Raw genomic sequence first — 1,153,433 nt, 5'->3', positions numbered from 1 at the left:
ATAAAATTAGTGGTTTCTCCAAAATGAGTGTATGGTTTTCCTTATAGCATATTTTATATGCTGTTTCTGTCAGGATACCAAAAGTAGTGCTTCACACTTAGCAAATTTGATGTGAATTTTTTATAAACCATGGAAATCCAAAGTCCCTATGAATGCTATAGGAATGGAGAAATATGAGTTTTCCATGCATAATAAGCACTGTGGATGTCCTGCATTATTCATTTATCATCACTGGAGGAAGGCTCATGGTTTGCTGCAGAGTAAATAATAAATAAATTGCAAGGAAAAAGAACAAAAATGTAGAGAAAACTCCATGTGTCTTGGATTTATTCTCTGATTTGATATGCACAACTGAGTAGCTGGTGGTCCAATTATTGATCCAAAATGTTAGGTCTGGGATAATGGACATACTTTGGACTCGTTGCATTCCCCACGCAATGACCCTGATCCACTTCTCATTTCTTGTGTAATGTATGCTCGTGGCACTATAGCTCCACAGTGGTCTGACATTTGCATTGGCAGCAGTAGGATTCCTGGATATAGGAAGAATGACAATAGCCAGTGTGGGAAGGAATGGGTGACAGTCAGGACACCAAACAGATGTAAAATATCTTGTCATTCCTCTTAACAGCTGTCAATCACAGGCCCTTACTAAGTCAGACACCCCTGAGGGTGAGAGTCTCTGTTGTCTTCTGATTTTCACAGAAGCTTCCCAGCAGGAAGCATGGTGGGGCAGCTTACCTGGGAAACCCAGGCTCCTGCAACCTATATCTTTTTTAGGCAAGTCTAAAAACAAACAAGCATGGAGAGTGGGAGCTCCTTGCTCTTTGGGAAGGCCTCACTGCAGGACTGGGCACAATGGAATTAGCATCCAATTTGTATCAGCTCCTATCAGGGTCAGATCAACTCGTGTTATCCTGTTAGCTTGCCGCAGCTAGAGAGACACACAGATGGGTCTGTGTTCTGAAGACCAGGACAAAGCCTTGTTATGCTTTTTTTTCCCCCCTCTTCCCTCCAGTGGGATTACAATGGTCCCTGTTGTCCGCCTTTGTTTCGGCACTCCTTGATTGACAATACCCTGGGAGATGTCACTGTCCCTGCTCCGTGCATTGCAATAGCCTGGAGTGCCAGGGGTGCTTCAGGACCTTGGTCCCCTCCTTTTCTTCAGGTGTTGTAAACATCTGTCACTGCTCCACAATGGCGACCTCTTGTTGAGCTTACACGTCTGATGCTCTATCACTCAGTGTCTGAGGAAGATGCAAGAGAAAACTTTAGGTAGTGACATGAATAGAGGGCAAAGAAATAGGGCAACTTTATTATGGACTATCATCTCAAAGTAGCATGTGTGGAATGTCAATTTAATAATAGAATTGACAGCTTTTCTCTGGTTTCCGCAGTGCCACAAGTGTTTCTTTGACAGTTTAAAAAATAGGCCCTTTGTGGCAGGCAGTGAGTGGCACCACATACATTTGTGAATGCCCTGCATAACTGAGATTCCCCCAAATGCCACTGTCCTCAGACCAGCCCCAAGAATCCTTCTGCATTGACTCGGGGAAGTGGTGCATGGAGATCTGGTGATCCTAAGCAATGTAAAATATAGATGGTGTACAGTAGCTGGGAGGATTCGGGCCACCTAAAGAGATGCTGAGTTCCCATTCTGTCAGGAGGGGGTTTCTAAATCAAGGAGGATGCATGTGCCATGGCAAAAGTTGCTAAATAGCTGGCAATAAAGTTTTGGATGATTGGTGACAATTTTTTTCCAATTTTTCATTCAATGAGCGTTCACAGAAAACTTCCACTTTCTCACCCTAGAAAAATACTAGTGACAAAACTAGAGGTTCATAACTTTTTTCCATTTTTCAACCAAAAGGTGAAAGAAATAAAAAGGCAGAAATTTACATGATTTTTCTCTGGATTGTTTTTTATCTGGGGAAGAAATTCCAACTAGTTTCTCTGGTTTTGTGTTCATGAATACAGCTGTTCTAGAAAACAAGGGGCGTAGTCTGGGCAATAATATTGCTCCCCAAAAGGCTGAAAATACAAAAATAAATCAGAGATCTCTCTTTTTTTAATGTGTTCTTTTCAGTGTTGGATCTGACATGAATTATCTTAGCAGAGTGCAAAGCACTCTCTGACTTTATAATTAATTTTTTGCTTCAAAGTTTGGACAGTCTATTCGTCTGTAAATCTAAGGAGAGAGCCATCCAATTAGCTTTTACTCATTTTCATGTAACCGTTTTCCAACATATACTGACAAATGTATGGGAAACTTATAACCATATGAAAAAGAAAGACCCCATTTCCTTACCTTTTGGTGCTTGTAAAATTGGTTCTCCTTCAAAGATGCAATTTACAGTGACTGGTTGAAATTGAAAAGGAGTTAAGTCAAGGGAAACACATCAAAACTGAGAGCCCTTATACCTCCACACAGCAAAGCAAAGCAAAGCAAACAATCTCTGTTTATTCCCTTTGATATGTTGGGAGAAAGCAATAGTTGTGTCTGAATGAAAATTCATTTGTTCAAATGATCTGCAAAATAGCCTTAAGTTTTCCTCCTGTGGCAATTTCATGAGGAAAGCAATTACTTGTGTCTGTTATGAGATTTGTCCTATTTCTCAAATGCCAGACACATATACACTAAATCAGACTATTTGGTAACTTTTAAAATTTTGAATTGAGTAGCATTTGGACTTATGACAGAAAGATAGCTCAAGGATGTGTTCATTCTTCTGGAAGGAAGGGATTCTAAAGCTCCTGTGTTGTCAAAATTTACTAATAGGTGCATTTTTTTTGTGTGTGTGAAGGTTTTATACCTTATTATGAAAGAGAAATCTTCCTTTGCCTGGTTCTCAGAGGTTAACATGAATGTCCCTTCTCAGATTCTTTCATTTATTATAGTTTAAAATTAGATAATTAGAGAACTTGTAAAATAGAATTCACATAGTTTGTTTCCCTTTTAAACAGTCAACATTTTTGAAGTGAAAGCTTAAGTCAGACCAGCTTAGATCAAAAAAAAGGCATAGCTTTACAGTGCTGTCACTACAAGGAGCTGAACCACAGCCAGTTTAGGCAGTATTATATCATTGGAATTAAACTGGTTTCCTGTCCTCTTGAGAGAAAGTCTTTTAAAAAAAAGGAGGGAAGAAGAAAACAATATTCTTCTTGTTTGACTTTTCAGCTTTATGGCCCTGTGCAGCCCCCTTGTCACTTCCATTATCCCAGGAAGCATGTTTCTTTGTTTGAGCACCCAGAGCTTCTACTTGGATGTGGTCTCTGTTGAGATCTTTATGGCTACCTTACATGAGGCAGTTGTGATGTGTTTAGCAGGAAACCCATCCCCACAGTAGCTGCACAAGAGGTTCTGTCACTGGTGGAAGCAAACTCCCTCAGAACAGATTGTTTTTGCCTTTTTTTTTTTTGCTTTTTCCTGGGCCATAAAAGTTAGTACAGAGTGTGTGTCTCCAAGCCCAACCCAACTTGCTTGTAGTGCAATCTATTCCTGCCAAGGGGTTAAGATCAAAATGCCCTGTACTGTCTGGATGGATACAAATGCTCTCCAAATACCTTTTTTTTTTTGAGTCTAGAAAGGCAGAGAAGGCATGAATTAACTTTTGGATCTGATCATGTTTTGGGGGGCTGACAGGACAAAGAAAACCAGACAGTCTAGCCCTTACTCATTCCTCTTTGGTCACAAAAAAAAAATCATTTCAAGGAACAAATAAGAACACATTTCTGAGAGTTTTAGCCTGCTTCCTGTGTGTAAACAGAAGAAAAAGGAGACTTTATCAGAAATGTCGCTCATAAAACAGTTTGTCTATATCTAATTTGGAGACAAAGTTTCAGTCAGCCTGACCTCACAGTTAAAAAAGGCTGGTGGTCTCAACCTGACACCTAATTAGTATTTCCCCACCTTGCCATTATACCGTCTGCAGTTTGGCACGATCTGTGATTTCTCCTCAGGAGACCCCAAGTTGTGCAAGGCTGGGGCTCCTTTGGGCCGCGAGAGGAAGCTCAGCTGAGCTCCAAAGGGAAGTTTACAGAGACTCTGTCCACACTCAGCCACCACCACCAGCCTCATATTTTCACCATTAAACTGGAAAACAGTTAATGAAAGCCTGGAGCCTGCAGCTCAGCTCCAGTGAGAGGGAACACAAGTGAAGTGAAATGTGAGGAGCTTCCAGGGTACAGCTGTTCCCCCAGCACCCATTTGCTCCGTGCCTGGGAGGTTGCTGGACCCCTCACAAGTGCAAATTGGTAATGATAACCCAGCAAGCAGAGCAGGGAGGCTGGGCTTTTGTAAAGCTCTCCACCAGTGCCAGTAAAGCCACTCTGGGGTAAAGGGCGTGGTGTCCCAATGCACAGAATTAATTTTGCACATTTTATCTATGAGGAGAAAACAAAGTTTTCCAGACTAAAAGTAGTGTTCATGTCCTTATTCTTTAGTTTTTGTGGGCTTTTTTTTTTTTATTTTACTTTAACCTCATTATTTTTCTTTACCTGAATAAAATCAGAGCTTTTGCTGAAGTGTAAAAAAATCTTTCTTAAAAGTTGTATGTGGGCAAAATGTTAGCACTTGTCACTTTGTGACATAAATTTGATATATTGAATGAAAGGAAAAAAATCTCTTTCAAATAGAGAAATTTCTGTAATCTATCACTTAGGACTTGTATAGTACATGCTTCAGGCAAAGGGTGAGGTGATGATGTTTGAAAGTTATTGGAAAGTTAGAGAAAAGCTCACCTGAACTAGCACAATGAACAAAATAGTCACCAAAGGAATGCAGTTCTAGCCACTGAGTAGTAGAAAAGGTGCTGTCCCTGATTGATCCAGTCTTAGTCCTTGTTTCCTGACAAGAAGGCCAAGGAATCACTCCTTTTGGCCAGACTCAAACAGTGATCATTTTGTCTCAGAGATTATAAAAATGTTGGTCTTTTTTTACCCTGAAGGAAACCTTTCCTGTCTTATCCTGCATTCCCTCTGCTGTGAGGAAAACCATGCTCAATTCTCTCCTTATCTTCTAGGCCAACATGAATTCAGTTCTTTCTATAACCTTGGAAAATACATCGTTTCTGTGCAGATTCTGCCATTACATCCCTTAAAATGCTTCTTCTCCTCTTACAGATCTTCTAATCTCTTGCCAGTAAGACAGAATCACAGAGTTGTTTAGCTTAAGATCATTGAGTCCAATTGTAAACCTCACATGGCCAAGTCCACCACTAAGCCGTGTCCCCAAATGCCACATCCATGCTGGTTTTGAACACTTCCAGGCCTGAGCCTCCTTTACTCTCCAGATTAAACACCCTCAGCCACTCCTGATCAGACTTGTGCTCCAGACCCTTCCCCAGCTCTGTTCCCTTCTCTGGACTCACTCCAGGCCCTCAGTGCCTTTCTTGGCCCAAAAACGAACACAAGACTTGAGGTGTGGCCTCGCCAGTGCTGAGCGCAGAGGGACAATCCCTGCCCTGCTCCTGCTGGTCACTCCAATTATGATTCAGGTGTCATTGGTCTTCTTGGCCACCCGGGCTCTCTCTGGCTCGTGGTCAGGCACTGCTGACCAGCACCCCCAGGTCCTTTTCTGCCAGGGAAAGATCAGTTCTGACAATTTCTAGCTGGTGTTATCAAGAGACAGCAGGTTAAAGATCTAACATGCCCACCAGGTCACCAAACCCCGATGGCCTGACTTGTCATCCAAGGTCTGTGAGGGAGGAACAGGCTGGGGACACCCAGCACTGTCCTCACACCAGCAAATGCCTTGGGCAAGGAAGATCATCCCTTACAGAGGGGCTTCTCCAGCTCATAAACACCCACCTACCCTGTGCTCCCACTCAATCCCTCCATGCCTTTTAAATCCCTTAGGTTAGAGACCTTGAGCATTTGCAGGCACAGGGCAGCTAATGAACACCATGTGCAGGGCTTCCACTGTCACCAAATTCACTCCTTGACCTGGCACTGCCTCTGGGACTCACACTGGAGTGTGTTGGGTTATTTCTGTCTGCTTTCCTGCACTCTTTGCTGAGTCCTCAGCTGTTTTTCCCCCTCTGCAACTGATACCCCATGTGCTGGGGGCACTCCTAGCTGCACTGGAGTGGGGGAACATTGCTGGATGTGAGGAAGGCCAGGCTGGGGTGCAGCCCCTGCCATGGCCACTCTGCAGAACCCTGTGCCTGCTCCTCGGGGCCCTCCTGCAGCAGGAGCAGCTGGTGAGCAGATCACAGATGGGAGAATCAGCATAACATATGAGGTTAGAGAACGAGAGGGTGTCTGCTTTGCTGCAGCACAAATGCTAAATGCCAGGATGGCTTTTTCTGGGGGAGGAGGGAAAAGATACTTCAGGTGGTGCTAGGTGAGGAGGTCTCTAGAGCAACGCATATGACTTGACACAGACTTTCTTTCCTTGTACCAAATTCTTTGGAAAGAGGTGCTTATCTCTGAAAATTAAACCCTGAGCAGTGCTACACGTGCAAGCCTCTTGCTTCTAATAAATGCTACATCTTTGAAACATCATGGAAAACAACTTGGAGGTAGAACTCAGCAATGTCACAATAAGCTAAGCAAGGAGATGAGTTCATGTGCAAACTCTCCCTCTGTAGAACATGATATGCCAGTGCAGTAAAACAATTTGTCCCGTGGCTGTGTAGGGCTCCTGTATTTGTAGCAAGTGCACTGGCATGTTTACCCTCAGAAAGTCCCCACAAAATAATGAATGCTCACAGGGAGAGCAAAATAAGGTACCAAATTTGGCCACCTGGTAACTTGCTGCTTTGGGAAAATCATCTCCCCACTTCCCTTGGGCTGGTATTGGGATTCATCTCACACCATGAAGAGTTCAGGTGATTCTGCTCTCTAAACTGATAGAAATGTGTTCCTCTCTCTTGCTGATTGATTTTCTGTCAGTGGGGTTCAGGAAATAGCTAGGGTGAGGGCAGGAGAGGTGATGGCAACTTGAAGCAAAAAAATATGCAGGAAGTGGGGCTATTTCTGTTATAGAAAGTGAATCTTCATTTAGTAACGGGTAATGATTTTCTGAAGAGGGGCTTTTCTTAGCAACCCTCCCACTTGTTCAAAAGGAAAAAAAAGGAAGAAACCATGCTGCAAAACTTCTCCTGAAGTGTCTTAACTCAGGTTACAGCAGGGCAGTGGCTGAACAGAATTAGTTTGAGATTGAGTGCAAGTCTTGAAGGGTGAGGATGACACTGTACATTTGGGATCATCCTTCCTCCCTCTCCTAAGCTTTTGTTCTATTTTGTTGTTCTGAATTCCATAAAAGGAGACTACAGGAAGAGAGAATTTTTTGATTATAGTTCCATTAAATACACATGCTCCCAAACATACTCAGTTCCTTCTACAGTAGTGACTCATCAAGCATTACAGTAGAAAATAGTTATGTATTACATAGGGCTGCTGTGGAGGGCAGAAAAGAATGTGATTGTGCAATTAAAGTCTCTGTATTTGGGCACTTGAGATGGGGAGCTAAGCTAAAATTACATATAAACCATTAATTTATCCATTTCCTGGCTATAATTCTTTGACTGTCCAAGCAGATGGTTGCATTAACATGGGGTGGGTGGGTTTTTCTCATGTAAAATAGCAATTTTTAAGTTGTTCCTAATAATTTGATTATTTCTGTATCCTTAGCCACAAATAATTTCATTCATTAACTTCAGTCTTGGCTTTCTCTAGGGTATGATTGTTATGAAGCAGATAATATTTTAATCTGGTCAAATGTTCTGCACATTAAAATAATCTGGATATTTGCTTACAATATAAGTTATAGGTTTGAGTCGAATTTAAAGTGACTTATCCAAATTTTCACATTTGGGTGAGATGTCCATGTTTTGGGAAGGAAGGAGTCTGATTTGAGAGCAGCTGTTTGGAAATAAACACCCTCAGATGTTGTCTTTAGTAACCACTAATCAGAAATTTCTGCTCCAAGACAGGCTTCTTTCTCGTTAAAAGAAACATATTGTCCAAAGAAGAATTTTTCTTAGCAACATTGCCATTTGTTAAAGAGCAGAACAAAAATATTTAAGTGATTTTAAATTAATTTCACGTTTACCTAGAGAAAAACTTCAGCCCAACCATCTGCAGGAAAAGGCCACTATAATTCACGTTTCTATAAACATGCTGTGATGACAGGATTTTTAATACTGCACCTGAAGGAAAAAGATAGTGTACAAATGTAGTGCACCTGCTGGCTTGGGTGTTTATATGATCAGCTAAGCAGGAGCTCTTAATACTTCCCAGCAGATCTCTGCCAGTGGGCCTGCTATAAATCCCTCCACAGCCAGACAAGTTGGCCTTTATTTTTTTCATATTGCTCTGGGCATCTCACATGACATTCCCAAATAAGGAATTGTACTACAAGCCTGCTCTGATTGCTCGTAATGACTTAACTGCAGAGGAATTATAACAGTATGAATAACAGTGGTTTGCACTGTGAATGCCTGAGCTACTCCAAAAATGCCAGAGCAACCAATATAATGTGCTTCTCACTCATAACTTTGAAATGGGAGAGAAAGTCAGGGCACTTTACAACTGCTGCTAATCTGTAAACATGGGTTGTTCATTCAACAGCAGGAAGCAAAAACAAATGGAGAGCAAATAATATTATTAGCTGTTGTTGGGTGTTATGGCAGCAAAATTATGCAAATGATTAAATTAAAACATATAGGAAGGGAAATAAAAATCCATCCTGTTTAAAAAGGACAATTTGAATGGACAAAAAGTTTCTCTGTGCATGCAGGTCTTATTAAAGTGCATTAGATTTCTGACTCCTAGCTCCAAATAAGCCAACACTGTCTGTATATGAATGACACTGCAAACTCCCTGGGGACAGAATCCTGCTAATTGTTTTGCCTTACAGCATGTTTAAACTGGCCTGTAAGTTTGGGCTGCACTTGTAAACTGTTTCTAGAGAGGTATCTCATGAAAGATACCAACAAAAAGACTGTAGGGTTGAGATATTTAAAAAGGCAACAAATATATGAAAGAAATGTAACACATGGGTCTCTTCAGCAAGGCCAGTGAATCCCATGTAGAGCAGGGAGGTGCTTACAAATGGGCACTGCCTCTCAGTGCTTGTTCATGGAAAAAGCTGGAAATTGCTGGTGTGTGTGGAGGGGACATGAGAGGAGGGGAAAGTCAGACCAAAAAGCAATTTGCAAATCAAGGACGGGGAAGTGAGGAAAGCCTGGGTCTAAGCTCAGCAATTCACAAGCAATTTTAGCCACTCTCCAAGCATGATTTAAGCAAATTCTTTGGAAGGGTTTCACCTGCAATTGCTACTGTGCTGGTAATGGGTAAAGCAGTTTCCCTCGCTGAGCTGGCGCTGCCTGGCAGCTCTGGAGGAGCGAGAGCCAGAAAGGGCAGAGGGGACAGAGGGGGGATGTTGGAAAGGCTTTGTGGGACTCTAAGGTGGTTTAGAGCTTCTTGTAGCAGCACTCTCTCTGGTGGGAACTGTGATGGGCCAGTGACACCCAAAACCAGCCCCCTAAGGATGGGCTTGACCCTTTTGGCAGGGGATGATGTGTGGTGCTTCCTGCAGCACAGTGCTGGGATAAATCACCCAGCTGAGAGAGCTGGTGTGCCTGGGTGGGCAGTTCCAGGCCTGGCAGGAGCAATTCTGTCACTGCAGGGCTGATTCATCCCCAGGAAAGCTTCAGGGCTGGGGCTGTGGCACCCTGGATAGCCCTGCTGGTGCCTATCCTGCCACCACGGAGCTCCCTCCAGGGCAGACCCTTGCCACAGGCAGCTTTGCTATTTGGAGCTACAGTGAGAAGCCAAAAGAATTCCTCCTTCCATGCTATAAAAACCTGCATTCCTTCCTTTGGGCAGAGCAGGCTGGATTGCTGCTCGTCTGAATTCTCTGACTTAGCTGTGCAATTTGCCAAGAAGTCTGCCTCCCTGGAAAAGAGCAGTTACCACTAATTGTTTTGCCTGAGAATCACTCTTAGGAGTTGTCAACCAAAGCTGCCTTCTGGCAGCTGCCCAGGTTGCCATAGTTGTAGACAAAATGAAAATTTTATTCAGTGAGGCATCTGTATCAAAGCTAGGATTGATGGAAATATCAGTCAGCAAAACCTGTGATGTTCTGCCTAGGAGTAGCTGTGCCTCAGTGCTTTACACCATTGTGAGAATGGTGCCTGCAAAGAGGGTGAAACTGTGAGAGAGAGCTGGCCATGGATTCATAATTCCATATAAGGAAAAATTCCATTTTTCAGATTTTGTTTTTCTCAAGATGAAGCGTGGCCTGGGTTAGAATCACTGTTTTCTCATCTACTTGCTTACCTGAGCAGAAACACAAGGGAAGAAAGATCAATGCTTCATATCTTACACATTAGCCTTCAAAAACTTATTTCTTTGGAGATTTTATCAAAGCCCCTAAAATAAAATCTTTGCTGTTATGAGCAAATATTAGAAAAAAGAAAGCTTGCAAATCTTCTCTGGGTGACATCCTGCTCCAGCATTTTAAATATTGCCAATATTAGTTGCTAAGAATTTTTAGATAAGTTCGCCATGGTGTGGTAGGATATTTAGTAATTTGATAATTTTGCCTTTAAGAAAAGAAAATTACTTTAAAAAAATCCCCCTGAAATGATGGAAATATTAACAACATTAAAAGTCATTTTGAAAGTAGAAGACAAAGTCGAACTTGGATTGTAAAATCATTTTTTTAGGAAGATCAGCTGATACTCCTCTTTTTCGCTGTGATGATTTTTTTGTCAAATGTCTGACATGTAAAGCATTTTGCCAAGAAAAAAATATGGTGATTTAGTGTAGTTTGACTCTTGGTGCAGCTACACATTATCAGAAGAGAGAAGGATGGGCCGCCCTCGCCTCCAGCTCCCATCCAGGATTCTCCTACAGCGTACCCATGGCCACATTTCTGAGTTTTTTGCAAGGCAGACTGGGTGGTTTTAGTCACCTTCTTAACATTTAGGACTGAGGGATTCTGGGCCCTGTGACAGTCACACACATGGGTTAATCTGTGGGTGTTGGAGAAGAGGAGTGAGAGCTCCTGATGAAGTCAGCCAGGATCTAGGCCTGTGCGTTGGGAACACAAAGAAAACATGAGGTGTGAGGGAATGAGTGTTGTTTGTACATTTTTTTTTTTTTTAATAATTAAAATCAGGTTTGATACATATTATATTTGGTACTTATTATTATTTTGGTGGTTCCTTGATTCCTACATCTTAGTTATGTTTCTTCCCGTATGCGAAATAATAATTTATCGACCTTGTGCCTCACAAATAAATTTTGCCACAGCTTCATCCCTGAGCTGGACTTTTTCTTCTGCTGCAGGTTATTGTTTGAATGATGTGGTGTAGCTCAGGATTTTTGACTAGAGGGGAAATTGTACAGTGAATAAGACACTCTTAGTTGGATGCTTGCATGAGTAAGTAAACCTTCTAATAGCTCCTAGGGCCCAAGACAGCTCCACTGCAACTCTGCAGGCTATGAACATAAAGTGATAGAAATATTTTTGATCATATCCAGTTGTTTATAAAAACAAAATTTAAAAAAATTGTGCTCTCCAGTCCATTTCATTTTGTGTATCTCTCTTGCTAATCTGATAAGCATTTCTATCTCTCTCTAGAATTTTACTATTTTTTTTCACAATAGCAATTGTGTGCAGTGCAGTCACAGATAATTTGCATTTGGGTTTTTCGATGTGCATTCTTCAGAGTCCCAGGGCAATAGTGGGATGCAGAGTCTTGTTAGACTATTGGCTTTATTATCCAGCTCATGATTCACAGGAAAATGTTGTAATGACCTCTTACACCAGCAACTAATTCTTTTAAAAGATGAAAGTTATTTCTTCTCCTGGCACAGATATCAGAATCTGCCTTCAAAGAATGATATGGCATTAAAAGTACAAGCTGCCCAACACTTCTAAAGGAGTAAAAACAGCAAGAGCAGTTTTTTTTCAAGTGTATACACAAGCCAGCTGTACTTTTTTTTATCCTGTGCTTCAGAGGCAGAACTGTTTCCTCCTGCTACTCAGACACAGCACATGTTAGCAATAAGTGAATCATATTTAAGATGGAGAAGAGAAGAAAAACAACTCTGAACAGAAGATTGACCCAACTCCCAAATCAAAATTAACCTATAAAACTTGGATTCGCTCAGAGAACCTTTCACAACTATGCTGGCTTTTCTTAACACAAAAGAGCACAGGTTCTTACTCCAGTCTGGAGTGTGCACCCTAATAGAGCACCTAGGCAAAGAAATCAATTTTTTTTTCTGCCATGGGCATTCATGTCATTTATCTCTTTTATGAACCATACTACTGTGATTTCTCCTCCTTCAGAATATCACTTTCCTTGTGTCTTGACCTTTTTCAAGTTTGTTATAATTAATTGATGGTCTCCTAAAGCCTATTGGGTGATGCTGTTCCTTAGCTCAAATGAGTTTCCTTCTTCCCTGGTGGTTCTACTTCATCAGGATAGGCAGCAACCATTTCATCTTAGCAGGCCTAGTGAATCACTCTGTCCTACAGATTTTCTGATTATGGAGCTAGTGGTCCAAGAGGTTTACAGCCATGTTTTGTTTTGGGTTACCTTGATCATGGTTCAGGTTTTTTTATATCTGTAAGAAAGAGCTCAACAGTGTTTTGTGCTTTCTTATTTCTGTGGGAAATGTAGTCTTATATGTCATATCTGTACTTTCACAGGGGCACATCGCTGGTGGATTCGTCATTCTTTAGGGCTTCCTCCTTCTTGGTTCATGAGCTTGAATTTGTAGGAAATATTCTTATCGAATGCTAAGTCAATGATCTTTGATTTAATTTTCTGTTTCGTTTCACTTATGTCAGTCCTGGAGTGTTCCAGACCTTTTTTTCATTTGACAATTAATTTTATACATTTTGTGCATGTTAGACCAGATCCAAAAGGCTGAGCATATTTTGGCTTAAAACACCTCCTTTTCTGGTCAAACTGATATCTTAATAAAATAGAAGTTGCTTATCAACAATAACTTTAGTGAACACATGCTGCATTTTCTCCCTTTTTGTTTATCCCTGTTTCTCATTGTCTCCTCCAAGACTTTTTCATAGCTCTTGAATATTACTGTCCTTTTTATGGAGAGGTATTATTGGCCTTTGTTTTTCTTAAGCTGCCTTTAGTCTGACTTCTTTTAAAGCACAAAATCCCATCTCTCAAGCCCTTTCTACATGATCTGAGATTTCAAACACAAAATCTGTCAGCATTTTAAGAGGAAGGGATCCAAGCCTTCTGATGGGAATGTGTTGCATGGCAATCTTTGGCAATGTGCTTCTCTATTACATGGAATGACTCCTCATCTTGCTAGCTCCTCATCTTGCATTCTGCATTAAAATTACTTCATTGAAAATGGAGGCAGGATATTAATCTTGCCTTAGAATATGAGTAGATTAATTTTAGTCTTAAACTTTCCCCTCTGCAACATGATAAATAAACTTCTTTTTATCACTTTTTCCCCAGCGTACAGCTACTGAACCATTTGTTTTTGCTAGTAATTTACTTCATAAGTTCTGACTTCACTTCTAAAAATTCTTGTGTTGTTCCCCCACTTAAGGGTCTCCCTAGTGATTAGCATCTTTGCTGATCTCCGTAGCTGTATCTTTATTTCTGCTATCCTAATCCTTTTCAATTTTGGTGGTAATTGCATTTGGTCCTGCATTGAGTTTACACGAGGCTGGGGCCACATCACTGATCCTCTTCCTCAGGGTGCACTTGGTTAAGTTCTCATTTACCTGTTTGAGTTTTCAGTCCAGGTGAATTCCCTGGCTTTTTAGATTTGCATTTTTGAAATAATAGGCTTGATTATATGATCTATTATGTTACAAACTTGTGGTTGCCCTATTCAGGACCATTTTTATAATCAGGTTTTCTCTGAGGTACATGCTATGTTACCTTTCAAAAATGTTTCTAAACCTGCATTATCTTAACCTAAAATGTTGTTTCCTTAGTGAATGCCCAAAGATCACTTTCTATTATGCTCAAATGCTTTTGAGCATTTTATTACTTACATTTGCTCTCCATTCTGCACAGAGGAAGCTAATGCCTTTTAATGATAGAATTTAAACTATTGTCCCTGAAGTTATGAGGGAAGTTTGTAACAGACCCTTACCTATATTATCTTAGATGTCTAACACATATCTGATCTAGCATAAGGGATCCACACTTTTCTGGTTCCTTGAAAGCCTCAGTGTGGCAAAATAGCATTGCTAAAACCATTCTGTATCTGAAGACTTAATACACTTAATAAGCTTAATACACTTCTCCTAAGAGGGGAAGTAAGGAAAAGTGTTGAAAAGTTGTTGAAAAGTCTTTCTTCATAAATAATTTTTTTCTATGCCTGTAATAATTGTCAAACCTCTTTTTTTAGTATATCTCCATTATTTTTTAAGCAAGATGTTGAAACCTACATATCTCAGCACAGGCTTTGTCAGTCCAGGATAAAATGGAAGACTTACTGTATGAGACTATTAGACTTTTCTGTTTCTGTATCTCTGAGTTTGTTTGCTTTGTTTGGGGAGTTATCTTGTTTTGTTTTATAAGGTAATCTGCTCTAATCCCAGGCCATCTTCACCAAAGCTGTTTCCTGACCAGTCTCCCATCCTGTTTTGTGCACTTGCTCCTCCTTGCCCAAACACAACACCCTGTGCTTATCATTTGGAGGAATTTTGAAGTTTTGCACTGTATTTTGAAGCTTTCCCCCTCTGCCACCTGACTACTTCCTAGTGCCACATTTATCTTCTTGCATTTGAAGTCCTTGCTGGGGTGGTCAGGTTCTAAACTAAGGACACTGTCCCACCTTATTCAGGTTTCTGTAGATAACTGCTACCTGCACCACATCCAAACCAGCTCCCTGCACAGTCCTTTCCCTTCCATTTAGAAAATAAATCACTGATAACTCTTTTCAGTGATTTGGTTGAGTTTGGGTTTTTTGTTTTTTTTTTATGTACATCACTTCGGACCTGCCACTCAGTTCTCATTCCCATTAAGAAGGTGACCCAGGCCACCATTGTGTCTTCCCAACAACCAGACACAAAATTCCCTTCTCTGAGAGGGCTGATATGGTTTGTCCTGTACCCAACCAAGGAGCAGCTGCAGAGAGGTCTCCCATGGACACAAGAGCTGGGGGAACTTCAGATGTGGCCACCACTCCTGTGCTGAACACAGATTAATTTATAGCCTCTCTGCTCTGGGGGAGAACTGAAATTGCATGCTTTTAAAGTTAATGGCAAAGCAAAACAGTTTACCCTTTACTGCATTCAGTTCCTCATGCAAGTGGAGAAAACACTGCAAAGACAACACATTTATTATATTTTGGGAAAAAACCGAATACTTCATGACCTCCCTCCCCTCTGGAACTGAATTTAGTGTACTGGTGTCATTGGGAGACCAAAGCAGTATAGTGTGAGGCTGAGGTCTTGTCTTCCTAAGGATCATTAGTAAATTCATGAGAGGGGAAAAAACCCAAGATTTTCAGTATTACAGATTGATATTTCAGTTTGGCTGGGATCAAAGGGCTGCACTGTGAGCATGCAGTAAATGGCAAACACATCTCTGTGCACTGGATCTGGCACTTCCAGAGCAGCACTCCTCAGACAGAGCAGTGGTAATGAGGGAATTAAATCCATCTGATTAGAAGAAAAGCACCAATGATGCAATAAAATACCAGGGAGCATCTGATGATCTGAAGATGGGGCTGGGCTAGGCAAAGAAAGTTACAAATTTCTGCTCTGGATGTCAGGCTTGCTGCCATCTCTGGTTTTCCTGCCTCTGCTTTTTCCCATCTCACAAGTGCTCAGCACTGAGTTTTCTCTCTGGCTGTGAAGCACTCCCAGAGCTGAGGAGTGGGGAATCCACCTGGATTCCCAGAGTTGAGGAGTGGGAATCCACCTGGGTGCTCTGCTTGGGTTAAAGTTGTGTCTCCTGCCCTTGTGACCTCCTCACACCCAGTGCTTCTGCCCATGGATGCACATGAGATGGCCAGCAGGACTTTATTCCTGTTTCCCAGGATGGATTGTTAATATTGAAGGAGATAAACTCTGGTTTCAGGGCTCAGTAAAGATTTTATTTTAGGGGCTTTGATAAAATCTCCAAAGAAATAAGTTTTTGAAGGCTAACGTGTCAGTTATGAAGCACTGATCTTTGTTCCCTTGTGTTTCTGCTCAGGTAGGCAAGTTGCTCCCACTGCTATCATGATGTTTCCAAGCTGCATCTTTCTCTTGTTTTGTGGGTAAAGCTGACCCAAAGCAGTGCATTGGTGAGGTCTCTAGCACTGTGTGCCACCTTGTACCTGTCCTGCAATGACAGAGGTGCCAGCACTCCCTTTGACAGGCTGCTGGCATTTAACTTGGGTGAGAGTTTCTAATTGCTAAGGCACCACCATCTAACAAGTTTTCTCTGACAAGGGCACACAGGAATCTGCAGTAGAGCTCTGTCACAGGCTCCCTGTGGCATGCTTTGATCTGCCATCATAGGGGCTTGATATTTCCTAAGGCTTTTGGCTTCCTAAACTGCTCACTGCATGTTGGGGACAACGTTTCTGTGCTGCATGGAACAAAAGAGAACTTGTTTGCTTCATGCTTCTTCTGCTGCAACTTGCATACCACAGTAGCTGTGCTTCTAGAAACAAACAAAAAAAAATTATCATCACCTAAATGTCGAAAGAAATAATAATATTAAGCATTTTCATTCCAGGCTGTACATTTGTGTGGGTTACCAACTTATAGAAGACATTTTTCTGTGTATTTTTTTTTTCTCAAGGCTGGTATTTTGCCTAAATTTGAGTAATTTCTCTAAACTTACTTTTTGTTCTACTGGAGAAAAAAAAAAATGCTGCAAAGTCAGAAAACTTGATTCACTTTAATTAATGGCTGGTGTCTAACCAGTATAGACTTCCCAAGAGACTGATCCTTTTTCTCGTGCACAGTGGTTGTGAAAGCAAAGGAAAATGCACTGAGTGACAAATAGGGTTTGAAATAATTAAATGAGGATGAACAAAGCACAGATTCTAGGAAATATGGGCAGAGGCTGATTTTTGCATTACTCATTCTTTTTATTTTTAACTCAAATTAGGGAATGGCTTTTTCTGTACCAAATCTAGCGTTGTGGCTTGGGCTCCCTTGTTGCTGCAATGTGGCTAAATATAAAAGTACTAATGAGGTTTCTCAATAAAAATACATGGTGTTCCAATGTTCCAGCTACAAAGTGTGAACATCAGTGATGGATGGTTTTCAGTTGGGGCCACTGATTTATCTTTTTATTCTCTTTTTCTTTTCTTTTTTTGTTTTGTTTTGTTTTGTTTTGCCACTGGATTCCTTTAAATTGTCTCCTTTTGGGTAAATTGAGTGTTGCAAAAGCTCTTTCTGTAGAACGGAGCAGAAATGAAATTGGAATAAAAATGAAATTGTACTCCAGGTATTAATTACAGTGCTGGAATGCTGCTGCAAATTGGATTTCTTTTAAAATGCAGAGTGTTTATAACTGGACAAATTGCACAGGCACAGATATCAGATTCAAGGTAGAAATATTCAGCGAGAGACTTTTCTGTTTTTCAGTAACCAGACTTTATCACCTTTCCTTATGGTAACTCTTAGCTCATAATGGTTCTGTGAATTAGAGCTTGACAGGAGAGGACCATTGAAATTTAAGTTAACTTCTCCTGCCACCTCCTGGACAAGGCTCTAAACAGCTTTTCCCGACCGACAGCTATGAAACCTGAGGCAGCACAGCCCTCACCCTTACAGCCATCGACTTGTGAAATTATCTTAGCCTCCCTGCTAGCACCTTTTCAGCATAAAGTAATGAGAAGCATGCCATAAATTACATTTCTGCCCCAGGAAACTTCTCCCAACCCCCTGAGTTGAATATCAAAAAGTTTTTAAAATTAAATGTTTTAACTCCTGTGAAAACAAAATCCCTCAGCACAAGGCTTTCAAGTCCTAGCTAGCAAATTTTCTGGCTGAGATAGTGCTGCCTTTCACTGGTACCAGGGTAAGGGAGAGCCACATAGACCTTGAGTAGGCTTTGTAATAAATATCTTAAATGTGGGGAAGCTCAGGTTTTGAAACACATCCTGAGTGTGTGTTTGGCTGTTAATTCTTCTGCTGATGTTGTTTGTGACTGGCATCATCAGAGATGTTCTGTATTCTGAAGTCACACCAGTAAATAAACAAGCACTGTGCCCTGTGCCTTCTGAATGCATTGATCTTCTTGGTTTGAATCTACTTTACTGAATTTATCTACCTCAATTCCTATTCACATTTTCTTTTAATATTTAAAATTCCTTAGCATGACGGTTTGCTTTGTTTAAACTCCTTGATGTGTGTCTCCAATGCTGTTAAATGCCAGAAAAACAATTTATTGGTTAGTACCTGCAAAAAGATTTCCCTATTTAGCAACAGGTTTCTATGTAATTTGAAAATTGTACTTTCTAGTGCTCAGCTTCCACGAAATAGTGAAATGTAACCAGTGGCTTCCTTATCTTCCAGAATATTCCCCTGGTTTGGATATTCTTAATTTGCATGGATAGGACGTTGCCTTTTGTGACAGACTGGGTTGACAGAAGCTTTGAGAGTAAAACCTCAAGTGAACCAACATAATTGTATTTTATCTCCTGTCTAACTCAGACCATAGCACCTTGTAATTCCTTCATCAAACTTGTAATCTATATTTGAACTGTACTCCATCTCAGAGAAAAATAGCCAGACATGAGTGTGTAGCTTTCCTTTGTCCTGTGTCCCAGTGATTGATGAGCTTTGCTGCAGGATTATTGATAGAGAAGTTAATTCACTTTTAGGCCAATGTATCTACTGCTGATGTGGAAATGGAATGGTGGAAACTGCATTACAGAGAAATGGTAGATTTACCTCTAAAAATTGCTGCTCTCAGAGCTGCAAAGTAGTAAGTCAACTCAGATTAAACTTGGTAAATAGTTCAATGGCAAAGAAAAGCTGGAAGTTCTCTTTATGTGATACTGCCAAAGTGAAAAATGACAATTCTTCCTCTCAAAGTTTTTAAAGAGCAGGAACAAAACTCTATCTGATTTTTAACTAATCTAAGACTTTAGTTTCTCTTTCAGTAAGCAGAGGAGGGAAGTAACCTGTTTTCCCTCCATTCTTCTTTAGGGATGAGACTTCCCATTTTTTCCTGTTTCTGTGGCATGTAGCAGTTTCACATGTGGTACAATCAGTCAACTGGGAGGTATTCTGCAGTTTCAGAAATACTACTTTAGGTAGCATTCCACTTCTTATCACTCAATGGGTCAGTTTACAGGCTTTGGAGTCAAGGACTCTCTTAAAAGAGAGTTTGGCCCATAGTTGAATGGCTCACATCACAAAAATTCACTTGGTGAAACACATGTGAAGAGATGTGCTGAGTAGAAATGACCCTCTTTATGAAGCACTTCTAAAAGAAAAACAATCTGGAGACACAAAAATGAAGTATCAAGTCTGTTTTCCTCATCAGGGCACAGAAATGGGCATGTGGCTGAAAAAAAGCACAGGAAAAATACTGGCTGACACAAAATCAGAAAGGAGTTGGAGTGAGCTTAAAACCCACCTCAGATCTTGATTTCTACAATTTATTGGTTCCTTTACAATTTAAAGGTTCTTATTCTGAAGCAGACCTTTTGTGTCTGTCATGAGAAACCCCAAGCACAGTTTTGTATCCTTTTATACCTTGCCACAACACCCTTAAAGAAACTTTTCTCTGTCCTAATGTTCACATTTGTGTGCACCAAACCTTGGCACAGATGAGAGGGAAATTCCTTTCCTGGCTTTTAGCTGGCCAGAACACTGCTGAGAGACCTGCGATTCTGTCATTAGAAATTTGATTTGCAAATGAAATTGTAGCTCTCTCTTTGTGAATACACTGAGGTTAAGAGTTGTTGTGATGGCAATAAGGGTTGTATAGTGTGATAACCAGTGTGAGGGTGGTGAACCTGAGGGCTTCACAGTCCCTTGGAAAGGGTCACACTTGGAGGTGGCAGGGCCAGAACTGAACCTGAGGGACTGAGAGACACCCTGAATTCTTTGCCGTGCTTTTAAAATATCTTTTCCCTCTATAAGATATAATAATTGAATTTCTGTGAGAAATTGGTATTAAATTGTGCAGCAGGGCTCTTTTTGATTTATGTTCTGTTTAGGTTGCATCTTTTGTAGCAGTAATACAGAAATGAATAGAAAAAATATTTGAAAAATGCTAGATGACTGAGCATTTTTGTGAGATCAAAACTTGGGGCAGGAAAGAAATAAACTGGGAGATTCTCAGGAGGTCATTAAAATTTTTATCAAGTGAAAGCTGCTTTTCCCTTTGCAAAGATAACATTTTTTGCTGGTTCCCCATTAATTTACAGAGAAGTAATGTGAAAATGGTACAAATCACCACCATCCTTGCCTCTCCCTCTGAATCTGCAGTCTGGGTATCTGCATAGCTCATATTTAACTGTGCCACATTTAAAGAATCTGGATTCAAAATTTCAGTTTCTGCTGAGGCTGCCATCATTGCTGGCTTCCACCTTCCAGAATGTAAATTTTCTCACCTCTGCTGAAATGAATTGCCTTGGAGCTTTACATCCCCACAGCCTACAGGTGCTGTGCTCAAGTGTTCTGAGAGAACATGTGCACTCTTTTAGTGTGTGGCACAGTGCCACAGTGTCTGTGGCATTATCCTGTCACCACATAAAATTTGTCAGAGTCAGTAAAGAAGGAGACTGGGGAAATGTTCCATGTTTAGAAGACTTGTCTCCCAGCAAGAGCCACTTGAAATTAGAATTGAGATTTACAGCTCCTCCTTTATATTGAAAGCACAGAAACCAAGATGCACTTCTTAAAACCACTGAGATATGAATTTATAACAGCACTTGGTCTTAAAATCAGATAGCATTCCAGGTTAGGTCTCACTTGTGAATATTTGGTTGCTATCTAAGGTTTGTTCAAGCAATTAAAAAAAACAAACCACTTTACATTTCCAATTAAATATATTATTTGTACTGTCTACATCTGCTTGCTTCTCATCTTTTCCAAATATATTTGTAAGGTACTGTGTAAGTGTCACTGGAAGAAAATACATGGAAATCTTTCCATAGTCCAGTAGCCAGTATGCTGGCACATTTCTGTGCCAATACAGTAAGATGTTTTGTTTATCAAGTGTGTAGCTTGGGTCAGAGGAATTTCCAAGGGGCTTGGGTATGGATTAGTGCAGTTAAAGGTGTTGGTTTTTATGTTTTTGCTAATACAGATAAAACAATGCAATGTGTCTGGGGGTATTTATTATACCAGTCTAGAAATGCCTTATTTCATTGTTCTTAACTTACTGGCTGTGTTTTACTGCTGCTTTTCTGGAAGCCAGTCAGACCAGGCATTGCCAAATCTGATTTATCTGGGCACCACAAGGCAGTCAGGTCCCTGCTGCAGCTCCAGCAATGGCTTTGTCTAGGAATGTAAGACAAGGCTCCACTTTTTCTCCCTCTCATCAAATCTGTCCAGCAATTCCAAATCAATGGCCCTATATATAAAAAAATATAGTCTCTCTCCCTACATATGCATACACACCTATGTAGGGTATGTATTAACAGATGTAAGACTGGGGTTTGATTTGCCATGGGTGATGGAGCAGCAAACCCCATTTTTGTTTATTTTTTATAATTTTATAATTTTTTAATAATTTTAGTAAAATTATAAATTTTTAAAATATAATTTTACTAAAATATATCTTTGTCCTACTCTACTAGCTGCAAATTTAAAGTGTAATATAACTCCTTTTTCCTCCCTTTTTCATTCAGGGCAGAAGGAGTTTCTCTTATTGTTCCTAACAATAGGATCTATGATAGAAATTCTCAGGCTGTTGCATGGATGGCCTCCAGCTTCATTTACTCTTTCATCCCCACCTGAGCCTGACATTGCAAACATCCTGCATTTCCAGCGCAGCTGAACGAAAAATAATCTCAGTTTATTACAGGTAGAGCCAGGAAATAAAACTTGGAGGAGCAGGAGAGGGAGGGAAGGACAGATAAATGCAGAGAAGCAGGAAAAGGGAGAGAATAGACAGAGAGCAAGAGCCACCTGCATCCAGCTCCTGTGTTTCTTCCTGATGGCCCCCAAAGCAATGCAGAACTGGAGGGGCAGCATCTCTGTGCCCCCTGAGCAGCTGTACCTGAAATGGCCAAATGTTTTTGCCCACATCCTCTGCTTCATTTTTTGGCTCTGGGGTGATCCAGATGCTGCTTTCTCTTCCACCACAGCCCCAGGTTGTGGCAGCAGGGAAGCTTCCCCCACTCTGTGTGTTTCCAAATGGTGGCTCTGCCACTCCCTTTTGAGTTTTCACCTCCACTTTGTGCATTGTTATCCTTGCTGTGGCCACATTCTTTGGCAGCAGGTGGACTTCATGCCCACACTTCAGAATGTCCCCAAAATACACACCTTTTCTGCTGGGGTGTTGCTGGTGTAGTGACCAGCAGAAGGAGAGGCCAGACTGCTTTTAATTATGATTTTCTAATATTTTTAAATATTAGATTGTCCTTTTAATAATGAGCTTGCTTAGGGATCCCCCTTTTGAATGGGCTGTAGCACAGAAGCCTTGATTGCCAACCCAAAGGGTCTTGGAAGTGTCCCTCCTGTTCTAAGTCAGCACATACAGAATGCTGCTACTTTTTATTAATGTTTATGCCTCATGGGACCAAGGAGGGAGAGACAGATTTTCTAATCAAAAGAGAGACTGTGCAGTTATGTGTTGCCAGAATGCTGCATGAATGTGTCCTGGATGCAGTTAGTCTCTTATATCAGCAGCATTTGATGAACCCAGGTTTTCATTAGCAATCTTGACTGAGGATGGATTATTGCACATTTCCTGTAAGCAGCTTAATTTTTATTGTTATATGACATTCCTTGCTTAGCATAAAAAATGAAAAACTGAATGGCATTTTCAAAAGATGAGAACCCTCACCAGTAACTGTGGGGGAGTATTTTCAATCCTAATATGACAAAGATGCCATATGCATGAAATCATCTGTAAATTTCTGGAATTTTTTTTCCATAAAACAAACTTCCTTCCAACCAATAGCTTCAAGAGCCACTATACTGCATCAAGGGAGAAAAATCCTAAAGGCACAGTGATTGGAGAGAGAGACAATATGTGATTCTTTATTAATACAATGAGCCATTTATAAAAAGCAAAACACCAACAGCTTGCTGTTCTGCAGCAAAAGGAGGCATAACATGACCTTTGTGGTATTGATTTGCTGCTCTGGATTAGCCTAGAAGGGAAAATAATTCCTGTTAAAGTGCTAAGAGAAACTGTCCTTGTCCTCAGAAGTTGATCTAAGATTACAGATGTCCCAGAAGTTTTCTAACTTGTAGCTGACCATGAAAGAAATAATTTGCTTTGTGTGCAGTGTAATTACAGCTAAGAAAAAAATATGTAGATAATCTCATCTATTGGAATAGTTTTAGATGTGACCAAATAAACCAGGGTGAGAAATGACTCTTTTTGGCTTTTATTTTTCTGCTTGTGGGATGCAAATGGCCAGGTGAGAGTTTAATTTAATTTTGTTAGCAGCATCTGATGGAGATGGCGAATTATTTTAATTGCCCTGTTGTCCAAAGACAATGCAGGGGAAGTGTCACTCTGTGCATTATCTGTAGACATCCACTACTTGCTGCTCTCACAAACTGCAGGCTGAGCAGATGGATCTTTGATCTGGCCTGGTATAATTGTTCTTTTTCTCTTACATGGCTGGGAACAGAGTGTATTTTACAGAGCTTAAATAAATGTGCCAGCATTTCTGATGCATGCATAAGATTTTCCTGCTTTGTCTGCAGGAAGTCTTCTGCAAGGGGCACAGAAAGTGGCACTTAGTGAATTTTAGTAGTAAAATTAAATAAAGAGATTCATCTTGCTTTAATTTTCCTTTCTTCAGTGAGAAAGAAAGAGGAAGAATTACAAATCAAGGAAGCTTAAACTGTGGCATACCTTTTCTATTTCTAAGCATTCTGGCCAAAAGACCCCAACCCAAACCTGTTTGGATGGATGTGACAGTTTAAGCTTGTCTCAGAATTATAATCCTCATGCCAAGTGAGCTGGATCCATGGATTTCCCCACTCAAAGCAAATCCATTTTCAGATGAGATAAATTTTCTCACTCTTCTTTGCAGGGAGTGTCTGTGAAACTATTAAATAAGGTGTCCAATAGCAACTTGTCACCAGGGAGAAAAGATGAATAAGAAATGTTTGTCTTTAACATATTTCAGTTCTTAGAAGAGCAGAATATAGAGATTCCACCTTCTAATGAGCAATCCCTTCTACCCGTGTTGATTTTACTGGTGTTAGTAAAGCTCTGTTTGGCATAAAAAAAAAAAATCCATTTGCACATATCTCTTTCCAAGGAATCTGTTTTAGAGCTGGTTGTTTCATTAGGGAAAGGAGAGGGAAGGAAAAAGAGTTTTTGGTGGCTTATGGACCAGACCTGCTGTTCAGACAGCTTCAAATTCACAAAATCTAATTTGAACAGGTGCTGTCTGGCTAGGAATGTGAAGAAATGCTGTCAATTATTCCTTTTTCCATGATTCTCTTGGTCCCATTACTGGGGCACGTGGACTGAGTCACTCTGTTGTCTGTAACCTTACAGATGAAGGTGCACTGAAATTCCCAAGCTGCAATTCCCAGCTGAAGGAGGTCCAGACATCAGGCAGGAGCATCCTTGGAGGCCAAATATTGCAAGCAGTGTGTCAGGAATCAGGATCCCAATCTGGGCTCCTTTGCTGCCACACTCAGCCTCTTATGGACTCAAATTCACACTGAATTAAGGGCTGTCAGTGTGCTGGAGATAAACAACAACAGCATCAACCAAATTCTAGTCTGGCATTTGAAAAATACCTTTTCTTTCTGGTTGTTCTGTGCAAATGAAAGAGAGGCAGTGTGCTCCTACTGCACTCACCTTGATCTGTGGCCTGTGCATATGAGAATATAATTTAGGCACTTGCTTTGCTTATTTTGACTGTCTGAGTTCAATCCCAGTTTTGGTTCTGTATCTGGACCCGTGGTGTTGGCCCAGATCCACCAGTGAGTTTGAGAGTAGTTTGCTGAGCATTACTGAACTTAAATTTTAGGGGGCTAAAATTCCAGGAGTGGAATTTGAAACAACTTCATGCAGGGGCTCAAAGTGCCTGCCCAGTGCATGAGGGCAGGTCCATGCCCCAAAGGACAGCACAGGGGACAGCTCCAGGCAGCAGGAGCAGGCCAGGCAGGAAAGTCCAGCTGTGAGTGCAGGAAACGTGGCCCAGGTGTATTCTGCACTCATGGATTCATTTTTAGGGCAGTCCCAGGCTGTGTTAGCAGAGTCTCTCCTCTGGAACTGCCTGGAAAAAGTGGCACCTTCAGTGCTTCTCTGTAGTCCTTACTTCAGTCAGGTTTTGGTTCACTTGTCCATAAAGGATACATATTATTCTCTTATTCTTATCTCCAGAATTCCAGGGGCAATCTAGGAAGGATATTATATAGAAAAAATAATTTTTATTTGTTCACCATCCTCCCACTTAGAAAAATACCAGGGTTAGAGTTGTTCCATTTTTTTTAAAATGCTCAGTATAGGAGATGAGCCTCCCTCCAGCAAGAAAATATGAACTGCTGGGGTAACCAAACAGCTTTCAAGTGTGCTGTGGCAGACTGCCAGTAAGTGATGACATGGGGCTGGCATGGTGCTCCTGACTCTGGCCTTTTCCCAGACCTGAATGTATGCTGGGAATCCTGGGGGGTTTTTTTGCTGCAAACTCAAACAATTAGAAAGGCATACCCTGCTTCACTCCAGCAGCTCAAAAAAGGATGATTGCCAACATTTCTTTCATCACCAATTCCCTCTTCTGCAGTTCAAACCAAGGATTTAAATCTGATTCCAATACAGCTAAAACAGAAAAAAAAATAGTCTTGAACCAAAAATTCAGGAAAGTAGGAAACCAGGAACTCAGTTTTCTTGTTACTGCAGAGGACATGGAAAGGAAATGCTCTGTGCTGTGCTGATGATGAGGAGGAATCCCTCTATCCCCTCACACCCATCTATTTTGTAGCACATCTCCCTTGCACTCACCTGCATCAGAGGGATTTAAACTATGACTTTGCCCAGCCAAACTCTTCCCCTGTGCTCTCCAAGGCTTTCTCCACCCAGACAGACACAAAAGCTCCATTTCTGTGCTGATCAGGATGCGTCACTATTGCTTCCTACCCCTCTGAAATCATGCATGCACCAGCCTGTCATCACACATTAAAAAATCATAGCTAGGTTAGAGCTGTAGGGCACTTCTAAAGCAGTGAATGAAAATAAAATACAAGGGTTGATGAAAACATAATGGAATAATTGGATAACTTTTTTTCAAAATTTGAGTTATAGTTTGCTTGGTGTAGACCAGTTTACAATTAGTTTACAATTTTTAAGCAATTGACTTGTTTAAGCATTTTAAGTTGAGCCTCCTCCATTTCCCCTCAGCTATCCTAAGTCAGAATCCAGGAGGTAATTGCATTACTCATATGAGAAAGATGTAACTGCAGATTCTTTATCCCATGGCCACATGTGCTTGTCCTCCCCTTGTGTCCATTTTGGCTCTAATTGTTAAAAGTACCTGTCAGAAGGGCTGTGTGTTTTGATGGGGTGGGTTCTCAGAAGCTGGTGTGTGAACTGTCCTGTGGATTACTGCTCATGAGCTTCTGCTAAACTCAGCTGGTCTGCACTCTGGGCAAATAAATCCTTTTATTTGGCAGACTTTAAAAAACAGAGAAAGAGAGGGGGAAATAGAGGCCATCAGACTGTTCCTGAACAGGAACATTCAGAACAGTAACAAAAAATGTTGCTGTTGCTTTGCACAATTATTAGAATTGCTCCCCGTCAAAGGTCAAAAGCATTAACCACGTTGGCAACATTTATAAATAGACCCTTTATGAGTTTTACCTAAAGTGGGATGGAGAAACACTTTGACTCAGGAAGACCAATTAGAACCAGTCTTTTAATTTAATAGCTGCATTAGGCAAGACTGAATGAATGTTGGTACAGACACAGACGTAGAACACCAGACAATTTCACTATTTATGGAGTCTGAAATAAAATGCAATTTCAGCTCAGGCACTGAAGGCCACAGAATGAGTGCTCCTGGTGTGGCCATGTAAGAGAATGAAAGGAGGGAAAGATCTTCTAACCCCAGGACAAGCATTGCAGCTCTTGCCATTAATGTCTGGAGTGATGATCTCTGTATCACAGGCATAAAGTGACCCAAAAAGTGGCTGGAAGCTCAGACCTGCTGCACAAATGGCCAATAGTGGGGTCCAGACTGCATTTTTCCCAGGAGTTTAGGATGCAGGTATTTCTAGCACACCATTTGCAGTGTTTGCATTCTGGTTTAAGATGTTCATCAAGTAAGCAAAAGCCAGGAAACACTGAAGTGTGATTTGGGCATTTTGATTGGTTCCACTTTGTCCCTGCCTAGTTTGCATGAATGATAAATGTTTGCTCAGTCCAGGTTGGCCTAGGTTTGAACTGGCTGCTGCCAGTGGGAAAAGGCCAACAGGTAAAAGATGATTACTGGGATTAATTCCTTGGGAATCCACCTTGTGCAAGTCTCTTTGACTTCCAGGCTGGTTTGTTGCTCTGGGAGCAAGGAGCCAGCTCTTCCAGGAAATAGAATGCTGGTATCTCTCTATTGTGAGTAGGCAGAAGGGAAGTTTCTCTGTTGCCGGTGGGTAGGAAGAACATTCCCTCTCTTTCTGGGATGTCAGGGAGAAGACAAAAACCAGCTCTGTCTCTATAGAAGCATGTTAAGTTCAGTTTCAGTTTCTTCATTTTGGCAAGGAGAAGTGATACATCTTCCTGGTTCTTGTTCTCAGTCTCCTCCTTAAGGTTTTTTTGGTGAGAAACCCTTGTGATAGAGATGCACAGTCATTCCTAGTTCTGCATTCTTCCCTCTGCAATTAAATGCTGGATGGTAGGAGGAAGCTGCTTAGAGAGTCGTGTTTGGAGGCATTGAAGATTTTTGTTAGTGAGAGGAATGGGAAATATGCTCTAAATGCAAAGGTACATTTGCAAAAATGTGAAAAAAATTCTGGTAAATTTCTTTTTTCCTCATTTTTTTCTTTTTCATTCCAGTAACATGGGTCAGGTCAGTAGGAATGAAAAGAAATGAAGAGATGATAGTTGAATGCAGGCATTACCTGGATGGCAACAGCTGATTTGGCTTCATTTGGTTCAACATCCCTCTTGTAGACCAGAAATTGCTTCCAATGGGGGACAGTCTTCCACATGCTAGGTGGTCTTGAGAGCTGATGATCAGTTTGTCAAAAGGAACCTGAAACTTCCATATCTACTTTCACTCAGAATGGCTTTGCTGGGTTTTTTCTTTGTGTCATATTTGAATTCATCAATCACTTAGATGGGTGGTGTTTTTGCTGTTCAGAGTGTTTTCTTGTTTTTCACTATCCTCCCTTGCTAGCCACTTCTCCCTGCTTTTATTTACTTTCTTTCAACTCCTTCCTACCCAGAGGGACTAATAATTTTTTTTTAGTATGATTAAAACTACCACAGAATTACAGTATGTTGCTTTTCTTACACTAATATAGAAGAGTAAGTTCCCCTTCTCTTGCCCTTCCTCTCACCTTTGAGGGTTCCTGATCCACTGAAGTGGTGCCACACTGTTGTTGCCAAATCATCTTTATTCATCCCTCTGTTTTGATACAATTGCAGAGTTAAAACAGTCAGGACTTAACTGATTGTCCCAGTTTATTTTTCAGCTGTAGCTCATAGGCAGATTTTAAAAGTAGATAGCAGAGTGCAGCCTAGAGCCAGTGCTTGTGAGCATGTAAGCCATTTTAAGAAGGATAATCAGTTCTAAGAATTTCACTTTTAATTACTTTTTAGCCTAGGATTTTGAAACAGCTAATCATTTTTGCTGCCAGACTTGAGAAAACTGAGAGTACTGTGAATTTCTAGAAAATGTGAAGCACCCCTATTCTAAAAAGGGGGCTTGTTTGCTTGTTTCTTAGGACAGGTGTTTCAGGATTTGAATTGGAATTTGGGTCACCTGTCCATTTTGAAAACACAGGCCCCACCACAGCATCCTGTGTTCAGATTTTATGGGTGAATCACTGAGAGTTGCTTGGTTACTTACATAGCTGAGACAGGAGACAGAACATTCAACTCAAATTGATGGGCCCAAATTTGTCTCCTAAACAACTGGGAGAATGAATTAGGGAGTGATATAATCTTCTAAATTGCATCTATTATGATATGATAATGCCATGTGCCAGAAGGAGTACAGAACTCTCATAAAGGCTCTTAATTTAAATTTGCTTTGAGTTGGCAAAACACACACAAACCCAAAATAATCGATTTAACTCATTTAACCAATGTCAGCATTTAATTAGACTACGAGGATAAAGTGATGGGATGTTACAGTTCACATTTCCATGAAATTTTACTTATCTAGGGGCAAGAACTTATAGCACTTGGAACATAAAATAAAGTACTAAATTTAAAATATAACCCAGTGCATATTAGCATAATTAAAGTGCCAGACTTTAAAATGCAATTATCAAGTAATAGGAGTGCCATGCATCTGTAATGCTAGAATTTCCTTAAAGCACATTAAGGACATGCAACACTCAGCAGATTCCTAGCTACTACTTAATTACCCTTGCCACTGACTGCTGCAAAGATGCAGACTATGGCAAAGACACACATTTGCCTAACTAAGAGAAGGATTGAGAGATTTTCTTTTGTACTTCTAGTACAGATAGACTTTCAATACCTGCTGTATACCTTGCTCAGTGAGGAACTAATGAAATCATCTGTAAATCTAAATTTTAGAGCTGTCCTTTGAATACTTTAGCTAGCACCAATGGATCTCTGTTGCCCTTGTACAATCTCAGCAGTGAAAGAGTTCCAGGGTGCTCCTTAAAAGCTGCTTTGGTTTCGTGCTCACCAACCTGTTGCCTTTTAAAAGAAAGACTGACCTTTAACAGAGTAGTCCTTTTGACAGCATCTTCTTTATAATCAATTTTGCAGTTCTTTTTGGGTTTTCATAAAATTCTAATCCCTTTTGTGTAATTATTGTAGGTTTTGAGTTAATTTAGAGGCTGATATCCTTCCTCTTGAAGCTTTTAGGAACAGTTATATGTTTGAATCTTGCTATTTATTTTTTTCCTCTCTGACTTTCTAAAAACAATGGGAAATTTGATGCTCTGCTATTACAGGTTTTAAGATTAGAAACAGCTACCTAAGATAAGCAGAGATTAAGAGGTCTCTCTGGTCTGAGGTACTTTCCACTGTCAAATATTTGTTTTGCAGACTGTGGCTGTGCCACACTGCTGCAAAGGAGGTGGGAAAGAAGGGTGTCCTGAGAAATTACATCTGCAATTATTTTGTGAAGTGCCTTTTCCCTCTCTGGTGTCTGGACCTGTGTGTGCTTGGTGTGGTTACCTGGCCAGGAGAGCTGGGGTGCCTGGGTCTCATCCCAGGGAACATCCTGCTGGAGTTCAGGTGGGAGCTGTCAGGGTCCCCAGGGGGTGGAAGCCAAGTCTTGTCTCTGGAAAAGCCTTGTGGCAGTCACTGAAGGCTTGGTTTCAGATTTTCCTGCTCTCAATGTGCATGTCTTCACATCTGTGCTGGTTATAAGATTATAAAGCCCTTGTGTGGCAAAGATTAAGGATAAATAAGAAAAAAAGAAGAGGAAATTAAAAAAAAGGAGAAAATATTTATAAATTAACAGCACACCAGAAACAATAGAGGAATTTTGCTGAGAGGAAATGGTTTTTTGGAGAAAAGGATGATGGCATTTGGGAATGGGGTTTGCCACAAAACCTCACTTGTTAAAGCAGTTAAATTAGCTTGTTAACACTTGTTATATTAGCTGTGTGTCCCCTCTGTGCTGCCCCCCCTTGGAGTACAGGCAGGTAAGAGCTTGAGTTATTTCCTTCTGCACCAGCCCAGAGACTCTGAGTTGTGCTGGGCTCAGCTCCTGGAGCACTCTCTCTGTCCTCAGGGCAGGTATGAGGCAATAATTTCAAGAAACAGGTGGCTTCTGCCTTAGTGCTGGATTGCATTTCTCTTAGCACAAATCCTGCAGAGAAGTGGTGAAAAACTGGTGCAGGTCCAAAAAGCAGTGCCCATATTAAAGACTCAGAGCCTGCACCAAATTTGGCATTTTTAGCTCAGGCACTGGGAATGAGAATAGAAGAGAGAAATTAATCAAAGAGTTGTTGGTCAGGAGTTCATTAAATTTTCCCTTACATTCACTGGACTGATGAATGCAATTAACAGCTGCTTCAGTGGAAAGAGTTTTCACTCAGTTACTTCCTTCATCTCAGACTTGGGCTCATTTGGTAATTATTTTTTACATGCTGGCTTTCACATCATTGACTGTTCTCCCCAACCTTGCACTGTAGTGACAAAGGAATTATAGCAAAGTTGAGCTGTTGATTTTTACTCTCTCCTTGCTAGGTGCTTGCATTTTTGTGAGTGCAGTAATTCCCTGACCATGCTGAGAGGTGTTCGACGCCTTTCCCGGGACAAGGGATGTGTCTGATCAAATCCATCAGCCAGGTAAGCCAGATGAAACATCTACTGCTGTTCAGAAAATAGACTCTGCATTGATTTAACTACTAGAAAAGCAAGTCTCCATTATTTCAAAGAGCAGTGAGATTGCCCTCAGTACTTATTTCCTATCAGTGTGGGGCAGATAAAGCACTGAAGTGGAAATCAGAAATCTATCAAATGGCTCATTGCCTTGGGCCAATTTAGAAGGCTTTTCCTTGTGCTTCTTGACTGTGTGTCTACTTCTGTACTGTAATAACTCTGTGGAGGAGAAACCATTCCTGCCCTTGTTTGTCCAAACTCAGTTTTGCTTGGAGTCTCCAGGTAACTTTTAAAATATGCCTCATTTAAACAAAGCCATGAAACATTGCAGCTCCCACCCCTTTCCTTCCAATTCCACAGGAGTAAATAGCTTTGCCTGATAGCAAGTGCAGTTTTGTGGTTTGGATTAAAATGCTGTGCAGTTCCAGTTGTTGTACCCTGTGGCCTCAGGCTGTACTTCCTTGGGGGCTACTGCTTTAAGTCTTGTAAAACAAAACAAAAAAAAATGCTTCAGTTCAGCCCATGGGCTCAAAGTGGGCAAATGTGAATTATTCCAGTCAAAATAAGCTGCCCAATTGTGGTGATATTAAGGGGGGTAAATTGCTGATATGTGGATAAAATTGATGGAGTAATATTGGAAGGCTGAGAATTCAGTTTAACAGTGACCAGGGTGAGGAAAGCTTGAGATGTTTGATCCATCATTCCATCTCTGTGTCCAGGGAGCAGTGCCAGAGGACAGTGAGACCTCACTTCAGAAACAGAGCACAGCTGGGGCCAGCCTGCTCCTCTTGGGCTGCCCTTACTGCTCTGGGAAGCCAAAATGAGCCCATGTGCCACCAGCATCTCCATTGGCTTCAGAAAAATTCCAGTCAGAGCCCAGCTATGAGACCTGAGGTCCTAATCTTGCTTTCCATCCCCATCCCCCATATTTCTCCCCCCAATTTCCCATTGTATTGTGTATTACTTCCATTTTCTCACACTTTTTTTTCCTTTTTTCCAGGTTTTTTAGTAGCTGGGACCGTTTTGCAGCATGTCAGAGAGCCTGTGATCACAGAAGCTGCTTGAGCAGTATTTTAAATAGTCCCATTTGTGGGGGTTTGTCAGATCTGATCACAAAAGGTAAGACCTGGTGCTGGGAACTTGCCACTCTCTGATAGCAAGTGAGACACAGCCTCAGAAGCTGCATTTTTTTAATCTCCACATTTCTTTTTATTTTCTGTCCTTTTCTGAGCCTGTTTTGTCTTTGAGCAAAGATGATCAAGCTGCACCAGAAACAGCAGTGGCAGCAAAGCATCCAGCTCACTTCAGCATCTGCTTTTCTTTGCCATCAAAAGGCCCATTAGTTATTTCCCTTGTTAGCAGCCTCTGATAGATTTGCCAAAGGGCATCCTTTGTGTGTTAAAACTCTGGGGACAAAACAGAAAGGGAAAAAAAAAAACAACCAGAGGCTGAATAAAGTTATTTAATTCTCTGCCTCCCATGTGTTTTCCTTTCATCACACTGTGAGTTTAATGTGTAATTTGCACGGAATAATACATAAATAAATATTATTAGAGGTTTGTGTCCAAAAAGGAGACAGAGGAGTCCTGAAATTTATTTAAATAAAAAAAAGACTCAAATAAACTTAAGTAACCTCTGTGACCTAAAGTAACCTCCTCAGGGCCTGAAATGACCTAAAGTAACCTCTAAATGAACTCAAATGACCCCTCAGGGCCTGAAATGACCTCGAGTAACCTCTAAATGAACTCAAATGACCCCTCAGGGCCTGAAATGACCTCGAGTAACCCCAAGATGAACTCAAATGACCTCTCAGGGCCTGAAATGACCTCAAGTAACCCCAAGATGAACTCAAATGACCCCTTCAGGGTCAAAAATGACCTCAAGTAACCCCAGTCAGGGTCTCAAATGACCTAAAGTAACCCCTGGAAAAACCAAAAAATGCTGCAATGACCTCGAGTAACCCCTGTGACCTCAAATGACCCCAAAAGGCCTGAAATGACCTCAAGTAACCTCTAAATGAACTCAAATGACCCCTCAGGGCCTGAAATGACCTCGAGTAACCTCTAAATGAACTCAAATGACCTCTCAGGGCCTGAAATGACCTCGAGTAACCTCTAAATGAACTCAAATGACCCCTCAGGGCCTGAAATGACCTCAAGTAACCCCAAGATGAACTCAAATGACCCCTTCAGGGTCAAAAATGACCTCAAGTAACCCCAGTCAGGGTCTCAAATGACCTAAAGTAACCCCTGGAAGAACCAAAAAATTCTGCAATGACCTCAAGTAACCCCTGTGACCTCAAATGACCCCAAAAGGCCTGAAATGACCTCAAGTAACCTCTAAATGACCTCAAATGACCCCTCAGGGCCTGAAATGACCTCGAGTAACCCCAAGATGAACTCAAATGACCCCTCAGGGCCTGAAATGACCTCGAGTAACCTCTAAATGAACTCAAATGACCTCTCAGGGCCTGAAATGACCTCGAGTAACCTCTAAATGAACTCAAATGACCCCTCAGGGCCTGAAATGACCTCAAGTAACCCCAAGATGAACTCAAATGACCCCTCAGGGCCTGAAATGACCTCAAGTAACCCCAAGATGAACTCAAATGACCCCTTCAGGGTCAAAAATGACCTCAAGTAACCCCAGTCAGGGTCTCAAATGACCTAAAGTAACCCCTGGAAGAACCAAAAAATTCTGCAATGACCTCAAGTAACCCCTGTGACCTCAAATGACCCCAAAAGGCCTGAAATGACCTCGAGTAACCTCTAAATGACCTCAAATGACCCCTCAGGGCCTGAAATGACCTCGAGTAACCTCTAAATGAACTCAAATGACCCCTCAGGGCCTGAAATGACCTCGAGTAACCTCTAAATGAACTCAAATGACCTCTCAGGGCCTGAAATGACCTCGAGTAACCCCAAGATGAACTCAAATGACCCCTCAGGGCCTGAAATGACCTCAAGTAACCCCAAGATGAACTCAAATGACCCCTTCAGGGTCAAAAATGACCTCAAGTAACCCCAGTCAGGGTCTCAAATGACCTAAAGTAACCCCTGGAAGAACCAAAAAATTCTGCAATGACCTCAAGTAACCCCTGTGACCTCAAATGACCCCTCAGAGCCTGAAATGACCTCAAGTAACCTCTAAATGACCTCAAATGACCCCTCAGGGCCTGAAATGACCTCAAGTAACCTCTAAATGAACTCAAATGACCCCTCAGAGCCTGAAATGACCTCGAGTAACCTCTAAATGAACTCAAATGACCTTAGTCAGGCCTCAGATGTCCTTAACGAACCCCTGGATCAATTAAAAAAGACTCCAATGATGTCCAGAAAGCCCTCGCAGGGACTGCAGTGACCCCAGGTGTCTCAGTGCACTGTGGGGAACTTGGAGGTGTTCTTCCAGTGCTGGATGGTCAGGAATTGAAATAAAGGCAGCTGAGACAAGCATTGGATCTGAGAACTGTTTATTTGTTACCAAAAACCCCAAAACACAAAGCAGTTCCCCTGCTAAAGAGGGCTACAAAAGAGAGGACAAGAGGAAGAGAAATGGGAAAAGAATGAGGGGAGCTAGAGATAGACAGAAAAAAAGGGATGTGAGGCTGCCTCTCCCACAGCTGGTCCCTCCATCCATCTTCTTCTTGAGCAGTTCACCTGCATCATGGTGGCCCTTCAGTTTTGCTGCACACAGCCAGTACAGGGTCTCAAGCTGGGCTAAAAAACCAAAAAGGGATAAATATTGTTAGAGAAAAACAACTCAGTGTTCCCATGCCGAATTACTGTTCATATCTCAGTCCTCCTCGCACACACATGCACCAACAGTGCTTGAATCAAATACTCCTGCTCATCTTTCCCTCTTCTCAAAAGAACATCTGAAAAATTGTTCCTCCTGTGGCAGAAAATTCAAATCTGGCAGAGAAGTTCCTGTGTCTACCCGGAAATATTTGGTCCAGCAAGAGCTGCAGTGTGGTGAGCCCCTGGTACAATGCTGACACCCTGAACAATCCAATTTCAATGTTCTTTTTTGCAAATGATTGATTCCTTCCCAGTCACTGTCCTGGTGTTCACCCCCTTCCCTTCGGCCTTGGCCTCCCTGCACTTTTTCCTTTGGGGGTTGTGAAAACTGTGCCATTATCCCTGCCTGAAGCTTTGCCTTTTCCTCATCTCTTCTTTCATATATTTTTGTATTCCTGAGCCTTATTTTATATAATATATAATATACAATATATAATATAATACACTATATATTATATACATGATATTACATATAATCTATAATCTATATACTATATAATCTATATATATTATAGTATATTATAATATATAATTATATATAATTATATATTATATATTGTATATTATATATTTTTATTTTTATATATTTTATATTTCTATTTATATATTTTTATATGTATGTATATATCTATCTATATCTATCTATCTATATCTATCTATCTATTCTATCTATCTATCTATCTATCTATCTATCTATCTATCTCTCTATGTTCCTGATTCCTTATTTTTTATGCATTTCTAACCAATTCCAATATATAATATACAATATATAATATAATACACTATATATTATATACATGATATTACATATAATCTATATACTATATAATCTATATATTATATTATATTTATTGTATTATATAATAATATAATATAATATAATATAATATAATATAATATAATATAATATATATAACTATATATCATAGATTATATATATTATATATTAATTATATATTATATATTATATATATTTATTTTTATTTTTACATATTTTATATTTATATTTATATATTTTTATATGTATGTATATATATCTATCTATTTCTGTCTATCTATCTATTCTATCTATCTCTCTCTCTCTCTTTATGTTCCTGATTCCTTATTTTTTATGCATTTCTAACCAATTCCAATATATAATATACAATATACAATATATAATATACAATATATAATATAATACACTATATATTATATACATTATATTACATATAATCTATAATCTATATGCTATATAATCTATATATTATATTATATTATATTATATTATATTATATATATTGTATAATAATATAATATATATAACTATATATCATATATCATACATTATATATTATATATTATATATTAATTATATATTTTATATATTTATTTTTATTTTTACATATTTTATATTTATATTTATATATTTTATATGTATTTGTATATATCTATCTATTTCTGTCTATCTATATCTATCTATTCTATCTATCTATCTATATCTATCTATCTATCTATCTATCTATCTATCTCTCTCTCTATGTTCCTGATTCCTTATTTTTTATGCATTTCTAACCAATTCCAATATACAATATACAATATACAATATACAATATAATACACTATATATTATATACATCATATTACATATAATCTATAATCTATGTTATATAATCTATATATTATATTATATTACATTACATTATATTATATATATCTATTTTTATTTTTACATATTTTATATTTATATATTTTCATATGTATGTATATATATCTATCTATTTCTGTCTATCTCTCTCTCTCTCTCTCTCTATGTTCCTGATTCCTTTTTTTTTATGAATCTCTCACATCTGGCGTCTATAGAGAACCCCCCTGAAGTCCTGAATAGCAAACCTAAATTCTCCACCCTGCCTCCACAATGGCCCAGGGAGGGCTGGGGCTGTAGGGACAGTACTCCCCTGGTTATTTTCCCTCTCCTGCATAGCAGGAATGCAGGAGACTTGCAGCTGGCCCTGTACTGGACTGCAGATTTTGAAGATAAGGCAGGGAAATTCCCAGTCCTCACAGTTCTTTCCTTATCACAGCCTCCTGCTGCTATTTGCCTTAACAACATTTCTCCACATGCCCCTTTGAGCAATCCTTTCCCACACCAGCACCATATTGTCCCCTCTGCACATCCACACCCCCAACTACCTCTGGGAGAATGCCCAAACCATCTCTGCATTCTCCCAAAGACCCATCAGAGGTATTTTGGGATCATCATCCCCATAGCCAAGATCCTCTTTCAATTTTCCTTTGTGGCCCTTCCTGAGCATCCTGCCACGTTTTACTCCCCAAGCTTGCACTCACCAGTGAGATTGGCTGAGATCCTTCCTGACTTTCCCTTAGTGCCCCCTCTGGGCATCACATCCAGTGGGTTCTTCAGGGACCCCCCTGGTCCTCCTCTCATCTGTCTCCAGGAAGCCTGAGGGAGTCTGGAAAAAGACAAGGAAATCTTTTGAGGGCTAGAAAAATTGTTCTTTGTTTAGTTTGTGATGTGATTGCAGCTCTGACAGCATACAAGAATAAATGCCTGGAGTTGGGAGCTAGAGAATGCCCAGGTAGAAACCCCCCACTGCCAGCAGAGTAAGAGAAATTCCATCCATCCTGGCTGTTTTGGGGGTTCTGGATTCAAAGCAACTCCTAAAGGCAAAACCCCACAGGGCATGGACAAAGAACCTAGAAAATAGCACTGAAGATAAATATCATTATGCATCAGGCAGATCAAAATGTTGAACAGTGTGGTCATGGTCCAGAGGCACAATTATCCATTAACATCAAGTCCACCACCCTCCAAATTATCTTTTTAATCTTTCTTTATTTGAAAGAACTATGCTAAAGGAATATGTAAATTCCAGGGCTTCTAGTGGAATAATCTAAAAGTTTTAATTTTTGAAGTGATGATGAAAACCGTTCAGAAACCACATATTAACTTTAAACAGTGAATAAACATTTTTGAAAGAACCTTGTTTTGAATCTGAAGAAAAAGAAATATTTGTTGCCTTTTTTTTTTTTTTGTGTATGTGTGTTTTATGTCAGTGCTGGAAATGATGACTATTGAGTGACATCTAGTGGATGTGAAGATGCTGAACAGCAGCTTTTCAAAAGCACAAAACCTTTTGAAATACATCAGAATTGAAGTGCTGACAAAGAGGCCACGTAATTAAAATGTTGTGCATTGTAGCAAGGTGTAGGTAACAAGCCAGGGAGACAGGTTCCAGCTCTTCAAGGAAACAGAAACTTAACAAACCAAAAAAGTGCCAGATTTCTCTTTTTTACATTCCTCCAATTCTGATGTAAAAAAAGAAATAAATTCCCCATCCTACTGCCTGCTCATTGTCCTGCTTCCAGATGTACTTTATAAAATCTCCATACAGAGACCATTTAGCAGCACACTCCCTGAAAACCACAATCTGTCACACAGTAGCCCTGGTATGATGGCCAGTGCCTCCTGATATGTTTTGGATGGATATTTTTCCTTTTTCATTTCTGTTTCATATTTCACAATTGAACATCCACTTATCCTTGAGGCCTACTGGCCACAATAAATCATCCAGAGTTGCTTTATAAGTGAGTCAATGACAGAAAAATTGTAGTTTTTCATGAGAGATTATTGAAGAAGAATACCTGAAATGCTTGCCTGCCTTAACTCTCTTTTTTTGGGAAAATGTATTTGTGAGAAGACCACATTTCAGAAGCTGAGATACAGAGACTTCAATTTTTGGAGCTGAAGGGAAAAAATGTCAGCAGAAAGCTTTTATATTCCAAGGGCATGATTCATCAGGTGTCTTACAGCACACTTAGATTTATTGATCATTAAGTGTGCAATTGTGAACTCTGGATTTTTCACCATGACCACAGAACTTTCACAGGGCTCTGTAGGAACTATCAAGCTCCCACCTATTAACTTTTTTTTCCCAAGTTCATAAATGTGATTTCTTTTTTTTTTTCTTTTCATTTTTATCAGACACAATTTTAAAAAGTCCCTGGGTACAAAAAACCCCACTGATAGTCCATTGATAAGCTAAATCCAAAAGTCTAGCCCAAAGCTTTTTAATTCTCTTCCTCCTGCTCCTCATCCACCCCCTCCCCAGTAGAACAGCAGTGGCAGTTTATTTCTTAAATGGATTTTATTTGATTTAATTTTGTCTTTCCACATAACCTGCACTATATTTGCATGCAGATATATTTTTTCATAACACCTCCTTGTCTTTCTGTGACATCTTATACTTTTGTGTTGGCCGGGGCTATGCTTTTAATTTAGAAGAAATTACATTTTTAAGATTCAAAACTGCTTTCTCTTTCATTGCATATTATGTTCACTTCACTAAGTAACTAAACTTAGTAATAAAGACTAATTTAAGTTGGAAAAATCCTCTGAGATCATCGAGTCCCATCTTTGACCAGTTTTCAGCTGGACCACAGCACCTCCTGCCCCTCCTTCTGCACTGACCTGGGTGGCTGCAGAGCTGTTCCTCCCACACGTTCTCATCCTGCTCTTCTCTGGCCACAATTACATCTGTGCAACAACTTATTTCTTCTTAAATCTCTTATCACAGAGGCATTCCCACCATTCCTGCTGGGCTCAGCCTTGGCCAGCAGCGTGCCCATCTTTGGAGCTGCCAGGGACTGGATCTGCTGGACATGGAGAAAGATTTTGGCAGCTTCTCACAGAAGCCACCCCTGCAGCCCCCCTGCTACCAAAACCTGCCCCTGCAAAGCCTTCTGGATCCTCTTGGTGCTGCAGCTGAAATGCTTCTACAGTCTTTTAATGAAATAAACCTGGGAGAACTAATTGAGCCTTTCAGCTCAGCTACACGATGTGTCCCTCTCAGATTGCTGAGCTTTAATGGCAATTCCATTCTCTCTCTCCCTCTCCTTCCTCCTTCTTTCCATCCCAACCTTGAGCTCTGGTCTGAGAACTGACAGATTTGTCAGATATAAATCTGATGAATAATAATAACAGATCTATCTGTTCAATATATATTTAACAGATATTTGTGTTGGAGGTTTGCACAAATAGGACAGGACTGCTGGGGCTCATTCCTTGAGCCTTACTGCAGCATCAGCCTCATTACAGGATTGAAACAATTGGAAGATGGCAACAGCTCACCTCCTGCCAAAGATTTCTTTGTCACAGAGCATTTTAAAAACTTTCTAGCCAATAACTTATTGTTAAGCTTACAGACAATTGTTCTAGCTAATCACTAAAAGCACAAACACACCTGCTTCACACAATGCTTGCTTGGATGCCTTCTATTAACAATACACAATACTCCATTATTAAGCTTAAAACCCTCTACTATTTTGCTAGGCATATTTTTCTGCAGTCTTAAGGTCTGTCTTAGCCAAGCCTAAAACTCAAGCTATTGTTTCATGGCCTTGCTTGCTGTACTATTGTAATTTTCCTGCTTTCAGACTTTGCAGCTTTAAGTTCCTTGCTTTTTCTGTTTGTGAGGCCTGCTTTCACAGCTCTCTGAAGGTCTTCTTACCTTTTTTATGCTTCCTAAAATTCCCCCTCTTGGTACAACTACAAAGAAACTCTCTTGTTTATTAACTACTTTGTGTTACACAGCTCTACTATAGTACATATTTCTTTATTTAGCAAAACCACGTTACAAATTTTCTACACAAAGGCACATCAGCAAAATTTAGTCTCTCAATACTCAATGTATTTCTTTTTGCTTCTATAAGGCACTTTTCTTGCTTGCTTTTAGTGTTTCTATTTTACACTACAGCAATTTTAATGCTGTAAAAGATTTGATCTATTCAAGTCAAATTTAGTAGTAGTTACTATTTATTCCAATAAGTCTCATCTGTTCTAAGCTCTTAAATTCAAAGCCTTCACTTATGTCTGTACTTGCAGCTACTTTTTTGGTAAGATTTTGACAACTCCACAGATATGGAGACATTTCTGCTCACCTGGGGTTTGCTGAGCCTTGGGGGCAGGAATGAAGCAGCCCTGAGCCTTGCAGAGCTGAGGGCAGCTGTGACCCACAGGGCTTTTGGCTCCTGGGCTTCCAATCAGAGCTGCTGCTGATTCCAAACCGCTGCCTGGCTGCAAGCTGAGTAATTGCACACAAACTCTGTGTGAGCAGTGGGATCCTGCAGAGGAATAATAAAAATGCAAATAAAAGTGCTGCTGCCACGAGCCAGGGCAGCTGAGTGCCAGCGGCTCCTCTGAGCTGTACAGCCTGGGAACATGGAGCTTGGTGTGGGGCACAAAATGCAGCTGGAAGGTAAAGGACACCAGCTTAGGGCTTGAGCACGTTTGTGGCTTGCGGGCTGGAGCTGATTCACAGCTGGAGAGCAGGGAGTGTGCAGCACTGCTCAGATCTGCTGTCAGTCTGAAAGCATCTCCTCCTCATTGCTCTCATCAAGTGTGTGCTACCAAATTAACAGTAAAATTAACACTATTCAGTTCCCAGGAGCAGTCCCGAGAAAAGGCTGAAACTCCACCTGAGTGAGATTTGCTGGAGGGTTGGGATTTTCTTTCTTTCTTTCTTTCTTTCTTTCTTTCTTTTTTTCTGTTGTTGCTATTTTAGTAGCCAGTCTGGACACTGACTGCAGATTTTTTAACATCTTTGTTTATCAAGTTGGTCTGACCTGGACCACAAAGCCCAGGAACCACTCCTGAGGTTGTGCACTTTTTCTCCAGCCATGCATGCTGCTGTCCTCAGAAAGGAAAAGTGACAGAAATCTCTTTACATGGCAATTGTAGAGAAAGGATTTCTTTTGTTACCAATTTTCTAAGCATGAAATTGTTAACTTTGCAGATAGTTTTGAAGCTTAAAATGGTTGGGCATTTGAATTTATTTATTTATTTTGGGGAATCAATATCTCATCTACTTCAAATACTCTTAGACTCATACTTGTCAAAAAAGTTTCCACTCCAAATCTATTTTTTCTCTGCTTGCACGCAACGAATTTCTACTGTCAGCTACTGATGATTCAGAATAATTTTTTTTTTTTTACTTCTTCTAAGCCTGAAATACCTGTGGTTTTAAGTGTTGTCTTAAATAGTGCACATGAATCAGTTCTCAATATCCCAGTGAAGGGAAAAAGACTCTTAATGTTACAAATTCCGGTTTTCAGAATGGGAATAATTGTCATCTTTCTTTTCATTAGGCACAGTTTGGGAAGCAGAAGCAGATGAGCTATAAAAAGATTTCCCAAAGTTTTTTCTTTTTTTGGTCAGAAAATTCTGATCCTATAAATGAAGCATTGCAGGAGAATTCCCATTGCTGTGCCAGTTCCTGCTATCATTAAAACCAGACGGTCATCAAGATGTTGGTCACCCTTTCCTGATTTTAGCAAACCTACCTTTAGCTGCAAATGCTTTGTTAAAAGCTAAAAAGTTAAAAGCTGCTTTGCTAAATCTCAGGAACCCCCCTGGCATTGCTGAGCTGGGCTTTGGAGGTATCCAAGCACCCACAGTAGAGCCCCACTGAGAAAAACACTGCCCACCAAAAACGCCATGGGGCAGCTGGTGCGGGGTTTGATTGTTCTGCTGTGCTGTTTTCTTCATCAATATCATCTTGACCCACACCCAGACTTCCAAAAAAAAAACACCTGGAGGAAGGAGCTGCTCTTGAAAACCTGACTGATCCCTTATTTGGGGGCACAGAAGGTCAAAAACCTCCTCCCTTTCACTCTCAGTGACTGGGGGGCATTCTAGTTCTGTACAGGATGGAGGATTCTTGGAGAAGTTTGATACCTAAAGCCAAGCAAAACCCACATTTAACCAGCACAAAGGATAATTTTAAAAAGCATTAATATTATTCTCTCTATGAAAGTCAGAAATATTTTCCTTATTAGTCAGTAAAAGGTACCTTCTAGTGAATGTATTTATGTTTTATGGCACTTTATGGTTTTATGGTATGGTTTTATAGTCTTTCAGTGGTTACTAGACTGCAATCTTCCCATTTAACTATATTTTACAAGAACATAGTGACCATTTCTATTTAGCAGAGGTACATGTAAAGCAAGACAGAAGCCCTGAAAATGAGACAGAAGTCAGTAATGCTTGTTTTATTCTGTACAAAATCTTTGGAGAATGCTTCTTTCTTTCATTTCAATACACTTCAAAAGGTCATCATTCAAATACCCAAATAAAACAAAGTTGGATATTTTTGTTTGTTCATAGTAAAGACCCCTTGCTCTCTTTCAAAATTATGCTACAGCTGCAGTTCAGGCAGGCTCAGACCCTCAGCTTTCTCAATTATTAATATAAATAGTTTAAACATCTTTAAAAATGTGTGCCATAAAGAAAAGGAGAATTAGAAACTTTAGAGTTGAGCTGTACACAACCATCCTGGTCCCAGGTGTCAGGGTCCTGTGCATGTGAATTTACTCACGTGATTTGCTTGTGTGGGCAAGGCTGCTCACAAAGAAAGAGCATTTGCACTTCTGGAGCCATAGTTCTTCCCTGCAGAGAGAAATGGAAAAAGGTTGGTGACTTTAGCTGTGGCTGTACAAAGTGCCAAAAGCAAAAATGTGTTATTTGCACCCTGATCAATGATAATAAATCATCACAAGAAAATCAATTGTTTCTTTGAATCAGGATTAAGAGCAGCTAGAGTTCCCTGCAAAAGTTGCCATGAGCAGGCAAGAAATACCAATAGCATAAGCAGATGAACAAATTAACATCAACTGCTGTAACATCCTTCCCCTTTTCTGATGGGCAGAAAATAAAAGTGCAGGAACAACATAGCAACTAGTTTTTCTGTGTCAAGTCTCTCCAATGTTTAAATTAGGTTCATAAATTAAATTAGACATGTTATTCTATACTAGGTGCTGTTAAAATCGAATACTGTTTACTGCTGGTATCAATATATTATCCAATTCCATTTGCAACTCCACCAGTGGTCATTAGTTTGCCTTTGGCATAGCCTGCAGGGATTTTACACAAAAGCTATTTAAAACATGCACCTTTGCCCATAAAGTCCAGCCATGAAACCAGTGATTTGAAAGCCTAACACGACTGAATTGCTTTTAAGAATAGTGTCCTGAAAATTTACAAGCTGTCAAGGTCGAATTACAAAGTTGCAATAAATGAATATGGGACTCGACTAGACACTGTTCAGTGGAGGGAGAACACTTGCACATCCAACTCCCATCAATATGCACTGCTCTGGCATCCACTGCAGCTTTCTCCACCTGGTTCCCACTGTCATCTCCAGGAGATTCCATAGGAATTTATCGTAGCAGTACACAGTGATCATGGGAAAAACCCCATGGCAAATGTCTGGCTGCTTTCCCCCTCCATATTTTGGCAATTTTCAGAATGGATGAAAAAGTTAAATTGTTATAATCAGAATTAAAAATAAAATAAAATAATAAAATAGTTTTCTTGCTTGGCTGTATTTATTTTTTCTCACTTTCCCTTTCCTTGTCCTCTTCCTTTTCCCTTTTTTCTCTTTTCCCACTTTCCCTGTATTTTCCCTTTATTCTTTTACCCTTTCCCTTTTTATCTTTTCCTTTTTTTTTTTTATTTTTTTTTATTTGACTCTTTTCCCTTTTTATTCATTTACTTTTACCATAGCAAAGGACAAATCAAATTTTGGGGGAGAGGTTGTGGGATCTTTGTCTCTTGTAGCAATGATCATCAAGGAGGGAAAGTTTCCTGCAAGGATTCACACTGCAATTGATGAAGGTTGTTGAGGTATTGGCAAAGACAATCTTTATCTTTGGCATTCATTATTTAGTGAAGTTAAATGTATTTTAACAATGTTAAGCAAAAGGTCAGAGGTTAGAAAAAGTTTCTGAGGTTACAAAATATGGGCAAGGCATATAAAAGGCAAGGGAGTCCATCTAAGCAAACCCACACAACCATACACAGTTTCTTAGTCCAGGCAAAAGGCATAGTTAAAGAAGCAGCATTTTATTTCATTTTATACTTTAGTTTAGCTTAGCTTCCTGCTTTGATAAGGTTCTTGTAACAACTTCACCAGCATTGTTTCTAGACTTCAAGTCCCTGCATATCTATTGGTGTGATTTTTTTCTCTCATTATTTCCTCAGGGGAAAAAGAACTCCTCAGTATGGAGGAGTATTTATTCAAGTATATATTTTTTGAAAGGTCTGGAGTCCATTCCGTGTTTATTTTAAAATGTATGTGTTTTTGTGTATTTATGTGAGAGAAGGCAAGGACAAAGAAAATTGTGGGTTGCATAAGTAGCACTAGATGGTGCTGTGAAGAAAAGGATCCAAGCTAAGTCTCAGCAGCCTAACCTGGGCGCTGAAATTTGGATAGCCACCTCTGTTAGCTGAACAAAGCAGGGATACCTCACTGGTTAGGATTGCACTCAATTATTCCCCTAAGGGTTGCAAAGTGGTGGGAGCCATGCTCTGATCAGCACATGGAACAGGTCAGGTCCTGCAGGCAAACACCAGAAAATGGAGATGTCTTGTGTGACCTTTAGCTCAGTCTCAGGTGGCTGCTGAGACCTTCTCAGATGAGAACCAAGGGTAGGACAGGATGTTAAAATCGATGGGGCATCACCACAGGGAGGGGAGCAAGGCTCCTACAGGTCTGTAGCAGGCCAAAAGATGCAGAGCACTGCTCTGAACTAATTAAGGCATCAATGATTTGTTTTAGAACCTAGGAAAGTGGTGCCTAAAATTGTTGCCAGCAGAGAGCTTCACACCAGGAGGGAAAGTACTCCCCCAGCCATTATTTATCCTCCCTCCTGACTGACATGGTCACCTGCTCAGATCCAGCCTCTGGGCTTTGTCTCCTTTTGAGATTCTCCCTTTGTTCCATCTATCAGCAGAGGGAAAGGTCTGAAACTGCAGTTGGTGCAGCCACGTGCTGCCTATTACATCTCCAAGCCAAAAACCTCAAAAGTGGCCCAGTGCTGACGGGGAGGTGTCTGTACTCACCACTCTCAAATCTGCAACTACTCAATTCCTGAATTCCCAATCAATTAATTTTCCTCCAGGACAAATGATGCACGAGCTTGAGACAAAGCTCAACCCCTCTGTCACTGTGTTAGGCATTTCCAGTGCTATTTGTCCCTTCCTCATCACCATCCCTTCCTTCAGAACAATCCCCTTCTACTCTTCCTCTCCCTCACTGACAGAGTCTCAATCCATAAAAATGGATTCACACAATTTTATTTTATGTTGGTGTTATTCCTAAACTTCAAGAGGTGTAATTTATTTTGCCATCTTTATGGTGTTCCCACTTTTTCCTAAAACACTTCAAAACATAGCAGATATATAGAAGGGAACTTGAAGGTCTGGTGAGTGGGGTTTTTAAGTTAAAATTATAGTATTTTAATACTTCACATGCAATGATCTCTTTGTAAAGTTTTCATAATGTCAGAGAAGTTCATAGAGTAAATTAGTTTGACTTCGCTCAGAGTGCTAACATTTATAAATCTACAGCGCTGCCTTTCTGAATATATTTATTGCTGCAGAGAGGAAGGGGGATCAAAGGGCTCTAACACTTATTTCTGCCATCATTTCTCATCTCCAGCACAGTTTGAATTTTGTATACATAGCAGTTTCTTGCTCCAGAGATGTCAGAAATTACCTGGAGACTGTTTACAGGACATTAGAATAGAATATGGACAAACCTGCAAAAGAGTAGATGCTGCATGCATTAAATATTAATGGCCCACATAAGTCACAAATCCAGATTTTCTTGCAGATTTGTTGTGTGCTGTATTTTGCAGTGTGAGCAGAGGAATAAAACTAAAGTCTGTCTTTTCTGAGTGCATCTCTCTCCCACATATTATTTTAGCCTTGACAATAATAAAAGCAGAGAAATAAATAGTGCAATATTAGTGATCAAAAGCATAAAAACACACGAGGAAAATGTCTAATTGTAAAAGATCACTAAAGTAACAACAGTAATTTCTGGTTCTGCAGGGACTGAGGCCTTGAGATGTTAAATTCCCAGAACCTGGGAGGAGTATTGAGTTCTTAGCTTATCACACCTATGAAGCACCAAGCCACCCAACAATATGCTCATTTACTCCTCAGAAAAAAGGGAATATTTTTTTTAATTTTTCAGCAGCATGGCTCACTCTAGGATAATGCTGTTTGAAAAGCTCCACCAGACTGAGTTATAAAACCTCAGGGGAACATCATGGTTTTTATCAAAAATGTTGATTAATAAACTCCCTAGGAGTTTAACTCCACCACCCCAAGCAAAATAAAAAAACCTCAAAATTTCTCAGCTGCTGTTTCTTGGCATGGAGTTCATAATGTTTTTTAGTATTTTGGGATGGCAATACCCTGGAGACTACACCTGAGACATCTTATTGTCCCAGATATTTCCTGTGTGATTGGGCAAACCACACCACAGCCATTTGAGGAATCACAGATGCCTTAATCTGGGTGAGAGGGGATGGACTGAAGATGTGCCACACCCATGGTGTCTGGTTTTGGGCAACATTAAGTACATCTGTAGTTAAACAATGAATAAACAACTGCTGTGATGTATTCTGTGAATCTGGAATTATTTGGGATCATTGCAGCCATGGGGCTTGACCTTTTCCGTAGCACAGACCAAAAATCTCCTCAGGAGTCTCTTCTGGAGCCCAGGATATGTGAAATATAACATTCCTTCTGGAAGGTAGCTGGCCTTGGCTTAAATGCTTCCCATATTTGCAGTGTAAAGGACAAATCTTTTAGTGCAATTATTACTAAATGCTATTAATAATATTAGAAATCTAATGACAGGAGTGAGACCAGGACTTTTGGGTTCCTTTGTCTTACAGCAAGCTTGCCTGCAGATGTCACTCCAGACAGCTCTGTCTGATCTGGTTTTTTAGAGATTTCCAGTGCTGAAGGTTCCCTAGCCTCCATAGGAACATGGCACTCGGGACACAGTTGGGCCCTGGGGACAAACAAACCTTCCATTTGCTTTTTTAAAATGTCAGGAGTCAGTTTCACCCGGCAATGAACTGGAGGAAGGTTTAGATTGCAACTTTTTCTACAGGTGTTCTCCATTTCTACATTTTACAATGTCTAGAAATGCCTAGCTCCCTCCAAATTGTCTAGTTTGCTGGAATTGAGGATTTCTCAGGAAGTGCATTCCTAAGAGTGGCTGAGGATTTCTATAGGAATCAGAACTCCTCAGTCATCTATCAGAAACAGCAAAATTTGCTGTTTCCTCAAAGCCAGATAAAGAGTGCTCCAAAATTATTTCAAGACCTATTTTCTTTTGTAGGAGCTGTGGAGTAGAATTGATGCAATCACTTACCCACATTATCAGCTAAACTTTTTCTACTACCAATTGCTGTTAAACAAATGTTATTTGCTTTCTTCTGACCTTCCACAGTTCTGAGCTGCCAGTTTCAAGCCTTCAGTTAAAAGAGGCCACTGAGAAAGCAAATGAACAAAGTGTGGGTACTTGTTGTGAAAATCATGTTCCAGAAAGTCACTGTGCATATATTTGGGGAGGTGGGAATTTAATTTTCAAGCACAGCTCCCTGCACAATCTGGCATTGTCAGGGAGCAAAAGAGATATTAGGGGTCGTCTCACACAACTGCTACATTCCTTTAGTCACAGAAGTATCCACAAATCAGCAGAACCCTGGCATTTACAAGCAGCCTACCACCTTCTGTAGTGCCATCCTCGCTGGCAGAGAAGGCAGAAGTGAATTTGTTAATCCTCAAAAAATGGGGAAGGCATGGCTTTGTAACTAAAATTTGCAGCATGAGGAAATCAGCAGATACACTTCTGAAACTGCAGCATAGTGGGGTTGGTTCCTTCCTCTTTTTAATTTGCTTTTTTATTTTGAGGTAAATTTTGACAAGTAATTTAGTAGAGCATTGTGGTATTTTATTCATTACTGAATTGTGATCCCAACAACAGTGCTACATTTATTATTCTTATTCTTCTTATTATTTTCCTTTATCTTCATGACCACACAATGCAGCTTCTGGAAAATAAGTGAATGCTGGCACTGCACCAACAGCAAAACAAATACAGGGAAGTGTGACTAATATTTAAACATATTCACCTATTTTCCATGCAACACTTTAATACCATTTGCTTTACTGCTTTATGTGGTAATTTTATTTCCACCCACTGATAATTTAGAATTGCTTTCTACTTGAATTTTGAAACTCATCCTGAATTATGCAACTTGAGTCTGAGATCACCAGTATTCTCACTTTACAGTTTTACTGACACTTCTTAAAATATCAACATATTTCCTAGGAAGATGTATGAAATATTTACTTGTAACCTCACTTGGTACCTTTGGGAAAGGAAAGAAAGTAAAAAAAAAATAGAAAAGTGGATAATATAAAAAAATGTTACCAGGAATATTGCTGTGGCTAAACAGGCATACAGAGGAGACTGGAACCACTAAAATGTGAAATTTAATATCAGAATTGTAATTTAGTTTTGAAAAAATGTTTTTCAGTCTCCGGGTATCAGGAAATAGTTTCCAAGCAACACTGTAGATATTGGTAATGCAGGCAGATCTATTCAAATAAAAGTTATTCAAAACATTGTCATTATCAGCAGAGCTATGTTATTGCTAGATTCATAACCCTCGGTATCCAGACCCCTTCATATTCTATTTCTTGAGCAAAAATCTGCTTTTCCTGAAGAAGGTGCCCTTAAAGTTGCCTCTGTTAGATGAGGCTTGCCACCATCTGCTGTGGCTGCACCTGTGCCTTGCTGGGCTGAATGCAGCAAATTCTGCCAAGCACTGAAGGGCAAGTAGATGCTGAGTACATGCACAGTGTGTGTGAGGAGCAGCAAGGGAATTAGAACACTCTTGCACATTTTGAAATGGGATTTCAGCAAGAACCTTAGTATTGAGTTCAAATTGTTCAGCCATTCCTCAGGAAAACAGCAAAGAAATGGTTTAGATCCAGGATGATCTCCCTGTTCCCTAGAATCAGAACCTACATTTTTTTCAGAAGTAGAAAGCCCAGCTGGCTGCAAGTTACAGAGCCAGGGATTGCCATTCCCTTGCCATGTGGCTTTGGGGACATGCACCACAGATGCTGCTGTAGATTGGGTCAAAGTGGTGGGAAAGATCATTGTTCTAGAGCAGGCAGCTGAGGTAATGGTCATCTCCAAAGGCCAGGAAGGAGCCTCATCCCTGTTCAAACCAGAGATGTGAGCCACTGGAACCCCACTGGCCAGAACAGTGGACTTGCATTTCAATTCTGTAAGGAGCAGGAGTGTTTGGGTGACACACAGACATCACAGGCAGTCAGTGATTGTTGCACCAGCACTGCCCAGGTGTGCAAAGTCAGCCTGGCCCAAGGAAAGGCCCTGGGAGGCCCTTTGAAGAAGGAGATTTGAGTGTATGTTTTTCAATTCCCCTGAAGCGGTAGGAAAGGAGACCTTGCCTTTCCTTGAGAAGGTGCACAATTATCTCCAAGTTATCTGATGCCCTCATCAATTTCTTCTCCTGGATGAAACAGACTGTGAGACCCTGAATCTTTTGCTTGACCACTTGGATTGAGCATGGAAATGGTCCTGAGACTTGTGATAAATGGAGGAAAAAGTGTCAACAATTCAGGGCAGAGCTATAAAGAAACAGAAGCTGCTTGGAGGTTTTTTACAGCAATAACACCCAGTCACCTCAACCTGTGCTCTAAAGACACCTGGAGCACTCTTTGCACCTCAATGGAGGCTCTTCTGTGCAGTGCTTTTTTCTGCATGAATTGGCACAAGGAGTTTGGGACATCCCAGTTCCAGCTGGCATCATCAAAGCAGGCAATATCTGGCACAAGTTAGAAAGAATTGAGTTTGAGCTAAACCAGCAAGGTGGAGCTGTCAGCTTCTGCAAGTTGTTTTGGGGCTGACACTCATGAAAGGCTGGGGGAGGCAAGAGGGGTGTCTGCTCTGCTGTTATCAGTGTCCTGATCCTGCTGGACTTGCCTCAGTGGTGCAAAAAGCAGAAAACAGCAAAAGCCAGCAGGGCAAGGGTATTTGGTTTCTAGCTCCTCTCTCCTGTGAGGACAAAAGAAGCTGGGGAAGCTGGCAGCCTCTTAGTTCCACTTGTAAATTTAGGCTGGAGGAGAGGTATCCTTTTTAACCTGTACATCTTCTCAAATGATAGTGACATCTTTCTTTCTTGGTGTAAATTCTTGTAAAGCCACACTCGTTTAGATCCTCAAGGATTGCCTGCTGTGGGCAATTAAAAGGTTCTGATAAACATAAACACAATCTTTTTTCCCAGACATCTCTCTTCATAGGGAGTGGTAAGAGTATCCCTCTCAAGGGGTGATAAACATTCTAAGCTGATGATTGCAATTTTTAAAGGCAAACCCTGTGACAGAAAGCCACAGTGCTGATCTTATCTTGTAAAGATGCTACATGCTGTATGTTTCTGAACTTCTGTCTATGCCTATCTTCTTATAATGTAGAGAGAAAATTATTTGTTACAGTGTTTGTACCCAATTTAATTTAAGATGAGAAATCAGTGAGTAGGAGGAGAGGGTGGAAGGAGGGGGGCAAGACCTGCTCCATTTACAGCTCTTAAAAATAGCATGTGAAGCCAGAAACACATATAAAACTGAACTAGCCACATCCACACGCAATGCATTTCCAAACAGAGGAGATCTACAGTACTTCCCAATTATGTTCAGTTCACTGCAGCAGGTGACCCCAATTTCTCTGGAAAATCTTTATAACAGTCCTTTTTCAGAAAACCTGCATGGGGTGCTCAGAATAAAAGCCAAGGCCACAAGAGTTTCACTTACTTGGGCTTCCCTCGGATGGAAGTGCGTGTATTGCATGGCCAGGGAGAAAGCTGGAGGAGGATGAAGGAGGATGAAGGTTTCTCCTGCACGTGGGCACTTCAAGCCAGCAGCAAGATGAGTTGAAGATCATCAGGATGAAAAGCTGAGACATCTGTTGTGTTCACCCCCTGCAGCACCTCTGCTTCCTTCTCTGGCTGCTCCCACTGTGGCTGCTGTGGGTTGGCCCTGCTCGTGGCAGCCAGCTGGGGTTGATGCTGCTGGGCCCCCCCAGAAAATGGTGATGTTGTTGGATCTGTAAGGATTGGAGCCCAGGTGGATTTGTGGGGGCCCTTGTAGGGGTGTCTGGGATGTCTGTACTTGGTTAAGCTCCTTTCTTGTTCAACATCCTTGTTAAAGGAATGGACTCACTTTAGTATCATGTTAATAATTTCATGGTTTGCTGTTAATAAAGTAGTGAGAGAGCAGGTCTGATTTTGTTTAATATATATAATTTTTTTTTAATATTTAGGTCTGGTTTTATTTAATATACATGTTTTTAGTATTTATTTTAATATTTATTTCATGGCCACAAAGGGCACAAATGAAACTGGCTGATGGCACCATGAGGAGGCACCAGTGTAAAGAGCACCAGCCTGTCACGGGAGGGAGAACTGCACAACCTCAGGGGAAAAGTAATAGAAGTGGAATTAAATTTTATAGTGCAGAGGGTAAATGGGCTTGGGGACCATTATCACGTTTTTGCTCTGTAGTGGGAGATCATTAGCCAGGGATGGCTGATGCTGAGAAGGATCTGGGGGTATTGGCCATGGGACAACTGAGAGCCACCAGTGCTGTGAAAAGGCAATGACAGTCCAAAAATGCCTCTGACAGGTTCCTTTCAGTAAGGATGAGGGAGAGTTCATGCCATTTTACTGCTTATACCTCCACTGCAATACTGTCTCCTGTTTTAATCAGCCATAGCTAAGAAAGATGAATTCAAATATGGGCAGTTTGCTAGGAAAAGTTACAATGTGTCTGAAAATGAAGGAAAAAAAGTGCTTTAAAATCATCATGCTGGAGGAAAATGCCAATCTATGATTTTCCTTAGTTTGTTACCTCCGGTTTGTGTTTGTTTTTTTTTTTTTTTTTAATTCTTTTAACACTGGACACTTAAACACTTAAATGCTAGATAAACAAAATACAATTTGCTTTACAATGGAAAATAACCCCTCTACCCATTTGCAATAACAAAAGTGTATAGCTTTGTGCTAAAATGACCAATTTAAATTGGATTCCAAAGCTATAGTTTGGTCATCAATTGGCAGTTTGTAGTAACATGGGCTTGAAAATCTAAAATATTTTCCAGTGGTGCATAAATGACTTTATGGCATTTGGAAGTGTGCACAGGAATGGCTCCCAAGCCAGCAGAAGTTAATGAAAACAAAATTTAAAAAAAAAAATGAAAAAGAGGAGAATTTATGCATTTTCATTGCAGCCTTAATTCACTGTTATGCCTACTAGAACATACACCATTATTATGCAGCCATGACTGTATTTCATCATCTGTGTTATGTCACCACACACTTTGTGGCTACTTTATCCATTTTTCACTGCTTTCTGTCCATGCAGGTTCCACCTGCACGGGTGGGCTCCAGGAAGCTGGAACAGCACATCTTGGCCATAAACTGAGAGCAAACAGGACACAGGTGCACAGCTGCATCCTCCCTCACCCTCTGCCCTGGGCCTCTCTGGGGGTCTGGGGCCAATGCTGGTGTTGGGAGGGGTCTCAGCAGTGCCCAAGTCACTCCCCAGCTGGGCTGTGTTTAGTGCAGGAGCTGGGCAGTTCGTGGCTGTGCCTTTCATCCCCAGCTCCTGCAGAGCCAGCCTCAGTTGATATCAGTGGGTGATGCTCAGGTTTTCAGCTCTGCTGGATCCAGAGGCCTGGAAGGAGGTGAACTGTTCCTGCTGCCTACACTTCCTATTTCCTAGAATTTCCACCCATTTTCCATAGACTGGTTGAGGAGGGAAAGTCTCTGAGGATGCTGTCGCTGTTTTCCTTTTCATGGGAAGTGTGAATTTCACTTTTGGCACACAGATCCAAATCCTGAAAGCAGATGCACTCCCTTATTTTTGGGATTGGGCCATCTGTTTAGGATAAGAAAGGTACTGGATAATAAACCCATCTGTGATCTCTTGGTTTCCCCAAATCTGCATCCCCCCTCTCTCCTCACCAGCCTTGGAGGTGAGGGATAATTCCTGTGGGACACACCACAGTTACCTGCCCCTTTCACTTATGGACTAAATACTGTTGTTTAAAGGAAGTCTGGGTAATTTTGATGTAAAGCTTAAATAAATGAAAGGTCTGAAGGTTTTATTAAATGAACAATGCATGGGCAAACATTTTCTTATCGGCACCTCATGGCAGGGAGTTGCCCATGAGCAGCCCTGTGTCCAGCTTTCCTCTCTCCTTTTCCAAAGGAACACTCCCAGCCTCTCCCACTCACCTTCTCCCCTCTCACATCACCACTTAATGAACACTAAACTAAAATTTGAGTATTCCACTTTTGTGACAGGTAAGACCATGGTTATTTTTAAGAAGCACCAATATGCTTCAAAGCATGTAGCAGAGAGTTCATTTCCTGTGTAATCACCTGTCCAGGTGCCTAACCCAAAATTACTGGGGTATCAGCATATTTGCATTTAGACCAGCTAGAAACTGATATTCTGTCCTGTAAGAGAGGCTTGGAATAGTCAGACAACCTTCCCATTTCTTCTTACAGGATACAAAACCTGTCTCAGTCAAAATGTTGGGCTCCAGTGGCCAAATGTGACAGCACTACTGTTTGTCTAAGCCAGAAAAAAAACTTTCAAGGGTTTAGCTGGGGGATACATGGAAATATATTTGCATTGAGCACCACTGTGCAAAGTCTAGAAAGCACCTGCTGCAACATTTTGTAAAATATATTTTGAGACTGAAGGGACAAATGATGTAGAGATGTTAATCAGCTAAACCCATCAATATCTGTTTTCTGAGCATGGGCCAGGGAACAGTATCTTGGATACAGCACAAACTGACAGACAATATTATTGTCAAGCAGAGAAACTATCAGGTCATACTTTAATTCTTCTCAGCTGTCCAGGGAGTTTATTTAATCTCCAGTGCAAAGGGAGGATTCACAGATATATCTAGCTGAGGCAGAAAAGATGTTGTAAAGGCATATTTAATGGCATGTTGTTAAGATTTTATCATGCCCACATGTGAGCTTGGAAATGTGGAAGGTTCAACCATTCTTTTGGCACAGCAAAGAAGATACCCTTTTTAGCATAGATTTTAATCTGAAATATATAATCTTTACTGCAGATAGCATCCTGAAGATTACTGGTTTTATCTATGTCTTGGTCAGTTTGAACTCTCTTTTATAGTCTGTAAAAATATCTGCATGCACTTTTGTACGTGTCATCCAAGAGTGCTTATAAAGTGCAGGTCCAGGTCTGCTTTTTTTTTTTTTTTCCTCCTCATTTCTTCAGGGATGCTTCTGCACTACAAAATGAGTTTAAAGTGGTTCTAGTCTGAAGTATCCCCATGTAACCAGGCTCAAATAACCTCACAGATGGAGCCCTCAGGAAAATATGCAGATGCCAAAGTCTCGGGCTGCAGGCAATGCCAGAACCTGGAAATGGCACTGGACAGCAGGAGAGATGAAAGCTGTGTAAGATGTGACCAGGTGAGTGATCTGTGCAGCCCAGTGGCAGAGCTGAGACGTGGGGGAGAAAGGTGAAGCCAAGGAGATGAACAGTGGAACAAAGCTCTGATCTCCCCACCACAGGAGCAGAGACCAGGAAGAAGCAGCCCATGAGTCTCAGGCATGGATCAGGATGACACAGAACAGCTACAACAAAAAGTTTACTTTCAAGTAGTTTGAACTCTGCAAATTTAAATTTCTGTCCCTTCTCACACAAGAAGGGACAGAAATTTAAATTGTGGCCTTTTGGATGTTTCTCTGACTTGGGCTTTTCATTCCACCCCCATGTAAGCTACATCAGGTGTAGCAAACCCCACAGTTCTAAAGGTGCTCTGTTAGCACTTTTTATTTAAAAATTTCCAAAGGGCAGACATTGCTTGGTATTTGTTTACCTGTCTAGGTTTGCATGCTTGCTAAAGCCTTTAATAAAGCATCAAAGGTAAGATGGGCAAGCTGCTGTCACTGCTCCTCAAGTCACATTTGTCACACACTTTTTAAATCAGCAGCAGAGTTACCACTGTTACTCATACTTAGCCTTGGAGGTGACTATCCAAAATTTCAACTCCTAAACCTAAACATATCAAAGAAACAAGTTAAGCCATCTCATACTCAGTTGCTTAAATAGCACAGATTCTTCTTAGCTAAAATGAAAGAAAGAAACCCCAACCCATATTCACAATAATTTTACCTATGTCAAGTCATCATGTTAGGCATAAATTGTTTCACTTGAATCTCCAATAATTCACAAATATCAATAATTAGCATGCTAACAACAACAACAACAAATTCAATATCTACAGATAGCACCTTTGTGGGGAAGACAAGCCCAACAAAAGCCATGTGTATTTGAGGAGAGCTCCCAGACCATAAGCATGACCAGCATTAAAGCTGGGTGAGACAGCATTGTCTCTGCTTCTGCATTTTTTAAGATATCTGATGTGCAGAGGAAAAAAAATAGAAGGGGAAAAAAATAAGGCCACAGATGACAGTGCTATTGTGCTGGCTTCTTTCTCGAATCCTTGTGCTTGGGGAAGAAGAAAGCACAGAAAACACTGTTGACAGTTCCATTGCAGAATACTGAAAATGCTTTCCCTAGCTTTTCTGCAATCACTTTTGCCTTTAAACGTGTGATTTAGCCACAAATTATCACCCTGACCACAAGCACTTTCTCCATAAACTCACTGAAAAGCAAATTAACCTTTTCTCTCTGGAATGAACTCTCCTATTAATATGAAAATCAATTCAGTCCTTTTTGCCTTGGTTAGCCCAGCCTGTTTGCACTTCCCAAGCTGAACAGTGACTGCCCAGTTAGTCGCTAAAGCAGAACTCATTTTAAGAGCCAATTAAAAAAAACCCCAACCCAATAATGCAGTAAGTGATCTTCTGGAAAGCTTTTCATTACTGTGTGGTTTCTAATTGAAAAACAGGATGTCTAATTATTGCCCTGATTCTTCCTTCCTGACCTTGGAGCAGCTCCACAGGTGGTGAGCACCAGTGCAGTTCAGCACAGCAGCACAACTCAATAGCAGCCCATGGCACCCACACAATTTCCAGCTGGCTGCAGATCCAACACGTTCCTGGGCATGTCTCTGAGGTCATTTGTCCACTGGATGACTTTATCAGGATCAAACATTCTCTTTCACGTTGTAATTATTATTTAGCACCTGTTCTGAAGTGGTAGGTATAGAATCTTACCCGTAGAAACATGTGGGCTTTTTATTACCCAAGGTAAGAATTGTTCAAAGAACAGAAGTCCACCAAGATCAAAGAAACAAAGCCTTTACACAGTGAAGACAGAGCTGCAACAGAATCCAAGTGAAGGATGGACACACAGGGCAATGGGAAAGGATAGTCAGGGTTTTCCTTTGTTCTCACTATCCTACAGTCACAGCAGATGCTAAGGAGTATTTTCTCCTCTGCTTGTCTGGCTATCATCTCTCTCACCAAAACCCAAATAGGGTTAGTAGGAGGATATTTCTGTTTTCTGTGCTCTCTCTTTTTTTTTTTCCTAGACTCAGTGACACAGCTTTGGCTTTCCTGTCCCCACCACCATCAATGTATCTCTCTTTTGCAGGGAAGAATGCAGAGCAAGATGCAGCCATATCCACTCTCATTGAAGAATAGGCTCTGAAAAGTTAATGTGTTCAGACTTCTGATTGCAGCAAAATAATTAAATCTGCAGTAAAACACTGACTCATGTGGTACCTTAGCAAAATGTCAGATTTCATGGTGGCACAGCATCAATTCTGTCCCCAGGCTCTCAGGAGTGTTGTTTCAAACTCTTTGATGACTCAAAGGAGATTAAAAGCATATGTTTTTAGGACTCTTTCAGAAACATATAAAAGGCAAAAAGAAAAAAGCTGGGATTCTGTGGCAAAGGCTGAAGGTTCCTGCAGTGAGAAATGCTGATGAGAGCTCTCACACACAACTCCTGCCCACGTGCAAGCTCAGGGACATGATCCAAACCCACATCCAAGCCCCCTGGAGCAAACTCACTGATTAGCATCCCAATTCTGGCCCTGCCCAAACAGCACTGGCAACTTTCTCACCTCTCTGTAGGTATATAAAGAATTGCTGCATTTCTCAAAGGCTCAGTGCAGAGCTCGTGTCAGCTGGGGCATAGAAACAAAACCTCCCTCCAAATGAGGACTGATCCGTGGGTTTTTGGAGGGCATGTAGAGGATACAGAGGCAACAGGTGGTTTTCTTTTAAAAGATGGCCAAAGGAGGAGGTGGGCCCCCTTTTCACACAGCAGCCTCATTGTGTGGGCAGTCACCCAACAGACAAGAAAATGGGAGCTGCTCCCAGGGCTGTAGCAGTCTTTCCTATGCTTTGGAATAAGCCAACATTGGATAAACACCCTTGGAAATGAGGGACCTTCTCTTTCTCTTCTGGCCCATTCTGCACCTTGGGTTAATTTGAGAGAAATGCAGCACACATTTGCTTTGTGTCTGTGGCCCAGCAAATATTTAACTATTTCTCACCAAGGGAAACACGAAGTCTCTTCCATTTCTCTGGGCATAATTGCCACATTGCAAACCCAGCAAAATCTTGAAGACTGCAAAGAAGAAAAAGGGAATTGTGAGAGCTCTGCTGGTTCCTGGGGGATAATTGAGGACCCCAGTACTCACGTGGGCTCATGCTGGCTGCCATCACAGGTTCTTGCTGCCAAGGACATCAAACACTGCATGCATGTAGGTCTGGATAAATTTACCTGATGGTTGGGAAAAGGAGAGGGAATCTGGGTACAGAATGGAAAAGTTAACAAGGAGGCAGGGGAGGGGCAAAGTAAGGATGAATTTTTCTGCCATTGCGCATCCACATGCTGCAGAATTTTGGGCACAAATGCTACTAAAAATGTCCTTCTTATTATAGTTGTCTCCTGGAAAAAAAATCAGCCCATCTATGCACTGCTCAGAAATTAATCTTTACCTTTTTATCAATGTGTACTTTTGAGAAGGGAACACAAAATACTTTCCAGAAGTATAATGTTAGTATCTGTAAATGTATTGCTGACCTCTTTATCTTCTTGTTCTACCACTTGTCATGTGCCCCAGGCCAGTGTTGCTCTAACAGCTCTATTGAGTAGTACAAGCTGAGCTGGAGCTTTGAGGTATTTTTTTGTCTGTTCACTTGTTAAATGTGTGCTCTGCTTTTTCTAATGGTGTTAAACTGAACTCCCTGGATTAAGCAGTTAATACAGGTCAAAATTAGTCCTTCAGGGATAGGCCAGCCTTGGCTTGTTACTTCTCTCACCTGCAGAGATAGGCTGTGCTGTTTGTCTCCTCATGTAATTTTGTGGTGTTGCTGGGTACTTCCCAGTAATTTCAAATACTCGTGGTTTTGCTAAAATCATCTGTCAATAAAGCTCCTTTTTAATAAGCTGCTGCTCCACTTCTAACTTTTTTTTTAAATGCTGATTCAGACCTACTTTGTTAAGGAATGCCCACATATTGCCTTTGCCCTCATGAATAGAAATGCCTCCTCAAAGCTTCCAAAGTACTTAGCTGCCCTGCATAGTGTGGTGAAGAGGGTGAAATAGAATATATTATGAAATGTCATAGCCAATTCAAACCAGATGAGCAATTAAGTGAATGAATAATAATTTTGCAGCACTGTTTCTTCTTCAGAAACCTTTAATTTTGACTTCAATAGGCATCATCTATATCTCAGTGTGAAATAACAACTTTATAGCTTCGGTGGGTCCTGATGATAGCAGTGCTTAGAAAACAAAATAGAGGCATCTATGACACTGTTAATGTAATGATTAAAGCTGCAGATGAAAATGCACAGGAGAAGAAATGTTCTGTTAGCTCATTTGCTTTGTACTTTTATAGTGTTTCCCGTGGGAGAATGTGGAATTCTAGGCCTGGCTGCACAAATCCAGAATGACTGCTAGCTGCACTCTGGTTGTGCTGGTCTCTGTGTTACCACTCAGAACTGCCCTGTCTCATTAGGCAGAGTTTTGTGAATTAACCCTACTTGTTCTGGGTTAAAGTTATTACAGCTCCTCCTCACTCTTTGCATTCCTCATAGCTGAAATTGAAAAGCCTTTTTTGCACTAACACAATCTCTTGCATGGAACTTCCTTGTTTTCTCTTGAAATAAAGAGAAAGGGGACTTTGTCCAAGTTTAAAGGCAGTTTAGCTTTACAGCCCTCAGTACAGGATCCATCATTAAAATTAAGCATGTACTTAATTGGTTTCCTGAATACAGATGGATTTAAGCACATGCTTTAGTGCCTTGCTCACTTGAGGCCCTAATGGACCATGCAAATTTAAAAGTTCACTTCTCATTGAGATAAATGGAGTGGATAATCATAGATTTATCAGAACAGAAGCTGCTGCTCACTGTATATGTTGGCAGCATCTTGCAGCATTGTTCCCTCCCTCTGCCTGGCACATCTAGAACTTGCTGAAGTAGAGAAGTGGCAGCAGAATAAGGAACTGGTTTTCTTCCCTCAGAACAGGTCACCAATACAGTATTTGATGGTAGGATATCTGTGCATCTGCCACAGAGAAATGTTTTCCAGTATGAAATCTCATAATTAGAAAATTAGTGGAAATTATGTGGAACAAAAATCCCAAGGAAACAGAGACTGAAAAATCCACCAGCTACTTCATGGCTTTGCACTGTCTTTCCTAGTAATTTTTTTTCCACCTGGATAAGGGTTGTTGCAATGGTTAGCACTGAAAACTCTGCCCATCAATCCATCAATCCCAGCAAGATGTTCCCTGAGAACATCCTAGCAAAAGACCAGAGAGATGCAGATTTGTGCCCGTTTTTTTCTTGTATTTGATGGGATATTCTTATGTTTTATAAGGATTAAACCCATGTTTCCTCAGTAAGAAATCAGTAGTTTCTGGGGTGAATTGCCCTGTTTTGAAATAGACAAAGCATGGGAAATAGTCCAAAAACTTACTGGAAGGAAGAGGAAGCAGATCAAAACAATGTATTCATAGAGATACCATGATTTCAAATGCCCTTCTTTAGGAAATAAGAGTATGAATTTTCATTAAATCTAATTGTGGTGGACATGTTGTGGATAATCCAGTGAGGGGCTCTGTGCATTTGCTGCTTTTTAAAGTAAAGTGCACAGAATAGTCTCACCAGTTGTTGCCTTTGCTTATACAAGGCTCAGCCCCTATCAGCTTTTTTCATTTCTTTATAAGTTACAATTTCTTTGTTTATTTTGAGTCAAATTGGATCACAGAATTAAAAATGCTAGAATCTAAAATAGCAAGAAACACTGTCTAGAAAGGTGACAACCAAGAAGTTTAGCACCTTGTCCCTTATGATGCATTTCTGCAAGCTATGCATGTTACATTACATAACTATTTCGTTATCACTGTCATTTTACTGAAGATCACAAAACAAAGTAAAGGATTTATGAGAATTGTAGAATTACTTGGGGGGTGAAATTCATGTTTTACAATTAAAAGCATAAAGAAGATAAACCTGCATCATGTCTCTAAGAAAAGTGAAAAGATATTATGCAAGAACATGCTGTCATTATATTGATCTGTAATACTGCATTGCTGTGGCCATAAACTTTGCACTGAGTCTGCAAAGTGTCAGGACTTGCTCTGTCTGAACTTTTCTTGACCTGCCTGCAGCGTTTTCTCAGTTGGTTTGGTTGTGACAGGAATTTCTCCAGCTCTCTAGAACTTTCAGACCAATTTGCTTTACTTTTGTTTATCTTTCTGTGGTGCCACCATGGTTTCACCAGTTCTGGTAAATGTGGGCCAGGCAGGATGAGAGACACACAGAGTTCAGTGTGGAGGGGCAGAGACTTGGGATGATGGAATATGGAACACAGGCTGGACACTAAAAGCCCCACAGCTACAGAAATGCAGGCCTGGAGCTGGGCTACTCTGCTTTTTAGGATAAGCAAGCAAAGAAAGCAATAGTATCTAGCACATGTAAATCCACCTTTAAAAATGGCTGTAACTCAGAGCTGCAGGTGAGTGAAATAAAGCCTGGCAGTAAAAGCAGGTTAAAAGTGACCCCAAAAGATTCCAACACACTGAAAGAGGAAAATTTCAAAGTGAACTTTGTATTCTTCCTTGCAAAGGATTTTGGGTGCTGGCAGCTCACTGGGAACACAGCCACTGTGAGAAAGAACCCCCAACCCAAGGGGTAAGAGGGACACCAGAAGGGTGAGCAGAACATCATGAAAAGAGGTAGAAACTAGGTGCACGTGCAAAAATTTAACTGCATTATTGTTTTCATTAGTAAATATTTTCTGCACAGACTTATTCTTTCCCTTTCCATAACAATTATACGTGGAATAATAACATGGATGAGACTCTTAGGATTTCAATTGTATTAATGATAAATTTTGACTTTATGTATAAGACATGTTTCCTCTTTGCCTGTAAACAAGATTTTAACTACTTGGGGGAGAAATTTTGAAATCATGTAGCTCTTTTGCACTAGCAGAAAACAGTGGTCAGAACTTCATATAATGAAATAATGAAATAATTTTTATCTGCTGCCAGCAATAATAAATACGTACTAAAACAAAAAGCAAACTGTGCAAAATGGTCTTAACAGGGGAATGTCAAACAGGAATGTGCACACTGTTTTGGCTTTGTCCTTTTGCCAATGGCAAGCTTTAGGCAAGAAGGAAATAATACTGCAGTTGATGAGGAAAGCCTGCCCTCCCTTGTACATTTACTGGGGTGTTGCTGCTGCACAGCCTGCCAGGATCCCTGTTTGTGCTCCTATAATCTCTTCAGAAGAAGCGTGGCTTGCTCAGGCTCGTGGAGGTTTTCTATCAGGAGAGCAGAGCAGGATATCAGCTCCATGCTTCTGAACACTCAAGCTCAGAATAAAAAAAAAAAAGGAAAAAAACCCCACAAACAAACAGAAAGAAAAAAGCTCCTTGCAGTCCTCACTGAAAGACCTTGGCTTTTCAGGGGCTTGGAAAGATGTACACAGAATAAATTTTTACTGCCAAAATGGATCTTATTATTTGGAGTGGTTTGGGCTACATTTGTACAGCGCAGCACGTAACTGTTCTTTGGAGAGCTGCGGCGAGGCTTTATAAGAACATGGAATGGAAGCAAAGAGGTCGCATTAATTTGTGCTTTCATAATGTTGGGACTGTAAGGAAATATATTTTAAATAAGAATTGACATAGGAGACCTTCATGATAACAGCTTATATTGAAGGAAATCATTCTTATACAAAATATTTCTCGAGGCTCATAAAAGATAGCAATAACAAACACCATTATGCAGTATCTGGGAAATTCTATTTACTTAAAATGCTTTCTGCTTTTATTATTATTCAGGCTTGTTCCTTCAGTGGAAGTTCTGATTGAAGCTTGAGCAATGTGTATGATCTCATTACACCAGGGCTGCATTAGAAAATCTGATAGTGATACTTCCAACAATGGCACCTCTCACTTATTATCTGTCACTTGGCTACAACAAGAGCCGTGCAAATTTCCTGCCATCAAATTCTGGCAGGTGGCTGGAAACCAATATAATATTCCACATGTACCCTGTTGCACTCAGGGGGAAAAAAAATGTGTGTTCAATATCCTGAGTGTGGCTGGTTTGGAGGACAGGCTGCCCCACAGGCAGTGCTGGGGCACAGGCAGGTTTCTGCTTTGCTGGGGAGGCTACAAAAGGCCACCATGTAATATGGATGCACATCAACAGGAATCTTTTCACTGTACACCTTCAGGTAAGTCACTGACAGCTTTTAGGGCTGTCATTCATTGATTTCTAGCAGCTGATTCCTTGTCTCCTCATTGTCAGTTTTCTGCTGCATGCACATGTCCAAGGCCAGCTAGATTTTTGTCTTTGAAAGATGCAAGAGGCTAGGCATTGTCACTTGGCTACACATCTGCACATAAGCACAGATCTGCTTGCAGATTTTAGAGAGAGGAAGGGGGGAAAGAGTTTCCTCTCCTTGTCCCTGTGCAGCCCTCCTACAGTAATCCAACATTATTCTTTACCCATCCTCTGCTTTTGTGGGGTTTGTCAGTACTGACAGCTACAACTGGTGGTGTAGGGTTACCTGCTCACAGGACCTGCAGCAGTGGGGCCTTGGAATGAAAAGCAAACCTTTCCTATTAATCTGAAGTTAAGAGTTTTGTAACTTTTTAAATTAGGATGAATTATGGGGGAAAATTCCGAACACCTCACACAGAGTAAAGCAAGACAGCAGGCTAAGCAGGAAAAATTCAGAACCTTAAATGTGAGGATTAGAACATGAAAAGCTGGAAAACAAATATCCCTCTTGAGAAGCATGGGTCCTTTTCTCCAGGATTTCTTTCAAATTTTTAGCAACTTTCAGTATTTCTGTGTTTGAGATAAAGTGTCCCCTCCCCTGACTTCTCTTTAGAGTCCTCAGGGCCATTTTCTGCCATTTCTGAGGCTTCCTGTATATCTGCCCTCCTCTGCAGTAGCCTCTTGCTCCCTTCAGAAATGCTCCAGTACCCACTCCTTCAGACTTTTCCCTGCTTTCCACTTCTCCCACCACTTGTCCTGCTCTTCCCTCCAGAGGAATTGGGAGTCTGGCATGTTGGGATGCTCTAATGGAAGGTGTAGCTCCCCTTCCTCTCTTATTTCTGGGGTGTTTCTCTCCAAACCACAGCACAAGCTCCAGCACCAGCCTTCACCTCTGCTTTCCCATTTCACAGCATTTCCGTAATGGTATCACATGAAATAAATTCCATGTGCCATCGTGTAAGTGCCTGCTGAGGAGCTAAAGCCACCTTAACCAGCCTGGCCTGCTCTAAAATCTGTTTTTGTGGCAAGGGCAGCACAAATCCCTGGCTGAAATGGGCACATTGTCTCCTCCCTTTCTCCTTTCTTACCTTGTCCTGGTTCCAAAATGTGGGGTTTTTCTGACTCATTCGTTGATAAATTTTGGTGGAAGCCTCATGCTGGCCATTCTGACAGACATTTTCTGACAATCTGGTAGACAGCCTTGCTGAAATAGAAAATTTCCACATTGAGAATGTTACTTTTTCTTTTTTTTTTCCCCTGAAGGACTAGAAGTATCAGAGCAATGTTGCTAAAGAAAAGCTATTGCTTTCCCTTTGTTTATAAGTGCACATCTTGCTGAAATTCTGTGACTAGTTAGCTGCCAAAACCATTTAACATTATGAATTAATAAACCCATGAATTTTGTATAAGATGTTTTCTGGATTGCCTTTCTTGCTGCTGATTGCCATCTTTCTTAGCAGAATAAAGCCTCCTGCTTGGGCTTGTTGCTGACACCTCAAAGCAGCTCATTTATCCAGGCAGTAAAACAGATTTAATGAACCATGGGATACACAGGATTTTTCAGAAATGACCATAATGACAATGGTTGGTGGATAATAACAGGCTATTTACCTGTGCCTGAGTTGCTTCAAATTTATTTTCTTCGGACAATTTCCTAACCCTGGCTACAGCGACAACGTGATAGAGCTGTAGGTGTACAAGCAATTTGTTAATTAAAATTAATGCTGCCTTATTGAGCTGTTGCATTAAGCAGATAGGCCTTGTGAAGAAAGCATGATCAGCTAACCAAGCATATCTGTGGGTCTGGCCAGTTTAAGAGATGAAGGATTTCTCTCATAAACTGCCCACAGCCTTCCTGGTGGCTGTGAGCACTTACAATCAGCACATCCTTAGGATTATTGATTCTCCCCTGTAAAGTGTAAAGCTTATTTCTGTTGATGTCCAGGTCATTGAACTGATGTGTTTACCAAAGGGAATAAGAAGAAGTTCCTAGTTCTTATGTGAACTAATCAGATTTACATTTAATCAGGTGGAGTATGATGGATTAGAGGGGTGGGTGATTACTGGAGATGGAATCAACACTTTTATGGATGACAAATGCTTCCTATCCAGAGTTACTGAACTCTAGGAGTGAAGGGAAATTAAGAGTTTGGTCTCACCTTCATAAAAATTTGATTTGCCACATAATACAGCAGCAGTTATGGGGTTAAAATGCACTCGTGTAAGGAATATAAATATATATATATAAGTAATCAGGAAAAAGCAGTAGGAAACAAAATCAATTCAACAGAAGCAGTTAGATTTCCTGGGTAGGTTTTATGTGAGATTTAGACATTGAATTCAAAACCACAATTCACAAAACCCTTTCTTAACCTTGCTGGCATCCAAAAGGATAAAGATACTTGGATGTTCCCCAGAAAGTTCCCTGGTGTTTCTATCTTGCATCTGATCCTGCTCAGGAGTGACAAAAAGCAATCTCCCTCCTGATATTCCCTCCTGGATGAGGATTCTCCTTGCTTTGAAGGCTGTTTTGTAGTTTCATTTAACTGCCACAAATTCAAGACATGGGCCTTGCTGGGCTGGAGGACTGCTCTCCATTTTCTGTCCCTTCTCTTTGCCACCAAAATCAAACTCCTTTGTAATAAAATAGGAAGAAATTGTCCATCTATAGATGGCAGATTTAGGTACCTAAATCCTTGAGAATACTTGGGTGCCAAGATCATTTGATCATCACAGAGCTTGGAGGGCTCCAGCGTCACTGGGCAGGTAGGATTTAACTTCGGGCATCGCTTCAGTGCTTTGCTAATTCCTCTCTTAGATCCAATTATGGACCTGAGTTTGGATTTAGTTCATGCTAATATTTTTATGTAGCATAAACACATGCATAATACAGCTTTCTCAGAACAAGCTTGCATTTCAAAATAAACTCCAGCATCTACATGACAGAAGATGAATTCTAAGCATTTTTAGGAGACAATTTTGGCGCTTGTGTAAAGAAAAAGAGAGGCAGGGAAAAGAGTTGCAGTGATAATTTCCACGGAGCCCCGAGTAATCTTGATACTTTTTTCACGTGCATCCCACACCTTCAAAAGGATGCATTCAGCCTCTTCTGGGAGAGTTTTGAGATGTGCAACATTTCCTGTGTAACAACATATCAGTTTCAGGTTGTGATGAGAAAAAAATTGCTTTCAAATATCACGAGTTCAAAAGTGCAGCTGAAATTTGAAAGTATTAGTTTCACATTCTGCTTAAGAAAAACTGTGAAAAGAGAAGCAGAGAGGAGACTGAGGATAAAATTCCAATAAAAATAAGATATCTATATCTAGCTAGACAGTTGATATTATATATATCTATATAATACTGTGTGCATGACAAATATGGTAACAGAGCATTAAAGCTGCATGGTTAGGCACTCAAAAGTTTGGAAACAGCCTAGTTAAGGTTGCTTGCTGTGCTGCTCTTCTCTCTCACATTGTGAACACATTATAACCTTTTTTTTTTTAACTCCAATACTTCTCTGCACAGTCTTTTTCAGATAGAATAAATATTTCTTTTATATAACCTCAGGAAACTTGAAATGTTGCTTATTCCTCTACACATTAGTGGATTTTCATTATCATAGTGGTGCAGAGAGTTACACAGATGCTCAGGCTGTTTTTTAGCCTTTTGTACCATTCAGATGGCACAGAAGGGCCATAAACCAGACACCACCAACCCACCTCCCCACCCTCCTCCCATATTTCCTTCTGTTGTGTCTGATATAGATGCTTTTCTTCTGCCTCCCTCCTTCTGCCACTTTTGCATTAAGTAAAATGAAACACAGCAGCAGCACAGCTTTCCCCTCAAATGAGGGGGAAAAAAGCTGGCAAGAGCCTTCCTCCATCATCACTCCTGTGCATTAAAAAAGGTGCAAGGCAGCACCTCCTGCAAGCCTCCATGTGATTTTTCCTTGTCTGTCTCTAAGGCTGGGTGGAGACCTGGGGGAATCTAGGTCTAACTCGTGTTTCATAGCAGTTGTGACCGTGTTTTAGCTCTCCCATCCTCCTCCCCACAGACACATGGTGTCCTCTGTTTGGGAGCACTCCTGTACTTGCAGAGAGCAGTTCTTCCCCACCTGACTTCTGAGGTGTCCCCAGCTCATTGCTGTCAGCCAACAGAAAAGCTCCCCAGCTTCTGTGCCGCTTGGAGTCAGCTCACCTACAAATTTCATCTCCCTGATAAACACACAAGCCTCAGCTGCTGCTCTCTGGGTATTTTATTGTGGCACAGAACTGGATCTCTGAATTTGATTCCTTTCATTTTCACACTGGTGGCTTGTATGTCTTCTAACCTCTCAATCTTGAACCAGAGCACAGCATTGTAAACCTTGTACCCACAGGAAAGGGGACAAGCCTATTTTCTCCTAAAAAAACCCCTGATATCAATGGTCTCACAACTGAGTTGTGCTGATGAAAACCTGAACTGTGAATTTCAATGACCACCTTATTCTGAGGGTCCAAATATTTGCCAGAGCATCTGACGAAGAGAAGAAAATATTTGTGATAAATGTAGAGCTACCCAGTGCATTTGTGTTCTACATTGTCAGACAGCCTAGAGGGCAAGATCACAGCTGCCTCTGTATTCCTTCCCTTTCCAGGCAGGAGTGGGCAAACACCCAGTGCTGGATGTGGTTAATAACTTTACTGCTCCCTGATGATTACCAACACCCACCTGGTAGAGATCACTCCTGAAACTGAAGAACATGAATGTTCCTTCATCCATTTTGGGATAAAATCTGCAAGGTTATTTCACATCACCCTCATCACCAGTTTAAGCTAAGGTAGAAATATCTAGAGGAGGAGTAGCCACTTTGAACCAGCACTTCTGTCTGTGGGTAATGACCAGTGGAAGAGAAGGGAAAAATGGGGAGAGGAGCACAGGCCTGCAAAGGAAAGGCATTTGTATGCCTTTATGGTATCTGCTGAAGGCTTCTTATTCCTGTATTTATTTACTCAGAGCTGAGGCTTCAGCACTGCCCTGACTCTTACATGCTCTCTGTAATGAGTGTGCAGGGGATTCAAACCCATTTTACTGCATGGCTCGCTAAGAGACTAAAGCAAAAGGGGCAAAATATAAACTGTCAGCATGAGGTGGAAGCAACACATAATAAAAAAAAATTTGCACTGTATCTTTTCAGCTTCTATTTCATTTTGGAAGATAGCATAAAATTCTTACCTGAAGTGATGTTTTTAAAGCTTAAGGAACACAATGTGATGCTGTTATGTGACTTCATGACCTTTTATAAACCTATGCTTAGCTTAATAGATTTCTATTCTAAAGTTATGACAGGACAAAAAGAAAATATAATGCATTGGAAACTCAGAGCAAGATCAGCAAGCTGTATGAAAGAAAGAAAAAAAATGTTTAACTGGGAAAGTCAGCAACTCTTCAGCAATTTTATTACAAATAACTCAATTATATTGTATAATTCCCATGATTGCCAGAGACCTCATTGATTACTCACAATGGTACTGCATTAGGCTGCTCATAATGAGATGTTTATTTTAATAACTATTTTCTGTGTGGATGTACTAGCTTGCAGAAGCACTGGGTTAAGGATACTTCAGTTAAGTGACTCCAGAATGAATTTAACATAATAAGAAGGACAGATGGATGGGCTTTCAGCTCCACAGCAACAGTAAAGAAGACATCACTGCAGCACAGATCCTTTCAGGCTGTTCTTTTTGCAAATAAATTCTACTGACATTGGCTATTTCTGCTTAGGCTGGTTATATCATATAAAGAACTTAGAATCTTAATCAATAAAGGCTCAACACTTCTGACACGTGTGTTAAGCAGCAGCTTAGCCTGGGAAGAACAATTGTCCATGTTTCTTTGACACACACTGTAGTATATGGAATTGCACTGGGAACAAGGTAATGGGTACCTTCAGCAATGGTTTCAGATCCTGGCCTATAATTAGTGATGCAAATAATGGGGTTGGAGTTTTACTAGAACTTCTATGAGAAAATTGATTAGTTTTACCTGCTCTTGTTTCTGCGTAATTCCCATTTTGCAGGCAAATCTGGGTTCTCTTTGCTGCTTCCCTGACACCTCTTTGGTGACCACATTTCAATATGTGAGCTATTACCCTGTGTAGAAAGCTCTCCTGGGAATCCAGCTGCAAGTCCATTTCTGTGCTCAAAGTCATTATCACTCTGGCATGATCCAAAGGCATTCATGATATCTGCAAGCAATCAGGGAACAGCTAAAGATGCAGTCTTAGCAATTGGAATTTAAAAATCCATTTCAAACACAGAGGTACTGTAATCTGTACAAAATTATTAGATTTCACACAACTGCTGAGCTATTTTGACAATTTAGTCCTCAAAAATCTGTACCAATAACTATATTGCAAAATACAGAGGCATCGGCACAGCGTGATGCGAGTCTCTGATCTCAAGTTAATCTTCAACAATAAAATGACCTAGAAAGAATTTATTTTTGTTTCTTATGTGGCTGAGGGATTTGAGCCGCACTCTGCAGACAGGAGAGGCCTGGAGAAGATTTCATTTGATACTTCTTTTTGTCATTTCTGTTAAACCTCTGCTTACCCTCATTAATCTCACAGCAGACTCTGCCCAGCACCTTCCCGTGTAAGCATCACTTCCCTGCTGGGAAGGCTGAGCAGATGCTTGGTAAAACTTCCAAGATTTGGGCCAGCACATCATATGTTATGGAAGAAAATGTCTCTGGGCAGGTTTCAGAGGTGCAGCTGCAGCCACGAGCTCCCACCGAGGCTGTGCCAAAGCCTTTTGGAGAGAGTGCTCAGTCTCCTGCAATCCCTGCTGGATCTGCACTGGGGCTTGAGGAAACTCCAGACTTTCCCTGCCCAGCACTTCCAGCTCCAACAGCAGAATGGTGCTCCATGGACCCTCTTCTTTCTGTTGCACTGGTGTGTGGGTGTACCCAAAGAGAAGCTCTGAAAGGATTGTCCCTAGAGTCTCGTTCAATATTAGTCTTATCCATCACAACTCCCTTTTAGACAGCACAGCTCCATCCCTGCTCTGGATAGATCTGTTCACAATCCACAAGTAATATTAGTTCCCAGCAGCAAAATTAAACAAATTCATTGAAAAATACACAAGTAAAATGTTGGGCAGGACTGAAGAAAGGCCTTTTGAAGAAAAATGTGATGTGTGCTCCTGCATGTATATGGCTGCAGTTATATACAGAAAAGAATTAAAGGAGATGCTGCTTTTATAAACTCTTGTGTCTGACAAACAAAGTGACTGCCATATTTAAGGCATAAATATGGAAAAGGGGTTATAAGGATTCTCTTCAGATTGTTACAATCTGTTATGAGTTCACATTAAAAAATGACACCTAACATAAATGGAAGTATTTTAGTGGATCTTGCTCACTTTGAACCCCCTTGTCCATAATGCTTTGCAAACACAAGCTGCAGTACAGGGAAATGTTATTATCTTTTCTCCAGAAAAGATAAAGGAGCATTAAACCAAAGTTTGTGACAGTTCATCTTCTTACACAAAGACAAAGGAATTAAACTCTACAAGAACCATTTCAGGTTCATGATATCTGTTTTAATAACCATGATCAAGGCTGAAATTTCAGTCAGTTTTTTACTTTGAGTCTTGAACTTTAAGAGGTTCCCTGGAGACTCCATTTTAACATGCATTGTAGAATATAAAACATATACATATAAATGCTTAGTTTTAATAATTTTAACTAAAACTAATTGGCTGTGTCTAAAATTTTACCTCTCTTTTGTATTAGATAAAAGCATTAACTCTATTTGCTGTATAATTCCTTTTAATCTCATCTGGGTTTTACTTTCTAAGATTAAGAATCCTATGGGGAGACTGGAAATCTCTGTTTTAATCCATACACAGATTTGTCTTTCACCATACCCAAATCTTTCTCTCATTTGCCAGAAGACATTGCAGTGACAATTTTCAGGCAAAAAGCATTACACGAAAATAAGGCTGGATTTCAGAAAAGTTTAAAGGATAAGACACTGCTTGTATTCTTTATTAAAGAATATTTTTAAAATAAACAGATGAGACCAAATACAATTAAAAAAGCAGAAGCACCTGAAGAAAAGAAAATTCATCACTATTTTGCTTAATTCCACATTTAACCCTTTTATCATGTTTCTAAACAAATTTAAACTGGTTAGGTATCTCTCTCATATCTGCCTTCATTTTTTGCAACTGTAGATCCCGTAACAGTGAAATGAGAGCTACAACAATTCTCTGCTTCACCAACCAGTCCAATTAATAATTACTAAGGGACAGAAAAAGACTTTCTAACTTTATGTCCAGTATAATGGGTAAGCCTTTCTTCTCTGAAATTTTTCTTCACCTGAATAAAGTGAATGAGATTCCTTGAATGTTTTCATCAACCTTTCTATTCTTTCCTTTTTTTTTTTTTATGGTCTCCCCAGCCAGCATTTTAACAAACACTTGGGCACAGAAAGTTCATCCTCCATGGCCAGAAATATGTAAAAAAAAAAGGTAAACTAAATCTATACTTGCCTCCCATCCTGCTTTCTGTACACCCCAGCAAGTGTGTGACGTGGATGAGTGTGTGCAAACAAAACTCCAAAATGAAATGGCCCTTGAAAAGTAGGAAAAGAAACTGCTTGGTGTTCACACAGTATCAGAAAGCTAGAAGTAAATTTTCCCTTAAAGAAAAGAATGGAAAGGAGAAAGATACTGGAAGAGATTCAAGCAGCTGAGTCAAAGTTTTCTTTTTAAGTTTCAACTTTGTCTGAAACAAGAGTTTGACTCTCAGTGCTGCTGACACTGCAGAAAGCGAACCCACCAGTGAGGCTTAGATGAAACCCGTGTAAACAGCAGCAGATTTCATGCTGTTCTAATACAGACCCCTGTGAAAGCACAACTGCTCAGAAAAATATGTAATATACTTCGAGTGTGTGGACCTACAAACCTCAAGAGGCACGACTGCAATGGTTCTGGCCGAACGACTTCTAATTTGACACTGAAGAGGCAACCTACCAAGTAATAACTGTGAAAACTGCACAGGGACAATAATTCAGCTACCATAGTTGTGTTTTAAGCACAAGGAGTTCTTGCTATATGTTAGTGCTAGCCTCAACACAAAGCTTACCTTGCCATCAGATTACTCCCCTGTGTTTTAATGTGCCATCCAAACCAAAAAAAAAAAAACCAACAAAATCATAGAACCTGCTGCAGAGCACACACAGACATGTTTACTGGCCAGGTTGCATATATTGATAGAGAAACAGGGGTATTTGCAGTGGAAGAAATAACATGAAAAATAGAATTATTATCAATCTGAGACAACTGGCAAACTACCCAGGATTTCAATGGACAGGGCTGGTAGTTTCACCTTAGCCAAGAATCATTACTGAAGCCCTCTTCCATTACAACCACAAACCTTTCTTCCCACACAGCACTTCTACACTCAAAAAAACTTCCTGGGCAGTACCTGGTCAGCACAACACCTCCATGATGAGTGCAAGTATTGTGTCCATTTCCCAGAGGCAAAATGGAGTTCAGCAGTACCAATCCAGGCCTGAGCAGGAATTAAAGATCAGGAGTTGCTTGTACTCCCCCTTGAATCTAAAAGGAAACATTAAGGAGGAGATTAGTCATTTATTGATGCTGTTCTGCACTAGTGTTCCTAAGATGCATGCTTAATTCCCAACCCTGTGCTCTGCAGAGACCACGAGCACTTAAACCAGAATGTCTCATCACTTCAGTAATGACACCTCCAGGGATCTCCAGTGTAGGGCAGATGGGCTACAAAACCTGAGAAAGTGACTGGTGCTGCCTTTTGTGGTGCGAACGCTGACTCCCTAAAATAGGAGCACAAGAAGCTGCTGCAATGTGGCACTATTAAATTCTGAAATGAGTGTTCATGAAAGAATATGTGAGATTCACTAATCACCTAGAACACTCTGGTTTGGAGAAATCCTTTTTTTTTTAAAAAAAAAAAGTGAGACAGGGGTGTGACAAATTAAGATGCATCAAATAAAATAAAATAAAATAAAAATAATAAAAAATAAAAAAATAAAAAAATAAAATATAAAATAAAATGAAAATAATAAAAAATAAAATGCAAATAATAAAAATAAAAAATAAAAAAATTAAAATAAAATAAAATAAAAATAATAAAATATAAAATATAAAATAAAATAAAGTAAAATAAAATAGAATAAAATAGTATGCTCTGCATAGAGAAAGTGCAAGACATAAAGCACAGAACAGAGACAAAGCAAAACCCACAGATACTTCTCTAGATAAGCAGTTTGCTAACCCAGCCATCAGGACTAATGGGCGCGGTCCCTTTTTTTGGCAGGAAACGTGCCCAAATCCGCTCGGCAATGCGGGTCAGCCGAGCGCTCCCGCCCGGCCGGGCGGCACTGCCGGCGCCCGCCGCTCCGAGGAGCCACAAGGCAGCGAAAGCGCCGACGAAACGGGAAAATCCATCCCGCAGCCACGGCCGGTTCCCTCTAACACCATCTCCGGGAGCGCTAGGAAACTTCAGAAAAGCTTAGCGCCTTTTTGGAAGTCAGGAAGAGCGTGTTTATCTCGCTAGGGAGAAGCCTGACCTGTCCTGAATGCACGTAGGGAATAATTAAAAAGCCTGTTTGAGAGCTGCGAGCATCCTTCAGTGATGCAGCAGTGCCCATCCCGGTACCCACCCCCGACTGCAGCCCCAGCATCAGCCCTGGGTGCAGAAACCCCCGTGGAGGTGCTTTGTGCTCCTGCCTCTCTCTGCTGGGGCTGAGGAGGCCACAAGGGCCAGCTGAGCGAGCAAACATCACAAATGGGATGTGGGGAAGGGGGAGCAAGGAGCAGCTCTGCCAGCTCATGCCTGGCATGGCTGTCAGGCCACCTGGTGCTCGAGGGCACTGGAGCAGATCAAAAATCAAAATGTGTACCTGTGTATTCACCAGCTGTGACCCTAAACCAAGGGCTGAGGCAGCATCGTTGGTCCTCTCTTCAAGGACATTATAGGATGGGACCAATCCCTCCATTAACTCTCATACCAAAATCCACGTGATGGCCGTGGATCTCTTAGAATCAGCCTTTTGTCTGAGGAAGTTTTGTGCAGCTTCCATCCAAGACTTTGAAGTTTTTCCCAGAACTCTTGAGATTTTGGGCTCTTCCACAGCTCTGGTACTTCCAGAGGTGCCAGGTCTGTGCTGTGGCTGTGGGCCATGCAGCACAGAGGTGCCCAGGGTTTCTGTGGCTGTGCCATGCAGCACAGAGGTGCCCAAGGTTTGTGTGGCTGTGCCATGCAGCACAGAGGTGCCCAGGGTTTGTGTGGCTGTGCCATGCAGCACAGAGGTGCCCAGGGTTTGTGTGGCTGTGCCATGCAGCACAGAGGTGCTCAGGGTTTGTGTGGCTGTGCCATGCAGCACAGAGGTGCTCAGGGTTTCTGGGGTTGTGCCATGCAGCACAGAGGTGCCCAGGGTTTGTGTGGCTGTGCCATGCAGCTCTGCTCATCCCAGGCTGAGGCATCCAGGCCGTGTTTGCTGGATCTGCTGAGAGTGAGCTCAGTGTGTGATCCATCCCTGGAACATTATCTCTGCTGTTTGTGCACAGAACAAGGGTTTGGCATGGAGCTGCACGCTTCTGCCTGGGAAATCCCTTGCAGATATAGATGTGTGGAAAACAGAGAGAGCAAGCAGGATAGCAGATGTAGCAGGGAAAACAAAGCTCTGAAGGCAACTGGCCCCAGAAGGATGACTCAAGTGTGATGCCTTCCTCATGTTTTCACAGATACTGTGCAAAAATACACAAACTTGGGCATTGGAGTGAAAGCCCCTCTTCCACAGACACCTGCATGTCTTCAACACTTTCTATTATAAGTAACAGAAACACCTTGCTTCTGAGGCAGGATTGCAAATAAAATCTCTCCTAAAATCAGCCAGCACTTGCAGACAGCTTCAGCCCCCTGCAATCAATAGTTTATAGATAAGTTGATGCATGCACTCTGAAGAAAATGAAATGAAATGTACCATGTCAGTTTACATAATCCAAGAGCCCATAGCCTTCATCTTCTGAGCCACCAAAACCAAGATCTAAAATAAGGAGATTTGGAGACTGGAGTTTAATCTCTGCATGTTTTACATACTTTCTTTTTTCCCAAAAATGTCTCAAAACCTTTTTAAGCAGGGAAGAAACAACTTAAAGTGTCAGATTGTTTTAGATATAGGCTGGGAAAATGATGTAAGTTGGGAAAAATGCTGCATAAACACCTTTCTTTCTGTGTCATGCTGACTGCCTGACATATTAGATAAGTCAGAGAAAGGCAAAAGCTTCCAGGATCCATCATCTGAATTTGCCTCAGGAATTCAGTTTTCAAATTTATTTATGTTCCTGTAGCACCCAGAAAGAACAGGAGGGGAATCCTCCTGGGATTGTGGACAACAAGAGCCAAGCCCACACTGGAAAATCATGGTCTCACAATAGGCTGCTCTCTCTGCCTCTGTGGCAGTGGGGCTACTGCTTGTACCTGTGCAACTGCACAAAGTTTTGATCAGGAGAGCTCTCCAGGAGCCCCTGTTTAAGCACCATGATTTCCACAGGCAGGTGATGGCTTCCATGGATCCTGTCATCTTCAGGCACTCGTTATTCATCTGAGCGTGCACACAGGCACTCTTTGGTGTAGGGCTGGATGCATAAAACATTTGATGGCTGGGTTGAAAACTATTCTATTAAAGATGAAAATACTCCCTGTTTATGTTTTTCATCTATTGTTTGAAATAAATTTCTCTCAAGGGTCAGTTTCCTCCCATGGAATGATTTCAGAGAGTTACTCTGATAATGATTTATCAGATGTATGTAGGCAACAGAGATCACTGGCAGCTACAAGAAAAATAACTTAAAAAAAGGTATTTCCTATTAATTGTAACAAATATCATGGCAACTATCATATGAGTAGTTGTTTAAAAAGTATGAGACACAACAATTTCATTATTTTCAAGGAAACAAAAACCACAACAAAACAAACCAGATGAGAACTTCCAGAAAAAAAAAAGAAGAAACATGTTGTCTTTTATGTAGACCCTCATTCCTTTGTTGGAATGTTTACATATATACCTTTACATTTGCAGATTTTCACATTTACTTTTTGCATTCCTGCACAGCTCTGCCAATCGCCACAATTTTACAAGATGAAATGAAAAGTGTAAAAGATAAGGATAAAGCAAACACCACAAAATCCCTTGGCTTGAACACTGATACAACTGATTATTGTTTTAATCTAGTGCTTCTTGGGCAGTATTTACCTACTATTTAATATTTTTTATTTAATATTTAATATTTGGTTTCATTTAACCAGGTAAGGCCTCAAGAGAATGGATGCTGACTTGTCTCTTTCTAACCCTGAGAATCAACCAGGTTATCCTAAAGCCCCTAAATTTTCTGCAGTGTGCTGTTAGAAACCCTTCCCCGTTGAGTGCACCCTAAAGAGATGGATGTCACTATTTGGGGACCCTGTGGGAAGGGCAGAGGACCTGCCAGGAAAGCAGAGTCTCCATGGAAGGCCCACGTTTCAACTCTATGGAACCAAGGTCTGAGGAAGAAGGAAGTGTTCCAGTGTAAATGGAAATAGCAAAACTGACAAGGAAAAGTCAAAACAGAGCCCTCTGAAGCAATCAACGTAGCACCCATTACTCAAGAACAGAATCTGCTGCTGGGTGCTGGTCAGGGAGATAATACATGCACTGTCTTTGCTGTTTTCATCTCCCCTGACAGCATGGCCCTCTAAGTTATTTCTGTATTACTCTGTCTCCTTACTTCAGTCTTCATTCTTGAATTTTCATCACAGTGTCTCCCTAGAGCCTTTTCCTCATCCTGGGCTACTAATCTGTGGAATGATAAACCCAGGAGACAAAGCTTTTTGTGCAGTAAGCTACATTTTGGGGTTTTTTTTGTTCTTGCTCTGTCTGTTCTGCCATTCTTACTGATCTCTGAAACACATGGGGCAGAGGACAGTAAAGAAGCACAGAGAGATAGAAGTGTAAGTGAAGTTATTGCCCAATGCAGAAGAGGGCTCAAGTTACAACATCTTCTGATGGAAAAACTATCAGAAGTAAGGTTTTAGAAGACAAAATGTCTTCCCTGCTGACAGCACCGTGAGGAATAGCTGCAGGGCAGAATTTTAAAAACAGAGGTTGTCTTGACCTCTCTCCAGCCTTGCATGGTGCTCAGCATGACAGATCAGGGGAAAAAAATATTATAGTGGGTCAGACACAAAGACACATCACATTGCAACAGAGATGCAACAGCACCCCTGATTTTTCCATGGCTCTGGATGACATGAACCAGGATACTGCATTTAATATGACTACAAGAAAGGTTTGGAAAGAGGGAGTTCAGAAAAGAGCAACAAAATAATTAAGGGACTAGAGGGCTTTACCTATGAGGAAGATTAAAAGAACTAAATAAATATGTCAAGTTTGGCTAAGTGATAACTAAGGAGAGGCATTCCAACCATCTACAAATATTTGACTGGCACAGACACTAGGGAAGGGAAGGAATTACTTAGCAGGAAACAAGCAGGTATAACATGGAGTAATGGGATGAAATTAAGAAATAGAGAATTGAGAAATCTAAGGCAAATCTTCCTGACAAGAAGTTCTAATTATCTGCAGAAAACATACCAGCATGTATGCAAGAGGGAACAACCTTGCATTGGTAAGGAGGGGGACTTAAGTGACTTGCTGGGCCTTTCTAATCTCAAATATTTATGATTCTATAATTACAAATTATTAAATTTAATGACATGTGCCAGTTTTTTTTTTTTCAGCAAGTTCTGACTGTTGCCTCAGGTCATAAGTGTGCAATTATTTCCTAACTAAAGGTCTTACATTTTGACTCATGCATCCTTATGAAATTAACTAGGTTGGTCTCTTTTTTTTTTTCTAACTTAAATTGAATTTCTATTAATGCATTTTCTCCTATTTCCAACTAGCAGCTATCTCCCCCTGCTCACAGCTCATAATTCCCTCTTTATGCACACTCAAAGCTTCGTGGCTCAGTGCCTGAACCTGCTCAGCCTCAGGTTGAATGCCTGCTGTGTTCAAGGGAGCTGCTGTTCCCAAGCCCAGATGAGCACAGGGGCTCTTCTTCCTCTGAGGACGAACTGCATGCAACAAAGGGGAACAAAAATGCTACATGATATTTTCAGCTGAGAGCTGTTTGCAGAGCTTTGAAAGCAGATCAGGCCCATATGAAATGCCTCATGTCACTGCTCACCCCAGTGTCACAGCACCACTCAGCAAATGAAAACAGGTGTTCCTGTGCTACTGCCCAAGCTCCAGGCCAGAATCACAGCTGGTGGGTAGGAAGATTCCTCTCTTTCTCTTTGGCAGACTCCTGGGTTTTGAGGCATATGCTTGCTTGTGCATCCAACATACACTCCAGAACATCCCCTGAAATGGGTACAAAGCTGGGGAGTGGTCAGAAGGTTGTGGTCTCATGTGAGCAGTCATTTTGGGGATCCACGTGGTTTGTTCTGCTCTGTATCTCAGACAGCAGGCAGTGGCACAGCTTTTGCTGATATTTTACCACTGGCTCTGTTACATGCACAGTCCCTCAAGAGAGTTCATACTGTCTAGTTCCTTGTGAATTATTACCTAAATATATCTTTTGTCCAGGTAAGAGTGCAGCTCACCTCCCACTGTGAAAGGCAATCTGTGATGCCTATTGCTTTTGTGATGCATTCTTTTGGTTCCCCCCTGTAGTGCAGCTGCAGACAGGGCACCCTGTGTCATCAATACCTGACACACTCACACTCCCTTCATTCTTGGCTACCTGCTTAAAACTCCTTCCCTGGACTCCAGCCTCAGCCAAGGCAGTAAATGGCAGCAGAGTTTCATCAGGATGTGGTGGCAGCAGTGCCTGCAAACGCTCTGGTGCAGCACAGGCAATGTGGGTTCCTCCTGGAGCAGGAGATGGGGCTGCACACAGAGTCCCCTCTTTGCTACCTGATCCTGAGCCCAGAGATCCTGTCTGCCAGCACCTGTGAGAGCTGCTCCTCTGAGGAGAGCAGATGATGTGAGAGCCTGGCTGTTTCATCCCAGAGTGAGTAAATCCTCAGTGAAAGATGCTGGGTGCTGGAATTACAAATATTCTGAACGCTAATTACCAGGAATCTGGTTCCCAAATCTTTTCACTTTCAAGATAACACTGCAGCAATCGGGCTGGAGTGGGATAATTAAACAAAACACTGTCTCCTCTCCTCTGCCCTCCTCCCCCAGTCACTCTGCAGCCCTGTCTGTCATTTCCCAGCACGGAATGAGAGGAAGATGAGATGCCTGATAGGAAAGCTCAGTTGCTGTGTGCATTTTACAGGAGATGTGGCTTCAGCACAGCTTCCTCACCAGGAAAGAGACACAAGGAGCCCTGGCTGCTCCTGTGGATGGTTTATCACTGAGCTGAGTCCAGCCAGAAGTAGGTGAAAAAGATGTAGGCAAAGAAAGGGAAGAAGGAATGAAAATATTTGCCCATTTTCCCAAAGCAAGAACAGGCAAAATCTCACTCTCTTTTTTGAAACCCACTGATTGTGAATCCAGTTTTGGCAGCTGTGATAAATGTCCTGCAGCATCTAAATACTTGGGGTATAAGAACAGGATTACTGCCTGTCAGAACTTGTCTATCTTTTGAATATTCTGCCCAAAGCAGCAAAAAATTGAGTAATAACATGGTACTGACAGCTCTTCATTAAGGTACAGCAACTTCAGCCACTGTCTTAGTCCACAATCTTCTCTCTGTCTCCACAGCTTACTAAAACAACTTTAAATGTTGCAGCTTTGGTCTTAAACCAAGGAGAGGAATTGTTCTTTCACATCTGACCAGCAAATAAAAGTATCCTTGCCCAGATTTGGACTTTTCACTAACATACACTATATACAGCTTTTATATATACATATATACATACATACATACATACATGTATATGCATATCTTTCCCTCTTTCCCATTTGGGCAAGTCTTTTAGAGTATGTGATACAGTGAATGCCAGTTTAACCCATGTATTGCGGGATAAATGGAAAACAAACTTCTGGTTTTAGATTAAAAATCTAAAGCCAAGACTTGTGGCTCCTGATTTCTTCAGGGCTGTGTATGGAATTTCAGGGCTTTGTATGGAATTTTAGTTTGTGTGCATTTTTACATTCAATAGCTGGGGTTTTCTTACTTCCTTAACAGTTTTCAGTTACAAAATGCTTCCTGTAGAACTGTCCACTAGACAGTCTAGTGGACTTCACCCACTATTTTCACCCTTATTTCAGGCCATTTTTTGCTTCTTGCACTTGTCCAGCCCCTGGGAAAACAAAACTCCCAAGTCACATATTTTTGCATCATTCTGCTAATCACTCACAGAAAATAAAGAGGGGAAAAAACACTTACCATTTCCCATGTATTTTCTCCAGGCTGTTTGATAAACATTTTCATCAGTTAGATTTCTCTGAACTTCCCTGTGGTGGCTATTGTTGCTTGTCTCTTTGGTTTGTTGATCACTTCCATAGCTCTCAGCATAGACACTGTTCAGAAAAAAACAAACAAACAAATAAAACCCAACCCAACACCCAAATATAAAACAAAGAGCATTTTTTTCTCAGCCTTCTGAACTGTGGGTCAGGCACTCTGCATGGTTACTTTACAGAGGTAGAGGTAGTTCATATATTTGCTTTCACTCAGAGTTTCTGTTGAATAGGAAACAAAACACTCTTCTGAGGATGCACAAAAAGAAGCAGCAGGTCTACTTATGCACAGAAAACAAATTACCTTTGGGTAGAATAAGAATATTACAGTCCAGGATTGATGTGGTTTTCATGTTATCTTAAAGAATGATGTGAAATCTTTCCTCTCTGCACTTTTTCTTTAATGAAGATGAGATATAACTGCACCTCTGAGGCACTCAGATTCAGGACATTTGCACATTCTGTGGCTCCTAGCAGACTCTGGCTCACTTCTCTGAAGGTAATTTCACTGTGACAGCTGTGAGATAGCATCTATAGATTGTTCTGCAAAATGTAACTTTCCATTAGGAGCCAGGGGGACTATTCTGCAGCAATGAGAACTCTTTGATAAACATTTATTTTTGTCTTTTTCACCTGGACAAGACTCTGCTGCAGTGCTTGGAACAGCTGCCAGAGCAGATCTGGGTGCATTTCTTGTAGCTACTGGCAATCCATGTAGTGGCAGTGGTATCAGTGGTCAGACAAGCACTGCCATTCCTTAGTGCCCTGTTTATATATCCCATCTCAGAGGGAAGCTCTTGTCTCCTCACTGCTCAGGCCTGGCTGGGAAGGGTCTGGCCAAGGACAAGGGGACACTTTTGTTTGGTGTTTCATATGACTTCCTTGTTTATCTCCAGGCTTACCATGACAGCAATATTTTTTTATTTTTAATTTTTGTGGAGTTTCAGACTCCATAATTTCTATTCTTCCCCTGCTGCTGCCTTTCTGCAGAGCAGCTAATTTTCATTCCAAGGATGGTGTAGAGAGCAGCTCACTAGTTAACACAAGAGGCAGCCATCTGACAAAGGACTGGGAAAGGACTTGGGCTTTCTGTTCTAATAATCACAAGTGCCAGTAACAGGACAGGACGAGAGGCTCAAACAAAAATAAATTAATTAGCAAGGACATTATTTATGCACTGGGAATTCCTAGTGTATGTGGTGTCTGCTCTAATAACCTGTGGACAAATCACCTCCCTCTGCTGTAACACCTTAGGGAGAGGGCCAGCAGAGGAAGACAAATGTAAGATCCCATCTAAAGGGAAAAGGATAAGAAGCAGCTGGAAAATCTGAGGGGAAATGCCCTGCATAAAGAGCAGAGAGATCCATATGGACACCTGCCCCTCACCACAGCTCTTCTTGCTCCTGGCTAGACATGTTCCAGAGTGATCTGCACTTCATACCAACAGGATTGTGGCCCATGGGGATCTGAGCATTCCAAGCTTGCTGTTCCCCATGTGGTGAAACAGAGGTGAGCACAGAGCTTTTAGGAGAAAAGGAAAGAAATAAAAAAAAAAAAAAGAAAACTTTTCACAACATTTTTTAAAAAACAAATGGAACCATATAATTTGTCTTACATTGCAATTACTTCTCTGTTTGAGATGTTCACTATTTTCTGCCATTGTAATTTCACATACTGGATAATTAGTACCCTCTGCACAGAAACAACAGGAATGGCTGGGCAGCAGGAGAACTCTTTCTGGATGCTGCTACAATAAAATATTGTCTCATTTCTTCTCAGCTCATGACTCAAATCCAGGTGTGCAGAGGAGTAAAACTGAAAGGCCAGAATATTAAGTTACAAACCAAAGAAAGATAGTTTCTTGAGCAGTCCAGCAGAGCAAAGAAAAGCCACACTGTATAAAATTGATATGAACGTGAACATCGGTTCAAGAACTGATAGGAACGTGAGCATGAAATTGGTGTTTTGAAACAATCCCCTGCAGATGACCCTTGGAATACAGCCATTGACTCCATATGGAGGTAAAAGTCTGCCTCTTTTTCTTTCTGAGGGATCAGACACAGAAATTGAAATGACAAATCTGTGTAAGAGTATTGCCTGAAATACCGATTTTTAAACACTGTCGAATGACTCAGTGAAAGAATATCACAACTTTATCCAAATTGCATTTCAGCCCTATGGAAGCAGAGTATGATATGCTAGGAAACAAATATTCAAGTTTCCCTTCTAAAATAAATCATTTGATTGAGAATTATATCACAGGATTTTGAAATTCTGAAGTGACTATGTTGATGTTAAGTTAGTGGTGACATCTTTAAAGTATTTGTTAAACTATAAACTAAACTTTATATCAGGCTTTCAATGATTTCACAAAACTCTGGACTAAAAGCTGTTACACATATTCTTTGAAATCATTGTAAGTTTCAGTTTTAAATAGGATAAGGAATTTAGATTTATATGGTGTGCCATTGCTTCCCTCTGTTACAGAATTTGCATAGCAGTGTGAACAAGGGAAATATTGCCAACAGAAGGTAAAAATGCTTCAGCAGGACATGGGCTTACTATAACGACAGAAAAATGGATGCCAAGATATGCTTAGGGAGAAAAAAAAAGTTTCCATAACTTTTGAGAGATAAAATTTGCATTTACAGATCTGAATGGATGCCTCAGTTTTCTGACAAAGGTGCCTTTCACTGAGGTTGTTTTCATTTTACTCAATATTTTAAACTGGGGCAAGCACCTTTCCTCACGGAATGTCCTGTCTGCTAAAACAAATGGAAAGGAAAATCAAAACCACGTTACTCCTAAACAACATTATTGTTAGGTAAAAAACTTTTACAGTCAGTTTTCCAAAAGTAATATACAACTTCGGGCACAGGGAGGCAACAGCTTAGAATAGTAATTACAGCTGATCTCAGCCAAATTTGAGAAACAGTTTCTTGCACATAGCCAAGAGGAAATAAAAATGCCTCAAATCATAGCAGCCAAAAAAGGGTATAATGCAGTCTCCTATGTGGTAGAATCCAAATAGTAATATTTAAATGCAATGTTATTATCCAATTTCTAGGAATAGAATAATTTCTAGAGTTCATTAGAACATGATGAATTTCACTATATTGAAAATCATTTTGAATTTAAACCACAAGCTAATTCTCAATACAAAGATAAAGCCTAAAGAGGAAAAATAAATCTTACAGAATCCTCCTAGAATTAATATTGGATTTTCCAAGTTCAAATTACAATAATACCATCATCAAGAGGGTCCTCAATTAACCTCATCTGACATTCCAAGATGAATATTTTAAGGGTTGTGAAGCATGCAAATAGAAACTTCAATTAAAGACAGACTTCATACATTGGACAGCTTGTGAGAATAATGTGAAAAATTATGTAACCAACCTGGTGCTTTGGTAAACACCCACAGATGATGGAGAGGAGACTGAAAAAATTGAGGATCAGCATCCTAAATCCTTTCTCAGGTAGAGCCTGGAAAGATTAAGAACTTGTTTACACAGGGGAGCAGGGACTCCCTTCACATTCTTTTCCATTTTGGTTTCTGCACGTCTGGATGACCTGCATTCACACAGCACAAATCTCAGCATGCATTAACTGCTGAGAGAAAATATATTCTGTGCTTCTTTTGGAGCTGTGGCAGATTCAGAGTGCATTAAGTGAAAGCATGCTAATATTCCTTGGGTGCAGCTGGGCCGCAGGCAGCTCCTGCCTCTGCCTCCCCCGCAGGAGCTTCTCCCTCTGGAATGCTGGAAGGAGCCCTTGGCTGGGGGAAACGCAACCCAGGGGTCACCTTGGTGACACCCCCTGTTCCTATGGACAGCTTGGGCACAGCTGCCTGCAGTGGACAGCCACCCCAGAGGAGAGAGGGTGAAGGTTCAGGCTGCTGGGTGAGGAAACGTGGCTGCAAGGCTCTCACTTCAGGTGGCTGATTTGCTGAGGGGTCAGTGCAGGGTTTTTCTGCTCTTCTGCACTCAAGTGAGAGCCCAGCATGAATCTTTTTACACCACTGGTAGAAAACCTGTCATCGCTTTGCATAGGCAGCTTGTTAGTACCAAGAAACTGAGCTGGGCTTGTGGCTATTTTTTCCCTTTACTTTTCTTACTTTCAACTTTCCTTATGCTTTTATTAGTTGCAGCAAATATTAGATATTTTGACACACCTCCAGGACCTGTTTTTCCATGTATCTGCTGGAGACTTGTAGCTGTTTGAAGTTTTAACCTTTCCTCAGTGACTGTGGCAGAGAAAACACTACTTAGACTTGCTGCTGGTTTTGTGCATTTAAAATCTCCTGCTCCCACTCTGACTATCAAATGGGTGTTTGTGTGGATTTTCACAAGCCCTATTTTATTTCATGCATGATGATAACCCTTTCCCTTAAATCTTCAAAAAGGTAAGTATTTTCCCTGTTCAAACCCAGAAATAATGGTTCAAAAAAAGATTTTGAGAATGCAGTAGTTCACTGTATCTCAGCTATCCATCCCTCAACTGGTCTGTTCCCCCCTTCTGCCATCTGACATATATTTTCTCCTTCCACTCATTTGGCTTCTCCCAGCAGGAAATCTTCTCTTACCAGAGCAGCTTTAAAATGTGACTGCTGGCTCCTGCTTTTTCATGCAATTAAAAAAAAAAAAAAAAAGATAAACACTGTCTCCCTACCCCCAAAAAACTATTAATAGAAGTATACTTACAGTGCACAGTTCAAACTAAGAATAGTGTTAAGTACTATATCCTAATTAGCAGAGTACAGTAATGCTCTCATTTTAATCAATGGGTCTTGAAGTTCCAGCTTTCATGGGATGCAATGAAGCACATTTCAGAATGCAGCACCATGGAGCTCTATGCCATATTTCATAGGCATTTTCCTCCCCAATTACAAAGGGCAGAATTGCTGTAAACAGAAACATTTTTTGAGGCTTTTTCCCAGGATAAAACTTAGCAGTGCAGCTGCAAATCAGCTCTGCATAAGAAATGCACAGACTGGGGGGAGCAGGGAGGCAGGAGGCTCTGGGCATCATTAACCCCTGGTGTTCTGACAGCTATTCCAAAGCACAGTTGCTGCCTCTGTGTCCCCTGTGCCCATCCTTGAGAGGTGTGACACGAACTGTGTTGGACAGCAAATCCAAGGTGAGAAGGAGAAGAGTTCATGGCAACAGGAGGTGTAAAGGCTGCACCTTTTTCCTCTTTTCTTTGTGAATGGATCATTTTGAAATGTAGTAGCCCCGTTATGGCCCCCTGTGATCCTTTCTTACCTTCAGTGGTTTCCTTTGGAAAGGAGGCTCATACAAGGAAATTTTCTTTCCACCTTCATGTCTGTCCTTCCTCCTTCCCTTTCCACAGTCCTCAAACTGAGAGTAGCATTGCAGCCAAATCTGACCAAGAACATGAGGCTTCAAAAATGCAGAAACTTTGGGAAAATGGTGGAAGACTGAAACATGGTGGAAGACTGAAACATGCTGAAGGACAGGGTGGCTCAGCCCACAGCCTTTGTGCACAGATCTTTGGGAAACCCAGGCTCATTTCTACCCAGGGATGTGGAGCAACCTGGTGGTTGCTCCACTTGTGTAATTTTGCACAGTTTCTTGGAGCAGTTATATCTTCTAAATTGTTATGTCTTCCTAATTGTGTTTTGCAAAAATAAATATTTTGTTTAGTCATCTGAGATATGTTTTTTATGAGGCTCATAATAGTAGCTACATAAAAGAAGTACATTTCTCATACTTTGAATTTTTTCATGGTCCAATAGGCTAATATTAAAACAAAATAGGATAACAGTGGGAACATAGCCACATTACACACAATGAAAGCAGCATTCCCCCACTTTAAAAGGTCTTTTAAGACCCTTTAAAAATAGCCTGTGAACTCCTTGAGAAATAATGTACTAAAGTTTGATCAAATGCACAAGAAAATGCTATACACAAAAAAGAAAATGAAAAGGAGGGGAAATCATATAGCTCTGAATTTTTTATCATCCTCTATATAGACCACAAGAGTCTTCTCTGATTAAGTGATTAAGTGTCCAGGGAAAATGTGATTTTGAGGAAGGAATTTTTCTTCATTTCTCTGCTTTCTTAGCTGTTTTCTGGACAGCTTTTTGTTCAAAATAGCTTGCAATGCCACCAAATCACCAAATGGGCAGATCTAGGAACGGATATGTGCGAATTTTGTCCCAGAATTGCAGTTGCAGAGAGGAGGATTCACAGCACACCAAAGAAAGAACAAAAAATATCACAATGCTTATCGCCTACACACAAAAAAATAGCTCAGAGTGGGTGGGGAGGTGGAAGCAAGTGCACTGAGACAGATATAGTGAAGAACTGAATGTGCAACTGCTAAGGGGGTCACACTCTTGTGCAAACCAAGCAGGTCATGTAGGCAGGCCTGAGAGAAGCTATTTCTGCTGATATTCAAAGCCAACTGTCCCTTTTTGAGCATTATTCCCTTGCTCTTCCCTGTACCCATTTGCACAGTGACTCTTCTCCCTTATTTTGTACTTGTAACTGTTGATGGTTTGATATCATCTGCTACTCACTAGAAATAATAATAAATTGAATGCATCGATTAAAAAAAAAATCCAGACTGTAAAATTTGCCAATTTAAATTAGGTTAAGTGTTCAAGATAAAGGAAATTAGATGAAAACCAAGATGAAATCTCTGCCCAAGAGATTGCCTCTACATGCCAGAGAAACAACAGCCAACTCTCTTTCCCAAATGAGGAATCAGCTCTTATGCAGTGGCCAATACCACAGAACTTTCATTTTATCTGTCTAGTTCTAAGGAAGATCCTCACTGCATCCCACCAGGCACAGATGTAATCAGACAAGTTTTAATCTTTTCTTGCAAGCCAGTCCCCTCAGCAATCTCCAGCACTGCATTTCTTTGATTTCTTTTCCAGCTGCTCTGCAGCTTCAAGGTGAGGGGATGTCCAGCCCCATACTCTGTGTTCTAAGGGCCAGCTCCCTTCTGCATCAGAGGGACCCAAGGACACTTAGTAGGAAACATTAAACATCTTGCAGAAACAACCAAGATTTTCCATTTCACCATTCTCAAACAGAACAGAATTACTGTTCCTTCCTGAGTAGGATTATGATGGTTTTTCATAGGCAGACTAAAAAAAAAAAGTAAAATAAAATGCAAAAATGGCTGTTTTGCTGTGATGCTGCATTGCAGATTCACATCTAATTTCTGCTAATGTTATCCACTCAGTCATTTTCAACATCGCTGTTTTCCAAATTTTTCCTCCCACTGAATCTGTATGTTTGATTAATGTTTTCCCAGATGTCTGAACCTGGGGAAAAAAGGCACTTTTGGTCTCATTTTGTTAAGTGTTAGGAATCACTTTGATGATCCATAACTAATTTTACTGTACTTGTCACAAAGCAGATGTGTGGCAATAGTCCCCTGAGCAAGCTGCATTCAATCGTTACAAATTCCTGAGCTCCCCTTTCTATTTCCCCCCACCCCTTTTTTGTGCTTTTTTTTTTCATTAGTAATTAACCTTCACAGTTTATCATATTCTCTTTCAATGGCTTATTGAACCCATTTGACACAGGAGTTACACTTTTGATCCAAACACAATTCATCCTCTCTTTTTAGTTTCAATCCTTTGAAGAATGTCAGATTAGGATGCAGTTTGAGGAACACAATTCTTCATTTCGGCTGTTTTGTCTCAATCATTTAGCACATTAACTCTTCCTATTTCTAATTTACCTGGAAGATTTTTGCATTCAAAGGATGGAGAGTCTTTAAACATTAAGAAGAAGGACTATAAACATGAAAGATTGTAAAAAATTCCCACTTAAAGAATTAGAGTTAGAGACAACTCTGTTGTCTCTAACTCAGCATCCATAATTTGTAACAGCTTCTCAGCTAATCTTTATTTCAGCCCTCTCCCCTGGAAAGGTAGAAATCACCTCTGAATTGTCCCTCTTATTTCTGATAAGCTCAGCTATCACAACAACAGAGAGATGACTGATGCTATTGAATCTGACAACGGGAGGAATTTATGCAACAATCTAAAAAGAAGCTACCCCTTTGTGGCTGTGCAGAAAACACAACTACTCGGATTCACAAAGTGGCTGAGGCTGGAGGGCATCTCTGGGAATTGTCAAGTCCAACCCTGTGCTCAAAGCAGTGTCACCTACAGAGGCATTGCTTGGGGTCATGCCCAGTTGGGGTTTGAGTATCTCCAATGACAGAGACTGAACAGCCTCTCTCTGGGCAGCCTGTGACAGTGTTCAAGCACTCCCACAGAGGGAAAAAAAAGCCAGAAGTGATTTCCTTTTTCTTTTGTTTAAAAAGAATGTTTTATATTTCAATTTGTATTGCCCATTTACTACTTTTGAAAGTCACGTCTCATTACACTCACAAAACAGATTTCTTGCCAAGGTATATTCTGCAGGAAAAATAAAACAGCTACAAAAAGTGCACCTGTTTTTCCTCAGAAGGTGACAAAGCGCACTTGTCACATCAACCTAGATATTTATACTACTGGACATATCATAATCCTTGTGAAACAAAAATAGTGTGTTCACTTTAATGTATATGACAAATACACTCAGAAATAAGGGAATTATTTGCCAGTGAAGGTTGGAATAAAAGCCATAGAATAATTTATGTCATAGTGGATCTTAAGAGAGAAATTATTGTATTGTTCTTCTGCCTTCTTCTAAAATTTTAGGAGAATTTACTTGTTTGGTTCCTACTCTTCAACTCCTTTTCAGTGAGAGGTGAAGATGCATGTGTGTATAGCTGTATCTACATTAGGTCTCTGGAAAAAAACAGAGGTGAAACTTCGAAGAATTTTGTGTCTGAGTCTCAAAACTGAACACGGGAGAACCCAGGAGGAGTCTCTGGTACACCATTTGAACAGGAGCATTGTCAACTAACAAAGAGACACTCAAATAATTGCAAAACTAAAACTTGGTGAACTTCTGTGTTTCACACCCTTCCTCAGAAAGTCCTTAGGGCCTAGCTGACCATTCGCCTGGAATTCAAGGGGTTCTTTTACCTTCAATTTGTATTCAAAGGGGTTCTCCTTCCTTTAATGAAGATGAAATATAAAATACTGACCAACTGTCTAATTAAGTGAATTGTACCTGAATTTTTATCAAGGGTCATTCTGTTTAACTTCAGCAGGTGGATTTCATTGGGCAGATCTTTTGCAATAAAGGCCCAGAGATCCTGCTTGGTCAGAAGGTAAAGTTCGTTTTTATGTTTAAGGTGCACGAGTTAACAACTCACTGGCCTCCCTGGGGCTGAATACTGATGATATTTGCTTCCATTTTCTACAAATCTTTCCTTACCATGACTTGTAAAGCTCTGTCCCACCTGGGGAGCACTGCAGCCTTTCCAGCCTTTGGGGCTGACTGCTCCAAGCCCCTCATTTAGGTAATCCAACATCCCCATCCTCTACACACAGTGATGCTTTGTAGGAAAGGAGCCAAGGAATACTGGCTGGGTTTCCCATCTGGAGGACCAGGCAGGAGCTGGATTTGAAGTATGCTGACATGTCCACCTTCCCCTCAGCCCAGACACAGCACTTAGCTGGAAATGAGTAATTGGTGTAATGGGCTATTGAATTTTGGCAACCAAAGTTGGTGCTCTGACAGGGACCAAGGTACCACCTTCGCTTTGGAGGTCAGTCAGGTGCAGGATGAAATTTGTGTTCCAAAAAGGAGAGGCAAGCCCACAAAAATGCAAGAGGCTGGCTAATAGATGCTACCTTTTGCCAGAGAGACACCTGAATTTTACCCTCCTGATGTAAAATGTGGTTCTTCATGATAATTCAGAAACTATGGTTCTCCTTTTCAACAAAAGAAACCTTGAGAAGACATGTAGAAAAAGGAACCACTAACAGTTTTTCCTGTTGTTTTGGTTTTTTTTTTTCCTGTGGAATGTGTTTTGTTTTGATTTTTTTGGCTGTTTTTTCCACCCATTTCACAGTGGGCGGAAAATGGTGACTGAGACATTGTCACAATGTTGAAACTCATCTGTCTGGAAGGGTGTAACACCATGTGCTGTGGGAGAAGGAGATGGCATGAGGGAGGGAAGAGGAGAGAATGAGGTGCCATTTCTTGGATTAGAGCTTTTATAAGCTTCCAGGAGAGAGGAAATTCAGATGTTTAGCTGGCAGCAGTTGGTGATGAGGGAAGAGCCCTGGCTCAGTTCCTTGTTGGGCTCGGGGAGCAGCTTCCCTCCATCTGTTAAGGAGCTTCTGATTAGATGAGGTAGGTTAAATCTTTTTTCCCTCTGCTCTCCCTTCCCAATGGTTGGGAAATCACTTATTTGTGCTGCTGGGGGCAAAGAGAAGAGAAATGAAACCACAAAGCCAGTGCAGGGCTTTTTAAACTCTTTGCAGGTTGCAGAGGCTTGGAAAGAGATGATTAGAGTGATTGAAGATTGATGGAAGTGATAAGATTGGTGAAAGGGCACAGAAAGGAGCAAGGAATGATGTGTTTGCTAATGGGATATCCATCTTAAGTTTCTCTGTTAGGCTGCCCTGTTTACAATCTGTTTAATATTTGCTCTTATCTCCTAAAAATGGTGGCTTATTGTACATTTTCTGAAACTGTTTTCAGAAAGGGCAATTTTTATATCTCCTAATGTGTGTGAACTGGTGCAGAGAAAGAGGAGTTACTACATACATTCCATGGGCCAGTGTGGCTTGTCTCAAGGCCATGCTGAAGTAAAATCAACTGCATCATGTTACAGTGATGTTTTCCACCTACAGGCACTTCTGAGCTGACTGCCATAGTGATTAAACTGAGATTGTACAGGATTGGAAATAGAGGCCAGTACAAGCTCTTTGGGCAGCAATGCTCTGACATCAAGTCCTGGCAGGTTTTAGAGCAATAAAGAAGACACATGATTACAAAAATTAAAAAAAAAAAAAAACAAAACAAACAAAAAAATACACTGGCAAAAGCCCTCCAGCAAATCCCAAATATATTCAGGCACACAGGCCAAATCGAAAAGACAAAAAATAAAAAGGAATAATATTATTTCTGAAGGAAAGAAGGAACCTTTCTTCATTCCTCTTATAGCCTCTTCTCCCTTTTCACCTTCTGTGACTATCCTTACCTCTCCTGCTATGATATTGATCCATCTCCTGTTAGGGCATTAAATCCCATAATAAACAATACAACAGGCTGCTCTATTTGTGTGGCTGCCCCTTGTTAATTCTCCAACCATTGTCTGGCCTGGCACAAAATAGTAGAAGAAAAGACAGCCACAGGCATCCCACAGCCCAGGGCAGCCTCCTTTCCCCAGGGGCTGCCTCACTGCCTGCCTCTGCTCTGCCAGCCCAGCAGTTTGCATTGCTGACTCTGCCTGCTTCATCCAGGTGTCACCCCAGGGGCAGAAGTGGCAGCAGCCTCTTTTCTGGGCGGGGGGAAACTGAATTTTGTGATGTGGATTCTACAGCACTAAACCAGCTTTCCCACTGGGGGCTGCCCAGAAATTAGGCTGAGAATATGCAAGGCCCAGTTAAAGTTGGTTGCTTTTTTCAATTAAAATTTGTTAATAAGTTATTTGTTATGACAGCCACAAGTTTTCTTAAATGGAAATAAAAATGTACTTTTTTTTTCCTGTCTTAATCAGTGAAAATAGGCAGCTATGAAAAGCCAAACATTTCCTTCTTACTATGACAGAATCAAAGAAAGTTTTGGGCTAGAGGGAGCCTTAAAGAGTATTCAGTTCTTACCGCCCTGCCATGGGCAGGGGCACCTTCCACTAGACCAGGATGCTCAAAGCTCCATCCAACCTGGCCTTGGACACTTCCAGGGATGGAGCAGCCTCTTTGGTCAATCTGTTCCAATGCCTCACAGTAAAAAAAAAAATCATCCTTTCATCATCATCATCACAGTAAAAAAATTCTTTATAATATCTTATCTAAATCTACCTATTTCAATTTAAACTTGCTACGTCTTTTCCTATCAGCATATTTCCTGATGAACCATCCTTCCCATCCCTCCTGTAGGTCCCTGTTAAGTACTGGAAGGCCACCACAAGGCCTCATAAGGTTTTTAAAGTTAAATACTCCTCTACCCAAAGGATGGGAAAACCAAGATGGCCAAGAAAGCTCCCATCAAGCATTTTTCTAACATGCTCATTTATAACCCAAACTACCTGATTTACATCTCAATTTACATATATCCCACAGTGCTTCATTCCATTGATTAGACATCAGAGCATTTACATTTCCATCACTTCCACATAACAGCAGTGGTAGGTCACAGTGACCTTACAAATGTCTTGTCAAAGCCTTTTGTGTCAAAACAGCACAACCTCAGAAATGCTCTATCAAAACAGCCCCATCATCCAGTGTCAAAACAGCTTCATCACGGAGCCTAAGCACATTCACATCCAACAAATTAACATATCAAGGCTTTATGGCACTAATATCCAAGTGAAAAACAAAAACCTAATGTTTTCCCTGTGAAAAGAAAATTGTTCTTACTCCCATTTCCCACTGCTAATTAGTTCCTATCTACTGGGGTGTCTCTGGGGTGACTTTTTTTTTCCTCACAGTGTCACTAAAGTGACCGACATTTTCATTTAGTCAAACTTGCAAAAAGTGGCTGGAAGAGCTTTCTGGGAACTTGGCCTCAGTGATTGTCAAGGCAGTAAAATTCCTGCCTAGGTACAAGACTATTCAACAAAGTGAACATCACAACAGAAAAAATTTTGCAAGCAAAGCCAATACACAGTTCTGGACCATCTCCTGTTGCATTTAAATCATCTCATTCTTCAATTTTCAGGCCAGACCTATCTTAGTGCTTGGTTTCACTACAAGTGACTAAATAAATTGGGAAGGGAATAGCACGCACTATTTTTTTTCTTTTTTTTTGGTAATTTTAAGGAACTCAGATAAACCCCAAAGATTAAATCTGACTGTTTAAAAATCATAGTCTCAGTGCTTCACTTGCCCTCCTGCTCATCTGTATATGAGGCAGAAAAAGTATGCATAACCACACAGTTTCAAACCAGTGCAACTGAATCCATTTGAATCCCATAATTTGAATTTTAAAGCCTCTCAGTCCCTGCTTTGCTTATAAGGGAGGTTTTTAGGAACTCATCCCATCACTGGACAGCACGCTTAAGTGTAAACACAAGTAGCATCCAAATATATGGGCAGTCAGGACAGCAATGTTTGGTGGATTCTTGAATTAGGACATGCATAGACAACCCACTGAAAATGCAATATTGCCCTCAGCTAATCTGGTGTGTCAGCACTGCAAATGTTCGTGTTCGAGCAGCACTCACCATTTCGGGCAATGACTTTCTTAATCAGTAAAACATTCAAATACAGAATAAATAAATATAAATCAGCTGGTTGCACCCTTTCCATTATTTTTTCTTCAGGACATTACCTAACAACCAAAGCAAATAAATTTACAAGCAAGAGGAAGCTTAGAGGCACTCAGCTCTTAACTCACTGACCTTGTAGTGGAGACACCATGTCACAGCCATTAGCACTGGGGCAGGATCTGTTGCATTTTGCTCTGTTTCCACGAGTCATCTCTGTGGCAGCACAGGGTGAGACCATGAATTCAGATTTATCCTATCAGGGCAGAACAAATCAGAAGCAGCAGTTGCAAATTTGTAGAAACAGACCTGACTGGTGCATTACTGTAATCCCCAAGAAAAGCAGCTGGGGCATGACCACATACCTTGATCGAGATCAAGGTATAAACACCTTTTATTTAATTTTTCAGATTTGGTTAATCCAAAAGTCATTATTTTGAAATATGTGATATATATATATATATATATATATATTTCATTATAGATGTACAGCAGTTCCCATATAAACTGTCCTTAAAAGTAATATCTCAGTATATAGAGATATTCCCTCTATTTTAAATGAGAAGACTTCTTCAGTATTCATGAACTTCTTGACTGTGACAGATGTAATGAGACAGAAAAAACAATTCACTCTGCTATAATTGTGGCCTTTAGTTTATGCTTGACTATGCTTTGATGGATTGCTGCATTTATTCATACTTTACTTTAATTTTCTAAAGAGTAAAGTAGTGACTTGCAGTCTGTAGTCTGAGGACTAATCTCAGGATTTCTATGACCAGTACCACAGCAGTAAAATCTCTTAATGTCAATGCTTCTTATTTTCATCTGCTTGTCCAAATTCTTCACTGAAAAACAAGACATGCAAAACCAATTTAAAGTCAAGGGGGGAAATTCTTCAGATCTCTCTGGCAAAAGCTCCTGGAAAGGGAACAGGAGCTGTTTTCATAGGTCAGCATGACCTGAGAGAGTCAGATGAAGTGACACAAATGTGTGTAAAAATTTATGTTGAGGAAGAAGACCACTGTGGGGTGCTACAATTACAGAAGGGAATAGGAAAAAAAAAGAAGTGAAGTGGTTGGGTGAGGAGCCAGAAGAGAGACATGTGTATGAAGCAATAAAAGGAGTTCATGAAATATAAAGCAGGGCCAATTTCTTCCTGTAGAGCTTTGATTCCACTCGATTTTTGCCATCCAAAGAAGGATGGCTGAGAGACCTGAGCAAGCTTGGCAGGAGGGATGAGAGGAGGCCACAGGGCTGCATTCCCAGGACTTCCAAGGAATGAGGCTGAAATGGCTGCTAATGGTGAAATGCTGAAAAACTGCTGATATCATGGGGGATCCCAGAGAAATACTGAGAGAAAACTGAGAAAACCCCCTCTAACTTGTCAAAACCTCCATCATTAATAGATCTGAGTGAGAAAGAATATCAGGGACAGCAGAGGATGAGAAACATATTTTAAAATGTACTTGATCACCTAAATTCTCAGCAAATATAGAGCAGGAGTACCAGTACCCCTCTGTGGCTGAATCACCTGGACCCAAGGTTTCAGCACTTTGGGAGTCTCTCTGTCATAGCCCTGAGGCTGCTGCAGAAACATCAGCTACTCACAGGGATGTGCCAGAGTGCAGAATGAGTCATTGACATAATAAATCCTCTTGGCAGCAAGGAACCTGGTGAATTGGAGAGATGTTTTCAGCATTCTTGCAATTCATGGCACAAATTACTTCTACCAGAGTTTGTTCCAAGCAGCTGAAGGGTTCCTCTGTACACAGGGCACCTGTGTGTGGCCCAGGGTGAACATCGATGCTGCCACTGAACACTTTGGGATTCACTCTCCAACCAGAGGGAAGATGCCTCTGCGACATAATCACCATAAAGTGGGAAGTGACTCTCAGAATAAATAAACTTTAAAGATCCAGTCTGGGTATGTTGGTGCAAGCTACAATGGCTCCTTGGTTTGATCATTAAACTGGAAACATAACTGAGAAACTTGGTGTCACCTGTCTGACCATGCCACAGGAATTGTTGCAGTGGAATACAAAGGTGAGCAGAACTCCAGATGCCTGGCCTTGTGGCAGTGAAACACAGTCCTCTTGTTTAGAGGTGTGCAATTTGCTCTGGTCACCAGCTGGAAGCAGCAGTGATGACATTTCCACATTGCAGTCCCCAGCATGGGGAGCTGTGTTTGTGCGTGCCACTCCTGGACACCAAACCACACAACCACACTTCACAGAGCCACAAAGTCCCAAAATACTGGCAGTGGCAGACAGAGGTAAACTCTTTGGACTGTGGTAAAAAATAGGAAAAAAACCTGCAAAAACTTAAATCCTGAACATGTTCCAATGACATTCTGCCATTATAGCTGTTGCAGGCAATTTCTCCTCTGGTTTGATATTTTAGCTCAGCCTGCTTAAGTCTTCAGAGGCTGCACTGACAAGCAAAAAGTCTAATTACCATGTTTAGCTTGCTCCTTTTAGCATGCTCTGCAGGCTCTGTCATCATTTCACTGTGACAAGAAGTTGGGTGGTTTTTTCCTTGTAGCAAGTTCCTCACTATTCTTGTTAAAGAAATACTGCACCAGAGATTCCTTTGATGGTTTGGTTATGTTTAACTTGCCATTAATGCTGTTCTCCTTTGAAACTTCTTCATCTGTGTTTACTTTCATACATCTGGTGAAGAAATATATTTGCTTTTTTTTTGTTTGTTTATTGTCACACATAAGAGAAGCATACATAAATCAAATGCTTTGTCCCTTGGGCTTTACTTGTCTTGTCTTTATGCTGCATCAAAAATTTCAATAAAAAAAGTTAAGTAATAATGCTATAAAGACATGAAAGTGCAATGTGGCACAGTGACAAATTGCTGGGAGTTGTACATAAAACAATCTTTTGGAAAAAGAGATGAATTCTCATTTTAGGTAATTTCTTCCTTCCTTATTTATTTTTCCAACTCGAAGTTGAAATAATTTTGATTTATGATGAAGAATCATAGTGAAGTAAAATCTCTTAAACCATGGTAAAAATGAATAAAACTTGTAAGGAATGTAAGAGACCCAGTTGTACCTAACACGTCCTCATTTTGAATCTGATTTCAGTTATTTCTTCTTATTGTTACAAAAGATATAGCTTTTAAACATGGATGCTTGCAGTGGCAGTAGACAAAAATCATCATAAGACAGAGATCTTACTACCAAAAAAAGGGAGTAAAAGGTCACCTAATTGTATATTATTGCAGATTGCATGTCAGTGGGGCACAGAACTGCAGTATGCAAAGTACTGTTTATAGAGAAAGCTATGATAAAGAAGGGAAGGAAGCAAAACAATCCTGAACTTGTAAAGATATGAAGTGAGTGAGGTGGGAAATGACAAGCACTGAAATAACTTTGCGTTTTCTGCTGTGAAATCAAAAGACCAAAAGCCTAATCACATTGTCAGTCAGTAACCAGTCTAGTGCAACAGGGAAATAAAACCAGAGATGAGAATAGAAACTTTAACAATGGCACAATATCTTCTAATTTTTTGGATCCTTTCAATTCATCCAACTTTCACCTGACTCTGCTCCTTCTAGTGTCTCTCTTTTTTCAGGGGTGTTTTTTTATGTGTTTGTAGGCATGGCTTTATGTCATCCTAAGCATTTTTGGCTGAAAGGTGACATGGCTTTTCTATTTCCTCTCTGTTGTCTTCTCCATCCACTGCCTTCATCCTGTCTGCACAACTCCAAATTCTTTCCCTCTTTCATGCAGCACTGCGGCAATGGCTGAGTGTGACTGAACATGAAGAGAGCAGAGATGGCAATAGTGACACTAGTTCTGGCCTTTGGGATAACAGCAACAAGCCTTACTGAGCTCCTACAGATAAATCCAGCCTCTTTTCTGTGATATTAGAACCAGAGTTGATCACCTAGCTCCTCCTTGTTTTTGTGTTCAGAGATTAAGAAGTAATACAAAGATATTAAACCCTATACTGGATATCATGGGGACACTGGCTTCTTATCACTTCAGCCATGCCTTTGATCAAAACACTTACATTTGCCTCATTGTAGAGCTTGTTATAAACACCACATCTATTGCTTTACTGCCATGCTATACTCTTTGAAAAAAGGACTCAGCCAACCATAAAAAGGAAGGTTTGTATGAAAACATCTTTCACTAAATATATAAACAATCCAAATGCAATAAGAAGCTTCTCAGGAAAGTCACTGAATAATCAGCACCCATGGCCAAAAAGTTCTTACAAAATTTCACTCAGATACTTGCAATCAGCCTTCACTGATTTATGTATCCTTTTTGATTCTCAATAGCAGGTAGGGGAAGTATTTTTGGGTTTTTGTTTGTTTGTTTGTTTTTAAACTACTAGAGATGTCTGCAGAGAAGAGAACTCCCAAGTCCTCTCTGCACTGCTTGACACACTTTTTTATGGATTTGCTGCTTTGGATGTTTGCGCTTGGAGCGCTTGGTTGGCCATCCAGTTGTCACCAACAATGCAGTAGGAATAAAGTGTCAAATTCTCAGAAAGATTTGTGTGTGTGTGTGTATTTTTAAATTCCTGAAATCTTATTTTTAAGCTTTCAGCTTCAAAGATCCACTTACCATTCAATGGTTGCATTCATATGAGCACAGTTTTAAGCAGAAGGGCTCATTCCTTATTTTGATGTAGGATCAGTCCTGCTGTTTCATCTAAACCTTATCCCCTGTCATGTAGTAGAGCTGACAGGATGACAAAAATAAAGGCTTTAGTGCTAACAAACTTTGTTTGTTCTCCCTCTTGACTTCCCAAGTGCCACTGCTATTTATTTAAAAGGAGAAGATTTCAAGCACATATAGGATATTTAAAAATAACAAGCCACAAAGAAAAATAAAACATACAAACAAACCAACCAAACAAAACTCCAGCAAAAGTGCTATTCACAGCACTGTTAAAGAGCAGGGATTCAGTTGGGCTGATCCTGTGCTGCTTGCAAACACCTTTACCCCATGAGCTATGAGGCTTGGCCTCAAAGGTCAGCAAGAGATAATGTGCAGTGATGGTGATGTGTACAGCAGGAATCAATCCCTACTTCACACCAGCACTGCAGACTGGGGTGTACCTTTGGGAGAATTTCCTTTATTCTGTCCTAGGCTGGTTCAGGCTGTGCAGGCAGGCAGTTCAAAAGCAGAGAGAGTTTTAACAGAAGGAAAACATCACATCGTTTGTAATGTTACCTGTGATCTTAGGCACAGCTTCCAAATGGGGAGGTTGATGGCAGGAGCTGATGGATGAAAGAAACTGCCCTTAAAGGGGAATGGAGCAGCTGGCCTTTTGTGTCTGGGTGTTGCAGCTATTTCTCAGGGCCCATTTTTCTGTACTTCACAGTATTTGAAAAGAGAATACTCTGGAGTTAATGGAAGTTTTGCTATTGACTTCAATGGGGCCAAGACTTCATAAATATGTTTGTTTCTCCTGTTGACTAAATTGCTATTATTGCTTTCAGCATGGCATCTTAAGATTGATGCCTGCACCTCATAAGATTAAATTGGCCTCTGCATTGTAGAGAATACAACTTCTTCTTGCTAGCCACTCTGCTCTCTGACACTGATGATCAGAGGAACAAGTCCTACTGAAGAAACTTACTTTGCCCAGAATAACTTGGCAGGATCTTATAAGAGAAGGGATGTGTTTTACTGGGGAAAGTGTTGTAGCAAAAAAGTGATCGGATTTTTGAAGTGCATTAAGTTCTTCTGCTCTGATGAGAGCAGGCACTTCTCATCTCCTTAGACAAAGATCACAGGTATTTACAAAATCACAGCACTATAGGACTACACTCAGGATGGAGATGGTCCTATTAAAAAGTCCTATAATCAAATCACTGTAGATCTGTCAAAAGAATAAAGGGGGTAAAGTAGGGTTAAGATTAAGGAATGGCCTCGCAGTCAGAGAAGTCTTAGGCTTAAATCTGTGAGCTGAACTTGGAGATCATCTTAAAGAGAGGCAGAAGATAAGGCAGATTAACCCTTAAATTATTGCTTGCTGTGAGGAGCAGTCTGCAGATCAGACTTCAAGTCACTGGAGAAGTTTCTTTTACAAACAGCCAGAGACTGAGACAGAGGTGAGCTGGTACTAGCCCTAGTTAGCTCCAATTCCCCAAGAAAATTGCTCAGTCCTAAGGACTGAGAGGTACTTGGCAGCAGCAATCAATATGATGCAGTGGTTCTTTGATTGCCAGACAAAAGTTCAACAACTAAACTTTAATGCAGAATCTGAGAGCAAATGTGTTAGAAATTCCAATTGTGTTAAAGAGGATTAACTAGAAACATTGCCTTAAATTTTAAAAGCACAGGTATATAGGTGGTAGGCTGGAATGTAGCTAAGTCAATGTTATTAAAGCTGCACTTATAGGCCACTCATTTATTTGAAAATACTTTTGTGGTGGGACAATGTCCTTAGACACAGAATTTAATTACTAGGCCACAATAGAAGTGTTCAATTTGCTTTTCTCTCCTATTACTCATATTATGTATAGAACACCAATTGATTAGGCATTAGTATCAATTCCTGGAAAGGCTCAGATTCCCAATGAAGTCAGATTTCTTTAGCAGACAATTTATTACTTTACTTATACTAAGCATTAATATTGTATTTGTACCTCTGTGTCTACCAAAGGAAGTCCTGTCTTTTGTCCCTTGTACTTACTGCGGTCTCAATTATTTTAATGTACATTCTTAACTTTTAATAAATCGAAGACAATTGTCTACAACCACTAAACCCAGAAAAAGTGATCAACTTGGCCATTTCACCACCCACTCTGCACATTTCAATTCTGTTCACTTCACATTTGTTTCCATGGAACTCTCCCATAAGGAGAATCAAAAATTTCAAGGAAGTAATAAAGTAATAATTTATCAATAGCAAAAATTAAAATTCCGTCTGTGGAACTGTGCATGTCATGAAGTATTATAATGCCCAATAGTTTAATCTGATTATATTTTAAAGTAATTATACTTAAAACTTTTCATCTTTTTACCATCCTAACATGCTGCTGCTATCTATTCTCCTCATAGCATGGAATATATAATGACAGAAATTATTTCAGCTTTAAATGATAATGATGCCAGCATCAAAATCAAACATGACTTCCTGCAAATCCAGGCTGAAATTCATAGCTGGATCTGTGCAAATGTTTCTCCTGAAAGTAGAGAGGAACTCCTCACAAAATAGTTATCCAAGAGCAGATTTTAGACCTGGTATCAGTAGCTGTGCTGCTTTCACTATCTGGATTCTAATTAAAAGTTCTGCCTTTAGTTTCAGTCAATCTTAAAGCTGCACAACACTTCTCATTTTTGGATGTTGTAATCATCCTGTCACTTAACATGAAACTTTCCAAACTGCTTGTGTCTTCTTTGGACTAATTTTTGATGTGGAATTTCATCTTTGGGATAAGGGACAGGGGATTTTCAGACAAATTGTTTCAGCTGTTTTGAGGGGCTGGATAAGGCTTTCCCACTGTTGGGTTGAAAAATCTCTAACTTAGATTTGCTCTGCAGAAACTTGGCAAAGTGACAACAGTAGCAGATGGCACAGAGTGGGACAGGAGAGACGGTCACCTTCATGTAATGGACACTTCAATGTTATTCCATCAAAAAGATTCACAACCAGACAAGTTTTAACTTCTGAAAAATCTCATTTTCATATGCTAGATGAGCAATTTTTGAGTGGAGACAAGGAAAAGAAGGCAGCAATAGAGACAGAAAGCACAAAAGACCTTCAGAGGAGACAGCAGTTTCTGGGTAACAGCAGAAGACAGGGACAGAGGCTGACAGCACAGCAAAGGAGCACACAAACATTCTGAGGATCATTTTCCCTTAAAAGAATGAGAAAACCAGGGAGGTGAACCATGAGAGGTTCTGCTGGGTGAGCTCTCTGATGGAGGAAGGTGTGGATGAGATCACATTTCATGGCCACATCCTTTTTGTCCATGACTGATGCACTAAGTGGTGCAGAAGTTCTCAGCATGGGAAAAAGCAATGCTCCTGAAGCACCTTATCAAAACCCAGATTTTCTGGTCTGAGTGGGAGGGAGATGTCCTCTGGAGTGTTTCAGTGCCTGATGACTCTCCTCAGCATGCTTGATAAGTCCCCATGCCCACTATACCTCTCCTCAAAGCAAGAACCCATTTTTACTCCAGACAGAGAGACTGCTCAGATACAGAGGACTGTTCAAATACCTCACTTTTTGGGCTGTGAACTTCTGTCCAGAGAGCTCCATCAGGAGCCCACACATCTTAACAGGGCTCAGCACTCTCAGGAAAGAGGTCAGACCTCTTGGGTCAAAAACACTGGAAAGGCTCCTGAAAGGTTTTCCCAGCTGCCACAAGCAATATAAGCTCTTTGTCTCGTGTTAACAAAAGTGACAATGTAGGGACTGACCTCGGCAGCTTGATAATGTGCTGTACAGCACTACAGGACCAACTCTTGTCTTGGAGAACAGAGCAGCTCCCACCAACACCTGATCAGCTCCTCCATGGTGTTTGCAGGGCTGGAAACCTCTGAAAGACACAGGTAGCAGTGCAGGGCTTTTTCTACTTCATTTCCCTCAGTAACTTGTAAGACACCCTAGGATGCTCTCACATGCATGGGTACCTGTCTCTCTCTCAGAAATCTTGCTGAAGACACAGATGTAGCACCAGGAGATCCAAATGGCAGAGATGCCTGAAGTCAGACCCAAGGTTCTCCTGGAGCTCCTGTTCTTGAAGTCAAAATTGATCATCTGCTGGCAAGAGTACTTGGCGTGCACTCATTTTTGTGCTATCAGGAAGTAAACAATAACATTTGGTTATTTTCTATTAGCTGTTGATGTGAGGGATTTTGATTACACAAACTACTATCATCGTGCTAAAACCAGATATCTGACTAAATCAAATAAAATGTTCTCTCTGTTGTCTCTTGAAATGCAGGTTTTCCATTGCTAATTTTTGCCATTTCTTTTCTCTGCTATTTTAATTTCCCCAAAAGCCAGTTTCTTGTAAGTGTAGTTCTTTGGGGTTATTAAAGTGGGACTTACCATTTGCAAATATTACTGTTACAAGCCTTACAATAATATTTTTCAATATTATGGCTATCACACAGACTCAAGTAGACTGAAATGGCTTCAAAACAGTCTAATTTACTTCCAAAAGAAGTCTAAAGTACGTTTTAAAACAATGTCTGTGATTTTGTTTGCAGAATAAAGCAATAAAACCGTGAAAAGAAGACACAGAATCACAAAGCAGTCTACATTAAACTGAAACAGTTTTTAAGATCAACACAGTGAATTTCTTCCTGACTTTGAGTCCCAAACATGTCTCAACGTTATAACTTTGATAACTCCTATCCATGGTTTGACTGTCATTCTTTGATAAAATATTAGTGTTGTACTGTCATTACACCACTGTGGTAAGGAATCACACATTGAAAAAGAGAGAAAAATGACATTATCAGGAGCCACTATCTCAGAATCTGTTTCAAATTTGTATACAAAGCCATTCTGACACCCTGCTCTGGCTGGTGCAGTAATGTTTTACAGCACAATTCCATCTGCAGATGTTGCCAAAGGACAATATTCTGCTACATTGACTAATGCATTTCCCTGTAAATAACCCTCTGATTTTTGTGGGACCTGATGCTGCCTCAGATGCCATTCAGCATGAATAAAGGTGTCAGAATATGGCCTGGAGTTATTATCTGTATAACCTAAACCTTAGTAAAGCAATGAGATACCCAGATTAATGGCTAATGCCTGGGATGATATTCCTATCTTAACCCTTGCTGTCTGACCAAAGTGAATAATAACATGCTCATGGTATATCATCAGCCTCTGAAATGCAGTTGCAACAGTATGAAATTTCAGAATAAATATCTGCCTTCATTCTTTTTTATTCCCCTTGTGGATTTAAGTCAGTTCCCTAAAATATTGTTTAATATGATTTTAGAGTTTTAATAGCATCTATTGACCAAGAGAGGACAAAAGTCAGTTCTCCCCCCAGCTTTTTCTCTGTAGGATAAATTTGTTTGAGAGTGCTTTTTATTTTTAGTCTTATGTTAAGAAACTTCATCTCAGTTATCTTTGAAGCCATCAAACAGCTTTTCCTAGTTAATGGAAGGTCTTTAATGATACCTAACAAAAACATATTCTATATACTACTTTGGGATCATTTGAATACAAAAAGCATTACAACAAGCTGAATTGTATTTTTATTCAGTCTTGTATAGTTTTACACACAAGCTGAATCACTAATAACAACAAAGTCTAGCTCATATATACACAGCATGAAAAAAATTAATAATAATTGATAATTATGTTATTGTATAATTTTAAATGGTATAGGGACATAAAATAAGCATGTATTTAATGATTCCATCAAGTACTCCAGAATATTTCTGAATATTCTAATAGAAAAGAGAAGGAAATTAACTTTCATTCCCTTGGTACTTTGAGGTCTTTCACCATTGTCTCTATGGCTATTTTCTCATGCTTGCATAATTATTTAATACACAATCAAGTCTGGCAGAGATGATGACCATGTCCATAGCTCAGCAATCTGGGTTTCTGATTGCATTTACAGCGAATGTGTGCGAATAAAAGGCCAGAGCAATCTAGTGCCAAATTCTGTGGCCATAAATTCAGTTTAGGGCCAAAATTCTCTCCTAAGTGAGCAAAGACAATGACACTTCGAACTAACAGGGAGATTCACAACACCCCAAACAGCACAAGTGTTCCCAAAAGAAATGTGCATTTGAAATGTTGATCCAGGGCTACAGTCTGTACAATCTACACAGGAAATGCATTCCTGCATGTGGAATTCACACAAGGTGAATTTTTGTGGAGGATGACTGGGTTTCAGGACAATAGGATAACAATACAACTTGTTATTGCTGCCCTACAAGATAAAATTACCTGAGATTAGAAGTACAATTCTTGATCTTCCTTGGTCACAAGCAGTTTAAGTTCATAGCTTTGCCCTTCCTGGGTGATGCTCTACGCAGACAGATGTTCACTAATATGAGGAAAAGAAACACTTCATGGCCACCATACTACAAAAATATCCAAGATTCAGAGGGCCAAGCAGACAATAAAGGGGAATTGAAGACAACTGTGATTCTAATTATTTATGAGGATGATTATCTGGTAGGAAAGCAATATAAGGTGATATTTAAGAAAGGAAGTCTTTCATTTCTTAGATGGGAGATATGTTAAGTTGTTCAAAAATTAGGGACTGATATAATTTCCTCTGGTTACAGTTTTGAAGTCACTGCTGTAATTGCAAAGGTGATATTCTGCATTTGCCCAGCAGAACAAACTTCTCAAAGCATAGAAAATGGTCCTTGGGCATGAAATTGCTGCCATTAGCTCAGGTGTGATGGCTGTGCTGCTGGGTATTCACAGAACTCAAACAGCTTAGAAGATAAAAGTTTGGGTGCCAAGGGAGTGTCCAGACTGAAATGGCCATTTGAGGATTTATGGCTCAGCTAATAAATGTTGTCATATGTCACTTGAGGCTGGCCAGCAAGGTACATGGCCAAAGCCAAAAGTACATTAAAAAATTTGTGAAGAACTCAAGAGAAAGAAAAAAATGAATTCACCTTTGAAGAAATGCACCCATTGACGCCTTTTCTTCTGCCACAAGTTTATCACAGGAGTGTAGGTCATGCAGATGCACTGAGATGTTTCCTTTCCACTGGCTTAAAATTCAGGGGGTGAGGGGTTCTTCTTTATATATGACAAAATATGCTGCAATAGGGTAATAAAGTGATATATCTAGTAAAGAGACATGTTGAAAGCAGAATTGCCAACCTTACAGATAAATAAATATACTCCATAATTACAAAACATAAGCAACTCCGTTGAAGAAAAAGAGCCTAAAATTTGCTGAATGTTTTTGATGCTGACAACAAACCCTTGAAATCGCTCTTCAATTGAACAATACAGTAGGAAAAAAATATGCTCTTACACTGGAGATTTTAGCTAGATCTGATAAGATCTGTAAAGCCTGAGGTGTATTGACAACTCAATACTCTTAATTTGGTGGGAAAGTAACTCAAGGCAGTCTTCATTGACTTTTGCTCTAACACATTAATCACAGAAAGGAATATTTGGGGTGTCTGGCATCAATTTTTATGACTCCTCTGACTAGCTGGGATCACTGATTTGTTAAGGAATATTTCAAGTTTTTGGCTCCTTTTTGTTATGGATTTTGAGTTGTTGTTTGGTTGTTTGTTTTTTCTTTAATTGACTGACTGTTTGACAAGATAGACTATTTCTTGCAACCGAGATACGGAATGAGCTTTTGACATGCAGAAATCTGAGGTCTTGTTTTAAAGTAATTATTTAGCTTTTCCTTGAATGACACTCTGTGAGGGATTATGGAAGAAAATCATTATAAGGTTGCACATCAGTCAGGATACTTTTCTGCCCCTTCTCTTTGATTTAGACATACACTGCCAAACAAATCAAAGATTACACTTGGGAGCTGCATGCTGCTGTGATGGATCTCTGGAGAGGAAGAGAGAAAAATGAAGTTAAAAAAAAAAAGGTGAAAGGAAACGTGAGGAATGAAAAAGAAGTTTCAGCAAGTGTTGGCTCTGCTGTCAGTCAAATGAAAGAGAAGGGACAACTTGATCTATTGCAAGATCATAGCCAAGGATAAAAAAGTAGAAGTTCTCCCTGACAGAAACAAACACACACACGCATTCATTTTGATTCACTCAACTTTTTGGGTTTCATTGTTCTTTGATAGACAAGAGCTTTTTCCCTCTTCTGCTAACATGCCAATGCACCAGTACAGCCTCTTGAAGACATAATGCACACATTCCATGACACAAAATTATATCCTGATATCAATAAAGCTGAGAAATTAGAAGCAAAAAGGATGGTTTTCATTAATTTCAGAGCTATTAAAGAATATAATCTCTTAATGCCTCAAAAGACTTGACTATTGAACTTCAACTATAAGTACCACTAATTAGAGGTCTGCAATGCCTGATATGTCTTGAGAGGAAAAAAAAAAAGTAAATTTCACAAACCAGCTCATTAAAACTGTGATGCTGGCTCACTGCAAACAGCTGTCAGGATGGGTAATTTGGGAGTGCATGTGGAATGAGAGAAGAAAAGCTGCTGTAAATGCAATCCAAAGCAGGGGATGCATCAAAGCAAGCCCAGTGATATACAAGAGGGTGGGTTGGTGAAAATTCCATGGGTGGAAATAAAGAAAGTAGGCAAGACTCCTTGTATCAGGAGTCACCTCTGATAATCCCATGACATTTTCCCCTTGGGTACAGTTTTCTATAGTGACAGGACAAGCATTACTCCAAGTTGTGCTCTCACAATTAGCTGACTTAATTGCATTTAGACTGTTTTTACCTGTGAATGTACACAGCCTGCCTTGTACCAGCCTCACCACGAAATGTTTTATGCTGGAGTGAAGGGGCTGAGGGACAAAACAATTACAGTCATTGCAGCAGAGTGTAGACTGAAAGCAAAGTTTTCTTCAAGGTATCTAAAGAACCTTTACAAGATCAAAAACTTTCATTAAATTGCATTCCAAAACCAATGCAAAAAGCTAAATGTTGTTAAAAAAAAAAACCTCTTAAAGTTTACTTTGCCCAAGTAGAGTTTGATGTTACAGCATGTTCAGATTTATGGTGGAAGCATCTCAATTTAATTTTTAACAGGCTGCCTTATGTAAATCTCTAAGTGAGAGAACTCATTAAAAATTGTAGCAGAGAAAACTGTGGAATTAATCTATGAACTTTTATTCATGACTATCTGGCCCTAGAAAATTATTTGACATTGCATATGGATGTCAAATACTTGCAGACTGAACTCTGCTGGCTACAACTCTTACTCCCAGCTTGCAGCAATGACAGGCTTACACTTGAACTTAACTAGTTCCTTACATCTGTTCTTACATCTTATATCCCTGAAAAGTGATACATGCTCAAAAATATGCATCTGTTATAAAACTTTACCTGTGTTCTCCTTACCGTGGAGATTTCACTCTTTTAGGTGAGATCTGTAGGATCCCTGCACATGAATCTGCAGGATTTCGTCCCAACAAAGGCTAGAAAATAGGAAAGGATAAAATTATTGGTGCTTATAAGACATTCTACATTTCCTGAGCTCCAGTTTCTCTTGCTCTCTCAGGAAGCCTCCCACCAGCTGCAGTCTCTGAGGAGTAGTGAGAGCTCCTGATGTCATACACCCTCTGAGATGAGTTGATACATGAAGTGAATTCTGTCTTGAAACTGCTTGATGGCCACTTAAATTTAACCAAATTTTACTTTCTTGAACACAGAAAGTATATTTCTCCTTTTAAAATGAAAGTGAAAACTAATTTTAAAAGTTTCCCTTAAAAAATATCAACTTGAGACTGTTTCCCCTTTCTTTCTTTCCCCCTCCCTTTCTTTCTACCTAAAAAGTGAAGATTTCAAGAAGAATTTATGAACTTAGATAATGTGCATTCTAGTCTGAAGAAAACATTAACCCTCCTTTTTCTTAGATCTAGACTGCTTTCCTTGTCTCCTCAGAGGCATTGCATTGCACAGATTTGCTTTCTTTTGTATTTACAGTGACTTTTACAAAACTCAAATCAGGGTGGTAGGAGCCTTCTAGGAACTTGACTGGGATTTTAAAAAGAGTTTGTATTAATAAGTGGCAGGTGTTTTGTTTTCATTTTTTGAAAGTACATGGGGAAATAAAATCTTACTATTTCTCCTGCATCTAGAAACACAAAGCTTTTAGATATACATGGACTTAGCATTCTATTTCTTCCAACTAATGTCAGTAATGTGCAGGTCTGAAAAAACTATTTTACGCATTTATATATGTACATCTCTTAAAATAAATTTTACTGTGAATTATGAGTATTTTCTTTTTTAATCTAGTTTGCATGGAACAAAAAAAGACCTTTAGCTATTGATAAACAGAGATTCAATCACATAAACATTTTATCTAAAAAAGCAGACAATTGGGAGCATTTATTTACCAAATAACCCTATATGGCTTCATCACCGAAAGAAAATATTTTTCTAAAGATATCTGCATTGATTTTAATTAGATCAGATCAGCATAAACCAGTTCATTTTCAATAGATACTGACATTCCAATATTCCACATCATATTGATTCAAAATTGTTTTTTGAGAGTTATAACGAGAAAAGAAAATGCAACAGAGGCTTGCAATACAGCCTGCTCTATGGAACCAGGTAAATCACACTTTGCAAAATCATTTTCCCCTCTAATAGAGTCAAAAAATGGTTATTATTCTTTAGGGTTGCTGCACTTTAATTTATTCTTCAATTCCCAATTGCCTGAGCAGTTTTTTCAGACGTTGCACAGTCCATCATGTGTTGCATCTATTTTCTGTTTGAGAGAAATTGTCTTGATTTCCATAACAAAATAATACTTTGTGCTATTGTGATAACAATACTGCAACAATCTGAGATATCCACTGACATTTCCATCTCTGCCTTTGTGCCCAGTAAACTGAGATTTCACCAGCACCATCCTAATCCAGTAAGCTTGGATTTGGCTGAAGCATTGGTCAAGCAGCATTTTACACATTAGAAATGATATGAATAAGATAATAATGCTAATAACAGAAGGATCTCTTTCATTTTTGCACCAATAATATTTTAGATAGAAAGATGTGACAACTGATCTTGTAGAATGTGGCTGCTGCTCGCCAGCCTAGAACAGCCTGGGGAAATTGTTCAGGCAGAATCTCCAGTTGTTTTTCCCACTATTGCAAGGCCCCTGTACCATTAGCTGGCAGCAAAGTGTTTTTCTGAGTTTGGTGTTGCATCAAAGCTTTGAGTTTTTGTTGGGAGCTGTAATTCCTAAAGTGGCCATCTCTATCTCCCTAGCCAGACCTCTCCTTTGTACTCTGCCAGCCAGACTTTTTCCCTCTTCCCCTTATTTCTGCTAAAAACCTGCAGCCTCCAAAACTCCAGCACCTTCTTAGGAATATCAAGTCACTTGGCAGGCTAATTGCTTTTCTGCTGGAAGAAGTTATCAAGTGAGTACACTATTTTCTATAGTAATTACAGGATGACCCCGGGCCAGACTGTGTACAACAACAAACCTCAGTAAGAAGGCAGATCTTTGCTATTGTAAATGGATAAAACTCCTCTAGTGTCAATGGGGTTGTTACTGTTTCTATGGGCAGATAATTTGGCTTGCAATAGTTGGCTGTTGGTTGACTTTGTCTTTTTAGGAACTATTTCTGTATGAACTCCACCTATAATTGCAGGAAAGCAATTACACCTCTTTTACCTCCAAGGTTATGATGACCAATACTCTCTTAGAACCCAGAATAGCAAATTTAATTCAAATCATTCTCTCCTTTGCCAACATATGGATCAGGCTGCTCACTTTCATTTTAGAATATTTCAAAGTGCTGCTCAATAAAATCCCCAGATGGCAGAGCATTTAGCTTTCCTCCCCCAGTCAATAACAAATGCATGCTCCTTTCATTGTCTCTATTAAAGAGCTCAGGTGCAATTACATCATGGAAAACTTGGTTCTCTTTTCCACATATTCAGTGAAAGATGAAACTTCTCTGTGTCCCTTGCTATAAGAACTTTAAGGATAAGGGACTACAAGGAATGGATCAGTCTGCTACTTGTTCAGACTTGACTGCTTGTACCAGTGTGAAGCAGTAGCTGTTACTGGTCATGAATGTAGAAGGAATTAAAAAAAAAATTAAAAGGAAGAGGCTAGAGGGAAATATTTCAAACAATTAGCCATGAGCTCACAGCAGGACATGTATCTGAAGACAAAGCAGGAAACAAGGTCTCAATTGTTTCACAGCTATTTACCTGCTATGTATCATGCCTTGTTTAAAGATGCTTGTTTAATCATCTTGTTCTTAGCTTCACTGTTTTTTTTTTCCTTGCAGTTATTATTTCCTTACAGGAAAAACACTGGTGTTTTTTATGAAGGCTGCCATTAACTCGTCAGCCCCGAGAGACAACAGCAACCGCAAACAGGAACTTAAATTCAGAGTTGTTAAGCTGATTATGGCAAGGGGTTTCATGCATAAACTCATCTTCACAGCAAGGGATGAAGGCCACAGGGATAAAGGAGATTGCTGGTGGTCAGGTGCCTGAGTGAGATACCTTGGAATAAACATTGTGGGGAGTCAAACATACAGTTAACCCTGGCCTGGTTCTATTTTTGAAATTCTTAGGGAAAAACCCCATCACCTGGCAAGATAAATGATGACAGAGTTGGATCTCAAAAGCTCAAAGTCATAATAATCAAATTAACCTTGTCATAACAAATAATCAAATTAGCTTACATATATCTGTCTAGTTTATCTCCAGAAAACTGGGGAGTGTTTGAAAATCCCATGAGTAAAAACAGAGGAAGATCTGCTCTGTGAGCTCCTAGGCCTATAAACAATCAAATCAACTCCCTGAAGAAATAGTAGCCCAAGGCTCTTAAAGGGAATCTATGTTGACTGAGAGATCAGATGTGGCAGTATTAACACATCTTTTTGGCAAGCATATTTACAAAGATATAACACTGCCAAGACAGGTCCCTTTATTCACCATCAGAACTCTGACACATTCACATTTTGATGTTTGTTTTTTTTTTTCCCCTAAGTAATAAAGTTACAAAATAATTGCAAGGACGACCCATGACCTTATGTAAAGGTTAAACCAAGAGGTAAAAGAATCTTGGCTACTTGTATTAAAAGAAATATTAAAACTGCTTTTGTTAATGTTCAAATCCATGTTCTTCCAAATTCTAGATTCCACAGTATAGCTCTCACTGTTAAAATAAAAGTTAAAAATTTACCATATGTCAAAGAAAAGGAAATATTACCCCTGGGTGCTTGTCATTATATCTCAATATTGAAAAAAAAAATTGCAATTGTTTCTAATTATCAAGAGTAATGATTCTAAGCATTGTTTCTGAATTAATTTGTTGTAGTCAGCTGTCTGCATTTCTGTTTCTCTAAAAACAGGCCAAAAATAATCCTGTCAGATTAATTTGTTTATGTTCAAACAAGATTTCTTTTCTGTTCCACAAGGCAGGTGATGCTTTGTTAGTTTTATCTGCAGCAGGTGTGATCCAATACTTCAAGTGTACTATGTTTCTTTTTCGTTTTTAATTGGGATTTTTAAGTGACGACGCATTTTTATGCTGTGCTTGGGTTTTTTAAAGGTTCTCATGCCATTTTATCTACTCTAATGTGGTTTTGCTCAAAGAAAGCTGGCATTTATTTGGAAAGAAATGAGTCACTGTCAGCTACCTGGAAGACAAGTGAATCTGCCATCCCTCTGACCAGACTTATTTGTTGTTTACACTTCAAGTTCCACCAGAAGTTCTAGATAAGTTTACAGTGAAAACACAACCATGGTCACCGGGAGTGACAGGGTTTTAACAAGCACAAGAGAACAAGCACAAGAGAACACCAAAGCAAACTTGAGACTTGAGAAAAACAAAAAAAAGGTGAGGAGAGAGACCTGGTAGGTTACCCAGAGTCTCAGATCCATACAGGAGGAAAATTCAGACTGATAGCCCTTGAGCTCTCATTGGCAATGCCTGGTTTCTTCCCTTGGGGAAGATAAATACATTTACCTCAGCATTCCAGCTGCCTGTAGTCGTGAAGATAAAATCTGGGGAACGATTTGGTTGTCCACACCAAAGGTTACAGCAGAAAATGAAGCCAAAAAATGTGCTTACCAGAAATCCTGATGAGCCATCTTCAGAAGTGTGTTTCCACCATTTTTACACCTCCTTGACAATGTTTGTAACATCTTGATCAAGTCCATCTAGCCAGCATGCACACGCATTCATTGTTCATTATCCTGAGGTCACCTCCTAATCTCCAGGTCCTTCACAGTTCTGTCTATCCTGCAGTGATGAGATGTTCTGAAAGAAATACAGCAGAGTACTTGCCATTTTAATTTGGATTTGCTAAGTGAATTGATTCATAAACAATAACCATTTTGTCTCAGGGTATAAATACATGGCTAATAAAAGCTATGTTGAAGCAAGGAAAGATTTCCAACTTGCCAATCATCTTGCAAGTTTTTAAGCATCCTCTGTAGCAGTATCCTCAGATATTTTACACCACAGAGCACGTGTCTGTAAGCAGTACCTGAATTCCTGAGCAGAGGTTTTTCTCCTTCCCCAGGGTACTGAAGTTTCACTTCAGAAGAGCAATAAGTCCTTTAATCTTAATAAACAAAATAATAATAAAAAAGAATGGTCTAAATGGTTTTCTGATATTTACATTAACCTTTGAAAAGGTCTTCTGTTTTCTATATTACTCAATACAATTTTTACCCTTTATCTGAAAAATTCAAATTGATACTAAAAGCTGCATGTTTCCAAAACAACCCTGCTTCTCATAAATTATCCTTTTCCAACCATACAGTACTTTTAAGGGAACTGAAATTGCAGGAACCTTGCCATTTACACAACCCCCAAAAAAACATTTTAAAAAAGAATTTGAGACACTGTGGTTACCAATATGTATATATCATGCCATTATAAATTACTCTTTGTCTTACTATCTACATTTTAAAACAAAAGTTTCTGACAAAAATGCATTTGGGCAATAGTTACTTTTAGACTCCTGGGTTTAAAATGTGTCTGAGAGAAGATATTCCAGGGGATGGATGTAAAATTCAATTCAGTGTAATCTACCATTTTGGAACCTGGGAATAAGATGCTTTTGAAGATTTTATCCATAATTTTTTGTTTCCATACTGGCCCTAATTCTGGGTCCATGCTTTTTTGATAGTTCTTCTTTCATACAGTTCATACATTCTTTCCTTTTATTATATTCTTCCTGTTTTGTGTGGTCAGATTCAGTTTTCAGTAGAGGCTTTAGAAAATGCTCCTTTGAATAACAGAGACAAAAGAATGTGGCCTTAGTCATCTCATATATTTATATAAATATATACATATACATAAACATATATTTATACATATGTTTGTAAAAGGATGCTCCAGTACAAGCACATGAACTAATTAACATTGCCTCATTATTGATTAGCCTACCTGCTTCTGAGATAGTGGACTCCTGACTTATCAAAACCTTGCAAAGACTTTAATTTGTATTCTAGTGCTCTCCCTACATGTCTAGAAGCAATTTCAACTTTTGCCTCTTATATCAAGAAGGAAGCTTGAGCCAGGAAGTGAAGAGTGTTCAGAGTAAGAGGCATTACATCCAACACCACTTTAAAAACATTACACATGCAGTGAAAATGAAGCTTGGAGAGAGAATGCATGCTTTGAGCAATTATAGGTGAGAGATTTTTTTTTTTCAGATTGCACTTTATTTGTGATGTCTCATTAAACTGACAGTTTCTTAGGGAGGGGAGAGTAATTTGAATTAATATAGTATGCATTACATATATATTGCCATATGGATACTGCAATTCTTTAATGAAATAGAATTAAAAATGTAAGTTATTTGTGGGCACAGCCAAAAGTGTATTTCCAGGGAGATGAATGCGTAGTAAATCCCTGTAAGTTCATGAGACATCAGTGTAGGTGTCTGCAAGTAACAAAACACATGTTACCAGTAATAGGAAATATTTTGGCCCACTAGTAATTAATTAAATATTTTCATAGGCTTCCAAGTGTCTCATGTGAACGTTCAAGCATCAAAGTGAAATTTCAGAAATTAACTTGTTTTAAGAATGAAAGTAGCTTCTGTGGCCACCACTAAACTGAAGTATTTAGACACATCTTCCAAAATGTGATAACTTAATTAATTCCTTCTTAATTTCTTTGTCTGAATATACAAACTTCAGAAAAAATGTCATACATCATGCTAACGTCTTACCTAATATATGTTTGTGCCATAATTTCTTAAATTTTTTACTCATTGTAAGCCTTTCCCTTCTGTAATAAACTTTTGTGCAGTGCAATAAATTCCTGAGAAAAAGAAGAAGGTTCATTGTTACTTTAACTACAATGTTACATGGTTTCAGAGGGTTCAAATTCAAATTCAAATTCCACAGTTTTTAATTAGAAAAATCTCAATAGTAGTATATATTATAGGCTAGAGGAAGAAGTTTATATTTTAACAGGATGGACTCACTGAATTTGTTGGAATACTAGATGGAATATGCTTTTTTAAAACTTATTAATATATTTTAAAGCAACTTCGACCTTCAGAAATAAAAGTTTAGGAAAAGGCCCAGAGGATCATAAAATGATGATGATGCTTCAAAAAAACCTGTGTTTAAGTTGTCTTTTAGTCTCAAAAGTTCAAGGCTTAAGCTGAGATGAATGGACATTTATAAAGAAGAACAGCCATGTTATCCTTACATCCCTGCACACTCCTAACATGGAAATATTTTTATTGTCTCTGGAGAAGTCTACGATCTTTTTCAGGGAGGAAAAGTTAATTGGTGTTTTTTCCTTTGTCAATCACACTAGTTTTGCCAATGTTCTTTTTTACAAGAGAGATTCCTCAGTAGAAGAACATTGTGAGTAATTGCTGAGCAGGCCCTGCACACGCAGAAAGTGTATGGAAGGTTCTGGAGAAGATCTTTCCCTTCTTAAAAAACATTATTTTCCCCATCTAACCACAAGCAAACTAAATACTTTCACTGTTTTCACTTTGCCTCCTCTGTTCTTTTCTCTTCCATTCTTACATCTCATTTTTCAGTGCTGTGACTCCACTTTTTGTACTTCCCTCTCTACTCACTTTCTTTATTACTCCCTCTTCCCACTTATTCCAAACCAAGGCAGGTGCTGTGGAACCCCCCAGGAGCACATTTCTCTCTGTTCATCTATTTCTAATAGATGTTTCTATCAATTCCTTATTTCTGTGCCAGGCTTTCCCCATGTCAACAGTCCCACTGAGTTCAGTGCAGCCACACACCCAAGCAAAGTCACTGAAAAGAGGTTTGGAAGCATTTGCTGGATGAGAACCTGCAAGCAGACAGAGCATTTTAGTGGAAATTCTGTGGAAATTTTGTGGGAAGTGACTGTATTCCACTCACTGCTTAAATATCCAGACAGCCTACCCCAAAATAGGGTTTGCTGGGCTGAAGTGATGCACAGATCTGTCCCAGGCCCTCTCTCTCCTTAGTAAGGAAAATGGCAGGAATTGTTGAGCTCTGAGCTGTGCTTCATCATATTGGAATGAAAGCAATAGTGACTCAAATATTCTTGGGCAAAATTTGTGAAGATTAATTCAGGACATTGAACATTCATTTATAAAAATGATAAAAAGTATAAAAACTACAGAAGTATCTGGTATTTCTTTTTCTCGTGCACTTCTGACACATAGCATTATAGCAGAAAAGGGAAAAAGAAAGGGATATATTTTGCCCTTGAGAGCAATAATATGATTAGAAGAAGACAGTTTCAGATCTATTGAATATTTCAAACCATACATTTTAATGTGTGTTTCATTAACTTTGGGGTGGCAATGAAAAGGAGGCTCCTTCATATTTTTTTTTTCATACTGTTCCACTTCATTATTAAGCAATGATGCCAAGCTGTTCACCAGGATTGCTGCTAGCAGGCTTGAACAGCTTCTGCCAAGTGTGATTAATGCAGATCAAACAGAGTTTATTCAGTGGAAGAGATTGGCAGATAACATTTATCATCTCTTAAGAAAGTTGGGATTTCCAGACTGACGTCAGGCTGGTGATAAACTTAGAGGCTGAAGGATGTTTGACCAACTAGTTTTGCATATCCTTTAGAAGAAAGTTGAATTCCACTTTGATTAGATTTGAAACCTGAAGAGAACCTCATTTACATGCAAAGCCTCCTCCAGTGGTTAACTTTGTTGTTGAAAGGACAAGGCATATCGAGAGGCTTATCAGTGACTGTACTTTTTTTTCATAAGTATAAAGACTATGTGTCACTCACCAACACAGAGCAGCCTGGCACTGGCCAAATCAGGCTGCATGAAGGGTGGGGGAATAATCCAGCCTGGATTTAATTCCTGCTTTGTTAGCTGGAGCAAGCAGTTCCTTCCATTTTTTTTTGTTCTTTCTGTCTGCTTTGCAGTATAAACTTTTCAGAGGCCCAAGTTCAGAGGAAGTCTGAAGTACAAAACAGTATTTTGCTGTCTTAGGCGAATATCTTTCTAAATAATGAGAAGATTTTAATGAGAAAACCGAAAGTTATTTAGTCTTTACCTTTCTCAGAAGCTATTATCCTTAGGTTGTTTTCCTGGCTGCTGAGCAACACAAAAGCTGTGTTGAGAAACTCATTCAGTTTCTAAGATCTATTGCTTGGCCTTGAACCTCTAACACAGACCTCTGCACAAAGACCTTCCTAGAATAACAGTTTTCCACTTCCTCCACCTTCCTCAACCAAACACAGCCCTAATGGCAGTCAGCATAATAAAGTCTCCAGCACAAGAAAGCAAGTTCCTAACTGTAGTCAGCTAATCTCTGAGACACCCTGTGTTGTCTCAGGTGTTTGGAGGCTGCAGAAAGCTCATTAGCACCAGATAAATCACATCCCCAGGCTCAGCCAGCTCATCAAGAGGAGGTTATTGCCCATATAAAACTGTCTTGGGCACAAAGACCTTTCCTTCCCTCCCATTTTGCCTCACACTGACATAACCTCTTCTGCCTGAGCAAGAATTTCTCTGCAGTGACAAAAGTCCCTTTTTGATATCACTGTGACCTACCTAAGGCATCTGTTTGTCACCACCAATTTCCACAGACGACTTCTTTGGAACGTGCTGTGGTTCCCAAGGCTCCAAATTAGAAAGTTTACTTGGTTTATCTTCTTACAGAAAGGATACTTCATAAAAATAAGAATAATTGTTTATAACAAGCAGTTTTTTCTCTATAGAAGAAAAGTAAACAGAGAGACTATTTTAAAAATCTCACTCTATAACTACTTTTAGCAATTGCAGGTAGTATTTTTTAGCATGGTGGTTTCCTCAATATGGCTGAAGCCATGGCTCAGACTTTGCATTCCTTAACAAAAACCTTTTAAAGGTGCCCTTTTATTTATTTGTTTATTTTCTGAATCATTCTGACCACCTTTGTACTTAGAAAAATCTGCTCTTGCTAACTCCCTTTCATATTGATAACACAAGTTTGGAAATATGTTGTCTCAGAGACCCTGTACTAGACATAATTACTTCATCTGGATCTTCACCCTTAGCACTGTCTTTGGCAAGGATTCATGGCTTTACACGAGTCCAAACAGCAATTTTAAAAGAAAATAGCAACAAAACCCAACAGCCCAACACATATAATCTGATGCTGCAGCTTATGCCATGGCTCATCTGGCAGATGTTCTGAAGTGAGTGCCTCTGACTCTCAGAGCTCTGCTTTCTGTTCTGTTTGCAAATGATCATTTCTGCTTTCAGTGGTGGTTCCATGCCAGATCCCTGAGGGCAGTGGCAATATGTTCCACTTAATTTCAGCTTTCACTAGACCAATATATTTTTAAAGTAATAGTAATGCAGAGTTATGACCAGAGTAATAAGGCTGTGCCCAATCTATCCTTGGGGTTGTTTGCAGATGGCTTAGTCTGGTGCTTACTGCTGGAGAACATTGGCTCTAAGGCCTCCTTAGCATCTTCCTTCAAGCCAAACTGGAGGATTTTCAAGTCTTGTCCTTTGCCTGCTCTGCACAGCAGCAGCTCCAGGTTGCTGGCTCAGGCAGCACCAAGGTTACTCACGTTGCTGTGCAAAGTCCATCGCTCTGCTTTACTTCAGATATGCTCCAGAGGCAGGAGGTGGACACTGGGCTCCCTCAGGAGCTCAGAACACACCAAGGCCAGCCTCCCTCAGCAAAAAAACCATCTACTTCACTTGGTGAAGTTCTTTCACAGCTTCCAAATCAAATTTGCTTCTCCTTAGCTCTGTGCAATGCCACTCTGAGAATAGCTGCATCTCCTCTCTCCTCTGGCAAGTGCCCAAAGCTCCACGGTCCCCCTGAATCACTGTCAGCTGCAGTAAAGCAGCTCAAGGATCTTCTGTTTACATCTCAAGATACAACTGGAACCAATCCAGTTCAAAGTTGTCCAAGAGTACAGTCAAAGTCACTTTTGTCACCTCAAGAGCAAGGCAAAAGAGGCAGCTCCTGCTTTTAGTAAGGACAACTCCTAAGGCTTGGGCAGGGAGGGGGTGTTTAACCCCTGTTATCTCAAGGGGTTAGGGCATGATTGCCCCCCAGTCACCATCCCCAGCCTCTGCTGGGGCTGCTGGAGCAACACCCTCCTCAAAGGGGGGAGCTGAGACCATGGACCAGCATTTGCCCCTTCCCTGCTCACCCGCACCCCAGGAAAAGCCTGGTTCCTGTGACAGCACCCATGCCAAAGAACAAGCACCTCCCTTCCATCACTAAACCTGCCCTCAGCCAGGAATGCCTGCAGCCCCTCCTCATGATAAACCTGCACTGAAAGGCAATTTGAGCATTCATAATCTCCTATATCAGGCTCTCATGCCATTAATGCCACCAATGCTGTGACCTTTTAGCAAGATATCAGGTACTAGCAGCAGGCTCAGAATTGCAAACTTTAATTAAAAACTGTATTTTAAAATAAAACTCGGTTTAGATGCACTGATAAGTGATTTTCACTATGTGAAATTTCAGAGTTGCTTTCCTGGGGGGGAAAAAAAAATCATTGCAAGCTTCCTATTAATTTCTGGCTAGCTGGGTTTCAAGGACAATTTTATTAAAAATGAGCAGAGCCTTCTGTAATAAAACCTTTGCAGTTGTTATGACCACCTGTGCTACCTCCCACCTTGATCCACCACATGACACAGCACAGCTAATTTTCCCACATCCTAGCAAGGAAATTGAGCTGTTACAATTTCAGACGATGGGGCTCACATACATATATTTTAGACTTCATTATTTTTCTGTATGACAAGTCTGAAGCTGGCAGAGGTTGCCTAAACAGCTTTAAGATCTCTTTCTCTATGCAGCATGGTATAAAAGTTCAGATAAAATCATTTAAGTTTCTGAATTGGTGCAAAACAAAAAACAAGAGGAAAATAAAACTGGGTTCCTCATTGAAGTGCAGAGCACTGGCTGTACAGGAAAGGTCTCAAAGGACATGATCTTAATGGATTACTGTTAATAAACATTACAGTTTATTAAACAGTTTATAAAACAAACAACAGGGTGGCACTCATCTGAACTGAAACAAACAGGGAAATTATGGCTCTTGAGGCTTACTCACCACAGATATATTGCTTCCTGCTCTCTCCTCAGCCCTAGGTCTAAGTTTTATGAAAACACTAATTGTTCCCCACTATCACTCTCAACCACCAATGACTCAGGAGAAAATAAAAACAAAACAAAAAAAAACCCAAAAAACAAAACAAAGAAAAACCCCAAAAAAGCCCAACAAAAAGCCACACACACCAGCCTGATTGGGTCCCCACAGACCAGCCTTTTTTGGCTGTGCCCATCTCCATTTAATTTCAGGGGGCAAAACCTCCTAATCTTAGCCACAAAGGAAGGGCAGGAGAATTCATTTTAGGGAGAGAGAGTTGGCAAGCTGAAAAATGGAAAGCAGGGGAGGAGATTATAATTAATGCATATGGGTAGTTTACATGCTGTCTCCTCTCCATGGTGAGAATGTAGCAAGCTGTCTAATTGGAGCCTGGTTTTTGGCTCCACTTAAATTCCTCAGAAAGCATTGCACTCCACAGGCTGCACAGTTAGATTTTGTAGGTTTTGGCCACAGCAGAAGCCTAATAAAAAATACTGGGATGAAGAGGGCAAGCTATTTCAGGCATAACATTCTGGAGCAATGCAAAGAGGTCACAACTGGTGAGAATCTGCATGAAATTGCATTAGGCACAGATGAAGTGTCCGATCATCTTTCTGCCCAAATTCATAAATATATTAGCACACACAACCATCAGAGTCACATCTTGTTTTTATATCCAGCAACCACCCTCTTCACTGGTCCCTGACAATTCTGATAAATTGCTAGTGCCCTTCAAAAGAACTTTTGATTTCCATTTCAAATCCTGCCCTGGGTGTTGCCAGCATATATGTGTTTAAAAGAGTGCAGTGACACTCTGGAAAGAGAGTGGATGCAGATCTTTCTTGCATTTGCTCAGAGCCTTTGCAAGCCCTGTAAGCAAAAGCTTTACTACCTAAACATTTTTGTTTTCAGTTATTAAGCTTTTCTGTTTTAAAAAAGTCATTAAAAATTTAATTCCCATTATGCAAAAAATGAATGTTAAACAGCAACAATGCCTGCTAGTTTAGCCAAATGAAGTGGTTAGCTATCCAGTAAATTATGCAGCAAATTGCAAGCTGTGTGAGTCAGATCTTAAAGGTGCAAATCTGGAAGCCCCAAAAGTTTCATAGCTGACATCCAGAAGAGTGAATTTATTGAGTGAGGACAATACAGACACCTGGCAGGGAAATGGAAACATTAGTCCAGAGTGGGGCATCAGCCCCAGCCTCATGAGTCTATGCCTTGGTGCTCCTGTGGCCTGTAACCAGTGAATAAGAAGAATTTAAGTAAAATACAGACTAAATGAAAACTTCATACTTTAGTAAAATGCAGTTAGATATCTATTTCAACTCCAAATGGATGCTTAAGCTAAGTGATGTGAGTGACCACTTTTGAATGAAGTTAGAAAGCAATTAATAATGAGGTTTAAGGAAAGACAATTTAAAATAAAATGGTGTATACAGAAGGGCAAAGCTGCAGCTTCTAACACTTATCTGGAAACCTGTGTGCTCAGAAACTGTTTACTGAAGTCACAACATTTATTAACTGCATCCCATTCCTCCTAAAAGACAAAATTTAACTATAAATTATTTGGAAAGGCCAGACTCCCTACATTAATTTACTGAGGCTTTCATCTTTCTGCACAGCAGTGTATTTTTAATACTGCTCAAAAGATATCAAGTACCTTCTTTCCAACCTATTCACCAGCTCTAAATGGGATTTGACATTACGAGGTCAGCTTTGCTTTGCCTCTTAGATGACTTACAAATTTGCAGAGACATAGGTTCACTGTTCTCACATGGATCAATGTTCAACAGACCACTGGTTTTGATGGCAAACATTTAACTTTCAGCCATTAAGTAGAAGAGGAAATTCAGGTTGTAACAAATTACCTGGCATCTAAACAATGTTAAAGTTGTCCATTAGGAGTGCCTGTAGACTGTGCAACAGCACATTAGTTTTAAATTGCAAAGTTCAGTCAATGGAGTGATAGAGTTCAGATCTGAAACGTTTTACTGAGCTGGTTAAAGGCCTGAACAGTGAAATGTATTTAAAGTGAACAAGAATAGAATGGAAATATTTATCTATGATCAGAAGAAGATTGCAATCCCCCCTCACAAGAGTAAAAAAAAAATACTGAAAATCACTGTAAAACATAATGGTAGTTATAGGTGATTTTTCTATAAAATTGCCATATGAAACTGATTTAATTGTGTTTTAAACTGTGTGGACATCCTGAACAAAAGATATTTTTTAGCATTATATTACACTTGGTTTTTCCTACCTGCTACAGCTCTTTCTTCCTATATAGTCATGTGAAATGTCTTTTTACATCAGCTTCCCAGTTAGGAGTGTTTTCCACCTTGAATAGGACTGGAAACCTAAATAAAAGAGGAACAAAAATAAGGAATATATAAAGGAGAAAGACAGATAGTGGTACTGTTTGGGACAGTGGTGTAGAAATGAGATATTTTAACCCTTTGTAGTTTAAAAATGTTTCACTGGAAACTATTTTGGACTATGTGTCAAGCTCTATTTACCAGTTGCTTTTTACTGCATCATGGATGAGGAAGCACAAAAAGTGTTTTCCTCGTGAAACAAGCTCCCATTCCAGATGGAATGTGTGTGTTAGTGAACTATCTGGAAAAGCAGCCACAGGCATGCAGGGAACTCTCAAACCTCTCAATCAGACCATTTGTGGGTTTTGGGCTGGTTCTTGGTGTTTGCCTCCTCAGCCTGACTCCTTGCTTTGGGTTTCTCTACTCTGTACTTTTTTGGCCTTCAACAGAAATGTTTTGTGTTTATCTCCACTGTTAGCCTGAACTGCAGTTCCTTGAATAATCACATTCTTCTGCTGTACCAGGGATTCCAAAGGGAAGCAGACCTCAGTGGAGATGAATCTGAGGGGGTTTAAAACATAAATGGAACTCCTATAGCCTGCAGAGACAGTGACAGTAAATGATGCTTTTCTGTTTCTCGATGTATATGTTGAGAGTGTGCCCTAAAAAAATGGTGGTTAAACGTAGGAAGGCTTTCCTTGGAGGAAACCTGAGAGATGCAAAGGAGAAGAGAGACTGGTGGAGAAAGCCATAAATAAATGTAAGGTTAAAAATTAAATGAAGGAATGGACCTCAAGGAACTGTAAGGGGAGGGGCAGCAGGAAGGGGAAACAGATTAAAGAAATTTGTGCAATTATTTATTTTATACAGCTTATTTCGTCAGCCCATCTAAACTCTCTTTAAATGATTCCACTTTTCTCACAGTGATAGCTGCAAATTAACCAAAATATTTAGGCAATATTTGGCCTAATAGGGCTGATTACAGAGTTTTTTGTAATAACCACCAGACATGTTAGTTGTAAATATATGAGACAACCTCTATGCGTTTTTGATACTCAGGAAAACTGCATAATTTAAAAGATATTTCGTTCAGCCATGAGTGTACGGATAAACAAATACCAGGCAGAAAATTCTGTCAGCTTGGAAGACCAGGGGAACTCTGCCTACATGACCACTGTTGCTTGTTGAGATTGTCACTTCCCAAGAGTGCAGGCAGATATTGTTATTTGGAACTCAGTGGAAAAATTTATTCATCTTCACGAGTCTAAAAGCCAAAGGAAATGAGTACCACTAATACATCTACCAATTTACAGACCTCATGATCAATTTCTGCAATTTTCGTGGCAATCAATGCATTAATACTGAAGACATGTTATCATCACTTTAGATACCCAACATAAATGTTAGTCTTTTTGGAAATCAACTGAAAGAAGCTGCATAAGAAAAAGAAAACTCTTAGAAAAAGAGAAGCCAAATGAGCAAACTCCAAGCCCCTAAATGAGCAAACTCCAACCCAAAACATTAAAATTGAGCACCTTTATAACACCTTTCGAAATTAGTCAAAATAAATCCAAAAACTATCAAAAGAAAGTGCAGCTATTAGTCACTGTGCTTGCTTGATATATTATATTGGAGCATGAAACATTTCACAAAGGATGGTCATAAAAATATATACCTACAGCAAGAGTTCTGGCTCCTTACTGTTTGTGTGGGAATTATTGTGACAGACGCTTCTGCTCTTTACTTGTACCTACTGAGGCAATCAGTGCTGTTGAATTAGTGCTCTTTTTTAATTAAAAAAAAAAAAATTGCATTTTTTTCAAGACTGAGAACACAATTTCAAATTTAGTGTCTGTTAGTGCTGACCTCCACCTAACAGAGTAGAAGAAAAGGAAAATATACATCCTGGTATCACAAGGCTTCATTGCTATACATGAAGTCGTTATTATTTGTACTTCATTTTTGACATTAAAAGATGATTAAGGCATTATTATTAAGATTATTCTGTGCAATTAAAATAAAACCCATCTAACCTGAATGAGGCACTTCAAAGATTATAGAATTATTAGCACAATGATGCCTAGAGTAAAACATAATCATGTCATGGACCAAATCAATGATCTGTTTTTGTTTTCTGTATATCAAGTATTTTAAATAAAGGCATAAAATTTATTTCCTCTCTTGAAGCATAAAGTCAGAGAGTCTTTATAGGAATTTATGCTACTATAAGCAGAAAACAACAATATGACATCTAAATGGAGAACTGCCTGTATCTTTTTATACTTGCTTCTACATCAATATCTCTCTGTTTATTCATCCTGTGGCAATGAAAACCAAGGTCAGTTTATCACTATGATACAAAAAAAAAAAACCCTGAACATGTATAAATTTTAAGCAAATTTTATCTTGTAATTCCACCTTGTGTGACTTTTGTTTATTCCCCAATGAACTTAGTATTTTCTACAGCTGTTTTTTAACAGGTAGCATGAAAACTACACAGCATTTGAGGTGAATAGCCAGCATTCTCTAAGGGCATAAACCACTTTTTTCTGTTTTCCTTTCCATGCTGCCTAAGCCTGCTTATGATTGAGCTGTTCAGAAGAGCACTGAGGTCTTTTGCTCCAGTGGCTGCAGGGGAACAAGAAAGTTTAAAAGATTCTGGACCATATTAGGTTGTTCAGCAGAGGACAGATGAACTTGGCCAGACCTGTAGGACAACCTGTCAAGGTCAGGTCTTCAGTACCCTAATTTTCAGTGTCTGATTGTTAACAACTTTAAGTTATACTTCTGCTTTAACATACTAGATAATGACACCATTTTCTTGAGAAATACTGCAGCAAAGAATGGGAAAACACACACTGCTTTTAGGGCTTTTTTCTCCATGTCTCCCTGCTCTGCAAATGGAATTAGCATCGGTTCTGTGCAGAAGGTGGGAGCAACAAAGTCCTGGACTATGTTTTCACAGGTGATGCCAGTGATGAAGGAGAATGATGGTAACAGATGTGTCAGGGTGCTATTTTTCCATCATACCTCACAAAGGTTGCATAAATTAGAGTTGTTTGACAGTGTGTTGTGTTGGGACTGGGTACATGACAGCCTGAATGCTGGATCAGCTTTCACCTCCAGTTGTAAAATTTTAAGTTCAGTCTACTGGAAAATGTTGCCCTAGCACTTGAGAAATCACAGTTGATATAGGAGTCAAAACAACAACAACAACAGCAAAGCAAACACTTCTAGTGTATAAGAAAAATGAAGGTAAAAAAAGACATCAGTAGTCAAAATCAATCAACCCACAGCCAACAGGTGCATTAAAGAAATAGCATATTTTCCATAGTACCTCAAGAAAATCTTATTTTTGCAAAGGCAGGGATGTCTCTCACCTGGAAACTCATCCCATTGCAAAAGTGTCACCAGCTAGGCTCAAAAGAAGTAAGTGTTAAACTTGCCTTTAGTGACCTTGCTATTTGCATTTTTAAAAGAAAAGTTGTCTCATTTAAGAAACCCATTTTCTTCCTTCTCTTAAACTTTACTTCCCCAGTGGAAGGATTACACCATAGCCCACTTTGACAAAATTTTCCACAGATATTTCAGCGAAATATCAAACATCAGGATATTTTGGTGAAAAGTGGCAAGGCATCAGTGTACAAAAGCCAAGGCTCGAGCAATTTACTGAATAACATTAGCAAAACTCACATCCCTCCATGACCCCAGGAAAAATGCCTGTACTTGAATTTCTTTGTGAGATTTCTTATTTAAGCCAGTTAATAGATTTCATGTGAGTTGGAGTGGGTTTTGTGCAGTGCTAACTTTCACACATAACATGAGGCCATATGTCAACTGTTGTGACAGCCCAGTGGGAAACACAACTTTTAAGAAACCTTCTCTATAATACATGCATTTCCCACAAATTTAGAGTCAACCAGCGAAAATAAAGGAATATAATTTACTGCAGAGGTCTTTAGAGGTCAAAATTGACATTATTAATTGTATTACCAAAGAACCCAAGTGCATAAGTAGCATAAACACCACTAAGCACTAAGGAAGGATGAAGAACATGCGCAGCCAATATCTATTCATCATGCATCATCTTGAGAGGACAGGTGATACTTCCAGGAAAGCCTGCCAGGCTGTCACCTGTGTTTATAACACTCTTGCTTTCCTCACATATGCACTTTAGCATGGTGCATTATAGTTTTGCTGCTCAGCTTCAGAGAAATCCATCTAGTACACAGTGGTGTTGTCTCTTCTGAGTTGAAGCCATATGGTGCTTCCTTACAGATAATAAGTTGTGCTGTCAGGAAGACAAGCCTATGTAGAGTGGAGATGCACCTCCATTCCGTGAAGTCTCTTAAAACTTACTTGGATATCAATTTAAACCCACCGGGTTAAAACATCTGTGAGAAATTACAACTGTAATCGATTGTCTTGGCTAACGTGCTGCTGTCATGAAATCCTATTGCTCCTTTCCAGTGGAGTAATGCTTTCCAAGGAGAAGCAGAAGGGTGTAATGAATGACGTGACAAAACTATCAATGTTAAAAAACCGAAGCCGGCAAATAATGGTTTTCGGATTCCTCAAGCAGAAATGCACTAAGTTAAACCTGAATAATGCCAATATACTGGGAGAATATGTACAAAAGGAACATTTGACATGGATACCTAATATTTAAACAGCATGCATTTTTGTCCTTCTGAAAAATGCCTGTGTTCAGAGATACAGAATACTTGTATTTGTACCCAACGTTAATCCAATCAAAAATGTCAGGAAAAAGTATAGTCTGCCTCTCATTCTTTAAGCCAGGACCTATACCTCAGTGTGAAGTCAGCTGCAGTTTTAAATTCAATCCATAAAATAATGCATCTCCAAGCCTGAAATTTTTTCAGCTTCTGAATAAGTGTTTGAATAAATAACTCCTTAAATTGATTAGGTAGCTTGTCTAAGAAACACAAATGCAGGCATTTTTATGTCAACTACCATTCATGTTTGTATACTGATATGTTTGCAGGACTTGAGATGCAATAGTATAACAATAATTTCTAGAAAACACTTAGATGAAATGTCATGTTTTGACCTGTAATAAAATAACTATTTTTTTCATAATGTCTCTCAGGTTAGTGAGAAAACTAAGCTGGGTATCATATCTTTCCTTTTCCCTGAAGGAGATGCCTAAGGAATGTGAAATGACACTGGAAAATGGTCTCAGTAACCCCTTAGGTTGTCAAACCTTTGGCTGCACAAGACTAACAGCTCTTTGTAAAGCATCTGTCTCAGCAACACTCCTGCAGCCCAAAGGCTCAGATCACAAACTTCTTAAGAAAAAAGTGATAAAGGTTCATTAATGTTGATAAGCCACATTTTGGTCCAGAAGCAAGTCACAGAACTCATTAGCAGGTAGAATTATAAAGATAATGGATGAGGACTCCTGCAGCTTGGAAAAATGTAAGCCTGAAGTATTTAAGTTCATTTTGCTTTATTACAGGTTTTATGGTAGTTTGCAGTCAGGGTCTGCAGTTTTCCTTTCTCTCAATGCTGTTTCTCTGCAGAGAAACTAGAGAGAGGCACAAAGAGACAGAGGATTTATTTGAGCTCTCTAAGTTTAAAGCAGGAGTGACCATTCTATGTCTCACACACCACAAGGGATGCTATACGTGCTCAGCTGTGACAGAGCTCATGTCTCAAAGAGAGAATTAGAAACCAGTGTGGCACTCCCAGAAAACAAATCTGTAAAAGAATAGAATTCAAGAAGAGAAATGAAACTAAAAATTACCAGTTTGCAGTCAGGAAGACACCCAGTGATGAAAAGTTCTGCATGTAGTCAAACAGCAGCAGAAATCCTTAACAGGTGCCTGCAGGCCTGGCACTGCAGAGTGCAAGGTTCACCTCATCTGTGACTGATGATCCTGCAGAAAATTATAAAAGGCAAAAAGCCCTTGGAGAATGCAGGCAGGATCTCACCTTCCTAAGTATATTAAATAAGTCCAAAAGTTACTTCAAATTTTGTTGGAAGTGGCTATACTGTAATCATGAAGAGAAAGACCAAAACATCACCAAAATTAAAAAAAAAAAAAAAAAAAAAAGGATGATGTCACAGCAAGGAGTAAAATTAATACAGTATGTGAAAGCCATGTCTTATTTAGTGTTTTTCAGCCTGTTTGGTTTGTAAGAACACACTCACAAAGAGGGTAAATACAGGCATGCCTTTCATAGAACCCACAAAGAAATTATTCCACTGCATCTTGGCAAATGTGTTATGTGATCATCCCTTGTGCCAGAAAGAACAACAACCACACCGTGAAACATTAATTTCAGGTTAATTCCTTCTGTACACACAGACACACACACATTCTCTCTGTATAGATACTTTTACACACACACATGTATGTGGATGTAGAAATATAATGCATAGGATACATATACACAAGGACATACCTGTATGTATCATGTATAGGAAAATAAAATGCAATATAGGATGAAAATGACATGAATGATGTACATTGCAGTGACCAAGAAAAAGACAACAATTGATGGGACTGTACTTTCACATAATGGTGAAAAGAATTTCATGAGGTGCCAAATGATATATAAACTCAAATTACTTTGCAAGCAACTGTATATAAATAATTTTCCCTTACAAGTTATGAGATTTGTAAATCTATTTTACCATAGAGCTGAGTGGTTTTGCTTGCTGCATCCATGGAAACTTTACTTCAATTAAAGAACTGGCTTTGCTTGCTTTCTTCTACCAGAAATGCCCAGAGCTTTTTGAAAGAGTTGAAAAAATATCCTAGAGGTCTGACAGGTATTGGAAATGGTAGGCTTGATTTGGCAGTGCATGCTCAAATGGGGCACATATCTTCATTGTTGTGTTGTCAAGATGGAACATGCAAAAATGAATATTAGAACATGCAAGGTTGAATATTGGAGCTGCCAGAGAAAGTTTTTCAGATATTATCCACCCAAAAGCCCCGAGTCAAGCACTTGACACCATTTTTCCATAATAAAAATTCAGCTCTTCACTGCCTCAACCAGGTTGGTGCTCCTTAAGTCACCAAAGCCCTCATAACTGCTTCAATGAAGAAGTATGAGGCAATATTTAATTAAAGTGCTCATTGGCTGCAACAAAGTAAAGCCTTTCAGAGATTTCAAATGTATCAGGCTAAAGTGTTGTGAAGACTTGTTCATTAACACTACAATTAATTCAATTAATTCAACTCATCTCAGCAGACTTACACAGTTATTGCAGCTTGGGTATCACCACAAACACAAAAATCCCATACTCCATTCATTTCTCTATACTCTAAAATCTTAGGTGAAGAAGCCCTGAATAGTTCTTACTTTTTCTTCTATCTAATTTTTCTTCCATAGCATTATCATGTCTTTGGAAGATTCATTGCCTTTCTTTCCTTCACTGTGTTTTTGGAGTAAATTATGTTCACACCTTAGTCTTTTTTTGACAGTATTAAAGAAAAGAAAAACCTCAAATCAGTGCATCTTTCCTTCCCTAAAGGGAGGCATGGCTGGACATTGTAAAACAAAAAAAGAGGGAAGATAATTGGAGCATTTTGGAAGGAATTCCAGAACTGTGTCATGGCTTACCTCTGATACATAGAAGTTAGACTGTAGATTCTGACTTGAAACCAGACTGCTGAAAGGTGAAATTGTCCAAACTGCTCTCCAGGCTCAGAGTGATTTTGAATATATTTTACAGAATGTCTTACAATAGCGTTTTGGTTCAGGCCAGCAATTAAATCTTGGCACTCGTTACTCACCGTGCCTTGGTCTGCATACCAAAGCAGACTCAGTGTGCACATTTCTGCATTCTGGATCAAATTAACCAAAGGATTGTGAGCTCTCCTTACATGCTTCAGCCATGGTGTTCAGTTCATGGGATCAGTCTGGAGCCAGACCAAAGGCAAACACATGACTGCTGAGTCTTCAGCCACATCTGCTTTTCCACACTGAGCTTCTCCATTGTGTAACTTAGCCTGATAAGATACACACAACTTTGGGGAGGACTGTAATTTTCTGCTGTGCCTAAATGTACCTGCAGAGAAATAGGACCAGCTCCCAGCTGCAACTTGAATGCAATCCAGGCTATGACTACAAATCAGTGGGACAGCACTGGCTAGAATGGTTCAGGATCATCAAAGAAAAAGATGAAATTATAGAATTGATTCCAAAATATTGTTTGATTCTGAAATAATCAGAGGATTAAATAAGGACATCACAATGAAATCAATGGAGTTAAAGTTGACTATGCCATCTGTGAAGTTGGCTCACAGACTCATATTGCTTGTCAGTGTTGGAAATAAAATTGCAATGCACTAATTACCTGCTTCTTAGGATCCCATAAATACACTGAATTTAGCTACAATATGTTTAAGCACTTAGTCCATAGATAATATCAAGATAAACTATTTTCAGTCAGCTCTAGCCCATTATGGGTGTACAATAGTTGTCAGCCCTGACAACAACACAACATTTAAAATTTATGCCAAGTCCATGTGTTTTAACCATGCACAAAAATTCTTAATTTAACCTTTTTCAGATTATTAGCATTTTCCATAATATTTTCAGAGGATCTAATCAAACTATTTAGTCCTTAAAGACATTGGTCATAATTTTTTTCCCTGTGGACACTTAATTTGCAAACTTGGCAATTCTAACTCACATTTTTATAATTTTAATTAGCTAAGCATGGCAGATTAGGTTTTGCCAAAAAATTCCAAGATCGATAACGGTAGAGTTAAAAACAAATCCTGTCACTTATTTCATTGCAAACAATACAAACAGAGAGTACAGGCAAAGTCATACTATAGTTCCCATTACATTTGCAATGCCTCTGAAAAATAATCAGTATCACTATAGAATTCAAGGAATTCCAGACTGCTGAAGTAACAGTGATTGTTTGCATTGAAAAATGAAGAGCTTTGTGGCCAACCCTGTACAGCAGAAGGGTCTCACATTATCTTGTGGATCCAGCCAGCTCTTTCCTCCCTTCCCAATGTATTCCAATCCTGAATGCTCACAGCCCCCTCCATATTTGGTCTCCAAACCTTTATAGTGTTTGGGATGTTTCAAATACATCGTTTCCATTCCATGGGGCCAAGGTTGCTCTGCCAGACTGAAGGGCCAGGGTAAACACATTTCCAATTTCAAAGCTGTTTGTTTTGGTAATTCCAGATAGAGAGGTTCTGAAATTGGTATACACTCATTTTTGTGTTTACCAGAGGCAGTTTCAGGTCAGAATTGCTCCCAAAGCCCTCAACTTGCCAGAGCCCACATGTGTAGCATAATGTCTAACAAAGAACCAAATTGAGGAACTCCAAATATTTACTAAAAAAAAAAAAAAAACAAACCTGAGAAAAATAGTGCTGTAAATCCACAAACTTCATCCCACTTAAGAAATAGCTCTTGCTGTATAATCATTTAATAGGAGTGAGAGGTAAAGTGTTGTCTCAAAGGTAATTTCAGCAAGAAAATTGAGAGGAAAAGGAGCTTTTGAGCTATACAGAATGGTGATGGCTTTGACTATATTTTACATGAGGAGAGCCCTCAAACTGAAGGGCATTTGAGAAACACAACACTTTCACATTGCTGTGGTAAACTAAACCACAATCAAGACGCTGTCTTGGGTTAGATATTTTGGTTACAAATTTGCAGGGCCTTGTCACAAGTTCTCTGATGTTATTAATGTCATTATTAACTTATCTGTGTGAGAGTGGTGCCTTGAAGACTCCAATGAGATTGAATCTGCTGTAGGCATTTTACGAGTGCTCTTGTACTCTCTGTCACATAAATACCAATGAAATGGAATGAATGATCAAAAAGGAAGAAAAGTGACAAAGGAGGTAGTTGCTGTGAGTCCAAGAGCAAATCTGTTCTGCAGGGCAGGCTTGGGCAGGCTGTACTGCTCTGCCCCCCATGCGCTGTCAGGGCACAGCCTACACCCATGGCAAGAAGTGGCAAACTTTGGGCAAGTGGTCAAGGCTTCCCTCTCACCAAGCTCTAGGACACCAGCAAGGTCTGCAGCTTGAAATGGGCTTCTGTCCAAAAAACCTTGGATTTGAATATCTTCTAGGTCAACCATCTATTTCTGGGAGAACAGCCAGAATGAATAAACCCAGATCCCTCTCAGCCCAATAAGCAACCATCCAGAGCACATTTTTTCCCCCAATAAATATATAATCCACAGAAATTATTCTCATAGCTCAATAACTTCACCATTATAAGGGAGTGAATTAACTGCCCTTCCAACATTTTTACATAATCATAAGCTCATGCTAGCAGTTGTATTTTAGAGCGAGCAATATGAAATCTTCAGTGGGACCACTATTTTTATAAAAGTTATATACAATAGAAGGAAGTTTCATTCTCCAGGTAATTCATGTGTGACTTACAGTTTTTATCATCTCTTGGTAATTATTTTCCCTCATCAGAATAAGTTTCACTGGGTATATCATGTATCATATTTTAAATAACAAATTTTAATGCATGATATCCAATACCATATTCATTATTCTTAGTAAGACTGGGGAATTTAAAACAATAGAAAGTCTTATTTACATCTGACTTGAACACAACCCTTTTTAGATGTGAAAATCCCCATCTGGTCTGTGAGGGCACATATAGGATTACTCATATTTGCATGATGTACAAAACTACATGCAATAATTGTGTAAAAATATTCAGCTTTTCTGAGGCTACCCAGTTCAGCCAATACATACAGTTGCCATCAGCTGTGATCAACACATAATATAAAATTTAAAGATGTTGCCTTCCAGAATCCTAAAACATTGTCTGAAATATTTTATCTATCTCAGATAATAATCCAACCAGTTTTGTCTGCAATACCTATCTCCATTACTGGAATAACTGAGCTCCTCATTTTAGTGTGGACATCCATTAAGAAAAGTCATTTTCGCTTGCTGTTCATAGACTGTGAAGCTCAGAGTAGAGCTGTACATGACATTTTGTGAGCTGCTGTCTAAGTCCTCTTCTACCAAAAGATGAGAGGTTGCACACTACTTCGAAAAGCATCTGAGGGGTATCCAAATTCTGTATGAAGGAGGAAAATGTGAGCTCACTTCCTTTTGGATGAAAGGCACAAGATCAACTCAGCCACCTGTAAGACCATAAATTCCAGCCTCAGGCTGAATTTCCCAAACTTTTGATTCTCTGCTGTGTACTGCAATCCCTTGGCCATGGTGAGGAGTACATGCAGGATGTTGGAAGAAATTGGTGTAAATATATAGGTTTCACCAACTTCAGTTTGCTGAAGGAGTCACCTCCTCCCAAAGCCTCCCAAAACACACATTTATGCTTTTCCAAGACATGCAGGTGCATTATAATGAGCTTCAGTGAGCTATCTCTCCAGGATTAAGACTCTTTCCCTCATCTTGGTATTACAAGTGTCCAGATCTGCTGCTTGTCACAAAGTTGAGGCTGTGGTAATGGCTGCTCTGAATTTAATGATTGCATTTTTCTGCCAACGTCCACCAGATCATCTGTCAGAGTCTTACACATATTTAACTCCTTGCATATGCAAAGTGAGGTTTTTGGCATGCCCAGAATATTTCTCCTTTTGAGTCAAACTAGTCGAGGTTTTTTTTTCCAGAGAAATTATTTTTCCATCAGGCAGAACCTGAGGATTTTGAACATCTGAGCAATAAGTCTGGATGCCCCAAAGTGCCAGACAAATGCCACTGTAGATTCAGGATCAACTCAGAGCAAATGTGCTCTGAGTTCAGCATGCCTTAGACGTGCTGGATACCACACAGATTAAATCTGACACATTCTGGGATTGCTGGGCTCAGCAGATGCACAGCCTGGTTGGGTCTGCAGACATTTTGAAGTTTATAAACAGAAAGAGGGGGAATGCCATTTAAGATTGTTTGAACCTGTATTCTCTGATGTTGTAGTGCGTTTTTATATTTTGTAATACTTTAAAGTAGTTTTGTTTTGTATTCCCATATTTTTCCCAAATGGTTTATCCCAGACTGTACTCCCCTCCCTTTACCTGTGTTATCCCTCTCCCGGGATGAGAGCATCCCCAAACCCCCACCCTGGCTCTCTGTCAATCACTCAGCATCCCATCCCCTCCATCCAGAAGTTTCTGTCCAAGTCGTCGAGTGATCAGCCAGAGGCCAGGGGTCAGCCCCCCAAGCCTTGCCCCATACGCTGTCCTATATGTCCATCCCCCAGTACCCATCCCTTAGAGTCACTTATTGGTTGGTAAAATGTTATCTACTTTTGGTTTCCACCTCCCTTTAAATGTGACCTTGGCACATCTCCCGGGCTCTCGGCAGGAGGCCCCTGAGGTGCAGGAGCTCCTTTGGGACTCCTAATAAAACCTTGGATTAACCCCTGCTAAGAGTCAGCCCTTTCTCTTCTACCGATGTCTCTGGTGTCTCTTGTGCTGCACAGGCGCCCAGCCCAGGTGCCCTCAGTACCCTCGGGGCACACACAGACAGTGTCTGCCCCCAGCCCAGGTGCCCTCAGCACCCTCGGGGCACACACAGACAGTGTCTCCCTGCTGTCAGCCCAGGTGCCCTCAGCACCCTCGGGGCACACACAGACAGTGTCTCCCCCCAGCCCAGGTGCCCTCAGTACCCTCGGGGCACACACAGACAGTGTCTCCCTGCCAGCCCAGGTGCCCTCAGCACCCTCGGGGCACACACAGACAGTGTCTCCCTGCTGTCAGCCCAGGTGCCCTCAGCACCCTCGGGGCACACACAGACAGTGTCTCCCTGCCAGCCCAGGTGCCCTCAGCACCCTCGGGGCACACACAGACAGTGTCTCCCTGCTGTCAGCCCAGGTGCCCTCAGCACCCTCGGGGCACACACAGACAGTGTCTCCCTGCTGTCAGCCCAGGTGCCCTCAGTACCCTCGGGGCACACACAGACAGTGTCTCCCTGCCAGCCCAGGTGCCCTCAGCACCCTCGGGGCACACACAGACAGTGTCTCCCTGCTGTCAGCCCAGGTGCCCTCAGCACCCTCGGGGCACACACAGACAGTGTCTCCCTGCCAGCCCAGGTGCCCTCAGCACCCTCGGGGCACACACAGACAGTGTCTCCCTGCTGTCAGCCCAGGTGCCCTCAGCACCCTCGGGGCACACACAGACAGTGTCTGCCCCCAGCCCAGGTGCCCTCAGTACCCTCGGGGCACACACAGACAGTGTCTCCCCCCAGCCCAGGTGCCCTCAGCACCCTCGGGGCACACACAGACAGTGTCTCCCTGCTGTCAGCCCAGGTGCCCTCAGTACCCTCGGGGCACACACAGACAGTGTCTCCCTGTCAGCCCAGGTGCCCTCAGTACCCTCGGGGCACACACACACAGTGTCTCCCCGCTGTCGGCCGTGTCGGGGCTGCCCCCCGGTGTCTGCCGACTCGGGACTGGCCCAGGTTCCTGAGAGGCTCGCAGAGGGACCGAGACACTCTAGCTTCAAGGAAGGTGTTCTAGCAGTGAGTGACAGGTATTCAGGGGTGATCAGAGGAGCTCACTTTCAGTGCTAGAAATAGCTCAGTTTGTACTGAATAAATAACTGGTAACTGGGTCTGAAAAGGGAAGGGAGGGAGGAAGCCTGAGAGGATGTTACTTTTTAGCCTGATAGTAAGAGAAAATAAAAAATAAATAGTATAGCTACCATCTTTTGTGTAAAAAGGCTTCATGCAGATTTGCTTTGACACACAGTGGATTTGGCCACTAAGGCAAGAGAGTGAAGAAACATTTCTTTGTTGATTGCAAAACAGCTGATCAGAGCTAAGTCCTCATCAGATTAGGCTCTGTGAGGTAAACTTTTAATAATCTAGACCTTCAATGAGCTATTCAATGCTTTCTGAAGGGCTCTCCATACACCTTCTTTTTTTAAAAAAAACAAATACAAATACAGAGATGCACAAATCCTGGTGACTCTATTCACTCACCTGAAAGAACAGAAAATTTCTAAGCTGGGACAGAGCACTGAGCTCAAGTGACTTGTATGCCAAAAAAGCCATTAAACATGAGAACTGAATCATGGATCATCTCCACCTTTGTAGATGGAGAAATAAATTCCAGGAACAAACAAGAACAATTCAGATTATATGGAAAAAATATTTTTAAAATCACACAATTTACATAAAGTGACATCTACCTTAAAATGTCCATATTCCCTGAAGATATACTTTGAGCATCTAAAGGAAAAAAAAATCAATTGGAACTAAGTGCTTATGATGATTTGATCTCTGATCCATAAAAGTATTTATTTTATCATAGACTTGAGTATTTTTGTAGTTATTGTATTGAATGAAGATATTTTCCTAGAAGAGAATATTGGTTTCCCTGGGACACTTTGAAGCCAGCCAAAACTGTATTTGATTGTACACACCTTTTTGATCTTTTCAGTTGTATTTTATATTGGGCAAAAGATGCTGTTTTAAGAAATATTAGGGGTGACAATGTTAAAAAAAGGAAAGTCAAAGATAACTTAGGCCAGTTATCCTTTCAGTTTTCCACAGTCATGTGACAGCAGGCATTTATAGTAGCTGCCCCAATATACTCTGCATATGTAGCAAAAGCAGACCCACCAAAAGCCCTACATCCAAGGGAAGAAATATAACAAGGGTAAAGGGCATTTTTATTCCCTTTCATCTGTCACATTTTTTTCTCCAGTGAACTCACTAAAACTTTCTTCCACGATAAAAAAAAAAATTGAGGAGTAGGTTCTATACTGCATGTCAGTGTCCTGATGAGACATCTCTGTAATTAGAATAAGTGAGTAGATTTTAGCAAGGGGATTTAACACATCATGCCTTATTCTTTTGGCTTTGAGCTATTAGCTGAGATCTCTGAGCTTTATTCCATACCCCACTTAAAAACTTATTTCACATATGAATCACTTAAAGCTGGATTTCAAATCTGATTCTTCCCTCAGCTTCTTTTACAGATGGGAAAGCTCAAGGCTTTTCAGCTACAAATTCAGCTTTGTCCTTCCAAAGATCCTTCAAGCAAATTCAATTCAGCAGCAGGAGCATCAGGCTGGATTTGAAGGAGTCACCTGCTGACAGGGGTGTGTGTTGTGGTGAAGGGCAATGCTTGGAGGGCCAGCAAGGGCAAAAGGAGCTAAAAATTATATCTGTGTGGTAACAGGAATGAAATAAAATTTGAATCTCTCCACGTGGCAGGAAGGACTACAGGTGAGTGAGAGAGAGCTGGATAAAAGAGAGGCATGGAAAGGTGGGAGAGTTGGTTCTGTGTGGAGAAGAGTGAGTAGAGTAAGAAAGGGACAGAGGGTTGTTAGTAGAACCACCAGATAATTGAGGGGAGAAGAAAGACCAGCTTGGGAATATCACCTTCAACTTCTGTTAGGTTGTTCTTACTCAAAATCCAAATAGCCCTCTCACAGTCCTTTGCCTACTGCTCCTGTTGCCTCTGGGCCAGTGAGGAGGTGCAGAGCAGAGGCTCCAGGGCAGTAAAGCACAATCTGCCCTCAAACCTTGTGGAAGTTGGAGCCACCAGAGCCTGAGACTGTAGGAGCACATCCTCCAGTACAGCCAGAACAAGCTTTTCCTGCTCCAGCCTGCCTCCCCAAACTGGTGCCTGATTCCTGTGCCTTTGCTGCCTCTGCTCCCAGGTGTAAGCTCCAGCATCCACAAATAGACCCTCTGCAATCAGTGAGACTGCTCATGTGAGTAATGGCTCACAGCTGGATGCAAACAGAGTCATGAGCTCCCTACATTTTTAGTTTTTGGATGTTAGTATTTTTCTTGCGCTTTTTTCCCCCCTTGAGAAATTGGATAAGAAAATTGCTTTTCCTAAAATCTTCTACATTTAGGATCACAGTGATCAGCACAGCTAGACAAGTAAAAAGGAATCTTAAGTGAAGTTAAAAGAGTCAAAGCTCCTGCAACTCATGGCTTTTTATTGTTGTTCTATAAAGCTCTTTTGCTGATATGGTTTTTAAAAGCAGTGAACAACTCTCCTGTGATTTCAAAGCATCCCCAATTCTAATAAATCCAGTTGTGGTGGTCACAGCCTATCTGTTCAGATGACTGTGAGATCATGCTGAATTTACTTTTTACCAGGTATCCATTCCATTTCTGGTAGGATGTGTTTTTGGGTATATACCAATAATCTCTAGTGATAGCGTTATCCCCTGAAGTCACTGGGCAAAATGGATACTATTTCCTTAGGTTCTTCTATTTTAATAAATTTGAAGAAAAAAAGGATAAAAAAATCTCAGGAGAAAATAAGGAGATTTTTTGGTGAGGAGCTGATTTTTAAATGGTGTGACTACTGCAGGACACACTTTCAAAACATGTTCAGTGTCCAACCATTACATCTGCAAAAACAATGAATTTGAGAGAATTCAAACAGCATGCTACTGGCCACTGCATTGCATCCAATAAAAACTTTCAGATTCTCTTGAGACCTTGACTGTAAACAGGCAAACTGTCTTCTAAAAATCCTTGTACTTCCTAGCAAATGTCACAACACTCCTCCCTCAGAAGGATGGAGGAGTGATGGAAGGAATTTCCTCATTCATCCTTAAATAAAGCAAATATCTAAAGTAATTCTATCTGATCTGAAGTATATCTGGAAATTCATTTAAAAAACCTTATTCTTTACTGAATTCCTACTTAAATTCTTGATACAGACATTCTGCTTTGTGATTGACTTCTCTGTAATCATCTCTCCATCTTCCTTCCCCTGTAGCTATCTCTTTGCAGCCTCCTCTGCCCAGCAGCTTTCTCTGGCTCTGGGTTGTACAGCTGATCATTCACCACTATTCCTACTGCTAAGCCTGCTCTTCATTATGCAATGGACACAATTCATCCTCATCCCACTTTCCCTGCTCCTCTTCTCTCCCTGCCTCCAGGACAAGCTCATCTTCCTTCCTTGCTGTGGCTATAGCAAGGTTGCAGCCCTTTTCCCCTGCTCTCTCTCTCTCTCACCTGTTCACTTCATAAGCTCTGACCTCATATCTCTATAAAGCTCTTCCTCTGTCCAGACATCACCTCTTCTTTCCTTCTAGTCTCTTACTAATTTATTTTTTATCGTGGAAGTTCAGTGAAGGACAAAGAAAGCCACAAAGGCTACACAGGATAGTCCCACACTGATTTTCAACCCTATTTTTGGTGGCCTCTCCTATTTCAGTGACTCCCTAATTCTGTCCAAAATCTGTTTGTGTCATGAGAAGTTTAATTAGTAAAATTTTTGTTTTGGAAGCCCACGTGAACAATTGTGTTTGAAATTTGGTTTACGCCAATAAATCCATAAAACCTGAAAAGCATCTCTTGACAGATTCCTGAGCAAATGAACTTTCTGGCAAAATATGATAATGACTTTTATATTGATCAGGCAGAAAGATGACTATTTGAAAGTCTTGTGTCTGCCTGAGGAGGGAACATGTTTGAGGAGAGGATGTCCATCCAGCTGGAGGCAGAGGTAGCAGTGTACCATAAATTCATTTTTATAGTGGCCTTACCACATGAAAAATAGGTAAGGGTAGGCATATTGGCAGGATAACAGCTGCCTTCTTTCAGAATTTGCCTGTACATATCAGGACTGTGTTTTTGATGAAGTGATAAGGAAGCACAAGCTGCAAAGTTCTGCCCACTGCCTCAGTTGAAATAACTTCATCTTACCAACACTTGGAGAACTTCAAAAAACACCCCAAAAATATTAACACAAACATGCAAAGATCAGTTGTACTTATAAACTTATGTCATTTTCTCTAGACTGTTGGGTTTTTTCTTCATTGTTGTTCAGGCACAGCAAATAGATGTGTCAGCTTTTTGTTGGTTCAGTAACAGAGAAATCTCTCGAATCCGATTATCCCTATTCATATATAGACTTCAGTTATTTAAAAATAAGTAGTTTGGAGATTTAGTTTTGCTTCAGAAGGTAAAGTAATCTTATTGTTCCCTAATAAGTGTAGCATGAGTCACTTCACTGCAATAGTCCCTCCACATTCCAGTCTTTATTGTCTCCAAATTAAGGAAACTGTTAGATGCATCTTACTGTGAGGAAATGAATATTTCTGATCCCTGCTGCTAAATAACATGGCAGAAAATTCCTCTGAATGTACAACAGACCTGTTTGCTAATATGAAAACTGTCCCTTGAATGCATTATTCAGTCATTTTTAATTTCAGCAATTATTTATAATTTGTTAAACCTGTAGACTAATATCACAGACAAAAAGTGAATGTTACTTCTTTATCAAGAGAGGTCCCCATGAGCTCCCAGCCTTTCTTAGTTCTTGACAGAAACTTGATTGTGATAATGAAGCATTATAGCCACAGGTCTGTTAAAAGCCCTGCTTTTGTTTTTGAAAGGAGTTGTGACAATTGCCTCCCATTTGAATCAATTTTACTCAACCCTCACAGCAATTTTTTACTCCGTGATCATTTATTAGGCATTATTACCTGAGTGCTCGGTGACTCCCAGCACTGCAGAGGACTCACCCTGCTGACAAATTGATGGGCAAACAGCCTCTGCCCCTAAACATTCTCATTTGAGGCTGTGGAGAGTGTGTGGTGAGGAGAGAGGTGCTCCACCACCCCACACAGCAGCCAAGAGACACCAGGGCCATGGGTGTGGCACAGCCCTGGTGCTGACCAGAGGAGCACAGGGGCAGGGATGCTCACACTGAGCACCGAAGGAGCCCCTGTACACCTCCCACTAATAGTGAGAGAAGGCAGGCAAGCCTAGCAAGGGTAATGCACTGCCCTGGGAGCAGGATCTCCACCCCACACCAGCATAAAGTCAGACCTGCATGCACAAAGACTTTCACTTGTTTCAGTGGTGCAGGAGGGAGACCTAGATCTTTATGCAAATCCTTCTCCTCATTTCAAAGAACCCTGCTTTTTGACAGGTTTTAAAGAAGAGACATGTTTTTCTTACATTAATGCAGCTTCCACCTCAGCAAAGCAATGTAGTATAGGAAATGTCTTATTAAAAACAGGTTCTGTCTTTAAATATCTAAGAAACCCTGCCTAACAAAGCTGTGCTGTATGGAGTTTCTTGTTTTCTCTAGCTTATTCTGCATTATCTAACCTACCAAATATTTCAGAAAGATTCTTTTTATGTAAAACCTGCCAACAAAAATCAATGCATAAGTAGTAGAAAAGTAATTTTGACTAGTGCCTGCGTTACCTCCAACACATGAAATTTAACCAGCAGAGCTTGAATTCAATGAAAAACATACATATTAAAAATTAAAAATAGCAAGTACAGAAAATTGAATTGAATCAGGATTCTCCTATCACTTGGGAAAACATATGTAAAATGGTTTATTGCACAGGAGAGTCCAGACAATATTGACCAAGCCCCTCTTGACTTTCTCTAAAACATTTTTTGCATTAAAAACAACCAGTAAGAGCAGTGATTTATTTCTAAATTCCCTGTGTGTGCAGAGAGATACAAAGGTCCTAAAACTGCTGACTAAGATAAATTGCAGGTTGGAATGTATTTAACAAATGATAATGAAAAATGCAGAAAAATATACAGAGGAACAGGAGATAGCAGTGGAATGGAGTACATGACCTGCCTGAGAAGTTACTACACACAGCCAAAGAGCAGATCCAACTGCAGATAAATTTCCCCAGCTATCAATACCTACAGAATTAAAGTGCTATTAAGAGAACACAGTGAATCCTTCAGCTGCTTAGCAAAGATGACTTGGAAACTGGTATTACAGTAGGAGAATCAAACCTTTGTTTTGAGGCTAAGTTAGGAGAAAAGAATGTGCCGAAATTGAATTATTGAGTTAGAGAAGGAGAGAAAAAGAGAAGCAGCAGAAAAAAAGATTAAACAGGTGAGTATTAATAGTGACACCTCCTGCCAGCATGGCTGCCAGCTGCACTGTGCTTTGTTCCACACTTTGGAGCATCTGTCTTGGCTGGGATTTGAGGCTGGACACGGGAGGCAATGGACCAGTGGTCCAACAGGGCAGGGAAATTCCTGCCATCCTCTTTTGTACACAGGTGCAGCCAGCCCTGGCTTTGCTTGGTTTGTTTGCTTTTTGAAGCTCCTCTCCCTGTTCCTCTCTGCAGGGCCATCTCATCAAGCTGTCCCTGCAAGGCTCTGGCAGAGCAGGTCCTACCCTGGGCCAGGGCTCAGCAGCAGCTACAGAGACGTGAGAGCAGCTCATGGAGCAGAGCAGGTGAGAGAAAACAGAACCTGCCAGCCCCCTGAACCCACCTGCCTTCAGGATTTTCACTTTCCCTGCTTCCAGGCACTCCAGACATGAATGAGATGTACCAAAAAATTCCTCTGTCCACTTAAGAAAGAGCTAATATCAGAAAAGTCCACTCCAATATCAGAAAATTGACATAGAGAATTAAGAGGGGATATTAAAAGGGAACTTGTCTTTGGTGGATAGGAAATAAATTTAATAAAATCTTCATGCTTATAAATTAATCATCTCCTACTGAGACTCCTTCACAGGCTTAATGTTGAATTGTTTGTATGACACTACCACAGTGTGGTGCACAAACACTGGAGATGGAAATAACTCCACAGGGAATTGAAGGAATTGTTCTGGAGTGCAGACCTCAATTCACCACCATGAATCCATGGTAAAGTAGGACTAACACCATTTTAAAAAACAATTAAAAAAAGAAACAGAAATGTAATTTTATCTCCATGTGGGAACTTGTGGGAATTTTATCTCCATGGCTTTACCATCTGGGCTGAAAAGAAAGGGAAGACACAACTAACTCCATGATGAGCAGATCCTTCTGGAGACAGGTTTCAATATCCCTCTGTTACAAGCATCCTCCTAATTCTACATATGACCTGAACCCCTATTCCCTGTGTCAACAGGGCCTTATTATTTTCCTTCCCTGGAAAGTCAGCCTTAGCTCTTCTCCTAAGCCCTGGATTTACTTTGAGAAGAGGCCACCAGGCCAAAACCAACACTAAATTATGTGACTCTAAGCAAAATATACATTCTGAAATGGAACTATTTAGCCAAAGAAAACTGTATTGATGTCTTCATTCATTTTTCTATTTTTTCTAACCACAACAATATATATATATATAAAATCTGTTTTCCCACCCTGGGGAGGTCTGCTTTTTCCAAGAAAATCAGATGAGGAAAGGCTTTCTGATATCTCATCAAGGAAAAAATAACCAAACCAAAACCAATCCTCTATACCTAGCTGGATATTGCCACTGACTCATAGGAATGTGTTCCATTAATCCTCTTCTTTTCTCTTTTATTTTTATTGTGCTAAAAGAACTAATATTTTAGCTAATTAAAGTCCCCATTTAGATGTGTCTATCATCAGATGGGAACATTCACTCCCACCTCACGATTTATATTTGCCAGGCTCTTCACCCACCCACCCACCCACTCACCCAGCAGACTGCCAGCCCTGCAGCCTGCCACAAACACACAGATCACAATTTCTGACTTGTTCTGCTCTGCAATGACCCACTACACCCCTGAAACACAGCAACCACAGAAACTCTGCTGCTACCCATCCCAAACCTACTCTAATCCTGTGACAGGTGAGCCCACAGAAATATTAAAGGCCAAGCTTTAGATTTGTCTTGTTCTGGTGCACAGCTGAATTTAGAAGGGCATTCAATCATTTAAATCATGTTTATCTTTCTGCACTGAATGACTTGTAGTATACACCCCTCATATTACCCTGCTTAAGCTGGGCTTAACATCAGCAGTTTTATCTTGGTAGCCAGAAGGGCATCCATTGGTGACATTCAGCTTTGCTTTTTTGGGACAGCACCAACAGGGATTTCTACCAACTCTTGGCTGTGCACAAAGCACAGGGGTGATGCTGTAGCCCACCAGCAGCCTCCAAAGGGTCTCCTCAGGGTGCCTGGCAAATACAGCACACACAAGATGATGTGTGATGGGGAAAGAGAGAAAAATTTGCAAGGATGCAATGGACTTGGTGATCTCAAAGGTCTTTTCCAACTTAGTTCTCTGATTCTGTCTGCTTTCATCCCACAGATTCTTCCAGAGCTGCCACTGGGGTCCTTTTGCAAAGGAGAGGATGGGGTGGGGGTGGTGTGTAAAAATTTTGTGTTTCAAACCATGTCTCTGTTTTGGAAGAGGCAGAGACCAGGTTGGTCATTGTTACACAAGACAACTACAAGAGCTCTGCACTGTCAGGTGGAACACACAGAAAAACAGCTGGCCTGCTAAAGGTGGGACACCTGAAAGTAACAGGATGAAGAAAAACAACTCTAAAACTCCAGAAAATCCTGAGCTGCAAGAAAAAAAAAAAAAAGAGAGAGAGGTCTGGTGAGATTGCTCCTAAGATTTTTATGTTTTTAATTTGAGCTGTACAGCCAAGCAGTTTTCCCCCACTACCTGTCTTGTTTCTAGATGAGTCATCTTTGTGCTGCCACTGCTCTCACCTCCTTCCTTCCCCATCTGTGGCATTTCTTCCATCCATGGTAATATGCAATAGCAATATTGTAATATTGCTCTTATAATGCAATATTACTATGTCTGAGCAGTCCCAGCAGCTGATCAAATAACAGATTATGAAAAATAATCTATCACCAAAAGAAGATGCTAAAAACAACCTTGGTTTTACTTTTCCCTCCTGATACCTTCAAGCCTGTTTGCCTAACATGTACACCAAGGCTTCCAGTGCTTTTTTGTAAAAGACCAGTTCCTGGCTGCCTTTGGCAACATGCTAAAGAAACACTCATTATTTATTGGATATGACATAGCCTTTCCTACATCCCTGGCTCACTCTTTGATCTCTCCTGACAATTTATTTTAAAGAATTTTGCTATCTTAAAGGACTATAACTGGTACATGGTTTCCTTTCAAAAGGATTTAAGGAAAAAAAGGGGGGGGGGGGGGGGGGGGGGGAAGAGAAAAAAGGCCTGAAACATCATTTATGTTTTTTCTACTTTTAAAAAGTTCAGCTAAGTTCACAGTCACCAGTTAGGAACTATTTTCATTTGTTTCCTTCCCCTTCAGAAGCAAACCACCACTGCCTCATGGCACCATTATTACAGCATTTGCGTGTGAATCTGTCCTTTCATTTCTTTGATCCTGAGGCAGCAAAGACCCTCAGTGTGTCACCTTGGGGTGCTCTGCATGCACTCTAAGCAAGGCCAGTACTTCTATTTTTCTGTATAAAGCCAGAAGGAAACAGCTTCCTGAAGTGTAGTGCAGTCTGAGATAGGATCCATATCCTAATGAGATTTTTTTTTTCCCTATGACTACATAAACAGGGGAGCTGTTAATTTTATTCAGTTATGTAAGCACCTGTCTCAAGTGGGAACATTTCACTGAATCTCTATGCTGGCTGGTCAAAAGTGGTGTATAACACCACCTTTACATCCTTAGAAACAGAAGGCATTTTCAGAAGATGCAAGTGAAGATCTTTTTTTTTTCTTTTTTTCAAGCTCTCCACATTTCCAGAATTGCAATATCAAGGGCAATTTTAGTCTTAGCTTCTCTCATTTTGGGCTCACAAAAGAGATATCTGAGTAATACCACAAAGATTCAAAGATTTGGGAACATGCACAGATCAAATTTAATATATTTTTAGCTTTCTGAACGGATATTTTAATGTATCTTGAGTCAGACTGATATTAGCAAAATCAATGTTTCTGATTGCTGTGTACAGTGCAGTGAATCATCTCTGTACGCTGAGGTGACTATTAGCAGCAGAGGTTAAAAGTTCATTAAAACTAGAAAATTTCCTTGTTAATTTTCAACATCCAGACACAAGGGCATTCATGAAAATTTACCAAAAGTCTGCTCAAATTAGACAGGCTCTACAAGATGTTAAGAGTATATCTGGTACTGAATTGCCCACTTTTTTACAGTGTGATGGCCAGAATATTGCCATTAATTGCTATATAATAAATTTATATAAATTGCTATATAAATTGATATCAAGAGTTTGGCTGCTTGCTGTTTGAGCACTTACAATTCTGCTGATATGTTTCTTAATAAATCTAGATACCTCATTTGGGTATCTAGATACTCAATAAATCTAGATACTTAATAAATCTAGATACCTCATTGAAGGCAAGCATTAGAAGAGGAAGTGATGCAAGCACTCCACGACAAACAGGAAAAAAGCAATATATTCTGCAGATAGTCATTCATGACCTCACTGAGGACAGCACAGTGATTTAGGGGTACAGCATGATTTAGGGATAAAGGGAATATCACAGTTTTCCTGTTTTTTCACTGTCATTCATTTCAAATAGAGAAGGATGATGGACATGGTAGTACACCCCAAAAAAAGGGGTGAGATAATGGCTTTAGCTGATTTTAGCCCACAATAATCTACAGTACTTCTATCCAGCACTTAAGAATTCAATATTGTTTTTTGTCCCTTACCATTCTTCCCTCTCAGGCCAGCAAAAGCCTTTTTCCTAAGCAGCCTGTGGGCAGCAGAAGTCCTCTGGCTCTTGATGAGCCTGCCAGAAAATGGGGGAGTTATTCCCCTGCCAGCCCAACCAGGTAGAGAATACACAAAGTTTTACATTTCCATGGAAAGGAAGCAAGTCCTAAAGTGTTTTCTGAGAAATTATTTGAAGAGAAAGCATTTTTTTGGAATGTACCCCAGGAGTCTGTCACATCAGAGTGATCCCACAGGAAGGCCAAGCGTGCAGAGAAAAAGAAAACTTCTCAAGGGGGCTCAGGTTATGGGGGTGACAGAAGAGAGGATCCAGACATGGAAATCACTCCAGACTTGCTGACTGGGGCTGACATATTGCTCTGGAGGCTGAAAGGGGCATGAGGGCCTCACTTTGACTCAGTTATTTGTCTGAATGCCCATAAGAGCTAAGGGAAGGATGCAGGAAGATATCTGATCAGGATGAAGAAAAGAAAACCTTTCTTCCCAGAAACCTTAGGAAGGGCTTTTGAGCTGTTCCTGGAAAATGATGATTTTTAATAGGAAGCATAAAAAGTGGCATCTCTGTACACAGGAACACAGCTATCTCCCAAAGAAAGATGAGTTGTCCTTGGCACATAACACCAGAAGGCAACAAAGCAGAAGGAATGTATCAAGTACACTGATATTGCAACTGCTCCTTTACCCCTGTGAAGGTGCTGTGCAAGTGGGGGACATTTGGAACTGGCTAAATTGCATTTCTACATGGGGCTATACCTTTCTTCACTTTTACATTTTCTGTGTTTGACTGGTTTATGAGAATTATCCTTAAAAGCTGGGATCCCATACTGAATGGTCACTGCTGTTTGTGAAACATGTCTTGATGCAGCCTGTTTTATTTTAATTACCTAGATCTGTAGATTTGTCTTTGTTGCCATGACCTTCATTTTCTGATGTTGTGGCTTTATGACAGCTGAAATTCTATCACTGATATTAAGATGTGGTGCATAACTAATGGCTCTAATATTCTCCTCCTTTATTGCTAGGCCTTTAAATGAAAAAGTTATTTTCAAAATCTATCCCAATACCTTTGTTCATGAAGTGAATACCATCTTTTGAAAAGTGTTTCCAATCTTTTTTTGCTTGGAAAAATACTCAAATATTTTATCTCTACCTTAGCTTCTTTGTTTATTGGCCTTTTTCTGGCTTCCCTATGCCTGATCCTGCTAAATTTCAGAGCACTGCATGAGCCTAAGAGATCCATTGCATATATTCCTTTTTCCTGGTCTCTGGTGAAGTTACCTTTTTGTGGTACATTGGTGCTTTTATAGCTATGTCCAAGAGAAAGTGTGCTCCTCCTTTTGCATGTGCAAATAAATGTATAGTTATATGTAACATATGAAACTCCCTTGTTCACCTCTTTATTTATATTTTTATATGTACATTTGGTAGGGTTGCCAGAGACCTTTGACTTTAACTTGCTGCTACACCTCACATCCCTCATGGCCCTTGACTACTGTCTCTGCAATGCCATTGACCTGAATATTCCTGTTTTCATTTCTGCCTTGTGGAAACATCTGCTCAGCCCCTCAAGCCATGCAGGGAGTCTGGTTTCATTCAGATGTCAGAAAGGCAGCAGGATTAAACCACTTCAATGGGTACATGCAAGCACTGACAACTTTTAGTAGAATAGAATAGGGAATAGGAATTAGTGCTTGGATCATAATGCTTTCTGTGCAGGCAACTGCAGACCTCACTACCAAAGGAAAAGTATTTGATATCAGGCAGCAACTGTGCATTCAAAATAGAAAAGGCAGCAGGCCTCCTCTTGATGAGTTTAAGTGTTCAGGGACACATTCTGTCTCCTTTTGTGCTCACTCTGATTAGTCTCTCACTCCCTTTATATTCCTGCTGTAACTGGGAGGGCAGAATGTGAGTTATACAGTAGTGACATGGATGGCAGAATGCAGTCTACAATAAGCCACAAAAAAGTACAATACCCCAAAAGAAAACAAAATTACTCGTATGGCAGCGAGGAACGGTGACACTGTGTAATTAAATGGCAGGATATTGGTAAAAAAAAAAAAGCCAATATTAAGTTACTATATTTATCCTTTATTTGCACTCCATTATTTTGCTGCACCTCCCTAACACATTTTATTTCTTAGGATTTTTGGTTGAAAATGTAGATAAATAATCTCGATTTTATCACCAGAGACACTATTATCACAATAATAGAGACCTGAATACCCTTTTCTTGTCTTCAGTGGGTGGCACAGAGTGTTTCCAAAGCTCATCTTTTCCACTGTGTCCAGTGCTTTTTCAATGCTAAATCTTTTGTTTTAAGCACGCAGAGCTGCATTGCTCAACTCCTGCACTGTGTGACTTAATGTGCTTTAGGTCTTATGAAGAAAGAATTCTCCAGACTTACTTAAGTTGAAAAGACACTTGCCTGAGTCTTCCCCGAATCTGTTACGACATCATTATATCAAAATGGATTAATGTGACAAGAATGTGAATATTCAGGTCAGGGGGTGAGTTCAAATAATTTTTAAAGCTCACTCCAATTTAAAATTGTGTGAAAGTAGGTTACTCTCACAGTGACTAAAGCCAGGAAATACTGCTGTCCTTTTAAGCATCACAGGGGATGGATGCCAGCATGGCATCCCAAGGAATGGTAAATTCTTAATGTGAGGAATTGGATAATACATCACCTCCAAAGGTTGGGGGAGTGATATGAAAGATTGAAAAGCCTTAAAGGACACAGCTGAAAGCTGGCTGCTGCCTATCCTTGAGATGTTCATGCAAGGACTCTGTGATGTACAATGCTAAAAGAAGAGGCAACCGTGGGCTCTGTGGAGACAAGGTACCTCTGTCAGCGCTAATAAGATGTGAGGTTATCTCACTGCTATGTTTGGGTCAGAAAAACACTGGAGTTTCTCTGAAGACACATGGCTAAAAAGATAATGAAAGAGCTGAAGAGCTACCACTTTTCACACAGCCTTTCCTCAGTGTGAGAAGATTAATGGTAGACTGATATCACTCTGGAGGCTGTGCTAAGGCTCATGGAAAACAAGGAAGGGATTGGTAACTGCCAGCATGGCTCCACTAAGGGCCTAAATCATACCTGCCAAATTCAGTGGCCTAAAACATCATTGGTGGACAAATGAGGATTAAGAGATGCCATTTACCTGGAGTTGTGCAAGGCATTTGACAGTGTCCTACATGACATGTTTGTCTATAAACTGTGGAGGCTTGGATTTGATGAATGGACCACCCAGTGTAGGAGGAGGGATTGGCTGGATGGCTGCACCTAAAGGTGTGGTCAACAGCTCAACATCTCTGGAGGGAAGAACTCATTGTGGCCTTCCTTTCCACCAGCTTTCAGGTTTAGATTAGCTGTTTGAAAGAAATTCTTTACTGTGAGGAAGGTGAAGCTCCGGCACAGGTTGCCCAAAAAAGTTGTGGATGCCCCATCCCTGGAAGTGCTCAAGGATGGGTTGGATGGGCCCTAAGCAACCTGGTCTGGTGGAAGATGCCCCTGCCCATGGCAGGAGAGTTAGGAAGCAGGTGTTGTTTATGGTCCCTTCCACCCAAATCATTCTACAATTTTATAGTTTCGTGACAAATGGCATCTTCATCTCAAGAAAGTGACAAGTTCTCTTTTCCATTTCCCCCTTTTCCTTTCTTTGTCTTACTTGCTTAGAATTCAGCCATTATTTTAGAGACTGTAGAACTTTCTTCATCTCAGCAAGAACACAATCTTTATGGAGATGTGCAGTGTCCAGGCACTTTAAAATAACACTGTTTTAAAAAATCTAAGAAAGAACAACCCATCCCAAAACCTACATGGCTAGAGGGCTGAATTAAAACTTATTCAGGACTGAGGTTTCTGGTTGGGCCAGGTCTCCATAAAAAGCACAGGCTGATGGCTCCATGTGCTTTATCATTATGTTTTTACCCATCCTTACCTGACTTGGAAGTGATTTTTTTTTTCTCTGAGTCATGGAAACAGCAGCATGGGACACAGATCAGTGGCACATTGCCAAACTGATACTTGGATGATCAATAGCTGAATGGTAAAAAAGAGTGCCTAACCCTTACAAAAGAAAGATGGTAATGAAGAAATCTCACAAGAGAAAGAGAGCTCCTTGCTGTAGCCACAGTCCAAATTCTCTTACTCACTATCCCAGCCAAAGTCCAAGATGAATACAGAAAGTATATCCCCTGTTCCCTCTTCCATCTATCCTCCCAACCTTTAACCTCTCTTTCTCCAGTCAACCAAAGAGTCAGAAATGTTTTGTTGCATCAGTCAGATACAGTTTTGCTTTTCTGAGTTTTTTGAGTTTTGTTTATCTCTCGTATTTGTCTGTTTTGCTCTAATAGTGTAACCTGAGGCTTTGTTTTCACCTCCTGACTTTGGTATTTGCTCTAATCCAAGCCAAGACACAGATCATGATTTTTGAGGGGGATATAAACTAAAGATGACATTTGCCTGGTCCTCTATTTCTGCCCCCTGGGACTGGCCTTTCTCTCAGGGGATGTCTACCAAGCAGAACAAAGATGCAATTGTAGTAAGTGTCAACATACACATCCTTGTGCAGTGACTACTTCTTTCAATAGGAAGTAAAAGTTGCCAGAGACTGGTCTACTCCCTCCTGAGTGTCTTCAAGCTCCTAAAACTTCAAAAGCAGCACATTAATTCCTTGTCTTTTAAAACAGGGAGATGTTCAAAGCGAATCTCCACATAAACTTTTCATGTTTGCAATATAGCAATATTCCTTCCTCAGCTGAGTTTCTTCTTCCTCTATAAATAATCTGCCTTTATTTTTCTAGTTTTACAGGTTAATTTAACCTATCAGGTTGTTCCTTGTCACATTTTCCTTTCTGTCACATTCCAAATTGCCAATACCCATATTCTACACATCAGCAGAACTTATCTGGAACTTTTATACACCTGGGGAAGATGGAGATTAACCATCCCACCTTCTTATTTGATTGCCAGTGGCATTATGCTACCTTTTGCCTGATAAACCAAACAATTCCTAATCCTCATTTGCACAGTCAATAAACTCCTGAACACTTTGCCTTCTCAGAGTCCTCCTTATATTTCTGCATCTTCCAATAAATTGTGCTTACTCTGCTATGGCATTAGCCCACTACAAACTGGGAATTTTTGCCCATAAGCAAGGAGAAGAGATCAATTTTTCCTTTATTCCAGAAATTTTTGTAGTTTTTAAAAACATTTAAAAACATTTTAAAAAACATCTTCCTTTTTTTATTTTCCCTATGCAATTTCAATCTGGTCTCTGAACTCAGACAAGAGTTTCTAGGAATCTATTAATTCTTGGAACCTCCTGTTAAAACGTCTCCATCTGATCCAGGTCTTTCTTTAAGCAAGTGCCCCAAATTCAATATAACCCTTTAGCCTTGAGGCCCAGGGATCTTCATCAAAGTGGAGCAGAATGGAAACAGTTCCTCAAGTGCCCTGCTGCCTCCCAGTGTGGTATTTGGATTCACCACAGCAGCGTGACATTTTTAACTCATGACTCAGACGTATTTGCTGGTGGTTCAGCACAACCCCTGACCCTTTTCTGTATAACAGCTTCCCAGCCAGCTGCTCCTCATACTTTATTTATGCAGTTGACTCAGCTTGCCTACGTGAAGGATCGTGCACTTCCCCCTCTTCCATTTCAGCTCACATTCCCCAGGTTGCAAGGATCATTTCGAATTCTGCTCTGGCTGCCCAGGGCACTCGGCTTCCTCCCTCCCAGCTCGCCCACACCTTGAGGGTGGGGATCATTAATGAGCAACCAGGAGCACAGGGCAGCTCTAACACCACTCTTTTGATAGAAATCTGAAAATTGCCTTCTGTGTAGAAGTTTCAAACAACACGTTTTACACACACACACACATATATGCACACATACACACAGTCACAGATCTCTGCAGACTGCTTTCTTCGTTTTTGAGGGTATCAGGAGAGACAGGGTCAGAAGACTTCCCAAAGTCAAGACACAAGGGATTCAGTGCTTCTTCCCTGGCATGATGTAGAAGCAAAGTAGGTTGGTTGAAACACTTGTTTCCCCCCCAGAAAAATCCATTCTTTAAATGCAACTTCGATCTTACATCTTTCAATGGTTTTTTTCATTGGCTCCTTCAGTTCCCAAAATAGGGATCTTGGTGTCCTTCATGAAATCCACCATCTCTGACAAGACCTCACTGATCTCATTCCCACAAGTGGATTCAAATCTTGGATACTCTCTGTGTATTCACTAAGAGAGAGATTATCTGCAACATCACCTCAAATTATTTAGGGAAACGATATATACAAGTCTCCAAAATTAAAATTCTGACCTGTCAGTAGTACTAGGAAATGGTGGTGAAAGTCTTGCTTCCATATTCCTTGATTAATAATATTTTTTTTATAAAAACCCCCTCAATTTCAGCTGTACAAACCATCTCCATTTTTTTAGTTGGCACCAAATCCATTATTATTATCTTTGTTGAAAAAAAGAGTTTTTAAAAAAGGCTACCTTTAGGAAAAGAAAAAAAAAAAAAAGTGCCATTTTACTCTATCCTGCCTAGTCTCAGCACACATATAACTTAATTCAGTATGGATCCACAGTACATTCCAGACCCATCAAGACAACTTTGCTCATAATGTGATTTTCAGTGTTTGTGAGAATAGGTTATTGGTTAAACAGATGGGGGAAGAAGGGAGCGAGGAGAGCTTTTGAAGTTATGAGATCATAGAAAATTTATTCTGATGGTCGAATCAAGGGACTTGAAAACTGGTGATAAAAAAAAGGATTTTGCAATTTCTCATGTCTAGTTAAATTTGTATCTACTCAGGGCATTGCCCTTATACTGCAGCTGAAAAACCTGTAAGACATCCAAGGTTATACTGCAGCAGGGCACCTTCCCTGGCTTCTAATAAATTTAAATTAAGAGAGCCCTGAGTTATTGAGACAAAAGCTGAAATAGTCTTCTGTCTGACAGGCTCAGAAAAAGCAAATGATCCCACCTGAAAGTATGTATTTTGCTGAATGGGCACTCTGGAGCCACTCTGCTAAAATACACTTAAAGCAATGTCAAGATAAATATCCTTATTTGTGTTTGCAATTATAATTTATACTCAAGACATAGCACCAGATAGAACAGAAGAAAAATGACCTTCATAACATGAGGTATTCAGAAACAGCAGCACCAGAGGATAACTAAAAGGTTCCCATCAGTTAGAAAACAGCTCCAAAGAAAGACATTTCTTGGATTTTGACTCAGCAGGATGGCCATGAGGATTTACTGGGGCTATCCCAGGACCTTGAATCTAAAAGCCTTTGCAGGGATCAGCCCCAGCTTGGTGTCCTGGCAAAGGCCAAGTTCCCAGAGCAAGGGACACGGCACCAGGGACATGGAACAGGGACATGGGCATCACCCCCTGCCCCCAAGTGCTTCTGTTCCCCCTGTCTGGCTGCCCACCAGAACCTACAGTTCTCTGACCCTGTAAGATGTCCTTTCTGCCTCAAAAGCTGCAGGGACTGATAAATTGCCTTTCTTCTCATTCCAAGGATTTCTCTTCCCTCCCCTGGCACACAGAACATAATTTCTATCATTCTGCATCTGCAGGAATTCTCATTAAAATTTCTGGAGCACTGTCCTTGTGATTATCCTGTTTTTCTAAAATTGAGGGCACACTTAGGGGAAAACAAACTGTTCATGACTTTCTCAGAGCAATACAATACATATGCAAATAAACAGATAAAACTCCCTCAGATTCTCAGAGAATTTCCACAGCCCAAATGGGCGTAATTCTGCTTGCTTGCCCCCAACTAGAAGCAAAATGCCCCCCTTTTTCCAAGTTCAGTCTTCTGTTGTTATGAATATTACCTAGAAATAGAGATGCCAAAAACCAAGCTGCAGTTTTAAAACCACTGGTACATGCCAATAAATTTGTTTGTCAAAAGGAAGAAGAAAGGGGCTTTATAAGAGCTATAGAAGTTTAGTATTCAAATATTGATCTAGATATTAGAATAACCAAATGAGGAGGTACATTATCTCCCTTTTATCATTTCAACAATTTTGATGTCAAATATTTCACCCCACTTCAAAACACAGACTTGCAAATTTATTTGGCCTCACAAACCACCTGGCCCAATGAACAGCATCATGGACATGACTTGCAGGTTGGGCAGATATCCTAACCCAAACCTACAGATAAAACTCCTGCTTCTGTCCAAGGGGGTCACACTTCTCTCAAGATATTGGGCTGGAGTTGTTTTTTTTAGACAAAGAATTCTCTCTCTTGCAACCACAACTTCACTAGGCCACACTAACAGTAAAATAAAAATAATAATGATAAAATTCAGCAAAGCATAAAAACTTGCAGAACAGTAATAGTGATGCTCCTGCCATTTTTATGGGGCACTAATCTGGTTGCCTCATGTGGAAGCAGATTATGGGCTCATAAAACAGCGCAAGGGATCTGTGGTGTAATGACTTTAGTAGGTACAGCAGCAGCTTTACTTCAGCTCCCCTCTTGACAAGCTGTATGATGTAGGATGAGAAGTATAAATATAAAATCAATCTAAATTTTATTTGATTGTGATTTCCTCCTTATCAGGACAGAAAGAGATCGAAGGAGAGCACAAAGTAGCAGAGACAAATGCAAAAGCCCAACCTATAATAAAAGAAAAGCTAATGCTCTCCCAGCTGCCTAACTGTAAAAATATTTCTGCAGATGCATGGAACAGTAAAAGTATTTACACAATTCATACAAATTAGCAGGTTTAAAAGCAAGTAATCAGCTATACAATAGGAAAGAGAGAAAAAAAAAAAAAAGGGCATAATTAAGTAAATTGAGGTATCCCTCCAGAAGCTGTCATTTGAGTTACGTCAGCTCCTTTCATTTGTATGGAAGAATATCAAAACCATACCTCTGAAATGACAAAATTATGCATTTTATGCCAGCCTAGAAAAAAAAGGTAAAATGACAATTTTGCTTGATTGCATATTTTTTCTGCTCTGTTTACAAAGGAGTAATTATACATATTTCATTTTACATATTCATACAAAAAGGATACTAACAGAATAAGACAGCAGCTACAAAGACTGATAAGCAAGATAGAGTGGCTGTATGTATCCAATTCTCAAAAAGTCTACTGAACATCTTCTTGCATCAGCTACCAATATAATATCATAGTATTGTTTCTATTTCTTTGTGTCATTTTGAATTTAGAGATGAGACAAGGACCTGTTTTTATTTCAGTTGCTGTTATTTAGTGTGTAGCAGCATGAAATCCAGGCCTGCAATTGTAGTAGCTCGTTTCTAAACACCACTGCACTTCTAAATAAAGCCTGAATCTCTCTGATCATCCATGATAGAGCTGTGAAAATTGAAGCTACTTCCATAGTTTTTTTAAAAACTTCTTATTGGACTTACAGTATAGTTTCAGAGCAGTTTGGAGGGATTGTGACAGAAAAGTTGTTATTGTGCCGTACTTCAATAGCAATGCAATTTTTGACAGAGCCTTATGATGTACAGTCTGGAGGTATTTGAATATAGTTGCAAATTCAGCCCTACCTGGTTCCATTTAAATGCTGCTTGGAGTTTTGGACTCTCCTGCTGCTTCCCTCAAACATGTCCAGGGCTATGTGGAAGGCCCTCATAGAAGATCTAATCAAGAAGACCTCTCCACTCCTCCACTCCGCTAAATTACTGCTGGTGTTCCAGAATTTAGACCTTCAGGCACCAGGAGGACAAACACCTGCTCTGAGGAGTCTGTAAACTGAAATCTAAGTTGTGCAAATGTCCAATGTATTTCTTGTTCACAAGCCTGCTCTCTGAGAATGGTCTCTCAAACCTCTGAGAGTGCTGCAAACTTATTCTCCCACATATTCTCTTCCACCTCATCAGCCCAGAAATTCCATGAGTCGACTGTCACCTTGTCTGCTTTCACATACACAAGTAAAAAATATTCACCATTTTCCCCTCATAGTGCCTGATTCTGTCTTCAGCCACAAAGTTTTTTTTTTTAGTAGCAGCATGAAATTTATCTAATAAAATAATTGAAACAGCAATCCAACAAGTGCTTTAGATTTCAGCCTTGCTTCCAATTCTGTGTCTCCAAAAGAGACACAGGAACACAGGAAAGAATTTTTCAGATATTTTGAGGGTTTTATACTGAGCAGAAAGCAATGTTTCTGGTGAGATTGGGGTAATAAAATAATTCTGTGCTGAAAGTGGGCTTGGTAACAGCTGCACATGCAGAAGACCTGGTGGAACATCATAAAATGTACCACAAACATAAAGACCAAACATGTAGGATGTTAAAATGCACATGTCCACCAGGATCAGAGAAGTAAATAAAGGGATCTGTTAGCAGGTAGAAATACAGTTAAATATATGTCATAAACAAGTAAAAGAGTACCTAAAGATCTTTGAGTTTCAGCTGCTGTATCATCTCTGCCCCTCAACCCTGCCTTTGTGTCCTTCTCTTTTACATAGTCAGAAGTAAGGCTGTGTGGCCTGAGCAGCAAAATGTTATTGCAGGGGTTTGCATCAACTAAGGAGCTGTCTAGCAGCAGGATAAACTGCCACAAAAGCAAAGTTATCTTACTTTTATGTAAATTCCATCTTTGACCTGCATGCAGCTGACGGTGCATATTTTATTGTGTTCACTGGGTTTTCATTAGACTCCTTGTCATTTGCTGAGAGGTTTTTTAACTTCATTTAAATCTCCTTGTGCCTCAGAAATGTCAATAAATGTCATTGTTATCATCAGTTTTGTCCTGGCTTGACTTTTCTGAGTTTTCTGTCTCTGGATTTGATTAAAATTGGGAAATAAATAGCGAATAACATATTGATTGCAGGCTGGGAAAGGTTGCAGATAATTTATTATCTGTGAGCATGATATCAAGGTTTTTTCTACCAGAATCTTCAGACTAACAAAATTCATTCTGATGGAAAAGTGGGGTTTATAGCTATTCTTTAGTGCAAAGTAGTTTTTCAAGTCTTTGCTTGGTCATCTATAGACCATAAATCAAGCTAAGATCAATGGTAGTTACCTCACACTGTTAGTTTAGCAGACCTTAAAAAGGAAGCTATTAGAGATTATTAAGCCTGAAATCACAATGCCTTGCTTACAGGGGAAACAAGAAAAAACAAACAAGGTAAACAAAAAAAAAAAAAAGAAAAAAACCCACAGACATTGCCTGAGAACATTAATCTAAACCATAATTCAGTGTATTAGCAGTAATTTCATTATATTGCTTTATCCAGTCTTACAGAAGAGTAATTATTTGGAGCTATATGTCCTAAACTGACATTTTTACAATCTCCAATACTGCATCACTAGCCAAGAGAATGAAAACTTAACTCACCAGCATATGCTTCTGCACTTCTCATCATACCAATGAACCCTCAAGAATGTTCCTGCTTTCAAATCTTTCCATGACTGGGAAAATCTGAGCATAACAATGGCAATGATTTAGAGAGAGCAAAATGAGACAAAACCAGATAAGACATCAATCAGGCCCTTCAGTCTTTGCTGTTTACCTCTCAAAGAGTACCTGATCTAATGCCCATTTAGTCTAGAGGAGCTCATTTACAATTTCAATTGTAATTACAGTCAGAGCCTTTGCCTCTGACTGCTGTCACAAGAGGAGACTGCTGGTATTACAGCAAACTGAATTAATAATCAGAAAACATATTAATGTGTCTGGTGGGCTGAAGAATCACTGTTATATTTTATTCCCCTGAACTACCAACAGTGCTGCTGTTTATTAAGGACAGCTCAGGTAAGCAACTGTTCTACCACACACCAGGGAAGAGTGCCACAATGTCCAGAACTCCAGAAAACCTATAAGGAGCACCACTAGGAGCAGAGCTCTTGGTGGAAACTGGACCCCAACAACAAACCCTGTGCCCACCTTTGGCCTGTCAGAATCACAGTCACTGCTCTGTGGCTCAGGTGGACTTGCAGACTGGGTGCCAATGAATGCCACTAATGCCAATTCCCAGAAGAGTGGAAAAAATGTATTGCAATTTTCCAGAACCATCTGAGACACCCTATTTCCATCATCCCTAAATCTCTGACAACCTTTAATCTGCTCATTCTCACTCCACTGAAGGTAAAGAATCCACGTGTTGCCTCAGATGGGATCACTTGCTAAGCAGGTTAGAACTGGTGCTGTGATTACTGTAGCATCAAATTCAAAAGACCCTGAGTTATTCCAGCAGTTCTCTAGATTGAACAGACCTGGCTCCCTGTTTGGCAAGTGCAGAGCAGCAGCAACACATAAACAACCAACATATTAAAGGGCACCACCTCGGGCATGTTAGTGACAGAATACAGGAATACAGACTGGATACATTAATCATTTCTTTTAAGAGACATAAATGAACATTGATCAGCAATACTTATGTGATATCCATACAATAACATATGTAAAATAATCCACAGACCTGCCCCTAATGTTCAGATCAAGTTTTCCATGTATGTCCACAGTCAGGAAAGCTGCCACTCTAAAGTGACACTGTCAGTCAAACAATGTATTAACAGATGATTACTACTAATACAACAAAAACCATTCTAGTAGTACTGAAAAGCCAGAATTTAGTACCTCTGGAGCATTTAGGACAAAACAAAACAAACAAAAAAGAAAAACAAAAAAAGAAAAACAAATCCCAAACAAACTAAGTGGTACAATATGAGAGGATTAAACTTAATATTATCTTCTGGGCATTTTTAAAGAGTAAACTTGTTTTCTACCACAATCATTGTGAGCAGTTGGAGGACAGTTACCATTTATTACAGGAAGGACTCTTGTAAAGAGAGAATGAGCCAGAAGAACTGCCTCAACAATAACAGAGCTGGAAATGAACTGTCTAGAGACAAGACGCCTCGTGTAAGGTATTGAGCTACACACACTTTGTTCTGCGTCTTATTCATTTGTAATATCAGGGGTCATGGTGCTTTTACTGAGGGCCCAGATGCTTGTGTTGCTCAAGCTATTGCTTTCTTACTAATGTGAAAACAGAAATATGAAGCATGCAGGAAAAATAGCCCAGGTCTGGAGGGGAGTAAAATGGCAAACAGAGCAGAGACTCATCCCTGTGCTTCCATTTCAAGCTGAACCCCGGCATTAGCCTCTGAACCTTGCTTTCCAACCACAATCCCTCTGTAGCCAGGACCCCTCTTCCACCAATGGACTCCTAATGGTGCTGCAACAGAAGAAACACTCTTACATCTCTTACAGTCCTATGGGGACAGATCCTATGAAAGTAAATGAAAAATAAACATTACTGAAGTTATTCTGCTTCTTGCCCCAAATTATTCAGACAGTGCCAACGACCCAAGCAACAGAAGACTAATCATTGTCACTTGCAATAAACGTGGAAAGGTAGACTCTGCAGAGTTATTTTGCATAGAAACATATCTCATGTTTAGTCTTCCAATATTTTTAGTTAAGCTAGAGATGGATTTTCAAGAATTTCTAAGAGATTTCAGCAACACAAATTCCACTGAAATGAATGGCACTTTTTCTCCTAGTTGCTTTCCACTCTCCTCATTAAGTCCAAGATATTATTTTCACCGTTTCTGTACCTCGGTTACAAATGTCTGCAGCATTTCCCAATGTACAATTAGACTTGGTAGCTTCCTACACTGCCCAAATATTAATTCAATCTGGAAACTTGGGAAGATCAAGCTCAGCTGCAGCAGTTTCATGCCCTTCACACTAAGCTGCCCTCAAGCATTTGTCCATGGGGGAGGGATATGCCAATGCCTGTGAGAATGAAACCTCCCTGGTACAGGCAATACACCTGGCTCATAAGAACACAGAGCATGATCACTGGAACCTCAAAATCTTGGAACAAAGACTTTTTTACGTGAGTGTTATTATTCTGTTTCCACTGCAGCTTCTTTTCATTGCTGTGTTTCAGGCAATGACAAACCCTTTCACCTCAGAAACAATCACTGGGATGTTTGAAGTGGTATGGCGGGGCAGAGGGATGCACATATACAACTTTTTTTCTGATTTCCCTGGTCACCCACTTACCAGAGATTCCATGACACCCCATCTGCACACTGGGCAGCATCTGTGCTTTAAGCTGCAACACTGCATCCCTTCAAAGTGGGATGGAATGCTCCCTACACTCAGGATTCTGTGCTAATGCCTGCTGCTGACACCAAGGCGATGCCCAATCAACTGCCTGAGCAAAGTGTTGACAGACCCCAGAGATGCTTCTCTGCCCCTGCCGTGATGAGAGGGCAAAAGGAGAAGGAACAGAGTCCATTAACGACTTGAGGGGGATGTCAAGGGATTAAATATTGTTCTGAGTTTAGGATGAGATGTGGAATGACTCACAGCTCCTGCTGCTCCACTGGGAAGGGAGGAGCAGGCTGCAGAGACAGACAGTGAGGAAGAGGCTGCAGAGGGAAGGTGAGCAAAGGATGCAGCAGAGAAAGAGCAGAAATTTAGCCCAAACTTTGAGGTACAACCTCTGCTGAGAAGAAATATAGCTGTGCTGTCTAACACACACTCTTTCCTGAGGCCTTTGAAGGGTACAATTTACACTCCTGCAGTTGTCCCTGAGCCCAGCATCAGAGAAGGGATGGATCAGGGATTTCAGTGTCTCTTGGTTTTCCCTTTGCCTGCTGCCAGTGGAAATACCCAGAGCATGGAAGGGCAGCACCTGCACTGTAAGCAAAAGTAGAATCCATCTGCACAAAGCCATAACTCAGTTCCTTGTGACCAGCTGAATGTTGATGCTCCTCTCAGAAAAGGGATCTGGAAATGTCCTCATTTCAATGCCCTCATCAGGACATTCTAAGGTGTGACAGTGAGCAGAACAACTTTCCTTACACATTTTATTGCAGTTAAATATCTGGTTCTTACCCCTTCTCTACCTCCCAGACCCCTGCATCTTTTCATTGTTCATTTCACTAAAACACCTTCTTTTTTTAGATAAGTCACAGTTCAGAAAACCCTTATGCAATTCTGAGCAAGTTTGTAAGTTTGCTGAAATGAATCCAGTGCATTACTCGAGCAGAGAAAAACACATCATTCCTGTTCTGTTCCAGTGAATGTCACAGAGAGTGAAACAAAAGAAATGTTTAATTACACTGCCACTAAGGCTTACTCAGACCCTCACCACCCCCCTCATCCCAGTACAATAGCAATAATCAAGCTAATCAGGAAGCTGGTGTTTATAAATCAATTAATACATCAATTAATGCACTGCTTAATGTGCTGCCTAGAGCAGCTATTACTGGCAGTACATGTCAGCTAATTGCTTCCTTCCTACTCCACTGGCTCAGTGGGAATCTGTTGGCAAGAGGCACCTCTTGTGTTCATTTTTCTGATCTTGAGGAAGATGCTGGACCCTCACATTTGTGGGTTGTGACATGCAACAACCTGGGTGCCTCTCTGTTTTCCACTGCCTCAAGAAAAAAACCTTCCTCCCTGTCATCCTCCCAGAGGCAGAGGGTGAAACACAGTGCTTTGCAACAGGAGATGTGGAATCAAGGACACTTCACTCCACTGCATCACACCCAGCCCCTTCTCCCCTTGATCCTGCACCATCAAGGCCCGCAGAGGGACGGAATAAATCACAGCACCAGCCTCAAAATTGATGCTGTAGGATGTATGTGACACACATCAGCAGGGACCCTACACCTTTCAAAAACTGTTAAATGAGTATTTCGTGGAGTAGCTGTGAATAATTGCAACCTGTTTTGCCTCAACACAGCGGCACACCACAGATCAGAATTTAGCTTCAGAGATGGAGTCACAGAAGTCACAAAGAATTTGATGTTACAGTGAGGTGAAGGTCCTCATGTCCATCAGCCCCCTGCCTCAGCCTTGGTGCTTTTCCTGAGGTTCACTTCCTTTAAAAGGCAGTACATAAAACACAGACTTGCCAATAAAGAGCAAGCTTGGTTGCTGCTGAAACTTGACAATACACCTTGGAAAAACCTGTCCCTGCTATTTCCCAGCCTTTTTTCTCTGGTGCAAAGTACAGCAGTAACCTGTAGTTTTAACCACAATGGTAACAGGCCTTGCACAATACATCTTTCACACCAGCACACACTTGATGCTTCAGCCTGAGTTAGGGGAGCTGTCAGCACCGATTAAGTACAGCCTTGCATTAAAATGGCACATAAAGTGAATTATCCACTCAGGCTACAGCTAAGGTTTTTGGATTTGGTTGCATCTTGGGCTTCAACTCGAATATTGGGAAAAAAAATCCCAACTTTTCATTTTTGGATTTTGTTTGGGTTTTTTTGCGGATTTATGGTTGGTTTTGGGGGGTGGTTTTGTGGTTTTGTTTGTTTTGGTTTTATCTGTCCATGCAAACAGAGAAAGTAAACAGCACTGGATAAAAATAGATTTCTTGAGTTCAAATCTCCATCTTCCTTTCATTTTTTCCCCTTCTGCTTTCCCTCCCTGAAATGTGAAGAAACCACCTTTACTTTCATTATTGCTTAAAAAAGGATAAATAAGGGATTTTTCTGTTATGAGAAGGTATTATAGACTAGCAATCAAGTTCTAATTCTACTTAGCTGCATAATTGTTGTAGTTAAATTGTATTACTTGGAGTGTATGACATATCAATTCATTGGCTTTCTATACAATTAGACTGTAATAAATCAAAGTAATTTGCTGCCATATTACATGCAGACACTTATATGAGATCTCATTATCCTCAATCTGCCAGAAAAGGTTTTGTATCTTTGTGCATGCAAAAAAAAAAATATATGTATGGAAATAATTTGTTGAATTTTAAATTCTGAGACACTTGAGGTATCTGCACAAACCTTAAAAGAGTTTATGTCTTTAGAAATAGCTGTTCAATAAAACCCAGCAAATGAGAGACAAACATAAAACAGAGTAGCAATGATATATTAATTCTGAATGTTCTCCACAGAAAACCAAAGAAAACACCTCAAAAAAAGAAGCTCCAAACCAGCAAATGCAAAGCAGATAGTGAAGTTAAAAAAAATCAGGCCAGAAACTCTTCAGGTGTGGAGAAACCAACTCCAGTCATCCTCAGATAAGCTGCTAACTCTGAACATCTTTATTAAATAAGGCAACAAAGAAGATAAAGACACATTAAAAAAAAAAAAAAAAGAGAAAAGAAGATATTCTGGAGCTGTGAAATGGGTGGTAAATTTGGAATGGATGATGCCTTTAAAGGCACTGTATTGACTGAGCACTGCCTCAAGTGAAATGGAAAGCGCTCCCAGGAGCTGAGGGAGCTGAGCTAGTTCAGTGCCCAGTGACTTTGAAAAGTTTCCTGTGTAACACACAAACCCCAGCAGCTTTCAAGCCTGCAACACACTGATTACATAAACTTCCACTCTCCACAGGGCTGGGGTTTCAGCACTGGTGCAGTTTGCAGCAACACTCGTGTTTTTAGTGAGATACCTGCCAAAGAATCCTTTTTTTGTCTCTGGTTAGCCACGTAAATACAAAACCTTTTGAAATCTCAGCAGCCTATGCAACCTGAGCACTGCAAACAGGGGAAATAGTTCAAAACTGAAGGATCATGCCATTCCCCAGTTGGCTTGTTGGCCATTTGATAGTTGGCGTCACATTGCAATATGAGAAAACAGATATAAACACCCACATCATAATAGGGAGAACTCCCTCTCCAGGATTTCTTTTCCCTGGCCACAGAAACACAAGGTTGTTTTAAATCTAAAATAAAACTTTTTCACTAGAATAGGCTGGTTTGTGTCATGTAGTTTACTTTGAAGTTTCCAAGGGATTTAAAAACGGGAAAAAAAAAAAAGAAGGGCCACCCTTTGGAAATGCCAAAAATACATTTTAAAAATATAAAAGCATCCCTCTGTAGAAAACAAGTCATAGCTTCCCACAGATGCACTGCTTAGAGATGCAGAGTCTCAGGAGTTATACCACCTGCTGTACAGTACTGCTAATTCAGCTGAAGTATATGTGAAGAAAAACATTACATAGCCTTAGATTTCTTGACCCTCTGACCATGTCTAAAAAAGAGTTCATTGCTCTTAAGTCTGTGATTCAGCACAGAAACACAATCCTCTGGAGCACAAGAGCGTACACAACCAGAAACCTCCTGCTCCTCTGTGAACTTTTCCTTTAATGGACTTCATGGAATAGAATTTGCCAAGTCTGGACATGTCACTGATACTCAAGTACACCAAAGATTTATAGGCAGAGATTCTGGCATGATTCACTGTTTGCCTCTGAACTAAGATATAGAAGGCACATTTCTGGACAGGAATGTGAAATAGTGCTAGCCAGGTAGTGATGAAGGAGAGCAAACAGAGGAGAAAAGGAATTTCCATATACAATTTTTTTAGGAGAATCTGGAAAAGGACAGGAAAAAAAAAAAAAGACAAGGAGAAAGAAAACTAAAACTAGATCCAGCAAATGGTGAAAGAGACAACTATAATCAAGGTTAAGGAAAGAAACAAAGAATTGCCACACGTAGCATGACTATGGACACCTCTTAGTACATCTGCCAGGAAGAGAAATGAAGGGAGCAGAAGCTTTTTGAAGAGTAAAGCTTTTTGCCACTCTGGATTCAAAATTGACACATAATGCAAACAAGAAATTATTAATGCAGATTTTGGTCTTAAAAACACTAGTGAAAGCTCATAATTTTATAAATAGACTTTATATGAGAGTAAGAGATAGGGTATGTAGTAAAAAGGGGACTGATTTCTGTGCTCCACTGAGAAAGCCTCTCAGTGCTGAGGACAGGAGAAGAAATCACCAGACTGAAAATGGATGTGCCAGTTCCCTACAGGAAAGATTTTCAGAGTCATGGACCATTACAGTGCCTCCTATGAAGAGAAGCTGAGATTACACTTTCTTATCAAGAAGAAAATGCACTACTCTCCTCACTGAGGTAATACATTATTTCTGAACAGCTCCAGATCTGGCTTCAAATCTACCACATCCTTCTTACCAAGCAGCTCCAAATCCATCACAAGCTACCACTGAAGTGTGAAACCATAAGAGAAGTTTGTTGGTAGAACCCACAAGACAGAAACGAAGAAAAGAGTGACAAACTGAACTTTCCATTCACAAGAACCGGTCAACATGTTTCTATAAATGACTAATCAGACACAAGTGAAAAAATACTTCTTCTGGTAAAATGGATCAAGATAATTGTACAAGGTTATGAGACTGCAATATTGCAAGGGGGGAAAAAAACACCAAACCATCAAAGAAAATAAAACACAACAACAATAACATATATTAACACTATCCAGAAGGCCCATGGGGAGTTAAAACCACTTTTATTAATACAGATTGTTCAGTATTTAGTGATTTAAGCTTGTAAAGAACTTTATAAAAGGTAAGAATAGATGACTGGTTGACTAAACATTGACTATACAAAATGAGGTGGTTTTTTTCTCCAACTCTCTCCTCTTACACAGGTAATTATGTAGACATGGTCTTCAAAAGTAACATCACCATGTCCTACAAAATGTCTATTTAGCATGTTGAAATCACTAAACACTCCCTATTACAATTGCCAATGGGAAAAAAAGGGGTTTTTTTCCTAGTCATTCTTATTACTTTAATTCTCCAAGTATTTTTTCATATGGAGAAAGATACAAATGGGAGCTCTCTCTGTACTTTTTATTATCTGCTGTTGTAACAAGTGCTGTGAGGATGTAAATTAAAGACTTTCTAATGCCTCCTGTCCCTGACCAAGGTCATTAACCCAGCAGAACACACATTATCTTCTGTGTCTCAGAACTCTATTTTGTGAAGTTTAAAATAAAACCCTTAAAAGATCCTTGAACAGAGCTGCCTTTGACATCTTAATGCAATCTCTACTGTTAAGCCTCCTAGCTGATTTCCTATGTAATATGTGCAAGATTTTTATGCAATTCCAAGCTTGTTTCCTACAATACATAAATGACAGAATATCTCAAGTGCTATGTCTGCTCTGTGTAAGCCACAAAGTGTTTTTCAAGTAATCATGGAATCTAAAGTGGGTTGCTTACCATGACTGAGTAATATATTTCAGAGATAGAAGTGCTTTTGTATACATAACATTATGATTTTCCCTTTGATCTCAGCTATCACATTCAGAAGTATCCTAATCTTGGAGTTTTATAGATCCTCTTGAAAGTTTATCAAACAAAGCTTTCATGAAACATACACATATTCTTGGATATACCACATATTCTGATTTCTTCCTTTTGGCAATCATGAGCCTACTCCTCTCCATGATATTTTTGAGCAAAGGTCACACCTCTTAACTGTGCTTCAGATAACCCACTCAGAAAACAGCCACTATCTCCTTACACTGTTGTGAATTTTGGAGTTTATTTCAGGTAATTAGCCAATAGCAATAGACAAAAAGCATCCCCAAAAATATTACACATATTGCAATAAACTATGTGCCTCTATAGAAAACAAGATATTTACAAGAGTTTCAAAATTAAATCAGCTCCAGCAGAACCAAATTAATTGTTTTTAATGAACAAAGCCAATGTCAAAAACATGGTAAATTCAGAGTGGCAGAATCCACATTTCAAACTTTACTCTCTACTTCTTTTTTTTAATGATAATGAGTTGATTGACATCCTCCCCAGAGGGGCAGACTTCTGAACACTGATAATATCACAAGCAGCTGAGCAGATTCTTTCACTAACCATTTGAAATTGCTGGGTATTGTAAGGTATTCCTCTGCTAGTGCTGACAGTAATGAATACCTAGTTTTGCACAGCTTCAACCACATGGGGGAATCACATTTTACTGTCTTCAATTTTCAGCTGGTAATCTCATACACCAGCATATTTAATACCCTTCTGATTTATAACAGAACACCCACTAATATCTTCTCCAGCACACATTTTCAAACCCTTGTACTTGAGGACTTCACAGGTGGGGGGTAAATTGCAAGGATTTGCCTTCTACAGGTTTATCAGAAGCGCTGTTACCCCCTACCTGTGTGCCTCTCTGTCCCTGCCATATTATAGACCTAGAATTGCAGAATCCACCATTAATCTTAATTTTCTGGGCTTCCTCATGGGAACGGATCTTGCATCTGGAATTGAACACACAGCTCCCTGCAAGAAATGAACATCTTTTCCTTCCCACCACCGCCCTCCGTGTGTGTGTCCCCAGAGAAACAAAACAATTAAAGCTCACAATATCTAGGTGTTTAGCCACTCTCAAGTGTTCACTGCTGTTATCAATGAGCTGCCAAGTCCAGGTGACTTTCAGTGACATTAATATCATTCCATAATGTCCCCTGAAGTTTGGGCATTCCTTTCTCCCTAAGAACTGTGAGGATGGGCTCTAGGATCTAGGTGACACTTTCAACTCCTGTCAAATCACCTTCAAAGAAATCATGGGGTTTTATCCATTTCTCCAGATCTGTTTTGACAGCACTAATGGCTGATTGTTGCTCTAACTATCCACATAACATGTCATAACTCTGTTAGAACATCTGTTATTAATTTACATTGCTAAAGAGCCAGCAGGAGCTGCTTTGTTTATTTTCCAGCAGTTCTTGCTGTGTGGATGCTTTGGAGAAATGATGCAAACACTGCTCACCTGGTGCATGTTCAGGCCCTTTTCAGTGGCTGAGCTGAGAGTGTGTAAAGCATCTAATAGGAGAGGACAGCTCTGCTTCTTTAATTGCAGTCAACACGTGAACCACACTATCAGTGGAAGCAGATGGGTTCTGACAATAATTTTTCAAATCTTGCTGAAATGCCACGCTAGTCAACACGAGTGAGGTTGTGATCATTCAGCTATCAGAACAATCTGACTTGTGCAACTACTCTCTCTTTTGCAGCACAAAGTCCTGGTCTGATGTTAGCTGTGTTTGAAATAATTGTTATTGTCACTCAAGACACCGTGGCCCTAGAAGTTAAGAAAGATACATCAGAAGCTTCTGATGTGCTTTTGGCCTTTGATTTCTATCCAGGCTCATAAAACATTTGCAAATGGCTCCTCTTGGGAATGCAACACTCAGACTGAATTTTATATAGAAGCATGTAAATGCTTTCTTTCTGCAGCTGAACAGAGAAGAAAACATAACCAAGGGTTTGTCTTTGTGATCAACTTCACAGTTCAGCCCTAAGTTAGAGATCAACTTGACAGTTCAGCCCCTGTTTGTCCAAACTGAACACAAATCAATTCAATTCTAGGTTCTTGAAGTCAACCTACCAGTTTCTACCAAAACAAAACTAAGTTGTTTCAAATATTTTACTCCAGGGACAGTTACCTGCATTTTATTATTTTACTATTGTGGATAAGACTGTGCTTCTTTGTTTCTCCTCACTATGTCTAGTCCTCCAATAGTATATCACAGTATCCACTGCATCCTAAAGGCTGCCCTTCCTGTTGTGCTCCAAAGCATGCAGTGCAGACTTTTGGCTCTCACACTAGCAAAAAGCCAAACAAACTTCATTTATAGTCTTTAACAATATTTCAGACATTCTGAATTAGGCAAGAAGCCACTCACATACAAACAACCTTGTTTAAGGTGCAGCTGTGGGACCCAGGAGAGGTCTGGATGAGCTTCTAAGCAGTGCTGAGACACTTGCCTTCCAGAGCAATTCCACATTTTCCTTTTCAGAGGCATCATTACTGCACTGCTGGCTTTTGAACTCATGTTGCCATAGCAAACACTGTGCATTGTCTTGTTATTATTTATGCTTTGAAAGATTCTGTAGGCAATTATTTCAAAACAGAGGTATTTGCATTCTTGAGACTGAAATGAGGCTGTGGATCTTGGAATTCATAACCCAGTGTGTGCCAGCTAAATCAGTACTTGCATTTGACCACTGCAGGGTTATCCTGGGGTGCTGTTGTTGGCAAGATACTGGAGGGTCATTTTTAGATAGGAAAGATGATGGAAGCTGGGGCCTCACAGGCCATGTTTGACAGAGAACAAGGAAGGAGCTTTTGTCACTTCTGAGTGACAGCAGGAAACCTTGAGATACAGAACTTAGTGAAAATTACTAAAATACAAAACAAAGGTACCCAAGTTCAACATTCACACAAGTCAACCCTCCTTAGCTCTGCAAGAGTCAATTAATTTAACAGGAGGTCACATATAATCAAGGGCATTATCGTCTGCTGAATAAACTGTGAACAGTGAAAAGTTTATCTGGAGCTCGTAAAGCTGCACAGATTTTAATGGCAGCAAACAAAAAGGGGGAAAAGGGGGCTGTGCTTTAGACTTCACTAACTTTCTAATTTGTACTGTCTAGAAAATTCTCACATCACCTTGTAGAGAGCCTCAGGATCTGCCAATTCTTTGTAACAAAAGCATGGAAATGTCTAAACATCAAGTATTTTCACCATCAGTGTGTGTTCATCTCCCCCAAATAGCTCTAATACTAAGAATTTTTCCAGTTAGTCAATATATACTGTATGTACCACAGACCAAGTAAAGTGGTCTCCATACATAAATGGCAGCATAAACCTCACCTCTGTTTGTTCCTGTAAATTGTGCTGTATTGGGCAGGAAGAAAACTTGGATCACAACACTTACATGCTATTTTCCAGAGCCAGACAATACTTCAGAGATGAACACAAGGCTGGGAAGCAACATTTTTTTCCCAATTCAGTGGTTTGGAAGGTTGTGTGACACTGACATCAGATTTAAATACCAACAGTAAATTCTCCCAGAAGTAAAAGTGAAATCCTATCAGCCTGAGTTTACACCACGCTGAAATCCTTTAGATGCCCTTCACTCTTTTTTGCTTTATCTCCAAATTTTACCAGGGTGATTTTTCTACAGAAATTGAAGTACAAACCCTATTTTTCATGACTGGATGTGGTTTAGGAGATATTGTGACGTTAAAGAACATCTTGCATTTTATCTTAAGTTGTTCATCTGATGTTCCTGGCTATTTCTGGAGGGATATTTGTTACACAGCTTTGCAAGTGACCCATAAGCATTTGTGTGTCTAGCAGGACATGACATGGCCAAATGAAACTGCATTTACAGCTACATATAAACACATTTTTTTGGCCTAAGAATGGATATATAAATGCCTGGGAGAGGTCCTTAGTTTCATATTTATTAAAATAATCTAAATTATTGAAGAATTATTATGGAACACAAAAAAAAAGCTGCCACTTACAATCACTTATCAGATTTTTGCACAACTGAGAGTGAGATTTATTTTGTTACTGTATCTAATTTCTTGCTAATATTGTAATTTTGAATAAATATACCCTTGCAGTAGAAACACAGTTGCTGGGATTTTTCAAATCCTGGAAAGGCTTTGATGGCACTGTGATTACTTGAGTAGCCATAGAAAAATGGACAAATTGAAGGTTGGTAGGCAACAGGATTAATCAAAGATGAACAAAATAAATAACTCCTTAGCACTGACAGATTATTTGTTGGCAAAAAAAGAAAGCAAGGATATGGGGGGGAAATACAATTTTAATAGAAGGTTAGTTGAGTGCACTGCAGCAAGGAATTTGAGTGCAATGCAAAATTGCATATTGTTTCACTTGGCTCCCACATGCTTTCCTGCCATGCTAATGAAGAAAATGTCTTTAAAAGATCAACAAAGAAATATGAGTGTGTACCAGAGAATTAGATTTGGACGCAAGGTCATAAAATTTAGGTCACACAGTCCAGTGCACAGAGCAGTGCTGATAAACTCTGACAGAGGTGGTAATCAGTTAGGATGAAAGGAAAATAAAGAATTAAGGAAAACAACGGTTTTCACACGGCTGTGGTGCACTGAACAATTTCTATACTCAGATGCAATACAAATAGCTTGAAAGAAAAGGCAACCTGTAGTGTGATAGCCATTTAGCCAAATGCTCTGAAAGCTGAAGGGCAATGCTCAAATCCTTTCTGTTTTAATAAATAACACTGGTATGAAACCTAGGACAAAGAAGACAACCAGATGAGACCCATACAGCTTAAAACAAAGAGCTCAGATCTAAATCAAGTCCCCACCTTGTAGACTGCAGAATTTTCAGAATTTAGAGGGTGACATTTTCCAGTAGCATGCCAGAGTCAAACTAAGACTGCCAATTACCAGGAAGTACATTTGAATTAAAATCCTGTGTAAAGATCTAATACAGCTCATGTCCTTCTAATATTTTCCTTCCTTGCATGAGTCTTCCTCTGTCTTCTAGCCTTACAGCCTGGTCCATACAAACTTAAAGACAATGCATGATTTAATGTGTATACTAATGTATAATATAAGAATATGATGCAGCATTGCCTAAAGCTGATGAAATTTTCTGCAAATAAGGATTCTACAAAAGAGCAGAGCCTCAACCAAAACAAGTATTAAAACCACATCATTTTTAGAATGAAATAACCACATATTCAAGTAATTCTGCTCGTTTAAGGTAATTCTTGCTAAAAATCCTTTGATAAAAATTGTTTCATGTTAAAAAAAAAAAAGGTGTCAGTGTGAAACTACTTTTTTCCTTTTTTTGAATCACATAATGTAAGAACCTGTTGAGCGTTCACCATTGGCCTGTTGGCAGTGCACAGAAGCAGAGAGGCTGTGCTGAAGGCAGAAGAGCAGCATATTTGTTAAATCCTGAAGTGATGTGATTAGAAAACTCAGCATTTTGATAGGGCTTAGTAAGACAAACAACAAATGCTCTCAGCCAGGAGCTTGCTCATTTTAGAGCTGGAATAAAGCTTTGCCTCAGTTTTCCTCCTTGCCAAAACAAGTTGAATTGGCAGGTTGTATTAAATGTCTCTTTGAAATGCCTTTTTCCCTAAAAAGATCAATCAATTTTTATTTAATAGGATTGGATGGAATTACTTACTATTTCCAGGATCTAATTTGTTTATACAAAATAGTAGCTTATTTCAAAGTCAACACCATTCAGTGTCTATCCCTATTTTCATCAGTATCTAAGTCCCCCAAGGGTTGGATAGCTCCTGTAGTCTTTACCAATCCTTCACAATCCTTTGGGAACCCTTTCCAAAAACCTATTAAAAATGCTTCACTCAGAGGAAAAACTCTGTGTAGCTTGTTTTTATTTCACCATGACCCTTCCAATTTCCATGTGAGGTTGCTATCTTCCCTGAATGCCCAGGAGTCTCTTATTGTGCCAGTGATTAAGATAGTCAGTTTGTCTTATATTTACCCATAGGCAACCTCCAGGTCCATGAAATCCTCTTCTCCCAGGCATCCACATATCCCACTGTCTCTTTCTCTCACAAAACTATAGCTTGAAACAGTCTGGCTGGTCCTCAGCTTCCACTATTCCCAGAATGGACAGCATGCTCATAATAACGTTCAAATATCAGGGCTTTTTGTAGTAATAATTTGGTGAACATTTCACAGATCAAGGTGCCAAAAAAACCCATGATAAAAAAAAAAAAAAAATATATATATATTACTGTCCATGTGTAAAAACATTCTGAATTAACATTCTGAGTTAAACATAGGACATTCCCAGAGCCTGGAAACTGGGAAACAAAAGCCAAAAGTTGAAAGGTGTGTTGTGACAGGCAGTCAGCACCAGCCACATATACAGCCAGACTGCTGCCTTATTCTGCCTTGCTGCTTGCTCAGGGGGTAATTTCTGACAGAAGCTGTGACTCACTGCAGAAGGTGCTATTTATCATAACTATGTGTAGGAGACTGAGGATCCAGTTTGAATAAAAAGTCTGATTTGCATCTTTAATGTATGATAGTTTATATTTTAAGTTATTAATGAGTATGCTGATCTGAAGAAAGAAATTTGCTAAATATTTAATGTTAAACAAGCTTTGCTTAAACAAACTGGAACAGAAGAAATTTCTGAAGTTGCAATCACAGCATTTTCAAGCCACGAGTTTATCAATATTCAAATACTTATAGGAGATGTTTGGGAATCTAAAGCCACATAACAATCTTACACTTTTATAACACCTTTAAATCAAAAGGAGGTCAAAGTGTTTAACAAACTGCAGGCAAGGATCATTTCACCTACAATTAAAACACAGACATGGCTGCAATGAGCTTTGGAAGAGGTTTAGCAGCACAGGGGATCACTGCACAACAATACAGGAAAAGAATAAAGCTGCTGCAACTTCAGAGACTCAGCATCAGCAGGGATTTAATCCTCAAGGTTTATGAATTCATATCAGCATGTCTGCAAAGTTAGGTCCCCACACAATTAAAGAAAATAAAATCCATCAAATTAAGCAGATTGAAAACAACTAATCAAATATACAGAATATTGTGGCTAGCCTATGAGTGTATTTTGAGCAGCAGGATGGGACTGAGCTCAATGTTTCTTTATTGAAATACAGCTTTTTGTCTCTGCTGAGAGACAGCATCTTGGTAACAGACATATTCTGTGCTTCCAGTCATGATGTAAAGTAAATAATAACAGCCCAAACCAATTATCCCTATCAATCATCAACAGCTGGTCTCTCAGCCTTTTTTCCTCACAAAAAAAAAAAAAAAAAAAAAAAAAAAAAAAAAAATTAAAAAAACAACAACAAAAAAATTTTTAAAAATTTAAAAAATTAAAAATAAAATAAAAATAAAAATAAAAATTAACAAATAAAAATTTAAAAATAAAAAATCAAAAATTTAAAAATTAAAAATAAATTTAAAAATTAAAAAATAATTAAAAAAATTAATAAAATAAAGATAATAACAATAAATCAAATAGAAAAATAAAAAATTAAAAATAAATAAGAAAGAATAAACTTTATAAAAATAAAAAAATAAAAAAATAAAAATAATAAAAATAAAATAAAGAATAAAATAATTTAAAAAAATACAAATTGAAAAAATAAAGATAAAATAAAAATAGAAATAAAAAATTTTAAAAAAAATTAAAAATTAAAAAAAATTGGTTTTTTAGAACTCAAGTCCTGATGGAACAATGTTCTTTGCATAACAGAGCATAAATAGTGCATTGCTCAGTGGCCTTCTGGCCCTGAGGTGCTGGAGCACAGTCCTTAATGTCAGCTGGGAAAACAGGGACAGAAAGGGCAAAGCCAGGAAGAACATTCACAAACCATTGCTCAGAATGAATTGCACTGGATTTGGCTCAGTATCTAATTTGGTTTTTCCTTTTGCTGTTTGGGGTATTTTTGATCTGCACTGATTGGCACTACAGCTCTGTCTTAAAGGCTATGTGGATTTTAAAACCACAAAAAAACCCAAACTAACAGCAGTGATGAGGTAAAAGCACCCACTTCTTCAACCCTTGCCTCAAGGAACCCTGATGGGAAACTAAGAGAAGGCAGTCCATCATAACACACCCCCAATTCAGTTGTGATTTTGGTCAGCCTATTTTTAACCTCATTTAAAATAGGTTCAAGCAGGGCCACCCCTGCTCCTCAGCACTGCAATTGGACCAGTTCATACATTTCACTCCATGATGCTCAATTTGAGAAATTCTGGTGCAGGCCCCTGGGCACAGAGCACACCCTCAAACAGACTTCTGAGAGAGACCAGTCCTCACCAGGCTGTAATGTCAGGTCACTGTTTTCTCAATATCTTTCCCTAGAATCCTGAATCTTTCGCTCTGTGGCACACCCTGTGTCCCCTGCCTCAGGAGAGCAAAGTCTGTGCTCCCATCTCAGCCCAGCTACTCAAGTGCTGCCTTTGTGGCACTCCCAGGAGAGCTAGATTGGTGAAAAATCAGTCTCTTCAGGCTGAATTTGCCATATAAGTGCTCTAAACAAAGCATTTCTGCATCAAAGGCAGCCCTAACAGAAATCTGTCCATCTGCACATAGACACTGCCTGGTCCTCAGCTCCAGCCAGTAAAATGCAGGCAAAAAGGATGCTCCACACTAAAGGTTTGTGAAGTTAAATGTGGTAGGAATAGGAATTGTTCAGACACCATAGCAATGATATAGAGAGACCTACAGGGTTGTTCTTCCTTCTTAACTGTCCACCTTCCTATTCCAACTGGCAATGCTCAGAAAGTACAATCCATGAGAAGGGCAGAGAAAGTGGCTACAACACTGGGAACAGGCAGCCCCCATCCTGCCCTCAGGTTTGTGGTTCCATAAGGAACTGGCACTTTGGGCAGCCAGCTGAGGATGAGTCAGTGCTGTTCCTTAAGCATGGCCTCGTAGGAAGCCAGAGTGAAGCATCCTGATGCAGTTTACAATTCAGACAACTTAGATAAGAGTGATTCAGCCTTTTACCCTGCCCCGATGGGAAAGAATAAAACCAAAAAACAACCTACCGAAGAGTCAAAATGGAAAATTACTTTCCAGCTGCACACATGAATTTAGTTTTGGCCTTTACACAAGAAAGAAGGGCCATGTTCAAGTGCAAAATTCCATGTGTTGTTTCCTCCACAAGGTCTTTCCTTGTGTGGAGATTTCTCGTGTGTGTGTGTGTGCAGCTACATGTGCACAAATGAACATTTCCAGGTGCTGGAGTGGCATTCATTACTAAAACTCTCAAAGGAGACAAGTAAATTAAGGAGTCCACTTAGTCAGTCACCACTGGAATTTCACTGGAGGGCTTCTTTTTCATGAAATTAAGGCCTCTGATGGTGATAGATATTGGCTGGGCTGTTTGTAGGATTTTTTACAGCTTTTAATTAGCCAGGTTGCTTTATAGGAACTATTTTATATCAGTCATCTTCAATGATTCTGTAGATTGCATATTAAAATTAAAAATTAATAAGTAAAGCAATCAGACCTGAAAAGACCAACATATTTCCAATGGTTATCTCAATAGATTTCTGGCTGTAATTTTGAAAATCACTACCTAACATAACAGGCTGATCACAAACAGGTCCTCTTCTCCCAGCTGAAAATGTGTGACTTCAAAAAGTGCTTACTGATGTTGGAACTTGATCTTTCAGCACCATTTTTCCAGCATGTCAGTGATATGGTACAATCAGTTCCTCATCAAAAAGAAATACAGCATCTCAGCCTTCTAATTTTGCTATTGCAAGGGTTTGATTTAACATCCTGAATGCCTAAACACTGCCAGGCAGCTGGGAGAGAATGGGATGCATTGAGATCTATCCTTTTTATTAAAAGCATATTATACCTTAAGGGAAGTATGTTTTTCTATAGGGACTGCTGCACAATTTAATTACAACAGACTATGCTCTCCTTTTATGAGATCCACTGGAGCTCAGGAAGCACACTGTGATTTGTATCAGCACATCCTGCCCTGTCAGACTGGAAGGGGCAGTTATGCTCTGCTCAGAAAAATAGTATGGTTGGCAAAAATTCTCTGGACAAACTGCACAAATGACAGCACACTGTTGCCTCCACAAGGGAACATACATCATCCCACTAACAAACTATTACCCACTAGAAACATCTCAGAAACATGTGCTGGCTGAGGGAATACAGCACCTCAGTATATCTTTTAGTTTTTTTTCCCTATACGAGTCAGGCAACAGCTCTAAATTTCCAAAGTGGCGTTTCATTTTTTTTGGGTTTTCTGGGGGGATTATATTTCACAGAAATGCTCAAGAAACCCTCAGGAGAAAAAAACCCATGCATTTTGTATATTCAATATGTTTCTTTTTAAATTTCTTTAAACCCTTTAGTTGCGTAACACAATATTCTCATTTTCACACAGACATGCACAGAGAGGGTTTAAATACTGCTGGATAAACCAACACTTAGGAAATCAAACTACTGCAGTCCTCAACTAAGGACAGAAAATAGACAATTTAATCTCAGGAGTGCAGTGAAATCTGGATCAAAGCTTGTCATTGCAGAAAATGTGCTTCTGCTCATCATGGCATCCCCATCTTATGAAAGGGAACTGACTACATACTTATGTAAGTCTCAAGCTCATTAAGTGGAGCAAGGAAAAAGGGACTGGCTGAGAGAGGTAAGAAAGATTTTGTTAGTGACATGCTACTTCAAACACTTGCTAACTAAAAATATGTCATTTCTTCCTTTACTGCTGGGCAACACTTTCACTAAGACAGCAAAAGGTTCCAGAAATGTAAACTGAGGGAACTCAGGCAAGACTGACAATCTTGGAGACTTGGTAGTCTCATGGAGACCTGATGGTTCTGTTCCTTTTGGTTGGTTTTGTTTTTATCCCTCCAAGTAGTCCTCAGTGCCAGCATTATCAGAATGTGTGAATATGTCAGCTATCTTCTTTTCTCTAAGACAAATTTCCAGCCGACACATTTTTGAGAAGAAGAATAAAACACAATTATCATGCAAACTAACAGCACAGAAATGAGGAGCAAAGAGAAAGCAAAACAAAAAAACCCCCAAACCTCAAAGTATTATTTTTAAGGTATGACTCATGCTTTATGATATCCTCCAGATTTGTTAATGCTTGGGATGTGTAAAATTGCTCATTTACTATCTGCCTTGTCCTATTGTCAGCTGTTTTTACTGTCAAGCAGTCATGTGCCAAGGAAGACTCATGTGTCCCTGTTCAAGCATATCACAGCTGACAGATGCTGCAGTCTTCCCAGCAATGGTGCACAAGGAAATGCTCTCCCATCCTTGCTCTCCTCAAATCAGGAATCCTTTCCTCAAATCAGGAATCCTGCAGCACGATTGCAGGAGGGACTGCCTCTGCATGTCCTCCTTCTCCATACTGAGCACCTCAGGCAGCATTTTAAGGAGGAATTGAAGGGAAGAAGGGTGAATGTGAGCTCCTCAGAAGTTGGTCTTCTGAAAGGAGAGAGGGTGCAGGAGGTTCCTCTCTGGGTAGTGTTGGCATGGACAGTAAACAAGTGCAGAATAAGCACAGTGGGCTCAGAGAAAGCCCAGCTTATCCAGTCCCTGCTTATCCAGAAGGCATGAAGGGCATGAACAATCCCAGTGTCCTTTGGCAATGGGACACAGGGGTGATGGAGGAATTATCAAGCTCAGAATTGTCAAGCTCAGAGGTTGTGACTGCCCTGACTTGCACAACCTATCAGGTTAACACTACTTTTACACATTCACTTCCCTCGAAGGACATAGATAATGCCCAAAGGCAATCTGACAAACTTTTAAAGGGATCCTAAAGAAGAAGAGTAATTCCTCCTAAGAAGCTCCCATGGTTTCCTTGCATGCAGTAATAGCACCACTTGTCTGGCTTGCTCCACGAGGGCTATCTGATCTGGAATCAGGTCTCCAAACAAACTGACAGAGGAATAAATGGTGGGGAAATTGCACACACAAAGAAAGGGAAACCTTGTATCTGAGCAGCGGTGTTGGCAGCATAGGTGTTGAGCCACAGGCTACTCTCAGTGAGGCCTGTGACATGGGATTTCTCTGGGCAAAGACCATGAAATGATTTATAATTTAAACTTGCATTATTAAAAACTGGCTCTAGATAGTTGTGTCTGTCAGTCGTTCTCTTGATTTTACAAGGTACTGGCCTAGTTGGAAGGCAAGTTATTAAAAAATAATCTTTGTTGTTGTAGTTATTGAACTGATGCTATCAAAAGGACTCTGATTTATAGCATGTGTCTCTAGGGAGGCTTTAGTCCATTTTTTTTTTTTTTTTTGCTCCTCTTGATATACATTTAAATTTGCCACTCAGTAAGATTCCATTTCCCTCTTTCCCCGTGTGAGTGCAGATTTTTAGGCTACTTTTCCATTCACCCTCTTCTCAAGCAAAGATGAGTTTAGGCTGTGGTGCATCTTTCTTTCCTGTTTGAAATTTTCTAAGATAATTTTCACAATCAGCACTTTGGCCTCAACACTTCAACCTGGAGACACTGCATGGCTGGCTGGCTACACAACATTCTGTGCTTTCTGAAGCTCTGGAAGCAGTATTTGAATGCTCCTGGAAGTTACTGTGCCTTGTTTCCCTTTGCCACTTACTGTGGGAAGGTCATACACACACGCTGTGCTGGCACTGGCTGCTGCAGGGTCTGCAGCTGGAAGCAGAATGACAAATCCTATTGGAACTGGGGAAGTTTGTTTGTCAGAGTGCCTGTTGCAGCCCCTTGGGATCCTAATTAACACCTTTGCATGGTACCAGCCACCGTGAGAGCTTTTTAAATCTTGCTCAGGATGTGCAGTGCAAGGCTGTTGACACGTCCAAAGAACCTCAAACACACACACTGTATGCCCTCAGCCTGGACACAGAAGGAACTCAACCTTTTGCAACCAAACCTCAGTCTGCACTTGAGGGCACAGCAGGACTTTGAGCCAGATCAGGACCTAAAACAGCTGCAACTTCAGCTCTTGCAGACCTCCACTTGGTTCAACACACACCAAGTAGAGAGGCACTGGATACATGCTTGGAAAGAAAGCAAACAAAAAGTATTCAACTTTTCTGGGGGCGCTGCATTTTGAGGAGGAGAGGAAGATGTGCAGAAACTCGGAGAGAGTTGTTGTCTCACACAGACACAGGCAGGTAAGAGTTAGGGGCCTCCTGGGCTCCTCTGGGCACAGCAAAGATGCAGCCCAGAGAGCTGGTGATTAACAGCATTTTACTCTGCAAGAGGCAGCCCCTCCTGGCTCCTGATGAGCTCCTGTACCTGGGGAGCTGTTGCCTTTCCTGATAGAAGCTGGCATGTGCTGCTGTGCTCCTGGGGTTCTTGTTAAACTGGTAATTATGCCCTCTGCCCTTCCCCCTGACTGCCAGCACAGGTATTTGGCAATGGAGCACACCCTGGTACAGGTCTACGTGGACATGGAATATTCACACTCAGTACAGAGAGGCATTTACTTCCAGGCAGTGGCTCCTCTGATCCAGTTTCTGTCACTTAGAATGAGTCAAATAACTTCTTATACTGACATTTCTCTCCCCTGGTGATAAGTGGGGTCTAGAGAACTAGCACAGATGTAGATACTGTAGAAATCTGCAATTTGATGAGGTGAAACCCTAATCCTCCCAAGCTTCCTACATAAGGCAGTAGAAAAAGTCATGCATCTTAAAAGAGTTTCTAAGTTAGGCTCATACACTGCCAAGCACAGCTAAATATTTCTATGGGAGGAAATAATCCAAGCCAAAGGAAAAAAAAAAAAAAGTGAAAATAATCTTTTTGGAAGGAAAACAGAAAATAGTATTACAGAAGGAAGTATTACAAAAAGAAAAAATTCTGCAAAACTAAGAGAGCACTGTTAGTTTTGAGTCTTAGGAAGTTCCTCAGAAAATATTTTTCAAAGAATTCTTGTGTCTTTGCCCTAGCCCCATATCTCTTACTGACTTAAAGACAAGCACAAGACATCAGCATGAAAAGAAATCTCAGCAGCCCTTGACACATCAACAATTAACCCTGTAAACTATTAGGTTCAGAATTTCAAGATCAATTATCTTGACTAGAAATAATGGACTCATCCTGAAGATTTGTGTTTTAATCTATTTTAGGGTACTTGGAAATGCAGTGACACTATGTGAAACAGGGTCCAAAACTTTTATCTCTTTTCTATCATGGAATGCCTAACAAATAGGCTGTACATGTCATTCTCTTCTTCTGTGTGGTCTGAGAAAGCTTACAGTGTTTTCTGAAAATTGGAACAGCCTCACCATGAAGAGTTGCAGTGTGATTTTTTTCCCCCCAGAACAGCCTGTAATTGACTCTCCTCAAGGAGATGGGAAGTACAGAATTGAGTTTGTTCAGGCTGAAACAGAATTGAAATTCTTCTACAAAGATGAAAAAGCTCGGAAAGAGGTTTCCCAGCTTTCTTTGCTTGGGTATCACTGGCTGCAGCATGTTACACCATCACTGGCAGTGCTCACCCCCAGCTCCTGTAAATGTGCAAAAAGGGCAAAGAGGAGACCTTTCCTGCCTATGAATGTCTTTTTCCCAACTCACTTCTTTACACTTCCTGCCAGGATATCCCCTCTCCCTCCTGTTACACCCCAGACTGTGGCCCCAAGCTCACACCTCCTCCTGCAGCTCAACTTAATTGCATCCTGCTGAGAGGGATCCCAGGAGCTGGACTTCCATGATCCCCATGGGTCCCTTCCAGCTCAGAGTGTTCCACAATTCTGTGATTGTGAGCCATCACAGGAGAAGCCACAGAGTGAGGTGATGCTGCAGCAGCAGGCTACCAGACAACAAGGAAAGTGCCACACAGATACAGCTGCTCCTGGGGGCAGCCTTCTCTCCATAACGCAGAGGAGAGGCTGGACAATGTGCCTATGCAACAGGGATATTTCAGGCACAAGGGAAGTTTCTGCATCCAGGCAGGTGCTTCCACAGTCTCCAGCCCAGCACAGACAAAGAGAAGCTTCTCGATAACACCTACAACTCTGAAAATATTACAGTAAAGGTAGGAGGCTGAGAATGAAAACCCTACAAAAGCCAGGTTTTGGCTTCAACAGTGAGAATCAACCCTCTCATCTGCTCAGTTAAACGAGCCCTGAGAGAGCTTCCATCCGTGGGGGTGGGTAAGGACGTGGGGAGCAGGGGGCTGGCGAGGGTGGGAAGGTGAATGCTGCCGTCCTCCCGCTGCGCTTTCTTCCACCCCATTCAAACTTGAGGGAATGCTTCCATTTCTGTGTGCCCACAGAAGCTACTGCAGGAAGAGAGCCAGACTGCTCCTCAGCAGGAACTGTCTTTAACAAAGGCACATCTTCTCCTTATAATGCTTTCGCTTCAGGGTTATTTTAATCTGAAGCTTAACAGAATATAGAAGCTGTTTTGGTTAAAAAGCCTCAATGGACTAAAAGCATGACAAAGGACCTGAGAAAGATTTTTTTGTCTCTTTGCTTCATCTAAAAACTTTTAAGCCTGCTTTTTTTCCTTCAATGTATGTTTTAGATACCAATGTCCGTATCTGAGCTATTAATAGTTGATGGGTTTGGGCTGGGTCCAAAACCTATATTCCTTCTCCTTGCCTAAGGTGAACAAGAATTCCTCTTCATACCGATTGCTCCACAGCAACAGCTTCAACAAGCTGATGCTAAGCCCTAATCAATTTAAATTATTAAAACAGCAATTCAACAAAACCTAACAGAGTCTATTAAATATTCTTAGAAAACTCAGAAGTTGTTCAAAGAGAATGTGGACAAAAGGCTGCTTGCAGCATAAAAATGATTTGTTATGCTTAAATAGGTTATGTTATCTGACCTTGTAGAACTTGCAGAGAAAACCCAAATCTGATCCAAGTTCTTCTTTACGTTAGGGCTTCCACAGTGACCTCTCTAAAGTAATGGATACAAATGGGGTAAACCCCATCTCTTCTTTCCCAAATAATTATTAAGTCTCATTTCTATCCGAATTACAAATCCATTCACTACTGTGTAAATATATTTCCCCACCTTGACATTCATGACAGCAGACAGAAATCACAAGGTCAGCACCCACCCCAAACCATTAAAATTCATTGTTTACAAGGAACATTCTGATTTCTCTGCCTTCATTCTCTGTGTGAGCATGGCTGAGTGCCAGCTGAACCACAACGATGCCCAGGACCCAGAGAGATTCTGTGGGTGAAGCATGTACTGCAGCTGTGATGATATTCAGGAAGGGGCTGGAGCATGCTGAGAGTCACTTCTGCCACACAGAAAATCAGCAGAATAAACAAGTATCCTTTATCCTAAACTCTGTAAACCCACTGCTTTCACAGAGATTAGGGAATGGTTCTTTGGTGGGGTGGGGAGGGAAATCAGTTCATTTGAAAGGCCTGTCTGCATAATTTCTGGAAATGTTGCTTGCAACAAAGCTGTGCATTATCAGCACAAATCTGCAAAGCTTTTTCCTACAATCATTGTATTTTTTCAGGTTTAAAACGTTCTGATTTTTCCACTAACACCTTCAGCGATGCATTGACACTCTGAACAGGCAGTGGCTACTCCTGTGGGTCTGTGAGCAGGAGGGCTGAGGGTTGTCCCTGAGAACACATCCATTACACCACAGCTAATAAATGAAAGCAGGGGAGCTCTGAATACAGCAGCTACAGCCCCCAAAGGGGCTGAAATGCAGCTTATCTGAGTGCAGTGCCACCTTTCCAGTGCTTACAGGTGGCTGCTGGCACCTCTAGAAGGAAACTCTGCAGAGCAGCTACAGCATCGTTCACCACTACAGGACACATCCACTAGCATCCAGGCTGAAGAAAAGATCATAACTGAAAAAGATTTTTACATTATGACATTCTTAAAAAGTGGGACTAAGTTCAGAATTGCCATTTGCCGTTCATTTGAAGGAAATAAAGATAATCTGAACAAAGCTGGGATGTTGTAACACTTTTGTACTAATGAAATGCCTAGTCATGAAAGGTCCAGTCTAATTTAAGTGCAATTAACACTTATTTTGAAACAAAAATGATGCAAAAATAAATAATTGAAAACCCATTTAGACAAATACTTCTGAAATGTATAATATATTTAAAATTCACTCAGAAAGAATCTTTGGATGAAGTTACCAAAAAAAAATATATATATATCAACCTCTGTTTTCACTAAGATTTGAGGAATTACTCATATGTCATCTTCATCAGTAAACAGGCTGTGGGAGCATCTCAGTAGCCACATTCTTGTAAAACACAAACATAGGGAATATTTGAATTAATAATAAATAGAAATACTTTTGGAAAGAGACCTCAGCTAGCCTTCAGATCTATGTTTTGAAGCTGTTACACCCAACTTTGAACACTTTGAAGAAATAATGTGGTGTACAGGGATACAGGATTCCTACATTACAATAAAATTTAAATAGCTACACTTTTAAAATATTATAAGCATCCATGCTAATTATTGGACAGGGGCATAAACACTAGAATCTGCAGAGCACAGAAGGATTAATGGGTAACAACGAGATGCAGCAGAGTATTAAAGAGTGAAATGTAGCTCTTGGTTAAACAATAGTCATCCATTAGTGTATATTTGAGTCAGCCAAAAATTCAGAGTAATACCCAGATATGTGTATTGTAGGATGAGGTTTAAACATTTGGGGATCACAGCCATGAAAATAATGATTCAGTTGAAGATGAGGTCAGAGATTGCCTGTTCATCAGCTGTGAACACAATATTACTGTTAAAAGCCCTAATGAAGTCCTTGGAGACAGGAGAAGATGAGTGGTCCCAGCATGGATGAGACAGCTGTTGGAATTCCTGCACCCAGCCCCAGTGCATTCTTCATGGCAGATACAGGAATGCTAGAGAGCTCAAAATGAGGGTGTGTGTCTCGTGTGACAACCTTTCAAATTAATTGGCTAATGTGCTTCAAAAAGATTAATTCTTGAAATGTCTATGAAAACAAGGAAGCAAGGAATGTAATCCTTCTGATGGTCCTGCTGAAAGGCTGAACTCTGGGTTCAAGCCACTGCATCTTATAAGAACTCATATCTCAGAACCCCCTTATTATACAAGTTGCTAAAACATTGAAGTCAAAGGATATGTGGGTGGTCAGAACAGGTGATAAAAAGAGGTCTTGACTTCTAGTGCAGACCCTGAAGAAGACAGTTCCAATGAAGCTGAATAAACCATTTGCTCTCCGAATCTCTCCTCTGCTAAATTAATTAACTTTCTGGAAATTTACAAGTTTCTACTCACACCTCAAAGATTTGCTACAGAGTTCTGACACAACTGATATATCTGACAGATATAAGTGTTTTGGAACTATAGGCTATCTTGAACTGCATTTAAAGATAAAATAAAAGCTTTCCTTATTTTCTGTTCAGCCAGAAAGTACCTGCTGCAGTGTTAGTGCTTCTCCACTGCCTTTGTTATTTCACCATGAACAAAAGATTCCTGCCCCAATAACAATAATAATAGTACCAGCAGTGATAATATTTATAGTCCATTAAGTTTCAGTTCTCAGGATGATAGATACTTTTTAATAATTGCAAAGATAAGATTTTACTCCTTTCTATTATCTACAACAACACAACGTCGCTTAGAGCTTTTTCCTTACCAGTTTGGCTTCTCATATTGGATGCACACAGTGTTTGTTCATTACAAGAGAGCTGCTCATTAGTGCTGAACTGTTGGCGATGATCACTGGAGCATTTGTGTTTTTACCAAAATAAATAATTAGGAACTGTGCGGAAGATATTGGATGTAGAGGAAAATGGAACAAAGAAGGATCAATATGTTAAATTTTTGAGAAGCTCATAGGCTGATGAATGACCTCAGTGGTACAACACCATTAATTGCCTTATAATACAGTTTACACAGATGGGGATTTATTTATTTGTTCATGAAGAGAAGGAGCTTTTTAGGAGGGAGGAGCCCATACAAAGTCATGGACAAGTCCCCTTTAGCATTAGGCATGCCATTAATCAGACAGTGCTTATTTCTGTCATAAATATGTATGTCCTGTTTTCAGAGATGACAGCAGTGGTTTGAAATACTGTTTTTAAGATTAGCAAAACAAATCTCTTGGATTCATTTTCCAGCCAAATGTGTGAGATATGAGCTGAAATCAGTGCTGAGCCAAAGCACTGCTATACTCCAATCTATTTTTTAGATCTACGCTCTCGGAATCACAAAAGAGTTTGGGTTGGAAGGGACAGCAAAGATCATCCAGTTCCAATCCCCCTGCCATGGGCAGGATCACCTTCCACTAGATAAGGTTGCTCAGGGCCCCATCCAACCTGGCCTTGAACACTTCCAGGGATGGAGCAGCCAACAACTTCTCTCTGCAACCTGAGCCAAGGCCTCACCACCTCTGAGTAAAGAATTTCTTCCCAACATCTAATCTAAACCTGCCCTCTGTCAGTTTAAAACCATTACCACCACTATCTGTCTGTATAAAAGGTCCTTCTCCTTCCATTGTATAAGACCCCTTGAGGATGAAGATGATTTTCTGGGCATTCACAAATGTAGTGTCTTTTCCTCAGTTCAAGCCTAGACACTCCAATCTCTTATCCTTCTCTTTGCAACTGATAAGAAGCACAGTGTCCTCTAATCACATTCCAATTACCACAGTGATTCTCATCCACACCTCACTTAGGGGGAGCTTAGAAGATTATTACTCAATGATTGTGTGTGCAATCTCCCCATGAAAAGGAATGGCAATATTCTGGGGCTAATCCAATCATGTCCAATGATCCTTTTAGAAGGGGAAAGAGGAGAGCAAGTGAAAAATATGATCTACTGAGGCAAAGAGGGCAAATTAAAGAATTAAAGTCCTCTTAAAGAACCAGAGAAAAACAAAGAAAAGAAAAGTTAAAGAGCCTACAAAGCAACTTTTTAATCCTTTGTTCAATGGAAACCCACCATTTGGAAGCAAATTAATCCCTTTAGTTTTCTTAAAATAAGATTCTAGTATGTTATGAGGAGCAGTATTCACAGGACCCATATAGCAGGTACACTAATCCTAGTAAGATTTAATGCAAGAAACTTCAAAACAAGACAAGCCACTCTTTTGATCCTGTATGAAAAGGAGTGATTTTTAACTGTAATTTGACACTGAAGATGTGAAAAATTTAGAGGTAGAGAGAGAATTTAAGGTGTAATAGGATTACACAAGGTTTTAATCAACTCATCCTCCAGAAGGGACTTCTGGAGAAGTCCCAAGAAGCAAGGCTTCTTGGCTATGACTAGTCTAGAGTCTTCCTTTATCAACAGCCTGTGTGAATGTGACATGAGAACTTTCTCTCTCTCGCACCCCTTTTCCTCTGCCACATCTCCAGAAATTTAGATTAGCATGAACATGAAATTTCCCTTTTTTTTTTTTTGCTGGAGGAGTCAGCAAGCAGCTTCCTCTGAAGCCTATCAAGAGGCTGGGCAGGAGCCCACTTTTGAGCACAGACCCAGCACTGCCAGTGAAGAGTCAGAACTTGATTTTCATTGCTGCAGGTCATCCCAGAAGCATCTGAATCCTGCCAGGCACGGGAGCAAGAGCCCCAGGGCCATGCTCCAGCTGTGCAGCCCTTCTCCACCAGAGCAGTGCTGCTTGCCAAGCTGCAGTGCCAGCAGAGAGCCCTTTGCAGAGGAGCTCTGGTGTTATCTCTGCGAGCTGCCAATTCTCTCAATTCCTCTTTATCTACACACGAAATCCAGTGGGTGCCTAATGCCAACTTAAACCACAAATCAACACAGCACCAGCAACAGGGTAAGTAGGTGTCCTCAATGTATGCAAACACTGCATTGTGGGCAGGCATCTGTTGGTGCTGTTGCACTTTTATTCCTCTTTTGCAGTTATTTATTTAAAAAAGTTGGAAAATTCAAAGAAATCTCCTTTTCTGAATAGAAAACTGACAGCCTGCCTGCTGCTGCCCCTGCATAAGTTGTGCTATTCGTCTTCCAGACAGAAGCACCTCTCCCTAGTATATTAATTAATCTTATGCTTCATATTCTTCAGGAGCTTTTGGAGTGCTCTGTTAGCTGGAATAAATGTGGAATGACCTCGTTCTTTAACATAACCTTGCGAGAGGACTTTCCATTGAAATGGGACTTGTGCTTGCTCCTGTACATAAAGTTCCAAGGCACGTTACTCCCCTGGGTCTCTCTCCAAGCTGAATTTCAGCTCTTATCTCTTAAGTAGCAGAGGAGGGAGAGTTATTCTCTATGAAATATCTATATTTCTTCTGATTTTACAGTTCATACATGCTCCCATATGTCTTAAAAATATATGTCCCCAAGATTAACCCGCAGAAATGTAGTATACACACATACACAAGGCTCCCTTTTACCAGTAAAATGAAATCAATGAAATGCTGTATCTTGTTCCATGTTAGCACTTAACTAGTGTTCACTTCACTGACTGCCTTGAGAATGATTTTGCTTTTCTCTGCTTGTCTTGCTTTCCTCATTTTACCTCATTTAAATTTTCAGAAATCATAGAATCATTACACTTATTAAAAAACCTTTAAGATCATCAAGTCCAATTATTCAGCTTGCACTGCCAAGTTGCCACTAAACCATGTCCCCAGGTGCCACGTCCAGTCATTTCTCAAACACTTTAAGCCTGGTGAATCAACCACTTCCTTGGGCAGCCTGTTCCAATGCCTGACCACCCTTTCAGTGAAGAATTTTCTTTTTCCCAATGTCCAATACAGACCTTCCCCAGTGCAACTTGAGGCCATTTCCTCTCATCCCTCTTACCTGGGAGGAGAGATCAACCCCCACCACACTTCATCCTCCTTTCAGGGAGTCGTAGAGAGTGATAAGATCGTCCCTGAGCCCCCTTTTCTCCAGGCTAAGCCCCACAGAACCTTCAGCCTCTCATCAGGTTTGTGCTCCAGACCCTTCCCCAGCTCCGTTCCCTTCTCTGCACTTGCTCCAGCCCCTCAGTGCCTTTCCCAGAGTGAGGATTTGAGGTGTGCCCTCGCCAGTGCCCAGCAGAGAGGGACAATCCCTGCCCTGCTCCTGCTGCCCACACTATTCCTGCTCCAGGCCAGGATCCCATTGGCCTCCTTGCCCATGCCTGGCTCAGTTCAGTGGCTGCCAAGCAGCACCCCCAGGCCTTTTTCCCCTGGGCAGCTTTTCCCACTCTTACCCAAGCCTGTAGCAAGGCATGGGGTTATTGTTACCCAAGGTATATTCCCAGTTTTCTCACTTGTGTTTTTGCGGGGTTTTTTTACTAGAAAACTTTGCTTCTTCTCTTAGCACTTCTATTATTTAGGCTTCTAAATGATAATATTGCAAATGGAGGAACCCAGGAATGAACTTTCCCACAGATACTTGGGAGAGAGAAATTAATAACCTTGTGACCTTAACCAACAAATACCTATGCTTTTTACCTTTTATTTCATGCTAATTTCCAAGTTTGATACTAACACTGCTTAGCTTTTCTTCAGAGAGAAGGAAAAAAATGCCCTGATAGGAATTAATTTTGATGTAGCTAGGACTAATTAGAACCTCTATAGTTCCATTTGCAAAACTCAAAACACTTATGAGTGTTACTACACACAAAAATAACCCCAAAAAATCAAACAGAGATAAAAAATGAAGCATCATGGCACTTAAGTATTCCTCAGCTGGGAGCTGCATTAATGATCTTTAGCCTCTTCCCATCTTGCAGAGGGAACACAGCAACCATTGACAATATTCAACACGGGAATCTAACTCACTGCATGCCTAAAAATACGACAATTATGTCTATTTTTAAAGGTGACATTTTATTAACAGGGCAGACTTGCTCACCCTCATGCCACAGTCAAAACTTTTTCATACTTGGGGGCTCAATAATCAACCTAATCCAAAAATGAGAGATTGATGCCATTGTTCACTCTGTAGAAGTTTAGGCATTCACTTCTCATTGAGTAATGTCCCCTTATACAGGTTTCTGATGTACCTTTATTCTGTTTAAGAGAACAAGTCAAGTAAATGAGCAAACTAAGCAAATCTCAGGTTGTGTTTGTGGAAGCATTTGTATCTGGATTGAAAAAAGAGACCCTCTGGATTTCAGATTTATCCATTCAGATTAGGCAAGACTCATTAATTTGATTTGAGGGCTAAGAAGTCTGAACAAGCAGCTCCTCTTTGAAGTGCTTTTCTGAGAGATGGCTGCAGATAACATGGAGTGGATGCTGTTACCACATCCACTCTCATCCCTTTCTTCATTAGCAGTGCTGCTTTCAGGACTCTTGGCCCAGTTCTGTGCCTCTCTTTCCCTAGAGGGGATAGGAAAGTCTTCCTTTCCATTTAATTTCAATTTTCTCTTAGCCCATCCCCTGCACAAGAGCCTTTCCTAAACCTTTGTTCCCACAGCCTTGGACTCTAGGACTGCTTCCCATCTCTCTTCCCTATTTCCTCTCCTGGAATCAAAATCAAAAAACTATCCCATTTGCATTCCTGATAAATAATGAATAATTTCTGTAACTGACAATGTAATGTGAAATTCCAATTGGAAATGGCCTCCCAAAACAGAGGGAAAGGCTGCCCACGTTATGACCTCATTACACATCACGCACCATACAAAAAACAATATTCTGTGGAGCTGCCAGAGGTGTTCAATAATTTTTCAGTTGTGACAAGACAGGAATTTAACCTTGACAATGTTTATCCTCTTTTCATCTTTTTTTTTTTAAAGTTGCAATGAGATGGGTAAGCAACAAAAGGAAAAAAAAAAAAGCACCTTGGCTCTAGTGAATTCTTACAGAACCTGCACAGTGTTCAGGTTTCCATACATTATCTCCTGTGGGGGACCCCATCTGGAATCCCCCATGTTTACAGCAATCATAGAAGTCTCTGTGAGTCTCCCTTGCTGAATAATTTCCATATCCCTTTTCATTTAAAGCTTTTTTATATACTGATTCAAATTAACAAGAAATCACCTGATTAGAATTCTAGATACTTCTCACTAGCTCTACTACAATTGGATTAATTTGAAAACAAATACATAAACACAACTTACAGGCTGCTCTATATATCTGATGAAAGAATTAACTGCTTGTGCAGATTTTGTCACAGATTACTCAACAGTCATGGCAACTGCATTTCAAACAAACTCAACATCCCACCAAATGCATAAAGTTTTCTGGAACACATTTAAACCCTCTTAAAAAACACGCCTAAAAGAGCAGGAAAAAGGCAGTAGGGTTTGAGATAAGACTTCCTTCAAACAGGCTGAGCCCTGCTAATGAAAACACATATACTCGCACAAATCAAAGTGACAGACTCAATATAAACATGCAGCAAAAATTAATAATAAATCCTTCCTCCAGCAGGGACATGAAATGAACAAAATGACTTCATGACCAATTAATGATAAGGCAACAAAAAGTACATTCAGTGACGGTGCAAACATAGCAGAGAAACCAAATTAATTTTTAATCTGGAAAACACCCCAGATCACCATGGCCAAGTCCTTTTGACTGTGAGACTTGTCAGAGGGTCAATATGAAATTGGAATCATTGCAGAAAAAGTCAAGACACAAATGGACAACATGAGCAGGAGGGGCTTACCTGGACCAGATGGCGTCCACCCAGGAGTTTCAGAGGAACCTGAGGATGAAGCAGACAAACAGTGGGTTATAAATTGTTATAAAACTGTGCTAATATGTGAAGATAAAAATAGGGTGTCATTAGAAAATAAAATAAAATTAAGGCAAACAAAATAAGGTAAGAGAATAAGATAGAAGTCTGATGCCTGCACATGGCCAATTAGTAAACGCATTAATAAAAGACAGGATTAATAGAAACTTGAACAAACATGATCTACTTGGAAAAAGGCAATGTGTCTTTTCAAAGAGGCAGTGCCTTAAAGACCTTTTTAGGTTCTCTTTGTTGGATTTCAGCAGAAATCTAGATAAAGATAATATATGACCTATTTAGCATTGCAAAATTTTTTTCAACAAAGTCTTTGAAAAAAATTTTTTCGAGAACTAGGTGGACACATGCAAGGGAAGAATTCCTGGCTTGATAATAGGGTTAATGATGGGATGAAGATGTAATAGGGCTGGGTCTCAAGCAGTGAAAGAAAATCATCAGTGAAATTTCCCTGGGACCCCTGCTGTTCTATATGGCCATAAATATAGCCTCCCAAAGGGGGCCAGTGGTGAGCTGACAAAGTTTGCTGACAATACTGAGTTATTAAAGTAAGGAGGACAAGACTCATGAAAAATTGCAGGAGGATATTATGAGACTGAGCTGAGAAGAGGCTGAGCAATAAAATGTCAGATGCTGTTCAATATAGGTAAAAGTACAGTTAGTCAGACAGGAGGAAAATAATCTCAACTCCACATTTAAAGTGATGGCTGCTGAGCTGAGCATTGCAGCTTCAGAGTGTGATCTTTCAATTGTGATAGACAATGCCCTGAAAATGCCTGCTCAGTGCTCAATAGTAGTTGAAAAAGACAAATCATAGTTACAAACTATTTCAAAATGGAGAGAGAATGAAATGGAGAACTCCATGATTTCATTGTATAAACCCGTGGTATCCCCATATCTTGAATGTTGGCTATTCCTTAACCTCAGAACAAATACAGTAATATGAAATATGTGGAGAAAAAAAAAAATCAGCAGGGAATCAAAGGTGTAGGTCAGCTTTTACATAGGACACAATTTAACTAAGAATTTCTGCCATGGAAATTAAGTGACTGAGGGAGGATATGAGAAAAATTTATACTATCATTGCTGGTAAGAAGAGTGGCTAGGAATAAACTGTTGAATTTTTTCTCAACAGAATCAGAACTAGGGGCATGAAATTAAGGTAGCAGGAGATTCCTGACACATGCTGTGGGATGCAAAATCTGGGTTCAAGAGGAGACAGACCCTAGAAGAGAAATCCACTGACAGCTATTGAGCAGAAAGAGATAGACTCGGCATACAGAGTTTTCTCACTGAAAACAATTCAGTCAGAAATAGTGAATGAAAACATTCCCCATCTTTACTCTGCTTTTACTCTTCCCTAAACATTCACTTATAGGTTCCTGCAGGGTCAGGGTACAGAACTTTTGGTCTGACCCACTGTGATTGTCTTTATGGCTTTAGGCTACAAGGCATGGAACCTGAAACACATTAATATTTTTCCCTGTGTATTAAATATGTCACAAGTGAAGAATGAAAAGTTATTTGTAACTCCCTATCACTCAGTACTGGGGTTTGTCCCATACCCAGTGCTCAGCCAGAAGGAACACTGATCTCATCTGTTGGGCTGCTTTATGCTATATAATCTGCTGTATTTCTGTCCCAGAAACCTTAATAACACAACTGTCTCCATTTTTACTAGCAGCAGGAGAAATATATGCTTAATCTTTTATTTTTGCACGGAGTAGTCAGAATACCTCCTTTTATTTTTTTTATAGTGTAATGGTTGTTAAGTACACTGCAAGGAAAGAAAATGCTAGAGATTATGGCTGAACTGGTTTTAAAAAAACATTTGGACAAATAAAATATTTACATTGAATAGATTTCATGTTGCAGTGCCTGGGAATTGGTAACAAACATTACAAATCATGAGCAATATAGAGAACACAGGATTTAATTAACAAAGCTAAAGATGGAAAAGAAAGCACACTGATATATGGAATGTGGCTCTCAGCTTCCATATTCAGCAATAATATAGCAAGTCAATGCTTCTAAACCAATCTGAAATGAGTGAAAAACACAAGCAACATAGTTGGAAGGTTATATTTCAAAATGCAATTAGTGTCAGAATATTTCAGAACTACTAAAAGCAAATAAGTCACCAAGTTCAATAAAAAGGGAAACACACATGACAAAGAAGTAATTTAGGGAGGGAAACAACTCATTATTTTTATTATTTAAATCTAATCATCATTAGATTAATTGAGAGGAAATTAAATGAAAGCAAAATACTACATCTTCATATTGCCAAATAATTGGTGTCAAAGAAATTTTAATTTACTGGAAACAATCCCTGCTGTACAATTAAAGGGAAAAAAATCTTATTATGTATGTTAAATAGGAGCTTTCACTGTAAAATATAGCTCTCCAAAGATTAGCCATGGTTTAAACGAAGGACTACAGAACAGGATTTCCTACATTCTATCTTCATGAAATTAAAAATGACTGAAAAAAGGCCTACATGTATACATTCAGTAAGAATACAAAATTTTATCTATTACTGTATTTTAAGGGATCTTCTGGACAAAACCAGTATTTTATTGTGCAAAATACTGGGATGCACTCTCAAAAAACGCATGTTCCAGCCACAACTGCCTGGTGGCTGCTCACTTTAAATCAGAATCCAGACATTTCCGCGGTGCTCCCCCAAAGCCACAGCGCTGAGTGTCACCAAGATGCCATTCACAGGACTGAGCCAGAGGCTCCCCCTCCCCTGGGCAGGGACATGCCAAGTGCCTCGTGCATCCTGAGCACGTGTGGAACCCACTGGCAAGGGCCCACATGGAAAATTTCAGTGCTCCAGCCCTGACCAACCCCCTGTACAGAAAATTCAGACACTGCAAAAGAAAACCTATCGGGGCAGGGACTTGTGTCTCAACTGCTGCAGGTTGAATACAATAGAAATGGGCAAATGTTCTCATTTTTCGATGGGTGCTTGGGTTCAGAGAAAAACATCCCTTATCTAGAAACATGTGTGGTGACAGAGACCAAGTGATCCCTTTCTTTCCAGTCAGCCAAGAAATGTGCCATCCTTCCAGTGTCTTTCAGCTGTTTTGCTGCAGCCAGGAACTACAGACAAATGGCAACGTGTAAGAATGGAAATAATAATATAAGTTTTGTATTGCTTTGACCCTTCCAAAGTCAGGCTCAGCTGGAGGCCTGTGCACAGTCACTCCAATTGCTGTTTTATCCAAACTAGTTCACCCATCTCCAACCAAGATGCTAGCAGCCAGCTGCATTGATCCTCTGGTATTCAGCACACAACATTTCTGTGATGCCTGTGAAGGCTGACCTAGAACAGAGGCTGGACAGAGCTGAAGAATAAAGCAGGGATTTATTGGAAAGCCTCAGTGGATACACCATGGACAGCACAAGAGCCCAGCCAGAGCTACACCCAAGATGAGCCCAAAATGGTCACAAAATGGATGACTGATCCATGATGACCAGTCACAGGGTCTCTCACTTTTATAAGATCTGGTCCATTAGCATGTGGAGTCAATGGTTCAATTAACTTAAGAAATCCCATCCTTGTTGTTTTTCTCTCTTCAGTCCACAACTGTTTATGCTCTTAAGCCTGAAATTTACATCATTTATCCTTAATCCCCAACTAGATAAATAATTGGTTTATCTACCTACTCTATGAAGACAGCTTACCATCCCCTGATATAAAGCTCATACAGTATGCACTAAATCAGTGCATACAATGCACAGAATCTGAAAAAATATAAAAAATAAAACCTGAGGCATCATCTGTGCTCCACAGAAAAAGATCTCCCTTTAGACCACGCTCATCCAAGTGGGTTTTTCCATCAGGAATCTACAGGTGTGAGCTCTTTGGCTCTGGCTGATTGTGTATCCATCCCTTGGATGACCACTCAGACCCGTGCAGGGCTATGTGCAGCATGGAGCAGGAGCAAACTCACCTAATTAGCCCCTCATGCTTCCTCCTGAGTGACACCTCCCAAAGCACTGCTCCCTCCTTGAGGCTCAGCCTGCAGTTTTCCTCCCAGGGTTGAAGGAGGGATATTTCCCACTCCAAAGGAGCCATTGCACACTCCTCTCCTTGGGTCCCTCCCTGACCTCCCTGGGAAGATTTCTAGGAAATTGAGGGCCAGTTCCTGCCCCAAGGCTGCAGAGAAGTTAACTAAAGGAAATGAGTGAGAAGCTGGGAAGAAGAGGAGAATCCAGAAGCACAGCATGTTCCAGTGTCCTGGGGATTTGTCACATGGGTGAGGACCTGAGCAGGGCACAGCATGCCTGCCATTTGCTCCAGATATCCACATTTCTCTACTGGTAATCAGTGTTCAGAAGATGCACACAGAGCCACAACAAGGAGAATGTCCTCTCCCCCTCACCCTTGATTTAGGCTGAGCTGAGAAGTCTGGTTTTGAGGAACTACCTGGCTACACCTTGCTGTGGAAATCCATCATGGATTCCCAGTCACTTTGAAGAAGGGATCAGGGTTTGCTTTGCTCTTACATACACACACACAGTCCTCTGCAGAAAAGGAAAATAAGTATTCCTTAAACCAACTCTAAAAATATTCTTTTAGAGTTGCTGTCAGGAGATCCAGCAGAGTAAAAGGCAACTGTGGCCTCATCACCCTTTAAGCTACAAAAACAAGGGAAAAGTTTCATTACCAGGCCTTTGCAGGAAAACCAGGCCACAGAAATATGTTTTGCATATTTACACTACTACAAAATTTGCTAAAATAAGCACATTTCTTAGCAGCTGTTAAGAAAATGTGACTATGAAAATGGTAATTGACACAAAGCAAATGGGGCCAGTGGCCATGAGCATATCGATGATGTACATTTTGTGATGGGGACATATAATATAGGCAGAATTGCCAAACAATAGTGGATTAATTTTCTTCTTAAAACATGAAAAACCAGAGAAGATTTTCCAGGAAATGTGCTGATGAAGGAGGTTCCCAGAGGTCTCTCTGCTTTTCCAGTGGGATCTTTATGATAGCTCCACCACAAGGATGCATTACTTTAGTGCAGGGAAGGTGGAAAGAATGAAAAACCAGGAAACCACAAGGCTACCTTGGAGATACAGACTCTCTGAAAGCAAAACACTGCTGCATTTTCTGTTCTGCTGCAGAGCCCAGGGTGGATCTCCAGTTGTGTTTGATTTACCTGACTTTATTTAGATGTCACAAGGAGCCACTGCTCTCGAAGAGAGTCCATGTGACACACAGACCTGACAGCTTCCATGGGCTGTCTGAAACACATCTTGGAGCTCAGGCTCCTCCAGCAATTACATTGTGATAAGAAATCATCTCCTGTAAACTTCAGCCCCAAGTAGCTGCTCACAGTGCGTTTGTGACAGTGTTTGTTTTCCCTGCTGTAATTTTTCAGACACTGTCATACTCTATTTACTCACATTGCTGTGGCTTTTGGAAGATTTAATTTTAATTGATATTTTACTGTTCTAAGGTAATTCTACACCATTATTCAAATAATATATGTGCACACATTTCTGTTATAAATATATTGTCAGATACATGTGTTATAATATTGACTCTTCTCAAATTAATTTTTAATGGCAAAGAAACTACTAATATATATTTATGGATAGAAAGGTGTAGTGCAACTTCCACCCATCCAAAATAAATCATGATTTGTTCCTTAAAACCATCATTCTCCAAAATTGCTGTTTAATTAATCACTCAGTGCCCATGCTCTGAGGATACATGTATTTCTTTCATTTGATTAAGCTCTGAGACCTCAGTCAGTTTAGCACAATACCAGTAGGTGGAGTAATGGTAAAGCAAATATCTGCTTCAGCTATTTATATTTATAAACGGCCATTTTTAATATCTTTTGCCGAGATTTGCATGAACTAGTTGTACATATATATATCTGCCAGAAACATCTATACATAGAAAAATATATTACTTACATGCACACACTTAAAAACATACAGATTAAAAGAAAACACTTAAGCGATCAAGCACTCCTTTATCTTAAATCTAGCATTCTGTGCAGTTTCCTTCAATTTCTCGGTGTTGGGTAATGCATTTTGTGAATTGTGCCACAAGAAACCCTGCATTCCCACACACACAGAGGGAACTGATCGGCGCCTGGAGGGAGCAAGGACTCGCTGCAAGTTCCACTCTGGTATTGAGGTCAGCTGGGATGTGAGAGGCAGCTTTGATTAATAGTGTCATGTCCTTGCCAACCTGAAGCTGTGCAGCGTGCCCAAAGCCTTCAGCACCCTGGATAGGAGCATCATTAGCAAGACCTTTGTCCCGTGCTGGGGTGGAGGGTGGCTGTCCTTACATGAAGTAAAAGTTTCTATGGATGCAGCTTCTATTTCTTCCTCCTCTCCATTGCATAAAATCCTCCCAGCTATTCACCAGGACTTCAGATAAACACTAGCAACTTCCAAGATTTCAGGTAGGCAGCAGAGCAGAGCCCTAACAAAAGATTAAGAGCTCAACAATCACTGCAGCAGCTTGGTCTCCTAAAACAGTAATTTTAAGCCTCAAATTAAAGCCACTCCCATAGGTGCTATCAAAATACAGAAACTTCAGAAAATGAAACCAATGTGCACTGAAATAAATAGTCTCATTTCAACTGCAACCTGTACTTTTTGCTCAGGCAAAATTCCTACCAGTCAGTTGCAGGTGTTTTTTGTTGTTTTTTTTTTCTTTCTGATAGAACAAGCAGGCACAAGTCCCTCAGTCAGTATAAGAAGAAAACTTCTCAGTTATTATTAATTTCTTTTCTGAGTCACCACATTCAGATAAGAAGTGCAGTACACTTCTGTACAGCTATCTCAGAATGATGTCTGAGCCATAATTAAGAGAATAACATTCCCTAATATCAGCATTCATTTTATAAGTAAAATGACTGAAACTGAGCTTTGATTGCATGCAAAATATAAAAGTGTGGTCATGTTATCTCTATCATTCTTCAGCTAGGAGATTCACAAGAAAAACATATGTGCAGGAGTCTAATTTTGCTCTTAGTGATCATAATAAATTGCAAATATCAACACAAAAGGAAAAAAAATAACAAGATTTCCTCTGTAAAATTAATATAGGTCTAAAGAACTGTAAATATCAGTCTCATTATATGCACTAGCAAGTATTGGTAAGGTTATTTCCCCTATCACCATTTGTTTTATGGAGCTATGTGGGGATTATTAATATTAAAGGATCTCATTCTCCCCACGAATTTCCAAGTTCAAGAAAACATTTTCTCACATTAATTTTAAAATACTGAATCCATCTGTGCTACCTTCTCTAGGATTGCTCAAGCTCATTATAATTTTACTCTGATTCTGTTTGTAAATTACTTATGATTCATTTGGGGGTTTTTAATCCTTCCTGAATGCAGTATTCAGTAAACCAAGAGTACCTGTACTCTTGCCCCTGCTAATGCAAGCACTGCAGTACAATCATCTTCTACCTCCCTATTTTTCTCAGGGAGAAAAGGGGGATGTTCAGAATTACAGATATTTCAGACTAACCACCCATTTTCTGTCAGACAAAATATAGTCATACCCCTGAAAACAAACATAACCTCATCTTATACCAGAGAAAGCAAGTGAGCAAAAGATGAGGGTAAAATACACCACAATCATTCAATAAAAAGAGCTGGAATATTAAGGGAGTCATGAATTAGCATGTTCTCAAGAGATCGCGCTCAAAATATCTGACATGTTTTGACACGTATGGAAAGAGTAAATGAGCTTGAAAGTTAAAGTGGAAAGGGAGGCTTTGCAGAGCTCTTGCCTCACTTAGGGGCTGTATTCTTCAAGCTTCTGTGCCCCTCTGGCAGCTCCTGCAGCCTTGCCAGTGGAAGGAGCCAGCCAGGGCAGCCCCTGCACGGGAGGAGAGGTGCCCTCCAGCCCTGGCCCCCTTTGGCAGCCAACAAAGCAGAAGCCAAGAAGACAAGCCCCCCCAATATCCAAGGCAGCACAGGCAGGTGCAAGGCAGCAAAGATGGGGCCAGGGTAGAGGTGGATGTGCTGCACAGGGCTGTTGTGGCCTTTTCTCAAAAGGTAACCCCAGTTCACCCTCTGCACTGCTCCTCGCTGGCTGCTACATTGGCTCTTCATTGCTTCTCGCTTTGAAGCAGCAAAAGGCATGACTGGCTGGGAAAGAAAACCCCACCTTTTTTAGCAGCTCAGTGCACGAAATTCAGTTCACATCTGAGCATTTGGAAAAAGGGAGTGCAGAAGGGGTAAGCTCATATCACACACTGGCACTTACTTTTCTGCAAATCCCACACCCCTGGCAGAATAGGACCTACTACCTGAATTTCAGGCTTGCTTTTTCAAAAGAGACAAAAATGCCTTTCTTCTTCTTCTCCCTGTGTTTCCATCTTAATTGAGAGCAAAATTGTTTTCTGCAGAGGCTTTTATTCTCATCTCAGGCGGATTTAGACTGAACAGGAATTCCCCCAATTTTCAAAATGATCACCTACTGTTACTCCAAGGTTACAAGTTGAGAGCTCAAAAACCAGAGCTATTTTGAGAAAGTCATACTATCTGCACTAATTTTCTAATCAATCCATCTACTTGTCCCTGCTTCATTTTTTTATTCCCCCCTTTCTCTTTTAGGTTGTGATTTTCAAAGATTATCTGTAAGAAGGGCATTGACCCTACTGTAGTCTCCTATCTTCTCCCAGGGAATCTTGTCCGTGGGGGAAAAAAGAAAAAATTCATGTGGCATTTATGGCAAGGGCCTTCTCCACTGATGACAGAAAAGATGAATCAGGTCAGTTTTGCACTCCTCCTTAGTCTGACTACAGAGTTTTCAGATTAGCTTCTACCTTGCCATTCAGAGCTATACACAGCATAAGGTTGGGAGGTCTGACGTGAGGGGCTACGGGATGATTTATTGCATCTATTTGCCCTTCTGAGTTGTTTATTGATGTCTTCAAGTCCAGAGACCCCTTTGCATAAATCTTAACTGGTGCTGCCCAGAAAGGTAAGCCCACAACAGAGCAGTTCCTTCTGCTGGTGCCATTCCATAGCGCTGCATCCCACTGCCGTGCCTGCGAGGGGCTGGGTCTCTGTGTCATGGCTTGCAGCATTTCATACCGTGCTCCCTGGGCTCAGAGCCATGGAGAAAAGAGTTTGGAAACCAGAAGGGAAGTGGGTCTTAGTCAGATTTGCTATGAGGCAGAAATCAAGGGCAAGACTGGAAGCTCTTGGCAGAAAATGAGACGAGAGAAAGCGAAGCAGGGCAGAGGGGCATGAATAAAAAACAGACCTCTTCTGAGAACTTGAATATACTGCAGGTGAAATCCAATATTTAGCAGAAAAATTTTTATTTCCTAAAAGAACTGTAAAAATCTAACAGAGACCCTCATGCAAATCTTAGGCTTATAGATTAATTCAGGTTGGAAGTGACCTTGGAAGGTCATCTGCTCCAACCTCCTGCTCGAAGCACAGTCAGAGCTGAATCCATTCCCACTCTGCATTTGTGAACAGGATATGAATACCATATCCTCAAGCAAGTGTCCTGGTCCAAGAAAAAAAAAAAAAAAAATTCACATCCTAAAGTAGCTTGACATCTGCAAGGTAAAGGATGCATCCAGCAGTAGCTAACATAGGTATTCATTAGACTATCACTTCAAAGCACAGCTTTCACATGTTAGCAGCAGCCTTCTTACAGCTGTGCCTTATCTGCAGTAGCACAAAATCTTAAGTAACATGCAGAAAAATGAGCTACAGCAACGCTTCAGTGGTAGGGGGATCAGAGGAAACCTCAAGAAAGATGTGAAGGAAATGTCCTTGGAGTCCTCCTAAATTTTCTATATAGAACTGCAAAATATGCTGTAGCAAGAAACAAGATTCCCCACAGAGTTCATGTAAATGAGAGCTCTAAAAATGTGTGCTAGATACCAGAGGATTTGTTCATTATTAAACTTATATTGTGTTTACCTGTGTAGTGAAGATTGAGGAAGACTTAATTGCATGCTATGTCCTTGCCCTCTGACCTTCATGTTAATTACATTTTGCTGTAGTGAGGAATAGATGCACCATTTTCTCTTATTTCCCTAGGACTGAGACAGTTATTAATTCCTAATAAGATAGCTTTTTCCATCTGCAGAAGGCTATATTTCCTTTTCATTGCATGCACAGTACTCCCAGAAGCTTTTCATTTGCATATATTGGAGATCACTTCACCCATTTAACACTTCCAAAGTAAACTTGCTTAGAGCCACTGTGTGGCTCTGCTCTGGGGTTTAATCTCTTCCTGGTCTGTGATTATAACACCCACAGAAATTAGCCAGATGAGGAGGTGTGTGTGTGTATGTATATATATATATATATATATATATATATATATTTATGTATGTGTGTGTATATATATATATATATATATATATATATATATATATTTATGTATGTGTGTATATATATATATACATATATATACATATATATAATAATATATGTGTAAATATATATAAAAATGTATATATATTTATATATAAATATATATACATTTATATATATAAATATATATATATATATATGTATATATATATTTATGTATATCCTCACACATATAAGAGTGCATGAGAAGCATGGCTGCCTGGTGCCTTCACTGAGGTTTATTTTTTTGAAGTGTTAAATGCAAAGACTGAGCTTTAACGTGCTTCCCACTCCTCCTGTGGAGCTGTTATTGCCACGTCCTGTGGCTTAGTTTCCAACAAAGATGAGGCTCTGTTCTGCATAAGTCAAGATTTCCTCTTTTTTTTTTTCCTTAAATCTTTAAGAATGTTCTTTTTATTTCAGATGGGATATTAATTGAAATTATATTCTACTCCCATCTTCACCTACTAGCTTAATAGTCATCACATTGCACAAATTATTTTTAATACCTTGAAAAATTCATTAAGTGAACAAAAGATCCTGACATAAGTCATAAGATATTTTTTTTCCTCAAATGTGAAGTTAATAAAAAAAGACTCTAGAACATTAAGGTCTACTTCTTAAGCCAACTTTCTTCCCATTTTAAAGAAGGGTCTTTCTGCTTATTTCCAGCAAATTTAGACACTAAGCTCTGACCAAAGATATTATTAAACCAGAGGATTTTAACATGTGTGGACCTTCCAGCAAAAAAGGAGATTTTCAGAATAAGACTTGTTTTCTTTGTTAAGAGGCTGGGCACAGAAGGCAGCAGTTAAGCTCCTTCTTAGGTTTCAAGCAGGGGAAAAGCTGCCATTTATAAGAGGACTTCAGTCCTCAGAAAAGTCTCTGCCACACAGGCAAATAAAATTGGATGGAGAGGCAAAGAGAAAGCATGGCCTGTGTGGTGCCAGTGGAAGCACCATGCCCTGCTGGAGCCTGTAGGGGGGCTCAAAATCACTTGTGACCAGCACAGCTCATTTTCTCTGAACTGTCAAGCATGAAGAACACATCCTTGTTTTCCTCTAAGTTCAAGACAGCTCTCCAGTGCTGGTGTGTTCAGGTGGGGTTATAGCCACAGATTCTGCATCCCAATGAACCAAAATTATCATCAGGCTTCCTCGTTGATAAAGAAAAAGCAAACAAAAAAAATCTAACAAAATCCCAAACCCAAAAAAAAAACTTTCTGCCTTTTTTTTTTTTTTAATTCCTATTTCTCTCACCTTACAACTCCAACAAGATTTGGAATTTGAAGGAATTGATCCAGTGAAAGCCTGTAATAACATGGATTTGGGATGAGAGGCAATTTATGTTTTGTGGTAATCATTGAGAACTGAGCAGCAGGGTAATGGACTGATCCATCTATCCTCCCTCTAACCTATTTTCTCCAAGTCTTCCCCAGCCCAGAAAGCCATTTTAACATAATTTTCCACTCCCTGGCCTTTCCTTCTACTGTAAATCTGGTTTTGCATACAGTGTAAATATGGAAACTGGGAGATGTTTGCTTACAAAGCATTGTTTTTGTCCTACCAATTTGGGCTTTTCACATAGAGCTAGATCAGTCAGAAATCAATAGAATTCCTCACAGATGGGCATGAGTAGCTCATTATGTCATATCTTGCTTTTTCTCAAGTTGCTCTACATTCATCCACCCCATTTGACTGGTGGGTAAAATTGTCCTTTCCAGGGAGTCATGGGGCAACTGCAACAGAAAACTGCTCATCCTTCCCAGGCTGGACTTGAAATCCAGTGGGATTGAGCCCATGTCTAAGTGCTGTTTCATGTGAACTGGCACCCTTCATGGCTCCTAAAGTTTCATGAGCATGCATTTGTCTGACTGTGCAGAGCAAAAGTGGTGGGAAGGTTAAATAAACCAAACACATCTGAAACTTCTTTTCCCTTGCTGCATTTCACTGCAACAAAAAAATGCCTCCTCTTAGATGCAACCAAGCCTTTCATAAAAGAATCACTGGCTGGCTGATTGTGATACAACTGTGAAAACCCTTCTACAGCTCACTTTAGTAAAGAGCCCTCCACTGTTGAGGTATTTATCCAGCTTTGCTAAACATCCCTTCTTAACAGCAGTGGTTGATTAATCAAAACTGTTCATAGCACAGTAACATCCCAGACAGGTACTAGAGGGTAACATATAATACACTGCAAAATAATTCTACCCATCCCTTTAAAACATGTTGTACATGTCCAGGGCTTTTAAACTCCATTTGACTGCCATATCCATATTGCATATTGTGGAGGAGCATCTAGCAACCTAATGTGGTAGGATCATGAAGATTAATTAAATCCTTGGTCTTTCTACTCTGATTTCCAATTACTGTCCAGTGTAGTGATCATATTCTCATATATGACTGAGGTAATGCGCTATTTTTTCCACTAAAACAAATTTCTGTGTTGCTAATCAAAAAAGGTACACTAATAGCAATTTATTTGGTTTAGCCTGAAGTCCGTAAGATCTCTGAAAGGTTAAATTCAAAAAAATTCTATTAGTCCCCATCATTTCATCAAGAAAAATTAGGCTAAACCTACCAGTTCAAATAGGCAAGAGAAAACCACCAAGTTTGATATTTGGTACATCAGCAGAACAAGCAATGAACATATTACACACTCCTACCTTTATCATCTAAGATTTCAACCTTTTTTCTTGGCTTGGAGCTGATTTTTTTTTTTTTTTTTAATTCATGGATGGCATCAAAACTTTGCAGCTGCAGGCCTCAACATCAGGTTAAGAGCTGCATAATGATGCCAAAACTGTTTCTACTTTTGTCATTTAGGGCACATAGTCTTAAATCCAAACAGGGTTGTTAAAGATTAAAAGCAAAATAAATGGTCTTAAAAAGCCAGATAAACTAAATTGTTACAGATTATACACGTCTCAGCTCAAAATCATTAATGGCTCTCAGAGTAAGAGATTAAAAGACAAAAATAACCTAATTAGAAAAGATTTACAGTGGGGAATTGAATTATTTGTGCTCAGAGCAAGGCAGGATTTGATCTGAAGCACATGACAATGCATTGGCAGTGATAAGGATGACCAGGAATGTTAACTAGCACAGTTCTGCTCTAAACCAATCAAAACTGTGTGAAGAATAGCTGAAAACAGTTTGGATATGGCACCTTGTACATAATGTCTGAGAACTTCTCTCAATTTGCATTGTCTGAACAAAAGGAATGTTTAATTATGAGCTTTCAGAGATTTCTTTCACTATACCTGTAGCATACAGAGCAGTGAATTTCAACAGCAATTTTCAACAAAAGCATGTATATTTATAAGCAACTCTTATGCTATATTTGTGAAGGGAATCTGAATAAAAGGTAGCTATACTACTGGTGTTGGATGATTTCTTAGCCATCAGCAGGGAAGCTGCAAAATAATTTTGACTGAACTGAGCACTCAAGGGTAAATTCAGATTTCAGTTACCCGTGTGTAATGCCAGTGATTTGCATTCAAGAAGCTGTGGGTAGAATCTGGCCTCAAGGAAATAGCTTGTGTTAGTGCCATAACCTTTGTTTTACAGGGAGTACAACATTTGGCCCAGAGGAAAAATACACCTCTTGTAAACCAGGTAAGCAAATGGGCACAAACCTGCTCAAGACATCACCAGCATAAATCAGAAATAATCTCATTTCCATTTAAAAAGAAACTAACACTGTATGAAAGAGAAGTCTGCATGGTTGTTCTGATTTTGGTATTAGAGAGGGATTTTGGATTGTACTCTTCTGGTGGGTGACTAAGGTCTGCTTTTTTCATTCAAATTCATTTGTAATTTACCCATTAGATGCTGATGGTTGGAATCTAAAGAATTTATTTCTAGATTTCTTTAGCTATTAAATTTTCCTATAATCAGCTTCACCCATTCATGGCTACAGCAACCCTGCTCAATGCTAATATCATCAAGATCTCTGCCTTGGTTAAATATCTCAGAGCGGGGCCAGAACTTTTTGCCTTCCAACTCTTCAAAAATACCAAATTTTGACACTGTCAGATAGAAAACACTCGGGGAGTAGATAATTTAATGCATTGTTCTTAAGGATATGATTAGCAGATACATTTTTAAATTCTTTTTCAGTGCAAGATTGCTTACATTTCTGGTAGTGTTCTTGCTTTCACCATTATCCTAATCTGCATTTTCATGTGTTCAGTGGGTCACTTTCAGCCCAGCTTATGTCCACTGCATAAGATGATGCTGAGAAGAGCCTCAAGACCAAGGCTGAAGAATTTCAGTGTACTTTTTGCTCCTGCCAGTGGCCACTTGCTGGTCACGGGGCAGCCAAGCTGCATTAAATCTATTATGTATTTTTATTGCTGGTTCTGGCCAGGAGGCACTGCACGAGGATGACACCCTCTGCCTTCCTTAGCCAAGCTCCATTAGGAATGAGTAACAGAAATATCCCCGTGGGCACACTTCCCCTTGCTAGCATGCTGCCTAAAATTCCAACTCAAAATTTAGCTGGTATCACTGTATTTATCACTGTTAACTACAAGTGAAATGCTTATCTAATTATGCTAGCACTTCTTCCTTATTTCCTGTGGTTTAATCACCTGTAAAAAGAAGTTAAAAAATAATTTGCTTATCATTTTCTAGTTTACTTTTAACACTGCTAATCTGTGCAAGCATATGACTTAACTGCCACAAGGATTTTCTGCAGCCCTAAACACTGCTGTGAATATTTGTCTTCTTTCCCAACTCCTACCTGATCTACAGGTAATGCTTCAGGTACTAACACAAGGAATAACTTGGTAGCCCATTTTAAACACAAAGAGGATTATAAATTTTTCAAAGAGGTGTTATATTCAAACCAGTATGAAAAGAATGAAAATAAATCTACAAATACCATAATTATTTTGTTTTAGAAAAACCATTGGACAGCAAACAAATGGACATTCTATATTTATAGAGATTTATAGAGATGGACAGCCACAACATAACAAAAAATAAAACCACAGGAATTTTTGTTTTGTTGGTCTCTCTGGACTTGCTACTGCATTAAAAAAAAACAACCAAACCAAAACTAAAAAGGAAAAAACCAAAACCCAACAAGCAAAATATTTCCAGCCAACCAACCAAAAAAAAAAAAAACCCAAAAAAACACTCAACAAACAAAAACCCCACAACAACAAAAATTAAAAACTCCAAACCAAAATAAGCCTTTAACAAAATTTCACTCCTTCTACTGCAATGCTAGGTAGAAAAACAACAGGGTATTTTTAAGTTAAATTAAAAAAGTCCCCAAAACTCTCTGTTTCCATAGCTTTAGTACTTGTGTCAATATGACCATGAATGACTGAACTTAGGGTAAACAGAAATGAAGTCCGCATTTCAAAATCAAAACTAAAGCACAAAACAAATTTTGCATAAAATTTCAGCCTCAGAGGCTAAGTAAATGCATGTTCTCCTGCTAAGTTTCATTCCTGAGCCGAGGACACGTCTTGCTTTCAAACTTAAAGTACAAATAAGAAATGTTTTTAATGAATTCAAATCATAACCATCCACTCCCTGAGGACTGGGGAAAAAATCAGTTTTGTCTGGTTTAGTCTATTATAAAGTCATATTATTCCCATTTGAAGGAGATGCATCATCTGTGAGGACCCCATCTAGTTCATCCTTCCAGAACATGAGCATCTTTCCATTTTCACTAAGTTGCACAGTTTCTCACACATGCCGTGTAATACATTTCCATGGGGGGGAAAAAAATAGAGATCTACTACCAAGAATCCTGTCCTACTGAGATGGTCACCTGTGCTCCACAAACAAGAGATCTTTGTGCTTGCAGAGGTACATAACTCAGCAGTTTTCCTTTTGTGTACCTCCCCAAATCCCACACGCTTCACAAGCAAACAGAGCCTGTGGAAAACACTGTTTCAGCTGACAAGAGGGCTCCAGCTCACCAGGCTGACTGGTCCCATCAGCACACAGCACTGATCCCTGGGTAACCAAATGTGAGTTTGGCTGCAGAAATTTCTGTGTGCAAGGAGGAAAAAAAAAAATCACACACTGGCTTTTTCCAGAGGGCCAGGAGCTAAATTAAACATTTAGTGCTCAGATCCTGCCTGGGGAGCCCAGCATGGGCATGGCTGTGATGGCACTGAGGGCACACCTCAGCTCCCCTCCTTCCTTGCTCTGCTGAGCCCTAGAAAATTGTAGGAAGTGGAGCTGGGTGACCTAAAGCCAGCAGGGCACCTGTGCAACCCACTCACTCTGAGCTCTGTGGTTTTCAGCACGGCTGTTCTTTCTCCATCCTGGTCATTGACAGTTAAGTGATAATTAAGCATGAGACAAATCACTTCAAGACGAGAAAGGAAAGCTGTACATCACTTTTATCCAATACAATAAATACAATTAAAAGGAAATATTGCTGTCTCTCTTAGTTTTCCTCCATATATATCAGCTGTCATTCCTTGAGCTTTAAAGTGCTTGAATAATAAACCTGCATGGAATTGAATTACTTCAGTAGCAAGTTGATTAGTTCCCACATCCAATAAAATGTCTGCGGTGTCTCATATATTTGGCATTTAATGTTGTAATTAATAAGTCTTGATCATGTGTCTCTTACAGCCACAGGTCAGTGGCAACAGTGACATTCCCCTTCTCAGCAGGAAATTGAGCCTCCAAGACATTTTCCTAAGACACTTTCAATTATGATAAATTGTCAGATTTGCTTCAGTCATTTTGAGAACTACTTGAAGTATATCTTTCCAGGTAAAAGCAGCGCAAAGATATGAAGCAGAGTTGGTTGGAGTTTGTGCAAATCACATTTTGGGGAGTATTTCAGCTTTTTTTTTGGATCATTATAGATTCCCAAGTGAAAAGGTGTGCTTTTTCAAGTACGTGTCTTTCCAACTTAATCTAGCATTTCCAATAGAGTGCCAGGTACCAAATTGCTTTAAATCTGTGTAGCTCCATTGATTTCAATGGTACATGTTCAATTTATTCCACATAGGGATTTGTCCCTTTAATTTAATATGTTTTAAAGGCAATGTTGAAAGTCATTTATGCTCTTTTTCATTTTAATGATGTATGCAAGAGGTTATTATTTTTTTAATATTATTTTGTTAAACATCAGGATGTTATTTGCTCCATTTTTCCAATTATGTTGACAGCATGACCATGAAAATACTAGTGGACATACAAGGATGGAGGTATTTTTCTGAGTTATCATCTAAAACATGTGAGATCCAGACCAGAGAGAGGGTTGGGGAAAAAAAAGGAAAACAAAAAGCAATGCTATGAAACCAACATTACTAAAGCTACTTCTTTCTACCCACAGTAAAGATACACTATTTTTTTAACCATTTGCAAGGTTACCCAGGTCACATAGATGCAGTTTTAAAATAGTGCTGAGCATATAAAAAAATTTAAACACTGAAGGAAAATAAGCCTATGAATTTCTAATTGCTATTAAGAATGAAAAGTTGCATAAAAAAAGGAGAGAAAACATTGCACTTAACACCTGTGATACAATATGCCAAGGGGATAGAGAGCAGAGGAAGAGGAGGGGGTGAAAAGGATGCTTTCTGTTGCTTCCCTTTCCTGGATCTTTGTTCAGTTACACTCTCTGATCAAGAAATGTTTCCTCTGAATTGAAGACAAATTGCTGAGAACTTTCTAATTATCAGCCTGGCTGCACATACTTAACATTTACAGTCCCACCTTGCTGTTCATGTTTGTAATGTTGCCAGACCTGACACACACACACACAGAGCTTAGACTCCCAATGTATTACTGATTTCAAGAAGGAACAGAGTTTGGGTCCTCTTCATTTCTGTCCAGTTGTTATTTTAGTCTTCAGGGAGAGACTTGATTGAGGTTTCTCTTTCCTGACAATCAAAAGAGCTAGAAACTTATTTCAGCTAAAGTTGAAATTTTTATACAGCCATGTGTCTGGGATGTTAAGAGAAAAAGGAATCTGAAATATCATGAGACCTGGTGCTAATGCAGTAAACACTAAGAACTTACAAGACAGGATGATACAACATAAAATAGTCACACTTTCCTCAAAAAGAAGAATCCCCCAAGCTTTAAGAAGCTTGTTTTCAGTCCTCTAAGTTTTACAGGGCTAAAACCTCAGGATAGTGAGCTCACTGCTTTGCCCAAAATCATGGAGTCAATTAAAAAACCCAAAATAACAAACAAATAGAAAAAAAAACCAGAACCCAGTGGAATCAAAAAACTTTAGGCTTATTACCTGCTGAGTGGGAGTGAAAATGCTGCACCTTGCTTTAGACCTGCAGTGGATATTCCCTGAGGGAACCCTGTGTTTCTTGCTTTAGGAGGGCAACTGTAGGTGCTGGCAATCTCAAGCATTGAGAAACGGCGAGGGCTGAAATCCTTTCTAGCAGAGAATGAGTTCCTGCCCCTCTGCAGAGCTCTGAAGGACCTTCACACCCTTCTCCCGTGAACTCCCCCCAGCAAGGTGTGGTGTGAGGACCCTGGAGGTGTCACCTGCTGGTGGCAGTAGCCCCAGGTGGCACAAGCCAGGCTGGACACGTCAGCTCAGGCTCAGTGGCCACTGCTTATTGCCCGGGGGACAAAGCTGCTCTCCTCTGAGCACAGGGCAGCACACACAGGACTCCCCATCTGCTGGAACTTTGGAGTTCCCTTGTGGCAGTGCAGGGTGTCCTCAGGCTCGTGTCTCAGAGGGCACTAACATTTAACTCAGCAGCACCTGTACTACAACCAGGGCTTTTGCACATCTGACTAGAAAACAAAACCTTATTTTAGACTGAAGAATGTCACCGCAATTTCCTCACATGTTAGTACATGCAAATCATGGTTTTTTTGCTGCTCTGAAGTCCTTCTCTCTATTTAAAACACTACACAGTGAAATTTGTTTTGATGCTGCACTCTAGCAAACAAATTTACCAGTTCTGAGAGTGTTTAAGATGACCTCTTTTCTCCTCCAGATTGCACAATATATTCGCCCTTACTTCAGAGAGGCTGTCAAGGCACTTGATAAATGTGAACAGTAATTTATTTTGCAAATTAAAAAAAAAGTAAGTAGTCTCACGAAACACTTTAAAAATAATTATGTTTGTATTACAAATTAGTAAGAAAAATCCAGAAAATTTGCGGGAGATTGAAACTAATTATCTCCTTGGAAACAACCAGTAAAGACCATGGAGCAACATTAAAGGATTCCAAAGAAATTAAAACAACAACAACAACAGGAATATTTAGAAGGACAATTGTTCAAATAATTAAAAAGGAAATGAGATAAATACCACAGAATGAATACAATACAGAAAGAATAAAGAGATGAAATTTAAATAAGGGTAAAATAATGCACAACCTATTTACTGTAAGAGCAGAAAAACATGAAGCACCAGTGAAACCCTGATTCTCACAGGTAAACAGCCTGACTGATAAGATCCTGCTTTTCTTAACTGTAGGAATTGCACCCAAAGGTGCAATCATAGGATTTCCTGTCCTCTGGGTTTGTAATGTGCAGCTTCCTAATTTGTAAGATTTTTATTAAATTCATATGATAATTCAAGCTTTTAATACTTTCTCTTTGTAATACACAGAACCCGGGAAACAATTTTTTCATGTAACTGAGAGGGTCTCCAGTAATTATCTGTAAATATACTGGCTACCTTTTGTTTAAAATTTAAAAAAAACACCCACAAATTAAATGATTTCTTGAAAACAAGAAATGCCATTAGCTTAAAATTCATGAGGTTTAAAGTGAGTATGGGAAAGAGCTACTGAAAAATGTGAGCAGTCAAAATCTTTCCTGGCTGTACAAAAGGACTGTGCTTTCTTATGTAAAAGAAAGGTTCCTGGTATCATTTGGACAGACATCCCTCTCATCCCTCTCAGAACAAGCTTTGTGTACACCAAGTCATCTCAACACCCGTTTCACCCACACCAGAGGTACCTCCACCACATCAATCTCCACTCACTGCTGTGTCATAAAACCCCTTATTCACCCCTATCCACCTCACTTGTCTGACTCACTGACTAGCAGGGACTGGGAATTTTACAGTGACAAAGCTATTCCATAGAAATCAAAGTGTCCTGCCTAACCCAGATGATTTATACAGAAAAATCTTTATTATGTCAATTGTTTATGTTTTCTAGTTCAGGATGGAAGGAAGAAAGGAGGACTTTGGAGAAAATTTTATCTGAAAAAAAAAAAAAAACACTGTTGTGTTTTTAAACCAAACCATACACCTTCATTTTGGATTCATCAATATTCAGTTTCCCAGAGCTGCCAGGACACCTCACCAGGGAAATTTGCTCATTCTAGAGCTCACCTTTTCCCTGTAGGTACCTTTACTGAGCTCCAGATACATTTACACACCATAGCAACTCCTCCAATGAAACTCTTAAACACACTGACTGACTCATAAGACTTTAGTGCCTGAGAGAGGATGTAGTTTGAGCCCAAATCTGAGCCAAAGTGGACAAGGAGTTGAGTTTTACTTTTCATAAGGTGCTGGCCCCGCTCAGGCAGGCGCAGTGTAACATCCAGCCTAAAAAGCTCTGAAATATCAAATCTTTGGAGGGTTTTCCACTGTAAGAATAATTTTATTCTCCTCTTAATCCAGGAAAAAACCCCAAGATTTTGAAACCACAACTTTTAAGCTCCTTCTCATCACTTAGGGTACCATCCAACTTTTATGCTTCTATGCTCACGATGTCACCCATCCTTGACACACCCATTCTTTTCCATCCCTTGGTCCTCCCCAAATGCACCCATTGCCACTTCTCCCACCATCATCTCTCCCATCCTAACAGGAGTTCCTGAGGCTTGAAGCAGCCATGGGCAGCAACAACAGCACCTCAGCCTGAGTTAGGGCTCTAAGTCAAAAACAGAGGTACAAATCTTGGTCCCAGCCTCCTGGGAGAGAAGGGGAAGCTTTCCTTCCCTGCAGATTTGTGAAGATGAGCAGAAAGAAGGAGCTGGAGTACAAGGCAGAGTTAGGGGGACTCACTCAGCGGGGAAGCAGATGTGCTTTGGGCCGAACCTCAGCTGGGTGCAGCACGAAGAGAAACCGGCACAAAGGAGAGGCAGGAAGGATGAAGTAATTGCTGATCTTTACAAGCCCTATGTAAAATACCATTCATAATGGTGATGACAGTCACTTTCTGCAGACAGGCACAAAGGGCTTTTTCTTCCATGGCACTCTGACAGTTTAGGCAGGAAGAGAGAGGTGGCTAGTGGAAGCAAATTGTCAGCGATCTGTCACTGAAGAGCAGATTGCTTTTCCCCTCCCGAATTTTCCCTCCTGAGTTGAGATTAGTCTCTATTGAAACCCAGGGTTCTGTTCATCACTGGCCAGCACCCACAGAGATGAAATTTCTTTATCAGATCTCTCTAAATAACTAGTTGAAGCTCAAATCACTCTGACCTTAGGAAGAGGAGGAACGGTCGTTGCCAAATTCCAAAGAACAAAGCACGATGTAAAATAAAGCTCCATAGCAAAAAATCATTAAAGCTATTTTTCTGCATGCAGGCTGCTGTAGCACAAATTCAACCCAATGCAATCACAAGGGAATTAAGGAAAATAAAATTATTGTAAATAAATTACTTCACTTAAAACTGCTTCAATTATTCTATATTTAGCCACATGTCAACAACAGAAATTAATCTGAGAAGAAAAGATTCAGTTACACATGAAATGCTGCTGCAGAGTACCAGGAGTTTCTGAAAGCAAGGGAAATTCTCCTTTGTTTTATTTGACTTTGTTTTGATAATCACTTTGCTGTTTACCCAGGTATAATGTCAGCTTCTTTGCAGAATACTAAGATCCATGTGGAAAACAGAAATGTCTCCTAATTATTTCCTTCTAAAAGCAAACAGGAGAATTTCATATCTTGTGTAATTGAATTTGAAAAATGCCAAGAAAGTTTGTTCTCTTTATAGCCAAAGTTAAAACAAATTACTTTGGTGAGGGCTGAGATAGGGGGTGGGAGGAACACAAGTTTCCATTTAATTTCCAGGTGCACACACACTTTGTCTTTAGCTGTCAAAAGGCAGCCTTTCCATGAGAGGCTACAACAAACAGATGAAATAAAAGCAAAGCCTCTGTCACGGGGGCTCTGCCTTTGTTCTGTATTTGTGCAATGCCCAGAACACTGAAGCTCTGGCTCCAAAGCCAGATATAAATAATCATGGAAGGAAATGAAAGAATAACACGAAAGAAATCAAATACATGGGTAACTTGAAAGAAGGGATAAAAGTGTATTTATGCTGTTTAACCCTTACTTGTCTAGCTCGTGATGCTGCCTTAGGGATAGAAATTATTTCATTACAAGCCAGCAATATTTACAATAGTATGCTTTACAGCATGGTAAAGGTAGCACCAGTGGAATATTAAACTCCTATATATTTATAGAGCAATCACACTCTGCAGCAAAACAGCTCAGTTTCTCCCCGTGGAGCATGGCCCACTTTCACACAGAGGAACCCACAGGAGCCCTGATTATTATGTAGATCAATATATTGAAATTATCAAAGTATTGACAAGGGGACCACGGCAGCCTTTGATATCTATAAATAGGATCCAGAAACCCAAAATGTCTCCTTGATCCCTAGGACAAGGACAGAGCAAGGTGCCAGCCCACCTGCAGGTCAGGTCCCCGTTGGTGGCCCATGAGCTGCTGCTCACCAAGCCCTGCCCATCAAATGCTGTGCCTCAGTGCCAGGACCCTGCAAAGCTGGATCAGAACCTCATAGCACAGCACAACAGGGGACATCTTGCTCCCAAAAGTTACAGTTCTCATCCCTTTCAGCAGAACCACACCAGGCACCAAAGAAAATGCCAGCAGTTTTCCTGGATTGATAAAGCTTCAGCAGCAGGAACAGCGTTCTCTTGGAAGTGATCCACCATCCATGGAAACAACAACTGAACTTGGTGTTTCCGGTGCAGAGGTATTTGAGTGGTGCATAACAACGGGAGGCATTCAGACACAGCACTCAAGCACAGATCTGTGCAGCCTGCTCACCAAGGTGTGTGGTGCTGAGGGAAGGAAAAGATGCTCTAAGCACAGTCACTTCCTTCCCATTGCGCAGAGAGCAACACGACCGTGTGAGATGGATAGACATGCAGTAGATTTTGTATTTATTAGATTGTCACATCTCAACTGGAAATAGCAGAAAGAATTAATGGGATAGCCACAGTCTTGTGCATACTTTGTACCACAGTATCTTCAAGCAGCACTTTCAGATCTTGCTGCTCTTTTGTGGCTTTGCAGGAAAAATAACATGCAAAGGTAGACAAGAGAATGAAAGCTGGCTGCCTTCAGAGGAGTGTGTAGACATTTTCTTGAACGTATAGCTGGAAAACTTTGCCAGGCAATTGTACCAATATTGCTCAGAGCAGAGCTACAGAGTAAAAATATATTGGTATTGTGATTTTACAATGTCATGTTCCCTGACTGAGAAATGCATTCATGACAACATGCAGAAGAGATGGAAGGAGACACAGTAATATCTCTGATTTCACCAGATGACTGGAAAACTACAGAAAGCAAAGGTTAAAATGTCACAGTGGCTATTTTTATTTTTTTTTTTTCCCCTGCAGAGGAACCTGGCAGAGGCACCTTTTGCTGTTGGTACAATTGCTGATCTACAACTGACATGAGGTTCCAGTGGAGTTATTCCCAAATCATCCATGTGCAAAGAAAGCATCTGTGTTCTGTTTCCACCAGACCACAGTGCGAGCAAGCGAGACGCCAGAGGAAGGAAATGCTACAGCATCATCACTCTGCATTGAAGACAACAAGGCCATTTCAGAAGACAGCAAGCCTGATATTAGTTCATATTATAATCAAAACAAATCAAGCATGGGCAATTTGGATCACCTCACCAGGCTTTAGACACGCAGGAGGAAAATTTGGTGGTAGCCAGTGGTAATATGATTCTGATGTGCTGCGCTCAATGGCTACATTTGTCATTTAGCATTCAGAGTTCCCAGACTCAAATTCTGCAATGCCCTCTGATTGCTGATTGTTTCTGGAGAAGTAGTCAACAACTTAGCTAAATAAATGATAATACAGTGGCTTTTCAATCTACAGTTTGTATTGGATTTCAAGCATTTGAGATGGAAATACCAACCTGCTTGCAGCTGCTGCACTTGTTGAACAGCAGAGATCAACAAAGAATCAACACTGCCACTTGTAACCACACAGTAACAACACAAAAGTGAAGATTATAACATTTTTTCAATGTAACATTCAAGTGTTACATAAAAAAAAAGTCCTACAGAAACAAAAAAAGCTCAAAAATCCTGAATGACAAAACAGTACAGCACAAATGGCTTCATCAGCACAGCCACAAAATCTGTTATATAGGAGAAAAAAACATGGCAGGTATAAAATATATGTTTCTGCATTGATTCCAGATAAAACAAAAAAAAAGACAATTATTTTTTGACCTATGGCTTAAGAATGTTATTAGTTATACTACTACTAATAAAATAATCTATGCAAGAAAAATAAATAAAACCAAGGAGAGAAATTAGGACAGGCACATAATAGATGAAAGAAAAGGGTAGTAAATGAAAGAAAGGGTAAATCAAAAACCCTCACACAGATCTTTTAGCTCAGAAAATTTAATGAACATCTTGGAGTTTTCTAAATTTACCAAAGAAGCGCTGCTGAACATCTGAGTTGGAAAAACTCCTAAGCTGAGCATAAGAAGTATAACACAGGCCTAAAGAGTTTGAAGGAAATAGTGGAGTAAGCCAACAAAAAAACCAACAAAATGCAAAACGAGGAGCTGCTAAATGGAGCTGGAAGCTTGAGAGATGGCTGCAGCACAAGGGCCTTAATCCATATTTGCTGATGCAAATCTTGAATTCTGAGTGGTGGAGTGTCAGATCGTCTGTCTGGCTCTTTTGATATTCCCACTGCCAGTCTGTGAGCCTCTGGTCAGGCAGGGAATGGCATTTTTCTCACTGAATCACTAAGCCAAAGAGCCATCATCCTGTCAGGGGCTGCTGCTGATGGAAGATGTGTGTTTGGATTAAGAAACCCAGCAACCTCCCCTCAAAATAGATACGCTGGCCCAAATGCTCCAGCTAAGTACGAGTTCCACTGCGCTCTTCCCACCACGATTTTGCCTGTGGTTTTAATTGAAAGCTGTATTGCTTACTGTCCATCCTAAAATATTGACTGATTCTGCTGTGCCTTGCTGGACAGCTGCTGTGTTATGGCCCAGAGGTAATTGATGGAGAGATCCCCCTGTTCCCCACGCTGCCTGTTCCACTGGGGAGCAGAATGTCTTGCTTAATGCCTGCAGAGCACTCTGAGATCCTTAAATGAAAGGCATAAGAGCACAAAATACCATCATCATTAGCTGTAAGGGCCACTGCAGAGCAATGGAAAAAATATTCCTTTTCCCTGCCCATCTGGGGTTTTGCACACTGCCTAAGCAGTGCTCCCATCCCCTGCCAGCTCAGAGAGCAAGAGATCAAATCTGTGCCTCTGGCATAATAGTGCAGAGTGCTAATTACAGAACTACCATAAAGCATCTGCTGCAATGCATAACTGTAATTCCTTGGCATGCACAAATACAGCACCTCTGTGCTCAGACAACAGTGCTGGAAGCAAATCCTGGGGCCCAGAGCATGAGTGGCCCTCCAGGGAGTGTCCTTGGGCCCAGGTGAAGGGAGGCAGAGGAGCAGGGAAAGGCACCAGCCCCTGCTGCATTCCCTGAGTGTAAAAGAGTCACCAGAGCAGGCTCTGCACTCACAGAAATGCAGCAGCAAAGCCCCTGAAGCTGCCACCTCTCCCTTCCCAAAGCAAGGCCAGCAACCCAAAAGGGAAGTAGGGCTCTGCTGAGGAATGTACAGAAAAGAAACCTTCCTTTCACAGCCCAGGGTCACCCAGAATTAATTGTTTGTGGGACACTGTGGAGTCTCACCCTGCCAAGGGATGTCTCAGAGAGGTTCGGTATGAATTAGTCTTCCCCGAGCCACAACCTTTCCAAGGGATCCCGCAGCCAGGCATTCCTTGTTCTACTGCACAGATGTGAATAATAGGATGTCCTTGCACCAAAAATAATACTGGCATAAGCAAAGTGCACAGTAAAAAGTAAAATAAATCTTTCATTTACATTTGTTTGGAAAGGGATACTTCTCATTCATGCAGTTACTGACTACAAGGACCAAGAGTACTCAAACACCAAATGTGATGTTTCCTTGGTTTTGGGATTGGAAGGATGTAGATGTCATCCTTCCAATCTCTCTTTTAAAGGACTTAGAAGGCCTGTCTAAAAACTCATCCAATATATCAAGCTTGTAAACTGGAAGATGAACTCCATCAGGATGGAGTCTCCAGGAAAGTCATCAAATGCTTCCTTATTCCCAGCTGGTGTACATGGATTTGAAAAAGTGACACAGAACGTGCCTGCACTCTGCACCAGGGTCACAGGCAGAAATTATCTGCTGGAAGCTTTTTGTTAGCATGGAGCTTCTCTAAAGCTGCAGCCCTGATGTGTCAGAAAATATGTGCTTCAGTGCCTGCAGGAAATACATGTCCCAGCCTATTACACCTCTCTTTTCATCAAAGAAGAAACACTCACAGCAGCCATTGCTGTTATTTTTAAATGGTATCACATTTTAAGCATCAACACTAAATAGGAACCAAACCTGGACTCTGCTTTGCAAGAAAGTAAGGGACAAATCAAGCCATTCATTCCACAATACCAATTTATGTGCTGTCATAACTAACCCTGAAGATAAGGCCAACAATAACAAACAAACAAACAAAAAAACCAAAAAAAAACCCCAAAAAACAAGAAAACCAAAAAACCCCAACAAATTAACCACCCCAAAAAGTAGTAGCCCTGGGAGCAAATTCTGTGAAAAATGCAAAAGTGCACCAAGCTGTTCTGCTAATATCTTTACAGTAAAAACAAATGTAGTCACTTATCCATGCACAATGGCACATGAGGAAATGAATATGAAAATTTTTCAGCCTGAAATGGATAAATGGAAATGAAACACTGCTTTTGATGAGAGGTGAATCAGAGAAATTGGAGGCTTTTGTGTGCTGAGTTTCCTGGATTTGTTTTGTCTGCATAGAAGCACCTTTAGTAATTCAATATTAACATAAGAAGATTGCTCACTGCCAAAATGAGTATCAAACAAGACTGGCACCCAGAGGGTGGTTGGGCACTGGAACAGCTCCCCAGGGCAGTGGTCACAGCACCAAGACTCACAGAGCTCAAGAAGTGTTTGGACACTGCTCTCAGGTACATGGTGTGACCCTTGGGGTGTCCTGCCTAGGGCCAGGAGTTGCACTTGGTGATCCTGATGGGTCCCACGCAACTCAGAATTTCTCATAATATGTTCTAAAATCTCTGCTGACTATAACAGGTTCATCTGAAAAGTGTAACTAGAAAAATCCTGCCTACAAAACAGAAGCACACCAGGCCCTTCTAACTGCATTACAGTATCAGTGCATTTAAAAGGGAGGCATTGTGGGAAAATTTCAGTAATGGGTTGAAACTGAATAAAGTAAAAATTAGCTTTCTCCAGTTGCCACAGAATTGCTCCTTATTTTCATTCTTGTCTCAGATTTATTTTCACTTGAGAAATGTTAGGTTCTCTTTGTACAAGGCAAAAAATATTCTTTAATAGGAGATCTTTATCAATATAGAAAAATGTCTCTACTGTACATTTCTACCATTCAAATCAAAAGTATCTAGAACACACACCATCTTCATTAGGAAAAAAAAAAAAGCTGTAGCATTAACGAATCAAAGTCAGTAACAAGAATTGGAAGAAAATAATAAAACACAAATAAATTTTTATGCTTTTCTCAGAGAGGATTACTGGTGCTTCCTGAACACTCCTCAGTTTATTCTGCTGACACAAAGGTCCTTCCCTTCCATCTTTTAATATTAGATTTTGGGGAATTCAATTGACCACAGTGCTCCATTGCCTAAATCAGTCAGCGACATAGCATGAAAGAAGTCAAGAGAAAAAATGTATTTTAAAAGGTGTTACTTCCATAAAATCCAGAGATAAAGAATTTATTACTTCTGTCCTCATCACTGACCTGATTCTACTGAAGACTGCTTATGATGGTACATGTGTGTACATGAGAAAATCAAGAAAGCTAAAAGATCTTGTCTTAGAAAAATATATGTGGGAAATGCATCTGGAAATTGCTTTTGGGACTTTGCATAGATTTAGAGATGTTACTGTGTCACTTGCTCTTTTTAAAATTAATCAGTAATGCTTTTCCAAACAGGCTGGGAGGAGAATGGATGGGGAGCAGCCCTGACTGGGGCTGTTGGTTGGTGAGACCTCACATGAGCTGGCAGAGTGTGCTCCCAGCTCAGAAAGCCAGAAACATCCTGGGCTGCATCCAAAGCAGCATGGCCAGCACTTTAGGGAGGGGAATTCTGCCCTTCTGCTCTTCCAAGAGTCCCCAGCTGCAGAGCTGCATGCAGCTCTGGGATCCTCACCACAGAAAAGATGTGGAGCTGCTGAGGTGGACACAGAAGTGATCAGAGGGTTGGAGCCCCTCTGCTCTGCACACAGGCTGAGAGAGCGGGGCTGTTCAGCCTGGAGAGGAGGAGGCTCCATGGAGACCTCACTGCAGCCTGCCAGTGCCTAAAGAGGGCTTACAGCAAAGCTGGAGAGGAGCTTTTCCCAAGGGCAGACAGGGATTGGACATGGACAAGGGAGGGGTGGCCTTAAGTTAAAAGAGAATAGATTTAGATCACATAATGGGAAAAAATTCTTTCCCATAAGGGTGGTGAGGCACTGGGACAGTTTGCCCAGAGAAGCTGTGGATGCTCCATCCCTGGAAATGTTCCTAGGCCAGGCTGGATGGAGCTTTGAAAACTGCTCCAGTGGGAGCTGTCTCTGCCCACAGCAGCAGAGTTGGAAGTAAATAACCTTTAGGGTCCCTTCAAACCCAAACCATTCTGGGATTCCATGATATGAAAAAAACACACAGAGGAGAAGCAAGAACAGCATATTAGATGGCTGTGCTAAAATGAAAAAAAAAAAAAAAAAAACAAAACAAACAAAAAAAAGATATAATTGTTTAAAGTATCTTGTAGGATCTCTGCTTGGCAACATGATGCCAAATCCTTAAGGCCATATTTTGCTTCAGGTCTTTGGTATTCTTCCAGACACAAGGTATTAATCAAAGCCTGCAGAAACTGTATAAGCAGCTTGAGACTGAATCCTGTGAGCTGCTGAGTATTAAGGGAGATCAGTACACTCCTTAAAGTTACTTTTGAGAATTCTTGATTTTCTTTACAGAACGTGGAGAAAAGCTGAGTGATTTAAATGCAACTCTACTCAGCAAGAAAAAAAAAACCTAGATAAATAGAGAGTAATTTGGGGCTGAAAATCGAAAAATTAACTTTTATTAAAAACATAGCTTTTGAGAAGGACAAAAAAAATTAGCATAGTAAATTCGACAAAGAGTGGTAAAATTCTCAGAGAACTGGTAGATAATGCACTCACAGGGATGAGATAAGCCTCAAGAAATTCTGGGCAGCTAAAAATTTCTAAAAGAAATAACAAAAGCACAAAACCAAACTAACCCAGTATAAAGGAGGGACAGAAAATTTAATTAGACCCCTGTTGTGTAAATCAAAATTCTTCATTGACTTCATTTTAGAGGAAGCTACACAAGATTACCAAAGATGCTGGTAAAAGAAGAGCTTTAATACATAGGGGGGAATGTGAAGCAGAGCTTAGTAGGCAAAGAATGGTAAAGGTAACAAGAAATCATCCTAGAATACACTAATGTAAGGTTAAAAACAATAAGAATATTGGCCTTTTTGTAGTGAGAGAATGCCCACAGAGCTGAAGCACTGCATTCCTTCTTGGCTGTCAGTCTTCACTAGAGAAATGATGCACAATTGAAGTAGGCAGGAAAAAGCTAAAAAAGGGAATAAACAGCTCAGAGAGACTTATGATTTGTTTTCAGATTCCATAAGCCTGATAAACTTCATTTTGGGGAATTTAAAACATCTGAAAGTTGGAAGACCTTTCCCATTAATGGCTGTTCTTTCAGGAGCCCTGGGAAATGGCAGAACTCTAGAAAACCAGAAGAGATCAAATATAAAATGTATTTGAGATAGAAAAGAAAAATGGTAGAAATTATCCATCAGCCACCTTAACCTAACAGTACAATCAAACAACTTTCAATACCTAGCAAGGAAACAAGGACAAGGGAAATTGGGAAGAACAATTCTTATCAAATCTATCCAGCATCTTTATCTGGTGATAAAACAGGTCTTCTGACCTTAACTTTTCTGTGACAGAAAGACTGGTAAGTCATGACTCTGTGCTGCTTATGGGAAAGTCCAGGAAGCACCAAGATGATATTTTGTGTATACATATATATATACATACACACATAGATATATACGAGGGCCTTCTTTGTCCCCCTTGAGAATGGCTTTTTACACAGACAGCTACAGTTCAAAAAAAGTAAAATAAAAAGATTGCACAAGCTCAGCCTAGAGGGCAAGCTGCTAAAAGCCAGACAAATACTTGGTATTACAGTGGATCACAGGAGGAACATGAATCAACAATGCCCTTCACTAGCAAAAAAAGGTGGACATGGAAGCAGGATTAGAGACACCGGAATAAACTGCATTGCTCCTGCCTTCCCCAGCTTTCACAGTTCTGCTGGAGCAGTGGGTGCAGCTTTGGCTATCACCCAACCATAAAAGTGTGGGTTGCTTGCAGAGATCCCTGGGGATCAGAGGTCTGAGACACATAACCCACCAGGAAAGGCCAAACAAATCGGGGTTGATAACTGAAAAAGTCTTCAAGTAAATCACAGGCTTTTGCAGAGAGAGAAGGAGAAATTTATCCTCCATGTCCATGAAGGAAAAAACCAGAAACAGGTTGCAACTGCAGCCATGGAAATCCACTTTCCATCACCAGATTTTTTTAAGAGCAGGCAAGAGAAGCATTTTTCAGGAAATGCAGACAAACTTTGTCTTGTAATTTTCTGCACTGTCTTCCCTCAGGGCATTCTGAAATCCCTTTAAAACCTATAATCTATTATTTGAAGTCAGTTTCCTGCCCATTTAAAGAATTTACTAAGTTACAATATTTCCTTTTGCTACCCTGAAAAAAATGTGATAGAAATATTTTTTAAAAGGCTTTATTTTTTGGTAACTGCTCCAATTAGTGTGATTGTCAGATATGAGTAAGACAGGATTTGCTGGAGTGATTTGGGTCATGCTCTGTTTATGATGAGGCTTTCCACTTCTACTGTAGCATTTACTAGCTGAGGAAAAAAAAACTTCATAAAAATAATACTAATAAAAAAAATAAGTTAGAAAGAGTAGTATTTTTCAAACATTGACAATATTGGCCTCTGAATGATTTTGGTTTTACAAAAGCAAAAGGCAAAGTTATCTGTTGCAGGAAATATCTTATAATCAATGAAATTTCTTATCTTTCTTAATATTTATGTGATTAAAATCTCCTGTATTCTACCTTGAGGTAATCACAACTCAGTCCTGAGTATTTCATACTATTTATTGCCTAAATGGGAGCATATTGTCACTTGGGTTAAAGCAACACCAAAGTGTATGATTTTGATTTTGTTAGGTTGGTTTTCTAAAGCTATTTATACACAGAAATCTAAGACAGGGCCACCCAGAGCATACCACTACTGGCTATCAAGAGATCTGGAAGACAAAACTGAATAAAATTTACAAGAAATGGAAAAAAATAAGATACACCATGCCAAACATGGTGTATCTTATTAGCCACCGTGTTTCCTTGTTTGAAATGCTTCATTCATAGCTTCTAAATATCCTAAATTTCCTCCACTCTTCCCTGGAGGTTGTCTCATTGCACACTTTGTAAACATCTCAAAAATATATCTCCAAAATAATTTTTACCAGAACGAAAATAACCTAAAGAGCTGGCTTTCTACACAATGGGGAGTAACTTCCATACAAGAGCAGATACCATGTTCATGCTTTTAAAGAATTCCTGAATTTAAAGGTTCAGGAATAATTTCTCACATTTAATATACAATCAGTAACATCACCATGAAACTCTTCCCAAGTACCTCCTTCCCTAAATGTTATAGAAAGACAACCCCCCCCAGTTTACCTACCAATACACAACATTCCAAAAAGCATTTTGTACTAATCTGTGCACAAAATTTAATTGAAACAATATCACTCCAAAAACTTCCAGAAGTACTTGAACAAAACCAAAAAATCCCCTTTAACTGTAACAACATGTTTTGTCCAATGGAAATGAAATTTATTCTGATGATACTGCCAGTTATTGCAGAAATACAAGATGACTCCATGATGGTGCTAACTACTGGGAAATTTCTTACCCTCCCACTACTGAAATACAGATTTTTGGGGAAGAGATCCTGAAAATGGTGCACTCCAAAGAATCTCCAGTCCTGGCAGCTGATTTTTCAGCTGGTCATGCCTACCAGAGCAAAAGGACCACCAGGATTCAGAGACTGTGCCTCCTGCCCATCAACTCCCACAGCAGTACTGCACTGGGGATGTCTTTATCAAAAAAAAAAAAAACCCAAAAACCCAACTCCATCCTTCTGCTATTGCTGTACCTCATTGTACCTTACGGCACTGAATGCAAAGACAAGAATGTGAGCAGGACTGCAAAAAGGCGCTGACAGCTGGACTGGGATGAGATAATGTGAAAATTTGTGAAACCCACTGAGTGAGATGTGGTGGAAAAACACTGGAAAATTCTGACAGAAGAATATATTATCTGAAAGAGCGTGCTGGTTGAAACAGTGAGTGACAGGATTGCCAAGGAGAATTAGATAGCTGGGTCACTGACCAAGCCAAGGGAAAGTTTCATGGTGATAAGATTACACATGACTAATGTGGGGATGGGAATGGAATTTGCTCAAGAGGAAGAGTGTAAAACAAGCAGGAAATTATGGAAAACAGCAATGGCACACACCTGTTCAAGTTGCAGGCTCAGAAAAACACCAACCAACAATTTGCCACTTGTTTATTTAGAAGATGAAGCCAAATAATAACCCAGAGACACTCAGAGGAAAATCAATTTGCAATGAGTGTCTGGTCTCAAGAAACTGTAGATGACAAAGAGATGAAGATTAATCTGACTGCTTCAAGAGTGTAAAAGTATTAAACAGAAAAGGGAGATTAAGAAATATCAGACTGAAAGAGCTTATATCCCTCTCTAGCACAAACCACTACCAGTTGTGCCAGTCCCAGAACATTTACTGGCCATGGGGCTCCACTGATTCCTAAAACAAGTCCATCACTGAGAATCTCCTGTTGGAAGCCTGATGTGAGGAGGAAGCAGAGGTCCTGGTTTAGCTGCAAAAAATTGGGCATATAAGAAATAGCAAGCACACAAAGAACCTGTGCCTGTGCTGGTGCTAAAGGTGGATTGCTTTGTTAGCCCCTCTATGATGGAAATTGTGGGTGATAGCAGGAAAAAGAAAAGTTGAAGCAGCTCAAAAAAAGATGACAAGAAATCAGAATTAAGATGAAATGCAACAGGGGAGACAGCAGAGAAAGGAAAAAATAGAGGTGAGGAGAAGATGCAAATAGGAACTGACAGCAAAGAGCTGTTTGGGATCATAAATGAGCTTCCTGGAAGGCAATGTGGCACTCACTGGGCTGGAGCCACTGAATTACAGGATTATACCCCAGAACTCAGCACCACAGAATCCTCTCCCAGCTACCCAAGCAGCTCTAGATTTATTACCCTCTACAGCTTCCTGCCTTTCTTTGCTTGTCCTTGTAGAAGCATTGAAGTCAATGCTGAATGGAAAATTAACCAAGCTCTCCCTCATCTTGTGTTTTCATTTCTCATTAAATTAGAGAGAAAATGTAAATGTTATTTTCTCTCTCACTTCACTGGTTATTGACAAGCCAGAAAGTGCAGTGAGAAGACTTCATTCAGAGCTTTGTGCTGTTGCTTCGGATGCCAGCAGCTTTCACAGGTGCTGCTGGGAAAAACTCAAATTGCAGCCCTTTTTCATTCAAGGAGTGCTGCAACCCATGCCCACCAAACACAAAGGAAAAACTAAAAATGAAAGGCAAGAGGGTGCTTTCTGACAGCATTTATTTCCAGAGTTCAGAAGAGTTCTACACTAAATTCATACAAGGGCAAACTTTTCTTACAACAGTTTTGAGAACTTCAACATGGAATCTCTGGAAACAGAAAATTGGCAAGGTCGTAGATGAAATTTGCTCCACATAATTCAAGAAAAACCTTGGTGAATGCTTCAAGATGGTGAGAACAGGGTTTGGCTTACTCAGGCTTCAGTAGTTTTCTTTACTTTACAGTGTTGTTACTGAGTGACTAAAAATACTAAAACTGCTCAAATACAGAAGGCAGATGGTTCTAGGTCCAGTTATTGAACAGAAGAGATACAAGAGAGATGCAATTTGTGGAACACAAAGACCATGCTCATCTTTGCTTCGTCTTGTTTCTTTCTGTATTTCATCAGGTCTTTTGTTACAGAAATAAAAGAAAAGGACACCACCTGTGCAGTTCTTCTATTTCAGTATATTTTTGAGGCAGGAAAAATAAATGGTATGAGACAGAAGATTTCATTCAGCTAGCTACCTTCATTTTCACAGAGGTGGGATCATGTAATTTCAGACCAAACCTTCTCATATCCCTTTATGGTTTTAAGGAGTCCAGGATTTATTCAAAGTCATTACTCTCAGCCTCAGGACTGAGGTTTGCATGATGGCCTTACTCTCCCCCTCCTCCTTCTCTCAAAGAATCACACACTACAGAATGTTTTAAAAGAGGTAAAATTTCATCCTTCCCAAAGCAAAATTCAACTCTTACAAAAAACTGCCAGATTTGATTTATTGGAGTGCAGCCTGAGTCAACCACAGGGCACAGACTTCTGCAGCAGGCTGTATTTTAGCAGATATGGTTCTTGGCTCTGCTATTGTCTCTCTTTCACTGTGCAGTGCTTGAAGTAGTGCATACAGCTATGGCAAATTATACTTTTTTTTAATGGGTTTTCAGTTTAGAACAACCCCACTCAGAATTCAGCAGGAACAGGTAAGATCCATCACCTCTCGCTGTCTCACACCAAGGATCTGGGTCCCAGGTGAGATTCCTGATGCTCCACCATCATGACCCAACTCATCACTGTTTCTGCAAAACACTTCCCTTGGCAAAACACTCCCAGGGAAAGCTTGGTTTTTGTTAGAACTCTGAGTCTGCCTTGCTCAGCATAGGGACGTTACTCTTACATCTATGAGGATGCTGAAAAAAAGAGACTAAATCCTCCTGATCCTATTGCCAGCAGGGAATTTCCCAAAGTGATGGAGCTGGGAATATCTGGGTGTCACTCTATGCTGGGAAAGCCCCCTAAGAATAGTTCCTGACCTTGACTAGAAACGAGGGGGTCTTTTTATCTCTTTCATAAGTTTCTCTTCCCCCTATTTCTCTCCACAGCTCTGGAAGGTCTGCTCCTGTGAGGAAGCACATGGAGTGACATTCTGGTAGCATGGAAGTCAACAGCAAAACTCTCAGTGGCTAATTAGAATTGGCACTTAGCTTAACTTTTTTTAGTAGAGAATAGCACTCTAGTTCTCCAGGGGCAGGGAGAGCAGGGAACACAAAACTCCATGTTACAGATAGCCTATCTACATACTGCACAGTGTGGCAACAAGCAAGACTTAACTCCTAGTTTCCTTCACTTCACATTCCATCATTCCCTTCAAATATATTTAATCTTTTGCTGCTCTAGGGGTTGGGCTTGTTTTTTGTTGCCTTTTTTTTCTTTTTTTTCAGAATGCCAAACCTCTTTTAAACAATCATAAAGGCTCTTGAAGAGTGAGGCCCTTTATCTTTGCACAGAATTAATATAGCACAGGTTCCTTTCCTGTGCAGCTGGAGGCACCCACTTGTAAGTGAAAGAGTGGCTCATTCCTGTCAGCCAGTTCTCAGCCAAGAGCCTAACAAAGGCAGATCATTTTGGTGTTGGTCTGAAGTGTTATTCCCCATGTTGCATCATGTATTCTTGTTACTGTATAAGACCAATAGAGGACAAACCCAACCCCAGGGAAGCAAAAAATCATGATTTCAATGTTCTTCACCCTCTCCCCAGGAATTGCACACTGATTATTACAGCAAAATATATTCAGAATCTAAATATTACAACAGGGAGTCAAGCAGAGGAAAAAGAAATTCTTTCCTCTGCCTACACACCCTTTTCTGCTTTGGAGACATGAATGACTACTCCTGCTGGCTGGGAAGAGAAAAGAAGGGGTATGGGAAGGAAATAGAAGCTGTGGGAAGAGCCAAGCAACTCCCTCTTCCCACTTGGGCTACTGAAGTGATGCTACACTCAAGAGATGCCAGGGAGCCACAGAAAGCCCTGCAGGTCCCTGCTACCCCTTGTCCCTTCACCCCTGAGCTCTCACACAGCTCCTTGTGGGGGCTGGTGCCTGCAGATCCACACCTCAGGACATCATCCACGTGGGAACAGGGGGAGCAAATCTGCAATGAGCAAGAGAAAAACCCCAAGGGAAAGGAAAGGTGAAAAAAGAGATTGATGGCAGGGGAATGACAGTGAGAAAATACCAAGACTTGTGAGATAAGGAGCCAAGGATGAACTGAGTGAGAATAAGGGGAAAACATGGGTGAGAATAAGGCTTTTGAAGAAAAAAAGGAGAGAGACTTGGAAGAAGAAACTGAGGAATGCCAACAGATCATGAAAGTTTCAGAGTGTCAAGGACTGCTCCTAATTCCACCCGTTTGTCACCATCATATTTTCTGAAAAATCCCTTTGCCCAGGATTTCTTCTCCTGGGAAGCTGAGAAGCCTCAGCAAAAAATGAAAACAATAATTATCTGATTGCTTCTCCTGTGTTTTGCTGCTTTGGAATGTGGCTGGAGATTGTTTATCCAACATGTGAATTGTTTTTACTTAATGACCAATCACCATCTGTATCCTTTCTCTATTCTTTAGTTTAGTATAGCATTCTTTAATATAAGTACATAAAATAATAAATTAGCCTTCTAAGAATATAGAGTCAGATTCATCAATTCCTCCTTCATCCTGGGGGCCCAGTAAATACCACACCCATTTTTTTTCTGGTTGTAACAAAATTATTACTGGAGGAAAAAGACAACATTTGGGAGACTAAGTGGGAGCAAACTAAACACCACAACATATTAAAAAAAAAGTAGGAAGGGACAAAAATACACCTTTTTTTAAAGCAGATAGTGAAAAATAAACTGGTGGAGTACACCTGTGGTCCAGGACTCTATTTACATTCCCTTTCACTAACTATAAACATTTAGGCTCAAAATGACTCCACTGCTATGAAGTGGTTTGTGTGACAGCAGATGCTATCTGCACACTAAGGTCCAAGAACACAAACACCAGCTCCCAGCTGCAATCGTGCAATGGAGAGGAATTTGCATGGTTGAAGCAGTGACTTGAAAATGCTGAAAGAACTATGATGGATATCTTTATCCTCCATTTCCTAGAGGCTAAGCAGCAGTGTAGAGATGCAGAAGGGAATTTTCTCTTTAACTGAGGGGAAAAAAAAAACCAAACAAACCCAGAACCCAACAAACGAAATCAGTAGGAAAAAGATAATCCACTGTGAATTTTCAGCTCCGCTTGTTTTTGGAAAAAGCAGAGTAAATAATTTCTGTTCTTGAGAATACCTTTAGTCAGACTCAATTCTGTCTCAGGTTGTACAGTCACACAAGGGAAATCAACCTCAAGCTACCTGGCTTATCAGCATGTTTTAGAAGAGAAAAGAGTACTTGCTGACTGTCCCCTTTGCATCCCTCCTGCAACTCACTGATGAAAGCAGCTGAGCAAACAAGAGTCGGTGAAAAAGTTCGCAATTTACTTCACTAGGTTAAAAGTAAATTCTTATCCCCTCCAAACAAGCAGGATGAGCAGTGATTCAGAGAACTGTCTAGATCACAGTGACTTCTGTACCTTCTTAGTCATGCACTATTTCAAGCGACCCCTAAAATGCTGCTATTTTTTGCTCAACATCAAGATCAATTCCATTGCTGCTCTCTCGAGTTGAGATGGACAGATATGTTCTTTGATTTCTTGACCCAGGCTATTATTATAGGGAATACAATAATTTCTTTGATTTCTTGACCCAGGCTATTATTTTGTATGAAGAAACACTATATCCCTCGAGCTGTGAATCTGAGGTCATTACTGAGATGCCAAAAGGAGTTTAAGAGATTATTGAACATGTATCTTTGGCTTATTTTTAAAAAAGTAAACAATTTTCTTATGATTCTTTGCACAATAAGGGGAAACAAATGTCAAATGCAGTAGCAAGTTTTATCCCAGCTAAAAAAAAAAAAAGACTTGTTTCCTTATTTGCTCAATCTGTGAATAAGATTTCTGTCTCAAATTCATGTTCTTTTCTCTTGAATAAGTTTTTGATCTGTTGTATTACATAACATATACTGCTATAAGTCACCTCTACAGGTTGATGTCCTTTAAAATGACAAAACAAGAGAAATCAACAATCAACTACAATTAGAAATATTAACTAAACTTAAAGCAATGAGTCCTCACAGCCAGTTAATATATGCGCTGATGACTTTTTGACAATATTTTTAGTATGCAGTACAATAGCTTGCTAATGCTGAGTGATATTTTTAAATATCAAAATGTATATTGAGATGACAGATAAAAGTGTTACACGATGTTTGCCCTTGGATTAGAGGTTCCTTATTTGTTTGCAGTGACATGAGAAACGATAATGGCTTTGGAAAAACTGATATTGTTTGTCATGTCACAGGTCCTCTGAGATCTCCCTCTTTTCTGTTACTTTTAATACAAAGGGAGGCCTAACATTGCATTAAGTCAAATCTTAGAGGCTTAGCTTAAACCTTAACATCAAAATAGCTGAAAAATAGCTGACATAATTCTTGATAAGTCTTTAGATGTGGGCAGAGCGATTCATAATAAGCAACAGGTTTGGAGCTTGTATCCAGCTTACAAATGACTTCAAGGTACAGTCCCATACAGAGCACATTAACATTTAACCTTCAGGTAAAAAAAAAAAAGGCAGAAGTCTTATTATTCAAAATCAGCTCCAAGAGCAAACATGGCAGATGTCATCTCGCCAGGCAAAAAGAGAAAAATTTGTACATTCAGCACGCAGAATTCTCCCCCTCCTAATCAGTAGAAATAAATGCTTGAATTTCTATGCTGGGAAAGAATGCTCCAATTGCATTAACACTGGCAGAAAAGCCTGGCAGTGTCTCACCTGAAAGACCTAAAAGCTGCAAAATATTCATCAGGTATTTTCTTTTGTGGAGGAGTAAGACCCCTTTGCCATTTCCATTGTGCCCCCAAAACAACAAGCTAAACCCAATCATGCAGCCAGGCTAATGAGAGCAAGGGTATGTCCCTCAACCTCTAGAAACAGAGGTTAGGGTAGAAGCATAAAAACATTCTTGCTTTTCGCACAGCCATGGCATATAATCTTTAAAAACAATCAATAAGTCACAGTTGGCTGGACTCAATGTGAGACCTCCATTGCTGGCACTTGGCTTGGAGGTCCCTTCCAAGCCAAGCCCTTCTATGATTCCTTGAAGTCAGAGAGAAAAGAGATGTGCTGAAAGACCAACCACATTGCTAACAGCTTATAAAGAAAAATAAAAAAAAGATAAACTGACTACAGAGAAAACAGAGAAGAATTTTTTTCAAACATCGAAATGAAATTGTATCTCTTTCAACAGTATAAATATCAATAATCAGAATATCCTATGAAAACAAAAAGAAAAAAGAAGAAACTTATGCAGCAACAGTGGCAGGGTTATTTGCATTGTTTTCTATAAAACTTTTAATGAAACCAGGCACAAAATTCCACAAGCAAAATCCCACCTGCTTTGACCATATATTGGAGATAGTCAGACCTTCGTTAAATGTCAGCATGCACGCACTAATCTGAAACATCTCTGCACAATTAGAAAAAAACTATAGAATAAAAGTCAATCTGCAAATGAATTATAGTTAAAGCAATATATATTGTAGGAAAAAAAATAGCATTGTACCCGGTACTAATTGCAGTTAGATGAAAAGCCTAGAAACAGGAGATCCCTAACCCATAATTCCACTAAAAAAAAAACCTGTCAAAATATATTTTTCCATCCTATATATTATGTTACACACTATAATGAAAAATACCCAAACCCAACTCCAAAAAAAAATTTCTTTGGTAAAGTGGAGGAAAGTCATCTGTAGTTTGAAATTTACTTTTCATCACATCGACATTCTGGAGGTTCACTACTCATGTAATTACAATTCAGGTTGGTAACCTCAGTTTGTGGAAAAGAATCTGCAATTAAGTGTATTGTTACGATTCCAAAAGTTAAATTTTTAGGTTTAAAAGAGATAAAATCAAGTCCTAGGACTTGGAGGATGGGGGAGGGAAAATGCAAACCAGAAAATCCAGCAAAAAATCTAAAGAAAAGAATCCCCAGAGAAACAAATAATACCAAAAGTCACACTTTTTTCTTTTTGTTATTACCTAAGTATTTTTTATATTATTGCCTGAGTATGAATAACATCACAGTTGCATTCATTTTAGGTATTTAAGAGATCTTTCTAAAACAGAAAAAACTACTAAGGGGAGAAAAACCACCAAGAGAGTGATGAGCAGCTCTTGATCTGTCTATCCTGAGATGTTACTTTCATTTGCTCCCCCTTCCTTGTTGAGGGTTGTTGGGAGCAGTCCTTGTTTGTGCCCAAAACGTCCATGACCCCAAATGGATTCTTTGAGAACAGCAAGAATACATTAACAGAGCAACCCAGTCATCTTCCCTGCTGGGGATGCAGAGGAATGTTGATATAAAACTATGTTGGTCCCACTTCACCTGAGCAGCACAGAAAAACTTACTCCATGCATTGATCTCAAACAGAAACAAAAAGCAACAAGAAAAAGGAGGGAAGGTACAGAAGGGATAGTGGGGAAAGAAAATTAAGGAATTACTCATTCAGACCCATAGAGTACAGGAAGAGACTTGAGGAGGAAAAGTTTGTTGAAATTGGGGCTTGATTGCTTTGAGGTTTTAAGTACAAAACAAAAAGTTTCCCTGCCTAAGCAGTAAAATAGACTCCAATAATGGGACAGTTCCTTTGCTCAGGTATTACCAGACTAAGCAGCTGGTTGTTTTTGTTTTTAGCTTTTTTTTCCAGGAAGGTTCTTTACAGGCTTGCTTTCAGAGCCAGTGGCAAGGACCCTTCTGCCATCCTTTGATCTTTGCTGACTTCTGAGGGGACAGTGTTAAATATTCCCATCCATGAGCTGGATAACAGGGGGACTGGCCAACAAGAAAACTCAGAGTTTAACAAGGATATAAAGAAACTTCTGCACCTGGAAGAAAATAACTCCAGGCAGCAGCAAAGCCTGGGGACGGACAAGCTGAAAAGTGGCTGAGCAGTAGAGGCAACTTACATTATTTACATCATAGCAAGTGCCTCTTCCACCTACTACCAGTTAAAAAGCAGGGCTACTTCACACAGTGGCCTCAACTTTTCATTCAATTTCCCAGGCTAAAAATAAGTTGCAGTAATCTCATAAGGTGTCAGAAAGAAAATGAATATCAGAAGGAAAATCTGTCACAATACAGAATAGAAGTGACTAGAGCAATATGTATCCTTGATTTTTTTTGTCTCTTGAATTCCAAGCCTGGTCATCTGAGCTGGTCAGAAAGGGGGACAAAAAGCAACAACCCAAGAACAAAAACAACAAAAAAATCCAATGATTCATGATGACCAGAGAGATGGCGAACAAGATGCGAATGAAACATTCATCAGATGCCAAGTAGCAGACATGCCACATACTTCCAAACAGGACCTTATCCCACTTTATTCTGTTGAAACCATCACTCTAATAACTTATTTTTTCTATTAGACATCCCTCTATACTTGGCTTTTACTTCTCATCTCAGAATGTTTAATCAACATTGCTATTTAGAAATAAGATAGGGGCTGACCACTTTGCAGTTCATAAGTTCTACTAGGTTTCAGTAGAAACTTTATACAAATTTATACACATAACACACTGAGTTTTGCATGCTAGACAGATTGAGCTCATGTTCTGCAAGTTTTCCAAAAAGCAGAACTAACATCAAAGTAAAAAAGTGCCCAGCTTCCTGTTCACTTTGTAGTAGGTCTGCATTTTCAAACACAGTGCATAATCATAAGTGAAAAAATGGATGGAGTCAGCCAGAATAACTTTTGTAAAACAGCAATTTATACACAGAATTTCCACTATAAGGAGAGAGGGGGAAAAGGGAACAGTAAGGAGGAGGGGGAAAGGAGAGGGTCTCCTTATTTTTGAAAAATATATTAAAAGAAAAAGTACAGCAGAAGACCTTTAAAAATTCATCTCTGAGATTTTAGAGTAACTGTGGTTATCTTTATGAAATACATCCTATCAAAAGGAAACTGAGTTGGAAGTGCTGGGAAACCACAGACAAGACAAACTGCTAAAATGCAGAGCAGAGGCTCTCACAATTAAAACTGATTTTAAGTGTTCCCCACTGGAAGTACCTGTGCTTTCCAATTGCTTACAAGCCCAGTAATTTGAAACTTGGACACTATCTGCATCTGAATGAGTTCATCTGCCCGGATGAACCAGCACAGTTCCAATAAAGTAGTAGAGCCAAATGAGTTTAGAGCCACTGGGGACTTTGCCTCACATTGTGACAATCAGGAAAAAAAGTGCTTTTTTCCCCCAGTTGCATTTGGAGGCTTGACCATACCACTCTTACGAGTATTTTTCCAGAATTGTTTGGTGACCTTTCTAGTTCAGGTAGAGGCTGCACTGGGGCCTGGCAAAGCCCCAGCCCCACAGAGGCTTTGGCCAGTGGGGATGGCAGAGGGATCTCTCCCAGCCTCCCTGACAGCAGCCAGCAGGGCAGGGAGCACTGTTTGCCCACAGGCTCTGCAGGTGCCAGTGCAGGAGAGCACAGAGGAGAGAACTGACAGCTCCTGTCAGGCATGACTGGCCATTCCCTTCCTTCCCTCCCTCTTCCTTCTGTGGGCAGGGGCTGTCCAGCATTTCATGCCCCACGTGCAGCTCCAGGAGGCAGAGGCGGGAAAGGAGAAATTGATTTTGTGTGGCACAATCTAATCAGCCAAGCCTAAACCTGGCATTCCCAACTCTCCTCCCATGAAGTTAACTGGGAGCAATCAGCCCCCAGTGCAACCTGCTGCAGATTCAGCTCCCAGGGCTCAAGAGGCAGACATCTGACCATAAGCTGCTCTTGTCTGGAGCATCAGCCACAGAATTCAGAAATTTCCCCTGAGTAAACCCAGCAGGTTTATTCCTTTTATCATAGGGCTTTGCAGCTTCTCAGTCAGGCTCTCATCTTTAACTTAGGTAGAGAAAAACAATGTGTTTTCCCTTTTTTGGCAAAATATAGACCATCAAACTTTTAAATGCAGTCACACACATTTATCACACTAAAGCAGATGTAAGTCTTGGAAACCTTTTGTATGGCTCCTAAAAACAGAAGTTCCATACAGGTTATAACAGAAATTATAAGACAGGCTTTTGTAGCACAAAGGCATCCATCCAGTTGATGGGCAGCACTACCAGCTCTCCTCACAAGTCCCATCCCTTCCAGCTTACCTCTCTTTCACTTCACATGTGTTGGGCGCCAAGGCACATTACTTTAAGCTTCAATCACCCGCATCAATTCTTATACACACAGCTGAACAGTCCTTTTAACAAAAGGGAGCTTTGCAGGCCCAGACACACACTGAATGTTTAGGAATCAGAACCAAGGTGGGCAAACCCCTGCAGGCAGTGGAGGAAGCACAGCAATCCCCTGCTGTGTGTTCAGAACAGGATTTAATAGAACAGCAGCCAGAAGTGCTCCCTGAGCGCCGTGGCCACGAGCGAGCGCTCAGGGCAGCGCAGAGCTGATGCTGCACCTCTGCAGCCCTGCTGGGACCACACGAGGTCAAGTTTCACCAGGCAGCCGCTTCTTTGGTCTGTGCACCTCCCAGTCCTCAGAGACCCTGCTCTAAGGCTCAGGTTTACACAGCCCAAGTCGTGTTTACTGCATGGCATCCTGGCTGCTCTTGCCTCAGGCCTGTTTATCTCTGCTCCTTTCCTCGCCCAGGCATTCAGAGATTCCTTCCTCAGTAATGGGGCTTTGGAGAGCTTGCTTTCAAACAACTAATAAAATTCAAAACAAGGCCTCCTGATTTGTTTCTTTGGTACAGTATTCCCTGTTCAGCTCCTGCCAAAGCTCCCCTCCCAAGGCAGGCAAAAGTTTCTTCCAAACCATCTTCCTCCCACATATTAATTAAGCGTTACCCCCAGGTCTTGCAGCAGGCTTGCTTTTCGCTGACCACGAGGTAATTGTAGACAGAGTTCCAGCCAAGCCTTGTTGCTGGCTTAGTTTTTTTCCTCCACTTAGGGAGTTCAAATTCACAGAGGTTGTGCTGTGCCTACTACATTATAATACATACAGTACACTACAAATATTCTGCTAAAACTTCAGCACCATTAACATATATAATTAGGAAACCCTCATATTACCATGTTGTAGAATCAGCAAACAACATGTAATCCAAGGTTTTTGGGTTTTGTCTGGTCCTTTTTGCCCTCTAGGTGTGGCAATTAATTATACCACTGCTTTTTGTTTTGCAAGCATTATTATAGTTAATGATGATTAGTGTAGATAATTTTGTTAGGTTGCTGTTTTCTAGCTTAGGGGTATCACTTTCATTCTAAAGTGTTGATTGTTTCTTATCTAACTTTGAAAATGAGATTAGATGTTTCTTCTATTGTCAAACTATGTAGATTTATATGGTAATTTAAAATCTGATAAGCTATGAGTGGCATAGGATTGTGTAATAAAGCAATCACAGCAGTTGACACTTCAGAGGGAATTAAATTGAGTCTTGCTTTAAAAGAGAGAGACAAAAAAAATAAAAAGTACCACTACATGCAGGGGACCAAAGCACCAGGGGATGCATTTAGGGTGAGAGAATCATTACTTAACTTACAAGCAGTGGCCTCATTTTCTCTGCATGACTGGACAGGTGCATCCATTATGTGTTATTTCAGGAGGAAGAATAAAGGAAATAAATGGCCAGATACCAGGAGCTGCCTAGAATGAGACAGACTGGCTGAAGATTTCCGTGATAGGACTTGGATTACAGGCCTCTCCTAATGCAGCTCTCCTTACATGCTTTTGCAGAGACATGGATGGGAGAATAATAAGGCAGGAGTGACCCCAATCCAGTGGATGCAGTTTTTTTTCTAGAGGAAATTTAAATTCTCCTTGCAGGTGGGGCAAAGAAAAAGCAACGGATTTGCCTTCAGATTTAAAGGCAGCTTCTAAACCAACACTGGAAATTGAATTATGCATAAGAACTCTGCACAGAAATACCCTTTTCAGTATCTATGAAAGTGAAACAAGAAGTCAAACAGATGCTTTTAGGAAAAGATTATGCCCCTGGGGACTGTTAGGGGGGCACATGATTTTGCAGGAAGGGAGGCTGCCTGCTGATTTCCTTCTTCCAAGAAGTCACCCCAGTGTACATTCTTGGGCTTGCTACTCAGAGCTGTCATGCTGCAGGACCGAAGAGGCTTGAAAGAACAGCCCAGAACACACTAGAAGAAATGTCTGTGTGAATATGGCTCTTCCACATGGCAGACACAATCTTGGAGCCTCCAAAGACTGCCTTAAACAGGGCAGGGCAGTGCAGTGACACCAGGCCATCTTCCTCTCCCAGTGAAGGACATGGATCCCTCTCTTCCCTAACTCAGAGCATCAGAGGCAGCTGGTGCCAGTAAAGAGCCCCCTCACAAGTTTCCCTATGGCACAGCCAAAAGATGTCATTAGGAGGGCAGACTGGTGACTGGAGAAGACACAGCCACATTTCAGGAGCTCCCCAGAATCCATATTAGGGGAACTGAAAAGTTGGCATTAAGGTGGTGGAGGAAGGGATGGGCTGTGCCTTATAAAAGTGATCTCATTTTTAGCAAGAAAGAAAAAGAAATGCAGATATTTGTGTCAAGCCACTGTGCATTTAAGAGGAGCTGAGTCTCAGTTTTTGAGAACAGCAGAGCTGTGATCTACTTGTTTCAGTTATGCAATCCATATTTTATGACCAAATTGTGATCAAACACTGTTAGAGCTATTGTTCTTGCAGATTTTACATCTGCATAGTAGACACTGCTGTATCATCAGACAGCTGACACATCCCTTTCCTGGCTGCACAGCATGAGTGGCTACCCAAAACAAGGAGGATACAAGCCTTGGATCAAAGGTGATGGTGGAGATCCTTTATTTTGGAATATTATCATTCTGAGTTAACAAGCAAAGAATGGAGACCAAGAGACAAAATTCACCTTTGTTTTTAGAAGAAAATTTTATGGCATTTCCCATTCTCCTTTTCATTCCTTAAGTCTTATGCGTGTCTTGAATAATTTGGAAACGATCTGGAAAATCTATCTGGACTATGGAGTGCTCCAAGTGTTCTCTATTTGCTTTAACACAAACAAAAATTAATATAATATCATAAATGTGTCAAGAGATAAATTAAGAAAAAAAAATTGTCTTTTCTCTGCCTGAAAGAGCTTAAATGCTGCAGTGTTGCTCTCCTCAGTTAGCAGTTTTGAGGTATGAAAGATTCTCCGTAACAGCAAGTGCTAACAGAATGTCCTATCAGAGCAAGCACTGCCTCTAAGAGCTCAGATCTGCCAGTGAGAGACTGGTTAGCAAAATAAAAAAAACTCATTTCTGACTTTTCCTGCACTCTACATCCTCTTGGGCTAGGCTGCTGGCACAACTGTGTTTCTGCTCCCCGAACTAATATCCTTGTCTTTTTTCTGCTTTCTTCCTCTGGCCACCTCTTGCTCTGCCCCCTCCATGGTCCATCTGCTGCTCACTGCAGTGAAACCAGCCTCCCACCCCCCCTCCAAAATCCACACAGGTGACAATGAGCCCCTTCCCAGAGCACAAAATAAAGAGTGAGCAAAATAAAAACCATATCCTCCATCAGAGTCCCAAATAAGCGACGAGCATCCAAAAAATGAAAGACTTCTAGCAGAAACCCCAGAGAAAAGAAGTAAATGCTACTCAGAAAGAGATAAGCCTGAACTCTTAAATCACTTAATGCCTTCCCTAAAGTCACAGATCTACTGTGGACCAGAGAAGTCAAATCTTGTCTGCTCCAAAGGATGAAGGGGCACTACAGGCAGGACTCAACTTCCTATCCTGCCCTTTCATCTTCAGCAATCCTTGTTTCTCATCTGACACATCTGTGCTACAGACTGCAGTGACTTTAATACCAGAGATTCATGGAGGATTTTTCATTGTCAAACCCACAGCAATGAACAATTCTAACCATTTCTGGAAACCCTTTTTCCATCCCCCTCCATGCCTGTCAAACTACCTTAACAGTATTGGTTAAGCAAAGCTGCATAAACCCAGTTTAGATCAGCTGGTGTGCTCTAATTCAGGCTTGTAACTCTTGAACATTATTGTGCTTTCATAGTGCTCTAACTCAGCCAAGCAGCAAGTTAGTAAAAAGGCTTTATTTGTGAGGTGCTCCTGGAACATCTCTGCATAACCAAGAGCAAAAACAGTTTCATCCCTTCTTCTGGCAAACAAGCAGCCAGGTAAGATCCTTAGCCTAACCAAGGAGTGTATACTAACACCACATGCTCAAGAATATTCATAATTATGCAAATATTTTTGGCCCATTGACTGAGTCCCTGCAAGTGAACAATTAGTTTCTCCTCTATAAATTTTAATAAGCATAGGGCAAACCATCTATGCTGTAGCTGTGAGCTTTCTCCTCATCTCATTATAACAGAAGAATCCATTTGGCATTTGTCAGCTTTCTCTGTACATCTTCAGGAGAAAATTGTTCTTGGTATTCAGCAGCTTCCTTTTTTAATACATTGTCATGAACAAAAGCATGCATTCATTGCTTCTCAGATTTCTCTACAGGACTCGAGAAGAAAAAGTTTTGTTTGTCAGTTGTCATACTTCAGGATATTTTTCATAAGCAAATCACTCACCATTCATCAGCTTTATGTGGTTCTACTAAAAAAAGGAAGTGCTTGCTCCACTTTTCAACACACAGATGCAACCTCATTATAGGTCCAAGGATGAGCAACTCTAGATGCATAAACTCATAAGCAATTAGCATTATGGGGAGATCTTCTGTACTTTGAAACAAATTTTTGTGCAAGTAGCTAGGGAAAATTTCCCTGTGGTTATTAATTAGAGTGGGTAATTTAGACTATTAATCTCACTGACTTTTTTCCTTTCACAGCATTTCTTAGGAATAAATAACTGATCTTTGGGACAATTCTTCCAGCCTCAAACATGTTATTCCTTTTCAGAAGGACAGCTAAGAATGGAAAATTCATTCTCTACAACCACTACAAACCACACATAGCAGAGGGGAACAAAGCCCAGTTTGAGAATTTGCATCAAAGACAGCTGAGGTCATTTAAACTGCACCTGCCACAGGTCAGCAGAACCTCCCTTCTGCTCCCACATGCACACTTCTCTGATCCCAGGGTAGACAAAAACAACAGCTAACAAGGCAAAAAGAGGAATTCCCTAATTTTGTTGGGGTAAGCAATAATCTGACACATAGCCCACTATACTATCTTTCTATCCTTTGGGTCTGCAACAGCTGCACAGGCACAGGATTCCTGGTGTTACGGCAGGGACTGCCACAGAGCCCTGCTGCCAGTTTTCCAAGAGGCTTACCACTGGCTTGGTTTATGCACCTAAAGGAATATTGCAACAGCCAAAGGCAAAACTCCTTTTCCCATCTTCATTTAGCAAAACATCCAATTTGTGATTTTTTTTTCCCCCCATACAACCCTTGCTCTTCTGTAATGTTTAGCACCTTTCAGAAGCACACAAAGCACTGTCTGTCACAGCCAGCTGTTTCCTTTCTACACCTTCCCAAGACAGCCCTGAATGGGAATTTCATTAGCTGCCTCCAAATACAATAGGCCAGGTGTGGAGAGTGTATGACAGCAGACACTCACCAAGTGCTTTACTCAGTAATGCAGAGAAACAAATAAAAATCCTACAATAATGCAGCCTTCTGAATAGAACTCTATTGCTGTTACTGTACAGGCAGGGGGGTGGCACAAAGAGACACAGCTGTGGTGTAATTCCTGAAAAAAGGACCAGGAAACAAGTTGGGGCACAGGACCCTGACCATCCAGGCTGGCTCTTTTCTACCTGGTTTGGGTATTTCAATTATCCACATCCATCACACTGCCCAAGAACATCCAGGGATGGAGCTCACTCCAGAGGTGACAAAGATGGCATCCCACAGGACTTGGATTCTTTTCTCTACAGTTATTTACCAGTGAGAGGGTTCATGACAAAGAAAACCAATTTTCCAGACAGCTACAATTGGATGTGACAGGAAATATTTCAGACTGAGAAAGCCACACAAGCTATTTTGTAGCAAAGCAGTGCTGGGGACCCAGAGGAATCCCAGGTCCAAGGACCACCTTGTGCAGATTTTCACATGAGCCAGGGGATACACACAGCCCTGGGGTGAGGGACCAACCCCTCCTACAGCTGTAGATGCTCACACACCACCAGGGTGGATGGTAGTTGTTCACTGCAGACGTGCTGGGTGCTTTACAGATACCATTTCTATGGTATCTGTATATCTGATACCATTTCTAAGGCTTTTCTCTGAAAAGCATTTAAAGTTTTGAAATACAATCCAAACAGGCCTGAGGCAGCCTAATTCTCCTTTCAAGGAGTTATGAATTTATACTTAGGCTCCTTCTTAACAGACCATTTTTGACCCAATGGCCCATGGTCTCCTCCAAACTGAGCACAGCCTATCAGTCAACTTCTGTTTAGTTCACAGATCATCAGTGCAATGGAATTTAACAGCTGCTCAGGAGCTATTATAGTCTTTCATGTCAATCTGACTGTAAAGGGTGTAAAACAAATGTCAAAAATCTTCAAGAATAATTTTAATTGATATTTACTGACCATACACAAGTAGTAAGCCTTTATGCCCTAGCTTTTTCTCCAAAGGGTAAAGCCAAAACTCCTTATGACCAGAGAATTAGAGCTGCCAGAACAAATTGGTCAACACAGTAAACATCAGATATATTCTTAAGCTGTAGGAGCTTAACAGCACATTTACTCAATAAATCCCTGCTCTTCCTTTCATTCCTATAAAATAAAACTAGCTAAACTTCAGAAAGAAGTTTGAAAGGGAATATTTTTTGTTAAGACTTCACATCAGGCTTACTGTAGGTCTTTTGTGCACTTAAAATGCAATCCTCAAAACATCATGAATATATGAAGGTTCAAGAATTAAAAAAAAAAAGTAGCATTACACAGAGGAACAATCCTTATAAGACAGAAAAACAAACCAGTTTGAGGTCAGATATATCTTTCAAAGCATGAAACAAACATGTACATAAACTAATTACCAGGAAAGAGAAAGCCCTAATGAGCCAACTGAACATAAATAAAACAAACCAAAACCCAACTCAAACTCTAGGCATGAAACTCAGCCTTGAGAAATCATCTAAAGCATTACTCTTCATTTTCTTTAGTAAAAAAAGAAGTGGGGGAGAGAGACGGAGAGAGGCATTAAGCCAGTGGCTAAAACATTTAAAGGGTTCCACGCCTTTTTGGAGGAAACACAACCCAAAAAACCCCCAAAACTTGGAGTCAAGGAGAAGGAGCTACAAATAACCAATCTTCTGTGAGTTCAGAGATGAATTCACGTGTGTGAGAAAGGGGAAGCCCATCTGTGCTCCTTAGCACAGGGAGGGAAAGGTGATGAATGATTTGTCTCTTGCAATAATTTCTCACAAGAGTTCTATACACCGCATAATACACCAAAAAGAGCAAACAGCTGCTGGCCACAAGCCTCAGCTCTTCCCCTTCCAGGAAACATGTTCACATAGAGTGACAAGGGTTTTTTGGGTTTTTTTTTTGTTTTGTTTTTTTTTTTTTTTTTTTGCTTCCTCTGTCCCAAAGGATTTTGGAGGTGTGAAAACGAATTAGAAAGGGAGAGCAGTTACTAAAGCAGCATTCAGGTAAAAGGTAAGCATCCATTTTCATTCCCTCAGGCAGAGGATGATAGTACACCCTAAATTACTAGATAATAGGAAGTGATACCCTCCACCTCCTCCAGTAAATGCCTGTTAGAGGGCAGCCTTAGTCCAGAGCTGTAATCTAAAGGTCTTAGGAAATGGGACTGGGTGGTTTGCATTCAAATAATCACTTTTGCTCCATGTGTCACAGGAGGGCTGATCACATCCTCTGAAGTTTCCATTTGCTAGCAAAAGGCAGCTGGATGTCCAGCATGACAATTTTAAGTGGCTATAAAATGCACACCTTGCTGTTTCACACCTTCTTGAAAGAAGGCAACCCTGCCTGTGCACCCATCACAGAGTTCTAGATTATAAACTCATAGTAGAGGAGAGAATATGTTTAATTCTCAGGTACATCAGTTATCTGTTTAGTTTAGCCTCCTTTTTTTTTGTGAGTAAAAAGGAATATTAGAAATTAGAGTCATTGCTGGGACACAGCATCCATTGTAGAGAAAGTGAAGATTACTTAGGTAGCAAGGCAAATTCATTAGGATGGAATGGCAAACTCATTCAGCATTCTCCAAGGGGACAACTCAGAAGAATAAAATTAATTTGTATCAAAAGAAGAGAAAGGAGAGGGGAAAATTTACAGATTAGAAAGGCAACATACAGGAAGGCATTATATGCATATTTATACAAATAAATAACTGATACATAGAAATAAACTTTTAAAGGCAATGCTTTTGCTGGTTTCAAGGTCAGAGTAGATTTTCCCTCACATTTAGAGGCAAAACTAGGATGACACATTTAAAACCATTTAGGACTAGGAAAGAACATCAACCCACTTAAAAACATGTCAACCAAAACCCACAAAATATTAACCATTTAAAAAATTCAGTGTGTTTCTATTAAAAGTTTTCCAAGTGTTCAAGTAGTTCAATTGCCACACATGCATACCACAAAATTGTTAATCTAGATTAATTGTCCTGTTCCTTTTTAAAATGTCAGAAAAAAATGAGGAAGTTTTAAACCTTTTGACTGCTCTTCAGGCTCATTCTTGCATAAAAGTTCACCCATATCTGAAACAACTCTGCTCAGAAAGAGGGATCTGAAATGCAGATGTGAATGAAGCAGATTGATCTATTCAGTGTCAAACCAAGAGGAGAAATTAATAAGAAATAAACAACAGCTGAAGACTGAGTAAAAGCTCAGCATTTGCACACCTGTGCACAGGTGGGTTGAAGCACTGAGCACCAGGCTGCTATTAAACCAGAGTAATCAGGGAGACACAGTCACAGAAATCACTGCAAGAAAGCTGCCACGTGTTTTCTGCTTTCAGCTCTGTGAAATGGGGGTCTTCAAAACTAGCTGAGCTCCCACTTTTTGGTCTGATAGTATTTTGAGAAAGGAACTTTTGTATCCCTACAGAATTAGCAGGATCCTCTCGTTGTCCCATGTTTACATCCTTTTTCCCCTAAAGGAGCAACTGCCTGGGTGGAATTGAGGGGTTTTGTGCCAGCCATTTGTCCCACACTGGCCACTACACTTGTCAGGCAGGAAGCAGCCTTGATTAAGTTATTTGTATTCCTAAAAGGCTTCCCACTGCCTGGGCTCACTCTGCAGTCCTCTAACCCTGACCAGGAGCAGCTGAACAAGTGACAATAGTGCTGGCTGGTTTATGCCATGAAGACATAATGCCTGTCTCACCAGCACAGAATACATTCAACTGGTATGGCCAAAGTTTTGCTGCTCTTTTTATTACACCAGTGTACCAGAAAGAGCCAAGCAGGCTTGCAGGGATAGCTCTGGTGCACAATTTGAAATCCTCAAAATGATTTTGGATCCTAAGCTCCCACAGGTCCCATGTGTCTGCTGTTCCCTCATAACTTGCTCTTGGCTTTCCTAGGCACCTCCCAGCTGAAAACATTTCATTAAGGTTTTATGGCATGAATTCATCCCCAAATGCATAAAACTTGAGCTGGAGGAGACAAAGCATCAGAGAGGAGAAGTTCCTCTCTGAACAAACGGAGACAGGGCCAGGCATCACATACTACAAAGGGACAATGAGACAAAGTGCCTGCACGGCTGCCTAGGACTGACTGTGGCTTCTAAGGCTGCCTCTCCAGAACCCCACCCTTCTCTCACTCTTCAGAGCTCCCTGCCCAACTTAACCAGGTTAAAAATACTTCTAGCTCACCCTATTTCTCTTTTCTGCATCATTGTGGCTAATGAGTGCAGATAAGGAAAGGTCTTTTTAAATAAAGAAGCAAAGAACTGCTCAGTTTCTGATACAGAAACATAATACAAATGTATTTTTCTCTCTCATTACTCAGTTTAGGGGTCCACCCTGAGAGATTTTAAATTTAATCAGAAAACAAGCAAATGTAGTGATTTGATGAAGTAGATGAGTAAGCACATGGCACTTTTATGCAGTCCTGTGTTTAACTGCTTTGAAAATACAAATCTAAAATAATTTCCAAAATGCCTTGACTTTTTCCTCTGTGATTCCTTTCTTCAGCAGGGAAAATAATGAAGAAATATTATTTAAACTCCTGATACATTCAGGGCAATAGCTGATTCTGTAACCCATTAAAGGAAACTCTGAGGCAGAGAGTAGGATTTAGCAACTGCTAACCAAATAAAAATATATTTTTAAGTTTCCCTGCAATACTTTTCAAAAGAATTTTCAAATATGCCATTAAGCTCATTATTTCTTAAACATTTCAGATATTAGCATCATCATAATACCACCATTCATACATCTGCCTTTTTTCTGTCTATTCCTCTTCTAAACTTGCTGTCCTCTTCAAAGCAAAGTTCTTTTACTTAAAAAAAACCACCCTTCTCCCTTGCCAGCAAAGCACTCTCATTTTCTTTCTTCAAATCCCTCCATATAACCTACATTTCACTGAGATTGACAGTAGTGCTCTAAATGCTGTCAGTATCACACCCTATCTTACAATTTTACTCTTATCCTGTGTATCATATTCTTCTGAAATCAGATTCTAAATTGCTTGGGGCTTAAAGTCGCCTTTCTACTTTTCTTTATCTTAAATCATTCCAAAGGGCCAAGCTCTTCCCACTCTGACTGGTTAATTTGCAGGAGCTTTGTGGCAGCCAGAAGCAAAGCCAACATTACTGTGCCCATGAACTAGGAGCCAGCTGAGCACATATTATTGCAGCTCCATGTTTTCCACATCAATGGACTCTATCACTGACATAAAAACAGGCTATGTGGCATTAGGAATGTGCATCGAGGTCAGCTGGTGCTGCTCATTTTCAGCAGTGTCTTGACAGAGCCTCTATTTTAATTAATTTCAATTTTCATAAGTTAAAATTAAAAAAAAAAATCAGGTGATCTTTCACATTATAACATCCTTAAAACGATACAATGATGTGAAAAGTATAAATGATAATCATGAAATCCCCACCCCAAATCATCTATTTGAGGCAAGTGAGCTGAGATTGTGGAAAACAAGATGTTCTCTGATAGACTGAGGGTGCACACTAATATTACAGCAGCAAAGTATAGCAAGGACTACACATTCAATAGTCTAAATATAAGGTGGATGCCATCAGAAAAATAAAATCCACCTTCTTGTTAAAGGTGATAGAATGTTAATATTTTTAATAAAGGAGAAAAACCTTTTTTCATGATAATTATATGGATTTAATGGAAACTCTCCCTGTCAAAATATTAAACCAAACTCACCCCAGGAGTCCTGACCATCTAAAACATACATCTTTCCCCAGTCCTTTTGAAGTAGTAGTATATACCAGTGAGCTTTCTAATTGACTTTTTTTAAAATATAGAAAGCCTTCATAAACATAAAATGAGCCAATTTAAAACATTGATGGTCTTTGTACTGAAGTGCTGATGAGATAAAAAGCACATCTGAATTACAGAAAGCACAGGCTTTTAAGAAAAGGTACCTCTAAGAAATTATTAAAATAATTTTTGCTTAGTGATTTTCTAAGCCAAGGAGAGAAAAGCCATTTTACACAGGCTTACTTTCTCCATCAGCCAAGGTATCACAAGGGCCTTGCTCTGCTTTTGGAGCTGGGGCAGAGGAGCAAGAGCAGCTTTTGAGCACTGCAGTCTTATCATCACTACAATGTGAGACACCCAGGCTCATCTCAAGCGGCCAGAGCAATGTGGCTCCCAAAATATCCTGCTGGGGGAATGGCAGAGGCCTGTGGTGCACGGGTGGAGCTCCTCTGCTTTTGTCCTGTTCCTAATCCAGTGCCTCCCAAACAGAAGGGAGACCAAAGCCACCTCCTCAGTGCTGCTGGGGGTTGGTGTCTGACCTCTAACCCAGGCCAGAGAGGTGAGAATTGCAGGACACTGAGGTGGCACAGGGTCAAACAGGAATCAAAATCTGATTTTTAGTTTTCATAAATTGGAACCGACAGGAAAGAAACCATTGTTTGGCATCAAAGGAAAAATACATGTCCAAGTACAAATTTAAAAATGCAGGCCATCATTTCTTTCAGTTGAAAGACACAGCAGAGGTGATAAAAAATAGAAATATAATGGGAGCATGCTGTTTGAGGGAGAGAGAATAGCTGGAATGCTGAGCAATGCAGTGAGCATGGATGCCTCAAAGCAACTGGGCACTACAGAGCCCATTGCAGGACAAGCTGAGCATGCACAGGCCAGTTTCTGGCTCTGTGTTCAGCTCAGACTCACAGGAGATTTAAAGCCCTGACCCTCAAGAAGTGCAAGCTCTGAATCCCAAATTTGTCTGACACAGATTATCAGCCCTGTTATGGCTGAGCATGCACTGGAAAACCTCAAGTGTGAGAATGCTGGGAGATCTTGGAAGCTGGCCTGAAAACACAAACCTGTTACCTTTTTCCTACAGAATCCAAAGGCTTTAAAGGATCTCTCCAAGTGTCCAAAGCATGGATCGTCTGAAGCTTGATAGGGCTTTTTGCTATCTCATCTTGCTTTTTACTATCTGCTCTTTTTAACCACGTACTCCAAGCAAAGCTTCACTTCTGCAGCACAGAGCCTTCAGCTCCTTCCTGTACTGGGGAGTTATGAAGCTGCAAAGACACTTTAATAGGAATACTGTGGCACAGCACAGAGGCAGGAAAAAAGCTAATCAAGACACATCTGAGATGAAAAGTTACTGCTTTCTCCTAAAAGTTACTAGTTTCTCCTAAAAGAGAAAGTAAACCAGGAAAGTTACTCTTTAATATTCTCTTTGATCTGTGTACGAATTCTTCATTTAATTTGCTTAAGCTTGAAAAAGGTGGACAAGGAAGAGAATAATTTCTTATGAGAAAAATGGTTTCACAGCAAACCAACTTGGTTTGAGACTTCTAAAAATGCATTAACTTATATATTATAAATCCATATTCTAGACCTTTGCCACAGTTCAGCATAAAGTAAAAATAAAAATTAAATCATCACATTGTACAGGAGATGTGTCTCACTAAAGGTGGAAACCTTTCGAATAAGAGAATAAATTTAGACCTTATTACTGAAAAATTTACACTCAGCATTTGCTATGTATTTATGATTTTTGAAACAAGCAGGAAATGGATGTGAGATACTGAACAATGATGTGGACTCCTTGAGAGATACTGAAAAATGCTGTATAAGAGGTCTGGATAACGCATAATGCTGTCCAGAGGATTTGCAATGCCACATTGAGACAGCAGCTCCACAAACAGCCTGCAGGTCAGAGGATTTGGATGTCTGCCTAAAATGGGTGACCCTATTTTATTGCCTGCACCCAAGCCTGTGCCACACAGCTTTGGGATTGATAAAGGGATTTAAAAGTGATAAGGTCCCTCCAGCTTGTCCAGCTCTCCCATCTCTCACACACCTGGGAACACCACGTTCCCCACTGTGCCACCGCCAAGCACAGATCAGCGTCACAAGGGACATTGGCCTTCTGCCCTGGAGACTGAGAGTTCAGCACAGAGTGTTTGTGCTTCCTCCTGGCCAGCTTCCTTCAACTTGGCTGACTCCTCAGGTGGGAGCAATGAGATGGGTGAGGAATGGGCCACCCCCAGTGGGGCAGGCACTGACACTGTCCCAGCATCCTGCACCAGTTACCCCCGGTGCATTGCAGAAGCATTATCTACCTGCACCAGGGGTGCTCAGCTCTCTCTTACTGCACATCTTTACAGAGGAAATGACCAACCAACCCCATCTTGTCAACTATTTCACCAAATATCCCTTCTCTGGCCTAATGCCAGCACAACTGCTGCTATGAACATTAGAGATGTATAATTTGATCCTCAAAGCCCCTTGATCCCTTTTCCCTCCTTCAGCCTTGCAGATAAAGAGTGCATCATGAGGTGCATTGTGTGCAGTTTTGTCAGAGGAGGCAGTAAAAGCTGGTCCCGTGGTCACATTAAATGTCCCTGGGTACCTCTTGTTAGAAGAGAATAAGGACTTTTTTTTGTGCTTTCTTTAGCCAGCTCTCCTCCCAGGGTGATGTACTAAGTACCTGCCAGCTGTTTTACATTTGGCAGAGGGAGCTGAATGCTTTTGAATGCCTTTTTTTTTTTTTTTTGCAATGAAGGCCACTACATACATGTAAGCTATTAATTCAAAGACAAACAGGCACTTCTTTGATGGAGAGATGTGAGTCTGTGAGGCAGAGATGGGTTAATAAATGTGAAAATGAATCATCTAAGGATAATGTTCCACTGTCAAATAGCACAACAGCTGAAGCACCGTTCTGACATCTCCTCAGGACACATGATATTCTCATAAAACGTGGGCAGGGGAGAGACTTTTGATGTCTGGCCCTACCATTTATATTTTTAGAAGGCTATACAAAAATACTCTGACACCCTGAGGTATCTAATGGTTCAACAGTCCTGTACAGTAGGTTCTGCCTCCTTTCTAAGGCACACAAATCCATAAACCTTCACTGACCTGTAGTGTCAGTGTGTTCCTGCCTGCAGCCCTTTTTTTCTGCTGTGTTAGGGAGCCTGATGAGACTGCTTATTGAATTTCCTCCTTTCAACATCAAAGATACCAGTCATGCTCTCCAATTATTTAATAGATTCTGCTACAGTGGAGATCACCGATTCATTTTCACCAGAGATATCCAGTCATTGTAAAGAGCAATTATATATAATAACACCCTGGCTGTTCTCAAACATTCTTTTATCAAACACATAGTCCGGTGATTACCAAGATGGGCAATGATCTGATATTGATAATAAAACTTAATGTCTTTGGTGTTAGATTTACCAAACTGTCAATGGCTTTGCTCTGCAGACCCAGCACTCAAAATGCAGCGGCAATGTTTGGATTGCCTTTTGCCTTACCTGTTATATATTTATTTATTTCATGGTCATGCTCTTTAAGCCTCACAGAAAGGTGCCTCTGATTCAGCTTTTTGCTGCTTGGCAGTGCTGTCTGGGGGAATGACACAGGGAGACAGGAGATGCTGACTTCTAAAGTCAGTGCTGTTGCTGGGCAGCCTGAAGCAAGATGCTTTGTCTCAGTCTCCCCAGCTGTAAAATATTCCTACTTAACTGTGCACAGGGGCTGAAGATCAATTTGTTAATGGCTGTGCATTAGCACTGTGCCCAGCTCTTTGAACTAATAATATGTCCTAAAAATATAATATTATATATTATATATATATCCTAAAAAGATAATATGTCCTAAAAATACTAACCCTTTTTGCCCTTATTCACAGATGACTTCCCAGACCAACAGATTAAAGCATTCCTTTTCCAAAACTTTCCCTGAAATAAAAACCTTGGTAGTAGCTACTCACTGAGCCTTGTCTCTCAGTGGCTCTGAGGTGGCAAGTCCTCAACTTGAAGCAAAAACTTTTTCTAACCCTTCCTGTTACAACTGTGATAAAACCAGAAACAAAATTAGAGCAGTGAGGTTCACAGTGCTCAGTTGACCTCGAAGCGTAAATCGTGAGGAGCAAAATGAGAGCATCCACCTTCTCCAGATTCATTCTGAATCCAACCAGCTGACAAAGGCTGCAGTGATGAAGATAATCACTGTCTTGAGCAGATGGATGGCAGAGGCAAGTGTAAAATTCCCTGCCCTAGAAAGCTATTACGTCCCACAGGCAGTTCTCATGCATTTCAAAAAAATCCATATTTTAGCTAGACAACATGATCCTCTATCTTTCATGTCTTATCCTTTCTCACTTGTAGGGCTATGCTAGACACAAGTTTCCCTTGGCATGTTCTCTTTTTCTGCCTTACAAATCACCTTCAGGCCAGCTGGGGCCATTTGCCTGTTAGGCAGGACACGAGCACTGCTCCTGTTGGGGCTGGGGCTGCAGCTACCACAGAGCCTGCCCACAGCAAGTCCTGGGGGCCACACAGCACAAAGATAACAAGCTTATGCATGAAATAAATTTACATGAGGCACTTCAACTGCCTAAAGCATGTTTCATTCATTCCACCCCCTGGATGTGGGAGCTGCTGGACATCTCCTTTCAGAATTTACCAGGCTGCAGCCTTAAAGAGATGAGTTGACTGAAAGGCAGCAAAGACCCACAGGTGCATGTTGGCCCAGGGTGAAGAATGAGCACTCTCCTGGATGGGTGGGTGCAATTATTCTGCCACAGGAGCTCAGCTCTTGCACCCAGACCAGAGCCCCACTGTCGCAGACATCTTTTATGAAAAATCCTTGCCTTAGGATTTTTCCTCCTGAGAAGCTGAGAGGCCTCAGGAACAAAATGTAAACCTTGATTATCTGCTGCTGTGGAATGCAACAGAGGTGGATCTTTGATTGGCCCATGTTGGTTGTTTCTAATTAATGGCCAATCACAGCTTAGCTGGCTTGGACAGAGAGTCTGAGCCAGAGCCTTTGTTATCATTCCTTCTTACTCTGTTCTTAGCTAGCCTTCTGATGAAATCCTTTTTTCTATTCTTTTAGTATAGTTTTAATGTAATATAGATCATAAAATAATAAATCAAGCCTTCTGAAACATGGAGTCAGATCCTCATCTCTTCCCTCAACCTGAGACCCCTGTGAGCACCATCACACCCCACACAGTCTGCATGCCAGGTTATTCTCTGGCTTTAGGCAGGTCCAATATTTCAGGAAGCCACAGCATGGGGAGGCTGACTCACCCTATTCTGCCTCTAAAATCAGCAAGAGTTTGAGGGGGTGTTCAAAATCACAGTGTGGCTGTGCAGTTTTGTTGACAGAATTGAATCCCACAGACCAAGGGGACTAGAGGTGTGAGCAGCAGACACCAATCCCTCTGTGGGGACCTTTTGTGGGGTCAGGGACTCTGCAGTGCTCCAGGAGAAGCACTCCTCAGCTCCATCACCCCAAGTTTCAGCAAAATAACTGGCCTAGTTTGCCTCTTGCTATCCACTGCTCCGGCTCTCGCTTATAATTGCAATTCATACCCTGCAAAAGCTAGAGCCTGCAGCTAACAGACACAGGAAATTATTCAGCATTAGGCAGCATAATCTGCACTGGTTTTCATGCTGCCTCTGTCCCACTCCTCCCCAGTCACTTACAAGCACTCTGTGGGCACAGAGGGGCACATGTAGAACAGCCAGGAAGGAATTTTTCTTGTGCACATGGCCTCTCTACTTCTTATTCCAATGCCACATCCATTCTTTTTCCACACCAGGCAGCTGAGAGACTTTGTTAATATAGCACCTGAAATCTATTTTCATCTAGCATTCAAAACATGACTGTAAATGGTTTATTATTGTCATATTTTTAGATTACTTTAATTTTAGGAGTAGTGCATTTCTGCTCTCCATTTTTCCTGGCAATACACACTGCTTCTCTTCCCTGTAAGGTGAAAGATCTATAGACTGCTAGTTGTCAGTGCTTGCAAGTAGCCATTTAAAAGCAGATATTTTTTGTCAGCGTTTTTATTTGTGAAGCTTCTATGACAGATTTGGAAATTGAAGCCCTTGATTTATCTCCAGGCTGAAAACTAGGCAGAGGGAAGGACACCATGAGCCTTAGGAATGAAATTACAAACATGTCATTACCTCCTTTCATATGCTCTTGTTTCTGTGAAATTGCTCCAGACAACCCCAACAATCCATGTGCTTTTACAATTAAAAAAAAAAATCCCCATTTCAGGCTATATTCCTCCTTGAAATATTATTTCAAGCCTCTCACTATTAACTTGTGTTAAGACAAAGACTAGTAAATATACTTCTTTTTAACTTGTATAGGAGCTCAGCCAACAGACCCAACCAACACACAAAACAGTCATGTCTAAAATCACCATTCCCCTCCCTCTTCGTATTTTCCTTGAGATTCTTTTTGTTTGTCTGTTTTTTTTACATATTTATTAAATCTTGTTTGTCTCACAGGAGAAAATGGTTCGATAGTGAGTCACACTAGCACTCAGTTCAGGCTACATTTGGCATAACATAACATCACATCTGGCATCCTGAAACCATGACTGACAGACTCTGATCAACATACACGTGATGGGAGTAGCAGGGGTTATTGCAAAGCAGGAGTGAGAGGCATGGGAGGAACTAGAGTGAGAAAGTGGCAAAAAGCCCAGCTCCCATTTGTCTGCTCAAGCATTTCTATTAGCTCTTGTTTTTTCCACTGTGCTATAGGCCTACACAGAAATCAAAAGAATAAGTTTGTGCTGGTACCCATGTGACAGCAGCCATGGGGGACTGAAAAGCCTCTGCTGTGATGAGAAGGGCCTGAATGGGGGTGCAAATGGATGTACAAAGTAGAGCCCCTTTCCTGAGCCAGTCCTCAAGCTGATGCTGGCACTAGGGGCAAGTCCCAAGTGGAAAATTGCAGTTTGCCTCAGCTGGCTGTATAAAACTCTCTTCTGGGCTGACTGGTGTGTTTCCCATGTGAGAAACACTCTGGTCATTCTTAAACTATTCACAGCTGAGACAGATGGCAAGAGAATGATGGCCTTGTCCTTTGTACATTTTAGTGTGGTGGAGAACAACAGTCAGGTCTCATTAGGTCTCAGAAATCAGACAGAAAGCAGCAGCAACAACAGTGCCTTCACACCTTACATAGGTCTAAGTGGGTAAAGAAGCCACCTGCTGTGAAAAAGGTCTCATTTTGCTTCAGAAAAGATCTGGGAGAAGGCTACTCTGCCTGGGGTAATTCCAGCCTGCATCTTCAAGCTCCTGCACCGCAACCACAGAGCTGAAACAAAGCTGTGCTGGCAAAGAGGAGGAACGTGTTCTTCCCCTTCTTTCTGTGGTGATGTGACTTTGCAAAAGAATGGGTTAGGTCCCTACCTGTTAACCATAAGAGTTATTCTCATCATCATTGACCTAATAAAGCTGTGATTTTATTCTTCTGAGAGCTAGCAGTGGTGACAAACAAACCCTGAAGCAAACATGGGCATCTCTGCAGCCCTATCGCTTCACAGAAGAGCACTCATGCCAGAGCTGAAAGCACTGACACCAGGGACCACACAACCCCATTACCCTTCCTGGTAAGTCTGCTGTTTGACCTGCTTGCTGGAAGAAGTTCAGGCAACAGGTTCCAGTACTGAGCCCAAAAGAATATCTGATTTATGATACACTCAGCTAACTTGGCAAAGCCTCAGAAAAAAAGGTAAAAGTTCAGAAATATCCCTTTTGTGAGCATCTCATGCCATCCAACTCTCCACAACTATTTTAAATGCATCCTTTTTCATGGGCTAAGCAGCTACACCCTAGACACCCAGATCCATGCCCTAGGCATCCACACAGATTTGAAACAGAGCTCTGGACTCTGCTGTGGCAGAGAGGCACTAAAATTAGATAAAAAACCCACACAATTTCAATCCTTAAGCCCCTTTACCAAGCCAACTCTTAGTTCTCAGATTCCTCTTTGTGACATGAATTCACTACCCACCCTTTATCACAGGTGTCTGTGGGGAATAAAAGCAGTAATCGCCTAGAAAATTTGGATGCTGCACTGAATAAAGGTTATTGGTACTCACTGCCATGCTGCTGCTGTCTGCCTTCAGAAGGGAGAGCTGGAAACTGTAGAGAACAGCAGTTGAGTAAGGGTGGGCAGAGGTAAGAAATAGGCAATCTGATTTTCTCTCTCCTCCCACACCCACTAAATGGCCACATTTAGTGAAATGGCCACAGCTGAGGCCAATGATAGCCAGGTGCAAGACATCACCAGGGCAAAACCAAAACTGTGTATCCTGAGCAGAGAGGTAAATCAGCCCTGTCAGAAAGTGATGAGCAAAACCTGTGTGCAGGAGACAGCTGGGCCTTACCAGGGAGAGAAACGGTGTCCCTCTTCTTTAAAAACTAACACTGTTGTCCTTAGATCAAGCTTCTTTTGGGAATTCAAATCAGTGATGGAATCACCAGAGGAAAATAGAGTAATATTTAATCACCAAAGATTAACAAAAGCCATGTTGTCATTAGCCACGAGCCACCTTAATGATGATTCCTATTGTTAGGTGCTCAGGCTGCAAATTGCCCGCCCACATAACTTCTGTCATTGTGATATCTTTTTGATGAATGTAAAAATTTGTTTCATAACATGACCATAATAAAACATAATTCTAGCTTTAAATTACTGTTTACATCTTTCACTTATGATGTAAATACTCTTTATGCACAATATAAATAATTTGCCATATTGATTATGTGATGGCATTTTTCTACGGGCACATTATTTTATCATTTATATGGCATTTCACATTATTTGGGGAGAGGTAAATTTGAAACACTTTGTTGCATAATCTCCATTTTGGAGGAGATCTTTTGGGATAAACACATCAGACATCAGTGCTTGGTGCTAAAATTAAATCTTCATCTGCTTAAATGTGTGGGTTATGAGTGCAGCAGAACCATTTACATGTCAGTGAGATGAGAATCAATTCTGCAGAATGGAAAGATTACTTAATCTGAGATATATTTTCTTGTTTTAGAACTTGTGATTGACAGACTACCTTATTACTCTTCCTTTTTTCCTTAACTTTAAGAATATCTAATGAAATTAATCACAGCCTGCAGGAGACAGTTTGAAACCTGCTAAGAATTATATATGTCAGAGCAAGCTTTACAACTCACTTGGACTAATTTGCTGCTGGCAAATATATCATTGTCACACACTTCTGTAAACTTTGCATTTGCAGTTTTTTGAACTAGCCACACAGGCTGAAACATTACTTTTCAAGTTTTAAGAGTGTGATAGAAATGTTGATGCAGGATTTCTAACGTGGCAATAGCTCAAATAAGGATGCATTGTTATAACCCCATGTTTTCTAATAAGTTGTTTAGTCCATATCAGTGAGAGTACTGAAAGACTACAGTACAGAGTGGAAAACAATAATTTTGTGATTTTTAAATAATGCACAGAACAATGCAGAGCTAAAGTCAAAAGCTGGAGAAATTTGTCTGCACAGGCACTTTATGCAATTAGGTATGTATCTTAGTATCAGATAATATCTTTAAATAATTAATATTATTAATAACTCACACAATAATTTATCTTTCTTGAATGGACAAAGAGGGTTGCATTACCCTAAAAACCAGGCTGTGCAAACATTTTATAGAAGCAGCAAAAGTCAGAGGGAAGTCTCCAGCAGGTTTTGTCTCTTCAATTCCTGTCACTACTGTCAGCTCCCCGTAAGTTACTGATTTCTGTTTGAAACAAATACCAAGGAAAATATCTATGCTATTAAAACTCCTGCTCTAAAGCAAAACCTTAATTACAACCTCCCATTCTCTTGAGTGGAGCTGCTGACACATCTGCCTGTCACACAGCCCATCTGTTTCCAGAGTTGTTTTGCTCCGCGCTGCCGAGGGCGCGGAAGGCGCTGCAGCGGGAGCCGCGCTGTCCTGTGGAGAACTCTCTTCTCCAGTGGCAGCATGCAGAGATGCTGCTCATTTCCAGACTGGGTGCTGCCATTCCAGCTCTGACAGGCATCTCAGCTGGCTTTATTAGCAAATTCAGTGCATGCTGCTGAATTCGGTTTCTTTCTACATCGGCGGCTGTCACAGACATTTGCTCCCCTGAGACCACCTAAGTGCAAATCTAATGGGATTTCTAATACATGTTAAACTAACATATTAGTAAGAGGCAAAGGCTAATTTTTAACAACACAATCTTTGAAGAGTTTTAAAAATGTGCCTGAAATATTAACTCCATTTCATACATGGAAAACATGGAATGGATACGAGACTTGCTCAAAAGGCAGAACAACTTGGGTAACCTGATACTGATTTTGCTCCTATCAGCTAAAGGGATTTGGGGAGGAGAAAACCCCCTAAAGTAACTCTTCCTGACCCAAACACATTGACAACATAATAGATTTGTGCTGACACAGAGAGAGTCAGGGACAAAAGGTGCCTAGGGATATGAATAAATATAGAGATCTCAGTATATATATACACCTCAAATATATTTGGAGATCAGATGCAGATCTGTATTCTTTAGCCACGTTGTTATGGGACTTTTAGTTAACAAGAGGCCCAGGCACACTGTGAGAGAGGTAATCCTTGACCTCACTCATCACAGATCAAGCATCATCTGAAATGCTGGTTTGTAAAATGTGTTTCAACTTTCTAATTAATTACAGTAGGAAGCAGTAAGAAACCCAGGTACTTCCAGACTGTGTTTAAAAACCAAAAAAAAAAAAAATCAAAATTTAGAATATACTGTTTAAACCCTGCTTTCTTACTATTGTCATTATATTATATAACAAAGGTTCCATATTTCTAGAGTTTTGTACCTCCTTGATGTTTCTTGTAGGCAGCTCCTCCAGGCACTGACTCTTCTTTGTCCTCACAGCAGCCAACTGACTCCAGTTCCCTCAACCAACCAATGCACTCTTCTCTAACACTCTTCTCATTGCCTACAGCTGTGGCCTGTTAAAGTCAGGCCTGCTCCTAATCTGTAATAATGAACCCAGCTGCAACTCTTTAGGGGATACGATTACTTTCTATACTACCTTTCCTTACTTATATTCTATCCCCCTACAATACAAATAAAGCAAAACTTTGAGTACTGTTTAAACCCATCTTTCTTACCCATTTTTCTTGGTTTCTTTTTTTTCCCCCTTTTGATGGTGAGACCTTTGCTAAAGAATGTTACCTGGTAAAATAAATTTAGAAAGGAATAGGCAAGTTCAAGAAACTAAGGGATCATCTCAATAATGTTTTGAAAATTATTATTAGTTATTCCCATGATTTTATCAATTCCCATGAATTGATAAAAGCATGGGAAATGTTTTTATCAATCACCATGAATTGATAAAAACATGGGAACTTTATCATTATTCCCATGTTTTTATCAATTCATGGGAAAAGGCAAGTCTTCTGGTGGGAAATGATTTGCAAAGGGACTTTTCACACAGCAGTCTTACAGAGACACTTCTGCTTTTGGTTTAAAGCCCAGTTCTCCACTGAGGAAATGCTGCTGTAGTCCTGTACCAGCCAGATGAAACTGCTGGATCAGTCCCATAAAAAAAAACAACAAAGCAGAACAAGACAAAATTTTAGCTGGTTCTTGGTGCCAGCTCTGTGCCAGCAAAGGGGTTGGTTTTTCACAGCAAGCTGAGCACTAGAGTGAGTGTTTGGCCAGCAAGGGGATGTGGGTTAGTCACACTCTACCAGGGGCTCTACTCCTTTAGAAATGAGTCATTTGCATTTCTTGCAGCTTAGCACAGCTACTGAAAGCAGCTGTGCCCAGTGAATTTTATGAGGACATTTAATTCCCAGGCCTTTCCCTGCAGGCCCACATTTCACTCACATAACAACTTCTTAGGAATATCTGCTCATGGTTTTCCCTTATCATATTTGACAAATCCTCCTGTAGCCTTTTGCAAAAAAAACCAAAAAAAAAAAACCCTACCCTGCATTCTCATGACTTCTAGCAAATATATAGGCCTTCAGAGAAAACAAACAAAAAGTAAATACTGAATCTCTGCATTATTTTCAGATTTTTTTTCTGTCCAACTGTAATTGCACATTTTCTAACTTGATACGTGGGCAATTCACTACCAGTATATGGCTGTGCCAGACACTGAACTTTCCCAATATCCTCCCACTCCAATTTCTATGCATTAGCTCAGAAACAGGCTGTGGAGTTGTCCCTGCTTCTTGGGAGAGGTCAGTGCATTAACATGCATTTTTACAGAGGCTAGATGAGGTTTGAGTCAGTACTGTAACACCTCATGCAGTTTTTTTGACATCTCTGGTGCTGCCTAATGAGAACTTTGGCATAAGTCATTCAAAGGGGAAAAAAAAAAGAAAAAAAAAACAATGAGGAAAGAAATAAAAAAGGCTGAAACAAGCCTTTCTTCATTCCTTGCCCCAGTATGACACCACATTCAACACTTTGCCGAAACAATAATTGGGTTCTGTGCTTAAGAGCCATCCATGAATCAGGAGTAATTTCACAGAGGTCTGGGGGATTTAGGCTGATTTTAAACTGAACTAGCTTTGGTATAACTCAGCCTTATTTCTGTGGTTCTCAGTTTCACCTTGTTTCGTACATAGGTGATGTCTGCCAAATCACTGTTGGTCATTAGAAAAACTAAACCTTAAATTAGCTGGCTCGTTAGGGATATAGGGCAGCAAGGGCTTTCCTTTATATTCTTATATAATGATCCCTGCTTCTACAGAGTACTTAATTTCCATTTGCAAGAGAATTTCATGGCTTGTACAATGAACTCTACAGCTCATGAAACCCTGACAATGGTCTTCACTCCTTTCTTTTGGTTAATTGTAACAAATTTCATTGGCTGGTTATAAAGGAGATTATTTCTGGGAAGGAAATTCCTGCCTGAGGTATATAAGGAGGTGAGAGATTTCCAAGTTTTGTCTCTTGAGCTTATTAATAGTGCATCAAGGTTTAACCTCTTTCAGTATGAATTTAACAGAGGGGTTTTTTAGAGTTCCTTTCAGCTGGGAAGGAGTGAGAATGCCACTGCCATTGTCAGGGAGTAACTGTCTGTCATTCTTTTTTGCAAGCACCCGAGTAAGTGGGTGGCAGCTGGTCACAAAGGCTGTGACTGCACTTGCCATTTTCTTGTGATAGCTGGAGCAGAGCTTTGGCCTGAAGCAGTTGCTGCTGACTTTCTAGTGTCTCCAGTAGAGCTTTGAGAGAGGAGTTATGAAGGTGTAAATATTTATATCAAATATTCCCATTCCAGATGAAGCTGCTGATATACTTTTACCCCAAAGAATAGGGAATGCTTTAGACCACATCATCATTTCCCATTAGTTATGGGGAGAGGGCTTCTGGTGGCTACAGGAACCTCAAGCTATTCCCTTTTGCCTTTTTGTCTCCTACAGATTTTCTGCTCAAGGTGTTGCCTGTAGGCAATCTGCTCTCTCCTGGGCTCCTGAGTTCAGTGTGGGTTTTTAGCAGTACCCTTTGATCAGCTCCAAGGCTGCCTGTGAGTGACAGTGGAAACCCTTTCTGTTGGGAATCTGATGTGATGCCTCCTCAGTCCCAGCTCTGGGGACTCCAGGGCATCTCAGCAGTGTCAAAGTGACATTCTCTCAGTCTGCCATCGTCCTCTTCCAGAGGCCTTTTCCTCTCTCGGGCTTTGCTTTGAAATTTCTTTCATTCCCTCCCTGAACCCTTAACAGTTTTTGCTGTTGTATCTGAATCTTTAGCTGTGCTCCCCTCCTTTAACTGTGAACCTCCCATTCACATTTTAACTGTGAGACTTTCAGTGCTGCGAGAGGTATTGCAGCTATTCCTCCTGCCAACACCTTTCTTTTTCTCACTTTTGTTGCATTTCTCATTCCTCTCCACCCCACACAGCCTATATAATTCTCTTCCCCTTGTTCCTAGTTCCTTACAGGTTCTGTATTGTTAGCTTTGAGCATTAAAGGGAAATACCATTTTGTCTGGTTTTGTCCTACAAAAGGGCACAATGATCATGATTCATTTCCCGAATGAAAATGTAGATTCAATGCCACAGGGGCACTGAAAAAAGCTTGGCTATTTCCCTCCCACTCTGAAAGAAATAGAGAGTGGTGTTGGCAGAGAAATATGTGTGATTTGGTGGTGATATAATGCCCTGATCTGGTGCTTCTGCTGATACACACACTGCCAAACTGCAGCACAGCCAAAACCAGCCACACACCAGCTTCCTTCCCACCCTTGGTTTGCCTTCAGGAACTGATGCTGAATCTCCCTCCCACGTCAGTAGATACTGCCTAGCTGTACTGACTATAGTGGGAAAATCCATAATATTTTCCACTGTTTCCTTCTCCCCAACCTGGAAATGAAATGCGAGACAATTTTAGTAAAGATGTTTTCATAGGTTTTAGGAAATTAGCATAATTGATAAGAAGCACCAATTAGGAGGACAAGTGTGATGCAATTCCCCCTCAGGTCAAGCCCCTTTGGAGCCCCCCCCTTCAGCACTGGCTGTGCTTTGTCCATGAGAATGGATCTCAAAAAGTTGTTCTCAGCCTTGCACCTCGTGGGACTTGGGGCTCTTGAATTTGTTTTGTCTTTCTGCCTAGGGAAAGGCCGTGGAAAATGACTGGCTACTAAGAGGTGACAGAGTAACAAATACATGTGTGAAGAATTCAGAGAGCACATAAAAGAAAAAAGGCAAAAACCAAAAGGTATCACCACCACCCCCATTTTATATATTATGGTTTCCCTTAGAAAGGTTCAATATGTGTGAAAAACTTACAGCCAAACCTGTTGATCAATGAGTAAACTTAAGAGTTAGTTTGCCTGTGCCACACAAAGCATCACTAGCAGCTGTGCAGATAGAAAACAAAGAGGGAAGAGAGAAAGCTGTGTCCTAAGAGACTATGGTAGTTACAAAATCGTGAACTTGGAGGAGCAGAGAATGCTAAACTTGTCTACTAGGGCCAGAAAAAGGCATAGAAAAATATAGGAAGTGTTGTGCTTGTGGGTGTGCACATTTCTGTGCAGCTGTGCCTGTTGTTTATGAGTTTAACTTGAAAAATAAGCCCCCTAACTTAGAGTCCACCACTAATTTCATGCAGAACCAGAAGAAGACCTTGTATTAATATTTCAGTAATTCAAGCTGTCCAGTCCTATGGGATTAACCCTTTCATACATCACCTTCAGCTTCCATGCGCAGACAAGGCTCGGTCACAGGCACTGCAGTCCTGTGCATGAAGAGTGCACCAGCCTCACCTGTGTCCAGGTAAATAAAATTTAGGAATGAGTCTGCTCCCAGGGAATGCCAAAACCAGCCCCACGCAGACACAGAGACATTGCTACACTCCCAACAGGAGGATTGCTTCCCTCCTCTCCAGAAGCTGTGACTTGTTACCACCTTCAGGCAATACATTAATGTGGAGCTGGTGGCAGCAATTCATCTGTGTCACCTCTCAGGTGGGGGAGAGCTCTGCAGGATGGCTGGCCATGAGGAATCTCCTCACGCACCCTCAAAGGCTTGGAAAACTTGGATGCATCTTCTCCTTAATAAACAAGCTCAGCCTGCTTCCCACAGCCTACATCAGCTTTTCAGAATTCATTCCAAGGTCCTGGACTTTACTTTAAAGGCTGGATTTGAGTAGAGTTAAAAGTCTTGCTGGAGATCATAAATTTAGATCATCATCAAGAAAATTATTCCTCTATCCTGCTGAAGTCTTTACAGGGAGAATTTGCTAAAACTGGAGCATTGAAACTCATAGGAAGAAGGAACTATCACAAATTGGTTTCTATCACAGATTGGTTTCATCTTCAAGTACAAGGTGATTTTAAAAATATAAAGTTCTTACATAAACATTGGGAAAATATGAAAATATATAAATAAATAAAAACTAAACCACAATGCTTCATTGCACACATATTCCTTCATGGGGTGTGGATGAGGAAATATATATGACAGCTCTTAGTTATGTTCCTTACTGCTGTTCTGGAGGGTAATCTCATCCCATGTGAGTGAGTGCAAAATAATGATGTACTTTAACTGGATCACATCATGATGTATGTGCTTTTGTCCCTGAGGTTACCATTAGATGCTCTAGAAAAAAAGAAAATGCACTGGAAAAATTACAGAATTATATAAAATATTTTGTTTGTCCTGAGACAGGGCTGGCTAATGCCTTGATACAGGACTAAAAGCCCTTGCAAATGGTACTATTTTCTTTTCTGTGGCTTGCACTTTCTGTCCAAACTTATCTGTCAAGGTTCCAATTCTGATTTTCTCTTCTCTTCTTCTTCTCTTTTCTTTGTCTTTTGTAAATTCCCACCTGTCTCTAAGTTCAATCAACTCCAGCTCCTTGAAGTGGGAAGCACTGCTTGCTTGCCTGGTGATGGCATCAGCATTTGAAATGTTTCTTGCTGTTCAGTGGCTTTGCAAATCTCCTGGTTGGATCAGTTTCTTTTTGCACCTCTAGCCATGAATGCAGCCTGAAAAGAAAAGCCACAGGCTCCCCCTTTGGTCCTGCTACTAGAGAGAGACAAACCTGCCTCCCATGGTCCTGGCATGTGCAGTTTTCCTCCTCTCTCTGCTCCCTCTCCCCTCCACCCAGCTGGCAGGGCCCCGAGGATGTCCTCCCCCTCAACACTCCAAGCAGGGATGGTTGCTATCCTCACCAGCTGACATCAGTGCTAATTTCCTGTAAGTTGCCACAGAATAAAGGAGAGGCCTCTTTCTAAAAAATCTTTCCGGCTTGCTTAAAAACACTCTCTTGTCTTCTTTTCTTCCTGTGTGCAGCTTGCAGAATCAATAAGGCCCCAGCTCTTAGCCCTGAGCAGCAGAGAAGCTATTGCTGCAAACTCAGCAGGAGGAAGAGCTAGGGCAAGCAAGGAGCCCAGAGATAATCAAAAGTGCCCTCCCATGGCTCAGGATGCTGCCAAGTGCTTGGAGCAGGACCAGAAGGCAGCACACTATGACTCTTTGTCAAGCAAGGAATCATCTTCATTATCCCCACTTAATTATCTCTGAATTTCACTAATTGCACTTACCTTTACCTTACACTTACCAAAGGGGCTGGGCCAAGTGTTCCTCTGTAACGTTACTTTTGAAAATCTCTGTGTATCCTCATGCAGGTGCCTGATGATTGTTAAAGGGGGCAAGGAGCCCCTCTTACACATCAGTGTTTAATGTGTATAATGCCATGACAGGCTGGTACAGAGACTCTGCATTCAATGAAATTATTCTCAGTATTCAGTGTAATTTCAGGCAGCCTTTACAGTTTAAAAGAAAGCCTGTTTGTTCTCCCTTTTGAAAAGAGACAAACAAGCAAAACCCCACAAAACTCTAAACTAAGAACCAACCAAACCAAACACGAACCAAATCAAACCAAAAACCCATAGAAAGAGGGACTCTCATTGTTTATTACAACAGAAAGTGGGAAAGAGGGCTGGCTTTTTTGCTGTTGATGAAAAAATCTATTAGCAGCATTTAAAGATTTGGGATTCTTTTTTAAGGGAACCATGTGAGGGACATACCAGGTTGAAGTGATAACTGGAAGAATCTTCTCTCAACCAGGGAAAGGCAGAGAGTAAAGTGCAGTTCCCTCTGGGTAAATTTTTGGCTGGGGACAGAAACCAGGACAGTACTAAAATTACAGCTTGAATGCAGAAAACTATTAATCCAGGGGTGCATTGCATAGTTTCCTGGACTGTATCATTTTTGGATTGTGTCATTTTACTTGGGTACACTAGACTTCCAGCATGCTTTGCCCTAAAAATCATGGGCATGTGACTAAGGAAAAAGTGAAAATCTGTATTGCTGCTATGTTTAAAAAGCTTCTTATTGCACTTTAAAAATCTGTGAAGTGGACATATTTTGGTTTAGTGAAAAGAAGCAATAAAGATAAGAACAAATCCACTGAATCCAACAGGACTCTACATTTGTCAAATGTGTGCTTAGTTCAGGTCATAGGAAAACTGAGATGTACAAGAGCACTGTAAATGCTCTGCACAGGGGTACCAATCTGGGACTGGTTTCTTTTTCAGAAACACAGACACACTCAGAATTTCCTCTTCCCTCTGACATTTGTCCCTCTCCCTTTGAGACTGGTGGCCTTCTTGCCCTTTACAACATCAACTCAAACATGGTTAAGTGGTGCAGAAAACCTTGCATGAATTCCATAGCTCCTTCAAGAGGGCTAATCCAACATTTAAGTCCCACCGGTTTAAATGCTTTTCATCACTTGACCTCTTCACAAGGATGAATTTCCCCTACAGTGAGGATGGCATCCGACAGTTGTTACTTTGTCAGTCAGACAAAACTATAAAGCAACACACAATAAATATTATATAAACATCAAATCAAATAATGGATTTTGTAACTCTGTCTCACAGATTATTTCCTTGGATCACTGTTTAAAATCTCAGAATTAATATTTCAAGAAGAATATGTTTGATTGCAACAATTCTACTGGAAACAGCAAAATCTGCTCAGTGTACAGTCTGTGTGTACAGCCACTGGTCTAAATCAACTCCACTGCCAAACTGGCAAGCACCAGGTAATATATAAAATGAATAGACAATTCAGAAATGTCCAACAGATAACTAAAATTGAAATTTTATTTTTTTTCAATAATATTCATCAATTCAGACAATTTTCTGACAAGACTTTTCTGAAAGATGAAGTGCAAATGGGAACCCTGTAAGAATGTTTAGAAGAATTGTACATGACATTTTTAAGCGCCACCAAGTACACATTGAATACTTTGTAAGTATATAGGCATAGCAACATGCAAGTGTCATGTACCCAACATTACAATATGCATTTTGTCTGTTTAAAGTTATTAATGAGGAAATAAAATGAAGTTGATGTGTCTCATCATCAGTGCAATATGTTTAATTCCCATGGATTATTTTTTTCACAGGTTAGTGATTGTATTTCTGAACCATTCAAATATATCCTTCTCAGGGCCATAAATTGCCAGTGTAAGAGCAAAGTACACCAGAGTTCCTAGGAGAGTACACTTACACTGACCATGAATCGATGAATTTGTTACAGTCCTTTCACAAATTATGCCTTATTTATTCTAGGAAACTTCCTGGTGAACTGAAGGGGTTTTGTAGTTATAAAATATCTAGGCTAAAAGTAAAGGATGCACAAGGATTGCTTTATAATTCTTTTGAAAAAGAGCTAAATAGCAACTCAAACATGTGCATTAAGGACTTGAGCCTTGTTCTTTTGAGATCAATAGGCGCACTGTACTCAATTTTGATGGAAGCAGGACATATATGAATCCAGTAATCCATGATTTCCCTCTCTTGGCTCACTGTTTTGGCAGAAGCAGATGACTGTAGGTTATATTTGCATATTTCTATGAAAGCTATATAGGGGTATAAGCAAATCTGCATTCACTGAAAAAGGACAACATGTGCAAGTGCATATTTACTAACATTAATCAATATGCATAGAAAGGAGAGAAAGAGGAAATGATAAAGAAATCAGCCCAGCAATTAAAGACTATCCTCCTCTTTATAATCAACATAAAGAGTTGATGATCATCCTTACAATCTTATTTACAAGCTATTACTTTAAACTCCCTCCCTTTACACCTATTATAAAAACCCTTCAATATTTCATTTTAGAACAAGACTGAGAAAATTACTATGTGTAGAAGAAAATAGCATTGGTGATTTTCAGCACTATGCATAAGGGCAGGCTAAGGCTGTCTGTAGTTTGTGCTGAAACATGAGATCAGAGCTCACACATGAAACACTGCTGGCTTGACCCTGAACACAGGGAAAGTGCTAAAGTGCTGACCCCAACAGGCTTGGCTTTGCACCTGAAATCTTAAAAAAGGGAAGAAACAAAAACCCTTGAACTTTTCTTTAATAGTAGCACAGACTGCTCCTTTCAGAGGAGATACTTTTTCTTCCTCCTTTCCAATTAGACGGCTGCTTTTAGCCCAGCAGAGAACAAATGACTTAAGACACAGAATGTGGAGGGCAGACCTACAGTAAACACAGAAGCCATGAAGAATTTATTTTTTTTTTAATTTTTTTCCCCATCTACTGCAAGGCTCTGGAAGCCCCTAGAACTGCAGACTCATTCCAATTGGCTTCACACCTTCTGTCTGCTTGTGAGTACATTAAACATTGCTGAAGAAAATGAACACAGCTCGGCAACAGGATGATTCCTAGATGCTGGAAGAATTCTCTTAAGGGCTGCTGGAAGCGCACGAGGCTTGGAGCATCCTGAGGATGTGGAGTGATACAGAAGTGTGCTGTTCAACCATGTTTGTACCCTTATTTTCTCCTGAGTTAAAAGAAGTGCAGAGTGCTGGGTAGGATTCCTTGACAGCAAGAAGGACCTGTGCTAGCTTCTCTTAATGCCAAGTAAACAACTTCCACGTGTTTTAGAGGCCTTAGATCCACCCTGAAAAACCCTGTAGGAAGTCCTACTCTCAAAAGAGTTTCTACTCTGTTCTGTTGACATCAAAGGCTTCTCTATTAATTTCATTTTCTCCTGCTGTTTGCAATAGTCCTTCTCTGCTCCTCACGCATTGAGTCTTTTTAATGTAAACATGCCCTGGCAATATTATGTTTAAATAAGTGAGAGACAAGTCAGGATATCTCAACAGTGTAGATATTGCATATTTAATTCAAAAGCTTGCATGTGCTTTTTAAAGTTTCTCTTCATACGTGCATGTCTTACTTGGAAGAATTGTGTTGCAGTTGGATTGCAAATCATTTTCTAGAGCTGACTAAATATTGATGTGTTATAGCAGTTTATTTTTAAGCTGTTTGGGATGAATCCCCAGCCAGCGTAAATTGGCCCACATTTAAGGCAACTGAGTGAAGCTGATTTATACCAGCTGAGGCTGTGTCCTTATGCCCCATTAAAAAGCTAAAACTCTACCAAAATTAGTAAGAACAGGGCAAGAATTATGAACCCAGAAAATATTTTTACCTATTTTTAACAGAAAAAAAAAATAATACAGTGATTTCATTTCAAGACTAAAGCAAAGATTCAATAGTATTTAAAATGTATACAAATATTTCATAGCTAGTACTTAGACTAAGAGGTAGATGTCATATTCTAGGAATAGTATAGTGTGGAATGATTCTAATGGCAGTTGCTAAATACATTTATTTGCCTGTTACACAGGACACAAAGGAGGGTGATAGCAGTGGCAACCACAAGAAGGCTTACAAAAAAATTCTTGTCTTCTTTTGCTATTCTATATTATCTATCTTTTGGTGCATTTCTTCTGGAAGGGCATGACAGAAAAGTGTCAAGAAGGAAAAAGACCTACAATACAAAACTCGCATTTACAAAAACATTAGATTTATCATTTAGGGCATCCTCTGTACTGTAATGGAAGCATTTTGTACTTACAATTTAAGATTACCTGGTGTTACTGAGCAAGCAGTGGAAATTCCAGGTGAGGTGATTCAGCAAAATAGGGGTCAGAAGAATGCAGCTCTCTCTCTCTCTTTCACTCTCTCTCTCTTTCTCTGGTGTTCATGCTAAAAATACCAGGGCATATGGCAGCATATTTCAGCATCTTAACATACTAGGCTCCCTTGAGGACAGAAAAAAAGATGAAACTTGTGCTGTTGAGCCAGCAATAAGATTACAGAACAGTGTTGCCAGACACTCAGAGTGCTGGCAGCAAAGCCATTAGAGGAGTCGGTGTCTTACTTTGCCTAAAGGTGTTTCAGTGGTATTTAATGGTGCTCCAAGAAATGGAAAGCAAAGCTGGTGAAGAATGAGGAGCAGTATTATTTATAAATTAGTTGTCATTGCAAGTAGAGGAATTACACATATTGCATTAGGATATCCACTGCTCGTAGGTGTACCTTCCACTTTTCCCTTGTGACTGTTGGGGTTCACCCCTTGCTTGAAATAATCAAAATGCATATTATAATTACATGGTTTTCCAATATCCATACACAGCAAGTACAAGATACTTACATGTAAGTACACTGTATTTACCTATATTTTTGCATAGTTTTTAGTGTGTACTTTGTGCCACTTAATAAAAAGCATTACTCATCATTTTTGTTGTTGCTGTTTTTCTTTATTAGACAGCTTGTTCAATTAAAGTTGTAGTAGCTGGAATTTTTGGTATGCTCATCACAGATTACCAGTCCCTAGGAGTGTAGAGATTAGACATTTGGAGGAGTCTGGGTAAGCCATGGGGGGAAGCTGCATTGTGAACATGAGAGTTTTAAATCATCTCCTTAATTAAGAAACGCAATATCAGATTTAATGATGCTAATTTAATAAACTTACCTTTAATTGGAACGGAATTCTAAAGGTAAGAAGTCCGTTTTCCTTTTGGTAACACTTTACAATAAGTGGCACTAAATTACACTAGAACTGCTATGTTACAGGGAATTACATGTAACTACACTGTAACTGTTGAAAGAGCTACTGTACATGTGCGTACATGGTAACTTCAGTGCTGTTACAATCATGAATTACATAATTACAGATGATTCTGTCCTTTCTTTTCATTGAAATAGCTATATATATATTTATATATATATTATACTGCAATGAAAACACACAAGATGTTAACTTTCATGTCTCACTCAGAAAAGTTGGCTTTCTTCATGTGTTCCTTTAGAGAGGGAGTCTCAGTGCAAGACGAACCATCCTTAAGTAATGTGGAAACTTTTTTGAGATGTTCTAGCTTAAACTCTGAGCCTCAAGTTAAACATCAGGTTCCTTAAACTGTCTCTTGGTTTGTCAGATGACACTAAAAGAGTGGGATGATGCACCCCTTGTCTTCTGATGCACCGCTTTCTTGTTCAAATCATGAGAATGTTCTTGAAGCATTAAAAAAAAAAAAAACAACAAAAAAATTAAAGTCTACATCAAAAAGTTTAAAAATAATCAGCAATCGACACTGTAAACAGTACACTGGCAGAAACTAGCTACCTGGTCTGGAGAAAACTACTCTGCAAGTGAGTGAGGGAGAGGATGTCACATACATTTTAGTGAAGGTGGTTCCCATTCAGAGCCTCCTTTTTACACACTCACTGGTGTCTCACACCATCATAAAAACTTTTCTTTTTTCTTTTCAGAATGGGAACTTGGGCAAAAGGAATGGACAACTGGCTTTTAGCCTACTTAATGTCATTAGTGTTGAGCCATGACTCTGCTGACAGAAAAGAGGGATGCCTCTTTACACCCAGTGTAGTAATTTGAACCCGTGAAGACCAGACAGGCCTGCAAAGTGCTATCCAGGTAGAACGCTCTGTGTGGGGCTTTTCACACCTGCTGTGCACAGCTGCAAGGGACATCACCAGGTGCAAGACAATGGAAGATCAAATGGGTTAAAAATGAGCATATGTGAGCAGTTTTAATTGAAAGCCAATGAAGAAAAAAAAAACAAACCCAAACAAACCTGTCTTAACAGTACAGTTTATATCTGTTTTTTCCCAAGTTGAAATGCTGTCTGTATGCCACTGGAGAATATGGTTTGAAATGGTTACCACAAGGCCAATCCTGCTTTTGAAGGCCCTGCCTGACCTTGGCTGGGTAATGGTTCAAGTAACAACCCTACTACTCAAGCGAGCTGGAGCTAGGAAGGATGAAGAAAGGCGTAAACACCACGCTGGTGGAGAATTCCACTGGAGCAAATAAGGCCCTCATCCAGGGAAGCACTTCATTTTTAAGCATATGAACAGTGCCTTATTCTCCAAGGGAACTCCTCTGATGCCTGAAGCTGACTATGAGCTTAAAAGCGTTGTTGAACTGGGCCCCAGGTCCTGAAATAAAACTTTGATACTGTACTACAGCTAATGTAACTCACTGCTGTGACAAGAACCCATATTTTTGGTATTAAACTGAATGACTTCCTTTGCCAGCCTTTTACATGTTTATGTTTTGAAAGACATGAATATCTTGTAAACCTATACTAGTTTTCAATGTGTCTAGTAGCACCTACCTGGTTCTCTCAAACTACCATATTATATTAACATATTATTGCATTTTTCCACAGATGGGTATGGAGTGAACTGTAAAAACAAGCATGCAATCACATCAATGCAGACTTATTTCTTTAAAATGTCATACTGTATATGATTTATTATGTTAACACTCAACCACATCATATTATTTATGTCTGTATATTTTGAAAAAAAGTGCTGCTTTGATTGACGTCACCCTTTTTTCTTAGAAAGTAACAAGATAGATGCTTCAACAAAAACAATTAAAATACTCTAATATTGTCCTTAAAAGGTTTATATTCTTCTGATAAATAATCTGTCACAGCACCTTTATCTTCCATATTACCATACCACATGATGTCTTATTCCAAATTCTCCCTTCCCCACACAAAAATAAAATCCCAGGAGAAAGTCCTTTACAGCAGACCATCATGCTTTTATGCTTCACGAACACATCAACCAGAGAGAAATACTTCTTTTGTCAAAGGTGCAAAACACAGGAGCAAAGCGAGCTCCAACTAGACTTAACTTGCGTTCTCCAGTGTAGAATCATTTCCAAGACCTGTTATGGCAACCTTTTCTTTTCATTGGAAGAGGAAATAAGCCGATGGGCTTACAGTGTTTTGTTGTCATATTTAAGAGCATGTGATTTTTCAGCTGTCAATTACACAAACAAAAAAAAGAAAAAAGTTCAGAAATAATCCAAACAGAGACCTTCACTGTGGAGCTAAAAGCATGGCAGGAATTCTCTATCATTCACGGTGACATAAGTTTGTACCTCACAAAATGCATAGACAGGAATTTAATATAAAGAATTAGTCCATTTACTGTATACACAAAACATATATCTTTTGTTTTAACACTTCTATTTTTTCTTTTTTTTTTTTTCTTTTTTTGTTTTTTTTTTTTAAGTTTTTTTTTTTTTTGTTTTTTTGGCAAACCAACATAGAGAAGCAGCTCTGGAACTGCCAAATTAAAATTGAGAATTTTAGCAACTCAATAGTACTTTTTAAGGATAGTAATCAAATGTGGTTGTAATTTAAAACCTGAGGCTGTGCACTGGTTGTTAGCTTAAAACTACCTTTCCATATAACATTGTGCTTCCATTGTATAACAAAGAAAAAATTAACAAGAACTAGAAAAGTTTGCTGCTGAACAGTGCTAGGACATACAGACAAAAAAATACTAACACATGTTATCTACTCAGAATACTGATGTTGAGTCATATCTAAAGGGATATAATGGACATTAGAAAATGCTTACTTGTGACTGACTTAGCTACCGCCAAAAAAGTTGAATATGTATCAAATAATGTTTAATTGAATTTATTATATGCACTATATACAGATACTAAAATGCCTTGCAATTGTGCCCCATGAACACGTCAAATTTGAGTAGGCAGGTGAGTTCATGTTTAGCAAATAAATTATAAAAACATAAATTACTCAGAAAGTTCTCTAATCTTTGTGATCCCAAAAGCCAGTAAAAGGGCAGGACAAACTGTCTTAAAAGAAGCTCTATTACTTAACTGCAGAATCTGTATAGCTACTCACATGTTTTTACCACTGAACCATGGCACTGTTGTCAAGGTACCATTTAAATCATAACAAAACAAAGCAAAACACCCCAAAAAATTCACTGGACTGATCTTTTTTCCCACCAAATCCAAACATATGAGAAGCTATACTAAACAGATTTCAATTTGTGTTTCCAAGGGTGTATGTTTCAAAAACAAGTTGCTTTTTGAATTATAGATAGACAGGTATAAAATATACTTTGTAAACCTCTAATCTTAGACTTAACATTTTCTGTAAGTAAATTAGGACCTTACCTAATAGTACTTGTTATGAATTTTGTTCTATGACATACTAATAGGGACATGATAAAAGAAAACTGGAAAAGAAAGCTGCAAAACACTTAAATATGTAGAAAACTTGGATTAAGATGATGATTAACATTGTTAAGGCTGTATATTCAAGCACTGTATGTTAAGAGAGCAGTGGATATGATTTTTAGGCAATAAGAAATGTCCTGTTTTATGCATGATACTGTAATTATAGAATGATGATGTCAACAGCTGATTGTTGGCATAAACTGGCTACTTATAGCAGGTATGCGAGTTAATAAAGAGAGCAGAAGATGGCAGAAATGAATTCTGAGAAATGATAGCCAGTTTTCTCCAGCAGTCAGCCTGATAAGTAAAACTCCAAGATTCTAGCTCTGCATCTAAATGAAATACTCTTTTTTCTCCTCTGCATTGACTTGGCTGCCTTCTGCATTGATAATGGCTGTGTCGGCATCAGGTGCATCTTCAGCTCCTTTTGCTTCATTTGTTAAATATGTCCCTGTAGGAATCAATACAAGAGAAAAGAAAAGAAAAATAGAACGGTTAGGGTTTTTTTACACTGCATTATAGGAAGTACATTTAAAACAATGTACTCCAATTTTTCAATTAATGAAAAATATCTTTACACAGTTTTTAGTATACATCATAAAGGTGTGTTCAACTTTCTAATTTGCTTAAGAAATATTTACACTGATACTTATCCTGGTAAAGGCATATATACAAACTATAGTATATCCACAACAAATTAAGGAAATATTTTAATAAAACCCCATTTTATCTAACTGCAGTAATATGCAATACATTTTTCAATTATAAAATAGGTGATAAAATCTTGCTTATTTCATGAAATAGCTATCTATCAAAAACAAAGCAATTTTGAAGAACTAGAGATTCGTAAAAGTGCTTTTTTTTAATGACCACTGATCATTTGTATTTCTGTTTTATATTGATCGTATCTATGCTGAAATTTTACAGAATTGTATCATAGTAGGTTCCAAGAATTACAAAATTGAAGCAATTTTATTAAGTGAACCAACTCACATTATACTATCGCAACTATTTTTATGCTCTGGAAATGAATGAATAAAAAGAAGAAATGTGTACAATAGTCAAATTTCCCTTTGTGAAAATCATTATTTATGCTGGCATGAGATGTACAACTGTTCATTCTGGAAAGTAAAACAAAGGAGACACACTTTCACTGGCTCATTAAAAAAAATCTGATTTTGTCCCAGGTAGTATAATCAAATAAAGATGTTTTTTATCAATTTATGTTTGCTAGGTATATGATTTTCCTGTCTAAAATGAGAGTTACTGAATTAATACCAAAATACCAACACTCATCCTCTCTTCTTTTTTCTTTTTTTCTTTTTTTTTTTTTTTTTTTTTTTGGGGGGGTGGGTATGGAAAGGGAATCACCTGAGTTTTAGCAATAGGCCTACAAGCTGTACAAAGGTTAAATCTCAAGGCATGATTTTGGAACTAACTAGGTCAAAATCAAATTGCAGAGAAGTCAGTGTCACTCCATTCCTGCTATCTTTAGTGGCAGAGGGGACTGAAAATGAAGGGACCAGGATTATTAAAGTAAAACCACAGAATAAAGTAAAGCAAGCCCCAGGAATGAACCCCTTATTCCAGCAGGATCATTGATAAACTGATTTAAAACTCACTACTGGATTCCAATATTATCTTTTAAACATATACTTGAAATATTAGCAAAATCCATTAAAATGTAAATTTTGTTCACTCAATGCATGTATATTCTGCTGAATTGATATGGTAGTTAAAACTATGAGAACATGATGAGAACATGTAATCAAGTATCAGGAGTTAAGACCCAAAACCAAGGGGCAATCTTGCCTCCCTAAATCACTGACTTATAAGATGACCTTGGGCATGCCCTAACTCCATGTCCTTTGCCTTTGCCAGCCCACAGGAAAACTGGTGAAAATTCACAGGGACTTCACTTGGGACTAGACTGAGAACTATTTTTTGTTCCAATCATTTAGCAGAGGGGGGGAAGGCGAAAGGGAATGGCACTCCCAGGTGAAATCATGCCTTGCTTCCAAGAGTGACTGAACTTCCACTAAATGTGTCCTACCTTTATGTCTTGCCAGGTATCGACCAAGGAGAATTATAGAGCATAGTGTTACAAAGACAACTACAGCCACTATTCCTCCTATAAGAGCGTGATCAGGTCCGGTTTGTCCAGCCAAAGCATTTGGATCTAGAGGGAGAGACAAAAAAGCAAAAGTGGTTCTACGCTGCTACACTGAGAAAAAAAAAAAAGACAGAAAAATACACAATACCATGTTTTATAGTGATCATCCTGAAAATAGGGCATTTCACTCTTTAATATTCAGCACCGTTATTCCCACTTTTACTCCCAGTATCTTATCGACAGCAGAGTGCTGCTTGTATTCCCAGATTGTTAAAACCCTGAGGACATCACAGTTATGAAAAATATTACCCTATTCTTCTTTGGCAGAGGTTATTAAATGAAAAAGGTTCCTAGCTTTGTCCTAGTCACTTTACAACTGAAAACCTGGCCACACCTATTTATAGAAGAAAAAACAAGGAAGTGAGAATTGGGGATCGGATAGCATCAGCAGAATAGTGTCTGCATAATACATAATTTATGGAATTGATTCTCAGTGGGGAACCCTTATACGTTCTCTTCCTCTCATTCCTACCCTCTTGCACCAGAAATAAAAAGGCAGATAAAGCGCAGCCGTGCCAAGTTCCTCTGCACATGGCTGAGTCTGCATGGATTTGGTTAGATAAAGGTATCAGGCAACCTGAAACTCAGCATTCAGACTCAAGCATCAGCTTGTGAATTTACTACAAATGTTCAATCAACACCCAGTGTGTGATATCTATTACAACAAGCTGTAATAGATATCACAGAATCACAGAGTCAGCTGGCATGGAAAAGACCTTTGAGATTGTCGAGTCCAACCAATGAAGTGATACCACCTTGTCAAGCAGTCCATGGCACTGAGTGCCACATCCAGTCACTTCTAAACACCTCCTGGGATACTGACATGCCTAACCAGCCCATCTCAATGCCCAATCACTCTTTCTGTGAAGAACTTCTTCCCAATGTCCAACTCAAACCTCCTCTGGCACAGCTTGCACTTTGGCGTTGTGAGGCCTCAGGCTGTTCTACTCAGCCCGTCAACCCAGCCTGTCCAGGTCCCTCTGCAGAGCCTTCCTACCCTCCAACAGATCAACACTCCCCCGCAACTTGGTGTCATCTGCACGTTTGCTAATGGCAGAGTGAATCAGCAGGTTCCACTTTCCAGCTCAGAGCACTGGGAATATTGACAGATTCAAGTGTTCTATGCTGGTCATTTGCTGTTCTGTTGCCCGATGCATCACAAAAATTGCAATGAGACAATCATGAGAAATGGCACAACTTTGGGGTGAGTAATTCTTCAGAGATTTTAACCATAAACCAGTAACCTGTGACTGTTGACTCAACAGATAAATGCAGAAAGCAAAGTTTTAATCTGAGGATCATGACATGGTTCCTATTATAATGAAAATGCCTCTGTTATGAAGTAATAGTAATTCTCTGAAGATGTTATTAGCATGTACTGTATGCTGCAATTATTCCACTCTCACTGCTTCAAGGGCATTTCCCTTGTAGGAGCTGTTTATGTTCTTCAAATAGTTTGCAAACAACTTCTTTGCTTTGCAAAAGGGAAAGGCAGGAACAATATTTACACATAAAAGAGGGCAAATCTGTGAAGATGATAGAAAGGCCTCTGATAATGCTGAGGAGGTGTGATACCATAATACCATTATTACATTCTGCTGACCAGGATTGCTATATGGCAATAAGATGTATGGATATGTCTGGTATGGGAGTCTCATGAGGTGTAACAAGGCTAAGTGCTGGTGCTGTACCCAGGTCAGGGCAAACCCTGTTCTCAGTCCAGGCTGGGGGATGAACAGATCCAGAGCAGTCTGGCTGAGAAGGACTTGGGGGTGCTGCTGGGTGAGCTGGCCTTGAGCTCTTGCAGCCCAGAAGGCCAAATGTGTCCTGGCCTGCACCCAAAGCACTGTGGGCAGAAGCCAAGGGAGGGGATTCTGGCCCTCTGAGCCACTCTTCTGAGACCCCATCTGGAGAAATGCATCCAGTTCTGGGGTTTCCAGCACAGGAAGGACATGGACCTCTGGAGTGAATCCAGAAGAGGCCACCAAGTTGATGTGAGAGATGGGGCACCTCTCCTATGAGGAAAGGCTGAGAACATTGGGATTGTTCAGCCTGGAGAAAACATGGCTTTTGGGTGACCTAATTGTGGCCTTCAAGTACCTGAAGGAAGCCTGCAAGAAAGATGGAGAGACAATATTTACAAGGGTTTGTAATGATAGGACAAGGGGAAATAGCTTTAAACGAAGAGTAGGTTTAGAGTAGATTTTAGGAAAAAAATTTTCACTATGGCGGCAGTGAGGTGGTGGCACAGGTTGCCCAGAGAAGGTGTGGCTGCCCCATCCCTGGAAGTGTTCAAGACAAGGTTGGATGAGGCTCTGAGCAACCTGGTCTAGTAAAAGGTGTCCCTGCCCATGGAATTAGATGATCTTTAGGGTCCCTTCCTACTCAAGCCACTCTATGATTTCAAGATCTACAAACACGCATGTTCCATAGATGAAAGAAAAGAATCCTGTTTTCCCTTCCTTTTGCAAACTGCAAAGCATTCTGCAACTGGATTTTCAGGCTTGCTGGAGCACAGAGTGGTGTGGCCACTGGTAAAAACCCAGTTCTGCTCATAACAGTCACTGGACTCATCAGGCAGGACTTTGTCACTTATTGCTGGCTTTCCAAGCTCCCACACCTTTCTCTTCTGGCTGCCACAAGGACTTTGGGGAAGCTGGTCATAGCACTTCTGTAGATATGATGGCAAATAATAGGTATTTGCCCTCAAAAAAGCTAGAAACACCTTATAAGCTCTCCTGCACCCTCTTCCACCTCCACATCCTCCTGGCATGGTGCTGCTGGTGGTGGCACCACGCTGAGTACACAGCACCAGCGGGACATAGGTTCCATTTTGGTCATTAAATCTGACCCTAAATCCTGTGCACCAGCAGACTCACAGGGGAAAGCAAGAGTGCTGAAGCATTGCCTTCCAAAAGTAGGAGCTTGGAGCATTCAGCCTTCCTCTCCCTTGCCTTGCAGGGGCTTTGTTTTTTGAGCAGAGCAAGGAGGACGTGGCTGCTTGCTTGAGAAGATGGAAGGTGACAGCTTGCTGCAGGAATGCCAGCTTGCTTGAGCCATCTAGAAGATTCCTCCTTTTGTGGTGCCTGTGGCAATGCTGAGTAAAGCTCCTCCCTGCAGCAAAAGGGCAGGACCCATTTGGACTCTGAGGACCACCCAAGGGCCCAGGCCCTGCAGTGTGTGACCTGCAGGAGATGCTCTTTGGCAGCACTGGGACAGGAGCAGCATGAACGTGTTTTCCCACTAAAAACTGGCTCCTGCTGATGTGCTGCCAGTAACAGTGAAGAATAAAAGGAGATCTTTTAAGGGATAATATACTACCTGATGCAGGGCATAATCCAGAGAAGGGTTAGCACAGAACTTTATCTACAGGCATTTTTGCAAAGCTGATTGAAGCGCACAGCCTTAGCTCAATACCCAGACTTACAACGCATGTCCTCTGTGAGCTGTAATAAACATTACAGATAAAAATCCTCACAATACACTGAGATAAATACATCTCTGTGTTTTTATCCTCTTCAGAGTGACTCACTCCTCCTCTGACACACCTGCTGTGACTACAGGAAGTGACCCAAACCCAGCCTCAACACAAGGTTTCCACCTATTACTGTGGATTAATGAGATTCTAATACTTCCATAGGCTGAATTTTTTTTAACATTAAAATTAACATAGGTATTCATTGGACTGCAAAAGTAGCAGCATATTTTTTGCTCTAATTTCAACCTAGCTATCAAAGCCACATTAGATTGGTTGTTATTGCTAGAGAAGTTTGTCCAGAGAAAACCCCAAAAACTTATACATAACCTATTACTACTATATTACCAGTGAACAATTCCTTTGTTGAAAAGGAAGAAGGAAATGAAGGAGAGAAAGGAAAAGATGGAAGCAAAAGAAATAAAGATAGATTCTTAAAAGTGGCCAACATTTTCTTTGGAAACAGACATTTTTTTCCATCTCAAAATGAAAATCTGCACAACATAAACAATATTCTGAACAGGAAACATACCTCATGAATAGCCTCCTCATATAAAAATAATGCTAGCATTAAATATAAACACGCTCTACATTATGCATACAGAGTAATGCACTATACTTTTGCCTTTCATGAAATGACCTAAGCCCCATGAGTGAATTATAGATCTGGGGCTTTCTATCGTGGTATAAATAATTACTATTTCAAAATGTGCCCGAGCAGTATCTGAAACACAGAAATACAGGGATTTGGAAGCTACACTTTTTTGTATTTTAGGCATTATACAGTGAAAGTGCATAATCATTCAAGTGTTTTGGGCACAAGTCTTAGCAGCTGCCAATAAAGTTTCTGAAACCACTGACCACTCCATAGTCTGCTTACCAAAAAGCAGAATACTATTCAGATTATTTTAAGATTCACATTTTAAGCTTCATGGACTTTACCAAGTAAATCCTACCCTGCCATACACACAACTCCAGCAAATGAAATATTAGGTATGCAACTGTGCAATAAATACTTATAATTCAGCTGTTTCTATAGAAAAGAAGAAGAAAAAAGATTATACTGTTACTGTTTTAATACATACTGGTTTCTACTGCATGAGCACAGGCAGCTACAGTACCCATGGCCTGAAACAGTGGAATTACAATTTTGCAATCAGACTAGATCTTCAGAGATCCGTTATCCTTTGATAAAACTAAGAGAATCTTATAAAAACATAATGATACAAAACCTCACTATACTCTCTTATTTGCTCTTTCCCCCCCTGCCTAAATTTAGAAAGCTTCTTCAAAATACTGATTGTCAATGATGTGAAAATTTAACCATTTTCAGCTTTTGGGGTTTCCCTGTTACTGTTTGTTCACAAACTGTGAATACACTTAAATTAAATAACACTCTTAAAGTGACTAAGAGAGAAAAAAAAAGTGCCTTATTTTTTAAGAGATGAAACACATCAGATAAACCTTAGACCCAATAAATAACTCGATATGTGCTTTTTATGACCTGCTGACAAAGTTTCAATGTAGAATATTTTAATATGAATTCACACTTTAGTTACGCAGAGAAATTTTGGAATAGTTTTTCATACTTTTGCATAAAGTGTATGTTAATTATTCACCTAATTTCACTTTCTTCATGCATAAGTTTCCCTCTTATTTATGCAGAGTTGACTTGACTGAGCAGGCTGCGGGAAAGGGTCAGATAACCCTTTCCTGAGCAAAGGCAAAACAAGCACATTTGTGAATGCTGAAATGGCATATTTTGGGGAATATGTGCTCAAGTAGCCCTCTCATTTGCAGAACTTTATCAATATGTATTTTTGGCTCATATGGCGAAGTTTTAAAAAAATCACTCTGAGCATGAGATGACCTAGGTTTTGAGGCATCCAAAACAATAATTTGTTTTGACCATTTCTGCTATACAAAAAATTGGAAATATCCTAATTTGCTGTGGAGCTTTAATAGCATTCACAAAGTGAAGAGTTATTAAGTATATGTATAATTCATAAATTACTGTTCCTTAAGGCTGGGAAAAGAAAGGGCTGTCCCATTTCTCACACAAGTACTGAAACCACCAGCCTACAGTCACTTTTACTGATTTAATGAATAATCAAATGCTGCTACAAAGTAGAATTGCTCCAATAAGGGATCCTGTGGCATGGCTTTGTGTTACAATTTATATGGCAGAAAAATCTCTTAAAATGACTGCTGATTATTTCCCCATATTCAGGGACTTGCTATAACCCTCAGTACAACTCACTAATATTTCATATTTTTACAAAAAAAGCTATTGTTTTAAGGGCTTTGCTCAAGCCAGATCAGTAAAGCAAGGTGCATTTTAGGGTGGGAAACCTCCAAAAATACAAAATTTAAATAAATATCTCTGTCTTATTTGAAAGGCTGTTGAAACAGTGCAGGTGAGCATGAAAATGAGTGGTGGGAGACTGTGAAGATTTTTGGAGGAAATCTAGCAAGGAGCCTCAAATCATGAGATATTTAAACCTGCTTTGAAATGTCCTAACCAGCAGAGAACAAACTGCAACCACTATGGGGGGAGAGTAGTTAGAGGATTTCTGAAGTCCATCAGTGAATGTAAATTACATTAGAAATATTCCCCAGTGATTTATTTCTTCATATCAGCTTAATTTCCCAAGGAGACAAGAGCATGTGTGAATATTCTCTTTCATTCTGTTCAAATTACTTATGAAACGTGGTTCCATTACAACAAGTTTTAAGAGACAGTAAAGAACTTAAGAGTCTTGTTTTCTTATAACTAACCTGAGAGGACAGGTTGCAGCAGGGGCTCAGAGCTTATTAGATATCAGACAATGTGTAGGAAGGATGCCTTTACAAAAGCCCTAATAGAGACAAAAGCTTCTGTGAAAATCTCTGCCCAAGAATCAATTTTTCATTAGAGGTTTCTCTCCATTGCAAATACTTTGGTGTCCAGTGGCACAGATCCTGTTTGAAGTTTTCACATGGCTAGGTGGCATTTATAACCTCTGAGCCCTTGCTTCCTCACCTTTTTCTCCTTTCCCCAAAGCCCACCCTTCGTGCTTCTATTCCTTCTTGTCTCAGCTCACGCTGCAGTATTTCCATAATTCAGTTAAAAAGCCACAAGGCACAATCTCATGGAAACCAGAGAAGATTTCTTTCTGCAGCTTATGGCACAAACTTGGGTTCTGAAATGTATTCAGACTGATGTCATTGCCAAGATTTCGCCATAGGGCTCATAAAATTTTTAATTGTCCCACCAATGCAAGTTTGGGGGGAAAAAAAAGTAAAACTTAAAAAAAAATCAAAACAAACAAGCTAAAAAACCCCAAACCAAAAACCTCAAAACAAAAACATCAAAACAGAACCTCAAAGATCTGGTTTTACATCAGTAGGAAAAAAGACTAAAGCAGGAATTGTACCACATTATGGATAGGTTAGACTGAAGTGATAGCTGACAAGGTATTTGTTTTAGGAAAAGTGGCAGAAGTGCTGTCTGTGATAAATGCTGCTAAGTTAGAATTTACCCATTTTAGCATCTTAATTTGGGCACCCCAGAGTTCAATTGCTCTTGCATGGCCTGCAAGGCTGAAACAGGTGTTTTTAATCTCTTTTTGTAATATACTACTAACCACTAAAGTACTTGTACGCCAAACTTGTGAAACTATTGTTAAGAGGGAAAAGAAAGAAACTTTCTGCACCTTCATTTAAATTGCAAAGAGTAGCTGCCCAAAGGGGCTGGTTGTGAAATTTGTTGAAAATGCATTCTGTTATTAACCAATTCCAAACTTAAAATATGTGACAAGCTTCTTTATCCTTCAGTGCCTGAAGCAGAGAAGAACAAAACATTGCACTAATATACAGCACATATAAACTGCTATTTTAACAGTAGAACATCATCAACCATAGCAAAGACAGGCAGAAAAAAATACTTCTACACCTTCAAAGGAATTGATAGCCTTTTCTTCTCATGCTACTGCAGTAGCACATTTGGCCCATTTTGCCTCTGTTTTTTGTTTTTTTTTTCACTGATAAAATTGCTGAATTTTATATACATTCCTATTAAGAAGAGCCTATGTCCCAGAAAGATAAAAGCCCCACACAATATTTCAGCAGCTGAAACCACAGCTCCTTTCGAAGAGCTCCTGTTGTTCTCATGAAGCCAAGACTTCTTTCAGTGGAGAGAAAAATGCAAATGTGTCCTGATATATATTTGTGAGCAGGTAGCCCTTGTCAAAGTGAATAAAAGCATTACTCATGCCTATTTATCTTGCAAATGTATTTTATTTTAATGCTTAGAAGAGAGCTGTATACCTACAACATTAAGATGAAAAGTTTAGCAATATTTTTCAGGGTCCTTAGAGCCTTGTTCCATATTTTGTGCCTGTGTCATTGACACATTTTTTTAAAGATTTTTTTTTTTCCTTTCTCCTTTTTTTCCTTAATGCTGCTGCAAAAGCTCCAGTTTCCTGAAGGGAACAGTGCCTCTAATTAGAGCACATAAAAGACTTTTCTTATTGACAACATTATATTTTTGGCTGTCAATAAACTCATTAATTGCTTCAGACTTTGTCTTAGGAAAAAAAAGAACTGAAATCTGCAATGTTTTGCCTTCCTCTTATTTTCTGTAGAGGATAATTAAGTCAATTCTGGGTTTGAAGAAATACTTATCCATCCAGCTATAACTTCTGTAGGCTGTAGGAAAAGAGACAACTGGCACAGATGACATGAAAATTTCCCTGTTAAGTTGAATGAGTCAACTGTACCAGCATTTTAATTTTCATTTTCTTGTGAAGCTCCAGAATGCTCAATGCCTTCATTGCAGTAAAAAAAGATTGAACTTTGGAAACATCCACCTATTAGATACTTAAAAAAGAACAAAGAAGGTCTTATCTCTATCTAGAAAAAATGAGAATCATGACTTCCTACTTTGGGAGAAAAAAAACACATTCCAGAAGTGACATCTTTCTTTTGATGACTTTCCATCAATTAATATAGGAAGATCGCTGCTCTTGGTTTTCTTTGTCAAAAAAGACCAGAGACCAGATGGAGTTAGTGTGCACACAGCTCCTTTTCCTGTCACCAGAAGTTAACTATTTATATAAATAATAAACCATTCTCTCATTAGTACAGAAACTGGAGATGCCAGTTCCTTCTCCCTTTCTTAGAGTGTCTTTAATCTGTGCCTTTTGGTCACTTCCCACAGGCTTTGATTTGCTGGAGAAACAGGACGTGCGGGAAGGGAGTGTGGCACCTGTGCTCCGCAGAGCTGGCTGAGCGTGGGCATCTGCTGCTGGCTGCCATCACAGGGGCTGGGGCCAGGCTCACATGGTCTCTGGCAGTCTTGGCACTCACATTTCAGGAGAAAGCAACTCATTATCACCATAATACATGATAGGAATTAGGGGGAGATTGCTGAGACAGTGATCATTCAAAGCGCTAAAGGGATCGCTCAAAGCTTCCTCCTCTAACTGAAGGAAGCCCCAAGAGCTAAAGCCCACTGGAAAGTGGCATAAATATTTCCACTGTGGCTTTTCTGCCACCTTGTTTTCCATGCTGCTACATGAACCCCCTCACTGATTGCTTCTCAGAGCTAATCAGCATCACTGCAGAGCTCAAAATAAATACCACAAGTAAGCAGTGGGAAAATGGCACATTTTCAGTCAAGAAATGACATGAAACAAATGGATGGGGAGGATTAGTAGAGAGACACAGAGAGAGACAAAGAGAGACAGAGCTGGTCCTGATGGCAGAAGCTGGGGAGAAGTTTTGTCATCAGTAAGGCAGAGCCACACACGTAAAATTAGTTGAGAACAGGTAAGGATGGGTAAAGATCAGAGAGGCAGCAACAGATTCACAGTTGTACAAGGTACATTGTACTGAATATGTTCATGAGAGTTTTAAAACCAAGAAGGGCAGATTTAATTTAATTGAAGAACAGCTCTAATTAAAACTTAGTTCTGTGGTGGAAGAAAACCTATTGTTCAAATGAATTCTTTATGCTTGTCATACTAATTTTTTTCTTACCAAATCAGATTAGACTAATTATAAGCCTATAATGACATCAAAACACCCCAGTAAACCAGCCACTTACAGCCAGAGTCTGACACCTTATTCAGGCTGAACAGCAATTTAATCTGTCATGGGACTACTCAGTGAGAGTAACTGTAATAGAAGAGCCTCTTTGGCAGTTAATAGTATATTTTATCTGTCAATGTATCTCCAGATTAGCCATGCATACTTGTGGTTAGGGTAGTAACTGATCCAAAAGTGGATGTTGACTGGTCCAGCTCATCTCAGAAAGAGAGATGTGAGAGACATTAGCAGAGATAGCCTGCTGTAAATGCACAGAGTAACAGGAATGAGGGGTAAATTATTTATAAGGTCAGCACCACCATTAATATGTGAGGCGTCTTCTATGGCTGCTCTAATTAGGGCACAAAATCTTATAAAATTCTTTGTGACAATGGCAACATCCATTTGTGAAGTTCCTGCCCAAGAGATAAATCTACCTTCAATTTGTTTGAATTTTTTCCTTGTGGTTTAATTGAATGCTATCCGTTCTTTATATGCCAACCCTGTACTAATGGAAACAACAATATTTTCCCCTTTTAATAATGACATGCTTGATGGAATTCAATTTCTTAACCAAATTCTCCTCTGGGAACATTAAGCCTGTTGTTTTCACATGCCTTTAAGTTAAATACCATCCAGCTATTAGTAAGAGATTGTTTGCTCTTAAAGCCATCGATTGGTAATGGGTTTGCTGAGAGTAACATTGGTCTTTGCTCTCCTAAAGGCTTTCTGTATTCATAAAAAAAAATAAAGTTACATGCAGTCTTTGGTTTATGGGCCTCTTTTTTTTTTTTTTTTTAACTTGGCAACATGCATTAATTTCCAGCAGCATGATCTCCACTGTCAGCAGCACTAGCTGTAACACACCCAGATTCTACCAAGGGGGTCACATCCCCACCAGCCTGCAGCTGACAGATTCATTTCCTACCTTCTCCTGAGACAGCGACGAGGACCGAGAATCCAGAGGTCCACTGTAATTACTATGTATATTTCAGATTAAATAAATGTGATAAAAGCCTCCATCTGGCTGTTGATCAAATGTGCAGAGGCAGGCTGATTTTCAGTGACATATTACAATATGTCTCTTGTAACAGTCCCTAATGCCAGCCTGTAAATTACTTACATTTGGGATTACTTGACTACGGCAGACAGAAATATTACTCACTGTTAAAGTGCTGCCTACTGGGAGCATGGGGGACGTGGTCTAATCTTAAAGCTGTTAAGCAAGGCATTAAGAAATAATGGGGCCATGTTTATTTTACTAAATACTGATTGTGCTCACACTGTTTGAAGATGGCAGACCCAATTTAATAGCAGCCTGATCTTGTTCTAGATGCTGGAAAGCTGCAGAAAGTCTAACACTGGGGAAATAAGTATCAGTAGTGTTCTAGAGGAAAACTTTAAATATCAGAAAAAACCAGCAAATTATGTCAATAATTTCAAATTATACACTATCTTCAGAAAAAAAAAATCAGTAGTTCAGGGCCTTCCATTTAAGAGAAATCCTAACCAGAAACTTCAAAAATAAAATAACACAAATTTCATGGAAAAAATAGACAATGAAGCTGCCATTTCACGATTTACTTTACAGCTCTCCTTGAAATGGTGGCAGCAACATGAAGGCAGTCAAAATGTAGTACATTACTGAAGGTCTTTCAAAACTTATGGTAAGAAAGAAAGATTGGGGAAAAAAATGTCTGGAGGATATTTACAGAGCAACTAATTGTGGTTTGAAGGGCTTTTCTTATGATTTACAGCTTCTTGAGCTTTATAGCTCACATATCAACAAGAAAAATAATTCAGAATTGAGAATAAAAGGCTTATTAAAAAAAAGCCAAATATCATCTCCTAGTCAAAGGATGGATATTTCTGGTCTACCCTATTACATTGTCATGGTTCTTATTGCGCATTTATTCTGCCCAGAAAGTGTAGCAGGACACTCTGTATAAATCAAGGAGAGTATTGGCCTTGTAAATTCTTGCTCTAAAGATGAGCAAAACACCCTTACTGTTGTATAGCTCTTAAAAGAACAGCATCTTTGTACTGCAGTGGTTAAAATCTGTTTCCACCTAGACATATGTCCAGAAACAAGTTCTGGGAGTCATTATGAGCCTAAGAAAAATCTAGAAATATTCTTCTCATCTCCTATGTGATCATTACAACAAATTTTCCTTTCTTTCCCTGCTCAGTTCTTATTCTAACTACATGAGATTTGCTATATAAACCCTTCACCTTAAATTGTCTCATTAGCCTGCATCACTTAGCATCCACTCTTACTTAACTGAAGTGGTTCATTAAATGACATTTCCTTTTAAAAGACCTCTAAAAACTTAGTCCTCCCTTTAGGAAGTCAAGAAGACAAATTGTGCAAGTAGAAGATAATGTGCTAAACAAATCTGGAATTAACACAACTTTTTTCAAATGCCACTGCTGAGAAACTTTTATTCTTTCCTTCCTTTCCTTCCTAATAAGTCCGTTGCCTTTACATTATAGCCATGTAAGGGACATGATATTTCTCTCTGAAGTGTTCTGAATGCTCAAACTGATTAAAAATAAAGATGCCCTTCAAAAACATGATGACACCCTCTTTGATGCAGAAGCTTTTGTTAGTCAGTGAAATTTTGGATATGACTATCTAACCAACATCTCTAGCTATACCATTCCCGACATGCCAGTAGCAGACACTACATTCAGCTGAAAAATAGAAATTGTTTCTGAGAGCTGTGAAGCCAAGTGTGGGTATTTCAAGGTTGTTACAGCCCTTAGTTCAGTAGAACATGTAAGCACGCTTTGAGACTTAAGACATGATTTCGTGCTTTTGTTGATTTGGAACTGGGCTGTTAGACCCGAGCTCCAGTTGACACTGGCTAGAGGAGACATAGGCAAGTTAAAGAAAAAGCTAAGAATTCTTAAGCTGTGAGAAGCAGTGTTTTTAGCCTTTCTTGCCTTCTGGAAACCTTTAGCAGGTTACTCCTCCTCCCGTGGAGTTGAGATTCATGAATTCAGAGCTCATTGTGACAGCTTCTCTCTGACACCAGCACGTCTGGGTCTGGCGCCAGTGGCAGCAGCGAGCCCGTGGCGCTGGGCAGAGCAAAATCAGAGTCTCCCTTGCTGGGAGCAGCCTCTCATCAAAGCCCTGCTCCTGTCACCTGGGCCAAGGAGGCAGCACGGGGCCTGTTCCTTCAATATCTATTTTGATACTTAAGGTGGAAAGGGGTTTTTTGCACCTCACAGCTGAGCAAAATCATGAAACCTTGCGCTTGCTGTGCTTGGTCGGCTCACAGCAGCACCTAAGGCCCAGAGGGTGGGGAGGTGCTCCTCCAGGACATCCTGCTGGTGGCACCCCTTGAGAGCAAGGTTTTTCAGGAAATAAACATGGAAAATCAGATAGAAATCCTTGCCATTCAACAAATGCCTCGACATGCGCTTTGGCAAAATGTTCTCTTTTTATCTGAGCCTCAGTTCCTCTGAAACAAAGTGAGGGTCAGGAACAAAGTATTACCTTGACTCACAGAAGGAATTATAAAAGAATGATTTTAGATATTAGAGTACTTCTGGTAAGGCAGGCACATCACCTGCCTTTACACACAACATTCTATATAATAGTATTTTAAAACATTTGAAATTAACTTCTGTGGGTTTAATTTTTACTAAGCTTTTTGTTGGAGATATATACATATATTTTCTTTCTTGTATAAAAGGAAACTGAGTATCTATTATTATGATTTTGCATAATGAAGAAATTAAAAGCTAAATGCTTTTATTTCAGAGAGGTGAGACTGAACAAGACAGCCTCATGCAGCTACGCCACTGGAAGCAATTCACACCAGATAACTGATAAAGATAAAAATAAACAGAAATATGGGAATAAGCCAGAAATAGGATGACTCTACTTTCAGATTATGGAAACAAACAGAGAAGTACTAGGGATGCTGTTAAACATAGTTAAACAGGTCAACATGAACCCTTGGGTTCATAAACCACCTTGAACTTAATAGGAAAGGATGTTCCATTTTAATAATAGAATCATTGAAGATGTATGTCAGCTGATACAAGAAGGTACCGTAGAATTAATATTTAAAACAATGAACAGCTATGCTCTCCTGGCTTCAGTTTTGTTTTTCATCCCAGTAATGTCTACTTTCCCACAAGTGCTAATAATTTATGCATTACAATTAAACTTAGAAAATTATGATTAAAATGTCTTTCTATTTGGCTACACAGAGTTACCTAAAATCTCAGTGGAACAATCAAATATTAAATGCTTTATTTGTATGGTAATCAAATGCAACAACACAGTTTGGAACTTTAAAATTACATGAAGCAATCAAACATCCATCTAGTGGTCAAGGTTTGGACAAGTGGAACAATAGGGTATCCTTGCCATTTTTGTCACCACTGAGCAACAAAAGCAACCACAGCAGTGACAAAAAAAGAGCCATAAAATGTTAATGTTTCAGAATAATGTGTGTACAGGTAGAGTGACTTCTCTCAATAACCATTCTGGCATGAACAGGTTATGTATTTATAGAGACCATTGTGCCTTTCATTGCTGCCACATGGTTAAATCTTCATGGATAATCTTCATAAACCACTATTTTTCCAAAAGCTACCACAACTCTATAGGTATAAGCCATAATACAATATATTTCACAGAATGAATGAGGAGGTGCTGGGAGAATTACATGCTGAAGGAGAGAGAGTTGAAGGAGGAAACACTCTTGCTGTCTTCTGCTACAGGGGAAGGCGAAGAGATAGTGGAGCCAGGCTTTCATTAGAGGCGTGCAAAGAAGAGAGGCAGTGGACACAAGCTGGGACATAAAAAGCTCAAACTGTCAAGAAATTCTTATTCACCACAAAGTTGGTCAAACACTGGAACAAGTTACCCATAAATTCTGTGGGCTTTCCATGCATGGACATATGAAAACATTCACCTAAACGAGGCCCTCAGCAATCTGATGTATCATGACCCTGCTCTAAGCTGAGGTTGGATCAGCTAATCTCCATAGGTCTGCTAAGACTTTTATCATTCTCAATTCTAAGAAATGGGCCATAAGCACCAAAATGAAGAATACATGCAAAAAAAAAAAAAAAAAATTGCAGTTTTCTGCATTTTAAAATGAACAGTTAATAACAAACCAGCATCCAGGAGGATGCCAAGATCCTGCTACTGCTTTACGTCATGCTGTTCTTTTTGTGTTGTCTTACATTGCTGCCATCACTGTCATATCCATACTGCAAAAATTCAAAAGGCTCCAGAATTATTTTTTCCTATATTCTAGTGATGGACACACATGAATCAGGGAGCAGGAGTTCACATAAAACCTTAGAAATTATGCCACAGAAAGCAGATGTTTATTAGTAGAGGAAAACTCTATGTGATATAGAGGGCCTTGTCTTCCTGTCACATTTTTTTTCTCAAAATAATCTGGTTTTAATCTCACAAACAGAGTCTCAGAATTCTAGGGAAAAAAAACCAAAACAAACAAACTGTAAATTCTACACCGGATTATTTCAGAGAATATTTTACACAGCATTATACATAATGAGAATGTCAGAGATCAGCAAATTGTTCCAATGGACTTTCCATCAAATTATGTTTACAATTACTGAGAGGTTAGATTTGCAAAGAAATGAGCTGACATTTCAGCATTCTGTGGCAATTGCAGTATTTTCAGTCAGGATTTCAGTTTTATGGCCAGCTTGACAAAACTAGTGTAATTCTGTTTTCCTCAGGTATATCTAGGTTTATTTATAGTGAGGTCAACTCATTTGAAATATCTTCTATTGCTTTACTCAGCAGAGAAATTGTCATGCAAGTAAAACTCTGGATGGTGGTGTCTCTCTGTAATAGCAGGGAGTAAGAACCAACAACCACAGAAATTGCTTCTCTGCCTGTCAGAGTTGATATTCAATGCACAAAACATTTTGCAGATAAAAATATACTGAATCTTATCTCCATGTAATAACAGCGAGCACGTGTTTTTCAAAGTGCATTGCAGACCCCAAACGCAGCAGGGGCTCCGATGGAACTACCACATGGAAACCCTCATCTAACAATCTGACAACTAAATACATGCTCCAAATCTTCTCCCCAAACCTGAGGAGATAAAAATCCTGCTGCAAAAATTCTGGCCTGAAATTTCCCTCTCCTCTGAGTTTCCTGTGGGAACACATCCTGGAGAGCATCAGCCATCTCTCTTTTCCTTCCCCTTTCTCATATCCCTTCCTCTTTGGTGACATAACTTGGCTCCAAGGAGAGGAAAGTTTCTCAGAACATCTGTTAATGATATTGCATACCAACTCTATCTAGGTGTGTGCTTACACACAGTTTTCTGTGTCTCCTGCCTTCCACAGCTCTCTCTCACCAACTTTTTCCTCTGCTACTTTTCCATGAAAGATGCTCGTACAGCTTCAGCAATGCTGTCATTTAAAATTACTTCAGCAGTGTCTCAAGCACCTCCACAAATCCTGTTACTGCTTATTATTTTGTTTCTGTTACTTTCTGCTATTGTTTTGGAAGTGCAGAACCTTTCCTGGTCCCACAAAAGTAGGCTCCATGAGACCTATTTTTCTATTCAATGTGAATGTGTACTCAAGATGAGAACCAAATGGACATTTAAGTATCTTTAGTACATCTCCAGGCAAATTTGAGCAGCAAAGTCATGAAGAGTGTTCACAGAAGAGTGGCTTAAGCCATTTAAAGGACAGCAAGACAAATGCATCCCTGAAAATACATCCTTGGATATCTGATATGCTGTACTACACATGCCTAGAGACAGCATGCCTTTTTTTTGCACCTGTGGACCTGCCTGCCCCAAAAAATTGTTTCACATTCACAAAGTAGGTATCTCTAGCCCTAAGTTGCCTGAGGGCCCAAGCAATTTGTCTTACCTCAAGAGTGTTAAATACACACTTGAAAACACTGAATTCAAACCAAAATGTCCTAACCACAGTTATTTTATTCAAGATGCAACATGAAGGGGAACAGAATCATTATCTTTCTCTAGGGATGTAGAAGTTAACAAAAATATTAAAATAAATACAATTCTTCCACGCATAAAAGAGGGTGAAACCCCCTGAAATACTAAGAGAACCACCACAACAAAATTACATGTCAATTACACTGACATTGCATGACCAACTTTGCACTAAGATACAGAAATCAAGTCCCCAGAAATGGACAGTGATGTTTGGGAGAAGTAGGGCTTTGTGACTTTAATTAAAAAAAAAAAAAAAACAAAAAAAAACCCCTTTTGAGTGAAACTGTCTTGGAGCATTGGATAATCACAGGAGTTACTGTTGGTGCCTAGAGAGGCTACCTAGAACAGAGGCTAGACAGGGTTAAAGGAATAAAGTAGGCATTTATTAAAAGGCCTTCAAAGGATACACCTTGGGCAGTACAAGAGCCTGGCCAAGGCTACACCCAAGATGGATGATGGGTCATGAGTTTTCACACTTTTATAAGTTTTGGTCCATTTACATACTGGGGTTAATTGTGCAGTTACAGCCTCAGGTTATGAAGTCCCATCCTCCCAGTTTGCTCTCCTCAATTCACTGTTTACACTTTTTTGGGCCTTTTGACACTTGCCAAATGGTGTCCTTGGTTCTCAGGCTGGAAAAGGATTGTTTTGTCTAACTAAACTGCGAAGAGAACTTGCTAACACTTTATATGTAGTTCAGAGTCACACACTAATGCAGTACAGAATCTGAAAAATATGAAAGCTAAAACTTAAGGCATCACTGTACCCAAAGGCCTCTTTGAAATGCCTCATTCAGCACTGAACTTCCCTTCTCTAGCTGGCTGCCTAGCATCAGGCACTGAATGTCTCCTTGGCTTTGTCCTTGTTTGACTGGCTGCACCTAGAGAGGCAAATTCCTCCTGGGAAAATGACTCAGAAGATGGATGCAGTGACACATCCCCTATCTCATCTCCCTTTGGTGCATGAGCAAGTGCACACTGACCAGCAATGGTGTGATTTAGTCCTGCCCATGATCAAAATGTTCCAGAACTCTTAACAAGAAATAAACTACAGCCAGCAGAGTGGTTCCTTAAGAACAGCTCACATGTGAATGAAGTGGAACCTGGAAGTCTGCATTTGAAGATATCCCATATGAAGCACATGGCATCATCAATATGTTCCTCTCCTTTCTGTAATGATTAGTTTGATGCCTCACTGTGCATTCAGGAGAATACATTCAGTTAAAATCCTCCCTGCATCTCTTCAGGATTGTGCATTTCTGTCACAGCTGTTGATTTAAAACATGTTGTTTGAAGCATATGTACATTTAGTTGATAGGGTATAGCACTCATTTGCATTCACCACTATTTAGTTTAAACAATTCCCTTTTAGCATCTTATGACAGGGATTTATAGTTAATTGACTAATTTTCTATACTATTAACATCTTAACACTTTTATGAGAACACAGAAGAAAGCAGTGTATGTGAAACCTTGGAAGGTTTTCTTCTAAGCACTGCTTTTTCACAGAATTTATCTTCCAGTTATTAATAGGCAATCTGTAGAAGCCAAGATGCACAGTTAAATGTAAATCACATTGTCTAGTGTTGCTTAAATTTGTTCTTTGAAACATCTGCTTTTCAAGCTGTATTTACCTGTCTGCTGAGAGTCAGACAAATTACAGCAAGATTTTTTTGCCTGAAGAGATGTCTGTCATTTCACAGAACAGATGCAATGAAAAGAAGTTGACTTCCCTTTTTCTAAAATATGCTGGAGAAAAAAATCCCAAAAAACCTTGCCCAAACAAAACAAATAGTTTAGTTTTCTTTCACATCCAAAAGGAACTACACCAGCCAACCCTTTAAACAAATACAATCATGACTGAGTCCCTCATCAGAGGCTTAGCACTGAACAGTTTAACATTGTGTTTGCTTCATGCTTGCTTTACTTTCAGTATCTAAGGATGCAGCCTTGTCCCATCTGACTCAATATACATTTCAACCTTTTAAATATTTAAAGCATCTTAAAACTACCACTAAGAGCTGTTGGCTGACAGAGATGGTTTTCCAAATCCAAACTACTTCTGGGACCTTCTTAGTGTGAAGTGCTCAAAGATGTGTTTCTTTGTATGGAGAATACAATCCCCATTCTGCAAAGCACTGAACAGGTATTTTTCTCATGCACATATTGATGTGATTGCCTGGCATGTCTATAAACACTGTGTCACTGAGAAGGCTTCTTGAACCAGATTTGTAATCTTTAATAGAAGTCTGTCTTGTTAGAGAACAAACTCCTGAATTGTCTCCAGCCTGGTGGCAAAGAACCACTTTGTGCTGGTAAATCCCCAGGTCTAAGCAGTGGAACTTCAGGAAAGATCATATTGATCATTTTAAATCACATATATTTTGGTATAATTCCTTCTTGTGGACGAGTGATTTTTAATTTTCTTTTAGAGACAAGCTTTGTAATCATCTATTCCAGAAATCCTTGTTGAAAATCTGACACATAAAAGAAAATTTAAAAGGAATAATAATTTTTTAGTCCATAGACTAACTCAGAGAAACAAATACTGAGGGAAGCGACAGATAAAATCTCTCCTCTTAATTATCAGTTCCCAGAATCTGACTTCAAATTATTCCATCTCTTCATGTGCCAACAGGATGGATAGGGTTACTGGAATACTAAAAGAACTCCAGAGCATGCTCCTTTAAAGGAGCAACAGTGTGTAGGAGATCCATGGCACTACAAAAGTACACGTTCGGTGGGTTGCTTAAAGAGGAAAAAATGTTGTGAAGCACTCCAATACAACACTTTGAAATGTCTCATATGTGCCTTCTGAGGAAACACAAAAAATGGTGGCTGGGATTGCTTTTTTGTAACTGACAACAGCATTTGATATCAGATCTGGCTTTTTGAGGCAGGACCTGTGTGGAACAAGAGCTGTGCATCAAAACCAAAATATTCCTCCAAGGAGCTACAAGAAAGGCCCAAGACATAAAAGGACTGATAATTATAACAGCACAAACATAATGAGCTCTGAGTGTAATTGATGGTGAGTTGAACTGTTCTTTCAAAGAAAAAAAAAAACAAACCATCAAACCATTTTCAACATGTTTAGGGAGAGTTGTTCTACTGCTAACATTTTAATAGTATTTTTACACCTATATTGCACAGGAACCTTTTATTCCAAGAACACCCTGAAAACTGTATGACTCATTTCAATATGTTACAGCTTGTGAAACATTTTAAACAAACTTGAAAATCAATTATAACAAAAGAAATGTTACACTGGTTGTAGAAATTTTGGAAAAAGCAAAGTAATGTTTCCTTCCCAGTATTTTGTGCTTATTAACTTTTTTTTTAATACAAGAACATAAAATATTTTAGGAGATTTTAAAGAAACAGAAGAGACTGGAAAGACTATGAAAGGGGGAAAAAGAATCTGCCCTAAGAATGCAAACCTCTTTCTGTCCGTTCTCCTTCACTCTAGCTCATAAAGATTGTTGAGTCACAGTGATGTAACCATGACTTTTGGTGCTTCCTACATGACAGAAAGTGCTAAAATTCAGCAGAAAGACTCACTGTACCTTTGTGGGTGACACCAGCCAGGACCAAAAAAAGTACTGGGTACATTTGTTCTCTGTTTGGCAGAGGTAGGGAAAGGAAAGGCAGATTTTCAGAGGTTCCTTAGAAAAATGAATTAAGATCAGCATGCCCTTCTCTTAGTTATTGCTGTTGGTATTAGCAGCAGGAGTACCAGTTGTATTTAATGTATATAGCTCTCTTTACCATTTGGGAAAATTAGAATTAGTATTATAAACTGGCCTTCTGCTTGATTCCTCCAAATGCTGCCCCTTTGCCCACCATTTAAAATAAACTATGAGGGGTTCTTTAAATAGTGATAGGAAATAAAGTATTTTTCTTTCCCTGGCTTTCACTACTGCCCCTTTCTATCCTTAATGCATTTAAAGACAGAAGAATACCAACAAAGAAATAAAATAAAAGGAAGAACAGAGGCTCTGCTTTGGATTTGCTGGGTGTGCCCAGGTATTTAGTATTATCAGTGAGAGGGTGCTGAAACATGGAATGACATCCTCTCTGAGAAAAGCGAGGATGAGAGTAGCTCCAATGGTCAAACTCAGGCCCTATTAGGCCAGCAGGAAACTTCAACCAGCAAAAACAGATTTCAAGGCAGAATACCAGTCAGTGCTCTAGCATGATTAGCAAAAAACAGGTGGGCAAACAATACATGTTTTTGGATGATCTCCCTTTTTTCTTTCTCTTTTTTCCCCAATTAGCTGGTTGCTTTGCTATTGCTAAATTCCTTTTGTTTTCACAGAATTTAATTTTCTGACCACTGAAGCAAAACTGAAGAAAAGAAGTGAGAAAATGATGGGGCAACTAGGCAGGTAAAATCCTTGTAAATCCTACTCCAAACTGCTTAATATTCTGAATCCCTACTTCAGGGAGATAAAAAACCCTGTTGGCATAGTCTGAGTTGCACTGATGTCTGAGTCGGAAGAGTTTACTCTAGATTTGGAAGCTTTGCTTCTGACAAAAAGGAAAGAAAAAGCAAGAAATTAAGATTCTTCTGTTATTCTGGGGTTTTCTACAACACAAGCCCCAGTGATAAAGAGAAATATAAACAAACAGAAATTAGAAGCATTAGAAGTGGTCACAAACTGCTGAAGGTCTCCATTTAATTAGCATTCAAACTGATAGCAAACCATCTAGCTCATTTTGATTCATTATGAAACACTACTGGAGAAACAGAAAAATAACATAATTCCTAATGATTAAGACTGCCATTATGCTTATTTGTATAGGCATCAGACTCTTTTCAAGTTTCTGGGACCAAGCCAGGATTGCAATTTTTGCCTGAAGCAGGCAAGAGACTCTGCTGAAATGAAATGTTAACATCCCTCTTGCAAACCAAAGTGTGCCTTTGAGAATGTGTGCTGAGTTCAATTGCCTGAATACACACACAGGGGCAGAGCCTTCTCTGCATCACCCAGTGCAGGAGAAGTGCTGATAAATGTCTGCTATATATCCTGTAACATACCTCAAGCACCCTGTGTATTACTACAGCTGTAGCACTGCAGTAAGCTGAGATTTCACTTTTGATTTTTCCTTAGCACCAGGAGATACAATTGGGACACATTTAATGCATGGGCCCAGAATCAACTCAATAACTTCTTCACCCACTCACCCTAACTCCCCCAAACTGTCCAATCCTGAATATTCCCTTCATATATTCAATGTAACATGCACCATTTTACACATGGAATATTTTATACATGGATTTACTAGGTTAGACTCACAGAGCTTGAGCCCTCAAAGCCACTGTTCTTTAACAGCCTTCAGTGATGTGTAGAAGCTAAGAGACTGTTCAGGGAATGTAAAACGAAATAACTTGGATGAAAATGTCTCCACAGATCATGAACTTCTACCCATTGACACCTCTCTAGCTATTTCCTGTCATTTTTCTCTCACTCATAAATGGGTGAGCATTGACAAAAAACAAGAGGAGAATCCACACACTTTTACACTGTCAGGGCTGAAAGTCAGTGTTCCTGATTCATGACTGGCTGTGCCTTCTCCTGCCTCTCTAGCAGAGGGAGAGGTGTGACTGACTAGGATGTGGATCCTCCTGGCAGCTGGAGTTCCACACCAGGCATTTCAGGAAATGCAGGGTCAGAAATGACATTCTGCTAAGAGGAAAGAACCACAGCAATATGACAGCTGGTCTCCAGCAGAGGTATCTGCAGAGCAGCATGGCTCTCCTTTCTCTGGCCAAAGAACCTAGGTACATCTTCATATGTGCTCCATGACCTTCCTGAACACAAAAAGCAGCTTGAATTTTATGTGTATCACCAGAGGAAAAAGACCAAAAATGACACAGCGTATTTTCCCAAAGAAAAACCAAAACCAACATCAGAACCCAAAGAAAACTCACAGTATCGTTTCCTTTAACCCACTATATAAAATTCTTATTTTTAAGGTTCCATTCATGTATTTTGTAACTTCTGAATACTGAAAAATGCAGGGGTTTTTGGCAGGAAAAACAATGCATATGTATAAATTATTCACAATGTACTTCATGACCTTATAAATCTTCCTCCATTGAGATCATATAAATCTTCCTTCATCGGTACTAGGCTTAAATTTAGATTTGTCTAATAGTCACCAACTTAATGTGATTCTGTAAAAACTGTGCCCATTTTTTTACCTGTGTTTGCTGTGTTAAATGAAGAGTGACTTACACAGCAGCATGTTTACATGGTTTGTACATTCAGGAGGATTTTGGCAGTAAATTATACTGCTAGAAGATTTAGGTTAACTACGTTGGATTAAAGTAGAGGGTTGTAGCAGTTGTGATTTAATCATCTCGCAATATTCTGTATTTTTATCTGTGGTTATAAAATCTGAATTTGTACTACCCCTTTCTCTGCTTTATGTTCCTTATTCCTACCATTATTGTAACAGATGCTCTTTGGGTTTCCCCTATCACTTCTGTTAATTGTGGAGCCATTACTGCTATTACAACCTTGAGCCACCCAGACAGTATTTCTTTGCACACACCACCAGTGCAATTGCCAAATAGTTTGATAATCATTTTACCACTCAACTCACACAGTAGCTGGCCATAGAGAGAAATTGTTTTTTCCTTTATAGCAATAAGACTCACATTTGATGAGCATTCTCATCAGATGGTATCTTTATTTTCCCTGATAAAGTGAATTATATTGTAAGATGAGTAAATGCCTTTTTCATCTGTAATTTTTATTTGCATTATTTGGAAGGAGGAAAATTCATAACTTGGTTTTATGATTTTACAATGTCTTTGAAGCTGAGTGACTTGGCAATAAAGAGTCCAAATTAGTCATTCATTTTGTTAAGATGTGCTACATCACTATTATTGATGGCAATAATGGGGGGATTAAGCTGCACTCTCAAGCATCTCTGTCTCCTTCACAACCATTAGACTTTTATTTAGCTTACAAATGCAATCTTAAATTTAGGGGGGAAACTTGCAAATTCTGTAACAGCAAAAGAAAACATCCTTTATTCAAAAACATCCTGTAAGAAAGCAGAAAAGACTTTTATGACTACATGCATAATCAGTTGCCTGTGTACTTTTATGTTTTCAGGGTTGAGGCCTAATTAAAATACACCATGTTCCCTTTGAGAAATTATTCTCCATGACAAAAAGTTCCAGCATTTGTTATTTTTCAGTCCTAGCCATGTCTTAGTCTTTAAATTTTACACAAGCAAATAAATGTAACTTTGTTAAAATAATCTTTCAAAATATTATAGACTACTTAAACAACCTAGCTTTACTGGTTTATAACAAGACAGCCTCCAATGGAGACTGCAACATTTTTTTCTTTTTACCAGACATTTAGGAGAGAAATTGTTTTAGTTTAGAGTTCCAAACAATATACTGAGAGCACATTTTCCAGGTAGTGCTACAGCCAGAGTGGGCAGGATGACAAAAATGTTCACATGTTGTATGAAGATGTTTCTCTAGCATCTCTCTCTCACTTTGTCTCTCCCTGCTAAACCTCACTTTGCCAAAAAATGGTGGAAGCCTTTTAAAAAATATCCTAAGCCAACAGAAATTTCTAAAGGGCAAGTTCATGAAAAAAAAGGGAGTGCACAGTGGTCTTTAAAAATGCTGATGATTTGTGTAATGATCATTGCCTTGGTCTGACTTTTTAAGACCTGTATCAAATGGTTTTGACCTATGTTGGCTGTGGTTTGTGAACTCTGCTATGGATAGCAGCATATTTACACTGCCTGTACACCAAAGCTGCTTTAATAATAAATTATACTCTTACAAGATTTATTTTAACTAGACTGGATGAATGAAGAGGGATATTATGGTTGGGATTTAGTCATCTTGCACTTTTAAGTAGTTTTATCTCTGGTTGGAAAATTAGTAGATTTAAATTTATTTTAAAAAACATTGCAACAAAAATAGCCTTATAGTCTAGTTATATTAGTCAACTTCTGGAAAGGCACATTTTGATTTAACAATTTTATTGTTTCGAGTGGTAATTAAAGCTATGATTTCAGCTTGTTATGTTTTTCATCATTTAAATGATGGCAAATAGGACATTTTAATTTTTTTTCCTGTGCAGACAAATCTGAGAAAATAGGAATGGCTGTACTAGATGGGAAAACACCATCATCTAGCCCTATTTAATTTACAACCAAATGAAAAATGGAATACTTAAAGTTTCCCTAGCTCACTTCACCCATTTTTAGACTCCAGAGTCTAGAAACTTTCTGCATTGGTGACTGTATTCACATCATTCACTTTTTTCATGTCATTTCTAATTTAATTTAACTGCTGCCACCTCTCTCTCCAGCTCTTCTCCAAGGTGAAGAGTGCTAGTGTGTTTAATCTCTCTTAGCACAGACACCATTTTCAAAGATCAGCCATCCTTCTCACTTTTTTTTTTCCCTCCTCATTTCGATCACATTTCTTTTTTGGCTGCTGGATGAGCAGAACTCCACGCTGCATTTCCAAAGGAGAGGTGCAGTATTTCCAAAGCATGGAAGGCACACCCGAAGGGGCACTCCTTAAGGTCCACCCCACATTTACGAAGTGACAAAGCAATGATTTCTGTTTGGGTTTCTGCCCCTCTCCTCCCTTGAAAATCAGTATTTCTCTCCAGCAAAATGCAAGAATGCTGCAGGGTCAAGTAACAGTGACAATGACACTGTAGAGCTCTATCACTTGTTTCCTGGTAGTGGAATAATTAATACCACTTCAGGTGCCAAATGAAAGATTTTTGTGCTCTTCACAGTCCTGAAATATCTCAAGCCATTTTACAAGTGGCTTGTGAAAATAGCCCTACTGGGCAGGAGGGATTAGGGGGCATTACCCCCTTTATTATGTGAAAGGAAAATATGCATAATCTCTCATAGATTTTTATACATACTCTGACACTGAAAATTATGAACCTTTCCAAATTTAATCATAAATTTTACATCAAGTGCAAGATGACCATGCCTTTTTGCTAAATATTCCCACTACATTAAAAAAAAAAAAAATCTGTGGAATAGAAAATGGGAACGTTCAGCATATGAGTAAATAATTTTAATTTGTTTTAAATTTCTGTCTTAAAAATATAGTTGTACTACTGCTTTCTAGCAGCAGTTGTATTTAGCATTATCTACTATAGTACTGCAGATGTTCAGATATATATTTGGAAAATGAGTAAAAATTTGAAGTCAAATTACTTTTTCTTTCTTTGAAGCAGGTTCTGTGGACACTTCAGACAGAAACTGGGTCTTATCTTAATATTCACACCTTATCAAAGTTGTGAAGTGCTACATAAAATGAGCAAATAGAGTAAATGCTTGATAAGTACATAACAATATAAATGCTTTAAGCTTATCATGAAAATTATTTATCTATAATAACACAGACTGGGTGCCAAGAAAAAAGAACAAACCAAAACCCCTCATTTTTGTTCTACTTGTCTCAATATGCAATGAGTAAGTGGGGAAAAAAAGCAAATTAATGGAATATTTGGGCATGATTACACTATGGTGCCTTCTAGACAACCTTCCAAAAAAACTTTCTGAAGTGAAGTTCAAAGAATGGAGTTTATCCCTAATGTCAAGCAGGGTCCTAATATCCCACAGACACACATGCATTTGAATTAAAAAACAGATGTAGCTTCCCTGATTTCCACAGGATTGCTGCTATAGCACCAAGTGGGTGGGTTTGCAGGATCAGGGCAGCATCTGCAGCCTGACTACTGCCCCTTGTCCAGAAGACAAGAAATCAGGTCATGGGAAGGCACCTAGAAAAGTGTTAATGTTAAGAATATTCTGCATTTCTATGAAGTCACAAACCAATTCAATTAATATGTAATCCTAATCTATGTTGAATGTCATGTAAAGCTGACAAAAAGTTCCTAAATTTTAGTACAGGCCAGACAAAATGTAAAGTTCAGGCTGAGTAACACTCTGCTGGTCTGCAGGTGCCATTCTTTGCCATGCTCTTGCCCTGCTAAGTATGTAAGGGGTGCTGCCAATGCAGCACAGCTCTGCTGCTGATACATCATTTTCCTTTTGATTGCTCAAAGAAAAGCTGTGGAATGCAGTCAGGATTAGCTCATATTCCAACAACAGTGAGTGGGTATCACGTGTTTTTCTGGGACTTAGCACCTTACAGTCTCAAAACCCCACTTTTCCAGTCCTATATCATTTCATCTTTGGGTTTTTATCTGTATTTTTCTTTCACTACAATACAGGCAAATGTAAAAATAATAATTTATGCTAATGAAATATCAGCAGATAAAACTGAGATCTTAAGATATAACATGTTGATGGAAAGAATAAACTTATTGACATGGGCCAATCAATTACAAAAAAAAAAAATAAAGAAAAGGTGCTTTTTTGGCAGAAAAAGTGTTCGTTCCATTTGGAAAACTCCATTTACTACATTTGCTAATAAATAACTAATCCACAGTAATTTTTGACCTAGATCTGATGTCTGAAGTTAAGCTTTAGTTGATGTTCAGGGCTAATGAAGCCAATTCTTGGAACTCTCAACTGACCAAGACTGAGATTATTTGACAGCCATTTTCCTTTTTCCCTTTTCCAGCAGCCATCCTTTTAACATACTTTTAATATTGCAATATGGCTAAAATAACTGCCCTTTTCCAACACTGGTCTTTTGAACACACTACAAAAGACCCTCTTCTAACCCTTATAAAGAGAATTAAAATAGCTTTTTCAAGCATTAAAAAGCCATTTATTGAAGAGATCCAGCAACAGATGGGGAAACGTATGACTGTAACCCTTCTAAACGTTTGTGTGCCTTTTAAAAAATTACATTATTCCATAGCTTGAACCCTTTGATTATAATTTATTTGGAAGGGAAGATGACCTAAATTTTCACGTGTGATATTAAATGTAAAGCTTAGATCTTTCCAGGAACCTCTCTCAACTGGAGGTTTGCGAGTTCCAGTGCAACCTTAGGCATCTGCTGTGGCTGCCATGATATAAATGCTAGGGATGAATAGAATACAATGGAACAAAATAGCACAGAACAGAAAAGCCATGGTGAAAGGGACCCACAGTGATCATCCAGCCCAACTGCCTGATTGCTTCAGGCCTGACTCTCAAAAATCTTGATTGATGGCATTGTCCAAAGCCTCCTAAACACTGACAGGGATGGGGCATCTACTGCCTCTCTCTCCAGGAAGGCTGTTTCAGCGCTTGGCCACTCTCTTGGTGAAGAAATGTTTCCTAATGCCCACTCAGAATCAATCCTGGTGGCAGCTCTGAACCATTCCTGGCACTGGATGCCAAGGAAGAGATCGGCACTTCCCTCTCCACTTTCCCTCCTCTGGATCAGCCTCTTTTTCTCCAGACTAGACAAGCCCAGAGTTCAGTTAAATGGATTAATGCCAATTCTGACTCTGAATGAAGAAGGAAATTGAAATATGGCATATCCATAGTATTACCCTGAGTACATTCCTTTTCAAAATTAGTTAATCAATAGTAAAAGTGAGATAAATAAAAAGTGAATGATAAAAAGAAAAAGTGTGAGAGAGAATTATGAGGATGAAATAGGCAACAATAGGTAATTTGATGTTACAATGCACAGAAGCCACTAATTTTCTTTTATCCAGCTTTGTTTTTCCTATTGCCCTCCTCAACCATCTTGGCCAATGACAGACCCATTGAATTCTAGACACTTGTGACCTTAAATACTCATTAAGAGTTTACCCTGGATTCTTTACTAAAGTTTGTGAAAGCATGAAGAATCAGCAGCATCATTCTGTAGCCAACAAAAGACAGAGAAAGGTTTAAGACATGTCCAATCCTACAAAACCTAAATCAGATGACCCCAAAAGGAATGAAGACTGTTTTATATGATCTCTATTTAAATGCTAGGTGTTGAGTATGTTTAATTTCATTTATATTTAGAGAAAAAAATGTAATATAGGATTGTGTTTGAATACTGAATTAAACTCAAATACTGCCATGTATCAACCAATTATAGATTAAAAGAATTCTTTACAAAATGGTTTAATATGGTAGGATTTTGAAAGCTGTTCTGTCTAGAAACCAGGACAGTTACTAATAGGTTTAGAAGCCTATAAAAAAAGGCAACACATTGCCAACAGTAAAAAACAATTTAAAAAAAACCCTTTGAATGTATTCGAGCAGCATTAACTTCCAAAGCCTTTGAATCTGCTCCTTATGTTCTGTCTTCCGAATGTAGCTTAACAGTTCATCACTTTTTTTAATAAAAAACACACATTTGAAAATGTGTTTTAGACTGACCCATGTGTTGTTCATATTATGAGCATTGTTTTTCTGTTATTATGTACAAGTGCATGCGGGCATTGCCTATATAAAAAATGAAACCAAAAAAACAGAAGAAAAAGTCTCCTGCCCTTGAACTTTCCTGATGTTCTTAATTTCGCCATAACACTGCAAATATAGCAGGAGCAAGATGTTTCAGACTGCATACAAGCCATCTATTTTATTAGAGAGTTGAAGGCAAGCCCACACTACTGTGAATTTCTGTTGTGTATGAGTTATTCCTCTGAATGCTTATTCGGTTGAGTAGAATTATGCAGAAATCCTATAGTCTACTCACATTTCTTAATAAATATAAAGAAGCACATTCTGCATGGGAAAACAAGACTGAAATCTCTGAGTGCCATATAGTAATTTGAAGTAAATTTTCCACAGAAATGATTTGGTAAGAATTAGTGAATACTACTCAAAAGCCCCAGAAAGTAAAAAGGTGAAAATTTTCATCAGACAAAAACAATTAACACATTCCCCACAGTCATGCTATAATACAGGGACTTACACTAAAAACAACAAAAAATCCCATAGGGACTGGGAATACATAAAACCACTCACAGATTACTTGGCACAAGGTCCTGTGGTGGAGGAGAGCCAACCTGAATGCAATATAAGTCTAATTTCTTCTTAGCGCTACTAACTCCAGAAATATTGGGAACAGATGCCTCTGAGATGAGCTGGAGGGGGTAGGGCTCTGGAATTAGGCAACCCTTAAAAACTTAAATGACCCAGGGCTGCTATTGTTTTCAAAACCACACAGTTTACCCCAAAACCCCACAACAACAGTCTGACATATGGATGTCCACAGACACAATAGCAACTCAGCATTCACACTAACAAAACTGCATTGTAGATGATAAATGAGTTCAGGATTGGTGGCAGTAATTGTGCCAAAGAATCTCAAAATGTGCCCAATATTTGCAATTCAGCCCAGTAACAGAGTGGATTCCTGCACTGGATGCAGTAATTGATTGAAACTCAAAGCTAAATATCAGAAATGTTCCTCTGCACAGAAAACTGCACCAAAAAAAAAAAAAGCTTTACATATTCATTTTCTGTGATATTCCCATTGTATAACAAATTAATATAGTTTTAAAAGCCAGCTTCTGTAAAGTATGTCCAGGGACCTGGTCCAAAGTCAATGCTAAAAGTCCATTACAGCACTTTGAATTCATTAAAATGAAACTTGTCTCTTTGTTGGGTGCTGAATGCACTTCATGACCTGATGTGTATACAGCAGAGACTTGTTAGCCACAAGAAAAGAAGCATACAAAAGAAATAAAATGTCTTCCTCAAATTGTCAATCTGGGGGATTTTTCTATCTTTTCTTTTTTTCCCCTTTTTTTGATATATTCCCAAAAAGATTTATATTCTGGCCTTTGTTGTCTGGGATCCTCGTCTCTTACCCTTTATGCCAGAAAAGGAAATTGTACATTAAGGTAAATTGCTACTCCTGATACTTCTTTCCCTTGACTGATGCTTTTCTATTACAGGCTTACAGGCTTGCAAGAATTCAGACTGGAAAGAAACCCAAGCATCTTGATTGAAAAGATTTGATACATTCTTTTCAAATTCATGCTATCTAAATCACAGCAGGATGACTTGTAATCAAAGTTTTTCAAAAAGAACATAAATTTGGGGAAAAGGAAAAGGCCATTCAGCCCATTGCAAGTCATCCTGGTTAACACAGTTCTTCCAGAATAGTATCTCCCTTCTTCTTTAATGACCCCAGTGCCTCCAATTCCAAACTTGGCTCAGTAGGCTATTGAAAAATTGTATTTCTTTTTGAGTGAAAAGTACTTCCTTGTGTTGGTTCTGAATTTCATTTTTTTCAGTCAGTTCCAGTTCTGCTTCCCTGTTCGGTCTTTTATAGTCAGCCAAACAGTGAGTCAAGTGTTACTGAATAAGGTTTTCCACCCTGTATTTCTCAGAGTAGATGAGTTTGTAATTCTCTCTTTTTCTCAATTTTGCTGCTACAAAAATGAACTCAGCTGTGATTACGAGACCGTGGACTTCAAACCAGACTTCTCTTCCACTCCTTTCCTTTAAAGGTGTGTTTGAAGCTAATCTTTTGAAACACTGGCATTTAATTTTTGTTCACCTGTTTGCCTTTGTTGACTGCTGACACACACACACACACGCCAGCCCCTCCAAGCACTGTGGCACCCACTTTTCTCCACAGTGCACTCACTGAATCTGACACAGAAAAGACATCTCAAATGACTAACACAGGAAAAAAAAAAACAACAAAACCAGGCGTGTGATGTGATTCAGCAACTTATTTCAATGCTCTGAAAAATGCTAAAAAAAAAAAATTACCTTAAGAATACCCTTTTTTATATTCACAGTCTGAATACCTTCACATGCAAAAATTAATAGGTCGGGTTAAATAATCTCCAAAGTCACTCTCTGCAGATTTTGCTTTTATTTTTCTTTTGTTCTGGGAATGCTATAGCATCAAGTTTCACCAAGGTCATCTTTCATCCAAAAAACTTAATATAATTAGTATCAATTCTACATTTTGTGAGGCTCACATTGGAAGTTATTAACTGTGTTTCAAGTGGAGTGTCAGAGAAACGAAGGGCAGAGAGAGTAATCTTTTCAGCTTCAAAGGCAGAGTTGATGACTTTAGTTCACTGGTTAGTGAGAAAGACGTGCATTTTTTATTAAAGGTGTTAGCAATACATTTGAAACTATAGGCATTTTTCTCTCTTTTTTCTTTCCTTTCCTCATTTCTAGAACTTGGCACCACTTCAGTCTTTTTTTTAACATCCTACATGGCACTGGAACAGTGGCTTTAGATGTCCTTGTTGTTAGCTATAACAATATTTAGTTGTATACTTTTGCTTGTAACAGTGAAGCACTTCATCAATACCCTGATAGCACAGAACTTGCCAAAATCTGCCTTGCCCAGTAATAAATATAAAAAAAAAAAAAATCAGTTTTTGTGGGTAGTTCCTTTAAAATACCATAAACACCTCTCTAAATAAAGTAAAACTAAGCTTTGTGATCCCATATATATACAGGAACAGTGAAGGACATTCAACAGCAACCACTTGCTTAATCCTTCTGCCTGCTGTAAGAAATCCAATATATTGCCCTTAAAACTCAACATTAAAGGTGTGCTTGACAACACCTTTAAAACAAACCAAATCAAAATCTTAATAAGATCCTAAAGATCATAGATTCAGTTCTTTCAAATGAAATTCAAGAATCAATTTCAAAGCATATTTGCAAAGCCTTCTTTACAATAAATATTTGCTTTTGAGAAGAAAATGCATATGGAATGTGAAACCTTTAAGAGTCAGTCTGTAGTTGTTAACCTTAAAGACACTGAAGTGAGAAGCAAGGCTCAAGTTTGCAACAGTGAGGATAACTAAGTGCTGAAGAGAAACACCAAGGGGAATCTGTTTCCTTAGGTCCTAAATTAAGTCTACATATGTCCTGGTGCATGCTCTTTAATAAAATAAAGGTTTCTGTGTCTCATAAATCTATGAGACAGTCAACTATACAAGAATTTACTGACCCAGCAGGTCCCTCTGGAGTGAGCAGATCACAGATTATATTTGTGAATAACACACTAAAACTACATACAGTCCCACTGAAAATTAATGAGCTTATCTATATGTAAGGTTTTACTCGGAAGAAAGGAAAGTACAGCCTATTTTTCTGTGGAGGAAATTCTTTGGATGTCTGCAAGCCATTGTCAAGCTTATGGGGCAGCACTGACAATACACTAAAAATTGCCTGTCTCTCTTAGGACTGGAAAATCCAGATACATCCACGTCAGAGCTACATGCAAGTGAGATGGGATAAACTCATTTAACCAAACTGCTTGTAGAGATGCAAATACTAGGTCACCAAAATCTCTTGAAATCAGTAGCATTCTGGCTTTTAAAGCAAGAGGTACAAAAGCCTACTTTTTAAAAAGTTATTATTTTGAAAATCATATTTTAAGCCTGAAGAGAGTAGGAAGTTAGTATGAATAATATAGTTTTCACATCTTGTTTACACACGAATGTTGAAAATCACTAACTTGAGGTCCGCACCCAACTAGAGGTCAGATGAAAATGGTCAGTGGGATATCAGTACATGCTGACTCTGGTGTAGCACTTTACACAGAGCTGGTGACACTCATGACTTCAGTCCTTCTTCCCAGGGACTTTTTTTGGAAATGCCTGTGCTTCCCTCCTAGCTGCACGTGGGGGCTCAGCAGAAGGAGAGCTAACACCTTACAGCCTGTGGCACCTGAGGTGAGTTCTGAGGCTGAACTCAGAGCAAAGGATGCTCTTGGTAGGCAGTAAAAATGCTTCCAGCAGAAGGGACTCTTAATTTGGAGAACCTCTGGCACTGCCAGTTTACAATAGAGACTGTCAGACTGCATAATTCACAGACAAAAAAGAAAAAAAAAAGCCAAAAAAACCCCTAGTGTGATCAGAGCTTAGGCAGGGAATGTTTGAATTCCTGACACATTGCTGAAGCCTCTCCGGAGCTCAGCTGTATAATGGAATCTTTATCAGACCATCAACCAATTGTGATACTTATCTGCACAGCCTTGCATTTTGGGTTAAGTGATAATCCATCAAGGCTGGAAATCATTGTGTACTTTTTAAGTTGCCTACTTCATTACTGCAAGCTGACAGCTGGATGGATTTGTTAGCACTAGAAATATTTGTCCCAGACACAAAGAGCAGGTTCCTAATATATGATATTATGATATTTTCTTTCATGTATTCAGCATGCCTGTAGCTTAATCTATGTCTCATTTATGATATTCATTTACTTGGCAAACTATTCAGATCATGAAATCTATCTTTATTTGTTCCAGAAAGCAACAGCCTCATTTCATGAATAATATGACCAAATAATGTGTAATAATGACGACAGTCTTCATCTTACTTCATAATGGCTGTTAAGCAGAGAAAATTGCCATGTTATAAATGGCACAGGTCTCTGCTTTAGTTTGTAAAGGTAAAAATTGCAAAGCACAAGTACTTTTCATGGCAATGGAGGTAAGTAGCCTCGTGTGGGTCATGTTGCCAGAATTTTTTTTGGTGGTTAGACTGTATGAGTAATGAATGTACATGTTGCCTTGAGGATTACTTTTGGATTGATATTACAAATATACGACATCTTTAAAAAGCATCTGAGAACTGGAAATTCCACACAGAAACATTTGGGTTTGATTTGGGTCTGCTCACAACAGACATCAGGGTGTTTCTGTTTCCATTTTTCGGCATGTAGTGATAATGCAGTTTTATATTTAGTTTCACACTGCATGAAAAATTTCCTCCTTCCATAACCACATTCTGCTGCTACTTACTGCCCTGTTACCTCTGAGACACAGGAAGATATCTCATGTGCATGCACCAATACCTCAAATTCCTAGCCTTAAATTTTAAAAAAAAGGCTATTTTCATATTATGTTTGTAGAACCTCTTGCTTGGAGCTGGCATGGTTTTGGTCTGTGATCACTATGCATGTAAACACATAATGTTTGCCATTATTCTAATTCTATGGGGACATAGAAATCCGTAGGAATCCTGCCAATAAAGTATGAAACTGCTTGAGAATATTTGTTTGGTTTTGGTTTTTTATGATCTTGTTTTTTGTTTTGTGTTGTTTTTTGGAGGAGGAATGTGGAAGGGAGGGGTTTAATGCTTCTTTTTTTTTTTCCAGATTATGTTATAAGAAGGTTTTCCTGGCTCTGTATCTATCAGACCTGAAAACCAAAGAGCTCTTTGAGTTAGAACAGATGCTACAAGCTCCTCTGTTGATCTTAAATCTGTGAGCTTTGAGAATTCACAGCACTAATTGCAGCACTAAGCCTGACTAGTGGAATGAAACCCTAATTAAATGGTGCTTCAGAAAAAGAACAAATACTGTGCAACCCCTAAAACGGGCACCGTGGATGACTAAGCCTCATAAAAATATTATTGTAGAACTTAAGAAACTCCAAGTCCTGTTCACAATAGGTATATTTTGATATAAAAATATCCAACAGTTTGGTCTACTAGCTGGTTGCAAATGCCAGGGAAGATTATCCAGCCATTACTCAGCTGTAGCTTGTGGATGTTTCTCCTGGGTAACAGCTCTGACCAAGACAGCCCTGCTCAGAGATTTTGAAAAAGAGGGCTGGAAAATAAGTTTGAAATCTCATCATGGTCTAACATATGTTTATCCTGATTTTTTAACACACCATCTATACAGCTGAGGAACAAGTAAATTGTAAAAATAATAGTAGTGAAAGAAATCAGTATAAAATCAAGAGATGGCAGTTCTTGAAAGATGGATGATGAAGACTTGAATGTCTAATGGAAAAAAAAATCTGAGGCACTGTTGTTTGAATCTCAAATTGTTCATCCTTCAGACAAACCTAGACCTTGGGTAAGCCACTAGGAGACTAGTGCAAAAGTAGGGAGAAAGAAGAAATAAAACCTAGAAAGTTCTACTTTTCCTACACCGTTTGAATAAACCCAGCTACAAATTAGGTTTTATGTTACTGCTACAGCTATAAAATAGTATATAAATGAACTGGCTTTTAGCTGGCTGTCATAGGAAACTGCTTTTAACGTTAGACAAGGATCATTTTTATTATCAGAGTTGAATGCAAGTAAGCACGCACAACTATATTTAAAGTACAAGTCTACCCTTATCTCCTTTGCCCCTCACATATTCTATAGCTTTTCCTTGCTTTGTTGTTTCTCTCTTTGTTAATATCTCAGCCTGCTCAGTTATATTAATCAGATTATGAGAAAGAAAAATAAAATCACAAGGAAAGAACTGGTGATATTTAGCAATTTTTGATAGGAAAAAGTATGAGGACTACAAGTACTGTTCAAGTAGTTTCTGCATTTAAGTTGCCTATAATGACGCAGTTATTCTATTAGGATTGGGTTTAGTTTTTTTTTAATAGAGACTTTAAGGTAAAACTTGGGGAAAAAAAGAAAGTAACATTTTTTTAGCTAGGATGGTTGTCATTTACACTATTAAGTAGTAAGATTTACACTTAAAGTCACAATAGTTTTCAAAATGAATGCATCCTCAAATCCCTCCTTATGCCACTGTAAACTCCTAAGTTTAGCTCCACAGATTTCCTTTAAGAAATCTTTATTTTATACCAAAGCTAAACCAAATAAAAGCAAAGTGGATTATAATAAGGCAGAGATTTCACTGATATATAAATGTGTGCATCTTTTGGCTTTGTGGTCACCTTGACAAATAAACTCTCGATCTCCCCAGTGCAGCTGCCTGGGAGCAGCATCACGTCTGTGCTGCACACAACAACTTCTGGAGATGTTTTCAGGCGTTGCTATATAAAGCTTTGAACATTCTGGTACAGTCACCATCCCAGTGAGTCAGCTGAGCCTGAGTCACTCTGATACGTGCCATCAAACTGAAAGGATCTGTCTTTTGAGATTGGGTTTGACATTCTTAAATTTCCACCTGTTTGGGTGGTGGTGATGGAGGTGAGGTTTCAGTCTTCAGCAATAAGTAAAAATAAGCAAGTTTTATAACCTCTTTGACTTTTTTTGTTCCTTGATAGAAATAGGATTTAAACAAAACAGAACAAAAAAAAAAAAGCTCTGTTTGTGTGTGTGTGTGTGTGTGATTAACATAATGACAGCCCATGGGAAGGTTTTATGTACATTTGTGTGCACAGGCTCTTTTCCCTCTGTGAATACAGAAACACAGAGCTGTTCTGACTTGAGGTGGCTTCTCCTAGACTGTTAATCACACCCCCTCTCCCCCTACAGGACTTGGAAAGATTGGCCCAGCACCACTTAAATTAACTTTACACTAACAAAGAATTTCTCCAATGCAAGCATCCCTTGTTTCACTATTGGGGCAAATCCACAATCCTCTTGTGCCTCTTCCCAATCATAAAAGGGAAAAAATTGCATGGATCCATGCACAGCTTTCACAAATAACATTACATAAATTTCATAGAAAGACTGATGTACCTACTCATACAGTGTATAATCATTCCTTCAGTATTCCTCCAGATTTGTTTCTTCTCCTCATACATTTTATTCTCATTTTGTTGTACATTCCTTATCATGGTTATTAGGCTTTAAGATACCCTTGACAAATATATAAAGGGCAATATTCCTCACTGGCATCAAATTATGTTTAGGATTTTTTGACTTAGTAGGTAATGTACCAGTAAAAGAATAATTAATTCCTGAAGGACTGTGCACAAAAACAAGCATACATTTTCTGAGAAAGTGAAAAGTTTAACTAAACAGAAAGTTTATGAATTATCATGCTGTCATCCAACTGGATCAGTAGCCTTTTTCATGTTGTTTACTAAATGCCAGGCAAATCAGGGCAGCAATGAATCACATGGTTCCAGAATTAACTGATGACTTTTGGAGAATTTTCTTTCCCATGAATTAAGGCTTTTGGTAAAGAGGAGGTACAATAATCAGAATGCAAAATGCCTTGGATTCACAGGTTCCATTGGCTTTTTACATCCTGTATCTTATACCTGTAGACATTTCATGTGACTGGATGTGAAGCAATGCATACTCAAAGTGGACTATGTAAAAGTCATGAAGAACAGAGGAATGTCTTGTAAAACTTACCTGAGGAGATTCTTAAGTATTAAGCGCTAATTTCATAACAAAAATAGTCAAATCTGTCTAGAAAGTTTATTATGCCAGCTATGGGAGACCCAGTTCAAAGATATTACCAAATAGCATACACTACTACAGTCTGTGGAAAACGTGTTTCCTTAAGACATGATCCAACAAAGCAAGACAAAGAAAAAACAAAAAAGTTTTGATGTTTGAGAATTTATGGATAGTTTCTCAACTTAATATATTCTTTCATGTCAAAAATCTTATTGTAATACAGGTGTATTAGGTGTCAAAGGAAAATATGTTTATGTGGTACTTTTTGCTCAGCTAGCAACAGAGAGTACTGAAAAACCTGATCTTCTCTGCAATGGCTCTTATGTCACTTGTACCTCTGTGGGGTGGGGTGGACATTGGAGATGAGGTTCAGTCTTGTATTTCAGGATGGCAGAACTCCACAACAGGCACTGAAAATCTGTGAAGATTATTTGTTTACAGGTCCAAGATAGATAGGGGATGAGGAGACCCAAGGAGATGCACCTTGTCCAATTCCCTCTGCCATGCAAATAAAGCACTTGGAAAGAAAGTCAGGATGAAGGAAATAAAACTTAAATAGCTGAATATCTGAAGTCACTGTCTCCCATGCATATACAGCGTCTCTGCTAAATGTCTTTGCCACTAATACAGGGAATCATTTTCCCCACTGAACTTAGAAAATGGCTCTTCATCAGTCATATTGACTTCTGCTTTGAAAGCAAAACCAAACAAGGTGGTGCCTTCAGCTTCTTTGCAGACCATATCTATAAGTTTGCTGTCCTTGTTCTTTGATCTGTCTCTCTTTCTGCTCATTTTTCTCTGTGACATCCCCTGCTACCCCCCCCTTAGAAACAGCACTCCAGTTGTCTTCCACTGTTGGCTAAAACACCAATTACTTTGGCCTTGTCCTCATTATTCATGATTAATTTCTTTATTTTTTATTCATCTAGTGTATTTCTAAACACTTTTGTTTTATTAAATTTCTCACAACTTGCTCATTTCATTTTGCACCCAGTTTCATATCTGTTTTCATGTTTCTTCCACATGATTTGCTTACAGTAACCCTGTTTTTTGTGTTTTAGTGAGGTTTGATATCTTAGACTGTTAAAAAACCTAATTTCATTAGTTTATTTTAGACTTTATATTTTATATATTATTTTATACTACATGTATAGTAGTATAAAATAATATATGAAATATAACTATATAATATAAAATTATACTACATGTATAGTAGAAAAAAATAATATATAAAATATTTTCTCTCTGCTTTGGGATAAACTATGATTTTCCTTTTAATAAAAGATTTTGAGGAAATGTACTTCCCACACTCATCTGTCCCTTTGATTATCTCCCCAACAGACTCTATCTACCACTTCCTTGAGATTGAAGTGGTCTCATCTTTTCAGCTATTTTGCTGCATTCACTTCTTTCTTTCTGGGAAAAGTGAGTGCTCATGTTTCAGCAATTGATCACCCAATTTCCTTTCTTTTACTTGCTATTAAAGCAGCATCTCTGTAAGTGTAGCATCAAATTGCATGCATTCTCCCATGTGTTAGAGCTGAAACTTAGAAGAGAATTCCCCCGTTTCAGACTGTTCTATTGATGTTGGACACACAAATAGTGAAAATGAACACTCCACAGGAAAGAAAATGAGGCCCTAAACCACAGTTAGGATATGAGACAATGCATTAAAAACATCAGTACAATCAAAACAATGACACAGTTATGACCACATACCAAGCAGAAGAAAACAATTCATGAAGGGCAGCAAACTTCAGCACAGCCCACCAAGAGCATCGTCCTTCCAGGATGTGAGCCCTCAGAAAGTTGGAAGCTTCTGTGCTTTACACAAACCACTCTTTTATAAAGACACAGAGATTCCTGTCATTCTGATCCTTTTCAGGAAATGTTCCTCCTGCAACCTCTTAGACCCTAGGTTGTTTTCCATGGTCTAGCTTTCTCTTTCTGAAGGAAAAGGACAACCACAACACTTCCTCTCTCTCCATTAAAAAAACTAGCAATTTCACATAAAAAATAATATTAAAGATTAGAAAATGTAATTTTAGGTCTGATGTCAGTTACCACATGAAGGTCACATTATTAAAATATATGTGCCCTGTGGAGGAATAATTTAGGTGATTTGATACTACAACAATTTTTATTCTTGCTAGTTAGGCAGGCCACTACAACTGACTAATAACAACACATCCAGAAAGAAAAGATGTCATAGCTGTCTTAACTTTCCTGGCCTAACTGCACCTCATCATGTCAATACTTGCAGTCTGGTAAAATAATACGATTTCCTCTCTTCTTGTGCAACGAAAGCTTTCAAGAGACCACATAGGAACCTTCTGCCATTTCATTTACCACAAGAGATTTGTAGCTACCCAGAAGATGATAATCTGCAAAACCTTCTGCACACATCTTCCCTATTTAACAGTTATCTGATCAGCCACTGAATAAAAGAGTAAAATAACCTTTATATTTTGCTTATAAAGAAACGAAGCATTACTAGAAACATATGAAAAGCTGTAACAGAAAAACCCCCAACAGATGGGGGTCAGGGAGGGGAGAGAGAACTTTTAGCTCATTAGCTCTAGTGAGATAACAACACCCCTAAATAAGGAATGCCTTAAACTGTAAAGGGCTAACAAGGGTGAAACATCACAGTGCTTCTTTATTATCAAGCAAGATTTCATCAACAGAAATTCCAGTGCTGAGACACCTAGCCTGTTTTAAATGGTAGCACCCAAAATAACCAGCCTTAAAAAGGTCACGTTTATTTAAAAATAGCTTGCTTGCATTTTACATTAAAGTTAATTTACTAACCTTAAAAAATTAAATGCAAATGTATACAAATAATTTAAGCATCCTGTCAAAGTTCACATACACACTGCTAGAGCAATGGCAACATTCAAGATCATATGAAATCTTTCTTAAGCCACCTATCTATCACCCTTTGGATTATTCTGTTAAATATGTACTCAGCTGAACACTTGCACCCTTTCTTCAGCAATTTCCATCCTTGTTAAAAAAAAAAATTCAAAATCAAAGCTCTAATTTCCTCTTTATCATGTGCTTCCCAGGCCATAACAAAGAAGGATACTGTACCTCTGATGCTGGTGGCTGTTGCCGATGTGGTTGTGCTGGCTGTTAAGGCTACATTGGTTGTGACTGTTGCAGTGGTAAGGGAGGGGATGACAGTAGTGGGAAGCAAAGTGTTGAAAACATCTGGTGAGTGGAAAAAAAAAATATAAAATAAAATCATATCATGCAAACAAAGGAGAACCATAACAGTGGTGTAATTTGTAAATACAAGTATGTTGAAAATGACTAAATTAAAACATGATTAACATAAATTATTACAGGTACAACAGGGTACCTTTAAATTCTTGACATTTATCACTCTCAATTTTTATAGTCAAGCTTTGAGTACACAGAATTTAAAACTCTGTTAAAATGACCACATTTCCACAGAACGAGAGAGTGACAGTTTAAGTGACAAGAATCCATTTCTTCACTGAGCCATTTTTAAATGTCTCACATAGCAGAAACCATATGCAGATGAAACATGCTGTGTCAGAGTGGGAGATGAAAAAAAACAACACCATCATGCTAAAATAAACACACACATGTTAACGAGAAATGGCTGTATGTTAAAACACCCACTTTCAGACAGACTCAATGAAGGGAAAAAGGGGAGAAAATTCTACTAACTATAAGAGCTGCTTTTTCCGGATTGCTTTTCTTCTTCCCACACATTTGCTTAAGACACAGTTGTCTGCTAAGATCCAGAGCAGAGTATATTTCAAAATCTTTACCCTAATTTGCTGGCACAGTCATCTTTCAGTCATCCTTAATGCTTACAATTTATTGTTAGTACACATCAGTATTTTTCTAAAACACCTTCAAACTAAAAATCAGAAATTATAATAATATTACTGATAAAAAAGCATGCATGCAAGTCAGAAAAAAATCATACAAAAAATGATGACAGCATCCTATAAAACCCTTCAGGTTTTACTCAAGCAAGTGCAGGACTGCCAGAATTAAGAGCATGACTGCTTCTCTGCAGAGGAAGCAACAACACCTGATGCAGAATGCTCCAGAACAGATCATAACCAGATGTACACATAGAAAATACTTTGATTACATTGCCAAAAGCAATAAAAACCAATAGTACTTTGCCTATAAGGTGATTGCAGGTTTTAAAGAACAAAAAACAAAAGCTCTGAAGAGAAGTAGAGAAAAGCACTTCTGAGAAGACAAAAGCATCTGACATTTTTCAGATTATTTATATGGCAGGTTTGAAAGGGAAGGACTCTTTTCGCAGCAGTTGATGGTGAGTAACCCATTCCATACTGATTTCACTGAAAATATTTCTGAAGGGTGCTATTCAGTGCAATAAAAGAGCAAAAGTATGACCCACAATCTGTCTTCCCTTGCTTTGGAAAGAAATGCAATTGGTCCCTGAGTACCATCAATTCAGACTGAAATCAATGGAAGCTGAAGTAGCTCAGAGCTTTTCAGTATTGGGCCCTATGAACACACTTCAGACACAGAATCCTTGAGTTCAGCATTGCTTAATTACTCTCTTAAGGCTTCAAAGTTGCATGCTTACCTTATTTCCATGCTGGATGACAGATCATTTTCCAAATTTAAAAGTCTCCTTGCTAGTTACTCTGTAAGTCACCTACTATTTTCTGTATTCCTCTAGTTTTGATAAAAAAATATCACTATGCTCTCTGGACTCTATACCTGTGTGATGTTCTACTTCTGAAGCCATCAGAAAACAAAGATCCATCTTTCATCTCTACACTGATTTTTAATCTGTGTACACTGATATTTAATCTAATTCCCAGTATAAAATATTCTCAAGACAGAAAAATTAGAACAGGCTTTTTAAAACCCTCACAGTTGTAGCCATATTAATCACCAGGAATAATGATAATATTACCTGGAGTGTACCACAATAATGAAATAGAACTGAGTATAACAAGCATTAGAAATAAATTAAAATGTTAAAAAGATACATGTCACATGTACTGATCTATGCAATTTCTTCTCATAAAGGGAAACTCCTTCCCTGATAGGTATCTGTTAAAAATTAAATCAAAGAGAAAAAACCCCACCTACTTCATAAGGAGAGCAAAACCTTGCTTATTAGGAAAGCTGTATACATCATTCTTGTACGTAAAACTAATTAGTGTGACTCATGGTTCCATTCATTATTTTTCTAAAATACCAATTATTCAACACTGCAATGACAAGTTATGGTTTTATGACAGAGCTATCCAAACTGCAAGCATGCTGTTTACCTATGTTACCAAATAACAGCTTTACATGAATCACTGGTTAACTTAGAACTTTCTGGTTTCTCTTGAGATTAAAGCATTTCAAAAAAGATTTCTTATTTTAAATGAAACGCTACTTAGGAAATATTCTAGCTAACATAAACTAGGATATGTCAGTGTTTTTTTACAGATGTGATCTCATCAGATTAAGAATAATGAAAACTTATATAATGAATAATGAAAGCAGATATTAGTTTCCTGATGAAAGTCATAAACTGTCATGCCAAACAACAAAATGGAAGCCTGGCAGAAGCCAGAAAATGTGTTTTCTCAAGAGGGATGCAAAAAGAAGGTTTTTTTTTTTTTGCCAACAAGCATTTGGTTTCTTTGTAGAGTGAGGTGAATTTCACTGTGCAAACTACTGCAGTCTGTCTGCTTTGCTCACAGCAATATCAGGACTTGCTCCTAAAGACCCCAGCACAAGAGAGAAAACAGGAATCAGCAGCCTGAGGAGCATCACATTGCCCAGGCAATGAAATTTAAGTCTGTTCGGGACTCTAGAAAGGTTTGGTTTGTACCAGCTTACATTCAAGGCTCTGCCCATTGGAATACTCCATTAACAACAGGAGAGTCTGCAACAGGAATGTGCAAAGTAACCAAATAACTCAGAACTCTCCAGACAACACTTTTTGGAATGCCTGGATCATATCTCATCCTTAAACCCTACTCTGGACAGCACTGATCCAAGCATTCTGAAATGATCCCCACGTTGAAAAGACCTGTGTGTAAGGCACCTGCTGAGTCTGACAGAACGACTCCTATCAGTTCTTCCAAGATTTATGGATTCTTGTGAAAACTTTGTCTTTGCCTTGATAAGGCTTTTGCATAAGAGAATACAGAACATGCAGTTCAAGAAATAAACCAGAAGCAATGTCCAGTATTCCTCAGTCTCTCATCTTGCATTGCAGGTGTAGGAAGTAAATGGGTTTGGGAGTTCCCAAAAGCACACAGACTATGGATAAAAAAAAAAATTTATAATTAATAGCACAGGCTTCTCTTTAAGCCATAAGGATCACTGTGATTCATAGAGGGTCTGCTGCTCCATTTCATGCCAGAAAAGAGAATTACAATTTGACCTGCTTTTAGTCCTGCAGGACTTTTGGTAATTTTTTTATTTTTTTTTGGATGCAAGGCAAACCTTATTTCACTTGCAAGGCACACGTTGTCACCCAGAGCTCCCTGATGGCAGCTGCTCAGAACATGCTATCATAGGGACAATGTAGATTTATCCTCTTGAGCTTTCTTGTCAGGGAGGATCTTAGCAGAATGGATTTGCAGATTTCTGCCCAAGAAATCTGTGCTGGAGGGAAACTAATTTCTACTTCCTTGTCTTGCAATTTCTGAATCTAGTTGTACACAATGTTCAGCTGAAAATGAATTTTTCTTTATGCCTCTCATGCCACTAAATACCAAGGATCATTATGACCAAGAGACCTTGCAGAGCGGAACTTTTTAATTCAAGTAGCCATACCCAAATCACGGTGCCAGATTGCTATTTCAATAATACTAAGGTATTAATCCTTAGCCTCCTGTGAAGCAGAAAATAGCTATATTTTGCAGATGGGGAGCCAAAGTAGATAGAAAAGCCATGCTCAGGAGATCTAGAAGTCAAGCAATAATTGTCTCCATTAATTTTGAAACCTCACTTCTAAACTGGATGTTTGTTGACAGACAGATATTCAGTCAAAAATCCAATAATGTAATTAAATTGGTATTAACTTCATCATCTTGCTAGCTCTGAAATGCAAACAACTCATGGAGAACTAATTGTTTCCATAAAAGCTGTTGGAAATAGAAAAGGGGTTGACCTTCATGCCAAGAGACTCCCATGGACTCTTTGTCACTTCTGTTCCACTGGTTAAACAGGTGAGGCTTGAACTGGACATTGAGTAGGAGAGATGGGCTCCTGACCTCTCTCTGGTGGCACAGGGAGATTTGAGCTGAGCTGCAAATGCTCACCCAAGAACCCTCATTTCAGTGCTGCAGAGAGCAGACTGAGCAAAGCTCTGGAAAGGTGTTCCTTGTGGCGCTGCTGCTGCTGACACACCACAGGCAGGAGCCAGGGGAGAGCAGCTAGCAGGCACCCTGAAGGCTGATTTTTAGTGGAAAAAGGAGAAACAGGTGAGCTGGGCTTGGTGTGGAAGCTGCTCTACAGCAGAGGCACAGATGCAAACTGCTTAGGAGTGGCAGGGCAGTGCTGGACCAGATCGGCTCAAAGCAGTGTTGAGCCCCACCTGCTCAAAATTTCCTGTTTGCTTCTCCTTCTTGCTTGAATTGATGCAGTGTTCTCCTTGCTAAGGCAGAAGACATCCATCCATTTAAGTGCAGAGAGTCTGGATAATTTACTCTCCCTGCCAATTTGGCCCTGAGCATTTTTACTCTCCATTTCCAAAGAAATGAGAAATGGTTCTGTTTAGTTTAGCGGGCTTATGTGAAAGATAGATCTGACCTATTGAAAATATTTGACTTTTTTGGTAAAAACACCACCGATATTTTGACATGACTGAGCACAAATCAGACAACAATAGCTGCAGCTGATAAAAATGTAAAGGCTTTTGTTTGAAGCCTGACAAAAGCTGACAGAAAAATTAAAGGACAGAGTGATAATGATGGATGGTCCTTGCTGTATTTTGACTGAGAATGAAAGAAATTTTAAGTGGTAAACTGAACTGAGTGATAACCTACCTGGGAAACAATCTCACTACTCTGTGAAAAATTTAATCAGTCTGTGATATGTAGCACTAAATAATTTAGCAAGGTTTTAAATTCAAAGGGAGCTGCATTTACCTTGCTTCAAGAAAATGGGATTGAACAAAAGAATCACTCAGCTTGAACATCATGTGCCAATAGCTCCTTAGCACTTAGACTGAATGATCATGAATGCTCATGGACACGAGGTCAAGGGGTTCTTTTTACTAATTGATTCAGATTTATGAAACTCTGAAATGGCAATTATGTGCTTGACATTTTTGCTCGCAAATCAGATGTCATTAAAAATATCCAAACCCTTTTAACAAAAGCTCCATGTAGATCTATATCTTTAGTTATACCAATAAAATCTTCGAGTGGATGAGTTCATATTGCAAGATATACAGTTGGACTAACTGGAAAGAACAATAATTTTCTCTTCTTATGGAAAGTTTTGCAGCTTGTTGCTTCATTTGTGCTTTGTTTTTCAGGTTTTTTCCCCTATTTCAAAAGCAATCGGTTTCAGTAGCAAATGAAGGAGGATGAAGTATTAAATATACAGCAAAAAAACCTGTGTCCTTCTGTTCTCAAAGAGCCAAGAAAAAATCTGCAAATCTCTGGCCCAAATTCTGTCCTTAGAAAGTTAAGAATATAACTCAGACGAACAAAGCACATTTTAATATTAGTATTTAGTACTGGCAGTATGGTGTCATCCCAAATCACTTAAAATGAGAGCCTGATATCACACTGTGGCACCTTTTACAACACATGCTCTGACCAGAATTGCTTATGAAAAAATAAAAAATGTGATGAATATGAAAAAACAAGGTGTAGTAGCAAGTTATTTCTGATTATGCTATCTCATTTGACACTGAAATATGAAGAAGTTAGCTGCCCTAAATTGTCTAGAAAGAACTCCTGTAGCGAATATCTCATTTATTTTGTGCACCAAAGCAACAGCAGGACTCACAAAGACCACAGGTGTGTGAAAGGCTGATTTTCCACAAGTAAAGCCAGGTCAGGCTCAGGGCAGATGTGAGAGCTGCCAGAAAAAAAAAAAAAAAACAGCTGTGGATCTCAGGCAGGTGAGAAGGAAGAAGCAGGGGGATGAAAGTACCTCAGGGTGGTAGGAAGACATGGCAAGGGAGGACAAGCTTGCAGGGCTGAGAGCAGTAACCGGCATTGTCTTCCCTCCTCCCTCAAGGTGCATCTGCCCAGATCCAGGTGAGCTCTCAGTAGAGTTGTGGGGCCCTGGGCCAGGAAGGCAGGAGGGGTATTTAGGGTATTTAGGTAAAACCCACCTCTGCCACCTTCTCTGGGCACCCTTGATGCCTCAGGTTTTAGCTTTTATATTTTTCAGATTTTGTACTGCTTTAGTGTGCAGCTCTAAACTTCATATTAGGGGATGGAGAGCTCTCTTCACAGAGCAGGGAGACAAAACAATTCCTTCTCTAGCTGGGGACCAAGGACAAATGATCCAAACTTCAGGCACAAGAGCATAAACAATGTGGACTGAAGAGAGAAAAACAAGAAGGATGGGACTTCATGGGCTAAAGCTATAATTGGACAATTAACTCCAATATGCTAATGGACCAGAACTTACAAAAGTGTGAGACCCTGTGATCAGTTGTCCATTTTGTGACCATTTTGGGTTCATCTTCAGTGTATCCCTGGCCAGGCTCCTCTATTACCCAAGAGGCCTTTTAATAAATACCTACTTTACTCTTGAACTCTGTCTAGTCTCTATTTCAGGTCAGCCTTCACAAGGCATCACTCTAACAAGCAGAATATGCTAAGTAGAGGCAGCACCCACCCTCCTTGCACAATCAGGATCCAAGATTTAGTAGACACTGGGACTATGTGCTTTGTTATGCTCGTGGGTGCTTGCTAAAAATTCTAATAGTAACAATAAACACTGAAAGGAAAGGTCTTTTGTTTTTCTTAATGGATATTAAGACATGACCTTTCTGCACAGCACCAGATGTTGCCACAAATTTGGCTTTGTCACCTGGAGACTGGAGCAGTCTGCTGCACTCACAGCTGGCGGAGCTGCACAGAGGGACCCCAGGAAACCTGAACTGAGCATTTCACAGGAAAGCATCTAACATGAACATCTGAGACTTGCACTGGTGGCTCATAGCTCTCCAAATGTCGGGTCTGGCCTTTGAAGCCCTCAGTGCTTACTTTAGGGATCGTTTTGCTCCCCACAGCACTACACTGAATTTGCTATCAGCAAAAGCACTCTGGCTGCAGCTCCCTTGGAACAGGGAGAGAAGTTTGCAATGAAGGCCTGGAGATGCTGGAACACGTTCCCATTTCGCTGCCCGTCACACTCATTGTTTGTCACCAGCCCAGCCATTTAAAAAGCTCCCTTGTCCCTGCTCCCAGTGAAGCAGAAGAATAAAATGTGACATAATGTACTGTCTCACAATATATTTACCTATTGCTGCTCAGTTTTGGTGGGGAAAACTCTGTTATCTGCAGCATTTGGACTGTAGGAAGCTAATAAGCTGTAATGCCTCATTTCTTAATTTCTAGTTATGCTAAAACCAGGTGACACACATAGTCTTCTAAAAAAGGATAAATTTAACAAAACAATACCTAATTATTTCAATAATTAGATCTTGAAAGTTCTTTTACTGCAAGAAAAATTGAAATTCTCAAGTAGAAAAATTATTTAATACTGAAGAATCTTTTTTAAGCCTTCTAATGGTTATTAGTGCAAGGTTTACCTCTAAGGGCAAATCAAACCAAGTATTCAACATAAACATTGAGCTTTGATGTTATGGATTTATATGAATATAATACATACAAATTTACTCCTGGAGCACTGTAAAACCTAATTTTTTCCCCCAAACTTAGCACAAGTTTTGTTAGCAGTTAAAAAAAGTCCTTTCCAGTTCAATAGTAGTAATAATAACAAAGCCTATTGTTTTAAAGGAGTCAATCTGTATTGTATAAAAGATCACCATTCTCATTAAAGTAGCTACAAATACTGCACTGAAGCTTATGCAACTTGCCTGAATTTGGTAATTCAACAGTTTAAATAAATAAAAATGAAAAGTTTTAGAGCATTGTTTGAGACCACAGCCTCAAATAAAGATATCTTACTTATAAAAAGGCGCATATATATATATATATATATATATATATATATATATATATACACACATATACACACACACACACACATATGTCTCGATTTTGTTCACAGCTCTACATTAACAAATACAGAAACAATAAAGAATGGACCTCTGCCTTGAAGATTTGTAAGACCATTTTTTGGGCAGTACAGACCAAAGTTTAGGAAAAAAAAGACAGTATTATTCCCATTTCACAGCTGGGGAAATGAACACAGGAGAATTAAGTGGAATGTCTTATATTTTACAGACTTCTGAGCCTGACAGGGGAGTTCAGAACAGATCTCCTGAGGCTCATTTTAATACTCTGCTAAAAAAATCCCAAAAAAATCAAAGCCTCAAAAGAAAACAAAAAAGCATTTAAAAAAGCAGTTGTCCTTATACCTGCAGTGCAAATTTCACTGCATTCAGGACAAAATGTTACCACAAAAGCCACCAAACATCTTGTATGAATAAAGCCAGCACAATTTTCTCCAGAAGCACACCATTCTATCACTATTAATATGGTGTTCTAGGCCCATTGCCACTGCTTAAAAATCACATTAAGGCTGTGATGCTCATTTTTATTCTTTTTAAGTAAGCAGACAAGCCATATTTCCTTGTTTTCCCAAGCCATAAAATAGGAGTATTCAAAATTAAATGAAATAAAGTACTGGCAGCTAGCCCTTGAAAACCTATAAGGAAAAGCTAATGCACAATACAAATTCAGACACCCAGCAGCCTTGAACAAAGATGACAGCTTTCTCAGAATGACACTTGACTCTTTCTGCACACACACACACACACAAATTTAAAAAGCTCTGACAGAATTGCACTGAGAAGAAAGAAAGAAAGTAAAGAGAATTTTCCAAAATTTCCTTATTATGGGTACACGTTGAAACTAAATGGAGGTAAACAGATTGCTGATCTCTATTTTATTACAGTTGCTACTTTCATTTCTCTGAGAAATTCAGGGCAGATCACTGAAGTTGCTTTAACAACTCCAAACTCATGGCAATAATTCTAAGGTTAGTAAAGAGAGATAACAGGGACTGTAATTTATTTTAAATAAGTTTATTTCAAAATAAAATCAAAGGGTTCAACACTAATCTGAAACACTTTATCACAGTGGGATTGCTGTATCTTATTGAAAATCACCTTGGGAAAGTGACTGGCACTGTGCAAGCTAAAACATAGATTTTTGCACTTCATTGCACTGTCTCTGACTAATACACTTAATTCTCACATTCCTATCACCAAACTACACTACCTGAGAAAATAAGGCTCTATCTTTCCAGCTGTCAATCTTTTTGCTCTGTTTTTTGGGGGTTTGGGGGATTTTTGTCCTCAAAAGAGTTCTCTACATGTAGTAGAATTCCTACCATGATTCTTCGGTTTTATATAACATACAACTATGAATGGTGGGATCCCTTGTTGTCAATATTGTCAAGACTTAATTTTGTTCAAATTACCCAGCTTCAGGGTGGCAGACATTTAGTACCTTAACAATTATGCCATCAAGCAGGATAGTTCACCAGTGGAAATCAAAGGGGTTTTTAATAAAGAATACTTGATCATATCTGCTAATTTATTTTAGACAAAGTGATACACAAAGCAGTGCAAAGAGATTTCAGTTCCTGCTCCAAAATGGTAAAAACCACCCAGAGCTCTCCTCCATCAGGCACATCAATGTGTCAGCATCCCTCAATCCTCCCTGCTCCCCACCAATCAAGGGCTGGGAAAGCTGCAGAAAATGTAAACTACAAAACCCCAGGGGTACAAACAAATCCACTGGTGCAATGACCCACAGTAATATCTGAAGAATAAACACTTTGCCCTCTCCTCAAGTTTTTCCCTGCCAAACTTTCTTCTGTCCTTCCTCCTCTCCTTTGATTTGTTTGTTTCTACACTTGCCATGAGGATTAATAAGGGTAGTTTCAGCTGGAAGAAAAATCTGCCTCAGGCATGAGGTTACCAAGGAAAACATTTTTTTCCTTCAAGGGAGTAAACAAGCAGCGTGGATACCAGTGGAGGGAAAGCAAGGGGTCCTGACTGAAAACTCTTGGGGTCTCTGTCACAAATGACACATCAGCTTACACCACATATCTGGAGACCTTTGCCCAGGAACCTGCCAGGAAAGTTCCTTCACATGGGGTTAGAACTTTCTCAGTGCTTGTGAGGGAACCCCAGCCTGGTCAAAGAAGTCAGGGCATTTTGGGACATCCTCATATGGCAGATTCCAAGTTTCACCAGCTTTGGTAGTAATGGTTTTAATGGGTTTTTGCTTTGTTTTTTCTCCTTGAACATGAGGATGGGTTTGAGATACACCCTTACTGTCCTCCTGGTTATCTTTGCTGTCTGCTCCCCTTTCTATGGGAATCATAGACAAAGATTGATGCCATGAGCTTTTGTGAAAGCTGCCAAAACACACTGGAATCTCTGAGACAAAGCAAAGTGATTCATGTTAGGGCATAACTAGTCAGAGTTAGATCCAATGCAGAAAGTCTGTGATAGGATTCAGCAATAAAAAACATGACCTTAATTACAAAGCTAAGAGAATTTTATTATATTGCATCAAGAATTCAAGCAGTAAGAGCTAGAAAAAATAGTTTGTGATTGCAGCATAGAGGAGGGGCTAAAGACACCTTAGGTCCCAGCACATATTTAGATTGAACCTATGCCGTGAACAGTGATGTTAGGAAGATTTTTGAGTTTGAGAGTTTAGGGATATTTCAAATTCTTATCAGTTTCAATATTGAAATAATTAAATACTGCAATCAAGTGGAGGAATACCTTGTTTGCTCTAAGAAAAATGTTAATTAATGCAAGAAACATTTTATTGAATATTTTTCTTTTATATAGCATATAAATGCAGAATAAGATAAACTCCAGAAAATTCACCAAAAATTAATAATTAAAAATTTAATAGCAAAAATAAAATAGTAAGTACTAACAATTATTAATATCAACTTATGGATGTTAGAAATATTAATGGTTTGAGATAAGCTAACTACTTCTATCTGAGCCTCCATGCTCACCTTCATATCAAGAAGGCTCAGATAGCAAAGTTCTCAAAACTCACTAGGAGAAATGCATATTTGCAGAAGCTTTTCCCTACCCCTCTCAGCCTCCAAGGCATTTACATCTATCTCCAAGAGGATTCACAATCTTAGGGGGAGCAAAGAACAGTTCTGATGTATCACCTGGTATGACCAGTGGTCATTTTAAGCAATATCACTTAGGTCATGTTCTATTTTCTTTCCTGGATGGAATGAAACACTGAGGAACCTATTCTCAAAGGAAATGTAAGTAATGGAAACACCATGTGAGAAAGACAAGGACAGGACACCCTTATCTGCATTCCACCACCTCATGGTGCAGGAAAGGCTTCAATTTAGAAAAAAATCACAAAGTCACTTCAATATTGTCTTTCTGGCTTGAGTTTCCTGAATAATAAATGGTCTAGATGGAAACAGAAGATAATTAGCAACTGTTAGATCATAATTTTATCATCAGTCTCAAGTGAAATCATTGAGTTAATATTTTCTTCATGAATATTGCATACGGTGTTCATAGGGTAATTTTACAAGCTGGCATCTCAAAGAAAAAAAAGGGTAAATTGAAGTAAAGTTCAGGAAAGTTGTGGGTATCAGCAATAGCAAAGGGTGAAAAATTAGAGAGCAATCTTTGCCACTACATCAAATCAGTGATAATAAACTCAACAGTACTGAAGATCAGTTAAAACAGTCATAAAAGTAAGAGTGACATATTTGGTATATCCACACAATCTTTTCCTTTTCAGAAATCCCATTAGGACTATCATATAACATTTCATGTGCACATAGAAAATCAAATATTTTCAAGAGTTATGTCTTATTAAAGGCATTATCCAAAACCACAGATTTTAGAACACATACAATATGTATTCAAATAGGAAGGAGCTTTACATGTTAGAATATAATGTTAAAGGTTATATTGATATATTGTTATTGCTCCATTGTGAAAGGGCTTGGGGAGAGATTTCTTGCTGCTGAAATACTGTGCATTCAATTTCAATGATTAATTCAATACGAAATTTTAAAAAAATCTTTTATCTGTTATATTAAAAAATCACTTCGTTTAAAAAGTTTTCTTTAATGAGAAACAGTATTTTAATATAAAAATGTAGAAGTGCCAAACATATTCCTCAAAAGTATTAGTGTGGTTTGGAATGTTATTTTCTTGACCTTTACAAAATACTTTTAAGCTTATCTGGAAAAGAAATTTGTATCTTATTTTTCTAAAGTCACCATAAATGAAGAAAGATCAGTTCATACAGCTCAACCATACACCCCACTATTCAAGTATGTATCAACAAAAAGCAATTTCAAAGTAGCTGCCTTGAGAGTGTTCAGGGATAATAGCTGGACAATTCATCCATAAAATTAAGCCAACAACTCCACCAAGTTTCTCGACAGACTTCTCATACCTGAAAATGTCAACTATACACTATTCTTCTTCAGCCCAATAGCAAAAGCTCAACTGCACAATTTCTTAATTCATCTGACTGCAGGAAATTCATCTGCATTGTGCTTTAAAGTCTGGACCACCTCTTCTAGCCCAACCAAAAATCAGCTGGAGAAGTCAGCTTTAATGTTGTGGTAATGATTTAATGCCTTAATGTCATTTACAACATTGATGTAAAATTAGAGTATTTCAACACAGTTTGATGGGCTATGCTTTGAGGAAGACTGGGGAAAAGAAGGGTTTTGAGACTGAGCAAGCACTCATAAGCATGCTTTTATTTATTTACTTTCCAACTGAAAGCCCAGGCTCCTTTTTTCTACAAGTTATCTTCTGCACTTTTAAATTCATTTTTACTTCATATAAAATGGGAATAGTAGAAACTTTTCTTTAAGAAAAGAAAAGAAACCTTTGTTTTAAGGACTCAGTACTGAGACTTCTTTCTTTTAATTCAAACAAAGATACAAAAAAAGAAGACTCTCCAAACTAAAAAGCACACATAGTCACATACAGTGAATTTCTAGTTAAAAGGCCTAAGAAGTCTTCTGAGTCTCATATTCTTGAGATTGCTCTAAGGGCAATGTTGGGGTTATTCACCAAATCCCCCCATAACTGCAGCTATAAATGTTATTATTGTTACATCACACCATGGCTCTGCTCAATTCTCTTTTTATAAAGCCCAAGCTTTGTTCACATAAAGGCAAAATGTTCCCATAGGCAAAGAAAGCCTGAGGTGTGTGTGTGTTAATGAGACACTTCAGCTGAGAAAACTTTAAAGGAGGAAACTTTGAAACAAGTCCAGTCACCCCAACTTGTAGGACCTTAACACTGAAACACAGAGCAGCCAAGATTACTGATGAGTGTGCTGCTCCACAAGGATGGTGCTTCCCTTCTTTCCCAAAAATTGTATGTGGCTTTTGTTACACATTTATAAAGGTTTATAAAGTGTCCAAAAACACTGTGCAAGATTTACCAGAGGTCTGTAGTGAAAATATTTGCAAACTGAAAGATCTATTGCCTATTCATTAAGCTTAATTTTGAAAGAAAGCAGAATATATCCTCACCTCCTCAGGTTTTTTCAATTTTCTGCTCTATTCAGTTTCTACCTTTACAAAGAGATATGCACAAGTGAGTTCAAAAAATAAATGAAAAAAGAAGTCCCCCTGTGAGGACATCAAAACAGAAATGAAATAGAATAACAAATCTGATTGCTGGAAAATGAACTGAAAAAGACAAAATAATCTATAACAGATAGAGGTAGAAGAGCTTGAGTTTAATTTCACGTGGTTTGGATTCCACAGAGTTTCCACCAATTTGAAAAAACCAAAAAAACCAGACTTATACAGATGTACAAGTGCATGGTGTTGGAATTATTGTTAGGCACAGAAGGTGAATATCTATAAATATATTTAGAGGTAGGATTTAATAAACTAAGGTGTCTGGTGCAGATTTGGCATAGTGACGTTCCAGATATGGAGAGCAGTCAGTCACAGAGATTTAGAACTAGACCAAAAAATGAAGGAAAAAAGGGGAGGGAAAAAAAGACCATGAAAGAAGGAGAATGCATACAGTGGAGAGAATTGCAGGAAATGCAGAGCTTAAGATCACAATTAATGAGAAGTAGAGACCAATGTGGAAATACTTGAGAATCTATTGAAGGGAAGCAGCAAATATAATTTTAAATGCAAACTTCCAGCACAAACAGCAAAAGAGGCCAAATAACTTGTAAGGTTGGAAGAGATCAAGCACCAGGCTTAAACAAACAAAAGTGTGCTTTTCCCTCAAAGCACACAACTAAATTCAGAATCTTGTTGCCACAGGTTACTGTGGAAGCTAAGATGACAAATGTTTTGAAATGGGACTGGACAAGCAGGTGGAATATAACTAATGCTGTAGTTAGGAAAGGTGCAGTGGGACTTCTGGTCTTACACATTGTAGGAGATCTAATGAGGTTGTAACTCAGTCTTTCAGTTGCTTTTATTTGCAAAATATTGCTTGCCCAAGAAAAAAATACAAAACTGAGAGGCTGAAGACAAAGGAATATGTCATGCCACTTTTTATTCCTCAGAGATCCTAAGCTGCTGGCTCAAATGCTTTCCTAGTTAAAATTTGGGCAATAAGAACTGCCTTGACCATCCACAGCTGCTGATTCACGTTCATTTCCACACTGCTCTTCCATATAATTGCTGCACAACACATTATAGCTCTGAATATTTCAATTAATTTAGTGCCTGGCTGCAGATTGGCATATCAGGACATTTCACCAAGGTGCTCTGTTTCAAATAGGGCTGTAAATGATCAACTGCTGCTGTTTGCACTAAGGAGGTTTCAATGATGTGGACTTCTGTCACTCGCTCCAAGGCAGGGCTGAACTGAGTCTTTGGCAGTAGCACCCAGAGGTTCTGAACTACTCCTCCAAACACAGCAGCTGTGTCCTCAGGTTGATTATGATGGAGCACCTCCTTCCTCCACTCCAGCTAAATCACTGCAGTTATTACTGGAGATCTGCAAGCAGAGTCTATGTTTTTGAGTTGAGCAACACGAGTTTGACAGTTTGCTCTGTTTGCCGGTGATTAATTACTAGTATTTGGACAAAGGTAAAAAAAAATTCTTAATAAATTGGAAGAGAGTGAAAATTGCCTGGGGCCCATTACCAAAGAAAGGGTGTAATATATCTAGCCAGAATGTGCACTTCTAAAGCACTAAGCTTGCCAATTAGAATACAGAAATGACAACAGCTACAGGCATTAAAGCCTCTGCCTTTGTTACTGCATGAAACAAATGCTTGAGCAAACGACATGTCTTGCCTTTGTGCTTCTGCCTATAAACTCTGACTTTGTACCCACCTTCCTGCTTCCCAGAGTACTTTTTGACATTTATTATTAACAATAAATGTTAAGAAAAAGGAAATTAGCAGTCACATTGATTCGGCAAAGCAGCATGAGCATATTTAATAGCCCAAGCCTTTAACCTTATTCAAATAGATTCAATTTCTCTGAAGTCTGGTTTCTTTAATTATACAAAAAAAAATCTAAAAATAATTTTTATGTTGTCAGATACTAATTTTATTGGACAGATTTCCATTCATTGGCTTACAGTAATATTTATTTTCTCTGCCATCAGTTAACATCAAAACAGTATTACCTCATCATCACCACTCACAGTGGAAAAAATACTACTCTTCTGTATAATTTTGTGTTTAGATCAGTCCAGTTAAAGGCATGAGACACTCTTTGCTTGGTATGTATAATTAATATGTATAAATACTTTGCTTATACCTAATATCTAATTAAGATAAACTACATTTTCCATTTTTGGTCAATGTTCTCTCTACTCTAAAGCTGCCAAAACCTTCTCTGAGTTAGGAAGATAACTTAAAGAATTGAGAGAATTAGTATATTGAGTATCACTGAAAGGAGGATTTCTTAGGGGGAGACAAAAATAAAAGAGAGAAGCCAGATGAAGCTCTTACACCATTAACACACAGAAAGCGATAAAAATCTGTTGAAGTGAAAAAAAAAGGAATAAAATGTCTGGAAATCACAGTATATATAAGAAAAGGAAAGCTGTGAATCATGTTGCCCTTCCCTGCCTCTGCAGAGGATACCTTCCACTGATGTCCCCTGTTTCCTCACACAAGCTCCTGTGGGAAATCTGGCATGTACCTTGTCTTAGAAACCTGATATTTTAAGCTAAGAAGTCATAGGATTAATGATCTCTAACAAAGGAGTAGGACAAAAAATTACGTCAACATGTTAAGCACAGGGGAAGGGATGAGAAATCAAAGGATTCTTCCAGATATATTTAGGAAGATAAAAAATACATCCTCTATTAAATAGAAGGATGCATCTCAGAAAATGATAAAAAGTAGGTTTTCTAGCCCCCAGAGAGAGAGAGAGAAAATATTGTATAATTTTAGGAGGATTATGGTTCACTAGAGACATTCATGAATGTAATGAGCTAAAGAAGGGGTAAGGCTTCTTAAATTTATCTATACAATGGACTGTGCTACACTTGATAAAATAATTGTGTCAGTCTCCTTTTTACTTAAAATTAACCTTACAACTCTGAACCCCAGTAAGTTGTTAAGTACTAAACATCATCTCATGCTCTGCCACAGAACTCTGATTGTTTCAGAAAGCTGGGAAGCACCTGACATTTACCTTCTCTAGTTCCAGCGCTGGAATTGCAGAAATGCAATTAGGAAAACTCAGGTACTCATAACAGAAAAGGTCAGCAATAAGCAAGCTAAACCTGATAACATGTCTAATGTTCTGCCAAACATAACAAAATGCCTCCCTGATAATGAATGATTTTACAGACTGCCAGGAAGTTGATGCAAGATAATCAGATCACCAGAGGACACACCACTGTGCAAGACGGGGAACGGTGAAATATTCTTTGATAGAGTTCTATTGCAAAGTCACTGCTGATGGAAAAAGATCCCCCATTATAAAAGGCCATATTTTCAGAAATAATGACAAAAATAAATTGGGCAGAAAACACAAATGACAGAAGTTTCAACACATGGCAAGTGCAGAAGCCGTTACCTCATCAAAGGCAGAGCACTTTGTGCCTGCAGCCAACAACCACCATACCACTGGCTCTGGGATGAAAAAGACATTTTTTCTTTTCCTCTTCTTGTAGCAAACAATGTAAATAGAGGTTAGAGGGTTTAGTTTTTCTGTTTGTCTTTAGTACAGAAATACTCATGTGGCAGTAAAGGCTCTGTGTTCCTCATGCAAAGACATCCTCCTTATTTGTGTCACTAATCCTACATAAACTAATGGTGAACTTTAAGAAAAATGAAAAGTAACCTAAGTGTTTCTTTTGATAAATGATGTTTCATCAACAGTGCCAATAAATATCTCATTACTGAAAGCAGCACTTACTAGAAGTTTTATGCCAAATACCTAGAGGCAGGTAAATCTGTAGTGAAAAATGTTTCTGATATCTTACAACTACCAAGGAAATGTATTCTTGTTATAACTGAGTTCATCACGAGCAAATAAAATCTACATAAATTTTCTTGTCTATTTAATGACTAAAATTTGCATTAGATTTTTTCATTTTATTTTGTCATAGTTATAAGAAATTGCATTAAAAAAAAGAAGGGATAAAGTACCATCATGAACTAAAGTGGAAGTTCTGCCTCTATATTCTCTAATATTAAAATTGAAATTAGGGAAATGACAACCTTCCAGGAATTACCTCTGATAAGAGAACATCATGTTTTGAGGCTCCTAGATCCGAACTGCCAGGCTGTATTAATGGCAAATTCTAATTTTATATTATAGTTTCCCCTACAGCTGAGTTATATCAATCTATTCATGATCAATGTGGAAGGCAGTTTTTTCACATGACACATATTGTTTATTAAGGGAAAAAAAACCAAAACAATTGTAAATTAATGTGAACTTTCCTACTTTTCCATTTTATTGAAAGTAGTATAATGCATTTAGGACATGACACAGTTTTGAGGTCTGACTGTAATGATGGGCCTGGTCATATCAGCTAACTTGTATGAGCTGAGTTTTCTCAGGAGCAGGATCTAACTTGTGTGAAGTATCCAATGTCCTGTCTTTGGTGGTGTATAAAAAGCTAAGCAGAAAACCTCAAGCACACATCTGTCTGTTATTTCTCTTCATATAACCTTTTGTAACCAGCTTTATCTGAGCTGGGCCTGAGGCAAGTATTTATGAAACAGTACCCACACACTGCAAAACATTTTTACAGGTGCTTAATTAGCAAAAAGTTCACAGCAGAAGTGAATACATTTTGTTTAAACTGTAAGAAGAGAGGCATGCCAATAAAAGAAAAACACAGCTAGACTACAGCAGCAATAAAAGTGCAATTATACATCCAAATTTTCTTTCTATTCTTTCTATAATGACCATAAGAACCTGATTGTATCAGCTAGAAATGTTAAATATGCATGGAATGCACCAAGGAGAGCACACTCACCATGTACTATCAGGACATATTCTGTGCTGTTCCGGCCAATGGGATTTTTTGCTTCACATCGATATGTGCCATTGTCTGTTTTGTTTAGGAAGCTGATGCTTAGAACTCTGCCATTGACAACCATTCTCTCTGGATCTGGTAGTTCTCCACCATCCTTGGTCCACAGTACTGGTTCTGGCCTGTTGGATCAAAGTGTGGCATTTATTTAGACACATGAAACACGTATATGCAACATGTACATCAGAAATAACACCATCAGCAACTTATAAATAGTCACCTACCACCCCAAGAATATTTGAATTACTGGATCTAATGAACTGTCACTGTTTCAACCTTACCATCCTGGATGTGAACTGCTAAAGAAAGTGAAAGAACAAGCAGAGAAATAAGAAAGAAGATAAATAACAAAGGAAGCAGAATGGTACTGCAACAGGCTAAGAACTTTCCTAAATTAAAAAAATAGTTCTTGTGAGGTTTCAGGGCTCATAGGGGCTTGGCAAGGTAAGTGCAAATAGGATGATGTGGTTTGAAAATGGAATCTTAAATTACTTAGGCCATTCATATTCACAAGTGAACTTGAATGCACTGAATATTTAAGTAGCACATGTGACACACAACCTAAACGTGTTTCTCCTGCTGCATTGTGTCACAGCCCATCCCTTTTCCCACCTTTTCTTCATCCTTCCCTTAAATAATTCCTTGTTTCACATCACAAGCAATCTAAGATTTAACTTGAAATCCTGGATTTTCTCCTCTTGTGAAACCTTTCCTCTTTTGCCTGATGCAGTCACATCAAACAGGCCAAAGGCAATGCCCCGGTGGTGGTAACCCCCCAGGCAAGGTAAGGGCACCACAAAGAAGGGAACTGACAGTCCTGAAGGTTCACATACACTTTCCCTCTGGCAAGGCATACCTAACTCCTTCCTAGAGACTCTCAAGAAGCTCCATAGCCCATGAGATCTGCCTAGCAGACAGCAGGATGTATTTATTACTGGCACACAGCCTTTATTTGCATGTAACAAGGTATATTTCCAAATTTACATGAGGGAAATCACCAAGAAGACAGGACTGTAACTGGGAATGAAAGGTTGGTTAACTGAATCTTGTCTATGTAAGGAGCAGACAGAGTATCTCAGGCCCTTTTACACCAGTCACTTCAGCAGTATATTCACAGCCTGGGGATTCAATGCTACCTTGCTTGTAGCTTTGTGCAGCATAAGCCACATATCAATCTCTATACAAACATTACAGTTGGGTGACTCAGTAATAAACCAAAATATAATACACTGTTACAAAATTAGCAGTTGCCAGGTTAGTCCCTAGTAGCACTCCAGATACACTTAATTTCACTAATTTGAAGCAGGTGTTTAAGGCCTATTAGATATAATAAGTGCTAAGAAAAAGAATTAAACCTAAATACTTAAGGAGAAACGTTTAGCCAAAGTGTGGCCTCATAAAAAGAAAAATAGATCTAATGGCTATAATGACATGATTTTGAGTTAGGCAACTCATGTAAACAGAAAGAATTTTTTTCTGAAATGCACTCCTATAAAATTCAAACTAGTCTTTAAAGAAAAATATTTATTCTGAAATATAAGAAATCTACACAGATTTTAGTAATATTTTGGATGACATGCTGTTAAAGTGTTGTTGAACTTAGTACTTAGACTGGCTATACTCCAAAGTTTTGAATTTTTCCAGAAAATCATACGCTCAGAGAATGAAAGCAAGGATTAAGAGCTGATAGTGTGATGGGCCTTATTTATGCCTTGCCATAAATATATCTTAATCCTCTTCCTAAGCTCATTTTTATGAACTGGTATCCACACACACGGTACACAATGTACACACTTTCTTTCTGTTTAATGCAAGCAGGGAATCCAGTTGTCCATGCTGGTGTAGAAACATTGCCCTACAGAGTTCCCAGCATTAAGGTGTGATTTGCTGTGATATTTTAAGGTGGATTTGTTCAATTTTCTGGCCAACTCTGCATTGTTTCCCATTTACCAGCTTACTGTGGCTCCGCAATCCCAGGAGTGGGGACTCTGAAACACTTCTGCTACAATGTGCACCATTACCTGCATAAATGGCGTGTTAAAGCAACTTCTGTACAGCTGTAATTTATGGAACCTAGGTTTTAAATTGAAACTAGATGGCATATCCTAGGGGGAAACCTATAGGATAACAAATAAGTATGAAATGGAGGCATAGATATAAATTATTCAGGGAGCTCTGTCACATTATAATACACCGACTCTAGTCTTATACAGAGCACTTAGCTGTGGTTGCAAAACAATGTGTGGCAGAAAAGCCAGGGCTTAGAGAGAGGCAGATCTGCATTCTCTGGGTGTTGGGGAAGCTGCTAATCCAGAGTGAATATTTAGCCATCCTGTGCTGTATTTTGGCAGCAACAGAGCAAGTCTTGGGCAGCAGGCCCAGAGCCAACACATTCTGGTGGCCAGGCACAGCTCTCCCTCCACCTCACCACTGCCTAAAGCAGCAATTCTGTCACAGCCAGGGAATTAAATTCTGCCTGCACTGCTGGGAAGCTTTGAGACACTTGGTCTACACAATTCACTGGTTAGGCAGAAGTGAGCTAAGAACATGAGACATGCCCATGCACCCAGGCCATCACACTGCCGTGGTCAGCAGCAGCAGGATGGCTGTTTCAGGGGAGCACGGGAGTACATCCATTTTGTGCTGTCCACTCCTCCTGCACTCTGCCAGCAACAGCAATCATCCTGTCAGGGGTGCTGCAGGCCATGTCTTTTGCTCTCTTTTGCATCCACTTGTTATTTAGACCACCTGTGCCTATGAATGTCTCTAGTATCTTGTGTATTCTGCTTATTATGTCCATCAACTACACCTCCTGTAGCAACTAATTCTGGAAGTTCCCTACCTGCCATGCAAAGTGGTATTTACTTATATCTGTCCTTCACTGATCTCTTAGAAGTGGCAATGAATATTGCAGGACATGGTAAGTAGGACTCCTTCCCATTATAACCTTGTTGTAAGTTATGAGAGCCTAGAAAATTAGCAGGCTTGTCTCTGTCCCTTTTTCTGTTTGTTAGAATTTGATACCTTCTGAGATTATCAGCTGGGAAAAAAACTACACAAAAAAAGGGGAAAGGAATCTTAACTTTAGAGCACATTGGGTATTCTTTCATAATTGCCTTAGTACCTTCATTGTCCAAAGCTGAAACCCTGAAACAGCTTTCCTTCTCTGTCACAAGGACAGACAAGTGTGAATTCCCCACAGTTTATCCTATTGAAACCTGCCCACATCTGCACATCTAGACAGAGCTTCTTCTCTTACCCAACATTTTGAAAGGGATACTTAGGTATGACATGCTAAAACACCTGGCAAACATGTACACTCCTAACTAATATTGCACGTATTTCTCTATTACATACGACTCTAACACTGCAGAATTTAAGCTTTTTTAAAATACTAATGACTTGCCACAACACTATCAATTCTTATTTGAACTGGAACAAACAGGGATGTTCACACAAACAGTACCTTCCATTTGTGCATTCAGTGAAAGCCTAAGAAAAAGGAACTGGTTTTTAGTACAGAAATCTGAGTTTGTTAACTGTCTTCATGTTGGCCTCAAAACCTGACACAGAACCAACAAAATTGGGTATTCTTTTCCAGTCAGAATGAGATGGGATTGAAATGAAGGTATAAAACACTGGTGTGAAGTTCCACAATGATCCATGTTTTATATTGTGGTACTTTTCTTACAAGTAACTGAACAAAGAAATGGTAAATACAGCAAAACTATTTTCTGGCCTTGAGAGTAGAAAACCTTTTCTTTCAAAACCAGTCAGAGAGAAAGTAGGGCCAAACTGAAATATGTTGAAAAAAATAATTTAAAAAACACACTCTTGATTAGAAAAGAACACCTAGGCACAGCCTTACCTTTTCAATAAGTGTTTACATAATATGAAAGTCAACAATTATATTTTTCTACATTAATACAATTTTTTTTTAGCTGAGGTCTTTGGAATTACACAGGAGTATTTTAAGACAACATTGGCAATTTTCTGTCTCTTTCTCCACCCGTAACCCAAGGACAGTTATGTTTGAGTGCTTTCTCATAATCCTCTTCCCTAGTGATATCTTTATATAAAACTATAGTAGTTAACTTACCCTCCATTTAAAAATTAGACATATATCTATATGTTTTATAGCTATACATGTATCTATATGTTTCCTTTTTGAACAAAGTGAATTTAGGCAACACAATCCATTTTCACTTGAAACTTCTTGGCTCTATGCATTTTTGTTGCCCTTTGTTAATTCTGTGCACAGAAAGGTCATGTACAGAGTGTTCTTCTCTGAGTCCTTAATAAACAACACTTGGACAACTTACTGACCCATCGTAACAGCACAGGATAACCTTTTCATTTCCATAAGATCACACTCAAAAAAAAACCCCTGACCAACCAAAACGACAAAAAAACCCAAAGCCATCTTTTTACATGTCCAGTCTCACTGGGGATATTCTCATCCAACTGGCTATCTAGGCACCCTGCCAAAATTTTGTAGCCAATGTGGATAAAAATAAAGATAGGAGAAGAAGAATTTGAGGAACACTAACAAGATAAAAACAAATTCATATTTTTGAGTAGGGCCCTCTCCAACAATACCTTTTAGTTCTCCAAACAGGGGTACACTTGTATTTACTGAAGTCCATAAAAAACAAAATCTAGTGCATATGCTCAAATGAGTAGTGGAAAAGGTATCACAAGATTTATCAGAGTGTTTCTTGTTGAAAACCTGGTGCAACATTAAAAGTCATCTAAGGGAATGATTGCTTCATTAATTTGAAACTTATACTTCTTTTATATCAAGAAATTGGATTTTTTAGCTTTGTCAGTTAATCACCCACTTGAAAGTCTAAACCCCGAGGGAACCCCTTGTTTATATAAAGTCTCAGTCTGAGGAGTCATATTGGGATGAGCTGGTTTGGGAGCATTACATCTATCAAAAACATCAATATCCATAATCTCTAGCCTTTCATAAAAGGCTTGGATAGATGGATTTTATTTTATGAGATATGAACTCTCTGTGATTTTCTAGTTCTGCAAAACCTGAGTAACCTTCACAAAGTGTTCTTCTCAGCATAGAATTAATAAAGAATATCCAAAATACCTTTCATAAAGTTCCCTTATTTTTTTCAGAAAGAAGCTTTGAATATCTGAATTGACTATTATTATATTTTCTTCTACTTTTCTGTTTTAAGCATTCTCAGCAGACATAATGTAGCCTAAAAAATATTTATAATGTTCTATACTAATGCCTTCTAAATGGTCAAGAATTTAATTACCAAAATGTGTTAAAAATGAGCTGTCACTTAAATACAGATTTCAACTTTTTATATCATGAAAAAATTGAAAGGATTTTACAGCTACAAAGACAACAGGAACAAGAAGTACTGAAGACAGCTGCAGTGATTATGTAAAAAAGGTGCTTAAATAATAAACATAAAGAGGTAAACAAATCTCAAATGGGGCTAATATTCATCATTTATAGGGAAAAAAAGAGAACAGTAAAAAATAGAAAAAAAAAAGAAAAATATAGCAGAAGAGGAAAGCAAGCAGTCAAACAAAGAAACCAAACCAGATAAAGCCCAAATACTCTTCATTCCTTACCTTTTGTCCAAGATAGATAAAGCCTTTGCTTTGTTCATCACAACTTTACTTAGGTGACAGACCTCCCTGCCTGGATCTTGCTTTGGATAAATCAGGCAGTCCTCTCACCCTTGCTGGATTACAGGTGCTAACCATGCTGATATGACAGACTAAATTTGCAGCTGAAAAGTCCTTATCCCTCAGCAGACTGTGACAGCAACTGATTAAAGTGCATCACGAATCTTTTCAAAGCAAAGGTATTTATTCTTCTACCCAAAGATACAAAGTATATCATGTTAGAGGGTAAAAGAGTAATTTTTCATATTCATATTTCCTTCTATCTACATTCAAATATTTCCTTGCAATTGGTATCAAGGTTCCTTTCAGGTCTAAAACCTTTGCCTGTGGGAAGTTGACTGTTCTGTTTCTGCATTAATTCTCCTTCTTTTTTGTGTTTCCTCTCATCAGGCTGATAATCCATTTCCTTTTTATCCTTTAGTACCCTTAGAGTCTAGGGCACCCTTTGACATAAGGCTTTCCACCTTTAACAGAACTGTGCAATGCTGCTGCTCTCTGTCTGGAGAGATTTTCCCAACTGATCATCAAGCCATTATAATTGAAACTTATTTGAAGCTACTTAACTCTAGTTTTTTCCTTTGTGCATATCATGTACCCCCTCCCTACCCCCTCCCCCCAAAAGCCTCCATTTCCTTTGTTAGTCATTTTCAAGAAGGCAAGGCAATATCAGATCAATATTCTGAAAAGTGCCTAATCCACATATATATGTGTAGCTTCTTACCTAATTCCAGTATTATTCACAATCTTCTCAGAGAAGCATAAAAACCCTGCTGTGAATAACATTTTGGGGAATGGCTTTCTCATAGTCATGAGACAGATCAACAAGAGAACTTATGTGAAATCAGAAGACAACTTATCGGTGAATTGCACCAGAAATATCCCTTGTATTCTACTATTGTAAGCAGCAGGGAGGCTAGAAATGGACAAAGATTGTCTAAAAAGAAAAAAAAAAAAACCCAGCAACAAAAGCAAACCAAACAAAAGTTTGTAAGGGAGATGCCATAGGAAGGAGTTGCCATACCTGTCCTTCTGGTATTTCACACAAATCTCTCCCATATTTGTCATGCACTACACCTGCTGTCAAACTTCTGCTGTCGCATTTCACCCCACCTCCTTTTTTTTTTATTTCTCTGATCAACTTCCCAAACAACAAATTGGGCATTTCTGCTCTTTTATTACTTCTCCAGAAATTTCTGCACCAGGCGAACAGTTGTATCCATGAAAGGGAAAATTTGCTAAACTAATTAATTTATGCCTCCCATCACTTATGAATCTAGAAGCAAAAAATGGAGGAGGAAGAGATTGCCATATTTCCAAATTTTCAAGGCCAGGCCACCACTTAGGAGGAAACAAAACTGAAGAATACTGTTAAACTTATGTATACCATAAAGAAGATGGGTAATCCTCTTTTAAATGCACTATCAGGTCAGGGAATAGGCACTGACTTTTTCTTTTTTTAATTTTATTTTTTTCCCACAGTAAATCTGAAAAAAACCCTGGGCATTTCAATGCATTTTTAGTAGTTCAAATCAAAATGCCAAGTATTTTGGAACACTTTCAGTAGGCAGCTAATAACCACACTTCTTCTAATATGTATTTTAAAGTTTGAGGCTCAAAACATCGTACATTCAGGGGAAACACTATAACCTCTGCAGTTTGTGAACAGCTTTAATAAGAAGTCTGCTTTAAAACCTTGTCTTTAAAAAACAATGGTATGTATGGCTATACCGTTCATTTTATGTCACCAGTTTATAAATAATTTATATTCCTTTTAAATTTTAACCAGGAAAAAAGAAAAGTCCTCCACAGAAGTATAACATGTCTTTCAAAAAGATTCCTGAGGCTAAAAAGGCAGAAGGAGAGGTGCAAGCCAGTACAGCAGCAGGAAAGAGAAAAAATAAAAAAATTTAAAAACTCCAAAAACAAAAGCAAAAACTAAGCAAAAAAAAAAAAAAAAACAAACCAAAAAAAAACCCCAAACATAAAACCCCCACCACATTAAACAATTTTATGCCATAAATCCTGTCTCACTTGCTGGGGAGCAGAGGCCTTTCAGAAGTTATGGCTACTGTGAGCTAACTGGCAATAGCTCAAGGACAAAGCAGTAGGCAACACTTCACAGAAACATCTGCAGGTTGGCCTGCACTCGGCCACAGATTAGATAAGGTGTTTTCCAATTCCTATAAAGCAGCAAGGATGCTGGTTTTGTATCAGAATTCTTGTACTGAAGGCTGATAGGGGTGTACTGCACAATGCTGCACCTGTTCAGGGGGATGCACAAAGCATTATCTGCCATGCAGTCCTTCAGCAGCTCTCACAGGCAATGGATAAGACACACCTAATGACATATCAGTAATTAAAGCAAAGTGACAGCCTTGTTTTCAGGAAGCTGTGCAAGACAGCAAGGGGATAGAGACCTCTAGAAGATGCATCTCCTTTATTGCTGCAGTAGGGGAAGGCAGCAGAAGAAGAACCGTGAAGCTGCCCCCTCATCCAGAGAATGGAAATCCAGCAGAGCCAAGTTCCAAACTGATGGCCAGGCAATCTCACACAGGGAAAGAAGTGAGGTCCACTCACAGAAAAACAACGATGCCTTGAAAGCTTCTTTAAAATTCTGGAGCTGAAAGTACTTTGGATCAGCACTGGAGCACATCGATAATATACGCCTTTCCCCTGTTCTGCCTGGGATTGGTGCCATATATTGATGTGCAAATTACAAAGACAAATCCCTTTCAGTCTCAGAAACTAAGACCTACACTCTCAGATAAGAACAGGGAAGGAAGAGAGGAGAAACTATAAACAGATAAGTGAATATTAAAGAATAATTGTCAAACTTTCCTTAAATATTTTACTGCTGTTCCTAAAGGCTTTTTCTTTCCTGTCAGACTACAGCCGAAATGATAAATGGCGTGTAACAATTTTATTCACATGAAAAATTGTTGATTAAATATTGAAATCTCAATAGCCTGGTTTCACTATAATTCTAACTCTATATGTTTCTAATTATGCAGTCAGTATTGAAACAGGTAAATCTTTGGGCTTCCTATGCTGCTGTTTACACCTTGTTGATTCCTTCTTAACCTTTTAGAGCTATTGAAGAATTAGTAGATTATTCTTTTTCATCAGTTGCAAGTAAAGCATGACTATAGGAACAAAGGATGATGGAAACTGCCATGGAATGCCAGTATAAGAACAAAGGATGATGGAAAACTGCCATGGAATTTCCAGTAGGTGGAAAAAAATGTATTTCAAAGACATGCAAATGTCAGCAGTATTAAGATAATATGGTGCTCAAGTGGATGCATAAGAATGGCTGCTGAAAATTACTGGGATTAACCAGGAACTGTGTTCTTAATGTTAATGAAGTACTGCTGGGGATAGGAATGCTGCAGCAAAGCATAATGATAGGATGTGCACACCTTAGTTACTATGCATGTCATAGAACAGAGGAAAGTAACATCTTCTCATCTGGCACATCTTCAGACCTGTTTCTAACACTGTGTCTCCTCACAGCAGTTTACAAGCATGCTGCATCCCCAGCCAGGGGAACAAGCACTGAGGAAAATAGTGATTTATCAGAAATAAAAGAGAAAAAAAATAGCAGAAAGAGCTTCAGCACCACTGATTTTAAATGCTTTACATTTTCATGTTACAGGATTAAGGTACATTTTTTTTAAGATAGCCTGGTTTACATAGGTTATGCTGAAGTGCCACATAGAGATAATGGTTGGGACTGCAAAAAACAAGAAGCAGGCAGTAACTGCTGTCACACCACATTTTCAGATCCTTTTCCCCATGTCTACTGTCATATCCTCAATGCCAGCTGAGGTTTGAAGGGTATATAATGGAATTAATGAGCAAATATTATTACGAGGGGTTTTTTCCCCTTTGACAAATCCTGATTTTCAACTGCTTAGATATTTCAGGCTGCCACACTGACGGATGTTCACATGCCTAATTTGCACTGTTTTGAATTTGCCTTCACTGTGTCCCAACATTCACAAGAAACATTGTCTCTGTTATTACAATAAGCTGAGAAATCCCATCTAAGAAACGCCAGCTGCGTTTTCTGAGTTAAGGTCAAATGTTTGCTGGCACAAGAATCAAAGAGGAAAATGAAGAGTGGCTGATTCATTTCCGCTTTTTCCATTAAGTAAACAGTTGAAAATCTCATTCACAGTTATTTGCTTGTCCAAATACTACTTGTTTGAAATCATTTGCTGTTGATGTAAGACACAGTCAAAGGGAAGCCTCATTAAACTAAAATTCCTTCCTGCACTTGAGGTGCAGTGACAACACCCAGAGAGCTGATAAAAGCACCAGTGCTGCGTCTAGGATGACAAGCAAGGACTTCAGAACCAACCCTCATTAACCAAGGTATGCACTTCTTGACTTTCAATGAGCGTAAGAACATCATGAAGTCCGGGAGATGAAGCAAAGTATCTTCTTTTCACCAGATAAGAAACCATTAATAACTAGCCAGAGCAATGACATTTCCAAGATCTTCTGTTGAATTATGTCCTCTCAGCAAGTAAATATTTGCTGCTATATACAACAGTTTATAGGAGCACCATCGGAATGAAAATACACCATAAAATTTTTGTACCTCAGTTATTTTTTCACCATTGTCAAAAAAAGCTGATGTTGAGGCACATTGTATTGAACCATAATGAATAATAAAATGTTTTATGCTTTCAAGATAATATAACAATACCCTAACAATAATACCCTGTGAACTCACGAGTATTTGTATTTCAGAGCTAAGTTCTATACCATGGTTTGTGTCAATTTCTTTTGCATTTAAAAATAACTTCTGAAATAGTAATACAATAAAGGGAAAAAGAGACAAACATTATTTACTTAGAGAAGTTTGTTTTCTTTTCCCAAATGTGTTATTAACTCCAGACAGAGGGGAGTGCTTTAGTTCACACAAACTTCTCTCATACAGAAAATTATTCATTAGTACCTTCATGGTAATAATTTTAGCACTGTAAAGGAGATATCCTCAAGCTCTCCATGGGCTCCAGCTCCATTAGCATCTAGTCCCAGCAAGCCACAACAGCCTATGTTCTGTGCTTAGCAGAGAAGGAGCAGCTGTACTGAGTCAGACAAAAAGTTCAGCTAGCCTAGTCCCTTATCTCCAACACCAGGGATAAGCAGATGTCTAGGGAACAGGCCAAGCACAGATCTCAGGCATTTCTGATACCAAGCACAGTTTAAAAATACTCTGTAAACCTTAAGGACTTGCCTTTTCATGAACTTAGGCAGTTTTCCCTTGAATTACTACAAATTTTCACCATCTGTCATATCCATCGACAACAAATTCCCCAAGTTTACCAGTCATTTTATGAAAAATTATGTCCTTGCTTGGCAACAAAGCTGGCTCTTATTAGTTTGACTTTCTCTTAAACATTGCTATTTGTAGCAAGAATGAACTAGCAGTCTTTAACAACTACCTCTGTACCATTTACAATTTTGGAAACATCTGCAATGTTTCCCTTCTATACCAAATAGGCCCCCACAAGGTGTATTTATTTGTTCTTCAAGGATCATTTAAAAATGTTTATAAAATAGACTTTTCTCCCTGCAAAAGGCATTAAGCCCCATGAAACATTTTTTGGGTTTTTTTGTTTTTTTTTTAATTCAGATTGAAATTTAAATTCAGTCTGCTAATTCTAGTCCTTTTTATAAATTTTAGTATTTGAGAAGATGTCAGTTCTACAGATTCTGGGATCTCTCCTGAAGCTCTGTTGTCCTGACCTAGCCAGGTGGTGTTAAGCATTAAGTTTCCAGTCACAGTTCATAATTCATCAATCTCATCCTTGAATTCCCTTTGAATGCTGGGGTAAAACCTTCTGGTCCTGCTGACTTCCTACTGCTCATTTTGCCTGTTTGTACCACAACCACCACCACAGCCCATTTAAATCTTGCTGGTGAGCACCTGAGAAAAGAGGGAATCAGTCTTTAATGTACCCAGTTTCCTCTGCCACAGAAAACATGGATGTAGCAAATCCATCTGGCTTCTCTGTAAACCTTGATTCTCAGTTAAAAATGTACTGACAAACTTTGCATTATTTAATTTAAAAAAAGAAAACCTTTCATTTTCAAGTTTCTTTTCTAGTTATTCCTTTAATATTCCTGCTTTTTTGGTGGTTTGGTTTACTGAATTTTTATATTTAATCTGCCAAGATCTAAGAATCTTCTCTTTCCTTTGGAAGATAATTTCAGCTTTTCAAATTATAGCTTTTGCCCTTATTATTACTTTGATTTCTCTTCTGTTTAGCCTCACCAACTTCTTCTTCTCAAGGGATTTTGCTAGGTGATATGTATTGACCCTGTGGTTCTAAACTATTTTTTTTATTTTTCTAACATACTCCTCAGGCTGCCTGGAAAGATTTAATTCTCTTAGTTGCCCCTTATAACTCCTTTTTAACAAGATTCTTCATTATTATGTAGTTCCCCTTTTTTGATGTTGGTTACCATATAATTGCCCAGACCTTAATTTTTTGCCTCTAGGTGCAAATAGCAAATAAATACTTTTTAAAGAATAAGCTGAATGAAAATGGTGCTGAGAGCTCCCTCACAGTCTGTACCACCCTTTGGAAGATTCTAGAAATTGTGTATATGAGGCAGAAAGGTAGGTTAGGAATATTCAAGAGCAATAGAAAGTAAAAGCAAAAGAAAAAACAAACAAACCCCCCACAAACAAACAAACCCAACAAAAAATGATAATCAATAAGCAATAGTAAGTAGAAACACTGATGTGTCTCCCAGTTACCTCCCTCCTATCACAGCGTATCAGAATCTCTCCCACCAGCACTTCTTAACCCTTGGTAAACCTTTACAATTCCATTTTAGAAGTGATCAATCCAGTGTTCCTAAGCAAGAATAACTAAAGCAATGGAAAGAGGTGATCCAGTTGCAGGAGCAGGGCTTGTCCTGCAGCCCCCGGAGGAAAATACTCTGGAGCAGCATTTTCCTGTGCAAGACTGCAAATTTCAGACTCAGTCTTTCCTCAGCTCTTAAATAAAAATAATTAAATATGTTTTGGAAACGGTTTACCATGGTGCTTAGAACAGTGTGGATGTGGAAATTTTTAACCAGCCAAACTCAGGTCTGAGAAATCTCCAAGATCTTCCTTGCAATGCAAAGACTAGCTTAGCCAAACAATGAATAACTTGCTACACTAACAATAAATTAACCCAATCTAGTACCTGTTTACTGTTTTCTCTTACCTGTTTACTGTCATGCCAGTCAGAACCACAAACACTTTTATCTTGTCATCTCCATTTTTTCTGAGATTCTGCTCATCAAAGAGCAGTGTTAAGCTCCTCTAGAAGGATGGTGCTTTATCCTGCTAGCTTACACCACATACATGCTCTCAAGGTATTCTGCTGTTGTAAATGTGGGGTAAAAATGTAGATATTCAATGAGCAGGTGCTCCCTGTGACATTGGGTGGTTCCACATAACATCTGCTACACAAATTCCTGAACTGTGAAACATAATCAGTATAACCAGCATGACTTACACTGAAAAAGTTATACAAATGTGCCTTTTTGTGTTCTACTGCTAGTGGTTGATTTAAAATCTCTATAATTTTATGTGTAACTGTAGCTGAACACTTGTCTACAGAATCTAAGTATCTAAAAGGCCAAATGTCATATCCTTTCCCAAAACTTCTTTCTCATGTTTCAACTTGCAGTCTAGTACTTAGAATTACCTGCTCTGTATTTCAATTTTATCTATTATTCTATCCCACGGGCCTTTTTTATTTTAGCATGTGTTTCCACCTGAGAGCAAGGAAAAGAATTATTTCAAAAGCCATACACATGCAAAATGGATTTAACGAGCACTAAAAATGCTGTGTGCAGTTGTTTTTCATACTGTACTTTCTGCACTTTTATGGGTAAACACTGCAAAAAAGGGATGCTTAAAAAAGAGGAAAAGCAATTATTGAATTGAGCCTATTAAGCAATGTGATCATTTTACAGAACACTAAAGGGCTAGTTCTTAAGCACTGCAGGAGGCTTTATTGTAAAGTGTAATTTTCAGACAGCCACTAATGCTCCCACCTGCTTCTTTTTTGTGTCACACTTTTTATAACACCAATTTCCCTGCTTTCTGCAAAATACTGGGGAAAAGAAAAATTACAAAAAAGTGTAGAATGTCCCAGCTGTGAGAAGAAGGTACAAGCTCCCAGAAGGACAGGATGTTTAATACAAAATGAAATTTTATCTATTGAATATATATACTGTATCTCAGCAAAAATGTTACCTGCTTCATAATATGTTATCTACTGCATCATGGCATAATTCTATAGTAGAGGTGTAATATCAATGAAATATTGGTGTAGAAAGTCTCAAGCAGAATATTCACACAATCCTTTAAAATAACTGCCTTTACCCTGCAAAGACAAACTACCTACGTGGAAAGTTTCACCAAGCAGATTTTTTCCTACAATTCATATGATATTCTTCATAAGATTTTAGAATATTTTACTGAAAATGAGTACTCATTAAATATAACATATAATAGATGTGCACTAAATCAAGGCAGGAGATATCATTAGCATTAACTCCTTCAAAATGACAATAATTCAAAAATTGGTCAACATTTCTCTGTGGTTAAAAATAACCACAGGAGACAGAGTGATTACCACAGCTGATATGGGATGTATCACATCAGATCAAATTAACAGGAGGCTGCGTTTGAGTTAACAACCACCTACTCAAACACACTAAGTTCCTTTTGGAGAAATAGAAGCTCACACTTCTCCAAACAGAAAAAAAAAGCATACAGACAGCCTAAATGGGATAAAGATACAGAAATGAAAAAGTAATGTTAAAAAAAAAAAAAAGGCCAAGTAAGAACATTTCAAGAAACTATAACGAGGGTGAAGAGACAGGCAGGACAGAGATACCAGAAGTATTTGCAGAAGATAGGCTCTATCTAACTGCTGAACAAGCCAAATTCAAGGAAAGACAACTTGGAATGGACAGAAAGCAAGACAAAAGACAGGACTAGGAGAGCCTGAGCTATCCTGAGAGCTGTTCCCAGTGACAAGGAACACAGGGCTGAGAACTGTGAGGCGGGTTTCGTACCCTTCTCCAAGTCTATATCCACAGATACCATACCCTGTCCCTATATATGTAGGCATTTATTCAAGCATATATTTACAGAGCCTTGCTCAAAGCTGTGTGTGAAATGTGTCCCTGGAAACTTCACTGTAAAGGCAGAGCATTCAGAAGGCATAAATCAGATAAAGATATTTCAGCTAATGCTAGTTCTGGGATCAAGGCAGAGAACATCAGGGAAACTCCTGGTTAGTTAAATACGCAGTAGTTTTGTTCAAAACTGTCCACCTTTCTGCTAAGACAAAGAGCTAAACATAAAGCAGTGAAACTCCAGTATCTAGTACCTAAATTTCCCCCCCCCCCTTTTTTTTTTCACTTACTTGATTTCACTTGTAGGTGGTCCTTTCCAGAGAAACCAGAGACTCTTAAATTCAGGATTTCTTATGTACAAATGTGTGTGAAGCTTAAGGGAGAAATGCTTTGATACCCCATTCATGTTTTACAAGAGTAATATTTCATTGTGGATATGGACAAATCCATCCAATTTTCCAAATCATTATTATTTATTGATACTGCCTTAACTTCCAGTTTGAGCTGTGGATTCATTCTGCACAGTGATTTATAGACACAGAATCATGGATGTTTTTCCAGATTCATTATGATAATTCATATAGGTAGACTTGATACCAGCATTCCTTTATAGGCTGCTAGGTACTCATGGCACAAACCCAGGCAGCAGTGAATAAAATCTATGTAGAAAATGAGATAATTTCTTACAGAACCTCCATCTCACCTGCCAGAGAGGCCAGGAAGTGCATCATATAAAAGTAGGACAGAAAAAACTGTCCATGGACAAAAGGCTGGCCATCAGAGGGTAAACCTGCCATTAGGATGCAGTTTCAAAGCAATATTGGCAAACTGCTCACACCAGAATATTAATGGCTGAATGTCAAGTGGGCTTCCACAATTTTCTGCCCCAGATTCTGATTTCACTCCCAAGCACAGGTTTGTAGGCATGCTAAGAACTCACTGTTACAACTCAAACCAAGGATGAGATATCTTCTGAGTGGGATGCTGTGTCACTCGAAAACACTCTTGGGAAAATAGGGACTGTGATCAATGTTAGACATGAAATATACACCATTTATTTTTCAGTTTTGTACTTAGGACTTTTTGCTGCTCCAGTTCCTAGCTGTAAATTTGAGGCAAGTGAATAATCTAATCATGCAAAGGTGTGGTAAATAAAAAAAACAACAATATTTAAATATTTTCTAAGTTCTTAGATACGATGGAAAATTAAAAAAAAAATCTAAAAACCATATGGACAGTATGAAGGAAGTCTAATTCTCTCTTCTGAGGGTATACATCAAATAAAGCATACAGGTCATTCATAGCTACCATTCATAATTACTGTTTCACTGAAGGAGTCAAGAATCCTCTTCAAAGGTTATATTCTGCCAAGAAAATCATTATCATGTTTGGTTTTGCTGTGCTTTTCTCTATAACTTTCATGAGCTCACAAATAATGTTATTCTAATGAAGGATACCTATTTAGTTTCCTAAATAATACAAAGAAAATCAGGAAATTGAATGTGTCCCTCCTAGTACTTCTCAAAATGCCTTCCTCAGGCTCAGATGTCTTTCCACTTTGAACTAGTTTGAACTAAGGCAAGTATTCAGAGGAAGGAAGAGATTTTATCCTCTTTTCTTTACAATACCTTTCATCCTTAAGCCTGTGACAAAACGATTCATGAGATAAATTTTTCTATAATTTTTTCAACTACCAAACATGTGAAAATTCTGCAGAAATAGCAGGATCTGTAGATGAAGACAGTGCATGTTGTCTACTCTGACTCTGGCAAGTCTTTGGTGACTGTCTCCAATGACATTCATTGTACCCAGGCTGGGATGTCACTGTCACCTGGATGTTTGTGCCACTCCATGGGTGAAAAACTGTCTGCACCATTGATGGAGCTGAAGGAACACTCTACCCAGGGGATGGTTAAAAGCATATTTCTTCAGGAGTCTGTCCTGCTCCTGTTTAACTCTTTAATACCAAAGGCCTGGTGGAATATGTTCATTAAGCTGGCTGCACGGATACATCTGAGGGGATGCCACACTGGAGGAATGGGCCAACAGGTTTCTCATGGGAGGCAGGGAATTCAGCAAGGATATAAAATCCTGCATCTAAGCTGAGAAGAACATGGAAGTTGTGGCTAACAGTAGATTTAACTAGAGCCAGCCTGAGTCCAGGCTCTGCTGCTTTCAGGTGACTGGAAATGAGTTAATTCCCTTCACTGGCTTTCCTCAGGCTCCTCAGAGCCCTGCCAGGTCCTTCTCAAATGAATCAGCCACTCTCTCTCTGGCTTCCCTGGGTGGTGTGTGTTTCTTGTTACCATTAGTATTTGTTTCCACCAACCTTTACAAAATGTTTGCCTCACTCAAGGGAGTCTTCTTTAAACAGATGCTAGAAAAGACATGACACTGTGTGGAGATACTGCACACATCATTTACAATGACTTTATAGCCCAAGCCTGGCTCTTTGGTGTGCACTCATCATTAAAAGTGAACACCTTTCCTTACATTAATATGTTTATTTGTCCATACTTTATACTACTCTGTACATACTTGTGTTTGGTTTTGGTTGTGTTTTTCTCTATAATTTTCATGAGCTCACAAATAATGTTACTCTAATGACGGATACCTATGTGAGTTTTCTGAAATAAAAATCTTCCCTATTTATCTCAAACAAGGCCAAATATTCACTTTACATTAGTCAACCAAGCGTACTTTGATTCCCCTGAGGTTCGTGGAATGGAAAGACATTTCTCTAAAGCACACAGGAGACAGCTAACTTTTTCTTTGTTTCCTGTGCCCTAATTATTCCATTATATTTTGATGTCCTTTCTCCTGACTTAAAAAACTCACATATTTCATGCAAGCTTTGATGAGAGTACTGACTAAGAATATTAAATATTGAACCTTTCTTCATTATGGTCAGTTTTTGAATTTACTTTTAGTGCAGCTTTGAGTCACTAGACTAAACTGTTAAGACACAACAGTGTATAGAAGTTACAGGTTGCAATAAGAAAACACTGGCTTTTAAAAAAATTTGTAAGCATGGATGACTGTAAATGATCATTTTGTTCTTTACTTTCTATATTTTTTTACAGCTACCTCATGTTTATTTTAAAATACTCAAAATACTGTCAGGCAATATGATTTCAGAAAAGTCTAGACATTACATAAAAAGGATGTCTAGGATTTCTTAAGTTTAATTACATTTCCTTCTTTGGAAAATAAACAAAGTCTTGGTAAAACTATATTATGCTAAAAGAAGAAATTAATTAAGATGTAACAACACCTTACATATATATTAGGCAAGCTCATTGATTAAAATATTACAGACTGACAGCTGTCCTTGGATCCAGCCAAAAACAATGGAAAAGAAAGCAGTGCTAAGAATTGAAAAGGGAAGAGATTCAATTTGGTTTGAAACTGCGCAAAAGTGCCTCCAAAAAAAGGAGTGCTGCTGAATAGTCATATCAAGTACAGAGGGTCTTGAACTTGGTTATGCAGAGAAATGGCTAAATACATTTTTACCTGTAATTTGGAGAAAACAAAAAAGCCCAAAACACAGCAACCCTGGACATCAATATTAGCAAAATCGTCAACAGCGTGAAGAAACCAGCAACTGACTCTTGCAAAAGGAAAGACTAAGCTAACAAAAATACATATATTCAAAGTTTTCCAAAAGAAAACTCTTAAATTTTTTATGCCAACTGTGCATTTATTAATTGGACAAAATCCTCACAAATGCTATATCTCAAGATCCCTTACAATATTCCACATAATAGGGTATACTCCTAGAGTGAGTCATGTTTATCTGTAGTAAACTGATGAATATATTTCCTTTTTTCCTTTACATCAACAGAAAAATGTAATTGAAAATGTCACAGATTTATTCATGCAATATTCCAGACACCAGCTTTCTGCTGCTGTTTCTTAGAGCTGGTGTCTGAAGTGCTACACAACTGGGTCAGAACATCACCAAATCCACATGGCCTGCCTCTGCAAAACCATCACAGAACAGGCAGGCAGAAAGCCTGGCTTGCTCCTTTTAATGGTATTGTCCCACTTCCACAGCAGCAACACAGTGGTTACCCAAAAGAAGGTCATTTTCAGCTCCTGCCTCAAAGTAACAGAAATTAGCACAGGGCCTGACTGGAGCCAGAGCTGTCCTCATCCTCCCAGTGATGAGCAGAGAGGTAAAACAGCACAGTTACAGAAATAGTGGAGTCTGTCTTACACCCTCTTATGTTGCCTCACTCAATCACATTTCCATCTTCCTCTCCACCCCTCTCTGCTCTCCTCTCCATGCCCCCAGCTTCTCCCCCGTAGCCCGCTCTCGGCATCCCTGTTCCAACACTAGGATCCCTTTACCAAGACCAGCTGTGATAGCTGATGCTGCTCACATAAAAGGGTCTGAGGACATTTTTTCTCCTGCCCAAAGTCATGGCTAATGACTGGCCAAGAGAAATCTTATACCTCAAATTGTGAAACCTCAGCAGGGCCCTAGATCTAACCCTTAGTACAGTAGTTCTTTGTAGTTGTTCTCTGTCCATCTGCTGTATCCCTGGAGGATGCTGTTTCAACAAGAGATGCAAAGTGCAGTTGATTTCCCAGAGGTTTGGTTTCAGCAAGTCTTCCCTCCCATTTCCTGCTACAGGGCAATAAGTTAGGAAGGACTTTCCCTCAGGACTGTAGACTGGAAACACAGCATCAGTGTAATGATGATGCACATGGTTTGAGGGACAGAATCCCCTTCCAGGAAGGTGATTCACCTTTCAGGGTGATGAGCTGTAAGGTGGTGTATGATGCTGTAAGTATCATACTTATGATGGTGCATGAGCTGTATGATGCTGTAAGTACATTCCAGATTTAGCCTTATCCTGTTTTTCCCCTTTGGAAAAGAATTCCTCAGCAGCAGCTACCAGTATCATCAATGTCACCACAGCCACCACCTGGCTTCACCCCTTCTCAGTTTTCATCACAAATGCCACTTGGAAGCTTCTGAAAATTGCTCTGGGATGCAAGAGAAATGCTTCTCTAAATAAGTGTTCATTTACTGCTGCCTGCAGGAAGCAGGAGAGACTGTGCCATAAAGTATACAGAAATTAACCCATGGCGTGCAAACGGCTGTGGCGGACCACAGCTGGCCCTGAGCTCTCCATGAAGCCCACAATTCATCACTTACCTTGTGACATTGACATATCTGGGCTCGGTGGACCTCTCCAATTCCTCTCTCTCTCCCAGCCAGAGGTACTCACAATGCAGGTTGGGAGCATGACTTTCCTGTTTCTCAAGCTAAGCCACTGCAAACTGCTCCCAGGAGGATGCCTATTTATTACTGGCCCTGTGCCATGAAAGACTGACCTAATGAAGCAATTAAGAGCAGCTGAACTTGGCAGTGCCTGTGGCCTGGACAATTAGAGGTGCATTTATTGGCAAAATATTTGTGCCCCAAAGGCTACCACATACAGGTCCCCTGTCTTGATAATTCTGTCATGTGAAGATTTTTTTTTCTTTCCCTTTCAAAACCACATTCAAGTTTTGCACTTGAATCCTTTAAGGACAGAACACAGCTTTACTTAAAATAAATAAACAAACAGTAACACCTTAATTGAAGCTCTCTTTTAATTACTAAGTTATAACTAGTGCCTCCTAATGTTTAAAGTATATCCAGAATATAATGTGTACCAAATAATAAATATTGCATATGCCAAGGTATCTCACTTTTACTCCTCTGATTCTTTCCCTGATCCTGCTGTGAGTGAGGAACTGAGTGGGCCTAGAATGCTTCGAGTCTATTAGCCAAAGAGAGCACTTCATCTGTTAAGTCATGAAGAAAATACTGAGATAAGGAAAATGCTACATATCACCCAGCCTATGGGTGCACTCAGTGCAATCAGTGCTGACCTCTTTCCTAAAATTGAGCACTTGCACATCTTCAGCAGATTTTGAAAATAAGGGGGAAACAGACTCTACCTCTTCATACTCAGGGGAATGTTCAAGGAATATGAGATAAAAGGATAACTCCTTCTCCTTCAGGTACATTGTAAAAGCAACAGAGGGCTCACAATGGAATTTTGTGTTACTGACAGAAGTACTTTTCTCAGCAACACACACTTATCAGAAGTACACAGGTACAGAAAAGACCAATTACATGGAGCATCAGGTCAGACTAATTAGATGGACTACCAGTGTTTTGGTCTCAAGCAGGGAAGAAGCACGATCTAGGTGCTCACCCAGTCAAGATCTGGATGGAGGAGCTGCTTTAAAATGATGCAGGCACATAATAGATTAAAAAAAAAAAAGTACCTATGGAGTTTAAATTATGCCAGGCATAACTCAGAAGAGCTTTTGAAAATAGAAATTTTGGACTTAAATGCCTTACTTGACCTAAATCTGACTTCAGGCTCCTACATAAAGCAATTCCATGAAGTCACTCAAGCTACACCAGGGAGAAATTCAGCCATAAGTGACATGATTTTTGTCATGCAATTTACACCTTTTCTAGCTTCAAAATATTATTCCATAACCATTTTCAAGACCATTCTAAATCTGTGTATCATCACAACACTATATATTGATCTTTTGAGCAGAAGGTCAATATTTAAGAAACTTGATTCATAATGACTTACTATTAAGCAATTGGATTATTGATATATATATATATAGATTATATATATTTATGAGTAAATATATAACAGCCCCTCTGTGCAGTTAACTGTTTCCAAGAGTCAAGTCTATTTAAGTAGTAGATTCTGTGCAAGGGTTAACCTCTGCAGATTTGTCTCTAAATATATTAATAGAAAAGATGTTAATTCCCAAGGAAAACAATTTACATTCTTAAAGCAGGCTACACCTTTCCAAATCCTGGTAGAAACAGGCATCCAACTTGCACATATAATTAAACTTCAAATTCCCCTGTAAATGGCAGCCAAAGTTCAATATATTTTTTTCTCAGGCTGGTTGATGTAGGAAGATTTTCATGAGATGTTTTCTATCATCAATTTAATGATGTAAACAGAGATAGATTAAACCTGCACACCTTTCAGGTTGATATACCTGATGGGGGGAAAAAAAAAATCTCACAGCTGGAATTCTTCCTGAAAACTAAAATAGATGACAAAGTAAAAGAGCAATCTTCTATAGACACTTAATGAAGACAGGCTTCAAGGGGTTTTCTATACCAGAGAGTACTTTACACCCCAGGAGGAGACAAAACCAGTAGATTTCTGCAGCTGAGGATTGCAGTCACAGCAGAATAAGTAAAATAACAAAAAACATATTACTTGTTAAATCACTTACACTGGTTTTCCTTTGGATTCACAAGTCAAAATTATAGATTGTCCTTCTTCAGGCCATGAATTGGAAGAAATGATTTTAACTAAAGGTGTATCTAGGAAGAAAAAAATAGACAACTTGTTGATATACACAAAAAAGATTTATTATCTAAGAGTACATTCTTCTCTATTTACAACAGTCTAAACCACAGATTTAATTTACACTTGGAGACAGTTTCATATGGAGCCTTGTGCAATTTCCATTGTCTTCAGGAAGGCAATAAAAATGACCAATGTAACTAAACCAGTAACTTTTTATATCCCTAGGAGACACAGATAGAAAGCATGTGTATACTAAGAGAAAACTATTTTTTATTTCTGTATTCGATGCAAATACTCCATATGACTATCCAAAAGTCTGATATCTAACAACAAAATAAAGAAAAAAACCCATCTATGATGAATAACAAGTACTCCATGCAATTTTTTGCCTATTTTTAGGCTGATATGATGGAATGCTGCTATTAGAGGCAATGGAATGCAATAGTGTACATTTGAATAAGAACCCTTTTGTTGTTGCAGAAGCTTGAAAGTCATAATAAGAAAGATACAATGGGCTTTCAGATAAAATACATTGTTACAGACATTTTACAGGATATTATTTCTGAAATGCAATAAAGCTGCCCCTAAACCATAACAATCTTAAACAGAATTTGCAAAGAGAATGTTTCAAATATCTGCAAAAAGCACTACAGAAGAATCTGCAATCTGTCGTCCAATGTGATTGGATTAGTTTTATAGTTTTAATTGCAAAAAGATACACAATAGAGCTACTGTGAATTCATGCCAAATAAAGCATTTGAAGTAGGTCTTTAACTTTTAAAACATTTACTACCTGGCTTGCAAGAATATATTTTCATAGTAAACATATGACTTAGAGGGCCACCTTTATAAAGAACAAAAAAAAGATGATAAGTAAAGGACTGTAATGCATTTTTCCTTCGGAAGAGGACAACCAAATTTCATTGTCACAGTGGAAAAAAAAATCAGATTGAATTGAAAAATGTATATTTTTCCTCATGGTTTCTTTGTCTATAGCTTCCTAATAGAAACCACTTTATCCTGCAAATCTAGAAGTTTTGTCTCACTAAATTTGCAGTTGCTGCTATCCTTAGCAGTTGACACAATATAGCTTCTTATTGAGATGCCAATAGTCCTGCTGAACCCTAAATGGCATCTGAACAATTAAAATGATGGAAAAAAAGTTCTGACTTTTGATTTTTTATTTTTGCACATCACAGAGTAACAGCACAAGACAAGAAGAGGGAAAGGCTTAGCGCAGACTCTCTGTAATTCCACTGAAAGTATTTTCAGCATCATTCAGCCTTCCAGAATAGCTGCTCTAACCTTACACCAGTAGCAAATCTGTTCCACGAGTCCATATTTTTAAGGACCCTGCAAACCATTATGCAGGTGACTAATCCTTTGGAGGCCAGGCTGGCATTTGCTTCATTTTTAGCACATGCTTAAGGCACTGACCTCAAGTGCCTTAATAAATCAGGGCATCAAGTACTTCTGTGATTTCAGTGCTGCTGTTGAAGATGAATAAATTACTCTCTTGACTATACATTGAACCAGAGGAGCAAATTAGTATCAGATAGGAATACATGAAGAATTTAACTGGGGGAGGGAGACAACTAATGCAATGAGATCAAGAGGTTTCCAGAGAAATATGAAAAAGAGCAAAACTTTGATGGAAGTAATCCTGACAGCCACAGGTGAAGGAAGAAATTAAAGGGCAATCCAGCTATTATTCCTGGCTTAAATATTTTAAAAAATTATAGGCATTTTTTGCAATACTGTTAATGACCCAAATAAAATTGAAGAGAGGATTCCAGACAATTAAGCTTTCATCTGCATGGATCAATGCAGTGCTGCTTGTCCCTACTTGAAGTTCCCATTCCTACTTTAATCCACCAGGCAGCTCTCTGTTCTCCACACACTTCTAAATGGAGCTTACAAACACAGAAAGGTCTTATATTGAGGTTTCACCCTCTAAGGCACAACAAAGTGGTGTAGGAAAGACATTCCCTAGTGGTTTTCCCTGCTAGTTGACTTAAACAGTAACTACTTGTTTCTCTAAAGCAGGAAACACAGGGTTTAATTCAATATATCATTTTTAGGGAAGACAACAATGGAAAATTTTCACATTTTATTAATGATTCTTTTTCAAAAACTAGATGCTCTATTTTGAGTGATTTATTCTCAGTATTATTATTTCTATTTTTTATTTTTAGGCCATGCTTGATTTCTCTCTAGAATTAAAGTGTATATTTAAAAAGGAAAAAACTTTTAAGATAAACCTGCCCTCTATCTTCACATTCACATCAATAATTTAAATGAAAAGAAATCTTCAGAATAGTTGAATTGAATCAAAACTAACCTAAATATCTTATTTTTACAAAGATGATAGAACCCTGCTGACTGGTACTTTTCCAGAACACAAGATGCTATTACAAAACACTACCTCCCACTGTGACTCTCATTTTGGAAGAACTTAAAAAGTATAAATGTACTCTATCAATACTGTGAGTTTTGACCTGTCACACTTAAAATATTAATCATAACAACTGGAACATCACATGATCTCAGGCAAACAACAACATTAGAAAACAGCCTAAAGAAAGAAAATCAAGAACTGTTATACAGAAAGATGTTGATTTCTTTTCAGATATGTTTATCAGCTTGTTATAAATAACGGAGATACGTCAAAAAAAAATCTCCTTCTACAACCAGAAAAAAGGAGTAGAGTCAAGAGTAATGTGGGTCAAATCTTGTCCTCCTCCTCTAAACTCAGTAGAAAAATAACAATGTGTACAAAGCTGAACTTACCTGAACTTTAATAACTTGCATATTTTTTTAGTATTTAGCCCAGCCATTTCATGACAATAAAATACCATGGGCCAGTATTCAAAGCAAAATTCTTCTGAACAAGGGAGTGGTGACTACAGTTTCACTACAATATCTACAAATATGTCCTTATCCTGAGTTCTAAGAATATTATGGAGGAGATAAGTATTCCAAAAAGACTAAGATTTGGGAAAGTCCAATTCTACAAAAAACTAGTGGTTGATGTGGATGTAAGCACCACAGCAAGTTTTCTCAGTAAGACACAATGCTTTCAGTACCCAGTGATTTTTTTAGTTACATCCATCTCCAGCAGCGAGAACTTCTTTGGCCCTCCAGTCTTTAGTTTGAGTTATGAGGTACTTACGAGCTGCAACTGATTTCTTCCACCAACCTAAGGTTCAAACAGGTCTTAACATATCTTCTACCCTCCATGAGCACAGAATCTGCTAGTTTGTTTCTGGACATACCAGCTACAGGTAAGAATTATGGCATGGGGCTTTTTTTTTTGTATAACCTTTCGTGAGTCAGCAGACCAAAGGCAAAAGTTCCCCTGAGTGATTCTGCTTCATCCATCTTTCTAGGATTTGGGCTCATCTCATCTCACAAGCCTGGGAAACCCATTCCAAAACTCTGGGAAGATTTATTGATTTTTGATCAGGCTATGTCATCCTCAGCAAGACACAAAATCAGTGAACATGTAGAAAATTGATACCAGCTTATACCAGTAACAATCTGATCTGATACATGAAGAAATGAAACACTTCAACACGACTTTTGTTTTACTTTTAGCAGCAACTAATGGCAACATTCATACCTTGTGGAACTGCATAACTGACTGATTTAATCTCTTTGAAGCTATTTTCAAAATAAAGGTGGTTCTCATCAGTGACTAGACCTTTGCTCTTAATCAGATCTATGCTTAAATGTGTGTTTACTTTCAGAATGTCCTAGTTGCTTTTGCACTGCTTGAAATAAAATAGACTTCAGTATATATTTATATTATTTTATCACCAAGCCTTTATAAGGTTACATGCAGGATTAAATTCCTTCACATAAATTTACTCATATAAAGTAATCACATGAAAGCTGCTGGAAAAAATCCCTCACGATAAGTTATGTTATATTTCATGTGCAAACTCTCGACAAAATTTGCTAGAATTGTGAAACAGGCCAACAACAGAATCTGACAATTAATCTCTACTAGTTTCTTCTTGGTGCCAAGATAGTAAAAGTGGAATTTGGCCTGTTTTACATATGTATCTTCAGAAGTCATTGGTCCCATCAGTTCTCAGCAAAACCTCTCATGGAACTCACAGCTCTGGCAGAATCACTAAATCAAAGTATAATCCTTTGCATCCTAAGGCATTAATCAGCAACAGGTGTTTAGGAATAAGCATATGAAAAATCATTTTGTGAGACAAAGTGGTAGCATTATCATGAGGTTATGATAGGAACACAGGTTATGATCCTGTTTTATCAAATAATCCCTCCATAATGTAATCATCTTCAGTCAATGTAATTATAATCCCAGAAACAGAAAATAACACCACCCTTCTTCTTAGGCAGATGTTAGGGTGGGTGGAGCCCATATATTTCATTGGCACTTTTAAGAAAAAACAATTGGAAGCAGTAGACTATTGAGGAGTAGGAATATTCATGATCTTTTAGTCATCAGAATTCCAAGAGTGCTGAAAATGCACCTATGCAAAGAACCATGCAGCAGTCTTTCCTCCAGGTAATTTTGATATATCCATTACTTTAGATGTAATACAAACTTCTTGCCACTGGATTTCTCTACACATTCTGTTAAAAGGTAAATCTCAGCCTCCATTGGCATTCCAGTGAATGGAGGATTAACAGAAAAAGTCTTAGTGGTTCTCCTCAGCAGAAATTTACACAGGAATATTGTATCAGATGTACAGATCCAAGTCAAGGTTCCTAATTTGCAAATTTTCTGCTGAATTATAGATTTTTTTTTTAAAAAGAAATAAATGCATTAATGTACTATGAAGTTTAAACTTAGCACCCCAAATATCTTCCAATGTGGCTGAATCTTCAGAAAGCAGAACAGACCAAGTTCACCTCCTCCTTTTCCCTTGCAAGGGTAGAATTACTAATCCCAAGGGTCCTGTACTTCAGCGGTCTACATTTAAGAGGACTGCTCTACCTCCATGACTCAGGAAGCCACTTCTACACTCCCTCACTTAGACATAATTTGATTTTTGTGAGAAGTGCTAATCAATCCATCAAGATCAGTTATTAGACCCCATGCAGTGATTTATGAGTAGAAGAGGTTACTTACTCCACTGAGTACTGAAGTGTTCACTCTATGTTGATCAGATCCATCAAAATACTTATTTGGCGATAATTTAGAGATTAGAACATTCAGCCCTTGGAGTTCATGGATTAAGGGTTTGGTGTGGTTCAGAGTGCAAGGACCTCTCATGCAAGAGCAGAAATCAGCCAGGAATGCTAAGGTCTCCCTTCCAGCCAGATATTGAACTAAGATTTCACTTGGAATGTGAAAAGGATTTTTCTCTTACCTATTTCCTAGTTTGGATAAATCAGGATATTCTGACACACAAAAAAATAAAAAGTCAGGTATTAGAAAATTTTTAGCCCAACACACATCCTGAGTTAGAATTCCTCAAGCAATTCAGTACCGTACAAATTGTCTCTATTTACATTCAGTGTCAACATAACACGGAATATACCCTTCATTTTACATTTAGGAAAATTTTCTAGAGCCAGATTAGGATATTCACAAAAAGAAAAACTTAAAAAACTTTAAAAATCCCCACCTGTTTCCTAAGAATGTGTCAATCCTTAGCATTGAGTGGTTTTGGTGCATCCATTCTTGGGCTTTACATTCAAAAAATGACCTAATTTTTTTTTAAGTACTTTTTGAGCTGGTGGCCTCAGAGTAGCCTTATGTGTCAAAGATTACAATATTTTTGAATGTTTAAATAATTATTTAAAAAAAAACAAATAAGTAAATGTAAACACAATGCCATAAGCAGATCTTAGATATTGCACTAATACCAACACAAACTTAAGAAAACTCTGTCCAAACTGGTAACAAATATATTCTCAGCTAAGGCAATTATGTTTCCACACTTCTTTCATATAAAGTGCAATAAATAAACTCATTTATTGCATGAAGTCTGTGATTCCTACTTCCCCAGGTAAAATGGCATGACAGAAGATGTGGTTTCTTCCACATTTCAATTAAAATCTCCTGTAGTAGTATCCATTTAAGGTCTCACATGCTATACAGTACTTTTGCCAAATGTTTGGATCTTCTCTTTGTACATGTTTAGCATGATTTTCTCAAGATCAAAGCAATCCAATAATTAATATTTAAAACCAAAAAAAAAGATTTTTTTAAAATCTTTTAAAATATTTAAAACCAAAAAAAAAGTATTTTATTTACTGTTTAAGTAATAATTCATAAAGTAGTATTGGTCTCAACTTTTAGTTTTGGATGTCTGGTTCACATAATTTTAAGGAAATGGGTGATAATGGTGGACTAGTGAACCCAGGACATAGTGTCAAGCAGAAATCACATTTCTCTTGACTTCCTCTGTTTTTCCTTCACCAAAGAAAACACTTTTTCTGGTTTGTAGAATATTTAAAGATCTGGCACAGAAAAAAATGTCCTATTTGGTGACAGTAACAAATAATGTTCAATATATACAAGGTGCATAGAGAAAGATAAATCTTTTGAATTATTTTAGGTTATGAGTCTTTGGGGTTCAAAAGGAAAAATCCATTGGTCAGGTTCTTTCCCGTATGCATGGCACACATCAGTGTGATATATGCTGCCTAAATCTTTTTTTTCTTAAAACATGAGTGATTCTGTGCTTATTTTCTCTTTTTTTTACCACAAATGTCCTACTTAGTCTTGAAAGTTCTAGTAAAAAGGGCTAAACCTTGTAAAAACTGTAGAAAAAAGGAGGCACAGCTGGTCAAACATTTGCATGTGATGAACAAAAACTTAACAGCTCTACACAACACAGCACTACAACAAACATATTAAACCTCCAAAACAAGGCTCTTCTAACTGATTAGTTTCCATGCAGCCAAATTGTCAGGCAGCTATCTCAAAACCAGGGCAGAAACAATCCTGTCCCTAATTGTGTCATAAATAATTGAAAGCAGCTCATTAACATCATTTGACCCTAGGCCTCCACTGGAATACTTTGATTCTGATGCATCTTTCCTTTAAAAGTGACTCTCTCTCTGTAGTTTATGTTATGAACATCTCACCAGCTGCAGCAAGAAGCTGAGTTTGTTGGAATGAAACCTGTGATCCATGCTGGACTGGCTGTTTGAGTGCAAATTATGTTAACAGCAAAAGGAAAGACACAGGAAAGGTCCAGGGAGGGGCAAACACTTTGCTGGCTGTGTTTGTCAGGGGAAGCAAGCGCTCACATTACATCAGGATCTGCTACAAGTGTTACTTACATTCCTCCTGCTAAAAGCACTGAAACCACCTCCTTATTTCATCTTTTAGGATGATGTGCAGATTGTTTTAATTACCTTTTGTCACTAGAAATTTTCTCCTATACTCAATGATTTAAAAAGCCTTAAAAGTATTGCTAGTAAGAAAAGGCTTTGTTTAACAACCTAGCTGAGCACTGCATTCAACAGTGTGGAATATGATGAAGGATCCATTCAGGAAGAAAGCTGTGCTTGTGTGACAGAGCAGTTCTTCCCACTGTCATCACTGAGCATCCCATGGATGCCAGGTTTTACCTTCCTGGACCCTAAGCAACACAGGGAACATGTCTTATTAATTACTTGCCAGTTCAGAATATACTCAGCTGAGCTCCAGGCAGCCCAGGTAAAACACACAGACCTTTTCTGTGGTGTAACATCCATGTCATGGCTGCTGGGTCATCTGGCAAGGAAAAGGATAACCCCCACCTTCCTCCCATTACCCACTGACTATTTCCAGAATACTCCAAGTTCTGAATTAATCACTTGATCTTGTGCAGCAGCACCTCCTGCCTGGATTTATAATACTCAGATTTACTATGCCATTTTTAATAAATATATTTACCTTGTTGTCTTTTGATTTGAACACAAACCACCATTTTATCTTTGTACCAGACTGCAAGTTACTATAACTGGTTCATTACAACACATTTTTCTTCTTAAAGGTTTAGCTAAATTATGAGCTACCAACAGCATGTCTTTACTTCATGGTTTTATTTTATGACTGCAAACCTTCTGAATACTGAAAAGCTTTCATAAATTTCTCAGATATTTTAGTGTGGCAGTGCACAACAACAGTTCTGGTGCTATAATTTTAAAAAATGTTATAAAAATCTAACAGTCTGATAATAAAAGATTATTGCTGCCTGGTAATAAATGGCTGCCAGATGATAAGATTTTAAAAGTTTTCCTGAGAGACTAATCCATTTATTGTCTACCCATTTTTGTCTGTTTTTCTTCAAAATGCATGTTTGTGAAATCTATTTATGTCACAGCCTTCTACATTTTTCATTGCGTTTTTTCTCTCTCTTATATCTTTGGAACCTTTCCATCATTTCCAGATGCAAAGATAAAATAAGCAGATACCTCTGAAAATGATGATGTATCTACTTTCTAAATTAATTAGCACTGGAGTGAGCACAGGCAAGTTTCAGGAACTTTTTTTTTCACTTCAGAAACCATGAGATTATAATTTTCATACATGGATAGCAATTACAAAGCTCATTGAAAATTCTGTAGTCCTATATAATTTCATTCCTATTTCTAAAAAATATAAGAAAATAAGCTTAGGAAAGAAGAGACTTTAAAAGTAAATTCCAAGGACAAACCACTCCAGCATGCACAAAAATAAGCATCAGATTGGATATCCTAAATGAGACGAGAAAGAGGAGAGAGGAGCACTTTAATCAGCTCTGCGCAAGTGCTCACCATTTTTAATAGCTTTTACACTTACCAGCTGTGCATCCTACAGCTGTGAATCAGCATTTCCCCAAATTTGGCTTATTTTGTAAATGGCAAGCAGCATGGCTTCTGTCTGTGCACTGCTGCCTTGAATAAGCACTTAGGTGCAAATCTGCCTTGGTAACTTCACCAAAGTAGCCTGGCAGATGCAGGAAGTTTGATACTCTGCTTCAGAAAAGAATGAATAACTCCTTGCTTAAATGGATGAGAGAAAAACAATCAATATTACATATCTGAAAAATTATTCAATTAGTAATATTTGTGGGTGAGTCAATCTCGTTCAAGCAATTGTGCCACGGCAATGGCATTTAATTTCAATAAAAGTATTCAACAAGACTGAGAAATTAAGCCTTATGATAGTACTTCAATACATAGGTTTGACAGAAGTGAATACTTGGTACCATATCCAAATGAATATTCCAATGTCTTCTTTTTGTACTCCTTTAACACTGCTTTACAGTTAAGCAGGACCAGAAACAGCATATGGTCCCTTTGTTACCCGAGATTCTTTGATGAATTCTGTTGTGTCATCCTTAATCTCATCTGGTTTATTTAAAAATTATGTTTGTTGTAGGAAAGAGTAGTAACAGCTTGTAACAGAAGAGAGTAAATGCACTCTCCTGGATGCAAAACATGAAAGTGGATGCCAATGTGGGGGAAAAGAAAGATTGATCAGTCAAATATTCCCTCCTGACACTCATATTACATGAATGCCTCAATTTGAGCACCAACCTGGCAGGAAACCATTTAGCTTACTGATTCTGTGGGCATTGATTATGTGGTAGTTTGTTAAAGATATCCATTGGACTTGTTTCAGCACCTCACCTGCTGGTCATGCCAGGCTCCTTCCCCACAATTACTGAAACACAATAAAGGACGTGAAATGTGGTAGTACATAACATGTGGCTTGGGGTTTTGGGAGGGGAAAAAGAAGCTGGAAGTACAACACCAAAGCTCCACAGTTCCCCTGTGCTCCATTTCAATGTTCACAGATTTACCCTGCCTTTGTCACCTAATGTGTTCTTTGATCATTCTTACCTACTTTGTGCTTGGCCTTAACACAGGCAGAGATAAATGTGAGCGCATCAGTAGCCCCTGCTGAATTAAGAGGAGGACAGAGTGCCACTGTCACCCCAGTTCTGAGTGTGTGCCACTCCATGGAGATAGCACCAGACAACAGCCACTCCCCTTTACATGGCTTTCAAATGGGTCACTGGTTTCTGAATTATGCATTAAGTCCCATCCACACATGAATGATATGGTAGAAACAATATTTTCTTTGCAAATCAGTTCTGTTTTCTCCAGTGAATGCAAGTGATGAAGCTTAGTTTTACAACTTTCATCTTGTTTAATTATTTTTGCCATGCCACTTTTTCAGAGTAAACAGTAAAATCTGTTTCATTTAGCATCTCCATTGCCTTACACTGTGCTCTCTCCAACTTAGTTATGTTTTATCTCACTTTTTCTGTTAAGAGAAGGAGAAAAAGAAAAGACAAAGAAGTCTTCTGCCTAAACCACGTTATAAAGAAATGCTGAACATTGAGAGAGTGCATGACCTTTCAGTGTAACTTTATCTTCTGCTTTCTCAGATTCTTTTGTTTAAAGCCTTCATTGTTCTGTTGTGTCTGACTTAAATCATCTTGAATATGGCTTAAGAACTGTAGCACATCCATAACTGTTAGAGAAGTGAAATAAGAGCTCTGGATGCTCAGCATTTCCAAATATCTCTTCAGTCCCTTCTCTGACATTCATATCAGATATTAGACACTATAAAAATTTAGTCTATATAAAAATAACTAAGCAGTAGCATCAGAAAATGAAAATTTGATTTGCTTCTTGCAAATATTCATCCCACCCTCGTGAATGGCAAACTTCTCTTCCTTGGGTGGTTCTGGTAATGATCTCTAAATTTGTTTTTTATCTTTTCCTCCAGACTGCCTCACCTGCTTGCTAGTCTTTCCTGCTTTTAATATTATTAAACTCTCCCTCCCAAACTTCCTTTAAAACCTTCTGGAGCCCTCTCAGTCACACAACAGGCACATGGAATATCCTGCCCACACCAGATTTCAAAGGTTTTATCAGAGTAGACAAGCCACCCTGTGGATTTTCTACATAAGATTTTACAGAGAAACAAATTAGATTTTATTTCACTTGCAAACCATATTTGAACATAAACCTCCAGATGGTAAAGGTCAGGATTGTACATTAACCCTTTGAACTGGATATCCCCTTTGAAAGATGAAAGTTTGGCAGTAAATGGACTTACAAGTTTATGAATTATTTTGCATTTAAATAATGGATTTCTTATTTTCATCCATCATTAACCTAATTGATCTCATTTAAACATGCAAATTGTAGCAGTGAACTTTTCTGTTCACAGATATTATCCTTTTCTGTGTACAGTAACTATCCTTTAAGTTTCATTTGTTTCAAGCATTCACCAGTATGAAAAGTTTAATAAATGCAACTGCACTAATTAACAAAGTGCTTACATAATTATTGAGCTATATAATTAATATTTTATTTACTTTTCATTCAATATGAAGAGATGTAGAGTACTGAAACTGTAGCTTTTAAATTGCATTCTCATTATTACTGTTTTCATCTGCATCTTACACTGGTAAGTATGTTTCTATACTTTAAGGGAGATAGACTGGCAGCTGGTCCTCAAAGTATTGTACTGAGATATATTTTTTTTCCATATTAACATTCACAGGGTGAATTCAGGAACAAAAATGAAACAAAAAACAAAACCCAAACCTGTTTGGGTTGGTTGAGTATCACAACATGGGTGAGTCTTGGGTGGGAACCTGGACATGTAAAGAGGATAAACTTAAATAAGAGAGAGTCAACTGGAAGACACCAGAATTGTCTCCTTCTCAAGCTCACAGCAATCCAGCAAAATCTTCAGTGAAGGAGAAAAGCAGGAACAGTGCTCAGAAGTTTGATTTCCTTTCAGATTCAGGAAGACATTTCTGAAAATGTCCAGCTTTTCCTCATGAGCTGCTCTCCGGGAACCTGAACAGCTCACAGGTTTTCACTTAAACTGAAGGACATCCCTGCTTGCTTAGGCTTACAGAGATCATCTGTGATCGGAGGCTTTGTGAGAGACCAAGGTCCTGTCTGCACATCAGACAGAAAATACAGCCCACTCTTGCTTCTTAAGCTGGAACAAAAGGTGGCTTTGATCAATAAGACAAAGCTTCAAATATTGGCCTCCTTCCACAAGTTCCAGAGGTCTCTGAGGTATCACAGCTCCAAACCACTCAAATTATTCCATGATAAAATGGTTGTAGGAAGAGAACAAAACGTGCTAGCTTGAAATAGAGAACTGCAAAGCCCTGGATGTGCAAATCTCAGGTGAGTTTGGTTTGTTTTGTGACTCTAGGGAATTATGTGCCTGGAAAATCCAGGTCTTTCCACTGTATCTGAAGTTATACGAGAATTGTATGGTTAAACTCATTGGTTGAAGTCATCATGACACAGACATTTTCTCTCTTGGCAACATCAAAAGAAGTTTAAATTCTCACAAGAATTGCAATTATTTACACTCCTGACTCAACACACAGGCTATTTGTTTGAGTTCACCTAGTATTTTGGGGTGGTGCTCAAAAAAAAAAGAAATTTAAAAAAATGGAAGGCGATGCTATGACACCTTATCATCCTAGTTAACATGGCATTTTCTGAATCTGGGGATGCATCTCTTGCCAGATTGTCCATACAAAGATTGTGGCAGTGTGTAATCACACCAACTGTTACCAGATTTTACTCCTAGCCGGTGATGTCTGTTGAGGTGTCATACAGTGTAATGAAGACATGGTCACAAGCAAATGAGAATGACCAATTCTGTTGACTGATCAGAAACCAATGAGATGAGCATCAGTGAAGGAAATTTCTTTTAAGTCTCATATTTTCTTCACTTCTGAAAAACCTATTTTCTGCCTAGGGAGTAAAAGCTGCTTGCAAAAAAAAAGGGAGATGTGCCCTTGTTCCTAAAGCATAGGTGTCACTTAACTCTGGGAGAGTTCTGGGAACACATACCACAAATCAAAAGAAAAAAAAAAAAAGGCAAATCAGAGGAGATATGCCAAAGTGCAAAACCAAAGATGCTTTTTAAGCACAAAATGGGGGGAAACAACTAAAGTAAGTAAATAGAAAGAAAGGAGCACATGAAGAGAAAATTTGAATCAGCTTCAAAAAGACAAATGGCCTTCAAGAAAATGAATGTGTGGCACACATTTTACAGTACTGAAGGACCGTATGTAGGCAGCGGAGAAAAGTTTTCCTTTCCTCCCTTATTTTATCATAGCTAAGAAGATGCATGGCCATACATCTGCCCTTTTTGAGCTACAAAAAGTCAGCAAGTCTGGGTAGAGACAGGCACCTTGAAGAGCCACTAACATATTTAACATGTGACATTCATTAGAATTTAACATTAAGACTTAAGGGAGACAGGGTTTTTTGTCTCTATATACTGTTCTGATGGGCAGCTCTGAGTCTTTTAGGCATTCATCACAGACACAGAGTCCAGCACCCAACTATTCATGACCCTTTTCTTGCCTGTTTTTAGAATGCCTTATTTCATGTAGTGCTATATGAAGGTGCTGTACATTATATACTACAATTAATAAATTTTTATATATTCACACACAGTTTTTACTCATTTTTGTTCAGAATGTGTATTTTAGAAACTCTGTTCCAACAAAAACTTCAAAGCAGCCAAGCAGAAAAAGTGTGCTAAACCCTCCTAGTGAGCACCAGGGATCTCTTTGGTGAAATGCCTTTGCTTGCACTAGCAGAAATTCTGGACCCATCTTGCCATCAGGGAAGCATCCATTTGTTGTTACATCAGGAGTGAGAGGGGCAGGGTGCTGTCAGACACACGTGCACACACAGACACCCCGTGTTCTACACGGCCGCACCAGTGTGTGGCTGATCCGATCCGCAGCCTGCTGCACTCCCAGGGCTTGCTTGGCTTAATGCAAAATCAATACCTTTATTTCCAGGATAACAATCCCAACATTCTCATGGAATGGCTGCCTAATTTTAAAGTCAAGTCCAGATGTTCATTGCAAAAGAATCTAATAACAGCTCACAAAAGAAGAAGTGTGCCTATCACACAAACATGTTGGAATAGCCTGTGGAAGCAAGTTAGCTGATGGCTATAGATTTGTCAGGCCGACAATTCACTGCACATCTGTGTCTGCCAATATGGAATTTACTCAAAATTGCCTCTCTAGACACTTCTTTACATAACACGTATTTAGCTTATTAGTGCTGTCATTTGGGAGTGTGGTCAGCTTTTAAGCAAAATCTCACTGAGTCCATTAGCACGGATCACATCGCAGCTGCCATTTTAGAAGCACCATGATTAGGTTTGAAGTTCAAATGATTTGATTTCACTTTAAGGCTTCAAAAGCAGCCTCTGGGGTAGATTTACACAATTAATTTTTACTGAGGTCTGCTGGGTAATTTACTGTAGTCAGAGAACCTTCACTAAGGTAAGGTAATTACCACTGGGTAATTTTATGGCACTCTGTTCAGTACAAAGCAACACGTTGGCTGGTTTCTGCTCAGATAAGACCTGGAAGGAAGAGAAGATGCTGCTTTTGGGAATCACAACATGTCTGCAGCACTGAGGAGGGATGAGAAGAATTCACTGACTTCCCAGTTGTGGACCAGAAGTTGTACATGCCCTCAAAATGTCTTTTCAGGAGCATGCATAAGGACTTAGACAATCTCTTAAAAATTGTACTGAGAAGCTTTCAAAATTGAAGCACTGTACCCATCATTCTTTAATACAGGAACAAAGAATACATTCTTGGTTTAGTCTGAAAACATAAGTAAACAATGAAATTAAGTATCCCTTTGAGATTTGTATTTATCAATTACAAGAAGCACTTCCTAATAATCAGTGGCAGCTGGGCTGACAAGCAAACTTCAGAGCAAAGCCAGAGGGGATACAAGTCTATTTTAGGTTTGCTATTGACAGTAAGGGTCACAGGAAAAATAAACTCAGCAAGCAGTGTCATGCTACCACAAACCTCTGCTGGCCAAGCAGAAACTAAATTACAGCCCAACCTTTCAGCACAGCAGAAAGACTTGGGCAATTGGACTGCCCTGCAGTGCACAGAGCAGAACATACAGATGAACAGGATTAAGCACAAGTGAGATATAATATAAATTACAGACAAATAAATCAAAAGATTGGAGGAGCTAATTATCCTGTAGTCTGGAGTGGGATATGCTATGCTTTCCCCTATTATTTTAATATTTTGAGTTTGCAAAATTAATCTGTGAAGCCCTGTAAAAACAAGGATTGTTTTTACTCTCTCCTTCAAAGTAATAATAAGATTATCTCCACTGTCAGACTGAACTATAAGAAAGAAAGGAAAGCAAAGAGCAGCAGAAGAACTTAGGCACTATTTCTATCACATACACATTAATATGAATAATAGAAAATAAAAAAAAACTTTGAGTGTAAAAGTTTAGTCCTCAGCTTCATTTCATACACTGTAGCACTACTGGGAAAGCTTATTTGATTTCTCTATCACAATAATAAAACACAAGTTTTGTGTAAGGGGAAGATGAGGGAATAAACATATTCTATATCTGATGGCTTTCATTTTGTTAAGTTGACTTCCTACTAAAGCTGATGATAAAAACAGCTGTGTGGACTCATAAGCACTTCTATCTACATCTCTCCACGGACTAATTACAAATATCTGTTTCATACAGTCCCAGCATCTAAGGCAGATTTAATTTTATTCTATCTTTCACTAGGCATATATCAAAACCTGTCGTTTCATTCCATTATTTTGCTTCCTTTTTTCTCTACCTATGGTCCACTGGATGCAAACAAAATCCTGCACTTCCTACTGTTCTCTTCTATTTTCCTTTGCTTTTTGGTTTGTTTGTTTGTTTTGATGGAGCCACAAATTTTGTCCATTGTCAGGGGCCAGTTGCTTGAATCAAAGCAGGCTTTTCAACATTCAAGCATAATTATACAGGGCAGAAATGCCTAGACAAGTTCTTATTGCCCTTTCCTTCTAACTGGCTATGACACACTGATAATTCATGAGGAGCATCCATGTTTTAACTTTTCAGATTTTAAGAAGGAGTTTAAAACTCAAGAGCAGTTCTAGTGAGTGATGCCTCATCTTTGTACATTCATTCCCTGCCAAACTGATGCTCACCTGTGCTGTTCTGTTTGACCTTTATAAGAGGCTTGCTTATCATTCTCTCTCAGTTGTCTGCTAATTTTATAGATCTCTGGGATATTAAGAGCATGTGGCAATGCCACACTAACTTGGTTGTGATTTTGGAGCCTACGGGTTGTCAGATTAACAGATTCTCCTGACTTTGAGGTCCCATAATTCATCAACTTTGCCAGCACTATTTTCACCCTGCTGCAAGGTGGCATTGAGGATATATGTTGGATCAGCTTCCACACAGGGTTCTGTGAGCATGATTCTTGTTGATACAAACAGGATGACTTTTATATGTTTGAAATCTTATGGACTGACAGAAAAAAACCCCAGCTTCCACTGGCTGCAGTAATATCCATGACAACAGTGAGCAACACAAGGAGAATAAAATCAAGGAGCCCAATTCCAGTGTAATGTACTCCATTTGGAGTATTTGGGATTGCTCCAGTGAATAATTTCACATCTCTTTTTCCTTTAAGGCTCTCTGATGAACCATATCATCAGTTCCTTGAATCTTCTCTTTTTGTCAAGTTTCCTTTCAAAATTTGACCAGCATTATGATTTCTTTGTATGCTGACCATGGAAATGTAGGTGGCAAGGACAAGGACAACAAAAGACCGATCTCAGTCTTCTTGTCCCCAATAACAGAATACTTCTTTCTCCATAGCTTTAAATGTTTCTTCCACGCTCTGCCCTAAACTTCAGCTTCTTTTGGCACATTTATCACTTCTCTTTCTATGTATAATGACTCCATAGCAGTGCTAGAGAGTATTAAATTGATTGGTGGAAAATTAATGGAGCAAGCGGGAATGATAGAGAACAATTACTTGTGCATTATGGCTTTTGATAAGCTGGCAGTCTGAGGGGGCACTAACATAAAGCACACCAGTAATTGAAATGCCCAGTGCAGTCTGACCTTGTCAGAGAACTTCAGTGAGGCCAGAGAAGAGGAAGAAGGGTCTTGTTCAAAATTTGGAGAAACAAGCATAGAGGAAGATGCACCTCACTGCTGTTTAGCAAAGAAGTGCCTCGCTACAGGGGTGCAAACTGGAAGGGAACAACAAATATTCAGGAAGTTTTATATACAAGAGGCCACAAAAAGGCTTTTTTGCTTTATGAGGCTCATGTAAACCGGGGCCCTGCCTTTACTTTCAGGCACATTACATTACATTGCAGCCATTTTAAACTTTTTAGCTGTCCAATTTCTGCATCTAGTGTTCCATTAAATTTGGTTCATCTCCTGTGGTGCCAACATCTTGAGTAAGGCACTGAAGAAAGAGCAAAGAATTAGGAAGTGAAGACATGGGCAAGTTCAGGGGCTGATGGCTGTGCAATTTAGAATTCAAGGAAAGAAAGTTGTTAGGGATTCATGTCTCCAGCACAGATGCATTTGAATATATTAGGAGAGGTGTTTAACAGCCATTTGGTGAAGAAAGGCCCTGATCTCCCTCAGTAAAATGATGGCTAGAATGTTTCAGAAAACATTTTTAGCACATATGCTAATCCACATTCTCTTCATTTTCAAACTTTTTTTTGCAGATGGCATTTTTAGCAAAGTTGTCAGCTTCTGTGTACAGAGTGCTTTTGCCATTCCTGCATTTTACATGTGCTGCAAGTCTTAGATGCTTATAGAAATATTCTTGTTTATGGAAATATCCCTGCTTATAAACAAGTTACATATGGCAGCAGTCCTTGACATGGTTCCTCCGGAACTGGTTGCAGTCACTGAACACTTGCCTGCTTCAGGGACAACCTTGTCTGCTTAAGTTGATTGTACCTGGCCTAGAAAGAGATTCGTGAAAGATCTTTTGCCTTCTCTTGGTCTGACATTTTGCAGATGCCTGCTGTTGCTAGCTAGGCAATGATATGTACACGTTCTCCAGAAAAAAACAAAAACAGCTGGACCCCAAAATATGGTGGATATAATACAAGTGAATATGAAAATGCTGGCTGATGGTGTCTCTCACAGTTTATAAGAGACCAAAACCGACTGACTCAAAGGACAATTTGACTTCAGAGTAGGGCACACAGAAAACCAGATTCGTTTAACTTTGGAACAATGCACTGTGGAAAACATCATGTCCAGAAATGCTGTTTGAAAGAAAAAAAATTGCCAATATATAAAGATGTAATACAACTGAAATTTGGATTACCTAGATTAACAACTTCTGTGGGCCAGGCCTAAAAATAAATCTTAAAGAGCTTTTCTTCCTGAGTCTGTGCTATTAAAAATGCTAGTGAGTTTCTTTAGCAGGATTCAGTGTCATTGAGGCGATCTGCTACAAACTTTATTTATTTATACCCTTGTTTCAAGTTTCTAGAAACTTTCAAGGAAAACTCTGAATTAGGATGCTCTTGATGTTAAATAACCCATTTACATTGCTTCAGTGATAACCAAAAAAGACAAATGCATTTTCTTTCCACTACTTCTCAAATAAAACCAAGAACTCAGTCCCACAGTACTCTCAATGTTAAGCTTTCTATAAACTTTTTTGAGTCACTCCTGTAAAAATAAAATAAAAAACACACCCCACCAATCAAATACAAACCACAGAATTTGGCTAAAAGAAATTGGTGTTATCTATCTGCAAAATACCACAGAACTTTGCTCCAACAGACACTCTGAAACAAAACAAAACTATAAAAGCAAGCACGTATAATGTGTATTACTTACAGTGTATTTCTAGAACCTGCATTGCTATCTGAGGTGTAGAGTTTAGGGACTCATGATCTACTCTGCAACTTACAACTGCACCATCATCACTGCGATCTGCTAGGAAATCCAGCGTGCTGCTGACTGTGAATGTTTTACGAGCTGAATCTTCTTCTTTTACATATTTAACATCTGAAAGAAAGAATAAACAGTTATCTTTACAATATTTTTTGGAAAAAAGTAGTCCAGCATTAGACAGCTAAATTTTCTATCACAGTGGTTGGAAAAAAACCCCATCTTTCATTGTTGTTCTCTTTAATATAAAAGTAATTAGACTGCAGTTATTCCTCAATTTGCTCTCATTGTGAGAATAGCAGATAGATATTGAAAGAGAAAATTTTAAAACTGGTTCCATGATACTGCATTCAAACAGAAATTCCATTCATTATTACCTCTTAAATGTTTAGGTGCATATTAGATATAAATGTTCTCTGTAGGTCATCAGAAAAAGATTGTGACCTTGTCCCACCCTCATCACCTTACATTTCACAGTGTCACTGAACATTAAATTTCCCAAGTCCATTCTTACAGCCTCTCACAGTAATGCAATACATGGATATCACTGAAGCCAACTGCACAGAGTCAGATTCATCCTGTGCTTACTTTATTCATTGCTTATTCTGGTGTTTGGTTAGAATTATGCTAATTTACTGATAAAGCCAGGTATAGTCATCAATGGTAGTAAACAACTGTAAATAGAGCATGTCATAGGATTTACTGGAATATACAAACGAGTCCCAAGAAGACCAGAAATAAGATTATTGCAGAGAACTTCCACTCACTGCTTTACACCATTCTAAATTGACTTGATACATGATACATGATTTTTAACTGGATACTTGCAGATCCAGTTAAAAATCTAGTTTTCAGCACAAACATTGCAGTGGAGGGAGTTCTCAGCTACGCTTAGGAAGCATCATCTCAGCTCAAGGTTAAGATTCACATTCAGAACATTTTGTTGTAAAAAATACACGCTAGATCAGAAATGAAGATACAAAAGACTGAGAATTTGAGTTAAAATGTCTGAATGTATTAACTGGAACATGAGATCTTCTTACACATACTTTAGAATTGTTTCACTTAGTTCCCAACTACTTGTGATACTTATTGATTTTAGTTTATTTCAGAGAAAATGGTAAGCTTGTTATATTGATTTATTGCGGTGAAAGCTTGAAAAGACATCTATAAATACTTAAACATATATATTAAATTACACTGAGATTTCATATGTCCTCTGTGCCCTAAAAAAAGTGAGAGGTTTCAGTTTTACAAATTATACTAAATCCCATTAGAGAACAGAATGACCTAAATAAAATTTCCATGAAATATCAATTTTAGAAAGCAAATCTTCAATGGCTTAAGCTACATAGTTTTAGATTAAAAATACCTCTGACTTCAGAGAGGTGGTCTTTATCATTGTCTCCAGACAGACAAGGACACTGTGTAGTTATACAGTTTCCATTCCTCCCTAAAAAATAATTATTTCTTGCATACCGGAATTTTTATGCCTGTTTGCTGCTAAGCTTTAAAAGATTTCCATTTCTGCCATGGTCACTATTAATATTTAGAGATTAGTAGGTAAGAGACGTATTGACCAGAGCTAAAGCAGAGTTAATATAACCAAACAACAAGTGTCTTCACTAATATTTAAAGCAAACACATGTGATATTGTTCCCAGAGTTAGGTTTCCATATTTAATAATAAGGTATTATTAAATATATATAAGTAACATATATTAATATTTAATGTTATATATTAAATATATATAGGTAACATTCTGCTTATAAGTAATGGGCACATCCCTTTGCTTACTGACTTTAGGTGGTGGACAGAAGGCTCCTGAAAACATCAACAACTTTAATTTTATTGAAAAATTGTGCATTTTTAATCCTTTAGAAAAACAAAAGCGGGTAATTTCCTAAATTGATGTTGAGAAGTCCCTCTCTAGTTATTTATTGTGTGAAAGAGTTAGAATAAACTTTCTCTGCAAAAAGGGCAGTGAAAATATTCTACAGACTGTTAGCATCCTCACCAACAGGTATTTTTTACCTTGTCCTCCTTACCAGCTGTATTTTCTTAGATGTTTCTTCATGGCAAATGAAGGTGTGATTGTAATATGTTCTAATTGAGTGCAAACCCAACTGGATGTAAGAATGGTGGAGATCAGCTACTGAGCTACCATCACTCAGGATATTTTACAGAATTTTTAAATATGTCAGTTGTAGCCTAATGTTTCATTAGTTTTCTTGCTGCTCCTCTCTCTCCTAAATATTCCCTTGAAGAAAACATTGAAAAGAAATCCATGACACAAGTATTTTGTGTGGGAAGCACTGTAATGACACAGGCTGAAGGGATACAGCCTTATAGAGGAGGACCTAGGGGTAGTAGGACATGTTGAACATTAGTGAACAGAGTGCCCCTGCAGGGCTGAAAGCTAAAACCCACTGCCTTGCATTAGTAAAAACACAGCCAGAAAGTCAGGGGAAGTGATCCTTCTCTCTTTGGCACGTGCATGGCTACATTGAGAGTACCAGGCCCAGTTCTGGGCTTTCTGAAGAAGAAATGTACTACAAACCTGTTGAAAAACACTGTGGTCAGTGGAGCTGTACAAGGACATCTTAAGAAAGTTGATATTATCTAACCTGAGGAAGAGAAGACTAAAACCAGATCAAACTGTTGCTTTAAAGTAAATCAATTATGGCCGTAAAGAAAAAAAGCCAGAATGCCCTCAGAGGTGTACAATAAAAGCTCATGGGCAACAAACACAAATTACACCTAGAGAAATCTGGATTATGTATCATGAAATATCTACAAATAATGAAAACACTAAACAAGAGGGCTTTAGAATGCTGAAAAATGTACCTACCCCAGACAGAAATGCTTCTATGGAATCTCTGTCCTGAGAGACTTTTCAAACCTGAATTGGAGAAGACCTTTAGCCACTTGATTTAACCTTGGAATAGATGTTGGGCCAAATGAAACCTGGGGATCAGCTTCAGGCACATTTCCATGACTTTCAGACAGGTGCACATACAAATGTGGCTGTCTCAACTAAAACAGGGTTATATCTCATAAATGTAGATGTTTGATAGGGAAAATAATAAATGGAAATGATGGAATATCCATCCTCTATTGCTCATTGCAAGCTATTTATAAAAACACATACCTGTAACACACACAAATACTCATCTTTTAAAAAGACAGTTTTTTTGGTTTTACATGGCAGATATAATTATTGTTTACATTTAAACTCAATTTCTGACATGAAATGGCCTTATTATCAAAAAATAAAAAAAATCATCCTTGCTTTAGAGGGTTCTCAAGACAGTGATCAATGCCTCTCTGAAATCTTTGTGTATACTAAAATTCTAAACCTGTTGCAACACAATGAACTTATTTAGTTTTAAAATCAAGTCTACCCAGGAAAAGAAAAAAAAAAAAGAAAAAGAAAATCCATTCAAAATACTCCTGAAGCCTAAAAAAAAATTCTTTATATAATTTTGTTCAAAGAGCATGTAAGAAATTTTGTTGAAAAAGATAGGTAATTTCAAATTTAAAAATTTGCATTTAGCTTCTGCAGTATTTTTGTTCTTAATAATCTTCCAGAAATGTCACCAGACTGCTAAACTGCAGATCCCTTTGTTAAATTGGTGCATATATGAGTGACAGAACAGTAAACTAAAATGTGTGGCACCCAGTGCTTCACATTCAGTCTCTCTCATTACTAACACTTACTTTATCAAACACTATTCCTTTATCAGATGATGATTCCTTTTTTGAGTCATAGCAATGGAGCTACAATTTTAGAGTGGCTTTTTCCCCTTTGGTGCAACTCTGATCTCAGTGCATCATTTATATTCGTTTGCAGCATGTATAATACAGTGGAACACAATTGGATTTACTGGTGCTAGACAGACGAACTTCTAACCTTTAATGTCAGTTGCATTAGCATATCATTTCATATCTATTTTCTCAGATTTATCATTTCACCTTTTACACTGCACAAAGCTAATGTAACTTCTGCTGATGCCACTGCAGACTGCTTAGGTTATTTTATTTCTAACCTTTGAGAAATGGCAATGTGCTCTTCAGAAGACCTAGAAAACCGAACTGAAATGAATGTGCTCAGTACTTTCCTCCTATTTCTGGTTGTCAGGGTTTTTTTCCTCATTACTGTTATTTTTCATACTCCTTTTATACTCCTTTCTTCCCCATCCCCTTTTGGTTTTGTGGTTTTTTTTTTAAATCCCTTTAGGAACTCTTGAGAAAAATAAAGAGTCAAATAGTTAAAGAGTCAAATCAACAAATTTCTTGCTGGCTTCAATTACTTTTCAGCTGAAGGAAATGCAAAGGTATTACACCAAATTTTAAACCATAATTTTTAAAATAACATATTTTAAATATGGTCTTGCTGTTAGGCCAACTGTATCAGTGTTTATCTTATAGTATTGACATGGCTTAGAGTTATTTCCAATCTTAACATGCCTTCAATCTGTATATTCATCATGGCATCTTTTCTGGAGGACACAATCTATGCTGTGCCATGTGTCTTAGCTGTGCTGTTTAATTCTTCTTTCTACTTGCATTTGATTAGATGCTGCCTTTCTTTCATCAATTTCCTGAAATTTCCCAGTACTGAAAAGAATCTCTGTTCACTCATTTTTTATCATTTACTCAGTTTACTCATTTACTGTTACTCTGTTTACTCATTTTCTATCCTTATTACACATTTCAAATTATTCCAGTCTAAAATGCTTGTTCCTTTCAATACTATTCTCATTTTCTTATATTCTCTATTCTCTTATATTTCATTAGAAATATAAGAACATCTCTAGAATGAACAGGATTCTTTAGGCAATCATCTACAATCTCCTTTATTTACCAATTTTATAGGCAATCATCTACAATCTCCTTTATTTACCAATTTTATACCAGAGCTCTGCTTTTGCACATTGCTCTTGGAATGGAAGATAAATGGTTCTGTAATTAACTCTGAAACTTTGCTTGAGGCAGTTTATTGAGCTAATGAAATCCAGAATATTAGACAAATTAGATAAATGAAGGGTGGTTTTTTGTTTGTTTTTGTTTTTTAAAGCTGCACAGAAAAGGTGGATTTTGGATCATTTATTTATCTGGTGTTATAGCAGAATGAATAGAGGTGATATGAATAAATACCAATACCTTATCCTTTTTATCCATCTACTTTATAATGGGCACCTCAGCTGGCTTGGAGCTGTGACAGCCTTCTGCATTAGGAATCTCTCTTCACTCACTCATTCACCAACAAGGATTTAAAACTATTCCAGCATTTTTAAGAATATGGAGTAGAAAACTGAGCTCTAAGCAAAGAACGTACCAAGTGAAAGAGAAGATGGAAAGGAAATAAACAGCTTTTTATATGCAGCTCATTCCTAGCTCGCTGCATCCTTGAAGGCAAAGCCTTGCTGTCAGCTTTGGTTTTAGTCACTCGATGGCTTTTCAGCTACAGCAGACTTTGTCCAATAACCCCCAGCCCCTGGGAAGTTTTACTGGTCCCCTCTAAAGTCCATCTTCTCCTCCTCCTTGCTGAAGACTGTCAGCATCCTTGCCTCAGCTGGAGATTCCTCATTTGCTGAGATTCGCTCATTTGCTACAACCTGGTACTTCCTCACCAGAGCAGGCTCCATAGGTCTCCTATGGGAAGTGCATTCTCTGTCTGCTCCAGATGGTTCTGCCTCATCTGGTCACCTTTTTTAGGGGAGTGTAACCTAAATCTGGGAATTAACTAAATCAGACATACCCCGTGCTGGAATGGCAAAAGAGAAATGAAAAGGGAAAATATCAGGGATGAGTGGTTCTCCTCCTGTGATAATAATCCAGAAAACATTTCTCTATGAAACCTCACAGTTGACTTTATTATGCTGCACAGAATTCTGAGCAATCCAAAACATCAGTTTTTACTGTTTGAAAAAACAATACAAAGATGGTTATATGACCACTGCTTTTTCTTTGTACAATTCTTCATCTGTGTACTATCCCCTACTCATTTCATGACCCAACAGGAGCAACTTTATAAACATAAATTTAAAAAAAAAAAAAAAAACCCAACATAATTCTACAGAATGGATATGCCTGACAATTGGACCAAATGACACCGAAATCCTTTTAAATACCTTTAACTTCTTTGTCGTTCTTGAACCATCTGATATCAGCTGCTGGCTTACTACCAGATGTCTTGCAAGTGAGCTGCATCCTCTCTCCCTCCATAACTGGTGAGGTAAATCCAGTAATTTGTGGCTTCTCAGGAACACCTAACAAGCAAACAAGCAGAATGTCTCTGATAGTGTCAGCTGCTGCCATGAATGCATGACCAATTTAAAGTTAACTTCTTCATATGCTCTAAATTCTGGAAACAGGATAATCAATTCCTCGTGCCTTGTCAGTTAAAACTTTTTCCTATTGTAAATTATCCATCAATCTGAATGGTAGTTGATTCTAAATAAATACAGAAAGCAGGAATTACCTAATTTTCTAGAGAAAACAGATTGAATTTTAATAAATACCTTATCTCTGTATATTCTGCATGCAGGTCTAGTCTGACTTGTTACAATATTTAAACTGCTCAGCACAGCAAGCAGGATGACAAAGCACATTAGAAGCACAGCTGTGAAAATTAAACGTTAAACTGGCAACAAAAAGCTGAACTGACCTAAGTTGAGAACAGATATTTACACCTAAATAATGAAGACTTTAATAAAGAAACAGGGAAAAGGGAAGGTGAAAATAAATACTGGAGTCACTTTATCTTCAGAGAAACAAAACCAAAACACCAAGAGGTATAATCACAGCTCCACCGACTGTGGAGGGTCCTCTGCTGTATACAAGTTCTTCAGAGCAGATCCTATGATTTGAACATACCATACACATAATACTCAATATGGAAATGGATGTCTTTTAATGAACCATGGAAGATATAACAACAGAACAAAAACAAAAAACAAAACAAAAAAAACCCCAAACAAACAAACAAAACAACAAAAAAGAAAACACAAAGAAAATTGGGAAAGTTTTGATCACTGCATGCATGCACAAATCCATTTAACTTATAAAGACACAAGAATAACTTACTTTAAAGTAATACTGATGACAGTAATTTAAAAATCTCCAAAAATGTCAGTTATATCTTGCAGCTACACTGCTTTGGTGCATTCACATTTGTGGCAAGATAAAGGGCTCAAGTCACAATAATTGATCCTGTGCCCTGTATTTAATAATTCAGTTTTTCTACATCTCTTTTCCAAAATGACAGATTATGTACATAAAAGCAAAGCAGCATCACCTATTGCATAGTTCATCTCTTTAATAAACCTAGTCCTCTCTGTCAGGACAGAAAATTGTGTCTACTACAATACCCTGACACTTAAATTTTCTAATTGAAAGCAGAGCAGTCAATAAAGAGATTATAAGTACATAAAAGGATAGTTTATCTGATTAAAAGATGCAATACACTTCAGTGGCAAAGATCCCCTTCTCCAGCAGAAAATGTTTTAGGAATTTAAAAGGTTCCTTTGAAATAGGAAATTACAAATACAAAATGAAAAAAGGCAGGAATCCTAAACTGTGCAGCTTTCCCTCTTGGAAGGTAAGTAAATGATGTTGGGAAAATTTCATGAAACCCTCCCCTAATATGAAGGTCAAGCTTAATGGACTGTTAAGGATCAAGCTACTTTTATTAATAAATATTGCCTAGATATTTTGGGGGTTTTCTTGTCTTTGTAACGCCTATGTCCTTCTGCCATTTAAAAGGTCAAACTGGTGCACTCCTCAACACTTTAGATCATGAAATGCCCCTCTACAGAAGGAAGATTAAGCATAGGCAGTGGCTATTCCAGAATATTTTGCTTTGAGCGGGTACTTTTTGTCCTTAATGGCAAAGTTGTGAAGATTTTTGTAAAATAGTCTCACAGGGACTGAAAGGGAGATGTATTTCATATCCTAAGCACAAAACCAATTCCCTAGCTGGATTAATGTGAATATTACTGCCACAGAGAATATCTTACATTAGTTCTATGAAATTCAACTGCCTGCCCATCCACATATAAAAATAAGACAAAAAGAGAGGCAGAGTCATGTTCAGGGACAGAAAAAAGGAAAAAAAGAATAAAAATCAATCTCTAAAATCATATAGCCTCTTAGGTTCGCAGGTGTGTTTTAGTGAACTATAGCAATTTTGGCTGATTGGGCTACTGACATTCAGAGAATCATATAAAGCTTCGAGCAGAAACTTTATTTCCTGGGCATCTCTTGAAATCTATTGCTTTTCTATGTGTATCTATAACCTTTGGGGAAAACAGCAGAGCACTTAGAGGATAAAGCATAAAAGAAGTGGCAAACCCAGTGAAAATTTGCACTTTATGGACAAAAAAAAAAAAAAAAGAGAAAGGAGAATGAGCCAAAAAAATGCACAGCTAAGAAAAAATGATAAAGCTCTAAAGCCCATTTTGATTTCATGCTTTCTGATTTTCTCCCCTTTGCCCTATCCAATAGATTGTCAGGAGATGAACACATGCACCTTCTGTGCACTGGTGGTGCTCGGGATGTAGAGGTTATGTCCATTTTATGGAGCACTCGTTCCGTGGTGTTTGTGTGCTCCCTAACTCGTTACCCTGCCACGCTGCAAACAGGAAGAGGCATGTTATTTTTCAGCCCAGCACTACGAAACAATAAACATCAGGGGAAACCAGATCAGACGTTTACATTTATCTTCTGCCAAGCCTTAGAAAAGTTCATTCTTATCATAATTTGCCAGAGCCTGAGGAGTTTAACACTTGCTTCTTTCTGCTCGGCTCAGTGCGTGCTTACCGAGGACGGTGAGGAAAGCCTTGGAAGTTTTGACAGGCATGGTGAACAAGGAGCAGGTGTACTGCCCTTCGTCCGACAGGGACACGTCGCTGACACTGATGCTCAGCTCGTGCCACGACGCTCGCACCAGCTCGATTCTGTTGTCCCTCAGAGCTGAAAAACAACAACAAAAAAATTGGCATTACTGTTGGATCCAGCATGTGAACAAAGAGTGGGGTGCTGTACAAGAGGCTCCATGATGATTCCTACGGAAACCAGGCCCTAGAACACAGGGGTGTGGACACAGTGGTCTATGCAGAGCACTTAGTTTTCTCTGTGGAATAAAGTTGAGCAAGATTTTGGAGGATGAATTGAGTGATTTTTAACATTTATAAACCTAGAAACTACAAGACTTGAGTTAACTCCAGCCTGCCTCTAAAAATCCCAACAATGACTATGATTTCTGCCTTCTCAAAGCTTTGTTCAGTGTCTAAAATAAATTCTTCCCAAAACCAGCCCATTTTTCATGTATTTACAGATGTAGAGAATCCTGTATCTTGGCCTGCATCTAGCCCTGCCTAGTTTGTCTACAGATTTTTCTCATGTCCATTACTACTAATATAGAACTGGACTATCAGATTTCTAAAATTCTGGAAATAATTATTTATTTTTTACCACTAGACTAAAAGTTCTACTTATATATGCACATGGAGTACATTTAACAAGTTGAGGTAATTGAATATAGTGGCTTTCCATTTTTGATTATGAATAAAAATATGATCTCTTCTGTTTGCATGGAAGCAATGAGGGAGAAGGAGAATGTAGGTTCACTTAAATTCAAAATGTCAATTTAGTTAATGATTTAAAATTGAAAGTATTTTAGAGCCTATACTCAGATTAACCTTCATTTTCTATTGAAAAACTGACAAAACATTCCCAAACATTCTATTTTTCTGCAGTAAAGTTGCTTCAGGAATTTGTATATATTATCCAAGCCTTTCCACGGCATAGAAATACTAATATCATAAGTGAGCAGATACTGTAATTCTCCTAAGCAAACAATAAGAAAGCCTCTGTAACTCAGGAAGTTTAGGTGTATACCTCTAGATTGAAATGTCTGGCCTGATAGTGTGTGAAACTTCAGTGAGTCTATTTTTACAACAAACCTCTGAAAGTCAAAAGTAAAATGGGACTATGGTATTTGTCAAGACGGTTGCACCTGCATTTGTGAGAAGAACAAAGATGTTCAAGTCCCTAATGCTGTTCTCTCTCACCTCTTTCTAAAGTCTCCAAAGACTCTTAGATTTTTCTAGTATACCTCTTCTAATGACAAAAAAAAAAGAGTTTTATTGTAGTTCTTTTGCTACTAAACCTAGATGTTTCTGCCCAATTGCTGTCCAAGTTGATCCAGGTAGATTTACACCAAAATAAGAAGATACAGTGAAGAGTCAGCAAAAGCATCACTTGAATTTGTCTTCTTCTAAGGCTGCCATTTAGGTTTGTTCTCCCCAGAAAATTTCAGCTGAATTTGCTGATTATTTCAGGGTAGGCCAGCTAAAGCTCAGCTTCTTCTTCTGCAGGGTCTGAGGACTGAAAGGAGGCAGCTTAATCATGCCTAACATAAAGGCATGCCATGAACTTCAAGGAACATCAAAGGGACTGAGGTTGTGTGTAATGGACACATCCCAAACAGAACTGAGATGTCATATGGCCAGCCACAACAAGAAAAAAACCCACCATTATTTAGTTTATCATATCAAGTCTATTTAATGATGAAAAGAGGAACAAGCTTAAAGGGAAAAAGCAAGAAAAAACAGAAGCCAAAAAATGCAAAGCTGACAGAACAGCTGAGAAAAACCAGCTCAGGAAAACAAAAAAGCACAAAGAAAGCATCTACCAACCCCAAACAGCAGCAAAGCTGATCATTGTGGCTTTAGCAGCCTAAACTCCTCACAATAGTGAAGCTGTTGCTATCTTTGACCAAGTAGATGGGGACTCAGAATTCCTTTCTCAGCTTGTCAATTCTAGTCAGATGCAAATGAGCAGACATAAGAATTGTTGCTTATTTCATCTTACTGACCTTCCCAAAAATTAAAAAAAAAATAAAACCAAAATTATTCAAGTCTTTTTTTAACAGTTTGATCACCACCACACCTGTTTATATAATTTGGCAACAGCAGAAAAAATGGAAAAACAAAACAGACCAAAACCAAAAAGTATCTCAGCGCTCCATAATTTGGAAGTGGAGATTTTTTTCCTCCCTGTAATCTGAAATTATTTAAAAAATAATCCACTTTAGCATCTTACATAGTATTTTACTTTGTTATAATTTTCAGTTGTTACTGCCTTGTGATGAAGATTTTATGAATCTGTTGAAATATTTTCCTACAGATGGGACAACGTGTAGAATTTCATGCCCTGAGAAGAACAGTAATGAATTCCACTACAGCACAACTGGCCTACAGATGCCAACAGCACATCATTTTGATCCTACAATTGAAATACAAACTGTTTCCATCAACTACATGCTTACTGCTCCCCTTCCTCACCTCTTCCCCTCCACACCTTTTTTAACCTTTGTAAACTATAAAAACCTCAGCTCAGTCAATTTTGTGGAAAGGTGGTAAAAACAACCACTGGTCAAGAGATGAGATCAGATGTTCCATGTTTCGTAACATGTTCCATGTTACGGAGTGGATTTTTATCGAAAGAACTGCAAGAAAGTTTTGTAACGGAAATATCAACCCAGCCTTTGCAATAAATGCTGCAAAGAGCACCAACATAACACTGCTTTGCAGGAAAGCTGTTTGTCAGAAGCATTTTTGTAAGTGCTGGGTTTAAAAACAATTATCTCTTCCATCATTTTCAAACCTGAATATTTTTAAGTTTCTGGTCTACACAGATGACAAGCAAACCAAATTTTACTGCTATGGCTCAGACAAAGTAAGCACTTACACAGAGACTTTTTAGAATCTTATTTTTAAATTGTATTCCTGTTTCTATATCCTCATCTGTTTAGAAATATACCAGTTTCTCTTCATGAAATTGATAGTTCTGATGGATGCCAGAACTGGTTTGTTTCCATTTTCTGTCTTGGGTACATTTTGCTTAAAAGGATGATGGAAACAACAGCAACAGTGGAGAAAGCAGGGACAATTCTAGCAACACATGATATCCAGGCATTGAGAGTGAGTGGAGCAGGGTCTTGCTCATGGCAGAAAACCTTGCCAAGGCTGGCTGATGAAGCAAAGCAGCCCACGGAGCCTGGACAGAAGGCAGCCACTGAAAGGTACAAGTGGCAAGCAGCTCCACCACAGTAGTTCAAATAAAGCTCCATAAAGAAAAATACAAAATGTTCTATCACATTTCATTAGCACTTTAACACAAAAAAAGTAGAACACTGCTCTTTTGGAACTTTCTTAGAAACTCCTTTCAAAAAAAATTTCACTTTTTTAGAAGCCAAACAGACCCTTCTGGCCTCTTCCTGTGGATTTTAACCTACATTGCTTAATCATTATCCTATCCATAGTTTGCATACCTACAGAGATACTATAAAAAGGAAAAATAAACAGAATATTTATTTGACTTCTGGGAAATACACATATGCCAAAAGCAGTAACAGAGAATACCAGCATTGGCATCACTTTGCTGGATTCTCATGTTGCAAGCTGTTTGAAAAATACAAAATGCAACAAGAAATATAATTACATAGTAAATTCCAATATGCCCTAGGTACATGACTTCAGTTTTCTGTAATTCCCAGGCACATATGATGTAGTTAATTTGCAAGGCATGAAATAATTATGCATAAAACACTCGTTCCTAAGCAGACACACTTCATTTATTTTACCTGTCATTCTCTTTTCCTGTGGAAAAGATTTCCTTTCAGAATGTTCTCTGACACAGAAACAAGCAACCTTGATAGTTTGTATAGGTTAGGTAATTATGAGTAAGAGATACAGTCATGTATTTCAGCTGCATTAATTAGCAATTATTGAGACTGATGACCATCACAATAAACTGGCCTCCTTGTTCACAAACACTGCTGTACTTTATTTTTGGGAAAAAAATAATAATATAATGGTCATATGTTACCAAAGAGAAACCCTGCAACAGGAATTATAACAGAGAGACAAAGGAACCTTAGAAATTTGCCAAAATGGAAGAAAATAGTCCACATTTCATACCATGAGGAAAAGGCAGTATGGACCTGTTAGACATAGTAGCCACCCAGCAGCATCTCTAATGCCATTTCATCTAAAATGACCACATCTTTGTAGTATTTTGAGTGATATATTTGAGGAATGGGGGAAAAAACAAACAACAAAATCCCAAAATTCTCTAGAGTAATTTGCTGATATTTTGAGAATACTAACTTGACATATGCTGTCATCCTGGGATTTGCTCAACAAAATTTTCTTCCTTATGTTGAAGCTCTTCCCTCTCTTATGGGAATAACATAACCATTAGTTGGAGCCAGAAGGATTTCTGATACTCTACAGGTCACGCTAAACTCCCAGAATTCTAATATTTATGAAACTGCAACAATCCCTCTGATTTTCAGATTCCAGCTTTCTGAATGCTGTACCATAATCTGAAAGAGATTTAAAGGGATTTAAGCTGTGTTTCTGGGTATACTTGAGAAGGCCTTTTTTCTTTGCTCCTTAAGAATTCAATATACCACGTTCCCATAGGATGATCTACAAAATTTGCTTGTAGTTGTGCATCAACCACCACCACCAGAGGAAGAAAAAAGAGAGAGAGAACGGGAATAAATGGAACAAACCAACTTAGTATTGTTATTCTGTGTCTTCTAAACATTCATATTTCTTTTCAAAACATTCACATTTCCTTAAAAAGAAGAAGGACTGATACATAGTTATTCTATTCATACCTAACCTATCTTGTCCATATTTGCATGGTATCTGAATTCCTAAGACTTTAAAACTTCTCAGTTGTTTTTCATGTGGAAAGAAAATCCATTTCCTTCCTCTTTCATATCCAGTCATGCAAGCTGATTACCTTCATGCAAGTACACAAGGGTGGCAGTGTGAATTTTTAGTAATCCCATGTTTTCTATTTCTACTTTGGCACGTGCTGAGACTGTTTTTATCTCTCAGTGGAGGCAATTCTTACATGTCCACAGCACTGCATTTGTGAAGCTATCACCTTTTTCCCCGGGACAGATGTCCTCAAACTGAGTCTACTTTCTCAGGAAATGCTAGTGTAGAGGGAAAAGAATTAGGATTTTCTATGCAACCTGTCAAATTGGCTGACATATGTGCCATTGGTGTCCTTTAAAGGTGGCATCATTTATAGGTAAAATCAGTGGTAATCACATAAACTGAAGGTTGCAATACTGTGGAGGGATCTTTGGCTAATTGGCTGTGGAACAGTCTGATCAATGTGCAGATGCATGATGGCTTTTCCCCCATTAGGAAAATGATTAATAACACAGATGAGTTCAAACAGACATTCCAAACAGTGTCTTTTACAGTTTTCAGTCGCTTGGATGCTGAGAACACTTCAATATCACTGAATTTTTAAACCCGTTCACGTACTTAATAAATTTGGGGCATACTGAGCTTCATAAAAGGTATTAAGTAAAAGTTTAGAAATTGAAGAACTATGTAAGAATCCTTGGAGATAGGTTTTACTTTCAAAGTATTTGGTGATCAAAAGGAAGAAATAGTGGGGTCAATAGAAATATACTTCTTCCATCTCTAATCACCTGGCTATCTTCTGCTTTATGCTGTGGCTTGCAGTCTAATAAGAAAAGACTAGATTGTTTTCAGCAGAGATACACTGCTGAAATATTTGACTATGTTATTTAGAGAGCAATGTTCAACAGCAAGCTGTTTCCTCCTTTTTAAATTTTTCAGAATTTTTGCATGTTGCATAATGCATCTGCCAAAGATACGCAGCAAACTCCCTTCATCAGGAGAGGTGCTGACAGCCTCACTAAGAGAGGCATCTACTCTGGGCTTGCCTTGAAAAGGCCAAAGCACTGGGGACTCAGAACCTGCCTGTACAGCCTTATCTATTATTTACCAGGGCACACAGCCTTAGATGCTTACGAGGAAAACCCAAACAGAAAGGTAACTTCTTCAGTGAAACAACAACGATTCTCTGTTTCCTGCAATCTGGATAAAATGAAACAAAGTTTAAGGTGACTTACAAGGACTTATGATCTTGAACACAGCTGCTGAGCTGAGGTTTCACCAACTGTTGCCAAGTGACAAACGGAGGCCAGGATGACTACATGCCCTTCATGGATGGAATAAAGAAAACTTTCCTGCATGGCAGATTTTCTGCACTGAGCTACTTTTTCTCTCACAATCATGTTCTGTATTGGCTTAATTTTCAGAGCACTCAAGAAATGTGTGCTCTGAAGAAAAAAGAAATCTTGCAACATGCAAAAAGAGAGGAAAACTTGCCATCTAGGGTGTTTGTAATGCCTGTTTCTTGTATTAAAGAAGCAGTGAACTTGTTTTCTTCTTGTCTTTTGAGAATCATAAGGATGATATTTATTGTCTGAGAAGGACTGAGGCCTGACTCTCTTTCCCATAAGAAATTTAAGTTTCAAATCTTTGCAAAGCATACAGGCTTTGAACTATGAAGATGCTTTACTGTTTTACTGTGTTAGAATAATATTTAACCGTACCTCCAAACAATAAAACAAAAATCACATTAGTCAGGATGAAACATTGTCTTTACAAGGTCTGTTCATCTGGTTCCATGTTCAACAGGGAATTACAAGATTTCCTATTATCCTAATGCAACTGGACATGTACCACAGCACAGTAGCCTAGAAAATACTTAAAAACCATACTTCTCAAATATACAGCTGCAAAGCTTAAAACTGCAAAATGATCTGGCAAGGTTAGAGATGGACAGAATTAAAACAAATGAGATTCAATAGATAAAAGTAATTGGTAGTGTTATGTATCAAGTTAGAGATGAATGTTTTGAAAACAGTAATGCTGTAAAGGAGCCCTGAGGATTATAGAGGAAATTATTTAACTATATGTTCAAATGCAACACCACTCTAAAAAGATGAATCCTATTCTGGGTTTTACTGAGCCTTGCAATTATGGTAAAAGAAAATGCTACAACATTCCGAAAAATAGCATACATCACACTGTGCCATATATTGTAAATTACAGACAGAAACAGTCTCTCAGTTGGGAAGAGAATTTCTGAAGGTCTACTGATGGACTACTGCTGCAAAAGTAATACTAAGAAAATGATAATAATACAATGGAGAGCTGTAATATGTCCACATGTACCTAAGGAAAGACTAATAGAAATTAGAAATTATTTTTTTTCTATATGCTTCAGGTTAAATGGGACTTCACTGTGAGTCAGAAATGTCAGATAATGACTTTACTGAAGTAGAAGTGAGAAGTAAATACCAATCCTCTTGCAAGCTAAAACAAAGCTTCACAGATTTCCAAGTCTGTCCTTCTGCAAAGATCAGACCAGGCAGTTTTTCTTCATGCTACTGATGTTGATACTAACCAGTGTGTTAAAGACTCTGACCAAGGCAGAGTTAAGCTTATGTAGGTATTAAAAACTGTCTGGCCAAACAGCACAGAGCTCTACCAAGGCCATCAATGTATTTTAAAGAACATAGTTCTATAACACTCTTTTTCCTTGTCAAGAGACTGCTCTTCACAGTCACTGCTGGTGACCTTCATGCACTGGCTTTAGTCAGCTTTGAATGAAATGACTCCTAAAGGACAGGGGGCACAGAATAACTCAGCCAGACTTTACACTTTTAGCATTGCTGCACAACCAGGTTCTATTCAGTCCTGCCCAAATGCAATGCATTTTTTGTGTCTTCAGCTGACCATACCTCAAGGAAGCTGAATTTCCCTGACCTTGCAGATGGTGACATTACAGTTCTGCCCATTCACTAGCTAAGCTTAATGATCCCATAGCACTGGAAGAGTTTTTAGCAGCATAAATATGACTACTCATGGTAGAGTCATATTTATGGTTCTGCTTCATATTCCTTGGAAAGTCAGTGTCTTCTAATTTCTAAAGAGTGCAATCCTGCTCAAACATATTATTTCAGCAGAAGATGGAGCGACTTTCTCACTTTTGATTTTCTAAGAGATTTTTCTCTACCTGAGAACAGCTATAAGATGCCCCTGTTCTTCCTGCACTTCTTGATCATGTAGATACAGAAATGAACATCATGCCTCCTGTAGCAGATGGCTATGTTGGCTACAGATGCCAACACAGGAATGCTCCTTCTTCCTAACTACATTAAGCACTCAGGCTCCCTAAACTCCTGCTGCAGCCAGTGGAGCAAGTCATCTTCCTCCAGTGGCCAGTTAAGAACAGGTCACTGCCTTGAAAATATTACAGAACCTGGACAAAATAGCCAAGAAATCATCAGTGATTGATGAATGTATCTGCAATCGACCTAGCAATTGATCCCAGTACCAATGAAGAGTCAAAGCCTAATGTATACATCAATACTGAAGATTTTAGTGCTGATAGGGATGACTCACATGTCTCACTAGGAGGGAATTGAAATATGGAACAAAGTATCAGGAGACATCCGAAATTAGTCTAGTGCAATTCCAGGGAGGATTCCAGAAAGCTCTTTGATGGCTGCAACATCTTATATGATAGAGCCCTTAAAGTTTTATGATGTCTCTCACCCAGCTCAGCAGCAGAAAATCTGTCTCTCCAACACAAGAACACAGATGCTCCCTCTTTTGTGGGATTTGTCTTAGTTTTCCATATGCAGATGTGCTGTAAAGGAGCCTGTTAGTGAGAAATGGTGTCAGAAACAGATAATTAAAAGATTGGAGCCTCTCTCATACAAGTTGAGGCTAAGAGACTTAGGATTGTTTAGCAAGAAGGTCAGAGAATCCCGGAGTTAATCCAAAGTCAAAAGAAAAAAAACCAAACTGGCAGCAGATCTAGACCTCTAATATTCACAGGAAATTGCTCTAGAAGAGTCAGAGAACCAAGCTGGACTAGATGACCTCAAGAGGCCCTTTCCAATGTGAAACATTCTGGGATCTTGTCATTCTGGATGTTTTTGGGGTAAAAAACCTGCATATCACAAAATACATAAGTGTGACCAATCCTGAAGTGCCAACTAAAAAACCCTTTGGTAGGTATTCACAAAGATTAATCTTCTTTTTCTTTTTCTCAGCATTTTTCTCCCTCATGGAGGATGTGGATTTGAGTCCCTATGAAAAAGAGGCTGCCAGTCTCTCCCCTCTATAGTCAATGGGGGGGAAAAAAAAACCCAAAAAAACCAACAACAAAAGAGAGAGAGGCAGATAAAAAATAACTTGTCTAGACTAAATTTAGTTTGTGTAAATGCACTTATTCAGGAGCTATATTCCAAGAATATGGTGACACAAGTGCAGCAATAAAATGTTTGGAATCCACAGTGGTGGCCAGATATATTCACCAAGTACTAGAGAATATTATCTGGTAAATAAATAAAAACGAACACCTGACATATGACAGCATACCAAGTACTGATAGATACACGGAATAAAAAAACCAACTCTACTGTGAACAAATGCATATATTTACTGAACAGTAGATACTGACAATGACAGATGTGTGGAGTCCTGTTACCATTGGTACTATTTATCCCCAAGATGTGACTTTTTTTGGGCCATTCACATACACCAGATACATTTGAGTATACCAGAATAAACTTGTCCATGCTTAACACATATGTCTAGACAAAAAGCAGTTGAATGTATCTTGGAATTTTCAATTAAGCATTTATTGGAGGAATTTCCTTTTCTTATGAGTTGGGAAAAAATGGTTGTGGGTTCTTTCTTGTTGTTTCTTGCCTGTCCCTTTTGCAGTTCAAATTGTAGCAAGAGGTAAGGGACAGAAGACATTTATTTGAAAAAAGAAATATGGACACTAACACCCATTTATAGCTAGAGAATGCGACTAATCCTTCCCGTTTGCAACAATTAATTATTATTATTGGTTCTCACACTTTAACTAATACAGTTTGAAGACTCACTAAGAAAACACCTAAACTAAGCTGTCTTCAGTTTGCTACCTGTGAAAAATAGATTTTCACATCATCATTGTCATATGAAAAGAAGCAATTAATAATTAAAAAAAATGCAAGGAGTTCTTCCAATAATGATCATTTTTTGTGGCTAATTTTTATATTTTTAAATATATTTAATTCTTTAACAGAAACTAAGTAAGATTTTGTATTTAATTATTTTCCCTTGTCACAGCCTTTAGTATACTCAATACACATTTATTTTCAAACAGAAAATATTTTTTCTGCCTCACTGATCCCTTCCTTTCCTCATTTTTTCATTCCTCTTACTTTTCCTCATTGTTCCTTTTTTTTGAAATCTTTCCTGATTACACACATAAGTGGATCTTGCCAATCTTTGGAATAAACTGTCCTTTACTCCAGTTTTTAATCCATCTAGTCTCTTTCTCTTCTCCTCATCAATCTTTAATTGATAAAAAACTCTATTGTCATCTATATTAGTAACATTTTTCCTATTTTCTGTAGTAAATAATTTCATTTCCTCTGTGTACTAGACAGGTTCTCTGTAAGAACGAGGCCACTGGAAAAAAAAATTAAGAATGGGCTAAACCAATTACATATATAAAATACATGAGAAATACTGACCAGAAACTCTTCAAAAGGGAAGAGTACATCAAATTAACTTATTACTGTATATTTCCAAATATAAACTCCCAAGTACATTTTATCTGTTGCAGAAGTTCAAAAATGTAGCAATTGTAAATTTAAATTACTTTACACTTATCAGCATCCTGAGCTGTATTAGGAAGAGCATTGCCAGCAGGTCCAAGTAGAGGATCCCTGCAGTCTCCTCAGCACTGGAGAGATCACACCTCAAGGGCTGTGCCCAATTCTGGGCTCACCCAGTGGAACAGAGCCAGGGTCATACTGGAGCAGGGCCATAAAGGCAACATGAATCATTTTGGTGGGACCTGAGTGCCATCCAAGCTTCTCTATCACTCCCCTCCTCAAGTGGACAGAGGAGAGAAAATATAAATGAAAGGCTCATGGATCAGGATAAGGACAGGGAGAGATTGCTCAACAGTTACTGTCATGGGCAAAACTGACTTGACTTGGCAAAATTAATTTATTACCAATCAAATCAGAGTAGCCTAAAGAGAAATAAAATCAAATATTAAAACACCTATCTTCCAACCCTCCCTTTTTTCCAGGCATAATTTTTCTCCCAATATTCTCTTAACTCCTCTTTCCCAGGAGCACAGAGGAACAGAATGGGGGCTGTTGTCTGTTCATGTGGTTCAGTGCTGGCTAATCACCAGTGCACTCACTAGAATGTACTTACTTATTTCCTGCTGTGATATAGAATTAGGAGAAAGGCAATGCAGGTTCAAAGCTTTAAAAGGGTATAAAGAAAAATTTATTAACAGTAACTAAAAGAAAGAGTAATAAGAATCAGAACAAAATCTTCAGGACACTTCTCCCCCTACAACCTTTTCTTTGCCACTGACAATATAAAGAAACAAAACCTTAAATTTCAGTCAGTTTACCACCTCTAAAATAGTCTTTCTTCAGTTCATTTAGGGAGAGAAGTCTCTCTTGTTAATGTTATGGAGCTCATCACTCAGTGTTTGTGCTGCTGCTTCCTCCTCAGGGGGAGGGCTCCTCACACACTTCTGCTCCAGCACTGGAGACAGTCCTCCACAAACTTAAAACTTAATTGCAGAAAGAACTATGGCACTGCATTTTACAAGATCCCAAAAAGGTGTAAAGTCTCCAGCTTTACATACTCAAAATCTGACTGGACATGGTCTGGGGCAATATGCCCTGGTTGATCCAGTTGGACTGCATGATCTCCAGAGGTTTCTTCGAGGATTCTCTAATTTATAGAGCTTTTATGTGCATCATAATACTACAGAAAAACAAACAAACAAACAAAAATTTCTCAGGCATTACTCTCCACCTTTTTGGCAATGAAATTGCTTTCTTATAATTAAGAACTGATACCCTGCAGAGTACTCTGCTGAACTGTAATAAAGAAAACTGTTTGAGGACTATCCATCCATAGAAATTAGTCTTACCTGCTACAGAAAAAGTGTTGACAGATTAATGTGATCAACTCTGGAATTGAGTGCTTTTCTGGGTAGGCCTTCCCACAGACATGTCTTTTTCCAGAATAAAAAAGAATTTTAAAAATATTTGATTGAATCAGTGAAAATCTTTCCAGATAGAACAATAGAAAGTGAGAAGGTGAAGAAAAAGGACCTTGATATTAGTCTGAGTACACACAGGTGAGCTCTCATATGCTCCAGGATCCTGTGCTATGGGGTTGTCATCTGGTCTGAGCTGCTTTTGGCACTTGGAGGATATAGCACAAGCTTGAGCTTCCCAAGAGAACTTCTGCATCAACAATGAATTACAGCATCATGGACAGAAATAAAAACCACCACTGAGTTTTGGAAGCTCTGGCAACTCAAATCTTCAAATGCTGACTTACTGAATACATTTTTGAACTCTCTATGCTTGAACAGACAAGAATCATAATGTATTACTTTTATTTCCCAGAGGTCCATTCGGAGATCAGGAAAAGAAAAATTACATTATAGAGAACTCAATAAACCCTTGCTTAAAAAGCTGAATAAAAAAAGAAAAAAACAACAAAAAAACCCCAACACAATCAACCAACAACTTTGTAGAAAAATGCTCAGAGCTAATTTCTCTAGTAACTCCTACATTTTAAACTTCCTTCGCAGATTATTTTTTCTAGTTGAATCCTAGAAAGTATCACCAAACAGATAGATTAAACAATCTACTACCACTGCCACCAATAAAATAAAATAACATGAAATAAAATTATAAAACTGTTCTTGCACAGAATACTTTAATTCCATAAATTTAAGAATAGCAGCAGATTTACCTTCACACACAGGTGAAGGGTAATCAGAGCCATATGGATTAACACTAACTCAAAGGCACTCTAAAGTTGTATAGGAGACCATGGGGAGCTTCCTACTGTAAAATCTCCATCATGAATTTTACACCAATAATTAGAGAGTCTGCAACCAGTTTTATCTCCAGGGGATGAAGACAAAACTTTATCCTCAAGTGCAAATCCATCTTCCTAATTCTGCCAGCAGACATAAAACAATAAGTGGATTGAAGCCAAAAAAAGGGGCAAAAATGCCTTTGTCTCCCCCAATAGCACTTTAGAGTATGAGGCTCCTTGGAGACTGCTTAAATTCAGAGGAAGGGGAAGGGAGGGGAAAAACTGTGGGACTGCTTGAGGATCTGGCCCAGGTGTGTCTACCTAGAGCCAAGACAGACAGCTACAAATGAGGCAAGATGAAACATTTCTGACTGCAACAGACAAAGTAGGATGGGAATGATGATTACACTGCTCTGCAATGGGGATTGCAGTAGCCAACTTCTCTGAATGTAGGAGCTGATAATCCATTTTAAAATTAAAGATATATTGTTCCCTGTGAAAATGAAATCAAGGACTCGACTCTGTTCTCTCCCATTACAGAACAAATCAGGTAATGTAAATCAAGTATCATCTTGTAAGGCGATCTCTACTGGAATAAATTTGACAGCAGTGACAGACGTGTCAAAAAGCCACTACAGCAATACCTAGGAGGCTCAATGGCCCTCTGAACTATTATTTGGTCTCTGATATTTCTGGCAATTTATTGAAGAATGGCACCTAGCTCTAGCTGGGGATGAACTTAACACCAAAAAAAAAAAAAAAAAACCTTCAGCAAACAACAGAAACATGAATCTTTGTGCCTAAGGAAAACCTTTGGGCTCTGCTGAAATTCTTCAATTATTCAATGACAAGTATCTAGCTGAGTTGCTGAACTCAAGTCTCTCAGAAGGTGCAAATGCCTCCAGGCAACTGCCTGAATTCTCCTGGGTCATTTAACTGGATTGGGAGTGCAGGATGGGTCCTGCTCCTGCATCAGGACAACTCCCAGAGACAGTGCTGTTCCACTGATTTTACCCAGGAGCTCACCCACCAGACATCCCCAGAATTACTTGCTGGATCTCCTCTGGCAAACTGTGATTGTCCCAAAGGATTGTCCCAAACCTGCCTGTTACTGTCCCAAACATGCGCTGCTACCCACAAGGGCCTGGTTAGACAACCCTGCTAAGAAGGGGCAGATTCCAGAATTTCCACCTCACTTGACCATCTATTGCATGCCATCACTGCTGGACTTTGGGGCATCTGCTATTTAAAGTCTCCTTTGAAACTGTCCTACTTTATGTGAATACAGATGTTACACATATAAGAATAAAGACATACTAATTGAAGGAAAAATTTAGGTGTTTTCTTGTGTTTCCTACCTGCTAGTTCATTTTTTTTTTCCTACAGTGAATATTTGCAGTGGCATAGCTTCAGTAGATACAGGTGTGAGCAAAATCCATTAAGAAAGTACAAGGCCCAGATGGTACATCATTTTCTGAGAAGATTGATGGACAAAAGGTCTTATTACTGGCTTGCATTAGGGAGTGTGACAACTAAAAGTTTGTCCCTTCCTTCCCATCCCTTAACACTGACTGATCCAGCTATCTGGCTAGCATCTAGACTAAGCAGCCTCTTCTCTGTGTCTGTTTCAGCATGAGCAAGATCTAACCTGGCTTACATGTTACTTTTAGGGAAAAGTGGAGAGTCCCAAGGAGCACTGAACAGAATCCTTTAGGTTGATGTTGGCTGTCCAGGTTTTATTCCTCCTCATTAGGACTTCATAATGTTTAGTTAAGATGCTTTCTTCCTCAGCTTTCTATCTTTAGAGTAGTCTGCTCCTAATTTTTCTTGCTTTTTTGAGACATTATTCAGAGAGCTTGAATGTATAATCTGAGGCAGATACCTCCTATAGGTACCTCTGCTTTTTTTTTTGTGGAAGCAGCCTATGGCTTCCCTTGTGAGGAAAACCAGTACTTTCCAAATGCTACAAAGTCATTAACAAAAGCCAAGTGTTGACTCTTCCCACCACACCTATTTGACTGTTTTCAATAGACAAACCTCAGCTAAGATTCTCTTTTATTTCATCCATAAATGATACAATTAAAGGTAGGTACTGGGCACCAGTCATCAATGTACAGTGCTGAAACCTACAGAGATTCCACAGCAGTTATACATAATGAACTTTCCTAAACAAAGCCTTAATAAAATAAAAATCTAAGAGTCCTTGTTGCTTGTAATATTAGTACAAATAATGTTTGAATTTATGAGTTATGAAAAAGTTCTGCACAGACCAGAATTGATGGAGTGCAGAAGATGCTTCTTTTTCTAATTTCTATTTTGGTGTACAGGAACAAAAAAAGGTGACATTTCTGTGGCGAAGTTAAAACAGCTCTCCTCTGAAAAATGGATTCTGGTAACATCAACAATATACAATCTATACAGGGTATGTGTATCAACTGAGAGGAAAAAAATGAGGAAAACAATCGTTAAGACAAACAGCAGACTAAACTAAACCTGACAGGCTTGAGTGATGACATAATACCCTCTTACTCTGTGATGGTGACACAAAAATGCCAAAGGACACAAAGCTGTCAGTCTTGTTGTTTATCTTCTATCTAGGACTAATAAAAGGAGGTTGGAGACTGACAGAACAGACACAGGGACAGTCCTAGGCATTCAGTTTGCACTCTGAAAAATGTATTGATGGATTTAGGGGTGGCTTATTTTTATTGCCTTTTTCTGCATTACCTTTGTGAGCTCCCACAAACTTTTGATATAACTTTCTTGTTAAGCTATCATTGCTTTTTCAAATTCAGAAGTTACATTTGCTGATTTTGCAATGCCATAGTAATTAGGTTTCAGCTTCTGGACAATTGTCCCACTTAGTTGAAAACAAAACTAAGTTTTGCATACCCCCTTAGGTAGCATCATGGTGAATAATGTAATATTATCAAACAATTCTATTTTTAGCTGTCTCAGAAAACAAAGCCTAAATGTGTCCTGCCACATCAGCTCCTAACTACTAAAAATGGTAAGTGACACAGGTCTCTGTAGAGCACAACACTGAAGCAGCACCATTTAATTTTCGCACATAAATCTTGTAAGACAGGTAAAACTACAAAGAGAGGAACGAGGAACAATATACACAGTGAAGTGTTGGTGAAAAAAGGTGGCTTTTCTGGTTATTTCCCCATTTACTTTGTAAGAAACAACTTGTAGAAAATACTCTGAGATGAACCAAGTATTTTTCAGAGTTCTGCAGAATAACTCAAGGGGGAAGTAACTCTCTGTTATTAAAAACACAGGAGACAGCATTTGCAAAATTCTCCCACACAAGGATACAATGCCACTGAAATTCAAATCACTCTTCTTTACTACTCAAGAACATCATACAATTGAAGGAGGGACCCTATAATGCCACAATGCCTTGCAATCCATTCCTTTCACCGGAGGGGTTGCACAGACCTATACTAGCAAGGTACACCTTTAAGACTTACAAGAGATATTTTCTCTTCTAAAAGCAAATACCCAGGACCTTTAATTTCTGATTCATCCACCTCTCATATAGAAACTAACACTGAGAGGCACAATCCTGAGGAGTGAGCAATCTATTTCCCACTGAGGCTGGCGTGCTCCTCTCCAAAGCACCAAATGTGCTCCTGAGAAACACTGAACTGCTTCTACTTTGGTTCCTGGTTTGTGGTTTGACCTTGTCTGGAGTCATTTTTACCTCACTGAGCCCATGATTTCTAAGCCCATGCACCCACAGTGACTTTTCCTTCTATCTACACATTTGCTGTAAAATGTTATTAGGGAAAAGGTAAGGGAACCAAGAAAGGTGGAGGGAGATTCAGTTCTCATTCCAGAGTGAGCTGGAAAACATTCCTTTGTTGACACAGAAACACAAATTGGGTGAGTGTTAACAGCTCTGTTCATCTCCTGGTTGCTGAGTGCTGGGGCAGCAGCAACAAGAACAGTAACAAAGTGTTTGTCTGGAATAGCTGAACTGAACAGGCATTTGAAAACACTTTTAAGTTCCACTGCTGTATGTCCATGTGCTTGCTACAGTGGCATTTGAGATTAATTCAATTCCATTCTCCTCACTGCCTACAAACCAGTGCATCCTCCTCTCCCTTATTTCAGTGATTTTGACTGATAATGTTCTTATTTTACAACCTCCAACAAATCATTTTGCTTTAAGGTTGCGCTTTAGCACTATACTTAGCACTGGCAATGCAAGCAGAACAATTCATAAAGTGAAGGACAATCACAAAACTCCCCTCTCTTTCCTGCACTGCGCCTGCATCACAATGCAGTTATATATATTTTAATGAGACATGTCAGTGTGCACCACTGTGCTACAGGCACATTATTGCAGCTGTTGAAGTTATTTCTCTCTGGCATCACAACACAGTACCTGAAAACCCCAAAGCTCAGAAATGCACACCCCATCATGTCTTATTACTTCAGCAATGCAGGAAACCTGTCTAGCCACTGAACTGGGCAGCAGGTAACTCCTCCTCCACATCTTTCTCCTGCATTCCACTCACATGTTTCTGGTGACAACAGAGGATTTTATTGTTATTTTAGGTGCAGGAATCTGCTGAAGTTTCAGCCATCTTGTGTTCCTTGGGACAAAGCAAGAGAAAAATATGTGAATAAAACACCTGAGTGCAATAGAGGGGGTTTTAATTTACTGAAGTATGCATTAGCTGAAATGCTTCTTCCTACTGTAGCATAGTCATTAACCTTCTTAAGAGATCAGCAGCTCTTACAAGCACATCCCCAGAAATTTAATGGAGAGACTTCTGCCTTTTAATATAAAGATTTGTCCTTATTTTGTCTGCATTTTTCCCCAGAAAATAGGTACTTATTATTTTTAATAGTATAACAAAAAACTTTCTGATAACACGTTTCAGTCTCCTGTATTTCAAACAGAAACACGATACAGCCACAAAACTGTTTACTTCTTTTCTACTTTTCTGTCTGTGCCACACTCCACAGTGAAACTTACCAACAATTAAATTAATGCATTTAAAAAAAACCTGTGGTTTCAAGGGCACCCTTAAAATATTGCAGGAGAGCCTGAAAGCATGATGTCCTTTACACTCTGATGTCAGCCTCCTGTCAAAGCTGCTTTATTCTGACTATGAAAAAATGTGATCTTGACCAACATAACAATGAATGGAATCACTCAGTCAGAACTACTCAGATGTAATTCCTGCTCTAACACATTGCTCATCATAAACAGATTCTCAGATGACATTGTATCAGTTAAGTTTCTAGCTCAAAATTTTAAGTGCTTTGCTAAAGTAACAATAACAGCTTCTACAATAAGAAATGGAAATTACACTCACAGCCATGTGCAACATGTCAACAAACACTGTTGAAGAAAACAGCTCTAAACTGGTCTAAAAGGCTTTGAGAAAAATGAGGCATGAACAAAATGCCTAAGAGGTAGGAATTGCACACTCTTATCTCAAAATTTATGCCAGTTTCCAAAGTCTTTGATAAACCTGGGTTTTACCTTCTATTTCTATTTCAGAAAAGTAGATGATGTTTACTAGCAGCCCACGAGATACTGGGTCCATTAATAGAAAAAAGAGGAAAGAGCTAAAGAAAACATGATTTATTTTTATAACCAAAAAGTTAAGTGACATTCTATTCCTGGGAGAGAATATATAACATAAAGCTCATGGGTCAGGATAAGGGCAGGGAGAAATGACTAAGCAATTACCATCATGGGCAAAACAGGCTTGACTTAGGGAAATTAATTTTACTGCCAATCAAATAATCTGAGAATGCATTTAAAATCAAGTAAATTAACGACACCAGATTCAAAGTAGGGAAAAAAAAAATTGTAGCATCACAACTATCTCAGTGCTCTACAACTTATTATCTCACAGGGTAAACTCCACAATAATTAAAAAAACCCCACATCAAACAAGCAAAACCCATCATAATTTAGGATATTTTAAGGACTGGTAGAATTATATTTTTTCTAATAAAAATTAAATAAATTTCTAATAAAAATTGGGAGCCATTTCCAATACCTGGAGCTCCTTGGGGAAAACCTGGACATTCTGGATATTCCATTTTTCCATGGCCTGTACCTAAATATAACTATAAACTGCAATTGCCACAGATATGCATGGTATTGTTGAATCAGGACAACTCTCTGGACCAGCCATTCTCTGCTCCTCAGCTACACAAGAAACATCCCGTATATGCACAGTCCCAGAGAAGAGTTTCCTTCTTGGTTTGGGCACACCTGGCATCTGAAATGCTCAATATGATGAGAGGGAAGCCCTTGGGAAGCAGTTTATTACTGTCTTTGTTACCTGGCTAAAGCAGGTACCACTTCAGGGTGCCCTGTGGATGCACAGGAACTACACACACTGCCAGTGTGGAATGTCACTGGACACGGCAGAGTGCCACTGCATGGGGCTGGACTAAAAGACTCCCCTGAAAGACTTAGCTAGGCTAAGCTGTAACACAGAAGCGAAGGAGACACAGGATGTAATAAACAGTAAAAATGAGTTTCTGCATACAAATGTACTTCTTGGTGGTTGTGGCTTGAGTTAGTGACCTTCGGAACACCCTCAAAGTAAGATGCAACAAAGAACACATCAGATATAGGAAGGAACAGTACAGTACAGTCCCCACCAAAGCTGGTTCTGCAGGGAAAAATGCAGTACCACAGGAGGAATATCAGAGCCAGCATGCCACTAATGGCAGGGTGCAGAGGGATCTGACATCAGTCCAGCTGCACCAGCTGAATTCAGCAACGTAAGCACAGTGATGTGGTTATACCACACCAAGTACCTGTGCTGGTATTTCTGCACAGTCCTGCCCTTGGCTGCATATCTCAGCTGGTTTCTCTGCCTCCTGACTGACATACAGATATCTTTCAAGGCTCTTTGCAAGGCTTTTCTTTCACTAACACAGCAACGTTGTAATTCACTGTGGGAAATTTCCAAGTTTTTTCCTATTTACTGGGTTGAATCTGATTTTACTGGCACATTGATTGCTGAAAAAAACCCCACAAGACAGAGAACTGCTTTATTCTTGTAACTAATTATGTGTAACCTTGACGTTAAGGAAACCTTTTATTCTTCAGATACTGTAGTATGCCATTACAAAGTGGATTATAATTGTCCAGCAGGACTAGCAAGAGTGCATCAGAATTCACAGTAACGATTTACAGGACCATTAATTGCCTAAATATTTGATCAGTCTCCATCATTCATCTACTGCAATATTTATTTTAGATTTAAGTAGTTTTCTTATGCTCGTTATATCAGCAAATCATATTGGGAATAGTTCTTCAAATAAGTTTTTACATCATAGAATAAAAAGTGACTCTTATGTCTATAACCAGAAAGATAAAGCAGAAATTATTTTCCATTTTTCATTGCAAGGTGATGTTTTTGCTAATCAGACCACCTGAGCCAATGCACCATAAAAGATTGTTTGACACAGAGAATATACATCACAGATAAGCTTAATTACTTTGCAAAGGGGAAAGAAAACCGCTCTGTGAAATAGCAGACAGGTCTCATATTGACCTGACATGAGCAGAGCTGATTGCTACTATTCTGCAGCTCAGACATGGTTGGATTTTACAAGACTTCTGCCAGGCACAGGCAAGCTACCCACTGTAGCAGTGCTAGAACCAGTGTTCTTTTCACTTTTTCCTCCACACTACTGGATCTGGGTTCGAGGGGGGGTTCTAGAGGGCTCAGGCCAAGTTCTCTTCAACATCTTCATTAATGTCCTGGACGCAGGACACACAGGAATACTAAGTTTGCCAACAATTCTAAGTTGGAAGGAGCTATCAACTCTCTTGAGGGCAGAGAAACCTTAAATAATTAGAGATGAGTGATCACCAGCTGTATGAAGATGTACAAGGGCAAGTGCCAGACTGTGCACCTGGGACAGGATAACCCTCGCTGTGTGTATAGCCTGGGGAATGAGGGGCTGGAGAGCAGTGCCATGGAAAGGACCCTGGGGGCCCTGGTTGATGCTAAATCTGAGTCAGCAGTGCCCTGGCAGCCAGGAGGGACATCCCTGTCCTGGGGGCACCAGGCCCAGCATCACCAGCTGGGCAAGGGAGGGGATTGTCCTGCTCTGCTCTGGGCTGGGGCAGCCTCACCTCCAGCCCTGGGGGAGTTTTGGGTGCCACAATATAAAAAAGACACGAAGCATTGGAGAGTGTCCAAAGGAGGCCACGAGGATGGTGAAGGGACTGGAGGGGAAGCCTTCTGACAAATGGCTGAGGTCACTGGCCTGTTCAGCCTGGAGGAGACTGAGGGGAGACCTCATTGTGGGCTTCAACACCCTCATGAGGGGAAGCAGAGGGGCAGGCACCGCTCTCTTCACTCTGTGACCGGTGACAGGAAACAGCATGAAGCTGAGTCGGGGATGTTTAGGCTGGATATCAGGAAAAGGTGGTTGAACCAGGGATGTGGTCACAGCATCAGCCTGTTTGACTTCAGAGAGCACTTGGACAACACTCCTGAGAACACATGGTGTGACTTTTGGGGTGTCTCTGCAAGGCCAGGAGTTGGACTGGATGACCCTGATGGGTCCCTTCCAACTCAACATTTTCTATTATTCTATGACCTGGTGGGAGACTAAGATCACTGAGAGCCCTCTAAAACTGACACTAAACATTTCCAACAAAACACTCTTTCAATCAAAGACAATCTGTCACTATTATTCACATCAAGAAGCATCTTAATCAGCAGGAAGCCCTGCTGCAATCAATTACCTGGCAATTCTTGCCTGTGGCAGCCTTTGGTCCAAGTATGTCACAGTTTGACTGGGAGGGACACCTTCACTCACCTCCTGCTCCCAACGGGAGAATTTCAGCATAACACATATCCTCAAGGACTCACAGCTCAAGTAGCAGATCCTTGGGCATATTAGCCCCATGGCAGGTAGCTTTGTGCAGAATTTTTGTACTCTAAGGTAGCCTAACTCACAGAGAAGCAGAGACAGGACATGTTTAGTTAGAAATTACATTTATGGGAGCCTATATTCATTTAACTGTTTTCTCCTTTTTTGAGCCAAATGGAAGGGAAAAGCACCTTGAGAGGGCTGCAGCATTTTTACTGAGGTTGGGATAAGGGCATCGTTTTAATGAATTATCATTAGATTAACTGGCAAATCAAGAGAATTTGCAAGATCTACCTAGTTTTTATCTAAGATGGAGACCTGCATGATGCAAATGTTTTGGGCCACTGAGGAAGACAGTGCTTAGGAGAAAAAACATCATAAACATGACATTATCTTTCAAACTCCAAGGCACAGTAGACATGCAATCTCTAAGATGGATATATAAATACATAAAAAACCCTCAAGTACTTGTAGGTGTGCTCAAAACAACTTTTTTTTTTTCCCTTGAGTTAAAATCATGACTTTCCTAGTTCACATTTAATATTGGTAGCACAGATTTTGCAAGAAATAGTCTTCAAAACACATCTCAAGGGTATACTAGACTATGTTACTTTCATTGAATAGGAAGTTAGTGACATAAAATCCTTCATCAATAATCTTAGAGTAGTCCTGTTCTATTCCAATGCAATTTATGCTGCTCAAAAGCTTTTGAGGTACTTTCTCCTTGAATAATAATGCCTCTTCTTTTTTGCTCTCTCTGGCTGGCACGCCATTTTAGATTTGATAAATCAAGCCTTAAAATTTTTATGATTATTCCAGTTATTTCAAGCCTCCTTTCCACACGCTATTTTCCTGCTTCATGTTTTCATTCTCTTTTCCTTTCTTATGTCACTGTACTTCACAAATGTGCTTTGTTTTACATGGTTTTGCTAGTCTGGTTTTTATTGTGCCTCTTTATTATTATGTTCTGCTTCTTTTATTCCTTTTGTTTTCCCTTTATCTACTTTCATGTCTCTGCACTGTTACAGTGTGCTGAAGTACAGAGTAGGAGCAAAGCCACCATGCATTCTAAGGAGGGTGTCTGAATTTAGAAGAGGAAGGACTCAGTCCTAATCTGGGCTTTTTTTCTTTTTTTTATTTTTTTTTTCTGTAGTAAAAAGGTAATTACTCAATTGTGCTTTTAGTTTAATTACACAATTATTACATTAGCCTTTCCATTTAATAGTCATTGCAAGGTTTGTAAAATGGTGGTGGCCAAGACAATGATGGCCATGGCTTTCACACAATTTAAATACATTGCACACTGCTATTTGATCACACTAGAGTGACAAGCACATTAGGAGAAAAGATAACACAAAGGAAACAAAATAGTAAATAACTGCATGTTTTCTGGGACACTTGCATTAAAGACATTGGAAAAGCACATAACGTATCATGGCTCAGATTCCCTGTCTCTCTCTCTCTCTCCTCATATTTTCACATGTTCTTTTTTTGCTTTATTTCAATAACTATGTTGAAAATACAAATCCATGGAAATATCTTTTAACAACTGAAACACTCTAACAACTAACTATTCATAATTTAAAGTGGAATATTTCAGATGTCAATCAAATTTCTTGTGGTGTGACACAGGAAGGAGATGAAGCAATGAATTCAGAGCAATGCTGCCTGCATGAGACACAGACACGGTGACTGCACAGCAAGGGAAGATGCCCAGTCTCCTCCTTTATATAAGAATATGTGTCTGGTAGACCTGTGTTAATGCTGAATTTCCTCTTTAGACCTTTAGATACCTTAAAGAATTAGTTTCCTAAACCCACTTCATTTTCAGAATTTGCAAAAGGCAACAACTTTCTAATTAGCAACAAGAACAGGAGCAAATAATTTCATGGCAGGTATTTTAAGGAATCTTTATTCACTCCTGTTTTTCTCCCATCTGTTTGGTTTTTTTTTTCCCCAGTCCTTCCTTCCCCCTGCAACATATTTCTGCTCTAAACGGTCTGTTTTTACACATTAAAAAATTGTGTTCATGAATCTGACCCCATGAGTAGAATACTGAGTGGCAAATAATTCACTTCTGTCTGGCTCTGATTTCATACTTATAAATAAAGTAGCAGGGCTTTGTTCTGATTTTTTTTGATAACACCATCTCAGAGGTACAATTTTACAATCCATATTTAATATACCAAATAGTGAAAAAAAATTAGCTTACTATTCAGTTTATTGAACCATTTCCTTTTTTTTTTTTTTGACTGAAGGTTCTTGACTTTTACCTCCTTTTCTAATGATAATTATTTTGCTAATGCTATGAATCTATAGTTCCATTAGAGTGCAAAATAACCATGGGAGGCAAAGTCCCAGTTCCCTCTTACATTTATTAATTTTCTTCAGTTACTCTCAAAATGTTATGAAAATTGACAAGTTTCCTATTTCTGATGATACTTATACTAGTAGTCTAATTACTTCTTCCTGTTCTGAGACTGTTATGCAATTATACTATGCCATGAAAACAGCATGTTCTGTCAAATTGTTCTTTTTGTTTCTTCATAAAATTTTAGTACATTAAAAGTAAGAGAAAAAGCATTGTCTGTAACAGAGCCACAGAAAAAGTGCCAGCTTTTTTTTTTTCTTTTTTTAATATTTGTAAAATTCTTACTAATTAATGAGACCTTCAATTCACTGGAAGATATTAAGTGTATGAAAATAAAATCTTACATCACAACACACAATCTCTGAGATGTTCCCTGCCAATCACATTTGATTTTTCTGATTGACTCAATCAGGCACAATTTAATCAGAAATAAATTAAATGTCCTCTACTAGAATAAAAATGCACACTTGATTCTTATTCATTCTCTTACCATATTTCTAGTATCCACAACTGTCTAAGGATTAAGGAGCTCAGTGATGCATTTTCAGCTTATCCTTTGGTCTGCTCTCCTAAATATCCAACATACAAGACACGATGTGTGATAATGGATGCGTTTCTGGCTGATGACACTGGGATTGTAAGAAATGACAAGCTGATAACATTTCCTTCACTCCAGCTATAAGTCTGTCCCTTGTTTTAGCTAACCATAGCTAAAATGAGGGCTATTTTCTGGGATGAATTACATCTTTAGCCTAAGAATAGAAGGTTTCCTAAATAAAAGAAATGAGTTTGGCAAGAGAATATTTCTGTAGAAAAACACCAGATGATGTTGTGTGGGTAAAATCCAAAATTAAACTGAATAAAACACAAGGAAACTATTTCCGAAAAAAAGAAAAATCTTGAACCGGAAAGGATGCAGAATTCAGTGAAAAAAAAGATTAATTCTATTTTATGAATATCCAGAGGTCATATTTTTGTGGGCAAGGTCTTCAGGCTCACCAAGGCTGAGTCACCATCCGTGGAGGTGTTCAAGAAACAACTGGACCTGGCACTCAGCGCCGTGGTCTGGTTGGCAAGGTGGTGACTGGTCAAAGTTGGACTTGATGATCCTGGAGATCTTTTCCAACCTAAATGATTCTGTGAAGATGGTTGTGCCTTTGTCCAGCCTCAGCTAACATCATATTTGGCCTAAGATTGCCCAAAAAACCCTACTCAATACATGACACATTTTCTTGTGCCTAAAGCTCCTAAAGTAAGACGTTGCCAAACCAAGAGTATAATCCATGGAAATAAGGTGGAGCTGAGAACAAGGCTGTCATGCTCTCAGAAGAAACGTGCAGCTGCCTCAGGTCACACAGGATATGGTCACGGCAATCTGCATTGGGCTATTACAGGCATCTATCAAAAAAAAAAAAAAAGCAGCAGCAGAGGGGCATCCTCAGATGTGCTTAGAGAAAACACTGGAATCACAGAACACTGAATGAACTGCTGTCCTCTAAAATTGTTTTGTGATGAGCCAGCCTTGATTCATTCCATGTCAGCAGAACCTGTCAGATGAATGACACACTTGGGCATTGAGCATTCATGCTTCATGCTGCCAAATGAAAGAAAATGAAAAGGTCCATCTCCATACATTCAACCCCTTCCCTAATGGTTTACCTAATGATAAGTATTATGCATTAAGCAGACTGGAGAATTGAAACAGAGGTGACATTTGATGCATATGTTAGCATCTCCTCATTCTTTTGTTTGAAGTGCTCCAAAAGGCAGGGAGAGAAAGAATTAATTCGTTTCATTTTCCCTAAATTTAATTCCTATGTGAGAAATCTCCTTTCATACAAGTACTCTAGATGAACAGTTGATTTGCTTGGGACTATAATGAGGATTGCAATTCAGAAGCTCACAGTAACTTTCATAGCTTCCCTTCAACAAGTCATTTGGATACTTGGTCCTCAACTTAAAACCTTTTGCTAGGTATTATCCAAGACCCAGGAATTCATAACACTCCACTGATGCAAAAATCTATGAAAGACTTGCTACTGTCCCATAATCTGTATAACAGCACTGTTTTACTGCACTGAATATTGCAAAGAATGGGCATGTAACTTCTATGTATTTATAGCTGCCCTGGCTCCTATTTTTGCTATTAAAATTTTACAAGGAAAAAAATGTGACTATTTGGACTCATCATTTTCTCCCTAGCCTTTACAAAAAATAAGATAGCTATTAGAGATTTGCTTCCAAAATAATGAAATGCATGTGCTCTTTCATACTGCTTCTTTCCACATAGATGAGGAGAGCTCACCAGCTAAGCTGTTTATCAATTACCATTGCAGCTGGCTGCCATTTAATTCTTTATTTCTCTGAGGCAATGAGAAGGCAATTTTACACAAATACTTTCTACCTCAGATGCTCTCTCGTGCATGAGAGCCATGCTCTCTTTCAACATCTATATCTATCTATCTATTAATATCTTTCCTTACAGAAGGTGAGTAAACCCTTAATATCTTGCTTGGTTTAACACCTGCTATGAAGTGCCCTCACCTGTTCTTCCCAAGAGGGCATAAAGGTATAAATCCTGTATTTCTAACTCCAGGCAGGCAGGCCTCAGGTGACTGCAGGACCCTTCAAAGAGCACTTGGATAATGACACAAGGATTCTGCCTGTTCATGGAATGGAGGGGGGATAGCAGCCTTTTGGTTTTGAAAATTACAGTCTGATTGTGGAAAAAACAATAAAAAGTAGTGCTTTTAACTTGGCCTTGAGCCAGCACAGAGTTTGTTATAGATGCCAACTATTCTAAAATTATAACTCAAAGATTTGAGACATACATTTTAGAAGTAGTTTAAAGACGTACCAGTATCTTGCTGATGTAGAATAATTTTTTTTTTTTTTTTTTTCACTCTCCTGTTAGTCAGTCTCCCTCACCAGAGATATTCAAGAATTCTCTGGACATAATCCTGTGCAATGTGCTCTGGGATGACCCTGCTTGAGCAGGGGCATTGGACCAGATGAGCCACTGTAGTCCCTTCCAACTGGAGCCATTCTGTGATCTGGGACTTTGAGAAGTAGATAAAAAGGTCTGTTAATATTGACAGACCTATTTCTGAAAAAGAGAGCGGGGAATTCTTTTTGCATTAGCAATTAATACTAGGCTGTTTCAGTGCTTACTAAGAAAGTAGAATTCCTAGATTCAGGTATGATCCATCTGGATTTTTTTTTTCTGTAAAACTATAAGTCTATCCAAGTTTTGGATACCCAGATGTTAAAAGCATGCTTAATTTCTGTAAAAAGGATAAATGAGGGTACAGAGTACTAAAATAATGGAGGGAACAATATAAAATATTACTATTTTATCTGTATTTAGACACAAAAAAATCCATTATGACAATGGCTGCTATATTTTAAAGTCATAATGAGTCACGCAGGTTTTATTAATGCTCAACAAAATTTTTTTTAAATTCATTACAAAAATTAAAGTCATTGCTCCTGAGTGCTTCAGGGATCCATATTTTTAACTGAAGTACATTAGGACCATTCAGACAATGGAAAGAATGAAGCTTTGGAAAAGCCTGTGGAAAAGTCTTCCCTTTTAATTTCAGTCAGCTGGGAAGCAGATGTTTTAAAAGCTATTTAATGGCAGAGGATAAGGTCCAAGCCAGCTGTGCCAGTTTTTCAAAGCACATCATGCAAACACTTACTCATATGGATGATATCTTATTATCACTGTAAGAACATTAAAATGGGCACATAAACTTGAAATGTTAAACTTCTAGAAAAAGCCCTACCCCAGGATGATAATCGAGTCACAAAATCCTTCTGAGCCCATGGCAATTCTTATGTCACTGTCACTACTTTTACATGTTAGTCTTGAAAGTGATAACAGTAACCACATTTATGAAAAAATAACTTAATGAAGGTGGAACAAACATAAACAACATTCAGTAAAGATAAGAAATATTATGACATAAAATTCAAATTTGAGTTGTAAACTTCTCAAATATTGTGCTCTTCTCAAAAGAGCACATCTTTGTGAGTTGTATTACTTTCTTTTATCTACTTGACTAAGTGTCAGTAAAAAATGTTAAGGAAATGCATATTTTAAGAAAAGAAAATGGTCCATACAATTATGAAGCCTTCATTAAATTATTAATGAATATAAAAATATTATCCTGTTTATATGACTTAGTGGAAAAATAGAACAGTGACTCATTCAGTAGACAAGCAAAGCTTCATCATCTGTATGTACACTGTTGGTACAAAATTTAAATGAGTGTTTTGTAAGGGGAAATGGATAAGAGGATGAGGCTTCTTTTAACACTTCTAAAAAAAGAAGTTGAGAGGCAAAAATTGCATACACTTGACTATATTCTGTCCTTATTTGAGCTGACAATTTAGGAAATTCAGAATTCAAGAACTGCAATCAAAAATAGGCCAGGATTTTATCAACTAAGTTCTCAGGGTTAGGATATTAATGTGTAATCCTATTGATTTTGCTGGATACAATTTCCCAACAACTTGATGAGCTATCCAAAGAATGATTTAATATTAGAATTTAACTAAAAATTTTTGAAGTACCGACAGGGTCATTTGGGCCTTCTGATTTTCTAAAAAGAAAATCAACTCTTGACTTTTGGAAATTGTATTAAAAATTGTCATTATTTAAAATACTAAAATGAATAGATTATAAAATAAGTTCTAAAATAGTATATTCTGATGAAGAAGGGAATTTTTCAGCATAAGAAGGAAATAGACATCATGTGCTTGAGTTTGTGGAACTGACATCTCCTATGGATTAACTTTCTAGAATTCATTCATTCATTTATGAAATAATCCCACAAACAGCAGCTAAAATGTTTGTTTGAACCCTGAGTGTTTGTTTGAACCCTGAGATCCTGGAAGTCAATGAAGTTGAATCAGTTCCTGACAGCTACTTTATCTACTTTATGCCCTATCATAATCATCCTCTGGTTTAGAGGATGGATGAAAGTTTATCACCAGAGCTTTTTAGAGAGCTCTTTATATATATATATATATATAAATTTATAAAATTAATGAAGACTGAAACTTTGGTGGAAGTTTCAGAACTACGAGCAATCATGGAGTGCAACCCTGAAAATGTAAACTTCAGGAACTGGCCTGAGGCTGGCAATTGTTGCTACCACAGTTTTGACTGAATGAGCTATCATTTGACCCTAAAGCACCTGTCCAGCCAAAACCTATCACAGAATGGATGACAACAGCTATTTCAGCAGCATTTGTAGAGGCAAGAACACACCAAGAGTCAATAGTGAAAGTAATAAAAAAGGATAAACTTTCCATTACAAATAAAACCCAGGAAAATCTTTCTGATCCTGTTTGTACAAGAAATTGTATATAATGCCAAAGCTTAGAAGTGGAGGGGGGAAAATAGACTCCACACATTATGACTGGTCAAAGGAAGAAAGGATGTCATGATAACCCCCAGAAATAGCCTTCAGGAAAATAAGCAAATCTTTGTTTGTGTTAATACTTTTGCTACAGTATATACAGTTTCTTTGAGCATTTCTTATCTCAAGTTATTACCCCTCTCAAAAGCATGAGAGAAAAAAAGAAAAAAAACCAAGCAGACCTGCCTAGGAAACCAACTACTAAAGAGTTCTTTCAAAAGTATATTTGAAATTATATAATAAACATTACTCCTCTCCCCCTGTCCGTTATCATTACTTAATAATGCATTTTAATCTATGGTTTGGTGTTTCAGGGATGGCAATATTAAGAATTTGTGAAGAATGTTATTTTGTTTTTCTAACCACATCATGCAAACATGTACAGCTTGCAAGTAAGACAAAAAAGAAACCTCCCTAGACCACTGCCTTTCCACTTTTTATCCTGCTTGGGTTTTTTTCTTTTTTTTTTTTTTTTGCTAAACACCATAAATAATAATCCCCAAATATAAAAATATACACCTTCAACATTCAGCTACTGCTTGATTTGTTTCCATCAAACAAACAGCAGCTTAGCCTATAACCACCTTACTTGCATGTGACCTGAAAATTTCTTTTTACCTTGAGAAAATATTTGCTTATAGCCAGATCTACAGTGCATTTGGAAAAGGAAACGTTGATCCTATATATACATTAAGAAGAAAAATCTCTGGTATGGAAGCAGCTGTGACCTTTAACATCTGCTGCAAAATCAAAGGAAGTATTTGAATTAACAACTTTAGCAAACTGCTGCATTAAAATTGCTACAAATTATTTACTAAATTTCATTAACAAAAAGAGAATTTCTGTGACACAGCCAAAATACTTCTGAGGAAAAGGCAGCATGCTGAGTCTGGTCATGGGGCAATTGAGCTCATTTAACACAGGAGGGGAAAACAGTGGAAAGCAAATGAAAAGTGCCATGGCTGAGCCTGGAAACCTCACTGATGGGAAATATCACATTTCAAAAGGGTTGTCATAGAGAAACCATCGTTAAGCAATTCCTCTGTGGCATCAGGAGACATTAGGAGCCAGAAGCCTGGAATTAGAATTCTGAGAAGGAACTTGAAACACAGAGTACTTTCCTTTTTTTTTTTCTTTTTTTCTTTTTTTTTTTTTTCTTTTAATTCTGTTATTTACAGATTTATTGTGAATTTTCTCCTACATCTACTGGTCAACTAACTCAGGAAGAACCTACACTGCTTCATTGCTTTCAGGCACTGTGAGGTCAGTCGCATACATCTGATTACTCCCTGATTTGATTCACAGGAGTGTTGCAAGACACATACTGAAAGCTCCTGTGAACAATCCATTCATTCCTAAGTGAAGCCTGTGACAAAATGCTCTTGGACTCTGGATGCTAGAAATGCCAACTCAGTTTCATGGTAATAGTATGGCTTCCAAAATTCCAGTTCTACTCCTTAAATATTAGGTCTTGTTGCCATCGTTCAGAATTGGTCAGCAACTTAAACATTGGAGATAATTCCACACATGATGTTGCTAAGGGAAAGACTGAAATGGAAACTCAAATTCACAAGGAGAAAAGCTTACTTGCAAAGCCTTGTATGTGAAATAAACAATTGATCCTCTCTGAAACTACAGAAACTGTGAAAGAACCTTCATGTGGAAGATAACCCATATTATCACCTTTGCTGTGGGTTATCCAATATATTTACACCCTTTCCACTTGAATAACACAAAGCAGTCTCAAAGGCAGCTGCTAGGAAAAAACAATTACTGTTTGATCTGGTTGTTACACTATACCTAAACCCACATCTTTAATTTAGAGTCACTGGGCACTAACAAAGATAAAGATACCCTGCCCTCAAAGGTAGAATATAATAATAGATATATGAGGCAAAGCAGAGAAAGAAGGAACAGACATTTCAATCCTCCAAAGCACAGGCATCAGACAGAAGCTGAAAGAGATTGATGGCCACATTTGCAAAAGTGCTTGTTTGACAAAACAAAACTCTCACCTGACCATCTCCCTAGAGTTCCAGAGAGGCAAGGGTTCCTCACTCTCTGTCAAATCCCCCTCCCCAAAAAACCCTTATGAAAAATCCTGAACATTCATTTTCTCTAGACCACAATTTCATAAGGGACAGCTGCAAAGAGCACTTGTTACTGAAAACAGTAGATATTTTTTATAAAGAAGTGATCAAAGCCCTCAAAATCTTTTATCTGATGGTCAAGGATATTTTCTGTGTAATTAGAAATGTAAATTTGGACACTTTCAGATGGAAGATGGCATTGAATATTAAATCATCAAAGTAAGATTTGTTTTAATGCTTATTCATATTTGAACCAGAGAAATGCTGCAGAAATATGGCTAAACATTACTATTGCCTTCATTAATACAAGCAAAAACCCTATAAAAAAAAAGGTGAGACATAAATACTTCCATCCATCCTAAGATGGATGATAGTCCATCTTATTTACCAAAGGCTACATAAGAAAACTTTGATTGAAAGAGAAATCAACACCACATTTCATGACTTCTAATTCAGTACTTTAGATATAAAAAGAATTTTTCTATAATTATCAGTTTCTCCTCAGCCAGCTTCTGCCCTCACAGTGTCTTACTGAGAAATTATTCTGCTACTGATACCTAAAGTACCACAAGTGATTTAAGATGAGGTTTTTTTCTTTCTGACAGTGTTCTTTTAGACATTCTTCTGATCTTCGAAGCCATCTATGTTCCCTCTTCATTTCCCATTTTTCTTCCCAGATATGGCTTCTGAGTCCCTTTTTTCTTTGAAATCCCCACCTTCTTCTACAGAAAGAAGGAGCCTAAAGAAGCAGAGTACTGAAATCTCACCTCCTGATGTTCTTTGAGGACCATTTGGACACTCACTACTTGAAATCTTGAGTCCTACAGAAATCTTCAGTGAAACTTTGCAAAAATGAAGACAGCAACAAAGAGTACAGAGCCTTCCAGATGACGTGAGCTTAAAAAGACAATCTTTTAAATGGGTTAAATGGAGCTTGTTGAGAACTAAACTTTATCCATAAAGTGATGAGTTAGAAAAACTAGAGAATGACAAGAATCTAATTCCAAGTCTATGCATTTGAACTTAAATTCCTTAGGACTAGAACATTAGGGGGTGAGTTGATAGTTCTCATGAAATATCCTATCAGTCCCACCAAACACGGGCCTCCAAAAGCACCTGATTATATTTAAACTATTATAGCATGAGTCTATCACTGCCACAAGTTCGTGAACGTGCAGTTCCCTTGCACTTTGCATTTTGATGGCATTGCCATCCTTCTGAGTTGTTTGGAGTAAACAACTTGAAGTTTGCAGCATGAATTTGTTGAGATCAGGAGCCCAAGAATTCTGCTTGCTGGTGTGCTGTGACAACACCACTGCAAATGGCACCAGTGTGCAAAGCCCTTTGGTGACATTCCTGTGACACACCACATTCACCAGAAAAACCTGGTGAGATAGGAGAATTCTCATCATTCTGGAGAGAGACAGGTTCAATGATCAGAGGTTCTAAAATCTCCTTTAATCATCAACATCAGAATCAGTGACTCAGATGTATTCAGAGGGAGAAGCTGTGGGGGAGTTCCTTCAAAAAGAGCAAGCAAAATAAAGTAAGCAAAGCACAAAACTAATTAAACTTGATGCAACAAAAAACTCAAGCATTTTTGATGCAATTTATTAAGGAGAAAAAGCTGTGAAATTAACAGCAATCAAAAACTAATTAAAGTTGATGCAATAGGAGCAGCCAAAGAATGCCTGATAACATTTACTGAACCAAAGAAACATGGCTGTCAAGCTAAAAGAAATCAACCAAACTCTGTTTTTGAATAGTTACACAAAGATAATTATTCTCTGGATGACACTTACAGAATAAGATTCAAGTCATTACCTCAAAAGACAAAAGGACTGACATGCTGTGTTAAACTGCCTGTGAAAAAAAGGGCCTTAATACAGAAACTTTGTAAGTAATTTCTAGGTCTTGCATATAAACAAATATGATTCATCAATCAAAAACAATGCACTGCTACTGTTCTATCTATTACTTCTATAAACTATTATTTGAAAAATATTTGGGAGAATACCTTGTGTAACAGGGTACTTACAAGGCAGGGATTCCTGGTTTTTCATCCTGTCTTTGAAACTCATTGCCTCAGCGCCTGGGGCAAGTAATTATCATCTAGGAGTCCATTTGTTTTAGGATTAGGATGCAAAACTCAATTCCTGGTGTCAAGCACCATTTAAAGTATGGCCAACTGCCAGAAATTCTTTTCCTAAAGAAGGTCCTGGTGGGGAATAGTGAAGTGGATCTGTCTGCAGTGAGAGCCAGGCACTTCAATTTTCCCAATGTAGTTGTACATCTTTTGTATCAGCATCTCAGATTTATATTTAAAAAGATTCAGACAAAAATAGGTGTTCACAGATTCTAAAGTATTTTAAAAGCTTTCTGTTTAACTAAAATTGCACCTTGTAAATGCTGCAGGAAGGGTCACAGACAGGGTCCCAGTAATGTCAATCTCATCCAAAATACTCAACTTCCAGCACCTGTATTCTGAAATAATCATTTAAAACCAAATTGGGTTTAAATTGGTGAGCCCTATAGGCTTTCAAAATTCTTGCTAGTAAATCTCCAACATTATCATCGTCATCCTCCTCCCAAAAACTATCACAAGGCTCCCATTCATGCAATGATCAAATAAAAGTCTGTCTCGTAAAACATGATATCACAGCCAAGTGTAACACAGATCCAAAGCAAACAATCAGATTTGCTTTGTTATCTTAACCTCAAAAAGATAATATCCTCAGCTGAGGAGTTAACTTTCCTATAATTCATTTAATGCTTTTAGGTTCCCACTTCTTATGCTAAGATTATAATAGCAATAAAAATAATAATAACAACAATAACAACAAGGACAACTACCCATTTCTGGTGTAGGGCATATCAAAAGCAATGCCTGAAGCCTGGTATTCAATTCCAAAAAGCTGCAATCTGGTATTAGTGACATGGCTAAGGTAGGTTTTGATTATTTTTAAGCATAAAATAGTGAGTTAGCCTGTTCAGTTGTTCTGATTTTCTGTTTTGCCCCCAAGGACATTTTAGAAGTGGGTGAAATCCTCATTACTTACACAGTCTTTCAACTGTACTTTTTTTTTAATAAAATGCTCAGCCTTACATTGTCAAAATATCTATTTTACTTTCAGAGACAGTTTATATCATTAACATGGATATTTAATGGATCCTTTTTTCCTAGTCTGTTGTGAAATTGCTTAAAATTTCAGAAGGAAAGTCAAGATGTTAAACTCTTCTTTATCTTGGAAATAAGCACTTTCTTGCAGGGATTCACTTCAACAATGGGTGAATAAGGTTCCAGCAGAGCTCCAGTAAAGAGAACATTTTCGTGTTTGTGTGTTACAGATCTCAGCATCTAAAGATGCAGAACTTCTTTACACCTAAAGTTGCAGCACCATGTTAACTCCTTGCAAGAGCAAGTTAAAGCTGCTGCAGAGGGCAGAGTTGTATCTGCTGCTGTGTGTCATGATTTGGTCTGTGACAGGCAGAACCTGTCTATGAGGCAACTGTTGGGAGTGACTAATTATATTTTAATTTCTTGAACATATAAAGTTTTTTAAAGAACTAGCTCTTTCAGGTATTTTTAGTCAATTATTCAGCAAAGATCTTGTGAAACATGAAACCCCAAGAATTCACACCTGTACTGTTTATAGTAAGTTGTCCCTTTTATAAAAATTCTCAGCTTTTTTCTCCATCTTTTCCTGCTGCGTAAGAAAGAATTAGGACTTACCCTCCTGGTCTAGAGCTGCCTCACTCTCTTCTCTCAGCTGCCTGGTCAGTCTCTGCCTCTTCAAGTGGAGAAGAAAAAAAAAATTCTACCTGCCTTTCTTGGAGTGGCAGAATATATTTAGATAACTTTTTTTTCATTTTCCTAATACCCATGGATTTATAGATATTTGATACTCATACTTTCTTTAAAACAGACTGGAACTGGACAACATAATAATAAGGGAGCATTTGGAAGAAGAAAATGTGAGTTAAATGATGGTGCAATCATATGGTACAATTCACTATGAACACCAGTTAAAAATGTTTGTTTCTTCCAGCCCTCACAAAATTCCTGAACAAGTCTAAGAAAACCGCACTGACAGTACACCCCTTGCAGGAACATGACTTGAAAATACCTGATCATTTCTAGCCACTGAGGAAAGGAAAACCTTTGAAGATTCTCAGATCATATTGTTTTCAGTGCCACATAAATTACATCAATTCAATTTCTATTGCCCTCTATTCCAGGCCTATTAAATCTTTACTAATAGGTCTCCTTCATGTCATGCCTGTACAGGGAGATGCAAGGCCCTTTTTATCATAAGTTAAACCTTGGTAATGGGGGGATGGTTGGGTGACATACTGCTCTCAGACAAGGAGAGTAATTTGCACATTTTAAAATAAGAAATTAATCCTTATCGCCTCCATAACAACTTGAAGGACAACTCTGATCCACTGTGCCTTGATCGGTTTGATGTAAAAAAATACCCATTTATTGTTGTAGATAAAAGAAGGAAAGGAAATATGACTGCCTGAATATCTTTCTTCAAAATTGTTACAAAGCACATAAAAATGAATAAGGACATTTTCATATCACTGCCATTTGATCTTTTCCTTTGCTACTCTCTCCATGTTTGAAAACATAAACACAGATGTAGGCTGTTTGACTGTCTGAGGAGAAAAGGGAAGATTCTGTCACAATCAGAAAGAGAAAATCTATATTAATAAGGGTGTGGGGTTAGGGTTTTTTTCAACAAAGTGAGTTTATTACTGACCAGTGTGAAAACCATCCTCTGAAGAAGCTGCAGTGCACTGATAGATTGTACATAGACCCCTTAACTTACCTCCTTGCAAATTGACATCATCATTGCCAGGAGATTTTGTTAAACACGGATGAACTGTACCTCTTAAAGCCTTCAGCAGCAAGGCTGACATTTTTTGGACAGTAAATCCTCTCATTTTTGAAAAAGCAATGATATACACTTTAGGACACATTGATCTGGTGGATGAGTCCGAGCTCATCCAGGCTTAAAAACCTTGGAAATAGCACAAGCTGACCTGAGTTGCATTAACTTTGCTGAATTGCCCTATAGCCTCTCAAAAGGAGTGGTTCAAACATAACATGATAGGAGAGCATTTACACTGTCCTCAGGAGCCTCTGCATTGTGTGCTGATGTGGCCCTGCATCATCCTGGGATGATGAACTCTGGCTTGAGGAGCAAAGGCAGAACAGAGAGAAATATGGTTGGAATAAACTTTTCTTACATCACCTTAACTGCAGTACAGTCAGACAGAGAATAATGTGAGTAATAAAGCAAGGATGTAGCTGGCAAGAATGGGTAAAATACATCCTTCTGCTTAGCACACTCTCATCTATAAATGGGTAAAAGTATGCACGTCCTTGGTAACTTCAACACTCAAACCCAACTGGATTTAAAAGTCTTACTCACTACAGAAGTGGATTATTTGACACAAAGCCGCATGTTTCATATCATAGTTTTCATTTCCTTGGGAGTTGAAGTACAAGAGTTCAACAAAAGAGCAGGGCATCAAAACAAAGATATATCTAGCTTTTTTATCCTCCTATTTTAGAAGACAGGTGTGCACAGTTTTTCATAAGCAAGGAAAAAAATGTTTAAAGGACTTGTAAACTGTACCTTTATTTTGTGCCCACTGAGGCTGCTCGCTTTCTGAAAATAAGCATAAAAAACCTCAAGATGCCCCAGAGAGAAAGCAGGAAACATCTTTTCTGCTTCTGCTTGGAACAAATCTCACCAGAAACTGGCACAAAAAAGAAACCAAAATATGCAGTTATCCTGCTAGCAGAGCTTTCTTTCCACAACACAAAGTAATGCTATTTAGTAGCACATTACCTTGTAATGCTGCCCCTTCAGTTTCTGCAGCCAGGCCCTCACAGGTGCCTTAGCCCTGAGCAGATCTGTGATGGAGCAGGGAATGAGCTCACAGTTCTGGCCCAGGGCCCTGATCTCCCCTCTGTCAGAATGGGATTCTGTTCTGACAGTAAGGTAATCCTTGAGGGGAAGAGTGATTCTAAGAAGCAGTTTGTGCTGGTGGTGTTGTGCTCTGCAGTGCCAAGGTTCATCCCTTACTCCTATTTCCCAAGAGACTGAAATTCAGTTTTAGGTCAACTCTTATACCTATGAGCCTGATTCTTGAAGTAGACCTTTCCATGGTTCCAATGTACCTCCCTTGTTATGGGTCTGTGAGGCAATAAAACCAAACCCTAATTACATTCAGTTTTCAATCAGAGGCTCTTGAATAGGGCCAATGAAAGGAAAGATGCTTTATCAGTGATCTGTGCAGACAGGCTGATGTGTTTTACACAAAACTGGCAAAAAGCCGACACTGACAAAACCATCTTCTTGAGAAAATCATTAATTAATTGAAGTAGTAATGCCTCATTTTCTACTTTTTATTTTAAAACTTTCTTTTAAAATTGCTTTCTATTTTTTAAAAAAATAGTTGTGATGCTAGAATGGTGTGCTGGTTTTGGCTGCATGCAGGGTGGAATTAAGCTTCCCCACAATGGCTGGAATAGGGCTGTGTTTTGTTTTTGTGCAGAACATAGATTGAGATTTTCATTTAGAACAAGTTTCCATTCCATACCTATAAAGCTGAATCAAAATAAACACTTTTAAATTATTTTAAAAAGATAATATGTTTACATTAGGCAATTTCTTTCCCCTCCCCCAGATCAAGTTTGATACTTAATGCTACATTTTGAAAAGAAGAATATTAAAATGGTGACATTTCCTGAAAAACAGCAAATCCAGATCTCACCGCAGTTCAGTTCTGAAGGAGAATAGCTATAAAAGAGACATGAAGTTTTCATTATTAACACTCAAAAGCTTCAGTAAAGAAGCTTGTTAAGCATCATTGCACAGCTATGCCTGAAAGACAAACATTCTGATGACTAAGGATGCTTGTTACAGAAAGTGTGGGTACAGTGGTCTAATACTTTTTTTCAAATATTTTCTGTCCTTCACTGTCAAAAATGTTCTCTTTTCCTAGTCTTTACCAGAAGTTAATTCAGGGTGAAAGATCATGCAGGTGTCATTCATGTGAAGCCTTGATACTTTATTTATAAAAGTTTCTTAGTGTGACTGGTGAGCAACCAATTTACCTGGAAAACACACAGGAGGGATCCATGTCAGATAGAAGGACCTGACACCCATGAGGTCTCTCAAACGCTTCCCCAAGAACTAGTGAACAGAGGCTGACACAGGTATTTTAACAAGAACACCTCAGGTGGTGCTCAGCCTCCTTACTGAGAGGAACGGCATCTTGCACGATTTCAAGGCTCCTACTTGCCTCAGCTCTAAGGTGACCCTCCCAGCTGAGGGCAAGAAGAATTCCAGTATGAAACTGTACACTGCAGCAAAGAAAAAAAGGAACAAGCCCTCCCCTTTCAGTGCCCCACCACCCTGCCCACCCTGACAGATGCTCATGCACGGGGAAACAGCCATTTAAAATTCAAAACATTGACCAGGCAGCATCAAGGCGCTGAGGAAGAAAATGATAAGAAAATGTTTTTATGCTAATAAGAGGAAACTGAAGCCTTCAACAGGTCAGAAAAAAATACCCATTCACAATCCTGGCTTATCTGCACAGAGAGAAAATTCCGTGTGTGTGAGTCAGTTGCTAAGAAAGCTCTGACTAATGCAGATACAAGTCTGACTTTTTAAGTTGACATTTCTACTTTTCCAGTGGATCAGAACTGTCAGGAGAGTTCCCCAGGCAGAGCAGAGGATTGCAGAGCAGAGCTATTCTGTAGCAGTCTGAGTTGTGGCGTAAGTGCTTTGATGGAATTAGTAATGGTGGTTTAAGGAGCAGCCTCGGATTCTATTCCCAGCACTAGCAATTACCACTCCCATAACAGAATCAGAACAAAGGAACAAAATCAGATAGAAACGAGCTGGCAAAGAGCATATTCCCTTCTGCTGCTGCTTTCACAATGCCATTAAATAACATCTGGCAGTGGGGCAGGGCAGACAACTGGAGACAGGAGCATTTTAAAGTGCTGCTACTAGGCCTGCCAAGAGCTCAGCTGTACAGAGTCCTTCATGTCTCTTCTGCTTTTCTCACAAGATGTGACTGTGATAAACATTTACCGTTCAAAAATTAAAAATGATCAAAAATGTCTTTTATCAACTACATCAGCAGAACACACTGTGCATCTGCAGACAGATTAAAAATAATTTTGCTAGGTAGCTGGAGAAAAAGAGTCTTTAAAGATAGCATTTGGCATGGGTTAATCACCTCTTTCATTAAAGAAAGGAATACATACTGAGAACATCTTTCTGCCATCCGATTAAGCAATGAGCCAATACAATTGTAAATCTTCCAGAAATTCCCCATGGTTCAACTCAACAGAGGCAATTCTTTACTTCTCAGACCATATCTCTCATTTTCAGATAAGCATTGCATTAATTGTGTACAAAAACTTTCTATCATGCTGTTAAAAGAAATGGAATGTGACTGCGCTGATTCTCCTTAGCAACCTTTGACAATTAAGAGATTGAATTATTCATATGTATTTTTAATAATATAATAACATTTTTAAAGCTTGCTCACCACTCAATTGCTCAAACAGCATGCAGACCCAAAACTGTTTGATTCCAGTATAAACAGTGCCACTGTTTCCTTTCTGCTTTTGTAGTGGCTGACACAACTTACTGTCTCTGTAACTGAGGTAAAAAGGATTTCAGGGTACTATTCTGAGATTCACATGCTATGAATTGATTTGCAAGTCATTGGAATTTCTTCTTCCTTTTAATGAGGCAGATTTTAAGCCTTGTCTGCACTTATTTTATTATTTACAATTAATATAACTACTAATTCTCTGCACCCATGTCATGTAAGTCTGCTCAACTTTGACTCATTTTCTCAACACAGTTCAATGCAGACAAGTTTTCTCCTCTGTGCTAATAAGCAGCACAACCATGATATTAAAATAGAAAGAATGAGACTTGCTCTGAGGCTAATGATAATTTAATTCAGGAATGGGAAGATACAAATGACACCTGCTTTATTTTTAGGTAAAAAAAAAAAAAAAAAAGAAAAAAAAAGAATGGAAAAATCTGAAGAATGTCAGGAGAGGAAAGACATGCTGCATGAAGAAAAATAAATACACATGTGCTAAGACTGTACATTGCATCATACATTTTATATACTAAGCTTTTGTTTACTGGAATAAACTAAATCATGACCAGATAACCCTTATGGGAAAGATCAATCTAGTAAGATGGGAAGACCCATCTTGTATTTTTTGCTTCTAAATGTTATATTAGATAATGAGAAATTCTATTTAAGTTGCTTTGCTTCCATCTAACACACACGTGAGCCATCAGTGTAATTGTGTGGCAGTATTATTCTCTTAGGCTGCTGCTGGACAACAGAGCTACAGATAGAAATAAAATAGTAACAGCTTGTGACAGGTTATACTTAAAATGTTTGATCAGACTGATCAATGGGCCTGTGCTTCCAAGGCTAAGCTGAGGTTCAAGGAAGGAAAAGATAATGGTCGTTGCAACACTTTGGATGTATCTCAGTGAATTAGAAGGCACTTTGGATGCTGCTCCGGACCTAATATAGCTATCACATGCAAGAAATGCTTTTTACCATCTCAGATTCCATGATGGAAATTCTCATCTGCATTTTTTCTTTCAAAAAATACTGCTGTTACTGTCTATCCATTTGTATTACATCTTGGTTTTATTTTAGATTTTAGAAGCTTAATTTTTCTACCCAGTTTTGTAATTATTTTATATTATTTAAACAGCATACTGAAAACCTATTGATATTTTACAGTGGATATATAAATATCAATAACTGTCTTTTCATTACTATAGATTAACTGTTACAGGCATTTTAATTATTTTTTTACATCTGTTAATATGAGGTGTAACTCTCTCTGCTATTGGTTTGTTTATTCCTCTTCTCCATTCACACAATTTCCTTTTGGTTTTTGTGTTTCCTCAAGCTCCTTTTACCCAGAGAACAAGCCTCTGAAAGTAATCTCATTCAGGTTGATTCAGTTCTTGTTTCAGTTAAATGTAAAGTTATTTTCTTTGGCTCACAGCAGAACATTGCGGAGTCTCTCACTGAGGTATTGAGGATTTTCACCCCATATCAGCAGCTCATCAGCAATTACTTTTCTGCACACAGATCCTTAAAGATCCAGGACACGATGATTTGTTACAATTTCTGTGCTGAAACAATCATGTTCCTCAAATAAGTTTCTACCAGACAGGGAGAGGAAAGATGAACACTTCTAATAATGGGAGATCCCATGCTTCCACCTCAGAAATTGAAAACAGTATTATTTTTAGGCACATCCAGGCATATGAAAGCATACATTTACTGTCTTTATTTAAATCTTTGGATATATTAAAATCCTCAGTTTGCCTGACCTTAATACTGTGATCCTCCTGTAAGCTATTCATCTGGCTTTTGGATTGGCTTCATAACATCTGATGTTAGATTTGGTAAAAATTGCCTTTAATTTATTGCCCACTGCTGACAGACATTTAAATATGGTATTCTGTTTTTGCTAATAGAGCAGAATTTCTATCCACACGGGAAGGTGTGAATCTAATACACAGGAGCCATTTAAAAATTTCTCTTAGATTTAGTACATATCTTTTACAAATCTGTTTCAGTGGGTATATTACACATATATTTATTGTACCCAGTGAAAAGAGACACAAGTTGTCCTCACCCTGGCTAAGTGTGTGGAGACAAGCCTGCTACAGAGATGTTCATACTCACTGTATTGCAGCCAGCTCTAACTCGGAGAGGATTTATCTCCCTGGGCCAACAGGCTCCTAAACCCTGCTAATTCAACACTGTGGGGACAGAACATCCCTGGGATGTCTCCACCCTATTTGCCTGAGCAAGATGGAAATGTCTCCACAACCGGGCAAGCCTCCACCTCCCCAGAGAGGCTGTAATTTCAGAGGGCACAGGGCTGGAGCCCACAGCTAGAACTCTGTTGTCAGACCAGCTTCTGAGGCAGGTTTGGAATCAATCTAGTCGTCTCAGGCCTAGGTAAGGCAAAGTGGGAATTCTGAACCATGCTGATAAAAGAGGTTTTTCCTATTCCATTAGTATTTTCCTACCTGGCAGTCACTATCCTTCAGTCATATCCTTTGGAGTTCTTTCCCATCCACTTGGGTAATTTTCTAAAAATGCGTTGTTGACTCACTCTTGTGAACTACACTTTTCCTTGACCTGCTGTGTTTTTTATTCCTGCAACATTTACTGACTGTTAATCTCCACGTTAACCCTTCTAAAAGCAGCTGGAATGGCAGTGACTGTACCACCTGCTGTTAGTGTAGGAGTGCTGAGATTATATTGCATTTCATTTCAGTTCCTGTTTCCAAGTCAGCTTTTGATTGACTGCTTCCAGTACCACTACCCAGAGTGGTGCAGAATCTTAAATTTTAAATGTGTTAAGTTACATCTGTTTCTATGAGCCATGCTAAAAATGTTTTTTTCAGCTGATCTAATTTGCTTGGAGAAACCCTGTGGAATCTGGACAGACCTGTCTGCAATATCTTAGCTAGCTCAGATGTCTCTTCATGGCACTGTGCCACACAGATACTGTCATGTTTTCAGGGGTTTCTGCTTTGCCCTTGGAAGACTTTTGTCCTCCAGATGCAAAGTCATGACTACACTTGTGGTGTGAATTTTTTCTTATTTCTGTATCCAACATCACACATTTCTGTCTGGGGAATATCTGAATGCTCCATGATTGTCTTTCCCTTTTAATCATAAATATTCTTATGCTTTTATCCTAAACTTATTCATTTATATACTGATATGTCGTTTCTAAATATTTGCACTTCAACATTTTCCAATGCTGCCGTTTTCCTCCAAGAAGTATAATTTTCACCAGACATGAAAATATCAGGTGAAAATTCAAAGTCAGTTCTTTCTGTTCTCCATAGTTCAGTTTTCTTGGATTTAACAATCATTTATGTGACAAAACAGTCATGTTCTGGTCTGTCTGGTGACCCTCTTATTCCTATAACTCTGCTGTACTGAATACCCTGTGATATAACAATCAGCATTCTTGCCTGTCACATAGTTTCTCCAAAAAAAAAACCTTCACCTTCCCTAAGGAACACTCCTTGCTGTGCTCCTGATTAAAAACAAAATGTCTTTTTTCTGCCTACCTTCACGTTTCTTGTGATGTACAATGCTGAGCTCCACTGCTCCGGGATCTACTGCTTATCATTGCGAGTGTATTGTCCCACTTGCCCTTCCCTGCATTTCAATTGTTCCTTGCCATCATTTGCTCCAAGAGTTGTCTCAAAAAACCCCAACAGGTTCAGAATTTAATGTAACGGGTCCATTTGCTCCAGAAATCCCAGGAAGTTTGGCTCATCCATGCAAACAACTAGTGCAGAGAGTGCAGATATAAGAAATTTCTCCTTGCACCTGTTTTAAACTTTGTCCCCCCTCAAAAAAAGGAATTCTCACTCATAAAATATTCTTTGCCATTTAAAACAAAAATAGCCAGCAGCCTGAGTATCATGAAACTTCATTACAGAGTAATCTGAGCAGTGTCATCACAACTACTGCTTCAATTCATCATATACCAATGTATCAGCTTCATTCTCCATTTAGCTTGAGTGCTGGTAAACTCAATTTCTGCACATACCGACACTTCAGCACAATATAATGCAAACTCCTACACTTTCTAACCATCTCTACAATACAGCCATTTACTCCCTTAATTCTGCTAAGAAATGGAAAAATAAATGCTGTAAGTGGGAGTAGTTCTACTAATTTATTGCAATGAAATGATATTCTAATGCATTATAATACATTTTTAAAATGTAATTTTCATATTCATGCAGACAATAGCTGTCAAGATATTTTAACAGACTCCTGGTCCCTTTTATCACTTTATCTTTTTTAAGACGCGTGAACACAAACATTCCAGGTTTCAAAAGTGGCAACTGGTTTTGAAACGTGGGGTTTAAGGATAAAATGAGACACTTGATCTCAAAAGCACTAAGACAGCTTCTTTCCTTCCCCAGAGCACTACAGAACTACCAACCAAAATGATTTGAGCTTGTTTACTATCCATGATCCAGAGGGAAGCTGTACTGGGTTTGGTAGGGATGGAATTAATTTTCTTCATAGCAACTTGTATGGTGCTGTGTTTTGGGTTCATGACCAAAACAGTGCAGAAAACAGATCAGTGCACTGAATATTGCTGAGCATTGTCAGGGCCTTCTCTGTTTCTCACTCTGCACCCACAGTGAGAAGGCTGGGGGGTGGCCAAGAAGTTGGGAAGGTGCACAGCCAGGACTGCTGACCCAATCTGACCGTGGAATAGTCCATAAACACAGCAATAAAAAGTTGTTTCCCCCAAGCAGGGACTGTTTGGAGACTGGCTAGTGCATGACACTGCTGGTGGGACAGAGTGAGTGACTGCCTTCCCATTAATTGGAATTTTTTTATTCTTATTTCCTTCTCTTAATAAAATCTCTTAACCTTGATCTCTAAGTTTTTCTTGGTTTTGCCCTTCTGATTCTCTCCCCTATCCCCTTGCAAGGGAGTAAGAGCAAGAACCCATTAGTAAGAATGAAAATTGCAGCTGAACAATTTAACCCAGGTTATCTGTCCCTATATGTCATACTGTGGGTCTCAAGGAAAGATAAGACCTGGCCAGACAGCTACTGATATTTGTCTGGCACAGATGTGAAATCAACAGATCTGACCGACAGAAAAAGATGATCTCAACTACATACCTTGGAATGAGTACTCTTAAAGATTTTTATGGAAAGCTCATTGTGAAAACTGTATTTCTACCTCATATTTTTTTTTGTAAGTGCTAGAAACTTCCTAAATATTATAAAGCATTTAAAGACTATTGTTATTCAGGTCAGGGAGAAAAAAAGAAGATAAAATAAAATCCTATCCCTCAGCACTAACTTCTCCCAAAAAAAAATAATCCTTCAGTAATTATCTGTATAGTTTTCTTGCATTTTTCCCATTGCTTTTCATGCTACTTCATAGGTTGATTGCAAGGTATTCTCTCCTTGAAAAGGTCTATTAAACTCTAAGTAACAGTGAATCTAATTTATATGTGTACCCTAGGATGGGGTTAAGCTTGGTCATCATCTCCTGTCTGATACCATCTCCACTCAATTATGTAACAGGAAGCAGAGCATGTGAAGGTGGAGACGTAAGTCCATTCATCATCACTACTCGATTTCACATTACCTAAATGCTAATGCTCTCCATCCTCCCAACAATACAGCTTGTCTGCCTCCCTGTCTTGCATAACTAATTTAAACCATGTACGTTCTGCTTTCTTTTCTACTGCAAAAAGAAACATTTTCTTTGCTTCTCTGACTCATGTTTTGTATAAGTCTATTCCTTTTGTCTACATGCTCACCTACATCTTAAATTCAACTGCTTACTAGAATCATTAAATGTCTACAAGAGGTAAGTTCACGATTTCTCCCCAGTCAGAAATATCCTCAAATTATTTTTCTAACTCACAAGTACCTCTGTTGTTTATGCAGATTAGAATCTGAGGCTGAATCACCAGAGAATGGCATAGATTTGGTTGATACTTAAATTCAATAGCAGCAGCCTGGCTGCTACAAAACAAGTCAAAGAATAAATAGAGCTATCTAGGATGGAGTTCAGTATCTATAACATCAAAAAGACAGGATTTTCCTACCTGAAAGGACCAGCCCTTTGGGTGGCAATTAAATCACCATTTTAGTGTTAGAAAAAAAAATTCGCTGCACTAATGAGTCCTTCTAAACTGACATACATGCCACTGGAATTAAAATCCCATGCCTTATACACAGTGAATTTCTGTGTCTCTCTAAATATCTTCCTATTGAGAAAGAAAAAGGTCAGGAGTTGTTTGTATGAAGCTGATAGCACATCCCAACAGTCACAATGGTTTGATTAGAGACACAGCCTAAACTCTCTAAACACACATGCAAGTTCCAACACAATATTGCCACCCCTGAGAGGGAGCAAATGCTGAACCTCCCGGGCTGCTGCTGTCCCCAGACGTGTTCCCAAGATCACCTGAGGCACTGTGCCTATCAGGGAAGCTCTCGTGGGCTTTGCAAAATCAGTGGCCTCTCACAACCCTTGTCTAGTACCCCACTATCTCTGAAAGGTATTGAGATGATAGAGAGCTACATAAATGCCAAGCACTCTTACACGTGAAAAATCAAAGGTCATCTAAAGAAACATATTCTGCTGCTGAGGGATGAATAATTCTGAGGCTGGAATATCCTTTCTAATTTTTCAGTAAGACATGAAAGTGCTACTACTTGATGAAAGCACAGGGGACATGTACCCACCTACGATTAGCATCAGGCACATGTCTCATCAAAATCTGTGTCAGTTTGTGGCAAACTTATCATGGTCAATGTCAACACACCCTTGTTTTACTATCAAGAGACCTGAAAACTTCCCTGTTAAGGTGGAGAGCAGGTATTTTACACTTGCACTTGCCTGACTGAGCAAAACTGTTCGGTCTGTACACACCAGGTACAGATTCTCTTCCTTTTGATAGTCCGATTACACATTTTTATACTGAGGAGATTAAACACCTTTGATATCAACAGCCATTGTTCCATTGTACATTCCTCCTTTATAACTCAATATCCTGCTACATATTTATCTATATTCCCTACTGAATGGGAATATGAGAAGATGGCTGCTATAGGAAGTTGCATAAAGGTTCTTTTCAGTCTTCTCTTTATCAAATATCTCTGTTTCCATGCTATGGCCTTTTTCTTATAGCTCTGCATTCATATTTATGTCTCTCTGCATTTATTGCCCTCTCAAAATCCTTAAGAAGTAACACCAGTGAAGATAAAATAAAATAACCTATATTAATTTAAAATAATATCTGCCAGTTCTACACTGTTGCACATTGTGCTTCTTCCAAAGGCAGCTATGCAATTATAGGTACTTGGGTGCATAAAGTGATACGGAGGTTTCTATGGCAATTATTCATTTTAATTGAAAATTGTGTAGGGAAAGACTCATTTCAAGTGCAGCACACAATTTGCATTTGTTTCCAGAGAATCTGGACTTCCTTAGAGTTGTGAATTCCTATTTTTCAGGAAGACACAATCTTTAAAATTCTCTTGGGGGAGCAGGGGGTGGGAAACCAGGGTAAAGCTTATTAACATTTAGAAGCATGTATCCTTATTATATATATATATGAATAAGTCCTTTTATAAATACTTATTCAGTACAGTATTTGTTACTGTCTGGTAAAGATTTGATCTTTTAAATGAAAGAGAAAGAATTAAAAATACAATTGATACACAATGCCCTTGAATCTCTGAGGTAGAGGAACCAGAAAAGGACAGAAGTACCAAAAAGGACAGCAAGGAGACAGGTCATCAGTGAGACCAAGTCCACCAGATCAAACATTTCTATTTTCATATATTTTAGCTACTCTGTGTTAGAATAATAATGAGGAGAAAGTTATTTCGGATCTTAATATATTTTAGAGTGTCAAAGAAAGAGTTGGAGGGAAGCAGCAGTTTCGCCTTGGTTAGATAATAAAAAAAGCTATAACTTAATTTCCTGTAGGAAAATAGGATTCCTTTCTCCTCCTTATTCCCATCACCACAATGAGTCAAACACATTTTAAGCCTAAATTTACAATGAAAACAAAGTACTGCAAGTGATGAAGACCTGAAAACAACTCTGAACTGTAATTTCACATTGACTAAATTTAGTGTTGCCTTTTCTAAAACAAGACTCTCCTGATTTTTTTGTCTATATCATTTTAAGGCTGTATAGGCCAAGTGCCAGAAATGTCCCAAGTTAAAAATAGCTCTTGTCTCCTTCATAAATAATAAAGAAATATTAATTTGATGTGAAGGTTGTGGTTGGAAGTGTTCTTTACCAGCCACACAATCCTCCTAACTGAGAAAAAACCCTCTTAGAGAGAGGTGGCCAAAGCAGTATGTGAGGAGAAGGAGAAGAGTAATTTTAATAATGTGGTTTTGGTACTAGTATGTCTGGCTCAGTACACTTCTGTACTGTAGAATATCTAGAAGAGAAAAGGAAGAATGACTCCTAACTTCAACATCAATGACTGCATCACTGTTCAGAAGAATGCAAAATTACATTAGTGTGATTTTTACAATATATGTGTCATCCATTTTTAATAAACTGGAGACTAATAATTAACCCCTTGTGGAAAGGCACAGGAATTTGAAGGGCACATTTCTTCCAGGTGACTGACTCATTTTCCTTTTTCACCAGAAGTTCTATTTTTGTCAGAAAATGGCTTTGCAAGACAGGGGAACCAACTTGCTTGAGAAAGGAGCATGAGCATGGAAGGGGTCTCACCAAGGACAATCCAGCAAGGAAGAGCTTTCCACTGCATGGACAATTTCCTGTATTTTTGGCACCAGTTCTGCCATATGGTGGTGGTCCTAAGGTCTATGGTTGGACTTGATGAGACCTTAAAGGTCTTTTCTAACTTTAATTATTATATATACTGGCAGCTCTCATTTCTCTCATATTCTGTTGGACTCTCAACCCTCTTTGACACTTACGTTCATTCCTTCATTTTACTATTTGACTCATAATTATTAAAATATACAGCTATCAAAAAAACCAGGTTTCTTGAATTTTTTTAATGCTTCCAGACACAAAGAAATACACTCTCACTCCTACGTGTACCAGTCATATAAATAGAAAATAAACTATTGAAGGGAAGTAAAGTTCAAAGTAAGCAAATTTGCTTTATTTCTGAATATGGCAACTCTCAGAGTTACTCAGCCCTGATGGTGATGAAAGGCTGCTGGTGATGCTGCTTGTCTAAGCTTCTGCTTTCCAACAGAACATAACTCTATAGCTATTCAAGCTTCCATTAATTTTCAGGGTTTGAGAAACACAGCTATTAAAAACCAATGTTCATGGTGTTGAAAGGACAAGTAAGACCTGCAGGTTGGTTTTGGCTAACAATAAGAGCCAGGTTTGAATAGACTCTGGCAGAGACACTGCTGTCAATAAATTAAATGCAATGACTGGTTCTAGTAGAAAGCTGCTTTTTTATAGCCAAATTGTATGCCTGGCTGGGAGAAGTGGGAAACAAGGAAAGACAATAAGGGGAAGCCTATACAGTTTCACTTGCCATCATTTCCTGACAAAACCACTAATAAATATCTCTTTCCTTTTTGGCTCAATAATGCAACCATCAAAAGAACGTGAAGGAAATAGATTTCTTACTTATAGGAGCCCATACATATACAAACAGGAAAAATTGCCAGTGGAAGCTGTAGCTTCCCTCTCAGAAGTGGCAGAATGTTTTCCATGCAGGAATTGGATGTACTGCTCACACCCCTCAGAATACTTGAGACTGGAAATATCACACAGAGTGCAAACCGCTGCTGACATAAGGCTTAATATATCCAGCTAAAGGACCTGAAGTTTTTCTTCACCACATGAAGACATTTCCATGTGCACTAGATGCAGAGTAATTCCTCCATAAAATTAATCATCAAATATTCCTTCAAGTCTTGGGACGAGCTAAAAGTTCAATAAAGACTGTGGTCCCTTAAATTCACACACTTGAGCTCTGCACATCTCCTGTGGGGAATATAAATTGCTTCTAGCACTTACTACTCTGCATGCTATTCAAATTCTGTTGCTTTAATTCATTAAATTCAAAACTAATACAAACTTCAATTATTTGTTGTAAAAGTAGAGATTTTGCTAAAGCACACAGAAAATTCAATTCACACCAAAATGGCTACAATGCTTAAATTAATGTATTTGCAGTCCTCACACGTCTTTCTCAGCATCCTTTAAAATGTCACTTATTTTATAAAAGATATAGATTTTCTGAGTATTGATGTGCCCTATCAACAGACAAGTGTCTCTGCTTTTAGTTTTGCAGACATTACTTACCCACCCCAAATCACTAATGATTACAGCTAAAATGAAGGGGTGCATGTGGGCAAAGGTGACAGCACAGGACTTACAGCTGGAAAGTTTGCACCTTATAAAACCTCTCATCTTCAATCCTACATTCAAAAGGTACTTATGATTTCAAAGAAATTGCAAATCAAATGATTACACGCTACAGGAAATTAGATAAAAGAGAAAGGAACCACTTCAACACCATCAAGAGATTCTATTCAGCTATTATATTAATAGTAAAAAAACATATTTTGATTGCAGCTTCTGCAGGTATAAAATGACAGGTTTTAGATTCTCTTTTATTGAAGTGCACAGATCCACAGAGCGTTTTTAGTCCTACAAGGTATTTTAAACTCTTGTAATCATTCAGCAAAGCATTTGGACAGCAGTTCTTTAATTTTGAGCAGAGTAATAACTGCACTTGTTAAAATATGTTCTAGAATATGTAGCACCTTTCAAAATAAATTCACGCACCAGAATTAACTGTTGAACTTTTGTACTACTGAAATCAACACCAAAGCTTTTACATTTTTTAAAGCCAAGTGATGAATTTATTACTCCTAACTTTAATTTCTTTACAGAATGTACTGCAATCTTGACATTAACATTCTATTATGTAAAATGCAATGCTTTTTCAGTTCAATTCAATGTCTACAAATATGTAATACTGCAAAATAACGTCCTTATTTTTGCAAGGAATGGATGTTTTCTGGTCTTTTGTTCTTCACTAATTTAACTAAAATGTAAAAAAAAAAATCTGTGCATGGAAACATTGGAGACATCTGGACACAAAATCCCAGCATTTTTTATTAGCTGTTAAGAACAGCTACCACAGCAACTGTGCATTGCACCAGCAAGCAGACTGCTGTACACTAGTGGCAAACTGTGGGATTATGTACATAAATGTAAAAATATATAGAATATTTATGCATACACACCAATAAAAAGGAGTCACAAAGTTTTATGGGCTATTACTTCTCTTGCCACTCATAAATGCTCTTCCAATATATTTTTCAACAATGCAAAATTACCTTCAAATAAGCCTTTCAAAGCAAATTATCTTAAAATAAGCCTTTCTATGCAAATTATCTTAAAGTAAGCCTTTCAAATCCTATTCTTTTTCTTTAATAATTTAAATATAATATAATGTGCAAGAGAGTATTTCAGTGAACCCCAGTCAAAAAAAAATCACATAATAATTATAACGGAAGACATCAATTACTAAAATATATGGGAAATACCTTCACATCAGAGTATTAAAGAGAAATGGGTTTAAACATTTATTTCTTATTAAAAACCAGTGCAGAAGCATGAGTTCAGGAAACAACTTACCTTTCTTGTCATCGAAGTACAGTGTCTGTTGAGCTGGATTTGACCACTGGAGGGAGGTGTTATCATTTTGATCGACCCTGCAGGTCAAATTTGCTGTTCCACCTTCAACAACTGTGACGTTCTGTGTGAGTGGAAACTGCCCTTGGCTGCCTGAGGAGGGAGGGAAGGGATGCAGGAAGGAAGAGAACAAGAGAAAAAAAAAAGAAAATATTTAAGTTGCAGGATTGAATTTATTGCAGCAGCTTCCCACAGATGATAGACCCAGAATTCAATGTGATCTAGTCTGACCAAAGAAAGGTAGTATAATAAATTTTTTACAACTGCATTTACAATATATTCATTACAACCAAGAAACAGCTGGATGAATTAAGAAATAAGGGGTTTCCCCCTTCTTTGTCCTCCTCTGTGAGTCATACTATTTAATTTCAAAGAAATACTCAGCAGTTTTGCCTCCTCAGACGTACCAAAGACAAGTCAGTGCAGACAATACAGTTAAATCATTGCTGAAAACATAACATAAAAGTCCACAGAGTTTTTAACAGAGAGGGATGGGGCAACCTTGACTCTCTGTTTCTTTTTTATACATTTTAAAGACCTCTCAGGATGATGCTTTCTGTGTCAGGTTTGGGAAGTTGTTGGAGAACAAATGTAGTGTGAATCTAACACTTGATGCATGCTCTGTTGGGGGAATATAACCTGATCTCATATGAAAATAGAAGAGGTGATGTAGTAGGTCTCTTTCACGTCTGTGATTCTATCCCAGAGCATTATCAATCACATTAAGTGCTTGCTGAAAAGTCACTGGGAAGGCTTCCAAATGCCTCTACACAACAGAGGAGCAGTATCAGTCAGGTTCTTGAATCACAAGCATTTCCAATGGCATAGTTAGGCTAAAGTGTTTATGTAGTGTTATAGCACACCCCTTGTCAAACAGCACAACACATTCTGACAAAACAGGACTGCAAGAAGGGTGCACAGAAAAAACATGGAAGTGGGTTTTAACATGGGTGGGGAAAGAAAAAAAAATCTTCAATAATCATCAAAGCAAGACACTTCATTGAACATATGATTGTTAACTAGGAGATATTTATTTGAGGGTACAATGCAAAAGAAAGACAACCTCATACTCCAAGTGAAATATATGCTTCTTTCTTCTCCTGCTTTTACAGAGGTTCTATTTAAAGAAGCACTGAAGAGTAGGTAGAGATGCTTGCATAAGAAGTGTAATGCCAAGATTGACACTCAAGTGGGATGTGTCAGAAATTAAAAACCTCTCTACAGTCCTACAGGAGGGAACAAGCTCATAGATGTGTCACAAGCACATCAAGGAAATAATATATACAATATCCATTAATGATACAATACAAAATCATAAAACCTTCAGAGAAACATTCTATTTTAGTGGTTCTCATCAGACTTGTTCCCAAGTAAGTTAAACTGAGGCATGTCTTCTATACAAAAGCATGAAAATATGAAAATCTATTACCTAGGATACAGGTTTGCAGATGACCAGAGTAAGAAAGTACTAAATAAAAGATTAACTACCAAACTTCTATTTGACCTACTGATATTGCACAAACCAGAATTCTAGTCAGATTTTGATTTCCCTCTGTAAAATAATCCTCATGGCATTAGACATGGAACAAAATCACCCACATCAGTGAAATAAATAACATAATTTCATAAAAATGCAGATCTGAATAAATGGTATAATTTTTTGTATAAATATCAACTACAGCTGTCTAATGATCAAGATTTACTATGTACTGATATTTACTTTAAGAGAGTATTTGCTATCAACAGGATAACAGATATAGTAAAAAAAAAAATAGGAACACTAAAAATACCATAGCTAATTTAAATGCTGCAAATAATAAATGCCAAAATTCTCATGACATCCTCTGTATCTGACACTTCATTAATCAAACCCTGCTTCTTGAAAACCACACATTGAGAAATATATGATGAGAGAAAAATCATAAACAAGGATGGAAAAAAAAGAAAACAGAAAAGATTTGTAATTTCCTTCCACTTCTCCTCTTTCAATTCCAATGTGTCAAGGAACTTCAAGATATTGCATAAATTGCTTATCATTTAAATTGGAATTTTTTAAATCCAGAAAAATGCACACAGCCTGTTATTACTTCCACTAAATTACAGGCAACTTACCAAAGGAATAACCTTCTAAAGTATGAGCTGTGAATAGGAGGCTATGTGGGCTAAAACACTTTCTGCCTGCAAGGAGCATTAAACAGAACCTAGTGCCAGAGATTAGCACAGAGAAATCTGTCACTTACATTAAAGAATTGGAATGGGAGGTAGTTTAATAAAGAACCTGCTGTAATGACTCAGGACCCTATTAACACAGATGAGGAGATCTCCCCATAATTACCCTGTGTTGTCTGTCTGATATTACAGCTCTTATCATGAAGGTGTCAGTGTACGTGCACTCCATCATTTGTTAATGACTGCCAACTCAGACCCATCTCTGGTCAAGAAGTAAACTATTCTGATCAACCATATAAATTGAAACTGTAGATGCCATAACCTGAATAGGTCAGAAGAATTTTCTGTTCTCTGACCAACCTAGTGATTGCTGATGATTTGGAAACAAGAATTAATTTAGAATATAAAACTAAGACAAAACCGTTCATTGTATCTCTTGCCAACAGAGGATCTGTATGGTTCTGGAGGAGATGCACAGAGCTTCATGGGAAGTTTGGACTGGAGAAAGAGGTACAGAGAAAACGAGAGAAAATTTAATATGGAAAGTAGCCCGAGTAGAAAGAAGGGAGCCTTTGCAGGACAGAGAAAACTATATAAAGCAAGTCCAAATGAATGGATACTGCACTCTTCTAGGTGAAAACAAAAACTATTAGCAAGTGATGGGAAAACTAAGACAAAGAAAAACTTATGAGATTTATTTTACTGTTGCATCTAACTTGGGATACTGAAGTAGGGCTGGAAGGACAGGAGAAGGTTGTAAAGCTCTATATGAAACAGGTGAAAACTAAAGCAAGCACCACCATCCTGCCCTTTTACTGCAGTAAAAGTGTGAAAGAAGTGGATTATGCTACTAGAGACTCCTTATGGTTCTTGAGCATCTGACAAAATTGTGTGGCAGAGGCCTTGTTTCTGTTAATGTCCCCTAAAAAAAAGCATTCCATCTTAACTTAACAAGTCCAGTAGTGGAAAATTTAGTGGCCCCTTCAGTAACTTATTCCAGAGAGCAACAGTCCCCATTGTTCAAACAAAACCACAAAATCTACTTCTGCTCTGCATTTGTCTTGCTTAGCACCCAGTTTCCACTGGCTCTTGTATCTTTTCCCCTGCTCTGAAGAGCCCTCTCTTATCAAATTTCTCTTGTAGGTACTTAGAGACTGTGATCCTATCACCCATTAACCTTCTTTTTGATAATCTAAATAAATTGAGCTCTTAAGTCTTTCTGCAGAAATCTCATTTTTCTAATCCTTTAATTAGTCTGTGCCTCTGTGTGCCCTCTTCCATGTGTCCTCTTCTTTCTGAAGTGTGCAGCCCAGACCTGGAAGCCCCCCTGCTGCAGCCACAGCAGGCAGAAATCCAAAGGTGATGCCACTTTTCTGCCAGTTTTTGGGATTCTTGCTTGCACACTTAAAAGATTGTCTTGGTCTATGGTCAGACCCAGGTGTGGCTGAAGGTTTACCATGGGGCTGGAATTTTTCCTCACACACCCTTCCAGTTCCCTTCACTGCACTTCACACAGCTTTTTAGGCAAGTTCAGTAGAATTTACTTCCTACTTAACTATTAACTGAGATGATTGACAGGTACAATTGAGAAAATGAATATGACAGGGATTATTATGGCTGACCATCCTAAACACAGGGCTAGCCATCCAGCTTACTTGCTATCCTCCCAACAAATGGCTGGGAATAGATGACATTTCTAACCTCCAGCAGCAGGTCAAGTCATAAATAAATAAATAAACAAACAAACATATATATGTACATATATATTTATCCACTACACTATGTAAAATTACATTCTGTTCCAAAATCAAATCTAGAAGGAGGACAAACAATTTTACTGCCTGTATGGAATACACTAAAAAAGACTTAAAAATGAAAAATAAATACTGATGGCCCACATTAATAATTCCCTTGCATCTGAAAAGGAAAAAACTACAAGGTTATGCAAAGGTAAACAAGCAGTGATCTTACTGCAGAAAGGAGGCTGCATCAAGACATCATTGTCATCATGTTGTATCCCAGGCCCTCTGCTCATTTTAGAAGCTTTGCTAGCAGTACTATTTCAACTTTTTGGACTAGATGGAGCTATGTTTAAATATATTCTACCACAGGTTGTTTCTGCAATGCTTTGTGGAGGACCAGTTCTCATATTTCATTAGCCACAAGTTGTTCCCTGTCAAGAATGGCTTTTTTTTTTTTCCCCACCCAGAAATCATGGCTAAACTGTTTTTACATTTAGCACTGATTTTTATCCCAGTATGTGTCAAGTCTATGTAGAATAATTATCATTATTTGGTCCAGTTTGTAAACATTCATCATGTGAGTTTGCCTCATGGTTTTTTGTTTATGCTTGGGTTAAGTTTTGTGCTTGGTTTTGTGGCTTTGCTTTTGGTTTTTGTTTTGTTTTTGTTGTTGTTGTTTTGGGTTTTTTTTTTTTTTTTATTTTTTGCAATTACAATGAAAGCTCTTTAATGAGTTTAACACTCCCACTTGATGCTTAGGTGATACATTCTAATCAATTTACCAGGCTAATTATAAACGTGACTAGGTGGCTGTAAGCACAGAGAAAAAATAATTCTCTCTTTAGTTTTGTTTCTGCAACGGTCTCTTTTTGTAAAGTAAACAGCTATGTCACAAATTAAGAGTATTTCACATTATCAGGGCAGCAAGCTTTGCCACTCTGTATCATAAAGGCAGAAAAAGAAATGGCTTTAGTTAGAGAGCATGGCCTGGAAAAGAAGTGAGAGAGACAGCAGTGAATTATCCATGTTTTGCCACACTGGTTCTACTTTTGAGAGCCTGGCAGACCAGTGTCCCCATGAGGTAAATTAAGTTTATCAGCATGCAAGAGGGGAAAAGCAGAGTCTAAAGTTTTATAGCAGACATTTATCCTTTTCAGTCTTGCATGGAACCACAAAGCCATGGGCTTTTTATTTGATACCTCTATAGCATGGTGTCAGCCAAAACCAGGGCCCATAAAATGCAAAGGATTAGCAGAGGAAATTAAAAAAAAAAAAAAAAAAGCCCAAACTTGAGCAAATTAATTTTCAAAACAGTCTGATTTTTAATATTGATGTTAACAGGACCAGACCCTAAAAATAAATATTTGGGTGGGAGGGAAAGCAGCTTACTATTTGAAATAGCAGCTTACATCTGTAGGGAGACGAGATTAATTCTGGCCTTCTTTCTTAGTAAAGAAACTAAAACATTAGGGGGAAGAACCCATTATGATGAAATATCTAATATACTGAATCACTTTTCTGGCTTTCTCACTTAATTTATATATGAAATAATGCAAATATCTCTCCAAGGAGACAAAGTGTTATTAGCTTGTCTTTACCTAATTTAAAGAGTAATGATATTGTGAATTGCATTTCAGCAGGAATAAACAGTGATCTGCATTACTGTGCACTGTGGGCTTTTTCTGACTTTGCAATGGGAATGAATCTGCTTCTTTTTTTTGTCAGCATGGAGACCAGATTGAAGGTTCATGTCCTGGAAATTCTGAAGGAAGAAACTATGCAAGTTTACTATTTTTAATTTTTTTTTAGAACAGTCCTTAGGAGTGTGATAAAAATATCGATGACAGATTAAAAAAAGCAGTTTAACTCCTGATGCATAACTACCTTCTTTGCTTTATTCTAAAAGAAAATACAGCCATGTGCATGCATGTTAAACTGAATTCATACAGCATTTTTAAAGAACAAAAGCTTGCCTGAGCATTATTTGATACACATAGTCCTTGACTGGATGAATTCACCTTTCTGAACTTGCTGTTTTAAATAACAGTAATTTAGTTCTATATCTGGATGGTAAATACTTTTTGAGTTTATGCAGTTATGCTGTTCAGTTTAAGTTGTTTGCTCACTGCAAAAACATCATTTAAAAAAAGAAGCAAACCAAACAAAACAAACAAAATTGTGTCCTGCAATAGCTGTTAGATACTCCAGTAACAAAACCTCTTGCAGAGAACACTGGAATTAATGAGAACACTGCAGAAACTTAGTACAGAATGACAGGTTTCAGAGAGAAGAAATAATGCAGTGAATAACTGTTAACCCCAGATTGTGCATTCAAGGTCTTTTAAATGAACCTTTTTAAATGTTTCAGCAATACTAAAATAATGCAAAGGCAAAGGACAAGAGTGCAGTCTCTGATTTCAGACTATGAAATTTATATCTGATAGCAAAAATAGAAAAGGAAGAAGCCACTTCTTCCTTCCTTCACCCCATGTATTTCAGGTGTATGTCTCCAAACCAGCAGCTAACTCAAAATATCATTAATTTGGGCTATATGACAGTGAAAGAGATTGCAGATATAAATTGGAACAAAAAAAAAAACTGAAGTACAATTATTCCACAGTAATACACAGGAAAAAAGTACGAGAGAGATAATAGGGTAAAAAAACCAAAACAAACCAATGCTGTTTCCTAGTAACCTTGCCTAAGTGCCTAGTTTTTACTCTTTTCAGGCTATCACCATGGTATTACTTGCTTGTGAATGGACAAGAGTATCCAGTGATTTTCTTCAGTTATTATTTATTAAAAGGCATTCTCTTGCAACACTCTGAATTCCTGAGGAAGTTACAAATCCAAACATAATTGAAGTGAACCTCGTCTTCCCACAAAAGTTTTAACAAACTGACCAATTTTCTCATTCTCATAATTGTAGATATGGCTCAGAGCTTTGTGTCACTTGTCACTTTAAAGCTTTATGCTCAATTCTTTGTGCCTTAACAAATTGAAAACTCCTTTTTCTCTAAAAGCAGGAGAGCATCCAGTCCCAACATGAAGAGTAAGGAATTGGACACTTTAATTTCTTTCAAGATCTGGGTCACCATATTTCTATTCCTAATCTGTAATATATACCAAAGACACCTTTGCTAATCTCCCAATTATTCAGAAAGCCAACCACAGCCTTTCCCACGATTCTCCTCTATTTTAATCCTGGTTTGATATACTTTGGGCAAATTGCCCAGAGTAATTTCAGAGTAAATATAAATAGAATTTAACATTAATGCTAGGGGCAAATATTTTGAAAAATAATACTTCTATTGCAAATAACTAATGTGTAAAAAATATGGAAATTACTAGAAATTCCAAACTAATTAAGAAAATTTTGGCTAGAAGATGGACTGATATAATTAGAAATATTAACTTTTCACACAATATTCAAAGAAAACAATTTTTCTTCAGCAAAAATCTAAATATCTTGGTTTTCAAATTTTCAAATCAAACATTTCACTTCATTTAACAAAGAAGAAAAATTACACAAAGAAGAAAAATTACACAAAGAAGAAAAAATGTATCAGTAGATTTGATTCATCTTTTCCCTCCTCAATTTGCTACAATCCTTTTCATGACTTCCTTTCTCTCATTTGTGAGAAATTGTAAATCTATTGGAAGAAAATGTTCTCTTAGGCTTTCCAGCTATTGAGTTCTATAAAAGAAAAAAATATTTGCATCCCTCTAGGAATACTTTTCCTCCTTCCTTCATCCTTAAAGACAAATCATGGTATTTGAAGTCCAACATGTAGGTAACCCACCTGGCAAGGACTTTCTTATTGCATATCTATTTATCTTTGTTCTCTGTTTGACCTTTTTTTTGTATCTGAGCAGAACACACCCAAGGTTTAAAAGCCTTCCACTTTTAACTTTGTTTCACCAACTTCTGAAATGTCATTCAACGAGAAGCTAAAAGACAGAGAAGAGGCAGCTACACAAATCAGCTCCAAGTAGTGCTGTTGTTTGAATGTTTGTGATCTCAGAAAGCATTCAGAAATCCCCCAGAATGCACCATAACTGCACTGCTTATTTCTAGTTCTAAACACACATAGCAAGAGCTCGCTCACCAAATGGAACCTCCTGTGTTTAAATAAGGAAGCTTGAACTTTTCACTGTATTGAACAGCTGAGCAGAAGTGAAAAATAAAACTGTTCTAGGTTTCCCTTTGTATTTGCCCACACCGTAGCTTTATTCTTGTTAAAAAAATTAGAACTAAACACGTCTTGTACATATTTACACATATATGCCCACATAGGAGAGGGGAGTGAAGAACAGTGATAAAATTGCTAATAAACCCCAGCTTGTTTCTGTGGATTTAACTTCTTTTTACTTCGGTATATTTTAATTAGACTAGCACAGCACATTAAAACATGATCTTACCACCCCCTGGTTTGGAAGCAATCTGAATAAGAATAACCTGTCAATGCACCAGTACACTAAATAAATCTTTGCTGCCTGGACTTCCAACATTTCACTGCTCAGTTTGCTTCAGGTGACATGTCATCCTCAAAGTTAATTGAAGAAAAGAGCAAAGGTGGGGAAAACAGATTTTGATCAGAGACTTCTGTGTTCTGATTACTACATCACTGGTGGTTTTCAGTGAAATACTCTGTAGTTGTAAGTAGTACTGATAAAACTATCCTAGCAGTAAATGGGGATCAATATACAGGGGTCAGACCTTTGAATTTTGTCAATGGAACAAAATATGGACAAGCTTACTTAGATACTTTTGAAAAAATCCCTTTCATAAACATAAAAACTATTCTGAAGAGTTGTGTTTTAACCCACAAACGAAACCCTGTCTTAAAGGTGGCAAATTCGGTGCACGCAGTTTGATCTGAACCGGCACTTCCCTTAATGACCTTGTGCTGATCAATACCTAAACACATCCTGGCCAGCTGGGAATGTTCCCTGAAGAAAGCAGTTTGGATTCTCACAAAGGAAAAGTCAGAATGATTAATAAAGTTTTCCACTTGTGATCATCTGTATATTCACAAAGTTTTCACTCCTGATGGTTTCACCATCCTGTCGATATCTACCTTCTTTCATGTTGGACTTTTTTTTCTTGTGCAGAGGACATCACAGCTCAGTTTAAGCTCATCAAAGTTCAAGTACAGAACAACAGTTTCAAAACTGACTTTGTACTTGATGGGTTGCTTTCCCCTCCCTTGGTCTACACAATAAAATAAGGCCAGGAATTGGTCTGGAGAATAACTGCTTTATACAATTCTAGCAGCCTTTTTGAGCCTAAGTGGCACCAAACTATAAACAACAAAATTACTTAGGCCACACTACACTTTTAGGCATCAGAAGCCAGGCTTGACCTACAAAAATGAAAGGCAGTTTACACCAAACAAGGATGGATTTTCCACTCTGCCCTCTCCCCTTGTTGCCTCAACACTTGCTCTTTGCCTCTGCTCTGTGTCCCAGCAAAGAATGGCCCTTTCCCTTCTAACAACACTATTAGTATTTCAGAATGACAGAGGAGGCTTCATCCTGTGCAACCTTCTGAGTGAAGAGAATGCTTTCTCAGGTGATTGCTTTTTGGCAAATTTCATCTGGGAACCAGGTCAATTGTTCCTATTAACAGATATCAGAAGATTAGGATTGGATCCTGCTATTCTTTCATGTACCTGTTTCCCTAATGAGTCTAGCATGCAGATCAGTTGTAGATGTGGCTCTAATTTTGTGCAATTTAGATATCACTCCATGTAAAACTGCATTAGACTTGGGTGTAGTTTGAAATAAAATCACTTACTCTCTTGACTTTCTTTTTTCCTCCCTGTGGTCTATGAAATCTCCATTGATATGGCAGTGCTGATCTGCAGCAGTTCTTCCTGCTGACTTAGGCCAGCAAGCTGCTCATGAGTCTAGCAGATGTTTCAGTTGTCTAGGCCAATGGAAACCTTATGGACCCTTTTTTCTTCACCTCCTCCCAGGAGCAAGTGTTAGTACAGCAGATACCTGGATGTGTGCCACGCAGCAGCAGGGACAGGAAAAAGCTGCTGTGGCTTCACTGAGCATGGTGCTGTATAATGATTGTATTTTTTTTTTCCAGTCCTCTCTAAGAGCGTTATTTACAAATGCCATGCTCCTCACATGTAGCTAAACACAAACCTGGGCTCTTTAAAACATCCCCTAAACTTCCCCTGTTGTGCTATTGAACCTTAGGTTAATACACAGATATAAATTAGAAAGATTGTTCATATGTTGGTCTTCTATTTCCCTGCCAACACAAATTTAGAAATGCCTAAATCCAAGTTGCATTCAGCATTGTGCCCCTAAACACATCGTACATACTGTGACAATGGGAACTGCTAAGGTGATTTAGGACATAAAAAAGGAACTTTTTAAAATTTAATTTAAAATATGGAACAGGATGCCCCATCCCTGGAAGTGTCCCAGGTCAGGCTGGGTGGGACTTTGAACAACCTGGGATTGTGAAAGGTGTCCCTGCCCAGGGCAGGGGGGTTGGAACTGGATGAACTTAAAAGTCCCTTAGAACCCAAACCATTCTCTGTTTCTATGATTATATGGTAATTTAAAGGAAATTATATTCCTGAATTCTGTCACTGTCCTCAAAAACTGCTTTTTGAAACCTTATTTTTTCATCGCTTGACCTCACTTTAGCAGTGGGTGGTAGAAACAGTCTCTTATTCAAAATCTCTAAGTTCTTATTCTAGAATGTGTTTCTTTTTTTATTTTGACCTTTGGATCCCTTTTATTTGTGAGAATTCAACATGAAGTCTGTCATTTCCAGTTGTCTATGAATAAAAAGCTTCAACCCAAATATCATATTTGCTTGAAATTCTTGCCCTTACTGCTCTTAAAGGTAATAATTTAGTTTAACAATAGGGATCAGCCAAAAAAATCCCAATTTCTTTACTTTATGCATTTATGAAAAATATTTTTAGATAGAGGCATTCATTATTCCTCTCTCATGAGACAATTAAATTATGACTCCTCAGAAAGTACAAAAAGGGACAGGATAGGGGCACCTGTGTGAAGTCAGTGGCAGAACCAGGAACTCAGAAGTGACTTCTGAAATTCCACAAGTGGTATTAGCATTAGTTTCAGTGTTATCTGGGCTGAAACCTTTGTCTTTTTTTAACAAAAAAGACTAATTTCTATCCAACAGGCTGACAAAATAACTCTATTCATCAATTACTTTCAATCAGAAAACTGCATCTTTCTTAGGAAATTTTTGTGTATTCCTTAAAATCATATTAAGGTATGTCCTCTTGCACAAAGAACCCCTTACAGATCTGGAAGAAGAATCACACTTAAATTAACTGTATTCAAAAAGCAAAGAAGCAAATTAATCAGCTCCATATAAATACCCTCATATCTGTACAGCTAAGTTCAACTTGAAAAAAAATTAAAAAGGTTAACCTAAGAGGCTACAATAACTCTATAATTGATTTAATATTTAAAAAATTACTGAATTTTATAATACCTGAACCACAAGGGCCCTCAACAATAACAGTTTCACAAAGTAATATATTTTTTTTCTAAATCCACTCAAATGTAAGAAATCAGCAAGTAAATTGATATGTGCATTAAAGTAATTTTCTAGGTCGGTGAATCAATGTCAGTAATGGCTGACTAGATTCCTTACTTGGCTGTAACAATATTTTAGTTGAAGCCTTTTATTTTATAATTTACTGAATTATTATAAAGGTTATTTGGTACCTAATATAATGTTGTCTTCTAGAAAAGAGAAAAAAACCAAAACATTTAACTTTCTTCATGCTTGATAAAATGTCTTCTCTGGTAAAATTTGCAGGATAGACGAAAAATTCTGTTCCTGGTCACACTAACATTACCTCACCTCCTGTATTTTACAGGAAAAATTACATGGTACAGGAGGCTGCATGATAAAATTTACAAAACTGATATACTAGCTTTAATATAGAGATTTTAATCTCTTTTGAAACAGTTACAACACCTACCCTAAGGAGGGAAATAGATTTCCCCATTAGGGAAATATAAATGTCAAAGACCATATTTGCATATCAGGGGAGGGCAGGAGAGGGGAGGAGGAGACACAATGACTAACATCTGTTGAACAGATTGAGATAACAAGACTTTTTCCAGACAGCAGAGTGCGTTTCTCAGGTGAAGAAATAAAAGATCATTACAGTGAATTAATGTGTTTCAAAGTGGAGTAATGTAAGTTAAATGGGAGTTTCTGAACTTACGAATTTTAAGGTTAAGTTTTGAAAACTCGTAACATACAACAGCTCTTCAGAATGAGCATAAGAATTTTAGTAACTTTCAAGCACAGCCTGTCCTATATTTGAGTAAAATAATTTTTTTTCCCCCCAGCTGGTCTTTGTTAGTTTTTTAGACCTACAGAGAAGAACATGCAACATGCATATTTCTACGTCTTGTTGCCTGCTTTCATTCAATTAATTTTTTCCTCTCAGTTTGCACAAAGCATCTCATTCTTGGCATTCTTCCACAGAGCTATCAGAATCCCTGCTTGAGACACCATATATGAGAGGAAGGCTAGAGAACTGATCCTGTTCACCAAGTGCCTTTGTTTTGAGTATCAGGATTTCTGTGTTCTCAAGACCACGCACTTGTTTATGAACACTGACAAAGCAAATGAGCAAGTGCTTAGAACACAATGTGCTTTATTAACACTGCTACTGCAGATTTTATACCCACACACATCTACAAGTTTGTACATGCAGACTCCTTTGCAGCCATTGCAGAGTAACTGGTTTTCTTGTGGAGTAGTTTGTGAAGATTATAAAGACTTGAAAAATGTTTTGTTTGGAAAGGGGGGCTGATGATGTAGGGGGGATTTTCTGTGATGAAGCCATGCAGCTTAAAAAGAGTGCACAAAGTTCTACACCTCTGAGCACAGAGCACACCAAACAGCAGAAAGGGTGACTTTGCCTATGATTCAAATCTCTTCCCAGTCAATACTCAGGCTCGAGGCATCTGTCACACTTGGACTCTTTTTCTTTTCAGCACTGTAGTGCAGTGCTTAGTGCTTTCTCTTCAAAACAGGCAGAGCAAAGTGGCCACAGGACAAGTCCTACAAGGGTTCATTTTTCTGTTTCTCCATTTCTGACCTAGAGCAAGCAAAGCTATCTCCACACTGTACCCCAATTCACAGTGTAACCATTACTTTTTACTGATCTTCCTGACTTTCTTTCACAGAACCACAAGAAAAAAAAAAAAAAATCATATCAACTAAATGGCTGAGGTAAGTTGAACTCTATCACCAGTGTATATCTTCCATATTTCTCCTTTGGGCCAGGCAGCTGTGGAAGAGAGTTCACTGTCCTCTGCAACATCATTATATTGCTTTTTTAATCTTAATTTCAATAGTTATGTATCCCCCACTTCGAGAAGGTACAGAAAATCCATAACAAATTCTTTCCAAGCCCTTAGTAAAAGCCTAGCTTTCAAGTGCTGTTTTACTCACTTTTAGATGTTGCTCCTTCTGCTCGACTCTGAGAATCAAAGGAACACAAAGAATGATAGCAGTGAAGACATCTTTTACTATCATGCACTGTATAAAAAGCCTGAGCAAGTTCTCCTGAGCACCATGGAATTACAGGCTATTACATGCACTTATAAATCTTTCTTACAGCATTTTTCGGGCTTCCCATTCTTCAGGTCTCCCAGAATGATGAACATGGATTTATCAGCACAGTAATGCCAATATGAGTCAAAAGCTGGAAGTGTTTCTTGCTGTAAAATAATCCATGTCTAAAAAATTCAGGGGCAAAAAAGAAAAGTTGATCTTCTCAATTAATTTGATGTGTAATTAAATCATGTCTAATTTAGACATCCTCCCACTTAGAATTTATACTTTCAGCCATGGAAAGCAATTGCCTTGAAGCCTTTTGTCAAGCACGCTCCTCCTGTATGAGAGATTTGGATTGGTAAATCCACCTTCCCCTGTCACTGGCAGCAGAGTCTAGAATATCTCTGCTGCTTCCCTCCAGATGCTTATTTCCCTTGCCAAGGGCTGCTTCCATTGCCTGTGTGCTGCTGTACCATTTCAGCTGTCAGGCTGGCCAGACCCTGAACTGAATCTGTGAAATGAGTGGGTTTCAGCTGTCCCAGGCTGGATGGCAGACAGCTGAATCAGTGCAACCCAGGTCATGGGGACTGGGAAGAACTTCTCTGATATCAGCTTGTAAGAAAGAAAATCATTACTGAACCACATATCTGGGATTTCTTGTGTGCAGGAACTACTTATATGCAAACAGATGCATGGGGCTGAATAACAATGCAGTAGGATTACAAAAGATGAGTCAAAACTTGGCCAGAGTTCTCCTAAATATTACACTAAATTCACTTGCAGAAACAACTCACAATAATATTTCAAAAAGGGAGTTTACATATTTAAAAGGCCAAGAATAATTGGTTAGCTTTCAGTTAAACATAATTCTGGCTCTGTGTTTTCACAGGAAAAAACCAAACCAAAACAAGGTAACTGTTATGATCTCCAAACGAGCCAACATTGCAGAGTCTGTTTCACTGAAAGACTCTAACACTATTTACACTGCTTCTGGGAAATGATTTCAAAATAATAACTTGACTGTAGCTAGAGCATCTCATTCCCCATGCATAGAAACCTTCTTTTCTAGGAGTATATACAGGTTCTTAGAAGATGCCTTCTGTAAAAATAGCTTTTAATGGCATTGTGTTGAGATAAGAGTGAAATAAAAAAAAAACAAAAAAAACCAAAAAAACAAACCAAAAAAAAACACCTAGACCCTCCTTAGGTTTTCAGTAAGACCATTTATAAACAGTTCTTGTAGACCTGCACTAGACCAGAGAGAGTATTTTCTTTTTACTAACCTTGACTTTAAAATAGGTTGGACAGCTCCATCCAAAAATACTATCCAAAAAAAAAATCTTTTAAGCAATGAATCTGCTCCAAGAAAGGATGAAAATAAGGTGGCAAAACCAACAACTAAAATTATTATTTTTGATTTAAATCTTTCTAATAAATAAATATATATAAATATATATATACACACACATATACACATACATACATATATATAAAAATATATAAATATTTCTAATTTTTTATGCAGTGCCATTTGGGAAAAAAAGAAATATAATCCAGCAATTCTGAGACCTGGAGCTTTAATTAAAAAAAAAAAAAAAAACAAATGTAACACCAAACAACATGAAACCTGTCACAGAGCAGCAAGACATAAGAACTTTCTTTTTTGGATACAAACGAAAATGTGAAAGAAATGACTGTATGTTTTAATGCTGCTGCAATCTGATTCTTCTGTTCCAAAAGCCACATCAAATGCACTAAGATGCTGGCAAAAGGGCAAGGAAAAGTCCAAAAGTTCTATCCCAGTCTGTATTTGAGAACTAGCACAATGATGCAGAAAACTCACTTGTTTTTGACTGCTCTAACTACTGCTGTTACAAATACCCTTGCTTCAGGCTTCATATACAGAAGGCCAGCATCATGGGGAAGAAGGAAAAGAAAAACAAACAAACAAACAAAAAATCAACAAAACCAGCAATCCCTCTCACTCCCCAAAGCAATATCCCATTTGTTTGGACATGGGAAGTTCTGTTCCAATAGATTGGAACAAAATGTATGGCAAACCCAGTGATTCCAGAAAGCCCTCGGAGCCCGTGCAGCACATTCTGCATGAATGAATGCAAACACAGGGATTATTGCAAGAGAGAGATTAAATCAAAGTTTTGCTCCACAATTACAGAAACTGTATCCATTTAATGAAATAGATCATGACATCTCACAACATCTGTTGCAACACACGAACAGATACAATGAGAAGCTGACTCCCCCTCACTGATACAAGGAACTTTTTCTAGCTCTGCCAGACAAGAAATTTAGATAAGTAAATTTCTTATACTTACAGATGAGTCAGCTAAAAGTATTAAAATAACAAATGGAGGTAAAAAGTAGAAGGTAGCTTTCCTAGTGTCACTGTGCTATTAAAGATGAGGTAGAAAAGCTGTGCCCATTCTCCAAGCAATCACATTCCTAAAAAGTCCTAAATTTTTTTTTTGTCTGTGATGACACACAGATTCATGACTACAGAAGAAAAGACAAAAGGATGGTAAAAAAGCTTTCTCTATCCCATTTTCCATCTTGAATTTATGGTGTATATGTAGGCTTCATTTAATATCATTAAAAATAGCCAAGAATCCACATTATGTAAAAAAAAAAAAAAAAAAACCACACCACCACCAACAAAAGAAAACACAAAAAACCCAAACAAACAAACAAAAAACCCCCACCCACCAATATTTAAAACACTAAAGCGAAACAGCAAAAAGTAGGGAGGGACTAAAATTTTGTTATGTCTTGAAGATGTCACTACACGACTTGAATCTGACACAGCAAGGGTCATAATACTGGGCCAGTAGGGAGAAAATAAAAAAAAAAATTGAACTTCAGACAGAGAGAATATTTAAATCATTCCTTTGGGCAGACTACCTGCAAAGGACTGAAACATCAGGAACTGGAGGGGGAAAAAAAGCTTATGACAGGAAGTTTGAACAGTGACAAGCAACTTGAAATCAGTCTTTAACATGCCTAACTTGACATGTATAAAAGGGACCAAATTTCCAAAGGGCAGGTGGTACTATTTGCTGAAGAAATGAAAACCACTTAGCAATTCCGAAATTTTATAGCTGAAATAGCTTGGGTAGGAACAAGGCTTTTAAAAACAAAGAATGATAATAGGTTAAAGTATAGCAATCACTGGGAAAAAATCTCAACCAAACAAAACAGCGAATGGGACAGGGAAAATTGCATCAAGCAGGAGAAAGATGAAAGAACAACTCCATCAGAAAATGCTTAAATGACAAATTGATACGTGCCACAGAAATTCATCAATTCTAATGATACTCTGTTTAAAAAAATCCCCAGACTTTACAGTCTTTAAAATGCATAGAGGAGCAATGAGAATTTTCATTTAGAAATGCATAGTTGGTTGTTATTTTGTTTTGAAATATTGCTGGAAATGGGAACATTTAAAACTGCCTTTTTGTTTTGTTATGTTTTTTACCTTAAGAACTTACTGAATTTGAAGAATGGAATTGTCTCAATGAGTTTCAATACATTCATTTACACACTTATATATAGTCTCTAGCTGTATCGAGCATTAAAAGAGGGATTCACAGAACACTAGGTCTATCTACATTTTCCTCCTACAGATCACAAGAAATACCAATAAATTCTTTAAGCAGAAGCACAGAATAGACTATACTAAGGTTTCTAAACCAATTTTCATTCTACTTCAAGTTGTGTGTGGAGGGAATTGGCTAATAAAAAGTCTTACACACAAAATCCATTACAGGAAGGCTCATTTCCCCAAAAGTGGGTCAGAAACAATTTCAACCTTGTTAACGGGATAGGGAAATGACGACTGTTGAAACAAGCAATGCAAGAAAGAGATTTTAAAGTCTTTGTTTTGCACCCAACCCCAAGTTGAACAAACAAATTTTAAGGGATCAAAGCTAGCCTATTATGAAGCATAAAACTATCTCTGCTGAGAACCATAAATTATGTATGGAGCAGGCATTTTTACCAGTGCTGCTAGTAATGCAGAACATCTCTGAATGAGCACTGACTGCTGAATGCCTCATGTTCTTTTATGATGAATTATGCAGGAAGCTCCAACACAACTGTGCTAAGGTGCTGGAGTTCAGGTACAGAAGGGCTTGAGAAGCATTGAATAAGTGGGAGACAAAAATATTACCTTTTTTCCTTTTACTCAGGTCCAATATTTTGTGAAGAGAATTGCCACTAACACAAAAATGAATATATTGAAAAAGTAATAAAAATTATTGTCTTCTCCACCTCCTGCCATTTTTTTTTTCTACTCATCTACCTACTCCTCATCACACAGCCCTTCCTCAAGTGATGCAGCTACATAAAGCTTTGAAGTACTGATTGCAGTGATGCACAAAATTTCATGAAGAAAAAAAGGCATTTGAAAATTCAAGATCCAGCATGGTATGTCAATTTGATATTTCCTCCATCATGGACAGGTAATTTCCAAAAAAAAAAAAAAAAACAAACCCCTTTTGCTTCTTTCAAAATAAGGATGGCTTCAGAAAAGGTTAATTTATAGTAAAGGCTCCAAAGAATCTGAAATAGTAGTGAAGTATGGGGAATATCTCTGTGGCCCAACGAGGCACAATGCAGCAGCTCTTCCCAGCTCTGAGGCAGTGAGATCCAGAAGCCATCTGCTCCTCTTCTATCCATGTGCCTTTGATGCACAGCTATGCCCTAGCTGTACTATTTCTGATTCAACACCTAAGTTAGCATCTCCCTCTGGTTGCCTCACTGAACTCCACAAGGAGAGCAGGGATTTTTAGCAGGCACAATCAAAACCAAGGGCAGGTTTTCCCAGCCAAACTGGAAGCACATAAGGACACAGCAGTCTGTCATGTGGCTCATTCCAGAAGATGGGAAACCCATCTGAAACCCCCACACACACATGCAGGGTCATTGTGAGCCTGCTTGGTTACCTGATACACGTGTGGATTTGTGGTTGTGAGCACTTTATTGTTTCCTAAGACAGAGGGATCAAAGTCTGTAGGGAAGTCATCAGATTCAGCTAAAAGTATGGTGAAATACACTTGACACTCAACCTGCCTTAATATGCTATGTCAGGAAAATATGAAGTGTAATTTTTCCCCAAATACTCAAAAGCAGTTCTGATTCAAATTCAAGTATCATAGAATCACACCATGTGGTAAGGGTTGGAATGGAAGGTGGTTTGGGTTGGAAGGAACCTTAAGGATCACCTGGTTCCAACAACCCTGCCACAGGCAGGACACCTTCCACCAGACCAGGTTGCTCAAAGCCCCATCCAGCCTGGGCTTGAACACTTCCAGGGATGGAACATGCTCAGCTTCTCTCTGACAGTAAAGAATTTCCTCCTAACATGTAATCTAAAACTACCCTCTTCCAGATTAAAGTCTCATAGATCTTTCCTTTTTTTCTAAAAATGAGGGTTATATTTCCTTTTTCTGCAGCCAGTGGGAACTTCACCACCTTGCCACAACTTCTAAAATATAATGACTTAGCCACTTCATCTGTCACTACCCTTAGGACCCATGGATATATGAGAGTACTTTTCAGTCCTTGTGCTATTTGTGTTACCCAAAGCCTTTTCTATTTATTTAGAGCTATAGAGAAGTAAAAGTATATAATTTTCACCTTCTTTTCAAAGGGAATACACTAGTTTAACACAGTGCATTTTTTTTAACTTCTCATTTAACGCAGGTGGTTGAAATTTTCAAATCTTCAGGGACAAATATCCATCTTGGGCTGAAACTTTATCTGTCTCAATTCAGGAGAGAGGATTCATTTTTTTTTTCTCTTTAAGAAAGTTACAAACCTCATCTTGAAGTCTTTGAAGATGAAATGTATTTTCCCTATGCTCCTAACTTCAGCAATGGCCTAGAGACTTAACAGGAAAGTAGGTCATTAGAGTCCCAGATACTTTCTTTGACACAGCTATATGACATTTCTTCTGGAATCCAAATGTCATTTTTGCCCTTTATTCTTAGAAAAATAGATGTCAATCCCCACTAGAAAACACTGTGATCATTACTTTTTGATAGAAAATTTAAACCAGTGGAAAATAAAATAAATTGAAGGTACTGATTCTCTTCAGCTTCTGTTTCATATCAAATTTCTAGGCTTCCTGGGCTGCCTAAGTATGTCTCAGCTGCCAGTCTCTCCTGTTCAAGAATGAATCTAAAGGTATCTAAGGCAGCATCTGTGCATTTTGGAGGCTCACAGAGTTCAAGATCCAAAAAAATTCTGCTTAGTTTCACACTGATTTAGGCAAAAAAAGCAAGCCTATTTTAGTGAACTTTCAGGCTACAATCTGACTTCACACTGTAAGGCATCCAACAGCCTAATCACTGCCATACTGTAGATAAGGGAAGAACAATGGCTGAAACACAAAGCTCAACAGGTTTTAAGTCTAAATGGCTAATTTCAATCACAAGGCACAAGTCTAGAAGCCTTGTCTTGGCATCCTCCTGTCACCAGCCCAGATCTCTCCTCCAGCACAGCGGTTCCTCCTCTAAGAATCCCCACTTGTCCCATACACATCTTAAGCATGGCTGCAAAATGTTTCAGACTGACTGGTGATTCGTGGTTTTCTATTATGATCCCCCAGGGTACACAATTTGTGTGTAATAGAAGTTCACATCACACACTCAGGGAAACACAACAGAGAGAAACAGGGAAACAACGTATTTGTAAAATAATTTGCCATGAACAACCCAGCAAGTTCCATTACAGAGATGTCTTTAGCCATAAGGCCCTAATACTTGAATGACACAAGTGACAGAACACTGAAAATGGGAAAAAAAACAAAAACAAAAACAAAAACACAGAAAAATCCTTGGCAGTGGGAGACCATGGGATGGTTTACCAGAAGAAATTCTGAAATTCAAATCACTATGCAAGCTGGGCAGTAGAAATATGGTTTAGTTTAACTGCTATGTAAAATTTCTGTGTTTAATTAAAAATCATTTCCCACTTAATTCAGTGCCACCTTAATCCTTTCAGGAGCTCCTTCCTGCCATCACCCTTTGCACTGGCCTCATGTACATCCAACTCTTGTTTTGCCCTCTTTTCTGTAAGAGGCTTTGACCAGAATCCAGGAAAGGGTTGAGACAACCCTATCTCATGAAAAAAACCCAGCAAGATACAGAAACTGTTTTCCTAGGAAGTAACTTGAGATATTAGAAAAGACACATCCAACTAGTGAAATTCTAAGACATGAAAAGACCTCTTTTGTGCCCTAAGCATGGAGAAAGCATCTTAAAGCCAGTCCAATCAGAAGAAATGCTAAGTCAGGATCATAACAGATTCCTTTATTGCCAATGAGGAAGGCAAGATAGACTCTGTTACATTTATTCTGCAACTCAAAACTATATTATGCCTCATACTTTTGCAACTTTGTTCCATAAATTCATAAACTTATGTTTTCAGGTCAATATACCCTTTCAGCCATAATCTTGCACTCTGACAAGCCAAGTAAATGACCTGACATAGAAAATGTTAATCTCTGCTGGTCACTGGAACAGGTGTTGAGCTCCCCAAGCTGCTGACAGAGTAACAAGTTGTGCCTCTGCAGGAGCAGCAAGTCTGGTACTGAGTGATGCTGCACATATTCAAAAAGGGGAAAAAAAAAATCATTGCCTGGCTGTCATGGATCACTGCAAAAAAAGGGAGCATGCCTGAATACCAAGAATTCCCAAGGGAAAGCTTTTATAAAATCAAATAATGCCATGAGTAACTAGGGGGATAAAAAGAAAAGGAAAAAAAAAGAAAAAGAGAAAAAGATATATAATAATTTTAAAGTGTATCAATGAGGTACTGATAAGCTAGAGAATGTCACCAACAAGTAAACAGGAACCATGGACTAGGATTTACAATATCTGTAGCACACTGGAATGCTCTGGAAGACAGACATAAGGCACTTCAGGAATTAAACACAAAATGGTGCAAAAACCAGGAAATGTCCAATAAAGTCTTTTACGAATACATAGCTAGTCCAAATACAACTCTGCTGGCACAGACCAAAATTATTTTATGTACTTAGGATACAGATTAGGTAATGACATGACTAAAAAGTTCAGGAAAACAAGACCAGCAAAAGATTATGGTAAAAAAACCACAAAAACCCACCTATCAGGAAATTATTATCTATGTAGCATAGGCATAACTTATGTGAGATCAGATTTTTTTTTTTGTTGTTATTGTTTTGGGTTTTTTTGTATCTCACTGCTTGCCTTTTTACCACCACTTAGCAGCATTACAATTGCTAAATATTCATGTCTTGACCAAAAAAACCCTAGCTAACAAATCCACAAGCAAGTCACCTTGTGTAGACTGGGAAGGATAAGTGAATTTGTTCCCTGCAAATGACCAGGAATAGATGAAATCTCAAAGTATCATTCATACAGAAGAGGGCTGATACATCTCACAGAAAGTGCTGGACAACCTTTAGGACTGCAGTAATAGAAATGAGAAAAAATCCCCATGCACTTGGGGATTAAAAATTGAAACTTCACCTATACCCTAGAATCTCATTAGCTGAGAACAACTGAGCAAGAAAAAGACACATTTTCTAATTTATCACTGGATGAGTATGAATGACCAAGATGGAGCAGCTTCAAGGGAAGCAGTTATAAGACAGTTGAAGTATTTCTGGTAGATGTGGGAAGGCTGGATAGAAAAGATGCAGTGAATCCCAGGGAAAACACTGGAGAATTTTCTGCTCACTTCAGTCAACAGCAGGCAATTTACATCATGACACACTGGAAAAATATCATCCTAGAAACAGAACAGACTGAAAAATATCTGTCTGTCTACCAAAAACGACTGGGAGAAAAAAATTATAGATGTGTATTATTCACAGTGATAAAAAAATGACGTGCAGGAAGATGCTTATAATTAAAGATAATCTTGACAAAAGAAAAATTATGTGAATATGCTCCTTCTGGAAATTAGAAGAATACACCTGTCCTTGTAAAGGAAAGGTTCAGAGTTTCCCTAATGAAATTACCAGCTGAGGAGGGGGACAAACAGAAATCAAACCAACCAACCAACACCAAAGAAAAACCAGCAAATCCTCTGCTTTTCAGAAGAATGAAAACAGACAAGGAAATATGTGATACCTACAGAGACTGGTCTTGATGATCAAGAATACCTCCACAGCTGTTCATGTTCAACCTGCATTTTAGAAATAGCCAAAGGGCTTGAATACTATACTTCAAGAACTCAACCAAACTCACATCTTTTGGGAAACATGTGAACAGTTTTCAGGAAAAACTGACAGCTTTACAGCCAAAATCACTGATATGACATCTTCCTTAGAGTAATTGTGACAGGAAATAACACTTTGCTCTTCACAGAGGCACTGAAGAAAGTAGAACTTATTTTTAAAAATGTAAAGTTCTTAAAATAGTTGTCACCTACACAAATGAATGGATATATTTTGGAATATATTTAGATCAGATCAAGATGGCAGGTGAATAAAGGAAGACTATTTACAAGAGCATGTAGAGATAAGATAAAGGGGAATGGCTTCAAATCAAAGAGAGTAGGTTTAGATGAGGTTTAGGGAGAAATACTGGACCTTGATAACAAACACCAGAAACTTGGAGCTCTCAACAGAGCTCCAAGGCCCACTTTTCCTCCTGGGTTTTTGAAGAGTGGAAAAGCCAAAGATCAGAGGAATTCTACTATGTCTGCTGTAGAAAACCATTTTTACTTGTCTGCCTTCTGGGGAATATTTATTGTCAGATTGGGATGGGTAGTCCATTACAATAATCATTACAAAAATCGAATTCTGTAAGAGAAGCCCAGCCATAGTAGGGAAGCCCATTCATTCTATTCATTTCTGTACATAACATTCTCTGAAAAGAACACTGAATTATCAGCTCATTAGTGTTAGACACTTCTAAATTCCTAAAATGCAAATGGACATTAATGCAGGGATTGATATTCTCCCTTCATTTCTTAGCTTCTATTTGGAAAGCATTAGCTGACACACTTTACAGTTCCAGAAATCAATGATGAATAAACAAAATAAATACTGCTCCCCAAGACAAATGAAAACAGCTACTTCTGAAGGAAATTAAGTAACGAAACAAAGGGATTTCCAATGACAGGCCTTTTGAATGAAAAGGGAAACTACACAAAAAGCACAAAAAGTTGGTCTACCTTGAAAAACTTAGTTATGTAAATTGTTTCTTCATCAACTGAAAAAAAAAATCTTTTTTTCTCCTGATTCACCACACACAGCACATATAACATATGCATATAGAAATAAGAATGACTACTTGAAAAAACAAAAAAATAGGAGAGTCACCCCTCACAAAAGAAAAAAAGGACTGCAGTATTCCCAGTACCAATTAGCAAAAGAAGAGTGAGTCTGTGGATGTGTTCTCTGTGCATAGGTACTGACATAAATCAGGAGTTTATAGCCTTACCTCTGTTTGCATCCTTTAAACCAGATTTTTGCAAACTGGCAGTGATTTCAATGTGACACATGGGGACCTGAAAAGCCTAGGAACAATCTCCACTGCTGGCTGCTGCAAAGGCCAACTTCACTGTTCCTTTCCATGGCCTTCTTTCCAGTGTTTCTCTCCCTCCTGACAGCTACATTCAGTTTTATGTCTAACTCCTTTATTCTCTTGCTTATTTCTCTTTGAATAATTTTTGTCAAGTTACAGTGTTTTAAAGATTTGTATAATATTTTTTAAACTTAGAAGACTAAGTTGGAATCATGACTTTTAGCTAGTAGGCCTCTAAGGAGCCCATGAATGCTAAAATAACAAATGAAAAGATCCAATATGTACAGTGTTTTGGTTTGTTTTTTTTTTTGTTTTTTTTTTTTTAACTACTACATGTTGTTGATCTATTTAGCTTCTAGATCTGATTTCATAAAATCATAGATTCACAGAATCAGGATCCTAGAAAGAAAAACCTGAGTTTTTTTTTTCTTTCCTGGAGTGCTAGTACTGACATACTTGGAGTTGCAGAAATTTGTGAAGAACAAATTCATCTGTTCAGCTTCCTGGGAGCCAGCAACAGCTTCCAAAACATAAACGGCAGAGGTTTCTTCTGAAATTTGCAATTATTTGTGACACTCCAAACAGAGCTCTGGTTCTTTTACAGGAGCTGAGAAGATGCATAAAGACAATGTGAAGTTGCCAGCTAGTTTTTATAAGAGATGAACTTCACTTTATCAGCTTAACAGAGAAGGAGTTGGGTTTTCTGCAACAGGGTGAGGATGTTAATTCAGAATCAACAGTTTAAGGTGCATGGTAAACAAACACTGAGTATTTCTCTCTCCTTTATCTCTAATGATCCATCAGACCTTGTGGTCAATGGGCCAGCAAAAATCATCCCACGACCATCTCTAATCACAGCAGATTTTTGTAAATAGTAGTGTATGAACAGCACAGGAACAAAAATCCCTCCAAAGTACACTGCTCAAGTGTTCTCCACTACCTTTCCTTTTTATGCAGCCCATAATTAAAATGTGAGGAAAACCTTGAAGTCTTTAGCCCATGAAAGAATCCCAGAGGAATGCTGAGCATAATGCTTACCTACAAAGAACTAGAGATCCCTACGAAACTATAACAGCACACATGAAAAAGTCTTAGCTGATTTAGGCCTTTATGCTTCATCTAAGAAACCAAGATAGAATTAACATAAAACCACAAATGGTAGCTGTGATGGTAAATCCTCAGCCATTTAAACACCGTGTGTTTCACTGACCACTAAAGTAAAACAAGTTCTCTGAAGATCTGGTCCCATACAGAGATTTAAGGAACAAATCTTGAGATCTGACCTAATGTGGAGAATCATTATAAGCCCTCTGGTTTTCAAAAGAGGAATTTCAAGAAAAAAAAATTCCTTATACTTAAAACACTTTTTCACTTCCTTTTGTTATAAAAGCACAGTGAACAAAACCAAGCCTGAAGGAAAAGCCTGTATTTTTAAAAGTGTCTATATCTTCAGAAAAATAAAAACCAGCGACCATGGGTTTAACCTGTACGCGAACTGTTATCTTTTCTCCTGTATTTCAGTATTATTATCTGATATAATTATTATTATCCCTTTTCTCTAAATGAAATTTTGAAAAAAAACCCCAAACTTCAATAGAAATTGAGAAATTTAGATATTTAGGCCAAAGAAGTTGACAATCTGCCTCAGAGCAGCAGCTCCAACCAACTGCCAGATATTAGGCACTCATGCCCAACAATTCCACAGGACGTAGAAAATATGATGAAAGCATCTTGGGAACTCACTATATCCTTTTAGATTGTGCCTAAATCAACAGTCTAGACTCTGAAGCAAAGTGTTTTGTCTGACTAGAATCTGACAAATTACTTAACTGAGCCAGCACACAGCAATATGTGTCTGAAATGCAATGTGCTGCCTTTGGAAATTCTTTGCAGAGAATCATAAGGGCTCAATGCTCAAAACCATGACCAGATTTACAGCAGCACATCCATTCAAATAGCAAATAAAGCAACCACATTTCCAGCAGAGTTCTATTCAAGTATGACAAGCTCTCCTAATACACTGCTTTTGACAGTCTCACATGCTTAACACCCAAATGAGCACAGAAAAATTGGAAAAAAAAAAGGCAATCAGAATTTGTATTAACCACTGTGGAGGGGAGAGTGGCCTATCTGAAACTTGGGGAAGAAGAACTGACAAAATGCTTTAGTCAATGATAACCAGGTCCACCTCAGAATGGGACATCCTCCCTAGAGTCCCTCTCCCACAGCTGTGTTGCACTTCACAAGCATGAAAACAGACATTACTATGTCCTTATTCCATCCCAAATTCTTCTGCACTGACTAATAAAAACATTTAGTCAATAGATGACTGACACATTGGCTCAGTGTAGATGCCTCTCAAATAGGAAGGACATGTTGACAGCAATAGCCTGCCCCTACAAATCTCATTTTGGGGGGCTTTGTACCTTCCTTTGCTACTTCTGTACTGTTAGAGCAACTCTATTCCATAATAGCCTGCAACTTTAGTGAGTGTTACATGATCACAACTGTTAATACTGAGTTTTTTACATCTGTTCTGGAAAACAGAATAAAATGCATTAGAAGCTGTAAGAGGACACGTAGGCTTGTCAAAGTGCTGCTTCCAGAGCTGCTCCATGTAAAAAATGAAAAAAATTATTCATGTTTTTTGGTCTCCTTATTATGTAGCAGGATTTGGGAGCTTGAATGGCAAAATAATTCTGACAGAACTACAATGGTGAGCATTTTGACTGCATACACATGACATCATGTGGAAACATCAGCACTCTCAATATTGGAAAGATCTTACAGATGTAAGGGCCAAGTATTTCCCAAGAATAATTACAAAGAGTAAAGAACAGTCAGCAACTTTGTTAAGAACTATTATCATCATTATGATTCCAGCTTTTCTCCCTGAGGATCACTGCTGGAGTTTGTAAGGAAGAAAAAAGGACAGGAAGGTATTTCATGAGTTTTCTAAAAGGATCTCCAGAACTCAGGCAACTGCTTTCTCTCCCAAATCTTCAAGGACAAATAGCATACATATGACATACTTCAGTAGATTTTCATGATTTTTTGAGACAAAATTATAATGTCTTCCATTATCTAACGGAAAACCAAACCATGAAATAATCTAGTGTCTTGATCTAATGTGAATTTTGCATTTAAGAGGATATTAAAAAAAAACATTCAACGAGACCCAACACAATTTTAAATTTAAACCTTCTCAGTCCTTCTGCACTCTTAACATGGCCATTTCAAAACTTTTTCACTTCCAAACTTTTCCGGCTTTTTGTTTCTCTGTGGACTGTCTTCAAAGACAAGCATGAAATTTGGTTCTACATCACCACTTTCTTCCTCATCAGAAATGCTGAATATAAGAAAACTCTGACCCTTAACATCCATAAGAAATCATGGAGGAAAACTTGAAATCCGTATGTTTCAGGCTCACAAGTTTAACCTGTGGACAGAATTTAATCCTCGGAGGAAAGCACAGGCTTTATAAGCTGGAAGCAGTGACTAAACTACAGGGGAGGAAATACCAAAGAGACAGTAAAGGAATGGTTATAAAGGCTAGATTGGCTTTGTTATTCTCTCTGAAAGTACAATCACTTACAAATACTAAAGGTGCTTTTAATACCTTTAAGTGACATATGAAAATTCTACCTTTAGAAGTCCAAACTGTACTTTGAATAAAAACATCATAAGATTTTACAAAGCAGAGCTCCTCTACTTCAATAGCACTAGAATATCTGAAAAAATTTCAATCAGGTTTCAAATCCTGCTATGCTACTACAACAGTCTAGGCAAGCTTTTTGTAATGACCTTGTAGGAAAGGTGGAATATGACAGGTTTTTATTTCTACATGTCTCAGGGGTGAAAGCTTATAACCATAAATAAATGCTCCTCCAAACTACTGATTTATGGAGTTTCCCCAGGCTCTATATTGGATTCACACTTTCAACATCTATACACTTCCACTTGTTCACAACTTTTGCCATCATATGTTGCAGAGTGTCATTTTTGCAGATGATACCCTGAGTTAGCCATTCCTCAACCAAAAAAAAAAAAAAAAAAAAAAAGAAAGAAAAAAAAAGGGGGAAAAAAAAAGCACCAGCAAAGCTAATTCCTAACTAATGTCAGTAACTGAATAGCTGAGAACTTTGAGAAGATAATGCAAGTAAGAAAAACAGTATTTTTTTTAGTCTCTTTGTGTACATTTATTTCATCCTGCTCCTTACATGGACAGCTGCTGTGTTACTGACTTAATTCTATGACAATTTGCTGAATGAGAAATATCCTTGGCTAATTACATGTACTAAAGAGAGGACTTAAAGTGGTGGGTTTAGACCCTGTAGGCCTTGCAACTGTGTTGTCTAGTTCTGGCCAACACAATTTCTCCTGGCTTGCATGGTTTTCAGTCAAAACTCTGGTATGAATGAAACCTATTCTTTACCCACATATTTACAAATATACTTATGTAGAATATGCACAATAAATTTTATCCTATTATGTGAGAAAATCAAAGATGGCTGTGAAGAACATGACCAATGATGAAGATCTGGTGAAGTCCAGTGAAAAAAATTGATTCTTAACTAAAAGACAACGTGAGTAATTGCACAACTATCCAGGCAGTAACAGAGTATGTTGGTTCAACACTCTTCACATGATCCCTCCTGACTTAAGCTTCAAATAAGCTGATACCAATTTCATTGACATAATGAGAACAAACAAAGTAAATCAAGTGAATAAAGTCCAGAGTGATCTTTGCCTCCTGGATAAGATGCTTTTAGACAGTGCATCAACTGCTATGATGATTTATATTACAGACTGAGATGTAAGCCTTAAGTAGCATTGTTAAGGCTAAATTTAATCTTATGTTTCTGAAAGAGAATCAGTCTCTTCTTTTAAAAGTAAGGCAGAAACAATATACTTCATTTGTAGAAGAAATGACTGAAAGAACAAAAATGCTTTTCCATGGTTCTCAAAAATAAAGAGAGTTTCTTTGGGATACAGATGCAATGAAACTAAAGAAAAAGACACAACTGAAAAATCCTCTGGATGTCAACCGGGCTACAGAAAATAGTCCTGTTATACCCAAGGTATGAGGCAAGTGAGATAGAGTTCAAGGCACTTACAGTACTTAAATCTATAATACTAAAATAGAAAAATTAGTTTGATGGTATCTCCCATTGAGAAGACATTCCCTAGAACCATCATAAGTACAGATTTCATGCCAGTTTTTGAGAGAGAATATAGCATTGTGTTGGTACTACAGCAGAACTTTGCTATGTGAGAAGCAGTGGCACTATGATATGAATGGGACTTCCCCTGAGAAAAAAATTAAAAATAGAGCTTCATACACAGCTAACATGGGAGAAAGAAGCATGTCAGAAATAGCTACCAATCCAACAGGTTTTTAAAAAGACTGGACAGCATGAATCCTGCCAAATTAAAGCAGTCACAACTTTCCCTCTGCAAGAAGTCTCTTCTTGGTGACTTAGGAATCTTCTTGGAAATGTCACCATTTCTAATCCAGGGGCCAGAGGAGACTTAGGAAGAGGAAGAAATGTTGTATTTCTAAACAAGCAGATGATAGATCTTTCTGGAGGGCTTGCTTTCCCCTCCTGCAATAGAAGTTGGCCTTTATATTCTTTTTTTCTTTATAAGAAGTTGCCATAGTCATCCTCCTCAACAACAATGAAAAGTGCCACCAAAGAAAAAAAAACAAAACAACAAAACAACAACAACAAACCCCACAATCAAAATTATCAGAAACTCTAATTTCCACTCTGAAGGGTTAAAAGCCAATTGCCTAACTACAGGAGGTTTGGGACAGATCTGACAATAACTTTTTAATACCAGATGCCACTGTTATTAAACACTGGCAAAACACGTCACTTTCTTTGCTGCAGTACTGCTGTTGTTCACTTTGGGACATGGCACACTTTGGGACAGAGGCATAATGCCAAAATCCAAAGGCCACGTGTCCACCATGGGTGTCCCATTGCCAAAGGCATCTCGTGCCATGCCCCATCCCTCATGTAAGTGGGTTTTTACTGTAAATAACCCAACCAAAGCAGACTACCAGGCCGTGAAGAGTCTTGAAGCCCTCAGAGCGCACTTCCTCACAGCCAGAAACGAGGCTACGATGTGCGCTTCCTCATGGCCTCAAGGCTATGCGCACCTGAAGAAGAAAGAGAGACTGACAGCACTGAAAAAGTGTTGCTGAGCTCACCTGGAAGTTGCTCGTGGGTCCCATGAAGACAACGAGCAGTACTGCAGCAAAGAACGTGACGTGTTTTGCCGGGTAGGGGTCCCTGTGGGCTGAGGGTACCCAAGCTGCCTCATGGGAGCTGTTGTCGCCATGAAGGCCGGAACTAAAATGGCTGAAATCACGCGAGAGTTCCCTGAGGCCTATGTCAAGTGGGGGCGTGGCCTCAGAGATCTGAGCCTCCTGATTGGCCAGCAACCGCGCAATTTTAAAACTGAAGTCCGCGTGCTGATTGGCCCACCAGAGGGAGTCAAGAACCGTTGGGCCGCCTCCCAGGAGGGGTCACAGTTCCACAGGGCCCGCGGTGAATGGCGGGACGGCTGTGACAGGGAAGACAAAGACGCAGCAGTCATGGATGACTGCTACGGCTGGCTCCTGTTCTGGGAGCTGCTCCAGCTGACTGAATGCTCTCCACATAAGGTCCCTGTGAATGGAATTGCCATCTTTGTGGAATTCACAAGCAAGAAGATCACCATGACCAAACCAGCAACAAGATGCCGGACCAGTGGTGTGGAGAGCAGTTCGACATGAGGGTGTTGTACAGAAGGATCAACCATCTGTACCTTGTGGAGAACAACGAAACATGAGACATGCCACAGATTATGCACAAGCAAACATTCACCTCGAGGAAAACACTTATAAGTGCCATTTAGGGTTAGGAACAGGGAATGGGATTTGCTATACTTTTCTCTGTTTTGGAGATAAGGGTGGACCATCCAGCGGAACAGGCCTTATGAGGCCTGGGTTAAATTGAAAGAGTTGGAAATAGAGAGTTATTCTGTAAAACAGATCTAAGTCCTTGTCCTCATCCTGGGTCATGCTCATCGGCCAGAAATGGGAGTATCAAAGAAGTGAAAATGAGGAGCATAGAACTCAATTTCTCAACTAATTACATTTGAATGAAGACACTTGGCCCTCTCTTCCACTTGCTGGCTGAAAATTCTCACATCATTAGCAGATTTGGTAAGACCATCCAGGATGGAAACCATTGTTAAAGGCTGCCAGAAGAGATCTGCAAGAATATTGTCTCAAAATTGTCACAGTAGCACTGCTTAAGAGGTCAAGGCAGTCTTCAAACAGGTGCTCTGCTAGAGGAAATGTTCATTTATGGAGATCAAGTTAAACAAATCTCATCTGGTGCATTAAGAAATGGTCCTTAAAATATTCATGCACTGAAAAAACCTCTGATAGCCTGAGATTTTCAGGTGGCATTTTCAGTTTCTGCTTCACCAAATTAAGTGCCATAAATCCTTTTTCATGTTTCATTTTTCCCCTCCTCATGCTTTCAAACCCATCTGAACTAGACTTCTTGGAAATGTCCTAAGTATTCTGCCCATAAGTATCCTGTGGCAGCATCTGCCCAGGAGTCCAAGGAAATCACAGAATCACAAGGTTGGAAGAGACCTTCAGGGTCATCTAGTCCAACTTGTTCCCTGACACCTCAACTAAGCCATGGCACCGAGTGACACATCCAGTCTTTTTTTAAACACATCCAGGGATGGTGACTCCACAACCTCCCCAGGCAGACCACTCCAGTATTTTAAGAAGATCTGGCCTGTGCAAAACCTAAGTATTTACCACAAAAAAAACTTCATGCAGCTTCTTCTAGGTCATCAAAAGTCTAAGAAAGAAAACCATGGTAAAATCAAGCAATCATAGTGTAAATCTATCCTGGAGCTGTGAAATCCTTGAGATACTTCAATTTGACTGGAAGGCTGTGAGCAAACAGATTTAAGTGGGTTTTACTTAGAGGGTAGCTCAGTCCAAATGACCCGCAGACCAGATGACCTTTCAACCTAGATTGATTCTGAGTGCCTCAAAGCAAGGCTAAAGTAGAGAGTTCAACAGCTGCTTTACAGCACTTAATACAAGCAGTCTTTGACAAAGACTGAGAAAATACTTCAGGAAATAGCATTGAATTCAATGTTTGAGAGCAAAGGCTCTGTTGTTCAGCTTACAGACAATGCCACAAGGAGGGGGAGGGAAGTCGAGACCAGCAGGAGTTTCCCCATGCTAACAATGCACAAACAACAGACAGGTGTTCCCACAGAATATCATTTAATAATGTGCTCTGGGACTCTCAGATCTTAGGGTAGGCATGAGGTCAACTGTGCCTTGCTGAAAATGGCAGCACAAATTCCAGACTTTCAGAAAGGAAAGATGAAGACCCATACATAAGAGCAAAGACATAAAGGACTGCTGGATTTCATATTCTAAGTGCCAAAAGAGAAACTCCTCCTGAGAATTCTCTCAGTTCTGAATTGATGTTTCCAGTGCCATATTAGAGAACTGTTTTCCAGTTAAGTGTTAGACTTGAAAAGGAGGAACAGACCTTTCTTTACTGCTTAGACAGAGTAATGAGAAAAGCAGTAAGGCATCCTCTACTTCATGTCTTCCACCACAGGAGATCATAAAATAGGTCCTATGCTTTTGGTAAAAGACAGAGCTATTGCAGGACTGAATTCCTTGTGGATATTGGGTGCTTTCATCCCAGGGCTGTTCAGCTCCAAAGGAAAAGCCGAGGACTTCTTCAAGGCACTGTGCAGCTGAGCAAGAGATCGCCAAAGATAAGGCAGATCACAGTGTCAAACCTCTTTCAGGATATAGAGTTTCAACTATGCATTCAATATGCATGTGCACTTCTGAAATAAGTGTGTGTTAATGCTCACAGATGAGTGGTACCCATGAGTAATTCTGAGTCATCCTACAATTCCTGTGCCTCCAGGGCAATTTCTGTTTTAATGGCAATATATGGGAGTATCAGCTAATCACTGAATACTGATGAGATTGTGTTCATTTGTGCTGAAAAGTCCCTTCTGTGGATGTTGCCTTAGTTTGGGCTTTTTTTGTTAATTATGAAGGTCTCAAAGTCTTGACCTGCTGTTACACAGCACCACAGCTGAATACATAACAGTACAGAAAAGAGTAAAGCAAATTTTAAAGCATGCATAGGCAAATAGATGAACTTGAGTTTGTTCACTCCCCTCATTCATGTCACCCAATGCATGCAAAGTTTCTGAGAAAAAGATCTTACAAAAAGCCATGCAAGGGTTTAAAACAAAAATACAAACCTGAGCTGTATTTTAATTAGTGGTTTAATTATTTCTAATGCATAAACACTCCCAACTGGTTGTATTATCTTTGATTATTATTATTATTGTTCTATGATCTCAAGCTAAGCAATGTATGGAACTGAACCTTGCATACCTTGTGAATCTTGACTTCCAAAATACATCTAAACTAGCAGAGATTTTTGCCTTAAAATCTGATGTTTAATTATCAGACAATTCAAATTTATCTACCAGAAATAATATAAAAATGATACTAAAATACATGTTCTCATGTTTTTCCATGCAAATATACGTTCATACGTATAAATGCACATTCATCTGTATATATAAACATGTATCCATTGATTCATGTGTATCTGTAAGTCAAAATACACTCCTCAGGTTACATTTGCTACATCACTGCTTCGTTGAAATTCAGGAAATGGTTTGCAGCACTGCTGACCTTACATGATTAGTTCTGAAAGGTTTCCTTCTTTGTCACACTGATTTGTGGCAATCACCTTGCTGCTCTGAAGCCATAAATCTCTGCAGATATCATAGTATGTCTTTCTATATATTGCTATGCTATCAGGAACAGTGATGATCATTTATACTAGTGTAAAAAGACAGGAAATGCTTAGGAGACACTTAGGAGTTCATTGTTCTCTGTTCAGATATTTATGACTATGACTAGAGATAAAAAATATAAATTACATTTACATATTTATGAGCATTTTTATGCAATATCTTCATTTTGATTAAAATGCCATCAATATCCCTACATTACTATAATGAAAGTCAGAAATCTAACTACAATGCACTTAGTTTTATCTTTTTCCTGAAAACTTCCCAAATTAAAGCAATTAACAAAATAGAGCATGAGCAGTGCTGATTGATAAACAATGCATTTAGGTGTAAATTCAAAATGGTAAAGAACTAATCTGGCATACCACAGGACCTAAAGATATTTTTCTTTGTTTGGAGAAGCAGAAACAACCTTGGGAGAAAATGCGTGGGCTGCAGAACCATGCAATGCAAATTGAAGGGTGCAGGCAGAAACTCACCTCTAGCTTTGTTCTTTGTAGCAGCCACTGGAAGCAAGGAAAAGATTGCACAAGAAGAAGAGAACAAAGATAGATTAGACAGAAGTTTGAGCAAGCAAGAACACAGAGAAACTTCATCACTATCGATTCAAGGCTAACAAACACCGTTTCTAAGATTATTTGACCTATTTATTAGAGACACTGCTGTGCTGCGAGAGAGTTCAGATCTATGATTCTGTCAGAAACCCTGCATTGAGAAGTTGGAAAACACACCAGAATACACACTCAAAAAAGCACAGTGAGGATTGCAGAAAAATCACGGATCATTAGTCACAAGTAGGTGAGAATACATGCACACACATTAGTGAATTCTAAAACTTAAAGCACAATTTGGCTTCCCAAAAGTACATTCTGAAGAACCTAAATCTTATGTCATCCCCTTGCTCCTATTTCTTGATACATCATTTTTCTGTGAAGGTAATGCAAATAAGCATCAGTTAATCTGCAGATACTCCAATGATTTACAATCTGCTATACGATCACTATTTTTCTTCATTGAAACCTCTAACTTCAGATTGTTCTTGCACCCTAATGGAACATGAAAACTAAAAAGAACAGATGATATTTTAACCAACAGTAACCAATGTTCAAAGTCACAGAAATAGGGACAGACACTACAGCCTTCCTTGAGTATCCTGAATCCACACAGTTTCATGCTGGTAGTATTTCATGCCCAGCAGGGTAACAAAAACAAACATTGTAGCTTAAAATGTTTCACTAACAACCACACCATCACCAAAATAAACAGAACCATTGTTTTCTGAGGCTCAAGAAGAATGTTGTTGAAATAAATATTACTCAGAATCCAAAGTTGGAATAGAATCACTCTGTTAATGGAATTAATTAAATTACTCAAAAAGCTGCCATCCAAACCTCTCTAAATTCTCAAGCACACTCTGAGAAGGCATTCAATTAAGAGCCTCTCCATTAAAAAAAAAACCCAAAATATGTAAATATTTCTCTTCTGTTGGCCCTTTTTGTAGGGCACAACTACATTGACAATTCAAAGGCAGCTATGCTTGAGACCAAAAGACATGAAAGAAGAGAAAGACCAAACCCTTTTCTGGTGGCTTTGCTTCTCTTGTTCATGTCTAAAAGGCAATCTTTATTTGCTTGATTGGCTTTTTTTCGTTTTTGGTCTGGTGTCTCACCAGTCAGTCTTTACTAAAATAAGCAAGGAGTGCATAGCAGTGAAGACCAAGTTACCATATATGAAGAAATTGTTGAAAACCTGAAACTTTTAGGTTTACGAATGCATCAAAATATCGATTCCCTAGCTGCTTTTATTTTTCAAGTTTTTCACTGGTCCCTCCTTTACTTCCAAGTTCACCATTGTGACTTGTCAACATTCTCCTTGCAGTGAAAACAACACAAAAAAATCTGCTTTGGGGAGGTACAATGAGTGCAGATGCTTTTGCAGAGCTCTTTCCATAGGGCTGTTTAACAAGACATATTCACCTGCAAACTGCCCGTAAATCTTACACGAGCTAAATATTGCTTGTGTAATAAACAAAATTAATGATGCCATTCTAATTTTATAAGAAGTGAACAGTTTCTCCTTCATGCAAATCTAAGTTGATAATGAATGCACTGAGTTCATCAACCTGTTCATTTTATTACACTTCCCCCTTTTTTTTCCAGTCCTGAGAATTACATCTACCTCAATGTATTATCACTTCTAGCCAGAATAATCATATAAACTTAACAAAGGTCTGGGAAAACACTATCTCCCTGTCCCCACCAGAAATTTAAAAGCAACAGGAGACTTTGTACTTAATTAAATAGAATAAAAAAACATATGTGTATAAATAAATACATATATTAAAAATATATGTACTTAAACTCTTCAGAATATATATACACACTGTTATATGCATATGTAATTGGTATAATTTATGTGTATGGACACACATATGCATGCATATTAAAAGAACCCACACATTCCATGATGAGACAACTTTATTTTGAAGCATGTGCACTAGACAGAGAATTATTACCTATCAGTAAATAAAGAAAAGTATTAAATGAGATTGTACATTATAATTGGAAGTAGGACAGGTTACTAGGCTTGTTAGGCCAATTATAACTCTCTGCAAACCCACTAATAGAGGACTAGATGACAGTAACCTTCTCAAAAATGTCATGTTCAATACTTGTAAATTTTCCCATTGACAGCATGGTCCAATTACAAGTCAATTCATAAAGTTCAAACTGCACAACAGCCAAATTAGCTGAAAATGGTCTTACAAAATATAATTCTGCCTACAGAAGGCAACTAGCTACAGCTGTTTCCATCTTTCTGATACTAAGCATGAAGGAAAATTCCCTTTCATTGATATCACTGATATCATTGAGGTAAGTTTTTCTTTTCTTTCAAAGCTGAAAGAATTTTCCTCTCTTCCCTTTTTACTCACCTTGTCACTCTGTAAAAAGAAGACAATTTTCAACCTATATACATTATGTTTGAAAAATTTTACCTACCCCTTGTTATTACATGAAAAGCCATAGAAGACAAGCATAGACAAATGTTTTGAATGAGCATCATCAAGACTGAAATTTAGCAGACGGAAGCTGAGAAGTTGAGATTTTGGCTGGAGCATCAGATATGGGAAAACTTAGCTTTTTATACCCCATGTCAATGACAAAAGACTGTAGACTTCAAAAAAAAAAATAACATTACAGTCAAAGAACCCACTTTTGCTTTAAATCTTCAGCAAGTCAGTTGATTTATCCACATTTCACATAATACATTCTCTTTTTCCAACCTAGACTTCCTTGCTTCCTGACAGAAGAAAAAACTCTTCAAGGCAGTGAGTCTACCTCACCTTAAAGTAGGATATGTATATGTTACTATCTCAGGACACTGATTTGAGACTTTTGTAATACAAATAAATGGTTTAAGACTGGCCAGTAATTATTTTTGGGCATAACATAACCTAAAATCTGCTGTATATGTCTGGCATACTTTCTTGGTCTAAGTTAAGAAGCCAATCAATAAATGGATAAAAAGGAATGCCATCTGATATATCCCTATGGTCAGGGATATCTGTAAAAAAAAGAACATTTATAAGGGCACTTCCACTTAGTGACGCTGTCTTCTCATTCTTAGGAAAATTTTTCTGGACAGGAAGGCATACTGCAGAAAACTGTGAACTGTCACCTTTTTAGAACCTAAGGAAAATTTTTAAAGACTGGGGAAGAAAGAAAGACAAAGCAGGTGTGCTGCTTATGCATTGGAGCCATTCATGGAAGTGACTTCCTAAGAGAAGCTGCTCGCAGTTTCCTTTGTGTCTGACAGAAAAACCAATCAGTAATTAGCTTTGAGAATTGACAATCTGTTAAACCACTGAGAAAGCTGGACGTGCCTCTATGTTCAAGATGAAAAAAATCCTAGGAAGCTCTCTTTTCCTTCCTGCCTGAGAGGAGGTTACAAGGCTGGCCCTGCTCCCATCTCAGACATAACAATCTGCAGGCCCCAGGCAAGACATTAACTCTTTCAGTGCACAGATAAGATTTGCAGACCTTCAGTCCTCCCTCTGTTGAGAGAAAAGGACAGAGTGAGAACATGTAGAAGAACAACATGAAGACACCAAGGTCAGTGAAGAAAGACTCAAGTCCAGGTAGGAGGAGATGCCTTGATTTTGGGGCTGAAATGCTCTAGGAAAGCAATGGAGAAGAATGCAATTGATCCATTAGACTCTTTTTCCCTGAAACTGGTATGGGGAGACTTAAATGTTCCAATTGTAGATATGAGCAAAGGCCTCCATGCTAAAGTAAGCAGATATTGAAGTAGCTGTGATTTCATGAGAAGTTTGAACAGAGAGAGAGAGAAGAGTGATGAAGACCCTTCTGCCCCCAGGGAGAGAAGAAGAAGATCTCTGTTCTCAGAGATGAAGATGATCTCAGAGAAAGAAAACCTTTGCTCTTGAACAGCTCATCTGTAAAATAGTACCCCATAACTTTACATGGCCCATAAACACAGCTGTGAGAAAACTGTGAAAGGTGGGAGGGACTCCATGATTGCAGATACCCGGGCAGCTGTTATTTGTGGAAATTGAAACCATAAGAGAACTGTTTTCTTGTGGAGCAATCTCCATAAACTGACAAGAGGAACTCCTCTCCTTCAGTGAGCTGAAAAAAGACTATTCTAGAATTGTTTCTGTACACTGTTAGTGGGAAAGAAAAGGTTGTAGAGGGGAGGCGAGCTGTTCTAAAGGTTTTATTCTGATTCTTATTATTCTTTCTTTTAGGTACTGTTAATAAACTTTCCTTTATCCCCTTTTAAAGTTTTCAGCCTGCTTTGCCTTACTCCCAATCCTATCTCACACCAGGAAATGAGTAAATGTATTCTAGTGGGTGCACTGGTGTTTAGCCAGCACTGAACCCACCACGTTAATTGGGGCATTGGCTGGGAAATCTCAAGTTAGTGAACCAAAACCACTACAGCAGGAACAAAGACCAAATTTTCAGAAGTCAGGTTGAAAGGCATGACAGAGCCACTAGATTTCTAGGTAAGGCCGAGAAATAAATCTCCTCTATTTTCTCTAGCAAGGTTAAACAGTATTGTATTCTTTCAAGGCTCTTGTGGTCACAGCATATGTAAAACAAAAGGGTTGGCCACCAGGGAAAGGTCTGTGAGTGAGGGCATCACAGAACAGCAAGAACCCAAGGTCAGTGATCTCAGGGGAGTCCCACTATGAGAGATCTGGAAAGGAGAGAAAAACTGCCAGGTACAGCTAAATTTCACAGAACAAATGTTTGTAGGGCATTTTTAAATCAGAAAAGTAATCCTGCTGCAGCTGTGCTGTCAAAACGATCTTTCAAAAAATCATTGCCTGAATGTAAAAACTTAAATTCAAATTTCAAAAACCCTAATATACCCTTGCTCTCAAATATCAATAATATATTGTGCTTTATTTTCTGTGATACATCTTTCTGACTTCTTGCTTTTTGTATGCCAACAATTGTTAAATTACATTCTTTGATAAATGGTGGCTACAAGTTGTTCAATATTTTCTCCACACTCAGCTGCTCTACACTGTTCAATTTTGTAGACACTTTTAGACAGATTTGATATAGCTTTTATTTTATTTTTCTCTTATATGTGATTTATTATTCGATTTGGAGTTTTGTCTTTTGTCTTCGGAGAAAACCACATCCGTCCAATTACTTCAATAGCTCAATAAAATAAAAAAAGGGAAAAAGCATTTCCCCCAGATATCCACCTAACCTTTTTATTTCAAAAAATAAGGGGAAAGAAAAAGAAAAGTGAAAGGTTTGAGGCCAGTCTTGTTCTCATTTCTCCTATTGGATGCACTAAGATTGCAGATAGAGGAACAAACAGTAAAATATTTCAATTTTATAATGAGTAAATACTCTATTCAAGAAAAAACAAGAAAGCCACATTCATGAAGTACATTGCCTTGATTTTCTCCCAAATTCAATAACCCACAGTTGCAGCAATTCTAGAGGTCCTCTTATCTTCAATAAAAAATTAACACATCAGCAGTCACATGGAAGCATTTATTAATCCGTATTTTTACTCCAGCCTTAAAATCTTTTAGGATCATGAAAAATGATCAGAGAAGCAGCGTAAATAAACATCCCCCACTCCACAAAGTAGGAGGAAACAAACAACAACAACAACACAGCCCTGTTCCCCAACATATCCAACATATAATTCAGATTACTTAAAAAAAAACAAAAAAAAAACCAGAAAAACTTCTTATTTTTACACTACAGACATTTAGAATTTTCTTTTTAATTTTAGCATGATGATGATGATGACAACAACTGCATTTGTTCCCTTTGGATAAACAGACGGATTATCACTGATCATTTAGGTCACCTAAATGCCAGCTCTGAATCTCTGACTGGAAAAGCTCCTCTGTGTGACAGAAGGCCTTAGCAGGATCATTTCCTCCAGAAAATAATGCAAATTATTGGGCTCTCACAGACTAGAGACCCATTCAAACAAAGATACCCACATGTGCTGCAATGCAGAATCCTTCCCATCCTCCTTTTCAAAACCAGCATTTTCCAAAAGCCACTGAAGGAGAAACAAACCACCACCATCACCTGAAATTCATGGTGGGAATCTGAGTCTCCTGAACTCACGAAGACATTGCTGCTTAGACTCAAAGAGTGGCCAACAGATGACACAAAAACATGGGATCTAAATTTGTTTGCTTCTGATTTTCTGATCTTTCCTTTGATTCCCTTTATTGCTATTCCTTTGCATTTTATAGTGAATATAAATTTTATACATAAGTTCTGCATACTCTTCTCATGGAGAACCCTAAAATATCAGATGGCGGCGTTTGCAGATATAACCAGAATCCATATATTCCTAGATAAGCCTTCCTCTCTTTGTGTATATAACCATTAAAAAACTGTGCAGTCATGCATATGTAACTAATGGAATTCAAACACATGACCTTCTTTTATTCTATTTATTCTATGTTCTATCTCTGCATCATTGTATCTACAACACAAGTTCTCAAAATGACATCAGGTAATTTCCCCCAGAAACATAAAATAGTCTTGAAGATACAAGTGAAAAAGGGACAAAAATGCAAATGGGAAGGATTCTGAGGATGTCAGCCATTGCATCCTGTGGGTTTGAAGCATCATGAGTTATCTTTGGACCCCTCCTAACAGAGTGCCTAATATAGTGTTAAAACCTTTGGCGATGGGGACTTCAAAAACTCTCCAGATCACCTCTTTCAGTGCACAGCTGTCTCTCTCAACAGTAAATTGTTTTGCTGTTGTATAACCTAACCATTATATGTTATTATATGACTGGTACAATCCCTTCACCCTTCTCATACCTTCCAGGAGTCCAAATTACAGAATGCATACCTCTTAAATGTAATTCTTGGCAAACTTAAAGATTTATTATTCCTGTTGTATGCTTAAAAATGATCTAAACTTTCTCAAGGTACATTTTCCAAGTTGCACTTTTTTTGCCTCCCTCAGTTTTAACACTGTGACTAGATTATCACATGCAACAACATTATTATGCAGTACTAATCACAAAATATTGAAAAACATGCAGCTCTATTTTCTTTCTGAAAAGTAGGGTATAAATATAGTAATTTTGTTCTCAATACTCATTATGACTGGCATGATGGAGATCAGCAAAACATCTTATAATCTAAACATCACTAGAGTTCAGGATTCCAGCTGTAGCTGATTCACATTAGCAGCTGGAAACACATAACACAGTATATTACAGGATAGCAAAAATAGAAGATGAATATAATCATGTCCTAAAGGGCCCTCTTAAAAATATTGAGATAAGACTATTTGCCCATCCCAAAATGCCAGCTTTTTGCATGTTTTAATGCAGCTGGACATGTAAGTCTTACAGGCAATGCAAGTTGCTACTAAGCAATTTTATCATAAGCTGGGTTTACATAAAACATCAGAGAAATTTCACTTGCAATCAATAATTCAACTCATGAAGAAGAGAAAATACAATTTTTATATTTCATTTTACCAAGGTAAGAGAATGCTTTAAGAAGTATGTATAAAGACAACTCTGGAGAAGTAGAATTAAGCACTGCAATAGGCTGTAAGCAGGGTTGTGTCAGGCAGAGATACAAGTCCCCAGTTCTGTGCTCAGATCACTTTAACAGTTATTTCAAAACTTGAACCAAATATTTGAAAAGCTTTAATACTCATTCATCCACGCCCTCAAAATAGCTATGAAAATTATTAGTCATACAGAATGTCCATACACACAAACACGTCCAGCTTCTGTGCTTTTGTCAGGTCTCCAGAGTAAAGAGAAAGGAAAAGAATTTGTCTGTCATTAGGTGACTGTGACTGGGCACAACCAGCTGTAAGCAGAGAGGTTTTGTCTCTTCACATCTGCAGATCAATACATACAAAATATCTCAAATAATGCCTTGTCCATTTTAGCCAATCCAAGAGCAACCTGTGACATTCATGTCTCACATAGGTTTGTTTTTCAATGAAGTATATGCTATCCTACATTATCACAAATAGAAATTTCCTGGGTCTACTATGCTCATGTGCATTCCTTTCTGGTCACAGTCCACAGGTTTGTTAACCCACAGAAGTTTAAAGGTTCTTGTATTTGAAAATAAGCTCCACTGCAACCTGCATGAAACAAACAAAACCAACCAACCAAAACAAAACAAAACACCAAACAAAAGCAACAACAAAAGTCAAAACCAACCAAACAAAAAAACCCCACAAAAACCAAAGCAATAAACCAAACCAAAACAAAAAAACAACAGCAACAAAAGACACCACAAAAAACCCCTGTGCCATCCAGAGCAAGGAGCAATGCAGGCAGACACACAGCTGGGGTTCTCCTTCTATTACCTCTGCTTACAACTGAATCATCTACTGGAAGCTCTAAGAAGCTTATCAAAAGGCAGCTGGTGGTTTTTGCATGGTTACTTTCCTTATTTATTTATTTATTTAAAATTATAGCCTTTGGTATCCCTGTATAAGTGTTACAGAACAACCATACAGATAATCTGTATGAAATGCTTTTTTAATAGGGTTAATCTATGTACTAAGGGCCACTGGGGCAATGCCTGAAACATGTGGAGACAAGCACATATCTTAAAGGGCAGATAATTAAAACTTTAAACAGAAGCATAAGATTTTTTTTTATTCCCCAGATATTACCCATTTAGACTTTTCCAGATATTAAGAGACAGACTTAGACAACAGATAAGATTGATGAAAAAAAATACCATCATAAACTCAGTGCAGAGCTCAGACAATTGGATTTTCTAAGGTAAAAATGGACATCTATGACCTAAATCTAATTACTTCTATAACTGAAGAACTGGAATTTCAGATCCATCAACAAATCAAATATTTTATTTTTTCAGACCCCTAAATACAAAGAAATATAATCCCTTACCCCAAAATAGTACTAACCACAGTCAAATGACTCTGTTTCAAGCACACACTTTGTCATTTAACCTCATAAACATGGTAGGAAAAGACTTTGCATTGTATATGATTTATTTATATTATATATACCAGTTTAGATAATGGGGAACATAAGGTCAATATCTCAACTCTATCATAATGCTATTAGGGAAGTAACATTAAAATCAAAACTCTTGCGTTTTTTAATGTAATTTCCTGGTTTTTTCCTATTTTTTCCTAACAGTTCAAGAAACACAAATAAAGTGAAAAAAACCCCAAAAATATTAAGACTGCATGCCATACCCAAAGTTCAAATATTTAACTGCAATTTATCATCTGCTACCCATAACCATGCAAAAAAAATAAGGAAAACTACTATCTCTTTCCTTTTATGTACCTTTACAACAAAGGACTTCAATACTAGAAACAGAAGAGTCATAACACCACACCATTTTGTCAGTCAATAGCAAATTTGGTGCCTCCTTGGCAAGACTTACTAAGCAGGACTTTTGTAGATTGGGTGAGACATGTAAGCGAGGAATTATTTTTATAGAAATTCACAGTCTGGAGACAAATTTCATCCTTACTATTCATCTTTATGACCTGACACCATTTTACATTGCACATCTGAAATTTCACCTGACTTAGTAATCAATTACTCATAATAAAAAATAAAAACCAAAACTACCACAAATCAAAGAAATTCACAATTCAAGACTTAAGATTTTGTGCCGACTTTTTTATACAAAGAAACACAAGCCAATAATTACAACGAGATGGATGAATGAATACCATTGACAATTCAGAATATGAAAACTCATAAAACAGCCATTATGTTTTTCAGAGAGAAAAAAACCCAAAACAGTATCAATTCATAATTCCAAACACTGTTTGGAAACCTTAGAAATTAAAGTTAATAAAAAAACCAAACTATAATTGTTCCACATATTATACTTTTAATATTGACAAGAGGCCCATTTTGATTTGCTCTGATCACTAAACACCTTTCCACTCCTCCTTGTACTATGCTTCCACTGTACTGAAATTATTTGCAGGTAGGAGTCATTTATGAACTGATCTATGTTTACAGCAGATGTACACATTGCCCATAGCTCAGAACCAGAGCAGATACATCTCATGGACAGCTGCGTTTTGCCAGAGAATCATCAAAATAAGGATTTAATAGAGAAGATTTTTAGCAGGGGGTGTGTGTATTCAGAGTGAAAGTGTAGTCAGCACAAGCAGCTGGCAAAGAGACACATCAACAATGGTCATGGACCACTGTAAATGCAGCAGCAAAAAAGAACTTCTGAGTGACTGCTAGGAAAAAATGAAGGGAGAAAACCAACATTCTGCAAGTTCTGCTGCTTTGGTGGAATGAAAAAGAAGAGAATGAGGATTTTAGTTTTTACGTAGCACAGGATCTTTAAAAACTGAGTCTAGGACAGGTGGCAAGTTAATACTCTAAGTTGAAAATTATAGATGATCAAAAAATAAAAACAGTTCTTCAAAGACAACAAGAAAAATTAAAATACAGGGAGGTAAAAAAATGTGTACAGTCAATTGAAAATAGAAAATGATAATATGGAAAGATGACAAGATGAAACATTTTTGAGAAACTTTTGAAAATTATCACAAAAATATCATTTTAGGAAATCATAGTCTAAGTCTAGTTAGAGTTATTATTTACAGAAAATTATGTGATTCTTCAGCTAATCCTCTTAATTGGGACTAAGGAACTAAACTGTTCTTACTACTCCTTCAATGCCAAATGTGTTGTGGTAAAGAAATGATTTGTGAACTCTGTACATTTCTGAATTGTACAGCAGCTGCATTTTAGTCTTCACTGTACTTTGACCGCCAGAGTGAATTTTATAACGTGCTGAAAGGACATTTGCCAGGCAAATAATTTCTCAAGGTATTCCTCAGCAATGCAGTCTGAAATTCTATTGGAAAAACAAACAAACGAATCCCACAAACGGATGGATACACACACACACACCCCCTTCCCTATCCCTCACTCCCCCAGACACCAAACTAGTCTGCAAGGCAAATAAACAAGACACTATTGGGTATTTCTAACTCGTTCCTTGACATCTCTGCCAACATGCATCTTCTAGACAACATTATTACACAATTACACTGAGCTAAACAAGCACACAGACTCCCTTTAGAGCAGAAATACTGTTTACACCCAGTGTTTAGCTGCCATCAGCAGTGGAAAGGGAGGAAATATTTTGGAATGGCACCTGTTTGTAGCACAAACACTGCACAATAAAAGATACCGAGCGAAAAAATGCAAAAAGGAGAGAGGTGTTGCTCTTTTTGCCTGGCTGTCAGGGCACAGCCCAAAGACATTTGTAGTTCTGTGAATGAGTACAGAACAAGCTCTGGCTGTTCACAAGTGCTCTGCAAGAATCAACCAGATCCTCAACTACTAAGTGCATTGCTCAGCAAATATTACAGGCATGTTCTTGCCTTGCACACCTCTTGGAGCCCACCAAAGCAGACAGGAACAACAGAACATCCTCAGTTATCCCAGTAAACTAAAGAAGCCTTTCAAGACCATTTCTGATCACTTCAGCCACACAACTCCTTGCCATTCAGCACAATCCTTGCAGTTCAGAAGGAGTTTGCACACGCAGTCACAGCATAAATAGAAACTGGCAACACAACTATGACTACTCCTCCTTAAAAACCTCATACGCCTTCTCTTCAAAGAGATTTATGAATAATAGGAACTAAATAATTCATGGCACTGCAGATGCCAGTCCAAATAGCCTCTTCCTTTTTAAGGCTTCAGTTTGTAGATGTGTGATCAAAAGCCTTCATCAGTCATGATAGTGGCATTTGTACTCAGTCCAAACAAACCGTATTTGCATCTGAATGTTTTCCATTGAAATGAGAGACGTAATATGCAAGCCAAGTTCCAACTAAAAGGCGTTTTATGCTATTTAAATTCAGTCAAATTAAAGGCTGAATGCAACCTAAAAGGTCTACTCTCAGAACAGCAATTTGACACATCATAAATAAGACGCGTGTTTTTGTTAAGAGGGCCTTAGCACTTGTCTGAAAATTTTACACAGCATCCTAACAGTGCTGCCTCTTGAGGGATAATAGAGGAAAATCCTATATAAAAAGGAAGGAAGTAAACAGAAAACCCACTGGCAAGTAGTGCAAAGGTTCAATCTACTCATACACAGCTACATGAAATCACAAAACCATTTAGATTGGAAAAGACCTCTGAGATCATTGAGCCCAACTTTAAAATCAAGTAGGTAAAAGCAGTTGCTTTGTGAAGGCAACACCAACGTGAAAGATCTTGCCACTACATTTTAAGCAAATAGGTACACCTTGGACACCAAATTTTCTCCCTGTTTTATTATTCCTATTGATTAGTAAAGTGAGGATCACTGTTTGCCAGGTCCAATACTCAGGTTTGCTACTACACTGAAAACTACCACAAGAATACCTCAAAAGAATTTTAAAAAAGGAAAAAAAAAACCCAGAGTCCACAAAGATCTCAATTAGCAAATGGAGAAGAATTTTACGTCAGCAAGGGAAAAAGCTGTAGGATTAGATTAAAATTCTTGCTCTTGCCAAGGGGAAATATATACAACTTACATAAATTGAGGTCAATACTAATTTTAAAAAGACTATTAAGAGCCTAGAATGTCCTGAAATGAACCTTAGTGGGGATAAACAAGATAATTCTTTTAAAATGTCATGGGGGGTTTACTGTAAATCCTTTACATTTTTCCTTTTGTTTTTCCTAAATTTTTGCGAGACACTCTTTCTATTTAAATACAATGACACGTTTTGACAAAAGAAAGAAGCAAAATATTTGTATGACCTCAAATTAAAACATGTCACAGGTCAGTATGCTTATTTGAAGTCCATCGTGTTTGGAGTTTTTTTTCTGTTTGGTTGGCTTCATTAATTTTTTTTTTTAAAGGAAGAAATATATCATTTTTATTTGCAGATATGAGAAGCACATGAATCCAAAAGAAGAAGAGAAGCACAGTTATCCAAAATATATTGAGGTCTTAATTTTAAAGTATTAAATTTAATTTAGCAATTAGAATATGCACCATACATGAGACACACTGCAAAGAGCCCAATGATGCTAACATTAATTAATACACAATCTTTTTAAATACTTTAGTAATGCATGATTTTAAGGTAACACTAGCTTTGAAAGGAATAGTTTATGTGAGCAAAAGGTAGTAGGAAGAAGAGGAATGTACTCCAGGAATGAGACTATTCCACAGGTCCTCTACAGACTTCTCAGGAAAACAATAGGGAATGGCCTGTGGCAGACTAGCACAGCACAGCACCAACTCTGTGAATGCTAATGAGTAAAGCCAAGGAAAAATGCTGGAGCATCAGATATTGGAGGATGACACTGATGGGGGCAGATGCAGAAAAATGGTTATCAACTTCAGACCCCCTAGAGCAGCATGAATGAAATCACATCCTTGTGTTCTGGGAAATAAAACAGGCAACTTGGATAGAAATAAAGACAGCCTTTAATTATCGAAAAGTAAATTGGGAGCAGCCCATGATAATTCAGAAGTGGCGTTATTATAGAACACAATGCAGAGTTAATTCAGAAATCAGTTTGTTCAAAAGCATCAACAGCTGGGTTTAATAACAGACACAATGAAGAAAAGCTCCAGACAGGAGATTATTGAGCAATTTCAATCACATTATTAGATTTACAACTACACAGTGGCAAAGAATCTGTAAGTTAGAATTATTTAAATAAAGGAAAACAATACTTTGGATTGATGAGCTCCAAGAGTGTTAAAAAACAAACTTTTACAGCATTATTTTGTCCAGTTGTGTTTTGTTATGCTTTTGCATACCAAAAGCTAACTTTCCCATTGCTTCATCACTTCAAAAATAAAACAAGGGCTGTCTTGTCACAAGACCAATATATCATTTGAATGAAAAAAAAAAAGCTTTAGCAACAGAAAAGGTGCTACCTTCTGATATTTCTATTTATATTCATTAGATTTACTTCAGCAAATTCTCTTATTGATTTTACTATTTTATATTTGAAGCATATGATTATAATTGGGAAAGCATGGAAAGAGCACAATGAGATTATCAAATGATTATAGCCAATACCACTGGCAAAGCAAAAAGAGTGGATGACTGCAAGTTTAGTCAGAATGACTGAATAATTTAAGTGTTATAAACTGAAGTTTGTGAAATACATGATCAAATTTTACATACAAAACAGGCAAAGCAAATACTGCACTGCCATAACTTGTCCTGCATACACCAGAAATTAACAGTTTAAAGGGTTTTTTTTTAACTTGTTTTGTTTGCTTTTTAAAGAAGAATAATAAGATTGTGTTGTTCAGGCAAACCCTTGCCTTCCATCTTTCTAGGAAGTTAATCAGGAATCTTTACAGCTAAAAATATACTTTTAGAAATATTCTGTTGTCCATCAAGTTTAGTTTTTGATCATCACCTTAGTACAACTGAGTTGTACAACTGGTAAGTGATGTTCTGAAAACAACAACAACAACAACATAATAATAATAATAATGATGTTGTGAACACCAAACACTGGTGTTCTAAATATGTGCATCAGGTCTGCCTAAGAACAGACTGACAAAAACTAGATACCTAAACCAAGTTTGGTGATATTGTTCTGCAGTCAGGGAATGGATCAAGACAGACAAAGCGACTTGACACCCTGCTGGTTATCACATGAAAGATGAATATTTCTAGTTTCTCTCCTCATATCACTATGAAAACCACATAAACACTTGGTTAAACTGTCAGGCAGCACATTAACAATAAAATGCATTCTCATGTATTTTAGTACTGAATCCCAGTAAGGAAAAAAGTAGCTCTAGGATAAAAAGAATAACATGGAAAAGATGATGCTTCAAAGCACAATTTCTGAAACCTACACAAACATTATCTGAAGACTATTTTATTCCACCTTCCTTCTCTCTGCTTTAACCCTCAACTGAAGTACACAAGCAGAAAAGAGAGATTACCATGGCATTTTCCTTGCTTAAACAATATTTTGACAAGTTTCAGCTCATAACAATACTTTCAAAAAGAAAAACAAAAGAGCTTCTACAGTCAGCACATTGTCTACCAAGCTACACTGAGAACCAAGTACTCTAAGATGAATATTGTTTCAAACTGCAATTTCAAATTAGATTCCCTTCAAAGAAACAAAAAGAATGCTGACAAAAAAGTGTCACTCAAGGTAAAATGCTGGTATCAGTTCTGTGAGAAGCTGTCAACCACAAAGTAACACAAGTATAAACATCTGGGCTCTAAAACAACTTACGGCAAATATACAAGTGCTAAATCCCTATCAGACTCAGTATTTTTTTTTTTAATTCTGCATTTCTAATACTGTAAGGAACAGAAATATCATTTGCACCAGGACAGCATTACATGACCTTCCATATTTCACCACATGGCAAACAATTCCAGAGATATTTTCGCTACCAAGTGTTCCTCTGCATAAGCTGAAATATGTAACATATGGATAAAGTACATATCAATGACAGTTGATCAGAAAATTTATTGGAAGCCATTAAAAAATCCATCTACCATGAATCATATGAATATATATATTTATTTGTTGAAAACTAACTTTTTAAGTTAACACAGGTTTTCCTTCTACAATTCTCATATTTTGTTTCCTTTAATGATGTAAGTTTCCTATTCCTTTGTGTTTTGTCTTCCAAGCAAAAGAAAACAACCTGTCTTGCAATGGATTTTATATGGTTTTCAATCAGAACTGTAATCTGCCATTCAAAGAGAAACGGTAAGAAGAAAAAAAAAACGGCCTGTGCAGCATGAATGAATGGAAAAGTATTTTAACAAAAAGTATTCATGTTAGAAAAAAATTCAAGCTAAAAAAGTCTATTACCCACTAAATATGACAGGGATATTTCTATTGACTTTAGTAAGCTATGAATCAAGCAATAATTATACCATTAGATTACTGAAAGAAAAATAATAGTCATTTAGAAAAAATAAATGGAAAAAAGGAAATAGCCCCAGAATAACCCATATAATCTGATATCAACCTTGGCTAGGTGAAATTGCATTTTTCAGCATCCTGTAATGCTGCAATTATCAGTAGTCACATGCACATATTATTATATACTTAGCAGCCAAGATGGATGATTATTGTACATTATAGACTCCTGATAAAATAAATTAACCGAGAAATGTTATCAGAGAGAATATTCACAACAAATGAACCAAATTTCCTCAAAGACTTGCTGCCCAGACAAAGTGATGACTCACACAATAAGATCCAGGAATCAACAGACAACCAACACTGTCACAGCAAACAGCCACCTCACAAAGCTGATAGGAGAAAACCATAATAAAATGGAATTTCTAAGAAACAGAGCAAGCAGCCATGACATTGTCTGTCTCTTGACAGGGATCACATGTGGCTGAGCTGTTGCTCACATCAGTTATTCTGGAAACCAGTTTAGCTAAAAGGGAACCTCCAGGAAGGTGATCACTGGCTGTCAATGCCATGATTTTACTCCCCAAACTGCCACATGTCATTTCACACTTTCTCCCTGAAACCCAGGAATGCGTATACTAAGAAGTGACATGCAGTTTTTTCAGGGAATTAAGTTGCTAAAAGCTGTGTAGTTCATTCAATCATAGAAAACTCTTTGCTATGCTAGATTTTGGGAAGGGTTAAAGCACCTGCTTTAGATGAATACAGGGTCTTTTGTACATATTTAATTATAGGTAAGAAAGACAGATGAAGATCCTCTTCAAGCTTAGTGCCACACTGAGTGCACAGTCATCAAAACTCCATGAAAATCTATATTAACAATAATCCCAGGTAATTTAAAAACATGAAGCTCATAGCACTGCAGAAGACATTAGAGACATAAAAGTATAATAGTAATAAGGAGCATTAAGTACCAGAAGATAATCATCTTGACATCATACATTTTTTTAACATTAAGCCTTTTTACATTGGGACCATTTTGAATTAAGTGACCATAAATCTGAATGAATGTTCCTTTCCTCTGTCCAACCCTCAAGCACTTGTGACTCCCCCTCCCCTTTTATGCCAGTACATTTCAAACTACGTGGAGAATTTAATGAAGAAACCAATGTAGCTGAAACCCATTTCTTTGCATCTCTGTTGTGGCTTCGGTTCTCTTTTTGAATTTAATCAGCACCTAAATTTCTTTCATTGTACTTAACTATAACTGAGATGCACTTCACTCGCACAAAAACACATACTAACCTCTCCTCACATCTTCAATCTGAAAATATTTTATAAAATGCATTACAGTTAATATCAGGGATGCTGAATAGCTCTCAGATATGATCTACACTTTGTCTCATAAATAGAAATTGACGCTAACATGAGAAAAACAAACTAAAATAGCACCCAACTTGAAACTTTCAGCATCCGCAAACAGGAGATGCTTAAGATGATAATTAACTCAGTGAATTTGCTGAATTTGATTGAAGGTTAACTTTCAAGTTTTAGCTTTAGAAGAACATACTTTTGACAGATCATAAATATGGTATCAGTAATACAGCAACTTAAGACAGATCACAAGATTACTGTAATTTATAGACTTTTTGCATATTTGGACTGAACTGGACCATAAAGAATGTGCGAGACTGGGAGGAGGGGGGTATGGGAGGATGAAGCCCACTTAATGCAAGTAATTGGTCAATTAATTTATCAACTGTGAAAAAAGTATAAAAAAATAATGAAGGGCATAGTTAAACGACCCAATTTCTTTTGAACTTTATTCCCTGAGTGTGAAAAATCTGTTACTATGAAATCATGTTAAACTTTCCACTGCAAAAGGGAGCCAATTTCCAAGGCAGTGTTTAATTAATTTATGGAGTTACTGCTGTGAAAGTTCATTGAGACAAATACTAAAGCTGTTTTTTAAGAGGGTTGGATAATTTTCTGATGATAAACAACAGTGGCAGCTTTGTAAGCAAAGACAATGATTGTAAGAGTAATTAAATCTCATGCTTCAGGGTACCAAATAGAATCCCTTTGCTCCAAGTCCAGCATGAACTATTACTAATAGCATTTTCTTCAACTCATAAATGTTAACTCTTAGGTCAGCTGTGCTATTTGGCCACCTTTTAACATGTTAGCCAGTGTCAAGAGAAATCCATGGGTTAACTTAGTATGGAAGTGGCTGTGTTTCCATTTTAAAAAATATATCTGGGCACTGGCAGTGTAACATGCATGCATTATTTCCTGCTGTAATATTTCTACATCTTCCTCTCTGCTAAAAAACTTCAATAAACTAAAACTTTAGAAAATGTGAATAAGATACTTTTATCCAGAAAAAAATAAATCAAACAACAATAAAAAGGAGGTAAAGTGGAAGGAAGGACGCATACGTGGAAAGTAATAAAACTGTTAAAAATTTGACTGTCCTTTCATTGTCCATGTGTTTAGCACAAAAAATAATGAGTCCAGACAACACATCTCATAATACTTCACAGTAAGTGGCAAGACAAGAAAAGACAAAGAAAAGACAAAGCCAAAAAGTTAATAGCATCTTGTACTTAGTTATAAACAATTGGAGAACTTCAGAATTTCATCCAAAAAAATATGATGCCAAATTGTGATTACTTTTAGGCACCTATTTTCATAAATATACATGCTAAAACTAAAATTATTGAACAATATTGTTTGAAACCACTAAGCCCTAGAAGTATACATTCCCAAAAATGGCAAACACCATTCCTTAAAGAAATGGTGAGTGAAGCAGCACGAAGCCAATAAAGTAGGTAAAGTCCATGCCATACTTTGTGATGAGAATTTTCCATACTTGGCAATGCAATAATTCCAAGGACAGCCTGCAAAGATCTGCAACCCACTGGCAGCTGACCCACACCTGAAATCCAGGTGGCTGCATTATTGATTCTTCCCTCATCACCACGGGTAAGACATTCATCATTAAGGAGTCAAAGCTGAAAATCCCTGACTCCTGAGGTGCCACTGGACTGCGTCAGTGAGGCTGCTCAGAACGGGCACAGCGCTCTTTTCTTTCCAATTACTGCACGGAGCAGCCAGGAGAGACCTGCTCACTCTGAGAGCAAGGCCATCTATGTCCTCAACCTCTGGCACTGTGCGCTCTCACAAATAAGCGACAGCAGCACCAGCAACTACAAACAGTTTGCAGAACCCCTATAACAAGGGCCTGAGTAAATGCATTTCAAGTTAGATTCAATATTCTCCCATGTCCCCAAGGCTTTCAGAAGTCGCCATCTGTAGCCACATCAGCACAATGTGCCTGAGTTACTCTGTCTGCAGTTTCTGTACTCTATAAATTATATCTATGTTCAGAGTTCATATAGTAAAAAAAAACTACAAAAAAAAATAAACCACCAAACAAACAAAACCAAAACAAAAGCAAAACCACAGGAACTCACTTTCTTCCTGAGGAATTTTCAACTCAACTATAGAAAGACAACAAAATTAAAAAACAAAACCAAGAGGTTTTCTGAAACAGTTCCTTCTATTCTTTTACTCGAGAGTTAAAAGAAGTTATCTACAATGACAACAAAAAATCTGAAATCCCACCTCCCTCTTATTGTTGAAAGCAATAATGATAGGTTTAGTTCTAACAGATTAATTGTTACCCTATCTATTTTGGGCTTAAGAGTGACCTTCAGAATTTTTATCAGATCTATATAAAAGACAGTTTTCAGCAGACACCCAAATTCAGAGCTTTGTTCACTCCATTCATTGGACTAAAATTCAGGAGCTTGGTCAAAACATTTTCTCTTATAGCAGCTGATTATTTAATTTTATTCTAGGGATTATAAATTATTTTTATGTCAAACATAGAAGAAAAACATACATACACTTATTTTTAGTGTTTAATTTCATATATCTCTGACAACAGCTGCATAACTGAAAATATTTTGGCCAGGAATTAGACCAGATGATTCCCAAAGTCTATCCCAATTTGAACTGTTCTGTGACTCTGATGAAGTTTCTGTTACAACGCAAGAGGAATTTCCTCTAATTTGTAGGTAGAGAAAAAAAATCATCTTTAAAATCAGTTTGTAGACATGGAAAAAAAGTAACATGCATTCACCATTAATGAAAAAAAAAGGACCAGGAAATAAAAGTGCATCAGTCAAGTGGGGATAGCTCAGAGTTTTCACTCTTGCTCTTCTTGAGGCTGGTGAGGGCTTTAAAAAATAAAATCAGTGTGCAGTCAGCAGAGTGTGGTAGAATATCCAGGCTGTGCTGTGGCTCATAAGAAAGCACCGCCATCCTTTAATCTCCACCTGAGTTTTATAACTATTTTTAAACTCTAAGCATTATTTCTCTCTTAGCACTGTGTGACTGCAGACACGCCAGCTTCAATCCTGGCACAGTGACACCCAGGGCAGGGAAGCTGCTCATGGCTTGAGAGCATTGGAACCATCAGTGCTAAGAGTTTTTTCTTTAATAAATTCTACACATGTGCCATCATGGGATCCTTGGGTGGGAGAGGAGCTGGGTATTCCAGGCAGTCCTCACCTCACAAAATGTCATTATCATGGGCTGTTCTTGCAGCAAATGAAAACTTTCTTCATGAGGGTAGTTGATCACTGAAACAGGATGCAAAAGGGACTCAAGAACCTCAGTTTCTTGGAGACACTTCATTTTACACACAATGAACTCATCTTCAACTCTTCGCCTTGGGTATTTTATTAATAAATTACATATTGGGTACACTGAGACACTAATATGACTTTTGTTCACAGTAGAAAAAGAATACTTTATCTCCCTATACAATTACAGTTCTAATATTTACTAATTGTCATGATTTGTGAACACTTTGAGATAAAAAAAAAAAGCCACTCCTGAATTATATTAGGATTTAGAGATATTATTCTTGATTGAATTAAGATTTGAATAGGCACAGAACCTCAAGTGGGGTTGCGTATAAAAGGAATTTTTTCCCCCTCTGGTGGCAAATTAAGAATTTTGATAAGCAGCAGCCTTTTCTCTTGCATTACAAACAGGTTATTAGACAGATGATACAGAGTTTCAGTAGATTAGAAAGAGATAAGAATGGTATTTGCTCTGTTAAAGTGTAATTATGTTCTCCATGGTTAGAACTTTTATATCGTTTTTCATTTTACACAAAACTGCAAACTAGTTTATGTTAAGGGCGATTTACTGTACTAAGCAAACACTGAGGCATCTCACAGCCAAAAGTCTGGCAATCTGAAGACCCAAGAGACTCAACAGTCTTGCAGTGCCTATAGCATCAAACTGTTCCTCAGAGTAGCCAAGGTGTTAAAAGGGTGTTAGCAAGCCATTTTGGGCATTGGTGATGGAGAATTCTACTAGAAGGATGGTAACACTTAGCCACAGGTAAGACTTCAGCTACAGAGACCTGAAACAGTTCCATTCCATGGTGTAGTAAATAACAAACAAAACAAGCTCCAGCAAAGTTCACCTACTGCCCCTGCTGTAATTGTTATACTGTCCCAACAGCATGCTCTGCACTGCCTCAAAGGCTGACTTGATCCACCAGACCAGCTCAGATAAACCAGAATCCCTTCTCATGCCATGACCAGCAGCAGCCCAGAAAACAGCATTGCTTAGCATTGCATTTTATTAGCAATTTTATGGGAACTTATGCTCATCATCAAATGCTTCCACAGCATACGTGACACACACTACTCAAGTATTTCTTAATTTTTCTGTCAATGCTTTTACTAAAATTCATCAATGTACTTAATTTCCAAAGCCACTAAACAAGGTCTATGGTATTGAAAATGTCATGAATTCTCTCCCTGTTGCTCCATTTCTCTCTAAAAATACACCCTCCTGACACGTTCTCTCTCGCTAATAAATAACATTCAAGTTCCTGACCTTCAGGGCTGAAAAATGTGTATTGCATCAAGCCACATGCTAGATTACAGGTAGCAAGACTGTGTTTGTCTTCCTATGTATTTGCAACTAAAAAATAAACCCCAAAAAAACCCCAAAAACTTAAGTTTTAAAAGAATTTATAAGAGCAGGAACAAGATCAATATTTTACATTTGAGGTTATTAAATTTCTACTAAAGATCCTATTCATCAAAAACATATACACATGTATTCTTCCAATTTTTAATCCACTAAGACACATATGGCATTATGTGACAAAGTCAGAAAAGCAAAGAAAAATATCCCTGGAAATGGTTATGGGTGGCAGTTTAACACTGATATTGATTAAGCACCTGGAATATATTGGAACCTGACAGGAGAGTCTCCTGGCTGTAGAAATCGATGCAAGATGAATCTGCTCATTTTCTTTGCAGATTTAGGAATTGCCCTGTTGGGTGCAAAGGCAAGATTCCAGCACTGAGCACAGCCCCACGTGTCTCTATGGTCGTGCTTCATCCCTGTCCTGCTTCTTACTCATCCTCATCCAGTGTAACTCTGGCTGCTCTGGGAATAAGGGGCCAGGCTTGGAACTTTTTTGGGTGAGCAGGATGGAAAGATGTGGAAAGGGGAGCATTGTCTGTTTGTGCCACTCAAACTCAGCCACCTCACTGAGATGCCTGACTTTCAAAACATAAAACAAAACACAAAAACGAACAAATTCCCCCAAAACCAAAGGTGGCTTACTCAGTGGAAAAACAGAGTCTTAGTTTAGGCTTCCTCTCCAATTTGCCCTTCAGAAGAACCTGTCTCTCAGTCTATTAAAGATCTCTCAAAATTCCTCCTCCTCATGGCAAAGTGACATGGATACTTCCTCAAATGTGCTTATGGCATTAAAGGGTTATTTTAATTTTTAATTTTTTTTAAGACATTGAGGACTCCACCATTCAATACCAATTTCTAGCAAAGAAGGAAGACCTTGCAAAAAAATGCCTGTCATGTGGTCTCCACATCAAACTGCAAGAAATACATGCACACAGCTGAAGTGGTTGGTTAAAACAGGCTGCAACTTTTTAATTGATTTTAAACCAGCAACAAATGGCTGGCTGTAAACTGGAATTTGGATGCTCACTTCCATGTGCAAAACAGCAGAGGGTAAGGATCTCACTATGGCTCCAAATCTTACTACACTGAGCACTCTACAAACATCAGGGCAGAAAATCCCTGTCCATAGAACTGTTAATCCCTGTTAAAAACTGTTAACACTGCCCAAGAGAGCCAAGTCATCAAGAAAGTTCTGTAGGCCCTTAGCACATGTTTCTTTACAAGAAAGGAGCAGAATGTGTGACTGGGGCAATGAGAAGGGTGTTTCTGAGCAAAAGAGGTGCAGAAAACAGCAGAAGATTGCTACAAAGCAAAGCAGAGAAGAACACAAGAAAATGAGCAGGATAAATATGGCTGAGGATATTCCAGTAAATGGATTAGGAAAAAAAAGAGACTCAATAGCATTCAGATTCAATAGTGACCAAACAAATGAGAGTTAATAAAAACCCTTAATGAAATCCTGGACTTGGATTAGACTGAATAGTATCTGGAATAATGACTGGAATAATGTCAGGCTCCAGAAGCTCATCCCCTAACCATGGTCCTGAGAAGTCTAAGCCTCTCTTGAGTAACTCTCAATGTTTTCTCTCCATTCTTCTTGGGAAGAACAAGGGTGAACACAGTAGAAAACAGAGGTCTGAGCAACATGAAATAATTTCCTACAGAATTTTTGCTTAGCTTCCTGACAATGTCTTCAACTCTTATCAAAGGAAGCCAGGGCAGTATCAAAGCATGGAAACACCAATCCCAGGTTTAAATATGATCTTTTCTGTGTGCTATTGCAATGATTTGCACACATTGTACAAATAAACTTACTGAAGAGGGGTCATGACATTTTTGAAACTTCTGAGAAATTGTGCAAAAATAATAAATACAAATGTAAGTGATGGTGAATCCATATTTTCGAAGTCAGTTTTCACCTCACTTTCACACATGATAAGCCTGAAAACCACAGCCAGCATGCCTTTGCTTAATTAGGTTCCTACTACAAAATTATCCAAAACAACATACACAAGTTCATCTTTGAAAATCATCTGCCATTTCTTTATTGAAATCCTTTGGCATCTCTTCATGAACTACCTTTTTTTCTTTTTTTTCCTATGCCTGGCAAAGGAATGTTGAGCAGAAACTGGGAAAAAACTCAGGAAACAAGTGTATGTTTTACCTCTGTAGATGTTTTGTCTTATATAGCAACTTGCTTCCTCTAAGACTGCTTTAACCAGTTATTATTTGGAAAAAAAATATTTCTTAGCTAAGAAATATTATAATAAAATTGTGCAATAATCACCACAAGTAAAACAGTCTAAGGACAGGTTATCCTCCTGTCAAGTTAGGAGGCAAAGGAAGCACCTCCTTGCAAAGATCTATACAGGTGGACCCTTAGACCAATTAAAGGTCACTAGTCCCAGAATTAACAACAACGGAATATAAGCACATCCCCATTTTGTTGCTCAGACTTCCTTTACTGCACAGCAAGCCAAGAGGTTGACAATATTAAATGCATTAATAAAGCTTAAGATTTTTTTTCTAAATAGCACATAAGAGGGAGAAAAGAAAAAAGTATGCTTGTTCTAGAAATGCAAAACATTTTATATAGAGTTTTAATTTAACTATTTGTTCAAATAATATTTGTATCAAAAAAAAGAAAATGTAGGCCAACAAAGGCCAGGATTTCAAAGAGCATCCCTTTTCTTTCAGCTCTTTTTTAAGGGCTTGTCAGTTTTTATTGCACACTCACTCCTCTTTAGACTCCTACTTGTATTATTTAATTTTTCTGCTGGCCTGTAGATAAGAAACCTGTTGTCAGCCTGTCTGCATATGTCCATCAGATATGCACAGGGAATGAAATGTTTAGAACAGGAGACAAAGGGCTATTCCTCTACTCCTGCCTGACAAAAATCAGATTCACTGGAAGCTGAAGCCAGCTATACCATTTTCAGTGGCAGCAGGTTGAAGAATGCTTTCTATTTACAAATATTATTTGTAGCATAGAGGAACATATGTTGTATGATGGATCTTTGTAACTCTAAAGTGGCTAAAATAAGCTGTTGCACTTAGAAAAATATAATCTGCCAAATCCTATATTTTAACTATTCACAAGATGGAAAATAAAATTTACGTATGGAAAAAAAAAAAAAAAAACTTATGAAAGTAAAAACGTATTTAAAACCATCATTGAATTTTTTTTTGCATTTCTTTAAAGAGCCTTTCAATGACTGCTTTGCAACATGCAGACACTTGGAAGCTCTGCTTTATAAAGATTAACACACTGAAATTCATTGGACCTCCAGTGACTAAAACACCAATGTGTTCATTAAATATCACTATAACTCTACAGGTGCAAGCTCCTCTCATTTCACCTGCAGCAATCAGTGGGCAAGATTCAATCAAAAGCTCTCATAAATATGCTTGCAGTGACATTGAGCTTTGGGTTTTCCTCTTAGTTTATTTCCCAGCTTAATCAGCATTTATAATGCACTTCTGCCACTTGCATGAACACAACACACTGTAATAACACTGACCATGATTGATATTTCTTCATATGGAATTGCTATTAGTGCAATTATTTATTTATGATATACTTTTATGAAAATCACTATTTCATGTATGAACATCCCTAAATGATCCCCATATGCAGCAGTAATTATTTATGATATTTTGAGGAATTATTTAATATCTGCACTCAGACAACTACTTTTTATGAGACAAAGCTCAATGCAATATGCAAAAAAATGGCATCCTGAATTTGTCAACTACACTTAAATGATTGCAAACTACAAACAAAGATATTAGCTAACAAAACCAGAATATTCAAAGCTGTTGAATCTGAGGAAAACAGTGCATATTCATGCACACTCTCACTGACAGACATTTACAAAACAATTTAAAGATATAAGTAAGTGGCACAATTAAGGGCCACTTACAAAGACACTAACAGGTTATCTACTCAGGAAAATAAATCTATCATAGGACTATCAATTTTCAGACTCTGAAGTTTTGAAATTTCAAGTTATTCTTACTTCCTTAAAACCATCTGATCTAGAATACATCTTCACCATTCTTAAGGGAGCAAGCAAGGATATCTTTCTGTTTCAATAAATAGGTAGAAAAAATTATTATCCTCAGAATAACTACCATCAGCAATATTTATGAAACCATATTCTGGATTGGAAGTCATTTCATGAAAGAAAAAAAGCAGAAGAATTAATTTAGGAGCTATAATCACAGTAAGCACCCAATTCCATATTTTTTTTATATATCCCTATCTGAAAGAGCAGAGTTCCAATTTGATCAGAAAAATGCAGGCAGACATTATGAGAGAGGCACATTATGGAGAAGCAATGAGGGAAGAAATAAAGCACACTGTAGTGCAAGAACCATCAGAATTAAAACAGTAGTGGGAATATGAATAAAGCACAGAGGTATGGTTAATTAGTGCTAGAGGTGGAAGCCCACAGCCAAGTGGGGGCTGAGGAGCTGCTTTGAAAATGCCAGCATGGAAATGTGTGAATGGGGTGTCCCTGCCCTCCAGACAGACAGGGGAGCTCACACAGCTTTAAGCAGGAGCTCAACCAACAGTGCTGACAGCAGCTGAGCCCATGCACTGAGCCAGGAGAGGAGAGAAGAGCAGCAAGAACTGCTGTGCAAAATCTGCCTGACACCTCTGCAGAGCAATTTCGAGCCTGTGCTGACAAAGCACTGGCAGGAGGAGCTCAGTACCACTGGAGCTCAGTCCAAAGAGGAGAAGCTGCTGAGAGAAGCCTGTGTCCATGCTTTTGGACTCAGCAGCTGACCCAGGAGAAATGGTCAGCAGCCATTCCCTGAAGCAGGAAAAGCATTTGCTGCTGCCATCTGTAAGCCATGAGACCCAGTTGTCCCACTGTGCTACAAAAGCAAACAAAAGCTCAAAGGACTGGTTAAGAACAAAGAATCATCAAAGAACTTCAGACCACTAAGGATCCACTGAAGTTAAAACCGTTCAGATGTCATCTAAAACTCTCTCCTCATTTATATATTTGGACATTAGAAAGTAGGGCATGAGACACAAAGGACTCAGGGCTCAGTCCTTAGCAGAAGTCCTTGAGAAGAGACAGAAAACATTAAAATCTTATCCTCTGCAGAAAACAACAAATTGATCAGGGAAAATTTTGTTTGCTGAAACTGTCATAAGCTATCATGTCATCCAAAAGATCTGACAATACATGTTTGTACAAAGAGATGTAAACAGTTTAGCTCCTTTGTTATAAACATGTCAAAGACAGGTTTGGAATCTTTAAACTCTCCTCTTGCTCGATTATGGTACTCTTGGTCCTCTTGACACTAAACTCCAGAGCTGCCTTGAGTGCAGAAGGGCCAGAGAGCTGGATTGAAATGACATGCTAGACTTGATGTCTCTTGTCAGATATGCTCTGTGGAGAATAATATCACAGACAGCAGAATGGGGCATGAACAACTGCAGGCCAATTTCACATCAATCCCTCTGTGCCCAGATCTGCAGCCCAGCTCAGGTCTGCTCAATCTGTGCTCAGCTACACTGGGCACCTTCTACCTCCAGGGAGTTTGTGGGTGTTCCATCATGATTCCAGCATGCAACAAGGGCAAAACCTCTGTTGCCCAGATTTTAGCAGCTGCCTATATTCTTCACCTTTTGGCCTTATTTCAATATCTCCTAAGAATAAAACAATTTTTAAAAAGTTTGTTCCTTTCCTTTAAGTCCTTTTCCCAAGCTGATTTTCGGTGTGTTAAATATGAAAAATAGTAGCTCTGCATCACTGCAGATAGGACACTGAGATTTTAGACAGGAAATTTTATGGGTTTTCTGAAAGGCAGGACATTAATCAGTATAATGATGACATTTATTCAAACAAATGACTATAATACAAGGCAAATGTATTAGCCACCTTAACAAGTAAGATGAAGGACACCACCAAATAACCAAAGATACGCTTTGTTCTTAAATATGATTGCAGGATAAACTGTTCTCTGAGGAAAAGACAAATGGATGAATTTTCCAGATTCTGGCACCCTAATCATCTTTTATGCCAGGTGTCTGAAGAATGGTGAGATGGGTTGACCCCCAACAGCACCTAAGCCTCCATCCAGCTCATTCTTCCCCAGCAGGATGGGGGAGAGAAAAGGACGCACAAAAGCAAGAAAAAACAAACAAACAAACAAAAGTGCATTGAAATAAAAACATTTTAGGGAAGAAAAACAAATGAACAAACCAAGCTCCAAATGAATTGGAGAAAAGGGAAAAAACTGCAAACCAGGCACTGCTCAGTAGGAGCCAACAAACTGTTTCAGTCTCAAACCCAAGGCACAGCACCATAAAGGCTGCTATGAAGAAAATTAACTCCAAGCCAGGCAGAGCTGGTGCAAGGGTCTATCTAGAGCCAAACTATCTATCTTCTGTCAAGAAAAAAGATAAATGGAACTAAGAATTACTAAAACTGGTAAAATATCAGAGCCTTAATAGCTAGGCCCCAGTGAAACTTCTCTAATAATAAAAGGACAGCAAGCAAATTAATAGCTTGGAAAGAGATTTCATTGGGTAAAATTTATCAAAGGAACAGGCTATGGTAGGAGGATTTCTCTTTTGTGGAAAAAATAATAAGTAATCTGTCATAGTTCCACCTCAAAAATTCTGAATGGGGAAGCCACAGTGTATATTTTTTTGGAATGTTTATTACAGTTAGGACAAGACCCAAAAATATCCATTACTGGAAATGAGGCAAAAGATACTGATGCACAAATTGAAGGTAATAAATCAAATTACTTATTGGCTTTGTTCTTACTGGTACAATGTAAAGAGGAGGAAGATGAGAATAAAAGAGAAATATAAGGGAGCAGTAGTTTACCACTTCACAAGTTGGTCACTATTGTATAAATTCTATACTCCTAAGTAATATGAAATGGTGATGCCATAATTGTCTAATATTTCTCTTCACATTTAAAGTCTGAGTACGTCTCACGTGAAGCCAGAGACTGACAACAAGAGTCCAAAATTACTTTTTAATTTTTCAACACTGATGCACTGGCAAAGTGAAAAGCCATGTGATCAGTGGAAAGAGATGTGACCCAATCTGCTCCATAAAGACAGCTGGGCTCAGAATATTGATTCTGCTCTTTGCTTTGCCTGTCACTGACATGAGGAAGCCACAAAGAATGACCTTATTCTAATGGGAATATCCACACTCTGCTTGCACCACAGTTTAATATAGAAACTTCTCTCTTCCTTGAGGTCAAAGCCTCCTTCCAGGTGTATGAAATCTATTATAATCATAATAAATTCTCAACTTAATCTCAAAGTTAGGCTGCCTATTTCATTATTCAAGATGTCACAGAACCATGCTTCTGATTTCAGCTCCTTACTCAACTCTTCGCAGTATTTCTTAAGCGATTCCTGCCTTTTCTTCAGTGCTATCCATTTGTGCCTGCACCAGTACTCCTGCTCCATGGCACCACCTTGTAGAGAGAGCTTTAATTATTCCATTAAACCAAACCTTTATGAGACCTTGTAATAAGCTACATGATATCTTTTTCAGCAACAAAAAGATATCTGGTCACCAAAAATTTTTGTTGCATCTGGTCACCAAAAATTTTTGTTGCTACTGATTCTTGTTCTTGCAGATCTGACAAAAAAAGAGGTTTTTTTTTTCCACTTGTACTTCTGGAACACCCACCAGTAGAAAACCAGCAAAATTTCACTGAGTATAAAATCGATGCAAAGCTCAGAGTTAGTCAAGGTGATATTAAATGGCTTCTGGCAAGGGAGCCTTACATAGAGTATAAGAGTGATTTTTTTTTCTTGAAAGACACTTAGATTCAAAGCAGATTTTAATAATACAAAATTTTTGATAACTATTTGCACAGAATAACCACAGAATTTAACAAAAATTGCAATATTATGGTATACTGTAAATTACCTGACTTTTTTCTTCAGTAAATTGACTACTCATATAAGAGCTCTAGTCACTTGATTGTTCATTCTGTAAGATATTCCTGAAAATACTATTACCATCATAACCTAAATCAGTTTGCAATTTACAGTTTAAAAAAAAAAATTTCTGTTAAATATTTTTAAAAAAATATTTGTGATAAAAAAACCAAAACAGAGTTAACCACTGATTTTCTCACCATTGTAGTCAAGGAAATTGAAACATTAATTTGCAATGGCACTATCATCTATGGCTGACATGAGGAAACCCAATTACATTTCACAAAATAAAATCCATCTCCACCAAAGACCCAATTTGATGGCTCTCTCTTTTCATACTGCATTAGCTCAGGAACTCTCAATCCAAAACTATCGGATGGATTTGTTAAAAGCATCTACAGATAAGTTTGCTTTTTCCTTCTGACATCAAAATCAACAGGCATCAGATTTTTCCGACTAAGCCTGACATTCCTGCTCAGACATCCAAAGCAAACTTTTCAATAAGAAGATACACTGATTGAGGATACCCTGAGGAGAAAAAATATTTATGAGTGACAGGAAGCCAACTGCTGAAAACGTATATCCCACTCTCATCTGCATGCAAACACTTCAGAAGCTAGAGGGAAGCTATAAAACCTAGTTTGGGTATTAATTTTATGTTTTCTCCTGCAAACTAACTCCTCATAACAAGCTTAAAATAACAAGTAGGATTTTTTTTTTTCCCAACTTGCTGTATGGCAGCCAGGATATGGGGTCCTGGCCAGGCTTGGGCTGAGGGGTCACAAACGACCCCAACCTGTTGTTTGCCCACCAAACCAAAGGATTTTTGCATTCCTCACTGGCCTGGTTCTGTGCTCTAACAAATTCCCTGCAGGAGCACTATGCTCGTAATAAAAGACTTTGAACTTCATACTCAGAACTAAAGAAGGATTTTTCAGAGTAAAAAAATTTATTACCTGAAAGTTTCCAAAGCCAGTATGAACTTCCACTAACTGCAACCGGAATATTTAACCACCACAGTCATATAAAATGCATTTTAACGAACCCCTGGAGGAATGAATCATAGCTCTTTGTTTCCCTCCCCTCTAAGTTGGGGAAAATAATTTTCTTGGAGCAGATCCATTTTTTCCACTGACAGAGGAAAACTTAACAAGGGGCAAAGGAATTGGGCAAACACTCAGCCTCCCTCTACACGTGCAGAGAGAGAGAGAGAAAATCAGGTCTCCATTCCCTACCAAAGGAACAGCACTGGCATTCAGCACTGGTGAGTGAGATTTCTCTCCCTGTGTTAAGAGAACAAAATTGGAAAAGGCATTTAATTTCATGTTGTGTCTTAATCACACCATGCTTATTAATAAAAAATAGGATTTGTGCTGATGGAAGGAAAAACTGACATTTCCAGCTCCAGTACTGAGCAACTGGACAGCATCAGCAAATGATGACTTGCCTCAAGACAGCATTACATGATGTAGTAATTTTCATGCCCACACATAAAATTTAATTTGCAAATGGAAGAATAAATTAGGAAAAAGAAAAAAAGAAAAAAACAACTATAAAACCAGAAATCTTGGTGACCTGATAATAGGGTAGTGATGACCCTAAACTGCTGAAATAGCTGGAAATCAAAACACCGGTTTTGAAAAAGGGAGAGGCTGGGATAATGCTTTAGACAAAGGTTTTGACCACTTTACAGAAATAAGGTAAAACTCACAAACATTTACAATTAACATATTAAGCCAAACAATGACTTTAAAACCAGCAAATCTGCCCCAGAAACTCTGATGTAAAATTGTTATGAAAATCTCAGGTAAACAACCCCAGGTGCAGTTATCTTATGTGAAAAGACATTTTCAGTTCTAAAAGCAGGAGTTTCAGAAGAGCCAGGCTTATGTAATGCCAATTGTATTAGGGTGGTGGAAAATATTTATTGTAACCAAATTTGACATAATCATACTTGTTGCCTTGTCTGACATGCATTTTGGACATATTAACACAATTTATTGAATTAAGTGCATATTAAAAATTCAATCACTGTCATGCTTCAAATTACTTTTTCCTGACAGATGAGAACAACAGGCATCTTGCATTTATTCACTATTTCATCTTTGTCTTCTAAAATTCTCACTTTTTAATATCTGTTGTATTCCAGGTGACAAAGCATTCACATTTGGGAGGAAATTATTAGCATGAAAATCTGATATTTTTCTCTGCAGTCTTTGTCTTTTGAATGTGACAGACTTTTTATGCATTCTACATATGCTACATATATGCATATATTTATATACAGATATGTTTATACATAAATGTGTGTTGCTCCAATGTAAAGTCTTGCAGTTACAAAATTTTAAGAGCTTTTAGAATATTTAGTCATGAATTCATAGCTGAACTTGAAGAAATACTTTGTAAAACAAATTCTGGACTTCATTATTATTGATGGGTTTTATGAAGCCCATTAAAAAGGGAATAGAAAAATACCAAGAGAAAGCTTTTCTAATGTTTGCTTTGTATTTATAACCTATTAGATATCCTATGGGCTTACACATAAATTGGCAAAGCCTTGTGCAACTGAATTTTAAGAGGTTATTTAAACAAGTGTAACAGGAAAACAAGCAAATTTCTTATTAGTCATAGCCAAGTTACTTAGAGAAACCCTTTCATTATATAAGCAAGATTCTCTGCAGCAGTTAGAGAGGCTGTGTACAAAATAAGATGCTAATAAAAATAATTATGGAAATTTATTATAGGTATATAAATATTAAATTCAGAATAATCATTTTGCTTCCTAAATCAAACAAACCCCACATATTTATTACTTGAAAAATATGAAACTCCCTCCTAATCCTACATAAAATACTTCCTTTGCAGGGCCTTTGTTCCTTACACATTTATCTTGAATTCTGAGGGCCAGTGAAGAACTCCAATTCTTGCCTCTGAAAGAAGCTATTTCCTGTCTGTGGCCTTAAATAAAAAAAAAAAAAAAAGAGAAGAAAAAGAAAAAAACGCTAACTACTCAACTACTACCTCTTCCCATTTTGTTTTAATTCCAGCTGCAGCACTTTTCTCCAAGTTTTTGAAGTCTAGATAATCTAAATTTCAGGGAAAAAAAAAAAACAAAAAAAAAAAAAACAAAACAAACTTTTGTCACACCTTGTTTATTCACTGCTTCATTTCTGTGTTCTGTTCTTTTTTTTTTTTTTTTTGGTGACCTTCATCAAAGCCTCCTCTGTACTTAACAGAGGCCTCCTGTGCCTAATCCCACCCAGAAACTCACATGACATGAGTGCATATAACAGCTTTAACTACTTGTCTCACCAATCTACCTCTTCATTCCCTCTCTGTTCCACCACATCCAAATTAAAATCTCATTAGCCTCTTCCTCTGGCCTTTTGTTATGGGTGTCTAGCATGTATTTCAGATATATTACACTTCAACTGAAGATTTTAATTCTGCGCCATCCCTTCCTTCCACTTCCCCCCTTTGAAAATCTCTTTAATGAATACTTTCTATAGTAATAACCACCTGCATCTCAGCCTTCTAAACTGGACTTAAATTACTTTTTATACCTTCTGATAAATCCTTTGCCATTTTGGTCCACAGATGCTTGTTGCATAGTATCTCTGAAATATAGTCCTTCTAATCTTTTTGGAGAGAGAAAAAGGAAAAATCTAAAAAAAAAAGAAAAGAAAGAAAGCTCATCCCATCTTCTGCATGGCTGCATTCCTTGCTTTGGCCTAAACCAGTGCAGTTTTGCTTGGTTCAAATCTGTTCCAGATGTGGCTACCACCAGAAAAAAGATTTATCAGTGCAGAAGAATACTGCAGTACCCTATTAGCAGTGGCTGCTCCAGTGTGAGTCCTCTGGATCAGCTCAGGGTAGCAGCACACTCTTGCATTCCAAACCCCACTAGAACTAAGTAGAGCCCCAAGGAATCTCACCTGTGCATCAATGCATTGGAAAAGACACTTACATAATTTTCTTTGTTGCTTAAATTCAAGCTTTCTTCATTTTCTAAGCCTTGTTGTCCTATCCCCTTCTCCACCTCAACACCGATACCAATTTCTACTTCTCAACCAAAGCTGGAAGACTCCAAAACCCATTTTAATAGAAAGGGCAGTTCTACAAACCTAAAGTGTTGGTCTTGTTGAAACAGCCCCTTAAATCCACCTTGCTCATGCTGCCAGGATCACAACAGAGGTTCTTACACCACTCAACCTACAGCCCACTGTGCCAAACAGGACTGTATCACCATTTTACTGAGTCTATTTCTCTGTTTGATTTTTTTTTTAACTTTTTAGCTAGCTCTTCTATTCTTGCATGACACAGACCATCTATTATCTTTTTGTGTTTATAGATCAAGTAGTACAGCACAGCCTTTTCACTTACACAGTGAATGAATGGAAAATAGCAATGTAAATTAACTAAAAAACTGACTGTGACAGGATCTTGCTTAATCTCAATAAAAATACAACCAGTCTGAGCAACAGCTAGAGCATGACTTATATTTTACAACCTCTTATTTAAAAATAAAAGCTATATAAAAATATTAGGCACATTTATATCAGAAACAGGCAAGGGAGGGCAGGAAGGGGGAAAAGGGAAGAATTTTGTAAAATCAGTGTTCTTCTGTAGCAAAATGGTTCTTAAATATTTTCTCTTCAAAGCTATGTCTAGCTGACAGTGTAGTCAACAGTTAATATTTATGCTCATACGAGAACTTTCTATCCCAAGGAAGAAAAAAAAAAGTTCTTCATCATGTATTTTATATTCTGGTCTCTTGATTATTTAGACATTCAGCATCCATAAACAAGCAGTTTATCCATGAGATCAGCTATGTGACAACAAAATTAATGGACTACTGAGAAATCTCCTTCACAAAAAAAAAAAAAAAAAGAAACAAAGTTGATTAGCATGCTTATACATGGCTTAAAGGAAAGCAGACAAATTTTGCAAGAACACAAATGTCTCTTAAGACCTCAGTTTCTACGATCATATAGATGAAAGCAACACTGTATTTTTGGTAACTCTGCTGTTTCACAAAGTACTGCTCATTAAGATACAAGCCTATGCCTAAGAGCAGTGACAAAGGCATTCTTTCAAATGCTCTAACTGAAAAAGAAACAAAAATAACACAGCAACTTAAACCAGTAAAGGACAAATTGATTCATAAGCCAAAATACTGCCTCATAATACATGAAGACAGTTTCTCATTGGCAGGGCTACTCTTCTATAAGCCTAACTTGACAGAGAGATCTAAAACCACGTCTATCTTCAGCCAAACTATTTCTCAAGTCATTTAAAACAGCAAACATGCAAAGACCTTGCAGCAGGCTTACCCTTTCAGCTTGTCCTAACTCAGCAGCCCAGAGCTTTTTATGCCAAATGGGACATGGCTTTGCTTTCAAGAGGTACCCTTATGGATTCTTTTCACTTTCCTGCAGATTTGCTGCTAGAATTTATAAGTAGCACTTCAAGCCTTTTCTCCCCCTCGTCCACACTGGTTTAACTTCTTTATGATGGCAGATAATTGTTTTGGCCTTAGGCAAGGAATGTGCTCTCTGCTTAGGAAGATGGCTGCACAGCCTCTTTATAAGGGAGCCAAATGAGGAAAAATGAGGTAGTTGCAGAACATTACATTTTTTTTTATCTTATCAATTATTGAGGAAATACTCTTCTGTTTAGTATGGTCAGAATACTAATAAGAGGTCAAAATACAGCATTTGGCTCTTGGTATTGATGGAAATAAGAGTCAGGATGAACAAAAATTCAAAATAAGTGTTGTTCAATTAATATGGTAGCAAAACTAGGACTGAACTAACACTTAAGCTACAAAAAACAAACATTGCTATTAAAAGAATAAAAGAACACTGAAATGAATCCAAGTAAGTGAAAAATTGAGGGAAGTCTATCTTCTGTACAATCTATATCTTCTTTCTTATTGAACCATAAGTGCACCCTATTTTTAACTGCAATTAGTATAATCTGAGCTGATACAACAAGAAATAAGTTTATAGAACATATACTGTACATCTATACAGAAATGGTATCCTGAAATTCATTAACAAGGACAACCAATTTAATTGATTCTCGAATTCTGTATATCTGAAAAGGCAGGCTTAAAGATTTTTTAATCAAGGGAGCAGATACTTAAAACCTTCTTTCATAAATGAAACTGAAGGTGGATTTCTGAAAGCTGAGAGGTGGGGCCCCTGTAGGTGACCCAAGTTGCGTACTACTTTATTATGCTTCCTTCTCCTCTTTTAAATATGGCATCAATAATCGTAAAAAAAAAAAAAAAAAAAAAAAAAAAAAAAAAAAAAAAAAAGATTTTATAATTTTTTCCTGTGTTGAACCCAGAATGAGAGAAAAAAAAATCCTGATCCCAAACTAACACAGAGATTGAAATACCATAAAGCACTTAAAGCACTAGAAAAGAAGCAAAGGTAAAGATAGTCCTTCTCATCACCTTAAGCAGTTCTATCATTACAGCCATAATTCTTTTTCCTATTTCCCATATAAGTCTGTACCTCCCAAGGACAGCAAATATCATTACAGGAATACTTGAGGGAAATCTCTCCACTGATACTAATGTTTTCATTCTGTAGTGGAAGCACCAAAACCTAAACTTTGCAATGGTACATTAGAACACAGACAGCCTTTAGCTTTCCTCTATTCCCATTATTTTGTTGCTCCCTTTAATGCTTTTTTTCTCCATTGACTTAGAGTTTAGAACCCCTAAAGTTTCTAAAGAAAAGAAAAATCAGTTTGAGTTTACTCATAAACATGACATTAACAGAATTTTTCAAATTTATTTCCAAGTTTGTAAAAAGTACTTATGAATAATGGTGCTCATGAAAAGATTAGTCAAAAATTCATTGTATTTTGACAATAGTTGGGGCTATTCCTAAATCTCTCAAATGCTTATTAAAAGCCTGGTGATTTTCTGCCATGCATTTGTATGTTTTCTCTGGTTTTAATGCAGTAACTTTTAAATATAAATGCTGGAGGCTTGATTTTCAACAGAATAGAACCCAAACAGGTCACTGTTAACACCAGCTCTTCTTCTCACACCCTTTTTGAACCTTTTCCTATAGAGACAAACTGGAAAACCCCACACTGGCAGCAGCTGAGGAAGCAAACATAAGTGATCCTTTGGAGATTTCTGCTGGCAGCTGACTGCTCCATCTATTTCCCAGCTTTGTTAAGAACACAATATGGCAGCAACAAAACAAAAAGTCAAAAGCTGTGGCTTGGCTGATATCTCATACTTTATACTCAGTTTGGAAATCTGTCTGTTTTGTTTTTTTTCCAGAGAACTTTGATTAACAAGTTTCAGTCTGGTATTTAAATAAGTATCTCTGGTTTAGCTCTTGAGAAAGAGACAAAGATATTCCTGCAGTTCAAACTTCAGACACATTGTCAGTCACATACATCAAAACTATGACATACCTGGAGTATTTACAAGTGATGACACAATTTTCATTAATTCCTGAATGCCTGCATAGCAGCTCTAGTGTTTACCAAAGGTATACAGTGAAATCCAAGTGGCTGACATATAAACCTCCAGAGGCAGTACTAACCTGAGGCTGGCAGGCATCTTCTCTCCTGCTTTGGCTGAGTGACCTTTTACTTGACCTACAAGCATGAGTATCACTCAGGAATATCAATGAGAAGTACAAGAAACCAACTCTCTCCTACACTGGTTCCCTGGGCAGTGGCTAGTGCAGAAGGTAATGTTAAACACAAAATTTACACTTTGTTTTCTGGATATTTGCATTTGTCTGCCTAAAAATTGACAGATTTATCCCTTTCTGCCTTATTTCCCCTTCCCTCCAGGCTTTCTTTTTTCAAGTCAGGTTCTTCTAAAACTGCTGCACAGAGAAACAAAATATTGACATGGCTGCCAGATTGCCATGGAATTACTCCATAGAGGAGAATTCTGAATTAACATTCAACATCATTTTAGCTTTAATATTTTGTGGTTCAGTCACTAGACCTTGCAGTTTATTGCGTCTGTGAACTGCATTTTCTTCTGCCAGAAAATAACCTTCTGTTTAAGGCACTTGAGGTTGGGCAAAAAAAAAAATATCCTCAAACAGATTTCATTAATTCAGGCAAGAGAAAGTTAATATCCCATGACACAGCCTATTTGTTTGTAGGGGTGTTAAATGCATCATTTCCCTAATAAACTAAACCACCAGAGGAATGTGTACAAGCTGGTGCTCCTTCCCTCAACCCATAAAATAGCAGCAGTGTCTGCCAGGTAAACTCTGAGGAAAAGTAGTCAGTGGATCACACACTGATAAGCCTTTTTAAGTGAGGTAAACAGACTGATACCTTGATAACAGGAAGGTAATATTCTGTTTGGAATCTTTTGAATGGTCTCTTCTGCAGGACCCAGAAGCACAGTCCATTTATGGTGCCCTCAAGAGAAAGAGCCTGTTCTAGCAGTGCATTACCTGCATTACAGTCTGAGGATTCAGAACCCCTGCATTTCCATCTTTAGAGGGATTGCTTGAGAAATATGGTTTTCATCTTTCTGATCTTTATGGAGTTTCAACTTCTCATCTAATCAATGCTATAAAGAAAACAAAACCAGCCGTCTGAACAGCACAGATATAGGGCATGACAAATTCAGCTTGGAAAACAAAGCTGACAGATTCAGCTGATAACATTTGCAGAAAAGAATGCTCACTGACTTGTGTTATGGAGATGTGCCCTCTCACCTTCACATACTCCAAAATAAAACAGGTTTGGTTTTTACTCCACAAAATGTCCAATTTAAGAAACACCTTCCCTCCTGCATGCCACAGATCAATCCACTTCTGAGCTATCATCACTGCCCAAGAGGAATTCAAAAACCTTGAAAAAATTTCAAAAGTTTCCCAGCTCCTCCTATTTGTACATCTAATTCCCTGAGGACTCTCTATTAGCTATCTGGCATGGAAAGTCAAACATGTTTGTTGGAAACAAAAAACCCCTATAAACCAAAAGCCTCGCAAACTGTACACTTCCCAATTGTTTTTCAAAACCACTGTCCTTGGCCCTTTTAATTTGACCAGCACATCCTCCTGAAGGGAAGATCACAGTCCTTCAGAAAGCTGAATAAATGTAGGATGAAAGCTAAATATTTTTGACATGTCAACACATATTTGAAACATATAATTAGGCAAGACAATTGCCTAATGGATCACCATGAATGTCAACATTGTGACTGAGAAAGATCTCTGCATACATCAGAGAAACAGAAAATATCAAGTTTCCTGTTTTCATCCGTCTTATCTAGGGAAACATTTATAAAAACCATCGGGCTTCTTATGGTCTTATGCAGTCCCTTCTACTGACTAAAGAAGCAATCCAGACCCTTAAATTGTACTGGACAACAGCTGAAATACAAATCTAGCTGCCTAGCCAACACTCAATTATTTTAAAGATGTATGTATCCCTGCAAATGCCTATAAATATCAAAATCATCTGCCCTTACGTGTTCTCACATCACCTTGAGTAGAGGACTAGTCTCAAAGATGCAAATAATTTTCTATTAGGTAAGATTAGACTCAGAAACTATTCAGATTCTGACAATGGAAAGGGCATATTACTCAAACATCAAGGTACTTTTACCCACAAAATTGTTAAATTCCACCTGTGCTGACTCCTGGACCAATGTGTACCATAGTAATCCGACAGTTTTTAGGGAGCTAGACTGGGAGGGTTTACAAATGAAACAACACAAAGCCAGGTTAATTTAAAAAAATAAAATTAAATAGTGATAAACCATGAACACATAGCTGTGCTTTCCATTAGGATCTTAAGCCACTCAGTGGTATGACAAGAATTAATTTGCCCAGCTGCAGTTCCCACCCCTTGTGAGAACTCGAGACTATCAGCAGAAAGCCACTTCATGGCCCATGGGATGGCAAGGCTCACATCCCACAGACTCCTGTGGAATAAAGCTGACATGACAGGACTGCATTTTGCAGCAGCAGCCTCAGAGTTGGCCTGTGGCACAGCCAGGACAGCTGCAGCCACAGCACAATGCTGAGTCACCCCTGGGATGGAGATGTGTACGTGGAGTCAGCGACAGGAGGGTAAATATCCCTTCCAGGGGCATTAAATGAAGGGATACCAGCATGCAGGGAAGCTCAGTGCAGCCTTGAGAGGCGTAAGACACAGGAGAGAAGAGCACAGTGGAGAATATTGCCATATGAATTGCTGTTTCTGTTCTCAAACTTGTCAAACCACAGATTTTCACTAAAATGCCCAAATGGCATCATACGTAGGAGAATAATGAATTTTACTTTTTGCTCTCTGCGAGGTACATAACTGAACCAAGGTATTCTGGTATCTCATGATTGCAGGGACTGGACAGATGCTTGTATACACATGCTGAACAAACATTTTGGATTTAAAATATCTATTTATACATGCTTTATGAACACTAGCTGTGATCTGCATCTAATCTTTAGCTGTATTTGTCCTCCTTTCACCTGCATGACAATCAAAAGAATAAATTTATCAATGGTGCTGTAAACCACTACATATTCTGAAAGGAGTGAATTATTCAGCTGAATCCTAACATAGTTGCCCATGAAAAGTGTTTGACAGAACTGTATGATCTGCAGGGCAGCAATCCAACTTTTAATACTGCTGTGTTACCCAAGCCATAAATATTTTTCTGACACTGTCAGGTTTAACATTCAGCTCTGCTATAATTTCTAACCTAAATCATGAACAGTTTAAAGGATTTGTTGTCTCTTAATATTTCATCTGCTGTAATTGTAGTTGTTTTAATGTGCTATATCTGTTTCTGCAATACAGTAGGGTTCTTGTTGTCTGGAAAAAAAAATAAAATTAAATCCTCACACAACAAAAAAACTAATGTACTTCAAAGCACAAATCAAAATTGCTACATAAATGAAGTAAATATTAATTATGAAACTGCTGGCTCAAACAGAGGAGGACAATCAGAACTTGGGAAAAAATAGTTCAGCTTCATGATTATTTCAATAACCACTATTTACCTGACTACTACAACCTGCATACTGTGTAAAAAAAAAAAAAAAAGCCAATTAAACAGGAAGAAATGCATCAGACCAACAAGCTTAATTGAAAGTGAGGAGTTGGAAAAATCTAATTAACTTTGCAAACTAGTTTTGCCTTTGTCAATTACCTTAATTGTGCTATTGGAGTACAGGTTATGATCCTCACTAAAATTTGAATCACAAGAACATGTCTGAAATCTCTGAAAGAGAAACAGCCTCTGAATGCTTCTTAATTACGGCAACACACAACAAGAAGCAGCATCACATCTGTTGAGTCACAATGTTTGTAAGGTTGAAACCCTCTCAGACTTTTATCTACCTACTTAACTGCTGCTCATATTTGAAAGTTGAGATGCCATTACAATCAGACTTGTAATGCAATACTTATAAATGGGAGTTTGGCATTTCCTTAAGCCTGGATTGTTTACCAAAGAATCATCTTATTTCACAGAGAATTCCCACTGAAACCATAGAACATGCAGGGAGAAGGTCCCAGAGAATGGCCACAGCACTGCTGTAGCAGTGGCTGCCTGAGGGCCAGAGCAGATCAGAACAGATCAGACCTTTTCTGCCACTACAATTTCATGGCTGCAGCTACGGCTGGTGCTGACTATGGATGATTTTCTGATGGAGAACTCGAGTTTACACTTTGAAGTGCATATTGATAACATACTAGGAAAAAAATAAAAGTTAGAGACTGAGGAAAGGACCTGGAACTTCCCAGGGATGTCCCCTTGAGAGCTGTGAGTACTTCCTTTAAGCCAGCCAAGGAGAGCAACTTCTTTCACCTCCATCATTCCAGAAAGATCCTGACCCTGACCAGCAGCCAAACACCCACCCTGCCTCTTGCTCACTCCTCTCTTTTGCGGGGTAGGGAGAAAACAGAAGCAAGGCAAGAAGACTCGTGGAACGAGACAATGGCAGGTTAATAGGGAAAAGCAAAAACTGTGTGCAAATACAGCAAAATCCCCTGCTTCCCATCAGAGGCAGGTGTTCACCACCTCCCAGGCAAGCAGACACTCAGAGCACATCAATGGCTGCTAGGAAAACAAACACCTTAAACCTCAATGTCCCTTTTTCCTCCTACCCTGAGCTTTTCTGTGTGAGCACACCAATGATGGGATGAGATAGGATGAGATCCTCCCTTGGTGAGGCAGACCCTGCTGTCCTGTGCCTCCTCCCAGTCTCTTGCCCATTCCCAGCCTTCCAGTCTCTGTGGGGCTGGATAAAACCAAGGTTTTGCACTAAACAACACCAAAATATCACTATTTTACCAACACTGGTTTAGCCACAAACGCAAAGCACAGCACCATATGAGCTGCTCTGAAGAAAGCTACTTGTCCCAGTACAAATTTAATGGAAAACACAGTCATTCAACTCCAAAAAGCCACCTTTATATGAAAACAATGCCAAAAATCAGCCTAAACGATTTCAACTTTCTGTGATAGAAACATCCTGAACCAAGCCACCCATGAGACAAAAATATTCCTTAGATCTCTTATTGTCTTTCAGACCTCCAAATCTGGAAGAAAAGTTGAGATTAATTCCAAAGCTTTTCTGACAATCTTTTTATTTTAAAACAGTGAAATTAGCTAAACTATTCTTTTTATATTAAGAAAAAACATTCTATCAGTAAACCAATGACTACAAACAGTGTAATTCAGAGCAAAAGCTGTAAGCAGTTGGAAATGTAAGCAAATAAAACTAACTGAGAGAAAACAATAGCAAACAGTTTTGGAAATTAGTTTCAGTTACATATTCCTCATTCTCATTGTCAAAACACTATCTTCTATTCTTTGACAAATACATACTTTTATTCAATCTTGCTGTCTCCCATCACAACATTTCCAGGCAATAAGACAAACTCCACATGCCTTAAAATGAAAACTCAGTTTTCTGTAACTAAAATTGGCCTTGACAGCAACACAGTTGCAACAGATCCATTGCCTTTACATAAAGAAACAAAAAACAAACAAAAAACAAAAAACAAACAAAAAAAAACAAACAGAAAAAGTGTGGTTTGGTGGTTTGGTTTTGTTTGGGTTTTTTTTTCTGCTTATTTCTTTAAGAACTTAATCTGAAAATTATTAAGTGAAATGTTCTCCTTCTAAGTGTACAAATTCTCTCAGCTTGAAGTTCCAGCTATCAGGCACCTGAACTGAGCATTGGATGGGCCATCAGAGAGATCAGCTTAATCCCTCCCCTATCTCAGCACACATCATATAAATCCCATTCATAGAGCTATCAACCATCAGCTTTGCTTGTCAAGCATTCCTGCCACTCCTGCTCCTCTTGAGATCTGCCTCCTCCAACAGCACATTCCAGCTGGAGGTAAAGAAATTGTGCTTCCCTGTGTGCCAGGGCTGCCCTGGAGGTGACATCCTGTGACAATCCCTGCCAGCTGATGGTGGGGCCACTCTTCAGCCCTAGGGGAAAAAGGTTTCCTTATCAGCAGATGCAGGAAAAGACAAAATGTTCCTAACAGCAGGTTGAGTCTACAGGAGGAAAGGAGCCAGGGGAAGTAAGTGCAGTGCAGTTCCTGAGAGCTCAAGAAAAAGTAAATAAAGGTTTTGATAAAAAATACACAGCAGTTCATTTAATAGTCTATACAAGTTGGAAAGCCCAAGAGTAATGTTTAAAGCTACTCAAGTCCCCTAGAGTAAGGAAAATTTTATGGATTAAATACTTAATCCAAAAGAGAAATAGATCAGCTGCCATGCCACAACCTTGCAGCCTGAGGCAAAAATACTCAATATATTAAATTGCTATATAAACAACCCATGTCTGAAAATAAAGTGCCCTAAAAAATAAAATAAAAAAAAAAAAAAGTCCTTTGAAAAGAGCATCCATTTTTTTCTTCAACTTTTCTGGAATGTACTCTGAAATGTATACTATATGAGAAAACCATTTGGCTCTCAGATATACAAACACAGCAAAGATTCCATTTGCTTTAATCAGTGTTTCATACCTAGCATTTAAGAGCAGAATTGGGCTCTCTATCAGCAGTTCTGCAATACTCTATTCTCTAATATCACTAGGCTTATCTCTCTAGTCTTCTGTTTAATTAAATTGTACTTTTTATTTTTAAGATTTTTGGCACAGCAGATCCGGGGGGGGGGGAAAAATAGCATCTTACACTCTATTCTGAATTTGTTTTAAACCTCTTGCTTTTCAATAAAGCTACCTCCAAAAAGTGCAGATTTTAGGTACTTCAATGGGATTACAGCTTGCCTGCTAATTCTGCCATTAAATTAATTCTGAGAAGCTCTCCACTGCAGTTACTTCAGTAACAAATAAGACTCGAGTATAAAAGATGCATTAAAACGTGTCTTGGTCCCAATGTAAATGCAGAGAGCATTACAGCCTTATAATCTCAAGGAGAAAACAGACAAGGAAGATTCCAATAACTGCATACTTGAAAAAACAGACATAGTTTTGGTCTCATGAAGGTAGAACTATAATATTTTGTATTTGATTTATGTAGCTAGAGGGGTGCCTATTAGAGCATTTTTCATTACCTCTTGATTCTTTATTTTTCCATCAGAAACTCAAAGTTCAACAAGGTAAAAGAACAAAATGTATGGTACCTGCCCCACAGAGAGGAAAAACAGAGATTAAGCAAAGGCAAATATCCCACAACCAGCAGGTGACAGAGATGAAAACTGAATTTTCACACTGTCAGGATGAGTTGTTGTCACTTTCAACCTTGCCTGTATTGTTAGAGCACATGCATCAATTAGATAACTTATTCCACTGCAGAATCATATGCACAGGTTTCACATTTTAATAACTGTGTAAGAACACTGAAGCACTTCATGAAGGAAGAAGAGCACTGGCAATGCAAATTCAGGTTATCTGGGTCACCTGCATCCCAAGCAACTTTCCACAGCTGCTCACAACACTTCTACTCCACAGATGGAGAGGGATGAAATCTTGGCTTCTCCAGCATCACTTTCACCCAAGTCTTGGTGCTGGGGAGCTGACAGCTGAGCAGCACAAGCCATGATCCCCTGCTCCCCTGGTACAGAGCAGTGGGATGCATGCAGAGGAGAGGCATTTCCCCTCCCCCATCATTTAAACTGCATAAACTGTAATTTTAGTAAATCAAGCAGGGAGCTAATCAAGTTTTGATTTGCTAATTACTTCTCAATTTGATTAGAGCTGGCAGCTAATCATCTCTGGAAACGTAAAGTTAATCTTTCACTCACATTTGAAAATCAGGACTTTAGTGTAAAGAAACTGATATTGTGCATTACATCCTCATAATTATTTTTTTTCATATTTCAGTACTTTTAACAACAAGCCTAATTTTCATTATTGTGGCAGCACTCTGAATAAAAACTCCATAGAACTGGATGTGGCCTGAGAGGGAACAAAACATAGATAGAAGTTCTGTTACTACTAACATTAAAGATCAAGGAGTATGTAATGTTACATTAAACAAATACAATGCAATTAAAAAACATAAGTTCTCATAGAAAAAAAAAAAAAAAAGGAAAAGGATGAACAAAGCAACCCAGAATTTTAACAACCAGAATTTTCAGGGTAAACTTGTAGAAGTAGGACTTCATCCCATGAGGAAAAAAAAAAAGAAATTACATTATGTCAGATAATGTTCAAGCAGAATCATGAAATTCAGACTAATTATTTTTTTTTCTGAAATAAAAGAGAAATAGGAAAGAGAATGAAGTTATGCTCTATTTCATTTCTGTGAGGTTCTTAGTATGCAGTATCTATATGTATTTTTCCTTATCTGACTTGAGGGCAGCCTTCTAGACCCACTAACTCTCTGCTGCTCCTCACTGCCTGGCTTCTGCAGATCCTTCCTACATGAGTTTCACTAAGAGATAGATGGAGAGCTAATGCCCTGAAAAATATATCATTACAGCCACCACACCACCAGTTTCTGACCAAAGGCAAAACATGCTCTGATAGACAAAACTCAGATTAGGCATATCCCTGCAAAATCCCTTCCCTACAATATAATAATAGAATCAACCAGGTTGGAAAAGACCTTTGAGATCATTAAGTGCAACCTATGACCTAACATCTCCTCTTCAACTAAACCATGGCACTGAGTGCCACATCCAGTCTGCTTCTAAACAGACCCAGGGATGGTGACTCCACCACCTCCCTGGGTAGATGATTCCAGTGCCCAGTCACTCTTCCAGTGAAGAATTCTTTCCTGATGTCTAACCTAAACCTCCCTGCTGCAGCTGAAGGCCACAATATAGTTCCTGTTCCCTTCTTTATGTTTCCTCTGGCATACATGTGATGCAGCCACCAGACTGACATTACTCAAGCCATCCTTTGTCTTCAAGGATTATCACTCCAGACCCCCTTCTCCCCCCAGCCACGCATTTTATGCAGTTCCTCGTGCAGTGCACACTCCCTTCCATTCCAACACAACACATGGGGAGAGCATGAGCAGGGGAGCAGCAGCAGGGGATAAACAACAGCTTCAAATCATTTGGGAGGCATTGCAGAGGAGGGAACAGAACGTGCTCAGTGAAGAGAAATCCTGAAGCACAGCTTGCCTCTTCCTTTCCAGCTCCACCCTTCCAGACCTGCAGGTCTGCGCCATGGCAGAGCAGAACCACAGCAATGGGAAAGGACAAAGAGGGGGCACTGCTGCAGCTCCCTCAGATGGGGAAAGGGGCACACCAAGAGTCATTTATATCTGATTTACTAAAAAAACTGTGGTGTAAATACCCTGCTGTGGTCTAAATACCCATAAGATACTGGGAGAGAAAAAAGGAGTCAGAAACAACTGAGGCGCAATCTTAAATAAAGTGCAGCTTAAATTAGTAAAATAAATGGGTTGATTTTAGAGAAAACACATTTCAAAGAAAAAAAACATACTCAGAGCCTGTCAAAAACATTTTACTTGGAGCTTTTCCTACAAAACACTTAGCTTTTTTTCTTTTACCATTACTTCTCATTTTTAAACATCTTGGTTTTGTATGATAGACTTTTGAAAGATGTCATTAAGCCCAAAAAATTACTATGATTCTTTATAAAGAAATTTTTAATACTTCATTTATAAATCATTTGATGAAGAAATTCAAATCGTGAGGCTTTGTTACAAACTTGAATGATTTTTTGTAGATCCCCCCTGAAATAAATTATCTAGCCAGCTGCAACTAGCAAACAAAAATAACTGATACTGGGATGTAAAAAGTGTCTCTTCTGTCTATAATCTTTGTCTCTAGAAAAATTTCCTAAAAGTTGCTGATTTAACTGAATTGTTATTAATTCTTTGGTTTTTTCCTCTCATCTATCCATTCTGATTTTCAGTTGAATGCTGGAACATTAGAAGTGGAAGGGTTTTGACAGAGGAAAGTAAATCCTAAAGACACTAACAGTGCCACCAAATCTTTGGTGTCACGGATTTCCAATTTTGAGTAGCACCCTTGCTTTGGAGTCTCTCATTACAAAAATGACTGATCACTCATAACCATTATTACTGTCAAAAGTTTTACAAATTCATCATCAGTATAATAATTATAGAAAAAAAAAGTAATTGCAGCTTCAGCAATACAGCATTTGTTATATCTTAATAAAAATCAAAATCTAAAAGGTGAGGGAATCTCTATTCTCTTTATCAGCTGCCATGAAATCATGGCAAGCACATTCTGCCTGCCTGTTTTTTAATTTCCCTCTGTAAAATAGTTATGCATAAAATGTATTCCTAATTTTCCTCAAGTTGAATTTGGGAACAGAAACTAATAAAGGTAACTCTGAAACCTTACAAAACACGGAAATGCAGACTTTGTGACATTTGACATACCCTATATTATATTCTACAACAAAAACACAAGCTAGTTTCAAGTGCAAATGAAATGGATTAAACATTTTCCCTTTGATAGAATATTAGAGGTGTTGTTCATTACAGAGTATTGAATATGACACTTATTTTTAATCAAGTGCATGTTTCCTATCTAAAATTCAGAACAGAAATACCAGAAGCTTTCCAAAACATCCTTAAAAACACAAGATTAAAGGACTTGGAAACCAATACCTAATCTTTAATTTGCTGTTATCACAGGCACAGTCTAAACTTGGCTGTTTGTGATTTTGGCAGTTATTTCAAAAGCACAGTCAGAAAATTATCAAGGCATTTCAATGGAATCCACATGAGAAAGTGCTGCTTAGTTTTGCCAGCAGTGCCCTTCAAGAAATATTGTTCCCATAAACTCCTTTGCTGAGATTCTATTGATGAAACATTGTGCATTCACCTTAACTCCCAGGTCTAAGCCAACTAATGAAAAAATGTGTCTTTTCAAATTTAAGTTATAGTATAAATTAGATGTACACTGCAAGTATAACTTAAAAACTTAATTCTTACTGAAGTAAAACTTGAGGAAGAAATAAATTTTCCAGAGGGAGACGCAGTTTTCAAAGCACTTGAAACGTACAGTTGAGATGATATCTATGAAACCAGCTACTTTTCAAACATCAAGGAAATAAAACTCAAGATTGTATCTGTCTGAAATTAGAACACAAGCACTCCTGTCCATCAAAGAGGAAAACAACTCTACAATTCAGTATGAGTATTAAGTGATCAAGTGCCAAACACCAGTGGTTTAACTCAATCCATCTATTTGGTCTCTGGAACTTTAGTCTTGCTTTACAAAAAATGAATGTGTTCTGAAAAACAAGGATGTATTCTATGAAGAAACTTTAAAAAGATTAAACAAGAGAATCTGGTATCAAACCAGAAAAGCAGTAAAAGATGGGGTTTATGCTTTTTTTTCTTGTAGAAAGCCAGAATACAACAGAAAAGCACGGGTTGTATTTGTAGGGGAAACAAATTTTCCCAGCCAATTCAATTTATTTGTTGAGAAAAACAGTTCTCCCAAGTCTTCATTCTAGCCATTGCTCCAATAATTCCCTCTGGCAGTCCACATAACAAATCACTGGAATGATTTGTGTCTATAATCTATTACAAAAATCATAACTTAAATGAAGTGAGGAATCAGGATGTTGACAAGCTTACTTGTGAAGAACAAAGAAATTATGCTAAGGCAAGATATGAACTTCAGACCCTTTATCATGAATTATACATCAGATTTCATAGGAAATTTAGAAGTAATGAAGCTTGCTATGATTCCCTTACCTTCAAATAAACACTCTACTTATTAGCAACCAAACTGTAGTGACTAAAAGTTTGGTAAAAATTTAGTTTTTATGCATCTGTGACTATAAACATCATGATGGAACTCTTTTTAATGTTACTGCACATTTGTTGATACATTGGTTGGATGAATATTTCTGGTGATTCTGAGACTTCACCTGGATTTAAAAAAAAAAAATCAAATTCTTCAGTGCCTCAGGTATTTTCTCACATTACTCTCCATTAAACACTTGCACATCCTTTGAGGTGAAGTGACTTTTTCAATTTTTCAAATTGAAATCCTTGTTTCCCAATGAACCTTTTTCAAATCCTAAGTTAGTTAAAAACCAATTTCCTGTTAACAGCCTAAACTAATCAAATGGAAGCTTTCTAGTTTAAGAGATACATCGGTAATACACAGCCAGAGGCATGCAAAAATTCATACAAAGCCTCCAAACCTAATCTCTAACATTTCCCTTCAGGAACTTGGAGGAAAAACCAGAGCATAAAGTTGAAGAATATTAGGAAGACGCAAAAAGCTATTTTTCCCAATAGCAATCAGATTGGTAATGATGAAGTTATGAGCAAGATTTGAACAGAGGTAAATTAACAACCTTTACACCTTTTACTGGGTTGTGGGTTTTTGTTCCACACGTGGCAATTCTACTCAGAAATCACAGGTTCAATGTAGCAGGAAATTAGGAGAGAAAATTCTAAATACTTGTACTTCTAGTGAATCAGTTCTTTTCCAATAAGATCTCATTGTGTTCTTGTTTAGCTGTTCTACAGTGTGGCAGAACATGATGCTGTGATATTGAAAGCAAGCTAAGGATCTCCTCCTCAAACAGATCTCCTCCTCCTTTCCAAATTAATTTTTTAACACACTTGTTAACACAGTAAGTCACCCAGTTCTTAGCAGCTGTATAAATTGCTTGCTCACATCCATGTTAATCTCTCAAGTATCTAGCAAGATGCCTCATGTCAAAACAATCTGATCGTGTAATTAAATGCTGATCAAAAATATTATTGGAAATCAGCACAAATATTTTAACTTCACGAAAATATCACATCTTTGCTTTTCATTTAACAGAACATGAAGGTCTGAGTAATCATACTACAGCAAAATAATTGTCCTAATTAACATGTGTGAAGATATTCTGAGCTGAAACCTGCTGTAATTATTCCTCTGTATATGAAATATGTAAACAATTTTTGAGACATAAATTAAGAGAATGGAAAGGTTTCCTCATTCGGCAGTTAGTGGCACCAAATCAGAAATTGTAACAATTTCTGCTTTGCTGATTTTTATCTGCAAGAATGTAGAAGTTTTAAGTGAAGCCTACCCAAGCTAAACATACTTGAAAACACAGTAGAAAAGAGACATTTCTGAGAGAACAGAGATTATGAATTACATATAGGTTTTAAATGGACAAAAAGTAAAAAAATAACTACATAAAAAAAGATCAAAACTCAAATCTCATTTCAACACTGAATATCAGTAAAAAAAATCCATCACAATCTATTCTGGAAATCCCACAGATATCTATACTTTCAGTGGAAAAGTACTTAATTGCCTTTATAAAATGTAACATGAATATCAAATCAATATTACAATGCTGTCAAAAATACCCTGTATTTTTTCCCTTTACATTTGGAATAAGCAACTGAAAAAAACCTCTGCCACATTTCATGATGTCAGTGTTTTCTTCCTGACTAATAATGCAAATACAACATTTAAAAATCTGAGTAACATAACACAAAAGTTGTCATGGAAATTAAAAAAAAATGCAAATATTGCTAAACATATCCTATATTTTATTTCTCTAAAATGGGGCTATTATCATTCTTTCTTCCCAGTTTTGTCCTTTTTGTTTTGTTTTGGGTGGGTTTGGGTTTTTTTGTTTGTTTTCTTGATTAAGAAGCAAAGATGTTTTAGAGTAGTGTATGAAGGGTCAGGGCAGCCATCACTCAGATGCTAAATCTGTCATTCCAGGAACACAGCACGTGGTGTGATCTCAGTAAAACTAGTCTTGCTTATCAAGAATGATTTGAAAGACAGGTGAAATGTAGTTTCTTACATGCTGCTTCTACAGACATTGTTCTTGAGGTTGGATAAATTGTTCAAATCACAACAGAGGAATGAAGTACCAAAAGAACCTTGAAATACATTATTATGAGAGTCTGGTTTATTTGTGCTGAAAAGTTGTCTAGAAACTAAAACAAAAAAAGAAAATTTTATAAATAAAACAGGTTGGTCATTGTAAAAATAAAGTAATTTTAGAAGTTCTATCAGTTCTCCTCATTCAACATAATTTTAATGTGTTTAAAACACTGAAATGTTTATTTTACTGTATATAGAAGTAGCATCTGTTACTTCACAAGTATGAGAAGAAAGAAATCCAGGATGGAACAAGAGCTGATAAAATGAAAGATGATTACCCTTCATGGGTGACACACTTGATTTATTCCACAGAGATTAATTTCCTTTGATCGTAAATTATACTGTTCAGATCAATATTTTGAGTACTAAGTATAGGAGGGGACACATAGGAAAACCTACGAAGAGAGCTGGCAAAGAGATCCAACTCTCAGTGAATGACATGAATGACTTTGTTTATCATTATTTCATTAGGTGAGTGGCTACTTTGATATAATCTGATCTCTTCTACTGTTTCTGACCTCTTCTTCCCAACAGCAGGCATGTAACAGAGAATGTTTTTGCAAGAATCCTTTTTTGTTGAGTTGTTGAATCTTTTTTTCTCATTATACAAGTCCGAGGTCAGTATTATCAAAGCAAATATATGAAAATCCAGTTTTAAAAAGATGGTTATCAGATCCTTCCTCTCCATTCAGAGAAACAAAACCAAATATATTCAGCTTTAAATTTGCCTCTGTCATGCAACAGAAATGTATTATAAATTACACATGACAGCTGAACACCCTAAAGAATCTCTCTGGGTGCATGACAGCTGAGTTACATATTAGCCAAATATGATAGAATTAATTGTCACTTTATATTACTTTCAATAGAACTGATGAGTAGATTGAATTAAACAAAAATACAAAATCTCTGTGAAGTTTTCATTTACATTGACCAAAAGCAGAAATGCAATGCTGACAATGTTAGTCTGCTTTTTTTCCTATTTTTTAAGTATAGCTGCTTCTAAACACAGCAAAACTTCACCAGTAATTCATTTTGCACAGGATGTGATCATGTTCATTCTGTAAGAACACACACCATAGAGTCAAAAATGAAAATGTTATCTCATTACTGTGTCACCCTAACAAAACAGCAAATCCCTACAAGGCAAGGGAAAACACACCCTGAAGATCAATAGGAATTCTGAAGTAATCAAAGAATTTCTTGGTTACTTCAGGTCTAAGAAAATCTTCAGTGCAGAGGTTTACCTGAAGTTCATAAAAAGCATGTGCTGTAAAAGAAGAAAAACAAGTGCCAGATTTTGGCTACTCATTAGAGAAATGTACACTAAAACCTGTTCGATTTGGAGCTAAAAGTACTGAGACTGATTTAGAACTTGACATTTTTTAGAAGAAATGCTTTGAAAAATATGAAGAGCGTGCAAAATGTTCTAATTACCCTAAGAGTGGCAGGAAAAGGCATGATTGAGCATATTTTGTAATTTTTTTTTTGCCATTGTATATTTCTTACCCTTGAAATAATGATAGCCACACAGAAAAATTCTTTTCAGGCCCCCACAAACTCTTTGAGGACTTTCATTAGCAAATATCTGGAGATAAAGCAAATGACATGAAAAAATAGAATCAATGAAAGTTCTGAAAGCCCTATGCTTCTCAAGTTCTTCATGGGTTTTTGTGTCCTGAAAACACTTAAGCTGGTACTGACACAAAATGTTTTAGTGGAAAAATATAATAGTAACAATAAAATGTGAAATACTTGATTTTTTGTTAGAAATAAGATAAGTTTCACACTGAACAGGATTTTTAGACTTGAGCAGAGGCACTAAGAAATCTTACAACCTTTCTTAAATGCCTCTCTAATCATGTTTATTTGAGGTTTCAGTAAGAAATAATGGCTATTTAGATTGCATATAAATACGTCTCTTAAATTAACAATCTGTACTGTTTACAGACAGAAATGTAAGCATCAGTCTGCAATACTGTCACAAGATGGGAAGTTCTACCAGAGACCCAGAAAGAGTCTGAACTTGTTTTGTTATTTCCACACACCTGCCAAAATAGCCAGACAGGAGCTAATTTTAACTGCTCAGATATGCAACAGCTTGGATAGGTCACACTACCTTCTGACTAGCAATAAATCACTGATTTTGGTGTTGTCCCCGTTATACTGAAAGCCTGAATGGAGATTCTGATATGGAAATGAATTCAAAAGAGAAATCTGGCTCAGTGGCACATCAGGTACACATACATATGAGGAAAAAGTTGATAAGATATTATATTTGAGGAGGCTCCTAGAATTAGGAATTTTACTATAATTGGTTTTACATAGAAATGGCATCTACATATAGAAAAAGAACAACCCCAGCATAGCCTCCAAAAAAGTATGTTCAGGTAAAATGCTTTACAGACAGAAATCAAACAAAATAACCACAATAAATGAAATTGGTGAAAGAAAAAAATAGGCAAGACATTTGTGGATAAATATCCATGCTACACAGAGTAAACTTTTAATCAGGCAGTTAAAGTTCAGAATTGAGCATACTGAAACTAGCAACTAGCATTTCTTCAATCAAGAAATTTCAAATTCAATAGGCTGGCATCAATCAGGACAAAGTTATTCAATCCAATCTGGATTCTCAAGGTAGGAGTCAGCCTTAAATATTGTTTATTCATGGCTTGCTGACTGTCCACTACCACATGCAAAACACGCACAAAACCCTTTAATGTTGTAATCTTTTGACCAACACAGCAGATATTAATTCTACATGAAGCAAATGTAAATTTGAAGCAAATGTAAATCTACATAGGAAAAAGCTTTCAAATTACACATTCATCAAAATGTATGATTTTTCAAGAAAGGGTAAAGGAAACCTTTTTTTTTAAAGTATGTGTGCATTTCAAAATGTTTGCTTTTTGGACTCAAAGGTTCCCAATACACAAATAGTTGTGAGAACACTTGTTCAATTCTTTGCCCTTTCTCTGTTGGAGGGCACAAAAAGACGGACCTGGTTTGTAATAAAAGATTCCCTTTTTGACTGCCTGGAAGACATGAGAAGGAAAATCCATTTATAAAAGAACTAAAGCAATCAAAGAGATGATCTCAACCCACTGCACAATCTCTCTTCCTGAATGTTCTTGACAACCAATATAAAGGTTCCATGTTTATGTAGGGGGTTAAGATAAGTAAACATTTAAGCCACATCCAACTCTTACTTTTTGTGATTCAGGAGGAGCATCCAGGTTTGGAAAAAACCTCAAATAACACCAAAAGACTTACACTAAATACCGGTAACATTTGTTGTTAGAAAAATGAATTTAGTCTTCTACCTATATACCAGGATTAAAAGATACAGTAAACTAACTTTGCCATTACAGTGGAAAATGCAGGTGGAGAGTGCACAAAACATTCCTTTTGTTTTTACTGACTTATTTTGCACCTTTGTGGGTTGTTTTTCCCCCCCAGTCTGAGTTACCCACACTGCATTAGAATTCCTTTTGCGTTTCAATTGCTCCATGGTGTGCTTATTTCTCACCTTGTTGTTTACAGCACATAAAAAGCTGAGGCAGGTGTTGCACATAAGGCTGACACTCTGTCAGCCATAAGCTGCTCTCTGGTCAGCAGCTGCTTTTATATATGCATGAGGTGAAGTATTACTGTTAGAAGAGCTTTCCGAAGAGATTCAGAAGTAAATTAAAGAAGCTACCCAGCTGGTGATTTTAATGAATAGGTAAAAATAATGAGGAAAGAAGGGGAAAAAAAATCATCAGACACAGAGTATGATTTCACTGGAAGTATTTTCTTAAGCACATAAAGTAAGCATTTTTTAAGGTTAAAAAACAAACTGGTGTCCAGCATCAGCTTAAAAGTAATTTACTGCTCCTGTGATCTAAAACAGAACACACTGTAATGCTCTGATGTGGTTTACATCCACACTGGGGTGGAAGAATATTTAAAAAAAAAAAAATCTCCCACATGCCTGCAGGTGACCGTTCTAGAACACAAAATATGTTCCACCAACAAATGGATAGAATGAAATTTATCAGAAATTTAATTAAAACAAGTCAAATGTGCAAAATTAAAAAGAAGAAATAAAAAATCCGTCCAAGGTCCCCTTCACCAAATTAAAAAAAAAGAGAAGTGACTTCCATTTTTTATTTCCTGTGTAAGAACAGCATGGGCTATTTTTTACAGTGGGCCATTTTTTAGAATTCTAGAGAATTCTAAATGCAGATAAGCGAGCCCGCTTCCCTATGTGAGGCCACACAAAAATAGTCCTTAAGTCTCCCAGTATGAGAAAGATACTGGAATGATCATCATTGTGGGACCATCAAGCTGATCCTGAGCAACCTGACCTAATGAGATACTGGGAAAGGCACTTGGACCTCATGGCCATTGGGAGTTCCTTCCAATTTAAATTATAACTCTACCCTTCTCCTAAAAAACAAAATCCAAATACAATTTTCCAGAGGGTTCCAATTCACAAAGGATTTAAACAAGTTTTCTTTCGAGAGAAAAACTTACTGTATTCCTACAGAATTGTTTTTTTCTTACTAAATCTCCTTCCTCTGACACAGAAATTTCTTTATCCATGGAACACCCACTTGAAGAGAGATCCAACACATGCCCTAGTTAGGCAGGAGCTGATTTTCTTCCTGGGATATTTATACTGACCAGTGAGGCAGCTTCTTTCCAACAAATAATGATACAAATAATGATTCTTTTACAAAATATAAATATTTATTCTTTTCACCTCAGCCATAGTCAGATAGTACAAATTTGGTGCCTTTCATGGTATTCTGAGCAGCATTTTGAAGACCTCTAACCTTTTTGTCAAACAATTACGAATCTTCTAACTCATGCAATCCCAGACTGCTTTCAAAACAAGCACCCATTCAAACCACATCACATTACTAAGGTGAAGAAAATAACTTTTCCATTATGAAGGAAGTGAAAGTCTCTAGGATTACCACAGGATTGAGCCAACACAAGTGAATCAGCTTACTGTAGATCCAAACAGAGAGCCATGGGGGAAATTGTGTGTTCTTCCTCTAGCATGCCATGCTGTTCCATACATACATGCCTTATTTGTGTATATATACATATATACACACACAATAAGGCTTACCAAGATAGGTCCTATAGAGTTATATTTCTCCATTTTCCATCTATATGTGGCACTGTTCCATAACAGTCACTGGCTGGACAGAAGATTATTTCTTCAGCATTTTGGAATTGCATAAAACCCTTTTGCTTTGGAACTCCTCTCCCTCAGGAAAGAGGGCCATTTTCTGAGAAAAATACAAAATATACTTTTTGCTTTTAATATTTGTCTCGCATTTCTATTGCTCCCTGCATTATTGGCACATTTCTCTGGATTCCCAATTTGAAGAAAATAATTTTCAGGAAAAAATTAAGACATACCCCACCCCCAAAACTTTGCAAGATGTTCCCTTATATCTGAGATAGCCATTTCAAGACTGAAAAGTGTTCATTGGAGATAAAATCTTTTCAGACTCCTCCACCAGTCACAGAACAGCTTTGCTTTGCTTTCCCCAGAAGAGGCAAAGGGAGACAGATAATTCATGTGGCAGCTGGTCTCCCTGTGGGCAGTGTGCTGTACAGACACTTTATCATCAGGCTAAATGAATATATTTAATTTTCACATAATGAAAATTGCCATTTCAGAAACAACCACTGTCTGTTATTATTTTATTTAATAAAACCCCTAAAAGAACAACAAAATATGGGAAAAAAAAGGACAAAGCCTGAGCACCGTATTTGGGAAAAAAAACAAAACAACAAAACAAGCATGAATTTTGAACAAATCTTCATTTTCCTGACACAGTACTAGAGGTATGTATGATGATTCTAAAATCACCCTTTTCAGATATATTTATTATTATTAATCTGTATTTGCCTCTGCCCACAAGTTTGTCTCGGCTTGTTTCCTAGTCCCAGTGCCACTGCCATCCCATGCCATCTGCAGAAATAGAAACTTTCCTAAAGATGAAAGTATCTAGATTAAATTTTAAAGTAAAAACCATTTACTTTCCTTCCCTCCCCCCCCCCCCCATGTAATTATAAGCTTTAAATGAAAATTCAGATTTTTAATTTTTTCCCTATTTATAAGCTACTTTTTCATTTTTGGGGGCTGAACTTGAGGAGTAGGTCAGGTTAGTAATTAATATCTGCTACATTTTTGATATACTATTAATTTGCCAAAAGTTATTACTTGCTTAACAATAGTTTTTACTTGCAACAGTTTTGTTGATTTTTAAGCACATTGAGGATCCAACAATACACAAATTCTGAACCCTGTGTATGGTAGCTGGATCCAGCATAACAGCAGCAAAAAGAAAAATGCAGGAGAATTAAATCTACAACTTCAAAACAAGGTTCTGGATTCAAAATGCATTTGATACACATGACAAGGTGACTGACACTTGCAATTATATGAATATCTGCTGGCTACTATTATTTTGAGCTTTTTTTTGAAAGAAAGAATAACTTTTAAAATGCCATGGAAGTGATGAATAGTGCAAAACAGGAAACAACACTTACCGGGAATGAAAAGGCTTTGATGTGTCAAAATTAAAACTTTTAAATTTGCCACATTTTTGTTTTGATCTAAGTCAGCATATAAATATTGGTTATTGCAGCTGTTTTAAACCCACAGTATGTGCTAGTCTAATAATGTCACACTTAATTTCCTTGATCTTGTTGAAAAATTATATAATAGGTCATTTGCTAAGCAAGCTCAAAATTTGTGTACAAGGCCATATTTCTCTTGCCAGATTGCTTTTTAGTACCAAAGATACTTTTGATGCTACTTTTGTGCTCTTCAATTTTCTTTAAAGACTGGAGAACTACCGGGATCTTCTAATATGATCTGAGTAAAAATTCTTTGAGATACTTTTGTTGTTGAAATATATTCTGTTCTTCTTCCATTAACGGAGATCTAGCCACTACAGATAATGTTAATTTTAATTTCAACAATACAAAATTTGGGTTGTGGCTATTACAGACCACAGATTGAAGCAAACACTTGATCTCTGTGTTGATATTTGCTCCTCCTCATTTCACTGCCCTCTCAAAATACTCTGTCAACAAAATAAACAAGTAATTTCAAGCTGGGATTGCCTGGTGCAGTTGATTCAAGAAAGAAGATTCAAAGTGATAGTTTCTTCTTGAGCAATGAAATCATGCATCACAAATTGCAGATTCCCCTCCTGGAACAGCTGTTTAAATCATGTTTATTTTGCAATTAATAGAAAAGCACAATTTACCATTCATTATTAAGAACTTTCAAATGCAGTGAGACTAGTAAATTTTCATTTCCAGTTCTGCTTGCAATTTTTGTTTTCTCTCTATTTTTTTTTCTTTTTTTTTTAGGGAGAGTTCTTGAAACCCTCTTTATGTTACTGTTATGTAATCTTCTTTATGCTGTTGTTTGTATGCAGAGCTTTACATTTTATAAATGCATGTAAAGCACACAATATATGGGTGTTTTTTAGAGTGCAGAGGACTTTAATTTAGCAAAATCTGCCCTTCCCTGGAACTAGCTAGATGGAAAAAAAGATTAAGGCTTTTCCCATTATCATTATATGGAAGAGGTGGGTCAACAAACAATCACAAACTAGTTATATTAAAGAGGACTTTTAAAAGATTATTCCTTTTGAACTACTACTCTTAGATAAATCTAACAGTAAATACCAGGTTATCTGTTCATAGTCATTATACATTTACAAATTTAGAACTTGAATTATCTAAAAGCAATGATCATGTTAGAAGTTGCATTAAAAACAGCATCAGGCATAACTCTCTAACTAAAATGGAAACCATTTTTTACTTTTTAATTCAGCTCATCCTACTCAATTTTTGGTAATCTTTGTGCTGTTCTCAAAAGATGCAAATGAATGTTTTAACACCATGAAGTACACAGGGTCCTATTTGCTTCTGCTGCATTGCAGGAGGATAACTAAGTTCTGCAGTGATGATCTGTACATAAAAAACTAAGCAAAGTAATTTTTTCCCCCCCAGAGAACCAAGATAAAAATAAGAAAAACACCCTCTGGATTTAGACTTTCTAACTTTTAACTGTCAACAAGTTCTTAATAAAAAGAGCACACTCAGATGTAACATCTTTTTTATCTGGGGAAAAGGTTATGCATTCCTCATTAAAACAACCACCATCTCATAACATTACTGAAAGTCCTAAATAGTCAGTTTAAAGTCTTAGGTAATAAAATTGTTATCAAATTCACCAGAGAGTTATTGCATCCTCTAACAACTTTAAGAATAAACATGGGGGCAGGGCTCACTCCCCCAGGAAATAATTTCTTTCTGTCCCTATGACTGCATTAGTCTCATTCTCTTGCACTTTTCAAGCTTCTACAGCCACAGCTTCCTGCCTTTTTATGATTTCCATGCTGAAGCTTAAGGAGCAGACACGAGAGGTTTGAGGCAGAGATAACATGAAAAAGGAGTTCCAGGGGAGGAGAAGGGGAAAGGAACACTTTGGGGTTAAGATATATTGTTAGCTGGAGCATTCAGAACAAGCCTTTTACTACTGTACCTTTGGATAACCACATAGCATTTTTTTGTCTTTTTGCTGTTCTGCTATGAGGATCATCCTTCACACTCCTGATTTTATCAAAGACTGTAGTCCCACATGGATGAACACAGTGTCCCCCCTCAAACTTGACTCTCAAAGGAAGTAAAAAAAAAAAAAAAAAAGAATTTACAAACCCCAACCCCAATTTCATAAACTAAGATGCATCTCCCAGCAGAGATAGAGGAGATAATGTTGGGTTTTTTGCATTTTCTTGGTACTAGATTTTTCTTGTTTACTTTTTTTTTCCATTTAGGCTCTACAACTTGGACTTTCTAAAACTTGTATGCATACACGATTAATATATACACACAATATTTATTCATATAAATATGCTAAACATTGCTAAGACTGACAAAGACCAAAAAATGGCTAATGAAGAAAATGGATGCGATAGCTCTTTAGACCTCCAAAGCAGTGACTTATTAAGAATGCCAAGGACTAATATAACTACACTATATAACTATTTTTTTTTCTTTTGTTTAAATGAAGAAAGTTTTCCTTTGTTTAAATGCGTAAAGTTATTTAAAACAGGCACTTTATAAATGGCTATCCCTCCCTGGAATGCAATTTCCACCATGCACATTTTCCACATCCTGTATAAGCAAGAGGAACAGCCAGTAAGAAGGAACTAAGCACTGAGCTACCAATAGGTTGCAGCTCACAAGATCTCCAATGCCTAAAGTTTCCCCATATGGTGCTAAATTATCTTGTAATGAGGATATTAATTTTCTGAAATCTAATCTGGGTATTAGTCAGTATGGAGCAAAAAAATCAAATTTTAAAGACTTATATTTCCAGAGAACTTATAGATCATGCAAAGTTGGATCTTCCTTCTCCTCCTCCTCTTTTGCAGTTCTCATTTTCTCCCTCAAGAGCTGTCAAATACCTGGCAGCTCATCCTAGTCCTCAGCCTTGCAGCTCATAAAGATGCTCTAATTCAGAAGTGCAAAGAAAACCCAACACAGTGACTCTGAGAAAGAAAAGTCAGTGGTTGTGTGACAGACACAATCACCATTCTTCTCTATGATTTTTTTTGTTCCCCTGACTTCCATCATTCAGATAAAATGTCATCACCAATTTGGCATGCAGACCTGAAGGAACATGTAGTAGTCAGAGTTTTGCTGTGTGACCAGGGGACAGGGTCACAAAGGGAATGCAGCACTGAAATACCAGCTCATCAAACAGCACACTGTGGAAGTTGGGTCCCTCTGCCTCTTGTATTTCACAGCAGGTATAAATAAGTGAAGTAAAATATATTAAAAATAACCTTTTTTTCCATTTGAGTTCTCATCCAAAATTTCTCTCTCCCCTCTACAACCTTTTCTTACTTTATATGCAGGTTTAATTACAGTGCAACTATTGGCACTTCCTCCACAATCTTAATACAGTTGCAGTGGTATAAACAGCCCAGGTGTCAGAGGGCTTGAGGAGATTTGGGGCAGGACTTGCCAAAGAAAATTAGAACCTCTAAATGAAAATTCTGCAAAACCATATTGCCTATTTGAGATCCCACCTAGATAGTTTCCAGCATACTGAGCAACTTGAATTAAAAAAAAATAAACAACAACAAAAAAAAACCAACAACAACAAAAAATCCAGTTAATATGTAGATTATCTATTCAATAATAGAGCACTAACAGCCAGGCTCTTGCAAGACATCTGGTTATATAGATACTATGCTGGTGCTCCTGAGAAAGATGATGTAAACTTTGCAGCATCAGTGAAACAAATGAACCAATCTTTTTCCCATCAACAGTTGTTGCCTTTACCTTTTCCAACAGGAGCACACACTTCTATGAATCAGCACAGAAAATAACTGTCAGTAAGAGACAAGAGTTTTCTACATAAACCAAATTCATTTTTCAGAACACTCAAGTTTCACTCCCTCTAATTACTGAGAGTTCTTTATGCCATTAGAGAGAACTATCAGCTGAAGACATGCATGTCTTACATGAAAGTGAAGGCTTTAGAGTATTAGTTACACTGACACCTGAAATGAATGCTGCTTCTAAAAAGCCATCCCTGCACTCACATTTCATCTGTTATCCTAACTTTACTTCATCAGACAGGAGATGGAAGTGAGTGTGCTTAGGAGAAGTGAATTTATTTGGCACTCAAACTTTGTGCTGATATTTTCATCTACATTCGAACTATCTTCAGTGTGGATAAGCAGGACTCATTAGTATTTTTCAAACTTCCTTCTCTGGATTTGTCATAGGAGAGCTCTCAAAACACAGTTGAACCAAACAATTAGAGATTAGAGGAAGCTAGAACAAGCTTTATTAATACTAAAGGATCCTTACCAAAGATGTGAGTAGCTTCTCTGAATTTACTTTTAAGATGGTAAACACATCCCCACCAAAGTTGGTAAAGAACCTCTCCAGCTTCTTTGCTCCCTCTTAAGACATTACACAGACACAGAAATTTTAAATGAATTTGACTGCTGACTTTCACAGTGCTAACAGGGAAATTGCACCAAACAGTCAGACTAAAAAGAGCAGAGTATTGCTCCCTGGTAGCTAATCTGAAATATTTGCAGCTCTTGGAAGTTATTCCTTCGAAAGATGAACAATGAGAGCCAGCAGCCTTCCCCTGGCAGGCTCAGAGACTGACTATCATGATCTTATCTTGATGGAGATATTTCCTGATGGAGGGAGAGCCAGATCTCTGGCAGTTCCCACCAAGCACATTATCTGGAATCAAACCCTTCCCCTTGCTAGCAGGCACTCCTTGCAGCTGTCTTATCTGTTCTAGATTATAAGAAGCCTTTCATGAGTTAGGCATGGAAGCAATTTGGAAGCTTTCTCAAAAGCTTGAACTTTTAGACCTACTAAATAAGGCTTAATGTTTATAAATGACATGTCAGAGCAACTCAGGAGACTCTGGAAGAAGCTTTCCTGTCTTTTTTGTTAGAGAGACAGTGCCTTTTTAGTGCCTGGAAACACACACAAAAAAAGTCATCAATTGACTTCACAACCTAGAATGGTTACAAAAAGGCATTGCAGCAAAGGACAAAACCTCAAATATATGCTTTTATTTTAAACATAAACCCCAAATATTTTTTACCACTCTACTTGAGTTACTACCTCAAAGATGTTCTCAAAAAAGTAAACCCCAAGATCTTAAAGTTGTCACTGAATTCAAATGTGTCCTTTGAGGACCACATCAACCTACCTTTAGAAAAGGTTTTACTTGGGTGGTATTGTCCCAAACAAAAACCCAAATAAAGCAGGATCAGGGCCAAGCCTAGGTCTAAATTTCTGTGAGCAAATTGTTACAGCTTCTGGAATATTTCCTTTGATAAAAGCTAATTTGCCCTTTTCTAAGCTCAAACCAACCTTTTAATACACAAATACTTGGAACTGGAGACTGTTCTGAACAAATCAATCTTCATAACATCCTTGAAGTGTGGTATGAGGTAACAAGGTCTCTTTGTTTAGTATTCAACATCATGTGACTTCAAGTTTTTTGGACAGGAAATGTAGAAAAACCAACCTGTGCAGTGCTCATATAAACTCATGATAGAATACATCAAAATAAGGCAACTTACCACACTACGCTGTATCTAACCAATTTACTAAAATTCTGGTCCTATGGCTTAAACAAACTAGAAAAAAGCACTAGAACTGCTCTATTTTGGTTAGCTTACAATAATTTTTGTTATTATTTTATGATACCTGTGTTAGGAAAAAGTTCAATGACAACTGATTAAAAATATTAATGAAAACTGTACCTAGAAAATAAAAAATGTTAATATTGCATAAGAGATTGTAAAGCCTTAGCTTTCATCAACCAACATAGATCAGAAAAGACCCAGAAGAAATTTTTCACTCACTTGTTGAATTTTTTTACAGCATGGAAAAGTATGTTTTCCTGAACTCCAACCTATGAATATGAAATACGGTGTGTCTCCTACCTAATTGTACTATTGCTAAAAACATTTCATAGTTTGTTTGTTAGTTCTAGAGGCTTACTCAACATACATATTCTGCCTAAATTGCTCTCACTTTAAGTCTGAATCTGCTCTTACAAATCATCTCCTCTTTATTCCCAGTTTTTTTGTTATGCCCTAAGTACTAAAACATCTTTTCAGAAGTGCTTGCCACTGTTTTTCCTCTGTTCTACCAGAACCACTGCTACAGTTGTAACATTCTGTAAAACACAAAGTTGGTGTATCACATTTTTTTCCTTCTTCACCCTTTCCCTCAGCTCCCATAAGCTATTTGATCTACATATACTATTTGGAAGGACACACAACCAATTCTCACCTCAAAGATTAGAAAGCAATTACAAAGTACAAACTCCTGTTTTCTACAAAACAAGGATAACACCCTAAGCAGGATAATTCTACACAGTGCCTCAGGTTTCCTCTCATGAGGTGACATCAGAGGCAGAAGATAGAGGGAAATTGCTGGGGATGGTGATGGTCTAAATGGATACACCAGGGCTGTACTTCTAAAAGACTTTCAAAAAATATACCCACACAACAAAGGGGTTTTATACTTGTTTGTGGGCAGCATTTACCTGTTTTTACTCACAGCAAGATACTGCCAAAGAAGGTGGTCATATCCTGTATATTCCAAGAGTTTTTCAAAATACAAGTGCCTAGTTTGTGGATTTTTTTTTTTTTTTGCCTGCATACTGGATGTTTGTTAGGTTTGAAGTGTTTTCAAAAGAGAGAGCGAGAAAAGCACATCATAAGCTTATAACAGGCCTTGAAAATTCTGCTGCTTACCAAAGGGCATAACCCATCCCTCCCTATCTCCTTTGGTTATCTTCAGTAGCCCAGGTGTCACATCAATTGCTTTAGGCTTTCTCCACCTCCCAGTATTTTCCTGGTACAATCTTTTGAAAATAAGGTTCAGGTGCACTTCCTTTTCTTCTTTTGGTAATTGTGTCTGTAAGGTAACTCCAAAACTGCTGGATGGAGAGATTATCACATAGATAAAAATCTATGCAAGTAAATCTACTGGTTATTTCACTGAAGAAAAAAAGATACAGTTTAAATATATTTTAAGAGCTCAGAATGATCTCCAGCAGATTTTCTGTACCAACTATCAGAAGCTTTATAAAAACACTCTAACTCTGCTTGCTGGTTTGGAACAAGAACTAAAAGGAAAAGAGAGGGTTCAGTTCATTAACACAACCCCATGTTTTGCTGCTTTTTCAAATTATTTGGCTTAATTCTTTGTTTTGAACTGCTGCTAAATGAAAAGGTTGCAGAAGTTAATACTGATTTAGTCTGATTTTCTCACAGAGCAGGCAAAATATTGTCCACAGCAATATGATCTGTTATCCAAATAACTATCTCTACATAAAAATACTAATGTGATTTCTAGACACTGCATTGTCCATCCTTACCCCAGAATGACTCTGTGCTGCGGTGTAACAAGCTATTCTAACCTAGATTAAAGACATTAAAAAATAAAATAAATTGAAAATAAATTAATGTCTGCTTAGAGTAGACTTCTTCAAGGGGCACAGACTTCAGCACTGGATGAATGGACCCCAGCACTTGCCAGAGCAAGGCAGCCCAGACTGAGTCTTTTTCTGCTCAGGTTAGGTGAATACTTGCACTCCAATAGCTCAGGCCTATGCAATGACAACTCCCATACTTTAAATATCTTGTGGGCACCTTTAATTTGGTGCCTATTAACATTCCTGGTCTCGGTTTCCACAAAGCTACTTTTCATCATTAGGTGATTAATTACCTGTATGTAGATGAATCTCACATCTAAATCAAGCTCATAATGCCCAAAAACCAACCAAAGCAGTTGCATGGTTGATACATGTTCCATGGCTTACTTTCCTTAGTTTCAAAACAGACTGAGATTGATGTTTGCACACTAATGCACTCAGTAAGGCCTATTAAATATTTGCATTACTCTACCTGAACAGCAAATCATCTCCTGCTGCACTGTGTTTCTTTGTGCTGAAACTCTCGAAGTGGCTACAAATAATTTCTGCTTTCATATGAATTGGTCATATTTAATAATAATAGCCAGTACCACTATTAAACAAATAAAAGCATTATAGAAATCAGTGTGTTCAATTGCAAAAATCAAAGGTTTAGCTATCAGTCTCAGATTCTCTAAATATACAGTAAAGACAAGTGGGAAATTCTTGTCAATACTGAGGCTGTATTAGACAGAAAACTGAATTCCCATTAATGAGTTCTGGTCCTTTAGCTGGCCATAGTTTTGGGCTTTTTATATTCAAGTTTGTTAATGATTTAGCATGCTTTAACAGCTTCTGAAAGGGCTTGAGTAAATAACAAAAAGCCACAGACCAAAAATAATTTAACAGTGCTCCCTCAGACACTCTGAAACCCAGAGTGGGAATGCATTGTTTTTAAAACAAGAAATTCTTTGGTGCCAGTATGACTCCAACCTCAGCTTTCTGTAGCATGCTTCACTCACCATACATGCAGAATGCACTTTAATTTCATCCTTGGGTTGTACACACACATTCCTGGTATTTTTAGAAGCACTTTAAAAGTATAAAATCTATTCCCTATGCCCTCATCAATTTGAAATTACCATTTTAAGGCTGATTAAATAAGGATTAGTGCCAATGTTCTACTTATTAGTCTGTGTCTTCAGCTGGAACTGATGATGTAGTATTTGTCAATAACTAGTTCACAGCCTTAAATTCTGCAAAAAAGAAACCTCTGCAAGACAGTCCATCTGTCAGAAGATTTTGCAGCAGGCTCCCATGTAGAAGAAACCCATCTATTATGGGATGATACAGGCTTAAAGTGGCATGTATCACAGCTGTTTGATCACTACTGGGAAGATGACTTGCATCCCCCTTACAGCCCTGTATCAGAATCCAGCAGTGATGGATGGAATTTCCCTGGCTTTAGTGTGATGATGGATTACTTCAGCTCTATGTGCAGGCAAGGGAAAGGAAAGGTCCAAAATTAACACCATGGCTAGAAGATGCTGGTCTGAGTGCTGATTTCCAGCACATCTGAATAGCTGACAAAACATTTTGAGGACATTTCAAGAGTCTAAAACCATGAGATTGTAATCTGGGATTCCTCCATTGGATTAAAAGACCCTTATTACATGAGCCCCTGGGAGACACAAATCAGGCAGCAGGTTCAAAAATTTAATGCATTTCTTCACAAGTTCTGACCTCAAACACACTCTGCTGTCCAGACACACCCCATTCCAGCCACTTCATGCAAACAAACACATCCTGACCAACAAAACATCACAATATCAACTGAGAACTACATTGCTCTGCTGGTCTACCAAGCCGAACAACGTATCAGGTTTTTAAAATCTGTGTTACTACACCCAAAAAGAGAAGCAAGACAACCCCCAATGATTTAAACCTTGCACTGAAACATCTTGCATCAACAAAACTGCTGTCAAGTGCCAATATTTCACATATAAATACCACTACTTACTTCAGTATGTTCCTTAAACACAGTTTTGATTGCAGCCTATTTTTAAGCATTTTGTGGACTTTTCTTTGCATTTTGAGGTTCTCAGTGTCATGGACCGACATGTGTTATTACAATACAGAAAACTTTGACTGGACTCCATTCACATAGAGCTTGCAAGTAACTAAATACAATTAGCTAATTTAAAATCTTCTTTAAATGTCTTCCATTATACTTTGTGTCATAATTTGTCATAATATTTTATGGCAGTTGCCAAGATTTAGAGGTAAGGTTCAAAGAACAGTAAGCATGAGAGGTTCAAATCTTGCTTCCATCTTTAAAGAAGGGTTTGAAAGTGAGAAAAACAGAACAATTTCCTTTAAAATACATTTCCCTTTATTCAAATGCTTAAATTTCAAGAAAAGAGGTAAAAAAAACCCAAACAACACAACTTAAACTTGGCATCTTATTTATGCTTTCCTCACTGGTACTCAATTATTTTGCTTCCATATTTTCTCATCTTCAGAAACTAAACACCTGTAGAATCCATCAATGCTTGCACTTCAACAAACTTTCCAGTATTTTTTCCTGTACTTTTATTGTTCTACGTGTAAAAATTTTTCACTCAAGCTTTTTCTTACCCTTTCTTAATACCTTTTGATTTCCCCCCTTTTGCTTTCTGCATGAATAAAGAATTCATTTAACATTAACCATCCTCCCCTCAAATACATAAATTTCACTAAAATACCCATAAAATATATTCATTTTCAGTCAGCCTCTTAATCTTCCTTCATAAATTAAATCTTTGAAGCCTGGTATGATTTTTTCGTTTCTTCTCTTTGACCACTGAAGAGAAATTATCTAAGGATCAGTACTGAAAACTTCAGCCTGGGATTTGATCTAAACATTGAATCCAAAAAGCTAAGGATTCTATCTTTTGAATGTGCATAAAGCTCAAACACCTTTTTTTCTCTCTACTTGCAGTAATAAGTTTTTTATACAACCTCATGCTGCACCAAGCGGGCAAAGAGGAAAAAAAAACCACACTGCCATTTTGTTGAAAATCTGCAGCCCATTATCTTCCAGCTAACCATCTTATAGGAAAGAAAAATTTTAAAGCAGATATTCATCCATAGTTGTCCCTGTGCAACCCTGCCAAAAAAAAGTAATTTGGTTCTTATGGGGAACCTTTGTGTTCAGCACTCCTTAATTTCACCTTCAGGGAAGTTCGTGTATCCCAAGTCTCTTCCACAGAATGCAAATATTACTCTCTAAAAAGTCATAATGCACTTTTGTTAACTTAAAAACCAGCTGTAAGGTGACATATTTTCCCTGGAGCTTTAACGTGATGACACTGAATTAGAAGCTTCAGTGGAGAAACAGTTAAGAGCAAAGAAATTGTGCCTATATGCATGTTAGTACAACAAGTCTTTGATCCTGATCAAGCCCATGGGCACCACCATTACATAAATATTAAATTGCCTCCACAAAATCATATAAAGAAATGGTTGCTAAGCAAAATATTCAAAAGGAGGAAATGCCAGACTCAAGGTAGCCTGAAAAATAAAAAAAAAAAAAAATCTTGTCTACTATAATACTATTTTTAATTGAAGAGTAAAATATTACCTTTTGTCACCAGGACTCCTGCATATTGCAGTGCAAGAAATCCCTACAAACTTACTTTTATCCTTGTGCTCACTAGGCAGCCCTGTGCCTAAAATCACAAACCTGTATCTATTATGTGGTACATAAAAAAAAAATTATTTTCTTTGTGAACATTCCTACCATGTTCTGCTGATGTATTTAAGAACTTCACAAACCTCACAAACTCATTTTCAAAACCTTTTTTATGAAATTTAGCATTACTCTTGAATCTGTGTTACAGCTGTGCTCTAAGTCCCAGTTTCTGGCAGCCAATGGAACATCTGTAGGGTGTCCTGGTTTCACCTGGGATAGAGTTCATTTTCATCCTTGTAGCTGAGCTGCATTTTGAATTTAAAGTAAGAATAATGTTGATAATATGCTGATGTTTTAGCTGTTAGCAAGTAGTGCTTAATCTAAATCAAGGCCTTTTCAATTTTCACGCTCTGCCAGTGAGAAATGGCACAAGGGGCTGGAAGGGAGCACGACCATGACCAGGGCAGCTCAGCTGTCCGGGAGGGAGGAGTAAGGGGCTTTGAGGTATTCAAAAATGTGATTAAAACACTACAGAGGAAACCTCACCTGAAACTTGCATCCTCAATTCTAGACCTATCCAACGCTGCAAACCTTCTTTATGAGCCACAGCCACCCAAAGCAGAAACCCTCCATGTCAGTGCCTATCAGACACCTGCATGATTAACTGTTTATACACATTGATTACCTCATTTTGCCTTTTATTCTTTCTCTGCCTCATTATTTAATTGCAGTGTCATGGATGATTTAATCCTGTTTTAAATCAAATAGCAGAAAACAAAATAACTTCAAAACACAAAACACTGAAAAAAATAGCTTTATAGCAGATATCTCTTGAAGTTATACTCTGGATAGTGAAAAAAAAAAACCACCAAAAAACTAAAAACACTGTATCAGTCACAATAAATAACATTTTCATATCAATTCAGAGGACTCCCTTTCCAAGGGTTTTGAAATATATTTCAAAACTCTTCAAGACATAGCTACAGAGATAGCGTATGACCTTTTGAACCAAAGATAAAAGAAGCATAAACACACACCATACCATTGTAATTGTTATTACTTTCACACTTAGCTTTGCTTCAATCACTTGCATTTGCAATTCAGCTGTTGCTATACTGACAGAACAAACAGAACCAGCTTCTGCCTATACTTCAGTTTGTCCATTTTCCTACCATTTTTCAACTAATAAATAACTTATTATCTTAAAGGGGACTAATATGTGAAACTGTTTTATTAAAGAGTTTCTATTTTGTTCATATAGCAACAAAAAAATGCACACTTATGGGTACATTGTAACAAGTCAGTCACTGCTGGAAAACAGTCAACAGTTCTAAACTAAATTACTGCAAATTCCATAAAGGGGATTAAATAACTGAATTTTGGCTACTGATAGCACTTTTATACCTGCTAGTAGCATTATGCCTTCACAGATGTTTAAAACACATGAAAAGAAATAAACTGAACAACATTTCTTTTCAAGGCCCAATGAACTCACTGAGAGGCATCCTCATCTTCCATTAGCTTCCTCTTCCCTACAGTGCACTCAGGTTTTGTACAGCTCCTGAGTAATTGCATTTGTTTGAGTGACAGTGTTCTCACCCACAAACAGAAGGCCTGGAGGAGCACCACTGTCACCAGTGAAGCACAAGGGGATGTGAATCTGATCCTCAAACTGAACCAGCCACCTCAATCCCCTGCAACAGGAGCCCCCAGAAAGAGCCAGCTGCTGCCAGGGCATCTCATCATCACTGCTAAAGCCAGCACAGCTCCCAGTCTTTAGTCACGGCATCAAAACCAAAAAAGGACTGTCATGGTACCACAGCACTCAGATGGGTGAGTGACAGCAGCCAGAGAGGTTCCCCAGGAGAAAAACTGAGTGGACACTGTGGAAAGTGTTCCTGGAGACACACAGAGGGAACAGCTTCAGTTAAACTTGGGGATATCCAAGATTCCCAGGGTACACAGAAAGAACAAAAGGTACCCTGAAAGAGAATGAGTAAATGGGCATGGGCCAGGGGAGCCTGAAATCAGGCTGAGCATATTCTGGGTAAAATCCTTATGCTGACACACACAACTTCTCTGCCAGATCACCTTTCCTCCTGCAAGGCATGGAAATCCTTTAACTGTACAAGTCAGCACATGCAGTCCAAGTGTTGGCACAGCCTCCATTCAAGTCTCCCCATCACTAACAACGTGTCCTAAACCACATCAGCAGCACACACCTCAGAACACATGGGAGATGAGCTTTTAGTTGGTGAGTCTGATTCTAGAGGCCATCCATTTCCACTGCCACCCTCCCTACAAAATGAGAAAACGCAACTTTACCCCACTTGAATCAGTTACTCTTTCTTGAAATACCTCCACCTGGATGGTAAAAGCATATTTCACATACTGCAAAGGCCTTTGCTCTGACACAATAATCACTCTGATGCCTTAGGGGTGAGTTTCAGATATAAACATCTAGCAAGTTTCAGTTTTCTCACGATAGAGATTCAGCTGGCACTGTCATACAGCTAACATGGGTGTATTCCCTGTGCATTTCAAGTTGTCTCTGGAGATCAGTGGGCTTGTAGGCTCCACTGTTTAATATTACCACCCAGTGAGACTGACTTTCTGCAGGCTCCTCCAATCTGCAGAACCAAAATGTGAATATTAGGCCTCCCTGAAGCATGCTCAGGCTGACAGCTGCCTGCATTCTGTATTCAAACACAAATTTTACACTCTCCTCACACAAATTTCTCTATTTGAAGATGTAATTGGAAGGAAACCCATTCTTCCTAAATACTTTGGGTAATGCACTAAAGAAGATTGATTTTAAACTTTCCCAATATTACCTCCTCTCAAAAAGAAGCCTGATCCAATGATACTGTCATGTCACACATCAGTGACAGAGTCTTATAATCAGAGGAAACAATTTCCCATCAAACTGAGGCCCTGAGAAACATCCCTTAAATTATCTGATCCCTGGGTCAAACATTCCCAATCAGGGAAACTCTGAGCAGATTCTTCTCCATTATATCATGACTCAATGCTTCCACAAGTCTTGATATAGCCAAAATTGGATGCAAAATGTAGGAAGTGGTAAAGAAGCCAAAAGGAGCCTCTTCTTTCCTCTAATCATCTATTTCTGCACTATGTAAACTGACACAGAGTACAGGGGCAGCGCTTTGGCTTTATCTAGTTACACTGCCTTTGAGATTTGATACTTATTCCAGGGGTAAAAAATCCCACAGATTAATTCAGAAAAAAACCCCAAAGAAACAAGCCCAAAACCAAAGCATATTCTTCATAGCAAAAAAAATTCATTAATAATAAACAGAGAAGGGAAAGAAGAGGGGAGACGAAAAAGAAAGCCAAGACTGAATATGAAAAATATAAATAAACAACAACATGTAAATTCAAATTATTTCAAGTTTAGAAATGCGAGGGGAAGGATCAACCTTAAATTTTAGCAGACAGGAGGAATGGTTCCCTAATTCCATCAGCACTGTGAAAGTAAAGCCCCCAGAACATCTGAAATAGGGCCAGTCAGCCACCAGGACACTTTGCTGGCATTTGAAACCACAGCAGATGGAGAAAGGGCAGAACTCATCTCTCAGCACAAGCCTCTCAAGTCAACAATAGTTCACAGCTGACTTGGGCAAAGTCAGGCTTACATCCTTTGTTCTGAGCTTCCTCTGCTAACTGCTCACTGAAAACACTAAATAGATCAGGACAATTCTTCTAGAAGTGGTCTTTATCTAGATGGGCTGAGAAAATGTTCTGGCTGGCAACCTGCTTCCTGCAGGCAGAAATTCAAACTCAGACATTCACCTGTTTGCTTGTAATCTGAATACAGAATTGGATTGGAAACCAATTTCATACACATCTATCTCTGGGTGAGTCCTATGCAACTGTGTTAGTGCTGCTCATATAAACTTTCTCAGGACCAATCTGATCGTTCCCATTTACTTTGGTTCACATCTACCAGCATTCCTGAGAGGCACAAATAGATTTCTTGAGGATGAAACTGAACTGGATCTACTCCATGAACACCTGGAGTGCTCTCCAAGCTCTGACAGACGCTCCAGTCCATGCAACAAGAGCTTTCAAAAAGGCACAAAGCAGGTCCCAGTACCAGCCCTTTCAATCAACTGCCCCCTTTCTCTAATCCCACCTGATAAGGCAGAGATGGCCTTGGAGTTCACAGCAATAATGTGCACATATTTTCAGTTTGGCCTTTCCTATACAGGGTGAGAGAAAAGCTTTCTTTTCTTGCTTATGTCCTGTGCATTGGAGTTCCTCAAGTACATAGCACTGGAAAAATGGAAACCAAGGCTTGGTGATCACCAAAGGAAGAGCCATTTCCCAAATTAAACTAGAACATTGGCCAAAAGGAACTTGTTTATACAATTCATTCATCTTTGCTTATATTAAGAGGGTTTTGTTTATTTCTGTCCAGGCATTTTTCTCATGATGCATTCAGTACAATTTAATTGCTAAATAGAGCATAGGAGAAGCTATGAAAAGGAATTCCAACTAAAATGAATAAAAACACGTGAAGTCAAACAAATTATTTAACTACATTTGGGGGTTTAGGAAACTGTCAAATATCTTAAATTTGCATAGCCCCCTGAACTTCACCTAAATTACTGCTTTGAACTATTTATGCCAGTTATAACCGAAGAAAATGTTTCCCTTTTCCTCCAGAAGATCCATTACAACTGTTGCCCATAGACAAGCAAACACACAGCAACAACAAAACAAAATCAAACCATAAAAACCAAAAAAAAAACTTTCATTGTCTGCAGTTTGTGACTGATTTTTTTTGTACTTGAGGTGGCCTTGGATCAAGCCAAGTCCATCATGACACCAAAATAACTATCTGAAAATTGGGGTACTGCTAACATGCATTCCACTAGTAAGTTACTAAGAAGGTCAAGCTACCTGACCTAGGTAGTAGTGCAAGTGATCAAATATTAATTTTTCAAACTCTGTACAAGAGAATGAGTGAAAAATCATCAAGGAAAAACACACACAAAAAAAATCCTACCTCTACATTCTAAGACTGAATGCATCAGTTGTATTTAAGAGAATAATAAAGCAAATCTGAATCATTCTTCCCCCCATGCTCTGCTGCTGGTATTTGTTACATTCTCATGTATATTTGCATGAGTAGTGCTAACTGATTTTTCATTGATCATATGGATACTTTCATTTGTATTTTTTATAATCATCCCACTGACATTGCTCTATAATTTCTTTTGCATAAGATAAAAAGAGGAATCAAATAAAACTTAGTTAAAAAATTCCCTACGGGCAGGTTCTCTAGAGGGTACTATCTTCTCTGTTTTCTTACCATGTCTAAACCTCAGACCAAAAATGTGTTTTACCACAGTCTGAAGTAAAAACAAATTTGCAATTAGATGGACAAACACAGAAGAGACGTGGCAGAGTTGACAACCATGCCTTCATTAAAAACAAATTGTCATTTTGCTTTTTCATAGGATACACAGAGAGATGGTTACTGCCAGCTCACCATTTGACCTTTGTTGCTATCATGTCCAGCAAAGGAAGGAAGCATTTCAGCCAGCAAAGAATCATTTAAAATTCCACAGGTTTCAGGCAACATCTTGACAGAAATCACAAGAACTGCCTTCCAGTGATTGAGCTCAGCTGGCCTCTTTGGAAAAACATGGCTAAATAAAGAATTCATTATCAGCATTTTCACATTTACTATGGAAAGAAAGACAGAAAATCTAGAGGCTGGGCAGGTTTAAATATTTGTCTCAGAGAGCCTATGATTTTTCCATATACAAAAGAATAACTTCACTCTGCATTGTTGATTTTCCTTAGATTTTCCTTCCTGATACAAACCACTAACGCCTCACATCCAGAAACATTATCCATTGACTGCTTCAATTTACCAAGGGCTTAAATACTACTCTCTCCAAAAGCCTCTAACAACCAGTCAGAAGGAAGAATCAAGCTAATAGCCTTATGGTGTATACATCATTTGGCCTCTGTATTTGAGAGTGAAAGTAGCAAACAATTGAACAAATTCACAGGAGATTCTAGCACTAAGAGTACTTTTTCCTGCTGTAAGGTCACATTTGCTGATTCACAATTGTCAGGGGAAAAAATAGTGCTTCTCCTCCAGATTGTCTGGTAAAGCATGACTGAAAACAAAACAAAAAAAAACCACCCCAAAATCTCTAGATAAACTCAACTTAAAGAACCTTTCATATAATGACAAAACAAACTGATCCAAATGGAAACAACTCCACAAGGTGTCAAAAATTTGTTTATGTACAGTCTGCAGTAAAGACCCTCTTTCTGAGCAATATTTCACTGCCTTGTGCTTCATATTCCCATTAGACTGTCATCACATTCATCCTGAGAGAGGAACAGGCATGGACATTTACAGAATTGTGTTCTTTGCCTCAGACTCCCCCCATCTGCAGGAGTTATTTACTGAAACATGTTTACCTACAGCAGGGTGCAGGGGTTTCACTGACAGCCAACTGATAGGTGACAGCTTGCCAAGACAAAGATGCCTCCTTCAACCAGATGTGTTTCAAGGTATTTTTTGAGTGTCAAACTAAAGTTTCAGGGATAACAGAAGGTAAGCAAGCAGCTGCTTGTTCTTTTTTTCCAGTAACTTCTGTCCACACACTCTGGAAGGATTTGAATACATCTATATTTCAGAAGTAATAAGTTAGGACTTGGTTTCAGCAGACTACTGCAGTGGTTTTTACTTGTGTTTCTTGGTGGATTTTTTGTTGTGTTGTTTTGTTTTTTTAATTTGAAGAGCTCTGTGGTTGTTGAAGGTGCATCTTCACTCAACTCCTCTGAACACATTTATCATTTCTAACAGGAAGACACTGTAAGAATCGCAGAGCTTTAACAAATCACCCAGAAGGTATTGGTGCTTCTGTTTTCAGGCTCTCAAAGGAAAATTTTGCAAGATACTGAAACATACTGGCACTGCAAAAGCAAGGGAAGATAGAACCACAAAAACCCCACTTGTTCTTTATATATAGCATTATTCTTCATATTTTCCTTCTCTCCCAAACTATGGCCCTATTCTTTAAGTTTCTGGGCTGTACATAAATTGTGGCAGATAGAAGGCCTTCCCTAGAAGTGGTTATTTTTTATTTTATAGCTGATATTTGATTGTCAAGGACAAAAATAATCATTTTTGTCCAGCAATAAGGAAAACTACATTAAGTGTTACAGCTTAAAACACATCCAGAACTCTGCAGCATTCCTCATGCCACTGCACAGACCTCATGCCCAAGATATTAAGACACCTACACTCAGTTGTTTCATTTAATGAAGCTTTGGAAAAATATCAGAATTTTTCCTCTGCTGTACCCATTTTATAAGTAATCTCAAATTGATAAAACCCTCAGTCTCTGCTTTTGTTTACAAAGAGCACTGTAACTGTAAGCCAACCGAGGATGGAAAAAAGCACAAGATGAACAGGAATGATGAAAGAGGATTCAACTTCGAATATCCTATGGACCAATAAGGAAGAGACACACCTGATGGACAGCACAGACAACATGAAATCTGTTTTTTTTTTCCAGAAGTAGATCCTGAATTTGCTACTTTCAATTTGCTACTTTCCTACCAGGGAATGGGCACTTGATCTCCAGCTGCATTGCCTCTGCATTTTGTGAGTTTAAACAGGAAAGGTGCAGATAAATCACATTTCATCTTTCCCTCCACCCTCCTTCCATCCAGCAGTGCTGCTTCTTCCTTTATTAAAGAAATCAGCGCTAGTTTGAGTGTAAAACCAGTGCAGTTTACAGTTATCAGAAGGGACTTTTTTTTTGGATAAACCAATTGTTACTCCAAGGCTGTCAAGAAAGAGAAGCAGCAGCACATCCTAATTGCTTTTCTCTTTAGGGAGTGCCAGGTACTGATCCCAGAACTGCTGAGCAGGAAGATTGCAGGGGGATAGTGAGGGAAGAGAGGCACCACTGGCGCCTTTGCTTCCATGTACACAAAACTCACTTCTGCTGCCTAACACCATGAGTGCCAAAATAATATTTTGGCATCCGTGTGTTAAAAAATAATTAACTAAAATAAACAATGCTGAAAATCCAAACATTATAAATATACAAATGCCTACTGACCTGTTCTGCAGCCACAGGGCCTGAAATTCCAGCCCTTTATTGGCATATCTTTCTGTGTGTTTTTCCCTCCAAAATAATTTTTATATATATTATGTCAAATGCAAAACCACCCACACATTACATATATGGTACAAACACTAAATGTGTAAAGCTTTGTGAAAGGCTTCCTGGTGCAAATTTTGACTAAGAAGAAAAAGAAAACTAAGCCATATCCTATAATTTGATAATGCAGTTAAAAAAAAAAAAATCAAAAACACAACAAAAAAACCCCAACAAACATAAAACCAAACCAAACAAGCATTAACAACAAAAGAACACCACAACCCTATAATATGACCTCAGTATGTGAAACACAGAACAGTAACAAAGCCAAACATCTATGCCAAGATTGTGGGATAGTTCAGAGCAGCACTAAGAAAAGAAATAAATGCAGACCCAAGTGTTTACTAAAGACCATCTCAGATTCTCTGTGTTTCCTGGCATGGACAATTTATTTTAGTAAATTAATCCTCTAGAGAAAGAAATGAGCAAGCCCACAGTAAGTCTTCCACTTATCCCAGCCATGAAGGACATCAACCAAGAGTTCCAGACCAGCCCACAGTTTTGATGCCCAGTTTCCTTTCAATCTGAAGCCCATTCTCTTTAAGAACTGAGAGAAGAACAGTTCCAAAAGAAGAAAATTTGAATAGATTTTTAGTGCTGCTTGTCTGGTTGGGCTGAGGGGTTTGTGCCTTTACATCTCAATAATTATATTCCTATAACATACATAAAATTGTACTGGAAGAAATCTGTTCTCCAGCAAAGCAATTTTTCAATAGTTTTGCAGTGCTATGGTTGTGCACAAACATAAGCATTCATGCAGAGTTTGTGGATTTATTATTTCATCTCCCGGCATCCTAATTTCTTTCAGCATAAAGAGGCTAATTTTCTTCAAATAGGACTTTATTGTCGTTCACGTAAAAAGCTGAGTTGATTTAACAAACTCTACTTAATGAAAAATTAAATTATTCAGAAGGGCAAAAGAATATATAGTGTACAGGGTCTACTCCTACATCAGCAGCAACTACACTTCCAACAAGGTCAGAGAATACTGTTCCAGAAAACAGAAGTTACATGCTAAACCCTTTTCTAAGAGTACACTGATTATTACAGATGTAGTCAGTATCAAGAAAAAGTGTCTCAGAGAAACTTCATTTTCTTCACCAGTGAAATTTTCCAAAATGGAAACAGAGTTGAGTGAATAAAACTGAATTGCTGAGAAGAGGTAGTGGCAGAAGTTGAAAAAAAAATATGCTGATAAAAAAATTAAACAAATTTCTCCACTTATTTGACCCTACTTCCTTATGTTGATGGCTTGGATAAATTGATCCTTAGCATCTCCTTCCACATATAGCTCTTGATCTTTCACTGGGGCAAGCAGGCATGTGATACATTTGGTAGGTATAACATTTTTTCCCCCAAACCTCAGCATTGTAGGTCTGCTGATCCTTCCTTGACAAACATTTCTCTTGTTTGGCATTTCATCATTGGTTGAAACAAATTCGCACAGTCCCAGAAGTCTGTGATACTTGTAGCCTTTTTGCCATTGTGTCTTTGCACCTTGTGCAGACATGAACTCGAAATATTACAGGTAAGATTTAATCCCTTTTAGAAATTCACCAACTTTTGGTCTTCTCTGTCACTTCAACCAGCAGCAGACCAGAATACAGCTCAAAACTTATTTCTTGTAGGGATGAAAGAGCTTTAGCTACTAAGTATTTGTCTATTAAATAGAGAGGTTACCTGCTTCTCCTGTTGTACCCTATTTCCTCACTGAACTCAAGTCAAATTTACAGACCTGCATCCTGCTAAAAACAGTTGAGAGGAACCTCAGGATATCAGCATCTCAAACCATTAAAATCTATAACCACATCATCACAGGAGAATAGAAGAGAAAGAAAGCAAACCCAACTTTGCCAAGTCACACATGAAAAAAAAGAAAACCCCAAAAAAAACCATGACACAGAAATGAACTGACAGTAACTCGACCTCACTTTGCTCCAGACTCATTTTCCACTGTGGGGAAATAGCTGTGCATCTATTTGGAATTCATGGGAAGATTAGGGCCAAAACACTCCACAGCCAAGACAGAAATGGTAATTCTATCCAACTCTTATATATCATGCACAGTTAGCAATTGTTTACTTGGCCTTTACAAACATGCCTGGCTAAAAAATAAAAAAAAAAAAAAAAAAAAAAAAAAAAAAAAAAAAAAAAGAATGAAAAATGAATAAAATTAGTTTCTGGCAAACATAGTGGACTCAAGAGATCCAGTTTATTTTGATTAAAATTAAATTTTAAAGACCACCTCTTTCCAAAAATGAATTGGTTTCTATGAAGGCAAGGTACCCAGAGGGATATCCTTGAAAGGACAAGGATACAGATTGGGGTAAAGATGCCATCTGTACACTACATGAGGCACTGTAAACATCTTTCAGTTTAATTGTATATTTTACTGCAAATACTAAAAATGAAGACCTTATACAGAATACTAAGCCTACTGAAAGAGAAGAAAAAAAAAATCATCTTTGTCCAGTCATATATTTTACATGTTTTGCTTTGCTTTCTCCAGAAATGCTCATAAAAACCACGGCCCTCTAAAAGTTAAAAAAATCCAACCAAACAAAATAACCACAACACAAAACAAAACCACCCAAAAGCTATAACTGAGACTATAGATCCTTCATTTTTAAACTCTTATAATTCTATTTAATGGTAGGACAATGTGTTAGTAATTCTCTACTGTGAAGCAAAACCAAAGTATGGGGCAGATTACCAACTTCCCTTCAATGGTTTGTTTGTTGCTATGCATTCTTGTTGCTTTACAGTCTGCAAAGGTAATATAAATCTACTCAACAAGTAATCTATACTGCAGAACATGGATAGAGAAAAAAATAAATAAATTGATATAAGTAAAAAAACCCAAACAACCTACACTTATTTATCAGATTTTTTTTCTCCCTGTCCCTCAAGTTTTACATGATTTGTGCAGTCAGCAGCACATTACAGAACTACATGAGGATAAAAAAGCTGAAATATCAACCAAATAGCATATTTCAATAGGCATATTTCCTATATTAGGCACATTTCTTGAGCAGTGATGAAGCGTATTCATGAATAAAACCCTTGCTTCATTGGACTAAGTTTGTTCTTGGAAACTAGGTCAAAATTTATTCACATGGACACAGAGCAGCAATTTTCTAAGGCTGGAAATGTCAGTGCCTATCTTGATTTGCAAATCTCCAGGCAAACTTCTGTGCAGGAACAGGTATCAAGGCCTTTCTGTGAACTTCAGAGCTCCCAGGAATTGAGCAGAAGCAGTGATACATTCCAGCAGAAGAATGAAAAAGGTAAACTAATGCATTTCTGCTATGTGTGTTTGCCACTTTACCTTTTGCATAAGGGACTGTGGGAGGCATATTTTGTCAATAGAGTATAAAATAATAATAATAAGTAATCTTTTCATTAAGTTTGGACTCCACTGCTTGAGAACATCTATTGTTACTTGTTTATAATTATGAATATATATGTTTTTTAAGCATGAAGATAAAACCAGGAAGTTCAAGTGGACATGGCATCATTGTACTCCTACTTACAGCCTGATGAGCTTTTCTCATTCCCCACCTTCTTCCCTTCTATTTCTCAATATCCCCTAGCCCGTTTTCAATATTTTTTTCCTTGTTGAAGCTTTGTCTTTCAACTATCTGACCTTATTGTTCACACAACAGAATCTCACATTCCAAGAGCAGTCACTCCACGTGACATCTTAATTTTGCACATTTCCTAATGTGACTGGTTTTCTACCCAGAAAATATTTCAAATGGGGTAAGCAAAGAATCAGTTTGAACACCTTAGCCCCCCCAAAAAACCAACAAACAAAAACCAGAGAGTAGTTACAGTTCTCATCTACTTCCTAGCTTCCAATATAAACACGATTGGTACAAGAGGCTGCCTAATTTCACTTTACTCCCAATTCACCTGGAAAAAGGTGTGGGAAAGAGAAAGGAGGAAAAAATTGTAAAATATTTAAGTAATTTACTGTCTGACATACTTTGATAAATGCACTTGTAACTATTTCAGGAAAAAGTTGGGAAGACTGAGAAGAGTGCAAGTGGGAAAAATTGTCAAAATCTATTACCTCAGGCAATATATAATAATTAAGGATATTTAATCAAGCAAAGGAAGTGGTAGCTACAGATTGTGTGGATTTTTTTTTTTTATGCTTTCTTTGAAACAAAACTTACTTTGGTAGAACTCTTAAATCCAGTTTAGGCTGTTTATGCATTCATAAACTGAGAATTTCATACAAAGTGAAATCTTAATTGCCTTAGTGTTTCCTGTGTTTAAGTGCCTTCCAGTACATTTAAAGAGTAATTCCATAAAGAATAAATTATATCCATTAACTGACGTTATTGGACATACTTGAAAGATAATATGATTGCTATAATTGATTTTCTTTTTTTGCACAGTTTTGATGAAAGCCAATTTAGTATTGAGTTCTCTCTAGCAGAACTTCCTGGTTTTAATAGTGCACACTTTGATAACTTTAAAAGTAGTACTCATTAAGTCCATTTGTCTAAGTTTTTAATAAAATATGAGGTAGTATATCAGCATGATCTATGTTCATTGCATTAAGTGTCACTTGCATTCTGGACATATCTACAATGCAATATTCATATTTATGTTCAATAGCTCATGTATTCTGTTGAGCTGGGTAGATCTACCTATTCATTACAGACAAAGCCTTAGCACAGAATACACAAGAAAAATAAGATTCAGGTGGTCTGTCTCTGTCCTGATATCCCAGGTGGAAAAAGTTATAGAAAATTAAAAAACAAATAATAAAAAAAGCAAAAAAACCCAACCAAATAAAGAACAGAAAAAAAAAAAAAACCACAAAAAAACCAACCAAACAAAACCCCAGTAAAATCCCCAAGCACAAACTCAATGAACCAATCAAGAAAACCAACAAACACCCAAACCATTTAAGTATGAGCCTTACTAGAGCTGCAAAGGTCTGCTGCCTTTCCACATAATGACTTTAGCTGGTAACTTCACTTGTCAATCTAACAGAGACTTGTTTTATTCAGTGCTTCTGCCGAATTAGAGTTTGAGAAATATATTCCACTTTCATAATACTTAAAGTTGTAAGCAAAGCCAGTTGGGGAAAAAAAAAATAAAGAAACTTTCAGCAGGATTTCATTGTTCTGCAGCTGAACAGGCTATAGCTGAAATTATAGCTGTCAATTTAAGTTCCTGTGTTGTCAGACAAAACACCAGTGTCCTTAAATTGATGAAACTCATTGAAACCAATTTTCAGCTCCTATCAGTCATATCTGGAGCTGCACTATTCTGATGCTGGGCACCCAAGTGTAGCAAATAACTGGAGATAGTCAGACAGTAAAAAATATTTACTGAGCCAATAAGAACAATTGGTCAAGCCATTAGTAACATCTCAATGAGACTAGGTCTTGGGTTTTTATTAAAAAATAACTTAAAATTACTGAAAACTTAAAATTTTTAATTATTTAGCACAATACAGTTTTAGTTGCTGCCTAATAAAAGTAAATGCTAAGTTCTGTTTTAATATGCCTTGAAATTCTTCAACATAACAAGCAGGTTAAATGTTTGTGGTGTTTTTTTTCTGTTTTCTGGTTTTTGTTATTTTTTTTTCATCACCCACCATGCAATCCAACTGAGATTGGATTTATTAAAATATTCTTCTCAGTACAGTAATATCAAAAGCTCAGATTGCAAGACACATTCAATATCAGCACAGCTTTATCCCCTCCATTTTACCGTTATACAAGTTATATTTCAAGTTAAAGACTTGAAAAGCTGAAAAACACATTGAGGGAAACAAAAATAATTTACGTACTTATTCACTCAATATCTTGCTGAGAAAAATGGCCTAAAAATACCCAACTGCCCATCAGATTAGATCCTGCCAGTGCAGACAGTTCTGCTCCATATCCTGATTGTGCCAACAGATGTACAAACACAAGCTGATCCCTTGAAGGGCCTGGGATGTGCTGTAACAGCAGCACAGAGCACGTGGTCATAAATAAACCCAGGGAATTCAGAACTAAGGGAGCAAGCACAGGAAGGACAAGCAGTAACCACCTATTTGCACAGATGAGGACACAAAAAGTCATTTTTCTTATGTCTGCTATGATTAGAAGATCGTGGACATTAATACACGTTAAAAATCCCTTTCATGGAATTTATCATCTTTTGTTCAAAACTGCTGCAGTCATAAGTAGATGGGAGAGGGAAGAGAAAAGGAAGTGATGTACAGATGTTGAGATGATGTGTTCACATGTGAAATTAGACCAAGATGTGTAAGCTGGCAATCAGGCCAGAAAAAACTGAAGGCAGAGGCTGCAGAAATGAAGCAAAACTGACCCAGTCAGAAACTCAGCTGCTGAGCAGAGAAGCAATGAGAGAGTTCTGGGGAGCCAGACATATCCAAGTAGAAGCAGTGGCTCAAGCATCAAGCCCAACATCTTCCTGTTATGTTAGGCTGGGAAGAAACCCCTGTTTCAGCCAAATTTCAGATGCATTGGTAAATAGTGCTGCTCACCAAGACCTGACATGCTTAGGCCTCCTACTGAATCTCCACAAAGAATTCTGGGCACAGCACAAGCCAGCAGGTAGCAGATGCCTTGATTCCAAATAACAGATGTGCCCCCCATATAAAGGATATCATGGCCATTACTCAAAGCTATCTTTGTCAATAGACATGAATTTTAAAAAAAAAAAAAAGTCACTAAAATCTAAGTGTGAGTTCAAGAAAAAGGCATGAAAACATACTAACCCCATCATTAAAGATTCTGCTCAACTATCATAGCCAACAAAGACACACTTAGCACCCCCAGTGACTTGGCCCAGTACATCATGACGATCTCCTTGACCTCTATCTTTGCAAAAAGGAAGCCCTTAAATTGCTTTTAATGGCCTGACAGCCTCTCTCAGCATGGAGGAACAGACTCCACAATACCCCAAGAAGTCAGAAATTTCAGAGGGTAACACAAGCAATTTCTACTCAGCTCCAACTCCGGGTTCAAACTTGTAAAAGTGGCAATCAAATATATACTACAAGATTAGTTCCTATTCCTGATTTGGAAAAGGTGTTTTCCTCCATTTACATATACCTTGAAACAGCACTTTCAACTAACACCTCAATCCACAAACAAAAGACTCCAAGTTACTTGTCAAGCTGGATACAACATTTTTAACAGCTTCAACATTTGGACATTTATAAACTTTGGTTTGTTACAAGATGTGCATGAAGTCCAAACACTGAAGAATCATTTTGCAAAACCATACAGGCAGTAGAGCCTTTCCTCTCATTTTTTTCCACACAAGCTCTGCAAGCAGTCATGCCCATGTGTGAATTCTGTGAATGACAGCCAGCAAGGGGAGATAAATTTTATTGTTTAGAAAATTAGGCCTTTTATTTGATGGATTAGTATTTTCACTTAGAGCCAATCATTTGATAGTCCACATACATCACCTGTAGAAGTGGGTTAAGCAGACTAGCTTGGTGCCTAAGCTGAGCATGCAAAATCTCTGCATATATCTCCAAATATAAAACAATTTATAGTTGCAAAAAAAAATCCCAACTTGACATTTACTGCTCCTTCTGCCTTTATTTTTGGTTTAAGTAATAAGCACATGTAATGTGCTGTACGTGCAATTGACAAGTTAACTCCTACAGTATATAATGTATTCCTCTAATAATAATTGTCTAAACAATAACTGTCAGCACTCAAATATACAGAAATGCCTTGTTACTTTATCACTGTATTGGAGGATTTTTCTGCTTTCCTGAGGTCAGCAAAATTCCAATTCAATACAGTTAAAATGCTGTCTATTATTTTAGTTTTCCTCTGTTTAATATAGTGGAGACATCAATACTGTGGCACCTATAACAAACACACAAGTAACTCCCAAGTACATTAACACAGATGTGGATAATTATTCTTTAACAAGTTCATTGATTGCAGCTGATAGATTCTGCTCATTACCAAAAGAAGGAGCCTATGGCAGAATAAAAAAAAAAAAGCGTGCCACAAAATTCTTCCACTTTCAGTGCTGTTACATAAAAGTTTAATAGTGTAAATTGCTTCACCCACGCACATTGATGTGTCCCAGCTTACTTCAGAAAAAAAAAAAAAGTCTCTACCCAAGCCTTACCTTTGGAAGGCATTTCTAAAATGAAATGGGAACCTACTTCATAAATCTTGCAACAGGTGCCAAAGATTGAAAACCTGCTTGTACAGATTTCAGCCCCTGTGAAAATACTTTGCAATCTTGACGAAAGAATTCTTGGTTTTGAGGGAAAATGCTCGCCTTACTTCACAAATATTTTACAGATATTTTCCCCCCTTAAAATAAGGGGTCCACACAGTTTCTTTCAAAGAAACCTTAGCTAATTTTCATTAAGTTATTCGCAACAAAATAGCTCTCGTTTGTCCAGTTATGAATTAGGATTTGGACACAGGCAGGCGAAAAAGGAAGGGGACTCAGAAAGCTGAAATGAGAGATAGGACTATAGGTGAACATATGGAGAGGGACTAGGGGCCAAGGACTAAAGAATAAATCTTGGAAAAGAGGATAAATAAAAGTTAAAAAATAAAGAGGGGAATATTAAGCTGCCTGCATCTCAGTTTTTCCCCATGAGAACAAGGAGCTGTGAGTCTTAGACACCACAAGTAACAAGCAGGGGAGGACTGTAAGAATAAAATAGTTTTTAGTAGCTTCCACATAGACTGAGGTCTAAGGAATCCCCAGAAAAAAAAACCCAGTTTTTTCTGTTAAGAAACCCTGGTGAGTTTGTGTTTCCTTTCCATTATCTATATGGTTTATAGTTTTTTCCAGTACAGCCAGATTTTGACCATCCATAATACTCTATAGCAACAAGTTGTAATAGTTTTACTTTAAACAGAAAAAAAGTACTCTTTTGTTTTTTTCCTAATTACCCATTTCCTAAACAACCAAGAAATCATCATTCAGCACCCAAAGTAAACCATAAAGTTTAATTTTAACATTACTACTTCTTCTTAAGGACTCAGTATTTTAATATTCCTCTCTGTTACAGCTCCTCCCTCACTCATCTCTCATTTCCAGCCCACTCCACAGAAAAGATATTTTCCAAGTATTTTTCCCACTCTACATCTTCCTTGCCCATAAGCACATAATCCATGTAAATCTGTAATTTCACTTACCAAGCATTAAGCCTCCAGAACGCAGAGATTAATTGCTAGAAAGCTCTTAAGATGATAGCAGCCTCAGCCCCTGGCCCAACACACACAAAGCAGCTCTGAAAATGAGCTAATAAATCTCTTTTAGGGGCACACACCTTTTTTTTAGTGACCATACAAAGCACCATCCTCTCATGTGTTTCCCATCACATCCTGATTTGCCAAGCTGTTGTAATTCCCACCTGGAATGCAGGGCTGGATTGCTCACAGGTGCTCCCTATTGACTTCAAGAGGCATAGGATTAAAGTTGGGGTGTTTTTACTTTTTTTGGTTTGTCTTTTTTTTCTTGGTGGGTTTTTTTTGTTTGGTTGGTTTTTGGGGTTTTGTTTGTTTGTTATACTTTTGCCCATTTATTTCTTCCTGATGCTGAGTTTCACTGAACTGTGTCCTGAGATGTGATGCAATTAGGCAACTTAAACTCTGTGTTACTGAAGGCTGATGATTTTTGTCTGTGTTTTTTTTTTTTTTTTTTTGGTTTGCTTTGGTTTTGGTTTTTTTTTGACAAACACATTAAGAGAATTTCCACAGAGGGAGTTTTTTGGCCTATTTGGGGTGGAAAGGAGAAGGGCTGTAGCTCTAATGACAGTCAGCTTGAGGCAACTGAAATAACCTGAGAAGGCAACCTCCAATTATTACTTCTTTGAGGTTGTGTGGAGGGACTAACTTTTCAAGGTATTACTGCCTTGATTTAGCTTGAATTACACCAATTTGAAGCAAAACAAAACAAAAAAGCCAAAAAAATTAAGACACAGCAGACATATTCCTAGGTTGACTTGCTATCTAATGTTTTCAGAATGGGATAGGAACTAGCCTAATGCAATCTGAAATTCCAAATACAGAAAAGCAACACCAAAAATTAGAAAGAGGGAGGAGAAAAGATGGACAAAATTATGTGATTTCATGATGAAATAATATGAATAGCAGTATTGAATGGCAATGCAGGCTTCAAGTCATGAAGCTGCTCTGCAGCTCTCCAACCCAGTAAAGTTGTCACCACTGCTGGGTGACTTTGCAAGGACCTAACAGCTTTTGTCTAGGCTTGTTTTAGGCTCAACAATAACATTATTTTATCATAATAAACAGTGACAGCAACCCTCTCATTATCAGGTAACTCCCACTTGATTTGGTTTAGCTTTGTACAGTGGTGGGGTGTAAACCCCACTGTTATTGATACCCTGAAATATTTTCAGTAATAATGCAAACAGTAGCTACTTGTTAGTCCTCATCTAGCAAGCTCTTTGTGAATCTAGCATAAAAATGCAGATAGAGGAGTGAAGTCATGAAACGAGAGCAAAGGCTTTCAAAGTACAGACAGAATATCCAGGACTGTAGAAAAAATATTTGGTAATCAATTACTGGTCACTAACAGATGCAACCTTGACATCTGGATCATAAGAAAAAAAAAAGAACAAAAATACAATATTTGTAAAACATATCAGCTAGGATGTAAAGCAGTGGAAAAAGGGATAAGGTGTTGCAGCATGTTGCAGCAAGAAGTTCTATCAGCCTCAAATGAACTCCAGCAAGAGGGGGAAATAAAAGCATTTATAAAATCCTTGTCCTAGTAAAGGGCACAGAATGCTGATGACTCACTGCAACCCACTCTTCCCTCCATTCCTGCCTGGCCCCAGAGGGAAAGGGGATGGCAAATGTCCCATCAGAGCACAGCAGAAGGTGTAGGAAGTGTCACCACTTAACACATATGACTATTGAGACTGCAATGCAAAACTCTTACAACAAATTGCCAGAGATAATCCTGATTTAGAAACAACTGCTAGACACTACCTGTGTCTCCCAAGCTTCCAAGAGCAGGAAAAGTATTTCTCCTCCTTCTTCTCTCTATCTTTTAATCAATACTAAGCTCTCTTCAGCATGATTTTGCCTGTAAGATGAGCCATAGGATAAACAACTTTCATTTTAGCTAAAGATCTCAGATTGAACCAAGTGTCTGTAAGGTCAGAACACTCAATGCTTCAATCCCAAAGCAATGAAATGTAAAACACTTCATTACATGTGGTATTTTTGGGGTCCCCCGTGGCAGGAAGGAGAGGATGAATCTGACTCCATTTTCTAGAAAGCTAATTTATTATTTTATGATATTATATTATACTAAAGAAGGCTATACTAAAACTATACTAAAGAATAGAGAGAAGATACAGAAAGCTTAACAAGATACTAATTAAAAACCTGTGACTCGCCAGAGTCCCAACACAGCTGGACTGTGATTGGTCATTAAGTTAAAACAATTCACATGAAACCAATCAAATAATGACCAGTTAGTAAACAACATCCAAACCACATTCCAAAGCAGCCAAACACAGGAGAAGCAAATCAGATAATTATTGGTTTCATTTTTCTCTGAGGCTTCTCAGCTTCCCAGGAAAAGAAATCCTGGCAAAGGGATTTTTGAGAAAATATGATGGTGACAATTACACCCGAGGGACACATCCAAGTGTCAGGATAGCTGATGGCTACCATGAATCCAGACCATGACCAAGCCAGGCAATACTCTTATTTTAGTAGCACTGTACAGATGTCCTGAGAAGCACTACACTCATTTAACAACCCACAATTAGAAATAATAGGCCTGGGGGTTGTCCTTTGGTTGTTTGCATTTTTTGTTTTGTTGCTTTGTTTATACATTTCTTGTTACTGCTGTTCTGTGCCCACTCACATATTGAATAAATGCAGTGAAACAGATTTATAAAAACAAGGCAAAATATAACTCACTTGTGCTCAGGGGGCAGCCTGTGCAGGGGTAAACTAAAGCCATCTGTTTCTTACTATTCCTGCTGCTGTGAGACCACATGCACTTCATTGTTCCCCACGTACAAAGCTCAGAATTACCAGAAACACTGCAGCACCTATTTTTTTCTTCTGTAGGAAGAAGAAATCCTCTGTTGGAGCAGGGCATGGCTGAGATCAGCAGTGGAACACCATGAGCATGCTTGTGCAATCTGTGCCCTACCTGGCATGTGGAATGAAAAGGCCCTTCATTTTTCATCAGCATCTTAATCTGCACAAGGGTAATCAAAGCCCTCCTCAGTAATGGTAAATACAAATTTTTCTGTTCTGCAAGAAGAAGATAAGCTTATTTTTTATGTTTGAACAAAAAAATGAATGTATGATTGGAATAAAAAGATATTTATCCCAGCTTAAATGTTAGGATTATGTAACAACTTTTAAAATGCCTGCACAGAAATTGAATGTTTTCCAGTTCAGCATCCTAACAGTCATCGTATAAAACTACAATGGAGACAAAAGAAAGGCTTTTCTAATTTGTCACAATACTTTTTAAAGACTACAAAAGATCAACCATAGGTCATTTATACTGTTTTATTTCCATTATAGCATATCCTTTGGACACAGAAAAATATTTAAGTGTCTTATAATTTACCATTACACAACCAACACCTTGAAAATCTTCACTATGATTTGAAAGTGTGTGTTGAAGACAATAAATGACAATCTATTTACTAGCTTAATTAGTAAATAGTTCAGCTCATAGGTTCTTGCTTAATTACAGTCTTCTATACCACTATTTAATTGAAAATATATAGAAAAAAAAAAATCTGAAGTGTCTGAAATTACCATGTTGGAGACTGGAAGCCTTTAGCATTCAAGACAGAGCAGCCTGTTGCTTAATATTTTTATTTCTTTGGAAACAGCATGAGCTGCTAACCCAGCTAGCAAGTGAGAAACTTCTGAATTTTAAATTCTTGAGTGTCATGCTTTCTTCAAGAATTATTAAAATGGAGATTTGCTACAGTTTACAGTTTGTAAACTAAATCCTAAGGAGTCCTACCTAATCCTCATTTTTTTTTTCTTCTATAGTTAGCAAACAAGTTTCAGTCAAGGTAATGTGGTTACAATCTATTTGTATATATTGTTTATCACAAAAAATAGCATTTATAACAATGCACAGAGCAAGAAAAAGACATTTTTCACTCGTTTTATATGTTTATTCTTCCTGAGACAGGAAGTCATTTACTCTGCCTTGCAGAATATTTAATCCCTTTTACCATTCAGATCCAACAGGATTTAACAACATCTCATGGGGCAGGGCCTGAGAGCATTCCAAGACAAACCCCATTTTAACCAGCTTTACAGCCCCAGCAGGCCTCCACTTCTGGGATGATTTTATCTGTTATTTTTAGAACTGATAATTACTCATGCTGCCATACTAATTTCTAAAAATTGGCAAAGAAAACTGACGAGTATATGAAATATTCTATTAAAAATCAGGAGAGGGATAGGATTGCTTCCTCTTATTTTGTAATGCTGTATCAGAGTGGGACTGTATTCTACAGGGGAGAGTATTTCTTCACCTTTACCAGTTCAAACTGTCAGAACTATATATATGGATATATACGTATATATATATTTATATATATATATATTTATATATGTGTGTATATATACATATCTAAAACATATTTTATCTATGTGTGTATATATATAATTTGCCCTTGGTCTACTTATTCCTACTTCCTTGGCACATTAAATACCTTGAAAATTTTAAGGAGGTTCTCCAAAACATAAAACAAACAAACAAAACCACAAAAAAAACCCCAAAAAAAACCAATTAAAAAAAATTCACAACCCAGAAAAAAACCCATCCATTAAAAAAAATTTTAAAAAATCCCAATCTATCTGTGGGTTGCATTTGATATGAACCACCTACTGCGCACCTCCTGTTTCAAAGCTTTGGTACAGGCATTGGTTAATTCTCTCTCTTGTGTGCAGTTTTAGACAATATTCTATTTAAATTGGATACATAGTTCTGTGTTCACCTTTCTAAACCATAGCACTGAGTACATTTAATTCATCCTGATTTTAATTTTTCTAAGGAGCAGATGTTTAGTAGGCTCAGGCTGCCTCACAAGAAGGGGAAAGGAGGAGAGTCAAAGTCGTTTTAGCTCCCTTGCTGAACTGATCAACAGAAGAAAAGAACTGAGCTAAAATATGGAGAAAAAATCAAAGTAAAAATCCTGGTGAAACCTCAGAGAATCAGCAGGTGCTTAATTGCTTAAAAAGAATTAGGAGGTGACAGACAACAGGTTTATACTAGACTTTCCCAGTGTGGCACTGAATTTTGAAGAACACCTTGATCAAATCTCTTGTGTTGGAAAGGCCAACATTAAAAGGGGGAGTGTTAAAATCTGAGCAGATGCAACAGGAATACACAATCCCTACTCTTTTAAATCTGCTTTGCTGTAGCAGATGCAGATGGAGCTGCTGCATCTCCATCCCATAAAGGTCATCCCATCACTGCCTGACCAGCCTGAGCTCTGGACTCACATATTTACTGCTGGGGAGTCATTTGTGAGAGGGGAGCATGAGGAAGGAGGGCAGGAAAAGGGATCTCTGTCTGCCCACACACAATAGGTTTGTACTCCCCTGTTCGTCTTGGAAAAACACACTGTACCTGTACTAATCTTTAAAAGGATTGGGAATCTGGAAGTGACACATTTCAACTGATTATTGATCAGTAGTTCAATATGAAAGGGACTCAAAACACTGTTCACATTACACTGTACTTAAATTATTTCAGATTTGAATGTATAAATAAATCTGCCTCTTTTGACACAAAATCTCTTTGGCTGAGACTTTTCATTCCCACCTTCATGCTTTGTTTGCTCATCACATTAAAATTTCAATTTTTTTACACGGAAAGGCAAAAAACAAAGCATAAAAGATATTTACATAATACTTTACATAACAAGCTCCTTTTGAGAAATGAGAATATTAAAATTTCAAAAGTACAGTCACAGCAAGTGGTAGGCGAGCAACGCAGATAAATCAAATCCTATTTCTTGCCATGCTGTGAAAAGACTGCTGGCTTTTAATCATCATGATGTGCCATATGTAAATTCCATCAAAGAAGAAGTTTGGTAAATGTTATATTTCATAACCACAGGGAAGGAAGCTATTTATAAACACCAATTAAATGATATAATATAGTGCAAAGCCATTAATAATAAAACTATTAATGTAGGTAGACATTACTTTCACATGGAGTAGTTTTTGAAGTAAACTTTCTCAAATGCATATTTAACTAAGGAAACTTTGCATATTTCCTACTCAAGGTCATTTTAACTTATATTTTCAGTGATATAAGTAAGTTGTTCAAGAAAGAAAATAATACATAAAACACTCAAACCTAGAATCACTTTCTCAAAAGCTCTGAGATTGTTTCAGTCAGCAGCTGTGTTTTATATGTGGTTAGAAATCTCTACATGCATGTATCAAGCCTAAATGCAAGTTCATGTTGGATTTTGCCAGTCTCAGGAAACATTTGGTGACTCAAATGTCTTGAACAGAAGATTGCAGTGAGTTTTAGCACCACAAGCCTCCACAAGAACCCATCACCAATAATACTATTATCACACTAGAATTGTGCATCACTTGCATAGAAAAAAGCAAACTAATTTGAAAGTATTAAAAGTCATTATGTTTCACAAAATGCCTAAAATTTTGTAAAATTCCTGGAATAATTTATGCCATAGTAATAAAGCTTTGGAATAGTTATTCTGCCCTGTCTCAAACCAGTATGGAAAACTGAATCTAGATGTTAAAGCTCTAAATATTGTATTAACACTTAAAAACATTGTTTTCTTATAGAGAAGGTGGTGAATTCAAGTGGTTTTAAAGAGAATTGTACAGCAAAGCATAAGGGATAGCTAATGACTGCTGGGCTAAACCTTCTTGCAATAATGGAACTGACAAGCTACCCACTGGATACCCCAGGAAAGACACAAGGATAGAGGAATTTATTTCTTCTTAGTAGACATCAAACTCCAGACACAAAATTTCTAAAAGGCCACAGCAAAGCATAGACTTAAAAAACTCTAAACCAACAATCCCCTCCCCACCTTGCAGATATTCAGTAGTTCATGTATATTTTGCTTTATCCAAAAAACCCTCAAATCTAGTCCACACTCTCACCAGAAAATTTATAGAACCCTGTGTTTGTTTTCCACAAGACAGAAAAAAACATTTTCAGTTACAGATTTAAAACCAAAGGTTTTATTCTAATGAGTTTTGTAAAGAGAGCTAAGTATCTCCCTATTTTCAGCACACTCAGCAATGTCTGTGTGCATAAACTGAGACCTGTCGTGTCTGTCTTGTGATTAGGAGAAATTTAATGCTTCACCTCTTTGTCATATTTGTTGTTCTGTCATAACTGGCATGTAGATTGAATGGCAGGTGACATTTCCAAAGATTTAAATAAGGTAAGAAATTAATCAAATTAATATATTCATTTTCTAAAGTATAATGAGTCATTTGCATCTAAAATGTAAGCGTCTGTAAATATGAAATGAACTCCAAATGCTTGAGGACATAAAGAACTCCATTTCTTATATTTCTCTGTGTATGTATGTATATGTGTAGGTGTGTGTGTATATATATATACACACACACACACTGCAGAGAAAGATTTTAGACCCCTGAATTTCTTGCTGTTTTATGCAGTAGTTTAGATAGAGCAAGAGATAATGATTTCCCTCTCCATGGATCACAGCACACAGGATACCAGGCTGCAGCATTCTGTAGGGGACCTACAGAGCTCCTTCTATATCAGCTGCAGAGGCAGCCTCTGATCTGCCCTCCAGAAGAGGGAAATGCTCTTACAGTGCCCAAAGTATTTTCCAAGGGTGAACTCCAGGTCTGATTATGTAAAAGGAGTGAGACATATCCTTACCATACATGGAATTCCACGGAGATCACTGAAAACCTGGTGGAGAGGACACTATCTTACCCTTTGGCCACTTTGCAGGACTACACTCCTAATGAAAGGTAAGGCAAACATGGCATGGGGCTCCATATAAGAAAGAGAGAGCAAATTAACACATCTACCAAGAATAAAGAATAAAAAACACTGTCCAGACTGTGTTAAAATATACCACAGGAAAGCCACATTCACAAATTAAGCAGTAGGAGTTTCAAGGCTACCAACTAATTCCAATTTAATGATGCTGCCAGTGTGTGAAACAATACAGTGAAGCAAAATAAGCTGATTTAGTCAGTCAATAATTGAAAATCTATTTGCCTAATGTTGATTTACAGTGCAACAGGATTCAGCTACTGAAATTTGTAACTGGTGCTCCTGTCAACAGAAGAAAGGGCAGCCTTTAATTTATGACTTGAAGAGAGCTAGGACTAATTAAAGATGCAACATAAAGCTGGGAAATAGGAACTCTAACGTGCAGCATGAATTCACATAAACACAGACATTTTAGCCAGCTGGAGCTGAGCTGTAGTGCTAACTGTAGCTTGGCTTGGCTTTGCACAGGGGGTTCAAGAGTTATTGGTGTTTTTGTTCATGTGCACATTCCCATGATACACACAGGACTTCTTTACAAGTCAAAATGCTATTGTCAGAAAGAAGAAAAATGAGTAAAGAGGTAACAAATACTACAGGGAGGTACAAAAAGAAGAAAGAAAAACAAAGGCAAGTTTTAGGTTGAAGAATAGCGGGCAGTGCCTAGAAGCACAGGCCACCTGCAGGAGACCTGGTGTTTAAACATCACTTGTAGATCTTTTGAAAAATTCCACATTTTCTTCACAACTGCATGCACAGCTCCTTCTGCAGACACTCAAGTCTGTTTAAAATAAGACCCAAGTCTATATAACAATTTGCCCCACTATTCCTCTGCTTCAAAATGAGCAACCCTCATTTCCCTCCTTGTAGCAGAAGAGGATTTTGCCCTGTAATTCCTATTTCTCAGCATACCAGGAACACGACTGGTTTAGTAAAATGAATACTCCCCAAATTTATATCATAAACATTTTCTCCATAACAATATATATATTCGACTACCTGTGTCAAACAAGGCAGAAGACTGACAAACTCCATTCTATAATCTACCTGATCACACTGAAACATTACAGGGACACAAAGCAAATGACTTTAAGTGCCCCATGTTGGCCTTTTACGCCTTATAATTATTCAGAATTTGGCTAGATACACTAAGGCAGGCACTTGGAAGTTGAATTCCACACTTGCTTCAGACTGGTTACAGGAACAAGACCAAATTTAGTCTCTCACACACAAGTTCTTTTTAAGAGTACTTCAGGGGTGTATGTATAAGCATAATGTTTGTGGATGAGATTATCCAACAGCTAAAACAAACTTTGAAAACGGTAATTGAATGTACAAGTGTTTAGGAATTTGCTGATAGATCTGAGTCAGAGCATCAGTGAAGGCTTGGGATCTTCCAGACAGTTAATGCTTGGAGGGGAAGCTGAAGATCCAATCATTATTTATTTGATACAGAAATCATTGATATGTACAGGGAGCCTGTGAAAAACTCATTTTTTTCTGAATACAACAGGAACCTCAGATTTGGTCTTGAGAAAACAAGAACATACCAGGAAATACTTACATTAATGGTACAAGTGTTTCTGTGACACTTTGACAGGCTTTTTTACTAGGTTCTTTCTACTTATTTCCTAAAATTCCTATTTCTCTGCCAGTATTTTCCCCTACATTTCCATACTATCTCACTGTTACCTCCAAGTCATGTTTTCTGCAGTACCTACCTATCATTTTAGCTATCTACTTTACAGAAAAGCTCAGTTTAATTTCAGCCTCCTTTTCAATGAGAGATAACTGACTCTATCTTCAAGGAAGTATGAGGCATGTTTACTCTTTACCTTTGTCTCTAGTATTTTCATTCTATTCCTTTTAGTAAACACAATTTTGCATACTTCTTGCCCTCACAGACTTGTCCTTGAAGCCTACAAAATCCTCTTTGATTTTTAAGCATCACTCTTCCACATGCTTGTTTCTGAAAGCAAAAATATTTCCTATTATGATTCGAATTCTTACAAGAGATACACAGCAATTTCAGTATATCTCTATTAATCCAAGGAAAAAGACATTTTTTGAGAAGAAGTGAGTGTAAATAGCGTCTCTGTGAAGAGACAGGGAGAAAAATAGTTATGTGTCAGCGCAGCGGGGATAGAAGCTACAACTCTATTAAACTCTTAACAGAAGTATTTAAATTAAAACACCCCTTTGAGTGAAATTCTGCACTAATGTATGTTACCTGAGACTTCCCCTGCCTCCTCTCTCTCATCCCACCACCGAAGCCTGGGAAACATTTTAACCTCCTGCAGCGCAGTCAGCAATCCATCCATGACTGATTGACCCATAGCACGGTGGAAGCAGACCCTGTGGGTCAGAAGGATGCACCAAAGGGAAAGATGAGGCACTGAATCTGTGCTTGATGGGCAGAGGAGACAGAAGATTAGAGAGGAGATAAGGTGGATAATAGGCTTGGCTTCTGACACCTCTTCTTGTGAAGGTTCTGAAACCAAAATATTGTTCCGAGTTCTTTTCCGTTAATTAAATGGGAGCTGAGGGGCTATATAACCTGTCAAGGTCTGAATAGCTCAACCTCCAACACTTTCTTCCACAGAAAAGTCAGACTGAGGAAATTCAGTAAACATTCCCATTAAGCAGACTCCAGTTTCCTTCTCCCTCTGCTTCCCCTGGAGCAGGCATGCACTCACAAGGTGCTCAGCCATGCCGGGTACTTCAACAAGCAGAGAGAAAACCAAAGAGCCCTCAAGAGCAAACACCATTCATTACCATTACAGGACTTATCACTGCAGGAGTCACTTTGTTTTACTGAACAGACATGCTAAATCTGCTATTACAAAGTCACATCATTTTTTCAGAGAACAAAGTTGCTGCTTTAGCTACACGCACCTGTGTTTCTTTGATTGCTCACCTTCAGTCTGCTTTTATCACTAAAGCCCGGTGCCAGCCTTAACACAGAAACAAATGATCTAATGAATGAGAGATGAATGCTATAAAAAGGAAAATGATTCACTTTTGATAAAAATGTGTTCTTGAATGTACATGCACGCTTCAGAGCAGGACAGAGTATCCAGCTTCTCACACAGTGCACCTTTTTCAGGGTTAAAAGGGTCAAAGAAGCAGAGTCTGGGCAATAAAACGCAGAATAGGGAATATGTATGTCCTGCACGTGCACATGGGCACTTTATAACTGCAAAAAAGGCAGTAGAAATTGCAAAATATAAGACTAATTTTCGTTATAAATTACAAAAGTTCTTCCCCCAAAGCTGGGGCTTGCAATGCATTAAATGCTCTGCATGTGAAGAAATGATTTCTTCAGCATTTCCAGAAATGGAAGGATGTCTCTTAGGTCACACATGGAAAGAAGCATCAACAACAAACAAGACTGGAAACAAGAATGACAAGACAGATGGCCTCTGTTAAAGCCAAACAAAGGTATTTACTAAAAAAAAAAAAACTTACTAAAAAACACAGCCCTTGAAGTCTTCACTAACTGGAATAATGAAAAAAATTACTGGAGTGAAACCTCTGATAAAACCTAAACTTGTTTCTATAAATGTAGGATCTAATTTGTATGCAGGACACATCGATTTTCTCTTGTTTTCAAGAGAAACAATTCATTACAGAAGTTTAATGAACTCTACTCCATTTTTTTATCAGGCTTTACCTTTAGGGGAGGAGAAAAGGCACTAAAGACACAAGGTACTCAATGACAAAAAAAAACCCAGTAAGTAGGATCTCAAGTAATTGTGAAGAAATGAATTTAATCTGCAAACAAGAATGACCTAAATCCTTTACAATTTCTTGGAAATTATAGCCTATTTTTCATGTTAATATATGACTATCTTGTAGTTGACAACTACTGCAAATATCACAAATTAGAGGTAAAGATCTCAACTGAGAAACACTTCAAGATACAAATATCCTCTCAGTGAATACTGCAGTTTTATAGACTGCAAAGAGTAAAATACAGTAACAGTAAAGTCAGAAAAAAAAAAAATTAAAAAAAGAGCATAAGAAGAATCCTTTGCATGCTTCATTTTGAAGGCAAAAAATTAAGGAGCTTTACTTTTGTCTACTGATCAGTGACTGAAGTACATTATACCCAGCTTTAAATCATCAGCAATACTGACTGTGCAGTTAGAGAAGTGATCCATTGATTTTTATACAGCAAGTTGCTTTGTTAGAATGGTTGGGCCACAGCCCATGCTGCCACTTGTTCTCTAGCTTCACTTAGGCTGTGCCAATCAATAGAAACTGAGATTTTGTCCTTCTGCACTGTTTATGATACATATCTTTGCAGATGTAACAGCATTCATAAGATCTACCAGGATTTTTTGTGGAATTACACAAAAGTATAAACTGGAAAAAAAGTAGCGTTTATGATTTTATATTGAATTAAGAGGACTTGCAAAGCTAATAAAATGATCGTTGAATATAGTATTTAAATGATGAGGTTTTATCTCAAACACTTTTAAATTAAAAATATTGTTAGCATTTTAAAGAGCACCTTGAGAGACAAAAACATTCTGTGGGATTTAAAGTGTACAACAAATATGACAGACAATATACACAAATGTGCATGACAGAGCAAGTTATCACCTTGTCATGTGCACAGAGCTCTTTAAAAAGAACATTATTCTTTTGACAGATTTTTATTCTCAGGTTTCCTACTGCTCCCAAAGACTCACTCCCTCTTTTAAGACAGTGGCAGACTTGGTAAATCCTCCAGGTTTTGGCACAGGTTTATCTTCTGCCCCAAGGAGGTAAAAAACAGAAGGAATGGGAAACTGAGGAAAGGCAGAGAGTTGCCCATGCTGAACACCCTGGGGACGATGTGCAGGTCACAGGCATCAGTTTATGAGCAGGCACAGGGGCAACGCTGCTGCAGAGTTCTTCTCCCATGGTGACCATGGGACTGGCCCCATCCTTAGCTTCTAATTGGAAATTATGGGATTGTTGAGGGCAGAAGTGCAAGGTCCAGCGTGATGCACAACCAGTAGGCTGGGTGGGATAGTCCCAAACTGACTTCCCTGCATCTACACGTACAAACTGACCACCACTGACTCAAATACAGAGGACAGAAGGCATCACACCAAGAGCCTGAATTAGTATTGCTGATGGTTAACAGAATATGCTGGGTTGCATCATTGTGCATTTCCAAAAAAATTATACACTTTTTTTTTTAATTCAGCATGCACAAAAAGACAATCTAGATTTCTTTGTCTTCTCTTCCTCTTGATTATTTTTCATTGCCGATTCTTCCTACAGATAAGTCTGAAAGTCGTGGCACTTTGCCAAAGTGCATATTACTTCTGAATCAATTTAGAAGCATATTCTATCTAAATAGAGCACCTGAGGTATCTTGGTGTACTTTCTTTACACATATTATTGTTATTTGAATTGTTTATGTGCCTGTGAAAACATGCTGAGAAGAGAATCAAAATAAATGGGTCAAGGCAAAGATTTCACAAATGGGGACAAATGTGGATCTAATACAACACTCAGGAAATCACTCCCTCTTCATTCATGGCAAAGACAGTATACAACACTCACAAATCATTTGGTTTCTGCCATAGGCTTTTTTAGTCATCTAGAAAATCAATTTTCAAAAATAAATGTTAAAAATAACTAACTATCCAGAACAGGTCAGGTAATGATAAAGAGAACTATCTCTGATTTCAGGCTTATTTACTAGTCTTCTAACTTCTGTCTGAATATCACAAATTATGCAATTGTGTTTACTGTGACCAGCTTTCATCCTCTGATGGTTTGCACTGTTAACAAAAAAATTACTTCCTTTCTAACTGTTATCACTAAATTGAGCTACAGCAAAATTAAAATGATAGAAGGCGGCAGATTTAAGGGAGCAATACACAAACATCTGCTGGAATCGTGAAAGAACAGTGAGGGCTGCAGAAGTAAAAAAGGACAAAATAATTTTTTATGAGCTGCCACTGAACCAGGAGATACTAATGAAGGTTGTGAGGTTATATGAAAAAAGAGAAAACACAGATAATATATCTACAAACATATTAGCCAATGGCTGCCATGTGAGGCTTCACTGTGAGCGTCCACAAAAATGAAATGTGGCCAAACCTGGAACAGACAGCACAGACTCTGAAAACCCTCCCTCATCACCTCTGGGCAAGTCTAATGTAAAAATGTGGACTTAAATTACTGCTGGTTGAATTTAAAATGTGCCAGGTCAGCGCCAGACTGCCTCACTGTCCAAAGGCTCAGCCTCTGTGAGGATAAGGGGACACAAAGACAAGATGACACCAGTGAGAAGCAGGGACCTGCACTGAATAATCCTTATGAGTTCCTTCCAACTCAAAAAATGTTCAATGATTCTCTAATCCTGTGCTGGCCCACCCATGACTTGTGAAGCAAAGGTTTTAATTCCATCCTCACTACTAGACTGCAGCTCAGGCAATCTCCTCAGTACCCTGCTCCATGCCTCAGAGGACATCAAAACAGGTTGGTAACTCCTGTGACCTTGGGGAGTGGATGAAATAAACGCTACAATGAATTGCTGCAACAGAGCCTGCCTGAAGAAAGCACAACAGGAGAAACCTGGATATTCCTCAAAGAGTTTTCCTTCACAAGCTTGATGTTGCCACTGCAAGGGAGTGAAAGGTAATTAGACTGATTAACTGAAAATCATTGAGGAGCTGTCATTTGCTCCTTTGTCAGTGCTGAAGCTGCACGGGGCCAGGATCACTGCTCTAAAATACCAACAAAGAATACTTAATGAAGAAAGGTGACTGGAGAGTGGAACTGTTTGAAGAGTTTTACACCATAATGTAAAACATTTGCTATTAGTTCTCAATGCATAGTTTTCATCTTAAGGAGTAGTAGCCGCCTTCCAGGTTTCAATTCTTTGATATTTCATATTATACCAGAACTCAACTCTTTTTAGATTAATTCTTACCAAAGAGAAATGAAGAAATGAACAACATTTTGCAGAAGAGTTTTCAGCAGACAGTCTTGCTGGTATTTTAGAGCAGAACATAAAAATAAAAAAGAAGAAAAAAAGAAAATTTTAAAAAATCCCTTTTACTTCTTCAAGTGGTAATTCTGATAAATTCATCAGATTTTCTTCTGACAATGCAAGAATTATTAGCAGGTTTCCTTGGAGCCTGATTTATTTCTGGTCAATAACTGAAATATTTGGCCATTTTTTCAACAAAAATAGCAAGAATATTCTGGGAAAAAAAGCTCTGGATATACAGATTTAGATAATGAAATATAACATTAAAAACTTATGGGTTGGGTCTCTTAGAGCATTTTATTCACCTATTTGTAAATCATTTAATTGTCCAACTCATCTTCCACATGAGTAACAATAATTGTAGAGGGAAACATCCTTAGACAACACTGCTAAGATATTTTCTGCCTTCATTCACAAATAATTTTGCATTGATTTAAACCCAAAAAAGACCACCACCATCACATGTTTGGCTTGAGCAATTTCATCAGCTATCCATGCCTTCAATCCTAGTGTCACCTGTGTGGGAACATCCAGAAGGCTTAAAAAAACACACCACGGTGCTGCACTTTACTACACTGAACTTCTTCAAACAAAATTTTAAAAAAGAGGAAAAAGAGCACAAAAATTACACTGGGTGACAGCAACGGAATTTTTGAATAGTCAAATCAAGGGGAACAAAAAGAGACTGATGAAAAGTTGAATTACTCAGATGAGGAAAAATTAGTTGACTGCATTCCACTAGAATTTGCTTTTTGATTTGAAACTCTATCATCTGGAAAGCAACATATTTGCATTTACTTTTTAATACATTAATAGCAGCTTAATTGTGAAGGTTTCTTCTTAAATAATCTCATTAAAAATTAACTGGTGTTTGATTGATATGAAAACAGTTTTGATTTAGCTTTCTAGCTTTATTTCTACTAAAATTGTGCAGTTTGAAAAGTAATGTGCTTTTCTTTATTATCACAACAGTACAGTAATTTTGCCAGCTTTTCTACTGAATAATTTGATCACTCTAGAAATGAGCTTTGCTTCAGCTTGCTTTTGATTTGTGTGTACATGCATTAGGATTTCATGGTCTTTCACTAAAAGCTAAAATGGGATACAATAATGTCTCCCATGTCAAGGACCATGCAATGGGGCATGGCTTTTGGAGGAATTCTGGCCAAGGATTTGGGGTTACTCATATAATAGGCCATTTAGAACTTTGTTCTTTTCCTTCTTAATGGTTCATCCTCTGTAAGAAAACCTTAATTTGGTGATCGAATTAAGAAATGCGCACAGAAACCATCACGCAAAATGTTAAATTTTGAAATTAAAGTACAAAAATAAGGTTTGCAAAAAGAAGCCCCACAATTTCCACATAACCTGCCCTGTGATACATATTTAATATTTAATACAGGTGTGTGCTTTAACAATTCAATCTTATATTAGCGTTTCTGCACAACTCCCTCTTCATTCATGGCAAAGACAGTTTACAGGAAGGGGAAATTCCATGTGCTTTTAACCTCATAAATCTACTTATGGTTCCTAAATTTCATTTAAGCCCTGCACTGGCAAGAAATCTTATAGACTGAAGGTAATTTATTTTACTTGTGAATTCAAGTCTTATATTTAATGACTTTTTCCTAAACTAGAGATGCAGCTTGAAAGGAGGGATTATCCATTATCCCTACCCATTTTTATCACAAAGAGACCATACCTCCATGCACAATAGGTAGAGACACAAAAATCCAAGTTGTGCTAACATAACCTCACCTATAAAATCAGTGCTTATAGCACAGTTGTATGTGAAAATGATACAAAAATACCAGAATCTCTGCAATTCATATAACAATTTACAGCACAAACTGTTGTCACAACTTAAAAGTGACTGAGAATTGCCTTGGAAATAATGGCTAATGGATTATGATAGTCTTTGTCACAAATTATCCTGAGTACCTTTGGTTAGGCATCATGTAGCTTTCTATAACATTATACTGCATTAATATGCTATTTCATCAAACTGCTCAAAACCTCTATTAATCTTAATGGACCCAAAGCAAGAGATCTCCTAAGAACTTTAATAACATCTCTTTTGGTATGGGCGTGCTGCTCGTGGCTGGAATAAAGTTCATTTTCTTCACAGTATCCAGCATGGGGCAGTGTTTTGGATTTGTGCTGGAAGCAGTGCTGATAATGCAGGGATATTTTCCTTCCTGCTGGGCAGAGCCTGCACAGAGCCAAGGCCTTTTCTGCTTCCCACCCCAGAGAAGTGGGCTGGGTGGGGTGCACAAGAAGTTGGGAGAGGATACATCAGTCAGGTGGTGGTGAGCAACTACTCTTGTTTGCATCACTTGCCTTCTTTGGGGTTTATTTCTCTGTCTGTGTTATTTCCCTTTTATTTACAAATGATCTGATTACTCTTATTATATAATTATTAAACTCTTTTTATCTCAACTCCCACAGGTTTTCTCACTTTTACCCTTTTGATTCTCTCCCTCCATTCCTGCTGGGAGGAAGGGAAGGAGTGAATGAATGACTGCTCGATGCTTAGTTACTGGCTGGGGTTGGACTACAACATGGTAGATGACTATTTAGCCCAAGAAGACACATCCTATAACACAAATATCTACTTGACTGAGAAGCAGAGTTAATATTCATCAAAGAAAAAAAAAACAACAAATCCACAAAACCACCAAAAAATCCAAACAAAAAAAAAACCCCAACAACAACAAAAACCAAACCCATATAAAGCCTGGACTACAGTCAAAGAAATTCTAGAATTTTCTGCTTCCCCACAGAGCCCTAAAAGAGATCAAATTTTCAAAACACGTATTGGAGTGTACTGAGCAAAGACTTCAGGGTGGAGAAAGACACAGGAAAAGGAATTGCTAAATTGCCTTATACAGCTTCTTGCATTCTCTTTGGGTAAAACACAATCCTGCAGAGTTATTATGGCTAAAACTAATTGAGTCACTAAAAAATTTAAACAGGAAAGTAACTTCAGGTTGCTCAGTGGTGATATAGCCAGCCACACTCAAAAAAACATCTACAGCAACTCTTTTTTTTTTTTTTCTCTGTGCTTGAATGAAGAATTTTAACAACATTCAGCAGATGCCATCATTATGTGAGACTATCTTGATTGCTGTAACTCTGCAACAGAAAACAGGATTTGCATACAAGTAATAGCAAGCCACTCCTTGGAAAAAGAAAATGGTACTTCCAAGTGGACTTGTTAACACCAAGAAATATGGGATGCCTGCTGTGCAAGCTTATTTAAGAGCATTGCATTGTACAATATTCCAGTTGAAGTGTTCCACTGGAAGAGGGTCATTTTTTTTTAACCAAAAACTTTCCTTTTACTACAGAAATGCCTGCTATCATATCCATTTGATCTTAAATAAATATGCACTATCATGCATTTACATAAAGAAGGAAACACTGATTATCTTAAAATGATCTTAGTCTAGACCACTTGCCAGCATACTATGTATGCAAAGTCAATTAGGTGACAGATCTGAGCATTTAACATTTCTCTCTTTACTGCTCTTCATATGGTGTGAGAGGGAAAAACAGTGACAAATTTGTGCCTATGCAGTTTCACGAATTCACCAGGAACAAAAAGAAGAATGGCTACCAGGGGCAGAGAGAGAAGGAAATAAAAAGAAAATATGAAAGCACAAATTCCCCTACAGTCAGAAGGATTGGCTATGCCAATTTGAGGAATAAATCAGAAACTGTTCCAACTGCCATCCTTATCCAACTTAATGATGCTCTGCACAATTTACAGGTATCAATCTGATCAGAGATACACAATCCATGGTTTCAAACCTGCACCTCAGCTTTAGCACCATTCATCTGCTACAGGTAACATGCTCCAAGATTAAAACAAATAGCTTATTACATTTAAAGCAAGAGCATCTGCTCCAAGTACATTGCAGAACAACAGATGCTACTACACCAAATAATTATCAATCTTGTGCTGATCCAGTGGCACTGACAAGGCATTCAAAATGCAGCTGGACAAGGAAAGGCCTTCCCATCCCAAAGTTATTCATGGAACTCTGGGTGATTTAGCGAAAATCTTGAAACCTCTGGACATCCCAGCAAACCTTACCTTTAAAAAGCCATTTAGATTCATCACACCATTCTGTCTAGCAGTAAAGGATTTATGTTGTTTACTTGTCTTTGTGTAGCTGCAGGATTTTATGTATCCCAGTATCCAGCAGTGCAGATACTGGCAGCAACAACAACAAAAAAAATCAGTGCTCAAATGTGAATACAACATTATCAAGGATACCCCAGCACTATCATCCATTTCAAAGTTGCATTTTTAAAGGCAGGATGCAATCAAGGAAACAAAGACCTCTGAAATGTTCCAGTTGTTTTCAAGAGGCTACACTCTATTCTTGCTGGAAAACAGCCACATCAAGGACCACAAAAGCACAGGTTGTTGGTGAGGGGAAAAACATGAAACAATTTTAATTACATTTTCCAGGAGACTCTTAGAAAGCTGTAGATGACAGACATTCTACTACTGGATCTTGGCTGAATCTACTGTAATCCATTGCATTTTGTGTCAATAATCACAGGTTAATAAATAAATGAGGTTCAGTTGTCAACTAAAAATACAAGACTCTTACAGAATTAATATCCATAAATCTTGATTAACACCTAGGATGTAAAAGGAAACCAGGCTTGTTTGGTTTGTTTTTAGAGTTGTCCATATCCAATATTAACTTAAATTGAAATAAAAAGTATTTTGGATGCTTGAGCACATCAGTCTATGCAGCACAGCCAAGCTGTGCCAATCCCACCTCTTAGCAAAATGTCAGCCTATAAATACTGTCTACAAGCACAAATGAGTATGAAGCATCCTTATGGCACAATGGTATTTCAGGATCTTTTGACATTAATCTTGATATTGTGAACTACATGTGCAACTCCTTACTTTGTTACTATTTGCATCAAACAATTTTTTTCTTTGTTTTTTCCTTTTAATTTTCAAAATCACTTCACAAAGTGACAATATTGCTGCCTTATCCTTGCTTTGTAAATATATAGACATACAAAATACATCCAGTATGGTAACAATATGAATTAAATCATTTTCACAGAAGAAAAGCAGAACAGTAGCTCAGAATATATATATATTTATAACAGTAGCTACATATATGACACAGTAGCTCAAAAACTATTTTCAAGGTTTGTTAAATATTTGCTAAGGTTGGCTACTTCTCATTTGGAAATCAAATATTTTACTGATTCAGACACTTTCCATATGGAAGGGAATCTGATGTTCACACACACACTCACAAATTATATTCCCATCATAAGATTCAGATACCTGAAATATGTTACCTTGCTGTAGTCTGATTATAGTGTGAGAAACCTGATATTCTCTTACCTAGAACACAAAAGAGAATTTTAGATTAATTCATGGCATTGTTCAAATCATACATTTCACAAATTAAAGCAAAATGAACTACATAGAACCAACAAATTCAGTTTTGACTATTTAGTGGTAAATAATCTTTAGTATTAAATAAATCCAAGATATTTGGCATCATATTCTTTCACAGCTTAGCCATTTTTTCTCCTTAGATGATTAAAATCTCAGTCTCTTCCATCCAGGAAAGTTAAAAACCATGTAAAAATCCAAGTTCCATGTTTGCATTTGTCTTGGTTTGATTCAGGTTCTTAACTTTCAAACTTGGTCCAATGTGCACCACTTGTACAAACGTACATGCATATACATGGTTTTTTTGAAAGTAGATATTCAAAGGCTTCTATAAACCTCACTCTAGAGCAGTTTGGTGGTTTGGTTTTGTTTTGTTCTTCTGTTTGTTTGGGTTTTGTTGTTGTTTGGGTTTTTTGTTTTGCTTGTTTGGTTTTGGTTTTGTTTTTCTGGGGTAACGATACTATCATAATACTTGGGTTTAATTTTATCTTCCACTTGCTTTTTCAACCATGACAAAGGTCCTCTAAGTTTTTGTCAGCAGTACCTTGAAGCTAAAGGAATGTCTGAAGTAGTAGTGGCACTTTCTGTTCATAAAGTGTCTATAAACTAGTAAATACGTATGTTTTCAAGCAATTTAACCTTTAGATGGTATACATTCTAAGCAAAGTGATTTTACCTTGATGATGCCAACAACAAAGAAATTACAAGTTCTTCCAACTGCTTGAACTATGGAATATATGGATTCCTGGAACAACTCAAAGTTTGTTCCTACAAGCTATTTATTAACACTTGTGTGGATTATTGGAGTCTCAAGCAAGACTACAGAACTGTTTACTTTTCACAGACATTTTCCTGATGACAAAAAGGAAACAAAATATCTTAGTTTAGAGCTGCAGCCATAAACCATCAGATATCATATTTATGATTTTAAATTTTCGGTTTGACATTTAGTTTAACTTCTTATGAGCAACACCGCAAAAATGAACACAAATCCAGCCAACTTGGTATGTCTGCAACACACAAAGGTTTTCAGATGATTTAAAATCCAGCAGTACAAGATTTATCACTGGTCCTGGCCCAGTATCACTGACACATCCAGCAAGCACAGGCTGGGTACATTGCTTTTTTTTCCAGCACCAACAACTGTGGATCTGCTTCTCCCTTTCTCCCCCCAGATGCTGCAGTTTCTCCATGCTCTGTTTGTGCAGCCATGCACTGACCCAAAACTTCTCAGTGACATTCCCCACTCTAAACTTCAAACCATTTAAACTTGAAAAACAGTTTTCTGTTTACTTTTTAAACTAGATCATTTAGACAGGTCTGGGTTAGTTTCTGGTAATAGCAATGCTTGAAATGGCACAACAGAGAGTGTGACAACTCTCAGTGGAGAAAACCTTGCTGGCAGATGATCCCAACCTTTCCTTTAACCTAATTCTGTTTACCCATTAGGCAATCCAAATGATGTTCTCAGTGAACAGCTATGGGACAGCAAAACTAACTTTTTTTTTTTCTCCTCTGCTATTGAAACCAGTGGAACAGAACTTCCTTTAAAACCAATTCCTTTCCCGTTCCCTCTGTTGAGCTCATTATCTTTTTAATAACTAACTTAGCTATTTTTTTAGATTTTCTTTGATAACTGTGACTCAGTTGGGCTGAGTGATGGTCTTGGGATAGAGAAGACGGGAGGAAAAAAGGTAACATTCCCAATGGTAAATGGTTTCTAGTGTCTATCAGATTTTATTCCAGAGAAAAGCTGTTTGGCTTCATCCTCACAAATTCCAGTAAAGGTTTTACTGCACTTGAAGAATTACAGAACATTCTGTCAAGAATATCAACTCTTGCGTTTTGTTAAACAGCAAAGTATTTAGATCTTCAAATGTTAATGTATTTTATTTAGACATTGTGAAACACTTTGAAGAAGGATGCAAAAGTGCTGTCATCTGAAAATATTTCAAGATTTTAAAAAACAATTGGGCTTCCATCAGGGCAAGCCAAGAGGGTTCTGAGAAAGGAAGACTTTGCCATGTGGAAGTTCTGCTAGTGCCAATGTAGTCACAGCTCTAAAAATCCTCCCTATTCAGTGGCTGTGCCATTTGTCTAAGACAAAAGAGGAAAAAGAAAAAGAGGAGCTCCAGACTTAGACTCTTTCTGTTTCATCCCTCTTCTTGTTCCTTTCTGCTCTTCTTATCAATCTGCAGAATCCAATATGTGTTTAACTTAGGATTTGTGTGTATTATTCTGCTTCTATTCTGTTTCACAAGTGCAGCCACCAGCACGGTCTCTTTCAGGCCGTGTGAAAGAAAACTTAAAATGGTCTTTGGAAAAGAGAAGCAGATTCTAAGGGTGTACACAGGGATTTATTGCTGTCACCTGAAATACCAAAACATCTGCAGGCTTTAGTAGCTGGGACATATGTAAGAGAAAAAGAAAAAAAAAATAGAGTATAATATTATAGCCTGTTTTTTCAGCTGTGAAACTAAGCAGCAAGTGATTTCAATGTATTAGAAAAGAATTTCAATAATTACTAAAGAAAGTAGCTTTAGTGTGGGATAGCAAAATGGCACTGACATGCTTTGGTTTGACACAAAAGGAACAGAGAAAAGTAGATCAAATAAGAATTCTGTGTCATGTACACTGAAGAAACAGGGAATGGCATAAGGATAAAGCATCACTGGATATTTTTATAAAGGTTTAGAGTTAATTTCCATATGATTTAGAGAGATCAGAGCTTTACAGCTAAGGTGTAAATAGAAAGTTATATGTTTTATGATCAATGAACCAGGAACAAGCTGAGTTCAACAAATATCTGACCAGTCAGAAATCAACAGCAGTCCTACACAAATAGCAGAGTACAAGGGTAGACTTGAATAAACAGATACATTGCTCTAAAAACCCAGCTGGGAAAATCCATAATAAAATAATCCACAGTAGTGGGAAAAACTCATGATTGTGATCACTACTAATGAGTCAAATGACTAAATTACCTTCCATTAAAACAGATGACATTTAAAATTTTAAAATAGTGATTTTTATATATTCTGTCTTCGCAGCCTCCTTCATTTCTTACTACAAATTAATCCTTTGAGCTCAAATACAGAATACAAAACCATAAATATTTACATCTTCACCACAGTTATGCAGACTGCACAGAGCCAAGCCTTGCTCACAGCTCTCAGGCTGATCAGGCCTGCTTGCATCATATGAATTCTCCTTGAGCTCGACTTTGAGTTGACTTTGAAGTTTATGAGCTGAAAAGCAGCTAAATTAAGCAGAACAAAACAAGCAAATGACAGCTAAAGAAGCATTAGACCCAAGTATATCCATTCAATTAATTTGCAGTTTTACCCACTCTTCTGTTTAACTGCTTTGTCAAAATTTCAACAGCAGTACCATATGACTGAATTTATGCTACACACATCAGTAAGATAAATATCTGAAATAAAGGACAAAATAAATAATTCTGCACAACAAGACCCACTAAAAACAAACAAACAAACAAATTCAATTTTTTTCTGGTTCACTTTTAAATGTATGCATTTGCTCTTTACTGGCAATTTGAAACGTTATTTTATAAACACATGAAAAAAAAAAATCCCCTACATAAACAGACAGAAAAATACTCAAGAACTAAAAGAAGGAGCAAATGTATAAAATATAAAAGTCTTCCTGGAAAAAAGGCATAGGAGACCTTGCAGGAAGCTAACAATTCTTTTTTATTGTTGTTGTACTTTTATAGAAACAATCCAAATAACATGTGAGCCCAATTATGATATGAAAACAGTCCTAAACAGGGTCAAGTGCTGCAGTTTTGTCCTCAGCTACGTCAAGGAACCCTCACTTGCCTTCCCTTTCTTTCAATCCACCTTAAATGTTGCTTGAGATGCATAGGGATCAAAAAAGAACACCAATCAAATGTTGGTATGGAAACTACAGAACATTTTAGTTTTCAGACAGATTTTTTAATTATTATAGATATGTACTAACGTCTCAGTAGAGACGATAGCTGCTGCAACTGTACTTTTTTAACCAAAGAATGCAAGAACTCACTTCTCACTTCCTAAAGCTACCTAGAGTAAGAGGAAAAGAGGTAAGACAAAACATGGGTGAGTCTAAAGCAGATGATCAGTAAACCTTTAGGAGTATGGTTCTATAGAAGGGTGATGATCAGTCTGGTGCTTTGTGGAGGAAAAGATAACTTTGCTCTTTCCTTTTTTTTTCCTCCCCATAAAGGTAAAACCAACAGTGTGCTTGAGTAAACACTTTCTGCTTATGTTCCCACAGAATCCCTTGTTGTTGTGGAGACATTCCCCCAGTAATCAAGCTAACTTAGTAAAACCTATAGCTTGGCACTTCCTGGAAAAGGTGACAGGTGCTAATTTTCTCAGAGGCATCATATTCACTCAAAGTCTGCAAAGACACTCATGGGGATAAATAAATATGTCTTTTGATCCAAATACTGTCCCATTCCTGTCCTCTAAATCACAGAAACACTAGAACAAATCAAAGACAACAATGAGAAAAAATGTGTTATACCATCAATGTTGCTCTCAAAATTGCTGACTACATCTCCCATTAACTCTATTATTTTAATGTAATCAAGGACATTAAAGTTTGCTGAGCACTTTACGTACTCAGTATTGCAAAGCACATGCAATAACAAACTCCTATTTTCCACAATTGCCAAGTAAGCATTAACAGAAGTAATTCTTCTTTATTAAATGATTTTCTGACGAGTTTTGAAAGCTTGGATGCAGATGTACTTATCTGTCCTCTAAAGCTAAGATAAACTACAGTGCAAGCTTTTTTCTTTGCATGCATGCATGGTTGATTTTCAAATCATGCCTTGGAACAAATTAATAATTATATATAACTAGAAACATAGGAAAATGCCCCCAGTTCACACTGCTGGCTAGAAAACATTGCCAATGACTAATTCAGAGGAACAGTAATAATACATTAGGAGAAAAACAAATATCAAAGATATAAGCATCACAAAAAATGTACCTTCAGTATATTAATCAACTTACTATGGCACAATCTTGTCAGAAGTGTTAGGAGATATCAGAACCAGATATTCTTTGCTTAAGGGTTAACCAAACAAAAAAGTTGAGAGTGTTTTAAATGCACATGCCAAGTTAAAAAAAAAAAAAAAAAGTAGAGTCAACACAAAATATCTAACTGGTCAAAAATACTGGTATTTTTCTCCATCTGAACTTCACACTTCTGTTATGTGGATTCTGTGTCCTGACAGACTGGATTGTAGCCTTGTTTCTCCAAGCCAGATGGGCCAGATGTAGGCTCTCAACTGTAATTTGGGGTAACAGCCTAATTTAAACCTTTTGAGAAATTCAGTGCTTAAAAGCTTATTTGCCAACTCTTATTTCTGGAGTAGGATCTCCACTACTTTCATGCTTAAATTGTGAGGTAGGCAAATTGTCAAACTACAGGTTAGGATAACTCTAATAATGACATGTTAGGTCCTATGCCATGAGTTTCTTCTGAAAGGATGCAGAAATTAAAACAGTAATAACTACTGTGTCCCATCTATACTGATATACAAACTTTAGTTACTTTAAGAAATGGCAGCTGCAAAGTGTGAATGTGATTCTAGATTACACACTATGGCTTATGTTAATGTAGAAACACTTGGGAAATAATAAGAGGAAATAGGTGTGTGTTAGATACAGGCCTGGATTGAGATGCAATAGCAAGACACAGGAAAACACAGAGAAGCTGTGATGAGGTGACCTTGGCTGGCTGCCAGCTGCCCACCCAGCTGATGATGTCCAAAACAGGACAGGGAGGAAGGAATATGATGAAGATGCTCTTTCTTTTTTTTTTTTTTTTTTTTTTTTGTTGTTGTTTTTTTTTGCCACAAACAAAAACTCAGGGAAAATTAATTTAATTTATTGGCAGTTAAAACAGAGTTGGATGGTAAGAAACAAAGGCAAAAAGCACAAAGCACTCACGTCTTCAATCCCAAATCCTCCGCCTCCTGCACTGCAGCAAGGCTGGGGAATGGGAGCTGTGATCACTCCACAACAATTCCTCTCTGCCACTCCTTCCTCCTCATGCTTTTCCCTGCCTCCAGCATGGGGTTTTCCATGGGGTCTACAGGGGAACATGGATCACCTCCTCCTGCTCTCCCAGGACTCTTTGTCACACTTTTCCTCGCAATCCTGGCCGTGGGCTCAGCTGTGCCCTGTTCTGGGTCAGCTGGATCCTGCTGGGCACAGCAAAGGGCAGCTCTGGCTGCCAGAGCCTGGCCACCTGCAGGCCCCCAAACTGGCTTCATAACCAGGATTCTCTGCAAATTCTCTGGGGGAGCTGGGCAGCACAGTCAGCTGTAATTTGTCATCAGGCAGATGACAAATCTCAACTCCTCTGTCAGTCTCTGCACACAAGATAGGTACTCTGAGTTAGTGCAGTGACTGCTCCTGCAGCTGAGAAAAAAAAGCTAAATCTTTCTATTTATCCAGCATTTTGCTTTAAGTGGACCTCTGAGTCAATTATAAAAAGTATGTGTATGTGAAATTTCCATCAATAAGACTAAACAGATGAAGGAAGAAGTAACACTATGGGGGACATGAAGATTATTTTCTTATTGACATACACAATAATTGATTAGGTTTCTCAGCTTCTGTTGCTAGAAATTCTGATGTATTACACTTTGGATTACTAGTTAGCTTCCATTTCCTTTCAACTTTTGCCTCTGGATAAGCTCAACTATTCCCAAGAAGAAACACTGATCAAGTACATTTGTCATGCGAACAACTATAATAAGGTAATTCATCATAGTCTGCCAGACTCTTACTCCAGGAAGACTGCTGCATTTTTATCCTTACTTAAAAATCTGCTGTCACTCCTGCTGGAAATTTTGGTAGACACTTTGGACATGTTTAAAAGCCCTTCCAAACTGATGGTGGCAGATAATTAAGTTATCAGCTATCAAAGTCCTTTTTCACTCTCTGCAATGTTTATGACACCATGAACCTTTCTGTCTGGTTTAATCTGACCTGTTCTGAACGTCTGATCCCTTGTTCCTTCCCTTTCCCTTTCCTACTGGTAGCCAGTGACCAATGTAATTCACTACAAGAAATGAACCTGTTCTGCAGGGTCTAATTGAGCAATTTTGTTTTCTTTTCAAGGTCTGAACTCAACCACATCCCACAATCTATTCTTCAGCACTGCAGTGGCAAAAGCTTTACTTGAAGGCAAAGAGAGGTAAGATTTAAGGCTTCCAAATGGAAGAAGAATAAACCAATGCTGGCTCATGCTGGCTCATAGTGTGTGGGTGCAAGTGGGACTTGCTATTTAGGCTGTCAGTAATACTTTTTTTTTTGTATATTCTCTAGTCAAAGCTAATTTTTTTTTTTTTTCCATTTTTGGAAGCTTGGTGCTTCACCTTCAGGCTGAGGGTAAAACTTCATATACTCTTCCTGTGTTTTCTCTTACATTTCTCTGGTAGTGCTCTTCAGATAGAAATATTTTTTTTTTTTAAATCTGCTTTTTGTTCAGAAAAAAAAAAAAAGAAAAAAGGCATGAAGTTTTAGCACTGGTGAACAATCTCACAAATGGAAATGCACTGAAGAAAAAAACTACTGAAAAAGAAGCAGGCTCTATTTTCATCTTTCAGAACAGCATTAACAATAGCAAGAAGAAAATAAACTCAATCTTTTAGATCTATTGCCTCACACACAAACAGGGCATAGTTTTAATCCTTGCACCTCGTCCATCAGACCCTTTTATCTGTGGTTTTTCAATATAGCAACACAAACCTAATGACAAAGTGATCTTAAAAGCTAGAATCAATTTCCACTGCAGTCACAGCCATCAGAAAGACAGGGAGAGAGGTTAGATCTGATAAGCAAAATTAAAAGTAACATCAGTTAAACCCACAGGTAGATACTTAGGGTAGATTGCTAGCATTGCCATGCAACCTGTGTGCACTTGGTTTATTAACAGCATTTCATTTATGAAAGAAGAAGCAGGGTGACACAAGATTTATCCTGAAGCAAGGCTTCATCAAGTGTGAAAGATGGGGATTCAGCATCACAAGATAAATGAGCACTACTCCTAACACTGGAAAAGGGAAGGAGCCCTGATAGCTCTGGGTGAAGCAAGGACCATTCTTAACGCTCACTTCACTTGTATTAATAAGTCCTCAATAAAAATGACAGATATTACAAATAAGAAGTCTAAGTATGCAAGGAACCAAGTTGGTAATATTTCAGTCTTCAAAATACTCCACCTTCTGAGCTTTGTTTGTATGAAACAGGTGAAATGAATTTTAAAAAGACAGAAATAGACTTATGCACTCAGAGATTCTTATGCATTTGGAATTAAGAACATTTGTAACCATTTCACTTGGATTTAGAGTTTCTCAATTTTGGTCCCTGAGAAGGGAGATTCAGAAGCTAAAGTAAACATTATTTTCAAAACCAATATTTAAGTAGTGTCGTGCTTCGTTCTTTTTCCTAGACTTTTCACATTAGCTAAAAAATCACAGAAACAAGATTTCCAGTGGAGATCCTGAAACAATTATGCTTTGCAAGATACAGCTCATATTGCAAATATTAAATTCAAATCAATCTAACTAGAGCATCCAACACTTACAATTTGAGGGACAAAATTCACCTCAAAGTATCAACAGAAATTGATATTTTTGTTCTCCATCCCTAGTTCCACAGCTGGATCACTCCTTGCCCACACTGTGGTTCCAGGCTTGAAGCAAACAGATGTGCCAGACAAGCAGATGTCCTGAAAATCTTGGCTGTAAATTGCAGCTCTTCCCTATCCCATGACCAAATGAAGAGCCATCTCATAGGTGAGGGAAAAGTTCAGAAGTGCAAATGAAAACTACCATGTGTTGAATGGCCTTGGCCCAGCATATCCACCCAAAAACAGCAGAGCCTCTCATTTTCAACTCATAGGGTTTTTTTGGTTGGTTTTATTAATCTGGTTGCCCTTACCAATCACAGCTTGCCTGAGCTACCAGCAGTGCTAAGAAACAGGATCAGTAATTTCAGGGAAAGATTTCAAAAATTTGAGAGCCGAGTGTTCATATTCCACTTGAAGACAATATCTTATTATAATTCTTTTTTAGAATTAGAATATGGAGTCAAGATTTTTTATATGTGGAGTGCTATGTTGCAACTATTTAGTATTATAGAAAAACCTTATTGCTTATATGGATTTTATGAAAATCTGCCCAGACTCTAATGAAGGTAAAACTGCTGGAGTACATGCAATGAGTCAGAATTGCAAATAATCCCAACTTATGTTTTAAAACAACATTAATTTTTGATATAAAAGCCATTTCAAAGTTACAGCACAGAGAAGCATAGTTCTTATTGCCAAAGGGACCTGGGGACCATGACAACAAATTTCAGGACGCTGGATTTTAAACTGGAGGCACTCCTGTCATAAAAAAAATGATTCTATCCAGGGAGTTATAAAAACAGCCTAAACAATGCAAGGCCATCAAGTGTTTGACCTCTTTCCCACAAGCCAATAAATCAGGGTGCCAAAGAAGTACCACACTATCAAAGTGATGAAACCATGAGGCTGATGAGAAAGCCTCCAAATTCAACTGGGAAGAATTCCATTTCAAGTTTCCAGGGGGAATTCTTGATGCCAGATAGACTGAATCCCTACTCAACATTTCTCTGTCAGTGGCGATCATCAGTTTTAATTATTTCTGACATTTTGTCTATCATACTGGATCCCTGGAGAAAAGTAATGAGTCTCCTCGTGTGAAAGGTGAAAAGAATGAAGATCACATTAACATGCTTGAAATAAATTAACCACATGATCTTGTAACTATAAAACCCCAGAAAGGATCCCATTAAACCACTTGCAACTACCAGCGCAACCACAAAAATCTCCCCATTAGCTATAAAAGTTAACTAGCAACATCTTAATTCTGGCATTTCAGTTTCATTTGTTGATTGTGTGTTCTTGTTCCAGAGTCAGTAACAGCAAATGTTTGATGAGAATGATCATGCCAGTACCAGCCAACCAACGAGGGCTGCTCACCTGAGGAGCTGAGCACAGCCACTTCTCAACAGTTTCTTTAGAAGTGCTTGGGAAAGAAGTTTGGTGAAGTTATCTTTAACTTTTCCCTGAAGGTCATGTTTGTACTGTAATAAAACTTACTCAGCCTTTTTTGCAAAGAATATACCAATCAGCTCAAATCAAAAGCATTGCAAAGTACAAATGACATTCTCTCTCCTCCTGGCTTACTGGGAGAAGCACTGTGTCATAATCTTAAGGAAAATTAAGCAAAGAAGTCCAACAGTCTGTATTGTCTTATCTTAATAGAATTTTAGAACAGCAATGAATGCCTTCGAAATACAACTAAGGAGAAAAGCTAATTGGCAGAAGATTATAAATTATATTTTCATACTCAACAAAATAAGTACAAGATAATATATTATTATATTCAAGACTACAACTCAGTGGGTAAAGGCAGAAGACTGCAAAAAATAAGTTAAAACACTTTCCTCTGAGAAATACTGTTTTATGAACTATTAATGTATCAATACATTTTATAAAAAACACTGATACATTAAAATAGTCCATTTTCTCCCTATTTCTACACATAATGCATTTACTAAGCAATGCTGTGGATATATGCACACATCTGTATAACTATAAAGTAGCATAAAATAAGCAAATACATACTCAATTTTCTACTTTATGAAGTAAATTGTCTACCTTGTGTTGGTAATATTCATACAATTCCTCTTTTCTAAAGTGCATAAACACACATCTCAAGGTAACATTTTTTGCAGTTCTGCTGACTGGCAAATCAAGTTCAGCCCCAGAAACGTAAAAGATGGTCAAAAACCAAAATGCTACAGTAAATATCATCATATTTCTAGCTGACAAAAGCTTCAGGATCCCAAGAGCGCCGAGTTAATTTTCTGTGATCTTTTAGCACCTTTAACCATTCCTAAGTTTCTTTAGCAGAGGTCCCGCAGATCTTTTTGTCAGAAAAATACATTAAGCAAATTAACTGGTTGCATTTCTCCTGAGGCCAGGAGCTACACCATATATTATAATGAGATGATTATGTTGCCACTTTGTCATCGCTGGACTTTGCATTAAGTGTTACTTGACATATGCTTTCATGAAATTATTTAAAATAACAGGCAGTTAAACACAGGCAGCAGAACAGTGGTGACTTCACGTGCTAATTGTGACTGCAGCATACACAACTCTGTGTATGTAAGTTCCATTTCTGCTGTCAGACAGAAAAGATAACTTGTCAACAATTTTTAGATGAGTGATTAATATCATGCAGACAAACATGAAATAAAATTCTAAGCTCTTTTATATATTTTTTTTCCTTATTCCCTTATTTCGTCAATAGGCATTTGAACTAAATGTTTAGAAGTAATTATCCAGCCACTATTGGAAGCAGTTTATAGGAATCTATGGAGTCCATAACTATATAAATAAGTTAACTTAAAAAAAAATAAACTTGCAGGAGTTATTCTGCAAATTCTCAGGCAGAGGCATAGCAGAGCACTTTAGACTAATTTTACTATAAAACTAGACATGCACAAAAGGTTTGGGTCTGTATAAATAGTCCTGACCATGAAAAAAAAAAAACAAAACAAACCCATATTTTTGTCAGCCACATTCAGCAGAAGAACCAAACTCAGTAATAAGGTTTGGGCACCTAAGAACAAAAATCAGATGTCTATTCTAAAAATGCATCTGTTGCCTTGCAGCAGTCTTGAATTATAAACAAAAAAAAAAGACATATATAAAAAATAAGTGATCTGCAAACAGGAAGGAAATAAACCCTTGTGAATATATTTCAATTTAATATCATGTTTAGCAATTGCTGCAGTGCTTATCAGATATGTTACACTAGTCAAAGCTGGTAAAGTCATAGGCCATGATTTTGCAAAATTGCCCTTTCAAGATCTTTGCTGAAACTAAATACAAAATCCTACTGACTTTAGACTGACACAAACACATCTTCTGGGATAGCAAGCACAGTTCTTTGTTGCACTAACTTATATTTACACTGTTCTTAAATCTCACCTTGAATAAAGAAGGAGTAGCTATTCCAAGAATAACAACTACTGTTGTTATTGAATGTGCTGGGATATTTATTACAATGTCTCTCATCACATATAACTATGCAAAGCAGTTATTATTTTTATCATCTGCAGTTATTGTACTTCACAATCACCATCACAGGAGCTCATGTTTAACTTTAGGCTGGTTTAAAATATTTCTTTTTAAAAACAAAGACCTTTTCCTAATTTTTCTTTTTAAGTTTCAGACACTTGGGAACTGCATTCTAGTCAATAAGCTGCCTTTGGTGTGACTTCTAAAACACGCAATCTGCTCCCCCCCCCAAAAAAAATCAAAACCAAATTAAATAGACATGTTAGGCTTTCATATATAATTATATACATGTAAAAACATGAAGAGCATTACATCTTTTTATTTTTTAGAGTTTTTATTAAGAAGGACACTCTTCAGATGAAAGCAAGAATAAAAAAAAAAAAACATTTCCTAGTTATTTTAAAGTATATCACCTCAAGATGTGGAATAGCAGTTAACAAAACCAGAAAGAAACCCTATAACATAATTTATTTAGTATGAATAAACATCTAAGTGATTTAATTGGAAAAAAAGGATCAAGTATCTTCATTCTCCAGATTTTCCTCTTACAGAACAGACTTTCAGAAATAGCATTCTTTATAAGCTATATTTCATGATCAGAGGGATCTCTATTTCCCTAGTTGAAATTTAGGATAAAGAAAATCCCAGAATTAACCCAGCCATCTGTAAAGATACTGTACACCACAAGGTGCTTTACCCCATGGTGAACTGGTATTTTATGCTTTGTGCTCCCAGCATAGGAAAGGGAAGAGTCATAAATCATCATGGAATAGGAAGAGACATGGGTTGGAAGAGACATTAAAGATGATGAACTTCTACCCCCCTTCCACTACCCCAGGTTGCTCAGAGCCCCACCCAGCCTGGCCTTGAACACTTCCAGGGATGGGGCATCCACAGCTTCTCTGGGAAACTTGTTCCAGAGCCTCAGCACCCTCACAGAGGAGAATTTGTCCCTGATAGCCAATTTGCCCTCTTTTGGTTTAAATGGAATAGTTTTAGTAGTAGTTCCTGAATACAAATGTTCTTTTTTTTTTTCCCTTCTGAAAATGAATCAGTGGTAAGTGGGAACAGCGTGGCTTTACTGACTCTTGCTTTGTATCAACTGGCAAGATGCAACTCTGCCATTTTGCAGAAATAACATATAGCTGGTGCTATAGTGATTAATGGAAAAGGGACTATCTCAGTTCTGATGCTTGATTCATCCCTCTAAATACAACTTCTAAATGCCCGAGGATCTCACTCGGCTCACTAAACTAAGAACTGTTGTCCCTTCACAGCACAGAAAATAAGACCACCATCTGTTTCCTTGTAAATACTTTATCTAAAGAGATTGTTGTAGAAGCAAAGTAAATTCTGAGAATAAAATAGGAAAAATGTAATTTGAAGTTGTCACAATACAAACAAATAGGAGATGAAGATGGATGAGGGTGGGTGGTCTGGATGCCTGTCTAAAACCATATGGCCTGATCTGAGACCTAAGAAATAAATCAAAAGTTTATGGTTTCCTAAAGAGATTTCAGTTACAAAGACCTATGTAACTCATTAAGACTGCAGAAACAGGGTCTTATTGTTACCACTGCTTATAGTTCTTTTAGTTATTTACGGCTATGTAAGTTTGTTATTTAAATATTGTGACATTTGCAAATGCATTGTATGCTACCATAAACTCCAATTTATAGCAAAACAAACTGCTTCAAGCTGTGCTGGATGGAGCAAATGGAAGCTGCAGGTGTCTAAGGAGTAAATGGATGCCAGCTTGTTAGCTGAGGTGAGAGGCTGAGGCAACAAGCAGCCTCAACCTGCATAATGAAGAGCAGGTTTCAGGAAAGGCTGAAATTCTGCAGGCAAACGAGAAAAAGAAGCAGAAGCAAAGATAATTTTTTGTTTCTTGAGAGGGTCTGGACATATTAAGGTAAAGCAGGAGCTTATGGTAAGAAGCTGGATTTCTGGAGGCACTGGAGGAGGATCAGTAGAACTGGTGAGTAATTAGGCAGAAGCCAAACACCTCAGAAATAGGTGGAGGTGGTTTGGGCAGCAGACAATGAGGATTCATGGATAACCCCCAGCAGCAGATTGCCAGACCACATAACAAGAACAGTTTCAGTGCCCTTTTAAGACAGAAGAAAAGGAAAAGCTAACAATAGACTAATTAATATAGTAACAAGCCTTTTAGAGTGATGGCTGAAACTGCTCTTTCTCCAATGAACTCTTCTAAAGGAGTTGCTGTTCCTGTTTCTTCTGGCCCCCATAACACCATTTTGTATCAAAACCAGCACTTGGGTGGCTTCACTGGTATTCAATGAAGAACTAATTCAGCTGCAAAGCAACCTTGCATTCTGCTCACAACCTTCCCTTATGAACACTCCCTCCAACTCAAGGCAAGTCCTTATGCAGGGATAGAGTGATGAGGCAGCAACCACTTCCCATGGGGCAGGAATGCAGTGAACTAGAGGGTGTGCAGTGGTTTGAGAAACAGCCAAAAACTCTGAAGGAGTCAAACCTCCTCTGCTATTCAGTAAAGCTGGCACAGACTGTGCCTTCTTCAGGACCAAAGCAGAAGTGACCACAGACATTCAGCAATTGCCACTTCTACCAAATATTATTCACAGCACAAGCTTGCTGAAAATTGTCTGTTAACTAGAAAATTACCATAATGAGATTCAAGGACCTATCCACAATCACCTTTAGAGGAAGCTCTCCATTTTTTTTTTTTTTGTCTTATATCTGTCTGTGTGTAAATCATGGACCAAAAGTAAATGACAACTTCCACTCAGCAAGAGGCACTGGGTTTAGTAGGGAAAAATTCCATTTCCCCCTCAAAATACTGTCCTTGCAAAAACAGTGCAATCATAAACCTTGGTTTCAAACTTGTGTAGTCTTATACATCTGGCAATCTCCACTATATAAAGTGTGAGCAATTTTCAGATACAAGAGCCTGTTTTACCACCCTACCATTAACATTTTACCATTTACACAGTTCTCTCTCTTCACAGGATCTGTGAAGCTGGCATTATGAACAGTAGGGAGGAATAAATGCAAAACAAGCTCTTTCTTTGGCTCTTGCCCAGCTAAGTCACAGAAACCCAGAAGCTCACGGTTCAATCTTATCAGATTTTTCCCACAGGTGAAATGCTTCACTTTTTACTTGTGAACTCTATCATATGTGCAGTGCAAAAATGTATAAATAACAGGAGACAAAATGATCTTGGCACCATCCTTTCGAATTCCACTCTTCCATCCGTGTGTTTTTTTAATGAGAGATTTCATTGGTGGCAAGATATTACAAGAACTCTAAAGCAGTCTGAAGAAAAAGGGAGGAAAAACTCAATTTACAAACTCAATTTGCTTACAAAATAAATTAGACCTTATTTCAGATACATGTGCTCTCCCTCACTTGAACTAAAAACATACTTAAAGCCTAAGCTGATGGCTTTTTGAGACAAATTAATGTTATCTTTACCATGTGGCCATTAAGCACTCAGGCAGTGGTGACTGGAACCCTCTTGAACTTTAGTTGTACATAGTGTCAGCTAAAACACAAGTTCATGTAATGCAAGTGCCCTCTTGTTCTACAAGAGCAGACAGTGCTCAGAAGTTATATCTATTTACTTAGACACTGCACTGTCCTTGCTGCTGTCACTGAAAAGCATCCCTGAATTTGGCATTAACACCCCAGTGAATTACATCATTGTGTTCTCATTCATAATTGACAAAAAAAAAAAGTAACACAGAGAAATACAAAATACAGGGCCTAAAGCTAAATTCCTAGACCCTTATGTTGTCACCTGTGTATCAACAGACTGACCACCTGCAGTTCTAATGTGCTGAAATACAACCTGAGCAGCACCTCACACTGTCCTTCCCAGCCCCAACCTGAACAAACCCCAAACCATTAAAAATGATCAGGTTTCTAGTTACAGCAACTGATTTCAGTTCCTTAAATTTTCAAGTACTGACTGAAGCACCTTAAACATGATGAGGGAGCAGTGGATATCATTAAATTAGTGGCACGACAGAGCCCTTCTCGGAATGAAGGATGCAGATGAATTAGTGGCCATGTAATTAGAGCACGGAAGGAAGATCAGGAGAGAGGTCCCAGAATAGCAAGTCCACACAGCACTGCTGGAAATGATCTGTCCTGCTCTGGAAGCAGCCTGGCCACATTAGCATGCTGCTCTGCTGTGCCAATAAAGCTTTTGAAGTTAGAATGCCCTGAGTGTAACTGGATAAAATAAGTGACTCGACTGAGGTCGGGAATTTACAAGTCTTAAACCACGCGTTTCGGAATGTTCTGTTCCAGAGCTGAAACAAGCAGCTTAATTCTGCCTCTGCCTGACATTAGTTCTAGTAAAGCTTCCCTGTGATTGAATCTGGCTGTGCTGCTATGCCTGTGTCCCAGACAGGATCCAGTTACTGCTAAGCTTCCTCAGTGTGAAAAGAGATCAGATGCAGTCTCTGACTTTGGGATTTCCAGAGAAGTTTTTAAGGAGAAATTCTCATGAAAAAGAATGCACAAAAACAAACAAACAAAAAAAACAAAACAACAACCCCACAGAGTTTTCAGTTTCTCCCAGTATCGTAAAAAACAAAATAAATCAAACAAAACAAGATTAAAAAAAAAATAAAAAGACCAGCAATAGCTTTTCTGGACTCTCATGTATTTACTTACAAACCTCAGCAAACTAAGCACCGTAAATCAGAGCTCTGGCTTTGTAGCTAAATTTTTCTAAGCCTCTACTGAATCTAAAGAGAGTAATTTTGAGATGTTCTCATTTCAGTTGTACTTAATGCAGCCATACTGCTCAGATGTGATCAAACTATATCACATTTACGACTGCTACCTTGGTGTCACTCATTACCCCCAGCTGCAGTGCAGCATGTGGTCAAAATCAGTAAATGTGCTCACTCTCCTCATTTTGGTGCACATCCTGCTTTCTCTTCTAAAACAGGAGGATCTCTTAGCACCTCTGCTTGTGTCCAGCATTCTCCCCTCCCCAAACTGTGGGGGTCCAGTCCCTGTCAAATAACCTGGCAGCCAGTTTTGTCAGAATGCCTCTTGTCAAGCGCGCTAGATGAACCCTCAGCTGGTCGCTGGCCCACTTGGCAAAGCTGCTGCTTTGCTTGGCCAGCTTCTTCCCTATATTATCCACTGTGGTGTCCAAGTGGACCTATTGAAATGCCAATGAGCTTTTTTAACCTCTTCACTGTCCCTAGCCAGGTACTGCCTGTCATAAACAACGCCCATGCAAATAGTGAACATCACAGGGAGAGGTTAGAAGCAACACACATGTGCACAAAATAACCAGGTAAACCAATTCATGGTGTTTCACAAAACTAATCCAAAAATCTCTTTTGCCTTTGAGGCTTTGGTTGTACACAAGGATAAAAAAAGCACAAAAATCTGATGCTGTTATTCTTTAACAGAAAACTCAGGCAGCTTTGTGTACCCTGGAATAAAGGAAGACATAAAACTTCTACATAAACTCCTGGGATGCTATAAAACAACAAGTTTTCAATTTCTGACCCTGAACACTGTCAGTAAGTATGCCCTGCTTGTTCAGCCTATAAATTTTCAAGGTTACTTTGAAAGTGAAGAACAAAAAAAACCAAAAAACCCAGAAAAAACTTCTACTCATGAGAAAAAAAAAACCTCATATCAACAAGGAAGGGATTTTTTTTTTTTAACTCATCTAGACATTATTACTGATACAACTTAAAAAGTTAAAGAGGCTAAGGCATGATGCATATTGTATTTTTAATATATTTAAAATTGAGTTTGATTAAAGTCCAGCGGGCAGCAGTGTCAGATATAGTCATAACTTCTGTGGTAGTTTTGAAAGATGTTGCTAGATATGAGCTATGGAACCAATTAGAGCTCCAGTTCAGTCTAAGGAAAAATGAGTCTCCAAAAATAGAACACTTGTATCACATAAAAGAAAAAGCAGATATACCCATAAACCCAAACTAGAACACCGACATGAAATGAAACCGGATTTTCAAGGAAACATGATAAAGGAAAATGAAATAGCTGCAAATACATTGTGCAGGGAATTTTACGCTGAGCATTTCAATTATCCAACATAGGCAAGCCAGTGACTGCTTTACAGATACAGCTGAACTGCCTGGTACCAGTACAAAGATGAAATTAAACACCTCTTTCAACTCCTTTCCCTTCCTTTAGACACTCAAACCCTTAAAATAATTTACATCTACAGGCTCTCTGCTTCTCTGCAGCCCCCTTGAGTGAAGAAAGGACAGTAGAAAAGAAGGCAAAAAGACCAAATTAAAATGTGGCTTTTTGTTGTTTCTGAAAATATGACAATGTGATGGTGCTACAGTGAACACAAGAAAGAAGAATTAAAATGGTGATCTGAATGCCTCTGGATGGAATTATTATTCTCAGTTCAGCTACCTGTTAGATCACTTCCCTCAGAGTTAGGAAATGTTATGCTGCATCTTTTACTTTCATCAATTGTAGCACTCCAGCATTCTACAAAAAAGAAGAATCATTGATGTTCTAATCTCTACTTATTTTTCTTTTAGCATTTTTAATCCTTTTCAGCTTCTTTTGAGGTACAGCTTCCTTCCAGCTCACAAAGAGGGCTAATGACATCAAGAGACTGCTCATGAGGACATTTGTAACAAAACATTTGCAAAAGAATTACAGTGCTTTTGAAATAATTCAAAATTTTTCAGGAGAAAAAAACTGAGCTAGATTCATCCTCCACCCCCCCTTCCAATGTAATTTTTAAAAAAATACACACATACACCTTTTTGTCGTGGCTTTCTGAAACATTATGAAGAAAAACCTCTTGCTTGTCTTTGTGTTGATCAGTTAGAATGAAAAAGACCTCCACCGAGTTGGAAACAAGTCAAAATGCTCTTTCTGACTTGTTAATGAAATCCTTCTTATGTACAAAAGGCATTTACTCACCACCTTAATAGCCACGCTGCAAGTAGATTTTATCTTGCTAGAGATTCATTTATTTCAATGAGAAACTAATCTCTTTTGTGGGATTCATATAAAGGATTTGAATTTAAAAATAAATAACAGGCATTGTTTACCTGCAGTAGGTAATAATACCTTTGGAAATGCCATCTATGGATATTGACTACGGAATCATGAAGCATTAACCTGGCACACTTAAGTGAGTTCATGCTGCAAAAATATAATGAATCTATGCTTTAGACCAGCACAGAACAAAATGAAGACAAAATTAAATTTAGATTCCAGCCACACTCAGAAAAATTAAGGGAAAATTGCAAAAAACATGGTTTAGAGAACAGGTTTGGAAATGTATGTAAAAAGCTGTTGCTTGAAGCCTTGCAAATTGCATTTGAAGGCACTGACCTGACATAAGGTTGGCAATGGATGCAACTGGAGCTTTAATTGACTAAGCTTGGACATCTGTCTCAAGTGGCAATCCTCCTAACAATAAGATTGATAGATGCAAGCTAATCACCAATTAGAGGCAGCTCCTTCAGATCCAGGCTGGGGCTGGAGAAGCTGGATGAGCTCACACAGAGGTGGATAAAACGAGTGTGCAGGGGAGAAAAAGAGAGAGAGATTTCTGGCTGCTTCTTCCCAGAGACCTGGAGATCTTCTTGGGCTGAATTCATAGAGCAAAGCAGCACAGGAATGAAGGAAAGGGAGAAATGCTGGCTGCACGACTGTGTGACCAACCCCATCTCCCCTTAAGGCACTTGGGAGCAATACCCAGTAGGGTTTTACTTGCACAGCCATTAGCATCCCTTACCTCCTAGAATGCAAAGTATTTCAGCAGCCTGTAATGTGACTGCATTAGCTGTCTGCTTTTCTTCCTCCCCCAAATGCAAATGCATTATCTAGTCCTTCTATCTCTTCCACATCCTTCTTAACAGGTTACTATTTATAATAAAAATCATTAGGATTCCTTTAGCTCCTAATATTTTTAAACTCCTTCTGGACTGTCCTTGCTGGCTGCTGGTTAAAGACTATATTCTCATTTTCTCTATAAATTTTCTACCATTGCTAGCTTTAGATATTCTGCTTTTAGGAAAAAAAAAAATCCTTTTCCTTCCTAGTTTAGCAACTGTTTTTATTTCTTTTCACTGGCCCAGACTTTTAAAAACATAGAATCATAGAATACAGTGAGTTGGAAGGGATCCAACAGGATCATGAAGTCCAACTCCTGGCCTCGTGCAGGGCACCCCAAGAATCTCACCATGATGATGAATTTTGTCTCTTCTCTCCCCTTTCCCTCCTCCAGATTGTGGAATTGTGGCTTTGTGAACACAGACTGTGGGTTTTATAGTTTAGACTTATTGATATTTGGGATTCACATGTAATGCCACCATGATACACCATGAGAGCATTTTAATGAATCATAATTATATTCAGGACACAAAAAGAGTGCAGTGAATTTATTCTTCTTTCTTTTTCCTCTCTCTCCACTGTTAAAAGTTTGTTTTTTCTCAGGACACATGCTAGTTTCTTTAAGTACTCCTTTTCTAAGTACATCTGCACAAGTACTTAGATTTGGATTTATGTGCTTGAAAAGGAAAATTGTTAAGAAATGTGGCAGCTTTTGGGAGCAAATACTTGCTTCTATTGTAGCTTATCTCAGCATTTTAGCCCTCATGTCGACACAAACTGCTCATGGAAGCAGCAGTTGAGGTTATAACAAAAGTTGCTTGGTTTGAAAAATAATAACTGGCAGCACAAAACCTCCAGCATGGCATAGACACGCGTACCACCTAATAGTGCAGTGCTTTTTCCCCCAGAAAACCCCAAATGGTTTCTGGGGTGATTTAGTAGCATGGAGTAGATACAAAGAGGTACACCACATTAAATGACCCCTAATATGCTTTCAAGATAATCTACTTCTAATTTGCCTATGACTTGGACACATATAACAACCACACCCAGAATAAAACCAAAGTTTTAGAGTGCCTCATGAGATGCTTTGCCATTAACCATTGGAGCTAAGCTTTTTTTCCAGGAATAAATGCTTATTAGGTATCTCTGCACAGCCAAGGTTCTCTGTTTATTGTTAAAAATGAGCATTATTCAAAATATCTGAATTTATTCTGCAATGCTTAATAGGGAACTAGTACCTTTGGGGAGGGGGAAGGGAGGAAGTAAAAGAACTTAGGCTTGCATTTTTATATCTCAGTGGTTAGAGGAGTCTCCATCTACCTAAAAAAGCCAAGAAAGTGACTTCCAGATATTTATGTCTGCACCAAATAAATCCTATCTCTGGCACACAAATACTTTGCAGTGGCAGCTGACTGGCCTGCTGTTGGCTGGTAATGGAAATGCCAGAAATACCTGACGTCCCAAGGGTTAAATCATTTCTGTAACAATAATGATCAAGCCATTAAATGCACATGAATATTTAATTTCAGCTGCACTTAGTTCCAGTCTTAATTGTCAAAACCACTTTGCTAAAAATATGCAAATAAATTATCTATCGTCCTCATTTATGCAACATCTTCACCTCCAGATTTAGGACAAGGAGTTAAATCCACCAGAAAGCCATTTTAGTGAGTTGTTCTGCCCATTTTGTCCACTATGCACTAGGGCTATGAACTAGGACTAAGAATAGTTGTGGCATCATGCATTCTACTTCACCACCCTTTCTTTTTACCATCATTTCCACATCTTTCTCATGATCTATTGAAAATAATTCCTCAACAATGACTTGGCTTTATCTCCACTGCTTTTCACTTGATCCAAGGAAAAAACTCTACTGTCCCGTTTCAGGCTTTCATAGCAGGCTTACATTCAAAGTGTGGGAGCAACTCAGGGTTAAAATCTGATGTGTGGAGTGGAATTCACTTTAAACATAAAATTATTTTAATGGCACTATTGAAAGTGCCCTAAGCATTCTCCAGAAGCTATTAAGCCGTTCAGTGCATCCTGCAGTGCTAGAAACTCCAGGTACTCTGGCCCAATGACTACTCCATGTGGATCTTTTATCTAGAAGAGCTATATAGCAATGAGAAACAGCAGTGACTGGCACATTGCAATAAAAAAAATAAAATATATGGCTTATTTTTAATTAGTTTAACTGAGTTTTTAGAGAAAAATGTCTTTTTTTCTGCTACATTTACTTTGTCAAGACACGTAGAGATGAAAGACTTGTAATGATATTACTTAAATAACTGGAAGAATAAAACCAGGCAAATAAAGCTGGACAATCAACAACTACTGGAAACAAAACTTGAAAAAGTAAACTTGAAGCTGTACACTGCAGCCATTAGTAAAGAAAGAACCAGAGTATTAAGTGACATGGCACCTAACCTTGAAGACAGGCAAAATGCACACCTAATACTTGTGCTTTGAGGCAAAATGTCTCAATTCATTGAGTGACAAACTTATTTTCCACTGTTGCCCGCTAGAGGCCAAAGAGCATTTTCACATAATTTTTTATGACTCAGCAGAGCAGCTGACTGCTTCAATTTAGTACTTTTTTAGAGTGCAAATGAAGTTATTTTTTCTGTTATTGGGAAAATTTGAACTTGGCAAAGCCTAATTAAGAGAAATTTATTATGCTTCATACAGCGTGTTCAAAAAGATGCATAAATTTTAAAATAAAATACGGCTGCAGATGAGTGTGACAACATAACTGAATCTTTTGCATGGAAGATCTATTGTAGACAATGTGGTTTTATAATATTTGAAGGATTGAATTTTATCAAGCTGAATGAGTAGCAAAAAATGTTTTCATTAGGCTGGCTTAGAAATGTGATAAGATTTGGAGTAATGTCATCAAGGTCTAGTGTGCATCCTAAAAGGAAGATGAGAAGATCAGGCTCTTTCACCCTCACCCCACACAAGTACCTACTAAAGAAAACAGCAGGTGGGACAAGCTTCAAAAGAAACAATATTGATGGGTAAGGTGGAAAAAACCACAGCCTCAGAACATATTTGTGAATATCTGAGTGTGAATGTTTCGTTTAACAAAATCTGTTTGTGCATGAATTCAATGACAGATAGTAGAGGCAAGTTTTTTTTCAGGAATACTGGACTCCACACAGTTTGGTTTTTTTTTTGTGAATATATATGTCTAACTGCTACAAGGCTACACTACCACTATCTATTCCTTTTCAATCTCAGAGAGAAAGTGAAATTAATTCGACACAGAAACATACATTGCCATGAAGCATTCCTTCATTTGTTTTCTAATGTTTTTCTGAAGTAAAGCAGCAACACAAAAAGATACTCCCAGGTTATCCAACTAATGCATTATTCCAAAAGAAAAACTTATGAGCATTGTCACCAAGTGTATGCAGAATTACCCTGCCCTATTTGCCCTCAACTTCCTCCAGCAGACTCCATACAGGCAATCAAGCTTTCAGGCAGTCTGGCACTGACTGTCCTCTTTTCAAAAAGAAACTACCATCCTAAAATGCAAGTGTGAAAAATCAGTTCTTGGCCAAGACATCACATCTCAACACCTTATGTTTTCAAGCTGTAAAACAGCACAACATTATTTATGCTCTTCTGCCCACACTAAGATATTTCAGGTGTTTAACATTCCTGGTGAAGAGGTTAATGAAAACAAAAGGTAAAATTGCCACAAGTTATTGTGTAACTTTAGAGAAAAAGTCCAAGGATTTCTATGAGCTCTGGCCTCAAAAATCAGATTTTGTTTTTTCCTTTGGTTAAGAGGGCTTTTGTTTTTTTTAAGTTTTGCAACACACACTGCATTAACTAAATGCAAATAATACCAGAAATCAACATTTTCTGTAGGATGAAGTTTGTTATTAAAAAATCACTATTATTCAGAAGCCTAAATATAAAGTCTTGGTTCATAACTCTTGGCATCTATATTGTTATGTATTTTACTAATAGTATTTTAAAAAAATGGCATGTTCTTTAGAAAATGATAGAAATGAGCATTTCCTATGAAATGCAACTTACCTACAATAGCTCTAATAATGCAGGTAATAGGAAGGAAAGGAGGAAAGGAGGAAAAGGAAGTCTTCAAATTGGCACTAATACCAGGAATGGATAAAAAATATCAGCACCTTGTCCATTTTCTTTTTTTCTTATTCCACTCAACTCTTTTTCATATTTTCCTCTTCAACACAGAAGTATAGGTCTTATGCACCAACTCTGAGCTATACTTTATTGCTCAGCATGTTGCTTCCTTAAATTAGACTCTCTATTGTCCAAATTCCCCATCTAATGTGATAGAATTTAAAACATTATGTGACAAAGAATGTGTTTCATACCAGATATGATTAATGCAGAGAATTCCAGAATTCTCTACTGCTAAATGTGCATTTTAGCATTATGTTTTCTGATTTGAGATATACTGGCACAGAATAGGAGTAAGGGTAAAGGCAGACATTTATATGCTCCTAATCACAGGGAACATGTAGATATAAGAACATGAAACAAAGCAAGGCAGGAGATAATTTGTAAAATGGTGGCTTCCTCTTTTTCTCCACATATACTTAAAGCAAGAACATGAATTTCTCCCTCAACAAATGATCTCCATCATCTTCTGCCTCCACACAGGTATGCCTTTTTCTCAAAATATGAGCATGAAGCTCAACAGCAAAGACTTGGGTTTTTTTTGACAGCACTTTCTTTATATCCAACTCCTCTGCTTCTCCATATATGTGTAAATTTTCATATCCAGTAGGCAATGATTTAAGTTGGGGAATTAGAAAACTAACAGAAGCCAATTGCCAGGAGCTGAAGTACGAATGCTCCCAAAAGCAAAAAAATAAATCCAACCAATTACAGTGGGTTGCATTACCAGAAGCAGTGCTATGAAGAACAAATCTAGATTTTACTTAAGTGCCAACAGCTGAAGCTCTGAATAAATTTGGATAGAATGCCAGATGATTTCTCTTGAAATCAAAAAAATCTTCATCAGCATGAAGCTGTTAAACACATCTTTAGTTCCTATATGCAATCTCAGTAAAATTTCTAAGATTATTAATTTCTGAGTGAGCAACTGCTAGCTCCTCACACGAAGATTATTTTTATTAAGCATGATATCCTTACACTAAAGGCCAACAATTCTCTGCAGCAACTCAGCAAAGGTTAGTTTCCACATCTTTCTGGATCCTACATGCATTTCATTCCCACAGTAGATGGAGGAATTTCCAAAGCTGAAAGCTATTTTGAGCAGCTTCCAGAGGCTCTCTTTGTAACACCTTCTTAACTGTGATTTCCTAATCACTATGCAGAAGATTTCACTGCCTAATTAAAGGACTGGTGCAGTGATGAAGATAAAGAATACAGAGCAGGGCTGCAAGCTAATCTACAAGCAAAACACAGGAGCTACTTGTCAAGAGTAAGGGCATATTTTATCGACAGCTGTGTCCAATAAGGATGAGTTATATAGTGAAGGTTTAATATTAATGCATTTCAGTCTTTCCCATTACTCACTCGTTATACATACCCAGGGCATTTCCAATTCTCTCACTCTCCCTTCTTATTGTAATGCAATTAACATTTTAACCCCTCTGAAAATCCTTGTTTTTACATCATCCCAGACTTTTCTAGACAGTGCTTGGCAGAGCTGAAGGTCTCAGCAGTTATGTTTTTGGCCTGTAAAATGCAGGTGGGGCTGTGTAAGTCTTGGTGATGAGTGAATCTTCTATTTGCACCTTTTAAACTTTCTTTTCCTTTACATGTCTGTGTCTTTCTCTCTATATATGTTGAGGTATATAAGTCTCTTTATACAACTTCCCCCCAAAAAGATATCAATAATGAAACAAAGAACAGATTGCTGTTGTACACAGAAGACGTTACCTACTGTTATGTAAAACAACTATTTTTAAACAGTATGTGGTTATTGACCTAAACACCAGCACTATGCTCCTTTATACAGTCATGGTTCAGCTCCTTTGAGAGCTGGACTGCCTCTGTTCAAGCCATCCATTCCCTACATGGAATTCTGCCCATTTACAGCAGAACTATCACCTGGGAAAGACTAAACCTCTACCATCCACATGACATTGACGTCCATAAGGGAGCTCATATCTGTCCAGGGAGGAAGAAAGAAGCAATAACCATAGAAGAATCATCTTATGGCTGAAAGCAGCAATCTATTCTACCTCTACCCTGTAATCAACAAATATTAAACCAAAGTCCTCCTCATAGCTGCTAATTGTCCGTTCTGTATTTGGGGGCAATTAATTTGGGACATAATCTGCAGACACAAACACTCACAACTACACCACAAACCAAGAGAATGCTGCTATCAGCCCATAAACCTCTACACATGTGCTAGGAGTGTCCCAATAAATACCCAACTAATGCTTTTAAGTTGCTGGACATACATTGTCCATGCCTGTGTTTGCCTTGCACAATTTAAGGATAATTTTAATATGGCTTCAAATCACAGAGTTGTTTTAAAAGCGGATTTGTCATACGGACATGTATTTTACAATAAAATTCTCTTGCAACAGAAAAGCTGAGGTTTGCTTCCTTACAAGCAATGAGGTGCTCATGATCTCTTCTTTGTGACACTTGGAAGATTTCAGGGGGAACAAAGCTCAACCCCAGAACCATCAGGCTTGACGCCAAGCACCCCCAGACCCTAATCCCCAGCCCACCTCCATCTCTGTTGCTGTCCCTCAAGTCCCACACCTACCCCACCCCAGGCTGCAAGTGATGCCCAGCCCCATTCAGGTTTAGCAGTGGTCTCTGGTGGCACCTGGCAGGAGGTGTTGGCAGGGTTCCCACTCCAACAGCATCTGGTTATTACTAACAAGATTATTCCCAAAAGGCTGTACTTGCAGATAGGAAAGCTCATCCAAAAAAGGTGAGAAGCAAACCTTGGTGTCCTGCAGTTTGAGTGTCTAACTAGGAGCCAATGTATAAGAGGTGAGCAAGAGAACAGAGGTTTCAACATCCCTACAGGAAAAGAGCCAGAATCACCCTCCTTTCCTGCAGAAATGGAATCACACAATGTTAAGGATGACTTCAAGATCATCTAGCCCCAATCCTCTCTGCCATGGCCGGGGACATCTTTCACCAGACCAGTTTGCTCATTGTCTTAAACAATTCGGCCTTGAACACTGCCAAGGCTGGGGCATCCACAACCTCCCTGAGCAATCTGTTATACACATAAAGACTTTAGGCAATCAGCCCTGGATGTGTTATCTCTCAATGAGCCAGGAGTAGCTAAAGACACCTGGGTTCAGACCCAACACACATAAACATCCCTTATATGTACAAACACCAATGGTCAACCTATGCAGAAATGAATTGCCTCCCAACCCCTCAGTGGGCACCAGGAGCTAAATCTGAAGATGGCAGAGGAAGCTGGATGGGTGCTGATGAGCCTGCACCAGTGCAAGTATTCCTGTCACCTAAACCCAGCCAAGGATTCCCTGCTCTGTGGAAAAGCCTGTGGCAGCAATACCCCGAGGTGTCCGTGTGCTGAAAAGGGAATTTAAGCCGGGGTTCTACAAGCTAAGCAGAGAGACAGACACCTGCAAATTAGGCAAAATACCTTTGTCCCTTTGAGGACCTAGTTGTAAGATAAAAAAGCTGAAATACTTGGGAAAAAAGCACACGAGGAAATCAATAATTCCGTCTGTGTTCAGCGTGAAGGCTGGGCTGAGCGCTGTAAATGTTACATGCAGGAAGGCAATGGGGAAGCTGCAAGGAAATTCTGAATAGCAGCTCATGCAGTCCTCAGCAGAAGTTAAACGCTGTGAGGTGACACCAGTCTGTGAGCAGGTAATTAAAGGCTGAATTAGTGTCCCTGCCTGCAGGGGACAAATCAGGGTTGCATAGGCAATCCTCATCAGTGTTTCCTAGGCTGCCAGAGCTTGCCTTGCCACCTTGAAGTAGCCTTGGCATATGTTAATTTTCATTCCTTTTAATGTCATATTATATAAACAATCCCTGTATAAAGATTGACTTCAGATATTTGTATTCAAAAAAAAAAAAAAGGAATTATCCTCTTTGTTTTATTTGAAGGATATATTATAACACCTTCACCGCTCAAAGGACACACTGTAATTAAAGATTGAATTTTCTCAGGATTTTAACTAAATCTGTCACTTAGCTTATGAATTAAACATAATTAAACACAGGGTCTCATAAGAATTGTGCTTCTGCGCCTGCTCACTTCTGTATTATTTCTTTCACTAACAAATTGCTAGTTTTCCAGTGTTCTGCATAATTTGAAATAACTGAAGCACTTAGTAAAAATACAATCAAAAATATTTTTTTCCTTATCATAGTCAAAATTTTGACTGTCTTGAAACTGTAGTTATTCCACTCCTGTCCATGATCAAGGAAGGCAATAGCTTGTCCACAAAGGCAGCTTTGGCAGGGACTAACTGGTCCCTACCAGACGATGATATCCTTTTTATTTCCCTAATCCCTCAGAAGACACAGGGAGCCTTTGGGAAAGAGAGCTGCCATCCCACTGAAGCTTGGCATGATGTGAAGGTTACCTGTGAGCAGCAGTGGCTGATATTCCCACTTCTGGGAGAGGGGCTGCTGAGGGAGGGGGCTGCCCTTTCATTAAGAAGTTTCACAGGATAACTCAATTATTAATCAGCTCTTTGATTTCACAAAATATATGGAACATAGAACGATGAAATTTATAATGTACAGTAAATAAGATAAAATAGATCAATGCAATATCTGCCCTACATATTTTCTTACCATGTGAGTGAAACTCATTATTTCTGCATTCATTCTACAGATATTTCAGCATATTTAATCCATATTTACTTGCCATCCCAGATACCTGCTACCAGCAGGATTAGCAAATGACCTTACACAATCCACATCACAAGCCCCAGCTCCTCTTGACTGCTACTATTTCCCTTTCAAATCTCAAATATTCCAAGCATTTTATGGTTGATTCTTTCATTGCTGAATAATAAAAATGAAACTGAGACAAGAGAAGGAAAAAACCACATAAGTTTTACAGAATCACAGAATCTCTTTGACCTTTGGAGGTCATCTGGACCAACCCCTTGCCCAAAAAGCACCACTTGGGGCTAATTGCTCAGAACCATGTTCAGATGGCTTTTGACTGTTTCCAAGGTTTGAGACTACACAAACTCCCAAGGAATTTCAGCTTTGCTTACAAAAAAAAAATAAAAAAGGAAAAGGAATAAAAAAATAGGAGTATGCTGGCCACACATTAATTACAACACTCTTAACCCATCATGCAAGGTCAATTCTGATGATTTATCAGTGTCTATAAGGTTGAAATTCAGCTGTGCGTTGCTGTGCAAAAGAGGAAGTGCTAATGCCAGGAATATATGCACAAGTACAACATAAATGCAGGTTTCGCTTCTTCCCAGATATTAATCTCGAAATTGCTTATTTATAAAAAGCACTTAAAGATTCATAACCACTTGTGGCTCCTTTTCTCCGCAGCTTACAGCAAAAATTAAACACGAACCATAATTCTTGCGCAATTTTAAAGATTAATACATATGTCTGCCATCATACAAAGTATGCAATTAGAAAAGATATGGAATTCTGAGTGTTTGAAACAAGATAACACTCTTCAAAAGCGGAATTTATTTTTCTGTCAAGTACTGCCTTAGTTTAGAAATGCAGTTCATAAAAAAGTCATCCTCTCCATATCTCAGTTCTTATCTCTCTCATAAGATGAGTTAATGATGTTTTATGGCAGCTGCACTAACTTTTCCCTTTCCTCTGCTAAAATAAGTCAATGCAGTAAAATGAGGGAAAAAAGCCCCTGCTTTCCTAACACTTTATGGCTTTTGTTTGGTTTTCATTTTCCCTTTATCGTGTAAAGATTTTTCATCAATTTTGCATATGCTTATACATTTCACTCCTTTTCCCAATATAATTACTTCCTATTTCCTTAAAATTGCTCTCCCAAAACAAGAACAAAAGTTCTCGAGGCAAATTCATTATAGTTCAAAGCTCATTCTTTTTTCTGACTGTCTTTATGAAATTGAAATAAACGTAATTACCTCAGGGACCTGCAGCCTTCTGTCAAATTTGACTGAAATCAGCCAAAAGCTTTGGATATTTTCAGAGGAAGACAGAGCCATGCAAAGTCACAAACAGTGAAGGGTTGAACAACTCTTCCTTTAAAAACCAAATCCCACTAAAAAAACCCCAAACCAACCAAGCCAACAAAACCAGTGTTACCTTAATAAATAAAATGGAAACTGTCTTGCCTCTGAGCTATGCTTCAGAAGTATGAAATTCAAAAATTCTCCTTACTCCAGGAGAAATATTCATTTAAATTCAGTCAATTTTAATGAGCACTATGAAGTCTATGTAGAAGATTCATTTTCATAAACCAGTCTGAACTTCCAACTTTTGCTCATGTTGTTCTATTACTTTTTAATGTTATTTTAATATATCCCTAAAAAAAAAAAGAGAAAAGATAAAAAATGCCACCATTTTGGTGGGTTTTCAAACTAGACTAGAGGTAGAAATTTTTGAAAAACCTTTTTCTTTTAGTAAATTAAAAGTTCCTTATTTCAAAGTAAAAATAATTTGGCTGAAACTCCTCCTAAGATTAGCTTTTGTTAGAACCCTAGAGCTCATAAATGATAGAAATGTCCCAAAATCTGCAAAGATAAATCTCATCTTTTAAATTACTGAAAGCCTTCATTAAGCCTTAATATATGCTGTCAGTTTCAAACTAAATAATAGATGAGATTTTAACATAATCAGAAGAAAACTGCTGGTACCTGCCTCTGTTACTGTCACAGTTAAATTGACATGGTAATTTTCAAAATAATGCCTTCCCTAAGTCAGTTAAAGAATGACAAGCACTCAACATTTAGAAAACTTTTCTCCACATAGAAGGAAGCCCCTTATTATGAATTCAGTGGTATAAATGAGCAAACATCTCTTTTGCTTTGTCCACTGGGGGAGTAAAAATCAATGGCTGGGTTATAATCTGAAAAAGTCATACTAACACTTTTCTCTTGAAAAAAAATATTCTCTTGTTGAAGTAAGTAATGCTTCACAAGTATTTTATTATTTCTTATTTTGTTATTCATGGCTGCAAGGTAAAATCTATAATAATTCTTATTAAATGTGGATTTGGGGATTAGATTATAGACTGTGTTAAAAAAACCTACACTTATAGCATTACATGTGCTGTGAGGACAAGGACTGAACAATACAGACAGATAAAACCTTGGGTCCCCCTCCATGTTACCTGGCCTTCAAAAGGCCAGGTGCCATCAATACAGGTTTGGTTTAGGAAGTGTTGCATTTCTCTTCTAGAAGGTCACCCTTGATGGTTTCCAAGTCTCTTTTAGGGCAGTCATGTTTGGTGCCCATCAGCTGTCACTGAGACATTTCCATATTAGAGACATTTCCATATTAGAGACATTTCCAATCCTATCCCATTTCACTATTTTAGCTGCAAAAAGGATTAAAATGGGATGTAATCATTTCAAGTACTTCACAAGTAGCTCAGGTTCTAGCTCCTAGATCACTTGATAAAACCAGAGAAAATATTTGAACACTCAAGGAAGGCAACAGCACTATGGATAATAAAATGCTATGACTCAGAGCCCTTTTTCAGTGCTAGGATTTATTTTCTGGTTTTCTAAAACAAAACTAGAAATTTATAACTGAAAACACCTGCAAAGATTTCTACCCCTCTGGGCTGAGTCGAGCTCCCCTGGGCTTTGCCTACAGAATCTGACCAGACCTTGACACCTGGAAATTCTTTCAGGTCACCCAAATGTGCCTGGCATCTAGGCATGAAGCTATATAAAAATAATTTAAATAAAAACAAACTCCACCATCTACCTATGAAATGAAATTTATTACTCCATCCTCCCAAGGATTTATGGGTGATGACAAAACACAGCACAGGCTCATTTCTCTTTTCAGCTTCCAAGCAAAATAAACAGGACAGACTAAATGAACAGGAAAAAGAGAGCTGTAATTCAAATAGTGGGCTTAAGGTGTGCATGTTCTTTTACATCCAATTGCTCCATGAGCTTAAGAAGCTAAACTCACCATTAACAACCAAGATTGCTCCATGATTAGAGAGCCACATCATCCCCTTTCAGTAAGGGATAAAAAAAATCTTCCTAGACACTGAACTCTTCACTGACTTGACTGGCAGAAGAGAGAGCCCCTCTGTGCCCCTGTATTTGTGTATTCCTGTGTCCACACACAGGTGTAAGAAAGGAAGCCTTGCACACTTCATTTCTAACCCATTTTCTTCCTTGTGCAAAGGTGAAATGGAAGCTGTTCTGCTTCTGCTTTGGCCTCCTTCTACCCAAGCCCTTGATTATTGTTGCTGCTTCGTGTCACATCCATCCATGTGGCACGTACTGCATATATCCAGCATGAATATTTCATGAATATTGGGGAAGCAATTGCAATGTGAGACACAATGCATATTTCAGATGACACATGACTGATGTGTTTAGAGATCTGGGTTTATTATGTACTTGCAACATTCATCTAGTACCAGAAAGCTGGTCTTTTCCCCTATTGCACTGAATAAAGTCAAAGAAGGAAAACAAATGTGCATTTTGAATGTATCTGATCTTTTACTGAAACAATGAATTAAGGTACTGTCATGTTTGTTTTCCACTTTCTTTCCCCAAAGACAGAGCATCGAGATAAAAACAACATCCAAACTGCTTTGTATTTGCTTTAAAACACAAAAAGTTTCATTTTAAAGAACTTTTCATGCTCCACACCATTATTAAGTTTGGATTAATACCACATTTTTTAAAGCAGGACTTCTACTATAGAAACAATTATATTACTTTATTTAATACCTCTGATTTGCTAAAGATTAATCTGCTAATTACTATCTCCAAATGATTAACAAGTTCAAATTTAAAAGGGGATACCCACATCTAGTCAGCAAGCAAGCAGTTTTTAAAACAGGCACTTGGGTGAACATTTGTTACCATTTCTGCTTTATGAATTCACAGTTTCAGCAGGGGGATTTCCTTCATTGTCTTGCTTCACATCAAAGCAAAACAAAAACAGAAATTACTTCCCCACCCCTAAACTCACACACACCATTTTGAAAAGGTTTCATTTGTCCCAGTGAGGGGGGAAAAAAAAAAATCTTTTTGGAAGCTCAAGAAGTTTCAGAGTGAGGAGTTCTCCTCTGTTTGTATTTACTGACTCCTTGCAGCTCCTCATCCATTGGGAGCCTTAGGAGCTCCAAGGTCCCACTGAGCTCAGCCCAGGTACAGAGGCTGCCACACCTCACTCAGGAACGCACAAGAAATTGCAAGGGAACGCTGAGACAGCTCTGAGTTAATTTAAGATGCAGATGAAGAAATAGGAGATCAGAATTCAGCTCAGATTAGCTGTTGCTTTCAGGTACCAATTCAAGCAGGTCATGCAGCTGCTTCACAGGACCTCCAAGCTGTCCCTGCACTAATAGAGAATCTCACGACCTGGAGAGATGCTCGCTTGCTAGAATATTCTTTGGATGTTAACAAATCACTAAATGTCAAATGGCAAAATGCCAGCAACAATTAAAAAACAAACAAACATATTGCAATTCAATTGGTCTAATTGTGAAACTCCCTCATTACAGCTTCTCAAACCCACCTCTTTCCCCTTCAGTGCCAGAATTGTGGACATTTCAGCTACTGTACCTTCATTTTTGGCCCTTATTTAAAGGGTATACACTGCAAGAAACAAAATGCTGCTTTTCTCTTTCTTCCTTTTGTAGATATTGCAGTGAGAAAACCAGACAGCCTATAGCCTGCCTATAGTTCATTGATGCACTTATATTTTAAATGTGTTAATTCTCTGAAATGAAACTATTCTGTCACAAGTGCAAATGCTTCATGGCCTAAAAAAAGAAAGGATTCAAACATGCTAACAAGAAAATAAACATCTCAATTCATGCTATGCCACTGGAAAAATCAAACCCACGTTCAACATCCAGAGAAAAAAGTTTCTTAGTCCCTCAAAAGCAAACCCAGTAAATGATTAGCATGCATTGATAAACAAAAACAAATTTCAGAAAAATTACATGATATAACCACGTGTCAGCAATTGTAGGAAAAAAAAAAGGAAGTAGATATCCTTTGGAATTGGGAAGCACTTCCCAACAATGCAGCTAATTGTAATTTCAAATGGTGCCACAGGTATTAGCTACCTAAAAGCCTTCCTGTGTGGCAGCTGCTTGTTCACGGGTGTTGGTGGACAGTTCATCCCATCAAGGGGCCCATCACAATTATTGCCTTTGTTGGCAGTGCTGGCACAAGCCAAGAGCTGCGGGGCCACCCCTGCTCCCCCTGATGAGCAGCATGTTGATGAGCCCTGCTTCTGGCTTCTCCAGAGCTCGTTTGAATTCCCACCCTTTGCTATCCAGCAAACACACATTCCCTTGAAAAGATATATTCCTGTCCAACCTTGTCTGCTTCAGGTAATCACTGTGGCTCTAGACAGCAGCCCACTCCTTGGAATTGAGGATGGGAGGTCAACAAAAGGCTGGTTTTACCTTACAAGTCAGAATTTGTTAGGAAAGACAATGTGGGACGGCCAGCTCTGCTAAAAAAGAGATGTGGAGATATTCTTCAAGAAAAGGCACCAATGAATCATCTTGGAACAAGTGTCATGACCATACAGACCAGATAGGATTTTCCTAAACAGAGATGCTGTACATCAGTGCAAACAATGTTAAGGGAAGGAAGAGAGGAAATTAAAAAAGCTGAGACCTTCCCCTGCCTTAATTCAGGAACAGAACAGAAAGAATACTGCAGCTCAGCCTGGAGACACAAATCTTTATAAAGGCTGACTGATCCCTAAAAGTCGTTATAGTGACTTTTAGTGTCACTATAAAAACAACACTCTTGCTTTTCCAAGTGCTGGCATTTAATCTATTTCTGATGCACATTAATAAAATAGTGCACACAAACTATTCGTGCACACATACTCACATATATGCTTTAGAGTAGCATATGAAAAATTGTGTTATTCCATGATTTTGACCAAGAGTTATTAATTTTCTTGCCTTCAGCTGACATTCATTCTTATCTTTCACATCATTCTACTTACACTGCAATCTTCAACAAAAATCTAATTTATGTGCAAACATAAGAACGCTAGGCCACTCTGTGTGTGTTCTGTTTCATATGGGATTCCCAGCCATCACATACAGCATTTCTGATGTTTCCATCACCAGAACATCTCCAATAGACTATAGGCTTTTGAATTAAATAAATTAAATATAAGGAAACAAATTCTTCTGTGGTGCTTCTCACACTTCTCTTTCAGAATCAAAGAAGAACTATCAGAACATTAAAAAAAAAAATAAACAAAAAAACCAAACAACAACAACAAAAATGTATATAAAAAGTGGGAAATACACAAAAATATGTATTAAAGCCCATATAATGGATCTCAAGCCTTCACACCTGGCAAAGACAGCTGTAAAGATACTGATTCCCTCTCAACCTCATGCTTCCCAGACAAGGATAAAACATCTATACACTCAGAAACAATGTGGTGAAAGAAAATTTGGTTGTCATATCTGAATGTTTGAAATACATGAGAAGTAATTAAACTTACTGGCTAGTGTTGCTCTGGTGAGCCTTGATTTTCCATACAGACAGCTCTGGGGTACACTTTCTTGTTAATGCTACATTTTCATTTACTATGGTGCTTTTGGCTGTTGCCTTCTGAGTCATTGGATTATGTTTAAACACTTCCCATGATAAGAATACTTCAATGTATTTACAATATTGTGATTTTCTATATGTTAATTTGGTCAGTCACCACTTCTGGTAATTGATCATCCGTGATGGTCACAATTCTAAGCAAGTATCCTCAATGAAATTGCATTGCAATAAAAAACCAATGACACTAACTAGGAAAAAAGTGACCCTTGTTGCAGTTTCTTAATCTCAAATGTCCAATCACCATCAACCACAAAAGGATTTAATATTAAAAAAAAAATCAGCCATGTTCAAATAAAAATAAATTCAACTTAAAATACTGTCTTGGGAAAACAAAGTAGTCTGCTAATCACTGAAAGCATTAACAAAATGGAAAATTACTACAAAGATTAGTTTCTGTATTCAGTGTGTGGTAACCCATTTTAGAGGCTGCAATACTTTGGAAAAAACAAGGCTAGTAACTTTTAAAGGACAAAGAAGGATTTTTTTAGGGAAACACAAAGAGACAAGAGGGTAGGACTCAGATTGCCTCCTTAACTGCAGCTTGGCTCTCCTTTATGCTCACTGAATCCTTCCTCTTGCAGCTCTTTTCTCCTCCTCTGTTTTCATCCATTCACCAAGCAACTTCTGCCTCTTTTTGCCTTTAGCTTAGACTACTTTTAACAGATTTCTTCAATCACAATCCCTGATTAAAAAGTGAACTTGCCTGCCGGGTGAAATTTCATTGTACCCTTCCTGCCAACCAATAACTCAGCAATTTTTAGTGAGATCTTAACTTTCCTGACTGGCTCAGGAAAAAGCACAACTGTACCCAGAGAGAGGGGAGAGGCTTTGCAGATTTGCCACTTCTACAAGTGGGGAACCCTCCCCACCTATTCATCCCTCTGCTGGAACTGGTGATGGATTTTCCACTAGACACTTTCCCCACCAGACCCTGCAGGTCCGTCACTACTGAGCCAAGGCACTCAGCTGTCAAAATGAAATGCAGTGCTGGGCCATTCCTGACAGTTATCCTCTCTGGCCCTTTGACAGAGTGTCTATCCAGCCCCTGAGGAATTTCACTTCCCAGTGTTCTAAAAATCCCCCAGCTCTGCTGACAGCCAGGGTGGAAGTGGTCAGCTCCCAAGCTCTGAGCCTCGTATGGCCGTGCAGAGCTGAGGTCCCCAGGTGTCCCAGCAGCCTCACCAGGGGACTCAGGACCAGGAATCACTTCATTTTTACAGAAAGGTTTCCTCTTCTTCATGCTTTCCTTACTCTAAGGTTGTGTTTTTGTTTTTCTTCTTTAGGATAAAACTTGAGAAACCAAACCATGGTGGGCGGCCCTGTGGCAAACCAACCACGACAGAAAACAGAGAAGCCCAGATGGAGGAGAGGAAAACTTTCTGCATTGCACAACTGTGTATGACACCTATTTATAGCTAGAAAGAAAGGGGTATCTCTTCCCCTAATCCTCTCCACACCCCTGCCTCGTTTCAATAGCCAAGCCTTAAGTGCAAGAAGTTGCTTTACTTTCACACATCTGCTAGCAAATCTGGACGGCTGTCACATAATTACTGGAGGTCAAAATAGCAGGGCTAGCAATGGAGATAACAAACTAAAGCCTGTTTGAGAAATCTCTGTATTCCTTCTGTCATGCAGAGTCAACTTTATCAGTCATTAGCTTTGTAACCTAAGCTGCTTACCACACCTGTGGGCTTTCAAATGAAACCAAAGGAGTTAGTTCTGACCTTTAAATGACTAGAAAAAGGGTACTTGAGGGGCATTTGCTCTGTTGTGTGATTGTCTGCAGAGAAATTTGTGCTAGAGTTCTGTCAATTTAGTGAAGTGAGACCTCCTAGAAGGGCATTCACTGTTAAAGCCCCTTGACTCAGAAACTGAATGTCCCTTTAGCTCCCCAGCCTGGATTTATTGATTCTTCTGTAATGATATTAGGTTGCCTTCTATACTAGAAAACTGAAGGAAGCTTTTGAATGTTAAAATTGGGGCTGATATTTTGAGCAGCTTATTAAGGTTATTCCTTTGTAATTCTTACAGGCAGCTGAGTCCCTTAAAAAAAAGAAAAAAAAAAAGAAAAAAAAGCCAACAAAAACTGTGATACCAAAACAAAGTGCAGTAAAATTTAATGTTATTCTTTCAGACTCCATAAGCAGGAATTATTCACAGGCAATTAGAATGAAATTGTTTAGGTTGAAAAAAGCATGCCTTTGATTGTGAACATTGTATGATAGAGAAGCAAGTGTGCAAAGCTACATGTTTTAAAGGAACTGAAACAAGTCCTGCTGCAAGTTTGGATTTTGGGTCTAAGAAGAGATGATGTTTCTCATTAGACAAACAGCAACACAAGTTCCTGTTGATGAGGCAGTCTATCAAGTGGTGTGTGAACTAGCAAACTATTTTCTAGATGCTGTGACATGTATGAGTATCTGTCCCTCAGGTCCCTAAAACGTAAATGCCAGAACAAAATTGCTTTAAGAGCCAATTTCCTGTCGCTCATTGCTTGCAAGTAAATTCTGCATCTTTCCAGCAGAATGAGATGCAGGCAGGAGTTTTAGGTGTAAGTAGAAAGCATAACTCAAGCCAGATGGACACCAAAGTGCTTCTAGCCAAGCTACTGGGAGGAAAGCTAAATCAGCCCCCCTAAAAACTTAGTGTTAGGTTCTTCCTTCCTGCCTTCCAAAACAAGCAGCCCTTAATCTGTCAACCAGCTTGACAAGAACTCACCTGGCCAGGAGAAAGCATTTGATTCCTACAGGTTAGTTTCAAATTAACTATCTGAAAACACAGAATCACAGAATCAAATTTAGGTTACTTTTAGATCTTATATTTGTAATTCTAAACTCTGCTACATTTTTCAAGACGGTCTGCCTTTGTACCTCCTCACTGATATTTCTCAAGTGATGCTTTTAGGGATGAGGTTCAGCAGTGGACTTGACAGGGTTAGATTTACTTGGATTTGGTGATCTTAGAGGTCTTTTTCAACCTAATGATTCTGAATCTGGCCTAAGAGATTTTAGGGTAGGTTTCCATTTGACAGCTGAAAAAACTTCTGCTTCTCTGCTTACAGTTCCCTCCTTTCTGGAAATCCAAACAATGGCACCTTCTTAAAGGACACAAGAATTAGGCAGAATGATTCAACTGCTTTGTACTTCATGACAATATCCAAATTAGATTTTGTCACTTTATCAATTATTAAACTGAAGAATAATTAAAATAATAGGCAAAATAAGGAAAGGTTATCAGATTCTCCTCTAAAATAATAATAAAAAAAAAATCACAAACAATTTACACTCTCCATATAGCTGCCAATACCAGCAACTTCATTCTGTTAGCTAGCTACTCTTTTCAGAAATAAATTAAAAAAAAAATCTGAGATAAGCCAATGGCTTCAGTTAGATTTAAAAATATTTGTCTTACTCAATTTGATGTTATAAAATGCACACAGGAATGTTTATGTCCTAAACTACTAGAAACATTTCAAAGATTTTGACACCTCAGTACCCAATACAAGTTTACTCTCAGAAACGTCTGCTGAGAAATCCATTGAGCCCTTACAGATTTTTATCTGGAAAAGATCAAGGAAATGGAGAATTATGGTCATTTCCATGCAAATGGATAAATAAGGTATTTTTTTCATTCACAGTGTTTTAATTATGTAGGTAGGTATACAAAAGAGACATAGTGTTCATTCCACTACTTTTGTTTCATTCTGGCTGGAATGCAGGTAAAACACTGATTGAAAAAAAGCAATTTCTTTTTCATCCACAGTCACTGAAACTTCACCCAAAACAGAAATGAAAATGCCTACATTTCTTACAGCTGGAAAGAGTTGAAATACAGTCGGTTCTTGGCAGAAATTCAAGTGTTTCCTATTGTACATAAATATTACTATCGGAAAAACAACCCCTTTAAAAATTATTCTGTAATTCAAAACACAGCTTACTGTACCATTCTACAGTGTTTTCTTGGTGACTCCAACTTTGCTCCATAAAATAAAGACAGAAAAAATTCATAAGGAGCACTTAAATCTTCACTCAAAAGAAACTTGGAAGGAATTTGGAAACTATAGCTGTAAGCAGGTCTCTGTTTACTACTGTTTCATCTGCAAACAAATCAAAAACTTCAATTATAATTTTTGATCAGATCACACTTATGTTTACAAGTTCTAATTTCTTTCTTCTCATCTTCACCTTTCCAAAGTAAAGGCTTATCCCTTCCTAATATGTTCCAGTTGATATGAAATTAAATGTGAAAAATGGAAGCAAAGGCAGTTCTGGATTCACAAAACTAGAGAAAGATGATTTGAAGTATCTCCAGGGCTGGGAAAATTAAAATCAGACACAGTTGTTCAACTTGGCAGTTAAAATATAATCTGCAAATACCACCTCCTGCTATTTCTTTTCTTCTCACCACCCAGGAAGAAATATTTACTTTTGCTCACCTTAACATACATCTCATCTCTCTTTCCTCTCAGAATGAGAAATCTCTGGTTTTCCTACTGCATATGCACCATATTCCTTATTCCAAAAGTGAGCAGTGTGAGAAGAGATCAGTGAGAATGTTGTGGGGTTTCCTGTTTATAGAGGTCAAGGTTTGTAAAATAACATGCATATTATGAGATAGATGCTTAGTGCAAAACCACCTCTAGTTTCTCCTAAAACAAGAAGAAATAAAATACAGCCACAGCTTCCAGACTACCCCTAGGTTTATGCTTGTTTTATCAATAGTTTGCAGCACTCCCTGAGTTCCTCCACATTAAAATTGTTTGTAGACATCCCTGAAGGGACATCTGCAGTGAACATAAAACACGTCCAGAAGTGACACTGAGCATTGAATCACCCCTGGTCACTCACAGTGCTTGTTACTTTTATCCCAGACTCTCTTCTGGAAGGAAACACCCAGCTATTCACAAAGCAAAACCTCTGTCCATTTTTTTTTTTTTTTCCAGACAATTTATTCCCAGCTCTGCTCTCAGGACACAGCACAGGCAACATCAGAGGCAATTGCCTCCCATCACCCAAGAGAATCGCTCAAAACCAACTTGGCACATTTTGTGTCCTCTGACTCCAGCCACAGCACAGAGCGCCACATACTTTGATATTCATATTGCAAAATGAAAAGTTGGTGAGTGCAAAAGAGCCCTGATATTTCATGCAGTGGGACCTTAGGCAGTAAAAAACCAGCTCTGTCTACAGATTCAGACACTGTAAATTGTGGAGGAGACCCAGAGCAAAGTGACTTGCAGTGTGTACAAGGACTTTGCTGGTTTTTGATGGTCATCTTGTCCTGCACTGAGGTGATATTTCTCAAAGTGGTACTCATATTTACTTATTCTTCATTTTAAAATTAAATATAATCCCAGCTAGCAATCTATAAACTATTGTAATGATTTCTAGTTAAGTATAACTTTCTTTTCCCCCCTCCCAACTGGTATTATCATATGCACTTGGGAATACAGTTGAAAACATCTTTTTTAAGGAACTATTCATTACAGCATCTATTTTATATGCAACCAGACATTTGTGACAAATGATTAGTCCTTACATTAGGCAACTTAATCTAATACCAAAAATCCATTGATAGCAAGCACCCTTAAACTCAACAATGACATGGTACCATGCCCTGATGTTTCAGCACAGACATGAGGAAAGGAAAATCTTCAAGAATTTTCATTTCAAAGAGTTCTTCTTGAGATTGCAGTAATAGTTTAATGACAGAGAGATTTTAGAAAGAAAAAGGTGTGGAAAATGAAATAAAGCTGTCCTTAAAGACTGAAAGCTCACAGAATTTTGAAGAAGAGTTCAGCAGTTGTCAATGCCAATAGAATTTAATGGAGTAGATACAAAGCAAAAGACAAAATCAATACCAAGGTGTTTGTGCTTCATTTCTTTGTAGTTGTCAAACCTTTGAAGTTGTTAAATAATGACTTATAGACTAGGAATAGATGTCTACTTTGACATTTCCTTAATGCCATGTCAAGAACCCATCTACTCACACTCAAAAAAAAAAGTTTGTATGATACAGAAGAAAAATTCAATCTCGGAACCATGTGATGTGAAATTTACAGCACCTGAATCTTTATATTGTCTTTGTACAATACAAATAAAATAATTGAGGAAAAAAAAACCCAAACCATTGAATTTCCAAACAAATCTTTCTTTCAGACACACTCAGCATGCATGTACAGAATAAGAAAACCATTTTGTCAGCTTAAGTCACTCTACAAGAGATAGAAGATCCTTCTTTAAGGATTCTCCATTGACCTGCTCCTCTGAAACAGGTCTCACTCAACCCTGGCAGGCAGTCAATAACCTAGTCAGAGTTGGAAGTGGCCTGGTCACTGAGGAAATGGCCTCAAGTTGCACTAGGGGATGTTCAGATTAGGTATTGAGAAAAATGCCTTCACTGGAGGGTGATTAGGCATTGCAACAGGCTGCCCTGGGCAGCAGTGGTGGAATCACCATCCCTGGAGGCATTCAACAGATGTGCAGATGTGGTGCCTGGGGATGGGACTGAGAGGTGAACACAGCAGTGCTGGGTTCTGCTTGGACTCAGTGATTTTAGGGGTCTTTTTCACTGTAAATGGTTGCATGATTGATCTCCCACAAAGCTCAGCCCCTCTGGGAGAACCCAGAGCCTTCAAAACCACGGGATACAGAGACTGTCCCCTTCCCCTGTGTGCCTGCTCCTGGCCCACTGAAGCTGGTACAAGGTGCATCCCTCTCTCCTGCAGGGCTGGAATCTGGCATGGCTGACAGGCTAGCAAGTTTTGCTTCACGAGGGAGCTGCTGCTCCCTGAGCCAGCAACTGGGTACTGTGGATCTGGGGCAAGTCCACCCAAGGCTGGGTCAATAAACCAGAATGTAAATGAGCCCCACTTCCCTAATTGCCAGGTGAGCAGCTCTGTGGCTCTGGTTCATGACTCGTGCCTGATGAAGCTGCAGCAGCTGAAGAGGTTACTGTCCCATCCCAATCAGAGAGTTCAAACAAATTAAGAGGATGCAGAACTTAATTTCTTACCTCATTCCAGCTAAATCCTGCAGGGACTGTGAGTCAGCCTCTCATGTGCCATGGCTCAGTGTCTCTCATAAAAACTGAAATGTCCCTTGGTTTACCCAAATACTACCATGGCTCTGGAGCAGAATTGTCACTGTTCCCTCAGCCCCACTCCTGGGAAAGAACCTGCCAGCTGTGGGACAGGAAGGACAGACACCAGCCAGATCCTTCTCATCTGCTCATCAGGATTCAACAGAGCTCATGGCTCACAGCTCTTACTCTGACCCAGAAGCACCTTGTCTAGCTGGGGTTAATCTACCTTGTAAATGCAGCATAGATGTCGAACTTTAAATTCACCTCCTTGCTCATTCTGTATTCAGGCCATTATGCAGAGATCAAGTTAAAATAGCATTAATCATTTAAAATCTGCATCACAGTAAAAACAATACTTAAATCTTACAAATAATACTCTTTTTATCAGCCATTAAAAAAATAATTTAAGTAGGCATTGTGCAAGACTATCAAACAATAGGAATTTAAACATCAGTAAGATCCAACTCTGAACCATCCTGCAGAACAGATCAAGGTTAAAACCTGTCCATTCATTCCCTCAAAAAGCAAAGGAGGCAGCAAAACCAAAGCTCCAAAACCTCCTTCCTGGCTTTCTATGTGCATTTAATACTGCTGGTAGAGTCTCATATCTCTGACAGCCATTTTATTCCTTCACATATTTATGGAATACTGAGGAGAACAGATTAGGCAGATTTATTTCTTTTCAAGGTCACTCCTTTAGTGATCTGAAGCTAAAACAAATGCTCAGACTTCCAAAGTAATCTCATATTCTAATATTTCAATATTAAATGGATTTTAATTCAGACAAAATAGGCAGAAGTTTGGAAGACAATTATCTTGTTGGGAAATGCATCTGCTAATACTGGAATGTGTGTACACTGGAACCATGTGTAACTTTGGTTTGTGCTCTCACTATCAGATCTCCACACCTGGTAGGCCAGGGTGGGACTTCCTCCTTACAGGCACTCTGCAAAGGGTTCATCAGACATGATCACAATTTGGTCTGTGCTTTCTGCAGCCTGCCTGACCTGGGCTTTCCAAAAACTCTATTACAGGGTTCAGACAGGGCTACTGAAAACAGAATTGGTGTAATTGAGATGAAATGTGGGGCTGATTTTGTATTTTGGATGCCTGAATATCATTAGGACTGTTCATTTTTCCATGACAATACATAATTAAAACAACAACAAAAAAAAAAATCCCAGACATTGCATGAAAGTTGGATTGCTTTTTCTTCTGCAACTGCAGTCTCATTTTCTTTTTAGGAAATTTTGTGGAAATACAAACTGATGGGAAGGAGGCTCCAGAGACTTTGTCCTCCAGTAACATCTATGGATGAGATGACTTGCTGAGCAATACCTTGTTAACAACTTTCAGGTTTTAGGGAAAGTGGGGAGGGGGTTAGTTTGCATGCTGCTTGCTTTAAGAAGTTAGTGCATAATCAAAACAAGATTTCCCACAGGAGGGATTCTTTAGCAGCCAAGGAAGGCAGGCAGGCATTACCCCAGACATTCAATATAGAGGGTATGACAAGAGGAAGAAAAAAAAAGGACAATTGAACAGCTCTCATTCTTACTGCAGCTGTAGAAAGAGCTACAAGGACTAGCAGGCAGCCCTGCTGCTGAAGATCTACTTAAGCAAAGGGACAGAGGCACCTGGCACAGGAGGTGACACTGAGTTGCAAGGCACACATGTCCTAATCCCATGTCACCCACTGTGGGGGAAGTTTGGGAATATTCCTCTTTCTCAGCTGGTAAGGACAGGTCTCTATTCTATCCCATGGTAAGAAAATTAATTTTTGCCACTCTCAACTCCTCAAAGCACTTCAATTTCATCCCTGCAGCTCCCAGGAAACACCCCAGTACAAATCATGACATAAATGCAGTGATCTCCAGCTTCAGAGACAAGAACACACAGTTCAGGGTCATGAGCAGATAATTACAATTCCATGCTGTTTAACTTCATCCTTCATCTCTAGAACTTTGTTTACCAGTGCCAATTTTTGGGCCCAATCAAGAGATTGGTGCACTAAGAGTATGTGATGATACACTTGACCATTTAACAACTCCAGATCCAATATTTCCCATCAGAGTCTTGAAAGGGATTGCACATTCAGGGAGTAAAGGAATGCAATTACATCACAACAGTTACATGTCAGACTTTGGAAGAACACAGGAAAGCAGGGCCAAAAAGAGCTGATATTTTCTAGAGAAAGGAAGCAACGTCATGAATCCCCTGTTAGAGTGTAAAGCACCAAAAAGTAAGGAAAAATATTTTGAGTCCTAAAGTGATGTATAAAATGCTTGTTTACCAAAGTTATTAACTGAAATAAAGCAAAATTTTGACATGCTGTCTGATCTCTTGCTTTCATCACTGGCTAGTAGCCAGTTAATTACAGCAAATTAATAATGTATAAATTCTGTTTGCTGAAGCTATCAACAGTTTTCACTGGGTGTAAATATTCAAGTTGTGTAGAAACTGGAACAGATATGCTCTATCCTTACCATTTGCTAAGTGAGGAACTGCTTAATGTAGTGTGGCTATAATGTATGGAAAAACAGAACAAAAGCAACTCTGGCACAATGTCAGTGACAAACTTTAATCTGTGCCAATATCACACTTGAACTTGCACATTATAACCAATACTTTTGTAATGTCACAAATAAAAGTATTCCCACAGCAATTTTAAGAGAGAGGCATCTATAATGATAGGTAATTTTCCATTGCAGACAAACATCTGGAGCTGTCCAGAGGCTGAACATTATTTCACATAACTGTGCCCAGCTGTGACTGAGAACAGTGAGTAGGAAACACTAACTGTCCTCTAAAAAAGGCTTTATATATCCCCCAAAGGGCAGAAAATTTACAAATATGAGAGTTCCTGAAAAACCCAGAGGACTCTTAAGAAGAAAGTAAGTTAGGTTTCACAAGCATTTTTCAAGAGAAGGATATCATCTTCTCTGCAGCCAGGACAATAGATATTTTCTATGCACTTGACACTTGTTCAAAAACATATGCAAACCAAAACACAATTATATGGCATAATTCAGTTCCACAAACAAGCACAGCAATTTGATTCTGGAATGTTAACAGTTTCATTTGTTACTAGAACTAGCTAAAGAAATTGCATCATGTGGGGCTTTTTTTGTTTTAACTTCCAGGGACAGCAACCAACTTTTCACCCACTCTTTTTGCACCACCTCTTGATGGGGTATGAATTTTATCATTGCATTTGCATCTTCTTTCTGTTAAGTTGCTGAGCAACCCTTCCACCTCCCCCTGCCTGCCTGCTCACCAGGCTTTTGGTCCTGTCCTCCAGTTCCCTCTTTTCTCCAGCCACAAACCCCCTTGGCCGTGAAGCTGCCTACTACACCCAGACAAATCTCTCCCAAATGCACCTCACCAGCTCTACACAGTCTGATATCTCCAGCTGCCAAGCAGAAAATGTGTATTTGATGATGGCTTAAAGTGTACCATTATTCTGTCTCTGAAGTAAAGCAGGCAATGCTAACAGTCTTTCTAGTTTATTTTAATGCTGTGTCTGTATATTCAAAAGTCTCATTAAGCAGTGCTGCACTTTTCCTTCTAGAAGGATGCCAGTACAATGCATTTTCCTAAGGGTGTAACAAAAATATACATGAATCACCTTTATTCATGAGATTATCTCCAGGATGTAGACTGTAGGTTCAGGAAACTATTTATATTTCATTTTTGGAGATCTGTACTCCACCTGAGAGTAAAAAGAGTAATGTAAAAATGCAGTGTTTATCTACACTATTTTTGTTGTTTTAGTTTGGCTTGGGATTTTTTGGGGGGTTTGTTTGTTTGGGGTTTTTTTTGTTTTTTGGGTTTTTTTTTTTTCTGTCTCTTCTGTATAGCATTACAGACCTGTGCTACATTTGGGGCAAAAATTTTGGTGATGTATGAAGTGAAGACATCTCTAAATATTACGAGAGTCCTTGACATGACGACAAATCTGAAGAGGGAAACAGATGATCTCTGCTAAGATGAGGTGACAGATCTTACTTTACTCTATGCAAGTTTATAGCCACTGCAGCATCAAAGTAAAGCCACTTGGAGGAGTAGCTAGGGGAAAAAAGAAAAGTTTCATTTACTTTATTCTTTTTAGATACATATTATTACTAGGTGGGTGAACCTCATGCTCAAGCATATTGGAGAAAATGTAAAGAGATATAAATATATTGTCAGAGTTTCCAACTAACTGCAACCCACTCGTTTGTCACTTGTGTGTTAACTCAGCTCCTAACCCCCAAAGACAGTTCCAAAAGCTCTTTTTGGGTTACTGCTAAGTGTTAATTACCTGTTGAACTCTATCTTTAGGACCAGCTGGTGATAAAGTGCAATCACATTTATCCAAAAGCCTTAAAGCTCTTCTTTTATTTCTCAGCACCCCAGACAAAAGTACATTGGACTTTAATTTTAGGATAGCTTTAATACTTTGTGTTTCAGCTTCTTTATCACCTTAGTGATCCAGATCTGGTTTTGGAAGAAAATCTCCACCTCTAATCACAAGCTTCACCTCTCTGATAACTTTGCTGACACTGCAGTTTCTGCACAATAGCAGCATAGAGTGTTCATATCCAAATCATTGAACTGATTTTAACAAGAGATTAAAATAGATCAACAAAACAGTGTCTCAGAATGTGATTTTTGAATTGCAAAATTTCCCAAGTTCTCTAAAATAACATGATGCATTATCTTGCTGCAGTAGATATCATGGAATAGCTTTTTCCAAAATCTATTAGTTTTTTCTTCAAAATAAATATTTGTGTCTTTTTAGCTAAGTTTCTCTAAAACTCTGTATACACTTGAAATCATGCATGACATCTGTCCCTATGAGCTCTCAAGTCACAGAAAAAATGAAACCTTCTTGGCTAAGAATTTCTTTTCATGTCCCTCAGTCTTAGGCAGAAGTTGTGGAAGTCATGCAGAGCACAGTGGAAAAGAGGCAGGCTAAAACTTTGCTTCCAAAATTACTTCTGTATATTCCAGTAACAATATTTTAAAATTAAAAATATGAAATCAAAATTCAGGTTTACTGCAGAAATTTGGCAAGCTCATGATAAAACCCAGTTTCTCTGTATCTTCCACACTATCTGATAATATTTACAATTTACTTGACGAAGCCAGTACTTAGAAGGAAGGCACTATTTTGTTGTTTTATTCATTAAGAAGAAACATGGGTTGAGAATACAGGCATTATGCATCAAACTAAACTCACAAGTATAACAACTTCTGGAAAACAAGAATGCCTGAAGAAGAAAGTGTTTGTACTGACTACCTGTAGGAAAAAATACTTAATTTGACTAATTTTGTTTACACCTGCACCTCATGAATGAAAACTTGCATCACAGAGTCAGATTGCCAAAGAAAACCTGTCAACTTTCTGCTATCTTCACATCCTTAGATAAAGTCATCTGGAAAAAATTATTTCCATACTGGGGAAATGTGTCAATTTTTGCTGTGGAGGGATTTGTATGTGGCAGTTTTGAATGAAACTGTTTAATACACATGGTCACCAGAAAAGCACAGCTTGATGATCATAATAGCTATAATTTGAATTTACCTGACATAAAGGGAGGAGGAGAGGGGAGGAAGGAAATAGACTCAAAGACCAAAAGACTACAAAGGGAAGTAAAAAGCAGCTTATGTATCCACAACAATCTCATGACTACATTAGAACTAATGGAAGCTTGCCAAGACTGGCACAAAATTAGTAATGTTATCCTTCTTCTCAGTAGTGGTAGCCACCACAAGTAAGAGGTGATGAGAATTGGAAGCCTTCCCAGAATTGCTTTTTCTTGGGAAAGCACCCAGTAGATAATTCTATTAAATACTAAAATGTTAGATGAGAAAAAAAAAAAAGAATCCCAAGTTTAAATGGCATGTCTGTATGGGCTATGCAAGGTGATTTATTTCTTTAAATAGGGCAAAACAGTGAAAGAAAAATGGTTTTAGTGCCTGAGAGCAGTCATTAAGGGTCTCAAGAGACAGAGTGGGAAATGAAGCAAATTTGGGTTCAGCATTCTCTTCTGAAACTTGTAGTGCTTTTCCCATTTAGAGGTAGTTTGTTTAGGCACAGCAAGGATAACTTGTGACTAAAACATGCAAATTCCTATTAGAAACGTGTCAACTGGCTTATTAATAAATGCAGTTTAATAGGAAAGTCCTTAATTTATGCTACTAAAAGAAAATCGATTGTATTTGCAAGTCTTAACAAAACCCACAGTTTAATTGCAAGATGTAATACTCCAGAAGGACCTTGCTGAATTTATTTTACCACTTGGTTCTGATTTGAACAAGTGGAAACCATTTAAATGGAACTCAGCATTAACTGACTCCCCTCTCTATTTACCTTTATGTATTTGTGCCTGTGAGGTGTCCAGGAACCCCTTAGTAAGCAACACAATGGGAAAGCAAAGTATAAACAGCAAGAGAAAATTCTCATTTCCACTGGCAGCCATCAGATCTGCTGTGAGCCTGGGCATCCATGAGGTGATGGGGGCTGCTTGGAAAGCTTTCTTTTAGAGAATCCATTGTAGGCTTCATTTGGTGATTAAACAGAAATTAGGAGGAGATGAAGTACCTCAGCTTGGAATTTTTTAGAGCAGTGTATTTATAAATAGACAAAACAGCAAATAAGTTTTGCATTTTTAAAATCAATCTGTGACAAGAAGCACTAAAAGACAACCTGGTAAAATCTTATTTTGTAAAGAATGCACCCATGCTTTTATTTTACAGTCATATGCAGTGCGCAGTCTGTAAAAGTGTTTCTTTGACCAGGTTTTGATAAAATAATCTCTTCAGGTTTCAAGTTCTGGTCAATTATACACAAAAACTAATGAGGAAGCACCATCTTGAGTAATCTATAGGTATAAATTCTGAACAAATATTCATCATTAATTGAAAACTTGGGGTTTTCTTTCCCCAGTCATGGTATTAAAACTCCTCCCTAAAATCCTGTTAAAAAATTTGATTTTAGTTTTCACAAATGAAAATCTTAATTTGCAAAACCACCAGGGAATCAAATGTTCTGAGGACACTTCTGAACAACAAACAAAGAAAACAAAACAAAAAAGTGGTTTTTTTTCCTAAAAGAACAACAAACATTATTATTTATCTATTTTTTGCCCATAGTGGACACCCCCAAATGCATTAAGGGGAATACTGCAGAGTTCTAGTTCCCATGGTTACTGAAAAAGACTATTTGATAGCACAAATGTTCTTTATACTTTTATGTTCTTGAAAGTGTTAGGACTGACAGGATTAACTACTTCTTCCTTCATTGTATGCTTTAATTTTGTAAAATGTTCATTTGGGGTACATGTGTGGGTGGCGGGTGCCAAAAAAATAATTTTAAAAGGTAGAGAGTGTAGTCAGTTAAAAAAAAACAAAACAAAAAAAACCCCAAAACCAAACAGATTGGTTGTTTCAATACTGAATTTTAGAAGAGCTGATCTGGTTATTAGTTGTCCACCTCAGCATATACTGAGCCTAAATCCTAATAGAAGGAAAAGACAAAGAATACCCTTCCTGCCTCCATGACCCAAAGAATGTAAACATGGAAATTAAATGAGAGAAAAATAATTCCTTTAAAAGTATTTTCCTAGAAAACAGAGAAATCAAAATAATATAATTTGTAAAGGTGGAATTTGCACCCTAATAAAACCTGCCATATAAAGATTGCAAAAGGTGTCATTGGTATTAATTCAATATTTTTTAATAACCTTGCCATTCATTATACAAGAACAGTAAAGTTTGGAAAACCCAGTGTAAATCACCTGTGCATTTTACACCTTAAACAGAAGAACAAAATACTGACATTGACAGAAAAAATCAAAAATTAAACTTCCTGGAGTTTTTCTCTAAAAAGACCATTACTAAAGAGGATCTGGGACAAAGGAAACTTGAAAATGTCTAATGTAAACTGTCAGGAGGACAAAGCACAAAATTTTGTGCCAGTCTTGGCAAGCTGAGGAGAGAAAAGAAAGAGTATAGTGTTAAGAAAGCCAGTGCTACTATTCTTCTGTATCTGCTGCCACATTGACTTCCCCAAATAGTCTTCAGAATGCTGAGTTGTTGGACAATATAGAGGTCAGAAAAAATATATTTTTTTAGCTATACAAGGAATGATGAAATATATTACATAATTCCTTAAAAATTATAAGATCTAAAGCAAGGCTTATTCCACATAAGAAAATGAACATTTGAAACACCTCAAAATATGCTATTAGAAACATTTTCCTGCCTGAATAAAAAGCAACAACTTGGAGGATCAAATTAGATCCTTTGTGCATGTGGCACTTGGGTTTTATCATCGTGGGGTTGGGGGAGAGGAAGAAATGATAAATCGCTCTTGAGCAAAGCAAGCAAGTTTTCATGCTGATTTCCGCTGGGCAGAGAAAAGTTTTCAATTTAATTCTTTCTAATCACTTGCCTTAGCTAATGCTGTTTCCTGACCCTTTAGCACCAAAAATTGGAAAAAACAAGTCCTCTTGCTGCCAGTGAGTAGAAAGCACCGTGCAGAGCAGAATACCAATTCAGCTTGCAAAGCTGGTACCATTCCCACTTGTTGTCGCTTTCTTTTTCTGGTGAAGTACATCATTAATGAAGAGTACAGAAAAGCACAGTAATTTGTTTTTCATGTTAACCTCTTCAGCTCACAGCCATGCACAGCAAGACAGGCTGCAGCACTACCAGAATGCTGGCATCAAAATTACCCCCTTTCCTTCATGTCTGCTTATTTTGACAAAATAATGACCTGCAGACAACCAATAAAGGGTGCGGTTTTTTTTCCAAATAATCGATGATTGAATTAGTTACAGTTTACTGGGAGTTCATATAGGATTACAATTTAAAGAGAATGTATCCAACAAAAGCTTCCTGCAGCTGGACCCTCTGTGTAGCATTGTAACAATCTCATTTCCAGGGTTAGACTACAAAGACTGATTCATCTGCTTTGTTCGACACCCAATTTTAAATTCACTGTATTCACTGCCTTAAAATCACTTTTCCATAATGGCTAAAAAGAAGGATTATTAATTACCCAGGCAAAACTTACAGATTTGTCCTCAGTTTGAAAGAGTTGATGAAGACTTCCCCCTGTTTAATACATGTTAAACTTTGTTTACTTTTCAATTTACCTAATACATCTACCCTCCAAATTGCAGCATAATTTTGAACTGCCTTTGAAAAGCAGAAGCTAAATTAGTGTTATCATTCCTTCATATTTCTGAAATAATCAAGTGCATTCCAGAGAGTGCTCTCAATATTTACCTTTTTTTTTTTTTTTTCCCTTTAGGTTGAAAAGTTGTTCTGGTTGATTTCTTTTTGAGCTGAATTCTTTCAGGCTCCTCCATCAAGCAGTGTTGGTGTCTGGAGAACTTGGAAGCCTGAGCTGGGAACTGACCTGCATCAAATCTATCAGCTCCTGTAAGACCTGTCAAATCATCAGCAAGCCCACCCTTGTCACAGCTGACAGAGCTGTGGGACAATATTTCCTTCCCATCACCTTCATGGCCTTTCTGCAGCCTGAGGACAGAGGGAGATGGACTTTACTGGCCTTGCAGTCTGAGATGATTTTTTTTTGGAAATTGAACTTCAGCAACAAAGGGATTTTCTGGCATCAGCCCCAGGGGTTGTAGGGTGTGCACATGTATGAGGATAAACTCTGAAAAGGCTAGTGGTATGAAGGGGAGATATAAACTCTAAAATTCAAATCATGGAACTGTTATCAGGCTAAAAATCACCTTGGTCCAAAGGAAAAAAAAAATAAACAAAACAATAAAAACTTTATGAGAAATATCTCTCCACCCTTCCCCAAATCAGTGGAACAGGTAGGACAGAAGCCTTTGCCCCTCACACCTAAATTATATTTCATTTCTTCTGGTGATGATTCCCTCAGTTCTGAACACAATCTTCTTTGTAAACAAGGAAGACCTCTTCCAAAGCATAATTCCTATGAAATCATTGCCATGGGGTGCTCCAAATAATTTTTCAGGGCACAGTTGTGACAACACATTCTGGGGAGCTGAGGTGCTGAAGCCAGGAGAAATCACTCAGTTGGTGACTACAGACCCTGGCACCGGTGTCTCCAAGGCCAAAGTGACAGAGGAATTATTGATACTTGCTATTGATGATAAGGGTACATTAGGTTAAAATAACTTAATTACCAAGACAAAAGTAACAGTTTATGAAAATAAAGTGCCAAGCTAAGAAATGGCCCTGTTTGCTAACCCAAATGCCAGAAAGATTCAGAGACAGAGAAGAAAGGTTTGCATAGGTTTATCTATCATTTTTCCAGAAAGAAGGATTGCTAGCATTTGTTAGTGCAACAACATTAAAATGGAAGGCACATTAAAGAAACATAAAGAACCCTTTTCTCTATTCTGTTAAAGGCATAAACAGTATTATTAAAAAAAAAAAAATGAGCAGGGCACATTTTCATGAGGCTTTATGTAGATATATACAGTCTTTCATGTTCATGGGCTATTTGCACTGAATTGACTAAAGATGCCAAGCAAAGATAGAATATTCATTTCTGAAATATAAATCATCAAGGGATGAACAGTCCCTGGCACTCCCTTGGGTTTATACTCTTTGCTAGTTGTCTGTCTCAGAGGCTTCCTGAGATTGATGCTCAAACAATCGACTGCTCCCTATGTACTTCTCCAGGCTTGCTTCTTCAAAACCATACCTGAAGGTGTCAGAAATTCAGTTTATTTTCCTCATTTTTTCATTCTGCATAAGAAATCTATTGTGCTTGTTACTCAAATACTTTCCAAGAGCAGAATTGATCATTTGTCAGCAAATCAGGATGACGGATATCGTGCTCAGCTATGGCAGGGGAAGTTCAGGTTGAACACTAGGAAGAATTTCTTCACACAGAAGGTGATCAGGTATGGGAATGGGCTGCCAAGGGGGGTGCTGGAGTTACTGTCCCAGGGGGTGTTCAAGGAAAGACTGGATGTGGCACTCAGGGCCTTGGTTTTGTTGACATGGGGTGTTCAGCCATGGGTGGGACTCTGTGATAGTCTCAGAACTTTATTCCAGCCTAATTGAGTCTGTGATTCAATCTGATGTAATCTATAAAATATTCCAGCATAGGAAATAAAGTAAAACCAAGCCAACCCAAGTAAAAAAAGTGTCTCCAAGAGACACTTGCAAATAAGAACTCCTGGGCCTGGTTACAAATAAGAGTGAAGGCTTTTGTAGGAACAACTTTAGAGTCAAACATGTTTCTGCAATCTCCCTACTCAGGCAGGAAAGAGACAGGTGGATAATAACCACTATGCATAAGGCAATCCAAAAAAATTTCTGCAGAAACATTACAATTGAAGATAAAACAGAAAACAAAAATGTTTAGTAGAGGAATGGTAAGTGGTGCAAAGCGGTAGTTAAAGAATAAAAAATACACCTTTCTATTGCTTTTTCCTGTTCACTGTTATAATTACTCTCTACAGATAGTTAATTAACTAACTTCCCTTGTTATTTGACTGCACATAATGAATGAAGAATCAACAAAACAGAGGATACCAGGATACAGAGTGGGCACAATTCTTGTTGCTCATGCACATGCATGCTGGCTCTCACATTCACATCTAGACACAAATACATGCATTTCTTTATGACCAAAAAAGCAAAAGTATTACTTGTTTTCTCTTAAAATAAATTAGAAAACTTATGATTCATTTAAAGAAAAGTATTACTTTAAACCAGACTTAAGTCTTATTTCTTTTTTCTGAAAATAATAAACTATTAGGTGATGACACAGTGAGTTCTGACTAAACATGGAAACTTAAAATTATTGTAAGAAGAAATGTCAGCCTTCCAGTGAACACTGTTTCATCAATATTTCAATATAATATAAAGGGAAAGGAATATTTTAATTTTACATGAGAAACAAATGACAGTTATTAGACATAGAACAATACCTTGAGAAGAAAATGTTTTGGGGGAAAGAAGTTCCAGGTTTCATAAGAATTATGCTTTGTGGAACTGAAAAAAAGATTTAGAATATATTACCTGTAGAGGGGGGCTAACACATTACCAAGCTCTGAGCTGGATTTTGGTTGGACCTCTCTTCTAGAAGAGAGATAGCACTCAATATTTAAAATATGATTTCTTCCAAAATGTTTGTCCAGACTCAATTACATATGATCAGGCAGCTATAATTCATGTGCCTCCCTGATTTTTATGTGGTGAGAGACTGCTCTGACAGTCATCTGTTTGACAAGAAAACTTTTTCATTTTATTTTTTTTTTTTTCTCTTGCTCCACTACAGCTAATGCAGATGATATATCACTTCCCATGTAAACAGACATTTCTCACATGTCTAAATTGGCAGGAAACTTTATGATGCTTTCTAGGACATCAAAAGTATTAGTGATAGGAAAATATCTCTCATCTGAAAGTGCCATAGTTTGGTTTTCACACTTGTTCAATTAATGAATGAACAACACCATTTAAAGCAGCATGAAAACTGCCTGCAAAACTCAAAATTCAGTGGACTAGGATTTTTTTGGGAAGCTCTATCTTCACAGAAATATTGATGAATATGATGAGATATGTTCTGAGAGCAGAACACAGGGTTCATCCTTTTTTTTTTTTTTTTGCCAAGTAGTTATCCCCATCACAGGGAGCACTTTAATCAGCTCATTCAGGTTTGATACAATGCTTGTGCCTTTCTGTCCTGCTAGTATTCTTTTCAGCTCTGTGCTTTCATTTATCAAAACAGCTTCCTCTATAGCCCTGGTTTCTGGGAAATCCAAAGACTTCCAAAGCTTTTTTTAAGTTCACTCTGAGACTACAAGAAAGTAAACATTAGACACATGTTAAAAGCTGAATTAATTTTAAACCACACAATTTACTATTTAATCTTCTGCAAATTAAAATGCAGAGATGACACAAAGGGTTATCCAGTGATTGAGTTATTCTGGGAGTGGTTCTGCTGCTCAAACACAAGTGTACTGTGCCATAAAACAGAGCCAGGGGTATCTTGACCAGACAGTCTCAAGTTTCACAAAAATGTTGTGTCATGTTGATCTACTCCAGGCACAACTCTTGGCTACATTAAAGCATCTCACGTGGCATTAGATACCTTATTTTAAGCAAAAGAATGTTTACATGAATCCTGCCAAAAGAAAATTCTGCAATAATTTTTTTTTTTTCTGAGAGAATATTTAAACATTTACCATATATTCCCCTTAAAAAACAGATTATTTGGTATTTAATAATTTTGTTTATAATTTTCCTCCCTGAATGTAAACGTCAGTTTTTGACTTTGACCAACTACATCCTTTTAATTGTGATACATTTTGCAGTGTGGAAAATCTTTTTATAGGACTCTTGCAGTTAGGAATAATTTGTTATTAAAGCAGGCTTTGTGCTTGATGCAATCATTTATACACTGTTTCCTCTTTCCTAAATTAGAGGTTAGATGAGGATTTTTTTGTTTTCAAACACTGGTCAAACAACAGAACACGCTGGCAGAAAAATATTCATCTCAGCTTAAATTTAACCTGGTAATAGGTGCACATATTGTTTATAACAAAACACCCTACAGGAATGGAGGTGAAATGATGCCTTTTTTGCCATACATAAAAGAGAACCAAAGGACATTATAAACCTAATAAATTCTTCAAAGTGCCAGATCTTACCCAAATCAAGAGAGGAATAAAAGGGAATTGCTTGCCTCTTCAGCAAGGATTTATTTCTCACTTGACTTGGTCAAAATACAGACAGGGAAGAGAACAAGATCCTGAACTGATAGACATCCTTAGAGCTCCACTAAAGTCAAAAGAATAAACAGATTTCACAGCATCTGAAGATTAGCCCCCAAGACATCAAAACTTAGCAGGTTTTTTTTCCATCCCTGAACACCCCAGCCCTCAGTACCTTTACAATCTGCTCTCCTGGAGTTCCTGCTCATAAAACAGATGGTGTGATATAGTGTCACATTAAGCACTGGTTCAAAAGAACAACCTCTCTTCCTTGCAGCAGGCTGATTCCTCCCCCATTCCTTAAACATTTCACTGAGACAAACCAATTAAGCAGAAAAAAATTTGCTTCGGGGGTGCTCCCTCTCCAGTCAGGGACTTTGCGGCTTTTGGAGAAGAGAAAAAAATGCAAATTCTCCCAAAAGATTTCACAGTAAACTTTTTAAAATCTCTTATGCAGTGTTACACAAACAAAATCACTGAATAAAGGTTTGCTTGTATTGGGATGGAATAACTTCCAACACAAAAATGAATCCTTTATTCAGGGAAGTTTGCAAGGAGTCTGAGGCTTAACAGCTGTATCATAAATTCCCACTGAAGACAGGAGTGTGCTGATAAAGCACATAAACCTATCCTGATTCACTACATCATTTACAATGAGGAAGATCCACAAGCCACACAATTACTCTAATTTTAGTTGGATAAAATTATCATAGAAGAAACTCTGAAAATACGTACAAAAACTTTTTGTTGTTATTTGTTTTTGCTTTTTTTTCAAATAGAGCTATTTTTCTTAATTATTTTCTTTTACTGTGGCTTTATTTTTCCTGCTGTTATTAATAAATTCTCAGGGAAGCCCACTTTCACCTAAATGTCCTAAATTGAGACCAGCCTCAGCAATCCAGTAGTGGTTGTAGACAGAGGCATGGGCTGCCAAAGATAACCTAATGAGCTCAGGAAGAGAAGGAATAGGAACAGAGTTGCCAACTGCTGGTCATGCACAAGCTAAACAAAAATATAATTAATTCCCCTACATAGAAAGCATTCAAACGTCTGAAATGAAAATGGCTACAGAAATAAAATTTTACCTCAGATTTTACAGAATGTACCCTACTAATGCATAATTAAAAATAAACCAAACAAAAAAAATTTAATGCAAAAATAACTATTATCTACTCCTGTAAAGAGATTATTATGTTTCCTAAGTCAAACTCTACAATTTAAATAGAAGGTGTATTTATATTTTATAGTCCCTTGGTCATTAGAAATGAAAAGAATTCAAAAAGATATGTTGCTTTTTGGTTTCTACTGCTTACAGAGAAATAGCAATACCTCAAAAGCTACAAGAAAATTACATTTTTTCCTAAGGTTCCCAAATCTGACAACTTTTATCAGGCTGTGGGCGAGCAAGATATGATTTCCTTGTCCTAAGTTTACCTTCTGTCTCTAAAAACCAAACAAAAAATTGCTTAAGGCTGACGATTTATCTTGAAATGTCAAAAAACCCACAAAAAAACAGGCCACACAAGTTGGTCACTAGCAGAATTATTTCTTGAATGGACAAAACACACAAAATGCCATGGACTTCCTTGCTGCTTGAACACACACTGTTCCCACAGCTCTACAACCACTCCACCTCAGCTAACCAAGATAAAGCACTCAGTGCAATGCCTTTGAAGAAAAATGTGAAAACACGCCCTGCCTATGATAATGGGGACTACACCCATGCCTTTTGGGTTTTTTTTTTGTTTGGTTGGTTTTTATTTTGTTTGTTTGTTTTGGTTTGTTTCTTTTTTGTTTCTTTGGGGTTTTTTTTCCTATTTTTATTGCTTTCTTTGCATGAGTAGCTCATGTGAATAACAGAAGTAGAGACAGAATCACTTTGTTATCTTTGGTACCTTTTGTACATATTTTAGAGCTTGCACATGAAGGATTTCCATAGGCCAAAGTGGATACTCTGTTCTATTTTGCTCCACTCTGGACAGCACAACCCTGGGCACACCATTGTATCAATATCAACGCGATGCTGCTGGATTTCATAATTAGTGATTCATGTGCCCAGGACTCACAAAATGACTCCTCCATAGAAACAACTGTGCTGTTGTGTTCTGGAATAAAATTCCATGGCTGTGCTCCCCCATCCTCCCTGCCTACCCTACCCTGGCAAAGCAGGCTGCTGGGATGGCAGCATCACCTGCAGCTCCTCAGAGTGCCCTCTTAGTCACTTTGGGGTAGAAAACTCTCCTGGAAGGACTGAGGTGATTTAACCTGGCAGGCAGCTCAACACCTCACACTCAGAACCAGGCCACAGTGGTTTATTTCAACTGCTAACCCAAAATACAGAGGGATTTCCAACTGAAAATGGGAAAAGGAAGAGAAAATTGCAAGCATCTTCTGGCTGGATATAATAGCATCCAAGTCATAAAAAATTTTGTTAGTAGGGTAAAATGCAAAACCCAAATATAATTATTAAAAGAAAAATACAACATGAAACAAACAAAAAAGTACCCGGAAACTTAGAAGAGTGGTTGATGTTTTAAATCAATTTCTACCATGACCCAGCAGCATATTTAATAATCCTTATTCACAATTATATAAAAGGAAGCCAAATGTTGGCTAGAACCCATAAACTGAAAAACTGCATTGAAAGTCTTTACCTAGTATGAGAGAGCAAATGAAAATACTTTGCATTTACTGCCTAGACTTATTAGAAAGGAAAATGACCAAAAATATTGAACAATCCAAAAAGTTCTATTTTTCAAAGGTAAGATCAGCAGCAAGATTGTTTTGACAGCTACATTGTATTTCTCCTTCATATAATCTTCTTAACTAAGCTTAGATGCTTAAGTGGCATTAGATCATTATTCCTTATTCACACAGAATATGACAGAACTGATCAAAAATAAGATTCACTTACATTTACTACATTATTCTTTAGAGACCTCTTGCACCTTTAGAAAAGTTGTTAAAATATGAAGTACATCCCTTTATCAAATCAAGAAGAAAATGAAACTTTATGATTTACATCAACACTCCTCAAAACTTTAAGTTTCTCCAAATTACATAGAAATTCTCTACAAGTCTCTAGTTCAAGTAAGATGATTTCCCTATGATTTCCTTCCTGATTATCCTCAGCTGATCCAAAATCAATGCAAAATGAACATAGTTCATATATTGTTTACATGAAAGTTTATAGGTTAAAAAAAAGTTAAAAATGCAAGTCTTTGAATTTTCTAAGATTAATAATGAATTAGAGAATTACTTTAGAGGAACTGAGTTTTTTTTCCAGTGCTTCCCCTTAAAGCCAATCATAAGAAAAAGCAATGCTGATAAACCACATAAGGATGCAGAGTAAAGAGGATAACAATAAATGACCAGATCAAGATGAAGTATCAAGTAAGTTTAGTAAGAACAAGGATAATGTACTAAAATACGCAGTGCCACTAACACCAACAGTCATTACCTTAAAATATATAGTCTTTATCTGAAATTATAACCATACTGAAACTATGCCTTCTAACAGAGCTTGCTCTCCCACAGTGCATTTTTTGGCATGAATGCTTTTTACAGGGTGAATTCTTCTCTTTGCCCTAGAACAACACCCATTTGAAAGCCATTTACTGCTGGTGGAACACTGTTTCTTGCCAAAGATCACCCCTCAAGGGATCCAGATCGAATGTTTCACCAAATACAGAGTGACAAAGAGATTTTTGATCAGAGCTATGGTACAGGCAAGGACATCAAGTGATGTTACTTCAAAGCCAGTGTGCTTTTTGAGGTGAGCTGGGCCCTAACAACAACCTCTGGTGAGACACTAGCCCCAAGTGTAAAGTCAAGATTTGTTTCTGCACCACAGCCCAGCCTTCATTTCATGTATTTAATAAAATTATCATTTTATGCCAGAGCTCAGTATTTCATTGAGAAAAGTATGCTCCTCTGACCAAACAAGCAGGAAATGTGGAGATCAGCCTTGTACAGAACAACCATAAAGCTATGAGGTTTTACATATTTTACCCTCTGAAATATGGGCAAAAAAAGTAGCAGCAGCCAAATTATTACTCTTTGTATTCAAAAGACCAAATGAACTTTATAAAAAGTTAATTGTATAAGAGAAAATATGTAAAAATGAGTGCTATGGTATTAACTCAGAATTTTGTAATTTTATTTCTGTGTGAAACCCTTCCTTTCTTTGGGCAGAATTGTCAAAGGGACAGATGCAGAATGCTTCTTTTGGGGAGCACAGCTGGAAATCAACAAAACCAAACTGATCTACACTTTTCCTTTTATTTATTTATTGATGTAGAATTAGCTTATCCTTTTTCTGATCCTCATTCACATAATGGCTAAAGAAATAATTATTCTCTTTTCAATCATTCCTCATCAGAGCCAACATTTAATAATTCATTTATACTTCAGGAGACATGTTGAGACTGCTAATTAGTTAAGAGATGGATTTTATGCATAATAATTTGCAGATGTGTTATAAAATTCCCACTCTTGAAACCATCATATGCTCTAGCAGCTTCCGTGTAAATAGAATTAAATTAAATACAGACTAAAATAAGGTATTTTCTTTTTTGACAAGGTTTCAAATCAGTTTAGTTGACATTGCTTAGAAAGACTTTGTAAGACAAATGGACATATTTAAAAGTACATTTTGACTGCAAAAAGGAGGATTTTTTCCAAATATATTAATTATAAATGACATTTCTATTTAACATACAGCACTAAAATGAAGCTATGTCAGTTATATTAAAGATATTTCACTTAAAATATTTTGTTTAAAAAAAAAAAGTGCTGATGATGGAACTTCAAGAAGCTCTTTCAAATAATAGATGAGAAGAGGTTACCATTTCTCTTTGGACTGGTGTAGTTTCCCTCTGTAATTATTTTATTCCCGAGTGGGCCTCATCACAGGGCAGTGAATACTGGAATCATTTTCAGAGTGCACTTCTCAAATGTTCATAGCCTGCCTCTTTCCATAACCAAACTCTTTGGGGACTGGAAGCTGCAAACACATTTTGTTCTCGTGCATGCCTGTTTAGAAAGAACCACCTCCTTCTCACTTCTAATTAATTTTATACTCTCATAGTCTTGTATTCTGTGTTCTAACATTAAGCCTTTTCTCCTGTCAAATATCCACGCACCGTTTCAAAATGCATTTTCATGTATAGCAGCTGTCTTAACAACTGCCAGAAAGATGGATCTGAAGCAGTGTGACTGTCTTGCCTTTTAAAAATATTTGAGCTTTTCTCTAAGTATTTACACCATGATTATAATGCATTTGGAATGAGCACGCTTTCCAAACATTTTCCCCCTTACCTTTAATTTGTTTTCTGCGTTGCTAGGCATAATCAATAATTCATCAATTTGTGAATCCATAAGTATGCCTTTTGCAATGGATTCTTTTCAAAGTTTTCTTTTTCTGACATAATGAAATTAATTCCTATCACACTAAACAGTGTATCTGCAAGTTCTCCTGCTCTCAGTTTCAAAGCACCACCTGTATCTCAGGGTCTCTTCAAATGAGCTGCTAGGACTAGACTTCCCAGAAAGACCAGACGAGATTACCACTTTTAAACAGAATTTTAAAGCTATTTTCTTAAAACTGGCATGTCAGAAGGAATTTCCGTCAGCTAAATGGAAGTTGTGAACAGCAGCATGGGAAATGCTTTGCAGAAATAATCAAATTCCATAAATGAGGCATTACCTTCCTTTGACTTCAATGGATCTTTGGCTGATCACCCCCCACTCTGGTAAGGATTAAGTGCTGTTGGGACTTTAGGCAGAAACTGTTGGCAAGTGGGGGCTCATTTTAGCCCAGGGGTCTACTCTGAACTTTGTGACTCACCAGGAGAATCCTCCATATTCCTTTTTAATCCTTCCCCTTTACTATCCTTTCTATTCCCCCTTGCCCACTCAGAGTCCACATTGATTGCTTTGGGTTGATTTTGTTTTGGTTGTAGATTGCATGATTCAGGATTTTTTGTTTTCCTGCACAAAAGAGGAGGAAGGTGATGAGTTCCCTGGGATTGGAGAAAAGGAAAAGGAGAAATGGGAAAGGAGTCATGGTGATAGGTGAGGGTGGCTGACTTAGCACAGCAGTAGTAAGGGGGTTAATAATCCTCTCTCACTTTAAAAATTCCCTCTTGAAATGGATTAAAGCTTCATACCCACCAGCTGAGGGGGTCAAATTAAATTGTGACATAAATCATGCTAATTATCATATCTCCTTTGGTATAAAGAAGACATTATCTTGTGTTCTGAATGGGGGATATGCTACTGTCACATGGAGCCACAGAGGGAGCAGCAGGACTCCAGACAGGATGAGCTGTACGCCTCTAGGAATCTTGTAGGATCTAGCTTCATATACTTACAGAAACTTTGATTCTAAACTTCATTTAAGTTTCTCTATGTTGTAAAATGTCACTGATGGGGATCTAAAAAAGAGAACTTTGAAATAATGTAACCAAATATCTATGATAATCTTAACTGAATGTTGTTAATTCACAGCATTGCAGTCAATTGAGGACACTGGGGTGTAAACTTATGCTTTAATGCTATTTTTCTAAATGCATTTAGAAATCCTTTGGGAACAATTTTTGCCTCACATCTTCCATTCAGCTCAATGGCCCACCTCACTAATGAAGTAAAGTTCAGTGATTTGGTCTCATGCCTTTGGAAAAAGTTAAAGGAATAGAATATGAATGCAGTCAGTACTGCCAACAAAACCTTCTCTTAAACACACTCCTGAGAGACCAGTGGAAACTGCATTTCAGAGGACCCTGCTCAACAGCACTGCTCTAATTCCAGAAGGATGCTGCTAACTCCTGCTCAGAGTCACCAATGAAGTGGTGACGGCCCAGGGACAAAGCAGGAAGGAAAGCAACCACAGCCTGATTCACAACTTAGATTCAATTCTCATGTTCCAAGTTCCAAATAACCTTTGCATTACTGTTGGAAGGTTCTGGGTGAGTTAAAGACAAAGCACTCTGCAGTGGTTTCACAAATGTCTGAACTCATAAATCTGCAGGGTCTTTCTGAACATCAATAGTTGCCATGAACTAGACTTAAGGAGAAAAAGGAGGATGGATAGCAATGTCAGATTCAATTCACTTTGGACTTGTGCACTGCTTTGCTTTTCAAAGAGGCACAGAAAAAAAAAATCATCAAATAGTCTGCCTGCTTCTCAGGCTCAACATTGTTGTGATCCAATTTTGGATGCACACCTAGCAATAACTGTTCTTATTTTAAAAGGGCCTAAAATGTAGTCAACGGTCATGCTTTACATGACGAGACATGCCTTAAGAAATCATCTTCTGTGCTAAGCAGCTGTTGTGAAACAAATCTTCCTCTTGGTTCTTTAGATTTCCACAGCAAATCTTGACACTCAAAGTTTTCTCCTCTGCCCCAGCACTAGAGTACTGCAATTTGTTCTATGTGCTGAATCCCTGCTCCCGTCTCCTTTAAATCATGCAATCAGTCAGAGGTGACCCCTGTCCTAAAAGAGTCCCAAATATTGTAGCTCAGAACTTTGACTATGCCAAAGTCTGTGTACTCTTCACAAAAAAAAAAAAAAATTACAAAAGCCTTTCCTGCCTTTTTTTTTTTTAATCCTAATGGTTGATAGGTTGTAGGTTGTTAACATAGAAACCACCGGATAAATACACAGGTAATTAATGTAGAACAGAATCATTGCATTATTCTATAAAGAAGAAATGGGATATTTAAAATTGATACACACTTCTAAAATTGAACCCATCCATCTACAGGTCATTTACAAGATACTATGATTGTATAAACATGACAACCTCTTTTTGTTCTGTGAAAATTCACACGACATCTGCTGTGTACATTTGTTGCAACTGAGTAACTTGCTGAAATATTCTGTTTCCCTGCAGTGAATTAGGATGGGAGGGACTGTGCTGTGTTGTAACCATCAATATGAAAAATAATTTTAAAAAAAGACTTCACAGGTGATGCTCTTGAGATGAATTGCTGACAAACAGCCCGAAGCTTTACTAGAGCCTGAACTGCAGGCATCAAGCATCCTTTGCCTTGCCCACACCAGTCGGGGATTTGCCCTCTGTTGCCCATGATAAAAGGACTGTAGGGAGCTCTCACCCTTCCAACCCTTTCAGAGAAGCAGCCACAGGCCAGGTGAGACTGCAATGAAAGCTTCAGTAGTCTTAGTTGAAATCAGAACCACTCGCCTAAGAAATAACTAAAAGTAGTTGACAAAAACAAGTATAGCTTGATGTTTTTACTGTCTCCCTCTCCAAAATGGCATTTTTAAATGCCTAAAAATTTCCCTCTCACTGAAAAGTAAAGTAATCTGTATTCCTCTTAGTTTTGTTGAGTTCTTTTGACTGTCTTGCATCGTTCCATGAAGACAAATCTCTAGACTTTCCTTTTACCTTTATACTTTTTATCAGAAATGTTAAAAGCCTCTCCACTGATATTGAAAACAGGATTCTTGTAAACTGTATTATATAGAAAGATAATGGATATGGAAATTGTAGCAGCATTATGAATACTGAAATATAACAATTTTATGAATGTAGTCTGTGAGATAACTATGTGACTATGATGAGGCACCAACACTTTTGGTTTAAATATGTTATGCTAAAACAGTTGGGATGCTCACCATATGCCTATAATTCTTAAAATGAATGCAATCTGCTCAGGAAGACACTGCCACCTCTTTCAAGAAAACAACTGACAAGCACAGATTTGAAAGACAACATCATTTTCCCTAGCTATATATTAAACCAATAAGTTTTGCTACATTGAAAGCATAAGGAGGGAGAAACCTTCAAGTACACAAATCCTTGTGAGGAAGGAGAATTACATTTCAAAGGCATTTTTGTAAATTTTGAGAAAGAGCTGACCCAGGAAAACACTGAAGAGAAGTTTGTAAAGAGTTAAAACATCTTGAGAAGTGTCTCTTAATTTTAGTTACATTAGATATCCAACTACCCCTCTATAGCCTTGTATCTCAATTTCTCCAGTTTCTTTATGCAAAAAAGGCCATTGTTTAGGTGTTGGTGTCTGTACAGACTGATTTAGGATTCCTTGGTTTCCCTTGCTTTTTCAAGATATGTTTTCTCCAAAATAATTTGTCTTACTAATACATGGTTTAGCCTTTGTAAGAGAATTTGAGTTAATGCAATCCTGCAGAAAGAAGCAGTCCTGACCCAAAATTAGACTTTCTGAATATGTTTTGCACAGTACATAAGGACTTACAGTCCAGGGAAAGGTAGACTGTGATTTTACTGTGAGAAATGGGTGGTTTCTAGACATCTGAAATTGGGAGGACTCCAACAAGGACTGCAGCAGTCAGGGTTATGGATCAAAGGCATGCAACTTCCTATTGCTTCAGAAATTACCACCTGTCACCTGGAGCTCTGCAGCTGATGGGGTACAAGATCTCATCCTGCTCCAAATGTAAACTCATTTAATTCAACAGCTAGAGCCAGCAGAGACAAAAGCACAACCACCACAATGGGTGTTTGGTACTTTGCAAAATTGTGGAAATTCTCATTTGCTGAGGCTTGCTGAAGCAGCACTTATCCCAGGAACAATGAGAGATGATGCCACTCTTGAATACAAGTAGATTTTCATATAAATAATGGCTGTCAGCTTTGAGTTAATCACACTTTTTGCTGAGATCACCACTATCTAAAAATAATGCATAGCAATATGAAACCAGATAAATTGGTTTTTCAAAAATAATCAAGCATACTTCCTTTATACTTAGCCTTTATGTGATGAAGGTCTTTTCAATTCAAAGCCTGGTATGTTTAACATAACGTCTTTTATTTTTTTAACATTTTTAATGCTGAATATGGCAGAGTATATCATCTTTATTGCTGAATGAGAAAATAAGCAACTCACTATTGCCCACAATGCAAAACTGGAAACCATTATAAGAAATCAACAAGTATTGGAGGGTGGGGGTGAGTCCTTTTTCTACACAATGTGGAGCCAAACTCTGCAAGTCATTGTCAGTCACACAGCTCTGGATGACAAACAACAGCCACAGATTCATAAGAGAATTGACTTCCGGTCATGGCATAAAAATCTCTCCAAGACTAAGGTGCAGGCAAATGTTCTCTACCTCAGGAGGATCCTAAACTGCAGCATCCCAGGAATCTGAGCTTGTAAAAAGATGTGTTTGACTGTTTGCCCCTGGTATTTCCTAAGCATCCTCTACATTTGGCAAGAGATTTTACCATAACAGGTGTATGTAGGATCCTCCACATCTGAGAGGTGAGGGGGAATGTTCAGCAGCTTTTTTTGGTTAGCAAGAACCATACCAAAAACCTGCATTTACTTAGAAGCCATGACATTGTTCTCTTCTGAAGAGAACACTTTTAAATATGAGGCACCCTTCAACAGTTATATCCCAATTCAGAGGGACTGCCAGTACTTATTTTTCTTGTGTTTTTAATTGTTTTGGTTACTCTTTAGACATAGGTTGCAGAACACAGACAGCAATAGGTACCATAGATCCATAAATATTATTCAAGATCAAATGATCTGAATCTAATTGAGAAAAAATACACACTGAACTCAAATTCACTATAGACAGCTAATAGATCATCATGAAAAACCAGGACAGTGTTCAGGCTTCAAATGAATGAACTAATGTCAGAGAATTATAGCTGTTGGCTTCACCCAAGATATATCATGACCCTATTATTAGGAGAGGAAAAAAAGCAAGTTTGGCTTTCTTTCAACCTCCTCACACCCCAGAGCAAAAACCCAAATTCTAATTATATGAGATGCCTTCTGTTTCAAATATTAAATAACAATTAAAGTCTTCACAAACAAAATATGGGAAAACCAATAAAATTGCCACAAAGAATTGAAAAAACCCCACAAATAAACTGTGTCTTATATGATCATGATAAAATCTTCCCCCCCACCATTTAGCAGTTTCATTCGTGAGTTTGTAATTTTTCTTTTTTTTTGACAGCTTAATCTCATTTAACTCTATCTACCATTTGATTTCTACTAGGAATCCTACAATGTACTGAGATCTCTGAAATGTTTACTGTCTTGAAAATAATCATTTCTGCTACATACACCAAAGCTTTCTAACATGGAAGGACCAGCCTATGAACTTGAATGAACCAGTAAAACTCCTAGCTGTACCAATACAAAATAAAATATACTGAAAGATGTTCCTAAATGGTTTTAGAGGGTGTTTTTTTAGTCATCTAGAAACTTGAAGACACAGTTCCAAAATGTCATTCCACTGAGCAAACAAAATCTACGTCCGTAGGTTTGTACTCTAGGCAGTCTTACCAAATATTAGAAGAACATAGAAAAATATTGCCTTTCCATATAAACACACAACTAGGAAAACAAAACAAAAAAATGCACCCAAAACCACAAACAAACCAACTAAAAACACCACAAGCAGAAAAAAGAAAAATCTCAAACTCTACTTATCCTTAGAACTTATTCCTGCATTCTTCACTTCTACATTAAATAGAAAGACTTGCAATATAAGATTTTTAAATGATATCTGGGTTTTTTTTGTTTGTTTGTTTTATTATTATTATTTTTGGGGGTGTTGTTGTTGTTTGTTTTGGTTTTTTGGGTTTTTCCCCCCACAGGCATCAATTTAATTGAGGAATTCCATTGAGTAGTGAGAAAAAAAAAAATCAGTGATGAGGACAGTCAGACAGTGAAGCAGGCTACCCAAAGAGGTTGTACAGCCTGCGATTTTCAAGTCCAGACTGAAGAAATCCCTGAGCAGCCTGGTCTGACCCCATAACCAACCCTGCTTGAGCCAGAGATTTAACTGGAAACTTCCTGAGGTCTCCCCCATCCAACTGATATTATTCTACAATCCTGCAGTAAAGTCATTAGTTGGATAAAACATGAAATAGTGTATTGGTATCAGCTTCTGAAGAATTGCATGTTACTAAAAATTTATTTCACTTCCAAAATACAAACCAATGAGTCAGCTTTGGTTATATATCAATTACTGGCATTCCCAAAATAGTCTCATATGCCTAAAAGGATTTTTACTCCATGCAGACCAGAAGATTACAGTTATTTATAAGTCTCCATCTTACATCCAATTCTGCAGTCTCTTTTCCTCAAGTGGTTCATATGGCTCTGAAAAAGTTTTGCTTCTTAACATGACAAAGTCAAATACATGATATAACCAAATCAAATATAACTATACCTTGAATTACTTAATTTAATGTGTGCTAATACAAAGACTCCTCTAAATGGTAACTTTAAGAAAATCACAAAGTATTTGATTTCGAAGCACATTTCTCAAACAAAAAATCAGCATCCACAACTGGCTGAAGCTACTCATATGTGTCATTCAAAGAGATGACAGGAATAAAACCCAGAGCTCAGGTTTATTCTTTGATCACAATGTTGCTGACTGGCAGTTTTATACAATCATTTTAAACAAAAGGTATTTACATCAAAAAGCAGCTGTGTTTGGGCAATGACAGGTTCAAAAAGATGCAGAGGGAAAAAGAAAAAATTCCCTCTGAAGAACTCTTTCTAATTGGCATTCTGCTAATCCTGTGCACAAAGGAAATTGTTTAAAGTACTTAACAGAAAAATAAAGTTCACCATTGTTCCAGGAGTATCCTGGGGAGATTTAGCAGAAAAAATGTAAGACACTGGTTCAACGTGGAAGAAAGCTTCCTCTTAAAGAGAACACATCCTACCATAAACAGCAACAATTTCACAATTTTCCACATTCAGATATACGATGCATTTTTCTCACTGAAACATCATCTTACTCTCCCATTTACGTCTAAAAACTTAACAAAACCCCCCCAAACTATTCATATCTGATAATGGACAGTTCTTTTCCTCCTTCCTCTCCAATTCCTTAAATAAGTGCTACAGTCAGCTCCCATGAAAACACGAGTGGAAAGCAAATCCTGATAAAACTGATTTGACAAATAAGCAACTTCCTTAGACTCCAGCCCACAAATGCTCCTCTATTTACCAGCATGTTTTATGAATTTTAGCTAGGAAATAATTTATATCAATAGCAGCTTCTTGGGACAGAAGAGCTTTGCCATCTCCTCCACATCAGGGCAGTGACGTGAGCAAACACGCCAGGGAAGCGAGCGCAAGCCCTTCCAGGTTAGATGGTGGAGGCTTCCACAGAGCCTTCCCTAAACCAGCTTGGGAGCAGCAGGTTCTTATTTATAACACCTCACACAAAGTGGAGATGCAGAAAGTACACTAAAAGCACCATATATCTATATTCAAAAAGAAAACAAAAAAAAAGACAGTATGAACTTCATCATGGCTTTGGAACTCGTCAAAAAAAGGAAAAGTGACTGAAGGGTTCACAAAAAAACCAGAAGTAAATAAGATTAAATTCTTCCTACAATGGACTGCCAAAGTGACTGCCAGATAAAGAAATGAGATAATTTCAAACAAAGCAGCATGGGCGACATCTTGGTTTCTCTGTGGAGAAAGAGTAGGCTGGTACTTTAATAAAAATGTAAAGATCACATTCAGAGCATTGACTTTTCTCATATTATGTAGAAATTTGGTTTTGAACCACTATTTATAATCCTGATTGTATTACAATAGTTTAAAAATGTAGAAGCTGAAAAGCTTAAGCATTAACTCCCTCCCTTGTCCCTGCTGAATTAAAATTTGCTTATATTTGGTTTAGGGTATAAGATATCTTCAAATCATGAACAAATACAGAATGCTGAAATACTAATTGATGTTAAATTATTTCAGCCCAGACTTTTCTGCTGCTCACTGTTACTTGCACTGAGCATCAACAACAATCAAACTATTACTGGTGGTAACTGACATTAAAATTTCATTTAACTCAGTGTTTTCCCCTTATGTATCAATTTCAGGCATAACTAATATAGCATTAGCACTGACCTTAAAGAATTCCATTCCTCTTACCATTAAATTTGGCATTACCTAGACTAATTGTTATCTACAAATCCCCCACCAACCACATAAAGTCTTCTAAATTAGATTAGAGCGGAGGTAATTTATTCAAAAAAAGCTTATATAATTAAAGACCTTAAATCCCTGTTACAACAATGGAATATAAAGTGATTAAAGAGTTCTACATGAAAACCAAATTACTAACTTTTTTCCATAAACCCTTTAGTCATATGACTGAGCAAAGTTTAACAACTTAGGTGATGGCCTATGTTGGAACAAGGAAAGAAACAAAGATTTATTTGTGTGGAATAGGGAGGTGAAAGACAAAGATTATGGAAATGTTTTATAAAATAATTACCCTTATTAATCCAGTTCATTGCCAGAGATAGAATCAAATGTTTCCATGTTACAATAGGGAAAAGAAATGGAGACCAGAGAATAATGCTCTTTTTCATTTGCCTCTGCTCCGGATGGTAAAATACCTGGAGTCTTTGGCAGCTAAATTTATTGTGGCATACGGGTGCAGACTTTTATCTTGAACTTAACAAAAAATATTTGTGAGAAAATGCAGTAAGACTATGCTATATTTTCCTCCAGATGGGTATTTTATATTCTAGCTATTATTAGTTATATGAGTTCAGAAGCAAATTTATTACATTTATTTATCCTCAGTCAACTCAACCGCTTTCTAAACTTGCAAATGCCAATAATTCACTTTCCAGTCAAAGCTCAACAAATTATCATAATGGTCTTTTAACTCCTAGCCATTAGGAATTCTCAGTCCTCTTTCTATCAAACAAAGAACAGAACATCCTCTATCAATACCGGCCTTTTCATGCAAGCTGAAGGAAGTGGCTGAGGTGACCAAAGGTCTTCTACCACTTGGAAAGAAATTACTTCTGCTGTAGGTACTGGATTCACGACCCTATGAGCCCACAAGTGAGGGTACTCAAAAAAAAGATTACTGTGACTGACTGAGATTTTTCACCTCACCTTCTGTCTAGAAGAAGATTCAGTGCGAAAAACCAAACTGCAGAGCAGCATAGAACATTCTTAACCTCAATCTTTCATCCCTGGCTTATTAGACAGCATGAAATAACACTGGAAAGAGATTAAAAGGAATACTGATGGCTTAGCAAAAAAAAAGGAACGTTGAAAAAAATCTCAGAAATCAAAAGAACCAAAATGAAAATCAAACTGGAGTTTTCTACAGAAAAGCTGACTGAGGCAAGGTGCTCATTGTAAAAGCTTGGCTTAGTAACATTGGGTTGTCTTCTCTATAAAATTTAGACAATTTCTTATTAGTGACATGATCATTAAAACAGGCTTTCCCTTGATATTCTGCTCCTCCTGCATTAAAGATAGATTAAAGCAAAGATTTCCATCCGCAAACACTTTAAAACCTTCTTTGCCATTTAATCTGTCCATTTAGGTAAGGCTGGTATCACTTTTTCCCTTAACAGAAGGGTCATCTGCCAGTAATCCTACAGGTAAATGTCCAAGCTTAGAATATAAAATTTTTTATCTTTCTGATTGCCTTTGTAGTGATATATTACTATTCATGTAAATGCACTCTTTGTTCTACATATATGTTATCAGCCTTAAAATGTTTTATCAACATATTTAAGACATGTAGGCATCATTCTCTTCTTGGCTATGAGTTCTGAATACAGTGACAGGTTAACTGAGCTGTCTTCCCCAAAGAGGGAAAAAAAAAAAACCAAAAAATACAATATCCAGGTGATGGCGTAACTCAAATATTTTAAGTAATTCAATAGAGAAGCTTCCACTTCACCACTGACTGCAATAGGAGTGCAGAAAGTGGCATTCTTGGTGGAAAGGAGCTTCTGCAAATAAACTTTTGCTTCTTGCCTAAACTACCCTTACAAATGCAAAAGTTGGAAGACTGTGTAGAATCAAGGATGTTTAACAGCAAAAGGAGGAACGTGGAAAAATTCTCACCCCCTCAAACATCAGAATTATATTGCCTAAGCAAAGATGAGACTCTAATTTATGGATGTCAGGTTGGAAAGCTTGCCTTGCTTCTGCAGTTGGCATGGGATGCACTAGAAGATCACTCAGCCTGATTTCTACCTTGTGAAAGCCGTCACAGAAGAGGCAATTAAAACATTAACTCTTAAAATATCGAAGCAAGGAGAAGCATTTGGAAACACGAAGAAATTAATATGAAGTACCTGTAATAATACAGTACATCAGCAATTATATTTAGGTGTATTTCACCCCATTTCTCTCTTTTGCAATACTGTTTTGTTATACTTTGCCTTGTCAAACTGAGCTGCTACAAAAAGATGTACTGTTTGGTCCTTAAAGTTTGTCCTTCACACAAATTCAGAAATATTGTAATAATGTAAACTGGCAAGAAACATTACTATTAATTTTCATTTTTAAGTAGCTGCTGCTTCATATATATCACTAAATCCTCCACCCCATGCATCACTTTAATTCCTTTCCACCTTGACTATCAAAGCAGCTAGAGCCAGCTAGACACAAAAATTTTATAGGCAACAATACATTATTTATGTGGCTAAATAATTCAGCTGTAATCTGTTTAAAATAATTAGGAAAAAGAGCACAAGACATACTCTGGATTATTATAATCACCAAACTAGAAATACTTGTACATCATCAATGCTTGAAGCAGTTGCACCCAGAAAAAGGATAACTATCACCAAAAACAGGTACTTTGTACAAAAGGGGTCTCATACCCTGGTACCTTATTCTCTGAGCTGATAAGAAAAGCCCATGTACTTTATACAGGTTTATGCTTAGCTTTTGGTAAGGAGCTCAGCTCAGACCATTTCCTGTAGATAGCATCACCTTTTATCACCTATATATCACCTTTTATCTTCTTGCATTACTATGGAACCAATAAACTGCCCTGTTCTTCCCAGCATACAAGTAAGGATCACAGCAAAGTTATCAGTCTGTACCTCCTTTGGGGCAGCAGTCCTGAAAGGCTACTTCCTGACTTTTCCTCTCCAAATAAGCATTTTTGAAACAGTTAGAGGATTGTTTTGAAATCTACATTAACATGTATACAAATAATGCAACTATTTTTGTTATCCAAGGTGGTTTTGGTTTTTTTCAGTTTCTTTTTTTTAAATTACAAGTTTTCCTTTGAAAACGAGATCCTACTAAATGTAGAGAGACACTTTACTTTGAAATGGAATTTCAGGAGTGCAATATAAGGCTCAGAAAATGTCAGCTTTTTCCAAGTAAGGAGAACTGTATGATGAGACTTTGGCACAACAGCAATGTTTATCATCTATTTCCCAGATATGCACAATTAAATATTGGGCAAGCTGAATGCTGAAGCATCCTGCATGGAATTGCAAACAGAAGAAATGCAAGGTACCCAGACATTTACATAGAACAGGAGTTCTGAATATGACGGTCCGTAAGGCACATAATTTTATGTGACATTTTATCTATTTTCCAACATAGAGTCCATTGCAACAAGTTGCTAAAATTCTTTTATTCTAAATTGTGGATGTGAGATGAAGAGTTCAATATTCTAAACCCAAAACCAGTGGAAGAACAGGTATAAAATCCCAACCTGTCTTTTTTACAAGCTCTGAAAACATCAGCCTAATCAAAGAGAAAAGTAAATTAAGTGCTGATGGCTATTTTTTCCCAAGTACATCAATTCATAGCCTGTCCAGTTGTACAGTAACATGGTTTTAATTAATCTCCATCAACAAGATCAGTTTACCTGTGCTCCTGTCTGTGTGAAATGAATATAAATATTACAATATCACCTATGCATTTAAATCACAGAGCTCATCAACTTCTGTTGGCAAGGTGAAAGATAAAAGCTACAGAAGGTCCTTCCCAGCCTCAGTCACTAATGATAAACAGCATTAACTGCTTCTGCAGACACTAATGCTGCTATCTTGGGAACACAGGCAGCCACCATGAGAACTTTACAGCTTCACTAATCATACTCTTGTTTGTCACAGAACACCAAATAAAATCTCAATGAGAAAAGGCAATAAATATTAACAGCCATGAACAAAGGAAGGTCACATTAATATGTAGATCTTTAAATACAAGATGCTTTCTTCATTAACTAAATAACTTGTTCATTATTATAGTGTCAAGGGAGCATAAGGGAGAAAATGCATTAAAGAAATTCCCTGATTGAGAGGTTTAATATATTATATGCTCAACATCTAATATTTACAGAATAGGGATTTCTGTTTGGTCTGTTTTGAATTCAAGGTTGAAAGATATTTACATCACCTATTGTATAATCTACATATGTCGTTCAGCTTTTTGCTTTACCCAGAAATTGATGGCTAAAATTTGGTTTTGGTCTGCATTTACCCCTTCTACTTTTTATTTTTCTTCTTTTTTTTTCTCCCCTAAGTTGTGTTTTTTTTTCCCTCTAGACTGAGGGCATATCAGGATACAACTCTTGGCTCTTTCTGATTCCAGAGCCATAGTAATGGCCTCTTTTTTTTTTTTTCCTCTCAAGAACTAGATCAAATTATCCATCCCATAAACTGTCAAATATTCCTTTAAAACCACAGTATTAGATCAACTTGACCTTCCACCAGTGTTTCAGTGTCTATGTGGACATGTGATTAGGTCTTACACCCCATCTATACCAACAATATTTCCATTACACAAATGTTTGGCAAAGAATTAGGAAGAACAAAAAGAACTGAGTGCATCAAAACTCCACTCTCTTGAATAATGCTATAACTAATCCAAACTTAGTTTTCCACCCAAGTAAACTGTATTTTTTACCTTTAGCTGCCTTCAGTCCTTGAGAAGCTTTTCTCACCTTCCCTTCACTCAGCAGTCCTCTCTGTACCAAAGTTTAGGGTTTAAGATGTTCTCAAGTCATACAGCATGCTGAAACACTGACATTAAATTATTTTAGCCCACACTTCTCTGCTGTTCACTGTTACTTGCACTGAGCATCAGCAACAATCAATCTATTACTGGTGGTAACTGACATTAAAATCTCATTTAAGAAAGGAGAAAAACAATGTCAGAGTAATGTCAGACTCCACCATTATTACAGCAGGAAAGGTGCAGAGGATGACTCCAAAGAGGCTGTGAAGAAAAGACCATGGATGTGAAGCCTTTTGGGAGCACAGGGAGACAGCCTGAGTGAAAGAATTAACTCTGAAAAAGCAACTGGGGAGCCTCCCATCTCAGCCCTCCTTACACAGGAGTGTTCCCCATCCTCATCCTGGAGCACCAGCCTGGCCCCAAACACCTCCTCCTCAGCCATCATGGCATCCCTCAAGAGCACCTCAGTTATGTGATCCTTCTTGTACACAAGCACTGGAGATAAAATGAGATTATCAGCAGCTAGTGGCCTGTGAAGGGCACAATAGTCCTGTCACAGCTCAACAGTAGATTTATAAACCCTGACTGGCGTGCAGGTGAGCCATCTGAACAGTAACAGTATTCAAGACGTGGTTAAAATGAAAAATTTTGTTTTAATCATCACTTTAATATCGTATTAGAAAGTCAGAATTAAGATGCAAATACATTTAGGGATACATTCAAATTGATCTTCAGTTGGATGATTCTTTCATATACATTAATTCACTCAAAATAAATTAAATTAGATCAATTTTTACATACTGTACTGTAAATAATTACATTTTTGAACAATCTGTTACTGATTTATTATTGGAAAGTAGGGACCACAAGCCAGACTTTACGAATTGGTATGAACTGGTCCATGTTTAAGGCTTATTATTGAAAATTCAGCATGACCACTGGAACTATCATTGCAAATTTCTAGAGGTACACAAGGAAACACACCTGAGAATGAAAAGAATGCCTTTTGTTTGAATAAGAACTTAAATTTTAAAGCTTTCCTAGAATTTTCAGCAATCACACAGAAAGGTGTCACTCCAGGATATGCTGTGCTGGTGTTTGTATCTTTCAATCTAATGGCTCTGAGAGTCTTTTCTCATCTTGAACTCAACTGCTGCATTTTTAACTTACACCAACTTTTCAGCATCTACAAATCCCTGCAGCAAGGAATTCCTCATACCAGTGGTGTGCTGGTTTAAAAGCACATTTCTGCTGGAGAGTTGCAATTCAGCTTCACTTTTATAGCCCATGCTGAGGCAGGAACCTTCTAGAAAGAGGGAGATTGCTGAGGAGGAGGCCAAGTTAGAGAAGTTCATTACCCTATGGCCATTTCCCCTTTGATTTTCTTGGTTATAGAGCCTAACAGGCTCATGCTTTCTGTCACACAGGTATATTTTCTAAACATGTAAATCCTAGACTGCATGCATACTCCATAAGCATATCACATAGAGCTTTTTTTGTTTTTGACCCCCCTGAAGTGAGGGATTTTAACAGTGAAAGGTTCAGAGAAAAGCAAGTAAAAAGTCAGTCAGCCATTGGCATAGGTATTCAACCCTTTCCTGAGTTCATTTAAAGCCAAATTCAAAGAGAACAGCAGGATCCCAAAATGGTATTTCAGACAAGACACTTTCAAACAAGACTGTTGTTTGACTTTCAAGCAAAAGACTTTTAGAACTCATTCATCAAAAGATAAACAAACATAAGAGACCTTATCACACAGGTGCAGCAGATGTAACAGAAAAAAGGGGAAAAAAAAAATCACACCTCTGACAAAATGGGAGATAAAAGTAGATAACAAGAAGCAAACAGGGAACCAGATTAAAGTCACTATCTTGAGACCTTGTTACAACTCAGTTCCATTCAGCAGAGATCTACTTCACAGCAAAATCTTCTCTGGCTTTCAGGAGAAATCACAAAGAACCTGCCATTCCAGAACAGATGTTCAGGTAATAAGTGAACGCTCTACCCCATTATTCTGTTAGGAGAGAAGATTTTTGCAAAACAACAGAAACACCATTTACTTTCACTAGTCTGATCATGAATGAAGTAAGGGTAGGTCTCACCCTAGTAGGAAAACCAAGAAGAATTTTTTGTGAATATGAAAGCTTCCTAAAATGAAAACTTTGCCTGTTCAGAGCATATTCAAATAATTCTGGTAACAAATTATTGGCTTAGAAAGCACTTATTTCTCAAGGAAGGAAACTATTAAAAGTCATAATGACAGGTGACGCTAAAAAGGACAACTATAAAAGCCATGTGCCTCAGACAGAGTCAGATGACTGCAGTGGCTTCCTCAGGGGGATTTCTTGGGCCATTCCGTAGTGAAGAGATACTGGCTCTTCCAGAGACTGTCCTGGAGAAACTCAGCACCTTTCCAATTATTCTTGTGGAAGAAGAAAGTTTTGAAGTTAGGAACATCCAAAAATCAAGAAAAGTTTGGGAAACAAGCCCAGGAGCATGAAGCTCTCATGAGGGGAATTTTTTTTCAAGAATGCAATGTGACAAATATCTTGCCAATCTCTTGCATTAAAAGCCAGAGCTCTTAGACATCAACCCAAATGGATTATTCTAATATAGAGATATATTTGAAAAAGATGTAGATCTCAAATGTAGTTAAGTGAGGCCAACTGTTCAATCTATATTGTTTTTTGACCTAAAATTCTGAATTTGGACTTGGCAAGAATGCTCACAGTGCAAACTCTTAGTCATATTTTCATCAAGTATCAGTGATTTCAGGTGATTTCCACATAAAAAAACTCAGCTAAATATCATAAATAATATTATGGCTTCATATGAAGGACTTGCCTGAGGTTTTGAAGAGTGATGGATTCTACTACATGACTAATACAGATCCACTGGGAAGCATGATAGATATGGGAATTTATTTCACCACTCTTCCAAGGGACATATGCTTCCTAGTCAACTCAGGATGCAATAAATCATTTGTCTCCATTTCAAAGCTCTGTTTGGGATATAGTCTATGGAAATGAGCAGCACAACAAGTAACAATTCTAACAATTAAAAAAAAAATTATTTGCCTTGCAGAGAAACAAGATCAACTGATTGGGAAAACCCTCTCAGGCAAAACCAAACCAAACCAAACAAAAATAAAAGCACAGAAAAATCATCCAACCTGATAATCTATTTCAGGGGTAAGTTTTGAACAATTTTTCTTCTTATGATTCCCTCCCAGGGCAATCATGTGTACTCTTCCCCAAGACACGTTTAGCCTATTCTTATTGTGTTGTGATTCCCTACTGAAAATTACTTAAAAAACCATGCAATTGATCACTTATTTGAGAGCAGGAGCTACAAGTACCTCTGAAATTATGCCATACCCTAGTGCTTAAACTCCCAATGACCTGATTCAGGGGCTACAATGATGCCAAGAGTCATCAGAGGGTTTTCAGGAGGAGCATAGCACAGCCAAATGATGGAAGAAGCTGTCACAGCAGGAGGAACAACAAACAGAGGCAATTCCTCTAGGCCAGCAGTTCTACGAGGACTATGCCAGAAGCAGGGAAAACTTCCTGCAGGAACAAAGCAAGAACCTTCAACAGCTGCCTGCAAGGTACTTTTGGAATGTGCAGCCAACAGCCAAGAGCAAAGGCATGGGAGAAAGCAGGTTAGAAATTTTATCTGGCAAACTCTCACCTAATCAGATATAGTTCCAGTGAAGTAAACCAGCTCACTCTTGTGGTTTAAATTAAATATCTGCATAAACATATGCACGTTAAAGATCAGAATCTGAATCTAAATTGTTAGAATCAGCCAAAAAGCATCTGAATTCTCACTTAAATCTGTATTAGAGCACTCTGTCACCACTGGATAACACCCCTGAAGAAAACCTGGGTAAACACCTGGGTAACTCAAGAACTCACCATGCCACAGGATAAGAACTGTACTTTTATGTATGGCAGTGGAATAAGAAAACAATCCTGTTCTGTTCTAGAACAACACTCTCACTCCCTGTCACAGCAGCTGAAATGGAGCAATTTCTTTTCCAGAAAATCTTCTGAAAATTATTTTATAATTTTATATATATTTTTATATATATTTATACTATTTTATAATTTGCACCGAAATTACATTGCGAAGTAACTTTTGATAAACTAATTCACTTAACAGAGCAGTACAGATACTGAAGTTACAAAAGAGAGCAGATTCTGTTCGTGTAGCTCTGCATCATTCCTCTTTTCAGCTTTTAGTAGTGTCATTTTTGTAATATAAAAGCCAATATTCTCATATGATAAATCTGCTGATTGTTTAAAAGGATAACAGGATATAGGCCCCTTACTATAAAAATGATGCAATAGAGACCATGTGTTAAGTAGATATTAACAGGTAATTGTAGTGAATTTTAATTTTATGCATTTAAAACCCATGTGTTACAGATCTCATAGCTGCACTTCCTTTTTCCTTCCTTCACCTTTAAAACAGCATACAGATACAGAAACATTTCTTCCAAGTGAAAGGATCACTTCAAAGTCCCAGATATTTTCCCCTTCAAGTACTATCATAGGTGATAAATTACAACAAATTGCAAGCCTAACAAAACAGCACTTTAAACTGCATTGTCATATTTTTTATGAAGTTCCTGGTTCACTGCATTTTGGCATTTTATACAACTGGTTCTGACAGTGATTAACATGGTTTGGGCTTCTGCTGTTTCACCCAAGAGAAATAAAACACCAAAATCTCTGCAGGTGTGTAATGGGCCAGGGATTCACAATCTGTTCTGCAAAGTCAGACTTCAAAGACTTCAAAAACAAAAATACTAAAGTTGGCATTGCCTCTGTAATAATTTAAAGCTTTTTTGCATATTTCAAGGAATTTTAATTTCAGTGTTTTAATCAGCACTGTTATTCAACAGTTTTCTGCAACAATTTAACCAATTGCATGACAAATTCTCCATTAGCTCTGAGTTGCACAAACCAAAAAGCACAGCAAGGAGTAGATCTGAGACTTAATAACAGAGCACCCTAAATTATTAAGTACTTACTTGAGCTTGAGAAGGGGCTTTCACTTATTTGAAGCACACTGTACAATTTATCTGATGCATATGCTTGGTTAAAATTATACAGTAATTACAAAGCAGCAATCACACAGTTGCACCTGCAGCACAGGAGGCTCAGGACAACATCCTAATTGTTTCTGTGATTACCTGTCTAAAAGTAGCACAGAACATACTGAAGGAGAGGTAAACTTCAGGTTACAATTTCAAGTTCTTTACATCTTAAAAAAAAACCCCAAAAAGCCAGAGGGAAACCCCAAAATAATATTTATTTCTACAAGCGTTAATAGAAAATTCTGTCTTACGTGTTATAGAAATTTCAAAAACATATTTCATGATTAAATATCTCTATTAAGAAGTGATGAAGACAATCCCTCAGTACGTTTCTTTGTGGTTTGTTTTTCCTTGAAAGTCTATTCCCTATATATAATACACTGTATTTTATAAGCACGTGGAGAATGTTTTTTTCCTATCCCAAGTGGCACTTTTCTTGACCTAAAAGAAGACTGAAGTGGTACCCTAAAAATTTCCATTTTCCCTCAGAAATTATAAACCTAATTTCAAGGTTCACTGATAAACCTGATATTCAAAGCTTCAAAATACTCATCAGAACAAAATGAGTAATTGCAGTACAACATGAACCCATGGAAAACGCACCATTTTGCTGAAGGTTCAGTCAAAACCATTGTTCTAGAGCAAAAATAAAATAATCTTCCTGATCATAATAAAATAACATTACCACAAAGATAAAAGCATAATCACAAAGAGGAGCAAAGGGCTGGGAAGCCTGGCATGTAAGAGAGTGAGAGAACTGGTTTTGAGCAGTCTTGAGACATGAAGGCTTAGGGGAGGCCTTGGCACCATGCTCAAAGGGTGCCTAAAAAGAAGAAGGAAATTCTATTTTACAGGGAGTCCCATGGAGAAGATGAAGGGTAATGGATGCTAATTACTTCTGGAGAGATTATTGTTGGGCACAAGAGGCCAATTATTCAAAAAGAGCCCAATCAGCGACTGCAAAAACCTCCCCAGGGAAATGCAGGAATCTCCAACACCAAAGCCTTGAAATCCACCTGGACAGAGGCTGGGCCAATATGTCTAGACTGTGCTTTTGCCAAAAAACACTGGAGCAGGTGAGGGAGGTGGCAGAGTCACCATCCCTGGATGTCTTTAAAAAAAGACTGGATGTGGCACTCGGTGCCATGGCTTAGTTGAGGTGTTGGGGCACGATGATCTTGGAGGTCTCTTCCAACCCAGTGATTCTGTGAATATGATGCTCCAAAAGTCCCTTCCAAACCGGTGTTATGTGATTCTAAAATGATCAGAAGGAATAAGCCAAACAAATGGACCAGAAGAGGAAGGTTAGAAGGACTGTACAGTCTTGAGCATTGCTCTTTACTAGACGAGGATTAACTAAGCAAAGGGTCTATTAGAAGTCTTTTTAATTGCAAAGGTGGTGATGATTTAATAATTAGGTGTGAGTGAGTCATGCAGAGGAGCATCACCCTGTGAGCTGTCCTGACTTAGCTGAGAAATAGATTGCTGCCTTCTGAATGCTTCTACCTCTCTCTTTATTTCTATCAGCTTCAGCACCAGGCCTTGGAATAAAAGAGCCACATCTGATTCCTTATTAAGAATTCCATATTTTGTAATTTTTTTCTTTAAAATTGTAGGACTTTGGTGCCCTACATGAATTCTAATATTGTCAGTCTGAGGGAATTTAAGAGATAGCCAAGTAACAAAAGCTATTTTATTCGCTATTCTTGGAAATCTACAAACTTCACAAAGTTGCTACAATTACACTCCATGCAAGGATTTAATTAATACTAAGGAAACAGTGCAGTAAAATACAGCACTAAACAGGTCTGAAACAAAAGTAATTCTTCTATGGAGACAAACTAAAAATTATAAAAAAGCACAGTAAAATCACAGCATAACAGGAGAAGAGGTAAAAGACATGTTCCACAGAAGAAAAGGCATTTGAAAATCCACCTACTAAAGGTGGATTTCTCCAGTCTTTCGCAAAGAAAAAGACTGCATAGATCCCTTGCAATGAGAATTTCTTAGAATCTCAAGATAAAAACTTTGAAGTGCACTCTTACAAAGAAACCTCACCCATCCATTAGATAACAGCTGGGAAAGTAATAAGCACATGATTTTGAGAAGTAGATTTTTAATATATCATCATATACTGACTTGGTTCTGACCACAGATAGTTCATAGCACTCCTAGGAGTGTTATGGCAGCCATTATTTGCCATTATTTTTGATGCTGACAAAACACAACTTTAATATATGGTCTCAACTCTATTGTATGGCTTCTGATGTGGCCATATGAGAGAGCCCAGACAGAAAAGAGCCGACAAAACTTTTTTGTCTTGCAGAGCAGACAAAAACAGAATGTGAAAAGTTGTTGTGTGCCATCAAAGGAGAGCAAAATAATGATTTAATATAACAGAACACAGATTAAAAGCCCAGGTGATGTCTGCCTGCAATATGTCCTGTTTCTACATATAGTCTACTTGGAGAAGTAATAATTAAATGGGCAAAGTACTTCAAAAGTGAGTTATTTAAATCCGGACAGCAGAAATTAATAACCAGAACTCATTAGAATATTGAAGTGTCACAGACTCAAACATCAGAGAATGCAAAACACAACAAAAATATGCCAATCTCCCCCACCCGTTAAATAACAAATATTATTAGCATAATTATCAGCTAAGCATGTGTGACAAAATATTAACTTTCTTCCCTAATACTCACAAAATTATGAGACATGTAGGAGCTCAAAAAGGTATAAATAGAGGCCATTCATAGCAGGTTTGGGTTTGGTTTTTGGTTTGGTTTTGTGGTTTTCTTTTTTAATCATCAGGCATCCAACCAAAGAACATAATGTTATTCTTCCTTCCACTACACATACTCCACAATTGCAAAGTGAAAGGTAACCTTTACATTTGTGTGTGTTTTCCAGAGCTGCAGTCTCCTGATTCCAGGTCTGTAACACTATCAGTTTCTCTCTAAATTATAATAAACATAGAATACAATAAGGATGTTAATTTTTCACATTAATTCAAATGTTGTAATAAAGCATTACCATGTCTCCTTGATATGAATGTTCCGTGACATTATTCCTATGATTATTAATTCCTTTGGCATACACCCAGAACTATTAATACTGTATATAAATTAATAAATTATGCATCTAGCAGTTCGTTGAAGTTGCTCATTCCAATTTCTGCTAATTAATAATGTGGCTGTCATGTTAAATCAGAAGATTTGTGCTAAAAAAAGTTAAACTATTATCTATCAAACTCTAAAAATGCCAATCAATACAGTTCGCCTGAAGACACTTTTGGCCTTACTTGGCACCACTTCTCCCACATAGTTATTTTGTTTTATCTCCAAGACTTTCTCTGTAATGCTTTGTTTTCAGAGAAAATGAGAAGCTGGGGAGAGCAAAGAATTAACATAGAAAGCTGACTGTTTGGTATATGTTAAATAATATATGCATGATCTTGAATAAAGAACTAAGACTGCAGATCCAAATGACTGCAAACTATCCAAAGGCTATAAAGATTCCTGGCTGATAATGACTTATGTCCCTGAAAGCTTCATTTTGACAGCTACCTATGGCATTTTCCATTGGTGCAGGCTTACTGAAAAAGGATCTGAATGTGCAGCTTTCGTAAACATTTTGATGCTTAACTATTACAAATGCTTTCCATGTTAAATTTGTGAAAAATAAACATAGCTTAGCACTACAATATGTGCTGCACTTCATTTTGAGATGCAGACAGGAAAATTCCTTTCCTGCAAGTAACACAATTATTTCAGGGCAAACAAATGTTAATCCTCACCATGAATGTCAGCCAGACAGTTGATTTAATTCTGTCAAGACTTGCAGGTTACTGTGTACCCCAGATTTCATACAGTTAAAATTTCCTTCCTATGCAAAACTGATACAAGACATATTTTTAAGCTTAAAAATCTTCCCCCACAGAAGACACAAATATGAACCCCACTAAAAAAAAAAAAAAAAAAAAAAGAACCAGGAAACCCCCACAGAAAATTATTTATCAGGGTATGGGGTATAGATTGAGTGGGTGTAGTTTGAAACTAGAATGGTTCAAGTACTGCATTTTTTTTAATGAAGATAGTTATTAAAAGCAGGCTTTTTTTTCCCTCTGATGTAAAAAAATCTCTCTGTATGCCCTGCTAATTCTACAAAGTGGTTATCCCTGATTTATAAAACGATGAGAGTTCATTTTAGAAATAACCTTTACGTTAAAAAAAAAAATGTACATAGAAGACACGATTTCTCATGCATTCTCTTACAGATAACACTAGTGGCATCATTAGATATATAATCATATATACATATATCATATATAATACATAATCATATATAATATATACCCTTCTGTTAGAATTCTCTCTTACTGCAGCTCTTGTGGTGCTGACTTTAGTACCCCCCATGAAAAGGTTTTCAGAAAACCTAGAAACCACAGGCTACCTGATGATGATGACAATGACAACTGATGTGGCACTCACAGCAATGGCCACACCACTTTCTCCTGGTATTTTGTCCCTCTGCTAGCTCTCAAAACTTAAAATAGCTAAACTCCAAGAGAGAGTCTTGAAACTCTGAAGCAGGCACCCAGTTAATCACTCTGATTATGCAAGCACAGAGAAAGTTTTCAGCTAAAACAAGATGAAGCTGCTCCATCCAGGAGCCCAGAGCAAGCAACTCCTTGCCAAATCCACCCAATGGCCAGAGCCTTTCCAGTGCTGTGTCAGTGCTGCCCAGACACCTCATGAGTATGGGAGTGAAGCCCAGGGTCAGCTGAATTGGGAGTTTCAGACAAAAAAACAGCTGTGGTGGCTCTTGCACACCCCCATTTTGATTCTGTCCATGACACCGTGTCAGCACAGCAGGTTTAATGAGAGCGTGCAGCGAGCTCAGGAGAACCATCCCATAAATCTCATCAGGAGGAGCTGACCTGAGGCTACTGCAGCCCCACGGAAACAGTCTTTAATCTGACTCAACAAGCATTCAGGGTTTTCCTCTGATGTTTCCTAGCAGACACTCTAATGTAGCTTGACCTGTAGGATGTACGGGAGGAAAAGAACAAACACGCAAAAAAGAAAACAGGAGGTACAGAAGACAGTGAAAAAAACCATCCAACAGATTTTACTACTTCATAGTTGAAAACTGCTCTGTACTCTTTTTTATAAGCAAACTTGAGGTACAGGAAGAATGGAGACTGAACATGCTATTTCTAAACTATCTACAACCAGAAGAAAATGCCCAAACTACTTTGTTGAACAAAACAGCACCAACACTTGAATTTTAGCAAGAGCCACAAATGTTCATGATTCATTTTTAGGAGACTGGAGGGCAGCCACAAGACTAAAACATTATTTTGAAATACTTCTCAGTACTTCTATCACAGACAAGAAATGTTGGGATGAAACCTGATTAGGATTTATATTTCTTCTTCAACTTCAATCTTCCTGGAGTTTAGGGAGGCTGTTCTATAAACCTGAAATTCCACATATTTTTCTAACACCTTTCATTTTTGGCTATCTTAGCAATATCCTTTCTATTTCAGCTAAATCTCAAAAAAAGAATGACCAATGTAGGCATTCTCTCATAGAATGAGAATTGATATTGTTATGTATGTGCTGTTATAAAGCAAAAGATTCAGCCTCTAAATGATTCAACACTGTTTTAACTATTCAGGTTCATAGATATTTTACAGAAACACAGACTCCATTTATACATATATAATGTTAGAGCACATAAAATGTTTATCCTATAGTCTACTTATGCTTTCTCTGTGTGTCAGCTTAAGCCTCATCTCTTTTTTTTCCTCAGGCAAATTTATATAGTCCTTATGTTTATAAAACAATGTATAAATACATAGTAACAACTGACAGGCAAGGACACACCAGTCTTGGGAAGCTGACTGAAGAAAATTGAGAATGAGGCAGAAATCCTGAGTTTGTTCACTTAAGCTAAATTCGCCCCACCATCAATTGGCTTGCTAATGTTGCTATGCTATCATTTATTTCCCTAATTCTAATGCTGTAATACAGACTCTAATTTCTCCAGATAACCAAAACTATGGGCAGAGAAAGTCCAGGAGAGAAGAAATGATTGGATCATTCTTCCCAGAACAAGTTCCACTTCTTTGTAAAGAAGATCCTGCACCCCAGAACTGAAGACTTCCCAAAGCCCATAGTTTGCCATTTTTGTCCATCTAATGATGTCTGCTCTTTTATAATTCCTGACAGCAAAAATTTAGTGCATTACATATTTGATAATAGTTAAAAAAAACCAAAAAAACAAAAAAAAACCACAAAACCAAAAAAACCTACATTGTGTCTACTATAAAAACTTTAACTATAAATATTTCACAGCCCATTCTCATTAAAAAGTAAAAATATTTCTCCATCCATTTCGGCATGTAACATGTATTTTTGAAAGCCCTGTCTAAAAAATAAAAATCAAAAAACCCTACACCTTCCAAAATCGCTTGAAATATATTGCATCAAACACAAAAAAATACAAATCTTAAAAAAAACTACATTTATTTACTTATTCAAAAATTAAATTTCAGGTTTAAACACAGTTGAATGTAATAAAATTATTGTAATGGAAGAGAGAAATTCTTGGTTCATTTAATACCTCTTCACAGTCATAATAAATTATTAATGATTTCTCTTTTAGATGATAGAAGTGAAGACCTGAGAGAAATAAACAAATTTTTGTCTTAATCCCTCAAGTTATAAGTATTTTATCCTTATAAGAGAAAAGCACCTGAATATATTGGGGGGTTGTTACCAGGTTTATTTTTTTAACATGGTATCTCAACAATGTCCCTGAAATCAACAGAAGAACAAAATTTCAAAACCACTGGATTGATTAAATTGATTTAATTAGTGGTAAAATTATTGGCAATTTTGTGGAACACATCTCAGCCTGTCTTTGAACTCATATTCTGCCAACACTTTGGCAGGAGAATAACTCAATTGATCCAAGGATGAGGACACCTCCACCAAAATCTCCAGCACCCCAAAACACACAAAGGCATTGCAGCACCTTATCCTCACCTCAAGTCTCCCACTCGGTGATCACCACTGCACCAAATAAAAAATTCATCACTCCTATCCCCCAGAACACACCCACATCATGATACTTATACATCAAAAGGGTATATTTATAATTTCTACTTAGTAACATATACTTTATAATGCATATAATTTTATAATTTGACATTTTATGCATCCTACATAGTGAAAAGAACATGCCATGGCACTTATGAGCATTTGTTCTTGAAATTATGTGGTTTTGTACCAAGATTTCAGTATTGTAAAGTGACTTCTAAATAGCTATAAAAAGGCATCTTGTTGGCATGACTATCAAGTCAAACCATATAATCTAAGTTAAAATTGAAAAAATAATACTGAGCCTACATTCTGCATCTTGTACTTCAGACAGTAAATCAACTTCCTCACCTTTTCATCCCAAAACTTTATTCAGATCTAAGAATAAATCCCACCCTTCAGTAAGAAATTAACTCAAAAATATTTTTCCACAGAAGTAGGAAACATCGATGCCTTTGCAACAGTGATTTCAGAAAAATGACTGAAGGCATTCTCAAGCTGCATTTGAGTCCATATTTAAAAGGAAACCTAATTTGTATTTTTGCAATCATAACACCAACTGTTTTGACTTTTCTTTGCTTGTTTTTTTTTTGTATGCTTGTTTTTTGTTTATTTTTTATTTTAGATGAGAAGGAAAATCATTTACTTAGCTCATATTTTGAATACTTCCACACCTGCCAACTTAATTTCAGATGTTCTTCCCAACAACACAATGGTTACAGCACAAAAATGCCCTCCTAGTGTAAAGAGATATATACATATACACACAAATTTTCATATTTCAATTGAAACACTGACAAAGCACATACAAACATATTTGTGCTTATCAACCTTTGATGGATTCTTCTTCTGTTGGATACACTATTCAGATCACAGTTTAATTGTTCTGTTACCACTGTTCACAGCTATGGAAAATTTTAAAAATTAGTTATTTCTATTTTCAGGTTTTTTTCTACATTGCAACAGATTTGCGTATGGTGTCATCATATATACATTAATTATACCTGAAAGAAATTCCATGAAGAACTAGAAAGGACTATGAACAAATTGAAGAGCATCAACACTCTTCAAGAACTCAGTGATAACTATATTTGCCTCCTGAGACTAAGATAGTTCTGACAAGAATTACATTATCCTTAATGAACAAAAAGTTTCTCATTGCTTTTAACCTTTCATATCAACATAAGAAAAAATGATAAATATCTCATTAAAATAAAACCTCTTTTTGAAATTTTCTTAAATTTATGATTTAAAAGATAAGGATTAAAAGTATAATATTAAAATTTTTATTTAGGATCAAATTCCTTTTTATCTGCACCAGTTTTTTTTGGTTTTTTTGTTAAGAAAAACGTGAAGGCTTTGCCTCAGTCGAAATATGAACCGCCTAGTTCTTTCAATTTTTTTTTTTCTCATTCCTGCTACAAAGTACTACATTGAAAAGAGGCTCTTCATTTTAGACCACAATTTCTCAAGCAAATAAATAAAAACCCCAACCTAAAACCAGTAACAAATCCCTTTTTTCTTTCCTTTGGCATTCTATAATAGACTCTGGCATATTGATTTCACTTAAAAGATGCATTTCATTTAGAAATGCTCATGGTCCTAATTAGTAGAAAATAGGTTAAAATACCATCATGTAATGATCCATGGATTTGGCATGGTTTAGGTTTCTGATATCCTCTACATAAATACACAGCCATAGGCATGTTTTAAAGCCAGTTTGCCACAGATGCTGAGTCACCCCAGCTTTCCCTGAAGTCAAAGGAATTTATTGGGCACTTAATGAATACAACATTTTGATACTACCATAAGTAATGCTCTAAAGCAGTATCTGAGTAATGCTGCTAACAGTTTAATAAACTGAAAGATGCAGAAATTATTCAACCAGCCTCCTTCCCTTTTAGCAAAGGCTAAAGGGAAATCTTCATTACAACCCTAAGTCAGGCCATTTATTTGGTAGGCTACTGACTATAAACTTATTTATTTAACAGGTGAATGCCTGTTGGTCAAGAAGGTGGGATACCTTCACATGATGAAGCAACACTCTTGGAACAACAGTCCCCCCAAAAAACTCCTACTCAAAAGTGCGCCCTTTAACCAAATAAAAACATTTTTAAAATTACAGAAAACGCAGCCAGCTCTGTTTTAAAGCAAACAAACACTTTTTGCTGTGGAAATCCAGCAGTACTGAATTAAATTCATAAAGATATCAGTTGAGTTTGCATCTAACTTCAAGCAGGAATAAATGTCTGTAGAGAAATGCAGTTAGTCCTGTTCATTCAGCTGTGCCTAAGTAGCTTGTTATAGAAGGACAGTGACCCTGTGGTGTGCATCTCAGTGCATGCACGTGTGAACTTCCAAGGAAGAGACATTTTGGGCAGATGGTTAAGAATAACCTCATCACTGAGTTTTTCACAACTCTCCCAATTAGTGATGAACTAATGATGGGGATGGGGGTTGGAGATAAGCTCATAAAACCAAGCTCAAGACCAAAGTCTGGATATTTCTTGCAAGAAAAGTGAAAATAGAGCAATTTTCAGGCCTTGTTAAATAAAAACAAAGTGTATTTGGAAATGCCATCAGTGGACAATAATGGTATTACTGATGTCTGTATACTGTGTTACTCCCATGGCTTGAATTTTTATACTGAACGCTTTCACTTATAGTTATATAAGTATATTTCTTCAAAATACCACCCTTTATTGTGGGGCAAAAAAACCCCGAAACAAAACCAAAAACAAAACAAAACAAACAAAAAAAAAAACCAAACAAAAAAAAAACCAAACAAAGAACCCAAAAACCTGGACAAATCTAACTAAATTCTGCTGATTGCTGATTAGGGCATTTTGGGGATACAGCACATTTTCCTAGGTATTGGCAGAGGAGCAGAGTGACATAAAAGCAATATATATTTTACTAGCACACTCTTAGTTATCATGCCTTGTTTCTGACCCACAAGCAAAATGACAGGTGCTCTTCCCTCTGCACATGGACTAATTTTCACCAAGGTCAAATGATTTGATGTATTGCAACAGCCAATTTAATTTTTATTTATGCATTTTTTTCTGCTGAAGTTTCAATTACATTGACAGCAAAAAAGATTCAAATTCCTCAGCCTCAAATACATTTTGTGACACAAGTTTCTCAGAACTTTTTCAAAGACACTTGACATTTATTGTATTAGCTAAGACCATTACAGAGGATTTAAAGGAAACTTTCAAAATCTCTTGAACACATATGCAGAAGGAGGGAAGGGGAGGAAGTTGTGAAATTATAAATGAAAGAAAAACCACAAGTGTCAGTGCTATAATTCTTGACCTTTTTGAGAGTTTTCAAAAGTAGAATATTTAATGTATTGACATATAAAAATCTGTTCTGCATTTACTACCTAAATAACTAAGGAGAAATCTGCCATGAATCCAGACAGTCCTTGTCCAGAAAATAAAAAAGTTACTATTTATTTGTACAGTCTGGGATTTTTTTGTTTTGTTTTTTTAAGAGTTTAGATATGGTAGAGTAGTGGTATAAGAATATTCCTTTATATATAAGTATATGGTATAAGAATATTCCTTTTTTTTTTTTTGGTATGGCTTATTTTTCTCCAAGAGTTGAATCAAATATATCTCTTAGTTTAAGCAAAAAGTTTCTTATTCCTTATTTCAGTCACGCTGTGGTGGCATTATTCCTTCACTCTATTCCTTTTTTACTCTGTGCATTACATCCCCCACCCTTAAGTTCACGATAATTCCTCATTTCCTTGATGCCTCATCCATCCAGACCTGGGGAGCAGAGCCCATGGTAGCTGCTCAGGAGTGCAAATCAAGCATTTCATGCCCAAAGCTATTACACAGAAATGACTGTCTGGGGTTGCATCATCAGCATTACTGCTGTAGCATGAAGGAGAAAAACAAAACAAATATTAATGGGAGAGATGGAAGGACAGCAATGAACACAAAGACTGGTTAAATCACGGCTGCTGATTTTTCCATGGCCTCCCTGTTTAAGGGAGTTATGCAAATGGAGCCAACTATTGACATGCAGGTGTTTCATCTCACATGGACCATCATAGCCCCTCAGAGATTCCAGGGGTTTGTCATACTCGGCTGAGTCAGGTAATTAAACTATTTGTTGCAATTAAATAGCATGAATACTGTAGAATCTACTCCTTCTCTCCTTCTAAATTTCGAACAGAAATTTTGAAGTGCTTTAAAAGCAAAGAACTCAACCACCTTGCCCAACAGACGGCCAAAAAATTCAGGTTCTCATTTGAAAAAGGTCAAGTAGAAGTTCTCAACAAGGATACAGCAAAATATATCTGACGTGCACAGCATAAAACCTTCTACTAGGTTTTCTGTCAATGATTGCTCAAAAACAGATTTTATAGATTTATAGCTTTAATACATACCTTAGCCATGGGAGAGTCTCATGGCTGTACAGCTTTCCCTTTTTATTTCAGATATGATTAGTACATATTTCCACAAAACCTAGATCTTCTGGAAAAAAATATTCAAAGAAGTGGTTTCAGTGAACATTTATGATTCCTCTCTTTTCTTTTTTTTATTAAGTTTGACATTTTTGAACTATACTGTATTAGAGGCTATTAGCCTAAAGCAATGATTGGGTAGATTGGATTTTTAGTGAAACACAGAATGAAAAATGCGTGAAAAATTGAAATTACAAGCTTGCATTAGTAGGTTCTTTTCAGAGGGCAGCTCCACTTTTGTTGTACAGTCAAGCAATAATAATTTAGACCCTACAGCTTACATCAGTGTAAACTGAAAACCATATCCAACATGCCATGACACTGAAGACATCGTCCTCTAAGAAACAGCTCTGTTTAAGCAAATATCAACAAAAATATTTCTCTTTGGTTTCTTTCCCCCACTATAAATGGATACTGTTTCTTACCCTCCTTTTTCCTTCCCATGTCTGGTCCATCAGTAGCCCTGGGATTCCCAAGGGGAGCTGAAACAATTTCCCTGTCCATGTGGGACTTGGGGCAGTACCTGCAACCCTGCCTCCATTCAACCCCTTTGATGGCAGGACAGTTGAGCTCCTTCCCTTCTCTTTGTGCCCTTGAAGCATTTCCCCTTCAAAAGCTCAATGGATTAAGCTCAGAATGGTTTCTCAAACAGCCCATTCTCTGCAAAAAACTCTGGCAACCAAATCTTGCTGCATTTCATATTTCTTGCACTAAGGAAATGTGCTAAAAATTCAGGACTACTATATAACATACACTATTATACACAATACTATATAATAAACACTATTATACAGAATAAACTAGGATAACACAAAACCCACATTTTCTGATTGAAAAAAAATCCACTCTCTTAGCAGATTTTTTTCTTTTTTTTTAATGTATCAGTGTATTTTTTTGCATTGTGTCTTTTTAATAAGGAAAAAATGAATCAGCAGCTGATGGATGGATAGCACTTTCAGAAAGTTGATAAGATGGCAATTATACAGCCACTGAACCACGTCTCTACCACCTCATAACTATTTTCATTATAAAACAGACTTGCTTTAACTTCATAAGGGATGTAACTCTTTTGGGCAGAGTAAAAAAAGAGGCTCCAGTATTTTTTAAGTTCCAAGTTACAAACTGCAGACTTTAATTCACCGCATTTACTCTTTTAAATTTTGCACTTAACAAAGTAAACCTACTTTCCACTGCAGAACCAAAACCTCTACTACTTGCAGAAGGTGACTACAAAAACTCCATGTTCTCTGTTAATCTGAATTGCAAAGGAGAATTGGTCAGCCAAGCAGAGTCAGTGCGAGGATGCTGCCCTGGTGGATAGGAGACAGCAGATGGAAGCTATACAAGTACAAGGCAGCACATGTATTTTCTCAAGCAGGGCAATTCTTAATTAATCTGCAATTTATGAAACTCCCCATGCTCCCAAGAGTCTTCCCAGGGAGCCTTTGCTTGGCTAGTCACTGGGGAGGTGAAAAATGCCTCCCTTGGTGCACTGTGCCTGTGGCATGACACTGAGGGCTCTCTACAGCACAGAGGAAAATCAGCACATGAGGAAGAAATTAATACCTAAAGCAAAAGATCCAAATAGCACTGGGCTGAAAACTGAATAATAAATTCTTAAGGAACTTCAGAATAGGGATCCTGAACAAACGTTGCATGGAAGGGGAGCAGATACACAACACTATAATGAGGCATTTAGCAAGAAAAGCTCTCCTCTAAAATCAAAGGCAGCAGCTGGCTTTTGCTTTTAGCTAAAAAGCCTGCTTTCCTTGACACAATATTTAGCTCTAACCTTTGCCTGAGCTAGTTATAAGGTATTTCCTAGAGTTGGTGGTGTCACTTGAAACAACATCAAAAAGGAATGGGAAAGACTTTAAGCACTAAATATATTTTTTATCTTTCTTTCAATTATTTTTTTAACTACATGCAGTTAAGTCAAATGTAAACATTTTGCTTTGCAGAGAGGTTCCCTTGAAGAAAAGTATCCTCCAACACAGGGAAGAATAACCATCATGCCAGATTAGATCCCCGGTTCACCAAATTACCCATGAGAGTAACTAAAACCCCACACAATGTAGTCTTTTTGGATTTTAACCCCTAAAAACCATCTTTATATGAAAGAAATCCATAAAATTATCTATCATCACTCAGAACTGAGCTTCACCATAAGTTCATCTTCCCTCTTTTCTCCCAGTTTTGCAAAACTTTATTCTTCCACTCTGGAATTTCAGACTGTCCTGCTGACTCACTGCTCCACTCCCCTACTGCTCGACTGAAATACTATTTTCAGTATCTTTCCCTGGGATCTGATTATAGCATGTAAAGAATACTGTTACTCCTTTCCCTGCAACAACAGATTGAGTCCTGGACTATTCTCACTTGGATTCTCTTCACTAGTCTCACACTCACTGTTTATTTCTCTTTTCATATATTTCCACCGTTGTCAATACACAAATGTGTCCCTCTGGATGAATGCCATCTGGAACAGCCTTTTTGCATTGCTTTGCCTCATCAGCCTCAGCTTCTAATAAAATCTCCTTAAAATTGGAATTTTAAAATATAAATATATTTAATATGAACATTACAGTGCAATTAAGGCATAAACTCCCTTTGCTTCCTTTCCAACAGTTATGCACTGTTAATTTCAAAACCACGGTCAAGCTCAAAGTGTTCAAATGTAACAATCTAACAACAATTCTGAGTTAGTAAAACCCGCCAACAAGGAAACCTTGATTATAAACATGAAGTTTTACCTGGTCTGCACATACATGGAAGCACATTATATATATGTATATCAAAGAGAAAGGCCTCCTCTTCCTCTCAGGAGAAACAGGAACCAGCAACCCAACATGCTCCTCTCCTTTTAAATGTTTCATTTGTCTTAGGCTTGTGAAGAATGTCATGCTAATAAATGCTGATAGCCTGTTTTTGCAGAAGCAATCTCCTGGTTCCAAGTGAGCGGCTGGAACAATATTTTATCTCCAAACAGGAGGCAGGAGACGTCACTTGGACTGCTGAAGTCAGTGATGATGTTACCAACACCTCCACCAGGACGTACAAAACAGAGCCTGGTCAAAGTAGCAGTAAAAAATTTCGAAATAATAAAGGGGTTATGTAAAAAGGACAGGATATTCTGTATTTCACTTGTTACTAATGGAAGGCAGCCTGCAAGAGCTGGGTTTATCTCTATACCTTTTTACATCTATGTATCTGTTAGCTTCAATCTGAACTGAAATTGCACCTCACAGAGTGAACTATGATGATAACACTCTGGAATAGAGTAATTTTCTTCCTCATCTGCATACTTCTCCATCAACCTGTTTTCCACCAAACTGCAGTCTAAGTTTCATCTGTTTTTCCTAAATGCATTCCTATCTAGCCATGTGCAAAGCACTCATACACATCTAAATAAATGCACCAAAATCAGTGTACAGATGTTTGCCTGCTTTGCTGAAGCAGAACTGAGATGGTGGAGCTTTATCACAGATGTTTGTCATTGCTGTGGCACATCCTCAGTAATTTCTGACAAATATTGTACTTCACACAGTGTGCTGTTATTTCAGCTGCTGTAAATTTCCACAGAGAAAGAGGTTCGAAAAGAAATTACTATAAGGAAAAAATCATTAATAATTTTAGTTGCTATGCATTAACCAGAATTACATTTTAATACATGTAGTATTTTCTTTATAAATTAATGACATGTAAGATGCCTAATGAGATCTAACTAAGATTTTAATTTAAAAAAAAACTGAACAACACACTGATGATGTACTCATGTTATATCCAAATTCACTTCACAATAGAACTCAGGGTGGGGGGGGAAGAAAATAGTCTGATCCATAAAAAAGTACTCTGAAAATGTAAATACCTACAGTATACGGAGACATATTATTGCTATCACACGTGGAGAAAGCGTGTTTGGTTATCTTTTAATGTACTCAACAAAACATGGGGAGGGAAAAGTGCTGGGTGGTTCAACATCCTAGGACTGTCTCAGAGTGCCTTAAATTTAATCATTGGTGTGGCAGATTCCTCTGTAACAAGGCACCAATTTCAGGTTCTCCAGAATTAAAATCAACCAAGGCTCCCAAAACCACAGGAAAAGTCCTGAAAACATTGTAATGAAACCTTAACAAGTCTCACTCAAAGGTATGAACAACCTCACTTCTCAGTTATCCAGTTTTTGGTAACTTTTAGTTGCAGGTGTCTCTACAGCTCAACCAAATTGCATCAGTTTATCCAATAAAGTAAGGAATATAAAAAAAACCTAACTTCCAAACCAGAAGCCACAAACTGCTTCAGTATGGCTTGCAGGTGGATCCACTGCATTGCATTTATACAAGCCAACTTCCCACAGTAAACAGGGTAGCTTAGACAAAAAAATATACATTTATAGATTGGTCTAAACACAAAGTACAGCTCATTCTCACTAAAAATCAGATATATTGATACTGTACTGCATTATTGGACACAAAATATGCCTACACAGATGGATCATCTCCTAAGTTCTCTTTTTTAGAAAATCACCCCTTTAAATCAAAGGCGTCATGTTGATCCAGCCCTACAGGATTTGTGTCTTGTTAAAAAAAACCAGATATTTTGTATACCATGCAAATAATCCAGTATTATATGGCCCATAGAGTTCAGAATAACATTCCTGAAACAGATTTATTACAAAATAGAACAAGGGAAACTCTGTATTTGCCCTTATCCATGTATTCCTAATCAGACATATGAAAAAAAAATCTCCATCTAATCAAGACACCACAGTTTGACCTGGCATCGTAAGAGGCAGGTATGAGCAAACACCCTTAAAACAAAACAAAAACAAACAAACAAAACACCCCACCAAAAACCTCAGAGTACCTAGTTGGTAACAATTAGAAATTACATAATTGTTACTATTAGTCAGAAACAATTCAAACTTTATTATAAGGCCATTAAGAATTAACAGTCCCACAGTTTGGGTGAATATACCCTGAATAAAGGCCATCTTTTCTATTCACACCACTCCTGGCAGTGCCAGCAGAGACTGAACCACAGGGAAATTTAAGCTCAGCTTCATGGATGGATTACACAGCTGACTTTGTCTTCACTTAAGCAAAATCCAAGATATCTATGGAAAAAGCAGCAGCCCTTGGAAGCCAAGAGGTGTGCTACAAGTCTCTGCCTGCATTTCTCTTCTCCTCATTGTCCCCAAAGCTCTAAACACTGATTAAAAAAAAAAATACAAAGACTCCAGTCTGGCCTAAGACTTCTCCTTATCCTGACCATGTAATTATACATTTCCTTTTCCTGTATGCTGTGTTCATACATGGTGTGAGATGTGTGAAGAGTCACATAGAAGAGTGACTGGTGGGGTCTGGGTTTTCACTTGCAACTACAAACAAAAACTAAATTACCTTTAACGCATTAGTGCCAGATGTATCCATTCACTGTCACTTGATTTTTTTTTATCCTCTGCTTTTTACAATTCTAGTTTTTAATATTTACTTCTTTTACTCCACAACATGAATGCACATAAGTTCAGTTTTACTTCCATTTATAGCCACAACAATGAACACTAAAGAAATAACCTTTGTGAGACAGCATTTAATGCCATCATATCTTCTCATTTATACGGGATTGATAATGATTGTGGACATGCTCACGTCCAAATTCTACATGGCCAGTGATTTTTATCTAAATAGAAAAAAAATGTCAGGGCATAGAAAAAATTTACAATTTTGTACTTTCAGTGATATTTCTGACTGGTGTGTCTTTAATATTGTCAATATTTCTTTTACTTTTTTTTTCCCTTTTAAAAATATAAAATGATTTTAATATATTTGGTTGTGGAAACATAGACTCTTTAAACTGATGTGTAGTATGAAAACTTCACAGGGCAGATTGAAAACTCTACTTGCACCTTTTCTCTGTGAATAGCAGACAAAAATAAATCACTCTGGGATTTTGACCAAGTCACTGCCTGGTTTGACTCACCTATGGCCCCTGGCTAAAAGAATTGCCTTCCCTGGAGTGCCTGCCTTGTGCAAAGAAATTAATTGGAAAGAGGCAATTACCACATCTTGATTATTCTGCAGCCCTTGCTCTGGTCTACAGGAGATGGGAGCAAATGGCATTTCCCAGCCACACATGAGCAGCCCAGCCTCCAACCAGGTGTTAAGTAGGAACTTGGAGTCCATATAATTTTCTCAGCTCAGTTCATAATAACTTAAATGACTTGCTTAAGAAAATTTTTCTTCCCCACTTGCAAAAGCAAACAAAATTTTCAAAGTGCAAGAGCCCTTAGTGGAGAAAAATGAGTTGCATCAGTTGCACCTATCATCCTAATCCACATCACGTGATATCTGATGGATTATATGTGGTGGTTCAACAGGGAGCATCTCTTGTAATTATTTGCTCACAATCTTCCCACCAGCCAATAACTATTTGTCTTAATTGACAGTGTGTAAGTCTCAAACAGCTGAACTTCCCTCTTTCAATGAATGAATTCTGTGGATAAACGCTTTGTTTATATTTTAAGAGTAAATCCAGAAATTCCACACTAGTGGGATATGGAGACAAAGAGCACTCTACCCCAAAATAAAAATCCTAACTGTCCAAAGTGCACAAGAGCAAGCTGCATGTATCCCTATTCAAAAGCTATGGATTTTAACATTCATTACCACTTTTTTCAAGCTTTAATTTAGGGACCATTGCTTTAGATTAACTTCCCTTGGGGTCTTCATGGCACATAAATAGCTACAGAAACAAGAGCAGATCGTACATGGAGATGATAGAGGCAATGAATACTTGTAATGAGGTCTTTATCAAAAAAAAAAAAAAAAAAACCAAAAAACAACCACAAAACAAAAACAAAGCACTCAGCCTTCCACCCAAAACTGCAAACAGAAGGAAAAGGCACAACTCACAGGTCTGCTCTGAACAGTGCCAGACTCTGGCCACCCAGGAGAGTCCAGGATTTGCCATCAACCCCACAGCTAAAACTCTCAGTACCAAGAGAACACAACAATTTACAAAGGGTCTAATGTAGAAAACACAAATATTTTTCCCCCCACTGTCTCTGGAGCATCTATCTAATCCCACCACCCTCTCAGGAATAACAGCTTTCAAGCTCTTCTTTCCTCCTCAGGAGACAACTACAGTAACAAACTGCTCAGCTATCATAAGAACAGCTATTCAGGAAGACAAATTGAGTTAAATCCTGAGTGCAGATAAAATTTTATTAAGTCTCAGTTATAGACCAGTCTTTATGTGTTTAAATACAAATTTTTAAAAACTAGCAGAAGTTACTCACAGATTAATGACTGGCAAGATCTTCTATAGTATGTCCATCTCTCAGAAAAATTAGTACTAGTGCATGAATTATTAATATTTATAGAAAGTCAACTTGAAAATGCTATTACAATGACTTTTTTGTTTGAACTTTTTTCTTTAAAAAAAAGATATTAGAATCCAACTTTTGGTATCTTTTTGGTGGGGATATTTAAAGTAAAGATCACTGTAAAAGCTTGAGTAGATGTACAAAAAAAAATCCATGAGAAACATCACCTCTGACCACATCAGGAAAGATTTTTTGTGTTTATGCTCTCTCATCTCTGAATTATATTTAAGTTTTAAAATCAGAAAATGGGTCACTTCCTTGACCTTAATTGTTACACATTTTTAGCTATGAAATCCTTGTGATATTTTCATTATCACCTGTCTGGTATCACCTCACCTATCTGGCCTTGCAATGCAGCATTGTCTATAGCCTCTGTGCCTTGGGGAAGGATTTTTCATTTCATATTGTTTGTTCAGACTTTAATGAGATTCTTAAAAGAGCAATCCCTTGGATTGTAATAGAATCCCACCATAGATCAGTGCCTAGTAGGAAGTGTTCTGACATGACTGCTTTTGCAGAGAGGGAAATTTATGTTCACAAAAGTAAACTAGATAATGAAAGGTGGAAGGAAGAGAAAAGAATGAAGCAGCAACGGGCACTTACATTATATTAAGTGTATAACATCAGGAGATATTCAAAAAAGAAGGAAAAAACCCACAGAAATGTTATTAGGAGTCACACTTTAAAATAAAATTGCTTCTCCCTCCCTCCTTCTCAAAAGATTTATTTTTTTTCCAAAATTACTGAGAATGAGAACTAGAACATACAAGAGCCCACAAAACAAAAATGGGTAAATTGGTTTGAAAATCTGCTAATGAGAGTTGTACTGGTGTCTACAATAATAAAATTCAATTTTAAAAACAAGAGACAAGTTTTTTTTACCATCTGAAATAGATGATTGCCCTTCTAAGAATCCCATGGTTATGAATAGAAACAGAAAACACTTTGTATACAGCAAATCTCTATATCAAAGGAAAATAATGACTTGGATCCCCTCAACATAAGTTTTTTGCATTTTTAGTTTTAGACATGCTTTTGAAAATTTAAGTATCTTTTGAGGAAACAAATAATTAGCAGGATGCTGAAAATAATTCACAACATATATCTAATTACATTATTTTATGTATTCATTAGTATAAAATACTGATTTTGAAAAAAAATGAAAACTGTCCAAACTTTCAGGCCACCTGTGGATTCAGCAAGACTTGGCAGGACAACAGAAACCACCAATATAAACATTAACTGCTGTGATCAGCCCTGTGTTTAATGTCTCATGGTACTCTCAAAAGCACAGTAAGCAGAGAAAAATGAGCAAATCACTCTTAAAGCTAATGTTCCCTAAAGGCAAGAGGAAAATGTTATCTGGAAGAGAAGCTAGGGAGAGTAAAAATGATTATTCATACTCCTTAACTACTAAGTTCCAGCTATTTTTAATAGTGCTTTAAAAGAAAAACAGAACTAATTTTAACATAATTATAAGCTTTTTTTATTCTCCTCTAACTAATCTTGGTTTTAGTAATTATTATTAGGCATCCATAATAATATATAATATTATTTTATGCCAACAATAATACATAATGTTATGACAGGGAGATTTTAAATCATTGAAGGGGTAGAAGACATCCCCTTTGATCATCCTTGCATTACTGAAGTAATGTAATGTGGTAATCACATATCCTCTAAACAGAGACATCGCTGTCCCAGGATTTTCCTGGGAAGCTGAGAAACTTAGAAAAAAAAATTAAAACAATTATTATCTCTCCTTCTGTAAACGTTACTTATAGATACAGTTCTCCAGACTGTACTATTCATAGTTCACCAATAGTGGAAGAAGTTTTTACTTTGAGACCAAGTCTCACCTCAACAAGTCACACTATTAAAAAAGCAACTAATTTGATTAAACTAACCTTCAGCCTTCTAATTCACCTTATAAAATTCCATCCCTAACTCAACAACACCAATGTAACACCCTTATTTGCTCTTCTCTCTATTAACATCTAGAGTTGAGAGCTGCCTAGTTTACCAAAGTGGCAAGATAGTTTTTATTCATTTAACTGAGATAGGCTTCATTTCTGAATCACAGATTTACTGAAGTAATAAACTGTTACAATATGACAAGGGTACGTGGGCACATGAATCCACACACTGTGCATGCTTTAGCAGACTGCAGGCGAATACACTGTCACAGACATCTCTTATGAAAAATGCTCTCCTTAGGATTTTTTTCTCCTGAGAAGCTGAGAGGCCTCAGGAATAAAATGTAAACTTTGATTATCTGCTGCTGTGGAATGCAACAGGTGGATCTGTGATTGGTCTCATGTGGTTGTTTCTAATTAATGGCCAATCACAGTCCAGCTGTCTCGGACTCTGTCCAAGACAGAAGTTTTTGTTATCTTTCTTTTTCTATTCTTAGCTAGCCTTCTGATGAAATCCTTTCTTCTGTTCCTTTAGTAGAGTTTTAATGTAATACATATCATAAAATAATAAATCAAGCCTTCTGAAACATGGAGTCAGATCCTCCTCTCTTCCCTCATCCTCGGACCCCTGTGAACACTGTCACATACACCTTTACTTTATTGACCTCAAAATGGTTTGGAGCAGACAGCTCATGGCAATATCCAGATCAGACATGAATTTCAGCCTCCAAAATGCCTCAAACATGACTAAGCAACATCAAGCACTCCCAGCTAGACACAGGCTTGGAGTAATTATGAACTAGCTGGTAATTAGGCACTGACCAGAGCCTCCTTGATCCCAGCCCAGCCTTCACTGCCCACCCAGCCAAGCTACAAACTACCAACAGGAGAAAGGGGAAGGCACCAAAGAGTCAGAGATGGTTTAGTGGTGTTTGAAGGTCTTTTAAAACACCCTCAGCCCAGAAATCCCCACAGACAGCTCCCCTGGACCACGGACAGCTCCCCTGGACCACGGACAGCTCCTCTGGACCACGGACAGAGCGCACCACAGCTGCTGAGCTACCAGAGTTGGCAGCACACAGAGGCAGCCCTGGAGCAGGAGGAGGCTTTAGCAGAGCTCTGAGCAGATGCCTGGGCCAGGTCAGCAGCACAGCTGCTCCTGGCAAGGCTTCAGCTGACTCCGGAGAGCTCCGGGTTCCTATTAGCCTCCACTTAATCCCAGGCAAAACCTGGCCCTGCAAGGCGACGCACCTGAGCTAATAAGCTCCTTCTGGATCCAAAACACAGAGGGAACAGGGGGATGAGCCAGCAGGAGCCAGCCTGGGTCCTGCTGGCATGGAACGGAGCCAGCACTAATAAGCTGGGCCCATATGACAGCTTTCATGCTGGGCTGTGCTGCACATCCCAACAGCGTGGCTATTTTCAAGGTTTTTTATGCTGTCCGCTGTTTTCTTGCTGACTGCCTGGCATGCCACCACATTAGTCTGGCCCTAAAACAGCCAACTGTGAGGGAAAAATATGGAAAGGTCTCCTACCAATATAATTTGGCTGCTCCTGGCATTGAGGAAGAAAGATTCTGACATGAAAAAAAAAAAAAGTGTAGTTTTTTCCTATGATCGCATATTTCAGCATTTTAGAGGTTGCTTTGCCTGTAGCATGCATTTAATACCATTTTAAAAATAAAATATGTAATATGCCAGTGTTTGAAAAATATGAATGGCATTTTCATTTTATGTTGGGCTTAAAGTAATCCCTATGCTAAAGGAGTTTATTTAAAATATGCTCTGGTGAATTAGAAACTTTCTTGTGAGGAAATACAGATTTTGTAGAAAATGTATCACAATCCTCTTATTTCTAAAGATTATAGAACATTGTTAAAAATCTGCCACAACTTCTGCTTTATTTTTACTTTGGGGGAAAAACAGTGTGTTTCCTTTACTGAAGTACCAATCTTGAGGTAAGTACACAAGATATGCCAACTCATCTTTTAAATCTTATAAGCCTGTATCTGAGCTAACAACTTTTTTTTCCCCCTATGGTGAATTTAACTAATTAATGCCCAGAAATGCAATTATTCTTGCAATACATTTTAGAACTGATATGTTGCTTTTCTAAGTCATATGCAGCTGAGTTCAAATTCCTACTTTTATCCCAATATGAAATTACTGTACTTCTTCACTGCTCAACATATTTATTATCATCATGGCGTGGGGCTTTGGTAACAAACAAGACTAAATGGTCCCAAGAGGAAACTTAGCCATCAGGAAAAATTTCTTCACCAGAAAGGCTGTCAAGAATTGGAACAGGCTGCCAAGGGAGGGGAGTGAGTCCTGAGGTCCTAAATACCAATCCTGAAGGTATTCAAAAGATCTACAAATATGTCACTTATGGACGTGGTTTATCGGTGGACACAGCAATGATGGGTTAATGGCTGCACTCAATGATCTTAAAGGTCTTTTTCACCCCACATGATTCTATGGTTCTGAGATGTCCTATTTTTAAAGGAGACTAATGCAATCTAAACACAAGTCCCTGTGGAGAAGTATTATAGAAATGCAATAGATAGAAGTATTATAGATATGCAATATTCATTTTGACTGAAGACTTTTTGAAAGGCCTCCCTTACATGGATCACAAACTTGAATCTAAAATTCAATTAAACTGAACTCTTAAGGGTTAAAAAAAAAATCAGTTCTATTTTCTTTGCCTTAAGTGTTGCATATAAGATTCTTTTTAATGCAAAGTCAGCAAATTAAAAAACTAATATCAGCTTATAAACTGCTGAAGAAAATTCAACCATTTATGTGCAAACACTGAATTGTTGCTATTAAGGGTAAACAACACAGTTCTGCAGAAGACCAGGAAAGCAGATGAGGAATGACAGAGCATTGCTGCTTCCAGCCCTCTGTTAGCATGTTTCTTATTCCAAAGTTATTTCATTAATACACTTTTAAGCACCTCCCCTCAGCCTTCAACAGGCAATTTCTACACACAAGGAGAAGCCCAGCTTACAAGTCAAGAAATACTCACGGATAGGAGAGTTTGTATAAAACGTCCTGCCACAAGGTCTTTTTGAGTTAAATAAAATTCAGAAAACCTTAAAGCCAGGAGAGACAACTGCAGTCTACACATACAGCACCACAGAATACACAGAAAAATGGTTATAAAAGAGATGTTTTGTTCCTTCCCTTGATAAACTGAGCATGGAGTTTCCTTAGACTGCAGTTGAATGAATTCCATTCCTAAAACATCTTGTAATTCTGTAATTCTGTTCTGTCGCCTTTCCAATTTCTTAAGACTTTTGAGAGTAGATACTGAAAAATAGGTATATCATGACAGTAACTGCTTTAGCAGTTACCTGCAAAATCAACATGACCTTCCTAATTTCCATCTACCAGCCTTCAGCTTGTATATCATTCAATTAAAGCTGGTCAGAGGCCCACAATGGATTATCTAGCGAAACAGTAACAACATGCCTCATTGGATGAGGCTCTTGATGGAACTCCAAGGTGCTGAGTAACCCAGAAAGGACAGGGCAAACTACTCAGCCATCTGAGAAGTTTGTTTTCTTTACTGTCATCTAAACCCTTTATTGACAAGCCAGGAGGAAATCCGAGATCTGGCCTTTTGTTTTTTAGCAATTCTTACAGTAAAATGCAAAGATCTAAACCTGAAGTTTCTTCTCAGGTCTTCTGTGTCTCTTTTCTCCCAAACCCCTCTCAGGTGCCCTTGAGGTGGTTCACACTAAAATGGCACGACATCAACATCACCTCTCCTAACTCTGCTGTTGGGAAAGAAAATTTCAAAGCCAAATCTGGCACCAGAGGGTTTGCCCAGAGCTGTGGAGCATCTTCCCAGCTCGTGTTCCTGCAGGACAGCTCTAAAATGTGTCCCTCAAATCTGCACACTTGCAGACCACCACAGCTTGCTGGGGATGACTTCCCAGGGTTTGGCTCTCAATCTTTTTTCCTCAGAGGTGTGTGGATAGATTGTTCCACTGAGATTTGCTTCCTCCTTGGAGCCTGAGCAAATTTCACATGATGCTGGGGTTTCAGCAGCAGGAAAAACCTGTTACAGAAATTACTGATGACAAACCACAAGGGCCATGTGGCCCATCAGTGATTCGATTTTCAGAACATGTTATTCAATTTGCAAGATTGTTTTGCCTTGATAGGCCAAACCAAGAATTCAATCTTTGTGATCACCACAAATATGTCAAGGTTTCCAACCTCTACAGTAATTTCTTACCATTTTAAATCTCATTTTGGTTTACCAAGTTTTCTAGACACTTTCATCATCTGTAAGCATACGTAATTCCGGCAATTTAAGAAATACAATTATTCCATCAGTAGCTTTGAAATATCCATTTCTGCCAGAAATAAATGCATGGTAAAAGACCCTGACTGACACATCACTGAAAATTAGCTGTGTGATAGTCCATTCTTTTCAGTCCAGCCAGCTTTGGTTTCAGTGCTATATCTGTTTCTGACTAAGCTAGAGTGCTATGTAGGCTATGGAAAACACCCTTGTGGCATGAAACACAGTGTTTAGGAAGTAACAAACCATACTTAGCATCAAAAAAAAAAAATTACCACCACTCTCTGATTTGCTGAAAGTAGATATACACAAACCATGAAAACACATACTTTCACAAGACATGTAAAACAATATTATGGTATAATTTGGAGGAAAAAACCTGACTTTCAATTACAGCATATTATATGCAGGAGACTACTGACAATGTAAACCCCTGCAGGGAGGGATTTGTAAAATTCCCATTACAGCCCATGGTGTACTGCTGTTCACACAGAGAGGGATTTCCTAGAGCTGACATAAAACTACACTTACCTTTGGCTGCCACTGGGGTAAGTGCTAATTCAACATAAGTGATGGTTTTATTTGTTTGTTCTGCTTGTCAGAAAGGTACAGGCACACCAGTTACACTGTGAAATATAGGAATTATGCTTCAATTTTACCCACAACTAAGGGGACATTAAAGATCATCTAGTTCCAATGGAAGATAAAGACATAAATAACAGTTTTAGTGCTCACTGTGAAAAGCTTCAGAACCAGTTCAGATGACAATGAAGACCTAGCTACTGGTTTCTGTTCTAAAAGACCTTATTAATATGGTAATTCACAGTACACAAAATGATTTTTGATACACCAGACATGGGTAAGTGCACAACACTGAAATCACAAGTTAAATTCACTATGGCCTGGTCATGTATTTTCCTGTTGTCAGTTGCAGGACATTTGAATTTGACCCAAGCACAAAAAGCCAAGCAAATATTTTATTATTTTGCATTTGCATTAGTTCAGTGCCTGGAAAACAGGCTACTCTGGCAATGTGACTGGTGACATTCAGGTGACAGAGGTGAGGGTAATACAAGGATCTCTGCAGACTGCAACGATGGCGATAGCACATAAAATAGACCGAGCAAAACAGAAAAATGGATCCATCAAGGCAACAGAGCCTCTTCCACAAATCAGCCTGCTAATAAAGTAGCTCAGAAAGCTCAGAGTAAGTTTATGTTCTGCCTGTGTTGGAAATTAGCAGGCTGACCTTCTAAGCCGGGATTGTCAGTGCAAAACTCAAGTGTCACCAAGGTCAACAATTACACATATGCACAGCAGCTGCATTATCATTCTTAGCATTTGGTTCCTGACATAGGAATAAGTTGACCTATCCTGTAATGTGAGAGCTGCAGAACTGTAGGAAGCAAAATAACAAAAAAAAAAAAATCACTTATTTTCAAAGCCTAAAACAAGCAAACAATTGTTGCATTTTAATTGTCCAATAAACCGGTGATTTAATTTATTCCATATATATGTTTTAAGAGTTTGATATTGAAAATAATGAATAATTAACATAAATGAAGTAGCAATTACTCTTTTCTGCCTTTCACGCTTACCATAATAATCTATTATGAGAGCCACCACTGAAAAGCAATAAATATAATCTCACTTCATTTTGCTGATCAACAGCAATCAGTTAATGGGTTATCATACGAGATACAATCGATAGAACAGGAAATTTAAAGAGAGATGTTTATTGCTACTTAGTGAGTACTTCTATTGATATTTTAAATTTATAATTAGAATAACAACTCATTTGCCTTTCATCATAAAAGCAGAAAGCTTCAGTCCTTGCTTTTAGACTTCCAGATGAAAAAAACCCATAATTTTGTTGTGACAGAACTTGTAGGAGGACTAATTTCCCCGCCTACTTTAACACAACAAAATGCTCCAAAAACACTACCATTTAAAAAGTGTTCAAATTTAAAAATAGAGGTATTTCAACAGTGCCAAGCAAAGAAATAAAATGCCAAGTACTAAAAAAAAAAGTGATCTCTCATTCATGCAGGAAGGATTTCAATAGGATTTTTACATTATTTTACATATCATGGACTTTATTCAGGAAGATATTTATGCGTATTTCTAATCTTATTAAAGGCTTACACACTGATGAGCTCATTGTATTTCAAGATGTGCTATTTTTCTCCTGCCATGATTCCTTTAGAGTTGCATTTCACAGATAAAATATAAAAAATACAGTATAAGAAGCCTAATAGGATGCTTCATCTGTGACACTGACATAAGGTGTTACAGAAGATATAAGAAAGTCTCAAGGGGAGTTTTCTTCCCAACTCCAGGCACCTAACAGATGTCATGCTTTCTCTCCAAAAAAAATTAAAGACAAATGATATAATTTTTGAAATTTAATGTGTTCACATCTGTTTCATTTTCCCTTCAAGACCTTTCTTTTTGAATATTGTTCTAAAGTTGATCAAGTTTAAATTCTTTTACTTAGAACTACTAGAGTTAAAATGTAAAAAAACCCCAAATAAAACCACCATCCCCAAAGGAATTCACAAGATCAGGATTTAAGAAAAGCAGAAGGGGAAAAAAAAAAACCCAAACTACATTTTTGTGTTCCTTCTGGGAGGGACAGGTCTTGGCCTTCCTGAGGAGTATAAAGAGCTATCATAAATAAAAGTGGGAGAACTCTGTAGAAATTGTGTAATTTATTGAAATGGCATTACATAGGTAGCAATTAGCAGAAAACAACCTTAGTATTATTGAAAATAAAACTCAGAAACTGAAATCTAAACTAAAAAGCATGAAAACCTACTCTAATTTTTTATGTTACTTTTTAGACAACATCTTGAAAGCTTCAGTTGTTTACAGAGCTCCAACACCTTCCGCACTCCTTCACTCCATAAATACAGATGAGTGAAATTCAAAGTTTTCTGTACAACTAGACCACCTCTAAACATCAAAACTTCTAAAGACCCCAAATTCCATAGCAAACTCAGTATTATACACTTCAAATTGCACTCTTGAATATCATTCACTGGATGGATAAAGACGATTTTCCTAAAACTGTACATAGCCCACAAACCACAGAAGTGCATTCCTTGTCTCATTTACTACCACATAAGTTTAGGTGTTATTTTCTACTGGATCTAAATTTGGTTTCCCATACCAATTCCAGTCTGGCTCAACTTTTGGGAGGCACTCAGGAATGACCTATGGAATTACCAGTACCATACTAGAAGGAAGTGTGAATTAAGGGACTCTGGGAGGAATTATCAGTCACACAAAAAATTAGATGAGCCCTGGTGACAGGAAGCACATGGTGTAGAAGAGCTGTAGTGAAATGAGCCAAGGCACATAAAACATCTGCCTGTGGAAGCTGTGATACCTCCCAGGCCTTGCCTGTGAGCCCACTCAAAGAACTTGAGCAAAGATGAGCACGAGAAGTTATTCATTCTCATTTGACCTACTTCATCTTCTAATTAGCATTTGGTAATTGGCTGGAAAAAGTCCAGTTTCTGGCCCAGTAGATGCTTCTTCAGATGTGCTGACTGGTTTGGGTTAATGCCTGGGAATATGGCAATCTGTACTATGTGATTTAGGAATAAAAATCTCACCGTAATTAAGTGGAATCCAAGTACCTAACAGTTAGGGATTTTTGATCACTCCAAACGTTACACCACATTGTAAAGGACGACAAGAAAAAGCTGCTAACTCCAAAAAAAAAAAAGTGTAACTCCAAAGAAAGATAAGTAAACTAAGGAGAGAGATCTTGCTCTCCCTTTCTGCATTTTAGAAGCAACAGATCATCAAACCTGAAAGATTCAGTAAATGTTTTACAGAGACGGGAAAGAAGAGAACATAATGGAACTTAAAACCAACTGCAAAGTACTTTTAAGAATAAGTTTTAACTTCAGGTAAAATAGGAATATTCTCAACAAAAACCAAACCAAAACCAACAAGGAAAATGGAGAGGGAAAACCTAGATAATACTACAAAACTGCTTTACTGGCAACTCAGGCCAAGCTACCCTTCTGCTGTTTTTGTAAACAAAGGCAATCATTTACCAAACTGTCAAATGAACTCCAACGTTCTGCTCTGCAAATCTCAATCTGAAGGAGCAGCCCCAAGCATGCCATCAAATCTGAAAAAGCTCCAGTTGAATAAAGCCTCATCTGATCCTAGAGAATCAGTTCAGCTGAGGAAATAAGAGTACAAAACACATGCAAATATGTATTCTGACACATTTTTTCAAAGGTGGGTAATAGTTTTGATTTTTTTTTCCCCCCCACAAAAAGCATCCCAAAGCTTAGTCATGATGAATATTGTAGGTCACCACAAGAACCTTCATAGCAATGTTTCAGTCTCAACTGGTGACTAAGAGCACTGTGAATGCTGCATCCCTTAAACTGAACTGAGGTAGGCAGCATTAACTGGTAAGCAAGCAATTGTATTTTCACACTGAGAAGCAGTAAGAAGTCTGAAAAGTCAAATAACAAGTGGACTTCAATTTCAGTGGTACCAGTCATGAAGTTTGAATTTCAGTGAAGGTTGATTTGATAATGGAAGGGTAACTGCATCAATCCAGTTTCATTAGAAATGTAAAGAAAAGCCTTTCTGGAGATAGAGAAGTGTTTTCTGCTGAATCTTATCTACTGCAAAGTTCTTATTAAGGATGAGGATTTGAGGTCAATCCTCTAGTTTCAGCAAGTTAATCGAGTGATTAAGCTTTGACTAAAAATTTCAGGGATAAAGTTCTTCCAACTGAGCTTAACCTCAACATGTGTGATGGAATTAAAACTTACTAAATCCTCACTTGCCAGAAGGACTTGTGTTGGAAACAAAACTGATGAGTTGTTGCTGCCATCCAATCTTGCACCGTATAGAATTAACACAATGACAGGTTAATCATATTCAATTGCTTCTCCTGTTCTCAGTGGCTGTTATACAATATTCGAGAAAATAAAAGCAAATTTGGAACCTGATCCTGCAAATACAAATGTAAATACTCAGCTCTGATCTGTTTTGCTCTACAGAGTTTAATACATGTGTATTATCCTACCCACATGCATCCATTTGAAACCAAGGCCACTAATTAGATGCTAAATGTGCCAGGAAATTTGAGTTTCAGTCATGGGTTCTGCCACAAATGTGTGATGCCCTTTAAAACCTTTGCTTGAAAGATACTGAGTGAGCACAAAAAATAATACTGAGTCCCATTTAATATCAGCTAATCAAAATCTCTGAAAAAGAAAAAATGAAGACAAATGTGGAAGAATTTACTGAAGCATAAAAACAAAAGGTTCCTTACATATCCTTCAGACACTTTTTGTTGTTTTCTCAGAAAAATATTCAAGTACACTCCCAACATTACTTGTGACTCAGTTATAATCACTCTACTTGCACAGTCATAATGTTAGGTCTTCACACTGTGACCCATAATTACTGGTGTTGCTGTGGTTCAAAGCAGCAAGTGGGGAGAAGAGGTTCTGTCCCACAGGGACAGCCACAAGCCAAGCTGCTCAAAGTGAGTCACTTCACACACACAAGTTCAAATCTTGATGTAGGAGCAGCTTTTAGAAAAAGCTTTCAGATTACATAGACATTGAAAAACGCTAAAAATCCTTCTGCTTTTGAAAAAAAAAAAAAAAAACCACCAAATCAAAAAAACAAACTACAAAACTGTTAAGGAAACTTCCCAGTGTGACCAGTATGACCATTATGAACATTCACAGGACTCCCTGACTGCCACACTCCCAAATGTCACAGATTTTCACTGCTGGGACCAAAGCCCCCTCACAGTGGTGGCCCCAGGACCAGGTGGGTTCCCACTGGCCTCCCCACTCACACAGTCAGGCCAGGTTTCCTCACCAGCTTGATCCCAGGTTTCCCAAAGCAGAGTCTCAGCCATCCCATTCCATAAAGCTGCAGTAAGACACAAACAGCCTGAGCTGGTTCCTCTGAGGAGAGATCCCAAAAGAACCCCTGGGCTTTTATCCCCTCACAGTCCAAGCTTGCCATGGTCTTACTCTTCTTCTCCTCTCCTGCTCTATATCTCCCAGGGTCCATCCACCTGGCTGGGACACACGTCTTCATGCCCTCTGTTATCAAGGCCTTTTGTCTTGGGCTCCCACACCCAGAGCTCGAGCTGCACCTCAATCTGCAGTTTACAAATCACGTTACCAACACCAAATATATTCCCCAGCAAAACCAAATACCCCAAACGTGTTTCAAGGCTCCTTGATCACAAATAAAGCTTATGTAGAGCTGGTTGAAGACACAGTTGAACTGCAGTGTTGCAGCCATGCTTGCCTGAACCTGAACAAGCTGGAAGTACTGAGCAGAACCACACAAGACGTTTGTTTGTTCCCTTTTCTCCTCATAACTTCCAACACAAAGAGCAGATGGATGAGCTGTTCCTGTTTCACAGAGCTGCTGAAGTTCCTGTGGATTGCAGGCAGCACTGAATGGGTGTCTTCCTGCCAATTCAAGTTCAACTCCCAAATAAGTTCTGCAGGAATGGTCAGGCCAGAGCTGATGCCATCTCCCAGTGCTCTGAGGAGCCATGGAGCCCTGCTGCCAGCAAGGATACTTAGTTCAGGTTGTACACCCATAATTTTGTCTGAGGATAAAATGTCTGAAGCTACAGTGCCTCCAACTCCAAAGCTGTCTCACAGTATACAAGATTACTATATTAAGCTGTCCCCCTGTTCAATCCTGAGCCTCTTGGCATATTTCCTGGCTGTGACATCTGCCAATTAATATTTAACTGGAAAGCAATCCAAAAGTAAAACTGTTTTAGGCCTCCAAGACCAGTGTTGACCTTACTTCTAATAATACACAACAAGTTCTGGTCCACATTGGCTTTAGATTCAGTGTGAAAGAAAACACAACACCTACAAAACCCAGTACAGCTTTACCTAGTAGCATAAAGGAAAATATGAACCTAGAAAAACAACAAAACACACATAGATGCACAAAATTATCACCTTGCAACTAAAAAACAAAAAAAATATTTTCACATGGCATTTCTTACTGTTCTAGTTCACTTGTCACTGTTCATAGTTTTCCTATAAATCAATGCATCTCAAAGTCATCTCAGAACTTCAAACTTTTCTTAGCACAAAATCATCCACCCCTGCTTTCCACTTGTTGACAGTTCCCTGTGAGTGTCAGGAGCCTTTCCCATATTCTGTGCTCTCTATCTTTGCACTTTCTCTGCCATGCTAAACATAAACACTGGTGAAGACATTTGCGAGACCAGAATAAAGGTGTGGTTCAAGTGTATTCCTTTTAACAACAGCATGGCTTGAGCAATGCTGGCAAAAAAATATTTTCAAGTCTTTATGTTACTTTGTGGATGAGTGTCTTCAAACAGATCATCATTGTTGTCAAGTGGATTGTCACTGGTGTGTCCCATGCTGCTATAAAAGCAGGAGTCGGGGAGGATTCTTTTGATTAGATTTTTCAGATGAATATAAAGCACAAATGTGGCAATATTACATCTGAGAACCATTTATTTAAAAAAAAAAGGGGATAAGTGTTCCTACTAAAGGGGAATAGGAAAAGGAGAAAAGGAGCAGAGAGAGGAGGAAACAAGACAGGGACAGCATTACCACAAGAACCCCAGCTCTTGGTAGGCATTGACTTTTACCTCATGTGTAACATCTGTTGAGGCATAAATACATTGGTCCCTCTCACGGTGTTAGGAAAAAAGATGTACATGTGCTGAGTCTGTAACAGTGACACCTTATTTAGGCTATCAGAAAACCACACCTTGAAAAAAAACATATTTAAGAACAGATTCCCAAAAGTACAAACACCAGGTGACAGCAAAGGCCATGAAAGAGAGAGCACAAGACGATGGCAAAGCTGCCAGGGCTCCAAACACAAATCAGAAATGGTCAATTATAGTCACTAAGGGAGCATGAGTTTGTGAGCTGAAGCAAAAAAAAAGAATGGTTTTACAAGTCAATAAAAATCAAGTTAATAAACTATGTTTGCCAAACAATATAAATGAACCAAATCAGATTCCAGCCATGGGGGAAGAAATACTCTAAGTCAACACCCCACTCTTCCCAACCAAGAGAAGAAAGAATGATCAATATCAGTGATTTCTGGTGTAGAAAGTGAGGTGTTGACCACTCCCCATAATGCCATACTTCTTTTCTACTGAATTATTACCATCAATCTTAGCACTGAGACTTTTTACGAAAGGTGAGGTGAACGCTAGAGAAAGGAATACACACAGAATGTCTGTTTCTATCAGTTCTGATTGTCCCATTATTGGGAACGACTTCTAACAGTTGCATAATTTGGTTTATAACAATTAATATCATTATACCAAGACAAATAGTTCTCTGAGTAGACTTAAGACTTTAATGAGATGAAGAACAAGTGCTAGTTTTGCATTTACAGTGTGTTTCTTTAGGCCACATTAACACAGGGTGCTTGACGTGTACCCTGCCCTTAAAGATTATAGTTAAGACGCAAAGTTGTGGCTTGAGATGAGATAAACTTGCCCAGAAGCCCAATTCAGATCTTTATCCTTTTGACCCTACAAATTAATGAATTAGAAGAAAAAGCTGATGGCTGCTCTCCAGAACACCTTCCATCAGGGAAGAGATGCAGTTCTTGGACACTGTTTCTCTTAAGGAATCCGTAATGAAAAACTGAACAGTTTCAACCAGATCCAACCGGTTCTGACCAGAGTCAACAAGTTCAAAACAGCTAAGACTGTTTTCAAACAGGATCAAACCAGTTCAGCCCAGAACAAAACTGGCTCTGAAATCTGGTTGGAACCAGTTTAAACCACATTTGACCGTTTCAGACTGCTTCAGACAGGTTTTAACTGGTTCAAAACAGTTCTAACTGGTTCGGATCTGATCCAACCAGTTCTACAGGTTTGGACCAGATCTACATCCAAACAGTTCAGACCACACCCAACCAGTTCTGAATGATTCAATCCAGTTTTGACCAGATCCAAGCATTCAAATCAGTTTTAACTGGTTTAATTTGGTTTGTACCAGTTTGAAAAAGATGAAAATTATGAATAAAGGCAGTATTTTAGGTTTTAATGACCATCTGTAGAGGTTTCAGTCTCCTCATCCCCTCTCCCACAGTGTTCTGTCACCACAGTATCAAACTCCACAGAGGAGCAGCAGCAGAAGGGCTCCTCGGCAGAAAGGTCAGGCAGCCCTGTCACTGTCACCATCTTTGCAACCACATGTGTTTTTTCTCCACACTCAGAAAAGCTCCCAGAGTATAATGACTGCAATAATGTTGAAATAAAATAAAATGGCTGTGATAGCAGTTTCAGAGAACATAATAAATGGCAGTCACACCTAAAGATGACAAGCTAATTTGTACTCATATTTTGGCATTATTGACAACTACACAGGAATATTAATCAATACCTAAGCTATCTTATTTTCCTTTAAGTGACAAAGCCCTGTCTCAAGTGGGTTTGTATTTTATTAAAGTGGGATTATTAGATTAAGCAAGCAAAGCTTCTTTGCATATGAAAACCTTTTAACATCTCTGTCATTAGAAAAATACTAAACTTAATATGAGTTACAATTATGGGCTATGTTTTCATGGGAGGCTGAAACTTTAAAAACTCTAATATGAAATGAGAAATAGCTTCTATGAACTGCCATTGATAATGCAGCACAAGAAAATATTGCACATATTTACTGATCTTTTAAAATAGCACATGCATAATGGGCAATAATTTATCTAAATGGTGCACAGAATAAAAATAGGACACAAAGTTACAGATAATTATCTCCAGTTTGGAGCCAGAACACCTGCAGCAGTTTCTACTTATTAGTTTGAAAGTTTTGTATTAAAAATGAAATATTTCTAATAAAGCATTTAATGAATGAACATACTTAGAATGCTGGTAAAAAACCACAAATTATACCTAAAAAGCATTAGGTGAAAAACTGATGAAACAAGGTACAATAAGACCACATCAGAGAAACAAGGCAGCAAAGAGTGGACCAGAATATTTCCAGCTACCTGAGTAGGCAAAGAAATACAGGAGGATTTGTATTGAGGGATTTCAGTGACACCTCATTTTGTGTAAGCCTATACAGACACTGAAGGCATGTAGCCAGCTAACCATACCTGGAAAAATAAAGCAAAATAAAATAAAAATTAGAAAATTAAATTTAAAAATTAAAAATATTAAATAAAATCAAAATAGAAAATGAAATGAAATAAAAATACAAATCAAATAAAATAAAAATTAAAAATAAAATACAAAATTAAAATAAATTAAAATAAAAAATAAATAATTAAAAATTAAATAATAAATAAAAAATAAAAATTAAAAAAATTAAAAACAAAAAATAAAAAGTAATGAAAAAATAAAATAAAGTAATCAAAATAATAAAAGTAATTAAAAAATAAAATAAGATAAAATAAAACAAAACCAAAACAAAACAGGTGCTGCCTGTGGTCATATGTGAAGGGAGAGTGGGCAGCTGTACAGAATAGTTGCTCTATTCTTGTCACTGTCACGGAGTAATTTACATCAAAGTTGAAAAATCTCAGCATTTGGCACCAAAATTCAGATGGCCACAAAATAGCTGATATCTTGAGGAATGGTAAAACTGAAATATAAAGACCATCAAACAGGAGGAAGAAAAACAACAGCAGAGGAATATTAAGAAAATGTAAAGAATGCAAAGGTGATAAATTCAAAGAGAAGACTCTGAATGGTTCCCCAATACCCAGGCTGAAAATCATAATAGTTTCAAGAATTACTTCAAGAATGTGAAAAAATGTTGCCAAATTGTTCATTTACTTTTTGGTCATCACATCTTCAAGACACAGCTCTGCTCCAATTTGCTGGAGCAGCAAGCCATAGGAAATAAAAGAAAAAAGAATGTAAAACACAAATAATATTCAATAATCAACTCCTTTTCTTTTTTTTAGGCCTTTAGGCTGCGAAGAACGGAATACAAGCAGAACTGCAAAGCATTTTCTTTAAAGATGAGCAAAAATACAAAGGTAAAAAAATACTGGGATAATTTTAAAAAAATGTTAGTACAGAGGAAGTGGATTAAAAAAATAAATCTATATTCTAAGACTGTAGCACTTTTAAATTTCAATCTTGTATTTGAAGCTGTAACATGACACGATCTAAAATAGCTTGATTTATTACATAAGATTTCTTTCAATATATTAAATTATGCCTGTCCTTAGAAGGTTGCAAAGTTTAACTAGTTCATATTTTATTTAGTACTTATGATCCTAACAGCAGGCTGCCTTAGGCCTCATTTCCACTTAATGCAGAAAAACAACATTCCTTATTCATGTACTGTCTGATCAAAGGTTTACATTTAGCACAACACACTAAAAAAAAAAAGCATATTTTGAGTAGATTTCTTACAGCTGAGTAAGAAAGTGAGCCCAGCTCATTGAAAATTTATTAGTTCAGGTCATACTGGTTTTGCAATTTGTGCACAAACTTGTCTTGCCAAATTTAAAGCATTCAAAATCAAAAAGAATAAAGGAATGGTATGATATGGGTACATAATGGCATAAACACAGGCATAACAATAAACGAATAAAAAAAAAAGTGAGGTGAGGCTTCTTTTCTTGAGTGGCTCACATTTGCATTTATTTACATTATTTGCATGCTGATTAAAACCACTTTGGGCAGAAAGGATTCCAGGCACTGACATAATTGCCTTCCTGCTGATGGATCTTTGGGCCCAGCAGTCACAAGACTGAGCAGACAGAGGGAAATGCCAATTACTTTGCCTTGGGTATTTTGGGCAGATTGCTTGTACTCAAGACAAGCCTGCACATCCCATCAGTCACCACCTGGCAAGGCACACAACTGAACTTCTACTTTAACCACTGGGGTAGATTAAAGTCAAGTCAATCACATCCAATTTCTAGGATGGTTTAAATACCTGGTACACCTCATACAGCCACTGACAAAACAAATAAATGGTCTGTGCAGTTCAAAAAAAATTATTACCTCTTAAATTCTAATTCCCTTGAATTTGATGTGATGGTCTACCTGATCTCTGATACCCTCTCAGGAGTTTTGCAATCAAGATGCCTGAACTGCCAGCAGTGCTCATGGTGGAGGGAAGGCAGAACACAGTTTAAGTGTTTCACAGCTAGCCACCAAAAGAAACTCTGGCTGAGCTTTTCTTCACTTCTCTGTGCTGAAACTAATAAGCAGATGCAGTTTCACCTAGTCAGAGACACAGGCAAAGAGGTTATTTTAAGGACCTGTGAACTGACAATGTTTCTGGGCTAGAATTAATGTCATGGAGCTCAAGACAAGCACCATCCTGGCTTATGGTGTTCTGGTGCCAGTTTTATTTTACTTGAAATACAAGTTTGTTAAAGTTGGTTATGCTTGACAAACTGAGTGCGACCAGAAACACTTCATTTGTTTTATTTCAGCTGCTGCAGAGGAGACAGGCACAAAAGCATTCAATCTGGTATTGAATGAGTTTGGTTTGCTTAATTTCTTACTTCTGTTAAATATCTACCTGTCTACAAGGAAAGGAAAATGGCAGCACTTGTAAAGCTTCAGGTTCACACATAAAAAAAGAGGGAGAAAAATAAAAAAAATTCTTGCAACAATTTACATTTTAGATTTCATTGATGATAAAAGCAGTTATTTTCTCCATTGTAGAATGTTTCCAACTTTCTGCTTATTAAATAACGATCTCTCCTAACAACCTGATGTCCACTTAGCAAAACCAAACATTTCCTTAGATATAAGTCTAAAATTTTACTTATAAATTTTGACCAGAGGTTCTTTACTCTGGGAATTTCTCTTCTTTAATCACTGTGAAAGAGATCCTAGCACGTTAAATTAACTTTTTTTTCCCAGCATTTTTTAAGAGAGAAATCTGAAGGAGAAACAACTTGGATATAAATTAGCATTTGTTCTTAGAGCTGGCCTTACAGGCCTTCCAAAACATTTGTCTGCAGATCCCCAACAGCAGGAGCTGGAGCAATCTGTCCCATTCTTTAGTCAAAAGAATGGATCCCTCCATCCAGATCCATTTAGTCCTCCAAGCACTTTGCACATACATTGATTCTTTGTCAGACTTTTCAGGGGTTTTGACTGAGATTCTCCTTTGCCCATGTTCAGTGTATATTACAGCATCAATTCTGTTGGTTCAGAAAGTCCATTTCACTCTGGCACACTGTTAATTACCCCTTCCTTCCCTTAGTCCAAGAAACCAAGTAACACAACAAAAATCCTAGGATCAAAAAGCTGGGTTTTTCCCCTCTATGAAAGAGATGAGTCATTAAAAACCCCTATATGGTCATATTAAAGAGAAAAAGAGGATTTCTGAGCAACAACAATGGAGTCCATACCTTATTTTTGAAATAACATTTATCTACACCAGTTGTCTCCAAATCTGCATTTCCTCCAGACAAGACAATTTCTTTCTCAGGCTTCTGTCTTTGACTTGTGTTAATCACAACCCTCTCAAGTGTTGCTTCAGCACCCCTTGGCCACCACACACGTGGCCCAGCAGCCACATGGATGGGCTGGGCTGCTGTCACTGCTCCCTGCGCCCCAACACTGCAGCCCCAACACCACAAGCATCACATGTCTTCTTCAAAATCCCCTCATCTTTTATTTTCACCCAGAATATGCCCCACATTTTATTGGATATATACTTTTTCTAGCTGCATGACCCCCAAGTTGTGCTCCCTCGGGTATTTTCTCTAGTTTTGAAACAAGTTTTTAGATTTGCTTTTCCTTCCTATGTTTTATTATTCCACTGATTTCACATGCTAACTGAAACCAGAATTAACTTTCTGCTTTGCTTTCTCAGTGAGGCAAATTGAATTTGTTACCTTCACCACAAATTAATACAATACAGCTTGGAAAAATATATTTTATATATACTTGGAAAACTTGTAACACACTTCATGCCACTAGTTGGTATATGAATAATTCAGATTCAATTACTCAGTGACAGAGTCACTATACAAACTGAAAGAAAATTAATTGTTTATTTCTTAGTGTGAAGGAAGATAGTCTGCTATATTCAGCATCTGAAATTGTGTAGTGAGTAGATACAGGAACAGAAAATTTTAGGAAGAGGAGGACAAAAATAATGTTTTCTTTCACAGTTTTGTGTTCCTGGCATTACAGCTGGGCAAAGCTTAAGCCGTAGATGAACTGATGATTTTACCTGCAGAGTAGCAATTTGATTTGACCCTCATCCACAGAAAAGGCAGTTCTTAAAAGATGAGGCTTTTTCTAAAATAATTGTGACAAACCAAGCAAATTAACCATCCATTTCATAAATGAGCATTTCTTTGGAAGAGGGAGGTCTGCCAACTTTTGGGAAAACCCGGAAACCACAGCAGGGCAGGACACCTCAAACAGATACTACTTTCATTAAAACTGCTGGAAAGAAACCCCAAAAACAACAGCAAAACAACAAATGAAGCAGTTTCAGTCTAAGTACCTACTCTTCAGTCTTTGCCAAGGGAGGAAGGAAAGTTGATGTCTGCCCTTCAAGAGGCAAAGAAAGTTGATGCAGAAGTTACTGGAAAGTGCGCAGTCAGTCTGAAGCAGAGTTGCTAAATCCATTAAGTACTTCAAGAATGGACACAGAGCCTCATGTTTTCATATTAAATTTGCTTTTCACTTGCCTAGTGAAAACGTGGAAGCTTAAAACATCTGAACATTGAATACTAAGGAGACAACAAGAAAAAAGGTCAGAGCTTCTTTGGAGTCCAGAAAAGTAACTTGGGTTGTCTAATTTAATTTTTAAGAGAGAGACAAGACTTAGCACACGTATAGGAGAAAGATAAGACAGTGATAAGCCTACCCATGCTATCAAGCTGCAGAAATGATCATTATTTTTTACCATACAAAGGCTGAGTATTTAGGCAAACAAACTTACATTTTCCCCAAGGCAGTCTTTTACCCATTTGTAAAGGCTTTTATTTCAATTTTGGGGATTTTTATTTCTTTTTTAACCAAACACATATATATAGTCTCTATAGAAACCAATAAAGGTTTGAGGTTCCCTTGCTATGGGGAAAGCTCTTTCTAACCCAACAAGAGAAAAATTTTAACTAGTTACTTGAAATTAATAATAGGACATAAAAGAGTGATGACATGTACATGGAAAAACAAAACAAAAAATAAAAAAACCCACAAAAATACCCCAACACAGCCCTATTTTTGCCCCTCTCAGCAGAAACAATTCCTGCACGCTTGGACAGAAGTCCCTGTTGGTTCTTCTGATACAGCTTGCCAAGGGAAATGCACAGACATTAGCTCTGATAATTAAATGCCACAAGACAACACTTAGAGATAGATTTGGCTTTAAATTACAGATGATAATTTAGCATATTTTACTTTTCCACTGTAGAGTTCTTCAGTGAAAATGGAATAGTCACGTATTAAGAAATTTCATTTCACATTTAAATTCAGTTATTTCAGAACTTTATTAACTTTGAGACTAAAGCAAAAGCTTTGAATCAAATGTTCAGTAATAAGAAAAAGCATTTGTTAAATAGTTAAAACTCTATTAAAATAAAAAGAACAATTTCACTTTTAGAAAAGAAAAATATCACAGAAGTGATATAAGTGAAAGTAAGACTATCCTAAAATATGTATTAAAATAATTCAAATTATAGTGAATTTTTTATAGCTAAAAGTATGCTGCCATAGGTGGCGTGGAACTGTATGGGTTTTTGCTTTTAACATTCTGTTAGTGAACTGCTCCCAAATATCCTAAAAACAACAGTTCTAAGAAAACAGGGTTTATTGTGAAACAGAGATTGATTCTATAAGCTGCAGAAATAAATACAAAAAATCTTGAATAAATATTTTTTTAAAAATTGAGACGTTAGACGTGCCAACAAAACCAAATGTAAATAAAAGCATTGCTTGTGCCATGGCCAAGATTAGTCAGAATTAGTCAGACTTGTCCTTCTAAGAAGTGATTTTGGTAGCGGTGATAAATTCAACTAAAATGTGATGCATGCAAACTAGAATTAAATGAGCTGGATTACCTGCAAATTGGAATACATCTTATTTGTTATTTCCTCGCATGCAAAAGCAAAGATAACGTTTTAAAAGGCATGGACAATGTTACAATTTATTACTGCAGCACAGCCATGACCTGCTGTACAAAGCAATTACACAGCAGCAGAAAAACCCTTCTTAATTATCCTTCCTAGTTTAGGTTCCTTCACAATTTCCCCACACAGCCTTAGCTGCAGCAATCCCAGATTGTGTACAGAGACAGCAGCAGTCACAGGGTTGGGTTTGCAGTGGTACCTGCAGAGGGCTGCAGACAGGCTGGCACAGCCACTCCGAGGTGTGAACCCATCCTGTTTGCCAGGGCAGGTGCTAATGAAAATGCAAAACGGTAACGATTCAAAAGTCAGCATTAATTGTTCCACCGCTGAACACGACAGAGGGAAAAAGTCACTGGTGAATCTCTTGTTATTGAATGCAGCAGCAAGGAGCTGTACAGTGGATGGAGAAGGCAACATCATCCATCCAAAGGCTGCTGGACATGGCAAGGAGCAGTGAATAATTTCTCACCTAGGGTTTAGAGTATTATTTATCTTATTGTGAAACAGACATAAATTTACAGAACTGCCTGCTGTTGCAATATAGGACCAATGGAATCAATGAAACAAAGACCTGGAGGAAAAGAAATGATTTCCCCTTCTTATTTACAGTGCACTGGTTATAAAATTATGTTGGTACTGATACTAAGAGCTGGAGAGCAGCCATCATCCAAACAGGACACAAATCACAGAATCATAGAATGGTTTGGGCTGGAAAGGACCTTAAAGATCATCTAGTCCCAAACTCTCCTGTCATGAGCAGGGACACCTTCCACTAGACCAGGCTGCTCAGAGCCCCATCCAGCCTGGTCTGAACACCTTCAGGGATTGGGCATCCACAGCTTCTCTGGGCTACCTATTCCAGTGCCTCACCACCCTCAGAGTGAAGAATTTCTTCTTAATATCTAATATAAACCCCACCCTCTTTAAGCTTGAAAACCTTACCTTTTGTTTTATAACTACCCACCTTCATAAAAAGAATACAACACCCGTGTAAAGTGAATGAAGCACAAAACGCTGGACTTGCCCTTGTTCTGCACCAACTTAAATCTGGTTGCATTTCATTATTTCAAGCCTAGGATTATTTAAGATGTTTTGTTCACCCCTGGGAGCAGCCACCTCTGGCACAGCACAGCTCTCTCCTCCAGAGGGAATCTGGACAGACAGTGAGACAGACCTGGTGCCCCTTGGTCCAGCAGCACCCAGGAGGTAGCAAACACAGGCTGGAGACTAAGAAAGAATATTTCCAGTCCTTCCTACATAAACCATAGCCTGAGGAGCCTATGGATAACAGGGCTGTCCACACATTATCCATATGGGTAACTCAGATTGTTTTTCAAATGTAGCCATCATTTTTGACAGTACCTTAATTGTTATTTTGAAATACCACTTAACCTCCAAGTTCTCAACTACTCTGTAATAAAATGCCCCACGAGGTGCTATCAACATTCAAATATCCCACTCATTTAAATAAGGTACTTTTATAACACAGTGAGCACAACACCACATAATTTCAAAAAATTTGTTGTAGATATTTAAAACTGATTACAATTTTGAGAAAGCAATTTGTGCAGGAGCTTCATCCTATAAGCAATATCCTTAGCTGAGATTACATAGTCCCTTTCAAACAATGTGTGGTAAATTGTTGATTATAGTCAATTAAAGAATACAATATGAAGTGGTTTTATGTTACACAGTTCTTTCAACCGTAGGAAATTACTAGCAAATGCTATCAAACAGCAAAACCTATGAAAACTTGTTAAAAGCAACAACACACCTCGCACACAATGGCTAAGTCCAAAATTCCTTAAATCCAAAACCATTACAGCACCTGTGTGCCCACAGTACAATTCTTCGCATTACAAAAATGACCAAAGCAATGCTCTATTACCAATTTCAGCCAAAGCAATTGTCATTTTTTTTCTCTCCCCTTTTTGAGGCTTGATGTTACCTCATGCTAAAAAAAGAGCTGGAGGAAGATTTTCACGTATATAAAACTATAAATATCCAACCCACAAATACAATGTTCCTACCTCTTTGCAGGGAAAAGAGAAAACAGATGGTGTCTTCTCCAGTGATAAACTAAGTAATCTGTATTCCTTCTAGAGATGCCAGTCTTTGTCCTCCTATGTTTTATTTTATCTGGCACATCAGTTGCAATATCATCCTGTTTTTATCACCAGTTCTCCAGACAACCACTAATGTCTGGCACTCTCCTTTGTGAATTAAATGCAAAATCAGATGGTTTAACCTGCCTTCCTCAACTCTGCAGTACAGCAGAGCATTTTCTGAAGAGATCTTGCACAGTGCATCATCTTACTTTTATTAGCTTTATGTGTCAAAGTGAAAGGTTTAAACAAACTCTTCAGAAGATTTTACTGCTGTAAATGGAAAAAAAGGACAACAGGCTAATCAACCACGTTCAGCAAATAACTGATGGAGCAACAAAGAGCAACAAATAATAAATCAAACAAACATCTGTGTTAATTGATTCTGCCAAGTGCCTTTTCATTAATACCAGGTCATACTTCTAGAGTATGTCAGTGTGTAAAAGCAATACACAGTCTTCAATAAAGAGCAATCACTGCTGTTAACAAGCACAACCTTCTCATGATTGCTTCCTTGCTTAAACACTTGGATAAAAAAACCCTCCACTGGAACAGCAATAATGACACTTCATTTCACTGGCTGCCTCTGATCTGCCCTGGGTAACTTTAAGCCAGGATGAGGCTCCAGGGTGGGAAGGGCTTGTGTTGCTCTCTGGAGGATGCTCCATGGTCTTTGCCATCTGCAACGAGCATTGGCCCTCCTTAAAATCAAAGTGGGCCTAGGACAACTCAGAATCAGGGCACAGGCTTGAAACCAGAGTCAGGCAAGCTCCAAAACCAGGCAACCTCAAAATCACACCATGCCAAAGTAAGCCCAGACCAGCTCAGGGCTTAAATCCAGAGTTAGGCAAGTTCCTGGGTGCTGTGGTGGGACCTCACTCTGTCTGGAGCTCAACGGTGTGACTGTAATCACTGCTTTCCTCACTGAGCTTCTGAAAGGATTAGATAGCTAATATTTTAAAACTTGTAAAAGATTCACAACTTTTAAAAGACTTGCAAAGTGACCTTGCAAGTTTGAGTTTTTTACAAACTTCACTTCATGAACTCAATTTGTTTATGTTTACGGGTGTGACAAAGATATACTTCAGTCTTTGGAAATTAGCATGCATATTATATTTGTCCCCTCAAATATTGTAAATCTAAAATACTACTGCACACATAAAAAATACATAACCAGAACTCCGTTTTCTGATCAAAATCTAATTTCATGCCCAGCTTTTTATTTGCTTATACCAGTACTACAGTGGAATAAATATGCCCATAGACCAAGTAGCCTCACAGTTTGAAGTTAAAAAATATAGTGAAAAAGTATATATGCAGATTTGCATCTATTTAATCACAAATAAAACCCATTGCATTTTCTTGCAGTCTGGAACTCTACCATGTTACCTTAATCATCAACAGAAAGCAAAAATCTATTTCACAAATGTTTCAAAAAAGCACTCAAAATGTAGATTTCAATGTGCTGACTAAAGCTGGTGCAAACTGCTAAGCAAATAAAACAACTGAGCCTTTGTTATTGATAGAGGGCACTCAGACAGCCCCAGGGTTCAGCAGAATACTAAACAGATGACTGGAACCACAACCAACGCCACTCCGAGCGGTGCCGACTTCATTCTCAGGGTTTTACACAAGATGGAAACTTCTGCTATTTTACCAAGAACTGATAAATGAGCTAGCACTAATGTTTTTTTTCCTAGCATTTTCTTCTCTAGGTTCTGTTCACTATTTCACAGTAATGCATGTGTTAAAAATGCTTAGAATTCCATCCCTGTACCCCAAAAAGCCTCAATGGAGCCTACATATCCCATCAGAGGTGACAGAGACATTTCCAGCTTCTCTTCCATTAAGTAACAGAGCTACAGGAGACAATCTCTCTTTGAGGCCATATCTCATGCCTAACCACGCTACATGAACTGCTTTAAAATTAAAAAAAAAAACGGTTACTGTTCAGACAGATCAATTTTTCAATATACTTCACCTTTGGTTCCACTAACAATTAAGGCAGTAAAGGTTTCCCAGCCTATCACTGCTCCTTCAAACATTCTTCCTGAATGAACAGCTTCAAAATCAATGCAAATGCTCTTCCAACAATGTGGGCTGTTTGGCCATGTCCAGAACAAGAAGTGTGGGCCAACTGGAAGGAAATATGTAAGAAGAAACAGCTGGCAAACAAGATCTGCTATCTGTGTCTCACCCATGTCCACAACAAATCTTGCCTCCCATCAGCTGTTGGAAGCTGGAAAGCCACACTGAACACTGCTAGAGAATTATACAGATTCTTGGTACTGCAACTCAAACAACTTATTAGAAAGATTCTTTCAAAGAGAAATAATAACACTAATATTTAAAAAACACTTATGCAATTGACTACTAACGTAGATGGGTTGATTCTCTGATTAAAAAAGGTTACAAATAAGGAGAACCCAGAATGCTCAAAATTTTGTGGAGGTCTGTGAGAGAAAACAAACAGTCTGGAAATCATTCCTTCAACATAACTAAGAGAACAACCAGCAAGAAGCACCTGCTCCCATCAAGCAAAGCTCATTGTCAGTGTGCATGCAAGCTATTCCAGCTGGAAACAAAGTAGAATTTTATCCAAATAAAAAAAAGTCTCAAATGAAGACATTATTAGTTAAATGATCAATGCAGACATAATAATTTATATGTTTTTATATGATAGTTCAGCCTCCAATACACTAAGTTATTTTTCCCAGTTATAAACACCAATCTTAGAAATATGTAGTAAAATAGAACAAAAGCTGCCTGTCCACACTAACACAGTTGAAGTGGGGGGAGATATTTTCACAACACAATTTTAAAGACTTGTAAATTGGTAAACTGCAAGTGAAGATTTCCAAAAGCAGTTCATTAGTTGTTGAGGCGATCTGAATAACATATAGAGAAAATCAATCTATTTCTTCAAGAATTTAGTACTATGTATGTCATCTAACCATGAATCAGTCATCATTTATTCTGATAAAAGAAGTGTTTATATTTCACATACAGAAATATCAAATTCTTGAGATCTGAAGATTGTTTAGTTGATGCTCTATGTGCACAAAATTGCTTTCACTCCCAGGCGTATTCAACACTTTTCTATTTTCCATTATTTATTTGTGATTTGATTTATTACTTGAAGATGCTGCAAATACTTACCCATTGGTACTTTAGGAGTAATAATTTAGCTCCATCACTATTCAGTATTAGCATAAATGCTTATATTTCACAGCTGCAATATTTAAGCAATGTGCACTTTAGAACATCATAGCAGATCGAAAGAAAGTAGGAAGAAAACACAAACAACTAATCTGTCCTTTTATGGCCATTCCCCACTGCAGCATTTACCAGTTGCCTGCTCTAACAAACTGAAAAATTCCAAAGTAGCTGCTGAGAGCCCAAGCCACAGCCCCAGGGTCTCCTGGGCTGCTCCAGCTGCCATCACACCCTCCTTTGCCACCCTCTTACATGGTTTATGCACATTTGGTTTGCTGTTGATTATCACACTTCCTTTCAGCCTTTTGTTTTCCCCCCTACCTAACTGCTTCCAAGTTCCTTTAAGTGTGTTATCCATCTTCCAAATTCTCCTCCTGAGATCTAATTGGACTGCATTTCCTTGAAGCTGAAGCTCACTGTGGTACTTCTGCAGTGTTCCTCATCTCTCTGTGGACCTGGCATATTTTTCTTTTTTCTAAACTTTCAAGTATTTCCATCTCCTCGTAGTTCAGCATTACATGTTAATTCTATTAGCATGTTGTTAAACACTCTCCCTGATCATTAATAAAGACATTAAAAATGACTGGTTCTAGCAGTGATCCCTGTGGTACCCTCAAGACACCCTTTGTTTGTAGTGTTTCAGCCAGCTTTTAATCCACATGACAGTGCTCTTATCCAAGCCAATTTGAATTAATTTTGCAAGTCAGCCTTAGCAAAGCAACACCCAAGCTTTTGTAAAAATCCAAAATTACTGCACTGATTTCTTCTGCTTTCGCCTCCCCCAAGTATTTTGTAGGTTTTTGAATCAATTAAAAGAGTAAGCTTTATTCACCAACTTAATTGACAGCTACATGCTATGTATTTGTTCTATCATATCCTTTGGAATTTGTACACAATTTTTAGTACTACACCTGCTTTTTTTTTTTTACATTTCCTTCATAGCTTCTCATATTTTAGAAGTGATAGGTAGTGCTGTAGTAGACACTACCTTGCCAAGTACTGATCTGATGACTAAAGAGTGGTAAGGACTATAGCCTCGGGCTCCTCAGAGAAAGCAAAAGTAGGTTTACCTAGGAAATTCATCTGTATGACCATTGACAGGATTTCAGAATGAGTTGTAGGATACTGTAGCTCTATAGAAATGGAATTAAGACCAAACTAATCCATTTTCAACATAAATGAGATCCAGCCTTCATGTCAGAAATGGTAAAGGTAAATATCAAAAGTCAGAATATATGTCAATAGCAGGAATATATGCACCTTCCTGTGTGACTGTACATGTAGTTAACAGGCATTTTTAATTTATTCAATTTCTTGCCTTTTATTTGTAAATTATGAATTATTTTACACGATTTTAACTTAAGCATTTTCTAATCATAAATGCTTTTTCTCAATTTTCCTTGTCAAAGAGTCCTACATGAAATTGATTTGAGTATCCATGGTGAGAGATTTCCTATATTTGATAACTTGTCTAGGATTTTGTGTGCACATGCCTTAACCCAAATTTGTAAAAGTAATCTCTGAAGATTTTTAGTTGACTTCACCCTCTTGTCATATTTATGAAATACTACATCTAAAAAGCAGTGATAAGTCATCATTTATCACCTTCTTCTAAAACATCTGAGTTTTACTATTCTCACGTCCTAAACTCCGTATTTCTAAAATTTTTCTGAAACAAATGTCTAAACTTTGATGTCCTTGTATTACATTATACAATATCACCCTGAATTTTGATGACTGCAAACAGCATTCAGTAGCTCCAAACACACTTTAATTTTATACCAGGTTCTAAGAAGAGCCACAAGAATCAGATATAGAACTCCAGTCTCACCCTGATGGGCTATGTAGTTTTAATAATATTCACTTGAATAAAACAAAGGTCTGATATTTTATCTTGATACACATAAGACTCTCTCAAAAAGAATTACCAAATTAATGGACATGAAATGCAGCTACTTTGATTAAAAGCAACACCTTTTCCTTTTCAAGAAGGAAGCAGCCAGTGGGTTTTTCAGTACAATGGAAGTTGGAGATAGGTGAAGAGGCATGATACAGAAATGTTTAGTTCTGTGCCATTGGAGTCAACACATTTGATGAAGAAATACATAAACCTTTCTTTAGGAAGTGTTTCCTTCTTGTCATCAGCATGCTCACTACCCCATTATGAAGATTGTACTTAATCTTGAAGGTTGACGATTTCAAATTTGCTTGTTTAATTTTCTTAAGTGCCTATAAATATCCCTTTTTTTAATCTATACTAAGGTTTTTAATTACTGCCTCCTTAAGACTCCCATTCAACTAAGTTTTTTGTTAAAAGAAGAGAAAAAAAGAGTTTATAATTTCTGCTTATCTGTGAGCTTCTTCTGGACAACAAGCACCACTGTGTTGCTGGCAAGCATCTGATCTGCAGATCACTTCCTGTATTTCTGGGTCAAGTGGGTGAAGAGGGACCATTTCACTTACTGCAAAGAATGTCAGGCACAAACATATTGCAATCGTAATTTTTTCTTGTAATTAGCAATTTCACTTTATGCTTTTATACTGCCACCTACCACCACAGGCATATCTGTATTCCTTTTCCAACACTGACCTCCACCCAGAACATTTTGATTTCAGTGCTCTCTGTGGGAATCTGGTCCTATCCCTTCCTCCCTGCTTTCTCACATCCTATTCCAAGCCTACATTGCAGGATCATGCCAACTGCTATTCAGTCATCATCTTGCACAAACAACTTATATAAAATCAAGAAGAAATAGATTAAATCAGCAACACAGGACTAGCAATGTGCTCTCAAGGGAATAGCGGTTCTCCTGGTCTTGTTTTTGACTGATCTCCTGAGCCTGATGGATGTGCTATACCTGAAAGAAGGAACTTGTGTGGGCTGAGAGGTGAGAAGAACAGGATATTCTAGATCTTGGAGATTCTCCTTCTCCATGACTACAGCCACAGGCATCCTTCCCATTCACTGAAATGGAGGAAATGAGAACCTGATCCTTTTTCATTCTCTAGAGCTTGATTCTGAGGAATCAGAGTCTGATATGCAGATTTATCTTTGCCTCCAACAAAATAAAGCAGTTCAAAGTCCTTGCTGTCAAAAGTTCCTTTTGTTCTCTCTCTTTCTCAGGTTATTCAGTATCAAAAGTATATTCCTGTACACTCTTAAAAGCAGATATTGCACAAGGGAATGCATTACCCACTGCTCACACTTAATACGCATTTTTGCATAGGTTTCATGTTCAAATTTCAGGGGTTTTTTGGTGAGCAATTTATGTAGGTACAAACTCCTTAAAGTGTCCGCTGGGGACATCTGTCTTCCCAATTTCATCATTTCAAGTGAACATAATACCCATGTCCCCAGGTAAAAGTCATGATGCAATTCCATCAGACAGTTGCTGTACTTTGCGCAGTGTGGGTGTGAGAGCTAATTTTGTCCTTAGATTCAGAGGCTTCATTAACAGTCTTAACACATTCACTGCAGCTTTCTAAATCCTTTCAGGCTTTAACACTTAGGCTACTGAAAAAAAAAAAATTAAAAATGGAAGTTGATATAAGAAAATGTTATTTCTCTTAGCCAAATAAAGCAGATCTTTTAGGTGACGCTAAATGCCACATTACAGCACATCATTCCACTGAAATGAAATTTGTGGGAAATAAATCATAGCTAGTAAAGGCTGTAAATCACTACTTTGGGCAATTTATCCTGATATAAAATATGTGAAACTCTGAATTGGGATGCATGGAGAAATAGAATGAAAATTATGTGTCTATTATATGAAGGCATATGAACATCAACATAATGCATATTCCACCACTTGGCTCTTATGCCTTTATATTTTAAGGGTTTCATCATGTTACAGTACATTGACTAGAAAATTCAATAATTAAAGTATGATGGAAAAAAACCCACACTTTTTTTTTCCCTTAGACAGGTATTTTCTTCAAGTTTTCATGTTTCATACAGTATGGGAAAATTGCAGCCATTTTCTTAAAAAAAAAATTAAGAAAAAACAACCCTGAAACTCTCCACAATATTTTTTTCAGTATAGGTCACTTAGAGGATGAGAAAAAAAAAAAAAAAAAAAAGATAAATTAGTCCTTTTTGTGGTTCACAAAAAACTTCCATACACAAAACATATTTTCATCAACTGGTACATGTTACATGAGAGAACTTGTCTCAATTATATTTCATTCTTTAAAAACTGTCCGTGATATCAAATTATAACAAAGATAACTAAGCTTTTACATATTGCTGTTTTAGAGATAGGAGAATTAAAATTCTGCATCTAAATAATACAGAATCCAGCTGTATTTCAAATTAATGTAAAAACTTACAGCTATATTTACAACTTCAGTAAAAAAAGAAGCTTTACTGTTATCCCAATATTACTTGCTGATTCATTTCTGCTCCTTTTCATGCTCATTAATCCTAACCCAAAGGCTGCTTCTTTTTTGATTCTGACTTTATGACTGAAGTAATGCAAGAAATTTTAAATTATGGATGAACTTGACTGCAGTTAGCCTTGCTCCACACAAAATGACTTCCAACAGCTGCAAAATACAACTTTGTTTCTAGCAGCAATGAGGAATAATTGGTGTAGGATCATTTCTGAGAATTTTGCTTTCCACAAACAGGGATTTATCTGGATGGGTGTCTCCCAACAGCAACACCTTCTGTTTTAAGTCTGAGACTTTATAGACCAAATGGACCCACCAAATTGGCTGAAGAACCAAGGTTGGTAACTGGACTACACTACACAAACATTTTCTAGGTGCTCCCACATTACTAGTTGGGAGCAGCAGCAAAATCCAAAAGCAATTCCAGGTGAAATTTCTGTCATAACCCAAAGGCCCCTTCTTATAGTGAATCACTCCTCAAGTAGGCTTCATTTATCATGGCAATGAAAAAGGAGAAAAGGAGAAACTTGCGCAACTTGCCCCTCATGCAAACTACAGATATTTTGGGGATGAGCAAAATACTTAGTGAACACAAAGCTGAAGCAAAAAAAAAAAAAAAAAAAAAAAACACAAAAAAAAAAAAAAAAAAACAAGGTAAAAAGACTGGCAAATTCAGATTCTTGTTTTGTTAAATGAGCAAAACTATGAGACAGAAGAGAGAAAGAGAGACATTCATTTTTCTAGACCACAGCCACAAAACCTCTCTGGAGAGAAACTTGCACAGGAGAAAGAAAAATGCTTCATTTTCTTCCTAGTCTTAAGGATTTCTCAATCAGTAAGTTTTTATTATTTATTGCCCTTTATGTTAAAGATGATCTAAGCTGATTTCTGTCTGCAAAGTTGGAATTCATACTTCTCCCTACACCCTGAGAACCAGGTATCTGGAAGCACCTGTTATATGTGATCTGACAGTTTTGGGGATGCACCTATAATTCACATGCAGGGATTTTGTTTCACTGATGGCAGATGTCAACTCAGCAAACAGGTCCTCATATTCTCTTAATCAGCTAAAATGGTCTACCTGCTATTTTTGCCTGCATCTCAGGATTTCTTTTATCCCATTTTCTTGTCCCCCTCTCTAGACAAGTGATAATTTGCTTTGGATGAAAGCTACTAGATCCATATAACATGAATTTTATTTGACAAACTCATCTTTGCTTAGAGAGATTACTATTTTAGTATATATAATGTAAAAAAAAAAAATTCTTGAATAGATCTTATACATCTTTTTCCACATTCACTGAAATTAAGCATATTGCCAAAACAAAAGTTATTTTGATCAACATTAAAATTTGATTTAAAACTGCATTCTGTAATTCTAGTTGTAGTATTTTTTAGGCTTTTCAGTCTCTAAAAACACTGTATCAATTACTGAGTAAACATTAACTAACAAAGAACTCTTTCTGGGATGAATTGCTGCAGTCTAGGTAAGGTACACATGAATATGAACGTATGAATCACCTTTTGTGACTCTTCTCTCACTCATATTAAGGAAAAGGAAGAATTTAAGACAAGCTGATAGTTCTCACATTAACAAAACAGGGAACATGAACAACAGATACTACCTCTGTACTAAAAGTGACTCTTGCTTTATATTATTGAATGACAGTATTTTAAGGTTGCTTTGAAGTCATGAGAAGCATTTTTAACACTGCTTCTTGCAGCAGTCTACAAACATTTTTAAACTTTTCCCTGTCTTTGCAAAAGGGAAGGATAAGCTCCAATAAGAAAAGCAAACTGTCAGTAGTTTATTTCAAAAGGGTTTTCTTGCTCTAAAACACCTTTTGGGATAAGAATTCATCTCAAGGCTAGGAGCTACATTGGGTTTTGGTAACTTTTCCTTTTTCCACAAGCTTAGTAAAACACAACAAGTGAATGGCCAAGTGACAGATTTGCAGTGGCAGCTTTTAGTCCTCCACAAGGAAAGATGGTGGCCTATCAGTAGATGCAGCACAGCAAACTCACCTGGTTTATTCCAGCTTGCAGAGAAAGACAAGGGGAAAAGCAAAGTCACAATAGAGGCTTAAGCTTTGTTGTACAACGGCAACAGATTTCAGCTGCTGAAAAGGCATTTATTTCTAGTACTGAAGTGTTTAGAGAAAAGAAACACTGTTAAATAAGTGTATTCAGAGGTATTTTTTTCCCATAAAGGACAGCTTTAGTCTGAGGTGGTAGATGGAGGAGTCAGAGTACAGGAAGGCAGAAGTGCACAGGTGTTGGTATGAAACTGAGTGACAGAGCTCACAAAGGCTGTTATTCAGAAACCTTGAGTCTGACTCAGCATAGGCTGCTAACCCTTAAGAACTCCAGAATAAACACAGGATTAACTCCACAAAACTCACACTGACTTGGCATTGGTAAAGGTGGACCCATGTGGTCATCTGGATGGCTTGGCACAGGCTTTGAGCACCTGCTGGCTGGCTGGTGGGAGACTCCCCAGTCCTATTGATGTGGACATCATTCCTAAGGAGCTCCAATCAATCTGGACAACTTCCTACCCTTTCCCTTCCTCTGCTGGCAGAAGATAAAGCACGTTTAGCAGCTCTTCTCACAAGTGTTGACTCTTTGCCAAAGGTTCAGGAATACTGAGGGCAAAAGCAATATTGCTTTCTGTTAGTTGTTGTGAAAAGCCATCTTCCCTTGAAGGCCTTTCTACCAAGATGGCAATGAGCATGGCTGTATTCCCACTGAACTCCACAGATAAAAAGTTCAAAACAGTCTGGGAAGTGCTGTGTAATCATAGAATATTGGAGGATGAAATTCCACTCCAGTGGATCACTACATATGAAGGCATACGTTCTATTGGGTCATCTCTGCCATGAATAACAATAAAGAAAATAATATATAATCAGTCAACATGTATAGTAACTAAACAGTGCAATCTTCCAAGATTTATCTTCCAGCAATTTTAGCTCATCAGAAAAAAAAAAGAGTAGGAAATGTCTTTTAAAGGATTCTGCTATTTGGGATAATCAAATGATATTAAACAACTAAGTTAAAACAAATATGAAGATTCAACATATAGGGTCAAGATGCTTAAAGAAATACATCTATAATCACTGTAAAGAAAAATGACAGAATAACAATTCAGTAAGACTTTCCAAGAGTAAATAAAGATTTTGTTGAAAAATGAAAGTAGGAAATAATATTGGCCCCAGGACAGGCATATCCCTCCTGGCTGCCAGGGCATTTCTGACTCCCCAGGACCCCCAGGTCCCTTGCACTGCTTTCCAGCCTCTCATTCCCCAGGGTATTCACACACCCAGGGTTGTCCCATCTCAGGTGCAGAACCCAGCACTTGCCCTTGTTAAACTTCATAAGGCTGGTGACTGCCCAGCCATGTGATTTCTGCAGTTTTTAAAAGTATTACTAGAAATTCAATGAACCAAATACTCATAACCCTTACTCCTAATCATGGTTTTCAAGATTTCGCTAATCAAAATATTTTACCAGTAAAATTTACCATCTCAAACTGCAGCCTACAAGGTAGAAGATCAGGAGGAATGAAGACTTCTACAATGGGAATGGATAGTAACACAAACAGAGCAATGAGTGATTTCAGACCCTGCTAACAATAACTGCTGAAATAACTGAGGCTGTGTGTGACCACCCTCTCACCATTGCTACCAGGCTGTGTACCACAAACATTACTTCCATCAAAAATCATCTCAGAAGCCTCAAGCTTGAGACTACTTTTTGCCATACAAACCCACTATCTTTGTCAAGTCTCTCATAACAGAAATTCAACCTGCATGCTGGTAATGATTTTTTTTTTAAAGATGGTTCCACCACTGCTTACAAAAAGAGACAACCCCTTAAATTGCCTTTATAAACAAAAATAAGTAATTTATACCTGAGAAAGAGCTAAAACATGTGAGGTTTCCACTTCAGCTTCACAGTCTGGTCATTTTTCTTGGCATCTTGGCTTGATCTGTTTATTCACTTTTTTTTTCCTCCCCAGAATAAGACAAAGCCTCCCAATACTATAAATGACAAAAAAAAAAATCCCATTCCCAAAGAAACCTGCTACCTCAAGTTTTCATGTGAGCACAACGATTAATGGAGCATTTGGCACATCAAGTTAAATAAGGTCTACTCAGCCCTTGTGTCATCTTCTCCACACCTACCAAGACTGCAAATAAATCAGCAAGAATTCCACAGGACTGGCCAAGAGAGAACCCACAACATCCCAACCTGAATGAGTGAAGAGGAACATCAGAAAACTCACATATTGTCTTACATGAGGACTAAAGAGTGATATAATTTCTGTTCAGAAAGACTCTGATAAAAAGCTGGTTTCAGATCTTGAAAGGTGAAAATACATGCTCTGAAAAAAATTCAGAACTCAGCTTTGAAAGCTGCTCAATGAAAATGATTAATTGCTGGATACAAGATCAATGCACAGGAGTCCTAAGGGCATAAATAAGGACCCTAAAAAATATTATGTATAAATTCTTAATTTCAAAACTGTTTAAGCACCTGCTGCAGAAAGTATGGAACAAAAGCACCATCTATCAGCATAAGTTTCTGGATGCTAAAGTATTTTTACATTAATCAGGACCCCACTAGAGATGCTCATGGCAGTAGCAGTATTAGTTACACAGAAGAATATTCAAGCTAAATTAATTTTCCATTGTAAGTATATGGAAGGTAGACAAATTGTCTCTGGAAAAGAGAAATAAATGAATTGGATCACCTCTCCTCTGGTTTCCTGTGACACATGCTTTTGCACACCAAGTTTGTCCTGGTTATAACATTTCCTTTTTATCAGTACATTCTAATGACACAACTAAAATCAATCATTGTGCTCTCTGCTGCCACAGACAAAGAGATGAATCTGCCACAGCTTGAATTGCTATTACAATGTACTTAGAGTAAATTATCTACTCAGGAATGACAGAAATCCTGCCAATTAAACCAAGTTATTCTGACCTCTTAAATGTCATCAGACTATTGTTAGAATCATTGGCACACTGGATTTCAATATTTGAGATTTAGAAAGCTTAAGCATGCATTCTGCCCCTGAAACACCTTGGTATACAGCTTGATTCTTCATAAATCCAAGTTGTTTCAAAAGGCTAAGATCAGACTGCAAACTGCATGGACTTGCTATAGGATACTTAACTTGTAGTCATTAGCATTTCCATCGCCCATAGTGTCCCACTAAACCATTACCACTGTCAGGATGAGTTTTGCTTCTGGGCAGCATTTCTCTCAAAACACAGCTTTTTCAAATCCTGAACATCCTCTTTGTGCTACTATTAAACCATTTTGCAATAGCAGTATTTCTGAACAAAGCAGTCTTATCATTGGGTAGCCCACAGTGCTGAGGGTTAGATAACCTTGGTGGTGCTGCAACATTTGTAATTCTCCAGCACAATCAATTATTTCATGATAATGTCTTTTGTCAGAGAATATTGTAAAGCAATGAGAACTGGATGATTTTTTTTTTCCTGTGAAAGAAGAGATCTGCTTTGCCTCGTATACAGAGATGTTCATACATGGGTCACTGTCTGACAAGGGAATTGTAAATTCCTCAGTAATAAAAAAAAAATAGTAGACATTTATATACCATTGTACCTCACACACAATGACCTCCAGGCTCATTAAAATAAGTATTATTTGTCAAAAATAAGTTGCAGTGCCCATCATGTCTTTCAACAGTTTTTATTTTAAAATAAGCCATTAAGGAAATATTAGATTTCAAATAGTCTCAATCAGTTAACCTAGCACATTACAGCAGGTGTACAAACCACTCTGTGAATAAAATACAGATAACAAGTTAAAAAAACCTATAAAAGATAAAGTGCCATAAATAAAAATATTGGGCAGGAAACTTTCGTTTCAAACTTCAAAAAATATTAGCAGAGAGGAAAAATGCTGCATGCTCAAAGACAGGCATTACCTCATGTTTTTAAACTTCTCCTCAGAATCCCATACACAACCACAGCAATGAAATGACAATGAAACAGAAATCACAGCAGCGAAACAACAATCCTTCCAAAATCTGGATCATCCTGATGAATATATAGAAGAATGAGAGAAAAAGAATGGCTGAACTTCTTGTGTGTAAACATTTCCTGCATTAAATAATATTATTCCATAGTATTTGGAAAATATCTAGAACTGAGGGCAATTGAGCACTGACCTGGGCTAGATGAAGAATTCCTGTGCCAACTTTTGCTCTTACTGGCAGGAGTGTGTACAAGCTTAAATTCCTTAAGGATTTTGGCAACTCCCTGACCATGGAAAAAATGATAGACTAAACTGGAAGGGACATTCAGAAGTTATCCAGTGCAAAGCCACACACAGCAGGAGTGACTGCAGTCATGGCAGGAAGTTAGAGGGCTGTGCCTTGAAATAAACCCAAGTGCCATGTCCTTGCCTGCAAACAGCTGTTTCTAGCCTTCAGAGGATCAAGCACTCACATTAAAAATGGAAATTAAAAGAAGAAATATTTCAATTGTGGCTAATATTTTATAACATCCAACCTAAAAATCTTCAATGCAATAAAAGCTATCAACTCACAAGCAGGGCATGATAGCAATCAGAGCTAAGACATCCCAGTAAACATGTCACAATAAACTGCAATGAAAGAAGATGATACATAAAAAGTGATGGATGACTGTAGTGGGGAAACCACAACTTTTCAAAGCATTGCTATAGTTAAAATACAGTAAGATCTGAGAATAATAATGACTAATTAGCAATATCTGCAGTACATGTCATATTTAAGTAGCACTGCTTGGGTAGAGTTAAGTCCTAAACCTTTAATATATCTTATATCATTGAAGATGATAGAGAGCCTTGCACATAAAATACTTCAGTCATGAGCATAAATAAAATATATAGGGAATCACCTTCATATGTTCTAAAAACATTTTATTTGAGGTTACAAAAAAATACTTCTATAGTCTTCCAGCCATTTAGGCAGTAGGACACAATATGCATATTTATATATATATTTGGACATGTGTACACTCTGATTCACAAACAGCACAAAGAGCTGTTAAGTTTTCCTTCAAATACTGAATAAAGAAACCTAAAAACCTCTGTAGCTTAGATTTATTTTCTTGCTGTAAATAATTTTGAAATTTCACACACAGTAATAAAAAAAGATGAGGAATTGCCCTAAGTTTCTCACGTGATATTTTATCCAAAGTAAAAATCAAGCATATAGGTTAATAAAATTAAAAGGAAAACCTCAGACACTAAGTCAACGGATTTCAGAAGTCTGGCTTTTCCTCTAAAGATGCTGCCTAACAGGGAAAAGGCAGTATTGGCTCTTTTCTCCAGCCCCATACCACTTAGACCCCTGTAAATGAAACCACTTGTGTAAAACAAAAATATCTAGCAGCCAATTCCTAAAGCATAGCACAGGAAGAATATCCAGCTACTAAAACCCCAAATTGCTTCAAAAATCTACTGGGCTGTTCAGCAGCTCTTGTTCTGTGCTGCTCTAGCACCAGCTGAACAAGGGTTACCTCCCCTTCAGAGACCACAAAAGAGAGGGAGACCTGTAACAAAGGCTGGGCTGCTTCAACTCCAATAAAATCCCTTCATCTACAGATATAACTCTGACTGCTTAATTTCGACCATAATAGCAGAGACCCACTTGAAAACACATCCAAGTTATACAGTTGTTAGTCTTAAACTTAGATTCTACTTTTTCCAAAACAACATGTTTCCATATGAATAGAAGGGGAAAAAGATCCTCCATAATCAAGTTTTCAATGTCATCAGGTCTGTCTCAATTGTGATAAAATCAGCTTTTCCTCATCATAAAATGAAAACCAAAAAGACCACTTAATGTAATGATTGATTTTGTGGTACATTCAGAGAAGGTAGAATCCAGTCCACAAGGGAACAAAATTGATAATGATCAAAGATTTCTCAGGTTATCTGTAAATATTATAGAAAAATGTAGCATCAAGTTCAAACAGAGAAAAACATACAATTGATTCAAGGAATATAACAAGAATCAAAATGCCTTTGCATGCAAGCAGTAAAATGAATTTCACCTGGGTTTCCTCCAATCCAAGTGAGATATTCAGAAATACAAGCTATGTATCAAATCAGCTGGTCAGAAACAGAAAATAAATTGGCAAAGAAAAAAACTGGCAAAGACTCAGAACTGAGCTAACACAGAAAAACATAAAACTAAAGAAAGTAAAACACCTGTTATCAGAGCAAAGAGGTTACTCAACATAAAACATTTTTTCAAACATTCAAGATAAAAATAAAGAAGAAGGCAAGGGTTAGGCAAAGAGATGTTCTCTTCTAACACTTATATGTGATGACAGAGCACATATTTACAAATTATATCATGTATTACTTTGTACTGATCCATGGTAGGTTTATAATATGCCACTTCATAATCAGAACAGTTTGTTTCTCTTGTGACTGAAATTTCTGCAAACACAGTTCAATTAGAAAAGGGCTGCAATAAGTTTGTGCTACCTTTAAACTCATTTTTTATCTCAGTAATATGCAGTTAAATGCATCTCACCACAAAGTCACTCATGCATCAGCCTTGCTCTGAACCTACATGAAAAAGTATTCCTTTTTAATCCACACATGAATGAGAGCCTGCTTATTTAACTGCAGAAATCAAAGGATGATCATAGCACTTTCTTCTCCAATAGCCCCTACAGAAGATTAGCATGCCCTAGAGTTCTCTCGTTGGGTGAGCTATTCAGGCTTAGAACAGACTTCTGAATGCATCATTTTAAGTAAAACAATTTAACAAAGTCTTACTCCCTTCCCTTCTTAAAAGGCTATTTTTGGAATGAATTGCCACTGGACGGAATTCTATTCCACCATCCAAACCCTGCAGTCCATCCAAGCTCCCCAAACCTCCTCTTGAGCCCTGAAATGGAGTTTATCACCTTAGTTCTGCACACAGAACAGACTGGACATGCATCCAAAGTAGTTTTCTTTCAATGATTTTTTTAATGTATTCCCCAAATATTTCATTTTCCTTACTTTGCCTTGAGAGCACTGCTTTATATTTCTAGAAATATCTCTGTCCTCTTTCATCAATACATTTCTCCTTCCCTACTTGTCCCCCAGGGTCAATCTTAAATATCTTAAAATAGATCTCTTACAGGTAGTAACACCAGGAGAAAATGCTTCTTTTTTATGCACTTTCTTTGTTTTGTTTATAAGCTGTTTATAATAGGATATAGCAAATTCTTAAAATATCTTTCAAAACCACAGCATTAATATACTTCTAGAAGGCACTTATTAGTTCTATGTAAATGCATAGTAACAAAAATAAGATGTTGCTCAGCACTGAAACACAAAGGGAGAGATAAAATGGATGTGAATCACTTGAATTAGATGCATCAATAGTTTAATAACATTGACAGCCTACAGCTATTTGTACTTCTTCAGTGAATTCTTTAACAGTGAGAAGTACCTGGATGCACTGTGTTTTCATCCTCAGTTGTCTAAACTAACACAAAATAAAATTCATGCCAGGTCTGGGAAGGTGAGTAAGCATCCAGACGGTGCCAAAATTGCTTTATTGCTTCAATTGCAATCTAGCACAAATATCTGTTTCGTATGCCATGGGACTAGAAATTAATAAAATCCCTTCTAATGACACTATTCCATTACAAAAGCCCACCAATGTTTACATGTTTCAGTTAAAAAGTGAAAAGGAAAAAGAAGGAAGACAAAGACAAAAGATCTAGGAGAAGGAAGGAAGAGGAAGAAAATTGAAGTTACTGCTTCCAAATTATTAAATGGCTACATTAATATTTATGTAAGGCACCTGAAGGACTCAAACACCAAATTCTATTCAGAGTTAAATCCTGGTTCAGTAAAAGCTTAATCTTTTAGCATTATGTATTAATACTATTATTTATAAACACATAATTATATGCTAAATGTTCAAGTTAAAATCTTCAACTTACGTGACAAAAAAATGTACCAAAGATAACTCGTGACAGTAGAAAGACAGATGGATTTTATTCTTAAACATAAAAGGATTTTTAAAAAGCCCTGCCAATTTAGCAGTAACCTCTGGGATTCTAAAATTGTGGAGGAAAGGTAAGCCATAAAAGATAATCATTGTGACAGATATAACTTCTATTTCCAATGGTGTTGTTTTTTTCTTCTTTTCTGAAAGTATGTTTTGATTTAAGAGTTGGCACAAGTTTTGATTCAAAGAGTACTTACAGCTAGCTGATTAAATATTTGTGGTACTCAGCAGTAAAAAGAAAAATATAAATGCATAATGAATGAATTAATATATCTGTTTTGCTGATTCTATTAAAATGTCACATGAATTTTTATGACATAAAATCCTTGGAGTAAGGAATGCACCCATAACTGTCTTGCACAAAGGGGGAGGGCTGTAACCATTAGGCTCAACCCCAATCCAAACACCTGGAAAAGAGGAAGATTTCTCAGCTGAAAAGATCCCAGGCTTGATCATCTTGCAGGAGGTTGGGTCAGCAGTACCCTGATGCAACCATTCACTCAAACTCATTGGTTTATACTGGAGAGGAGCAAGTTCCTCACTTCTCTTTCTACTGTCTGTCTTTCTCTTCAAAGAATAAAAAGTATTTGAAGGCAGAATGATCCATTAGACACCAGATGAGTCTCTTCCATCTGTCCTTGCCACAAGTCCAACATAGATGCACTTAAATACGAAAATGGCAAATTCTGCTACCACTTCTTCAACTATCACTGAACAAGACAACAAGGGTGAGGCTAAAACCCCTAATCTATTCTCTAATTAAAATAACCAGGAAATCATCTTTCAGAACTGAAACTCAAAGCAAGAGCCCTCCAACCCAAGAAAAACAAATTCCCCAAAATCACTTCATACCCACAAAATACACAGGTCCATGAGGGATTTCAAAAGTTCTTTTGATAGCTGAATCTTCAGTAAATACAAAAGGAAACTGCTGAGCAATTATATAAAGCATAAGGTGCAATTAAGCATTTATTGGCGTTTAATTGTTATTAATTGTGCCACTTTCTGTAGTAAATCACCAATTACACACAATATGCTGAGCTTAATTGCTGTGCACAAAACCCACGTGTGTTTGCACATATACATACACATACATATACACATTTTCACAAAACCAGCTATTCTATCTCATTGTTCTTAAGCAAAATGGAAATCAAAACCACTATTAGAAGCTAGTTTCCAATTTGATTTATTGGAAAGTGAAAGATACCCTTCCAACAGGGTATTTATAGAAAGGAATCAATACTTTCATAATGAGATCATTATTTTGCCCTCCTCCCTTCCACTGTTTATGTTTTTAAAAGGAAATACAGTCCTTCTGAAGCATGTACAACTGACATTCATCAGACCAAAACTCTTGATCCTCAGTGGAGCTAGAGCTTGGAAAAACCACAGAAATTCTCTCAGACAACAGCTCCAAACTGCCCCAGCAATGTAGGATTGTCCTTGACCTCTTGCAGAGCCTGCTGAAACCAATGCCAATTACTGTCAGTTCTGTTGGTTTATTCTGCAGTGTGGGCACCTGTAGACTCTGAAATCAAACACAATTGCAATTGCTTTCACCCAGGTCACCACACAGCCATCAGCTGGTAACAACTGTCACTCATTACCCACTGAAAATGTGATCAGATTGACAGCACACATATGAAAGCCACTTTTCCCCCTCTCCTCGAATCCAGACTATCCATTCCCCACATTGAAAGGAGTCAGCCCTTTCCTTTCTTCAGAAGTTTGTGTTGCTACCCAAATCCATTAAAAAACTGCCATTAAACACATGCCTGTACTATATTAAACTAATAGAAACACAAAGCAATTTGCCTGCAACAAAGAATATTCTCAAGCCACTTGTTCCTCATCAACACACGAAAAGAGTATTTACACGTGCTGGGCTGGAGAAAACAGGGAGGAGGGAAGGGAGAGAGTGAACTTGTGTTCTGGCAGCTTAACAAATTCAGATGCTGGTAGAATTGAGAGAGAAAAATCTCAAGTCAGGTGTCTCTTCACAATTGCAAACTGCTACAAGCATTTTCCCAGTTATTTCAAGAGGGCTCTATCTCAGTCACCTTGGCCAATACAAGGCCAAAAATACAGAACAGTAGCAAAAAAATTGAGGAAATCAGTCTTTAGAGTAAGCTAATAAAGGAACAGTTCAAGTCTTATGAAGTATTCTGCTAGTCTAGCTTCCAAATAAAATTAGGGGAAATATGCTGATGTGCTCCCCCAGAAAGAGAAGTTCAACTCACACCAAGTTTGGTGGCAAGGAACACTTGTGACAAGTCACAAGAAGCTCAGGACTTGACAACGTGCTCTGCTGAACATCACAGAGCTAACTTTTCATTATTTGTCAGGAAATCACTAAGCTCACATAAACAGCTTCCTTTTGATCTACTGCCCCAGGAGAGCCCAACACATCAGGACAGAGACACATCTTCGTCCTGCTAAAAATATTCTTCCCCGTGCCATCTCCCCACCTTCCTTTACAAGAGGGAAACATTCAGGCTAAAAATAATTTAATCCAATAACGATCATGGCAGGGTGGTAAAAGTCCAATAAAAGAAGATAGGGTAAGTGGAAGATGAGAGTCCAATAAAATAGAATTGGTAGTTTATAAAACCCATCAAAATAAGACAAACAATCAAAAAGAAAAAGCCAAATGACATCTTAGTGGAGGTCAGCAAATGCATTTTTCACCCAACTTCTTAGAAACAGATAAAGTTCAGAGATCTCAGAGAACTAAATGATTGTCAGAGTGGCCTTCCCTCAAATCAAGGGGAGATGCTTTAGCAGTGAAAAACACTGTTAGTATTAAGTTGTTAAAATTCTTGCAGAATCTATTGGTAGCAACTCAGTACTCCCCTCCTCTGGGCAAAACTAAACAAAACAGAATTCTGTACATCTGTCTTCCTATTCCTGTGCTCCAAATACTTTTCCTTTATACCTACGTAAAGGATTTTTTATTTCGTTTACCAATTCAGATTTAAAGTTGTGACAGGTGTAATGGTCATTACTAGCAACAGACACATTGTACTCAGACTATCACAACACATTATGCCTGACAATAAAAGTCATTAAATTAATGAAAAAGCTAATATTACTTCAAGAACAAAATTGTGTTACTTCTTCCCCCCCATTTCTCCCTCCATTTTCCTGTTTCTGGCTGTTTTTCTTACTGTTAGCAACTGAATTAATTACTGAATGGCTATCAGAAATAACAAGTCCCCCCAAGTTGCACATTCCAAGTCCTCCCTCCTTACACACTGAACAATTTCAGAAGGTTGATTCTTTGTATCTCAAGGACATCAAAACCAGGCCAAGTATCTCATAAACATGATTTTTTCTAGTATACTTTACTCTTCAGTATGTGTTAGTACTCCAACAATACCAGCTGCCATCACTGATGGAAGCATTATGAGGCATTCCAAGGAAACTATTCAATGAAAACAGCTGAAATATGAAGTATTATTCCTTAATATATTTTGCTTGTTTTAGTGGGAGATGAATACCTTTGTTCACAAATTAGGCTTATATAAAGGTTAACCTTATGCATCTCCTGCAGAGTAACCTTTAGTGTAGAAGGGACATGCTACTAAAGCAACAGGTAAACAAGACACAACAAGGCTGAAATGCATAAAGCTATTTAAGAAAAAATAATTTTATAAAGCAAAAAGAGTGGATATTCCTGGGTAATATACTGGGTCTCATTACTATATTTCCACTTGTTTAGTATTTCTATCACGTCTTCAACAAATATTTTGTCCCATTGCCATGATTCATAATTATGCTTAAAAGGGTACTGATTCTCAGTGCTTATTTTGCACTTAAAATAATTTCTTCTCAAATAGATTTTAGATACAGGAACTAATTAGATGTAGGCTACTCATTTCTTTCATTCCATGAACATACATACAGAGATACCCTAGCATATAACAAAATACTAATTAATAGGAATACATAAGACAGTGAAAAGCATGCTAGGAAACAAGGGTTTTAGCCTAATACAAGAATTTCTGTTAAAATGGGAGATCGTAATAGAAAATTCATTCCTTCTGATATTTCTATTTACAAGCTATATTGTAAATACTGCTTGCTTGCAGTAGCCTGAATCTTATTAGAAACATTCTATTTTTCAGTTAAAATTTAGGGAAGAAACCCTACAAGTTGAAACATGAAAGCATAAAAATTCTTGCAAAGTTGAAGAGCAAATATTGAAAATAATGCAGAAAAAGACAGCATACAAGTGAGACAGGGCCCGATTCTGACTTGAAAAAAGGAATAAAAACAGCTGGTCCTAAAAAGAGGGAAATAGACACTTGAAATGGCAACTTTTGGTGGGTAACAACCATTTGAAGTGTGCTGTCAAAATATGATTTACCCAAAGGACGTGTTTTCTCAATTAATGGTAGGCTAAAGAACAAAAGACATTCATGAAACTCGTCTGACAATCCACCTCTCTCCCTTACTTCCTCCAATGTCAAATTGAAATAAACAACATAAAAATAGATCCATTGGTGAACATAGTAACAAATTTGATTATGGATAATTTTGCTATCTCCTACAGTTTTTAAAAAATCTTGTCGTGTGTAAGAGGAGGACAAGGACAAAAAAGAAAAAGAAAGATCACGAAAACCAGCTGATCTGTTTCCAGTAAAAAACCCAATAGTTCAGAAGAATTACAAAACTTGAATAATTCAACTTGTATTTCACCCTTAGATTATTAACACTTGCTGATGACAATTTCTTTTTTTTCTTTTTTTTTTCTTTTATAGTTTCAGCCTTCTCCATTAAGAAACAGGTTTTGGTGAAAAACTCTCTTACCGCTACCTGCAATTGTTTCTTCTAATCTTGTTTCAAAGATTGACCCTTTAGTGAAAAAAGCAAATATTTTTCATAATACTAAGGTGGTTTTCTGTTCCATTTACACACCAACTCATAGATTTTTTTGTGTAGAAGAAGGCAACTGATGAAATCTGCACTGTATGACTCAGAGAAATTCTAAGTTATTCTCAGCTACAGCAATCACCACTTCTATTGTAATGAACATTTCTGACCCCAGGCTAATAAAACCAGTGTCAATTAACAGCAACTTAATATTTTGCAAATAACCTAAGTGTGATGCAGGAACAGCAAATTCTTGAGCATGTTACAGCAACAGATGTTCGGATTGCTTTTTTCTCTGTCATTTGCTTTCCGATGTTCTGACTCCAAGTCTTTGTGCTCCTGTGTTCTTTTACAAAGCCTTGCAAAATCCAGTCTCCTGGACAACCCTAAACTACAAATAATGAATACCAAGGCATCATAAAAACTGAACATAAAATGCCCCAGCAGGTAACCATAATGACACTGCTTGAAGATTATAGTACACTAAAGCTTCAGAAGGTTGCATAATAAAATTGCTAAGTGATTAATTTAATATACAAATCACTGCCACAGTGATTGCAGAGGCAAGGTAGGAGCAGCTGTAGAATATGCAAATGCCTGACTGGTACAGCCAGCTGTGAAGGAAACTGAAGTGAATCCTGACATACCCAAATACAGAGCCACTATGAACTGCTACAGCTGAAGTGTAGGTTTATTCTGTGGCTTTGCTGCCTTGCAATAAGGTCAAAGCAGAAATATGGAACCATATGTTTTGCACTAGACCATTTATTCCACTACACACTAAATGCTTTATGTTTTATCTGTGCTACTGCCTGCACTTATTCCTTTGTGTTATCACCACTGTAGTTACCACCTGCAATCAAGTTCCATGCTAAATGTTTTCCTGATGTCTCCCTACCAAAGGATCAGCTTCATGTAACTACATTTTCCAAACTGGATCTCCATATTTGTTCAACTTTCTCTTTATTATGTGCAAATTCTGATCTAAGCCTAAAGCATGAAGGCAATCAATGCTGAAGAATGACTAGAAATGGTTTCTTTATTCCACTCCTCACTGAACAGAAAGTTTCCATTATCTCCCTCAACATCTTTACTCTATCAATTTGACAGGGGCACATGGGTCTACACTCCATTGCCCTCAGTCCAGAACTGTACACAGCTTTTCTATCTTTTTCTAATAAAAGCATGATAAATGATATTGTCTAGTGAAAACTACCTGTCTTCTCTCATAAGTGTCATCTTCCTTCTAATTGCTCTATACTTGATCAAAATGCATATTAGAGTAAATATCCAATATCAGTCAAAACTTAGATGCATGAAATAGAAAAGCTTATTTGAACAAGCAGAAAATGGAAATCATTACAGCACAATAAATGCTAAACTAGTTAAGCCAGCATGTAAGACACCTGTGATAAAATTTACACTATGATATCCTAACGTTTTTTGACAGATCACTGTACCTGAAAAATATTTGTCTTACAGAGAAGCATTATTTAAGATGCACTGTGCAAAGATAATTGGAACAAAATGGCAAATAGAAAAATGTTCACTCAAGGAAAGATTTGATCAAGCCTGGGATGGCAAGACAGCACTGCTAACTGTGAAAGCAAAGCATAGCAAATGTCCAGGGAAGCCCCTGAAATTACAACTGTTCATAAACTGGGATCTCCTGCCTTCCCTGCCTCCTCCCTGTGGTTCTGGCACAACAGACTCACCCCTGCAGATTTGTTTGGTCCTTGCTAAAATGAGCTCTGATTTCCCTAATGGGGTCCTGGTTCTGCAGGCACACAAAATACCAATGATGGCCTTTTGTACTTTTTCTCTTTACTGTCCCATTAAATTTCTAATTTTCAGGCTTTAATAAAGTTGATTGTAGAGCATTGAGGAGCTGTGGTATTGTCTGGTGATATGTCCTGTGAACCCTTTTAAACCTATCACCTTTTATTTGTTTGCTTGTTATGAGATCCTTGAGGACTTAAGTTTCTCAAATCCAAGTAGGTGCACACTGAAAAACTTTACTTCTTTACATTCTTTAGTTTATTTTAGGTCATAAACTTGAATGGTACACCTCAATATTAAGAAAAAGGTTCTTAAGACTTTCAGGAGGAGCATGGTATGACTCTAATTTCACTGGGCAGCATAAAAAAGATGAAGGTGGGGTCTTGACCAAACATTGTACTGAAGAGTAAAAACTGAAGATGTTTCATAGTACTGATCTCTCCCACACCACATCCCCCTGCTCATCACATCCCACCCTCCTCTCCTTTCTTCCTTCCACTTGAGGAGCTCAGTCCCAAACACACAACAGCTGTAGAGGGACACAGCTCTGAGGAAAAAGCAGGCAGGCAGTGATGCCAGAGCAGTGGATCTGTTTCCAGCCCCTCACTGCAAAGAAGCTGCTGCATTCATTCCTCCAGGCTGGATTATAGGCAAAAAGAAAAGGAATCAGGCATAAAAGGCCAGATATTGCCAGACAGGGGCAATTGAGCCCCAGGATCAGCACTTCAGTTATCTCAAAACTGCAGTGACAATTAAAATTATTAATGACAACAAAGGATACTTTCACAATTCTGGTATTACAGAGCTATTGCTGTGTTGCTCAGTGCTTTCTTATATGGGCAAGAAAACAGGCCTTGTAATATTAAATTGTCCCCTTAAATGTGAACTACATCTATATCAAACTCTGTTATCTCACCATAAAAGCTAAAAAAACCCCCCAAGATTAGGCATGAGCATCTATGCTTTATCAAGCCATTCTACAAGTACTCTTTCTCAGACAGAAAACAGAGCTTAAAACTGTTTTTCTAGCATTCTTCAGACATATTCTACTAAAATCTACTAAAATATGCTACTAAAATCCAGCTGAGAGCTTCCCTGGCCATGCTGCAGAACTCAAAGCATCTGTGCTCTTGGTATCACAACTGCTCTTTTGTTCCATTGAGCAGGAGATGATTTCACTTTGGTTATGTAAACTCAAGTACTTACCTACTAGTACTTTATTCTTGAAATACTTAATCAGTCAACAGATTCTACAAAGCAACCACTTTCATAGCTTCGATTTGCTACTTGGTTTACCTTTTAATACAGCCTCAGATAAGGAGAAGTAAAGGCAGTCATGAACAATATAACTTTAAAAAACGCTCTCCTGTGGCCTTATTTATCTGTGCTGCATACTCACTTTATCTGCTTGCCACTACTGCTCAATACTGTGTGCACAACCCATATGGTTACTTAAAGCACTCCCACAGTAAATGAACTAAAAATTCAGAAGAGAAAAAAAAACCACTAAGTCCACATCTAACTTAGGGAATAAGTTATTCCTCATAATTTTATAGCAAGAAGCAAATTAAATTCATTTTTGCTATTATAATTTTGGAAGTGTTCAATAAATCTATGTATGTTCTATATTTGCCACATCAAACAGAACTTAGAGGGTAGAGTCCCCTCCTCAAAAACTAACAGGATCTAAATTGCTTTTAATTAAAAATTATACTGAGCTTGAAAATACAGTTTGGATGCAGAAAACAACAACAAAAAATTGTTTGAATAAGAAAACAAAAAAGTTTCACCATTAAACTCTTTCTCCATGGGAAATTATTTGTTTAACAGAGCCGGTGCTTAATCATTCTCTCCTGTTTTCACCCTTGGGCTTTACTTCTGAAGCACCATAATCAAATACAAGGTTACAATGAAAAGCTGCTTCAGTGCCCCAGTGCACAGATCACATTCTCTTATTGAGCTCCCTGCCCTTTCCTACCTGTCCTTCCCCCCTCCCATCTTCAAACAAGAAGTACAGCTTGATCTTTTCCTTGATCTTTCTGTAAAAAGCAATCTATAATATTGACCTCTAAGAAGCTGCTAGCAATTAGATTTCCTGAGGGATTACCAGAGTGAGGCCAATGTTCGATGACTCAGGAATTGCAAGTATTCCAGGGACTTTATTTCTGAATAAACTCCTGCACTTGGAATAGCTGCAGAAACACCTTAGCTGAGCAAGAGAGTGAGTGGTCTCCAATCCACCTCCCTCTACAGCTCCTGTTATTGCTCCCTGTCAAACCACTCTGGAACAGCCCTTCAATCCCACAGGCAAATACCCCTCAGCCACATTTTCTACTCCTTATAAAAGCATTCTCAAGTATGGGCACAGGGAGATTGGAAGTTTTCCTTTTCTTTCCTTAATGGAAATGAGGACTGCTAACAAAAAGACCGCCATGAACAGCTGGGTCTCCAAGAAGGATAAAAAGAGCTGATAAATCCCTGCCTACTCTCTGCATACAGAAATAATTTTCATTGCTCAATAAAAATGTTATTATTCTTTAAGAAGAGGGCTCTCAGCCACTTTAGTACCGAAAAAGTCACACTCTTATACTCTCTTCCTTATGAACAATTATTTATAATATAGCACATCATAGGAGCTTAAAACTACTTTCAGTAACCATCAGAGGTAAATATTTCTTGAGAAATTTCTCAGTTGGAAAATCATTTTCCCCACATACCCAAGCTCTGCTGTTCTTTAATAAGTTACTCTGCAAGAACAATATAATTCGGCTTTTTTCCCACCGTGGGAGGACAAGCAACTCTCGGGGCCAGATCAATTTTTGGATGAATCCTTTCATTCCATCTCATACATTTTTTTGAGGCATTTTTCCAGACAATTTTTGTCTCCCAAATACTACAACAAAGCCTATTCAGGAGACAGAGTCAGCAGACCTCAGGCTGTCCTAACATGCCCTTTATTTTCACAAACTGAACCAGAGGCCACTGAGGTGTATTGACCATGACACTTAAGGACTCCCCTGATATTTAGCATCTATAAATCACATGCCTTTGAAGTAAGTTTCTTTCAGATGATTAGTGAAAAAACTGGTTCAGTGTGTAGCCATCAACATACAAGTCCTCCCACAGACACAGCAAATAATGCAACTTTTAGACCATAACAGCACCAACTCATCCAAAACTGAATGTATCCTGAAGTTACTAAGAGTCTCAGACATATACTTATATTTTAAAAGTTTGGTTCTGGATGGATGTGTCAAACTGCTTGATGTTTTTTGGGTGTTGTTTTTTTTTTAATTTTATTTATTTTTGGCTTTTTTGTGGGTTTTTGTTGTTGTTCTTGTTTGTCTGTTTTTTGTGCTGGATGTTAAATGAAGACACCTGCAAGGAACTGCAGTGCTCACTGTGTGCTGAGCAATCTCCCTGGGTGTAGTGCATGGAAGTGCTTAAAGGAGGAAACCAATAGGTAATTGTTTTCTCAGCTTTTTAAGTTACTGAGAAGTCCACCCACGCAGTGGACAGCAATTCTTTCATGTAATAGAGTAGAATTACAACTGTTTTGGGGTTGGTTTTTTTTTGTTTTTTTTTTTTTTTTTTTTTTTGCAATATTGCAGCCACAAAAAGATGATTTTTTAAAAAAATCTTTTCAACACAGCATTGGCAAAATCCTCCAACTTCTTTCTCTTTGATTTACTAAAAACAAAACCAAGCTCAAAGAACATAAGGGGTGTTTTAGTGTAAGTTTATACATCAGATTAGGAGAGAAAAAGAACAGACTAAAGAGCCCCCTTTAAAAATAACAAACTTTGTATAATTCATTATGCATACATACACACCACAGGCATCAGTTCAGAAGTAAAAACAAAAGCAAAAAAAACACACCTTAAGATTTTTTTTATCAGTGATAGGCTAAATTTGCTAATTGCCTGATTTAAGAATATTAGTTTCCCTCACATTTCCAAGTCTAGTGGAATTCCTAAGTAAGAATGTCCCAGAAAATTGAGATTTTTCCAGTGAGAGAAGACAGTGCAATCAGAACAGAATACAGGAGCATAGGAACATGCAAATTTATAGTAGGCATTTATACAAAATTTAAGATTGAGTCAGGTCTTGATTATATAAAGCATGTTCATGGTATTTCAAACAGTGAATTATTATTAGAAAAAACAGCCCAATTCAAAAATAAAACAAACCCACAGGAAAAAAAAAAAACACCAAAAAAACCACCCAAACTAACAACAGGGACTGAAAACCCAAACTGCTGAAAAGCCACTTGACATGACCAATTGTATGATGCATTAGAGACTATTTACTGAATATCTAATCCAAAACAGATTCTCAGAGCATAAGAGAATAATCTGCTTAAAGAGTTCACTGTGGCAATGGAAAGCATCATCTTTCTTTGACTTTATTTGTGGAGTGAATCTTCATTTAAAAGAAAAGGAAGGCAAGAGAAAGGTATCATTGATCTCTGGGATGCCACGTGAGGTGAATGTATGATCATGTCATAGCTGGTAGACAAAGTCACTTAACAGGGAACTAGCACGGCTGCTTTTAACCTGTGCTACTCAACTTTGCACTAGTCAAAATTCTCAATTAGCAGTCACAATAAAATAATGATAGATTGAATTTTTCCTATTGAAAAACCATTGAGTCTGAGTTAACAGAAAAGTGGTTGCAACAAAAACAGCATAATAGCAAAAATACTAGCAAAAAACCATGATCCAAGTGTTAAAAAAATGTGACCTAAGTAGTGAGTCAAGAGAAGAAAGAGTAGGATGGGTTTTGAATACCCTGAATCTGGCATTTTGTCCCAGATGTAAACAGACAAAAATTACTCCAGGCTGGCACTGATGAAAACATATCTAAAATGCAGAAGAAAGAGGACCCTTCTTGCCATTCATTCATCTTTTGGGATTTGAGGAAGAGCTGTTCTGTCTTTGGCACTTTTGTGCTAGTCCAAATCAAACAAACCAGAGGGGGATGCAGAGGTTTTCAAAGTACTTGGAGCTCCTATTGATTTCTGCTCCTTTCTGAAACTGATCCAGAGTTTAACACCAGCATTTCTGCCCTCTCTCAGATTCCCCTTCATTTATCTCTTTTTTTTTTTTTCTCTTTTCTTCATCTTTTCATTCCATGACTACCTTTGTGAAAAGGGTTTTGATTTAGCCAGTCAGGGCTTTCTATTGCAACACTGCCATGAGTCAACGAGCAAAAAGCCCAGCAAAATCGATGACTAAGGGCATAGAAAGATGAATTTTGGCACAGTGAGCTGGGATGATTGAAAACTTACTGCACCAGATGCTCATTACAGAGTCTGGCCACTTCAGCACAAAGTTATTTGGACTTGCTAGGAGCTGTACTCTGATCTGAGGAACAAAAACTCAGACAACCAGTTAATTCAGCTACAAAGGTGTTAATCACCAGTAAGGTGGCAGACATTTTAAAGAAATACATTTAACTTTTAGAGAAATAATCAGTCTCCACCCTAAAATGTGTTGAGCTTGGCAACTCTGTGCCTTGGCTTCCAGTCTGTAGAAAAACCATGTGTTAAGCTTTGGTTACCTAAGCAAATCTGCCAATAGGTGACTGCATAAACAAAAACATCTTTCTGTTGTAACTTTTATCAATTTCCCTTATTCTACTTTCAAGGAAACAATCATTGATCAGCAAAAAAGTTTTTAACTCAGACACTAACTTTTACCACCCAGAAAGCCTTCAAAAGCAAGACTTGTCTTACATTATAGAACAATCAAACCCAGAAAATTACCACCTCTGCCTCAAAAATGTGATAAACATTTCAAGATAGACTTGATTTGTCAACTGTCCCAATATTATTGTTGCAGCTGAAATAATTTAAAAAAAAAGAGGTATGATAGCAGTTGACATTGGACTAAGCAAGTTAACAATTGAAAAAGTGATCTTTAGTGTTAACACAGTTAACATTTCAGCACTACTTAATCCATGAAATAAATGTAATATTATGCAGCTTTATTCTGTACTGAGTCACTTTCCCCCTCAAATAATGAGAGAATTGCTTAATGCAGGATCAAAGTCTCAATTACTTTTTCTCACTGTCTGCTGAAACCACAAAGCAGTCTAGAAAAATAAAGCCACCACGTATAGAAGAGGAGAAAGGAAAATGAAAATTTGCTAGGGAGCAATGATGAATAAATAGCAGAAAGAGCATTGTTACAAAGCATAAAAGAAGAAACTCAGAAAGCCAGGGAAGTATGTGTCAGAATTTGTACAGAGAAAATGGAATAGAGACACTGGATTAAGAAGCTACAACATATCACAAGAAAATATAATTGCAATATATAAGTTTATAACACTGCATCAAGCGCAGTCATCTCAAAGACAAAAATGAAATACTGAATGTCTAAATGAAGAGCCAGGAAATACCTAGAATAATTTACCTTATGAGAAGGAGTAATAAGAATTGACTGCAAAAAGAACCTCCTCCAACCAGTAAAAACAATAAGTATATGAAGTATAATAATAGAAACTAATTACAAACTGGATCTGCATGGAGTCACTTGGGGTTTTTTTCTATCTGTCCCACAAAACCTCAGGAGTTCATTAGGCTGAACCCAATTCAGTAAATACATCTGAAGCTATGTCAATGCTTTTATTCAGCCACATTGAGCTCAAGGCAATTTTCCTGAGTATATTCACAATAAGGGGGTGACACATTATTAATAAACCATACATAATATTATCAAGGAGGGCCCTGGTTTTCATTCTGTTTAATGGACTTTATTCAAGAGACCACAATCATATCTGAAACCTGTTATTACTTCCCTAAAATAGCAGTAAGTGAAATGATGCCATTCATACAGGTTATTTAGCAGGGACAATAAGAGTCAGTAAAGCCACCTGACCCACAGCAGTACAAAAAAAAAAATAAAGCCAAAAACCACCAACAAACCCATGCAGGCCTGTAACAGAGAAACAAGAAAAAAATGGACCTTAAACAAGTCTGTGGCACATGAGTAAAAAGCATAGGTCTCTTTCTTAAAAATACTGGATAGTAATTTTTATTATTTTCTTTTCCTGGAAGTTCTATAAACCTAAACAGCAACTTAGAGAACATAAATATGTCATTGATTTGTGAATAAATTAAAGCTCATCTCCTGACTATGGTTCAACAGTCATGCTTACTAGATACATTTCAAGTATGTAGAACAAGACAACATCAAGATGCCTTTCAGAAAACCATTATGTGCAAGAAATCAGGGACCTGGATAACACAAAATTAAGTTGCTTATATTTTTCTACTTTTAGCTCATGGTTTTAAGCCTGCAAAAAAACCCCACCAATGTAAGCAGCTGAAAACGGTATGGAAAAGCCTAAATTATTTTTAGAGTAAAAATATTTAACTGTTCTAATGTTAAAAAATGAAGAGATATAGAATACCCCATATACTGTATCTATAGCATAGTAGGACAGGAAGATCAACTCCATGCATAATTTTACTACTGTTGTTGGAATATGACAATTAAATCAACCATGATTTTTTCATTAAAAAAATACTATTTATTTTTTGAATTCCAATAATTTTTACTGCTGTTATTATTTGGAAAATGTAGCAGTTGGAAAAATATTCCTCTATTGAAAACTAGATTTGGTCAGTTTCTGTCCAAAAGCACAGATAAAACTACTTCATGCCAGCATTAACACCATGTTGCTCATCATCTTGAATTTTGGAAAACCATGTTTTGGCTCCTATTCTGAGGGACACAGGAGGGCATTAAAATCTCAGATACACACAGGTTGCCTGGACCTGCTGACTATTCTCTGAAAAGCCTCTTTCATTCCTGTTGAAGCACCTGGCGCTTCCTAAAAAATCATATTTGTCTCAAAGTTTCCACACACAACGCAAATAAGGAAACTACTAAACTGTTTATCTGCTCCATCTTCCTATGTGGCCTCACATGATTGGAGCTGTACAAGAAGAGAGGAGACTGAAATTTCTGGGCAGAAATAAACTAAGTCTTTTCTGATTCCTTGCCAAAACAGATTCATTTATGATTCCTTCCTTTAAAAAAAATCCCTCAAAAACAAGCAAACAAAGCCAAGTAAATAATGCATATAAACTAAGGCATAGGAGGCAACTGAGAAGGCATAATAAGGGTTTTACTAGATGAAAGCTAAAACAGAATAGGAAGGGCCTGGAGTGAGGAATGTGAGCAAAAAGCTCACTCACCATCACTGCACAGACACCTAAAAATCACAGTCCTATCCACAGACACCTGGGCTTTGTATCTGTCTCCACTGCAAAAAAAAATGTATGAGCACCATAAAAAAGAGCATGCAGGTATCTAGAGAGACCCTCTGGCAACTTCATTAATCAGTTGTCATCCTATCCTTCTAAAAAGCACAAACTGGACTAGAGTTAGCTGCAAGAACAAGCAGCAGCTTCAAGATATTCTGTGGCAGCTTAATTGCTCTGCTGCCTTTGCTAAGCTAACACAGGGACCAGGTTAACATGTGTCTTTTGGAAGATGTGTAACTCCTGAAACCAAAAAAACCTCAAGGATTTTCACTTATTTATTTCTTGAACATCAAATCAAGAGTTTTTCTATCAATACTACACACTGTGAGCTCCCAAAGAATACTACCTCACTTATATTCCCTTTCCTGGCTTCTTTTATCTCCTGCCCTACACTACATCTTGCAAGCTGAAGGAAAGACAACATATTTTATTTATATTAGAAGTCACATAGCAGGTTTTCTGCACTGTAAGTAATCAAAAAACGAAAATAGATGTTCCATTAATTAAGCTGCAGATCATCAACAAAGTACATCATGCCCTGTAGCAACACCTCCCATTCAGTGCACAGAAAAATGCTGCAGTCATGACAAATCTTGGTGACGTTCCTCTTAGTAATTACCCTGCTTAATTCATGTTGTTGTTACATGGCAGCTTTGATATGGAAAAATATTTAGAGCTGCACTTAGCTGCTGTATTCCATGTGTCCCAGGCCAGTGTGACTGCCTTCAGTCATTTACACCACTTACATCATGCACATGAAACCCCAGACAGAGTCAGCTTCAGATAAATAAGAAATATTTATCTGAACACAAACAGCTCATCGCCATGCAGCTTAAACTTGCCACTGTTAAAGGCTGATTTGTCAATTTTCAACAGAAAGCCACAAAATCTCCTGCAAGCTTAGATTTGCTAGTCCACATGGTGAATTCCAGTGCTACCATATTCTATCTGCTGTATACACAAAACTCATCAAGACAATAAACAAACAAGAAAAATCAAAGAAAACCACGCTGAATGCACAAAGCAGCAATTGAAAGGAATCAAATCGGATTTTAAGCACTTGAGAAAACCTCTCTTCTGTACGTGCATGCACTAGCAAAAAAGTACTTAAAGAATACAACCAAAGAACAACTTTTATTTAGGAATACACAAACAAAACTCATGTCAAAGTTGTCTTTTACAGAGTATATAAAAGAGAAGCTTCAAACTGATTTTTGTTTCAAAGGACTTGCAGATACTATTGAATAAATAATTTGGTTTGTAATTGCTGAGATCTCAGAATTGCTCCACAAGTAGCACTTGCATATATAAAAAAACCCTATCAAGTCTCAAGTGTTAGACTTCCTATTCTATAATTTCACTTTGAAGTACAATGCTGGCATTAAAAAGAAGTTGTTTGCCCTAGGAACAAAAGGGAGGGTGGAGGGGGAGTCTTTGTTTTAAATGCACAATGCACATTTGTTTGGGGGGGCGGGAGAGAAAAACTCCAACCAACCAAGACACAAAAAACTACCTCCAAACAAACAAACAAAAAAACCAACAAAAAGCTAGCTCCAAGAGGAAAAGAACAAGTAACAGATTATCAAAACATTATTTCTGTAGTTTCGTTTCCCTTCAGTCAGAATACAACAAGGCACAGTCACAGTACTCAAAACGCTATTAAATTCAAATTTCATCTCAAACTGGGGCAAATAATGAAGTACTAAAGTTACCTGCAGATGGGAAAATCCTTTATCAAAGTATATTTGAAACACACCTTATTTGTTAGACACGGTCCTGACTGCTCAAATGGTTGAGGTACTTGAGGAATTGTGCAGGTTGGCTGCACCTTGACTTTGTAGCTGCAGGGGAGTTAGCAGGAATGTAATGCCTCTGGGTTTTGGTAGCAAGTGCCATGCCTGTTTCTCTATTAGCTGAATTTTAAATCTGCTCATCAAAAGATTTAGGAAGATGCTTCTGTTGTCATCAGTTATTCTCATTTTCAGGCATTTTATGGGTCAATTAATACCTCAAGCCAAGCCTAAATGTCTTGGGGAGGAGAGCGAACAGGAACAGTAGGGTGGAAGGATGGATATGCTCTGGTTTATAGAGCCAAAGATCTAAGCAGGGTTAACTACAAGACAATGAAGGGTTCACATGAAGCTTTATGTAAAGTAGAGAGAAATAGCAACCTGGCTACAAAAATGGGAGCTAAAACTGTTTTTTCTTTTTTAAATAAGACAATAAAGTGTCTCCAGTACTTAGAAAAGCCATTACTGCTGTAATTAGTAACAGAAGTCAACTCATAGAAAGATAAAAAGACCAATTTTAGTATGTAAGCAAAGCTGATGTAACGAATCAAGGTGTCAGAAGATATTCCTACAGAAACTTTTAAAGGTAGCTATTATTTTAAAAATGCAACTCAGCTTATTTATAAAATTCTGCATTTGGATTACACATGGTATCCATCCACATTTAGTAGTTACTTAAAATGAAAATGGCATTGGTATTTTGCAAGTGATTTGTTCCTAATACTGTTTATTAACATATCTACGTTAAAGTTTCACTGTATTTTGCTTAGCTTTTCAACTTCATTAAATGCAATTCACATTATTTCAATACAGCATAGAAGATCAATACAGTCTATTCTACAGTCAAGAGGTCTAAGTCACCAAAAATTGGATCTATTCTTATACTATCAGAGGCTTCTCCAGTAGCTAATTAATGCTGACATTAAAATTGCAGCTTTTTTGAAGTCCTGCTTTTATGTTAGCAATTACTCTTAGAATAAGATAGATTTTTGTTCCTCATTCATTTTCTTATTCCAGGACTACCATATTCAAAGCTATGCTTCTAAATGCAATCCATCCTATAACATAAATCAATGGTCTTCATATTTCCTTTCATGAAGTTACTTTAAGTTTGTTCATAAGATCCATGCAACTGTGACTAGCTCCCGACAGAACTGATAAGAGAGCAGACAATAAATCACACTTGAGTTACTTCCTTTGGTAGCTTGAGATACCCAGGCAGATGGAAATTATTCAAAAACACATTTTGAGTCTATAAATTACTGTCATCTTTGAAACATTTTTAGTTCCATACATATTCTATACATTGTAAGTATTAATTAAGGAATCATCAAATGAAAAATAAAGAAAATAATAATGAAAACTACTGAATACTTTCCCATCAGATGAATTAATGACCCTCAAAATCAAGATTACCATTCAGTTCCATAAAGCTTATCACTGGCTTCTCTGTCTTTCAATTGAAGCAATCATTTTAAGATTTGGTAGCATAAGTTTTACAAAATCAAAATCTTTAAATTAGAGGAAAACATCGCTTATTGTTTTTGCAAGACATCTGATCTTTGAAGTAGTTTCAATAGTTCTTGAAAGAAATAGCTCTTCTGCTATTCAAAAATACAAAACCAGACATAAAATATCTCCATAACCTTTCTCCCACCTTTTGTAAAAATTGTTTTAAAACATTTCAAAAAAAAGTTTAACCGTCTAGTAAGTCATGGCTGTGCCAACATGTGGTACAGCCCAAATAAGCAAACCATAACAAAATGGCTCTTGGGCATCCTGAATTTATCCTATTCACTACATTTTTAATATAAATCCTCTGCCTTGAGGATTTGAATCCATGATTGTTGAGGGCTTCTGTGCTCTTTGCTCTACTCATGCATCCTTCTATACATATGATATGCATCACATGGGACTACTCAGCATTTATTAAATAAACTTCTAAAGTTCCCCAGGTTTAAACCCCCCTCAGAAGTCTCATGGCCTAAAAGCATGCTCTTTTCATGCTTCCTGAATATCACTGTACAGGTATAACTGAATAAACTCTATTCAGTTTAGAACACACATCAGGCTTCCTACAGAATCTGGAACTTGTCTGAGGCTTATTTTAAACACTTCCTTCCTTCTTCCATCATTTAAACCAACTGGGCATTTGACAATTTAAGCATCCATGTTGCTAACACACTTTCAGACAAAAAAGAACCACTAACTTAGCATGAAAAAATTCAAATCCCACAAACTAAGCATTTTAGCAAACATTTAAATAAACACGATTTGAAGTCAGAACTATTTCCACCAATGTGAAGTCAATTATTTTTTTATGAGTTCACAATGTTTAAGTGTTTTCCTCTACAGCTATGTTTGTATTAATTGTCATTTCTGACTGATATAACAGACATTTCCAATGACAACTGTTGACCCTGCAGTTGCTGGTAATGTCGTACAACTCAATCCAGTAGGGCTGGGATTACAGCAAAAGTCTTTTACTGCCAGTTTTTCCCATCATACACTCAGTTCTTGATAAGAAGTAAATCCAGCATAGGCAAGTCACTTTGTTTAAAAGTCTTCCAGAAAAAAAAAGCAAAATAAAAACTTTTCCAATTATAAAAAATATATATTATGCAAATCCCAAGGAAGAAATATATAAATTGAGTATTAAACTACAAACCAAATTTTTTTTTCCTAATAACTTTTGCAGAGGAAATAGAACTCCAAAGCATAATGCTAAACATTAATTAAATTCAAAATACATCACATTTATTCATAAGTTTTGCAGCCACAAGCCCAAAATAGTTATCTAAATCTGTGAAATAAATTTCTGAATTAGTTTTTATGACTGTGAATCTTAGTCTTTCATGGAACACTTGTTCCTACCCAAACAATTTTAACACCTACCATTGTAAAAGTTTGCAAGCCTGCCCTATGCACATATTTTAAACAACAACAGGACACCACAGTCAGACAACTCCATGAAAATGAGTATCCAATCCAAGCCAACCTTCCCCATATAAAATGTATTTGCAGATCTTCTGCACATTTTTATGACATGGTAATGTAGCAGCCAATTGTGGCACACACCAATAAGGATTGAAATGCCATGGCAGGAGTTATTATAAATTGTTCATTTTTGCTTGTGTACTCATTAAAAAAAAAGCCAACAAAATAATAAATGGTATCTTGCTTACTTACCCACCACATACTACAAAAAAGCAATGAGCACAGTTGGCAAGCAGGAATTCTGTTAACCTTCAGTTACTCACCTAGGAAAAAGAAGAGAAAGGGATAAGCACACTTGGTGGAAGGAAGAACATGACAGACTTAATTTGGAAAGCACATTAGTTCCATGTTCGTGAGATTTTTGAATTAAAATGTCTTTGAATTCAAGTTTAAAGGATGGAGATGGAAATGTTTCACAGCAAAGTGGATCACAAAACAACAATTTGGTAGAAGTCACATTTGTGTAAAATCCAAGCAGCTCATTCAGCTGGAGCACTGACACGATTCTGTTCTGCTACAACAAGAGGAGTGCCAAAATCTTTGAAAAACAAAATGGATAAAGATTGAGTTCAGAACACACTGCCTAAAGCAACATTTTAACAGAACACAGTTACAAAGGTAATTAATTTTTGTGACTACCATATTCACTTTCAAGGTTTCCAGTGAAGGTGGTGGAAGATCTGAAGTTTTGCCTGATGAAATTAAGACAACTTTTCTGAACTGGCACATTTACATGTTTTAGTGTATTCTCTCTTTAGCAGAACACACTGTGCTTTAGGTAATGCCAAATGAGTTTTAACTATGAAATGTTCTCCCAGAGATTTAATGAATTCAGCATTTATTAATGAGTAGCCTGAATGGAAAGAAATTATAAATATAAGAATAAAAGCTTTCTTCATCAGTGTATACACATAAGTTACATGTGCTAAAAAGGGTCTGGGATCTCACATGTTTACAATAGAAAGAAAAAAATAAACAGCAAAACCTTTACCAAAAACATGAATATCTTCCTACAGTATGTTACACAAAATTGCATTAGCTTCAGGAAAGGCTGTGCCTTGAAATTTGGGAGATGTGCCAATGAATTAAACTTCAAAGGATGTAATAAATTGGAAGTTGCTAGAAACTGAGCATATCTAAAAAACCTAACTACATCACATTAGTCGAATGTGTAGTCATAACCATAGGCAACCTAAAACGTAGCTTTTCAGAAATGTCACTCACAAAGCCCCAGAGCGTCCCAGCTGCCCACTCAGGAGACACTCGTGACACACTTGGACATTGCAGTGCATCTCACAAATCCCACTTTAGCACCCAGACTGCTGAAGGCAAAGTGAGATGCAAAGCCATCCAGACCAAGTAGGATTACTTGGTGCTTTGCATAATCCACAAGAATTTCCAGTGGTGTGGAGAGGACTGTTCAAACTGGTCCTGCTACACCCCTGCCATCTTTCATTGTACAAACACAGTTCTCTTGCAGAAATTCTTCAGCAAAAAAAAAACTTGAAAACATTGTGGATAATCTAACAAAAGTTTCCATCACAGCAGCTCTTAGATGCCACTGTAGGCTCTTACACACCCAAGGTTTTCCTAAAACAGTTTTCTTTTTATTTTACATGTTTCTAGAGCATAACTGCTGAGCAGAATAGTGTAGTAAACATATGAAAAAGGACATAGCATGTTTCATGACAGAAATTTTAAGTACTCCTGTAGGGCAATAGATAATCTTTAATAAGGTTCATAATGATGCATCTCAAGATCTAAGACCTAAGTACATAAGTTAGGTCTAAACTGAGATCAAGCCCACACCATTCCACTGTTTAAGAAGAGACTGCAGAAAAATTGCATGGCTAAAAGTCCAAGAGAGACTCATGGAAACATTAGAGCTGGAAAAAAAGCTCCAAGATCATCAAGTCCAACCTTCAACTGAATACCACCATGGACACTAAACCATAGCATGGATTGCTGCATCCACTCATTTTCTGAACACTTCACAGGATGGTGACTCCACCACCTCCCTTAGCAGCCTGTTCCAACGCATCACCACTCTTGCAGTGAAGGAATTTTGCCAAATATCCAACCAGAAACTCACTTGGCACAACTTCAAGCAATTATTAAGTAAATCTTAAAAATGCAGGGAATAGAGTCCTGAGTATCTCACTTGAACAGGTAATAATCCAGTTAAGCACAAAACTTGGCCCTGTTCATACAGAAAAAATTAATTTCTGCCGATGGCTGTGGAACTTCTGAATGTATCACGTAACTAAACAGGTACCCATAAACCATCTATTTACTCCTTATAACTTGTTTAATACTAAGTGCAAAAAGTCCTTCAAATGCTGTCAGTTGCAGCATAATTGTGGATTCATCCAGTTTATGTTCCAAAACCACAATATTTGTAATCTAAGTTTGCAAGGAAAAGGCTTATCTAACTTCAGAGCATTAAAAACTCATGGCTGTTGTATAAAGCATTAGTGAGACAAAGTTTTTGCCTACACAAGCAACTGAAAAACAATGAAAATAGCATTTAAAATATTTATTCACCATTACCACGTGGCTCAATGTTATACATCAAATTTCTATTATGAAACCAAACCATGAAATGTGCTCTACATCCAGTTTCCATAAGGGCAAAGAAAAAGTCACTCACCAGCAAAGAAAGGGTTTGTGAGGTTCTAATATATGCTACATTTATTTTTTTGATGCAATATTACTACAAGGAGATAGGTTTTTTATTGTTTTAAATAAAACTCACTCTTTAAATCAATAGCTATACAGTAATTTAATTTAGAGACAAAGACCCCTCTAACTTTTTTATAAAGTCCTTCAAATTACATCAGTGCTGCAGTGAAAAATCTCCTAAGCAACTGAATTTTCCAATGTTATGCTTTCCTGATTTCCCAGTGTCAGACTATTAATGTGACAGCAAATTGTAGTCATTAGTCAAAAATAGTGAATAAAATGGTTTACATGCTTAGAGTGACCTTGAGACTGTCTTGTACAATATCGATAGCCAAAACAATTGCTGTTTTGTGATTGCTCCTGACTAAATAAAATCATACTTTAATTTAAAAATTAAACTACACCTCAAACTTTTTTTAAAATTCTGTACTCACTTTTAACTTCCCAATATATGTGGGACTATATATAAATCTGAGCTGAAGTGTAGCCAGACAGATATATTCAGTAAATTTAAAGATCATCAAGAAAATTTACCATGGTACTGGGGCGCATGCACAGCAACTGCATTGCTATGAGATAATAATACATGAAAATTTTAACTATCCACACATTTTTTAATTGGAATACTATATAAAAGCCTTGTAATTCCAAAAGCACTTATCACAAAGAAAAAATTCCAGAGACCTGGCTCAACTTCACACTTCTAATCAAAACTTCAATTAATTGTGTAGCTTAGTGTGATGGGGGAGGAAAGGGGACACAATATGACAAATCAATAATTTTATTTCTTTTCTTCTTTGGCAAGTAGGAAAACAGGCAAATGATGAAAAAAAATTGATAGCACAAAATTGCATCTGTGTAACTTTTCAGAGAGGAGAGGTGCATTACATGACTTCTCTCAAACGTTTTGGGGTTTTTTGGACTACCTAGCAGTTCTCTTTTTGTTCCTGTAAGTAAATGTTACTTGTCTAATTTCACTGAAGGAAGAGACACATATCTACAGTTAATCTTATTGCCACAATGATAAATTCCACACCCAGAGGGCTAAAATGAGCTTTCAAATGAAAGGATACTTGAGCTAAAGACATCTATAACGTTATAAGGAAATGACAATAATTTTTAAAGGTCACTATTAGTAATTGTTGAGCATTTGAAAGAAACAACAAAGAAACATACTTAATTCTAATGACAGTTCCTTTAGATTTTACATTACTACTTTAATCTAAAAGTAATTGTATGCAGCATTAAAGAGTGACACTTCAAGTTTTGATCTTAAAAAAAGCCAAAAAAACAAAAAACACCCATCATCTTAAGGCATAGGATTTTTGTTTTGCTTCTAAACATCTTCTAGCCCCACTGTCTTGCTCAAAGTCTAGGTCATATAAGACAAGGAATCACACTATGAGTAAAACCAGAGCACGACAGACAGCATTCCCTCCCTGCTGTAACTTAGGTCAAAACCAGACAGTTTTTGGGTGTTTTTTTGTTTTTTTTTTTTAAGGTACCAATCTGTAAACTTAAACTTCACAAAGTGTAGAGGCAGTTAAGGAAGTCATTAAAGCACTAGGGTACCTTCTGCTCAGTGGAAAAGACAGAAAAGTTAACTACTCAACAGATGACGCAATGTGGAAATATGAACAGAAAATATTCCAGGTTATGTGGCCTTCAACTGCAGAAATCTAGAATTTAGGTTGAGGTGCACACCTCAAAGCCAGAATTCAGCTGTCTATATATGAAAAATGATGTGACAGTTGCATATTAATGGCAGAGGTTAATTCCCAAAAACTTTCTAGTCAATTAGATATTTAAGAAATCATTTAACTAATTGAAGCAAGTTCTTTATAAGACCACGAAAAATTGTTAAGAGGTACATTTCTTTTCTAATTATCTTTGTACAGACTCTTCAAACTTCCAGTGCAATTAAGCTTAATGAAAACTTTAATGATTTAAAGACAAATGAACATCATTTTAGTTGTCCTAGATAACATATATCCTTCACAAAAGGCTGAGCAGTGACATTCTTCACACAATTTCCACACACCAATGCTCTTCCAAAATGGATAATATCTCGTCATGTCATCTTGGATCAGGCATAATTTAACTATTGATTTCATCTGCCTGTAATACTAATTTTTATGGCAAGAAGTAGCAAGGATGGGATTTTTTCATTAACTATGTGTTTTCTATCAAACACTAAACACAGAATTTTCAGTCAACAAGAGGTATATGCCATTACAGATGTAGCTCCTCTTTCACTCGTGCAAGAAACCTGGCAAAGCTCCACAGCAGAACTGCTGTCATGTGTTATGGGATATTCAGAATCCATGGAATGCAGCACCAGCAGCAATGACAGACCACTGCCCTGAGAAGGAGGAAACCCCCTCAAGCAGGGCTGAGGTGCATGACAGGAACTGAAAGCCTGGCTTGCTGTGGGCCATGACAAATCAACTTCATTTTGGTCATCTGCTTATGACACAAGAAGCTGGTGGTTAATGACACAATCACAAAAAAGTAAATTCATTACTTAGCTAACTCATTCTGTGGGAAGGTCATCTAAGTTTTACAAAGTGGTTAGACAAATCAACACAAACCTAAAATAAAAAGTTCTTACTTCACTCTAGTTGAAACCCATTCCAAGTTGAAAGTTTTGCATTTCAGCTACATTAACTCACTTTCTAAACATTAAAATCCTTTGCAATAATTGCTTAAAAGTAATCAGAACTATTCAGAAATATAATTTTGTGAATATTAACTCCTTATATTTTGCATAATAATCTTCAGAGATAGAAGGCTATTTTTGTGCTGTCTTTTCCAAACACAACGTGCTTCTTTCATCTGTTACACAACATGGATATGAGTAAACTAGAAAAAAATTGCAATTATCAAAAGATTAAATATTTGATGAAATTATTGATCAAAGCTTCCACAATTTTGTCAAAATCTATTTGGAAACACACTCTACAACATAAAAATACAGAAGAGCTCATGTATATTCAGACAGCCAGATGAACACACACAGTGCTACAGAGGAATTCTTTAAGACACACCAGATCTGATACTTGAAAGATCTCTGTATCACTAAATAAAACCTTTAGTCTAGTGACAACCACAGTGAGATCAGCATCACATGAAAACACACACAGACATTCAATAGGTTTTGCTCTCTGAAAGTTGACAGCACTTAAAGTCAAAGATTAAAAGGGAGCCCAGGTTTTCTTCCTAAGTTTAGTATTTACTATATAACATTTCAAATCAAGACACAAAAATAAAACACGTAGAAGTTTATGGGTGGTGGCTCTTGAAGTATCATCTTCACAGGTTCATTTTTTGACACATCTCTAAGTAAAACAACAAACCTCCTGAAGTAAATCCTCAGCTAACTGGAGGCCTGACACATATGATAACCAAACAAGCTTACCTGAACTGAGCTTTGTCTAGTCATTACTAAAAATTCCAACAGATAAATAGCTTGCAGATAATATATTAGACCTTTTTACTTGCTGCCAATCAAAACTGAGGGCAGTATCTTGAGATAAGATGCTGGAATACTGCATCGTGCTGTGATAACATATTCACCCATCATTACCTAAAAGGTACTTTTTTTACAAATCTCTAAGTATTTAGGTATTTATAAGATATTCTTTTATTTCATTATAGACCTTAGAAGCCTCTTAAGTTTTCAATATCAAGATTAAAAAAAAAAGAAATTTGGAAGAGGATTCTTACTACCACCTCCTGCAACATGAGGTGGTACGATCATCTTCCAGACAGCAACAAAACCTTCCTCCTTTTTTGTCAGACTCACATTGGGATCATCAAAGTTGGGCATTATAAAGTAATATAATGAGGAGCAGATTCACCTGCTACCACCACTACTGCTCCAACATCTCCCTTTTTCTGGCTCCATGACAGCACAGACATTAGACCTGCCCTCCTGTGAAACTCCTGAGGCTTTCTTGACTTCACTTTCCAACAATGATCAATTTATCCCACTGGTAACAGGCCAAAGAGGGAATAACAAAGGGGGTTTTACATATTTAGAGTGTTCTCTACATACCTAGATTTTTTTATTTTTTTTAGAAGCCATGTGTCAATGCTAAGTATAGGTTTCTATTTTTGCCTATTGATTTTCACAGCGTTTTAAATTTCAGTAAGATGAGTGAGACTGCTGAGATAAAACAATGGGAAACAAAGTTAAATTTACAAATTTATGTGAGATTGCCAAGCTCCCCAGGGAAGCAGGCACAGCACCATGCCTGACAGAGCCCCCAAAGCATTTGAACAACACTCTTGGGCACATCATGTGATCCTTGGGAATGGTGCTGTGCAGGGCCAGGAGTTAGACTCAATGATCCTTGGGGGTCCCTTCCAACTCTGGATATTCTGTGAGGCTGTGATATTTTAAAGCACTGTTTGCAAGCTAAAAAAAGGTATTTCTTCATTCAGCTCTAGATAGCCACAAAAAAAAAATTCCATAGCACATACAAGTTACCCAATTGATTGATATATTAATTAGAAAAAGGCAATATTTTAAAAACCTTGCTGTTGCTTCTGAATCACACACTTCCACAAATTATCTTAATTACATGGGGGAAAAAAGGGAAATTTATTTTTCACCACATTAAACAGCATTTCATGAGTAGAAAGATATTCACTGACACCTAGGAATGTCACTTTTAAGTAGTAAGTAATGTGCTTGGTGTTAGAACTAGCACCTGGAAAAATTTGCAGCTGAGAAGGCCTAACAATTTAAAAATAACTGAATCAAAAGCTTATTTTTAATTTCAAATAAAATAATCACCTGTATTTAGCATTACACATATTTAGACAAGCTGCCTGTCTCTGTTCCCAACCACCTCTTTCCTTCTGTCATCTCCAACTTGTCATTTTTCAACTCAAATATGCAGATTTTTTTTTTCCCTTGGATGACTTGTCATTGAAACTGTCAAAAACTAATTATTTATGTATAGCTATTTATTATTAATCTAGTAAAATCTTCACAGACATCACATTGCTCCTGTCATCCTGCTGCCAGCCCTGGGTTTCACTGCTGTTCGTTTGATGCCTTTTTACACAGTTCAGCCCCAATTTCCTTGTTGACCATTTCCACAGCACAGCAGGCCCAGATAGGCTGCCTGCTCTTCTGTTTGTGTTTGGTTCTCTTTTGATAAAGTTCACACCCTTTCAAACATTTCCATGCAAGACCACAACAGCTACAAAAAAACCCAATTATAGCAATGTTTTATACAGAGAAATAGCTTTGACAGATAAATGTCGTTTTTCCCCAATAATGGGAAAAAATTAACTTTTGAGGTCCCTTCTTTCAAATGATTTCACATATGAACATTACAGTTATAAGCTCTTGAAAAGCCGTGACTAAATGGGTCCAACCTAACTTGAAAACAAGGTCAAACAAAAAAACCCCAAAAAACCTGCCTTTCTGCTGCATTAATTTTCTACTTTGTGTACATATTGGTGAGCCAGCTAGTAAAAAAATTAGTTTCCTGTATGTGAAAGTGACAGATACGCCTATCACTTAACCTTTCACTCCTTATTCGCCACTTTAGAATATTTCTGCACCTTTCTGTTGTCCAAATTCTTTACAAATCTCTAACAACCCCTCCTCCTCTGTACTCCTCCACCCTCCTATTGTTAAAACTGGGTTCCAATCACTGGCCAGGTTACTTTTCACCCATTAAGATCTTCAATTCAAAAGATCTGAAATGTAAACATAAACAAAACCAGATCTTCCACAGAAGAACCACCACCTCCACCACAGATAGTACATGATGACTTGGCCTATCCTGTGAATTTCCCCAAATAAATTGGTTGCAATATGAGTCGTGCTAACAGATTTAATTGGCAATTTTTTTTTTGCTCTTCTTGGTATGCTTGCAAGTCTCTAAGTTCAATCTCAAGGAATTAACATTCCACAAAAAGAGAACAGGTGGAAATAAAAACCTCCATCCAAAAAACCCAAACAAGTGAATCCCCAGAAAAATAAACCAAAGTTACTAGAGAAAGAGAATTGCAAAATCTTTTACTCAGGAAGGAGGTTCTGTCCCCCCACTGCCTGTCACAGCTGAAATTTACTACTTAGAAGCACCACATCATCTTTTTTTCCCTTTACTTCTCTTCACTTACATCTAAATTTAATAGGAATCTAAAATTTACTATTTTCTTCTGCAATTTTAATTATTTTAACCTGGTTTGATACTACCAGCATATTTCCTGCACTCTCATACAAGTACTAAAAAAACTCTACCTTTTTTTCCATTGTATTTGCAAATACAACGCAAAAAAGTCATTTGCAGTGACTATTTGGACCAAACATCTGGTTTATTCCCTGTCCCACATCTGCCTCTCACAAAAAGCAGCCCAGCTGATTGGTTTATTTCATTTCTGCCACAGCACACCACCTTCAAAAATGAAACAATTCATTTGATCTGGATCCATATAACACATACAGAGTGTGTGTTTAACATTTAGTCTCCAGATTTTGAAATAAACTCTTAAAAGTCATTATTGTAGAAAAAAAATAGTTTAATAATAAAGGAAAGTTTCAGGAGTCACACAAGAGACTTGGAAACCTTAGATTAAATCTATGAACCTGCTGCACTGCTTCTGGCTTCTCTCTCACATGCCTTTACTCGTGGTTTCTTTATTCCTCTAGAATTTCCTTTCGGCAGGAGAAATTTTTGTGGGGTTGGGGATGGCAGCTTTTAGGCTAGAGACTTTGAGATCATTTTTTTTCATTTTTTTTTCCAGTAGCACACACACAGGGGAAGATCTCAAAGCTTTATCTTCATGACAAGTCCAAAACCCACACTGCATGAGCCACGTGTCCAGTTGGAAAGTCCCCTGTACTGAATCCAACCAGAAAACTTAGAAGAGCTTATTTATCACAGATAAAATGCAACTTGACATAACCTTCAAGTTTCTGCCACGCCAAACCAAGAAAAAAAGGCTGAAGTCAGTTCTGCAGGCTTCATAGTGCAGTAGAAAAAAACTCATTGTGAAAGGTATCAAAAAATAACAAAGGAGTAAGCACATTTTCTAAGCTTAAGATCCTAGGCATTTTCACATCAAAGTGCTGAAAGGAGTCACTGAAATATCCATGTGGAAAGGCTGCTTAGCAGGATGGTTGCCTCACTAAATGGCAAAACACAGTAAAAAAAAAAGTAACATGAATTTAAAACAATTACTCTGGACATATTACTCAGGCTTGAAGTATAATCAAGTGTCTGAACTCACAGCAGGCAAGCTACACCACCCTGCACATGTAAGAACAGCACAGCTGATCTCATATTCTGAAGCTACTGTTGAGCATGCAGATGTTTAAATTATCTATTATTCAACACAGAGCCTAGTGAAAAATTTCATTAGCTTTTCCTTCTATTTATTGTTACTGAATATATTATGATGAGTTGATAGATCACCTTCCGAATTTCATCACATTTATTAATTTTTTAATGATAGTTCAAAAATTCTAGGTAGTCAGAAAAAAATTATTTAAGTGGGTTTGACTCAGGGATTTTCTTGAGTTTTTTTTTTTTTAGTTTGGTTTCTTCGGTGCTTTTTTTGTTATTTTGGGTGAAACAATAGGACAAAAAGCTCTAAGGTCGGTTCAGGCTGGAAACTCAGTCCAACCTGAAACATGATCATGACTTAACATTTTATCAAATGATTTTCCTACTTGAAAAAGCAACTTAAAAAATAAAATTAATAAAATCCACAAAAGGGGAAAAGTTAATCTAGGTCTTTGGGGTGAGTTTCTAAAACAATGAGAATTTTAAACACATTGGAACAGATCCTAGGCCCTCAATTACTATCGATAGAAAGCTTCTAAAATTCCTGGACTTATAAATCCCTTTTATGAAGGGTTAGTCAACAAGGAGAAAAATATTGACTGATTAAAGGAGGTTTCATTTTTTCCAACTATTGACCAAGTAGGGGCTACGGACAAAGATATTTAAGCCTGAGAGATCACACTAAGGACCAAGCAAAGCACAAACCTGTGTGAGGTGTCAAAGAAAGCACTCTGGAAAAAGAGCAAAAAAGGAACCAACTGCCCACAGCTGGCCAGCACATCATCTCTGTGGTGCTCTGCCAAGAAGCAAGTCAATATAGGGAAACCCTAGGCATTCACAGCTCCTGTAACTGAGGATTCCAAGGGAAGAGCTCCAGAACTCCTATTAGTTCTGGTAAATAGTGCCTTAGAGGTTTGCTTCATTGATACCACTATACTTCAATGTGACCATTCAAACAACACCTTGATAAAGACAGAAAAAAAACTTGAGCATGAGCAGTTAAACCAAGACTTTAGAACAACCATTTCAGAAATTGGTTCAGGGTCCCATCTAGGCATGCAACAAGAACACAATCCCACGATTAGTCAGGGAAGACCTCATCATTTAAGACCCTCAAGAGCCCTGAGATGTAGTAATAAAACGCATTTTGTTCCTGTGGCAGTTCCAGGACAATATCCAGAACACAATTAGGGCAGCAATTTAAAAACAATTGACTCTCCAATAGTTACCTGCATTTCATCCCAAGTCATTTATAACATTGTGCCTCCCACAAAAAAAACCCAGAAACACAACACACCTCTGTCTACAACTGAGAACCTGTAATTCCAATAAACACTGAATAAGAAATAAAGCAGTCTTCAGACTGCAAATACATATATGCATGTTTATACATGTAAAAAGATGCTTTAAAAAAATAAAGCAAGAATGACAAGTTCCCATTCTGAAATGTCTACATGGATTCCAAAAACAGTGATAAAGTATAGCTAAAAATCAGAGAAGACAGTCATTTTGTTCAAAAAAGTCTCCAAATCAGGGTGGAATTGTGCAAGTGGAACATCTAAACACTGTTAGCTCTGTGCCAAATTTATTGAAAATTCTGACAAATTTGAAAACCTGAATTGAAAATTCCCTGACAAAAATAAATAGATGCGCACAAAAAATGTAAAGAATCAACTGAATTAGTACCAATGCACAGTTCCAGGAAAACAAGCTTTGATGCCAACTTTCTATAATCCCTAACAGTTCAACCATGAAGGAAAGCAATAAATTTAATCACTGCCTTCCCAATTCTCATTTCCTTCCATTATTGAATGGAGAAGTCTTAGAACTAAATGCCATAGGGGAAGAGCCATTTTAAGACTGAATGGGTCTGAATCTCTGAACACCAACAAATTAATTCAAGTGGACCAACAGAAATTCATGGCTCTTTAATGGCCAAGCCACTTCAAGTTAACTAAAAAGAAAACATCGATTTTAAAAATATATATTTTAGTCTCAATTTTCATTTCTTTTGTTTAATATTTCTATAAGTTAAGATACTCTACGACTCAAAGGTTATAAGCAGTATATTGTAATTTCATGAATAATGAAATCTCTGCCAAAAGAAGTCAACATTTTATGTACAAACTAAGTGCAGAAATTAAAGCACATGGACTTTTTCTTTAATGGTATTTGAGGAAAATTAAAAGCATGCAATGAAAATATGCAGAAATATTTTGACACACATTAGATCAAATCTACATTTCTGCTGCTTTTTTCTTAACTGCATTTTCCTGCATGCCTTTAAGTCTGGATTTCAGTGGAAAAGGTTCTACTCCTTCACAGGCTTTTTTCTGTCTATAGTTACACTTTTACATCTCTCACCTTAGATACTCTTAATTCTTTACAGGAACTGTAGAAATACCAAGTGCCTAAAAACTTCCCTCTACAGTTCCAAGTTTGAAAGTAATTTTTCTCAACCCAAAAAGGTGAGTTGAGCTTTTTCTTTACTTCATAGTATTCCAGATATAGATTTCTTGCCCTGTCAACAGCTTCACAGATTTTTTTTTTTACTGTGTTAAAGACCGTGCACAGCAACTGGAACGGAGCAAAGCTGATGTTACACACCTTCTTTGCACCTGTGCCTTTCAAGCAAAGCACTCACCATGCTCAAGAGTTAAACTCCATGAATATCATTATCACAGAGTCTTTATGTCATTTAGCATGCAAGCATTTCATGTATTTCTGGTTTAGTAACCACAACAGGTGAGAACAAGCTTCAGTAAACACATTTGTTTGCCTTCAAATTAGAAGTTTAACTGCATTAACATGCTGATATGACAGAGATAATTCAAAGGCTCATCACGCCTAAAACTACATTCAGATTCCTTTAGAGTCCTGAGATAAAAAAAAATAATTAAGAACTATTCTACGAAGAATTATTCCAACTACTACATATTTATGTTTTACACAGGGAGGGAGAAATGTGCTACCAAAATGGTAAACCTTCAATTCATACAGGGGACCAGCAAGCCATGAGTACACACCAATGCTTCCAAGAACACAGAAGTTAAACTATCTACAAGAAGAAGTTTTAACAGGCAAAATAACATCTGAAATTTTCTAAACGAAGTCAGACAACACGTATCACTTCAAATCACAAAATGCTACTCATTTTGTAGGACAGTTAAGGAAAAAAAGCTGAACTTGAGTTTTATAAATTCTCTGTTTTTCTGCTAAGTAACAATACTGCTAAATACTGTTATCTTAAAACAACGACATTAATAATTCTTTCATGAGTCTGAAAAGAAAAAAATATTATCTTTTGTGTTTAGACTATGAATTAATCATGTAAAATTTGGATTTGTAACCTGACCAGAAATACTTTTAAATAGCTGCTTTACCTGTATAAGGTTACTTTTATTTTGTGATTTGCTTGATTTTGTTTATTTGGGTAGGCTTTTTTTCTTTTTTTTTTTGTTGTTCTTGATGGGTTATGGGATTTTCTAGATATTTAAAATCATCCCTTTAAACCTTCTTGCTACTGCTTCCATATTTGTGGTACAGAAAAAGAATCACACTTCCTTCTATAACAAGCTACTGGTTTATTTGATAGGACTCAAAATGTTAGAGAAGAAAAATCCGTTAACAGGTTGGGCAGAATAATATCATGCAATAGTACGCAATGTCATCCACAGTTTTACCATTATAAAACCACATAACATGTTAAAGAAACGTTATTTTCTCCCATGTGCAAATTTTTCACATATATATGTTGGTAACACAATTGATTGTTCATTGCCACCAAAATTGGGCACATTGTGATACTGAAATATTGTTACTGATCAATATTTTAACAAATAACTCATTTTGGTTTTGCAGTTTTACTTCAACTACTAAAGAGTACCAAATTGTTGACTTAAAGGATTCTTGTCATACATACATGTATATAGGACTCATGTCTCACATACAAGACCTGGTGTCATACAAGACACCAGGTCTTGTATGTAAAGGAAAATTCACCCTAATTTCTTTTGTCGTGGGACTTAGTAACCTCTTATCTTCTCCACAGACAATTAGTGACATCTTCTGTTCCTTCAAATTTCCTAAGCATTCTTTTTGATAAATTCTTTACTACATGGATATGATGTTCTAAAAGATTAAAACACCCAACTCCAAGGAATCAAACAGGAAGTGAAGAGATCTCTACTGTGGTGCCTGACACTTGAGCAGCAAAGAATTACAATGGGCACTTTTTAATTTGTTGCTGTAGTTCAATTAACATAATGTTATCGACAGTGGTAAAGCAGATCCATATAGTTTATATTTAATATTTACCTTTAAGAGCCAGTTTTCCTTTTACTTTTTAAAAGTTAAAAGCTATCTAATTTCTGAGATAGACAAAAAACCCAGCAGTTTTTAACAAAAAGAATTACTGAAGTTATTTTAATATCAGCTTCATGGTTCCTGCCTGTAATGCTGACTTTAATAATGATGAACGAATGTCACAATTTCCACAGTGCTTACTTTCGAGAAATGTGCTATTTTTCCACCTTCTATGAGAAAAAAAAACCAATACAAATATTGTTGTACATTATAAAAAACTTTTTTCCTCATAACTCCTGGAGACGTCTTAATTTGATTCAAGATTACAGTTTGGTACCTGAAATTCCAACACAGTGAAGCAATGAATAAAAGTAAATGAGAATCACTGAAGCCCCCTGGCTCCACAAAGATTGGAAACATAGTCCTGGTGGTACACACCGAGGGATTTATCAGAAGAATGACAGTACACCACTGGACACCCACAAGTCTGGTAACACACAGGAAAGGCAGGCCCTGAAGAACAACCTCCCACCCAGGCATCTACCACTCAAAGTGCCTTCCTCACCTCTCTGCCCTACAGCCTCACTCTTCTAACCCTTCCCCATACATCTCTCCAACTTCCACACAACTCTCTGTAAAGGAAAAAAGGCAAAGCATCCAGAACTCCCAAATCTAAGGGCTGTTCACCTCTTCAGTTTGTCCAACTGAACAAAGTCAAAGGCATTCTGAATCAGCTTCCAAAAGTGACCCGGAACACTCTGCACAAGAGCAGCTGAACGTCAGAAATGACACCAGAAATACCCATTAGACAAGGGGTGAAGTGCTTGGGTAACAAAAGCAGCTCCTGGAAGCCCAAAGTTTCCATTTCTTCCTTTCTCTCCCAAAGTTACAAAACAATCTTCTAAATTAAAATCAGTTATGAACAAGGGTTTCCAGAATGTCCTCGAATAATAAGTGACAGCAAAGTCTGAGAACACAAAAACAAAAACCTCAAAAAAACCACACAACCAAATAAAAACCTAACCCAGCCAACAACAACAACAAAAATCAGAACAACTTATTTTTCATTTGTTTTTATAATACATTAAACAAGAAGTTTTACCAAAGCATTTTGTTGAGACCCACTTGATTAACACTCAAAGAGATACCAAGCAGCAGAGAATAAGGTATTTTCTAGAGGTTGGTTTCTGGTTTTTACGAGGCTTTGGGTTTTGTTGTCCTTCCCCCTTTTTTTCTTTTATTTTTTTCTTTGTTTTGGTTTGCTTGTTTGGGTGGTTTGTTTTGTTTAGCACCTCTTTTTTAAGAAGTTGGTATTAGCTTGATTGTCTTAATTACCCTTGGCCAACTAGGGGACATGATCTTTAATTATTAGCTTGCTTACTGCCAAATTAAATATATTCTGCTCCAATGGTATTTCCACTTAACTATTAACCTTTGGCATAAAAATACACTACTATAAAAATTATAAAAATAAATAATTTTTTAAAAATTATTATTTAAATGATAAAAATGATAAAATATATTATTGATATTATTTCAAAACATATATTATTGATATTCTTTCAAAAGTGATTGAAAATTTTGTATTAATTTACTATATTGCCTAGCATTCTGCTTTGCATTTTCTTGAAAATTACATGTAGGTATTGTATGCATATATAATGAAAGATAAGTCATTTTACAGCTTTTTTGTAAACAAGTGGGAATATTCATTGGATACAAGAAATTTTGGAGCAGTGCTTCTTTTGGAATTATATTGTAACACAATATTTGACTGAATGCTACAATTATGAGCAAAACACTACATATTGAACAAACATTTTACAGTTTTCTGTGTGACACGGCTATTTATGTACAACGTTAATTTTAATGAGCGATTCTGTCATGGAAAATAAACATGTTTTCATGGTTCAATAAATGAGTCTGTTGATTAACCAAATCTGACAGATTCTAACCTCTAATGTTTTAATCCTCTGCCTCTATCCACGTTGCAACTTCTGTTAAGCTAAATATTTAAATTTGAAAGAATAATTTTTGTTTATATCATCTGGGAGAAACCTTGACGGATCATGTTTTGCAAATTAAAACATATTAAAAATTTATAAAACAAATTTGAAAACATATTCCAACTGCTAGTCTATATGATCCAGCTGAATTAATTTTTTATTTTTTTAAACAGGTACACATCAGACATTCCAATTATCAACTACAAAAAAAACACAAAACACTATCTCCAGAAATGCAGGCATATTAAAAATACCTACAAGGTCTTATCAGTGATAAGTGAGAATTTGTAGGCATACCAAAATGCAGTCACATAACTCCTTTATTCTGATAAGCCTATCAAATGTTCTCCCTTTTTCCAGTTTTCAACTTTAAAGACCAAAAAGAACAAAAACAAATTTGTCTATAGTATAGCATATCACATCTGTTACCAGTAGTAGGTATGCAATCATTGGGATTTTCATTATATTGAAAATGCCAAATAAACTTCCTCAACATAAGTACAGGTTTGCTTTGTTACAACATAGCCACTATCACGAAGGCTGAAGATGAAATCTTACTCCTACTGAAACTGGGAAGATCATTTACCACTTCTAAGAGCTTCAGTACCACTTCTAAGACAATCAGTTCAATTGTCTAATCTTCTAATTTATTTCTCCTTCCATTTTAAGAACTTGGTCACAAGTTTTATTTTACTCTTGTGAATCCGACTGAGTTGCCTAAGTGCCCTTCTACAACAAGGCAAATTCATTTTAAACTATTTGCAATGAAAAAAAGTTTTGGTCTTTCCTTGACATGGAGTGTTTCTCCCAGAGCTTCAGGAATTCAAAAAGTCATACTTGTATTTCTCTTTTCTTACTACCATCATAGTAACCCAAGCTAACAAGACAGATGCTAAAACATTTCAAAAAGCACTCCATCTACTTATTCTTAACACCTTAGTCCTAGTCTTAAAATGTTCCTGTACTCCATTAGGCTTTTTCTGATCACTTAGAAGGGAAAATGTTATTCAGATTTTCATATTTTAGGTTTTATGAACATGCTCATATCATCAAAATGCAAACTACAAGGAACAAATAAAAGATAGTCTTCTATATTCAGGAAGAGGCTTCTCAGGATCTGTAAAAGCTATATAAAATAAATACATAGTTTGTTTTTAAATACATAACAAAAATTGAAAAAAAATTAATGATTACAGACCCCCATGCTCCGCCAATATTTGAAATTCCCACTCAGGAAGGGAGTTTGATGCTGCTGATAGCTGTGTTCTGTACCAGCACACAACAGCAAGGCTGTGTTCACACTGAAGGGCTCTCTGGTTTATTAGCACTAGAGGAAGTGAAGCTGGTGAATAGATAACATGGTGACCTTTCAATTGAGAAAATACTTGGTAGAGCTGAATTCATGAAGAGAAAGATGCAGAAACAATTACATAAACTAAGATTGACAGAGCAGTTAATCTTATGCTACGTTATATGAACCTCCAACTGTACAGCAGTAAACTAAACAAGTGCAGAAACCAAACACCTTTTCTCACCCAGCACACAATTTTTTTGAGGCAAACTTAGTGCAAATGATTGTTTTTCTCTGCTTCCCAAATGAAATTTTCAATTCTTTTTACTGCAGCACGCTTTAGAACTATAAAACTGACTCAAGATTTATCTAGTACAAGAAAAACAACTTACTTTAAGGCTCATTAAGCAATACTTGGAAGACTGACAGTCCTGCTCACCAGGTTACAACTGAATGATGCCGTTCATATACTATTTTGCCTTGGGAGTTTAATAACTTTTCTTAGGCTTCCTTGGCTTTTCTGCACAGAAAATTCAAGCACCACAGTCCTACAAAAGCTGTGAATGTATAATAATGGGCAGATTTTGCTTTTGAATAGCCACCAATCTATACTAAGTGGTCAAAGTATGGGTGAAGTGGGAATTCAGAGCAACACTTACTCTTCTTAAGTAGCATAATTTCCTCTACAAGGAACAGACTGAAAACCAACCTCCACATTCTCAATCATGCCTTGACAGGTGCCCAAAGAAGAAATTAGCTAAAACACCAAGTTCTTTTGTGACAGAGGGCTCTGCATTATCCCCACTTAAAACAACTTGCAGTTTAGTTACACACATGTAATTGGTATGAATACTCATTAAGCAGATGTCTGTGTTCATTTCTATAATAGCTTTCTGAGTTTGTGTTTGGGCAACAGTAGTATTCTGAATCTGTGAATTCCATAATAATTGCCTAACTTGTGAATAGGCACTTGTAAATTGAAGCCAGTTGCCTGAGATTTTGTTTCTATCATAGCTATTATTTTGTGAATAAAATTTCTTTGCTCCTCTTTTCCACTTACTTCATAGTTGCACACTACTGTTACGCCCTTCTCAGGTGCCCCTCCTCCAGGTCATAGTGCATACCAGTATGTTTTAATCTCACCTGAAATGGAAACCTTTCCAAAATTAACATCTTCCTTATCCTGCTGTGCACAACTTGCCTATTTTTAATTTATGACTTTCCAAGATAGTGTTGCTCATGAATTTGCAATGATGTACTGATCTTTCTTCCCTTCTTCTTGATTCCAGTTCCCTTATGAAATTCAGTAAGGGGAGCTAAACACTAGGCTGATGTTTTTGGACAACTGTCTATAATGTCTGCAAGGGGGTTTCCCTCAAATAATAGCAGCTAATTTAGAGACTCTGATTACTATAGTATCTTATTATCAAGCTTACTTTAACATCATTTTTCTACCTCTCCTTTCTTAAATATTTCATCCTAGAGATGCTGCCACCCTTGCTGATGGACTCAACCATGGCCAACAGTGGGTCCATCTTGGAGTCATTAGGCTTCAGGGATCAAAAATATCCCATTGAGCAAGTGTGAGTTGTTTCAACATTTGTAATATAATATTTTAAGATTCCCATAGTCCAATAATTTTGCAGTTTTCCCAGCAGTTGAACTTCATGATTAGGTTAAAAATGATAAAAATGCCAAACCAAGCAATTTTTCTTTTGAGTTCTGAGTCATGTCCATTCTTTTCACAATTCTGCCTTCAGGCTTTACTACATACCCAAGGTCTCAACACTAATAGAATTTAGTTTATCACACAATGAAACAGTTTTCCCCTTCACCTTCAGAGCTGTGACATTCAGAGAAAAAAATCCTCCAGTTAAAAAGATCAAAGCTGTTCTGCCTGTAATTGACCACTCCCTCGAAGTTTACAATTCACACACAGTTGGAAAGTTGATGTCTCTGGAAGAGACAGAAAAAATCCCTTTCCAAGGCCAGAGTCCCATTTTGGGATCTGTGCCACATACAGATTACCTCCCACCCAAACTGCCTAAAATGCCTCAGTGACACAAACATATCTTGGTCTTTTCTTTAAATATTGGAGGGTATTTAATAGAGGAATCGATAGAAGCAAATATTTTCTATTTTGCATGAAACCAAGCCTTAAAATCCAGGCTGAAATAAACAGCTTAATATTTGTGAGTTCCCTTCAGAACTAAGGGTGCCTCTGGTAGATCTCAAGAAAGAGAATTAGAAACAGTTTTGAACGCCTCTGATATGAAACCAACTCCTAGAAAATTAAGAACCTCAAAATGAGGAAAAATAAAATCTGAAACATAAAGGAAACATTAATGAAGAAGCAGCAAGGAAAAGTCATCCAAAATCAGTTCAAGGAGAATTAACAACGAGAGATGGAAATTCAATGTTTACACTAGTGAGAAGTGGTAGTGCTCTAGAATGATTAAAAAAATCTAGTCCCCAAAGCAAGTTGCTTTTAAGTGAGCAAAGTGTTGCACTAATGTACAACAGATTTTGACAGTGCCTGACTCAGAACATTGAAAAACCACATTTGACTTAAATAATAAACCCATGTAATACATGAAGAAGTGAAGACTGAATAAATATTATGGCTCCACTTCTGCAGTAACCTCCATGCAAGCAGCCACCTGCCACAGTTCTGATGTCAATTCTGTTCCCCAGTGGCTCACAGCTCTAACAGAAGAATGGAGGCCACATTTAGCATTATCAAACCCTCTGCCAAAAATAATCTTTTTTTTCTTTATCATTAGGGCACATGGAATATGAAAAAGCCACTAAATCAAATACAGACAACACTAATACATCACACCTATATACATAACCTTAATGACTTGTTCACATGAGAGGGTTTTGTTTAAAAAAAAAACAAACCAAAAAGCCTACCACACAGCATGCAATTTCAAATTCTTGAAATTATAGGGAACCAAGTATTAGACTTACAAAAAGAATAGTACAGCAAACCATAAGTTATGAAAACCACAACATTAAGAGTTATTAAAGAGGCTGATTTTTTTAAAAAAGAAATCACTGTATACAACAGTATATTGTTATGTTCCCATTATAATTGATGTACTGCACACAACAACAAGTGTAAGTGCACTCAACTACTGTTCCTGTCTGGTGTGGATTTGGCTATGCTCCTACTGAACACCTGAAAAGGTTTTCAAAAGACACTGAAAGGAAATACAGTAAAATAGGATGTACTGTTCTACAAACAAAACAGTTACACAGCTTCTCAAACTACTCCCATTTGAGTCAGGAATCCTTTTATATTCAGGTAAAACACTGCTAATAAATTCAAACCACATATCTGCAAGTGGTTCAATTTAGCCATTGCCTTGAACACCACACTGGCAGACAATAGTATGGATGCAGTTTAACTTCAATAATGTACCACATGGAAGCATCAATCAATAAACAGCCTACTGCTAATCCATCCCAGCAAGAACTCTTTCTATCCTGTTCTGCAGCTCCTGGGCTCCACTTTGATGGAGGAACTAACAGGTCGGCTTTAATAGATCCAAAATTAATCTGACAGGGAAGGGATGACAAAAAGGGGCTGTTGCCCTCATAATACCCCTCAAAAAGGCCTTGTGTGCTGGTTTTGGCTGGGGTAGAGCTGGATTTCTTCCCAAGGGCTGGTATGGGGCTGTGTTTTGCTTTTGGGCTGAACAAGGGTAGATAATATAGAGATGGGTTTTGCTGTTGCTGTCCACAGCTCACACATGGCCAAGGCCTTTTCTGATTTTCATTCTGGCAGGGAGGCTGGGGGTGCTTGGGAGGAGACACAGCCAGGACAGGTGACCCAAAGGGATATTCCAGACTATGTGGCATCATGCTCAGTGTAAAAGCTGGGGAAAGGAGGAGGCAGTGGGGGACATTGGGAGTGATGCCATTTGTCTGCCCAAGTCACTGTTATGTGTCATGGGTCCCTGCTCCCCTGGAGCAGCTCAATACCTGCCCAACCATGGAAAGTGGGGAATCAATTCTTTGTTTTGTCCTGCTGGTGTGTGAAGCTGTGTCTCTCCCCATTCAACTGCCTTTACCCTAAACCCATGAGTTTTCCAGTTTTGACCCTTCAGATTCTCTCCCTGATCCCACTGCTGGGGGAGTGAGCAAGTGGCTGCCTGGGGTGAAACCACAGCACCGCTATAAAAACAAACCACCCAAAAGGAGGAAATGTCACGTACTGCAAGAATACTGCAGTTTGGGGCTATGAAGAGCAGTCTTCCCCCACTAGTGAGTTCATTGCACTGATAAATAAAAGCTCACAGGGTTCCAAGGTTTCTTCCAAGATCTTCACAAATCAAAGCCTCAAAATAGGAGAAGAAAAAAAGTAATTTCACCTCCCAACACCTGAACTTGAACAATGCCTACTGTGAAATCCCAGATTGGTGTCCCCAAATCTTATTAAGTAGAATTGTTAGGAAAGAGGTTTAGAAAGCCTCCTACTGAATCAATAGCAGGTTTGGTTTTTTCAGAGACTTCTGGCTCAAACATCAGCAGTTTTCCTTTGAGGCCTGAGATGTCTTAGTATTCAAAAAAACAGAACATGCAGCCTGATCCTGAAAAGCTTTCTGTATATCATTAAAGACAAAAGAATTGGAGCTCATTCTTCAAGTTCTGCTATGTATTCATTGTTACCTATGAAATTCTCTCTTGGATCAAGCCAATAGCTTAGCTAACCCAGTTCTGTCAGCAGCAGAAGCACACCAACTTAACCCCTACCCAGGGTTCCTGTCTTATACTCAACTCCTCACCTGGAAGCATTCAAAAGCAAGTGACCACAGCAATTCACAACATGGCTTCACATGCATGGCATTGTCACAAGCTGGACTAGATCTCTGAGGTTTTTTCCAAACCTGATGATTCTGTGGTGTACTCCAGAATATGTATATCCCCCTGCCTAGGCCTTTTGGTATCCCCCTCTGTACCAATTGCCCACAAATTCATCTGATCATTTTCTGAATACACTGGCACCTTTTCCCACAAATATCCCGTGGCAGTAACTTGCAGAAGGGAAAAAAATCAGTGTAAATAGCTATACTTTTTTTCTTTTCCATCTGTTTTACACATCTCTGCTCATTTCATCAGATGGCCCCCATACTGACATTATTTCCCAATCAGTTCTGCATTTGCCTTACCACTTACATGATTTAAAAAAAAAAAACAAAAACAACTTTAGTCCTATCCCTCACTTCAGACTAAAATGTTGAGGCTCCTCTCTTCACTGGCAGCTATTTCACACCCTTGATAATATTACCAGCTTCTGCCCATTTTCTCTAATTTCACCATCTTTTTCTTGAAATTAAAAGGACACTTACTGCACATTGTGCTCAAGAGGATTTTGCATTATTTTTTAATATTCCTAAAAAAAATATGGCCTACATTCCCTTTTAACAAAAAACCCAATGAAAACCAACAAAACCCCCCCACCACTTTCTAAAGGGTAATCTAACCTGACTCCTGTGGTCATTGATTGTCACTGGTAATTGGGACAAAAGAATCAGAATTCATATGAACCATATGAGAGAAGGTTACTTTGACTAGACTGCTGTCTTCCTTCCAATTCCTAGCAGGCTCTACAGTTTGGGAGAAAGGAGACTACCATTCTTAAAAAAAAAAAACAAAAGTAAGATTATTCTTTTCATTAACAAAAGTAAAAAGAGCTATTTAACATAACTCCTCTAAAACCATGTAAACATGAGAAAATACTAACACTGCCAGTTATTTCAGCTCTACAAAGAAGACTCAAATGAAGATATTGCCTATGAACTATTTTAAAATTTCAGAACACATCCTGCATAATAAAAACCTAAAATTTGGTCTTTTTTAGAACTTTTCACCTTGTGATGTATGATCAAGATTCAGTTTTGTAATCACTTGCATTTTCTACTTACTATGAGATTTAAAGGAATAAATCTTGTGCTTTATGCAGTAAACCGTATTTGAAGTTGTATGATATACCACTACCACAAGTGTTCCCTTATAAAGCTCTATAGCAAATGGCTTTCTGTGTTTATTGCGTGTCCTAAAAAGACAATCAAGTAGATTGCATGGGGATAGAATCAACATTACTAAGCCAAAACAGGTAATAAAGCAGAAAGTCATTGCACTGGTTGTCTGCCAATACAATTGCTTTTTATAAGGCAAGAATATACAGTAACATCAGTTGTCATCTTTTTTTATTCTTATTTCATGAAAGAAAAGGGTTTTCCAATCAAAACTGTGTACACAAAAATTGTTAAGGCCCAGAGAACTTCACAAGTGCATTGAAGCAACTCAGCAAAAACAATAGAAACAACAACAAAAAGTCCTGACTAACCTACAAAAAAAAAAAAACAACCTAAAACTACTTGACCAAGGTTTTTCTTAGCCTGAAAAACGCAGGGAGATGTGGTTATGATTTCCACTAATATGAACAAATTCACAAAAGGCCAAGATGAAATAATTGCCTTTTATATTGGTATTTCATGTAGCTGCACAAAATTTTGTCTACAGAAGTGGTGGATAACACACAGTTTAGGCCAAGTGAGTATTGCAATCCATTTAAAAAACTCAAACTACTCACTGCTCTAAATCAACCATATGCTACCAACATTATAAAGGTATTCACTTCTCATTCTTATAACTACTGTAACTAAGTTGGATTTTTATGGTGCTTGAAATCACAAAAGTCCCTAGAATACTTGACAAGCACATGTTTTAGGATGTATTTTAAGTATTACTGTCCTGCAGGTGATAAAAGGCAGCAATCATCCCTTAACAGATGAGAAACCAAAAAACATCAAGTGGCTTTTTCCTAGTCGTAAAGACCAAATTGTCCTCATTTACAACATATCAAATCAGAGTGACTTTACTAAACCAAAGAAAATCATCTTAACATATCTGGGCTAGCTATTTCTTGGGTTTTTTTTTACCTCTTGCTATTAAACTCACAAAAAACAGAAGAGAATCGACCATACAAGAGAATCAGTAAAAATACAGACAAAACAGCCATTAGAAAATTGAAAAAAAAACAAAACTCTTGGTCTTTTGGTCTTTTGCTTTGGCCAGTTTGTTGATTTTTGGGGTTTTTTTGGGAAAGAAATGCTATTCCAGTAGTTTATGCATGCATAACTTCTGGTGCCTTCAAACACAGAATGTGTACCCACTTGAGTTTGTGGTAATGAGACCTAAGAAAAATAAATTCCTGCCTGTCACAGCTACAATATTAGAGCAAAACAGATTAATTCAACAGCACAACAATTTAATGATAATACCGCTGTGGTTTTTTCAATAGCATGAGCTCACCATGATCTATGAGGTAACTTTGATGTTTCCAGATCACAGTTTGAAGAAATCAGGAAAAAAAACCAGGTCAGAGCTAAACACTTGGCTGCAAACTTCATCAGTGCTTGATATTTTTGTTCTGTTCTACCCAAATAAAATCAGCAGAAATTCATATTCTATATCATAGCTGACTATGAATATATTTAAGCATAAAACTGAGAATATATCCTTGGAGACTGCCATTTCTTCTATAAATTTGACTTATATTGATACAAACATGATGTAATTAGAGAGCAAACTGAACACGCTGTTCTCGTAAAAGCTCCCCATGCTATTCATGCTTATGCTTTGTGCCTCTCACTGCCACACATGTATAAGAAATGAGACACTCTGAAGAGTACCCAAACCGTAAAGATGCCCACTGTCACACAGACTTTGTAACTTCTCCAGAGGCACTCCACAGTTCCAACCAAGTGTAAGCAAACTGAAGTAATTCAGCCTCCTCTGGATTTGAATCCTGTATTTCCACTCAAAAAACCAACAACTTCTTCCATCAACTCTTCCACCTCAACACACTTCATTCCCACCAGCTTATATGTCATCCTCATCTGTTCCACCACTCATACTCACACCCTGAAGTACAGCACCTTCTGCCTGCCACAGCTCACTCAAAAATACAAATGTGCTGAATCATGGAGCATCATAGATGTAATTAGACAGCAACAAATACAGCCAACAACTATGATCTCCACTGAAACTGAGAGAAGTATTTATTTTCTCTCAAATTTATGCCAGTTCACAAGGTGACCAAAAAAACCAAGCAAGGCATGAAAGGAAAAGGACTCAAATGGCTGAGTTGCATAAACTTCACTTCCAGGGTCACTGGCAGATGAGACTAAAGAAAGAACAAAAACCAACAGAAGTAATTAATCTTCTCAGGTTTGTTTTAGAAGTAACAAAAAAATTCATCAGGAAAACTAGTCTCTGACAAGTTCAAGTAATAAAGCCTGAACATAATCAAAACAAGAAACCCCCCCAAATTAAAAATATCTGTATTGTGGACATTCAAGTACTACTCTTCCATTTAGTATTTCTGCTTGTTTACTCAATTTGTCTTTATGAGCTGCAACCTGACCACAAACATTTAATGAAGAGACCCTCAGAAAAGGCTCACACACATATGGATTTAAAAAATAAAAATTGCAATAATCTGTATCCATGCAAGCAAAATCCACACAACCAAAACCAAAACTCAACTAAAACCCCAAAAACTGCAACTAAGCACAGTCAGAAAATTCTACCTCCTCCATCTTTTGGCAAAATATAATTTATAGTTACTTCTCATCAAGGCAGATGCTTTTAAAAGAAAAAAGGGGGGAAAAAAGCCTGCCATTGTATGAAAACTTCCATTTCAGGAAGCTAGGACTCAATTCCCAGCACAAACTCACATATAATTCAACACTAGAGCAGCTTCTCAAATGTAGTTTATAGCATTATGACTAAGGGGTAGTTGAATTGATTTTCAATTCAAGTCAGAAATCAAGTTAACCTCCACCTCCCAGCAAACAAGTACATTCTAGTAAAGCAGGAGAAAAATATCTAAAGTTTGCTGTAGTTAACAGAAAGCCCAGTTGCTGACGTAACAAAGGAAAAAAAGATATCACTGTAAAAGTAGAATCTTCCTTCCAAAGATTCTGCAAAAACCACATTTTCCAGAATGAGAGTGTGCATTCCCCCATGATGAGGATCCAGCTACAATTTACTTGCCACTTTCAGACATAACAATGCAGTAATAATAATAATAAATATATATAATAATGCAATTTAGGTAAAGCAGAAACAACGTTTACTCCTGTCTTCTCACAGTCCAACCACCTCCATCCTCAACAGAGTCACAACACATTAGTCTGACCTCTCAGGCAGTGCAAGGTCTGGGGCAGCATCACCAACAAGGCCACAAATGTGTCACACCCTGACTACAATTCAATGCCCCTGCTCAATTTTACACTGGGACTCCACAAACAAACAACTAAAAGGATGAAAACCAAACCATAAAAATATTACTGCTTTCCACACATTCAATGTGACTGTGGTAAGGTAAGTGTGGCTGTGGAACAAGTAAAATACATAAAAGCTAATAAATTAAAAGGATTTACTTGCAAAACACATCTAAAACTGTCCTTTTGATGCAGCTTATCCTAGGCAGCAAAAGATCCAGTACAAACTTTTTCTCCTCTACCTCCACATCTCTTAGGAAGATCAGCATTAGCAGTGAATAGGTACTTCAATTAAAGGTCCAATTCACTTAACAAGTGTGACAATCACACTGAAAAACTGTATGTATTTCTGTGTAAAATTATATAGGCAGAATAAACAGTCTTGAATTTCATAATGACTAAACAGAGTACGAAAAGCATTTGAAGGCCAGGCTATTCAAAATATTAAGGTTCAGAAAATTCCAAAAGTATTAGTGGGCTTTCCAATATATTATTACTATTCCTGTTATTTACCTAAGGGTTTACTTCTCTTGAGAAAATAAAAGTCAGACTGTGGCTGAACCCCTTAACATCTCCCATGCTGGAAGGTTAAACCTCTGCTCAGAATCAAGGTTTTCACATAGAAAAAGAAAAAAAAAAGTCAGCTAGGAAAAGGACTTGGATTATCAGTAAAACATCTCTGCAGAATTAGCTGAATGTTTCAGAAAAGCACGCTCTCAAAAATTGACTTTCTGAACAGAAAAATAAAGCAATCGAAGAGACTGAGATTAATGCACTCTGTTCTTCAGGGAATCTACAACCAAAGACCTTAACTTGAAAATAATTGCTGTCTACTACTAAAAGCTTCCTAAGTTGCCTGATTCAATCTAAATAAACTCAGAAATGTTATTATTTATAAATCATCAACTGATCAAAAATATTTTTTATTAAATCTTAAGAGATTGTTCATAAATGAACAAGAGCTATATAAATGAACGATACACTGAGTGTGAATGTTTTAAAGTAATGCTCCAGGAAGGATTTAGTAACATTTTGCTTCAGAGTGGGAAAATTGGTTAATTATTGAGAAAACAGAGTAAAGCACCACTTCCTTTATATGTACTTACATAAATTCTTTTTCAATGGTGCATTTTCTCCCTGAAATGAGTGTAATCTCTACTGAAATCAAAGACAGTTTATTGAATTAAAAGGACTGTAATGTTGCCCATGACATAACAAATAAAGATATCTCCCAGGTCAAACCAATATTTTTGACCTTTACCTATCTTTTGAGATTGATAAAAAGCTACAAACACAGCATTACTGTGTTCAGGGTAGGGATTGGCAGCTTTCCTTTTTCTAGGTAAACCTATTAATTTATTAAAGTTAGGAGAAATTGGAGAAGAACATAAGCAAACATCATTCATCACCTTAATACTACACTCCTCACCCATAGTATAAACTCTAGAAATCCAAACACAGAACACACCAAATGACCATGAATCCCCCCCAGAAACCAACACAGCAAAAACTGATATAGAATTGAACCATATTCAAGACTCTGTGTTAATTTATGGTACATTTCAATGTTTGAAATATATTTCAACTTTTGGGATTTGAGGCTTTCTTTATAGGGTTTAGTACTTAATAAAGGCTTGCTAATCACTCAAAATAATCGATATTTTAGGGAAACAATTAGGGAAATAAGCTTCTACCACCTATTTTTTCCTCTTAAGAAAGACTAAAAGACAATCATCACTGGTTTATCAACATGATCTGAAGTTATTTGTCTGCTTATACAATACTTACAGCCAAGTTATAAGCAAGTCAGTACTTGTGGGCACTTGAATTTTTTTGCATTTCTGTCTGATTGCTGTTACATAGGCTGAAGTCACATACACAGAATATATATAAGTAGTTGTCTTATCTTTATAGTACAAGTTATAATGACAGTTACCCAAAGTTGTATCCTAAAATTTCAGCACAGAAACATTAATGAAACCTGACTGGAATGGGCAGATAACAGAGCATTCAGAGTGATACCTGGTGGTTTATTTCCCACCAATGCATTCCAGTAGAAATCTTGGCAAACTACATCAACACAGAAGAAAAGAAACATACAGAAAACCCCAAAATAAATTCCGAAGCTCCATTCTACAAATTGAAGTTTGACCTGCTATGAAAAGCTCTAAAGTGTTTTTCTTCACTGTTGCCTAAAGATACCATCTACTACCAACAACCTCGTTTTGAAACAAGAGGCAGGAATTCTTGGTCTTACCTGGAGTTTTTTTTTCTTCTTTTTTTGCTATTTCTACAGCAGGGATACAAAATTTGCTCCTCCTATTTGCATATACACCTATATCATTAAGTGCATCACCAGCACTGTACAATTTCTGCATGCTCCTCAGGGATTGTACAAATTTGGAAAATCTGTTTCACTGCTTTTGTTGACAGTGCAACTCCATGCAAAAGTACACAAACATAGAACTGATTGTTTCTGTGTCAGTTCTCCAGTCAGCTTCGCAGGAGATCTCCTTACATTAATCCCTTAAAAGCTGCTTAGGCAAAAAAAAGCCCTCGCTCACCTCGAGTTGTTTTTGACAAACATAAACACAAACTCTAACTCTGTGGAATTCTCTACAGGCAGCCTGATTGTCATCCACTGAAACTCTTGCTGTGACAAGAAAATTTCAGTTCAACATGGCAAGTCAGGTCCTTTACAACATGGAGCTGATGTCTATTGTGAACCATACAAGAACTGTTGTTCCTTTTTAAATGATGCTCAGCAGCAACATGGAAATGTGGCAGAAGCAGGATGCCATCTCAGCCTCCCACCTTTCTAGCTACAAGTGTCTGATAACAGTTTCCACTACCTCATTTTCATCTCTGTGTGATACAGCCTACAGGACTTAAAAACAGTAAGAGAAAGTTTACACTTTTTCATAAAAAAAAGTGTTTTTATCAAAATTGGTTTTGTTCAAGTACAGCTTGAAAACATTTTCTAAGTTTTAAAACACTTGACTAGGATTTTTTAGTTTCACTAAAACTTTTCTGTTTCATTTTTCATGTATTTCAGTCTATAATGATTTGATTTTTTCAAAATTAAAACAGAATGATTCAACATCAGTTAGTCAAAAAGACTTCAACAGACCCAAAACTAAGTTATTGGTGTATTATTTCCATGATAAACAGAATTCTTGCTCTGAATTTGAGTGACAACTAAAAAAAAACAGGATTTCCTATGGAACAGATATTATTTTCCAACTTATTTTGCCAGAAACAAACAAGGAGAAAATAGTGAGTTCCTTCTCCATCCTCTTAAATCTGTTTCCCAGTCATTCATTCCTATCATCCAAATGCCATTTTTGACTGTGTTCTTTAGATTCTCTGAGCCTCCCAAGAGCAACCCCATTTTACAAACTGCTTTTCTATCTGTGGCAACACTCTTCTGAGATCCCTGCAGCTCAAGTGCCACATCATAACCTTTTGTTTCCCCATCCTTAGTTAAGTGTGCAAGACAACAATTTCACCACCTTATCAAAGTTCCGTAAAATCATTTTGGCTATAGCTGAAAGACTTCACAGTAAAGGACCCAAGAGAGTGGAACATCACCTGTACTTGACCTAAAAAAAAAAAAAAAAAAAAGGAAAATAACAACTGAAACAAACAACCCCTGAAAGAAACTTAAACAAAACAAACACAGCGCAAAAACACTAACAAATAAAACGCCACAAGATAAAACAGAGTATATTAAAGCTATAGGATGAAAGTTGACAATTGCATGTGTAAACGCATCATTTTACAGGTATAATTCCATGTGTAAACACATACTTGACAGGCACAATTCCAGGCAGCAACAAGCACCTATCCTGCTCTTCCTTTGGAGAGCACAAAAACCACTGATTTACATTAAAGAGTGCCAAACAAACACTCACACAAGAACTAATCCCTAAATAACATATGCTCCAGGGTTTCCCTCTGCTCTTGGAAGGAACCATGGTTCAGTAGTCACAGCTACATAACACAACAGCTGTGTTGTTCAAGGTAAGTGAAGGAGTGGCCGTGGGCTCAAGGAGCAAACAAATCCCTTTGCAGGGAAACAGCAGCTCTGTCGCACACTGGAAAGAAACAAGGCTTGAGTCTCCCCAAACACACTAACAGCATCATGTTTTTAGGTCTTTTTGACCCACAATTATTTTGAGATGCTATGATTATTTTGAGAATGTTTGTGTGACCCTTCTGAGTTCAGAACCATGAAGATGGTGCCACTAAACCCACAACCCTCCTCTAATTTCAGGAGGCTTCCTAGCCAAAACATCCACATTTAATACTTAGTCTAATCTGCAGTGCACTCTTCAGTCTCACTAAGGGCCCTTAATTTATTTGCATTTGATATATTTTTATATATTACATATATATATAAAATATATATTATATATAAACATATAATAATATATAAATTATAGATATAAGTTATACACATTATATATATAATTTGAAGTCCAGAAAGGACTACCAGATCTGTCCACTCTGAACTCCTGCAGGTGACAGGAAATAGTTTCACATAGAGAACGTCAATGCAGGTCAAAATGATGGAAGGAACAAAAAAAAAAAAAAAAAAATTAGGTACCTGACCAATTATACCTTTATCACAGCCCAATCACAAATCAGGGCAAGACTCCATCATGCACCTCTCAGTCTGAGAGCCCAGTGGCCACATGGCAGCCCATCCATTTTTCTCTTGCTCATTCTGGTTCCTTCTCTTTTCCCACCCTACTTTTGACCTACCTAAAGGTCCAAATTTCTTTTAACTGGCTTTTGCTGATGCTATGTAACCTGCTACCAGCCACTTTCATTTTCTGCCTGTGCAGTGGACAGAAAACCTGATACTGCATATTTAACTAGTGAACAGCTAGACCCACCCTGGGGTGCCAGGCAAGAAAAGGCCTTCCCAAGCCTGAACAGCTCTGAGTGGTGGCACTCAACAGCCCTGGCTCTACAAGTCACTGTGCTTTGAAAGTTGGAGCTCTGAAAAGCAAGCCTCCCACTCACACTTGGAGAAAAAACTTGGCACCTTTTCACCTGTGCTTAAAAACACCATCTCTGTCTGATCTCAGCATGCGTTGCCTCTTGTCATCCCTCCTTTTAAAGCACTGACAGCACAGAAACGTACACACCTTCCATTTTCAGTATGGGGGGTTTCTTTCCTGGTATTCTGAGCTCATCTTTAGTAATAAATTGGTATTTATATGCATTAAATGAAGAAAGGGCACACAGTGTTCAAGAGAGGAGTTTGCTGTTCCTGACGCCACAGTCAAGTCACTTCATCTCCCCCTTGTCTCAAAATTTGTGACTGTTTTGATAATTGTTTAAAACAGTTTAAGACTCTAAGCAAGCCTGAAAAACAGGAAACATGGTTTATTATTGAAAAGAGGGATGCTGATAAATGACCATCATATTCAAAATGAAAACAGATCTGATAATGAAAGCATAGTATTGCTTAACTAATCTGATTTTCTCTGGTCTGAAATAACTACATCAATGAGTAAGAAGAAACGGCTGCAACACAACATTCCTTTTACATGTGCTTGTGCTGTTTACTTAATATTGAGTTTATGGGGGGGGGGAGGGAAGAGATCAATTTGAGAACACTGCTTTCCAGACAAAAAGAAAAAGTAATAAAGATAGTGAGAAAGGAAGGGACAGTAAAGTTGTTGAGGGTTTGTTTTTTAAGCTGATCTATCCTCAGTTTAAAAAAAGCCCTCCACAAACCCTCAGTTTGTTGCCCCAAATCCAAGAACTACCACTGGAAATCCCTGCAAAGCAGGAATGTACAGGAGCTGACTTGGAAAACGTTGGTTTAGGTTGTCAGACTGGAGCCATGCACTCAGAGGAGCTCAAGGCAAGCCTAGGTCTGCCTCTTCTGACCTGAACACTGCAGGCTGGTTCAGTGAAAAGCAGGAAGGCAAATTAAATCACCATCTGTACTAACACACACATGTTAATGGATATCAAATTAATTTCAAGAAAAAATGTGCTAAGCCTTAAATGAAGGAAGAAGCAACCTGTTTCTTCTTTCCCCTAGAACTCTTGTCCACTTCTAAAACATCATGGGATGGGGAAAAAAAAAAACCAACAAAATTAGGAGGCACAATCTTTTCCCTCCAGCAGCCTCTGAATGATTTACAACTCTCAACTAAAAAATTGTTTCCTGCTATTATAAACTTATACCCATGGTTTCTTAATCTGATGCCAATTTGGTACAAATTTGTACCAATTTGGTACAAATGTTCTATAAAGTGTGTGCTGAATGAGGAAACTGTGCTGCTCATGTTTTTCAGCATATCAGAACTAACCTCGGTTTTCAACTTCTTACTTGTCAAAAAAAATAAAAAAGGAGTTTTCCAATGATTTAGGTCACTATCAAAACAGGGCACAGCATGGAAAATATACAGGGCTATGGTCCAGCAGTAAGTGCATAGAACCAGGACTTAACAGGTCTGCTAAACTACTGCTGCAGTCTTAGGTTTCCCCTACCTATTCTTAAACATCTGACCCTATAAAAAGAAAGGAATAATTTGCCAATATGACTGTCTTGCAAATGAACTAATTAACGTTGACAAATCCTCTCCATGAATATACAAGTCACAGAATTTAATTAAGCAGGATTTCAAACTCCTTCACATGTTTATTCACACATTTACTACAGTGCTTCTGGGGTCTTTTGCAGCTTCTCAAAACTTCAATACTGAAAGACTAAGTATTTTCAAGTGAAAACTTGTGAGATTAATAACACTGTCAAAATACAAGCATTAAACTAATATTGGTAATTTTAACAGCGTAATAGTTCTCAAAAACTGCTAATTTTAGTCTGCATCTACGATACTCACGTTAAAGAATTCACTTGATTAATTCATTATTGAAACAGAAAAAAAAACCCCTCAGAATGTACTAAATTTTGAAAGCTGAAAAAATAATGCCTGGATAGGGATAGGAGCAAGGACAGCCTAACTCTGCTGGGAAATGACTTCAAAATGCTAGGCCCACTTTTCAGCAGGATCAAGAGACAGAACAGTGTCTCCATTTCTTTATTTCCTCTTGCTCATTGTAATGTCTAGTTTGGCCAGAAGAGACAATCTAGGGCTTACAGACTAGATAGAATTGGAAAAAAACCTATTATAATTCAACCTAAAATTAAAAAAAAAACCCAATCAAACAAGAAATCAACAGAAAACAACAAGCAAAAATCTCAAACACCCCTCCTCCCCCTGAAAAAAGCCAACAAGAGCCAAAACCCCACAACACACTATCATCACAAACCAAGCAAACTACGAAAATATACTAAATAGAGATTTCCTTAGACTTGCTTTCTTTAGCATGAGCTTCAGATTTTCTTACTCAAAAACTTCTAAGCTGTTTTTCTACTTCTTGAATCGAAGTTGTCCACACAACACACAGGAATCCTTTCAATACCTAAAGTGTTGCTTGAGTCCACTAAAGAAAGATCATTTACCATGCATATCTTGCTAAAAGTTAAAACAAAAACAATTACAAACTTATTAAAGGAAATACACTGGACTTCCACATATTTTCAGGAAATAGAAAATGAAATTAGACTGTTTTCAGTGTTCGAGTACCCTATTTCATGGAGTAAGAACCTCAAAATATGTTTAGCACAGAAAACTTTACAGTGCCATCAAGCAATTCAGGATTCATGCTGAGCACTGGATATATCTTAGCAGCCACTATCACACATTTCACACAGTAATAAAAAATTTCTTCATCAGTCACCAAAGTGAGGGAGGAATATTCTTGTACATGTTCACATTTGTGGGCATTTTCCAGTACTGTGTAGTTCCTGAATGAAGCAATTTGCAGACATTTACTCAGGTAGCTATTATGGCCAACCATTACTAACAGAAGCCACTGATCATGTCTTCTCCCAATTAATTTTTATTACAAATTCTCATGGGATTATAAAACCCAATATTCACAAAACCTTCTGAACTGGAGACAGAATTCCCATTTACCAGCCCTAATCTCTGTTTAGAGCTGATCTTCACTACACTCTTGTACACTTCCCTCCTCTTCTACCTAGGAGTGATCTTCAGGCTTAATCAGATCACCACAAATCACATTGTACTGGTGTAGTACCACACACACTGAGCCCATGAAACCCCTCCCAGCCTCTGCTACTTCCTTCCTCTCCTCCCTTTTTTAAAGATAATAACCTTATCTTTAAGGTACTTAAAGATGTATTTAGGTGTATTTAGGTATTTCAGTGTATAACTGCCTATATCTCACAGCACACCACATCTGATGCTGCTCAGGTAAATACAAATATGCTTAAGAAGGGTGTTATAATAAATTTTTAGAGTATATTCAACAAATAAAAGGGGTTTGTTTTTAATTTGGACTGGGTCATCCTCCCATCTCTTCAATACTGGGGTGCTTACCCTTGCACTAGTTTCCTTCTCATGAACTACAGCTCATTAGAGAAGCAAGAACTAAACTTGAAGTGTGTCTTTACAAAGGAAAGAAAAAAGAAAAAACCCCACCAAATAAAAACGTTTCACATTTAAAAAAAGTACTAAGAAAATTACACTCCCAAACCAAGACAAAATCAAAACCCAATAAGCAAAAACCAAACTAATTTACCCAGGTTTAGTTTTTTGTTTTTTTTTTTACTTTTTCTTTTTTATAGTGTCTGTTGAAGCAAAGCTTTTGTTCTGTTACCTTGGATTTCAATGTAATGTGTGGAATGTGTTTTGTACAAATTATTTTAAGTAATCTGGGTACATTCCATCACACTTATCTCACTGGCAATTCTAACACACCATGGACAACCCAAGTCCAGCAAAGAATTCGGAACCTGAAATGCTCTGGTAGAACCCATACCCAGCAAATCTGTTAGGCAGAAAAACTGAGATGTACCCAGTTTGGATGTAGAAATCCCTTGACTATAACATCCATTTTGCTGTATATTTTTGCAGAATTCATTGCAAAAGTTACCACATACAGAAGCACAGGACTACAGAAGAATTCTGATTCATTCTTTCTGAAACAGATAATTATAGTCTCAAGAACCTGAAAATTATTTAAATTTTCTCTAGACCAAGATGAAATCTAAAATCTGTTCACCTGGACATACAGTGTAAAGCCATTCAACAAGATGTTTTTTGTGAGGTATATTACACATGGGTAACAATTTATTTTTTTGAACCCACAAAACTAAAGCAATGCTTATAAAAACCAGCTGGATAGATGTTCCTGAAGTACTGTAAGTTCTTTGTCTAGTGATATTAATATCTCACTAAATAATATTAGCTTGAGGTCTGTACAAGTAGTAACCTAGAAAATGTTATTTCCCTGAAGAAGCCACTGTTCTGCACAAGGCTGGGAACATTGGTGGGAGGCTGAGAACCAAGGAAGCCACGTACTTGACACATTTAGAACTTGAGCTGAGGCACGACACAAGATAAAATGTAACAGAGCTTCAGAAAAGCAGCTCTTTCCTAGGAAGAAGGCAGCAAGGACCATTTTTTGTAGCAATGGTGCATTCTGGATCATTTTTCTGGTCATTTCGAGCACACCAGCTTTTAAGACATTTCTCCAAGACAAAAAGCAGATAGGCATTTAATTTTTATGCCTGGCTTCCTCCCAGTGCTATCAGGCAATCTCATCATAACTGCATTGAGCTTAACGGTTTTTGTTTTTTTTTTTTTTTTCCACTCCAAGCACTTCATTTTACCTCCTTTTTTAAAGGCATTCCTTTCAGAAGAGCTGCCTACTGAAGCAACATCTGTTCTGAAGCACAACAGCAGCTGACAACCTTCCCAAAACACAGCCTACAGGGTTTGTGCTTGCTCTGCCTTTGTTACAACAAGCCTCACAACTGTTCTTAAAGACAGATCAATGGCAATGTGGACACAAGAAATAGATTTCTGAAGAAGAGACAGAAGTGTATGTAAGATGACATGCTAAGAGGTGATTTGGAGCAAAAACCAGTAATTTAGGAGGAGGAAGACTATGCACCAAACTAACACAGCCTTATTTTCAGCATGTTTTCCTTGTAATATTCCAATTCCCATGCACAACCAACCAGAAATTCAGGACAGAGGACAGAAGTTATAGTAAGTATTTGGATTAAAGGAAACAAGAGGTCTGAGTTCAGAATCTCCTATTACACATATACCAGATAAAAACACACAAGTAGCCCTCACAAAAAAAAAAAAAAAAACTAGCCCCTAAAATTAGCAAAATATCTCAGTTGCTTCAGAATCAGAAGTTTCTTGCAAATGGGCTCCTTGGCAGGACTCCTGCTGCACCTGGTTATAACATAATCACATCCAGGCTCACACAAGACAACTCTGACCTGAAAATGCCATGACAAAGGCAAAGCCCCAGGTGACCACCTGCCTCCATGGGGCAGTGAACACCAACCAATATCATTCTGACATGATGTGAACAGCTTCCACACAAGATCTGTGCTCCATGGGAATGGTTTGCAGGCTACAAACAATGGTCTAGATCCCTCCAAGCTGATCTAAAAGCAAGCCAATACAAAATGCAGCTAAACAGTGCAAAAAAACAACTTACAAAGCGAGTTTGACAAAGGCACTGCTACCCAGCAGTTTTGTGTTCTAACCTCCTCTTTTAAGGCACAGTGGAGAGACAGGTCAAAGAAAAAAATAAATCAGCTGACTGTGCAAAAGTGTCAGGACTTTGCAGACAAACATGCTTTGTTGGCTAATAATACACACATCACACTCTAGAGAGAATTGCTACCTATGCAGAATCCTTGAGATTCAAGATCAGCCTAGGAGAAACCCAAACAGTGTCAGCAACAGCATGTGCAGGAATGCAAAGGTCACATCACACTGTTAACTGTGAAAAACACACGTGGAAAGGGGACCTGAAAATCAAACAGCATTGAATTTGTGCATGCCAGAGACCTCTCAAGGAACCCAAACCAAAGAAAAGTAATGCAGTCACAGCATGTGAGTCACCAGCCCAAAAGCCCTGCCAAAAAACCATTAAAACACCACTAAAAATTTCGAATCTCACTAATCATATTAGCATAGCCATTAGAGGCTGTCAATGGGTAATTGGATATATTTGCAGGTTTTGCAGCCTTAAGGGCAAAGAACAGGCATTTATCCAGGTAACCAAATGTTCACAGGAGGAGGCATCAGCTTTTTCATGGAACTATCTTTCAGTAAAGCTGTTTCATGTAGGCAGTTAGCAGCAGCCACTCTTTCTCACCACTTGTGTACTTTGCCATGAGTCCTTGCATCTTTTGCCATCTTCTAGAGAAATAAAAAGCTACTTGGGTAGGTGACTTGCTTAAAAAAAAAATAAAAGCTGTTTATATGCTTAGATGAGAAGAACCCAAACAGTGAACACAGCATTTCCCATGTTTACAGAATGACACCTCAGTTCTTAAAATTAAACAAGATTAATATACAAAAAGTAAAAGCACAGTCATCATGTTCTTTTTCTACATTTTTTTTCAACTAGTGTATATCAACTATGAAAAGCACTAAAATGTTAGTGTTTCTGTTTACTGCAAAACACCATATCTACTGTTCCCAAGGAAAAAGATTACATCTTCCTATATGCACATAATCTCTCCTGGGACTCTGGCTTTGCTTAAATGTGCATCTTTCTTTTCTCTAAAAATATTTTGTGGTTGACTAACAGAAGCTGTTTTTATTGTGGCAATCAGAACACAGTCCTGCTACAAGGTTATGATCAGCATTTTGGTGTAATCTAGAGCTTAATCTTAATGTCTTGCATAATTGCTTTAAACTCTCACTGAAGTATCTATTTCAGGTGCATCAGTGTTTCTGCTTCATAGCAGATCTGACCAAAGAAAGTTAGTTTGAAGCTCTTAACAACACATAATACACTAAAAATACGTTACATAAAGAGGAAGATTTATCCACACACTAAACTTTATGGAAAATATTTATCCGGTCAATGGCACACACCTAGAAATGTAAGAACAGTGCCAGGAACTTGAAATAAACAAGTCATGCCAAACTTCAGCAAATGACTACAAAAAACAAGACTCAACAGAACCATTGCTGAAAAGCTTTTCCTTTTTGCCTTTGACTGCAAAATGCTTAACTCATTATTGAATGACACAAAAAGAGTAATACTTATGTCAATGTGAGACAAGAAATAATCAATTACTAATAGGCTGCATACAGTTCTCAGTAATAGCAAAAACTGCAAGGCAATATTTAAAATAGAAATTCTTTGACTAAACACAACTAATTCATCATCAAAATAATAACAAATTTAATGCTACTTGACCTCTTAAAATATGAAGGAAAAAGACTTCTGAAAAAGAAACAAAAGTACAAGAAGTCTAGGAAAATGTAATTGGATCCATGGTATCAGAGAGGATTTGCTGAAAAACAGCCATGTATGAAAAAGTAAAACAGCTTACAGTCAAACAGAAGAGACTAATAAAAGAAAAAAAAATGCACTTGTTGATTGTAGTGGGACTTAATAGAGATTCTGACTGTATGTATTGATCTAGTGTGAGCATAAAGTTCTACATTTCTGCCCTAAAATAAGTTTTGTCTATAGTCATCTTAGACTTGTTCACTTCCTATTTTAAACCAAAAGCTCAGAAAACAAAACTTGTATTTATTATCTGCTCTCAGTGAAAGTCTTCCATTTTTAAGTATGCCTTTTGTCAGGCAGAAAAGCTGCAATTAAGGATATTTAGATTCCAAAAAAAAAGACAGCTTGAGGAGAAAGTGACCATAAGCTATATTACCACTCTGCAAGCAGTTCTGATTGAAGAAAACAGTTCAATAATGGCATTGTTTGTCATTTTAAGACACATACAATGACATCACTGCTGATAAATATACTGTGAAAAAGGTAAGAAAGAAAACTAAGCAAGCCTGAGGCACTTTGGAGGCACGTCAGCATGTTTGTGCATCCCCTTCTGTTTTTAAAGGTAATTCATGGCTCATAACAAGGTTGTTCTCAGCCTATGAGTTAGATAACAACAGTGTTAATTGGAATAGAAAAGCGTTTTTCAGCTGGACCTCTTAGTCCAACTGGCTGACCAGTTCAGGGAGAGCAAACGTTAAAACACATTATTTAGGGCATTTTCCAAATGCCTAAAAAACACAGACAGGGATGGCACTGACCACCAGTGTTTGGTCCATGGACTTGGAATTTAGACAGCCACATTCTTACTTCTGGCTTGGAATATTAGCTCAGCTTTTTTCACTGCAGAGAAGAAGGTCACCTTGATGGTTCTCTAGCTATTTATCTACTCAGATAGAAATAAATAACTGTAATAATTATAAAAGAGTGGGAAAATAATTACACTATGTAGGATACTTCACCCAGTCTCCCAAAAACCTGAAATAAAGGAGTCTGAATGAGTCTAGCAATTAAATGAACTAAAACACAAAAACACATGCATAACATGGATACCATGTGCACATCTATATTCTTCCTCTTCACAAAAACTTGAAATAATGTCCATTAAAAAACCCTAAGTTCTTCGTAATAATTTAAATTCTTCCTATTCAATTAATATTATTATTTTTGTATCTTCATCTTGAATTGTCTTTCAATTATGCAGCATTTTCATCATTAGATTACACAAGCTTGCACAATTCTAAATAGCAAAATCTGAGAGTTGGAGTCAGCAAGGGCCCTTGCTTTCCTTCAAAGCCTAATTTTCTTTTTACACCTGCTATCACCTATTTAATATATGGATATATTTTCACTATAGCCCATGGTCCCTACAGCAACAGAATTCTTGTCAGTTTATCCACTCATCATTTTAAAAACCCATCTTCAGCAATAGATTCCTCCTGCCTTCCCTTAAAAACTAGTAAAATAATCAAAGGTTATACTCTCTTATGGCTTACACTGCATTTGAGGACTAAATTTTTTGCATACCTTTCAGTAAATGATTTGCCAATGAAACTCAAGATCCATTTTTCAACTGAGCTTGGCATTTAGTATTTTTCTTTGTGAATGAAAACTAATTCCCAAAAATCATAAGCTATGAGTGTCAATAACCAGAAATGCGGCTTTAAGTTATTTTAATCATTGAATTAAGTAAACACTTGAAGAATGGTTCAAAACTCCAAAGAGTAAAAGGAAAAAGAAAAACCCCTTGTTCTTTCATTATAAGCTAAATGATGAGTTTGATGTACAAGATACAGAATATTACATAACAATAATTACTGGAATGACTAAATGATGACTAAGGTCGTGCTTCATCATCATTGCAGAAAATAGTTAGAGTTATCTAAATGTTACAGTCAAATTAATTTCAAGTGTAATCAGCAAACCACCGCAAATATCCAATTATCAGCAAGAAAGAATTTAACCACAGATAAGTTGGGTGTTTCATATTGATTTGGAGATTGAATTTATCAATTTTGAAACTTCATCCACTTCATTTTCTCTTTCAACAATAAAATTGCTTATGAAAGTGGTCTGTAACACGTTTTTTTACCATGCCTTTATGAAAAATATTTAAATATTAATACCAGCTAAACTCTAATTTCCCTGATTTTTTTCCACTTACATCATTAACAGCTAATGATGCTAATAACACCAATATGATTAAAAAAAAAGTGCAGACTTGTAAAAAAAGCTTTACCACAATGTGACACTGATATAGGTTACTTTGCCACATAAAACTAAGAGGAAGAAAAAAATTTATTAGTCAAAAATCAGAGCATATCAAATATATATTCATTTACACACATTATAGCTGTTTGAGAGCCCTAGTATTGAAGGGCAACAGAGGAGAAAAAGAAAGAAAAAGCCCAAAACACGAAGAAAAAAAAAAACAAAACCAAACCATAACAGAAGCAAAGAACAGGAAAAAAACACAAAGTAGAAAGAGAACTTGGAGCAAAACTGAAGTGCAAATACACCTGTACCAGAGGAATCACTCTGCCTGAGCTAACTGAGGTCAGATGAGACTTGAGTTAACCAGAGAGCCCAGCTGATAAACACAACCATTTCACCACAGACCTCTTCCCCACAGGCCTCTCATCTCTTAAACTTGACTTTTCCTGAGAGGTGTTTTTCTTTCCCTCATCTTGGCAAACTGACAGTGTCTCAGTGAGTTTTTATCAGCAATACACAGAATTATTACATAGGAAAAGGCACTGCCACATCCAGCAGCACACGGCATTCCCAAGCTGGATGTCTCAGTGCCACAATTAATAAGAACCAGGCTTTTGTTTCCTCTGTACCTGCTCTTAGACACAAGTGAGGTCATGGTCAGACACCTTAGTTTCAAGCACTGTTTGGGTATCATTCCATACCCAGTATCTTGGTGCTTCCAAGTACTTTATTTCTTGCAATAATTTGGAAGGAAAAAGAAAAAGGTACTTTGATTACTTACATCCCCATGTCTCCTTCTACCCCTTGTTTACTTTCCTGCTGTCTCATAAATTGAATCTAAAAAATTATTAACAAGTCCAAATTCTATCATCCTGCCTGAAGCCCCCTTGGATTACATTCAGCAAACTATTTCCTTGGCACTCTGAGGCTTAGATTCTCCTGGCACTTACTGATATTAATCATGATGGCTGATCTTTTTGAACCTTCCCTGTTACCTATCCTTCACTCAAAAAGCCTCTTCCATCTCCCTGAGCTTTTATAGATGAGGCTGGTTGATCACATCAATCGATTACCCTATTAAAACATTGCTCAAAACTGCCTCTAGCTATAGACAACTGATGTTCTTGCCCTCCCAGGCACACAATTAAACACAAAGCTCAAACCCCAAACTCAGATCAAATATATTGATCAAAGAAGCATCAGGTTTCTCTGAAATGTATCTCAAGGCATCACAGATTTAAGAAAGACTTTTGAATTTTAAAGTAACAGCCCAGGATGCACCTAGGAAAGTCCAGAACCCAAAAAGCAACATGGATAAAAACACTGACATTACTCAGAAGCTAAATTGTCTTATAGCTGTTTGTACAAAGCAATGTTAGAGAATGTATATCCAGATTTGCATGTGTTACTACACATGGTGATGTATAAAAAACAATGAGTCACTCCTATCTGCTATCAATACATGCATTTTCAAATTGATCTACCAAAACAATGATAATTTCATTTGCCACCTCTTAGGGAAATTATCCCATACTATCTCCATGAGGACTGCTTTGATGTTGATAGTTCACTCCACAGATATACCCTGCAAAGCTACTAAACAAAGACATCCTCCCCTTTCTGGTGAGCAATACAATTTGCAATGGCAAGAAGAGTCTTTAATACAAATACACTTTTTATCAACAGTAAAACTGGATCATATTTTTTTCCCCTGGGTACTATTATCCAGGCTGACAGATAACTATCAAGTATTAACAAGTGCTCCATTGAAATAAAAATTAACTTGGTCAGTTCTGTTAGAGGTGAAATATCATTCCAATCTAATAGATCTTTGTTAGCACTGTATGAGGCAGAACTGTACTACAGCAATATAGCAGGCTATCCTTCAAGTTTTTTTTTGGTTTAACAGCCATTCTTGAGTTAGAAGGAAAAATAGCCAAGTATATATTCATTTTCAATGAAAGCAAACTTATCTGATAATAAATGACCCATTAGTTTGCTCATAATTCTGCCAGAGTTATTACAGTTTTTAGGTTCTGAATGACTGTAATTTACTATAATTGGTTTGCAGGACAAGAGATAAATTTGACTTGCTCAATTGCAGATTCACTAAAATAATTTTGAATACTGAAATTATTTCAGAGCATAACAGTCATGACAAAAATCTAACAAAACCAAAGAATTTTAATAGAAGAAACGTTACGGTTTCATTTTTAAAAGCAGATTGATTACTGAAAATTACCAGCCTGCCTCAAAGTTGATTCCTAATGCTATATAAAATTTTGTTTTGCACATAAATCTTCCCAGAAGCAATCTTCACATTGATGTTTAGAAGGAAGAGGAGGCTCAGAAGAGATACAACCTCACAGTTCAACACATGCTACATGGACATGAGGCTGAGCACTTCACCTCTCCCCAGTACCTGTATAGTAAAATGTTAACACAACACAGGAGAGCCAGAAAGCTGAAGTTTGCATGGGAACTTAAAACCTCATTTTCTTCCTGTTAGATTTCAACATGTATCTGATTTTCTAACAGTTCAAGGCCTTATAAATATTGAAATTGGAAATAGTTTAATTGTATGACTTGTTGGTGCTAATGCAAACTATGGAATGGAAAACAACATGACGACAATGGTGGGAGCAGAGATTAAGAATAATTTCAGAAAGATTTTCTTAAATTTCATCTTAGAACTATAGGAAAAAGAAAAACCAAATCTTAGTTTGCAGCTAATCTGATATTTAATGTGCAAAATGTGGTACATCTTCACTGCCTTGACCTCCCTTTCTGTTTACTTGCTACTCCAAAAGGAAAAGTAGTGTCTATTTTTACCTTCATTTCAGAATCACAAAGCACTTCAGTCTCATATTTTGTGCTCTTATTTCTCCTAAAACATCACAAATCAAAATGCTATAGTGCATTTAAGTACAGTAGTAATTTTTTCAGGAAACACACTGATTGTTATGGACTTCACTGGTTATTAGATGCTCACTCCTGTGAAGGGTTTTAAATGACCTATGTTGAGATCAGAAACTTTTAGCCAAGGAAGTCAAATGTTCTCAGTGGCAAATTCAGTCTTTCACAGGTGGTAAAGCAACAAGGCTAAACTAAGTTCCAGTAAAAAATTAGAGTATTGTTTCCAATCTGTTACTGTGGTCAAGTCAAATGCTAAAGATCCAGTCTTGCCACATTAGGATCTGGCTCACAGTGGATAAGGCTTACATCAGAATCCATAGTGATATCCTGAATAGGATGGGTGAAAGAAAAATAAATGACAAATATATTTTTATGACTGTTGACTTCAGCTGGAGCTAAAAGGCATTGGTAAGCCTTACATCTCATTTTCCCCTACTTGTACTCAAAATCTGACCCAGCCAAAGATGCATCTTAAGATGCATCTTAACTAAGAAAGTTTGTTCTTCCAGCAGCTGAGCTGGAAATATACTTCAGATTAACTAGGTACCAAATTATCTCTGCAGAAGAAATAACTATGACCCTTCAGACTGAAAAAGACATGACAGACCCAAAAAAGCCACCACAGGATTCTGAGGTAAAGAATAATCAACTTGCTTACGCCCCATAAATATCTAGGGTTTGAAAAATCAGCACACCTTCAGATGAGGCATCCTTTGACAGCTCCAAAATGCAAAGCACTTTTTCTCTGGGAGAGCCTTGCAGAAATTAAAATACAGAGCCTAATACACATGGAAAATACTCCTAATACACTGAGGAAAACTACACATCCCTTTCCATCTTCCCAGGAAATGCACCAGAGTGTGTTGTGCTAATGAGGATGAAGGTGTTTGAAAACTCCAGTTGGAACTGCTCGTGCAGGCACAGGAGCTGATGTCCCCTGCCACCAACTTCACAGGGGACCTGGAGGTACCCAGCGTGGTTATCGTGGCCAGAACTTCCAGTTAGCTTGAACTGAAATGGACTGAGTGTGCTTAAAAAAGCTAAACGACAAGCAACTCCTGAAAATGCTCTTATACAGACAATTTTTCCAGCAAAAGCACAAAGTTTGAGCACAGTTACGTTTGCTGTGCATATATTTGACAGGGAATGCAAACACACTCCTGTTTGTGGAGGGAAAAGAGGGAAATCCTGGCAAAAGTAAAGTTCCTTCCTTAAAATAAACTCAATTTCACAAAACACCACAGCCCCTTCCTTTATTCTGTTAATTTTCCTCAAACTTGTAACAAAGAGCAGGTTAACACCAACTCTGTTGAAACCACTTTGTCAATACACAATGGTATTATCGCTTTGAAACAAGGCCAGTGATTCAGAAGACAATTTGAGAAAAAGCAAAAATCATTAATGATAAAAAATAAACCTAAAACAAGGTGAAAGGTTAGCTTTGATTTTTTCACACTTTGAAATATCAGGTTGGAAGTGCTCTTCATTTAATTAGAAGAAAACCGCATAGAACTGGTTAACAACTTAACTAAAGGTCATCCACAAAAATTCTAAGCCCCCTAATAATTGAGCAGTTGGAGTCTGTAAATATTTCAAAATTTACATTCTGTTTTATTGCTTATATTCTCCATGTGCTACTGTCTGTCTATTGTGCTATTCTTCCAACTTTGTTAAAAATACTTGAGATTTTTATATAAAGAACATAATTGAAAAGATAGCTTGCAAGCAAAAATTCCTCACATTTTCACCTACAAGAGGGGGTTATTTATTTCTTCTCTAAACGATGTCAAAAGGAAAATTATATGGTACCATTAAAAAGTATACATTCTGTTAACGTTCCCTTTAAAATAATGGCATTTCATCAAGCCCAACTACCCATCATCAAAATTTTACTTTTTCAGCTCAAATTTAGAAAAAAAGTCGCTAAAAAGGCTTACACCTATGTGTGTTTTATATATAACACATTAATTGTTAAAAATAGAAGACTATTGCATAAGAAAACCTTGAAAGTTCAGACCATAAAGTAGATGAACCTTAGAATTATCTTCATCCTTATATGCATTCCTATAAATCATTTATTGAAAAATAACTGTCTTTCTCTGAATTAAGCACTTGTGTTTATCCATCTTCAATACATCTCAGCACTCGCAAAACATTTCATTTATTTATTATTTATTTTCACCAAAATTTCCCATTAACTAAAGGTATATGTTGATTTAATTTCCTCCAAAGATATGGAAAATATAACATCACAGTTAATACTGGGGAAGATGTTCACATTGGCCATTAAAATTTCTGTAACCTCACAGCCACTAATTATGCAAATATACAAACACTACAGAGAACCTATTTTCTGTGTTCATAGCAAACATCTTCCTGGATTTAACTTTTCTTAAAGTTATGAACACTCAACATGCATTGGTACAAATGTGCTAGCATTTCTAAAAATTTGCCAGAGAAAAGGCCTTTGTGAAGGTCATTTCAGGAAGATTTAACAACTGCTTGGTTAGTTACCAGGTACTTTTCCACACACTGTTTAAAATAGAATTTACAAAAAGTGAGAAAAAAACCCCCCTCTAACTAGTTTTAAAGCAATTTCACAACATGTAACATTTACAGTCCATTCTTATTTTGCCTTGCTTCTCATGCTGGGATGTCAGCCCAGTCTCAGCTCGATTCAGCTCAGCCAGGATCAGACATGGATGGTGAGGAAGGGTACTGTGCTTCCATTTAGCATGGCATGACTTCATGCCAGGGTAACAAGTGTCCTCCAGCCAGAAAGCCCCAGAGTGATGGGATGCATGCTGGAGAACCCAGGCTCCAGACTGGCACTGTTTTGGTTCTAGAATTAGAGCCAAGGAACAGTGCTGGGTAACCCTCTGCACTTCTAAACCTAAAAGTTTGGCACAAAAGCACAGCTGCTACAAAATTCCGAAGGGATATCAAGAAATCTATTTTTAGTACATAAATACTACTGTTTTTATCATGCAAATGCAGCTTATATCTAAGTCTGACAAGAAGAGTCATTCTATCCACCATTTAGCTTTCATGCCACTCTCATGCAGATATACTTGTTTCACAAGGAGTACAAAAGCACCAAATACCCTCTACTATTGAATAAATTGGGTAATGAACAGGTGTGTTTTCTCATTGCCTTCCACTCGATTTACATGAAAAAACACCTCAAGGATAAACCAGCCTAGAACAGGATGAGGCACACTCTTAGAGTTTCCTTCAAAACTGGTATGAAGAAAAAAGAAAAAAAATAGTCACAGTTCTGATTTAGAAATCCCTGAAGCCCCTTTCCCTCTTGAAGTAGGATATGGCTTCATCAGCATCCCACAAGTTTAAGATTGTGATCCCTGGCACAACACAGCACCATCTGTAGCTGTGAGTGCAAAGATGTTTTTCCTTCGGATATCCAGCAAGGTAACTGAAGTCCTTCTCCCTGTGAGGAAAGCCACTCCAAGACACCTTCCATGGAAGTGACAAGATATTAAAGCCACTTTTATGAGCAGTGCTTTGGAGACATATAACCAAAAAAACTGGTTTCTACAGAATAGGAAGCAAAATAAGCTTCAGAATAGGAAGCCATGAGAAAAGTGATCTGGAATGCTTTATATTGGAAGACCATTATTTTTCTTCTCCCTAACTCACCTGTTTCATTCACTGCATGACTTTATTCCCACCCCAAGCTACAGCAGAAACCCTGGAGACAACAGCTTCATTAACTGTACAGCTCTCATTCTCCAAATACCACCCATTAAATTGAGTAAGGATCCAATGCAAGACAAGCTGTGAACATGTAATTAAAGACAATTATAATACATACTCACAGGGAAAATGGGGGGCAAATTAAAGTCGAAGGAGTCACGTGAATGCTGACAGTCCTGACTGACACAAGATTATAACCTGCAGCAAGTGTGTGAACCAGCAAGAGAGAAATGGAGCACGTGTTGGCTGTTAGTGGATTTCATGGCTACTTGCCAACACCTGACCAAGTCTGACACTCAGGAATTCTGGATTGGCTTCCAGATTCTTCAAGCAGTTCAAGACCTTTTGCATCTGCCTCTCCTAATAAAGATGATCACTCCCAAATAATAATGTTGCTCAATTCCTAGTGGCTTACTCCCTTCTGTATTATGTTCCCCACTTCCCACTTCAGCTGAGCACAGCAGGCCCATTTCCTCACCCAAATCAGAGCACCCCACCACCTAACCTGACTTGCAACATCAATGCAGCCTCACTCCAGTCCAACAGCTTCCTCTCTTCAACATAGAACTCATAGATGGCTGATTTTCTTTACAAATGAATGTGGCATCTTTCAGGAATCCTAGTAACATTTAAGCATTCAGATCAAGTAAAAAGCCAATCCCCAAAAACAAGAGTGCAGGAAAATAAAACCAAGCTCCTACCATGCTTACTTTCATAATTCACAACACCATCTCTTAGGAAACAAATTAGAGAAAATACTTAATTGTTTTGTTGGGTTTTTATCTAACTTTACCTGAAAGCCTAATGGCACAACAGAGATAAAATTACAATTTCAGTTCCCATAACTACACTAAGCATCCTTATTAATGCACATGATTACAGAAGGTCTTCCCCTACATTCAGTGGCAGCTGCTGCTTTCTTGATAACTTCATTTACCTGTGGCAGGAGAGTTCATAAAACACAGACCAGGCTCCTACTATGATGCCTACTGATTTAACACATCTCCAAGAAAAAAAAAAAAAATTAAAAAAACTTAAAACGCCAAAAAAGAGATTGTGCCCGAGGAGAAGTGAACAGAATATCAGGCAGAGGTTTCAGTGCAATTTCACAGAAGCTGAATAAAGATGTAATGACTTGAAACTAGTCAAAGGCTGTTTTTCCAGGAGTCACTGGAAAAGCATTTTACTTATCTGCAACTGAGAGCAGTGCTGTGAAGCAGCTGCCTTATGTTGAAGGAGAGCTGCTCGCACGCCTGAAGAACAGTGAGGGAAAAAGTTTATAAGTGCAAACAACCAGGAAATGGAGCTGGCTTAGTATAAAGGACCAAGAGAAACCTTGATATTGAGCAGGAACAACCAGGAAAAGCAACCTCAGGGACTTGAACAAACAAAAGGGAACATATTTTATCTGACACCATGGACAGAGACCCATGCCATAAAGTTTTTAAATTACCATCTTGACAAGTCTAATCCCAGGGTTTATACAAGTCCAGTTTATAGAGAGCAGTAAACCAAAATGCACACAAATGATGTAGAAAAAGGGGGGAAAACAAATGCTGCTATTACTTTGAACAGTAAGTACAAGGGGCAAAGACTTGCAAATTGTCTTCATGAGAGCTTGTGACTTCCAGTGAAACAGTACACAAATTTCAGTACCAGTCATTATACACATGGCAAAAATCCTAAACTTCCTGTTTGCACATTTGGAGGTTAAATCGATTATTTCCATTCCAGAATGAGGCTCTTGTATAATGCTAAATAATACTATTAAAAAAAAATTCAAGCCAATATTTTTTGTCTTCTTTTCCTCACAATAAACTAAATGCTAGTGATTATTAGAAAAACCAAAGAAAACAGAGGTTATCATTGAACTATAGTCTAAACCTAATTTGTCAGCATCTTGACTACTGTGTTAAGTTCTGATCACCTCATCTGCAAGGATACAGGGGGAAAAATATTGGGAAGAACTCCATGAGCAACAGCAAAGACAAAATTAGGCAGTAGCAGCAGCTAATTCATTTAAAAGCCATGGCTACAACTCTCCATAGTCACCCATGGCACAGAGAGCAGTTGAGTATCACTGTACACTGTAATATGTTAGCCAGTACTTATCAAAATGAATTTGTAATTTAAAACAAAGGGAAGCCGTTTGCTTGCAATGGGTGATAAACTCACTGTAGTCCCTGCAAAAAGATAAGGGAAAGCTCAATATTACACTAGGGGCTAGGCAAGTTCATGGAATACAATCAAATGAGAAGAGCCTATTATGTAAACCTCCACATCTGGCTCTAGAAATTTATGAAATTAAGATAAGGATATTAAGGGAAGTGTCAAATACTTAGGCTACTGTGCTCACTGCTGGAAACAGGAGAATGATAGATGGTCCTGATTCAATCCAGACATGTTCTTCTCTACCTGAGTTACAAAGTTTTCTGTACTTTGGTAGTTAGGAGCACAAAGCAGGATGAAAAATTTAAGCTGTAAATCAGCATCAGCTCCTGTCTCAAGTGAAACGCAGACTGATGGGCCACTTCAACCACAAACTGCCCTACATGAGGTAAATATCAAAAAAGTAAACAATTTTCAGCTTCTATAGTTTGCTAGTATTTACAAATCACCAAGCAAAAGCAGCCTTGTGCACCTTGTGCTTTCTTAGTCTTTGTCAACAAACAGAACAATTTGTCCTAATCCAAAAAAAAACCCCACACAATTTTCAGACCAAAGAGCTTTTTCTGATCTATCTGAAAAACCCTATAACCACATGAAAACAGAGTTTGTCAGTTTGCTTGGCTTCTGTTTTACAGGCTCTTTTTTTGAAGTGAGTACAGAATTTCTCCCAAGCACATTGTTGATTGAAATGGAAGCCCAGCAACCTTTCTTCCTAAAACATTTTAGTTTGCCTTGAAAACTTAGGTCATATGACTACTTCAGACCTCTTGTATAGCTTCTCTGAAAAAAAAACCAATGTAGAACATTCCTATGACAATGTAATTACTCTTTAGGTCAAAATTATATTTAACAAGTCCTACTTTCCCATTTTCCAAATAAAAGTAGGTCATCTGAATTCTTCTTCTCTAGGTAGATGTGGAAGGACTGTGCTGGCTTGATAAAGTTCTTGATAAAACTCTGGGATGAGTTGCTGAAGGAAAAATGCAGGTTGAATTCAATCTCCGCATTTCTGCCTCCTTTTTTCCTGTATTTTTGTATAACCTGGCAACACAGTTGGAACTAAAGACACCCTCTGTTAAAGTTTCCTACTATTAGCTCAATACAAGAGAAAAAAAATTATGGACACCCAAAAATAAGTGGGAGAAATGAATAACAGCCATTTTTGACAACTCTAACATATTCCTAATTTGGACTATATTGTGGCCATATCAATTCAGAAAAAAGGGATACCTAAGAATTCCATATTCTTTAAATTTAGCAACTACTTCCAGTACTTAATGTTTCACTGTATCCATACAAGTACTACTACTCCTAGTGGATAAGCAAAACCCAATATTTTGATCTCACACCTTAACATCTGCACACTGAGAAATCAGAAATAGACTGCACTGCTTCATTTCACCCAGCAAACCTCACTACACGTTCTCACATGTTAACCCTGTTATTTGCCTCAATTGCTACCTGCTGGGAAGTTTCCTTTGTTTCAGTCAGCTGAGACAGTCGCTCATTAGGCTCATTTCTTCTCACAGCAAAACATCTGCAATCTTGGCAATTGTTCCAGACATGTTCTGTAGGTGCAGTACTACAGTAACTTTTTTCAATGAGGATTCCCTAGTAGTCACTAATTACATCAAATGAGCTTTTCTTTCTTTCTGCTCAGAATTTCTTGATGCAATTCAAGACCTAATATCAAGCAGCGTGGTTCATTTATGAAGAGTCCCCACCCAGCACCTCAACCATGATATTTTTATTATAATCATACACACAAAAAAGGAAGATTATGACCTTTGACATCTTTTCCAACTGAGACCAACAATTTAATGACTCCAACTTTGGCTTTAAGCCTTAAGCACACCATCACTTTTGCTGTGCAACAATCATCAGACAATTGTGCATATTCCTGGTTATATGTAAAGGATCTTCAAATTTTTTGCTAACCAGATTCAGTCAACATTCATGTTTTTAGTCAATAAAACAAACAACCTATCAGGGAGGCATTATTCACTGAATTATCCAGACTAAAATTTGCCATCTCCAATTATTAGTAACAAGTCTGATCAGACAGAGCACAGAGAAACTGAGTCTTCTGTTTTCATGAGAGCATCCTCTGCCAACTAAGTCCATAACCATTATTTAAATAGTAAATGGTCTAAAATCTTCTACATAGATTTTAAGTCACCAACCTTTGCTGTGAAAGCTAACTCTATGCAATTGACTGATTCACGTTTTTTGTCATTTTAAGTTCAGTAAAACAATGCTGACCCTGCTGTTCTGAAGCTGCTCTCCAACATGCTGCAGCCCATCATCAGAGGCTGTTTCACAGAACTACATGCTCAACACTTTCCTTGGTGTGACTCACTGCAATTTCAGATGAAGCAGCAAGTCACCAGCTGCCTCCAAGTACCAGCTCTGCCAGTGTTCTCTGTGCTTGCCTGACAGACTGGTGCCAGCAGCACTGATCTGATTTTCAGTGCAGTACAGTTGTACAGATTACAGAGCGTGTTATCTGATGAGTAAACAAAGTTTCTCTGCACTTCTCAACCATCCTGAGTGCCCCTTGTCACCTTAACTATGGCTGCAGGCTAACAGCCAACAAAACTAGTGTGTCTGAGCTTCAAGAAGCTAATAATTATATATTAAATACTCTTTGCCAGCTCTCCTTTACCAACTCAGCATCCACACTCAGTGATCCTGTTAAGTGTTAAGGTTCAGAGTGTGATGCCACTGTCTGGGTAGATACTGCTCATTACACATTCTTTCACAAGTCTAAATCCCAGCAAGTATTTCTCACTGCTTCATAAAAATAAATTCCAAATCAGCATAATACCACCCTAAAAATATTTCCCTTACAGCAAAGGTCATACACAAGCCTTATTTTGAGAACACTTCATAGCTCAAAAATCCTAGCATTTCCTCTGCTGATCCCTGTTATTTCAGTTGGCATAATTTATCTTTACTTCAGAAATTGAAGCTGCAACCTGTGCACCTGAACATCTGAAACACACATAATTCAACACATTTTAACTCTTAATTTTCTTCCCTAACTCACACCACTGCTCCTGCCATTTGACCCCTCTGTTTCAGACCATTTTACTCCCTTTGAAAATGATTTCTAACAACTACAGAAATTAATCTGCGTATTTCTTATTTTTCTTTCCTTACTAACACTTCTTTGTCCCGTGCTAGAATTCAACTTTTTCTTTTTCTTAACCAATGACTGAAAACACAGCTATGGCACATAAACCCACATGGCCATTAGTGGTTTTGGGGAATGGTCACACTATAAAATGGAGGTTTGGAAAGCCAAAAAACCACCACAGGAAGAAAAAAAATCCCAAATACTCAAAAGAAAAAAAAAAGGCCCAAACAGAAATTAAAGAAATATTCCTCTTACTTGTTTTATATTACTGCAGAAACATAGTCAAGAACTAGCAAGATCTATTACTTTCCAAAAGTTTCTTCATATCCTGGTGAGCTACAGAGAAATTCAGATCCACCTGGGTCACAACAGACAGGGGCCATGAAGCTTCTGAAAGGCCTGCCACAAGTTTAGTAAATCATTCTCCTAAATAATGGAAGTACAAGATTCAGATCCCACTCATATATTAATTCTTTCTTGAAAAAAGTACCTTCCACAGCTGTCAAGGGATTCATCAGACAAAGTTTGATTCATTCCACATACCCAACAAGCTTAGGGCACAACATCCCAAATAATTTAAACCTATTGTGCCAACCCTCTTTCAAGGAAGAAACAGAAATATACATTGGTACGGGTTTCAATTATAGTTTGGATTGTTTAAAGAAAAACTAGAAACACTTTGTCCTTTTATATATTGATGTCTCTACCATTGAGAGAATAGGATTTCTCCATCGCACCATCAACCTTGTTAAGTTTAAGACTTTTATAACAGAAAAATACACAATTTTTACCTTTTTTACTTAAATCTAAACCAAAACAGTCTATTTTAAACTGATTCAACATCATACAAACAAGGTGTGCTCCCATGAAATAACATCTGCTTAGTAAGTCACACACTGAAATTCAGTCAAATGAAGTTTTGTGGATGCACAATGACAACCTGAGCAGCTACCCACTTTGTGCCTGAATGTCTTATTTCCATCATTCTTTTCTCTTCCCTCAAATATGGATGCAAGCTGCACTGAGCTGCAGCTCTCAGACTGCTGCTACCTGCAGCAGCACAAGCCCTCATTTGTTATGTTCATAACTTTTCAATAGAAGCCAGAATCACTCACTCAACCCTCTCCGCCCCCAGCCCATAAGCGCACCATGCAAATTGCAAAATAAAGCTCATTAAAAGAGATGCAAGATGAAGATTCATCTACCACACCAAAACCAAATCCACTGCTGCTTTTCTGATAGGTGTAGGCTACTGGTTACATGGATACAGATGAAGACAGCATTTATTTTTGAGATTTTCCTGTATTAAGTAGTTTGGGTTATTAGACTGCTTATAATATTATCAGGACTAACAGTAAATTCTTGGCCCTGTCTGCACATGGTGAATTCCTTTTTGTCCACAGCAAGAGACAGCACAACAGAAAGAGGGCAAATAAATCCTTTCCAATTTCAACATGATTTAGCTCCTTTTGAAATTCATTTGGAATTGATCTTTCAGGGGAAAACACTGTAGGTAAACATGTCTGCCATACAACAGTGATAGTTAAGGATGTCTGATGCTCATTGCAAGGTTTGAAACAGGATGGACATGGAAAGGCTTTCACCACAGAGGACTGGAGTTAGAAATGCTGTAGTTATGTAGAGCCAGCCTAGAGAGACAGGTGCACCTTCTGTCACAATGCCATCTCGTGACATGAAATTTAGACAAACATGAAGAGATTATATAGTTATATAAATAATAGATGATGGATCTAGACTTTATATAAATAGGTGACATAAATATTACTTATATTTAAAATATATTATAATCTATTATGAATAGATTATAATATAAATATATTATTACATATTAATATTTAAATATATTATTTTATATTCTTATAATTATCTTTTATAGATTTATGAACTATATCAGATCACCACTCATGAGTTCTCTAAACTAGAAAGCTGCAATGATATAATTTCTCTTTTTTTCTCCTTGAGTCGTAAATCTATTTTGATCTCTTTTGGACTCAAAAAGAAAAAAATATCCATTTAACTAAGTACTATGAGAGAAACTAAAGAAGTCAAATCAGATTACCAGACAAGATTCAGCATCTGAGTTAGACCGGCATTCTATGAACATAGCTAAGTTTCTGAACTAATTCAGAAGAAAGCAGTGTTAAATTCCATGATGCTGTTTAAATTAAAAAGAAAGCAGTATTAAATCCAAATTAAATTAAAAAAATGAAAAAGAAAAAACACCACCTCAAGTCAATGAAGTAAGAAATCATATCATTCAATCATATCATTCATGCTCTTGTGTAGTGGTATCTTTTAGACTTTTGCTTAAAAATATCCCAAAATTAGACAACATTGTGTTTAAAAAGGATGTAGCCACAAAAAGGCACAAAAAAGTGCCTTTTATCACTTGAATTTTACCACGTTTCAGAAGATATTCACAGCTAAATTTAACATTCTGCTTCATCTGAAGCCAAAAGATGATTCAAAAACTGTAAGACTATAAATGGGGCCAACCTCACCATGGTAAGCCAAATTTGTTTAACAACCTTTTATATACATGAGGTAACACCTTATCACGTATTTGGTAGGAGAGAACTTAATGTTCCTCACTATCTCACTGCTTTACTTACTGATCATTCCAATAAAACCTCAAGAACCTCTTTGATAAGGAAGGAAATCATTTTAGAATGTGATAAACAGACCTGCTCACTATAAATAGTTTGGGAATGCTGTAAACTCTGTGATCAAGAGTTCAGATTAACATCAAACATCTCTTAGAGGGTTACATTTCACAGCTCTAACAGGAATCAAAGTCATCAAGAGGAAAGGAAATGATGTTATTTAATTTTGCCTTAAAATAAAATTCTTTAGGGATCTACCTGGGGACCATAAACAGCATCATGAATTGTGAAAGCCCAGAGCCAGAATGCATTCTTACAGCAGATGATGCTCCACTCTGCTCAAAATAAAACATTAGACACATTTGGGAGTGCTTCCCAAACAGCACACTTCCTTCTCAAATAGCAGCCTACCTGCTTCAATGCAATTCAAAATTAACAAAGTTCCCATTAATTCAGTAAGGGCTGCAGAAAACCCAGCAGAGCCTCAGCTCCAAAATTATTTATCAATCTATTTGATCTCAAATTTCAAAGACCTTGGAAAATCCCAACAAGTACATCTCCTCAGCAAAGCAAGATAGCACAAATACATTTTTAGCAGGAAGGTCTGGCAAGCTTAATCACTGAGACAGATGCCTCAGTCATTATCCAGGATCAACCTAAAATATACAAAATGCCCTCCAAAGCTTCTGTGAAAGTGTGGTAATAAACCATGACAAACTTTGGCCACAAAACTACTCTTTCAGGGCAAAACTAATCAGTCAGAGGAATGTTACTAGGATTCCTGTGTACAAGTGTAGGGTGAGTTGTAAAGACTAACAGTGCCTCATCAGCTTCTTTCCCAAGTAAAATATATTAACAACCTTTTCTTCAGGAACTAAAATCCACATCTTGCTGTGCATTTAAGAAAAAAATATCCCACACCCTGATAATCCTCTCAGGTAGGCAATTCTGTCCAAGACAAGGCTTGACAGAAGAACAATAAACATGCTTAGTAGCTACAGTTCTTATCCTTGATCAAGAAAAAAAAAATCAACTATCTGTTTTAAGCCAATACAGTAATTCTTTTAAAAAGTTACTTGAAGAACTTAAAATGAAAAATTATCTTTGCCTGAAGTCCTCTAACATGGACAAAGTTATTTCTATGTTTGCAGACGTACAAGGCTGGTTCTCTTACCCAGTAAATTGGTTGCTGGCATGAAGGAAACAAGTTTTAACATCAGTGAAACCACTGAACAATGTAAAAAACCTGAAAAAAGCCCACATGCATCTAGTCCAGCTCAAGACTGGAAATGAGGCAGACAAATGAAACTTTTTACATGTGCTTTTTAGACCAAGACTAAGTATTTTTGCTTAGCATCAGATTTTTTCCCCCACTAGTAGTTCCTAATAAGCTAACCCATATTTTCTGCATCACCTGGTTAGTCATTTTTACAGAAGCTGATAATTTTGTAGACACAGCTCACAAGGAACTGTAAAACATTAACTTGCATTACTTCTAATTAAGCAGTTTTAAGACTCAGCCAAAACCCAATTTTTCAACTACCTGAGCAGCTTTTATTGTTCCTAGTTTATATTCATTTTATCAGCATACTTTTCTAAGTCACTTCAAAAAAAATAGCAACACATCAAGTACCTTCAAAGATATTAGCACTATTATTTCAAATGCTGTAGCAAAATTCATTTTTAAACACCTTCAAAATTACCAAAAAAAGCAATACATTTAACTCTGCCTAATAACTGAAGAAGGCTTACAAAGCCAGTGTGCATGTCAGAGCTGCTCACAAATCAGAGAGACCTTTCACACCACGGAGCTTGTTCCCAATCCCAGCACTGACAGCCTGCCTGAACCCAACACAGCAGGACAAATAATAACTGGCTATCTGCTTGCATATTAATGGCCAATATTCCACCTGCAGCAACAAAACTGTGTTATTGCAGTCCCAGCAGCAGATGAAGTTGCAGCGTGTTTGAAGGCTGACACTCGGAGCAGCTGCAGAACAGCACCGACGCTGCAGACAGCACGGAGCACGCTGCCTGGCACTGCTGAATGCTGCTTCAGAAGCCTCATAAAACATTCCCAGATAATGACACAGAGTTTCTTTCCTGCAAACTCAAACAGCTGGTTCTCACTGACACACAGCTTTGTCAGTGCCAGGTTAAAGAAACCCTGCACATGATCACAGGGAAACTCTGCTTTCACCGTTCTAGTCAGGAGGAGTACACAAAGAAAAGTGAACACACACACATTTGGGAGTTTTACCTGCCACCAATCACAGAATGTCCCCAGTTGGAAAAGACCCACAAGGATCATCAAGTCCAACTGTTAAGTGAATGGCCCATACAGGGATCAAAACCACAACTCTGGCATTATCAGCACCATGCTCAAACCAAAGGAATCCTTTAAGATCTGCCTTCCCTCAGAGTGCTCCACATAAGATGCCAAAGTCCCTAACAGAGCCTGTAACTTGATCAATAACCATTAAAAACAAACATTAGAAAACCATCTAGACTTGATCTACAAATAGACCATTAAAAAAAAAAGTACTAACAATGTTAGATCTAGGCAGTTAACACAGGTTTTATTTTGTTATGGACTAGGGGAGAAGTGTCCTGTTGTGACAATGTCACTGATGCTTCTGGAGTTGAGAGAAGGATGTCCCCCAAGCAATGTCCCTCTCATATTAATTCCAGAGTAAAACTTGAAGTACATTAACCACTAGCAAAGTACAACCAACATCATCTCTGACCATGAGTATCATAACAGACAAAGAAACAGTGACATCAGAGGCTTTCATTTGGTATAAAAATCAGCTATGTGCTTTCCCTTTCATGGTACTGCAGCTACCAAGTCTACTACTTAAGAACAAATAAATAGTATTTTGCCTCTCCATGATCTTGAATCCTAAGAATGGATTCAGAGGAAGCAGTGGATGGACATAACTAACAGCATTGTGGCAGGATTTCTTTACAACTTCAGCAAACTCCTCTTTCATTGATTTTGGAGCTTTTTTGACTGAATTACAGCCAAGAGAAGAAACAGAGAAAAGGGGTTTCAGACTGCAAGAAACTATCACTCTGCCTAGGGTGTAATCAGTATTCTTCCCCACTTGGAGTAATGGTAACTTTGAAATAGGCATTTCAACTTTTCAGGGGGAAACACTCAATTACCCCTTGCTTCACCATGTCTTTTCCAGCAACAATTTTAGTTTTGATAACATAAGCAAGCTCATCCCCAGCTCTCCCCCTGTTCTTCATAATGCAGAGTGGCTACAGAACACGCAATATTATCTGAAGTGTTATTATTATCTGAAGCAATATTATTTGAAGCAATTATTATTCAGCACACCAGAAAAGCCTCCCTTTCACTGGATATGGTACAAGTTCAACTCTAAATAAGGGAAGACACTGAGGGTGCAGAAAATCTGGTTATTTCAGAATTCCTTCCATCTATGCATAGCCAGTGCAGGCATCAACTTATTGAGCCCAAAACCAGTATGCTACACATATTTTACAAAATTGTCTTAATGAGAGTCAAAAAGCACAAGTTAGTTAGGACCAAACTGTAAAAGAACAAATTATTAATTGGGATTACATCTATTGAGTTCAGTTGTGTTTTTCACTCATTAATGTAACAAGTGCTCACAAATAGTTGAAGTGAAATAAAAGCATCTGGCTATGATAAAGTGGATTTATATTAATCTCCCTATCCCCTTATAACTTCTCTTTCCCTCACTATGTGGTAACCTACTAAGAAGCAGGTCACTAAAAAACAGGAAAAACATAAGCACTGATGCACATGAGTAGTGAAGTCCATAGATTTCATGCACAGGCATATCAGCATTCCAGACAGAACATAGGAATCCTCAGCATGACCTGTTGCGTTTTTATAATCCTCTAAAAGAAAGCAGTCAGCATTTCAAGCCTTTCCAAAGCTATTTATAATGAAATATGTCAAATATCTTAGTAAATTTTCCATCTCTGTATAAAAATCCTTCTCAACAGTGCGTACAGTAAGCACATCAAAGACAACAGTTAGGGGTGCAAAGGTTTTTTTGTTGCTTTTCTTCTCAAGGCTGTATTTTTCCCCATTTATGAATTTTTCCTGTCTGCAAATTAAGCCTATGATATAAAGGCTGAAGAACCAAAATGCTCAGATTTTTATATCAGGCTTTTTTACAAACATCTGCTTAGAAAAAAAGGTTTAGTTTGACACCAATCAAGTGTTCAAAAGAAAAACAGCAACATTTGCTTTGCAAAGTGAACCAAGTACAGAGTTTGTTAATATTATTCTGAGTTGTAGAGAGCCAGAAATTTAAGTTGAAAGTTAATAAAATCCGCCTTAAAACCTTAGGAGCATTCCATCTGGGTGGAGACAGAGCACAGCAAAGGTACTGCACTGGCATCACTATGGGATCAGAGTCAGATTAAGACTCTTGGCAGCTGCCAACAGAAATAAAATGCCTCTTTCAACATAATAAACCAGCACATTAATATATTTCCTTAAAACCAGGATATTTTTAATTAAAGTGTTCAGTCACATGTATAAAAAAACAAAGCAAAGTTAAATTATGGCAAAAATAAATTGGCAAACCATAGGAGATTGGGCTATTTTTGAAAGCTATTGACTTTTCAAAAGGAAAACTTATCAAAGACAAAACTGGATATTTTTTTGTGCTATCTGTGTGATGATGAAGGTGATGCTCTTCAGCAACTGGATTTGGACAAGTAACTCATTTCATGTAGGCCATTAGACAGATGGCCACAACTTTCAATCGTGTCCAGCCTCATGGCAGTTCAAACTCAGGACCAAGAGGTAAAAAGCTTTGTATGCCATTAATAATCTCCAGGCCATCTGTTCTCTGTAAATGGAGACACTCTAGGACAATTCTCAACATATTTTTTATTACAATATTTATTTCAAACCTCTCCAGAAGCTATTTACCACATCAAGTTCTCTCCATTTGCCAAATATTAATTTATCTTGTTGGAATCAGCTATGAAAACACAGGAGTTGCTTCTATTGAACAAACTTTAACTGGCACAGCACCCTAGAACTGAATGGCCTTTTCCATGCCTTAGCTGGAAAGGGATGTATTGTTCAAGAGCTTCTTCAAAATTTTAAATAAAACACCACTTACATTTTGCTGATCTCACAGATATGCTACATTAGAACACACCAATTATGAAAATGCTTTAATAGGAAAGCAATTGAAATTAAACCCTTGTGCTAAATACCCTCAAGAGCACACATGGATTTTAACTTCCTCAGGAGGTGACCTTGGCCAGCTGCCAGGCACCCACCCAGCTGCTCTCATTCCCCCTTCTCACCAGTGGAGAAGATGGAAAAGCCCATGGGTTGAGACAAAGACAGAGAGAGATCATTTACAAATTAGTATCACAAAGACTAGACTGCTCCTGGGGAAAATTCATTTATCACCAAATAAATGAGAGTTACACAGTGAGAAAAAATGACCAAAACTAAACACCTTCCCCTCCTCATTGCTCACCTCTGCTCCCTCATTCCTGACTCCTCTATCTCCACTCTCCCTGAGTAGCTTGAACAGCATTTTAAGGTCAGTCCCCAGCTCCTCTTTGCTGCTGCTTCTTCCTCACACTTTTCTCTTTACCCAGCATGGGACCCTCCCAATGGCTGCAGGGACAGAAATATTCCTGTGGGGACCCTCCATGGATGCCACGGGGGGACTTACTCTGCTATGGTCTGTCCACAGCTGCCAGGGAATATTTGTCCCCCCAACACTTGCACCAGGAGTTACAGAGGAATTCCTGCATCTCCTGCTCTCCCTGTCCCTGTGTTTGGGGCTCTCAAAGTCGTTCCTCATATTTTTTCCCTTCACCACCAGGCAGTGCTGCCCTCCCTTAATCCAGCTGTCCCTGAGGCATGACCACTGTGGCTGAGGATTTATATTAATAAAAGATATTTTATTAATATAAATATATTAATATATAAATTTACAGTTCAGCTGTGCCCTAGGTCTGGGGGTCAGCTGGGACCAGCTGTGGCCAGCACAGGGCAACCCTGGCCACCCAGCAGGTGTTCTCGCACTGTGGCTCAGGCTCCTACATCTGATGTCACCAGCTCCATCTTAAACCAATTTTTTCAGCATGTCTACAAAATTTAAAACTCATCCCAGTTAGAATGAAGTGATATTCAAAGTGCAGTGCTGATTGTTTCCCTTTTCCTGCTTTTCATTTCTCCCCAGGCTTCCACAGAAGTTCACCGTCGGCAGCTTGTGCCACGGACAGGGACAAATTTTCAGTGGCAATGCCACCCCTAAGTCTGAGGTGCAAACTGCTGTGCTATTCCCAGGTGGCAGACAGGCCAGGCTGTCCCCAGCCCTGTGGAGAGGTTGGGACTGGGCACCCAGCCTGGCAGTGGCAGCTCCCCAAAGCACTCAGGGTCACAAGCAGGCAAAAGGATTCCAGGGCAGCTCTGACACACACAGGTTCATCTGAACTAAATGCTGCACTAGCAGAGGGTTTAACTCCACACAGCCTTTTCCTTTCTGCAGGAAAAGGATCTGAAGTCCTGATAAAGAAGCCTGACACATCCAAGTGCCATAAATCCACAGATGCTGGCAGCAAAAGCAGAGGCAGGGCTTTTAGGGAAACACAGCCACTTCCAGATCTGGACAAGTGCTGCAAAGGTCTCTCCTTCCCTGTTTGTCTTTTAGTATTCTTACTTCCTGTTATTCCTTAAAAACTTATCTCTCAGCAATTTTAGCATTTTAAAAACTGTAAGAAGCAAATTTGAAAAAATGAAAATCAAACGCCAGAACCATGCATCCAGTACAAAAAGGTTGAAAAACTGACTGGGGGGAAGTCACTGAAAAAAGTGACAAAGAGGTTTTCTCAGATTTATGTCAAAGAAAGCAAGTTACCTCTCTTGTATTGTCCAATACCAAAAACAACTTCTGCAGAACACATCTCTGGGATTGAAATATACTTTGTTCCCACACCATCCAACAACACTGAAAGATCATCACCCAATAAAACATCCATTTCCACTGAAATGGAAGGAAAACTAAAAAAAAAAAAACAAAAAACACCTTAAACTTTCATGAACACACTTGTTTTTGCAACTAATCTGACTGATTTCAAGTTCAAGTCCCTGACATTTTTTGCTTCAATAACTCCTCAAAGTTGATTTTCATTAAGAAAACCTGCGTGTAACAATTAAGGCAATGCAATTTTGCATGTATGGAAGAGTGGGGAAAAAAAGTGACTGTAAAAAAAGTGTATAGTGGTAGCAAACTATGAAGCAAAAAAAATAAATACATACACACACACTAAACTTGACTTCTCATAAAGAGAACCCGGCATAAATTTTTTCACTGAGTTTGAAAATGAAGCAGTGTGAAATATAACCATGATCTATTTGACTGCTTGTATTTTAGGTCAGAGTTTGACTTTCCAGAAGAGGTAATAAACAAGATGAATAAATCTCAACAATTTTGTGTGAAATCCAGACAGTCATTTGTCATGATTTCTTCTTTTTTTTAGAATGGGTAGTATAGCTTACTGAAAAAGCTTATTTAAATCACTTCTCATAATATTTTAGAAATAGCAAATATTTTCCAGAACGCTGACAAACACCGAGAGCCATGGCCATGATGCAGCCATGGGGCCACAGGGCTGCTACACAGTCAGATGCCCTATTATGAAGCTGTCTTAGCAGGCAAAAGGAATGGAGAAGCAGAGCAGCACTACACCCTCATTAATCCACCTCCATACCACTTGATACTCCAAGCAGCAGCTGTGGAAGCAGTAAGCCTGCTTGTGATCAGCCTCTATGAGGATGGTGCAGCTTCAAGTACTCCTGTCTGGAGCTCCAAGACAACAACTGTGCTCTAATAAGCAGGGTGCACCAAATGCTCTCACAGGAGACACAGCTCCCATCCAGAGGCTGTGATAATCTTTTACACAAAACTGGTTCTTGATGGTTCTTTTGTGCAATTTCCAGCCCCCATTCTACTGTGTATTTCAAGATTTTATTCCATTATTACAGTCACAGCAGGCTTTTTCTTGTTTTTATCCTCACAGAATTCAGGTAGAGGCTCCCAGAAACCACCAAATATCCTTATTAAAACAACACACCACCTTTCCTGATGTACATTGAGACCCAGCAACACTACCCACACAAATGACTTCAGCAGTTTTATTCTTCCCTTTTGGAAAACAACTGGCCAGAGCTAACCAAATACCTGCCTGTGTTGGGTACCAAAACCATGAAAGGTTTTTGGTAGCCAGGGGTGCTACATCTGTGGCTGCTGTGAGGAGCTGCCAGAAGCTCCTTCCCCCATGTGTGACAAAGCCAATGCCAGGCTCACCTTGGTGAGCCCAAGGTGGATGCACTGGGGTCAAGGCTGAGCCAGTCAGGAACAGGAGCAACTCCAAGGCAAAAGATTTGAGAAGGAGAGGGAAAACCTGCACAATAAGAGGAGAAGGAAAACCTGCACTGCACAAACCAGCCGTGGGAGAGAGGAGCGAGGATGAGGAACAACTCTGCAGATACCAAGGGAAGGAGGGGCAGGAGGTGCTCCAAGGTGGCAGAGCTGAGATCCCCCTGCAGCCCCTGGTGAGGGAGCTGTGCCCCTGCAGCCCAGGGAGGGCTCAGGGATGCACAGACCCACCTGCAGCCCGGGGAGGGCTCAGGGATGCAGAGATGCCCCTGCAGCCCGGGGAGGGCTCAGGGATGCAGAGACCCACCTGCAGTAGTACCTGCAGCTGAGTAACCTAGTCAGACTTTAGAGCTGATGCTGCTTTGAAAGCAGGAGGATGAGTTAGAAACCTCCAAAGGAACCTCCCAACTGGAAGTATCCTACCCTGTGCTAGCACATTAGAATTAGTAGGTACAAAATATTTTCTCAGTTGAATGTCATCTATCCATTAACTTGCAATACCTGAGGAGCAGGACATTTTTAATATGACTAAACACAGCAATTTCTTATTTACAAGTATTAAATAAACTGAAATTGCTGACTAACTGAAGGGAGTGACATCCTCTTTTTGTTAGTCTCATTAAAGTAGTGAAAATGAACACGAAATATTCAATTGTCTCTTGATATTTCCCAATTTTAAGTGGGTTGTTTTTTTTTGGGTTTTTGTTTTAAATCAAAGTATTTGCAAATAACTATGACCAGGCCAATTAAAACTTCAGAATTCCCAAATTTAAAAATCAATTAAACTATTTTTTTTTGTAATTAAACAGATTACAGTAGAAACATCTGCTTCAACTGGATGTCTTCCAGGGTATTTACAATTCAAATGCAGCTGCATTGTTTAAATAAAGAAGAAGAAATAATAAAACAAACTAATAAAAAATGCCAACCAGTAATCAGAGGAGAACATGTCCAAGTCTTTACTTATGCCTGAGCAAATGAAAACCTAATTTAACTGCAAGTATCAGGTGTTGAAATACACCTTCAATGGATATTTGAAATTCAAAGCTGCCAGCCGCCCTTATCAAAGGAAAATTTAAGTATTTCTTCATAAATCTTCAAAGGCAGAAAGAAATAAAATCCTAAGGAGAAATGTAAGGCATTCCCATATTTTAAAAGTGTTGACTTGGCAGGTCAGATGAGCTCTTCTGTCTCCTTTACTTTGTAACACCACATCAACTTAGACACCAGGAGGAACTCCATCTCTCCCTGTAATTCCATTTTGTTCATTCCTGCTGCTGTGCCACCTACACTGGCTGCTGGCTTCTGGACTGTGGAAGGGATCCAGACACAAAATAACCTAGCAGAATGATTAGCTTTAATCTGCAAGTTCTCAGAACCTGTGCCATCACAGAAATACTTTTTCTGGCCTTGCTGTTGGACCACCAACCAAAAATGCTTCTTAAAAAAAAAAAAAACCAAACACTGTACTTGGAAAAAAGCTTGTGTCTGTGATTGTAGTGAAAAAAAGCCAGAGTTATAGATAATATTTTTGCAAGTTTTCATGCTCTATTTTAACTCTGCATTTATTTTGATGGCATTTGCTCTTCCAATTAATGCAAGACAACAAGAAACAACTATTTTTCCACATTTAAAACTTAAAGCATACACACAAAGTAAGAAATTGTCTCACCCAGATTTTGATGCTCAGAGAATTTGGTCATCCTGCTTGTACACACAGATCTAAACCAAGCATCTTTAAATCAAAGAAACCACTGAAACAACCATCTATGATAGGTTTAAAGACCTCCAAACAACTATTCAAGAGAAGGGGAAGAATTGTTCAATTAAAAGAAATAATCTTCAAAGACAGTATTTTATACCACAACAGTGACAGCCAAGAAACAATAGCTAATAAACATGAAATCACTTCATAATATAATTTGTCTTTGAAGCAAAGGCTGCCAGATTCTAACCTTTTATATTTAAAGCCCTGAGCCACACACCAAATCCAAATACACATTTTAATAAGCCTCTAAGAAACACACATGTCAAAATTACATGTTGCCATCTTATTTCAAAACTCCCATACCTTCTTGGTGATTTCTCATGGGCAACTCCTCACAGCACTGACTCCTTCTTCACAGCACAGCCAACAAACCCCAACTCCCTTCTCCCCCAGCTAACCCACTCTTTTATAGCACGCTTCTTATTGGCCACAGCTGTGGCCTGTTAAGGGCAGGGCTGTTCCTAATCTTTGGTGATTGAGTACAGCTGCAACTCCTCAGGTGTGAGGCTACCCTCTGCACCATCTTTATTTTCCTACATTCTGTCCCTCCACAATTACATAGCTGCAGTATTAGCACATTTGACAGTCTGAGATAAGTAGGAGCTGTGGCTCTCACTACTGAAACAAAGCATGAGTTGTACAAGGTTTTACTGCACATCTACTGAAATGCCCACCCATTAATGAGGGAAGTTGAATAAACTCATAGAAACAAAAAAAGGTCATATTAAATAGTTCACGGTTAAAAAATTATGTAAACAAATACAACATCACTGAGTACTGACTGAAAATACTTCACTCATTAGCTGAAATAAGGACTAAAACCTAAAGAGCTTGAATAGAGCAAGTATTTTGCAATATAATACAGTATTTTCAAAACCCCTAGCTCTACTGAAAAATAAAAATAAATTCTGGGTGAGAAATCTCTTGCTCAAGAAGGGATTTCTCTACAGCTGTAAGGAGTTGGAGAAGAACGTAGGTGATAGTAAAAAGGAGGTGGTGCCAGAATAAATTAAGAGACTTCTCCACATCTTAGTGCAGGAAGTCACATTTTCTACTGAATTTCCCTAAATCTTCCACTAGCCTCTTATCAGAATGTCAAAGCCTAGTCTGGTGAATGACTGGGAGCAACACCAGTTTAACTTCAGTTCCTGCTGGCAACTGAACCCTTAATAATGGGCACAGATTAATTCTGAGCAGCAGAGGTTGCAATGCAAGGAGAAGCTCTGACAACTCCATGTGGAAGGAAAACAAATGAAAAGTACCCTGCTATTCTAAGTAATCCATTTTAAGTAATCCCTCTTCAAGTTTGACAGGGCCATAGTTAGAAAGCAATGGGAATTGCAAAAGGTGTCTAAGCACTCAAAAGCAGAGCTGTTCATGTGCCAGTAGTTCCTACAAGTAGAAACACACCTCACTTAAAGTTGCAGGGGTTTTTTTTATTGTATTTCTTTAATTGTATACTTGCTTTAATACATTCATTTTAACTTTATATTTACTCTCAGATTGATTTACTCCTTGATTTCAGACAAGCATATGACATATTTTTTTAAACAGAGGAAATTGCTTTGTAGTTCATTCTTCTGGTAGTTTTGTGACACCCCTGCAAAATTTGTTCTTTTCAAAAATATCAACAACAAGCCTAAGCCACAAAACTTACCTCAAAAAGTAAGTTTTTGAGGTTACACTATAGGGTGTAACCTGGACTGTTTCATTACTTTTGAGAGCAACATAAGGAGATTATCCAGTTCACAATAAAAGATTTTTAGCCTGCAACTGCACCAACTTCAGCCCGCACATTCAGTCAGGTCTATTCTGCATTATTCACAGCAAAAATCTCTCAGAGAGTGCAAGTTCTTGGCTGCTGCCTGTGCAACCTCCCCCTGCAGGGAGCTGCTGCAAGTACAGCCCGACAGGCAGCGCTCACACCCTGCTTGCACAGACACAGCTCTCTCTCAGCACACAGAGCAGCAGCACAGGCAGCCAGGGGAGAAGCTTGGGACCAGGATGAAGCAGCAGATTGTTCCCAAATTGAAGCAGGCTTAACTAAGTCTCAGAGAACTCAGGCAAAACTTTTGCCAAGCCAAAAATTAAGAATTAGAGGGAAAAGGTAAAAAGGAACATCATCTTTCAATTATCTTCTACTGCCTCTAATGCTGCATTTATTCAATTACAGAGATGTTTGTGCATCCAAGTTGCTCACCTGCATGTTTTAAACAGCAGCAACTTTTTTTTTTTGGAGCTGTACATACTTCCCAGCATTCTCTGAGCATGGACCAATCATGACAGAACCCAAGCTTTTTTATTTAATTACTATAAAACACAGAAAGTTATTCTTGACTCACTCTGCATTGTCAACTTTTACAACACAACTCAAACAGCCCAGCCTGGAATGGATTTTTGCAGGCAGATATGAGCTTATTCCCTGTGACAGCATTAGCTCTGCCCACTGAGCAGATGGACAATGTCAGACCAAAAGCAGTAATTCAAGCTGAAACACAGGATACATCACTTGAAACATCCATTGCTTACAGCTAGTTTTCAGAGCAGGCAAAGTCCATCTCATCTCTGCCCACAATATACATCCTTTAATTAACTACACAGCCCAGTATCACACACAGAACACAGGAGCTCAATTTATGCAGTGTTGCCTAAGAAAAAATATGTTAAGAGATACTAGTCAAAAACACTAGTGCTAAGTTTTAAGTAACTGTAATCTTCTCTAAGGTGTGTTTAAGAAGAGGAGAACAGTCCCTGCCCTGCACTATCATAAGAGGCCAGGAGATATCCTGCAGACTGGATCAGCACCTCTGCTCACCTGCTCTCAATAAAGGACAGGGTTGAAGCTCTTGCTCTCCCTGCTCAGTTAACAGGACTCCATGGAGAGCACATTCCTGATTTTCCCACAGCAGGTGGGACTCGCAGTGATGCCTAGAGCCTCTTGTGTAACCACTAACCCTTCAGAGATCATATAAATATATATATATCAAAAGATAAAAAAAAAATTAATTACATCAAAAATTAAAAGCAAACACAATCATAGACACTTTTAGGTTTAAAAAGAGCTCCAGGATCATCCAGCCTGGCCATTAACCTAACACTGCCAAGCACATCCATGAACCATGTCCCTAAGCTGTGAAAAGCATCAGCAATTTTCTGCACAACTCCAGGGACAAGGATCCCCCCACTTCCCTGGGCAGTCTGTTCCCATGGCTGACCAGCTTTTCAGAGAAAAGCTCCCCTAATATTCAATCTAAACCCCCCCAGTGCAACTTGAGACTGTTTCCTCTTGTCCAATAGCTTCTTATCTGAACAACCTAGAACATAACTGCCTGTATGTATGAGAATATCACAAGAACCTTTTCATTTATCTACAGAAGCTGCAAATGCAGACAACAAAAGGAGGAAAAATGAGAGCCCAAAACTAGAAGCTCTTGATAGAGGTCCTTGAAAACGATACACTCTCAGTTAAACTTCTGAGAAAAATAAAGAGTAACAATGCTAAGGCAAACCCAAAATGGACACAAAAGACAGCCATAAGAAAAATTAAAAGTATGCTAAGCTTCAATACCAAGAGCTTGTGGGTGGGAAACTGGGGAAAAGAAACTAATCAAGTCACAGGACACAGAACACTCTGCCACAGCTGCTTTTTAAGTTAATCCTCCTTGATAATAATAATAAAAAAAAAAAAAACAAACACAAAAAAAACCCAACCAAAAAAGCACCAACAAACAAACAAATTTAATGGCAGTTCAGTTAGCTTAAAGCCATAAAATTCACCAAAGTCACTGGCAAAAAGCAGCAAGAGCTGGGCTACTCACCAAGCAAGGAGCTGTGGACAACCCCAGCACAAAAGGTGAAGAGAAAAGCCCTGAAGTGCCTGGACACAGCACACAGGGACACAAAATGTTGGCCATAGGTGCCACCAACACACCCCAGGCAGCAGCAGGGAAAGGAACCAGCCAAGAACAAGAAGAAAAATCCCCCTGATGCTCAGGAGCAAAGCTGGGATCAGACTCAGAGCAGGATGAGGTGCTGGGCTGAGCTTAAATGGAGCTCCATGGCTCAGGGGCAGAGGGTGGGGCTGCAGTGCCAGGTGAGGCTGCTCAGGGCAATCAAGGGCTCTCAGTGCCCTTGGGGCCCCGACAGAATTTTTTTTTTTTTTTTTTTTTTAGCTTATTCCCCTCACCACTAATTAAAGTGAGTTTTGACAAAATTTGTTTAAAGGGGGACCTTTCTGTCCAGCAGGGTTTAATTAATATTGAAATAAAATGCCATTTAAACACCACAACATGCATTAAGCAGATGAAGTATGAGGATTAGCACCAAAAGAGTGCTTTATGTATTTTTCTTAATCTTTTATCAGCAATATTCCTGTAGGGCTAATTGTCAAGGAGCAAGAGCACTTGATTAAAAAAAAAAATAAAGCAGCTGAAAGGAAGCTCAAAAGAGTGCATCTTTGCAGATAGTATAGAGACAAACAAACCCTTATAACTTCATGAATTTTATGTGATTTTTGAGTAGATTAATAGAAAATCTTATTAAAATTGAAGTTTATTTTAATTTAAAGCCAGATATTCCTGGCTTTTGTAAAGGGGACTGATATTTCAGAAAGCTCTTGGGGTCTTGCCAAGGTGTCAAAAAGCAGTAGACAGAGGTGTATTTATACAAAAGGCTTTTAAAAATGCCCCTTGCCCAGGTGCTTAAAGGAACAAAGCTGCCACCAGGTGTAAAATCCAGCAGGAGGAAATATCTGGCTAAGGAGCAGTGCAGTGCACTGCACGGTTCACAGCAAGGAGAAGTCACTGGTGGAGCTCTGCAAGGATTGCTACTGAAATTGGAGATATTCAATTAAGTGCTCCAAGATAGTAACTGGATGGTCCATTATTAAATTATCTCAAAGAAGAGATGAATAGGAAAGCAATCAAGTTTGCTGATTAAAGTCAGCTCTTGAAGATAAGATGACTGAACATGAACCAAACACCTAATTAAAGAGGAAATACCACCTGTAACACAGGTACTATCTTAATCATAATTTATTGGAGATTAGGATAATATTCCAGAGGAGTTTCACCAAAGATGTTCACCTTGCTTTTGATTTCTTTTGCCATCTTTTTTTTACTCCTGTTGTGGGCACAACCAGTCTTAAATTCCATATGGAAAAGCCACCAACAGATTCTGATTTGGAATTCACATCAGCTGGAGCAGCACAAAATTCCCAAGTGACTACCCATTAAACTCAGCTAGAAATATGCCTCCTGTTTTAAGAAAAAAAAATATTTAAAGATGAAAAAAAGTGTCTTACGTTGGGCAAGGCAGGCACCTAATTGCAGTGAGACTGCTTTTGCACCACTTAGAGAATTTCAAATTGCTTGCATCATTTGGCTACTTATCCAATTAATTTAGACTCAGTTTAAACTGTATATATTAGTAGAGAGGTCACATTAGAGTAATGGAGACAGCTGTTTTAGTTAGTATATTTACAAAACTGCTTCTGCTGTATTATATTGTGACAGGTTTTGTGCTGTGAAGATTTCTGCTTCTGTAGTGCTTGAGCTGTCTGATGTGCTGACAGTCTCTTCTGGTCTGTGAAAATTAAATACATCATAAACTTTCCTGTCCAAAGCACTTTTTGTCCTCCACTGGTCACTAATACTGGATAACTGCATCACATATTTCACCTTAGGCTTGCTGGAACAGCCTGAAGCTGCTAAATTAGGATGGAAACTACTTTTTAAAAATCATATTTAGCCAGGATCAAATGAATGTCTGGATAAGCACCAGGAACTAATAATGGATCCTCAAGGCAGTCCAAACTATATTTTTCAGTTAAAAAATTTTCAAAACCCAGCAAAGATACTCCCACAAATGCTGAAGTTGGTAGGGAACCACCGATCTAGCACAGTGCATTGCTTGCTGTGCAATACATCACAGCTTGCACAATAAAATCACATTTAAAATTACCTTCCTATCTATAAAGTGGAAATGACAGTTGTTAAAAAAATAATTACAAAAAAAATCTTTAAATTATTCCATGGTTTATTAAGGGAATTGTAGGTCCAAGATCCTGATCGCTACATTACGCAAAATAGCAAGGAACACAAAGAGAGTAGAGTTAGTAAAATGTGTGGATAAATGTGATTTATATTGGAAGAGTCAACATGGGATTTTGAAGAAAAGCCTGGAAAAATAATGCAGTTCTGTGAGGAACAACAGCACAAGGTTAATGATGTTCCATCTAAGGAATTTACAAAGATTTTCAAAGGCTTTTAAACAAAGCCAAAATCATTCATTATGGGGTTTGGGTTTGTTGTGTTTTAAAAGGAAATCAGGCAACCACCTGAGATAACAAGAAAGGCATAAGCCACAGATTGTAAATCCTCACAATTCATTTCAAAACATGTTTAAAAAGGTCAATCATGAGCAGTCAACATGGATTTACAAAAAGCAAATCATGCTCGACCAACCTAATTTCCCCCTGTGACAAAGTGACTGTCTATGCAGATAAGGGAAGCACAGTGAATGCCACGTACATTGACTTTTGGAAAGCTTTTGAACATCTGACACAGCATTCACACTTAAAAGCTGAGGAAGCCTTCCAGTTGACAAGTCAAAACTCTGAGTTAAGTGACTCAAGAGATTCATCTGGCATCACAAATAATATACACAGGCATGGAATATTCTGTCCTATTTGAACGATGCATTTATTACATTAGTAATAACATAAAAAAGCGTTCTGAACTTTATATATGTATTACAAAGAAGCAGGGTGTCTCAATGGCAAAAAGCACACACAGGGCAGAAAGAAAAGCAAATAACTAGATATTAACCTGAGCATTAGAAGGCAGCACCAGAAGAGCAGTCTAATTGAGGAATCAGATTAATAGTCATTATTATCTCTTTCTCTCTCCTGTCTAAAATCCTCCTTTTCACTTATTAGCTGGATCTAGTTCAGAAAGCTGCATTAAATGGAGGTGATTGGGTGGACCCAGACTGGTGGGTTTGTTTATTTGTTTGACAAGTTTCCCAATTCTCTGGAGTTCAACAAGAACATGGTTGGTTGGCTCCATCTGACACTTCACAAGAACCACGGAAGCGTCAGGAAGAACAATGGCTACAGAGACTACATCAAATAGCAGGCAACCTGATTACCAATCTTTAATAAAGGTTAAAAACAATACAACAGGAGAGCACACTTATCAAAACAAAGTGTTTTGACAGAACCAAAATGTGTTTTCTTTTGAGAATTTGTCTCTCGGGTATTTTTCGTTTTCATCTGGAATGGACAAAACAAAAACAACACTTTCCCATAGGACAAAATGAAACATAAGCTTGGCTATGTCTCTAATCAGATTTTTCAGCAGTGAAGAAAAAAAGCCCTGATGTCTTCCATCTCCTACTTCTCCACCATCAAAACAAAGTGAGACAGGGATAAAGTGATATTCCCAGAAGAGAAAGTATCTGCACCACTTGCCCCTCAGTGCTGCTGAAGCTCCATTTCAGGCACTTTCATTGATCCCAGTTGCCTGGACAAACTGGTGTACTGGTGTCTGATAGCCAATTCCCCGTGCCATCCTTCTCACAGCAGCTCTGCTTTGCTTTCATGTAAGTTAATTGTTTACACACAATATTGGCCTTTTCTGGTACCAAGCACAGTTCCTACTTTCATGGCTAAATAGAGTTATTCTAGGCTGTGCCAAGAAGTTACAGCGTGCTATTCAGTAAAATTAGAACAAACAGGAAAATTTGTCATCACATAAAATGCAGCACTAATTCATTTTTCACGACTGAAAAAATGTAATTATAGAGCATTTCTAATATAAAAGACTTTATTGCATAAACTTAACACACAATTTGCAAGTTCCAACTAATTTAAAAAATATTTAGGAAGTGAATGGTTTTAGAATGTTGTATGAATTAAGGATATGAGAAGAGTGGCAGAATTTTCATTCATATTTATTTTTAATCAGCCAACTAGGATACCAAGATATTGTTTATGAGAGTTGTGAATACATCTAGATCAAATGGAATTACAAAATATATATAATTCTGAAGCCACATCAGTAAGTTAGTGCAAGCCACCAACATGAACACCTAAAAAAGACTCGAGTTAACAGTCAGGTAAATTATTTCAATTGAAACATACTGACAAATATTTATTGCTGAAAACATAAGAAGGAGAACAATAATGAAAATATCCTTGAAATAAGCCCTCTGAGTTTGGTTCAGAAGTCCACTGACTGCTTCCTTTAAATGCCTTGGCTAGAGAAAGGGTTTTTTGTAATCTGGAGCCTCATAAGGAAAAGAAGAATAATTCCAAAGGATTGGAATTTCTTCCTCCCAAAGAAAAATCATAGGAGCTCTTCTTTCTTTCTCATTTAGGCAATTTCAGCTCAGTGTCCTTCCATTGTGCACAAACCATGGTGGATAGCTAACCTGTAGAGAATGAAGGTATTGAACCATGAAAAATGTCACAGAAATCTCACTTAAAACTGGTTTGCAATTTTTAGGCTGCCAGCACCTATTTAAAAACACCACTACAAGCAAATTTATATTCCAGTGAGTTAATCATGCTGCAACATAAGCCTGGAACATTCACTTTGGTGGTCAGAAGAAAAAACTTATACCATTACAGCAGGCTCTATGGAAAATTAATTTGTTTTTCCCAATACATCACAGCTGTAGACTGAATTTTCAACTGCCTTTCAGAACTGCCATTATCATAACTCCTCATTTCTCTTTTTGCTTCTCTCTTTGTACAAATATTACCTGGGGTTTGCACTGAACTGAGACAATTCTTTTCCTTAGCTGTGATGAGTAATCACACCACTTCATTAGGCAGGTATTAGCTTTTTCAGGAAAAAAAATCTGGAAAATGTACAAATTTGAGAAGACTATGAAGACATTATGAAGAACTTCTCAAGTTCAAACAAAAGAAAACAGCTAATACCTTAAATCTTGCTAAAGCCATCTTTAATAGAGTCAGGTAACTATGGTACTTCAGAGTAATGTTACTCAGCATTTACACTGCAATTATTTAAGTGTGGTGTCCAAGTCAACAGGAAGGGTCCAATTTGCATAGAGCATTAGGGGAAAGAGCAATTTAAGAGCAGAGGATGCAATTTAGAGGAAAATATACAAGCTGGATGACAGCAAACACTTCATTTCATTCCACAGGTCTCGGAGGTTTAAGCATCTATCTTGAGAATCGAACGTTGTCAAATAAGCAGGTCCAGAATTTGCCATCACTAGAAATGGAATTGAAAAAAATGAAGAACCTTTTTGTATTTCAAATAACCATCACCAAAAGCCAAAGGGAACAGAGTATTGCTGATCCACTGCCATTTATGAGGGATGTATGGAATCCCAAAAGTGAAGTGGTTTAAATAATCAAAAAATGGTAAAGAAGAGAGTCACTACTCAGACAGAAGAGTTTAAATCCATCCTGTCTCACCAAGGGAATATTAAGCTCTTTTAGCAAGTGAAGTAAGTTATTTTACTTCACACTCTTCTCAGAATTGTAACATTGAGTAGCTAACACTTTATAACCTGCTGTTCTAGAGAGGGAGCTCATGGAGCAGCATTCTCCAAGCCCTCTGGTTAAAGCACTGATCTGAGACAGGTGACACCTGCCAGGAGCCCCTGATGATTGATGGGGGAGTCTGCTCTCTGATTTGGCATCAAAGAGATGATGAGATATCAAAGTGGTGGTCCCTTCTCTTGTACAGGAGGAGATGGTTAGAAGCTCATCTAGTGCACTCTGATTTTCCTCCATATCCAGACTCCTGGACAAGGAACTACAGATCATCCCTCAGATATTTCCTTCCTACACCAGCGCTGTTCGGCCAGTCTGGGCTTGAGTTTCCTGCCCAGAAAGAGATGGCAGCAGACTAAACCAAAAAAGTACACTTAAAGTTTCCTGATGACTTTCATCTGGCAGGAAAGACACTTAGGGAACTCAGACAGCCAATTTCTATAATATTATGTAGTGAAACATCAAAAGATGATGGCTTTAATCCTCCTTTACATTAACTTTTTAGAAGAGTAGCAGTAAATAGGGTTTAAAATGGTGACTTAGCACTCAGACACATTACAAAAAAAAAAAAGGCTGATTATGACAGCAAACTCAGTCTCCAAAGCCAAAATGCAAGTTGTAACACAGAAGATATAGCAAAAAAAAAAAAAAAAGGCAAATTTCTTGCAAATTTCCATGTAAATCCTCAGTGGTTTACTTTTATAACTCAGTTGCCCTCTATCAAACTAGGAACTGTTCCTGTACTCATGGTTCTTTTCTCCCTCATTAAAACAAAAATGAACTCAGTAATATCAGAGGAGGGAAACAAACAAGCAGATACTTAAGAACCAGTTTATTATCTATAAAGCCAAACTAAAAGGGAGCTGTCAGCTGGGATTTCCCCCCTCCTAACCATAACTTTCAATGAAGCAAAGCTATTTTTTGGGGGTAGAGATTAGGAATACACAGTGTATAGACAATAATACACAAAGTTTCAATTTGTGCTTCCCTGTAAGAACAGGAAGAGTTGTGTGGTCTGTTACAGAAGATAGGCTTTCTGTAGCTAAATCATATATTAGTTTCCTTCAGAAAATACTTATAAAATGTAATATATAAATTGTATTCCACATTGGAGGGACAGGCTAGTACCTCATTTTGCACAGCTGTAATATGCTGCATTTCAGTACCAATTCTAAACAGAGATGCTCATTTTCTAATGGATTTCTGGAAAACTCTAAATACTATCAAAATGTCTCAAAGCTGATTAACCTTTTATGAAATCAGAAACTTCAGGGCACACAAGCTGGGGACGTTGCCCTTCCCATGCTGGCAATTCCTGGACATGGTGGCATCACATCAGCAATTATTTATCAGCTCATGAGAACTGGCAGGGAAGAGCCTTTCTGTGCCCAAGTTGCTGTGTCCCTTTTCCCTGGAACAGGGAGCCCAAATGCACTTGGGAGCACAGAAATCTGAGAGTGCCTCTGCTCAAGAGCACATGAAAGCTCAGAGCTGGAGCCTGCTATATGAAGATTTCCAGCCCCTGGCTGAAGAACTGGGAGATTTCTAGTTTGTAGATAACTCTGAGCAAACTGCCTTAAAAAGCCTCAAAGTACTCAGCACATCAAGTTCTTCCCATCTGCTGCACATTAAAATCTGCTATTCATTAAAACACCGACTGCCATCTCCTCCAGGTTTGGGGGTCTGTGTTGGCTTTGATTTTCTGTCTTTTTAAAGCTATTTCCCATAATATTTTTCTCTTCTATTATTGTTGGAGTTTTTAATCCTAAAAGCAAACATGAGAAAATATTCAATCTCAAATTGGAAAACCAAAACTTAAACAAAAAAAAACCTTTTAAAACCAGCTATTTACAGTTTTACAAATATTTCTCATGAATTAGAAATAAAGATGCCTGTGACTAGCACTGAAGGCCTCTGATAAGACACAGTTACATAGTTTAATATCAATAACTCCTTTCATAGAAGAAAAATCCAGGGACCTTGGCCTTTTCCCCCCACCTCCCAAGATGAAGACAGGAAACTTTGTTCACCCCTTCCCTGACTGCACTCTCTGTACTCACAGCTTGGCACCTTTTTGGACCAGGACACAGAAGCCTTTCTGGCCCTGGTGGAAACACAGACAGCATGTTATCCATAAAACCTGTCTGCATCCTAAATGACTCTCCACCATGCTCTGTCCAAAAGAGATTAATGAGACAGATTTCCCCTCTGTCTGCTGCTCTGCATGTTTGTGTTCCATGCTGAAATCATGAAGAGCTTCAGGGCAGAATTAATAAAAATTGATTAAAACAAACTGGATCTCTATTTTTCTTCATTTGTGCCTGGAAAAATATGTTGGTACATTACATTAAATTTCATTAGTAAAAGCCACAATTTAGGAAGTGCAAATATCCTGATTGCTATTATTTTTTTTTTATTTAACTATTTTCTATCCTTAACCTAACATGCAGATCAACTTTTCTTTCTCTTCCTGGGAATTCTAATAATAACTACACATTTTTAAAATACTCTTGGTACTGAAAACATAAGGAGAAGGGACTGGTGAGGAGTCTTCCATTGGGGAGATTAAAAAAAAATTACTTTGCTCCTTAACTGGCACAAGCATTCAATCCAACAACTGAAAAGATTAATTACTGAGTAGATATTATACACAAAGATAAAAATCCAGAATCTCAGGAAAGTGGGGATATAGGGAAGGCAAACTATAGTCATGTCTACGTTTGCAGAGCACAGAATTGCAGAGTTCAAGCTGAAGCAGTGCCTTATCCCTTCCACAGCAGATTTGTGACATAAAATTTACTGTGCTTTACTGCTTTCCCCCAGGATTCCCAATGCCCACAGCAGCCAGGAGGGGCAGTTGGGATTTTCTGTACATCTGCTTCTGACCACAGGGATTCTCAACAACTCCAGTCTTCTTGGGTCTCTGACTTGACAGCCTCCAGGACAAGTATACTGAGGTAACAGGTATTTACAGCAGTGATTTTTCTAACAAGCCACCCTTTTCCCCAAAGACATTTTGAATTTTGTTTCTCAAAAATTATCAAGCAGCATAGGCATTCCCCTGTTCACAGAACTAGCTTCATCCCCTTTGTCATTTATAAATTCTTATAGCCAAAGTGAAATTCAATAAATCAAGCTACAGTTGTGAAGATGAGCCCCACATTAGTGAGTACTTTGTTAACAAAATATTTTGCATAGGTTTTACAAATTTTATTTATTTTGGTGTTTAACTTTGTAATGTCAAAAAAGGTTCAAAATTCTTCTCAGTATAAAAATGCATATATAATGTGCTTTTTATTTTTATGAACATGTCAACACTGCTCTCATATTTAATACATCCATATTAGTTTACATGGAAGAACATCTGTCCTTTAATTCCTCAGCCCAATACACTTTCAAATAATTCCAGCTTCACAGCACTCCAATCCTATTTTCTCCAAGCTTGATGTTAATCTTACATCCAGGATGATGTTTGCTTTCTATTGCAAAATGTAAACAATTTTCTTCCCAAAATGTACTCTGATAAAGGGACTTCCCAGAAAAAAAGTGATGCTAAATAAATTATAATATATATATGTCACTTCAACAATAGCCATGTCCAATCACTACAAACATGCAAAATCTACAAGAGAAAAAAAAATGAAAATACAGTCTGACAGAAACCTGTATAGATACTCACTAAACAGAACATATTTGCTACCACATCAGGCATATGCAGAAATAAGAGTTCTTTCAAATTAGTTTCCCAAACTAACAGCCTTGGAGATATAAACACACACTTGTGAGGACAACCTCCCCAGTGGGAATGGCAGTTCTGCAAAATGTAACTCTGTATGCACCAAAGATTAAAAAAAACAGTTTTTCAGGGTCAAGAGAGAATTCAGGGCAAAAAGCTGCATTTACCTCATCTGAATAAACAATAAAGAATAGAAATCCATTAACACAGCAAGAAGATCCACATTGCATCAGTTTTCAGTAGACTTGACTAATCTAGACTCCATTTCTCATAGCGGGATATTCTCCATTTTATTGAAGAAATGAATGGCACATTAGACAGAACCATATTTAGATTCTCATTGCAACAGAATGAAAATAAAAGGTTGGTCAAACTGCAGAAATAATAACAACAAAGTAAGAAAAATTACCACAGAATTAAGTTGCTAGGATACAGCACACTAATGTGAAATCAGATATAACAATTAAAGTAAAACTATACTTTCTGGATGTAAGAACAAAACCATGTATTAGTCTAAGCCAAGTAATTAAATGGAATATTGAAAACAGAAGTAAATGGAAGAAAGCCACTCAAAATGCTACATAGTCAATTCCATATCAAAAGCTAGAAAGGTGAATTGATACACAATTACAGACACCAATCTGACAGTAGCAAGTATAGATGAGACACCACTTCTGCACTTAACCATCAACATGATCTTCTGTTTTGGCAAGTTGTAGCTTAAAAATTTTCTCAGTGCTGCTGTGATAGCACAGAATAGTAAAAGCCAAGTATTAAAACCACAAAAAAAAAAAAAAAAAAAACAAAAAAAAAAAAACCAAAAAACCAAAAAGTAACCAAACAAAATCCCAAACAAATAAACAAAACCCCTGAAAACACTAAAAGAAGAGATCGAACGACTTGGGAAATGGGTCAAGGAAACTGGTTTGCACAGAAAACTCAAGATTACACAAAGTGTCCCTGTTAGTTTTTGTCTGCTTAAATACTACACCTGATGGGAAGAAATTCCTCAGAAGAATGAAACTAATTAAGCAACCAAAACAAACAAATAAAAAAACCCCAATGAAAATAAGGGAAGTTTTAAAATACAGAATTTGCCTCAAACTTGTGGATACAATGAGCACATCAGCCTCAAGCAATGATTTTTCTGGACTGTACTAACATCAGCTTGCCTTTGTATGAATAAGCAAATAGTTCTTGCCCACTTTTCATCAAATCAAGATTTACAAATTCAGCCCCAATGATGAGAAATCAGTGCATATTCTAGCATGCAAGAGTAAGTCTTTGACGTGTTTCTTTAGGCACTTCTGATTTCTTAGGTTATGTAAATACTGACCTCTCTGTCCCAGGCATGCAAGTTCCAGATCTGCACTACCTTAAATTTACTTATCTGTATTTTGTATTTTATTTGACTAACTGATAGCAGGTTGAAGCACTTTTTAAGGTGACTCAGAAAACCTTGAAATCTTGAGAAAACCCCAAAACACAAAAGCTTAATGTCCAAAAAGATTGCCTACAACAATTGGGGCCCAGCAACAAAGCTAAAAGTGTTTACTATCAAAACTAATAGTGTTCATTGTCAGTGTACTGAATACATTTATCCTAACAAATATGGAGTATATTCTCACATAAAATTATTCTGCTATAGCAGTTTTACTGTGCAAAAAACCACCATTCTCAAAGGACGATTTGAGAGTTTTCAAACCAAGTAAGCACCAGTATTAAAATTAGGCTATTTCATAAATAAAACTCTCCAGGCCTTGCATTACAGCCCAATAATGTGCTGGCACATGGAGCTGACAACAGATGCAGCAGAAGGAGCATCAACACTTTCAGCATCAAAACACCTGTCTGCAAGGCCACCACGGGGAAGGACAGGGCCTTGGAGCTGCAGCTAAATTCCGCATAATCCATACAATTCTTTACATCAGGGAGCGATGGCAAAAAGCTTTTTGACTTCATAAAACTTATGAAGCTGCTGAATCCTGATGCCCTGCAACTGAATAAAATACTTCAATTATTTCTCCTCAGGACCTTCAAGATGGTAATCATTTGCAAGGATGCCTGCATAAGGCTGATTTAGAGATTCTGACAACAGACCATGGCAAGAAAGAACAGAATCTGTTCCTCCTCCTTTTTTCTATCCACAAGTCACTCAAACTTGCTACTCCCCAATACCTGTTGTATTACAAAAGCCTCTGCAATGCTGCACACATCCAATCCTTGCACACAACATCCTCCCTGTCCAACAGCGGGCTCTGCTTCAAATTGCCATTGAATCAGGCAGTTCTTGCATCCCAAGACAACTTGTTGGCTTGTTTATGTCCAACAGATGGGCCATAAACTTGGAGGCAGCTAAAAGAAGAAATAAAACTGGCAAAATAGTTCTCATAAGCCAGGAGGAAGCTGCATTCACAGAAGGATACATTAAGCTTCCCTCTGTCCCCTCCCAAATATCACACTGATAAATGAGGGGAAAATCAGTGACGGGAGCTTGCTCTGTCTTCTACGGTTGTATTTTTCACTTTCACCTAAATGATCTAAGCTATGCAAAAAAGGAAGGAGAGGGAAGTGTTAGCTTTGGATGTTTTGTGGTTTTTTAACTTTTAAAATTGACAATTTCAGACAGGCTCCAAGGATAGATAACTAGAGTATTCTTAGCTCATGCAAAAGCCAGACTTGAAGATGAAAAAAGAGCTAGACTGAAATTCTTCCTGATTTTTGCAGGATGACTGTGTTTACTGCACAGTTTAGAATGACATAAGGTCTCAGAATCTTATATAAATACACATTTATAGAATTAATTTCTTTCTATACATACATTAATGAAACAATAATATTGGTTTATTTTATGTATTATATTCTTTCAAATTAATACAAGATCCAAATTTGAAACAGGTTTAATACTTTTTTAACTCAATCATATTTGGCACACTGCCAAAGTCTCAATTCAACTATGCTTTTCATTTACATCAAATTTTTTGTGTGAAGCAGTCTAAGCAATACAATTTAAAATAAAAAAAGGATGGACATACAGACATATAAAGTTTTAGCATTCCTAGTTAGGATACACTTAGGAAGTTAATGCACATGTGAAACGAACTCTATGATGGTGTGAAGCTTGAAAATATTGGCAGCTGTAAAACTGTTCTACCCAGGAAAAGAGATAATTTAGGATGTGAATTTGGAGCAAAACCATCAGTGTCCCAGAACCCTCTCCAAGTGCGAAGACACACACTCACAGGACAACAGCAGGCTGGCTGTGTCCTGAACTCCAAAGTCAGGGATTAAACTTCCAGCAAGGCTGGGGTTATCTGTTCATGTTGCTAGAAGAGACAAAGGAGACATCATCATCTTTGTGTGTGCTCTTGCTTGAATGACTTTAATGCTGATGACAACAACAGTGCAAGAACACACAAATGGAGCAGGGTTCTAACACAGCTCTAAGCAGTGTCTGAGTGATTTGTTCTGCTTTTCTCTAAAGAGGCCCATGGCCATTGCATCCTCCTCCTCCTCCTTCTATTCCACAGAGCCTTGTTTCCTCACCACGCCCTCCTGCAGCTTCTCTTCCTCTTGCTCTCATCCCGTCCCACTGCCATATCCTCTTCCATTTTCCTCTACGGCAGGCACCATTGTGTTTCCTCCTCCCTACACCTCCTCTCCCACCCTTCCCAACCCCCCAAAGGCAGCTGTTCCACCCTCTTTCCCCCTACCCCAGCTGCATATGGACAAGTGGAGGATCCGAGGGACAGAGATGGGCGATCTGAGGGACAGAGATGGAGGATCTGAGGGACAGAGATGGGCGATCTGAGGGACAGAGATGGAGGATCCGAGGGACAGAGATAGAGGATCCAAAGGGACAGAGATGGAGGATCCAGAGGGACAGAGATGGGGCATCCAAAGGGACAGATGGGGGCGATCCAAAGGGACAGATGGGGGCGATCCAAAGGGACAGATGGGGGCGATCCAAAGGGACGGAGATGGGCGATCCAAAGGGACGGAGATGGGCGATCCAAGGGACAGAGATGGGCGATCCGAGGGACAGAGATGGGCGATCCAAAGGGACGGAGATGGGCGATCCAAAGGGACGGAGATGGGCGATCCGAGGGACAGAGATGGGCGATCCGAGGGACAGAGATGGGCGATCCGAGGGACAGAGATGCAGCAACCTGCTCCCTCTGGATAGCTCTGTGTTTCTCAGAACTACCAGGCACACAAAGGATGCCAGCAGGAAAACCCCCACCGAGGCACAGGGCCAAAGCCAAGAGCTGAGCATGGCTGTGTGCTCCACCCTGAAGCAGCTTCTGGGAGCCAGGGCAGCTGAAGATGCTGACTAACAGTGCCATCCAAGCGATCTGTAATTTCAAGAGTATTTAGAGCATATCTAACAGCTTTAAGTCGCAGAACAAATGCATCCTGGCAAAGTCAGAAACGATGAAAAATTTGGTCACTCGCCCAAGGAAAAATGTTTAGAAACAATGTTAGGAGGATGGCAATTTTTCTGGCAACTGGTGCTGTGAAAATAAACAACAAATCAGTCTTTTAATTTGTCATCTTCGGTTTAATAATTTAAATAAGTTAAATGACTTCTTAAATGTGCACCTGGATTTAGTAAGGCTTTAGCATGTGGCCTTTGTGTTAAACACAGCAAACAATGACAACTTTGAGCCTTTTTTAGCTATTGCTTCCTCATCTGCTGCAACAGTGAAGTGAATCTTTGAAAAGAGTGTAGTGGAAATAGATCAGTTAGCTGATCCTATTGGTTTTTCTTTCTTCAGTAACTATGATGGAAATAAATCTTTAACCATTGTCTTGGTGCTTACTGCAAGAACTGAATTTTAAATTGGCTTGTAAACAAACATGAATCTGTGTGAATACCACATGATGAGCAGATCTCATAAGGCAGCTATTCGGGTGTCTCACTTGTCTTAGGCACCTGCAGCTTCTGATGAAACACTTCAAAAGATTTGCTGTAATAGGCTCTGCAGAGGAAGCACTTTAGGAGTATGACTAAGCAAAGCAGAAACAGAAGACTGCTCCTGAATACCTATTAAACTAAATGTTCAATAATATGCCTGCAAAATATTCTAAGAGAGTTTACATATGTATGCACACTTCATATCTGTATGCTACAGAAGATACACAAGCACTTTAGAGTTATTTAAATTATTTGAGTCCATTACCTGCTTTCTAAAAGTTACTCTTCATGAACTGTCAAGAACTTTTGGGGAAGAAGTGTAAGCCAAAAAAACTTCAGCCTTGGTCACATTACATGAAACTGCCATGAGTAAAGAGATTCAAAGACATATTTTCCTTTCTGAGAAGAGTGAAAATGAAAAAAAGTGTAATTCAATATAACACATATTCCTAACCACACCCATATATATGTATCACATTAATGCAATATCTGTCATAAGAAGCTTTTATAAATTTACAACTCAACTTTTTTTTACACAAAACAACTACAGACAGTCAAGAATCAAGTTCAAAACTACACGTACTAAGACTCAATGAAGTCTTGTTAAATGAATAAAATGCCAAAATAATATTTCAGGTTAAGTGCTTTGGTTTCATAAAAAGAATAAAATTATATTAAGGAGTGATTTCTTTATTCTGCTGTGAAATAACTCTACATGATATTCCAAAGCCATAATTTTGCAGGTCTGCAAAAGCCATATTTAAAAATGTTATTCAAAGGCAGAAGTTTCTACATGTTTATACGTGTTTTTACATGCTTAAAGTTAATTGAAGAGCAAAAATAAAATGCAAACTCTTCTCTCTCTTTTGTGACTTCAACCCACAGAAGAACTTGGCAAGTCTTGTAGAAAAGCTTCCTTTTCAAGTTCAATCCCTTGACTGCTTGGCGGGTTTGGTCTGTCAGCAGATACCACTAGAAATTAATATATTTTCAACTCTCCAGATATACATTCAAAAACATTGAGTACCAGTACTGGGAATACAGAAATCTGATTGAGATGGGATTTGTTGGGTGGTTTTTTTTGGTTTTTTTTGCCACAAAGCATCAACTAGACTTGATTTTATCTCACACATTGCTTTGTCAAGTAGCTAAATCAGAGGACAGAATACATAACTTTGGACTGCACAACTAGAAACAACATTTCTGATAAACTAGAACAAAAAAAAAAACAACAAACTTTTCATTTTAGAAAGACAAAATGAAGACTTGAAGCATCTAGAATGAGATGCAGCTAATGCTCAAAGTCAGCACTTTCACAAGGGCTTGTCTGGAAAGACTATCATAATCCAGGGGCAGAAACCCAAAAACCTATTGAGAAGCTTCTGACTCTAATGAATAGACAGACAACTATATCAAGAGATCTCTCTGATCAATTTTCACCAAAACCCGTTGAATACATTACAAAAAATGTAATCATAAAAATAAAACAAGGCAAGAATAAATTAATGCTCACAAGGAGGATGAAAAGAACAGTTAACAAGTAAGGCCTTGCAACAAATATGTAAGGAAGATTGAAGAAGGAAAAATACTCCCATCTGTATATTTTTTTTTAATGCAACATGAATGAAATTTTGATTTAAAAATAAAGTAAATTTCAAGTTGTGTATCGGAAGACAAATATTTTTAGTGTGATAATAACAATGTTGGACATATAAAGAAAAAAAAAACAACCTATCATTTTTTAACACAAATAGAAGGTAGGAATCAAATATTCTCAGATCTTCCTAAGACAATAAATATTCCATATATGAAATGGAAATCAAACTCTACTAGCTTCTACTTATTTCTGAAGAACCTAAGCTTGATCTTTGGCTAAAATTCATTTAACATTCCCATAAACAACAATTACCAAATAGGTAGGACTGTGCTAATTGAATTGACTGATGATACACTTGGTAGAACTATCAGTGTAGAGAAAAAAGCACAATTTAACATCTAAAAAAACCTTCATGATTTAAAATACTGGGCCAATAGAGCAGCCTGAAATGAGAAATGATAGCTGTTCATTCCTTCTGCATGATACAGAGAGTTCCCTGTTTTAAGTTTCTGGTTTAAGACTTGGAAGCAAAGAAAAAAACCCAAACATGTAAACAAATAAACAATGAAAAATGTGAGCTCCAAATACTACAGTTCCTGTAAATGACAAGCAGAGTAATCCAGCAGCAGTGGACACTAACAATAAGGAAGGATTAGTAACAATAAATTCCTAATCTTATTTATAAATGAATTCTTGGTTCATAAAAGGGACCATAGCATGTAGCAGCTTAGAATAGCACAATAGTGCAGATATATATTCTGAAAACTATCAGAATAGGCTCTGTTCATAGCAGGAGATTCACCCTCTGGATTGAGGCTAGTCAAGCACACAGCATTTGGATTAGAAGCATGAGATACTTGTCACTATATAAAAACTGAATTGAGGAAGTCACTCAGAATCAGGCACAGGAGGAACCAACCACAGGAACAAAAATATTATTAAAGAGATTCCACAGAGAAAAAAAAAGGTGGATAAAAGAGATAATATAAATTTGCACCATATTTGTTAAAGAAAAATCTATTTATAATCATTGGTATTTAATGCCATTACACTGATACTTAATGTTTCACCCTGAAAAGGATTTCATTCTTTTATTACAGAAAATATGTGAAGTTAAAGCATGTTCGAGACATGCAATTTCTTAATTCTAATTAAGAACTTAGATTTTAAGTTGCAATTTGATTAGGACTAAACTGTGTAGTGAGTCTGAACCAGTTACACATGGCAGGGATCTTTGTACACATCTGAAATGATGCTATTTCCCTATTTTTAACAACAGGCAGTCCACCCTTCATGCCTCAACTCACACGTCCTGTTCCTCTCCCTTCTACCCTATTATTATTGTACCTCAGTCCTATCCCTCTCCTTTCCATCCAGCATTTCAGAACTCTGCATTTCCCCATTTCCTAACCATAACATCCCACCAAAGCTGCAGTGTGAATCCAGTTGTGTGCTGCCCCAGGAGAGGGAAAAAACCAATCCAAGCCCAGATTCCATCTAAAGCCTCTTCCACACGACTGCACTGGTGTCTCCCAGCCTCGCACACCCTGCCTGGATGCTTCCCCCACCCAGATGTGCACACTCAGCCCTGTAGGTGACTGAGATTAGCCTTGAAAGTCCAGGAGCAGCAAGGTGCTGCCCACAGCAGATCTGGTTTGGCAGCTCCCCTCACTGCAGCCCATGGAAGCCAACAATAAAAGCAGCACATCTGCCACTGAAAATTTGCTGGATGCACTTCACATGCACAAGGAAATTCGTGCCATCAAGTTTTTTAGATGTTTCACCGTTTATTCTTGCTAGTAAATAGCTTAATCTTCTACAGGAGAATTGCTGCTTAACAAAAAACACGCAAAGAAAGAAAGAAAACGTTCATTAAACTACATTCAGTGTGGAACTAGAGGTCTTTCAAGTGACCTGGTGTTGCAAATTTCAGGTTCTTTTTGTGAAAGAGGAGGTTGCATATTAACACTTATATTTGTTACCATTTCAGATTACTTTTTTCAGGGTTAATAAGCTCAACTGCTTGCAAAATAAGCAAAAAGCTTAAAAGCACTGCAAGTATTTATATTAGGTGTTTGTATTTCCATTTGTTCCGTTTCTCTTGGAGTCTAAGCAATTGACAACCTCAAAATATGAACTCCTGCAGCTACAAACAGCAAAGGATTTAAGCAAAACTAACTGAAATGGTTGCATTTAAGGAATGGCAAGCAGATACCCACCCATTTCATAGAAATTAATTGTGTCTCCTCAGTGAGGAGCATCTGTTTCAGGAAAGTAGGACAAAGGCTGGAATGTAGCACAGCCTTTCACATCCAGCATTAACCAGACGACCCACAGTGACCTGGAACAGCATAATTCTGACTCTGTTGAACAACCAGGTCTTCCATAACTCAGCTGCATTGACATCAACACTTAAAAAAAAAAATAGTACTTGTTTTTAATGTGGCTTCTATTTAGAGAGAGCAAAAACACACATTTTGGGGGGATGTTTTCACATTTCACTTTCATAACATTTCAGTCAGTGCAGTTAATTTGTCTTTGGTTTTGGGCAACTTTCTCGCCAGAAGCCAACTCATGCATGGACATTTTATTTATTAGCTTTGAATGCAGTGCAAATCAAGTGATGAAATATATACATATACATATATATATATATATTTATACAGAGTTAAACTCAGTTTAAATGTTTACATACAAATATAGTTAAAACATAGTAAATAAATGCAACCTCTATACCATGTATTTTTTCCTTAAATAACAGAAAACACAACCTTTTTTCCAAACATGCGAATATCAATTTCTACTAACCACAGTGGGCGTTGCATTTTTAAGTGGACTACATCTCACACAAAACTCTGGATTTCAAGATTCATTTTTAGCAGCCTACACCAAGACTATTGAGTAGATCTAGTTTAGTACAGTGCTAGGATCAGATGATACAGAAAATTCTCACTGAGAAGAATGGGATATGTATTAACCAAAAAGGTAAATGGTTGTGTTTGCAAAGAGAAGAGTAAGGAAAACCAGTGTACTGAAGATGAATTACACAAGGTTAATTAGCCCAGCCACAGCCCCATGATGTTTCCAGCTCAAGGACTTCTTTGGAGAACTCCTCTTTCAGCCCCTTACCCTTGCTACAAGCTGGTAAACTGTAACTGCTCAGAAGATGCACTTCATATGGAGTAAGACAGGCTCAACTCAAAGGGTTAGTGCAGAAGGATGAGCTCAACTTTACTTGATACTTTGTCTGTCAAGGCGTTTTGTGATGAGAAAGCCCAAAAATGAAAATATTGAAAGGCACTTGCCAGCAGAGCCAGCAGCAAGTCAAAAGATTTAATGAACCAAAAGTCAAAAATTTAGCCCAACACTTTAGGTGGCTGAAAACATTCTATCACTTTTCTGAACAAATTTTAGTACCTCCATAATCTCAGAAGACTATTTGGTGGGGTGGGGGAAGAGTTTCTGATTTGCTGAGATCATCAGGCAACTTAAAAGCACGTCCAAGTGCAGACTGCAGAACAGTGGTACTTTTTAACAAATCCATTCTGGGATGCAGCTGCTGACAAATAGGCATAGATAAAATGGTCCTGTTATATGCATGAGGTTTCTACATGGCAATTACTTAAAATTTACAGCCTATGCACTCAGCAAGTTGAGAAAAATGCCAACACACTTGTGGGACTGAATGACTGTTCACATGCTGCGACAGCACCTTTGGATTTTCACAGAGCAGAAACATGGGCATGTCTACAATTCCAACGGCAAAAATCATAGAAAACACACAGATTACAGTAAAAAAAATCACCTTGATATTATCTGAGAACTGATAGCTATTACTTACATGTTTCACAATGAAAATGAAGAGAATCCCAAATAATACAGTCCTACAGAGATGAAAAACACAATCATCTTTGCTCCAGCTTAAATAACTTGTTTCATGGTAGAAGAGCTGGACTTCAGAATTTTATTTGTATTTTTAAGTGCTGCTGGTAAAGTTTCTTGCACACTTCAAATTCTTTAGGGAAGTAGAGAATGGTGGTTGGCAAAAAAATATCCCAAAAATTTCTTTTCTGGTTACTTGAAATATTTGCATAGAGTCAGATACAAACCTGAATTAGGTTCATCAAATGTCATGCAATAATTGCCCTATCTTCTTGATCACTTATTTTCATTATGGATATAAACAGATGTACACAAACAATTCTGTGCCTATCTCATAAGTTCCATTTAATTCTGCAATGTATGCACAGATAGAGGTTTTCAAGATGAATTAATCATGACAAATACTATGAAACAACTCTCAAAAAATTGTATCACTATCATAAACCTTAGAGTAGCCTTAGAACTCAATTTAGCTAGTGTTAACTTCAAAAAGTTAAATTCAAGGGTTCTGAGATCCCATTGTTAGGGAAAAAGAGGAGTAAACACTTACATAAATTAATATTTACTCTAAATATTAATTATTTCCTTTAAATTCCATGCTTGGAAGAAAGACTTGAGGTTAAATTCTCTCTATTTACACATCTGTTTAGTTTTCATCTGAGCTCTGAAGAATGAGCTGTCCAGAAGTGTGCTGAAGAAATAAACCAGAGTCACACTCTACACTGAAGTCATAATAGAGAGTCTTGCTTTGGCTATATTTGAAATAAAACAGTTACTGTAACTGTGGCAACTGAAATATGATGAAAACAAAGAGGAAGTACTTGTAAATATCAAAAGAAAGTATCAAAGAATTTTTCAAAGTGGTGCAGAAGCAGCAAAATCTGAGATATTGTTATGAAAAATGAGGTAGTTCTCTATTGTCCCACTCTTACAACCCTTCCATAGATACCATGGAAGTTAAGTTGGGTGTAGTTGTCTTTTTTATCAAATCAGACATTAATGTTTAGTGTTACCCCATTATCCTTACTCAAATCCAAACAAAAGGAAAAAAAAACACAACAAACACCAAAATTAAAAAAAGGCCACACTACTGACAGGTGACAATGGGCTCCTCATGCTTTTGGCCCAAAACACACAGCAATTTCATGTTTATTCAGAATTATGCTTCAGCTGATTGAATAAATTTAAAATATCAGGGCTTATGGCAATTGACATAAGAATAGAACAGAACAAAAAAGTAAAAGCTCAGACAACGGAGAAAGAATAAAGTCACAGATTAAAAGAGAAGAAAACCTGAAAGTAGAATACAAAACCTAAATCAAAGAATGTTGGAAAAAAACAATAGCATTTTCTCACAAATAGGAATGCAAAGTATTTTATGGCTCCTTTACATTGTGGCATTTTCCTGGATTAGAAAAGTAACCTTAGATACAGTGTCATCTTGCACCTCGTGTATAAATTATTGATTGCAATGTAAGCCAAGGGAAAAAACCTACTGTGCCAATCTAAATGATTTCAAACAGAAGTTACCTAAAACTCAGCACCTTATTCAGATCTCTCCCCATACTGGTAACACTCACTAGGGAGGGAAAACAAAAGAAGAACTTGGTATTATTTTAATGTACTAAGAAAGCAAATCTGAGCGTTAGCGATCACAGAACCACAGGAACAGAGAATGGCTTGGGTTGGAAGGGACTTGAAAGATCACCTGTTTCTAACCTCCCTGCCACGGGCAAGGACACCTCTCATGCTTTTGGAATCACTGTGCCTCCCAGAACGTAAGCAGAACAAAAGAAATAAAGATCATTTTTATCATATTTTCTCTATTTTGCCATAATAATACCCCCCTCTCCCTCACATCTAAGGATCAAGCAGCATCCATTTTCTAAAAGTTAATTTGGAGTGTTGCAGAATGTTGTAGAAATCACAGGACATTTTCAGAGCACCTGGCTTAAATCAGATTATTAAATAGCATCTCTAATTTAGAAAAATCAGTGAAACAACAGCAGCTCTGGTTCTAACACCTCACTCCTTCACATGTTCATGCTTGGCTTGCTTTGAAAGGAGTGGGCTGGTGCAGAAAGACTTATAAGTGGTCCTTCATTTATTTATTGACACCCCACCTCCAACACAGTACATAAATAATAAATTTTGGTGGTTGTGAATCACAACACTTGAAAAGAAGATGATCAATTCTCTCTCTTTCCAGTCAAATATTTCTTTAAGAGAACACTTGCACATAGAAGCACTTGATTCAGGGGTCCAACACTTCCTGAGAAAAAAGAGGAAAATGCTGTAAAAATTAAGTATTTGCAATAATTGTGAGTATGTGCTGATCTTCAGGCCAAACTATGGACTGTGGGAGAAAGTGGAAACTTCTGAAGGTAGCTGGTTTGATAATTTTAAATTTATAATACACATTCAGAAACCTTATGCACATTTGTACCCAATTACAGTTAGGAACACTAAATCTATTAAACACACCCCTTTTAAAAGGAAATAGTCTGTTAACCCATGCAAATGGAAGCACTATCTCTGAGATGCAATTCTGCAATAAGCAAACACTAAGCACTGAAGTAACTCTTGCAGTGAGTTTTTATTAGTAGCTTTTAATGGTAAAAACTAAAACCAAAAACACTGTACCAAGGCCATTGCCACACAGAGCATAATGAAATGTGACTCCTGCTTCAGAGCTAAGAATATTTGCTTGTCAGGAATAAAAACGGACTTTTTAAAATTCTTTGTGAATTGGAGTTGTTTTGGGTTCCTTTCCTGTTTTTAGAAATAAATCAAAACTTCTTCCATTGCTTTTGAAACATTGGAATAACGACTTTGGTGACACTAAAATCTCACAAAAATTAACATAATATGAATTATTGCTTTTAACATTGGTAGATACGAATTTGCAATTGTAGGGGTACTATTTAGATATTTGACTAAATCCCTAATTTGTGTCAAGTAAAAGCATTTTTTGATGGTTCGTTATTAAGCATAAAGTAAAAATCCAACTTTCTGTTTCAGATTCCACTCTGTATTGCAGCACTTCAGAGGAATAGGGGAAACAAATGCCATGAGAAAGTGTTTTCACACTCCTCCATTAACAGCTGCAGCTTATTTTTTGAGTAAGTAATTACATACTTAGAGCAAACACATTTATAACTCTGACCTAGTCAGAGCACATTTTCATTTCTCTTTCAGTGCAGAAGTACATTTTCCCCTTATTTCTTTATCTTCCATCTGTTCTTTCAGTGTTTTAGTTTAAGCAGTGGTCAATGAGAGGCACTCTCTACAGAAGTGCTACATACTGGAGTTGGAGTCTAATTAGACATTTATTATTCTGCTGCAACACTGAACACTAATAAAACAAATCTATCTCGCTCCTAGGCAGTTCATTATAATCTAGCTTCACTATTTCCTACTGCAGCATTAATGGCATTGAGACAAGACAGTGATTAAAAATTTATATTTTTTGTAAATGGAATAAAACTTAATAAATTGGTTTTCTTGTTTAATTAATTGTGGTTTATATACTGCTACTACAGAATTACAACAAATTTTTTCCAGCAATTATTGATGATCTCATTGTGCTGTTAGCAAATTAGTCCCAAAGTGTTTAAGAAACCAACAGTGGAAAAGGATTAAAAAGGTTCACACAACTAAACAAGTTAAACTGATTAGAACAAACAATCCTAAATATAACACCAAGTATAGAGTCTAAAATGTTATTTGAATTAACTCCAAAGTCATTCAAACTGAAAACAAAAGGAAGTATATCACCAGGCTGAATAAAACTACACCATTTGTTCAATGCAAAAGTTCTTTTCCATAAAGTAAAAAGTATAACACTGAGAAATTATTAGCTGTGGAAGTAGCATTCTCAATGAAATCTGAAAAAATAACTTCTTCTTACATTTAAGACAGCTAAATTCATGAAAAGTAGTAGCCTGGTGTTCTCAGTCCATACTTAAGAATTCAGCTAAGCAACAAAGATGAAAGAACAGCACCACCTAGTTCTCTATTTAAAAGTTTTCAAATATCATCATGCATTGATTTATTTTTGTAATCTAAATTCACATATGCATGTGTATTCTGCAATGAAATCTGTCACACTGCCACAGGAAACAATACTAACAAGTTTGTCAGGAGTTATTAAAGCATCTGATGTAGATGCTTTACAAGGGTATACTGTGAAAAAAAAAAAATCAAAACCAACTTGCACATGCAAGAATGGCAGAGAATTGCAATAATACACATCTTGTTCTGAAGCACCAGAAACACTGGATGGATTGCTCATCTTTTCTTAACTCTACTCTTGGGACTATTCCCTAATTTAGGCAAAACACTGCATTTGTATTGATTCCTCTGTACAATAGCCTGACACTTAATAGTGTTCCACATGTTCCAGATACAAAAAATATATTCATGATACAGACAGCCCCAGAGCCTCAGCAATGTGTTTAAAAAACTTGTTGCCAGTTGCTTCACAGTTACTTCTCTATTCTGCAAGCAACAGAAGCCTTTCAGAAATGGGGTGGACATTTCAGGTGTTAGCTGAACTGAATTTTTCATGTGAAAAATTCCCCTTTTAGAGAAGGAGTGGTGTGTATTGAGACAATCCAGAAGTTTACCAGGAGGCAAGAGCAGCACCTAAGAAACTGCCTACTCCTTCTATTCAAACATCTTACCCAAGTTGAAGTAGCCTGGCTGCCAAGGTTTAAATTTGATAAGCAGGTTGCTACACATGCAGAGCAGTAATTCCATTTCTCTAGGCATGCTAGATTTCCTAAGTTCTCACTCAGATCAAGAGGACATTATAGCAGTGGAACTGTATTTCTGAAGCTATCTTCTGTTTTGACATTGATATTCATAAGTCAACTCCAATTTCTCATACTAACATATATTTCACTGAATCTTTTCTGTAAGCCTCTTAATTCAAACAGAGCACAAGTGACATTGATGCTTTGAGCATTCTGGGTCCTACTGCATTCTACAGTGAAATGGCTTGTCTTGTAACATTAGAGAGAAAATGGGAGTTAACTGCACCTACCAAGTACTTTAGCTGCATTTGAATGAGATGCTCAAATCAAGCAATTGATTTCTCTTAACTCAGAATGAGGAAAATTAAATGCTGAAATGCTCTCATGCAGTACATTTGTACCAATCTGCAGAAATTCATCTCAATTCCTGGTTTTCCTGTGGTGACTTCTGAAGTATTTTCAGTTCTCATATTTACCCTGTCCTACTTATGCCTGCAGGAAATCTTCCACGTTTTGCTGACATTAAAAAAAAAAAAAAAAAAAAAATCAGGTGAATGGACAAAAGAGACTGGAGCTTTATGACCATCCCTATAAAAAGCATTTGAAACCAGTGTCCCTGGCAGGAGGCAGGCTCCAGTGCCAGGGACTGACTCCAACTGGCTCTCCTCCTCACCTCTGTCAGTACACATTTGAGGAAGGCAGAGAAGTAGTGGGCAGAAAACACCAATAATTAAAAATAAAAGCAAACCAAACCAAACTCCCAAAAAAAAGGACAAAAAAAGGGGGAAAAAAAGGGGAAATAATTCTAATCCTGCTGTCACATCCATCTCAGGTAGTTTCTCCTCAAAGTAGGAAGAAGGCTGTCTTCTCACAGCTTCTGCAGAATGCACTTCCCCTAAAATCTTGACTTGTTTCATTCCATTTCTCCATTTCCTGCAGAGGGGAAGAGGTGGAAAGTCACAGCAGGAGACAGGTGAAGAGTCCCATGCATCCTGCAAACCTGCAGTCATACAGGGCATTGTTCCAGCCTGATCTTCACAGATGTCTTGGTCCTTCACAGCAAAGGCTTCTGTGTTAACTGCAGAAAGGGATGTTTAATTCCTGAAGAAAATGAGCCATCCACATGCCCTGTCCTCCATCCATCCATCCATCCATGTATCATCCATGAGGAACACGCAGGCTCTGTCCTGGCACAGCTCACTCCTTGCAGAATTGACACATCAATGTAAACAGATTAGACAGGATCCAAGTTTGAGGCCTTTATCCTCACAATCTTAAGAAAGCAAATCCCTCATGCATACTGAGCAGGGCTACTGCTGTTTCCTCACCATAAGCCTTGAAGCAGCAAGCAGAAGGAAAAAAAAGGTTTGTTTTGTTTTTGTTTTTTTTTTGTTTTGTTTTTTTATTGGCAGTTATCCTGCACAGACAAGGCCTAGAGGGAGATTAATCTGCATTTATCTGTGACCAGCCAGTCACATATTTTGACATTTATTTCTGAAGGTATTTACTTTCTATAAGAAGTTCAACCAATTAAAAGGAAAAAAAAAAAAAAGCCTATGATATTAATTCTAAACAAAAACTTTTCATTTGTTTACTTGAAATGATAAAGACTACTAGATTCTGTTTTCCTGTTGGGGTTTCTGGTATATTTCAGTTTGCAACAGGCATAGTCTAATGAACTTTAAGTGCATCTGTGCTTCCAAATCCTGTGGTACAGCTACCACAGTAAATGAAGAATATCCTTCACAGCACATGTTCAACTGCCTTCTTTATCCAGATTTCCTGTTATTCCATTTTGCATCATATCAGGAAGAAATTGTTCTTTTGTAGAACAGAAGTATCACTTCTAACAGACAAGAGCAGATCTGTACAAAATCTGGCGTATCTCTTTTTCTCAAAATCCAAAGACAGCTTGGGAAATTCAACAATCCCATTGTTCTCAAGAACTCTTCTCCTCTCCCTGTCCCCGGATATTGCTTCCACAAAATATATAAGTCTAGTCACTTAAACCAATGTTATATTCCAAACTATTTGAAATTACATGAATCTTATGTGCTAAGCATGTGAAAGTCCCATAAATAAGTCTACAAGCCAGTGAGGTTTTTTTATCTATCATAAATAAAAACAAATGGCCCATATAATTCTATTGATTATGTGCTTTCCCAGTGGCTCCCAAATTCACCATTCAGAATGCAGCAAAGCAGTAATGATTTATAATTTGCAAAACAAAGATGGCTTAGGAAGCTGAAAATATTTTAATTTTATTCTGGTCCAATTCTAAAACTCAGGCTTATCTTATGGGGGAAGTACTGAAATTATGTGAGCTTTGGACTACTATTTAAGGAGTTAATGATATTTATTCATTCTAAGAACCAATTTTGCATTTTACACACCAAAAAGAAGCATTAACCAGAAGTTGGTAAACTAAAACCCTTACATTTACTGAGGAGAGATATGTCACATACTTGACAAAAAATCCATATAATAAGAAGAATGGCAAATAGTTCTGCAGAAGATTGGCAAATAGTCATTTTAACCCATACTTAAATTACTTATATGCTGCCTGTGTTCAGAACCACACTATCTTGACTGTGTTTACATAAGCAGCAGTCAAGATTTGGCCTGAGACATGTTAGGCTGAGGACTCCAGCCTTCAGAGAAAACACAGTCTTTAAAGCTAATTCACTGCTAATTTGGTTTTATACCAAAAGATGAGAGACACTCTTTGAATATACAACGTCCTGTCAATTATTTCACTTGATATTTAAGTTCTGAAAAGCTTCTCAGTGTTGGGTGTTGCCACTTTTGCTACAATTGGTTTTAAATTAAAATTGAAGGGATTCCCTTTTGACTGCACGCATGGAATTTGTCATTAACCACAATCATCACTGAACAAGATGGCACTCCTGTCTTGCTCCATATCAGCCCAAATCTCACCTATTTTTCATAGTGTTACAGGGCTACATGATACAAGCCTGAAGACATCAGTAACAATATTAGAAACCTGCAATGGAAAAGTTAAAAAACTGTGAAGTTAAGAGAAAACTGCAATGCCAAGAGGATGCTTCACATGTCATTTAAGAAGTGGCATGTTAGTTTAAGGTTTCCTCCAAAGACAAGAAGTTCTTTCATTCTCACTACTATTATCTTAGTTGCTAACAAAAGAATTCATATAAATGGAATATTTCAACATATTATACCATCTGATGACTTGTCACAGATTTGGGATACTTTGTTAATCCTTGATTAGTAATCAGTTTAGTGAGTAATATTTCTAGTCACTGCATTTATTCTCCAATTTGCAAATGGCTGCAGTTCAATGTTTTTGTGTATTTGAAGACATAAAAAATCTCATTCAGTTGAAAGAAACTCAAGAGTGAAAATAAGTGTTTTCATTTATCAAATTCAGCCTTTCTTTCTCTGTATAAACTGAGCAAATCAATGGAGAATTCTTCACTGTTCTCCAGTGTACCACAATAAAGCACCAACTGGCATGTCAAGATTTAACTTCACATATAAAAACATACTAACACCCAGGGAAGAAAAAAAAAATCTTTAAAAAGGATAAATATGAAATGAACTTGATGCTAGAACATACTTTTTACAATCTTTTAATTAAAATAAATTTGATTGCTTCTGCTTCAACTAGTACAGCTTTTCCCCTGGTTAGGGACTAACCAGAACAGCCTTCCTGCCTTACAGCATAGCAGGAATAAAAGCAGGTCAAGTTACCCTGTTAATCCAGCAGATGTAGGTCAGTTTGGGATAAATATCTGAACAGACAGAAAATACCACAGTGCCCGTGCCTACTACAACTGCTGCTGTGAAGTAATTTGGTCTTACTCTCTTCAGAGCTGTCAGTCAGTGGCAGTTCTTGAATCTCCAGTGCTGAACTTGGGAAAAAAACCAAAAGTTTTAAGATTCCAATGGGTGTGTGCAGCTGCACTGCCTATTCAGCTTCTGCCAGAAGCAGCAGCAATAATGCAGTGCATCATACTTTGATGATAAAGGTGTAACTGTATCTTCATTAAGTGGTCACAGATATTTTTTGCATGTAGCAGCAGACTCTGGTTCCTTCACCCTAACGTTTAGTAATTGAATTACCATGATTAGAAGCATTGTTTGATTAATACTGTGGCATATAAGAGGTTTAAAATATCACCAGGATATTTTTACCTCTAACATAAAAACAATCTCTCCTGCACTATCCTTCCCAACAAACTGTTTACACAAAGATGATGATAGAGGGAATATCAAAGCTATTTAAACAACCATACTGGATATGTGATGACATACACTGCTTTACAAAAAACCTAAACTTTGCCAAATCCATTCAAAAAAAACAAAGGAAAAACTGTAGAGTAGTTCAGGAATGTATCTCCACATGAACAAAATTTATACAGCAAAATGTTCAGCTCTGAAAGAACTTGAGGGGTTTGAATTAAGAAACATACACTATAATTACTTTTCTGAAACTGAAGAGCAGCTGCCTATGGACAGCTAATAATCTCTATCAGCTGTTTAAGGAAAAAAGGATAAATCTAAATTGAGTATTAAAAAAACAGAAAAAAAAGATGAATGCATGAATTTATAGTAATGTAAATCTATATTAAAATTGATTTGCTGCTACTTTGAATGCAAAAGTTATAAAAGCACTCACACTCCCCAAGAGCCATTTGATTAAACTAGAAACCAGTAAACACAACTCACTGTTGGGAGGAAATCGTCTTTCCCTCAAAAATCCTCAACTTGTCAAGACAGCAAAAGCATTCCTAAATAAGACTTACAAAGGTCCCAAGGTCTCTCTTTTGCAAATAAAAGGACAGCAAAGGATGCAAGTATGATTTTTTTTTTCTCACATTTATAGATTAAAGAGAAAGGAGAAGGGAAAATAGGTAGACATGCCACCTACATTGTTCACTAACCCCTCTGTAGCTGTTCTGAGTTCCACATGCTCCCAAGTCCTACGCACCAAACTCCAGCATTAAAGGAGAGCACCAGAAGAACAGCTACAGAGCCCCCAGTGTTTTTGTCCCTGAAATAAATGTTCTCTCCTTCTTTCAACCCCCTTAGAATGCTATAATGATAGTGGCTTATGCATTGATATTTAAAGCACCCATCCTGAGCTTAGTATGCATTAACATAAGAGCAACTGCAAACATTTGGGCTTTGTCTTTAATTTTCATTTATAAAATGAAGGGAAAAGACCCTGAAATAGGTTCAGAGGGAAAAAAAAAAGGGGAAAAAAAACCAACCCTACAACATTAAGGATCTTTGCAAAGACACACATTCATTTTTGAAAATACTCAGTTCTTCCCAAAATGTTTTCATTATATAGAAGGGCAAATTCCTGAGAGAAATCATGATTTTACAATTTATTCCTTGCCACTGAAATGTGATATTTGCCTTTCTTCCTTTCAAACACACCGCAAAAACTCCTTGGGAAGATGGGATATGCTCATTAAGATCATACTTAATATCAATGCAATCCCAGAGGATACACACACTAAACTGTGTCTAATAGTTTTACCATTCTGCATTTGTTTTAGGATGTGTATTTTAAAAAGCATGTCAGTGGCAATCTCTTTACAGAAGACCCTGCATTGTTTTGAGAGGCCCTAACTTTTGGGAGTTTCTGCCTGCTGTTCCACTCAAAACAAAATTAAAGTAATCCTTCTTTCTCTTGGAGATGGCATTAAGAGGACAACAACAACATCTCCTATTTGTACATTTTTAGGTGTTAGATGGAGAGGGAGTCACTATTCTAGTTCAGTCAACCACATTCTGGTTGGTTATACTGCTATTCTTTTTGGCAAGCACCTGAAGTCCACATCCATACCATACATAACTGCTGTTACCAGTTACTTAATCAACATTTCTAATGCACAGGAGAGAAAAAGGAAAAAAAAAAAAAAAAAAAAACAAACCAAAACCACCTCAAAATCCAAGCTCCAATTTATATAGCAATATTAAAAGAATAACTCCTATTAAGAGAATAATTCTTTGGAAAGAATAAGGGTCATCTCATGCAACACATTTTGTCAATAGTAGGATCAGGCCAGAGTGATGAGAAAGCTAATTATGAGAACTAAGACTTCTGTAACAATAAACTATAACTTAGAGACATTTGCAGAACATTATCATGGATTTGCAACTGACAAGTAAATTTAAAAGCAGGCAGATTCACTGTCCTACATTTCTGAAACAAGATTTTTTAAAAAGAATTAAAAAACTAACAGGCAAGTAGAAGAGAAAAATGCATTTGCTTCAACAGAGGTGCTTCTGTTGATGAGCACTTCCATGGAGTTATTTCTTTGGTGACAAACTTCAAAACTGTTTATTGCTAATTTCATGGTAGAAACTTGATAAATACTTGGAGTGCAAGAGTGATAAATATTTGAGTGAGTAATCCCTATTCATGTACTCTGCAGGGAAGTTGTGGGTCATCATCAATGGGAATATGGATTGTTTAGTTACTTCATGTTTTAAACCTGAACTGCTATAAAATGACTAACAATAAAAAGCCACGAAGAAATCAAGCAAAATAATTCATAAAATATGAACCAACCTGAGAACTAAGCAGCTAATAAGCCTACCAAGCCCTGGTTAGATTGATGGAAGTCATATAAAGACAGACACAACCAAGTCGAGTAAAAAATGTTGTTTCAACTTGTGTCTTAAAATATTCCACATAGAGACTGTACTAGAACTACTACTGTATTTTATTATGCAATTTTGTATGCCCTCACAGTACCAACAGAATTAAAACTCCATGCATTTGACTTGCTGTACACTGTATTAGCATATGAACGCCTAGCTGTCAAGACAACCCCTGTGCAGGCAGCCTTGGGTTGCCAAGGTTTTGCTAACAGAAATCCAACTGAAAATTGAAAACAAAGTCTAAACACACAAGATATTGAGTGATGTGTAACAACTTCATCTTAAATCAGCTTAGACCATCTCGTAAGCAGTCATATCCATGTTTGTCCAGGTTTGTTTGCAGGTTTTTTTTATTCTGCTTGTAACAGATCCGGGCTAATGAAAAGAGTCTCACCCGCAAGCAATTACCTGTCTTGGCTGATTTGTTGCATCAGTGGCCACAGTTTCTGACGAATTAAAGAGTCCCTATATTATTTTCATTAGTAGACAGGTTGCAAGCCTTTGAAGTGTCTGAAGCAACCGCACTGAGAAGATTCGCCCAGTGCTGGCAAAATCTTGGATGTGGATCGTTTGCTCCCACACATGGCACTGCCCAGAGCCGAGCACATTAAGGCATTAGATGCCATTTGCATTATCACACAGCAGGGGGCTACAGCAGCTACAATTCCAGGATAATCCTAACCTGTATCTGTATCCTATGAATCCAGCAGAACTATTTTTATTGTAGCAGTTTCTCACGTGGCCACTCTTGACAATGACGAGCTTACTCGTCAGGTTGCATAAAAACAGCTCAGATGAAGCACTTGAGTTATTCTAAAAACATGCCTCCCATACAACTGTTAAATTTTGTTTCAGACTACGTTCTTGAAGTCAAAAGACAATCAGAACAGAAAGAAAAAAAAAAAAAACCAAAACAAAAAAAGTAAGGCTGTCTGTAAAAATAAATAACAGGTTAACCTCCTGGGACATCATTTAAGTACGCCAGGCTCATTACAGCGCTCTAGTTAAGAACAGCAGCAGCCAGAGATCCCCACTCTTTTCACGGCAAACACTGGAGAGGGCAGAGCAGACAAATACCATCCCCGAACTCAGCTGACAAACCTCTCCCCAGCTCCACATGTTCTTACTCCCTCTCCCACCTCTGTGGCTCCCCTTTCACAGCAAGCAGCTGACACTGGGCTCTTTTACTTCTTGTTTGCCTCCTCTCTGAAGGGACTGCTTGCTGCTAATGCTATTCCATGCACAAGCTGAGAAGCATTATTCTATGTCCTCTTCCCTCAGCTGATGCTTCATCAATACTCAGGACAGATTCCTTGAGCAAGTCTCTCCACAGATCTTGCCAGAAAGGAAAACTTCCATACAGGACACGTGTCAGCTTGACTCTTTGTCACCTTGTTTTTAATTAGCATCAGTTTCACCACCAGAAACCATCGGTAATTACCGTTCAGAAGTGCTGCGGATCCTCAGGACAAAGATGTTATTCCCATCAGAGCTGACAGAAAAACCTGCATGTCCCATGGCCCACAAACAAAAAATTGGAGAAACCTAACAAATCCATTGAGCCTCTTCACAATACAGTTTGGGCAGGTAAATCAAGCCAAAGGGGAAACTACTTTTAAATACAGCTATTAAGCTATCACCAAGAAATGTGTCTAATGGTAACTGTGTCTGCTACTTCTGTCAAAATAAATGGCAGAAACTACTAAAACAACGTTTACAAAGTTGCACTTTAAGGTGGACTGAAGGAATTTGATATTCTGTAGGATACAGCTGCCACTGAGGACAGTCCTACGGAATATATTTATTCATCTCCTCCATTCTCCTTTACCTCAGGAAACAAGGGTTGGAGAAATTACTTCCTCTCACTTCTGCCTGAGTGTTACAGGTTCTTTATATCCCCTTGAAAGAACACTCTGCTGAAGTGTGGTACACAGAGAGCCTAAGTATTTCTGACTGAAGTTTTAATCAGGAGCTGAAAAAATAATTGTGTGAGAAACTGAAGGGAGGGGAGATGTTTTACACACGCAGAGGGCAAGCTGGGTAATGTGTTAGGCATCACTTTTCCCCATCTGCAAGGACAGGCCCAATCTGGTTATTTTCACACAGTCACAGACAGATTTTTGCACTACACCCCATTTCTTTGCAACACGTTTTTTACCTGATGCAGTTCACAGAGTTACATTCTGCCTGGCACGCTCTCTAAACTGCAGTGAAAGACATCACTTTTTAATCACTGGTTTACTCTTAAAGCTGTGCCGTGCTGAATGCGGCTGATTGCATCTTAGGAAAGATCAAATCCTCCTCCTCCAGCAGCAACCCTGATTTTATTGGTGACAGAAAGTCAGTCCAGAGGCTTCCCACCCCCAGCTCCGTTGCAGGGCAATGAATTGACAATTCACAGGGAAATGTAAAAGGCAGAGAGGAGCCCCCAGGTGCAGCGCGCCGCACATGCCCCCATAAATAATCCTGTATAGCACCAACACAGCGGCTCCTTGTGCGGTGACGTACCGGGCAACCCATAAACATCGGGAAAGAATACAAATAATCCGCCCGACGGCCCCGTCCTCCGCGGCTGCCCAGCGCACTCCCTTCCCCTCCCATTCCTTCTCGCCTCCTCGGCCGGGAACTTCCCCGCGAGGTGGAGCGCGGGCACTCGGGGGGGGTCGGGACGATGGGGATGGCAGCGGGGGAGGCTCTCGCGATTCGGGAACCCGGGCGGCTGCCGGTGCCCGCGCTCCGGGCTGCCAGCCGCGGCTGCCTCCGGAGAGATCGCCCGACACATGACGCAGCCATGTGAAACGCCAAATATATTAAACTTGACGTGGAATGGCATGACGGAGGCGAGCGGGGGGAGAAATAAAAAAAGAATAGAAGGGAAAAAAAAAAAACCTATAAGGCCACTTAGTTTAATGGACTCTTCGCTTCTCCTTGCCACACCGAAACACCGAGGGAAGGGCCGGGAGATGCCCCGCATCCTCCCGGAGGAGCGGGGTCCGCCGGCGAGTTGCAGCGGGGTGGCTCCCCGGCCCCCTCCGCACCCGCCGGGCCGCGGGGCCGCTCCCCGCCTGCCATCCCGGCAGCGAGGGGGCAAACTCCCGGCGGCAGCGCAGCTCAGCGGGCTCGGCGGCCGGCCTGGCTCCCGATGGAGCGGGAGAGAGATGGGGGAGGCTGGCGGAGGCTCCCCCGCAGGCAGCCGCGGCGGGCGGTCACCTCGCAGCGCGTCGCGGGGCTTCCCTGCGCGGCGGCCGCTCCATCGCACTTAGCCGGATAACGGGGACGAGGGGGAGCGGCGGCGGGCAGCAGGGAGAGGGGAATACATCCAGTCTGCAAACTAGCTGCAGGATGAGCCGCCTGGAGCAGGATGGCGAAGGGATCCGGGCTCATCCGATTACCCTACGCGCACATTCGATGCCTCGCACACAGACACGCACTCCCGGCAGCGGCGGCGGCGCAGCGAGGCGCGGGCACCCCCCCATCCCGCCGCCCCCCGCCGGGGGAGCACGGCTGGAGCCCGCACGTTTCCCCGGGATGCCGTGGCAGCCCACACGCCGCTGCCGCGGCCGCACTCGCACTTTCGGGGGCACGTTCGCGGCGGGCGAGCGACGAGGTGACGGCCAGGCGGGGGGCGGCTGCAGGGGTCGGGGTAGGTGGAGGAAGAAGCGCGGAGGGCGAAGGAGGGCGGGAAGAGGCTGCTGAGGGAAGGGCAGGAAGGGTTAACAGCCGTGCGGCGCTTCAGCGCTGGATAGCGCTACCCGAGCGGGAGGCTGGGGGCGCACGGCGAGGGGGGGGAAGCCGGGAGAGGGGCGAGGGAGGGAGCGGGTCAGGAGTGGGGCGGGGGGGAAAATCTGGGATGCCCCGGGCCGCAGCGGTGCCCCCCCGGCGTCCCTCCCTCCCCGCGCGTGGGGCAGGGGTGGGGAGGAGGCGGTACCTTGTACGAGGATCCCGCAGAGGCTGTAGAAGCGCAGGAGCGCGCCGGGCTTCAGCCGCATCCTGGGGGCTCCCCTCGGGCTGGGTGGGCGCCAGGCACGCAGATCCGCAGCCTCCCGCCGCTCCGCTCTCCGGGCGCTTCCTTCCCCCCGCAGGAGCCGCCGCCGCCGCCGCCTCCGCCGCAGTGTCTCCCTCGCTGTATCCAGTGGGGTGAGGAGGAGGAGGAGGAGGAGGACCAGGGTCGCGGGGGTGGATTGGGGAGGGAGGAGGAGGAGGAGGAGAGGAGGAGGAAAGAGCGGCTCTCTCCGCTGGCTCCGGCGCTGCTGGGCAGGTTCAGGTTCCCACCGCGGAGCGGTGCCAGGTGCCCCCGTTGGCTCCCCTTGCCCCTGCCGGCGTGTCCGTCCGTCCGTCCGCCTCTCCGCTGGCCTGTGGCAGGCTGTCCCGTGCCGTGCCGCCGCGGGGCGGCGGAGGCGGGGGGAATGCGCAGGGGCTCCGGCTCCGCTCCCGCTCCGCTCCAGCCGCTTCCCGGCGCGAGACACAAGGGCAACCTCCACTCGCCCCGCCCCTTTCTGCGCCTGGCCCCGCCCCCGGGCCCGCCCTCCCGCCACACCCCGGCCCTCCCAGCGCCGAGGCCACGCCCCCGCTGTCCCTTTGGCTCCGCCCCCGCCGGTCAGGCCCCGCCCCTCACCTCCGGCCCGGCCCCTCGGGCGGGCACGTGACTGGCGCACGGCGCTGCCCAATGGCCGCAGCCCGGCGCTGGCCGGACAGCCAATGAGAAGCCGCGTTACAAAGCAAAGGCCCGCGCCCCGCCGCCGGGCCCGCCTCGCGCTCCGCTGAGTGACGGCCAGCCCGGACCAATCGCGGGGAGCGGTGGCCGCGCGGCGGCGCCGCAGCCAATGGGCGGCGAGAGCGGCGGGGGCGGGGCGGGAGCGGGCGCTGTCCAGGGCCGGTGCTGAAGCGGCGGCAGCGCCGGGCGGGACGCGGACCCGGGCCGGGGCTCGGTGGGGGACGCGGCCCCTTCGGCCCCTCCGTGCCTAAAGCCCCTTTTCCTCCCTCGGCTCTTCCTCCCCGAAAACAGCGGATGAAAGAAGCGCCGGCTGAGTCTCCGTGCTCGTGGGGGCGAATCCCGTGCAGGTGCCCTCACCGCGGCAGCCATGAGATCCAGCCCCGAGCAATGGCGATAAATCTCCCTGGACTTTGGGCGGACTCTGCGTGGCGTGGAGAAAGTTTTTTTCTGTGAGGGTTTCTCGGGAGGGTTGGTGGCATTCAGCTGGTGGTCTGGAATTCCTAACGTTCCGAAAGATAAAGCGCTGAATGCCATAAGAAATGCAAGAAGGCAGGCAGCCACCCTACCTTTGTGTAGCTGGTGTTTAGCACAGCATTTTGCACAAGTGAAATCAGAATATCTGGGTTGGAAGTTGCTGGATGTCTCTGTAAACACCCAGTGGAGGAATTGTGTTGCCTTTTATCCCATAGAAAGCAGGATTTCTCTGTGCCCAAATAATGACCAGGCATTTCTCCAGGTCTGGTTCCATCCTTTTCCTGTTGAGGTTTTCTCTCCGACACCGTGCAGCATGTTTCTCTCAGTAACTCTGAATTCCCACCTTGATGTCCCAGGCTTTGACAGCAAAGAGCTTTGCGGAGATAAGTGGTGAAATAGTCTTCCCTACAGGAGAGGGAAGCTCTTTAGAAGCTCATTTCTCTGAAGGGGGCATGGTCTCAGATCGTCAAGGAAGTGCAATCAGTTGTCAACTTCACCTTGAAGAGCTTGCACAGGAGTGGGATCAGGGAAGTTATGCATTCTGCAGTCATATCCTCCACTTGGTTCATTAGCAAGTGATGATTATGCCTGGCAGCAGTTGAGACTGCATCAGGATTTTTACCGAGTTCCCCCAAGCTCCAAAAAGATGCTCACATAAAATGCAGAATCAAATTAAAGAATCACCTTTTAAAGTTCTAGCATTTGTATGGTTTGGGAACAAATGACTGTCACATCCATCTCCATGCCTTTGGAGGGTTATGTTAACACTATAGAGGATGTAGCACTGGAATGTCCCCTAGGACAGGGAAGCATTTGTAGTCTTTCTCTAATGCATGAGTAGACATTTGCTTTACTTTTTTTTTTCTTTATTCTTTTTTTTTTCTTTATTCTTTTTTTTTTCTTTTTTTTTTTTTTTTATTCTTAGTGAAAAAAGACACAATGGGCAAAGGTTTTACAACTCTTAGAGTTCGGTGCAGGGTCAGCAGTAATTAATGAGGCATGATTATCAAAATATTTTAGAAGACTTACAGAAAGGATCAAGTCATCATTTTTAAGGCAGCCCTATAAATGTCAGCAAATGTTGGTGTGGGTTTTTTTTTGGTTTTTTTTTTGGTTGGTGGTGGAGGAAATTAAAAAACAATTCCCACAAATCCTTCACTAAGGCAGGACTGTAATCCACCCTGAAGTGCTTTTGCATTAATGATGACAGCTGATAGCTCTGTACTTTTGACAAGACATACTTTTGGTTGTAGTCTTGTTCCAGGAAACATTATAGGAAAGATACAAGAATCTTCCTAACTTAGTGATTAAAAGCTGTAGAAAGGGGTCCTCTGGCAGGTTAGGAATGAAGTGCCTGTCTGTACTTAGTAGGGTTTTCAAGTCTTTGCCATATTAGTACACTTGGAAAAGCTGATCTGAGTATTTAGAAACACCTTTTCTTACCAGGATTCAGTGACATGGACATAATGTCACACCTCGTGTCAGGAGCACAGGAGCATAACCAAAAATGCTGGTTCTTGCCATTGTTTTCTGGCTCAGGTGGGTCTGAAATGAGCTAGCAACATGTTGATAAATAAAAAAAAAATTCCCAACAAAAGTCTCTGGTTTTTTTTACTGACTATATATCTGAAAAAATGTGTGATTAAAATCATTACAGCTGCCAGATATGATGCCATACTTCTCCTGATTAACTCAGCTGTGTTAATTTGATGGTTTCTGTAGGCATAGTAGCACATCTTGTGACATCCAGTGGCAGCTGATATCTAAACCAACTTTGCAATTGGTCTGTGGGGCAGCATGGCCAGAGGCTCCCTTGGATCCAGACCAAAATGGCAAGAGGGATTCTTCAGGAAACACACTTCAGGACAGTGTAAAGAGTAATATCCTAAAATACCAATAAGAGATAACTCTGAAAATCAGGTGCAGAAGGCAAACATTCTATCACAAGCAGAAAAATGTTCTTCTGCATTATCCTGTTGTGCACCAAGTTGACATGTACAAATATTCCTGATGCTAAACAAAGCAAAATAGTTTAATGCCCAAACATGATCAGAAGGAGTTCTCAGGTATTTCCTGAGAATAGCAAGTTCCCCAACTTATCATAAAACCACCCCAAGACAACAGCTGAACTCCACCTCTTCTAGAGAACCTCTAGAGTCTGCCCTGGAGGACAAACAAAATCTGAAGGGATAATCATGATTTTTTATTGATGCTCCTTGATAGCATCACTAGTCAGTGATTAGGGAGGGGAAACCCAAGGAAAACATATTAGGCAAAATATTATGGTTTTGTGGAATTCATCAAACTATGGAAGATGTATAGATAATTTATGGAGAAAGAAACTTCCAGTGTTAGAAGCTGGGAAACATAGCTCTAGAAATAATTGTTCTGTGCTATGTCCTATAATATATGCTTTAAAGTAAATTTTGTTTTAAAAAAATCTAGAGGGTAGCGAAGAAGTAGTCACAATATGGTTGCAGAGTACCAAAACCAAGTAAAAACACCCCACAGGAAATAAGGAGAAGGCAAGCTGCTAGTGACAGAAGTTAGAGACAGATTCCATCCTGAGTTGCAAAACTGCTAATCACTCATGATCACATTTGAAACAGCAGTTTGGAAAGTAAGATTTATTTACATGTTTCAGTAGAAAAAAATCTTGTGAGAAAACCCCATTGCAACTGCCCCCTGGCCTTGAAGAAATCTCTGGCTGTATAGCAGCCTCTTGCATTGGTCCTTAACACGTGCTTAATGCTTCTGTTTGCCCCACCATGAGCTCCCCTCATGTGGAGGGTCCCTAGATCCAGGAGGGATCACAGGAAGGGCATTTCCTTGCCCAGTGCACCATTCCTGGCCTATGTGGAAATCAGAGCACCAGGGTTCATCCCTGGAGTCTGTGCATTTCCCTTTTGCACTGCCTTTTACCTTGTGTTTCAGCAGCTGCAGCAGAAGAGTTGGAGTTTTGTTTGTTTTTGTTGCTCGTTGGGGTGAGAAATTTTGAGTGGTAGAGGTAAGTCGCTGTTGTTTTTAATGGTTTGGGTTTGGTGGAGGATGATTACTAAAATAAAAAAAAAAGCCCAGATAACATTTACTTACCAGATGCCAGCAAAAATGCAATGGTTTGAACAAATACTGTAACTACTAATTTAGTTAAATCTATCCAACTGTGAAAATATATTGGCGTGAATAAAAATATATAGACATGAAACGCATTGCACATTTTTTTTTGTTTGAAAAAAAAAGAAATTGGCTTCAGTAAAGAGCAATTGAAGTTTGAAAATATGCTCCAGAGAAGAAATGTGTTCATTTCCATAAAACATATTGGTGTGTAAATATACAGAATGTATCAGTTCCAGAGCAATATTATGAATTCAGTGAAATTTTGTTCTGTGTTAGTTAGTAAGATGAAGCAAGTAAAAGGAATTGCATGCTGTGAATACTACATATAAAATATGTGTGGGATGAAGTCCCATTTATAAAGCAATTATAAATGTGAGATATTTCACAGACTTTTGGAGTAGAAAAAAGTCTATAAAACAACCCTGTCAATGCAATGCCAATGCAAAGTAAACCAAGGTCAAACCTCACTGGTATCATTCTCATTGAAAAATACCTAATCTACATTTCGAGTTGGTGAATATAATTGCAGAAGAGAATTACCAATGATGAGTGGAGGCAGAATTATCTTATTCATTACCTGACCTCTCATCCATATAATTTGTGGAATGAAGACACAGAAAAAATGGTGCTGTTAACATGATTCTCCATAAATTCTAGTTAGGTCTCCCTCTTCCTAGAGTGTTTGATAATTAGCAGAAGTGTGTGCTTTCCTATGCCTTCTCACCCTCAGCCAAGAAGCAACTACTTGAAGAAATGTTACTTCCCTAGCCAAAACGACAGAACCTGGGAGTTATACAACTTTAACAGCTTTTGTAACATTATTTCCTTATGATTTTTAAAATATTCCAGCCATATTGAGGAATGCAGAGGGTGGTTGGGCACTGGAACCCCAGGGCAGTGGTTACAGCATCAAGCCTGACAGAGCTCAAGAAGCATTTGGACAAGTCTCTGAGGCACATGGTGTGACTCTTGGGGTGTCCTGTGCAGGGTCAGGAGCTGGACTCAAGGACCCTGAGGGGACCCTTCCAGCTCAGGATATTCTCTGATTTTCTGGTGCTATGATCCTTGTGGGGCCCTTCCAATGCAGGATATTCCTATGATTCTGTGTAATGCATGTTACAGTTAGCCACAAAAACATATTATACATGGAATTAAGTAGACAATAATTGTGTTTGAACAGATTCACATATAGTTTAGAATACATCCCAGCTAATATCTTTGGAATATGTATTTATCCAATTATCTAATTATTTTTTTATTTCTAATATTTTGTAATTTTTAATTGCTCTGCCTTTTATTACATATGCAGAACCTCTCTTGCACTCAGCTGACGTGACAAAAGAGTTTTCAAAAACTCAGTAAGAAGGGAGTTGTTCCTTCTGTAGAACATCATGCCATCCATTTTACTTTCTCAAGAACAGCTCCGATTATTGACACCAGTACAATGACTTTCTCACGTGTTCTGATAGTACAAAGGAGGCTCTAGATATTTAGATCCAACATTTGGGTTTTTTTGAGACTAAGATTTTCATACTAGTGCATCCTAAATTGAAAATGTTTTCAAATACAAGCCAAAGTATTTTAACTGATCCAGAGTGAGACTCATAGAATTGAACAAATACATCAGTTTGCCCATACTAAAGACTCCTAAAATATTTGTTCAAGCACATCTATGCTTTTTAAAACCAGGATGTAAGAATTCAGAGGACCTTTCTGAAAAGAGCATTTCTTTTGCTGTCTCTATAAAAATTGGCCCACAGCATAAGCCTCAGGGAAATAAAAAAATGCACACAACTGACTTTAAAGATAATAGCCTTTATTATTTCTATGCATTCTGCCTCTGCTCAACAGTCTCCTAAGAATTAGATGATCTAGCAATGAAATACAGCTAGACTGGATTGCCAGTGCTCTTTCCAGCAATGGGAATGAGACTGTAATTCTGTCAGATGGGTGGTGTTAGGTACCACAATTAGGAGCAGGAAGAGCAGACTCTGTTTGACCTGTGTCTAACCAGCTCTGATGCCACCATCACCCTTATTGAAGACCTGCTTTACTGTGTCCTGGCTTGCACACCAAAGAAACCAGGGAATATGAGAAATTGTGTGCTCCAGTTTTTGCTCTTCTGTTCAGTCAGGATTCCGAGGGCTTTAATAACCCCTAATGATCCCGTTCACCTGGGCTTTCCACCCACACTCAGGAGCTCTGTTTGAGCTGAGCTGTGTTTGGACAGGGCATGTCTCCAGCAAGTCCTGCTCCTATTTGGTTATGGAAGACTTTGAGCCAGATTTCAATCACTTTCTTGATGCTGTGAGCACTGATCCTAACCTTGGCCTTCTCAGTATGATCTCTGACCTGCTCCTGTACTCTGATGTTGCCTTACAGCCTTGCTGGGCTCTGCTAAAACCTCTGGGTCTGTCCTTGCTCCAGCACTGTGAGAATGGACTGTGGATGCTGAGCATCCCTGTGTTCCTGGCTCACCTTTCCTTGGGAAGCAGTCCTGCTCCTGTTAATTCCCAGCAGATGTAGTCTGAGAGACCACAGTTCCCAAGGAGTTGGAAATAGATCCAGGTCTTTGGTTTCAGAGATTTGTGTCATCTTTTGATCTGCTGACGCTGGGCAGAATCAAAAGGATGTCATGTGGTACAAAAAAAAAAAAAAGGAACAGAGGAAAAATCCACCAGGGAGGAAGGTAAAGTATGTTCAGACAAATTATTTTGGGAGACTAGCTCTAGAAAAGTACAAGTGTGATGGAAGGTCAGGGTAAAATTAGGACTTTAAATTATAGGCTGAATGTATGGAAAAGGCTGGCATAACACTGAGGTTGAAATCTGAGGGAAGATAAATTGTTAGTAAGGACAACCAAGGTGATGAGAACATGTTGAGACCCCAGAATGGAAGGAGTTTGTGTCATCCAGGTGAGGAATTTAGGACCAGATTATCTAGGAAATAAGAAGGATAAGATAAATCTGAAGGCAGAGTAAAGCTTCAAAGAGGAACTTAGAATCCCTGAGTCCAGAAAATTGACTGAGGAGCTATGGGAGGGGGAGCATGAGTCAAGACCAGAAAACAAGTAACAAAGGCAGCTGTGTGGTGATGAAAAACCAGAAAATAAAGTGCAACAGTAAAAAAGGTGAGAGCAGAAAAAAGAAGACACAAAGCACAGAAAGAAAAAAAAAAATCAAGATTTAAATAGTACAACTTAGCATGAGATGAGAAGCCAGAGGAATGGAAAGGGGAATGATAAAAGTAGCTACTGATAGATGAGACAAAAAAGGAGAATAACAAAACTTCAGGTTTTAAATAAAAGGAAGAAATGTCGGTAACCAAATTGTTTTGTAGGGCCCGAAACTCATTGTGTCTCACTTCCATAATGTATCTGCTTTCAGTAAATATCTGAGATTCATGATCAAGTATTTCTGAAGTTACTGTCTCCTCTAGGAAACTGCAATTTTCTATACCACTCCCTAACTGATGAGCTCAAATGAAGAGATGTCAAGTAGATTTAAAGGCTCTATGCCCTCTGGTGATCTGCATGGATATCAATGTGCTAACATTTTTTCTTCTTTGTTCACTTCCATAAATTTTAGGGAAATACATAGATTTACTGTAAGGATTTTACAGTTAGGAGATGGTCATAACGAAAGAAATGAACTTGTTAGTTATACAAACTTTATGTTGCTTTTGCATTTTTATAAGATGAACTAAAACTGCCTGGCAGCTCTTCCGTCTGTTTTCTTCCATGCCTTGTCCATCTGTTGTCCTCTTCTACCCCTCCTCCACGTTACACAAAGCCTTGGGCTCAGTCAGCCCAAGAAGAGGCTCTGGGGATGATTCATGGGTTTGGGGAGAAGGAAGGCACTGATAGATAGAACCTCTAATTCATTAGCTGAAGAAAAAACAGAAAATATGTATTCAATATGGCAGAGGTCTGAGAAAAGAGGAAAAGACAGTCTCTGAGTAACTAAATGAGGCCTTTGAGAATTGGATTATGTTTCACTATGCCTCAGAGTTCCTCTCTGATGTTAGGTAAGTCACTCAGACCAAATGTTTTTACAGTGCTAATAAATTGATATTAATGCTCATTTTCTCAGTTCCTAACTTCATACCAAAGAGTCTTATCTGCAGAAATGTGAAGTACTGCAGACATCCTAAAGCCGGTGTGAACTGGACTAAGAACACGCAGAGCTGTGTAATGAAAATTGGCCACTTGGAATTAGTGGTTACCTTTGACATTAATCTTAATTAAATACTTCATTATAATGTATCTGCAGAACGAGGACAAATTAAAGTTGCATAGGCAATTCGGAATCCTGGCATTTCTTAAGCCTTTGATTTTTCAATTTTAGTGATGTTAATATGGCTTTGTATACCTATTGGTCATTTATTAGGATTCAAGTATTTACTTTTTTTTTTTTAATTAGCTTACTAGCTTTGATGTAGTTGCTCTTCTGAAATATTTGCCTAATGCTTAAAATCTGTTATATCTCAGAAGCATGAATGAAGTCAGTGAAAGTTCCAGGATTAGTTTTTTTTTTACCCTGAAGAGTGTGCATCTCTTGTGTTAATCCAATAAATCACAAATGGACACAGACATTATGACTACTAAGATAAATAATGACTTACATTGCAGCTTGTTACTGGCTCAAACTATGGAACTGACTTCACCCATCTTTGAAGGAAAACAGTGGAAATATATTGGGAAAGAAGTAAACCAGAAGGAATTATGCAAAATGCAACAACTTCTCAGTCTGTTAACTGTTGTCTCAGAGTAGGTGAGAGGTGTTTGTTACTGTAATTGCTGCATTATTTTACATGTAAATAAACCTTTTTTAAAAAAATTTTTTTAAAAGCAGAATGTTGTTATTCAAGATCACATTGAAATTCACGTGAATCACAGAAATATATGGAATACATAAGTTTGTAAGTTTTCTAGATTTATTTTTTATGAAATGTGGTTCTAGACCTGCTAATATGTTATTTAAGGAACATGGCATATTAAGAAGTGAACACAGCATAGTTTTTAATGCTTTGAAAACATAACAATGCAGTAAAGTGATTTATTATATCACTTGCCATTGTGATTAAGGACAATGGAATCAGAGTTTGCTCCTAGGTGAAAAACAGAATTAAGAATTTTTAAAAAGTGTGTTGCAGCCATAAAAAACTATAATACAGAAGGTTTAATGGATTAGCTTCCAAAATTCAAGTTTCTAAAACAGTGAGATACAAGAGTTAGAAAGGAACATATTTATGACAGAGGAGCAGAAGAAACCATAAAAAGGTTTTCAAGGTGCTTGCACTTGTTAAAGCAAATCTAAATTCTCTAATAATCACAAAGTTGGGTTTTGGCAAGTGCATTCAGTTGCCATTAATAATTCACTTGTTAGAAGATGGTACTAACTTTAAAATAATGACATGTAAAGTAAGATTTTTTGTTCTTAAGGCTCTAAATTATGGGTCCTGAGGTTTTTTTATTAATATCAGGACTGTGTTGTAGCCTATTGTCAGTGATTTTCCCAGTGACAGATGATAAGATTAGAATGAGCTGAAAATTATCCCTTGCCAGAGGCTGTGTATGGAAATAGTGGTAAGTAGACACACATACAAAATGTCATTTAAAAAATTCTTCTCCTGGATTTTAGTTGTCTGAAACTTTTCACTTAGAACAGAGATTTAACTCTGCTGAATTAATTGGATTAAGCTATGTCTCCTTTTTTAAGATCAGAATAATTTTTATAACACCAAACTATTGAAAATCACTAAACACAACTGTACTGCGTGTGTACCCTCAGTTTTTCCTGTGGAAGTATAAAGACTGAAATTAGCAAATGCTATCTGAGCAGCAGGCAATCCACTGGAGGCTGGTTTCTTGCCTACAGCAGAACTCAATTTGATTTGCTCCATATTTATAGCTTTTGCATTTTACAGAGGTCAAAAAAGGTTAATTAAATAATTTCAATATTTCACTTTAACAGTATACAATAACTGTTTACTATATAAAAGGTAAGTTGAAGAAGAAAAATAAGAAACTTTATGTTCAGTTCTTATGTTCTGTTAAGGCATCCTTCATATGTGGAAAATAGAAGGTAAGACTGGATATTTTTCCAGTATTCATACTCCAAGTATAGCTTGGTATATGAAAATGCTTCATCACATCAAAACTAATTATCATCTATAAACTATAACATTAACACAATAATATAACATTATGAAACACACGCTTAAACTTTTAAAAAAATAATTATTTTTATTTCAGATATTTAATGAAGATTAAACTGATGGGGTAGGGATTCTCTTTGTTTCTCATAACAGTTTCACATGCATTTCCACAAGTGATGATGGATTGTGAATGGGAATGAAATTTGCTAAATGACTCATCAGAATCTGGGCTGATGTGAGACATTCCTTTTGTGACTCCTGTTTGCAAGCATACTCTGAGGATGTTAACAAAATACAGGAACAGGCCAAGACCAAAACCTCTTTTGTTTCAAGATGACTGTAAGGATTCTGTAAGCGAAAGCACCAGAACAATCTGGGCCAGCTGCTAAGCTGTCTATATTTTATATTTTCCTGTAGCTGCTAGGTCTAGTTTTCTCTCCTAGCTTAAGTATGTTCAGGAATTTCCTGGCCTTCACAGCCGAATATTTGCAAAAAGCATAACTTTTCATCTAAGTTTCTGTGTAGGTTATCACATCCAGCATTAGTACATCATAAGTACATCATTCACTATTCTTTTGTACTGGGGACAGTAACAAAATTAGAAAGGCAAAGGAGTTTCCAGGGGTTTGACCTTATGAGAGCTATGCTCACTAGTATATTTTGGCCTGATTTTCTCCAGGAATTATAGAGATATGTTTGCTGAGTGAGGTTTTGCAGTTCATGCTGTTTAAGGAATCTCTTTGACCTCTCTGGCCTGTGACTGTTGGACTCCACCACCTCTTTGAGAGGTTAGACAGTCTAATTTGATAAAAATATCTAAGTTCTTCTGACAAACTACAATTTTGATAGTATTCTGGAAAAAAGAGACCCAGATGAAACTTTGCAAGTTCCAGTAAGCATTAGGTCTTTGACTTATTCCATGAAACAATTTATTTACATTTAGCCAACACATTTATCTGAACTACATAAATTATCATATAAAGTCAGTTTAGTTGAAACTGTGATGTTAATGTGTTATCATTAGTCACTCACTGTTGGTTACAGTCATGAGTAAGGCTGAAGATTTACAATTTTTATTGTGTCATAGCATATGGAAATCAAGTGTCTGACACTTTGAATTGTGCCAATAAAAGTGTTTTGTTTGTCTTCAAAGACCATAATTTGCACTTCCAAATGTGACCATGAAATGGCTCACTCTCAGTCTTTATTTTCATTTTGTAGTGTTTCCACAGTTTCATTGTCTGGCTATATGGATCAGTAGTATAAAGTAACACTTTTTTTTTTTTTTGGTGTAGCAAAGCTGGAGACTTGAATGCTGTACCTACAGACATTCACCAGCAGAATGTTACCATTTTGAAACTAATTGTACAGGATGAATTAAACTCCTGAATTATACTCCTGGCTATACTCCCTGATGACTGTGATAGTCCTCATGAATCTACAGATGATGAAAAAATGAGAAATAAAAGAAACTTATCTCCCTTATTCCCTGAGTGTCTTGAAATTGAAATATTTTGAGGTTTTGTGCCATTAACAATTTTGAGAGAAGGTTAGGAGGATGTTGCTATGCCTGTTTTTGTTAAGACCTCTGTCCTGAAAGTACTTCTGAACTGTAAGGGAAATATAATAGCTGGGTAACTGAACATTCTACATAAATTTTAAGAAAGGGCAGGGTGTTTCTGAATTTCAAAATATATAATTTAGCTTAAAATTCTACATGGGCTTGCAATGTAAAAAACGTTTTAACCAACTGAATCTGTATTTTAACAAAGCATATAGATATAAACTTAGCCAAACTCTTCTAAGACTATTGAGACCATTCATGTACTTAAAGCTATGCTGACCTTTTTCTAAATTCTGACTGTCTAGAAACATTAGGGTGTGCTTACCTTGGTTTGTGTTATTTTTGATCCTGTGTGAACCTCCAGATCATCCACAGTTATTGTGCAGCTTCAGAGAGTGGACTTGGAATTATAAAAGCTGGATTTCTTCTTTATGAAACTAAATCACAATGCAAGCTTGAGAACACAGTTTACACACTTCACCACCTCATGAGTTTTTTAATACACAAAACCACAGTTAGTCTAAGGAACCCCCCTGCACCCATGTGCTTATTTTCAAAATGAATGGTTTTGTTCTGCAGAGCCATTCTTATTGTGTTTTCTTGCTTGGTGGCATAACCCTATCCTTACTTACAGGGATTTCTTCAAATGAATTGTATTGTATAAATTTCATTATTGAAAGCATAATGGGGTTTTGGTGCTTTTTAGAAATTCAAGGGGGAACAAAAAAAGCATTAGATTTGCAAAGATTTTTGTGGGACCTAGTAGGAAACTTTCTTTCTTCATTGTGAGTTGAACTTTGCCTTCAGAAGGTTACTTGTATTAAATTAATTTCTTTTCAAAACATGTTTTTCCTTGGTTTCTTATTTTTCACAGACCACGGGACTTTGCAAATGAGTTAAATGCCTCCTTATTTTCAACATAGGAAAATCAAGAACTATCAGATGCTGGATTTTTCCAAGTAGCAGCTCAAATTCATGTCAGACTCAGTAGGAAAACAGTTTGCTACTTCACCTAGTGAAATTAGCCTAAGCTTTTTCCCTCTTCTCACTGTGCTTCTTGGGTCATCATGAGCTGGAAAGCTGTTGGTTTTTTTTTGCACAACCAGCTTGTGACCAAGATCTGCTTGGGACCCTCTTTGGAAAAAACTATCACTCACTTCACCAGAAGCAGAGTGTCTTAGAAAGTTGATTAAAATCCTGCAAACTGGCAAGGAGTATTAAGACTAATATAGAGAATTTTAACAAATATCACTTAGAGCAAGCAAATAATAGATGTGTGGCCATAATAGCTCAATAGAGGAAGAATTTAAAGCTGAAGTGAAAGTACTGAATATTTATAAGAAAAACACACATCACTTGATGCTTGTGTTCACCTTGGCTTTTTCCCACAGGGAATGGGATGACCCTGGCTGATTGTTGTGGGGTGGAAGCTTTGATATTGTGGCACTGAGCAGTTTAAGCAAAATATTTTTTCTTTAGTTTACCAAGGAATGGAGAAAAGCCCCCTTTCAGTTACACTGGGAATTTTGTGATCCTCTGGCTTGGAATCTCATTTATTTCCTGAAAACTGTATCCAACGGGATCTGTAGCTCAGGTGGCAATTGTTTCTCCTTCTATATCTCTCTTCTCTCTTTCTCTCATTGCTGCAGAAATTGTGACTGTCCTCACAGCAGGGTTTGAGTGCCATTCCACTGAGAAATTTACAAATTACTTGTTAGGGCACACATTCTCTCTCTGCTTTTATATTAATTTCTCTTTCTCAGATACTCAAGGTATTGCCAAGCACTTGTGTCCACTTAGTGGACCAGCTGATATGCCCATAAGTCTTTTCTATAAAATCCAAACAAACCTCATTACACCAGCAATAGAAAAACATCTTGGATTGCAATTTTTAGAATAATTTTAATAAGTCAAGATGTGGAATGCTTTTTCCTTTTGTTGTGGAAAATACAAATTTGTCTTGAAAAAAATCTAGCCTTGTAATGTACATATAACTCTTTTTCTTTCAACTTTTCAGATTTCTGAAATCATGAATTTTGACATGAAAGTGCTCATACAGTGGTATGAAGTAAACTCATTCTCTTGAAATATATTGACCTCAGTGTAGTATGTGATTTATACTGAGAAGTTAAGCCTGATGAACTTTCCTTGCATGAAAGTAATAAAATTATGTTTGAGATATTTGAACTCAGTAACAAAAAATAGTGAGAAACATTTACTGGATAGGATGTAATAAGAGTCCATAACTGAGCAATTGGTGGTCCCTGGTGGTACTTCCAGTCTATACAAGTTAGTTCTGGGATCTTTTTTAAATTTTTTTTACGAAGGAAATAATTGCTATGGAAATGTGCATTTGAGATATTTGAATTCATGAACAAAAAATAGTGAGAAACATTTATTGGATAGGATGTAATAATAGTCCATAACTGAGCAATTGGTGGTCCCTGGTGATGCTTCCAGTCTATATAAGTTAGTTCTGGGATCTTTTGAATTTTTTTTTTTTTTTTATGAAGGAAATAATTGCTATGGAAATGTACTTCTGGTTTTAAATGTTTAACATTTGCATTCTTAGATGCATAAGGCACCATTATTTCACACTGGACTGTGCAACTCAATTGTTTGTCTGCTGTACTGACAGAGTCAATTTTTCTTTGCAATGCTTTAAGAAGGGCCTCCCTTTTGAAGTGATGTCTTTGTGACCTTTTGTTATGGAAGAGTGTTGTTAAAGCATGTCCTGAATGTGGCTGTTGTATAATGCAGCTGACATTTGCTATCTGTCCCTCTTGAAAAAGGCTTAGCAATACATAGTCAGCGATGCACAGATGTATCATCCACCTTCCACACGATTTCATTGAGGTTCACGCTTAAACAATCAGAAATTTCTCTGAAATTGCTAAGCTCTCTTCTTTTGGTGTACATTTGTCCATGATCAAGCTGTCATTTCGATTTACCAGCTTCTCTCCCATCTGGTTCTGAGTATTTAATTACTTTTTTGCTATGAAGTTGCTCTTTTATGTTTCTTGAGAATTTCTCTGCTCCCCATCTGAGGATCTCAGCATGTGGAAGGAATGTGTTGTGTTAGAATTCCAGCCCTACAAATGATGCACAATAATGTTGTAGTCTAAAAATTCCTTGTCAGGAAACTTATCTTGTTAGTGTTCAGTGATAAAAGTTCCTGTTGCTTTTGGTATTGATATTACTTTCCAAAGCTAAGAATAATAAACTGAGGCAAATTGTGCATTTCTAAACCAGGTATGCAGTGTTTCTTACTTAGGAGCTCTACAAGTTTGAAGGGGCTCCTCATTTCAAAGCATTGCCTAAGAATTAGAGCCACTGTCATGCAGTGGTACATGGCAGAAAGAGGATTATTAAAAGAAAATTCATCTGGTTTGCTACTACACTAGCTGATACTTTATTTTCCTGATTTTTAGGGTTTTTTCCTAAGTAAGATGTAAATTTTCTTACCTATTTGAGTGAAAAATAGCTTTGATTCCCCGCATCCCAGTGGTTTCCTTCACAATTTCTCAGTTCTAGTGAAAGGGACAAGGGCTATACAAAATACTCAAGTACAGTTTGGAAATTATCCTACCGCAGAGAAATTTCTTCTGCATTACCTGTGATGCATCCATGGCTGCAGTACATAATTCAGTACACTTTTTTTTTCACTCACAGAATAGTGTTCAGAAAGAGGTTTAGCAACTGTGTGGATGTGGCACTTGCAGACATGGGCTCGTGCTGGGACCAGCTCTGAGAGGTGTCCCTGGGCTCGGGGTGAGGCCGGGGCTGATGCTGAGACAAAGATTTTGCAGAAGAGCACAGCTCCCAGGGCCTAAGTGTCAGGAAAAAGAAGGAATGCTGATCTCTGTAGCTGTGGGTGCTTTTTTGGAGTCTTCATCCTCATCCCACTTAGGTGGAGTTCAAGCCCTTTGTACCAACCAGGCTGGTACTGGAATTCAGTGGGGGAATGGGAAACTAGAGCCAGGAAAAGGAGGGTGCTGCAATTGCTGCTACTTTTCATTCTTGCACCTTCCTTTGCTCCAGTTAAAGACCAAGCAGTGGTCAGGACTGGGGTGTGGGTTTAAAATACATTTAAGTCCTAATGTTGGTGGAGATGTACATGGGAAATTCAGTCAGAAAAGGAAAATGCTACAGGTGTGGGCTGGCTGTGGACTGTTTTAAATATTGATGTGTTAAACTTTTTTACAGCCAGAAATCCAGCATGTAGCCTGTGTTAATCTGAATGGAGGCTCTAGATAACCACTGGGACTGGTTGTGCAGAGAATCTGGCATTTACAATGTCTATCAGTCAACCAAAACTTCTAGTTCCAAAAAATAAATTCGTGTAACAAAGAGACCATATTTCAATCAGGGTTCTGACAAAGGGTAGTAGAGAGAAAAATTAGATAAAATAATAAACTCTCAGCAATTTTTTTTCTTACTTTCCCAACTCTGGAATACTCAAGAGAAATAGGGAGAAATGTTTACCTTTTCCATATCAAACCAGATTACTTCATCATTCAACCACCATGTGTGGGGGGGGTAGTATGAAAGAAAATAAAGACTGTGCAGAAAGTAATCTCACACCTGAGGAGTTGCAGCTGTACTAATCCCAAAAGATTAGGAACAGCCCTGCCCTTAACAGGCCACAGCTGTGTCCAATAAGATGAGTGCTACAAAAGAGTGGGTTAGCTGGGTGGGAAGGGAGTTGGAGTTTGTGGCTTGTGCTATGGAGATGAAGGAGTCAGTGCTGGAGGGAGCTGCTTATGAGAAACCATCGAGAAGGTATGGGAACTTTGCAATAAGATGGCAGCAACCATGCTTACTTTTGGGGATAGAAATTGGGATGGAAAGATCAGGTTCTTCAACTTTTTGCAGATTAAGTTTTGCATGTGTGTTACAGCTACTGTTTAATTTCATGCTGCTTAGTACTTTCATAGAAGTTGTCACAAACAGAATTTTAATGATGTTAAAAAAAAAAAAAAGCTGATGAAAAGTTACTACATGGGTTTAGTCAAAATAAGCAATTTGAAATTATTTTGTCTTCCGTGGAAGTTAAGATGGTTTGTAGTGCTGAGTTCCAAACTAGAGGAATTTATGACTGAACTTTCTCATTTGCTTTGTATAACCAGAAGTCACTTAAAAAGGGAAATTAAGTAATTCCAGTGTTTGGGTGTCCAGAGAGTAAGAAAATAAAGCCAGCCTAGGACTTGTTTGGATTTTTCAAGATTCAATTGTTTATATAACACAGCGTAACATACAGAGACCATCCAGAAACTTGGCTTATTACAAGACATGGTTACTGATTTGTTCTGTTTTAGAACAGATCAATGACTTCCATACCTTTTACTGAATTCTACTTGATTTTCTTGAGCAAAACCCTAATGAGAGCTTTGTTATTTTACCTTTCCCTTTTCCTCACTGATTTTGCTAAAACACTGGCTTTAGCCTGCTCTTATCAGAGCTGGGAACTTCATAGGAGAGTGTTAAGATGACACTGAGGTTCCTTAATTAGCATCCAGCAGAATCATCTTTAGTAGCTTTAAGAATCCCTCTCTGGGCAGTGATGCTCAATGTCTGGCAGTAGCTTGGCAATCAGGCAGGCAGTAGGTTTGCAGTAATTGTAAGGAATCTCTTCTAGCTTTGCCTCTTCTCACTACTTTGATACAACAGGGAGTTTTCCACATCATTCCCCCACCCCATCCTCCATAGGAAAATCATGACCATGGTTTCATTCTAGTTGGTCCTGGAGTATCCCACTTTGAGTCTTTATTTCTGCTACTGTGTTCGTTTTTGGGGAATATTTTTCTGCCCTCTACTATCATTTATCTGATTTTTTTCATGGTATATTTGTGCGTATTTCTTATTGTAAACAATATTTTATTAATTTCTGAAAAAACACCTCTTTTCCCAGGCCATATGTTTGATGTTCTGCTTAATATTGTGATAGATGTTCTGTGATATTGCAGTTTCTGTCAGTTAAATGACACATTCTTTTACCTCGTGGCACTTACCTCACATTCATTTTACTACAGGCTCCACAGGGAAGCCATCACAGTACGAAGCTGTCAGAGTTCAAAACCCATCTGGATGACACTCTTTTTATGATTTATGAGTTGATGATTTACTTTTAGGGGGTCCTGTAAGGAACAAAGAGTTGGATGTCATGATCCTACAGGTCTCTTCTTACTTGAGATATTTCATGATTCTGTGGGGGTTTTTTTCACTTTTTTTTTTTCATATGTAAGGCAGTGATAAGTTTTGGTTTGGACTTCAGCAATGCTATTGAGAAACTGAACATTTAAATCACTTAGTAGCATTTTGAAGGGGAACCTGTCCAATCCAAGAGTCAACATGTTTAAAATATAAGCGACTCCTTCACACTGAGACTTAATAAAAAAAAAGAGGTTCTACACCCTTCTTTGTCTGTCAAGGCTCCCATGTTTCAGTAACATTTAAAGAAGATGGCTTTTTTTTTTCTTCTATAAGAGTAATTTTGAGTACATGATATGCATTATATAACTTCCTATAATTACTAAGGGAGAAACAAAGAAAATATACTGTCTTGGGCAGGTATAAGAAGACACAACCTTAAAGAATGCTTTTATTTACATTAAGATATTGGACATCATCTTATTGTGTTAAGAATAAATTGTTGCTAGAACCTCTTTCCACTTTGCTTATTTTTCTCTCCAGCTGTTTTGCATATTTATTAGCTTCTTATCAGAGATACTTTGAATATAATTTTAAAATAGGATAATAAATATTTTCCTACTTTTTGTATCAGGATAGTTGTAAAGTACCTTTTCTGCATGGTGTACAGTGAGTTAGGTGTGCAATTTCCATTAATAATGAACCATGCAAAAAATTTGCCCTTGAGAGGTACATGTATAGACATCACAAACATTAATCATTCAAGTTTTTCAGGATTCCAGAGCTACTTTCTTATCCAAAAAGTATATATAAAGAATTTAATTTCTCATTGGAACAGTTGGAATTTATCTGGCTCATCTTACATAAAGAAACATCTTTGTACAAAGTCAGGAAATCCGTGTACTCTGCTGTATCTTCCACAGAGTTTAGTGGACAGAGAGACCCTGCCAATCCCTCTGCATATGAAATTTGTTCAATTCTGGTGCTTATTTTCAAATTCCATACCTGTCCTTTTCAGGCAAACATAAGCCTATTATTTGTCTTGTCAGAGAACAGGTCTGGTGGTTCTTTTAGGGGTTCTATGAAACTTGCTTGTGCCACTCTGTTTCTCAGGAGTTTACTAGGATATATGTCACCACTTTCTGTGCCTAGATGTGACTACAAGGGTGCTTGTTTTCTTCTTTCCTTATCTAACAAGTATTCCTCTGTGGAGTTAGTCAACAATCCTGTAAATATTTATGCATCTACTTCCCACTTCAGAAAGCATTACTCACTTCAATGGAATGCACAAGAGTGAAATTGAGACTGTGTTAAAATTTGAGGGATTAGGGCCTTGGTTTGTAGCAATTGGCAAGGTCTGTGTGAAAATCCTGTGACCTTGATGGAAAATGCTCTTTTGTTTCAGTGACTCGCATTTGTAGGTGTCCCTTTACTGAAGGACTCAAATAGAATGTAGATATAACCTGCCTTTTTTGGTCTGTTTCTAGTGGAAATGTGCTCAAACAGTTTGAAGACGTAATTGTAAAAAGTAGTCTGCAGACTACATTTGAAGCAAAGCTGGTGTTGGCAGTGCCTGAAGAGGTAGCTAGTGCAATCTGAAATTAGCTCAAGATGCCATGTCTTTATTTCACATTATTCTTGTTTTCTTTCTATAGTTAAAAGGGAGATGAATGCAATCAGCCTTTTTTTTTTTTAATCTGTATTAAAAACTAAGCTTTCAATGCATTTTGTGCAGATTTGCATTAACTTTCGATTCTGGAATACTACGTTTTGGGAAAAAATAACTTGCAAGTAGTGTTGAAAGTGCTCACTTTAATTATGACACTCAAAATGTGGGGCTTTATATTTTACAACTGCCCTGGTGATGGAACATTTGATATCTTACCTACAAACTATGGATTCTGTGTTAGGCCTCATAGTTTGGCTGATATCTTGAAAGAGAATGAGGTTTCAGTTTTTTAAGCATGTTTCACCTATCTTGTAGAGGAATTCAAACAGAAGCATGGATTTAAGATTAAGCATTGGATGGATTGAATGTTTAAGAGTGGTGACTTCTTGCAAGTGTAATTTATTTGGGGAACAAATAAAACCTCCTAGAGCTTCTTAAATGGGAAGCGTGCAGCAATTTCCGTAAGTGCCCTTGGTTTTTAGAGACAGCACAGTTTAGTCTTAAAGCTGTCACTGCTCTGTGTAACTTTTATTCTCTAGTTTTTAGAGTTTTCCTTTGAGAGACAGAGAAGAAAACTCACAATGTGCTGGTTTTGAATTGCACTGCCTTCCTCTTGAAGTGCTGTTTTCCTTCCAATTTGGTTTGGTTTTGTTGAGCTACCTTGATTAATTAACAGATGGTCACCCAGCTCCTTGAAGGAGATTATATCAGTTTTTCTAGAGAACATATGAATAAAATGTTGATGAGATGAGCAGAATTGATATCCAGCAGTTCAGATATGTCTTGTATAGGGGAATAGAATATAGGTAAATAAAGGTAGTATAGCTAGTAATCTTATCCCATTAAGGAGTTTCAGCTGAGCCAATTATTAGAGATTGGGAGCAGGCCTGATTTTAACAGACCACACTTGTAGCCAAATCAGAAGAGTGTTATAAAAGAGTGGGTTGGCTGGCTGAGGGGAACTGGAGGACAAGGAGGAGTCAGTGCCTGGAGGAGCTGCCTACAAGAAACATCAGGAAGGTATGAAACTCTAGCAATTTGGAGCCTTTGCAATGTAAGGACAATAGAACTGTTGCAATATAACTACAACAGTCTTTAACCAGTGCTTCTTTACTGACTTAACCCTTTCTTCATACCTCAAGAGCAAGCATATATTTGGAATGAGTAATGACATGTAAGTTCTCAAATTCTGAGCTGGCCGTTGCTGGAGGGACAAGAAACCTGCAGGTAGCACCGTTCTCCATTTTTCTGTGACTTAAGGAAAAATCTTGGGAGAAATGACATGGTGATAGTTTTCCCCTGGTAGGAGACTAGTCTGATTGCAGTCCCTCCTATTTCAGGGAGTTGCAGCACCTGCACATGCTCCAGTGAGTCTCAGTGAACAGAAGGGGACTAAAAAAGACGGACAAATAACATTTAGCCGTTTAACTGCCTATAATCTTAGCACAGTTTTAACAGATGGCTTTCATAGTGATACTGTGCGTTGCTAAAAAGCTGGCATATAACCTCAGTTAAATTCCAGGATTGCATTACATGCCTGGTGTGCTCACTGTGTGGGAGTGTGTATGTAAACACATTACCTGCCTGCAAGATACATCATATGAAAAGTCAAGACTGACAATTCTTGTGGTAGCATCATCACTCTTTGGTGTTCAATACCAACGTGTCTTGTTAAGATGTTGTAGAAGCCCAGAAGACTTTTCTGTATGTTTCAAAGAGCAGTAGTTGGATGGCTGTGAAGCCAAACAGGAATTGTTAGCACCAGCAGCCAAGGTAATAGTTGGTAATAGCAAACTGTGAGAGAGAGCAGGATGTGGCTGGAGAAAGGAGCCACTGGGAGGAAGCGCAGCATTTTTCTGGGACAAACACCCTGTTCTTGTTACTACAGATAAATACAACACAGTACAGACACAGCAATGAGATCTGATGCCTTGTAAGGGCTGACCTACAACAGAGGTTGGACAGAATTAAAGAATAAAGTAGGTGTTAATTAAAAGGTCACAATGGATCCACCTTGGGCAGTACAAGAGCCCAGCCAGGGCTACTCCCAAAATGGTCACAGAAGTGGATGACTGGTCACAGGGTCTTGCACTTTTATAATTTCTGGTTCATTTGCATACTGGATTTAGTTGTCCAATTACAGCTGTAGGTTATGAAGTCTCATCCTTCTTGTTTATCTCTTTTCAGTCCATATTGTTTATGCTCTTGGGCCTGAAATTTGGGTTGGTTGTCCTTGGTCCCCGGCTAGAGAAGGAATTTATTTCTCTAGCTGCTCTGTGAAGAGAGCTTACCATCCCTTAGTAAGAAGCTCAGAAATACACAATAAAGCAGCACAGAATCTGAAAAATATAAAAGGTATATCAGGCATATAACCTCAGTTAAATTCCAGGATTCTAAGGCATCAGATCAAGAAGTAGGCATGCGCTCTAGAGAGGAATAGGACTGCCAAAACCCCCTGAAGCCCTTTCTTACTTACTCTCTTCCCTTTGCCCTACCCCTTTATCCAAACCCCTTAAGTAGCATCTCAGGGACTCATCTAGCAGTTTCCAAGTGTGTAATTTGCTAACAAAACTTTGAGTTATTGGGGACCCTCTCACTTGTGTTTTCCCTTTCAACCCTGAGCATCTATGGATCTTGAGTGCTCCATTCCCGTGAAGGGTGGGACATCACAGATGCTGACAAGGTGGCTGTTATCCATTTGTATGCCTGCTTCTGGTTTCTTTACCATGCACCTGGCCATTATATCCTGAGACAGACTTCTTTCACTGAAAGAATAGGAATAGATTTTTTGAGATCCATCTTTCTAGAGGTCGTAATGCTGTTTGTATTTGTGCCTCCTCCAAGGCATGTAATTTAATGCCTAAGTGCTTAAATGAGGGCCTCTTGTCAGCAGCATGTGTTTTGGGGTCACTCTCTGGTGGAGAGATGATAGTCCTGGACAACAGTTAGGGAACAGCAGGGGCAGTCACACATCTTAATGCAGTGACAGCGGTTACAGATGTTTAAATCATCCCAAAGGTGGAACCTTGAACTTCTGTTATCGTTTCAAAAAGGGAACCAGAAGCGGTGGATAAAAGAACAAAAGGCAGTAGCTATCTCTGTCCTACAAGCAGAAAGGAAGAGTAACTCATACTGGAATACTGTGCCTAGGACTGAGCAATTGAGACTAAGAAAGATTGTGGTGGACATGGGTAATTGGAAAACAGCTGGCATGGATATGGAGATTGGAAAGACGCAATGAATTCTTGCTATGCATTTTTTAGTTAGTAGTAAATACTCATTGCTGACCTTTTAATTAAATGTATATGTTCGAGGCAGACATTATAATTGGTTAGATGGAGTTATCAGTGTATTTGCATAGGGGCACCTGAAGGAATCTGTAGGGGACTTTCAGCCCTGCTGTGCTGGTTTTAAGAGAGGGGTTTGAAACTTCTAAACTGTAGCAGAAGAACCAAGGAAAAGCCTAAAGGATTCCCTTTCAAGAAATTGTAGTAGAAATGTCCCCTAAACTTCTGACATCTATGTGGTTCTTTCCTCCAGCTCTGTTGCAAGCCAGCCCTGGCAATCTCTCCCACAAAGCTGGCAGCCACACAGAGAGGCACGGTCACAGAATGTTACCTGTCCTGTAAGCAGCTTTCAGCAGAACCAAAGCCACCCTGGCACTATGCAGACAAATCCCAACTCTGCTTTCTTTTCAAGGGGTAACTGAGGTTGTCTTAGGAAGGCAGGAATCATTTCCCTTTGTTTCCTTTAAAACCAAAGCTACGTCTCCAGTATTTAGCCTGCTTCAAAAATTGGAGACTGAACTGACAGATTAAAAGATGTCATGGTCTGGGAACGTTGGCAGAAAAGTTCAAGTCAAAGAGGGGATTATGTGGGAGTTTGGACATGGTGTGGAAACACCGGGAGGAAAACTGAAGGAGGAGATCATGAATACTGCTGCTGCTCACACTGCACTCTATTCATTTCTTTTCCCTTCTCAGAATTTCTCACTTGGTTTCTGAAGCACAGAAAACCATACCAACTTCTCGAAATGCCATCTTGATTTCAGTCCAGTGAATTTAATTGGCAGTAGTGCACAATGATTTGAAGAACAAGTACAGCCCCCAAGCCAGTGCTAATACTGCTGGGTCTTAGTTTATGCTGAGAATTCATTGCATGAAGCTCAGCAAAAGATCAAGACAAAAATCATTAGTTAGGCTGACTTGAAAAATTTGGAAACTGATTTTGCACTCACCTAATTTGCATGAAGCCTGCCCTGTGAAATCACATGTAGGCTGGAAGTAAAATTATTTATAAGACTAGAAAATTTTCAATTACTGGATCACTTGAATAAAAAATATCATCTTTGTGAGAGAATTTATCATCCAGTGAAATCACCAGAAAAGATAGACCAAAAGACCAAAAATCACCCTTTTCTTTCTTGTTAGAATTTTTAATGCATAAACTTCACAGCAGATTAAACCCTAAGTCTAAAACAGCTGTTTTAAGTATTTCTGTAACTAGAAATCCCCCTAAATAAAAAAAAAACCAAAAAACTGTAACTCATTCTATTTTATTTTGCTCATGCAAAGAAGGTGCTGTCATTGTGGGAGAAGGGCTGGCAGGGGTTCACAGGGGGAAAGAAGGTAGGAATAAAGAAGAATAGTACATTCATCTATAGTTAAAAATCATGTTTGATTTTTTTTTTGATAATTCAATTGTGCTAAACATGAATTCTCACCTTTTGTCGAGAGAGAAAATTAGAAGCATAACTTCAAGCAGACAATAATGAAAAGAAGGCATTCATCATTCCACACTGACTAGAAAACAGTGAGAATAAATCAGACAAATCAAGCATTGTGGTAACTGTTATACAGTCTTATGCATCTTTATGCCTATTATTAATTGAATGACAATTCCTATTTGTGGTGAGATATCTGGGTCACTTGGCTTCAAAATGAAAGGTGCTCGAGGTAAGGGACTTTGGTATGTTTTGCTGAGATGTGTCCACTGGTTTAAGGAATAGCTTTCTGCTCAATGCAGGAAGCTAGTTGCTCTTTCTTTCTGTCAATCTGTCTTTTCTTCCTTTCTTTTTGAGTTATTAAAAACTGGTAAATTAATCTTCACCTCCACCCAGGATTTTAGCTGCAATCCCAAAACCCACTGACATCCTGAATGCAGCAGAAGTGCCACAACAGGGGACCTTTGCTCAAAGGTTTGAAATTGCTCGCACGCGTTCTGGTGAATAAATATCCCTGTGGTGACATTTATGAGCAGAATCTATTCAACATGAAAAATATCCAACTAAGTTAATAGTATGGCTGACTGAATGTGAATAGTGGTTTTAAGTCTATGTACCTTTGATTTTATTAGGCTTAAGTCTTGAAGGATTTGCTATTCTGTAACGTATTGTTTGAAGTTATCATAATTTTAGGTATTACATGAAATGTTTCTTTTTATGTCCCCCTTCTTCTCCAGGCTAATTGCAATAGCAGTTGAGAATTTGTAAAATTTGAGTGTTGTTGGACTGTTGAACCAGCATGGCCTTATTGCTGGGAACCAGCATGTTTTTGAATATGATTCAGATGTTGTTTAGGCTTTGGCAACTATTTGTGGCTTCTCCAGCCCCTGTGACAAGCACAGAAGCTGTTCATGCCCCAGTACTGGTTGCACCTGCCTTAAGCATGCTATGTATTCTATTGGTAATAATCTTACACAGTCATAGGACATTAAACTTGACTTTTTATGTAATATACAGATAACATAATCCTTCACTCAATTTCTTCGTCATCATTTTCTAGAGAATCTTCTATATAGGGAAGAATAAAGCATTAGGTATGATTTGTAGTAAACCTACTATTAATCCATTTCCTTTCTTTCACAGTCTTGAAAAATAGCCTTGGCTCTGCAAACACTTTTATTTCTTTTAACGTTTTGCTTCCTTTGGATTCAGACTGTGTTGACTTTGCTGTTCACTCTGGATAACAGCTGTTCTTGTGGAATTGGTTGTTTTGGTGTCATCCTTCTCTGCTCAAGGATGTGTTTGCTCTCTGCTTTCCTCTGGAGGCAAGGTCTTACTTGGAGTACTCAAAAAAAGTTTTTATTTTGTGGTTATATCTTGCTATCCAGAATTTTACTGCAAGTGAGATTGCTCTGTCTCTATGAGTTTTACATATAAAAAAAATAAAGAAGACAAGATTGCCTTGGTAAGTTTCTCTTCGGTGCCAGCTCTCTGCAAAGTACTCTCTACATGACAACAACAAAGATCAGCGGTAGCAGGGCTGCATGACTACCTTTATATCACTAAAATAAATTAATTAAAATGAATTTACACTCAGAGTGAATGACTGCAATACTGAAATTGAGATGCACTCAAAGATGGGTAGATAAAATCTGTACACAGATTATTGCCAAGTTTAACAAAGCTGCAGCAGTAGATTAAGATTTGGCTGATAATGAAATAATTTTTTTCTCTCTTTACCAGTAAACAAATGACAATTCAAACCATCAAAAATTGAAACTAAAAGCAAAGGTATGTGCTAATGGGAATATTTATGGGTTTATGGAGAATATATTTAGGCAGTAATAAATAATGCCCTTAGAGGTAAAAGGTCATAAGGAGTGGATAGACTTACAAACTGTTTTCAGAAATATGAGGCTTTTTCAGAAAGAAATGCGACAAACCTAGAAGTAGAATTACTTATTAGTAATTTGATGGTAAAAAAAATGAAAAGTCAAAACAAAAGTATTTTTAACTCTAATATAATCTCCATGTTTAAAGATATAGCTAAAAAGGCGAAACATTAATCAGTAGCAGAGAAATATCCTCAAATATATAACAAGAAATGCCTTATTAAAAGATTAATTATTAAATGAAAGGAAATGTAGCAAACCCAGAATTTCTTCTGGGAATTACAGTAACATAGGATTCAAAATTGCTTCAAGTGATTATCTTAAGTCTATTCAATGACAAAGAAATTATCTAACCCATCTCTGTGGGGTTTTTTTCTGAGCTATGGATTTGTTTTTGTATTTCAACATTTCTTGTTGGAAAATATTTCTCCTGATGTCCTATGTATGTCTTTGCTGGAAATGGAAGTCATTTCTCGTTAACTTGCCCATCTTCCCAGAGAATGCTGATTATGAATCCATGCCTTTCCTTTGGAAGAAGCCAAATTCTCCTCCAAAGCCTTTTTTTTTTTGACTGACAAACCACTACTTCTCCAATTTTTATTTGCAACCGGATGTTTTTAAGGCTACCCTCAATGATGGATTTGCTCAGAAAGCTAATGCTAATCTCTCTAGCCTCTGAAATAATTTTAAATCTATGTCCCAGCAACTAATATTTTTTTGTAGTTACTAATACTGTGATATACATTGGAAAAGATTGTCTAATTTAATGGGATTTTACAAGCTTGAAAATCTTCTTTAGGGCTGACATATTAATCTATTTTCTTTAATCTAGGAAGCATAGGGGTTAAATTTAAAATATGGTAGAGATCAAGATTGTGAAAAGTAATTATGCAACAGCAGAATCCAAATTTCTGTAAATTTCCTGACTTCTGAAATCTTTTAAGCTTCTATACATTTGAAAAACAGTTGTAGTAGTCTTTTCTGCAGGAAGAGCCTAACAAAGCTAATTTGTTCTGGGGTATCCTTTTACCCCAAAGTCTACCAGGTATTTTGAAGTCACTGTTCTAGCAGTGCACAAGTCAAAGTGTTATTTCTGCCTTCAGCCCTTGCTTCTTATGCCATGTGTAGAAAGCAGTAACAAAAAGTAGGAAGCACAGACCTGCAGAGACAATGATGTTTATTGGACCACAGGATACACCAAGAACTGCTAAACTTTTGGGCATTTTCATTATTGAGTATTGATGCTATGGCAAATGCCAAGTTTTATGTGACAAAGTCATGTCATTGGGCACTTTTACTCTCTTACAAAATATTTAACAAGTTATAGATGTGTTGGGAAATCTGCTGATTATTTTCCCCTTCATCTTGCTTTGTGTCTGATCTCTCCTTCCCTAAAATGTTTTTGAAGTGTGTGATTCCCTCTTGCTTTTTCATGAGTGCAGACTCAGCTGTATGCAGCAAATACAGTACTTTGAGGCAGTGCTATGAATTTTTTTGTTGTATTGCTGACTTGTGAATTTATACTTGGGGTTTTTGTCAGTTATGGCTTTCACTCTGTGCAGTCCTTTAAGCACCTCATGTGCTTCCTTCTGGAGAAGCAAGAGGAGAATCCCCCTTTTGTTCAGATGAGATGCAAAGGGCATTTAGAAGAACCAGCAGCTGCCAAATGATGTGCTGCAGGTTAGCAGGCTGCATCTCTAATCCAGCTTCATTTGCCAGTGCATCACCTGCTCACGTTTTAAACTGAGTAGAAACTTGAATGTCTTAGCATGGCAGCCCATAGTGGTGGCTGTTGTACTCATACAAGAGTTTATTATTAAAACACTTGGATGTGTAAAAAATATGATTTCTGGATTTTGTTTGCTATGGCCATCACTGAGAAGATTGATTTTGACCCACTCAGGTTTCTCCTCCTGATTTGTGTTTTACATAGGGAATATTTTCTATTTCGTTTTGGTCAGAAGGAGGGGGTGCAGTGTAAGCTGGCTGCTGTTGATTTGGCACTGACTCCTAGGGTCCTCTGTGTCTTCATCACAGCTGCAAATTTCTCTCATGTAGCTCTCTTAAGGGCTGTGTGCTTCCCCAAGAGCTATTGCAATTTTGGTCAGCTGCTGCCCCTTTCCATCACCCAGTGCTTCCCTGCCTGCTGTTTGTGTTATGCACGTGTCCCCTGCATCCTGGGGCTGCTGTGTGCTCTCAGCTGGCCTTGCCTCACCCCTGGCTACCATGCCAGAGTTTTTGCCAAGCACCATCTGTATCACCTCGAAGGAAAGCTGTTGAATTGTGCACCTGCACCTATTTTGAATATCTGAAGCCATTTTGCTGCTTCAGCAGATATTATGGCATAACCTGATTTGTTTTCTTTTTTTTAATAGAAATTTGTCAGGAAATTGAACACTTTGTGCCTTTTTTGAGGAATGAATTGCAGTCGCCACTGTACTGTACCACTGAGCACACTTGACATCCATTTGGGTCAAGTAGTTTGAGTTTCACATTTAAATGCACTAAGCTTTGGTTGGCGTGAGGGTCTCCACTGCCCTGCTCTCAGAATTATTGATATAATTCTGTGCAATCTCAGCCCTGCCTGGTGCTCTGGCAGTGCCTCTGCCATGCTCTCTCCACTCCACAGATCTCTGGAAGGATATCAGTCTTCACACTTATCTGTGGATTGGGGCTCAATTATATTTCTTGCCAAACACCATCTCTGTGTTCAGTTGTTTCTGGGAAGTTTGCTTAGCTACATTCTTGTTTTCAGGTGGGAACTTGTTTTCTTTCAATTCTATAGAGATCCATTGATTAATCACTGGTTAATTATCATTGATTAATCTATGATAATTAAGCAGGTAATAACATGTTTTTAAATATTAATAATTTGCATACATGAATATTTAGTCTTTTATTAATATCCAGAGTAAGTTAATTATCTATGGTCTTTCCTGTTAAGTCATGTAACTTGTACAATGCTTGCTTTGACACAATACAGTGTCAACATTTAGGCTGTAAACTTGTTTCACAACAAATACACCTTCCATCTATTTGCTGCCTTGCAGAGTACTTTTGCCACAGAGAACTTCTCAAGATAAATTTGCTGGTGTTTACTGGTATTTTCATACTAAAAACTCATAACAATCAATGCAGTGCTGTTCCTTTCTCTCTGCACTCCCTCTGTTTCCTGTTCAGACCTCTTACCTGAAGTAATGCATGTTGTATTTTTTTTATAATCTTTTGACCTTCAGATTATAATATTGGCCCTCAGTGATGGAAAATCCCTTCTTCTATTTAACATGATAGACTGTATACTGTCGTGCACTTTCTTGAAACTGCTGAAGCTCTTGGCACACAGCTAGGTCTAGTGAGGATACACTGACATTTCTGCTTTAGGGAAAAACGTTTATTCTTCCAACACTTTGTTAAACTCTCTAGCTATCATGCTATACATAGAACAGTTCAATTTCTTTGTGTAGCTTTTTTTTGTTTGTTTGTTTTTTGCAACTCCTTGGAGCTTGTTCCTCCATTGATGGAACTTCTGCAGCACCTTGTTTCTTGCCTTGTAACTCAACTCTTGCCCTTTGCCTTAATATCAGAACCAGTTCCAAGATCCCTTTCCTTACTGGGAGACAAGTCAGTGCACAGGATTTGCAACAAATGCCTCAATAATTTTTTTTTCTCTGCTAGTCTTGTGTGATTTATGTGCAGTGCTATTCCCTTCCTGCCCCTGCTGTCATCACCTGCCTGGTTAGGATAGCTTGGTTAGGACAATGGATGTTATTATTGGGATCATAGGGCTTGCATAGTATGGAATGTGATCTTCTCCCTGGATGAGAGGGAACTGAATGAATCAAACATAGGGGTTTTGGAGGAAGAGTCTGTGAGTCACAGGACCTTATTCTTCTGTCTTTAACTTCTTAGCCCCTTCTTCTTTCCTCCCCCCAGTGTAAACCATCTTAGAAAATTTCCGTGCTTCAATTTCTCTTGAGTTCTGTGATAGGGATTTTTTTTAAACCTCTCAAAAAATAGTTTGGTACTTTAAATAGTTCAAACACTTTTTTCTAAGGTTCTTTTTTGTTAAAATCAAACTCTACATGTTAATCCATGTAAGTTACTGTTATCTAAAGACAACCACTCCAAACAATGTATCAGTTCTGCTGTGGCTGACTTCTTACATGTGGCTTTTTTGTTTTGATTGATAAACTCCTTTAGAGTGAATTTCCTCAGATGGAGGATGTGTTTTAATCCTACAACTATAGAAATAGGAAACATATTTCATCTAAACATGTATCATACGTAGAATATATGGGGGAGAAAAGTGCTCTTCCTGCGACTGAAAAATAAGAATGTCATTTTATTAATAATACTGTAATAGTCATCATAGAAGAAGTTTTTATCTTGTGCTCATTTAAGTCTGCTTTTGTAAGATCCTATAGCAGAATGATGTAAGTGACAAAATTCATTAAAGAATATATTATCAGCAGGTCTTTTACAACTCCTGGACTTTCTTGGGTCCAGTGCTAAAATAAATTTGTCTCAGCTGTCAGTGTTAAACCAAATATCCAAAAAGTCAATATATCAAAACCCAAAAACCCCAAAGGTTTTGGAAGCCATTTGGAAAAAAAAGGCAACATGTCTAGAAGATTGTATAGGGAATGAGAGGTAGTTCATCATGTTTGGATTGGAAGGAGCACACAGTCAATTTTAGTTAGTTTGAAGGTGCAGATTTGATGCAACTTCTTGTGGAGACAGTGGTGGGTGCAAGAGGAGCTCTGGGATGAGGAGACACCCTTCACCTGCAAGCATGTTGTGTAACACTGTGGAGTGATAGTCAGTGATCTGGGATACTGGGCTAGGCCACGCAGCTGGGGGAGGAGCACCCATGGTCACAGCAACAGCACAGGGAGGGTGGAGAAGCTCAGGTGATGGCTTGGGGGTGGTGGAGAACCCAGCAGTGAGCGCAAACTTTGGGGGGAAAAAGGTGGAGAGTTACTGATAGAGGAGTTTAAGTCTGTTTCTTTGGGGAATATTCTGGAGAGAAGAACCAGGATGTAACATTATCCAAAGTCCACATTTCTTGCCTTGTAGAATGGGAGTAGTTGTTCTTTCTTTGGATTTAGAGATTTTTATTTTTCTTTTCCATATTTGTCATTCCCTTGATTAGTTTGTTTATTTAAATAATACAAAGGTAATTATGATCCATTCTGTTAGAACTAATTTACAGATCAAATGACAACTCATAATGCCTACTATTTATATTACCAGTTGGAATGGACTATTCCTGCACTTGGAGGAGGTTGTCTTTGAAGACTTGCCAATTTTTTTGGCTCCTCTGCCCTTCAGAGCTGTCTTTCAATGGATTCCACCTCTATTTTTCTAAGTAAGATGTTTGCAGCTACAAATAACTGTGTGGTTTCCTTGTTCTGTGCTTTGCTGTTTACATACTTTCTCACCTGTTTATTGTTTATCAAAATTTGTGTGTGCGTCTTTTTGTTGTTCTGAGTGAAAATGCATGAGTTTTTTTACCACAAAATGACAAATGACTGAATTGACTGAATGGGAAGTGCCATTAGTGAAATCAAGGGCTTTCACTAGCAAGGCACAGCTGTTTAAGGTACTGACCTTTTGCCAGCTTACTTTGAAACCTCCTGAATTTGCTAACATGAAGTTCCATGCTGTTATATATTTACCTAATTTTCCTCTCAACACTTTCATTCTGCAGTGGAAGCAAGATCCTACTTTTCCCAAGGAGCAACAGGCACTCCTCCATCCCACTTGTCCATGTGGATTTTCTGACACCAGAAATCTGAGGCTTAGGAACTTACATCGGTAATAATAAAACACTGTAACAGAACAAAAGTGTAAACATCATTTTCAATCCAGCACCACTGCCTTTCCCTGAAATCATCTTTGCCAATGTAACTAATGACTTGGCAAAACAAGGGAATTCCATGAGCCTGCACTTCATTATTATGTATTGAACAGATGTAAAGAGTTCATGGTGACTTAGTTTGCTGTGGTTTATTTCGAAGTAGGTGGGGTTTGGGTTTTTTAATAAAAAAAACCTGTGTAGCTGAACCTGAGAAACAACAGATTGTTCCTGGCCCTGATGAATGCCCACAGGAATGAAGAAGGCAAAAAGGGATTTGTTGCCACCTGTGTGTGTGACACCACTTCAGGCTGTTCTTTGTTCTGGTTTGCCTTTGATGTTATGGTTGGTTTGATACATGGGGAAGAGCTGACTAAAATACCAGGGCATGATGGTATAAGCACACCATCTAAAAAGAACTGGGAACTCCTATGGAAATCAGGAAGGCTCAGTGTTTTCCCACAAGAAAATGGCATTTCATACCCCCTCCGGTGCAGGCCAATGTCACAATCTGCCTTTCTGCTTTTTATTCTGAAGTTATTTTCTGTCCCTCCTGAGATGGATGCCTTGCATATGTGTGTTCTGTGCACTGCTAGACTCAGATTTAGGCGCTGTGGGTGATCTTATGCCACCACAGGCCGTTGTACATTCTGTAAAACACAATGAAACTGATAAAAGGGAAAAAGGGCATCCAGGTGAATTGCCAGAAGCAGCCCTCAGGTTTCCTGAATCTCCTGAAAATAAGACAGTGAAAAGAATACACTTTCATCCCTCTATGCCAGTATATCATAATGTTCCTATGCCTGAAACTCCTAATGTTCCATATTTTCAATATTACTACCTTTTGTCTCAAGCTAGCTCTTAATTAGGCAACTATTGTGGGAATTCTATTAAAACAGAAACACCATTCTTGCCAAAATTCACAATTGCATTCCTCCTTAGTTCACTGTTTGAACACAAATGGTTTTCATGTAGCATTAGAAACTCTTCAGTAGATGAACATCTATATGCTCAGACTAACTTGGTAAGGTATATACATGTTTATTCCAGCTATGTTCCCAAGTAGATTTTTCAAGACAAGAAAACTGGATAGAATTGTATCCTAGACAGAATTCACAATGGAGAAAAGTTTGTTTCAAACTCAGCTCTTTAATTAAATTGTCTAAACAAACAAACTGCAACTCAAAAACCAGACATTACAATAACTACAGCAGGGAGCAAGTGCTCTGTTGCCTAGAGATTATTTCAAATGTTGATTCCTCAGGAGGATTGCTCTGTGATACATTTAATATACTGTCAAATATAAAATTTGGTTAAAATTTTGCTTATCTCATTGAAACATTATTCATCTGTTTTCCCTTTACTCAGAAGTAATACTTTACTGGGATGACTTCGGTTCCATTTTTGCAAGTTGTTATGTAGGTGGGAAATACTTGCTCAGGTAAGCAAAGCTTTTTGATTTAAATGGAAATAGCTTGCTTGGGTAAATGACTGCATGGTTAGACCAATTGCTTCTCCATTTCCTTAGTCTTTATTCTGTCTGCAAATTGTCAAACATGCACCTGTTAATGCTGAGATGATTATAGAAAGAAAAAAGTTTCATTCTTCCAACTTGCTGACACAGTTTTTTTCTGATAGGCCAGTCTCTGATTCAGTGGGATTTCCAAATTCATGAAAATTCAGTATCAAATGCTGAGGGTTGAAGTCTTTACTGAAAGGAAAAGAAAAATTTTTGAGTCTCTAATAATGGCTTAATCAATATGGGAAGGACTTTCTTTTACTTCATCTGTGCACCTTGAATTTAAAATCTTTTCAGTTTTCCCTCCTGTCCTCTTAGATTTTCTGGATTGTCTTAGGTGACCAGACCTTGCTAGGGCTACAAAAGTATTGATGGCAGCAGAAAATGTTTCCAAGATAACCTCTAAGCCCTCTAGAACATGTTGATGTGAGCAGGAATAAGGTGGCCTGGTTAAATAGGTCAAATTGCTGGGGGAAATATCTGAAAATAGTGACAGAGGGAGGCCTCTCAGCTTGAAAGCTGGGCCTGGAAGTAGCTCTGTGAATGGGAAACTTCCTGGAGAAGTCCTTGAGAAGTACATCTGGAAACTGTGTCAATGATAACTGTGGGAATCTAGATGCCAGAGGCATCCAGAGATACCACCAAGAGGTGTATAAACAAGGAACTGCAACAGTAATTTATCATCTGAGCAAGTGGCAAATAGTCTGGGAAAATCAAATTGCTCTGAAATAACAGAAAACATAATCACGTGTTGGCTCTTGGAGGTGAAAAATCAAAATTAGCAGCATCTATTGACTGCTCGAAGTGCTGCGTCCTACACCCTCTTGTGTTATAAAAATAACTTAATTTTTATCCCATTCCATGCTGCACATAACTTTTCCTAAACAGGGTGAATGCTACTCAGGGGCTTTCTGTGAGAGTTTGGACTCTATCCAGGCTTTGTGACATGGACCACCTCAAAGGGGAGATGGTGATCTCTGTACACCCCCAGACTGGGTGACATTTTAGGCCCTGAAAACTGTGTATGATTTCTTGCCTGTCAGATTTAAATTAATGGCCTTTTTTTTTTCTTTCTAAAACCAAGTACATTTAGAGGAATAAGAGGTTTTTCTGTGTGTGTGAAAAAATCAAAAACATATAGTGAGTTTATTTTCTCTATTAGCAAGCTGTTTCCTTCCATTGCTTTTCAAAGTATATAAAATAAAGTACAGTAAGTTTATTAATAGCGTTATAAGACTTAAACTTTTAAAGAACATTTCTAGGTATAATTTTGTAGTACTGGGAATGAAAACGAATGTTGAAACGTTTAAGCAGCACTACTTTTCAGAACTTGTGTTCCAAAGTCCTTGGAAGATAATTTTCTTTGCCATTACACTAGAACTCTGTCCTTTTAACCATAATATTTTCACATCTAATGATTTCTTTAACCTGTGAGAGGAAATCACCAGTAACTGCAAACCTGCTTTTGTGACTATTTTCCCTTTCCTTTATTTGATTTTTTCTAGTCTCCATTTTTATGCAAACAAAAAATGAAATTGCCTGTAAGTCTCCATCAATATCCATGTTTTAGTATTAATACTTATTTTTCACTCTACAACTCAAAGACTCACTGTGACTGTAGCCTGCTTACTCTACTTAATTTTGATTTGCTTCACTTTGTGCTTTTTTGTTTTTTTCAGGCTTCTGTGGACACATCTCCAGCTTGAACCTTCCTGTAATCATTTCCCAATTTTGATTTTAGGCAAATAACTGCGGAACCACAAGTCATGTCAACTATGTCCCTGATTTGATGAAGAGAGGGTATTTTGCTAGAAACTTATGAATGGTGTTTTCAGATTTAAATGAAATTCAGAACAAAGATGCATCTTGCCCTGTATGTAATGAGGTAAGTGAAAACCTCCTACAAAGCAGGTTTTCTGGAGAAGTAATGTAAGATTTCTGCAGGGTCGAACAAATTACTCAGTTTTTAGTCCTCAATTCTCTTTTGTGTCCTAGAAAATATTTTTTTTTGTAAGAGCCTTTGTGAGAAAAAAGAAAAGGCTAGAAATTCAGCCAGAAAAGCTCTCAAGATCTATGTTTTTAGAACATGGCTCCTTTAAAAAATCTTCCTGCTGGGTTGAAGAAAAATAGTTAATATTCTAAGATCTCTTATGCTGCTGTTTAGTGTCTTCAGAGTGTTATTATGCTTCCACATATTCTTTATCCCTGCATCTTTGACTTGGCTTTACAACACTGAAATGGAAAGCATTTACAAACATGATCTCGTGTCCCTGAGAAGTTTGAAGGGAAGATGTGATCATATCACAATGAGATTGTCTAGCAAATAAAAAGGACAATGACTATGCAAAAAAACCTCATTTTCCAGTGACAATCATTCTTTTATTTTGAAATGCTTTAAACCTATGAACATGAGTGAGCTAGGAGAAAGGCAAAAGTTTTAAATGCCACCTCATAGCTAAGAAACCAGATTTCAAAATAAAGGATGATGAAATTGGAAATTTTATCTGATTACTATTAAAAAATAATTTGAAGCTAGAGTCAAGCTTCTGCCAATAATCTTGGTTTATTGTCATTGAAGGCCTGTCGAAATAATCCTACAAATGGACAGTTAATTTTTTCTACGTATTTGAATCACTTTTTTTCTGAAATTGAGTACCATATTTTGTGAAGGGAGCTATTTCTCTCTACAAGACCTGAGCTGAATGTTCTATTGAAAGGCACTGGACTAACAGCTGTGGAAAGCATAATTCTCTATTTAATTAGTACACTGAACTCAAGTAATGACATTTTGGGGGGTTTTTTTGTACACTGTTCTACTGGTGAGTCTCAGGTCTTCTCTGGAGTAATTATCTCTATCTCAAGAATTAAGGAGCGTTTTGTAGAAGTTTTAATCAATCTGTACTTTGCTTTTGAAGGCACAGTACTGTGTGAGCAAAGATAAACTGTCCAATAGTCTTTGGCTTTGTCAATGGAAATGGAAGTTGGTCACAAGTTTTGTCTTTTATCTATATTTTTAGACCAACAAAGATTTAACATGGGCCACAAAACAGGCATTAAAAGACCATCCTGGTTGATGATGTTGTTTCCTTTTGAGTTAGTGTACCTGAAATGCCATTCAAGTGAGAATCCGCAGGATCTGGTACTAAAAAATATCATCCCACAAAGATGGTTGGGTTGGCCAGCAAAGACTATTCTGTTTGGTTCAAATGTTTTGGGTGCATGTGGCATATTGAGTAGTTATTAATGTTTTACATGCATAAGCTTTGATTGGGTTTTTTTTCACCATTTAAATAAACAAATTCTCTCCCATAATATGCATAGCAGTGTTTCCACTTCCATGAATATGGATTCTATCTTTATTTTACAAATAAATCATAACTTCTACATTAAGAAAGGAGTAGTATGACATTGGTTGTTTATATGCAGGCAGAAATACCTTATCTGGTTTGTTGTTTTTTATTATAATGTTGTTTGTAAAGCTCTGGAGATTCTAAAGCTAATTTTATTGTTGTTAAACTCCTGGATCATCTGTTCTGTGACTTTGTGCATTGCTGATATACAGCATTCAGAATATTTTTTTCCTTGGTGAAGGCTGTTGTTTAGTCTTGCTTTCACTAAAGCTTGTTATCATTTATCTTGTTCATCCAGCTGCAAGGTTCAAACCCTGTCCAATGAATTTCCTTAATTTCCCATGTCTTTACTTGCCTGAAACTGTTATACCACAACTTTGTATTCTTATTTAAGTGGCATCACCTGTTTTTAGCTTAGAAATATAACAGCTGATCATTTGTGTATGAACATTGGTAGCTCCTTTTGTTTTATGGTGTGGTGTTTAGGATTTAGCAAAGTGAAAAGGAGCAGAAGTGCAAGGGTAAAGGACAATGGGAACATGTGGAAAATAATAGAAAAAGCTATGGTATTTCTGGCCAAGCTTTATTATAAACTTATTTTCTAGAAAGCTAAATGAAATGGATTTATCTTGATCATCTGCACAAAGGGATGTAGGAGATAGGAGAAAAAGAAACTTCTTTACTGTGCAGACATGACCTTATCACCAGCCCTGTCAGGCAGCTATAAGTCATGGAACCATTCTTTCTTCCACCTATAAGGGAATAGACAAGGCAGCTCTCTATCCATGGAATCATATCAATCTGAAGAGCTGAGGTGACAAGAGGTCAAGAAGCACTAGGACACATAATGGTGTGAACTGGAAGTTATCCTTGTATACTGGAATAAAACTATAGCTTGTGGGTAGTCTTCTTAGAGGCTTTCAATGGGCTCTGGGTGGCTGACACCTGTTCCAGAAATAACATTGCATTCCACACTTTCTCATTACCAGTGATTCAAGTGGGCAAATGAGATGTTGCATCCATGAAATTATTCGCAAGAAAGAAATGTGCCTGAGCAAAGAGGCACTTATGTCACCACTACACCTGTTTGGGGAACAATGGCCTAGAAAAAAACACTTCTGAAATGAAACCCTGCATTGCAGAAATAGGAAAGGTTCAATCTAGTGCACGAATTCCAGTGCTGAATTTTTGAAAACTGAAGACTCATCTGAGTTTGCAGACACGCACGCGCATCTGTGCACACAAATCTGGTATTTATATAAGACATCATTCCATATGTGCATGTCTTTAGGAGGCAGAAGTCAGTCTGCAAGAATATATTCCTTAAAACCATTTTACAATATACAGCTCCTTGGAAAGACTGATGGTTTCTAGTATTTTTTCAAGCTAAACATTTACTTAAGATCCTTTGCTGAAATGCTCTTTAAAAATTTTTGTGGTGAGATTGTCGCTGTGACTAGATTCTGATTTAACTCCAAAACCAGACTGCAAAGTAATAGTTTGAGAATACGAACTTTGTAATCTGACAATACAGAAAAGATGAAGAGAAATCATACTGGAGCTTCTAAAATGGAAAATTGTAGTTGTTTCACTGTCTTTATCACAAATATATGTTTAATGGCATGCCTAGATTTGCAACAATTTTCAGATATCTTTGCTGTCAGGATGTTTCCTAATGGCCAGAATATTTCCTGCCATATTTCACCTTTAATTTGAATGGCAATCACTGCTGACTGTGCTTCTATTTCTTTCCAGAAAATTATGTCTGCAAAGTGCTGTGAGTTTACATTTGATTAAGAAGTCAGACACTTTGTCTACTAGGATCATAATTAGCCAGATGACCAGAAATGGCTCCCAGTAAGGATTGAAGAGTTGTTCCAGTTCAGTCCTTGGAGCTTTTCAGTTGAATTTAAGCTAAAAGCTATATAAATATGAGCTATAAAATATTTTTTAGGTAGGAACTCATACTGGTGTATCTTAGCATCTCTTTAAGAGATTAGGCTATGGCTTTTGAGCTCACCGTGGGCCTGTGTCCATACTTCTGGGCCCCTTTTGGGTCTCAGTCATGCATTCTATTTGGAAAAGCCAGTGCTGGAAACCAGAGGAAGATGGTACTTCTGTCTGAATTTCTTATCTTAGAATGAAGCTTTTCTGTCGGGTCTGGCTGTCTGTCTCTGCCCCGACACGGGTAGAGTGGTTCTTTGGTGGGCGCGATGCAAAGGACGAGTCTGGACTCTTCAGCTTTCGGTCTTCAGGTTGTTTATTATTTCTTATCTACAAAAATTTTCTGTCTGCCCAACAGAGGTCTGATCTGCAGGCAGTCACAGGCACTCTCTGACCACCCACGGGGCGGTCATGTCTTTTTATACTAAAACCTACGTATACAATATTTACCTTTATTTCCCAATGCTTTTCGCCCATGTTGGCAAGTGCACCTTCACTAGAAACCAATCTCTAAGTGCCAACATCATCACAGGAGATGGAGGACAAGAAGAAGAAAGAAGAAGGACAAGACACGCCCCGATCTCTCCATCTTGTCTCCATAACCCCCCTGTACCAAAAACCTTAAAGTCTATATCTCACCCTCTAAATGTGTCTCTTTTACACCTTGTACTCTAAAGTGATTCTCTTGTCCTCAGACTCTTGTTACTTCTGTGGATGGATCAAAATCAAGCCACCAAGCACTCTTGGCAACATTCCAGGGTTTTCGAGACCCCCAAGGGTTCTCCTGGCATCTCTGGACATCGGGAACGATGTGCTGAGATCCCACACTTTTCTGTCTTTTATCAGTTCATACTATTTTTATGTAATATTCTGTTTATGAGAAATACATTATAATATTTTTGAAGAACAGACATACTAACTGCAATTGCTATACCTTCTACCTATTCAGACTGCCCATTGTATCCAAGCTGATCTAGCTAAATAAAAAATCAGTAAGATCCAATACTCTGAACTTTTTTATTGCCTGTAGATGCTAACAGCAGATATGACTGCCTTTTGTATCATAATGGCTCTTGTTGCTCAGTTGGTAAGAAATGTGTGAGAATGGCTGTGTAAACGTGGCTTTTTATGTAACTCTTGAACTAAAATGCCATCTACAACTACAGAGGTTGCACCAGCAGAGCAGAGCACCAGGCAGGACATGATCCATGGGGGTGTGTCTTACATGACAGCATTTACAACCAGGAGGCTTTTTGAGACAGCGAATTGCTGGTGGAATGCACTGTCTTGTGCTCTTGCCAACCCTCCTCTTTCCCTGATACAGTAATAAATGCTTGGGGTTTCTTTTCAGGCAGTGCTGTGCTGGCTGTGCTCCTGTTAATGCTGCTTAGGGTGCTGGAGGCCTTTTTGGCTGCCAGGGCATGCTGCTGGCTCATGCTGAGCTTGCTGCCTACCAGTACCCTCAAGTCCCTTTTCCAGCTTTTTAGGTGCCATGATTTAGAGTAAATTCTGTCCAAAACACGTAAAGGAGCATAAGGCCGTGCTATTAAAAGGAATCAGTAAAAAAAAAAAATCAAGATGAGTATTCATGAACACCCCATGAGATTCCTTCCTGACACTGATTTTTTGAAGTCATTTCATTTTGTGACACAGAAGACAAAAGACAGCTTTTTGTCACACTGGAGAATGATGATTTTCCTACCTGTTGGACTGAATGAATTGTTGGGCCATATTCGCATAATTTTCAATTTATTGGGGAAATCCTGTTTGTGCTGTTGCCTGGAGAAAGACAGGCAGAGGTCATTTAAGAGCAAAATTCCTAAAAAGAACATGTACTGGAGAAATAAGGCGAGTTCAAAGCAAAAGGGCAAGTGCCCATCATCCTTATGCATATGGCTGCTGATAGTTACAACATTTAAACACAATAAAGGAACAGTGCCCTGAGAAAAATTCTTAAAAAGCTCAAACCAAACAACTGTCTTTGCACAAAAATAAGCAAAACAATATCTGCCCCAACTAGCTAGTAGCTATTACAAAAAAAGTCAAAAATTCCTAAAACACCAAGTAACTGGGTGGAAACCACAGAATTCTTGTGATGAGTGTGTTGAATTTTCAGCATTTTTGGAGGACAGCAATATCTTGTAATTTCCCATTTTTTTCCCAGTGACTTTCATGTTGATGGGTAATAAATGCACAAGTCTGGTTTAAAAATCAGTTGCTTCCTTTCCTCAAATCTCTCAGAAGCCTGACAACACACATCTATTTCACATCACAGTACTGAGGAAAAAAAAATGACACTCAACATCCTTCCCACAAGAGACAAATTGGAACTAGAATTGGAGCTTACTTTGAACTGCTTGGAAGAGCAAAACTGGTGGTGAAGTGAGCATGAGTTTGCACTACTTTGACCTTGAGGCATCACTCTTGAGGGGCATAAACAGTGAAAAATAGGTGGCAAGAAAAAAAAGTCACTATGAAAGCTGGTGGGGTAATAAAGGAAGTTTAACCTATTTTTTTCCTAGTTGTTTTGAACACTTTAATAACACTTGAATGCAGAGTCTAGAAATATCATCATAGGCTATCAATGGAATAATGCCCACTTAAAATAATTATTTTATTTTTAATTTCTAGTTTCTTTCTTCTCTTTCTCTATTATTAGTATTATGATACAAATTATATGTTGCCCTCAGTAAGTATTAATTGGTTCTTTTAGAAACATTTTATGGGTTCCACACAAAGAACTAACATCTGTAATAAGTGGCTTTTCCCCATCAAGACAGGTAATTCAACAGGAAAGAAGCAAGATTGCATATCCCTTCCTGTGTTTCACAGTTTTGGAGGATTAAGATGCACAGAGCAATACAAGATCTTTCTCATGCAAAATTACTTATCTTAAGCTGACCACTACCCTCAGTGAGTAAAAATTCATAATTCTGCTTTGTGTCTGCTCATTTGTTTTCTCTCCCTTAAAACAAAAACCAGCAACTGATGAACTGTGTACTGGATAGAAAGACTGAAGACTGAAATCCCATTTGGTCTGAAATATGTACTTGACATAGAAGGATACACATGAAGGACCAAAAGGAAAGATGTGTATCTGTTCATCCAACCAACACCTTTTATGCTACTCCCCTTTCTGCACTTTTTTTGATATGCTCCAAGAGTTCAGTCTTGGGTTTTAAGTTCAATACTTCTTTCTGTCTGAAGGACATAATGAGATTTTTTTTTGAAAACATGCTGCAAATGGGATAGCAGTTTCTCAGTTGTAGCCCATGAGAACTATTATTGCAGATTGATTGTTAACTTTTTTTCCTAGAAAACAGTTCTATCTCACAGTGTGATCTTCTCCCCCCTTCACAGACTTGAAGTTAAAAATAAGCTGAAGTTTGCACAGTTGTTATTATATTTTCTCTTAACACATGACTGACATTTGGACAAAAAAATCACTTTTCACTCTCTCCTTCATTCTTTTCCCAAAATTTTTATTTTGCTACTGAATGTTTTTGAAGAGTATACATTGTTTCTTCTTCCTTCTCTTCAATCCTTTTTCACTGGGTCTTTTGAAGATATCAGGAAAACCATGTTGCATACCTGTTCACTGATTTTTATTTTGCTATACTTAATTATTTGAAAATAAAAGTCACCTACTTGTGCTGACAAGTTTTGTTGGTCATTTGTTTAACACAGCCTTGGGCTATTCAACCATTTACTATTCTAGCCGAAGGCAGCTCAAGGCATTTTCATCTGCCAGGCCATAATCAGTGTTTCCTTCTTTTGTGCTCCTTGTTACCCAGGCCAAATATGTTCAGTTTGTTGATATGGAAAACCTCAAATATTTTTTGGCCTTTCAAACTGCAACAAAAGTAAATACAAATAAAACAGTAGTCCAACCATCACACAGAATATTTTTTGAATTATTTTCAAAGGCTTTCACATATTGGTGAAATAGGTATGAACTAGAACAATAAAATCTCTAGATCCATGATGCCTAGAGAGGATTCTGCCAGCTAGAAGCACAAAACCTGCAATGATTAGTCCTCAGTCCCAAACCAGTAATGAAGGAAACTGATTTTCAGAACTTGGCAAGAGTGCCTTAAATACAGCAAAGACAGAAATACGTATTCAATCTTTGGTAGCTATAAACAAGATTTCACTCCTTCCTTTATGCTATATTGATCTTTGTGTGAGGAGACAGTTTGTTTTGAAGCAAATGTCTCTGAGACACTTTGATTTTCTATGAGCTTTCACAGGAAATGTCTGGAAACAAAAAGGATAACTTCAGTTACAGTGAGCTGCTGAACGCTGCAGCCGGGCTGCCGATGGGTTTGGAGCAGCCCATTTGTATCTTTGGGTACCTTTTCACTCTGCCATAACCTGTTGTGTAGACATATGCCATTTTCAGATGGCTGAGAGCAAATTTTCCTGGTTTTGGGAGAATGTGGGCAGCTGAGTGTGATGCAGAAGGCTGCACCACTCCTTGTGCAACCATGGTGCATCTGACGTGTGCTGTTGTGGTTATTTACATCAGGTCTGTGGAGCAGCACAGAACATCCCATGGCTTCAGCTGTCCTGGAAGCGCCAGCTCTTACTTCAGAATAAATTAGCAATCAGAAAGGAAATTCCTTTCTGGTTAGTTTATGCTATTAATGGGTAAACTATATTTTATCATTATTTTCATAGGTTATGCTATCCCCAAATTCAACACTGAGGAGAGATACATTCAATAAAGCCTTGATCCAGCAACCAGACATTTTTAAGAAGCAGGGAATTTGGCTCTGAAACACCCTTCTCTTAATACATTTCTATAATTGTGTCTGCTGCTGCAAACATTTGCTGTTGTTAAGAACAGTATGTATACTTCAAATTGGGTTCTTAATGCTGAAAATGAAACAAAAAAACTTATAAGCAAAACGGGGAAGATCTTTTTGTACCCATGTTGGGATCTGGTTGGGTATGTAAGATATATTTATGTAACTGAGTAGATAATGTTTTGCATCCTGCAGAGAGAGCATGGAACAAGTGATTTCACTGGCAATCCTGCAAGGCTGCATTTGTTTTAAATCCTGTAGATACACAATATCAGCATAGTAACAAACTTGCACATAGCTTAATCCTGAGAAACAAAAGCTATTGTTATATTTTTACTCCCTATGATAATGCCATTTGTTTAGTAACAACACAATTTGGAGTTTTTCCACAGCCACTTCTTTGCTTCCACATGGACACTGTTTTTATCCCACATTTAGTACAATTCTGGTCAGCAAGGCACAGAGCAGTGAAAGTTGTTTTAGTGAGGAGACTGACATATTGCAGTTGTACAAAAGGTAGTGGACTGTGACAAGAGTCAAGGCAGCATAATTACCATTATCATTGATTTACCAACAGTGTTTCTGGTGCTATTATGTGCCCAAATTAATCTGTCTGAAAATAGCTTTCCTTGATAGAGCTCTATGAAATTAGCTTGAAGTATTTGAATATTGAGGTATTTGAATACTTGAAGTATTCCTGTATTTGAATTAATGCAGTTTAAGAAAGGAACTTCAAGTTTCCTGAATCTCTTACAGACCCAACCTCTTTGGAAGTTGCCAGCCCCAGGGCTCCTGAATCCTAATTTCATTTGGAGCCACTTGCATAGCTCCCTCAAATTCCCCTGGAAATCTTTGTCCAATGAATCCCTTCCATGTAGCTGCCTTTTCATTGTTCCCTTTAGGATGCAAATTTAAAATATCTAAATATGATTTTTTTCCCCCACAAGAAAAAAAATCATACACTTTAAAATATGATGATTTTTTTATTTCCTTTTGATATATCAAGATGGAAACAATTTTGAACTGTCATTTTGGAACACAGGAAAAAAAAGAGTTCTAAAATTGCTTTCTCCCATGAAGAGTTTGAGTTTTGAAAAATAGGCTCTTTTGTGAGGATTCAGATTTGAAAAATTTTCAGCAGTTTCCCTAAGATCACAAGCTTTGCAATTAATTAACAGAAATTAATTAACTCATCCTTGTCTGGATGACTTTTAATGAGGAGAGACTCTGGAAGCTGGGCTTGTTTCCTCTGGAGAAGCCTGAGGGGGATCTCATCAATGCACATAAATATCACCAAGGTGGGTGCCAAGAGGTTGGTGCCAGACTCTTTTTGGTGGTGCTCAGTGACAGAAGGAGCAGCAATGACCACAAAATAAAACACAGGAAGCACCATCTCAGCAAGAGGAAGAATTTTCCATGATGGTGGCAGAGCACTGGAACAGCTGCCCAGGGAGGTCCTGGATTCTCCCTCTCTGGAAATATTCCAAATGTGTATGGACACATTCCTGTGTCACCTGATTGAGGTGACCCCTCCTTGCCAGGGCAGTTGGGCTGGGTGATCTCCACAGGACCCTTCCAACCCAAACTATTCTGTGGTTGTGTTCTCTTTAAAGTTATTATTTCTTTTCTTCTGAATTCTAAGCACATGCCATACAGAGAAAAAGTAGAACATCATGAAAATGCTCATGTTTGTGTGAAGGCAAAAGAGAAGTCATCAGCCAGGCCAAAAAGGAGTTGCACTTTTCATCCTATGAGCAGAAACCATGTTATTATTTATTGTCTGGAAATATCAATAGTGGTCAGTATTGTTGGAGCCAAATACTGCTTTTGTCTAAGTTAATGCTGCCTGTTCTGGTAGTAAAATGTTGAAACTAAATATGGGAGTAATATCCTTTGTATGTAAGCTGGTGTTTCATTATCATCAAAATAAACATCCAATTGTTGGTAATTCAAAGAGCTATTCATCTATCTATATCTATCTATCCATCTGTCTATCTGTCTGTCTGTCTGTCTTTTTTATCTAGGAGTTTTTGTTCTTTCAACATGTTTTCATATGGTTTAGATTTTTCCAACTCCATCAGACTTTCAGGATGACCAGAAACAGTGCAGCAAAACATAATATTTGGTTTTCATCTCTAAGTGTTTGAAAATCATCCTAGTTCCTTTGTCATGAATTAACACCCGTAACAAAATGTAGTGGCTTGCTTTACCTTCAGGTTTGTTTCTAATTGTGTCTTCTGCCTGTAGATTCTTATCTGTGTCCTTAGACTCAGTTATGGAGACAAAACTTTGATCTTAGATATCCTTTCTCCCAGAAACATCCTCTGTGGATCTTTCAAAGTGAGCTTCTTCTTGAAGAACTATGTTTTGAGATATAATTGAAGATCTGCAGGAACCAGCTTCTTCCTGTTGGGAAGGATGCACAGTGCACTTTCATTGTTTCCTAGACTTTTATTACATTCTCTTACAGCATCTTCTGTCAGTTTTATTTTAAGGAGGATTTCTCTCTGTGATCCTCTGTGACTTGCACATGAGGCATAAGATGTCAGTTTTCTTAATTACTGTGGTCAGTTTACTTTACATCATGAAGAATCTGTCTTCACTTTTGATTTTCTAATTAAAATTAATATCGAAAATTCAGAACTGCTATGAGTAAATATTGTATATTAATTTCACTGCATGAATTAGACCTGGTGATGGACCAGAGAGTTTTGGTTTGACAGGAGGTTAACACAAAGAAAATTCTGCACTGTTTGTATTGCTGCTGTTGGTAAAACTACTCAGTGCAAGATAAAGAAGTGCTCTCATCTACTTAGTGTGAAATTAGGAGTTAAAGAAACCTTAATTATTATCATATGTAGGATTTTTATTACAGAACATATGCATCTCCAGTCTAACATCTATCTTCTTTGCTATATATTTTTCGTAAAAGCAGCTTAAAATAATTCTAAGTATAACCAATGAATCTGTTTCTAATATGTAAAATTAAGCACTCCATTCTTCTCTAGTGCCCAAAATTCAGCCCAATAAGTAATCCTTTCTTTATAAGATAGGATAGAAATATCAAATCCTCCCCAACTGTTTTCCATCAGGCAAGAGCTGTGGGCAGCCTCTTGCATCCCATGGATTATACAAGATCTCAAATTCTAACTTCTGAGAGCCTTTGGAGGAAATGTTTTATCTGTGTTACTTTGCACCTACTCTGGATTGTTCTCTCCTCTCTCATTCCCTTTCCCGCACAAAGTATCTCCCAACAATTTGAGCATATTATCTCTCATCTAATTAAGAAAATTTCCTCAAACATTTTCACTCTTCTTGGAAATGTCATTACCACCTCTGGAAAGTGGGTTCTAGATTCTCAAATGGCAATATTTCTGCTGCTAAAAGGCTTTCTCACATAGCTGTGTTCTGGAAGTACTTTAGAAGCAATTTAGAACAACAAAGCTTTTTATGTCCTTCTGATCTCATTAATTTTTAATAGAAGTAGAAGAAAACATAACTGCTGTTTAATGTCAGGCAGGAAAACATCCCTGACACTCTGCAGCCTAGGAAGAATCAGCACTGCTTTTCAAAAGACCTGGATTTGGACTAGTCTCTCCAGTACTCAGAAATCAGAGTAGGGATTCTTGGCACAAATATTTAATATTAAAGTTAAGTTTATGGTCAGGTCCTTTATTCACCTCTGACAAGGAGGAGAAAGATGACAAATCAAAAAGATGTATGGATGTGATGCATACAAAGCAGATGTCAGCAAAACTGTGGAGAAATACATATTCTGTGCTTGCTATGGAAATAGAAAATATAAGCCAACTAACCATCATTCCTGAAAAATTAAGGTATAATTATTTCTTACATGTGTTAAAAAAAGCTCTTTTTGAATCATTGCATCAGTTTCTAAGATTATGTGGAAGTTATTTTATTTTTGCATCAAATGAAAGTACACGTGTTAAGATAAAAGTAAAATCAATAAACCCACAAGTTAGAATAGAGAAAAAGTTTTTTATCTGTCTTTCCCCCTGCCTGTTTCTGCTCATATAGGATTTGGAAATTCAATAATATTAAAAAAACTAAATTGAAGTAGCATTATTGTTTTCTAAGTAGATGCCAAACAGAAAAATCCTGTTCCTTTTTTTTTTCCTAGCTAAGAATCATTACAGCTGCAGCAAATCAAATGTCTCAGGGAATTTAAGTTTTCCTTACTTCTGCCATGCATAGAAGAAATTTGATTCCTATGCTGACTTTCTTATAATTATTCTGATAATGTAACAGCTCACTGAGTTACATTCATGAATTTCAAGACTCTTCATTTTTCAGAGACAGGTAAAGAAAGCTTTTGGTAGATACCTGCTAGGTGTTGAATGCTTTTTGGAAAATTAGAGAAACGAACAGGGAGATTGCATTAGAACTATACAAGAACATACAGCTGTGGGGGTGTCAGTCCTAATTTAGGAAAAAGAAAAAAAGAATAAAATAATATTTTTAATGAGATTAAACATTACACTAGGGCACTTTCAAAATCAGAATGTTCCTAATAAACGGGGTTTTTCTGGCCAGCAGTGATTTCTGGGAAGGGATTTCAATCCTCAGTTCCTTTTCTACTGATGATGGGTAAAGAACACCCTTTTGTAGCTGATTTCATCTGTCAGTTCAATCTTCTTCTCCTCCTTTGAAGTCAGAATTATCTAATTCCTCAGTTAAATCAAATGTCAGTTTCTGTTTTTATATTAAAAGAATTGTATAAGACACACTGAACATTCAGTGCTTCGCTGGAGTGTTTATTTTTTCGTCTCATTGATTTTGTAGACAGTTTTCTCTTGCCTTCAATGTCCCTTTTCTCTTTGAGATGCCTACTGTGCTGCAGTGTTGGGGTTTTTTTTCACAATGCCAAATAGCATCTCAGCAAGCTTTAAGATGTGCACTTTATTATGAGAGGAAAATGTCTCTCTGTCATGTACGTGATTTTTGGATTGTTTTGTTTTCAGAAGGATAATGCTGCTTGGGGAATGGAGGTCGGATCAAATATGTCACATCAAAACCTGCAGGTTCCAGAGACAATGCCTTGGCTTTGTCTGGCTTCCAGGGTAAAACAGCCTGTTAATTGAATGCAAAACTGAAATGCCAAATAAAAAAATGCTTCTTCAAGGAGCTATAGATTATGGAGCTGGGTTTCAGCACTGAAGAAGCAGTATCAACAGAAATATCACCACACAACCCCCCAAATTGCACTTTACTCTGCTTTTTATTACACTGTGAATACTCCCTCATCCTCTGGAACTGTCGTTTCTTAGGTGCTTATCAGTGGTATTCTGTGATTCAGAAATCACTGGATGAATCATTAACTCCACAAAGGCCTTTTTCATGTCACACTAAGTACAGGAGTACCTAATCCATAAACAAAGCTATAATCCTTGGTTTCACAGTTCCCTGATCTAACAACTGAACCTACCCCTCTGAGTCAGGGTGCTAATGAGAAAATTGAGTTGAAACTTCAGTGTTACTGAATTGAGTTGAAAATATTATTTCAGACATTTAATGAAAACTATATTTCTCCCTCTTTTTGGATAACAAGGGGTACAGTAATCCAAGAATAAGTTTGCTCAGACTTGTGGTTCACAGTAGGATGGGCTCAGGGGTGTGTTTGGGACCTAGAGGAGTTTGGACAGATTGTCCCAAATAGCCTACAAGTTTTAAAGGAGTGAGGTGGGTTGACCTTACCTGTACACCAGGTACCTGCCAAAGTCATTTTATCACCCCCCCTTTTCATCTGGGGAGAGATACTGGAGTGTTTTAATTTTTAACTCATAAGAAACAAAACCAGATCACCCACCTGGTACTGGATAAAAAACTTCCTGAGGTTTAAGCATCAGAGAATGGGATTATATTATATTTAAATCCAACTACAAATATTTTTATATGAACATCGTGAAGGATCTGTCAGTCTCTTGACTCTTACATCTTCATTTTAAGGTAGTGACTTTACCAAATTCTTGTATTCAAGTCCACTATCAAGTCAGCACGTGGGTCTGTGATTGGATATTAGCATGGCATAAAGATAGATGGAAGAACTTGACAGGCTGAAAGAGCTGAGGTTGCCCAAAGAAGTTCTGGGTACTCCATCTCTGGAAGTTTTGAAGGCTAGCTTGGATGGGGCTCTGAACAACCTGGTCTGGTGGAAGGTGTCCCTGACCAGGGCAGGGGGTTTGGAACTGGGTGATATTTCAGGTCCCTTCTAGGTCAAACCTATGATAAATGCTGCTTTACAAATCCATGTACCAGACATGCTAAGAGATGACTGATACATAGAGATAAGTTCCCTTTCTCTTTCTTAAAGTCTAAAAAATATTCTTAATGAAGGATGAAATTGATGAAAGTGAAGTGATATTTTTTTAACAGATGTAACAAGCCCCCAATTTATAGCTTCAACTAAGAGTCCTTCAGAGAAGATGTCTTGATCTGAATTAATTTTTAAATTAATAATGGAATATACTGAAGTGGCTTCTCCACTGAGAAGCAAAATGGTACTTTACCACTAAAACCCTGAAATGTGTTCACTACACTTCTAGGACTGTGACTCCTGCTGCTAAATTTTTTGTGCATTTAGGCCAAGGAAATGTTAGAAAATGGCATTGCAAAAAGCAGAGGATATGTCTCAAGAGAATGCAGCTACTTTGGGTGCAAGTCCTTAGAACTGTGACCTGTAATATAAGAATTGCATTGTTACTTTAATGGATAATCATGTAGATATCTTTTTACATGGAAAATGTCTTTGTTTTCAATAGGTTTGTGGAAAGTACTTTTCCCAGAAAAGCTTATCTAACACCCATTGAACTAAGTTGAAAAATTACTATTGATCTGGATGAGAATGAGATCAGCACCATACTGGGAAAAATGACACATACACATATAGAATAGTTAATGTAGAAAAGTAATTACTTCTTGCTTTATAGTTTGGTATAAATTTAGCAATTAATCACCAAAAATTAACAATAGTTTCTAGAATTCTATTCTATCTTACATTTTGAAGGGATTTCATCATTTTTTCCATATCTATCACATAGTATCATTCTTTTTTTTCATGAAATGAAATAATTTTACAAAATGTTATTGCTCCTTGAGGTACTTTAAGGACCTAATGTATGATGTTAAGAGTTGAAAGCAATTGTAAGTTTAATTAAAAAAAGAAGATATTATACCATACTTGGAGTAAGAGGATAGTGCACTATGTACATAAAGATGTTATTTAACCAAATATAAGGTGCTGCAAAGGGGACCAAAGGAAGTAACTGGCATGACTTAGAATGCCTAGGGAGTATTGGTTAGTCCAAAGCCAGCTGAATCTCTGTACCTCCCTGGCAAACAGCAAGCTTCAAGTGCAATAAACATTACTGTACTGATGGAAAATCAACTTGTTGAATAGGCATGCAATTGTTGTGGAGGTAATCACTTCTAAAGAACATAATCTTCTGGTGTCTGGCTTTCTGAAATGGAATGAAATTAATTACTGGAAGCAAAACTTCACCATAAAAAATATGTTGAGGTATAAATCATCATTGAATGCATATGATCTTTATTTTTTGTGGGGTGCCTCTTAAATTTGAGTGCAATTCATGCAGTATGTCAGTCCTGGAAGAGAAAAGAGAAAGTCTGTATAACAGGAGCTGGATGTCTTCATATCTGAGGGGTTTCTCCCTCTGGTAGGCTTCAGTGGGCATATGGGGAACAGGGCCTTCTGCCTTGTGAGCAGATAAGGAGCAGATTGTGCTGATGGCAGAGTTATCTGCCTCCTCATCTCCCATATGAGCTGTGACCCAGCACCATGTTCCAGCAGCCAGCCAGGACAAAGAGGGATTAGGAAGGTCTGTGTTGTGCCTGTTCATCACCCATGGGAGTGACTTTTAAATCTCTGCTGTGATTCAGCTGACTGCTGCACAGGTCACTCGATCTGCCCAAAACCGTTCACAACAGCTGCATAACAGGAAAAACACAAAGCATGGAAATGTTCAAAGAATTGTGTGCTCAAAACCATTCCAAGTTTTGTCTAAAACTGAAACTCTGCTTTGGAAACTGGCAAGTTTAATGTGATTATTTATGCACATTATTGAATTTTATCCAGAGGAGAAGAAAACTGGTTTGATGTCAGTGATGACACACTGGAACTCCAGCTGAAAGAGAAGCAGAACACTTTGCAGGAATGAACTCTTCCTTGGCTGGACTCTATTGGCAGCAAGCTGACTTACAGGAAGCTGTGACACACAGTCTAATCAGATTAACCTGGAGGAGAGATGAGTCCTGAAATGCTAACACTGACAAATTGCATCTATGTGCTGATGAAAGCCACGCACCGCTTGCTCTTTGCTGATCTTCTTGCTCAATATGGTACATGACAACGAAGATCAAAACCAGAGACAAAAACAGACAAATCACAGATTGTGGAGGTATGAAAAGGTATTGTACCTTCCAGCATCTTCTCTTTGTCAACACATCCATCTCTTGAGGTGTGTGAGATATCTTGAGATATCTATTTTCACCTTAGGTAAGCTGCCAAGTGTATGTGAAACGAGCAGTGCAGTCGTGTCCGTCTGGATAGCAAGGCAATTTGGGAGGCATTTCTTTAAAAAAATCCCACAAATAACAAGCTGCAAGAAATCCATTGAATGATTACCTCATCTTTTTGCAGGCTTTTCCCCTGACTGTGGGCTAGAATTAAATCTGCTCAATGGATCAGATGGGTGTTCTGCATACTGAAATTGTAGCAAGGACCTGGACAGACCATGTTTTAATTGTACAGGTTGTACATTTTGTATAAAAACTTGTTCTGCTGCACAAGTTTTTCAGCAAACAACTACTGGAGGCTCTGTCTGTGCCAGCAAGCACCATGTGACCAATTGCTGCCCCAGAGGGCAAGTGACATGACACAGCTTGCATCCCCACAGCCTTTTTCCCTCCTAAAATAGGGTTGTGTTGTCTGTACTGCCTATGGAGATCCAGAGCACACCCCGAAGGCTCTGCTGCCCGAGTCAAGGTCACGTCTGCTCCTCTGCTGCCTGCTCAAGGTCAGTGCTGGCATGTGGCTCCTCAGCATTGGCTCTGGTTTGTGTGAGAGATGTGTCCCCCCTTCCCTGTGCCCACTTCTGCCTCTTTGCCACTCAACTGCTTTGCCCCCTCCTCTTCCTCATCCTCATTGTCTGACCCACACTGAGCCCTGGGCTGGCTGGGGGTGCTCTCACTCCTGTCCTGATTGTCCCCTGGCTGCCCTTCCCCTATGGAGCAGCTGGTGTGGCACACATGGTGAAATTATAGCCCTTATTTACACATTCAAAACCTGTGGTTTTCTTGGTTTAGCTTTGCAATTTGCACACAAAAAAAACCCCAACCTAACTAGAATTTATTTTCCATAATATCTCATAAAAATAATGCCAGCAGGTAATTTTCTTAGCAACATGCTATTAAAATAAATATCAGATTTCAGTATAGATTTTATGCTTTTTTCCTGTTTGAAAGTAATCTGAAGAATGTCCTCAATTTATTCTGCATATGGAAATGAGGTTGAATACAAGACTGAACTTTTTCCTTTACTAACTGTGTAAAATATAACACACACTTTTTTTGTGAGCTTTCCAGCTGATATCAGTGCTATTGCTTCAAGATGTAGAAACTTGAAATGGAGAGGCTTATACATAGTTTTTGAATGTAAACATTTTTCTACATATATTTCAATAATATAACTTTTCTATCTTCAACAAATAGTTTCTGTTGAAGAAATAAACAGCTGTATCCAACGTCATGTCATATCCAGAAAAGTTAAGTTATATCCCTGGGTTTTTAATATTTTTTTAAATTTTTCCAAGCCTATTTCTGCTGAAGACCCAAAAGGGTGTGTTCATTTCTTTACACAATTTAAAATTTGAACAACTAATTAGAATAAAATATCATTCTTGATAACATCTTTGGATGGGACAAGGGCCAGAGGACTAGCATGCAGTAAAAATGACAAATATGTCATTGTTAGTAAAATGGCTGCAAAGGAGAAACACATTTTTTTCTATGTCAAAATATAAAACTGTATCTTTAAAAATAAAAAAAAATGTAACTATATCCAGAGGATGGAAACTGCAAAAAATTTGCATTCTTGATAAATAATGAGTTGAACTCAACTTAAGCTCCAATTGCTATGTAATTGCTTAGAAAAAGTCTGAAAGAGATATCAAGTTGTATTGTTGTATTGCGTTTTTATATTTTGTAATACTTTGAAGTAGTTTTGTTTTGTATTCCCATATTTTTCCCAAATGGTTTATCCCAGACTGTACTCCCCTCCCTTTACCTGTGTTATCCCTCTCCCGGGATGAGATCATCCCCAAACTCCTACCCTGGCTCTCTGTCAATCACTCAGATCCCATCCCCTCTATGCAGAAGTTTCGGTCCAGTTCGTCGAGTGATGAGCCAGAGGCTGGGAGTCAGCCCCCCCAGCCTTACCCCATACGCTGTCCTATACGTCCATCCCCCAGTACCCATCCCTTAGAGTTACTTATTGGTTGGTAAAATGTTATCTACTTTTGGTTTCCACCTCCCTTTAAATGTGACCTTGGCACATCTCCCGGGCTCTCGGCAGGAGGCCCCTGAGGTGCAGGAGCTCCTTTGAGATCCTAATAAAACTTGGGATTAACCCCTGCTAAGAGTCGGCCCTTTCTCTTCTACCGATGTCTCTGGTGTCTCTTGTGCTGCACAGGCACCCAGCCCAGGTGCCCTCAGCACCCTCGGGGCACACACAGACAGTGTCTCCCCCCAGCCCAGGTGCCCTCAGCACCCTCGGGACACACACAGACAGTGTCTCCCTGCTGTCAGCCCAGGTGCCCTCAGCACCCTCGGGGCACACACAGACAGTGTCTCCCCCCAGCCCAGGTGCCCTCAGCACCCTCGGGGCACACACAGACAGTGTCTCCCCCCAGCCCAGGTGCCCTCAGCACCCTCGGGGCACACACAGACAGTGTCTCCCCGCTGTCGGCCGTGTCGGGGCTGCCCCCCGGTGTCTGCCGAGTCGGGCCCAGGCTCAGGGCTCCTGAGAGGCTCGCAGAGGGACCGAGACATTGTATGAATGCCATCTTGGCTTCCTTTGCTTTTTTCTTTGTTTGCTTTGTTTGTTTGTTTGTTTGGGATTTTGTTTGTTTGTTTGTCTTTGGCACTGAAGTAATTCTTCAGGAATAATTTTTTTATTTCTCATTGATTCCAGTTTAAAAAAAGTCAGTAGCCTGAGAAGATTTCATAAAGCTAAGACAATTATTATAGAAGTGGAAAATGTATCTTAAAATGAAAGAACCAAAGAATATAATTTACATATTTTATGAAAGAGAAGTTAAATAGCAATTTTATTAAACAATTGATTCAGACATGGTAATATGAAATGTACCTTCTTTGTTCTCTTCAAGGCTTTGAGTAAAGCTGTTGGCATAAGTTTATACTATTATACAAGCAATTAAAAAAATGCCAGGGAACCTTATCAACCATGGGAATCTCAGCTGCCAATGCTATTTGTAACCTGTCCCTTACAAGGTTTTGGTCCTTTACATGTAGCACCCTCCTGAGTGATCCCCAGGCACAGCCCGGGCATCAGCCTGGACAGGAAATGTTCTCAAATGACACTTTGGAGGCATCCAGGCTGCTGTGGAGGCTGAGAGTCTTTAAAATGTGCTGCAGTGTCTGCCCCATTCCAGTTGGCCTTGACGCCAAAGCAGTTTCAAAGATTCATAAATTACTAATGCACAAAGTTTGCATTGTCAAGGCCTTAGACCTGAAACGTCTCCAGATGAGCTCCCCATGTTTGACACTTTCCTGTTTTTACCATATCATTATACAGGCTGACATATCTAGAGACCAATTAAAAGCTGACATTAGATAGTAAATTGTTTAAGTACCGTGGTTAGCAACCAGAATTAGTCTTCATTTTACATCCTAAATATTTTACATACTATCTCCAAAATCGAAGGTGAAACATTTCATGCTCAAGGCATTTTAGAGACATAGGCAATTTAGAATCTCATAATACGTTTGATTTATGTTGAATTTTGCTTTTTGTTATAAAAATACCTCTTACAGTGGTCCAGAGGTTCATCACATTATTCTATGGATCAGAGTGAAGAGCCAACAGTCACAAAAGAGAAGTGTGGCCTTTCTTTTCTGGTCCTTGCAAAGATAAAAAGACAAGCATATTTTACAAGTTTTTCAGACATTGAATACAATATGGAAAAATGAAACTGACCCAAGTCTGCTCTAAGTTTTTATTGAGCACAGGAAATACTTGCTCCTCCCCTACCGTGAATCTGATTTTCTTAGGATACCACTATTAATATGGGTAAATGTAGCTGCATTAGAATTTTGCCTAAATAGCCAAGTAAGATGAGCACCACATTCCTAACATGTCTATGAGGCTCAGCATTGCAAACTGCAACATTGTACCTCATGTCTTGATTTATTTAAACACTCACCTAACCTTAGGAACAATGACTCCATTTAACTCCAAAATATTTTGCATGATACGGTGACAGAATTGCAGTTGCAGCCCCCTGGAAAATGCTTTAAAAAAAAACCAACTTGACTTTCAGTACTGTCCCCTAAAAGTACTACTTTTTTAAAATAAAAGATAACTTTTGATTTATGGAGACAATGTTTTAAAATTATTGAACTGAGACCAACAGTTTTTAGATAGGAGCTCTTCTTTTCCCAAATAATTTGCTGGAATAGTTGTCTCTTGATTTGTGACTGCTTAAAAGAAGAGTGGTAAGATAACATTAGTTGGTATGAAACCAAATTTTTCAGCTACAATCCTTAAACAGGCCATGTTTAATTCGCAATATTGAAGTTGTTGTGTAAAAGCTGTGGAATGTGGTAAAAGCACAGAAGTTCCCTGATTCCTGAGCTGCTCTCTGCATGCCAGGCAAATTGTAGTGACACCACAGGGCATTGCTATTAAAAAAAAAAAAAAAAAAAAAAGAGTTTCAAAGAACGATTATGACAGGCAATTTCAGAGGAAACAACATTTCTCTAGCATTAGACTGACGTGATATCATTCTTTATTCTGTTTGAACAGAGAAAGTGATGGTATCTGTTCATTACTTTGCCAGACTTGATTTATCAGGGCTTTTATCTCTTAAGGGATGATAATGATGGCTAATACTAATATATGATAAATTATGTATATTTACACTGCACAAGTAGATTTGATAATCAAAATACATGTTGATATTTCACCAACACTTACAAGCATTATGCTTTTGAAATTTGTGAGATTTGGGAAAAAAAAAGTTTCACTACTTGCGGAAATATCAAAATTTGCTGTTTTCCTATGAGTTTGTGGTTGGCTTTAATAAACATTTAATGACAACTTGTATTTGGAATGGAAAGCTTTGCATGAAATAAAATCTTTAATTACTTAGTTAAAATACCTGCATTTTTCTATTTACAGCTCAACAGTCACTCAGCCACTCTTTGATATTGTTATGGAGCAGAACACTTGTGACCAAAGATATTGTCTGTCTTTCAAATGTTTAAACAGGAAGCAAACACAAAGGGTGAATGTTGACAAAACGAGCATTGTAACACACCTACTCAAAGTGTTACTCTTAGTAGGGCAAAGAACTCAATTTCTCTCAATGGAAGCAATAATAGAAAAGGTTCTGAGGAAGGGAACAGTGATTTATCCCTCAGGGGATAAATCACAGATCACCATCAGGAGAACACAGAGGCCCTGCACTTCCTCCCCATCCCACAGCCCCTGGAGAGGCAAACCCTGGGCTCTGCACCAAAATATCTGCACTTCCTCATCACCAGCTCTGCTCTTGGGACCTGTGGCAGGGGAGGAGGTGCTGGGCTGGAATCACAGCTGTGTTCAAGAGGTGAAGATCTCATCCTATGTGGGAACCCAGAACATCCCTCTGGCTGTCCAGAATGGCCAAGACCCCTGCCAGGGTGCTCAAAGCCCTGGCACGAAGCCTTAGATGCCTATGGTTTTGATTATGACCTGTGGAGCAGATTAACAACCTTATATGAAAATCAGCAAGCCTCAACAGTTTAGGTAGAATATTAGTGACATTATCACAGAGTGGAAAAGGAGATTTTAGGATTTTTGGTATGGGGGTTCAGGAGGCAAGATGGAGGGAACTGGGTGTGTCCAGCCTTTCTCCTTCTTCTTGGCCTTCATCTTCTGCTGTGATGGAGACGTTCTAGAGTAGAAGTTCACTGGTCTAGAGTAGAAGTTCACTGTCTAACATAGGTGATAGGTATTGGAAAGTAATTGTAAACATTGTATATGCAGTTTTTAGTATAAAGACATAACACCACCCCGGGGGACAGGCAGAGTGCCTGGAACTGTCCTGCTGGATGGACCTCAGCAGGGCAGAGGAAAATTTTTTATAGATAAGACACGATAAACAACCTTGAGAACGAGAACTGAAGAACTTTGACTCATTCTTCAAGCGCCCAGGCTGGGAAAAGAGACTTTTAAGAATCTCGGGGTCGCAGCAACCCAGAAAGGCCCCGAGAATCATACTCCTTATCCATCCTCTTTGGAAGCTGCCTGAGCATGAGGGCATCTGAGGTACTGCCCAAGGAGCCAAAGGAAAGTACAAGAAGGTGCCCATTAAACCAGCCCTGAGCAAAACTGAGAGATTTAAATCTGCTTGCTTTGTTCCCATCTCACCCATCAGCATGAGAGTTGCATCCATTCAGGCTCCCAAGACCTCATTCTCATTTGTGAGAAGGGCACTCCACATCACTCTGGTAATAAAAGGAGGCATTAAAACAGGAGTAATTTATATTTACATCATTTTTATGGCTCTGTTGTCATTAGAAGGGTGTAAAGTGGCATTAGGAGAAACCACCATCAGGCTACTTAGGGTCTTTACTTCCAGGGACTACAATGCAGAGCCTAAATGACTAAGGGCATGTAAGTGAGGACATCTAAGAAAGGCATCTGTGTGATAAGGTACATATTGGAAAGGCCAGGAAAAAAGTACTAGTTTAAATCTACTAAACTCACTCATAAACCCCTGGGATGCAAGATCTGCTGGAGTAATGCCACTGAGTTATCTGGAAGCTGTTAACCTTTTTCACAAGGCTATATTGAATAAAATGTTGCTATCATCAGAAAGCTGTTTGCCAGCCTCTATGCTGTAAATAAATTTGAGATAAATATATTGCATACTGGAGTTCATTTTATCACAACACCACAGAAATAGCAGAAAATTTGTCAAGGATGTATAATAGGCACAAAATTGATGAACTTGGTGGCTGAACACTCTTCCTGCTGACCTGGGATGTACAGATGGAATAAAGTTGGAAATGCCTAACCTCCTTTTATGTGTAACTTCTGAATACTTGTACAAATGCAGTCTATTTCTGAAAGCTATTTATATCTAAAAAAATAACACATTGATAAAAGTGGCCTAACTGCACTTTGGTTTTCTACAAATAATATTGCAGGATTAAGAATGAATTTCTAGATCTCAACCAGTACTAAAATCTCTGAACTCTTCTGTTATTTCTGTATTTGGTTCCCACAGAAAGTAAAGAACAAAACTTTTTATGAACACCAACCACTTTTACCTGTGGTTAATAGTGTTTGGTGACATGAAAAAGCATTACTAAAACAGAATTAAACAAAAATCCACTTGTTTCTGCAGCTTGTTAATATCCTTTCATTCAGTATCTCTGCTATTTATTTTCTCTCAGTATATTTTACATTTACTGAGGCCAATTTTTTCCTTGCTTGCAGATGGTCTTTCTCCACACTGTTTTGGTCACTTCACAATTTATTGTGCCATTATGTTTGTTTTCTGTCCTTCCAGCTTCAACTTCACCCATATAATTAAGAAATGAAGAAATAAGGGGAAAATAAACAAACAAATGAAAAATGGTAAAAGTAGCGAGAGGAACACAAGAGCTCAGTGATCATAGCTTGGCTGAATAAAAATCTCCAAACCCAAAGGACAAAAAATCCTCTGAAATCCTAAAAATAACTGGACTTTGATATAGCTACATGAGCAGTCATCAAGCACTAATTAATCTCCTCTTTCATCAAAAAGAAAGAGGAGATTTCATCATCATCTTTTGGCTATATTGGTCCATGGCTCATACCTATAATTTGTGAACAATATTTAAACAATGTGAAAAAATAACCCCCACAAGTCTGTTCAGTAGCTATAATTTAACACAGTCCAAGACAGACTTTCTATAGGGCAAAATAGTAAAGCCAAATAATTTATTTATCATTTGCTCACTCACATCTGATAGACACCAGCAGCACACCCATGCACCTAAAAAACAGTAACTGAGAAAGAACTGACATTTTCAAAAATATTTTTAATGGTTTATGTACAGTTTTCAGTCACATGGAGGTTAATCTATTTTTGCATTCAAATTGCTTTCATGAACCATTCCTATAACAAATGAAGACTGCTGGGAGACTGTAAAAGGGATAAACCAGGCTCTGCTGGTACTAGAACTGTAAAAACTTGGCTCCTCAAGGCTCCCTTCGGAGAGGGACAGCCTGAATGATCTTTGTGCCTTTTGCAGCATGGATTTTGTGCAGCAGCCTGGTGACTGCTGTCTGTGGGACTATTGTTTGTGTGACTGCATTGTCTGTGGGACTCACCTGTGGGAGCCTGAGACAGCTATTCTTTCCTCAGACAGAGACAACGATGCTGAGGTCCTAAATGCAATTAGGCTTTGGGCTTTCTCAGATTGTCTAATGCTGCTGAAAGGAGCACACTCCCTTAAGGCTTTGACAGGGGACTAATCCTCTGAACCTTGAACCTCCAGCTGCCAGGATTATGAGCCATAAGTAAAGACACAGAGAATGCTGCTGGACTTCAGGTGGGAGCAACTTTTCATGATGAATTCTTTAATTTTAAACTATTGCAAGAGGTGTTGTTCAGCTCCTGTAAACATCTGTCACGTTTCTACTCATTGGAAGCTCTGAATGTAAGAAAACAGTTACAACAAAAACCATCCCAGCTCGGCTGAGCAATTAATAAACTTGCTGTACTTTTCTCACTTTCAATCATTATCCTCCGGGGGATTCTTGGACTGTACCACTATTCTCAGATTAAAAATTTAGGACAATAAAGAACTGCAAGTAAAGTTTATTTGCCTCTTGGGAGCAAGTAGCCAGAGATTGTTGTGTCCATCAACTCTCTGCTCACATCAGCAGACAGCTGAATGCTCCTAAAGTAGCAGAAATTGCATTAGCTTTGTTCATATCAGTGTTTCTTGCAGCTTCACAGTCCAAGGCCAACAGCAAGCGCTCACTTGGGCATTCATCATCCCTAGTGGCTCTTACAGTGTATAATCTCAGCTTCAGCACAGAGATCTTTCTTTTGAGACTGCAGAAACTGGTAAATTCACAACAGAGTGCCTGGTACTATTGGTTCAGGCTGATGGACATATGATTGTTTGCCTCCCTTGCCAGATATTCATGTCAAATTCAAATACTTCAGACCCATCACTGCAAACAAAGTGTCTGAAATTAAGACCTAGTGAAGGAAAAAGGCTTGCCACGCTTCAGTTTGGAAAAATTTGTAACAGGAATGTGAGAAATATAAAAAGTTCTTAGGAGCTGTCATTTAGCACAATGTGTAACTTGCATGTTTTGAGTAAGTATGAAAGCATATCCTGGAAAAGTGTAAAAATAACTACTTGCATCATGTTTTTCTGGGAAATATTTTTTGGAAAACATAACCCTGTTTTTACCCGGAATTTCATTTTTTGTTCTAGAAATTTACTTATCTACAAATGAATGTGTATAATTTAACCTCTAATTTATTTAGTTCAGAAAAAAAAAACCTAAGCTTACATGCTCAGCAGTTGTGATGGTTTCTTTCACATACTAAATGAGTAGGAAACCACTTTTTTTTCACCACCCCTCCTCACCCCCAGTTGTTTGTATTATGCCATTTTAGTGAAGTGAATGGAGTAGTGCAGCAGCCTGGCAAGGACCAGAGCCAGCATTGGGTAAACAAGGTGTTTAAGAGCAGGGAAAGGATCTCAACTTTTGGCAGTTTTGAGAGAAGCTATTTTGCATTTCCTGGTGAAATTATGTACCAAGGCACTCGTCCAGGTGTCACGAAAGTAGATTGTGAGCTTCCTTGATAACCTGAATAAATAAGAAAAGAAACAGTAGAGGATGAATAGAAGCTTTTTTCCTTTTTAGAAAGTAAAAATTTGTGGGTTTTTTATGAACTGATTTTAAATACAAGTAAGAATCAACTATTTAATTTAATGTTGGTATTATTTAATGTTCTTCCACCTCCTTGTAAAGTTTGATGTTAAACACAGACCATATTTTAAACATTCCCAAAATGAAATAGAAAGCTATCAATTCAAAAGGGAAAAGGAAATACTAAAAGATTACTGGAGTTTAATTTTTCCCCTACCCTTTTTATTTTGAGAAGATGAGCATAAAATTGCTGACAGTTTTGCACCTTGAAATTTTCCATTTTCAGTGAATCTTAAACTGATGTAAAAATGTATTCCCACCTTGTGCCATTATAGTTTACAATTATACTTTGCCCAATAGCTTAAGCCGAGTAGATCCTTTTGCCAGTACCAGATTTTTGTAAAATAATTTCTTTGAAGTGTGGTTCTTTGGCTTTGCAGTAGGTACCCAAAATTGGGCAGAGAACAGTCATTGGGTCAAAGAGACTTTTTCTATCTCTATGAAGATTCCTTTTGATTTGGCTGGGGTATAAACCTCTGAAAATCAGAATTAACCTGTGCTCAGTAGGGCATCATCAGGGGCTGATAAGATCTTTTTGAGCATTGTATCCTCACTAAAGCTGCTGCAGAACCAAAGGCTTTGGTACAGGCCAGATTCAGAGAAAATGCTGCCAAATTCCACCAGGTTTCCTATGTAGTCTGTGCACAGTTAAATACTCACAAAATGCATTCTGTCCCTCTAGCTGCTGTCCAAACATCATCTTGGTTAAGAAAATGGCCTTGTGCTAGTCTTATAATTACAATTAAAGAATTGGGAAGATTCAGCCTAGTGCTGCCCTATTTCACTGATAAAGTTAAAATGTGATGAAGTTATCCATGGCAAAGACAGGAACAGGAGCAGGATTCTGACATGTAAGGACTTCTGCAAGCAATTCCACTGCTTTTCTGCATAAAAATTTTGGATCTCTGACCTTGCCTGCATTGACTCTAACTGTGAATGTGACTCACTTCCCAGCAATGTGTTGGCTTTGCCAAGCAGGGCAAGTGAAGGCTGCATCACTGTACTTAATTCTGATATTTGTTACACAATCTATATTAGACCCAAATGATTCTTTATTGAAATGATTTGTAAAATAGGATTTCTTTATATGCAATTTCTGTGAAGGTGGTAAGGTAACATGTATCTACTTATAACAATAATCCAGATTTCAGCCTGGCAATGATAATCAGCTACAATATGTTCAATTCAGGGAAGACTACCAATTTTATATCCTCCTCTGTTAAGAACAATGGAATTTAGTGACTTATTATTTTGTTTGCTATTCCTTAAAAATAGAATAATGGTATTAAAATGAACAAATCAAAACAGACCAAAAAACACTTTAGACTTTCTAGCATTTAACTTCCTACAAACAGCATTTCTCCCCCCCCCCCCCAGATATATAATACTGTTTAAAATGACATCTAGCTCTCCAGACACATTTTTCTGGATACATTTCAGCTGCAGAGCTTCTAAAGAGTTCCTCAGTCACAGACTTTCCAGGTTTATGAATGCTGACATTTAAGACAAGCTCCTTGCTCTGGATAATTAGGCCTCCTTTGCAGGAATTCAAACACCTGGCTCACTTCTCTCTCCAGACCATGATTTGCCCTTCTGTCCTTTGCAAATTTATTCTCCTTGTTGTAACATTTAAAGTACCTTAAATTTGTATTCGTGGGGATGGATCCTCATGTGGTGAAATGAAGCCTCATTTGATGGATTGCTGGGAGCTACTTCAGTATCCAGCAGAATTAATCTGGTTGAAAATGTTCTTTTTCCATTCTCTTGCTTAACTCATATTTGCAGAGAAATTCAGAGTGTGCTTAGTTCACTGGCTGCTCACCTGAAGACAAATCCATCTTTTGAAATTTCCATTAATTCACTTACAATGTGTTCCCCTTTTAAAGCCTGCTAATGTATGAGAGCATTGCTGGTGGCAGTAGTGTTGCAGGGAGATACTGTGGGTCTAAGCAAGTTATCTTGTCACTGTCTGGGACTGAGTTCAAAAGTACCAAATATCTGTTTATGAGGAGAAAAAATTCACTCAGAAGGTGGAAAGGCAGGGATGCTTTGGAAGACAGGAGGAGGCTCTTCTGGCAGCGCTTAAGATGAATAATATAATGTGCTCTAATGAATGTCAAAAAGCAAAGTTACACTTGATTCATGCTCAGCTTAAAATATTCCAGTAAAATAGTTATTTTAACCAAAGATGTGTCAAGAACCATGTTATTTCTCTGACAGTGACTGCAAAAGAAAATCTCTGAGAAAAAGACCAAAAATAGGTGAATGCTTGTTCTTTATAGTAGGTTATTTGACCATTTACTCTGGGGATTTGTGAATTGGGTACTGTATCTGGAGTGCAGCAATATTTCCTACATTCCCTATTGTAGTAAACTTTATAGTACTGCATTATTTCCAGATTGTGCCTTTTCAACACCTATTTGTTTATTTTAACACTTGTTTTGCAAGGAAATACTACTGAACTGCTCCTGGGATTTCTCCTTTTTAAAAATTTTTCTGTTGGAGTTAGAAACTACGTTTAGCTTAGGGCATAATCTTGCTTTTATTTTTATTTCCTCTATTTGACCTCTGTAAACAACAGTCAAGCTATCTGTAGATTATTTTCTGCTTCTTCAAATAATTAACTGAGACATAGCTTTTATATGATTACGAACTAGTTTCAAGTTAGTATGGCAACATGTTCTTCTTAAAAATATTTCAAGTTGCTGTTTAAGATAATACCTTGAAAAATCAAACAACTTTTTGCTCTCTGTGCAGGTGTCCTTGTACCTTCTGTAAATATAAAAAAAGCCCTGTCTACTAGGTTTACAATGAGCTTATAGTAAATGTCTGGTTCTTTTTTTTTTCTTTTTTTCTCTTTTCTTTATTCGAAGCTGGTGTTTGAATCAAAATCCACTTAAGGCAGCAAATACCATTATCACACTGTGCAACAATACACCTCAGGACTATAATTGAGATTAACTTTCAATCACTACAATTTGTGAATCAGCAATTTCGAGAGGCTTCACTAGTTTTTCCGTGTGGAAGCAATCTACCCCCTGCTCACAAAATGATGCTTTTCTTTGGGAACATGGAAGACAGTGAGAGGTTCTTTAAAAAACTGTTGAGACAGAACATAGGAAGCCAAATATAAATGAATTAATTTATATCTGAGATAAATGTGTTCCTTATTCTTGAGGCTTCATTACCAATGCCTCTCTTCTGATTGCAGATTGCAAGGCAAAATATGTATCTAAAACCTCTTTATACTTATACAAAAGAACATTTTTAGTAAAGTAGGTGTAATTGCTATGTTTTCTAATGGCCTAGTTGAATTTTAGCAGGTTAATTGTACAGTCTAAGGATTTTAGTACTGATTTCAAAGCAAGTAAAGCTAAAGCCTAATGTGAAGGCACAGATTAAAAATGGGGAGATAAGATAGACAGATACATAATCTACTTTTTTACATGCAATGGGATTAGGCAGAGTTTCATTTCAGACCTATAACTGATTCAGTCTTTTTAGTGCTGAGCTAGATAGCAGTTAAATCTGCCCCTGACATAGATGTTTGTCCCTCTGGATCTTGCAAGAGGTCTTGTCTAGTCAGAATAGGCATCACATGTGTGTAAAAGCTTAGACTCTCTAGAAGATGTAGTGTCCAAACTCCAATTTTTTTCTTTCTATGCAGTGATCTAATCACCAGTTTATATCTTGTTTCATGTCTGCATGGGAGAGAGGAACAGAACATTTTCTATTCTCACCTGCTACGTCATTTCAGTTAGCAGAAGGACAGGAAAGATTTATTAGCTCAAAAGGCAGCCATGATATGCCAATTATTTCAGACACTTTACTTAAAAAAACACTATGAAATTCCTGTATTCTCAAGAAAGACCAAACATCACAAATTAACAAATACTCCTACATTGTAAGATTTGTTTAGCTGTGATCCACGCTTTATCTCCATAACTAGAAACTTTTACATTGGCCCATCTAGTTCATAAATCCTTGGTTTATGCAAGCTTAATGACATCCAGTCTTGCCAAAGCTTGCATTTATTATCTGTTTTGAAAAATTGGTCATGACAAATGCTAGTTTTTTTCTGAGACTTTTTTCTGAGAGTTTTTTCATCTAGTGTCCCTTCCTTGCTTGTCTATTCTCCTGATTGCAGAAATGGTAGTTTTCAATACAGAATAAAGCTTTAGTAATTCAATGTTGATTAAGTAGGGGCTGGTTTTTGACATTCTCCAATTGAGAGAGACCTTGTACCAGAGAGCTCTTATGAATTCAAAGTGTTACTTCAAGAATATAATGTTAACATAAAAAGTATCAGACGTAAATAATTAACTCTGTTAAGTAGGGAAAATAACTGTATTATGTCCTTGGTACTTTTCAGTCTTTAAACAGTGGCAAAGATGCAGAACACTCAAGGCATTCAAATCTTGAGTGAAGTTTTAAAATCTCCTTCTTCAGCTTTTCTGGTCATCATCTACTGAAATTTAGTGTACTTAATGTGTTGAAAGTGCTAGTTGCTTTTTATTTCTACTTTTTTTTTTTTTTTACTCAGGTTTTCTGCATAACTTCTTTCATATGATTTTAAAAGCCTTCCTGTGCATGTAAAGCCTCAGGGTATTAACCTCTGTTTGGCCAGGCAAAAGCACCTGTGCTTACACAGAGTCACCTGCTGTCAACAAGCTCCACAGTTAGCTGGAAATTAGGGATTCATTTGACTGGTGTTTAAAGAGTGTCAACAGATGAAAGTAACTTCTGTATTTGTGATCCTCTAATTTTTTTGTGCCCATATAATTACATTCTGTGGGTTATCTTGTTAACATCCTTCTTTCCCCGGCTTTACTGTTTGTTCTGAGTGACTTTTTTCATCACGACTCTCTTTAAACATCCCTCTGTAATGAATCTGTACATCCAGCTGCAATCAATCTCCTGTTAGATATTCACAGACCGAGGAACCTTGATGCTATAGGCTGACAAATAAATCCCCTTTTCCACTGAGTGTAGAACACTTGAAGGAAAAAAAAACCCCCGAAACTGTAACGGTACAAACACTAATTCCCACCGATTTCTAAGATGTCTAATTCCCTTTAATTTGTTTGGCTCAAATGATTACTTCCCCATGTGTCTTAAAAGGACTGTTCTGTCAGGTAGTATTGACTGGAGTAGCCGTGCGTCTAACTGGGTTATTTACAGAAAGTGCTCTTTAACATGATTATTGTTAAGAGGCAAATTTGGATTAGGATTTGTGTGTGTGTGGTCAGTATCTTAGGTATCTGTTTTGGAAGCTGAGCATGGTCCATGAGGTTTTGCAGACAGATCAGCTTGCAAAGATATCCCTCTAGACTGGAAGAGAGGATGTCTACTCATTACTTTAAGTATTGAGGAGGTTTAGTGTAATAAACACACATTTAGCAAGCAGCAATAACTTGTGGCTGCTTTACTTTATTCTAGAATAGACTAAATCCTGGTCTATCTGTCATACTGCTCTTACTTAGGGTAAGAAGTGGGGGGAGAAGAAAGATTACTTTTCTGTGGATAATAAGTATGATTGGAAAAATTTCCCATCAAATGGAATTATGAAAGATGAGCAGGTGTTTCAACACATGTGAGTGTTTGCATTCTGAAAGGAAAGGCCTTGACAGACAGGACGGAGCACGATTGTGTTTTTACATGATTGTATGTTAGCTGATTGTATTTAAATTGTATCCTTGATATGGTCAATTCGTGGATCACATGATTCTATGATTTATCTAAGTGCTCTTGCAATGAAGAGAAGTTGGAAAACACGGAAAGGTGCCAATGTAGGATTTTTTCAAAACCAGACCTGTTCTTTTTCAAACAATAGTTCAGCTTCTACATTGTGCAGATCAGATCAGTTAGATATCAGAGAGATAAGTAAGATTGATAGGGGTAATATTCATATTGTAATACATATCAAATTATTGAAAAGCTCTTTTAATGAAGGATGAGCAATCTGCAAAAAAGCTAGTTACATTCACATATAATCTGCAATAGGTTACTGCAGGAATTGTCATATGCTGTCCATCAGCTCTCTTCCAATGCACATTGCAGTCGTTGTACTGTGTATTTCATTTTTTGGGAAGTCTTTTGCTTGTGAGGAAAACATAATTTTATGACTCCAAAGCAGGATCTCCCTTACCCTCTCACTGAACCTCCCCTTCCTAGCCCTAGGTGGCAGATTGCTTAGGTGAGAGCCAGCCTGGCACTGGTGGCAGCTTGGATTTTTATCAAAAAGGGAAGAAGAACCATTAATCTGCTCATATCTGATTCATTAGGTGACTTTTTTTTAAAGCTGATAAATTCATGGCCATTTGTGTGGACCTTTGCCAAAACAAGCTTACACTTTTGTAAAGTTGATGAATTCCCTCTTCTCTACGTGTGTTTGACATTCTTCAAACTGTCATAGCACTAACTGGTGGTAAGAGAGAATGCAGTTTTGCTGAAATACTAAATATGCACATACAAAACCATTTTCACCAAAAAGCTTTGCCCCATGCTACATTCAGAAGGTATTTTTATTGATAGATGACATATATTCAATATAAAAATTTTCTATGAGAATTTTTAACATTATCTTGGTTTAAAAAAAATTTTTTAAAATAATTGTTGATAGAATTTCTTGCATCTCCGTGTGGAAATTTTAGTGCAGAATTCCATGGTATTCAGAAAACTGTCATCCAGATCATAAAACAGACTAAGTTTTCTTTATGCACCCTTAAAATAAAGATGAGATCAATCTCCATGTGGTCCTCAGGTCTGTCTTCTACTCTTTTCAAAAGCAGAGCTACGTGAGATAAGCTGGATATTATTTCAAAGGCCTCTCAGGTTGAGTGTGACAAGCCAGTAGTTATTTTCTCAAAAATGAAGATATTTTGGAACTTTTAATTCCTGAGAAATCAGTAGATTCAAAGAAAGACTGTCTGGAAAAAGAAGTGCATTATTGACAAAGCTGCCCAATGGATTATTTTGTAAAACTCTACCTCAGGGTTTTTGAGAGGTAACTTAGCAAGGACCCTGGAAAGGACAGAGATGAAATCACTGAGAAAATTTAAGGGAAGAAAAAATAAGATTGAGGATATGGACATCGAATGAAATGGTGTTGGGATCTTTGGGGACATGAATGAAGGATTTAGAAGTTTTCTGAGGAGACAGGCATATCTTCCATCTGGGAACCTTCCCAGAGTTCCAGTTCAGATCTCCACCGCTAGGAGAACACAGGCCACAAAACTAAACCACAGCTTAGAAACAATATAGTATGAAGAAGTGCTGAAAAATTCAGAAAAAAGAACAAGTCACCAGCTGTACTGAAGTAAATCTTTGCTGTCTGAAAAAGGAGGGTAAAAAAATATTTCTTTAATTGCATTTGCTGCTCAACAATGATACCAGAAAAAAGGAGTGGGATACCTCTGTCAGAAACTGACAGTCAAGCTTTTTCTTACACCAAAGTATGAACCTGGAACTCATAAACCAGCAGAAAGCCTCTCAGAAAGGGATAGTTTGTTTTGGTTTTTTTTTTGGGTGGTTTTTTTTTTTTTTTTTGGTTTTTTTTTTTTTGTTTGTGCACTAATCTAATCAATAAGAAGTAGAAATTAAAATACATGAGGTACTGACAGTGGAAGGAAAAGCACTGATCAGCAAGAAAATAAAGGAGCCAATTTGTTTCATGTTGGATGATTAAAACCCCTCACAGTCTCTTAAGACAGCTGATTATGATAATAATGCAAGACCACGAGCTTATGTTTTAAATGATATTGTATCTGCATTTTATTGGACACACAAGAATAAGGTTCACTTTGAAGCCATCTCTGAAGGTGAAGCTTTTATTCCTTTTATATTTCAAAATATGTATTGTTATAGAAACATCATATTAATAATCAAATGGGTGATTTTACTTCCTCTCCTCTCTTCTGATCAAGGACCCATAAACCCATGCCTATGTGAAGTTGCTATAGTTTTTAATATTTATCATATCCTTATTTCACTGACTCAGGCAAGTGTGTATATTTTTCATCTGTCAGTTTGCTACCATAAGTCAGTGCTATAGTGACACTGAGATGTTAAAAAATCATTTGGCTTTCATGTTGTACAATTTAAAGCTATAGTTGAATGAAGTAAATAATGTATGTCTCCTTTAAAATACTTACACTAATCTGTTCATAAAATCCAAACCAAACTCTTAGGCTAACAGAGAGGTGCATGAGCACCTAATATTTTGCCTGCATCAGCAAGTTTAGACATGCATTTTCTAACTTCTATCCTCTAAATGTATATTCTTCACACTTTTCAATGTGTGTTTCTCTCTGCCTAAAATAGGGAAAAAAAGAAAGAACAAAAAAAAGCATGCCATAATTAGAGTTCAGTGATCATCATGCATCCTTAACTTATATTACTGCATCTTTTTCTTCCTTTTGATAATAGTGTCAAGCCTTTACAAAAAAACCTTAGTTTATCATTGCCCACTTCTGCCCAGTTATGGCAGAACTTTCATTTGCTTCCCATAAGTATTTTGTTCTTACCCTTTAATTTGCAAATAGCCTCTTCTGTCTTTTGGGCATCCTGCATTTTTTCCCCATTATTTTCAAACATCTCTGTGGCCTGTACATTTGGAGGAACCTATTTCATGCTTTGAAAAATCATCTGGTATGTAAAATTTGCTTACTGAATGTGGCAAGTGGGGTAGTTACCAGATTCTAGAAGATAATCCACCTGAGAAACATTTCTGTATTGGGGGATTTTCTGTATTTTGGATTGGAACACCAATCCATTATTGTTGATATTCTTTCCCAGATGTGGTAAAAAATTTGTAAAAAATTGAGGTTTGTGTGTGTAGTGTATCAAATGTGTGGTAACCATGACAATGATTCGGTTCACAACAGAAATCACAAATACTGAAATTAGCTAAACAGTTATTAAATTGCCAGTTAAATAGCTAATGAGCAAGTGTAAATGAGTCAGGTATTTAATCTTTGCTCCTGAGATCTCTTCATCTTTTGTGTATATTGCTTTTGGACACTGGATCAATCTGATGCTTCTGGAAAGGGGAGTAGGATGGGATGAAGGAAGAACTTGGAGATGGAGCAAAAGAGGGAAATCTTTGTTTTGTGAGTCATCTTCCTTAACAATGAAAGCATCAGAGTCAAGAATGATACAGTACAACAACTTGTTGTGCATGTGAAGTCAATGACAGGTACTGGACAGGGTAATTTATAACACTGCTCCATGTGATTGCCACGTGTTAATAATTTAACAGCAGGACTTTCAGCAAAAAAACTTTTAATTGCCTCGTCCATTCCATTGGGACATCATTAAAATAGGCATTTTGCAGTGCTGAAGACTAAAACCAAGTTCTAAAAAGCTCCTCCTCTGTCACAGTACGAATGGACGGTATCTAACCCCTTCAAATCAACAAGGACTGAAAGTCAAGGCTACTTATGACCAGAAGGTGTCAGAGCAGTAGATAAAAGTATCCACTTCCTAAGTGCTACTGAATTATTTCTATTTGGTGTCACAAAGACGCTGGATTTCAGCTTGGATTCCAGAGGATAAAAGGCCCCTGAGTTCTTTTTGTGTCCTTTAACAGCACATCACGAGGAGCTGGTGAAATTCACTGTGCAGCAGCATGTAATGCAACTCCCCTGTACCTTAGGGAGGGTTCTACATTTCTCAGTTTGTTTGGCTTCACTCAAGTCAAAATTCCCTTTAAAACATGCTATAACTTGGCAGCAAGCAGTGAGCTGAAATTTAAAAGGGCCTTCAGTAGCACATGACAAAGCAGTAATGAAAGATGGGTTGTTAATCAGAATCATTGGGGCTCATAATTTTCTTAGGAGTTTAACTTGCCCTGCACCACTCCTCCAATCTTATGAGGTTTTCTTTTAGGGACCTCCAGTTTCTTGGAGATGTTAGAAGTCACTGTAATGTCATTTTTTTGTGGTTATATGAAACTGTTTGTAGCAGAGTCCACATTCTGTTCCTTCACCAAGACTCTAGAATATAAACAGTTCCCTTCCTGAGAGGCAAGCCAGGACTCTCCATTTCTTGAAACTGTAGTCTTTCCTTCCTGCCTTCCTTATTTATCCTCACACTCCTTCTGTTCCATAGTGCTTTTTCTGTCTTTCCATGTTTCATCTTTCTTCTTTTTTTTTTTTTATTCTTTCCCCAAATGGCCTGTTATAAAACATATGCAGTCAGTGATTTATGGTCTAATGTGAGGAATTATCTTCACTGAACTCTTCCACCCTCACCTTTGACTCCTTGAAGATGTACTCACCAAGTATTCTCTTACTCAAAAGAAATGACAGTTTTGTTGGATCTTTGAGAACAAACAAATAGTTCCTCTTCATGTGGCATGCATTTCAATCAGTAGGATTGTTACTCAGTTACTTTAGGTTATGACCAATGAATTGCAAACAAAATAAGCCCCAAGGAATCTGCATAATATAAAATCAAGGATCAGCCAGATTTTCCAAGGGTGAAAATGCAATTCCACAAAATGCTGGTGTTGATGAATGTGAAGCTTTGGCATCATAACACATGTAGAGAAACTTTATATATTTTAAGCTGTTTATGAAGCTTACCACTGCTCCATGTGCAGCAAAGTGCACCCTCAAGTAAAGACACTGAGCCTCTATTTAATTCCTTTTTTTTTTGAAAAGCTCTTGTGGTGTTTTTGGTGGATTTCTTTTTTCATGTGGATCTTCAAGCTGCTCCTAAGTTACAGTACAAATGTTAATGACAAGTGGATTTCACTTAAAAGTATTAAAAAGAAAAATGTGCAAACATTACTGAATATTTTGAGATAGACCACATGGTCTAACCTTTGCATTTTATATGGAAAGGTGGCTAAAGTGAAGGGATAAACATTGGTTCTATTGCACTGTCTTAGAAATAAAAAAAAAAATTAAGAGGGCTTTCTTTTTTATTTTTTATTTTTAAGACATTGCCATTGATCTTCTGAAATATGTGGTATTTGAAGATCAAATGCCACATCTGCTTTTGGATGCAAGATTACTTGAAATATCTACAAAGCACATTCTGGTCATCATTATATTTATCCTTGACTTTTGCACTGTTAAGATGTTAAAAAAGAAATTAATTCCTGTACTGCATGCAGTCTTCAAAGATGCATATTTTCAATAAATATCAATATAAAAATTTGTATGTTTTCTGTTAAGTGGGTTCAGATTAATTCTTTCCTTTCACTGCTTTGTGAAAAGCCTAGTCACTGTGAAAGGAGACACGGAATTTCTGGAAATAAGGAGCAGAGTCTGTATCACTCCTCTGCCAGGTGGTAGAGCAGCCTGCTGCAGCAGTTAAAAGTCAGAGCCATATGGCTCTGATCCACTGCAACTGCTACAATGGAATGAAAAGTCTGGAAAACAGAAAAAGATGAATGAAAGAGTGAAGAAGTAGTCAGCTACTCTGATGAATGTGACAAGGGCTGCTCTGAAAAACAAAATAGTCTCAATCTGTAGAGTTTGGTAAGTATCGACTTTGAAAAGAATAAACATAAAATCTCTTCCAGCTCCAGAAAGACATTTGGGCACAAGGACCCCTATGCCTGTGTGACTTCTCATCAAAACTGATGGATATACAAGTTTAGGGCTTTACATGGCCAGTCTTGGAGAATAGGGAATAACCCAGCATGGAGTGCATGGAGGCTGTGGTTGGAGTCTGTCTTTGGCAGATGTAATCATGGAAAAGAACACTAAGGAACAAGCTAATCAACTTATACATGCTGGATGGATTGGAGGGAAGTCAGAAGAATTATGCTGACCTTACCAAATGAAGGTCTAGCCCAAATTCAGCATATATATTTAAATTTCATAGATAGATATAGTTTAATATTAGTATCTTCCTTCCCACCTCCCCAAAGAATTTACAGTTAATAATTAACAGAAGAATATCTCTGTGCCATCTTGCACCATTAGAACAGTTTTCTGAAAGTCTTGGCAAACAGCTTAAGAATATTTTGCTTCCTGGATTTATATTATGAAGGAGAGAGTCTCCTTGACAAAGTGGAAAATAAAGCTAAAATATTATAGAAATAAAACTCCAAAAATTGTCAAACATGCAGCCTGGCGAGATGGGAAACTTGCCCCTGTTTTGAGATGAACAAAACTAAATGTCCTGGATCCCCAAGGAAGACAAAAGAGGTTTTAAAATCAGGAGCTTTTTAAAGACAGCTGTTGCTATAAAAATAAGTAAGATTTCAAATTTAAAATTGACCAGATCAGAGTAAAATGGGTTCATACACTCCTCACCTGTCCAGGGTGTCTTCTTGTGGGTCTGGACTTCATTTTAGTCCTTCAGTGCTGTGGTTTTCTGCGCTGTAGCAAACTCCCCAGTGTCCATGGGTTCTCTTGAAGGCAAGTCCTCCAAGAGGAGCCCAACACTGCTGGCGTTGGGCTCCTCACCATGGCCTTGTCATCAGGTGCTGTCTTTGTCCTGTGAGTCTCAAGTTCTCCACACCACAACCTCCTCAAAACCCCCTAAAATTCCTTTAGGTGACTTAGCAGGTTTGCTATCAACATGTTTTTTCTTCAGAACTCACATACATGGAAATAAGTTATGCAGCACTGGCTGTGGAAGGTTTTGGTAGTGCAGAGGTATTGAAAACAAAAGGCTCATGGCTGTGTTTGAAGCAACTGGCAAATCTTTTAGGTGAAAGTATTCAGCGCTGATGCATTACAGGAAAAGGGATTTTTGATCTTAGAGAAATGTATTTTTCAAAGATCTGGCAACAATATCAAACTTTCAAAGTTCCTAGCTAACGGAAGTGTTGGTATCTATTGGATTTTATCATAGTTCCAAAGTCATGCCAAATTTGTAATTTTGTATCAATGAAATTCCCCAGGTCCTGAAGAATTCTCTCTCTTCACAAGAAAAAAAAGACCAACAAACAACAAAAAACAATATTAAGGAGTGTATAGAATGAAATAGTCAACAGGTAAAAAAAAGACCAGCACTCCCATATGTTGTATTCCTATGTCATGGATTTTTAAAGTTTTAATCTAGAATTTTGAATGAATAATTTAAAAAAAATAGTTCAGAATTACACTGATTGTGATTTTTACAAGGTTGTCATCTTGCTAGTATTCTCTCATTAATGTATCATTCATTTGACAATTTTTACTACCTTTGTGGTTTATACTTTTGTTCAAACATATATAGGATTAAGTAGGTTAAGATTACAGTCATTTTAATTAAAGAAAATTTGAATCAAGCCTCTTCAATTCAAATGTAAAAATTCTGATTCAACAGGTTCCTCACTTTTGGTTTTCTATTTGAATGATGTGATTGCAAGAAAAAAGTGGGGTTTTCTCTCACAAAAACACCACAGTCAATTTTTTCAAAAATGCAACATGTAGCTCTTGGGCCAATGTGAGAAAATTTGGATTTTTTAGGTAAAAATGTGTTGGAAAGGAAATACAATAACCTATCACTGATATAATCATTATATTGACCCTACTGAAAATCTCAGATGCAGGAGTAATTTTTGCTCAAATAAGAACTTAATTAAAATTCAAAGGCCTGGTTTATTTTTGAGAAAAAATAACCACTGGAAAGAGTTTTGTGAAATAGGTACTTAAGATCCAAAAGTTTTGGAATATATAAGCCTTTGACTTTGCTAGTGCTTATCTCTAGGAACTGATGACTGATCAAAAAGTTTGCAAAAAATATTTCAGTTCTATCAAATCAGGTACTATATTAAAATTACACGTGGTGCCCAAATAGATAAAATATTTTTTTATTAATACTTCTTTTTTTTCAAAAATTATTTTTAGGCGGCTTGCATGTCCAGAATTAACGTGCAATAATGCAAATTTTACGTTTATATTTTCTATTAAATGTTCCAAAATCTTTCCCAGTTTTGTATGTGTTACAAGAGCTGAGCTTCTGAGTTTCTCTATAAGGATTAGATGAGAGAGTGTGCCTTGAAACAGCCTTAATGTGCTTTGCCTTAGCCACATTTATCTTGATATTGCAATTATTATGCAATGCTTAATCCTTTTAGTGCAGAGCAACAATTCAGTAGCCAAATGAAAGGGAAGGGGGATGTGTTACCCTGTTGCTATTGTTAGAGAGGTAACATTCTCTTCAGCTGCTACACAGATGATTATTGTGGAAATAAATGACCTGTGCCTAATGTTTTACCATTCAACATAGCATAAACTGATGGAATGTGAAGGGCACCACAATGAAATTAGTGTGTTATCCAAAATATAATTTGAGAGGAAGTTCATCCACTTAATATTTTGTTGAAAATATCTTATGGAATATAAGAGAAGGAATATTTGCCTCACACTTAGATTTATACAAGCCTTTTCTCCTTCTCCTGAGGTCAGCTGCCTGACTAAATAAATGTACTTTTATAAAGCAAGGTGGCAGCAAGAAACTTCTGACAGAAAAAAATGGTCTAGCATGCTCATTTTTCATGAGAGCAGCAAAGAGATGAGATAGAAACCCTGACCACACTCTGTCTTGGTTCCTTCCTTCTGCACATTGTTTGTACCCATCCTTAACCACAGCACTTGTTAGTCTCAGTATTAAAATTACCAGATTTTCTGAAACTCGTCAGTTCTTTGCACTGAAGCATTTTAGCTCAGGTGTTGGAGAAAACCTTGTGGTTAATATAACTTTCAGTAACTCTTTCATCCTCTGTAAGATTTAAATCAAGTGTGTCTGGGGATGCATTTGTAGAGGGGAGATTGAATCATCTTCTATGTCCATCTAATGTGAGGAGTCTCTTTTTAAATAAAGTAATTTTTATCTCTCCTGCTCTTGCCAGAAACAGAAGTCTCTGATGGTGTCATTTACTTTAGCAAGGATGTAGATTTTCTTTTAACTGTGGACACCACCCTATAGGAATTGCTTTCCTTGATATATTTCCCTTTTTGAAAAATAGTGTAGGAGAAAAAAGTATCTAGGAAACATCCTGAGAATAAGATCTCCATACCTGCGACTGCTAGAGGGGAACTAAGCAGTTTCTAAAATAAAAATCAATAGGAAAGCTGTCAGGCACTGGCAACTTACTTATAGGAAAAAAGATTGTCTTCCATAATTTCTTTAGTCTTAACTTGATTTATACAGGTGAATTTTTGCTTTAATCTATTTTAGGAAACTAAATCTCCTATAAAAATTTTGGGGGGTTTGTTTTCAAATGTCTTCAATACAGGTACAAAGTTTTTACACATATCAAGGATTTTCTAAAAATCAAATTTCTTACTGATATTTAAATCTTTCAGGTTTTAGCTTGGGTTTGGGTGGGGTTTTTTGTGTTTTTGAGTTTAGCACAAAGCTAAAAGTATCTTATTCACTTTGTTTGTTCTAAACTGACCTCTTTAAACTGTTTTGCTCTTACCTGAAACTGCTGCCTCTGGGATCCCATCTTGATACTTAAGAGGACTAATAGCTCTTAGATGATTCTGAAAATCTTCTTTTAAATTATAAGACCTTGTCTAGACTAGGATTACTGTTATAAATGTGTTTGTTGGCTAATTCTGATGAGTCCTTTCATATCAGTCTAGATAAGGTGGCTGTGTTCTTGGTAATACTTTCCTGCATTTTTTGTAAGTATTGTCCTTTTGATTCTCCTTTTTTGTTTATGTGTGTGTGTGTGTGCATTTATTTGTATGAAAATCAGTATATGCCAATTCTGCTCATTCATATGTATCACTTATTTTGCACAAATATGTAAACTAGGTGCAAGGCAGTGAGTAATTAAATCCCTTGTGTGTGTGTGTGTATGTGTAGAACATAACTATTTGATCTCTGAATAAAAGACCAGTAGAACAGGCATTATAAGGGAAATTTGGCACTTCAATCCTGTTTTAATAGAAAAGAAGCCATGATTAGAAGAGGAAAAGATTTCAGAATATTTGGAAATTGTATATAAGTAGAAATGGTAATATTGCATAAATATAAATGAAAATTTTACGTAGGTAGAAATTGTAGTATGATCAGAATCATTTTGATGGAGCATAATATGGAATTAACTAGGAGTTCTAATATTCGTAATACTGAAAAAGTGTATTTCAAGCCCACAAAAATAAATAATTTGGTGTTATGATAGGAATAAGCCACATTTCCAAAATCCTGATCAGGGACTTGGATTCCTAAAGAATCATCAAATTCCAGTTCAAAGAATGACAAAGAAAGAGAGGAAGAAGGGAGAGCTGATTAATGTCTAGGCAGAAGTCTCTGCACCTTAACACATACACAAAAGATTAGACAGTGCTGCAAGAGCATGTTATGCTACACTTTTACAAATAAGCATAAAAATGTTTGAACACTGCAAACAGTGTCATGAGATCATTTCTGGTCTGGGAAGAGCTGGTGGGTGTGCAAGAAGCTGGCTGTCCCACCCTAATTTCCACTGCAATTTGTATAGAATACAGATATTATTATTATTATTATTATTATTATTATTATTATTATTATTGCTGCTATTATTGACACTCCCAGCCCACTGAGACCCCCAGTGGATACGTTTCCCACCCCACCAAGGCTGCCTTGGCAGAGCAGAGCTTTGTGCTGTCCTGGTTACTGTGCCTCAAAGTGCACAGTCCAGGGCAGGGAGCCATCCAGCCCTGCCAGCTTTGTGCCACTGGAGGAAATATCAAACTGCTACAGCAAAAGGTCTGGCACAAGGACAAGGAATTTGTCTCTAGGGGAAATCAGAGTCCATTCATTATTACCTGTCGTTTTAACCAAAAAAAGTTTTCTACAGAGCTTCCAAAATGGCTAAATGCTCTTTTTTTTTTTTATCCTAAGTAGTACACCTAATGCTGACATATGACAGAGCAGAATGATACAACAAAATAAATTTAGCTTAGAACTGATTTGAAATTTAAAAGTATAAAGGCTTTCACTGCACTTTCTTTTCTTTATTTATTTTGTAGTCAAAGAGAAGTTGCCAGGGAACACATTTGGCCAGGACCCTACATGAATCCACTCTGACTTGTTTTCAGAGCAAACACAAAACCTTCTATGAGGCCTTGCTACTGCTACCACTGTCACTCACTTCAACCTGAAAATTTCAAGCAATTTCCCCCCCTTTCTACAACAAATAAATTAACTAAATTAAAAAAAAGTCTCTAACAAAAGCTTCCTTGAAGTAAAGATCTCATATTTAAATTGTGAAAAGCCAGACCGAAAGCCAGCATCTGTTTCAGCCATCCTTTTATATGGAAGGTGTCTGGCTACTGCTGGGATAGTGACACTGGGATTTTTTTTTTCATGTTTGTGTTCTTTTCTGAGCTATTCTTTTCTACTGACTACATTTGCTGATGTAGAAACTCTTAGAATACGAGTTCTGAAATTGTCCACTATGGTTATGTGCAAAAACCAAACTTTCCAAAGTCTGATATAGGAGTTGGATATATGTGGTTTTTTTCTGATAAATCACAATTCATTTGTGTTAGTGCTAGATGATAACATAATGAGGATATTGGGTATAATACTCCATTGACCAACTTACTTTCAGAATTTTGTGTTGTTTAAACAGCTTGAATTCCAGTTCTTGGAGCTAGGATGTTCTTACAAAGAAAATCACATATTTTTTGCCTGTGTCTAACAGTACTAACACCATCACAGTGTCAGAACAGCTTTTCAGTGCTCTACAAATAGGCAGAGTTGACAAAAGGAAAAATAAAGGTCATCCAGGAAATGGACTAATTCAGTGTTGCTTTCATCAGTTTAATTTTGACAGAGATCCTTAAAAAGTACTTGAATTCCTCGCTGTTGGATATCTGTCAGAAAAGAAAGGAAGTTATTATAAAACAAATCTCTCCAGCAGAGATGAATTTTTCCTGCTCTTTGAATCAGTTGTAATCCTATATTGCTGCCCAAACTGGTATTATGACAGCAATAATGCAAAATACTCACAATATATCACAGTTGATTTTTTAGAATTTCATAAAGAATGACGACTTCAGATGAATGATTCTCTCACAAGGAAAATCCCAGCCTGCTGCAAGATTAACCCAGGGAACAGTGAACAAGTGCTACTGGGCTGGCATTGGCTCCCCTGACTCAGAATGTGCTGATCACTCTTTGCATGAACCCAAAAACAATTAGCAGAGCCCCTTGCAGAGGCCATTGATGGTGTTCAGGGGGGTGTTCATCAAACAAGTTCAGAAGATTTAGGGTCATTCCTGCCATGCAGATCATGTGCCTCCAGATTCAGTTTGACCACTGTTTTACTGAGATTTATTTCATAATAATACTCCTTTGAATGGCTGTAGAATCTTTTCCAGAAAAGCTTGGAGCTGCAAACTAACCCAAAATATTTTACTCAAGGAATCTCCCTACCCTGCCTATGGCTGAGCTCTTTAATAAGGAAGAGAAAGCTGAGAGAAGTCTGCATACTGGTTGAGATGAATCTGATGGATCCAGAAGGATTTCATAACCAAACCCTTTAGTGTGTTCTTGCTGCAGTGGTAGCTGATTACAGAGCAAAGATAATGAAGTTTTCAGTATTGCCAAAGAGGAATGTCATGCCACCACAGCTAATTGTCTGAGTACCCAGTGCTATCTGAGAGGTTTTGGAGCAGATTGCAAGGAGCTATTGCCCTGCAGATACAACCTGAAACTGGAAGCTGTGACCTGTGCGACAAGAGTTGGGTGTGCACCATTTCCTTCATCTCCCTTCATTCTGTTCCTGTCCTCTCCCAGACAGGCATCCACTGCAGAGAAACCCTGGGAGGTGAGAAGAGGTCATCCAGATCAAGGTGCCAGGATGGGAACCCTCAGCCCACACCTCATCAAATCTGTATTTTATGACCAGCTGATAAACTTTGTGAAGATACCAGGACTAATCAAGCCTGTGTTCTGATGGATCATGAATAAAGGGTGTCTGTGGGTCAGGCTTGGCTTTTCTTACTTGAATGCTACATGTACCTAAAAAAGGCATAAACAAGGGAGCACCTTGATGAAAAAGGGCAAGTTCTGTAGGAATGACCATAAATAGATGTTTACTTTCTTTGCTTTGTTTGTTTAAATACACCATATCTTCTCACTGCTGGCACAACAAATTTTCATTTCTTTCTTTAAATATTCCTCACTTTTTCATATACATTTATTTTTCATTCAATGTTCACACTGAGTACCTGCATAGTTTGAAATGCCTGCCTTTGTGCAAGACTGTAGCTGAAAATTGGAACATTGCTGCATTTTTAGATCTAATTGAAAACAAATACATAAAGCTGCCAGTTTTGCTGTGTCTTTTGCCTGATGAAAGGTCATTCTTAATCTTTTTCATAGTTAATGGAATGCACTATTGTGATTATACTGAAATCTGAATGCCTTTGGAAAGTTTGAAAACTAAACAATTTTGTGCGAGATAACAGAGAAAAATAATTTCCTTTGAAGAATGACCTTTCAAAAGTGACTAGTCCCTATCTTTTCAGTGATGCCAACATGTCAGCTTCACATTGTGTACAAACCTCCCCGTCTCTGCCATATGCAAATATCCTCAGTAAAATGGTAAAACAATGCTACATATCGTAATATTCATTTTTTCACAAATGTTCATCAGATAATAGCTTTTAAGCATCTTTGAATACAGAGCACTGTAGGGGCTGTCAGCTTAGCCAGTTGATTTTGTTTACAAAATGTCAGCATTTCCTTTTTTCTGAAAAGGACAGATGATAGTGTCTCCTCAAGAAGGGAACCTCAGGCCAGCTCTCAACTTACACCGTCAGCAGTGACCTCTATTGTCTTACTCACAGCAACAGCAATAGCAAAAGGTAATTGTCACATACATGGGAACAGAAAAAAGGTACAAGAATGTCAAGATGAATGAGATAAGATTATACTATATCCATTATAATTTTCTGATAAAAGTTTGTGCTATATTTGTCCACGCATTTCCTTCAGAAATTTTCAAATTCAATTTTGAAAAGATTGTAAGTCCGAGTAAAATTGGGGATATGCAACCTTAAGGCTTTTCTTTTAGATGAATGGTTTATGGTCACTAAAGCTTACAGTTAGCAATGAGAAAGAAAAATACTTAAGAACATATTCATAAATCCTCTTAAGATTAATATGACTCTTCCTTTGCATTTTATAGAGAATTTTTACAAGGTACTAAATAAATTTTATTTTCAGAATGCAGCCTGGTTCTCAGAACTATTTGCATATGAGAGAAGATAAGAGGAAAAAATTAATAATTTCCTATTCAGAAACACATTTATGTACCTATTGAGTAAACAGTCAAAAGCAGATGCTGTTACTGGACCATTTATGCCATTGGAATATACATTCAAATTGTTGACAGGAATTACATGGCAAGGTCCAGTAAATTTATGCCACATTCTGACTATATTTCCATCTTTCTAGCTTTCATTTTCTATTTTACCATAGAGATAATATATTTTTGGTTGTCCATCACAGAGTTCTATGCATAACAACTTTTTCTTTTTGGACTTGTGTACCCATGAAGTGTCACCTAAAAAGAAGAAATGCAGCCACAAAGGAAGAAAAATGCATATTGAGCCATTGAAACAGAGGCATTGGCAAGGCCTATGTACTAAAATTATTTAATTAATTTAAAAATTCATGAATGCACACTCTGCATCAAAACATCACTGTAGTGTGAGTAATATTTTGTATATTGCTTGACATTAGGTGGTTACGGTGTTACAGACTGAACATGCCTTCTGGAACCACACTGGTTTGTGATCTATGCACTTAAGATTTGCATGTAGAGAAATCAGTTTATATTAGTGATATTTTATCCAATTTCAAGTGAGCTGTTGGATTGGTTTGAATTTAATTATAACATATAATAACCTATAACTTTTTTATTTGATGCATTATGATAATACAGAACATGGGCTTCTTTCATCTCAGCAACAGCTTTCAGTATTTGAAATCCTTCCTAAGATTTTGAAGTATAAGGCAAAGAATTCTGTATCCCATTGCTCATCCCTATTATGCCACTAGTCATAAAGTGATAGAAGAATCCAGCTGCATGCTTTCTTGTTTGAGAAGATTATCTATTTATTTGGGTTGCTTTTGTATACCGACTCTTTTTGCCAACTGCTCCTTCCAGTAGCAGCAGTTCTTTTCTTTTGTTGGTAGCTCGGAAGTATGAGTCATATTTTGGGAACTTCTGCATTATTTTAATACATTTAATTACATTATATGCATGTCTAGCCATTGATATTTTATTTCAATAACTTTCAAGCTCCTATCCAAACCCAAAAGAATAGTTGTCATAATATTTGACTTCCTGTGATTCTAGTCTCAACATCTTCAGGGACAAAGGTTCATCCTAATAATCTATTATAATTGGTCCCTTTGCACAACTAATAAGTCAAGTCTTATCAATCATTGACTTTCTGTTTGTGTAACAAGTGCTGCAGATACTATGCAGAGAAAAGCCTTCACTGTCAGAGAAATGTTAAAGCCAAGTAAGAGAGATTGTTCCTGGTGACTTTTGAAGTAAGATCCCATTCACAGAGCTGTGTTTGACAGGGGATTGATTAGGTGAGCCATCAGCTGCTGTACATAAAGAAAACAACTGTTAGAACTTATGGAGAGCCTCTCAATACCACAGATCCAGGATGAACACTTCCAAGGTGAGAGCGCAGCAGTGACCGCAGCAGTTTTTGCTAAAATCCGTTCTGAGGGAGGCTACAGCAATGGGTGCAACACACAGCCTTGCTGAGGTACTTTGAGGTGGTCTAGGCTCAAGTTAACTACCCAGCATGTGGAGGAGAAGTGGGCAGCTTAATAATCCCCTTGCCATCTGCAGTGCAGCGCTGAGATGCTCCTCAGCTGGACAAAGGAGGTGGGAGAACAACTGACCCTTGCAGGAGGGACAGTTTTTCTCCCTCCTTTTCCACCACTCAGAATGGATTGGCAGAAGTGGCTTTTGCACGCCAGTTTCAGCCATTTTTCTTCCCTTCTAGTTTACTTCCAGGATAACTCATTCAAGAGCCAGCTAAGCCCATCTCATTTGTTCTCTGCTGCTGAACAGCTGGTTGTCAGATGCAGGAACTGACCTTTCTCAGGCAGCCCCTGAGAAAAGCCCCACAAAGGTAATAAGTCAGGGGAGGTTTGGAATGACTATAAATTAGGTGAGGAGAATCTTCCAGGGTGATTGAAGGAGTGGTAGAACTGCAACAGTCCCTCCCTTCTGCCCTTGAGGCTTCACCTGAAAATGATATATTTCTGATGAATGTCACTCATGAAGGTTTTCCAGTTCCAAAGAGACTTTTTTATGGCATTGAAAGAAGTTTGACCAGCAATTCTTTGTCCCTCCACTCTGCTCTCATTCCTAGCTGGAATACTCTGCATCCAACTCTGAGATCCTTGGCACAGGAAGGATGTGGGCCTGTTAGAGTGAGCCCTGAGGAAGCCACAGAGATGATCAGAGGGCTTGAGAATCTCTCCTGCAAGGAAAGGCTGAGACACTTAGGGCTGCTCATCCTGGAGAAGAGAAGGCTCAGAGGAGACCTTATGGCAGCATTCCAGTGTCTGAAGTGGGCTTAAAATGGAGCTGGAGAGGGACTTTTTATTGGATCCTGCAGTGGTAGGAGAAGGGGCGAATGGTTTTAAACAGAAAGGGGGTTGATTTAGATTAGATATTCAGAAAAAGGTATTTGTAGTGAGGGCAGTGAGGCACTGGAACAGGTTGTCCAGGGAAGATGTGGCTGCTCCATCTCTGGAAGTGTTCAAGGCCAGGCTGGATTGGGCTCTGAGCAACCTGGTGACCCTGCCCATGGCAGAGGGGCTGGGAGTGGATGATTTCTAAGGTTGTTTCCTACCCAAACCATTCTATCACAGTCCCTGTGATTCTGCAGGCTGGCTGGAACTGGACTGTGGCACCTGTAAGTGTTAAATAGTTGAGGATAGCTTTAGGAAAGGATGTGGAATGCAAATTAAACCAAAAGCATTGTGCAAAACCCAACAAATCCCATCAACATTTTCTGGTTTGTAATGTTTCCTTTTTATTGCCAAGGACATTAATCAGGACAGACACTTAGGAATTCTTACCCTGCTGTTTTGTTCTGGAATTCATGCTCTTTCCTTGGAGCATCCTGGCAATTATCACAGTTTCTATTTGTTCATAGATCAGTAAATGAGAGAAACATCACTTTCAGGAGCCTGAAGTTAGTGAAAGAACGAAGCAGGTCTGCCAAGTGGTGGTAAATCAAATTAAGTTTAAAAAAGGGAAATGGGCTAATGCTTTACTTACAAGAAAATAGTGGGTTTTGTATCTCTTTAATTATTGATTGCATGCTGGCTTATGGAAGAAAGGCAAATATGACAATGTAAAATAAAATTTGCTATCTGAGCAGATATCACATTTTGATTTAGATTTGCAGGATCTTTTTTTGGAATGTTTGGGTGTTTGTTTTTGGGTTTTTTTTTTCATATCTGAGATGCTTGTGTAACACCTGGATGTGGAGCCCATTTTGGAATAAACAATAATAAAATCATTCCTTCCTGATGGGCAAGCATGACTCATCATATATGTTTAGAGGACATGTCAGGCAGGCAACATAAAAAAAAAATCAGGTAAGCATCTGAAGTGACATAGAAACAGGCAGAACCTGAATCTCTTGACTCCCAGTCTAGTACATCAGAAATTTTCCATCTGAATATTTAATACCCCACGCTCTAGATTTAGAGCAACTTTGTGGGCTAAACATCTGGAACAATTTATGTTGCAGATTTAGGTTACTGACATAGCAAAGGAATTGCATATTGGCAGTGAATTCTTACCTTGTTTTTAAGGGACAAAATAAGGTGGTTGTAATTCCATAACATACAATATATCATTAAGTAGGGCAAATCATTCATTTCAGGAGGACACAGATTTTCCCAGAGCCTTAGAATTATTTTGATCACACAAATACATAAGCTACATATGGAACCTAATAATTTGTTTCTTAAAATATTTATGGAGTTAAATTATTCCATGAATTGAATTGTAGTTCACTGAGATTGTTTCATTTTAATATTAATATGGACAAACTATGTCAGGGATGCTAAAAATGTTGGACTTCAAACACATTTCTTGATCATTCTGATTTATATAAGTGTCTTTTGGTTTAGGCCATGTTCAGTGAAAGATAAAAGGAAAAAATTCTGGATATACCTTAAGGTGATAGGTGAACAAAGTGGAGACCTATATAGAAATAGGTCACAAACGATCAGTTGCATATAATAAATATTTTAGTTTAGGTTACTGTAAAATGCTGTTTGCAGTAACTTTGCAGAGAAGTAGTTCAGAGTAAAATAACTTTAGAACATGGAAATCTAAATGATATTTTCTGTCAAAGTTTTCTTTGAAAGAAATGTTTATCACTTTAAATTGAAATGAATTCATTTCTTAAAAATCATATAGTGGATGTAAAACCATTCCTCTAACATGTGATCAACCCACACATAGTTTAGTTTGTCATTCTTCTCTTTCATTTTGCAGGTGTTGTTAAAAAAATGCAAAAGCCTCCACTTGCCAAGATGGATGTGTACTTAGTTATTTACAGCTTCAAATGAGAAAAAAAAGCCTTTGTAGAATTCTGAAAATGTTGAAATTGTTTTTTGCCAGCTGGGAAGTGGGGTTTACTTCATTTTTACAGATATGTCTGTGTCACAGTGTTCTGGAGTTTTATGCCAGGAAACTGTGCTGCATGTTATGGAGTCCCACGGAGGGAAAAAGGGCTGACTCTACCTTTGGTAACTGCCACATCCACCTGGTGACTGAAACAGACATGGTGATTTTCAGATATGATTGTTCCTGTGAAGCAAAATGGTTGATTAGGCAGTGGATTTTGAGATTTCTTCATGTCTTTTTTTATGTATATCTCCAAGAGTTGAATATGAAAGGTGAGCTTCCCTCTGAAATATTTCTGCACTATAATCCAGGGGACATTATTTGGATTTATATGGGACCAAGACCATTATGCATAGAGAAAATTAGATTTTTTTTTTCTATAAATCAAGTATTTCGGCTGCTGTTTTTTTTCTTTCTAGAATGTTGTGTATGTATCCCAATAAAAATGAGATTCAGAAAACGAGGACACATTAAAGAATCTGGCTGTATTTCAGTGTCTTTATTTCCATTTCTTTTCAGCATGCAAATATCTTAATAGGGAGCCATTGAGACACTGAAAAAAATGCATAGTTACAATTACTTTTTCCATCATCAGTTACTGCCTTCTTTATCCCACTCTATGCCCAGACATATTCGCATCACTTTATTTTGCATTTCTGAAAAGATCAGTCCTCTGGTCTATGAGAGAGGCTTTGCTCTTGAGATATGCATGATCTGACATAATCTAAAGAGGTATACCCTCAGCTGTGCTGATATGAGGTAAATAAATTAATATGGGAAGCTGTGATTTAACCTCTTCAGTGAAATCCATTTCAGTATAATCTTCGATCTTTGCCTGTTGCAGCTTTTCTATGCTATAAGAACATTTTAAAATTCTGGAGCTAACCTCCTCTGAAATCCATCATGTGTCTTTTAAGAGCTTTTAAATAGCGTCACATGAATTTAGTGAGTTCACCTTCCCTGTACCAATAGAACTTTAATAAAATTGTGATTTCACTAATAATAAATACAGAATTTACGTAACATCTTATAAATTATTTTTGTTTTCGCTTACAAAAAATCTAGATAATCTTAAAAAGCAATGTTAGCAATTTAGCAATTAAAGGCATATCTAGACATAAATATATAAAGATAGATACTCCTTTCTTCCATATTTCTGTCTTTCTACTAGCACATTTTTTAAATTAATTCTTCTCATGATTTTTCCACTGCTGGGTGGTTGTATAGAGCTGTGGGAAGATAGCAGAGGTTGTACCTTGTGGCATTGCAAGTTCAATCTACTGTTTGTGCACCTGAGAGAGTCTGATGGTTACAAAACAGAGGAGGCTCTTGCCCTCTGAGAGCTGCCCATGGAAGAGGCAGCACAAATTCTACTATGCTCTCATAACAAATAACTTTTTACACTTCTGAGATCAGCAGTGCCATGTTACTCATAACCAACAGCAGTCTTCAGGGGTTCTTGAAATTTTGGCAGTGAAACCTGGCATCTGATGGTCTTTCTGTATGCTAGGATCAACCAGCAAAATTATTAATTTAATTTAGTCAACAGAATGAACATATCCATTATATCTATATCACGACATCACTATTTATATCAACGTCATGATACCTATTTAGGTGTCTCTCAAGCTTGTAAATCCTAAGCACTAAAGTTCCCAAAACTGAGCACCAAAGTTCCCAAATAATCTGATTCCTCTCCAGCTGGAATCATGTGAGATCCTGAGTTGGTCCCACAACTGACCACTGCCAGATGGGTGCAGCAGCAGCCCTTCCTCCCTCCCTCCCACACACGGTGTCATTCTGCTCCTTTTTAGGCTCTACCCAAGATCATTGCTCAAAAGACTGATTGCACTAGCCCAGCAGAAAACCATCTGAAATTGCCTCATGGAGAGGCCTGATATATGTTGCAGCTAAAGCAAGGTAAACAGAGACAGCATGCAGTAGGGAGCAGTGACAAGGTGTTAGATTGGCTCAAGCTGTCTTGTGTAATTTTGTTTTTGAAAGTGAAGTGACACAGCTTTTGTAGCTTGGATATGAAAAGTAGTGTTAGTTCTGTTTGGTCTTTTTTTGTTTGAGTTTTGGTGGATTTTTTTTTTAAACTGCATGTTAGTTCTAGTACTTATCATCTGCGCTGGTTTTGCTGGGATAGAGTTCATTTTCTTCACAGTGGCTAGTGTGGGGCTGTGCTTTGGATTTTTAATAGAAACAGCATGGATAATTCAGGGATATTTTTGTTTCTGCTGAGGAGCACTTACACAGTGCCAAGGCCCTTTCTGCCTCTCCCTCTACCACACCAGCGAGTGGGCTGAGGGGGCACAAGGAGGTGGGAGGGGACACAGAAGGAACAGGGGACCCCAACCAACCCAAGGGTTGTCCCAGGCCATAATGGAATTATGTTCAGGGTATACAGCTGGGGAAACAAGAGGAAAGCAGGGGAGAGGCTCAGAGTTGATGGCATTTCTCTTCCCAGTGATGGGGATGGCTGAACACATGGGACGTGGTGAATGAACTCCTTGCTTTCCTTCTAAAATAAGAAAACATTATTTCTAATGTTTCTAAAATAAGAAAACTTATTTCCTCCTAAAATAAGAAAACACACAAGTTTTCTTATTTTAACTCTTCTGATTCTTTCCACATCCCACCAGGGAGGAGCGAAGGAGCAGCTGGCTGGGGCTACACCCTGACATCACACACTGAGAAAACTTGTTTTAGGTTTGAAACTATTCTGGGACCTTGGAATTTGTTTGGGGCCTTGGAATTAGTTTGGAAAGAGCTACTACAATGTTAATGATTTTCTTTTCCTAATATGATTTTGCAACTCCTGTAATACCTAAGTTGGTCAAAGCTTTGAAAAATGTATGTCTAGTTGCCTCTCCAGTCCCTTGGAAAATGAATTACTGGTGATCAAAGGCTTGTGAAGTACTTCAAGAATTTTATTAGAAAATAAGGTTGACTATTTAACCTTTTTGAACAGAGAATGTTTGTCTATTAGGGAAGAGAAAAGTGGAATAACAATGGGTTATGTACCATTTTCCCCTGCTCAATGAATCCTTGCTTTCAGGGGATCCAGGATTTTCAAGCTCCAACAAAGAGTTCCCAATTCCCTTTCATTCCTAAGAAGCTCTTCATGACCCAGTCAAGGCCCTATTAGTACGAGCATCTTGATGTGAGCCTGCTCAACCATTTGGTCTCTGAAATACTCTCCCCCTGAGCAACTCTGTCCAGGTTTATTTAGAAAAATATAAGAATACAGAAGGAGTAGATATGCCTGTGCACAAAATTAAACTCCCAAATACATCCCATCATCATTAGTTTCAACTGTAGACAAAATTGCCATTTATTACTGACAATCATCACTATGTGCAGTGAAAAGTTGTATAATTTCTCTGTCTAAAAACAAACTTTTGTGTCTAATTTTATGTTTTTGTTCAACTGAAAACATGACAAATTTATTTTGGAGAGAAATAAAAAATTTCAAAACAAATTAAATCTTCCATAGGTAGAAAATTTCCCTCTTTCCTTTTTTCTTAAATAACTATATTATATTTTAAATAGCTTTGAAACATTCTTTGGATGATTCTTTATCTCCTTTTTTTAAGGAAATAATAAAAAATTTCATTGGACAAATCATGTCATGCTTTAGTAATGAATATGGCAAACACTTTCATTAAAAGGAGCATATAGATTTAGACTTAGACTAAATATTGACCTATTTAGCTTGGAATATCAGCCCATGTACATTCACAAAGCAGTTAAGTCCAGATACACACAGGGGAATAAAAGAAGCCCTTATTTACTTCAGAATCAAAAGTGTCTCTACAGCATGTCTAATCAAAAATTATAGCAAAAAAGTGATTAAAAAAAACCTACAGCAAAATAAAAAAAATTATAAGTATTGACAAAAAAGTTGAATGCATACATTAAAAAAAAAAAAAGACCAGAGATTTATTTTTATTATTTTTTTTATGATTTATTTTGCCATTAGAAAATAAACAACAAACAAAAAATACCCCTAAACCCACAATAAAACCAACAAAAAGAAACAGGTTTCCTTCCTTCTCATTTTATTGGTGATGACAGATGTTACTTGGTCTTTTACGAGTGAAGACCTCTTCAAGAATTATTGCTAAGAAGTTAGGGCTTAGTTACCCTAAATTATCTGAGATTGTTGACTTTAATCAATTGAGTTTCAGGAAGGAGTGCGTAATTTCTCTGCTTCTGGCTGGTCTGCTGAGCCCTCATATTTTATTTAGTTTTAATGTTAAAAATCAGCTGGAATCCCTTTCTGCAGCCATACTACTTGATGGTAGGAAGGATTTTGAGAAAATAGGACAATTTTATTCACATAAACTGGCTTTTGAACTATTTTTTGTAGGGAACAGGCTATTGATTGTGTCAGCATCTCACACACTTTGTGCAAAGACTCAGCATGGAAAAACCACTGATTCTACAATGAAACATAAGACATGATTGCCTGGAATTGATCTTATTAGCCCCAAAAACAATACAATATTTTTCTCAACTGATATGATGTAGGATTCACCCAAACTGATTTCTAAATATGTAAATATACATTGCTGTCGTTTTATTTGATCCCATTCTAGACACAAAACTCTTCTAACATATTGGGCTTTGCAACCAAATACCTACATAAAAGGTTAATTGGAAGAAAAACAAAATGCCTGTGCTCTGCTTCAAAACCCAGTCTTGCTAAAGCTTATAGAGCATGTGTTTTAAATTGCATATTAGCACCAAAAGGCTGTCTGTATGGAATTACCTTTAAACTAGCACGTCAAATCTGCCTACAATTTCTTCCCATTAATTAAATTGGAAGTCTTTTTAAAAGTATTTAAGCTTTAAAATATGGGCTTTTGGATATATTTTTTTATTTGATGTGCTATAGTGAATTGTTTCATCAAATTAATGGGAACAAATGCTGCAATATAATAGCTACTGTTGATGCTTTTCTTATTATCTGTGGAAGTTACAGATCAAATTCTTCTTTAAGATAAATTGTTGTGTGATCAGCATCACTCAGTTTCTCAGGAGTTACAAGCAATGTCTTTCAGCAATTGCACGTCATCTTTCTTTGAATAATTTTCTGAATCTGACAGACAAATTCAACCCTAATGCAAGCTGGATGCCCTCTAGTTTACACCACAATGAAATGAACCATTGCAGCCCATTTTTGAACACTGTCCTTGGGAACTCTTCCATTATATACTGGCTACAGTGACTGCCTTTGTTGACATTTCTATTCAATCCTAAGCCTAGATGTGCCTTTCTCCACTGTGATTCTGGAGGAAATCTACTGAAGTGAATGGAGGTACAGGAGTTTAAATAGCTGTACAAGGAGAAATGCATCATGTGAGTTAGAGTAGACAAGGATGAATTCGCTGCCCTCATTTAACTTGCAGCTTAAGCTCGTGGCATTCCCTCATATTTCTGGAGGTAGGAGAATGGTGCACTGACTCACTATCATCCTGTCAAGTACATCTCTGTGGCTTTTATTAGGTCTGCAATTTTGGTTCAGTATAAAATAAAACAAAAGAAATTCTGGTTTATCAGTTTTATGACAGTGGCACTCTTTTTGTGCCAAAGAAAGTGGGAAAATGGTTTCCTGTCAGTCCAGCTGCTGACTGAGGCAGATACGTATCCACAGGGATTTAGGGAACAGTATTTTTGGCACATTAGACCTTTCCTCATCATCAGGGATAAATCTGAAGTCTTTGCCAGATTCTTATTTTCCATTTTTATGGTGTTATTTGGGTTCAGTTTCAGACCATGGCAGAAGACGATTTGGGGATGAGCAGTGCTCAGATTGTGCCAGGGTCCACGTCGTGGGCTGCTGTGCCAAACCTGAGGACAGTGCAGTGCCCACACTCCCCAGACAGCACCCACTGAAGGGAGGGGACCTGGGCTGGGCCAGGCCCTGATGATGGCCCTGAGCTCAGCCCCAAAATCAGCCCTTGGGCTGGGATAGCATCAGGGGAGGGAACAGTCACACGTATTTCCTGGGTGGGGAGAAGGTTAGAGTGATAAAACAGATCCAAGAACAGAGTCGGATGGATGGATGGATGGATGGATGGATGGATGGGGATATGCTGGGGTGTGGTAAGTCTGCAAAACAGGTGTAGGGTATTATCTACAGCTGAAGCCAATCTTGTTTAAAAGCAGATCCCAGTGAAGGGGTGTGGACTTTATTAATGTTCACCTGCTTTCTCTCCTGCTTTTGTTTTCTATTTAGCCCTGAGCTGGGGCTACCAAAACCTTTGGGAAGGGGAAGATGCAGTAAGAGCCTTTTTCATTCTTATTATATCTGTCTACAGTAAGATGGAAAAGGTCATGGTTAGAGCAAATTAGCTGCTGTTTTGCACTACTGTAGCTGGACTTTTAGAACCCCTTGTGGTTAAATGTTTACAAGGATATCCTGGAGATTCTTTCTGCATGAAAACCGCTGTGGAGTCTTCATCTGGGAGTAAGTAAAATCCTTGAAACCAAAACTAAAAACTCCTATAAAGCATGTATTTCTATTTACAGGAATCTTTTCAATCCTTATGTCTTGTTGTTGTTATTGCAATTTAGTAAATTCTTAAAATCTTGAAATTCTGAGGTGTGTAAGCTCAGGGTTGTTGTTTTAATATCTGTCCCCTTTTAGAAGCAATGCATCTTTTTAGAGAAGGTCAACTTGTGTGTCTTTCTTGCTATAGTTTTCAAGGGGTAAAAATTTACTCTTTCTCCATTTTTCCTTCCTACTTACCCATTCACTGCATGATACTTAAAATGAGTTCGGTATTTCTGCTTGTGGTTCCTTTAGAATTGACTTTTTTGTCTGAAGTTTTTTGAATGACCCTAGGAGCTTTAACAGTAGTTTAATTCCTTGCAAATAAGACTCATTTCACTGCATTAATCTCTGAATATCTTTTGGGGAGACCTTACTTACTTTCCTTGGTACTAGGTAAGGCATAGGAAAAAAAAACCTCTTGTCCTGTGTAACAATTCACAGTTTTTGATGACTTGCAACTGATTCTATTACCTCAGTATTGGAATTTCTTCCATATGTGAGTTTAACAATAGGGCTGTTAATTCATAGTACTGTTGCTTTGCCTAGTGATGGTGACTTTCCTAAATAAGTTTCCCATAGCAGCTTAGTGAAAAGCAGACAATTTTGTGCCGTATTGATATTACCTTCTTTGGGTGGTTTGAAGTTTTAAAAGTTGATAAAGCATCTACCTTGGGTTTCCCCTCTCAAATCTAGTAAGAGTACCTCAAAAAAATGCCCTTCAGCTGTTGACTTGACACTGCAGAAGTGTTTTGGGATTGGATCACTGTGCACCCTTCAGGATACATAATACATATATTATGAAATCTAGCATTGCATTTTATCTCCATTTTTCTGTGTCGGTTCTTTTCTCCTTTTTATGACCCTGCTCAGCCTCCTCTATCCCAATGCACCTGTAATCCTACATGGCAAAAAACCTCTCAGCTTGTTATTGGACACCTCCTTGTAAATTCTCAGTATGCAGGCTATTTCATAGTGTGATAAGCAGCCATTTGCACATGAAGATTATACCAGCAGAAGTGGAACTGTGCTGTCCTTTCTGCCTGAGACACTGACAAAGCAGGTTCTGGCAACTCATGCTAAACCTAAATGCTGTAGCTTGTAAAGCACCAGTTTTCAATGTCAGCATCTATTCTTACTTGTGACAGCCTGGGAAAGTCTCTCTGGACCCACAGCTCCTCTGTTCTAAATCCTGTGAAGGAGGCTAATAGGTGTGTAAAGTCTCTCTAACCACATGCACAGGTATTCATAGCTTAGAACATTCTTATCTGTCAGCACAGCTTGCTTTCACTTTCAAATGAAGACTTCAGGTTTATTTTTTTTTACCCTTAAAGACAGAAGTAAATATTTAAATCTCTGTGACTGTTACTTTTTGACAAATTATATAGGCAGACAGGTAATTTGCCACAGTTTCTTTATTAGTTATCAAATGCTGAAATCCAGATTTTAATCTGTAGTGAAGTACAAGGATGGGAGGTGCTTGAAGGTCCTGGCTGTACATTGATATCGAGGTAAAGCAAGAACTGGGAGATGAAGGAATCTCTCTGTCCTGCAGAGCAGGAACTATCCTTTGTCAGATGGGTCAAAAAAATGTAGCAAAGAAAAAAAAACAATAGGTGTAGTCAGGCTGTCTGTGGCATTTCTAATTTTATCTACCTGGATGGTGATCAAGTGAGCTGTCATGGTGGAGCAAGTCTGGGTGAGAGTGTTCACAGTAAAAGCAACATTCTTGGTTAGCAGTGTTGATGCTCTTTGCACTACTGCTGAAGATTTGTGCTTTAATCCAGCAGAAAAGCTCACAGCCTCCCCTCACAGTTTATTTTCTGCCTGATCCTTTGGTTAAGTCATAATCCTGTGTGTGGCATTGCAGTCATGAAAATTGTGTCACAAATCCAGCATAATGTTTTTCTGTAGGAAGAAGCAGTAAAAGGGAAGGGACTTAGAGAGGGCAAAATGTGGTTTATAGAAATCTTTGAGAAATAGAATGGTATTTCTTCCTTTCTTTGAATCTAAGAACTCTTCAGCATGCAGTGTACAGATCCTCAGACTGCTACAGCAAAGGAGGCTTTAGTCTGTGTTTTCCTCTTCTCTGTGGTACTCATATTAATCACATTTCCTTTTGTTTTGCAAGGGAACATAATTCTGACTATTTTTTTTGTGAGTATATTTATAACAACTTAATAATTAAAACAGTCAGTCTAAGGGGAAAAAAGGCAAACATTTTTGCTGGAGGCCTGAACTGGGACTTGAGAATTAGTGGATAATAAGTTTTCAAACCCTGGGTTTTAATATATGAGGTTATTTTGGAGTGGGTGCTGTCTTTCCACGTGTATTCACAACACATAATCTCTTTTGTCAGAAGCAAAGTGCTACTAGAACATAATAAAATACCACTGTGTAGTATTCATGACACTGAAAATGAGAGGAAGGGCTGAACACATCTGTGTGTATTTCATGAGACTAGTGATGATACTGTTCCATGTTTAAAATACTCTTTTTATTTACTGCTTTCTTTATAGACACTTGTAAGATGTTTATCACCAGGTTGTCTTTAATACTTATTTTGATAAATGTCAATGCAGCTACAGAGAGACAGGGATTCATTTATAAACTTCTGTAATTTTTAGCACAAATATTGTGCATGTTGAATTAGTTACATGAAAGTACTTTAAAATTCCATTAACTCAAAATCAAAGAGTCTGGCCTGCTCTTGTCCTGCACTAAGTAGCCTTTTACAATGTAAGAAGCTATATCAGATGACAGCAGTGGAATGATCACTAGAAGGTTTTGTAGTTTTCCAGCCATTTTAAAAAATGAACCAACTTGAATTGATTGTTTAAGTTTCCAAGTAATCATTCTTATTATATCATGCTTTAGCTGCAGTGTGGAACTCAGAGAATGAAATTTTTCAATAGAAAGCATCTTTTCTCCTTTGGTGATTGGGGTTATTGCTAGCTGTAATAAATAAACAGATTTCCAAATGGAGTGTGTCTATGTACTGTCTTTTGATATACTGTGCACTTTATCTTTTTTGATACTAATTTCTGACTTCAACTGCATAATATAATTTGAGATGGGCACGTGTAGCTCTGTTATAAACAAATGAAAAGCTAATGTCTTTTATTAAGTACAATTTGCTTCTAACATTTAAATATTTCTCCTTCAAAATGCTGCCCTCAGACCTTGTATGTTTGGGGATGTATTCAGTGGCAGAAGCAATTTATTTTTTATTTTTAATAAATGGCCCTTTAGGCACTTTGGGCAGTTATAGCAGAATTAGCAGTTTGGTCACATTTGAAGTGTTCCCTCTGAGCAGCTATAACACAACCTTGTTATTTCATTATGAAATGGGATCTAAGCTTCGTGTATGTCCTGTTAGGCTGCAGTTCAAAAAAAAGATAATAACCTCATGGGGCTTATCTTTGTTAATGTACTGTGACCTCTGCTATTTTCAAATTTTCTCTGAAGTGCTCCCTTAGTGCAGCTGTAGTAAAGTAATCCAAAGAACTTTTTGTGATGAGAACAGAATTCTGTGGCACCTCTAGATATTGGTGGGACATATCCTGCAGTGGAAATGTGGGGAGTATTTGTGTGTGTATTACATTGGTTGAGCTCAGCCATCTGAGTTTAGTATGTGTGAAACTATTTATTCTTCTCAAGTTCTGAGTGTAGGAGGACCTATAAGGCTCCTCACATACTAATAACAAATCTTATTTGACCATATTATAAAAACACCCATTTTTTTTATCCTTTTTTCTGGGCTTAAGGTGATTGTGAACAAAGAAATAATTTTGTTGCTTTGCCCACTGTGCCAGCAGTATAAACAAATTGGGTATTCCAATTTTTGCTTTTCCTGCTGCAGTCTGAAGCCTGCATGACTTAAATCCTTTAGTTTAGAACATTGTATGTCAAATTTTCTGTTATTTACATCTGTATACTGCATGTAGTGTAGCTTCCAAAGCACAGAGGGTCCTGTCGAACTTGAATGTTGCTCTAGAAAATACTTGTTAATATCAATAGAGAACTTGAAAAAACATTCTAAATGCTTCAAATGTCACTTGATGATCATTCCTAGAAAGCTCAGACTAAAAGGAAATGGTAGATTGTTTTCTCATATTCTATATCAAGTTATAGAAGAAAACAAGTCCTTAAATTTTATAGCATTATAAAGAAATGCTCACAAGAGTTTGAACTGCTTGTAGCAGTTGAGATGGCCACAATAGAATTGAGTTTATAAACTGTGCCTGTATAAAAACAACCAAGAAATACAACACTGGATGCTCAAGAAGAGAAAAATTAGTAAATATCAGCTTAAGTCTAACACTTAATAAATAAGCTTCAAAGCTGCATGTAAGGGTAGAAATCCTTAGATTTGGAAGGTTAAGTCTATAATCAAAAAAGTATACAGATTTGATTAAAATTTGACAAAGAATAACTATATAGTGTGGTTAAATGACAAGTTCAAAAAGATAAATTCCTTTGGAGTACAGATAATATCTAGCAAAGGGTTGGGCAGGAACTGTATTTTCATTACAGGAAAACTTATGTAGGAAATATTCAGACATAAAATTTTAATATGCTATGGTACACTGGATGAAGTGAAAGTCAAGAAAATTGAGACTGAATAAAAAAAAGTAAAAAAAACCAAAACCTGTCTCACAAAGTGATTGAATAACTACCTTCAGTAGTTCAGTACCCACCAAAGCATTCACTTATCAATAATTCGTCTTTCAGTCCACTATATGGCTATAATAATTAAATATGCCTTGTTTATTGTTGGACAGGCATATTTGAGTCCATATCAATATGGATAAGTAAAATGTTAGATTAAATTGGAGATGGTCAGGGGTTCCCATTGAGTAGTATGATTTTGGTTCATCTTAAAAATTTGGGACAGGATGAGATTTGCATGTTTCGTCTCAGATGTACGAAGATACTGTGTGAGCTTGATCTGAAGTATGAAAAGCTGAATTTTTCTATGTGTATACTTGTACATATACATGAAGCTGTACAGCAGCTTCCAAGGCAGGAGAGGTAAAGCTATAATTTGTAAAACATAACAAATATGGCTGGTATTTGTGTTTACATACTCTTTCAGAATTACCATGTATTTGTCTTTAAAGAAAATCAAATAATTTAACTGTTTCAGAGCTACATCTTTTCATGGGTTAATTTGGGGAAGGCTGTCAAATAAAGAAAGAAAATTAATGGTAATGATTAAACATGAGAAATGGAAAGCAGACACCAGAAAATGTGAGTGTAAATCACATCTTTAGTTCATCTAAAGGCTAACAGTTGTTAGGATATTTCCCATGTCAAATTTTTTCTAGATCATTATATGACATGTGAAAATTGAAGCAAGGACTTCAGATAAGAAAAAATTTAGAGTTGACACTAAATTGTTGAGAGTAGTCAAGTATAATGAAGCCTGAATACATTCTGAAGTAATAACAAGGTTAGATGAATAGGCAGTTGGACAGGTAATGTAATTCACTCCTAACAGATGTAAGAAAACCCTAACTAGGAGTGACTGGATTTTTTCATACCTCTGGCATGAAAAAGTTATCACAACCACTGAGGAAATAAATCCCATTGGCACTGAAGTTTAAACTGAATGAAAGCAAAACTGCACAAACAAATTGTCTTATCAGGTATCTGGGGCCTGTGGTATCGGCCACAGTCAGAGATTGGGAAGTAACTCCCAATTCTTCAGTTGCCTAATTTAAATAAAACTTTTGTCACTGATTTTTATGGCCAAAAAGCTCATTTTTAACAGGACGTGAAAATTTGGCAGTCTTTGCTTTAAAAAAAAGATATTTTTTTTTCTGCAATTCAATGTGTAAATCTCTAGCATGTGCCTATTGTAATGGTCACTTCTGCTAACTCACAAAGTGTTGGAATAGGCATTCAGCTACCTTGAATTAACATAGAAAAGTTGGAGCCTTGCACTGGTGATGATTTACTGGGAATCTAGACAGAATTTGGCTCCTAGTTGCTCAGATCATAGCTGATGTTCAAGCTAAGTCAACTTAAAGTTTGATTTCAGTTTTGGGAGTTAGTGAAATTGTCCTGCAATGGATTTATGCTACAGCTTTAACAGAAAATGTTCATTCTCACTTGCAAATTCTCACATGCAAATCCACAACATCAAAACTCTAAAGAAATTCAATAAGAAAATAAAACTGAGTGTTTTGCTTCAGGTTGGAATTCCGGGTCCAAAATAGATGAAGTTTATAGAAAATCAGGTAACTAACAGTAGGATGATGATGATGTGTTTATCTTGGGATGACTGAAAATGGATTTTAATTTCTGGACAGGTAATTCATGGCTGTGATTTGACCATATCCTCATTTTTCTGGATATGTGAATGCTGCCCTCTTTTGCAGTCCTTGTTGAAAAAGAAATTTTCCTTTTGTATTAGAACAGCCATATTGATTTGCTCATGGACTACTATATACTCCTTTTTTGCATGGCCTGGCTGAATGTTCAATACTCAACTTGGAAACACAGAAGACTGAAAACTGTTTTACATGTTTTAAAGAAGGGAGAAAACTTGAGTATCCCAAGTAGTACTGGGATACTCAGAGTTTACTATCTTGGGGCAGAAAATATTCAGCAGAGTTAATATTTACTTACATGAGCAATATATTTCTAATAGTAATAAGGTTTGGGCATGTTAATTTTTTAGAGGAAAGCTCTGTAGCCCTAAAGACTTTTTTTTGCTAAAACATTACAGGCTGTTTATAGACCCATTTTTTAGCTCTTCAAGCTCATGCTAATGAGTAGTTTAAATCAAGACAGTTTTAAGAACTAATAATTCCCCACCTGAAAATATTTCAGAATTTCTTTCTGGGAAGTAGATGATTGGTTTTTTGGCTTCATCTTTATTAAAAATATTTGGAGTGTAGATTGCTGATAAATTCAAGATATGAATTGTACGGGTACGACAGTGACCAAAAAACTTCAAAAAACAAAATTGTGTGGTTTGTTTTTTATTTTCTTGCTTTATTCTATTTCCTCATGTATTTCACAGCATGAATAGGAATAGAGCAGAGTTAGAATTTTGCCAAAAGGGATTTTTTTCCAGATGGATTTGAATAGTTTGTCTTATATGTAGTGACAAATATAAAATTACTGTAGCTCCATAGCAGATTATCCTTCCTCTCAAAGTGCTATATGATTTCAGAATATAATTAAAAACTACATAAAATAATTTCTTAAAACCCCATTTTTAATTGTACAACTTCATAAATTTTGGGCAGTCTGGAAGTATTTTTTTAGAACATCCAATAATTTTCAACTTATTTTAAAGAGATAAGTAGGACATCATGTATTTATATATTCATATACAAATAATAGTATGACATAATAGAATTATGGATATTTTTACTGCTGATATTGCATATGCTACTCTTCACCTGAAAACATGTAGTAGTACTGTATCTTTGAGTTTCATTGGTCCAGTGGTGTTTTACAGCTTTTTCACTTCAGAGTAGACAACAGGATTAGAAAATGACAACTTGTCATTGGAGGAGAACATAATCTATTCTAAATCCTGAATGTACAGAAGCTGCAACTGTAAATGGTACATGCCTTGTTAATATGATTTAATAAAACAAAGAATTGTATGTGAACTGGTTATACCATGAGTAGGTTGTTATATTAAGTGCTTGGGTAAGGTGCTGCTGTTGAAGTTCTATCATTCCACAAAGAGCTAAATAATCATGCTTATCCATGAGGGAAGATGGTAAAGCAGCATAGTTTGTGCACTCTGTACAGAAAATAAAGAATAAAAATATACCTGGTTGTTCTTTGGCTTGAGATCCCAAATTTGGCCTGTAGTTCTACCGAGTTGTGCTGGCTCAAAGCTCACATTCAGGTCTGAAGTGTGGTCATGTAAAAAACTTCAGTGTGTGTGCCATCTATCATAACTTTTTTTTTATCTAACTTATTAATTTCTCCTTAATAGGATTCTTTTTACCTATTAGTTTCTTCTTTTCCATGGAAAACATTTCACAGTGAATGTAAATACAGGTATCTGTAAGAAATCTATGGAAGTGTTGTTAATTTTCTGTGCTTTATTTTGTAATCAATACAGTGGCCCACTTAGCATATTAACACTGTGTTATTTGTCCTGAAGATGATTATTAAGCAAAACACGAAAGTTTCAGGTTGTTTATGCTAAATTTTACTTGCTGTATTTCTAGCAGATAACTGAGCCCTTGATATAGGAGACTAAATTCCATCCCAATGACTTTGGGGAATTTGTGATGATTAATTTATTAACTCTTTTGTCGGTGTTTCCCAATCACAATTCAGTATATATATTAAGTAGTGTTAAATTGTATGGTTATAGTGGCTGAGGAAAGTGATTTGCAAAGAACAATAAATGCCAAAGATGGAAAATAAGTGCTCTGGCTATCAACAAAACAATAACCTAACAGAGTTCATTTAGCACCCTTCCAGATGGCAACAATTTTCACAAAAGAACACTTGGCCTTCACTACTGTGACCATATGCATTTTTTTCCTCTAATAAACATATGTATCAAATTATTCTTATACCAATATGCACATCTAAACCTTGATCCTGCGTATTTCTAGCAAGAGCATTTCTCTGTGTACGTAGGTAGATTGAAATCAAAATGCGATATTAAAGGAATTGTATATCGTGATTTTCACCAAATTGAAAATGAATTGTTGAGTGGAACTTGATCCTCTAGTGCTTTGTGCAATCACTCTGCAAAGCAGCTAATTTGTTAATATGCTAATTTTCTAATTTCTATCTTTGTATTGGATCCCCTCTGTGAATGTGAAACCCAAATTTTTGTACAATAGGGATTCTGTTTCAATGCTTCTAAAATAAAATGAAAAAGTTATTGAAGTGATAGCAACATTTTATGAAGCATGATGTAACTCAATTATAGTAACAAGTGAGTTTGAACATCTTTTTGTCTGGAAGAGCACAGGTATATATAATTTTTAGGGACTGGTTTTTGGAGGTATTTTAGGGAGTTTTAATTTTTATTTCTGTATATTTTTAAAAAGATAAAAATCTATAAGTTAGAGAAAACCACCCAAGGAAAGTCAAAATTGAGTGAAAACTAGAGTTTTGTCTTTGTTGCTACTGAACGATTTCCATTTTAATGTATCTTTTAAATAACTAAATCAATTGCTTGAAGTTTGAAATTTAGCATCAACTGTACTGAAATTTTCAGTAAATTGCTTTGACAGTTTTCCCACACAAGTTGTGATCATCATTCCGTGACATGTGACACTGTGTTGTGTTTTATGTTGTCTGTAACTTAATAATTCGGGGTTTTTTTTGTGTTGTGGTGTTGCTTTTTTTTCCTCACAGCAGTAACCTTTTTGGTATTCAATAGCAAAAATAGCCCCTGGGAGCTTTCTGGTTCGTGTGCAAGAGCCAAGTGTCAAGGAAAGCATGTGCTAAGAGCATTGCATTCTGTGATTTGCAGTTTCAAAACGTGCACTGACTTGAACATATCTGTGCATCCCATGGGGAGCTGCCATAGCCCTGGAGGGAAGAAATGCAATCTTAATGTCAAGTGAAAAAAGTATGCTAAAGCTTTTCATAGCAAAGTTAAAAACAAAGATGAAGGAAGGAATATGTTCAGAATAAATTAGTTAATTTTTAATAGTACCACTTTGCCTTATATCAGCTGGGTTTATAAGGTGGAGCAATGACAGAAAGTAAGAGTGCCTTAATACCCTCCAATGGATGCCTTTAATGCATAGAATTCTGCTCCTAGATCTGTTACACTTTTCAGACATTTTGCTCTTTGTGCCAATTTCCTTCATTCTGATCAGCCAAATTCAGACATCTGTCCCTCAGCACCTCTAGCCAGGGAGTTGATCTGAACTGCACTGTCTGTTTACATTGAGTTTAGCATGTTTTGATTTTCCTCCTCTGTTTTCATGCTATCCTTCTCCCTGTTTCTTTATGTTTTGATAACAAAGCCAGTTTCAGGCAGCCTCTGTCAGCGTTATCCAATTGTGATAACCAGGAAAATTCAGTTATTTTCTAGTTTAGGCAATGAAGATGCAGTTCTGCTCTCTGTGTCCTTGTTAAAGTAACCTTTGCTATGAGGATTCCAGATAATCAATAACAGTCAAGTTATAGGCAGTGCAAGGGAGTCAGAAAATGATTTTCTGAATTTTGGTGATAGCTAGGAGTCAAATTTCCATCCCCCTGAAGTAATCTGGCCATTCTGAAGATCACCCAGATTTTAGGACAGAAGACATTTTCTTATAATGAGGGGACAGACATTGAAAATATGGGGAGAAAAAGCCGTGACTATAATGAGAAGAAAAACAGCTTGGAGATTTTAGGTCCCCACAAACTATGGACATGTTTCAGTCCCTGTGGCAGTGCAGGAGTTTCTAATGGTGAGGAAGTTAGAGCCAGCAGAGATTGCATCTTGTTAAAGAGATTTCAAGAGTAAACAAGTGCCAGGTGTCATTTGCCCTTACTGTCAAATCTATTTTGGTCTTCAAAATCAAGAGCTCAGTCCTAGTGTGAATTTTCTTTGATCCAGATATTTTCAAAAAATGGGAAAATAAAATTTTGTTGTTAGTATTTTAGTCTTTTTCATTAAATGTTTTCTATGTAAGCATGTGATTTATTACCTGAATGTATTTTAATATGGTTTATCAATCAGCTCACTTATCATTGGCCTGTAGAAATTGTAGTATATCTGTAACAAGATATCAGTAGAGGTGAGTTAGTAGCAAATTGCTCTGGATGGCACATCCATATCTTTGAATGGAGAACCAAAAGGAGGCATTTTATTCCCCCACCCAGTGTTTCTGCTTTCAATTGTAACTTGTACAAGACAAGGGTCTGCAGTCCAGCAGGTGCACTGATCAGATTGATCTGAGAATTAATTTGTGTCCTGGGAGCTCTTTATCATAAACTGGAGCCAGTGGGACGTGAAGTTCAGTTTTCCAGTCTGTACCTGTCTATTTTATTATAGAAATTGGACAAGAGAGTAAAGTTTTTGAAAGAATGAGAATGTGTTTCTGGAAGTGGCAGTAGAAGTCTGTAGAAATATATATAATATTCTAGTTTTTGTACTTGCATGTCTTTCTATTTGTTTCTGACAATCAGGACAGAGCTAACCTGGAATGTGAATGTTAAAGTTAATCTGGGTGTGCTTTTAGATGAGGATGAACATGTACTGAGAGGTCCTGTGTTCTGGGCAAATGATTCTAAATAAGGAAAGAAATGCATCAAGAGAAAGCCTATAATTTTCATATATGTGCATGCAAGTTTAGGATACTTAATTCATTTAATCAAGAGTGTAATCCAGAAGTATATTTATTACATCAAGTCTCAGAGGCCTGAAATTCCTATAGAATTATGCATCTTTTTGCAACTTGATTTTTCTCTGAATTTTAAGGTTTGTTGCTTTCTTCCACTCCTGAATATATTTGGTCAACGTTTGGCAAATGCCAAGTCATTAAACTGAAGTTTATTGACATCAAAAAAGAATTGGTCTCTCCCCAGCCCAATAGGAAAGGGTTGTGTACCTAACACTGCAATTGTGTTCTAAAATTGGGCTTGTAAATATGCTTTTAATTTGAAAGAAACACTTAGTAAGAGTGTGTAAATAGAAGCTCTGCAGCAAGGTGTTTCTTTGCAAATAAGAATAATAATATGGTGCTGTTTTGTAGTCCATGGAAAAGTCTGGGAACTTTTACATGTTATTTTGCTAAAAGTATTTTAAGTTCATCTACATAGCAAATGTGACTGAATACTGAATTTCAAGGGACAGTTAAAAGAAACTTTCAGCTGGTTGTGTGTATGTTAATGAAAACACACCTCAGCATGCCTAAAGTTTTTGGAAAGGTCTCCTAATATCAGATGTAATTCTGTTTGAAGGATGCAGTTTAGCATCACTGAGGTATTTGAATTTGCCCCTTTCTTTTCCATTCTCTAAAATGGGACGATCAACAGTGCATGCTTCAGCTGAATAGGTTGAAACACTGTGAAACACTGAGCTCTATTGCCTCATGATGCAAATTTATGTTGTCACTGAGTACAAATATTTCCTTCCTTTTTTGACTAATTTTCCCATTCCAAATCAGCATTACTGTGCTTTTAGTGTATTTGCCTTAGAGTGCTGTTCCAGTGTAAATGAGCATCCCCTCTGATGTCAGCATCCCTGCATGAGGTGATTGCTGTAGAAAAAAATACTTTATGATGTGTACAGTAGGTGTCATATGATGATTGCTGTTTTTCTGGAGCAATTTAGGGTCTTATCTCCTTTTCTTGCCTGGGATCTGCAAGTAAGAAAATATAAATTATTTTGAGGTTTAGTGAAAAAAAATGTTGTTTAATATTTTGTGTGGACTTCTGCATTGCTGTATGCTATATGTATTTTCATCACAGAAGAAATCAGGAGGAAATAAAAGCTCTTAACAACAGTCTTCATACTCTCCATGAAAAAACTTCCAGCAGGGGTTGTTGACAAAGTGCTAAGTAACATGAGGAAAGGTAGCTGAATGGAGTCACTTTGTAATTAGCATTTCTTGTCAGAAAGATCTTCTTTAGGAGTGCAAATTGTTTGAAATGAGAAGTTTTAACTTCTTTTTTGAGACAGCTAAATGGAATTTGTTAGTGAAGTGTTGCAATGAGGAACAGGAGGCGGTTTTGGGTTTTGCTTTAGTACTTTTCAAGTGATAGAGGTAGAAATAAGAGATCTGAATATGTCCTTCTAGGGCAACTGGCCTAATTCTGGGGAAAAAACCCTTTGCTGATGTTGACATTAGGTGCTTTTTCTGAATGTCTCCCTTAAAAGTTTTTCTATGTCTTCTCTGGACTCTTTGACTTTTACAATGCTCCTTTACTTCCTTCCTCAGTACCTTTACAATGGGTACCTACTGGTGTGGTACTGTGTTTCTCTCAGTGCAGACCTTTATTTTCATTTAGCACTCCTAGAAAGCAAGCTGACTGTCTGTTCACTATCTCATTGCCTATTTACATGCCCAGTCAGGCAAATAATGTATTTATGCCTCTTTACAGTGATTTACCCGTCTTTGGATGAGTACCTTCATGGAAATGAAAATATAACAGCCAAAATTAGAATGTTTTCAGGACCCTTACAAAACAGAAGAATCTTTTTGTGTCCCACCCCAAGCATTGTGTAAGATCAGATGTGTATCACATATTACAAACACACAGATTCTGACCACCAACTCTTTGAGTAAACCTCTTGCAACTGTTGGGCTGCTGTGCCAAAAATAGAAGTGTTTGTAGCAGCTGCTGGATTGAACAATTTGGAGAGTCTGTTGGGAAAAGGATGCAACAATTAGACAAAAATCACAGCAGCTGAGACAGACAACTAGAACAGTCTAAGAGTCCTAGGGTGTATGAAGAGGCAAAATTATTGGACTCGTCACAAAGGACAGATTACGAGACGTCAGTGAATAGAAATCTATCCTATTAAAATTAGTGGGACCAGTTGCAGAGTAAAGTGCTGTTTAACATGCACCAGCTGCTACTGCTTCTCTTATCACACTGCAGGACACATTCTGGGACTGTCAAATTTCCTCCCAGTCATGTATTCTCATCAATATCTCCATTCTGCTGGACTGCTTTGGGATTTATCTTTTCTTTTCATAACCTTTCTGGGACCTCTCCTTTGATTTCTCTGCTTATGTCTTTTGCTGTAGCTTCTTCTTTTCTTCCATTCTTTGTAGGAGTCAACTCTATAGTCATTATTCACCTTATCAGCTACCAAGGGTGATTTAGGGCGTGTAATTAATTTTAAGTAGTGAGCTAGCTCTTAGAACAAGCCTAAACATATTTATTTTGTAATATGTTTTAATCAATCAGCTGCAATTTAGAGGTCTCACATGCAGAAAAATTTATGTGGTAGATACAGCATTAAAAAACCAGATGGCAAAGAAGAAATTGGAAATACAGCAGATGGGCAATGAATGAAATGTGAATTAAATAAGTTTTGACAGATCTTGGGGTCTAACTGTAAATTTTAAAAGGGAATACCTATTAATTTTATCTTTTTCATACTATGCTCTCATTTATTAATTTTTAAAATTTATTTCAATTTTTCTCTTTCAAATAGTATTTTCTTGACTTGTAGGAATTTTAAAGTTTTTTACTGAAACAGCATCACAAAATGTACGTCTTTTGTTATGATGCTGTTTCTGAAGGACAGGCTAGAAGTTCAGAGTCTTCTGCACAAGGACTTAGTCATGTTCTGTTTAAGTGCCAATATCAGGTATTATTCCTTTTTGGAATAACACCTGATATTGGTACTTAAGCAGAACACATTTATCAATGAACACAAGACCTGATATTGGTACTTAAACAGAACATGTTTATCAATGAACACAAGACAATAGGAAAAAAGTCCTCTCTTATAAATTTGTTAATTTTTAACATCTGTACCTGTCATTTCTCCAGAAAAATATAGTTACTACTTTTCCCACATAACTTAGATTTACTGTACATTGACTTGTATAAAGCATTATAGCAGATGATAGATTTGTCATGGAGCGTTGTTTGCACTACATTTGAAGCCATTCAATTGCAAAATTGGTTTAAGAGTGAAGTTGATTTCTTTATATGATTTACTTCGCTTTTCTTTTTCTAACAACAAGGCCCATATTGCAACAAATATTACGTTCTATTTCTGGAGACAGAAATGGATTAGACACCCAATGAAAATAGGCAGTTTTGAATTATTGAAAAAAACCCAAACCCACAAAACCCTACACCCAAACCCAAAAAACTGAAAAATAACTCTGTGACTTGAATCAGCAATGCAAGAAGTGGAGTCCTAGAAAGGGAAATATATTTTGGAATGCATTTAGAGTAAAAAAAGCCACAATAGCAGTAATAAAACAACCCCATGCTTATGCTCATATTGGTGCTCATTTTGGAACTTTGTCAAAGTTTTCAAAAAGTTGTGGCAAAAAAAGCCTCTCCTAGAACAATGTCTCTGTGGCCTATTCTTGGAAGTGACCAAAACTTGATTTTTTAAATTTTTTTTTTTTGAGCATGGTGTACAACAGTAAATGTCAGGTATGTCAAAAGCTCATATAAGCACTAGAAAATTTCTTTTCAGTGGCCTGAATTAACTCACCAACAGAACCCATAATCTAAATCAACCTCCAGGGATGTCAGCTGTTGTTATAGTCACACTTTTTAGCACCCTTCCAAGGCAGAGAGCTGTATATGCATATATAGCTGTAGTTGGGATTTGTGATCCCCTGTAGCAAATAAAATTAGGGGCAAAGCCAAGAGTTCCAGCAATTCTTTCAACAGAGGCTTCTGAATTCTTCATGAGCAGCATGTTTTTAGTCACTTGAACATAACTAGGTCATATAACCATAAAAGTGGCAAGCTTTGAAAAATCTGAATTTCTTCAAAGTATGGTGAGATTAAACCCCAAGCCTTGGATCTGAAGGATGTTCATAGACATGACAGTGTGTCTGTGGACCTTACCAGAGCAGGAACCAGCTAATGCTTCATGAGCATCAGCTCTGATGAGTAGCCAGCTTTGAGTGGGTTTGATTTTGAGTAATCTGTTCAGTTCAGTGTTCCGAGTGTGGATTGGCTTTGTTGCCTTGAAGGATTACAGACTACCATTTCTAACTTAGTATAGGCAGCTGGAATAATTAATTTGAAGCACTGGCATTTAATTTCAAATAATAAGTTCCCTTTTCTCTCAGGATTCCATAAGAAAAAATTCATAATGTATTTCTTTTTTTTTAAGTTTCAGATCATGAGACCAGTACCTAAAAAGGCAAAATAAATATTTCTAGAAAATCCAAGTCAGAAATTAAACTTCACTGTTGTGCAATATTAAAACGTGCTTAAAAGCATATGTTTTATGTTTAAGTAGGAAGGTCTTAGTAACATGGTGTTTTCCTACCTGTACTTCCAGAATTTTGTTATAAGCAGTCTTTCTTGCATCTGTGAGAGCACACAAAGTCGGGTAAAAATCAAACTCTAATAAAGTACTCTAGGATAGACTGAAGTTTGCAATAAGGAAAGGTATCAATAAATCTCTTAAATATTACATGGGTATTATCAAGCTCTAAGATACATGTCAGGCATTGATATAAATAGCTGAAGTACAGATGAAAGTGTCTTGCTTCTCTTTGTTGTTCTCTCCAGATGTGTGGTGGAGCAATTCCTCCGAGATGCTGCTTCACTCTTCTCTTTTCCTTCTGGTGACAACAGGACTGGCAAAGCAGGAGTATCTGCAGCAGCAACAGTCAGGGGGTCTTGGTTTTCACAGATGTGCAGCCAGGAGGAAAAGCAGCTGCAGAATTCACCAAGAATAGACTTTGGGATAAGGGTTATCACTTACCCTGGCTGGCAGGACTCAGATGTGGGAAATGTGGGAGGAAGAGTTCAGAGCATCAGGGCGCGCACTGACTTTGCCTGCCTTCATTCACCAACACGTGTGACGTCCCATCCCCTTAAAACCTCATTTCATGAGGAAGAGCCTTGCAGTTTCACTTTGCAGAACTGGTCTGGGGGGAATATGAAAAATTTCTATAACTTATTTATGACAATCTTGTACTTTTTTTAAATTATGGCAGAGTTCTACAGAAAGTACATCTACACGAACTTTGTCTTGTCAGAAAGTACTTCACCAAAGGAGGACAGCTGCACATGTGATGGATTTGGATTTTTTTTTCCAAAACCTCTTAATTGTCAACCTGATAAGGTTGTTTTAATCAAAGTTTAGCCTGCTTATAATATGTATTATGATATGACACATGCCAATAATGGTTTTATATATAATTTATTGAATTAATTTGCGTTATTGTAGCCTCAGAGTCAAAATAGCTGCTTGCAAAATCAGATTGTTTGGATAAGTACATTAAAATAAAAGGAAATGTTAAATATTCCTTTTTTGTTTGAAGGCCAAGACCCCTCAGTTGTATGCTTCCAAAATGCCTATCACAGTAAAGGATTTACACAAGTGTAGACTGCTCTATGAGATTCATAACCTAAAGAGACACTAGAAGTAGTTCGTTGGTATGTGTTTGCAACTGAAGGGTCCTGACAAGTTCTGGTAGTTAATTTTGAACTATTCCAGTCTGTTACACTCTCTGCTTTGACATTCATACCTGAATCCTAGTCTTGAGCAGAGACAATTTGCAGTTTCTATAATTTTATTAAAACAGAATTGAGATGATTTCTTTTTGCATAATGTAAGAATTAATCCCAGAACATTTGCCCCAGAATGTAATTTATGTCAAAGTGCACTTTAAAAATTATGAAATTAACTAACAGAATAAAATACTGTTTGAAAATTCAAACACATGGTAAAGATAGTCTTCTAGCTCAGAAAAATCCTTGCCTCAGGTAGTTGGGGTGCAAGGCTGCCAATATCAGAACTATCACTCTATCCTGTTTTTATTCTCTATTTAAATAATCTTCACTGGTTAAATCATCACAGTCAATCGTTTTCAGAGACAATATCATAGACTAAATGGACCTTTAATCTGACCAAGTTCAACCACAGATGTCCTTGCTTGGTAACCCTAGGTATGGAATATGGAAAAGATTCCCTTATCCTCACATGAGGACCAGACAGTTCAGATTCCCTGGCTATTCTGTTAAAGAAGGTGCATTTCCTTGTTTCAGCTATACAGATGCTAAAGGACTTTATCAATTTTTAATTAGAAAATAGCAGTTAGACTGGTTTGTGCTGCTTTTCATGCCCCAACCTGTCCAAGTGAAAGCTCATGCCTGGAGCCCGGTGTGCTTTACAGTGTGCTCCTACAGGCAGACCTGAAGCCCTGAATGACCTGGTAGGATGATCATGTTGTGCTTCAATGTTCTCTCTCAGCTTATTCCAACGGTGAGTTTTCAATCTGTGCATTTCAGGCCAAAATATTTGGTCACTGTTTGACTTAGAAGTAAGTTTTCATAATTCTATCTCAGACTTGAGACAGGAGCAAAAAATCAAGACTTCATCAGGCAGGAGGCAGCCCCACTGTGAGATCCTGGAACACTGGCATTTTGATGATCACAGTTCCTAAGGGAATGAAGTGTGGGAAGCCTGCTAGTAAGGATTAGCCTTAGCTGGCAAGGACTACCCTGCTGGGAAACCTGGCTAACTACTTGTTTGGAAGAATAACCTAAAGAAAAATTGGTTGGTATTTGGTTTACCTTAATTTTAAATAGTAGTTTAACTGTAATGGGGTGTATAAGGTGAGATTTGGGAATTTCTCCTGTAATGAAAGCCAATAGGTACATTTGAAAAGATAATAATTTGGAGAACTTCCTAGATGCATCTGTTTTCATTCAGCTTGGGGAGAAAATGACAGGTAGGTTTTAACAATCATTCCATTTAGGTGCACTGGGTACTTAAGATTTTGATTGATTGATCTGTGGTAGATCCTCCCACAATAAATATATGTATATAAAATCATATATTATATATAATTATATATATTATGTATATTATATATGTATATTTTAATGTATTCTGCATATATATATAAATAGAAATATTCTGCATATATACTGTTTCTGTTCATTAACTAGCCCAGTAAAAAATACAGACCTCTGCAAAGAGGTATTTTTGGTTCATTTTTAGAAAAAGAATAGAATTTTTTTCTCCAACTGTAATTTGTAATGGCTAGAAAATTTGATGCATGAGTCATGAAGTTATGATATGCTAGCCAGTTGGAGATGTTTGATTATTTGATAACTTTATCAAATAACATTAAAATCTGAGCGAACAGAGGCATTAGATAAGGAGAAAAACAGTGATATTTAAGGGGATTTAGGCCATAGGGATGGAATTTATACAAGAGAGATTTCCCTTGCTGTAGTGATAGATATGGAACAGCTTGTGCTCAGACTGCTCAGGACAAATCCTCTGACAGGCAGGCATTGCCTCTTCTCCCTAATCCTGGCTGGCTCAGCAGCTGCTCCACAGCCCTTTGCAGCTCACCAGGGGCTCCCCTGTGTGGGATAACAGGCACACAGTGCTGGAAATGCTCTTCCTCCTCCCACTCTGCCTTGTCAGGATCTATAAGAGAAATCAGTACCCCTCCCAAACCCGTTTCATTGAGAGTCCTGAATGTCACTCTGTGCTGTCTCTCGTTTTGTTTGCTGCTGTTATTGCTCAAGTGGTCAGGGCATCATCTTGAGCACACCACTGGGTGTGCTGCTTCCTCCCCTTCCAAAATCCTGCTTACAGGCACTGGGACATAATCCTGGGGGGAATTAAGCTGTGTGTGCATCTTTTATATGCAGAGGATTGCATTTAAAACTCTGTCAGGATCAGCATCACAGTCAAGGTGGAGTGCATCCTTCTCTCAGGCCCTAATGACAGCTGGACAAAGGCTCACTGCTGAACCTCTGGTGCTTGTCTACCACAGCTTCTACTGGCTACTGTCAAATCATTTCTCCACAGGTGTGACCACAGTAGAGGTCTGGAAAGTTCCACCAGACTGCCTGACCCATGAGTAGAATCCATCAGCAATTTTTCCTGGTGCCTTTCAGGGCTTTGGAGATCTGTGGCTGTCTATAGGATTTACATTCCCATGTGGCATCCCTATAAAGAGCTTAAATATCTCCCCCCCCTCCTTTTCTATCAAGCAGGAAGTCAGAGACTGCCATGGAAGATCATGAGTGGAATAACTGGCTGCCAGTTATTTGGTATTTGATGCTTGGGTGCCTCAACATAGAATTTCCCCTCCATTATGGCAAATCAGGGATCCTTCTGTGAATTTGCACCAACCATTCTAAGCTCTGAGAGAAAAAACCCAGAGTGGGATAGCCACAGAGGTGTACCTGCACTTCAGTGGGGTGTTTATGAGGCAGGGGGACAGAGAAGAGATGTCAGAATATGATATCTCAGTCAACCTTGAGTGGAGGATGTATCACCAGGGGAAAACAGGGAGAGAGGGAAGGTTGTGTGAGGCTGATGTTGGTTTTGTCAATGTTTCTCTAGCAGGATGGTGCTCTGTAAAACCAGAGAGCACAGTCTTGGGCAGTGTAGTCCTTCACTACAAAACTCAGTGAATGACTTGTTTTTTTCATCTGAGTAGCTGAGTGTCACTGTGAAAGGTGCACTTTTTCTCTGACCATGCAGAGGGGATGCCTGGCAGCTTATGTTTCTGCACTGTTTGTAGATGTCTGTCTGTTCTTGATGTCCATAATTGTGTATGGCTGTGGTTTATCAGTCTCTCTGGCTGTGGTTTATCAGTCTCACACTCAGAGTGTGGTGCAGCTTTCTGTCATGCAGACCTGTTGTGTGGTGGCAGAGTCAGGTGAGGGGAGGCTGCCAGGTGCAGAAGCTGTTGTTCCCTTGTGTCACCTGTGCCCTGCTTGTTTCACCCTGCTCACTGTCATACCTTGACCCCCAAACACAGTCAGTGCCCCCTGCTCCCTCCTTCCTTGCTCTCTGCCCTCAGTCAGACATAAGGAAGGCTGAGCATTTGCCACAAAAGCTTTTTTGTGATGGTCCCCACGGTCCTGCTCTGGTTGTGCATGCCAGGATGCTCCAGACCTCTGGCAGGCAGTTGTCATTAATGATCTCATCTTCAGGGACTTCTGAGCCTTGAGCTGATGTGGCTGGCAACGTTTTCTCACAAGGTTTGCTTCAAACACCAGCCCAGGAGCAAACTCTCATGAATGAGAGTCTCAGAGAAGTGGGACCAAAGACTGAAATGAGACATTAGCCAAATTGACAGTGTAGACATGGTTATAATTTAGAGAATTTTGAAACCAATATTTTGTATCTTCTATGAAAAGCACTTGTTGTAATCTCGTGCCTTCTCACACAGTGCATTTCGCATAACAATAATAGAGATAATTATGGTAATTACAATAAAAATTAATAATACTTGCCCTTTTTTCAGTAGATTTTAAAGTGCTTTTCAACACTGACTAATTAAGTCTAACAATATCTTGTGAGGTGGGTAGCAGGTGTCTGCTCATCTCTCTGGATCCTGTCACCCACCCCAGTAGTACAGCTGCTTCTACTTAAGTCTCATTGACTTCTAAATTATCATCATGGTTTTCAGCAGATAATTTTCCCACATCCTCTCCACAGTGTGTGGAGAAGTGGAATCTCTTTCTTCCATGACTTTGGTTTTCAGAACATGGGAAATAGGCATGGAGAGGACTTATGGCTATACCCAATATAGGAGGCATGGGAGGCTGTGCAGCCATGCAAACTCAGGCATGCTTGAAAAGGTGGAAAGCATTTTGGAAGGGAAGTATGAAAATCCTCTAGATTATGCAGGACAATAACTTCAGATCACTCATCTGGGTAATATTTAGTCATATGATCAAGCATATCCAGACTTGACCACTAGGGAGAAAAAATTAATCCAGGTTCTGATGATGCTTGTTGTATACACAGGGAAAAAATAGCATAAGGAATTATAACAAAAAGGTTTATTGGGTTTTTTAATCTTTTTTTTTTTTACCTACCCCCTTAAATATATACACACATGGTGCATTTATTGTATTTTCAGATGTTGGATGAGACATTATTCATATTGAGGCAAACTAAACTGAGATGCTGCCTGTTCCTCCTAATAATCATGGAATAATCTGGACTCTTTGCAGCAACATAGAGAGTTTGGAGAAGGCTATGAAATGACAGATGCTTGATTAAATTTTTAAAGGGTAAAGTGGAGGATGTAGGGTAAATTTTCTGAACAGTGTACAGAAGACAACACAAATCCTGTTATTAGTTTACAAGTAATGTGGGTGTAAAATAATAACAGGGTTCCTACGCAGACATTTCTAATATAACTGCTGCACAAATTTACACCCATGCATCCAATGAGGTCACACACTGAAAACTGCAATGGGCCTTTCAGTTCTTATATGTTATCAAAATTATTATTCTTCTTTTTCTCAAGTAAGGTAGCAGGATTTTTTTTAAGACTTAGCACCACATAAAAAGCCTGATTCTAAATCTGGCCCTCAGGAAATAAATGATGCTAGATGATCCATCATGAACTTTGGATATGGACACTAGATCAGCCCCATATTATGCCAGATCAGGCAAATATCTTTGACCATGAGGGCCCTTGTGCATCTATCAAGTCAGAAAGCACTGAAATCAGATTGTAAAAGTCCTGAACAGAGGAATTAGAGCATGCATGTCAAATTTCTCTTGAATTGAGTGTTTATCCAGTCATACAGGAGACTTTTTTTTTTCTCTTAGTAGAGGCGCAGGTTGAAAGAAGAGCAAAGCCTAAATCCTCCCATGAGACCAATCAAAAGAGCAGAGGTGCTACTAAAAACCTGAATAATTTTGAATCACTGCTTCTGGAGATTAGAGAAGGCCAGACCTGGCATCTAAAATGGAGAACAAGTATTGTATGATAACCAGGATAAAGATGTAAGGGAGTATCCATTTATTAAGGAGTGAAAAACTGTCTCTGACTAATATTAACACAATCATACAGATTAGAGATGAATAAATGCAAGGTAGATGAATTCTAGGCTTTTACATAACTTTTTTAAAAACCCTTATAGCTTGTATATCTTTCCCAAAAACTCAGAAAAGGCTCAGAGTCCCAATGGATCTAATCTTGACAAATATTGAATACAGTTTTCAAGTAGCATTATTGGATTGTAAACACATAATAAATTGCTTAGTCTGACTTAGAGGCATTATTCAGATTTTCAAAAACTTTGGACAGACATAATTCTCAAATTGTACATCTTCTTGCTCTATCAACTGTACTTTTCAAGTCCAGTGTCTAATGGGCTGAATTTCAATTTTACTATTTTATTCATTTTAGTAGTTGTTTAATATCTATCAGAAAAAGTGGTAGGTGTTTATTCTGCTGATTGCAGAATAAAGTACTGAGTCTACACTTTCATAACTGTATTAATATTGTCCTTTACTTTGTAAAATTTCCACATCTGAAAACCAACTCCTTTCCTTCAATGTCATCCTAGTCTGTGGTATCCTACAAGTCTGCTCCCAGGAACTGTGAGTACAGAGAAGTAGTATTTTTTATTTGAAAAACAAAATAATAAGTTAATTAGTAACTTACCCTGGGAATCAGGGGAATGTCTGAATTTAGCTTTAATTGACCTGTTTAAAATTTACTTTAACTTTGGGCAGAGGAGCCAGCCTAAGAGAGGGGCTGTAATAATGTGTTTTGCTAGTCCTTTAACAAGAAGAGTTCAATTTGAATTCTAGCTATATAATTCAAATTTAAAAAATCCTACTTATATGCATGCAGTATAAATTATTTGGTAGCACAGGACCTTTCTGATAGCATCACTACAAGTATCTAATTTGATATTCTTTCCCTCTTAGTACTTCTTCACCTTTAAGTTGTTGCTTGCAGAGCACTGGGAGGTTTCTTTCCAGACATAGTGTATTTTTGACTTATTATGACATTTTTCCTTGTAGATAACACCCTTCCCTGTAAAATAAATGTCTTTGGCAGTGACACATGAAAACATTCCCAGCTGGAGCAACTCTTAAATCATTTGCTTAATGTTCTGCATAGGAGTGGATTCAAGCATGGGCTTATGAGCTTTCAGAATCCAGGCTTGGTACCTGGCCCAGTACCTGAGAACCTGAGAGACTAAAACTCCATGTGTCATTAAATCTTCCTATCCTGCTCCCATAAAAAAAAAAAAAAAGAAAAACCAAACCAAAAGAACCCAAACCATCATTCAGCTGATGAACTTAAAATGTGGTGACTGGCAGAAAATACAGGATTAGAAATGAAGTCAGCAGCAAGTTTAATGATAGAAACTCCATGTAAATCATGTGGGGTTTTAGCAGAATTATGATGCATGATGCAAGAGGAGATTGAAGCAATCATGCTTTTAATAGAGGACTGAAATATTCTTTTTTAGTTAGCTGTCATATCCCCTTTATTAAAAGAAGCAATAGTTGCAATCTCTAATTCTTTATAAATTGTCGATGCAGAATGAGAAATACTGATTTAGAAAATGAAAATTTTAACAAGATCAGTTTTTTGGCCTGTGAGAACTACATAGAGCCTGCCTGAAACAACTACATAGAGCTGGACTAGACCTGTTTGAGCAAGCTGCTATAAAATATGATTTCAGATATCACAGAGCTAGGGAGATAGTAGTTCTAGAGTTTTAATATTTTTACCTGCAATAGTTTGTCCAAATCAAATGAAGATATATTTAAACTGGAAATGTAACTCAGCAGTTGCACTTACTGTGTCTTACTGTATCCTTTATAGGGAAAGCAATTAGCCAAAGAAAGAATTTTAATAATATTAATTAACCAGATAGCACTGCTTTCTCATGTCAATGAAAATATTCCCTCATACAGCATTCTTTGGTCATTTTGTTCTTTCTGTTTTGAACTCATAAAAAATGAGGGACATAGAGATTTACTGCAGGATTAGTGTGACTGTAGGAAAAAGCCATCTGCTTTGATGTAATTAACACAATATTAGGGTCAATAATTTGTACACAGAAAACCCAGGTTTTCTAAAATGACTTCTAAACTTGATGGGAATTCATCACAACAGGGGTAATCCATAATATTGCAGAGCAACTTGTTCTGATGGATAACTATTTCAACATCAGTTATATGTGCCTAACCCTAATATCCACAGCTTCTTGGCATGACTCTTTGCTGGAGTAAAAATCCCATGGTTAGGCATCATTTTTCCTCAGTAAATATTTATGACGTGTCACAAGTCTTTCAAAATTGTCATCACTGTATTATTTCACAAAAAGTATAAAGTTTTGCAGTGTATGCAAGGCAATTTTTTTCACTAGTCATTAGTGTGATACACACTCCATGTTTTAAATGTCCATTTAAAATCTAAGTGGGTGCAGCTGGATGTCGTCTTCCACTGTCACCTTCACCACCACTATTAATGAAGATAAAATTGCTGGATTAAGCCAACTCATCATTCAACTGTTTATGCATTTATAGAGAGAGTATTAGATTATAATTTTTGCTAACCATTTTTTGCTTGAAATTTTTTGTGTTTTAAAATTGTGCTTCTTGGTTTGCAAACTATAGCTTCCCCTTCCCAAACTGTAAACTGTATTTCTTTCATGTATTAAAATTCATGCACTTTCTTGACTAGGTTCACCATACAAACTAATTCACAGTGCATAATAAGTGCTGTTAGGTACACTGTATCTGCCATAAAATGTTATAGTCTATGAGACTTTAGAAATGCATAATGTTCTTTCACACATATCTCGTATGGATGTTCCAGAAAATCCATTTCTCCTAACAGTTATTATAAAAAGATAACAGAGGATTAACTCCATCTCTTTTCCCATTCTTTTTTGAAGTTTAGTTCTAATCTCAGATGTGTCTGTGTCTTTAGACAATGTTACAGAAGTAGAAATACATTTTACATTTCACTGGTTGTACTAAGATTAGGTCTAATCCCTGCTGCTGTTTCCACTTTCTGTGTGTAATGAACTTCCATGCAATTACATGTGGGGAAAACTATGGCACAATATCCAAGAAGAATCAGGGCATCTGGTCTGGAATCAGCCACAGATGGGTATGTATGAACCTTGAGAGTGTTTTGTGCAATGCTGGAGAAGAACAGTGTCGTATCCAGACTTGTATTTCAGCCTTGTTGTGACAGATAACAGCTCCACTTACCAGAGAGCAAAGTCTCTTTTGAGAAGCATCCTTTATGCTACATGGAACATGAAAATCAGCAAACTTCCTATCAGTGTTTGGCAATATACTGAAAATAACATTGTGTTGCCTGGGGAGTTTCTGGAAACAAGGGCTAAATGTGTCCTTGGAAGAAATTGTTTGCATGCTGCATCTCTGCCTGGTAGATCTAACAGTCTGTATGGAGTTGGTGGTTGTGGCTGTGCACAGGGGAACACCACAGCCAGAGCAGCCTCTCTCTTGTGAAGGGTTGGCAGAGAATTTAATAATAGTTCTCACAGAGCAGAATGAAACTTCTCTCACAGCTCAAACTTTGTGGTGGATGAAGCAGTTTCCTCTCATTCCTTATATTTAGTAGATGTGTATAATTCCTGGAATTTCCATGTTTTCTGCTTTTGAGTCCACAGGTCCCCCTTCATTATTCTATCCATCATCTTTATGATGGTAACTGCATCCTATAGCCCAGAATATTTGTATGGACCTGACAAACAAGATTTACATTGCAGAACAGGCTCAGAAGTGAACGTAGTGTGGAATTATCACTTTTTATTACAGGCCAATCCAACTTTAATCTATTTTGGATGTTAAATTACAATCAGAGCTGAGATAACAATATATAAAAATTTGTATTTCACAACCTCCACATCGTATTTAATTTTTAAATTACAGATAATCAAAATTGTGTTTTTCTTTTTCTACTACATTTGCCAATCATAGCGTTGCACTGAACAATGTCTGTAGGGTCTTGTTTGTTTTGCTGGGGGTTGGTTCTTTGATTGGTTTGTTTGTTTGTTTTCCCTTAAAATCTTCTTTTTATTTTAGCAATTTCAATAAGCCACAGTGCCTGTACATTAATTGTTTGGAATGGAAGATAGCACGTAGATAACGGAGTTTGTGGTATAAATTAGAATAGAACATTTGTTAATATATATTTCACTATTTCCTTTTAATGTTGTATTGCAGGATGTACTTGTGCTATGTGAGTTTACAAATATACACAAATTAAGTAAAGAAAATAAACCAAACATGAACATAGAAAGCCTATTCAAAGAAATTGCAAAATGTATTAGAGAGTTAGAGGCTCAATAGTGTGTCCTAACTGAATTCTGGTGTCATCCAAGTAAGAACCCAAAGTTCTTTGGCTATAAATGTAGGACTTGCCCACTTATATAAGCTGCAGCAGCCAGTTGTCAGTTCAGTGAATGGAGAAAAATTCAGTTTTAGCAGAAAACAACCATTCTACCAGAAAATATAAACAGAGAACTTAACAATATTTGAAGCCTAACTATTTTTAACACAAGCATTGAGCTATTCCTTGCTAACTTTTAATTCTTCAACTCCTATTTTTTTTTTTTTGCTCCTATTTATTTCATTTCTCTGATATGGAATATAACTATTAGAGCAAATATGAGGCAAAAGAAATTCTGCAACAAATGAGGTCACAATGCTAATGAAAAAGTTAGTGCAATAGTTTTTAATTTGAGCAAGAAAGCAATGTGTGTCCCTTTTTCTTCCAAGGCAGCAAATCAAAGCAATGGATATGTCCAGTGTGGTGGCTTCAGTCTAAACAATCCTTGCATGGTTGTCATGCACAATAATTGCAGCAAGGCAGTACTGAAGTCACTATCAAGAGTCAGAGAACTGACAGAGCCCAGAGTCAAACCCTGGGCTCCTAAATACGAGAGTATATTGCAGTAAATATTTAAGAACTGCCCACAAGTCTAAAGGAGAGCTTTATTCTAAAAGTTTCACATGAGTAAAAAAAAGAAAAACCAACAAAATTTGGCACACTTGAAAGAGCCTGGTGGTTTTTTGTAAAGATGAGCTGCAGGCATGAATGCAGGATACGTTCTGCTCACATACATTTAATTTAAATGAATTTAGATATCCACTTCCTTGCACCCTGCATAGCTGCTTATTCAGTTTCATAGTGATTGTAACAGTACAAGTACGATTACATTTGGTAGCATTTAACACCTGTTTTGCATAAAATAAAAGGTTTTCCAGATGGAAGCAATAGAAAATCAATCTGAAAGACAAAATGATTCCTTATTGGAATTAATTTATTATGCTGTTTGATTTCACCAGCTGAAATGTTGGCTAACAGCTGCTGGAAGGGGGGATTCTGCTTCCCACTCCTCATCCCTGGCCATGCAATTTTGCCCTTCCAGTGCTGTGAGAACAGAGCCTGCTGTCAAGACAGTAAACCAGGAGGAAATATTTTGTTTTTTTTTTTAATTTTCCAAAATATCTTTCTGTATATTTTTGACACGTTCCTGAATTGGCAGCTGTTTGTGAAATTGTCAAGCCAAGTGTCCTTGGTTTGGGCCAGGAATTACTCCCTTGGATACAGTCAGAGAAGTAAGGTGTTTTTTGGTACAGTTAGACCAAACCATAAGAGGACTCAAAATGCTTGCCTCATGTGAACACAAATGGAGACTGTAAAGCTCTTATCCCATACCATGAGAATTCCTGGTTCTCCTCAGGTGTGTGTATGTTACACGTGGCACAAAGCTCACACAACTAAGTCTTGGCTATGCAAGACATGATGTTTTGACCAACTTTTTCAAAAGACTTCTCAATTTTTTGTTTCAGAATAAAAGGCTTCCCTTGGATCTGAAGAAATTTGCTATATAATCGATATTTCTAATTAATTGCCATGCTTGGTGCTTGGGTAACTTCAGGCTATTTAGCCCTAATCAAAGTATAGAATTACTTAGTAGGAAAAGGAAAGTTGGTTTAATTTGATCCAGGGCAATTTTATAGGAATGAATCAGGGTTTCTACCTAAAAGTGAAGAGGTACCCTCAACATACCAAAATATTGTGATTATATCAACAAAAATGTTAATTGGTATATTCAAAGATATTAATACTAATCCTCATGGATGAAAGACTGGCAAAATCCTCCACAAAAATCTATCATGGAAACTGAAGTTTTTATCCTTCAAAGGCTCTTTTTAATGTTCTGTAGTGTGAATACATCACTGTGGCATTAATAGGTGATAAATTATGTAGGTGTGAAATTGGGCCCATATTTTTAAAATAAGAGTAAGCTGACGTTTTAAGACCAAAGAAACTGAATATACAAAGTATTGCAAAAAATTGAAGTAAAAAAAAAAAAGTGGATTTGGGGGGTTTTGTGTGTGTGGTTTTGTTTTTAATATGGCACAATGATGGAAAATTGCCCAATATTTAAAATTAGATGTCATTTAATATATTTTCCAAGAGCTAGATTATAAGGACTAGAAAAGATAATAAAATTTTAGATAAGCAAAATTAGAAGAAACTTTGTGTACTGTTGGAAGAATCACAAACATAACTGACATGTTTAATAAAAATAATTGTCAATTGGATTTTGATACAAGCATGAAAATACCTAAGCACAGGAATAATTTCATCTATTCCTACAAGCTTTTGTATTAGAAAAATAGCTTAGGGACACTGAGTGGGAAAAACCTCAAACAGTAAACAGATAAGCAAATGATTGCATTTACTTCAGTAAAAATGTCTCCTTGGTGTATGGTGATGCTACCACATAAAACCAATATATGAAAACATCAGAATACTTTTAAAAATAGCGTAGAAAATAAGTGTGCTATGATTCTATCAGGCACTCTTTGCGTGTGGACATGATGTTGTGTGGTTTCCATTTTCTCTACTTCAAAAGTAAAGATGACTTTGGGATAGATTATTAGAAATCTGGGAACACTTTTTTGCAAGCAGAGGGTGAAAGATTTCTTCACAGGGATGATTAAGACAAGAACTGGCATAAAAGCATGAATGACTGTAAAAAGATTTTTTTTCTCTAGATTGTGTTATTAATTCAATGTGCTTTCTATGAAAAATAAGGCAGCTCAACATGTGTTACTTAAAAAGTAATGTTGCTTTTTTCCCCCATTGTTTGTTATATTTCCTAACAGCTTTTTTTTCCTCAAAAATGTTTCCTAAATATTATTTCCCTCTTTACCTTTTCCCAACATAATCCATTTACTGTTGGTTTTATTTTTGGGTCTTTGCCACAAAACTAATCTGATTCTATTTATTTATCTTAGGTTTTATTTTTTAATTTACCTTATGTGCATTTACTTTTAGCTATTTTCAGTGCCAATTTTCTTTTGCTTTTGAACCTTCAAATCTTTAAACAGTGGTTTGTGAAAATGTTTTGCCATCTCCTGCTTGCTTGCAATATTTACTTGCTTCTTTTTAATCCCTGTCAGTAAGAGCTTTAAAAGGACATACAGTACTAAAATGAAGAGTACTAAAATGACATAGAGTATTAAAAAGAAGTAAACTTAATTTTAATGTTACAAGAATGAAATAGGCTTTGAAAGCCATTCTAGTTTTCACATGTAGTAGATTTTTCATGTTGGTGCTGAGTTACAATGCAGTAGGACAGAATTTTAAGGTATGATCATCGCCACTGGTTGTCACATAATTTTAACTCTTCCCACAGTAGTTGTAATAAATGTCTATGTTCTCTCTCTTGCTTTTTTTTCATAATTCAGGCTAAAATTTTGGGATATGGCATTTCAAGCGTGGAGACAACATTAAAAATGTGAACAATGAATTCTGTTACCTTTTAAGGACTAGTTTACCACACCAAATACGTGTGAGCACTAAGGAAATAGCTATGAGGAAAATTCTTGATTTGAAAACCTTTTTAATTTTGATTTTTTTTTTCTCTTGCCTAAGAATCCTAGAGAAGAGTTATATACAATTATATGTGGTAAACACAATCATCAATTAATAGCAGGGGTTTTGAATTCTGGAGTTATTTTGGTTTTGCATGGAATAAACACTAAATGTACTTACCTTTGAAAGACAGGAATTGGAACTTATTTTTCAATAAATTTGTAGTGTTCTTATCAGTAATTCCTGATACTTTTCTACAGAGTGGCATGCAAGCATTGGAAACTGGGTTGTACATATGTGGGGTGGTTTTGTTTGGTTTTTTTTTTTTTGCTTGGTTGGGTGAAGGTTTTTTGGGGGGACTTCTGGGTGTTTCCTCTGTAGGTTTCAGAGATTTTTTTTTTGTAATCTGTACTTTGCAGTATAATGAGTACAGTCTGACCTCTAGACATTTAAGGTGCAGCAAAGTTGGATATTGAAACAGATAGGAGAAATATTCTGGATAAGAGCCACAGGAAGGGGGTGACCCAGACCCCATGCGAATGACATTTACAAAGTTAATTTTAGCCTTTTGGAGTCAGCAAACCTTTTACACTAATGAAGCAGCTGAAGACCTTATTCTTTTCAAAAGACCAAGTCCTTGAGCCTGATTCAGCATTAGCTATACTGAGACATGATATAATAAGTAAATAAAATTCCAGCTATGCACTTTACTGTGGTATTGAAAGTCTCAAAATATTAATCTAGTTCACCCCCACAACATCCACTTTGTTGAGAAGAAGAGATTTTTACATATTCTTACCAGGAAAAAGTTAGTGAAGGTATGGTGAAAAGATTCTGCTACTAAAAAATAACATTCCTGTGAAAAAATGCCCCCTATGGGACCCTCCTTGGTGAACTATGGCAGAAGAGCACAAAATAATCCAAGTTCTAAGGGTGTAGATCTGACTCTTCTTCAATTTAGAAAGAGTTGGTTGAACTCTTCCTTGAATGATGTCTAGAGTTGCTCTTTTCCAACATTTATTCTGCTTCCTATAAGCAATATTCAATTCCCTGAACCTGTTTGAAAGACTCCTTTTTGAGAACTGAACAAAATAGTGGCGTATTTGTGTTTTGTGCTGCAGCAGAAAAAAAATAAGGGTGCTGAACAGTTGCAAAGAGGCTATGGATGCATGGTCAAATCCATTACAGGCAAGCTTTTTTCCCAAGGATTTGCTCTGACATTAGTAATATGCATGGTCTTAAAACATCAGGAAATACACAGGGCAAAGCTCAACAATAGTGTCCTTGAGTCACACAGAGGATGGGTCTCAGTATTTTATTCACTTTAGATTAATGCTTGCTGTCTGAGAGAACAGTCTAATTGAAGGCAAGCAGAATAGCTGTAATGACTCCCAATAAAAGCAGAAAAAAAGGAGAGGAACAGGGAACACAAGGAGTAAATGCTGTTTTCTTCACCTAACTGGGTGTTTCTTTATCAACATGGATATATCACCTTTAGAGGTAAGAATACATTGAGCCGAGTATCTCCTTTGCAAGTAAATTAAATTTAAAGAAAATGTTTCTCTGAAATCAATGTGACCTGTCGTCTTATGCCTCAGACAATTTAGTGCTTCATGGGCAAAGTTCTTCACGGGCAAAAGAGCTTTGTTTAATGGTTGGAGAATTCTCTTCAGTTTATAAGGAATAGCCTAGAAAATGTATAGTGGACCTAGTGAGCCATCTTATTGAGTCCATGTAACCAAATAAAGAATTTAGACCAGTTAATTAAAAGAAGTCATTAAAGGTGTATTCTTGCAACAAACAATTACGGAGTGGAAAATAGCCTTGAAATGCAATTAAGTTCAAAGGTTTCTCTCTGTTTACCGAAATTAATTAATGCCTCCTTGAAAGCATAACCTAACTTGAAGATTTGTAATTTGACGCTGTTATGTAAGACACAATTATCGTCCCAAATTTCTAATCACAACAGAGTTTGGATTTTCTATTGAATTCATTATCTTACAAGAACAAAAGACGTTCCTTTTCTTTAGCTATGCTTTAGTAATTTTTGTTTCACTGGTGGGTGCTCTAGTCCAGGTCATTTTGTTACTGGTGAGAAGGGAAATCTGAAAGTTATTTCTTCAGAGCTAATGCTGAACATTAGAGGCGTTTTAATTGTGCAAATATTGGCCTCATGTGACGACTTATGCAAGTGGTGCTTTTCTGCAGTATCTGTAGTTGCAGTTGGTAACTTTGGTATTATTCTTAATAAAGGTTTGGATCAGATTTGGGGCTTATTGCCATTGAGCCCTTGAGACTCTCTTTCTGTGTAAAATGTTAGGATTATTAGGTGGGAAGAATATTGATTTTTGCGTAAAATGGCAGTGCTTTAGTCTAGAAAACCAGTAATGCTCCCCTCCCCTCACCAAGCTCAACAAAAATGACCATTTTAGACCAACCAATATGAAATAAATAAAAGCAGAATCATTTAGTTAATACATAATTTCAAGGGTCAATAAGAAATTGCTTCAGATTTGGTTTGGAAGGAGAAAGCTATATAAAAAAAGGAAATGGAAAATGCAGTAAAATGACAGTATGGGGTGTGGTATTAGAAGGATCAGCTCATGAATAGGCAAACCATCAGTATTGTTTTTCTTTTTGGGGATGAAACTGCTGGAAAACCTCTAATATTTACAGTTTGTTTAATAACCTTGGTAGGGACATTTAATAAGGAAACCCTTCAGTATTTTTCAGAACTGAAGAAAATGTTATTAATTTGAAATGTTTACCTGATCTAAAAATAGACTTCTTGACCTTATAAAACAAATTATAAACTGCACAGAGTCCTTCAGGAAGCCCTTCTTTTTCTTAATAATTTTTAGATCATTGTCTTCTGTTCTTTTTGCTTTTGCACTAAGCTACTTACACATTTCTAAATACCTAATTAACTTCAAAATTAAGATAAATGCTTTATACTCAAATGGCTTCTTTAAACTCATAACCAGTTGTAATGCAGCCACTCTCCTACGTACTGGAATATAAAATATTTTATTGTGTGCATAGCACCAATATTAAGATGTTATTACCAGTTATCTGAATTTACATACAAAATGTTTCTAAGTGTAACACTTGAGAGGTTTGTGCTTTGAATATTTAAGTATTTGCATTTTTTTCACCATTAGGAAAGAACACGTGTTTGCAATAACCTAAATATCTTCCAAAGATAAAATAAGCATTTAATGTTAAATAATTGGATGCTTTCAATGCCTTCATGTAAGGCATTCTCTGAAATACAATGATTCATATAATTGTTTTAAGGTTTTTTTTTTCGTTGAAATGCAGGGTGAAAACACTCTGCTTTTACAGTAATGTTTATAGCTTTTGTTAGCGTATTCCCTGAATTTTGTATTTCTGAATTATCCATGGTAAAATCCGCTTGAATTTGAACAGCTACTTTTACTTAAAATAGAACCACTGAATAAATATGATTTAAAAAAAAAAAAATTATTAGTTTTGCAAAAGATGATCTAAGTGGTGTATCTCTTTGTCTTTTCATAAAAGACTTAGGATTGCATGCTATCATTTATACCATTTACCATTTTCATTCAAAGATTCCATGTAAAATATTCATAAAAATTAGTGTGATCTTTACTTTTATGTGTATTTGAAGACACAGCACACAAAATATTGTTATAGCACTGTACAGACTATGAAATATCTTTTATTTCCTTTACAAACACATTTACATCAAAGCAAATACAGTTTAATGCCCACAGGGAGTTTATTTCTCTTTAAAATAGGAAAATAATCAGAGGCAAAAAAAAGAATGCCTCCAAAATTACTGTAATTAACTCAATGACTCCTGTTAATCAAATAACCCCCTCAAAAGATATGACTATTTCATCCTGAGTGGCCATCTCAGATAGAAAATTGACTGCAATTACTTAACATCTGGCAATATCACAAACAAATTGGTACTAACTTTATGTTAAAATTATATTAGGGTTCTTTCTTCATGCTAGTTGTTAAAGTAATTTCTAGCTATCTTCAGAGGGGACATGTAAGAAAAAAAATTTAATTTTAGCTCATGTATTGATCATAAGTCTAAGATTAAAATTAATTTAAAATGTTTTGCCTGCTTGGTCATATAAGTTTTTCCTCATGGATAAGGTCTGTTTGTTGAGCATACAGACAAAACTTAGATCAACAATCGAGTAATTTCTTGAATATTGAAAATATGAAAAAAACTTTATATTTTTATGTAAATTATAAAGACTGAAGTATATATATCTGCCTATATAATTTATAATTCATGTGTAATATATTTGTATGTAATTAATGTATAATATATGCCTGTAAATGTCATGTGTAATAATAATACACCTAAATTATGTTTGGATATTTCAGCAAAATTCCTCAACCCAGATTCTAGGCAGTAAATCTACTATAAAATGGTTTTGAATACACAGGTGGTGATGCATTATTTTATTGTTGCATTTATTGATTTTATTGTGGCACAGTACAAATCTGCCAGCAATGAAATAGAATATGATGATGCCAAAGTGTGTGGAGAGGCATTTCACTTCATGCACAGTGAAGAAAGTTGTTGAACTGATATGTTGGCAATGGGAGACACAGAAAAAGAGAAAGTATGAAATAACAATTCATTCTTGGCCTGTGTGGCTTCAGCTTAAGAAAACCCCAAGTATTTTAAGTACCATCACTCAGGCCAGCTTTAGCAGTATCTACAGCAGGCATTCTTGTGTGAAATAATTTTTGTGGGTAGTGCATAGAGAGGGTTATTTCCTAGAGTTTTATTTTCTAGGCTGTAAGTGTTCCTACTCAAAATGTTAAACCAAAAATGTACAGTCACCAAAACACCTCCAACTATGATGACATTGCATGTTTCTAATGCCTGTTCCTCAAAAAACCCCTCCAGCAGTACAAAATCTGGGACAGATTCCTCAAGTGGGAGCTGCTAAACCACCAACTTGCTTCTGCAGCTGGCCAGGGGAGCTGGAGATGGAACAGATGGGGCATGGTTTCTATTTCTCATTTCAAAGGAGAGAAGCAGTGTGTGCATGTCTGTGACAATGACCAATGCAGGAGAAATATTGCCACCAAGGTAACCGTGATGAGTTGGCTGCTATCAAGGGGATAGATTCTTTCAATTCTTAATTTTTTTTTAATACTTGACCACAGAATAAGATTTCTAAAGTTTCCTTGTGTGTTCTAATTATAAATTCATGATATAGCTAGCCCTCAAGACGAAAACAGAATTTTGCCTATGAAGTTTTCTCTCTTTCAGTCACACAGTTTTTTAGCCTGACAGTCAAATCTCAGTTCCTGACTTTTCAGGTGGATTAATTAACCTCTCACAGATTATTGGATATAAAAGTTGATTTTTGCTGGAAGATTTATTTTTTTAAAAAAGAAATTGAAAAAAAAAAAAGTAGTGAGGAAGAACTCAAATTTTGTTCCAAATTCACAAAACCCATCAGCAGTCTGGGGTATCCGTTTACAGGACAGGTATACGTTGGGTGAAAAGACTGAAAATAGTTTCCTGTCTGTTTTGTCATTGAAATACAGACTAGTGAACTCCCTGGAATTTCAAAAAGGACATTTCTCCTTCAGGAAATATTGCTGTACCATGACAGACACTATACAAAGCTGATACTGCACAGCTACACTTCCATGAAATAGAAAGCAAAAGAGAAGAAATGGAAACAAGAAAAATGTAAGTTTTCTTTGTACCTTTCCCCCTTGTTGTCCCGGAGGGTGTAATCCTGGAGACTACAGTCCCCTGACTTGCTTTATGTTGTCCTCAACCTCTTCCACATTGCCCTGAAGGAATCAGCACAGTACAGCTCTTTAAACAATATCCCCTACACAGCTCCAGGTCTCTTTTTGCCTCCCAAGCAAGCTGTCATTTACCCCCATCACACAGGTATTGCATTAAATGCATGATTTTTGTTGCTGCAGTTAATCTATCAAGGCCCCCACCTGGTTTGATGTATCTGAAGTGGGAGTTCAGTGTTTTGGGCTTTAATCTGCATGGCAGAACAAGCTCATGCTCTCATCTCTGTGCACGAGATGTCAAGGCAGCATCTCAGAAATATCTGAGCCTGGGGAATCAAATGCCCAGCTGAGACAGACTGCTGTCTCACGCTCAAACATCACGAGACTCAGCAATATTGCATTTCATGCATGAGATTCCCCCAGGGATGCAATCCTGGAGGTGCACTCAGAGCATGTAGAACACACCACGACCAAGGGCACAGCCCTCACAAAGCAGCATGGCAGCTGTCATGTTTGCTGCAAAACATGGCCAGAACAGTATGTGATACTTTTTTTCAACCCTTTCACTTCACCCTTAATACCAGTGGGATCTCTGGATGTTTTTCCACTCTTTCTTGAATGTTTGCTCAGTTAAATCTCTATATTAATCTGCGTTAATGGCCAGGTTAAGACAAGTCTTGCATATGGGAATACAGTTTCAGAGCCTTTCCTTGAAATGTCTTCATTGCCAAAAAATGATTTAAAGATTCAGAAATAAATGACAGAGGAGAGAAAGAACTGGGGGAGGAGCACTGGGATTGCAAGATCAAATGTTCTTGGAGCAGGGAGTGATTTTTAGGGCAGGCTTGGACAGCAGCTGCTGGCTTACCCATAGTGGGTGAGGACAGCAGCAAAGCACATCCTGCTGGAGCTCTGCTCTGTGCTCCAGAGCACAACAGAGCCAAAAGCCCTTTTTTTCTACTTTTTTTTTTTTTTTTGTGGTTATTGGGTTTTTTTGGGGGTGTTTTTTTTGGTGGGGGGTTGTGTTTTTTGTTTTTATTTTTTTTTAATTCTTGGGCAAATAAAAAAATTGAAAGCATAAGGATCATTGGACATGATGTCTCTTTAGGTACAGGCAGCTTCATTTTACTGATGAAAGGGTTTGTTACAGACCTGTGTTGTGGTTGGATTTGGCTTTAATTAGGTGTCACCTACCTTCTCAATCTGATCTTGGTAACAGAGATAGTAGCTGCAAATTAGCTGCTCCTTACAGGTCTAGTGATTCCTCTAACATATGAAATGCAAAATTTGGTTCCATGCATCAAAAGTATTGTGGATTTTATGCAAAGCAAATAGAACAAAAATAACCTTTGTTTCATAAGTTAGATCAGCCATGCTTCTTATATTCTCAGCCCTTTTATCAGTGTTCTACTGTGTTCTATTATTTTTTTTCTTCACAATGTTTTTTTTTTTTTTTAATTGGAAATATTATTTAAGGAATGAAAATCTGCCTTTGGAGAAATATATTGGTACAGACCAAATGGGAGTAGTGGCAGTTTGTCACGTTCAAGTTGGAATTTCTGCTCATAATGATAGAGAAGCAGAGACAGAGGTATTGCAGAGCTGAGCAAGTTTGGGATTATGACTGAGTCTTTGGAAGTTGAGGTGGACATTACACAGCCCAGGCTAAGAGGTTTCTAGAGCAGAGCTACCTGAATTATTTTTCTGTGGCCTGTATACCTTAGTAGGTAAATATCATTGACCTGAACTTATTCCAAAGAGTAATTAATATGCACTGGTACTAGATTTGGCAAAAAAGAGCCAATTACTTGATTTTAATCCTTAGCTGGAACTGAATCTCAACTTCATACACATCAGGTGGTTTTCATAAGTTGTGTAATGTGGTTATGAAAGCTTTCTTCTAATTCACCATTTTGGGTTGCTATCTTTAAGGCAACACTTGTTTTTTTTGGTAAATTTAGTGCTAGCCTTTTTAGGAAGGTTAAGCATTGATTTTGCTCACAGTGGGTCAGGAAATGGACTGAAGAAATATTTTCCACCTGGCCAGTAAATATTTTATAGTTCTTGGTTATTGCAGAGTGGGAAGTACATCACCCTATCACCATAAGACTTAAGGAAAAGTGTTAGAAGTTTTCAACTTTTGCGTCACAGAGGAAAAAAAAATAATTTTAAGTACATTAAAGGAACAGCAGACCAATTGCCCTCCTGCATCTATTTATTGTCCTTTTTATACACACATTTATTTCAGATGTATTCTGTTTTCAGATATTCCAATTCTAGCAATTCTTGCTAAGCTTCAATTAGGGAGTGACAAGCGCAGAGTTAACTTTTTTAGCTGAGCATATGTGCCTATGTACAAACTCATGCATAAACATAAACCAAACTACCCAGCAGAAAAAAAAAAAAAGGCTAATACCTTTTTTAGAGCAGAAGTGAAAAATAGCAGCCAATGAAACCCACGGCTGCACGATCCCAATTGCTGAGAGAGCGACGCGTCTGTCCGTGCCACCCAAGGAAGGCAGAATGCTGAGGAGTGGGAAGAGATCTGAGTAACAAAAGGGAACTTTGCAGAGCAGCAGCTCTGAGAGTTGGATGTGCTGGTATGAAAGCACGAGTGCGTGGAGGCGTGTGCAGTGACAGGCATGAGCTGTGGCTGTTCTGAAAGAGGAGCACAGCCAAGCACGGAAAATCAGGATTTTTTTTTTTTTTCCTGCCATTGGCTTCAAACCCTCAGTTTAGCTGCACTCTCACAGAAGTGAATTTTCAATGCATCTAACAACTACTGTTTACACAGTAACAGAAGCATCCACTAAGGCCATGTAAATGACCTTAGCAATTGTGTTCTTTTCGACTTGGTAAAGGATGCTTTTGCTTCACTCACGTTCATCCTGACTTCCACAGCAAGGATCCCTTTCCTGCTTTATCATTTTGATTGGATTAGTTGTGACAACTCTTACATCTCTTCCACTACGTCTCCCTTTTTAACCTGTCAGATGCTGTGTTTTGCTTCTACTTTCAAGACTCCTTAGGACTCTTTGTTCTCTTCCTATAAACTGGTCTTGCAGTTCTGAGAAATCACTTTTGGTCCCTAGCTGGTGAGTGATGCTATTTGCCATCTCTTCCCTGCTGAGCCTCTGGGCAGACACTTTCCTGGCATTTCTCATGTGCACCACAGCTGTGGCAGACTGTCTGGTAACCTCCCCAGTAGTCTCCTTTTCCTTTCCAGCCATGAAAAGCTCTCTCTGTGTTTGCTGCCACCACTGTGAGCACCATTTAAATGTGTTCACTCAGCTTCATTTTACTGATGAAAGGGTTTGTTACAGACCTGTGTTGTGGTTGGATTTGGCTTTAATTAGGTGTCACCTACCTTCTCAATTCTTTGCCACTGTAGCTTTGACATATTGTTGCTTTTTGACTATTTAGGCTGAGTGAAAAGGCCGTCTTCCCCTTTTTTGTTGCTTATTAGAAAAATGGGATTAAATCAAACAACCAAACATCAGTTTGTTATACCCGTCTTTCAACATGCAGAAGTTTGTTTTTGTCAGAAGAGATGAAAAGTATTCACTACTTCAGGGTCAAATGTTGCAAAAGAAATGTCAAAGTCTTTTCAAAAGATTTGAAAGAGCTGCAATTCATTAAGTTTCTCAAAGAAAAGATTACAGAGGAAAGAATAAGCCTGCCTGATTACTAAATGTAAATATAATTAGGCCAACTGGAACTAGGTGCAACAGGAGCATAGTAAAAATGACAATGTCTGATATCTTAGACCATATTTTATTGTTAAATAGATCAAAACCCAGGGTGAAAAGAGCTGTTCAGAAAATGATGTTTTGGGATATATACTGCAAGTGAAGCAGCAATAAAGGGGCAATTACTCATGCTGCAATGCCTACAGGAGCAGCTATTTCTCATTTCCTTGCCTCTGCACCCCAATAGTGTCAGCAGCAGGAATAACAGCTTCAGGAACTTAACTTCTCCCAGTGAAGAAATTATTTCCCTTATGCCTTCTGTGTTTGGGATTTAATTGGTATCATCGATCAAAGAATCAATTCTATTGATATTTTCTTCAGAGGTGATTTAAAACAGGTGTTTTAGGTTATTATGGAAGTCTTTCAATCATAAGACATGTTGAGGTTGTAGCACTAGTTCTACAAGTACAGTCCAAGCAACCCAAGAAATCAAAGGTAAAAGGAAAATCAACATCTTTCCTAGGAGCATTCTTAAAAGGGGAAAGTAGGAGCAGAAGAAAGGAAGGAGAAAATTTTGACATGAACTTTGTTTTCAATTTTCTTGCACTGTGCATAACTATAGACCCGTTTCAGGTCTGAAAAAAACAAACTCCAAACCAAAGCCTATAATAAAGAATAATAAAAGCAATGATATATTTTACAGTTTCAGCTCTGAATAACAGTTTAGGGATGCTAAGGTTGCTAATTTTCTCTTTTTCACAATGTGATGAAAATAGTTTGAGTAACATAACAAAGGTGAATTTATAATAACTGCTTGAAATTTCTCCATGTTTTGAAAATTCGTCTTTTTATGTTAAACTGGGAAAAGAGTAAAATTTTTCAACTACAGGATTTGAGGTTTCTTTTTAGTAAATATATTAATTGATGTTTTAAGAAACACAATGTGACCATATAAATCTTCCCTCATGGGTAATATTAGAACAAAAGAGCTACAAAAACTCTGTTGTGAGAAAACCTCGTGAACGTTTAAGATGTTGCAAAGGTCTAGGTGCCTGTTTTCTTCACAGATCAACAGGTTTCTCTTTATTATATACTTGATATATTTATGCATAATATGTATCTTTTGAATTTTATATTCATATATAAGGCATATAAAATAGATAAGTGCATATAAATGTGTGCTTTAACTTCATATAATAAACTTTGGTCTCAGATGAATCAAGTATTAAAAAAAAATCTATGACAGTGTTTCGTAGAAGTAACAAGAGGAATAAAAGAAACAATACCGTGGGCTAGGAAGGAAGCTGACATGTGGCATTTTTGCCTTTGGAGGTGAGGTTCCCTTTGTCCTGATGTTAATTTTTCACACCTGTGTGTGATTGTTTCAGTGAATGAAGTGCTGCAATTTAGGAGAAGCTCAGAGGTGACAACTTGTAGCTCCTCCTTTGGGTAGGCAGTGACATAAAGTAGAGAGCTTGGAAGTGTGAATAACTTGAATGCTTCATGATTTTAAACCAGTTGGTGTTCAGAACTGTTATAATTAATTTAGATGATAATGCCTTAGAACATGAACTTGATAAAACAGAGGATATTTTCCTTCTAATTGGAGGTAGATCTGGTTTTATCTGTAGTACTTCAGTAGGTTTGTTTTCATGATGATTTCTGTAATTTTTTGTGGAAAGGATTACAAATTACGTTCTGCTTTTCATTCTACCTTTTGATTTCCAGTTTAAATAATAACTTGTCATTTTTTTCTAAATTGAAAATTTCATATGAAGTTTTCTCAAACTGGTATGTTTATTTTGCAGAATACTCTTCTCACTTTTTAGGTTTTTATTTCTTCATAGTTGTCAAAACCTGTAAGAAAACAGCTTATATGGGTTTTTCCCCCTTTTCTTATTTTTGAGTGATAAAACTGTTTTTTCTATTCATAATGAACCAATGTGTTAAAAGCCCTGTCAACTTTTCTGACAGATGTGAAAATCCAAATGATTCTTGGCATGCATGTATTTTACCCTACTGAAGGGTTTTAATTTACCCATTTATTCCCCCTTCCTCAGGGAGCAAGATGATATGAGAGACAGGAGGAGTGGAAAACCTACCACAAATTAGCAATGTGTAAATATACACTATCCTTCAGTCAAGTGTTAAAAGAAAAAAATGAACAAGAAAACAAACTACTTGCTGACATTGCAAATCTAAGCTGAGCATTTACAGAAATCACTGCTTTTTAGTGTGGTGCAAAATTAGAGAAAAAGAGTTTAGTAAAGGTAAGTGGGGGATAACAGGCTCAGCTGATCTCAGTAGAGGCTCCGTACTCAGAAATGTTAAATATTGTAAAGATCTGTACCAGAGCAAGTTAAAAAGCATTATCGTGAAATATCTAGCAATATTTTAAAGCAACATTTTAAAGAAGGTGTAACAGAATCTCTATCAAAGAAAGTTATTCTTTATTGGTTCATCAAGTAAAGGAAAAGCAGTCATGCAGAGTGAAGTGATCCAAGGGGTTTTCCATAGTCAGGACAGATCCATTAAAAGAAGTGTCCTTTTGAAATGATTGTGAAATACTGTAAGCCAAAACTGAGATTGCCTACGTAACTGAAATTCACTTTTCTGGTCCATATGAATTTTGGATACAGTTTTTCAGAGGTAATCTCAGTCTTCCAGGATCCCCTTCCCTCTGCAAAATTCTCAGTTGACTTACAGAGCTGGCTGGGCAATATTGGCTACATTTTATTTTTTGTGTGTTCTCTGTTTTAGTCCATGGTGCTTATGCAGCTGTCATTATGTATATAGGATTTTGGTTAAAACAGTCTGTTCAAATAAAAATGAAAGCAAACAAAGCTTTACAATTTGGGCTACAGTAACTGTTTCCTTGCCTCGTGGCTGGTTGCATTCTGTCATTTTTAGAAATGAGCAGCTTTTTAGAGAGACAGCAAACTTCCTGCAGGATGTAAAGAATGGTTTCTCTTTTTTTTTTTCTTTTTTTTTCTTTTTTTTGCTGTGATGGGGCCTGACTAAAGTTAGAATGTTTCTTTCTTACCTTTTGAGCATCATTTTTATATCATGGGGAACAGGAAAGGGTACTGCCCTCCTTGCTTTGGCAAGTTTTGTATTTTAGCTTGCTGAAGCTCTAAGGGGGAGTCAGACCCATTATGACATTTATTTTCTCCTCTGCAAATCTCTTACTAGCTCCTGATACCTTCAGATTGTGTTCTTAGCCAGCTCATGTTGAAAAAAGTCAGCCCATGACTTAGAAAGAAGTCTGTGAATGCTGAAAGCAAATACTTGATTCTGAGGCACACAGATCAGGATGGCAGATTTTTTGGGGAGCTGCACTTCATGACAATTTCATATATATTTCACGAGTTTAACTTCAAACCAGCTATAGTCAGGATTGTAGACTGAGGGACTATTAGCATTTGGAGCATGTCTGGTGTATTTCTGAAACACTTGTTCAAATTCATTTTTGTCTGTAAGGAATCCAGTTTGTTTACTCCCAGGCCTCTCCACAGAGTGACACGAGGCACAGTGTGTGGGTGATGGGGAGAGATGCTTCAGAAAGTCTCTCTTGTTCTGGTAAAATATTTAAGTGGATGGATGAAGTGCAAACCACAGTCTTCCGTTCTAGTGCTTTAAACTGTAAAGTCTATTTCTCCAGCATGGAAACACTTCCCACTGAATTTATGGGGAATATGAGCAGACAGTGAATTATTTAACACTTGCAGAAGGACTCGGTTTCTTCTTTTGTGGAACTGCCAAACTGGTTTGAGTAATGTTTTCTAAAACTCCATAGTCTGAAGCTGTCCCTGGCAAAATCAGTTTCAATCCATGTGGTTGAGTTTGGTAAAATTAATGGCAGATGAACTGGTGAAATACTGGAATGTCAGGGGTCTTTTGGACGCTTTTCAGTCTATCTGCTGGCCAAAATTCCATGGAAAGTTTGTTGTTTGGAGCTGTGTGGTATTTAACGGGTGTGCATATGTGCATCTGTATAAGGTGGTCAGTACTGTGGTTGCCTCATGGATGATTGACCACAAAATAGCACCAACTTTTAGAAATAACAAGTTTATTAGAATCACAGAATCATTAAAGTTGGAAAAGATGTTTCAGACCTGGTATCCCATGTATCCAGGTGCCACAGTCAGATGTCTTTTGAACATTTATCGCTCATACTTGAAAATAAAGTAGGCTTAGTTGTAGGCAATGTCAGTGCATAAGTTTTTCAGCAGCACAAGGGACACTGTACAGCACCAGAGATGTCAACATCAGGTGAAACAACTGAACAGATTTTGGGGATAAAACCCATTCCTCAGACCACCTGGACTGATGTGTAATAACAGATTAGGAGAGAGAGTACTGCCATGATGGAAACTTTGTTTCCATTAATCAAATTGATCTCTTCTATCAGACCAACACCATTTTCAAATACTACATGCATAAAACACTTAGGAAAAAAGGTTCAAAAAGGAAAAAATGTAGTGACCCTACAGCGATTTGCCTCCCAGCAGTGTGAATTTCTTTATGCTTCAGTACAATAGTAAAGAGTCTGACTGGCTATCAAGCCTATGAAGCATTTAGCACTTGGCCTGGAATACCCAGAGGATAGATCTGTGTGGGAAAAAGAACTTCAAAGTAAAGATATTTTTTTGGAGGCTATTTTTTTTAGTTTAGCCTATGTCCATTTTGTAACATTGATTAGTCCAATTAATCTATCATAGTGTTTGGAGGCAATGGAGAATTGTTTTGATAGCCAAAGGACCAACAAAAATCACAAAAAAAAGCACCAAAAGCCTTGTAGAACACATATTTGTGGGAAGGGAAAATGTTTTGATGAACAGTGAAATGTATTGTCTTTGAAATATATCCATCTATTCATTATTTATATATTAATGCAGATACACTGACTCATTTGCATTTTTTGAGTATCTTCTCTGTGGCTATTTCAGTTCTTCACTGTAGTTGAATAGTAAATAACACAACTGTGACTACCAGCATATTTTTGTGTTTATTTTTGCAATGCCTAGAGATCTCTTGCTATCAACTGAGACACACTCTTCTTCCTTCAAAGGATACAAACCAGTTCAGCTCTCTGTAAACCCATAACACCATTTGCTTAAGTTATGTCAAATGCTCGATCAAACTTGGCACCTGTGTAACAAGCACTGGAGGTGCTCCACAAAAAGTGTCTTGGGGAGAAAGCAGGAGAACTCTTGTTGTAGAAAAAAAATGTTTTCTTCACCTTCCTCTTCTAAAACTCAAATATTCACAAAATGTTTCTTCCAATAAATAAAAGGGACCTTGAAGCATGGAAACTGAACTACAAATTGCTTATATCTATAGTATTTAATGTTTTTCAAAAAGGTATTTTTCCTTCACATGGATGTTATGGCACCATTTTTTCTTGAAGGTATCATTTTCAGGTAACCCTATCAAAAGTGCTCTAGAAAGCCTAAAGTTAGGCCAGTTTAAAGATGCAAAGGGAGAACCCCCCCTGAGCCAAGTGTCTAATCTCTTCAGTTTGACTTCTTTCAGTAGTGTATCCAATGGATTCTTTCTGCATTTTCTGCTTTTTTGCCTGAGTGTACATTTCCTCTTGAGAAGCATGGCAAGACAAAGAAATGTAAATGTTATGTTCTTATTTGTAATATCAGGAAAGGATAACAGACACATGAAGGCCATCTCTGATGCTCACATTTTGTGTTCAAGGTTATTGTGTTCTTGCAACTCTGAAAATAAGCAGGGGAACACACTGTGTGTTTTGAACAAAATTAATTTACATTTAAACATTCCATTTATCAAAATATTTTTGCTTGTAAAAATTCACATTTTATACCAAGTGTTGTAAATGTGGTTAACTGTAGATCTCAGACAATAGATGGTTATCTATTATAAAAGATACTTGTCAGTTTGTTTTGAAAATCTATTGCAGTTAGTCTTGTTTGCAAAAAGAAAAGAAATCTTTCTGTGTTAATGTTACTGCACGTCCTGTGTATGTCCACAACATGAACAGGAAAGTGAGGGCCTTTGGCTACAAATGAACACTTTTCAATTCCTCACAGTTGTATGTGTTAGTCATGTACAATGTTATCGAATCAGAGCCTCAGTACCATATAGCTGTTGGCCTTTATTGGAAGTCTGACTATCCTGCTTAATGTATTTCAGCAAAACTTTAATTTCTAGTTTTCAGTCTTTATTTTTCATTCATAACTCAATAAAGAACCTGAAAAATGACAGTTTTGAAAAGGTGAGGCTTGGCAAAGACTACTCATGATTTTTTTGTTGACTTTTAATGAAGCTCAATTTTTGAGTCGAGTGATTTTGAGTAGAGTGATTTCTGGAATTAGATCTTTAAAAATACTTAAAAATAGAGAAACCTCTGTATACAGCAAGACTTGCAACTCATCAGGCTTTGTTTCATTGCTCTTGTCTTCATTGGCTTTGGCTCAAGTCAAACTGAGGAAGTACCAATGCTTGGAATAGAAGATGTGGCCTATGCTCACATAATTTAAGAGTTTTGTGTGATTACTTAGTACAAGTTTGTTCAGCATATTGATACTGTGGAAAAACTCAAAGAAATTAGTGACCTAAAGCCCATGTCCCATTACAATTGGAGTTAGGCACCTTCTCTGTTTTCTGTTACAAGTGTTACCTGGAAGAACAGTAGATGGCTTTGCAGTAGGATTTAAGCATGACAAACCTAATTACTTCAAGGGAACTAAGATTTTTTACAGCCTAGCACTCTGCACTGGTGGGGAGAAACATCGAGCTCTTATCTAACCCTTAAATCAGTGCAGCAGATGTGGAGGGGCACACAATGGGTTCTGCACAGAATCAATGGATCTCTAAGTGATTTATCGCTTTTAAACATTAGAACTTCCTCAGAATTTATTCTGCTTCTTTCTTTTCTCTCTCTTTTCTTCCCCCTTTCTTTTATTTTGTCAACTGTATAACGTCTCAGTATCATTCATGCAGTGTGAAGAATGAAGGTGAATTCCCTCCCCTACTCCTTGATTTTTTTTTTCTTTTGTGTGAAAGATAAACTTAGATGAAAAAATAGAAACATAAAAGCCTATCTACTAAAGTGCTCAGAAATGGGTGAACTTCTGTCAAGATCTGGAGAAATTTCACTTTAAACTATAAGACAATCAATTTAGAAAAGCCTATATTGGCAAAAACTGCCTAGTGCCATTTATCCCTACCTGGGATATTTAATTTTTAAATACATCTTCAGATTCAGTGTGAAACTATTGGTTTCCAGTAGTTTCCCCCTTCCCCCAAACCTTTTCAGTTTTTTTTTGTTCTCCCCTCTCTCTGAAACTATATTTTGTTGTCTTACAGGGACAAAAGATTCAGAAATGTCATTTATTTTAAAAAAAGGTTAAAGTTTCAAGCTTTATTCTGGTGGTAATATCAAATGAATTTATAAATGTGGTGATTTGTCGTTCACAGTTCCTGTATTTATTGAAATCCTGGAATACACATGACAGTTATGTGATAAGTTGCAAATGTTATTTCTTTTGTTCATTAAGGGAAAGTTTTAGACTGTTCTGCCTTAAAAATCTGTTTATAGTAATAGGAATTGCTTCTCTTTTACCTCTTCAGTAAGGAGTAGAATCTGAAATGTGTGAAAGTTGAGACAAGTGAACAAATGTGTGCATCATGAACTAAGTTATTTTCTAGTTAGCACTTCTACACTGGGATTTAACACACCAAATTCATACATTTTATTTTAGCACATTTGATGGGTTTATCCCAAATTTTTTAAATACAGAAAAATCCCCTGATTACAACTGTCCCAGAATAGCTGATTAATAATCATTAAAATGTCCTGGAGATTTGTTTGAATCAACTCTGGACAAGGAACTCCTAGATGTGAATATTGTCCCAAAGCAATAAGGAAAGCTTTATCCAAGTCTATGCCAAACACATTCAAGGTTGTCTTGGACTGATAATTTGTCAAATAATATTATTTTTGGGGTTATTTCTGAGTTGATTAATTAATAGAGCATTTTAGATATGGTTTGTACTATAGACATCCCCTTAACAATTTTTATTTCTGTTTGTCTACCTAATACTTTCTATTCAGGTTTTTTTGAGGCAGAAGTGTTTACTTATTTAAAAAGGGGAAGGGTGAAGAAAATCACCATTATTTATGCATGGTACTCATGCCCCCAGTGTCCAGTTTTGCAGATCTTATACAATGAAAAGAATAAGGCATGTGTTCTGTACATGAAATTCAATGCCTGGCATGTCCCAGTCCTAATTTTAATAATCCTTCATGTGTTACTGAGCTCTACAAGCCCTTTACTTATTGAAAAACAAGTTAATAGTGAATGCCCTTTTTCCTGATCAGACCTCTTTCACTAGTCAAAGTTTAGACCTGGCCTGTTTAATACAGACTGGCTGAGGATTGGTGGTTTCCTGACAGCAGCTGATGCTTGCACTCCTGATTACTCCTTTTTGATGTGCATTTGAGTAGCCACCCCTCCTTGTAGATGGGCTCTATCAGTTTATAGGCTCTTCCTGTTCTTCCTGGATGTTGAAAAGTCCCTTGTCACCAGCTCAACCTCTGTGAGATATATACTTTGCTATTGCAGATCGGATTTCTTCAAAGTGAAACAAAATAATAAGGATCAATATTATATATAAAAGTAATCAAGTTGTCATACCCTAATAGTTATCAGACAGCTTGTGCAAGGTAGCATATTCTATGCCTTATTTAAAATAGGGAGTCTATTGGCAATTTTGGCATGTCATCAGTCTTCTATGCCATTTGTAGGATTTTGTTGTCATTTTTAAGAACATTTGTTATGTAATATTTTAGACCTAGCTGAAAATACTCATTTTTGGAATCCAGTGTGTAGGTGTAGATTTTATCCTAAAGTATAGTATTTCAAATACTTAATGTGGCCATTTTTTCACATTACTTATTTTGCTGTTTCCTTATTGTACTTTTTTTTCCCCTTCCCTTATTTTGTGATCTTGCAAATAATATATTATTTTTTCAGGCACCAAATAAAGGTTAAATTGTATAACATTGCTCTAACAGATGTCGAAGGCTCTAAAGGCTCAAGTAATGTAATGGATTAGAGATGTTATTATAATATCATTACTTAATTATTGGTTAGTTATATGTTATAAAAAGAACCTAAGTTGGAACTTTCGTCCATGTGGTACAGGCCAAATGTACCTCCCTTTATTTTTTCATATCTGTGCTTCTAAGATTTCTCTCATTTCTGTAATTTTTAGAGACATCCTTGTAAATCTAGTAGTGTCAAACCCGTCAGAGGATTTTTCAAGTGCCTACATCCTTTAGGAGTTCAAACTTCATTCTGAACTTCCTGAAGTATGTACAAGCATACACAAAATATGCAGCAATTATAAATAATATGGAAGAGGATTCTTGGATTCTGAAAGAATTTAATAAATATGTGCCTACCAGATTCGCTGAATTAGGGCTGTTTGTTCTAAGTTCTTTTTATCTTCTCTCAAACAAAATATCACCCATGCCTATTGTACTTATCCTCTCTTCACCTTGATTATGAATAATTTAAGTGTTGAAATATCATTCTTCTTTAATTCAGGGCTTTGTATGTGAAGGAGAAATAGGCAGCAGAAGATGTAGACTGATAGTACAAAATGTCCTCAAGAAATGAGAGGAGAAGGGACCACACTGTTTCTTTCTTTTCACTTCTTTTTCTTTTTCCTCATCAAAGACTTCCATATCCTCTTTATCACCTCTTCCTGCTTGTTGTTTACCTATTGTGAATAAAACTTTTTCAGCTTTCTTTCAAAGAAATACTTCACTTTTGTCTTTTCTATAAACCAATTCTGTATTATTTCCCTTTGTCCTTGCCCATAAATAAAGTTCCTTAATTTTTTCTCCTCTCAGTGTAGCATCTATTGGTATATATGTTTCTATATAGTGATAACATTCAGAGCTCACTCTCTATCTTTCCTGTGGGAGTTTAGATTCCATTCTGCAACCAATTTTTTTTCATTGACCAGTGAGATACTGCACATTTTTTCCAACAGGACTCAGCCACCACAAAATTGGAGTTTTCTGAAAACACTGAAAAAAATTACGTAGACAACTCTAGACACTCCTCTTATTTCATTTGAGGAAGGGATAAACAGTTTCCAGTTCACCTGAACAGCTGAATATTGGGTCCTTTTTTTTTTTAAGAGAGTTTATGAATTAATGGCTCTTGTGGTAAAAATTATTGCTTCAGTAAATACTGGATGTGTTGTAGGTGGAGAGTCTTGAGGTAACAATGAATGTGATCAGTTTCTTTTGAATCAATATTCAGCAAGCTTTTGCTTTCATGCCTTTGTTCCCCACTTTTATTTGCATCCCCACCAAACCTTTTGTCTCTCATAGCACCAGTCCAGCCTCCAGTTTTTCATTATTACAGAAAACCTCAGCCCTCACAAGACGGCAATGTTGCTTTACTCTCTGTTCATGACTATGACCTTCTCTAAGATTTTTTCATCTATTTCATGTCCTTACCACAGATATGGATGAAAATCTAGTCTGTTTCTATTAGCAGGATGAATGGAATTGTTCTTCAGTTGTACCCAAGCACTTCTATATTAGATCAAACGGCCTCATGGTTAGACAGAATGTCTTTCAATTTCTTTTCCCCTCTATCTCTAGGGTGGCAGAAAGCTCAGATACTGACAGAAGTTCTACTGAGGCTCCTGTTTATTTTTCTAAAATTATTGCTTGTTGATACCTAGGCTAATGCATAACACATTAACTTTTTTTAGGTGAATTTGTGGCTTTCAATTTTAAAAATGTCAGCATGGATTTAGATGGGAATTTTTTATAGGAGCTAGCCTTCAGCACTTGGATAGCTTTCTGATTTAAAAGAGGTCTTCATGTTTTAGGCCTTTTGTGTGATAGTTTTTCTAGAAAGGGACATTTTTTGAGTGTTTCCTAATGGAACTGCAAAACTGATATGAAATCTACATTAATTATATAATTATTTATTGAATAATATTAAGCTTTATAATTGTTTACGAAAGGTTGAGCATTAACAGGACTGGTAATCTGAAGTCAGGCAACTTTCTCACCTCCAATATTATAGCAAGATTACAGTAAAAATGAATGACCCATGTAGGAAACTCATTTTTAATGGTTATTTTATTCATTTAATTTCCAAGGTCAGAGTATGGCTATGATAACAGCATTTAATAAAGGAAATTTGTTAATTTGGTGTGCGTGACAAGAGACAGCAAAGAGCTTCAGTACTCCAACATTTTCAAACATTTAGTGCGGAGAGCCCAACAAAAAAATCATTTATCACTGCAGTTACTGTCGTTTGCCTTTCTGCTTGGTGGAAAGAAGAGGGAGAAGAGAGGCATGAAACTGCTTCCAGCTTTGAGGTGTGGAATTAATGGAGAGTTTATGCCTAGTCTGTTGCTGTGCAGTCAGTTCTGTACAGCAGCTGAGGTGAGTGCAGAAGAAGAGGGTTGCAGTTGCTGTGAATGGATCATGGTCCTTGTTGAGGCTGAAAGTTCTTATAAACATGTTTTAAGAGTAGTGCATCTAAACCCGAGACTTCTGCATTCATATTAAATAAAAAGCCCATGCCTGTTATTTATAGAAAGTGATTTTTTTCACTATGTGTTAAATTAATTCTGTCTCTGGGTTGGTTTTTTTTTTCCCCTCTGAGGAGATTCCCTCAGGTTTCACTTTGATAGAACTTGTTATGACTTATATATTTATCTATATGATTATACAGTCCAGGAGCTCATGTAAATTCCTACAGGCTTGTTGCTTCTAAAATATTTGTTCCACTTTCTGCTCCGTAGCAAGCATTCAGAAAATAAATATTTCAAAGTTTTGCAATGTTTAATACTGATAAAAAAGCTCTTTCAATAATTTTAAATATCATGAAGTTTCTCTTATTTTGGTAATTTTTTTTTGTGGCAAAAAAAAAATGGGGAGAAAGACTATGTCTTTTGAGCCTCACTAATATAATTTTTTTCATTATATAATGGAAGTTATACTTTCAGCTATGGGGAATTCTGAATATATATGGAATTTTACCCATATTTACTTGTTGACTGATGGTCTCCAGCTTTCTGTTCATTAAAATTCTAATATTTGAACTTACCTCCTCTAACCTTAATACAAAGGCTAAAATGAGCCATAGATTGATTGAACCACGATTTCCTCCTGGAAAGCTCTCGTTGCTTTTTACACCCAAAGTATCTTGGGCATTTACTCCCTGCTTTAGCCAAGGGATATCACTCAGTGTGTTTCTCCAGAACTAGGAATCAGTGACTCCCTGACTCATGATGAAACCATAAAGCCGTAATGGATTGGATAATGAACAGGAAAGTAGCCTTAGCAAGGTGTACATCTCAATATCAAATTTATCTAGGTTGCATAATATGTGATTAGCTATGGTCTCAGGCTTTCTTCCCGTTATTTAATGGAGTATTAAATAAATAATAATAATTAAAAAATTCTTTACTTCCAAGAAGGTATGCCTCCTGAATTCCAGGCACATCTTGAACATCCAGTTCTCCTTTCCCTGGAGTACTGCAGGAGTATTTAAGTATGAATATTATTGGAAACAGTTTCGGTCACAAACAATAAATGTGATCATGCTGTTATGGAGTTTTTGGGCCTAAGTACAGCAAAATAATATTTCTCTATTCAGTGCCCATTCTTTTGAGTGATCCTGAATTCAGAGAATTAGAGCTTGTTCTCTACACTAACTTTGTCTTCTTTGAAAACTAGCTCAAATCTTCACACGAAGGTAAATGTTTTGCCTAAAACTAAAACCCAAACCAAAATCTGCTTGAAATCAGAAGGTATTTTGATGATTTCGACAGTAGAAAGTGGACATCTTGTGAGATTTACATAGTTATTTTTGAGAAATTGGTAGTTGTGGAAGACATTGCTATTGGTGTTTAGTTTTCTCATAACTATTTCCCGCTTTTTATCTCAACAAGATATCTTGGAAACAAGTAATAAAATCCAGCTAGAGAATGATAGGATTATTAATTCTTTCATAAATAAAATATAACAGAGACTCAGATTAACAATAATAGCTGTTTGTTGGGTGGGTTTTTTTTTGTTTTTTTTTTAATAGTAACTCAGTAGAGGAAAGATAAATTTATCTTTTTAATTAAGAAAACCTGACAAGCAGTGTTACTTATGGGAAATCACATCTGCCTTAGCATGGGATAGTAAAATATGTGTCCATTTATGGTTTTTGTGGAAAAATATGCAGGTTTAACATTAGCTTAAGATTTCTGTTGCCATTTAATTTCTATAACTTATAATTGATGGGGGGATGTAAATGATATAGCATGGAACTGCATTTTTTTAGCATAACATTTTTAGTGGTTTTTTCAAATTACTTTTGTGGGGTTTTGCAGAATGGGGTGTGGATATGTGACTGGAATTTGGGGTGCAGACTTGTCTTTTAGGATGAAGGAAATTAAATCCTCAAAAATAGAAGTATTTTTGTTACCGTCCTTGTAGGTTTTGCCTTTCATGGCATGTGTGAAAACACCCCTCAGGCTAATCACATAGAAGTGCTAAAAAAAAAGCATACTTGGAATAAAATTATAGTATCGTGATTTCCTTCGTATTGTCCCTTTTGGGGAAGGACAGAGAGGGGAAGAGAGGGAAATTGGCCCACAGAGGAAAAAAAAGATCACTATTGGGAAAAAGGCTGACATGTTCCTTCTTTTTGTTTGCCTTTTTTATTTTAATGTACTACAGGCCAGTAATAAGGTTATTGAATAATTCCAAGGACACATTATCATCCACCTTCTACTTTTTATTTAACTGAACACATGTTCAAAGGCGAATAATACGTGCTAGCTAAAAGTCTTGTTCACAGAAGTGCTCTCCCTTCACATTTATTCCAGGCCAAATAAATCTGCCCTACAATTTTGTTAATGGCCACCTTTTTAAAAGCAAATAATAACCTCCCCCCCAAAAATTGTCACCACCTTCCCTTCCCAAACCCTACTGATAGTCAATCAACCATGCAAAGAAAACTTTGAGTTTCAGTGTCTCCTGATATGTTCTGCATTAGAAGCCTTAGGTGCTGAGCCTCAAATTTGCTTTAAGGGAGGCTCAGACTGGACAAGAGGAAACATTTCTTTAGAGAGAAAATAGTCTAACACTGGAAAAGGCTCCCAGGAGAGAAAGAGGTGGCCAATGCCTGAAACCTGTCAGGTTTTGAGGTTATTTTTTCCGGTTATGACAATTATACCAGTGAATCTGTGAAGCTGAAATGCTGAATATTTTCAAATGAAACAAAGCTGTGTCTAAAGCTTCTCTCATTCAGTAATTCTTGTATATGAGCTCTTTTCTGGTCGCACTAAAAAGTTGTCTCTACTGACATGGAGGAAGAAATGGTCAACTAAGAACAAATAATAAGCCTTAGTTAAAAGGGTTATAGCTATAATAAAAAACTATAAAGGCTGTGCCAGTTTAGTGCTAATGCTTACTTGGAAGAAAAGTGGTTTATTGATTGGAAATTTGTTGTAGGATTATTATTGTAGCTTCTCTTTTATTGTTTTCTTGAAACATGACTTTGCACACCCATGGTCATTTCATAGTCAATTAATTTAGGAATAAGACAAATGTTTGAAACAATGCTAAAGAAAGGGATTTCTATAGTGGTTCATGGATCCAGAAAATGTTATGAGATAAGCAGTAATACCTGGAAACTAAAACTAAACTGGAATGCAGGGATGGTCTCAAGAAGTGGGAAGACTTAATTCTCCAAATCTGTACATAATATCAGTCCATGGTTTTGTACTTTCGAAGATTTGAAAGCAATGCATGAAAACTCAATTTTCTGGCTAACATGACAAGTCTTGGCTCATTAATGGAAGCATGGAGAGTGACAATTGAAGATATGTATAAAAATGAGGATCCACTAGCACAGTCCATACTTACAAGGAGAATCATTGATTCCTCTGGCTTATCTGAGAGGTCCAGAAACAATTTTTTCATACATATTATTTTTAATGACTTTTAAAGCCAGGTTAACAGTAATTAAAATTTGAGGGATGTCTCTGAAATTGGTGATGAGGAAAAATGTAAATAAGCCATCTTAAGAAGTAAAACTTATGTAAGAACTCAAATGGCTTACTTTGAGTTTCTTTTCTAATGAGAGGAGTAAGGTATTTCTTCAGTTCTGGAGGGTGGGGAGAATTGTGCAATTCCGCTGAAAATGTGAATTCTGGCCAAGTAGTTTAAACTGTACATTTTATTTTGTTCAAGTTAGGAAAAATGTATGTAAACAGTGACCTTCATACGGTTTTGGTGATATACTAAATTTGAGGTTAATTTAGGATGGGATTTTCTGCAAATTTTCTTTGTGAAAATGTCTTGACTTTATACTGGTAAGGAATAAGATTAGTTTTTTAAACTGTGAAAATATATGAAGAACAAGTAAAATGTAATTAAACCAATTTATAACAAATTTGAACATTATACATTAACCCACATTTTGTGTATCTAGCTAGATTGTATGCCATTTACATGCAAAATTGTATTTTATCAATCATATTCTTTGTTTTGCAACAGCAGATTGCAAGTCACATTAATTTTCTGTTTATTCTCTTCAGTTAGTGCAATTTCATTGTTTCCCATTCAGAATAATTCATTAGACAAATTGCTTTTAAGTTGGAAAGTCAAAGGCACTCTCTCTTTGTTCACGGCAGCGTAGCTGGTTGTCCTTCCTGTAAGTGGCCCTTCTGGAAACCACAGTGCTTGAACAGTTGCTGATAGCACTGCAAAAGCACCTCATGTAACTTGAAACTCACTGTGTTCTTATTGATTTTGCTACAAATGCCACTTATCCACAGGACAGTCAAGCTCCACTTTGTTCTGGTGATGGTCTGTTCAGAGTAATTCACGTGTCAGTACTCCAACAGTTCAATTATGATCTAGTGCTACCTGAGGCCTCACAGCTTCATTCACACCTGGCAGTAAAGCTCTGCTCATTTTGCATATTCTGGTTCATGCCTTCCCAAGAGAGTCCTTCTTTGCTTTGCTTCAACACTCAGGAGCTGAATCACAGAATAGTTGGGGTTGGAAGGGACCTCTGGAGATCATCCAGCCCAACCCTGCTGCCCAGGCAGGGTCACCTTGAGCAGGTGACACAGGAACATGTCCAGGTGGGTTTGAATGTCTCAGAGAGGGAGACCCCACGACCTCCCTGGGCAGTGTTTCCCGTGCTCTGCAGCTCTCAATAAAAAGAAGTTCTTCCTCATGTTATGAGGAACATCTTGAGTTCTGTTTTATGGTTTTTGTGCCCTGTCCTGTCACTGGGCACCACTGAGAAGTGGCATATGTGGGTGATGGAGGAAAAGGCCAGGTTGGTGTCTGCTGTGCAGTGCATGGCTGGCAGAAGACCTGTGACAATTTGAGTGATTAAGCAAATGCCTAATAGAGATCCAAAGTTTCATCATGTTGAGCTATTTGATGGTGCTGGGAGGTCAATTAGGGCATTGTTGATGATTTTCAGGATTTGGTTGTTTTTATGAAGGTTGAGGGCCATTTGTTGTTTCTGTATGTGGGTATGAGGACGGATAAGGCAAGTGATCCTAAGTAGGCTTTGATTAGGCCAGAATGGAGGGTGGTGGCAGCTTTGGTTGCTGTTAGTTGTAGGCTGGCTAGTCCTTCTGGGCCTAGTATTTTGTACCAGGAAAATCTTGATCTTGGCCCCTGCCTTTGAGGTATTTATGTGCATTGATGAGGTCCCCTCTTAGGCTTTTCTTCTCTACACTGAACAGGCCCAGCTCCCACAGTCCCTCCTAATTAGAGAGGTGCTCCAGTCCTTTAATCATTTTGTGGCCTCTGCTGCACAAACTCCTGTAGCTCCTTGTCTTTCTTGAACTGTGGAGACCAGAACTGAACACAATATTTGAGGTGTAACCTCACTAGGGCTGAGTAGAGGGGGAGAATCAGCTCTCTGAATCTCCCTTCAATAACACAATAAACATTTTTGTTAGCTTTGTGCATATCATTAAGAGATTTAATTGAAAAATAACCCAGCTAATCAAGAATCTCTAATTATATTATAGTAGGTAGTACGTAACCTTTATACCATAAAATAAATAGAATTATATAGAAGACTGTTTGTGCAAATATACGTACACTTATGCATGCAAGTGCAAATGAATGTGATATTTTCATCTATTTGCATTTTCTTGTTTGGACTATTGCATATGTATAAATTAGGTATTGATAGATTTTTTAAAATGTTTTTAATGCTATTTAAGGGACTTCAGACTTACATCTCAATGGAAGAGAAATAAACGTGACTAAATCTCCTCAGCAGCTATGAGAATCTTAATAATGACTGATAAAATGTGCAATATCTAATTCCTGAATCAGCAGAAGTATATGAGAAGCTAAGCTGCAGGCTGTCAATATATTTCAATAGAAGTAAATACTATTCTGTATGAATTTATTTGTCCAACCGAATTTTTTTTGTACTTCTATGAATTTACATGCCTCTAGTAGGTTTAACTTGTAAGGACAAAGAAACAAACTTAGCTTGAAAATGCAATCTGTCATTACAGCGCTAGGTAGTGTGTCTGACACACTTCAGGTTTTACATTCATCCTGTGACTCCTTATGAACTTCAGCAGACAATTTTCAAATGAGACTATAAACACAGAAATAACAGTTGAAGTCTTCAGAGGTGCGTCCAGGCTCCCTCTTTGTTAATTTCCTGCTGTTAAATGACTGAAACTCTTTGCAAATGAATTTAAACTTTGCTTTGAAAAAAATATATTCCCATCTGTGGCTACTTTAACAGATAATGAATTGTTGCTTAATTAATTTTAATTTTCTTCCTTTCTTTTTACCTTGTCTCACTTCATCTGTCTCTTGTAGTACACTGAACAAGTGAAAATGTTTAACTAGAAAGGAAAGTAAGAAAGGATTAGCATGTGCACCTAAAATTCAGGTTCCAGGCTTTATATCAACAATTTCTAAAGCCATAAACAACAAAATAAATAAATTTTATATATATTTTCAATAAAATGCCTCTACTGCATAGATAAAATATCATGTACTACTAAAATACATTTATATTTTGTAACTCAAGATACAGAGAATAAATATTGCACTAACAAAACAATATAAAACAAGCTATATTTTTGTGTAGTGATACATAGAAATAATAAATAATATTAATGTGTTAATGAAGGGCTATAATGGCTGTTTATTGTGCTTACAGTTAGAGGAAAGCTAAGTCTAGTTTCTTCAAAAAATTCAGTTTCTACTTTTCACCTTCTTGTTCATGGAGCATACCAAACTGTGCTTTGCAGTAAAGAATTTTAAACTAAATTTTTGCGACTGATGCCTAAATACAGGGATAGGAACCACGTCCATAACTTTTCTCATTAAGTTTTACTTATTACTAGCAGGCTTTCTCCGAAATCTACCCCTTATTAACTGCCAGAGATATCATTCACTCACAAGAGATTTAAATTTCATTGGCTACAAACTTATTCATCATAAATTCTAGTTTGCAAAGCTTTTCCTTTGCTGTTACTGAAGGTAGAACTATCTTAGCTATTAAAACATGTATTTGTTTCTAATGAATTTTTAGACTTTTTAAACACTCAAACAGCAACTGCAAAAAGCCCCTCAAAACTGAAAATTGCATTTTTTAGCTCCTTTCAGTATAACATGACCTCTTTTAACTAATGTTTGATTTGAATCAGAATCCCAGTTCAGTAAGATATGATGCAGATCCCATACTACAAATATTCGTTTGAATAGGAAATAGTACTCCACTGCAAGAGGGGATGTGCTCTGAAGTACAAAATTCTGAAGTAGCATGGTTATATTTGGTTGTTTCTCCTCCCAAGCTATGGGAGGTGTTTTGTATATCCTTTCTATGCCATCCCACACTTTTCTCACTTCTAGAAAGGCAATTATGTTTTGAACTCCATGAGTGAAACCCAGGGTGCATTAATTAGGTATTTCAGAATAATTTTCTAAAACATCCAAATGTTGAACTGTTTTACAAATTTGAGTTCAAGAAATGCAAACATATGCTATTTGATGTTTCCTCAAAATTATTGCTTCTGAATTAGAACTTGTAATTGGGTCCTTTGCAAGCAATTATTTTACTGTGATAGTTTTGCCAAGGTGTGGGAAAGAAGCAAACCACAATATTATCAATATTTGATACTTTGCTTATTCATGATAATTATTAAAGAAGTTGTTTATTAATTTGATACTAATTTAACAGCAATTAATGATTAATAAAGGAATTATAAATCTAATATTTATAACCTACACTTTAGAAATACAGGAGCTCTAAATGTCATTGTTGTAGAGATTTGAATTTTTCCCAAGCTCTTTTTTCAGATACTCCATACATTTGTATAAGAGTTAAAAAAAAGAGAAATGTGTAGATGTTTTATAATGGTAGTGCCCTTCTAAAATTAATTGTTCTGCATCCTGGTTACATAAGCAGTGGCATGAGGCTGTGTCAGGGGAGGTTTAGGTTGGATATTGGGAAAAGGCTCTTCACCCAGAGGATGGTTGGGCACTGGAACAACTCCCCAGGGCAGTGGTCACAGCACCAAGACTCACAGGGCTCAAGAAGTGTTTGGACACTGCTCTCAGGTACATGGTGTGACCCTTGGGGTGTCCTGTGCAGGGCCAGGAGTTGCACTTGGTGATCCTGATCTGTTCCTTCCAACCCAGGATAATCTATACACCAAATGTGTTGGTCAATCAAAGGCCACTGAAAAGACAGCTTAAATGTAACTGGCTGTTAATTGTTCTGTTTGATTCTACTGGTTTAAACACAAGGACCTTTGGTAGAAAATGTGACTTATGCAAAATTGTTAAATGTAGTTTGTTGGCCAAATTTTATTTAAAAGAGACAGCTTTGCTGTTGTTTTCTAGACAGCATTGCATGTGATCAGTTCCTGTTCTTCAGTCTCCTCAGTCTCCTTATGAGTGGATGACTTCTCTTAGCTTTAATTCTCCTGGCCTAAGCATTGCTTACAGAAATGGCATGAATTAATGTGTTATGACCTCAAAAGACATGGTGGAGAAAGTGTGTTGTAGTCAGAATATGTTTGAACCCCTTAATGAGAGTAAGCAATGATTTAACAATGATTCAGCAAGGTTAGTTACAAAAAACTGAAGCTACTAAATTTCTTGTTTTAGAGCAGACTCTGTAAGGAGGATTTGGTTACCTCTTGAAATGTGATGTGGCTACATATTTTTATTGTGGCATATTCCTTTTAATGAGATCAAATTATTTAATTTTGTGTCTATGTTCTCCTGAGAAATGAATCTCTGTGTTTAATATATCTGTCTTACAGAAATGTCTGTCAAGTTGTGATAGACTCCAAGTTAGGTGCATACTATTCATTCCCTCTAGTGCTTTAATTTTTGCTAGTCAAGGTCTGTTGGTATGAAATTTGAGATTTTAAAGCATGATTATATTTTGTAAAATTGGTGCTAAATTTAAGCCCATGTTGATGTTTCAGAAGATAATTATGATCAAAGCATATTTTTATGGGCAGAAAACTTATGATACAGTTTTTTCACTGGCTTCTTCAGTTTTGTAACCCTGTAGTGGCTTTTGTATTATTTTTAACATTTGTGCTGTTTTTCCAGGGGGTCAGAAATGGGTTTTTTTGACAAAATTTATAAATACAAATTACCAGAGAGTAGTTAGCTGGTGTCTTTGGGATATTCTCACTACAGAAGACTTAAGTCACCCTGATTTTCTTCCTCATCTTGTATTATTTGACCTGTGCCTGCTTCCCCCACACTCCAGTATATTCCTTCCTAGGCAATGTCTTATTCTTGGAGATCTGGCAGGTTGCCCCTAAAGGGCTGAAGAGCTTTTAGATGTAAAGCTATTTGCCCCCAGTGCTGTGGAACAAGCTGTGCTGCAAGCACACAGCACAAGCTGTACTGCTCTGAAATGCTATTGTCTGTCTTTTCCCATCTGCTGCTAAAAGCATCATCGCTTCCCTTCAGTCAGATTAGAAAGACCTACTATTTAAAATGAAAAAGAACAATGTCCACCAGTATTCCAATATCTATAACAACTTCATTTTTTGATAACTCCTTCCATTTGAAAATTTTAGAGCATCATAAACATGAGTTAATTCTGACTATCTCTGAGTAATGTTATTTTTTTCCACCAGTAAGCAGCACAAACTGCTGGTCCCTAAAACCTAGACAGCTATCAGTGACAAAATGAAGGACTCTTACTCAGAAAGTCTTACTCTGTTGTGAGCACAAGCATCTTTTACAGCCTAATTACAGGTTACACATGAATTAACTTTTGGACACTCTTAATGAAAGGAGATGTCTATTTCAATAACTGCCTTCCAGCCACACCCAAGCTGATGGAATGAAGTGTTAAAATTTAACAGATCTTTTTTGGTTTATTAGTTATATCATTGTTTAAAATTAAAAAAATAATACCCTTCCATCACCCAAAACCCAAAAGTTTTCCTGTCATAAGGAAATATAATTTCTTTAGAGTATTATGCGTACATATAATGCTGGTACTGACATAAGATAATTCACAGTGAAGGTTAAAGTAAGAAAATGAATTAATGGTGTTGAAAATATCTCACTTTGAGAGATAAAATTGAAGAATATTTCTCTTTCTGAATGCTACAAATAATTCTGAATTAAATATTAATCATTAAGTCTTTTTGCACCATATGCAGATTCTTCAAACTTAATAGATTTATGAGTCAAATAGTAGCAAGCTGAGAGGAAGAGAAAATCTGCAAGGAGAACTGTGCTCAAAGAGGTTTAGCATTTAAAGGAAAAAAATATATAACTCAAGTGGAAGTTCACAGGTGTAGCTATTTTACTACAGAGTAATGTCAAACTGGAAATCAAGTATCTGGACTAGAATTCTACCAGGAGAAAAATGTGTTTTCTGTGTGATGCTAAGTAGCTAATGTCAGAATAAAATAAGTAAAACCCCCACATTTAAAAAAAACCCCATAAATTTGGCAACTGCTTTTTTAATTTAAATAACATAACTCTTAAGTCAGTGCCATAATATTTCTCATACATAGTAATTTTGTGCTTTGAAATTATGCATTTGAAATCATAACACTTTTGGTTGCAGACTTGTAAAGAAACCTCCCCCCAAAAAAAACAAAAAACCAAAACGTAATGCAATTTTGAGTATTGTTTGTCTTACCGCTGATGTTATTTATTCCAGACTGCTGTCTGAATAGGTGTGTTTTCAGAACATGTTTTTGAGAATTATGAAATCTATTCTAGAAGATTTGTGTCTATATAGTCATCTAAAACAGTCACTGAGTACCTCAATGAAAAGTAAATGCAGAGAACAGTAAAACTGAATGCAGAATCCTAAAACTACATGGAATTGTGAGAAAACTAGGATAGAACAGTGTTTTCAGTTTCCTCCACATGTATGAAAAAGCCTGTCTTTGTTAAGTACAGTGAGTACAACATAGAAATATTTTGCTTTTTTTTTTCTGACTTGAATAGGAAGGTTGACATTCTGTGAGATCTGAAGCTCTAGAACAAAATTTTAAAGAAGGGAACCTCTTCTTCTTTAGCTTAGTGTCACCCTTCTCTGACTGCAGCTTGTTTGGCACAAGTCACATTCTGGGACAAAACACATCATGGCTGAGCTGCAACCACTCCATCAGTCTTGAATTCCAAACTGTTAAAATCCTCTGCAAGCCCTAGGCCATTTTTAGGAATTAATCCCTTGTCAGCCTCATGGTTTAACAGCTTGGGTTTTTGTAATGGTATTCTCTATCCCCATGATTCGTAGTAGGCAGATAGTTTACTAAACAGATGAAAAACCAAGACAGAAAAAATTGAGCCAAACCTCTAGTCTTTGTGATTACACATCATTTTCTAAAAGGTAATGCTCAATGTTATCATGGATTCAAAAAGAACTTGGACAAATAGGAGTGAAATAAATCAAAGGAAGCATGCTCAGTACAAAGGGACCACCTTAGCACTGGAAATGTTTTGGGGTGTAGGAGGTTGTAAGAGTACTCTGGAATATTATTGCTCTGGTTTTGGCCTTTTATTCTGGAGGAATACACTGCTGTAGAGAGAAATCTGGGTAGGATGGTCTGTTTTCTTTTATTCCTACAATTTCTCTTATATATGTTCTCACACAAATTCTTGCATGATTCAAAGTAATCTCTCCAATTCCACACCAGCTTCAGGTCAGAAACTTTGTCAATACATAGATTTTTAGTTGCTTTAATGTTGTGAGAATTTTGAACATTCTGATTTCCAGTACTAGTGTTGCTCTTAAAAGAAAATTCCATTAATGTTGAATTGAAAGATCCTGTTCTTCAAATAATCTCTATGTTTAAACTCATTAGTAGGCTTAGATTTTCAAACAATTTGAACCACAGTAAAAATATATATATATATATGCGGTAAGTTGGTGTGAAGAGAAGGAAGTCTCCTGTGTTAATAATGTTTAAAAGTGTTTGATTAGTCTATGTTGATGATACCAGGTCATGTTAATGTGAGAAAAAGTAAGAATATACTAATTTTTTAAGATGTTCCTGTTCTTAGCAAGTTTTAGAGAGAAATTCAGACATAGGGAAAGAGTTATTGCCCATCTAAAAATGAATTCTATTTGGTGGCTGAAGACCGAATGGATCATTAAATACATTCTCAAAAATCACTGCGAGGAACTTTCAAATCCAGTGTTGAGTATTTATCTTTTAAAAGATGACTTCACAAAAGAATGAGATAGTAGGAATATCTTTGGTAAAGAATAGCTTTGAGATTTGGAAACTTTAAAGTTTGTATGACTCTACAAGCCACCTGAACAGTCTGGAAAAGTAAACAAAATCTTTAAAGAGACGCTTTGCTCACAGTACTGTGCAGGGTGATGCCCATATATTGAGTCAAACAAATAATCTTTCAAGTTTTTTTTAATCTGAAGAGAACACCTGTAAATGACATTATGTCTAGTTCTAGTTTTGCCCTTACCTTGCCATTAAGCAGTTTTATGTTAGAAAGCGTGTTGTAAAACTATATCAAAATCAATAATGTGAACAGGTTTATCTGGGCACTTTTCTCTACATGTCTTGGATCTAGAATTCCCATCTGTACTTCACTGCATCCTATGCTCAGCTATTAGACCACCAAATTGCAGATGAAGAGTGTTGAGCATTGGTGAACTGCTGAAAAAAAATTTGGGTAACTCAGTACAAGGTTGCTCAGCACAGGTGTTTGTGTAATTATGATGCATTAGAAAACCCCTTTGCTCTATAGCCTCCCAGCTGCCTAGAGAGTAAATTCCAGAAAATTTTAGCAGAGATGGATACCTCTGAACAAGGTTGCAACAATCACCTTTTAGAGGGAATATGGGCATCTGACTTTCACAGGTCAAGGCACCACTCCCTTGAAAATGGTGCTTGCATGCCAAGTGACAGACATGATGGCTTCTTTCTCCACTTCCTTCATTAGCAGGCAAGTTAGAAAAGAGCTCACCAGGCAGATATTTGAGCAGTTGCTGCAAAAAGAGGCCATGGAAAATGCTGCAGCTGAGAGAGGGTATGGTATTTTCAGGGGTCGCCATGGCAGGAAGGAAATGATGAATCTGACTCTATATTCTTAGATGGCTAATTTATTACTTTTTTGGTATTATAATATATTAAAGAACACTATACTAAACTATACTAAAGAATAGAGAAAGGATACAGACAGAAGGCTACAAAGAATGATTATGAAATCTCGTGACTCCTTCCAGAGCCTCAACACAGCTGGACCATGATTGGTCATTAAGTCAAAACAATTCACATGAAACCAATGAAACAACCACCTGTGGGTAAACAGTGTCCAAACACATTGCAAAGCAGCAAAACACAGGAGAAGCAAATGAGATAATTCTGTTTTCCTTTTTCCTCTGAGCTTCTCAGCTTTCCAGGAGAAGAATCCTGGGCAAGGGCACTCTTTAGAAAATATGACTGTGACAAGAGGGTCTTTAGGATCCACCACCTCTGTGCTAAGGACAGGAGAAACAGGGGTCTGAAAATGCTTGAGTTGAAGTGTCCTGGGAATAGCAGAATGCTTGGCATTTATTTATACCAAAATGCAGTCTAATTGTGATTTTATGGATTTCTGCGGATGTAGGCAGAGGCTGGCCCTAAGAGAACATTAACAGCCCTCACCTCAATAAGCACAAATGATGGAGTGCAGAATAAGCATGCCAATACAATTTCTACTCAAAGTCATTTCTCCTTAGAAGTCACTATAAGTAGATGAAGCTGTCTCCAAGCTATTTAGAAGACATTTAAAATCATTTAATCACAAGCAAATGTCAGAGTATTTTTGCAATCAAAAAAAAAAACCCCACTTCTGTACCTTACACACCTTTAAGGACATTACAGAAAATCTGAAATCTTAACATGTTTCCAAAGTAAGAGTAGTATGTATTTTGAGCCCCATTTCAGAGATGAGAAACAGACGTGCTTTAATTAGAAAGAAACCACCCAAAATAATAAAACCACTTTGACTGAAACTTTCATCTAGCCAACCTTTTTGCTTATGATGCATGAGAAAGGACAGAGAAGGACCTTTCCAGATATTTCTTATGTCTTTGCTCACCCTGCATTTGAGCTGGAGGCTGTAATTTAGCATTGCAAGAGTAGCCTGCCAGGGCTCCTTTTCCATGACACAGATTTTAAGCCCATTGCAGATCCAAAGCATTGCAGCAAATGGCAGCAAACTCCATAATTATACTGAAAAAGCATGTGTTTTGATGTTAATGCTTCTGTCTACTAACTTTGGGTTTCTTAATTTTGACGTGAAAAATATAAATCATCATTCTTTGTTCATGGTTTTAAATATCTAAGAGTTCACTATTCAGTTTATCTTATTCAAACTACAGACTCTTGCAGGAAAGTGCATAGGAAAATGAGACAATTGAAATCTTTAATTTCTACTTCATTGAAAGTCCTGGCTTTTAGCTGAGGAGACTGAAATGCATCTGTAATTCATGATATGACTGTGCCATGACTGTACATGATGCCATAATGGTGGTCTCTTTTACTCTCTCTTCTTTCCCTTAGCTGCTTTTTTTCTTATTCTTCTTAGCCTTTGCCTGTCACTGAGTGTCAGGCCATTAATGTTTTCCTAGGATTATGGGCAATGACAATTAAGTATCTCTTCAGAATGATAACAGCTTGGCTAGTGACCATCACTGTGTATTTATAATAAAGACATTTCCTCTCTTTCATGTCCATTATCTTACTCCTATCCACAGTGATGTTCATTTGCTCCTTGTCCCATAGTTGATTGATACCTTGAAAACCACTCCAACTCCTGGTAGTCAGTTTTCATCACTATTATTTTAAAGAATTTTCTATCACCACAACACTTAGTCACCTCATTATTCCCTTTTTTCTAGATCATTTATGTTGAGCAGTAGATATCCCAGCAGAGCTCCCTGAGGGACTCTGCTGTTAAACCTCTACGTTTGTTGAAGCTGATCACTTAATCCTACTCTTTAAGCTATTTATTAATTCATAAGACCTCCCCTCTTGTCCCATGGCAGCTGAATTTCCCATGAGTTGAGATGTTATCCTAGGCAATAGTGTTTTTAAATGCTTTACAGCAACTCTAACAAAACAGTTTAGTATTTAATGTCAAAATTCTTGGTCTATATATTGTAGTACTAATTTAAAAATAAAAGGCAACTGCTTCCCTCCCCAAAACTCCAGCTGATAACACCAGAAAAACATTTACAATGTAAACCTTGAAAGAGTTAGCATTTTAAATTATGTGGCAAAGGTTTAAAATTAAATTTAAGTTAGTTACCTATATCATGAAGGGTCTTGGATGTACTCCTTGGTTATTTTTGACTTACTAATGGGATATTTTTCTGTAAATTAGAGATGAATTAAAGTAAGACAAGAATTTAGCAGGTTGCCATATTAATGGTTGGTTCTTTGGAACTGAGTTCATTTTGGAAAACACAATTTACAGTTCTTAAAAGCTAGTAATAAGATAATTGATGCAAAGCTGTAATATCATTTGGTCCCGCTTGAGAGAGAAAACTTAATATGAAAATATTTTTGACTGACAACATTGCCATTTATCTTCCTAGCAGGAGTCAAGTGAGAACAATAAAGTGAGAAAAGCTCTCTGTGCTCCATCCATATCAGCTGCCATCATACTTAAAACAAATGACGTGAACAACTCTCAATAAGATTTTATTTCTCAGATTTTTTTGGATTTCAATACCCATAGTGGAACTTCAATACACTGGTAGGATTTGAGAAGTTCTCTGGCTATGACACTTTGTGGACTTTTTGAAAGAAAAAACCCAAAGGCTTAGCAATCCCAGGTGTCACCAATTCAATCACCAAAATTAGATGGCTGTTATGTAAATTATGCAAATATGAGACTCAACCTCTTCTTTCATATTTGAGAAACGAAATATTTAATGATGTTGACATTTTTAATTATCATCAGGCCTCTGAGTGAACTCCTAAGTGGGATCAATGTTATTACAGGATCTCTGCAGACTCTGGTGGACATTTCTACATCACATCAGACTTTATTGAACATGTATGTGTTAGCTGTATTTGAAAATCTGAAACATTGGACAATAAAGAAATAAATTTTCAGAGTCACTAAACAGATAAATTAATAGGGAACTTTTTGAAAGGTCTGCTCTTTGGTAGTGGTCAGATTCTGATCATGTTATGATGAACATTTTTCCAATATCTTTTCCCATACCTCAACATTACTTTTGATGTAAGTTTCAAAAAAATATCACCAAAGTGCACTATTGGGATGGAAATTTTATGAGAAAAGCAATATCATAACTCTAAACGTTTTAATTTAAATTTATCTGCCTTACATCACTAAACTATATTGTCCCTTACATTTACTTAGCAGGCAGAAAATAAGAGTCAAAAGATAGGCCATTCCAAAAATTTAATTTCAGCTCTCTCATTGGCATGCCTCACAGAAATTTCCCGATAGCTAAACCTCAGCTTTTCCATCAGCAAAAGAGGGATAACGGTGCTTAACTGAATCACAAAGCCAGTGATAGTATTGCTGTTGTTTGTCCTATTTTGTAAGTAGATGTAATCATCTGTGCTACCCAGAACTTTCTGAGAGGAATCTACCTATCTAAATAGAGATCTTAAAATCCTGAGGATTAATTAATTTATGTTTGCGTAGTTCTTTGAAGCTGTGTAACTCTATATAAATGTTAAATATTATCTACTCCTGACCATTGACTATGACTTTTGGTAGCTGCTGCATATCTCAGTGAACACTATCACTGCAGCCCAAGTCCTCTAAAACTCATACAATTATTATTTTTCCTGTTAACATTCTTTCTGTCTTCTTCTTTAACCTTCATACTCTTTGCCTGGCCTGCCAAAAGAAAAAACTGCCAGGTAACTACTCATAAAACCATTTCAGCTATTTTAGTCTTTAGTTCCTTTTACTGCGTAGAAACTCTCCATCTTACTTCAAAGTTCAAAAAACCCAAACCAGCACAGAATGACCTGCATGCTGACTTGGTGGGGAAGGGATACGGTGTTTGGCAGTAAGCTCCTGTGGGGAACCATGACTCATATGGGACAATAATGTGCTCCTGCATATTTTAGGGAGAATCAACAGGGTGACATTGGATTTTGGAACTGAGAGAGGGATAATATTGTGATTTTTTTTTTTTATGTACACTCTGGCTAAGTGTCAACTCTCTGTTCTACAATTCCTCATCAACAAAAAGAAGAAATAGCTACCTTTGATACGTATTCATGGTATATATATGTATACACACACACAAATATTCAGTTTATCTTATTCAAACTACATATTTTTGCAGGAAAGTGCATGGCAAAATAAGACAATTGAAATATTTAGCTTCTACTTCACTAGTAACTGATTTCACAAACTCTCCAATATATTTTAAAAAAATTTGTAGTTTTTAGTTGGACTGAGCATGGAGAATTGACAGAAAGGGCATTTATGATCCATCAATACATGACTACGAAAACATCACATTTTTATCCTATTTTTAAGGATTCAGTGATTTACAATGCTCAGGTCACTATCCTGCAGACAGTGGGACTATATCTCAGCTGTCCACCTCTACCTTTCTGAGCCTTCAGGTCCAACCTCCTGCCCTAACTGCATCCTGACTCCTTGAAGTGAGATCTGGGAACGCTCCAGCCCCTTCCTCTCCTGATCAGCAGCTCCTTTTCTGGAAGGAATTTTGGGCACAGTTGGAACTTGAGGGCACATTTCCAACAGTGCCAGTCTGGCTCATTAGGAGCAAGTGGTTTCCTGTGACACAAACCTATCACTGGGTATGGATTTGGCCTTCCATGGTGTTACCTGTTTAAAAACAAGGAGTAGGAATATTTGTCAACCACATGGCAGTGACAGAAGAAACCAAATCATCACCTAGTGGCCTTGAAACATGGATCATCTGCAAGTGATTCTGTCACACACAGAAAGCTCAGGCTGGGATTGAGAAATTGGTACGCAAGATTTCCAAGGAAAGTAGAATCCAAGAGTCCTTTTTATTTCCAGTGGAAAGAGGGTGCAAGCAAGTGCAGTTCCTTTTGCTGCAGCTCGAGCAATTCACAGAAAGTCTGCTGCTAATTGTTCCATGAGTTTTTGACTCAGGTTTCTTCACAGGAGTATGAAATTGTCCTCTAGCAATGCTACTTGTCTATATCTAAGAAACTAAGGCAGAGCTCCTTTTTCTACTAATGCTTCTTCCCCTTGGGATCACCTTCTGACACATTGCAGAGACAGATTTCTTGGTTCATCATTTCCTTCCTCTGACAGGGAAAAAATGTCTGTTTAAAGCTTTACTCTATATAAGTCTAAAATACCAGTGCTTCATACCCTGGCTGTACAGTGTGTTTCTATCACATCCTTTCAGAAATATCCTAAAGTGTGGTTTAATCTCATGAAAACAGGTAATTTGGCCATAGGTGATACAGTGTGAAGGGTGTCCTAAAATTTTGATTGCTCCCCTTTTTATTTATCTTGGTGGGGCAGATTAGAGGTTTCACAGATGGCAATCATTCCTCACATTAGTTGTCTAGCAAGGAAGGAATGAAATCTGCTCTATAAACTTGAAGGCCTCCTTATCTGTCGCTGTAACTCAACTTTCTTTTCCCTCTACAAAGTTAACAGGACCCCAGCAAAATTCCTGAAAGCCAAGTAAAAGAGGAAGGGCCTTCTTCTGTTCTGTAATAATTCTCAGGGAAATGCTTATCACATATATTGTGCAACTCCACTAATGTTTTCAGCACTAGGGCTGAGTTTAACAACATAAAACTCTTGAAGGATGCAGTTTAAGTAACTACTGATAAACACAGACACAGGCAGAAAAAATGTAGCTATTTTCTAAAATATATTGCTCTTATTTAAAAGCAGGTTGTTTTATTTGTTTTTTTTTTTTTCAATTAGGGATTGCATTACTTGCTAAATTTAGTAATTTAGTTAATGAATACATAAAGGAATATTAATGAACAATAAATAGGAAAAAATATCAATGTCTTTTTCTAGTAAACTGAAGGGAGAGTGTGACACATCAGTAAAAAGCAAGTAGATGTTTGTTCCTTCATTGATATTTGTCCTCATATGGCCATAACTAGATAAACTATCCATTTATTTATTGAATTTAATGACAGATTTTTCACATTTGAGATTATTATTTTGGTGGTTTGTGGGTTTTTTCCCCCTACATATCCCATTAGTATAACTTTTTCACAATAATCTGCACCCACATTTACTCAATCTACTGTCACTTTACACAAATCTAGTTAGTAAATCCTAGTGGTAATGTCAATAAACACCAATGTTATAAAAAAAGTGCTCCTTAGATTCCTTCTCTATTTAAATCCCTTTGACACTTCCTTAGCCATCTGTTTTTGCAAGCAAGCACCTTATCTGCCTTTCTTGTTTTCCTAATATCAATTGTTGTGGAAGTGAAGACTTGCAAATTCCAGTTTTGAGCAGCAATTTTAACACAGCTTTTATCTGTCCTTCTGAAATTTTTCCTTTCATTTCTTGTTGAGTCTGTATTGCACTGTTAAAAAAAAAAACACCATCCTTTTCAGAAAGAACAGTACTGAGTTGATATATCTGCATTCTTATAACATTCATAGCTCATAAAATACTGGCCTTGTGATTACTAATGCCTTGAATAACCACATTCAGGTCCAAGGCATTGGAAAGAAACATGAATCATGTATCTGACTGCAGCATTTCAGTGAGTCAGTGAAAGGCTGACTGCTTTATGCCCCAAAGCCCATGGATTCAATAGATGTCTTTCATTTAAATGAGTTTTAGGTCAGATCTACTATGGATGCACAAACACTGAAAAATCAACAACATTCTTTAACTGGAGTGAGTAGCCTTCTTAACATGATGAATATCATATACTACATAACTAAATCTATAAGAAATGCCTGAGTTCAGTTGCCTGTTTAAACAAAATCAAAGGTACTTGGAAAGAACTCAAGTGGACAGAAAGCAGCCTCAAAGTGAGTATGTTAACAGGAAAACTGAAAACATCAGTGTCCCTTTTATCAATGAAGCAGAAATTACAGGGTTTGGGAAGAGATATTTAACACTTTATTTGTATCTCAAGAACATAAACCTTATTGAAAGACTTTTCTGCTTGGTCACAGATACTTTTTATGAAAGATTCACATTATTTTGTTACCACATTCTATTTTGTAGCGTAAAAGAAAAGCATGGGTGGGAGGTGCAAGGATGAAATCTTTCCAAAAATATCCCTTCTTTTACTTCACTTTCTGCTTTATCTGCAGGCCTTGACTGTTTTGGACTTATTTTTTTCTCAGCAATTCCTTTCTCCCTGTTCCTTAGCAATACCTCTGTCCTTGACTGCATTTCTGTCTTGGGATCTGTACTTTTTTTTTTTTTTTTTTGTGGACTAAATGTCTGCTTTGTTCATATTACTTGCAGGTTTAGAATTTTTCTGGGTCAGCAGACCTAGAAGAAATGATAACACTTTGTCTTTGGGGAAAGCTCTGAGTTCTTAGAGCTGACCCTACAATGAGAATATCAAAGTCAGTGACAGACCAAAGGAGTAAAGAAGATATTGTGAAATTGACTTGCTTTGATGGTATAATATAAAAAAGAAAATAGACATTGAACCGAGCACAAAACACTTGCCAAAAACTTAGAAAAATCCAAAACTCAATTTTCTGGAACATTACTGAACTCATCTTTTATATTACTTTATAGTTTTGTAAAACTTTCCAATTTTTTTTTTTTTTGCCACTAATTTTCAAGAATGAGGTGGTCTGGAATATTCCTGTGTGCTACCTAATGGGATTAGCTATGGCCCTATGGGAAATCAGTTGAATTTTATGACTGCTGATGTTTTATTTGTTGTACACTTAAAATTTTTAAGTCTATGGACAACACTGAACAAAATCTGGAGATGGAAGGGACTCTAAATCCTTTTGAGTGTTCTAGAAAGACAATCAGGGACAGAATTCTTCAGGCAGAATAGCCTGAAGAGCAATACCTCATGATTCTTTGCCAAAATTCCCAAAGCCTTCTCTGCAAGGTGAGAAAGATGGGATAAATGCACCTGGGATGAAAGGGAGGACTAAATAATCATCTGTTAGGAAGAGAAACCTGTTTTCTTAACAGAGTGGCCATCCTTTCCCAATTCCTTTCAGGATCAGCAGGGCCCTCTCCCTCTCCTCAGGCAGCAGCAGTGAGGCTCCAGGTCAGCTTGCAGAGGCAGAAATGATGGAGAACAGTGGTCAGAGCATGGAGAAGAAGAGAAAGAAATGAACCTGGCAGCACAGAAATGAAACAATGGGGCTGCCTTTTCTGCAGGAGTGGATTCCAGCTCACCAGGCTGAATGACAACCTCAGATCCCAACATGACCCTTGGAAAGCACAGCTGGAAAAGCTAAAAAAGCACAACACTTAGCAGAAAAAGAGAAGAATCAAGAGAAAAGATGTTCAGATCAAATCCACACTTTTGCTGGAGCAAAGGCATCCAGGACTGATGTGATTTCCATTTCCCCACCAGTGATGCTTGACTGGCTGGGAAAAGAAGCACCTCCAAGCCCTGCTGTGAGAGAAAAGGGGTTTGTAAGGTCCAGCAGCCAGAACTGCCAGCCAGGTCAGGTGTGTTGCTCATAAATTGTTATGTTGTTGAGGGAATAACAGGTGGAGGAATTGTAAATAAACATTGTGATTGCTAATGGGAAACAGGACAGCTCAGTGCTTCAACTCATGGTGTGAGAAGTGGGAAAACTTCTCCAGGTTGACTCCAGCCTCTTCCACAAATTTCTTATATGTCCTGTTTTAATCTTCCTTGTCATCTAGGAAATGGGGACAGGTAACAGCTTGCCACATGTGAGTAAAAATGTGCTTTAAGTATAGTAAACACTTCAGAAAATAAGACAGTGATAAGAATCATGAATTGCATTTCAGGAGATTTTTTGTAATATGGCATAAGAAACATTCATATCCAAATTCTAAAGAGTGAACATCATGTGTTTTTCTGAAAAAAAAAAAAAACCAAAAAACCAGGGTTTTTTTAACCTTGGAATTTAAAATTTTCCCTCTAGTATATCTGGGATCATGCAGAAACCTTTAGGGAATGAACATCCAATAATGGGTATAAAAAGACCCAAAAACATTATCCTGAGTCATCTGTCTATTTTTTCTTCTTTTAAGCTGTGAAAGGAAGATATACTTAGGACTGTGTGCCTTTTACATCCCATCTATATTTTTCCAATTAAAGGGAAGCAAATCTGCTTTTAAGCTATCACAGGGAAAATAATTTCCCTCCACAAGATGGCTCCCACAGTGAGAAACTCCAGGCTCTGAAGATTTCTTTTATTAATTCTTCAGAAACTAATCCCAAATCATATGGTTTAATCTGTCTACTTTTAGCTCCTGAGGATTGATGTTTAGTAAATAAATAAAAAAAGAGAGAAAAAGAAAGAAAAAGAAAGAAAAAGTTTAGTGTTTTTTTATGCTGCAATTATTCTGGGGTGCAGGATAGGTAACTTTGTTATTGTGATTGCTCACAACATGGGGAAAATTTCTTGATGCCTGTTTTGATTATTTTTGCCAACTGTGTATTTTTTCCTAAAAAATCTAATCCAAGTGGCCATTTCATGCCAAGGATGCCTAATAAGAACTCCCCGCTGTAATCAGTGAGGAACTATGACTAAAAATCAATGGTTACATATGATCCAGGTTGTTTTATTCTAGAATATTCTATGATAGTCTTTGGGGATATAATAGCAAAAACCAGTTCTGGTTATTAGCTTCACAGACACACCATTTTTATGATTTTTCAGTGACAGAGTTTCATGGAGCTTAGCAGATTAAAGGGAAAAGAGCAATCTAAGAAAATATATGAAACCAAATCTGTAGAATGAAAGAGCTTTATGACGGTATGACTGTTTACAAGCACCCTACCTGGAAAGTTAATACCTCTTGCTCCTGATGCTCCAAAATAGTTATGTATATACTCACATTAAAATATATCCAAAAGCTTGAAAATGTGAGAGATTAGCCATGTGGTTTTGTCTTGTTGTGCAGTTGGTAAAGAGCACACACAAAGAAAACAGAAATTTACCTTGATATAAGGGAGCCCTGACATTCTGGTTTTGAGCCTTGAGCAGGCACAAACAACCAAGTTTTGTGTACTTGTGGCTAATTAGGTTTTTTTTGCATACCAGCAGTACCTGGGGCTTTCCATCTCTGGTAGATCTGTACACAGAAATTGCACTTGCAATTGTGTCAGCATCTGTCTCCAAAGGAACCGTGAGGCTGAGGATGAAATCCTTGCTTTGTTTACCTGCATCTCACCTAGGCTAAAAGTACATTGAGGTGCCCAATGCTGGTGCAGCTATTTTGTTTTTAATCTCAGGAGAGTGTTTTATTTTTCCTCCTCATACTTCATGAATGGTAATTGTGCAGAATAATTTCTTCCTTTGAGTTTATTGACAGTCACTACACAGGATTCTGGTAAAGGAAATCCCACGTAAAACAAAAATAAAAATATTTCTATTTTTGCTTTGGTTTTGAAAAAAAGGAAGATGCAGGTATTTGTACCTTTCAAGAGGCAGATATTGAAAGTGATTGAAGGTCATTTATAAGTTGAGAAGGATTTATGATAAAATGTGTGCTGATGTTTCCTCTGACTCAAGTTACCTTCTTTTTAACTGGCATATAAATGAGCTTTAATTAACCTGTTTGAAAATGATAGAGAAATAGAGAAAGACCCAGTGCCAATTTAATAACTAATGTCCCTATTATGCATGCCTGCAGGAAAGCCTGTGGGAGAAAGAAAAAATCACTGGGCATTTTGTAATGTTCACCTTGCAAAGCTCTGTTCCCCCAAGCCTTATGTATTCAGAAATCTGTCATGCAAAAATGATGCAAATCTGTAGTTTACATAGGATGTATAACCATGGTGTTTGGTAGAGCTTGGGGAACTTCCAGCAAAACACAGTTTAATTGGAAAATGCCATTTCATTGAACCTACAATCTTTTGCTCCAGATTTCTACAGCTGAGCAAATATCCAGTGCTCTTAACAATGAATCTGACAAGGACATCAGTTTTACTGAAAACTGAAAGGCTTGGGAAGGTTTGTGAAAAATCATCAATGCTTTATGTTATTTTATTTTGTATTTTTATATTTTTGTGAGTTGGAATTGTGCATTTTCTCAGTTAGGACATTGGCAGAGAGATCACCTGCCTAGCATGGGCCCATATTTGTAAGTACTGTGTTTCCCACACAGTAGGGGAAATTCACAAAAACTCAAATAACTGGACTGATACATAATTAATGAGGGGATGGAGTGGAAGAAAGGACATATTTTGGTCTTTCACTTTTGCGTGTGTCACAGAAAAAAATTATGTAAGGATTGAGTCCATTCCTCTCAACGGGAGAGCTTTTTTAGTATCCCAAAAGCTGAGGATGTGCAGGGCAACAAAGAAATGGGCTCAATATCCTGAATCAGACTCTGATTATCAGAAATATTGATTAAATGGAGCAAGTGAGGAAATAAGATTTTTAAATAAGCAATTGAGGAGTAAGATTTTTTTCAAGGAGCCTCACTGAAGAAATCCTTACATAATTTTTTTCCCTAATATCTAATGATGTTGTGAATAAGAAGCCTTTACAAAGCTGCTGTCAATCACCCTACTCTGCTCAGACTGGGAATGTTTTGGTGACAGAAATGGGAGCACATGGCCAGTGCTTGCTGTACTGGGCAGGCAGGAACTCCAGTGTGAGCTCCAAATGCGTGTGCTTTAATAGGAATTTCATGGAGTAGAGTTGAGTTAGTGAGCTACACAGAGTACAGGAGATGCCAGCAGGGTCTGTTGCAGATTGAGTTCATCAGTTAATTGAGACGTGTCTATGTCTGTACAAACAGGTTCTGATGATGCCCTGAGAAGTGTGAGCTGTTGGAGAGATTCAAAGGTCCTTTATCTGTGGTGGTGGCCCTTTGAGACAAGTAGCAGAGTGTGAGAGAGGAAAAGTGTTTTCTCTCAATTTGTGCTCAATTAGAATAAGTTGAAATACATGGGAAGTATAAAACAATTTACTCTGTATTCTCCAGAGATCAATTAACTAGAAATCTTGAAAACTTTTATTAGAAAGAAGCATAACAAAGATATCCTCTCACACAACTCTTTCCTTTTCTTGTGAATCCTCTGTACCAAAGATTTAACATGTCCATAATTCCCTCATGAGTTTAATGATTTTTTTCATCACACAGAATGTCACCACATCGTACTTTGTTGTTATTGGCCCACTGTGTGCAGCTATATTTATATAGATGAACACAGATATGTATGTCTATTACATTTATATATTTACACACAAATTAACTCTTTCCCCAGAATACCTCCCACAGTGCATTTTTTACAGCTGGATTCATGTGGAGGAAAAAGAATCACCACCAAATTAAAATACTTCACTTTGACCTATAAGTCTCAGCTACACCTACAGAAGTCCTTATTTACCTGAAAATATTCTGCTTTCTATGTGTTTAACCTTGTCAATGTTCTTATAGAATGCATGAAAGGATTTGAGAGATATTAAGGTTAAAATTTTACAAAACTCTTACTATAGTTGGTTGCTTCCATTTGAGAATAATTATTCAAAATGTATTAAGGTTTGCAGACAAAAAATTTCAACACCCAAAATTAGAAAATGTTAGAAGATTAATCAATGGATTTGTACAAAAATATCCAATTATTTTGCTGTTTGTTGAAAGTTAGCACCTTTTTAGTCTAACATAATAAACATTCGTAGTTAACAGCTGACTATGGTAATACTAACAATATACTGTTCCAATTTATCAATTTTTCTTTATCTTTTGGTCCATATTTTTTTAGGAATAAAATTTCAAAAATGGAAAACATTTTGAAAATTGTTTCAAAAAACCCTGCAGTTTCCCCTTAGCCAACTTCTTTATTTCTAATTTTGATGTACAGCAGAAAAGCTAATAGAAGACAATTGCTGACAAAGCAAGGTCTAGGTAAATAAAGTTCAGAGTTCTAATAATTTGCCAAAGCCACCCCTTGCTGTATTGTCAACAAAAAATAAAAGATTGTATCTGAAGACAACTGGGGAAAAAATTCAAAAAATTTGAAATAGCTTTTGCTCCATTTATTTGTTTATTTATTTATTTGCATATTAATTTACAGCAACCTAAGACATATACATATACTTTCACAGGATAAAGGAACCTCAGGAAGTCTCTTGTCCAACCTTGTGCTTATGCCTGAGCAGCTCTGTGGTCAGTTTATGTGGCTCAGAGTTTTATTCAGACAGATTTTGAAAACCTCCAGAGAGGCTGCCTGCACCATCTCAGGGCAGTTGCTCCAACATTTGATTGTAGAGGGAGGAAGAAAAAAATTCTCCTTATATCTGGTTGGAAAAAAACTTTGAAACATTTTTTATGGTTTTGCATGTTTCAGAGCACTTTGCTATTTTTCACTGACTGATCACAAAAGCAATGAACATGCAAGCTGACTCTGTAGCAGAACACTTCTTTTGCCTAGATAAATTTTTAAATTGGTTGTTTGTGATTGTACCTGTGTATCCAGCATTCTGTGCTTCATGTCTTAATTTTTGAGAAAGCACAACTAGAGATGGCCATAAAAATGTATTTTTGTTACTCCACATCAATAAAAACTGAAGTACAGAAGGAAGTAGATAACTCCTGAGGACACCTTTTCTTGGAGTACAGCTTAAGACCATACAGTATCAGGAGTTCAAAGATATTATTTATTTATTGATCCTGAGAAATGGATTGGAGCAATTAAAAGCTGCTCCAGTGTTGGAACTCCAACAGGACAGCAACCTGGGAAAGTTCAAGCGGGTTTTCTCTCAGAGAATTTGCAGTTAAGAGAAAGGAAAACGTTCAGAAGGCTGTTATTTTTGACTGTTATTGTCTGGTTTTGAAGATTTTGAATTTTTCATGAATTTGAAGAATTTTTTCAGGGAAGCCAGGCAGAGATGATTGCTGATGAAGTGGTTGCGAAGGAGCACGGGGAATGCTGAGCTGTGCTAGATTCCACAGAAGGATGGAACATACAAGCAATTCGGCATTAATCACAAATGTTCCATGTGGAAACTGAAAAACTTTCAACCCATCTCAGGAATCAAAGCCAGGGTTTAACATTTGTTATGGGCAAGAGGACACTGGCAGCACCTCTGTTGGGTTATTGCAGACAAAGAGCTCATATCACTTTGTCCAAGACCAAATGCCAAGGGAAGTCTGTAAGAACAAGACACTCCTATAGCATTAAACCTAACAACTTTTTCTCAGCCTCCAAAATTTTTTGAGCCTGGGACTTTCTCAGTCAGTTTCCTGATTGCATTTTTCTTCTTTTCATTTGTTCTAACACCCTATGTTGAATCCTCGGCATTCAAAACATCAAATGCCAAGGGACATTGCTTCACATATCATGTAAAAACCTGACATCTAATTTGACTTTTAGTGGTCCATGCAAGGATCAGAGGGTTTTCATACTGTGGTTTTCCAAAGGCAACCTTTAGAATTGGGCCTTGGGTTTGAGAAAGTCTCCTTCCAAAAGCCAAATGGGATTGCTCTACTTGAAGTAAACACAGCTTTTTTTTTTTTTTTTTTTTTTTTTTGTTACATTTTAATGTTGCTTTTTTAGCTTATGGTATAGAATGCATATTTATCTTGCTCAAAAGTGCCATGTAACTGATTGCTATGCTGTCATGTTTTTGGCTTTAAAGATCAATTTGCTCCACCATCATCTTAGAATTTGGCCAAAAGACTTTCAATAGGATTTGTATGTGACTAATTTCTATCTGTATCTGATCTTAACAAATTGCAAATAAATCCTCTACTTGGAATATATTGTTGTAAGAGGAGCTGAGATTACCCTGACGTGTCTTCTGTTCAGAAGTGTAAATCAAATCAGCTACTCAGCACTAGGAATTTCAGGAATTGACACACTGTCATCTCCGGGGAAATACATTTTATGGCAGGTTCTCTGACACATGTAAACGTTCTGGCTTAATGCCATTATCTAAATAAAGGCATCTTCTGCTGTATTATCTCCCCTGTGATATCTAAGAAATCCACAGGCAGCTGGCAAATATCCACATTGGAACTGTGGAGACCCTTTAGGAGAGGAAAATCTTGAGTCCAGAGACCATACCAAAGGGCACCCCAAAGACACTAAGTCCTTAGGCTTAGGCAAGTAAGTATATTCAGCAGGAGATCACAATAAACCACATTTTTGAGTAGCTGTCCTTTAAGCAATCACATTGGGATTCCTGTCCTAGAAAGCTGTGGAGGCAGACAGCATTGTCAAGTCCAAAAATGAATAATAGAAATTTGAAGGATGTTCTGAACATTATTTTACTTCTAGAAACTTTGATTCACACTTTTTTTAAGAGCCAGATTTCCCCGTCTGTTTTTTTCCCCTCTGCCACAGCTTTTAATCTGTGGGCTCTCTGAACTGTTCCATCCAATCCTTCATTTAAAAACAGATTACCTGCAGTCTTACAGCAAAAAAAAAAAAATTGTTTCTCCTGTTACTGAAGTTCCTCCCTATTTAGTTAGCTCACTTAGGATGTAGACATATTATTGGCATTTAAGTGAAAAATCTGTTTAATAAAAGTAAACTCATTCCATGATGCTCAGTGGCCAAGTTAGCCAAATGATTCCAATTAATTTGCCCCTTAATTTGCAATGAAATTCTATAAATAAAGAGCTATGCACATAGACAGAAGAAATATTTCCCACTTTCATTCAATATGAAGAAGAAAAGTATTAAAAATATATGACCAAATTGATGTTAACTTTAGCATGGTTGTAAGTTAACAATTTGTGCTGGTCAAAGCACATCTTTAAAAGAAAGGAATTGCTGAGAACCACTAGGCAGTGGCATAATTGACTTTTGGTGCCTTCAAAAGACCATGAACACCCCTAATAGTTTTTGGCAGTTCCAAAGGCATTTATCATGATCAATGTGCAATATTAAAAAAGTCTCCTTCAAAATGAATATAAATTCAAACTGTATTTCCATCTCAGCCTTCTGGTGATGTCAGGAAACCACTTGAGTTTCACTCTTATGGTTTATGACATCCCTGGAAGGCTCTGATGGAATTATAGCCTTATTAAGTACAGTTGGGGTACATTATTCCTTAAATAATCGCAACTAAAAGTCATTATTCCCTCTAGAAATTAGAACTTGCTGTACTTTCATCAACCATGTAATCTTGAAGTAAGTTGGGGGGAATTTCAACGTGGGAGGACATCTGCTTTTTAATTTCTGTCACTACTATACGTTCACAGCTTGGAAGAGTTGTTAGCATCAAATATTAACAGCCCTCAAACTTCTTTGTTTTGCTTTAAGGAGCACTATTCACAACAATTTATTTGAGTCATCACTGATGTTTACACTGATTTTATTGGAGCAAATAAATTTTTTAACCTTTTTAAAAGTTATTTATATTTATATCAGTTTCAGGACTAGTTCATGCCAAGAAAGTTGAATATTTCTGTCATGAGCAAGTCTGACAAGGAGGAAGATGAGTGCATGTACTATTTTCTAGTTAAAAGGAGTGAACCCATCTGGGAAAAAATGCATGGTTTTTATAAGGCATGCTGCTAAGATGGGAATTTTTCCTCTCTATTGATACTTTCAGTCATCACAGCCTTATCAGCTTAGTTAGCTTTGTATATTTTCTTCTTTCAACAGCTTTCACACTGCTTAGGCTTTTAAATAGTGGAAAGTATTATTCAGTGCTGCATACTGAAAAGAAAACATGTTAAAGAAAAGTCTTTAGTGTAGCACATATATCATTAAGCCTGAAGGAATTGAGGGCTTTTATTCTCTCTCTCTTTTCTTTTTTTTTTTTTCTTTTCTTATTTTATATGCAACTTTGAGGACTATGTCAGGTAGGAAGATTTCTGCACCCTGTTCTCTCACAACTTTTCATACCATAAAAAAATATCTAGTTATAACAAAGAAAGAATAAAATTTGTCACCACTTTGAATGATTAATATAAAATTTTGTGAGATTATGGAAAAGATGGAGTCCCTCTTTTAAGTGAGTCTTAGAGAAAGAAGAATCATTGATTACTCAGAGAATTTTAAAAACATTTATTTGCATTTCCAACAATTGGTTAGAGAGTGTACTGCAGAAAAACTTTGAAGGATATATTTAAATTCTAAGATGTTATAAGTATTTTGGGAGAGGTTATATTTTTATGAGTATAGCAATCTTGTTACATCCATGTGAATACTTGTGTCTTAAAATCATATTTGCTATCTTTTATTAATCAATGTTACTATTTCAAATTACTTTGGTAATATATTTTAAATTTAAAATTTTAAAGAGATGGGCACAAATCTCTGAAGGATTACAGTAAAAATGATAATATTTATCAAAGATGGGATCTTAAAAATGTAGCATATTGGTTTAGCTTGGCTAGATTAAATACTATTTAAAATTCAAGTGCTTACAAATAATGCAAACAGTGTCAGTGCAGGGGAGGTTGAGTTTGAATTCTTTTTTAAATGAAATAATATTTTAATTCACCTTGAGGGCTTGTTCTTAAATAAATGGTGGCATGAAATGTTATGAAGCAATACAAACAAATGGGCTGCTGTTTAAAATCCATGAATGGTTTGCAGATGTTTCCACACTGGAGATGGTTGGCTCAATAGAAATGATGTGTTGTGCCTGATATTAGAATTATATTGAAAGACAGATAAGTACAGCACAGAAATTAATGCATTGCTATGGTGAAGTAAAAATTTTTGTCTTCTTCTATTAAGGTAAGACAAATGTGATTAAAAACATGTTTCTAATATGTACAACTCAAAAATATTTTACATCAACAAGTACTGGAGTAATGCCATAACCATAGCTAATGTATAAAATCCAGAGAAAGTAATGATCCATATTAAATTCCATGTGCCAGCTATAAATATCAACAATAACACAGAAAGTAGACATGTTTTATCAGTTGCATCCTTTAAATCTAATTATGCACTGCTTAGTATTATGAATGCACATAAATTTGCCTTTCAAGACTTACATGTTTTAGATCTAAAGCCCACTACAAAAGCATGCTGAGAGTCATGGGGAAAGATGAGAGATAACAGGAAGTATTTAAAAGGAACTTTTCTGGTTATGAAGCCTTTTTATTTTTAAATGCAATTAATATGTTAGAAAAATTAGACATATAAATACAACCAGATGTTCATAATATATCTCCAATAACAACACACAAATGAATTATATTTGCCAAGGCAGAAAACATCCTGAAGGCAATAATCACAGGACTGTCATGGGGAGAGCTCTAATGGATAACATTTTTGGGATAGATTACTATGATTTTATGTTTTCCACAGCTCTATTTGTCAGTTTAAGTTTAGCCTCTCTGAAATTCCACTGAACTAACTGATAAGGTTGGGTAGCATATATTTGCAATTAAAAAAAAATAAACAAAACCCCAACTAATTGAGATTTCACTTTCTGAAGCTAATTGTGGGAAGTCAGCAAAAGAGGGACACTAAGGTCACCATGGCATGAATGTTACCAGAGATGTCAAGGACCCAAGTCCAAGACCTTTCTTCCATAACTCAACACAAGAAATGAAACTTGGTCTTGGTCTTAAATACGTGACCAAGTTATGATTTTATTTGCTTTTCAAACTCTTTATCTTACTCTCCCATGGTACTTTGAGAACATTTAATTAAAGGAATCTTCATTAATAAGTTTTCTGTGCATGCCAGACTCTAAACATGGAATTTTTGTAAGGTATAGTCTCAGAGAAGTATTTCCTTTGCTTGTTGGGGAGCTGTAGTAAGACATCAATTTACTTTTACTGTAGTCTGGCAGAATTTATGAGATTATTGCTAAGTAACTTGCTTAGGGAGGGGATTTAAAGGATGGATGGATGGATGGGTGGATGGACGGATAGGTTTGAGTAACAGCAATCCCCCAGGGCTGCCTTGCCAACTTTCCCCGTTATCTAAATGTTCAGCTTTCACTAAAACCTATCTCACTTTGTGATTCTGAAAGACAGGTAACTTCTATCATTGACAATCTCCTTCTGCCAGGCACCAACGTGAAAGCTCTTGCAGGCTTTTTAGTTCCTGCCCATGCTCTTGCAGGCTTTTTACTTCCTTTTGTGCCATTAACAATAAACAGATTTGCTGGTTTTTAATTACAGAGAATTGCATATTTTGGCAATGCAGAGGAAGAGGTCCCATGGTTTTATGTTCCTGGAGTGTTATAGGGTTCCTAAAGAGCTGCAACTTTCCAGGAGTACTTATAGTAGGATTCATACAATTACAGAGAGAAATTACAGCTTTTCAATTTCCAAGTGTCCCTTTCATCATTAAAGTTTCATCAGAGTCCTGTATTCTCCAACTGAACTCATTTTGCAAAGCAAACACACAAGAAACCTCCCAGCTTTGATTCCACGCTGTGGTTTGCTTGCATATGTGGGTAATGCACTGCAAAATTTCTCCCATTGCTTTTTGCTAAGGTGTAAATATTAAAAAAATGTATTTAAACATTTCAGTACTGATGTACAGGGTATGAGTTTAACACCCTGCACGTTAAAAAAGTGAATTTGAAACATTTGGTGAATCTCAGACATAGTGATGCAATTATACATTTTATTTCTTTTTTAGTTTAGCATATGGTTCCCTTATGAACACTGTTCGTAGTTTCCAGCTTTCGTCACTAAATTAAAATAAAATAAAACCCCATAGAAACTGCATACACAGGGTTGAAATTGCCTCTTGATCAAGGAAAAAGCTATATTTTACAATAGTAAGATTCTAAAAGCTTCTCTGGTGATCTGCTGTTTCTGCCCTTGTCTGAGTGAGGGTCCTCAGCAGAAAAGGCTCAACAGAAACCCAGCTCTTGTCCACTGTGACCAGGAATGTGCTCAGCCAGACATGAGTTACCCTATTTGAAGCAAGAACTGAAAGAATCTGATCTCCCAGGAAATTTATTTCAAGTGTTTTCAGTCTAAGTGTGTATTGATATTCTTAAAAATGTGCACTAATGGTTAGTTTAGGATACTATATCATTAATATATATATAACTTCAGTGGGCCTGCTGTAAGATTTTATGTATGTAATACACAGTTATGTGGGTAAATACAGAAGTATCACTTCACTATTTAGAATTTAGTCTTCAGCAGCCAATTTTGAGCCATGTCTGTATCTATTCAGCAGGTTGTGACAATACTAAAATTAAATTAGAAATTTAATTTAGAAATTAAAAATAATTTTAAAAACCCAAAACTTTTTAGAGTTTAGGGATTTTTCAAGGTGATGAACTAATGTGAATATTGATATGATGTTAACGTTTTCATTTAAATATTTTGCAACTCAGTTACGTTTAGCATTTTACTTTATTAGACATGTCATTGAAATAAGGTTCCCAGAAATAACTCTCAGCATTGGTGCATCACCATTTGCTTTAGGTGGCACTTAAATTATGTACATTTAAGCCATAGAATCCCCTGGATTTGTGAGACAAAGTGTAACTATGGGCATATAGTGAATACAGGTTCACTTTATATGGGCTTTTTTGTTCTGTGAATATCTACCTCTCGTCAACTTTACAGAAAATTGAGGGTAAAACCCAGGCAGAGGAGTCTAGTGGGCTGAATGTAAGCAAAAATAAATACTTAAACAGTGGCTACCTACAAAACTCCTGATGATTTTTATTTTTAAATTACCTGTTATGTTTGTAAAACCTTATGATGCTGAAAAGAAAGAACAAAAGTGCTAAATCCCAGTTAGCAGGGAAAATATAAAAGATGTTACTGATGCTATGGCTAAAGAGGGAATAAAATCTGTGTAAAAATATCCATATAAATGAATTAATGTGAAGAACTATCAGAATAGGAGAAATCTTTATATGGTTATACACCACAAAAAGGTGTGGTTCCTTCCAAATCTGTAGATCTTGGCAAATTTTATTGAAGTGAAACTACTTCTATTAAAGTGAAACTTCTACTGCAGTAGAAGGGCTGAACCATCTCCTGAAAATCTCTCCACAGTATCTTTTGCATTACATTACAAGGACTGTTCTACTTATGGCATCACTTTGGTAGCTGACATAATTAAATGAGGTTTGCCGAGAGGAAGGTTTGCTTGTTTTGTTTGGTGGTGTTTTTTTCGTTCTTGTGAGTTCTAATTCTGACCTACTTCCCACAGGTGTTTGGAATCTGTCATCAAGTTTTGTGCTGAGTTAGCGTTGTTAGCGTCAGTGAAAATGCAGCTCCTAAAAGATCTAGAAATCACAGATGTGCAGTGCTTTGGAAGGGCATCACAGGCCTCCTTGTACATGAATAATGCATAGTCCTGGAAGTAGGATTGTTTTCCAAATGCCATAATAATACATTAATTTATTTATTTATGTGAAATAGGGGTTTTAAAAAAATTAGAACAATTGGCAATGGGTTAGAAGTCTGCACTTTTCAGTAGTCTGTTTATCCCCACAGTTGCAAATATTCCTGTGCCAAATTAATGCTGAGCTCTTTCTTCTTTTATTAGACTGAAATTCCTGCATTAGAAAGAGAAAAAATTAAGCTGAACATTCTACTTAGTATATTTGAGAAAAGAGTTGAGGTTTTTTTGAGATTAAAATAGGAAAAAGTATGAATTTTACATAATGGCAATGATAAGAATAGTTCCAAAAGAGCATGGCTATTGCCTGGCATAGCATCATATTACATATCTCATGTTTTGAGCATCTGAAGTCCTATTTTATGGATCCTGTCAGCAGGGAATGTAATGTTAAGCAATATGTTTTAATGGAGTTGCTGTTGTGCTTCTCTAATGGGAGATTATGAAATTATAATTAGTGTAATCCTGCTTGTGTTACATAAAATGACAAAACTGCCATTTACTTCAGTAGGAACTATATTAATTATGCTGTTGTAATTAACCTTCTCCATCCCTCTTTTAAACTTGCTATTCGCAAATAACCGTGTAACACTTTACAGCTGGCAACAGAGACTGGGGACAGATTAAACCAAATACAAGAAGCAGAGGAAGTTGATATCAGTTAAGAGAGCAACTCTTAACTGATATCAGCTCTGGTAGAGGATCCTTAGAAAGGGAAGTTAGAAAATAGGCTAAAATGAAGAGAGCATGAAGGGGGTGTATCCCGTTTCTCACAGCCTTTGCAACATCTCCAAGGGATTGTACTGATGAATTGTGCACAAATTGTGTGTCTTGCTAGAGTCAGCAAACAATTTTTGTGAAAGATGTAATGGATGGGGAGTGACACTGCTGAAGGATAATAAAAAAAGGAATAAAAAGAAGTGAGACACCATTATTGATCAGTATGGCAACGTTACTGACCCTGCTGCTAAAGTTAACTTGCTATTCAGAAACTTCTATTCTGAAGACAGTAAAAGCAAAGTTGTAACTTGCTTTCTCAGTACTTGTATAGGGGAAAATGCTTTATAAATTTAAGAAAAAGTTAGGAATTTTTACTTCAGTTTTGCTTCCAGTAAAACTAGATTTTTATTTTCTTGCAATTTTCAAAAGGAACTGTGTACTGTGGAAAATAGATGAAATGCAATATATATACTTGGTGTCTGTGAACACTCTGATTTGGTCTTCATCTCACTTACAGGAATATATTTCCTCTGATGTGCCTTCTTTTTCTTTATTTGGATCTCTTTTAAAATTTGATCCATAGCTTTAAATGCCCAATGTACTGTAGGATCAATAGGATATTGGAAATACAATATCCTGTTAGGATGGAGTAGCTAAAGACATATTGAGGAAGAGGGTACATGTAAATCTGTGTGCATTTTCTCTTTTGACAAAGCCCAATTTAAATGAGCAGTGAACTGAAGAGTTGCCAAAGCAGTGACCTCTCCCACCTCATCACCAGAGAAACCATGAGGTCAAATCACACACTGACAAGAAAATCGAGCATGGCTTTCACCTGAGCATGAGAACACTCATCTGCAAGGAGAGAGAGTCTCAACCCTATGAATATTTATGCATTTTGTACAATTATTGTTGAATATAGAACACGAACATTCATTAGTGAGGAACTGAAACCCCACTTTTCCTCATCCTGGGTAACTGCACAGGTGATTAGGCTTCAAGGTCACTCCAGCCCTCAGTGAGATATTTGTTTCACTATACCATCCTCATTTTGGATGGTATAGTGAAATGAATATTTTACTATACCATCTAAAATGTAACAACATCTGCAAGAGCAAAAAGGAGCCTGCACTCTTTTGAATCTAAAATCCTTTAAATTCATGTATTTATTGGAGTTTTTTCAGTTTTTTTTTTTTCAAAAATATTTGACCATATCTATTTTATGGTCCTAAATTGATTATTGGAAAATATATGTGCTTCAATTACCTGTAGCTTTTATATTTTCTTTATCAGCGTCATTATTTAAATCTGAAAATGTTTCACCCATCTATATCAAACATTTATCTATAAAGTCTGATTATATATTATATATAAATATATGTGTACAGTATATAGTCTTGGCAACACGGTTCTGTTAGGACTGTGAATTCATAAAAAGTAAATTAGTTGCCTCAGAAGCTGCATTCTTTCTGAATAAAAAGTGAAGGGCCGAATATACTTGATATGTAGCTGCAAACTGAATCTTGTCTTTATTCAGAATCTTATTTTCACAAAAATTAGCTGTGACCTTATGCATACCACCACTACTTTTCATTAACCTCAGCTTTCTTTGAAATATTTTATTTCTGTATTTCAAGATGTGAACTGAGGCTGCTTCAGGTACCATATTCCATATTTTGGAGAGTTTGATTAACATTTCAGCTTTAGTATATTTAAAAGAAACAATAATCATGCAATATATCCCTTCTGTTTTAGTAACCATGTGTAACCATAGATTAAATATGGAAATATAGACTACATTTCTCTTATAACTTTGTTTCTTCCTTTTACAAACAGTTTAGGAATCCCTATTTTTATTGCTTCATTCAAAAATCAATTGTCCATATTACTTTTAGTCATTGTAATAAGAGTTAAGAAAAAGCTACCACTAAAAGTACATTTGAGAAAATATATACACACATCTCCATTCATGTATGTTTGTATCAATGCTTCTATTTGGAAATTAATTTAAAGTAGAATAAAATTAGTGAATAGATTTCAGTTTCCCATCTGCACTCATAAAACTTCTTATTAACACTTCTTCTGAGCCATGGTTTGATAAAGGTCACATAGGGATGAAACCTTTTTGATACAAGAATAATTTGAGAAACTTCTAACCATGGTTCCTTTTCTCATTTAAAAGTAGCTTAGATAATTTAAAATTCCAAGTGTACATGCACCTTCTCTTTTACTACTATCTGAAATACAGTGAAAAGTTTTTGTTTCATTATTTCTAACCTAGGAGAACTGGAAATTTTTGTCTTTCATTAAATTAATCTCCCTTTTCTATTATAACCCAAAGGTTTGCTTTTCAGATCTGGCACCTAATATCATTTATTCCAAAACTGATGGGTGTTGTCCAATTACCTATTCTTCCACTTGAACAGTAATTGTGTTCTGCTTAAGAACTCTTATGCATTGTTTGAATAAGCCTGATGGAGCTCTAAAATATTCCTCAAGGACACTAAGGAGGGCCTGTGTTTGTGAGACTGACTCACCAGTAAAAAGAGAATTCTGAGCTACATTTTATCCAAGTGCTGGGGACAGCTGGAAAGTAAGGATTTGCTTCTCCTCAAACTTATTTTGCATCAGTGGAGTTATTTGTCATGTGACTTATATATATCTAAAGACAATCAGGACCTTTGTGTTTGGGAGAGCAAACTCTTCAGAAATTTACAGGTGAAATCGAATCCCTCCACCCAAACCCACAGAAAGTGAGGTAAAGCAGGACAGTGTGTGGTCCATTACAATACTTCAAATACTACAATACCACAAATGTGTTGCTCACATTTATTCCTTTCCCTTCCAGCTGGCCAATGTAAACTCTGACAGCCACAGATTTTCTTCTTGCCTGTCGATAGCTACACTGAAAGCTGCAGGACTAAACTGTGTACAGAAAGCAACCCTGTCCATTTCTTCTGAAAGGGTTATTGACACAATTAATTACAAGGGCTATTAGGGGTTATAAATATGTAACAAAATGTTTCAGGTGCCATTTTTCATGAAAGTCGGGCATGACTTTACTTTGCTCTTGGCTCTAAAATCTAAAATAAAGCCAAAACTGCTTTATTGTCCACTGGTCTTTTGACACCAGACACGATGTCCTACAGCACCTGTGCTGTCAGTCAGTCTTACACAGAAATTGTCATCTTTCTTCCACAGTGGATCACTGACCTTTCACTGCATGAAGAGGATTGACATGACAACATGCCTTCTGTAATTTCTCACAATATATACTTTTTTGCTGCTACAGACATATTGACCTTCTAATCACACAGGCTTGACGCTGCTGGCAGTCTAACATGGTCACTACTTTTGTTTCCTGTTGCCCTTTTTTAAAAACATATTCCTTTCAGGCTTCATATATATATATATATATATATATTTAGTCATCCAATTGTTTGATACGTGGCTGTACATTTCTTAAAATAACATATATAATCATGTCAACATTAATATTATTAGCATTAATACTTACCAGTTACTAAAATTGTGATTCTTCCCACCTTCCCCAGACTAGGAGGGGTCTCTGCAGCTGCCCATTGTTTAATGCTGAAAACTGGAGCTGGTGTTGAGATGATCAGTTTTCAGGAGTGGTTCTTCAGCCAGGCAGAAGGACAACCTTAAATGCAAGGTGCATAAAAGCAAGAGCTGTGCTCTTTGCCCAAAGCCCTCCCCTGCAAATTTGTAATCTGTACCCCACAAAATATAACAGAGGAAAAATGTGTCTTCTGTAACATATAACAGCATGATTAAAAAGGAAAACTTCAGAAAAGCTCTCTATCACTTTTGAAATTGTATGGATTTTCAGAGTTCCTATTTTGTTCCTTTTTAAAATCTGCAGACTCTTTCCAGAAGTATTTCTGAGAAAAGGAATGAGATAATTTGAGCTATTTGGCAAAGACATGTTATTAAATTATTCTGCTCGAGCCATTTGCATTATCTCATCGAATGTTTGTTGATTTCTTTTAACCTCACACCCAAAATTCACCCAAGAATACTGTGCAAAATATGAACTAGTTTTATTAGTGTGGTGGAAAAACTGACTAGTAATCTAGCTCTATTATATATTTCTCTATTTTATACTATATGATTATTAATCATTATATGATTATTAATCATTATCCGTACATGTGGCTCTTTGAGTAGTCGACAGGTATTTGTTACTCCTGCTAATAAACTTTCAGATGGTCACTTCTCTACTATAATAACCAAATGAGGTATTCAGTTATTGTATCTCTTCTTCTTAGTCATGAATGTTCTTAACAGGAGTGGCCCAAATAACTTATTTTAAACAATAAATTTCTGTGATTCTGAAAATTCCACTTAGATTCTCCTGAATGACCTATGTCATCTGTACACTGCCTCTTATCAAATGGCTCAGAATGTTTTTGTCAAGATGTCAACAGAGAATCTAAAGAAATTAATTTGAAGCAATACTTCTGTTTGCAATGCACAATTGTATTGGTTTGAGGGTGGGATAAAGTTTCTTCACAGTAGCCAGCATGGGGCTGTGATTTGGATTTGTATTGATAATGCTTCCTTTTTGTATTTGTATTGATAATATTTCCTTACTGCTCAGCAGGGGCTACACAGAGCCAAGGCCTTTTCTGCTTCTCACACCACTCCAGCAGTGAAGGCAAGGAATTGGGAAGGGACCCAGACAGGACAGCCGACCTGATCTGTCCCAGGGGATGTCCCATATGTCATCATGCTTGGCACACAAGGCAGGAGGAAGGGTGGGATGTTTGCAGTGGTGGTATTCGTTTTCCTAAGTCACTGTTATATGTGCTAGAGCCCAGTTCTGCTAGGGATGGCTGAACACCTGCCTGCCCATGGGAAGTGGTGAATGAATTTCCCACTTTTCTTTGCTTACATGCCTGACTTCTGCTTTACTATTAAAATCCACCCACAAGACTTCTCACTTTCACTCTCCTGACTCCCTCTGCATCCCAGGGGATGTGAGAGAGCGGCCGGGTGGGGCTGAGCTGCCAGCTGGGGTTAGACCATGACAACCATAGAAGTGCCCCAAAATTTTAACTGGATAATCCTGGTGCCTATTGTTCACTTGCCTGGGGAGTTTATTTGTCATCTGAGGCCTTTGAAGCCGTTCATATTTATGCCAAGTTCTGCTGGAGGCAGCAAAGTTTCCGGATGCTATTGTTCCCATCCAAGCTGCCACATCTCGAAGATAAACAGGAAATGCACATATGTGTTCTCCAGGATCTGTCATATGTGAGATGTAAGCTATGTCCCCTTTTCTGGTGTGAAAACATCCCCTATGAAATATAACACTTTATCAGCTTTTATTCTGTTTGAATGGGTTTTCAGAGAAGCTGGGGAGGGAAGCATCTTCTCTGCATTTTTTCAGTCATCAGCTTTTTCTTAAAAAGCTTTATCCTTATTAGAACTAAAGCTTCTTTATTCCTTCACAGCTCTACAGAGGTTTCTTAACATAAGAGACAGTCTTATTTTCAATTTATTATTGTTCCTCTACTATCTGGTATTGATTTTTCTCTTATTTTGAATTTTTTTTTCCATGTAAAGTAATTTTTCAGCATCAGGGGAGCAGTATAGCCAAACATTTTGCTGGTGGATAATTCCAAGCATAGCATAAGGCCTTTTTGCTGAACTTGTACATACCATATTTTTTAAATTCTCCTTTATTTCTTCCACAATCTACTTACTGTGTTATTTCAGTACACTTTTGCTTCCTTTTAAGAATACATATTTGACTAATCATGATTTCTTTCTAGTCCTATTTATTATTCTTAGTGAGACCCTGATTCAGGAGTTTTCATAAATAAATTTCAAACTTAAACTAAACTATACTGCTAAATTATTTTGATTTCACAGACTATATTTATGAATCAAGTCTGCCATTTTATAATTTCTCATTTAGAAGCTGCCTTTGGTCATTTCAATCTTCTATCCAGCTGCTACTGTGGATATCAAATTTTGTTGCCTTTTCTCTGTGCTTCTTTCCTTTGTGCTTTCTTTTACTCCCACTTCCAACTTAAAAAATAATAATTCTTGGACACATTTAAAAAAATGGTTTTTGTTATTTTATTAGCACCATACCTAGGATTATGAAGGTTCCAGTGTCTATGATTGAATAATGAAAAATACTCGCCCTTGTTCAGTTTCCTTCAGCTGTGGGTATTTGCACTATAAGATTATTCTCTATCTAACATACTCTGATCTTACTGTATTGGGTTTTTTTCCCCTCCTTGTTTTAAAAGATGGAGTCTTTGAGGCATATATGATCTACCCACTTCTACTTGTCTTTAATAGCATAATTATAGACCTATGATTCATCTAGTTTTGGCACATTAATGAAGTGAACTGCCACTTTAGGAAGAGTAGATATTATTGGGCTATGTTCATTGTAGGTATCCTCCTACTAGAAATAATCTCTAGGAGTTTTGATTAGTAATTAAAAGATGGTTCAATTCAGAATTATTAATGTTTTTTGTAACTGTAGAAAAACTATAGTATTATTTCCAATAAACATACAAAATATTCATAAATATAGATAGTATCTCAAAATCTGTAAAATATATATGCATGTATGTGCATGCAACACCTGAAATAAAAAAAAAAAAAGTTTTGAATTGCTTGGTTGTTTAGCTCCAACATATTCTTTTATAAATGCAATATACAATTTTCTAAATTTAAAAGTAAGCTTCACAAAGCTCCCCCTTCACATGTAAAATGCTCTATTATTTGGCTCAACACCAGTAAAATGTTTTTTGCAATGCTGGGGTTTCAGCACTACTTTCATTACAGACTTGTGAGAGGCAATCCTACATAATGGTCTATGAAGAGACTGAGTAGAAGCAATTAATTCACTAATAATGTCAGCAGCCAGGGTCTTTTAAAATAGATCCAAAACCACCAGAGGAATAAATGCCGATATCTAATACCCCTTCATCCTACACTCATAAATTTTCTGTAACAAAAAGTGGAGGACTATTGAATTACTCTGTGGGTCAAATCCAGACCAGCAAACGAATGCAAATCTGTCATTAAGCACATGACTACCAGCCCTCAGGACATGGACATTACAATAATTTCATTTGGGGTGGTAGGTTTGAATAACTTTTTGCAATTATAAGATTTTTGTCCTCCAATTCTGTGAATAATCTACTTCCTCCTATAATAGGGGCTTGGTGATTTTCAAACTAAATGGGTGTAAATACCCAAAAGTAAAAAGATTCATATTTTCAATACTTCTTCTAAGATCCACAGTGAGAGTAACATTATTTACAAGTTTAAATTATTATCCAGTGACTAAAAAAACAGGGCTTTACTATGACCTGTATATAGCTTGGAAAGGTTAAAACCTTTCAGGCGGAGTTGTGCTACAGTGTAAAAATCTCTATTACTACAAAAATTATACATAACAATGTAATTGTACATTGTTACTACATTGCTTGTACGTAAGTTTGCAATAGAAATTAATTTCACAGAGGAGAATTTTTTATAAAAGAGAAATGAGCAAAGAAATCTTTTTTTATAGGACTTAAATGATGAATAATTTATTTTATTGGCATCTTCAGAATCCTTAGATTGGTTTAGGATTCTGTTCATTTATGGGCCAATAACTATTTCTAAATAAAAGAGTTAAAAAAAAAGAAGAAGAAAAGAAAAAAAAAGGTCCCAGGAGGTAAAGACCAAAGTGAGAAATGAAACTATGGGGGTTTAGGGGCAAATATTATCATCTCAAAGACAAAGGGAGAACTAAGGATTCTTCAGGTGAAAAGTTTTCAAAATTAACAAAATCCTCTGGATGGGATGATAAGGAACCATATGATGAATTATTTAGTATCTAGGGAGACAATTAACCACTCTATCCCCCCTAAATGTACATATGAGGGATTGAGGCATAAAGGGTAAAAGGGTCTATTACACTTCCTCACACACCAGCAGACATTTTGGGCTGCCACTGCATCCATTTACCATATGTCACTTTAATGACTGCACAGAGATGAGTAAGACAAACAACTGAACTGAGGCTACAGTGTTCTTGGAAAACAAGTGTACTGCAACTGGGCAGTATTTGTTTCTGTTTCTAAATAAATATACAGTAGTGGCTCTGAGTTAGTTGATTTTTTTTGGTTTTTTTTTTTCTCCCTGTTCAACTCAGTCACCGTTTCCTCTGCAAAACAGGTGAAAAAACTCTACCTAATGAGTGGGGAAACTGATTGAAGCTGGTAAGTGACTAAACCAGTGCAATACAATGCAAGCCATGCTGTAGCAAGAGATAACCTCAGATGCAATGCATCAGAGAGTTGCTTTGTTGGGTTTAGATGCTAAAAGAAATTTAAAAACTACTAGGAAAAAGCGGTCATGGGGGTTTCTATGGCTCTTGCTGCTTCTTTTCCTGTTCATGTCCTTGAAGAGAATTTCAGCTCCACACACCTGGAGCCATTTTCAGTCTTGCTTCTCTGCTCCCGGAGCTGCATGTGAAGCAGCTGGGCAGACAGGGAAAAGGAGGAGCACCTCTCCCATCACCAGCTCCCCTCTCAGCTGCGGGCTTGCTTACACAACCCTTTTGTGCACCTCAGGAGCTGGATTCTGCAAAGGTAAGAGTGATAAAGTGTTGCTTGCTTTTGCAGAATATTGGCCATGAACGTTTGTAAAGACTCAGCTCTACCTTCTAAGGTATTTCAATTCTGAAATGATTGTATTTTCAGTGTGTCCTCTATTGCTTCAGACCCTGAGCAGATTTATTATTAGAGGTTAAAATAGCTTAGAAGCAGATAGGATTTGCATTATGCCATTGGAACAGATTCCTTGGCCATTCAGCATTGAGAAGCTGAAGCACAGATTCTCCTCCCTGTTTTCTGAGCTATGAGCTCTTCTCTCTATCTAATGTCTGTTAGAGCTTTTGTACCACCTCCTGCTGTAGTTTGGAATACAATAGCTTCAGCTGAAACAAAATTACTCTGAAAATAAAAAAATGAGGCACCAGAGTTGAAATAAAAAAGGACAGAAGATATTTATTCCACTGCAGGTGGTATAAAGTGTTTAAGCTTGTACAATGTACTTAAATTAGCTTTCAAAGAGACTCATTGCTTTCCTTGGTATTATAAAGTAAATACATCTTAGAAATACTCAGATACTGAACAAGGACAACCACCATCTACCTTGAATGGACTGCAAATACCTGCCTAAATAATGCTTCAAATCCAGCTAATATAAAAATACCCATTCGTTAGCAGGAGAAAATGTTTACTCCTGCTTATATGACATCTCTAAGTGTTTGAGAATTTCATTTCTAGTTCTTGGTCTCTCCAGCTGCAAGTTAAAAACAGCCCAGCAAGCAAGGACAGGACAAAACAGGAGCATTCAGGCTGTATGGTGTAGAATAATGAAAGCAATTTAGATACATCTGAGATAATACAACATTAACTGCATTAGTGAAGCATTTTCTCCCACAACATAATCTGCCAATGGTGCTCTGTAACTGACAGAATAAAACTTCTTGTCAATTTTATTTTTGCATACACATATTTTCTCTAACAATATGTTCTTTCCTTCTTTGTGAATTTATGTATTACATCAGAGCCTGCACTCTTAATGCTCCCTTATGAAAATTCTGACCATTCACATGCATTTCATCTGTGCTCTTTCACCATGCCTATTCAGAGAGTTCTTCCATGCATAGTTCTACAGCCTGCTTTGAGACAATCAGTGCTCCTCTGGCAGGAGAACACCTGAGATTTGCAAATGTAAATATATGAGAATCTCTGACTACTGGAAGGAGCTAAAACAATGCCACAGCTTTGCCTGTCTTGTACCCAGATTGGCTGAAAGGCCAGGAAGCTATAGCATATCCCATGTGTTAAAACTCTGTCTACACCATAAAGCAATGGCTGAAAACAGTTGACATAAATCTGCTTGGAATCAGGGACTCAGGATCTCCTGACTTGAAGCAAGGCAGTGTCTTTGCAGTCAAGACTGGGAGAAGAGTCAATCTGGGAACAGGCTTGAGGGGTGCTACCTCTTCACAATCACTGAAGATCTGCCCTCAAGCTCCTCAAATACTATGAACTCTTTGACAGAAATCACTGAAGACCAGTTCCTCACATTCCCCCTTATGCTTCATCTTAGGGCTTTGGAAAAGCCTGGCAGATGACTATAAAAATGGCAGGCTGGATAATTCTTAAAAGCTCTTGTGCCCCTATCAATGATGCTTTACTGTAAAGGCAGCATTGGCAATTCCAGTTAATCACTCAGAATTATCTGTAAGACTCTTCTCATACCTCTTCTTGACTCTTAGCACACGTATGCCCATTGTATTAAATAAAAAAGAGTGATGCAAAGTCTTACAGAAATATTAGCTAAAATTGGGATCTGCCAATTAGTTCTTCCTATAACATGTTTTCAACACAACTGGTGTGAGGCATGCCCTGAGAAAAGAGCCTAAGATTCTGTGCATCAAGGAAATGCCACTGGGAAAGATCTGCAGCTGTGAGCAGTAATTGGTAAAGTGCTATCATCAAAGCCCACATGGTCACATATGCAGAGGGAGATTCATAGCACATCAAGTGTAAAATGAAAGCTGTGGTATAGCAAACATGAAGCCAAAGAAATATTGGTCAATATGCTGAGGCTGCTGGCTGAAGCAGTCCCCAAACTGTGTGTAACTTTGAAAATAACAGGAGAAAACTGGAAACACAACCCCCAAACAGTTGTTCTACTTAGTGGAAAAAGCTGATGTAGAGAAATATTCCACAGAAATGAGGTGCAGATGCTGGATCATTATCAATGAGTAATATCACAGTGTCAGTGCTCTCACAAGCATGAAAGTGATATACATCATCACTAATCCCTATGGATTTATTATGTCACATGGTCAGTCTACATTCCTCCGTCTCCGTCAGGCAAAGGCTGTGGACACCAAACAATAAAACTGATGTCCTTCAGTCACAGTGAATGGATGAATGAGGAACACAGATCAGTAGCATCACGGAATATAATAGTGGATTAGTAGGCTAAGACACATGAAATATGTCCTGGTATAAAATATTAAACTAATTATGAAGAGTGGTTCTGCACAGCCAACACCAGATGCTTTGATTCTGGCTACTAATCTGTTTGAAACACAAGGCTATGTCACATGGAAGTGTGGTCCTGCACACTGGCAAGGTGCCCAGAGACTGAACCTGTGATAGAGTGGTGAGAGTGAGAATTTCTCACTCTTTTTTTTTTTTAATCTTGCTTTAAATGGTAGCCAGATAGTTCCCTCCCTCTTCATTTATTCTGCTACACGTTGAACAAAATTAAGGGTGTGTCCCTAAAAGAAAAGAGATCTTCAGGTTTTTGGAAAGAAAGAAAAATATCATCACTATCAACCTGTCCACTGGCATTTCAGGCACCTTTCTCTCCATCAGCAGGGAGGGAGCTAAGATTTGGAACATGTGTGGAGATCCCTAAGTGGCTACAGGTAGGATCCCTTTTTTCCTTTGTAGTTCCTTTGCTAAGTTAAGGAATGAGGAATAACTGACCTGAAAATTTCTGCTTCAGTGATACTGAGTGGAGTTTTCCAGCCTGGATATTCTTTTGGTCAGGGAATGAATACTTGGGAATTTTTGTATTTAGGAATAAATCAGCATGATGTGACTTTGGGAAACATTGTACTACATTGTACTACACAGAGAGAACAAAAGGATTCAATTACATCAAAGTTCAAAAGCTTTGATTCATAATGCTTGCTCCTTGGTGTTATATCATACCATCTATATTTAAGGTTGCCTGGTCAAACCCAATGAAATTTGCAGTTTTGTAGGCAAAAGCCAGAATATCCTTATTAATATCACCTAAATGATTTTAGACACTCAGCTCTAGTGATAAGAGCTGAAGACCTCTCAAGTGATTTGTTATTTTCACCTCTTGTTCCAAGACTACACTCTGCAGGAAATCATCCACCACTGCCCATAAATGAAGCGATATTTTTAACTTCATACACTCAAGTGAAAGCACAGTGTGAGCATTACTGGATCATATTCCACGAAGGTTCATGCTTTGATAAGATCTAGCTTCGAGTATGGTTAAAAAATATGCATTGGTATTGGAATGCATCATCTTTTTTCCTTACCCACTTTCCTTGGATACTTCTCTAACTTTTCTATCTTAGGTTTTTTTGCCTCCTGGATTATATACAGATAGAACTAAGACAGAAGCCTGAATTTCTGTCTGTGATATTTTATCAGATGAATGCAAATGGTGCATTTTAGTGCATTTAATGTCTTGGAATGCCTGGGGTTCACCCTTTTGCAGGTGACAGAAGGGGGATTACAGATCATGTTTTGATGATTTACTTGAAAAGCACCTTGGCTTTGTATTTGGGTGAATGTCAACCTTCCTATCTCACCTTGATAGTTCTTTATGCTTGTGTGGCATGCAACCAAAGGAAAAAAAGAATTGGAGAGACTTGACCTATATCTCTGAAAAGTGACTGAACCTAAAAAGAAGAACCTTATGATTCTGTCCTAGAGGATTTCTTCCACTAGCTCACTTCAATCCAATTAAAAAAAAAAAGAGGACTCCACAGTTTGTTTGAATTAAACTCATTGTCTGATTAGAAGCTCTGACTAAGCAGTTGTAGGAATACAGTGTGTATTTAAGTGAGAAAGCTTTCTCTGCTTGATTAATCAAGGGAAAGTTTCATGGTTCAACTAGTCCACACTGGTTTTGCTGTGATTTGCAAAGAGACGAGATCACAGAAGGGTTGTGGTTTTTTTCTCTTCTAAAGAACATGCCCACTACATTGTATTGCAATTTTATTTATTTTTTATTTGACCACCATTCATCACCATTTACTCTCAGGTCACACAATGCCAAGAATTTCAATTCAAACAGCACATTTCCTGTTACATTTGCTGTGATGCATTGCTGAGGTCTGTCTTTCTTTTGGGGAACTGCAACTGTATGGGATCTTTTCTATTATCTATCAGCATTTTGGTTTGATTTTAAGGTGTGAGGGGTAATAAAATTTTCAGAGTAAATTCTCTGATATAGGCTACTAGTCTCCATTTTTTATTCCCTCATTTTAATTTCATTACCCTCCAAATTTTTCTCCAGTGCCCTTAGTATAACTGTGTGATAGCCTCAACCATTTCTCGTGATATTCCCCAAACTACAAGTAAAGCTTCCCTACATTTGTTTCACTCCCACACATTTTATTTTTCTTCTCTTTGAATGCTGTTTATTATTGCCAGCCATAACATATAAGATGTGTAATCACTTTAAAACTACTTTATTTTACACAACCTCTCTGATGCTCTGAGTGGCCTGGTAGTTGCCAGTTTTTTTTCAGGTTTAGGTTGCACCTTGTCCTGCAGGAGGGGACTGCAGGGTTTGTTGGGAGAGCAGGAAGTCTGTGTATATCTGAGGTGGAAAGGGCAAGGCAGCAGGCCAGGTGAGCTGTTTTGGAGGAGCAGATTCTTGACTTATTTCTTGTACCTAGGTATGATGACCCTGACAAAAGTCAATGATCACATCGAGCTTTTTTCCCTCAGGATCCCATCCCAGCCAGTGCTCAGGGTAGAGCTGTTCTATGGGTTAATCATGAGAAGGTCATTACCCATCCTGGGACCTGTTACCTGGGAGCTGTTACTGGGGTATTTTGAGTGAGGAAGGTCTGACAACGAAAGCAGCTGGTTCTTTTTGAGAAACTGGACTTTCTTCCTATCTGTGACATGGAATGTTATTTTGTGCTATCAAATAACTTTGACCTGACTTTTCTCACTTCTAAACAAGATTCTTCATTTCCCTGGCATTTTATGTGCAAAAGTGTCATATTTTGGGAAGTTTATTCTCCAATTAAGTATTCCCACTAAAACCATGAGCCACTCGCCCCTCCTGGACTGAAATGAGAACAGTTTGCTGGAAACAGCAGTGAGATAAGAAAAAAAAAAAAAAAGAAAAAACATGAACAGCAACCCTAGTAACAAAGGTGTACAAAATTATTCACATGCCAAAGTGTTCACCATGACCCAAGTGAAGCCTCTCCAGCAGCAAAAGAGACCTTCCTCAGGAAAGACTCCCTTCCTCACACCCCTGGCAATGGTGTGAGATGGTATAGAACAACCTGCAGGTCCTGCCTGGCCTGGGACAAGTGTTTATAAGTCAGAACTAAAACTGTAGTCAATAAATCCATAAACATAACAAGTGCTATCTAACATTAGGGATGCTGAAAAATCAGTTTCTAACCACCTCTCAAACTTCACATGCAAAATCACTTGATGCTTTTGACCTTAAACTCCCTGAGATGCAGAAACCCTCTTTAAAATGTATATAATAATGAATACATCCCCATCATTTTAGAGGGGTGAGAGGTTGGGGAAATAAATTGGTGTTTGGGAAGCCGTCACGTAGTAGAAATGTGTGAATTAAGTTTCTGTTTTTAGAACAGTGTTTTAAGAGTGTGCCACTAATAATAGCTGGAGCTACACATAAAAAATGAAGAGGAATAAAAAATGGAGAAGCTTTTCATAAATGATTTCCATCCAAGCTGTGCATTGCACGAGGAGTTAGGGGATTCATTGACTTTTCATGCTTGTGATCTTATGTCTAAAGGGTACCATAAGCAGGAGGACTAAATTTCAATGGCTCACATGTGGTCTTCAAATAATTTTTAAGCTGATAATACTTTTGACATTGTTTTATGGATATGTACATATGCATTTATGCCCATACATATGTATTGACAGATGTAGTTACAAATCATATTCACCCATCAGTTATTACTATTTTGGACCCTAAGACACTGTTACATGTTTCAGAGATATCTTGATATTTTCAAGCTTTGGCTTTTTCTGCATTTGGATCTTTCTTCCTATTCATTTTTGGCTTTAATCACATAGCTGATAGTAGAGTTTCATCTGTAATGTAATTTACATCAATTGTGCAAAATTGTTGTCAAATGACCTTGCTAATATGGCAAATCACATATAAGAGAGGGTATTTAAATGAGATCTAAATGTTTAAATAGCTTAAAATCTTAGGATTAATAACATTCAAAATGTTGACTGTGCTACTTGAGACTTATAACCTTTCTCAAATGGATCCTTAGTTAATTATCTCTAAACCCAGCCTTTTAAAACATTATTCTGTGTCTAGAGATTGATATTTAACTTTTTTCTATTAATCATATTTAGTTTTTAGATTTGGAAAGGTAGTCCTCTAAGGTTCAGCTGACATTTAGACAATTATGTTGAGACTTAGCATTGATATATTTTGGTTGCTTAACCCTTCTTGTCAGCAGTTTTGTATTTTATGCAGACCTTGCTGGTGTGACACTGGCATTTATAGAAGAGTGAATTTATTTTAATAAAATAATTCCTGTCCTTGTAGTTATAACAGCTATGACTATTATCTGAAAACAAAGTGTATGAAGCTGTAATCAATCTATAGGAAACAGTTTTACATGCAGATATATTCATATCCCTGGTGAAAACTGATGCTGATATGTATTAAACTGTAGACGTTTTATTACAAAACCATTATATGTACTTCCCAATTTAAAAAAAAAAAAAGGGGAAAAAAATCCAACACCACCAGAAGAAAACAAACAAAAAAATAAAACCCCAAAAAACAACCCAAACCTAAAGTAAAAACCTTATTTTTCAATGTTCAAAACATGATAGGTTTATGAAAACTGTATAGGTTACTCCATGACACTGTCATTTGAAGGCTACAGGGGAAAAAATCTTCATTATATGGATTAAGGAAACTGGGGGTATTTAAGCTATAGCAAGGCTTCTGTCATTCTGCTGTTTATTGCTTCTCCCAGAATTGAAGAGCTCTTATTTTGTCTGCATCCTAACTCACTGTTTCTTAAACTAATATTTTTTAGGGGTTGCAGGAAGATAATGTCAAATGATATGACCAAGAATATGGTACCTGGATTTCGGTATCTCTAATCAAGCTGGTGTTTGGTAAGGCTGGAGAGTTGAGTGCTGTCAATGTGTCACTGCCATTTAAACAGCAATCCATGTCCCTTCTCTATTTCTAGGCAGTAGAAGAAATATTTCATGGAGGTGTCATGCACTGGAACTAAACTAGCATCATATAAAGTAGAAATAGTAAAATGAAAGTTGTCAATAAATTGGTGACGGACAGAGGGAGAGTGAATTGCTTGCTCGGTGTAAACACTGATTTCAGTTCCTCAATTCTACTTTTTTTTTTTTAAGAGGTCAGAAATGGACTGAAAAATGCTTGTTTACATTTAAAACTATCCTAAGATTAATTAACATTTTTATGCCTCTGAAGTTTTGAAAATAATAATCAGTAGATGACATACAGAACATGTTAATTATCTTTCTAAGATTACTCACTTTTCCAAACATAGTCGTCTGCATTTGTGAATGGTGGCATCTGAAGGTCATTTATGAACAATTCATATGACAATTCAGAGCTAATAAACAGCCTCATGTACTATGAATTACCACCTGCTCCCTTTTTGCAAGAAAGCATCTTTCAATATCCATGTTACACTACTGTTTATCACATTTCAGGCTGATGTCTACTTTGTGCAGGAGAGCCTTAACAACAGGGTTTGATAATTAGTATCTTGTTTGTGCTCTGCTCTCAGAAGCTTTTTCCTCAATGCTCCTGATGTCTAGTTTGGTTTTTTTCATAAACATTTCTGTAAGTACCATCACCAGATATTGTCTTTGTCTAGGAAAGATGGCAGAACAATCTCTTTCAGTGGTAGTATCCTGGTTTTGGTGAGATAGAGGTAATTTTTTCCAGGGTAGCTGGTGCAGTGCTGAGTTTTGGATTTAATATCAGAACAATGTTGGAAACACACGGATGTTTTGGTGCTGAACAGTGTTTGCCTTCAGTCAAGGACTGTTCACTGTCTCATGCTCTGCCTGTGAGGAGGGGCACAAGAACCTGGGAGGGAGCATGGCCAGGACAGCTGACCTGAATTAGCCAAAGGAATATTCCATAGAATATCATGTCCAGTATGCAAAGTGCATGGAGTTGGCTGGAAGGGGTGATTACTGCCCAGGGATGTAGCATCAGTGATTGGGTGGTAAGAGGTCATCATTTTGAGCATCATTTCTCTTTCTCATTCCCTTTCATTACTATTAATATTTTTATACCTTACTGTGTTTCAGTTTTTAAACAGTTCTTATCTCAATGCAAAAGGGTTGCTTCTTTTCCTTCAGTTCTCCTCCCAGCTGTCAGGGTAAAGGGGTTGTTTGAACAAGTGGCCATGTGAGGCTTAGCTGATGGCTGGGGTTAACCCATGACAGGTAGGAAGGACCAAATGAAATCCTCTCCTTCTCCTAGAGGACTTGTGTGAGTGCACAGGTCAATGTAAAGCTCAGTAGGCCCAGAGGGCAGCCCTAAAATGCATGAAACAGAGTAAAATGTGGATATAAAGAGTGACTGCACAGGCAAGGTGGGGTTTGTTTGCTGCTGCTGCCACTGCTGGTGGGAAGCCTGAGCTGGCCTGAGCAGGACATGCTCAGCTCAGTGGTAGCCTTGTCTTCCACTCAGCCTAGCATCTTCCACTCCAAACAGAAGAACATTCTTTTTACTGCCAGTTCTTTTCCCTGCCAGGGCCCAGCACAGCAGCCAGAATAAACTGTGCCTGTCCTCTCCTCCTTCAGTCATCCTCTTCTCCAGGATGTCAGCACTTGGGAGAGGGGATAAAGTGAGAGGGGGGGTGGGAGTGTGAAGGGAGGCTGCTCCATGGGTGGGACTGCTGCCCACATGAGGAGAACACACGTGTGTGTGCAGGCTGCAGCCTCCCACAAGCATGGGAGGGGAGCGGGGATGCTGAAATCTGTATTCAGCTCCTACAGGCACTGCTCCCAGGCTGCCTGTTTTAGGGGAAATATTTAGAATAACTGATGCTTCTGTGACTCCAGGTCTGATGTAAGGTGGGATTCAGAGTTGTGAGAACATGCCAGGCTGTGTTCAAGGCACCAGAGAAGAACCTGGCCTTTTGTTTATGTTGCTCACACAATTCAGTAGTTGGTATGTACTGCGCTATATATATATCGTGTTGATATATACTTTTGAAAATAGTAAATTGCTGAATTTATGCAACAGCTAGGCAAACAATAAAGGATGTAGAGAGCTGAAATATAGAATAGGTGCCAGGATTACTCATCCTCCTCCCACTCTCTGTTGGTAATACTTTCCCTTAAAAGTAGAAGGCACTGGTAAATTTTAATGACTTTTTCCTTCCAAGTTTCTATTTTTAGATTTATAGGTAGAAGAGGCCAGCAAATATTTTTAAGTTTTAGTGCTCACAGCGAGTTCGAAATGAACAGTCCTTGAGAATAAAACCTCTGGGTCTGGCAGGACACAGGCAAGGCAGAATGTGTATAAGCTTCAGGCCTCTGTGATGCTTCAGAGCTGGAAGTGTTCCCGTTGTGTGACCTTTCAGCTGAGACTACCCGTAAAAGTATCAATTAATGTTAACAGTTTTATGGTGTGGGTTCTTGCACTTTGAGAACTACGCTAAGACCATTTATTAACCTTATCTAATGGTCAGAATAGTCAAATGAACTGGTTTTTGTTGCTTTTAGTGCTCACTAATCCCCTCAATCACTCAGTCCTTCAGCATCAAAAATGACCTTTTTTCCTACAGAGAGAGAACTAATTCTTGTGACATATTAATGCATTTTTTATTCATCATATTCAAATAATGTGTACAAAATTGATAGATGGTCATGTTTGTGAGATTCTGTGTTTCCAAATTTCCAGATTGTTCAATTCTCCCTTTTTGTACCACTCTGAAGTGCATGAGATATGTACTTTGTTTGTACATGGTGAAATGCAAAGAAGGTTGGCGGCAGCTACTCAAACAATCCCATCTGAGCTTGTTTTAAGTCAGTGATTGCTATTTTAATGGAAATTTGGTGAGGAAAAAAAATCTTCTGCTTTCACCTGAGTTGAGCGAATATTTTGTGAGAAAAGGTTTCTATCAAAATCTGATTTTATTTTTTTTTAAGTTTTACTTTCAATTCCTTGTATGAGTTTTCAGATGACCTTTACTGAGAATGGTTGTTGCTTTTATTTTCATTTCCTTCAACCTTTTGTGCTCTGCAAACCAAATTTATAGGTAGTGACCCACCTGCCCAGTCAGCATTAGAAATTCCTCATGGGACATGCTGTAGATTCATGTAGGGAAAACCTATTACTGCTAGCAAGGACTGGTACTCAAAGATAAAACAAGTCTACAGGAGTGACAAACTATGAGAGGGAAAGCATGGATAGCCATGGCGAAAATGTAGTGTTACAAGCTCAGATTAATAGCTTTGAATAATTTAAATGTATAGGGTTTGTTCATGTGTCTGACCTTGTTGTGATTAATGCTCAGGTCTAGAACTACAAATAATATTCCCCTCTGCTCCGCAGGAGGCTTCTTCAGCTTCAGTTTTGGAGGGCATGTGCTAACCACTGCATAATTTCTAAGGGGGTATTGCTTGATCTAGTGCCTTGGTCACACTTGTGGCATTGAGGTCCATCTGCTATTCAGGGAGCATAGGAGAAGAGGCAGGAGGCCAGATGTCACATATTAAAGACCTTGTCTCACTGTGGATGGCAGCTCTGGAACGCAGCGCTCAGCACACTCCTTGCATCACTAAAAGGATAAGAGGAGAGCAGTGTGATCTTCCTGTAGCTCATACTGCATCCTGACTTTTGGGAGGAAGCTGAGCAGGTCAAGGTGTTCACAGCTTTCTTTTTTTTTTTTTTTTAAGTGGTTTATTTCAAAATTATAAAGGAAACAGCAAAAGTTACCAATTATCCAATTATTCCTGTTGTTTAACAAGTACATGAATCAGTTTCTGAGTCCTTGGAGATGATATACACCTTTGTAAGTATAAAATTTGAATACAGGCAAGAATTGCTTCTAGATTTGCTAGAAATAAAACAAATTTCCTCTAGATTTCAGGTTCTGGGTTCCATATAATTTGTAATAATTAACCTTACAACTATAACACGTTAAGTAAGGGTATATTCATAGCTGGGCAAACTTTCTTCCCAGTGCCCAAGTTCTTTGCACAATCTGGGCTAAACTTGTGAAGTTTAACAAGTATCTGAATCAGTTTCTGAGTCCTTGGAGATGGTGTACACCTTTGTAAGTTCAAAATTTGAATACAGGTAACAATTGCTTCTAGATTTCCTAGAAATAAAACAAATTTCCTCTAGATTTCAGGTTCTGGGTTCCATACAATTTGTAATAATTAACCTTACAACTATAACACGTTAAGTAAGGGTATATTCATAGCTGAGCAAACTTTCTTCCCAGTGCCCAAGTTCTTTGCACAATCTGGGCTAAACTTGTGACATGCTCAGATAAATGTACAAAAAAACCCCACCAGCCCCAAACAAAAACAACTCTCCCTTATCCTGGATCAACAGCTCACAAGAACAGATGTCTTTCCAGTTAAATTTTTCATACTGTTTTGCCATAGCCAGAAACTGTCTCTGCTTCCTTTAGAGGTTTATTTTTCTCCTGAGTCTGAGTTATTCAATCAGAAAGGTGAATATCCATTTTCTAAATCCCGTCAGCCAAAAACATGCTGTGCACTTTTATGCTTTGTGCTCTAGCCATAAGAATTTCCCAAAGGCAAGTCAAATGGTGGGAAAAATTAGAGAAGAGAATGGACAGCAGTTTTCTTAGCTAAGTTACAGCCTGCTGGATGTCTCACAGCCAGAAGCTTGGCACTACTGCGATGTATTGCAAACAGCTGGATTTTAATTTTTTTTATTTTGGAAATTACCCTCATAATTAATTTTCCCTCCTAAACACATTTTGTTTAATCATTATGGGGCAGGTTCATTATTCAATTATCCTGATTGCTACAGCAAAAAGATGAGGCAACTATCCAAAGCTTTAGGTAGTAATATAGTATTTTTAAATACTATAAATCTATAAAAATACTGTTTGGTCATGGCAGAAGAAAACTATTGTAGTCTTAAAGACAACTCCTCCTATAAATAGTTAAAACTAAAAAAAATTATCCACATCCAAAAATCCAGCAGTCATACGTGATTAATTTTATAGCACTTTTAAAATTAGGTCTCCCACCTATCCAAGCATTTTAGTGTAAGAGCTGAGGCTTTAATAAAATAATTTATCTGACTTGCACTTTCCAATTTTCAAACTAAGAATCTATGCCAAAGTAAACTAACTGTGCCTGTCCTTTGGTAGCTGCCCATATATTGTTTGTGCCATCACACATATAAAGTTTTTTGAACAACTGATATCCCTTCTCCATTCTTTGAGTATTTTTGGTCAAATAATTATTCTATTTACTTTAGGAATGAGGGAAGGAGTAGAGAAAAGAGGTTCAAGTTGTCAACCCTTTAGCTACTTTTGCTGCCAATCATATATTTTATACACATTTAACATAATATAATACTTTTTTGTTTGTTTGGGTTGGTTTGTTTTTTGGGTTTTTTTTTGAGGTTTTTTTTGTTGTTGTTGTTTAATACTGCTGACATATACTGAGTTTTTTACTGTTTTATGCCAGCATGGTCCTTTCTTAAAATGATAGCAGGTTGATAAGAGATTTTGATCATTTTGCCTATTTATAAATAGCTATTTCCCCTTCTTTTAGAATTGCAAATACTCTATTTGGATTCCATGCTTTTGGGAAAGTTTCAAATTAGAAATAAATGGCAATAATGCTCTCTGTATAATTACCCAACCTTATTATAATTGCAAAACACAAAATAAGTGCAAGTTATTTAAAACCCTTGCTAGTTATAAACTATAAAATGTGAAGTTAATCTGAAATTAAATGGAAAACTATGTAAGCTCTAGTAAAATGCTGTTCTGTGTATTTTATGTGATATGCATTTCTATTAGGAAAACCAGACTGCCCTTTTCTCCTCTAGTGCTTACAGGACATATGATTCCACACTGTGGTGGGGTTATCCCTCCCTCTGCTTTGCTTGTTCTCATAGCAATGTCATACAGCACTGGCATTAGAACAAAATTGCTTATTTAAAAAAAAAAAAAAAAAAGAAAAGAAAAATACTGAAGCTCTACATGCCTGAACTCTTGAAATTGGTGGAAATACCAAGATATAAATTTAGCTTGGGTGATATGTAGAAGAAACATTAATTATCAGGAAACCAAGAGAAAAATGTCTTTATCACTGTTATTTCTTTCCAACATGTTTAACAAATTAACACAGGGTGCCTTTGGCAACCATTATTGCAAAGTACCATACTTATATCTCTTATGGATGAGTCAACAATAGAAATAAATTGGGAATGGATTATACTTCAGTTCTGTTTGTCATAGTCTTTTAACCTTACTCAAGAATACTTGCACTCAGAATGGCTGTTCTTTATTTTAATGTGATTTAATCAAAAAAGTAAATTGTGGTGAAATGCAGAGAGCAAGATAGTCATATTTGGGTGATCACACATAGCTCATTTGCATTTTGTAGTTATGCTTACTTCAGTGATACTCTCAGAATTTTTTTCTGTGTGATTATGGAAATTAAAAAAAAAAATATTCTTTGAACATTTCCATTGCTGTTAACAGCAATTAATCATTTAGTGTCTTTAGATGTCATTAAGCATCTGTATTTGGCAAGCCTTCTGTTTAACTAGAACCATTCTATAAAACATATAATTCATCCACCATTTCAGCTACTGTTGACTTCCTGATTAAGCCACTCAAAATAATTATTTTCATTTGTCTCTTTCTCTAAAATTCCACTGGCAGACTTCTTGGTCAAAACAAAAGTTTAGCCTTGAAAATAGAAAAGGCTACACTGCTTTATGTAGTTTTTTCTTGAATCCATCCTCTAGGAACACTCACCTTCAGATAAAAGTAGATTTTCATATTTCTTAATATCACACTAGATGTGTTTCATCCAATTTTGTTCATTAAAATTTTCCCCAAAACAGTCCTTATGGAAAATGATGATTTGTTGAAAGTAAAAAATTTCTAAGAAATATAAATATTTTGGCAGAGTTTTTTTATTCATATATTTTTTAGCATCCCTAAGGCCAAACCACTCAATTTGAACTTTTTCAGAATGGAATTTTTTTCCTTGAAGAACAACTTGTTTATAATTATTTTCATTCTGCAATACTCTTAAAATGCTCTACTAATATCTGTGAAGTCAGTATCACAATAAAATTTTGCTGTTTATTTGTTTTCTGAAAAGTATAATATCACAATTAAGCACTGAACTAATCTTTTTCTTACTTTTTAAATTAGATGGTTTTAATTTTATTTTTCATCTGAGTGGGTAGTAAACATCCCAAAGTCCAACATTTGTCAAACAGATAATTGGATTCCAAGACAGTGTGGTAAAATTTACTTTTATGAAGATAGAGCAATTCCAAATTGGAGGACTCTGCCTGTAAAATTGATGGTATCTGTGAAGGGCAAGCATTTTGCCATTTGTGGAAAGCAGTTGTCCAGGTCATGGTTCAACAGGGCAAAGCAAAAGTGCAAGCCAGTGGGAGTAAAAGGATATTGAAGATCAGGAAAAATACTGTCCTAAGCATATTGAGTAATTTTCTAATAACAATCTCCCCACATGTAAACATTTCAGTGAGGGACATGGTGTGTTTTGTGTAGAGCTGAGCACTTGTTTGCTAAATGCCACTTGATTGCTAAATGCTGTGGACAAATTAGTAGCATGCTTGAGAGAAGAAAATAATTAGGATTCCCATTGCTGTGTTCATGGAGGTCTTAAAGTGAAGCATCCGAGTCCTTATAATCATAGCACACTTTTCTGCACTCATTTTCTGCTTTGGCATCTTCTTGTATCCCAGTGTTCCATGCAATCATCTACACTTCCAGCTCATTCTTTTGAGGGATACAGCTTCTTCTTTTGCATCTCTAATTTCCATGTAACTTAAGAGAACTTAGCATCTGTCAGGATGAAGACCTGACAATTTTCCTGCTTTTTATGCAGATGACAAATGCTGATATCCAGTTGGGTAATTCTGTGTGGTTCTTTCACTGGATGCAGGGATGGAGCCCTGTGGGATCCCCTTAATTTGGAGGTGAGATACTGACTAAGAGAGATTACATCTTCTGGAAGATTTTTGTTGCTAAGTTATTTTAAGAATAAAAGTTCCTTCTCCTTTTCCAGTAGGAAAAGCGCATAATGGCTAATTAGGCCCTCAGGGATCAATTTTCAAAACAGTGTGCAGAAAGTGTGAGCACAAATCTTATTTGTTAATGGGGTTTGTGAACATACCTCCTGTGATTTTTCAAAATTTAGAATGACAAAAGAGCAACCTCATTGGAGAAGCAGGTTTAAATATATAGCCTATGATGACTTTTTCTTGGGGGCATTAGGCAGATGATGTACATTAAGGCCACAGAGTGTTTTTCTGGTCATTATGCTTTACTTCATCAAACCTTTAAACAGAACAAAATAATAAAATAATATCTGCAGGTCTGTTGCTGAAATCAATCCCACAGTTCTTACCTAACTCCTCTTTGCTTAAAGGAGGAAAGGCAACAAAACACTAGTTACTAATTTTGGTGAGGAAAAAAAAATTAAAAAAATAAACCCACTGATCCAGGCCAGGTGCCACTGGCATTCTTGGCCACCTGGGCACCCTCTGGCTCTTGTTCAGGTGCTGTCCACCAGCATCCCCAGGCTTTTTGCCACTGGGCAGCTTTCCAGCCAGTCTGGTGGAAACAATGGTGTTGTTGTCACCAAGGTGCAGGACCTGCCCTTTCACCTTGTTGAATCTCGTACAGTTCACTTTGATCCATAAATCCAGCCTGTCCACATCCCTCTGAAGAGCCTTCCCACCCTCCAGCAGGTCAGCACTCCCACCCTACTCGGTGTTATCTACAAACTGATTGTTAAAGATATTGAACAAGGCTGAGCCCTGGGAGCATCACTTATGTCCGGCAGCCAGCTGGATGCACCTTCATTTTCCACAACTCTGCCCTGGCCACCCAGACAGTGTGTTGGACAGGGAGCAGTGCACTTATCCAAGTCATAAAAAGCCAATTTCTCTAGAGGATGCTGTGGAGAATGGTGTCAAAGGCTTTACTAAAGTCCAGAGAGGTGACATGCACAGCCTTTCTGCCATCTACTAAGTGGGTCACCTCGTTGGTCCTACCCTGCATGGGAGACATTGCCTGTATTTTTTGGTCTGTATCTGACCACCCCACAAAACATCTTTCAAAGATAATGATTATCTTTTCTAACAATTAAAACCACAATTTTTGCTCTCCTCCCTTGAGTCAGTACTACTTTATTTCTAAACTTCTGAAAGTTAGCTGCCAAATCTACTACATTACTGAGACCTTCCACCACTGAGAGTTTTTTGCCCTCCTGATGTTCCCCTGTGCACATTCTCATTTTCTAACCCTTATCTCTGACAGTTTATCTGCTTTCCATCTTGCCTAAGGTGCCCAAATCTCCTCTACTACCTTTCCCAGAAGTTTTTTCTGCCTGACCCTGTATGTCAGAAAGGCCCTTCAGCAAAACTCTTTTCCTACCACCTTGCCACCTGCCAGAGCTGAGCTGGGTTTTGTACTGTGCTTGAAAAGAACTAATTGATTAGCATTAATGCAGTATAGCGAGGTTTTTAAGGACTTTTGCTAGCCTTGAAGAATTTCTTACTGTGTATTCTAAAGATATCATAATTTCCTAAAGTGACAATCGAGCTTCCTGTACCTCTTTGAAGCACCCTTTACAGAGATTCTTCAAGTTCCTACTTTGTCTTAAAATCATAAGTGCCTTAGGAAATGCTGATAAGTGCACTCAGGCACTTGCCTAAAGGCACCAATGTGTAAATGCTGTGACCCTGTGTGACAAGAACAGCTGCAGGGAGTGGTTTCCTGTGCTGTTGCTATCACTGAAACTTCACTATTTGTCAAAGGAATAAATGCAATAAAATGAGCATTAGGACATAACAAATGCTAGTTGAGGCCAGGAATTTTGACAGGATGAACAGCTGAAAGTCAGGTTCGAATTTATCCTCCTAAATTAGGTTTGTTTATTACAGACACATTGTAAGTTTGGCCTCATGTTTATGCATTATTGAAGTTTGGGACAAACGGGATGCAGAAGAATTAATTTGTAATGTACTGTAGTGAATGCAACACCTTGGTGCTGAAGTGTATGGATTATTTTGCCTTTCTAGGAAAATATCTTTGATCAATTAATTACCTTTCTTAGATATTACTCCATGAATTACAATTAATTTTGAATAAAACCTGGTACTTATCATAGATGAAAGCTGATTTTTTTTTTCTCATGATCTTAGATAGCCAATTTCTAGGAATAGTACTAGTGCATTTCTCCCATTAGAGGCTTCTGTAATATTTAACACCAACAATAAATTCAAGAAAATATTAATATAAAGAAGTGAAAATTAGATGAAAACCTTTCCTATGTCAATGCCTCAGACAACTGATTGTGGATTCTGCTTCATTCTCCAATTACATTTACCAGAAATAAAATTATTACTTAGTTGATAAACTGAGAGTGTGCTTGGAAAGCAATCTTAGGTTTTATATCTTTGGAAGCAGGTGCACTTTTGGGACTTGTATGTAAAAGTTTCTGGATCTTTCAGAATGTTTTAAACTATTCTTATGCAACCAGTGTATTTTTCTTTCAGTATATCTGTTAATAGTTATATTTGACACTAAAAAATGTGTGGTTCTTAAAGAACCACTTACTTTTAGAGAACAGTATGTATAAAGAAAAGGAAGAGTGGAGTAGAGATTACATTCTGATCTTTCTGGGAAATAAACTTCTAAAAATATCCACCTCTAATTTTCTTTTAAGGCAGCCTCAAGGAAGAAAGTGTATATTGCATTTGTCATAACACAAGATGTCTAAGGCATAGTTTGTACTCAGGCTGTGCAAAATGTGAGGTGGATCACCTGAGTCACTGCTCTTCTAAAGTTTAAGCTCTGTCTCTTAAGATAATATCAGGATATTTTAAATCGCAAAACATAATCAATGCAGAAACTTTGTTAGCATTTCTCTGTGTAAAATCCTGTAAATATGTCTTTATGTATACAGTAAGATATACATATCTTACCATATACATAATGACATATTCACAGCTTTTTCTGGCTGTTTTTAATGCAGTGGTTAAAACCTCACCATCCTGAAGAATTTTATGTTTTTTTAATATGTAGTGAGTGCAACTGAAATTTGAGCCATTAGGATTTATTGATTCTGCTCTTTCATATGTCAGCTTCTGTTAGCATATCCCAAGGCACAGAGCTGTGGAATCATCAACGTCAGAGGAAAGACTTGAAGAAAGTTTTCTTCACAAAATATGCTGTCTCATTCTCCACTTATTTGATTTTGAGCAGGAGGGTCTGCTCCTCAGATTATTTTTGCCTCCTGGAGGCCACCTTAAGGGAAACACAGCAAAAGCACAAAGGTGTTTTCCAGAGGAAGGAGTTCCGTCTTCATTTGTGTAGTCTTTAAGTAAAGGTGGAAGTGATATGGGGCTGCATGACTTGGGCCAAATGTGCTGAGATCAAAACTTAGGTTATTCTGGCTCATGTCTAAAGCAAGTCATGGTATAAAAGGATTAGTCCATTTTCTAAAAGTTCATCTGCAAGAGGGCAATTTTTTTCTTGATGCAGTAGAGCAGCTGCCATATTGGTTGCCAGAGGGGTGGGAAGTTTAATAGACGTTTAAAATTTTAGATTGCTCTGGCTTCATGTACAAGTTTGAGCTGTAAAATAGTGAAATGACAAAAATGGCATAAAGTCCTGATGTCTCCACCTGGAAGGATGCAGATAATTGAGTTGGACTGAGTTGCTGGAAGCTTATCATCTCAGTGCACTTTTACAGCAAAATTAATATGCAGCCAGAAATCCTTGCATCCTAACAAAACTGTGCACTTTTATAATACAATGAATCTCAGCATTTCCAAGGAAGCTTTCAAGCAGGATGTAACTTTTTTGTAAGAAAGATGTTCTGTGGGCTGGAACATCATACAACACTTTACAGGCATACACACACAAGCACACACATGCACACACACACACACATATATATAGAGACATTTGTTCAAAGATAAAAAGTGTGCAAATTATTATAAATTTTAAGCTGGTGTAAAAGATTTCAGGAAGTCTGTGACTGAATAAAAGCTCTTGGTGTGGGAGCAGGAGTATGCAAATTGGGCTAAGGATGTTCTCACCCCACAGTGAGATCCTCAAACACCAGGGCATTACAGGTGCAAATGGATGCTTCACAGTGTGGTTCACAACTGACCACTGATCCCAAAAGATAAAGAGAGGGAGACAACATAAAGTTATGGAGTTCTAATCTTGCTTAACTTGATAGGCAAGTATTAATTTGTAGCATAGCAAAGATAAAGTTATTAGCTGGTCTTGGATTTAGTTTTGGAAAAGCCATTTAAAGCAAACAATCTGACTACTTTGGGATAAAATGAGACCAGACTCTGATACCAACTGCCTTTTGTAGAAACTCCTTGGATTAATATGAATAGCTGAAATTATTTCCTTTTGGCTTTGTTGTTAGATAAAGTAAAACATACTTATGAGAATATTGTAGTTGTTTCTGTAGTGGGGTGATTAACCTGTGGCTAAAGACTTGGAGAGCACAGAGAAGTCTCTCTTTTCTCACATTTGCAAGAGGAAGGCATTGTCAAACGCCTTCAGACTGTGTAGGGGATAAAAGGCACTGAGGGTTTGAAGCTATGATATGCTCAGTAAACACCCACAGGATGGTATATATGAGAGATATCCTACACAGAGCTCTGGGAATCTTGGGAAGATTTTGGCAGCTCATGCAGCTCTGTATGTGACAAAGTCAAAGCCAGGGAACCTGACACAAGTGGTACCTACACAGCAGTGTCTGAATACAGTGAGGAGTCACATTTAAACCCCACTCACCCTTAGAGGAAACAGTTTAGGACAGAGCAGCATGAAATTTTGCATGAAGCACTTTACAATGATTTTTAAGGCAGAGACACATCCTTGCTACTCCATAGAAAACAGTATTTTTAAAAATTATGTCAAATTATATAATCTGATTCAGATGTCTTTCATTACACCAGGCATAGCCAAGTGATATGCATTAAAAAAAAAAACAAAAAAAAAACCAAAAAAACCTCACCAGAAATAAGGACATTCCCATCAGCCCCTAAGGAAGGGTTTGAAAGAAGCAGATTGACTTCCAGACACATGATGAAAAGCTCCATTGATTTTAGTGGGGTTGCTCTAAAAATGTCTATCTTAAACCAGGTCAGAACCCAGCCCTTTTTTCAGCTATACATTCAACAGAAAAATAGAGGCAAAATTTCACAGCAGTGATTGAAGGTGGGATGTTGGTTGCTGAGGTAAAAGCATATCTGGAAAAGCTACAAAAAAGGAAACTGTTTTCATAGTGCTCATATTTGAAAAATCATTCCTTAAAATTTAATATCTTGCAGTATTTTTACTAAGGTTTGCCATGTAGGAAAAATCCTCTCTGAGGAATTCCATATGACTTTGCAATCCACATCAGCATATCATTTCCTTTTCAATCTATTTAGTGATGCATTCATCAAAGATTTAGGTGTTGAGATTTTGTGCAGCCTGAAGAACTCTGTGAAAAAACTGTTGAGAGATATATATATAGCATAATGCACGTGGAGGAAAGGTATGGGGGAAAAAAGCATGAACCCCTGTGTTTCAGCAACAACAAAATTCTACTTAAGTAGGTATGAAAATCCTGTTGTTCAAAAAAATGTAGTAGAGAGAAAGCAATGTCACATGGAGGATTTGCATTTGATATGCAGCTTACAATGCCAGATCATCCTTTGGTTTTTCCATAAAAGAAAAATGTAGACACGATTAAGTATATGCATGGTACCAGCATTAATTTAAGAATAAGTTAAGTGGTGCTGGATCAGGAAATTAGATTATAATGAACTCAATGTGATTTCATTGAGGTAAGAGAAATTTAAACTTGATAACTATTTGGAAGAAGAATAGGTAATAAGTTAGCATTCTGTTTCCCTGGAGGCAAAAGAGCCCTGACAGGACTGTTTCTCTCATTAATAGCTGACATGACTTTGTCCTAGATTATTTGCTGGCTTCGCTAGAGAATTTGCAGTTATCTGACACACATGTTCTTCATATTCCTAATGGATGAAAAGTCTAATTAAGTATATACATATACAATTCAATCTCTCCATGGCTCTGTTGGAGTGGAAGTTTTCTAAACCATTTTTAAACCAGATTTAATTCAGAACTGTTGGGCATAGGACCTTATAATTCAAGCTACCTATTTGTAAAAGAAAGTGTCAAAATATCCCATCAGTTTGGAAAAGGCAGTAGCTATAGGATAATTACAGACATTGGGCCATATCTGAATGCAATTTTTTATTGTTGTTTTTATAAATGAATTCTAAATTATTTGATGAAGTCATTGCAAATTGGACGCTAGACTTGAAAGTTAAATATATTTCTAATTATTTCATTCACTTTTACTCATCTTTTCAATGAAATAAGACCTATATTGACCTTCAAAACTGAGGTAGTAAAATATGGACTGGATTTGCACTTAGACCTGTGGACAACTCTTACTCCATCTACAATTACTTAATTTGGAGTCCTGATCAGTAAGATGCATGTTGGAGTTTAAAAGTAACTTTCAGAATATTTGATTTTAGTTCATCTCTATGCACAAAAGTCTTTCAACCTTAAAGCATATGTTAAAAGTCAATATTAGAGTAAATATAAAGTCCAGTAATTTCCCTACTAATTTATATTTCTGTACTCCCATAGATGACCTTTCTATGACTCAAAGCAATTTCTTGGGAGGATGTTGTCTGAAATTCACAACATGAAAAATTCTTTCTAGATGATTACCTATTCTAAACAGATGAACAAACAAGCAAGGAAAAAAAAAGTTGCAAGCATTTTGACAGAAGATTTCAGGAACATTTGGAGACAAGATATAATTAGAAGGGTCTGACCTTCTGCAAATTGTGAACTTTCAAAGTATGTAACTTTCATGAAGTCTTATAGAGTCAGATTTATTTAGAATTTTCCACTATTATTAATCATCTATCAAAGGCCCAAGGGCACGATAGAGGATTTAGTTTGGTTGCTGAGTTTTGAGCTTGCAGGCCTTTTCAGGGGCTGTTCTTTGCACCTTTTTTTTTCTGTGTCCCCACACTCCTTGCTCTTGCTGTCTCTGTGGAATGGGATTCCCAAGGAAATTCCCAAGCTGGCATCAGGGGAAAGAAACCCAGGCGTTTGTAAGGCACTGCCAAATCTGACTGATTCCATGAGCTGTCTTCAAATATAGATACAGCACAGGGTGAATTTTGTCTCTAGAGCCTTACACTGAAAGCCTGAACTGAACAGAGACTGATACTTTAATTCCACAAATACACAGTACAAGCAGCACTGCATATTTGCAGTTTATATAATTATATAACCAAGTCTCTGAGAGAGATCTATAATCTTCCTAAACATTAATTCTTATACAGAGCTCTAAGTTACCATAGAATTTGGAAGAGGCAAACAATCCCAGAACCTGTAGGGAAGAAAAACACCTATTTTCTAAATGTTGTTTAAGAATTGAATCTATTTTTGATTTCTCCTCTCCATTTGCCTGCCTCGTCTCTTCTGTGTTAATGTTATTTAGCCCTTCTGTGGAAAACTGACTTTGATGCACTAACTCCTGACCTTCTCACAGTTTCTTTTTCTTCATCCCTTCTGTTTTTATTGTTTTTCTTCAATTCTGCCTTAATTAGAAAGACATTTTACTATCTGGGTGTACTTGTTTTAGCAGTGCTTATGATAGTGTTCTTTTGGACATCATTAAGGAACAGCTCAAGTGTTTTTCTCTAGTGATGGCTAAAGGTTCAGTCCAGTTCATGGAAGTAATTGGTTCTTTTTCTCATTACTATCAGTCCACTTAAGTCATTTGTCTCCCAGCAGATGATGTAGAACATCAATTCAGGGAGGAAAAAAACACAAGAAGGAAAATAGATTTTCTGTTTATGATTTTTGAATTCTTTTCAGTGCTTACCTAAATGTGACAGAAAGCTGAATCAGACCTTGTGTTTCCTCTGAGGAATCTCGAGAAACCACAAGTTCACATGGCATGTTATAATATGAAAATTCACCTCTTAGAGGAGATGCATTCCATCCTTTAAGGAAGGCAGAAGACAAATATATTATCCAGAAATGTACATTTTGGGTCACACTTGGACCTAACCCATAACAGAACTAATAATTTTATGTACTTTGCTTACAATTAATTGATTATGTGGGTATCATTTTTTTGGTTGACTTTTGCTTTTGTTTCTTTGGTTTAGGTTTGGTTTTTATTTTGTGGGGGTTTTTTGTTTGTTTTTTTGTGGGTCTATTTTGTTTTTGCTATTTTTGTTTGTTTGTTTGTTTTGGTTTGGTTTTTGTTTTGTTTTTATTTTTTAGGCCAAGGAGCACTGATATATACATTCCCTCAGAAAAGTTATTCAGAAATTTCTAAGTAATTTATTAATTAACAGCTAGGTACTGTGTGAACATTGCTTTAAACTTACGTAAGACATAGACCCAATTTTATTGTAGGTTGAATAAACTAACTTTTCTGTTTAAGTTTAATATTTTCAGAAATACCATTTTGGATATGCTTTCCAAACTGTCTTGGCAAACACACAAAAGATTCTAACAAAAGAAAAGTTAAGTTTGCAATTAATACTGAATATAATATTTGCAAGACCACTGTACTTTGAAAGTTAATGTGGAATCCTTTGATATTGTTGAGCATGTTTAGTCCTAAGGGCAGCAAGAAAGCCAACTACATGCAACCACATTTATCTGGGCAAATCCTTCCTGCCAAGAGAAACATTAGTCTATATACACTCATGCACTTCAAATTATAATTTAAATTGTTCACTAATTAATTTGCTATTTTCATGGCACCCACTACATTTATTTTTTTTCCTTTATTATCAGAATTTTAGGCCTTACATATGTACTTCAAGATAAGTGAAGATTTTGTGCAGTAGCTCATAGGTGAAACTGGTGCTAAATCAATGGTTGTGTTTCCACTGGGGCTCTCATGTCAAACTTCAAACAAGTCTGAAGTAGAGAATCAATTAAAGCAAGGTAGAACACAATAATTTAGAAGGTAATCTCTCATTTTTTAGTATTTTTTCAAGTAAAACTTACCCTTTTGATGTCTTTCCAAACTAGATCTCAGAGGCCTCTAATAAAAGAAGAAACATGTTCTCCTCATTGACATTCATTAAGCATGAGTTATTAAAAAAATAGCAAGCATGTTATTAAAAAAAAATAGCTTGGTAATAATACTTGGCAATTGACTGTACTGGTGCAAAATCTTTCATTATGGATTTTCAGTGTAGCCAACTCAAATTCTGTGGTCAGTATATTCCCTCAGTATCCTCACAGAGATTTGTAGAGGAATAGCATAATTTCCTTACAGTCATCTTATATCTCTTGTTTTTCAGTCAGAAATGGCAGAGATATATCCTGAAGGATGCTTAAGTCCCTGCTGGTTTCATTAGATACTCAGGGAGCTACACTGCTGGCAAGATGGAATATATATGTACCCTGTCTTCAAACTACAGGGTTCATACCTTCCAGGATGCTGAATGTAACCCAAAAAATCACAGAGCAGAATTTACAGCAGATTCCTTGGCAGTGGCATGGAATAAAATGAATTATTAAGGTGTTTCTACTGAATAGGTGACCTCTTATATGGCTAAAGACAAGGAACATAGTGAAGTGCAACAGTGTCAATGTCACAGTACCCTGGTACAGCACAAGGACTAGAGAATTCCACCTTTTTTTTTTTAATTTTTTTTTTTTTATTGTGTCATATCTGTCATGGATAGAATGGTCAATCCAGCTTCACTCTGTCTGAAAGCCTTGATGCTGCTGCATCTTTTGTGTGCCTGCTCTGATCCCCAAGCTTTTCTGCCTCGTAATGTCTCATGATAGGTCCGAGCCCTTGCATAAGGGAAGGGATTTTCTAGAGAAAAATGTGTTTAAAGCTGTCCCTCCTTAAAAAACTGTGCATGTCTTTACAGCCTGGAGGCAACTGCAAACCTGATTCAGCTCTCAAAGCCAGGAAAGTCCTTGTTGTGACTTTAGCAGGAGTTGAGGAAATATCTACAGATGATGATAAATGTTTTGCATAACAACAGTGTCAGCTACTCTATTTTGACTTCCTTTGTATACAAACTGGTGGTGCACAGGTTGTGCCCTTCAGAGCAGGGAAATGGGCAGTGGGATGCACCCAGGAGTTAGGGTTTGGGAGTATAGCAAAAAAATATATTGGGAACAAGCTGTTAGAGTGCTTTCCACTAAGAGGGTTCTCTGGCTATGAAGTGGCAATTTCAATCATTTTGAAATTTGCACATAAATACACTTGTCTGTTAGAGGTAACATTTGAAATGTGGAAAAGAAATATCATTTCTAAAAATGCAGAAATGTAGGGGGGGAAGAAAAAAAAGATCTATTTCCAGAAATGTTTTCAGCATAATGGGCCTGTTGGAATCTTTCAACCATAACGTGTTATCCATTTAGTAATCATGTCTGGTTATAGCAACTTCCTGTATAATAGTGACTATGATTTTCAAACTATTAAAATTATGCATTTTATAGGTTTTTAGCTCACTGATTTTAAATTAAGTATATTCATATTGAGGAGTTTTTGAATATCTGTCACTAAGGAAGTCATCAAAATAGATTGTCAGGTAAATTAAAGCAGCAGTAAAGCATCTCACCGAGGAGATATTTCTCTTTTATGAGTGGCTGCTTTTGAAGTATACTGAGGAGGGGTGAGTTCTGAGAGTGTCTTGTCTTATGTGTTCTTTAAATTAGAATATATTTGGAGTCACCTGTCCTGGTGTTCCACTGAGGCAGAGATGATGGCCATGCACAAAGACTTCTGGGCACTCTGTGGCTGAGAGAGAGGAGGAACTTCACCTCCCTCACTTTGTTCAGTCTGTAAAAAACACTGCATATCACATTTTGCATGTGTTGTTTGCTCTCATGCACAAAGAAGGGATGCATACTTGTAAAACAAAAATATACACACACACACATATGTGCATTCATAAATAAACGAGTGTGGGTGCCTATAGAAAGGGAGACCCCATGTGTGTACATATGCTTTCTGTACATTTTGAGTACTATTTCTTTAAAGTGCAGGTCACACACAGTTAAACATATGACAAGTCTGAACATAAGAAACATCCTACATGTATTATTTGCAATTTGTGATACGAAAAATGCTGGTTTTTTCTGTGTTGCTGAGAGACAAACATTTTTGACATTAACAACTGGAAACAGGAAAAAGAAAAAAAATCTAAGTTTAGATTCTCCGTACCTGTATGATTTTATAGGGGATGAGAGAATAGAAGATTTTAATGGAATTTAGTGATTTTTCTGAAGAGTGGAAATATTTTAAATTAGAACCAGTCTTTCAATAATGATGAGTTGTTTGATTGTTATGCTGTGCTTCTTAACACAGAACTTTTCTTCAGCAAAAGGTTAATTAGTTGGGAAATGGAGTATAGAAAACTACCATGAATGAGACAGTATTAAGTTTTCCTTTTTCTGCCTGTCTCCCAGTCTTTTTCTAGAATAGACACTCGAAGAGGGTAAAGGTGCCTGTGTAATTGGACATTCCTTAGTGAACTGTACTGTCTTGATTCATACACATGGAGGGAAATAAATGAATTTAATTTTCCTATAGAATACTACTGGCTTCAATAGTCTGTAGTCTGGGTTTTGTTGTTTTGGGCTTTTTTAAAGAGAAAAGTCTCATTGTGCTCCCTTGGTGAACTTTAGAAAAGTTGTTGAGTAGGAAGGTGTGCCAACAAATCATAGACTTTTCTATGCGGTGTATATATATATATATATATATATATATATATTTACATTTGTTTATTTTTATTTATATTTTAGGGGATATTTATATACATTTTCAAGAGGTATTACTGAGCAGGTACTTTGTCACTGCACAAACTCCATCATAGGAACCTGTGAGAGAGAAGAAGCTAATCCATGTGCCACTAACCTGGGACACATCTGTGTCAAACGAAATGAAAATGATGAAAATATGAAAGTGCTTAGGGCCTCAAAGCACTTATTTAACAGTAAAAATAAAAATAGCTTGAAGAGTGCAGAGCTAAAACCTGACCAAATTTGTGTCTGCAGCTGTTTTATGTAAAGATTTGAAGAAACACAAATATGTAAAGCAGGCAAACTTGTGCACACACACCCCTCCATGTATTTGATTTTAGGTCTTTAAATCCCTCGCTTTCACCTGCACTTCTTATGCAACTCTTTTCAGTTCTTTCCAAGTTTCTAAAGCTTTTGCCATCTGTCAGCAGTATTTCTTAGTTGTGAGATGTTAAACAAGAAGAAACTGAACTTAAGGTAAATATTAGGCAGTTTCACACTTTTTAACTGTTAAACGTGTATTTTTAATACTCTGAGATCATTCATTCCAAGAGCTATTTTCATCCAGCAGAGAAGCAGAAATAGGACTACATTTAATCACAATTCAGCTTGAATTTTTAATATTAAGTGTTCATAATTAAAGCTTCTAAACAATTTACAGAGCTAGTAATAATTACAGGAATTAATTTGTAAATTTCTTTAATTAAAAATAATTTTGGCAAATTATAACTTGCTCCTGAGAAGTTTAAGAATAGAATTTGAAGCAAGGTTTTGTATAACTTTGTTCAATGCCTCAAATCCTCCAGTTTCTTTGGGGTATATATGACAGCTAAATTTTAATTGTAGTAGGTAATTTTTAGTTCAACACATGTCAATTCTGTACTGTCATATATATTTAAATTTAGGGGGAGATGGGCAGGACTACTAAGACATGTCTTATCATCATCTCTTTGTGATGTGTTTGAAGCAAAGCAGTTTAACAGCAGCTTTGGAAAAGGGATTTTTATTTTGCATGTTTGCTAGGCAGTTATATATACTGAAGGAAATGTTCAAACCATGGCATTCATTCATGTGGTACATCTTGGACCAGCCAAGGCACATGGCATTCCTGTTAGGAAGGAAATATAACCCCTAATTTGACATTATTTCCTTCTCTTTGCAAGAAAAGACCTTTAAGTCTGGAACATAATGAATTTGAAAAATTAGCCCAAACCCATTCAGACTCTCTGCAGGGTAATTCTGATATGTATGTGTACAGGAAAGCAGGAAATGTTCTTGAGCTTGTTATCAAGTGAGACAAGGTTAATTAATGACTAGAATAGCTTTAGCATTTATTTTACTCCATTATATTTTACCACCTGTCCTTCTTCCAGGATAAAATTTCCCAGTTTTAATATGAGAAAGGAGTCACTGCTGCTTTTCACATTTGAAGTAACTAATGAATGCATATTTAATATGCAGGGTGGTTGTTCTCCTGTGGGTTTTGGTGTTTGAGTTTGTTTTTTTTTTTGGTTGGTTGTTTTTTATTAAGTGTATAGATTATTTAGACCTATATTTTTGGAAAGGAACATTGATTGATTTTTCAAAGGTTCAGCACTCAAAATTACAGCTGGATTTTCAAGGGTTCTGTGTTTGTGCTCAGCAACCTTCAGTATAGCAAGGATTTTCAAGGGTCTCAAAATACAGTGTGTCAATACCTTGAAAATAAACTTGTTTCTTTGATGAGAAATATACAGAATAAGTACTTGCTTGAAGGTGGAGTGTGTAGAAACACTGCTGTCAATACAAAAAAAAAAAAAACAGCATTGCTAATTAATATCCAGCTGAGAGTTAAATTTGAACATATTTATAACTTTTCAGGTATACACAAGACTATCTGAGTTTCATGTTCTTCATTATTGCTTTGTAGTCCAGAAAAATGTGATGTAATTTTTTTTTTTTTTTTTTTTTTTTTTTTACCTAACTGTATACCTAGGGAACTGAGTTCCACTTGCCACTGGGTTTTCCATACAAATTCAGATTCTCTCTTTGGATCCTGTCACTACTATGTATTCAGGATACACTCTACTTATAGGTTGCAACTGGCTATTTATCATTAATCTTAAAGATTAAAGTCTTTAAAATTCACGCTAAATTTAAGATTTGAGCTAAAAGCAGGGATGCAAAATACTTAAAGTGAGTTAGAATTTCAATATTCCTTTCTATGTTTTCTACTTGGTATTTATATATAGTATTTATATATAATACTCTGTTACTTTTATATATAATACTCTGTTACTTCATGTTCTTTAAAATTATAAAAGATTATTTTTTTCAAAATTAAAATGCAGCACAGCTCGGATTCCTTGACGATGGTCAATATTTGAAAACTTTAGGATAGATTGACCAAAATGCTATCTTACCACAAAAAAATACTGTAAAGAGAGAGACAAGCTTGTGAAAAATCATGTGTGTTTTCATTTTGTTTTTCTTCACTCTCTTTCTGCTCTGAAGAGAAGGGATTTCATATTGCTTTTGTAAGAAAGTTGGTTTCTTTTGGTGCAGACACTGAACCCCATGGACTGGTCTGTGCTGTAAACCATTGGAGCAGACTGTCCTGTCCAAACTGAACAGAAAACACACTGGTAGAGAGGGTAGGGGAGCTCAGCAGCAGAACAGAGAGAATTTTTGGTAGTCCAGGGAACACTGCTGTGTTTTCAATTATCATGTCAACACAAAGAAACAACCTTAGCTGTCCAATGAATTTCATTACACCTCTATTCGTGTTCTATTGTCCTACTCATCTAAACTTTTGCAGTTACCTGCTGTCAATTAACAAAATTCAAAATTCTTTATGAAGTTTAGGGCGTTTCATTTTTTGGTGAATCATTGGATTAGGTAATCCTGGACATCCTATCTATTGGAGCAGAGCCAGGCTGATGCACAAATTCTTTATTCCTTGAAGGTTCCTGGCTAATGAACACTTCTAAACAAGGGAACACTTGTGCTCAATTGGTCAATTAAGAAACTTATAACAATTAAGAGATGACTCTCTACCATCTTCTTTAATTTGGTGAAAAATCAGTGAGATTTTGAGACTTCAGCTCACTTTTTACTTTGATTTGGTTTAAAGGAAGAAGTAAGACTGAATCTCATATGAGGAATGTATAGGGCTAAGTAAATGTAAATGTCATCACTGTTTTCTTGAAGGCTTTTTTCTTTGTCACAGTGGTCTGATAGGAACTTACAGAGCGTTCTGAGTTTATTTTACATAGGGAAAGAAAACTTAATTCCTCACATATAATATTTGAGTAAACCCAGTTTTCTATGCATGTAAATTTGGGGTCCCAAATACAGAATTTATTTTGAAATTAAGATCACCCTCTGTATTGTAATTTGAATTTTCAGGATTTCAAAATGCAAAGCAAGTAATTGTGTAATATTCAGTGTCTATATCTATGAGTACACTTTCCCAGACTAGCTAGTGGTAAATGTCTTATTTAATGTCTGCAGTATGTCTTATTTAATAATAATAATAATAATAATAATAATTTAGGTTGGAAGGGGTCTCAAGGTCATGTAATTGTTCAACTTTCAGTGTTACATGAATCCAGCTTCTTGTTTTGACTCAGAAGAATTTTAGATTAATGCTTGAGTTTATGGTTAGCTGCAGCAATTGAATAGTTGTCCTCCATGCATGCTGGAACAGATTTTCTAACCAAAATCCAGAAAAGGAGTGCTTTATCTCAATTTGGAACTTGTCCTATTCTACAATCTGTTAAAAAACAAAATCAAATCTAAACCAAGATGTATATGTAGAAGCCTTATTTAGATATTTTCAAATAAAAAGGATTTACTTAAGGCTCCTGAGGTCATTAAATAACTTACATTGGATTTTGCAGCTAGGCTTCTCTGTTTTTTCCAGTCTGATTTCTTTCTTCTGGTACATTCTTAGTAAATATTACATGCAGTATTCAACAATTCAGGTAAGTGGCTTTCCTTGTCAAGAAAATAAATAAATAAAAATCAAACTGCAGTATTCAATCTTTCATGGGATGTCCTTTGCAAGCTGGGAGCAACAACAGCTCTGTCTACACTTTCCTCACAGCCTGATCCACTAAGGACCTTTACCACAACAGACCTCAAAATTCAATCCAAAGTAGAAAATTGCAGTCAAACTCCATTATGAAGAATTTTTTTAGAGAATTATTATTATATAGGAGTTATGAAGAGAATTATTATTCCACACATTGAATTACTACAGAAAGGTCAGAGTATGCAACAGTTCTGTCACTCATTTCCTGTCTGTTGACAGTCATGAAATGTAACCAACAGAGAGATGCTGCACTGAGCCTGCAGAGTTGAGGCAGAAGATACTGAGGTAGTGTTGATGCTTTGTTTATGCCTGGCATTTAAGCAGCTCTGTTACTCCTCATCAGTGAAAGGAGAGATCAGCTACAGCCCTGGCACTGTCAGCTCATCTCATTGCTATGGATGACAATTGCAAATTACTAATACTTTTTTTTTCCATTTCATCTCCTACACAGTTCTGCCTTCCATCTACTCTTTTCTTCTTCAGACAATCAAAAGATAAACCCAAAGATCTTTTTGCAGCTTGGGGTCCCCTATGAGGTCTCACATGAGTTCTCACAAGGACAAGAAATACTCTGAGAGCATTTCCATTCATGTGTGGGATGTCTAACAGCAGCTAGGAGCCCTCTGAAGCAGTTCATGCAGTCACAGCTTCACACAATGATATTACCTATTCCTATAATTGTTTTAACCTCCTCCCCAGACTTCAGCACCTGGTCAGGAATATCTATGGCAGATATTCTATCTATGATTAGATTATTAAGTTAAAAACACTGCTAGTTATAGGAAAATGCTCATAAGAACTGCAGGTAAGGTTTGGAATATTTACCTCATACTGAAAGACTTCAGTAATTTTTGCTTAGGGCAGAGAAGGTAAAGGGAGGATTTGATCGTGGATTGAAGATATCCACCATGGAATAAGATCTTGACCAGTGGAAGCTACATAAACTGACGTAAGCTAAAAACACAGACACATAGTTGAAAAGCTGAAGTTTGAAAGCAATCAAATCTGGGATAATATTTAGCTGTATAAAACAAGGGTTATATTCTACTGAAGCAGCTTACTAACAGAGAAATTAATCTGTTGGTTTACAATTAAAGTCACATATGCATTGAAAAGACACACTTAGTTTACCTGCAAGTTACTGAACTTTGTGTCATCGTTACATGGAGAGAAGAATCATTAATTCTCAGAAAGATCTTTTGAAATCTGTGCCCTGCTTTATGGTTACTCCTGACTTTCAAATCATTGTTGTGCCAAACAGCCAAGGGTAATTAAATATATATTAAAAAACCTTAAAAAAATGCATAAATCATCTTCATTTAGCCTGGACAATGCTTTCATTTGTCATAGAATCATGGAAGGGTTTGGGTCAGATGAGTCCAACTCAGAATATTTCATGCATCTGAGTTCTTATATATCAGCTTATTCCAACCTCTCTGCCATGGGCAGGGACACCTTTCCACCTTGCACTAAACCAGGTTGCTCAGAGCCCCATCCAGTCTGGCCTTGAACACCTCCATGTGTCATATGGCAATGCCAGAATAATTTTTGTTCAAAAGAATTTTGACCCACAGGCTTAGAGAGGGAGATGAAACCTACCATGAGAATAAAATGCATCCACCAGCTCATTACTTCTTTGTTATTTGGTAATATCTTTACACATGGCACTATTTAATTTGCTTTCCTAAAATATATAGATTGTAATGAAATATTTGAATGCTACCCACAACTTTAAAATGAAGTTCCAATTCTTACATTTAGTATTTATTCTGTATTTCACAATTATAGGGTACTCATTTCATTATATTGAATTATCTTTGTGCTATAATGAAAACCATTAATTTTTAAAAATCAGTATGAGTATAAACAAAAAGAAAAGAAGAAAACTTGTCATGCCACTCAAATTTGATTGCTTTTTTGATAGACTTACAAAATTAGTGGATGAAGGATATGAAGCAGATATATTTGCATTTTAGTAAAGTATGATCATGCCTTTGAAAATCTTACCAAAAAAATTCACATTCACTTGGATGTGATTGCTATTACATAGAGGAAAATCTAGATGAAAGACAATGAACAAAGTGAAATTTAATGTAGGGTGAAGTGTAGATGGGTACTCAAACCCTATGCATTAAAATTCAATTTATTCAATGCATTCTGGCCTGATCTGGAAGATGGAGTAAATAACATTTTAAAAAATTTGCAAATCATGGTGTGCTGGAAAGCCTATTTTAATGAGCATGGGGTGGATCAATAGGGATGTCTGCCTCTTGCCCCAGTGTGTCTTCAGTTTACTGTGACATCCTAAACAAAGCCCAGTAAATGTATTTTGGCTGATCAAGTATCAGAAAATTGGCTAACTCAATTATTTTCTTTTAAAGACCTAAATGATTCCATGTTTTCTGTCTTGAAATAAGTAGGTCCTATATGTATTTCCTTTCCCTTTTGGAGAAACTGCCAGTATGGACATGGTGTTCCTTCCAGTAAGGAGCTCTGGATGCTGCTGATGGACTGTTCTGTGCCCCTGCCTTTCCCAATGTCATTGAGCAAGAGGGAAGCTTTTCCAAAGGAAAACAGGTTTAGCACAAAAAAAAAAAAAAAAAAAAAAGGTAAATATGAGGAAGTTTTGCATGCCAGTTTTATTACCAAAGAGGGCTTTTAAAAATATTAGTTAATTATTTGGACCGTTAGACTGTTAAAATGTAAATTGAAATAACAGTAAATCATGATGGCCATGTATATGGTATCTTTTGTCCAAAAAAGATTTTGAGTAGAACATTTTTGCAATGTTTGGCAGTTATGAAAGGGAGTTTATCCATGCATTAAAAAAAAAAATCATGTTTTACTCAACATTTGATTTATATGATGTCACTTATGAAAGAATGTTTAAAGCATTATATAACTGATTATTGGTTGGGCAAATTTTTAAATTTAGAAACCAAATAACAGATATAGAACTATTTATTTCATGTCTAAATCCTTCCAGAAAGACTTTGTCAGTTTTAGTCTGTCATGATTTTGAAAGTATTACCTCAATTTCCTGGAAAAGTCTTATCACAAAAAAAAAAATAAGCCAACCAAAATCCCCAAAACAAATAAAACAAATAATCTAATCATATGAAATTGTTCTCTCTTTTTTCTTTTCTCCAGTTTTTGGGGATTTATGCTTATAATCCTCAAGCTCTACATGTGACAATCCCTTAAGAAATACAGATACAGAACAAAGATAATACACATATAAGTGTGCAGCTTGATAATGGGATCTTACCCCATCCCTTCAATATATCAGTGAGAAAATAAATCCAAATAAACCATATTTTTTATTATTTTCATCGTCATTATCATGGGTAACCCATTGAAGATTATAGAAATTCTCTCAAGGTAGAGAAGTTTTCTGATTAGAAATTTTTTGATTAGAAATGTTTGATAAACATATCTGATATTTTGATATTCCTTCTGATAGATTTAAGAGATGCATTCAGTTTCAGGTTCACTGCTCCGATTCCCACTGAGTGTCTTATTCCCTAGGTTATTCACAGAGAACTGCATTTCTCAGTATGATTATAGAACATGGGATCTACCTTCCTTTACTTTTTCTTTATCCAGAAGTTCCTGAGGAAAGGCTGCGCTGGTGTTTCTACAAGGCTGGAGCGTGTGTGGCAATGAATCACTCAGTCTGAATAACTCAGCTTGAAATGCTGAAATTCTACCTCTTTCCCAAACTCCAGTTTTGCCTCTTGCTTGCTATTGCCTACATGCTCCAAGTGCTCCAAGGCATTCAGTTTTGTTTGTGTGGTGCTTACCAGATGGTTTTCTCCAGTGAAGAATTTCCAGCCCAGACTCACTAGTGGCTGTCAGGCAGCAGGCTCACTCAGCTATCTCAAGTTAAGTGGAACCCATTAATTTTGCCATCTTGCAGTGACTTGCATTTTCCATCTAAAGATAGTTAAAAATTTACTTCCCATCTTTCTTTTTTTTCCCTGCTACCCCATAATGCATATTGCTATTTTTATTGCAACATGCAGTTGTGTTAGAAACACACATTTCCTAAGTGATTTACATTGTCACAGGAAAAGTCACAAAGTGCTGAACTTTATGGCAAAATAAAAAGGATAACCTACTGATGAGTACTCCCTTCATTTCCACCCTATTTCTAAATCATAGGGCAAACAGACAAAAACGATTTTGCATGTTTTTTCTGCCCACAAGCTTTGTCTGCATAGGAAAAGAGCAATACATGCAAACTTTGTGTGACCTATAGAATCTTTCTGACTGCAGTGACCTGGTGGGGCAGCACCTCCTACTGCTCTGCTAACAAGACCCACTGATCCTAAACACCTCCAAGTCTCCACAAATAATTTCTGTCTGTAAAATTGAAGACAGAAGTTCACCAGTCATATTAGGTGCAACCCTGACAGAGCTTTCACTCACTTAATGCCATGGCAAAATTAAAAAGCCAGGAGGGGCGGGGGAGAAGACATGCCATAGAGAGAGAGAAAATAATTGCAGCACTGTTCACTAAGGAATAATAGATCACCTTTTCACACTACTAATTTGCCTTGCTGCCTCTACTTACAGCCTCTGGATCCCACCTAATTGTACCCCTCTGCCAGAGCGCATTGTCACGTCTGCTGCCTTGGCTGCCTTCTGCTCTCTCCTCATTGTGCTCACTGACAAATGATGAGACACTGAAGTATGAAGAAATGCAAACTGCATTATAGGAGCTCTTCAGATCACTTGAATTAGCCAATTGGCTGTGGAAACCTTTCATTCTGAGTGTTTTTTCATTTCTGAGAAAAAAAAAGGGCTCATACAGAGCGGGTCAAACTTCATATTTATGACTAAGATTTTTTTACCTCCATTAGTTTTTACAAAAGGAAACGCTGCTTTTTTTTTTTTTTTTTCTCTCATTCTGTTATTTCAAAATCTATTTTTCAGGTAAGAAAAAAATGAATTATAGGTATGAAATTTTTCAGGTACATAATTTTTGATACAAAATTCTTTTTCCAGATTTTAATTTACTAAGCACTCAGTACTTTGGTTGTTTGGACCCTCAGATGTAAACTTTGGGGACCTACAATTCTGTCTCTAGATAAAGTTCTCAGTTCTCAAGATCCAGTCAATTATATTATTGTGTACATTAACTTGTCCTCTGCAGCCTGGATATCTGGGAATAAGCAAAACCTAGGGGTAGCATTTACTCTGGTATTTTCAGCAGATCATTAATAGAGTTATTTCCCATTGTCTTTCTTACACTCTGAATAAAAAAAAAATCCAAAGAATAGAAAAGTTTAATACAGACACAACAGGAAAACTATTTTCCTTCTGCCTCTACCTTTCAGGAGCTTTGTGCAAATCCTATGCATGATGCTTTTTAGTATTAGTAACTGATCTCATCATGCTATCAGCATGGTCAACAAACAATTCTTTGTTTGCTTAGTCTCTTCCAACACACTTTGTATTTCAGCATATTAGCAGATCCAAGCCATAAGAGATAACAAACATTCACATAGGATTTCCTTAGATCTATGTTTTGTGCTAACTACTTATCAGGTATCTGAAACAAGGTTATCACACATTTTTATACAACTTGATCCACATCGTAGGAATAAAATAAATATTCTCTGTACAAATAATTCTGTACTGTGAAACAAGAACCTGCATATAATTCAGGGAGCCTAGAATGTAGCTTATTTCCCATTGGTATGTACACAAATATTTATGTTGATTTTCCATCCAAAGTTTTCAGCTTGCTTGTTGTGAATTGTCTATCATTTACTTGTCATCAATATAATGTTTTAGGAATTGATTTCCAATTCCTTAGCTGAAGCTGGATGGTAATTGGAGTCAAAGTGTAGCACAAAGGAAGTACTTTTATGCTGAAATGAGCATGGACAGAAACCAATATGATAAAAATAGAGTGGAAAAACTCTTTTATAATTTTTCATACGGCCGGGAAGCTGTCTAACTTGATGACATTCAACTACTCTATTAAATTCCTGAAAGTTAAGGCCGAGAGCGCTGTGTATTCAAGGAGTGCAGAGTGAAATGCTTCCCGCGCCCCACACACACGGGGCTCCAGCGCCACTCCAGGGCGCCCCCGAGTCCCGCAGCCACAACCGCGGGGCAAAGTCACGCAGACGGGGCAAATGGCCGGGAGGGGCAAAGCGCTGCCCGTCAGTGAGAACTGAGGGGGATATGTGACAAACAGCTCTCTGAGCTCTGTGGGGACAGAATGAGCAGGGCCAGGAGGTGCTGCAGATGTCCATGCAGCCTTTGAGAGCCTCATGACAGAGCAGTTATTCCCTGTAAACAGTGGAGCCCATGGAGGACCAGCAAGCTCCTGGCAGAAGAGGAGCCCCCACAGGAGCTGCTTTTCTGGCAGAAAGTGCAGCCTGTGGAGGAACCATGCTGCAGGTGTCTCTGTTTGATGGACTTTACCCCTTGGAGAGGATCCATTTACCCCTTGGAGAGGATCCATGCTGAAGCAGCTCCTGAAGAGCTGCAGCCTGTGGGAAGGACTCACCTTGGAGCTGTTTGTGAAGGCCTGGTTCCAGTGGGAGGGAGCCCATGCTGGAGCAAGGGGACTGTATGAGTAAAAAGGAGCAGAGGAGTCGAATTGTTATGAAGTAAGCACAGCTCCTCTTGTCCCATCTCCCTGCAGCACTCAGGGAGAGGAGGAGGAGACAGAAGCTTCCACAAAGGAATGACGGTGAGCCAAGGAAGAAGGGAGGGATTCTCCCTCCCACGGTAAGGTGATGTGGTTTTGAGTTACTTCTGCTTGTACTTCATTTGTAATCCCATAAGTGATACATTAAATTAATTTCCTCCAAATGAAGAATGTTTTGCTTATGGTGATAACTCATAAGCAATCTCCCTGTTTACATCTTCACCTATGAGCTTTTCCACATTTTCTCTTCCTGCACTGATGAGGAATGGGAGTGAGAGAGTGGCTGGGTGGGCATCTGCCAGCCAGACTAGGTCAGCTCACCACACTTTCTTTAAAAGTTAAAATTTCCTGTCCCTCAGAATCTGCTCTCTCCTTCTGAGGCCATAAATGTTGTCATGAAATCATTATAAAGTACACCTTCACTTTCCAAAACTGTGGCAATATTTTTGAAGTTGGATTCGAGTCTTTGTTTAAATGTTTATATGCATGACAACACTGGATTTTGTCTTGTATTGTCTTGGATATCAGAAAATTCATGCCTGATTTATGTAGAAGCTTTTTTTCAAGTGTAAGAATAAGATTACAATATTTTACCAAATTTTTCTGACAATGAAGCCAGAAGAGTAACTAAAATTGATTTTGTTAAAAGTTGATTTTTAAATCTGTTTCTTCCTTAAGGGAAGCTATTCATGAACTAGCCTGCTCATTTTAATTCAGTGGTCTTTTAGTATATTTTTTGTGGTTAGGAAAAACTTTCTAATATACAAGTTCCTAAGTTTTCAGATAAATTATTAAGTTAGTGAGGTAGAAATAAATTTTAAAGAAAGTATGTTTTTTATAAAAGATATTAGTTAAAAAATTTAAAAGTAACTGCAGGTTATGTTCAAATTAGTAGTGCTATAAACTTCAAGGTTTTTCACATTATTATTATTAAAAGAACTGACAACGACTCAGTATTTTTATATTTCATTTATTACACAGTACAAATCTTGTGATTAAAGTTAAAATGAAGAAAATGTTTTTGATTGATTTACAGTAAATTTAATATTTGATTAACATTTCAGAAGGGGGAAAAACAAATGAACAGGCTATAAAACATGCTAATGATGATCATGATAATTGAGAATGTTATTGGAAAAAAAAATGCCTTAATGAAGACATCAAGATTTCATGTAGATATTCCTCCCTGCAGGTTTTATAACAGGCAGAAGAATCTTCGAAAGAATCAACAAGTTTTGAAAAACTGTATTGGATTTAAACCCATCCTGCCATTAAAAACAAGAAAAAAAAGAAAAGATAATATCTCCTTGCCATGTTTTAATTATTATGCTCACCTCTTCCTAGACATATTCTTCCATTTTCCTGTCCACCAGGTTTTGCATTTACTGAAATTAAGTCTCTCCTGTTAGCTGAAAGTGTCACAGACCAAACCACTCTTTTTCATTTCACTTTGGCCTCTGTTATTTTATTTCCTAATGTTTTCTAAGTTGTGGTCAAAGCTGACTAATCACTCTGAAGTTACCAGCAGCAGATGTGGAGCTGCTATTCCAAGCACAGGAAAAAAGAAACTGTACAGGGATTTCAGATTAATTGGTCATGAAATCACCTAAAAACTTCTAAAAGTCATTATGAAGTATGACTCCTAAAAAAACCTCACTATGTACAGAACAATGATTTCCTTAAAAAAACAAAGAACTACTCCCTGTGCCTCCAGTGATCTGCAAATGAAAGCTTGAAAACTACATCCTAAAGGAAATGGACAGGATGTAGATAAACCTTTCTTTTCTAGATCATTGATAGGAATATGAGAATATAAAATGGTGAGTAATGGTTCATTATGAGATGAATATCAGACATAATAAAGTAATTCCAATTCAGATTGTTCATCTGGGCCCAATCACAATTTGACCAGAAGATCTGTTCTGAGGTAGGAAAGAAAAAAAAGGACATAAGAGAGTTAGGCACTTAACATCAGGATTTTAAGAGTATTTAGCTTCTGTCTGTCATGAGAGTATGACTGAGCCATCTAGCAGTCCATGAAAAAACCCAACTTCCACTTTATTTCACAGAGACATCACTCTTTTCTCCAAAAGCTGAAACCTACTCTCATTTTTTCACTTGGATCACCTGCTGCATACCAATAGCTATCAGCTATTCTTTATCAGCACCCACTGTTCCTGCTCTGAAACTTCAAATGTAACAATCCCCCCAAATTCATCCTTGAGCACCTACTATTTTATTAAATGTTCAGGTCTATGTATCCTAGAGGCTCTACTACCTTTCCACATGTAAAGCCTTTTTTTTTTTTTTTTAACTTAGCATGTCCTCTCTTTTCTTAACATCCCTGCATGAACCTTCCTGCTTGCAGTTTGAGTTTCTTACGTTCAATTAATTTTAACTCATTTAACCTTGAAAGGGCAGCTGCTCCCCACTAGGCCACGTAGCCCTCAGCTCCTGGTACAGCTGTATTAATCAGAGTGTGAATTAAAACTCTGGGGAAGGGTGGAGCACTTTCACAGGCAGCCTTCTCCAGAAAAGTCTCTGACTCCATCTCGCTGGGATTGCTTAATGGGCAAGTGCTATAGAGCAAAGGCTGGAGGTTGAGTTTTATCTCCCTGCACTTGGTGCTCTTGCTGGGATTAAAGCACTTGGAGTTCTGCTACCAGTGGCTTGCAGCACTGCTTCATCTTGATGTAAGTGTTTATGTCCTTTCTAATTGCATAGAGTCCCTGGCTTGCTGACAGAATAAGAGGATCTTCTTGCTTTCAAGACAGTTTTTAAAGGCTTGTTGCTGTGGGTTCTTTTTATTTGCATGTTTCTTATGTGACACACTTCATCCAGGAGATGGGATAACTGGCCTGAAGCTTGGAGTGTGAGTTTGGGTTTATGGCTCTCATTGTGTAGGTGCTTGTGTTAAGCATAAAACCATACACTCATTTGAGGGAAAAGAGGACAATTATTCTTTTCATGTGTTTTATTTTATCCTCTTCCAATGCCTTGAGAAGGCATGAGGTTTGGCTCTATGAGGTTTGGATCTGCAGGTGGGTAAGCATGGAATGGATGTCCTTTGACAAGAGGAAAGTAATGAGTTTTAACCTTTCATTTTGGGAGTATTTGTGCTTTTGACTTCTGACTGAGGACTGGCCTTTTGGGGTGGTCACAACAGTTTTTCAGGTGAGGCAGTGACTTCACACCTAGTAAGTGTTTAATATTTATCACTTCCCTGTCCTAGCTGAATTGCACTTTCTGTCCTTGCAGTTTTTGTCCATCTCTGTGTGCATCTGTACCTTTTATACATGATATAAAGTGACAACTGATACCAAATGATATTGACAGGCCTTTATTGAACTTAATTACTCTTCAGAGACTGGCATGAATCAATTCTCATAAAATTCATCTGTCACTTTGTGATGTGCCAGCTTTAACATGCAGGAGATGAAGGGAAAACTCTCTGAGAAAGGAGCCCATTTTAACAGCAAGTTATTTCTTCTTTAATTATTGATGGACCATGTTCAAGTGAAAATTGTCATAAACATTTATCAGTTAACATAGTGAAAATAAAGATAAGAACCTCAGTAGTGACATTCAGTTTGGCTCTATTGTGCAGTGTAGGAAATACCATGAACTTCCATTAAAATTAGTAGATGCCTTGAAAATGCACTCACCACTATGGCAGACAAAACTTTTTACCAGTATAAAGTTCACCACTTAGTAATGCATCAAAAATCTTATACTCTTTTTTGTGGCTTTTCTTGTTGCTTTATGTGTTTTGTTGTAGTTGTTTTTGTTTGTTTGTTTTGGTTACAAAAAAGCTACGGAATTATACTTTTATAACAGAAATATCATAGTTGAATCTTAAAATGACAAGTTATAAGCTTCACTGAAAAAAAAGTTAACATGTTCTATGTTGATGACAAGCTAACCATTTTTAAGAGGTGTCTGGTTTGTAGTGTTTCTTATGAACTCAACTAAAAATTTTCCAGTAATTGAGGAAAACAGTATAGATATAAGCTATTGGTAACTTCAGGCCTTTTAGTTAGAATCTATTCATGTTGCTTAGTGTGAACCAGTGTTTCTGAAGCTGACTATGTTAATTGAAGGCAGATTCTTATTTTTCTTCCAAGTTTAATGTGGAGTTGTCTTGTGTTGTTGTGGGTCCCAGGACAAGGTGAGAGATGAGAATTTGACTCCAAGTTCTCAAAAGGGTGATTTATTATTTTATGATATTATATTAAAAGTGCTATACTAAAAAGAAAGGAGACATCAGAAGGCTAGACAAGAATGATAATAAAAACCTGACTGACCAGAGAGTCCAACACAGCTGGACTGTGATTGGTCATTAAATTAAAATAATTCACATGGAACCAATCAAAGATGCACCTGTTGGTAAACAATCTCCAGACCACATTCCAAGCAATCAGATAATTATTGTCTACATTTCTTTTCTGAGGCTTCTCAGCTTCTCAGGAGAAAAATCCTGGCAAAGGGATTTTTCAGAAAATATCATGGTGACAGTGTTCTCTCTATCTGGAATGATGATATTTGTCAAAACTTTCTTAAGATCACCACATTTTTCTGTGATGGAGGAGTTAAACCACTGGTTCTCAAAGTGAAGGGGAGGTAGCAGTAAGACTGGAATCAAAAATAATTTGTTGAAGCCAATCTGCTTTATTTTTCTGACACTAAATTAACTGAAGTTTTACACAGGGTAAGCACTAAGGGAGTGTGGCCACTCCAATTTCAATTACCCTGCAGGGCTTTCAGCCTATGTTTTCTATAAAGTAGGTGGAAGATAGCTCAAAACTGCATCTAAGAATTCAAAGAAGAGTCAAGAAAAAATAAGCATAATAATATAATTTGGGGAACCATTACTGCTTGGCCTAGCCAAGTGAAGGTGTCAGCTGGCATGTAGACAGCATTAAAGCTACATTTGGAGTACTCTTCTAAAATGGCTAACACTTTTTTCTGTTCCCCTCCATTCTTACCGAAAGGCTGTTCTAATTCTCATTCCAGTCTTCTAAATACAGTTGAACTTCTGACTTTTTCACAGGAAATATGCTCTCAGTTTCTTCTTTTGTCGGTCCTCTTCTTTTGTCCTCTGTAGGTTGGTCGTGTTGGGTGGTTTTTTTTGTGTAATTAGTCCTCCTACAACTTTCACACTAAAGAGAAGTATCCTCTCTTGTTTCCTGTTGCTAGGCTACATGACTCATGTTCATTTAAGACACATTTCTATGGCATAAAATTGTACTGTGTAGAAATGCCCAGGTTTGATTGCTGTGAGATATTTTGGAGTATTGGAAGCACTGTTTGCCACAACACTGTAATGTTCTATCCAAGCTGAATTACCCCACAGAGTAACAATTTCTTTCAGCTAATGTAACCACCTTTATGAGTCATAACAGTTCATATCTTAAGAGATCCTTCTTGGTCTGTATCTATAGATACTCTGCACATCTTTGAGTAGACCTTCTTGTAACTTGTTCTCATTTGGTACCTTTTGTCTTGGACTTAATTAACAACTTTCAATATACTGGGAGCTGCTTCTTTGCCTATTTTCCTGCTAGAGATTAAAGCTCCAGACAGACATTCTTTCAACCAGAGGTTAAAGCACTCAAAGCTTTCATGTGTTTGGCTTTCTTGAAGTGAGGTTCCTTTTCAGAGTTAGCCCTTTTTTAAGGAAAATACTAGTACAATTTCCTTCAAGTTTTTTTTTCAGGAATTTGGAGTATATACAGATGGATTAATCCCCTTTGAGTCTTTTCTATAATGCATCCAATAGAATTCAAAATCATGGCCAGGATTTAAAAAAATTGTTTACATACCCCAGCCTGATTAGCTGCTGTCTATTACTGCTTTTTCAAACAATGCATTAAGCAGCACAAGTATTTGGAATTGTAGAATTTGGCCATTCTCTTCACAGCTGGAAAACATGAAAAGTGTCTCTTCAGTAATATTTTAGGTTATTACTTTTAAAAATGTATTAATATTGATTTATGTACTTAATTACAAAGTGAGGAGATGAAGTTTGCACTTGAAGAACAATGGGATTTTGTGATGTTCTGATTTCTTAAGGAAGGTTTATATTGCTTTTTCAAATTTGCTCCTGAGAAAACTGTCTACCAGTTCAGGCAATGAAGAACTATGAAAATAAAAACAGGTTTTGAAATAATTCTACATTTTCTGTGCAGAATACCTATGAGAAGATAATAAAAGTAGTAAGGAATGTTATGCAAGCCCTAATGAAGTTCTGTTTGTGATCCAGTGTGGCACAATGCTACCTTCCTATGTGATGCAATTACTTCTATCTATATGATTACAAACCGACTCAATATTAACAAAATCCCATCCAGCTGAGTACATGGAATATATATTACTAATATAAGGTTGATTTGAATTAAATTGCTGTATAAATGAGGATTAGTGGCCTGAAGTGGGCCTTGTGTGCTTTGACACAAAGCACGTTCAAGTGCTGTAAACACAGCAAGTCCCCATCTACAATTGGACAATGCTGTCCATAAATTCAAGCTTTTAAATCTTGTACTACCACAGAGCTCTCAAAGGATTTTTCCACTAATAGTGCTGACTTGCCAGCAAACTTCTGGCATCTCAGCATGGCAGGACCTGAGTCAATTGCTAGTTTCTCATCTGGATAACAGCAAAAACCTGTCGTGCATTCAAGCAGGGAGCTTGCTGGGGTCTGAGAAGGCCAGATAGCAAAGAATCTTAGCAGAAATCCTGTAAAATAAACTTGGAAGAAATTTTGAACAGGTCATTTTTCACTTTCAGCCCCAAGGTAGAATTGGGTCTTCCTATGTTATTCCTGATGCATATTTATCTATGTTCTAAATATAATCATGGAAATGTGGCTGCCTCCCTAGGCACTCTCTTCCAGTGCTTAGCCATCTGTAGTGCTACGCACTTCACCTGAAAGTCTCTTGCTGTTATTAAACAAAATACTGCTATCCTTATCTTCATAAGATGTGAAGAAATGTTTATTCCCCACTAATTAATAACTTAAAATGTAAAAGTTAAAAAAGTTGTTACACACATCTTCCTTTAGTCTTGTTAGATTAAATGATATAATTTCTTTTCAACCTTGATCATGCTTGTTACTTCTCTTAAAATTCTTTTTCCCTCTAATCCCAGCTGTTTTGCATTTTCCTTGAATCACAGTCCCCAAAACCAGAATGGTGATTGCTTTGGAGCTTTACCAGTAAGTAATGCCACTAAAAAAATTTCTTCATGTATCTTACAGCCTATAACTGTACTTTATATTTTGCAGCATAACAATTGAAAAGAGGCAAGAGACCTGCTTACCTTGGACTACCAAGTAGTAAAATTTCCTGTTTGCTGGGACATCATTCAGACAATATTGGAGGGAAGATTTTACTTCCAATTACTTTGAGACAATGCTTTCTGAAAAATAGTTTTTTCCAGATTGTTGCTAAATTTATACTAAATTTTTGGACACTTGTGATGGACGGAATGGATCTGTTTATTTTATGATGCTGCTGGTATGCTGCTTGATTAATCTTGAGCAAAAGTACTTTATAAGAGGTCCCAGACCACAACCTTAGATTTTTTTTTTTCCTTAAGGGGTTTTCAGGTCAGTTTAAATTGCCATATCTCTGAAAGGCATGGATGATGTTTGGAAAACAGGTTCCCCTATACCTACATTGCTAGCACAGATGCCCTGTAAAAATTCCCAAAGCAGTGTCATGTGGGATGATTAGCTTCACCCCATGATAAGCTAAATAATAGCTAAATAATTCCACAGAGCCTGCAGTATTCCAGGTTGAAAAACTGGGGCACTTCACAAATTGACATCTTGACTGAGCCCTTCATGTGCTTTCTTTCTTGTTGCATTTGTCTTTTGGGTTGGTCATTAACAAGGTGTAGGGAGAAAAACCCCAATAGGATTGAAGGAGCAAAAACTCCATAGTAATTCACTTGCACAAGATGCAAAGTTCTTTGTGCTGGAAACAAATATTCTGCTGCTGTAAACAGTATCTCAGAGTAAAAGCCTACATTACTCTCCTCTTCCCTTTAGCCCTCCTCACCCCTTCTAGTGGGATGACAGAAATAATGACTTGATGCTTGGCTTTGGTGAATCATGGCCTTGGTAGCAGAAGTGCTATAATTATCTCATTGCTACTATCACAGCATTGTAAATATTAAATGCAAAAAACAATGTTTCAATAGCTTTGAGGTTTTGACACTTATTGAGAAAAGCCATGGAGTTCACAGCTAATATTTCCTCTCTTTTAGTTAATCTCTTGAGCATTTTCAGTACAGTCCTGCTTTACAAGCCACAGATTGTCATTATTAGTAGAACAAGCTCCTGGAAGTCCATCTCTTGTGCTGCTGATTTCACTCTATTGTTAGCCATAAGCCAGGATTCACTTAGCAGAAAGGATCCTCTGATTAGCTTTCCTTGCATGCCACCTATGTAATCAGCCTTCCAAGAACTGCACTAAGCCTCCCTGCCTGCTCAGGTAATAAGATAAGGGACACACACCCCCCAGCTTCAGCAGCAATGGGAGGAGAGATGGTGTTTTGGTTGAGCCTCTATTATCTGTTTCTTGGAAAGGTGGATCTCCATGGCTCTGTTAATACAAGGAAATTAGCAAAGGAAATGGGAAGTCGAGAAAAGAGGAAATTTTCAGGCTTATCTGAATTTATTCTATCAATATTTGGAAAGAAAGGTGATATTCATAATCATCTTAGAAGAGCTTTGTGGTGCCACTATTTGATGCTTGGCTTTTGTTCTGTGCTTAAGAAGCCTTGTTTCTGACCTACTCTGAAAACACCCTACCCAATCCGTGCCACCTTAATCACTTTTGCCTCCTAATTTGAGTGGCTTCAGAGCTTGTTCCCTCTAAACATGATTATTTCCATTCAGAAATATTCATTGTGATGACTAAAGTCAGGCATGGAGCCATCTGTGGTGGTATATTAGGGACAACTTTTGGCACCTGAGGTTTTTAGGGTACACATCTCTGCTTCTGGTTTTGTGCTGAAGAATGGGGGCTACTCCCTGGTATGTTTTTATTGAGAAGAGCTTGGAATAGGATGAGTCTTTGGGTCTAAACCAAATTTTAAAAAACCTGCTAAATAATACCCTAAGGTAAGGAAAATGAGCTGAGAAAGAGCTACTGCTTTTTTACTGAGTACTTGTATTTGATCTGAAGGTTAATTCTGAAGGATTATGTTGTCTTTGTGTGTTTATTTAGAATAAGATTAGGACAAATGTTTAGTTTATTATTAAAATGTTCTACACAGAATTTTCCAATGGACACTTCATAGTTGACCTCCTAAATATTTGTAAACCAAGTGCTGCTTCTGACTGAGGCAAAATTGCTAAAATTAACCACAGCATAAGGTCCTAAATGTGTTTATTGGTCTATCAAAATGTTTTCATCTGTGGTGTTCTGACATTTGCAGTTAGTCTTAGTCCTACACTGCATTCTCTATTCAAGACTAACCAGATGATTCATATTTTGCAGTTCAGCATAATGGAAGTAAGCTTAGGTTTTTTTATGCATGTTCCTCCTTACATTTATATTGTGCATATTTATTTACTTTTTACTCTTACTCTGGTCTTTAAAATCCAGCCAGCACATAGCCACACATGCCCCTTTTACAACAAGCTACAGAATGGGAGTTTGATTCAAGAATCTAGCTGATAAAATGATAGTGATGTATCATGTTGCCTACCTATATCTGCAGGACATCTTTTAAAACATTAGGTTAATTAAAAAGGAGATGTATATTTGTGCATGCTTTTTATAAACATCTCCCCCAAAAGATATTTAGTAGTGACTTTATATAATCCAAAAAAATTCACAGGTCTCAGAAGAAAAACATCTTTATTCCTCTTTTCAGGGCCTGTTCTGTAATCTGTATCAGATTTTTTTTTCCCTGTATTTTCTTAGTTGCAGCTTAATAGACTTGCTTTCACTCTGTGGATTAAGAAAAGGACAAATGTCAGAGCATGGACAGAGGGAGTGGAGGGAAACACCAAACCAAACACATCAAACACTTATTTAGCACTTAATGACAGAGCTGTGGTTCCAGAGGGGCTCAGGCTATTAAGTAGCTGGCAGGTAAGAACATCAAAGTTCTAACAATATTTCAAAGGTATGAAACTTCTGTTTAGAGCTAAGTTAAGGATGATTGTTCATAAAAAAAAGCAAGGAATAAACCTTTTAAGCTTATTGTAGAATCATGAGGTAGTATATTTTGAAAATCAATATTCATAACATGTTGATTAATCTCTTAGTTCTTTCAGAATAATTCTGCAGAGTAACAGAGGAATAAACCATTAAATATAAAGCAGAGGACAAATGTGGAAGCCATTTCAGGTTGCTGGGTTTGGGAATGTTTAATTTGAAGTGGGGCTTCCATAGGTCTTGAAACATAAAGGAGTACCATACTATTCTTGTTTGGTGTGAATCTCTATGGCTGTATTATTTATTGAAAAAAAAATGGAATTGACGTTCAAAATTACTGCACAATATTTAATGCAAAGAAAAATTCCCTAACCAAGTCTGCTAAAGAATATCAGAACTGGCCAGGGCACTATGGGAGTTAATGGAATCTGCCTTCCACTGCCTTTAGTGTGGCAGTAGCAGGTAGAGGAGGAAAACTCCTTGCCAGGCTGAGAACTGCATGGATGAGGCTGAAGCATGGAGCTCTAGCAGCTGCCAGGGTTGGATCTCCTTGGTGAGAACTTCAGAGAATTGTAAATGTTGTGCTCAGAGACAGTTCAATGGTGGGCATGGCACTGTTAGGTTAATGGTTGTTCTCCATGACATTATAGGTCTTTTCCAACATTGATGATTCTTTGATTCCTGGCCTGGATGTGTGAATGTCTGTGTGTTACTTCTTTGCAGTTTATAGATAAATCAAGAGGGAGCTTGTAATTTAGAGAATGGGCCTGCAAGACTTGTGCACCTCAATGGCCAAAGAGGTTCTGCCTAAATTTCCCTGCCCTACTGCTCCCTGCTCCCCCATTCTCTGCCAGCTGCTTCTTCAAAGTACTTGGCTAGAATTGCTAATACAGGAACTTCATTTGTTCTGGCCTTGGATACAACATTTTTCTGTAATGACTGAGGACTTGCCCAAAGCTATAACTTGATGTTTGAAGGGGAAACAGCAGAAAAATTGTGGGAGACGCCAGAGAAGGAATGCTTGTTCCTGTTTATTCTCCACAGGTTTAGTGTAAGAGAAATCTTCATCTAACCTGTGTTTTCAGTTTAGTTACTCTAAAAATGGAATCTTGTTTCATATTTGGTCTGTTTTTTTTTTCTTTGGCGAATCAATATGCTGAAGTCCGTTTGTGTTTTCCTCCCACTTACTTCCTTTGCATACACACTACAAAAATAGCATGCAAAAATCATCCTTCTGTTGCTTCACTAACCCATGAAGATTGTAATTCTGCTTTAGAAGACCCTCCATGGCCAGAACAGCTACACTACTGACTTAAAAAGGTTTGTAAGAGCTTCTCTTGTACATGCAATTTATAAAAATAATGCCTAGTTTGATAGTCACTTTCTACATATGTTAGATATGACACTACAAAGTTACATGATAGATTCAATGGGATTTTGCAAGAAAAAGATAATTTGGATAAAGTGCTCCCATCTCCTCTTAGGCTTACGCAGTTGTAATTCCTAGTCACTGCTATTTAAATTTATATAAATCTCCTTTGCTTTGTAGCATAGGATATTCTAGTCTCAGATTCTTTACTGGAGAAAAGATTCTACCTCTGAAATCTAATCCTCTGGAATTTTATTTATGTGAATGCTTAGTCAGTGAGTCCAAGAAGACCAGAACACATGAAAATTTTATTAAGCTAAAGTCCTCTAGAACTGAATGAGAGAATATTTTTTTTTTGCGATACCCTTATAGTTACTTTGTAGAGTTCTTAGCTTAATTTTAGTGTTCTAAAATAAGTATTAACAACCCATCTGATTAAAAATAATTCTTATTTATTCTTTCCTATTTTTATCTGCTCTGATGAAGCTCAGTACTTTACCTCATTTCCAAGAGAAAAAATTGATCATTTCAGGGCTTGGTTTTTTTTTAACTCTATTGCTGTAAAACAGATAATTCTCTACAAGATGATATCAGTCTGTCCTACGTTCCCTTATGTCTCACTCGGATTTACTGCAGGTAGTAAAGGGGGAAGTAATTTAGGGATACACCAAGAGCCTGGACAGGTGGTGTGGCTTAACCCCAGGCAGCAGCTCTCTCACTCCCACACCAATGGGAACAGGGAGAAAATTGAAAGGCTAAAAACTGGAAAACTGGTGATTTGAGGTGGTTTAATAGGGAAAGGAAAAGTCACGCACAAGAGCACAGCAGGGAATGAATTCTCTGCTTCCCATGGGCATCCCCAGGAGAGCAGGGTCCTATCACATGCAATGGTTGCTTTGGAAGGCAAATGTCATCACTCAAACCTCCCCCGGTTCCCCTCAGTTTATACAGTGAGCATGATATCACATGGTCTGGAATATCCCTTTGGTCACTTTGGGTCACCTGTCCTGGCTGTGTCTCCTCCCAAGCACCCCCAGGACCCCTCCCAATGTGGCAGTGTGAAAAACAGGAAGGGCCTTGGCTCTGTGCAAGCCCTGCTCAGGAATAACACAAACATCTCTATATTATCAAACCTGTGTTCAGCACAAATCCAAAACACAGCCCCATGGCAAACAGCTTGAAGAGAACTAAGTCAGCCTCAGCCCAAACCAGCAAAACAGATGTCAACCCAATAACAGAGCAAGTCAGATTTTTATTATGTTGGATGCTGAAAACAGCTTCCCAAATCAAGGCAAATCCATATTACTTATGTCACAGTGCTTTCCTAATTTTCACATTGATATTCTTGGCCTAATTCTATCAGTAAATGGCCTATTTATTATTAGTTTTGTTTTTCCATTTCCAAGTTTGACTTTGGCAGCACTGTCATGGTTTGGAGGATGTTCCTTTGCTCAGTGGTTTTATTCTCTGTCCCTGAGATGGTGGCACCCTTCTGGTAGCGTGCTTGAGGCAGGAGCTGGTGTGCCCTGGTCCTTCAAATTCACTATCACACAATGGAGCCAACTGAGAGCAGAGAGAGTGAGCCAGGAGCTACAACAAGCTATAGGGCCTAAGTGAGGCACTTACCAACTCAGCCAGAGTTAAGCAAACCATCATTTTCTGCAGTAAAAGGTCAATTTTAGGGGAATTGGATGCTTGCAGGAAAATATGAGATGACTGCAGTAAATTGAGGCTTGTGGTTAAATGTGCAAAACTTTTGGCTTTGGTGTTTCACTCTGTAGCTACATTTTTTGCTGATTTTATTGTTTTGTGGAAACTTGTCCCTGAGTCATGTTTTCTCTGTTACTCAGCATTGGCTTATTTATGTCTCTTATCTTTTCTGTTGCACAAGATTTCTTGCAAGTTATAAAAAAATGGGGCAGGGAAAAGTCTCTGCAGAAATGTAACCTATTGCTTTCCATTCTCTCTCTAGTTCCTTGGCAGTAGTGCACAATAAAACTCATAACTGAAGTGTGTTTTTGTAAGCTGAGGGTGATTTAGTCGTCATGTATAAGAAAACCCCAGTAAATCTCTTTGGTAAGAGAGCAAGAAAATGGACAGAGAAGCAAGAATTATCTACTCAAAGAACATGGGGCATCTGATGCCTTTCAAGCCAAGGCAGATGACAAAGAGCCTATAGGACTAAAATAGGGCTCTGATCACTCACCCATCTAATATTAAAAAAAATAAATTGTAGATACTCATCTGAAGAGTTTAGATTGGACATATAACAACACTAAAAATACTTCATTCACTGCCTAACAAGCAGAGAGCCTTGACATTTAGATTAATTTGAAAATTACAGCTCAGGATTTATCTTGTGTATGCTTAAAACATTAGCAAACCAAATTTATCCAGACCTGGTAAAGAAATTGGGAAACTGGGGAAAGAGTTTTCACATTTTATATTTGATTAACTGTGCATCTGACAGTGTAAGGCAAATCCATCTTTAAGAACAAAATTAAATATGTACCAGAAGTCACTTTCTGACAATCAGAAAATCAGATTTTATGTCATCGCAACTAATATTAGCAAAATGTCCTTTAATATGATAGTATTCAGATAATAAGTTTCACCTCTTACATTTCATAGAATCTAAAATCATCCCCTCACCCACTGCACCTTTTAATCTTTTTTTCTTTATTTTACCTACAAAAGCATCTTTATTAATAGTGCTATAGAAGTTGAGCCAGCAGGATTTCTTAGATCTTTTAATAACCCTCTGAATTTAAGCTTTCCTTACTTTCCTTTTATGATGTACCAAGTCTAAAAACTTTAAGGTTGGTCTAACTTTACTAAAAGCCTTCCTTTTTTGCTTTGACCGCCATATAGGCATGACTATTTCATAAGGGGAAAAGGTGCTTCTTTCCTACCTGATGAAGCTGTGCTCAAAATCTGTATTTGTCACTCCCAGTAGTGTCCAAATGAGATAGTGTTGCTGACCAGCAGGCTTGTTCCTCTTTTGCTCTCAGAAGTTTGCTGGAAAACAAAATGAGGATCCTATTTTTAGCTGACGAATCTAGCACCTGCTCCAATGTGATATTTCTCTAGTAGGCTGAACAGTCCAAGAAAAGTAAAAACTATCAACAAATATTGGAAGGAAGCAAATATTTTTTTTCAAATAAAAAGTATGTCTTAGTTTCAGAAAGCATAAGGAAATAGCAAATTCAAATATTTAGTCATATTTATTTTGGTTCAACAGCTGAAAGCAAATTATACACCTTGGCTATAAGATCCCCTATAAATGACTTGTCTAATGAAATGGATGCAGGGGCAATAATAGCCTTGGAGGAGAAAAAATAATCGTTGGATGGGATTGATTTAATGCCATTTTATGAGTAGATAAAAGATAAAGGTCTATTCTGCTCTAGGTTACCTGCCTCCCTTGCCCCATACAACAACCCCTGCTGTCTTACCCATTGCATCAGTGTCCCAGGGGAATTTGGGGCTTGTTGGTTCTGGTCTGAGTTTCAGCTAGATCAAGAGGCTGAAGCAGGGCTGAAGGCAAAGTTTTGACCCTGATTTTATTACTGCTATGCTCTCTTATGTAGTCCAAGGCCTTGAATCCTCCTGTGATTTCTGGAGTGTCCCTGCTGGGTGTAGGGCTCTCCCATGCCTTGGTACAGCTCATCTCTTTCCCAAAGCCCTGTTCCCAGCAATTCTGCCTCTCTGCTGGCAGCACACCCTGTTGGCAGTCTTGCAGCTCCTCACCTGCAGCAGGTTCAGGAGGTGGTGCCAGGACAATGCTTCATCTGTCACACTCACAGGTGGCTCCACAGGCCCTCAAATCTGCCATGTCTTTTGCTGTCAAAGATCTAGAGTGACTCTGGAGGAGCAGAAATTTGCTCTGTTATGCTGTAATGTCACTCTTGGGGTCCTTGGGCTTTGTCTGACCTTTTCCTTGATCTAAAGGCAGCCATGGGACTGTGATTGCCCTCACTTGTCTCTGTTGTTCAGTCAGACTTTTGCATATTGTGAGGGGCCAGCATGAAAAGTCAAGTTTTAAGGTACTGATGAGGTCAAAATTCTCTACAGCCACGTTAGAAAATAAAAGCTGGAGATGGAAGAGATGAGGCTGCAGCTGAACTGAGAGTAGTATTTATCAAGTTTTTCTCTTATTTTGAATGAGTCTTGAAGTCTGTGAAGTGGCCATTAAGGACCCATGGCAGGAACAGTGGGATAATAATCCTCTTTACAGATGGCAATTTAACTTAAGTCATGGGGTGCTAAATGGTATTGTGGGTCTTAATGCAAGTTGATCAAAAACCTTGTTTTTCAAACTCCATACCGAGTTTATTTTTTTTTTTTTTTTCTTGTTATTGAGAAATAGGATTTGGACTCTTCTTTGAGTGCTTGTAGTTATCCAAACAAATGAACTGATTTCCTGAAATTGATAAATTTAATACCTTGACAATGTTATCTATGATAACATTAGCCTATTTCTTATATACTATTTCTCTTAAGAACAAGTAACAGTAATATTTATTTTTAACTTGTACTTCTGTCTACCTGCATAGATAAATTTTGATGAAACTGATATAAATCCATAGGAATATGTGAATATTTTTATATATCTTATTATCTCACAAAAAAAATATAGCTTTTCCTTTAAATACTGAAATCACTAGAACTGTTTCAACTATGCCAGAAAAAGAGATCATCTACTGGTATGTCTGCAGTGAAATGGCTATGGGTAATGGCTTCTAAAAATTGTCTCACTATGTGCAGAGATATCTTGCAGGCTTCCTGGTACACAGCAATTTCCAAAAGGAAATGCTATCATATACACTGTATTTGCTGGGTCTGATATAACAACAATAAGAAAATAAGCAAGGTTTGGATCCAACCTAGCAAGACTTGAGATATTTCAACTGTTAGGAACTATAGGGTAAACTAACAAAATACCAAGCAGGCTTTTCCTTTCAGCAATGAAATATTTATACTGTGGCTGCAGTCAAAAAGCTACTGCTCATACTCTCTCCCAATGCTTCATTCAGCTCACAAAGTTAAAACTACTTTTCTTAATTAGATAGTGAAAGATTGTTTTATTTTATTTTTTTTCCTTCCTCTCTCATCAGCCTTAAATAAGGGAAATGACCACATTTTGCTTGGGGTGTTTGTGCCAAGTATCCTGGGTGGAGAGGCTTCAGGGACAGGAGGTGGGCAAATTAAATAATATAAAAATTCCCAAGCTGATACAGTTTTGACCACAATACATCCTGATGGTTGAACATTTTGACTTCTTGGACTTTGTCTTTGATTCCTTTATGTATTCAACAGAACTGGAAAATTGGTCAGCAGATGAAATGTTTTGTCTTGCAGTTTGACTCTTACCTCAGGTCACTTAAGAAAAAAAGATGTGTTAGAGTAACAGAAGTATTCAGAAGAGAGGATGTTAAATTGAAAAACTGCAATTAATAGGCTCTTGTTTCATTTTGTAAATGGATGGGCTACTTCTACCTATTATTTATTGTAACTGGAAAATTATGTTAGTACTGGTGGAGGAAGTTCATTTTCCATGAGCAGATAAAATCTTCATGAGTTCTGTCATATTTTTTTTTCTGCTTTTGTGATTTTTATGTTAAGCTACATAGAAAAGTTAAGTGAAAGAGTTTCCTTTTTAAAGTGTTTGAAACAGGCTTGCTTCTTTGCAAATTTTGGTGTAGAATTCTTTGTGAGGATCAAAACTAAATTGTCAAAACTTTTAATAAAGGAAGGAAAAAAGGGAGGGGATTATACCACTATACATCATAAGCTTAAAAGCAAATTTCTGGTATCTTTAAGCTTATGACATGAACCTGCTGCTTCTCAGCAGATTAAGCAAGTTTGGTCTGTTACTTCTATATTTGTTTCTTGCCTCCCTTTAGGTGCACTCAACACTACACACATACTTTTAATATCCAGCAGATCTTTAAAGTTGGGAATGAAGGATCAGAAATGCACTTGGTTGTTGTTGGGCAATGCTGAGCTGCCTTCAGCTTAGGTAGTGATGTGAAATTAAACTCTCCTGTGACTGACTGGAGAATCCACACTCAAGTCCTAATACATGGCTTCAAAACTAGACAAAGTTGATTGTAAGGATGGAAATCCTAAAATGCTATCTACCAATGCTATTTACCATGAAATGACATTTTTCCTGAAATATTACCTAGAAATTGTGGTCCAGTTTTCAAACCTTCACAATAAAATGCCCCAGAAGAAAACTCTTCTCAGGTTTATCAGTCTTCCCCTATTTTAATGTGATGGTGTTGCTCTTCATGGAATCATCAATAGCAATAGACTAAAGAAATAACATTTCTTCAGTTGTATCATTACAAAAGAAAAGTAGTCAAATGAGACAGTAACCTTGGGTTGCATTACTTAGGACACAAATTTTGTACAATTTCTTTACCAGTTTGAGACAGAGACTTTGGTTGTCTGCATATCTGTGATGATTTCATCTGTACAAAGTGGTCTTACCTAAAACTTCATTTCTACTAGGGAATGGATGTTTTAGAAAACTTAATCTTGCTCCTTAAGTAAATTTCAGTTTAATAACGAACCAAACGAAACAATTATTTTTTGTTTTGTCTGCTTTACCTCCTGATTTTGTCTTTTAAAAGACTGGGGGCTATATTAATGTGGGAAATATTTCTGTGATGCATTTACAGTAAAAAGTAAGTAACTTTCTGAAATACTGAAGTGAGATACTTTTTAGTTTCTCATCTTTCTTCTGCCTTTAGATGAGTACATGTCTGTTTTATTTGCATAAATTATGCAAGCTTATGGATGTTTTGGGTTGACTTTTTACATCTTTACTTTCTTTTGGAACTCAGGGAGAAGTAAGTTAACCAAGCTCCGTGCTGGAATAAATGGGCATCAGAAAAGTGTGATATGGCAACAGTGACTAAGCAGCCTGCATTATTTTGCTTATGGGATAGCTATAGAGGTAATTCAAAGGAAAAATATCTAGACTTAAGAAATTGTTATGATTAGGTGTAAAGCTCTGTACTGAAAGTTTTTGACCCAAAAAATAACTTTTTGATATGTTCTCCAAAGCTTCAAAGTCAGTACAAAGCTCTTGCTGGGAAGTTACTATGAGGAAAAAAAAATAAATCAGGTTTAAAACAGGCCTTAATAAGCAAGGTATCTGTCTTGAAAAAGTCAAGACAATAATCCAAAAGGCTTTGCCTGGTAGTAGAAAGCTCAAAGGCCATCATAACATAAAAACATTAGTGGTGGTTTTTGACAAGTAATTGTTTAGTACAGTGGGTGATCCTAAAACCTTACAGTAAGAAGCAGCAGTAGTGGTTTATAAAATATGTTGTGTTTCCAAGTAGAAGTCTGAAACATCTGCGACTTCTGCAAGGGTGGTGGTTTATTTTCCCCTTCCTCACCTGACAATCCCCTTACAGTTACGATACTTTATAGAAGATTGTCAAAATGCCTCTCATCCATTATTCTGATAAAATACTTACATGAGCTCAGGTACCAAATAAACCATTGAAGAGAATTTAAACATTCACTTGGGTGAAAGAAGATATAAACCAAGCTTTATCATAGCCTCAGTACAACACCACAAAATAAATATGCCAAATGAGCATCCTTCATAACAATAACACTAACTATGGGAATTAGTAAAATGCAATGGCGCAAGATAGATTTTTTTTTTTTTTTTTTTTTTTTTTGCCACCACTTTCCATGAATTGGGAGAAATTTTTGAAGTGGAAGAACTTTTATATGACTGTTGGGATCTGTTTTTAAGGCCTGTGAGAGTAGAGGGTGTAGTAGGGAAAGGTGAGAGACTGAGCAGATAAATTAGGAGTAGTAGGTAGTAATTTGTATGTTCCCTTGATTTAAAGTCTTAGTGAATCTACTCACCTGACTCCAGACAGATTCATCATCTAAATTTTTTTGCATTCATAATAATAAAATAAATAGTATTTATTTAAATTTTCTTATTAAAAGAGAGAACAAATTTAGTCTGGCATTTGTTTTTGATGCTTTAATTAATGGAGTTGGGGCTGCTGGTAGTACAATTCCTCTGAGATGGTCTGAAACCCTAAAATGTTTCTTTGCTGAAATTTTGACAACGTTATAGTGCACACATGCTGCTACCCACACACAGACAGAGTGAAAATTCTTTGCCAGTAATGGCAGCATATTTTTGAATTTGAGGAGGCACTTGCAAAGGTGAGGTTTTTGTCTCCTCTTGCCAACCAAACTGCAAGTCATTAATAACTCTTTTGAGGGGGATCATCTTTTACATATAAAGTAGCAAGGAAATCTATTGTTCTAAAGGCATTGAATAAACCACTGTTGCACCACCACCCCTCCCCATCCCATGCACTGAATTGTTCCTTTTTGGTGATAAAAATCATTCTCCATTGAGCAGTTTATTAATTTTGATCCTTTTTTGACACTAGCAGGTGAAATAGAACTCTGCTCCCAAGCCAGCAGGTGGAGGTGAATGTGGTTCTTGGGGGTTTTGTGCTGAAGGCTGAAGTGGAGGCAGGATGCTTTGTTATATATTGATGGCTCTATTAGGCTAAAATGTGCTTTTCACTGCGGGGAGTTTTGTGGTTTGAGGAGAGGATCATCTGTTTCAATTATGAATGGCTTTTAATACCTTACTCAGGTATACTTACTTCCATAACTTAGTGTTTGCCTTTTGCATCTTTTATAACAAGATGGAAAACACTTTGCAGCAGGAATTCCTTGTGGGATGTTGTCCAGTGTATTACCTAGTGATGACCTGGTCCATAGGTAAAGCTTTCAGTGGTTGCTGCACTATAAATAGTTCAGTGGTGATGTGGAAAACCCCTGTGTATTGGCCAAGTCTGGCTTGTCAGATAGGATGGGTTCTGTATGTGACTTCAAATTTTTCCCCATTTTCCTTGAATTGTTTCAGATACCACTCTTCCCTCATCTTCTTTGTTAACTGAGGTAGTAAAAAAACAGAGGGAAATTGCTCAAAAATTGAAGTGTGTTTTAATCAAATCGAGTCGTTTTAAAAGGCAGGGCCAGCTTCTATGGCTAAATACTCTGTGTCAGGCAAGAAGTCTTTTGAGTTCTGTGTTCTGGCCTGATTGAATGAACTGGTCTGTCTGCCTTCCCTCCCACCCTTTTCTATGAACAGCATATCCCTGTTGCCTGAAGTACAAATAGATGCTCAAAGGGGCTCTTAATCTACCAAAGAGGGACTTGTATTTGTCCTTGTGTTCTGTTTGTACTTCAGTAATCTGCCATTTAGTATCTTCAAGCATTTCTGATGCTGGTGGAAACTACTAATTTTCCCACTCTGGCTAGAAGAATGCCCTCCCTTATCCAATGTTCATTTTTGGGTTACACATCCTTGTTATCTTGTGACTTGCCCTTCTCTCTCCTGCTTCCCTATTCATGATAGTAGTTTATTTTCATTAATCAGAAAAAAAAAAAAAAAAGAGCCTGCATTTTTAGTGCAATGTTCAGTTATCTGAAGACCAAAGAAGAAAAATAAGCTTCTTTTCAACAGCCAAAAATATAATGGAACAAACGAATTCATACAAAACTTCTCTGCAATGTAGCAATATAGTATCTGAATTTAAGAATATTTGAGTTGTTTTCAACAAGCAATAACATAACAAACCTCTCTTATCCTATTACCTCATCAAGTTTAGTCCATGCTATCCTGTTGTAATTCATTGTGTGCCCTTGCAGTTTTCCAGTGGTTTTGTCAACTTTAAGCTCAGCTGCTGGAAGGAGCCAAAAGAGTGTACTTTTCTGTGCTTGTTTGTATGTACAATCAGTAAATCATCTGAAGACTATTGGATGTGTTGAAATCAAAATGACAACAAAAATTAAGTGTATAACCCACTGAAAAGACTTTGTGCCAACTGAGGTCCAAATATCACAATGATTAAGTGGTAAATGAACTTTGTCAGAGATGTGAGGAAGAGGAGGGAAGTTTTTTTTTGTGTCATTATTCATATTGGGTCAATCAATTAATGCAGCTCAAAGGAGAAAAAGGATGCATTTTTGGCCATGGTGACTGATAAAGTGTTAAGTGGAGGATAGAGAGGCTACATTTATTTGGATCTGCAGCTCTTCCCACCAGAATGGTATTCCAGTGTGTATGTTAATTGAATTTTGCATTCCCTTAAGACCTCTATTATCCTATTAAAGTGAAAAATGTTATCAAAATTTCCAGACCATTATTCTAATATGTAACCTTCAAAAAATTTTATTTTCACTTCTGCTGTGCCTCAGCTAGAAGTGACAGGGTTTTCTTGTGCAGACCACTGTCTACTTGGTGTGTTACTCTCAGGAAAATACAGTATTAATATCAGTACTTTACCTGTGTTTGCAATGGTGCTTCTCTCTTGAATAACAGCAGCCACAAAATCTAATTCTTTTTACCTTGTGTGAATTTGCACAGTTGGTTTATGGAATGCACATTTAAAAAGAAAAAAAAAATCAAGGAGCTTAAGAACAAAATATTTAATATTAATAGATATTATTTTGGGCTTTTTTTTCCCTGACAGTTTAAATGCCACTGTTAGTGTAACATAATTTTCACTTTAAACCTCTGAAGCGTTTGTTGTTGTTTGTTTGGTTGGTTTTTTTATCTTACTGCCTGTGAATACCAGAATATTACTGTTTGGTTCAATTTGAAGGAATGGCTGTGGACTGTTTTCAGGTCCATAGTGAATTCATGTGATGGTTACACTGGGATGCCAATGTGGAGCCTTTTCAGGATTGGAATGTCAGGTTTTCTGGTAGCATGCAGTTGGGCTGCTGGCCCCTTTCACACAAGTAAACCCAGGTGAACTCTTCCAGACAAGTTTCTTGCCATAGCAAGGTGTGACTAAGCCTTAGGATAAAAAAAAAAAAAAAAAAAAAAAAAAAAAAAAAAAAAAAGAGATAAATTAAGTAACAACTTCCTCAAGTATTTGATCCTGTCTTCAGTTTGGGTATAAATATGTAGGAAGCATATCTGTGCCTGTAAAGCTGATTCTGGCTGTAAGAACATCATTTCGGTGCCCTTAATGGGGGATGTTTATCTGGAAAAATTGTTGACTTCAAGAATAGCCTACTTTGAGGATAAAGTTGTGGAATGGTACAGGAATCATTATACTGAAGTCATTGTACTAATTTTTTTTTGTGTGTGTTTTAGTGCTTCTTTGGCTTCAAAATATGTGTTTGTAGCCTGATTTATAATCTGAAATGGGAGGTAAAAATAAAAGTACCACAACAGGTGGATGGTGAAAGTCAGAAAGGCCTGACTATGATCTTCTTTCTACCTTTCTAACAGAAATTGAAGGGATTGATGTAATGAACTTGTAATTGTTCTATCTGATCTTTCACTGATAGAGCTTCAAATTCCTATCTGCTTTGTTCTGAACTGAAAAATGGCTCCTCCTCCCTGAACAGTTTTCGTACTGTTCAGTCAACAGAAAACTGAAAACCAAACCATGTTTAGCTGAGAAGATCTAGGTACATCAGGCAAGCATCCTGAAAATACTGCAGAGCTTCTTTTTGGGCCTGCTCTTAGGAATATTCGTTTAGAGAAACTCTGGAGCATCTGACAGATGCTACACATTCTCATCACACACACATTCTGTGAAGGTTGCCTACTATCATGGGCACAAATGTGGGAGTAGAGATGCAGAGACATATGCATCATATTTAGATTTCTACATGTGCAAATCTAATTATAATCAGAGAGGCACAGTACATTTTAAACTGGATTTTTTTCCCTTTGCTTTTGCATTCCCATCAGATACATCTGTTAGAAGGGAATGTCTGTGGGCAGTGACATAACCACAGCACAGAGAGCAGAAGAATTGGAAGTCAAGCAAATCTTCTGACTCTATAATGTTATGGCAAGTTCCTAAATGTTGGCATACTATATGATGCCTTAGCAGGCTGTTTCTCAGGAGATGGCTAAACAGACCAGAGGATTAGATGGCTAAACAGATATCTTAAAAGCCTTTAAAATTTGAGACAAGTGTAAGTGGAGGAAAAAATATTTCATCATCTAAAAAATAAAAATTGTTCACTAGTAACTTAACACTAACAACAGTTAGAAAGAAGGAAGAGGAGATGGCTTTTTGTGGAGGGATAGAATGTAAGAGAATAGAGCAGAAGGTAGTCTCACACCTGAGGAGTTGCAGCTGCACTAATCACCAAAGATGAGGAACAGGCCTGCCCTTAACAGGCCACAGCTGTGTCCAATAAGAAGAGTGCTATAAAAGAGTGGGTGAGGTGGGTGAGGAGAGAGCTGGGGTTTGTTGGCTGTGCTGTGGAGAAGGGGTCAGTGCTGCAGGGAGCTGCCCATGAGAAATCACAAGAAGGTAGGGGAGTTTTGAGATAAGATGACAACAGATTTTTAATGTTTATTTAAAAGAATAACAATGATGAGCAAAAGGTGGTAATTTAAGAAGCAACATGCTATCTGACATATTTTGCTTTAATATCGTGATACCTTATTGTCCGGCTTTACCTTTTTTTGCTTGCTCTGTGCAATGTATTTCTTTGTTGTTCATGCTCATTTCTGTGCTATTTGTTGCCAAACTTAAAATATTTTTTCCTTCTTCTGCCCCTAGTATGGCTGAATGGTCTCAATTTCTTGTTTCTACTTTGAACTTTTTTCCTTATTTCTTGAAACAGTGGTTTGCTCTAGATGTCAGGACTAATTAATTTTTGTGATGAGGTTATATCTGCTTTTTCTAATAACTTTTGAAACTTCAAATTTGACTCCTTATTCTGATAATAGTGTTTAAAGAATAAAAACCAAAACTCAACACAACAAAAAACCCCTAGAAAACAATTCAAAAACCCCATGATTTGTTAGCCTCCTACTTGATAATTGGTAAATATATTCAGATTCAAGTTTCGTAGATTTGTGTTTGCATTCCTGATATTCATTTGAATTCTCACATTTTATTACAGTTTCTTAAACAGAGTCTATTCTGTAAATAGCTATATCTTTTAATCAAACTCTCAGAATCTTTTAAAGCTCTTCAGTTCAGAGTTTCACATGGCTTTATGCCCTGTAGACTCACCTCATCACTTTGAAAAGGCATTTCTGTATTAAGGCCATGACAAATTTGCTATGCTTGCATTTCAGAGCACCTGAAGTCATGGAAATATCTTTCTTAATTCTTTTTTTTTTTTCCCCTGCACCTTCTATTTTAAAAGGAAAAAGGGGAATGACCCTGTAGTGTAAGAAGTGGCTGTCCTGAAGTAGCACTGTGTCCTTAGCCTGGCTTTGCTGTGTGCTTTGCAGTATTTGCTCTGAAGCCTGCAGACAAAAAGTAGCAGTTGCCTGGTGCTCTGCTCCCAGTGAATGGGCTCCCTTGACAGCCTGCAGTACATCACGTCCTCCTGGCTCCTTCAGCCCCACTCTTCTCCAGGACACCCTGTACAAAATCCACAGTGTCTCTGTGCTGGGGGTGACAGCACCTGGGTGTGGGAAAACCCTTCAGCAAAGCTGAGCATGTTCCTGCCCCTGCAGCAAAGTTCTGGAATGATGAAAGCTTAATAAATTCAATTTTGTTTTGTAGAATACTGTGAAACAGAATTGGAATTTGATCAGATATATTCTGAGTGTAGTAAGAGAGTAATTGGCTTGAAACTCATCCACCAAAGCTGTTAATGTAATTAATTGAGTAATTGAACGGTTTAAGATGAAAGAAACAATTTTTTTTTTTGTGGTGCATATTATTATCACACTGGAAAAAAGTGTTCACCTTCTTCAACAAAAGAATGCTCTGTGATGGGTAGACTGAATTTGTTTTCATGAAGCAAGGGACAAAACATTGTAAGTCTGGTTAAACAGAGAGAAAAGCCTTCCATCAATGTTTATTCCTCTCTGTTTGCTCAGTACTCCTATAACACTTTCAGATGTAGTATGAAAGGGAAGTGTGGCATCTCTTATTACCAACTGTTTGCTGAAGAAGGCAATATGAGGAGTGGATTTCCAAGAGGGTGTTCAGCATACCTGAGTTGATAGGAGGAAATGCTGACAAAATTCAAAAGCCTCTTCTGAAACATACCACTGACATTTTGCCCTCCCCAGAAGCTAAACTTCATTCTGACAACCCCAGCTGGAAAAAATACCAAGTGTATTCCTATGTATATTGAAAAAAACAAATTGCTTGTTGCTTACAAATTTCATTTTAATATAACATTGAATGTCTAGTGGCCAACTCTTAGCTGAACTAGTAAGAACTGGTTTGGCATACTGGGTTCTTATGTGTGTTCACTTGGCAATTGCTAAAGTTGTCATCAAACTGGTTAATAGGTCTGACCCATATCACAGCGTGAATGAGAAATTCCTGCCCTGCCTTAGGATACTGTAGTCTTTTCTCTGTAGACCTGTTTTAGCTGATACATTTCAATAGATAAACTGAATATTAATGAACACTGTGACAAACCAGCTGGGCTTCCATATTTTTTATGTGTTGGGGTTCGGTTTTCTTTCAGTTTAGGTCAGGCAGTTTGGTTTGCAGGTTTGGTTTTCTTTCGGTCTTTGAGTCATGCCGTGTTGAGCCTTTTAACCTCATTACTCAGACTGGGACAAGATTTTAGCCTGTTTCTCTGCTAGTGTCTCTGAGCCAACACAGGCACCTGGAACACCCACAACCCCATAGCAAGAGCACAAACAGTCAATTTATTGCGATTACCTTGCTAGCAGGGGCATCCCTGAGGCAGCACCTGGTGAGAGGCACATCAGCAGAGACACAGACACTGTTGTGCTCAGTCCATGCTAGAAGTCACTGTCCTGCTGTTCCCACAGGTTTATCCATGGTTATTCCCAGCTGCAAGGTCACTTAAGCCTTTTAGATTCCTCCTGGTTGGATTTCTGCTTTTTAATCCTTTCTTCCCAACAATGCCTAATAGCACAGCCAGTGGTGTTGCACAAAAAAGGATGAATACAGAATGAAGAGGGAAACTTTTTCCACCACAGCTTTAAAGATGATTCCAGAGATGGAGTAACTTTTAAAAAGTACCTGCAGAACTGGAGGAGCCTGGTCAATTTTTTCATGAGATAGAATGTCATGTTGATATGTTTGATGTGTTTAGAACAATGTAGCACTGAGATCAAGTTAGCAGCACATTTCTGAGGTTCCACTTGCAGGCTTCCATTTAATGCTTTAGCATTTGGGCCAGCAGCTGCTTCTAGTTTGAACCTAATGTTTATTATTACTGGAACAAGATAGCTCCCTTGGAGAATGAGCAGGTGCCCTGGGCTTCCTTTTCACAGCACAGTGCTGGCTTTTGGAAAGGGCACAAAAGAGTTTTTTTCTGTCATCCCGAGCAGAGCTGCCTGGTCACACCCTTACCCTACTGTGCAACTTCACTTATTTTTCAATGATAATGTAGCTTACAAACTAGCATGATGCTTTGTCTGAGCTGACTGTGATTTTTTCTGTTGTTTTGGATGCATACATCTGGCTTTTTCTTTCCTTTTCTCCTTTTTAACCTTTCTTAGACTGAGCTCTTCTTAGCCCTTGCTGTAGCATTCTGAACATGTTTGCTTGCATTAACCTATTAATAAAGGCAAGATAACGATCAGTCTAGAAAACTTTGGTTTATCCTTCACTGCTCTGGGTATGATCAGAAGATTTTCCATGATACTGGATGGGAATTTGGGAATTTCCATTCCAAATTTGGGAATTGGACTATTAAACACTTTCTTTCCACTTTTCCATACTTGATTACATAAGCTGCCTGTAGGGGGGTTCTGCCACAATAATATAAACTCATTTAGGTCTCAAGTTGAAACACATTCCCTGTGTTGAGTCAAGATCCAGATGTAGATATTCTTAATAGATGTCTTACAATTCGCATTTGAATTTTCCATTTCTAATTTCATTATCTTGCACTTAAACAGTCATAAGTATTATGTTTGTTCCTTAGAGTACTGCTAAATCATCCTCAATGTGCTCTAAAACCTTATTTCATTTCAAAGTCCCATTTTTGAAATGTTAAAACTATTATCTAGGACACAGTGTAAGTATTCTCTGTATGAAGATGGCAGTCTTTTGAAAAAGAATTGTTCCTATTTGAGATTGATAGCTATTAATTCTAGTGCTGCACCTCTGAATCTTGAGGCTAACACTGGAATTACTATTAGCCTAAATTTCCAAAGACCTCCACTGCTTTTGCTTCTATAGGTGTGGAGAAGGAAGAGAAGGGAAAGAGGGGAATGTGTTATAATCAGGAATTGCAAGTAATTTTAAAATGCTAATCTTGATCTGTTATCTTTGGATTTATTGATGCTTTTGCTTTCTTGCTGCAAGGGACAGCAATGTATTTTCTTTTGCACACCTTCTGCTATGTATTATTTTCCTTCTATGAAGTGGTGGAAGTGGCCATACTCTATATATAAGCTAATAACTTTCAGGCTGCAAGATTGATTCTGCCTGGGAATCTGAATCTGTGCCATTGCCTGACTGGGTAGTAAGTCCCAAGTCACAAAACACATGTTTATCCCTGCTAGAGGCTGGCAGCACAATTGTCTAAAAGACAGAATGTTACTAGCTATTTTATAAAAGTACAAGTCTGTGTATTAACACATAGCATGATTTCTTACCTTAAATAAGAATTGGCTAGAAATGTGGAAAATTATGAACAGCTAAAATGGGTTAATTATATTTCACATTCATTATGTATAAATGAAAAGCCCAGCATTATTCAAAAGCTTCACTCAATTAAATCTTCATGAACTTAAAATTCTTATTGGTCCCTAATTAAATTAGGGGAATTACTGGCAAACTGAATTGGAGTTGATCTGTATTTAGGGACCTCTTGAACAAGGTCCCTCATCACTATAGTACCTTGCATATTGCTGCCTTAAATCTACCCCTGTGATGCTTCAATCTCAGTTGATCTAATTCATGTTTTTAATTTTGTTTCCTTCTCATGAATTTTGTTTCTGTGGGTCCCAAAGAAGGAATGATTGTTAGTTGCTTAAGTAAATCTTTCATTTTTGTGGCACAGCTAGGGTCTTAATGTGGGACCCTCTGGGCTTCTTGGTTGTTGAGCAAAAATGTAGTGTTTTCTAAGCTAGGAAAACCCTTAGAAGACATAAATAAAGCAAGCCAAGAGAAAAACTCACTATTCAAAGGTGATTAAATAGGAATTTGGCAACTATGCCTAACAGTGGAATGCCAGGTATTTCTAAAGTAATTGTCTCCTAAGTTCTGAATACACATACACTAACAAATGAATATACTTCCATAACAAGACGTAACACTTATTGTTGCCTTTAGGCCGATCTGTAGAATAAAAATTTAGAGCTCTGCTAAACAAGGTAATTCATGCCTCTTCTTGGATTTGATAGCAGCTCTTGAGTATTTCCTATATGGATTTATTCCTTCTTTGACAAGAAAGAAATTTACATGGAATTACATTCCACAATCAGAAAATATATAACTTAATGCTAAATAGTTACAACTTAAATTATCAGGGAATTTAGGTTAAATGCTGATGAGATCCCTAAGCAGTCATGATTGTTGCCATTGGGTGTCTGTTAGAATGAGGAGACAAAGACTCCAGAAATATCCCTTCATTCCAACACCCAAGTTGCTCTTTTTTTGTACCTGCTGCTATAATATCAGAGGTGCAAGCCTGCATTTGAAAAGCTGACACATGGCTCTTTTCCAGCATTTCTTGCCAATATAAATTAATGCTTACCATAAGACCTACTTGGATGGTACAAAAGGGTGGTCTTGTGAGAGATGCTTGAGGAACAACTGAGTAGTTCTGGCTCTTACACATCAAATCTAAGGGTATATATTAATTACAAAACAATCTGTTATTGTTTCTTTCCAGACCTAGTGTTTTGTATGTCCACAGTGATAGCATCATATTTGTTTAGGAGGGAATATCTGTCTCACAGGACCTGGTATCTAGAGGAAGATTAATCACTCTGCTAGTTAATTAAAATAATGACACTTAATGCTGTATAGTTATTTCATTTGTAAAGTTAAATGGATATTATTGCTCTCATTTTATCCCCTACCATTTTAAAACCACAAAAGAGACATACTATCATTTATTTAGGCATTTAATTTTTCTTTTCTTTGACTAGGAAGATATTAGGGTTTACCAATGTAAAAGTATGGGATTTACAGAGCTTAGCTGGATATTACTCCATCTCTTGAGTGTCTGGATCTTAAACATCAGCTACTTCATGTCAAATAGAAACCAAATAAAGTACTGATGCCAAAACCTGTGCTTCACCAAGCTTTTCTTGGTAAATGAGAGGATTGTGCTAAGTAGAGGACTGTCTATGAGTAGAAAGTAAGTGTAAGAAGCAGGTACCTAATAATTGCAGCCCTCCTGTTTATGGTTTGCTTGGCGTTGTCAGCTGAGAGAAGTAAAAAAATCCTTTCTTAAGAGGACATGCTGAAACAATGAAGCAGAGAACACTGAGTAGGTTGGTGAGATGAAAAATGGGGAGTCATACTGCAGTCAGGTACTCAGCAATAAAAAGCCCTCAGGTTTTAATTACACGGAAATCAGGAAATCACGGTTACTTCAAGTACATGTGTCAGACTACATCTGATGCTGGACTTCTTGTACCTGCAAGACTGTGCTGTACACCTATGATCAGTGGTGTAACATTTGTGCAAACTTGATTCAAGATTACTTTTGGATTCAAAGAGATTGTAAATGTACATAGTATTACCTTAATTCTTAATAGTGATAAACATTTCTGAAAGGGAAACAGTAAACATTTGTTTAATTCACCTGTCAGATGTTTTGGAGACCTCAGTCTGGGATAGAGGTCTCTCTCTACAGGAAGAAGGAAAGAACTGAGCTGCAGGATATTTTAGGTCTCATGGCTATGGATTTCTTTTGGTTAATATTCTAGGGATTACCATTATTTTGGTGGTGCATGTTTCTTCTGTTTTCCTTGGGAAATGGTTGTTTCAATTTTTTTACATTTAGTAACACACTACACCTTCCTCACCCATTAAAGGTTATATTCACAGTGAAAATATTATCAGTGTCAGTAATTTTCAGGAAGTATGACTTTGTGCTCTTCCCATGGGTCAAAGACATCCAGTTATAGAACAGAACTGATACTCCTAAGGATCAGTCATAAGTGTGAATGAAAACACTTAAAGGAAATTGTAGAGTTGAAATCCATCCATGTTCAAAAGGCCAATGTGTAATTTTTCCTCCATTTCAACTTCGACTTCTGTCATTTTAAGTGTTCTCTGTGATATAATGCTTTATTCTCAGAAAAGAAGGGCAGCAATTGTGAGACACTTTCACAGTTCTATTTTTTTCCATAGCATTCTTCTAAACTTGAATTAGTATCACAATGCACTAATAAAAAACCCCAACCAAAGGAAAAAAAAAACTACTTAGATCTACAGGTGAGTGGGAGAGAATATATTTGGCTAGTTTTTAACTTCTGAATCAGCAAAAAGTTAAAACCTTTGTCTTTCTCCCCATGTCCGAAAGACTTTGATCCTGTGTCAGAAACGTGTGTTGGTACAAAATTTTGATTTGCGTATCTGGCTCTATTGGCATGAGTTCTCTCTGCTATCTGTATAGCTTATCTGCTGTATTAGTTCTGAAAACAAATGTCAGGAGCTGGGATATTGAACATGGGATGAACTTGGAAAATCTTGCTAGCCTTTGTCAGTGCTTCCTGTCACACCCAATGGTGCAACAGCCAGTGTGCTTTTCAGATGCTAAGACTGAGATTTGGAACACAAAACAAGCAAGCGTGTATTAAAATCAGAAGGATTTGGACCTTTTGGGTTTAAACATGCTTTCTAAAAAACCAAATATAGATATATATTTGTTAATATAGGTAATATATTTGTTATATATATATTAACAAATGATTACAGTGATACTAAATAATCAGTATAGAAACAGTAAAGGAACAGTATTGAACATGATTCCAAAATTTCAATACCCAATTATTCAAATGGCTGGTGATGGGTTTGGGAGTTACTTGCCCTTGTTGAGGAATGGTGTCAGTGGCACTCCAGATGTTATCACCACATGATCAAAAGATGGAATGAAACTGATCCCTGGATGCCTTTGTTATCAGTCTTGTCTGGCCTTTCTGGGTGACTTGGTCAGGCCACTGCACTGGTGAATTGCCAGTCCAAGCATGGCTCTTCTGCTGGTTATGTGGTGCGAGACCAGCTTAGGAAATTATTCATATTATTAAATTACTTCTGTCTCTTGAGCAATAGGTTGGCAGATAGAGACCACCTAAGTAGAACTGTAAAATGCTTTTAACAAATTTGCAAGTTTTTGAATATGGAAAAGGACCCTGGGCATGCTTTGATGTGACCAGAAGGTATGTGCTATGTCAGAGGCCATGATTTTGCAAACAAATTTTATATGGAAACATGAATGAGGAGGGGTTATTTTTTTAGGTGTTGGTGACCAGGCTCTGTGCTATGTGATGGCCTGTGGTAAATGACAGCAAATGGATGAAAATATTTCCACTATGAAGGACTCCAGAATGAATTGGTTCATCTATTAGTGCTTGTCTTGTAGTTGAGACTTGTCAAAACTTCTGTAGAAAAGGCAGTGAGTTCTGTGCTATTGTTGCTTGTTACTGGGATTACTGCCTCTCTGAGCAGGGCCATCACTCTGCTCAGGCTTCCTTTTGCTGGCATTGTGCATGCAGAAACCCTTCTTCCTGCCCATCTTCCCTTTGCTAGTTTGAACTCCAGCTATGCATTGCTGATTCTACTCCCACCTATGCAGCCAGAGTCTCTGTTTCTCCCAGGCAGCTATCCCTGCTTTTGGTTTCTATGTCCTTTTGTGCCTAAACTCAGCCAAGAGCTCTCCTTTTTATCTGTGTTGGCCTTGCTGGATTTCTGCAAAGTGGAATGAACTGTTCTCATGCTCTGATAAGGCTGCCCTTGAGCTTGAGCCAGCTGGGTCCCTTTGCCCTGGCAGGCATTTTCCCATGGGATCCTTCCAAGCAGGTCCCTGCAGAGGATGGAACCTTCTCTTTGCATTCCAGGGCTGCAATACTGTTGATTCTATTAATTCCTTTTGGTATCTTGAGCATCTGGATTTCTTTTGACCCACTGTATTGACCAGCAGATACCAGAGGCTCATGAAACCCAGCTCCTGTGACAGTGAGACTTTTCCCAGCTGCCTCAGGAAGGCTTTATCTGCCCCTCATTCTTGATTATCAGCCTGGTGTTTATCTGGAGCAATGAATGACTGCTTTTGCTCAACAACAGGATTGAGAAATTACCACCTGGGCCCCATCTTTCTCCCTTGCCAACAGGGTGTCCTACTTTTTAGTACAGTGCACATGGGCCTTATCTACTTATTTGATTCTGGGGTAAGGAGTAGGGATGGGAGTGAATTTGCAATTTCATAGTACATTTCTTTGGGGCAGGCTTGATATTGGTACTTGGATGTAGTGGTGTTTTTCTTTCTTTTTTTCTCTGCCTTTTTGCTTCTCCTGTGCACTGTATGGCAGGAGTTCATGTACCTGTATGTCTCTGAGTACTTTTAGATAAGTGCTCGGGGGTGAGGGAGAGAAGCAGCAGCTAATCTTGGAGTCTTTCATCACAGAAGCCCTAGAGGATCCTTTTAACATAAAACTACTTGTACTTAACATAAAACATACAGTAAATGAAATGTTCCTTCAGGTAAAAGTGTGACCGCTTAGGAAACTTACCTCATTCTATCACTTAGCCAGTTGCTCTACTGAAGAGGAAGGAATTGAAGGGGGAGTTGGTGTGATTAGCACATTAGCTTGAAATCTTGAACAGTAAAATCCTCATTTTCTCGGTCTTGTCTTACTTGACAAGTCTATATGAGATTGTCTTTATAACTTTTTAAATAGTAGTAATCTTCCTTGGTTCTGAATATTTGCTTCAGCTGCAGAATGTACAAATAAGCTCTGCCTTAATGTGTTTGAATAGACTTCTTTAGCTTAATGTTCCCTTCAGGGATTCAGATTCACAACTTTCAGTCTTTTCTTCTTCCTACTTCTGTCTCTGAAAACATCAGCATCTCTTTAAGTATCTCCACTTCCTCCTCAGGCAGTTTGTCATGAGGTTTCTTCTGGTCTGTGAATTCCTTTTAAGCTGACTTTTTATTTCTTTGCCTCTTTTATTTTTTTTCTTTTTTAGTTGGGGGGGGTGGGGTTTTCTTTTATTTTATTCTCAGTTTCACATTAGCTGCCTTGCTACAGCATTGACCCTTTTGTGATGCTGCTGTTTGAAAAAAAAAATCAACAAAACCCACAGTGAACTTTGTTCACTGTTCCTAAAAATTTTCTTGTCTCTTCTATTAGTTGGGAAATTGAGCCTGTATAAAGGAAGAAACTTTTTAGAGACTGAGGCTCTGCTTTGCAGATATGTCTTTCTAGTCTGTAATTTAAACCATGATAGTGGTGATATGCTGATGTTGGGCACATGTACAGTGGTTGCAGGCTCAGGTGCCTTCAAGTTTTCTTGAAATAACTTGTCAGACATTTTCTAATTACTCATAATTAGAAAAAAAAAAACCAGATACAGAAGAAATTGCATAAATTTAAGGGTTTTCCTAGGAAATTGTTAGGTTCAGTCACGTTGTGCTGGTGTCATTTTAGATGTCCTTCAGGTTTTAAAGACATTTTCATTGGGTTGGGAAAGATTTCTCTGTCTGTACGTTGGTAACTGGAAATAAAGAGCAGTATTCTAGTGTTCCATGAGCATTAGTCTATGTGCTCATTTGTTTCAGGAATATAGAGTATAAAACTACCTTCTTCATATGACTGATAGAAATGACAAAGTAAAAACTGGTAATAATTAGTTTTTTAGAACACCTGCTTTTCTTTATTTTTCCAGATCACCTTTGTGTACCACTCCTTAGAGTCTTTGTCCCACTCCCTCTGTCTTATACCAGCATCAGAAAATATTGCCAGCAGTTTGGAACTTGTTTCTTTTTTTCTAGTTTCAGGAGCATTTGAGTACTGTTCTTTTCCATCACGAAGCATGATAAAATGCTGTAGTAATACCAAAATTACTGGTTTGTATTTGCATTGTTTTATTTACACTCTTTTGTCGTGCATGTTAGGCTACTGTTTTGGTTTGAAAAGACAGGTGTCTGCTCAAGAACTGACCCTTATGGCTTATCTGGTGTGTATTTATTTTCTTATTTGCGTTTTAGTAACCTCACTCTGAGAGAATTAGTTTCCGTCAGCTTCTCCTGTTGCCAGTGAAAGGAGAGGCTACAGCTCTGGTGAAGTTTGGTGTCACTTCCAGAGTGGCAAGGGAATTGAAACCATTTTTACCTTTTCACTGACAACAGGGGAAAGATAGAGGGTTTCGTTTCCTTATGCTAATGTACTCTGTGAATATCCACTGTGCTACTTACCCAAATTGCTTACAATTTAATTTGAAACTATGCGTAACAATCGACTGTAACCAACAAATAAGAGGAATGATGAGAAATGCGAGAACAGAAGTGCCTGTAATAAAATCATTACATGGTTCCAAGTGACTTCTGTCATTGGACTTGGGAGCAGAATGAGGCATTAAAAACTAAGCAGTATGAAATGTAACATTCTAGCAAATTTGAAAGCACTGTGGGAATACTGACTCTCTCATTCACATGTGGGCTTTATGAAGGGTGGTTATTTCTGTGCTGAAACTCATAAAACAAAATGCTTTAAAATATTTGTCTGTTTTAGTCTTTTTATATTGCAAGGTCAATGTGTTGGTCTAAAATGTTAACAAAATAGCCATTTAGCTCTGAAAGCTCCTTTTTACTAGAACAATTCACAACTTGATTGTGTGGTGCTGCTCTCTGTGCTGCAGCCCTCCAAGGACAAAAAAATACTGAGAAAAGAGAAACTCCTTGATTAAAGGAGTTCTCTCATGCGTTGCTAGATGGAGTCACTCAGAACATGAAAAAAAGAGTCCACTAAATTGATAGAGCAGAGCTCCCATCCTATGTATATATACTTTTTTTCTCTGTTCATATATACATACAGAGATCCTTCAAATTGTTTGGGCTACCCTTTCTAATATGGAGATGAGAATATTCTTTTCTTATAGCCACAATGTGAAAGTAATTACTTCCAAATCTTCAAATTGCACCTAATTCACCCAAAGGAACTACACCAAGATATCCCTTTAGGTTCTTTTTATGTTGTTTGAATCTTGTGAAAACTGGGAGTGGTTCTTAACTGTCCATTTGTGTTGAAGTTATATAGAGGAACTTGAGGAAATGGAAAGTTGAAATGTGTTCCTTCTCCCTCACTGTGTAGGAAAAAAGCCCAAAAGATTTAAATGAAACTGAGTTCTAATACTCAAGCATAGACAAAACATTGTATATGCAGATCTGTATGTATGCAGTTAGATATATAAATGAATGTTCCAGAAATCTGGAGTGGATTTCATAGCTCTTGGGAACAAGGGGAAGCAGCTGAGGCTTTATTGCTGCAGTTCAGCTTTGCTGAGCATTGCAAATATAGAATGTTGAAAGAAAAACTAATAAGAGGATAGCTGTTGGCACAAGAGGCTCACATTTATCAGCACTTTCAATTAGAATTAGGTACTGCACTTAGAAAAGCCGTAGCAAATGTGAGGATCAAAGAAGTGACTTGATTTACAATTACCTCTGTGCCACTGATGTGTTTATCAAACAATTCAGATACAGTAATGAGCAAAAATACTAATGTGAAAGGAGAAGCCAGATCAAATCTATCTCCCAAGTGTAGTGTACAAATGTTGAATGAGAGAGGAAAGAAATAATAAGGGGAAAGAATGGAAAAGTTGTGGAAGCTGAAACCACATGTCATAATTTTACATCAGTGTGAAGATTCACAATGCAGGAGATGATGGAAAGAGTGTCATAGTTAAGTGACATTAGGTCTTTACTTCTGGAAGTTAGTCATAACCAGATCTGTGTTCTTAAACAGTAACCTAAGTAGAGAAAAAATTGCTGATAACAGTAAGAAATATTGGAACAGTAAGCAGTGTAATTCCAACACCTGATTCTATGAAAATCAGAGCAAGTTTGACAGGGAGTAACTTTTAGAGCATTTGTGCTCATTTTGTTCAGAATATGAAAGATCATTCATCCATCTTTGTTGAAAATGTCATTAGAGTGTATGGCAGGTGGCAGAGAAATCTGCATGTCAGTGAAATAAAGCAGAAGAGATTTTCTTGGTGAGGCATGAAGGTTGTCATCTGTAAGTCCTGTTTCTTTGAGCTTCTTCCTTTATCTTTGGACGAGAGGGGAGGATGCAAAAGAAGATCTAATGGAATCAAAGGTACTGGGTTATTTCCAAAGATCTTATGTGAATGTTATGCTATTGGTAATTTAAAAAAAATGCTTCTGTGGATTTTTTTGTTACTTTTGCAAGAGTCAAGGAGGTCTGTCAGGAGGGACTGATCTGCAACTCTGAGGTTTCAGCAGGCTTCCTGGCAGCTCCCCCTTGCTACAGAATGTGTGTTATTATCTGTTTATTACCTTGTTTGGATGGCACTTTCAACTGGCTTGCCCTCAGCAGTGTCTTGAATGCCAGAACACTTCTGAAAGAGACTTTCAGGCTGAGACAGGCTTGCCTGGATTTCTTGGCCATGCCTATGATGTGATGGTTTCCAACACAGCTAAAAATGAATGCAGTAACTACCTGCTCTTTGAGATGTTCACAGCAAGTTGGACTGGCTGCAAGAGAGGAAATGTGAATTGGAATTGAGGCGGAGAAACTTTCAAGGTTGCATAATTCACAGATGGTGCTCCTCTGAAATTGAACAAGTCTTAAGAGATGGTTTGGGGGCAAAGAAATAACATTAACAAATGATGTGGGGTAGAACTTTTTGTGACTGAAAGCAAATCAAAATAGCTCAACTTTGTTGTGTAGTATCAGTCTGGAAGTTCCAGGGTAACTGGCTAAGTCCAAGCTCCTTGCCTCAAAAGGGAATGGTTCAAATGGCTATAGCACCTTTGCCACCTGCAACTGTCCTATGGAGCTTGTCCTGAATACAGATCATACCTAAAATGTCATCATTAGTTCCAGCCAATGACAAGAGAATGTAAGATTGAACACAGAATCAGGAGTACAAGAGAATTCATAGGAAGCTATGGTGGTTTTTTTGTTTGGCTTTTTTTTTTTTAAGTGAAGGGCTTTCACAAATCTGTTTTAGAGATTTGACCTAAATGCTTATCTTGGAGGCTGTTTTGTGAGGTTTTTTTTCCATCAGAATGCTAGCACCCAAACCTGCTTTTATATATTTTCTGAGATTTTGCCTCTGCCTAAGGAAGTTATTTGTGATTATCCTGCATTCAGGGAAGATTTTGGTGAAATTCTTAAATATTGTTTTTCTTGTTTGTAAAAGGAAAGAATCAGTTTAAACACTTCAATAGTTCATTTGAGTTAATGTACCTTAGTCACTTTGGTGCTCCTGTAATCTTTTTAGCATCAGAAATAGAAAAAAGTATTAACTATCATAAGAAAATATTAAGGAAAGATAACAAACTTATTTTTGCGTTCATGTGAAAAATATTTGAAGTTTACTTTATAAGTGGGAAAATAAGTTCTATATTTTCAAAAATTCCTTTCAACTTGGTCCCAATTTAAGGCACCTTCAGTATTCTATGATGCATGTGTGCTTTGCTGGTTAGTTCATCAATGCATTAATAAGCTCTTCTTTCTTCTCCTCCTTAATGAATTTTTAGTTTTATTTAAAACAGACTATTTTATCTTTTTAAGGGTTCTCAGCAGTGAATGGTGCAAAAAAATACTTAAAATCTGCTCGTGGCAGGGACATTGGAACTAGATAACTTCTAATGTCCCTTTGAACATAAACCACTCTGGGATTCCATGGTTCATGTCAGCTGAAATGTCAGATGCCATTGGCTGTTTCCCATCAAACACTGGGATACTCACTACAAGAATGAGGATTTTTTTTTTTCCAGTAATATTTCATCTGTGCTCTATAGAAGTGAGTTTTATAACAATACTTCTCATGAAGATTGTTTACCTTAGTTCTGGAAATGAAAGTGAATTTGGGGAGTTAAATTAAGCAAAATATCTTAGTGAAACAGAGTAAATCCACTATTGTTTCCTTTTATTGGCCTAAAATATTTTTGTTTTGTTCCACTCTCTGATATATACTACCATTAATCCGTTTTATTTTCCTCTGAAATATTCTTTGTAGAGATGGAGTACTAAACTGTACTTCCTATTTTTATAGTTCTTTGAATTCTGTAAGGCTTCTGTAGTATTTTGATCTTTCAGGATTCTCCTGTTTAACTGATAGACTCTTTCCCTGATGATTGTTAGAAAGTTATTCTAGTTTCCCAATTACAGTTCAAGTAATCTCTGCCAGGGCCAAAAGTTAAAAATAGGTTGATGTCTGGCTTCAAAATGTCTACTGGAATTACATCCTGATAATTCATTCTTGAAATACAAGTTGTAATAGAATTGAAAAATAATGTAATGCTGGGGGGCTTTTTTTGGTCTTTGTTTTCTTTGTTGTTTTGGTTTTGGGGGTTGGTTGTTTGTTTTGTTGGGTTTTTTTAAGTTTGAGGAGCCAACTGCAAAGAGAAGTGGAGGGAGTACTTTGAAGAATAAGAACGGGATCTCTTATGGCAGCTTTCTTGCATGGTACTATTTGTTGCTGCAGAAATGAGGCAAGAAGACAGCTGTTTATGCAAATAAAATGTCTCACAAATCCACATGAGAAGGTGTGCACAACACTTATAAGAAAGAAATGTTCTCTCATGCTCATATGGCGTCTGTTTCCTGAATAAATCCCACACCAGCCTAAATTCCTGTCTGCCAGCTTGTGTTAATGAATATGGAACTTGCTGAAGAGCCAAAGCATAATGAAAAAAAAAAGAGAGCATAAACATTGCTTTTATTTTGGAATGGATGCATGACTAATCCAAATCAGCACACAGCACTGTCCATTTCAAAGGGCAGGCTCTCTGGCTGGCTTTGCTTGCTCACTTGCTCTAAATATAAAAAAATACACTGAAAACTTGGTCAAATATAATGGAAAGAGAGAAAAGGATAGAATTGGATTATAAAAGTTGAGGGGGCAAATCCCTACTACAGAAGTGCAGTGTATGTTGTTTTGATGTCCAAGTGAAATGTTTTTTTTCCTCTTGGCAGAAGAAGTATGGCATATGGTGTCAGGAATTTGGTGAGGTTTGTTTTTGTTTTTTTTTTTCCCCAAGAACTGGTCATAATGTCTAACCATTTCATTTGTGAGAGGTACAACCCAGCTATTTCTGTCTACTTAACTTCATGTATTGTCAATTATAAATGATTAAATAAATGGAATTTTGTCTAACTGGCTTCCATATAAACATTTCTGTGAGAAAAGGGCCAAATGTTTTGACACCTTAGGATGGTAGAGTATATGGCAATTTGTCATGGTTGCACTGCTTATTGTGCCTATCAAGTTCTCTGATTTATCAGTCAGACTAATTGGTTGGACTTGGGCAGATCTTCGGGATCTTTATAGTTTTATTTTAAGTACTACATTTCACCATTCTGGCTTCCAAATGTGAAAGAAATAGAAGAGGAGCTTTTGTTCCGCTGAGTGAATCCTCATTTTCATTTGCATGTGGGAATCACCAGGCTGATTATCAGCTCTTGGTTGCTGACATTTGTCTGTAGCATGGATGGTTACTTTATGGTGCTTTGTTAGTGTCTGTCTTCTTTATTTTGGGGAACAGCTAAGGAACCTGATGATATTTTATCATTTCATGTTCATCTGTTGGCAAGCTGAGCAGTATGGCAAATAAGACTGCAGTCTAGAAATAAAAATTGATTTGTAAAATTTCATTTTGACTTTGTATTGTTGAATACATGGAGTTGGCCAGTAGTAACCCTTGTAGCAGAATTTCTTACAGGTAGGAATATAGAAAAATATGTTACTAATCTTATGTAGTATTGAAACTTTCTGTAAGTTGTCTGTAGTTTTTCCCAGTTTCTTAACAGTGGCTAAAAGAAGGCGAAAAATATCCATCTTGACAGACAAGTGCACATATAGGAGAAAAAATAGCTTTGAGCTCCAAGTGCAAGACTTTCTTTGTACACTCAAATATGTGTTATTTCATTGCTTAGGAAAGCAAACTAATCCCTCCTAGAAATTCTATTATGTGGAACCGTATTGCTACTGATACAAGTCAACAGCAATTTTGTAACTGTGGAAACCAATGATATTTATTTCTGTCACCTACAGTATGTTCCAACAGACTGATGATAGCAGTACTCAGGCCTTTGTGAGGACCAGCAGCTGTAATAAGGGTGAAAGATAAACCTCTCAAACCTATTGACAAAACATTTGTGACAAGAAGATGATAAAATGCAAGAATTTGGGTTTTGTTCCAGCTTGCTCTGGGAATGTGCTCTTGTGACCCACACTCTACATCTTCCTTCTGTGGAGGGGACTGTTTCTAAAAGATGTGATGGTGATTATTCCTTTTTCACTGCAGTTCAATGAGGGGAAAGGCACATGTGAAGAATAACAGAGTTGGCTTTCTTGTTAAGTTCCATTGCAGGTGTTGCAGAAGTGACAGCATCAGTCTCTTTTAATTTGAGAGGTAGTCCTGCTGAGATCCTACACATCTGGGATAGAACAGATACAAAATCTGACAGGATTTAAAGTAACTTGTGGTTTTTTTTCCTGCTAAGTTCAGTAAATGTCATTTCCGTAGCATGTGAAAATGGAATGTTTTTTAGTCTTCATTTCATCAACTGTGCTGAATTTAGAAAATGATCCGATATTAATATTAAAGAAAATTATGTTAAAACACTCCCAAGCTTATTACAACTTGAAAATTAATTTTAAAAATCTAGAAATTCAATGTTATTATGACTTTTTGGAATGCATAGTAACTTTAGCCAGGAAAAATAAGGGCTAAATAAAAAATCACCAAGGGGGGAGGGGGGTAACAAAGAACAGAATAACAAAAAACCTCCAACAAAAACAACCCCAATAACCCTGTGGCTTTAATTTCTGTTACTAACTTATTGGTGAAATGACATGCTCATGAAATCAATCAATCCCCTCTGACAGCTGCCCAACTTCTACCCATGATTTGCTGCTAAAGATAGTTGTAGGGGACTTTCTGGTCACCTGCTTCTAGAAGGCCTTTTAAATATAGCTTTGGGACATCTTTGATTGTACAGAATACATAAGAGAGTGACTAAGAAGGATGTATGTGGTAGGACTTGCTATACCTGGAGGAGAGGAAGATTTATTAGATTACAGTTGCTGCTAATTTCTGCTTCAGAAGAAAGTCTTAAAAAAACAAAACCAAAAAAAAAAACCACAAAGAAAACCATAAAAAACCCCAAACAAACGCAAAACCCCCCACCAAAACAACAAAACCAGCCAAAAAAACCTGACTTCCTCATATAAAAGAAGCTTGTGAAAAGTCTACACCAGTTATCCTAAGGATAATCGAAGATGAGTGTTGTCAGGGGTTTGTATTTTTTCCTTTCTCCCACTTAGAGATAAAAACCTGTTATTCCTTTGCTCGTTTACTTGGCAAAATGATTATTGGCTGCTTCTTGTCTATAAGGAGAACTAAGTTTAGCACTGTCAGGAAAATCACAAAGTGCTCGTGAACTGGTGAGAAGGCTCCCCTTCCACCCTCAGAGGCTCCTTAGACACCCAAGCAGTAGCAAGATATGCACTCAGAAACCAAATTAATTTGGCAGCAGAGGTTTGCCCTGGCATAAGAACCCTGACAAAGAATCCTGAAGAGTTCATGAACACCTCACATCAGATGGTGACTTGTACAGCTTGAACCAGGGTCTTAGGGAGGGGTCTTTTGTTGGGTTTTCTTCAGTTAGGAATAACTTCATGGCAATATTGACCAACAGGCATTTTTTCCCTTTTTTTCTCTAAACCCATCTGGTAGCAGTAAGTTTATTTCAGTTCCCTCAGTATTGCTGCTAAGGACTTGTGTACACTGTCCTCAGAATCATGGATTAGAAGTGAGATTCAATCAAGTCCTCATATTAATGATTTTCTGCTCTGGAGCAGCTGCTGCCACCCATGGAAACCTTATTTTTTGCCCAATTATTTTTGTGTAAAATCTCCTGCCTTCTCTTGGAAAAGAAAACAAAATAAAAAAGACACAGATGGCATGGTGACCACTGATATTTTAAGAGCTGCCTTGTACTTGTGACTGTCTAAATCCTCAAGTATGGAGTATAAACCCCTACAATGGGAGAGGGACAGGGTAATAGGCCCACTAAGCTCAGGGAATAAGGTTAAGAAGCTGAGTATCCTAACAGCAAGGAGATCAGAGGGTGGCCTTTTGTTTTAGATAAACAGCTATCAGGATCTGAATGGATTACCTAGTGATGCAAATGTCTGGCTGAATCAGCCAGACCGGCAGGGGGGCTGTAAAGCTCTATTGAAAAACAAAATTCTTCTGAAAAGAATAAAATAAATAGATGAGACAGGGAACTGTTGGGTTTTTTTGTTTGGTTTTGGGGTTTTATTGAAAGAAGAATCTTTCCAAAGAAATAGCTCTTTCTTGCTTCAACCTATCAAATGGCTCAATTGAGAGAGGAGTAATAAAGATGCTGAGCTGAGTCTTGAAGGGGTGTATAGGAAAAAAGGGCAGTAAGCTTTGTCTTTTTAATATAGTAGTCCTGAGGAATAGAGTACTTTGAAATATTAAGAAGAGCATTTAGCAGTTAAACACGTGGGTATCAGTTACTAGATATTGGAACACTTACTTGTGGTTATCCAGGTGTATTCAATAATGAATCCATTTCCAAAGAAGGACATCTGACACTGTGTTGGATACTGTGCTTTCAGATTGACTGCTCAGACCGAATTCCTGACACACCAGAGCTCATCTGTTGACTTCTCTTCCAATACCTATTTTATTGAATAGCTTGCAGCACTGTCCAGAAGTGGCACATATAAATATATTTTGTGATTTAGGCATTGTATTGCAACTCTTTGCAGACTTTTGTAAGAACATTGCTGTAATAGACTGAACTAGACAGGTGCTGCTTTGACCAGTTAGAACCTGTGATTTTCTACAACAGCTGTGGCAGATATTTCATTCACCTCTCTCCCCCTTATTATATTTACTTGATAGTTAGGGAAGGATTTGTCCTTGGAATATTGGATAGTGATGCATTTTTATCTCAGAAGAAGTCCTTTATTGAGAATAAGCTTTTAACAGAAAATCATTACTTAAACAATTTTAGAGCCTTTTGCTATCTGTTGGGACTGAAATCGATATGCTAGGACATAGATACTGAAATTAAGTGCAAACTTGATTTGAGTATCATAGTAGTTTCCAGACTAACACTTCAGAGCTATTTAGCTAATAAACTATTTTAACTAAGTGTTTTTCATTGATATTTTCATAATGTGTTTTCCATGTATTTTCATTACATTTATTTATTGCCTTCACACAGAAAACTTGTTGTATTTTGCAAACATGTAGCAAGATTAAACTGAAGCGCTGCCTGCCAAAAAAGAAAAAAAAAGACCTTAAGCAAGGTCTTTTTCTTAAATCTGCTATGGGCAACAATTAAAGAAGCATAAAATAAGCACATCATGAGAACTAAACATGTCATATGGGCTACTGTGATGACTCAAAAGTCTAATTCACTTGCATATTCGAAGTGTTAGGCAGGTATTTTATGAAGAATTTAGTTCTAAGCTTTTATGTGACATCTCAAAGGTGACTTAGTCCATTATTTGTCACGTCTTTGCACAATGTAGTTGTGAAGAGAAATTTTTCAGTTCTCTCTTAAACAGGTACAGATTTCCCTGTTCTGTATTTTTAGCAGGCAGTGCTCTTGGTCATTAAAAAGTGATATAATGATATTATGCATGATGTTAAACCACAACAAACAAATTCCAAGACTTATCCTCCTCAATGAAATCATGTTTTAATTTCTTTTTCTTATCACTTAAGCCAACTTGAAATGGCTCCCATTTGAACAACCTCCAAAAAGAGGTTCCGCTCAAAAGTCAGGAAGGTGAGGTTGAGGCAGACAAAGCCAATGGATGGACATATCCATCAAAATGAGACTCAGGAGGGAAAATAACTTCATGTATGCATGGTTTTGTTTTCTTTTTCAGAAAAAAAGATAAAACAATCTTATATATCAGTATATTATTTCAGAGGTACTACTGCTATAAATATATATATTTTATTTTTTTTCCCCAAAATGGTATTAATGTTAGATCTGTAATTTAAGAAAGTTACAAAAGAGATTTTTTGTTTTGGCTAGATTGTTCTTGGCATCAGTTTTAGTAACTTGATCATAGATTAGGTGAAAATTGTTTTTTTAGTACTTGATTTTTTTTTTTTATAACTGAACAAAAAAGTAGTTCTGAATTTCCTGAAAGTAATAATGGAAATTTTGACCAATAATATCTCTTATCAATATTTAACCCAAACAGAGACAAAATGAGAACCCTCTCTTTATTTTTTGATTATTATTTATAAAGTAAATTTTAATTTTAGGGGGAAAAATGTAGATGCAGAGAATTTTATTTAAATTTAATATTTACCAATTCATAGACTCTATGCCTTTTACAATGCTGGGTTTTGGTTTTTTTGTTGGTTTTTTGGGGGTTTTTTCCCAGACAAAAATCATGGAAGAAAGAGTAGATTCTGTACAAAGAATTAGTTTTAGTAGGAACTAAAAAATGAAATAATTGAGGCAGCTTTTATTGTATTTTAGTATAGCCTTCTTATGCTTCTGTTTGTTACTTCTGTGTTGGGACTTTTAAAAAAATTTATTTAACCTAGCTGATACTTTATATGTTAGCCCATATCTCATATGGCTGTTGTTTGCATTTCATAAATGCTTATTCCAGGACACAGTTTAGTGCCTTGGCTGTTATTTTTATTGTAAATAACTTCAGTCAATTATCCACGGAATAACTGAAGTTAATGTAGGAACAAGCATTTAAGTTCATGAATAATCTTGTTCTTCAAGTGAGTACATGTTTAATATTTCAGAACACTGTTATAACGTTTGTTACAAGCAATTCAAGCCGGGCTATGGAATCAGCTCCCGATAAGCACTTGATGCTAGAGTACTAATTTCAGAGGATGGCCTCTCTTGCAAAACACTCTGAGCATCTTTCCTGGTGTTTACTTTGCACCTAAGTGCTAATGGCAGCGTTCAGGTGGATGTTTGAGCTGCCCTTTCTCTGCTCCAGTGCCACTGTGAATGGACCAGTCTGGCTTCTAAATTCTCAGAGATAATGAGGTTGGAATTCCACTACAATTATGCTTTCAAGGATGACTCAGAGCTCCTTGCAGTTACCCATCTAACCTGCCCAGAGGCTGAGAAAAGCACCCCTGGGGCATGCAGTGTGGTGTGCCTGCCCAAGCCTGCCTGGAAAGCTCCCCAAAAAGCAGTGGCACTTGGCTTTCCTGAGCTCACTGCTCTTGTCATTCCAGCCGTCTCTCTTGAGATGGAGGAAATGTCACTTGGTGCTGGCAGAAACAGACACTTTGTCCTCTAATATTTATGGTTTTGTGCCCACGGGTTGCACTTCTGTCGCTCTTGCAGAGTTGAAAATCTGCCTTTCACTTGTGCTTGCTAGCAGAACACCACGTGTGGTGCTTCTCACCATAAGACTGGTGCTACTGGTTTGTTTCTTCAGGTTTATTTCTGTTGGAGTATAGGTAAGCTTTGCTTGGTCTGGTTAAGCTATGTCATGGCCTCCACCTGCCTCCCTGCCCTAGAGCTCTGGTCAGCTGTGCATCACAGCTGGAGGTACTTAAAATGCCCACCTGAAAGGACTTGGAAGCCTTGTATAACTCTGTGATTATGTGCAAGCATACGTGGCTGTCATTTAAACATCATGGGCAAACAAAAGGGAGATGGAGAAATCTCAAATGCAGTTCTATTTTTAGTTGATAAATTGTATCTTAATTATAATAGTGTGCACTTTAGGAAAAAACATCCAGAATTTAACTGTATATTTTGAAAGCTTTTTTTTTTTTTTTGCTTGAGTTGGTGACGATCAGGAAACTAAAACACTTTATGTAGAAATCAGTTAATCACAGTTCACACTGAGCAAAATATACCTAGGTATTAGAACTCCAGCTGACTAAATGTGAGAGAGCCTGGGTTTGGTGTTAGCACCAAGACAAGCATCAAGCTGATTGGAAAATGTTTTTTTTTTTTTTTTTTTCCTTGAGAAAGGACTAAACCAGAACTCTAATGTCATAAATATACCAAGATTCACCTATCTGCTTGCATGGATTTGATGTGCCTTGGGCTCATGACAGGACCTTGCAATTTACTTGTTGATGGGATTTCTAAGTCTTCAGAAACTGAGGTGATTTAATGGGAAGGACCTCCAGTTTGTTTTTGCACTGTCACATCACACACAAGCCACTGGAAGAGCCCTTCACTTGGTTTAGGTAGAGTTGTTTTCAGTAAACATTTTATTTTCACAAGGTATGATGGTGCAAAAAAATTTTTATTACAAATCTTATTTGCCACAAACACGACTTCTTTTCTTGTTATCTATTTACAGCAATTATCTTTTAAATAATTAGAATTATAATTTTTATTACAAAAAAAATTGAGACAAGATTTGAGAAACTATCTGCCTTTTAAATTCAAGCCAGTTACCCTTAATTGTGAAAGGCATTAGCTTAGATTTAGGTCTACTGTGCACAGATTGAAGCTACCACTGATTTGAATGCCTTTTTGTCTTGATAGCTTGCAATAAATTCTGACAGAGTTACTAACATGTATTTCCCCAGAAGGATACTCAGTGTGAGTAATAATGTCTCATTTTCTTCTGGACATGGTGTATACTTAAATGCATGATTCATAAATACCTATAAAATGAGATGCATTTATTCATGTCGAAGTAATCATAGAAAGAATTGCTGTGTTGCATCAAATTCAAAATATAACATCAATGTTTCTACTGAGCTGCTGATTTTCTTTTTCTTCCCAGAAAGAACAAATCACTCCTTCAAATAGAACTCTCCTGCCAGTTATTAATGCTAGCAATATCAGCTATTTTCAAAGCTAAAACTCTGACTTGAGCCTCTTTCAGAGCTCTGCTGCCTTTTCCAAATTTCATAGAACTTTTTATCTTTTTTTTCTTGTTTTACCTTTTTTTTGTTACACAAAACTAAATCCATTTTTCCACTTTAGTAAGTACCTTTTCTCCTAACAGAAATACACTGCTCCCTTTCCTCTTGTGAATCAGATTTCTTTATTATTACTACTACTCCTTTTTTTTACTTTAGGCAAAGCATGATGTGTTCAGAATTGCCCTGCAAGCACACCAGGGTGGGTGGGTACAGACAGGGAAGTGCACAATTTGCAGACAAACTCATGAATCAAATCATTATGGTCATGAAATTGCAAGTGGGGAAGGGGACTTCATGCCCTCTCTTTATGCAGATAAATACCTGTATGTGTTGCTCTGATGTTGAGGTGCTTGATCCAGTGATCTATTTTCTCTTTTATTGCTGCTGGGCTGGTGGAGTCAGGGATTTGAAGCCTGTGTGATGTTGCCCATCCAGCAGACTCTCTTGTGATGATGCTCATGCAGCCAAATTTCTGTCAAGTGTCTGTCAGGCTTTTAGTCCACTATGCTGTAGGTCTCAAGCTGGGTGTTGATGGATATTGCTTTCATTGAAATTAAAAGATTGTAGAGGGGAAAAAAAAGGCCCATTATATTGATTTTTTTCCTTTTCAAACACTTTTATATTATCAAAGTAACTTTCAGATTTTAATTTCAAAGTTCTGGTGTATTAAAATAACATAAAAATGTGAATTGAAATAAAATGTTTTCCTTTATTAACTCAATAACATTTTATTGATCAACATTTTTGTTTCTGAGAATATTGATTTAATGTTATGCTGAAATTCAATGCTTGATAAGGATTGGAAATCTCTCTGTGATTTTGGTAGAATTAACCATGAAAAAGAGATGGCAGCTCTCACTGACTCCTAAACCAACTCCAATCAATCTGAACAGGCTGGTTTATAATCCTTCCTCCATTCCATACATGTACTTTGCTTTGACTTCCCTTCCTAAAACCTTTTTTCTCTGTGTGTTTATTCCTTTTCCCACAAAATTAGGACTGTTCTCACCAAGAAAGGATGAAGAGTATTTTTATAATAGGGCAAGGGTGTCAGCATAGAGTACACATAAGTATATCTGTAAATTTATGACACACTGCTAATTTCGTGCTAATTTTGCATGGGGATGCTCTTGTTATTTAGTATAATTTTGACTGGCCACAGCTTTCTGTTGCCTAGTGCTGTGCTGTAAATTCAAATCCTTCAATATCATGCCCAGGCACACAAGCTCTTGAAACATTCAGCAGAGAAGTCACCAGAAAGTAAGAGGTTGCTACCCTCCAGTCCCCAAGAGGTCAAAAACATAAACATGGTGGATATAATCTATGGGGTTTAACTCTGTCAAGGTATATTGATATCTATTAAAAAGGCATATAGATTTGTCGGAAATCACCACTTTGACTGTGTTTAGCTCCAGGAATCTTTAGTGGGGTTATTTACTTAATGGCTAAAAATCCTTTCCACGTATCTAATCAACATAATGAGCATTTTGTGATGTGCAATTAGCTCTGCAGTTGCCCGAGCATCTGGGGACAAATATTCTGTCAGCTCTGTGTGTATGTGTGCATGTTTCTGTGTGTACAAACACTGAAGGATGTTGTGCTCATTAAACAGTACTTTTAGGTGGTTTCTATTTATTGTTGCAGTACTTGTGGACAACAAAGCTTCAACTGCAGTTAACAGTTTTATAATCTTTAAGGAAAAGTATATGGGCACTTGTCAGTAGACATGGTCTTTGAGAAGAGCTTTGAGGCAGGCCAGCTAGACTTATCCCCATTGCCACAACAGATGGCACTGTAAATATTTTCCTTTTTTTTTTGTGGAAAACTGTAATTCTTAGGATGTAGCTTTTAATCATGGTATGTGGGTGTTGGTTTCATACACGAATTTTTGTGTGCATATTTTGAAAGTAGTTACTTGATGTACAACTATCAGAGAAATTTTGCTTAAGAATGCAAGTTTTCCTCTCACTGTCATGCAGTCAAGTTATTTTTATAAAACATCAGGAATCCTGGGTTAAGCATCACTATTTCACTTTGTGGATGCTCAGAAAACAGAGCCATTTTAGTTTTCCTTTCTGGCTTTCTCATCCTAAGGAAATGCGAGGCCCACACTGGTGGTAATCAGTGGGAGTGTTTGTTGACCCTGCCTACCTTGGATCTCCAGCCAGCCCTTAAGAGGCCTCCTCTGCAAGCCTATGAGCACCAAATCGATAAGATGAACGTTTCAAACAAATAGCTTACCTTTTTTTTTGATCCAGCCTTCCATTGTGGAGGTGCATTATGCTGCAGCTGGCGGCGAGACGAGCGCTGCGGGAGCCATGGGCAGAGCAGGCCTGACTGCTGTCCTGATTAGATCACCGACAGAGCAGCAGTGATTTAAACAAAATTGGCTGGGCAATGGCTGCTGAGGCAATAATTTTTTTTCAAGGCCATAGAAACATGGTCAGGTGATCAGAGTGTGAGTGTAGAAACCAAGTGTTTTGGGTTCTGTTTCTGCTTATAGCTACATCTAATTTTTCAACTGCATTAACTAAATTTTCCTCATCTGAAAAATGGAGATCAATTCCTTATTTCTCATGACCCTAAAGTCGGCTGCAGAGTGCTATTCAGACAAACTTTGGTTAGATATTTTGCTTACCTAGATGAGCAATTTCTCTGGCATCTCCCAGATGATTTCAGTTATGTATTGTTCTCTCCACTTTTATGTTAGCTGAGTTTGAAACTTACAAGTGGAGAAGTGGAGAAAAATAGGTTTATTTCCATGGCCTTGTATATTACAACTAATAAGAAAACCTCCTATGCTTTCACGTGTTAAGATGCACTAATTAATAGTAAAACTACGCTACTTGACCTGCTGTAACCTACCTGTTTCCTAAATTTATTTTCTTGTTCTGGAAATCATTTAGCAATGGAGATTTACTTATTTTCTTAAAGACTCCTAAATGGTAGGATTAATCCTTAACAAGATGGTTGCAAAATTATCAGCAGTGTACTTATGGAATACTATTATTTCAAGTTTGAGTTTTTTTGAAGAGATACCTATGAAAAAGCATTCTTCTCTAACAGCATCCAGGGTTGTGTAAAAGGCTTTTGTCTTAATAGTATTAATCTTTAAAGTATGGAATTTCCTTCTGAGATTTATGATTGTTAGTTTATACAAAATTAGCATATTGTACATTTGAAACTGTGTTAGAAAGCAACAATAGGATTGATGCTATCGGCTTTAAGTGTAAAATCTACTTTTCTGTAAATGTGGTACAACCAGAAATACTTTTTGGAAAGGTACATTTTCTCTCTGTTTTTGGAAAAATTAATATTTGGGCAAGGTTTGATTTTAGGTCCCTGTTCTGTATCTATATGCCATATTTGATCTTCCTGGATTTGTGCTTACAATCTAAGCAAATTCCCAATTAGCTTGAGAGTGCTGAATTAAAAAAAAAATTAAAAATCCTTAATCCACACTCGAAGTCTGAAAAAATCAATTTCTACCAATAGCTTCTATCAACAGTTAAATTCCACATTGGTTCAGATCACTCTTTACCCATATAGAATTTTTTTAAATATAAATTATGACATTCTAGAAATTAATTTTTGTTGAACTACTGGACACTCACTGTTTTTTAGTCCTTTTTTTTTTCTTATTGAGGTAATAGAAAAGATAACTGAAGTGCAAAATTCTCTTAGGAACTCCAGATGAATATTTTCTTGCCTAAGGGAGCAATGAGTATTTCTGCCTCAAAACTGAAACAGCCCCTTCTTCCAATCTTGAAGCAAAATATTGGGTGCCATCTCCTTTGTTCCTTCTATAAAGTTTTTCTGTACTGTTGCTGTCCAAGATGGGATGGAAGTGCTTTGCCTTAAAGGTTTGTCATATATTTGGTAAGCCTTAGGCTTTGTACTTAACCCTGCTATACCTGACTCCTCCATCAGTGTGCTTTCAGCTCAGGAGCTTAAAAATTTAAGGGGGTCCTAGGAGTCATTATGTCATCCCAGCTGAGTAAGATATTTTACACTTAGGAAATAAACCAGTTGCTGACATGAACTAAGACCTCAGGTGCCACACAGCACATGATTTTTGTTGCAAGGCTTAAAAGAATCCTGCCAAAAACAGACGGGGGAAAAAGAAAATCTCTCTTCAGTAGCTGTTGGCTTAAATCCTTTGACTCCTCTGTAGTGTGTTGTATTGTAGCACCTTCCTGCCTTTAATAACTGTCTGTCACATCTGAAATAGGGCATGTTTTGGGGCTGGGGTGATGTTAATGTAGGCAGAGTAAGGGAAGAGGATTGGGAGGTGTTTCTGCAAGCTTGCTAGTATTATAATCCCATGCTAAAGGAAAAAGAAAACAGAGAAGAAAGGATATTTTTTTCCTACAGTAGTTGTTTACAGTTTTTTTCCTACAGTATTAGAAAATAAAGCAGCCAGGAGCAGGAGTAGCTTTTTCCATCATAGATCATTTTAACCGTAGCTTCACTGCTCTAAATCTTCAAGCATAAACCTTTCCAAACAAGCGTTTGTGTATACAAACACTCACACACACTCTCTCCAAATAGGTAAATTATCTTTACAATTATCACAAAAGTTTGTTGTTGATGTTTTGTGATGGTATAACAAGCAGATTTTCCAAACATCTTGTAAACAGGGTATTTCATTAGAGCCAAAATCTTCTAAAAGTAAAAAAAAAAAACCAAACTTCTTGTCTTGTGAACAATCTCAGGGCAGTGTACATGATTTTAATGGATGCATTATTTTAAACATGGCCTCCACCATCATATGGTATGGAATATCCCTTAGCTTTTCTCTTGGTGAGAAGGATCTATGTAATCATTTCAGTCCCCTGGATCATATGGAGCTTGTTAAAGTTTCACTGGAGATTATGCTACAGATCCTGAATAGAGATGTAAATTAGGCCTTCCTTACCCATTGAATGCTCTAAGGACTGTGCCCAGAGTGGCATCAACATGTTTGGCATTGAAGTTTGAGAGTTTGTGTCTAAGCTTTTGGGGTAAATGTGTGCTGGGAATGTAAATATGAAAAGGTGAAGAAACTGGCTTTTAAAGGGAAAAAAATGAATTCATTTGTTTGGGAACCTGACTCTTTGTAAACATCCATACAGTCTGTCTGTGTGCACATGGGCTCAGGGACTCACAAATATTTCTCCAACAAGCTGAGTTTCTCACTTGCAAAAGCACTGCAGAATTGAGTTGTAGAAACACACGACCATTGTTTGCACAAAGGTTCAAGAATAGTAAGATTAGGTTGAAGTCCAGGACAAGTGTGATTGTTCAGTTTGAAAAGAAAAAAGCAGCATGGAAATAGGAGATGGAACCTGTATAATTCCAATTGCTCACCTCTGCTTTAATAGAAACTTGAGTTTTGGATAGAAACATGAGTTTCAAATATATGCATTTAAAAAAACCATTTTCTTACTTGAAGGAAATTACTACTGTGTTTCTTGAGGGTTGTTTGTTTGGGTTTTCTTAACTCTCCTGTGCTTGGTTAATATATTGACATAAAATAACTCCCTTTAAATACTTCTTTTAAAATTATGGGTGGCCAGAGGAGGATAACAGAGCTGGGGAAGGGTCTAGAGCACAAGTCCAGCAAGGAACAGCTGAAGGAGCTGAGGGTGTTGGGCCTGGAGAAAATGGGGGGTCAATAGAAACCTTAGATCTCTCTACAATGACAAAAGGAGGTTGTAGCTGGGTGGGTGCCAGCCTTGCCTCCCAGGCAGCCACAGATAGGATTAAAGGAAATGGCCTCAGGTGGTGCCTGGGGAGGTTTAGGTTGGATTCCAGAAAAATTGTCTCCATGAAAAGGGCTCTTAAATGTCAGAATGGGCAGCCAGTTGTGCAAAGAGAAGAAAACAGCCTGGAGATGAGGCTGGCAATAGTATGCTGTTTGCCTGTCTGTAGAGGACAATATCAAGATGTATGTTTCCAACAGACAGAAATGATCTTGCTTCTCCTAGTCTGAATTTGGCCCACACATTAGTTTAAGTTTGTCCCCATCTAATTAAGTAGCTTAACAGAGCTGCTATGAACAGGCAATTTCCAAAAACTAATGATTCAATGAATCATCTTATTTATGATTCATTCTGACTTGAGGCTTTTGTGGGGAAAGGAGTTACAAGTGTCATCAAAACACAGTATTGTTTTTTTTAAGGCTCACCTTGAAAAGGAAGGAATGAAGAAGCCCACTGAAGGGATCAGCAAGTGATAGATTCATCCTGTGCAATTTTGAAGTGTTTCCTTGTGCAGGCTTATGGCTCTTATTTATGCATGACTTTTGACTTGTTACATATATTGATGTAGATCCTCAAATATATCTTTAACCAGTTTTATGAAACACATCCTCAGTAAAATCACAAGATGATTTCAGCTGACTTGGTAAGGCCATGCATAATGAAAGGATAGGGTTGAGGAAGGAAAGGATAAGGAAAGGAAAGGGTAAGGGAAGGATCCTTTCCATAAGGGAAGGATCCTTTCCATAAGGGAAGGATCCTTTCCATAAGGGAAGGATCCTTTCCATAAGGGAAGGATACATTGACTTAATAGAAATGGTTTATCTGTATTTGAATTGATTTAGTTGTCTGCTTAATTATGTCTAGATTTTAAAGTTCTGGCTAATTGTTCCCTCTTATATAAAGATATGCAAATAAGCAGTCAAGAACTGAGCATCAATAGAATCTCCTGTGAACTGACTGAACAAAAACTTGTCACAAATCTGACTCCACACTCAAAGGGGTGGAAATAGCACCACGAATGGATTTACAGGATACCAATAAAAGCCTTTATATAAGAACATCCCCAGAGACAAATCTTTTATATACTCTCACAGGTGCATAAATCACTGACAAATCTGTCTGGCAAGCTTGTTTAGTAATTTCATTTATTAACCAAACCAATTTAACAGTTTATAGACTTGTTCATTCAAACTTGTTAGAGACATTCTGTATATGTTTAAAACACCACTAACTATGTGTGTGTGCCACTAAATTATAACTAAGGATATCATCAGTTTCCGCTCCTCCCATTCCCTCACTCTTTATGTAGTGTGCTGAAAATGGTAATTGTGTGCTATAGCATCTTCCCTGAGCATTTTATTTTGGATATGATTCTTCAAAAACATCTTAGGGTTTATCACAGCCTTAGAAACATGTCTTTATTTTCAAGCAGGAAGAGCTTATTCTTTAAGGATTGTATTATTGTTGTTTTGTTCTTCCTCTGAAATTTCTCTCTATGCCTTCTTATATATAAAACAAAGAGGTTAGAATTGCGATTTACAGATGGACTTATGTGGTCCTCTCTGTCATGTAGCTTTTCCCCATTACAATAAATCACTCCAATTCAAGGAGAATTGCCTCTCTGCACTTAGGCTGGCACAATAAAAAAACCTTGCCATCCCTTTTCTGAAAGGAGGTATCATGCCCTTTTAAATGTGGCATTAGTAGTCATGTCCACCAACAGAACGTTTCTGTCTAAATGAGATTTTATTAAAGAGGGAGGGGAAAGTGCTCTCAGTTATGACAGACTGAGACTCCAGCAGTTGGATGTTATTGAAGGGGGAAGGGAAAAGATGAAGAAAATTGAGCTCCAGAAGTAGTCTGGACGTTAACAGCTCTGTCAGCTTCACTTTTTTGTAGGAGAGGTGACTGTAACAAAATGAATGCACATGAACACCCTTATTACCCATGCTTGCAGTCGCCATAATTAGGAAGGCAGGTGGAGAAGGGGGCACATGTCTATCAGCACATACTTACACTTAAGGCTTGAAGTTTATCTGTGCAAACTAAGCATGCAGATAGGAAATCTTGCTCTCAAATGATCACTCTCTAAGCATGCTCTCCTATGGTTGTTACTCAGAATGCTCTTTCAAAATATGAGATAATGTGCATGTGCTGGGCTGGTTTTTTTATGCTATTAAAATGTATGGATCTTAATTTTTGTTTGCCTTTTAAATAATATTCAGTGCAGCAGTACTCCAGGTACAAATGGTTATTAAGATCCCTCTTAATAACTGGTGAATTGTTAGCCTGCCAGGCTGAGGCCTTCCCTAGATGAAAATACCTTGGTGATGCAGAGAATTCAGTAAAATTGATTATAAAGATAAAACTGACATGAGACCAACTAGAAATTAGAAATCTGAAAGTGCAAAAAACCCCCTGCAGCATGTTTTATGGCTTGGGCAAAGAGATCGGTATAACCATTGTTATGGTTTGCAGTTTTGGTCTCTTTCCTATTGTTTTCCAGGGTGTAACTTGGTATGTTTACCATGAAGGTCAAGTTGACTTTAGTGGACTTGGTTTCACAGTTTGCTCTTTGCTCTTAATAAAGGAGTTAGTGCAGAACCAGGATAAAATGTGTAACGTTTTGTGACCTCGTAAGAACTGAGTGGCAAACTGTAAGAAAGAGGGTAAATTAACACCAGATCTGCATCTAATAAATCTTCTCTAAATTAATCTTAGGAATTAATTAATAGATGGCAAAGTATATCTTTTCTCGTTAATGAATAAGAAAAATGTCTTCTAATATCATGCACTCAGGATAATAAGGATTAAGACAGTGATGTTAACAGAAGGCTTTTTCCTTTGCCATGAATTTGGGAAATCCTCTCCTTATTTTGCCACCCACTCTCTAGAAGTGCTGTGACTGTGGCTGGCAGCAGGAAAAGCAAACACTACCGAGCCAGCTCTTCGCAGCTGTATCTGTGTCTCAGCTGTGCCCATCCATCTGCAGTCCTTGCCGTCTGCCAATTGCTGTAGTTGGGGAGCATCTGGAAGGCGAGCCATTTTCAAGATAATCTGCTGGCCCAGCAAAGAAATGTTTTCCTACTTTTTCTTTTTAATCTTACTTGCTTCTTTTTCCTCTCTCATGACTTGTGTGCGTGGCAGGAGATGCACACCAGTAGGGTACTGAGAAACAGTGTTCCCTCCAGTATCCCACAGAAAAAGGAGTCAAGTCAGAGTATCCATGATGAGGACAGCACAATGAGATGCTCTTGTCTTCCTCATTTTAATCTAGGAGTAGGTTCCTTGAAGGAATTCTGTGTCATATAAAGTTCTACAGGAGAGGATACGTCTTTGTGTGCACTTGCTTATATTTCTGAAGAATTAACTAGATTTAGATAGAAGAATTAGGTAGATTACAAAGAATTAGATGATTCAGGTAGTTAATCATCTTTATAGGTTTGGCTTCTGGGCCTTAGTTTTAACAATCTGGCTCTTCTGTTGTATTTTCAGCTGAAAAGGAATAGACGCAGACATCTTGTTCTCTGGTCATCTCTTACAATTGTGCATTGGATAATGCAGAAAGACTTACTATAGATGAACAGGAATGCTCATTGCTTCCTAAGTTTGTGCAAAGAACCCCAAAGAGTCATGCATAAAGGTTAAACTGAAGTAGACCTGGAAATCAGAGAACTCTTGCAAAGAATTATAATCCAGCTGCCTTCTCTCACTTTTGTTGATATTGTTTGTATCCATTCTGGAATTTTGAAGCTACATTTTTCTGGATATGTTTGGTACTGTTGCTTTGGAGCTGTTTAAGTTTTTGATTAACTGAGAAAAAATTGGAATTGGGCCTCCTGGCTTGGGGTGGATTTTGCCTTGTGCAAGAACTTTTTTATTGTTTTAATACCAAAAACCTCAGATAACAAAATCATCCATGCCCATAGAAAATCTGACATGGTTTTAATTTGATTTTTTTTTACCCATATACATCCCTTTAAAACTACTGTCCTGCAGAAACAAACTGATAAGCAAAACCTATTCTCCCCTTCCTCAGTGATAGTCTCTTATTGGAATCAATGTTTAACAGTGAAACAGGCTAGAGAGCTGTTTAGATTTGTGCAAGCAACAGGAAACAAATGCACTAAAATGACTCTTTACGTCTTTGAATCCAGATCTTACCCAGGCTCTGTTTGAGGCAATGCCAGTGTCACTTTCACAAGGCATCTACATCAGCAGCTTTAAGCAGAAGAAAGGGTCTTGTCAGAATAAAAGAAAAATATTGGGAACCTCTATCAACTTTATTTTCTGGCTCTGTGTGTTTCCCTCAGTTGGAATCCATACTATTTTCTTTTTTTAAAAAAAACCCTGTAAAATTCTTCTTGCTTGTGCATTAGTGTCTTATTTACTGTTGCTTCTGAGCAGGAGGTTGTCATTCCTACTTTTTCTTTTTTTCCTCTTTGGTTTGGCTGTTATTTTGTTGTTTTGGTTTTTTTGTTTTGTTTTTGTTTTTTTTTTTTTTTCTTCTGTGTGGTGCTTTGAAAATGAGCTACTTATTTTCTATTCCCTTTGTGTTGGTACAATAAGAATTTGTTTCTGGCAACTGGTTCTGTAGGACTCTGGTCCTTGGCTGTGAATCTTGGATTCTTACCAATTGTTCCTGTTCTGGGCCTGGTAGCTTTAGCTCATTAATCTAATGTTCTATAACTTCCTGCTGCTAATCCTGGTTGTTGGGCCCCGTGTTCATTAAGCTTGCTCCTGACTCCCATGTATGACATGGGGTGTGAAATAATCTGTAATGACAAGATACATGGAAGAACAGCCTTGCTCCCCAAGCAGCCCTCCTGGCTTCTGCAGCATCACTTGTGCTCCAAGGACTGTCAGAGAGGGTAAAACCTGTCCTGTGCAATTGCTAACACTTGTTAGTGTGCATGGAATTAGTGCTCCAAACTTCTTGGGTTTTTTTGTTTTCCCTCTTGCTGAATAAAAGCAATGAGCCGATGTCAGTGTCTGATGGGCTGCCAGCATGAGGTTTGGCCCACTACTAAGTGGAAAAGAGCAGGTCAAGTTGCAGACAGCCTCCTTCTCTCTACCGAAGATCAAGGCATTTTTGTTGTCCTTGTGATTTGAATGCAGAGTGTCTTATGGCTAATGACTCTGAGACTAACATCTTAAAATGGGCAAGAATTCCCAAGTATTTTTCCATTTTTCATAAGCTAAAATATCAGTCATCTTTCTGCAACACACAAATGCTCCAGGATACAATTAAGGGTATCATTTTTGCTATTTAAATGGGGGGGATGGGGGGTTGGTTTGAATCCTCTCTGAGTTCATAGAAAACTCACCCTGTCATTGTAACTTCAAAATTAAGTTTAAGGCGCTTTAGACTAGTTTTTCATGTTGTCTTAGGCCCAGGTGAATATGGGACTCTTTCATGGGTGTCTGTCTGTGTGACAAGGGGAACAGCCACCCTAATATTTTACAGTTTGGGTGGTTGGCTGTGTAATGCTCCTTTTCTTGGAGCACCCAGACCTCCTGCAGTTATGCAAAATTAGGAAGCAGCCAGGAGCAGCAAGTTTTCTGTGCACTCCCTTTATATTTCACACCAAATTTGTCTGCTTCTCAGGTTTTCTGTTTGGTTTTTTTGTTGTTGTTGTTTTGCTTTTGTGTGTGTGTGGTTTTTTTGTTGTTGTTGTTTTACTTTTGGGGTTTTTTTTAATAAAATATTTCCTCATAAATGCCAGTAGGTTAGTTTCTCTGATAGTCCCTTTCTAAATTTTGAGATTGCTAATTACCTCTAGCTTAGTGTAGCCTCGCTTTGTGTGGTGGTCCACTACTCTAAAGAGGGAGAACTTCTGTCTGATGGTTCTGCAAAAGTTGAAGGTTGCAGCAACTCACGATGGCAACTCTGTTAGAGGGACCATTTGCTGACATTAATTCTAGCAGTGATTAAAGAGCTTGGCTGTGTCATCAAAAGTGTGGGAAAACCAAAAAATTCTCCAACATTTTTAGTGTTCAAGAATCAAGGCATTACTTTATTCTGGCCAGTATGTGCAACAGAAATAATTTCATCCACATGTTGGCTGGCTTGTGCAGTGAAAATAATTTTATCACACATAAATTTTACTAGATTTTTCACATATTTTATACAGTCAAAACCCATAGAAATTGATTGGTTCAGTGTTCATTGGTCCAAAGTTGCACAGGTCTTGGTATTTGAGTTCCAACTGGTTGTGGATTTCTTGGCCTCCAATGATAATTAGGTCTTTATTCTTATCTCTCTTTGCCCAGACCTGGTGTCTCTGACCATTCCAGGGGTGATGCTTGGAGTTGGTGTTCCTTCATGGTCATTAATGGTGGTTTGTCTATCTCCTATGCTACTCCCAGTCTGCTGGCATGTTAATCTCATTAGGCCTCCACTGGTGGAACAGTTCTCCTGAAAAGAAACTTCAGTTCCCTTCCCCTGGGGCAAAAGTGAACAAAACTAACTAAAGTTACATTAAAAAAAAATTAACTTTGTATAATTTCCAACAGCTGCAGCCTTGCCTTGAGAAAGAAGGTGGCAGCTTATGTAGGTGTGATGGGACCTCTGGTAATTCTTAGGAAAAACTTCTGAGCTATGCTAATTTACTGCACAGTGAGAGCCAAAACTGGTCAGAATATTGTTGCTGAGTCTTTACCTGCACTGAGATGAATAGCAAGATGACTTCATAACTCTCATAACTCTTGCTGTAAAAAGGTTTGTTTTTGTTTCCTTTTCCCCCCCTATGCTTATGTTACAGAGCCTAAGATGTTTAGGTTTAAATTACAATAAGGATTCAGCATTGAATACTATGGGAATAAACAAATGAGTTGTGGACAGGGAACTCAGCACAGGTTTCCTGGCAAATTGCAGTGTCTTTGGTATGGCACGGTTTTAAGCGAGGTTTACATAAAACCAGGTCGGATAGGACAAAGGTAGCTGAAGTTGCCTTACTATAGGGGAAGGAGTTGAAGGATTTTTCTAGCTCCCATCTAGTCTTCTAACTCTAATCCAGAAAATACTTAGGAAATTAAATCACACTCCTTCATCTCTGCCCTGGGTTTGTGCCATTTTCTTTCTCCTGCGAAGGCGAGCTGCAACCCGAGCCATGGAACAAATCATCTCAAATGCATCTCTGGCCACTGCTATTAAGGAATCCCTTGCAGGAAAAGGCTTGAATTGCATAGTCAGACCTGTTTGTCCTTTCTTACACCTCAGTGAGATTCTAATGTCCTTGCCTTAAAATATATTGAAAATAATGAATACAGTGATGTTTGTCCAGTTTTCCCCATCCTGGCTACAAAATGCTCGAGGCAAGTTTGTGCTGCAAGCTCAAATCATTAAGGGCTGTGAATTTGCTGGAATAAAAATAATGATGATAATTACAAAGCAATACCCTAGTATAGGGAACTATTCCCATTCTAAGCAGTGCGTTGGCAATCAGGGTGTTTGTAACTGCAGTTCATAGTGAGTTTAATATTTTTACATGTCATTCTTGGCATGAATCCTTGGAATGGTTATAGAGGATAATATGATGTGCACATTGACATGAATAGGTATAACGCTTCATCTTAGTGACACCTCATACCTACGAAATTCAGAAGCATTGCTGTACTAGAAGCAGCTGAAAGCAGTCTTTTAAAACAACAAATATAATGCTTTAGTTTGCAGAATTCCTAGAGTCTTGTAAGCATGAGTGAAATATTGATGTTTTTGAGAAGTGAGTTTAAATATCATCTCTATCTATGAGTTACTGTGCAAGACAGCTCCTTCCTGAAGCTAGAAGTAAAAATTAATTAAAAATTCAGCAAATGCCAAAAATTTTATTTCATATGGTACAGAGGCTCAATAATTTTCATTGGAAAGCAATCTACCAACAGATCTATTTATGCATAGATCAGGAAAAAAACAGAACAAAGTAAATGAAGATACGAGTCTACACTGTAGCATCAAGATTTAATTATTTACTTTTTGTGTTTAATTATTTGCTGTTCTGTTTTAATATGCTCAATGCATTCCCTAGATTTTTTAAACACTTTTTGACCAAGAGGGTGGTCAGACTCTGGAACAGACTTCCTGGAGAGGTGGTAGATGGTGGCCCCATCCCTGTCAGTGTTAAGGAGAATTTGGAAAATGCCCTTAATAATGTGATTTAACCTCTGGTCCTTGACTTGTACCAGGTGATAATTGTGGGTCCCTTACATCTGAAATACTTTATTTTAATTTTTAATTCAGTCAGAGACTGAATGAATATCTCTTTTAAGATTATAGCATCCTTAGGTGGCATTCAACTGAAAAAGCAATCCAGCTTGCTTTAACAGGAAAGGTGACTCTGCTGCCTCAAATAGGACCAGATTTTGAGCTCATATTTGTGCAGGTTTGTGGGAATTCTGCTTGGAGATTATGAACTAATCTCATGAGGTAAAAATTGAGCTGAGAAAGCTGATCTTATTAAAACAAACCAAGAAGAGCTATTTCAGTGTTCCCTGCTCATTTATGTGGAATAGACCTGACATACACATCTTACAGGAGCCTGAAGAGGCTGTTTCCTATCTCCCCAGCTACTTTTTCAAAGTTATTAGCATATCATGTATTTCCTAATAAACTATGCATTTTCTTTTCTGCTGCTGATTTGGCACTTTAGTATGTGCTTTGAGAATAGAACTGATTCAGTATAGAAGTATATTTCTTTTCCCTGGCCTTTTATCTTTCCTGAAGTGTCTCTGCAAGACCAGAGGCAGGAATGCAGGTGTCCTGTTCCCCACAGATGTGCCCTGTCTGCCCAACCACTTGAGCCTGCTCATCTGCTGACATATGTTTAATGTGGCCCTGAGATCACAGACCCTCTTCTTGAGATCTGTAACAAAGGTGGCCATAATTAAAAAAAAAAAATAAACACAACCAAATAAATAATGCACCTTTCCCTTCTTTTCTTCTTTTTCTCAGGTAAGATCAGGAGCAAACAGGGTTGCTAAGAAGCAAGGGGTTACTTCAGTTTCAGCAGCTTTTAAACCAAGATAATTAGTGGTTCATAACCCTATTTAGATTTTGTTCAAGAAAAAAAAGGGGAAATTAGGAAGGCTTTTAGCTGACCAGGCTAAACAGTGAGGTGTAAAGTGACAATCCTGTGCCCTACAGTACAGGAGGGTGGTATACTGTGCTAATTGCCCACTTGCCTGACAATTTTAATGCACTCTGATTAGTATAGAGAGTTTGTGACAGTTCTAACAGGCATCTTGTCCATTTAATGTGAGTCCTTACCTTTTCTCCCTTCTGAAAAACAAACACACACTGCTTCTCCACATCTATGTGCCCTTCCACATGGTGGGGGTGGGATGGGATGGGGAGGAGAAGCACAAGTAGTGACTTAATTTGTAGAGAAGAGATCTTTGTGGAGGGTCATTGCAGAGGGACACAGAGATGGCAACAAAGAATGGCAGAGGTAAATCTACTCTCTGTGAACCAAAATAAAAGTGCTAAGTTTAGAGTCATTCAGTCTGAGTTTGGATAATTTATGTATGCAAAAAAATAGGTTTGTCCTTAACCGATTTTGAAGAGTAAGATAGAATACAAGATTATAAAGATAAACCCAAACCTCACTGGTAAAATTTTGAATGGGGATTTGGCTTTTATCTTAACTTGGATCAATATTTAATACTCTTTTCATTTGGATTGCTGCCATAGGATGGGTTTTAGAAATGGGGCCCAAAGTGATGTATATACATAGGCATATTGAATAGTTTATATAAGAAATCCTTCTTAGCCATCAGGTTATCTTTTATTTTGTCATGGTTCTTTGATACTAAAATTCAAACTCTGGAGTGCAGTTCTTTTTAAAATTCAAGTTGCATAACTCAAAAAATATTTTTCTGAGGTTTTGTACTAAAATTCTTCTAAATTTCCATAGTGTGATTCGTGAAAAGGAAGCTGGTAACAGTAAAGAAAAGACTGTTCTGGAAACAGCTGTGGTGTTTTGTGTGGGTGTTGTTATTGGTAGGGGATTGGTAACATTTAAAAAAAAAATTGACAAAAAGTATTAAACTCTGAGTGTCTTTTAATTCCCATTTTATAACTTTTAAACTGCATTAGCTTGGCTTTTAGGATAAAGAGCTGCAATTTTCTTTATATCCTTCTTATTGCTGTCTTAGCACTGTCTCTCTTAGTATACAGCATTTGTAGAAACAACAAGTATTTGTGTCTGCATTTATGTAGTAGGATAGCTTTAGGAGAGCCATCACATTCAGTAAGACTAAATTTTGTGAGTCCTAAATACAAAACTAAAAATTTTAAATTTATGGAGAGGAAAGAGAAAATAAAACAATGTCTACTCTGGAGACTAATTTATAAGTTTGTACTCACAAATAGAATAATCAGTTGCTGGAAGACATGCAGGTCTAAAACAGCTCTATCTGTTTGGTAGATCTCATCATCTCTAAGTTATAGAGCATAACATGGCTGAATTAGCTGTATGTTCATGCTAGAGATTAATATCTGTGTACAACTCTATTTATTAAGGACAACTTAGCGATATCTGCAGAAGTGTGGATGGTAGACTAATTTCTGTTTTCTCCCTCTTTGGGGCATGTCAATCTGTCTACAGAAATTGGCTCCACCATTTTTGTGGTGGAACTTTCTTCTCATTAATTTTTAAGCTGTTTTGCCAGTGGCTTTGCAGCATAAATACCACTGCCATATTTAATCACAGATGTGCCTCTCACAGTACCGGAGTCATTCTTTCCTTCAGCAGTAGAGCAGAGCACTCAGAGATGCCACATATTAATGCAAAGCATTAGGCTGAAATTGCATTTGAAAGCTTCAATACAAAAGAGCTCAGTGGTCTCTTTTTGCCTTAGAGGCAACAGTAGGGAAACCAGCACATAATAAGAATTTTAACTACAGTTCCACTTTGTATTATCTACTGCCTTGTAGCATGATGCTGAGAGAGACAGACATACCTCTGGGAATCAAACCCCTGGACTGACTAGTAGATAAAATATAGGTGATGATAAACATAAGTTCTTCCAGTCAAAGCCAATAATCTTCTCATCCTTCATCTGTTCTCTTTTTTTTTTTATTTTTTATTGTTCTTCAAGGTTGTTTATATTTGTTTCTCTCTTGCAGTATATATTCTGATTTTTTTTAAACATCTACTGAGCATCCTCAGGACAATTCTAAGTCTACAGCTGTAAATGAATTGCTATCAATTATCTTATTAAAAGAAAACCAAGACTTTTTTCAATTTTCTGAATTAATTAGCTTTTCACAGTAGAATAACATTGGCAAAACTATACAGTTCAGTAATTTACATATTATATAGGGGATTAGAAGTGAGACAGGTTTTAAGTTCTACTGAAATATGTGATATACCTGACAGGGTTTGTATAATTTTTTTCTTACACTTGAAACCTATAGTGTTTAAAAAAAGAAAATTGTTGACACAGTTTAAAAAAAAAACTAAAATACTTCTGGTTTTAGCCACTAACTGTGTTCTTATTGCACTGATGGGCAAATTGTGCGTTCCGTGACTTGCAGAAGGGAAGACATTTATGTGTGTTTGAAACTATTTATTGATGTATACACAGAATTGATTTTATTTTACTTGAACAGCCCAAGCTTTGCACTGAGAGCAAAGCCAAATACTGTTTAAAAAAAACAAACTAAAAAACCCCAACTAAGAAAAAAATTCCCCTTCCTGTCCCCTGACGACAAAACCTTTAAGAAAGAAATGTTTGGGGATAGAATAAGTTTATATTTTGGTTTAAGTGGTGTGGCCAATTTAAATTCACTTTGTAACTGCAATAGTATTTATTTTTTTTGTGAGAAGGGTGAAAAGTTAATAGAAAAAGTAACCTTAATTTTTCCTTTTGAGTTTCACTTTACTGATCCTATGGCTTCTTTTGAGTTATCCCTTGAACCTAAGAAAACCTTTTAAAAATTGTTCTGGACATATGAATTTTAGTTGTTTGGCACTCATTTTGTTCTGTAAGGACAGCCACATACTGTAGTGTATTCTTATGATAATTTGGCAACTCATAATAAAAAAGGAATAGAGGTTTTTATGCATCACTATTGCAAGGAAGAACAGCAAATGGAGCACAGTAAGTCTTCTAGGATGGAAAGAAAATTAAAACATGGGGTTTTAGTTGTTGGTTTTTTTTCCCCTGTACATCCAAAAGACGTGTAAATCCAATGTATATTTGTGTGCTGTTCTCCCATGCACACATTGACACTTCTTTCAGGAAGGATCAAGTGCCACCTTTTTCATTGTGCTTGCAAGAGCCCAGTGAGCTCTGTTGTGGAGTGAGATGCCCATTTTCAAATATCTAAGAGCAGATGCTGTTCATGGGCAGTGCCTCTGTGTCAGTGTGCCAGCAAGTCACATGATTGCCAGCTTGAAAATTGTGTATAGAGAGAGCCAAGTAAGGGCATGTTGATTTGTGCCCATTTCAGATGGACCCTGTGTCTCTCATCTTGGCCAAAATGAAATCCTAAAAATTGAGGCAGAGAAAAGAACAAGAAAAGTGTGTTGGGCTGGAAAGGGCAAGAAGGATTTCTGTGTCTAGCACTGGGTTTGTGAACATGGGTCTGGTTGAACACACACAGAGAAATAATCACCTGTGCTCATCAGAAGTACAGCCCCAGCAAGTTACATCCTGAATTATTCTGATGCTCAGTGATATTAGCTACCACTTGGAGGAGTCAGGTTTTGGCTCAGACACTTAGCCTATTATGGATGAGGATTATTTTGACTACTGTCAATGGCTGTGGACAATAGTATCTCAGCAAAACAACTGTGAGGAAATCCACAAAAGATCTGGCAGAACTGGCTCCTGGAGAAATACAAAATCAAGCTTTCTTCTTTTTTTTCTTTTTCTTTTGGCTTTGTTTTTTTTTTATCTCCATCTGTTTTGTCTGTGCCTATCTGCCAAAAAGTACATGCTGAATTTCAGTTCATGAATGAATGAGGGTCTGTTTGATTTCTTTTAAAGGACATTGGAATCTAGGCAAATTATCAACAGAAAGGCTAAGCATAATTTGCTAGAGCCTTAAAGGAGGCCACTCTTAAGTTCTCTTTTAGATAAATCAAGAAATGTATGACCAGAAGCTGTGAAGAACAACTAATGAAATGAATTTCTGTGACTGCTAAAGTGGTGGTTCTGAAGTACCATTGTGAAGAAGCATCACTGATAGAGCTGAGAGAGCTCTGATTTTTAGAGTGGGATTAGTTCTTTATTAAATTTTTACTACAAGTAAGACAGTCAGCTAACTAGCTAGACACTTGCAGAGAGACAAACAGCACTCCACAGACATGTTGGTTTTGATGTGGGTTTGTGTTTATGTGTAGGATTTTTTGTTTTGTCTTTTAAAAATTAACTAGTTATTCGAATTTAAAGAGAAAAGTGTATTTTTGGGGGTTTTTTTCCCCCCCATAAGGACAATGGAGCAGTAACAAGTGTTTTTCATTTCAGTAGACTTCAATGTGAAAGTGTACATGTGGAACCTGGAGTTTTTCTAAGCTAAAATGTTAGTGGCTAAGTCAGATGTATGTCCAAAAGGAATTGGTTTGCAAACAAGGATATAAGGTTATATTTAGTATGAAAGAAGTAGATCATTGGGAAGGTTTTGTGTTTAGCTGTTCAGGAGTTTGCTCTGATGGGCATGTTTGACCTGCTTGGCATAGGATGTTCATAGAGCTGAAAACACAAAAGCAGATATGTATGTCAAGGGGGATGGACACAAAAAAAGCCCCCAAAACTTTAAACTTTAGCATTTAAGTATGAGGATAATGTAAATTGTTACGAAATAGCAATGGTTTGATAGTTTGATGAATATTTTATCCCCAAATGAAACACAACCGATAAGAGTGCTTTGTATAAAAAGCTAAAACTCAGGGAACAAAGGAGGGCTGGTCTGACAGGAATTATTACAAATCTGAGCATGATAAACAGGAGTGCATCAAGGACAACTGAGTCCCTGTTTTCTTCAGTGCAAAACCTTCCAAACACATAATAAGATAGGTAGCTAATATAGCTAGCTAATAATAGTTTTCAAGTTAATCAAGGGGGAATAAATCACTAAGTAGACTTGATAAGAATGTAGAAGACGTGGAATTAATAAGCACAAATACATACAGTACTTTTAAATCCTTGTCTTTGGCAGAGGAATGCAACAATAATCAGCATCAAGGTCATCAGGTGTGCTGAGGAAAATATACGTGGGGAGACCCAAATTGAACATGTGCTTTACAGTAGCATATTTGGCAGTTTTTAGCTAAGGGATAGTGAATGAAATTGGGAAAAAATACTGTAGTTTGAAGGACCTCTGTGAATTAGTTGTTACAGCCCATATTACTTCTGCTAGTAACTGAAATTGAATTAAGCTTGTGTACTATTGAACATAATGGTGCCTGATTTTTATTTGATACAGGAATTGAGAGTAGGTTTGTGTGTGTGGTGATGTTTTTTAACCTAAGAAGCTCTTTAATTTCACGTGACTTCAGTCTTGGTCCAAATCTGCAAGTTGCCATTTTCATCATTCCACCTCTAGCATGGCTTCTTATCAGAGAGGTGCACAAAGGATTAGCCTTCAAATTGGCTAAAGGGACAAAATATTAATCAGAATATAATGTACCTGAACTGGTCAGAGTGAAAACCCAATGTGTAGTTGGTCTCATGGGGGAGAAATGTTGGGCTGAAAGAGTAAAGACAGACTCCTGGGACAGGGAATAAAGACCTGGAATATGATTCTTTCAAAGACAGTCAGTGGTGCAGGAGCTGCTTAGTCAAGGGGAGGAAACTGTGTATGACCAGGGGCAGAGCAGTCATGGAAGGTGGTGCTATGCTGGCAGCTGCACTGAGGCTGGTGGAATTGTTATGTATGGCAAGGTTGCCATTGTAAGCTCATCCAAACTGAGCAGAAACAAGCTGACTACAGCCAGCTGAAGGGTAAATATACAGCAAAAGAGAGGTTTAATCTGCTTGACATAGACAAAAAAGAAGAAAATTTACATTTGATTGAATTTAATGAGTTGGGAGGTCTGATTTTTGGGTATAAGGATAGGTACCGGTTGTATGCAGCATGCCATGTGGGAGATGGAATTCTATCAACTACAGTTTATTTTACAATATTTGCATTTATCTTCCTATCCTAGCCTTCATAGTTCCACTGGGTCACTGAGAGATAAACTAGTTGAATAGTCACCGTTCTGGCACTGGTTTTTAGCCTGGAACTATAAAAGCAAATTGTGAAAGCAAACTATGAAGAACACTGGCAAGTTCTGTGAAGGAATTTGCAGCCCTAAACAGCAGAATGAAACAGAAGAGTCCTCACCCAACTGAGTTACCTTAGATTTTTTCAACTGCTTTCCAAATATAGCCGTTTTTTCTGATTGATTCTAATCTCTGTCAGAAATTGCTGCCTTTCACCTTTACTCTTCTGTATTTTTCTAACTAGCTCAGTTTATTAAATTTTATTTAACTCTGCCCTCCAATTTGTCTGGTTGGAATAGTTTGTTGCTAGCCTTGCCACGATAAACAGACAAGGGGAAGAATTAAGGCTGTGCCATTGTACTGAATCATCATCTAGAGACTTGAATTCCAGAATTTTTATGCCTGTTTTGCAGCTGCTTCTATTTGTGTTTGATGTCAACCTGCAGAATGGATTAGTTGAGCAAGTTGGCAGAGACATAAACAGCATTGGTGAGACTGGTAACAGAGGTGCTCATCTGCTTGCTTGTTCTTTGGTCTTTTGTTGAACTTTTCTTCAACTTGAGCCTGCTGCACAAATTTTGCCCATTTTCACCCTTTTGATCTGTCCCTCTTTTACTCTGTTTGGCATTAACTTTTCCATAGGAAGCAGATCATTGTGGCACAGGAGAGAGTCAGTAGCAGCTTCAGCAGATGTTGCCCAGCATGCAGGAACTGCAAAAGCATTCCTTGTAACAAGAAAATAGCAAAGTTGATACCTGGTACTTTGTCAGTACTGAGGGGGGCCAGGGATGCTTTGGGACTGCCTGCCTATACCAAGAAATTTAAAACTTGGCACTTCCCACTAATGGGACTTGGAAAAAGTTGGACTTGGTAATCTCAGGGAAATAGTGCCTCTGTCATACCTTGGTTGAAGCTCAATTAAGATTAAATAAAAGCTTTATGATGCAACTCTTCCAGCTCCAGAAGATTTAGAAAGGGAGGGGGGCAGTTGTACAGAGAGCCAGTGTACAGTGAGTGCTGATTTGTGCATCAGGTGAAGTGTAGAGTAGTTCTTAAATGGGTGGTTGGGAGCATCCAAACAAAATAGTTGGGAGATGAATGAGTCTTGTGCTGCAAGGCATTCTTCCAAGAGGAGAAGGTACTTTGCTACTTTATCTTTAAGCCACAGGTGTATATTTGGTGCTAATAGTGCTCTTGAGATCATCAAGAGGAAAATGCCAGAGGCATGGCAGAATTTGGAATGGCTAGTCATTTATTATCCTTGTGTACAGTCACCGTGAGAGAAACATGTTAAATCGTCTAGCATAGAGTGAGGGTGGGCAAGAGCATCTAAAGCTTGCTGAGAACTGCCTGCTGTGACAGAAACAACTCGATTTCCTTACAAAGGAATGGGCATATGTCCAGCTCCAGGAGGAGTACAGTTAATAAAGAATTCTGCAAGACTGCTACTCTCAGAATGATTCAGTGACTATAGTATAAACTTCTTCAAAGTAGTACAGCTTTTGAACAGTCTCCGAATGTGAGAAAACCTGTTGCTGGAACCAGTACAAACAGCTTATTACAGAGGGGAACCACTTGTTTTTTAAATCATCATGGCTATCTGAAAGGATAGCTGCTACTAGGTGCTGTTATTAGGAGGTGAGGATTATGGGATGCCCTACTGGAACAGCATGTCTGGCAGCTGAAGCCATCTGTGGATGACTCAGGATCACTTCACTCCATCCAGAGAGTGCCTTTTTGCAGCAAAGGTGAAAATTGCATGTGAGAATTATCATTGAGGTCTTCTCTTTACTGCAAACCCTGGATGATCAAAAAAGGCTTTGAGAAACACAGGCAGTAGGGCAAGGGAGAAATTTATCAGTTCAGCTTTATGGTACAGGATGGAGGCATGTGTTTTCCAGACTTCTTGCTCTTCAGGGTCTCAGAACACCTTGTTGAGTGCATGTTGATATGAATTTCTGTGACACAGATCAGACCTTGATCTTAGCTCTGTGATTTTTGTATAGGAAACAGGATCAATGCAGGCAGCATTGGTCATAGCTGATGAAGTAGAGTCTAGTAAAAGAGCTCTGTATGACTTGAAACTAATACCAGGGCAGATCCAAGGAGAGTGGCAGAAATGTGGTTTTCTTATACTCAGCTGGGAGGGAGAGGATTGATATTTATTCTCTAATTACTGTTGTTAAAAACAAAGTAAAAACCCCAAATAATCAAACAAACAAACCCCTGTAAGTTAGTAATTGGGACAGTGGTAGGAAGAGAGAATTGAGCATGCATGGTGCAGTCAAGACTGTGTTTCACCACTGGGTCTTTTGGGGAAAAATGAGCAGCACAACAAGGCTGGTGAGGGCCTTGGAACACAAGCCCTGGGAGGGACAACTGAGGGAGCTGGGGGTGTTTAGCCTGGAGAAAAGGAGACTCAGGGGTGACCTTATCACTCTCTACAACTTCCTGAAAGGTGGCTGCAGTCAGGTGGGGTTGGTCTCTTTCTCCAGGCAGCACTGGCAGAACCAGAGGACACAGTCTTAAGCTGTGCCAAGGGAAATATAGGTTGGATGTTAGGGAAAAGTTTTTTATGGAAGGAGTGATAAAGTACTGGAATGGCCTGCCTGGGGAGATGGGGGAGTCACCATCCCTGGATGTGTTTGAAAAAAGACTGGATGTGGCACTCAGTGCCATAGCTTAGTTGAGGTGTTAGGGCATGGGTTGGACTCAATGATCTTAAGGGTCTCTTCCAGCCTAGTGATTCTGTGAGAAGTGAGCAGCACTGTCACTGTCTCCTCAAGGATGATTTAACAGGGAGTGCCACCATGCTGGCTGCCCCTCAGGGGGCTCTGCAAAGTGACTCAGAGGCTCATCAGGGAGAATCAAAGCCATGTCTCAGGAATCCTCTTCAGTGCCGGTGTGTTCAGAGCCATTAAACCCTACCTGCCTCTAGATGTGCCAGGTAGGGTTTCTTTTTCTCTTCTTTCTTCTCTTGCTTTCTAGGGAAGGAGACCTTCCCAAAAAATGCCCCTGGTAAAATCTTCCCTGTGTTAAGTGTGGCTAGGAAATGAAGATGAGAACACAGGTGTTTCTGTGGTGCAGGCTTGTAAGTGGTTCTGTGGGTCTTCCTGTAGCCTGTCACAGTTTAGAATATTTCATTATTCATACAGAAGCTGATAAAGCCTGAGGACTTGATGTATGTGAAATAAAAGGAAGGAAAGATTGAGCTATAGTTGTCAACAGCTTCAGGTACTTAGGAGATAGCTTTGCCACATTTCAGCAGTCTGAAGGCCCAATACCATAAAAACCTGATGTACAGGCAAGATCTTGAGACAAACATATCAAAGAGTGATATCTACTGTGCTCATCTAGTTTTTGTCACAAGAGAATGTGATTTTTCCATGGATTTTTTTTCTGTATTGTGATTTGTTCTATGCACAGCTCTGCGCTCAAAAGAATCCAGTTCTAATTCTATTGAAATATTCAGACATGAATATACTTGAGAATAACTGTTAGACCTTTGGCAAATAATATAGATTAGAGCAAATGAAAATAGCTCCATCTGTTTTCCAATTTATTTATTAATAAATTTATATATAAATACATCAGACAAAACTGAATGGATATGCAAATATATACAAAGGCTTTAACATTTTGTTTGATAAAATATAAGCATCTCATTGAAAAGCAACAAGATAGAAAATATGCTGCAGAAATTCTTGCAGCATTTTTATAAAGCAGCAAGCTTTTCAACATCACTACATTTTTTATAGTAGAGCACACTGTTTATAGCAGGTTCTCTTAATTCTGTTGACACAATTCAGAGATGTACAAGAATCTCCAATGCTGCTGGAATGACAGTAAAAAGACCAATATCTAATCTCTCATTTAAAAGTACTAAAAGCTAATATGTAGGACTTGCTAAATATTATAAGCTACTTTATATATAAAGTGTTATATAATCTAGAGAGCCAGGCAAGAATGACTTTTAAAATTTTTTTAGCTATCAGAGCAAAATAAAAACCAAAAAAAGACTGTTTTTTTAAAAAGCCTTCTGCTGTTCTCAAATGACAAAAAGTGGATAATAGAAGTTATCCCCATAGCAGAAACAGAAGTACTGAAGGTATTGAAGTTTTTTCATTCCCATCAAGTAACAGAAGAAAGTATTTTTCCCCTATTGTGTCTTATAAAAGTGTTAAGGCTCAATTGAATCCAATTCTTGGAAAAAAATTAGAGGCTGTGAAATGTTTAACTTTTTCTTTATTTTTTTTTTCATGTTTCTTTAGACATTGTATTGAAAAAATGCTTTTAAAGTGAAAGATTTTTCAGAGTATGTCAAAGAATATAAACTGTCAGAATTTCTTTACAGTTTACAATCTCCCAACACTAACCAAATTGCTTTCTACAGCAGGATTGCTGTTAGGAAGGGTATTTTCAAATGCTAAGTTTATGACAGAAAACATCTTGGAGGTGGGATAAGTTCAGTTGGCTGGTATTTTGTTCAGCAGGGCTTTGTGTACAGACCCATACAGTGGGGATTTTTTTTGTGGCTAGTACTACCAACACATTTCTAGTTATGAAGGCCAAAGTGTCTGCACTGGGAAGAAGGCAGTAAGTAGTGCAGAGTGGATGTCTTTAGTTAAGTTTGTAAAAGTTATGAACAAAATTCAAGCAATCTGTGAAATTGTAGTAGCTTGCTAGCCTCAGAAATATTCCTTTATTTTATGAAACTCATGCACTCTAGGTATCCTTCTTCCATTTCGTCCCTTCTTCTCCACTTGAGAAGGAAGGTTGGAGTGATTAGTTTGAAAATGCAGATGGAGTGTTAGTTTATTTGTATTATTGAAAATCTAGAAACAAGGTGGAAGTTTCATTGGCCTTCCTCAAAGAAGTAAAGAAATTATACTTTATTCATCTTGTGGGGGGGGGGGGTTATTACACTGAGACAAGAACATCCAAAGTGATATTTTCTGTCCTATCAAGGGAATTTATTTCTCTCCTTGGTTTAGATGATGCCATGTTCAGCACTGATGAGATGTAAAGTCCAATGTTCATGTCTCAAAATGAGATGGGAGAGAAGGAACTGGGTCACACAGGTGATGTGAGACAAGCAGACATAGGAGATGTACATATATCACACACTCATGCAGTGCATGTTCCATGACCCTAAGATTTTGAGATTTTGGTTTTTTTTTTTTTTGCTCTCTTCAAAGAACTGCATAAGAGTTCTAAAACGATAGAATAAAATGATTCTATCATGCAGTGGGAGGTAATATGTCTTCAAGATAAGAGCTTGAAAAAACAGGCAAATTCAAATGTCTCATATTCAGAGAATGGGAAAGGAGTAATTTGAAGAGGTTTATTAAAATGTTATACTGCCTGTAAAGTGATGATTTCTTCTAATGTAGACATTTTATACAAAACCTATACCTACTGCAGTGATCCAGATTTTAGGCCTATTTTGCAGTAATCTAGATAGATTGAATATAGCAGACACAATTTGAAAAGGAAGTTTCTCAGCCTTCCTGTGGAAGTTCACTGAAGACTTGAAATTGTATTGATTTCCCATGAAACTTCAGTTTCTAGTTGTTCAGTTACTTAGCAGAAAAATCTCTTTCTCCCGTCATACCTTTCTTGTGTGCCATCTTGATATAAATTAAAATCCTCTCCGTAAGTTGGATAAATCCAACTGTCAGGACTTCCATTAGGTAAACACCTGAAATGAGAAGGATATGACACACATTGTTCAGATGTCTTGCTGTGGTTTGACTCTGCCTTCTCAAGTGCCTCCACCAAACTGCAGTACAATCTCACTTTGACAGGGAGTGCCTGTAATGAAGGACAAGAGTCAAGGGCTTCTGAGCATAGTGGCAATTTTGGTTCTGCTAGAGAATATCACTGAAAAAATTTCAAAATATTGTGGTTGTGATTCTTTTCTTTTTCTCATTGTCCTTTTGTTGTCTTCAGCTGAAGCGCTGATATTCCCAGGTAGAGAATTCCTAATATTTATAATTTGTAAAATAAGCCTTATTTTTTTGTTTGTTTGTTTTCAAATAAAATCGGTAGGCTGCGTCTGTGCTATAGCAGTAAGGTTAACCAGTACATGGGTTCTGACTTTTCTCTGTTGTGCAACCCATCTCTGCAAACATTATTTTTGTTGCTCACAATTTTTGGTAGAGTTTTGGTTGGTGTCACAGATACAGGACAGAGTGAAACATTGAGGAATTTTTTTTTTTAAATCCTCCACTGATGTTTGTTTGGAACTTATCACATTGATTTTTTTTTTATTTTTTATTCTTGAATTCTTACTCAGGATTTGGTTTGGGTGCTTGCTCCTATTTAGTTAGAAAGAAAAAATTATGGAAGTCTTAAACAGTGAACAAAAATGAATTACAGTGCAGTTTTTTGGCCATGGAAAATACACTTGTCTTTCTAATACTGGCAAAAATGTAAGTTCAAAGATTCCAAACCACCCCAAGAGTTAATATATGAAAAGGAATGCAAACTGACTTAAGAGTTTCAGCAACAAAAAATCTCCATGTAAGGTTCATTTGAACTAAAACATGTGCCTGTTGTGCCTTTAGAATTTCATGGGACAGTCATGGAAACACTAATAACCTTGTGACTGTTGGCTAATTATATGGAAGTTCTACCAAAAAAAGGTTATACATAGCCTGAAGTATTAAAGACTTAATGAAACTGTCATCACTGTAGTGATAAATATCTGTTCCAGAATGTCTTCTTAGAGAGTACTCTAAGCGCATATCAGAATAAATAGTTGACCATAATTCTGTAATGCCACAGTATTTTAAAAGAAATTAAAGGCCTTCAAGTAGGCCATATGTAAAAACTAGAAATTTGTAGCAAAAGTAGTTGGAACCAGTTGGAATAAGTAATAATGACATCATTGAATCCTGGAGTTGAAAGCACTGATAATTTTGTCCAGCTACCTCATGGAGTAGTTGGAAATTCCCTTGAAAGCCTTCAAGTCAAATTCAGCCATTACATAAATGATGGCTGAAGCTGATCATAAAAGTGAGCACCTATAGAAATACAGCTTATATTTGTTCAGCATTCAGTAGGTCTGAAAAATGGACAGAGTAGCAAAGGAAGACATCAGGAAAGAGTAATAATAAATCAGAAACTTCGCTGTTTAGTGCCTATTTCTGCCATTCCTAACAGCCTGACTGGATCCCAAATTGGTGCCTGTTGCTATATACTCCATTTAAAGTGTCTACTGTATGCTGAATTGGTGTCATTTCATGTGCACTTGTTACATGACTTTGGTTTTCCCTTAAATGCGTTGCATGTTTAGCATGCCAAGAATAAGAACTAATTTCAGTGATGTATGTTGATTAGGCTCTTGTTAGGCGTAAATGAGAGTTATCTTGTGCTATACAGTACCTTACATCTGAAAGCACATAGCTTTCTCTGTCATCTTCCACTTCCACCCACAGACATTTAGACAAAGAGCAGAAGGTGAAGTGTGAATCTGTTAGCTCTGAGCAAAGCCTAATACTAGAAACAGCAATGTTTATTGATCACTTGCAACTTTTTGACATTGCAAAACCAGGAGAAAACAGGGGTATAAAAATGAAAAATGTCAAAACTAGAGATAAAACTACCTCTTCAGAGCAAACACATGAATTTTGCGCTAAAATATGGACAATACGTGTGAAGATATATAGTTAGTAACTTAAAAGTATGAAAGAAGGTAACTCATCTGGATTTATCAAAGCTTTGTAAGAAGAGAAGAACATGTTGATTTCTTGTGTTAGGTTTGTTGCTGTTAGTAAGTTTAGAAACTAAGGGCAAAAAAAAAAGCACTATTAGAAGGCAGATTACCAATGAAAGAGCATTTGTGGGTAGGACTTCTGATGTTGACACAGTTTTCCAAGTGAATGAGATCATATGTTGAAAAAAAAAAGAGGTTGAGAACACTTAGAGGGAAGGAGAAGAAATTTAATCATCTTAAAGAACACCCAGGAAGGTGTTCAAGGAAGATAAAAAGTTGGAGAATGAAATTTCCCACTCTGTCAAATGGGCTAGATAAAATGAGAGGGTAGGAACAGAGGAGTAAAATTGGGAGTTCAGGAATTAATGTGCACATAGGTACTCATGCAAATAAAAAAGCTGCTCAAGTACAGAGGAAAGAGAAATTGGAAGGGAGCTGGAGAAGGAGCAGTGGCTAGAAAAATACTTTTTTCTGGGCTCAGTGAAAATTGGGTATTTCAAAGAAATAGACTGAATGCAGTCATACTTTCAATCCAAGAAAACCAAATCTTTTCATCAAGACCTCTAACCTAAGAAACAATTAATAACTTACCACTAAGTTATTGAAGAATTTTAATTTAATTCTTCTCCTGGTTCACTCAATAATCATTTATCTATGATATTTAAGATTATCTTCATGTCTTGAAGACACTGTAAACATGTCTGGAAATGACACACTCCTACAGTTTCTATACAGCAGAATATGATGAAACCAGCCACCAAAAAATATTACATTTTCCACTTGCATTCATATCAGCTAACAGAATAATATCCATGTGATTTAGAACTAGACATTTCAAAAGTCTTTAAAGGATCTGAAAATCAAGTTATAAACTGTGGTGCTTCCTAAAGTTCTCTAATAAATATATTATTTCCATGTGAAGTGCAAAGGAGAGGAAAGAGACGTGGTGACATAGAGTTTTGTTCTTTTATTTTTCACTGTTTTTTCTTTTCTTTTATTTTTCACTGTTGTTCATGCATGTTTGTACATTGGTTTTGAGAACGACCTAAGTTAAATAGTATTTCTTGTCTAAAACATGAATACTGACTGTCAATGAAGAGATTGCTGAGGTGTGATTATTTTCTCTTAAGGAAACTAACTCAGTTCTGTTACTTGAATATTATCATTTTGAGACAGGATCTGTGGCATCAGCAGAGTTTTTATTTTTGTGTTTAAGTTATTCTTATTATAGCAGCACTTCAAAAAAACAAAAATTGTGCCTTTCACAAACCTCTTCATGGTGCTGACTGCCATGTGAATATCAGTTTGGTAATTTTTTGTGAAGCTGGGTTCAGTAGCTAATACTGATACCCTAAATTACCCCTGTTGAATTCCACTAAAAGGAAATAAGCAAATAGAATAGAAACAAGATGATGTAACTCATTGATTAGGGTGACTTATTTAGCTTTTTTCACAACTACACCACAAAATGATAAATGATAATTTGGGTATGTTCTCCTGATGGACCTGAGAGGTGGAAAAAGTTTAATTCTGGTAGACCCACACATTTGATTTTATACTTCTTGCACTCAGTTGCAATGGTGTTAGAGGAAAGTACCTGGTAATTTCTGAATATGAATTATTACACATACATTAAAAGTGTGTATATATATATATATAGATATATAAATTTCTAAAATGCAATTTTTTGATGTGCTGGAGATCTGGCAACTCTGACACTACTAAAAAAGCTGACATCTCAAAACCTCTCTCTGAAAACAGGAAAACCAATTCCATCAAGTTTAGTAAACAGAAGAAAAGAAAATTAACATGTAAGAGGGACGAAATGAAACCTGAGCAAAGCATAGGACACATTATGCAAGAAGCAAGCAGGGACATCCTGGGGAAGGACAGTCTAAGCCTATATATTAGATATTTAGTACTGTACATTCAGTGTCAGTGTAAAGCAAGAAATAGCCAACTGCTTGGAATACAGGCCTTGCGAGGACTGGACCAAAAAATAAAAAAAACCCAAAGATTTTTTCATCTTGTTTCCAGTTATAATAAGAAGAAATACTCTTAGCAAACCTCCAAACCATTCAAACTGTAGTTTAGTGATTCACTGCAATAGGACTGAATTAAAAAAAAAATCCTTTGAAATAGCAATGAACGCCTCTCTGACTGCTTTAAATGAGCACAAATAACTGAAATACATGGTGGCATTATGAAGGCTCTATTAACGAGAAACCTCTAACATGGACTTTAACTAAAGGAGTCTATGAAATGTCTTTGAGAAGGAAGTAAGGAGTAGTGAATTCCTGTACTCTGGATTGCTTCATAAATATAAAAACAAATAAATATTCATAATAAGTATACATAGAAGTAATTATTTAAGTAGAGTTAACATGAGGAGATTTTTTTTTGAAAAAATCAAGGTGTGCTGAGAATACAGATTCCATTGATTTTTCTCTCTTAATCATGGGCCTTTGAAATCACTTGTAATATGATTAAGAAAAACTGCTTCTTCTCAAGTGCAAGACAGATCTGAATGATCATTTTATCAGTTAAAGAATGCCTGGTAGGTCAAGTGCAGTAAACATTGTTGTGTTTGCACACCAGCATTCTGGGCTGAGGAAGTGCCGTTCAAGGACATGCATTAATGAGATAAAACTGAACCATAAAATCAGGAACACAGAGTGAGGAGGAGGAGGAGGTGTTAGACAGAAAATGAGGCAAATTAACTCAGTTCCAATTACTTAGGTTAAGTTTGCCTTACGGATGCAACTTAAATTTATGTTTGCAAAGAGAAACAAGAAAGATAAGGGTGATGATGCTTGACATCTAAGGCCAAGTGATACTTTTAGAGGGTTTAGCATCAACCTTCTATTAAATAATTGAGTTTTAGCAGTGGTTTATAATAATATGAGGTGAGGAAAAACCTGCACAGAGAATTTATTTAGCTGCTACATAATACTGTGTTTTCCTAAAAAGAATAATTTCCAGAGGTACCTGTTTCATGAAATTTCACATAAACATTGCTGGCCATCAAGCACTGGAAAATCATGTGGCTTTACAAACCCTCATGTTTTGCTCTGATGGTTTTGTCTTTGGCAGATTAGGGAAAGTGGGATATCACATTATTCTCTTACCTTCATCTTGGAGGAAAACCACCATTTACTCTTGCAGTTTTTAGAAAACCATGAGATTTTTCAGCAGTGTGTATATAGTTTTGTTTTCTAGCTAGTTAGGCTGGAGACAGAATTTGATTTAGTTTTTGCCTCAGACAAGTTTTTAATTGGTAACGACACTGAAAGCAGAAAAGCCATTTCCTTGAGAAAATAAAAGCTCTACAAGCCATCACAAACATAACAATGCAAACTTGCTGTATTTCTGGGCTTTAATCTGTGCAATTAATATGAAGACCAAATGTAATTCACATTTTTTCTTTAGGTAAGAATTCTTTTATTTGCAAAGCTGCATTCAAATCTGAGAAAGCTGTGAAGGACAGCTTAATAGTTTATTAAAAATAAAAAGCTAACATTGTTTTTAACCTGACTGCTCTTTCTCAAAAGTGATTTGCACAATCCCTTATGGATTTGTCAATTCCTGCTGCTTGAAGTGATTTTCTACCTTTGTACTTATATTATTAAAAAATTAATTTCTTTGTAAAGTTGTTGTCAACAGAAGGACCATGTTTTGTCAGAGGTTAAGACTTGGTTTACTGAATTAAAAAGTTTGGGGTAGCTAACAAATAGAGGAATGAAGATAGAGCTTGCATGACCATTTCAGTTTATGGTGATGTTTTTGGTTTTTTTTTTTCCTAAAATCAGAGATCTATTACTCAGTGGTCTTTCATATCTGCTGATAATTTTTTGATATTTTGCTTATCTAGAGGAACAGCATGCCCTGTATAGAAAACTCAATTTATGCTGAGAATTAGTTAAAGGAAAACTTTCTTGTACATGCAAAGTGTGGCCATTTGAATCCAATTTCAGCATTTTGTTGGTGGTTCTTAATGCATTTCAGGAAGGGAAACAAGTTCAGCTCTTCTGTTGGTGAAAATAATGTGAATTCAAAATGAGAACTGAGACTACAGTGGGTGGGGTGGGGTATTGTTTTTTTGTTTGTTTTTTATTAATATGTAGGGGGTTTTTTAACTTTAATGGAGAGGGATTCGCCTCCAAGGATTTCGATTTCTCATAACAGAAAGTAGCATCTAGTCAGAAGTTACAAGTTTTATAGTAATAAAGGCACCTATTTCGTTTTTAGGCACTAGCATTCAACAGGTTACTCTTCAGCTGAATTTATTTTTAGTGGTTTGCCAAAACAGATATTTGAGAGGTTCTTGTTTCACTTATTCAATGTGTGTGTTACTGACATTAGATCAGGTTTTTTGTAGGGTTTAGAGTAACTTTATTTTAATTTTCATGTCTAATGCCAGTTCAGAGTTGCTTTTAACTGAACCACTGAGAAGTGAAAATCTGTTAGGACTTATTTCTGTATTTCACTTACTTTACATTTTGGTTTCACAATTCTCATTAACACTTGTTGTACCTTGATAGGTAGCAGAGCTGTATAATCTGTTTTATTAAGTGCTTATTAGCAGTTGTTTTATTGGAGTGAGGGCCATATTGATTTGATCTTTTAAATTTTAATCCTGAAAAAAAAAGATTGTTTATAGGTCTATATATTTCCAGTTTGTTTTCATAATGCCTTTTCATATTTCCTTTGAGTATTTAGAGTTTTTCATCAGAAAATTTTATTTTGGGTAGGAACAATATTCAAGTACTCTGAGGCATGGAAATTGGTCTACAAACTATTTTGAATTTATTTTGTTGCATTCCATTCATTTCAATGAATGTGTTCTCCTTTGTTGGTTTTATTAAGCTAGTGTGTCTGAAGCTGTTTGGAAGGTATTTATTTACTTACTTTTGAGGTATGGAAAGTTCTTGATAGATTGGAGTACAAATCGAAGTGGAGGATTTCTGTCTTAGAATGTTTATAAATTTTCTTCTAGATGCTCTCATATACTGAAGTATTCTTTCTGCTACTACAAGTTCAATAATACTACATTGATTGTTACCATCACAACATATTAGAAGTTCTCAGTTTTGATTCAAAACGTTAACAATAGCAAGGTTTTTTTCCTTAGGTCTCTGATCTCTAAAGTTAAAAGAAACCTTGAACATAATGCATAAAAGTGTGTTTCAGGACAACAGTTCACTACAGTGAAGCACTATATTGCTTTGTATTAGTAAGGCAATTAGTGCCTGTGGAACAATCCATTTTGGTCCCCCCCCTTGTGCTACCTTGACATATGAAGTTATGTAAAATAGCTTCAAGTTTGACAGGGTGAAGATGAAGTGAAAACCTTGCATGCTTGTCAGTGAAAGTATAGCTGTAAGTTTTATTTCAGAAAAACTGAACATTTGTGTCAGTTGTAAAATGTAAACTTGATTTACTACCTACCAGCAGTAAGCATTTAGCAGTGTACAGCTTGTGTTACTGTTGATAAGCCAATTTAAGTATATAAGGAAGAAATTTTTTTTGCAAACCTTAAAGGTTGACAACTGAATTATTTTCAAGAATATGAGTTAATTTAGAAGACCGTAATTTTATTTTTCTTCCCAGAAGAAAAAAGAGCCTCATTGTGGTAAATGTTGTAAATGCAACATTGCCTATTCAAACAAGAGGTAGATAAACAAATGCCTAACATGGATTTTGATTTTTTCTTTTTTCCTGCCTAAGCAATGCATCTAATATCCTTGATCTTCTAGAGCTGTTGGTTCTTGAAAGTCTATCCTAACAAAACTGTCATCTTCTGGTGAAAATAAAAGGCAAAGTTTGTAAGAAGATGGTGTAGGAAGTATGATATTTAAAATGAGCAGAATGGGACTGCAAGAAATAAGTTGCAAAGGAATAGGCACCTCTGAGATAACCATCTCTTCATGTTAGCTCCAAATAACAACAAAGTGGCTGACAGACCTCATGTGATCAACTCACCCAGCTGATGTTTGACATGTCTTGAATCAGGCAACTACAGCATGCACAGGTGGCCTAGCTAGAAGAAGTGCACAATGCAGGGTCATGACTAATGTTTTTATTCATCCCAGTGAAGGTGATCAGTTTCCAATGTAAAATTTATAAATACATCTATAAAATCCAGAAATTGGTTTCTCACTCAACATTTTTTTGTGAAAATCTAATAGGTACATGTTTGTGGTAAAAAGAATGGCAAAGTTCAATATCAAATCAGATAAGCCCACAGCTTTTAAGTGAAGAAATGGTGCCTCTTGGTGACTGTTTTCTATTGACAGTTGCTGTTTTCTAAACTCAATTACCAACTGGTCATTTTTGGAAGACACCTTTGAGCTATTATAGAGGTACATGGCAACTCTGATGTGATTGGGGTGTGTGCATAA

The 1,153,433-nt window shown here is 37.8% G+C and overlaps 2 protein-coding genes and 3 long non-coding RNA genes across 10 annotated transcripts; 1 reads left to right on the top strand and 4 right to left on the bottom strand.

The window, feature by feature from the left end:
• Nucleotides 1–35,050: 35,050 nt before the first annotated feature.
• On the bottom strand, nucleotides 35,051–106,853 carry LOC139593078 (uncharacterized). Of its 4 annotated transcripts, XM_071433718.1 has the most exons (16): nucleotides 106,470–106,853; nucleotides 105,784–105,883; nucleotides 103,491–103,655; nucleotides 103,278–103,396; nucleotides 95,012–95,132; nucleotides 86,260–86,459; nucleotides 84,956–85,042; nucleotides 81,483–81,616; nucleotides 73,543–73,676; nucleotides 70,093–70,294; nucleotides 65,157–65,272; nucleotides 58,807–58,880; nucleotides 43,771–43,841; nucleotides 41,336–41,518; nucleotides 37,724–37,848; nucleotides 35,051–35,314 (listed from the first exon to the last, which is right to left on the bottom strand). In XM_071433718.1, the coding sequence occupies exons 10-15, from the start codon at nucleotides 70,283–70,285 to the stop codon at nucleotides 37,820–37,822; spliced, it is 666 nt and encodes a 221-aa protein (XP_071289819.1). In that variant the 5' UTR covers nucleotides 70,286–70,294; nucleotides 73,543–73,676; nucleotides 81,483–81,616; nucleotides 84,956–85,042; nucleotides 86,260–86,459; nucleotides 95,012–95,132; nucleotides 103,278–103,396; nucleotides 103,491–103,655; nucleotides 105,784–105,883; nucleotides 106,470–106,853; the 3' UTR covers nucleotides 35,051–35,314; nucleotides 37,724–37,819. The 4 variants fall into 4 exon arrangements, with proteins under 4 accessions (XP_071289819.1, XP_071289817.1, XP_071289818.1 ...); XM_071433716.1 differs by lacking the exons at nucleotides 58,807–58,880; nucleotides 86,260–86,459; XM_071433717.1 differs by lacking the exons at nucleotides 58,807–58,880; nucleotides 84,956–85,042; nucleotides 86,260–86,459; ... (3 more) ...; nucleotides 105,784–105,883; nucleotides 106,470–106,853 and adding an exon at nucleotides 83,172–83,794.
• Nucleotides 106,854–108,246: 1,393 nt separating this feature from the next.
• On the bottom strand, nucleotides 108,247–123,427 carry LOC139593221 (uncharacterized). The gene is made up of 3 exons (XR_011680221.1): nucleotides 123,329–123,427; nucleotides 113,581–113,769; nucleotides 108,247–108,946 (listed from the first exon to the last, which is right to left on the bottom strand). It is a non-coding gene; the product is annotated as an uncharacterized lncRNA (long non-coding RNA).
• Nucleotides 114,489–117,823, bottom strand: LOC139593223 (uncharacterized). Its single transcript, XR_011680222.1, has 3 exons — nucleotides 117,742–117,823; nucleotides 115,697–115,788; nucleotides 114,489–114,745 (listed from the first exon to the last, which is right to left on the bottom strand). It is a non-coding gene; the product is annotated as an uncharacterized lncRNA (long non-coding RNA).
• Nucleotides 123,428–266,316: 142,889 nt separating the features above from the next.
• Nucleotides 266,317–844,753, bottom strand: CADM2 (cell adhesion molecule 2). 3 transcript variants are annotated; one of them, XM_071433713.1, is made up of 11 exons: nucleotides 844,178–844,753; nucleotides 471,126–471,152; nucleotides 436,661–436,810; nucleotides 384,628–384,780; nucleotides 381,939–382,076; nucleotides 375,748–375,918; nucleotides 357,020–357,110; nucleotides 334,853–335,031; nucleotides 316,336–316,455; nucleotides 275,631–275,756; nucleotides 266,317–274,028 (listed from the first exon to the last, which is right to left on the bottom strand). In XM_071433713.1, exons 1-11 carry the CDS (start codon nucleotides 844,236–844,238, stop codon nucleotides 273,910–273,912), a joined length of 1,335 nt encoding a protein of 444 aa, XP_071289814.1. In that variant the 5' UTR covers nucleotides 844,239–844,753; the 3' UTR covers nucleotides 266,317–273,909. The 3 variants fall into 3 exon arrangements, with proteins under 3 accessions (XP_071289814.1, XP_071289816.1, XP_071289815.1); XM_071433715.1 differs by lacking the exon at nucleotides 316,336–316,455; XM_071433714.1 differs by lacking the exon at nucleotides 471,126–471,152.
• A 30,396-nt stretch (nucleotides 844,754–875,149) lies between these two features.
• On the top strand, nucleotides 875,150–883,587 carry LOC139593076 (uncharacterized). The gene is made up of 3 exons (XR_011680201.1): nucleotides 875,150–876,528; nucleotides 877,937–878,009; nucleotides 879,829–883,587. It is a non-coding gene; the product is annotated as an uncharacterized lncRNA (long non-coding RNA).
• Nucleotides 883,588–1,153,433: the final 269,846 nt, after the last annotated feature.

Source organism: Agelaius tricolor, unplaced genomic scaffold (genome assembly GCF_023055355.1).
Source record: "Agelaius tricolor isolate 1412-34295 unplaced genomic scaffold, bAgeTri1.0.p SCAF_9, whole genome shotgun sequence".
In the NCBI taxonomy this organism is placed as follows: domain Eukaryota; kingdom Metazoa; phylum Chordata; class Aves; order Passeriformes; family Icteridae; genus Agelaius; species Agelaius tricolor.
This window is presented reverse-complemented; position numbering and strand designations above follow the sequence as displayed.

Coding starts and splice junctions, on each gene's coding strand:
- LOC139593078 (XM_071433716.1), bottom strand. CDS start 70,285: ATGCCTTTGGATCATGCCAGAGTGATAATGACTTTGAGCACAGAAATG. Junction 65,273..70,092: donor TTACGCAGAAACAAGAGCAG/GTAAAACTAATC, acceptor TTTCTATTTCAG/CAAGGCTGTCTACCAGATTG. Junction 37,849..41,335: donor CAAGGCTCAGCAAACCCCAG/GTGAGCAGAAAT, acceptor GTCTTTTTCCAG/ACTCCCTCAGGCTTCCTGGA.
- CADM2 (XM_071433713.1), bottom strand. CDS start 844,238: ATGCGGCTGAAGCCCGGCGCGCTCCTGCGCTTCTACAGCCTCTGCGGG. Junction 335,032..357,019: donor GAATCCAAAGGAAAACCAGT/GTAAGTGATTTA, acceptor TTGATCCAACAG/GCCAGAACCAGTACTGTGGA. Junction 316,456..334,852: donor ATATGTCCTGATAGTACATG/GTGAGTGTGCTC, acceptor TCCACTCACCAG/ATGTTTTCAACACTTTGCTT.